Source organism: Triturus cristatus, chromosome 2_2, assembly GCF_964204655.1.
Source record: "Triturus cristatus chromosome 2_2, aTriCri1.1, whole genome shotgun sequence".
Taxonomy (NCBI): domain Eukaryota; kingdom Metazoa; phylum Chordata; class Amphibia; order Caudata; family Salamandridae; genus Triturus; species Triturus cristatus.
Window position 1 is genome coordinate 714,064,884 of NC_140582.1, and position 1,105,510 is coordinate 715,170,393.

General features: G+C 45.6%; 2 protein-coding genes across 3 annotated transcripts in view; one reads left to right on the forward strand and one right to left on the reverse strand.

The window, feature by feature from the left end:
* Nucleotides 1-93,799: 93,799 nt before the first annotated feature.
* Nucleotides 93,800-974,262, forward strand: SNX25 (sorting nexin 25). Its single transcript, XM_085641936.1, has 19 exons — nucleotides 93,800-94,478; nucleotides 341,225-341,309; nucleotides 440,991-441,207; nucleotides 510,112-510,284; nucleotides 546,864-547,050; nucleotides 634,372-634,442; nucleotides 662,663-662,853; nucleotides 698,518-698,649; nucleotides 787,741-788,025; nucleotides 804,888-805,052; nucleotides 823,180-823,311; nucleotides 830,534-830,674; nucleotides 854,653-854,766; nucleotides 868,049-868,213; nucleotides 889,459-889,576; nucleotides 930,637-930,703; nucleotides 931,528-931,709; nucleotides 951,422-951,522; nucleotides 973,317-974,262. Exons 1-19 carry the CDS (start codon nucleotides 94,086-94,088, stop codon nucleotides 973,410-973,412), a joined length of 3,015 nt encoding a protein of 1,004 aa, XP_085498062.1. The 5' UTR covers nucleotides 93,800-94,085; the 3' UTR covers nucleotides 973,413-974,262.
* A 56,516-nt stretch (nucleotides 974,263-1,030,778) lies between these two features.
* LRP2BP (LRP2 binding protein) overlaps nucleotides 1,030,779-1,105,510 on the reverse strand; it is a 231,223-nt gene continuing 156,491 nt past the window's right edge. Inside the window, exons 6-9 of one of the 2 annotated variants that reach the window (XM_085643285.1) lie at nucleotides 1,061,605-1,061,710; nucleotides 1,052,707-1,052,930; nucleotides 1,035,527-1,035,692; nucleotides 1,030,779-1,031,258 (exon numbers count right to left, since the gene is read on the reverse strand). In XM_085643285.1, the coding sequence (XP_085499411.1) occupies nucleotides 1,031,193-1,031,258; nucleotides 1,035,527-1,035,692; nucleotides 1,052,707-1,052,930; nucleotides 1,061,605-1,061,710 (562 nt within the window). In that variant the 3' untranslated portion in view covers nucleotides 1,030,779-1,031,192. The remainder of the gene's footprint in view (nucleotides 1,031,259-1,035,526; nucleotides 1,035,693-1,052,706; nucleotides 1,052,931-1,061,604; nucleotides 1,061,711-1,105,510) is intronic. The other variant, XM_085643286.1, reaches the window with a different exon arrangement.

Here is a 1,105,510-nt window from a genome sequence, read left to right on the forward strand (position 1 = left end):
TCCGATGTGTGGGAAGTCGTACCCGCATCGGTAGCATCTTCTCAATGGCGCCTTCTTCCCATTATCCTGGCGCCTGCTTCTCTTCCCCGAATCAGGCCGTCGATGACCGGGGCGACGATGGTGTCTCGATGGCGGCCGAGCTTGTCGTTCCCGCTCTTTCGACCACCGGCGAGGGCGGTCCGTGCGTACCTGACAGACTACCTCCTTGCGGTCCACGCGTCCTGCCTCCATCGTCTTGGCTTGCTCTTCGGTCTGATCATGGAGTCTCGTGATCTCTTCAATTTCATCCAGCGTGTGGCTCTTTTTCAGTAACTTCCTGCGTAGCGTCTCCGACTGGCAGCCGTCGATCACCCGTAGGCGAATGGCGTCATCCGTCGAGAACTCGTCGAACTCACAGTGGCGCGCCAGGCGCCGCAACCTTGTGATGTATGAGCCCATGACTTCATCCTTTTCTTGTCGCGCTCTTTGGAATACGTATCGTTCATAATCTACATTCTTCTTGTGCACAAACTTCCTATCCAGGGCGGCGCGCACATTCGCATATGTTCCCGCGTCCGCGGCGGGGAGTTCCTTTATCATCTTGCTGACATCCTTGCCCACGAGGTTCCGAAGTGCGATCAGTTGATCCTCGTCCCCTGTCACCTTCGAGCCTTTAATGTAGTCCTCGAAGTCTTCAATCCACTCTTCCCAGCGAGGGCCCATGCTGCTCCCGACCACGAGCGCTAGGGGCTCTGGGGGGCGCAGATGCGTCATCCCCATGATGATTGGCTTCACATCTTGGCGCACTGGAGAATGGGCTGGGGATCCATGAATCGACATCGCGGTGGGTGCGTGATGCGTGCAGCGGCAGCGCAGAGCAGGACCAGGGAATCCCTTGTGGAGTCTTGTGCTGTATTTAGGTAAGTCCCCACTGTTTATTTTCTTTCTCTTTTTTTTTGTATTTGCCTGTGCTTGATGAGATTTCACTGTTGCCTGACTTCAAAATGGCCGCCCGGGCCTTTTTACATGGAGCGTCTGAGAGCCCGCCTGACTTTAAGATGGCCGCCGGCTGGGGAGCGTGTGCAGACGTCCCACGTGGTGTCCGGCTCTCGAGTCATTCATTCCGAGGCAGCGCGCTGCTTGGACGCCTCCTCTCACGGTCTGTTTCATTTATTGTTATTTCTTTTCACTCACGGCTTCACAGGCGGGCGGGCAGTCCTCACGTTCACTGCTCCGATCTGGCCGGGGGGGGAACACGCACGTCGGCGCTTTCGCTTTCCTCTCGCCTGTCACGGCGGCGGTCCTCCTCACCGCAGGGCGCTCACTCAGCTCTTCACACGCTGTCGCGGGTGGCGGCGCTTCGCTGGTTCCTTGCTACCAGCCTCTCATCAGCTTACTTGGCGTGCTGGTGTTTCGGGAGAGCATCCAGCTCCATCCCACCCTCGTCGCCAGCTGTCGTGTCTACGCACTCTCTCAAAGACGACAGACACGGAGGGTTCTCTATTCACGTTCTTTATTTCCTTCTTTACACCAGCATGTCATTCCCTCAACTGCCAACCTGACCTCCAGCTCCACCTCTTCCTGTCACTCCCGTCCTCCCCTATCTCCGCCCATCCTGCTCCGCCCATACAACCACTAGACCCCTCATCTCTACACAGCCCATTACAGAATCTAAGCCAGTAAGGTGGGATTTTCCAGCTGCACCACTGTCAGTGTATCTGCTTGTCGAGACCGACAAGGTAGCCTCTGAAAGAAGACGGCTCCACTGAATCCTCCGAGAAATGGGCCTAAATGGCTTTGCAAAATCTGCAGGAGCAGTTTCAATAGCAACTTTGAAAAAGTTTAAAGCGGTGGGGAAAAAAGGCCGTCTTACATCCCACAGCAACACAAAGAAGAGATCTCAAATGGTGCTGAGCAGTGTCCTCATTGAGGAAAATCAGCAGCCTGTTGCGCAGTCACACCATGGAGCCAACAAGTAACACACTTGCAGACTGCCAGCAATGCTGAAGTCTAATGCATAAATAGTAACAGTAAACCGCAAAGAAAATAACGTTAAAATGCATAAATGTAGTATAAAACCGTAGACTAAGCCAGATGAAAACAAGCCTTATCTTGACTGACAACAGCAAGAATAGAGGGCTGCTTGCTGTCAGCCAGGAGTATTGTATGTGTGGCTATTCTCTGATGTACTACTTTTCTTTTCTCATTAGCTATGTTGGTTTTGGGCTTTATGGGAACTGCAGTTTTTTTGTTTTCCTTGACCGCTGCTATTTCATGAAATAAGAAAAGCAAGCATAATAGGAGCTTCCAGTCTTGACATAAAATTATAATCACTCATACTAGGGTTCCTTAAGTCAGCTTGCAATACGTTTCCACAATCCCTCACAGCGCCTCCCCCGCCCCCCGGGAATTTAGTACCACACTAAGCTGAGAGAGCCAGGGTGGGAACGTCCGAGAAACATACATTGCACATCCTGTGCCTTTCTCCCCCCTTTATCTTACTCTTCCAGAGTCTTCTTTTCATCAGTGACTAGGAGTGTCCTAACCACTCTTATGTCCTTTTGTTTTCCCAGTCACTCCATCTCAAAATGTTTAAAGCAAGGGCCCCCAATCCTTCTTAACTTGTGTGGACAACCTCTATTTTCCCAAACCACCCTTTCTGCACCCAGGCAGTAGTATCGGTGTTGCATACATTCAGGGGCGTAACAGACACCCCCACAGCACAGGGTGGGGGCTCCAGCTCCATACATGTAAGGGGGGTCCCTTGCCTTGTCTGTATTGTGTGTGTCTTTAAAGCAGCTGTTGTGAGCAGCTTACTTTGAGCTGACACGCTGACCCATGACTGAAGAAAAACAAGCACTGGCATAGCCAATAGGTCTCACTTTTGGGACCTTATAAGTATTTAGTTATGCAGCACAATATCCTTGGTGCAACAACTGTTGTAAGGCTAAACACTTATAAGGTCCCAAAGGCGAGACCTATTGGCTATGCCAATGCTTGTTTAAATTCCTTTAATTTGGGAAGAGGGAGTGGCCACATACTTGGTTCGAAAGCTCTGTTTCACCAAACAATGAACTCACAAGGTCAAACTGCTGTGCCTCGCTTTCTTCTGTGCGCAAGCAACAGGAATTCCAAGGCTCATTTGGACTTGGAAAAATATCCTAGCAGACATGAAATCTTTGATCAAAGTAATGTCAAAGTTGGTTGAAAATAATAACATTTGTACTAGGATTCAAAACCGTATTAACATCAAAGCGTTAATTAATCTGTTCCGTCCCCTTTTTCCCCAAGTGCAAGCAAATATCTAATCCTGACAAATAAAGTATACATTTCCAGAATAACATGAAAGAGTTTTGCAGCCTTTATTTTTATTAATTTCTTGTGCTGAAAATAAAAGGCCTCGACTGCTTTTCGTTCGTCCTGTTAAGGGAGGGCAGTATAGCATTGTGCACAGTGACATGCTATTTTGCAGAAAGTGCATATAAACTGATTGCTGGTGATTTTCCACGGTGCTAGAATAACAAGAAGAAACCACTTTTATCAACGCTGTGTGCGTGTCTCTACGCACAGCCTGTGCCTTTGCGAAAGACTGCCTCTGCCTGCTTCTGATATTTGACCCGGTGTGCTTGTCAGCACAAAGTAGTGCTCTACGTGAGGTCTGCCCTGAAGAAGAAGGGAGTATTGTACCAATTTCACCACCGCAAGAACCTTGGGTAAAACTTCACCGCCACCGGCCCGTGAACAAAGTGGAGCATTCAGAGCTGGTATTGTATCGTCACCAGCTCCCAATCGCCAGAAGTGCTGCGTGCAGATTTTAATTTCACCGCCGCCGGCCCGGGAGAGTGAACGCGTCGAGTGGGCTGCCCGGAGGCTTTGTGTCAATTTCGCCGCTCTGAAAAGAGGCCTCAGAGCGTCGCCTAGCAACGGGGAAGAGCCGCGTTGGAATCCCAGAGCGTGAGGAAGCCCGGCATCTGACTGAAGAATTGCCAGCCGCGCAGGAGAGTAAACAACCCCACAGGTAACACTCGGGCTGCCGTCCCTAGTGCAGCGTGTGTGTTAGCCTGGGGCGGGTTGCAAGTCTGCGAGGAGCTGGCGTCTGGAGGGCCAGAGAGGCAGCGTCCTTGTTGTTTGCGTTGCATATGATAAGAGCCATAAAGAGGGGGTAAAATGCTACCACCGGCCACAGCTTGCAGTGCATTTGCGCGAGTGGTGCGCGCGCAGCAGTAATCACGCCATATGGCACCTCTGCTCAAGCGGGCGCACATGCACTGCAAGCTGTGGCTGGTGGTAGCATTTTTTGAAGCCCTTACTTAAAGTCTCGCCAGACCAGCGCAAGTGCTGGGTCAGGCGAGACCTAACAAAATAGGTATTTTTAGGTCTTGCTGAGTCAGCGCGCATGCGCTGCTTGGAGAGACTTTAGTAGGTGAGTTTTTAAAGTGCTGCTGGCTGGCGACAAGCTTGCGTTCACGCAAGCGTGCACGCGCGAACTGTCAGCCTTCAGCGCCATCTGTTTTTCCTCTTGCTTGCTCCCTGCCTCCGCCCCTCCCCCGCCTTCACGCTTACAGACTTTTCTGAGCAATAATTTAGCAAACCAGCAGTCGTATCTCAACAGCAGAGTCACTCTTCAATGAACCTGCATTGGCACAATTTAATGTCATTCTTCTCAATGGTGCAGCGCTGGAACTTATTCCCAATAACGTCAGTCATTAATACACCAATTTGATGACCTTTTAACAATCGTTCTTTAAAGAACAGGTACATAGGCATGGCGATTATGTCGTTAATGGACCATTACGGCCATTTCTCAAAAATAACACACTATAATTGTACAGTAATGGCACTTAAAAGATCCATATATCCTTGACTAGTGAGTACGCGCATTTCCGGCGCTGTAGATCATGATAATCGGTATTCGTGGCTTAAACCAACCAGCTTTACATAAAAAATATGTTTGTTATAGCAATCCAGGAAAATGTAGTTCAGACCGAAGGTCTCTGGCGCTGTAGCCACAGGGAAAAATGCTGCTGCATGTACGGAATATTAGGAATGTGTGATATGCCGCTAGTGAGAGACTGCTACATAACATGGTAATTCCGTTTCAAGCAGTCAGTAAATTAGAGAAATGCTCACAAAAAGGTTGGTACCACCGAATCAAAATACGTACGTTTTACATGCATCAAATGAAAATGAAAAAATCACATAGCATTGGTCTGTAAAAGTCCGTTTCACAACATACCTCTATCTCTACGAACAATGATCCAAATAAAAGATCAAGGTTGTGTACAAAATCCTAATACTGTATGTGCACTGCCTCCCTGTGAGGAATCAAATCCTGACCGCCAGCCCCTCCCCCATCATGACCCAGGGTCAGGCTCTTACCGGCATCATTTTGGGACCACACACACACACACACACACAACCACACAAACACAACCACACACGCAACCACACACACACACCCACACACAACCACCCAACCACACACACAACTACACACACACAACCACACACACACACACACAGCCACACATACATACAACCACACCCAACCACACACACACAACCACACACACACACACAACACACATACAACCACACACACACACAACCACACACACACACACAACCACAAACACAACACACATACAACCACACACACACACAACCACATACACACACACAACCACCCAACCACACACACACAACCACAAGCACACACAACCACACACACAACCACACACACACAACCACACACACATCCACACATAACTACACACACAACCACACACAACCACACACACACAACCACACACACACAACCACACACACAACCACACACACATAAACACACACAACACCCACACACACACTCAACCACACACACACACAACCACACACACAAACAACCCCACACACACACAACCACACACACAACCACACACAAAACCACACACACAACCCCACACACACAACCACACACAACCACACACACAACCACACACACACAACCACACAACCACACACACAACCAACCACACACACAACCGCAACCACACACATAACCACACACAACCACACACAACCACACCAGCACCCACAACCACACCCACAACCCCACACAACCACACACACACACAACCATACACAAAACCACACACACAAAGGGAGGAGACTACTGCAGCAGGACCTTCGGCTCGATCAGGACAGCAGAACCACCAGAAAAGGAACCCCTCGGCACGACCTGGGCAGCAAGAAGTTGTCATTGGAGACATCGTGATCCTATGAACAATAGTGTCATCAATGATCTAATCCAAACTGTAAACTGTGACAAATAACATCCCTATATATTGCAGTACCACAAAAACAGCAACAAGCATTGGCATAGCCAATAGGTCTCGCCTTTGGGACCTTATAAGTGTTTTGCCATGCAACAGTTGTTGTTGCACCAAGGATAATGTGCTGCATAACTAAATACTTATAAGGTCCCAAAAGCGAGACCTATTGGATATGCCAATGCTTGTTTTCTCTTTCAGTCTGCAAGATACATTTGGGGAGTTGGGTGGAGCCGTCATAAAGAAAGAGTAACTTTCACAGAGCACTGCTCATCTCAGAGGAAAAGCAGGGGGTGGGAGGGACACCTCCCATGTCCATGAGGGCCACTCATCAATCTGGCAAATGAGTGTCCTGTCACTGTGTCTCTGAAAGACCTTCCTACAGCCTGCTGAGTGGACTACACCAAAGGGCTACTGAAGGGATTTCTTTTCCAGCAGGTGTGCCTCCCCAGCCCCTCCTTTCCTTTCTGAATGATTTTAAGTCAATTATGTTAAGGCTTAAGCCATGTGTACCTGTTGCCTCGAACTAGTGCCATCCACCACAGAAGTAGAGCTAGCTATGACTGATAATTTGTTCCTGAGCTCTAACCCCCAAGTACTTTCACCGATTGTGTGATGGTACAACGCATGTCTCAACAACACATGCCTGACCCACGTGGTCGCAACCACGACTGTGTCTTTACCACATATACCTTTACCATGCATGCCTTTGCCACTTAATTCTGTGGTAAAGACATGATTGGTAAAAGGACATGTGTGGTAAAGATCACACTCCTGCCCCTCTGCCATGAGCCCTAAAATGTGGCCCTCCTGCAGTCTATTCTACTCCCCCCGTCACGTGGCCCATAGGGACATTGTCGTCTTCACTAAGTTAGCATGAGCACATTGCAGCCTGCCTGCTGCTTTGTGCACGTTAATACACGTCTTTATTTTTTGCAATATTTTCTATCGCTGCTTTCACATGAGAACTCATCGCTGTGTTCACTCTCTGCATGTTCCTAGGATTTTGACTGAACATTATGTGCAAGGTCGAACAACAATGCTCCTTGTTATTTTGTTCTGCCCATACCTTAGCCCTCAGACAAAACACACCGATGCACCTGTTGTTTGGACAACGTACTTTGGTTTTTAGTGGGATACACAAATAGGTAACACACACTTGGAGAGGGACCTTTCCAGGGAGAAAAGCGAGTCAGCAACTATAATGTAGATCCACCATCTATAGGCTAAGGTATGGAATCTGCTGACAAAGCTCAGAGATCTTCTAATATATAATAATACTACTTCTTAGCAAGGGGAGGGAGGTAAGGCTCTATCGTCTTTCCATGATGACATCTCCCATCATGATTTATGGGCTAGCTGCTAGGCTGACTGTATATGTACTATGCATTTTCCTGCTTGTTAGGGCACGTTAGTAAAAATAAATATTTTAAACTGTTTTGTGTCTCTGTCAGATCGTAGACAAGTACAAGAGTGCGAGCGAAAGGGTGTGTCTTGTTACTGCGATTCCTGAGAGATCTGGGAGTGTTGTGTTCTAGGGTGTCTAATCATTTGTTTCTCTGTGAGTGAGTAGGAGAGCAAATGAGACACTATAGCTAGTCGGTCCTGTGGGTACTAAGGTGGTAGGAAGACCCAGTCCCTATACACCAATGTCCTCTTATCCTGCGCATAGTTCTGTATTTGCAGAATCCCTGCAACTTGGCGCCACCAACGTTTGGTCTGGTACTTATTCGCGAGACCCCCGAGTAGTGCTTGTGCTTGTCCATAATACCCTCTCACCGGTTTTCGGAGATGTCCCTGGTATGAGGGTTTAGCCTCCTATATGTGTATTTTATCGTTTTTTCAAGCTTAAAGTTTAAAAGGTTTTGTTTCTCTCTCTCAACCCGGTTTTGCGCTACCGTTCTTCTGGTTTATCCATTTCAATTTTTATTAAGGCAGTTGCTATTGCGGGACCTAACCACGCTGCGGTTATAGCGTTCTTGACTCAACGTGGAGTTCCCAATGCTGGGGTGTCCTTTATCTTTGTTGTAGAGGCAGACACGGCTCACCGCTTCGAGGTCTTTTACACTTGGGTTACATTTCCGGCAGTGGATGAAAATGATAATTTGTTTCATGAATATAAAGCAGCTGCAGTGCCCCGGGCTTGTTGCGCTTATGAATTAGTCCTTTGACTGCCTGGTAGCTTACCATCCGGTTCGATGGCGCCTTCCTCACCCTGTTTCTGTGGTCTGTTTAGACCCCTTATCGGCCGATGGGGCCGCTTGGCCCATTTTGGCAGGTTTTACACCGCATCCAAATAATCTTAATGTTACACTTGCAGAGCTACATCAGTTACATACATCGCTGATTCCCATACACAGACGTGTCATACAATTTATGTCACGTGCGATTCAAGTGGCTTCGGCTGGAACTGCGCGTCTTCCGCCTGGACACGGTGGTGGCCTTGTCATAAGCCCTGTCATTGTTAATTCAGTGATGGGCAAAAGACCTCAGAATAGAGATGAATTGCCATATTGGCTTTCAGAAAAAATTTAACAACTTGAAGCTGTTTTCCCACATACTACTCCTGTGGAAAAACACAAGATCCTTACAATGAGTTTACCAAGTGGTATTATTCCCTCTTTAGCTGGTTGCACCACCTGGGGACCGGTGTTTGCTTCAGTGTATACACTGTGCTTTGGCACCCCCTCCATGAGCGTTCTGCCGAGCGTTCTAAAGAAGGTACAGGATGAACACAGGGCTGGTCCAGCCCTGGAATTTGTTATGAGATTAGTGGGAATGTTCCCTTTTGTCTCCGATATGATTCTGGCCAACATCAAAAGTGAGGCAGTTTGCTTACAAGTGTGCCAACGTCTATTGGCTGTGGCAGACATTGATCGCAGCTGCAGTTGCCGATTATTATTGCGGCGGTGTATAAGTCATTGGGAAGCAATAGTTTGGGAGTAAGGCCTTTCATTCAGGTACAGAATAAGCTCCCTCCAGAAGGAGGGATGTCCAGTCTTTCCTAAAAAGGCTTGGAATAAAAATTATCAGCAGCAACAAAAGAAGCCTGTTTCTTATGCAGGTTCGCCTCCACCTGACGCTTCTGAATGTAGATATGATTTGCGTGACCGCTCTAAAATTAAGACACCTGAGAGGTTTCAGGTTCCTGATCCTCATTCTGTCCCGATTGCCGAGCCGGGATCCACCAAGACGAGACCAAAAGACTACAATAATGGCCGCCAGCAGAGGACGCGCATGCGCAGGGATAGGTCAGACAAGCTCAAAGCCCGGCCCTCCCTGTGTAACTGCGCTTTGCGTTCCTGCTTTTGAAATCGTACGTTCATCAGAGTCACTTCCGGTTCGTCGCGCTCCTTCACTCCTTTGTCGGCATTGCACGCTGTATGCTCCAGACGGGTCATCTCCTCCTTCGTTAGACTCCTTCCTGAATTCCTAAGGATAACGAAGAGAGAGAAAGAGGACATTACTACAAAACCGTGGTTACGGTAACAGCGCTGTGCGCTGCACTTATTGTTTTTGTTTGTACATATATCTCTCCCTTACCTGATTTGGTGTTCGTGGCATGGTGGAGATCTTCTCCTTATTGTTTACCTGGGAGTACCTACAAAGGAAGGTGTGCTATATTAACCTGAAGTTAAGGTTACGTTTTGCTGCAATACAAATTACCTCCTTTTGGTGTTGCTTTCCACGTCTGTTTCATAGGTAGGCAAGTAACACTTATCACACATAGGGTAGCTTTTCCCCACTAAGACCCTGTATTCGCTAAAAGACATTTCTTTATGTTTCACAGTTTTAAACGGACGCTGTTGTATTACATCCTTCATTTACCTACCCAGTAACAGAAGATTTACCCAATAACAGAAGACGGGAACTCTTAGGTAAAATAAGAGAGGACATAGACTCATTTATAAATGCGTGTGTCATTTTGTTTCCTAATGTGTGTTCCCTCTTATCTACAGCTTTCTGTTCTGCCTTGACGACATCTTGTGGTTACTGGTATTGCGACAAGGGATTTCCTTCCCTTCTTTCCTCGTTTTGTTTCCCTCCTGTAGTGAATCAGCCACTTTTGTGGTCTGACACCCTATGATGACCCTCAACCACCACCATTCTGTATTGACTTAAGTGTGTTCTGTCTTTTAGTGGAATAGTCTTTCCAAGAATAGAAGGTATGGGATGTTGAGGTGCAGTGCTGTGGGTGGTGGTGCACACATGTGCTCAATGTTGTATACTGAGGGATTAAGTGTATAATGTTATTTGGGTTAGGTGAATTATGACTTTGACCTATTGGCTTTGACGTGGTCTAATGTCATTCTGCCTTCTGACTTTACCTTGCTTCAAACTTTTCTGTGTGCACAGTGGTGCTTGTAAGTTGTGTGGATGAGAATTATAGGTGCTCCTTTGACATGGTCTCATGTCATCTTGCTTTTTAATTCCATCCTGCTTTGGGCCTTTGTGTGCATGGCTTAACTAACTCTGAAGCCATTTTCTGTGCCTGCACGAAGCTGCAAAGTGGGGAGGGCATGGCCTGCTGTTTGCTCCTGTTTTTCGCATTTTACTGACTAGAGAGAACTGGTTCTTATCAGAGGAATGTACATGGTTTGACTTGTAGTCATAGCAGGGGCCTGATCAACCCTTGCTCTGACCTTGAAGCAGGCTGGTACGGGCTCTCATGAGAACTAGGGGGCGGAGTTTGCTAGAAGCTTCGCTCTGTTTGAATGTGTATTAAAAAGGGGAGTCTACACTGGCTTAGTGGAAGTTCATCCGTGGAGCAGACGTGTTGTCAAGGAAGAGTAGAGGCTGGTGTCACCTCTGAGCTTTCACCCGGTTCAAGCAATGGACTCCCCTTGAGCAAAGCGGAGTGAAATGATGGAGCATTAGGTGAGGTGTCTCTGCTACTAACTGTCTCTTGATTCTTTTCTGAATTCTTTCCTTTCCTTCTTATTTTCTGATTCTTATATCCATACATATATATATTTCTACATATATATATATATTTGCCTTGATTGGGTTTCAATCATACTATTGATATGTTAGAGTCTGCTATGTTAGGTGCATTTGGCTTACTGTGTGGTGCTATTTACAAATAAATACATCCCAGATATACCAATTCGTCTTTTCCTTGTAGCAGGAGGTGTGGACTATTCTTGGCCAAGTATTCTGTTGTAGAAGGATGGGTGAATTCCCTTCTAGCAGGTAATTGTGTTATAGGAAGTTGGTCTAATCCTAACAAGTGATGCGCAAATTATTGTTTTCTTGCCTTGCCTTTGGGGGAGTGTTGAAAGTTTGCCCACCTTAGGAAGTGCTGTGTATATGTTATATTCCATAAGTTTGGAACTGATATTCTCTCCCTGGGAAAGTGACGGTACATTCCTTGGTCCAGGGGAGATCTAAGGTTTGTCATTACACCTCCTTCCCCAGATTATCATTGTTGCTTAGACATTGTCAAGCGCAATAGGTGGTTGGGAGAAGTTGCGGACCATAGTTTAGTTCTCTGACGTTCCTACGGAAACACAGGTGAGAGCCTGACACATTCTCCTCGTTCCTTTCAGGAATCGTCAGATCAACAATGCGGCGGGGGAGGATGTCAGGATCGCAGAGAAGGCGAGTCTGCGCAAGCAAGACGTGACCCGCAGCACCAGTTTGATGTAAAAGTCAAGCAGGGGGAACCACCTCAATATTGTGCCCCATTTCAGAAGAAAAAAGCTGCCGCTTTGACAGCAAAGTATGACTCAGATGGTGAGAACCCTGCTCCTCAACAGGAGTTGGGCGGTAACCCTCCTGGACAGCACGACGGAGGTTACCTTAGTGCGGCAGACCACCAGCGTCTGGAGGCGAAAGCAACGGACACTTTTATTACAGTAGAGACAGCTGATACTCAGATTGCTCCTCCAGATAAACTTTACGAAGTGTCCCTTCGAATTGAAGGTGATATTAAACGCACAATTAAAGCAGTGTTTTGGGAAAAACTCACTTCTTATGACATTTTATTAGCGGAGATTGATTTGCCTCCCTCTTTTGTCCTAGCTTCCACCAGATGGGAAGAGGTTATTCTTCCTAGTTTTTCGCAATATGTTCCTGATGATGACTAGATGGCTTTTGCCTCAAAATGGGCTTTCTCCTTAGCCCCGGTATTATATCACAATAAGGCAGGTTGAGACGTGGGTTCCCTGGTTCAGGTGATTCCTTTGCGTTCTACGCCTCAGCCCCAACCACAGAATCCAGTCAAACGAGACGCTAAAGTGTCCGTAAGTGAAATCTTCACCTAATTGGAATATCAGGGTCTGATTGAACCCTGTGTTTCATCAATTAAAAATCCTCTTTTTCCGATATTGAAACCTGGATGGTTCATCTCGCATAGTTTTAGATTACAGACATTTAAACAGTACTATTCAAATCTTTGTGGTTCAGAACACACATAGCTCTGCGTTAGTGAATAACATTGTTCACAAAAAATACAAAACCACCTTGGATATTTCCAATGGATTTTTCAGTCACTCTCTGGCTCCTGAGAGGCGCGATTTGACCGCATTCAGTGCATTGGGCAATCAGTGCCGATATGCGAGATTGCCTACAGGATAAAGGAATAGCCCTGGTGTGTTTGCGGCACATATGGTGTCACATTTGCATGAGATCAACCCTGATGCCTTCTCGTACGTCGATGATATATACTTGACGGATGATGAATTACGCCGCATCTCTTGCGTGTGGATTGCATTATCACACATTTTGCAAAATTTTGTTACAAATTCAGTTTTGCTAAGTCTCACATCGCCTTCTTGACAGTACTTTTTCTTGGTTACAAACTCAATAATGAAGGTAGGGGGTTGGCCCCTCATTTTCTGGAGAAATGTGCTCAGTTCCAACCTCCTTCTACACTTAAAAAGTTACTCTTTGCTGGGTTTATTGAATTTCAGGAGGATATACATTCCTGATTATTCCCAGCGTATCAAACCTCTTTAGTCATTGATACAATCTTCTTGTTTGGCTTCCTGCTGGCTTCCGGAACATATCGCAATTCTTCGGTCTCTGCAGTCTGATCTGCTTGGGACCAACTTCTTGTTAACATGAGACAATTCTACAAATTTGGTCATAAGGATTGTACCAGGAACGTTAGGTTTTACTTACTTGACGTTCAATAAGGGGGACACGGTCCCCATCGCTTATAAATAGCATTTGTATACTTGGCTGAGATGCGTTTCTCTTCTACAGAATTTTTTTTGACAGCTGTCCAGATGGTGATTCTGAAAGAACCCTCTCTGGCTCAGGGTAAACGCATTTTTATGGATTTGCCGGTACCTGCTTTAGAAGCAGCCACAAAAGCTAGCGCCCTGAATTCCAAAGCCTTGCATCCACGTTGGCTGTCGGCTAATGTCAACTTTATCTTTGATCCTTCTTTACAGACGCAGGAATTTTTACAATATGAACATGTTCATCCTCTTCCTTTATCATTACTCCCACTTGATCAGTACAAAAGCATTATTTACACTGATGGATCTGCACAGCCAGCCATTGGTTCTAAACATGCTTATTCAGCAGACTGCGCAATTGTGGCACGGAAAATTGTTGATGGGAATTTTAAATCCTCCTTAGTGCACACACAGTCCCTTTGAGATTGCACGGCTCAATTGGCAGAGTTACGTGCTTTGGTTTTGGCTCTTGAATTTGCTGATCCAGATGTTCCCACACTTGTGGTGTGTGATTCGTTTTACTGTGTACAATCCTTCAATGACAACTTGTTCTTTTGGACACAAAATGATTTTCGTGATTCTAAAGGTAGCACAATAAGGCATAAAATGCTTTGGGTCTGGGTGGCTGCTCAAAAGGAACGTTTGCCACTCACACATGTTATCCATACTTTGGGCCATTGATGAAGCAAGGACTCGTAGAAAAGAGACTTCCTCTGAAGCAATCTTCTCGTTTAACTTACTAACATGGTATTAATTACGTATTGTGTAAAACTAATATGCACCACATCAAAATAAGGGTCAGAGAAGCTTGCCTATGTGATTACTAAAGTAAGTAACTTGAGCGAAGTTCTAAAATGGCTGCTAATGGGAAATCTTTATTGGGCATGCATCAACTGCATCTACGCAGTATGACGAGCTGTCGCTTGGAGGGAAATTCATGTGCATGAGCAGAAAAGACTAATACGGTGACTTGAAAGCTCACATGCATGGCATCTGCTTTGCTGAAATTAAACCAAGCTATTTTATTAATGCTAATGCGGTAGAAGCATTAATTAAGAAATGGGATTAGAGTAGAGATTGGTGGTATACAGTGAAATCATTTATTCTTGAAAATAATATTTGTCTTTCTGACTTTCTTATTAGTACGCATTTGGGCCTTTCGTGTGTGTCCGGAGTTCGTTAGACATGTGACCTCCGCGCATGCCTGTTTAAAGTGAGCCGGAAGAGGGACGATATTCTTGAATCTTAAATTAATTGATTTAGAAGAAGATCGCGGAAGAATCTCGAGGAGGAAGAGAATGTCAGAGAGGGGTGCTACACAAGCGTCGGTGTTAGAGAGGTCATCTATTCTGTCCTGATTCCTGTCCTGAAGACATTGTCGCCTGATTTTTTCCAGGGGACCCTTACCAGCCCTTTGGCCAGGAGGTTGGTTTTCACACCATCCTAGGTAACTATTATTTCTGTGAATGTGCAGATGTTCTTTTCTTTCTGTCCTCTCCTTTCTGAGCATAAGTCATTGCAAAAGTTTAAAGTATGTGTTTGATGATTGATTAATTGAATCTTCCTTCCTATGAGTGGTGGAGACTGTACTGTACTTTGAGGTGGTTCACATGCAATCAATTTAGATAAAGATTTTAAAATGTTCCTGAGTCTGTGGGTATTTCATTGCAATAAGAGAAATAATCCATATCATTTCACCATCAACTAGTTCAATTAATGGTCCATTGACCAGAGGAAAGAACTTTTTGATCAGTGAAAGATTAGTTGAGAATAAGAGGTGACTAATCTTGAAATAGTAGAAAATGATAAACGTTGACTCCAGCAGTTTTACTAGGCTGTGTGTATGTGTGTTTATGGGCCCAGGTGAATATATGGTATTGGAGTATCCGTTGTTGGTATGCCGCTGGATCAGTTTTCTGGTAGCAGAATTATGGTTATTATTGACTAGTTTGGTGATAAGTATTGATTTAATGTCAACCAAAAGAGTTGGCGTCCTGTTTTATGTTGTCCGGAACATTCCCGGGGGAGATGAATAGCGGGTGGTGGTAGAAGCCATACTGCAGTGAGGTTACTCGTCTGTTGGAATAGCACTGAGAAGCTACGCAGGGCTGGGAGTGTTAAATTAGGGACTATTTCGTATAAAAGTGAGTGTGAGTGAAAGCGAAAGGTTCGCTGGTGAAACTTTGGTCTTATATCATCTAGTAAGGGTAACACTGAAGGAGTAACAGGTTCTCTCGAGCTTGAATGAAGGGTAAGTAGAGGTTTTTACTCGCAGTGGTAGAGGAGCAATTTTGAGACTCCAGAACAAGTCGGAAATCTATCCTTTGTTTAGCAGAACAGGCAGAGTAGCAAATGTTTCTATGTTGTTACTAATGAATTTTATTAAAGAAAAGTAAAATAAATAAGCTTTTCGTATTACCTTGTGAAGGGAGAGTCAGTTGCACTGACATCACAGAGAGCCGCGCTGGGATAGGTTGAAATAGTGGGCGTGTGACTGGCGCAAATTGTTAAAGGAGGGGTCAGTAGTAAGGAGCAGAACTGACGATATCGAAAAGGCCACGCTGGCATTGGTCAGATCATGAGCGTGAGCTGGTACCTGATTGGGTGATTGAATAAAAGCTGCTTTAGGATTGGTCGACGAAAATGTGTATGTTTGATTCTCATTTGCCTTTTGGTGTGAGTCGCCCTGACAGAAAAGCTTGAGGATTTGCAGATTATTGTTTTGTGCATCGAGTATCTAGACTGTATGGAGAAAAGAGAAAATTGTTATTAAGAATTAAGAAGTTCTTTAAGAAAGGTAAGCCTGTGTTGACTAGAGAGGGAATTCCTATACCGCCACCTAAAATGCCTGCTTCATTTATGATGGTGGAGAGAGGTTATCATACAGGTGTATGGATTGAGAATTGGATAGCAGACACAAAGAGTGATGGTGTTTTAGCTTTTCCTGAACATGGTACGTTTAATGGGAAAATTCTTCAGAATCTGAGAATGCGGATGAATGATTTAGATCCAAGACCAAGGCTAACGCAGTATGAGGCTTTAGAAGAATGGGAGACAGATTCATATGAACGAGAGAAAAACAGAAGTGGAAGATATATGGGATATTTTCCTCGATATTTGCGTGAGTCACATGAAGGTCAGATAAAGTAATGGAGAAGAGCAATGGTATCAGAAGGTTTATATCCAGTGATAATGGCTGAGGAACAGTCAGGGGGCAAGTGTAAGGAGAAAACCAAACACATGAAAGTGACAGGATATGGTGAATCAGATGATGAAATATTGGAGGACATTTTAACTAAAAACCCTCCACCGTATAAGGAAGGATTAGTAGAATCACCCTGAGTGCACCAATCAAGGGAACGCCCTTGGTTCCACAAATTTTACATGATACTTCAATTAGTAGGGTACTTCAAGATAAGGAAAAAGAAGCGTTAAATAAAAATACAGAGTAATTAATACAGAAAATAGGCCAATTAAATTTAAACCCTGAAGCATTGACAATACCAGTAACTATAGGTCCAGTTGTTCCTTTGTATGGAGACAAAATAAATTGCCCAAAACCCCAAGCTGTAACGACTCTTTTGAATAATCCTAGAAAAGAAATTGTAATAACTGACGATCAAGCTAGTGAGTGCGATTCGGTGATTTCATTAATGGATCTATCGATAAGAGAATCGGTAAGTTAAACCCCAAAAAGAGTTACACCTAGCAGTTCAAAAGAAGGAAGGTCTGTTGTATCCTTAGGAACCAGGGGCCCGATTCACAGAACTAACTTAAGACAAAATCCTAAACTTACTACCATTTTGGTATTCACAGAAGGCACTTACTCATTTTGGTATTCACCGAAGGCACTTACTCATTTCGGTATTCACAGAAGTTAGGACTCCTAACTTTAGGACTCCTAAATGCCTTCTGTGAATACCGAAAGTCTTAAAATTAGGATTTTTCTCAGTTTAGTAGTAGTATAGTTAGGACTCCTAACTTTAGGACTCCTAAATGCCTTCTGTGAATACCGAAAGTCTTACAATTAGGATTTGTCTCAATTTAGTAGTCCTAAATTCAGGACTCCTAACTTTAGGACTCCTAAATGCCTTCTGTGAATACCGAAAGCCTTAAAATTAGGATTTTTCTCAGTTTAGTAGTTGTAAAGTTAGGAGTCCTAACCTTAGGACTCCTAAACTGAGAAAAATCCTAATTTTAAGGCTTTCGGTATTCACAGAAGGCATTTAGGAGTCCTAAAGTTAGGAGTCCTAACTTCTGTGAATACCGAAATGAGTAAGTGCCTTCTGTGAATACCAAAATGAGTAAGTGCCTTCTATGAATACCAAAATGGTAGTAAGTTTAGGATTTTGTCTTAAGTTAGTTCTGTGAATCGGGCCCCAGAAGTTCAACAGCGGTAACTCCAGAAGATCTGGAGAGATGGGCACAGGGAAAAGAAAAACAAAGTTCACCCCCAAAGATTTTAGATATTTACAAACTAAAAGTAGAATTGGAAGAGATGATAGCTGGAAATGTGGGAATAGAAAGATTGAACACTTACAATGAGGAAGAATTGTTTTTTATATGTAGGAGTATAACCAGAAATGCGAGAGTGTTTCATGAGAAACTGACAGAACTTGCCTCTGAGATGGGAATAGATATAGGGAGATCAAAAGTGCTACAGAAACCATATCGAGTGGAGTTTACTGACAAAGATTTAGAAAATATGAATGTGTCCGATAAGAGACTGCAGGTAAAGGAGTTGATGAATATTTTGCAAAAGTGGGGAGACATTGACAAGTGGAGAACAAGGTGGACAAGGAAGAAGGAGGAAGCACAGGTGAAAGAAGGTTCTTCTGCATATTTATTTAAAGAATCAGGAAAGGTATAAAGAATGTGTCCCATGAGAGAGGTACCTGGAGGTGTTTATGTTCATGTCCCATGAAGTCGACAGGATATTTTGTCATTTACAAACGATTTCCCTAGAGTAAGAGAGAAACCAGTTGAATTGTACAAACAGGTTGATGGGTTTGTGAAAGTTTCGAAGGTTTTGTTGAAAGACCTGGATGGTCTGTTTGATATAGTGGTACCTGCTGATTTATGGACGGAATGTAAGATTACAGTTGATTGGCCGAGTGAAAAGTGTCCAAGAGATTCAAAAACAGGAGCACCCTCAGATGATGTGATGAAGAAATATCACCAAGTAACTACTTTCTTGAAAGGGAAAAACCCTCCCAAAGAAACAGACTGGGTAAAGATAGATAGAACAACCCAAGAGCCGAATGAATCTGTTCATGCGTATTACGAACGACTGCTACAGGTGTTCAAGCAGTATAGAGGCTTTGTGAGATAAAGATATGGGTCATTTTGTGTATCGGTTTGTGTATGGTTTGAAATCAGAGATTAGTCAAATGATTCAACAGCACATGTTGTGTTGGCAGGGAAAATCCATTGATGATATTCTGAAGTACGCAAAGTATTGTGGGGATGATACTGAGGCGAGGCATAGAAAGCTAAAAGAGAAAATGATGTGGGCACAAATTAAACTGGCAGAACAACAGGAACTTAAGTTGAATAGTCAGGCTGATGGTCAGATGAAAGAACAGAATCAGAGTGATCATGTGGCGAATGGTGGTAAATCAAGAGGACGAATGAATAGAGAGGATGCAAAGAAGAAGTTTCCTTGTCATGGGTGCAGAAAGCTTGGACATTGGAAAAACAAGTGTAAGAATATTCAGAATAATAATGGGCCAAACCAAAATTTAAATCCACAGACGCAGAAGAGGTGCTTATGAATCAGCCGCAGCAGGTAGTTAATCAGCAGTGTCAGGTGCCACCTGCCCCTATGCCAAATTCTGTGAATCAGCAAAAGTACAGTGCGGACGCTGGATTTCAAGGAGGAAGTGGTAAGAAAAATTCTGTGATTTCACAATACCTTTTACAGAATAATGATGAGAATGAAAATGTGCAATGACGGTGTCTGAGGTGGGAGGAAGAGGAGTGCGTGCTTGGCGCATCCTTACCGGTCGATCAGTCAGGTCCATTTATTAATGGGAAAATGGAAGACAATGATATCACTTTTCTGTTGGATACTGGTGCTACCCGTTCTACTGTGAGAACAGCAGACATCCCAAACCTACACCTCTCGGGAGAAGCGATCCAAGTTGTTTAAGTCTCAAATCAACAGATTAGAACCCCAATTACAGAACCCATGGAAGTGCACATCGGAAATTTTAAAGACATGCATAGATTCGTAGTATGCGATTCTAGTCCAGTAAATCTATTAGGAAGAGATCTGTTGTGCAAAATGAACTGCACAATTTATGCACACCGGATGGTGTTGCTTTCCAAACCCCAGATGAAGATATTGTATAAAAGATAATGGTTGCTAAACAAGGCACAGAGACAGATGAAATGTATTCTTTAATGGCAAAAGATGACTTACCAGAAGAACTGAAAACAACCGTGAATACAGAAGTATGGGATTTCACTGGAAAAGAAATATGGCTAATGGCGAATGTAGACCCAGTGAAGGTGACTGTGAAAGAAGGTGCAGTTTATCCCAACACTAGACAATACAAAATGAGTCCAGAAGTGAAAGCAGTAGTGGCTTTAGAAATTGACTGAATGATTAAACAGGGCTTTTTAAAAGAAATAATGAGTAGTCCTTGTAATTCACCTATTATAGGACTCAGAAAGCCTAGTGGAAAATACAGGATAGTGCAGGATTTAAGAAAAATTTATAAAATTGTAGTGCCTTGTTGTCCTGTAGTGCCAATTCCAGCAGTGATTCTTTATCAGATCCCTTGAAATGCAGGCTGGTTTACAGTAATTGATTTATGTCAGGCCTTTGTCTCCATTCCTTTGCATCCAGATATCCAGTATCTTTTTTCTTTTAAATTTGAAGATCTTATCTTGGCATGGTGCAGAGTTCCTCAAGAGTATCCAGAAAGTCCCTCAATTTTTAATCAAATACTGAAAAAGTGTCTAGAGAAGTTAGTTATGCCCAGAAATTCAGTTCTAGTACAATATATCGATGATTTACTTGTGGCATCGAAATCCCGAGAAGACTGTTACTGATTCAATTGCATTGCTAAACCATTTGGCTGACGGAGGACACTACGGTGCCGATTACGATCCGTTAAAAACCGCGTACGAACCGTCGGTCGGAGCGAATTCCCCGTCCGACTCGTACCCGGTTGTAAAACTTTACAAACATGGAATTACGATTCGCACGGAAACACCATTTCCGTACGAATCGTAAAAAACACCGACCGACGAAAATATACATACGAATGTGATCCGGGAATGCTGCGACGTGACGTCGGGACGCTTTCAGGCAGCGTTTCACGAACCAGGAATTACGATTCGAACCGACAGCAGTCCGGACGGCAATATTTTCACGGCACCCAAAAAGTGCCGCAAAAGCGAAGTACGGCGCGAATCGACCAGAGTAGGTGGCCCGGTACGCGCCGACCCCCCCCCAGCCCCCGTAGGTACGCGCCGACCCCCCCCCCCCCAGCCCCCGTAGGTACGCGCCGACCCCCCCCCAGCCCCCGTAGGTACGCGCCGACCCCCCCCCCAGCCCCCGTAGGTACGCGCCGACCCCACCCCCAGCCCCCGTAGGTACGCGCCGACCCCCCCCCCCCAGCCCCCGTAGGTACGCGCCGCGACCCCCCCCCAGCCCCCGTAGGTACGGGCCGACCCCCCCCCAGCCCCCGTAGGTACGCGCCGACCCCCCCCCAGCCCCCGTAGGTACGGGCCGACCCCCCCCCAGCCCCCGTAGGTACCCACTAGGACCGCGGCATAACCGCCGGTCCAATTAGTATGCTCCGCAGTCTAAATCCGACCGCGGCAGTACGATCGCAGCATTTAACGTTTTGGTGGTTGCTGCTGCCAGCAGCACCGCCGCGATGTCGAAAAAAGCACAGTGCCTGCCACCTGATACAGGGACATGTAGGGGGTAGGGGTACCATGGGTACCCCCCCCCCAGTGCACCCACACACCCCCCAAAGACATTGGGGGCCCGCAGTGGGCCACCAGAGACATTCTCCGCATGCGGAACCGCCGTGGAAAAGCTGGCTACCGCCGGCATCATAATCATTCCGGCGGAGCCTGACCCTGCACCGGCCCCATTTTAGCTGTCCAGTTCCGCCCGCCAGGCAAGCGTGCGGACTGCTCCCGGCGGAAAATCTCACCGCTGCGGTCATCACCGCCATGCTAATGGGACCAGCGGTTTTCTGGATTACGATCGTGGGCGAATGACCCCCGCCGGCCCGGTAGTTACCACCGCTGGCTTTACAGCAGCCATCCAACCACCATCCTAATAGACCCCAAAGTGTCACCAGAGAAATTGCAATTTTGTCAAACAGGAGTAAAATACCTGGATCACAAAATAGAAAGAGGAGTGAGAAAAGTGACCCCTGAGAGAAATAAAACAATCAAACAAATGCAGTTACCGCAGACACAAAGAGAGATAAGAATGTTTCTCGGAGTGGTTGGGTACTGTCGGCAGTGGATTGTAGGATCTTTGTTAGCAAAATCATTGATTCAGATGACACGAAAGAGAGTGAAAGATCCAATTGACAGGACCGATGAAAGTGAGGAAGCATTTGTGAAATTGCAAAATTGCGTGTGCGCAGCCCCTGCTTTAGGGATGCCCGATTATACAAAAGAATTTGCACTGTTTTGTTGAGAGAGAAAATTGTGCGCTTTCAGTTTTATCCCAGAGACATGGATTAAGCCGACGTCCAGTAGCATATTTTTCTGCTACTTTCGATCCTATGGCTTCAGCTTTACCTGGCTGTTTAAAAGCAGTAGCTGCTACCTGTATGAGCCTGGAACAAAGTGAGTCAATCGTGATGGGACATCGAGCTAAAGTCTATGTTCCACATTCAGTTGAGATTCTTTTAACAATAACTCGAACACAGCATCTTACCCCTAGTCGGATGACTAAGTATGAAAGAGTAATTCTTGGAGCAGAAAACGTGACAGTGATTAGATGTACAATAGTAAATCCTGCTACCTTATTCCCAGATCCACGTTGTGAAGAAGTGAAAGATGATGTAGATCATGATTGCTTGGATGTGACTGAGATGTGTACTAAGGCCCGCCCTGATATACAGGAGGAGCCCCTGAAAGAGCCAGACCATGAACTATTTGTCAATGGCTCTTGCCTAAGGATTGAAGGAGGAGGACTGAGCGCAGCTTATGCTGTCTGTTAAATATCTGGGGTCATTGAAGCATCCTGTTTACCGGGAGTCAAGTCTGCACAAGTAGCCGAATTGGTGGCCTTAATTAAGGCATGCAAAATTGGGAAAAATTGGAAAATAACCATATTTACAGACAGTCAATATGGTTACGGGGGTACAGAGCTAGAATATCAATGTATAAATATCGATATACATAAATATCGAGGTAATAATATCATGGGTCAGAAATATCGATGGAAAAAATATCGTGGACAAGAACATCGATTGTTAGGTAAGTAATATCGATTGCAAAAATATCGAAGTGTTAAATATTATTTAAAAAATATAGTTGTTAAAAATATCGATTTATTATTAATGTGTATGTATTTTGTATGAGAATTGTTTATATTTTTATTATATGTATTAAAATTCTAGTAGTTAATATATATATTTTTTTTAAATACAATTTTGCGTTTTTAGTTCCGTAGCATGTTGTGGGTTTATAGAGGAATAGGGTGGGAAGTAATTTAATTATATGAAATGTATTCAATAATTTATATTTATTCATAATTGTATAATTGTGATGTTGAGTTAAATGTGTACATTAATTAATTAATAATTGTTTGATAATTAGTTGTTAATTAATTTAAATTAATTAATTATTAATTATGGTAATTGTTTAATTAATTTTAGGTGTGTGTTGTGGTGTTTATAGGTGTAACTGGTGAGAAGGGTGGGAAGTAATTTATTTTTTATTGATGAATTATTAATTATTTGTTAATTAATTTGTATTAATTATTAGTAATTATTAATTGTAATTGTGTAATTAATTTTAGGTGTGTGTTGTGGATGGTATAGTGTTAAACAATGTGTAATTAATGAATGTTTATTTTTTTAATAATATATTTAAATTTCAATATTATTTATGTTAATAATGGAAATTAAATTTAATAAAAATGTTGATTTTTTTTTTTATTGGTGTGGTAGCCAGCACTTTTCCTACTGTTGCACTCACTGGAGTGGGAATAGTAATTTTTACCCCTCTGCTATCCAACACTTTCCCTGATTTTCACTCACTGGAGTGGGAATAGTAATTTTTACCCCTCCGCTATCCAACACTTTCCCTACTGTTGCACTCACTGGAGTGGGAATAATGATTTTTACCCGTCCGCTATCCAATATTTTCCCTGCTATTGTAATTATTGTGTTGGGAAATGTATCTTTTATTTTTTTTAATTAATTATAGGATGTTTTATTTTATTTGAAATTATTGATATATGTATATATTTTATTTTTATATAATTTAAAAAGTTTATAAATTAAATAAAGATAATAGTTAATAAAATGTAGTTTTGTGTTTATCTTTTTTAAATTAAGTTTATTTGTTATATTTAGTTAAAATTTATATTAAATGTAATAAATATTAATATTATGTCATATATTTTGATTAAGTTATATATATATTTTTTAAGTCGATATTTTTTACATCTATATTTTTTACTTCGATATTTTTGATTCAATATTATTGTACTTACCTGTTTAAGTATAGGGAGTCGATATTTTTGCATTTGATATTTTTACATTGATATTTTTGTAAACTATATTTTTTACATCGCTATTTAAACATGGAACCGGATACAGGGGTTGTACATGACTTTAGCCAGCTCGGGATGCAGAGGGGATTTCTTCTTCAGGATCCCCCATACAAAATGGGAAATTTATGAAAGAATTGTTGGAAGCAATACAATTGCCAAAAGAAATAGCAGTGGTCAGGAAATTACTATGTGGTGGCCGGTAACCGATATGCTGACCAGATTGCTCAATATTGTGTGAAAAATAATGTGGCATTGAATAAGAAAATTGAAACAAGTGGAATCAGCTGCCAACTTATGTTATTCTCAGCTTTCGAAACATGGGATGAGATGAGACAGTTGCAGGATGAGGTGGAGGTAAGCGAAAAGGAAAATTGGATAAAATCAGGTTGCGAAAGAAGGGCAGAAGATGACGTATGGGTGTACCCTGATGGCAGACCAGTAATGCCAGACTGCTTGCTCTCTCAAATGGCAAGAATGTATCATGGAGACACTCATATAGGCAGGGATGCTATGATCAGACTATTTAGACAAAATTGGTATAATCCAAGGTTCAGGGTAGTCACAGAGAGTCTTTGACAGAGATGCTTAATTTGTCAACAAATAAATCCAGGCAGGAAGACAGTAGTCAGTTGGGGAAAAATTGGAAAGGCAGAAGGACCATTCTAAGACTACAGCTTGATTTCATAGAGTTAGCACCAAGCAATGGAATTAAGTATATCCTTGTCATGGTGTGTTTGTTTTCATGATCGGTGGAGGCATACCCCACTAGGAGAAATGACAGTCTGACAGTTGCTAAATTGTTATTGAGGGAGTTGATTCTTTGTTTTGGTTTTCTTGTAACTTTGGAATCAGATAGAGGACCTCATTTTTATAATGAAATAATTTGATTAATCTGTGAAGCATTCAAAATTGAACAACAACTACACTGTGCATTCCACCCAGAGGCTTCTGGAGTGGTGGAGCAATTGAATGGCACAATCAAGTCAAGACTGGCAAAGGTGTGTGCATCAACATCACTGAGTTGGCCAGACGCATTGACCCTTGTATTGATGGGACTCCGAAGTATTCCTGACAGAAAAACAGGATTGAGTCCCCATGAAATACTCATGGGAAGGGCAATGAGACAAGCATTTATGAATATAACTGATGATCTGGTATTGGACTATTGGAAAGTGCGTTCTGTCTCTCACCAGGTTGAAGAAGACGCAGTTGCCAGGCAGCCAGCACAGGCGCATGATTTGAATCCTGGAGATTGGGTGGTGGTGAAGAAACAAACCAGAAAGTCGTGCCTAGCCCCAAGGTGGGATGATCCACGTCAAGTCATACTGGTCACCACTACAGCAGTGAAGTGTGCTGGTTTACCCAATTGGATTCATGCAAATCACACACAAAAGAGTTCCAGGCCCCACTGTGAAAAGACCGCATCTGACTGAAACAGTTGAGGCTGCTGAAGGTTGTGAAGTCGAAGAATCTAGAGTGACAGATTCTGAAGAGACTGACAAGGAACAACCGAGCACAAGTCAGGAGGGCTGAATACCAGTGGTTGACATACATGAGGTGGTTATTCAAACAAGAAGCAGAACAAGATTAGAAAGGCAAGAATCTAGTGAGGATCAGATAAGTGTAGAAGAACAGGCACAGGAAGAAGTGAACAAAGCTACTTGAGACCCTGAGCAGGACCAGATAGGGGAAAGAAGAACATACTCAGGCAAGCAGATCAACCAAAAGACCTGAGCAGGGACAGACAGGTATAGAAGAACATGTTCAGGCAGCAGAAGAACAAATTGTAGTAAGACTTGAACAGGACCAGTTAGGAGAAGAAGAACAAGTTCGGGAGGAAGAAGAAGATCAAATTGAAATAAGACCCGAACAGGAACAGATAGAGTAAGAAGAACGAGTTCAGGCAGATGAAGCCACAATAACAAGCCCTGAACAAGAACAGATAGAGAGTGACTCTGAAAAAGAGGAAGAACGGATTGTGTCACAACATAACAAAAACACAAGAACTCTTGAGAGAGACAAAGAAGGTGAAAGTGCAGTGCAGGTTAAAAGGGTCAGAAAGGGCGATAACTGGCCAGTTGGAGTCAAGAGATTAAAATACCTTTTGAGAAAAACAAGTGAAAACCCTGAACAAGTAAATGAAGTTACTAGTCAAACTCAGTCAACGCAGTCGATTGTGAAAAACACTTGAAGAAGTCCAAGACTGAGAATCTTGAACAATAAGTTCAAGGGTCCTGAGTGGACCTAGGTAATGCTAGAAGAATTAGAAAATTTGGATTTGAATGAAGAGACAGCCAAAAAAGAAATAAATACTGAACACATTGATGAAGGGAAAGTGAGGCCTCCATGAAGTACCAAAGATTTGAATTCACAAGTAAAGAAAAGAAAAGAGAAATCTTCTTAGACTAAAATGGCTAAAGACAGGGTTCCGGAAAGACCAAACTAACGTTGTACTTAAAAATGCTGTAGGGTTGCTTATGTAGCATTTTATTAGTGATAACAGTATGGCTATTCCTAACAGTAGCAATTCCTTATCTCACGATAACAGACAAGAAGAATGGTACAGATACTAATGAAAAGACAGCTACCATGAAAGGAGGTAGAGTAGAATTAGAAGCACCAGATGAGATAGATTTACATCACACAATATTAGATAATGACACATCTTTAAATGTATTCAAAAATTTCTTGTTTCAGTATGTAGAGACAATGGAAATTAGTGATTGTTATGTTTGTATGAAATTACCAGCTTCAGTAGCAGAAGGAGTCACATACCATCATTTAACTTTAACTTATGGTATTTCATGTAATATACGGACAAGTCTATTTTATAGAACAGGAAAACTTCAATATTATTATTCAAACTTAGATGTAGTATTTTCAGAAAATTCTATTCAAAGGAATATGAATCCAGTACTTAGTAGTCCAGATGCACAGTTTATGGGTGAAAGTTTCTTAACAATGAAGTCTATAGATATAGTAAAGGCACATAAGAATAACCTAACATGCACATTACGTGAAGAAGAGAAGGTGTTTTTGAATTTAATTGAAGAAAGGAGACAGGATTTCCAAAGAAAAGCTGCTGAACAGAAACCCCGTATACCACCATGGGCTGAGAAAGAGGGAATTTATACAGCTGGCAAAGCTCATGCTGCAATGTCCCTAGACTTTATAAAGACAGGGAAGACCTGCCTCCATAGATTAAAGACAGATTATAATAACGTATTTATTGGTTCCAGTGAATGTGAACATAACTTCCTGATTTTGGGAGGTTGGGGACTAAAAGGTGGAACTGATCTAGTATTTCCTGGAGTTTACTACGTGTGTGGGACTAATGCTTATTATAAATTACCTGCACGGTGGTAAGGGAGTTGCTATTTTGGGATTGTATTTCCGAAAATCTATCACGTAAAAAGAATCACTGGAAGCAATGAAAACACTAATGAACTAACACGAAGAAAGAGAGCTAGTTTTTCAGAAATAATAGGTGACATATTTGGTGCATTAATACCTTCAGTGGGAGTGATTCTAAATTCACATAGAATCTGTCAATTGTCAACTGTAGTTGATCGTCTCTCGACTGTTACTGCTGGGGGTTTCTTGATGATTAATACGGAAATGGTTGTAATTAGGTCTATGGTTTTACAATAACGACTTGCACTTGATATATTATTGGCAAAGGAAGACGGAGTCTAAAATGTTGAAGGTGCAACATTGTTGCACTTACATACCTGATAAAAGCAAAGAAATCAGAGGACATATTAAGAATCTTACAAAACTTCAAGAAGATTTGAAACTACTGGAGGTTGACAGTGTATAGGAGAGACCAACAAAGAGTATTTCTTCAATTGGGACTTGGTTTACTAATCTTGGGAAAGGTATTATTGGTCAAGTAGTCTTTCTATTAGTTGGTATAGCAATAATAGTTTTAACAATAATGATATGGTGTAAATGTTGCTGAAACAAAGGGAAAGGGAGAAATTATGAAGTAAATAGAAAGGGAAAGAAAAGAAAATATGAAGAGATTCAGCTAGAAGAAATGAAAGGGAAGTTATACAAAAGAATTAAAAATTTGAAAAATCAAGCTGAGAACAAGAATGAAAAGGGAGGAAAAGAAATTGAAATATGCTAAAGTTGGCATCTGATTGGGATGGGTGAGTTTGTGATGGCTCAAAATGCCATCAGAGAGGGGATTGATGGAGCAAGGACTCATAGAAAAGAGACTTGCTCTTAAACAATCTTCTCGTTTAACTTACTAACATGGTATTAATTACGTATTGTGTAAAACTAATAAGCACCACATCAAAATAAGGGTCAGAGAAGCTTGCCTATGTGTTTACTAATGTAAGTAACTCGAGCGAAGTTCTAAAATGGCTTTTAACGGGAAATCTTTATTGCGCCTGCGTCAACTGCATCTACGCAGTATGACAAGCTGTCGCTTAGAGGAAAATGTTTGCGCATGAGGAGAAAAGACTAATATGGCGGCTTGAAAGCTCACATGCATGGCATCTGCTTTGCTGAAATTAAACCAAGCTATTTTACTAATGCTAATGTGGGAAACGCATTAATAAATAAATGGGATTAGAGTAGAGATGGGTGGTATACAGTGAAATAATGTATTCTTGAAAATAATATTTGTCTTTCTGACTTTCTTATTAGTACGCATTTGGGCCTTTCGTGTGTGTCCGGAGTTTGTTAGACATGTGACCTCCGCGCATTCCTGTTTAAAGTGAGCCGGAAGAGTGACGATATTCTTGAATGCGATCCAATGACACAAAAGTTACATACCCTGGGAACAAGCACTGAAGACCTCTGGATGAATGGATGTTCACGACAAATTTAAACAAATGTTTCTAATAAGAAGTGAATACGGGTGGGAATAAAGCTCTGGAATAAAAATATTAAGGAGTTGCATCTATGAACAATGGGTTGATAGACTAATATGATATATAAGCATGGTGTGATGATCTTCCCCCCTTGCCTGTCCAATCAGAATTAGTATTTCTACGATATTGCAACAATAATGGGAGGTACATGAATATTGAAGGGTATAACTGAGGTAGTCTTAGTTAGTTAGTCAGACTGAGATTTGCTGAATGCTGCAGAGCTCGGGATGCTGTCGGAGTAACGAGAGATGCTAATGAAGAATTGAATGCAGAACCATCTATCTTAAATTAATTGATTTAGAAGAAGATCGCGGAAGAATCTCGAGGAGGAAGAGAATGTCAGAGAGGGGTGCTACGCAAGCGTTGGTGTTAGAGAGGTCATCTATCCTGTCCTGAATCCTGTCCTGAAGACTTAGTCGACTGATCTTTCCCGGCGGACCCTTACCAGCCCTTTGGCCAGGGGGTAGGCCTTCACACCCTCCTAGGTAACTATTACTTCTGTGAATGTGCAGATGTTCTTTTCTCTCTGTCCTCTCCTTTCTGAGCATATGTCATTGCAAAGGTATAATGTATGTGTTTGATGATTGATTAATTGAATCTTCCTTCCTATGAGTGACGGAGACTGTACTGTACTTTGAGATGGTTCACATGCAATCAATTTAGATAAAGATTTTAAAATGTTCCCAAGTCTGTGGTTATTTCATTGCAATAAGAGAAATAATTCATGTCATTTCACCATCAACTGGTTCAACTAATGGTCCATCGACGAGAGGAAAGAACTTTTTGATCAGTGAAAGATTAGCTGAGAATAAGAGGTGACTAATCTTAAAATAGTAGAAAATAATAAATTTTGACTCCAGCGGTTTTACTAGGCTGTGTGTATGTGTGTTTATGGGCCCAGGTGAGTATATGGTATTGGAGTATCTGTTGCTGGTACGCCCCTGGATCACCATCAGCACATGGGAGCACACGCTGTTGGTAATTCGCTGGCTGATGAGGCAGCCAAATCTGCAGTAGCCACTTGTTCAGTAACAGCAGCCACTAGGTCTATGACTAAAATTGATGATGATATTTTGGCAGCTATAGCTGCGACGAAGGAGGGAAACAGAGTTTCCCCAAGGTTTCCCTTCACGTTATTCATATCACTTGTCTTCTGATCAAGTCCCATTTGCAACTATCCCGTCCGTTGGGGATCGGCTGATTCCCAATGAGGACCGCAAACTTTCTTTGATCATTGCCACTCATGAAGGCGTGGCTTCTGCGCATGGCAGAATAACTGCAACAATTTCACTTTTAGGTTTAATTTTGCAGCAATAAAATAGCATTTAGAACAGTACTGTGACCACACCCCAGCATGTCTGCCCTACTGGGCACATTCATATCAGGATCTGTAGATGAAACATCAATGCCTCTTGAGTCAGTCCTGACTTCATCTAACAAAAAGGTCCATAAAGTCTCTGTGTGTGCCAACAGCATTAACAAGCCTAGATAAGCAGCCATTTCAAGAAAGAAGAAAGACAAGAAAAACTAAATAAGAACATAAATCCTACCCACCTCCCCTCCTTCCCTCGAACTGGTGTGCTTGAGGCCTACTTTTTCTTTCGGACAGGAGCAAGGGTAAGATTCAGGAGCCTGTAGGTGGTGTACTTGGATCTATAAGGCAGAGAAGTCGGAGGTACCTTGGACATGTGACCTCATTCATCTCAGTAGCCAGTAGAGATACTATGGGTTGCCAGACGTCGTTGAAGTTGGTCATGGAGTTAGTGAGAGAGGCCTGAATCCGTTCCATCCCCAGAATGTACCACAACCTGTGCAACCACCCTAGGTATGTCGGTTTTGTCTGTGCATCCCAGTGCAATAAGATGTTTTGAAGGGCTGCTTCCAATACCAGGCCCATCTGCATTCCCTGCCGAGATCTCAAAGGGTATGTTAGGGGGTTAGGTAATCCTAGTATTTCATAGGCTGGGAATTTCGGGATTTGCGTCTCGAATTGTCTATCTACCTTGTCTAGAATCGCCTGCCAATATCCCGCCCAATCTTTACACTCCCAGAGCAGATGTACCAGTGTACCCCTCTCCTCGCAACCCCTCCAGCAGGTCGGACTACGGTCTGGGTTCCTTTTATTGAGGCGGATTGGTGTGAGATACCAATATGTGGCTACCTTAACTGCCGTCTCCCTGCTAGCGGTGTTACGCGCCGTATGGTTGGCTCGGTAATAAATATCTTTCCATTCTTTCGGGGTAAGGTCTCAACCCAATTCGTTCGCCCATCAGGCTGTTGGTACCCCGGGAGCTTGTGGGCGTATCATATTGTACAGTTCAGAGATCATTTTCTTAACTGTAGTTTTGGTCACCAACCACTTTTCGTACTTGGTCAACTTCCTGCCAACCTTTGGTCCCACCCCCGGCTGGAGGAGCCAATGCCGTAGCTGCAGGTAGTGGAACCGTTCCGTTTCGGGGAGGCCAAAAGTCGCTTTAAGGTCTGGGAAGGATACAATCCCATCAAGGTCGAAGAAGTGACCCTCAGCCTTGCACTCAGTTCCCCTCCACCCCAAGAATGCTCGTTCGTCTAGTCTCGGGGTAAAGTCCCTGTTCTCCAGCAAAGGAGTCATGGGCGAGGGGAAAGACGTCAGTCCCTTCCTAGTGGCCACTCCATCCTAGACCCGGAGTTGTGTGTGCGTGATGGGTGATCCCCACAGATTTAGGGGCGATCGGCTCTCTTGAGGAAAGGGACCTTCCAGAGGGAGAGTTTTGCTAATGCTCTATCTTGGAACAGCCACCTTTTCTCCGATTCTGGCCGATGCCACTCCACAAAGTACCTAAGCTATGCCGCCCTAAAGTAGTCCAATATATACGGACGCCCAACCCCCCTCATCGGGCCGGAGATAACCCAGGTCTTTTCGCATCCGGGGTCGGGCCCCTGCCCATACGAACTGTTGTATTCCTTGTTGTGTTTTATGGAGAGTACCAAGTGTGGGCCACACTGAGAGTGTCTGGAACAACGTGTCTGTTTGGGGAGAATAGACATTTTGATCGCTGCCACCCTTCCCATTAGTGAGAGTGGGTGTTGTTTCCATTGATGTAACTCCGTAGTGATCTGAGAATTTAATTTGGGATAGTTCAGCTTGACCGTTTGTGTCACTGAGGAGGCCAATTCGATACCAAGATACGACATGGACGTCACAACCTGTATCTCTCTGTAGGGATCTCCTCCCAGCGTGGACAATGCCCCTTGGCGGTTCAGCATGAGGACCATCAATTTTCCAACATTGACCCGGAACCCCGATAGCTGTCCAAAAGACTCCAGCTCCTATAGGAAGGCCGGGACCGAATGCTCTGGGTCTTCAAGGGATGCAATGATGTCGTCGGCATAAATGCTAATTGTGTGCTGTTCCCCACCGAACGGAATACCCGAATTACGGTATTAACCCTAATCTTCTGAGCCAATGGCTCGATGTATAACGCAAAAAGGAGGGGCGACAGTGGACAACCCTGCCGCGTCCCCCTTTGCATCTCCAAAGGGTGGGATGAGACCCCATTGACCCTAATAGTCGCCGTGGGTGCATTGTAGCAGCTCGATACCCAGGCCCTGAACCTGTCCCCAAGACCGAAGTGCACCAGAACCTGATCTAAACAGTCCCAGTCCACCCAATCAAATGCCTTCTCGGCATCCACCGACAGGAGAAGAGCATTGATGTGTGTACGGTGGGCTTTATCGACCAGATGTAAAATGCATTTGGTGTTGTCACTACTTTGCCTGTTCTGGATAAAGCCGGCTTGGACTGGCTCTATGATGCCCGGCATGAGCGGGCCCAGACGGGCTGCAAGTATGCCCGTGAATATTTTCAGGTCTACATTCAAGAGCGACACTGTGCGATAAGATTCACACACCGTTTTATCTTTCCCTGGTTTTGGCAATACCACTATAGATGCTGCCAGCATCTCCTACAGGATCGCCCCATGTCCCTTGAAAGAATTAAACAGTCTTGTCAGAACTGGAGTCAGAACCAGGCAGAAAGCTTTGTAGAACTCGGCCGAGTAGCCATCCAGGCCCGGTGACTTCAAGAGCTTGATGTGGGAAATCGCCCTTACCACTTCCTCCACCCTTTATTTATTTATTTATAGGTTTTTATAGCGCTAGAATCGACTCCAGCTGGAGTATCTCTGCGCTTTTTGGGCAGGTTTGTCCTTTATCAAGAGTGAAACAAAAAGGGAGGCACTAAATCTCATTTTTGAACAACAAGGTTTTAAGTTGTTTCCTAAACATCAAGTGTTCAGAGCATGATCGAATAGTTACAGGGAGACAATTCCACAATTTGGGTCCCATCACTGATAGAGCTTTATATCCGTGCCTAGCCTTCTTGGCACGTGGCACTACCAGCAGATGCCCATTACTGGATCTGAGCGACCTGGAGGGAATATACGGAATGAATTTCTTTTCCAAGTATAGGGGACCTTGTCTATTTATGCTCTTATGTATCAGACAGCAAGTTTTAAATGTTATCCTTTGACGGATTGAGAGCCAGTGTAGTTTATCTAAAAGTGGCTTTGATGCTGTTCTTGGAGGGGCATTAAGGACAAGGCGAGCCGCCGTGTTTTGTATCACCTGGAGTCTGTCCAACACTCCCTCATTTACAGAAAGCAACAGGCCATTACAATAGTCGATTCGACTCATGACAAGGGCCTGCACCAGAGTCTTCCTGAAAGGGTCCGGCAGCAAAGGAAAAACTTTGCGTAGCAGGCTGATAGTATGGAAGCATACACCTGAAACAAAATTTGTATGTTGTTTTAATGACAAGTCCTGGTCAAGGCGAATCCCTAAGTTTTTGACGATCTGTTTGGGCTCAGGTACTGCGCCTAGATCAGGTGGCCACCAATCCGGGGTCCAGAGTATTTTGGCTTCTCCGAACAACATGACCTCCGTTTTGTTGACGTTACACTGTAAGTAGTTAGTAGACATCCAACGTGCTACAGCTTCCATGCCTGCAGAGAAGGAGCTCCTCAATTCCGTGGTAAGAGTTTTGAAGGGGAAGAGGAGCTGCGTGTCATCAGCGTATGACACGGGGATGAAACCAAATTTACGCATCACTCTTGCCAGAGGGGCCACATAGATATTAAAGAGCGTTGGGCTTAGACAGGAGCCCTGTGGTACCCCTTTCATAACTTCTACCTCCGCTGAGCGGTACGTACCCATGGTGACAGTCTGGGTGCGATCGGAAATGAAGCTCCTCAGCCAGGCAAGGGCTTTGTTCTTAATTCCTACGTTCGACAACCGGTTAATAAGGATGTTGTGTGGCACGGTGTCGAACGCTGCCGACAGATCTAATAACACTAAGATCACAGAGTAACCTTTGTCTTGGAACATATGCAGGTCGTCCATAAAAGACAATAAGGTAGACTCAGTGCTGTGTTTTGGCCTGAACCCAGATTGAGAATGGTCCAGGCCGCCAGCAGTTTCAATAAAGCTAGAAAGGAGTCTTTAGATGCCCCTTATTGGGGCATCTAAAGATTCTGACAGCCCTCGGAGCAACGCAGTCGTGTCGGTGTCTTGTAGGTAATCTGTAATATGAGAGCGGGACGGGGTATCTCTCCGATAAAGCTTGGCATAGAATGCCCGGTAAACTTCTGCGATCCCGTCGTCACCCTCCTCAACGCTTCCAGAGTTCGGCTTGATGGCCTGCACCTTCGTGCACTGAGTGCGGGCTCGTAGCTTGCTCGCCAGCATACGCCCTGTTTTGTTCTCCCCAATGCAGTAGGAATGTTTGAGCCGGAGCGCGGCGTATTCCACCCCGTCTAAATCAAGTCCCGCAAGTTGGGCCTGCGCCGCTTCCAGTTGCCGCCAGAACCCTGGGCGCCCCTGTACTGCTGTGCACCCTATCCAGTTCAAGAACCTGCGCCGTTAGTTGCTCCCTTTTAGTTTTGCGCTCCTTATTCTCGGCCGCCGCTATCGCTATTAATTACCCGTGCACCACTGCTTGAAGGGCCCCCCATAGAGTTGAGAGGGAAATATCGGGGGAGTTGTTTTAGTGTGAGAGATAGTCTGTGATGCATTTGAGTACCTGCGCTCTCACCTACGGTCTATGTAGCATGTTTTCCCCTTAATCTCCAGCCCCCGGATCTCTGTCTCGGGCGAGGTATCCTCAGGGTCACTGTTAATGCATCGTGATCTGAGAGAGCTAGTGGAACTATTTCTACCTCTTGGACTAAACGTTGCAGCTCCGATGTGCCTAGCAGATAGTCCAACCTAGCGTATGAGCCATGGGCGCATGAATAAAAAGAAAACTGTTAGGCGCGTGGGTGAGCTTCCTGCCACAAATCCAACAGCCCTCGGGATTGTAACCACTGCTTCCCCTCGTATGACAGTTCCCCTGTTTGAGCGTATCGTTGGTTTGATCTGTCCGTCGCCGTGTCCATGACTAAATTAAGGTCCCCACCTATGAGTAACCACTTCTCCTGTGCACTCAGGGCCTCAGAGAGGGCCGCCTTCAAAATCGTCTCCTGACTCCTTGGGGGCATAGATGGACCCCACCACCAGGGTGGATCCCCCAACCCCGAACCTGTAGGCCAAGAGATGTCCTTTTATGTCCACCACTTTATCTCCAACTGTCCCAACAAAGCCCTTAGCCACCAGTATGGCCACCCCGCTTTCTTATCCTGAGTCGATTAAAAAAACTGGTGAGGAAAGGCCCTAGACTGCATGCAATGCCAATCGTTGGGGAGGAGATGGGTCTCCTGTAGGAGGCACACAACCGCCTCCAGATTCTCTAAGCATAGCTTTTCGTTTATTAGGGTTGTTGAGGCCCTTCACGTTGAGGGTGACAATGCGTAGAGGGGAGTGTGTCATGGGATCCAAACACTATCCTTTTGCTGAGTCGTGGAGAATGCCCCCCCTCCGCCCAGAGTCTCCCCCTCTTGTACTGTGGAAATTTCACTTTTACAGCAACGTTTTTGGTGGCGGGGTTTATATCAACAGGCACGTAAATATGTACTTTGTTGTGACATTTGTCAACAAATTAAGCCTTCTGCTGTTGCATGTCCAGCTCACACTCAACTTTACATTTCAAATCAACCCTTTGGTTGTATTTATCTTGATCACTGTGGTCCTTTGACATCTGACACTGCTTTTAAACATATCTGGGTTGCAGTGGATTTGTGCACTAGATTCCTTTGGGTTTGGCCACAACGCAGTGCTGAAGCTTGAACTGTCATAAAGGATTTGCATATCTTTGTCAGGATATTTGCCTGTGGCACAATCAATCCTGACCAAGGTCCTGCATTTGCCTCTACGGCTTACCGGGATGCGATGAAGTCTCTGGGGGTGCAGGTGTAATTTTCGTCTCCATATCGGCCTGAGGGTATTTCTGTGGTGGAGCAGATAAACCGTGACTTAAAGCAATATTTGACAGCTAGAGTCTTAGGTACTGGCAGGGGTTGGCTGACTCATCTCTATGGAGGCCAACGTGCACTAAATAATCTCCCTAGAAAATCTCTAGGTGGGCAGACCCCATACGAAATGCTTTTTGACAATAAAAGGTTTGTGCTGGATCTTAATGGTCTAGACGTTGTGGCAGCTGCCGCAACCTTGGACGTAGATAATCATTGTGCTGTTACAGGATCTACATGCGAAAGCCCAGTTGGCTTCTTTCACGGATGCAGCAGTACTGATTCCGGTTTCTGGCTAGTTTCCGAAAGTAGGAGACCTGGTTCAAGAAAAAGTGGAGAACAAAAAAGAATTTGGTCCATAATACCGTGCACCGGTCAGAGTCCTTGGTTTGAAAGGCACCCCTACTGTAATCCTGCCTCCATTACCTGGTGGTAAGGAGAATCGTTACATTTCTATTGGACATGTCAAGCTACACTGTATGGCCGATACTGAATAGTATGCCTCCAAGCATTCCACGCCGGATCTTTCACTGAATCAGATGGCTTCTTTCTCTTCAACTACTCCCTAACTAATGGAGGGGGGGATGGAAACTTCAATTGATTTATTGACTCTTTTACCTTCTACTTCCACCACTGCGGATATTGAGTATGTTTCTCCTTCAGTTGCGGTAATAATTGACATTCCTGAGAGTGCCATACCTGAAACCTCAAATGCGGCACAACCCCCGTTGTTTCAATTGGGGTCCAGTGGGTATTATATGGACGGTGATAGATTTTCATCTGAAACCTCTTCCTCGTCATCATCTGTAGCAGAGACCTTACCAGTCTTTTCTTCTTCTGGTTCAAAAAGACATATATCTGGATAGTGTTGATGATGATATTCCTCTTCATGTGGATTGGGTTTGTGACTGTGTTTTTCCTACTCATTAATGGCCATTTTTTACCTGAACGCTCTGATGTGAACTTGGTTGACGGAGTTATGGCCCCTTATACGTCATCCAATAAAATGAAAAGAAATCAAACCATGTCAATATATCAGCATTCCCTGTTGCTGATGGCATTGTTTGAGATGAAGTTTCATACGATATTCATGGCCCGACCGAAATTTTAAACATTCCATATGTTTTCCGTGTTTCGTTAGGAGATGTGGTTTTGCCTGGCATACACTCTCATGACTGGGATGCTCATACCGTTCATTCATTGTTCTCTGATTTGAAATATTATGCTGCTTTTGACACTGAATATTTGTATTTGAATGCGGCAAATTACGCAGATTTATTCTGTTATTAACATTATGGCCATCATTTTTTACACATGACCAACACTCAGAGACCGTTTTTTATTTAATTATACCCAGTGGGATCATTGCCCAACACTTTTACAGGGGAGTTCAAAGACCCAACAGAGTAAATTTATGTATTTTTCTGGTTACAATCTTTCAGACCCTGAGTCCTATTTTTATAAACTAAAGATGCCGTCCCAAACTAAATTTATGTTGATACACACTAAATTGGTTTACTCCATGTCCTTCAGGAATGAAATGTCTGTGAAGGGTTATGAGCATTGGAAGGACACAATTGATTTAAAAGCCATTTGGGAGGACACAATTGATTTAAAATCCATTTGGGGTACTAAAGATTGGCAAGTGCGGGGCACTGAATCATTGCATCGTGCATGTCTGATACTGTCTCAAATCTTATTTTTAAACGACACGGTACAACAGACTAATTGTTTTGGTTTAGCTACGGCCAAAAATCTAAATACTCCCTCTAGGCCATTATTGGATGTCTATAATGGCCTGGAGTTAGTTGGTTGTTGGAAACGAGTCCTGAAAAGAACAGGAAGAATAGCCAGCAGAATACTGATAATCGCACTTACCTGACGCTGCTGACACCGGTCACCGCTTGCTGCACTCTTCCTGGGCTGGTCACGCTGTTGGTCTCTCCCGCCGCCACCGTTACCGCTGGCCGCTGTGGGGGGAGACTACAGCTCCCAGAGTTCCCGGTACCACTTCCTGATGACAACGAGCTGCGCGCCCGGAGGCGCATAAATTGCAGAGGCTCCCTCGGTGGAGCGGGGGTCTGAAATCGCACTTACCTGACGCTGCTGACACCGGTCAACGCTTGCTGCACTCTTCCTGGGCTGGTCACGCTGTTGGTCTCTCCCGCCGCCACCGTTACCGCTGGCCGCTGTGGGGGGAGACTACAGCTCCCAGAGTTCCCGGTACCACTTCCTGATGACAACGAGCTGCGCGCCCGGAGGCGCATAAATTGCTGAGGCTCCCTCGGTGGAGCGGGGGGTCTGAAATCGCACTTACCTGACGCTGCTGACACCGGTCACCGCTTGCTGCACTCTTCCTGGGCTGGTCACGCTGTTTGTCTCTCCCGCCGCCACCGTTACCGCTGGCCGCTGTGGGGGGAGACTACAGCTCCCAGAGTTCCCGGTACCACTTCCTGATGACAACGAGCTGCGCGCCCGGAGGCGCATAAATTGCTGAGGCTCCCTCCGCGTCGCGGGACGCGCGCGGGCGACGCCGGGCTGAGCCCGGGCAGAGGGCGGGCCGTCTGTGGCCGTCCGGGGCCAGAGGAGGCCGGGCCGGGCCAATACTCTTGATCATCGAGTTAAGATCTGGACACCTCCATATTTGCCAGAGGACAGTTGAGATAAGTCACGGGTGGGCCTGTGGGTCATTCATTGTTAGGTTGTACATCGGTCAATACCCATTGATTTGTGTTTGTAATTGGTTAGCTACAAGTGGTCTATTAAGGGATAAAGCATCTGAAAGTGGTTGTTATACGATATTACAAACCCGCTAGGCCAAAGTAGTGCCATGGGGAAAACTAAAAAAAACCCCAGTAGAATAGGGGGAGGAGTAAAGGGAACCCTAGACGCATTCATCACACGAGCAGAATCCTTGTTAACACACGAAATATTACTGACGGAGCGCAGGTTATCCCTCGACTCCCTCCTGGCACATAAACGCTCATCCCTGGGGACAATAGCTGAGTGTGTCACACCCGGGGTGAGTAACCCTGAAGGTCAGGGCACCTCCGCCCATAGTAACACCCAGCATGTGACCACAGTACAAGTTCACACAAAGACGCGAGTAGATGGGGAACAAGAGTTAATAATACTGGAGGGGTCTTCAACTCCCTCTCGCCATCATCATACTTCTCCGTCGAGACTGAATGCAACTGTGTCAGGAGATTTTGAGTCAGACACACCGGGCAATAGGGAAAATGGAGATGAAGAGCAGGATGGGATCATAACTGGGGGGGAGAGGGAACCTGACACCTTAATGGGGAGGGAAAGAGAAGTGATTACCCGCTCTAAAAAGGCATTACTGGTGCCAGACTCCACCCTAGCTTCTGGCTCCAGTGCGAAAGCAAGGTCTCCGGCTATTTCATATCGTAAAGGTACGGAAAAAACTAGAAATGTAAATAAACTAAAAAAAGGAGCCCCCAGGAAAGAACTGTTAGTTACTGAGGACGTAAGAACTCGGCCAACTTGCACACATTGTGAAACCTGCTCTCCGGTAAATAGGAAGGAATGGTCACAGGAGATATTGAAAGCACTAGAGTCCAATATAGAAGTTCTTCTCCTTAAACATTTGGCCCCCTTAGCAGAATACATTAAGAAAATTGAGGAGAAAGTAAACAGGATGCTAGAAACACACAATGGAGAACACCTAGTGGCCCAATTAACTACGAGTCAGGAAGGGTTGGGGAGCGGTTCGTGTCCTGCCAGTGCCGGCACAAATATCAGTAGGTTGGCAGGGAGCAACCAGAGAGTTGCCCCTATAGCGAGCAAGGACAAAGATATACTCCCCAACATCGTACCCCCCAGCTCACAACAGGAGGGTAAGAATAAAGGGTTGGTAATAGCTCACAGTCTCTCAGACGCACAGGTGCAGAGTACACCGGGTTTGCAGACTCTGGACTTGCCTCCAGCCTCTTGCCCTTACACAATAGTACTGGCGGGAGTCCCAGCCCAAAATCATGACAGAGAAGAGTCCACAAGTTCCCTGATCAATAAGACTAATCATTGGTTGTATAACAACGTGAAGGGAGTCAAGCTGAGGAATAGCCAAATTCTCATGGCAAGGAGGGTAGCTTGGGTTGGACCCTCAGAGAATTGTGGGGATTGTGTTATTGTTAACCTCAGAGACCCGCAGATGGTAAAAGAATTACTTGCTTCTAGTTACGGGTTCTTTGATAGAGGGTCGACAATAAAAATGCTGCCACTTAATTTCTATATAGGGACCACTTAACCGAGTCGCGACAAACGACTTGGAGAAGAAGGGTAACACCCATTACAAGAACTAATAGCCCGTGGCCCGTCCCAAATCGGTTCACCCCACTATGTGAGGCAGCAGTGATGGACGAACTTGATTGACTGGCCCATGATGAGCACCTAGAGCCCCCATTCCCTTTAGTTAATTCAACGCAAAAGGAGATTGCGGATATCACGGGAAATATTCCTGTACTTACCATCAGGCAAAATGTAGTTACACCAAATCCTTAGTTAATAGCCTGGTTCCTGGAGGGACTGGTCCTGCAGGATTCCCCGATCAAAAACAGCCTACCCTAGCCAGGAGCACAATAAATCATGAGGCTGAGGAAATCAGGGTGGTATCATGGAATATTGCAGGAATCTCAACCAAGCTAAAAAACAAGGAATGGTTGGATTTCAGCCAGAAATTTCATATTATTTGTCTACAAGAAACGTGGGAGACGGATAGTAGTGCTGCACATCTAGAGGGATATAAAATGTTTTTCGTACCTGCTCGGAAATCTAGTATGGGAAGAGCGAAAGGGGGACTAATAACGTATGTGTCTCTTGCGTTACAAGGGACCTGGGAGGTCTTGGGATGGAGTTCGGATAATTTACAGGGTATCAGTTACTGTAAGAAGGGCTTAAGATTTGTTTTGATAAATTTTTATAATGCGGCCCAGTCGACGCAGAGGCTGGACGAGCTTGAGGATAGATTGTTAGATCTGCACTCCAGGGGAAATAATCCCCCAACCCTGATCCTGGCGGGCGACTTTAATTGCCATCAATGCCCACATTTGAAATGGGAAGGGGCTAAATGGGATTCTTGTCCATCTATTAAGGATTGGCACCTAGAACATACATCGGAAGGTAGCAAACTGGGAAACATTCTGGGCACATATGATTTAATCCCTACGATGGACTCTAATATCATTAACCCAACGTTTAAAGGTAGGGGCAGGGATACAATTATTGATTTTATCTTTGTTTCACATTGTCTTAAATACAGGATCGTAGATTTTAGTATACAGATTAGCATCTTTAGTGACCACAACCCCTTGGTGTTGTCATTGATGGATGAGGACTCTTCCACCCAGGCAAGGGCCAGGATGATGAGGGGCAAATTGGAAGCTATCGACCAAGGCAGGCGCATACGTTGGTCAAATATAGATGGAGAAGCATTTTACAAAAAACTTATAGCATCCCCCGATAGTGGGATTTGGATGTGCCTAGACCAGGAAGTCAAAGGTAAAGAACTGTTAAGTGTCTTTGCAAATATGGCAAGGGATATTGACAAGCTACTCAGGGCCAAATTATTACCTACGTCCAATCTTCAACCCAAATGGTTCGACAAAGCATGCTCCAGTGCCCAAAAAGAATTAAAACGGGCACTCAAAAAGGTACCGAAAGATAGGAGCAGGATAGTGGAATGTAGGGCCCAATACAAATCGGCCATAAAGAAGAGAAAACATACTATCCAATCTGAGGCCTGGGAGAATTTAAAGGAGGCAGCGGAGTTGAGAGACATGTCTAAATTCTGGAAGGTGATAATGACACAATTTTCCTGCCACTGAATAGCGAGAAGATGGCTTGTAATATCCTCCCAGAAGAATGGGTCTCTCATTTCAGTAAGTTGTATAACCACGGCTGTGTAACTGCCCAACAAGTCACAGATATGGGTACTCTTCCAAACTCATGGGTGGAGTTCACAGTGGACGAGGTTAAAAATGGAATACTTGCCTTGACAAGAAATAAGGCTCCGGGGCCAGATGGGATCCCTCCAGATCTATTTTTATCACAGGTTGAGCTGTGGGCCCCTATACTCGTGAGAATTTTTAATACAGCAGTGGAAGAGGGACTGCCCAGGTCCTGGTCAACTGCTAATATTGTCCCCATATTTAAAAAGGGCAACAAGAGCAACCCTCAATGTTACCGTCCGATTTCTTTAATAGATGTGTCGGCAAAGGTATTAGGGAAGGTGATTCTAAATCGTTTAATGGACTGGGCGGAGGAAAAGGAAATTATTACTGACACCCAGTACGGTTTTAGAATGGGCCGCTCAACATCAGACCAATGCCTCAACTTATATAACCTGGTCGCAAAGTATACTGTGGCTGGTGAAGGCACAGTTTTTTTAGCCTTCATGGACCTGACAGCAGCCTTCGACCGGGTTAACCGAGGAAAATTATGGGAGATCTTAGAGTTGCTAGGGGTAGACTTAAGTTTGATATTCATTTTAAAAACATTGCATATGAATACCACAGCCCAGGTTAGGTATAACAACGAGGGGAATCTCACTGACCACTTTTCTTGCACAGGGGGTGTGAGACAAGGCTGCATTTTGGCGCCTTTTTTATTCACACTGTACATAAATGGTTTGGATAAAGCTCTAAGAACATTGGGGGTTGATTGCCCGAGAGTGGCAAATAGAAGTATACCTGTCTTATTATACGCGGACGACGCAGTACTCCTCTCACGTACAGGGAGGGGACTGCAGTCTCTTATCGATGGCTTTTGTGAGTTTATGGCAAATCTAGATTTATCCCCTAACCTAACAAAATCCTACATCATGGAAGCAGGAAAAAGACCAACTAAGAATTTTATTTTTAAAATTGGGGGACACAAACTAGAGAAGGTCGAGGTTTTCAATTATTTAGGGATTATCTTCGATAAACACCTCAATTTTAACACACTAGTTGCAGAAAAATGCAAGCAGCATGTGAGCATAATGGGCTCAATTATGAACCGAGCCACGAGATTAGGTCGTTGGTCATTGACGGAAATATTGAACTTATACAATTCAATCTGTTGTTCCAAAATCATGTATGGGAGTGAGGTCTGGGGATTTATAAACATTTCCACTAGACAACGGGAGGAAAATAAGTTTCTTAGGAGGATTTTGCAAGTTTCTCAAAGTACCCCGGCCTAAATTATCCACGAGGAGCTAGGGCTCCCCTATATCTCCGACAGATTAAGCCTTAAGCCATTATAGTGTTGGATTAAAATCTGGACCAACCCTGAAGCTAGTCTAAGCTGAGAAATATTAATAGACTGTATCAACAGGGACAAAGGTCACAAGATACCATGGCTTAAATATGTAAAGGATAAATTGGAGTGGCTGGGTTATGCAAGATACTTTAAGGAACCTACGTCCCTAACGCCGCAGCTAAAAGTCACGATAAAAGCAGTGTATACGAGGCGGTTAGCCTGCGCCCGGGAAGATAGCGAAATACTGAAAGGGTCAGTGCGATCACATATATTAACAAAATCTGTTGTAGGTTTAGAACCATACTTGGCACAGATTTATAACAAAAACGATAGATTTTTAATGACCAGATTCAGACTGGATCTTTTACATCACATTTCAGCTGTTCCTGCAGGGTTTACGAAAGATATTGGCTCAAAGGGTCCCTGTGGCTGCGATCTGGGATCTCCACAGGATACCCTCCATTTTGTATTCTTTTGTCCATTATATGAATACCCGCGGGCTCTTTTCTTAAAAACCATCCTAAGAGCGAATAAATTCACCCAAGTCAGAGTAGCACTCTTATACTTAAAACTTTCCGCGGAACCTCTTACATTGTTCTGCACTGTAAATTTTTTAAGATTAGCAGCTAAATTGAGGAAATCTAGAAGGGAGGTGTAAATTACTCTGTTTGCCGGATACTACAGACGAGGCATCTGGATTAAAGCTACTCCGCAAGATTGTTATACATTGTATACAGAATAGGAGATAATACGTGGATTTTTTGTAATTATCGTACTGCAACATTTAGAGTACTTGGGATGTTATAAGAAGTTCTTTTTTATTTAGGCCTTGGCTTATTTTAAAATGGACTGTTTTTATGTAAACTACGATCTCGCATTTTAATTAATGTTAATGTGTTGGTATCCCATATTTGTATAGTTGTTAGCACCCCGCACTTTATAAAAAATGATGAATTTGTAACCTAGGCCGAAGTTCAGGCCCAATACTGCCATTGTGATCATGGAAAGGCCCATTAGACATGTTTTATCTTAATGCATTTATGAGGAATTGCTCATATTATTGTATATGATTTGTGTAAATATATTGTTCTTTTCCTGGATGTTTTAATATCCGAATAAAGATACTTTTGATGATGGATGTCTATAACGCATGGCAAACACACACCAACTACACAATTGAAGACTTAGCTGGCATGTTTCAGATTGGCACACTTAACTCCTCCACTATTGACCCCTTGGGATGCTTATTGTGGCCAACAAGCTCCAATGCATGTCAATTGCGTTTTCTGAATACCACAAATGGGTTTACACAAAGTAGACCTGATCCACGTTTAACATTAACATTATGGCCATCATTTTTTACACAAGACCAATACTCAGAGACCGTTTTTTAATTATACCCAGTGGGATCATTGCCCAACACCTTTACGGGGAGTTCAAAGACCCAACAGAGTAAATTTATGTATTTTTCTGGTTACAATCTTTCAGACCCTGAGTCCTATTTTTATAAACTAAAGATGCCGTCCCAAATTAAATTTATGTTGATACACACTAAATTGGTTTACTCCATGTCCTTCAGGAATTATTTGTCTGTGAAGGGTTATGAGCATTGGAAGGACACAATTGATTTAAAATCCATTTGGGAGGACACAATTGATTTAAAATCCATTTGGGGTACTAAAGATTGGCAAGTGCAGGGCACTGAATCATTGCATCGTGCATGTCTGATACTGTTTCAAATCTTATTTTTAAATGACACAGTACAACAGACTAATTGTTTTGGTTTAGCTACGGCCAAAAATCTAAATACTCCCTCTAGTCTATAATTGGATGCTTATAACGCATGGCAAACACACACCAACTACACAATTGAAGACTTAGCTGTCATGTTTCAGAATGGCACACTTAACTCTTCCACTATTGACCCCTTGGGATGCTTATTGTGTCCAACAAGCTCAAATGCATGTCAATTGCGTTTTCTGAATACCACAAATGGGTTTACACAAGGTAGACCCGATCCATGTTTCCCACATTCCCATACAGTTACCACATATTCAGTATGTAAATTATGTCAGCAATGTTTGGAACATTCAACACTTTCGTCTGTAAAACAGCATCTTTCTCTTTTGTCAGGTGACATCGATCTTTCAGATTTTCTATTGGGCCCAAAGTCCCTGGGAGCAAAACATTTTATTTATACAGCATTATTGCATTAATGCTGTTATCAATTACTGCAATAACTTTTTCTAAATTAGCTTGCTCGATTTGGCGTAGACACACCGCAACTTCCATCTGCGACAGTTTCCAAAATTCATGGCACATAACAATCATACACTGTCTTCCCGTATATACACTTTGGATAATATTGTATCATCCGTCATTGACATTGTTCAACATATAGGGGCCCATTAGGATGGAGGGCGGATAGCCCTCGCCGGCCCCGTTGGGGTTATCCGCCCACCATCCTGCCATGAATGACCCCCTATCACATTATGATGACTGGGGGTCCTCGGCGGACAGGAAGACCGTCTGCCGCTTTTCCGCCGGTCGACTCGTCGACTGGGTGGAAAACTGCCACAACATGGTGGCGGTGTCTGCAAGACACCGCCATCCATATTATGATGCCAGCGGAGAATTGCCCAACACCACCATGGAAAGGTATGCGGTTACTGCTTAAGGGTGCCCGTTGCGGGCCCCCAGTGTTGGGGTGTGCACATGGGGATACCTATGTTACCCCCTACATTGGCATGGACAAGATGGCAGGCACCGCACGGTGCCTGTCACCTTGTGCATGCCAATGCACGACGTGCATCCACAGCATTGTGGCAGGCGGTGCTGTGAGCACCGCCCACCACAATGTTGTGGATGGGGTATGCCACCTAATGGCCATAGCGGGACCGCCGCAGCTCTGGCGGATGGTCCCGTTCACCGTTGCGGTGGCGGGTGGACATCGTAATAGGCCCCGAAGTGTCTGTTTTGTATCATGGTCAAAATCAGTTACGTTCTGTAATGTAGTTTGCTTGGACCTTGCAAACACTCAAAAGTGGAAAAGTGCCATGGGATTATTTGAATGCTTCTGCACTGTTTTTGCCATTTAATTTAACTGATAAACAGAAATTAATGTCCATGAAAGACGCAACATACACATTGTTACATATTGAACAATTGAAACAGTTACCATTTTCTGTAGCAGAGACTGATTCGGCTGTGTGGCTCATACATGGGGTTATTTCATTATCTATTTCACTCTTTCAGTTCACGGGATGCATGAAACACTATCCAATTGGTAAGTTTGAGCCCCTCGGCAGTAGATATATTCATGAATTATGGTCGTTACCTTTCACTTATAGATATCAACGCGCAGACACTGAGGTTTTTCCTACAGGGGAGGATTATGATTCCACTGTGGGACACTCCCTAGTCTGTAAACAAGTTAAACTTCATGTAGCCTGCAACGTCTCGGCCCCTAATCTTGCTTGTTTTTTGAAGGGTACCCCTGTCCCTGCTATTATTCCCGCACTGACTTTGTTTTCTAATGATAGTTATTTTATTTTGAATAACCACGACTGCTGCGGCTTACGGGCAGGCATCCCATATATAGTAACAGTTTCCCAATGTGTAACATGTTGCAGCAATGTCCTGTTTCCACCGCCGCATGGGATTGTAGAACAGATTACAATAAGCTAAGCAGACTCAAAGCGCTATTGTTTCAACAAGAGGTGGCTCTCACATCTGCTTGAGAGACCTTCGAATTGCAGGTTGCGAGAACCGCAAGTGAGATACACTCGCTGCTAAACACGAATCTCCCACTCCATTTTGGAGAGTTAATACACCAAATATTTAATGCGTCTGATACAGAGGGCCTTGCTCACTTGTTTAAACTTGTGGGATTCGGCCTTGTTTCTTCCTTTCAGACTATTTTTGGAGTAATACCAGCCTTTATCCATTCTATATTTTCCAGCGCCTTCGGAGGGTTTCCCCTGGTGCTCTTGTTGATTTGCAGCGTGCTTGTTCTCCTAATATTGCTTCGCAATAGATGCTCGATCTGTGGAGTTGCCCAATCCGGTCCAGTTGCAACTGTGCTGTGATTGAATGCGGCAGCTTTTTGGTTCTATGCCAGTGAAGTTGTTTGCCATCGACTATTGGCTGACCTTCCGTTATGCCTATTTCACCTGCTTGCAACCTGTGTTCCACTGCCTCCAGTGCCCTTTTCAATCGGTCCTGGATGTCTGCCTCTCCAATACCACACACGCTGACTTAGATTACGATCTGTTATTGGGTCAGTTGAAGGCCCATGACCAGGAATGTGCTGAGGGTAGGCGTTTGGTGTGCGATCCTCTACGTGGTCCAACGGCAGACTAGTGTACTTGTGCTTGTGCGCTGCGCCTCATAGATCAGAGTTTTATCAAAGTTAACGCAGGTTGCCCTGGCATGCTTCTAACAGCCTCTGGATATGAGGAGCATGTATGCTCATTCGATTTACTTAACTGGATGGCATACCTTTTTACTATGGAAGGCACAGACAACATTCTGGAGTTCATGGCATTCCGCTTCTCCGCAACATTTCTGTCTTTTAAGACAAACTATGAATACGTGGGTTTTTGCTCACCCATTTGGCAATTTTGGGCTTCATGACTATCCTAATTGGAATAACACTGAGACATTTTGCCTCTGCTTACCTCTCTTTTTTGTTTCTGCATAAGGGCTAACAACCTGGCCAAAGGGAGGGTGTCACGTGACCCATAGGGACATTGTCGTCTTCACTAAGTTAGCATGAGTACGTTGCAGACTGCCTGCTGCTTTACGCACGTTACTACACGTCTTTATTTTTTGCAATATTTTCTATGGCTGCTTGCACATGAGAACTCATCACTGTATTCACTCTCTGCATGTTCCTGGGATTTTGACTGAACATTATGTGCAAGGTCGAACAACAATGCCCCTTGTTTTTTTGTTCTGGCCAGACCTTAGCCCTTAGGCAAAACATACCGATGCAGCTGTTGTTTGGACAACGTACTTTGGTTTTTAGTGGGAGACACAAATAGGTAACACACACTTGGAGAGGGACCTTTCCAGAGAGAAGAGCGAGATAGCACCTATGATGTAGATCCAATATATATTCTACTTTATTTATACTGGGACTCCTTGACCCCGAGGCCGACTGACTTTCACAGCATTGTCACAGGGTTTTGATACATAGCAACGGCGCTATTATTTCACTTCCCATTTCTTTTAAATAGCATTGCGTTAAGGAGAACATGGGGGCTTGTTTTGTTTGTATTGGGACTCCGTGGCACCGAGGGTAATGGATTGTCACGGCACTGTGACGTGGTTGTGGTAACCGTGACTGCGCTGCTTTTTTGCTTCCCCTCTCTTTAAAAATCATGCTGTGCATTTAACTAACTGGATGGTTGTTTGCCATAAGGGGTTTGGTGATGGGAGTGAGTGGGGCTTTAGTTCCAATATGTGGTCATATTTTTGGTAATCGTGTGAGTCTAATAGTGAAGAAGTCTAAATTAGTTGTGTTGGGATGTGGATGGATCAGACCTCTAGGATAGGGAGCCCTGCGCCTCCACAATGGGATGGAGGTGTCAGGGACAAGTTGGCCACTAGATTGGTGAATACAGCGGGCTCCAATCTGTCAGGGTTCATGGACTTCTTATGGCATACTCGTTCCTCTGGGTCTTATACAGGTTATATGGCTTTGGGGTACACTGTCCTACTCACTGATTGTTATGTGCCAATTTTTGCACTCGTTGCAGAGGGGGAATGCGCCATGTACACCATTTTACCACCTGATTGGGGGCGCGTCATGGCATAGCGCATTAGGCACCACGTACGCCAGGGTGACTAGGCTCCGAGCACTATGTGTGAGATTAACAGCATGTACACTACTTAGGGTCCCAGCAAAGGCGATGGCCGTTTGTCTCATTTGTCTCATATTCTAGTCCAGAAAGGGCAGGGGAGCCAGGGAAATTGTGTGAGTTATGGAATGCGGTTACATTGAATATCTTCTCTTTATTACCCACACTTCACATTGATTCTTTACACCTATTAGGTCGCAACATGCAGGCCTTATTAGGCCTGTAAGTACTCTGATGGCTTCCAGCGCAATACACTGGAGAACATTTCCTGCACAACAAATCCTTCATTGAAAACTAACCAAATAACTTCTAAGGTATGCACTTGCTATAGTTTACAGGACTAGCCTAGGGTGGTCTACTGTTGTTTTTGCATTTGACACCTCGAGTGGGTCGGGTATGCCTAGACGTGGGTCCTGTGCTCTCCATGCCACTGGAATCAAGCTATCCTGGCTGAAGAGGGGTGAAACCCCGAAACCGGTCCTAGGATGCTTGTTTCCAATCCAGGGAGGACCTGGGTTGGCATGTCGGGCTGGACTGTTCCCATGAGGCATAGAGTCAAGACTGATTTGCATATGGCTGGGTTCAAACTGGAATGGCATGGTGAGCAAAAAAACGATGGATTTAGGCCCAGATCTCTGTACTGGGGTGATTGTATGACATTGTTCTGCATTCTGTCCATCAACTGTTGTTTTTGCATTTATCACACTGCCTGCATCTTGGTTGGGGGTTGGAGTCACAATACGTAGCCCCTTGCAATAAGTCTACATTCTCATTCATGTCTTGAGTTTATTATTATTTTTTTAATTCTTTATTAGTCTTTTATTATTTTTAAGCACAACAACTTAACAGAAAAACATACAGAAATCATCTGAAATATATACATACTTTGCAATACATAAAGACAGTAAAGAGGGACACAGATCAAAAGAACAAGAAAAAGAACAAAAAACAACAGCAATAGACCCAAATAGCATTTACAGCTCTAAACATTGATTTTAGATGATTTATCCTCCTTATTCAAATACCCCTTCGGAAAGAACACATAAGGAGAGGAAACGGAGAGCCGGCCCAATTGGCCATCAAGACACTTATTCCTGCTGATTCTACTTCCATCTATAGGTGGGTCCCCAGATGCGTTTGCTAAGCAGCCTCCCCCTTTTCCCCTTTCTTTCATAAATCCCCTTCTCGAGATTGTAGCTAGATAACAACCTGGCAAGATATTGTTGGAACTTTGGAGCTGCTTTATCCAACCACGCTGTAGAAATACAAATGCGCAGTACAGACATAGCCATGAAGAGAAAGCATTGCGATGGGTCTTGCCTGTCCTCACTATTTATCCCCAGCAAAATTATAGAAGGAGAAAGACAGACTTTCATTTCTAAAGTTCTGTCCAAGAATAATTCAATCACTTTCTTCAGAGCTTGCAGCTGGGGACATCACGCAAACATATGTATTATTTCAGCGTCCCCACTGTCGCATCGAGGGCATCTAGTTCCCGTCTGCCCCTCTCCCCCATTGCACAATCCTTGCAGGAGTATAATACAAGGAAAAGATTGTTTTATACTGTTGAGCTTGAAGCCCTGCAGAGCATAAAACGGTTTGGCCAAATTCTAATGAGGCTCTAAAGCCATCATGATCTATGCCAAGTTTATCTACCCATTTCTTCTCGTATTTTTCAAGATCATTATTTTTAAGTAGAGAGAGCTCAGCATATATCCTCCAAATAATGCAGTCTTCCCCTCCTCTAATAACATCCATGATTCTGTTTTTGTCAAATCCACAGGGCCCCCCCTTTTTCCCACCTAGAAAACTCCGAATTTGAAGATACTTAAAAAAAAATATTTTGTTAATACCATAGCTATTCTGTATGTCTATAAACAGCCGAATTCCATGTGGCTCCATTAGATCACCCAGTCTCCGGATCCCACACATTTTCCATTGCGCCATTGTAGCATCTGAAAAGATTTCCCCAGGAAAAGTGGGGTTCCTCAATAGCTGAGTATAGCCATTTAATCTGCCAAGACCAATTTTTTTGCGAAATGCTGTCCAGATCTTATATGCAGCCATCAGGGTTTTAAACCTAGTTCTTTTAAAATAGCTAGGCTCAGTAAACTTCAAAAGGCAGTTCTCCGCATCTTCTCCGACCACAATTGAATACATGTCAATTGATCCAGTCTTAACCCACAAATCAGACGCGTCACCCCCAATTAGCCCGCTCATATACCGAAAGGCTGCCGCCCAATAATACTTTCTGAAATCGGGAACAGCCCATCCTCCCATTTCCCTTGGCAAAGACATAAAACGTAGTGCCCTCCTAGTTTTCCCATGTGCCCAAATAAACCTATAGACTATGTGCTCCAGGGCTATAAACCATTTTCTCTCAAATTCAAGTGGAATAGCCCTAAAAAGGTACAACATTTTTGGTAGAAAAACCATTTTCACCACATTGCAACGCCCAACTAGCGAAAGGTGTAGATTGTGTATTCTATCAAAATCCTTTTTAGCTTTAGACATTATTGGCTCAATATTTCTGTCTACAGTCTTTCCCAGATCTGCGGATATATTGATCCCTAGATAGACAGCTGAGTCAGTTACACGTATATCATCACACACAGCCCCCGCATTCTTGACTATCTGAGTCTTAGACCTATTTAAAGCATACCCTGATACAAGGCCAAAGGTTTAAGCTTCCAGCTCGATTGCAGCTAGGGCGTTTTCTGGGTATGGAGTTACCAGTGCGATGTCATCTGCATATGCCAAGGTTTTATATTCTAGGCCATGAACTTTTATAGGAACAATGCCGCCGTTTGCCTCCAGCTTCCGAATTAAGGGGTCAATATATATCGCAAAAAGCAATGGCGAGCATGGGCACCCCTGGCATGTACCACTCTTAATTGTTAAAGGCGCCATATATCCTCCATTAACTCAAAGTCGGGCTGTAAGATCTTTATACAAAGCCTGAACTGCTTTAACAAATCCCCCCCCAATACCAAACCACTTCATAGCTGCCCAGAGATAGTCCCAGGAGACCCGGTCAAATGCTTTTTCAGCATCCATTAGCATGTACGCCATAGGTTCTCCTGAGACTTCAGCAGCATCAAAAAGAGTTACAACCCTGCGGACATGCTGCGTTGTTCCTCTCCCTGGGATGAAGCCGTGCTGGCTGGAGTTAACCATCTTGCCTATGACTTTGCTGAGCCTGGTTGCCATAGTTTTAGAAAAAAAAATTGCATCACAGTTCATTAAAGTTATTGGTCTATATGACCCTGGTTCTCTAGGTGGTTTCCCTTTTTTCAGGAAAATTACAATATCTGACCCTGCCCATGAGCCTGGAACGGAGCTACCCGACTGGGCCTGATGTATTATTTTAACTAGGTCGGGTCCGATTACCTCCAAAAAAACTTTATAATATTCTAGAGGGATCTGATCAGGTCCAGCTGCCTTGCTTGATGGGAGGCTACCCAAGGCGGCGTAAATCTCTTCAGCAGTCAGTGGGGTTTCCAGTGCCTCCCTATCTTCATTAGTAATTGACTGTACTAGAGTTTCACTAAGATACCTTTGGATTTCCAGAGAATCTTTCACCTGTTCTTCATTATATAATTAGCCATAGAATTGTCTAAATATCTCTCGGATCCCTTCTGGTTCGTTAACTATGTTCCCATTTCCATCCGGTATCTGCTTAATCTCACCGGTTGCTGTTTTCTGTCTCAGGCGCACCGCTAATGTATGCCCAACCCGTTCGCTAAGCTCATAACATTGCTCCTTTCTTGCCAGGAAAGTCGCAGCTGCCTTAGTGGTCAATAGCCTCCTGAGCTTCAGATTTAGCCAATGCCAGTTTAAGCAAAATATCGTCCAACAATACGCCCAGTGTAATTGCAGCATTCAGCTCCTCCTCTGTGTCAATTATTACCGGACATAGCTTTTTCACTACCAGTGCCTCTTGTTTCTGTCTATGCGGACTATAGCTCAGCGTCTCCCCTCGTATCCCGGCTTTAAATGCATCCCAGACTACCCCTAAGCTGGTGCTTCCTCTATTAATGTCCCAGAAACCCACTTTCCATTCCTTCATATTCCTTCATATGTTGTACATCTTTCAGCAGCCCTCTCTCAAAAGCCCATACCCGCTCAGGTCTTCCCCCCTTTGCAATATCGACTGTTAACACTATAGGATTGTGGTCAAAGATGATGCGGGGAAGCTTCTCAATCCAAAACCTAGATACCAATGAATTAGATATATAAAAAAAATAGTCGAGTCTAGCAACCACCCTGTGAGGAGCTGAAAAATATGTGCTGCCTGGATCATCGGGCTTCAATCGTGCCCACACATCTGCCAGCGAGTTGTTCTGAGCTAAATTAGAAATTGCTTGAAAAGTCCTTTTCTTCCGGCCCACATACCGATCCCCAGTCTCCGTCGAGAGTCCCCCCATTCCATTTATATTAAAATCTCCACACATAATGACTGGTATAGGCCAGGAGGCTAATTCCAAATCAAAAAATTTAAAGATATGAGGGTCGTCCTCGGTCGAGTCATACACTGAGCAGATAGTAAACGTCTCACCCCTTATCATGCACTCCACCAAAACCCATCTACCCCACTGATCTTCCATTTCCTTTTGGCTGTTATATCGCCCCGTCGGGAGAGTATGGCAACACCTCTGGTTTTAGTCCCCTGTGTAGTATTCGCAATCAGATGGAAACCTAGCTGTTCCATTAAACTACCTCTTGTACCCTCTATATGCGTCTCTTGCAAGCATAAGAGATCCAAGCGCATTGTTCTCAAGATTGCTGAAACCCGTTGTCTTTTACACTGATCATTCAGTCCACACACATTGACTGAGGCGATTCGTAGACTCATTAATGAACATCAAGCATCTGTCCATCCCATTTATCCTTTAAATTTATTTTCAACTTATTTGTCTTTATTCTTAAGTTTTCTCTTTCTTTATTTTCTGTTGCTTCATTGCACCCCTTGTGTCTCCCCATGTGTCTCAGATGTTGGTCTGTGCTGTATCCTGCAGCTTCCCTCCCTACCCCCCCACCATCCCCTGACCCTCAGACCCCCCCACACCTCCCCCCTCACAGGCAAATAGGTCAAAAATGACCTATGTGAGGTAGCTAAAGCCCATAGCTGAGTCGCATCCCCCCTTTCTCCACCTGAAAGCACCCCTTACAAGCTATTCATCCAACCATCAAACAGTTATGTAATCATTTAAATCACTAATGCATATATGAGTGGTAGGGCATACTAAATCAGTAATGGCCCTGCACAAATCACATTGAATCAAAAGCTATCAAACCCCACCACCTACCCCCTTGGTAAGCGATCCACATTTAAACTCATGTATTGAGTTTAAATGTGGATTGCTTACCACTTCTTTCCCTTTAAGCACTTTTAATTACTCAAAACCCTCTGATCAATTCAACTGGCACACTTACGCTATGGGTTGCCTACTAATGAGGCAATGCGATTTGGTCAGTCAGCCTTGGGTACTTGTCTTCTGTTCACATGATGGCAGGTACATGTCTCGCATGCCCCTCATAAGCTATATGTGACTTATATGTATTACCTATTTCATCTCCCACATTAAGTGGGAGGACTCGGTGATGTCACTCTGTCATGATTGTATGGGCTTTACTGTATGTTCTCTCATCTCGTTTTTATTGTGTACATAATAATGTGTTTTTACGTTTCAAGTGGAATGACTATTATGGTCATACCTTTTTAAATGTGTGCTATGTCATGTGTTTAGTCTCATTGTGGAAGCAATTGTGGTTCTTTGTATGTGTCTTGTGCCTTTTTATAACACTCATTGTCGTTTATATATGTTTCTGCTGTGACTTATGTCGTTTTAAATATAATTTTTTCAGCCCTGATAAAGTTCCCCTAGAGGGAATAAAACGCGTTGGCTGAGCTTTGCTTACTACTGAAATTGCGTATGAAATTAAAATAAAGAACTTTTTTGACACCACCCACAGCCTATTGGACTTCATTACCTGGCGCACCCCCATTCGTAGTAATCTGTTTTGGGGTGTCTAATCATTTGTTTCTCTGTAAGTGAGTAGGAGAGCAAGTGAGACACTGTAGCTAGTCGGTCCTGGGTTTGTAGGTACTAAAGTGGTAGGAAGATCCAGTCCCTATAAACCAAGGTCCTATAATCCTGCGCATAGTTCTGTGTTTGTCCAGAATCCCTGCAACACCCCCAGCCCTATAAACTACCCTGTCCCCCTAGCCTGATCCTTACAACCCGAGCCCCTAGCCCCAACAAGCAATAGCATAGCCAATAGGTCTCGCCTTTGGGACCTTATAAGTGTTTAGCTATGCAACAGTTGCATAACTAAATACTTATAAGGTCCCAAAAGCGGGACCAATTGGCTATGCAAAGCGGCCGTGTGGCCGCGAAAGTGAAAGTGATCGCGATCACATCAAAGCGGCCGTGCGGCCACAAAAGTGAAAGTAATCGCGGTAAAGCGCGGCGCGCGCGCCCGCGCACATGCACTGTGGCTCTAAGCTAGCCTGGTAGAACTTTTTGGAGCCCTCTCAATAAGTCTCGCCAGACCAGCGCATGCGCTGGGTCAGGCGAGACCTAAAAAACTACTCTGACCCCAGCCCTCCTCCCTGAGCCCTAAAACCAGTCTCCACCCCCTAAACCCTACCTCCCCCTGACCCAGTCCAACTACCCTCTCAGCCTGAAAACTTCCCCTTTCCTGTCCCCTGCCCTGAGCTCTAAAGCTCAGCCCCCTAAAACCTACTCCGACCCCAGCCCCCCTTGAACCATAAAACCATCTCCATCCCCTTAAACCTACCACTGAAACCTCTCCCCTGCCCTAGCCCAACTGTCCCCTCGGCCTGAAAATTGCCCTTGTCTTGTCCCCTGCCCTGAGCCCTAAAACTCCCAACCCCCCCAGCCCTGTGAACTACCCTGACACCCCCAGCCCTGAAAACGACCCCCCAACCAATACAGACTACCCCCAAACCGCCACTTACCTCACCGCGTTGCGTCCTCTCCCGAACCTTCCTCTTCCTGCTTCCGCCAGCCAACCAGCAACTAGACCGCACACCATATGCCTTAACCACGGCGTGGTTAAGGTAAGGGTGGTTACGCTTGCAATGTCAGAACATGCATGGCTGAGGCCGGGGTGTTCCGACTGTTTCCCACCCTCACCTGGTGCTGCTGGAAGCCCCTGTTAAGCAGAGACCCCACCAGCCATGTGACACAGACCAGGCTCCAACCTCTCACCAGCACCAGAGACCATGCACTACACACATAAAAGTGTAAGAAGAGCGAAAGAAGAGTTAAAATGGGCGTTAGAGCAAATTGCTGGGATGTACATTTATCTAAAGTAGAACTAATAAAATATTGTCTTGCTGCTTCTGGAGCTCTTACATCACACTATGTCAGAAGCAACTAGGTCATCCAGACCTGGTTTTATTTGCATTCTGCTATTTTGTAGGAACCTCCCTTAGACGTAATAAGATGCTTGGACACAGGAGTTCCATGAAACAATTGCAGGTTTAATCCAAGTAAGAGGACCCATCCAATCACACATCCAACTCAACAGCAATTCAGTTGTTTTTCTCCCAACCGTCCCTGGTCCCAGAACCCACCTTCAAATCAACACATTCTTTAACCAAGGTAACAGTCTGAGCATCCCTACATCATAAAGACAAGCTAGAGAATCCAGATGACATAAGCTAGACATTGCTATGACAACCAGGATCCCACACACCTCCCTCCGATAAAACAAAACAAAAAAACAAAAGAAAACATAAATTTACAACAGCTTCAAAACATTACCCATCAAGAAACCCAACACCTTAGGAAACGTAGTCTTTTAAGTAATCAGGTTTCCTTAGAACCCTAGAAGATCTGCGTGAGGACTCAGAGAAATCAATGTCCTTTCTTAAAGTTTTCTCTGAATTCACATACAAATCTGAGCACACACAAACTCTACCTAAGTTCCAAATCCTATGGTCATTAGTTCGAACAGCATTATTGAAAACCTTAACAACATGCAAAGGTTTGGAGAAACTTACTTTAGAACCTGGAAGCCTAACAACAACAACATCCCCAACCTTAACCTTCGTATGCTTGGTGGATTTTCTCAAATCAAAGTTTTCCTTCCTGTAACGACACTTGTTCTCCTCTCTTACTCTCCACTCATCCTTGTTCTTTACAACAGAAGAACCACACACCGAAACTCCCAACCGTCGAACCCAAGAAGGTTCAACCTGGGTGCAAGGATCCCTTCCCTTAAAAAGAACAAAAGGAGACTGACCCGTTGAACTGTGTGGGTTCATTCTATACTCCTCAATCAAGCACCTTCCTATGCTCCTTATGATCCTTCGCAAACACCAGAATGTCATCCTGATAAACACACACACCATCACAACCTTCAAGTACTTTTTCCATTGCGCGCTGAAAAACAGATGCCGCCGATATTAAGCCAAAAGGCATCCTAACAAATCTGAACGTACCAAAAGGTGTGACAAATGAAGTCAGATCCCTGGAAGACCTGTCTAACTCAATCTGATGATATGCCGATGCCAAGTCAATGGTGCTAAAAACTTTAGCACCCCCTAACAACATGAGTAACTCAGAGATATTAGGTAGTGGATATTTATCAACAACCACACATTTGTTAAGTTGTCTCAAGTCCACACATAAACGAAGAGACCCATTGGCCTTGCGTGCAGCGACAACCGGAGCAAGCCACTCTGTGCTAGAGACTTCTTCAATTATACCCCCATTTTTCAGTTTTTCCAACTCCTTCTTCATCTCATCTCTCACCGCTAAAGGGACACTCCTAACTTTACAAGTTGAAGGTTGAGAGTTAGGACGTAAAGGTATATTCAAAAACCGTTAGATCGCAACTCCACTCGCAGAGTCCAGTAGAAGGCAAAAACTCCCCCAAAACACCACGAAGCACCGCAGCAAACACAAGGTGAGCCAGGCAGCGAAATTCAGTGTAAGGGCTCTTGCAACACCTTAATTTCTCGTATTTATCTTCCTTTGTCAGCAAAACGACAAAGTATTTAAATCAAAAGGGCGAGCCCGTGACGAGTAATTGGCACCAAATTAATCCTTCACGGCGAGAGCTCCCAGCCCCTCAATATATGAACAGAGGACCCTTTTTAAAACGGTATATAATCAGCATTTTGCAAAACAAAGGGCGAGCCCGTGACGATTAATTAGCTACAAGTAAGTCCTTCACGGCGAAAGCTCCCAGCCCAATGATTAATGAACAGAGGACCTTACTTAAATTACAAGCAGAGCGTTGCAGATGTTGGGTCCTTTCTTGGTAATCCTGCCGACTACGCCAATGTAGGAACCTCCCTTAGACGTAATAAGATGCTTGGACACGGGAGTTCCATGAAACAATTGCAGGTTTAATCCAAGTAAGAGGACCCATCCAATCACACATCCAACTCAACAGCAATTCAGTTGTTTTTCTCCCAACCGTCCCTGGTCCCAAAACCCACCTTCAAATCAACACATTCTTTAACCAAGGTAACAGTCTGAGCATCCCTACATCATAAAGACAAGCTAGAGAATCCAGATGACATAAGCTAGACATTGCTATGACAACCAGGATCCCACATATTTGTAGTCTTGCGTTTATAATTGGAAAACACAACAAGCAACAGGCTGCAAGATAAATCCAGGACTGGGCGTTCTACTCATATCTGACATGGGTCAGTTTGAATATACAGATCTTTAGTTCGATTTCTTAAAATGTGTCTGGCGCAGGTGATCGTGTCTAGAGGTATAATTTACCTTCATTTGAAACTCCCAGTGAATAAGTAACAGGCAAGTTGCTAAACTGGCTTTGGAGACGGTATACTGTGAACATAGGGTAATTTTGAAACAGAAGACAGGTTTTAGAACATAAACAAGATGCACAAATAAACTAGGCACACCTTTTATCACAAAATGTGTCTGCAGACTGGCTTTCTTTGTGCCAAGTGAAACACTATGCATGTTATACACAATTATTTTAGTTTGGGAAATATAAAGAACAGTTTTATTAAAATGATATTCCTGTGCTACCCTGCGAAGAAAAATCGTACTGATATTAGTGTATCAAAATAGTTAGGCATTAACGCAACATAATATTTTACATATTTTGCCTGTTGTCACCACTATGCCAGATAATTTACCTTTTCTTGGTGTATAATTTAGCTTTTTGTGCCATCTAATTTAATCAGCTTGTCTGCATAATTTGGTCTTTCTCTGCTGCATAATTCAGGTGGCCTGGGCAAACTCAAACAGGCAGCACCACAGTACTTACAATATGCTATCACAGTACTGAGACATTTGTAGAGAAATGGCAATGCATCACTGTCTCACTGTCCTGACCTTCATAGGACTCTGCTACCCCAGTTGGGCAAAATCCACAAAGCTCTCACAATGTATCGCCATTATGACCTGCACCATGCACTGCTATTGCAGTGGTGATCAACAGGATCGGATTCGCTTTTGGGGCAATCTGACAGTGCTTGAACCGCTGATCTGAAAGTTCAGTGTGTGGCCTGTTTTTTGGGCTGTTTGTGGACTTGTTTTATGGTCTTCTGGTTGCTGTTGATTTGCCTGATATCACTACAAACATTCCCTGCAACAAACACAAATGCATGTAGCCTCCCATACTTTGCAAGACAACTATCCAGGGTGTCTTTACACATTCAAAACTACCCTGGTTTACAAATGTGGGCCCCTTTTTAGGTCTCGGCTGAGCCAGCGCTTTAGCGCTGCTCTCGCGAGAACTTTTGTAAAAGGGGGATTTGGAAGTGCAAACCAGTGCTTTCAGGCCGCCAACTACAGTGCATGTGCGCCGGGCGCGCGCACCATTTGGTAGCCTGCGTGATCATTTCGCGGCCGCTTTGATGTTCTCAGTGAGCCGCGCGGCCACTGAGAACATCAAAGCGGCCGCGAAAGTGCACACCATTTGCCACCCCCTCCCTTATCCCACTTCCTGCTTGTTTTCTTTATCTGCTTGTGTTTGTCGTTGCTTGTCTAACTTGTTGCTCATGCTTATTGTTTCCTCCATCTCCCCTCGCCTCCGCATTGTCCTTAGTTATCCCCTCTGTTGTCGGCTGCTTTTTCTGTCTCCTCCCTTCTGAGTTCCCGTCTTTTGATTTCGAGCACACAAACTTTGCTTTTTCCTGCCATCCTTCATGCACTGTCGCTCACCACAACCAGCCTCTGAATCAACCTCAACTCTTCTGCGTACACCGTAAAGAGACAAGCTGACAATCACTTTCATCACAATAGCCCCGGTCTGCCTCTGTGTGCGAGACCCATAGTTTCCTCTCCACGACTTTCATTGATGAGCATGTAAATGTAAATTGCGGGCCTTTGACCGTCCTCCCTCCTAACCAGCGATCGGAGTAGGCCATTGTATGCTTCTCTCAACCTCGTCGCTCTTGTACCATGCGCTTCTGTGCACCCCTTCCACCCCACTCTGCACAGCATCATCTTGCCTGTGTGACCTCTCCTCGCCCGCATTGCTGTCCACAAATCAGTGCAGGAGCAGTACAACTGCTGCAGCATGTTGAAACCCTAAACTGTGATAGACTTGTTTTACTTTCCTGCCTGAATTGCTTCCCTCCCCTTCCTACCACTTATCAACGTTGCTGCCACTTGTCTCTCTGCTGCTTACACTGAACTGCAACATTTGCTATTATGCACATATCTCATTTATCCCTACCCCGGTTGCACACATTAGGTCTTTGTCACGCCCCTTGACAGACTCTGCCCCATATGTCTTCTCTTCAGTGTAATTTCATATTTGCCACTTTCCCTCAACTGCTTAGTTTGGTTCCAGGTCTCTTCCCCATTCCAATAAAGGGGGGAAAAAGCGTTATGCAGTGGCCAGTGCTGGCGGCTTCATAGCGCTTTTTTAAATTCTATTTTAATTGCTTTATCCACCCCCACCTCACCCCCACCCAATTGCCAAAGCCAATAGGAGTACAAGCTGTCTTTTTGACATTGTCGTTTTTATGTTGTGCAGTGACTGTGAGGAGTAAAGTGAAAATAGAGACAAGTTTCTTACTGTAAATGATTACGCTCATGCGCACTTATTATTCAATACTCCTTCCGGTTCACAACCCCAATCCTATTAACAAAGCCAACAGCTCACCAATAGGCGAGACCTATTGGCTTTGCCAATGCTTGTTTAGCTATCTGATTTGCTAATGGGGGCCTCTTTCATTTTGGTGCCTAGGCCTATTTTCGGTCCCAGTCCGACCTTGCTGGGCAACCAGTAGAAGTCTCTTTATACATCTCTATACTGACCTACATTTTGCATTGCTATCCAAGTACTGGAAGATCCACCAATCTCTCACAAGTCATCTCTATCCTCACTTGCATTGTGAACTCCTCTCATTATCATGCAAACTGATCACTGAAATAGTGCTCTAAAAAGGCACCCTTATTTCGAACTTTATATTGCATACCTCTAGTACCAAATCTACAGACCTTTTGTGAAGCTCCACTCTCCCCAATTCCAGAATGTTATTATATAGGTTGTTACACTGTCATGGATATATATATAGTGCAAGCCTAACTCAGAAGCAACAGAGAACTGAACAAAAAAGCAAGGTTCATGGCCTTAGTTCAAAGATGTTCGGTGAGAAAGGTAGTGGGGGCATCTGCTATGGGGCGGGAGGGGTAAGATGCCTTGAAGAGCTGATTCTTCTGCTTTATTTTCAATTTCAGGAGGGTTGGAGCACTTCTGATGTCAGTAGAGATCTTGTTTCATGATTGGGGCATAAAGATGGCTCGCCTTCTGTACATTTTACCTTCTAGCACACTGCCAGCCCAGTATGCCATGTCATGGCTTCTGGTTAGGTACTCTGCACCTAAAGTGCTTAGTTTCCTGGCCCAGTAAAGTCAGGGTGAATTTTCCGATTGCCTTTTAAGTGATGCAGCTGATCTTTAAGATGATACAGGTATGGAGGGAGGAGCCAATGACGTTCCTTCAGAGTAAGGATGAGGCAGTCTTACTTCCAAAGGCCCTTAATGAGATGCAGAGCAGTGCCTACGGTGGTTTGAAGGATATTAGAGTGGTGAGGTGTAGGGCATGGAGCAGATAATTGCCTTGGTCCAAGCGTAAGGACTAGAGATTGTTTTGTTCTGCTATTCTGTAGTCTGTTTCAGGAAGGCAGGGTATTATTTCTTTCAGGAGAAAAGGTTGATACGAAGCAATCTTTGTGTTCTTATATATTCCCTGAAGGTGAGTTCTAGGTCCAAGGTGATTCAGATTAGGTTTATGTCAGTGAGTCACTGTTGCTTTTGTTGAATGTTTGTACTTTCTATAGAATAGGAGGAAATCTGTCTTGATTGGGTTGAACTTTGGGCATGTGCCTGTCATCCACTTGTTTATTATCTTGAAGCAGATTCTGAGATCCTAAATGTCATCAGATGAGGAAATGTTCGGGTAGAGCTGGATGTTGTCAGTGTGTTGATGTATCTTGATGCGGCTGTCAATGACTAAGAATCCAAGTAGTTCCACATAGAGGTTGAAGATGATGGGAGAGATAATGGACCCTTGAAGTACTCCACATAAGATGGTAAGTAAGTAAAATTTTTATTGTTTTTGATTAATTAAAACCATTACAAAAATACGTTCTGATAAAACATTTTGATTAATTGACTTTTTGATCGGTACTCTGTTAAAATTTTTATGTATCAAGACATGCATGATTAGTTTGAAAGTGCAGAGTGTCCATAGTTCATTTTGCTCGGAGCCTCTGGAGTGTATACGCAGGTTACAGTACCGCTAGTCCTTTGCTTAGATGCTACTAGAAGCAGAAACTTAACAAGCTTCCCATTTAGTTGTGGGTCCCTTGGGTTAAAGCATGCAAGTACTGCTTGTCTCCGGGTACGTATGCCTCGTTCATTAAAATGAGTTTTTAGGAGGCCTATCCTTTCCTCTTTTAGCTTGATGCAGGAGCATATTATATGTTCAATGTCCTCATTTCCAACTCTGCATAGCCGGCATGAGTTCCCATAGTTCTTTCTCAGCCATGGTGGAAGATGAGGTATGACGTAATCCTTTGTAAACTGGAGCCTGGTAGGCCCCAGTGACGGACGCACAGCTCCCTCGTTGCATATTCAACAAATTCATTAGATTTCAAAATTATTTTTATTTTCATTTTTCATCCATAAATTTTCGTTAATCTTGTGCTTTTGCCACATGAAAGACGCTTACATTTTCTTTATAACCTTAATGCTGCAAACATGCTGATCCGGGCCTTATTTTACAGCATGGATTGTATGTAAGTTGTTCACAAGTGATTGATCTTTGTTAACCCAATGCATTTCGGGCCTTTATTTTGGCCCTTCGTCAGGGGTTCTCTGTAAATTAAAAGCATTATATTAGACTGTGTGTACAAAATCTCTAAAACGTGTTCAATACAACTCTCAATATTGGAAAGTTTATACACTTCTCCCCATAATCAACATCGTCCCGCAAATATCATAGCCAAACGCTATTACTAAGTAGATTACTAAGTAGATGCCCAAGTCGGTCTCTGCCTTTCTTCCACATACTCAACTACGTTCATTTTTTACATTAACCTCCTAAATCTACACTCTTTGATTTATAAAATTGTAAAAGAACGAACAAACCATCTTCCTACAAATGTGTTAGCCTATAGCAAGTGATAATCTGCACTAAAACGTACCTGCAATATCAATCTTGAGCATCACCTTTCCAACGTATTCACTGTCTCCATAATCCTGAACTCAAGTTACACGTTGCTACTTAAACACCTGTGATCTTTCCCCGCCCTTTGGTTCCGCCCTCTGTACCAATCCTATTGCACCTCATGCAACCAATCACGATCTCTATCTTCCTCTATCAGCCTACAAGTCCCATGATTCACTGCTTCTAATTACCTTCATGTTCCATTGTGATCGATAAAGCTCATCTGTATGCATCTATCAATTACTTTATACCTGCAAACTATTACAGTATCTACTTAATTGCCCCGCCCTCCCATAAATGTCATAAATGATGTCAATTATGTAATAACCCGCCTTTCACATGTATACGAATTGCGTGTATAAACTTGAGTTGATAATTGCAATATAAAATGCATGTTCACACTCTCAATCTTTAAGATATGTAATTAAACACGATTATAATTCCATAGTCCATCAAGTGCTTGAAATTTGTACGTAAAATCCACTTTTAAAGAACGATGTTTTGAATGTCTCTCATATGGCCATTGATGCTTGTTGAATTGTTTCTTACGATCCATGGGTGCAACTCGTCTAGTGGGCAGTCCGTGAAATATTCCAAGTCAAGAGGGGCGACAGAGTGCACACCGTTATTTTCACTTGTTATTCTGTTTTTTCTTTTCTTATTATTAATTTGCGTACAAGCCCGTATGCGTGGTCTGCCCTAAGCCACGTGTTATATGACGTAATCCTTTGTAAACTGGAGCCTGGTAGGCCCCAGTGACGGACGCACAGCTCCCTCGTTAAAAGTGGATTTTACGTACAAATTTCAAGCACTTGATGGACTATGGAATTACCCAACACGTCCGTCCTCTGTTGAAACTTCTTCATTGGCTCCCGGTTGACAAACGTTGTCTGTTTAAACTGGGCTGCACTATCTACAAAACCCTTACCTGCAAGGTGCCTGCTTTCATTTCTTCCCTAATCTCTCGCTATTCTCCCACCCGTGCGCTCCGATCGTCACACTCCAACCTTCTCACCCCCTCTCGTTTCAATCGAAAAAAACACGGCGGACTATCTTTTTCTTTTCTGGCACCGCAGATGTGGAACTCCCTTCCTTTGGATCTCAGATTTGAAACCTCCCTGCCGCACTTCAGATCTCTTCTCAAAACCTTTCTTTTTATCCAAGCTTACCAGTAACCTCCTGATCTAGTACACCTTTGCCTTAGCGCCATGAAACCTTTGGGTGTACGTGCGCTTTAGAAATAAGTTTAACATAACATAACATAACAATCATGGGACTTGTAGGCTGATAGAGGAAGATAGAGATCGTGATTGGTTGCATGAGGTGCAATAGGATTGGTACAGAGGGCGGAACCAAAGGGCGGGGAAAGATCACAGGTGTTTAAGTAGCAACGTGTAACTTGAGTTCAGGATTATGGAGACAGTGAATACGTTGGAAAGGTGATGATCAGGATTGATATTGCAGATACGATTTAGTGCAGATTATCACTTGCTATAGGCTAACACATTTGTAGGAAGATGGTTTGTTCGTTCTTTTACAATTTTATAAATCGAAGAGTGTAGATTTAGGAGGTTAAAGTAAAAAATGAACGTAGTTGAGTATGTGGAAGAAAGGCAGAGACCGACTTGGGCATCTACTTAGTAATCTACTTAGTACTAGCGTTTGGCTATGATATTTGCGGGACGATGTTGATTATGGGGAGAAGTGTATAAACTTTCCAATATTGAGAGTTGTATTGAACACGTTTTAGAGATTTTGTACACACAGTCTAATATAATGCTTTTAATTTACAGAGAACCCCTGACGAAGGGCCAAAATAAAGGCCCGAAATGCATTGGGTTAACAAAGATCAATCACTTTTGAACAACTTACATACAGTCCATGCTGTAAAATAAGGCCCGGATCGGCATGTTTGCAGCATTAAGGTTATAAAGAAAATGTAAGCGTCTTTCATGTGGCAAAAGCACAAGATTAACGAAAATTTATGGATGAAAAATGAGAATAAAAATAATTGTGAAATCTAATGAATTTGTGGCATTTGAATATGCAACGAGGGAGCTGTGCGTCCGTCACTGGGGCCTACCAGGCTCCAGTTTACAAAGGATTACGTCATATAATACGTGGCTTAGGGCAGACCACGCATACGGGCTTGCACGCAAATTAATGATAAGAAAAGAAAAAACAGAATAACAAGTGAAAATAACGGTGTGCTCTCTGTCGCACCTCTTGACTTGGAAGATGAGGTATGGCTGGCAGAACCACTAACCTGTGTTTTAGAAAGGCTTCTTTAGACTTCCTAGAGTACCCCAGTTCAAAGTATGCCTGTGACCCAACTGATTTGTAGCTGCACAGAGTCATCTATGCATGGCTCCTGTGTGCAAAGGCGACTTTATCTTCTGTGAGAGCAAGTTTCTTAATAACCTTATTTACGATGTGCTTAAAGTGCAAGTGCTTTGTTGGGATTTCCCATAGGTCGGCTAGTCTAGTGATGGCCAGTGATTCCTCCAAGTATGCTTTAGCCGGCGAGGTGGATGTGCTGCACAGTTCCTGCCAGAGCTGGTGGTTCAATGTATTCCTGGCGGAGTTCTTAATTTTATGCCAGCACTGGATGTAGGAGCCTCGCCTTGCGAGGAGTTGCCTCGTTAGACCAAGCTCAAGCCGAGTCTGTGCTGGCGAGGTGTATGGCGGGAGGTTTAGCATTACTCTGTAGGCTTTTGCCAAGGTGGTATCCCGCAATGAAGCGTCCTTGCCTCTCAGTACCTCGTTGCCGTATGTAACTGATGATGGAATTTTTGCTTGCGCAACACGGATAAGTGGGGTAAATGTTGGTCCTGTCAATTTTGTTTTAAGTTGCCTTAGCATTGTCGCAATCGTCATTCCTTTCCTCTTGATGGCCTTAAGCTGGTTCGCGAATTGGCCCCCCTTGTCGATCATGACACCTAGGTACTTATACACATCGCAGTTCGCAATTGCAGTTTTTCCAAGTGACCAAAAATGGGACAGTTTTTTTTCCAATAATTGTCAAAGTTTTAGTTTTGTCAATATTAACTTCTAGATAGTTTGCATCAGCGTACCCATGCAGTGTGTTGAGTTGCCGTTTTAGACCTACTTGGGTGTGGCTAGTTAGAACAACATCGTCCGCATAAGACATGCTGGAAATGGTTTTTCCTCCTATTCGAGGGGCGTACGCATTGCAAGCAGTGAGGGCTGTTGTCAAGTCTGCTGTATAAAGGTTAAAAAGAAAGGGTGCGGGAACGCACCCCTGCTTGAGGCCCTTAGTTGTTTGTATGCGCCTCGACAGGTGGGAGCCGTTGCCGAGTTTGACCTGTATCCACGCGTTGGGAGTGTAATTCTATTAGGCGATTCAGGAGGGACGAAGGAACCCCCCAGAGAGCCAATTTCTTCCAGCAGTTAGCTCGTTTGACATTGTCGAACACCGCCTTAAAATCCACAAGTCAAAAATGGAGACTTTGGTTAAAATTGCTTTATCGATGAGTAGTGACATTGCTAAAAAGGTTGGTTGTTGTTCCAGTCTCTCTACAGAACCCTGTTTGGCTTGGGGGAATTATATTTTGCTCTGTTGCCCATTCTTGTAGCTCAGTAAGTAGGTTCCCCGCAAAGTATTTTGCTTCTACATCCAATAATGCAATTAAACGGTAGTTTTTTGGTAGGGTTTTGTCCCCCGCTTTATAAATTGGTGGGATGATGGAGCCCATCCATGATGCAGGTAAACACCCAGTCTGCCTAACTGAGCTGAAGATAGGAGCTAGGGTTTCTGGCCAGTATTCTGGATCTTGTTTAAAAAGAGCTGGTGGAATCCCATTTGGCCCAGGTGCTCCTTCTTTCCTCCCTTTGCATATTTGTTCCCTGATCATGACGGCGTCGATTTCAATTGCCTCGACCTCGTCAGTCATCACAGTTTGAAGTTGTGGTGCAGGCTGGTCATCCTTGCTGATGTTTAATCCAGATAACTGTTAATTGAAATGACGTTCTAAAAAGGATGTCTCGTTGTTTTCTGCTATGTGTGTTGTTTAACCACCATGTGCGGGTTGTAGGAATTCATTTATCAGGCACTGTTATTTCCTTTGGAATCACAATGGAGTTTAGCCCAGAGTTCGTTTTCTTGTGCTTATCTTATGTCCCGTTTAAGTTTCCTAAGTTCGGCCTTGCTCTCGCGGAGCTGCTGGTGTAAGTCCTTGTCCACGGGGCGTAACCTCAATGTCCTTAGTGATTTGTTTATAGCTTTTTTAAGACTTTTCAAGGTTGTCCTTTGTGCGCTCGTGGCATTCCCTGAGACTGTTGGATCATTGAGCAGGAAGTGTCGAACTACAGATGAGTAGGAATTTGAAAACATGGCCGTAAAGGTTTCCCACATGTATGTGTGATATCCCGTGGGGTGGTTAAGCTCATTTAGTTGTTGTTTTGCTGCCAGGAGCACCTCCCTGGAATTTGCTATAAATTACTTGATTCTTTGAAGGTTTATTGTGTGGCATGCATGCATTCCAACTGGATATGGGATTGATTTATCTAGTAGTGCACAAATTGAGATTTCCTGAGGCTGATGATCACTGTCCCCTTTGTCTCCTAGGCAATAGCCTATTATGTGTTGGAAGAATGAGAGAGACACTAGGGTGTAGTCAATTGTGGAGGTTACATGGCCTGAGTGAAATGAGGCGGCCGGTGGGGAGTCATCCACAAATATGCAATTTAGCACCCTTAGGCCAATGTTCTCCAGGTCTTCTAACAGCTCTGAGACGCCCTTCGATGTTCTTCCGTGGACTCTATGTGATTGAGTTGGAATGTTCCAATAAAAGGACTGGGCTTGAATGTCTTCATTTGGGGTGGTACCTAATATGTGTTGATTAAAGTCACCTAACAAAATGAAGTTTTGAGTAGTGTGTGTACTCATTAGTTGATAAAGGTGTTCAATCAATATTTTTGAGTCCTGTTTTTTCTGTTTCGGAATTAGGTATATATTAATTAGCAATACCTCCTCCCTTTTTCCACTAAGATTAACCTTTGTGGTGTTTACAGCTGGGAGTAGAGGTGGTAATTCCTGCGCACTATGGATTTTTGTTATTTTGATATAAGTAGCCAGGCCACTCGATAGATGGCCATAATTACTTTTCCTTAGGGTGGGAGTGTGGAAACAAGTATATCCCTCTACTTGCAGCGGCTCCTCTTGCCATGTTTCCTGCAATAAGATGATGTCGAAAGTTTTTAAATAATCAAGAAATTCTGGGTCTGTGGCCTTGTTGTTTTGCCCATTAGTATTCCATGAGCATATCCTCGGGGGTAATATACCTGAATTTCCACAATGCCTCATTGAGTTTCTCTGTCACTGTGGGTGACCGAATGTGTTAATGGTTCTAGTGATCCGAAGATGAACAGGGGCAACTGCGTTGCTTTTTTTTTTTAAATAAAACTTTTTATAAAACATTTTGGCATGTAAACAATAAGGTCAAAGCGTTTGTCATATAATCAATGACACACAGTGCGATAAAACATCAAGACCCCTTTACCACAGTACAATAAGTTAGTCCTCAGGAGTGCCACATTATCCAACATTACCAACAACATCATCTAGGCTCGCCGGCGGCACACATATCTCCCCCGGAAGATGTTCCATGGCCCCCATATTTGCGACCACTTCTTCGGGCATCCCCCAGAAACATAAATGGCTATTTCTGTCACCATACACCAGTCCATATCCCTGGCCCATTCAGCTATACACAGTGGGTTTGGAGCCTTCCACAATCGTGCGATATTCCGCTTGGCCACCATGAAACCCATAGTGACCCAGATCCTCTCTTTGGCCGCGAGGTCAGTGGGGTCCCATATGTTCAACAAAATCAGTTTGATGTTGCACTGTATCTGCTGCTGAAATGAATAGGCTTTTTCAGTAAATGACAGGTAAGTTACTTTTTACGTTACTTTTCTAACTCAGTGCTGGATACCTAGATTCAGCACTGGGACATTTCCTGGAAACAGGTAAGTAATTACGTTTTGGTTATTCGCATGATTTTTAAAGAATATTTTTAGATTTCAAAACTCCACACTTGGTCGTTTTTTGGAAGAAAAACAGTGCATTGAAATGAATAGGTTTTTTCAGTAAATCACAGGTATGTTACTTTGTACGTTACTTTTCTTACTTGGTGCTGGATACCTGGATTCAGCACTGGGACATTTCCTGTAAACAGGTAAGTAAATACGTTTTGGTTATTTGTGCGATTTTTAACAAATATTTTTAGATTTCAAAACTCCACACAGAAACTTTTTGGAAGAAAATTGTCAAGGTTATCCTATGGAGGAAAAACAGGTTATCGGTTTACAGGTATGTAATCGACTGTGGGAGTTAAGGTTCTGGGGTTAGACTCAGGGGTCCCCCAGGGTCAGTGATGCACTGTTGTTGCACCCTCAGCAGCTCTAGGGCAGCCAGGTGCAGAGTGTTGAGGCCCAATGTGATCCAATGGGGGATAGGTGGCCTCCGGTTGCTGGCTGCTGGCAAGCAGGCCACTGGGTTATGGGAGCAAAGCTGCTAGGGTTAAGGTCAGGGCAAATGGGGAAACAAAGTAGCACAAAAGGTGCACCCTCAGCGGCACTGGGGCGGCCGGGTGCAGAGTGCTATTTCGACGTCGGGCGCCCTGTTTGTTTTCTATGGAGAACCTCCGTTTTGCAAAAGCACTGCAGGCAGGGAGACGTAGGACTTCTGGGTGTGACTACCACTTGGAGAGGTAAGTTGGGAAGTTAAGGGTTGGTTAGGCATCATCAGTTTGAGTACACAAGGCCGTGGGGCGACGGGTGCAGGGATGCCTTTTGGGGTCGGATCTTCTTACCAGCTCCTGGTCGCGGTTAGGGGGGCTATTTGGATTTAGGCTGCAGGCGTCAGCTGAAGCTTAAGGCAGGTCAGGGGTCGCTGGATCTCGGGTCAGGATCGCCGGGGTGACCTCCTCGTTGTGTTTTTCCACTCGAGCTCGGGCTGGGTTTGGCGGGTGCAGAGTGGGCTGGATTTGCAATCTCTGGCTGGTGCTCTAAGCTGCCATTTGAACAAATCTGGTGTACACGGGAAAGCAGTCTTTAGAAGTGAAGGCAGGCAGGTGCTCCAGGTTTCTTGAGGTTGCTGGCTGCAGGACACACCAGGATTTCGCAGGAGCAGGTTCAAGGGGGAGACAGGCTGGTAGGGCTGGGGCCAAGTCAGTGGGCGTCGTCCTCTTGTTAGCTCTGCACGGCTCTTCAGTCCTTCTTCTTATCTTCTTTCTTGTTTCTTGTCTGGATCTGAGGAAGCAAGGTTCAGGGTGCCCCCTAAATACTAGATTTAGGGGCGTTACAGGTAGGTAAGGGCAGGGACCAATGGGTCCCTTCCCTGGGGTGGGTACACTTGCTATCGTGCCACTCTCCAGTGGTAGGGGGGCAGGAGCCTGTTCCTGGTTGGCTGCGTCCCCCCATCCTCAAGATGGCGGGGACTCGAGGTTGTGCTTCACCTCGCCTCCCCCACCTGAGGGGTGGAGTTGGCAGAGGTGGGCACACCTCTCTTCCTCACTTTTTTTTCCCGCCGGTTCTCCTGCCCAAAGTGGGGGTAGAACCAGTGGGGACCAGTTGCTGAAAGCAGCAATTGTTCTGGAAAGGCTCACAAAGGCAGGATGCCTTTGAAGCCTCTCTTTCGTGAACCCTGCCCATCCTGGGGAAGGAGGCTTGGCACCTCGTCCCAGGATGTGCATTGTTTCAGGCCCCCGAGAGCAGCAGGCTCTCGACCCAGGGGTCCAGAAAAATGTCTGTTGGTGGCAGCCTAAGCAGCCAACTCCAAGATGCCCTATGTTGTGCATTTTACATTAAATCCCACACTGCCATCAGATTGGGTTTAATGTGCTGAGAAGTTGTGGAGTTGATAATGACAACTCCCAGCACCATATACTCTTAATGGCAGCACTGCACTTACAGTGTCCAGGAATGGACGTGGGCACTCTAGGGGTACAGGGCTCATGCACCTGTACCCTCACCACTGGCATAGGGCACCCAGCTAGAGGGGTGAGTGATGTATGCCAGGGCAGCTGTTTGTGGGCATGGCACACAGGGATGTGTGCCAGGTCGACTCTTCACTTTGTTCTGCTCCAAGACACGCAGCCTGCAAAGGCAGTGTGTGGGTGTAAAGATACAGGGCCTCTAAGGGTGGCACAATAAGTGCTACAGCCCTTAGAGGTCTTCCCTGGTCACAGTGCCTTGGGTACCTGTGGTCCCATTTACCAGGGGCTGACCTGTGGCCAGAGATGCCAATTGGGTTAGTTTTAGGGAAAGAACACAGGCCCTGGGAACCTGATTGGCAGGGACCCAGGGTATACCAGGAAAAAGTGCATCAGTAGTCTGGCAAAAAGTGTGGGGGTTACTGCAACAGAAACCCACTTTCCTATACCTGGCACTAATTCTTTTTACAAATTAAGCAATGAATTGCACTAATGCTGCATGCATGCACAAATACTACATGATGTAACACTTTATATAAATCCAAAGTGTAATTTCTAATCCAAAATACCCCCTTTTTGAACTTTCTCCAGTTGGAGGGTAAATAGGAGATATTTGAACTACTTCCCATACAGCTCTCCTTCTTCTCTTTCATGTTCCGACAACAAATGGATCTGTTCTTACAATGGTAACAGAGCTAAAGAGAGGGATATTTGTCTTAATCAGGAGGAAAACATTTCAAGAACCTTGGCAATGTGTCTGAGAATTCTTTAAGTATGTTGGAGACACTTTATCAGTCACAGCCCTAAAGGTTCCGGATAGTCATCCTGAGAAGGTCTACTGGTACGGGGACAGTTCAAACAACATCCTTGGGGGGCGTGGCAAGCAGCCGACAAGTATGGCCGCAGCCTGAACGAGCTCCCGTATCCCCGCCGGCTATCATGCAAAAATCCTGAGGCATCGTTACTGAACTACTGAGTCTGAGAGTGCGGCAAGAGTGAGGACCCAGTGGGGCGCGTATCCAAGAAAATTGAGCCCAAATAGACGTCTCCTGTGCATGGGATAGTCAAATGGCGGCGGCTCCTAACATGGCGGCGTCCCGAGAACCGAGGATCCCGGCTGGCTCCCTGTAGTTAAGCAGAGAGGTCTTCCTGTGGAAACGGACAGCGGAGCGGTGTGCGACACTGTAGAGGGATCGAACGCGGCGGCAGCAGTGGGCAAACACAAGGTCTGGAACACGGTTGTGGCAGCTCTACAGTGCGGAGTGAACGTCCCGGGGCAGCGTCGCCTAATTGAAGAGGGAAGAGGTGTGGCGCCACGGCCAGGGCGACTGACTCCGGAATCTGGGGATCACGGTTCGATCCCCGGTGCCGGCGGCAGATTAGCCCAGCACCATGTGACTCTGGGCAATAGCTTGCTTAATCTTCCTGACAGCCCTCAGCGCCTAGAGACCCTTACGGGTGATTGTTCGCGCTTTACAAATGAGGATTATTATTATTAGTATTATTAGTATTATTATTATTGAGGTCCCGGCTCTTGGGGACCAGCCAGGCCCCGACCAACTTACAGCGGCAACGGAACTAAAGAAAAGAGGCGGACTACGGAGGAGAGGCCCGGAATGAAATAGGGACGGAGTCGACGGTCCTTGGCCCCAGACGAAACTGATTCAGGTACGCTGGGCATAGTGAAGTAAGTACAAGTCAATAGCCAACGTGCACACAATTTAATTGTTCAATCAAATTATAACCAGTTTCGACAAATGTGCTCAAAACGCCAATTCGCCTATCCAATGGCGACGTAGGTAATTTGCCAGTCTATGATGCAATCAGGACAATGCCGTTTGCCGGCGTGAGCACTTAAATCAAGGCTGTCCAATCAGCCATTGGTAACTTTTTAACTCAAATGTTGCAAAAAGTCTTACTCGTAGAAACATCGATTTTAACCAATCAATTTATTGATTGTAGAACAATACTTTTGTTCAGTATTTTCCAAATGGATAATATTCAAAACAGCTGGGAAAAGTCATCCATTGTGATTAAACGATATACCCAATGCATTTCGGGTCAAACCCTTCTTCAGGGGTAATCTTTGACAATCAAAATAACTAGAAAGAAAGAGAGGCAATCAAACTGGAGTCCTCATAATCATCGTAAAACAAGGTATTTACAAACAGCTTTTTTTTAGGGTTGCAAAGCAAAAAAAACATGCGATAAATGACGATGTTCATGAGCGCCAATCTAACGAAAAAAGTATACGTTATGTGGTTTAAAACAATGTGGATGAGAATGAAACAAGGTGATCTCCTCGTGAGTAGGAAAAAGAGGTTATAAAGAATGCCGTGACTCTATAATGTGTATGTTCAAGACGAAACGATGTTCGTGAAAGAATCAAATTACCCGTGTATTTAGTATCCGAAATTTCGAAGTGGAAACTCAAGAAACGAGAAGATACTTGTAAAAGATAATAAAAATCACCCGTGAATTTAGTAACTAGAGTTGAGAAGTAGAACACACACCGTCAACGTACCCATTCCGAAGTTGAATTCGTGTCTACCGGAAACACGTCATCAGCCGAGACGCGTCAGAAGCAGGAAAGCGAGTTAGCGTGGAGTAGAAGAGATTTAAATAGTAAAAATAGAAGACAGCTTGAAACGTGAAGTGTCAACAACATAGAGATGGGTGCAAACAGAGCCAGGATTGTTCAATAGCGTGATATGTGAGCGTAAGAGTAAAAAGAGACACAGAAGACAGACTGTTGTAAAGAGTAAACAACCTATAAACAAGTCAATAAAGTTGGGTGAAAAAAATTTAAGAGGTGAATAATGGTAAATCAAAAGTTGCTCAAGCAGATTATATAATCACAAGAAACATATGACATGTTATAGGAAACAATTGAATTCAATTCGATCATTGAGACCCAGGGGTTGAAGTGACTGTAGTTTTTTGGTCCAATAAAACTCAGCACGTGCAAGAGATTTCTGTGGATCAATATCAGGTCTTGGTTTCTGCGCTTCTAGAATGGTAAAGCGAAGTTGAGAAATGTTGTGTTTAGCTTCTTTCCAGTGCATAGCTACAGTTGACTTTTCATTTGTCAACCGAATGTTACTTTTGTGTTCACCAACACGTATTTTAATTTTTCTTTCAGTTCTTCCTACATAGATTTTTCCGCACGGACATTTAAGTGCATAAATGACATTGGAAGTATCACAAGTACTTGAATGGCGTAAATCAATTTTATGACCTTTTGTTGGATGGATGAAACAATTGCCAGTTATTACATTGTTGCAATGCACCCAGTTTTGACATTTTTGCATGCCTTTGAATGTTGATCCTGAAGTATTTGGTGTTTGGTTTAACATTTCTTTCAAGTTTTTGGATCTTTGCATCGCAAAGATTGGTTTCTCTGGGAATAGAGTCAATAGATCAGGTTCGGTGCTAATGATATTCCAATGTTTCATGATTATAGATTTGATGGTTCCAGCTTGAGTTGAATGTCTAAGAACACATACAAGAGGATTACTTTGTTGTTTGTCTGTAGGTTTTAATAAACTCAAGCGGTCTTTATTTGCAAGTCTTTGTTGAGCTTCTTCCAAAATCCATGGTGGATATCCTCGCTCAAGGAAGCGTTTAGAAAAATGGTTTATGATGGAATTAGTCTCTTGTGGATCAGATGTGATTCTTTTCAAGCGAATGAATTGTGAGAAAGGTAAATGTCTCTTGAGATTTGATTGGTGAAAACTTTCATAGTGCAAAGTGTTATTCCTGTCCGTTGGTTTACTATAAACATTTGTTTTGATGGAGCCTTGATTGATTTGAACACATACATCCAGGAAATTGATTTGGTGACGCTCGATTTGGTGAGTGAACTTGATGCGACTATGAATCTGATTGAGATGAAGAATGTTGGTTTCAAGATTGCTGCGATCCCCCTTCCAAATGATGAAAATATCATCAATGTAACGCTTGTATACTATCAAATGTTCAGACCATGCTTGGTTGTTCAAAATGTGCTCATGTTCCAATTTCGCCATAAAAATATTCGCGTACGAAGGTGCTCCGGCGAAGCCCATAGATGTACCGTTGTTTTGAGCATAAAATGTGTTTTTCCATTCGAAGTAGCTGTGGTACAATGCAAACTGGAGCAATTCAATGAGGAATATTTTCTCTGTGTCGACATGATTCTGATTCAGTAGAGCCCATTCAATGGCCTCAATTCCATCTGCATGCGGGATTGCAGTGTACAAAGCAGTTACATCTATGGTACATAGTAACCAGTTGTTTATGTCTTCTACATCAAGATTTCTTAGAAGGTTAAGAAAAGCCATAGTATCTTTGAGGTAAGATTGCTGTTTTTGTACAATAGTTTGAAAGAAATGGTCAAGGTATTTACCTATTGGTTCGCTTAGTGATCCACATGCTGACACTATAGGGCGAAAAGGTGGTTTCTCCAAATTTTTATGAATCTTAGGCAGCATGTATAGTTTGGGTCTTCGTGGGTGAGTTATGTATAAGAACTTCTCAGTTTTTTGATTGATCCAGCCCATTTCTACAGCTCGTGTGAGTATCTGGTTCAAGATGTTTTGGTAGCTCTGTGTAGGATCTTGGTCTAATTTCGTATATGTGTCTGCATCCATGATGTGGTTCATAACGTTTTCTTCATAGAAAGTAGTGTCAAGTACGACAAGGGCGCCACCCTTATCTGCCTTGGTGAAAGTAATGGAGGAATTGTTAGAGAGTTGTTTCAAAGTGCTCCATTCTTTTGCTGTCAAATTCTCCTTGGTGCGTTTCTGAAAATTTATATTAGCAATTTCTGCTTTAACCAGTCGTTCAAAACAATTGATGGATTTGTGTGAAACAGGAGAACAAAAAGTACTTCTAGGTTTAAATTCTTTGGTGGAACCAGCAGTTTCTGGACATGTAGATGGATCAAGTGTAATATTGGATGGTTCAATGATGTTGAAAAAGTGTTTCAGACGTAGTATCCTAACAAACTTGAAAAGAGCAATTTCAGTTTCAGCAACATTGCTTTTATAGGTTGGTACAAATGACGTGCCTTTGTTGAGGACTGTGATTTGTGCTTGAGAAAGATGATGTTTAGAAATGTTTACTACTAAGTTGCTCTTGTTTTGCTGCGTAGAGATCTCTTGTCGGTTTCTGATAGTTGTTCCTTTCCTTTTACTTCGCCTTGTTTTTGTGTGGATTGTTCTGGTTGGTGGTTTGAGGCAGGGCTCGTGGCCAAAAAAGACTTACGTGCTTCAGCACCAGTGTTAATGTTATCTACATTTTGTGGTACTTTAGTTGAATGCTTTATGGGAGGGCGAGTTTGAACAACTTCAGAATCGGAAACGACACTCTCTTGTGAAGAATTAACGTTGGTGGGTTTTTGCCACTTGCGTTGACTATAAACTTCCGCCCACGTATAGACCTCATCTAACTTATAATCGATGGTATCTCTGCAGAATTTCTTAATTTTGCGTTCATGAATTTCCTTTGCGTATTTATCAAGTTTTCCGTTAAGGTCATCCCAGTTATCTGGATCTTTTTTCGATAATTCTTCTTTTATGGTTGTTATTTCAATTTCAAGAGATTTGAGGATGTTGGAAAGTTCTTCAACGATTAAAAGAATGAGATCAAGAGAACATTTATTAAGAATTTGGTACCACCTTTCCATGAACAGTTTGTTGGTTTTGCACAACATTGGTTTAAGGGCAATTCGCAGACCCCTGGGAATCCTTTGAGCTTTATGATAATGAATTAAAGTATTTGCATGTAATCTTTGATTAATTTCTTTGCGACTGATATATTCCAGTTGTTTCAATAATTGAGCTGCTGTTGATACTTGAGTAAAATTAAAATACGTGTTGGTGAACACAAAAGTAACATTCGGTTGACAAATGAAAAGTCAACTGTAGCTATGCACTGGAAAGAAGCTAAACACAACATTTCTCAACTTCGCTTTACCATTCTAGAAGCGCAGAAACCAAGACCTGATATTGATCCACAGAAATCTCTTGCACGTGCTGAGTTTTATTGGACCAAAAAACTACAGTCACTTCAACCCCTGGGTCTCAATGATCGAATTGAATTCAATTGTTTCCTATAACATGTCATATGTTTCTTGTGATTATATAATCTGCTTGAGCAACTTTTGATTTACCATTATTCACCTCTTAAATTTTTTTCACCCAACTTTATTGACTTGTTTATAGGTTGTTTACTCTTTACCACAGTCTGTCTTCTGTGTCTCTTTTTACTCTTACGCTCACATATCACGCTATTGAACAATCCTGGCTCTGTTTGCACCCATCTCTATGTTGTTGACACTTCACGTTTCAAGCTGTCTTCTATTTTTACTATTTAAATCTCTTCTACTCCACGCTAACTCGCTTTCCTGCTTCTGACGCGTCTCGGCTGATGACGTGTTTCCGGTAGACACGAATTCAACTTCGGAATGGGTACGTTGACGGTGTGTGTTCTACTTCTCAACTCTAGTTACTAAACTCACGGGTGATTTTTATTATCTTTTACAAGTATCTTCTCGTTTCTTGAGTTTCCACTTCGAAATTTCGGATACTAAATACACGGGTAATTTGATTCTTTCACGAACATCGTTTCGTCTTGCACATACACATTATAGAGTCACGGCATTCTTTATAACCTCTTTTTCCTACTCACGAGGAGATCACCTTGTTTCATTCTCATCCACATTGTTTTAAACCACATAACGTATACTTTTTTCGTTAGATTGGCGCTCATGAACTTCGTCATTTATCGCATGTTTTCTTTGCTTTGCAACCCTAAAAAAAAGCTGTTTGTAAATACCTTGTTTTACGATGATTATGAGGACTCCAGTTTGATTGCCTCTCTTACTTTCTAGTTATTCTGATTGTCAAAGATTACCCCTGAAGAAGGGTTTGACCCGAAATGCATTGGGTATATCGTTTAATCACAATGGATGACTTTTCCCAGCTGTTTTGAATATTATCCATTTGGAAAATACTGAACAAAAGTATTGTTCTACAATCAATAAATTGATTGGTTAACATCGATGTTTCTACGAGTAAGACTTTTTGCAACATTTGAGTTAAAAAGTTACCAATGGCTGATTGGACAGCCTTGATTTAAGTGCTCACGCCGGCAAACGGCATTGTCCTGATTGCATCATAGACTGGCATAGTGAAGTAAGCCCTGAGAAGCTGAGGCGGACGCCTCGGGTAGGCCCCCGCAAATTGAGGCCCCGGCGGCAGAAGGCCTACCCGGCCCCACCACATCCCCAGAGGTAGTTGAAGCGCCGAAGGGGGGCAAATGGCGAGGAGAGGAACCTGCAACCAGCTGGAGAAATGAGCACAGATCGGGGCCATTGAGAAGAACACCCTGACACCCTCCCCTGCCCCCCCCGGGTAGCGTTTCTCCCCTATCTGAGTACGGTAGAAAATGGACTTTGCACCTGCTTAATAAAAGGAGAGCCCTTGACTGAACAGGCTGACACAGAGCCTAATTAGTGTCTTGATTGGGTGACATCCCGGCACCGCGGGCACAGGACAGTCCACTGAAGGTTGGATATGCAGTGAGAGATTTCCGGCTGCAACTAGACGCACGTGAGTACACTGCCGATGGAAATGCAGAGACACACGGGCTGAAATCACTTTGGGTGGTCAGTGAATGGTGCATTGAACAGGGAGATATATCCTAATATCATCGCCAGCAGCAGCACCTGTTGTGCGTGGGGGAGGGGCCTGCCTATGCCCCGCTCTCGTATGTGAGATTACCAGAACATGTCTGAAGTCCAATGCGCAGGGGAGGCTGAGGTGACGGAACTGATGGTCAAGACAGACAACCGTGCACACTGAAGCTCCACCAGAAAAGTAGACGAACACAGCGCGGACAGTTGTGATCCCCTTCTCGGCTGTTGTGTTCTGTCTGACCGCAGCGGAGATTGACGGGCGGAGTAGAGTCCGGATTTGGCGGAGGTGGAGGACAGGGTTCAGAGGGAAAACCGACAGGCCGACGGCGAGTCCTCACGACCCGCTGGGTTGGCGGCGGGGATTACCTCGGGATAGCCTGTATTTTAACATCGACTTGGTGGACATCGGGGTGCGAGCATGGCGTCGGGCAAGGGCCCTTAGGCCAACGCCCAGAATAAACTCACCAAATTCGCTTGGAACAAGACAGAAGGGGTGAGAGACGCTCATCAAATGGAGAATGATGGGGTACAAACTGCTCCCAAACCAGGGTCGGAGCCGACACTGCACAACGTAATGACGGCAATAAACGGAATGCGTACCTCACTGGACTCAGTTACAGTAGAGGTTTCATTAATCAGAGTGGACTTTCGTAAAATGGATGACAAAGTTAAAGACCTTAAAATGTTTACTACGGCATTGCAAGTGGATACATCCCAGCTCCAACAGCAGGTGACTGATCTGCAAACCAAACAAGAGCGAATGGCGCAACAACTTGATGAATATGAAGGAAGGGCGCGTCGCAATAATATAAGATTCCTAGGCGTCCCAGAGCGAGCCGAGGGGCCTGCAGCAGACCTGTATGTAGAGGAGATGATAACTACACATTTGCAACCTAAGACCCTTTCACGCTACTTCTCAATAGAGAGAGCACATAGGGTGCCGGGGGGCAGGCCGAAGCCCGGAGCCCCCCGAGACCCCTTATTGCCCGTGTCTTCAACTATAGAGACAGAGATATAATGCTGCAGCCGGCGAGATCCCGCCCGCCACTAAAGGTCGACAATAGCGAGATTACATTTTTTCTGGATTTTACGGACAAAGTGCAAGCCCTGTGATGGAGCAGGTAGTGCAAAATTTTGCATGAAAATACTAATTAGATAACCTATTAATTAAAATATTATTAAACGAGTGCTGCATGTACATTAAACAACATTATTAAAACCAAATTACACGTGGGAGACTATTTGCATGGCTAAATAACTCATGTAACTAAAATCTGTACGCATATTAACAGTAGTATATGTGATAATTAGATATTGCATGCTTTATGTTGCTTTTGCACCTTCGTGGAGGATCGAAAAAGGTGAATATGATTGCTTTAAATGTCGCTATATGCTTGATAAATACAAACACATAAAGGGATTAGTAAGGGGTTAACATTAGAATCATCAGTTTTATATATTAATAATTCTTTTGTGTTTGTTTCGCTTAAGTTGACATCTGGGCCTAATCCAAATTGGCCGCTGACATCGTACCCAGAAGTGGCCACCGTCTGCTGAAGCGTGGAGTTAACTACGCATGTCCGGACGGAATCGTGAACTTCTTAGCAGCCTTTATACATCATGTCCTTGGTCAAGGATAACAATTTGGTGGTCTGCCAAGATAAGGGAACAATCAAGAATACATACATACTAATGTGGACTAGTGACCTCACAACTCAGACTGAACTGAGACGCTGGGAATAAGAATCGGACGATCCCAACCAGCCAATCACCACTCTTCTAGGCCTAAAAATGTATCTTCTTAACCTGATATTATTATAAAAAGGGTAGTAGAATAGAGAGGGGCACGCGACGCCTTTCCTGATGGTCCAGATGCTGCTTGACCGCTTGATGACTACAAACTTTCCCCAAAATCCACAGGCTATGATAGATGCTTGCACGATTTCTGGTCCTTTGATAAAATGTGGGACTGTAACGTGCTGAGCAGAGGACTTTGGACTTTGAGCCTTGGCCTGCTTTATTCGGACAATTTACGACAAATTTGGTTATGTAGAGCCAATGAATCAGAGGACCCCAGATAGCCAGATTAGGTAAATATGATGTTCTGCGATTTACTTAAATTGATCTAGAAATACTAAACTTTTGACGAAACAAATGAAAATATAAATCATTATGAAAATATAGATAAACAAATATTGATTAACAAGAAAATATGAGTTTGTGGTTTTTCATTAAAGGAAATAAGGATTCTGAGTCTTAAATGTGTTTTAGCTGGTTCTAAATCACCATCAACCAATCCAACTAATTGTCGTCGACCAAGTGGGTGGAGTGCCTTGATGTTTAGGATTAGGGATCTATAGGCGACGAATGCTAATGTATATTTGTAAATAACTTTTCTCTCCCTATAGGTTATAAGGTGTTCCCCCCACATGTCCAGCGCTTGAATTACTCATCCCTCCTGTGTGCAGACTCGTGAGAGAGAGACGTATGAGTGTTGGTGTTATGGGCCCCACCAATGAATGCGTGTGTAAATGAGTTAGTCTGCGATGCAGGGAGGACGGTTTGTGCTCACACTCTTTCACCGGCTTTTGCGCTGGATCACCTGCACCGCAGCTTCCTGGCGGTGAAGAAGGAACTCCGAGACAGAGAAGTGAAATACGCCATGCTGTTTCCGGCGAAATTGAGAGCGGAATCTGATGGCAAAACATGTTTTTTTATGTCACCGGAGGAGGCATGGGACTGGCTGGAGGGGGGGGGGAAGGGTGGGGGCCATAGGAGAGATCGTCCTAGCGGACCTGAACAGCAGAGGGGACTCGTGGAAAAATCGCCGGAGAATGTCTCAGCGAAGAGCAGTGAGAGGACAAAGGAGCTTGGATAGACTTTTGAGACTCGGGTGCCGACCAGCAGCTCTGCAGAAGCGCAAGTATTGTTGAGGGGGAGGAGGATTGAGTTATTAAGGTTCACACATATCTGTAACTGTTTGGAGCTTTGATTGATGTAGGCCTAGCTACTTTGCGCCTCCAGGTGGGAGAACTTCTCGGGACACCCAATAGCAACGGACAAAGGTTGAATTGCGACAGGCAAGATGTAACATGAAAATAGCGGGGAGAGGGATTGGCTAAGCTAGCGCTCTTTTAATATGATGGGGGGGGGAGGCACTCTGCCTAGTTGGGGTGTGGGTAGTTTTAAATACACGGGCAGGGACGCAGGGAGGGGGACGGAATGTTCATATGTTCATTGTTTTATTGATTTGAAATGTAGCGATTGCAGGTTGGTTTATGCCAATTTCCACACTGGTCTCAGAAGCGGGGACAACATGCAGAGAGAGGTTACTCATGCCCAACTGGTCTTAGGTGACAAATATCCATGGTCATTATTCTACTGTATTGTATATTTCACTATGTTGAGAGATGGGGGCTGATAAAAATCGTGTACTATCTGTTCTACCCTGGAACGTAAACGGGATGGGCGATAAAATAAAAAGGGGAATTGTTCAACAATATTTGAGGAAGCACTCTCCAGACCTGGAACTGCCTCAAGAAACTCACTTGGTTGGTCGCAAAAGTTCATCCCTTACTCGGTGGGGATACAAACTCCTGGTACATGCGGATTACACCACTGGTTCTAGGGGTACAGGGATCTTAGTGAAAAGAAGCACTCCCCTTAGCGCATCCAAGACGTGGGCGGACCCTGGGGGAAGATTTGCTGTACTAGAAGCCCAGTGGGAAGGAGAGCACTTAATGTCATCTCACTGTACCTGCCGCCAGCGTTGGGTAAGACGGCCTTGTTGGACCTCGGCAAGGTCTTGACCGACCTCCCGGATGGCACCTTAATCATGGGTGGGGATTATAACATGACAATGGACGACAGGACGGATAGGTTTCCACAGCAACCTGGAGCTAGACCAAATAAACTCATGGCGGAATTCAAAACGGCACTAGGGCTCACGGACTTGGGGCGTGAACTCCATCCGACCGACACACAATATACGTATTTCTCTGGGGTTCAGAGGAGCTTATCCCGTATCGACTATTTTCTAACATACACAGCCTCGTTAGGCGGTTTTAGGAACTTCCAGGTCCTACCCAGAGGTATCTCAGATCACTCCCCAGTCAGGATTGACTGTACGCACTGGGAACCACAGTCACGTACCACCATTGTCCTTAACCCATGGCTGCTGAAAATACCAGATATTACAGAAGAACTGTGTACACAAACAGGGAACTATTTTAAAGAAAATGTAGGGTCGGATGACTCTGCTCAAACCATTTGGAAAGCATACAAAGTGGTTTTAAAGGGACAAGCCCTGTCTTTAAAAACAGGGTATATTCAAAAGAGGCGACAGGTGTTAGTGCAGATCAAAGAAGACCTCCGCAAGCTAGAAGAGGATCAAGCACGTAACCCCTCAAGTGACACACATCACAGAGTGATTCTAAAACAAGACGAGTATAGACTTAAAGCTCAGGAGCATATGATGGCAAAACATCGCAATACCCAACGCAGGTTATACGAACTAGGTGACAGGGCTGGCAAGACCCTGGCGTCGCTAGAAAAGAGAGAACAAGGCACGAGATGGGTACCCAGACTGCAGATGCCGGAGGGAGGGATACTCACACACCTTGAAGACAGTGATGTGCCGACCCTTTCGGAGTTTGACAGAGACGCCCTAGATGGGGACCTAACAGATGAGGAGATTCGAAAGTCCATTGGTCAAATCCACTCTGGGAAGGCGATGGGGCCGAATGGCACCTCCATTGAATTTTTGAAAGTTATGACCTCCCAAGTAACCGCACACCTACGAGCCATGTTCGAGGAAAGCTATGAGAAAGGACAGTTGCCAAAGATCAGCGTCTGGCCACCATTGCGGTTATCCGTAAACCCGGGCAACCAGCAGAAAGATGTGGCTCGTACAGGCCCATTTCACTGATAAACGTTGAAGCCAAGATCCTAGCTAAGGCTCTTGCTATGCGGCTTAAGACAATGATTTCATCCCTAGTGCACCCTGATCAGTCGGGATTCATGCCCGGGAGAAATACGGCTCTTAACATACGCCATCTCCATAATGTACTGGCGCGCAGAGACTTTTTGGAGGAAGATGCTGTTATATTATCTTTGGATGCCTCTATTGCATTTGACTCTAAAGAATGGCCATACTTATTTGCATGCCTTACCAGAGCAGGACTGGGTCCCAAATTTGATCGGATGGGTGAAATTGTTATGCATCGACATTCAGGGACAAGTCAGAGTGAATAATTATACGTCTCGCGCATTCACACTGCGGAGGGGCACTAGACAGGGGTGCCCTCTGTCCCCACTGATATTCTCTCTCATGCTGGAACCCATGGCGGCGTGGATACGTCGGGACGCAATGATACGAGGCTTGCGATGGGCAGAGGATCAGGAAGGTCGAATATCTTTGTATGCCGACTACATACTACTGTATCTCGCCTCCGCCTATAAATCCATACATGCTGTTCTGAACATATTTACAAATTGCGGGAAATACTCTGGGCATGCGATCAATTGGGGCAAGTCGGTGTTATTTGTGCTTCATGGACAGATCCCCTGTCTTCCAGTAAACTGTCCAGTAGAAATAGCCAGAGACAGATTCTGATATTTGGGAGTATTTGTTACACAGGACCCCGCCCTTTTTTACACTCTTAACTTGGCGCCCCCGTTGGCTAGGCTGAGAACAGACGTAAAGCACTGGAGGTCGCTGCCTTTGTCCCTGGTGGGCCGAGCTGCCCTTTTTAAGATGTTGGTACTTCCGCGTTTCTTGTATATTCTTCAAAACTGCCCAAACCGCGTTCCTGACACCTACTTGGCAGCGGTGGAGGGAGAGATTCGTACGCTGCTATGGGATGGTAGAGCCCCCAGAGTGGCGCTGAAAAAGCTGACAAAAAGTTGGTATGACGAAGGTATAGCATTACCGGACCTCAAGCTTTACTATTGGGCCTCGCAATTAGTGACTGTGAATCATTGGATATACCACCCGCACACAGATCCGGCATATGCCCTAGATAGGTACCAGACAGATTGTTCGGGGTACTTGGGGGCCTTGTACTCATACAATAGGAAAAAGAGGTACATTGGACCCACCTTGCACACAATAGAGAACTGGCGCCAGACAAATTCCAGGCTGGTCTGGGCAAACACCATTACCAAGGTAATGCCACTATGGTACACCCCAAAACTGGGCATGCTGTGTTATCAACCGGGGTTCGATTAGTGGGACATGATTGGGAACTCAGTAGTGAAAGAGCTAGTAAAAAAGGGCTCGATTATTCAATTTGAGGAACTCCAAAGACACCACCAAATGGCCCAAGGGGAAATATTCCGATTCATGCAAATAAGGCATGCCTTGCAAGCGGCATTTCCAAACCTCTGAGACATTCCGGAGTCATCGCCGTTGGAGGATCGCTTGCTAGGTGGGCCACTATACGCCAAAGCCATATCTTTAACGTACAAAAAACTCTGTAACAACTTTCCAGATAGTTTTGGTAAGCTCAAGGACCAGTGGGAGAGAGACCTGGGTTCAATGGATGATGAAGACTGGCGATCGGCCCTCATGTCCCCGAGAGAAGCAGCCATTACACTCCAATTTAGACTAATACAACTTAGGATTCTACACAGGTCCTATATGACAGGGATAACCTTTGCCAAAATAGGCACAAGACCAGATGACCTATGTTTGAGGGGTTGCCGACAGCAAGCCACTTTCTATCATACTATCTGGGACTGCCCTGCGATTCGCCACCTCTGGAAGGAAGCCACTACACACATACAGACTGCACTGGGTAAGGAGGTGATATTGACACCAAAACTGGGACTACTGAATATTTGGGCCGCAACTGACCTTACTGAAATTGAACAACAGTTAGTGATGTTAGGATACACAATGGTAAAACAGGAACTGGCGAAGGGTTGGGGGGGTAGAGACACCACCTTCCACTTTACGGTGGGTGAAAGAATTTGACAGATGCATGATCGCGGAGAAAGAAGTTTTCATAACTCGAGGGTGCCCCAGAAAATGGGACAAAAAATGGTCCAAATGGAACGTTTATCGTGGGGACATTTGTATATCTCCAATGGTAGAATTGGAAATGCGTAGAGATGTGAATAGAGATGTACACATTTAACATAACTGTTCTGATGACCTCTGTACATTGTATTAATGACATCAGTGACCAATCGACTTATTAATCGGCAATGTTTGTATGATTGTCTTAGAGTTCAATAAAAACATTTTTTTTTAAACATTTATAAAAAAATAAAAACAACTTCCTTCACTATGATCATTTAATTTTACGAGAGGGAAACTGAGCATATCCATTTTTCACCATGTTGAAGACTCTCAGGTGACAGAGGATGCCAGAAGCTAAGGGCCCGGTGTAGAGTTTACAGGACCGGCTACTGCTTCACAAACATGACGGATATCCTGTTTTTCATAGGAAACAAGGCACTTGCATTACGGCTGATGGGATATCTGTTATGTTTGTGGAGGAGCAACCCATCTGCCAAACTCTAAATCAGGCCCTAAGACATCATATGGTTATTGGTCACTATATGAAAGGGTGGGCTTAGCTTTTATTACGCCACTGCATACATGCTAACACTCATTTTTTACGCTAAAAAGTAAAACTGTGCATTTATTTTACCTTTTTCCAGACTAAAACGTCATTCGACTCCGTCTCCCACTACACCCTAGCCACTAGACTCCAAGATGCTGGTATCTGAGAAAAGGCCCTCAACTTGATCCGCTCCTTCCTCACTGGCAGAACACAATGGGTTAGACTCCCACAGTACTCCTCAAAACCGACAGAGATCAGCTGCGGTGTACCCCAGGGCTCCTCCCTCAGCCCCACCCTCTTCAACGTCTACATGACCCCCCCCTTGCAGCCATCGTCAGGAACCAGGGGCTCAACATAGTCTCCTACGCCGACGACACCCAGCTGATCCTCTCCCTCACCAAAGAACCCACTGACGCCAGGAACAACTTCCACAAAGAAATGAAAGCTGTCGCCGCCTGGATGAAGTCCAACTGCCTGAAGCTCAACTCGGACGTAGTGAAGGCACCCAAACCCGCCTCACGCCCACCACGAAGGAACTGAAGCAAGGTTACCGGCGAGCAACTTAATTCCACCCTCACCCAAGACGACCACAGCTGGGCATCCGACACAAACAGTGCAGCCAGAGGACTCCACACTCTGATCGCCAACTGCACAGACGACCTCGCCCCGCCACGCAGCCTCACCAAACAGCGCCCCAGGAAAGCCGCCTGGTTCAACACCGACCTCCAAGAAGCCAGGTGCACCTGCAGACGCCTAGAGAAGAACTGGAGAAACACCAAGACAACCGAAAATTACTCCACCTACAAGGACGCCATGACGTACTACCACAACCAAATCAAAACCACCAAGAAGAATTATCCACAACAAAATTCTAGCCAACTCCTTCAACTCCAAGGAACTCTTCAGTGTCATTCAGGAATTCAGAAACCCATGCAGCAAAGCCACAGACATCACCCCATCCCAAGACCTCTGTGACAAATTTGGAACCTACTTCCACCTCAAGACCAAAAACCTCTATGACAACTTCACTGACCGTCCAACAGATGCCCCAGCCGGACCCCCAACCCCTAGAGACACCAGCCATCCAACCCATCTGCAACTGGACACCGATCACGACCGAAGACACCGCCTCGACTATGAAAGGCATCCACTTGGGGGCCCCCACTGACCCCTGCCCTCCTCACATCTACCACAGAGCAGCCGCCATTGCACCCAAACTACAGCACACCATCAACAACACCTTCAAAACAGGCACCTTCCCAGATGACTGGAAACGTGCAGAAGTCAGGCCCCTGCTCAAGAAGCCCGCAGCGGACCCCACCGACCTCAAGTACTACCGGTCCATCTTGTTCCTCCCCTTCACAGCCAAAGTTGCAGAGAAGACAGTCAACAGGTATTTGACACGATTCATTGAAGAGAACGCCATCCTCGACCCATCCCATTCAGGATTCTGAAGCAACCACAGCATAGACACCGCCCTACTTGCCGCCATAGACGACATCCGCACCCTCCTGGACCAAGGCCACTCCGCAGCCCTCATCCTACTCGACCTATAAGCAGCCTTCAACACCGTCTCCCACCGCACACTACTTACCAGACTACATAACGCCGGCGTACAAGGAACAGCCCTGGACTGGATCCGATCATTCCTCACCGGAAGAAGCCAAAGAATCAGACTGCCACTCTTCCTCTCCGATCCCACGAGAATTACCTGTGGAGTCCCACAGGGGTCGTCCCTGAGCCCGACCCTCTTCAACATCTACATGGCCCCCCTCGAGGCCATCTTCCGACAACACGCTCTCAACATCATATCCTACGCAGACGACACGCAGCTCATCCTCTCCCTCACCAAAGACCCCGCCAAAGCCAAACTCAACTTCCAGAAAGGAATGCAAGAAGTTGCAGTCTTGACGACCAACAGCTGCCTGAAGCTCAATGCCAAGAAGACAGAAGTCCCCATTCTCGGAACCACCCCCTAGGCATGGGACAATACCTAGTGGCCGACTGCCCTCGGAAGCCCACCTACCCCCTCAGACCACGCCAAAAACCTCAGCATCGTACTCGACTCATCACTGATCATGAACCGACAGGTCAACGCAATCACCTCCAGCTGCTTCAACACACTCTGCATCCTCTGCAAGACCTTCAAATGGATCCCCCCTGACTCAAGGAAGCCAGTCACCCATGCACTCATCACCAGCAGACTGGACTATGGAAACGCACTCTACGCCGGTATCAACAAGTCCATACTCCGCAAACTCCAGAAAATACAGAACACCGCTGCCAAACTCGTCCTGGACATCCCCCGGCACAAACACATCAGCCAACACCTACGAAGACTCCACTGGCTCCCCGTAGAGAAAAGAGTCACCTTCAAAATTCTCACTCGCGCCTACAAATGCCTACACAACAACGGACCAAAATACCTCAACAACAGAATCAACTTCCACATACCCAAAAGAAACCTCCGTTCTACCAACCTCGCACTGATCAAAACCCCGCGCATCCACAGAGCCAGAGCAGGCGGAAGATCCTTCTCTCACATTTCAGCCAAGACCTGGAACGAGCTACTGGCAGACATCAGACACGCCCCCTCCCTGAACACCTTCAGGAAGACCCTCAAGACCTGACTCTTTGGCTATGTAGATCAAATGACCCCCCGTGCCTTGAGACCCTCACGGGTGAGTAGCGCGCTTACAATCCTCTGATTGATTGATTAAGTCCACAGCCAGGATGTAGTTTCAGGTAGATTTATTTAGACCAGTTACATGTAGATAGGTGGTAGGGATACAGCCCCACCAGGAGCAGTCTGCCTGCTGCTCAGCCCATACTCCAACTGACACACTCAAGCATCCAGGCACCCAAACATTCCATTCAAGACTCTCACACCAACATTCCTTGCATCACATTCACACTGGCTGAGCAGCTAGGGAGTAAGTAACCAGATAAATACAACACAGGTTACTACATACCTCCCCTTCTTCTACAAAACAAAAATAGCAGCCACCAAGAAGAGGAAGGTTCAAACAAAGGGAACCCCAAGAAACAAAAAATGGAAAAGTAGAGAGAAAGCGAGAAGAAAGTGGACCCAAAGTGTGAAAAGATCATAGCATAGAAACCAAAGAAAATCAGGTGTGAACAAAGAAGAAAGTACAATGGAAGTATACAAGAGGAAGTACAATAGAAAGAGAAAATGAAATAACAGGTTAGGACCGAAGTGCAAGAGAAAAGAAAGAAAATACAGAGAAAATATACATGAGATGTACAAGCAATAAAAATAAACAATGTAGAGGAGATGCAAAGATAAATATACATAATATATATTAGAAATGGGTGACGGACACCCAAACTGACTTTCCCCAACATACAGGTGAATAAATGGACCAGAAACATGGAACATCTACACCAAACAAGAACAACAAAAGAAATGGTTAAGGGGAAAGAAATGCTGACTACTAACCATACAGCTAAAAAGGCCTAGGAGCAGACAACCAACCAGTGTGCAAAAATACACACATACAATGATACACATGGGACTCAACCCCATTAGAATCTCTAAATGAAGGTTAGAAAAGAGTAAAGAACAATAAAACACATGGGACTAAAAACCCATTAGAACCCCTATGTGGAGGTTAGTGTGAACATACAATTGAACACACGGGACTCGTACCCATTAGAACCCCTGTGTGGAGGTTAGCTATGTGCACAGAACACAGAAACACATGGGACATGAACCCATTAGAACCCCTTGTGTGAAGGTTAGATACGTGCACAGAACAATGTAACACATGGGACTCGTACCCATTTGAACCACGTAGATGGGACTAAAACCCACTACAAATTGCCTAGCTGGGACTAACACCTCCTACAATGTAACACATGGGACTCGTACCCATTGGAACCATGTAGATGGGACTAAAACCCACTACAAACTGCGTAGATGGGACTAAAATTCCCCTACAGAAACATGGGACTTGTACCCATTGGAACAGCATAAATGGGACTAACACCCACTACAAAAACATGGGACTTGTACCCATTAGAAACCTTATGTGGAGGTTAGTAGTGTTAGCTAAACAAAACATGGGACTTTAACCCAACTAACTGCCCCTAATGTAACATGCACTTTATGGGAACAACCCAAAAAGAGAGCTATGAGGACAGAGGACCTGAACAATCTAAAACACTGCTTCGAAAGAACAGTGCATGACCAAAAAAAACCAACCTCTTGCAAGAGTCAGAAAATAAGACATACTTCATGGACAAGTGAAAAGGAACATCAGCACCTTTCAAACTTTGCAGAGAAAAGAACATAATAATAACATGCGTGTCTCACCTAGACAACAACACACCAGACCCCAATATACATGTAATAGACACAACCGGTGTGCGTGTCACCGTAGATCAGTAGGAGAGATGACACGCTCTGTTTCTCCAAGGATGGTGTGTGTGTTGGTGTACATAGAAGGCACAATCTTCTTGGAAAAGTTATAGCAGTAGGTTATCCAAACATGAGAGGTAGCAGTGCGCTAGTATAAGTTTGAAAGGCGCTGGATGAACATGCTTCCCGGACTTGTGCCATGATGTTGCAAGCCGAATTGCCATCTGCGCTGCTTTAGAAAATAAATCATGGGTAGCGGATGTGCCGGCGTTCCTTAGGAAACATGGCAAACATTGAAGATTTCCACAGTATCCATGCCTACCACCACAAATAAAGATGGTGGCTCGTTGGCGACGCTGGCCCGGATGGCTCTAGGCGAGCCTGTGCAGCTGGGGCTCCCACAGCAGCGAAAGTTGATCACATCACCAAGACTTCACTGAAGAAAACTGCGGCACCACATGAGAACACAAACCAGTTCCATTCAAGACTCTCACACCAACATTCCATGCATCACATTCACACTGGCTGAGCAGCAAGGGAGTAAGTAGCCAGATAAATACAACACAGGTTACTACATCAGACGAGACAGAAGTCCTCATCCTGGGAGCTTTCCCCATCTGCTTGGAATGACTCCTGGTGGCCCTCTGCTCTAGGAAGTCCCCCTACCCCACGAAGCACGCATGCAACCGCAGCATCATACTGGACTCCACACTCACAATGGACCACAAGATAAATACCCTCTCCTCAGCCTGCTTCAAAACACTGCCTGCTTCAAAAGACCTTCAGATGGATCCTCACTGAATCCAGGAAGATAGTCACCTATGCCCTCTTCAGCAGCAGACTCAAATACGGCAATGCATTCTATGCTGGCGTAACCCAGAAATCCTCTGAAGACTCCAGAATGTCCAGAAGGCCACAGCAAGACTAATCATCAACATCCCCCATCGCAGCCACATCACTCAACACCTCTGTGACCTCCACTGGCTCCCAGTCAACAGAAGAATAACCTTCAGACTCCTCACCCACTCATACAAGGCCCTTCACAACGACAGACCTGAATCACCGCCTCTCATTCCACATACCGAACAGACACCTCTGCTCCGCCTAGCTTTCCCTAGCTACCCTCCCATGAATCTGCAAGACCAAAACCGGTGGAATGTCTTTCTCCTACCTCGTCTCCAAGACATGGAACACCCTGCCCATCCACCTCAGGAAAACACCCTCGCTGATGCAATTCAGGAAGGACTTCAAGACCTGGCTCTTCGGATGAACTCAGCGCCTTGAGACCCTCACAGGTGAGTAGCCAAACTTTACAAACCCTGATTGATTCCTTCCAATTCAATTTAATGATGATATCAAACGCCCCCTATTTTAACCCTCAAATGTATTTACAATATGTTGACAAACAAATACATTTCAATAGCTTCCCGAACTGACTGATAGCTAGTTATTTCTCTCTGCAATATTTGATACCCTAAAATCGCACGCGCTTTAGCGTAAATAAAATTAAAATACATTCAAATAATCACTCGAAAAACGATTCAGATTACCCTTTGGTCAGTTTAAGTTGAATTATGGTGAAACTAAAGCCACATATTTAACCGAGCACCAGATCTGACGTACATTTCCTTTTTTATGACTGAGCGAAAACACAACCCACATAGAAGAACAGGACCGAGCGACGATGGATTTTAAAGAACATATAACAAAAGGGCAATATAATGCCCTGAAGAAGTAAACATTCTCGTAAGACACCCTGTGTACAGTAGACGGTGGTGGCGTGATTTATTGCAGTGAGGCGCAAGTCCACTGGGCCTTGCTGAGGAGCTCACACTGACGCCTGAGGAGAGGCGGGCCGTTCCGTGCCCTGAGGAGGAGGGCCTGCGCTGTCACTCCCCGTCCCTCCTGGACCCTCCTTCTCCAGCACTCATAGCGGGGCCTGCCTGGGTAGGGGCGGTCGCCTGTAAGACAGCTGAGCTGAGCCGTACACAGACTGCGCTGTGGACCGATCCCTACCCGCACCTCCGGCAGGCTCCAGCCGCTCTCTGACCAGACTGCGCTCCCTGCATCCCTCCCTGGGGGGCCCCCGGGGCGGGAGATGTGTTGCTCTCCTAGGGCCGAAGGAGCAGCATGTACCCTACTGGCGACAGCAGCAGGGACACGAGCGACCCGTCGCCGCAGCAGCCTCGCTCCCCATCCCCGGCACCGTTGGCCAAGTCTGAACGCAGCCCGGTTGCAGCTCGCGCGGTGCCCTGCTCCTCCCGCCTCATCCTGTGCGCCGGGGCGGCCCTTCTCTGCCTGTCCCTGCTGCCCCTGGGAGGCGGTCCGGCCGCCTGTGAGCTGAGCTTGGCGCTGCCGTTGCTCCGGCTTAGCCTGTACCTGGCCTGCGCTGTGGTCGCCTTCCTGCTCGGGAGCCTGTGGACGCTGCTAAGCCGGGGACGCCCCATCCGGACACCGGACTTGAAGTCTGCCAAGAAGGAGACCATGCCCGGGATAGCGCTCGCCTCTATGCGGTGCGCAAAGGTAAGGAGATATCGGCGCTCCTGCTGTCACACCCCCGTCTGACCAAAACACGGGATTGTGTTGTGTGCATCAGGAGGTTATGCAGATTGTAGCCCTTTGGCATTCTGGGGTGCGGGGGGAGTACATGGAGGACCACATGGATGGGAAATCCCTTTCTACTGTCTTTCATAATATCCATTCTAAGAGTCCTTAAAGGTAAACGTGAAGATATTCCTTCTTTTGGGCTCTAAAAAGCATCACAGAAAAATATAGTATTTATTCATGTTCACCAACGGCACAACATGTAAGAGGAACTCCCTTGCGTGACCCTTGTTTGGGGGCCCACATTAGTGCCGTCGAAGAGGGGAAGAAAGCCCTTCATGCTAAGCACATTTTGATCACGCCCGGAATGATGGAATCCTTCAGTCTTTGCTTTAGTCCATAGGCACACCAAGGAAGAGGAAGCTCATGGGATAACCCTTGTATGGGTCTCCAAATATATGCACTAGAAGAGTTCTCTTAGTCTTTCCTTGATTGTGCCTCCAAAGACATGCCATCGAGCATGAAACCTTTAAGAAACACGCCATAGAAGAGGAAGTCTGTGTCATATTCCTAATATTTGGTTCCAATCATCAAGAGATGAGATACCTTATTTGCAATGTTAGCAGATTAAGAGCAATGTATGTAGGCATCGGGTAGGGTGTTAGGATTTTCCCTTCCCTTAGAGATAGTCTATTCAGACTGCCCAGATGAGGATTTTATATTCTAAGTGTGTCTGTTAGGTTGGTGTTGTGCCAAGTGTGTTTGTGGGAGGGTAGTGACCTATTATAGTGCACCATTTATCTTTTTCAGCATTTGCGTAGCTTCTTGTTGTTAAGTCACTACTGTTTTAAGTTGTGTTACATTGTGTTTTTTTTTAAGATGGCTAGCATATGTTTTTGAAACCTTTCTAAAAATTGTCATTATCTAGGAGTATATTATCTTTTAACTAATTTTCATACTTTTCCTGCCTGTACAGCTCTTTCCATAGTTGCTTCTCTGTTGTGTTCACATCTTGCAGTAAATAAAGACCTATTTCTCACCATAGTCCCAATTCTGAAGAAATATCAGCACTTACGCAGAGGGACATCTTAAGGATTTTGGGTGACCTGGGTCAAGCGTATTTTGGGGGCACTTGTTCAGCTTTGAATTTATGATCAACTTTCAGCTCTTACATGCCCTCTTTGCCAGGTGACTGACAGTGCATAGGCACACTCGCCAATTTCTAAAAGTGTTTACATCTAATATTCAGGGATAGTGACGTGTGTTTTCAGTATTGTAACACAGCAGCAGCTCACTAATATTACTGAAAATAATCTCTGATGCACCTTTCCATTTTTAGGTCTCGTCTGGTGTAAGACTGCGCAGACATGCGCAGTCTCGCTGGCGAGATTTAATGTTTTGGTTCGATTTCTCTAGTGGGCTTTAAGCCCCGCCCCTCCTTTCCATTGGCTGGCGTCACCGTTTATGCTAAACGGTGGCCAGCCATTGGAAAGGAGCGTCTCATGACGTACACTTTTCTCTTTTAGAGCCGTCCCAGTTAGACTGGCTGGCCCGACTTACTGCTGGCGTAAAAGGTTTTTTATCTTTATGAGGCCAAACACATGGCCCCATAAAGATAAGAAACCAGTCATGCGAGGCAGTCCCAACTGGGACGCTCTAAGAGAGAGTTGTTGGTGTTGCAGCGCGCACCTGCAGTGTCGGGGACCCGGGATCACTCCTCTCGGTCAGGCGCTGCAGCAATTGAACGCAGAGCAGCAGAAAAGGCTTTCCTGCCGGGTTCCGACGGCGTCTTGGCCTTCGCTTTCCCCGGCCTTCGCTTTCCCCGGCTTACCTCCGGTCTTGTCGCCACAGCTGACATGGCGGACACGGAGTCTGCGCTGTAGCCCACACCTTTGCTTTTTTTTTAACAGCATGACCATAAACACTCTTGAAAAGATGGTCTTTTATACCATTTGCGAGAACACCGTTTTGTCCCTTATACCCGGAGTGGTAACAGGCTCTTTTTCGGGTGATATTCACTCACCAGGAAGACCCACGCAATAAGCGTGAGTGCTGAAATAATTTTACACAGACACAGTATCCTGCCAGGATAGGCGCTAGAACATGACATATTCTCTGCAGCCGGGTACCGCGAGCCTGCTTCGAATTCAGCACTCAATGCCTCTTTGTTATCGCCCCCCCTGCGGAAGCTGAGTGGTATGGTTTGAAGCTGGGGACCCGATCCCAACCGGGTCGTTTTATGTGCAGGTAACTCGCACAGCTACGCAGCATGCGCCTTAACCGAGTGACTTACCTCCCTAGATTACTGGGGCCTGTGGCATGTTAAGATAAACTTCGCAGCCGACGTGAACCTCTTGAGCTATCTGACTAGAATTGAAACCTGTTGAGTTTGGGCACTCGGCTGTCTGCAGTAGGCGCCTTAAGCACCCTAATAGGCTCTTAAAATAAATCCAAGATGTATTAAACGTAGTGCCCTGAAGACCTGGAAAATTCAATAGTATGCCAAAATCAGGGCTAATCAGTGAATATTTCTGTCAGCCATTTCACCTCGTGGACTTCCGGCCTTGAGCCACACCGTGCAGCCAAATGCACGGAAAACAATAGGGAATTTAAAGGGGGAAGGGCTGGCTGGGGGTCGGGGCGGAGTGCAAGCATAGCTTTCATTGACTCTCACACAACTCATTTTTATGTTCTCGAAGAAGACCCAGCTCCCCTTCCAAGTGCCAAGAAACGTGTTGCCATGTTCCACCGTTGTGTTTTTCTTTGTTGTTGCAGCGAGCGCCAGGGTAGATACTGGAGAGGCGAACAGGCGCTGACTCACAAGAGCGTGGCAGGTCCTCCTGAAACACAAGACGGTCACAGCTCCAGGGATCTCCCACCTGGCTGTGAACGGCCCAGACAGCCCTGGGGGTTTCATTATATGGCTTTGCATCCCGACACTTGTCCCCTACATTTGTAACTGGAAATGCAAATCTGTAACTGGGAGAGCGCAGAGTGGTGTGAGGTACAAAGCCAGCCCTGACAGAATACCTCACATCAGAATTAGGCCAGCTTGAGTACATCGTCCCTCTTAGCAGTGTGGTCTCTCCTCAAAGCAGGGTGAGCTCCCTCAGGGAACTGTGAAGTCAGGGCTTTAAGTGGGGATGAAAAAACTGGAGGGTCTCTTAAAGGGGCGTGGCCAATGTAATTAAGGGCGTGGCTTAAAACACGTAAGCTAAAAATCTGTCGTTAGCACAGTGTCGCCCTAATTGTATTTTGCTGTTCCTGTCACTGCGTCCAGATATATGATACAGCAAGTCACATCATACCTACAAGTCAGGACTATTGGCATTGTCAATGGTTGCTAGTTGCATAATATAAACAAGCATTGAAAATGCAATAGACCTCGCCTTTTATTAAGTTAAAGCCATTTGCTTTGCTATATAATACCATTAGCAAAGCAAATGGCTTTAACTTAATAAAATGCGAGGCCTATTGCATTTTCAATGCTTGTTCATGTGTGAGGTCCTGTTTTGAGCTAAAAGAAACCTTTTATATGGATGCTGCATGAAACATAAACACAACAGTTCTCTGCAAAAGGTCCTAATAATCTCTCACACATCATCCACATTAAAAATAAATGTAACACACTTAGACACACAAATAATTGTTTCCCGGCTTATGTTCTTTTGGGCCGTCCGAACCCCTTGACTTACCCACTCAAGTCCCTCCGTGGCCGGCTGATGGCAATAGCGTTGGGGTCAGCTGTGCAAAACATACTAACACACTGGCGCACCCCACAACCTCCTACTTTCATAGGCTGGCTCCACTGGTTATGGCATGTTTTGGGGATGGAGAAGCTGACACTGACAATGACAGGGAGGGGTCCCTCGTTTCCGGAGCTTTGGCAACCCTTTTTGTCCCTTCTTTCCTCTGAGTTTAGGGAAATCACCTGCCCAAGGTATCTCCGCCTTCTGCGGCTCTCTGATCCCCAAGGGGGCGGGAAATGAGGTCCGAGTCCCAACTACGAGACTTACGCACTGATTATATTTAGTTCTTTAGTGGACAGGGGATGGGGTGGGGGGGAGGGAGGGGGTTATAGGTTTTCTTCACGGTTTATGTTTTATCTTGTTTTATTTTATTCCGTCCTCATTCGCCACGGCTATTCACCCTTGGCTGCATTGACCCAGTATATGGCTGTGCTCCAGCTTCTGTACCACGGAACGCATTGTATGTTGATAAAATTCAATAAAAGATTTAAACCATAAAAATAAATGTAAGGTAAACGGTATTCAAAACAATCCGTTTAAGAGTTATTCAGGGCATCAGGGCAAGACTCTGCAGAACAGAGCTGGTTCTAAGGGGGTCACCTGAAAGGCTGGGGATCTTGGGCCAGAGCCCACTTTTCCCATGCCTTAAAACATCTCTGGTTACGCAGTAACACTTTGAATGACTGTTACGGGGGAGGTGGTGTCATTGAAGGTGTAAACAGCTATTCTCAGGTGGTAGAGGTTAATAGAGTGATCTCCTGAGAAATGATGGTACTCTCTGCCTTACAGAGTAAAGAAGTGCAGGCAGACTGTGTCCCATTTAAAGCACTGCTGATGCAGATGATTGTGTGTGAATGGTGGTTCTTGATTCACCCTCTCCCTCCCACTTGAGAATTCAGTCTCCACTCTGGCCACTCTTACACTGTGAGAATACTCCATAATGCAATGTTGCACTGGTTTTGTTTTGTATTCGTATTGTTTTGAAAATCTGAATACAAAATGTAACCAAAAAAGCACTGTTGAGGCAAGTTGATGTCTGCATTTGAGCACCATGGAGATTAGAGCAGAGTCTTTGCCTGGCTAAGTGAGTGCGTGTGATATGCTTTTAGGGGTTTCGCCAATGTTTAGTTACGGAAAGGGAAATCTTCAACGTTTCTACATACTCCATGTGAGTTATGCCAAACTGGTCTATTTTGTAGCCGTTTACCTAACCTATAGGGAACTGGGCTTGGCCCATTCTAGAAGTCTTAAGTGGAGACATGATTGGAATTGTTTTTTTTGTTGATTAATTCCTGAGATAATTTCTGACGGATCCTTATTAGTCATGGCTTAACTCAATCTCTGCTTGTATTAAGGTAGATTTGTGCCTTGCTCACATTTTGTGACTCTCAATCCTGTGTTGTGTCTTTAACTTCTGGCTTGATTCAACTCACCATTGGTCACCTTGACTCAGCGTCTGGGGATGATTGGGTCAGTGGGGAATCTCATCTCCACTGGCTGTCACCTTGTTTGGGGATGAAAGTGGGCGAGGTTCTTTGTAAAGTGGACAGGAGTCGCTAAGAAAGGTGTCTCATTGGGAGACAAGGGCTATAAACCCTAGCATACGACTGGGTCACTGCAGACTAAGTTTGGTGTGAAAGGAGGATGTTCAAATACACCTCCAGTGGGACTGGCCAAAATAAACACAAAAACAGTGTGCTTATTCGTCTGCCATTGCTTTAGACAAATGTTTGCTATATCCTACAAAGTGGATGTGATTTACCTCTTTTTAACCCTCAAGTCTCCTCACTAATTGTCAGTGCTTCCCCAAACATAATGTGCCATCCCCCAGTAATCGGTAGGAGCTTATTTTCATACTTTACCCCTTGGCTTGCCATGTTACATCTTAAGATCAAATTTGACATGAAAAATGCAATGCACGTTATGCACCTATGACTTTATACTTTTATGGAACGAGGTGGGGACAGTAATTGTAGCGCTTTCAAATCTTATATATTATTTAATAACCATGTCGTACCCTTGTTATCTGACCGGAGGGTTGTTTTTGAGAAGTGGTTTGCTTAAATGGATGCTGCATCAATGCCAGAGTCAGATTTTGCTGTGCCTGTTGACAGTGGCAGGGTAGCCTGGTCGCTTAGGAACGGTCGGAGCAGCCGCACATGGTTTGTGAGCCAAGTTGCTAAAAAGAAACGCGTCATTTTTGTCGGAATGAAAATTTAAAAGTAAAAAAAAAAAACTATACTCGTTGCTGACTCTTTTCATTGACTGCCTGTTCTACAAATTTTGTTAACCGTGCATGCTTGGGGCTTTGGCTACTGGGTGTAGTTTGCGGGAGCTGAAGCATTATCATGGAGGCTTTTCAAGTCGGCGTCAGTGTATGTGTTCTGTAATGTGATTATTGTAATAGGCAGGTATTAACGTCCTAGCCGCAGCCTGCCGCCGGTTTTTATGAAACTCTTCCTTGTGTTACCGCATGCCATGACCTGGAATCTTTTTTTAGGAGAAGCATTTGACTTGCGTTGGCTGTGAACAGATCCAGCATGCTCATTAATTGAGAAAGTATTACATTTTCATGAAATTCGCCCAAATGTCTAATCAAGGGTGCAGTATGGTTGTTGATTGTTTTGTCACCTGTTCCGAATGTAATTCTCACCCTTTTACCAACAACACATGCAGTACTTTAGTTGACTGCAAAGGTAATGTGCTCTAGCTCTAAACTATAGAAGAATTGTGCCCGGAGTGGACATCATTTGAGGAATGATCTCAATCACAGAGTGTAATTGAGGGGTATGATACAGATGTATCCACTTTTTAGTACCTTACTGCTCAGACACTGCTCTACCCGGATAATTGATAAACGAAAAGTGGACACCACCATCCCTGCATTCATATCTAATCCATATTTCATGGCTAGCTGCCTGTAGTCTTAAACTAGCCTGAAGGTGTGGCCTTAGGGCAGGTAACAATGTGGGGTATTTAGACAGTGTTAGCCTTAAAAATATGTCTCAGAACTTTACCCTGAATCTTGGGGCTTTTGATTCAATCTTAGTATGTAGTGGTCAGAGGCATTTTTTTCGGTGCTATTCAAATTTCTAATACACCTAAAAATGGTGCATTTGTTCCTCAGTCTTTCACGGACAGGACACATTTTTATATCTCGTACAATTTCATAACCTGCAGACTTTATGGTGTTCCTTTTCATTTGGATGGGTTTATGTAAGACATCGGCTCGATCACTTCAGACTGTGCCCTACCTACCTACTTCTATAATATGGCTCCCTCTCTAACATTATAGGGGGAAGCACAACCAGTAGATTCAAGTGTTGAGGGAGACGAGTCCTAAACAGCGTTCACATCATTCAAACTGCAAATTTTGCATTGTTTGAGTGAATCCAGGCAAGGAACCATCAACTGACGTCGCTGTGCAGTAAATCAACAGATGCGTCCTTTGCAGATGTCTAGCGTTTGCCTAGTAGAAAGACTGCAACGGATTGAAATATAACCAGCGACATGCCCCATATTATTGATTGAAAAGCTAGTTAGTCGAGAAGTAATGGCTTGCAGTGAACAATTCTTGACCACAAAGCATGGCTAAGGTTTCAGTGCAAGTAATGTTATTCTCGGCGTTTCTGACATTGAACAGATGACTATGATTTCTAGTTGCAAAGTTTTGAATCGTTGTAGGTATTGACGTTATTAAAAATGGTCTGCCCCCCTAAGGGAGCTTGAATACACAGAGTGTATGTGTATATAATATATATTTTTTAAGCCTTTGTTGCTGTTCATTTGTAGAGTCCATGAGTATGCACCCGTAAGAACAGGATATACATTCAGCATAGGTTTCTAATGCAAAGTTTAGTATATTAATTATTTTCCTGGATGGCATTTTTGACAAAGGCAATGTTTTGCTAATTTGTGCACTATGTTAGAAGTCTCTCTGTACTAAGCAGTTATTTACATTTTTTCGAAATCTGCTTTTGCGCACTCATAAGATAACAATCAGAAGAATAAGGAAACCATATATACTACATTCATGAAGCTGTTCTGTTGATATTAACAAAAACTCTGATTAGTACTGACTTTCATATCTGGCACATAGGATCTTTTGTGAAAAATATGAATATCCTGGGGGATGGAGCAAGTACATCTTATCTTGAATGTACAATATGATGTAATGCTCCTGCATTTTAAGGACTGACTTTAGCCAAGTCAATGCCTTTTCGTTTTTAATAAAAAATATATATACTATAGTTACTTAAATAAAGGGCTTTCAGTCTACCCTCTTTATCCATACGTCTATTGTAGTGCTATTAACACTTTGCTTCGACCGACCACAGCATGCAGCGTGGGACACAGGTTCTCTTCAGCCATTGGCCGACCTGTCTATGGGTGACAACGTTCTGTTCTTCCACAATGTGCACATCCACACTATAAATAGCCCCCTTCAGGGCCAGGGACAACTGGTGTAGTGTGTGTTTGACTTTTTACATAAAAAATATAATTTGACTTTTAGCTAATGCTTGTTTTACTTAGGCCAGAGCCCTGCAGCTCCCTCATCACTGCTAGTGCGCTGCCCGAATGATACGGGTCGTCATACAAAACACACAAAAAGCACTGACAAAGTCAAAAGGTCAGCATTCCACACGATACCTGTTGCCTTTAACATTGCTTGTTGGGGTTGGACTGGGATACAAGGTCAGAAAGAGATATCCCTGTAGTGAGGCAGCAGCAATGTAGTTTGGTTTTTGCTACTGCAGATGATAAATACTGTTGGCTACGAAACACCTTGCTCAACCTGCGGTGGTTTTTTCGAATAGCAACTTACTCCTCTCATGAATGGCCGATAGCGGGCTGCCTCATCCTAGACCTTGAGAAAGCCTTTGACTCTCTAGAATGGGGATACATGTTCGCAACCCTTGAGAGATACAAGCTGGACCCTGCTTTTCTGCAGCTGACCCGTCTGCTTTACACCAACCCAGTAGTGAGGGTGAAGGTAGGATCCTATGTCTCAGGCGTGATTCAAGTGCGGCGTGGGACGAGACCGAGCTGCCCGCTGCCCCCCCCCCCTCCTTTTCGCGCTCACGATGGAGCCACTGGCTGAGGCGCTGCGGTCACAGCTGCAGGATGGCATACCACTGGGCGATGGCACACACAAAGTGTCACTGTACGCCGATGATCTGTTAATATATCTGCGTGACATCCATCAGGTGCCTGAGCGCTAGGCTTACATTCTGCGGGAGTTCGGGTCCATTTCCGGATTGAGAGTGAATGTAGCCAAATCTAAATTATACGCCTTTCAAGAGGGATGCCACGACCCAGCACTTACACTCAATGGCACGCGAGTGCAGTGGTGTGAGGACACCTTCTGCTACTTAGGTAGACGAGTGTACCGCCAACCGTTAGACCTCTTTGATAGTAATCTAGGACGGGCGCTGGCGGCAGTGAAATTTCAAATGCGGTTCTGGAGCACACTCCCGTTAGCAGTAGTGGGCAGAATAGCGTTGGATAAAATGCTGGCCCTCCCGAGATTTCTGTACTACTTCGCCAACCTACCTATCTATGTGCCTGCTTCCTTCTTTACGTCTCTGGAAAAAACAGCTAGAGATTTTATTTGGGGTCCCAACCGTCACAGGGTGGCAGTGAAAAAGCTGTACTTGCCAACTAAACAGGGAGGCCTGGCAATGCCATGCTTTGAGCACTACTATCTGGCGTCGCAGCTGCAATGGATCGCCCGATGGATGGCAGATCGCCAACGCGATGACACAGCAACCACACGCCCAGCTTACACACTATCCCTGATCTATTCCATCCTGGTGTGCGGACGCGACACCCGGAATCCCAATTACTAACCGTGGCCCAAAGATGCTGTTACAGAAGCCTCTACCTAACTCAGGACACGACACCCTACGCTCCTGCACTCCCACTTGACGGTACCCCTAGGAGGCAGGCTGTACTCACGAGCGCCGAAGTGCAACACTGGCATGCGGCGGGGATACAAACACTAGGGGACTTATACAACGAGGGCTTCCTCATCCCTTACACAATACTAGTAGAAAGTGACGGGCTCCCTGCGGGGCAGTTCCTCCTGCACAGATCGCTGGTTGCCGCACTTTCGTTGAGATGGGGAGACCTGGCCACTGAACCACGAACATACCTTACTGTGCAATATTTACATGTAATGGGACGGGGTAAACACCTAACAAAGTGGTTCGCAGCATCACTCCGCCAGCATGCAGTGTTTAGTTTAGACCCCCTCAGACGGAAGTGGGAACAGGACCTGGGCCGATCATTTTCAGATAAGGACTGAGAAAAAGTGCTGGCCAGTCCAGCCCAGGTTCCCAGAAACACTCGTTTTAGACAGATACAATACTACATTACACAACAAGCATACCTTACGCCAGCTAACATTAATAGATATTTTCACCGCACTGATGCAACCTGTCCCAGATGCGCCACCCCAGATGCAGACTTGGTGCACATGCTCTGGGGTTGCTCCAGCCTAGCTGTGTACTGGAGAGGGGTGGCAGGCACGCCTCACACCTGCACAGATAGAGAGATACCCTTTGACTGGCCTACGTACTTGCTGCACACGTTCCGTAGAACATGTTACACTAAAGTCACTTCTAGATTCCTCGACCTGGGCATAGTTGCGGCGAAGCGGCTGATCATGAAAAGGTGGAAAGCTCCCTATTTCCCCCCGCCGCGCGCGCTGGCTTGGAGGCGCTCTGTACTCGCATGGGCTAGGGCTGAAAGTGTAGCGATACGTCGAGAGGAAGTCACAGGCCTTAGGAAAACACCTATTTCCACGTACTGGGACGCAATCCTGTTAGCGCTTCAACTAGATGGAGATCAGCTAAATCAGCCCACACAATCACCTGAACCTTCGGTGTTGGCCTGCGCAGACGCCCATCACCTTTAGACTTGTCATAGGCACTAGGCCGCTACTCCCTCAGTGCACACCGACATTTTAACATGCACACCCACTGAAGGGGTGGGGGCCCACCAGATGGTACTCGCACACGTCAATGGCTGCAGACACACGACAGTACTTCGACTCAACTCCAAGTTCCATTCCCCACCCTCCAGTTGTTGTTGTTGATTGACTGGTATATCATGAATGTTACAGCAAAACCAACTCCAATAGATTACTGGTCACGTACATTACGCACAGAGGAGCAGGCTGACAGTCTGTGCACAGCACGGTCAAGCAAAGACAACAGTTTATTCCTGCCCAGTCACCATGACTAGCGCTCCACTACATGCGCAGCTATCTCCTTTGATAATGGAAATATTGTAGATGAGGTTGTCGCTGCATGTTGCAGCAGAATATATTGATTATTGGCGATAAGCATGTAAAACTAATAAAATCAATAAAATAACATTAACAAAAATTAAAAAAAAATACTATTGGCTACTTATCAGACAAACGAGTACTTCAGTGGGTTGGACCTATTGCTTACTTGGTACTGTGTAGGGTTCAGGCCCGGTTCCAGGAGGTTTTGTCTGGGTGGGCCAAGGGTGCAGTTTGGGTGGGCCAATGCGGGCCAAATTTTTTAACAATTCTGATGGTTGACAACATGCCCTGGAGTTACACATGGACATCAATTCACCAAAATGCCAGGGGTAGCGGAAATGACGTCACACATCCTTGACCTTAATGACATCACAAGTGACATCATATGTCCTTTGACCCTCAATCTTCCTAAGAAGTGATGTCACACGACCTTAACCCTTATAACATCACAATAATTGACATAGCTGAAGTTATAATAAATGTCATGATAAAACATGACTAATACAATAACAGAACGTTGAAAAATGTCTGTTTTAGATAAAACTTGTATGAGGGTGTTGATGTCATATGAAAGGAATCCTAAATCGTTTCTTAGTTTTACATGAAAAATGATGTGTTCCTCTGAAGAGGATAATTCCACATATATTCTTAGATAATGGTCGGACATTTATGATTCCCTTGTGGCTGCTTATGCAATGAGGCATGGGCTGTCACTATGGGAATATTATAATGTATGCCACCTCCTACAGTATTTTACTGTGTGCATCATACACAACTAAAACACATGAACACCTTCAGAATCCACACACAGAAACAGCCAGGTCTGGTGGACAAATGCGTCCACTATAGGGGCATGTGTTTGGCCTCATGGTCACAGGTTCAAGTCCCAGCGGGCCCACTCAGCCTTTTCTCCTTTTGAAGTTAATAAAATGAGTACCATTGAATTGGGTAACAATAAACCTCTGTTATTCAGTGCCAAGATACCCGTGGGTGAACATGAATTTTACCAAATACACATGTTATGTTAGATAATTGAGGAGCAAAAGAACGCTCACAGGTCTGGGCTCCGGTGCAACTGCACCTGCTGCATCATTGGCAGGTAACACCCAGCCCCCACTCCCTCATACACACCACCTAACTGCTGCTTGCCTCCAACATGAGGTACGGTTGCCATATTGCTGTTCTCTTCCGACATGAATATTTTAATGTCTCAGCCAGTGCATAAATAGAGAAAATCACCCTAAGTCAGCATTTTTCCCCCTCACAGTGCATACTTAAAACAGTATTTATAAAAACAATGCACTTTAAAATGTGTTTTAGAGGTTCCTTAATTACACCTGACTAGGGTTGCCACCTGGCCGTTTATTTTTTAATGACACCACTGTTTTTTTTTAATGTTTTTTTTTTTAAACAGATTTTATTTGTCAAATAACCAATATATTGCAGAGCACTGTTATCCAGCATCTCATGCATACAGAATAAATATTGAATTGACTTTGACAATTTCAACGAAAATATAGCACAAATGAAGAGCAATACATTTGAAATATTTAGCAAATAAAAAATTCAAAGAAACAAACCCCAAAACCCACCCCCCCCCGTCGCACTCACGCCTTACCCCAAAACAGCACCATACATGAACAACACCACTGGTATTTTAATGTCCCAACTGGTACAAAACTTAGCAAATCCACCTAAAGCAAGAATTTTTACCCCTTACCTGTACCTAAATCAAATAGCAAAAATAAATGAAAAACACTTTAAAATGGATTCTAGAGCTGCAAAGATTCCGGACTATTAACTATCGTAAAAACAGTTGGAAAAGTCATGGTACAAATGTATACATACCATTTTTTCATAGTTCTATTTAGTATCCTGTCCATGCCTGTGACACTCTTGAAACTACAACAAATAGCTGGTATTTCTTTTGGAAAGGCGACGTTACCCCAGATTGATGATTAATGTAAACAAAGTGGCAACGCATCACAATGTTTGGTCGTCCTCATGGCCTCTTCTAATGACTGGGAGGGCCAAAGGTCATTTTTGGGTGGGGTTGGCCAACCCGCTAGAACAGGGCTTGATATTTAAAATAGTACAGGTATGTTCTTGGTTCTGTGCTTGGTCTCATACTTCCGGTAATAAACAGACCGACATGCTCAAGAGATAATTCCTCCAGAAATATGATTGAATCATTGTCTCACCTCCTGTTGTACATTTTTGAAAGCAAGTGATCATGGTATCAAATCAATATTGCAGGATGAAAAGGTGCGTCCTGATTTCTATGTTATCATTTGCAGCGTTTACACGTAGGAACTCTATTCGTGGGTTGGCTGTGGGCTGTTTTCTTGCTTAACTATTTCGGGATCTGAGCTGTGGGCGTGCTGAGCCACCTGCTGTTGCCGAGTAACAAAGAGGAAGCTGTTAGCGAAAGTCTGCTTGCTTGGAAAACCTCAATGCCTTATTTAGCAGGGCCGACAAAAACAGTGTAACATCCTATCCAGAGTTACGTACATGTGAAAAATTGTCTTGCCATAGCTAGCAAGTAATTGCATCATGTGAATGACTCCAGACAGACTCAGAAAAGGAGTGGTTTCTGCATGGAAATAAAGACAGTGTGCTGCCCGCGCTAGAGGGTGGGATTTGAAGAATAGAAACATTATTATTGACTGCCTTCTTTAATGGTCACACGATCGATAAAATATCTGCAACATGAAAATAACCTTTCTTGTGGCACAGCCGCCCTGGTGGAAACAATACAAATAAATGAAAGCATGATGATGGAAAGAACAATGTGACCTTTTCTAGGTTTCAGTCAATCAAGTTTCTTGTAAAGTGCGACCACTCACCCGTTAGGGTCTCAAGCTGCTGAAGGGGGGCAGAGGTTTGGAACTGAAGTTCAGTCAAAGAGCCAGGTTTGAGGTCCTTCCTGAATTGCGACGGCAATTGCCTGAGGTGTAGAGGCAAGGAGTTCCAGGTCTTCGCAGTGAGATATGAGAAGGCTCTTCCTCCAGCCATGGTCTTGTGGATCTGGGGGATGGTGGCCAGGGCCAGTTGCACGGAGCAGCGATGTCTGGTGGGAGTGTAGAAGGTGAGGTGGTGGTTGAGTTATTCCGGCACGGCGTTGTGGGGGGCTTTGTAGGCGTGTGTGAGGAGCTTGATAGTAATTCTTTACTGGGATGTTCAGGATCAGTCTGGTGGAGGCGTTCTGGATGTTCTGCAGTTTGTTTAGGAGTTTTTGTGTGGTGCCGGCATAAAGTGCATTGCTGTAGTCAAGCTGCTGCTGACGTGCGCATGGGTAAACATTTTCCTGGACTCGCTGGGGATCCACTTGAAGATCATACGAAGCAGGCGCTGCGTGTGGAAGCAGTAGGAGGAGACGGCGTTGATTTGGCGGTCCAGGATGATGCCCAGGTTTTGTGCGTGGTCCGTGGGTGTGGGTGGGGTTCGAAGCGCTGCGGACCACCAGATGTCCTCCCAGGTACAGGGGGCGGAGACCAAGTTGAGGACTTCGGTCTTGTCTGAGTTGAGTTTGAGGCAGCTGTCCTTCATCCAGGTGTCAACTGTCTTCATCTCGTTGTGGAAGTTGCTCTTGGCGGCTGTGGGTTTGTCTGTGAGGGAGAGAATCAGCTGGGTGTCATCAGCATAGGTTTCTGCTGGAAAATTTAAAATTGGAATACCAAATGCCTGTGCACACGTTGTTGTGAACTGCAGAGCAAGTACTGCGTCTCTTAAATTGATGAAATATCAGGCAAATCACCACAGTAAACAAACAAGTAAGTCAAACACTGACAAAACACTCCCAAGTATCTTGTGTCCTCTGTATTTATTGGAGATCGATTGCCCAGCCAACACGTGTTTCGTCCGGGTACAAACCCACGACTTCTTCAGGGCTAAAAGATGTACAATAGCAAGGTCTCAGAGACTACGACACAGTCATGTGTTAATGCAAGGCGACAAGTGACTGAGTGCAGAGACACCCATAGGCATGTGAACAGTCACTCTGGAATGGAAAGGTCCTATGGGTGGAGTGAAGTCCAGTGGAGTGGGAGGTTGTCAGGAGACAAACATAGATTGGCCCTACAGTGGTTTGGGTGCAATCGCATCGTGATGATAGTGTAAAATGACACAACTTAGTGACTGGTATAATCTCATAAAGCAATGATAACATCGATTTTAAGCATATCATTAAGTCATCACATAATATACCAAATAAGTATCAGCGTAATATCCAGTAAGAATCTACTCCACTATTCAATAGAGTTATGACATGAGTTGAGAACAGGACACAGTCTATCTGGGATTATGGAGGAGAAAAGAGGGGAAAAGAAAGTCAAAAGACAGAGTAAAGACAAGAATACGATCACAAACTGGAAGGTAAGTCAAGTTGACGAGAAGAGTTAATTCCTAAGGTATGGTCAAGAACAATAAAAGGGACTCGTGAGTGAACGGTGCAGTGTCACTGTGAACAAAGGAAGAAAAGGTGTAAAATAAGGACGCAATCTGTGGTGCAGGAATTAGCTACCATTAGAAAAACACCCCAACTAGGGGAAGGAACCCGGTACAGTTCCGCAGATGAGGGGTGAATCCGTCCCCAGGGACAAGAATGACACTGGGCATGGTAAAAGAGGAATGTGGCAACACCAACTCGCTCCTACAACTTGTCATGAAGAATGGAGCTAAGTAGCGCAAGCGCCCCCCAAATCAGGTAGAGCAAAGGTGAGTGATGAAAAGGAATTCATCACTAGTACTCCAGCCTGCGCAGCGTCTCATGACAAACAGTCAAGAACAGGTGAACCTGCCAATATTATTGATGAATTTATACATTCCTGCATCAGCCGGGACAGAAGTACAACCGGCGGAGTGGTAAGCCTCCCTTCTCCTCATGATAACTATACTGTGCACAGGCGCTAGCGCAGTCTTTTGAGTCCTATGTTTGGTTGAATTTTTGATCCATATTTTTATACTCCTTGTTTTTGCAGATCAATCCATTTTCAGCTATTACACCATATAGGTATGAATTAACTCTCTTCTCGTCAACTTGACTTACCCTCCACTTTGTGGTCTTAGTCTTGTCTTTACTCTGTCTTTTGACTTTCTTTTCCCCTCTTTTCTCCTCTATAATCCCTGATAGACTGTGTCCTGTTCTCAACTCATGTCATAACTCTTTTGAATAGTGGAGTAGATTCTCACTGGATATTACGCTGATACTTATTTGGTATATTATGTGATGTTTTAATGATATGCTTAAAATCGATGTTCTCATTGCTTTATGAAATTATACCAGTCTCTAAGTTGTGTCATTTTACACTATCATCACCATGCGATTGCACCCAAACCACTGTAGGGCCAATCTATGTTTGTCTCCTGACACCCTCCCACTCCACTGGACTTCATTCCACCCATAGTCACTTGTCGCCTTGCATTACCACATGTCTGTGTCGTTGTCTCTGAGACCTTGTTATTGTACATCTTCTAGCCCTGAAGAAGTCGTGGGTTTGTACCCTGACGAAACAAGTGTTGGCTGGGCAATCAGTCTCCAATAAATACAGAGGACACAAGATACTTGGAGTGTTCTGTCAATGTTTGACTTACTTGTTTGTTTACAGTGGTGATTTGCCTGATATTTCATCAAGTTAAGAGATGCAGTACTTGCTCTGCAGTTCACAACAACGAGTGCACAGGCATTTGGTATAGAAATTTGTGGACCTTGTGTCTCTGGAGGGGTTCAGGGTTATCCCCCCCGCCTGTAGCACCGTACCTTATTAAGAAAATTCATATACAGATGCACACCCGAACAGGCGCCATCGCATACCGCATGAATCCAAACCCTTCTTTTGCATCAAATTAAAATTGAAGGTTACTTTTGTATAAGAGATTTCTCATTCATTGTGAGAAAATCACCCTGAAAACTGAGATGGGGAAAGGAGAGTGGTAAAGAGTGACCAAAAAATAAAGCCACTTACTGCTCCTTCCAGTGTCTCTGTACTTTTCTGCGGAGTAAGATCTGGCGACGATCTGGCCAGCCATAACCCTGGCGCAACACTCTGTAGCAGTCCGGACCCTATTTCCACTTTCGCCACCGTTACTGACGGCGTGTGGTTTCCGTAAACGCCCCCGTCTACGTATGCTCAGATAAGTGGGCGGTCAAATATATTAAGGTGAAATTAGGAGGATTTGGCTCGTTAAATACACAGACTGTGCTGCTTGGGCAACGTACTCGTGAGACATTGACGGGTGCCCATGATGAAGCACTGTTTATGCTGGAAGTGTGATGGAACATGTATGCTTCCGATGTGAAGGTCATATTTGTGTAGGCCGAATCTCTTGTACGCGCTTTGGCGTGACAGCTATATTGGATGCTGCTGTTTTGATGTTAACGCTGTGCAAGCAAATCGACCATGCATGCTACACATGCTACTTTATTTGCGTACACCTTAATAAGTGGTACATACACTAAAACATCTGCAAAGTAAGGATTACTCTGTGCTGCTCATCAGTGTGTGTACCGGTTTATATGATATTTTCTGGGTGTTACACGCATCAAAGCCTTGGCATATAAGTGCATACTCTGTTGTCCACCAGAGGGCACACCCGTTTTTAGGATATTTGCTTGGTGATACGCACACCACCATCCTTAAACTGTGTTTCTTGTATATTTGCTAAGAATGTAGCATATACTTCACTCACATGTGCATAATGGAGACATATTGTTCTATTGCATCTCCACCCACCTATTGAATGGGAGGATGGGGTAGGGATGTTCGAAACTTATATTGAGGCACCAGATGGGCAGAATTTCTCAGAGTGAAGGAAGAAAGCTCTGTTGGTGAATATATTAGGGAAGGAGGGCCAACATATTTTTAAGTACTTACCTATAGCAATGGAGCCTAATGGAAACACGATACAGGATGTGTATTGTTAGGCAAAGAAACATCTGGAAATTAGATTTGCGAAGAAAGTGAACTTGGTAATGGCCAGGTATAAATTTTATACTCCTTCACAGGTAGAAGGAGATTCAGTGGATAAGTTTGTAACCAGACTGAGAGAATTATCAGTTAGTTGTACATTTGGTGCTATGAAGGATTAATTAATTCCGGATCAACTAATCGTTCAGAAGCAAAAAGATGCAAGAACTCTTGTGGGTGGAAAATAATCCCATGCTTAAAGATGCCATAGATATTGCAAAAGTTGTCGAACAATCAGAGCGTTGCATGAAAGAGATGTAAAGATGAGATGCAAAATTAGAAGCTTCCATGATGAACAAGAACTCAGAAGTTGCTGCTGTGCACAAACCTAGTACTAGTGGGCGTAGAAGTAAACCATTGGTTAGGTCATGTTATTGTGAAAGCAATTTTCACACAGCTGACTCAAAAAAATGTTTTGCTCTCAATAAAGACTGTCGTAAATGTAACCAAAGAGGTCACTTTGCTGGGGTTTGTTAACAGGGAAGTAAAATGAGAGTAGCAAAGGTGGATGAAGATCTTATTGGGGAAACCTGTTCAGACAGGGTTTAGAGTGTGGGCGATGCAGCATAAGAAGAGACAGAGGGAGGCGGCGTAGACCTAAAGCGACATTTGTAATTAATGAAGAGGCGGTGGAGCTCATGGTTGACTCAGGCTCCATGTACACCATTATTCCTGAATCCTTGTTGCGTGAGCATTGGCCAGGTGCTGTCTTGTTGCCCAAAGACATTAACCCGGAAGCGTATCAGCGGGAGAGCATAATTTGGTGGGGTACATGCAGTCTACCATAGAATTTAAGACAAGGAAGATCAAGAGGAAGGTGTATGTCTCTGAGAATGGTCTACCAATTTTGGGTTGGATTCATCAGTTTGATTTATGCTTCGTCATAAGTCCTTGGTCTACTAATCAGGTTGGAAGAGGACATGTCTGTGAAGGATATATTGGAGGAGGCTGGAAGAGTTTTCAAGGATGAGTTGGTAAGTTTGAAAGGATAGGTCCACAAAATAATGTTGAAGTCTGATGCTGTTCCCATGCAGCAAAAGGTTAGAAGAATCTTTCTAGTGACCCGGGAAGCTGTAAAGGCTATGTTACAAGAAATGTTGACTAGTGGTGTGATTGAGCCAGTTGAAACTTCAAGGTTGATATTTCCCAAGGTTATTACTGAAAAGGCGGATGGCCGATATAGATTCTGTGTGGATCTTGAGTCTCTTAATCAGGAAGTGATTGTTCATATCTACCCAATATAAACAAACTCATTTTGGCTCTGGGAGGTGGTAAGTATTTTTCAAAGTTAGATTTGTAAAATGCTTACCACCAGATCAAGTTGCATAAGGACTCCAAGCCCCTCATGGCATTTGTTACTATGGAAGGCACCTTCCAATTGAGATGTGAGGGACGGGGGGGACGGGAGACAGTAAAAATAAGAGGGGGGAGGCACAGGGGACAAAGTGAGGGGCGTGCAATCAGAAGTCGGACTCAGCTGCTGTAGTTGTTTTTTTGAATTACTGTTTGGTTTCTAGATAACATCTGTGCGCTCACATGAGATGTATGACCTGTAACAGCATGTATATGGTACCACTAGAATCACATTACTAATGTATAGTAGACTTCATCTTTGCTGACATGACCCATCTATTGCGGTTCAATAAGGAACTGAGAATACAATGCCATCAGTGTATATGGCAGGACATTCCAAACTCATAGGTGTGATCTGAGCGATACTGTCAAAAAGTTCTAAATGTGGCTGCAGTGATATGATGAATGTTGTCTTTCATGCACATGTAAACTCTTTGAAAATAATAAAAACCGATTTAAACAAAAAAATAGAAGGCACCTTCCAATTTACATGCGTGCACTTTGGATTGTGGTCGGCGGCAGGCGTGTTCCAAAGAATGATGAGTGAGGTCTTCAAGGGGATGTGCAAAATCTTGTACTTTCAAGATGATATTTAAATTTTTGGAGATACCATCGAGCAGCATAAATCTTTTCTAAGACAGGCTTTACATAAATTAAAGACTGCAGGTCTCGCTGTCATACAAGGCAAATGTACGTTTCTATTGGACCAGGTGGAGTATCTAAGGTACAAAATATCTGTGCTGGGAATAAGGCCAAAGGAAGATCTTTTGAATGTCATCCGATTCGCTCCCGCACCTAATGATTTAGAGAAATTTAGGTTGTTCCTTGGTTTGATAGAATATTACGCACAGTTTGTAAATATGTTTTCTGAAAAAACGGGGAGTTTGACGAAATTATTGAAGAAGGGTGCAACTTTTAACTGGAAGGTTGAACAAAAAAGTCCTTTGACTGTATCAAGAGAGAAATTTGTAATGCAGGCATTTTAGCATAATTTGAGACCAGTGAAAATCAGTATTGACGGTTGATGCCAGTGCCACTGGGCTTGGGGAAATCTTACCACAAATGCACGGGAAAACATGAGAAAGTGGCGGCCTTTTTCTTCAAGAACTTTGTCGATATCGAAGTGAAACTACTCTGTTATAGAATGGGAAGCACTGGCGGCAGCGTGGGGTGTGGAGTACTTTCGGACGTACTTGTGGGGGAAAAAGTTATTACTGCACACTGACCATAAGCCGTTGGCATGGATTTTGCTCCCGGGAGGAGCAGGTAAAGGAGCTGCAGGTTTCGCTAGGATGGCTACCAGACTTCAAGGTTTTTGTTAAGTATTGGAGTATATTCAGGGTTGGAAGAACTGTCAAGCAGGCTGTTTGGCATGGTTATCCAGAGATTGGCAGGAGGTAGATGGTCGAGCTGTGCAAGCCAGAGAGAGCAAAGAAACTGTCACCTCTGTAGATGGTGTAGTAGAGGCTTGGGGTGGTGCCCAAGCAATTACAGCAGATGAAAAGCTATAGGAAATGGGTGTTGATGGTACCTTGAAGGAAGTGAAGCGCTTAATTCAGAAGGGTGGTAGAAAGGAGAGTACCGTGTCCCCGTCGGTTAGGCCATGCCTCAAGGTATTAGAAGAATTGTCTGTGAGTGACGAAGGAGTAGTGATGATGAGAGACGTTTGTGCCACCACAATGTTTAAAGTTGAGATTAATAAAAGTAGAACATGAGGGGCCCTTGGGGCAAACTAAAACTAAGATCGAGGTTGTGAGAACACGTTCCTTATGTTAAAGGAGAAACTTGGTGCTGTGCCCAATTTGGAGAATTGTGACCTAAAAAAGAAACCCGTCATAACCACGGATGCCAGTGTAAAAAGGTAATGTTAGAACACTATGTGGGTTGTCAACCATCCTACTCGTTCAACACTATGTATGTCATTAAGGATGGTACAGGAGGGCTGAGGGAAGAAGGTTGGTACAACGACAGTTGCTTTCAAGATCTTGGTGTGTTGGATGAGATCTTCCCTGTGGAATAAACTACAACTGCTTGAATGAGCTTAATATATCCCAGTGGAGTCCTTTATTAGAATACCTCAGATTTCCAAAAAGAAACAACCAGCACAGGCAGTTAGGTACTCGGAATGGGAAAAATATCTGGGTAGGAAACAGAAAACAAAGTTACCTTGAGCCATTGCTGACTCTGTTGTTGAATTGGTGGCTATAACTTTCTGTCCATGCTTGAACCTGGCACAGGTAAATTGAATCTTGGGTAGGTGATACGAGATGTCTTGTTGAATCAGTTGCAGAAGCCATTCAGGTGCATTGAATTGGTTTGGTTTGTTGATCCCGGAAACCGGTGACAAAGGTTAAGATTTTGTTGCATTTCTGTTCCATGGGTGAAATTAGGCCTGTCCTCCTTTTTGATAAGCAGGGCCCGCTTCATTAATTAAACAGGCCCATTTTGGACCTTGTGTAGTTCCCTTTTATCAACTTCACGAGTGGTATTGCAGGATTCTGGGAGGTCATAATTTGTTCCAGGATGAAGGAAGATTTGGATTTAGGAATTTCCCATTTTTAGGCTTTTCTGGTCTTTTTGAAGGCTATTCTAAGTTCCCTGAGGGATTGGTTATTTAGCCACACTTCTTTTCCAAATATCAGGTAACTTTCTTGTATTCTAAAAACTCTCAGTTGAATTAAGGTTTGCCTAGTATGATTCTTGTTTTTTTTTTTCTCCTCAGGACAAAGTCCTCAATGGTCTTAGCATACTGCTCATTTTTATGCATTTGTCATTGGGACTGCCAGGTTGTGTGTAAGAGGAGCGTAACAGGCACCCAGTCTTCATCTGGTTATTCTGGCAAAACCTGACTGAAATTACCACTTTCTTGCTTGAGAGCAAATTATGGCTGTGGGCCATGATGTGTTTAAAGATCTGATAAGGGTTATAGATCGATGCACTGAAGTAAACGTCCAGAATGGCACAGATCACTAAAAGTGGGGAATTGCTTGGATGTCCTCTGTTTCCGAAAAATAAATAACATTAAATCCTCTATTACTTTTCTTATAATATGCACTTGCAAACTGCACAGGAAAGGTAATGTATTGTGATCATGCTTACCCTTTATGTGTGCTTTCTACTCATGGCCAGGTTTTCTGCGCTACTTGCATTTCAAACAGGTTGTAGGATCCATTTATGTGCTTTTTTTGGTACGCCGTCAGATAGTTTGTAGTTCCTGATTACGGTATTTTATTTGACCTACTGTGTTTTGCCTCTTATTTAGCACCATGTGTCTCCCAAATGATATGCGAAACTACATTCTCATCTGTCACTCCTTTTAAGTTAAAACCTAATCCTTCCAAACCAAAACTGATTCCTATTCATCACCCTAAAATGTTATTCAAATTCTTACTCCCAAGTTAGTCCACTCTCTCAGGTAACCACTTCAAACCTTAAAGTCTTTAATGTTTAATGCATTCTTTAATTATTCTCTCAAACTTTCACATTGCTCTCAAACATGACATCTTTGTCAGTTTTAACCATGAAACTTTTTCTTATAACTGAAACCTGATTTTTCCCATACTTTCCATATTTACCATTTACCTTCTACTGCTTGATGACTACAACACCTTTCACAAGGACAGAGTCTAAAACGGGTTTCCTTGCAAGCACTGACCATAAACCTGCAATCACTGCATCATTGGCACACATTATTCATGCCTCCTTTAAACTTAATCGAATGATGCTCAATTTCTCCTCTTCCAACACACACTGCTCCCACATCGTTTACGGTTTCCCTCCAAACCAGCATTTGGCAACTTCTTCAAGTTCCACGTGAGTCTCAAATCCATTCCCATTACAGCCTTTTGAAAAATAAATCTGCAGTCTAGTTGGCTTCACACAAAGCTGCACCCTAACAACTTATATAACACAAGTAGTACGTTGGAGCTAATAGTGGCACGTGGATTTTACCTCCATGTGGATTAACCTCATCCACTTCATTGAGTACTAGACCATCCCCCTCGCAGTGTTGCCTGTATCCCTTTACTTTGACTGAGCCAAAACATCAAAATCATTAAGGGTACCTTAATGTCTTTGATGTGACACCTCATAAGGTCATTTTCCATCTGAACTGGATTCTCTCTCGATGGCACAATCTTTCCTTATTTTGCATTTGAAAAGCCCTTTGTCAATGAAGATCAGGGTTTCCAGGCAGGATGTCTGTATGTGCTTTGTGGTATATTGTGGACTCTATTGCTCCAATTAAAGCAAACAATGCCGGTCAGAAATCTTGTTCCTTAGTACTCATAGAATCTAGAATCGAAATAAAGGACTGGCAAGATGCCTGGAAAAAGATGGACATTACTAAAAGCTAAATCGCCTTTGTGGCCTGTATTCACAGACCAAAAGGTCACACGTTATTGAATGAAACACAAAAACAGAGTACTACAGCACTCTGTAAACTGATTGCTAATCCTCTCCATAAACCATTGCATAATGCTGCTAATTCCGTTGTGGAAACAGTTCAAAAGCTATTGATGGACATCTGCACAGCTCAAACACAAATGCATTTCTTAACCCAAGCACAGGAAATTTTTGCCTGGACAACAGTAATATACATTGATCTCCAAATACTCTCAGAAACCTGCCCCTGAACCTCCCTTCCGTGGAAAAAATATAATATAAAAATTATTTTCAACCCATGGCTTGATCACTTCTCCAGAGGCTTACGTTTAACATATTCTACCCATCCGAACACAATTTCTGGGAGTGGATTTCGGAAAGTTGGGGAGAAGACATAATGCCCGTTGTTCTGATGAGATTTCTGTATCTGCCATCACATTGTCTGCCTGTGTAGATTGCTTTTACCCATCCGTATGGTGACGGTAAATAGAAGTTCTGGCGAGTGCCTTGACCAGTGTCGTGGGGAATAATCTTGCAAATAGCTAGGTTTTCATCAGTTGTCTAAGCAGTTCCCATACATTTTTACCCTAAATTATTTTATTTTTTCGATTTGACGTGCTAATCTTGAGCATAGTCTGAATATTATTAAAACTTCAGCTGTCAGTATATTGGACCTTTTTCATGAGAGGTTCTTTGAACCATTCTACTCTTCTAGTAGTAGGTAGCCAGTGAAGGTGAATGGCGTCATTATCCCAGCTGTGTACACGGAGGAGAAGTCTTGCAGCAGAATTCTTGATTTGTAATAGTTTGTGTAGTCTATAGATATCGAGGGAGGCCCTCGAGATGTATATATAGGCTGTTGGTATCTTGGTATCTTAACCACCACAAGAGTGAAGATATCTTGTAGCTTCTGTTTGTATCAGGGGAAGGGAAGATGCGTCTTGGTGACTTTATCATGTAGAAGGCGTTCTTAGCGACTCATATTGACATGTGAAATCAGGGACAGGGCTGTGGTTATCCTGAGTTTCCCCTCTTCTCTTGACGTAACTGGTGGGGCATTAAGTTCTTTGGGACATGTTGTTGGTGTTTGTGTCACTGCTCGCAGGTCATGATTTCTGTTTTAGCTGTATTGAGTTTTTAGGTAATTGTTCACCATCCATATTTCTGTGATGCGGAGGGATTCATCCAGTCTTGAGGAGTGGATGACTTTCCGGTTGTCTATATTTTTGTTGATTGTGTGTTGTCTGCATATTTGTAGCATGTCCGGTTCATGAACTTGATACAATCGGACAAGGCTGTTGGTAGATCCTGAATAGGAGAGGAGAGATGCAGTCAGTGTCTGAGGGTCATATGTAAATATTTGCAGGATTACCAGGTTTTGTCTGTTTTGGAGGTAGGAGGCAATCTTTGGTAGGGCATTTTACAGTCTGAGTAGTGGCACGTAGAGGTGAACCGTGTCAGAGGCTGCCAGTAAGTCCAGTAGTACGAGTGGTGTCATACCATTCTTGTCGAAAGTCCGTATCAGGTCATCCCATTTGACTATTATTAGTAGGTCATTTTGTCTGCCTTTCACTGGGGGTACGAAACAAATATGGCTCAACACAACTTCCCTATCCTTATCATGTTTGTATGTTAGGATCTAATTTCTTTTAAATCTTTAAAAAACTGTTTAGATTTTAGCATGAGACCCATTGACACTTTTATGTATCTTACTACTGGTATGTGCCTTATTTAGGATCTTTCTTGAAAATAATTGTTTTATCCCTGTATGTGCCCTGAATCTTGTAATGGTGCTCTAATTATTCATGAAATTATTATTTGTACTTTTTATAGCCGCATTTAGCCAAATAAAGTTACATGACTGACTATTATTCCTGTTTCTGTGCTTCTGCCTGGTCTGAATTCCCACTGTTGATACACAATTAGGCTGTTTTCGTCTATGAAGTTAAATAGGACTCGATTCTCCAGTTGTGCATTATTAGATCGTAACTTTTGTGTATTTCATTAACAAAGCGGTAGAAAGGTTTATCTAATGAATGGTGATGCAGTGTCCTATGTTGAGATCAGTAGTTTTCCCCTTGTAATTGAGGACAAAGTGCACTAACACAATTTGGTAAATATTCTTTAAAAGTTTCTCAATGAACCTTTGTCGACTGTTTAATAAGGAGGTGTGTTGTGGTTCTCAGGGAAGGTTTATGGTATCGTGATGCAGGTGATGCTCAAGTATCCGCAGAAAAGGTGCATTTTAAGGCATGTTATAGGAATTGTTGATTAATTTATTCAAGAGCATTTGTACTCCTGTTGTTAGAGAGAAAATTACTTGGGTGACAGCATACAGACTGCCGTTAAGTTTACTTGGGAGTGGTAGAGAAGCAGTAAGGGGGACGAGCAAAAGTGTACATTTCGTTGTAGGTTTGATGACACTGGAAACTGAGCACTTATTCAGTCCTCATTAGTCTATAGGTTTTGTCAAGCATACTTTGTTGCTACAAAAGATTGTTTCTACTAATAATTGTTAATGTTGGACATTCTTCACAGAGATGTGCGAGGTTGTTTATTGTGACTTAGAATTTAAATTTCTTATCAGGGGAATTAGATGCGTGGGAATCAAATATGTGATGGAAAGGATGAGGTTAGCAGACCAATTAAGTCCAAGTACAGATTTTTAACCCTCGTCACTCTTTGAATAGATTGGGAAAATAAGAGGTTGTACTAAGTTGACCTGGATAAGTCCGCAGCAAAGCATAGTAGATACAAAAAAATACATCTGTATGAAAGTAGGTCTCCAGTCCACTGGAGGCAATAGCAAGATTAATATTGGGTGCATGGGTGTGGTTGGAAGTTGTCGTAATTGCTGAACTGATTCCTTAAAAAGCAGTGTCAGAATGTACGTCAGGATTATGAGAGCAAGCCCTTATGGAACTCATCAGTATACCGTTTGGAAGAGCATATACGTGGCCAAGACCCAGGATGATGTTCTAATTGGCAACACGGGCAGGAAAAATAGCATTCATGTGGAGAGGGTAAGAGAGAAGACACAACTACAATAAATCTGTTCAGATAAATATGTAATAAAGCTGTGGTTTTGCCACAACCCGTTTGAGAATATGTGTAGGTAGTGTAATGGTGCGAGAGGAAGGTCTGAATGGTGGTGGTGGTGGTAGATCGAGGACTGTGAGATCTCATGGGTAGAGCCTGTTTTCCCCAGTGGCCTAGTTCACGGCTGCTTTAATTTATGTGCCTAGGGATATAATTCACACACATTTTGTTGGTATCTGAGATCAGAATTATGTTCCATAATCTCCTTACATGTAGTTTGTAGCTGTCTAGAAAATCACATTATACAGGTGTGTGGTTGCTGTTCTGAAGTGACCAAAGGGCAGCGGGCTGGAGCAGAATGAAGAGAGCTAATTTGTCAATCTCCTATTCAAGATGAAAACACATCGTGCCACAGTTGATAATGTAGGATACTTGGGCACAGATTAACAGAGGACCAGTCTGAGCCTTCCGTAAGAATAAAAAAAAAAACACAGCACTTTGAAAATATATCCAAAGACAAAGGTGCCTTTACTCTTACTTTTTTTTCAGTGACTGCTCGATTGTGTGCGGTTAAAGCTTTATTTCCTGTTCATTGTCTTTGTGGTTTTGGATAGCAATGGGGATGAGGCGTAGAGGTAAACAAAAGAAATGACCTACTTCCTGACAATTCATGCTTCTTCTAATGTGAAACAGGCTGCACTTTCCGTTATGTAAACTTTGACTCCAGGTCTTCTTCATTTTGTATTTGACACTAAAGCAGCTCTTAAAAAAAATACTATTAAAATTGATCCTGAATGTAAAATATAAGCTTCTAAAGTAATATTCTGACATTTGTGTTATTTAAATACGTTGATAGCTTTATGTTGATGCAGTGAAAATCTTCCCATTTTAAGTGGGTCAGTAGTGCCGTGCAGCGTTGCTTGTGCCAGCAGGAACTGTTAAATGAAATAGCTTTAAATTGGTCCATTTGTTCCACAGGGTGAAGAAAATGCTAGTAAAAAGGCTTATTGTTACAGAGGAAGCCTGGCTTATGCGGGTGGCCGGCTTTGTGAACAATGCAGAGTTCTGGGTCTTTTCCCACTCTGGAGGACAGCTAAGTGAGGCTGAAGTCAGGGCATGCTGTGTGGTTCTGGGCCTTTGAAATCTGTTCCAATACTTTTGTTTCAGATATTTTTATTGGGTTCCCTCTTGATACTGACGGAGCAGGGTTTTCATTAAATATAAACATGCTCGGATTGAACCCTTAGTAACATTTATTAACCGTGCGCGGTGAAAATGCTATTGCGCAAGCGCGTACTAAAACACTGGTGTAGGCCGCAAATGCTTCTTGACAAATGAAAATAAAAGGACTAATGCTGCTTTTGTACACATTATTAACGTTTGTCAGGAAAATCATATTAACACGGGTTGCGCATTGAAAAATGCAGCACTGGGTGGGTGCGTAACAGAAAGCATTATAAGTGATTAATAATGCCTGTGTTTGTTTTCCATAGAAGCTTGGTTTTCTGCTCTGCAGGAAACTTTTGGGTCAATGAAATAAAAATAAAATCTGAAAATAATGTTAAATGAGATGGGGAAGGTGGAAGAGATGAGGAAGGTGGAAGACGAGTGTCCTTCATAAGTACTGTGTGTCTGCCAGGAGTGAACTGAAAGAAAACATTTCTTCATCGAGTGAAGGAACATTTTATTTTTATGGGTCACAAGCGGATAAATATGACACAGAATTTGCTACATTATCGGGATGGAGGAAACAAATGCTTGGACAGTGGCTTGAATTTGTATTTCATGGGTTGGAAGTAGATGTACAGAATAAATAAACAATAAGACATTGAGTGAGATGGACATGACAAGAGTGGTGTGACAGTACACCTCCTTCCTTAACCAATCATTTGTAGAGAAATATTTTGTTCTGACACTAATGTGGGTTGGACATCTGGTTTTTAGGGTATAATTAAGGTTTCTGGTGGGAGGTATTGGGTGCTTTGCTTTCCTACCTGTGTGAGGAGAGGCCTTTTTTTGCTGTGTCCTATTCTTGAGCTGGCTGTTCCTGTTTGCTGATTTCTGACTTAGTCTTTGCCTCTTCAACTCTTCTTGAGGGGCCTTACTGCTCTCATGGCCAGGGAGTACTTTTCCTATTTAAATTGGGTTAGTATAGCTAGAAAACTGAATTTGCATTAATCATTTGCAAAAGTAATTTGTCTCTGAACCTATTGTCTCTTCGACGTTCCACTCCTTTATGCACTGTCAATTTGAGATGTATTTTATGTCATTATTTCTTTGATATTTTTACTCAGTGATGATCTATGATTTGTGCTGTCTTTTTGGCATTGATGAGCATTTGTAATGAATGTGCTTTTCACAAAAAGGACACACTCAAACCCTGCACTCCCAACCGGGAGGCAAATTTACCACTGCACCTTTTAAATAATACACGTTTGCACAGCACTCCCACTCTGGAGGCTAAAAGACAAATTCAGGTGCATTTAACACAAGTTTATTAATGCAATATTTTAAAAAGGTAGGCCAAATATATCAGTACATGCAGATTCTCAGGTATCAAACCCTTTTAAGTGAACAAGCAAAATAAAATGCAGTATATACACAAATAGCAAAGAGTAGAAAATATATACAAAATGGTTAGGAACACCTCACCGATTTAAAATAACATCATCATTGCCAACTCCAGCTTGGGAAGTCTGTCAAAAGCCCAGGAAAGAGTTTCAATCAGGACTCAAGTTCCGTCACCTCCACAGCAATACGTCACCTCCACAGCAATACGTCTATTCTGTGGTGAACTTCCACCTGGCCCACGAAGGTTCCCAGCTTAAATATCATTAAATATCATTACTAAACGTGAGGCGAAGCTTCTAGAAAACCTCACCCCCTTCTCATGAGAGAGAACCGAGCTGGCTGTACCAGTCTGCGTCAAGACCAAGACGGAGGCTGGCCAAGCTCCCGTATTTTGACTTCGAGGCAGAGTTGCACATTCTACAGATAATATCCAGTTCACTCTGGTCAGTGAGGAGCCAAAAACAAGTGAAATGCAGAAACCTGCACTCCCCATTTTGCAGCTACGTGCGAGCAGCAAGGCAAAGCCAGACATGAGGCCATGTCAAAGCCAATAGTAAGAACTCATAAGCAATGCAAAGTCATAAAACAAGATGACATGAGGCCATGTCAAAGCCAATAGTCAGAACTCCTAAGCAAGGCGAAGTCAGAAAACAAAATGACATGAGGCCATGTCAAAACCAATCGTCAGAATTAATAATTCTCATAACCCAAAACAACTTGCAAGCATTGCTGTGCACGCAAAAGCAAGGAAAAGTCAGAAAACAAGATGACATGAAGCCATGTGAAAGCCAATAGTAAGAACTCCTCATTCTCACCAATATACAACACAATGTACATGTGTGCACCACCGCTCACAACAATGCACTTCATAACCAAAGAGTACATTCCACACACCTCTCTCCCTCTCTTGCTTTCAAATGCACATCCCACACCTTCTATTCTTGGCAAAACTATTTTACTCCAGCAAGATTACAAGAAAGAAGAGAAGCAGGCATAAGCAGGACCGTCTCATATATCCAGGCTAGGGTAAAATAACACATTAAAGTCAGTTAAAATAGTGGTAGTTGAAGGTCATCATAGGGTGCCAAACCACAAGAGTGGCTCTTTCACTACAGCATTTATTCACATTATCTCGATAAAACATTATACATACATAAGTTAGTCTGTCTTTATTAGAGGTGTTTATTCTAGTTTTATGAGTATTTTAGAAACCAGTATTAGTTTGCCAAACCCTGTCAACTATATAAAGATTGCATCGCAATTATTGGTATAATAGAGATAAAAATACAATTTGGTTTTTGGTAAGTTTGGTAATTTTTTGTTATTCACTAGCCCAGCGTGAAGGGACTGCACTTAGCCATAGGTCTTGACTAGGGATAAGCATAGCTCTTGTACTTCCTTGTAGCTGAATCATGCGGAAGTACTTAACTTTTAGCAAGAAGAGTAATTCTGCGGTAACCCTATTCTATAGATCAAAAATGCTCTTCGCTTCCAAAATGGATGCAGGGATGCATTTTGTGTTAAATATTGCTAAATGCAACAGAACTTGAACTGTGAGCATTCGCTTCCGCTCGCTAAATGTACTCTTGCTGTAGAATTTTACCCCAACTTGCTACCTGCTTTTAGCACTATTTTCTCTGCGCAAAATACTCCCTCGTGTTCAAAATGGAACTTGAGGATGCACTTTGCACTAAACAAAACAGTTCTAAATGCAGCAGAACAAGAAAAGTGAACGCAAGCTGTTGTGTGCTTTTTAAATGTTCTCTCAGTAGGGTTTCTTTCATCCAAATTTCTCTTAACTACGCTAGCAGGAGCAATTGCATAATTATCGGTAATTCCGAATCAAAGAGTAAAACGGACAGTGACGCCTGCTGTCCATGAAAAGTGGTGGGAAACGCGGGGGAGAATAACAGAAATAAAATAAGAGTACTACTTACCTGCTTCTGCCGGCCCCCACCATAGTCCTCTTCTTCTCCTTTGCTCCTGTCCCGGTCGTTCATGGGTTGGTGCACACTGCACAGGCTGCTAGACTCCCCTACGCCAATCAAGACTCTGCTCTCAAGCTGGTAATGCTATTACCCAATATGAAAGAAGCACCAGGATTGGTCTGAGCGGGCTGGTGAGGCGCTCACGCAGGGACATGGAGCCTGTGCCTGTTCTCTAATCTAAGTGTGTATGTCTGTTTGGCCATCCTAAGACAGCCGGCTAAACTGACATTGCCACTTGCAGTGCTCCCACCCCTCCTCCCTGCTGCTGTCCATCGGGATGGACCGCCTCCGCTTAATGAAAAATAAAATGATAATAAAATTGTTTTTATCATTTAATTTTCCATGTTTGCATTTGCTGGCTCTCAGGAGTGGGACGACGCTCCTCCACCTTAACGGAGGAGCCGCGGCTGAACACTGAATCACTAAAATGACTCTGTAATAATTGAAATTCTGCTCAAGCGAAGTCTCGGCCACACACCAGTTATTTAGCCCACATCCCTGTCTGGCCATCCCTCTGTAAAAGCTGATGTTACATGGCTTATACTCATCCTTGTTGTTTTCCTCGTGCTTGCATGCACGAGCTCATTTTTATGTTTTTGTATGAACCCTTGGTTCATGGCACGATCAGTATGTTCTATAATAGAACATATGATCGTCCCAGGAATCAAGGGGAGTCAGTTGGATGAAACAGCCGGCGCTTGAAGTCCTGTAACTGGCAGTGCTTCCTTTTCTCTTCTGTTGGATTAAATTCTTTCTCAAAGTTACCTTTTGAGAGTCGTACATTTCTACACAAGAAATTTGGCGACGATCTAAGGAAGCACTGATTCTTTGAACCCACTTCTTGGATTTGAACTTCATACACTGGATTTACGTTTCAAAAGGCTTCCAGTTCATCTGGGGTGAATTTATACAATAGTATCTGTCTACTTTGAGCCTGTTCATCTGAGGATTCGTTCTTACTGGCTGTGAACAATCCGAGTGAGCCCATACTGTTCAACAGCTTTGAGACGGCGCATCGCGGAGAGGAATGTTCGTGGTGAGAGATCTCTTATTATTGTTGTGAAGGTGCGGACCTTATAGCGGTGTTGATTTTTGCTCATTAAGAGGAGCGTGGCATTTGCTATTTGCAAGCATCTTACTCCATGTTATGGTTTAAAACATAACCAACGTTCCACTCACCGTATTCTCAGAGGAATCTTCGTCTTCATTCCAAACACCCTCGTCAGCTGCATTGTTCCTTTTCCTCACTGCGACGCTGTTCTTCCTGTGGCGAAGAAGGTTTCATTACGCTCCAACATGCTATGCAGCACGCACGACTACAGCTGTCAAAGAATTCACCTCAGCTGAATTAACCCATTCAGCGGACAACGATCTACGTGCTCATTGCTTGACCACATCCTCACAGCTGTGTGCGCAGAGCACTCTCACCTGTTGCATTCCGAGATAATTACTGCCTGCTGCCTAGACGTGCATACGTGCATGTTTGCAGGTTTAACTGTCACCTATCAGCATGTAACACAGATGCTACGCCCCCTTGACTCTAGTGTATATATGCCGATTTCACCCGGCCCCTTTTCTCCTTCTCAGCGCGAAGTAGCAACCGAGTAGGACTTGCTCTACCCCGCCCTGTGGCTCGCATTCACTGCATTGTTACCGGAAAAATAGTAAGTCAATTCTGGAGACACCCTCTCCCTCACTTCAATTTCCTTAGCTGCGTTTTCTGTCCCATTGACCCTAATCACACACCCCCTCCATTCCTTGCAGATTAATTTCCCCGGCACATGTACAGCATCGATTTTTCGGCCAAGTGATTTCAGCGCGCTGTGCAAGTAAGTCCGCACTGCTGGCCTCCCTGTTAACTTCTTTCCTTCCTTCCCTCCGCTTGAATTGCCTCTAAATCTCCAACAATTTTTCCTCCTAGGCCTCCCGCTCTCACAAGGGCCTCATTATGGTGCAGTTTACCGCACCTGGCAGGTTTTTTGATCAGTAATTTAAATTCCGGACTTTTTCACTTCTTGTCCACACTGACAGTAAGTGTTATTCATTGCTTGATTTGTTGAACCCTATGTTCCAGTTGTTTTTCAAACGGTTTAGGTTGATTTATGCTCACATGTGATTTATATATATATTTTTTATATATCATTTTTTTCCTGCTTCCATAACTATGCTAAGGAATGATGTCAGGACTAATTAATTTCCATTTTTTACCGAGGAATCCTGGGGTAAAATGTACATTAACTTACTACATAAGCTTCACTGTTTTGTTTAAAATTTCAATTTGTCTAGATTGCACTTGTTGCATCACTCTATAGAGAGCACTATGAAGTATAATTTTAATTGAAGGTAATGCTACTCTCAGGGACTCCTTTATGGTTTACTTATACCTACCTTGCATTTTTGCTTTCTAGATTCTAGCTGCTCACAATTGTCCTGAAGATGAACTCAAATCACTGAGTTCGAAACGTCGTCGACCGCTTACAACATGAACCCTTCATATTAAGTTAAAAAAGAAAGTGGTTCAACCATTGTTGTCAATGCGATGTCTTCTTTTAAGTTCACCCTCACCTTTCATGTCACGCTTATTGTCACTGAATATGTGAGCACCTGAAATCCTTTTTTGTACAATAAATATCTGTCATACTTTGACCTTCTTGTCCCTTCTCTATATTAATTATCGCTCTCCTCTAAAAAAATCATTTTTCCAAAAAAACCCTATTAAACTCCTTACCTTCTCTAAGGTTTTTCTAGTCTGGACCTTTTTAGGCCATTTAGAACCATTGTCTCTCTCCACATTATACTACCCCTGGTTCGCATATTGGGGTACCCTTGTTTCTATAAAACAAAGAATTCACCTCAGCTGAATTAACCCATTCAGCGGACAACGATCTACGTGCTCATTGCTTTTTACCGGATCTGTAGACATTTTTAATTCTACGCCAAGGTACTGTTTATTAATTGTTAAAAAAAAAATAAGAGAATAATAATTCTTAATAGTTAGTCTTGCTTTTGCTGGGACCACGGATTCTTCAGTCTCAGATAAAATTCTCCTCAGACACTCTTCGTTCCGGTTGAGTTTGTATCCTGGTTTTTGGTAATGTGTAAACGTGTGAACTTCATTTCACCATTTTCATTCGTTCTAGCCTGGATTATCTAATCTAATAGCATTTCACCCCACCTTATGGTTTAAATCCGCACGTTTAGTGGGGATTACATTCTATTTTTATTATATACATTGTATTTATTGTTATATATTTTTTTTAAATTTCTATTCTCATAGATTTCGTCTTTCATTTGAACCCTGGACAATTTTATTGTGTCATTGCGTATCTATTGTTTGCAATTACATTAATAGTATTCTTAGCAACAGAATAGTATCAGTGAAAGTTCTGCTTCACCTCTATTTCTTAAAAAATGTGTGTGCAAGGATATACCCTTTCTCCCCCTCAACCTTATTGGTCAGCTGGTAGCTCACCATGTATGCCCTGGGTTGAATGGAAAGCGTATTTTTTGAATTACATTGAAACGTTCGATGCTAATGGTAAAATGAAACCACCTGAGAAGAAAGGGATTTTCTTACATTCTTTAGGTACTGAAGGTCTCAAAGCATTTAACCAATTACCCAGAACAGATAGTGGTGGTGATGGTAATGTTTTTGATAAAGCCATTTCAGAGTTCGATCGTTATTGTTCACCTAAAGTGTGCGTTGGCATTTCTAGGTACAAATTTTTTCAAAGGAAGCAGCTCACTGATGAGTCTGTTGATAGTTATGTGTCCGCACTTAAAACGTTGTCTTTGGATTGCAAGTTTGGTACTCTACAAGAAGATTTCATCAGGGACCAAGTAGCAATGCACACTAGTAATTCTACAATACAAGAAAGGTTATGGGTCAATGGTGATTCTGACCTTGAAAGCATATTGGCCATTGTAAGAAAATCTGAAATGTCATGTAGAAGTGCTAAACAAGTTAAGGGTGAATCTAACAGTACCAATAATAAGGTGGTTGCAAAAGTTCGTTCAAGAGAACAAGAATAAGAAGACCAATTTCAAGGGTAAAAATGAAGGCCAAAAAGATAATATGACGTGTTACAGGTGTTGTAGTAAATCTCACCTTGCAAATTTTAAGTTCTGTCCTGCTATCAAGCAGAAATGTTCCATGTGCGGTGTAGTGGGTCATTTCTCAAAAGCGGCAAACAAAAGAAATGTTAGCAACAAGGTGAAGTGCATTGATCAAACAGTTGATAGTGATTGTGACGAACCTAACACTGATTGTGGTGATTCAAGTTCTTATGTTCTCAACATTAAGGATTCAGAACATCCTATTCTTTATGTTGACAATTCTGTTATTAAAAAAAAAACCTGTTTGTGATATGGTCATCGGTGGAGTGAACACCAAAATGTATGTAGATTCAGGATCACCGTACTCTATTGTTAATGAAGCTGTATGGAATTCTCAATTTGTTCTAAAATTAGGTAATGAACTAGAATTGCCTGACATCAGCCCAGAGGGTTACTCCGGTGAAAGGATTGATATCCTTGGTTATAGGATTCTAATTTTTAGATTTAAGAACCGTGAATGTACTGCAAATCTATATGTGTCTAAAAAAGGACCTTCTGTTTTAAGCTGGTTTGATCAGGGCAAATTAGAACATTATTCTCAATCCTAACAGCCCAGATCCAGTAATGGTAATAGATGAGTCTAACGGTCTCAGTAAACATTTATTACACAAGTTTCCCAGTGCTTTTAGAACTGATATAGGAAAGTTGATTGGTTTTAAACATGAGATCCGTTTAAAAAAAGATATTTGTCCTAAAATCCACAAAGCACGCAACATTCCATTTGCTGTGCGCGAGGAGGTTAAAAAAGAACTTGATTCTTTAGTAAAAGATGGCATCATTGAGAGGATTGAATCTATCAGAGTGGGTTTCACCCATTGTTGTGGCCAAACGGGCTAATGGAAAAATTAGATTATGCATTGACTTACGCCACTTAAACAACATTATCATCGATCAATTTCCTTTACCTCGAATTTCAGAAATGTTAACCAATGTAGGGGGCGCTAAATTGTTTTCCACTATTGATTTATCTGCAGCGTACCACCAGATAGAGTTACATGAAAATAGAAGGATTATACTGCATTCATTACCCCTTTCGGTTATTTCAGGTATAATAGAATGCCTTTCGGCTTAGCTTTTGCTGCAGCTATTTTTCAACGTGTTATGCAGGATATTTGAAAGAATTGTCATAATGCTATTTACTTTCAAGATGACATCCTTGTGTTTGGTGGTGATTCGCAAGCACACTTATCAGCATTAGAGAATGTACTCAAGGTTCTTTCTGATCACGGTTTGACCATTAAACATTCCAAGTGTAAGTTTGGAGTGAAATCTGTGACTTTTCTTGGTCACGAACTGTGTGAAGAGGTAATCAAACCAAAAAATTACTTAGTTGAGGCTATTCAATCTGCCCCTCATCCTAAATCTAAAGATGATGTTCGGTCCTTCTTGGGTATTACTGAATTCTATTCAAAGTACATACAAAATTTCTCTTGTCGTACGTTTAACATAAGACGATCAATTAAAAACAAGAACAAGTTTTTGTGGTCCAAAGAGTGTGAAACTGAATTTAATGACGTGAAAAAAGCGATCTGTTCTGCTACCGCACTTTCAGGTTTTGACCCATCACTTCTTTGCGTTATTACCACATACGCTAGTTCAAAAGGTTTAGGAGCCGTTTTGGCGCAAAAGTCCCACACAGGTAAAGCAAGCATAATTGCTCCTGCTTCTAGAGCACTCACAACTGCAGAGGAGAAATACTCCACCATAGAAAGAGAAACCTTAGCTTGTGTATGGGCACTTGAGCACTTTAGGGTGTTCGTGTTGGGCAAGAAGTGTTTAATTAGGAGTGACCATAAACCATTAGTGCGTCTCTTAACCACTGAAGGCATGTTAAAAGATTCAGCGAGAATAGCTCGTATGTCGATGCGTCTCCAAGATTTTATTTATTCTATTGATTATGTACCTGGTAAAGAAAATGTAACAGCTGATTTTCTTTATCAAGGATGCCCTTACCCCTCAAAGAATGTACCTACAATGAGTGGGATGATTTTCATATTGCATTAGTTCACGATGAAGGTTCTATGCCCATTGACCGTAATATTTGGCTTAAAGATTTCGAGAATGACCCTGTTTTGAAAAATGTTGAAAAATACATTGTTAGTGGATGGTCTAATAAAAGAAACATCAGTGCTAACCTTAGATGTTTTTGGGAGATTAGGGACGAACTTTCATTAGTAGATGGTGTACTTAAAAGAGGTGATCGAGCAATTCCTCCGTGTAAGTTAAGGAACAACATTGTTTCCCATGGTCATGAGGGTCACTGTGGAATTGTTAGAACCAAACAAAAAGTAAAAGATAATTTCTGGTGGCCTGGCATGGATATCTTAATTGAACGGTTTGTGAGGAACTGCATCACATGTGCCAATGCCGATAAAACACTTGTTACCCTTAAACCCAACATTGGTGATCCCAATATTCCAGATTTTCCATGGCATACCATTGATATGGATATTATGGGTCCTGTTGGTCCAAGTTCTAAATATGTTCTGGCAACCATTGATGTGTTTTCCAAATGGACAGTTGCCAAAGTAGTAGATAGAGTGGATACTGATTCTGTTCTATCCTTCCTCGATGAGACTTTCACTGAGAAGGGGTTACCAGTACGCCTTATTACTGATAATGGTGTCCAGTTCCTTTCTAACAAAGCTAAGCGTATTTTAAAAGGGTGGGCATTATTCATTGCACTACTTCTTTGTACAATCCCATCGGCAATGGTATTATTATTATTTTTTTTTAAACTTTATTCAGTTTATCCGGGACACAGCTATTCAGCCGACAGCCCGGAGGTTCGGCAGCATAAATGAAGCAACATAGAAATGCATTCACACTGAACAAACAGGAGACTCAAATAAAAGGTTCAATTTTAAAGAAACCCCAACACAAACCAAACCCTTGCAAGGCGTTAAACTTCGAGTGCACATGAGGGGTGCCCATCAGGGGAAGTCCGTCCCATTCGTCTATCAAAGACAATACTATAATGAGGGGAGGGAGGGGGAAAGCAGAGACCCACAATAGGCAATCAATCATCCACAATACGCATATAGCCGGAAAGAATGTCAAGGGGAGAGCTGCTCCTCTGGCTGATCCAGGTCAGGGGGCAGACATATGTCCCCTCTATAGTGATTCCATCGCCCCCATACCGCATGCCATTTCCGCGGGCGCCCTCTAGCACAATACACCGTCTTTTCCCTGAGCATGCACCAGTCCATATTTTCCTTCCACGCTGCCAGCGCGGGGGGCACTGCCGAGCCCCACAGGCGCGCAACATCCCGCTTGGTCACCATGTTCCCCAGGGTAACCCACTGAGTCTGTGCGTCATCAAGATCGGTAGGACCCCAGACGTTCAAGAGACAACACCGCGCCTCCGGTTGCATGACAATGCCCGTCACCTCCCCCATCACTGCATGCACTCGTTTCCAAAACTCCACAATCACGCCGCATTCCCAGATAATATGGAGGAAGGTGCCCACCATGCCACAGCCTCGCTTACATAGACCCTCCTCCGAAAAGCCCATATGGACCAGCCTAGGACCTGTCACGTAGACTCGATGAAGTATTTTGAGCTGGACCAGCCGCAGACGCGACGGAATCGCAACCTCCTTAGGAGAGGAGACTGCATATTGCCAGTCCTCATCGTCCAGTTCGAGGCCGTCCCTAGTCCATTGATCCCGCAACCCACGAAGAAGGTCAGCCCGGACATTAATCAGCTTCTTATAGATGAGAGAGATCGTGCTCTCCGGCATATGGCCATCCAGAATTCGGTCCTCCAATGGAGAGGACGCAGGCACCTTCTCACCTTCTATAAGGACCGATCGCAAGGCGTGACGCACCTGGGCATAGCGGAAAAACTCAGTGTTGCCCAGCTCATACTCCTTCTGCAGCACCTCAAAGGACTTCACCTCGCCCCGAGCCAGCAAGTCTCCCACCCTTGAGATGCCGATCAAATCCCATTTCTCAAACCCTTTTGTATGCCAAAGCTTCCCAAGGATATCCGAGTCAAATAGCGGGGTAGCAAGGGTAAGTCTGCCCTTCCAACCCAGGGAGTCCGTCGCCAACTTCCACACCCGCACCGCCACCCGAGTGGGCCCCGTAAGGGACGAGTCCAACGACTTCGTGTACAAGGCCCTGTGGTAATTACCGCCACGCAGTAGCCACCGATCCATAGCGAAGCCGGGGCTCGACGCCGAGCCATAGACGCCATGATTAATCGCGCACAGCTGGGTAGCCCAGTAGTATCTGCGAATGTCCGGAAGCGCAATACCACCATCGTACCACGGAAGCGCCAACCTAGCGATCGCTATACGTGGTCGCCCATCCCACAATAGCGAGCGTTGGAGGCTCTCGACCTCTCTAAAATAACTAGTCTGGACCCAGTCAAGAGTATTCTGCAATGCATAAAGAAAACGGGGAAGAGACATCATTTTAAACAGTGCGGCGCGTCCGAGGAGAGAGAGCGGCAGCCTCCGCCATCCCGCCGCATCCCGCCGCAGACGCGCCAGGGGGGGGAGCAGATTCTTCTCATATCGCAGGATGGGGTCAGTGGAGATGTAAATCCCAAGATATCGGAAGCCCTGCTGGGCGATCTGGATCGAACAGTTTCGGGGGACAGGTGGAACATCGCCACACAGTACATACAGATACGACTTTCCCCTGTTGATAACAAGGCCCGAGTTCCTACCAAAGGAAGTCAAGACGTCGCAAACCACTATGAGAGACTTCTGGGGCGAGGCAAGGTATAATAGGATGTCGTCGGCGTAAAGTGAGATACGATCCTCATAATCGGGCGACCATCGGAGGCCACGTATACTCGGGTGCCATCTTATCCACGCTGCAAGCGGCTCAAGAGCAAGGGAGGCGACAGGGGGCACCCCTGCCGGGTGCCTCTCCCAAGCTTGAACGGCCTGGAAGCCCTCCCGTTTACCACAACACTAGCAAGGGGACCCTCATAAAGCAACCTCACCCAGCCAACAAATCCGGGTCCAAAGCCAAACTTAGCTAGTACCGCCCACAGATATGCCCACTCCACCGTGTCGAACGCCATCGTGGCGTCAAGTGACGCCACAATAGCCGGCTCCCGCAGCGTGTCTACCCTAGCGATCACACCGTGGAGGCGCCTAAGATTCAAGGCAGTGTTACGATGAGGAATGAAACCCGATTGGTCCGGGTGGATCAAGTCCTCAAGCACTCGGACCAAGCGGTTCACCAGGACCTTGGCGAGGATTTTCGGCTCAGCGTTAAGAAGCGATATCGGCCGATAGGAACTACATTTGTCCCGAGGCTTACCGTCCTTATGTATCGCCACTATGGTTGCCAGTCGTTGATCAAGCGGCAGATATCCGTTCCCCCGCGCCTCCACAAACATGGCGCGCAGGTGAGGGGCGATCTTATCCGGACAAAGCTTGTACAATTCGATAGGCAAACCATTTGGACCGGAGGCCTTACCTGAGTTCAACGCCCGAATGGCCCCCGCCACTTCATCAACCGTTATATCACCATCCAGGTCTTCCCTATCTACGTCAGAGAGGCAGGGCAGAGCAATATCACGCAAGAGGTCACACGAGTCCGCTGTCGGCCTGTCCGAAACCGAGGTGTACACTACGCGGAAATAATCCGAGAAACATTGGACGATACCGTCGGGGTCAGTGACAATCGCTCCCTCCTCCGTCGTTAACTCCGGCACCACTCTATTGACCCGCTCTTTTTTGTCCAACCAAGCTAGCAGTTTCCCGGCCTTGTCCCCAACATCATACAGACGGCCCTGCTGCTCCCTGCTAAGGGTCTTGGCAGCATTCTCCACCAAATCCCTGTACTCCGACTGCTTCAAACTCCGATTATGCAGCGTGTCCGCTTCCACCCCCTCCTCTAGGGTCTTTTCTAAAGCCGCAATCTCATCCTCAATCTGCACCACCTCGGCGTCCGTCCGTCGCTTGGCGGCCACCACCAGTGAGAGGGCCTCCCCTCTCAAAACGGTCTTAAACGCCTCCCATAGAGACACCGCCGAATCCACCAAATCCTGATTGTCCCGGAAATAGTGATCAACTGCCTTCAGCAGTGCCCTGCGCGTCTTGGGGTCACGAAAGTACCAGGGGTTAATAGGAGCAACCCTACCCCCTCCCACCCGGCCAATATCAAAACGGACCCACACCGGGGAGTGGTCAGATATGCCGCGTGCCATATGTCGAGCCTCAGAAACCAGCGAGGCATTCGCAGCCAGGGTGAGCACATAGTCGATCTGGGAAAGACTCCCATGCGCCCCGGAGTGAAAGGTATACTGGCACTGAGCAGGATGCAGGAGCCTCCAGCAATCCACAAAGCCAAAAGTGTCCATGAAGTCCGGAAGCCACTTCTTAGCCCCCCTGGTATCCCTGGGCGGGTGCCTATCAGGCTGCCCAGAACCAACAGCATTGAAATCCCCTCCCACCACCAACAGTCCCTCGGGGAGTTCCAACAAGGCTCTGCCCAGATCCGCAAACGTGGAGGCCTGCAGGGCCGGAGGAACATATACAGAAACCAATACCAATTTTCTACCCTCCCACCTCCCCGCCACAGCTACAAACCGCCCCCTATCGTCAACAATGGTGGAATCAACCTCCAGTGGCAGTGAGGCCCGCACAAGTATGCCTGCTCCCCTGGAGCCCGATGAGAAGCCCGAGTGGGCAATGAATTTGTAGCCCTTCCTATTGAGTGCATAGCACATATTGCCTATAAGATGTGTTTCCTGCAATAGGGCAACGTCAGGCGAGGCACGTTTCAGGAATTGTAAGACGATCCCCCGCTTAATCCGATCACCCAAGCCATTAACGTTCCAGCTAATAACATTGAGGCCCCTACCCCCCATCCCCAAACACCAAGAGACTGTCACCCCCCCCGAAAAGCCACCCCCAAACCATCCTGACAACAATTACTATGCCTTGCAAGAAAAACCCCCCCAACAACCACCCCAACACCCCATGTCCACCCCCCTCCCTGCACCCCTGCGTCAGCTTACAAAGCCCCCCCAACTTGCAGTGTGCCTGTCGCCCTATCAAAAACCAAATCTACAAAAAGAACCCCAAGGGAGGAAAGAACTCCCAACGGCCCTCCGCCACCCCCTCATTACTGCAGTTAGTCACAAGTCATTGTCCGGGGAAAAATAAATGGACTCAACACACGGGGCATCACTCCTGCTCAGCCCGGTCACTGTCCTTTCCCGAGTTACAGTCCCCGCTGGTCCGCCTCCGTGGCAGAGCGTCCAACCACTCTCCGGCCATTTCAGGCGAGTCGAAGAAGAAAGTCCGATCCTCATACACCACACGCAGTCTGGCAGGGAAAAGCATAGCGTATTTCAAATCCATCTCTCTAAGGCGCCTCTTTACCCCCAGGAAAAACTGCCTTTGCCTTTGCACCATCTGGGTGAAGTCAGGATAAAAGTTCACAGAGGCGTTCTGAAAAGGAACCGGGCCCGTCACCCTCGATGCTTGCAGGATAGCGTCCCGATCCCGAAAATGAAAAATTCGGGCGACAATCAGCCTTGGGGGAGCTCCCACCTTAGGCCTCCCGCCAGGTACCCTGTGAGCACGTTCTACTGCAAAAAACTTTCCTAGGCCCAAGATGGTTCACAACTAAGTCTTCGACGAGGAGGTCCACTGAGCGCTCCTCCGAGGATTCCGGGACTCCAGTAATGCGCACGTTGTTGCGCCTGGCCCGGCCTTCAAATTCCTCCAGCCGACGGGCAGAGAGATCACTAGCAGCCCGCAGCTTCTTGACCTCCGCTTGCAGTCCCAATACATCATCCGCAAGGCCCGTAGTCTTGAGATCCAGGGACTTGACCCGCTCATTGGTTTTTGCCAAATCCGCACGGATCAAGTTAACATCGACCAAAATAGTATCCACTTTTTGTGCCAAGGCATCAAACTGTCGCCCGATCGATGTTTGCATCCCCTCTAGAGCCCCCATAACATCCTGCAACGACAGCTCCGTGGCCGGGGCCGGGTCAGCTTTCTGTACTTCCAACGATTGTCCCGATCCACCAGGGGACCCCTTCTGCTGGGCATAGCGATCCATATTGTTGGATTGGGTATACCCTCCCCGCCTGGTCGTCTTGAGTTTCGGCTTGTCAGCCTCCGCTTTGGCCGACATTGCAGGCTCGAGAGAGACAATTCCGGAGAAAAGTCCCTCACCCAGTTAGCCGAGACAGGCCGGACCGTCACACAACGACCAAGGCTGGCACGAGTCCTCCAGGTATCCGTGGAGCGTCCGGATGCGCTCTCAGGCCGGATCCAGCACAAGGCTAGAAAGTGAAAGTGAAAGTGTGACGGTCACCATCCGCTCGTTCACACCCCGCTGGCCCGCTGTTGTTCAATTAGAGGCCGGGCATCTTGCCAACGCGAGCCCCTGGCATCCCTCGGATGTAGGCCTCAATCCGCCATCGTCCACAACTCCGCTCCCCGACGGGCGATTTTGGCCCGGACAGCGTCAATCGTCCCCTCGATGACTCATCTACAAGATACCGTGCATAGATGACAGGATGAAGAACAGGATAGTTGACAGAGGGCGCGAGGGTCTCGGGAGCTCAAAGCTCACGCAGCCATCTTGGTCACGCGCTAGGCTCCTCCCCTCGCAATGGTATTATTGAAAGATTCAATAGAGTTCTCAAGAGTGCAGTCCAAGTTACTGATATTGATAATGATAAATGGGAATTACAAATTCTTAAAACAGTATGGTTGTACAGGACCTCCTCTAATGTTATGACAGGTTACTCTCCCTTTGAAATTATGAAAAGTAGACTTCCAAGAACCAAATGCAATCCTGTTTGGTTGGCCACCTCTACCATGTCGAATTTGGATTTTGAAATTGTAAAGAAAAATCTCCCCCAGAATCACTCTATTATTAAAGAACGGTATGATAAGAAGAGAGACTCTGTACATGACCCCATTGTTAAAGTAGGTATGCTTGTTAAGGTTAGGAAACCTTGGAAAGTCAAAAAAGGTGAGAGCCAATTCTTGGGTCCTTTTGAAGTCAAAGAAGTGCTTAAGTACTCCGTGATTTAACTGGGAGACAAGGAAACCCTACTCACATGGTGCCTGGGTGCTTATTGTTGCAAGGAACAGTGGCTCATGTGGATTGATCATTAATAATCTGATATACGACACAAAATATTAATCAAAAAGAAAAAAAAAAGGGGGGTTAAATGTGGCGTCAGAAAGAAAAGTTTAGCCATACACATTAGAATTTTAGTGGAAACTTTTGTTCTTTATACTCATAGTAAAATAGTTTTTTGAAAAATGAACACAGTATCACAATACATAATACACAAAACAACAATCTTAATGCATGGTTCTAAACAAGTGTCCCAGTGAAAAAATAATATCAACCTAAACAAAAAAAGAGTGACATAAAGTGCAACATAGAAAAGGTTTCAATTATCAATTACAAAGGCGATCTTAGAAGATAAAGAAATGTGATTGTCAACACTCAGTCATTGTGAGTGACAAAGAATGATTCGCCTTTATCGTCAACGGCGTTTCGACCCTATTCTAGATAGGGGGTCTCGTCAGGACAGTTTAATATAGGGACACCTACAAAATAAAAATAAAAAATGAAAATATCTTCAGAGTAAAATGCGCTCTTTTTTTCAAAAAAAAGGGTAATGGAGCATTAGTGTGTAATCTCTCTACCTGGTCGTCAAGGATATTGCCTAACATAGATATAAGTCGTGTCACCGTGCTCAATGTGAAACAAAACTACTCACAGGGGCCCGGCCGGGTACTATAAATGTAAGGATAGAGAAAATATTAGTGATAAAGGATTATAAGGGTACACATTAATAACAGTGCACACACTTATCACTTACCCCTGTGAGGAGAAACTCACAAGGAAACAAATGCCCAAGCGTTGCTTATCCTATATTTGTAGAATGGTAGGGAAAGTTTAGCGTAAAAATCAATTTGTTGGCGGGAAGCTGAAGGACTGAACACAAATACGCGAACAGCGTAATAGCTGTAGCTTTTATCGAGGAGTTCAATAGCCTGTAACGGAATAGAAAAACTTATGTAAAGGGTTGTCCTATTATCCATTGGAAAAATTAAAAAAGGGGATAAAGAAAATCGTCCATACCTCTCTCAGAATCTTCCGGGTGTGTAGGTCTACCGCATTACGCTACAACAGGAGAACGGCGTTCAATCTGCTATGGTACGATCACAGTGATTGGTTGACGAACGTCAATATTTAAACATGATTGGATCTAGGGCAGCAAATCAAAATGCCGCGTTTTATAATGAAGAAACGGAAGAGAGAATCCTGCGTTGCTAAGTAACTAGGGAGAGTCATTCCCATGCGTGCAATTGAATTGTCAATAAAGTTCAAGCAACCCCATGATCTTTCTGTCCAAGTGTGTGGGGACACTACCATAGCGTTTACAATGAAGAAAGCGGAAGTTTTTCTATTCCGTTACAGGCTATTGAACTCCTCGATAAAAGCGACAGCTATTACGCTGTTCGCGTATTTGTGTTCTGTCCTTCAGCTTCCCGCCAACAAATTGATTTTTACGCTAAACTTTCCCTACCATTCTACAAATATAGGATAAGCAACGCTTGGGCATTTGTTTCCTTGTGAGTTTCTCCTCACAGGGGTAAGTGATAAGTGTGTGCACTGTTATTAACGTGTACCCTTATAATCCTTTATCACTAATATTTTCTCTATCCTTACATTTATAGTACCCGGCCGGGCCCCTGTGAGTAGTTTTGTTTCACATTGAGCACGGTGACACGACTTCTATCTATGTTAGGCAATATCCTTGACGACCAGGTAGAGAGATTACACACTAATGCTCCATTACCCTTTTTTTGAAAAAAAGAGCGCATTTTACTCTGAAGATATTTTCATTTTTTATTTTTATTTTGTAGGTGTCCCTATATTAAACTGTCCTGACGAGACCCCCTATCTAGAACAGGGTCGAAACGCCGTTGACGATAAAGGCGAATCATGCTTTGACACTCACAATGACTGAGTGTTGACAATCACATTTCTTTATCTTCTAAGATCGCCTTTGTAATTGATAATTGAAACCTTTTCTATGTTGCACTTTATGTCACTCTTTTTTTGTTTAGGTTGATATTATTTTTTTCACTGGGACACTTGTTTAGAACCATGTATTAAGATTGTTGTTTTGTGTATTATGTATTGTGATACTGTGTTCATTTTTCAAAAAACTATGTGTAGGAAGGTGGATATCTGACTATGGTTACCCCCAAATTTTTGCCTAGTGTCTAGCTGGTTTTTCGACTTAGTTGGCCTGAGATCCTGCCATTCAGGCTCTCAGGCTATCTGCTCTCTCTGTAAAATGGACTCCATGTACCCTAGGTACATACCCAATTGGTTGGATCACCCTGTCAGCCCCTGTACCAGTGTACACTAGGTACCCAGGGCATTGGTGTATCCAAGGCCTGCCAGGGGCTGAAGCATGTATTATGCCACCCCAGGCTTGGCCTAACAATCTGACACAACTGGCTGATCACTCAGCTGGGGTAAGTTGGTGTAATCACCTCTTACTTAGGTGTAGTATACCTATACCTAAACTTAAATGGGACACCTGGTAACCTATAAGTCACTCCTATGGCAGGCCTTAACAATCCTGAAGGCAGAGTGCTTGGTTCCATGTGAGATGGTGCTCTGGCATGAGCTGAGCCTGTCTGCAGTGGTCGGAACAACTTCCTTCTACTGTTTCCAGATATCGTCATACCATATACTCTTAAGTGCATTATGAACCTCGCGGTTAAATGCTATCTTTGGTTTGGCTTTATCAAAACATGTCGAGTAAGGTGTCATACGAATTGGAATACTAACCCCTCGCCAATTCTGGCGACGGGGTTAGCATTCCACCCTTCTAGAGGGACACGACATGTACAGTACCTGAAACCCGGGTAAAATCAGACATAGCCTCAGCTCCACAAAATGGATGCTGCCACCACAGACACAAGTCTGCCCTCCTGCTGCTGGGAGTCCTTCCAGCTTGGGAGGTGTGGACAAAGGGTTTCCTGCCAGGGGAGGTGCGTGCACCACCCCAGACAGGATTTTGTGTATTGGTCAGGTAGGGCTTGAAAGAAACCAGACATGCCTGTGGCTCACAAGGAGCCTCGGTGCATATGCCAGTTCAAACCGGTCCTGGGGCACACCAGTCCCGGGCCTGGGGCGAGCTGGACAAAGGATTGGGGGTGTAACCACCCCCCTTCCTGGTCCCACCCATAGGGAGGGACCTAGCAGGTAGTCCGGCCCCTAGAATCCGAATAAAGGTAGGAGCTGTGTCCTAAGACTTCAGACATCCTGGAATCAACTTGAAACTAAGAAGAAGACGGGAACTTCGACATTCTGCTGCACAGAAGACTGAAGAAAATCTCCCCTGTGGTCAGGGAGTGACCACCTTGCTAACGCAAGCACCATCCAGCGAATCAACGTCTGCTTTGCCGCCGCCTCCCGCCGGAGCCCGAGCCCAGAGACTGACAAGACCTAGACCTCCAGACCTCTCACCGCCCGATCCACAGTCCCTGCAAAGAGGAGACCCGTGGAGGCACCGAGACACGTGGAGCCAGCCATCTTGAAACGACTACGACAAGCTGACCAGTGCAACAACCGAGGCTCCCTCCAAGTTGTGCTTTGGGTCCTGAGAAGCCCAACCCTCGAGCAGCATCTGCACCAAAGGTGAGCCCTCCAGCATCTCCACGATCTGCGTGGGGCCCTTCTGCATTTTGCCACTCGACGCGCCTAACCGGTTGCTGGCCCGCTGGCTAGTGGCCATCTTGGCGACGAAATCTACGACAAACACCGCTGGTCTGGTTGCTCCAGACTGGCCCTTGCTCCCCTCCAAAGGAGCAATCCCTCTGACCTTGCTGGTCAGAACCAACAGCTGATTTCCGAATCCTTCTACAATTGCTTTTGCCAAGGCTTGTTTGCTTCGATCAAGTCGCCGACACCGCCGACAGCGAGAGCCTGCGTGGGACAGCTCGTGAGCCGACTCCTGGACGTCGTCGACCTTCAGGGACCACGTGGCTGCGGAGACAAGCTACCCCTCATCACCTGTTTGCACCCGACATCGCCTGGTACCCACCTGGTGCCACGCTGGTCACTGGCTAGTGACTGTGAACACTGTCCCCTCTGCTTACAGGTCTTCAACATCTCCGATCCACTCTTGGATCCACTGCATCTCTTCCCGACCGACCGCCTGCAGCACTTTTGTCTACAGGCCCCACGGAACAGATAGAAGAAACCCGACGCACTTCGAGGCCTATGCACCCGCTTCCTGTGGGTGAGGTAAAGCTGGCACACCTGTGCCCAAGTGTAGTATTACATCTCTAGTGCCTGTGTTCCAAATCTTAAGTTCCTAGGTCATCCGGAAGATTCCTTTTGCAGTAACTTTGTACTTTTTACGCACCCATTGAAACCTATGGGAGCACGCGTGTGACTATTTGCTCTGCACACGCCACCCGTGGACCTCCTGGTCACTAACTGACGTTAGCTCCTTGTAGGCCCAGCGATTCTAGAGGCCCTAGGCCTTTCCCCTTTTCTGTTCGTGGTACTTATACCACTATTTTAGTATATGGTTCGAGTGGCCACCAGGGCCTATCCATATAAAGTGCAACTTCTGTGTATTTTGTGATAATCTTGTTTGACGATTTGTGCTCCTGTGCTCATAAAGAGACTAGGGGTTACTTTGAGAAATAAATACATATATATTTTGAATATATATCTGTGTGGTGTCCTTTCATTGGTATAAAGGGGGGTTGCATTTGGTAAAACAGCTGGCTTAACACGTTTCACGAGTTTAGCCTCAAAGACTGCTTAGCCTACGCTACCACTAGGGCAGCTAGTCCGAAAAGGTTGACTTACAACCACACCATAAGGGTTGCTTGGCATGGTACAAGGTGATCACTTTAACTAGTGAGCATCATATACCAGGCCAACTTCTCACACTATGTTACTATGAGTATAAAGAACAAAGGTTTTCCACTAAAGTTCTAATGTGTATGGCTAAACTTTTCTTTCTGACGCCACATTTAACCCCCCTTTTTTCTTTTTGATTAATATTTTGTGTCGTATATCAGATTATTAATTATCAATCCACATGAGCCACTGTTTCCTAAGAACTCCGTGAGACTCACCGATAATAAGGTTTGGAACTTAAGAAGAATTGCTGTTCTCAAAGGGGATAAAAACATTTACCTAAATCCTAAGGATGAACCGAAATCTGTTGATAACCTTGATGACGAAGTCCTTGTTAATCGTTCTTTTTGTAACCCTGAATTAATCAATGTATCAAATGATATTGGTTGTTCTGTGGACTCTGAGAAACGCCAGAGGAAAAAACCTGGTTGGATGTCTGACTTTGTTTCATTTTTCAAAAACAAATTGGTTAGTTAAGCATTGTGTTTTTTTCTTTATTCATTAAGGGGGGGAAGATGTGTTACATGTCTTATACTCATCCTTGTTGTTTTCCTCATGCTTGCATGCACAAGCTCATGTTTATGTTTTTGTATAAACCCTTGGTTCATGGTACGATCAGTATGTTCTAGAATAGAGCATATGATCGTCCCAGGAATCAAGTGGAGTCAGTTGGATGAAGCAGCCGGCGCTTGAAGTCCTGTAACCGGCAGTGCTTCCTTTTCTCTTCTGTTGGATTAAATTCTTTCTCAAAGTTACCTTTTGAGAGTCGTACATTTCTACACAACAGCTGATATATGCGAGGACCAACTGAATGCCTTTACAGAAGTAGTTTCAACAGCAACTTGTGGTGGACCAAACAGGCACTGGTATCAATCAATCGGGGTTGCTAAATCCTGCTACATGCCCTAGATTTGTGTGTTTCCTGGTAAAATATGCTCGCAGTATAGATTGTTTTGAGTAGACACCTGTGATCCGTGCTGCGTCTCCAATGTAACATACTAAAGGCTGCCAGACTCCTACAATGCTGTACAATATCTCTATTCCAAAGTGTCAAAACTCAATTTTATCAAGTTTTTCTCTTCCCTCTGGGTATCCCTCATCATCCAGAATGTTCAAGAGGACCATCTTTGGACTAAGAAATCTCCAAACTCTGATGAATTCCTTTATTGGGACGAAACGCGTTGGCTAGGCTGCAGTTTTAATGTTGTGAAGAATAAAGGAAAACTCTTTTTTGAAAACCATTACATGGCTTCTGTGTTATATTGCAACCATCACACACAGTTTCCCATTTGATGACAAACTTTCATTCATCCTGACACAAACTGGAGAGATCAGCACTATCATCTTCTTTCCCTTATTTGAATTCCGGCTCAGCTACCACACAGTCACCATGTTCCTTGCACTTTTCTCTTTACATATTGACTACAGTAATAGCATCTTTATCAGACTTCTTGCCAGAATACTAGGCAAGTACCATAGAGCGCAGAACTATATTACATGACTCGCAGTGGGCATAAAGCGGCGGTATCATATATCCTCCATGTTTCAGTCATTCCATGAGCTACTGGCACAGCGTGAAGATTAGAGTTGTGTTTAAAACCTTGTGTCACATATGTACAACCATCTACTTGACTATCAATACTGATCGTACCTTACTAATTGTCCTTAAGTTGGCTGACCAGACTATATCTTGGCACGGTGTTATCCAAACATTTTGGTGAGACATGATTTCATTTTCAAGCTTCATACCTTTGGAACTCTCTTCCACAGTCCCTCTCCTTGAGTCAGATTCTTGAAAAACTGCTTTCCTACCTTTACTCTTCTTAGCCTGTAAGGGTCTAACCCCCAACTATGTCATCTAACAGATGCTTGTTTACTGCAGACTTTCTTCACCCAAAGACCACATAGAGGGCTTGGAGTCTTCTTGCAGATGCGGGGATCCCTAAAAGCGTGGTTCAAGTAGTACAAATTTGATGATGGTGGCTAGCTTAATGCTCTTTTTTATATTGGTGATAAAATGGTATTCTCTAATTTGGTGAAAAATCCAAACCAGTGAGTGCTAGTTTGATGGGCCCAAATTGATGACTTTTAGTCTGGTGACTTACCAAAAGATATCAATAATTTTTAATCTGGTAATTAAATTTCCCTAAAAAAATGCACCAGACACTGTCTAATCCATGGTGTGATAAAGAATAAAATAATGTTGTTTTTCCTAAAAGGTGTGTGTGCGGAGAGGAGGGGGGCTGGACGTATTCCTCATTCACTTTTCCTTATTCTTTTTTCCATAGGAAAATTGAACAGCGTTCCCGCAAAAAACACTAAACAGATTTACACCAAATTTGTCAGTAAGCTAGCTCTTGGTCCAGAAAGCGTGCTTTTTGTGATTTGATGTATATCTGTTCTGTAGCTTTTGAGCAATTAATGCTCAAGAACTGTGTATATCCGACTCATCTTGTGCTGAGATCTAATTGGGTGCCACCATATCAACAACGGTGTGGCGGCAGCCATCTCAGGACTCAGTCCTAAAAAAAGATTAAAAAGAAAAAAGACAAGACATAAGGGGCAGTGAAAGGATACCTTGATCCCCTAGGCCTGGTGCAAAAAACATTTAAAACATAGATAAATCCATGACAAAAAAAAAAAAAAAAAAAAAATCGCTACAGCAAAATACCCCAAGGTGGGCCAGGGCTGGGTGAGTGACTTCACTTCTCATTTAAGAGGGGCAGGTCGATGGTGGTGCTCAGTAAGCCCCAGGGACCCCAACCTCTGGGGCCAGCAGCATAAAAAATGGGAGTGGGGAATTACGGACCCCTCCTTGAGCGTTAAAAGGCCCTAGGAACCCCATCACCCGAGGCTGACTCAATTACTGTGTCCCATCGTATCAACAATCGGGTATCAACAGTAGTTTCCCTGTTTGCATTAGCAGGGGCAGGGAAACATGTCTCCTCCCACCTGGCGGGAATTATCCTGCTGGATGGTAGCAGGCTTTCCCTCCCCGCACTCCCTTTTGTGGGCAGGGAAGCACACATTGCTCCTTCCAGGTGGGATCAAGCACCAACAGCTGCTCCCGCTGGGCGGGAGCAATGCCACTTCCGCAGCACGTGGAGAGCTTGCTTTGGCCGCAGGGGCCCTGCAGCACTTCCCCACCGCGATCTCCAACATATATGTTGGTGGGTGCCCCGGGTGGAGGATGGGTGTATGGAGGTAAGTCATATGAGGTTGTTGATCTGCAGTGGGCCAACCCGTCAAGCCTCTTGAAGAATAGCGTCACGGTCTTTGTAATGCAATAGCTTGGCTAGGAGATATCCGAACATGACATTCTCTTAAGCCGTAACCTCACTCCACTCCTTACACGAGAAAATTTTGAAATCTGACTTAATGGAGGTTTTTCATACATAAGTAGAAAAGTAACTTTGCATAACTGTACTTAAGGCTATCTCAGCCAGAACTGGTTTAGAATCAATTCTGCCACTCCTCACTCTCTTAGAGCTGGAATACAAATGTTTGATTGGGAGAGTTAACAATGCTGGCTCAGAGAACAATGGCCTGCCTCTCAGAGCAGTAAAGGTCAATTGTTATTAACTGCTGGCTACTTAGCACGGATTAGCAATCTGGGAGGGGACAGAACAAAGTGCATCCTAATAATCCCCAGAACCCTGCTGGATAATCATACTCCCATCAGTAGTAAGAGGGAAAACCAGACTTGACCCTGTCGGGTAGGAGAGTGGCATGGAGCTGAAAGCAGGTCTGCCTGGTGACCGCTAGGTCCTGCCACGTTACAACAGGGGATCCTGGCTCATTTTACTGTGAGTCAAAGAGGAAGCATTGCAAAAAGAGGCAGTGTGATAAAATAGGACTGGGTAGTAGATTTTCTTAATTCACTGGCTAGTGCCACGGATACATCTGGCACCTCAACTACCACCTACTACTTAGAACATTCCTGGACCTGGAAAGTCTTCATCTGAAGAAAGTTTCTATGGAAGAACAGGAATATTGATTTCTGACGACTGCTGGAAGAAAAGAACCAAAAGAAGAAAAGGACCAGAGGACTCCTGAATCTTGCTGGGTGGAGACTGGAACTGCTCTCCAGTGGTTACGTGGTTGGCCTCCTGTTGTCCTGATTCAGGGACTCAAAAAGCAGAAGGACTGCTGACTCCAAGGGGGCCCAGCTGACTAAAGAGCACTAGACCCTGTAAGAGACCTGTCTGGAGAGTGAGAACTGTCTCCTAGAAACCTGTCCTGAGGAGTTAGGGCTGAAGGACTATGTAGAGGAAGCAGTCCCAGCAGTATGTCTGAAGGTAAATTCGTTGACTGGGAAACCTCACTTGCTGTATCTGACTTCCGCCCGATCATGGTTGGCCTAACATTGTGCCCAAGTCCTGATCCACCAAGAACTGTTGTTTTATCATAGTGCTTGCCTTCTGTAGGTGTTATTCGCTTTGAAACCTAAACAAATCATGCCTCCTGTTCCCCTTAACCTATTTTGATGATCTTGGTGTCTTTTTGCACATTAAAGCTTTCTCTAATTTTTTGCAATTGGTTTGGGAATTTTATTGTATTGTGTTCTTTACTTAAAAATTGTTGTAACTGCTTGAAATTAGGAGAGTCTACTTTGGACTTTGCCTGCTGGGTGTGCCAGAGCTACCAAGAGGTGAGCAGAGATTCTCTAAGAACTGTGTTTTAACCAAACCAGAATGGGTTTATTGAATTGTTACTGGTACCCCCTCCAGTATCGATACCCCCATTTATGACCTTTATTTTACTGAAGTTGTTAATGCTAGGGGTGACCACAGAACACCAGGGAATAGCCACCGTTTCTCCGGGATATCTATCATTGTGTCAATTAAGCTCACCAGTCCAAGGACCGCCAATGTTAGGTTGCCCACCATTATGCTTGGATGGCCTGTAGAGCCACTTTTTAATCTACCACATGCTTTGCCTCTCTTCTGCCCTCCATCCTACCCAATTCTTCCAGCAGAGATGAGGCTGTGTCCTGTACTCATTATGCAAACATAAGGTGGAGCCTATCATAATAATTAGCCTACACCCACTTTTCATTAAGTCTACACTGTTTCTTTGTATAAAACATACCTTTCTTAGGATATTGCGATCGAGACCTGTGTGTGCAGCCCTGACACTTGATGGTCTTGGTTGATACTATGTAAGCCAGTGGTTCTTAAATTTTAAAATCAAATCTTTTTTATTGGCAGACCAGGAGAGAGATCACATACACAGCAAGCCACCTACACCCCAAATTGGGCCGGATACGAAGTTTAATTGCTTACAAGCGAACAAAGCCGTGCCCATCAAACTGTGCAATCTCAATGTAGCCACGGTAATACACAGCCTGTCGCCTCTAGCCAAGTATGGGCCGGCCGCGCTTGGGGGACAAGGATTAAGGGCCTGTCAAAACTCGTTAAGATGTGCAATGCCCTTTATGTTCAACTTGGACTCAGCGCGACCTCCGCGGGGTGACACTGAGTGTAATATGGTGCTATGTATGCCAAAGAATAACCGTTAAAACAAGGAAAGTAAACAAACCTAAATTGAACAGACTCCTCCTCCCACCCCACCACCCTTTCTCCTTCCGACCAGACCCTCATGCGAATGTAAAGTGTCTGGCTTGGCCAGTATTTGGAGTCAGTGAGTTCACAAAGCTCCTGGCTCCTCTTTCTCGCGGGGCAGTAGTCTAAGAATATGCAGATATGATGGACAAGTCAATTCCATGAACTCTTTGGATAGGATAGCAATGAATGGGGACCAGATTTTCGTGTATGTAGTAGGATCAGTACCAATTGCCATCGACTACCTCTCCATGCCTAGCAGGGACCAAAGCTGGTGAAGTCATTGTCTGTGGTCCGGGACTTTGAGCCCCTGTTGGCCAAGAGAAGCCTGTCTGCAGCGTTTAGGGCCAGAGTGGGTATGTGAGTGCATTGGGGAGCCCCAGGAGAGTATACGCTGGGAACCGAGTGATCTCCGTATTAAAGGTGCTATCAATGTGCTCCAGAACCAACTCCCAGAATTTAGAAAGCTTTGGACAATGCCAAAAAAGATGCAGCAGCGTCCCTGGGTTGGCTCAACCTCGCCAGCACTGGCCATTACACTGCACGTTCCATTTTTTTAATGGGTGCGGGGGAGTGGTACCAATATGAGCTTATTTTGTATGCTAATTCAGTGTGCTCTGATTTGTGTGTCGTGTGATGCGTCCTATAAAATATATCCCCCCCCTATTCGTTGTCCATCAGGGTTCGTCCAAGTTCCGCTTTCCAGGCCAGCTGCGATGGGGTCTTGTGGATACAGGATGTTTTCATCAAGTGGTGATACATTTCCAGAAATTTGCATCTTATCGTCATCTTTAAGGAACAGCCATTTCTCAAAGGGGGCATGGGTCTACTGGCTTTTGGGTGTATCTCCGTGTTAAGCAACCAGTGAGTCAGCTATGTGTCGGTGAAGCGGTCTTGCTCCAGCAAAAAATATTGAGTCCTAAGTTGATCAAATGGGATAAGACCCTCGTGGTCAAAGAGGCAGCTGATCCGCTTACAGCCACCCAGCACTTAGCGATGCCCAGGGACAGTTCAGGGGGAAACTCTGGGTTTGCGAACAAAGGTGTCATAGGGGAGGGGAAAGATGAAAGCCCAGCTGCCTCCGTAACCCTATTCCATACTTTCAGCGTACGACTGGTTACTGGGGATGAGTAGAGACCCCACAATCTGTGAGCACGGGGAAGCCAAACCTCTCACCAAATGTGTGCACCTGCCACAGTTTGATCCATGAAGACCCAGTGCTTTTCCGTCCTAGGGCAATTCCACTCCACCAGGTACCTCTGCGGCTCTGCCTGATAGTACCGTAGGGCACTAGGTACCACTAAACCCTCCTCTTGTTTGGTTTGCTGCAGCAACTGTTTTTGAAATCTGGGCTTTGTCTTCCCCCATATAAAGCGGTCAATCTCTCTTCGAAGGTTGCTAATCATGCCGGGTATGGATAGAGGGGGAAGAGTCTGAAAAATGAAAAGAGCCCGAGAGAGAATATTCATTTTAACCGTGGCTATTCTGCCCAGCCACGAGAGAGGCAAGCGTTGCCATTGCTCTAAGTCTCTGCGGATTATGGTCATAAGTCTGGCATAGTTCGCTTGCGCAGTTTTAGTGAGATTCCGTGCCAGGTCTAGTCCCAGATAGGGGAGGTCCGCCTCAACCCACTGGAAGTCAAACTGGGATCGCAAAGTTTGCTCCGTACTCTGAGTTGCAGTAAGGTTCAATACTTGGAATTTCAGCGAATTTACCCTGAAGCCAGACGTGGCCCCAAACTCGCTCAGCTCCGAGACAATGGCTGGAAGCGAGGACAGGGGCCGGGTGATGGAGAAAATGATATCGTCCGCGTGGAGACTAATCGGATGATGGTCGGCCCAGAACGGAATGCCCGACGCCTTAGGGTTGTCTCGCAGTTTCTGCGCCAAGGGCTCCATGTACAGGGCGAAGTGGAGCGTAAAAAGCGGGCAGCCCTGCCTCGTGCCCCTCTTAAGAACGAGCTTACCGGAGCCCACCCCGTTAACCCGCACCACAGGGCTAGGGGTGCTGTAAATGCTTTAATTCCATTTCTCGAATCGCTCACCCACACCAAAGCGCCTGAGAGTCACAAACAGATAGGGCCAGTGCACTTGATCAAAACCTTTTACGGCGTCATTAGCAGGGCCTCTTCCCGTGAGTGATGTACTTTATCATTAAGATGGCAAATGCGCTTGGTATTGTCCCCACATTGGCGCAAGGGGATTAACATCGCCTGATCTGGATCGATGAGACCCAGCATCAGGGGATTAAGGCGGTGCACCAGAACACTGGCAAACAATTTCGCGTCTACATTGAGAAGGGAAATGGGGCAGTACGAACTGCATAGTTTGGAGTCTTTTCCTGACTTCGGTATAACTGATATGGAGTCCTGAAGCCTCAACTCCATTAATGTGCCCATGTCGGCAAAAGAATTAAAGAGGCGAGTCAAAAGGGGGCCTATTCCCGCAAAACGTCTTATAGAAGACCGCAATGAACCCGTCCGGGCCCGGCGATTTAGATGGTTTTGGCCTAGCGATCGTCGATATCACTTCTTCTATTCGAATAGGTTGTTAGAGTGTCTCTGATTCAGCAGGTGGAATGGGTGTGATAGCTGCTGACTGTATATAGGCCAGGTGGTCCGATACCAACGTGGGGTCCCTTGTATACTACTCCTCATAGAACAACCGGCATTTAGCCGCTGTACCAGAGGTGTCAGACACCACAGCCCCAGCATGCAGCTGTATCGACTTAACAGCATTCACATGTTGCTTGCTGTGCAGGCAGTGCACTAGCATCTGCCCCCCTTTGTTGGTCCCGATGTAAAATTTATGTTTGAGGCATAGCATCGCAAATTTGGTGCTGTCTTAGTTGCAACCTCTCCTTTTCTAGTCTACACCAAACTCGGGGGGGGGGGGTGGGGCGTTTGGGGCAGTGCGTTTATGGATGGATTCCAATTCCAACACTGATTTCTCCAATTCCCTCCTCTTATCCTTCCGTATTTTATTGTCATTGGCTGCCTTCGCAATGAGAGCTCCCCAGGCAACCAACTTCAAGGCTTCCTACACCGAGGAGAGGGGGACCGCACCTGTGTCGTTAAGGGCCAGGTAGTCAGTTATCGTCTTCTTGATTGCTAAATCCACATCAGGGGAGTGCAACAGCGTCTTGCATAAGCGCCAGGGTGGTGGCTGGGTGGGGGGGCGGGGCAGCGAGAGTGCACTCAGAATGAGCGTGGTCAGATTGGGAGCGGGGTTCAATAGAGGAGGTCGTTATCAGATCCCAGGCCGAAGAGGAGGCAAAGAAATGGTCTAAGCGAGTGTAAGTCTTATGCCTTGCGGAGTAGAAGGTGTAATCTCGTTCATCAGGGTGCTGCGAGCGCTAGACGTCGCGTAACCCACAGTCATCTAACCAAGCTAATCCCTCTAGGGAAAGAGTCCCAGCGTGCCCTGTTCTCTGTCCAGAACGGTCCTGTTCCGCATCCATTACTATGTTAGTCTCCTCCCACCAAAATCGCCTGATCTGGGGACTGAAGTACTTTAGCTAGAGAACCAATTATAAAGTTCTCTTGCCATTCCTTTGGAGCGTTTAGCGAGACTACCGTGAAATGACATGCGCCAGTATGCACACGGATGGCTAACAAGCGCCCCTTAATCTCGAGGCATGTACCTAGGATCACCCCAGTGAAGCGTTTGGAGAGAATAGCCACACCCCTTCTTCCCTTTCCCTGATGACCAAAATTGCTGGGGGAATCTTTTGGAATACATTCTGTGTGTGTCTTGGGAGAGCAAGTGTGTTTCCTGGAGCAGGCATATATCCCCCTGAGAGTTTTCTGATAGGGAGAGAACCGCTGACCTCCTAACTGAATTGTTAATGCCTTTTACATTAAGGATAAGTATTTTTGTCTCCATTGTCTAGAGTAAAGAGAGAGGCTAAGCAGAGGTGGGTATAGGATGCATAGGGCTGGTTGGGCGGTGCGTAGGAGTCAAACTGTCGGGGAGGGTACTTAATGGTCCGATGGTGTGTCATCCTGCTCTGGTGTTGCCCTCCTGTTCTGGTGTTGCCCTTCGGAAGGGGAACCCCCATAATTCACTCCAAAACCCAAACAAAAAACTAGAACAAAAATATAGTCAATAGAGTTCATCATAACTTGAAGGTCCAAACCAGTGGGGGCTGCCAGGGCGCAGCGAGTCGCCAGGTAACAGTGGGGTTCGGCACCCCTGCTCTAGAAATATCCTCCCCTCATCATTCTGCACAGTTTCTCACGGGGGCTCATCATCAGGTTTGCTGTCACCGGAGAGGGAGCGCAGCACCTCAGACCTTTCTTTAGCCATGGTGGCCGGATCGGAGCGGTGACGCTTCAGTCGCAGTACTCGCCTGAATCTACGGCTCTCTCTGCTAGTAGCTTTATCATCGGCAGGGGAGCGGTGGGAATCCTGAACCTTGATCTCTAGGTTGAGGATCTTACAAGCCTCCGTCAGGAAGCATAGCTGATATGTTTTACCGTTCATTCCAAAAATACGTCGAAATGGGTGGCCCCAGGAGTGGGCAGTACCCTGGGAGCGTAGGTAGCTAGTGATCAGGCAGAATTCTTTTAGTTTCTGCAGTATGGAGGCCGCCAGTTCTTGGAATAATTGTAGCGGGTGACCCCGGAATAGCATCTTCTGTCCAGATCTTGCAGCTCTGAGGATCACTTCTTTCTCTGTGAATTGAACACAGACCAGGATGTCTTATGGTGGACGAGGGGGCGCACGGGGTGGACCGACTCTGTGGCATCGATCTATCTTGGTGCTTCTCTGCGCGTTTTACCCCAAGATGCTGCTGAATAGGGCCTGGACATAGCCCTCGAGTTCTGAGCCCTCCACGCCCGTAGGGACCCTCCAGATGCGGACATTGTTTCTTCTACACCCTTTTTTCTAGGTCTTCGGCATGGGCCTATAAGTCAAGTTGCTAATCCTCCAAACGGATGATCTCCTGCTGGAAGGCTTCAATTTTTGCATCCCTGGCCAAGGAGCTCTCCTCGAGGGCCACAACTCTCTCCCCCACCACGTCTATGCCCCGGCATACATCCATGAGTTCCATTGTCAGATCTTTTTTCACTGTTTGCAGCTCCTCTCGCAGGGATACGAACAATGCCTCCAGAAACTCGCAGGTCACCGAACCCTTGGTTCCATCTCCTCCTCCTGTGTGCTTTGATTCTTCAGCCGCCAACTTCTCCTGCTGGGCATCTCCCGTGCCCTTAAGCAGCATTTCGTGGACTGAACGGTCTTTTTTTTGCTTTTGATGTGGCCATCGCTCCCATGCAACGGACCCAGGAACCAAGGGACGCGAGGTGTAGGGCCGCTCAGTCGGGGCCCCAGCATGAGCAAGCTCCGGGACAAGGCTGAGATCAGTTCAGCCCTTGGCGGCGCTGACTAGGTGAGATTTCGGTCGCTTTTTCCCAGGTTAGCCGCACAGCGTCCAGGAACACTAGAGATTCATTCCATCCTTTGCGATCCGCCTCCAAAACCCAGGCCACGGCCTAACCCAGGAGACAGAAAGCAAGAGGCCTCTAGGGAGTAGGAGCTGGACGTCCCCCAGCTGCCCGCAGGCAGTGGTAGTGTGTTTTGAGGCCGGGTCCACAGAGGGCCCCAAAGACCCCAATCGAAGGACTTATCAGCGACGTCGCAGCCACGACTGGAGCATGGCAAGTGAGGCCTTTGTGCTTGTCTCCCCCTGCTGCCTGTGTGTGAATGAGCGCACCAAAAGAGAGCAGGGAATCGGACCACAGGGTATCCGCACGGTTCCCAACAAGCGAGGATGCCCAGTTCATGTAGTTGGTTGCAGGGGACCCTTTACACCGCCCTCAACATATATCTAAGTCTCCAAGAGCCTCCCAGTGCCACTCTGGGTGGGGTGAGATCGAGGTTGTGCGGAGGCCCGGACCCAATCTGAAGTTACGGCCTAGCCAGGGCGCACTACTGCAACAGGCCTCTAGTGCTGCCCCAGGCCCTGTGCCGGAGTCCATGGAGAACAGTGATCCAGAGCAGAGGTGTTGTCGGGCCTGGCCTCCTGTAGTCCGTCCCGCAGACCTTCTACCCACTCATGGGCTCAGGCAATGCAGCTGAGTCAAGAGGTGAGGGGGGGCCAAAGTGCATGTCTTGCCGGGTACAATTCCACGGGCGCCGTAGGGCCCCCAGATGCAGTGCGGTGTGCTGGAATGTGTGGGTAGATCCACAGAGCACAGGATCGCTCAGCGTAGCACTCTTCGCAGACCATGACCTCGGTTTAGCTCCTCCGTCCCTAATCAGTCATGTGGCCCACAACCTGGGTGCAGACCTCTGGGGGATTGGTAGCTCCTCCGAATCTCCTGGGTGGTCTAAGCAGCACCCGCGAAGGCATCCGTGTGCATGTTGATGCGGGCCGCTGCTCTCTCCGCTGCAACCTTCAGCCCTCTGGGCTCTCGCTTCAGGTTCGCCCTCACCGACACTGAGGTATGGTGCAGCGTGCACAGGGTACGAGCCGTGGCTCCTTCTGCGTCTCTGCTGGCCCACCTGTCAACTTTCGTTGAGCTCCTGGGTGGCAGCCGCCTGTCACTGATGTCGTGCGGCCCCCCCACAGAGATTCCACTGACCGACGATTGCTTTAGAAAGTGTTTTAGGCCGGGCAAGGACGGAGCGCCAGCAGGACACCTCCGCTCATGCCGTCATCTTGGCCACGCCCCAGTTCTTAACCTTTTGACTTCTGTGGACCCCCACTTAATCATACTGGAACTTGGGAACTCCCACTGAGTCAGTATTGAGATCGGAAACCCCCACTGAGTCAATATATGAAGAGGGGAACCATGGCCTAAGCATTTTCGGTAATGTGAGCCACAAAACAATACACAACAAATACAGAAACAAGCATTCATCACACAAATACACAAATGATTTAATCACAAACAAATAAATATGAAAAAATCAAAATTTTAATTGGAATATTGGAGCTTTTAGAATTAAGGTAAGGCCACTCATTGTCCATACTATATTCTGTTTGATGAACTTGTGCTGCTCCCACGATCAATCTGAAAATGGTACCTGATCACATTATCTTTTGGCCTGTTGCATTTTCAAATTTGTTCATTCTCTTAATATTATCTCAGCTGAGCAACCCTATTTGATTACATCCATGAGACTGATATGGAAAGATGATAGACATTAAATGATAGGTTGTATATCATGCCACCAGCATGTGGCTCTATGAGTCTTAACAATTTTTCATGAGCTAAAAAAGAAGGCTATGGTAACCGTGGATTTAGTGAGGTCTACTTCTTTTGTGAAATTTGTTTGCAGAGGGAGTTGCACCCAGTACGGAGTTGCACCCAGTACGGAGTTTGATTTAGTTAGTTTCTAGTTTTATTCTAGGTTGTTCCAGTGGAGATAGTCTGCATTCCCACAACGCCCTGAGATTACATCTCTGGAAAACCCCAGTGGAATTGCAATCTAGAAAGCAATATCTAAAGTATAAAGAGCGTTGCAGGCTGAAGGTATCAAACCCCCTATTTCATGTAATGTAAGCTGTTAATTGGATTGCAGTAGATCTCAGTGTAAGAAATAAGTAAAATCTGTAACTGGATTAAGTTGGTTTCATGCATTGCTAAGTTGATACTTGAACACTTTCAATTTCTCCACAAACTTTGCTTGTCTCTGAACATACCCAACAAAATGTAGCCATATAGAGAAGATGTGGGCATGAGATGCCATGACGTAGGTTCAGGTTTTATACATATGGTGTGGAAATGTGTAGAAATTGATTTATTGGAAGGATATAGCCTCCAAGACCCAGTATGTAGTGAGTACAATAGTAAAGCCCTGTAACTGCTCTAGGTGTTTGCACTGAAAACTAAAAGAAAGGAAAATTAAATAAGGATTTGCAAGTTTTTAGCTAATTGTAGCAAGAAGTATGGTTTTGATACATTGGTCATAAGGAGAAGAGGCCTCAGTAGGCAAATGGCTTGGAGATAACCCGAAAAGTTGGTAGCCTAAACCCAAGCGGATGCAAAGTGGCTGAAGAGAATTGTAAACTCTTTTTTGCTTTCCCTGATAATTTGCGGCTGTAGATACTATGCTTCCTGGTACTATAGTTTAGCTGTAATTGATTGATAAATGCTTGTGTTTGAACATTCAGAGGCGATATAGTGCCTTCCCTAGGACATATTGGATAGTGAAATAGGAAATAAAATAACGTATCTGTCAGAAATGATCAGACTGAGAATTTATCATACTTTATTTATATTTTTGAAAATGTGATAAGTTTTAAGCAATTGTTGGCAAAGCCTCTAGGGTTTGCCTATGCGAGATCTATTGGTTTTGTCAATGTGTTTTCAGACATGTTGCACAGCAGAGCAAACTGCTGTGCAACAAGGCTTAAAGTAAAAAATCCAGAAACTAAATGTGTGCTGGTTACTCTTAAGGCGTTTTTGTGGCAGACCTGGTAAAGTTATTTCAGCTGCCTCGCATGGGTCAAAAAAGCTTTTTACCACTGTTTTAATCTTATACTGCTAATACTTTGTTCTTGTCCTCAGTCTTCACAAGCACATATTGTGAAGAAAAAAATTATTGTAAAATTGCCAAAAATGGCAATCTTTTACTGCTGAAATGTATTTTGCAAGATCGTGTGCTATTTGTCCAAAATCAGAAAATGTGTTTTCGTAGATAATCGGTCATCATGAATGTGTAATGCTGCAAGAAAAGGTTGAAAGCGAGCACCTTCTTGCCTGCCCCACCCGATAACTCACGCAAAATGGATGACAACAGAGCATAAAGACAAGCCTTTTCGTGTTTTAAACCACACCTTCGTTTTGGGGGTTTATTTCACAAAGCGTCTACGTGTGGAAGCTGAAAATATGAATGGGGATGGTTGAAGATGTAGGTTCCAGAGAGGAGAAATAGAACAACGGGCAAGTCAAGAGAGGAATGGGAGATCCGCGAGCAAGAACTGCCAGAGGACAGCAAGGAGACCAGAGTGAGAGCAACAACTGTGTGGGTAGAGTGACCTCTGCAGGGGCAGCTAAAGGGGTGTGTGTACCTGTGACATGGAGAGAGGGAGGGTGTGCGAAGAAGGACCGCTGTCATGGTGAGCGGAGACACACACTGCCCCTTCTGAGGGAGTCTTACCACAGCCTGCAAATATGTGGGACCCTTGGCTCTCTAGCATGTGGTAGCTAAGAGCTTGTTAAAGGAGCCCTTTTGAAAAGAAAGTCAAATCAGATGAACTGTTCTTGAAGCAAATGGATGTCTTATGAAAACTCTCTCAATTGGAAGTATTTCCCAAACTACCGAAAGCTACATAAAAACACACAAAAAGAATAGCCTGCAAACATAAATCAATACAAAATAGGGAACCCTTTTATGACGTTCGTAAAATGCGAGGAAAACTGCAACTAGAAATTCTCCCCGAAATAAGGAAAATATTGGTAAAGCAAATGGGTTTTGTCTGATCGAAATATATTGGCAGTGCCATGTTTTTCTACATGTTGCACAGCAGTGCATGCTGTTGTGCAACATGGCTTAAAGGAAAACAAGCATTGGCATAGCCAATAGGTCTCGCCTTTGGGGCCTTATAAGCGTTTAGCCAGAGCTATTGACTTTGCCAATGTCTTCAAGCTGTGCTGTAGAGAAGTGTGGCTGCTGTGCAGCATGCTGAAAAGTTATAATAAAAACGTGTCAGAAGCATTTTTGTTACCTTATATATGACCAAGAAGGCATTATGTACAACTGAACGACCATATTAAAAAAAGTATTTACAATAAAAAAAATTCCTCAGTTTTCTTTTGTTCTTGCAATGCTGGCAACTTGTTTCTGCCTATTCCAATGGTTGTTTGTTAAAGCTTTTTATTGAGGGGGCATAATCGGAGGGTGAAGGTTGGGAACTAGTACCTGTATTATAACACTAGCAGCGGCCAGACGCTAGGGGAGAATCAACAAATGCCAGATTCCGAGAGCAGGCTGAGGTGGTGCTGAGTGATGCTGAAGTGGTAGTGGTGGTGGTGGGGGTGACTGGTGCGGAGACGAAGCTGAGGTGATGCTGAATGATACTCTGGTCTTGCTGAGTGATGATGATGTGGTGGTGTACTAGTGCAAATGCGATGCTGAGTGATTCTGATGTGGCGCTGAGTGATTCTGATGTGGCGCTGAGTGATGCTGTGGTGGCGCTGAGTGATGCTGTGGTGGCGCTGAGTGATGCTGTGGTGGCGCTGAGTGATGCTGTGGTGGCGCTGAGTGATGCTGTGGTGGCGCAGAGTGATGCTGTGGTGGCGCAGAGTGATGCTGTGGTGGCGCAGAGTGATGCTGTGGTGGCGCAGAGTGATGCTGTGGTGACGCAGAGTGATGTGTGATAGTAGGGCAGGGTCGCTTTACTCCGCGTCCCACGTACGCATTGTCCTCCTTTCCAACCTTAGGTCAATAGATATTTAAAAGCAGATTTGTTTCTCCTAAAATATACTTCAAACCATCTGCCAGCTGGGGGCATTCACAGACAAAGAACTGGGCCTTCGAAGAGAACGAACTGCAAGAATGAGACTGCGGCCGAGAGATACGCCAACCACCAGCCCGCAGACTCTGGCGGGCAGGTAGGTGCGCGCGCCCGCAGCCACACACGGCACAGGCGCAAACTATGTGCACAGCAGGAAGCAAACGTGGCACGCATAGATAGGTAAATACACAGCAACTTACCCCACGTCAACACGAAAACCACATCACACAAAGCAAACGTGGAATGCACAAGTACACAAACACGCACACCCCGACAGACCCCACACAGAGAGACAACCCCCACTGACTATATACCACATGAAGAAAAAGTGACAGTGAGACAGGCCTCCCTTACATAGAGAGACACAACATCGACTAAACAAAGCAAATGTGCCATGCACAACTACACAAAGACACACACCCCGACGCTCCCTACACAGAGACACAAACCCCATATACGGTACATCACGCAAAGCAAGTGACACACATAAACGGCCTACCCCACATCCAGACAAAATGCAGACTACACAAAGCAAATGTGGCATGCACGTACATACCAACATTACCCACATAGGAACTACACACACAGCACAGAAGGCAAATGCGACATCGCATACCACACATGAAAATCACTCCACACTCACTGCAGATCTAAAAAATTAAGAGTGAATGCGACATACTTTAACACACGCCACATACAAGGACAGCAGGCCATATGAAGTTTCTTCCACAAAGGCACACTTTACATAGGTTACACTAAATCCATCGCACATAGTACACAGACTTATTTGTAAGCACGCCACATAGCATAGATGTTACACACAGCAAGCAGCGCACGCTTCACATACCTCTCCCTACATCTGACACTGATCAAACTAATACACTAAGCGCATACCACATAAAAACACAGCGTGCAGCACCTACGCGCACCACATATACCACACACACAAACACACTACTCTTCCCAGCCAGACACAGACCAAACAACACGCCCCAGAATACACACACGAGCATCAGATATGCAGCACAAACACATAACCTACATCATGCGCACCTACCCTCAAGTAGTCCACGCACGCATAGGGCCCTCCAGAATGCGCATCACATACATGCATACAGTGCTCAAACAGCACAAGGCACAGCACTCGCGTAAGCCTCGAAGAGACACAAACATAAATACGAGACTTGTTTGCAAATACAAACTTTTTGTTTGAATTCATCATTTTAAGGTAGGAGTTGTACACCACTTCTAGGTTTATTAGTCATTCTCAGACGGACCCACCAATTTGAGGAAAACAATTTCTGCGCACGAAGGAAGCTTGCTGGTATTGTTTTGTGAGCCTTTGGTGGAACGTGATTCTTTCCGGTACTATCGAGTGAAACACGACCATCACTGGTCCGACCAAGCTTAGAAAGAGGCGGAAGGGGCTGCGTTGTGCCGGAAGCCCGAGGACCAGCGCGCGGCTTGAAAGCCGAGGCAACGGGCGCACGCCTGTGCTTACTTACCACAGCCCTGAGGACAAAGGCCTTTCCTCTCTCCACTCACCCGACAGCGCCTACGTGCCCGGTTTATGTCCAGGCGCTAAATATCCGTGTCAACCACTGACAAATACGAACCATGCGACTGAGCGTCAGAATCTAATTTTGAATGGAAATATTTGTTTATTGGCTATTAATTAGTATTCTGCAATACACGGGGTATTATTGTTAGTATAATAATTATTATTTTTATTATTAGCAAAATAGTCATGCTAATAACCACAATAATTAATAAGAGCACGTACTATATAGCATAACAAGAGGAGTGACAATAATATAAGAATAGCAGCGCTATACTAACACCATCATGCACTTCTTATTGCTACATTACTATCCTTCTCAGCACATGTATTAGCACTGCCATTCTCACCATTACTTGAATAATATACCTCTGAACTGCCTTGCGATTTCCCTAGCGCAACAATTGGGTCACTGGTGCCTGCGTGTTCATCTATATAGCAAATAAACATCATTTGTTTCACCGTTTGTGGAAAAACCAGCAGCGCACAAACTGAAGAACACCTGAAAACGGTACTCGGCGCTAAGACACATTCTTCTGATGTCTGATCGCCAGTGTGCGTTGGAGCAGTGTATGTCAGCCTTAGGAGCGAGGCTGAGGCTGTCCTGCCGAATGTCACCGAGACACAACAGGGTCTCTGACTCTGCCCCCAACCTAGCGGTGTGAACAGAAGCTGCGATCCATCCGCCTGTTAATCACAAGCCACACGTACGTACAGAGGGGGGAAGAAACAGAGAAAGGGAGAGGAGGGGATGAGAAAGGGAAAAACGGCTGTGGGAGAGAGAAACAAGGAGAGATGTCAAAAAGAATGAGGCGAGAGGGTAATAGAGCAAGAACAAGAGCGACAGAGAATGGAAGCAACAGAACACAGGAGAAAGAGAAAAAGAGGGAAGCCTGCAAAGACAGGTAAAACAAGTATTGGCCGCGCGGCCGTGAAAGTGATCGCGGGCTGTAAGGGTGCCCGCGAGTGATGCGCTTAATGAGTCATAACGAGAGAGGAAAGCCAGATGGCGCCTCTGCTCGTAACTGTGCGCGTAACCGCACGCTCTAGGCCACACAAAAAGCTGTGGTTGGCTTTTTAAAGCCCACCCACTAAATGTCTTGTCAGAGCAGTGCATGCGCTGGCTCAGGCGAGATCTAAAATAGCACAACGTGGCTTAAAGGAAAAAGGATCCCGATGACTCGGCTAGCGTACTCTGCATCATAGCACCTTTTTAGGTCTTGCCTAGGCGGCACTTGTTCTGTCTCTTCGAGACATGCTGTATAAGGTATGAACTTGAAGCTCTGCCCATTTTCCGCCCATCTTTTCAAATGGCTCCTGTTACTGTCCATTCTAAATGGTTGCTTTTGATTCATGAATGGGCTCAGTAGTCCCTCCTTAGTACCTCCTTTTCTGCTTTTGTAACATCCCATGAGGACTGGCCCTTTTACTTGTGTTGTTACTTACTATGTTTTATTTGCAGTCTTTGAGCACTATTTTCTTAACTCACCCTCCTGCCTCCGGGCTCAATGCTGTAGGTTTCAGCAGGGCTCCCGTTTTTTAATTTATTTTTATTAATAATGGCGGCACGCGTGGTTGCGGCTCGACCAGCTTTCACCTTTTTGCAGCGCTGCACAGGCGGCGTGCTACGTTGCTTAACAAAAGCTTACGTTATTGAAAAAATAGACTTCAGCGCGCCACGCCTTTCTTTTCATGGGCGTGGCTCACCAAAGTCTATACAATAGATCTCGCATTTGTTAGAGTTGGAATTTTTTTTTCTTAGCCATGTTGCAGTACCATATGTGGCCAAAAGAGGTCCCATAGGACCTCTTTTGTCCACATATAGTACTGCACCCTGCAACATAGCTTGGTAAAAAAACATTAGCCTTTATAATGCCAATAACTCCACCTCCAACAAATGCGAGACCTAGTGGATTTGCAATGCTTGTTTTCTTTAAACCATGTTGCACAGCAGTCTGCGCCTCTGTGCAACATGTAAATAATTATTTTTTTTTTTTTAAACCTAGATGTGTGTTGGGGGTCAACACATCAAAGAAAGGGAGAAGGGTGGCGAGGGGGGGGATTTGTCTGGATGAAGGAGTCTTGCTGTTGGACATGATTTCAATAAGGGATCATGTCCAAAAGTAACAAGAGTACCTGCAGGAGTCTGTGGCCAGTGGAAGGACGCTGTACTTGGTCCATGCTTCACGGCACTGACTAAGACTCCAAGCCCAGGAGGAAGCCGGAGGAGGAAAGGAGGCACTGGCCAATGGTAAGTAAAGAAGTGAGTAAGTTATAGGTGGGCTCTAAGCCCCTTATGTTTTTTAAAATTTAATTTAATTTTTTTAAATAATATAAGAACAATATCTTTCACTGACGCTGCATGCAGGCTGTAGGCGAAACCTAAAAAGGAGCAACTAATGCATCCTTAAACCAATATTTTTGACGGACCCTACATCCTCACACATTTTGCAATTCATTGTTTAGCAGTGCAGCAGCACAGGCAAAGAAGCAAATAGTTGAGTGTTGCAAACCGACCCAGGTGTGTCAGGTAGAAAGAGATCACTCCCTCCACAATATAAGGGCATCCTTCCATTCTTCTTCAAACGATTCCCCCAAATCTGTTTCCTATATGTTTCTCAGCTTCTGAAAGTCGTGGCGCGTTTATGACAACTGTTCAATAAATCTCTTCCGTAACATACCCTAGGGAAATTTCACTTTCAGCAGGCTAAAAGCCTGGAAGAGTTTCACATTTCTTAAGTTATCAAGCTAGAGAGTGCCATAACAGCAAAAGCACTGATGCATATAGCAGTTTCACTACTTTCCCTGCGTGGTCACTAGGAAACCGAGCTGTGTCCAGGCGCGCAACGCCTATTGGGCTCAAAGGGCTTTGTTAGATTTGGGGGTCTCTAGTTGGCAGAGGTAGGTACCTTTGACAAATAGGGACCCTTGTGTCTAGTCAGGGTAAGGGGGTACACTCCTAAAATAACCCCTGCTTACCCTCTTGGTAGCTTGGCAGGAGCAGGCAGGCTTATCTCAGAGTCAGTGTGTACAGCATTCGTGAACACATACAGTAACTCCGTGACAACACTAAAGATGGACACCACTCAAGTTTTATATCAACAATAAGTATTCTTTATATAGGCTTATCACAAGACCAAAAAACAACAAAAATCCACTATACTGTACTTAAAATGGTAGAATTAGCTTAGTTCTCTTTAGAAGTTAAAATGCGACACTTTGAGTTCAATGTACCTTAAGATGCGTAACACAATACAACAAAAGTGTTGCAGGGAAGGTGATGCGTCGGTTCCCTACACGCAAGAACGGTGATGCGTCGAGTCCTTACTGCTGCGTAGGGGGTGCATCGGTTCTTCTCTGCGAGGGGAGGTGATGCGTCTGTCTCTTACTTCGCTTCCGTGGCGAAGCATCATGCAACGCCGTGATTCGATGCAGATCCGGTGCAAAGAAACAAAGATGGCGTCTTTTCTTGCTGCAACACGATGCGGACTGCCACAGGCCCTGCATCACGCTTCTCGGTGATGCGGTGGCGTCTGCTGCGACATTGATCCTCGTCTACGATGGTGCGGGACGCTCTGGCAACTATGCGAGCCGCGACAGGCCCTGCGACACGCTTCCCGGTGATGCGGCGACATCTGATGCAACGCTGATCCTCTTCTCCGGCGATGCGAGTTGCTTCGACAACGATGTGAGCCACGACCGGCCCTGCGACACGCTTCCCGGTGAGGCGGCGTCTGCTGCGACGTCGATCCTCTTCTCCGGCGATGCGAGGCGCTTCGGGGGCCCTGCGTTGACTCAAAGGTTCTTCTGGGCCGCGACAGGCCCTGCGACACGCTTCCCGATGATGCGGCGACGTCGATCCTCTTCCCCGGTGATGCGAAGCGCTTTCTCGTTGTGAAGCGACAGCGGTAGTGCGGCAACACGCTTCTTGCTCGTGAGTCGCGCTTCCAGCTCCTTGCGACACGCAGTCCCTCAGAAAGCCTAGCAAAACAGCAGGCACTTCCAAAGAACTCTTGGGGAGCTGGTTGGTGAAGTCTGTTGTCCCTGAGACTTCAGAGGTGGCAAGCTCTTTTCTCAAGCCCTTGGAGATCCTTCACAAGTTGAATAAAGTACATAAAGTTCCTTCTCCTCTCTTTGGCAGTCAGGCAACCACTGCAGGCCAATGCCTCAAGCTTAGGGATAGTCTCTCTCTTCAGTCTCTCTGGTTCCGCACCTCAGAAAAGGTTTCTTCTTGTTTCCCAAAGTGATCTAAAGTTCTTGGGTTTGGGTCCCAATATAGATACCCAGTTTCTCTTTGTTCTCTGAAGGCAGAGAGGTCTTTGCCTAGTCCAAACCAGCTCTGGTCAGTCCTGGAGCACTTTGTTGACAAGACTCGTTCTTTCTTTTCAGAGTGCAGGGCAGAGACATCAGACGCACCACAGGAGGTGGAGCCAGCATTATGGAGGGAAGGCCCAGCCCTATTCAGGTCCCAGGTGCAACTCCTCCCACCCATCTAGATGCAGATCTCTCTATTCAGCCCTGTGCTGACTCACCCTGTCTCCTGGAATTCCCCAGCCCCTGTGTGGTATTTTCAAACACAGAATGTTAAAACCAACTTCACTAAAAGATGTATTTTATCATTCTGAGTTCAGGCATAATAAACTCGAATTTCTACCATGTTCCCGGAGTCAGTTAGGATTATAAGATGTAATAATCAAACTGCCCATTCTGGCCTATGGGGAACAGGTAGCCTTGCAATAGTGAAAAAGGAAAATTGTTGTAATTCACTATTAGGACATGCCACACACACCAGGGCATGTCCTACCTTATATTTACAATGCACCCTGCCCTTGGGCCTACCATAGGGGTGTCTGATATGAAGAAAAGGGAAGGTTTGGGGACTGGCAAGTGGGTGCACTTGCCCAGTCAGCATGGCAGTACCAGACTGCACACAGGCTCTGCAATGGCAAGCCTTAGACACACTTTAACAGGCTGCTTCTGTGGGTGGCACAACCAGTGCTGCTGACCCACTAGCAGCATTTGGATTACCAGCCCTGGGCACTCGTGCACTGTACTAGGGTCCGACAAGGTTAAACCAAACCAGCCAATCATGGAATCACTAATCCATACATCAATTTACAATAGGTAGCACTTGCACTGTGGCACTGGATAGCAGTGGCACAGTGCCCAAAGCATCTAACAGCAAAAACACATGAGGCAACAGCAAAAAAATGGAAGGGAGACCCACGCCAAGGTGCCAGGTCTAACAGGCTTCAACCCCTCCCCCCACCCCTCCGTCGTGTGTGTCAGCCCGGCTGAGACCGCCGCACCAGAGTACTTCACATGTCTATAAAAGACCATTTACTTGCTAACCAGGCTTAGTTGTGTTTTCACCCCTTCTTAGAGCCCCTGCATCTCCATTCTGCATATTGCTGGAAAAATCCCCCGTCCCCCCTCCTCTCCCCCCCCCCCCCCACCACCACCGAAATGTGGCTCTAGTTGCGCCTCTGGCTGGGTCTCCTGTGCACAGATAAGGAATGGGGCACAGCACCCGAGAGTCCTGTCAGGATCCCTGATATGCGCCTCCGAGAGTATTATGTACTAGACACAGCCTACCTCACCCCACAGAGCCTACTTCACCCCACAAAAGATCAACCAATATTGTTTGCGCACTGATGTCGCTTTTCCCAGATGCAATCACATAGACGCTGACTTCCTGCACATGCTGTGGTCTTTCCCATCCCTGTAATGATATTGGCATAAGGTCACCACCCATTTGGCAAGGTGCACTGAGCACCCAGAGCTACATACTTTGGAGGCTTGTATCCTTGGACTGCGCCGCTATAGCAAAAGGCACAGGGCTACAGACAGGGTTTTAAATCTGAATCAATTACTGGCTAAGTGACTCCTCACACGTTAGTGGAAACCCCTACCCCTCCCATCTACATAGCCTGGGGACATTCGCTGCTCGCCTGGGTCCAGACAGAGAGCGTCTCCCTACACAGGGAGGATGCGCTGTGGTTATGTAAAATACCCATTAGCTGTCAGCTGGGACTCAATACATACGAACGTATGTGCCTCTGGTGCAGATTAGGGCATACAAATTCTCCCTACTTCCACGGATAGAGTAATTTCACAGATACACGCACATGCACTCATCATACACTTGGGCCCATTTCACTAACATATACTCGATTACTCTATCAGCACTGAACCTGTGGAGAGAAAACTCCTAAACACCCTATATCTACACTGAGGCCAATAGGATCAGTTTGATACTGTCCTGAGTCATGATCTAAACAATCTAAACAACAATAATCAAATGAAGTACTCAATAATTGACAAGAAATAACCACCAACACTGTATTCAAAATAATGGTACTTTATCTAAATTAGTTCAAAGAAAATCAATCAAAGTAAATCATTATTCTCATAATTACCTATTCTAGCTAAATGTCATGAATGGGTCAGGACAGGTCTCTCAGTAGAAGTCTCCCGAGTCGCCGTTCTCACAGCATCGATCCTCACCAACGCAGGTTTGGGAAGAAGTGGCCTTAGACCCTCTCTAGGCTAACAATACTTATAGTAAATCTTGCAAATTAAAGAAACATAAAATGTTCTAAATATCCGCTGAACCGCTGAGCAGAGCGAGCAGGAAAGGATGTAGCATCGCTACATTTGGAAAAATCTCCGCTCAGAAAAATCACAAAAATAAAAAGACGGAAGAAGGAAACTCGAGTTTTGCAAATGTTTCTTTCACGTTCACATTTCCTCGGAACCAGCGCTGTAATCACAAAGTTCATTGTGGCTCCCTTGTCCTCCAAGGACACTTGGACTCTCGCCCAGAGCTGCTGTCCTCACGGAAATCTTTTAAACCAGGTGAAGACTGTGGTCAGATGACTCTCGACCATGTTCAGCTAGGCCTTCTCATCAAAATTCGATTACTCGAGTACAGGCTTTAAACGGCGGCCATTTTATGACAGGCCGAAACGTACCATCTTAATTAAAAGAGACAAAAACAACGTTACCACAGCATAGTGATTAAACAGTGTTAACCCCACTAATACCCTTATGTGTATGTAATTATCTAGCCTTTGCAACACAGAAAAGCATTAGTACACGTTATTTCAAAAGCGTTTTGTGCTTTAAAACAAACAGCACTTAGCAACATTCATTTAATTAAACCCGCACATTATTATTAAGCAACATAAATGCATTCCCACGTGTAATTTTCTCTTGTTAGTTCGTGTTGATTAATCAGAATTTCACACAAAACAAATAATTAATAGTTACAAATTAATATTTTTTAATTTTCGACATGTAGACAAACCAGAGTTTAAAAACCCAATAGATTTTCAACAGAAAACTCTGCTCCAGCAATCCCGCCTTTGGTGATATTATCACCAAATAAACAACCCAAAAAAAAAATTTTGTAAAATGTAGTCCCATTTTAGGAGAAATTGGAAATGTCTTTTTCTCCTTACACAACACTACACACCAGACTCCCTTTCATCATCCCTCTTTGTTTCCAAGTAAACACTCTCCCTCAATTCTTCTAATTCTATTTCTTGTGGTTCTCTTTTTGACCTCTTATTTCTCTTTTCAATATTTCTTTTGATTAATTTCTTTTTCCCTCCCCTGTTTTTACAACATAAACACACCAATCTTAGTATCAATAAAGCAACAATTATACAGGTCAAAGGAAACAATATCTTACCTATAATAGTACTACCTATTTTTGCAATAAAACTCTTAACAGCAACTATTTTATTAGCTATTTTAGTCCAAATACTCTCCGCTTCCAGTGGTACTAATTCTTCATGCAAATCAGTAATATTTTTCATATAGACCTTCAGGTCTTTGCTTTCGTCAGGAATGTAAGTGCAACAATGTTGAACTTTCAGCATTCCACAGACTCCACCGTCTTTGGCCAATAGAATATCAAGGGCAAGTCGATTTTGCATAGACATGGCACGTACGGCAATCGTCTCCGCATTCACCAAAAGAAACCCTCCAGCGGTATTTGTCGATAAGCGATCCACCACTGTTGACAGTTTCCGAATTCCATAAGCATTCAAAGAAATTCCCACTGCTGGAATTAAAGCTCCAAAAATATCACCTACAATTTCAGACCAAGTTTCTCTCTTAAAACGTGTTAGAATAGAAGATGTAGAACATATTAATTTACTATCTATATGAAAGATCTTTGGAAAGACCAGGCCCACATAACACGTGCCATACCAATGGTCAGGCAACCTGTAATAAGCCTTGTTCCCATAAACATAATACACTCCTGGGAAAACTGGATCTTCTCCTCCTTTGAAACCCCATCCTGTTGCAATGAAGTATGTATCATGACACTCACTAGTCCCAACAAAATATGTATCATATTGGGATTTCCTTCTTGTAATGCACAGCTTACCCTTCTGTGGTGCATCTAGAGCTAAAGTTGGACTAGCCCCATTTCTCAATTCTTTTCCCATCTCAATGTCCCAAATTGTCTCACTCATTTTATATTTCCCTGCCTTTTCATGCATGCTCATTCTCCTTTCCTCCACCATAATTAGGAAAGCCTTCTCTTCTTCTTTCAAACTGCAAGTTAAATTGTTCTTAAAAATGTAATCTAATGTTAATTCTTCTTTTTCAATACAAATCTCACCCAAAATATTAGCTTCTTTAGCTGGATTCAGCTTTTTGTTCATAGGCAATTGCCCAAAAATGTTATCTTTGTTAGACATCTCATAATCTATTTTCCCTAACAAATAAAAAACACTACTCAACACACTACAAGAAATTCCATACGTAGCTGGTAAATGGTGATAAGTAACACCCTCTGAAACGGATGCAGGTAACTGCATACATACGTAGCAATCCCTAACTTCCATTGTTTTCACATATTCATATAACAACTTCGAAAAAACATTGCTAGAAAAATCATTAATTGACCTATCTTTATGTATGTAAGTATTACTAATTCTAGTTGGAACTACTTTTTGTGAACTCTTCCCCACATTAGTCACATTCTCTGTATGCATCTCAAATGTACCTATTGTAACTCTAAAAGTAACTAATAAAGCTAAAACACCCCATAGTAGCATTAATAATCCAGTACAGCAGCAGCACATTTTACACCATCTTCTTAGGAAGGCACATCTATTCTGGTTATTCTCTATGTTAGCCATTATACTACTTTGACCGTGTCTTTTGACTTAGCCTCTACTACTCCACTACTGGAATTACTAGAACTCTGGATTACTTCAAACAACTAAATTTTCAGTCTTTCTTCTTTTCACTTTTCTCCAAGTGATTTCTTCTGTTCACTCAATTTGGATACTCCTCACTCTTTACTACATCTTCTTCAACATCAAATTGTATTAAATCTCCAACAATATCCTCAGTATCCGACTTTTCTCCAATGTCAGTCAAGATTACTTTCAGGATTTCACCTGTATCTTCCTCAACCACTTCTCGTACGGTCTCCTCTGGATTTCCTTGACTTTCTGCCTCTTCCCCTTCAGACAGTGCCACGTACGTCCATTCCGGCGACCTATACTTCTGGTTAGGTTTTCTTATCCTTTTGATCTCTTCTGGTTCTTTTGACTCTTTTCGCTTTTCACCTTTTACTGGATTCTGACTCGACACCTCATTCACTTGTTCAGCTTTCGAGGTATTTGCTCGTATCAGTCTGTATCTCTGCTTCTTTATTCTGTTGTTAGGCCAAAGATCTCCTCTTATAACCTTTTTTGGTCTTGTTTCTTTATTATTTCTTTCTCCAATCCAAGTTCTCTTTCTCAGAACTCGACCTTCTGATTTCTCATTCTCACTTTCATCCGATTCTGTTTCAAATGCCTCTTGTTCTTCAGCAGTTTTCTTTCGCTCCACAGTCTTTTTCACCACTGTTTGAGACTTCCCTATTTCTGTCCCTCCTCGGGTCTCCGACACGCAATCTTCCTGCTGTCTACTTGTCCCTTCACCTAGCTTATCAAGAATGTTCCCTACACCTCCTCGGGGGTCTTCCGCAATCTGTCCCTCTCTATCTTCTTCTTCTGACCCTGCTTCTTCAGGTATAATCTCAAGTGGTTCTTCAATCTCCTCTTCTGATTCAGGAGTAGTCTCTGTGGAATTGCTCTTTTCTCTTCTTTTTCCTCCACTGCTTTTTGGAACTTCAGGCTTTCTTACAGAATCTGATCTCCCTTCTGAGACTCTCAATGGTTCTCTTGAAGCCTCCCCTGATTCCTTTTCTGAACTTCGATTTTTCCTCCCTGGTTCTGTGTCTTCATCATCACTGGAATCTGACTCTGACTTTGCTGCTTACTAGCTTCTGGTGCTTTTTACCTGTTACGAGGGTGTCTCTGAGGGGAAGTGGAAGGCCCCTGCTGCTGGTCGCTTCTCGCCATCGTTCCTTGCTACCTGCTGCCGTGAGGTGAACGGCCCTTTACGAACTACACTTCCCAGCACCACCCTGACAACGGCGCTTGCGGCGACGTCACCAGGCCGTGCCGGAACACTACTTAGGCCGCCTGGTGACACCGCAGTGCGGGACGCGCGCGGGCAGCGCCCGGGCGAAGCCCGGGCCAAGGGCGGGCCCGTCCTTGCCCGTCAGTGGCCGTGAGAGGCTGGGCAGGGCCTACCCTTTTGGTTTTGGTTTGTACGATCGATTTGTTCGTGCAGGGGTCCACTACAGCATCTGGATGCTTAAGTGTAATACTTGCTGGAGATAACTTCATTTTTCACTGGGGTGTTGCTGTGCTGCCTCGTCCCCATCATGAGCAAAAGGAAGGCTGAAGGTAGGCTAGCTGGCACTCTTGACGATTACTCAACAAGGGTCGAACTTGAAATCTCTGATAAGATCCTAGCTGTAGAACGTAGGCTCTCACTGGATCCTATTATCTCCCTGTCAGGTGCCCCACCCACAGCCGCCAATGTCTCCTCGGCAAGTGTACCCTTTTGTCCCGGTGCTTCTGACTCTCCCTGCACTTCTAGCCCCCCCTCCCTCTCGGCAATGGTTTCTACACGAGCAAACAAAAGAGTAGTAGCCCCTAAACTTAGCGAACCCCCATGTAAAAAAAGGAAAGGCAGGATCCAAAATAAACCCCCTAATCCCCGAGTTGCCGCGGATCTGCTAAGTACACACTCTTCTGTTCCTCTATCCGCCCCTACAGGCACCATCAACAAGCAACCCATTGATTACCAGAGCATCGACATCTTAAGTTCTGCACTTAAAGACCAAATAGTTACACTAATACAACCAGTCTTGGAAAAGTTAGAAATTGTGTTGACTAGTCTCAGCCATATTGAAACTACCTTGTCTAATGGTCCGCCGCTTGTGCCAACAATCACTGTTACAAATATTGAGGATGAGGTCCGTAGACCTAGTGTTAGGACTATTACTGGTCAACCTGTCTTGGGAACTAACATTAACATTCTTCCAACTCCCCCTGCAACAGGGGTACAACTTTCTAGGCCTATTGCTGCCCCCATAGCCGCCAGAAGATCGCTGATAGATCAGCAGCTCTCAGTGAACCAATTAAGGCCCATGCCTTCTAATGCAGTAGATCCCGAAGTTTTCAGAAGCTTACATCTCCCCTCTGAGGCCACCCCGTATACAGTCATTTTAGCCAATGTTCCCCAACTACCGGAAGGGTCTAGTGAGCACTGGTCCAACTTAAAAAACAAAGCGCTGCACTTCCTCAGCAGGAAATGTGGGGTACCCCATTCCTTATTTGAAGAATTTAAAATGGTCAGGCGGGTGCCCTGGGTTGGTCACACTCAAAAGGCTTTGACAGGTGATTGTGTGGTGCTAAGTTTTGGGTCCCGCTATTTTGTCGAACGTATCTTGGAGACGGCCTCATATCATGTACCCTTGTTAGATGAGATACAGATCTTACCCCTGGGCTACTTCTATAGACCGGTTAGGCCGGCGGCTCATATGCAACCACGTGCCCCCCATCGTAATTTCCATCTTGGTCCTCACCCAGTTGGGTTAAGTAACCGGTTCGCTGTTCTCTCCTCCTTGGAGGACAACGATTGACATGGGGATAGCTCTGCACAGCCCTGGGAATTCCAGACTAGGAGCCCATTGTTTGTTAGTAGGGAGCCACAAGCTCTAATACAGCCCATTGTACCTGTTGTGGACTCCATCCCACGTACCACTCTTGATCATCTAAGCCCCTCTAGTGGTAGCCCTACAACTAACCCTAATATGGAGATTCGAACGGTAAAACCGCCAGACACCAACTGCCATCTATCACTCTCCTCCTGGAATATAGCTGGCCTCCAATCTAAAGTAATTTCTCCTGACTGGGTGGCCTTTATCGACCAGGTGGATATTTGGTGTTTCCAGGAGTCGTGGGCGGCTGACCCTATTTTTCGAGTAGGGTATATGAATTACTTTAAACCAGCCACCAGGGGCTCCAGAGGGAGACCAACGGGTGGTCTGACAACCTGGGTTCGCCAATGCGAAGGCATAGTTGCTGTGGAAGTGCCGATAGATAGCCCTGACATATTGGCCACTCGTATTACCTCTTCAAAGGGTCTAAATATTCTCGTTATTAATATTTACTCTAGGGGAATTCCCGGTGGTAAATGCTCCCCTACAGTTCTTGTATTAGAACAGTTTCTTTGTAATTTTACAAGAGACGGTCATTGGGTTGTGGCAGGTGACTTCAACACCTGTTTTGAACCACTGGGGTTAGACGATGGAAAACTATCTGAAGCGGAGGACTCCGTGTGGGGTATACCGCAATTAGGTCTACCACCCATTAGTAAATGGACCCAAGCAGCCCTCTTTCTGAAGGGGATCTGCCTGGAGATGGGGTTGAGGGCCGTTAATGGCAGAACAACATCTGACAGGCAGGGGAAGATAACTTTTAATAATGGTAGATGCGGGAGCAGAATTGATGATATTCTAGTGAATTGTTAGATGTGGGTCGACGTAGTCGATATAGTTGTGTCTGATAGATTAGAAAGTGACCATAACCCCCTGATGTTGACCTTATCGGACAGTAGCTTTGCCAAGCCATATAGTGATGTTGGAAGTGTCCCGCATGTGCAAGCTATTCTGTCTTTGGATATGAGAAGGGTTCGCTGGCCTAAAATTGCTTCGGACCCCTCTACCCGGGTCGCTATCAGGAATTTGATTACTGCAGCAACGCTTAAGTTATCTAACTGTGAATCAAGGAAGGGGATCATAAACTCCATGTCGGACATTCATAGTGAACTGTTTACAGGGCTTAAAACATTTTTTATTAAAACTGTCCCTGCCACAACTAAACTGGTTCCCAAGCCAGAAAACTCTTGGTTTGATGGTGGTTGCAGAGCCTCACGCAAAGCACTGATCTCAGCAATTAAATCTAGACACCCGCAAACGATCAGGAGCTGTAGAGCTGCTTATAAACTTGCCCAAAGCCTGGCTAAATCTAAATGGGACGAATCACGCTGGCAAGAGCTACTCGAGGCCTGCGAGGGCAGAAACATGACCCACTTTTGGCACCTTTTAAAATGGGGTAGGAACCCACATGCTATGATACCGGCTAACCATGTAGCTCCTGACCAGTGGGTCAGTTATTTTGAAAACCAATTTTTCTCTAGGGAGTTGCCTTTAGAATCCCCACGGGTCTTTAGTGGTGCTGCTCCACTAGAGTTTACCTCTAATGAGGTAGTGTCTGTTTTGAAATCATTGCCGTCGGGAAAAGCCCCAGGCCCCGACGGTATCCCCGCCGATCTATTCAAGCAGGAACAGGATCTATGGGTTCCCTACCTTCAAACCTTAGCAAATGCCCTGTCTGGTGGCGCGTCGGTCCCGGTGTCTTGGTTTGGGGCAGAGATATTGCCTATCTATAAGAAGGGTGATCGCTCTGCCCCTGCCAACTACCGCCCGATTAGTCTCATCGACGCAGTTCAAAAAATTACCGCCCGTCTGTTGTTGGGTCGTATTACAAGCTGGATCAACGAACACGACATTCAAACGCCCCTCCAGGTGGGGTTTCGGACACATGTCGGGACCATAGATCAAGCTTTTAGGTTCATGCTTCTTTATTGGAAGGTAGTTCATTTGGGGGGGGGGGGAAGCTTTTTGCAGCTTTTGTGGATCTCAGGTCCGCATTTGATACGGTGCCAAGAGCTAAATTGTGGGATGTCCTCCGTGAGATGGGCATGCCGGCTGAACTATTGAGGTTCTTAGTTATTTTACATTCTCATACATACGCACAGGTCCGATGGGGCAAACCAGGCGAAGTGACAGCGAGATTTAACGTGACCAAAGGGGTCAGACAAGGGTGTGTACTGGCCCCCACTTTGTTTTCCCTGTTTATCAATGGTGTAACTAGGTATTTTCTTGACTTTCCAACAGATGCACCCACGTTAGCAGGCATGAAAGTTCCCCTGCTCATGTTCGCGGACGATACTCTCCTTATTTCTAAAACCCGCCAGGGGCTTCAATTAGCACTGACTCGGTTTGAGTTATTTTGCCGCGACCATGAGCTCGAGGTTAACGTGGGGAAGACAAAGTTTATGGTCCTTCGTGGCACCCGCCCAGTTAAAGCCAGGGTTGATATGGGTGGCGCAACGCTTGAACAGACCTCCACCTTCACCTATTTGGGGGTCACATTTAGTGACAATTTAAGCTGGAGGCCCCAGATCGACCTCCTTAGTCTTAAGCACTCACAATTAGGTGGAGCGTTGTATAAAGAACATAGACTATCTTGCACCAAACCAGTAGCTCCGTTGATCAAAATCTATGGATCTAAAATTATCCCAGCAGTCATGTATGGTGCGGAGTTATGGGGGTTCAGTAAACTGGACCCTCTGAGGGTGGCCCAAAATAACTTTTTGAGGTCTATAGTTGGGCTACCCACATCAGCCCCACGAATTCCCTTGCTATACGACCTAGGATGTCAGCCTATTGAAGATATGACCCGGTATAGGCCTTTGGCGTTTTGGCGTCGCCTATGGACCACCCCGGAGTTATCTCATTATGCAAGGGCACTGCTGGAGGTAAAAGACATGGGGGGCTCCCATAGAATTAGCTGGTTAACAGAAATTAAATCTATCTTGATAGATATGGGTATGGGCGATCTGTGGTTTAACCCTGTGACGGCTGTTTTTCCCCCTAAAAAAGTCTTCAGGGATTCTTACTGGCTTTGGTCACAGCATAAACGTCATTCCTCCTTGACTGCCAACTCTTTGACAACATGCTACCTGTCTATTAACCCCTTCAGCGCTGCGGGAATTCCCCCGCGGTGCTGAAGGGTTCGAGCGCGGGCGGGCCCATGACGGAACGGTTCCGTCATGAGCACAGCGCAACCGATGCTCATGACGGAACCGTTCCGTCATGGGCATGGAAGGGGTTAAGGATCAACCCACTCTTGAGGCATACTGGGATGTAATAACCAAGAAGCTGGACCGGAAACTGTATCATCAATTCAGAATAGGGTCCCTCCCATTATGCTCTTTCACTTCTGGTTGGTCTATTAACGGCAATGACAAATGCCCAAACTGTAAGAATTTAGTCGAATCAGACGATCATTTTTTATTTGTCAGTCCGCTATATGACCGACCTAGAAGAGTTTGGTTGCGGCCTGTGTGTCGTGAACTAGGTGTAAGATCTGCCCAGGCTGCCAAAAGGATTCTTAAGACGGATACATCTTCCCTTGTGGTTACTGGTTTAGCTAAATACATTAGATGGGCTTGGCTACTACGGAGTAGGCATAATTCGTGTAACACTTTGCCTCCTACCACAGAATTATAGCAATTGTTACTTTCTTGGAGTCTGTTTTAACCAATTCAAGTCGTGTTCTCTAACCATTTAATACCTTTTTATTCCTGTTTTTAAAGAGTTATGTATTTATAAATGGTTTTTATGGAAATGATGTAAACCATCGCATATTTTTTAAATGTATTTTTTATCTATGTCTTTTAAGATGAAATATTCGAAATAAAGACTTTCTTGACTTGACTTGACTTGACTCTTCAAAATACTCCTTACCAGTCCCAACCTTTGGGTTTGGAACTCTCAGAGTATGACTCGCATGTACCCAGTTTTTCACACCAGCACACTTCACTGCAGTTGTCGTAGTCAGAATGACTTGTCTTGGCCTTCCCCACCTTGGAACCAAGCAATTTCTTCTTCTGTGTACTTTAATCCTCAACCAGTCCCCTGGACTCAGATCATGAGCTTGCTTCTTCTCAAGTGTGGTAGCGTCTTCTCCAACCTGGTGAAACACAGAATGAACTGCGTCAGCCAGGCCTTTACAGTAATCCAAAATCATGTCATCAGTTATTGTCATTAATTTATTGACAGATACAAATGCATGTCTGTGACGGAGTGTCAGGGACAGGTGGGACGCAACGTTGTTTTAAACGGGGTTTTATTGACAAGTAGTGCTTTCTAGATACACGGTCAGCCAGTGTTCGAGATGATCTTTCAGTTCTTTAGGCTCTCGTTGTTGTTACTATCTTCTCTCCTCTTCTTTCCTACTCCGTCCAGACTCCAGGCGGTACGGGGGCAGGTTCTCCCTGGAGCAAGGCGGTCTCCCAGCCGGAAGGAAACAAAGAGACAAAGGCTATGTCAGGGGACCGTGTTGCTAGGTTCGTTCCCTAACTCCAGGACCGGGTGTGAGGAAAGACTACCACCAGTGCTTTGACCCCTTTTCCCCTCACGCTGTGCCTATTCAAGTGCTGACTAAGGGAAGGGAACACGGGAAACACCTCTCCTACACCGGCGGTCTGCCTTCTTTACCTAACCAGCCCGCTACTCGGTCACGTACCTGACCGAGCCACGCTCCTCCCCTGGGAACGTGGCTGGGCGAAGCGCGGTGTCCTGGGCCTCCTGGCCGTCCGAAGTCCGTCTCGCTTCCTCCTTCTTCGCTCCGCTCCTCTCCTCGTCCTTGTTCGCTCCGCTCCTCTCCTCGTCCTTGTTCACTCCGCTCCGCTCCAACACTCCTCCGGGAAACGCCGTCCGACTCTCTGTGCGGTTCTTCCTGTTTTGGCTGCTCCCACTCGGTGACGTCATAGGAGGGCGGGTACAGCGTCTCGTAGCCTTCGCTCCACTTAAAGGGACCTGCTCCTTCTGGTCTCGATGCTTGCTGTTGGTCCATGAAGGGGAACCAGTCCTCCTGCTGTGGGGTTACAAGAGGAGGTGAGACCGGTCTGGGAGTCCACCACTCATTATAGTTATAGTCCTCCTCATGTCCCGCACTGTCACAATGTCGCATTGCACGTCCCATCAAAATCTCATGTGGACTTAAACCAGTAGTTCTATCTGGAGTAGATCTAATAGTCATTAGCACTAGAGGCAAGACATCAGGCCATTTCATTCCAGTGGCTAAACACATCTTACCAATCCTGTTCTTGATCGTGCCATTCATCTGCTCCACCACGCCAGAAGCCTCTGGCCTGTATGCACAATGTAGCTTCTGCTGTATGCTCAATGCTTCACAAATCAAACTCATGAGCTCATTATAGAAGTGTCCACCTCTATCAGACTCAATCGTTACTGGAAACCCGTACCTAGGAATCAACTCTCTTAACAGTAACTTTGCCACTGTTACTCCATCATTTCTCCTAGTCGGATAGGCCTCCACCCATCTTGAGAACAAGCAGACTACCACTAGAACATACCTCAATCTGTTCACTTGGGGCATTTCAATGAAATCAATCTGCATTCTCGTAAAAGGACCACCTTCTCTGCCTATCGTTCCCAGACTCACCACTGTCTTTTTCACAGTGTTAAATTGCTGGCAAATCAAACATCTTTGACAAATGCTTTCTGCAATCGTCCTGAATTTTGCATTGTACCAAGTCTGCTTAAAAGACCTGATCATCGCATCCCTTCCCAAATGTCCCTGGCCATGATACATCCTTGCCATTGTTGACAACATAGAGTTAGGCATGACTGGTCTACCATCTCTATAGACCCAAACATGGTCTGTTTCTCTTGGGTCACAACCTGCCTTGATCCAGTCTTTCTTTTCTTCTTTTCCTGTCTCATCCTGCAACTGTTTCACCTCATCCCACGTCTCTAGGACATTAGTAAACATCACAGAACAAAAAGACATTTCCCCTTCTCGTTCCCTATTAATCGAGTGATTATTTTTCGCACAATACTGTGCAATGTCATTCGCAAATCTGTTTCCAAGAGTTACAAAATCTCCTTGTCCATGAGCAGCACATTTCACAACTGCTAATTCTTTAGGCAGCTGTATCGCCTCAAGTAATTTTCCAATCACTTCAGCATTCTTTATTGGAGTCCCACTCGACGTCAAGAAACCTAAACCAAAATCATGCACAACTCCAAATCCATACTGACTATCAGTTATCACAGTCACTCTCAGATTCTCTCCAATTTTGCAAGCTTTTGTCAATGCCACCAATTCAGCAACTTGTGCAGATTTCACTCCTTTCAATGGTGATGCTTCCATAACTTCTGAAACCTTGCACACTGCATATGCTGCACTCAGCACACCCTCATCATTCCTCAGACATGATCCATCCACAAACAGCACATGATCACTCTCAAGCAATGGAAGATCTCTTATGTCTGGTCTCGGTTTTGTACAGTAATCAAGTGCATCCAAACAATTGTGATCATCTTCTGTCTTCACACCCACATTTTCAATATCCGGCAATAATGTCGCTGGATTCACATTCACACATCTCTCAAGAGTCACATTTGATGCTCCCAGAATGACTTTCTCATATTTAGTCAGCCGACTATGTGACATGTACTGGGTTCTGCTTCTTGTCAAAAGAATTGCCACATTATGAGGTACGAATACCCTTACAGGATATCCCATTATGATTCCCTCACTCTGTTCCAGACTTCTGCATGTCGCAGCCACAGATTTCAAACAACCTGGTAAACCTACAGCTACAGGGTCAAGTGTCGATGAGAAGTACGCAATAGGCCTCCTCAGCTGTCCATGCTTCTGAATTAACACTGAAAGTGCACATCCATTTCTCTCACTGCAGTACAACTCAAACTCCTTTTCATAGTCTGGCATACCCAAGGCAGGGGCTTCACACATTCTGCTCTTCAGCTCCTCAAATGCTGCCATCTGTTCTCCATCTAGTTCCAATAGGTCTTTTACCTCACTTTTTGTCAGCTTAATCAATGGTCTTGCTATCAGAGAAAAGTTACTAATCCACTGACGACAATAACCCACCATCCCCAGGAACATTCTCACTTCCCTCTGGGTCGTTGGGGCCTTCATTCCCCTGATGATTTTAATCCTGTCATCAGTCACCTTTCTCAGACCTTTTTCAATATTGTGTCCAAGATAATGCACCTCTTTCTTGCAAAATTGCAATTTGGCTGGAGATACTTTTAACCCTCCATCTGCCAGATGATTCAGTAAAGCTATAGTATCTACTTCACAAGCTTCACGTGTCTTTGATGCCACAAGTAGGTCATCAATATACTGCACTAGTACTGAGTTTTCAGGCATGATCAAACTCTCCAATGATTTTTTCAATAACTGATTGAATATCGAAGGACTCTCTGTATACCCCTGTGGGATACGACACCATGCTAAAATACGCTGGCCAAACCTAAATGCAAAAATCGGCTGGCTGTCATGATGCAACGGAATTGAAAAGAAAGCATGGCACAAATCAATTACCGTGTACCACTCAGCATCATGTGGAATCTGATACAAAATCACTGACGGATTTGGCACAATGGGACAACATGCCACCATAATTTTGTTAACTTTTCTCAAATCTTGTACAATCCTGAACTTCCCATTAGGCTTCTTTAGCCCCATTATCGGTGAGTTACACGGGCTACTCAGTAGTTCTCTCAAAACTCCTTGCTGAATCATTTTCTCAATAATAGGAGTTATTCCTTCAATTATTTCTGGTGTCATTTTGTACTGAGGAATGTTAGGATAAGTAATTCCCTCTTTCACTGAAATTTTCACAGGATCTACATTATTCATCAATCCCACATCCTCTCCAGTAAAATCCCAAACTGTCCTTTTCACTGTGTCTCTCAGTTCTTGAGGCAAATCCTCCGGATTAAACACAGCATATGCACCAACCATTTCACTCTCTCTATTTCCTAGAGTCATTCGGTACAAAACATCCTCATCTGGTGTTTCAAAAGCTATTCCATCCGGCGTACAAAAAATTGTACAGTTCATTTTGCATAGCAGATCCCTGCCTAACAAGTTCACTGGACTAGTGTCACAGACAATAAATCTGTGCATGTCTGAAAATTTCCCTATTTGTACCCTTACTGGTTCAGTAAGATGTGTCTTGATTTGTGTATTGGCTACACCCACTACTTGGATTGCTTCATCCGAGAGAGGAAGATTTCTAATATCTGCTGACCTGACAGTTGATCTTGTCGCACCTGTGTCTACTAAAAAAGTAACACTTTCTTCATTTATTTTCCCATCTACAAATGGTCCTGCCTGGTCTATTTCTAGAGTTGCACCAAGTATGCACTCTTCCTCCTCTCTTCGGCACTGTCAATAATCACCTTCAGACTCACTCCCTTCATTCTTTAACAAATACTGTTGTACCTGGTTAGAACGCCTTTGTTTGTTTACCTGCTCCTCATTGTAGAATCCTGAATCCCGATTGTACTTTTGTGACCCTCTATTCTGCGGTAAGGACGGTTTTGGCTCTTGACTCTGCTGTCTCACAACCTTCTGTTGTTGCTGCTGTTGATTATTCCCCTCGTTCTGCACCTGTTGATTTAATGTTTTACCCTCATTATTCGCTAATGGTGGATTGGTACATTCAGATCTCCAATGTCCCAGTTGGCCACAGTTGTGACAAGGAAATTTCTTTTTTGCTTCCTCAAGATTCCCCTTTCCTTTCCCTGCATATCTGGGCCTATTCCCTACATTATTTGCCTGTTCCACCAACTGTGCTTCCTGTCTTTCCGCAACTTTCACTTGTGCCCACATTGCTTTTTCTTTCAGCTTTCTCTGTTTTGCTTCAATTTCATCACTGAAGTATTTTGCATGTCTCAGAATCTCATCTATTTTCTTACTCTGCCAGTCCACTGTATGCTCACGAATTCTCTCACTAATCTCAGGTCATATACAAATCTGTATACAAAATGACTCAAATCTTTGTCACCCAGGTGCTCATCCCCGCTGAATTGTTTAAAAGCCAGTATCAGCCTCTCATAAAAAGCATGAACTGATTCTTTTGCTTCCTGATGTGTTCGATCTATTTTAACCCAGTCTGTCTCTTTTGGAGGTACTTTACTTTTCAGGTATACAATCACCTGATCATACTTCCTCATACTTCCTCATTACCTCTGGATCTGGTGCTCCTGTTCTCTGATCTCTTGGATATTCCTCAGTAGGCCAACTTACAACTATTTTACACTCAGCCCACAAGTCTGCTGGAACAATTATATCAAACAGACTATTCAGGTCAATCCACAGCACTTTTGACAATTTCACAAACCTATCTACCTGCCTATACCACTCGACGGGCTTTTCTCTCAGTCGAGGGAAATCATTCGTAAATGATCAAATATCCTGTCTGGTCCATGCGTAACAGTCCCTTACTTGTTCTTCCATTAACTGATCCATCCCTGGAAACCAATATTCTGCTCTTACTCTCGCCTTGCAAAGACTCCTCCCTAAATGTCCCTCATGGGCGAGTTCAATAATTGGGAGTCTCATCCCTTTAGGTGGAACAATTTTCCCTGATTTTAGAAGCAAACTGCTCTCAATAGACAAAACATGTCTCACATTCCAATAAGGTTGGATGTGTTCAGGAAGACATTGACGTTTCTTTGGCCAACCCTTTGTCACATAAGATTTTACCTCCTTAATTACATCATCTTGTTCCATGTGAAGTTCCCTTTGATCCTTAGAAACAGCAGGAAAACTAACCTCTAGAACACTCTCACTACCTGTCACATCTTCATTAACCTTCTCAATGGGTGCTCTAGATAAGTAGTCTGCCACTTTATTGAATTGTCCTGGAACATAAACCATCTTGAAATTGTAGCTCTGAAGACCCAGAGACCATTTAGCTATGCGAGGAGTCATGTTTTCCATTTCTTTTTTAGTGAAAAAAGAAAGTAAAGGTTTGTGATCAGTACAAACTGCAAAAGGTACACCCCAAACATAGAAACTGAAATGCTTAACTGCCCAATACATAGCTAATGCCTCTTTTTCCACTGTGGAGTAGTTTGTTTCAGCCTTAGACAAACTCCTGGAAGCAAATGCTACTATATTAGATAGAGTGGCCCCAATACCTCTTCCACTTGCATCTGTGGAAATAATGGTATCCTTGCTTGCGTCAAAATTGCCAATGAAAGGGGCTGCAATTATCGCTTCCTTTATACTCTCAAAGGCTTCCTTTTGCTCATTACCCCAATTAAACATGCTATCTTTTTTTTAATAATATCTCTGAGAGGTTGAGAAATCATAGAAAAATTTCTGATGTATTTAGCCATATATTCAGCTAAACCTAAAAATGACAAAACGTCATCTTTCCCCTTGGGAGTGGGAGCTCTTCTCACAGCATCCACCAAATCAATCTTAGGTTTTATGCCTTCTTCCGAAATTGTGTGACCAAGCTAGTCTACTGATGTAACTCCTAATTTACATTTGCTAATTTTAGTGGTGAACCCCACCTCTCTTAAATTCTTGAGTACTAGAGATGCGTTTGAGTTGTGTTCTGCTTCACTTGAACCATAAATCAAAATATCATCCTGAAAACACATGGTCTTCGGACAATCTTTTAAAACATGTTGCATGACACGTTGAAACGCAGAGGCAAGCCCAAAAGGCATCCTCAAAAATTTTAAGTTACCAAAAGGGGTAGTGAAATAAGTCAAAGGTTGCGATTCAGGATGAAATTTGATTTGATAGTATGCTGAGGAAAGATCAAGCACACTAAAAAATCTCGCACCCTGAATCGTGCTCACCATCTCATGGATTCTAGGTAGGGGATACCCATCAACTACAATGTTGGCATTTAAGGCTCTTAAGTCCACACAAAGTCTAATACTTTGTCCCCTGTCCTTGGTTGTGATAACAATGGGTGCCAACCATGCAGAACTTTCTATTTCCTGAATGACACCTTGGCAGACTAGTTTCTCTAATTCTTTTCTTAATGGTTCTCTCATGAGTAAAGGTATTGAACGTGTTCTATGTATCACTGGGATAGCTCCTTCCTTTAATACTATTTTGTGCATGTAGTCTTTTAGCAAACCCAATTTGTCAGTGAAAACCTCAGGAAATTCCTTTTGTAAGATTCTCTCCAATTTTGGGGGGATCAATCAATAATACTTGTTCTAGATTATTGGGGTCAAGAGTAATACCTAAATCTTTTTGATGTTTCCATCCTAAAAGATTCGAACCTTTCTTGGTAATATATACTTTTCCAACAGTATGTCCATCCTTAAAAGAAATTCTCATTCTCACCATGCCTTCAGAGGTATAGGTTCTCTGTTTTAACCTGAAGGACAAATGTCTGCTTTCTCTAATTTAATATTGTGTTTGGAGAACTTTTCATCAAAAATACTTTTCTCACTAGAGTAAAAGGGGAACAGGAGTCCGCATACACAGTGAATTTTTCATCATCTAGACCAATTTCGCATGTAGGATACTGAGTTTTTTCATCAGCGCACTCTTCATCAATCTGGAAAACAAATATCTTGTCCTCCCCAACCTCTTCCTTCTGATTGTCAACCATATGAACTTTTGTGCTAAAAGCTTTACAAACTTTCGAATAGTGACCCATCTTGTTACATTTCCTACATAGAATATTTCTTGCTGGACATTTCCAATTATTTCCCAAGTGATTACGACTACCACATCTAAAACATTGTAGATCCTCTGACTTTTTAATGGGTACCTCTCTATTTTTGACACTGACTTTGCAAACTGCATCTTCACTACTATTAGTCTTCATTTCATTCTTTTCTTTTAACACCTCTGTAATCTTCATTTCACGCATACATAGAGCTGTGTGTTCCAAACCTGTGGCAATGCTAATAGCTTCATCTAGGTCAGGATTTCTAGTAAGTAATTCCTCCTGAATTTTCCCATCATTAGTGCACCTGACTAATTGATCTCTAATTAGTGAGTCTGTGAGTGCACCAAACTCACAAGTAGCAGCCAAACCTCTTAACACCGCCACATAAGAAGAAACCTTCTCATCCTTTTTCTGACACCTTTTAAAAAATGTATGTCTCTCCAGTACAATATTTACTTTAACTCTAAAATGCTCCTCTAATTTTCTTAACGTATACTCATAAACGTCCCCACCAGCTTCCTCATCCAAAGCATCGTCATCTGCAAACCTCCCAGTAATATCCTCAAAAACTTTCCTTCCCTGTATGCCTAGATTGTGCAATAAAATGTGTTGTTTCTTTACATTTGAGAAATTTCCCCCACCAATAGCTATCAGGTATGATTTAAATATACCTTCCCATCTTCTCCAAGGTATATCTGGTTCACCAAGTTCATTTAAAAAGGAGGTGGTTGACTCATGCCTGCACCAGCCATGGTAAGGACCCAATCAGATGTTTTGCATACAAAATTATGGAAACTCGCAAAGGTGCTACCTTGAATAAATGTTGTTTGAAAAAATAAATTACCTCAAAGTACCCAACTTAGCAATGATATACAAAGCTTTAGTGAAGAAATGAACCCCTAGAACTGTAAGCAAAAAAAAAACAGTCCCCTTTGTATTCTTCAGTCCTCTGTCTGCTTTCATTGAAAAACAATTTCCTTGTAAATAAAACGTCTTTCCCTGTGGGCGGAAACTTCCTTCACCAATAGCCAGGGGGAAAGCAATTAACGTCCGTTCACTCAGGTAAAAGAATCGAGGCAAAACACTCTGCCCTTGAACCAAATGAGGCTTGGATGCAAAACGCTCAGTTTTTTAAATAAATGAAGCGTCAACGAACGTTCCTGACGCTAGGTATTTCCCAAAAGAAAAACTGGAAATCGCTAGATGACCTTGAAATCAAAGTCGAAGTGAAGACGTAACCAAATCCGGGTGCTTCGTGAAGCGGAACAAACACTGCCGTTCTTGTTTAATGCCGACCGCTCAGCAACGAAAATGCCAAATCCACGGTGACACAGCTTCAATTGAAAAAAAACGACCCCGGAAAACTCAGTCACAACCAAAACTTTTTTTCTGAAAAAGGATTTACAAATTCCTTCCAGACACTACAATACAGTGTAAGAACACCGCCTCCTCTCGAACTGTTCCAATAATGACGATATTAAGGCGAGGCAGATGAAACAAATGTGCTGCCGTCCCGTGTGATACACGGTTATGCCCTCCCAACCAAATTGACGCAGGAAATGTCCCACAAAAGCCAAATCCTGAAAAACATTGGCTGAAGTTGTGGCATTAAACGATCCTTGAGGCTACTAATCATTAAAGAATGACAGCCCCCGCAAAGTACTTATTTATCTCACCGGCAGCACTGGACACACGAAGCAAATTCAAAGCTGTCCGTAATGTTCTTCAATTCGTCTCGTACTCATCTCGCACTGACTCCAGCAAGGCGAAAATCAACAGGGGAGGGTGCAGCGCCGTCCCTGTCACGGCTTCCTTCGCTCGTCGCCAAAATGTAGTGATGGTCCACACCAAAAGGTAAGTTCAAAGCTTCTTTATTCGTGAATAATAAAGCATACACCCTCAGCTTACTGGGAAAGAACTACTCGCTGCCTGAGGACTGCTATCTCAACATTTTAAAGCAGCCTTCATGCCAAGATTCTAAAGGTGAACCAAAGGGAAGATGGAGGAGGGGTGAGTGGGATATACCATGGGAGAAATTACAACACACTGTAGCAGCTACAGTTGCCTTAATGAGTGCCCCTGCAATCCATGACCTTGTCAGAGGGCTGCATGAATTAATAACAACCCCTCTCTGAGGCATAGAGCAGGAAATGCCTCTGCTCCCTCACATTTGCAAAAGGTGGGATATGTTGACATACACCTCTTCTTTGCCTAGGGTGTGGTGGGATCAACATCAACCCCCCTCGTAGGGTGAGAGAGAGGAACTGCCCACCCCATCCAACCTTGCTGTACCCGCCTCGCCTTACACTAGGGTGGGAGCAGAGAAGTAAATCTCTTCTCCGCACCCACTCCAGCATTCAGTTCCACAACTGGGGAGTGGCTGTTTGCTCACCCATCGCATCCGCTATTCCTTTCCTTTGTAGGTGGGGGTGAAAAATGCCTTCCGGGTGATGATGGACTGCCTTGGAAGGCATGACTCTTAAAAAATAAAAAAATAAAAAAAAATTATTTTCCAACAGTGAGAGAGGAGAGAGGTCAGGAGAGAAGGACGAGGGTGGGAGAGAGGACAGATGAGGGAGCACACTGATAACGCAGGGTCGGCTCGAGTGACTAAGGCAGGCACAGAAACAACAAAGGGTGGGCAGGTGCGGCTTGAGCAAGAACACTGACAACGGAGGATGAAGGGAGGGATTTGAGCAATCACACGGACAAGGAAGGATGGGCGGAAGTGGCTGCGGAAAGACTATGGACATCGGAGAGTGGGCAGGAGAGGAATGAGAAACACATAAAGGGGAGAAGTACATGAGGGAGACAGCTAGCGAGCACACACTCTTGTAGAATGCTTCAACAAAAAACAAAAAAGTAACACCTGAAAAAGCGTGCAGTGGAAGGACACAGTAATGTGTCCATTCTCCAGGAGAGGAAAGAACACAAGCAGAGGAAGGGAATCCAGTGGAAAAAGACAAATAAGAAGCAAGCAAATGACAATTAAACCAACCAATGGTACGCAATGGCTGTTCTCTAAGCCCACTGTAAGATAACAAAAAGTCTTAAAAGAGACAGACGAGACTGAAAAAGTAGGCCCTGGACACATAATTAAATGCAGTTTGGGTATAAATTATATTGCTGGAGCATGAGAACAGTGCAAAAGATCACAGTTTGAGCAGCTGTTTGCGTCACTTGTGTTTTTTTAGACTATTTATTTTAGCATGGAATGAAGCATGTTTCACTGAAATATAGCTCTAAATGCCAGTTCTTCATTTTGCATGATTTTACTGACATTTTATATATTTACACAAAATGTAATTAAAGAACTTTCGCAGAACCTTATCACAAACTAAAAAGATCTGAAATTCCCATGTTAAGGTGGTACATACATGGTAAGTCAACCTTAACTTCCACCCTAGCATACAATATTCTGCACATTTCACATCTGATCAAACAAAAATGAACACCCACATAATATATATCAAGTATATCATATGCTAATACTGCTCCAACTTTTATTTCTTCACACAATCAACCCACCCTTCTTTAATTATTTTATCATATTTATGTAATGTTCTTCTATAGTGCACTTGCACTCAAAGACATTTAGTAGCTATACATCAAACACGGAACCCATAATTGGATGAAGGGTACAAAAGGGTAGAATGTTTGCAAAGTGTGAATTTGAACACGTTTTATACTTGTGACGCTTGATCGTTAATTCATTAACCATATTACAGAATAAAAGATAGGAAATGAATTGGGAAATGTAAAAGCAGACATAAAACAGGTGAAAGATGGCTTCAGGAAGGTGATGATTATGTAGAAAATGAGTGTTGCATTCGTGCAGTAAACAGTGATGGACTGGTATGTTATTCTTCATGTGGAACAAATCCTAAATCCTCCTAAAATTGCCATGTTTCCTCATTTTTAGGTCAAGACTACTATACAGCCAGTGCTTAATTTGTGCCGGTGCTTAGCACCGGCACCTAATTATCAGGGCCGGGTCTACCCGCCCGGTCTACACGCTGCATAATTGATTCAAACAAGTAATTTTTTTACTTGCTTCGCTGTACTTCACTTACTACTACTTCTGTGTTGTGTTCACTTCAATCAGATTGCTGATCCCACATACTGCTGCTCGCTCGCGTTTTGACTTTTGCGGGCTCGATTGATTGTGAAAGTTAAGTTGATGGCGCAGGCGCATGCAACTAAGTCTGTCCCGCTGCGCTGGTGGCGCCGGGCGGGCGGGCGTGCAGGAGGCCAGCCAGGGCTCGATTTTGGTTCTCGGGGGCTGGGGGCAGGGGCTGTACGCGGCAGCGTGCACACTGCGCAGATTTTTTTCTAATTATGGATTGATTGCTCACGCCACACATTCAGTGCCACGCTCCAGCATAGCCGCGCACCTAGTCTTCGTGTTGGTTCAACGGCCGGCGGCCGCTCACTCTTGCTGACACACTCACCCGGCCGGACGACGTTGTGACTGAGCCAGGTGAGCCTTGAAGCCAGGGTTAATTGTGTTTCATGTGTATGCCAAATTGCCAATATATATTCCAAAAAACAAATTGAGGGACAATCTTTCGCTCTCCCACTTTCTCTTTCGTTTCCCTTTCCAAGGCCTCGCAATCGCATGGCTTTCCCTCGTGCTCCGTGCCTAATATGCTTCTGCTCTGCTTTCAGTTTCTCCACTTGACTCTTGTGCGTGTGTCGACCCTGGGCCTCGGGTGCCTGTCCTTGTTGCCCCAGCCCTCCCGTTCCTCTTTGATCCCCTGTGCTCTCACAACTGTTCGTGTTAATTTATATATTCCAAAAAACAAATTGAGGGACAATCTTTCGCTCTCCCACTTTCTCTTTCGTTTCCCTTTCCAAGGCCTCGCATGGCTTTCCCTCGTGCTCCGTGCCTAATATGCTCAGGGCCGACTTTAGGGCGGTGCGACCTATGCCACCGCACCAGGTGCTGGCTTCCTGGGGGCGCCGTTTGAAAGTTTATTAAGCTTTTGAAGCACCTGCTGCAGCGTTTCTTTCTGCCTACAAATACCAGGCCTCACATAAATGTCAAGAAAACTCGTGTGATTAATTATCTTCCTGGAGAGAGATCAGCATTTTGTATAGTTGAGGTTTTGACTTAGGTTAAGTTAGTGCAGAGGGTTAATATGCCTACTGCAAAGAACTTGTATCAAGTAGATTACAGAGTGCATATGATGTAAACAGGTCAGCAGATTACTGCTTTCAAAAGAGACATCCTTTTGTTACTTGGAATTTATAGTTTAAAGTCCTAATACAGAATAGTGAGCTATTAACTTTCATCCCAGAACTGCATACACTGCAAAGTATACATTATTAGAACATTGATTAATGTTGCAAAAAGGGTTAATTTGGCTAGAAATCGATTCTTATTATTAAAGAAAACTCCCATCTATGCTGTTTCTTTTTCGACTCTGCGTTTGTGCTTCTCCACACCAAGCACTCTTAAACTATACTGCCTGCCAGTATGGGTGACATGTGACTCCTACACTTTCAGTCCTTTGGCTTAAGTAACATTTCCTATACACTGATTTACACTCGTATGATTGATTGTCTCTGTGTAATGTGTGTGTGATGCAAAGTGCTCGGACACTGTTAAAGGGTGCTAGTGAGAGAATCCGTGGTGGAGGTGGTCATTGGGGGCGGGGGGGCGCCAACAAACATTGTCGCACAGGGCACCACCAGCTCTAAAGCCCGCCCTGAATATGCTTCTGCTCTGCTTTCAGTTTCTCCACTTGCCTCTTGTGCGTGCGTCGACCCTGGGCCTCGGGTGCCTGTCCTTGTTGCCCCAGCCCTCCCGTTCCTCTTTGATCCCCTGTGCTCTCACAACTGTTCGTGTTGTTAGCCTGATTGATAGTATTTGTGCACCCCTCCCTCACATGTTTCCAAAGTCTGGCTTCGTGTTGTATCGTCACTCGTGGCTCTTTTGCAGAGTGCTGGTCTGCTCAATAATCCATCCAGCCCATGCCTTTTTGCTTCCACTGCATGACTTCAAATTATCTTGGCCAGGAGTGCCCCATATCGTTTATTTAATCCGATTTGCAACGTGAAGTGCCCCTGAGGCCTATACATGCTTAGGAGGTGGTTGTGGTTCGAGGGAGCCATTCAAGCAAAAAAAATACTTTGTACAAAACACCATTGAAAGGCAGCATAACTAAGAAAAATATTTTTGGAGTGATCGCTCTCTGAAATTAAAACTTACATGCAATTCTTTCTTGCTGTCATTATTTGTAGAGTAAAATGAATGCTTTATTCATTCATATATTTGATTGAGTGCAGAAATTATTACCTTGCTTACTTCAGACTTGCAGTACCTGAAGACGAAAGCAGACTGCCAACATGCTATGGCTGTTAGCACCGTTTAAAGTTTGTCCAAGTGATTTATGACCATTTCCTGTGACCCACTTGTTTTCGCTGCGAGTTTTACTCCGTCTTCTTTGTTTTTCTTTATCTCCAACACGTAGCCTGTTGCCGATTCTAATAATTTCCAACAATTAACCAGACTATACAGTTATTATCTTATTGGCATTTCATTACCACTCAGTTCAGTTCATAAGGCTTTATTCGGAGCTTAAAACAAGTCCATAAAAGCAAAACAGAATACACATCAAATACATCAAACAATACATGGTTAAAATGTAGACAGGTTACATGATTTAAGAATATAAATAATTAAAAGAGCATACCAGGCCTTGCTTTGATAGCTAATAAGAGGTAGGTTGCGGTAAAAAAGCATACATCGGGATAAGGTTTAAAAAGCAACTTCATAGCATCTTTCCTGTTCCTTACTCCGTATTTTAAAAAGATGGGTTTAAGATAGGCTCGACGGTAATTATCATAAAGATTACAAGCCAAGAGAAAGTGCATAGTGCTTTGATCTGATACGTTATCGCATGGGCATGGGCCTACCGGGTATTTTTTTATATATGGGTAGGCCACCAAATGATGAACTATCCCAAACCTTAATCTGGTGATAACGTACCTATGGGAGGGCCGGGTGACTAAACTCAGATATAGCTGGAAACCCTCATCTTCGCAAAAACTACTATAGAAAACACATGCACTTAAATTTCTGCTAGTTCTTTCCCTTTGTTTTTGTACAAAATTCATAAAAACTAATTTCATCACATTTTTAGACAGACTGGAGGAGGCGTTAGTCATTTTTAAGACTAATACCATAAATCTCGAAGTAACAATTAATAACATATTTAATCCAAGGAATTTTCATATGGCCATCAATGGAGAGACAATCTCCGATAATTGCTCTGCTTAGGGAGGTTTCTTCTTTTAACCATACAGAACGCCACAACATTAAGGGCCTTAGTGCCAGTAAATCTGAGATGTGGGAGATACCTAGTTCTCTATGAACCAGATCATTTGTGGCAGATTTGGGTAGACACAACAACCTTTTTAAAAAGTGGTTTTCCTCTACTTGCAGGTTCCCTGTCTTTGTATGCCCCCACACTCCGGCTCCATAAAGGGCCACGGACAGACATCTCATTTGAAAGATCGTCAACATATCTTTGATCCGTTTATCTCCAATGTTTGTAGCGAATTTGAACACTCCATGCGAGTTTTTTGCCATCCTAGATTGGACATTATTAATCTCATTAGTCCAGCTGCCTGATTTAGAAAAGGTGATGCCGAGATAATTAAAAGATTCCACTGTAGACACCTTATGACCTTCTAAAAAGTAAGCATGTGGCTTCTTACACACCGCCCCGCATTCCATAATGAAAGTTTTAGTCTTGTTGATCAACAGTTTTCTATCGTTGATGAACAGCAGAAACCTGTCCATCAAACGCTGCAGACCAATAGGGGTCCTAGACAAAATTACAGCGTCGTCCGCATAGAGAAGTACGGGGACGCTGAAATCTTTTATTTTTGGTGCGTCAGCCGCAATTTCCTTTAAAGCTGCGTCCACTTTATTAATAAAAAGAATAAAAAGCAAAGGGGCAAGCACACACCCTTGCCTGATTCCCCGTCTGACCCCAAACTTAGGGGTACACTCCCCGGCCTGGCCATAGCGGACACTGGAATTTAATTTGGCGTAAAGTCTAGCTAGAAAGTAAACAATTGCCTCTGGGGCCCCCAATTCCAATAGCGTGGACCATAGGATACTGTGATCCACCATGTCAAAGGCACTACTCAAGTCTGCGAAGCAGAGATAGAGCGATCCTTTTTTTGCCTTGGTATATTTGCCTATGATTAAATCTAGATTGAGGCATTGTTCCAATGTTCCTCTGCCCGGCCTGAAGCCGTATTGGGAGTCAGCAAGGATATTATTGGACTCGGCCCATTCTTCTAACCTGACCATGAGTACCCGGCTCATGACTTTCACCGAGGAGTCCAGGAGGGATATTGGGCGGTAGTTCTTTGCATCCCCCCTGTCACCTTTTTTGAAAATCGGTACGATAATGGATTCTTCCCAGGTGTGTGGGACCCCAAAACGTACGGCAGTGTTAAAAACTTTTGTGAGCAGTGGGCCCCATAATTCAGGTACTGTTTTGTATACGTCAATAGGGACCCCATCAGGTCCCTGGGCCTTCCCACCCTTGCTGGATTTAATACTATCCCACACTTCAGCAATAGTGATGTCCAAGGGTATAACAGGCCATCTGTCGTCATGGAATTCTCCAGTTTTGGTCGAATCAAAGATCTGGGAGAAGTGGGTAACCCAGCTCTCCGAACCGACATTAGCTGTTAATTCTGGGATCTTTTCGTCCTTCAAAAAAGGGCTATTTACTGTTGCCCAAAATAGAGAAGAATCCGCTGTAGAGGCTGCTAGATCTAATTTTTCCCAGGCCTCTTGTCTAAGTTCATTTTTCCTGGACTTGGTAGCCATCTGGTAAATCCCTCGTAATTCCCTGATGGTTCCAGCATCTCTCTTCTTATCTGACAGTGCTGTTTTAAGTTTTTTAAGTGCGATAGTGCAGGCGTGATCAAACCATCCCTTGGGCTGGTGTTTCGTACCCTTGTGCGGTACAATAAAGTTGCTACTTATAATTAGGTTAAGATTAATAAAAGTATGCAGGATTTCAGCATTTCCCTCCTCCCGTTCTAATATAGTAACTATTTCTGTGAGACACTTTGACACAACGGCATTAGACTGAATGTCCGCTTTATTGCCTTTCCATCTAATACGAATACCATTGGGGCGGTGGGGTTCAATATTAGTAATAGTACATGGGGCAGACACAGGTCGTTCCTTCCATAGAATTAACTCTGCTGTGATACAGTTATGATCACTAATCATGTTGTCTACAACCACAGGGGTAGAACACCTTGGAGCGATTCCAGATGATAAACAGATAAAATCAATCACTGTGTTGGCGTTCCTTCCCGTATAAGTGGGGACAACTTCGCCTGAATTGTTAGTCTGGTTAGTCAATATTTCCATGTCATATGTCATTAAAATTTTGTTCAAAGAATTACCATATGCGTTGTGAGGGAAGTGAGGAACCCCGTCTCCCCAACTATCAATAAAACCACATACCTTTTGGGTGGCAAAGGGGCACACCGTTGTATTGAAGTCTCCCACCCAAATGATATCAAAAACAATATCAAACTTAGTTACTATATTTTCCATAGCAGATTCTAAAGCAAGTACAACCTGGTACCTTGAGTTGTCAAAGACATTGTTATAAAAATTAATTAAAAGCATATTCCTGTCCTGCTCCTGTTGTAGCCATAAGATCTGAGAATGTGTTCCAACCAACACATGTTTTTTGACTTTGACAGGAATAACAACAGCAATCATAACCAATAGGCCACCCTTGGCTCTACCCGATGTTGAGGCCTCAGCTGGTAGGTTATAAGAGACAAAGCCATTGTAATTGATTGGATTAACACACCAGGTTTCCTGGAAACATAAAATGTTAAAACTGTTAATAAGTTAAACCCATCCTGGGCAAATAATCTTAGAGGAATGTCCAGCAATGTTCCAGCTAGCGATCGAACAGGCACTCTGATTCCGTGATCTAAGGCAGGAAGGGGGGCTGTTGGAGTCGGAATGGATGGGACTGCAGGGCTGGTCGCTGAACAAAGGAGCACAGCTCTCGTCTTCACAGTTGCCAAAATTTCCAGCGGCAATAACAGTCCCACTGACATTCACTGGGTCTAGAGCCCTCACTGCTTCAGTCCCTCCCTTGTCTCCTGTGATATTAGCCACAATAGTTGACTCAAACAGATCTATCCCCAGTCAATCATTCCCATCTAATCCACTCAATGCTTCAAATCGGTTTACCGTGGTAAAGATAGGACCAGGGGGAACATACTTATCTCTTTCCCTCACCCCTGTATGTGCAGTATTTGGACGGGTGTTATGGTGTCTGTAAAAATATCCTAAAGGCCGAAGGGATATCCTTTTTTCCAATGAGGGAGAGGATTGCGCTCTTAACAGAGCTGTGGAAGCAAGGTGCGGGTTACGGAAATTGACTATAATACAATCACCCCCACAGGTCTTACGCGAGTTCCCGATCCAATCAACTCTTCTAGTGCTTATGATATCCTTAGCCAAGGCTACTGGAAAGCCACATTCCCGGTGCAGCCAATCCACGGTTTTATTTTTCAAAGAGACATGGGTTTCACTAAAGTTACGACCAGTTTCTTTAACTTGTGGCACATTTGTAAGGACCGCCACAAACGGGGCGCAGGCTGGGGGCAAGTCGGGCCTTGAGGTACCTAGATTTTTTACACCAGGACCAGGGATATAAGACGGTCCTTGTTGGTCCGGGATCGGCAGAGAACCAGTGGAATTTCTACTTTCATTAACTTGCATGCTTTGTGAGGCCTTAGGGGGGTTGGTCGCTGGGTCAACTGACTCAGAGGTCTGTCCAGAAGCACGGCTGTTTACTAGGGTTTCAGCGATTACTTCAGCTCCAGTGCTTACTTTGAGATGGGATTCTAACAGACCTCCCAACCTAGCCACCTCATTAATTGCCATATCTAATTTATTCATTAAGGGTTTGATTAGTAAATCAAACTTGGCATCAATCATGCTAATTAGAAGATCCAACTGACCACTTTCAATAATGACCGGGTTACTATCCATCACAGTGGGAGGGGTTTGGGTAGAATTCATGGCCAAAGGATCGATTCTTTTAGTTAATGTTCTCCCCCCCCCCCCTCCTAGAATGCACGGTCTTATTGTATGTCTTATTATGTGACCGACTAGAACGTAGTATTCTTTGTGATGAGGTAACCGCTGTGGCAGCAGTCGAAGAGTCTCCAGTACATGTTTGGTCCTCAAGAGATGGGTCAACTATATTGGTGTCATCTGCGGAGGCAGGCACACTAAGGTCTGCCATATCATAGATTCGATCATGATTACTGGGCTCATGGTTGGCATTAACATTGTCTATAGCAGATGAGTGAGAAGGAGGGTTGGTATCTACAAGAATAGGGTCGATTACCTCCACCCGCCCCAGTGATTTTCTCCGCTCTTTATTTATTTTATCAACCATCTTCACCAAATAATTGTCCATGGTTGATTTGGTTGAGGAAGGTTTAGCTTTTGACATAGGGTTCTCTAACACCACACGGTTACAGATCAATACAAATAAACTGTTATGTCCCCTGACACTTCTATCACGTTCCCCTCAGTTCACAATAGCCTATTAACCGGTAGTGTCCCACAGTAACAAGGGGAGGGTGGAGCACCTCCCGTCCTCCACAACCGACAGAAAGCCACTGGCCAACCGTTAGTATTGATAACAGTACCTTCACACAGTGTCCCAGTATCCGTGTCGCAGCACCTCAGGGGGGTGGCCCAGCCCAGCCTCTTCTGGCCTCTGACGGCCACAGACGGCCCGCCCTCTGCCCGGGCTCAGCCCGGCGCCGCCCGCGTCCCGCGAGGCGTGGCGCAACGTCGGTTATACGCGCCTCCTGGCGCAAATGTGGCGTCCAAGCTCCGCGCCGCCGCAGGGACAGCCGGGAATTGGAGTCCCGGTACGGCGGTATTCAGTGCTCCTTCCGTGTCGCCCTTTGACTCTTGGCGATGGACCGGCAACCAGGGAGCAGCTGGGCACGCAGGAATTTATCCCCCTTGACTCGTGGCGATGGCGGCGTTCACAGTGATGCAGGTAGGACGAGTTCCCCCCGCTCCGCCGGGCGCAACGTCGGTTATACGCGCCTCCTGGCGCAAATGTGGCGTCCAAGCTCCGCGCCGCCGCAGGGACAGCCGGGAATTGGAGTCCCGGTACGGCGGTATTCAGTGCTCCTTCCGTGTCGCCCTTTGACTCTTGGCGATGGACCGGCAACCAGGGAGCAGCTGGGCACGCATGAATTTATCCCCCTTGACTCGTGGCGATGGCGGCGTTCACAGTGATGCAGGTAGGACGAGTTCCCCCCGCTCCGCCGGGCGCAACGTCGGTTATACGCGCCTCCTGGCGCAAATGTGGCGTCCAAGCTCCGCGCCGCCGCAGGGACAGCCGGGAATTGGAGTCCCGGTACGGCGGTATTCAGTGCTCCTTCCGTGTCGCCCTTTGACTCTTGGCGATGGACCGGCAACCAGGGAGCAGCTGGGCACGCAGGAATTTATCCCCCTTGACTCGTGGCGATGGCGGCGTTCACAGTGATGCAGGTAGGACGAGTTCCCCCCGCTCCGCCGGGCGCAACGTCGGTTATACGCGCCTCCTGGCGCAAATGTGGCGTCCAAGCTCCGCGCCGCCGCAGGGACAGCCGGGAATTGGAGTCCCGGTACGGCGGTATTCAGTGCTCCTTCCGTGTCGCCCTTTGACTCTTGGCGATGGACCGGCAACCAGGGAGCAGCTGGGCACGCAGGAATTTATCCCCCTTGACTCGTGGCGATGGCGGCGTTCACAGTGATGCAGGTAGGACGAGTTCCCACTCATTTCCAGCAATCCACTCCATCTGATATGAGGAGTAGCTGCAGAGAGAAATTTTACAAATGCTAAGCGCAGGCATCAGATAACTTGACCTCACCGAACACCATTGGACGCATTAAAAGCCTTGTGATTAATGATTGTATTAACTGTGACTCCCTAAAACTGTAACGCCAAATTCGAGAGTATTAAGCATGCCTTAAATGCATTGACCTAGCAAATTGTTATCTTTCGCCACACTCACGAGCTTTGCTGTAAAGAGACCAAGGCAAAACTTGTCTCTGACATTTCTGGTCTAGTAGTGGGTCACTTTATTTGCTACTCTTTCTTTGAAAGAGTACAGTGAACGAGATGCGTCTTTCTGGAAGAGCCACCCCCCCCCCCCCCCCCCCCCACCCCAAAAAAACATTTTGCCAGCTAAGAGATCAAACACACCCTGAGCGCGATGCTGCATGAGTATCTTTCACCCCCAGTGCCATACAGCATTCCAGAATGTCAAAACTCTAATCTTTCATTACTTTAATTGGATAGTGCTTTTTAGGTGGGTATTTGTAGAAATGCTAAGTTGTTGACAGCAGAGAAAACGTGCTGCTCTCTAGCCCTCAGTATTTGCCAAAACCCTACCTATACTGAGCTGGTGTTGTGCAATGACAATACGAGGCAGCTGCTTATGGTACCCACAACAGACTGTAGGGGCAAGTTGCTGCTAGAAGTATCAGTCACCATGTCCCAATTGCCAGGCTAAAAATATGTCACATTCCTAAGTATGCCAAATATTCTTGCATAGTTAACAACAGGTGAGACTTTACATGACTGAGGTGAGGTAGTCCGTGCAATTTAGGCTTTGTAGGATATGAGGTAGCCTATGCCCATGCTGTGGCTCTTTGGCAACAGCCTGTCAGTAAGGCTTGGGAATTCTCTATAATCTGAGCCATTTCACAGTGCTGTGCAAAACAGCTGTAGAACATGGGCCGGGTAAGATGTGGGCAAACACTATTTACAGATTACAGAGCACATAGAGCACTGGAATTGTCCAATGCATTAGTGATTTTATCTAATTTATTCCAAAATTGTGCTTTAAATGCACTTTTGATTTAATCTTTTTAAAATGTTCACAGGGCAGGGGAATCTCCTATCAAAACCTTACTATGAGGAAGGCAGGCTCCCTTGCTGAAATTCATCTGACTTTTCGCTGTGCCTGTTGAGGATGTGGGTGGAGCTAATAGCGGAAGTGGGTGGAGCCAGTGGAGGAAGTGGGTGGAGCCAAATAAAAAGTAGGTGTGGCCTCTGGCAAAGATTTGAGCACCTGCACTTCAAATTTTACAAATTAAGCACTGTATACAGCGCATATGATGTCTGTTGCGAGGCATTTTGAGGGTTGCTACGAACATTGAGGGTTTGGAGCCCACACTTTGCTTACTATTGATTGGCATTACTTGCCCCTCTCATTTGCATGCTCCTTATTGGAGTCCCAGCCCGTCAGTGTTGTTGGTTCTCCTTCCCATGGAGCAGTGCCTCTTTACTATGAGTTTTTTTGCCTGCTGTCTGTGCTCGAAGTTAGCAAACGACTCCTTTCTTTTTGTGTAAGCACTCACCGCGAGTACATGCACTTTCAAGCCATCTCCCGCTTGTATTTCTCCCCTTCATGCTACTGCTTGTCCCATGTGCTTCTCTTCTTGCCCCCTCCCTGTTGTGCTCGCTTGTGTGCTTCTCCGTGTTGCATCCTCGCTCTTCCGTGTTGCATCCATGTCTTCCTGACCTTTCCTGTATTGCTTCCGCGTCTCCTGCCCTTCCCTTGTTGCTTCATGTTGTCCCGCCTTTCCCATGTTGCATCTGTACCCTCCCTATGTTGCTGCCTTCCCTGTTTTCCTTACATGACCCCACCCTCTCTTGTGTTGCTTCAGGCCCCGCCTGTTGCCTCCTCCCCCCCCCCCCCCCTCCCCACTTGCTTTACAGCAATCTTTAAAGCTTTTGCGCATCGGGTCGGAATGGCAACCAGAAAAAAAGAAGCTGCATGATTTTGTATGAGAGTGCATACGTGGCGCGTGCGCCTATAATACCACTTGGGATATTGCGTAAAGAATTTTTCTTTTTTTTCTTTGCCTTTAGCTATGCTGCACAGCTGAGGTGTGAAACTTGTCACCCTTCATGGTGCATGCTTCCATTGACTAGAGTATAATATCTTTAGTTCACGGAGGACCGTCAGTTGAAAATTCTGTTAGAATGAGCATTATACAACTAGCTGTAGTCTATACTCTGGGGTGTACACAGCAGCGGCCATGGGGCAAACCATTAGAATGAGTAGTATGTAGCCAGTTATTGTGTCTTCTCTAAGGGATCCGCCCAGTAGAGAGAGAAGAGAAAACCATGTGAATGGCTATTATGCAATCAGTCAGGGAGTATGCAATAGGGTTCACCCAAGAGCTTCAGAGGAGCACCCAAAGGAATGGTCATTATGCAAATAGCTGTAGTATATGCTTTTGGGGGTCTATGAAGGAATGGCAGAGGAACAACACTAGGAAATGTACTGAGTACCTGAATATGCCTTTGGTTACACTCTGGAGCAGCAGTGAACTGAAGGGAATGGGCATTTTATGGTCAACTAGTGTATAATGTCCCAGAGGTCCAACCAAGAGAGGAAGAGAAGCAAAATGGTAACTGTACAATCAGCATTAATGCATGCTCCCCGGGGTCTACCAAGTAGTGTAAGAGGAGCAACCCACAGAAATTGGTATAAGGCGCTAAGCCTCTAAATATACTTTTGGTTCCTTTCTGGAGTGGCAGAGAATCAACTCCTGGGAATGGCCATTATATGGCCAGCACGTGCATAAGCTCTCAAGCGTCCACCAGGAGTGGCAGAGGACCAACCCTTGGGAATAGTCATTATGCAACAAGCTGCAGTAAATGGTCTGTATCTCTACCAGTGGGAAGGAGAGGAGTATATTTCACTGAGCCTCTGCTTTTGCCTTTGCTGCCACCCTTGAGTTACAGAGGAGCAACCTGTAAAACTGGACATAATGCAACTAGTAAGAGTATCAACTCAGAGTGATTCACCCAGACGTGGCATAGGAGCAACCCAGAATAATGGGCATTATGCAGGCAGCTGTAGTAACGTTTAGGGCAAGTTACCCAAAAGCGGCTGAGGAGCAGTAAAATCGAATGCGTATTAAAGAGTCAGTCATTGCATGTGCTCTGAGGATTTCTTGAGCGTCTCTGTGTTTGTGAGCGTTTCTTTATTTTTATTCCTCTATGTAATTTGTTGTCTGCAAGCGTCTGAGTCTCGGCTTTTTGTGTTTGATATTAGATGTTTTGTTTTGAAACCTTTTGTTTGCATTTTAACGGGCACTAATGTGGAAGATATATTCTAATAAAGTGAGCACTCCTATTCACAGCTGTTCATCATATTTTTACACAAATATAGTCGACTTTTATTTATGTGCCATATAAAATGGCTACCTAATTTGTTTTCTAACTCATTCAAAATATATACTTTCAAACAAATCTTTTACAAAATATGAAACATTAATCTTTGTATCCATGTCTATGAATTTCATAGGCAACAACAGTGCAGCTGGCTTTTTACCGAGCATCGCTGTAATTCAAAGGACTTGATTCTCAATTATGCATGTATGTTAGTAAACATATACTTGCAGTAGGCAAATATAAAATCGACTTTATTTACAGTATATTTCTTCATCTATTATATCAATAGTAGTCTGGCCACTGAAATCGCTTTGCGAATGTTGCGATAAAAAAGGGGTTGTGGTCAGGTTAGCTAGGTGGCCTGTGTTACAAGTAGAAAAAAGCAAACTCAATTATTCTTCAGTTTTTTGGCAGCGTGCTTGGCAAAATACGTGCAAAGTGCTTTAAAATCTTTTGGTGAGCATACACACTCTGTAAAAGTATTTTGGTGGTTGTTTCAGTTTACTTTGTTGAGGTGGCTGGGGTTTAAAATGAAATGCGTTGTAAACTTTTTTTGTATCTTTGTTATGTTTGCTATTGGGATCCATGAGTGAGTGAGTAACGAAAGGTGAGGATCTGTTTCCATGGTTCTCTTGGAGACTAGAGGGTTATGGTCTAGGTTGCTAAAATCACCTGCTACTCTGGGAAGATTAGGAGTTCAGGTGAGGCACTGTGAGCTAGACAGGATTTGGGCCGACAGATACTGATGTTGTAGAGGAACTCGGTCCCAACATTCTGACGTCCTGTCATCCTAAGGCACAGTTCTGCTCGCATTCACATTGCACGTGAATAAAACCTACAGTTTTCTCAACGTCCAATGTAACATCTGTGGAAAGAAACCACATCTTTGTTTTCTTGAATTTAATTATTCATATTGAACTAGGGAAATACACTTTATTGAATTCACTTACTTTGCTATTCTTTAGGCAAATATACTAGGCCAGATCTATTTTGATAGGGATTTACTGTGTCTTTGTGAACAGACTGTAAATCCTAGTATGTTAGATTAAAAAAAAATCAGTCCCTAAACAATCTTTGATCGGTGCAACTTGCAATCCTATTTAGAATATGCCATGATGCAATGGAATGATGAACAGTCAGATATTCATAAAAAAAACAGCAGTCTTATTAGGAATTGTTGTAGCTGGTTTGTAGCAGGGAACCCATCAGAATCTGCTTTGAGCTTGAATTTCCACCAGGAAATATTTGTTTCACTGTGAAGGTAATACTCCTTGAACATAACAATTTGTGAGCACTTATACATTTCAGTTTTAGCGATAAGGTATTATAGCTGTCTTCATAGATAACTAGTTGTCTATCACGATAGTCTCAAGACATGTTGAGTTTACTCCAAAGCATTGAAAATGAAGAAGCTAAGCCGAGAGACTTGTGAAACAGGTGTGCATGTCTTCACTGTTTGACCTGGCTTCTTTTTTGCTCCCTCCTTCATGCTGCACTATGGAGGTCGCAGTGTCTCATTGCAAGTCTTTTTGTCATCTGCAAAATCTTTGCAAAGAAGGGAGCACCACAGTTAAGTAGGTCATTGTAGTATCCTACACCCTTATTTACCAGGTTTTCATCCACATCACAAGACTAAGACTAAGACTGTTAATAAACTTTTTGGAAAATTGGATACTCTTTATCTCAAACTCTTACTAAGCGAACCAATACATTAGGCCAGTCACCTCCTGAACCCCATTTTTGTAACTCTAGAGAACCTAGAGGTTCACAAACCTGTGCCAGTGATCTATTCTGATCACTATGTGATATCTTTCTTACTTCATCTCCAAGTGACTAAGAAGACCAGGTTATCAAGGGTTGTTGTTGATTACCGCCCCTGGAAATTGTTTATGGCCAAGATATCTGGGACAAAGTTTCTCATCAGTTAAACCGCTTCGCACCAGAATCAATATTCTTCTACTGTACTAAATAATTGTAACAGTTTTGTAATTTTCATCTTAAATTTGTCCCTGCTCGGTCAACAAAAATCTTTCTCCTCCAAAGTAGACAAAAATCTTGGTATAGAGGATCTTGTAAGTGATACAGACTATCTTGAAGCTGATCCGGTGAGCAACTGTAGATCCCTTTCTTTTTTTTTTTTTTAAACAATTTTATTGGTTTTCATTACATATAAACTGCAGTACAGACCGTTTCTACTTTCAGAACATAAGATACAGACTTAGACCATCCTATTTGACTTAGTGCGAAATTGTGACAGCGTAATCAAAGCCAGGCCTTTTCGTGCACAAGCACTTGTTTAGTATGCTAGCAGTCCCAACCATTTATCCCAAATGCGGCCGTGCTTGGCGGGACAGCCTCTTGCTTCATAGACAGGCTTTTTTGTGCAGCGCACCAGTCCACTCCCTTGCGACATCTGACTATGTTAGGGGAGATCTCTTTTTTTTTTTTTTTTAAACATATTCTTTTCTGTTCATATCAACCAAAAGGCCATCACAGTGCAATAATGCAAATTTACGTATGGAAGCAGCATCAAATACAGTTAAAAATGTGACTTAATCAGCAGTATTTTGGTGCATTCAATATACATTATACACTTCCTCATTATTCTTATCTTTTTAATAATATTTAAATTTTATGATTGAAGTATAGGAACCATCACATCTAACTCTTCAACTAGTATAATGAACATGTCTCGCAAGATTTGTGCATCTTCTGCAAGATGCTCCTCAGCTCACACCATGTTCATTTGGATTTCCTCACCACCACTCACATACATCCTTTTTCCATACATCCTGTGGCTGTATCTAATGTATCGCTCCAGCTATACTTAAAACTGCATGCATTACCCACTGTTGTGTAGTTACTACTAATCCGTAGGATCTACGCATTGTTTGGACAACATAAACTAGGGGCTTGGTGTTGAGACTGATTCCCCCGTAGGATACGTTGGCCTGTAGCCCAGCTAGCTTACAGTGCCACCGTAAGCTCCCTCCCCAGCATACCAGGGAGGGAATGGTTTCTGGCAAACACTGAACATGACAACTCTGACCCCTCCGGTATCGTGGAAACAGTACAGAACCCTTTGCTCAGTCACTTGTGCTCACTTATTCTCAGAGAAGTATACAGAGAATACACAGTGGGAGGTTTGCAATATATTTATGGAATCAGCGTTTTCTTGTATAGAATACATGTGCCGCAATGATTAATAGAAGCACATAAATGTGATTACGAGCACCAAAAGTGTAGATAGTAGACCTAGCTCTGCCATGGTGCTAAATTAATGTAAATATGAAGGCATATGAATCAAGGCAGTAATCTAGCATACTCCTACTATGCAAACCCAACTCTAATTGTACCTAGAGTCTGTGTAGGTGTGAAGCCAAGAATCCCTCCAAGGGACAATCCAACCCCATCACCTGATGGGATAGAATGAAGGACCCTGTATTGGTCACAAACTGGACACCCCTAATGGGATGTGAGACCGCTGCATGGTGAATTCTCAGCATGCAAGGACACACAGTGTCAGTGGAAGAGCCTCCTCTGCCAATCTATCTGGGAGCTTATCTTTTATAATAGAAAGCACCCTTGTGATGTGCTCATAGATTATAGGTATGCATCGCATATATTAAACCCCGGTTCAACTATATTTAAACATAAACTACGTGACACTGACAAGTGTGATAGATACGGGGCTGAGGCGGCGGACTTCCTGCACCTCGCTTGGGAATGTAGCAATATCCAAGCATATTGGTGACAAGTGGTTGCTGCACTAGAGCTAATGATATCCTCGAAGCTTCAACTTTCTCCCCTACTGACGGTACTCGGCTACACGGAGCAACTGGCAGTGTCACATCGGAAATTCCTTTCATTTGGTCTGCTATTGGCTAGAAGGAGGGTAGCATGTAGGTGGTCTGTGGCCAGGCACCCAAATTTAAGGAGTGGATTAGCGACATATTATTTTGGCAAGAGCAAACATATGCATATGCGGAACTCCTCCCTCCCACTTCATGCCCCAGAGATATTTGGGACCCTCTTAAGATGTATCTCCTTCAACATCCGGCGGATGCCATAACCACTCCACACTCCTCTGTCAACTGTGCTCCATGATCGACCGCCGGCCCTTATTGTACGATGTTCTTACACATGATTACGCACCTATGTCTTATATACACTCCTATCTGTACTCCCGCACCGCATATGGGGTTGCAGCATATGATTCATGCTAATGAGTTGTCTTATGCTATTTGTGCCCTTTTGGACACTATAATGTTTTCTCATGATGCTTGTATATTGCCACTACGCATATGTCAACCTATGTAATGTATCTGTCGAGCTGTTTTTTTTTGGGGGGTGGGGGGGGACTTTAATAAATACATTAAAAAAAAACAAAAAAAATCAGATTATAGGTATTATAGCAATGTCTCGCCGTGGATGAAGATAGAGATGATATTTGTACATAGTGCGAAACTAGTCCGTGTACATGATGTTCAGGGCGTTGTGATAATGTTGTGCGAAACGAGATGTATAAACAAGTTTTATTTCAGGGAAACTAATCCAGCATTGTTGTGCACGCAAATATGTGCAAAAGGTCACAGCAGAAAATGTTATTATGAGGACAGTGTAAGAAAAAAGCTGCTTCGCTGCATGGGCCTAACTTGGGAATATAACACCACAAAGCTCTATACACGGAAAAAACAGCCTACCTCGCAAATAAATCATCAAAACCTGGTTAAAAAAGACCTCTTTGAAGCTCTTACAGTCTACTCTTGGTTCTGCCAAAATTTAAAATAGAGGAATCTTGCACCCACTCCTTCTTCGGTTACACTCCCAGAATCTGGAACTTTCTGCATCAGGATTTATGTCACAATCAATCATTCCCTCAGTTCAAGAAGAAACTGAAACTTCTTCTCTTCAACAAATATCTAAACCCTTAATCCATTCAATTGGTCTGTTGGCTCCCACCTCTTACCTTCTAAATAAATCTGAGCATCACTACCTCAGGGGAACTGTGCCTCTACTTTCCTCACCTTCACAACATCCTACCTTAGCTACCTAAGCAGGGATATCGTCCATCTATTCTATTGTCCATCTAGAATTTCTTTTATACATTGTTAGTAAATGTTTTATTTATGCGACATGTAATTCATGTACTTGCTGTTGTGCTAAGGCTGTAATGCACTATATGCATATATATACTGTATCTACACTGCTGTCCTAAATATGTCCCTGATCTACCTCAAATACCATACCTATACTATTGTCAGTCGTATATTTTTCCCTTAGAGATCGGCAATATGTATTCTTATTTACTCTACATGTAACTCTTGCACGTGCTGCCGTGCTAAATATATAAAGCGATATATACATTTATACTGTATCTTCCTCAATATTGTTTCACCAACTTATCCCGATGTCTTCCGTATACCTCACGTACATATTGTCACCACATATTTAGTTTTACTCCAAGTGTAACATGTAATTGCAGCTGTGAAGTGCTCTGATACTTCGGGTCAAGTTCACACTATACAAAACTCGATAAATAAAATATAATTTCATGATCCATGGCTTTGCTAGCAACAGCATTAATGCGACAAGCTTGTATATAGTCTTTCTTTTATTATGCTTTAAGTGCAGCCCTAATATGCATTGTGCCAAAGAATGCATCACCAGTGTCGCTGTCACCGCCATCAGGGCAGAGATCACCTGAGTCTAGTATTCCTTCACTACAAAGCATACCCACAGCATATGTAACAACCTCCATTATGGCTGCAGCAGAGTCACTCCCCTGTCCTATCGGGGTATATTTATTGTAGTATTTTTGGTGCAAGATCAGCCCTGTGCAATATTTTAAATCTGGACAAGCAATACTGTCGATTGCTAGACACTTCCCTGTGGTATGTTAATATTTTGGTCCATCCAACAACCATGAATAGCATGCCATTATCCTCTTCCCAATTTGCCATAATCATCAAAGTACTTGGTCTTGCAATAGTGCCCATAGATAATATCTATGGATCTTCCTCCCTGGACATGGTAGGTGAAATGACCATAGTTTGTATGATCCTGACCAAACTTCCCAATTACAACCTGCTGGAAGTCCGCCTGTTGACAGGTGATATAGGACACAAACAAACTTTCCTGATATATCGAACCATTGTGGCTAACTCACATGATACTTTCTTGCAAAAGGGAGCCTGATGGTATCCCGCTTGATCGATATAGTTTTATAACAAATTAAGTTGTATTTATCCTGTCATCATAAAAACTGGCTACTTTTCTTCATGTGTGAAGGGAAGGGGTCAGATAGTGGTTTTCAGGAATGTTATGTACCTTGTAAAATGTGATAGTCTTTAAATATATAAATATATTATATATATTTTTTTTAAAGCAGTGATATTACATTTCTAAATACTTCCTTTACGTCAGTGGATGGCACAATTGCGTCTCATAGGTAACTAATGTAAAAGAAATGTCAATAGATTGGAGATTTAAAAAATGTACATATATTTTACCCGAATAAATGTCCTTGCATCTCCATCTTTCTAGTGAAACAATACATCATGCGTCTGAGTATGTAATTTACAGAGCATAGTGTGTTGTACATTGTTTTGTTTGGCTATACTTTAAAAAGAAAAATGTGGAATATGTAATATGATGTCACCCTAGGGAGTTTAAAACCCCTTCCCAGTTCTTTACCCCACCGTTGTCTTTGGTGTTCCTGTGGTGACATTAAATACTTTTTAAGCAAGAGACCAGAGTAGAAATCCTGTACTCTATATAAATATATTTTGTGGTCTTAATGCTGTGTTTTCTCATTCTCCTTTTCCGTTACGTACATAAAAAGCAGAATGGCCGCCAGTATGAATTACTACTTTAAAACATGGAATTTTGGTGTTTGCCGATTATTCAGTATCCATGTTGGGAATTGAAGCATGTGCTTATTTTTAAGTATGGCTTGTGATATTTCAGTGAATGTTGTCTCATTAGTTTGAGGTGCACAGAAGTGATGAACATTGATTCTGTTTGGTAATTGAACATGCTCATCCACCAGATCTTCCAGGATTTATTTTACAGTATGTAGACACACACACACACACACACACGTACACACACACACACACACTCTCTCTCTCTCTCACATGAAACAGACACACAGACACACTCACATGAAACACAGACACACAGACACACTCACATGAAACACAGACACACACTCTCTCTCTCACAGGAAACACAGACACACTCACATGAAACACAGACACACAGACACACTCACATGAAACACAGATACACACTCACATGAAACACACACAGACACACACAGACACACTCACATGAAACACAGACACACACTCACATGAAACACACACAGACACACACTCACATGAAACACACACAGACACACTCTCCACCCCCACCCCCCTTCTCACTCTCTCTCTCCCCCCCCCCCTCAAACAACCACGGTTGACTACGATTGATTGCCTGCAAGATCACTAGCCTTTTTTCATTGTTGAGTGTCACCAATGATTTCATTAACCGATAGCTGCTGTAAAGAAGCAGCCTTATGAATTTTGTTAGTAAATAATCGGAGACGAAATTAGAAGACATTCACTATTTCTAATAAGAGGACCTATCAAAACAAAGGAAAGATTAGCGCCGGTGTTCTGTGACTTTCTAATCTACACTGTGTCTAAAATTAAACTTTGACTACTCATAATGTCAGGTAGGAGTTGCTCGCTGGTAGTAGGTCAGATTGACAAAAAGAAAACTGCCTTTGTAAGGCTCTTCTTAGGCAAAGCTTTTACAATTAGGAAGCGATCAGGAGAAGGGTATGATTTAAGCAAATACTTGTGATTCAGCAGGCAAGAGAGAATCTAACAAGGTGAGCTATGTTGCTGTAATACCGGACTAAGACCGTGCAAAGACCATGGAGACCATTAACTGCATCCCAAAGATTCCTGATTAAGGTGCCGGATAGAAATTATTGATTTATCTCTGTGTACCATAGAGTCTTAGATGGTAGCGAAAGACCCTTTATACACCGTGCAAGCATACTAGAGACTTCACTGACTGAAAATGACTTCCTTTATTGTCATTTCTGTAACTCGCTTATCACAACCATCACTGAGTACATCTTGCTGTCAGCAGTTTCAAGATACTTTGAGTAAAAGCTATTAAAAAGGGCAGTACATTAGGCCATCACCGAAGGGTTGGACTAAAGAATTAGACAAGTTTATGATAGCAGTAAAAGAGGTATTTAAATCAAGAGGCTGCCCTAAAAAATTGGACAAAAAATGGAGCAAGTGGAATGTATACGGGGGTGAACTGTGTATCTCACCTACCAGCGAGATGGATATAAGGGACAATACCCGACCGACAGTGGGACTTAATGACTGATTTTCTATTTGATTCCTATTGAATGTATAACGAATGTAACTGTGTAAATGTATAATTGTATACGAACCAAGAAATGTGACTTACTTGTATCTAAGAGTGCTTTTCTGTATTTTTGATCTCTATGGATTTCCTGTGTTAAGGGTTTTGAGGTATTTGGTATTCTGACATTTTTCATGATAAAGCCATTTAAACTGTAATTGTTTTATGATTACTTGGATATTATGCAAACAGGCATACTTATCTCACTATTCCTAATTTTTTGTTGTTATTTCTTGGTCTGGTTTCGAAATGGAATCTTGAAAACCATATACGTTTACTTCATTTTTGGGGATGGGGGTAGGATAGATTGTTGTAAAATGAGGTTTATAGTTCACAGTGATGCACTTGTATACTGCAGCCTGAAATCCAGGTATATAAAGCAAACAAAGAAATGTTATTTTAAAAATAAATGTTTACTTCTTGCTGTATGCATTTTCCCAACTACATCTGGCATGAATGGCGGTGTTTAGTACATCCGGATCATGTGTTGAATCTATAATTTTACATGGTAATAGCGGTTACGCAGTATGCAGAAATATAAGTCAAAATAGTTAACACAGAGAAGACTGAAAACAGATAAACAAGATAAATATAACCGTATCAAAAATGTATTATAATGAAAACAATATGGTCCTGTATGGGTTAAAAACATATCATATTCCTAATATATTATTTATGATATACATCACAAGAAAACTAGAAAGGTTGATGCAGCGTTTCGGTGAGATGTATCTCCTTCACCATCTTCAGGAAAGAGTTTTCTAAAAAAAAATGTTGATGCGATTGAAAGCAAATGGGGAAATAGTCCTCCGTTTTAATTGATAAAAGAGACCTTATTACCGATGGTCATTTAAAAAGGGTACGTTCGTTGGAGCCACCGGTAATAAATCCCTCGGGATGGGTATTAAAACATGAATATTATATCTAAACTGATACATCCATTAGCTACCAAATTGTGCCTTGACTTGAGATTCGATTTTTCGGATAGTATCTGAGTTTGTCGCCGTTTTTTAATAATTGGCGATGAGAAACTGATATGGTTGCTGTGAGTATAGCGCAACAGAGGAAAATTCGAAATCTGATAAAAGAAATATGGCCTCCCTGCTAGCAACGAACGGCTTCAGGGTCAGGATACATGCACACTCAGATACCATCCAAAAAATCGAATCTCAAGTCACGGCACAATTTGATAGCTAATGGATGTATCAGTTTAGATATGATATTCATGTTTTAATACCCATCCCGAGGGATTTATCACCGGTGTCTCCAACAAACCCTTTTTAAATGACCATCAATAATAAGGTCTCTTTTATCAATTAAAACAGAACAGAGGACTATTTCCCCATTTGCTTTCAATTGCATCAAATTTCTTTTTAGAAAACTCTGTCCTGAAGAAGGTGAAGGAGATACATCTCACCAAAACGCTGCATCGGCCTTTTTAGTTTTCTTGTGATGTATATCATAAATAATGTATTAGGAATATATTTTTTTAACCCATACATGACCATATTGTTTTTATTATAATACATTTTTGATACTGTCATATTTATCTTGTTTATCTGTTTTAAGTATTTTGACTTCTATTTCTGCATACTGCATAACTGCTATTATCATGTCAAATTATAGATTCAACACATTCTCCAGAGGTTTATATAGTTAGGGACTCATTTTGTTTCTTCAGTATGATTACCCCTTCCCTTTTCTTAGTACTAAGGTTCCTCCCTCTCTTTTTTATTGGTGTTTAGTACATGCTTGGGGGAAATCAGCGAATGAAAGTATCGGTTTTGATGTTGACTTGCATTTTATTCTTAACAAAAAAAAAGCCGAAAGCCGTGGTGTGGAGGACATCTGTTGATGGTGACAATATACTGGTTACAGTCGGATTCAGTTAATAACTGCTCCTGATGTAAGGGTACATCCTGTTGTCAGGAAGGATATTTTGCCCATCGCCATAATGTTAATCTGGCAGGACAATTCAGCATCAACACAGATTGACAGGTTTCTGTTTTTATTTATGTTTTTAAGCGTATCATTATTTCTAGAGTTGCACAAGCTGCGACGGCTACTGCAATCTTTTAGAATCAAAACTCATATATGTAGGTTGGTGGAAAATTCCTTGGATGTAGCTGCATAAACATGTAATCAGTGTGATTTCGTTTTTCCGAGTTTGAAAGAAACGTTTGCTTGTTCAGACTAAGATATAATCTAAGGTTTACTCCAATCCTGTTTTGTCCTTGTGCTACCCCTTTAAATGTTATTCAACCTTATTTTTGAGAAAATTACGGAATGTGATTTTAGAGCAAGCATCCACTTTGAGTGGATGTACAGTGTTTTTTCTTATTTTGGTACTGGGTATCTTGCAGCAAGGTTGAGTCACTTCAGGGGCATTGTTTAAACGGAGTGAGTTGACTTGCTTGTCTTAGTTCTTATATAGTACTTCAACCCAAATAGGTAGCCAAGATTTTTGGAATTGTGAAACTAGACACAAATGATCCGAGAAGAGTTGACAGATTAGAACTTCGGTAGGAAAGATTTGTAAAACATTTTTTGATTATGTAAACTAAGATAATTCCGGAATTCAGGGTGTACCATGAAGCATAATTAGGCTGTTGTCTTACTATCATATTGTATATAAATAGGTAGGTAGGTGGATTGCAAGGCTCTCATCCATTTTCATCTGTTTATTCTTTGTTGTAAAGATAGTGGAAAGGCTTAGCATGGAGTCTTCATTGAATGTTCATTACTCCGGAGACAGAGGTATTGCATGAAACCATGACTGACTGTTAGTGTGCTTACGTAGGGCCAACCTTTGATTACTGCCACAATTTTGCTTTCATTAAATATGTTTATACGGTTAGAAAGTGTAAATATTAATACATTATTTTTTGTTTGTTTGCTTTCACAGCATGACCTCACAATTACTGTGTGATATTAGCCAAAAGTCAATACTTTGTAACAGTTTGCCAAGTTAAAATAATGCAGTTCACCTAAAATTAAGTAAATTCAAACAGTCAGTTTCCTCTGTATCTTAGATTAACTCTTCCCCTACTAAACTTATGGAGCTGCTCAAACATTCCTGTTCTTGCTTACAACCTAGCAGATATTAGGGTTCACTCGACAAATGCTTCCCCATCTGCACACCAGACGTCATTGTGATCCCCATGCATGTGGTTTTTGTGTTATGTCATAGTGCCTCGGGATCTGTCAATAGCTCAGTGTGTACACGTTTAATGGTAGCACAACTCTGCATCTACATTTCTGGGGGATTAGAGGTTATTGTTGGGGTATTTGACTAATTGCATCCTATGTATACGTGGGGCTTGACAAGTTCAGCTTCCCTGGAAAATAGCTCTCTGCACAGAGTTTTCTTTACTGACCCATTTATGCACAGTAGAAACCCAACCCATTATTTCTGGACCAAACTTCGATCTTCATGCCATGGATATTCTATGTTTGGCCAATAAGCGGATCAGTTTAAGAACTTGGGTAGCTGTTTCATCTCTTTATTGCTCTAGGCCAGCCATAGAAGACATATCTCTGCTCCATAAAGGGCAGTGAAACTTGTCATAAAAATGAATATAGGGGAGCTTGGGACCAGAAGGGTAGGATATGTAAATAAAACCGGACTATGCATGAATGCAGTCATGTGGCCGCTGGGTGAACTTGCATATTACATCACACTACAAAATTACACCCAACTTTACCTGACCCATTTGATCCAATACCATAATAAACTTCAAATGTTCTAAAGGCATGATCACAACCCTTAAACTTGTAATAATTTACTTGCTCCGTGCAATCTCTCGCCAACCTATCTACCACCTGTCTGAACTAGACCACCAATAAACCTGATGCTATCTCTGTTTTTATTTTGTAATACTCATATGCCCTACATGTGCTATTTTAACCAGACGGGATCTGATATCCTCCAGTAGCATCAAGCAGGGCATCTTTAACAGATAAGTAGTAGATTCCTTTTTATACCTCAAAAACAAGGAACAAGATAAATAATGTGAGGAACATTGTTTATTACGCCCTCTGGTTAAGATTGCGGCTCCACAAATGCTGTTTAACCGTCCCTCCTAGAAAGTCCAAGCACCAATGTTCTGGAAGGAACCCACCTACACAGAAGAATATGGGAAAGTGAAATGAGAACAACGGAGGTGCCTGTGTAGGTCACTGATGTCCATAATAAGTGTACAACTTCTCTAAAGAGACAGTAAAGCAAATACATCAGTAATTTTGAAGGATTTTCCTAGAAGGGACTCTAACCCGGGGTGCAGTTTTTACTCTCTTAGTTACAAAACCTTCTATATCAAAAGTTTCATTTGGATCAGTTGGAATTTGACTCTGAGTAATAGTTTATTACTAGTTTATTACTGTCACAAGGAGGTGTAAAAATATTCCTATTTCTGTTTTCTGTTGCTCTGTCATCCTACGTTGTGTTCAAGTAGATAGACTGATCTCCATCATTGCCAGTCAGCCAGTCAATAACTTTATTTCGTCCACTAGGACCATAAAAGTACATCATTACAAAAATACAGAAGACATGAAAAAAATAGAAGGTGTGCACACTCGCAATCATATATCTACAGTCACCCAAATTATAAAAAGGCATCCTCCGCTTCTCTTAAAATCCATTAAAAAGCAACCATTAGGTTAATGACAGACTGAAATATTCACAATTAAAAACGATGAGTAAAACGGAAGGCTGAGACGAGGTTCCCTATTTGCTGAACCCTGTTGTGACCTTTTACAGTTTCATTGCGTAAAACATCCCAGAATGTTACTTTAGGAAGCCCCGCCGCATGGACCACATAGTCCACGCCCAAACCCTAGGTTTCTACATATTTGATTTAACCAGCGTTTGCGAGGCAGGTGGTATGCAGGGCAGAAAAACAATACATGGATTTCAGACTCTACCCTGTAATTGCACGCTGGACAATCTCCTATGTTCTCTGTGGCCCATTTGCTAGTTTGGCTCATTAGTGCAAGGTTCCCTAGTCTAAATTGTGTATACAATTTCCTGGCCAGTGGGGGATAGATCACATCCAGGAATTGTTCTTTTCTGTATACATCCTTTACTTGTAGGAACTCTGCTATCATCCGACCGCCAGTAGTGCTTTCCTGTAGGGACATTAAGTTGGATTGCCTATAGTGTTGCACTAGATCCAGCCTGGATATCGATGAGCATGATGCCTCAGGGGTTTTCCAGAGGTCCTTCCTGCCAAACCTAGCAAAGAGATCTCTTAGTAGCTGGAATAGACAGGACCTCCTTGAGCTCGGCTCTGTAGAAGGACAACTCCTAAGTCACCCACACCCGACGCCAGAATGTAATAGGCCTAAGGGCAATCTCTTCGTCAATGGGCCTCATGCCCAAATCCATACGGAGAGGAACTAGGGGGGTGCTACGAGAAAGGCCCAGTAACTGCCTCATGAAGTTGTTATCCACTTTTGTGAGGTTTGAGGAAGAGCAATGCCCCCACAGTTCCGCCCCATATAAAGTGGCCCCCCTTGCTTGGGCTTTATATATTTCCACAACAGGGGCAGCTGGCTTGAATGTAGAGGTTCTGTGCAATTTCATAATCCCACCCACGGTCTGAGTTAACCGAAGTCTCGCCTTAGCCATCTGGGACTCCCACTCAAAGTGCTCTGATAGAGTAATACCCAGATACTCGAATATCCTCACCCTTTCCAGGAGTATACCATTTAGGGAAGGATTTGGACGAGTGGTTTTGGGGGGATTGAAGACCACATATTTGGTCTTAGTTAGGTTGATCTCCAAGCCCCTCATATTACAGAACTCTGCAAAGCCATCAGGAGTGCGTTGTATACCCTTTGGTGATTTGGACAGTAGCAGGGTATCGTCCGCAAACATCAACGCGGGAACCTTCCCCGAGACTACCTTAGGGGCGTCATTATCCTTGATGTTATTTAGGTGGTCTATGAGCCCGTTGATATAAAGACAAAATAGAGTGGAGGCGAGAACGCATCCCTGGCGTACCCCCTTTTTGACGGGGAAACGTACAGAAAGTTCTGTGTTTTCCTCATCTTACTTGTGCATAGTTCCCTAAATGAAGCCTCACTAGCACATTGAGGAGGTACTGTGGAATCCTAAGGTCACTTAGTACTTTCCAGAGTTTCTCCCTGGGTACAAGGTCAAAGGCCGACTTCAGATCAACAAATATAATATAGAGGCTGCCACCCTCTATGGTTACCGTTTTCCAGAACAGTAGTTGTAATCTGAAAATCTGGTCTACGGTTGACATATTTGTTCTGAAGCCGGCCTGATCGGGACATAGGATCTCCTTCTCCTCTATCCAACCCTGTAAGCGGTCCAAAAGGACCCGTCCCATCAGTTTTTGGGTGATGTCAATTAAACTGATGGGTCTATAATTTGAGGGTAGAAGAGGTCAGCCTTTTTTAAATATGGGAACTATCTCTTTCATTCCAGCTGCCACTTACATTAACACTAGATCAATTTACACCACATTTCGACATTTTTCCATATTCCAGTATCTCTCATCCTGAGTATTGACGCTTCTTTCATTAATTTTAACTTTTCTTATGGGTTTGAAAAATTACTCCTACCCTTTTCTTCTTTTCTAGTGTTGCATACATTTACCAAATCTCCTACTCTAAAGTTGAATGACTTCTTTATGAAATCATAGGGAGACTTAGACTTTTCTTGGTACCTTTGATGTTGCCCTGTATAGAAGAAAGGTCTTTGATGGACCTAAAATCAAATCACTTAGGAAATTTAGACTTTAGCCACGAGGTACTTTAATCAGAAGAGGGGTGTCTTCTCTATAAAAACCTGAAAGACCCCCCTTTAGTAACCAGAATGGAGATAGTCCAGTGACTGAATTAGGTGTTATCCAGTATGTCCTTAATCTCCCTATTGGCCTAAATGATAGGTTTATCAATCACGAGAAAATACTGAATACTCTTTACATCTACTTACCCATTGCATTATGGGTCATACAACGCGGTTTTTATGTGCTTAATATTGTGGTGTGTTAGGAACTCATTCACTTCTTGGGAGCAGAATTGAATTCTGCTGTCAGTAACCAGGGAATTCCTTCCCTACTGAATATCCCAGTGATGAATTCTAAAACCTGGAATGTAGTAACTTTCTCTGTGAACATGACTTCTGACCATTTTAATTGATACTCAACAAGTACCATGGCACATTGCATATTTTGTGGCAAAATTTTGAAATAGCCTGTGATAGCTAATCTAAGTTTTTTTCTAAGCTGTAGTTGGCTATTACACAATTTCATAGGGGGAACCCTGGTTTTACATTTTTTGTCTAATTCAGCACAAATGTTACACAATCTTATCAACCTCTCATCATCAGCATTCATTCCAGGCCACCAAATGTAATCCCTTAGCAAATGTTTTAATGAAGACATTCCCAAATGTCTTCGCTGGCCTTCGTTCATGAGGACTTAACTCATGCCTCTGGGAGGAATGCATTTATCATTGCGAAAAATCTAAATATTGATTTCACTCAGTTCTGCTGAAATATGGGAAACGAATGATGAGACCCTTCCAGAGTTTTGAGGAAGTCCACCCATTGCGTATTCATTCCCTCACCACTTTTAGTTCTTCAACTTTGCCATTTTCTTTCAAGTATTTGCTCTCATTCACTCCACTTCCAAACATCTCATATAAGTCACTTATGCATGCTACTAAGTCCATGTCTTTGTTACCATCACTAGGTTGTAATGTAGCACCATAAGCAGGCCCGATTAAACAACATTAACTATTTCCATATGTTACTCTTGTAGTTTAGAACTTAATCTAGCAATGCGTGAAGTGCATCCCTTCCCTCCACCTGGAGATAGAATTTGAACTAATGGTTTATGGGCTGTGTGCAGCTGAAACTTGTTTCCCCGTATTTAATGCCTGAAATGGTTAACGCCCACACACATGCAAGCAGGTCTCTTTTGATAACTGAATATTTTCTTTCAGTCTCATTCAATGTTTTAGATGCAAATGCTACTTTATCTCCTCTGCTCCCCGTTTTTGTGTCGAACTCCACCTAATCCATATGAATTTGCATCCACTGAAATTTTGCAAAGCTTTCATTCTGTAAAAGACTGCAATGTGAGAGCTTCCATTATATGAGTAATGATGTTTACAAAAGCAATCTGCTGTTCCATTTACCACAAACACTCAGCTCCTTTTCTCAACAATGTATTAAGAGGTTCCATTAGTGATTAAAATATTTGACAAATTTAGTATAATATTCACACATACCAGCAAATGATTTGAGTTTGTCTTTGTTATCAGGGGTGGTGGCAGTCGGATGGCTTCAACTAAAGATTGTTTGGGAGCAAAACCTTTTGCAGAATACTGTGACCTCGTAATTCAACTTTAGGTTGAAACAATTTTACATTTGTTGGCACTGAGAATCAGTCCAGCTTTGCTCAACCTAGTGCAGAAGTCTTGTTATATTTGCATTTGTTCTTGTTTGGCCTTTGTGAAAATTAACATGTCATTTTTGAAGCAACTTATGTTGGCTTCCATGTCCTTGAACAGATGATACATCATTCTTTGGTGTTCAAAATGACGGCGGTTCACCAAAATGAGTCTTGGAGTGCTACGTAAAGTATGTCCTGTTCGGAGAATATGCAGTCACTACTTCAAAAGGGGTGTACTGCTTCAAAAGGAGGGTAATTAAATGTAGAGGTACAGCCAAGAATAAGCAAGAAGAAAATGTACCTTCAATAGGGCACGGCTATGGGTCACGATGGTAGGAGTATTGATTCCATATTAGTCTCCTTGAACCACGTCTCGAAGTTAACTTTGCGCAGGAGCGGTATTGGATCTCCCTAGCTGGAAATAATGGCAGAAGCCGTACAAGACCTGAACTCGTTGCCACAATATGTTATATCCGAAAAACGAGGACTAAGGTAAATAATGTGAGGAACAACTTTAATTATGTCCTTTTGTTATGTCTGGCACTTGTTTGGTTGCTTACCCAAATGAAGTCTGAAAACCGTCATCAAATTGGACCTTCTACACCTCAGTTCTCAATGGATTTAGTCATCTATCCTTTTTTCCATCCTTCCTTCTTTGATTCATCCATATTTTCTCTATCATGCCTTCTTTGCTTTCATGTTCTGTTGAGTCGCTTGATCTTCCACCTTCGAACTTCATGATACTAAGCTCTTGGTGCACTATGTTTGAATACTAGTGTTCCCAGTCAGGGTCAAGGGAGCCATGAACAACTTGTTAAAGGTTTTATGTTGCATATCTTGCCCATTGTCACCCACCCCATGCTCCAGCGGCTAAAGTGGGGTTTAATGATGCATCTGCCTGAAAGTGAGGAGCATATTGATTATTTCTTACCCAGTCTGTAATATTCTAGCCGTACTGAGTTTTAATACAATATATAGCTTTAGCATCATTATATTTGGATGGATTAAACTCCATTAGAGCAGTGATCGCTGAGCAGTCTCCCCCTTGACATCCTAATTAGCGCCTCTCCTTCGTAGCCTGTTCAGCATGGCTTCAGGCATATTTCTTACGTGATTTCTTTAAAATAGTAGATTCTGAGCAGCCTGTTGCTCTGATTAATATGAAGGTTTATGGCGCAGTCCTTTGTGTATTTACGCCACAGTATTATTAGAATATATGGAGCTGGGAGTGGGAGGCAGAGGAGAAAGACAGACCTTTGTTCTCCAACATACTGTAATCTGTTTGGCAAGAATATCTAGTTTACGTTAGCCCTGTGATAGACCAGGATGAGTGTTCCCTATTTATTCTGGAGATGGGTGACCAGCATCCACTTATGTTCTAATAATGCAGGTAAAAAAACGACTTTGAATGTTTGTGATTTTCATTCGCTTTAGTGAATTGAAAGATTTATCATTGGTTTGTTATTATTGTTATTTATAAAAACGAATTAAATTTCATACATGTAGAAGAAATGTAATGAAAACTTAAACAATTAAATCACTGTGTGATAAAAAAGAGGGTAAAAAGAACTTTATCTAAAAAATAAAAAAAAAATTACCCCTCTGGTGACGAACAATGAAGAAGAAATAGGCCCAAGAGTACAATACGCTATAAGAAGCCCGTTTAAGACTTGTTGCCCACTGCTTGGAGTTACTCATTTGTGGCCTGTGAGGGAAATTGGGGTACATGATGAGGCTCAGTGCAATTAACAGCAGTCAGTGCCCATCAGTTTGTGGCTAGTTAGGCTTTTAGCACATGTCCCTGTAATCCCAGCTAACGCAGGGCATGCGTGTAGAACACTCGCCCTCGTTTGTGTATCCCCCCAGAACGTAGAAAAGAGACACACGGCAGTCGTTAATCGCCGCCAGTACTGATAGCCGCATTCTGCTTTGCTTCACACATCCCTCAGCATTCTATTCAGATGCTGATCTGCAATATTTTAAATGTTTTGTGAAAGATGAGCTAAGCATATTGTGAATTAAAAAAATTAAGAGCGTAAAAAAAAAAATTTAACCAGGTTCATTGTCTGCCTTGCTGACCTAAATTCTTCAGGGTTCTGTTCTCGAAGCGAGAGCCCCCTGAGAAAGATCCTTGCCATCATGAGAGAGCTCTCCCAACCAGAAATGACCCTCCGTAGGCATTGCCCTCTGAAAATTAATTCATTTCCTGAAACACAACACGTTTTATTACTGAATTGTGGCTGCAATTCACCTCCAAACTGGTTTGCGCAGTAAGCTTCGCACTTTCATTTGTAGTTGCACTGGCAATCTTGACAAGTGCCATCACATGGTGCTGTGCTAATCTTTTGTACACGTGTGTGTGACGCAGCTTGTGACTCTTACTAATGCCCTGTCAAGCAGCTCACATTTTGCTCGCCTGATTGTTAACCTGAAACGCATGTTACTACTTAAAAATCGACTACTTAAAAAACCGTTTTAATTAGTTGAGGCGAAAAATATCCTTGACCATACGAAAGAGTCTTTTCGGTGATAAGGCTAAACAGACGCGGACGATATCTGTACTTTGCAACATTTGTGTATTAAGGAACAGCATTGCTTCTCATCACACAGTTAGATTGTTAATCTAATTTTGCCTTCCTGGTTATAGCTGCTTATAATAATTGCAGTTAATTCATATGGTTTTATGGCTATGCTGGAAATAGCTGCAAGATGTTACTATAAAAAGGTTTAATTAAAAAAAGTATCATGGCGCGGCAAGCATATATTGGTTTATGAGGGACTTGTCCTGCACGAGGCTACTATATAGTCAGCCATGGGCAATATGTTCAAAAACAATCTGGGCAATATGCATATATCGAACCTAGGTCCGGATTTTTAAAGCTTTTTTTCGTTAGCAAACAACCCATTTGCGAACTCAAAAAGGCATTTTTTAAATGTACAAAAGCCCAATTTGCGATTCGGTAACCTGTTACTGAATCTTAATTTGGGATTTCGATTCGGTTTTAGAAAGTGGCTTGTTTAGAGCGTCCCTTCCTAATACCAAATCGCAGTGGTATGTGTGAATGTTTTGCGACCGAAATGCGGTCACAAAACATTCACTTTTACTGCCTTCTTCAAATCACCCATGCTTCCCAGCTCATATAGGCCCATTTATTTAATAAATTGTGATGGCAACATTTATGCCAAAGTATTGGCATATCGGCTGGGGAAGGTTATCTCAGCATTAGTATCACCTCCTCAACATGGTTTTATTCCAGGGTGTAGTACAGTTGAGCATGTTAGAACGATGACTGCCCGGTTTGAAGTTGCAGAGGTTTCAGGGTCTTCAATGGACTTAGTTTTGCTCCCCGTCCACACTCTGTAATGGCTGCCATTCTGGTAGTCATACAGAATACACCACTCCGGCGAGCGCACAGCGCGTGCGCCTCCTGGACGTGGTTTCGTGCGCACGCGCATCAACGAGCGGTATAATTAACCCGCTGACCGATCGCGTCTGGTTGTAAACAAATACCAGCCACAGCATCCTGCCGTCTGACTGATCCGGTAAGCTCATACCTGAGAATACTTTGTTTCTTACCTAATTTAGAGTACATTCTCCCTCTAATCGTGACCTCCATTGTCAATTACAGTTTCCCTGACGGTCACCGCTCAGTAATTGAATTACTGCCCACCATGCCCCAAATTGATTTAAGAAGCACTGTCAACATTGTTGGATGTAAGAATTGGTGAGTAATCTATACACTTCGCTAGTACTCACAGTGTCACTGGGACATTAGAAAACAGCGTTTAGATATTGGGATTAATTCCTTGCTCTATCAATTGGACCTACAGTAACCTTGGTTACTGTGAACTACGCCTGAAGCCAAGCTGTGGCTTTTGTGTAAAGGGTAAGCTATTCCCTTAGCACACATTATCACTTATACCTATAGGTACCCTTGCAGGCTGTAATCACTCTTTACCGTGTTGTTATTAGGACCTATACATCCTGATCCTCATTGAGAAGTACCAAGAAATTAAATAAGAAGGACTTCAACTTAGGCCCCCTCATTGTTTCACTCGGTAAGCCACCTCTATATTACACTACTTGGCCCACAGTTTTTAATTTCAAGCACCTTTCTAAAACTATGTCCTACCTCTTGTCCCCAGAATTCCTATCCTGAAGAGACCCCGTACTGTGAGAGGGTCGAAACGTCGTTGACTATTGAAAAGGGAGAGCCCCAACAAATTACATAGTTGTCCTTGAGGAATTGACTGCACTATATCTACAACTGGCTCCTCTTTCAATTACCAATAACCACCGCCTCAGTTTTCCACTAGAACTAAGTTTAATTCACCGTTTTGGTTATGGTCACTTCACTGGGGTACACAAAATCACTCTCAAATGTGAAAATGTATATAATGTAAATACACAAAAATAGAAAATATTTGATTACTTTTTGTATGTGAAATATTGTTATGTAGAATAAATTACACTCACTTGGGCTGAAGTGGATCTACAAAATTTCTGTTCTGTGGGTCTTGACGTAAAACTTTGCTGAATTATTGCGATGCCTGATTGAATTATTGTTTTATTCTGTATCTTCTTGTTGTGTTTGAGTCAAGAAGGATACACTAATTCTTGTAAAAAATTATTAATTTACAAAATGAGTTCCTTGTAGACATTGTTTTTGCTTATTAGCAATACCCAGTTCGCAAGGACATATGGGTCGCTCTTGTTTCTTTGTGAAAATTAGTTTTACTAGAGGCCAGGATGGACCACTGCCTACTCTTAAAAAATGGAGAATTTTTTTTTTACATTTTTCTTTTTGAAAAGCATCTCATTTTCCTCGAAGGAAAATGTGCTGCAATAAATACATTTGCTTTATTGAAAAGCAATCACAGACATGGTGGTGTCATATGTTATGTGCAGGCCCATTGTTATTTCCCTATGTTAGCATGAGCACGTTTTAGACTGCCATCTGCTTTGTGCATGTTACTATACAAACGTATTTTGCTTTGTGCCACACAGTACTTTCACACAGAACCTGCCGTTGTTTTCGCGTTCTGTTCTTTCTTGGCATTTAGTCTGCACACCGTAGAGAAGGGCAAGCAACAATGCCACTTGTTAATTTGTTCCAGTTAGGCCTCAGCACCTAGACAAAACACACAAATCCAGCTATTGTTTGCGAATACATACTTTGTCATATATCTATGCACAGAATATGTAACCGCACACTTGGAGAGGGATCTTTTCAGGGAAGAGATTGTGACAGCACCCGAGATGTAGAACTTTCATCTGTGAATGCGAAGTTACTGGATCTTCTTCTAACACCCAGAGATCTGCAGATATATAATCATTTTGCTTCTGTAGAAGAGGAGGGGGTTAGGCCACCCTCTCTTATGTAATGACAGCTCCTTTTATGATTCATGGACTGCTTACTATGCTGACTGTATTTGTGTTATGCCTTTTCCTACTTATTGTGGCATGTATACTACATATTGGAGCACAATAATTAAAATAAACATTTGAACTTTTCTTGTGTCTCTGTCGGATCTTATTGTGGACTAGTACGAGTTTGAGAGCGAAAAGGTGTGTCCTGCAACGGCGATCCTTGAGAGGCTCAGGAGTGTTGTGTTCTGAGATGTTTAATCACTTGTTCCTCCGCGAGTGAGAAGGAGAGAAAATGAGACACTATAGCTAGTTGGTCCCGGGCTCAAGGGTACTCAGGTAATAGGATGACTCAGTCCCTGCCAACTAAGGTTCCATGATCCCAAGCATAGTTCTGTGACTCCACAGGATCCCTGCAACATCGCACCACCAACGTATGGTCTGGTACTTATTTACGGGACCAAGGCGGATCTTGTGTACCATTTCGAAGTGTTTTACTCCTGGGTTACGTTTCCCACAGTGCATGCAAATGATAATTGTTTTCATGCTTACACAGCTGCCGCTGGTCCGGCAGCTTATCGCCCTTTTGCCGTTGTTGAAGTTCCTATTACGGCCTGGGAACACCAGATTTTGTTTAATGGCGCCCTACCCCATCCTATTGAAACTGTTTGAATGGGCCCCTTAAGTATTGATGGGGACACTGGCCTGTTTTGACGGGTTTTACTCTGTGCCCTAATTATCCTAACCCCAATTTGGTGGAAGTACGTTTACTGGATGCTCAGGTTGTTCGCTTCTATAGACGCCTGATCCAACTTATTGCCGGAGCCTTTCTCGAGGCTTCGTCTGGGCCTGTGCAAGTTGCGCACGGTTGGGGTCTTGTTATTAGCCCCGTTAGGATTAATTCTGTGATGGGTAAACCTTCTCAAAATCGTGAGTACTTTGGAGTGCTCAGAAAATTGATCAGCCTTAATGCGTTTTTTTCTCTTACGGGTCCTGTAGAGAAACATAGGATCCTTACTATGTGCTTGTCTAGTGGTCTGATTCCCCCTTGGCTGAATGCAACACCTGGGGGGCGGTGTTTGCCTCAGTGTGTACACTTTGTTATGGCACCCCCTCAATCAACCGGTACAGAATGAACATGGGGCAGGTCCTGCCCTGGATTTAGGGATAAAGCTAATGGGTATTTTTCCTGTAGCCTCTGAAATTATTCTTTCTAATGTTAAAGGTAAAGCAGCATCCTTGATGGTACCTCAACGCCTTTCAGCTGTGGCTGACGTTGACCGTGAATGTGAATTGCCGATGTTTATACATCCTTAGGTCGTAATAACTTGGGGGTCAGACCATCTACCCAATCTCAAGATAAGCAACCTACTAAAAAAGAGGGTCATCCGGTCTTTCCTAAAAAGACATGGGACAAATCTAAGCAGCAACAGAAGCCTAGGTCTCACGGTGGGTTTCTTCTGAACATAGATATGATTTACGTGATCACTCTAAAATTAAAAATCCTAAGAGGTTTCAGGTTCCTGATCCTCGTTCTCCTCGTTCCTTTCAGGAATCATCTGATCAACAGTACGACAAAGGAGGATAGCAGGATTGCAGACTGGGTGAGTCCGTGCAACCCAAGCAGGACCTGCAGTCCTCTTTTGACATGAAAGCTAAGAGAGAGGAACCACCTCCATATAGAGCCCCTTTCCAGAAGAAGAAAGTTGCTGTTTAACAGCGAAATATTCCCTAGACAGTGAGAACCCTCCTCCTGGACAGGAGCTGAGCAGTGACTCTCCTCAACAGTGTGGCTGAAGTTACTGTGATTCGTCAGACACTCCACCAGTTTCTGGAGGCAAAAGCAACTGACACCTTTGTATCTGTTGAAACCACGGACACCTGCTTGGCTCCACGTGATAAATGTTATCATGTAGACATTCAAATTGAAGGTGACATTAAACATACCATTAATGCTATTTTTTGAGACAACTTGAATTCTTCTTATGATATTTTGCTGGCAGAGGTCGACTGGACTCCCCTTTGTTCTTGGGTATCCTCGAGGCAAGGATGCGATCATACCTTTCTTTTCGCAATTCGTCCCTGAGACTAAGCATGCTTATGCTTCTGAATGGGCTGTTGCTTTGGCCCCTGCCTTATACCACAACCAGGCAGGTTGGTATAAGGATTCTCCTTCACATGTTGTTCCCATACGTTCTACTCCTCAGCCGCAGCCTCAATATCCAATCCAATGTGACACTAAAGCGTTCCTAAAGAAGATTCTTACTCTGTAAGAATATTAGGGTGTAATAGAACCCTGTGTCTCTGCGATGAATAATTCTCCTTTTCCTATTTTGAAACCTAATGGTTCATATCGCATAGGTTTGGATTATAGACATTTGAACAGTCATACCCGTTCTTTTGCGGTGCGAAAAACACATAATACAGCTTTAGTCCATAATATCACACTTCTTTACTGTTTACATTTCGCTTTAATCCGTCCCTTCTGTGGATAGCCCGTGCGCTGTGGCTGCTGCTTAATTATGACCACCTCTCTCAGGCCAACCCCTAATGTGTTCTCCATCTTTCCACACTTGCTCAATATTCCCTGGGCACTCCCTCCGTGAATAAGCCTCTCTTCTGCTTTCACGCACATATTCATCTTGGCTAGCCATAATTGTTTAGTTAGTGCTTGCTGCTTTTCTTACACTCTGGAATTGTCCATTTTGGGTACTATGAAGCCTAGTCCACAAAACAACAATTTGGCACATGGAAGATCCACTTTAGGTGATATGCTCAGTATGGGGAATTGGGGTGTAGATGGTATCTCTGTTTCTAATATCCCTTCAAGCTCCCTAATGATAATTCTCCAATATATCCCCATACAGTAGACTGTATTTCTACCAGAAATTCATTGGTCCCCGTTGTCTTGCAGTTTAGCATCTGTTTCAGAGCTTCTGAGAACTCTTCAGAAGAGAGTTCCTCCTCCAATGTTGCCCTGTCTTTAGTACTTAAGGCTGACATATGCAGCTTGCCCAGAAACTCTGCCATGTCACTCTCTAATGACGCATTTGGTAGTACCTTGCAAATGCTTGAGCTATGACCTGGTCTATCTTTGCTATCTCACCCTTTCCTTATTGGATTTTGCCTACCCATCTGGAGGTCTCCTCTTTCTATCTAAGCCGGGCAAGAAGACAGCCTATCTCATCCCCATTTTCGTACAATTTCCTGTGTTGTGCTAAATAATATTGTTTGGCCACATCTCACCACTACCTCCAACTCGGCGACCTCAACTTCCATATCGACGATCCCAACGATGCTAACTCCATCGCCCTCCTGTAGAACCTGAACATCGGCCTCACCCAACTGATCACCGAATCCACGCCCAAAGCCGGACACACACTTCACCCCATCTTCACCTCCAGTGACAGAATCAAGTTCAGCTACACCACAGAACTCACCTAGACAGACCATCGTACACCTTACCATCACCCACGCCCAGCACACCATCCACCGCAGGTGGAGCAAGGTCACCGAAACCCAAGAGGCCCTCACCACCTCCCAACCCGAGGCCTCAACAGACCTCGACCAGGCCGACCAGAACTTCACCGCTTGGATCACCGACAGAGTTGATCCACTGAGACCTACAAAATCCAACAAAACCTCCAAACATGCCAATTGGTACACCCTAGAACTCAGGGCCACCAAGCGCAACTGCCACTAGCTGGAGAACGATAGCGCGCCATCAAGAAGCCGGCTGACAGAGCAGCTCTCAAAGCAGCCCTCAGCAAATATCACGGCACATCAAGGAAACCAAGAAAGCAACCAACCCCACTCGCATCGACTCCTCAGCCAACCACACAAAGGAACCCAAACGACCTCTACCAACCAGCGAACATCAGCCATTATATCTTTCATCCACTCTGAGGCACCCACTGACCCCTGCCCTCACTACCAATACAACCTCACAATGAACCTAATCATCATGCAACTCACCAGCATCCTCAACACCTACATCTCCACAGCAACCTTCCCGGACAGATGAGAAAATGTAGACGTCAGACCCCTCCTAAAAAAAGCTTCCGCTGACCCCATCTAAAAAATTATCGTCCGATCTCACTGCTCCCCTACCCGGCCAAAGTACTCAAGAAAGCCTTCAACCAGCAGCTCCCTGAATTCCTGGAACAAAACAACCTACTGGAGGCTTCACGATCAGGATCCCGTGCCAACCACAGCACTGAGACTGCTCTGATTGCCGCCACAGATGACCTCAGAACACTCCTTGGCCGTGGAGAAACTGTGGCCCTGTCGACCTGTTCGTGGCGTTCGACACAGTCTCTTACAACACCCTCATCAACAGACTCCACAACATAAGCAAACAGCAGGACGCCTTCAAGTGGATCGCCTCTTTTTTACAGGACGCATGCAGAGCATCCGACTGCCTTCCTTCACCTCCGCACCCAAAGACATCATATGCGGCGTACCACAAGGATCAATCCTCAGTCCAACATCTACATGACCCCCTCGCAGACGTCATCCGATACCACAGACTCAACATAATCTAATACGAGGATGACACTCAACTGATCCTCTCACACACTAAGGCCCCCTCCAGCGCCAAATCAAACTTCTGCAATGCCATGATCAACATAGCCAAATGAATTAGTGACTACAACGTCTAGCTTAACTCCAGACAAAACTGAAGTACTTATTTTCGGGAAGAACAGCTCCTCATGAAACCACAGCTGGTGGCCTATAGAACTAGGACCTACACCCTCACTGACCGACCATGTATGCAACCTCGGCATCATCCTTAAAAGCCAACTGACCATGAAACGACAATTTAGCGCAGTCACCTCCTCCTGCTTCCACACACTTCACATGCTCTGCAGCATCTAGAGATGGATCTGAACCAACACCAGAAGGACTGTCATTCAGACCCTCGTCACCAGCTGCTTCGACTACAGCAACACACTCTATGCCGGCATCTCCACCCAGCTCCTCAGAAGACTCCAGACCATACAGAACTCCACAGCCAGACTCATTCTTAACCTCAACAAGCAAACCCACATTGCCCCCACCAGTTGTATGATGTTACAACGCATTCCGTTGCAGCGCATGCCTTTACCACGCATGCGTTACAACGTGAATGCCATTCCCACGCATAATGTTTACCACGAATATTCCTTTACCACGCATATTTGTACAACGATTTTCGTTGTAAATTCATGCATGGTAAGGGCATACTCTTGGTAAAGGTTATTCCCCCACCCCTAAACCCTTCTTACAAGTACCCCTCCCCTGCCCTTAAACCTAAAATTGGACCCGTGCGTTGTTTTAAAATTTAAAATTCCCCTTACCTCTCCTCGTCGTCTCGTCTGTCCTCTCCTCTCCATGATCTTCCTTGTTGACGTTGCACGTCGTAAAAAGGAAACGGAAGTGTCTTTCCGTTTCCTCTAACGACGTCGATTGCCTCCCGATTGCCTCCATTCAGGTGCATTTTTTGAGGGGGGAGAACCCCCCCATCCCCCCTTTTCTTTTCGCACACTTTTTTTTGGGGGGGGAAGCCCCCTTTTTTAATTTGAGCCTTTACCACACATGCCTTACTATGTATCTCGTAGTAAAGGTATGCGTGGTAAAGGCTATTCGTGTTAACCATGCATGCGTTGTAATGCATGCATGGTTAATGTTATGCGTGGAAACGGCCGCGTTGTAGTGGCCGTTTACCCCCCCCCACCTGAGACACCTCCACTTGCTCTTAGTCCAGAAGAGATGGCATTGCAAGATCCTCACACATGATTACAAAGCCCTCCATGACCTAAGACCTGCCTACATCAACCGACTGAACTACCACCTACCCTCTAGACACCAGCGCTTCTCTTCATTCGCCCTTGCACCCCCCCCCCTGCATCCATCATGGCCTCGGGGGTGGCCGCTCCTTGTACATCACTGCCAAGACCTGGAATGACCTTCCCCTCCAGCCCTGTACAGCCCCCTCACTGGCTGACTTGAGAAAGAGACCCAAGACCTGGCTCTTCGATGGAGATACAGTGTCCAGATACTTCTAGGGGTGACGGTGTTGTGCTTTACAAAAGCTGTTTGATTAATTGACTTTGTGGTTAGCATTATGATATTCATCCCTCATACCCATAGGTCATCCGCATAGTCAAGGTCTTCCAGTGTAGAGAATAAGGTCCATCTAATGCCTCATGCTTGGCCTTTTGTCATGCATTGCATCACCCTGTTGACTAGGTTGAAGAGCAACGCTGACATCATGCAACCCTGTCTCACACCGGTCTTTGCTACGAAAGAATACTCACTATCTCCCACCTTGCAGGTAAACTAATTATGGAAGTTCTTGATGGGTTGAACTATCTGTTGCGGTATGCCATAGGCTCTCAGTATATGCCAAAGGCTGCCATGGTGGAAAGTGTCAAAGGCTTTCTCTAAATCAGTGAAGTTGATGAATAGTTGTCTCTGTCAATCCATGCACTGCTCCATGATGTTGTGTAGAATAAAAATCTGATCAACTCGGCCTCTGCGGAACCCAGCCTGTTCTTTTCTTAACTGCTTGTCCACGGCATCAAAAATGTGCTGTATAATGATTTTTCCATCGCATGTCAATGCCGTTCTGGTAGTAATTCGAAGGGCGCTCTCAATCATTGAAAGGCCCTCGGCAATCCCAGACGCATGCTGGATGTGTCTCGGAGTAACTGCGGGAACTAAACCTCTTCGGATAATTGATTGACTGCGACCCGGATGCCTTTAAACTGATGCCGGCTCCTCATTGTCCTAATTTGATTTCTCTCAGGGTACACCAGAGCTTGGGTGTACCCCTAGATGTACCATTTCTCTTGTATTTTTTGCGTTTTTGCACAACAGTGCTTGGGTGCAACCCTTGATGTACCAATTTCTGTGGACATTTACCTGACTTCACTACAGCACCAGCAGATTTCTCTGTAACCCTGTCCTAATGATGATCTGAATTGCATACAAGTTGGAATGCGGTTGACCACTCAGCGCAATTTCCGGCATTCATTGGTTCCTAAACTTGTTGTTAACTCTGTGTTTTCTTAAATGTGTATGTTTTACTACTATTCTTTGAATCATACTTTTTGCGCCATTTTTGCTGCTCCTTACACTATTTCACGCGTCACTTGCGCCGCGCTATTCACTTCCTGCTCGAGCACTGATGTGCACACGAATGTTTGGGTTACACCTCCATACAATTTAAATAGTGGTGATACACCAATTGTATTCATAATGTTCTAAATATAGACCCATCTACATAATTTTCGTAAACTATTGATGTCTCCTGGTCTCCTTTCTGATTTAATTGTTGTTTACACTTTACATAATTGCCTAACAATATATCCTGTTGAGATGTTGTTGTTTGTTACACATCAACTATCCAGGTCTCAACTGGGTTTAGGGGTTCTTTCCTGTGTTTTTTTCCTGTAAAATGATTTTTACCAGGATTTTACTCTGGGTTGACAGACTGGGGATTTCACGCTGTTAGAGTTGGTTTATGTTCCCTACTTTTGAATCTTGATGATGATGACGCCTACATTTCAGTCAACTGGTACCTTTCTTTTCCACCCAAATCAATATCACCAGTGGTTGGAGGCTCTTGTCTGATGTTTCAGAGTCTGCCTTGAACAGTTCTGCCTTCTGGTTGTATGTATGTATCTATGTATATGTATGGTATTTTTATAGCGCAACATATCCAAAAGACAGCGGAGCGCTGCACGTGGTCAAAAGCAAGCTTAAAGTCTGTGAGTAACAGGAGAGGAAGCTCAGTAGTGGACAGTTAATTCATTGTGATATAGTGTTCTTTAAAGAGATGAGTCTTCAACTTTTTTTCAAATTGGAACAGTGTTGTAGCTGTACTGACAGATGCAGATAGAGGGATGTTGTTCCAGATCCTGGGTGCATACATTGAGAAGGATTGTTGCCATGTTTTTTTTCAGTTTTTACACTTAGTCTGCAGTCTGATGGTGTCCTGGCTGCGGGAGTACCCAGAAGCATCAGAGGTGGGGAACTAGTCTGCAAGATAAGTACTGGTTTGATGCCTGTCTGGATGATGTGCAAGCAGTGTTTGAGGTGTTGGATGTCTGAAGAAGAGGAGAATTTCGAGTAGAGTTGTGTGTCATGGTCATATTGGTGAATCTTGATGAAAGGAGGCAGTATGGAACCCTGGGTCACTCCACATGTGATGGGGACCTTTTGTGACCTGGAGGTGCCCATGTGAACAAACTGGTGTCGGAGGTGGGAGGACCAGTGAAGAACATTGACGATGAATCCCATTTACAATTCTAGGGTATGCATGAGGGTGGGATGGTCAACTGTATCGAAAGCAGTTGAAAAGAACAACACTATCAGATCTTGGACACCTTCTTAGAGATGTAGAATATGTATACAGAATCTTGACTAGTGTTTCTCTCCCTCCGCCTCTAACCCCAATATGTGTCAAAACGTTAGCCTTTGTCCATGGTATCTCCAATTGATCATCTTTCAGATCTATCTCAAGTTCTCATCCCCCACTTTTATTGTTATACCGTCGAGGTCCACCCGGCCAAGTGTTTAGTAATTTATATAGCAGCTAGATAGCATTTCTGTTCTTATCGATAGCCACAGACCTCTTCTCTAACCTGGTTAGTTTCCTGGTATGCCCCCTCTTTGACCTGTTGTTATAGCACCGGTGTCTGACCTTTCCCAAGCTGGAAGTTCTCCTTTAAATCTTCAAAGGATTTGATCCGCTTTCTCCTCTTGAACATATCTTGAATGTCACACTAACTTCCGGATCTCCACCTCTCAAAATAGATCCTATCCAGCCCCAGAAAAGAATTCTGGATTATCCCAAAGCAGTGGTGCAGGGACAATTTTCAGAGTGTATTGCTCAATTGTATTGTCTGGCAGATTGATGGGGTGGAAGAGTGTCAATTGGTGAATTGTGGACAGTTAATGTTTTTTCAAAAATAGATGACTCAGCAATGTGTGGCTGGATAATGACATAATGGCATTTATCGATAGCACATATTCCATACAAATTGCTTTTTTGTAAGTAAGTCACCCAAAACAATCACTGGATCGCAGTTCCGTTTTGCCTGTTAATAAGCAAATCCATAATTACCGCTACTTCTTTCGATTAGCTAATTTAACAACAAATTTGAAAAATCTGGATGTCTTAACCTCTTCTGTGCCCATGACGAGATGGTCTCGTCATGGAGCACAGTAGCGCTGTGCCCATGACGAGACTATCTCGTCATGACACCCACCCACTAGGGAATCGCCAGGCACAGGAGGGGGAAAAGGCCTGGCACCCAAAGGGTTAACGTGTCTTAGTACTTACAGGCTCTGTTCAATAAGACTTTCCACTAACAAGTTATTGGTCCATACAAACTTGAGAAATACAACAAGGTAGTCTCAGCCCGACCCTTAAGTGCCATGCCTTGCCTATTTGGGTGTCAGTGCAACTCCAGTTTTGGCCTGTTCAGAAATGTAATTGTGCCCTAGAGTAGACACTACAGAAACAGCAGCAACCCAAATGTTTTGCTCTACAAACTAAACCCTACAAACATTTCAGAATATCCCAGCAATATGTTAAGTACACGAGACACATCTCCTTAATTATCCAGAAATCGGATAAGAGCAAATTTTCATTTATTTATTTAAAAATGACTCAATTGAAACAGCACTGTTCAACATTTTATATAGCGTGTTCTCTCATGCATACTATAATGTAAACCCAATAGCTGCACCCATTGGCCTTGGTTGTAAAATTGCTTATGAAAGAGCATCATGGTTTCATTGCATCCTGCAAATGTGGAGGCAAAATGTGTAAAAGCTTGTGCTAACAACGTTATTACATGTTATGCCTTATTTTCACACCAAAAGAGTTTAATTGGGGGGTAAGACTCAAGTTTTTCGTCCAAATTTTGCACCAATTTGTTTCTTTGGAATTTGTGATCTTCAACATTCCTGACTGTGTTAGTGGATGTTATGGTTTCTTTTTTTCTGACTGTGGTATTCTTTGTTTCCTGATCTTTTTCGCTATTGTATAGTCTACACTGCTAATGCATTAACCCAGTTTCTTAATATTGCTATAAAATCTGTTACGTTTTCACTTCTACGGAATTTTGTGCGCATGTTATAGAGAGACTGAAGTATACAATAGGTGATGGATGGGCTCTCAGCCACAGGTAATTACTCAGGCCGTATCCCACTCCATCGTTATTTGGCACATCATGCCATCTCAGTTTGGACCTAACAATATTGAAATCAGTCTGAATGAAAAAGTATGGAGGCAGCACCAGGGATGGAGTCACAACAGCCAATCTGTTCTACTCAGATATCTTTATTCTTCTTTGGGTAAAAACAACAGGACAACAGCCAACGCGTTACTTTCCTTTTATAGGAACTTCATCAGGGCTGAAAACAACATAAAACAATACATAAATAGCCACATTTAAAATACATAAAATCAGTTACAAACAGACATTTACTCATTGTAACACACAAATATTTACAAACATCTTTAAAAAGATCAGAGAGCACGTTCTCTAATACTATATGGCACTAACACTACATGGACCCGACTCACCATCAATTTGTGGTGATCCTATCTGTCTCACTCCTTTCTTTTTCCTTAATCCTTTATTTCTTCTTTCTAATAACTTGAACATCAAGTATTACAGAGTATATGTTATAACTATAACAGTTTGAGTGGGATATATCCCTATCAATAAGAGAATATCATATGATGAAGTTTTGACTTGAAGGCATTTGCCTTGTTTCCTTCCCCAGGTTTATATGTTTTGTATTGTGTGTGTATATATATGTGTGTGCATATGCACGTGTTTCAATGTATATGTTTATTTGTATGGCTATGTTGGATGGATTACTTTATCCAATTACCAACAAAATGTATTGACTTTTGTGATGGCTTACCGCAAGTTACTAGTGAGACAGATTGGATCATCACCAATTGATGGTGAGTCGGGTCCATGTAGTGTTAGTGCCATATGGTATTAGAGAACGTGCTCTCTGATCTTTTTAAAGATCTTTGTCAATATTTGTGTGTTACGATTAGGAAATGTCTTTCTGTTTGTAACGGATTTTATTCATTTTAAATGTGGGTATTTATGTATGTTTTATGTTGTTTTCATCCCTGATGAAGTTCCTATAAAAGGAACGAAACGGGTTGGCTGTTGTCCCGTAGTTTTTACCCAAAGAAGAATAAAGATATCTGAGTAGAACAGATTGGCTGTTGTGACTCCATCTCTGGTGCTGCCTCCATACTTTTTCATTTTGATGTTTCTGGATTTCCAGTGAGACCTAACTGCGGCAGGTTTCGGAGGCTATGGGCACAGGACTCTAAAATATTGTGGACATTGAAATTGAGGTGCCAAATATATGGTCAGCTGCAGTTCGTTATATTCTAATATTGAAATCAGTCTTGACTGTGCTCCAGTGGGAAAAATCCAGCCCAGACTGCCAGGCTAGGTCCTCCCTGAACCGGAACACAAGCAACCTAGGACCGATTGAGCCCTTATTAGGGACCATCAGCCAGGTGTAGCCAGGGACACTGGAATTATATGGCAGGGGAGGGACAAATTATTTGACAGCGTTTACTAAATTATGGCGCAGGAAAAGCCAAATTATGCAGCACAATACAGCACATTTTGTGATTGGTATTCTTTCATTATTTTGTCATTTTTACAATTGCTAACAGTCTCTGGGCATAGGATGCACCTCATTGGTAACAGTTTAACACCCAAGTATAGCAAAAGACAGCAGAAAGGTGACCAGTTACCCTTTCCACAAAGTCTTACACTACACAGCAACACTTGTTGTTGCGTTTTTAGTAAGTTTTGAACCATTTGAGCTACAAATAAAATGTGTTTTTTTGGTGTTAAAATCTGCGGATTACACAGCAGATGATGGATTATGTGGCAAATGCGGCAAATCCGTAATTATGCTAGGAGAGCTGCGGCCGCACAATCACATAATTCCATGGCCCTGGGTATGGATTGGTTTCAGTGACAGTGTGCACAGGATCCTCGTCTGGGCATACCTGTCCTACTTAGTGCGATGTATTGAAGGATAAAAATACACAAGTGATGGATGGAATGCTTGAATTAATCTTAGTTACTGGTAATTACTCAGGCGGTATCCCAACCCATGTGTAGAAAGGTCACTTTGGGAGAACTGAGAAGCAGCACACCTTCAGCAATAGACATATAGAATTCTCAAAATATTTCTTAACTATCACACTGGCAACAGTAAGTAATCCACTCCTCCCCTGTGCCAAAATGACTTCTCCTTGATGAAACTAAAGGATTCTCTTGCGGGTGTCAGTTAGAAAATGCCTGCACCTTATGGTCAAAGAAAGAAAGGAAAATATAAACATAAATCTCCTTGTTAAAATAATTAGCAGCAGCACGTCTCAAGACGTTGCCTGATTTTTGACTATCTGCCATTGAAATCACAGCCATTGTTACCAGAAAAAACGTTAATGTCATCTTTATTTCTCTTTCCTCCATCTGGACGCCTTCAAGGGTATCTGGCGGTGCTGCAGCACTTCCAGCGCCCAAAGTGGCATGATGGGGCTGCAGTATCACACTAGTCTCAACCTTACTCTCCTCATATCTCACACTCTAAGAGCAGTTTTAGTTACTGGAGAAGTAGATAGGTTAATACTTCAATCTTGTCTCTTGAGTAATAAATCATGCTCCAGGTTATAATCAGTCTGTATCCTTGTCCACTCGATGAATAGATAAGTGTGCAGGCTGATTTTACTTAACCATATTGGTGATTCCCAGCTCCACCATCTTAGTGCTTAACGTACCCTGGTACCCATCATCCAAGCTATAGTCCACGCAGGTGTCGTATAACCTTTATAGTTCCGTCAGTTTAAAGTCCAGGGCTACTGTCTGAAAGCCCTAATCTTCTGGGGAGTATTGCTATCTTAAATGCTGTTCTTCCAGTAGTGATGGTGCATGATTTTTCCATTAGGTTTTCCTTTACCTCTCAAAGTATAGGCTCACTAAAGTTCCTATTCCGGGTCTCCCTCAGAGTATGTGTCTATACAGTCCCCAACTACATCACTCTAGACCTCAGGCATTGGAACAGAGTTGAGCGTATCATTTGTTCTATTCCAGCCTGTCCCAACAATAGGTTAAGGCTCTCCGATTTACCAAGGTTCCCTTTAAACCCCCAATCCTCCTGTTAGGTTAGTTTCCTCAGCAAGTCACAGCTATTCCAGTATTGGGTCAGTTTAGAAAACCAACAGTTCATCTTTAAACCGTGCCAACTAGAATTTGTTGGAGCCCAGTTTTATTTCCCTGATTATCTTATTAATTCAGATTCTTTGGGCAAGTGGCTCCAGAGATGAAGCGAACCAGACTGGTAGAGCACCCCTGTCACGCACCCTTTTGTGTATGGTAACCCATTCTGGATTTGGCAATTTACTTGGATTTTAGCCATTTGACAATCATAGTGAGCTAGGGTCCAACCTGGTACATTACCCCCAAGTCTCTGTCACCTGCAGCCTATCATTCATGTGAACCCAAATTATCCTGTCAAACACCTTCTCTGCATCTAATATAACTACTGCCTCCTCCACCCCTTTTCTGGCAACATCAGTCAAATGCTATTACTTTTTGTTGGTGGTATCTCCTAATTGTCTTCAGACTATAAACTCGCCTGAATTGAGTTCAAGAGTTGAGGTATCAGTGCTTGTATTCTGGTTGGCAAATGTTTTTGTTACTAATTTCACATGTGTTCTGCAGATATATTGGGATATTCAGTTAGATTCCTACCTGGCTTTGGCTGTAGAGCTATTGTAACTTCATGGATAGAGGTTGTTACTCGCCTAGTATGGGCCATTTCACTAAATAATTCTTGAAGTATCATTGCTGTGTTGGGGAAGAAAGCTTTGCAGGTTGCCTGGAAGCCATCAGGATCCAGGGCCACTGAGATGGCGAGTCTGGCTTTTGCTACCAGTATCTCTTCTTTTGTTATTGGGTTCATTCACCGCAGTTAAGCCAATTTACAATAATATCACTGAACAATCCGAATAATAAAAGATATGCTTAAGCCTCTGTCTTCTTCGAATGTGTTTATCTGGTATTTTAAACTGAATGTGCAGTCGCGGCCGGCATGTCTCACAGGTGAGCGGGTGGGGGGGCCGTGCGGTTTAGGGAGGGTTATGCAGGGAGTTTAATTTAATAGTAAAAAAAAATTAAACTTCCCTTCCCGCCGGCTGGGTCCCGAGTCGTCTTGCTGCAGATCAGGGCATACAAATTCTCCCTACTTCTACGGATAGAGTAATTTCACAGATACACGCACATACACTCACTACACGCTTGGGCCCATTTCACTAACTCACGCTCGATTACTCTATCAGCACTGAACCTGGAGAGAGAAAATTCCTAACACACCCTGTATCTACAGTGAGGCCAGTGTAATCAGTTTGTCACCGTCCTGAGTCATGATTTAAACAACAATTATCAAAATAGAGTACTCAATAATCGACAAGAAATAATTACCAACACAGTAATTCATAAATGAAATTTTATCTAAAATTAGTTCAAATGAAAGTCAATCATTAGCAAAATCATTATTCTCATAATTACCTAGTCTAGCTAAATGTCATAAAGGGTCAGGACAGGTCTCTCAGTAAAGTCTCCCGAGTCGCCGTCCTCACAGCATCGATCCTCACCAACGCAGGTTTGGGAAGAAGTGGCCTTAGACCCTCTCTAGTCTAACAATATTTATAGCAAATCTTACAAATTAAAGCAACATAAAATGTTCTGAATATCCGTTAAACCACTGAGCAGAGCGAGCAGGAAAGGATGTAGCATCGCTACATTTGGAAAATCTCCGCTCAGAAAAATCACAAAAATAAAAAGACGGAAGAAGGAAACTCGAGTTTTGCAAATGTTACTTTCACGCACGTATTTCCTCGGAACCATAATGAAGCCACCGCTGTAATCACAAAGTTCATTGTGGCTCTCTTGTCCTCCAAGGTTATTTGGACGCTTGCCTGGAGTCGCTGTCATCACGGACCACTTTCAAAACTCCAGCAGAAGCCATGGTCAGGTGACTGTCAACCATATTCAGCAAGGCCCTCTCATCATAATTCAATCACTCGAGTGCAGGCTGTAAAAGGCAGCCATTTTGTTACAGGCCAAAACGAACCATCTTAATTAAAAGAGACAAAAACAACATTACCACAGCATAGTGATTAAACAGTGTTAACCCCACTAATACCCTTATGTGTATGTAATTATCTAGCCTTTTGCAACACACCAAAGCATTAGTACACGTTATTTCAAAAGCGTTTTGTGCTTTTAAACAAACAGCACTTAGCAACATTTATTTAATTAAACCTGCACATTATTATTATGCAACATATATGCATTCCCACGTGTAATTTCTCTTGTTAGTTCGTTGGTTAGTCAAAGTTTTCACACAAAACCAATAATTATCGATTATAGATTAGTGATTTTAGTCACGACTTATAGACAAAACTGGAGCTTAAAAACCCGATAAATTTTCAACAGAAAACCCTGCTCCAGCAATCCCCCCTCAAACAACCCAAAAAAAAAATTTTTGTCCCATTTTTGGGAGAAATTGGAAATGTCTTTTTTCTTTTCCACAACACTACACACCAGACTCCCTTTCATCATCCCTCTTCGTCTCCAAGTACACACTCTCCCTCAGTTCTTCTAATTCTATCTCTTGTGGATCTCTCCTTGACCTCTTTTGTTTCTTTTCTGCGTTACTTTTAATTTTTCTCTTTTTCCCTCCCCTGTTTTTACAACACAAAAACACCAATCTTCGTATCAATAAAGCAACAATTACACATGACAAAGGAAACAATATCTTACCTATAATAGTACTACCTATTTTAGCAATAAAACTCTTAACAGCTATCACCTTATTAGCTAATTTAGTCCAGATACTTTCAGCTTCCAGTGGTACCAATTCTTCATGCAAATCAGTAATATTTTTGATATAAACCTTCAGGTCTTTGCTTTCATCAGGAATGTAAGTGCAACAATGTTGTACCTTCAGCATTCCACAGACTCCACCCTCCTTGGGCAATAGAATATCAAGGGCAAGTCGATTTTGCATAGACATGGCACGTACGGCAATCATTTCCGTATTCACCAAAAGAAACCCTCCAGCGGTACTTGTCGATAAGCGATCCACCACTGTTGACAGTTTCCGAATCCCATATGCATTTAAAGAAATTCCCACTGCTGGAATCAAAGCTCCAAAAATATCACCTACAATTTCTGACCAAGTTTCTCTCTTAAAACGTGTTAGTAAATTAATATATTCTACATCTTCTATCTTATCTATATGAAAGATCTTTGGAAAGACCAGGCCCACATAACACGTGCCATACCAATGGTCAGGCAACTTGTAATAAGGCTTGTTCCCACAAACATAATACACTCCTGGAAAATCTGGATCCTCTCCTCCCTTGAAACCCCATCCTGTTGCAATGAAGTATGTATCATGACACTCACTAGTCCCAACAAAATATGTATCATATTGGGATTTCTTTCTAGTAATGCATAGTTTACCCTTCTATGGTGCATCCAGAACTAAAGTTGGACTAGCCCCATTCTTCAACTCTTTTCCCATCTCAATGTCCCAGATTGTCTCACTCACTTTATATTTCCCTGCCTTTTCATGCATGCTTATTCTCCTTTCCTCTACCATGTTTAGGAAAGCCTTCTCCTCTTCTTTCAAACTGCAAGTTAAATTGTTCTTAAAAATGTAATCTAATGTTAATTCTTCCTTTTCAACAAAAATCTCACCAAAAATATTAGCTTCTTTTGCTGGATTCAGCCTTTTATTCATAGGCAATTGCCCAAAAATGTTATCTTTGTTAGACATCTCATAATCTATTTTCCCTAGCAAATAAAAAACACTACTTAACACACTACATGAAATTCCATACGTAGCTGGTAAATGGTGATAAGTAACACCCTCTGATACAGATGTGCCTTCTTAAAAAGATGGTGTAGAATGTGCTGCTGCTGTACTGGATTATTAATGCTGTTATGGGGTGTAAAGCTAGTACACCCCATAACAGCATTAATAATCCAGTACAGCAGCAGCACATTCTACACCATCTTTTTAAGAAGGCACATCTACTTTGATTATTCTCTATGTTAGCCATTTTACTACTTTGACCGTGTCTTTTGACTTAGCCTCTATTATATCACTACTGGAACTTTTGAAACTTTGGATTACTTCAAACAGCTTAATTTCAGACTTTCCTCTCTTCACTTTTCTCCAAGTGACTCCTTTAATTCACTCAATTTGGATATTCATCACTCTTCACTTCAACTTCTTCGACATCAAATTGTATTAGATCTCCAACAACATCCTCAGTATCCGATTTTTCTTCAATGTCAGTCAAGATAACTTTCAGGATTTCACCTGTATCTTCCTCAACCACTTCTCGTACTGTCTCCTCTGGATTTCCTTGACTTTCTGCCTCTTCACCTTCAGACAGTGCCACGTACGTCCATTCCGGCGACCTATACTTCTGGTTAGGTTTTCTGATTCTTTTGATCTCCTCTGGTTCTTTCGACTCTCTCTGCTTTTCACCTTTTGTTGAATTTTGACTCGACACTTCGTTCACTTGTTCAGCTTTCGATGTATTTGCTCGTATCAGTCTGTATCTCAGCCTCTTTATCCTGTTGTTAGGCCAAAGATCTCCTCTCACAACCTTTTTTGGTCTTACTTCTTTATTATTCCTTTCTCCAATCCAAGTCCTCTTTCTCAGAACTCGACCCTCTGATTTCTCATTCTCACTTTCATCTGATTCTGTCTCATTTGCCTCTTGTTCTTCAGCAGTTTTTCTTAGCACCACAGTTTTTCCCACCACCGTCTGAGATTTCCCTAACTCTTTCCCTCCTCGGGTCTCCGACACGCAATCTTCCTGCTGTCTACTTGTCCCTTCACCTAACTTATCAGGAAAATTCCCTACACCTCCTGGGGGGTCTTCCACAATCTGTCCCTCTCTAACTTCTACTGACCCTGTTTCTTCAGGTGTAATCTCAAGTGGATTTTCAACTTCTTCATCTGATTCAGGAGTAGTTTCTGTGGAATTGCTCTTTTCTCTTCTGTTTTCTCCACTGCTCGTTTGAACTTCAGGCACTCTTACAGAATCTGATCTCCCTTCCGAGACTCTCAATGGTTCTCTTGAAGCCTCCTCTGATTCCCTTTCAGAATTTCGATTTCTTCTCACTGACTCAGCTTCTTCATCATCGCTTGAATCTGATTCTTCAAACTACTCCTTACCAGTCCCATCTTTTGGATTAGGAGCTCTCAGAGTATGACTTGCATGCACCCAGTTTTTCACACCGGCACACTTTACTGCAGTTGTCGTAGTCAGAATAACTTGTCTTGGCCTTCCCCACCTTGGAACCAAGCAATTTCTTCTTCTGTTCACTTTAATCCTCACCCAGTCCCCTGGACTCAGATCATGAGCTTGCTTCTTCTCAAGTGTTGTAGCGTCTTCTCCAACCTGGTGAAACACAGAATGAACTGCGTCAGCCAGGCCTTTACAGTAATCCGAAACCATGTCATCAGTTATTGTCATCAACTTATTGACAGGCACAAATGCATGACGCATTGCACGTCCCATCAAGATCTCATGTGGACTCAAACCAGTAGTTCTATCTGGAGTAGATCTAATAGTCATCAGCACTAGAGGCAAGACATCAGGCCATTTCATTCCAGTGGCTAAACACATCTTACCAATCCTGTTCTTGATTGTGCCATTCATCTGCTCCACAACGCCAGAAGCCTCTGGTCTGTATGCACAATGTAGCTTCTGCTGTATGCTCAATGCTTCACAAATTAAACTCATGAGCTCATTATAGAAGTGTCCACCTCTATCAGACTCAATCGTTACTGGAAACCCGTACCTAGGAATCAACTCTCTTAACAGTAACTTCGCCACTGTTATTCCATCATTTCTCCTAGTCGGATAGGCCTCCACCCATCTCGAGAACAAACAGACTACCACTAGAACATACCTCAATCTGTTCACTTGGGGCATTTCAATGAAATCAATCTGCATTCTCGTAAAAGGACCACCTTCTCTGCCTATCGTTCTCAGACTCACCACTGTCTTTTTCCCTGTGTTAAATTGCTGGCAAATCAAACATCTTTGACAGATGCTTTCTGCAATCATCCTGAACTTTGCATTATACCAAGTCTGCTTAAAAGACCTGATCGCATCCCTTCCCAAATGTCCCTGGCCATGATACATTCTTGCCATTGTCGACAGCATAGAGTTAGGCATAACTGGTCTACCATCTCTATAGATCCAGACATGATCAGTCTCTCTTGGGGCACAACCTGCCTTGATCCAATCTTTCTTTTCTTCATTTCCTGCCTCATCCTGCAACTGTTTCACTTCATCCCACGTTTCTGGGACATTAGTAAACATCACAGAACACAAAGAAATTTCCTTTTCTCGTTCCCTATTAATCGAGTGATTATTCTTAGCACAATACTGTGCAATGTCGTTTGCAAAACGATTTCCAAGTGTTACAAAATCATCTCCTTGTCCATGTGCAGCACATTTTACAACTGCTAATTCTTTAGGCAGCTGTATCGCCTCAAGTAATTTCCCAATCACTTCAGCATTCTTTATTGTAGTCCCACTCGACGTCAAGAAACCTCTCTGTAGCCAAAGCTGGCCAAAATCATGCACGACTCCAAATCCGTACTGACTATCAGTCATCACAAGATTCTCCCCAATCTCGCAAGCTTTCGTCAATGCCACCAATTCAGCAACTTGAGCAGACTTCACTCCTTTCAATGGTGAAGCTTCCATAAATCTGAAACTTTGCACACTGCATATGCTGCACTCAGCACACCATCATCATTCCTCAGACATGATCCATCCACAAACAGCACATGGTCACTTTCAGGCAATGGAAGATCTCTTATGTCTGGTCTCGGCTTTGTACAGTAATCAAGCACATCCAAGCAATTATGATCATCTTCGTTCTTCACACCCACATTTTCAGTATCTGGCAACAATGTTGCTGGATTCACATTCACACATCTCTCAAGAGTCACATTTGATGCTCCCAGAATGACTTTCTCATATTTAGTCAACCGACTATGTGACATATATTGAGTTCTGCTTCTCGTCAAAAGGATTGCCACATTATGAGGTACGAATACCCTTACAGGATATCCCATTATTATACCCTCACTCTGTTCCAAACTTCTGCATGTGGCAGCTACTGATTTCAGACAACCTGGTAAACCCACAGCTACAGGGTCAAGTGTCGATGAGAAGTACGCAATAGGCCTTCTCAGTTGTCCATGCTTCTGAATTAACACTGAAAGTGCACATCCATTTCTCTCACTACAGTACAATTCAAACTCTTTTTCATAGTCTGGCATTCCCAAAGCAGGGGCTTCACACATTCTGCTCTTCAACTCCTCAAATGCTGCCTTTTGTTCTCCATCCAGTTCTAATGGATTTTTCACCTCACTTTTTGTCAGCTTAATCAGTGGTCTTGCTATCAGGGAGAAGTTACTAATCCACTGACGACAATAACCCACCATCCCCAGAAACATCCTCACTTCCCTCTGGGTCCTCGGGGCCTTCATTCCCCTGATAATTTTGATCCTGTCATCAGTCACCTTTCTCAGACCCTTTTCAATAATGTGTCCAAGATAATGCACCTCTTTCTTGCAAAATTGCAATTTGGCGGGAGATACTTTTAACCCTCCATCTGCCAGATGATTCAGTAAAGCTGTAGTATCTACTTCACAAGCTTCACGTGTCTTTGATGCCACAAGTAGGTCATCAATATACTGCACTAGCACTGAGCTTTCAGGCATGATCAAACTTTCCAATGATTTTTTCAATAACTGATTAAATATCGAAGGACTCTCTGTGTACCCCTGTGGGATTCGACACCATGCCAAAATACGCTGGCCAAACCTGAATGCAAAAATCGGCTGGCTGTCATGATGCAATGGTATCGAGAAGAAAGCATGACACAAATCAATCACTGTGTACCACTCAGCATCATGAGGAATCTGATACAAAATTACTGACGGATTTGGCACGATGGGACAACATGCCACCACAATCTTGTTAACCTTTCTCAAATCCTGCACAATCCTGAACTTCCCATTCGGCTTCTTTAGCCCCATTATCGGTGAGTTACACGGGCTACTCAGTAGTTCTCTCAAAACTCCTTGCTGGATCATTTTCTCAATAATAGGAGTTATTCCTTCAATTATTTCTGGTGTCATTTTATACTGAGGGATATTAGGATAAGTAATTCCCTCTTTCACTGAGATTTTCACAGGATCTACATTATTCATCAATCCCACATCTTCTCCAGTAAAATCCCAAACTGTCGTTTTCACGGTGTCTCTCAGCTCTTGAGGCAAATCCTCTGGATTAAACACAGCATATGTACCGACCATCTCACTCTCTCTATTATCTAGAGTCATCCGGTACAAAACATCCTCATCTGGTGTTTCAAAAGCTATTCCATCCGGTGTACAGAAAATTGTACAATTCATATTGCACAGCAGATCCCTGCCTAACAAGTTCACTGGACTAGTGTCACAGACCACAAATCTGTGCATGTCCGAAAATTTCCCTATTCTTACCCTTACTGGTTCGGTAAGACGTGTCTTGATTTGTGTATTTGCCACACCAACTACTTGGATTGCTTCATCCGAGAGAGGAAGATTTCTAATATCTGCTGACCTGACAGTTGATCTCGTTGCTCCTGTGTCTACTAAAAAAGTAACACCTTCTTCATTTATTTTCCCATCTACAAATGGTCCTGCCTGGTCTATTTCTAGAGTTGCACCAAGTATGCACTCTTCCTCCTCTCTTCCGCACCGTCAATAATCACCTTCAGACTCACTCCCTTCATTCTTTAACAAATACTGTTGTACCGGGTTAGAACGCCTTTGTTTGTTTACCTGCTCATCATTGTAGAATCCCGAATCCTGATTGTACTTTTGGGACCCTCTATTCTGCGGCAAGGGCGGTCTTGGCTCTTGACTCTGCTGTTTAACAACCTTCTGCTGTTGCTGCTGTTGATTACACCCCTCTGTCTGCACCTGTTGATTTAATGATTTATTTTCATTATTCACTAATGGTGGATTGGTACACTCGGATCTCCAATGTCCCAGTTGACCACAGTTGTGACAAGGGAACTTTTTCTTGGCTTCCTCAAGATTCCCCTTTCCTTTCCCTGCATATCTGGGCCTATTCCCTGGATTATTCGCCTGTTCCACCAACTGTGCTTCTTGTCTCTCTGCAACTTTCACTTGTGCCCACATTGCCTTTTCTTTCAGCTTTCTTTGCTTTGCTTCAATTTCATCACTGAAGTATTTTGCATGCCTCAGGATCTCATCTATTTTCTTACTCTGCCAGTCCACTGTATGCTCACGAATTCTCTCACTAATCTCAGGTCTCAGGCCATATACAAATCTGTATACAAAATGACTCAGATCCTTGTCACCCAGGTGTTCATCCCCACTGAACTGTTTGAAAGCCAGTATCAGCCTTTCGTAAAAAGCATGAACGGATTCTTTTGCTTCCTGATGTGTCCGATCTATCTTAACCCAGTCTGTCTCTTTTGGAGGTACTTTATTTTTCAGGAATACAATTACCTGATCATATTTTTTTCATTACCTCTGGATCTGGTGCTCCTGTTTTCTGATCTCTTGGATATTCCTCAGTAGGCCAACTTACAACTATTTTACATTCAGCCCACAAGTCTGCTGGAACAATTATATCAAACAGACTATTCAGGTCAATCCACAGCACCTTTGACAATTTCACAAACCTGTCTACCTGCCTATACCACTCGACAGGCTTTTCTCTCAGTCGAGGGAAATCATTCGTAAATGATCAAATATCCTGTCTGGTCCATGGAACATGTACATATCCTCCTCCAGGTATTTCTCTCATAGGATAAGCATCCACTGTTTTCTCCTTTTCTCTCACAGGAAATGCTGAATAAGTCCTGTCCACTGATTCTTCCCTTTTCTTATACCACCTATCCTTCCATCTTTCTACATCACCCCATTTTCGCAATAAGGCAATCATCTCTTTAATCTGACCTGTTCTGCCAGCACCATTTAGATTTTCAATATCCTTATCCGTGAAATCCACCCTGTAAGGTTTCTGCAAAACTTTCACCTTATCCATGTCAACTCCCTGCTCACTCGCTATTGTTCTTAACCTTTCATGTGTATTCTTAACCCTCCAAGTAATGCTTTTGCACATGAATAACAATTCTCCATCATGATGGTTTTTGAGTATGTCTGTAGAAATTGTCCCTGCAACAAGCTCCTCCAATTCAATGCGTAACCTGGCTACATCAATTGCCTGCGAATCTTTATCCTTCTTTTGAAGAACTTTCAACCAATCATTCAAATCTTCAGCTGTTATTTCTGTAGACTTTTTCACTGCACCCACTTTCTCTGGCATCCTTTGTGGTTCCAAAATCGGCATCCCTGAACAACTAGTATCACTAGTATCCAATCTCGAATTAGACTGCACTTCTAATCCTCCACTACATGTGTCACGTCTTGATTGTCTCAAATCATTATTTTCTGTCCTTATTCCTGACTCTCCTGAAGGACCAGCCAAACTTGTTAATGTATTCCCTACATATGGAACCATCAAACCCTTCTCACCCGTTCTCTGCTTATCAAAAATAGGCATAACCGGACCTATGGTTACAGGCACCGTAACAGCTTCCAAATTCTTTGTCAGTTCTCTAATCTTTTCAGTCAGCTCCGATGTAGTCCTGGCTAATTCTCTCGTATTCTCATCACCACATCGATTCTCTCTCTCTTTTTCTCTGAAAGAGCTACCACTTTTTAAATCAGGTGTCACAACTTCTGTCTCAATGATACGCAAAGTATCTCTTATTGGAGTAGCAGCTGGTGTGCTCTCTTCTGGTTCTGGTCTATATGGAGGTGGTCTCTTGTAAATCATGTCATCCAAGACCTCATCCTCATAATCATTAACTCTATACCTTTTCACTTCTGCTTCAGGTACCCCTCTTGTTTCCTTTCTTTCTTCCTTCTTTTCAATTTCCCTCATAGGATATAATCCTTCTGTCATGCTAGCATCTCGCCATCTCCTCATTCGATCATGATGAGTTTCACGATCATATTTCCTCCCAAACATATACCTATAGTTGCCTCCAGACCTCTGTTTTTCTCGCTCATGTACTTCATCTTCCCATTCCACCAACGCCTCAAACTGTGTCGGTCTTGGTCTTGGGTCAAGACACAACATCTTCTCCCGTAAATTTCTCAACACGGCCATATTAAATGAACCATGCTCCGGGAAAGCCAAAACACCATCCTCTCTAGTGTACCTAACCCAATTGTCCAACCATATACAGGTATGATACCCATATTTCGCAGCCATGAAGGATGCAGGCGTTTTCGTTGGAGGTAACAATTCACCTTCTCTTGTTTTAATGTCCTTATCCTGGTTGAACCACCTTTTTAATTTACCAAACAAGGATTTCTTCTTTTTCTCTTCTTGGTAATACATTTTAGCGTTTACCAAATCTTTTTAATCCCTTCCGTAAGGCAAGTGTACGGTACAATGTTTTGTCCAGTAACAGCGCGACTCACACCAACGCACCAATCCTGGCGCGTCTACGTCACCCTGTACTCCTTCCAATCCCTGCGCGGCTCACACCAACGCACCAATCCCAGCGCGAACACTGTTCTGATTCACTACCCAATCAGAGCGCGGTCTCTATGACGTCACCAGTCGCTGACTGCAGCTTCTGCTCTGTCTCCTGTCACTCGTCTACCCCTCCTTTACAAAACCTCCTCAGTAGACTTCGTTTTGACATTTTCACAAAATCTATTAGTTACAACATATAAACATCTCCATTGTCTGCTTCGCTAACCACAGAATAGTAAAGAAAATCTGTTTTACAAGAATTCCGTCTTTCCCTGAAACAGCACTCACTTCTGCTCCACTACGGAATTAATACTCTCGTTGACACAGTAGCACATCCCTCTACTCTGCCCTTCTAACATGCATCCATTAACTGTTTCCTCTAGGACTGCTCCAAAGAGTCTTACAATCAATTAAATGCTCATACATTCACGCACTTTCATACAAGAAAATGTAGTACATACACACAGAATCCTGCTTTTTCCGAGAACAGCGAACAGTCTGCCCTACTACAGAATTATAACATACGTTAACCAAGCAGTGTTTACTAACCAAGCAGTGTTTACCTCTGCCCAGTCCTTCAAACAAGCTCAGAGAATACCTATTACTTCTCCAGTGGTAAGCTTTAACGGCAAACCTTACGGATCCCTGGGACTTAAGACCAGAGTTTCACAGATAACCTTTGCTACCATACGCACTCCTTTTATACCGAAAAATGTCCCTAATAGTAACACACAACGATGTCACTGATTCCGAACTCAGACAATGTGACGCGCAACTTCAATTGTCACACGTTTCTCCTGCATACATACAGGACCAACAATCCCGTCTTTCCCGAGAGCAGTATATACTTCCCTCTGCCCTACTACGGAACTACCATCAGCTCCCAAGTTCCAGAAGCACTACATAAAACTCAACACGACGACTTCAACATATAGTATTAGTACATATACCAACATCAATCAATAAATCAATAAATCAAAAGCCAATATACAAGCAATCTAATCAGATCAAGACAATAATCAAAACCATTACTCTGCTACCAGGAAATTGCTGCAGATCAGGGCATACAAATTCTCCCTACTTCCACGGATAGAGTAATTTCACAGATACATGCACATACACTCACTACACGCTTGGGCCCATTTCACTAACTCACGCTCGATTACTCTATCAGCACTGAACCTGGAGAGAGAAAATTCCTAACACACCCTGTATCTACAGTGAGGCCAATGTGATCAGTTTGTCACCGTCCTGAGTCATGATTTAAACAACAATTATCAAAATAGAGTACTCAATAATCGACAAGAAATAATTACCAACACAGTAATTCATAAATGAAATTTTATCTAAAATTAGTTCAAATGAAAGTCAATCATTAGCAAAATCATTATTCTCATAATTACCTAGTCTAGCTAAATGTCATAAAGGGTCAGGACAGCTCTCTCAGTAAAGTCTCCCGAGTCGCCGTCCTCACAGCATCGATCCTCACCAACGCAGGTTTGGGAAGAAGTGGCCTTAGACCCTCTCTAGTCTAACAATATTTATAGCAAATCTTACAAATTAAAGCAACATAAAATGTTCTGAATATCTGTTAAACCACTGAGCAGAGCGAGCAGGAAAGGATGTAGAATCGCTTCATTTGGAAAATCTCCGCTCAGAAAAATCACAAAAATAAAAAGACGGAAGAAGGAAACTCGAGTTTTGCAAATGTTACTTTCACGCACGTATTTCCTCGGAATCATAATGAAGCCACCGCTGTAATCACAAAGTTCATTGTGGCTCTCTTGTCCTCCAAGGTTATTTGGACGCTTGCCTGGAGTCGCTGTCATCACGGAAACTTTCAAAACTCCAGCAGAAGCCATGGTCAGGTGACTGTCAACCATATTCAGCAAGGCCCTCTCATCATAATTCAATCACTCGAGTGCAGGCTGTAAAAGGCAGCCATTTTGTTACAGGCCAAAACGAACCATCTTAATTAAAGAGACAAAAACAACATTACCACAGCATAGTGATTAAACAGTGTTAACCCCACTAATACCCTTATGTGTATGTAATTATCTAGCCTTTTGCAACACACCAAAGCATTAGTACACGTTATTTCAAAAGCGTTTTGTGCTTTTAAACAAACAGCACTTAGCAACATTCATTTAATTAAACCTGCACATTATTATTATGCAACATATATGCATTCCCACGTGTAATTTCTCTTGTTAGTTCGTTGGTTAGTCAAAGTTTTCACACAAAACCAATAATTATCGATTATAGATTAGTGACTTTAGTCACGACTTATAGACAAAACTGGAGCTTAACAACCCGATAAATTTTCAACAGAAAACCCTGCTCCAGCAGTCTCTGCTCCTCTCCTGCCTCTGACCGGAACAGGAAGCAGGCATCTAGGCTCCCACCTCTAAGCCAAACACAATGCTGCAAGCAGCGTTGTGATTGGTCGAGATCCACCCAGCCAGAGGCTTATGGTCCGGCCATGTTCTCCATTTAGGCTGCATTGCAGACTCCATGAAGAAGGGCAGAGTGCGCATAACTGTTTTGGCATGCCCCAGAGGGCCGACCAAACCAGTCATGCGGACTCAGGAGTGGGCACACAACTCCTCCCATGCCCAGCTCGCAGAGCAGCCCCGCCTGCATCCAAACCCTTCTGCTTTCTCACAGTGCAAGAAGCAGAAACATAAAATGGTATTTATTATCCTTTTATGTTTCAGCTTCTCCCGCTGGGAGAAAGCAGTGGGGCGACGCTTCTCGGCCCTAGTGGAGGAGCCGCCTTGGTATAGTGTGTCTCACCATAGAACTCTTTGTAGAAGTTCATAAAACTGTGTTGCCTGCCTCCTGTTCTGCCCACTTTCCCATGTTTATTCCTCACCTCTACTATGTGGCTCCGCACTTTGTGCCCTTTTGGCTAGGACCCTCTGTTTATTCCCCCTTTCATAGCATTTCATATCTAATTTAATAAGCGTGTCCATCTCCAGAGTTATAAGTCATCCCTTCAAGGCAGTTACTTTTCGCTAGGTACGACTGTCTTAAGAGTGTCTCAGACAGCAGGCCTATCCACTTCCTCCTTTTTTTTTTTTTTTTAATTGAAATTCTTGTGTCAAAGTTACAATTTGACAATAACATAAGTTGGCGAACAGAGAATAAAGATATAAATGGCATGAAGAAAATAATTTGCATAAATTGGCAAGCAGAAAATAAAAATACAGAGTAACATGGAGAAAATAATTTACGAAATACGGAAATCGACCATTACTCAAAGTAAAGACTCCAAATTCTATTGAACTTCATAATCCCACCTATTCGCTGTGCATATCGCATTTCAGTCTTTCTAACATTCCTAATTTTTTGGAGCCAGGCACTAAAAAGAGGAACTTGAGTTGACTTCCAGTTCTGCAGGACTAATGACCTTGCAACTGCCATTGCAATAAATAATAGTTTAACCCTCTGTTCTGTCAAGCCAAGATCAGAATCGTATCCATACAATATTAATTTAACATTATAAGTAATCAGAATCCCACAATACTTTTGCAAGTATTCGAATATCTCATTCCAAAAAGGCATAATTTTAACACAGTTAGCTATAGTGTGGGACCAGTTTGCAGGAGTATATTGCTGGCATCTAAAACAGGTGGCAGTAGTGTTAGCAAACATTTTAGCAATGGCAGCAGGAGTACGATACAGAAGCCATTTACTGAAGAATAGCATTCTTCTCCAATTAGATCCTCGAAGAATACTAAAATTCAGTTTATTTATAATTTTCCAAGTATTGATAGTAAGTACGTGATTCTCCTGTTCATGCCATTTTTTAATTGCTTTTTGGCTAAGATCGTCCTCAGTATATTGTGCTAAAACACGTTTCCATACCCCTGGCTTCCTCGTCCTAGAAGTCATAAACAAATCGTCCCATAGCTGATTGGAGGAACCAATGCTTATTGGTTCAACTTGTACCAACGTTTTAAAGAATGAAACATACGAGCCAAGTAACATAAAATTCCCTGGAATAATAAGCTGCATCTCTCCAGGTAACAGCCATGTCCCCTCCCTTAAGAAAGCTGACAAAGAATGAAATCCCAAAAGTGCCCATTGTAGTGCAATGTCAACTCCAATTTTCATTCCCAAAAAAAGGAGAGCATTTCTTAAGGGGGTTCTAATATTAAATTGCGGGAGAGAATATCTTTCTCAAAAGACATCCCGACGCTTAAAGAACCAAAGCATCGTCTTATAACGAGTAAGTTTCGGTAATTTAGGAATATGTAACGGAGAAGGAATCTGAACCTCATGACAAATTCTGTCAAAAAGAAAATTAATAAACACAGTTGGGGTCTGCATTCCAGATTTGAACCGCTCTAAATATTGGGCAAAATATGCGCTATAGTAATCTTTAACATTGGGTACGGCTAAACCTCCCAATTCCGTATCGGCGTAAAGAATCCGCATTGCTATCCTGGGACTTTTTTTTGCCCATATAAACCCTGTGAATAATGATTGTACTTTTGAGAAGAAACCACTGGGCAAAAAACAGGGAATGGCAGAAAATAAAAAATTAAATAACGGAAGAATAGACATTTTTATAAGTGCCACTCGCCCCAGGATGGAAAATGGCAACGAGTCCCATCTATTAAATAAAGATTGAACCTTGCGTAGAAGAGGATCAAAATTCAACATAACTAAATCGGAAACCAAAACAGAATACATAACTCCTAAATACCTCTTCGGTCTTGAATTAATACAGCCGAGTAAATCAGTGTGTAGCTCAACCTCACCCCCACCACAAACTAATATTTCAGGTTTTTTTTTATTAATTCGGTAACCACCCAGATGTTCGAATTCTTCAAAAAGCTGAAGAGCGGCAGTTTGAGATTGAATATCCGACTTAATCAGTAGCAAAATATCATCGGCATATAGTTTGATTTTTGCCATAGAAGGAATAGGAGGAGAGATATTTACGGATTCCCGAATAGCTGTGGCTAATGGTTCAATAAAAAATGCAAAAAGAATAGGGGACAAGGGGCAACCTTGCCTGGTGCCCCGTTGAACCGATACTTTACCAACCATAACTGAATTAATAATTATATTGGCTTTGGCACCCGTGTACAAATTCTGAATTAAGCTAATAATCCAAAGTGCTTTAAAATAACAATAAAGTTGTCCATACCACTAAATCAAAAGCTTTTTCCGCGTCTAATAATAAAATTAAAGCGGAAATTTTATTTATCTGAAAATAATCTAAAGCCTCAGTAAGAAAATGTGTATTTGTAGCTAATTGTCGGCCTGCCACAAAGCCATTCTGATCCGGGTGAATAAGATCCTTGGCAATGTGATTAAAACGTATTGATAATAATTTAGTAAGGATCTTATAATCAGTATTGAGTAATGTGATAGGCCTATATGAGTTGGGATCTTTGGGATCTTTGCCTTTTTTGAGAAAACTAACAACTGTGCCCTCCCCAAAAGAATCTGGAACTTGCCCACCCATTAACATATAATGAACTAATTGTAGTAAAAAATCAGAAAAGGCGCAGAAGAAAACCTTAAAAAATTCAGCGGGGAGGCCATCCGGGCCACAGGCCTTACCAATTGGGAGGTTCTTTACCACTAATTCCAGCTCTGACTTTGAAAATAAACTCATCATTGTTCCACTGTCTGCCTGAGATAGAGAAGGCATATCAGATCTTGCTAAAAAATTTAAGAGCCTAGAATGGTCTATTTCCTGATGATGACTATATATCTGTTTATAGTGAGAGAGCATTATAGTACCAATAACATCAGGCTGTGATGTGTCTATCAAGGTGATAGGAGACTTCAAAGTACGAATTAAATTTGCAGCAGCTTGCTCCTTAGCCTGCCACGCAAGGAGTTTGCCAGAAAAATTACTCTCCTCATAGCTCCTTTGAGATTGTATAAGAAATTGCTGTTCACTCTGTGTAGCAAAAAGCGTACTTAGTTCACGTTTGGCCTCATTTAATTTTTTTTGCGCGAGACTAGAAAAATTGGATTGTCGAAGCCGAGTTAGGGAACAGATTCTTTGGTAGAGTAAGGTCCTAGTCTGTTTAATAGTACGCCATTCTTCTGCGTCTTTAGCGATGATAATACCACGAACAAAGGCTTTTAGTGAGTCCCAGATAATATGTAATGGAGCCGTGTATGAATTACGGGCAATAAAATCAACAATTTCCGATTTTAGAAAGGAAACCCAATTACTATCTTGTAGGTACATTTTATTAAATATCCATCTCTTGGGGGGCTTAATTTCTTCCCCTACTTTAAACTCGATTACCAGCATTGCGTGGTCTGAAAAGCCATTATGCAAAAATTTCTGATCTGAAAATTTTAATAAACTAGAGGCCAAAAAGAAGTCAATATGAGAGGAGGATCTATGTCTTCCCGACCAATAAGTAAATTCTTGTTTATGAGGAAATTTTAATCGCCATGGGTCACAAAGATCGCGTAATGCGGAGTTCTTCATAATGGACCTTAATGACTTTGGTTTAGATTGTTTCTTTAAGAGACCAGTAGAATCTAGTTTTATATCAATAAGAATATTAAAATCCCCGCCTATAACTATATCTCCCCTGACCATTAGTAGTGATTGAAATAACTCCTCATAGATGGGGGCACGATCTTCCACTGGGGCATAATAACTAACAAAGGTAATCGGCCTATTCCTGTCTTTAATTACACAAGTAGCCCAACACCACCGCCCTGCTCCTCCATCTTCAAACTGGATAATTTCTGCATCTAAATTACGATTAATAAAAAGCGCGACTCCCCTTTGAGATTCTTGAGCACATGAGAACCCACGATATGAAGACCAATTTTTAAACATGGGAAAAGAGTTAATTTTATCCACAGAAATATGAGTTTCTTGCAGCATCACAACTGCTGGGCGCTCTGTTTTAATCCAGAGCTCGATAGTGCACATTTTTTTTTTATTATTCAATCCATTGACATTGAAAGAGACAACTCTAACCCCTTCAATAGACATTAATTATTAAGAATAACTTCTTGCCAACATATTTTTCATCGCGAACCACAAGAATTTCCATTTTCCATTTTTACCCCCCACCCCCCCCCCCCCCTTCCCTCCACCCAAGTGCTCTTCCCTCCACCCAGGTGCTCCCCCCCCCCTAGACCTAGTCCCGTGGCCCTGTACTACCCCTATATCTCCCTCCCACTCTGGCCACATGGCACTAACCCCTCTCATAAGAGCGCCTTGGTAATGCGCCCCCGTTCCCATGACCCCCCAGTTCCCACCTGCACCCCCCTCCCCCTAAGTAATAATATGCGAGAAAAGAGAAAAAAAAAAAAGAAAGGAAAATCTTCAGTAACCATCTGACCAAATCAAATCACGATCCAACTTTAGCCTAACCCTGAACCAACTTGTCAAGCATCTCCCGAGCCTCATCAACATCTGTAAACAAATAGAATTTGCCCTTAATCAAAACTTTTAACTTTGATTGCTGTGCAATCGATGCTTGGGCTCCTTTGTCCTTAAATAACTGAAGAATCTTTACAAAGTCCTTTCGCCGTCTAGCAGCAGCAGCCGACATATCGGAAAAAATCCGACACTTAGTGGTAGGATTAACGTGAAATTGTCTTTGCTTGAAGGCCTGAGATAGGATTATTTCTTTAACCCGAACATCGGCAAAATTGACAATAATAGTCCGAGGAAACGGAGAGTTGGGGAATGGACGAGCTGGGACTCGATGCGCCCTAGTGATTAAGTCTCCCTTAAACTCAGGGACGACCTCTTGAGAAAAAAAAGAAGTGATCCATTTTGTCATGTCCGACCCCTCGATATTCTCAGGTACACCTACTATTCGAAGGTTTGACCTTCTATTATAATTTTCTAACTCATCCAATTTAGATTCGAAAGCCTTCGAAAATTTAGAAACAGTGGTGATCTCTTTCTGTGCGATGATCAGATTGTCCTCCACCCTAGAAATTCTGGTCTCAGACTCTTGCAGACGATTAGAAAATGAAGCCATTGAGTCTTCAATTTTGTCCAGACGCTTACAAATCACTTCCATTTCCATCTTTTGAAATTGCTTCATCTCTCTTATTTCTTGCAGGATTAAGTTCAGCATGTCCTTAACTGAGATCTGAAAGTCCCCAGTAGTTTCAGTATCCATCCCCATAATCGGACTCTGAGACAAAGTAACCCCACTGGAAATAATCGAGGAAGTACTTGGACCAGCAGTTGAAGCGAGATTTTCGATGGGAGGAATGACTATTGGAGAAGTAGAGAGGTTTGAGGGAGTTGGAGCCCCTGATGATACTGCACGAGTACCAGCTGTATTATTGGGGTCATATCTTGCTGCTTTTCGCTCAAATAACGGGAATTGTTTAGAAGCCTTGAGAGCAGAGACTGATGTGGCCTCTTTGGACGCCTGTAGATCGAATAAGGCCGCTGGATTAAAGCTCTGAGTTATCTCAGGTAATTTAGCTTCTGAACCTAATAGAGCCAAGGCCATTCCCCCCACGGGTGACTCAATTACCTCCTTTGCCGCACTAACAGCGGATTTACAAGGACTCTGATGGTGGACCTGGGTCGGGCTGCCGCCCGGGAGACCGTCCTCGCCTTCTCCGGAGCTCTCAGAATTTTCAACAGAGGAGATTTCTCTCTCCGCGGCCGACCCGGCCCGCTTGGCCCTTTCGGAATTCTCCTTTAATTGTTGGCGTCGTATTTTGGCCTTGGCCTTCAATTTGAGGTCCCGGCTCTTTGGCGTTCATTACCAGGTCAGAGTTGCCGCCAAGGATCAAAGGTCTCCTGGCCCAGTCTGTCAGCATGGGTTTTGCTAAAATCCCCTCCTGCCCGTGGGCCTGTATGCAGTGAATCGTGATGCAGATCCCTGATCAAAAACCACCTCCTTTCTTTATTTCTGAAAAGGCCCAGTATTGAAAGCAAACCCATTCATAAGCCTGGATAAGTAACTTCGTGGGCAAGTAACTTTTAAACAAATTTTGGAATGAAAAAAAGATGCATCATTTTGAAATAGAAGTTTACCAAACACTGCATAATTCGTACATTTGCCTAGGGGTTTGCTCAGAGATGGTGACGTAAGCTTTTTTTGTCTTTCATTTCAACCCAAATTACTTTTTGGATATGCTGTTTGGTAATGTATAAATGCACAGCCTTGCTTCTCCATTTTAACCTTGCATTTGTCCTACCAGGTCAACTGTGAATAGAACATTGTATTGATTGGCATTCATATGTTGTAACACGTTCGTGAAGTATTCAATTAGCTCTGGACCCCTCAGAAACCAGCTTCACTTCGGTTTGAAATATGCCAGATTTGTGCTGCGTGTTATGTTTTATTCTTGTGAATTGTCCTTGTTTTGTGTCATTTCTTGGGAGATCTGAACTCAAAAGTCCAGTTCATAACGAACTGTGCAGAGGAGACTGCGCTCAAATTTTGAACTGCTAATAATTAATGCAACAATATCCGCAGTGGAGATGTTTGTGTATAGGCGGTAAAAGAATTAGGCGAAATTAAATCAAGGCATCACATATATGGCCAGAAGGAAAGTGATCAGAAGCACGACTTTGCCCATTATGACTGTGTAATGTTTAGGAACTTGTTGAAGAAATATGTGGCGAGTTCATCTGTATTGGCTCCAAGTCAACTAGCCAAGAGCAAATAGGCAATATGAAATGCATCCCATAATGCATAATAGTGTTCCGTTGAGATGAAACTATTACAGAAACACGTGCAATCAATACATGGATTATAAACTAAGTGGGACGCTTCTTGTAACTTCTTGCAAGAAGTTTGGCTTTGTTCCACAGATGGCATTGGTGGATATTGACTGGTTGGAGACAGACTTTTAAGTACTTGTCTACTCTCATACCTGTGCAAGTCCCATCTGATCCATCTCCACCCCATTCGTCTCCCCACCTTTAAGGTCATACCTATTTGTTTTTGGGGGATAATGTTTTTCGCAATTAGGCTTTTCTGGATTCAGGGGCAGAGATGATCACATAATGCCAAATGACTAAAACAACTAACACTGAGAAGACACTGACTCATAAACACAGTGATTTAAAAAGCATCAGAGTGTACACTTATTCTGCTGTTAAATTCTGTACTTACTGTTCGTATCTTAGGTACTTGGTGAACGCTGTTTTCTATTCAATTATATTTATTCTATGTGACTTCTTTACTGTGATAGCACAGATGACGGATGGTGTGCATGAGCCAGGAATAACTTTGATGTTCTTCTAGACTACACGATTGTACATTTTCCCAGCCTTTCTGACAGAAAGGTTCAGTTATTTTAAGAACATGAAGGCCAGAATTATACATGTAACTCCTTTATTCAAATTCCAGCAGCATTCAGTCACCAATACAGATAAAACAGCATTCTCATAATTAGAGAGAGAACGTGAGAATCAAACTACAAGTCCCAGAGTTGTAAATGCAAGCCTCAACCAAACCGGTATCAATGCCCTCCATAACAGCCACAACTTTGTCCGAACAGCAAAGATGAAACCCTTCTTCCTACCTGATTGTGTTTGGGCTCTGAGCCTACACGCACAGAACACACATTCAAAATACTGCTCTGAAAGCCCAATTATCCACCGCAGTTAAGCCAATTTACTATAATATCACTGAACAATCCGAATAATAAAAGATATGCTTAAGCCTTAGACCTTATGCTGTCCTCGCGGGGAGGGGTGGGGAGTGGGCCTGTGAAAGATTATCATGAAGCAGGATGGGATAATCCTTGCCTCTGCGTCCTTAATAGAATTTACATTTTTTGTTACAGCAACTAGGAAATTTTACATTATAGGTCAAGACCAGAGGCAAGGATTATGCAAGTTCAAAGCTTACTCCCTACTAGAGAAGCTAAATCCAAACCGGCTTAGAAGAGAATTGCTTGAAGGTAGATTCATCATACCAATCTTTAGCATTCATAATGTCCTCCAGTCTACCTCTGAGTGCAAATGCCTTTGATGCCATCATGCCCCTAGACGAATGGGCACCAAAACATGCCCGCTTATTGACGTAATTCAATTGACCCGTTTAGCAATCCTTGGGGATGGCACTGCCCCAAAGAGCTTTCTGATGGAGATAGGAAGTTGGTCTGCACCCACAGGACTCCCCTCCCCCATCTTCTTTCTTTTTTTAAAAAAAGAACTTTATTTATACATTTTCCACATAACTTGAGCAGTCAAATGCAGAATCCTTCTAGACAATATCCCACACCGTGTTTTCAGTTCACGCATTTGAGTCCCAAGCACAGTTAAATATACTTCACACTTTTCATGGCCTAGCAGCAGAGGCAGCAACATATACAAAATATAGGGTTAGGGTTGACACAAGCACCAGCGTTTACATACTATTATCCCCATCATTCTCACTAGACTGTTCATAGCCTAACCCCGTTGAGTTAAACAGTGCCCTACACAGCTCTCTCCAACTTGCTATGTTCTCTTCCAGCTTTTCGTCTCTATGGCATGCCTTAATATGCAATTCCTCCGCCAATGACCACTCTCCTACATCTCAGCCAATTCACAAAAGAGAGTGCTCGGTCACCCAACCAGCAAATGGCAACCCTAGGTTTAGCAAATACCAGCGCACGCCTTATCAACTTATTGGCCATTTTCTTCTTCTTGCGCTGCGGTACCAACCCTAGAAGACACTGCTCAGGCGTAGCCTCCAGTGCAAATCCAACTCTTCCACGGAGTCCCGCTACTACCTCAAGCCAGAACTGATAAACTTCTGCGCACGTCCACGCCAGATGCATGAACCCCGCATGGTCTACATGACATCTAGGACATTCATGTGAGCGGGTGGCATCAATATGATGAAGCCTCGCCGAAGTCATATACACCCGCTGCATATAATTATAGTGCAGCAACTTCAGCCGAAAAAAAAAAAGCATAACCAAAGGGGATGATGGACGGAGTGTTGAACAATGCAAGCACTCGCCCCCAGTCAACTGATCTGGGTTTAATCCATCATCATTCTGTAGCTCACTCTGCCACCCCAGTTCAGACATAGCCATATGCAAATCAGTCTGACCCTGTGCCTCATGGCAACAGTCCAGCCCGAACTGCCAAGCCATGTCTTCCCTGGACTGGAAACAAGCATCCTGGGACCGGTTTCTGGCTAATCAGCCGTCATCTATCAAAAGACTCACAAAACGTTTGCCACAAAGGCCGGACAAGCACCGCCAAGTATACTTGATAATACTCAATGGGCAGTCCATCGCCTCTAGGTGCCTTGTGCCCTAGGTATTTCCGCTATTGCCTCCATCAGTTCTCCCCCCGTGATTTGCGCTTTCAGCTCCATACTAACTTCTTTAGACACTTGTATCAATTGTAGGCTCTCCAGAAAAGAAAAATATAGGTCCGCTTCTACCTGTATACTGCCTGCAAGTGTTGCCGGAAGACTTCCAGCATAGCCGCTAGAGCATAGACCAGCTCGCCCGTCTGAGTTCTAAGACAGGTAACCAAAGGGGGAGCCTGTTCCTTACCCAATATCCAGGCTAACAATCGACCTGCTTTATCTCCCTCTGCATGTAGCAGCTGGCGATATTTCGTAAGAGTATACTTGTACAGTCTATTCCAGGTATCTGTAACCTGCTCCCATATTAAACGCTCTTGTTCCTGAGCATCATCTTGACCCTGCGGCCCTCATTGGAGTTTAGCCAACTCTTTCTACCTATCCTGTAGCTCAGAAAGTAGCTGCCTCCAAATGCCATACGTCAGCCCCATTGCCGCGCCCCTGACCACTGCCTTCATCGCATCCCATTCATCCCATTCATGAGCTCTATGACTTGCAGTGCCCCAATTAAGGGATATATAAACTGTCAATGTGTTCAAAATGTCTTTGTGTGCTCCTAAATATCGTCGGTGAGCCGCCATCTGCGGGGGCCCTGCTCGCCCGCTGCCTACCGCACTGTGCAGCACACAGGCGCATGATCGGACAGAAAACACGCCAAATGTGTGATCTCCGCTGCCATGAGCGCTGAGTGCTCTGTCACTAACACCCTATCTAAGCGACTATGTGTGTTGTGAGTGGGCGTAAAACTGGTGGATATTCTCTGAGTCGGGTGATGCTCCCTCCAAACATCCCGGAGGCCCAGGTCACCTATTAGTTTCTGCAACTGCTTAGTCATACGAGGCTTGGTATCCCTTCTGGAGGGGCATCTATCCAGCTCCGGGTCCACCACACAATTAAAATCTCCTAACCATATCAGGGGAATGTCCAAGTCTACAGTGATCAGGTCCCGCAGGGCTATAAAGAAGTTTGGGTCATCAACATTGGGGGCATAGGTATTCAGTATACTGATATCTTTACCATCTAGTTTTCCCCGCAATAACACGTAGTGTCCTTCGACATCTGTTTCGGTGTACTGTAGTGTGAACGGAACCCCAGGTGCCACCCAGATCAACGCCCGCCAAGCATAAGTGGAGTATGAGTGGAATACCTGTCCCCTCCACTTTTTTGACAGACCCCCAGCCTCATCCAGATGCGTCTACTGCAAACATGCAACCATTATATTATGCCACTTAAGGAATGAAAGGACCCTATGTCGTTTGGTGCAAGTGCCTAAACCCCTAACGTTCCATCTAAGAAACTTTATCACCGCTGCCATGGCCGCTCATCCGCACTATCTGTCTGACATCGCGCTAGGACTCAGCACTCTTCTGCAACAACATGCTCTTTTTCACAACACAACATAATGTCACACAACAAGAACTGAACCAACAAAACCCACTCCTCCCCATACGTTTACATTTCACAAAAGGAGTACTTAGGCTCTGGAGGTCTGGAAAAGTGATTTGTCAAAACCGCGTTCAGATCAGGAGACCATTCTAGTGGGCAAATGACCTGCCGACATGACATAAAGCACAGCGTTCACCAAACCATAAGCCAAACCTTGATCTGCCTAACTTGGTCAGCAAATTCAGAATGTCGACAAGTACTGCCCCCAAGGGATCCATATCTCATCCCCGATACCAGCTAGACCAAAGTCACAACATGGAATGGTAGTGTTTACTGATACTGCCAGCCCATGCCTTGGAGATGAAGATCTCAGCTTGTTTTGAAATGCCTGGGACCTACCAATGTCCTCTGAAAGCTTCTACGCTTTGAGCGGAGACTAGATAGTGCAGTTGCCCACCAAAGCTCCATAACTGGAATCCAAACTTGTGCTCTCCTTAGATGTGTCACCAGGATCACTTCCGCCAGCTGTCTCCTGATTTGGCTGCTGTTTTTGTGATCATAGCAAAGGATGGAAAGGCATAATTGCACTTACCATCCATCCCTAATCCTGGAGAAACATATCCACTGCCCATGCTTCCTGATCTTGACACCAACTGAAAACCTTCTCCATCTGAAGATTCAACAGGAGGCAAAGCGGTCCACCTGGGAAGGGCCACACCTGCCTAACAACTTAAGAAAAATCTCTGGAATCTTCCAGGTATTTGGAATTCCAGTCTGCTACCACACTGGTTTACTGTTCTCTAATTCACACTAATAGCCATTCACCACTATCTAGAAGTAGTGATCATCCATCTCCCAACATATTCCCTAATGACCACTCTCATGGCCGACTACGTACCCCTGCTTGGGTTTATACCTTAATTTGATTTGTAAATATTGCTCATCAAAAGTAGATCCTTACAGAATAATATTGTAATTTATCTATGCCGTTCATTCTCCACACATCTGGCATACCCAAATTGTACATGACCTTCAATATATGCATCATACATGTTTTGTGGCAGTGGCTGTGGGTATCTATCTGCTAGTCTAAGACATACGCAGATAAAATGTCTTGCCTGTAATAAAAAAGAGTTGATGTTGCATGAATCATTTGTATTCAAGGTGTATATAAACATTTTGCAAATATCTAACCTTTTCAGCGAGTCTAGCCATATCCCATATTCACATTCTTAGTTCGTCTTGTCTTGTTACACTGTCTGCTGTGTTCGTATGGCCAACCATATACCTTCTGACTCGAGTGGTGTGAGTCCACAGAGCAATAACAACTGCTGCATCTCTGATGGATTTTCTCTCACTCCTCTTTTCACTGTGGTGCTATTTGAATCCAATATTTTAAATACAAGACCACTCTTCTGTATTTTATGTGCCTCTTAAACTCTTGATACTCCTGGCATGTCTATCAATGCAGTAAATTGGTTTTCCCTCTCCCTCCACTCCCTATGCAGACCCTCATCCCAGTCAATCCACAACCCGTGACCTGTTCTGCCTACTAACCTTAAAATAAAAATAACACAAAACCTTCTGGCATTCCACCACTGCAGTACAAAAGGGGTTGGTGATGGACGGAGCATCAGAACCAATCAAACACTCACACCCAGTCAGAGAGGGAGATCGATCCATAGGGGCAGCTGTACACGGCCGTTGGGGCCCTGGGGGGGCAGCGCGGGGGCGTGCAAGATGCGTGGGGAGAGCGGGATGGACAGAAGGGGGAGAGTAAGACTAGTTGGAGGAAGTGCGATCATTGGGTGTTGGGGGGAGGGGGGGGGGGAGTTGGGAAGGGGGGTTGAGGTTTTTTTTTTTTAATATACAATTGTCTATTGCCTGTATGTACATGTATGAAGGATATGGCAGACGTCTCTTGGTTACAGGGCTCTGCATGGCGATGGCTAAATTGACACAATAAAAATTTGTTTTAAAAAAAAAAAAAACACACACCCAGTCAACATATCTGGGTTTGATCCATCACCGTTCTTTAGCCCACTCTGCCACCCCAGTTCAGACATGGCCATATGCAAATCAGTCCGACCCTGTGCCTCATGGGAACAGTCCAGCCCGAACTGCCAAGCCATGCCTTCCCTGGACCGGAAACAAGCTTCCTAGGACCGGTTTCTGGCATTTCAGCCGTCTTCAGCCAGGCTTGCTTGAATCCAGTGGCTAAGTGAGCAAGGGACTCACGTCTGAGCATAGCCTGCCAACGTATGGCGAACAAAGCGGTACACCACTGCAAACATATGGTCTTGTTAGTAATTATCCATAAGTATTTTTGCCACCAACAGAGGACCTTCCCTCCAATAACTTATATGGCACCGTCACACTCCACTTGATGGGAATCACCACTTGAGTGTTAACCAGGTAACACTTAAAGTATTAAAAATTATTTATGCGGCGACTCCTCCCCCCGCCTTGGGTTCCACAATCCTATTCTCAGAGAGGGCCCCGACTGTCTCTCGCCGAAGTTACGGAATTTCGGTGGAGGGAGCAGGTTCTTTCACAACTATATATGTAGTCCAGAAGTGTAACTGCTAGATTGCGAACACTGTTGTCGACATCCTCCCCACCCAATGGCCTCATTATCATGTAGTTTCACATTTCGTCCTGTCTATCTTATCAGAGCACATTATTCACACTTGAGCTTTGAATATTGATATGTTCCCCATAGTTAGCATTTGGTCAGTGTTTTTTCAACAGTAAGATTTAATTCAAAGGATTTAATACAAGGACTTTTTTCTAAACTAGCTCCGCTCAGCACTCATTGGCTAAAACACCTTCCACAGTACCGTCCTCTTGTAGCCTGATGTAGCACTAGAACTCCAGTCATCCAGCCAGTAGGCTTGAAGTCTTCAGTAGATCTGATCCGTTTGCCTCCCTTGGCGGCAGTCATGTGATGCCTTCTGCTGGCCAACCAAGGGTCTCCCGTTAATATTTGTCCAACTTCTTCCAGGCGTGCTGTAGTGTTGGAAGAATTGCATGCCCTCCCTGGAAATAATCTTGCATTTCTGTGAAACAGTAAAACGTATTTCAACTCCACATCTTCATTACATAAAATCTCCTTTGCTGAATCTATACGTCTGAAGGTGGGGAACAGCATTAGCAATGCAGTTTCAAAGTGAAGTGATTCACAGGATCTCTTGGCTTGGAGTTAGACATTCATATTGTAGTAGTTTGAAAGGTATTTTCCTCAGTGAAGCTTGTCTATGGGGGGGGCTGAACCCATTCTACCCTCCCAACAGAATACAAGGATGAAAAAAGTCTTTTGGCCTCATTTCTGGTTTGAGCCGTTCTTCCGTGATTTGTCCTTCAGCCTGTTTCGATGGACCCACCATTCAAATGTTACACCAGGATATGCTCTCTGCACTATATCGCACTCTCTTGTTGGCCACTGAATCCTGGACACTAACCATTCTGTTTGATGTTTCTTTGGCCGTGTTTTCAACCAGCGCCACTGGTTCTTACACCTTCTGATGGCCACTCCATCTCTCCTATATAATTTATTGCTTTTAAGACACCTTCTAGTAAGGATGGAGTTGCTTCCACATCTTCAGAGAGGGGAAGGGGGGGTCTTGGCAAATGCTTCAGTAGGGAGGCTTGAGGCAGGCACTGGCCTTGTCCATTTGGTTTGCCTGAGGTATTTCGTTAATTTCTCTCACAATGCCCAGGGGGTCAAATGCCCGTGTACAACAGGGTGTGTTTCATGTAGCCATCAGTCCCCAGCTGCCCCCAGTCAGATGCTCAAACAAGACTGAGACGGTAGCTGTACCAGTTCATGCATGATAAGGTGACCGTTCCATGGTTTGCACCCCAATCCTGGAGAGGCGCCAGTGTATGTTCTCCAGAGTTTTCTGGAGGTGTTGTGCTGGTCAGTTGACCTAGTTCTTGGAACCCTCTAGAATGTCCTGTCTGGGCTGTGTCCCTGGAGCTTATTATGAGAGTCACTCTGCACCTGCTGGAGAGTGTACAATCTCAAATTGCAAGCTGTTCGCTAGTAAATAAGTCGTTAGGCGCTGCTATTTAATGAAGGTTATTGAGCAAACAAAGACAGCTACACTTGAGCAAACAAAGACTGCCATGCCTACTTTTCCAATGAGTGAGTGTATTACGTGGTTTATTAAAACAGCTGAAAATAATGAATATTTATTTTGTCAAGATATTTTCAAAGATGGCACATGCTAATAATTCAGAAAAAAACAGACTTGAGAATCAAAAATCTGTGATTATCTAAACCCTCTGAGGCAGCAAGCAGAACCCTGCCCTTTAAGTTCAGTGTCCAAAAAGCAATATATATCCCTGTAAACGTGGCTGCTTGTTTAAAAAAATGATTCAGTACCCTTACACGCTGGAAAATACTGGGTCTCTTCCAACCCTGGTTGGATCACTGATGGCAGCTATGCAGGAGTCGCAATGTTCACAGAAATGATTGCTACATTATTTTTAAACGTAAACCTCGTACAGACATAATTTATGTCAATATTGGTTTTTTTGTGTTACCTTTTTTAGCGTTATTACTCAGTCTGTTCTATTTTGGTTGTACAGTATATCTGTAACAATCACTGGTGGAGAGGAGAGGTTGACATGATATCCAATCTCCATCATAAACAGGTGATTTTGTTTACTAACCATAGGTCGGTGTCTTGTTCTGATTCCAACCTTTAATTTGTGTTATTCAAAGACTAAGTTTGGTTTTCAGGTCATTTTAATCCTATTGGGAGACATGCTAATGCGGCATCCGTTTCAGTTTGTATATACAATTCTTAATAAAAACAACTCGGGCCATCACGTTTTAAATTTCCTACCAGGTCTACAATTTAGAAAATGTAACTGTTATTAAGTATTGTAAACGTTTTAGAATCCTGCATGCATGAAAATCAATTTTCAATTTGCTGCTCACTGTCAGCAATTTAAGATTGACTATTTAGCTGCTAGGGCTCCTAGAGAATCTTACAGAGCAAAATGACAAATGTTTTTAATCAAAATGTAAGAACAGTGAAACATTCGCAACATATTTAAAAATGTGTATTCCACACCAAGTCCGAATCGGTATAAGAGTTTTTACATTTCAAGAGTAAACCAAGGATTATGTAATGTGTAGCTGGAGACTGAAATTGGTTACAGCTGGACAGGTGGGGAGATCAATTGGAATCAGATTGGATGAGGGTAAGTGGGAACAAATGATTGATAGTCGTTGAAAAGGTGATGGGATATGAGATGCATGGATAGAGATTTAGACATTTAAAAAATAAATGTATTTGTTTGCTGAAAGTCAGAAGGTTTACTAAGCTCAGGAATGGTTGCTTGCTGCCTGTGGATGTCTTGAATTTCTGAACTTCCAAAAGAACAAAGTCCCTGCAAAGTATGTTTAATTCTTGTTGCGCAGTGACTTGTGGACTCACACAAGCTTAGAATTTAATCAAATCTGGATCGGTAGCCGATGCTTGTTGGGAAGAATTGGCAATATGTGATCAATTTTTCTTTTGCTCCATGAACCAGTATTGCTGCAGAATGTTGAAATGCTGTAAGTGGAGATAGGGAAAATCCTGGTAATAATGTATTGTCAAAATTAGTTCTCAAACTGACTAAGGCATGTACAGCCATTTTGGTTGTATCAACTGTTAAGAGATATTTGATGCTTTTTAGATAGAGGTGGTGGAAATATGTAATGTCCGGTTCATACATGAACCTTGAGTCCATTATAAATGTCAAGAATTTGCTGGAATCAATTGGAGAGAGGGATGAGTCAGTTTGATTCAAATAATTCTGGAGTTTTAAGTCAATTTTTCCTGCTGTTGTAGGTACAGGATTTAGTTTTAGAAAGTTCTATTTCATCCAGTTTTTTAAGTGAAGAACACAATTTCTTAGATTGAGAATACTTTGGATGTTTGATGTTTTTAAGGAATGTTGGATGTCGTCAGCATATGGGGGTTGATTGATTCTTCACGTTTGCTGCATTAACCCAATCTGCTCCATGTATGGTAAAAAGTGTTTGAGGAAATGGAACCTTGAGGAACCCACAGCTATTTTGTATTCCACCAGTTTGGACAGTCTGTTTGTCAACTTTGACCATTCTACTCAGAGAGATTCCATTCTGTCCTTCGTATTCAAGCTCCCTCACATCCTTTCTGCTTCATTTGAAATTTGAGCGGATCATACTGCTATTCCTCTGCTGAAAGTTCAATTGCTTTTGGCCAAGTCATTATAGAGAAGGCTGAGGAGAAAGAGAAAGGCATAGAGTGTTGCTCCTAATATTTTTTAGGGCCCAAAATGATGGGGGGCTCGGGCTGATTCTGGTTCTTTGCGATGTAAACGACTTCATGCAGAAAGAAAAAATGATGTTGACTTTGACCCAGGCCCTTTTCTCTCGAGATCCACAGCATTGGATGGTGTCCTGGTACCTGCAGGACACTTACTTTTATGCTCCTAATCTTAAGTCCCACTGACACTTCCTTTCGTTTGTGCTGCAGTTGGAGCATTTTCAGTTTGTCATTCTACCCTTTAATCAATTAAGGTTTCTTGTCAAACAAGACTACTCGTGCGCTGAGTGTGTGTGGGGGGTGGATCTGTGCTTCAGTCGAAGAGCCAGGTCTTGAGGTCCTTCCTGAATTTAGGCAGCAACGGTGATTGCCTGAGATGTAGAGGCAGGGAGTTTCAGGTCTTCACAGCGAGGTAGGAGAAGGATCTTGCATTGTGGATGTCTTTGTAGGCATGTGTGAGGAGTTTGAAGGTAATTTTGTTGTTGATAGGTAGCCAGGGAAGGTCTTTCAGATGACTGGTGATATGGCTGCGGCCGGGGATGTTCAGGATGAGTCTGGCTGAGGCGTTCTGGATGTTTTGCAGTTTCGTTTTTGGGTGGTGCCGGTGTAGACTGCGTTGCTGTAGTCAAGTCTTCTGCTGATGAGCTCATGGGTGACCGTTTTCCTGGACTCAGTGGGGATCCACTTGAAGATCTTCCGAAGCAGGTGGAGAATGTGGAAGGACAAGACAGCGTTGATTCGATGGTTCATGAGCACGAGGAGTCCAGGATGATGCCGATGTTTTGTGTGTGGTCTGTAGGTATCGGGGGCCGTTCTAAGCGCTGCGGGCCAGCAGGATTCATCCCAAGCAGAGGGGGTGGAGCCCAGGATGAGGACTTCACTCTTGTCTGAGTTGAGCTTGAGGCAGTTGTCCTTTTTCCAGGTGGCGACTGCCTTCATCCCGTTGTGGAAATTGCTCTTGGCGGCTGTTGGTTGGTCTGTGTGGGAGAGAATCAGCTGGGTGTTGTCGGCCTAGGAGACTATGTTGAGGCCGTGGCTTCTGACCATGGCTGCAAGCGAGCCATGTAGATGTTGAAGAGGGTGCGGCTTAGGGAGGATCTCTGAGGCACTCCGCAGCTGATCTCTGTGGGTTCCTATTAGGACTGTGGGAGTCTGACTCTGTGTTCAGCCAGTGAGGAAGGAGCTGATCCATCCAAGGGCTTTGTCGCAAATGCCAGCGAGGTGGAGTCTTGGGCAGAGGGTCTAGTGGGAGACAGTGTCGAAGATGGCTGAGAGATCCAGGAGGATGAGGGCCGCAGTCTTGCCTCGGTCAAGGAGGGTGCGGATGTCGTCTGTAGCGGTGAGGAGAGCGGTTTTGGTGGTGTGGTTGCCTCTGCAGTTCATTTAGATGATCTCGGAGAGTTGAGCATTGATGGTTTTCTCAATGACTTTGGATGGAAAGGGGAGCAGGGAGATGGGTCTGTAGTTCTTGAGGTCTGTCTGGTTGGCAGAGGATTTCTTCAGCAGTGGGTTGATCTTGGTGTGTTTCCAGTCATCAGGAAAGGTGGCAGACTCGATAGAGCAGTTGATGGTACGGCAGAGTTCAGGTGCAATGGAGGTACTGGCTCTGCTGAAGATTTGGTGAGGGCCGGGATCTGAGGGGGCTCCAGAGTGGATGCTCGTCATGATTCTGAGGGTGTTGTCAGAGGTGAGAGTTGGCCAGTTGGGTAGGATCTGCTGGGGTCTGGAGCCATTGGGTGCAGTGTTTGTGAGTGGGATGGGGTGGGTCGGACTTGGGTTGTGAAGCTGTCGTAGATCGCCTTGATCTTGCGGTGAAGGAAGGTGGTGAGGTTTTGACACCTTCGGCTGCCTCTCCCCTGCCCTTTAGAGGTTTACGAAGGTAGTGGTTGCATTCCATCTGCGCAGGTTGGGGGGTGCGGGATGCATGTATTTCTGTACTTCCATGACTGGCTGCCAAAGGTGGGCTTGCATCGGTCAATTGCGTGCCAGCTTAAAACTGAGATCTCCATTCTTTATTGCCTGGGGTTTTCATATGCAAGGCAAAGTCACCTGTACAGAGGATTTCCCTTCATAAGGGGCTATCCTGTACATGGCGGAGTTGAAGGCTTTTCCACCCTACCCCTTATTTGAGTTCAGGTTATGATCCCAATGTTTTGGGCTCTTTCCTGGGTTACAGACACAGATGGTTCTGAAGCTACCATGTGATTACTGGCACATAGTCTTGCTGTGCAACCTTCATCTACAATGGGCACAGAACTGGAGTCATGTTTTAGACAGCTTCTTCATCTCTTAAGAGAATGCCGAGGACCTTAAAATGTGGCAGGCAGACTCTTACCTGTCTTGTAGCTGGCCATCTCCCCATCTAACCCAGAGCTCACAGCAGTGATAGATGCATCGACTTTGGGTTTTGGCAATCATCTGGGAAAGGTCGATAACTGGGGATTCTGGTGCCTGGTGGAGCAAAGGCACCACATCAACCTTTTGAATTTTGCACCATTCGGATGGTCCTGAAGGCTTTCCTAACTTCCATCTAGTGGTAGTTGGTCTATTTCTTAACGGACAACACAACTGCTGTGTAGTACAGCAACAAGGAGAGTAATATGGTGCCAATGACCTTGTGTCAAGAGGCACTGCACCTTTGGGAATGGCCAGACTATCTGGGGATCTCCTTGGTAGCCAATTATTTAGTAGACTCATTAAATGTCAGGATGATGAATTGAACAGATGGCAGTTGGCCGACTACATAGCATCTTCATCGAGAGTTGGCTCATGGCATCTTTGCCAAGTGGGATGTGCATTGGTTGGATCCCTTTGTCACTACAGAGAATGTACATTATCATTATTGCTGTGCAATAGAGTTTAAATGCAGAGGTTCCCTGGTGACCAATTACGTCTGCAGTGGTGCACAGATCTCATGTACTTATGCCTAACCACCGCTATCTCCCTGCCCCTAGATCTCAGGAAGGATCAGGTTCAGATCATTCTTTCATCTCCAGATTGGACCAGGAGGAAGTAGTACTCCAGTCTTTAGAGACCACGCTATTGTATTTACCCTCCGCCGAGGCTTTCTCTTTGTGAGGACCTCCTGTCTCCGCACAGGGTAGGATCCTGCACCTGAATCGCTACAACATTCACCTACATGCGTGGAGATTGAGTACACCAACTGAGTGGTTTTAATTTTCCTGTTGACATTGTTTAAGTTGTGTATATTTTTGGTCTGGCCAGGCATCACTGTACCAAATCTAGTCATTCTGATTGCTGGATGAAGTTTGTGGCATGGTACAGATAGCGTCAAGTGGACCCTCTGAAGACCAAATTGTTCCATGTGTTATCGGTTTGTTTGGTCAAGCAAGGTTTTGCACTAGGCACCATTAAAGATTACTTATTGGCCCTTTCTGTGTTTGTCTGACAAGCGTTGTTCCTCAAGTCACATGTTTTGATGCTCACATACATGTTGTCATATAAACATTTAATTATTCCGCAATGCAACCTTAATTATGTCGTTGCGTTGCTAAAGTGCACACCTTTTGAGCTCATGTACCGTTGTTCTCTGAGATTGGTGGCTATTAAAATGTTTCTCATTGCAATTGCATGTCACAGAGCTGCATGCGCTGTTAGTACACTCCCATTCGCTATAATCATCTCTGATAAATTAGTGCTGTGGACTCAATCCTCATTGTTGCTGAAAGTTGGGTCCCCCTTAAACATGAGTCAATCTGTTAAACTTCTCGTTTTTTTCTCAACACCACATCCCTCTAAGTAGGAGTAGAGGGTTGGACCTAAAGAGGACTCTGCTTTTACATCAAGTACCCAAGTGAGTGTTCTTAGTGGACGACCAGATTTGTGTGGGCTTCACCACCAATACTAAGAGGAAGGCAGTGCAGAAGCAAACCCTGTCCAGGCGACTTACCCTGTGCATAAAAACACACTGTGCTGTGGCCAAGTAAGCACCCCCGGAAGGCTTGCGGGCTCATACCACAAGAGCCAAGGCTGTGACAACCGTGTTTGTTAGAGGTGTTCTGGTGCTGGACATCTGCCAGTCTGCTACATGAGCATCTGTACACATTTTTGCCAGGCACTACTGACTCAACAATCTAGTCTGCTGGGAGGGCCATTTTGCGTGCTCCGTCCACTGAACTGTCTCCAACAGGTTGATCGTGAACTACCAGTAGCTCGCTGCCTGCCTCCCAGTAGCTTGCACATAATTTTCAGCTGGTTTGACGGTATGCAGCTGCCCTTTTGCAAAGGCAAAAACAACAGTTGATGGACAGAATGCAGAACAATGTCATACATTCAATCCAGTACATAGATCTGGGCCTCAATCCATCGTTTTGTTGCTCACCATGCCACCTCAGTTTAGACGTGGCCATATGCAAATCAGTCTTGACCCTGCGCCTCATGGGAACAGTCCAGCCCAAACTGCTAAGCCAGGTCCTCCCTGGACCGGAAACAAGCATCTTAGGACCGGTTTCGGGGTTTTACCCCTCTTCAGCCAGGATAGCTTGATTCCAGTGGCATGGAGAGCACAAGACTCGCGTCTGAGCATACCTTTTTTCTATCTTAATTTTTTCTCCCCTCTTTTGTGCTGTCTCTTCTTTCTCATTCTTTCTTTGCCTTGCCTTTCTATTTCATTCTTTTCTTTTTCTTGCACTTTTTTCCAGTTTTTTCCTTTTTCACCTTGTTGCTTGAACATGAAATACTCTGCAAGAGAACAGAGGCGTTTAGAAAAACAGGAACAGTTTGTTTAATTAAACACTGCGGCCTCGAGATCTGTTACAGGCATAGGGTATGAGGATCGTCTTGATTTACAGTTGATCTGTGGCTCTCTTAAATACAGTTTATCATAGGCACTAAAATGTTTCCGGGGGTCTTTTGTATGGTGAGGAATGTAAGTTTCTGCCTTTGAAGTAATAAATAACCGTCTAATGGATAACGAAGATAGGCCTCGACCTTGCTTGGACACAATGTGGCCAGTGGGTAACCTGTCAAGATGCCTGGCATGGGGAGCCTGTGGTCCCTGCGTGTGCTCTGATTGGCTATATGTTCTAACTTATGTGGCATCTGACTTTGATGTTTTAGGAGCGCATGTACCTGCCCTGGCCATGTGTGCTTTACTTGGGCCAATTTCCCTTGACCATTGTAGTGTTGCTGTGTCTATCTGTGGGGGGGAGGGGGGGGGGGGGTTGTTCGTGCGTTTGTCTGCCAGCTAGGTGTCACCACACCTGTGACCTGTCAATCAGCAATCTGTGGTATAGGTCTCGGTGCTGGCCTGACTACATATTTGCGAGGCGGGTTTGATATGGAGTTTACAGTGGGCAAATTTGTTAACAAAGACGCAATCTTGTTCACAAAAATTAATTGTATAGTTTTTCATATCAGCATCATCTTTTTCCATATTAACCTTTCTACCACTGCATATCTCATTTCATTTTCTTTGTTCAGTATTTCAGTTTTTTTCTACTTTCTTTTCTTTCTTTCTCTTTTTTCTACTCTTTTTTTTTCTTCCTCATTTTTTTCTGTACTTATTCTTCTTTATTTTCCTTTCTTCATAGCCCTTCATCCAGTCGATTGTTTTTTCATCACTCCATTTTTCTCCTGCCATTCTTTTTTCTTTTTTATGTATTTTTCAGCTTCCCTTTTCTTTCATTCCCCTTGTCTTTCTTTTTTTACTTTATCTTTCTTTCTTGAACTTTTTCTTTGTTTCATCCTTTATTTTTTCTGCTGCTTTTATTTTCTTTTTTCGTTCTGCTGCTTTGTTTTTCACGGTCTTCATTTCTCGTTATCAATTCTTTCTGCTGCTTTCTTTTTCTTTTATCTTCTCCTTTTCTTCCTTCCTTTTTTTTTTTGTTTCTCCCGTCTCCACTTCCTCCTTTAGCAAATATGAAGGGATAAGATTATACATCTTACGGTAAAGGTGAGCACGAAGTTTAATGACTGTATAACATATGATAGTGAGGCTGTGAACAGAAAACAGTGCTGAGATTGTGCAACAATGAAGGTTAGAGTTAGATTAGGCTGTTTCACAAACAGATTGATAGGCCAATTTATTTTCCATCTGCTTGTAGTGTATTTCACCTGCTCCTAATGATATTGAGGTGGTGGAGCTGACTTTTTGCCATGATTATTTACTGTGATGGGGTGAGTTAACTTACACAGACAAGTCGGTTTTGCAAATTACAATTCAGCCATTCTCAATCATTTTAAACCATTTATTTTCCACAGCTTGCAGTGGTATACAAGACTAACTACATGTCACTAGTGGGAAGCCTCCACAGTTTTCCCCCAGATTACTTACAGAGTGGTGGGTTTGAAAACTGAAAGATGCTGAAGAACTTGAGTAAAAATCATATCAGATCATTTTGGATATGAGGGATTTGCATGGAAAGCAGGACACTAGTTGATCGGTAAGTAGTTGTAGCTGCTAGATGGATAACATCGATCAGATCCTCATTGGGCTGTGCCGGGAATGACTGAGCAGTTTGTTTTATATTTCTTCCTTTTCTGCCTAAGGAGAGCAAGATCATTGATGATGTCCCTCATATCCCTGAAATAGACTAGTTGTTTAACTTCTATATTCTGGTTTGAGAACTTGGCTAACATGTTCTCATTTAGAACAGTTGTCCCTAAAGTCAATCCTGGAGGGCTGGATCCATGTCAGGTTGGTAGCATGTTCCCATTTAGATAAAGGTAGTTATCTTAAAAATCTGACAAAGATCTGGCCCTTCAGAACCAACTTTGGAGAAGCCCAATTTAGAAGCTCAGCACATATGGGCCATTGTTTTAATTCTCACATTAATGTTTCAGTTGGGAAAATACTGAGATTTTGGTCCTAATTTGTTATGACAGGCAAGTTGTATGGTATCTCCATAGAGATTGGTGTTCCCAGAGATTGTGATCCAGGAATCAACTATAGAGGAAGGCAGATTTGTCAAAGTGTTGAAGGAGGTCATTGCCTTTCAAAGGGGGGCACATTGACAGACCGCACTATTTGTGTACTTGTCCCAGTGCAGGTTAAGCCACCAATAAATATATTATTGGTGGATTGAATCTAAGTGACATGTACCATACATTATTCAACAGAGAATGTATTTTGCATGAGTGTGGTGAATGATGTGACTGGTGGTGACCAAGGGGGCTGATTTACTTTCAACCAACATACATTGAAATGTCGATATGCTTTCTGTGGAAATTATTTTACAGTTTAGGGTTTTTATTTGAGTCTCATTCTTTCATCTCTTTCTAGACAAATGTTGGTGTAGCGCAAAGTGAGAAGGAGATCTATAAGGGATTGCAAGGTCTCACTGAACCATGTTTCCATGCGGATGAGAAGGTATAGATCAAGGTAATCTATAGAGTTGACTAAATCATTATCCTGGGTCATGGCAGACCTGCAGTCACAGAGGAGGCAGCCATTAACATGGACTCTACTTGAATGACAAGATGGACTATCGATAGGCTGAAGCCTTAATATTAATAATAATAATACCAGTTATAAAGCGCATGGTTGCTTCCAACGAAGTGTCCCAGCGCTACAAGTCTTGTTACAGAGATCAAGAGTAGCCCATACATGGAGAATTGGCTAGATCCAAATAACCAATTGTTCATTTTTTTCTTGCAAAAACTCACAGGAGCCCAGCCGGAGTTTCAACTGTAGTGAGTTCGAGATTTTAGGGACCACATAACTAGATGTGCAACCACCAATTCTTGTTTTTTAAAATCTTAGAACCTTGGCCCGTTTAGCAGCAGCGGACCTGAGATTACACGTTGGGGCAAAGGAAATAACCATAGCCTGTAAATAGGCTGGGCCTTGAGCGGACAGCGCCTTAAAACAGTAATAGAGTGCCTTGGAAGTGATTCTCTGTATCACCAGCAGCCAATATAATTTCTTTAGTGCAGTGCTGATATAAGCTCGTTTTGGAAGACTAAACAGTGTCCCTGCCTCCGCATTCTGCACCCATTGGAACCTGTTCAATCGCGTTTGAGTGATCCCCAAATAAAGAACATTGGCAGTAATCCAAATGGGAAATAGCCAAAGCCTGAATTACTGTTTTCTGCACAGACTCTGGGAGAAAATGGAGATGTTTTTCAGAGATCTCAACATCCCATGGCACTTTCCTGCAGAATCGGTGATTTGAGCATCAGAGGAACGTTTCTCATCAAACTAGATGCCCAAATTCTTCACCTTGGGTTTGGAAGCTGGTAAATGACTAATATCTGGTCACCAAGGATTGGACCAGATATTAAGGTGTTTGCCTAATACCAGAACGTCAGTTTTTCCGTTAAGTTTTAAGCAATTATGGTCCATCTGCAGAGCAACGTCTGACCGATGTGCGTAGGGAGGAGGCTGCATGTTCACTGCTGTGAGACAAGGTGAATAAAAACTGAGTGTCATTAACATATGAATTGATAGTGAAACCATACTGTTCAATAATTTCAGCCAAGGTGCTGATATAAATATTAAAAAGCGTTGGGCTCAATGAAGATCCCTGAGGCACTCCTTGCTGTAGGGAACGAGTCTATGACAAATGTTTTTTTGTCACCTGAAATGTACATTCCTGCAAAAAGGAAGACAGCCATAGCAGTGTTTTGTCACTAATGCCACTGCTCCAAAGCCGCTTAATTAAAATATGAGATACAGTTTCAAATATAGTACTAAGGTCCAGCATACGAATGGTTCCCATATTATCCTAATCTATATCTGCCTAGCAGATTCAGAGGCAAGCAACAGAGCAGATTTTATGCTGTAGGATGGACGAAAGACTGATTGAGTTTTGTGCAGAATGACATTATCTTTCCAAAAAATGGAGATTTGCCTATTCACATGTTTTTTTTGTCCATTTGCTAAAGAGAGGCAACAATGATATAGGTTGATAATTATCAGGCCTAGACAGGTCCAATCATTTTTTTTTCAACAGAGGAACCACCATGGCGTTTTGCATTTTTGAGGTCCTTAATTTCACCAGGTTACTTAGTTGCGCACTTACTTTTTGGGTTGGGAATAGTTTTGCTGTACAGGTACAGAGACTATCCAAATGTGTGAAACCATAATACCTGATATGGACTGTATTTATTGACTTGTTGAACGCTTAAAGTTTATGCGGATTGTGATTGAATGAAGTAAGCCTTTGCTTAGGTTGAGATAGGAATATCCTTTGAGATGGGACATGACTCTTAAGACAAGATCTCATCTTGAAAGCATTGACTCTGAAGTACTGTCAGGTGAAGCTACTGAAGTGGAAGACTGAATGTGTTTTTTCAGAGGTTCTCTCACATTGCAGTAAGCAGTCCTTTGAGAATTGGTAGTGGGTGAGGTTGGGTATAAGCAGGTTGTGGAAGTATGGGGGACAGACAGTAGTTGATTAACACTGTAGTTCAGAGGCACTAGTTCTCATTTGGAATCAATGGTTGGAATACCCTGGAGAAGGCACATAGATTGATGTGAGAGACTCCCTTAAAGTGACAGTTGGAGAAGTTTGAGTTTGTGATTGTGAGCCCTTCTTTGAAGTTGACGGTAGAGCTAGTGGACTTTATACATAATATGGTATTGTAGAAGATTTCTACAAAGGCCTCTGTACTGGGTCAAAAGGAGGAAGTCAGCTGTTTGGAATTACATCTACAATGCCACTCTGTCAGGGTCCAAAATATCTTCATAACTTTGGTGATGCTGCCTCCAAATGCCATGTTCTTTCTGTAAAGCATGCATTGACTGGCAGCTGTCGAATTGTATTGGCTGCTTGTCCCCATCAAGAAGACTGATAGAGACGTTACCGCCATCTCCTTGTCCCCACTGTTTGTAGTGGGTTCATTATGGACATTAAGCTGGTTTGAGGTCTTGACCTAATACAATGCTTCCTGCCTCTCCTACGCATTGTCCTGGTTAAGGAAGTTTATGGTTTCCCTTTAGAGTATAGTATGACACCTCTAATACTTGGCAGGAGTAGGCCTGATGTGGCTATGCAAGCTTCACATTAAATCTACAATGACCTTTCCAGATAAGAGAGCCTCAGCCTCAGGAACTCTTACCATGTAGCATTCTTCAGCACTTAGCTCTGCACTTGTAACGGTCTGTCACAGATCATTGGTTCATTTAGAGTTCCATCAGCTTCCAGGGCTGGTTTGACAACTCTCACTACCCTGTGGTATTATTTAGTGCCTATACAGGCGGAGAGTGTTTTATATAGTGCCTTTGATAGAGCACTACCCTTATTGTTGCTCAGAGCAGGACAGTGTGAACTCAGCACTATTTTTGTGAAGAAACTTTTCAGATCTTCCCTCAACCAAAGCTCTCCTGTCAGGCCTCGGCAATCATCACTTCTTAGGAACGTCCCTGTAAACCCCCCTGCAGGGAGATTCTCCTTTCATTCCTCATGGGCAGCCAGGGATTTCCTTCACAAACCTTCACCCCAGTGGTAACTTGTCTCAACCTGTGCAGGACCGCTTCTACTATCTTGGCTTTTATCCTTATTTCCTCATCTAGTGCAGCATTGTATGCCATCATTGAAATATTTATTGTTCTGTAATAACGGATTCTGTTGGGTTCTCTTTTGGTCGCCAGAATCTCTCCATCTCTTGCAATCCTTCTGTGGAGCTTAGGCCTCCAACGTCCCCACGCCTTCAGCTTTGTCCTTTTCTCTGTCTAGCAGCCATCACACATCTTTCACCACTGCTGGTTAGGGTCTCTGTAATCTCTTAACTGGCCTGTTCATGCATAGCCGGAAGTCGGCCACAGGATGTTGTCTGATTATGGATGATCAGTCGGGCTACAGTTGGAGCTCAACAATCCTTGAGGAGGGTTATCTTATTTTGTTGGATCCTATTACTATCCACAAGACACAATGTTGCATTGCCACTATCTTACTCGGGTGTAGGATTGTTCACTCAGGTAAATCGGCGAAAATCACTGTGTCCTTGTGGGATATATTTCAGGGTCCTAACCCTCAAGTACCACCTATGGCTTGCTTCATCATCGGTCTCTCGTTCCACTCAACTAGTGTGGGGGTGACAGGCTAAACACGTTTGTAAGCGGAGTCCTTGGGCTATTTGGTTTTAGGGATTGTGAGAAGAAATTAAAATTGTCTGCTGGATCCTACTACTTTTTTGATAGTTGGTCCATTGGCAAGGTTAAAAACAGTGCAATGTCATTGGGGAGTAGAGACCATAAACATCTGAGGCTGATATGTTTCAGCCGTTAGAATCTCTATTAGAATCACCGTGTGGGTCTGTCAGCTTTCCAAAATTCTGGTCTGTTTGATTTGCGTGCATGCCTTTCTTAAAAACCTTTTAAAAAAGACAGATATACACAGCGATAAAGGCTAGGTAGGGAGTAGCGCAAAAATAAGGTCCTGAAGAAAGCCGTCCTACCCACCTGGAGATTCCAACAGCTGAAACATGTCGGCCCATTTCATACCATTGGCTTTGTGGTTTGTAAGGCCAGTTTCTGGCCTTCTATTTGCTGGCTTTATTTGTTTTAGGCTGTCCTGGTTCAGTTCGTCCTTCCCAAGAAGAAAACCCTTTTCCCACTATCTCTCCTTGTATTCTTCCACAAATGCTCCTTTCTGTAAACAAGCCTGTAAATCTTGTTCTTATTTTGTCACATTTGCTGTGCATTCAGAGACCAAGGTCAAATGTCAGGCTCTGTATTCCGAGGGAGCTTGGTGTTTACTTCTCTTTCTCTGACTTCAAAGTGAGAGGATTTATGTGACAATCTTGCTGGATAGTGGGGATAGAGGAAAGAGTTTTTTTTCTAGTACACAGCAACATTTAAATGAAGCTCTGCAAATATTTCAGAATATTTGAGTTAGCACAACATAAGAGAATCACGTTTTCTTAATTCTGAAGTATGTTGGAAACAAATACTTCAATATGATCAAAACAAGTCATTACACTTGGTGGTTAGGTGATGCCAATTCCACACATTATCGTTTGTGCGCTGTATAGTTTTATTAGTAAAACTTTCGATCTGTGCAAATGTAATGATAATTTCAAATGAATGTGTTTTCTGTAATGGCAATGTGCTACCACACCATGGATACTCCAGTCTAAGCCACTACACTCCTCTGCACTCCTCTCTGGACCAGTTCACCATACGCCTCTCCACTCTGTGCCAATGCACTCCACGCTACTCTACTCGACATCACTCCAGTCTAGACCACTCCACTCTGCCACATTGCACTCTATGCCAATAGACTTGAAGCCAATGCACTCTACTCTGTACCACTACACTCTGTATCACTGCACTGTATATCACTGAACTCTACACCCTTGCACTCTAAACCTCTGCACTCTATGCCAATCCACTGTACGTTACTCTATTCTGCACCACTGCACTCAATGGCACTGCACTCTACACCACTTTACGCATTACTCAGTGCCACTCTACTCCACAGCACTCAACCCTGCAACACTCCATTTTCCGCCACTTCATTCTACTCTGATACAATCTACTCTATGCCACTGCCCTCTATGTCACTCTACTCTGCAAAAATGCACTTTCTGCCACTGAACTCAACACCACTCTAGTGAGCCCTACTGCACACTATGCCACTGCACTCTGAAGCACTCCACTCTGTGTCCCTTTTCTTCACTCTACGCCACCATACTCCTCTCTGCCCCACTCTACACCACTGCACCCTACGCCACTCTTCCCTGTTCCACTCTATGCCACTGCAGTCTACGCCACTCCACTCTGCAGCACTCCACTCTACAGCATTATACTCTACTCTGCAACACACTGCAACACTCAGTGCCACTCTACTCTGCGCTACTCAAAGAGCTGGACTCTAGGCCACTCTATCTAAATCATTGCACTCTATGCCACTGTACTCTGTGCCACTCTACTCTACTCCGTCATGGCATTCTACTATGCAACACTCTAATCTACGGCGCTGCATTGTACGCAGCTGCATTGTATGCCACTGCACTCTTCACCACTATAGTCTGCAACACTCTACACCAATGCACTCTACACCAGTAGACTCTACTCTACTCCTCTCCACTCTTCTCCAAACTATGCCACTCCACTCTGACACCCTACTCCATATTTTTGCCATGCCACTCTACAATACTCCAAACCACTCTCTTCTATACCACTAACTTTTTGTCATGCTGAACAGCAGCCACGCTGATTAATGAATGAATGAATTAATGAGAAATGTATAAAGCGCAAACTCCGGCCCGGGGGCGTCTTGGCGCTAAAGAGACCGATCCGGCTACATCTTCAGTTAATCTTGTTTAGACTCTTGATACATCAAAGGAAAGACAACAGATCCTTTTATTGAAGGAAAAGCCAGGTTTTCAAGATTTTTCTAAAAATAGATAGCGAAGGAGCAGATTTAAGTTCCTGGGGTAGGCTATTCCAGAGCAGGCTATGGTCCTAAAAAATCTTTTCCCACCCCAAGTTGTTCTCCTAAAGGGAGGGGTAGCAAGGTTCCTAGCTGACCCTGATCGTAAGGTCCTCCCTGGAATGTACCATTTAAGCTTATCTTTAAACTGAGCTGGACCTAGTCCCTGCAATGATTTATAGGCCAGACAGAGTGCTTTGAACCTGAATCATTGTTCAACTGGCAGCCAGTGAAGTTTCTTGATGGCGCCTCTTGCTGATTCAGATTTGAAAAATAAATCGAGCCGCCGCATTCTGCAGGGTCTGAAGCTTCTTAAAAGTTCCCTCTGATAGGTTGAGGTATGGGCTATTACAGTAATCAAGCCTATCTTGAAAGTACAAGCAAGGTGATGACTTTTTTTTTTTAACTAGCCTCAAAGAACAAAAGGACACAGATGTAACTTTATTCACTTGATCTGTGAGCTTCAGCTTCCATCAAGCAGAAATCTTAAATTTTTCACTTTTGTCACTGGTATAGGGGGCCACCATTTGGGCGTCCAAAATTATGGATTATTGCCAAAAAGAATAACCTCAGGTTGCTGAGATTAGCTTCAGGCAATTGTTATGCATCCTCTTACTAACGTCGCTCAAACAAGTCCTAAAGGCGTGACCCGAATTATTCTTGTGTTTCACCAATGACACCGCAATTTGTGTGTCATCTGTGTAAGAGGCTAGGAAAAGGCCAGATGATTTAATAAGTTTAGCTAGCCGCGTAACATACAGATTGAACAATGTTGGGCTCAGTAAAGAGCCCTGTGGGACTGCGCTAGACATGGAGGAGGATTTAGAGGTGAACTTACCTAGCACCACTCTCTGTTGTCTGTTGGCTAGGAAGGATTCTAGGAGATTAAGTGCAGTCCCTTCTATCCCCATCTTCCGCATACGGTCAATCAGAATATCACGGTTGACCTTATTGAACGCTGCGAATAGATCCAACAGAACCAAAGCTGCTGTCTCTCCACTAGCCAAGGTTTCTCGAATTTCCTCTGTGGCTACCACCAGCACAGATTCTGTGCTACGATTTTTCCTGAACCCGAATTGGGTGTTATCCAGCAGACGGTTCTCATCTATATATTTTGATAGCTGCTCGTTCATTACTTTCTCCACCAGTTTAGCGGCGAAAGGACGTCTGGAAATTGGGCGATAGTTATGTTGATCCAGGGCATTGAGATTAGCCTTTTTTTTTTTATAGAAGAGGCAGAACAGAGGCAGATTTCCAGTGCACGGTTAAAACTACCCCGTAAACATTATATTGAAAATCTGCAAAAGGTGTTTAACCTGCACTGGAATTATATGCATTATCTTAGGTGGACATGGAATTTGGGGAGCGCACGATTTAACCAAGGGGATTAATCTCCTAAACTGTTCTTCAGATGGAGCCTTAAAAGCTGATGGCCTGGATTGACCTGTTGCTACATTTAGAATTTGAGCCTCCGATTTAATAGATGTCCTGCCTGCAGAAAATTTGTTACAAATATTTGTTACTTTCTCTTGAAAAAAACAAGCAAGAGTGTCACAAAAATCTTGGCTATTCACTGCTGAATTAAGATTGACTGGTACTACAAGTTGTTTATGATTTACAATAGGGTTTTATTAGCATCACGTGCTAGTTTTATCTGGTCAGAATAATAAAGCGTTTTAGCAGCTAAAATGCATTTTTTTATGTTCGGCTAATTCAAATTAAAGTTCATTCTGTCTTCGGACTCATAGTTTTTGCTCCACTTCTGTTCTTGCTTACAACATTCTTGTCTTAAGATCTTAAGAGTCTCATTGTACCAGGGCTGGGAAACATTCTTTGACATAGAATTTAATTTAACTGGGGCCTGAGTGTCTAAGGCCGAGCATATCCAAATGGAAAAGTTTCCAACACTTTGCTCTGGATTGTGAGCCGGTTGCCAGGGTGAGGTTGCTTCCAATGCGCCAGGTGAATTCTATACCAGGCTCTCCCTGGAGTTTGTTGTACTACGGATTTTTGTTTTGATAATCAAATTTTTATTGATTTAAAAAAACTTACAAACAGTTCAGCATAATCACGGATAGCATTCATGTACATCTTCAAGAAGAAAAATCCCCCTCCCCCCAGCCCCAGTACAGACCCCCCAGGGGAATGCTACCACATGAAACTAGAAGCTTCATTAATTTTCCCCAACTGCGCCCAGCCATTTGCCCCACACCCTTCGGTACTTCTTGGGGCACCCGCGCGCCATGTATAAAGCCCTCTCCTGTGTCGCACACCAGTCCACTCCTTTACGCCACTTTCCCAGAGCTGGTGGATCGGGACAAATCCATGCTGCCGCTATATCGCGCTTGGCAAATATCATTGCTGTGTTAAAAAGGGTCTTGTCGCTCTAGGACCCGTCCAGCCCGTCTGTTATCCCCAGTAATGAATGTCGTGGATCATGAGGCAATGCCCACCCCAAAACCTACGTAAGTTCCCCCTCAATGGCTCTCCAGAAAGCTGCCAACCGGGGACAGGTCCAGACCACATGAAAAAAATCAGCTGGGGCCCGGCCTCACCTAGCGCAGGACGCATCGGAGCGAAGGCCCGCTCGATGAAGGCGTACTGGAGTGAGGTAAGCGTTATGCAGTTAGTATAATTTGATAAGTCTAAGGTTGGCGGAGGCGGTAATGGTTTTAGGCGCTATGAGCGCGTCACGCCAATCCACCTCATCCAGTGGCCCCACCCACTCTACCCATTGTTCTTTCAGTCTGTCCAACGAGGGGGGAGTGTTGTTGAATAAAGTACGGTATATCCGGGAGATACCCCCCTTTCCCAAGTCCCCCAGTAGCGTCTGGGCCTCCGTGGGGCTGTATTCGGGGAGCCGAGTGTTGTCTACGATGTGCACGTGGAGGGCGTGTCTTAATTGCAAATACTTCTAAAACTGGGAGGGGTGCAGGGAGTAACGATGGCGGATATCTTGGAAGGAAAGCATGTGGCCCCTCACCATACATCCCCAAGCTGCGATATGCCTATGAGGTCCCAGGCTTTGAACCCCCGCAGACCACTCACCTCCCGTAGCTAAGCCCCTTGCCAGAGGGGGGTGCATTGGGTCAATTTGCCGGACCAGCCGGTGTAGCGCGGCGAAGCCCGCCAAGCCAGGAATACCGAGCGTGTCACCTCAGGCAGCCGAAGCGGGACAGGTCACCCCCGTACAACATGGCCTGTACTTTAGAAAGCCCCAGTTCGCACAGCTCCAGCCGGTAGGCCAGGTCGGACCATCCCCCATTAAACCAATCGTGGACCACCAGCAAACGCGTGGCTAAAAAGTAGAGGTACAGATGCGTCATGGCCATGCCCCGTCAAAGGAAGGGATCCAACATGTGGAGAGAGCCCGGCGCGACCTCCCACCGCCCCATAAAAATTTGGTAACGAGCCCGTCCAACTCCTTAAACCAGGGTCTGGGAAAGCAGAACGGGGTGTTCTGGAGGACATGGAGGAACCTGGGGAGAGTCAACATTTTAAACAAGGCCACCCGGCCCAGAGGGTTCAGGGGCAGCGTCCTCCATTTCTGGAGGTCTGCTCTAGCCTTTTGACCAGAGGGGTTACATTAAGGGACCAGCCCAGCTCCGGGAGCGTGGCAACCCATATTCCCAGGTACTTAAAGGAGTTGCGTCGGATCGGGATGCTGGACTGCCAATCATAACCATCCCTTGACAGGTGAAGTGGGACCAATACCGATTTCCCAGGGTTCAGCCGAAGACCCGACGCCTGCCCAAACGCTCAACTGGAGGCAACGCGGCCCAGAGGAGGCGGGCTCCGCCAGAAAGAGCAGGACCTCATCTGCGTAAAGCGCGATCTTGTCGGTTTCGGTGCCGGGCCACTCCCAACTCCTGACCCGTGTGTCCGCACGCACCAGGACCCCCAAGGGTTCCATGGCCAGAGAAAACAACAGGGGCGAAAGGGGGCAGCCCTGCCGCATACCCCTCGCTATGGGAAAGGCCTTGGACAGGACGCCATTCACCAGCACCCGAGCCTGCGGCCGCGCGTACAGCACGCGGACCAGTTCTCGGAACCGGGGCCCGAATCCCATCTCAGCCAACACATCTTGGAGGTACACCCAATCCACCAAGTAAAAGGCTTTTTTAAATCAATAAGGAGGAGGTCCAAGTCGGGAATAAGGAGGTGTCGATGGGCCAAAGCCAGCTGCACCCTCCGAAGGCAGTGCCTGGTAGCGCGGGCGGGCATGAAGCCACATTGGTCCGGATGTACCAACTTGGGCAGATATGGCTTTAGCCTTTGGGCCAAGATGGTGGCATAGAGTTTGATTTCGGTATTGAGGAGGGATATGGGGCGATAATCCACACAACGACGGGAGGGAGGCTGGGATTTAGGAAGGACCACGATTGTGGCTGTGTCCGTCTCTGGCGGGAAGGAACCTCACTCGATGGCTTCTTGAAAAAGGCCAGCCAAATGGGGCACCAGTGTGTCGCGATAGGCCGCATAGTATTCTTGGGGAAGACCATCTGGTCCAGGAGTCTTGCCCGGGGACGTAAGAGAAATGGCTTCCTCGATTTCTTTCCTAGAGAGGGGGGTGATCAAGATCCTCCCGAGCTGCCATCTCTAACTGGGGGAGACTGACGTGGCTCAGTCCAAGGAGATCACGGAGCGACGATTCGGGTGTTTGTGCGGCATACAACCGCCGATAGTAGCTGGCAAACGTGCTCACCATCGCTGAGGGGGCGTTGAGTACCGAGCCCTGATCGTCGACCACTTCCGGAATTATTCGGCTTGCCCTGGGGAAGGTAGCCAGCCGATGTAAAATTGTGCCATTTTTGTCCCCCCAACCGTAGACTCGTGCCACTAAGGACCTCCAGAGTAGCTTGGCCTCGTCCAAAGATAGCTGTCTAATCTCGGACCGAAGAAGGGCTAGTTGTCGGCTTTGGATCGCGTCGTCAAGCTGGGAAAGGGACTGTTCCAACCGAAGCGCCTGCGCTTCCTTTGCGGTTATTTCCCGGTGTCGCTCCTGCCTTTGCTTTTTAAGTTTCCCTTTCGTGAACCTCCGAATTGTGGCTTTCCCAGCCTCCCATAGGGTCCCGGGGGAGGATACGGTGCCACGTACGCCATGCATCGCAAAGGCCCAGGGACTCGGACCAAGACCTCAGTTGTTTAGCTTGTGCAGTGCGGACAGCGGAAGGAGGGCTCGATGAGTCAATGGCCGGATTGGAGACCGCATTGAAATCTCCCCCCACACCCGTGACGCCCAGGGGAAGCGAGGCTAGCAGGGCGGAGGTCTGTCAGTGTAGAGGTAAGCAATGAGGGGGGCGAGTATAGGGACATAATGTTGAGCGGGGAGCCGGCCAGAGAGCCGCATACCAACACATATGTGCCGTGAGGGTCGTGGATCACCTGGGAGAGAACGAAGGGTAAGCTGCGTCTCATGAGGATAGCCACCCCCTGGGAACCCCTTGAAAAGCTGGAGTACCTTACTCTGTCGTACCCGTACCGGGCAAGAAAGAGGCAGCAGTTACCCAATAAGTGTGTCTCCTGGAGGAGAAGGATATCAATGTGGAGGCGTTGTGCGTAGCGCAGGACCGCGGTGCGCTTCAACCTGTCCAGGAGACCGTTAACATTCCAGGACAGGACATGAAGGGAGGCCCCGGTCACGGTGTCATCATCACGGCGGGCAGAATCTAGGGCTAGGCTGCGCCAGCGCCTGGAGCAATGTGAGCGGAGGCTTGGGCCGGTGCATGTGCAGGAGATCGCGCGCATTAAGAGTTGGTGCTATCTCTACAGAGAGGGCATGTTTCCGTCCGTGAAAGATCGATAGCGTGGATGACCCCTCCAGAAGCACAGATTAAGTTGAGCCTCGGCATAAAGCAATAGAAAGAACATACAAGTCCATCAAAGTCGGATGCCCTCTCCCCCCCCCCCGGGTGAAGCGCCGCACCCCAATAGCGATCGAGCGTCCAGACCTGAGTGCAAGCCGGCTAAAGGGTGGGAGTGCGAGAAAGGTCTCCACCCCGACAAGGCCCGTCCGCCACCCGGTAAGATGGCCGATGGTGCCCAATCCAGGACAGGTCCAGCCGCCCCCACAGCTCCGGTTGCCGGCACCGAACCCACAATGCCAGAACTGAGGGGGTCTATGCCGCGGCCATGCACTGTCCGATAGGGCAGCCGAACTCTCCCCTCCGCCGTCCGACAAAAGGGGGGGGGGGGGCGCGAAGATGGCTGTCCCGGCCAGACACAGGTCCCCCCACTCGCCACACTAGACCGCCAGCCGACTCCTCCGCCACACTCCGCAGCTTGCAGCAGACCGCCGCTCGTAACAGGCCTCAGGGGCGGCGCCGGCCGAGTTCCCACCAGGGGCCCCACCAGCCACAAGGCCGCCACTCTCCCGGGCCGCCGGTGATCGAGCGCCACTGCTGCCAGGCGCCCCAGTCACCGCCGCCTGGTCACATAGACGGGGGGCTGCGAGGTCTTGTCCAGCCAGAACATGCAGAAGTCAGGAGAACACGGGGCGGGGGCCCGCAGCTCACGCTGCCACCACCGTCTTTGCTGCCAGCCGGTCCCCCGGCTCGCCTCTCCCCGCCAAAAGTGCCTCGCCCTGGTCGGAAGCATGCCACTCTGCCGCTGCTGCCCCCGCACTGGCCGATGCACCGGCCGATCTCGGCTGGGGGTCGCGAAGCACTGCGGGCAACATCTTGGTATGCGCGGGCCCGCAACTCAGGGCCGCCGCTGCCGAGCCGCCCCTGCGCGGGCCGCCGCCCGACCCTCAGCAGCTGCCCATCTCACGCGAGGCCCGGCTCTACCTCTCCAGGCCACGCCGCGCACCGCACAGGCCACGACAGGCCGCAATCCTTAGGAGGCCACAGGCGCCGCGGGCTGCGACCGGAACATCAGGAAAAGGGCCCCCCGCAGGGAAACACCGCTGTGTGCAGGTAGGTGTTACTGATGCGTGCCGAGGGTTGCCGGATTCGAGGCGGATGACGGAGGGGTCTGGAGCACTCTTGGAGTGCGACCGCCATCTTGACGCCTCAAGCCGGAAGTCCGTCTCCTGGAGTTTTAACTGCCATTTTACTGCCAAGTGGTCTTACCATGTTAGGGGAAGAGTGTGTAGAATGTTAATAAACGGATTGTTAAAAATAACCTCATCTAACATATGTCAGCCCGGTGAGTAGGTCCTCTAGATATATTAGAGATAGTCCAAGACCATTCATAATATCAATCAGTTTTGTAGAGTCCGGCTCAGTCTCCTTTTCCAAATGAAAATTAATATCACCTAGTGCTGTGAAATTAGAATTAAGAATAGATGATTCGAGGGTCACGCTGAGCCCATCAGCAAAACCACATCAGGGTCCGGGCAGGCAGTAGATTAACATGCCCTTAAAGGACTGCATGTTAAACAGTTGCACAGAGAACACTAGGGCCTCAAAGTCAGTCCCTGTAGATGGCATGAAAGTAGCTTTTAAATGATTTTGATTTAAAAAAACTGCCAACCCTTCTTCCTTTTTTCCAGGCCTATCCAATCGATAGACATTGTATCCTGGGGGAGTAGCAGCAATAATCCCCCGACTCAGTCTGCCCACGTTTCGGTGACAAACACAATGTCTGCGTGCTGCACCTAAACCAGTTCGTAAAATTCTAAATGGTGCTTCACTAAGGACCTGGAATTTGAGAGCATGCACGCAATATCCATACAAGTAGAGCAGGCCCTTTTTTAACTCAGCTGATCGAGTGACACAGTTTTTTTTTATATCTGTTGCCGGTTTAGACCTCAAACGTCTGTCATGTGTATGGTTAGATCCTATATGGTGAGGAGGGGTCAAGGAGGAGATATTTAGCATTGTATTTGGGGGGCACTTACCATGAGGTCTTAACGCTAGTAGGGCCTCTCGCGAGTAGCCAAGATTCCGCAATGGTTCTGGGGTTGGGCGACCAGAGACCCTTGTCCTCTATTCAACTTAATTTAATGAAAACCGAGTTGAAGAGGTTAAGTCAACAACTTTATTCGTGGTATTAGAATTACTAAGAATGGGGTCGACTAGGTGAATCTGTGACAGAGGATTACCAGTCACAGCATGGCATGATTTTGAGTTCCTCGGAAGATACAAAAGCAGTTTGAGGGCTATGTTCATTTCTGCTCATATTTTTCTCCTGATTGTTAGTGGTGTGTTGTGTAATAATGCTTCTATTAATGAGCGATTGACTCAGCCGCTAGGTATGGCTGTGCAGAATGATCCAAGTGCAGACAGTTTAGCTTGATGGGTTTTAGATCTCTCCTACAGACGTATGTTGTCGAAAGTACTCATGTGGACCGCACTAAAAACTTTCAGTGGGCTGGGAGACAGCCTGCTGTTTACCATTGGTTGGCGTTCTTGCCACTCTAATCTGCTTGCTTTGTATTTCTTGGCTTTCCTTCCTCTTCTTCTGTTTGTCTCTCTAATGGAGCAAAGCTTCCTTACAATACTTTTGATAAAACGACTTTTAATCTTCCACGGCTCACATAGTGGGAACTACGTTTTTTCTTCACAGGCAAGAAAAAAAGTAGTTGTTTTTTTTTACTTCTCCAAGTGGTGTCTGGGTTCTTGGATTGGTAAATAAAAGTATAAATAAAGTGGCACCTGCGTCATTCTGTATGCATGTGTGGTGCGCGCATACATATAAATGCACCCTCCGGCTTCGCATGTGTTAGCCTTTGTCTTTCCTAGGCTTTAGTTGAAGAGGAAAGTATAAAATGCAAGGCTTCCAGTGCAACAACTTGAAATGGTTCCATGTAATTGCAATCCCCTTGCGGTCTGCCGCTTGAGGTGCAGACGCAGTTGCCTGTGAAAACCGATTGTACTCAGACTTCTGAAAGATCTGAATCATATCTCTTGACACCCAAAACTAATTTTACCCATCGATTTTGTACACGAGCAGAAGTAAGGTAGTGCTATAGTCCATATTCTTCAGCGATCTGTGCCCCCAAACCGCTTTAATATGTTCCCTGTTGATGAATGGAAAAGTCAGTTTGAGTTGTCATAGCCTGATAAAAGGAACTGTAACTCTTTCCCAATTTGGGCATCCAGATTTAATTCTCCACCCAGGGTGCTTTATCAATCTGTCAAAGAGCGTCAGGTAAATAAATCTCGGTTTTCACTCCACTAAGTTGATGGCCTCTATGATGCATTTGTTCACTTAGGGCACCAACCATGATACATTCAACCTGAGGCCCAATGTTATACTAGCAGCTCTGCAGTGGTTGCATAGCAGTAAAATTGCATATGCGAAATGCACATGCAGTAAATCTACTACTTTGAGTCATTTGAAGTTAATACAGCCATATAATCTTTTAATTTCATAAGGTTAGCAATATTAAAATCCGAAGTCTGCCAACAGGTGATTCGCCCAATACCAAATCAAATCAAAACTTCTCATATTCGGTTAAAGGCTGAATAAGCCATGCATGCATAAAAATAGCTCAATATTACCTACTGAGCCAACAAACCCACAACACCAAGTTCCCTTCCAACAATTTTAAAAGCTCACGTAAGGTGCAATGCAAGAATAAGGCAAATAAATAGAATTATACAATAAGATTCATATGCTAAGACAAATACATTAGAAAGAAATACGCTTCGCCCAATATATTTGTGGACTTTTTCAGTGCTGTATGTAGTAAATGAAAGGATTCTGAAATAACTCATGTCGAAGATATACTCATATCCATATAAGTAAATAACTAAGGTTGACTTCGCAACTATTGAAATAATAGAAAACTCTGTCATACTAGTCCAGAATTCATAACGAAAGTATGGAGCGACATGGTGTTTTCAAAGAGTTTTTAACTCATCAAGAGACAGTGGGCTTGCATGTGATCCAATAGAGGGCCAATGTGTGCTTTGAAGAGGAAAGGGAAGATAGAGGAACACCAGTGAGAGGTGAAGGGAGCCAGTGAGAAAGTTGGAGAGGTTAGCGAGGAAGAAATTCAGTCCAGTATGGTTGCTTGACCTGCGATGCTGCTGAGGCTCTGCAGGCGTGTGCGGTAATAGACTGTGTCTCAGATGAAGGAGAGGTCTAAGAGGATGGCGATTCCATTGCACCCAATACCGCAGTGCTGGATGCACATACAACTCTGCTGGTGCACTTCTATACCCACCTTCAGCATCCTCTGTCATTTCGGTGTTAGAATTCACAAACATTTCTAAGCACATCCGTGCATTGCTTGCATTCATGCATTGTTTCTTCCTGTTCCAGAAGTGATGACAGCAACAACTGGGAAGACCCAGAGCTCCACAAATGCACCTAACTAATGGCATGGAGCATCCTGGGCATTCAACAAAGACCAAGAGACACGCTCTCTCTCTGATTCCAGATTATAGCAGGTTGTGCCACATGGTACGATTGAGAGACAGACTCATGCAGACACCCATGCACACAGGTTGTATCTCAGAACCATGCAGGTGTTAATCACGCCTGCCTTAATAACGCGGTTCGAACAACGAATGCATCTTTACAACACATTCCATTACCACGCAAGTTACAAAAACTTGCCTTAGGGAAAGCGCTAGAGTTTGAATAGTGTAATTTACTATTCCAGCTCCAGTCTTTGTAATAGTAGGGAAAGTTTTGGACTTTAAATCCGAACATCAATCCAAAAATGCTTTCCTTAAGGAAAGCCATTGTGACGACTTGCGTGGTAAAGGAATGCGTTGTAAAGCTGCATTCGTGGTTCGGACCACACTGTTAAGGCACAACGTGGTTCGAGCCGCAGTGTAAAAGACTGGTTTCAAATGCACACACTCACTCTCACTCTTGCGGTCTTTCTTTCCACACACTACTTCGGTCGTATTGGAAAGAGCACACAGTTTAACTACTGAACTTCATTCCTAATTTTCAGCAGGTGTACCGATCAGCCCTTTTGCTAGTATGAGAGGTAGGATGAGGAATCTGTTGGTAGCTTTCCGATTTTGAGAGGTGGTAAGAGACCCGACAAACAGATCCCCTGTGTCTTGCCCACATGTCTCTCTGTGGCCTAATTTATCAGTCGTACTACCTCACTTCAATTAAGTTCCATACCAAGTGGATAAAGTCTGCATCCTTTTCCATTTAGTTCTTGTTGGTTTTCAGGAGGGTGGTATAGGTTCTATGGAAAAAGTTAAACTGTATCAGTTTGACTCAAGCATTCCTCGAAATATCTAAGGCAACAGTTGGCACTCATGTCCAATCTCCATTGGCAGTGAGTTATCCATGTGTCACCCACATCTCTCTCAGCCCATCCAGTGTGCGTTTGGATTGCTTGTGGAACGCACAATACAATTGTGACACACACCACTTCCCCTTGCCTAGTACAAAGCTTTTGTGCAGTCCCTTGTGTGTGGACGCTTAGGCAGTCCCTCATTTCCACATTCACTTTATTATAGCTGTCAAGTAACCATGTAATAGGAACTGCCATTTAGGTTCGCCAAAGTCTCATCTCACATCCTAGTAGTGTGTGAAAGGTCCATTATTCATACAAATCACCTATCCTCGTGATCCCCTTACCACTCTAGTCTGCACTCTTATGATGTCTCCATCTGCCTTGATGCTTGTTAAGCCTCTTGAGTTGTATCTCTGCTGTGTAGGGTGTAAATGTATGCATTTTTTGGAGGCATTGTGTCCAGCAGTGCTTGAGCACATCTATTAACAGTGGTTGCTCCCTTACCCTATCCATAGGGTTGACAAGAACTCCTATTGTGGGGACATCAGTGCCTTCCTTTTACCTGTCCCCGTAGTTACATCCATCCATCTGTTCATCCATTTTGCCACTCTTTGCATTTGGCTGCCAAGTACTATAACTCAAAGTCGGGAACACTCAAACTTAATCCTATTCTTCTTGATGTTAATGTGTTTTTTTGGCATAGCTGTGACTTGTTAGGTCGAGCCTAGCGCAGCGCACATGCGCTGCTCTAGGAAAACGACCTCTTGGAATCACTCAGGACTTTTCACACGTGTATTTTTTCCAAAAAGAAAGCATGCAATTGGGCAAAGGCCGGTGCATGTCCCACCTTTCCCAGTAAATCTATCCGCCTACGGCTTGCGGTTACTATCTATTCGGGATCATGTTTCTAATTAGCGCGGTCGCCGTGCGGCCGCGCTGGTTTGTTTTTCTCATGGCGTGAGCTGTTGTATATTTGTTTATATCTGCTCACATACTCTCTCTTTGGTCTTAAAAGTTTGTATGCGATTTTGCTAAAAACATATGTGCTTTGTTTCAGCTCAGCAGACATTATGCGTTCTCTCCTCTGAAGGATACATGCTTCTTTTGGAGTGTCCAGAGTACCTCCTAGAAATGTGAGGCACTGCATCAGTGTTGCAATGGATTTCTGTGAAATGACCTGGAGACCTAATTTTGCCAGGAGAGATGTTGTGGCAGTGTAGTCCTCCTTTGCTTTGTGAAAAGACTCTGCTGTGATGAGCCAGTCGTCAAGGTATGAATATACAAAAAATTACTTGTTTTCTTAGTTGAGCCGCCACCGCTGCCATACATTTGACAAACGTTTGTGGTGCTGATTTAAAGGGTAGCACCACTTATTGATAGTGGTGAGAGCCCACTAGAAATATGAGAAACTGACTATGACGTGGAAGTATGGGATATGAAAATAGGCGTCCTGTAGATCTACTGCGCAGAGCCAATCGTTCTTTCTCAAGTGCGTGAGGATTTGGTGAAGTGTCTTGCTCTTTTCTCCGCTTATTTAATGACGGACTGGCAAAATGGTTTCAAAGTGCGTGGCTCGTATATGTGATACTGATAGTCTGTGCTGCCTGCTGCCATGGGTTTATCTCTGCATTGCCACTAACGTCAGGCCTATTTGGCTCCAGACATTCCTTCTCCTTCCTTTCAGCTGAGTTAGAATTTTTTTAGGTTATTTTAAAAGCAAAATCAAGAAGCACGTCATATCTATGTCTGCTTATGAGAGGGCATGGCCTCCTAGTCCGATTCCAAGTACCCTGTGACCTTTAACCCAGACAGCGGGTAGCAAGGACGCCAATAGCCCGTACGCAAGGAAAAGGCTGCTCTCCCACCAGTTTGATTGTAAAGGACAGAAAGAATCAGGGTGCACTGCCACCTCACGCTCTGGGGGCACAGCTCCACTGCAAACAGCAGCTGCACTACTGACATTGCCTAGTGCCTTTACACCAAGTGGTACGTCTGGAGTGCCTTTTTAGGTTATTTTAAAAGCAAAATCAAGAAGCACGTCATATCTATGTCTGCTTATGAGAGGGCATGGCCTCCTAGTCCGATTCCAAGTACCCTGTGACCTTTAACCCAGACAGCGGGTAGCAAGGACGCCAATAGCCCGTAAGCAAGGAAAAGGCTGCTCTCCCACCAGTTTGATAGTAAAGGACAGAAAGAATCAGGGTGCACTGCCACCTCACGCTCTGGGGGCACAACTCCACTGCAAAAAGCAGCTGCACTACTGACATTGCCTAGTGCCTTTACACCAAGTGGTACGTCTGGAGTGCCTTCAAATTGGAACCCTCTTTCTGCTTGCAATTTGATGTTAGTGTTACAGACTGTCATATTCATCCTGGGAAAAACAGTAAACACAAATTTCAGCAGCATTTCAGCCCAAAACGTTATATCCTAGGTGACTGGGTGTCATGTCTTGTTCCCAACATTTGTACAGCAAACTGCTATCATTCTTACTCTCAGGGGATGGGTGCCAACATGAATGTGGGGCAGGAGCCGAGAGGAGTCAAGTTGCTCACTCATTGGCAATGTGTGGCTTAACGGCTAGAGCGGCCGACATTTAAGCTTGGGGACCAGGTTCAAGTCTGGCTGGAGACTCAAAACATCCCGTGAATCTGGATAAATAACTTAATCTCTCCGCGCCTAAAAACGAATGCTCTGTCTGTAATGCAACTGATGCTCATGTAGAGCGCTCTGATACCTTCGTGTCGAGTTCGTGCTTTATAAAACTGCTAACAAAATGTCTGCAGTTCGCTGCACAGTCATAGTTGGCGCTGCACAGCTGCTGGGTGGAATATATCAGGTTAGCACATTATCTGTATTAATGTAGCGCAAAATCACTTGCTGTTTATTGCATTCTGCTCTGTTGCCGGACTAATAAGGCGGCCTCGTTGAGCCGCATTATTACCAATTACGCGGCTGCGTGCACTGTTGTGTGGGTGGCGACGTGGCATGTTTAATCGCCTTGCTCTAAATGGTTTGTGGAGGGCTTTGGATGTGCTGTTGAGGGTAAAAAGGCATGGGGCAATTGGTGTTTAAAGGGGCAGTAGCTACGTCAGCCCATTACAGGGTTCGGGAACTTGGACTAAAAAAAACATTACTCACTTCATCGCCAGCACCTCACGTGAATACATCTTTGCCATGCCTCTGAGGAGGCCATGAGAATTGAAATGTTTTTTTAACTGCGGCCTTTTACTGCCAACACAGTGTGTATTGGTTTTGTTAAAGGTATGATCAGGGTCTGGGTGTTAAACTGGTACTAAGTAGGTGCAACCTATGTTCAGACAGCGTTAACAAGTGTAAAAAAAAAAGAAAAATGAACTAATCCTATCAGAAAATGTGCCAGATGATGCCACATAAGTTGCAGTTTCTTGCCACTTAATTTAGTCAACCCTGCCGCATAATTTGGCCGTACCCTGCCGCACAGTTCCAGGGGCACTGAATATGATGGTTTGGCACACACCTAAATCAGGAGCTGAGCCGAGTGTGTTCCACTAGTGACTTGTCAGGTCATTAAGCAATGGGGGAAGCTCTTGACAGGTCCCTGGTGGGGGATTCTTCTAGAATACTTCACATGTTCCGGCTGGTGTACTTACAGTATGATGTGTTGCCACCATTTGCACACACCTGCATTTTACCACATGAGTGGAAGATATGTTTTTTTAACAGACATCTCCACTGGTCGAACTGCATAGACTGATAGTCTGCACTGACTTCTGCAGTCCAGTGTTACCACGGTACATTACATAGCATGTTTCTGTTCATGACACACAGGGATCGCGTCCTTAAACATCAGAGGGCGTAAAATTGTGTGGCCGGATTATTAACAGGATAATGTGCTGCATGGCTAAACACTTATAAGAGGGCGAGACCTATTGGCCATGCCAATGCTTGTTTTTCAGTATAATATTTTAACTAAACTTGGTTAATCCGTTAAGTTTTAGATTTGTTTACTGTATTGCTGTTTTGTCGTTGTGTTATGTATAACACAAAACATATATATATTTTTTTTTATAGAATTGCTTTGCGTTTACTATGGACTAGCTATCCAATGTGTTCCAAAGAATTATAATGAAAACCAGTTTAACTTTGTGGACTGTGCCCTGGGAAATGTCTCAATAGGCCAGTTTCTCACAAATGGTTAGTATTGTACATGGCTACCACCACACAACCCTGATGGCGAAGAGCAGATGTCAAACCTCTGTGCACTGAAATTGCAAGATTGTTTTTATTTTTTTATTTTCTTTATTGGCATTTTCATTAATTCAACATTAATACAGATTATAGTTTCAAGCAATGGAAGCAAGTTCTTGATAACATTCTCATACAAAGGCATTGACAAGTGCAGCATTGATACATGAGTCAGCATTATATACTTCTCAAATCCCCCACGGCCCAGTCTCCACCCTTCCACTGCAAGATTTTTAGGTCTCGCCTGGCGTTAGCAGAGCGCTTGCGGGAGGGGGGTTAGTGGTTTAGAGGAAAGAGGGAAACCTCTGATAGAGAGCTGGCTCGGAATGAAGAGAGGTGCTCAGTGCTTAGAAGAGGGGCTGGAGGGAGGGGTACTATGGAGAGAGGTGCTGGAGAGGGGCCCCAGGGGAGGAAAGGGGAGCTCTGGAGAGACTTGCTAAAGATGCGGAGCTAAGGAGAGAGGTGCTGGGGAGGTGATGGGAGTTGTGGAGAGAGGTGATTGAGAGCAGTGAAGAGAGATGCTGGAGAGGAGAGGGGAGCTGTGGAGAGAGGTGCCGGAGAGGGGATTGGAGCTCTGGAGAGAGGTCAGGTGACGGTGAGCAGTGAAGAGAGATACTTGAGAGGAGAGCTGTGGAGAGAGGTGCTGGAGAGGAGAAGGGGAGCTGTGGACAGAGGTGCTACAGCAGCTAACTTCTTTGATGCCCGATCATGAAAGTGCCCCCCTGGTACAAAAAGAATATCAGGGCCACCTTTAACGTGTTAGCACAGGAGGTACTCGTGCTGCTACTAAACCAATATCAAGCTGAATACGATCTGGACCTTACAGAAGGTTTAAGAGCTTTAGCCAGGTGAACAATTAAGTGGAATCCATTAAATGCTAACCAGGTCATGTCCTTAAGCTGCCCTTGACTACACCAGAATTCTTTCTTCAGCTGTTTAAACCCTTAGCCCCACCACCACTCACACTAATCAAACTATTCCCCCTGCAGTACAGCACAGCCATAGCCACTCACTTAACGCCTCAACCACAGTCTGATTTTCTATTCTCTCATGCCGCAGACATGGTCGTTGTGCCTCTCCTTTATAGCACTGCTTCGATTTCTCTGCTACAGTAAGGCACTTTGGTTGCAAAATCCAATAAAGAACTCTGCAAAAAGAACTATTATTTCAAACACTGCACAGCTCTACAAGCAAATCTAAAACCGGGAACTTCACAACACACCACATACACTGCATAACACATGGATAAAAGACATTGTCATTTACAACGCCATTTACAACGCCAATAGTTCTAACTTAAGCAAATGCGAGACCTATTGCATTTCCAATGCTTGTTTTTGATAGTGTTCACAGACTGGCAGAGAAGTTGTGTAATAAGCTGACATTTCGGGCCCTGATACTGCTGTGGCATGAGCCGCTTCTGGGGTAAACGTTTCTGTTGGCATATTTCATATACACATGCACATCGTGTCCAACGCTGACACAGCATATAATGTTTCCAAGGTGATTCTGCTGTTCTAACATGAAAAAAACATGAATTGGATTCAAAACATTACTAAAACTTTGCTTAATCCCCTCTTGTACCTGAAAGTTCTTAAGAACATCATGTACTGTCACTAGTTTAAGAAAGATTGAAACAGAATTTTAGAAACTAGCAGGATTTTAATAGTAACTTTAGAAATTATCTATATGGAGATGGCCATTGTGGGCTTAAAAATGTAGACACTAAGAGATAATAGGAATCTGAAAGATGTTAAATGTGAGCTTGATTTCATACATGAAGGGCACGAAACAAGGGGAAGAACCATGCTACAAGACAGCCTGTGAGGAGGAGGGAAATATAAACAGACAGAGGTTCGAGATTACATGTATTTAGTAACTGAATACAATATTTAGCCAGTAGAGTTGCTGTAAACCTGATGTGGTTGTGCAGTTCAATCTCAAATAATATTGCCGTCCATATGGCGAAAATTGTAAAAAAGTAAAGAAATATATTTTTAAAACTAAATCTTTTTATTAAATATTATATGGAAATCAAATACAAATTGACAGTGCAGCATAATCACAGGGCCCTGGAGGGGCCTTATGTCATTAAAGCAGTACATGATGGCACACAAAATGGACATCAACAGTGCATTGGCATAAGTAGGAATGGAACTTAATGTGTAATTGGTCACAGACGTACGTGCCCCAGGGTTCCACTGGGCTACTCCTCCATCCCTCAAAATGAACGCCATGAGAACCAAATTTTCCCCCATTTGCGAAGGCAGCCTCTACCCAGGTGTATCGTTTTTTTCTGCAAACCTGCATCATCAGTTAGTGTCTTTTTCCCAATCTGCCACTGTTGGGGGATCTTTCGCCCCCCCAACAAACATGCAATATTGCTCTTGGCCACCCACAATGGGCAATTACAGCCAGAGCATATTGTATCTGGCCTTGGGAGGTGGGTGGGGGGGGGTAGGGTTCATCCACCCATATGTGTTAGAGGCAAGTTTTTGCCCGAGTCAAGGACTTTTATACCCAGGTCCTCCCCCATCAGACCCTACAGGGCCAACCAGTAAGGCCGAATCTCAGAACAGGACCAGAGTGTGTGGAAGAATATTCCCTGTTCCCCACATCCCCAAAGCTTTTATGGTTGTACGTGGATAGTAGGAGCGGTGGAATATGCGTAGCTGAATGAGTCGAAATCAGGATTTAATTGCAACCTCTCTAAAGGCCACGATCGCTTATTCCCATTTGCCTGCTATGAAACCTCTCGCCTCTCTTTCCGATTTGGTCCTCAAGCTCTGAGGGTGTCTGGTTAGTTGTTGATAAGTTTTTTGTATATGAGTGAGATGGTCCCTTTAGGCAGCGGTTCCGTAAAGATATGGTCCTCGGGAATGTGTGTCAGTAATGCATGGTGCAGTTGGATATATCTAAAAGACTCCGTGGGTGCTAGTTCGTATTGTGTTCACGTTTCTGCCAGGCTGAGCATGGAATCTACCTTCCATACATCGCCAAGTGTGGAAATGCCAATGAGTTTCCATTTTGTGAATCCACGCAGTTTTCCCACCTCCTTCAGGGCATCACTGGGCCATAATGGTGTAATTTCTATCAGTTTCCCTTTCCAGCCCAAAAAGGCAGTCGCTGCTCTCCAGGCTCGTGCCCCTGTCAGTGTCTGAGGTAGGAGCGGTTGAAAGACTGCTAATTTGCATATCACCCCTTCGTAACCCCACCGTCCCCTCGACAGCCTCTCCAGCTTAAATGCAGGGTCTTCCTAAGTCCCAAATACCAAATCGTAGACCACCGCCAGTTTTGTGACCCAGTAAAGTAAATACATATTTCATCAATTTTTGATATATGAGAGGATGATTTGGGAATTCAATTGATGTTCATAGTATTTACTTGAGTTTTTTCTGGCCAATATGTAGACACTTAGAGCCCTGCTGTAATAACACCTTTAAATACAGCACTATTCATCTTGTGCAAAACACAAAATATTTTCTCCCTATTGCACACATTTGTTTTTAAGATTCTAGTTAACACATTTTATGTTGCTTGGGCAAAGGTTTAGCCACCCCTACAGTGGCTGGCAGGCATTGGGCTTTTACAAGGCAGAAGCAAATGATGCAGAGATACTAAGGTACGGTATGCACATACCTTTTTACACATTTCTTTAAACCAAATGTAAAAATTGTACATTGAAGTAACATAAACTCATCACATGAAATACAGCAGGCACGGTGGCACTTTTTAAAATAAAGATGATCACACACTGTATTCGTGAAGCACCCCCAATAATATGGGATTTCTTTTTCGAAGTAACGTGAAGATTTTTAAAAGATTATTTTCATTTGCAGGTGTCTGTGGTACAGAGAACAGTTGTCAGTGTATGTGGCCAGTAAGAGACTTGCAGTAAGTCATATCCAAGTCTAGAGGGAGAAAAGTGTATTAAATGCATAGTCTTGTTAGTTACCTTCGTTAGTGTCCGCAAAGCACTCATCCAGGTATGTTACATAATGTAACATGAGAGATCCTTGGGGATATATTCAACAGATATTTTCAGGGGGTAGTGTTTGGAACTCCATTTGCCCGATACCCAGGGCATATTGTTTTGGGTCAAGGACAGCAAGTTGTCCTTTTAATTTTGTCCTCTGGACAAGTAGTCCTAACTCCATGCAGCACAAACCCCTTTGGCTACAAGTTCACAGTACCAATGTATGGATCTGTGAAAGGATTATTTGCAACTAAGGGCCTGATTTCGAGTACGGCACTCCATAGGACGGCCGTACTAGCCATGGGGGTAGTATGGCCAGTGGCGACTCCTCCGTAATAGTGTGGGGGCGTTGCCACACTGCCTGGCTCAAAGCCAGCAAATGTAAAACAAAACCATCTTCTTGCATAGTTTTATTTTGCATATATCGGCTCTTAGTCAGCGGTGTTGGGAGTGGCAGGGCTTAGGCATGGGAGGGGGGAGGAGGAGTGCTAGGTGCACTCCACTACCTGAGTGCATACATGTGTTTTGGTCAGCCGTCTCAGGCTGACCAAAACACCCATGCACACTTACGTTTTTTCCAGCCTCGCGGCATTGAGCAGCCGGGCTGGAGAAACCCCACAGACTCCCTGGTCTGAGCAGGGCGTCTTTCCTGCCTGGTAAGACAAATCCAAGCCCTGCTCTGCAGCACGGGGATCGGATGGGAGTCTGGGTCCCAGGGGCTGCTGGGACCCAGGAAGAGGAGGAGAGGCGGCGAACGCGACGCTGTAGCGGCCGGCGGCAAAAGGTCAGTTTTAAAAAATTAAAATAATGTATTTCTACCCCCCACCACACTGTGGTCCGACTGCCTTGTTACAAGTTCATCACTTGCACTTCCGTGGGAGCACTGCAGCCACCAGGGAGCCACAATCTCTAGCGGTTGAGAGGCGCTCAGGGGAAGCAATATGCTTGGCAGTGCTGCTGCAGCACTGCCAAGCATTTTACGATTTTCCACACCGCCAGCCTTTTCATTGAGGTGGGTAAGGAAAGGGGGCTCTACAGGACCCCCATGTGAATGGGAATGCATGAAGGGGGGGCATATGTATGGCCTCCTGAATGCATGCACCCCTAGGACCTTCATGGCATGGACTACTAGTCGTAATCAGGCCCATAGGCAATATTTGTATTCATATATGCAAGTTTTTAAACTTGGATTAATTGTTCATTAATGCAAAGCCTATACTATTAGGAAGAGCGCTTTAATGAAATGCAGTCAGCTTTGAGCTCAGCGTGCATTTCTCACAGGGGGTCCAGTATAAAACCTGGCCACATGTTTTAATAATGTATCCGTTTGTGTCTACTTATTATAATGCTTCCACAGTACTCCCTAATTATGTGTAAATACATGCAGCAGTGAGGAAGCAAGATTGGTGACTGCTTTCAAAATAAAATAGAAAACAAAATGTGTCCCTCCTAACCTTCCCGGAACTGGGGGTGGAAGAATTACACCATGGCCCAAACAGTTTTACCCATTCTGTGTCTATGGGAAAATGTTTTCATACATCTGGCCCCATATGTTCGCGCTTTACTAGGCCTAGAGGCACATTGAATACTTAGGAGTTAGGATTACCAGGAATCCCAAATATTTTTTCCGACGCTCCTTTAGTTGCTTTAATAAAAATTTACTAGGAAACCTGGGAGAAATTGATGATGTCCTGAACTGCCAGGATTAATACTGTTAAATAAATATCCTCCCAAGAATCCTCTACTTTGCTTTAGGCCTCCCGAGTAGATAGACTAGACCCTTTTTAAAGCATATTCAACAGCTCCTCATGCGGTTTGTGTGGAGAAGCTGGGCTCTCAGGCTTCCCCAGAAGCCTCTCATACAGGTAAGAGGCAGGGGTGGTATGGTCATGACTGCTATTCTCTTAACATTATGCGACAGACAAACTAAGAGTGGTGGTGGAATGGTCTGAGGCCGAATCGGGAAAATCTGGATACACATGGATAATGGAATAGTAAGCTAACGCTTCTGGGATTTTGGTTGGATTGATCAAAAGCATAGACCACCTACTTTCTTGAGCACCACATTGAGAGCCTGGCATACTTTGTAGAGTCACAGGGTCTTGTCTCTTATCCCTCACATTATAGCAACATCCACTTTAGTTTTTAATTCACAACCGCTATGGAGGGACATGCATTTGAAAATTGAAGGGATGGGGGATGCAGAATGATCTTCAACATGTTTAGTGCTACCTCTCCCAAATGTTTATACAATGTAAGACATACTTCCACCTCTCTGGAAGCGAACGTTTGTCATTTGCACAACTTGGGCACTGGGTTGGCAATCCTATTTGTCAAGCAGCAACTTGAGATGAAACAACCTTTGAAACACTTTTCCCCACAACTAATAGGTACTAGCGGCACCATTGCCAACTTCTCTGCTTCCCTCTCTCAGGAAGCTCCACAATACTTGGAAACATAATAGAGATTTGGAATGAGTCTTGGGCTAGCTGATTTCTAGTAAACAATGGGAGAGGTTTGGGAAAAAATATACACACTTCTTCAATGTCAGTAGCAGGCAGAGAGATCCACAGGAAGTTGTGTATGATTGATATCACACCTCTATTCATCTACATCGTTTGTTCCCTCATGTGAATCCTCATTGTTGAAGGGGTTGTTGGTCCCTTAAAGATTTGTTGCTCACAGCGGTGGTTCCTGCGTTAGGATGTTTGGGAGTTGCCTCACTTATATTTTAGATTCCTAGCCCGCCTAATACATGTCAATAAATATATATACTTTATTCAAAACAAACTTCTAACTTTAGTCAATCTTTTGGTGCCCACGCAGTCAGCCTTTAGCGGTGGGCTGTTTCTGTTTGCGCCTCTGTAGGGGGTGGGGCTTCAATAACACCAGTGTATACACCTAAGGCACATGACGCCTAGCCTAGGGTCACAAAGTGCACGTGTCAGGTTGGATGGCAGCCTTTCTCCAGCTAGCCTGACATGCACACTAAGGCCTCCCTTCACCTGCACATTAAGAGACTGGGGATTGGTCAAAGCCGCAACCCCCGGTCTTTAAATGAGCGTTAAGTTTGCCTGCTCAAGCCAATCCTGACACTGCTCTCTGCACCGGCGAAGCGTCTGGATTTTGCTGAGAGAGAGAGGCCATTTCTGCAGTTGCTGGGCTGCTCAGCCAGCCTGCCTCTTCCCCTTTTGTCGTGCGCCGCACGTCGTAGGAGTTGGCAGAGTGGAAAATCGCCATTCAGTTTAAGAGCATGCAAGCTCTTATTCAAATGGACTGACTCAGGTAAATGTCATTTTTAGCAGTCTCCAGAAAAACAGAGATTTTGTGTGTGGGCGCTGGGGACTGCAAGTTTTTGCTAAGAAAAATGTCAGATCTAAGAGGCAAAACTGTGGAGGAGCGTTTTAGGGGAGACCCAAATAGTTTGTGTTTGTGGACATTTGTGGCCCACTTCTAATTGATCAGTGTGAAAACTACGCTGCATACCGCACTAAGTGAATTAAAATGATACTTTCTGCTTTATGCTTTTATGTCCTATTCCTTTATTCAAATTTAGTGTGTTATGTGTAGCTTCTTAAAAAAAAGGTTTACATTTACATCGCCCACATAATCTTGTGGGATTAGGCTAGGTGTTTAAAGTATGCTACTTATGTCCTTAGCCCTTTCTTCATTGCAAAGAGTTCATGAAACACCCCTTTGTGGTCACTGAGATTTGGTTGCTGTCTCTAAGATGAGGATGCTGACACTAAAGATTTATTCCCTGACTCATGCCGAGTTCCTTGAACACTCGCAGTGGCAGCCACCAATTTCTTTAGCGTGCGCAGGGAAGAGATGCAATGTTGATAACTTAATGGCGTTATTTCTGCATGCCTGGAGATGGGCTTCGATGGGAAGTATTAAAAGCGAAGATGGTTGTCATATTCTTCGATTGCGGGCTCTTGGTTAGTATATGCGTATTTCAAAACCAAAAGGTAGAATGTTTGTAGGATATGTAGGAATGTTGTAGCAGGGCCTAGTATTTTCCCAGAAGGACTGAAAGCAATGGCCCATAATGTTATGTGCCTGGGTTAGTCCCATGTAGCAAAGCTGTACATTTTCTTACATTGTCATCTTTCTATACAATAAACATTTCATTGTAACCTTTTGCACTAATTTGCATGCGTGACAATGTTGGATTAGTTTCTCTGAAACTGCTTTGCTTATACACTTATGATGGCACTGTGAGCTAGCTGGTCTCCAGGCCAACATATACTATGGGTGTGCATGTAATCAGCACCTCACTCACAGTTTATGCTGTCCACAAACGCGCAGATCCTATGAATTAGTGGGAACTACACAACAATAAGAGGCTGCATGGCACAGTCTTGGACAGTCCTGGAGAAGCGCATTGTGCTCACCTGTGCGCCCTGCCTAGAACTGACCATAGTTGGAGCTAAAATGACAGGTAGTGACCTTTCCAGCCAGCCTAGCGACAATAAACACTACTTTGTATTGCTAGGTACTGAACACTAGTGATTGGCAAAGAGCAGATGTTTAGTGAAAATGAATACAGTGCGTATTTCTTTCAGGGTGTATTTTTCCATCACTTGCACACTAGAGTCACTCTTCCAAAATAATTTGTTAATACATAGGCAAATTGCTCTAATGTGTTATAATCGAGTTGAAAAATTTCACCCACCACTTTTAAAATCCACCAACCGCCACTGGTTGTGTTATGAGCCCCAATGTACCCCGATATAGGCCTAGGTAGTTGCTCCACCTTTTACCTACATTTATCCTAACTTGCTCTACAGAACGGCTCTTTTGCTGATCTTTTACCTAGTTAGGTGCCAAATAAATGTTGTGTGGTTTCTTTGAAATCTAGACTCATTTATTATGCATGAGGATTCTTAGTATCACAGCAGGATTACCATCGTCTGCATAATAACTCTGCACAAGAGTCACCACTATTGTCATCCTTGGCCTACAGTACCATGACACGTCTAGGTAGAACCCCTGAGAGTACCTTTCGGGTATATAAGTACCACATCTTCGCTGGGCAAACCAGAGGAGACAAACTTCCATGCTGACCAGAGATGCTAAAGTCCCTGCACGCAGACACTCCAGCACGCAGTGGTCTGACATCCCTTGTTGGGTGTCCAATTCGAGACCAAGACAGGGTCCTTCATTCTCTCACATCAGGTAATGCAGTTGGCTCCTTCCTAGGGGGATTTCTTGGCTATACACCTACATACATGCTAGGTATACTTGGGTACATCTAATTTGGGTTTTGCATTGTAGGAGTACTCATGATTATTGCCATGTATCTATAGCCTGCATATAGTCACTGTTTTAACACCATAGTAGAATTCTACCTCTTATTTACCCTGCTGGTGCTTATAACCGTATAAATGTGTTTCTCTCTAATGGTTGTCGCAGCACACTTATATTATACTAGAATGACGCTTGTTCAATAAATACTTATTGAAAACGTCCCCACCGTTTATTCTGTTTATTTCTCTGAGCCAAAGTGAGTGCAAGTGACTGAACGAAAAGTACTGTTCTGTTACCACGATCCCTGAGGGGTCAGGGTTGTCATGTTCGATAGTTGCCAGAAACTATTCATTCCTTGGTAAGGTTGGAGGGTTTATAGTTGCACTGTGAGCTAGCTGGTCTACAGACTAATATATCCTTTGGAGGTGCCTGGAATCAGTCTGGATACCAATCCCTTAGTTTATGTTGTCTAAACGCGCAGATCTCATATGGATTTGTAGGAACAACACAACAGTTGCATATATGTTGGCAGTGCTCAGTAGCCCGTCCATTGTGGGAAGGAGTGGTCAGCACAGTGAAGGAAGTATTAGAGTATCCATATCCTTCTCTCCGGAGGTGCTGCTGTTGGATATGAAACCATAGGAATTTAAGGCAATGGCCAAGCAGGAGTAGTACATGGTGTTGTGCTTGTGAGTGGCGAAGCTGACTATCACCTATAACTAGAAAAAAACTAGAATTGCTACTGAGCTCTCAGTGGTTCCACAGAATATGGTGTACTATGGCGCTTGAACAATTTACCACCAAATTAACTGCACTCATTGTTGCTTTAAAAATAAGTGGAAACTGGTGTATACAATCATGATTTCTGGTCGCTCGAACACTATGCTCCTGTACCACAGGAAAGCGCTGGGTCTTTTTGATTGAAATGCTTGGAAAGCTTTATCTTTGAGTCACAGTCACTCTGAATACTGTGCACTGTTGAGGATGATTGGGCATACAACAGTGAGAACATTACATTCGGGGTGTGATATGACTACTTGTCTTCCCCCTACTGTTGGGAGGGTGCGGGTTGGTTTATGTTAACTTAGGGGAGGCTTTCCCTTGGTGTCACGCGTATTTGGGCAGTTATGATGCTCACAAATGTAGCCATTTGGTGCAAAGTGCTAATTTGTTTATCCTTGTAATGCTATGGCCGCATGGTTAGCAAAAGGTGTTAATTGACCTATGAAACCTAATAAAATGGGTACCACAAAAAATGCCACTTGGTAAAAAAACATTGTGCTTAACTGATCATCTTTAGATACCCCTTCTCTAAGGCATCATTTAGTAAAAGATGTTTGATGCATACTGTACTGATATTTTGAAAAACAAAGTACATTTCCAACTCTTTTGACTATGTGAAAAGATTGGGGAGCAGGTTGTGCCAGCCATTTCCTTACCCAAGTTGGCCAGCCATGTTTCTCTCAATGTCTCCTGTTTAGTTTTCCTGTTATCTATCCAGTGCTAAGTACAGCAGTGTGATTGTCCTCCTGCTGTTACCCATACAGCAAAATGATCATCACTTCAACTGTTGGAGGCTCTGTATGACTTGCGTTCAATGACAGAATTGCTGCTCTTGGTAAATATCTAAATCTTATAAATTAACCTTTGGCTACTCTGTAGCCTTGTTGAAGACTCTGAAATGTAGGGATTTTCCTGATCATATAGATCTCCCACTCTGGAAACCTCGTTGAATTGTCTAATCCTAATTGTGTGTCCAGAAGCTTTGTTCCCTAAATCAGGGCAGGCACTAGATTGACATATCTGGTGCATATACTTCTAACTCTATCAGTAATGAGATACCTGATCCAGCAATGCCATGCCATTTACAGCAGCTCAGAACATAAGGCTGTACTGTTTAAATGCCACTTTCCGACTGAAGTTTGGTCTATGATCTTTGCAATAAGGTGTGTTTCGTGTATTACAGTGAAAATCACTGTAGCTGTGCCACTGAGTATTATAATTTAAAGTTTGGAACTCTCAGACTGCCCTTCTTGATTGGTAAGTGAGCTTGTGTTGTGCCACCTTATTGTGACCAGAGCCCTATGCTAGTTTAGTCAGCAAGGAATGAATCTCTTTGAACAATGACTTTGGGATAACCAAATGTACATTCTCAAAGAACTAGAGCAGTCTTGGCAACATAATCTTATTTGCAAGAGATGCCCTTCCTCCAGTAAACATTGATAACCACCTCTAGAAACCATTTGTGACTAAGTCTCTCATTGACATGACTGCTTTGGGACACTCTCAAATACTTTTTCAGGTTTTTAGTATATGCGGACCCCTTAGTATTTGAATGTATTAATTTCCAATCTGATTATTTTATTGATTAACCACTTGTGTAGTACTATAGTCCACAGTATTCCATGGCAACATACACTTTTTAAAGCTTTTTCTGTTGTCCATGTTGTAATGTACATAATTAAATAATGCAGATGCTTAAATCTTGTGTTTACATTTTCTGTCCGCAGTGGGGGATATAATAATATCATAATATAACATGCACACCATAATATAACAACACAGGTAAACAATTGACAAAACGGAGAAAGTATAGAAAGGACTCTGTATTTGAAAGGTACAAAGCCGTGAATTATAGCAATGCTTCACAGACGATGAGAACGGAGTCTGCGCAAAATCACAAAATGCATATGTAATTGAATTTGTTTTCGGGAGGCTGTGGTATTAACAGTTCAGTATCTGATAAAATCTGTATCCATCATCTTTCTCATGGGTCTTCGTCAGGGCAAAAAAGCAACTTTCCATCAATGTCAAATGTTGGCATTGCTGACAGAATGGGACTCCTAGCCTAGCCAACTTCATGTTGCCAAATACCGTTCCTGATTTGTTATATTTAGCCCACTTTTTCAGTTTGCTCCACCATTTTCAAATAGCAGGTCTACTCAGGCTCTTCCAAGTAATAGTTATCTGGCACAAGCATAAGCACTAAATCTATAAAACTGCTTGTCACCCCATTGGCCCTGGTTCTCAGGAAGAGGCCCAACAAACATACCACTGGAGTGCTTGGGATATTCCTATTTGTAGCAACTTAGGTGAACTGTATTACAACTTTCTAGTATGGGTTCAACGATAGACAGTTCCACACCATATGCAATAAGTCAACCCCGACAACATTCGATCCAGGACATCCACCATTAGCCTCTGGGAACATGCAGTTAATTCTTTTGGGAGCATTGTATCTCATCTGTAAATAATATTGGATTAATTTGAACCTTGATGTTGCAAGATATTTTCCCATGAGTCGTAGCGAGCAGAAACAAATGTCTACCCATCAGGAATGTCAGGTAGCTCATAAAAACATCCATAAGGAAACACAGTTCATCTTTCTTCATGCGAAAAATCAGACTGAAATACTCCCATCACTGATAATCTTACTTCTGTTCAGGGCCTACAGAGGGAAAAAAAACATTGAGCTCTGACATTCGAGATACCCTACTCCAGTCATCGGGTGGGATTTGACTAGTTCCAGTTCCAGGTGGGATCTTCGTTGCCTCCGAGTCCTTAAAAATAAAGGAAAACATCCATTACAATAGCTAGGAAATGTTATATTCTATGTCTGGACTGGAGGCTCAGATTATGCTTGTTAAAATCCCACTAACTACCAATGATGCCACCCAGTTACTGGTTTGTAGTAGAACTTCTTACAAGTTAAATCTGACCACAGGTTTGCCACTCTAAAAATGTCTTTGAGGCGGCCTCCCACAGAGTACGCTTTAGATGCCTTCGCCCCTTGTACAGAGTGAGCACCAAAGGGCGTTTTGATGCCTACTTCATTCATTGCCCAACCAGCCAATCTAGCGATCTATGGAGTTGAGACCGGCTTAAAGGGTATTTTTATTGCAGTCAGCAATTGCCTGGTACCTACAGGCCTTCTGTGGTAAATAATTTAATTACCGGAACTTAATTTGATGCGGAAAATCTATAATAATAGCTCAGTAAAATAAGAGGCAGAATCCGTGGTATTAGAGGTTCGGAACGGGCTTTATTCCAAAATCAATTCGAATTGATGGACTCCATATTCCATCACCACGAAGGTTCAGGAAGTGAAGAACAAACTTTATTGACAAGTAATCATTTTTATACAATAGGCATTACAGTGAAACAGGTGCAGGAGGCGTAACAGCTGATAACAAAGATAAGAACATACATGCGTAACTAAAATAGGTGTAACTGGGCGTAACTTAAAGAACGTCATTGGATATGATGTCATAAATGGGTGGTTCCACGGAAGAATTTCGCAATGTCAGCAGAAATACTTGGCAGAGATGCGCGCGCAGCAGCATGACGTGTGATTGACGTGCAACTAGGGGGTGAAGGGGACTTGACATTTAGCTCTACATGTGGAGACAGAAGTCTGGGGTTATGTCAACCTAATCCCAAATCATATCTAACATCCTATGTTTAAAGAACTGTGTTATCCAAAAAGAGAGGTCTCTTAGGATAGAATCTTATTCTATACTGACTATGCTGACTGTTAGTGCGTGTATAAGCGTCTAAGTGTCTACACTAGATGCGAGGGGGTAGGAATATTCCATGGTAACAGGGCTATGAATTACTTGCATAAAGACAGAGAAGCCGGGCCTTTTGCTCGGTAGCTGGAAGAATGTTTACTTAAACTACTAGACAGGAATGCATTGGGTGAAGAGCGGAGCAGAGCAGATAATCTTGAAGGTGAAATACAGTTTTTGGCAAGCAGACAGGTCGAGTCAGGCACCGTTAGCCGCACAGGGAGTAGGACAAAGTTCATGGATACAGATGCGAGCTCAGACTGGAGCTTTCAGAGGCAGAAGGCAGAAAAGGCTTGATGGCAGAATCAGGGCCTACTCGCCTGGACTGTAAGAAATGTGGGAAGTGAACCATATAAAGCCGGTGGCCTTTCATACTTAGGAATAGAGTATCCGGCCCATTCATGGCGGGTCTGAAAGAGGACATGTTGACGGTGGACGCACATGTGTTTGCGTCTTCATAACTGGAACTGGAGGAAACATACATGTACTTATGATCTATACATGAAACCGTTGGGGTCCAAGATAGGGGACATAACTGATCATAAAAATCCATATTTCCACATTCCCTCTTTGTCCCCTACTTGCCCTTAAGAGATATCAATCTTCATCAATCCGTTGATTTGTTCATATAACATCATTTGTTCTTCTTTCTTCTTCCGGAATCTTGAGTGAAAACTTGGATGTGGGATACACGAGGTGGCACATAGACCACAAATCGCTGGCCCACATTGTAGGCATAAGCAGCAACTGAATAGTATGAGAAAGCCAATACCTAGGAAGGATAGGACCCTCCATCCAAAGGTAGATAATACACTCCAAAACCAACCGGACCAAGTCCAGGTGCCTGGATTCTGGTGTATCTGGCTTACAATCTTATGAAGGCGGGTTATGGCTTTATATACTGACGGTGAATTTTCTGGTATGAAAATGCAACAACTTGATCCGATGACCCTACAAGCTCCGCCCCTATCGGCCAGGATGACGTCAAGGACAAGACGATTTTGAAGCACAACAATCCGCATAGCAGACTGTTCTTCTGTTAAATTGCCTAAGGCGGAAATAGTTTCGTTTACTACTGCTTCAAGGGTTCTGGTTAATCTACGTATCAGCTTACTATTAGTGACTGTACCTATATAAGGAAAGAGACCTTTATTGAAATCTGTGTATTTTTCCCATGCTGTTTCAGTGTAGTCGACTATTGGGAGATCTCTCCGTTCTCTATTGTGTACTAAATGAGTATTTCTGTGATAATCAGGAGGAGCTAAGAAAACAGGTGGCAAAAGGAATCCGATGTAACAGGTACCATCCCAATCTAGAGGCAGACGTATATATGCAGTCTGACCACATACAAAGTAGGAATGGCGAGAAGCTCTAAATGTAGATTTGCCTTGATCACTGAATTCTATTACAGTGATGCATTTACTATGGCCCATGTGTATGGAGCCATTCTTTCTTATACACAATTCACCTTTAACTGGAAATACTGACATAGCGGGCAAAATTGGTGCAGCTTCGGATTCGACATTCAGGATCATGAGATTAAGCGTGAAATTACCTAATCCATATACTTCATTTTCTAGATCAGTTCCTGTTCTTTTGGGAAGTCCCTCCTTGTTAGGGTAGCAGACTTTAAGCAAAACTAAGTTCAGGTTTCCCCAAACCCAGTTGTCTTGATAAACTGCGGAATTCGAATCTAGGGAATTAATTAAACTAAACCATGCTCCACAGGAGCCATTGTGTGTGAACGGATATGGAAAGAGAGGCAGAATTCCCTTATAGTTCTGATAGGGAGGGAGTCGGCCACATATCCAACAATTTGTAGCATTGCTAGCCTGATGGGAATGATGTAACATACTAATAAAAGTGTTATTGCGCAGCGCAAATCTATAGGACAACTCATGCGGGGGTAATTCACTAAAAGAATGTTCAGCAGTAACATTATAAACATGTTTAGAAATAGGATAATATATGTGCAACAATATACTTGCAATGATTATTAAAAGACATAAGAAAAACAGAATTAATAACGTCACTGTGCAATGACTACGCAGTGATTTACAGTACGCATGTTTTTTCAACTGGATTTGATTATTTTTTTCTCTATTCCGGTCCAGAGGATACATGTCAGAGACAAAATTCAACCGATTCACCTTGGAGAGGACTTAAACAATCAAATTGTCTGACTGTCTGGACCTTAATTTTAGTCTATATAGTTCTGAGCTCGTTTGCTCAACCAAGGGGAGCTTTGAGTCTGTCTTTGAGGAAATACAGGGTTTAGTCTCTATATCGGATGGTAGTCCATGAAATTTCTTGATATGACATGAATGTATCCAGCCTTTTCGACCTTCGATCTTCACGGCTGTCCTCGTTGTTAACAGTACGAGTTGAGGCGATTTCCACCTAGGATCCAGCTGAGACTTCCGATCAAAGTTCCTCACTAACACCAGGTCCCCGGGAATTACGTCATGGGGTTTCACCTCGGTGTTGTCGGGAAAGGCTGCAGCTACCTGTGAACGACAAGATTGTAGTGCAGACATCAAGGAAGCCAGGTAATCTGTCAGCATATTACAGTCAACGTCAGTTATTTTACGAGGTATAGGCGTCCCCCACATATTTGGTGGTCTACCGAAGATCACCTCATACGGGGATAGCCCTGTTCGAGAATGTGCTACCATTCTCATGTAAAAGAGTGCAACTGGTAAGGCTACTACCCAGTCGACACCTTTCTCTCTACATATTTTGGACAATCTAATTTTCAGAGTTTGATTATGTCGTTCCACGAGACCTGCTGCCTCGGGGTGTCGGACACAATGAAATCTCCATTGATAACCTAACAAAAGTGAAACGTGTTTCATTAGTTCGGATGAGAACGGCTGGCCGTTATCTGAGTAGACAGCACGTGGTAAACCGTACCGTGGGAAGAATTCTCGAACCAACTGTTTGGCAGTAGTCGGGGCAGTGTAATCTGAAACCGGGTATGCCTCTGTCCAACGGGAAAGAGCACAAACAACTACAAGAACATATTTGAATCCTCGACATCGTTCCATCTGGATATAATCCATCTGGAGGACTTCAAAAGGGTGATCAGGAGGCTGAAATCCACCTTGTTCTACGGGAATGCTTTTACCTGGGTTAAACTGACAACAGATCATACAGGTACGGACTTTTTGTTTAGCTGCTGCTCGTAAATGTTTGTTGAACCAAATGTGTTGAATGCTGTCTAGCATAGCTTTTTCTCCTAAGTGGGCAGGACTATGTATTGTATTTATGATAACTTGGACCATTGAGTCGGGAAGAAACCATATAGATTTTTCCTTCGTCATCCATCCCTGATCAGTTTGGATCCCTCCTAATTCAGTCCATTTCTTTATTTCTTCTGGTGTAGCATGTGTCTGTATGTCAATTACGTCAAGAGCGGGATCCTTAACCATCATGCAATGTGTTGGTGTCGGAACTATTGTCTTTGTCATGTCAGATGTGTGAGTTTGAGCAGTCTGTTTAGCTGTTTTGTCAGCTAGATCATTGCCTTGGGAAATGATATCAGTAACTTTCGTATGAGCTTTACATTTCATAATTGATATTGCAGCGGGTAGATGTATTGCTTCTAATAAGGCATGAATGAGGGGTCCGTGCTGAATGTGGGCACCGTGAGAAGTTAAATAACCTCTCTCTCGCCACAGCACGCCGAAGTCATGGACGACTCCGAATGCATAACGTGAATCTGTGTATATGTTGACTTTCTTATTTGTGGCTTGAATACAGGCTTGTGTCAGAGCGATGAGCTCTGCTGCTTGAGCTGACAAGGTATTAATACGATTTGTTTCAACGACTTCAGTGTCTGTTGCGACTGCATACGCGGCCACTAGCTCTCCTGTACTTGTTCTCATACATGAACCATCTACATACAACGTCAGGTCTGGGTCTGACAATGGGACGTCTGTCAAGTCTTGTCTGGGTTTCGTCGTGATAGTAATAACTTCAATACAATCATGCGCTAATGGGTCTGTTCCGTTTACTGGTAACAGTGTGGCAGGATTCAATGTACTACAACGTCTGATTTCTATGTGTGGCTGAAACAATGTTAGTTCGTAACCAGTGAGTCTTGCTATGGTCAAGTGTTGTGTTTGCGTTCGGTTCAAGAGAACCTCTACTGCGTGTGGTACTTGTACTGTCAATTGATGTCCTAACACTATGGCATCGCTTTGTCTGATTGCTAAAGCTGTCGCTGCCACTGATTTCAGGCACGCAGGCAGAGCCTGAGCTACGGGATCTAATGTACTAGAAAAATAAGCACATGGTTTGTGTGATCCTGCTTGTTCCTGTGTGAGTACTGACAAAGCAGTACCTTCGCGTTCTGTAACAAAGAGTGTAAACTGTTTACTGTAACATGGTGTTGCTAAAACGGGTGCTTGACATAAAGCTTTCTTTAGGCTTTCAAAAGCTTGTGTATGTTCCTGAGTCCAAGGGAGGACAGTCGATGTGGCTGCCTCCTGTGTTGTCAACTGAATGAGTGGTTTTGCTAGAAATGCATACTGAGGGATCCACTGCCTACAATATGAAGTGAGGCCTATAAAAGCCCGCACCTCCTTTTGTGTCTTGGGTATTGGCATGTTAGCAATTAACTGTATGCGGTCGGATGTAAGCTGCCTTCCCTCCTTGGACAGCGAGTGACCAAGGTAAACAACTCGCTGGACACAGAATTGCAGCTTAGAAGGGGACACCTTGTGCCCCTTTTCGGCCAAGAATTGTAAAACCGTCAGTGAGGCTTTTTCACTTTCAGGTTCGCTTCTAGCGGTGATCAGCAGATCATCGACATATTGAAGCAGGGCAGTGTTGACTGGCATGTGGATACTGTCAAGTTCTCGTTTCAGTGCTTGGCTATAGATGCTGGGGCTTTCTGTGAATCCTTGAGGTGCGCGTGTGAATTTAAAGCTTCGTCCATTTAAACTAAATCCGAACAAGTATTGGTTTTCCTGATCTATTGGGACGCTGAAAAAGGCATTCTTGAGATCAATTACAGTAAAGAATGTTGCTTCGGAATCAATGGCTGTCAGTAATGAAGAAATGTCTGGAACTACGGGGTATTGTGGTACAATACATTTATTTAATTCGCGCAGATCAATAACCAATCGATATACTGGCGGGGCTTTTGGATCAGTTCGTTTAAGAATCGGAATTATCGGGGAATTACATATATTGGAGTCGGTTTCCACAACCACTCCTTGGGTAATAAGTTCGTCAATGATTTGCAGTAAAGCCACTACAGCATCTGGGGGTAACTTGTATTGTCGCATTCGTGGTAGTACCACTCCTGCCTTTAGTGTGACTCGATATGGTGTAATGTTCATGCAACCAACATCTGTAGGGCCTTGTGCCCATAAATGTGTGGGTAAATTCTGCAGTCGGTGATCCATGTCTCGGGACACATAGTGCCCTTTGAAATCACGTAGAAACAATCTTACTCCTTCCGGAGAACAACATATTATAGCTCCTAGAGCTTTCAAAGTTTTTATACCTAACAGGTTTTCTGGACATGATTTAGTAAGCAATAAATCTGTAGTTCGTGTCAAGGGACCAATCGTAAGGGGAAGAGGCTGTGATACTTCATTAACGATAGGTTTTCCTGAAAAGCCAAGGGAAATATTCTGTGAGCCTGAGAGGGGTGCCCCTGGAACTTCACTTCGTTTTATCGTTGTTCGGCTTGCCCCTGTATCAAGCAAAAATTTTCTATCCTGGCCTAATAGTTCACTGTGTACATAAGGTCCTTCTTGATCTACAGGGACCTCAATAAGGGGTAAGCCAACTTCCCTCTCTAGGCTGTTTCATGAGTATCGTTGATAATCAGGATAATCATACTGTGCGGTCTGGTACATCTGTCGTGTCGTTGTTTGTGTGGCAGCAATAGGCTGCGATGGTGGAGCTGTCATAGATGGTTGCGGAGCTGGCATGGATTGTGCCTGCTGCGGAGCTCCTTGTTGGTTCTGATCCTGTCTAAGTGGCCGTGGTCTTTCTTTTGTATTACCTGTGGCGATATTATGTTTTAAAACTGGGCAATCGTGTACATAATGGCCTGGCTGTTTACAATAGTTGCATGTCCCTTTTACAGGACCGGTTGAAACACTGGACTGTGTCATACCCTTTTTATGACCGTCAGCTGGAACTGTCTGAGAAACTAGCATTTTCATTTTCGTGTCTTTCATGCGTCTTTGTTCATGTTCTTGTTCTTCTCTAATTCTATTGTGATGGTACTGTAGCATTTGTAACATTTGTGACGGAGTGTTACCTTGCCAGGTACTCTCGAATTTCAATACTCTATTCTTAACTTGGGGCAAGGAATTTTCAACTAATTTTGTCACAAACAGATGTGGATACGATTCGCTACTTGCTTTTATTCCACTATTTATACCAAAACATTTTTCGAATCGGGCATAGAAATCACTAGTGTCCTCATCGTGCTTTTGTTTACAGGCTGAGATTGCACCCCAGTCTTCCTTTTTCGTAGTTAATAAACGTGGCAGTACCTGTACTAGTAAACCTGGTAGTGTTTTGGTCTTTTCCCCGAGCCCTGAACCTGGACCTCGAGCTTTTTCTAAGTTTTCTAATGCTGTCCAATCTATCTTCTGGTCTCCCACCTCCCAATCCTTTTCCTTGAGTTTTTCGTAAATGCCCGCAGGCATTAATACCTTCAATATTGTCATAATGTCGGGATAGGTATATTCTCCCATGAGCAACATGTCTTTAATTTCACGGTGGAAACCCGCTGGGTCTTTGTCATGACTGGGTACCACTTTCTTCATTTCTAATAGTTCTATTTTAGATATGGGTGTGTATCCAAACACACGTTTAAACTGATTGTCATCACCTTTTATCGGGTGCACTTCGCGTAAGGGATTCTGTCTATCCATATAATACGTCGTTCTTTCTTTTATGGGCAGTGAGACATGTTCGGGACATACAAAAAGAATGTACTGCTTTCTGGATTCTAGTATTTCTCTAATTAACTCAATACCTGAACCTCTCCATTTATTCGTGAGTAATTCAGTCAAGATATTAGGTAAGGGGCCAGGATCGGAGTGCTGGCTTTTATATAATATAAGGAGTTGTTGAATCATATAGATACCAGCTAAACGCTGTTCATCTGGGGTGAGGTTCAAAAACGTGTGCGCTAATGTATCATCACTATATTTTCCGGGACTGTCAACCCAATGAACGGCTGACCTGGCTAATTCTTGTTCGTCCATAGAATCGAGTAGATGATAACCCCTTCGTTCCCGGAGTAATTTGTCAGCGGCTTGGAACGAATGTTCGGGGGACCTTATTTTTATTATAGGGGTTTGGAAATTTCTGTTATTATCTGGACGTATCGGACGTATCGGATTAGTAAAGCCTCTAGTATTATTACAAGATCTTCCTCTACCTACATAGGCCATGGTATCTAACTGTCCTGTGGGTAGTTCTAATTCTTCCTCCTCCTCTGTTTGTTCAGGCTCGTCTACTGCTAATCTTTCTTCGTGTATTCGTTCTACTTCTTTGCGGATCTTGCGGCACATAGCTACTATACATGATCGTTTATCATGTCTCCCCTCTGATATATTCCGACTCCAGGTGGTAAGAATTTGCATTTCTTCCGGATTTACCCCTGGTCGGTCTTGATTTCTGATCACACAATTTATGAGGAAACGTAACAGTTCCCCCTGTATCTCCACTTTCTGGTACTCCAAGGCTCTATTAATACTTTCAGAATCTCGTCCTGACTGGACAAAGTGATATATATTTTCTAAATGTGTAGTCATTCCTGGTAGCCTCCCTAAATATATTGCAGCTCGTCGGATAAGTAATGATGCCAGCAGCATTTCGTCCCCTTTTCCGGGCACCGGGTCATATCTACAATCGATTAGAAGTTCCTTAAGCGCGTCGGGAGTTACTAGTTTGGGCGTACGTTGGTGGGCTAATTCTTGAAAGGAAAGTTTATTTACTCTGGGTGGCGTGGAAAAAATGTTGGATGCACCTCCTGTAGCACCGCCTGGGGTGCTGGATGTGAAAGGATTCGTTGAACGTGATATAGCAACCATAGGTGTGGGTACAGCTGTAGAAACAGATGTGCTTGCCGGAACTTGTGTCGGAGTTTGTTGTTGCGGAGGTACAGACGGAGGAGGGTCTTGGCGTTGAACCCCCTCGGCAGGCGGTCTATGTGGCGCAGCATTAGCATACTCGGGAGCTGCGTCGTCTAAATAAGAGGAAAGAAAAACATCTTCTGCGGTTCTGGGATGCCCTTTAGGATGTGCTTTTATCGGAAACAATGGGGGTGGCAAGTCTTTTGGTATCTCTGGAGTAGCCTTAGGTAATCCTTCGGCCAGAAGAGGATACATACCATTCATAAGGGTATTTCGTTGTCTGTCTACTTGTTCTGATTTTACTCGAGTACCTTCTTCAATTAATAGATTTGCTCGAACTTTATTTGAATTCTCCTTACTCTTCTCTTCCTGTCTACGTGCTTTTTCTGTACGTCTATACGATTCTTTACGCCATAATTCAATGGCATCTTTCTGTGATTGTCTAGCTTTCTTTTTCCATAATTCTTCCTCTACTTTCACGATGCAATCTGCATCCCAGGTCCCAGCTGCGGGCCACCTCTGACTTTCTGGTAATTCCTTGGTGTAGTCTACCCATAAATCAAGAAATAATATGGCGTCTAGGCCATGTTTATGATACATGAAGTACCCTGGAGTGTCCCTAGGAGGAATGGGAACAGCTTCTTCGAGTACCCCTTTTCTAGTTTTTATCTGTCTTAATTTCGAAAAGAGCGGCATTTTTGAGAACTAATCTGATCTGATACCTAATTCTGAACACGTTTAATACAACAAAACACAATAATGAACAGTCATTCACACCACAATATGCAGAACGTATTTAAAACATTTTAACATTTAACATTTAATGAACAACAATGATGGCCATTTAGGGAACTAGTCACTAAACATGATACTCGGCACTAACTAGGTAATTCTGGATTATATACTAGACATACTTGATATACTGCTAAACAGTACAGATACACTGCTGAAACAGTGCAGACCGGATTTGTGTACCCAAACCCGTCTTGACCGGCACAACCTATGTGCACGTCGGAATGCCTCCCCGACAATGGTACTCACCGGGTAGCTCGGAACGGAAGGCCTCGGAACTGAACTGAACTGGACTCGGACCGGACTGGACTCGAAACTTCGGAACTTCGGAACCTGGTGGGCCTCTGTATACCTCGGATCTTGCTCTCTCAGCTAGGCTCTGGTCGGGATACTTCGCACTTCTCACCGCCTCGTCTGGGTGTTGATCGCAGCCTCAGTTACCCCCGCTCGGCAGGAGGGAGATACAGGAAATCCTGTGGGTACGCGTTGTTGTCCGTCCAGCTGTGACAGGAGACCGGGCCTGCAACGCACCTCCGGCGCGTGAGATGAGAAAGTGTCCCTGTTCGGGCGCCATATATGTGGTAAATAATTTAATTACCGGAACTTAATTTGATGCGGAAAATCTATAATAATAGCTCAGTAAAATAAGAGGCAGAATCCGTGGTATTAGAGGTTCGGAACGGGCTTTATTCCAAAATCAATTCGAATTGATGGACTCCATATTCCATCACCACGAAGGTTCAGGAAGTGAAGAACAAACTTTATTGACAAGTAATCATTTTTATACAATAGGCATTACAGTGAAACAGGTGCAGGAGGCGTAACAGCTGATAACAAAGATAAGAACATACATGCGTAACTAAAATAGGTGTAACTGGGCGTAACTTAAAGAACGTCATTGGATATGATGTCATAAATGGGTGGTTCCACGGAAGAATTTCGCAATGTCAGCAGAAATACTTGGCAGAGATGCGCGCGCAGCAGCATGACGTGTGATTGACGTGCAACTAGGGGGTGAAGGGGACTTGACATTTAGCTCTACATCTGGAGACAGAAGTCTGGGGTTATGTCAACCTAATCCCAAATCATATCTAACATCCTATGTTTAAAGAACTGTGTTATCCAAAAAGAGAGGTCTCTTAGGATAGAATCTTATTCTATACTGACTATGCTGACTGTTAGTGCGTGTATAAGCGTCTAAGTGTCTACACTAGATGCGAGGGGGTAGGAATATTCCATGGTAACAGGGCTATGAATTACTTGCATAAAGACAGAGAAGCCGGGCCTTTTGCTCGGTAGCTGGAAGAATGTTTACTTAAACTACTAGACAGGAATGCATTGGGTGAAGAGCGGAGCAGAGCAGATAATCTTGAAGGTGAAATACAGTTTTTGGCAAGCAGACAGGTCGAGTCAGGCACCGTTAGCCGCACAGGGAGTAGGACAAAGTTCATGGATACAGATGCGAGCTCAGACTGGAGCTTTCAGAGGCAGAAGGCAGAAAAGGCTTGATGGCAGAATCAGGGCCTACTCGCCTGGACTGTAAGAAATGTGGGAAGTGAACCATATAAAGCCGGTGGCCTTTCATACTTAGGAATAGAGTATCCGGCCCATTCATGGCGGGTCTGAAAGAGGACATGTTGACGGTGGACGCACATGTGTTTGCGTCTTCATAACTGGAACTGGAGGAAACATACATGTACTTATGATCTATACATGAAACCGTTGGGGTCCAAGATAGGGGACATAACTGATCATAAAAATCCATATTTCCACACTTCCGTCATGGCCTCTTATGCCCAGATGTATCTCACCACAGACCATTTCGGCTGGTCTGGAAAGGCCAGATTATTAACCGTTCTGATGTTGTACTTGGTGCTTCTAGACGCAGTAAAAGTGAAACCTTTTGGGTTGAACATTCTGGATGACCCATCAAACACTCTCACAACAGACACCCTCTTACACAAGAGTATTGCTAGCTTACGTAAATCTCTTTACTGGAGAAAAAAGTTTTATCCTGCCTGGACTCTAAAATGCACAGTACCATGCTAACATTTCACAACTGGGAATACCTGGGTTCAGGATGCACCATTCTCAGGAGAATGCAGATCAGCGGACACACTCCTATTGCCACATTCTTTACGTCATGACTTGCTGACATGCAGGTAATAAGCCAACCCATGTTGGAACAGTTCAGATGGAAAGTTTGGACACCCCCACATGGTCCAAATCTCGTCTCATACACCAACGGAACTATCTACACCAGGCTAAACCATATTGCTTAACGATGGAGTTTGACCAGGCCTTACTGATAAGGTCTGAAGCTTAATCTCCTTCATGTTCCAAAGGTAACGAAGGCCTGCCTTAGAGGCAGGGACTTCTTCCACCAACAACGAAGCCCAAGAATGAACTCTGTGTTCATCACACTTTTTTCTAGCCATCTAATGTTTCGTCAGCTCTTTATCTCGATCTCAAATAAGTGGTTTATAAATTCAGAGTGATGTGTTTATCGTGGGGAAATAGGTCTTAGCATTTTTTAAACTATGATTTTACATTGTGTTCTATAGAAAAGGAATATTGGCAATGCTAGGTTGAAAGAATGGTTCATGTGCTGTACAGTCCCCAAATGAGATACGCCAAATTTTAATGAGCGTTTCTTTCTGGCACTTGAGAAGCCAAAAAAGATCATTTTTCCTTGTTGGCAGTCACACAAATATTTAGCGGAGACTTATTGAGAATAATTGTATGGGTTCATGGAGGTCTGAGACAATCCTAAATAGCGCATCGCTTCTTTTTGTGACACTAGATGCAATCACAGTTAAATTAAGTTTGATATGTAAACTACTCTATAGAAATGTTTGTTAGGAGAACACAGTTTTGAAACTACTTTTGACCTCTTGTAATATTTTGTTTTCGGAAGTGCTTCTTGCATAATTAAATTCACTAATTGTATTAGTACTCTAAATCACAGTTCAGCAAAAAGGGGAAATCAGTAACAACTTGGTTCTGAGATGAAATTGGAGAAGTTTCTCTTCCCTCAAAGTGATTGCGTATGCACAATTAATATGAAAATACAGTACAGTCTTACTGTACATGGAGATACAGGGGTTAGAGTGCTTTGACGCTAAACCAATTGGAAATATATAATTTGTCTGAAAATCTTGATTATAACTGGAGTGGTGTTTATTTTCAAAAGGTTGGTAAATTAGTCTAGTAGCACAAAAAGAGGATGGACGTAATGCTGAACATTGTCAAACATTCGCTTCCAGTCACAGATCTGGGTTAAATTCATCTTTTTGTTTTGCTCACCATGCCACCCCAGATTGGACCCATCCATATGCAGATCAGTCTTGACCCTGCTTCCCATGCGGAAGGGGATACTGTACAGATGGTCTTAGACCGGGATACTGGATTATTCAATAGGGGCATATATAGACCAGTAAGAATGTTCCAATCTAATTGCCTGGCATTTGACAGTATTTATCACAGACCCGAAACCCTTGGGTCTAAGAAATGAAAGACACTGTCACAAGGCATGCTTTATCATTGGGATTAGCCCATACTTTTTAACTTGTACGTGTCCCCATTGGCTTCCTTAGTGAGATCCTTTTGATTCCTGGTCATTTGCTGACGACACACAAATCATTGTCACTCACCAGCAATCTATCTGAGACGGCAGCAAAATTTAAGGTTTGTATGACTGGTGTGAGTAGCTAGATGAAGGGGAACTTCCTTAAGCTTAAAGCTGAAAAGATTGAAGTCATGGTCTTCGGAGCCCAGCACCCTATCTGGTCAGAGTATTGGCTGGAATTCTGTGGGCCCCTCCCAGCGCCTGTGGAGCGTGCAAAGACCCTAGGGATTCTTTTTGAAACCTCACCTAATTTCAATCTGGAGCTAAATCGTACTAAGAGTACTGGCTTCTTCATGATCAAATCCCTTAAGAAGTTCTTCCGTTTCTTCCTGATGAACTGCGCAGGTCCGTGGCTATCGCATTGATCACCTCACATTTGGACTACTGCAATGCACTTCTACCTCAGTATAAACAACATCTCTTTGAACAAACCCCAGATGGTCCAGAACGTGTCTGCATACCTTATACTCAACATCCCAAAATTTCTGTCAGTGAGGGAAGGGCTTCTTTACCTCCACTGGCTTCCTGCCAGGAAACGGGTGATGTTTAAGGCACTGAGCACAGTTCATCTGGCCTTACATCTTAAGGCTCGTCAGCTGTCTGGTCATCCTTTCATTGGTAGAAACCGACCAGGTCTTTAAGGTTATCTTCAAGTAGGAAAGACATTGTTCCAAATTTTCAAAAGTCAAGATGGTGAGTGTGCTTCTCTTTCGTTGCCCCCTCAAGGCTATGCAACTCAATGCCAACCCACATCGTAGAGATCTGCTCTTTTGTCTCTTTCAGAAAAAAAATAGAATTATCTTTTTACTACAAAGGACTTTTCCTGGTTTCCCTAGCTCCTTTGGTTAAGGCTCTCCTTTGTTTTCCCTTGTTTAGGTGTGATACCTCCCTCTATTGCCTGATGTTCCTGGGGTGGGCTTTTCCCCTGATGGGGTTTGGAATTTTTCTGACTCAGCTCCTTGATACCTTTGGGTTTAGAGCGCTATATAAGTAAACAATAAAATAATAATAAAAGTGTGTACACTTATAACTTGCAGCTGTACTCTACTAACTTACCTGAATCATGAAAGAAGGCAGTGATCTCTTCTGGAATATTTAACATGTGGGTTTTTAAGAGTGCTTTTGTGTGGTGTAAGGGGAGTGCCGGAGCTCATCAACCAAGATGCCCGCTTCACGCTTCCACCTGCAATCTGTCAAAATTATCCTTACATAGCGCTCATCCCCTCTCTTGACGAATCTGATATGCCTGCCCTGATGAAGTGCTACAGTTGGGTGTGATAATAGAGAAGCACCCTAAATAATCATAGCTGCAGCCTGGGCGCTGGTCTGAGCCTGGGCGGTTTGGTGGGCTTGCCGGCATTGTTCTGCTGCTCAAGGTTGCACACTCAGCCACTGGACTCTGGGTCTGTAACTTATGCACAGCTTAAATGGGGATGCTCCCTGGGCTGGCTTGTAGTGTGGAGGGGGCTGCTAGCAGGAGCACCTCTTCACCAGTTATCTGAGGTATGCCATGGTGGCCACACTGTGAAGGGGTACTAGGTTGCCCATGTGTGGTACCCCTTGCAAGAACAAAAGGCCTCACCGCCTGCCGATTCTGAGGCACACAGTGACCGAAAAAACTGCTGGAATGAAGGAGGGGTGCGCCATGGAGAGCTGCTTGGGTCAAATAATGTTTATGATTTAGTAATAGTCTTTAGCATCTTCCAGTGTCCTACTGTGAACATGGTTTAAAGAATGAATCCATCTGTGATTCACAAGCTTGTACCAGTATACACATAAGGAGTACCCATAATTACGCAGATGGTGTGTTTGCTGTTGCACTCTTAACAAACAGAGCAGCTATTATCGCAGCAGTGTCTACCCTTTTGTACTAGTGTCTGTTCTATACCCCTATAACCGCAATATTTCTCGCCCTGGTAGTGTTGCATCCAGGTGGCAAGATGGGAAAAACAGATCAAAATAAAGCGAAAATGTCTTTTGATGCTTGAAAGATGACTAGAGTGTAGGCGGAAGAGGAACGGGGTCCACCAATAGACAAGAGCCCAAGCGTCTCAGACTCCAATGCATCAGATATCATATTCCTGCTGCAAGATATGCAGCAGACCCTGAAGGCAGTCAATAAAATAAAAATGAGACCTATTAACATACATATCAGCCACATGCAGAATCAGTTAGATTTGCGGAGCGGATGGATGATGCAGAGCAGTGAACTTCAGAGGTCGAAGACAAACTGGTGGCACAATCGAAAAAGGTTCAGCAACTTAAACAAGCATTAAAAATGCAATAGGTCTCGCATTTACGCGAGTTTAAGCTATTGGCATTGTAAATGACAATGCCTTTTATTTATGTTTTAAAAACATAAATAAGACATTGTCATTTAGAATGCCAATAGCGCAAACTCTCGCAAATGCGAGACCTATTGCATTGCAAATGCTTGTTTAATTTACCACTTCAAGGTACCTGCTATTTTGGGATGGTAAATTGTAATTATGAAAAAATGGCTGCCTCAGCTTCATGACACATACAAGCATGTGCTTGGTTACACGTGTGCTTTTACAGAATCATGCTAATATTTTTTTTTACCGATGCTTTTCTGTATCGGCAACAATATATATTTTTTTATTTTTGCTGATGTTGCTCAACATCAGAAACAAGCGTTCGCAAAGCATAAAGATTGGCTAACACCTTTCAGAGGCTCAAGTTATTTGCTTTGCCAGTGCTTGTTGTTTAATGCTTTCAATAACAACATTAATGCCCACTTGAAAGAAGGATCCCATACAGGTTGAAATGAGTGCATCAAACCCTCAAAATGGGTTCAGATTGCCCCTTTAAACTTGGAGAACATTTCTAGAAAGTTACGTTTCTGCAGGTCACAACAGCTGCAGGTATTAAAATTAATACCTGTTTCAGTAAGATAACAAAGTGCCTCAATAAGCATCCATAATGGTAGACCTCTCCCACGAGCAGTAGAAAAGCAAGTGCTAACCTATTGGTTTTGCTAATGCTTGTTTGTGAAGCATCGCTTTAAACAAATTAAATGCAAAAAAATTAATGGAATAAAAGTAAACTCCTATCTTAAGGTACTTCAGAGCTGTATATAGAATTCAATAGTTCCAGTCTTTAAAATGGCACGATTTATTTTTCCTAAAGCCTGGTTTACTTTCCACAGGAGTCAGAATTGAAACAAATGCAAGGGCCATTTGGTACTCTGCAGTAGTCCTGGGAGCAAATGTTTGGGCCGCCGGCAGAAGAGAAACCTCCTTTTCAGTCATGCTAAGTGCCTTAACCTGAGTGAGTGCAGTAGCCAGTCTACCCCCCCAGCAATAAAAGCCTTTGTGTACCAGGGCTTGTGCGGAGCAGTCTCGGTATTAGCTGGAAAGACTTTGAACATCCTTCGCAAAGTCCTCAGATAAATTAAGATAGAGTCCTTTTTTGGAATAATTGCCTTTTTCCAGATTAGGGACCTTTAAGTATGTCTGTCTTTGTCTACTGTGTCAAAGTAAAAAGACATGGGGGCATATTAGCAAGACCAGCGATAAAATGATCGCAGTTTTAGCGGCAGGAAACTGCCGCTCATACGGCGATAATGGCCTTGCTAATATGCGTTATAGAATTCCAACAGAAGCCCAGGTTAGATGTCCTGCACATTTAACCTGGGCTTCTATTGGAATTCTATAACTCATATTAGCAAGCCCATTATCGCCGTTTTAGCGGCAGTTTCCTGCCGCTAAAACGGCGATAATTTTATCGCTGGTCTTGCTAATATGCCCCATATTGAGGTATCTATTTTGGTCTAGAACAAAGAGTCCACGCCACACTCTAAACCGTGAAGGCTACAAGAAGAACAAAGAACACTGGAGCGCTACAAACCATTAGCATGACTAGTCCTGCTATGTTTTAACTGAGACAGTAATGCAGGGCCCCCATGATCAGGTTGTACAAAGTAATGGGCAAGTATCACAACTGCCTGTAAATATATGTGAGTCCAAGGTGCCCACACTGGGTGGTATTCCGACTTTAACTTAACAGGTGATTGGAGTATTGCACTTCCTTGTATTGTGTCTGGGGCTAGGCTGAATATTGCAGGCCGAAACGTGTCAACAGTTCTGTAGAGGTTTCATTCAGAAAAACAGAGGACTAGAAAAGTCAACTCCTTAAAGACATAAGACTTCAAAGTGATATTGGTCTATACTGGGTCACTGGTTGGAATACTCTCAGGGTGTACCACAAATATTATTCAAAATCATACACCCCATTTTTTTGAAAATGCAATACATGGACTGCTGAACAGTGGTATGTGATTTCACGCACTATGTGGTGCTATTATGAAGAAATGGTGTGGCTAAGTTGGTAAATGACTCATTATTGACTACTTTCCTTGGTTCTTTACATCTCAAGAATGCAAAGGCAATACTTGTGAAGTCGTTTATTGTGTACAGAATAGTAATAGATTCACAATAGTGACTGATTCCACTATTGTGTTGTGAAAATCATGTCTTGAATTTATCCCAAAATAGAACCCACTTTTTTAGGTCGAGCATTCGAGACCTCTCGTTTATACTTTAGTATATACTTGTATGTGTATGTACTTTTTGGGCTCTGGAGATCAACTCTAGGACTTGTCTGCTCCCGCTTAGGGACTTTTTTTCTGTTCAATGCCTCTATTTAACTGTCTTGATAGAAAATGGCCAGTAGAGGTCAGTAAAATACCAGAATGGCTTTCTGCTTTTTTCAACTGCCTCTATTTAACTGTCTTGTTAGAAAACGACCAGTAGAGGTCAGTAAAATACCAGAATAGCTTTCTGCTGATGGACTTTCATTTTTTTATTTTTCTAGCAACTGCCTCTATTTAACTTTCTTGATAGAAAACGACCAGCAGAGGTCAGTAAAATACCAGAATCAATTTAGCATTCTCTAGATTCCAGTCCATAGTAATTGTCTTCCACGAGCACCCGTAGACAATAATATTGTTTTCAAATCTTGTATTTGCAGTTATATGACCACCGAAGGCCCTGATTTTATATTAAAAACAGAGCTTTGGACTATACTATTTCCCGCTGAAAGGCAATATTTCTCTCCATGTGTTCCCATACCTGACGTGTCACGCAGTTTAGTGCTTACTTTCCCTCCATGTTAAAGAACAGTAGATGTTTCAGCACCTAGGCTAATGTGCAGCATAGCTAAATACATATAAGGTCCCAAAGGCGAGACCGATTGCATTGCAAATACTTGTTCTTAGAAGAGGCCACTTATAGGCTCTTTTTGTGCTCCATAACCACCCTCTCCCCGCCTCTCTGCTCATGGCCAGAGACTTTTTAAAGAATGGGCTACGTGGGCAATTGCCCAGGGCCACCACCTTCCAAGGAGCCCTTAATAAAAGTTCATCTTCTTCACTTTTGTCTAATTTTGTATGTAAGTCTTTATCCTTACTGCCTACCTCTAACTCTGTCTCTGTTTGCCCATGATCATTTTAAGGACTTCTGGAGTCCTTGGCAAGGCATATTTCTTTTTATTTTTATTAACACTTTTTGTTGGCTTTAACTTACTGGCAATAGGAATAGTACGCTTTTTACTCCTTATACAATTCCAGGAATATTTAAACTGTTTTTGAGGTACCTCAAATCTTCAAGCGTACTTGGCATCATGCAGGCTTGAATTAGCAGAAAATGGGTAATACAATTCAAAGTTGTTCCCAACAGGGGACCCCAAAATATGTCGTGCCCAGGGCCCCAAAACTTCTTAAGACAGTACTGCTCATAGCACACAAAAATACACTTTCCCATGCAATATCTGAGTCATCAGCAAATCCTGCCAACAGAACACTCAAATCTTAAGGGAGGCGGGAGGAGGGCGACACAACAAAAGGAGATAGGATATTGCCAGACTTCAAGAAAATAATTGCCAACAAAGTATCCAGCATTGCCAACGCCAACAAGTCTCCCGTGCATTTTGAGTCCTGACTAAAATATAGAAAGACCTGCTTCACCAAAAAACTGAAACAAAAAAAAAATACTTTCTTTATACAATGCACCTATGAGAAATATAATGTTTGAGAACTCAGTGTAGTTTTGAGATGTAAAACAATTCTTCATACGTGGTAATGCAAGCATTGCATAGGAGGTGGAATAATATACCAAACAGCAATACCGTGAGATCATCAAGAAATACTCATCGGGGCGCAGCCAAAGCCCCTCTATGTATATTTTAGATAATCTATAACTATAAGTAGCAGATCGCTATGCGCTGTTGAACCAAACCTAAACGCCTAGTGCAACTGGCAAGCCTGCTCGGAATCTAAGCCCATGATCTTGAAGCACGTTCCCGCCAGTCTCAGGCCTGCTGCATCTCTCCTGAGGTCCAGCAAGGGCCTAAGGACACAGCTCATCTATTATCCACAAATGGATTCCTAAGCCCCGCCCCTGTCTCAGGCTCTCCACACAAGGGACCTATCCTGCCCTCCTCTGTGCATTGCACAGACTTGTCTCCGTAACCGTGTTGTACGGCGCTCTAAAGCCCCCAGCTAGGTTTGTATACATACTGGTGCTTATTTACAAGCCCCTTGCGCCGCTTTTCTCATATTAAAAGTGACGCATCTGCGGAGTAAGGGGCTTGAAAATAAGCTCCACTATCTCTAAAGTGGACACGTGTACCCACGTCTCTTTGAAGCGGATACCGTAACCCCAAATCTTTAACTCAGGAGGGGATTCGGCGCTCCCCAATCTCCCCGCTCGCTAGTGCAGGCAGACACCCACATATCGCTGGCCCAAATTCACATTTTGAAAGATTTTTTTTTTTAAATTGTATTTTTATAGCGCTGACGAGGCGCCGAAGCGCTTCTCATTTTAACTCGTGCCCACGTGTAGTGGGATGAAGGGCACAGAGTGGGGGGACGGTCTAGGGTTATAGAGCGCATCGTGAGAATACAGTGCACAGAGAGTGTGTTCGACAGAATGCAGTGCACACAGTGTGGATATGCAGTGCCTCGAAGGAGAATGCATCGTGGTATTATAACGGACACTGGAGGACAAGGTGTACAGAGAGTGGATGTTGCGCTCAGGCAGAAAATGCAGTGCACAAAGTGTGGGTGCAGTGTATAGAATGAAGATGCAGAGCACCGTGTGATGCAGTGTAGAGTGGGGACGAATATCTGTCATCAGAACTGCAGTGCAAGTAGAGTGAGGGTGCACTGCACTGAGAGTGGCCGTGCAGTGCACTGAGACAGTGATGCAGTGCACAACGTGAAGGTGTAGTGTGCATGTAGCATGTGGATGCAGAGCAGAGGGAAAAGAGGAAGTGCACAGAGTATAGGGGAGTTTTCAACATGGTGACGCAACGTGGTGTGCAGTGCACACATAATAGATGTATTGCGGAGCACAGGGATTCAGTGTCCAGTGAACGAAAAAAAATGCAGAGACATTCAGTGGGATGCAGCAGCCAGAGCAAGAGGCTCGTTGCTGAGAGCACGGTGCACAGAACGACCTCTAGCTACAGAGAGCACAGATGGAGTGCACAGAATGCAGATGTAGCGCATAGAAGCAGCTGAAACTGCAGTAAATGTAGTGATGCAGAAAGGGCTTCACAGAATGAGGTGAGAAAAGTTGATGTGATCAGAGTAAGGGGGGAAATGGAGATGTGCACAGAGTCGAAATGCAGTGCATAGAATGGGCAGAGAGAAAATGCAGTGCGTGGGTATCAGGGAAGTGCTGTGTACAAGGAGCCCATATGCGTTTGTCTTCGCTACGAAAGGGTGAAAGGAAGTACTTACTGACCTGGCTCTCCCCCAACAAGCACGGTCCGCTTTCACTTTAGTCCGTTGCGAAAGCTTTCTTGTCTTTATGGGGCCATGTGTTTGAAACACATGACCCCATAAAGATAAGAAAGCTTTCACGGCAGAACGAAGGCAGACGAGCCCGTCCAAATGGGACGGCTCAGAAAGCCGGATGAAAACGTCACAAACACCTCTTTTCCAATGGCTGGCCACCGTTTAGCATAAACGGTGACGCCGGCCAATGGAAAAGAGGGGCGGGGCTTAATGCCCTTTACAGAAAATACCCCAAATCATTAAATCTCGCCAGCGAGACTGCGCATGTGCGCAGCCCACGCCAGGCGAGACCTAAAAAGTGCTTCAACTCTTAAACACGTGCCAAGAATGAAGATTTAGAGGGATTTTTGTGCTGCAAGAATCTGTGCGTCTTAGGGGTCCCTGTGTCGACAAACATAGTCAGGATGAAGCTCGACTTTGAAAAAATAATTATCAATTTCTTTGGGGTCTGATTACATACACTCCGAGACAAAATTCAGACCAATTGGGTAAGTATTAAAAAAGGTATACTTGTATTTTATTTCTAGAACCAAGCAGGACTTGGTATAGGTAGGTAAAATATACTTTCCTTCAATGGTAAACCTTTACACAGAAATGCAATTGAGGATGAATTTGCAATTGTTACAGGTTGGTATCACTTTAAAAAGCACTTTGAATTACACAGTAATTACCTTTATGATACTTTTGGATTACTTTCAGATTACATTGAGTTCTGGAGGTGGAAGCCTAGATACCACATTTAAGGATCTTGCAATACACTGTAAGTAAGACATTTTAGACTTTGCAGTGTAGTGATCTTTTCTCCATACAAACATAATTTCAACACTTAAAATATTTTGACCCAAAATCTCATAACATGGGTTCCTATGGGAGAAAAAGTGTTAGCGGTTCAACTACACAACATAAGAGTAAATTTTTTGGGGGTTAGGACCAAGGTTCCCCAAGGTCTAGCTGGGCACTCGAGTTGCGCCACCAGCGGCACTGGGGCGGCTGGGTGCAGAGTTCAGGGCACCAATGTTAGCCAAGGTGCCAAGAAGACGTCAGGGACCCTGTGCTTCTCAATGGAGAGTTGCTGCAGGCTCGGGCAGGGAGATTTCCTGAAGGTCACCACCGGCTGGAGAGGTAAGCCGGTTTCTTGGGGGATGCCTGGACACCATAGGTTGGGCCAACCAAGGCCTTGAAGCGTCTGGTGCTTCTTACCAGCTCCGGTCGTGGTCAGGGGGACCCTTCAGGTTGAGGCTTCAGGTGTAGTCTTGAGGCTTGCGGTGACATCGGGTATCACCAGATTCCAGGTCAGGATCGCTGGGGAGACCTCCTTGTGGTGTTGGGCCACTTAAACTCGGGACGTGGGCGTCGGGTACCGAGTGGTGCGGAATCGCGGATTTACCAGAATCCGGATTCTGGGGGTGAGTCTTTGATCAATCAAATCCAGTGCTCACAGGAGACAGAGTCTGCAGGACAGGTCCTCCAGGCTCTGAGGGTTGCTGGCTGCCGGACTCGCCGAGGTTCTTGCTGTGGGCAGGTCATAGACAGGACAGGATGGTAGGGCTGGGGCCAAAGCAGATGGTGTCCTCTTCTTCCTGGGTCAGCACGGCTTTTCGGTCCTTCTTCTTTCTTCCTCGAATCTAAGGAGGCAAGGTTCAGGGTTGGCCCTAAATACTAAATTTAGGGGTGCTAAAGGGGTGTGCAGGTTGGGACTAATGGGTCCCTTCCTTGGGGGCACACCCCTTATTTTGCCACCCTCCAGTGAGAAGATCGAGGGGACTGAGATGTGTGCTTCACCTAGCCTCCCCCACCTGAGGGGTGGGGTTGGCAAAGGAGGACCCACCTTTCTTCAGTTTGGGATTCCTGCTGATTCTTTCAACCAAAGTTGTGGGCAGAACCACTAAGAGCCAGTTGCTGGGGGCAGCAAAAGGCAGGTACAGCTCCTAAAGGCGGCAGGCCTTTGAAGCTTCTTCCTTCGTGGACCCAGCACATCCTGGTGGAGGAGGCATGACACCTCTGCCAAGGATGGGCTTTGTTTCTGGACCCAGAGAGCAGAGGCTCCCTACCCAGGGTCCCAGAAACATGTCTGGTGGTGGCAAATGGCAGGCAGCCATTCAGGAACCACACCAGGGCTGGTCGTTTTTCAGGGGGCATCACTAAGATGCCCTCTGAGTGCATTTTACATTAAATCCCACACTGGCATCATTGTGTCTTTAATGTGCTGAAAGGTTTTCTACCAAACTTCCCAGTTTTTAGTAAAGCCATTGTGGAGCTGTGTATTTCGTAATGACCAACTCCCAGACCATATACTCTTTGTGGCTTTACTACACTTACAGTGTCTATGAATGGACTTAGACACTGTAGGGGCACAGGGTGTATGCCACTGTGCCCTCACCTGAGGGCTGGTGCACACTGCTAGAGGGGTGACTTAACTAGGCCTCAAGCAGTGGGTTCTAGGCATGGCACACAGGGATGTGTGCCATGTCAACTCTTCGTTTTTCTCTGCACTAAAACATGCAGCCTGCAGTGGCAGTGTGTGGGAGTTAAGGTAAGGGTGACACAGTAGGTGCTGCAGCCCTTAGAAGCCTTACCTGGTCACAGTGCCCTTGGCACCCATGGTACCTTTTACAAGGGGCTTACCTGTGGTCAGGGAGGTGCCAATTGTGGGTACAATGGTACAGTTTCGGGAAAGAACAAAGGTCCTGCGAACCTGGTTGGCAGGGACCCAGGGTACATCAGATGTCAGGCAAAAAGTGGGGCGTAATCATGCAAAAACAGGCACTTTCCTACACCCATGCACTGTGGAGTTAGTGACATGGAATGTTGGAGGGCCTAACTGTCCACAAGACTCCAGGCAAATACTAGCAAACATACGGGCATTGAATGGATGATGCACAGTTTCAGGAAACTCAGTTAGAAAAGTGCATAGAGATCCGCTTTGGACTAGGGTATTCACAGGTGCTTTGCATCCGGCAACATTCATTCCCAAGGGGGTGACATTACAGACACAACGCCAATAATTTTCAGACACATGACCACCATTGCCAACATTGACAGCTGATACCTCATAGTTCAAAACACAATTGAAACTGATTGTGTTAAACCGATAAACACATATGGGCAAAATACCAACACTTTCTATGAGGCAAAAGTGCAGCACTGTGAATCTATAGACTACCACATTGTAAATTGAGGAGGACATTTCAATGTGATTATAGATGTGCATAAAGATGGGTCCCAGTCTGCATCCCATTCTCTCACTAGTGCAGCCCACACTTTGCTTAGAATAATGCACAATGAATCCCTTGTATGTGCCCGGCGTCACAAGCACCAGATAAGCAGAGGCTATACATTTTACTCTTCTGTGCATGATGCACACTCATGCATTGACTTTTGGTTGACAAGCAGGGACACCTAGGGGATGTACGGTGGTAGTTATCCTTTCAAATACTCTGTCGGGTCATTCCTCAGTGGTGAAAACACTAGCAATGAATCTCACAGGCTGGGGTAACCGCTCTTGGGTGCTCCCCTCTAGTGGACTAATGGGCAGGGTCTTTACGGAAAAAAATTGGTAGGAAATTGTGGATTATTTCAAGTTGAATGAGGGTTCTGTGCTCTAGGTTGCATTAAAGGCTTGTATTGGAGCCCTAACATCCAGGTATATTGTGGTCTATGAAGAACCTCCTACTTAAGCTTTAACAGAGGCTGAAGGGCTTAGCGGGGTGCTATGCACAGACACCTAAAAGCAATACTTTGACACTGATCTAGGTGAAGGTTGCTCAGGTTCAGAGAAGAAGCTTACCTTGAGATCAGGGTTTTGGGAAAATGTTCCTGTGCAGAACGCTACGGAGAGGGGAAATGTTTTGGTTGCGTACTTGCTCCATTACTGAATCCTGCATGGGCATCTAGAGATATATTAAGTATAATGGATACAGAAGTAACCAGGAATACGAGTACTGCAGCTATACCAACCACTGTCTTTTAATTGTGTCACATATAGGGCGGAAGATACTGGCTATGTGACACTTTTGTCCAAATACCTTTCTGATGCCACATTTGCATGGCTGGACACTCTTGAGAGGGATCCATTTAATTTGCTCCTCAATGTTTTATTTTTTTTATTTTTAAACACTTTTTTTATTAACAAAGCTCAAGAGACCGTTCAGTACAAAGCATTGGCGTTATGTTATGTTATGTTAAATAGTTTGTAAAGCGCGTGAATCACCCTCGAGGGGGTCTCTCAGCGCTGGCAGAACTGTGCGAGAACGTTGGAGAGATGTCATTCTGTGAACATGGTGGTTTTCAGTATCTTCCTGAACCTAAAGTAGTCAGAGCATTGTCTGAGCGAGAGGGGGAGCTGATTCCAGACCAGCGGAGCTTGGTAGGAGAAGAATCTACCTCCCAGCCGTGCTCTCTTTATCCTCGGAATGAGTAGCAGAGATTTAGAGCATGATCTCAGTTCACGGTTAGGAATGTATTGGTGGAGCCTTTCAGCCAGATATATCGGGCCGGGGCCCCACAATGCTTTGTGTGTCAAGCAACAGAGCTTAAACATGACTCGTTTCCTCACTGGCAACCAGTGCAGACGTTGAAGCAGCGGGAGAGAGGCTGATCTAAACGGTGCATTGGTAACCAGTCGTGCAGCGGTGTTTTACACCACCTGCAGGCGACTGAGGGCAGACTCATTAGCGGCGACCAGAAGGGCATTGCAGTAGTCTAATTTATTCAACACAAGAGCTTGGACAAGTGTCTTGCGGAAAGAGTCCGGGAGATAAGGGAGTACATCATGAGGTGACCACAGGACAGTAATAGCAATATGCTCATGAGGTAATAGAAATTTATAAAGCCAACAAACATTTATTCTCCCATGCCCACCCATCTGTCTTTTTGACAAGGCGCCCACACTCTTTCCCATTTTTTAAAACATCCCCTACTCTTGTACACTGTTTCTTCGGCCCGCTGGCACCATTCAAGATCACGTTTCCATTCCACCAGCTGTGGAGGCAAAGGCGCCCCCCACGCCCTGGCAATGTTACGCATCGCAATCCCCGCTGCAAGAGCCAACTATATTCCCTAATATCTGGACCAGTCCGATTCGCCTTTGATCATCAGTAAAAGCCACTTCGGATCCAAGGGGACCATCCTTCCCACCACCCTGAACATAGTATAGGTGACTTTCTGCCAAAATCGAACAGTCTCGGAACATTCCCATAGAATATGCAGGAAGGTACCCTCCCGCTGACATCCCCTGACACACAGCGCTGTTGGGATCCTACCATATGTGTATAGGTGGGTACGAGGATAGTAAGTGCAGTGTACAATCTTAAGCTGCACTAGTCTAAATCTAGAGCAGATTGCGATCTCTCTAGGGCTCTGGATTGCCTCCTGCTACTCCTCATTGTCTATACTGCCCAGGTCTTTGACCCAGGCCTCTCGGAGGGTAATCATTTGCTCCTCACTGTTGAAGACATCAAAGACGCTATTATGTCTTAACAGGGTTTAAAGTGTCCGGACTATACACGGGTTGACTGTTAAATTCTATAAAGAGCTTTGTGAGATATTGGCACCCAGGCTTCTGGAGGTTTTTTGGCGTGTCTCGTGGACAAGATTGTTGCCTCTCTCATTGAGAGAGGCTGTAATAGCTGTCCTGTGGAAACCGTGGAAGCCTGCCGAGGACTACTCATCTTACCGTTCATTTTCTTTATTAAATCTCAACACTAAAATACTTGTACGGGTAGTAGCGAGAAGGATTCACTCCTATTTGAAAGGCCGAGTATTGCCCGAGCAGTCTGGTTTTTCCTCGGATGGCCTACATTTGATAATTTATGCATGTTCCTTACTGTTTCTCAATGGGTGAACCCTGAGCTTTCCGTCACAGCTGTACTGCTTGATGGCCAGAAGGCCTTATATTCACTATCATGGCCATATGTGTTTGAGGTACTCCATTGTAGGAGGCTGGGAGAAGACCTGTTGGGCTAGATAGCACTAATATACAGTGAACTTTGAAATAGATTGCTAATTAATGGTTGTTTGTCTGCTCCCCTCCGAATTGTGCATTGCACAGGGCATGTTTGCCCTTTGTCACGACTATTATTTGCAATTGCTACAGAACCTCTCGCTGATCAGTATACTCAACAAGCATTTGCAATGCAATAGGTCTCGCAGTTATACGAGTTTGAGCTATTGGCATTGTAAATGGCAGTGCCTTTTATTTATGTTTTAAAAAAAACAAACTTAAATAAAAAGCATTGCCATTTACAATGCCAATAGCTCAAACTCGTATAAATGCGAGACCAATTGCATTGCAAATGCTTGTCCTATTACTAATGTAAACAGTGTACTGCTATGGGCACTGGGAGCAAGCAAACACGCCACAGATACAAAGTCGCCGGCATCATTTGCTTGCTCCTTTTACCAAAACCAGTCTCTTTCATCTGTTTAAGTCTATCGATTTCTGAAGTAAATGTTATTGTTCGCTAAGGTAAATGTGGCTTTATCTTGCTCAAGTGTAACGAACGACTAATACATTTCAAGAAATGCCCACTAAAAAATAAATTCTAATTACACAAGCACCCTACCTCTCTCTGGGACCTGTAATCCCACTGCCAGAGATTACAGAAAAGAGCTCTGGCAAAACCAAAAAGGTTTCACCTATGTGAGATATTAGCTTTGTTATTCTTTTTGTTTTATTTTTTTAAAGCCACGCTCAACAGCATTCGGGATTCTGTGCGTCGTGGCTGAAGTTTAAAAAAAAAAAAAAACTTCGGGACAAGGAACAATAGTAAATGGTTGGAAGGAGTTCATTGAGAACCCGAGTATGACTGTGTGTGAGAGAGATAAAGAGAATGAAACGGAGGTAGGAAATGAACGTGACAAAAATAGATAGAGAACGAAAGAAAAGATGAAATGAGAGAAAAGGGACAGAAAGAACAAGACGCGTTGCAAGAAATAATTACCGCGATGCCTAATCCTGTAGTGTCTAAGTCACTGAAGTTTTATGGGGTGTTTCACAGGCATATTGATGCGCTTGGTCATGTTCCACACGGCAATACCCGGGAGTTCCTGGAAAATACACAAAACTCTAACAACATACCTCCCTTGGAAGCATACTTGTGTCGCATGAATCCAACGCGCCCCACTATTAAACTGGGCTGCAGCATTTGAAAACAAGATGGCCGGTGCTGTTTTGGAACGCATATTCATTGTGCGCTCCAAAGGAGTACCAGCCATTTTAAATGCTGATCTCGGGAGAGGAAGTGTTGTTCAGGCTAGAGTGGCTGACTTTGCTGCTAGGGCTCGAGCGGTTCATGTATGTGCCGGAGGCTCAACTCCCTCTGTGGGTAAATATGCAACTGGTGTTTGTGTACCTTGTGATGGAGTTTGTGCTATGTTAATGTATTTTTTATTTTTTAAAGCCACACAAATCACAAAGGCTTTCCTGTGGATGAGGATGAGGGGGCGTATTGGGGAATTGAAATGCCATCAGCTGAGCGCGTTTAGATGGAAATGGATAATATCCAGAGCTAACGCGCACAAGCCAAATGCTTTACAGTGAAGCCTGGCGGCCGTGATTGGGGTGCCACGCTTACTGGGAAGTGGGAAGTGCTCAGTGTCAATATAAACAAGACGTGCTCTGTGGCGGGAGGGGGAGCAGGAGGTGAGCCTGCGAGTGGTGTGTGCGACATTGAAGTAATTTCACTGTGGCGCCAAAAGTGAAAGCAGATGCAGCGGAGCATGTCGCGCGTGCTTGGCGGGGGCGGGGGAGCGCATTCCAGACGGGGGATCGGACCCTTTGAAGTGCTCCCAAAAGCGGAGTGCATGGCGGCACGATGCGCGCGATTGTGCGCTTGCTAGCCATGCAATCTGCTTTTGGGAGCACTTTTAAAAGCCCTCTTACAATAGTCTCGCCTTGCGATCGCTTACGCGATAGCAAGGCGAGACCTAAAAAGAAACACTCATCGCTGCTCATGGATAACTGGAAAAAGTTCTTTAGTTTCCCTTTATGCTGACAATATTATACTATATTTTGAAGAACTGTACTGCAACCTTAATCCCCTCATGAAGGAGATTTTGCGATTTGGCCGCTTTTCCAGACTGCATATCAACCTGAGCAAATCCCAGATGATCCCCTTACCTCTGATATGGGCAGACGGACAACAGACCCCCCCCAGAGTGATGTGATAGCCTGGTCCGATATCTAGATATTATGGTCCACCATGACACAGCATTAGTTATCCTGGAAAATTATGATCCTATAATCTGAAAAAATGAATGAACAGGTAGAAGGCATACTGCTGCCACAGGCTTCCACTTTCTCTTGAGAAGCCAATTCCTGTGTTGAATGTACGGGTGGGAAGACTTGATGATTAACTTGACTACTGTGCCCCTTTCTTATTCCCCAGAGAGTTCAAGCAAATCTTTATTTTGAACATTATTTGGTGGCCTAGGCCAAACATTTGTTTAATTAAATACAGACTGAATGGCAACTTCCAACAGATGAAATAGAGTGCAGCACGGCAGAGGGTACCTCCTTGACCACTATAGCGACTCGTACGGCTGTGTGCCCGCATTATGCTCAGAGATTGCAAAAAGTACCATGGATGCTTGGCATAGATTGTCTGCTGTGGTGGTAGTGAGAGGACTCTTCTCACCCTCGCTGTCAATTATAAACAATGCCCTACTACCTGCTTCTTATGAATCTAAGGCCCAAAGACAATTAACTGACTGGCGCCTGAGGACTTAGGGTGATATTTTTTATTGATTGCCAGTTCATTACATTAGAGCTCTTTAAACAGAAAGCTGGAGCTACACCCTATTTCTACATTTCAGGCTTAAACATACACTGAAGGAGGATAGCCCAGATTTTGCGGCTCCACCCCCACATTATTTGTTCTTTTGATGGTACACGCCTTTGTGGCTACCCAAGGACAGATTAAACCTTATAATGCAATAGCTGAGACATGGTTAGCGCTGGAAGTTTATGCAAAATCGAGCTAGGTTAAAAGACTTGAGTGCGATAAAGTCTGATAATATTTGGCAATACTGCTGTATATACACACATAAGTTGTTGCTAAATAGTAGATCTCAGTTTGTACATTTCAAAGTATTATATGGAATGGTTAATTCCCCGGGTGGTTAAAGTCCATCGGATTGAATGTGAACCTGTACAGCCCTAAGTGTGGAGGTCCTGAGGCGGATTATTTCGACAGGATGTGGGCCTGACCTCCAATGTACACCTACTGGGAGAGAGTATTTGATTATTATCCGAAACGGTGGCAGTGTAGTTAACTCCCCCCTCAACCCCCCTTCTCTGTGATTGTGCTAATTATGAAAAAATACACTCATTAGAGTTCTTGTAAGTTCTTAGCCGCACAAGAGTAGCGTTAAGATGAGGTATAGGATGCCCTTCCACCGAGCAAGACTGAATATCTGGCCTGATGTATTGTGATAATACGCTGAATATTTACACTAACTCATTTTTGTGGGTTGGCAAGGGTTCATAACCATCAAAAAATCAAAAACAGTGAGAACATTCCTAGTAACAGTACATCTACACAGATATTCTCTGTTAATGTTTCATTTAATTGTGTTGCTAAAGTGGTATGTGTATGATCAATATTTATAGCCCATATGTACATATAATTTATATAAGACACAACATTTGAACCCCTGCATTGAAAACAAGTGAACAATAAGATAGCTGCATGTAAACTGTCAAGGGTGAACTAGTTAAAATAACAGAGTGAAAACAGCTAATCTTTTAGTGACCAGTAATAAGAGCAATGTCATGTGGGAAGATCACCGGCTCCTTCCTTTTACTTTTCTTCCTTTTTTCGATATGACCAAAGCAATGGTGTAATATTTCACTGGATGTCTTTCATGCTGCACTATATGCCATATCTGCGGTCCATTCTCTCAAAGCAGTGATACCCACCTTCTTTATATTTTAGAGCCACCTGTGCGGAAATTCGTCTGAGCCAAGTCATTCAAGAAGAGTGGTCATTTCTCACACTTTGGACAAAGCTCTGAAGGAAGGTAAGCTCAAGTGACAGTGTTTGTAAAATGTTATTATCGTCTGTTATTCTTTTAATGCTCCTCCAGTCTCCAATCTATGGATGCTTGGTTTGTCTCTGGAAATCCACGTGAGTCTGTTGTGTCACCATGTGCTAAATGTTGTGGTTTTTTGTATGGCGACCCCTTTAAGGAGGACAAATATGATTCATTCATTGTTCACATTAGGAATGGCCTTGTGATATTCACACATTCTTAGCGACTGTGGAGGCTGTGATACTGATCTGCATTCCACTGCAGTTCATCAAAGTGATAACCGGTGGCCTAAGTTTTGCTGAATTGGGAAATCAATAAAAGTTTATTTAATATCTACGGATATCAAGTGAAGGCAATTGTGTCTTTTCACTACATGGCCTATAAATATACCGCCATAGTAAGTTACTCAGGTTTCTTGCTGAATATTAAAAAAACATAAGAACAATAATCTGGTTTACAAGATAGAACTTGTTTACTATTTTTGACATAGGCACTAAATTAGGCGTACAGAAGAGCGCACAAAGTTCTTGAAGCAACAAATGCCCCACTTTGAATCTCAAGTGAAAAGCAGATCTCAAATATTCCTCGGGCACAAGAACATCTGTGCATAGTATCTGATATAGATCTATAGGTCTTAATGTTGACAATTGGAAGCACAAAAAACAAACAAATCCATTTGCATATACACATATACACATGCCAAGAAGAAGAAGAGGAGACAATCCAGGCTTAGTGCCTGACAATTGAGTACGATTTATTGAACAATGCAGTTTAACCACACATTTCAGTACAAGTACTAGCAAAGCGTTATTGCCTTGTACGATGGGTGAAAGCTTACTGTTTTCTCCCAAAATTACACACACGCACGCACGCCCCCCCCCCCCCCCCATCGAAAGAGCAGTGTTGTTTCACTAATATAACTTTTGTACTATATGACATCTGCACCAAACTTTCCTCCAAAAACCTTAATCCACCTGGGCCGCTTCATGGAAAGTTTTGCGCTGATCCGTCATGCAGGGGACAAGAAAACGAAATTCCAATGTTAATTTCTATACAAAGCTTGGATGTCAAAAAAATCGGAATTGAATCAAATTTGGGCCTCCTCATTGTCTTACGGACTCGGGGACTCTTTCTCCATGTCCTGAAAATGCTTTCTTAAAAAGACCATAAGGGGGGAAGGGTAGGGACCCCCAGGCCCTTGTGGGGGAGTGGTGCCACAGCAGTCTCCAACTGTGAAATCTCAAATTCCTCTATTCGTGCAAGATGACAGTGATGATTTGAGATATGGTGGAAGACAGTGACCAGGCCTCTGACAAATATTCACTCATTGGCTTTTGCTGTTATGTTTAATAACACGCTCCAGGGGTGCAGCCGGCATGCGTTCACAAAAATGAAATTCATTATGAAACAACACACACATTGTTTCCACAAACGTGCTATTAAGTGCTTCAAAAAGCGCTGGGTAGAAGACTGATGCTAATGTCCCTGGTGTTCTGCTTGTTTTTCAGATTTTCTCATTGCGCCTTTGCTAATCCCACCCCTTTGTTAGGGATGATTTTTTTTTTTTTTTTTTTTTTTAACTCCATGCTCTCCAAAATCCTTACCTGCTCTCCCATCCCTTCACCCCTCCCTGCCTGGTGCCAAGCGGACTGCACGCCAGCGGTCCCCGCCACCACGGATGTCTCCCCTGCCACTCACTCACATTGTTAATGTGTACAGGAAGCGGATTGTGCCAATGTTCATGAGGAACTGGTTTTATTGCATTTTCAGCGTTCTAGTAAAAGTAATACAAACAAAGTCCTGGCTCTGCCCCGCAGCCTACGCCGAGCCATAAGCAGCTCTGTTGAGTTTCGACCTAAAACAATGCAACTAAATAGTAACTGGACATGAATTAGCTGCTTCACCCATGCCACTAGTTTCATGTCCCTTTTAAAAGCAGAAGTGTGCGTTTTGATAAAACTGGGCCATGGCCTCTTTGGAAAAATTCTGGCCAATTGCACTTCTTTTTTTTTTTTTTTAACAAAATAAACACTGAGCCTAACAGCAACTCCTGTTTAATATAGCACTTGGAAAAGGTTCAAGGGAATACCTTGGGAAGAGAGGAGTGGAGCATGAAGGGTGCCAAATGTAATTTGCCCGGGGCGCAATCTGAGCAAAGACCAGCCCTACTTGCAGCAGGTCACAAGGTGCGCCTAACCTCACAAAGCACTTCAGCTTGACATTAATTAACATATTTCCTCTCCGATCCGACGAGTTGTCACATCGCCATGCCTGATGACGTCCCGGACTTCTGGGACAACAGGCATTTGGCTGCGTGCGGATGGGGAGGGGCGGCGCGAGTGCGCGCCAGTTAAGGGAAAGTGGGAAAGTAAAAGGAGGCGATTAAGAAAGCAAGGAAAGAATAAAGACGCGTTTAAACCCAATCGCGTCAGTGAGATTATTTCAAGGGGAACAGAAAATCTGGCGACGAGGGTGGGATGCGAAGACACCCCCCTCAGCTGAACAAGAGTGGACAGCAGCGAGCAGCATCCAGCCAGAGAGAGGCATTTTGCTCGGCCCAATAATCAAACACTGCCGATCTGCTCACTCTGCAGCCCCATGAGGACACCTGAAGAAGCAAGTCCCTGAGGTCTGAAAGAGATGAAAATACAGCGCTGGGGTAAGAACATCATCACTCACACATTTGAACTGGCATACAAGTGTCACGCTCGGCGGCCATTTTAAGGTCAGGCACATCCCCATAAGAAGACATTGACACCAGTCTGGCGGACATTTTGAAGTCCGGCAAGGACAAGAAAGCACCCTGAGCCCACTGAAAAGAGATTTGAGGCTGTGCAAGCGCCGTGAGAAGCATCAGGAGGGACAGTGGAAATAGCAGTACGTCACCATGTCCACCCGACCCGATTCCACGCAAAACGCACCACCAGGACCAACTCCAGCCGCGTTGCCAGCGCCAGATGGACCCCTACTAATGGGTGTATCGTTCCTGCGTCCCCCCGAACCTCTAATTCTGACTTCAGGACACAGCATGGGCCCCAAGTGGAAGAGCTGGCTGGAAGAATTCAAAGACTTCATGAAAGGTTCAAGAGTAGATGACCCTGACCATCAACTTATAGCACTGAGAAACCTAGTGGGCAAAGACATTGGACAAATAATCAAAGAATTGCCCCCAGCAAACGCTGCATCCTATGCAGATGTGAAGAACGCTCTGAACAGGAAATTTCTCCACAAACGTAACCTAGATTACGAATGCTACACCTTCAACCTTGCGTCCCAAGAATGCGATGAATCTATGGGCGACTTCATTTCACGACTAAAGCGTCTGGCACGCTACTGCGAGTTTGACAACTTCAACTTCATACTGAAGATGCGCTTCGCTTATGCATTATCGAAGGATGCCTGTCAGAGTCACTGCGACGTCGACTACTCAAAAAACACTACTCGCTTGATGACATTGAAGAATGTACTCGCATAAATGATCAGGCTGAAGAGCATGCCAAGAAAATGGAAGCCGGGAAAACAGAAAAGCGAGAACAAGCCCTCCGAGTCCAATCCTGGACAGACACAAAGCGCCGGCCAGATCACCGGAGACCTAATAAACTCACAAGTTCGTCTCACAGTGAGGCCAGAACCAACCGCCACACTGCTACCGCTGCGGCCTGGAATACCCACTCACCGGCACCTGCCCAGCCCTAGGACAACAATGCCACAGGTTCGGGAGAGACAATCACTTTGAAGCTATGTGCCAAACACGGCGCAAAGAAACAAGACTGGTCAGACGAAGCGTCGGGACACGCCACCACGTGAGGGCAGTGCACGAAAGAAGAGGCCGTTCGACCAGCTCATCCAGGTCTAGCACCCAGTCTCAAGCTTCATATCGATCTCACCGGTCGTCATCAAGAGAATCGTCTGCACTCACTCCCATATCACAAGACAGTGACGAGTACGTATGCATGGTGGCAGACCCAGACCGATTGAAGAAATACCCCTGACTGGACATTCAAATGGGAAACTATTCCGCCAAGTTTGTCCTAGACACGGGAGCATCACTGAACTACATCTGCACAACGGAATATGAAAAGATGTGCCCGAAACCAAAGCTAGAACCGGCCGCAGTACGTGTCTACACATGGATGTCCAAAGAGCCATTGCCATGTCTAGGACGTTTTCTCACAACACTTACCTACAAGGACAGGACAATTCAGGCCCAAGTCCACGTCCCAGAAGGCCCTGAAGCTGCTGACTGTCTACTCAGCCTACCCACAGCAGAACGGCTGAGATTAGTAGAGATCCTATTTAAAGTGGACGACTCACCTGACATGATCAACAAATTCCCGAAGTTGTTCTCAGGCCTAGGAAAACTGGCCAATGTCAAAGTCAAACTCCACATCAATGAGAAAATAACGCCAGTGGCCCAACACCACAGGAAAGTACAGTTCCACCTCCAACAAGCTGTCGATGACGAGCTCCAAGATCTGCTGAGAGCTGACATCATAGAGCGGTCCTCTGGACCCACTCCATGGGTGTCTCCGGTGGTAGTGGTCCCCAAACGAGGTAATGAAAACAAGGTGCGCCTGTGCGTGGACATGCGTGCCCCGAATACGGCCATGGAACGGGAGACACATCCTGGACCCCACATCAGCGACATGATTACTCGCCTGAATGGAGCAACGGTCTTTTCAAAATTAGACCTCAACAAAGGATACCACCAGCTCGAACTCCATGAGGAGTCGAGATACATTACCACGTTCACCACCCATCAAGGACTCTTCAGAGACAAACGCCTTAATTTTGGCATTTCGTCAGCAGCAGAAATCTTCCAAGAATCCGTTCGGCGAGTAATCCATCACATTCCTAACTCATTCAACTACAGTGACGACATACTCGTATTTGGTACGACACGCGAAGACCATGACAAAGCCCTAGATCGCGTGTGCCATGCCCTGCTCAATGCCAACCTCACACTCAACAGAGACAAGTGTGAATTCCACAAGTCGACTCTCAAATTCTACGGCCACATCTTCTCTGAAGACGGCATGAGACCAGACCCTGACAAAGTCTCAGCACTCGCTGACACCCCGCAACCTCGCGATGTCGGTGACATTCGGTCATTCCTGGGCATGGCCAGCTATTGTGCCAGATACATTAAAGACTATGCCACCATCAGCTATCCACTGCGAGAGCTAACGAGACCAGGCCAACCATTCCACTGGTCCAAGGCATGTGATCATGCGTTCAATAAGATCAAGGGTGCTGTTAGCTCTGCCGCACATTTGGCTCACTTCAATCCCAAACGGAAGTCACCGTTGACGCCAGCCCCGTAGGTCTTGCCGCCATTTTTGCCCAGTACGATGATGACCGGGACCAGCGTCACATCATAGCCTATGCCAGCCACAGCCTCACTGACACTGAGAAGGCGTACTCACAACCAGAGAAAGAAAGTCTGGCCGTCGTGTGGGCATGTGAGCATTTTCATCTGTTTGTCTATGGGAAGCACTTCATACTTATTACTGACCACCAGGCCTTGGTTACCATCTTCGGCAACCCTCGAGCTAAGATGCCTCCAAGGATCGAGAGATGGGGGATCCGTTTGCAGGATTACACTTACATCATTATTCACAAACCAGGAAATGCGGAGAACCCAGCGGATTATATCTCACGCCATCCTCAAATACGGACACAGACACGCACTTCGCTAGCCGAAGAATACCTTCACTTCGTTATTGACCAAGCGCGCCCACCTGCTGTCCCACTAGATGCCATTATAGACGCCACTGCCAAGGATATCACACTCCAAGACGTCATGCAACGCATTCGAACAGACTCATGGAGACATCTGGAGACTTCCCAAAATACCACTGCCATCAACATACATCAACTGTCATCCTTCAAACACGTCAAGGATGACTTCACAATCAGTGCGGATGGACTACTACTGAGAGACAGGAGGATCGCCATTCCTCACCAACTACGTCAAGGGACTGTTAATTTAGCCCATGAAGGCCACATAGGTGTCGTAGCCACAAAGAAAGCACTGAGAGAGAGGGTTTGGTTCCCGTCCCTTGATCAAATGGTAGAAGCCACGCTTCAAGATTGCCCACAATGCCAACTAGTGGGAAGAGTCGAACCACCCGTCCCACTGCAGATGTTTGATCTTCCGGACGGCGTATGGCATCAAGTTGCTGTTGACTTCTTTGGCCCACTAAAGTCTGGGAAATATGTTGTCGTCATCATGGACGAATATTCTCACTTCCCCATTGCACACCAAGTACCATCCACAAGAGCATCTGCTGTCATTCCCATTCTTGATGAAGTGTTCGCAGCATGGGGAATCCCCAAGATAGTGAAGGCGGACAATGGACCGCCTTTCAATGGACGCGAGTTCACAGAATTCGCAGATCATCTGAACTTTAAACACCGGAAAATCACCCCCTTATGGCCACAAGCTAATGGGATGGTTGAGCGCTCCATGGCCACCCTGAAGAAAACAATACAACAAGCAGAGTTGTCACAGCGTGACATTCGACACGTGCGTAACAAAGTACTAAGAGCATACCGAACCACACCACACAGCACCACCAACAGGTGCCTCGCTACCCTAATGCTCGGGAGAACCCCACGCACCAGAATCCCGACGTTGGATGCAGTCCTACAATCCAGACTCCCGACCTCATATCACGAGACACTGATGGACATTGACAGAGACAAGAAAGCAAAGATGAAAGACTACGCCGACAATCGGCGCCATGCAAAAACATCCAATATCCACAAAGGAGATTGGGTCCTAGTAAAGCAGGAACAGAAAACTAAAGCGGATAGCCGATATCATGCCCACCCGTTACAAGTAATAAAGAAGAAAGGAACCATGATCACAGCCGCTTCTGCAACAAAGAGAATCACGAGAAACATATCACACTTCAAGAAAGGTAATCCAGCAGCTTACAGTTGAGAAGACGAAACGGACAGAGACACAGACACCTCAGATCCAGGAGTGGACAGACTTGAAGAACGTCTTCGTGTAACCAACACAGATGAATCCAGAGAACAACATCCTCCTCGCCGGACCCAGAGGACTACTCGAAGGCCAGTTCGACTTATTGAAGAACTTTAAAGAATAATGACTCAAGGTACATGCCAATTTACAAAAGGGGCAGACGTCACATCGCCATGCCTGATCACGTCCTGGACTTCCGGGACAGGCATTTGGCTGCGGGCGGATGGGGAGGCGCGGCGCGAGTGCGCACCAGTTATGGGAAAGCTAGGAAAGTAAAAGGAGGCGATTAAGAAAGCAAGGAAATAATAAAGACGCATTTAAACCCAATCGCGTCAGTGAGATTATTTCAGGGGGAACAGAAAACGAGTGTCCTGTTCCATCCAGAGTTTCTCTTTAATTTGATGGCCCCATTTACTACAGTAAGGACGTTTTACTCGTGGTTATAGAAATCTGAGGTACGAGGACCATTTTTGGGGGCCAGCCGAGAAGAGTCTGACTGAGGATGCTGCATTGAGTATATGCGGAGGTCTGCGACCCTTACCCTACCGGTGCGCGTCGGCTGCTGGCTCCTCCCGACACCTCCTGGCCTGGCCTCCGCCGTGCCTGCTGCGACTTGTCTATAGACTTTTCAAAGATTCACATGTTAGGTTGGCCTCCAATAAATAAAGGATGATCTGACCTTCGTGAGATTTCAGTGCAGCTTCCCATATAAAGTGGAAAGTAAAGAAAACTCACTCTCTGTTATGGAAGGAAATGAGAAGTTTGTTAAACCTCAGTCATTTAAACAGTTTAAATGTTAAACCTCAGTCATTTAAACAGTTTAAACTTTCTCAATTTATTTTCCCATACACTCGGAAGCAAAACACGATTCGTCAAAGAAATTGGACGGGGAATAATGAAAAAAATACCTCACCTGGTATGATGGCGTGAGAAAGCAGCAACAATTTCACATACTGAACCAAGAGAATTTGTTTGCATGTTTTTGTTTCATAGATTGATTTACCGAGGGCTTGCCTTATGTACCAAAATAAGACACAGCTTGAGCAGGGCATAACTCAATCAATCAATCCGTTAATTTTTATAGTGCACTACTTACCTGCAAAGGTTTCAAGGCGCTGAGGGGGGGGGGTTGCTGCTGCTACTGGTCGAAAAGCCAGGTCTTGAGTCGTCTCCTGAAGGTCAGCAGGTCTTCGGTTTGTCGTAGGTTGAGGGGAGGGTGTTCCAGGTCTTGGCGGCGCGGTGGGAGAATGACCTGCCTCCGGATGTGGTTCTACGGATGCACGGAACCGTGGCCAGGGCGTGGTCGGCGGAGCGGAGTTTCCTGTTGGGTACGTAGAAGGAGAGTCGACTGTTGAGATAGGCTGGGCCGGTTTTGTGGAGTGCCTTGTGAGCGTGGATCAGGAGCTTGAAGGAGATTCTTCTGTCGACGGGGAGCCAGTGCAGGTTCCTCAGGTGTGGGGTGATGTGGTTGCGGCGCGGGACGTCAAGGATCAGGCATGCAGAGGCGTTATGGATTCTTTGCAGTCTGTTGATGAGCTTGGTCGGGGCTCCGCGTAGAGGGCGTATCCGTAGTCGAGTCTGCTGCTGACTAGGGCCTGGGTGACTGTTTTCCTCGTGTCTGTCGGGATCCATCTGTAGATCTTGCGGAGCATGCGGAGGGCGTCGAAGCAGGTAGAGGAGACTGCGTTGACTTGTTTGGTCATGGTGAGTTTCGAGTCGAGGATGACTCCCAGGTTGCGTGCGTGGTTGGTAGGAGCCGGGGGTGGCCCAAGTGATGCGGGACACCAGGGGTCATCCCATGCTGAGGGGTTGGGCCCGAGGATGAGGATCTCTGTCTTGTCTGTGTTCAGCTTAAGTCGGCTTTCCTCCATCCAGTCGGCGACAGCCTTCATTCCCTGGTGGAGGTTGGACTTGGCGGTGGGGGGTCCTTGGTGAGGGAGAGGATCAGCTGCGTGTCGTCGGCGTAGCAGATTATGTTGAGGTCGGGCGATGTGTGCAAGTGGTGCCATGTAGACGTTGAACAGCGTCGGGCTGAGGGAGGATCCCTGCGGGACGCCGCAGATGATCTCGGAGGCTTCGGACCGGAACGGGGGGAGGCGGACTCCGAGTTCTGCCGGAGAGGAAGGAGGTGGTCCAGTCCAGGGTCTTGTCTCGGATCCCTGCGTCGTGGAGGCGCGTGCGTAGTGTGTGGTGCCAGACGGTGTCGAAGGCGGCGGAGAGGTCCAGGAGGATGAGGGCCGCCGTCTCGCCGTTGTCTAGCAGAATCCTGATGTCGTCTGTGGCGGCGATGAGGCGGGTCTCGGTGCTGTGGTTGCTGCGGAATCCTGATTGGGAGAGGTCCAGGATGCTGTTGTCTTCGAGGTGACGGGTGAGCTTGATGTTAACTATCTTCTCGATGACCTTTGCCGGGAACGGAAGCAGGGAGATGGGCCGGAAGTTCTTGAGGTCGCTCGGATCCGCCTTGGGTTTCATCAGTAGGGCGTTGATCTCTGCGTGCTTCCAGCTCTCAGGGAAGGTAGTGGTCTCGAAGAAGAGGTTGATGACGTTGCGCAGGTGGGTTGCGATGGAGCTGCCGGCTTTGTTGAAGATGTGGTGTGGAAGAGGGTCCGATGGGGAGCCGGAGTAGATTGTGTTCATGGTCTTCATTATGTCCTCGATACTCACGTTGGCCCAGGTTGTCAGGGAGTCGTGGTCGATGGGGTGCGGTGGGTCCGGCGTGTCGAGGCCTGTAGGGGTCGTGCGGGGGTTGAAGCTGTCATGGATGTCTGTGATTTTGAAGTGAAAGAAGGTGGCGAGGGAGTAGCACAGGGCTTGCGATGGCGGAATGTCATTGGCGCTGGAGCTGGGGTTGGAGAGTTCCTTCACGATGTTGAAGAGCTTCTTGCTGTTGTGTGCGTTGTTGTCGAGGCGGTCTTTGAAGGAGGTCCTTTTGGTGGTCCTGATGAGGTGGTGGTGGTTGCGGATGGCGTCTTTGTGGGCAGCACGGCTGTCCGGCGTCTTCTCGCTGTGCCATTTGTTCTCCAATTTCCGGCAGGTGCGCTTTGATGCTCGAGTTCCGGGGTGAACCAGCTGGCTCTCTTGCTGGTGTCTCTGTTGGTTGGCTTTTTCAGCGGGGCTTAGGTGTTGGCGCAGTAGTCCATCCAGCGTCTGAGGATGCGTGCACCATTGTCTGGGTTGGTGGGGTTGGTCGGTGGGTTGAGTGCGAGGTTTGTCTATAGTTCTTCAGTGACTTTACCCCAGCCGCGATGGGGGATCTGTAGAGTGCGGTGGTGTGTGAGGGGTTTTCGGAAGGTGAAGTGGATGCAGTGGTGGTCTGTCCAGGTGAGTTCGGGGGCTTTGCTGAAGGCGACGTGGGGGCTTGAGGAGAAGATGGCATCGAGCGTGTGACCGGCGATGTGGGTCGGCGTCGTGACGAGCTGTTTTAGTCCGAGGTTGGCGAGGTTGTCGATCAGGGGGGTGGAGTTGCTGTCGTTGTTGTTCTCCAGATGATAGTTCAGGTCTCCGAGGAGGATGTAGTCGGTGTAGGTCAGCGCGTGTGTGCTGATGAAGTCGGCGATGGAGTCGCAGAATTGTGGTCGGGGTCCGGGCGGTCTGTAGACGAGGGTGCCTCTTAGGGTGGTCTTGGGGTCCATGTGGATCTGGAAGTGCATGTGTTCTGTGGTGCTGAGAGTGTCGTTGGTGTTTGTTGAGACCCTGATGGTGTTCTTGTGGACGATGGCAATTCCTCCTCCGGCTCCGTTGGTGCGGTCTCTGCGGGTGATCTTGTATCCGTCGGGGATGGCTATGGCGATGTCTGGAGAGGAGGCTTCGATCATCCAGGTGACGGTCAGGAAGGCAACGTCCGGAGATGCGGTGTCGAGTAGGTCCCAGAGTTCGACGGCGTGTTTGCGTGCGGAGCGGGTGTTGATCAGGATGCATCTGAGCTGGTTGGGTTCCGTCGTGGCGGGTGTCTCGGCGCCTTCGAGGCAGAAGAAGCTGCAGTTCCGGCAGGCGAAGGGACCGTGGGTGCGCTTCGGGGCGGCCTTGCAGCAGGTGTGGGTCCTTCCTGAGTTGAGAGCGACGAGGGTGCTAGCGTTGTAACAGAGGCACTCTTCATGGCTGGTGCGGGAGCAGGGGTTCTGGCGCTGGGCGCGGTCCAGGCGCGGACGGGCGCAGACGGGCTTGCCTTAGGCGCGCCAGCGGCGCGACCGCTCAGCGTCCGCCATATATGGGGAGGTGGGGAGGGAGGAGCAGGTGGGAGGCGGGTGGCAGGGGCAGGGAATGGGCACGGAGGGGGCGGGGCCGCAGGGGATGTAGCGGCAGGGACGGGAGCTGGGAAGCGAAGCAGTCGCAAGGTAGGAAAACAAGGCAAAAAGGGGTACAGAAACAAAAGGGGGCACAGCAGCAGATGGGCAGGGGGCACAGAGCAGAAAGGTCGCTGCAGGGGCGGGAGGCAGACGAGGGACAGAGGGAGAAAACCGGGCAGTGGGGGCACAGAAGTAAAAGAGGTCACAGCGGCGAGCGGGGGCAGGGGGGTACAGAAGAGGAACGGGTGTACAGAAGGAGGGCAGAGGAGTACAGAAGAGAGAAGGGCAGACAGAATACAGGCACAACAGAGAGCAGATACAAACCTAAGGCCACCACTGGCCACCAGGGATGAGGCGCAGGTGGTAGCCTGCGGATGGTGGAGGACCTTGACTTCAGCGGCGGCAGCAGGAACGCAGGCGGAGCTGCAGCGGGTGGGGGGGGTGGAGCGACCTACCCGGCAAGGTCAAGGGTCGCTCTGTGGAAGTAGTGGTGTTACCTCAGAGGAGTAGTGGTGGGGGCGGTGAAGCAGTGTTGTGTGTGTGGGGGGGGGGGGTTGAGGAGAGTAAGTTGCGGGTGCGAACTGTGCACAAAGTAAACAAAACTGCCTTAAATTTGAAACTGCGAGCAGCGACCTCGGAGGAGGGGGTGGGCTCAGTGTGGTGATTTAACGGCACAGGGGAGTAAGTGACAGAGATGTCAGCTTCAAACAATGCTAAATCTGCAATAGCCTGACGGTAGGAGGGGCCATCACACTCTGTGCAGTGTGCTGTCCATCAAAAATATTCTTTTAGTGAAATCGCTGAGGAGTGAACTCAGCATACAAAGGAGGTACATTTACACAAATGCACAAACAACTAGACAGGATTTTTGAATGCCACAAATAATAGCCAATGGCAATTAGTGGGTGTGCCAAAACTCGCAGAAGAGATACAACAGGTCTTGCAAACCCACATTGCTTACTTGCTCACTGCATGCATTCCATCACCCGCCCATTTTTTGTATTTGATTGCCCATGTAACATACCTCTACTGAAATGTCAGTGGTTCTACAACCAGTCTTTCTGAACAAATTATGTTGAAATGTGATCCTTAAATCATAAACAGGGGTTCAGACCCACTGTAAATGATCAATAAATAATTAATTATTCTGAAATCCTTCACGCCGAAGAATGGATGTTGAGGTGTAAAAGCAGGCTACACATGCAACCAGTCAATCTGGAGCTACCAGTAGCTCGCAGAAATCTTCAGAGTAGCTCCTACCCTTGGGTTCATACTCTGCACCACTGTACTGTACGACACTTCACTCTAGGGCACTCTACTACACTTTACTCTGACAGTCCTCTTCACGATACTCCACTCTATGATGCTCAACTCCATTAAACTCTGCTCCACTGACACTCTACCAGAGCTTTGCTAACTTTTTTTTTTTTTACTTCACAGTAGACAGACTATAAAGAGGATGTGAGCGTGTAGTATGTGTGTATGACGTTTGAGTGTCTGTATACGGGCACTGAACGCGTGTTTATGTGTGTAAACTAATTACGGTACACACAATAATCATGTCTGACTATCTACATCTCAAGTGCAATTGCACGAAGATATACTATTTGTTAGTTCACCCTGCTATTCCCCTCTCTTCCACCTCGGTTGTATCTAGCCATTTACTGTCTTACATTCGTGGCTCAGCGCAGCTTTGGGCACTGCGGTCTTCTCAATGCTTTCCGAAACACTCACTCATTGACAGAGGGGCAGGCCTTTCTCACTACCAGATGTCACCCCAAACCTTTATAATCAGCTGATGGGTTATAAACAGCCAATATTCAGTTTGAGGCTTGTAGAATAATGTCAGTTAAGTAGTGTATAAAATAAAAGATAATTTTCTGGCTGCAGCCAGTTGACAGGCCAGGTCAGGGGAAGCTACTTATGATTGATGTGCGGGGGAGACGATGAAAGGTCAGAGGTGTGTGAGGAGCAATTTTATGGGAGATAAGTAACTTCGGCTTTCGGAAGTCCTATGAATTACTCCTCTCTCCCAGAAGAAAATGAACCAAGTGAGCTGTCTTCTTAAGAATTGAAAATGTGACCCACTAGATATACATGTCTCTGTAGACGCCATATTAACCTATGAACCATCAGGTGTTCTGCAGGTTGCATACTGATCTCTGCTATAGGTGGATTAACCCAGTGAACTATCTTTTTCCCAATTTGAAAATGTGACCCACAGGAAACACATCTCTGCAGGCTGTACCCATCTTGCAGCAGGCTAGTTTGCCTAACAAACTATTTTACTGCAAATGACACTGCGATCTCTGCCACTGGTGCTTTAGGCCGCTGAGCTACCATACTAGTATATACTCCTGTGACCAAATGCTTCTCTTACACAGATCTATAATAGACACTCATCCATTGTGACAGCCTCCTAGGCCAGGATATGCCTCACAACATAAACAGAGCTCCAGGGAGGGGAGTGAACAAACATCTCAGAGAGCTAAAGACTTCCCTATTTTAATCTTGGGTGTACATGTAAAATGAGCATTGGTAAAGGCAATAGGTTTCCCCTATGCCAAATCCATTGGCTTTGTCAATGTTTTTGTTACATGTTGCACAGCTGTTGATCTGCTGTGCAACATGGCTTAAATTAGAAAAAAAACACTATGATGTGGTCAATGCTGGCTGCGTCCTATTCCTTTTTTTCTACGTCATAGCAATTTTTAGGTCGAGCCTAGCGCAGTGCGCATGCGCTGCCCTAGGAAAACGACTTCTTGGAATCGCTCTAGACTTTTCACACGCTCATGCATGTGTTTTGTTTTGTGCATTATTTTCATTGGTCTTTGCGTGTGTCTTTCTAAAAAAGACATCACGCAATTGGGCAAAGGCGGCTGCATGTCCGATCATGTATCCGCCCACGGCTTATGGCTTGCGGTTACGAGCAGGGGCACACTGTGTGTCATCTGTTCGGTTTCGGATTTCAAAGGTTTTGTGTCGCGTCCACTTTGTGGCCGCGTCCATGCGGCCGCGCACTGTTTCCTGTAAACAGCGCTTGTTTTCATTACGAGCGCTTTTCACCAAACACACCTCAGCCGGCGCCCTACATGCTGCAGGTCCGTCTCACTTAGCTCGCGCTGCAGTATAATCAAACACTTCGGACGCTGCAGTATGTCCTTGCAATTTATGTACACGCTTTTGCCAGCTAGCTCGGTAGCAGCTTTCCATCGCTGCTTTTAAAATCCCTGTCTTTTTCTCACTCTTGCTGCTTCATTTCGCTCGCCCCATGTCTGCTCCTTCACTTACTCCCACCCTTAACCCCCCCCCCCCCCCCCCCACCATTTTGTGCCAGCCGTTGACAGGAGGTGGAAAGCAGACACTTGAAACAAACTCACAACTGGGCTGAGGCCACCAATGCGAACGCAGGACAATGTTCAACATGGCTGTTTGGGGTTTTATCTGCATTTCTGATACCTACATCGTATTCCGTAGCACAACAGGGATTTCCTGAAAGTTTAAGCCACGTCATAGAACATACTTGCTTTCCCGATGGGCGCCCTCTGCTTCACATGACATTGTCCAGACCTATCCTTAGTGTTTAGTCGTTAAAGGCAGTTGAAACCGGCTGGGACTTTAATCTGGTTACTCCAGCTGCAGCCTCGGTCCCTGTGAATGTCAGTCCTGTTGCTGTTTATTTACGGCTCCGGGGGTGCATAACATGGTGTCTGTTACTGACAGTGTGTGTGTGTCTCTATTCCTGTATACAAGTGTTGAGGGGGGAGGGGGGGGACTCTGAATAAGCGGCTGTGTACCAAAGCATTAAGCTACACAGCTAGCTTGATCTGTGAGGAACGATGGGCATGCTACAAACGCCATTTTGCACAGTGTGTTTGTGACATGCCAATCTCGCCAAAGTTGTTACTCCTTCATGCGTTACCCTGTTAACACTGTTCAAAAGAGTTTGTAAGTAAATAAAATGTTTATTTACAGCATCTGCCGAAGTGAAGGAATTGTATAATACTCTAAGGGCACAGTTCATGAAAGCTGATTCAATGACAAAAAAAAAAGATTCAGACTAACACTAACTTTCAGGAAAAAACTACAACCCAGACATCAATTTAAGCTGCAAGGGTGGCTCAGTGAGTTAAGCAAAATGGCTCATCAAATTACAAGCTTACCTTTCACATTTGGTTTACTCTGCATAATGACCTACATAAGCACAGCCATAACCCAGTGTGTAGCAATTGTATAGCTCTTCAATCCCTGGTTAGATTTCCCAGTACAGAATGAGAAGAGTCAAGCTCTGCACTTCCCGAAGCTGCGCGTGCTGCCGTGATGCAGCAGTATGTTTGTGATTTATCTACTGGCAGGTATTGCTTTGTAGTTGTCGGGTTTGGTAACCGCCACATCCTGAAGCCCTCTAGACACCGTGTCTCAAGTCTGCAGCTTTGTAGTAACCTCCTTGAAGTGCGACTTATTAGCAGTGTCTTCAGCATAGCCCTGCTCTGATTCAAAGAGTGCCCACATTTGCAAACATTCGTATGCACAACAGAAAGCGCTTGAGCTTCGGAGAAACCGCGCCGTTCATGACATGGGCTGTAAGTTACAAAAAAAAGCATTTGCATAGCCAATAGGTCTTGCTTTTGGGACCTTATAAATATTTAGTTATGCAGCACAATACCCTTGGTGCAACACATCAACAGTTGCATGGCTAAACACTTATAAGGGCCCAAAGGCGAGACCTATTGGCTATGCGAATGCTTGTTCTTTTTTTTTTCTTTTACTTTAATCCAAGTTGCACAGCAGCTCAACTGCTGTGCAACATGTAAAGAAAACATGGACAAACCCAATAGATTTTGCATAGGTAAAACCTATTGGCTTTGGTAATGGTTTGTTTTCAGAGTTACAGATAATTTTGTTGCAGTGTATTGAAAGGCTTCTCCATGTCTATCAAAACCACTCCTTCTTGTCGTGAGTTTGCAGACATTCCCCATATAATGGAATATGTGTCTGACTAGTCTGGCACTTTATAACCTTTTCCTTCTTTCTTGCTACTTCACATTAAACCTCACGTATGCTTTGCAGACCCTTCTTTAGACATATTTGATTACTTTGCCAGCCTGTGTCCTCATAGCCATACATTATCATGTTTCCTCACACCCATGCAAGCAAGGTATTCCTAAACAACTTGTTACGCCATACCAAAAAAAAAATTTGAAAGTGCCTACCATCAGCCAGTCATTATCTTTCTCAGAGCAATGCTTTCCTACCTAATGAATGGAATATAAAATTCAAATACATTTTTTAAAAAAGTAATACTGACTTAAATTTAAATGTATAGATATGTGCATTTTAAATTAAAAATTATGTCACATAAATCTTCATCAATTTACGTTAAATAAAATTGACTAATATAAATAAAAGTTAAACACTATCAAAGATGCAAAATAAAGCAGTTGTGATCTAGTAACTCGCAATGGAAAGATTCTCCGTATATACTAAACATGATTTGCTGACTTCCCATGTGAAAACATGCGGAAGTAAAGATTGACATTCACGCAGAAGGCTTCCGTTCACTTTTTATAAATAACATCACCTGCACTCCTATAATAGAAAGCAATGCTCTGTCCTCCTGCAAAAGCAGATATTCCAGAAGGGCTGTTAGACATGGCTTTATAAGAGAGGTCGGTGGTGTAAGAGAAGCTCCACCATGGATGAGAGAAGCCGCACCACCATGGGAACTGAGAAACACAGTTTCTAGATACGGAAGGTTCAGCAGTACTGTGGGAAACATCACTCCCATATGTTGCACGCCAATACCACTAGACCCATACTGAGCACAACGATGTCTCACAAAATTAAAGGCTGGACCTCTGAGCTGCATATTAGGCAGCAGCAGGCACATCATCCTACTACACTCTCTATCTTGCAAGGAGAACAGAAATAGGTGTAAACATATTAGCCAGTTGGGAAACGAACATTTTCTGACACCATGGTGCCTCTGGAAAACTTGCCCAGCATGCCTGTCTCATTTATGACATGCCAGGCAGCTGGCTGTACTGATCTCACAGCTGTCTTTGAGGCAGACATGTAACTTTATATATTTAAAATTAGGGAACCCGCAAAGAAGGATATAACTATTGAGATAAGAAGGGCCAGTTTCAGCGAGATAGGAATATCCCACCCCAGCACCTCCGAGAGACATGCCAAAACCCCTCGCCAGAACCTCAGGAGTGCAGTACATTGCCAGATTGTTTGTATTTAGGTGCCCTCAGTTGTACCTCAGCGCAAGCATAATGGGGATTCCACCAGGCCGGCCCACCACAACTTACACATGGTGAAGTAAACCCGATGAAGGTATTTAAATTGTTGCGCCGCGCGGAAACGCCAGCGCCTCGCCCAATGATCATTGTCCAGCGGACCCAGGTCCGCCCCGTTCCTCTCGGAGTGTGTCTAATGTGGTAGGCATATTGATAATGTGTATATATTTTAGTGATTTTATGGTCCCCGAGATCAACCATAAAGACCTTTTGCCTCAATAGGGTTAAATTCTGGTATATTCTCCAGGTGTGTAATGTAGGGGGTTAGAGCATGGCGAAGTTGAAGATATTTTAAAACTGCTGAGGGGCATGTTGAATTCTCTCTAGAGCTCCTGAAATGATTTCAATGTCTGACCCTGCAGGACCACCCACAGCGTAGATAACGTAGCTGGGGTAGGAGGCCGTAATGCCACAAGGTAGTCTCTCTAGTCAGTCGGCCCCACCACCCTATCCGACGCAGAGACTGCCTCCATGTCACAAATACCGCCCTCATGGCTGGCGGTATGGCCCGGGTACAGGCAAGTATGAAGAATCATATCATCCATTAGCTAGTGCTCAACTGCGTATGCCCTGTCTCGCCTATCCCCGTACCACCAGTTGTTAAGGAAAAGGAGGTGAGACACCTCATGGTATGCCTGGATATCCAGGGTAGCCATTCCCCCACAATATGTGGATTGAAAGCAGGTTCTCAGGGCGACACGGGTGGTCTGCCCGGTTTTAAGAATACAACTACCTCAGCATGTCTCCAGTCCTGCTGGAGACGCCCCATATCCACGGCGGCATTGATCACTGCAAGGTAGTGGGCCTGAGTTGGGATTGAAATATTTTGTAAAACTCGCTCTGGAAGCCATTAGGACCTGGTGCTTTACCCGAGTGTAGGTCTGTCAATGCAACTCCCAAGTTCTTCATTGTTAGTGGGGTGTCCAGCTTCTCTCTCGCCACGTCAGAAAGAGCTCGCTGGGGCAAGTCATCTAAGAAACGATGGATAGTGGCTTCCGGTAAGATCTCCCTAGGGGCATATAATTCTTCAAATTATTCTGCAAAGCTTTATACGATTTGAGCTGGGTCAGAGAGTATCCTGCCTTCATGGCCACGGACACCAAGGTTGGTATGTGGGTGTAATGCCAGCTGACAGATGATGAAGTAATTGATATATTGTAAGAAACTTGAAGAAATGTCCCCGCTATCCTAAATTTTAATGGGCAGTAGCTCCATATAAAATTAACAGTGTCACCCACAGAAGAAATGAAATCACTGTGACTTCATTTCTTCTGTGGGTGACACTGTTATTATATATGGAGCTACTGCCCATTAAAAATTTAGGATAGTGGGGACGTTCCTTCATGTTTCTTATTGTACTTTCCCTGGCTTGGAATTTCCCCCAGAACTAGCGTTCTCAGGGTCCCTCTTATGTTCTCTTGTAATTGCTGTATTGTGCTATGGGTTGCCAGCCACGCCAGTCTGGCCTCGTCCAACAACTCTCCGGCGTACAGTTGCTGCATGAGGAGCAATGAGGAGCAATTGACGGCGTGCCATGGCCCTGTTCTCTCCCCTACTCTTCCGTTCTAGATCTATAAGTTGGGCCTCGGTCTAGATCAACTTCCCCAGACGCTTTTTACGCTGTGCTGTACAGAAGGAAATATCTACTCCCCGTAGGGTTGGCTTAATGGCTTCTCATAACGGCTCAGGAGATTGCACAGTCCCAGTATTATATGAGAAATAGTCTGTTATAGCTTGATACATATGCGATCTATATTAGTTATCATATAAGTGCCATGTGGAAAGTAGCCACTAGAATGAGGGGTGCTCGGGGCCTATCCACAGCCCCATCGCCACAACGGGAGTGAGCTTAGAGGCCACTGGGCAAGATCTCCTCTGTCGTTTTCTATGGAGACAGCCTGAGGGCACAAACACGTAGTCCAATAGGGAGAAGTAATCATGAACGCTCGAGTAGTATGTGAATTATTGGTCAGTCCGGTGAAATCTCCTCCAGGTGTCTACCAATCCCATCCCATGTACCAAGGACTGCAACCACGATTCTCGCATTGCCGTTGGTTTCCTAGCCATGCACCACCTGTCCTGAGTTGGGCATAATACATAATTCCAGTCTCCCCCAACCACCGTCAGTCCTTAGGGAATCTCCACCCAGACAGTCATCAGGCGCTCTAGCCATGACTTGGCGTAGGCAAATGGGTCTCTGCGATGGATTAAAATCGCTACCCCGAAAGGACCCCTAGTAAACCTAGAGTGAAAGATCTGAGTATATCAAAAGCGGGAGAGACAGGGTGCTTTAGTGCCTAACAAATGAGTTTCCTGTAGCAGTAGGACATCTGCTTTGTATCGCTTGGCCTGGCGAAGTATGGCCCTTCGTTTTATCTTGTCCAGAATGCCCCTCACATTCCAGCTAACCATGCAGAGCCCCATAATTGGGCCTCGGTCTTGACTCGAGACATGTAATCAAGTGGATTGAGTGTGTCTGGTTTGACTCGGTATGGTGTCATCAGATGGGGTTCTGTATAAATGATAGAGAAGCATGGATGTTTCTGCAGGCCCACCCCTCTGCATCCTCCACTGGCACCGCCAGGCCTTTTGTGAGAGAATCCAGGGTGGAGACCTTATTTTGAAGAGAGGCAACCGTGTCTTCCACAGTTGAGATCTGCGTTTCTGCCTCAGTGATTCTTTCAATAGCACTGCGCAGGTCTTGGCGAATGAGCATAACATCGGAGCCCACAACCCCGATTTTGGCACCAAGCATGTTTCTAGATTGCGTAATGGCAGCCATTAAGGCTGCTTTATCCGGTATGGCGTTTGTTTGATCTCCTGGGTCTGTCGCCTGGTTCCATGCTCCTGTATATCTGTCCATTATGCTCTGTTTAGCTCCGGTGCCGAGCATTTTATCCCTCATCATCGTTTGGCAGTGGGCGGTGGATACTGAATCCTCTGTGATGCAGGTGGGCCTCCTCGAGGACCAGCTGGTAAATGGGTGGTAGGTAGTGGCTGGGCTGAGCACCCCACCCGCAAGCCGCAACAGGACCTAGCCTGCCCGCCTCCGCAAGTGGGTGCACCCAAGCCCTCCTAATGGGTGACCCGAGCCACCACCGCCGGCTCAGACTCTTCTGGTGGAAGTGCTAGTGTCTGTAAAGACTCCCCCTCCTGGTCTTATAATTTCTGGCCCGGCCGGTCCTGTGACCACGGCTTCCCACCTTGTATCGGGCGGTCGAGCATGTGCTTGGGCCACCACATGGAGGCCCCACCGCTGTGAGGCCAGATAGGGTCTGCTACTGTGTCGTCTTCTGTATTTGAGGGAGTTCCAGTGTTGCCTGCTTCAACTCTGAAGTCACCTGGGCTCCAGTACACCTCCCAGGCAGCTTTTTTTCAAGGTAGGCCTCGAATCCGGCGAGTCTCGGCCTGCGATTGCTCCGCCGCATCAGAGCAGCCGAATCACAGTAGCGCTGTGGCCCAACCTGGCTGCCGAGGTCCAGGATCTGTGCCACCTGTGCAATCGTGCCCACTGTCTCTATTTCGCTGCTCCTGGGGTATCGCTCACCTCCGAATGTATGACATTACAACGCATACATTTACATCGCGGTACATTATATCGCGGTTTTGACAACGCAAGTCGTTACAACGACTTGCGTTGGAGGGCGCTGGACTTAGGAGTAGTATATTTTACTATTCCAACTCCAGTCTACGTACAGTAGGGAAGGTGTTGGATAGTAAATTATACTATTCCTTGTCCTAGAGCACCATCTAGCGCAAGTCGTTGTAACGACTTGCGTTGTAAAAACCGCGATGTAATGGCATCGCGATGTAATCCCCGTGTTGTAAACGATGTTTCCCCTCACCTCCACATGGCCATCTCCATAATGTAGGTCCGCAGCCTAGTCTGTAGGCCGCCGGCCTCACCCACCGGCCGATCCACTCTGGAGCGCCTCTGGATGACCCAGCGACCCACAGGCTCCAACCGGCACCCCTGGCAGTCTCTTTAAGGAGAGGGAGGCCTCACCAGGTGTCACCGTGCTCGTCCGGTCTCTGGCCGCCGGGCCCCGGTACGTCCCTCCGGCTGCCCCAGCCCGGACAGGCATCAATCTTCAGTGAGTCGAAGTCTGGAGCCGCTCTGCTGCACCAGAGCGGCCGGATCACCACAACGCCGCCCGACCTGGCCGCTGAGATGAAGAATCCAGGTCGCCGGCGTCGGCTCCTCCCCGACCACAATTTTCACGAGGCTGTGCAAGTGCATCAGCCCGCCTCCGTGCAGCCGTCGCCGATCTTTGGTCCGCAGCTGGCTCTGTATGTTGTCGGCCCCTCTCACCGGCCGTCTCACTCCGGAGCTCCTCCAGGCACCCCGGGTGCCTCACCGGTTCCATGTAACTCACCCAACAGTCTTATAGAAGAGATGGCAGGCGCATCCTGGTGCCATGGCACCCGTCCGCCTCCCTGCCTCCCAAGGTTGCCAGGCCGCTCCACCCCAGCAGCAATGAAGAATCCCTTGTGCTGCGATCAACGGTATCTTCGGTACTCCCACAGACAGCGGGCAGGCCTGGGATTACTTGTGTGCTCTTGAGGATATATAAGTGTGCCGAATCGGCAGGATTTTAGATTGGTTATTGCCGGGCTACGAGAGCTCGCCTAAGACGCCTCTGCCATGTTGGACCGCTAGTCCACACCCCCCAATTTACACATTTTAATGTCTTGTCAGTTCACTATAAATTGAATGTTTACCATTGCCCATGTATCTTTAACTATATTATTTTTACATATTATTTTATTTTATTTTTTTAACTTTTTTATCAGAAGCTTTATCCAGGTTGGCCACTACGGTTCCTCACCTCAGTATTTCACTTAACTGTTTTTTGTAAGAAGTCTTTTTGTATTAACATTATGGATTGCATGTCTTCCCTTAGGACCCTTAAATACAAAAACCTCTATGTTGCTGCAGAAAGACATTTTCAGGGAGCTATGCAGGTTCGATGCAAGCGTTGTGTCCTCAAGTTGATCCTTCTCAAATTCTAAGTGCAGCAGTGAAGTCATGGCATAGATTCCGAATTTTAGCAATGTTCTCTCTACCTAGATATCTTAAACTCTTTTACAAAGGACATAGGTCGGAATATCCTTGCCGCAGTCCCCCAAATCACACTATACATCCTAGACAAACGTTCAATGGTGGTCGTTAGAGTTGCCTCTATCGAAGTAACCTTCTTTTCATTATTTGTTGAACAAGTTTTTGAGACTGCTAAAATCAGCCCACCACTCTAGGATGAGCCTACTGTGCATTCCCACTGCATCCTCCACGTCTGGCATGGGAGAACCCTTGAAAGGTGGGAAACTGGTAAGCGAATGGTGTGTATGGATGAGCAGGTTCTAGACCCTCAATTGTATTACAGTCACAAATAATGGAAATGTCTATGTCGAAAACATCAAAGATGCAGCCAGGAAGTACGCCTTGCAAATCAGTGTTGAAAAATGAGACTAACAATTTAAATGGGGATGTTTGTAAATTGATATGAATACATCAATGTGCCAGCTTATTAAATGCCAATTGTTATATAAAATAAATATAATAAGGTGCCAGGCTTGAAACGTTTTCTATAATGTTATAGAAGACCCATTTGCTGGTTTATAACACAGCAGATTTCTCTGGAGCCAAAGTCTGGGTTATTATTCATGTCGTAAATTTGGCATGGGAAGGATGGTTGCCCATAACAACGTAATCATTTTATTATTTTGAAAGGGCTGGTGCTTAATTAGAAGTTCTTTGTTACTAAATTCATATTTGCCTACTACCATCTGTCCTGAAATTTCTGAAACGCTTTATAGATATTCTCGCAGGTAGCAACTTGAATCGCATATTGGATATTAACACGCAGAGATTCATCACCAGTGCTAGAAAACGAAATATTGTGGTGACGTGTTCTTGGGAAATGCATGGGGTGCTCTGATTTCACAGATGCTCAGAGGCACATGTACTCGCAGGAGAAGCAGTTCACATTTTACTTCAACAGCCTCTTTTCATCGTCAACACCTATAACACAAGATGAGGTTAGAAATGTAAGGTGTTTTATGTTACACCCCTGAACGTTTTATTATTTTTGATAGAATAAGGGAGTCAAACAGTCAGGAATTGTCTGGAACAATTACTTGATGAGCGTTCCATCTTTTTATTTAAAATAATTATTCCTCACCTGGTGGTTACCTCGTTTTGTGGAGGTTAACGTTTGAAGGATTAATATGGCTCTTATGGTATTTTTAAGGTACTATATGCAGAAGTAGCTTGAGCAGAAGCGTTCCTGGCTGAATTGTAAGGCTTCTGTGAGCTGTATGAAGATGGCATTAGGTGTGATTTATGACCAGAAATCTCTGCATGATGATGCAGTCAGTTGGTAAATAAATGTTTTGAGTTGAAACTCCATGACAAGCAATTGTGCCCTAGAGGAGAGGCCAGGTTGAGCTCAGGTTTTTCTGATAAGATTGGAGGGATTCTGCAAACTAATTTAAGCCATAGTAGGCTCTGAAGGTGCATTTAGGGCCCGATTAAGATTATGGCGGTCAGACCATAGTGTTGGCAGTCGAAAGACCGCCGTCAAGCCGGCGGCATCCTGAACCCTGTATTATGACATGACCCCAGTGGTCAGTCAGCAGCAGCATGCTCAGACTCACTATGTGAGCCTGAAGGCGATAGTGCAGGCGCTGCACTGTGGCGCTGTCGTGCACGAACTGTCACCATGGACCATGTCGTGCATGACACACAATGCACGCACAACAGTGCATGCAGAGGGAGGTACAACATGTTACCCCATGCACTGCCCCCCTGGGCATAATCGCCCGGGGGACCTGTTTGAGGCACCCTCTTTATGTTTCTGACATCCTTTACATGACGGGGTTGCAGCCATCTAAAGAATGCCGGAAATGCAGGCCGTAATCTGGACAGCGTGGTCTGACTCGGCACCACCTCCATTCACGGCCTCTTTCCACACTGCCGCCCCATCGGGATCCATGATCGCCATGCTCCAGACCAACGGGCTGTCGGTGGTCAGACCACCAATGACAAGCTCACGGCTGTCCAACCGCCAGGCTCGTTTTAAGGTCCTTAATAATGGTAGCTTGATTCTTAATGCAGCCCATGAATAATACAGGAACGTTCTGCACGACCAAATGGTCCCAATATATGTGAGAAAAGATGACGCTTTCTAGGGTTACCTTGTTAAGAAGAGTAAGATGATGCTAGCAAAAATGCCCGTATTATTCAGTAATAGCATCAGTTGCTTTGTTTAGCTCAGTAAGAGAACCCTCATGAGCATGTGCTGGTGAATCATTTTATTATTATTACCCATCGTTTCTGGTGCCTGACCTGTTGTGTTATACATAAAAAGGGAGCAGTTGGTGGAGACTTCAATAGCACATTCGATATTGACAAGCAGTGAGAGGAGTATTACCACCACAATGAGAGATTGCGCCCACCTTTATTCAGCATAAGCCTTGGACAATGTTTATGGCACAGCATGCTTACCCAACTGAAGTGGAATTAACCCTAACATGTTTACTTAAAGAACATTGTATAAAGTGATGACTGGTCATCTACCTTTACAGCTGTTGCTGCTACTCTTACCCCTTAGAAAGAATTTAACTTTTGTGTTTGCCAGCTCCAGATTTAAACCAGGAATACACCTTCTCGGCATTGTCCTTCCGCTAGTCATGGAGGCATGGTTTCTGTGACATTGCAGGTTGGGCATTTATGATGAACAGGTGGAGTGGTACTTGCATTTATTTATATGGACTTCATATGAGTATTTGGGAGATATTTAAAGCTTTTTTGGATGTGGTGATCAGTTGTGTCAAGACTTTAGGTCTGGTTTTATCGTTTAGCCTTGGCTCGTCTCCATTTCCAGTTGTCTTAAATGCTTTTATTTTGATATTGGTCAGCATAACGTGCCTGTGATTAGAGTATAATAGATATATTGTCAGCTAAGATGATAAGATAGGCAAGTCTTTTCATAATCCAGGCTGAATGAAAATGTTAAGCTTTGTTTTTTTTAGCGTACATGATTCAGTAACAAGGATGCTCAGTTACACCATACCTTTTTTTTCTGGTTAGACTCAATAAAGCACTAAGCCAGTGTGCCCATTAGGAAGCCTAGAGATATAGCGATTTCATGGCTAAACACGCCGAATGTATCCACTTTACTAGACACTGTAGCCTGTTGACTGGCATTCAAGGTTTGATGGACTCTACTGTTCATGCTTCTTTAGTGCTAACTGAAAGCATTTCAGGAGCTATATAACTTTTCATATCAGAAAACCCTTAATTCATGTACCCAAGTTTTTGTCTAAAGTGAATCTTGACGGGGTAAAGGGGTTGTCAAATTGAATGCTCTCAGGTGTGCACAGATGATCCGTTCTGCCAAGCCTTTGTTATACTCCTTAGCTAACAGCCTACCACTTTTCCTCTGATAACCTCACCAGCTATTTTTGGTGTACGTTCTATCGCGCCTGCCCGTTCAGTAGCTGTATGCCCCTCTATCCAACGCTTTGGATCAAGCTGCAACATCGCCTTACAAAGTAACACAATTAAATTTGGTCGATTAAAGAAGCACTAAGGTTGAAGAAATTTCCCCAAGCCCATCCAGCTAATTTGCTGCTATATAACTGACTGCCAGCAGAGCCAGTGCAAAAAAAATCATTCAAATTGCTATTTTGCAGAATCTGATTCATGTGGTGTGGTGCAGCGGCCAGAGCAGCTGACTTCGGAGCATGGGGCTCACGGTTTGGTCGCCGGTGGCAGCTCAACACCCTGTGACTCTGGGCAATAGCTCTCTTAATCTCCCCGACAGCCCCCAGCACCTTGAGAACCCTAGGGCTGGTTAGTTTGCGCTTTACAAATACCACATACATACATACATACATACATATGTGTAAAGGATAAGTAGACTTGGGAAATCCACATCGTGACAAGGATAGGTGGACTTAGGAAATATAATTGTGATAAGTCATGTAATAGGTTTTACATGGAAAAATGCCTTTGCAATTTATGTGAAGTATCAGCCAGTGCATTGCCAAATAACTGCTGGATTCCATACAACACCATATCTGAGTAATACAATTAATGTACTTTTGAGTCGTAAATATTTGGGCTGCAGTTCCTTCTCTGGTCTCATTCAAAGTATAGTTTATACAACAAAAAAAAAAGAATCATCAGAATAATAAGTACCACAATTCGGTACAGACCAAAATTATTTTCCTTTCAATCTAAGAAATGAACTCTTCTTAGGGCCACTTTTGCATTGCACTGTTGACGAATGGGGTCACTCAGCTCCTGCTGGTGGTTAGGAACCCTTTTTTCCTAACTCCAGGGAAGAATGCGGTTAAGCTCTCGCTCATCCAATGCAATGGCCAAATGATATATGGTGATATAGTCTGAAGTGAGAGAAAATCTAGCCACACAGGATATAAGGGTTTGGCGTGAGCGAAGGTGTGGTGCTGAATTCAGCAAGTGACACCAGATGTGTTGTGACACAAGATGCGGGGCCAGATTTAGAGTTTTATAGTGATGGACAATCATCTGATTTCTGGGGGAAGTGCTACACCTCAAGAAAAAAATCCGCTGGTGGAGTTTCCGCCACACACTATCTCTACGATAGAGGAAACTCCACCACTGGAAGCTTGGCCGAATTTAGCACATTCTCCTTTAAGCTCTACATCAAGCCCTTAATAACTCGCCTCTGGATTCCCCGTTTTGGTGCAAGTACATCAATCACAGTAGGAGCCAGTCTACACTAAAAAGCAAACATTTGGAGGTTGTGTCAAAACACAGAAAGTAGTGTTTTACATGCGCTATTTCTGTATGATTTCTCTAAAGCGCCGCAGGCTGAGGATGTTCCGCCTCAGAACGATTGATTTGTTGAAATTCATAAAGTGTGATGATCATGTGTAAAGGTTAATCAAAGGCGGTACACATAGAGGAGTTTCATTCTGCATTTCTGTGCTATACATCCTAATTTGTTGAAAGAAGAAACCATTAAGAAGTCTTGTGAAACCACGTGTTTATTCCAGGAATGTGTGCAAACACTCGTGATGTGTTTTTGAGCGATGTATACTCTGCTTTACATACCCTTGTTTGACAGTTCTGTTCAGCAACCAAGAGCTTCCATGGCTTTTCACAGCTTTGTTCTTCTCAGCTAAGGACTGTTATTCACCTAATGTACACTTGGGACATTCACATCTACTGCTATAGCAAGGGTGGACAGGATGTTACTCCAGCATTGTGAGGTTCCTCCGTCCATTGTAGCCCTGACTGAATACTGAAACCTAGATGTTCCCTTAAGTATATAAACTCTTGAGTGCTTAATTGTAAAATATTAAGTGCCAGGGCTCTGACCAGGAGGCCACTGCAGCTTGCACCACCCATCTCCCTTGTCATCGCTACCAAAACAACTACTAACCATCTCTCTCGAACGTAAATGCAACAGTTCAGATTTTACAGGTCCTCAAAGCTAAAGGAATGGTTGGGGAGGCAGGTAATTAGCAATTATATTGTATTCCTAAACAACCGTTGTTCTGCTCATCTCTAAATTAGATGAGCAGCGCCACCATGTGGTAGACTGTTCTGTGTATGGTGTTGACAATTAGGTGGCGAGCACCGGAAACCAATTAAGTGCCGGTGCTTAGCACCGGAAAGCACCGGCTCAAATTAAGCACATCCTAATGTTTCCCATAGGAGAAATAGTGTCTGCCCTCCTTGGGAAAGGTAGAAACGTAATAAAGATATTTCAATAAGACTTATACTTTAGACACCAAACCGTCTTGGTAAGCGAGTAGCCATGCTACCAGTCAAACATGTTTTGCAGTATACTAACCTTGCTGCAACGTGGCCACGAGGTTGCGCTTACAAGAACTTTAGTCTGGGATGTCCGTACTATTCAAATGTTCTATCCACAAGTCTGCCTAAATTAATGAATTGCCTATGGAACTTAAAACGTTTAAAGAATTACTTTATTTTGGGGAAATTAAACAACTAAACCAAGCATTAACATAGCAAAAGTAGCCAGAAGTGGACCATAATGACAAGCGCCCAAAATAGACTAACTTGTCCCACATGCCACAGATATCAGGAGTTAAGAAGGCTCTGTAAAAGTACCTATTACAATAGAAATAATATAAGTTTTATGGGGCATCCTCAAGAGAAAGACGGGCATCCTCGCACAATGTTCATGCTGTGCTTGATCCCATGTTTCCGCCCTTTCTGACCGCAAGAGTGTATCTTTGCATCGTCATCATGCTTTCTCCAGCTTAGACACATAGGTCCTTTCTAAAGTGTACATAGGGTCGGAATGAGGAGAAACTGAACTAGCTATCCTTTGCCGCTGCCTATCACATTTTGGCAATATTCATTTCACCGCTAGGTTGTACAGCGAGAATTCTTAGACTGAAATCGATTAGAGGGCAGAGGCCCCACAGGAAGGGCCTCCTGCACTGTAAATCTATCATGAAATAATTCATGCAATTACGTGGACGCTCCAGAATCCAACCGTTTCTGCTACCTTCAGGTGCGACATCGGGTTCCTGGCCCAACGGTCAAGGGTATGGGGTAGAGGCACGGTGCTGGGGTCTAATGACGTTTTAAAAGTTGCTTATGACTCCTACACAGACAGTTGACATCATATAAAATCCTCAGTGCCTCTAGGGCGGGACTCGGGCATCCCTATCGACACCAGAGAAGGAAGTATGCAAGCACTTAGGAAAGGAACAATGATTAGAGATACTCCATAGACAAAAGTTCGCCAAGCGTGCACGCGGCAAAACTCTTTACAAAATCCTGTACAGGAGGCGTTCAATTGAGCCCATTTACAAACATCCAATGAAAGCTGCTTTGACACGTGTTAGAGGGGTGCGGTGAGACAGAGACGATAATGCAAAGTCTATGGTTGTGCTTGAAAACTGATTTAATACGCGTCCAGTTACGGGATCTGTCTGGTGATGCCCCTGATGATCCTACTAATCCACCCATCGGTTACAGCTTATCCCTTCCAGTCAATTAAAGGCAAGAGGGTGCTTCACCTTTTGTTGAAGTCACAACCTTGGATCTTGTGTCATGGGGATCCTCTCACACACCATTCATAAACATTTGGGTATAGAGACTGTTCCCTACTCGCAATAGATTATTTATTTTTTTAACTCTTTTTACATTTTGCATGACATTTGTACACATGAATTACCTCACCAATTGCATCTCCTACTGAATCGAATTGTTTACTGAAGGATACTCAAGTTGTAAGTTTAAAAACTATTGTGCGCAGGGTAGAACAGTCGGTTTTGAAAAATGTGTGGCCCAGAAGCGTCCTTCCTTGTAAGGGGTGGAAAGGAGTTGTTGTTTCTCAAGTGACTGAGGGCCTTTAAGATTTTGGAACAAGTTGCCTTACAGAGTGCTAAATATAGCCTTTTAATTGCACAATGGTTTCAGTTTTACTTTAAACACCCAGACCTAGTCTGGATTTCTGCATGTCTGTTCCTCAGTCCTTTGTTGTACGGTTTACATTAATTGTGAATGGTAACAGCTTTTGATGCAAGCACACATTTGGAATTTGAATTTACGCAGCTTGCACTGTTTGCTTAAACTTTACTACCAACTGTAAAAAAAAAAAAGAAAAAAAGAAAAAAATTATGTCAGTTGACTAGTAAAAAGGTTTTTTATTGTTTTAGGGCAGGCACACGTAAGAGTTATGGAGTACACTGCACGCCAAAGGACAAAACTACCAGCTATACTGAATCTGTATATACAGTATACTGAATATACTGATTCTGTAAGAGATTAAGATGTCTTTGAGTACACCAACCCCTTGTGCAGGTGAAATCTGCAAGCATTAAAGAGCCTTGTTATTCTATATGTCCTTTGGAAATCTCCAGAATGGAGGGACCAGAAAACCAACCGCTTAAACTAGGTCCATCAAGGAACTTCTGCTCCGGTGCTCTAGCATTCTACCTCTTGGTCTATCTCACTTGGCAGCCTGAACAATTAAGGATGCTACTAATTCGACTGTGAACCCCCAAATAGTCCATCTTCTACTTGAGGATTACATCTGGTGTGTTCCAATTTACTTCAAATCCCAGGCTGTCATGAGAATAGGTACTTTCTTTGAATGATGGAGTTTTTTTTGTCAGTTCTTCTGTCTACTGTGGTTTCCTCCATGTATGTTTCCGATTTGCAGGTCAGTATAGCAACACAATGTTTTTGATTGCAATTAACGTTTTTGGTGTTCATCACTAAATTGTGTGATTGCACTCTGTAGGTCTTTCCTGTTTGCGTATTTACTAGCTATTTATTTTTCTTAAATTTCTGTAGGTCTTTTGGGTGTTCATATCTGTGTGGCTTTTCAGTTATCCCTCGGTGTGTGTTAAATACATGTTTGGGTTTCAGTTCAGTGAACTTTTCACTGCGAGTCTAATCTTTTTCTAGTCTTCTTTCTGCAGCTAGTGGACAGCTTTTGTATTTGCCCATTTGACAATGTTTCATTGGCTTGTCTTAGCAATTATCTGTACGTGGGACAGGTGGCAGTACAGAGGCTGAAGAGGGGCCAAGCTTCAGTGCAGCAATGTAGTGGTGTGGCAGAGTACAGCTAATCTGGTTTCTCAGCATCGTGGAAGGAAATGACTGCAAAAGGCAAAGCAGCTTTGTTGAAACATGGAAGATGGCTTCTGGCTCGAGATAAGCTGCAGTGCAGGGGCAGTGGGAATCTTGGTGATTTGGAGCTTTATATGGAATGAACAGCATGAAAGTGTGGATGTTGCTGGGTAGAGATGACTGCAGGAATGAACCACCAAATGTCCAAACGAGAAGTGGCCGGAAAAGCCTTAAACATTTACTGGACACTAGTGGTGGGTACATTCATTGTTGGCTGGCAGGAGCAGGCAGCTACACTTTGGAAATAAATGTGACTGATTACCGGACGTTGGGTGAAGCAGGGGTAACCGTAACAGAGACTGTCCCTGATGGCCAACAAAGAGGCACTTGCTGGACTGGAGACTCAGAGTTAAGTCTGGTCATTGTAGACCAGGTTACTTGGGGAGGAAGAAGTGTCAGGACGCTGCAGACCGCACGCTGCTCGACCTTGCAAAGTGTGCTTTGAAACAAGATCAGGATCAGACCATCTGCTTGATCTATTAGTTGGGTTGATACTAATCTGAAGCAAATGAGTTTATATGGCTAAAAGTAGGATCTGATGGCACAACTGAATGTTGGACTGGGATATGATGATTCATTGAGATATGTAAACCAATGAGGGATAAATGTGTGTATTGCCGTAGAATACTGTAAGTTCTAAATTTTTACTTGAAATTATCCCCTCCCCCCATTTAACACAACAATACATATGTACTACAGGGATGTCTTTTGTATGATTTTATATAATAAAAATGACTTGTTTATAGAAATATGTTCTTCTTCAATCTATTCTTTTCTCCACTGGATAACCTGAGTATATGATTTTTGATGTAAGCTGCTTCCATTTTTGCTGATTACTGGTAATGTTGTAAGCCAGAGAAGTTACCGACTGAAAAAGGTTTGGATATTGATCTTACCTTTACACAGATAAGTACAGCTTGGGGAGGGGTTGTTGTCGTAGGCTGCCGGGAGCCCAGTTGGTCCTCCCTAAGATGAGCTAAGCAGCCTGCTGCCAAGGAAACTGCCAAGGGAGCATTGGGACTGGAAGAGCATGTTAGGGGAATTTGCAGGGAGTGTTGCTGCTCAAGTGGGGACTTGAAACTAGAGTCTGAACCTGCCCACACTACTGTAACACCAGAGTTGCTTCTACAGGGGTACAGGCTTGTAGCTATGCCTGCTTGAATGCAGCCAAGTCATGACTTACTGGGTACTGCTTTCCATGTGGGTTTTTTTTTATTGGTAGAGAGTTGAACAAATTTAGAGTTTGTATCCAGGGCTACTACTGCAGTACTAGTAAGTACCAATTGCTACTTGTAACGAGTTGTGAAGGAGTGGAAGGATGTCCCAAGATAGATTGGTCTCTCAGTTGAGGAGATTTGTTGTCCTTTCCAACACATACCCAGCATAGCAACTCAATTTGTCTGGTGGTCAGTGTGTCTTGTAGCTACACTATTGATCCAGACAAATGTATTTCTGGAGGTGATTTACCAGTAGTATTAAGGTGGTGCATTTTGTTGGGGTGGATCACCAAGCATTGATGGAGTAATATATTGGGCAATGGCCACGGAGGGGAATTCCGCATGTAGGATTTTAACCCATCAAAATTCTCCAGAATCAGACAGAATGAGTTATGAGAACGATGAGTTATTTTTATTTAGTACTTTTAATTAGGAAAGATAGACATACATATTTATCCTGCTGAAGAGCTTGATCTGTAGTACCGAAAAAGTCAGCAATGTCATAAACGAGATAGCCTTTACAGCGTATTCCCCACATTACCATTTAAGTGAATAGAGACACAAGTGAGGTTTAAATAAGAATAAAGTTGATGTTATAATAGGGTTAGCTTTAAATTAATGGTTACTTTGAGGGTTAGGTTAAGGTTTAAATTTATGAAAAGTGACTGTAACTGTAAGGTAAGGGACATAGAGTTAACCTAATTATTAATGGCGGATGCTTAAAAAATAAGAGAAATTAAATAGATTACGGTTTAACAAAAGGCTTTAGACTGAGGCTACGTTTAGTGTGGATGTCCGCATATTCTGGATCAACACCGTCTTCAGTCAGGCCCTGCCTAGTTGCCACTAGATAGGACTTGGCCCAATTCACTCTCCATGCAGTTATGGTCTCAAAACCATTACGAGACACAGCGATGGTGCCATGTCACCCCTCAAGTCCTTTATAAATAGTAAAATATAATTCTTGTAAAATAAGATTAAATAAATTGCCTTGTACAACTGATGCCTCGCTCACGGCACTCCATTCATAATTTTGCCGCAAAGGATGTATTGCCAATGCAAAAAAGAGCAGATACAACAGCAGCTATGATGCATTCCTCTCACTACTGGGTAGTAATCCAATATTATCCTGCCTAATCGGACTCTCATTCATGGCCTTGACTGTAATAGCAACGTCCTTTTAATCAAGTTCCCTCTGATGCCAAATTTCCTAAAAGCCTAGAATAGATACTGCCAATTTAAAGCATTAAAGACCTTTTCAAGGTCAAGGACTAGCAAAGTGAGATGGAGCCAGATGATGAGTCCTCAGGTATTCTGAATAAGCATTCGTATAAACCTTCTGCCGTCTAACGAAGTGCTTCGCCTCAGGATGAATCCACTTTATTCACAAGTGGACCAGTTCAGACATACGCTGTAGCAACAGCTAACCGCTGGCCAGCACCGTACTCGGTGTTTTGTATTGAGGATGGAAAGGAGTCTATATGAAGCCATCTTCAGAAGATTATTTCTGTTCTTTTGCATGAAGACGGATCAAGGTCTTGCTATCAGTTGGAGCAGGTGACCGGTTTTAAAGGCTACAACAGAAGTTCAGTAGAATCCCGTTGGGAGGCCATCCGAACCAGGCGCTTTTTCAGTGACCAATTCTAGAACGGCCTCCTTTATTACTTCAGTCATGACCGGTTAGTTCATACTTGTGGGAGAGTGACCCCACTCAAGTAGTTCTCGACATCTGAGGAGTGCTTTTGTTATTCCTCCAATACAGATTCGATTAGTAGTAAAAAAAAAGCCCTATTGACCTCCTCCTGAGAGTAGTGAACATAGCTCTGACTATCTCCAACTGCTGTTACGGATTTACCAGTAATGTCTAATTTGCCCCGGCACAAGAGTAGCCTGCTCATTTTAACCTGCACCACCTGTGATCATGCCATATAAGCGAAATAGCCTAAGCTGTGCAGTCTTTTAATTGAGGTGTCATTGCCCTCCCAAGCCTGTGGTAGCCATTCTCCTTTTGTGTAGTCCCATAATTCTTCCAGTTCTAATCCTGTCGCATACATGTTTAGTGTATTTAGCTCATACTATACAGTCCTACGGGCCCCGCCTAGCTCTCTAATGCATGGCTCCCATTTCACATTCCTGAAGGCTTCCCATTCAGTCCACAGAGAGAAACCGGTCTCTGAGTTTTCTTGTAAGTATCTGGCAGTAATCTTTGACAGTGAGGCCTGAAAGGTAGAGTCCGCTAGCACTCTACTCTGCTATTGCCACAAGGATGTTGGGGTCACCTATTTGCCCAGGTGTATCCTGATCATTAAAGGATTGTGATCAGAGATCATTTCATCCAAAATTCAGTGTTGCACGTCTGCAATGATGAAGACCACACTCTATGTCCAATATCACAAGCAGGTTATGGGCTGGAAAGTAAAAACGATTATTCTCTAACCAAAGGGTTTTTGCAGTGCCGGGAGTCCAATAAGGACAAGATATCTAGCAGCCCTTTTATGTCTACGCCACTCTACTAGCAGAGGTATGCAGGAGTGTTGGGTGAGAGCAATCCACTTCCACGTCTAGGCCATCCAGGAGGAGAAGGAGAAGTGTCCACTCTGTTATTTTTCTAGTCAGTAAGGCATAGAAGTATGGTTGCTGTATATTAGCTGCATATATGCAGCCCAGTGCCATCAAAATATTATCCAGTCTACCCTTCACCAACACACAACTGCCCGCTTTATCTGTTATCGGAGTGTTTGCTACAAAAGGGATCCCAGGACTAGCTCATAGCAGGAGCAGTGTCACGCCTGGGGCATAGAAGTAGTATCCAGTATGGTACAATTGTGCACTCTACTGCTTTTGTAACTCGCCTCTTCAATTTTTGTAGAAAGGCTAAATGGACCCTTCTATGCTCAAGATAGGAATACATTTTAACATTTTGGGCCACTGAACTCTTGTCCCTGATGTTCCATGAGAGAATTGTGTATTTATTTAGGGGTGTGATGTTACCCTAAATGTTGATACCCTTGAATTAGTAAGGTCTCCGAGGTTCATGGTCCATGAATTGGGTAATTGCCCGGCTTTGTAGAGGGGTGCACTCGCAGCATTTGTTGGAAAAGTATGGAAATGTATGCTTAAAATTGTAGTCTTTCAGATTACCAGTGATTTTTAAAAAATCTGCATACGTTTGTTTTTCCTCTAAAATGTAGTAACTTCGAAATTAAATACTCTGGTGAGTACCCATGTGCCCCTAAATGGGAATATATCCATTTTATTCCAGCAATGTACTTCCTAATCATTTTTCAAAGGCTGACTATTTTAAGCCTTTGGATTTTAACTGCTCTACCACCCCCTCATTAGCTAAGGTAATCACAGATTTAGATAATGGTATTTGCTTGCCAATTATACTGCTGAACCCTAACATTATTGTTCTGCAATTACATTTTACTATTTCAGTGCTTCCGTGGCAGAATAGCCCTGATTGCTGGGTCTTTTTGCTAAAATCCTTGAGCTGTGCTCACATCAGTGGTCATATCATAGACTGGATGAGTACCACCTGCATTGATATTGGTTGTTCAGACTAATGCAGGTTAACTAGACTATCGTGTAAGATGAACACGGCCTGTATAAAAAAAACAATAAGATTAAGGTTAATAAATGAAATCTAGATACTTCAAAGCCCAGAAAACATAAACAGTACCTTATGCACAGTGATGCATGAATGGCCCAAGAACAAGGCCCTTAAGGACATGGTTGGTTGATGCATTGTCTCTCTCTTTGTTTATTGAAGAGGTCATTCTTCTGAGAAACTTGACCTAGAGAAGAAAATAGCTCCCACCTTTCATTCTACACTGATCTAAAACATCTTTGATCAAGAATTAGGAAATCACACATCTTGGCAGAAAGATCCAGCTAATATCCAACTGATCGAATTTAAGAAAGTATGAAAACAGTAAAGCAGACCTGCCTTTTATAGCTCCAAAATGTCTATCTGCTGAAATGAATGGTGCAGCCAGCTTCGGTGAGAAACAGTTTCATACATTAATAGGCCTAGCTGTTCGTTTCTTTCCTGAAGGCAGATGTAAAGCTGTCCAAGGTTATTGTCAGTCATAATGTGTCTCATTAGATCAGCTGTTTTTCTCCTCCTCACAATTGACAAATGGGGATGAAGGAGGATAGGTGTAGCGATGGTTCAACAAACGTTTTTCTACAGGAGCTTCCTATTGGAAGACCCCTAATAATCAGGCTCACATTGTACAGGTGACCAGTGTCCTCATAAAGTTGGTAAGAACCGATCAGAAAACCAATACCATCTATATAAAGGGAAATAATAAAGAATTCCTTTAGGTCAGTGGACATTGCAACAGTGTTAAGGAGTCCTATGTTACACCTTTGTTAAATAAAAAAATCCTTCTTTTGATAGATCTGATTCCAAAAACTTCCACTCCATTTCCAACATTATGTTTCTGCTAAAAGTGCTAGAAAGTCTGCAAATTTGTGTCGTAAATCCTTAATGTACAGTCCCTTAACTACTTTATATGTTTGAGGAATATAGGTTGTTACTTTTTTTGTATAAGCTCTTCCAAATGCACTGCATTTCTCACGGCGATATGGTTAGTCAATTATAAAACAAACTCATTAAAGAAAGGGGTGCACGTGTAAATGGGATTAGCCGCCATAAATAACCCCCTTGTAGAGTAATACCCAAACTCTCTCGTATATGATTAAATGTTGGTTTCTCTCTTCCCTTGAGAGATACCATCCTACTAAGAATGAGGTGGTGTTTTCTTACTTAGTCATGCAAATAACGAGGGAATAGTCACAGATTAAAGACCCGCTTTGTTGACCCTTGTTTCTAGATACAGGAATGCTGGTCAGGACTGCAGCAAACAGCTGTTGTATCTCCTAGGTTGGGTCTCCTTATCTTAAATAGTCTTATCCCCCTGATTAGAATATGCCCACCATAACACTTCCTTCTGGATCGTTGATGATTATTTTAGATTGGTAGACGTAGTGATCGAAGACCTGTTAAGGTTCTGAGCTGGCCACCACGTCTTGCAGCCCTTTTTGTGCCAGTTGGTCTGTGGAGCTGGCATAACTTGGCCTTACATGAGAGGTTGTGATTGGGAATCCCTGTTGTTCAGTGATCAATGAACAGTGGTGTTCCTTTCTGGAAAGACCTGTGAAATGCGGTTGTGAAATAAGCTTGTCATGAGATGGAGGGGCTACCTATATTACCATTACGGGGGCTCAGGGAATCTTCTCACACCATGCAGTCAATTATAAAATATGAGGCTCATTAGCATAAGGGAGAGAGACTAAACACAGGATTCTTGTGTTGTTCAATATGGTGCAGCAATATATCAATTGGTAGTAACATACACAAGATGAGCTTAAACGGTAAAGGCCTGAATAAGCTGTGAACTGATGTGCTCGGAAGGGGAATAAACAAAAAGGTGCAGAGGACGAAAGGCTGTTTGCAAAATAAGAGCATTTGTGGAAAACACCAATGCAGCCACCAAACACCTTGCCATGCAATGAGCAGTGGTGCTAATAGCCGATTTTGCTTAAGTAAAATTCGAAGACCCCGAAGTAGTGAAAAGTAGCTTGGGAGTAGACTAGTGGCTTGTCTGGGGTTAGCAGTAGAGCGCTGTTGACCTATACGCCACCTCCCCATTTGCCATAGTCTCCAATCCACCCTACTTTGCCTTCAAGGAAAACGTCTTCCCTTTGCTTAATTAGGCTGCGATTATGTGTAGTTTTAGAATTTATATCCGGGACCTTATCCCAACTCTTCACACCACCACAAAGATGGTGGGGTGGAAACTGAAAATGAGGGGGAAAAACACTGTTGATGGGGGGTAGAGCTTGATGAGTTGGCTGCAGTGAAGGATCTTCGACCTGAGACATACGCATTTAGAAATTGACTGATCTGGTAGTTAATGAACGAATCAAATTCTTTTAAAAACTGAGGGCAGAATGTTATGTTATGGTGGTTTGTATAGTGCACTAATCACCTAAGGAGGCATCCAGGTGCTTGGTGAGGTATGTAGGCGTGTGGTCTCCAAGGTGCTTATACGAAGAGCCAGGTCTTCAGCTTCCTCTGTCTACATTCTGTGGGGCTGAAACAAGATATAACCCACCTAGAATGGAGTTGGTTTTGAACGTTTTATGGTGCTTCGAGGCAAGATAGAGGTGACCACCAAAATTGTGGTTCTTGGTATCTGGGAAATTCAGGTAGGTTCTCCTTCACGACATAAGTTGACTTTCTATGCTTTGAGAATTATATTGACCAACGTAATAGTGTCCAAGAGTAAATCCATTGAGTCTGACATGGGTATTTGAAGGCGGTGGTTTGGTGTACGTGAGTTATGGCGCTGCCCGCAAACTTGAGAATATTTAGTGTTTGATAGCGATTTCTACAATACCCTTTTAAATAGGATTAGAAATGTGGTGGAGGCTGTCAGCTGATGGCTCTTCCTAACCTCTTGAAACGGATTGCCATTCCGGATAGTGCTGAGCCTCTCCATAGTGGAGCATGGGGTCTTCCAGGGGTCCTCTCTGTGCTGTTTACATTCTGTAGTATGTTGATGACACCAAAATTATGTTTCATCTCCCTTAGTTTTTGTATGCTCAGAGGACTGTATACTGGGACTCTGAAATTGCTGTTAATAAAGTGAAAGCTTTGAGTTGTCTTTCACTCCTGCATGACCATGGACAATCACACACATATCATTTCAGCATTCCACTTTTAGCTCAACTTGCTGAGGATAACAAAGTAACTATTATCCCAAGAAAGACCAGGCAACTTTACAAGAGCTTTTAAGGAGACAAACTTGGCAACTCAATAATCGAAGGTATCGATCTCCAATATAAGAAAACTTCAGTTCCTGCAGAAATTCAGCAGCCGGGGCTCTTTTAAATCTTCTGAAGAGAGTGTGCTCCTTAGCAGTCCTGTAGAAAATTAATTATCTCCAATTGCGTCTCATATCAAGTTTAAGATTGTGCTACTGGCCCAATACTTGGTGTTCAGTACAGCCACGGCCTACCCCTCAGGCCAGTCAGTAAGTTGAGATCCTCATTCCACTAAGAGTATCATGGAAAAAGCTGAAAGTAGAGCCATCCTGACTATTGCTTGATCTCTGTGGAGTGTTCTACCAGAGGACATCAGACATAATGAACACCTCTTGACGTTCAGGAAATGTCCTAAGCACTCTTCGAAGCAGATTTCACTACCAGCAGAAGTAGTGCTTAGATGCAAGTACTCCATGGTCTTTAGCACTGTGCATGTAATTGTGATTAAAGGAGTGATTCTTGACAGTTGTCTATTGAAATGTTTGAGTTTATATACTGAAGGTTTCAGTTCCCAAATTAGTGTTATGTATTGCCGTACTAATTGCGAACACGTGCAATCCTCCTTGTATTATTTTTATTTATCCCTATACAAAGGTCGTAAATATAGCACAGAAAAAATTGTATTGCCAAGCGATTGACTATTCATTCCTGTAAATAACTTTTGTGAGAAATAAGAAAACAATAATAAATCCTTCTGTTGCCTGCAGCAGGCATATGCATTCAGAATAATCAATCAATCATCTTCGAAGAGCCTGGCATTGAGACTACAAAAGGAACACCGCTCAGAAAAACAAAAAGCACACTAATTTGAAGCACAACGTGTTTTCTTTGCAAATACCAAGGCTGTAATTTTTCAGTCGCTGAAGAGGTTGTCAGGCGTCCTGATTGACTGCCAGTGTGAAATAATTGATGATATTTTTGCAGCAAAGTGTTGGTTTGCAAGAGCAGAGCACTAAGAACTAAAGATGATGTATGCGGGCAGGGAGGAAAAAGGAACTGTAGACGTTTTTATAAAGCAGTAGAATGTATTAGACCGTGAAGGCCCGGCTGACTGCCTGCAGCATGATATTCTGTGAAAACAGACAAAGACTTGGAGTGACCCTTCTAAGCCAGTATCCAATATATGCCCTTAAACACACATTTAAACATCACTTACTGGTAACCATATTGATTTTCTTTATCACAATCAATTGATATAAAAGTGGAAGAGAGAATGCAGAAACTGCAAGTACCTTTCTGGAGTAATGTCACACCCGGTCAGATATGTTCCATATTATTGGGAGTGCACCTTCCCAATTTACCATTGTTTTAAAAACCTTTGATATTAGTTTTGATATTTTTATCTAAAATCCTAAGAGCATCATGTGATTGGTGAACCAGAACATTACATTATAGCCTTATAGCCCGCCGTAGCGGGCTATACCGGCTATTAAAGGCCCACTGTATCGTTAAAGGCCCGAAGCGGGACTTTAATAGCCGGTATAGCCCTGCTACGAAGGGCTATAAGGCTATTAGAACATTCTGCCACTAGAGGGTAGAATGTTCTAACAAATAAAACAAAGCCTTCAGGGAGCACAAGGGGATTCAAATCCCCTCAGGCTCCCTGAAGCCTTTGTTCAGAGCCAGAGCTGTGAACAAAGAAACATTGGAATGTTGCAGCTCCGGGCTTCTACCAGCCATTATAAGCCCAGTGCACTCCATTGTTTTCAATGGAGCTTCCAACATTTCAATGTTCTAATTTCAATTAAAAATAGTCTATAATTGTTTGTCCGAAGGAGTTCCAGAGATGACAGGGTACAGGAAAATAAAATGTTGTTCCTTGCTAACTGTTGAAACACCGTAGTATCACAAAGTACAGCCAAATACATTAAAATCTGTGTTTGTACAAATCCATTATAATTTTTCTACAATGGCTGAGACTTAATTTGTGACTAAGGGAACTTTCTTTTCCTTTGGCTCTTATCTAAACCTTTGGAATGAGACAGACAAATATTTTTTAGGCAGGAGTATTGTTTCTTTTCGGGGTTCAGTTTGTTTGCTGACTTGCCACAATATCTTTTTGCATCTTTTGAGTGAAATTGGATCATCCCATCGCTTCCTTTTGGAATATCGAAGTGAGTTGCATGAGAAACTCGGCTGCTTTTTCTCAACTAAGCAGACTTCCTCATTCTCTTGTGGGACTTCTCTGTTGAAACCTTGGAATATGCTGCTCTCAAATTGTTTGCAAAAGGCATTTAAAAGCACCTTGCCACTCAAGTCATCCTTAGCCTGAACGTGGTTTGGTGCCAGGCTTCTTGTTGTTTTTCTTCATTTTCCATTGGAGGTAAATTACCTTATTATTTGCCTCCTGTTTCTCTGGATGCTACACCCATTTGAGATGCTTTTTTGTCAATCCCTATACACGTTCAATGTCCTTCCCCCTTTTAGGACGAGCTTAGCAGCAGCGTATATGCGCTACTCGCTCTGCAAGGCATGCAGTAGTCGAGTATGCTGTGTAAGCCTCGCCCTCTCTCCGCCCATACTTTTCATTGGCTGGTGTCATTGTCCTTGGTAAATGATGGCTTCCAATTAATTATGAGGCTTGTTAGTCCCTCCTTGTTACCGCCTTGTCGCCATTTGTTACCGCCCATGACGACTGGACCTTTTACTTGGCTCGTTACATGGTCTGCTTTATCTAGTGGCTCAGTACTATTTTGTTTATGGGCACTTATGGGGACAATGGCGGATGCTATTTTATTCTATTTGTATACTGAGCGCAGCGCCTGCTTTAGGGACACTGCACTCAGTTGATTTATATTTAACTTTTATGTTGAGCGTGGCGTCCACTTCTGGGACACCGCGCTCTGTTTATTTATTTAAAGTTTCATAATAAGCGCTGTGCCCGCATCAGGGACACCACGCTCGGTTTCTTTTTATTTTTTTAACTTAAAAACTGAACGCGGCGCCTGCTCCAAGGACACCACTCTCAGTGTTAAAGAAAAGAAAAAAAAAAGCAACCGAGCGCGGTCTCCTTTAAGCGGAGCCACGCTCCGTTTTAACTTAAGCAAGCATTTACAATGCGGTAGGTCTTGCATTTACGTGAGTGTAAGCTATAGGCATTGTAAATGACAATGCCTTTTATTTATGTTTTAAAAAACAAAAATAATAGGCATTATCATTTACAATGCCAATAGCTTAAACTTGCGTAAATGCGAGACCTATTGCAATGCAAATGCTTGTTTAAAGTAGTTCATATTTCTTTAAAGTATACCTCTCACTAGTTTCTAATCTGCTTTCACTAAATTCCCCCCTTGTCTTCCATTTTAAATTTGTTCCTCACAGTGTAGTTATCATTTTGAGTGTTTGCTGTCTCATTTGTGAACAGGTTGAGAACAAAGGGATTACTGGCTTGTCCTGTTGAGCTTTTTACGGACAAAAAAGAGATGTAGTACTGTATTTTGGTCATGTTACCTGGATTGCACTAAGAAGGGAAGATGGGCTAAGGGCCGTCCAGCCATGGTAAGTTAGGTTTTTTACAGTTGAGGACTTAAACCATAGTTGCAAACCTCAACACTGTTTCCATGTTAATTTTTTGTCCGCACGAATCCACCAATAAATCGTCGGTAGCACCCAATTTCTGAGAGATGGTTCGGTGCAACATCCGTTGGTCATTAGAGCAAAACACACTTTACCTTTGCATAACTGAAGCTCAGCTTTGTGGACCCAGGTTACTGTCTTAAGAATGCACTTTAGGCTGACCTGTCAGATTCTCCCAGGTAGCATAAATAATCTACTCGACCTAACTAATATACTTGACCTATAAACTGGTCTCAATGTCATCCTAGGAAAGTATTTTATTTTGCAGAGCCACCTTTTTCTTCATTATCACATATGAGAGCACCTTTAAATATGTGAGTTCAGCATTCCTGCTGTACAAAAAGATCAATTTGTTTTGATGTAATAGACTAAACATTTGCTCCATGCATAATAAAGAAAATAGCCCATATATAGGGTGCACATGACTCCTGACTTGCCTCTTAATTCACTGATAGCATTGTCATCAGGGCAGTAATGATTCTCAGTTCATCTTTAAAATCTCACTTTTAATAAATATATATTTAAAGCATGAGGTGGTAGTGCACTGTTATTAGCAGACAGTATATTTTCATTGAAATGGCTGAAAATGTTCCCACTAACTTGCAGTTTTACTTATTAAACTATATAGTGTATAAACAATAATCTGGGAAACGTATTTCTGCAAACCTATTACTATTTGCACATCACCAAGTAAAGTGTTCTGATTTGTGTTCACCCTTTTGATTTTTTTTTCTCCATTACACAGGATTGCAAAACAAAGGCTTTCATAGCTATTAAAATATATTTAGAAAGGTTTGTACAGTTCACTTTTTAGCTATGTGAATGTGTGGTAGATGAAAATATGACACCCTGCAGCCGTTTAATTCCTGCTGTTTAGTCAGCACATTTGTCAGACAGTCCATTTGATTAAATCCCTGAACTTAGCATTCGGAGAAAGAAAAGTAATTGTAGATGTAAACTTTGAACAGAGAATACATGTGAAAAGATAAAAACAAGATTTAAAGGCATCTTTAATGCTTCTTCACTTTGTGAGTGATCAGAACACCTGTTGTTTCAGCTCCCCAGAAGGGGTGAGTAGACCATAAATTTAACTCGCCATCATAAAATATGACTCGCCATAGTGAGTGAGCCAGTAGATTTGTCGAGTCCAGAGGGATAAATATAGATTGATTTTTATTAGCGACCATATCTGGCGGTCCCTCGGATCGTATCAGTGCCCAAGATTATGGCTTTGTTACCACTCATAGGGCCTGATTACAATGCTGTTCAGACCAAACTTCTGACCTCTGCGGGCCGTTTCCGAACGCCGAGATCAGAAAAGTTCCCCCGACGTATTTTGGTGCAACCGCTGCTACCACGGAGGTCTCATCTACAGCATTGCACATACCCCTGAATATGTTGCTGCAAGTGTGTGCAAAATCACAGGAAACATGTGATACGTACACACATGCATGACATATGTGGGGTATGCCTTGTGCACCATGCAGCCCATTGCTGGAGGGTGGCGATCTGTGCACAGTCCAGTCAATGGGGATACATGCCAGCTACGGACATACCTGCATTCTGGTGACCAAAGGGTCGTAGTCTTCAGCTGTCGTGTTGTAGAGGGGACTTAGAGAAAAGGATACACGCCGGAGACCTTCGGGGAGAAGCTGATTTGGGTGAGTATGCACTCCAAATCCATTGTTTCCGATGACTTTAGGCAGTTGGTCGGATCGCCACAGTCTGGTCGTTCGAAACGCCCATTGTAATCCAGACGGCGGTCATGGATCCCTGTATTGCCCTACAGATGCTGTTTTTCTCCAACCGCCATCTCGGTGGTCAGAAAACGGCTGTCTGAGTCGGCGGTCGTTCAGCGGTTGGTTGGGGTAAAGGAGGGATGCATCGTAATCTGGTGATCGGATCAACTGCTTCCGACGAGACCGCGGCGGTCTGACCACCTCCAACAGGACCGCAGAAGCCGGTCTGACCGGCAACGTAATCCGGCCCATAGTCAGCAGGTTTTAGTGCTTCCTTGTATAAAATCTCTTTAGAATGCAAAGTGATAATTCTTTTAAAGGGCTGTGGTGAAGCACCCACCTTTACTCCAAATTCCATTGTTTTTCTCAGGGTTCTAGTAAAAACCCACTTCTAATGTGGAGTATGAAAACACATTGCAGTCATTGATAGAAGCTTCCATTGGGGTAAATGTCTACTCCACAGTGACCCCATGTGCCATACCTTTGTTCAACTATCTAGCTGAGAATTGTAATATTTCACAAGTGACATAGGTTTGTCGGAGATGGACTGCTCTCCTATGAGGGAGAGGGATGTGTGTTTAAAGGATCATGAAATCTTTCTGAAATCTCATCTGTTATAGCGAAATTAGAGCATCTCCAAAGAAAGGCCAGCTTCTCTGGAGACTGCCTCTGGCATTTCTGACTCCAGAGACAACTCAGACTGGATCTGGGTTACAAGTGTAAAAAATGTTGACTTTACACAGCCAAGTAATGGTATGGCTTGACAGCGCAGGTGTCGCCAGACAATTATGTGAACATCACTAGCAAGGGAGTTTGGCTCCGCCCACATGTTGAGAACCAGGCGTTTGTTGTTTTGGTTGGCCAGAAGTTTCGTGCTTCCACAAAAAAGTGCTTGCCCTCCATCAGCTGTGTTCATTTTGTTTATTCACCTAGTTGCAGAAGTTTACTTTCACATGACACTGGAATGCTATTATAATGTCTTGGATCACCGTAGTGGCAACAGTTTTCTTTGTTTAGACTTAGTTTTTTGTTTGGGGTGGGTGTTAGTTGGGAGGGGGGTAACGGGTACTGATAACTATGACTCTAAAAGCATTATTACAGATTATTTACTTATATTGCGACTCTATTCCTGACACTGTACTGCTTGCACAACTAGTATTAGGTTAATAATAGAGCTGTATAATGAAAATGATGCACAACGTACATGACTGTTAACATCTTGTCATAGAAAAAAGTAAATATAATGTAGATTTGATGACATGAATCTGTTTGATACAGCCTCAGTACTCAATAAAGTTTTGTTTTTTTAAGCGTCTTGGATAGTTAGATAATCTGTTTTTTTTCTGGCAGCAGCATAGAAGAGAGGAGGGCAGTCATTAACCTACATGGATTTTTAGGTCTGGTTTGACAGTGCAACTGGCACCTGACTTTTTAACCTACTACAGTTCTTTGCCTCCACACAAATATACATCTTTCCCCATGCTATTTACTTGTAATGCTTCTCATTATCATACAACGTTACGTTAAATCCAGACCTATTGACATCACCAATAACTTGTATTATAATGGTGTGTCCCAAAGAAAGCTGAACACCTATTCAAGCTCCCTCAGCTGTTCAGGCCTGCTACTGGTCATCTAAACCAGCATGAACTTGAATCTTAAACTACTAGTTCATTTGAATTAATTTTGATTCATTTCCAGCCTTGGTGCATCTTTTCTTTACTACAAACGTAGCTTAGAAAATCGCCTTTGTGCTTAAATGTTTAAGATTTTGTCTCCGACTTTTACACTCAACATAATGTCAGTTGCTGCACGATCAAACCTACAAAGTATTTCAAGCAGGTGAATGTCTATGAATGTATGTGGTATTTGCATAGCACCAACCTAGGTAATAATGGCAGTGGCATGCTATACAGGGTCAAAGACGAGCATAAAATCAACAAGTGATAGGTAGCTGGGTTGCGCATTGTGATGATGTGGTTATGGAAGCATAATGATTTCACCTATATGATTCCAAGAGCAGTAGAGAAGGTAATTGCATATCACATAAAATATTTTCATAATTGCCGTTCTTCGTCCCTGACATTTTAGAAACGTTTATGAATTTGCTTTAGGACTTTTATATATCAGAGCTTTTAGTTAGTCACTCCCCGAGGACTGTTTTTTGCTAAATTGAATTTCAAATGTAATTTTAAAAAATAAATATAATTTTTTGTCTCCGGTAGCCTGCCGTTTCAGTCGTGAATGCCCGCGTGTCAACGCTACAGGAGCTGCTCCTGTAGCGTTGACACGCGAGCATTCCTTGTGGGCAAACCCTAGCAAAAACCATGCCTAATTGAATTGGAGAATGTGAAAGCTATTAGCTGGCTGTGATAAACAAGTATTGATGTCTGCTAGCGCTGCCATTTTTGTACTGCTAGAAGACAAATGAACTCCAACCACGCTGCGAGGGAAATGATTCCTCCCTTACAAACCTGTAATGCGGTCATGATAATATTTGTGTATTCCTTGTCTGCCTGTATGTGGGTTGACTGTTGGCAATCACGTGTGGCCACATTTGTTTGTGTAGATTTAATTGGTTTGTAAAGCGAAGCATGTATATTTTTCTATTCCCACATCATTTTTCTATGACTTTGGGGAGTAAAATATTTTATTTTAAAAAGCTCAACTCACGGGTCTCCTCTCATGCATGATGTGAGATTATGGATCAGAGTTGAAATGCCTTCAACCTGCTAACCACACACACGCTGTTTCTTGACCATGAGGTAGACATGCTGTAGTTTACTTCTGTGCCCTCTTCAATCAAGCCTTCAAAACTAGTAATGGTTCAGGAGGCTGTAACTCATTCTTGATCAGCGTCTTTGTTCACGTGGTCCACTGGCAGTGGGGTTCAGTTGTTTGCTCTTTTGGATTGGTCCTCTGTTTAGCTTAGTACAGAAACCTTTAGCTTTTTAGATGGGATGTCCGTTCTTCAAATAATAAGTACAGTACAAATTACAAAGAGAGCTTGGGCTCTATGATACCTCAGGTGGAGGCCTGTGGTACTCAGGTACAGGATAGGTGTGGCCACTGTAAGGGATGGTTGGAAGTATATGGAAGAGATGATCTTGCATGGACATAACTTTACTCTAAAAGCTCAGGGAATTATACGTGTCTGCTGTTATGTTGCCAGGGAATGGGGTAGCCCCAGAGTGCCTTACTTGGCTGGATGGATAAGGTGAATGATGAGGTAGATAAATGAGCTGGATGAATGGGTGGAAAAGGACAATAAATAGGGGAATTAATTGATAAAGGAGATGCATGGGCGAGTCAATAAGGGGATGGATGGATGGGTGGGTGGATAATGGAGAGGTATAGATGGATGTATTGGTGTATGATTTTGAAGAAAACAGTGTATACAAAATTTGTGGTTCTCTTGATAAGGTGGGTAACATTTGGGTACCCTAGAGGTATGGCTGCGTCTTGCGTCTGATGTAATGATGGTGTACTTTGGTGCCAGGAGTGGTAGACTTAGAGACTAGGGACTAACGATATACAGGTTGGTTGGATAAACAATCAAATTTACACCTATTTTGTGGTACAAAAACTGTTTTAGTGGACATGCAGATCATCATTGCTAATTTCATGTCAGCAGGAAACCTAATATTACTGATAGTTTTTGAATTCTCAGCAGAGTTTGCACTCTCAAAGACTTTACCCTTTTGAATAGGGTTAAAATTGAGTGTGGATGCTCTCTGAAGAAAATAGACACTCTGACATATGGGGTTCCTTAGGGGGGTCCTCCGTCTTCTATCTGATGTTTCAATGTTGTTCAAACTCTGCACCAGTTTCTTTCAGTACTTAAAGTGCACTTTCAAAACTATGCCAATACAGCACCTGTTGTGCCATCCACTATACTGGCAGTGCAATCATGGCTTCAGGCCAACCTTTCCAGCCTGACTGTAGCAGTGTAAAAACTGCAATTCAACCGGTTAAAACAATGCCGTCAGACTGGGCAAAACATCCGTTTTTTAAATTTTTATTAGCCACCCCTATGCTGGATTTGTAGCCCACAAGGCAGGGTGTATGGTATTTAACCCCTTCGCTGGGGGGGTAATTCCCCCGCGGCGCGGTGGGGGGAGGCGGCAGCGCTGTGCTCATGACCAGCCCAGCTCGTCATGCTGCACAGTGGAGCTGTGCTCATGACGAGCTGGGCTCATCACGACTCCGCCCACTAATTGATTCTCCCGCACAGGCGGGGAATCAATTACGCGTGGGAGTGGCGCAACGGTTATGACGAGCCCAGCTCGTCATGAGCACAGCTCTACTGTACCTCCTGACGAGCTGGGCTTTGTACTGCATAAATACTATACACATTGCCTTAAGTTAGGCCCATTTGCTCTGTGTCAATTCTACAAGGGGGTTGAACTCAGGTTAATTTAGTGACTTTGAGAGTTGTGATATTCCTTGAGGTGGGGTTTCACATACCCCAAATAATAAGTTTGTTTTACAAAATGTCATTTGTAATTGAAAGACAATGTGTATACTTTTAAAATTAATTTCATTTTTTACTATAAACCTTTGTACAATGTGCTTTCCTTAAAGTATTCATTTTGCTGGCACGGTAACATTTTAATTGCTGATTTGTGTTTTTTTGTTTAGGTAGTATGTTATGTGGATGACTGCCCCTCTTATAAAAGACACAGTGCAATTAATTGATCGACATTGCACGTTCATTTGTTTTACTTTACTGTCCTGTTAACATGTTCAATTTTCAAATTGTTTTGTATGCCAAGTAAACACATGCATACGCAAAACTTTTTTTTTTTTTTAATGCACCTTAAATATTGGGCCTTTTTTTCAAAAGTACTGGCTATATAGTAGCTGATAATACCTTTTCCGTTGACCATGTACACAGATGCAGCATTTTGGCACCTCCTTTCAGGGTAGCAAATAACTCTGCTAATGTCTTCAATTAAGAGAAGGGACCCTACTCCCAGAATGCATATTGTATCTTCATCATAGAATTTCCTTTCTGGGACAACTAGGGGGACACTAAGCCAGCCAACTTGTACCATACACTCCCCCTACCAAATAGCAGAACTATCGACTTAACTAATGCTTATTTTGAATCTAGGTATATTTGACAAGACAACCATGATCCATCCTATTTCATCTAAGTTGATCCCCTTGTGTTCTTTAGTATCACTTGTCTTTTAGGTTTGACCTTAATGGAAAAAAATATAAATCATTTTCTTGAAAGTGCTCCTTGCTGGGCAAACATCTGATGCTGTTTTTTGCCAATGAAGAAGTGCAATTGTCATGGATGCCCAAAAAAATTCTTCCACCATTATTCGACGCAAAAAAAATCCCCTTCTAGCTTTTGCACTCCAGGCGACAAACAGAATGCATTAGCCAGCATTTGCCCTGCTGATGTGGAGAACAACCTGGGACAGGAGCATGATACTCCTTGGAGAGGGATGGCATACCTCATATCCCATAAATATATTAAATCAGAAAGGGGGTTGGCGATTTTACCTGAAATAAAATAAATATATTAGAATCTCCTGTAATTATGATAACGTCTGCCTTCCAAGCCATTTTGTTGTGCTTAATAACTTTAGTGCTATTTGACCAGTTTCGTGTGAATCTGCCTGGGTGAGAAATCATGGAGGGGGGTCTAAAAAGGTATATTTCCAATTTTGACTCTTTTAGGAGTCAGTCAGTATTTGTATAGCGCAGCACTGTAACCGCTAGGGGTATCTGGGTGCTGTGTCTGTCAGGGAGGGTGCAGTTCAGGGGTGGAGGGGAGGCCGTTCCAGGTCTTGGCCGCAATGCTGTGGCTGCGACTGATGTGGGGCTGGAGCAACTGCAAGGGCAGGTGTCTTGTGGGCAGGTGCAAGTTCAGTGGATGGTTGATGTACAACAGTCCTTGGTCGTGGAGAGACCTGTATGAGTGCGTGAGGATCTTGAACCGGCATCTCTTATGGATGGGAAGCCAGTGGAGGTTTCTGAGGTGAGGGGTGATGTAAGTCTGTTTGGGGAGGTCCAGGATGAGTCTGGCTGTGGTGTTCTGTATGGTCTGCAATCTTTTGAGAAGGTGGGTGGAGAGTCCGGCGTAGAGAGCATTGCTGTAGTCGAGACTGCTGGTGATGAGGGCCTGCGCGATGGTCTTTCCGGTGTAGATCCATCTGATGTTTTGACAGAGCATGCGGAGGGTGTGGAAGCAGGAGGATGCGACTGTGTTGACTTGTCTTTTCATGGTGAGTTGGCTGTCAAGAATGATGCTGAGGTTGCGTGTGTGCTCTGTTGGTGTAGGTGGTGGTCCGAGTTCTGCCAGCCACCAGATGTGGTTCCATATGGAGGTGTTGCTTCAGAAGATCAGTACTTCTCTTTTGTCAGAGTTGAGTTTGAGGCAGTTGTCTCTCATCCCCAACATCTGCGGGGGGTGAGGGTCATGTAGCTGTTGAATAGGGTGGGGCTGAGAGATGATTCTTGGGGTACGCGGCAGATGATGTTTTTTGGGTGCGGAGGTAAAGGGAGGCTGTTGGATGCTCTGAGTGCGTCCTGACAGGAAAGAGGCGGTCCACTTGAGGGCGCTCTGCTGTATTCCGTAGTTGTTGAGCCTATCAATGAGGGTGTGGTTGTTGATGGTGTAGAAGAATATAGCAGAGAGGTCGAGGAGGATCATGGGCACCATCTCACCGCGGTCAAGGAGGGTCTTTATGTTGTCTGTAGCGGCAATCGCTGCGGTCTCAGTGCTGTGGTTGACACGGAATCCTGATTGTATGGCGTCGAATTGGTAGTTTTGTTCCAGGTATTCGGTAAACTGTTGGTTGATGGCTTTCTCAAGTACAGTGGCTGAGTAGGGGAGCAGGGAGATCAAACGGTAGTTTTTGAGGTCACGGGGGGACGCAGAGGGCTTCTTTAGGAGGGGTCTGACATCTACGTGTTTCCAGGTGTTTGGGAAGGTTGCTTTGGAGATAATGTTGTTGAGGATGCTGGTGAGTTCTGAGCTGATTGGTTTGGTTCCAAGGTTGAAGACATGGTGGGGGCAGGGGTTGGTGGGTGTCCCGGAGTGGCGAGTAGGCAAGGGTACACTTTATTGTGTCTTAGTTTCAGTTTGTAGTCTGAAGTTGAGGTGTTCCATAAAAGGAGTAGGGAAGTTCTTTGTGGCAGTGTGTTGGATGGTTTCCTTGAAGATGATGGCGATGCCCACGCCAGGTTTGTCCGTGTGGCCTCAAAGTATCATTTTGTAGCCCTCTGGATTGGCCATAATGATATCTGGGTACGAAGAGGGGTTGAACCACGTTTCGTTGATGAAGGCAATGTCCGAGGAGAGAGTGATGATGGTGTCTCAGATTTCCATGGAGTATTTGCAGATGGAGCAGACGTTGAGCAGGATGCATAGGAGCGGTGCCGGGCTTTTCAGTGCCTTCTGAGCAGGTGTGGGCGGGGGTCCTGTGTGGCAGTGGCTACAGGTAAAGGGTCCTTTGGTCGATCGCGGGGAGACCATGAAGCAGCTGTTGTTCGGTGTCAGGGGTCCAGTGATAGGAGCTCCTCGGAGGTGTAGCAGTGGATGATGGCAGAGCAAAGGGTCCTGGCCCATGGCGCAGTCCATGTGCCTTTGGCACACCCGCTGCAGGCGTCTGCTGAGCGGCCACACAGCGGCCTCCATAAGTAGCCTTGGGAGGTGGGAGAGGCTGTCAGGGAGATGGGAGGGCGGGAAGCGGAAACATCGGAGGGTGGGAGAGACAGTGAGGAAAAAACGGGCGGTGCAATTAGCAGTACTAGTGACCCAAAGTGGCACTAAAATAACAGCAAGAGGTCACATAAAGTAAACTGAAAAATAAACAACGCAATCACAATAACAATAAATTACCTTTACCAACACAGACATTACGTGCCCATCAGGAAGGAGTTGAAAACTCCAATCAGGTGGGCCCTCCGGGCAGCTGGGGCAAACTGGCGGCAGTGGGGACTTGATTGCTGTGCAGATTGTGGTATAGTCATGAGGAGCAACCTGGCAGGTTACACCATACTTGGCATAAAGCTAGAACATTACTCAAAGAAATTCCTGTACATGGCTTGGTGTATATCCGTTAAGTAGTTTTTAAGAAATCAAAATTATTAAAATGTGTATTGTGGGCTTTGAAGCCTTAAAGGTTAGAGATATCTCAGTTTGGGTTCTTCTGTGGATTTTCTGATCAACTGACGATGTGCAACTCCAATAAAGAAAACATAAAGATATTCCTTTGGACAACAAAGCCTTTTCTTCTTGAGTCTATTGGAGAGTCTGAAATTCAGGTGTGAATTTGCAAATCCCTGCACTGATTGACTGTCAACAAAAAATTTCTGTGACATTCACCATTTGCCGCTAATCACAATGAGGGGGAGAGGGGACTAGGAGCAGTTCAAGGTCCAGCACCCATGCTCCTTAATAGAAGTATGAACATGAACAAAAAAGGGGTGGCTGTTCCTATATGGAAAGTGAAAGGTTGGGATATGTAAAGTGAGGGGGTCTTTGTTAATTGAAAGTGTTGCCCTCACACGCCCATGTGGTGTCCTGCTTCAGCATCAGGCTTTTGCTCCCCGTGGGGGCTGCTCTGCAATGCCCCATCAGACCCGCAAGAGGGCACTTTGGCGGAGATCTTTTTGTTTTAGCCGTGATGATGCCTAATGATGAATATAGTGACAAAAGGGGTGGTCTTAAAAGTACCTAAAGGAGTACCCATAGGTATAATTAATCAGGAGTCCCCTTGGCAGGATTAAAATCATATAGGTGTAGATTGTCAGGGCAATGTTATGAAGCGTGACAATCTAATGTGCAGTGTTTGGAAGATTAGGTCGACATGTTTCACACCTTTACAATCCAGGAAGGATCCCTGGCGTTTCTTCAGGACCAATGAAGTTAGATTCCCTACCCTTACTCAGGGTGGGGTATGTGAATTAAAAACTGAGTTGATCACCCCATTGCGATCTCATAATCCAATCTAATATAAAAGAGAAGAAACAGGACAAAGTATTTCCACAAGTATTTAGCTGTCGATTATTGAGAATTCCTTTAAGGACCATAGGGCAAATATTCTCAGGCAGTAAAAGTATACTGTCATCATGCCATGCTAGGAGCACAAAGCATAGCTCCTGTGTGGTGGGTGCCACTTCTACCTGTGCAGGTAATTGTGTGTTGCTGAACATATATAGAGACAACACACAGCGAATACATTTGTAACATCAGACACTCATACACCCAATGGTTTTCCCCTGATAAGGGTAGGTACATCTCTTACTCAATTCAACAGGACTTCGAGTGCCTTAGGTCAAGGTAGAAGACTGCGTAAGTACTGCGTTATCAACTGAAATATATAATTAGCAATCGTCGGTTATGTTTAGAAGAAGAGGACTGACGGCATACCTGTGGAGTCCGGAGCATGCCCTTGAAAGTTTCTTGATATACTCACTGAGTGACATGGAAGATCGCGTTTGACCTACCCCTCTCCCTGCCTTCCTATAGTTGGCCTGTGTGTTCAAGGGATAGCGGTTTTATGCAGTATTTCATCCCTCAGGTGAAGCGCGTTGGCTCCCGGGTAGTTGGCCACTTAGTCCAGGCCAGGTGCGAGTGTCAGTACGTCTCCCGAGCAGTACATCTGTACGGGGGGCGGACATCTTGATCTAGTATTTGACCACTATTCGGAAGTATATTGTTCGTTCTGTTTTGAAATGACACAAGGAAGCGCTGGTAGATGAAACAAGTGTTTTGCCAGAAAAATGTGTATAGGTTGGTCAGTTGTAATAGCCACACATTCTGAGAAGTTTAGGAATCGAAGGAGGATATGGAAATCATCCATGATTATGTAACTGGGCCAGAGCAGCCATTTTAGCCTGGTGTGTCCTTCCTGTTAAAAAATTATATTTATCTGTCGCAAGGTGCTGTTGTGAGACATATATTGCCCATATGAAGTGTGCATTTGTCTTCCTGGTGCATCAGTGATCCAAACAACAGGTTTTCAAGGAAAAATAATCTCACAGAAGCTCTATGGCTGATGTACTCTGAGTTGTACTTGATAGTAGAATGCTATGGTGTGGGTTATTAAGAAAGTCTGCATCAATGTCAGAGGTTCTAGTGTGAATGAGACGGGTAATTACATTGTCATGGAATTACATGGTCATTTTAGGGTTGGGAGACATGGAGATGAGACGCTGCTCATTTTGCAATGAAAAAGTCTTTATATAGATAGATAAGAGGTGTATGTAGTGATACCGAGGGAACTCCTTCCTTATCTAATGTTCGATATTCTGCAATTTTTAAAGAAAAAAGGGGCTTGAAAAAAGGCCCCAGTTCTGTCCAAATGTCTATCATGAATGATAGTTCTTGGCTGGTCTAATTCTGAATCCCGGTGTAAAATCATTAATTAAATTAATGTCAAGGAATATCAGCTAGTGATCTAAATCTGAATCACTATATTGAGTCATCAATTACATTCATGTCATGGAATGTCATCGTTCAGCCCATGTATATAGGTCTTGAGTTGAAAATTCCAACATTGTTCTCTGTTGAATAGCGATCTCTACTCCCCTGATTAAATATACCTCTGGGTACCCCTTAGGTAGTTTTATGACCACCCCTTTTGTCACTAAATTCATCTCTAGAATCCCCACACACCTGCATGCATCATCACATTTAAAACAAAAAGATCTCTGCCAAAGAGCACTCTCGCTGGGCCAGTGGAGCATTGCAGCGCTGGCCCCACAAAGAGCAAAAGCACGATGATGAAGCATGACACCCACATGGGTGTGTGAGGGCAACGCTTCCTAATAAGGAAGACCCCCTCAATTGACATACTCCACCATCACTCACCATGATTCACCCACCAAGATTCAGGGTTGAGCCTACCCTGACCCACAGGCCCATGTGTGGGAGAGGTCCAAAGTGACCCACCTGGTATTCAAATAAATAGAAAAACATATCTTTATTGGGACGTTTGCAGATCCTTTGCCGAATGTGCTAATCCTGGGACAATTTTTTTGAAAATTAGGCCATCTGAAGTAGGTGTAGAAGATAAAGCACATTGTAGCAGTTTAATCTTGACTGTATGAGAGATTGGACTACAGTTTTGTGGCTATCGGATGGAAAATGGTAGCATTTTTCACAGGACTCAAAAGAACGAGGGTGCAACTTTTGAAATTTGTTTTGAAAAAATCCTCGAGACAAGCCATTACATGTCTAGTGAACTCTACAGTATGGTAAGTATCTGTAGAAATGTGCGCTCCATTCTGAGAGATGAGGAGCAAAGCAGAGATGCTAACCGAATAGAATTGTAGGTAAGATTTCTATAGTTAGCGTGAACTTAGGTTGCAGATACAGGCCGTCAAATACTTGGACTTTAAGAAGAAGCTACCGAAAAGGCGCTCAACATGTCTATGAATATGACACAAAATCTATGGCTAGTCGAACAAGCACGTGTCTGCGACATCGGTGATAAGTGTGGAATATCCCTGTACTCACTTGCTAATCTAAGGGAAAGCGACAAGAATTGTTACTCATATTAGATACCCAAATGGAGCTTGGTCTTTGACTCGCAAGAAATTGCTAAAATGTTTGCAAAATACTACATGCATTTGTATGAGACAAGGCCCATTTACCCGAGAGAGATAATCACGCCTGTTAATGGAGGAGTTATTAATACCCTTGCAGGCCTGGGAATACCGAGGTGCACCGAGGGCCTGCTGAAAGCAGAAGAGTTGGCTACAGCATTAAGGGAAATGCAGTTAGGAAAGACACCTGGTCTTAGTGGCTTCCTCGCTAACATTTTCAAATAGAATGCTTCTATTATCCTCCAACACCTCCTAGAAGTATACATGGAAACGGCTCGGACTGGCCTATTGTCACATGACCTGAGAGACACAACTATCCCGGACCCTGGCAAGCTGCCTGAACTATGCTCAAGCTAAAGTCCAGTTTCATTATTTACTATCGACATCAATAGACTGGCTAAGGCCCTAAGAAATAGGCTAGTGAAATTGATATACCCTTTTGTTCCATCCAGAACAGAGCAATGTTATGCGGGTGGAGAACTCAAACTGCCTGGGCGTTTACAGATTGCCATGTTGAGAGTACAGGACTTTGGTGTCCCTTGTGCTTTAATGTTGATAGATTTTTAAAAGGCGTTTGATTTCCTGTCTCACTCTTTTCTCAATGAACATGGCAGCCTTTGGGGTGTCCTCTGCCGCCTCTGCTCTTCACACTAGTTACTCTGCTGAGTTGGATTAGGTGAGAGGGGCTAGAACACGACTTTCAGTGGAAGGGAGATTTGTTAGAGTGTATGCGGACGATATGCTGCTCTTCCTGTGGTATCCTCGCGGTACTGGAGAAAGGCGAATGCAAATCTTAGACCTTTAGAGTGAAGCTTTAGTGCTATGGATCAATTGCAAAAATCGTTTTTGGTGCCAATGAGAGGCCATGGTGCTGGTTTACAACCGAGGGCCTGATTAAGATCTTGGTGGACGGATTCTTCCGTCACAACAGTGATTGATATCTCGTCTGCCGAAATATAAATCCCATTAAATCCTACGGGATGTATAAATCGGTCGACAGGATATCCGTCTCCAATGTGATGGAGGAACCAGTCTGCCAAGATTTAAATCGGGCCCAGACTCTCCAGATTCAGAAATCCAATAAGTCCTTTACATATTTGAGGATGTACCTAAATGCATGCTATGGTTCGAATCCTTTGGCTTAGATGAAGTTTAAAGATTCTAAGGTACAGACTAGACATTTTTACTCTTTTAGCTGATGGCATTTTACTTATTTCTAAAAGAGCCGGTGGCCCCCAGACACTTTTTAATTACATTTCTGACTTCTGTAAGATGAAAAGCCTAGAATATAACCTTGCTAAAACGAAAATAATTATTTTAATCCACCTAAACATTTTAAGCAACCTGTACGATTAGATGCTGAGACTATTGACAGTGTGTTTGAATTCGATTTTAGGGTATTCGATTTTATGCCAATTCTAAATGGACTAATATGATTATTAAAAACAACTCTTACTACATTAGCCTTCGCAAAGAGTTTAAAATCTCACATAATTTCAGCACCCGTAGAAGAATATAGAGCACACACTCAGTCAGCTGCAGTTTTTAGAGCACAGCTGTGAGACTTAGTTGATTTGTAGAAGCTGGAAGTGGCCTGATAACAGCTTCCTAAAATCCTTCTTAGACTACCTAGGAGTGTTCCATCAGTCGCACCTTTATTATACCTGGGCACTCGAAGCACTGAACAGATTGCAAAGTCAAGAGCTCTAACATTATGCTGGAGGGTTTTGTCTAATAATGTTATCACATTATACCGAAGCACTTAGCAAGAGCTTCTTTTTCTGTTGGTGACTTCTAACTACAGGTTACCCACTTTATGAAAGCTCCCAAGGCATTAGACTGGATCTTGAAAATTTCAAACTGTGACCCTGCGTGCTGGTAGGTTGTGTTGTCTGGCTCTGAGCTGACCTTGCTCTATTCATAAAGTGATGTACAGATCCGCATAGAAGTGCCACCCATGCGGATTGACATTTGTTTCTTTCTTTCTACGCTACCAGATGGGTATCAGGAGCCATCCCTTGTTTTTAAAAGAGCCTTTTCTCACATAAATTTGCTTAAATCCAGTGTACAAGGGAAAATATCACCTCCCAAAACTATAGGATTTAAATCTAGTATTGACTGTAGTAAACAGATGTCTGTGACGGAACCCCACCAGGTATTCCATTGGTGCTTGTGGTCGGGACATAACTCCAGCATCTCCACGTGTGTGCCTATATGAATTGGAAGATAATCGGGGACCACGAGACAAAGTATTATATTGCCAAACATCAGAAGACTCCCTTCCATTCGAGGTTGAAAGGAAGGTTCCATTTTCACAGCGAAGTCTGCGCTTATGTGTGGTGATTATTTGCAGCTATGCACATCATTTCTGAAGAGGAATGACATCCGCTTAGAGCCATACAGCGCCACCTACCAGTGTACAGGAGTACTGTCCGAAAATGTCTAGATCCAGTCTAACGCCTGAGGAGTATTAAAAAAATGAGGAATCTAAGGTGAGCTGGAGAATAAACCAGGAAGAGCATTACTGAAGGTGCGTAACTTGTTTGTTAGAAATGCAAGACACTTACCCTGGGTGGTTAATATCTGTTTAAAATGTAGGTCTTACATATATTGGTATGAACTTGATCTAGCACTTTGCAAGTCAAGTGTTCTCAGTAGAATTTATTTGATTACAGTGTAAATTGTAAATTGATACTTGTATAGCGCACTACTCACCCGCAAGGGTCTCAAGGCGCTTGTACGAATACCGCTGTGGAACCCATCCTGGCTTTCCCTGTGATGCGTCCACTCCTGGGAACCCCCAAGGTGGAGGCCAGGCATCCTTAGCGTTGTGGGGGCCGTTGTGGAGATTAAGCAAGCTATTGCCCAGAGTTGCAGAGTGGGACTCCATGATTGGAATGGCACCGAGGCAAGAATTATCAGGTCCGTGGAATTTTTGAGCCCATGACCCGCCGAGGCGGGGAATTGAACCCTGGTCCCGGGCTAGACCTCTGCATCAGGGTCTGCCGCTCTAATCATTGAGCCACACTTCTAGTTTTGTAAGCTTGACCGAATGCTTTGTGCTTCCTAAACACATCGTACTTTGAAATCTATTACTGCCTCATCTAAGACTCAAGACAGCCACCATCTGCCACTTTTCTATATATAAAAATTAGATTTCGCTTTTTACCTTTAGGAAGTCATACTGCAAATTTGTCAAATTCCTTATTGCAATCTCAGAACTGCTGTAGTTGCAATAACCAACTCGAGACTTCGGCTAACTTTTTAGTGTTCTACTCCTTGTAACAGAGAATCAGAATGAAGGTGATAATACCAGTATTTAGGAATATAGTGATAATAAGCTTAGATGCACTTAGAATAGCTCATTACTCCTCTTTAGCTGCATTAAGTTTTGCTCTGCCAAGGTTTCTATTGAAATTTTTACAAATAAGAGCAAATTACATGGAAGTTGCACAATAATCTGTGATGCACCAACAGAAACGACACATGTAATGTGCATGGCATTTATTTAAATATGTTGATTTTTGTTTATAGTTATTAACAGTTTACACAACACAGTTTGGTTTTAATTTTGACTTCAAAGATCATGAGAGGATGTGAGGAAATTGCACAGTTCCCAGAATTCTTGTTCTTCAGCCAGTCAGATGACTCATCTAGCCACCCTTTATAGAAGGGAGGAAGTTTCAATAATAAATGCATCAACCATGGCACTTCGCATTGAAGTGGACTGTCTTTATTTTGTGATAATGACGGTTTCTGGGTGGGTGATCTAAGTTACCTGTTAATAAAGTTTAAAGAGCGAGTTTCAGTTTTGAAATACTGCCCAGCTGCATGTTTCTCACAGATCTCTCAATTGCCCCTGGGCTCAGGCATCTTATGCTCCAGCTCCTGTACAAGTAGGTGCCAATCTCTGTCACCAGATACTGCCACCCAAAGGTGGTCAAGCGGTAAAGTGTCTACTACTATATTAAAGTGTCTGCAACAAATATTTTGTTCTATCTAGGGTTTAGTATTCAATGTTAGGAATTGAGGTGCTAGTGTTTTTTTAATATCCAAATATTCTTTTTTTAATAATCAGTAACAGTACAATCAACCCTCTATCATTATAAGCAACAAGTATCACATCAATAAGGCAATTAAAAATAAACCAGGTATGCATCAGGCTAGACTATAAAATGCCCATAATGTCCCCACACCTTTTTGTGCTTCTGGGGTCAACCTCTGGAGATGTAGATCAGGTCTTCTAGCTTGCCGCACCAATGCATTGCTACTTACCAGCCCGCTATGGCTGGAGGGGAGGAAGAGCTCCAATGTTTAGAAATATTTCTTTTGGCAAGTACTGCCCCAATACCCTGGATGGCACGGTCTCTTTTTGATTCCTAAGATGTCTTCCACAATAACCAACGTAGAGATTCGAGGAAAAAGTTCCACTGGCTCCTTAATCACATGTGCGAGACGAGGCAAACCACTCCCGCCTATACTTTATAAAGAGGGAGCATTCCCACACAACATAGAACAAGCATTAAAAATGCAGTAGGTATCGCCTTTTACTAAGTTAAAGCCATTTGCTTTGGTATACAATACCATTAGCAAAGCAAATGGCTTTTACTTAATCAAAGGCGACACCTATTGCATTTTCAATGATTGTTGTTAAAGGCATCCATTAAGAAGAAAGGCCTGGCTTCACACAACTAATCTGCATTATTTATCCCCTGAAAAATGTATAGGCCATTTTGCTCCGTTCTTTGACGCATAGGGTCTGCTACATATGTAAATTTGCAACTTTTATTACTGATGAGTTTTCATTTGTGAGCTTTAGAAGTTAAGGTCAGATGGCTCATATTACAGTGGTTGAAAAGATTGTGTTGCTTGTGCGATGAAGAAGTAGAAACTGCTGTACATATGCTATTTTTCTGCAATGTACTATGTGTATGACATATGTACAATGTCACAAAGCACAGAACTGTCACCATCTCTACCAGAATGTAAGCATTTTGCGGAGAATGTACTGTTTTTCCTATTCTGGAGCCTTATGTGTAATCATGCATGTAAGGTTATATTGTTTTTTTCGATGGTTTCCAAAATATGTACATTAGAATAATGTTTTTTTTCTTTTAGTGAACAGTTGCATGAATTAGAACATCGCATAATCTTTTACTCAATTATTTCAATGATTTTTTATAAATTTAAATAATTTCACCTGTTTCATTAAACTTCGTTGAAAGGGATTCTTTTTCAGCGAAGCGTACGATACTTCTCCTTCTTAGAGGAAGAAATTATTTTAAAGCCCAACAATATATGTATGTTTACTTATCCTGTAAAAGCACAAAATTAACCCCGCACCCGAGTAGAATATTTTACATTTATGTAGCTGCCATAGTGTAGCTTGTTCTAATGAATAAACACAGTATATAAAGCAATGGAAAGCTTCCCAAGCAAAAAGGTCACACAGTCGTATCTCTTGATTGTAGTCGTAGACTTTTGTTTGCAGTAAAGGTGGCTCCAAATCAACCTTCACAGTAGTGTTTGGACTGATCGTATATTAATGAGATTCTCCCCAAATGAATCACAATAGGTCCGTATAATTAGTGGCTCATGTTCTCTCAACTTGTCTTTTCAACCAAGAAGTATAACGTCCACTCACAGGTTGTAAATATAGCGATATTGCTTCCTCTAAAAACACAGGATCCAGGTTGATTTGGAGCCACCTTTACTGCAAACAAAAGTCACAACGATTCCAGCAAGCCCTGAAGAAGTCCCATGAGGGATGAAACGCGTTGGCAAGGCAAAGCAATTGTGTGGTAATTCTTAACAATTAATGGAATACGAATTTGTAATAAAAGATTTTCTACGACTACAATCAAGAGATACGACTGTGTGACCTTTTTGCTTGGGAAGCTTTTCATTGCTTTATATACTGTGCGGGGTTAATTTTGTGTTTGGGATTACGGTGGTTTTTCATCACCTTTTTGGGATGTATGTGGGTCACATCCTAGACCTATTGCACCGAGACTTAAAGTTCTCTAAATAGGCCAATTATTTAGCAGTGTTTGGTGCTGGATTTCTTTAAGCTTTGACCCTGGTCTCTTGTCTAATTTATCCTGTAAAAGAACTGCATGTTGCCTGCAAGAAAGAAAGGTACTTATGCACAAACAAGCAAACACACACATACTCAATTACTTCGAAGAGCGCCTTATTTCTAAGAAAATATGATTTGCTCACACTCCAGTCCTTAATTGGCAAATACAATTTTCGGCTTTATACCCATATTAAATACGATTTAGGTGTTATGCGATGACGTTAACAATTCTGCTCTGAAAAAACACATTTCTCCGACGAGAAGTGTATTTCTCTCTGCAACTAACTCGTGACTTGCGTGGAAGGAAGTGGACGGAAGTCGAGGCAACCAGGAAGAGGGGATCTGCCCGCGCTGGCCAGAGGTTGCGGTGAATGTCTGCTGAGGGATAGACATTAAAACTGGCTAAAGTGACCAGGCCTGTGTCTGGCTCCTTGCTTACTAACGCGTGCCCTGCCACACTCCCTGCCTCCTGGGGGCGTTCGGGTAATCAGTTAATGTGGTACTAATTGCAGCGGGGATGCTGAGGGTGTGGGGGCAGTCCTGCACAGCCTGGGCAGCCCGTATGCCAAGACAGAAGAAACAGCAGGCTGCACTAGACTGTCCAAATGCCCAAGATGAAATCAACAACACCATATTGTTCTTCAGCTCACACAATTTGTCGTGGGTTCCAGGAGCCTGTTTCTCTACATGTCTAATGCTGAGGATGAGGCTGCAGTTTTGCTCCATTTGTTTCTCATTTGGGCCTCTCGCCTTAGAATAACAAATTCCGGTGAGAGGGTGAGTGTTGCTTCTGGGAAAGGCATCTCCCTCCAACCACGTCACGCTGTGCTGAGAACGCATTGGCGCCCTTCAGCTACCGAGGATACTGCACGCTGAGCGCTGCAACAACAAAACAATGTTTCTGGCAAACAAAATTAATAAATAACCGTGTGACGCCCTGTCTCCTCATTTTATGAAATATGAATCAACAGTTGAATTTTGCAGATTTTCAGCCACATCGCAAAAACAATTCGCAATGACACCCTAGATGTAAACATGTTTCCATCTACTGAATGCTCACAGACATGTATGTGGTATTTTACGGAGCTTCCACCTTTACCCACGCCCCAACTTGACGGTGAAGTTGTGCATATTAAACACTTTTACTTTTTATAACTGCACGCGCTTACTTCCAACGTTCACAAACGCAATGTGATTAATTGCTGTTTTTGTAAACTGTTTTTTTATTAGTGACAGCGCAAAAAGAAGATATACTATTTCCTACGCCTTTAAACAAGAGTTGATAACGTAAAGAGGTTTGCCTTTTGCATAGTGAGCAAAGACAAACCAATGATTCACATAGTGACGTAGATTATATATTTATGCATATGTACACAAGGAGCAACATGCTGATAAACATCGATGCAGCATAGACAAGACTAGCGCCCAGGGAGCAAGGATTTCACTTAAGAGCGTTAGTCTGGTTTAAGCGCAGGGAGGGAGGTCAGAGGTGCAAGGGGATTGGGCTGAAGGGCAACCCAGGAGCTGACAGAATGTTTGTAGATACAGTGGAAGGTATTGGGCTGTAGGCGACTCGATGTCCAACTTACTGTGCAATACAGGAACAAGCATCGATCTCTTGTCCTTATGGGGCCATGTGTTTCTAATTAGAAACACATGGCCCCATAAAGATAAGAAAGTGCTTTGCGACAGCAGCAAAGCAGGCGACCCAGTCCGGATTGGAGGCGAAAGGGCGTCAACCAAAAACCCTCATTTCCAATGGCAGGCCACCGTTTAGCATAAACGGTGATGCCAGCCAATGGAAATGAGGGGCGGGCCTTCAACCCCCCTTCTGAAATCCCTCTCTCACAAAATCTCTTGCCGAGGCGAGCAGTGCTTTGCGCTGCAACGCCACGCGAGACCTAACAAATGGGCCCATCCATCTTGGCACTGAGTACTGGTCGGCACGGCTAGCTTGCTAGCCCACCACAATCTCACAAGTGTAAAATAGGCCATTTGGAGGTATTTGAATTGTATAAGTCAGTCTGGGGTACTGGTGTTGTATGCGTTTGACTTTCTTTTGTGTTTGTTCGTACCTGCAAATTGTGTTGATGGACTGTTGGTGTGCAGAGTACTGGGAAAGATGGTTAGACCCATTAGGCAGTTGTAGATTACTAAAGTGACTAATGTATTTTTTCTGTGGGAGCAACTTAGTACTCAATAACACCCGGGTTTGAAAATATTCTGTGTTCTTTGTTGCAATTCAGACTTGAAATATAGACCTACGGGGAAAAGTATTGTGATTTAGGTGGAATGGCTATTTGAACAGTGCTAATCTTTCCCAGCTAGGTTTTTCGTATAGAATTCAGTATCTAAAGATCACTGACTATCTTCCTGAGCAGGAAGGTTAATTGGCTTGATGTAAATCCCCCAAGCCTTTTGCTAGCGATGTGTCCAAATATTTAACCCCAACAATTGATCCACTGAAATTTGATCCACTGAAGTGCCACCTTTTTTTCCCTGCCCCTTCATTGTCGGTGTAGTACTTCCTATCTGTGTATCGTGGCTTTGAAGTCCAACATTTTGGAGACCCACTCAAAATCCCAATAAAAGTCATAAACAGGCTTATAAGTTTTCACAGTGCCATCAGAATATCATCAGAAAGATAGAAGTCTTGTGTTCCCCCACTAGTCTTCCTGTAATGCTGCTCATAGTTTATCAAACGTATTCAGTAATCACTGAGCAGACATGGCAGTGTGTGAGCATCTCTGTTTTTTTTTTTCTTCTTCAAGAGTCTTTTTGCAGAACATCACCGATCAGCAAATGCTCTGGCTTAGAGTACAAAACACAAAGTGATGAGAGGAATAATTTCAAACAATTTAAACCACGGTCACTTGCTCTGGGTAGCTGCGATGGAGCGCTCCCGTGAGGGGCAGGGGCAGGAATGATTTTGTATAAGGTGGGCCTCTGACTGTAGTGGCATAGTTGGTAAACAATGGGATTGCATGCTACCCAGACTGCTTTCTAGTGGTTAAGAATGTTTGCAAGCATTCCTCATATCACCTTTTTGTGTTTGATGTTCCTTTCACTTTGGCCAAGTGTGTACCGTGATGTGAGCCACTTGCCACTTGCCACTGTGCCACAGGATCCAAACTATACCCCAACATCAAGGCCTAATAAGACCAGGCTGAAACCAACCTAGGGTTGCTCGTGGTCTGACCCGAAGGTGTCCTTGTCTGGGAGTTCAGGCTGGACCCTTCCCATGAGAAGTGGGGTCAGTTCTGATTTGCATAAGGGTGGTCTCTTGCCCACTGTGCCACAGAGACAGACAGACCAAGATAATCATGGGTTGAAATGCTACCCAGAGCAGTTGCTAGTGGTAAGACTATTTGCAAGTATTCCTGCCATCAACTTTTTATGTGTCTGGCAGAGAGTTGCTTCTAGTTAGTCAGAATCATATGAAGCTTTCTAAATGTGTCCTCAAATCCATACTTTAGCACGAAAGGACCAATAACTTTAATAACTTTTGGACCTTCAGCAATATTAAGACGACATTTCTCCCTTCTCCTGTGCTCTGATGTATGATGTGGTTAAACCTTTTTGTATTATCACGTTGGGTGATTACAGACAAATTATCTCGCATAACATTAAACAATATATAATGTGAACTGCATTGCATTAACAGGTATTTACAAGGCACTTGCAGATGCAATATTTTGGTTTTGTGTTTCTGTGAATGGAATTGTTTTATCTGCATCTATCACAATATAAAAGGTTCAATGATCCTGCAGTGATTTGAGCGGACTACCGGCCAATTGTGCTCCTCTGTGCAGGAGACATGTTAATCCATTCTTCACTTGCGGCAGAGATTTGGGCAACACATTTTTCCAGTTTCTATCAAGACCACATAAGCCTTTGACTATCATCATAAAACTAAGCAGATATTACCTATATAGGAAAGATGACCCTACTTGCAAGTACAGTTGTGTATAGGTTTTCTACATTGACCTCTACTCCACAGGTAATGCTGCATCGCTTTATTTAAGGATACTATGTATTTATTTTGGAGTTCTATATTACTCAGTACGTTGCCTTCCATTTACTTCAAGAATCTGGATTGGGGAGTAGAAGGTTTGGATAAAAACATATCCTGGTAATAAGAAAACAGAAACGATGTATGATCATCAGGGCAATAGTTCTTAGGCACCTTGCTATAGTTGCAAGTCTTCAGGTGAAAGGCAGCCAAGACTACTTTTTTCTCAAGCGTCTCTCTTCATGTACTTAAGTAAATTCTGTATTTCGGTCTCCTGCTAGACAGCATACGCTCTGTCGGTTGCAAGATGTCTTATAAGATTATGGTGGGTTTAGAGCCCCCACCCACTACTTACCATTGGTTGGCTACATTTGCTTGCTTCTTATTTATTAGCGCATGTGACCTTTCCTCCCTCTTCTCGTGTTTGTCCTTCCCCTTGAGCATGGACAATTCCTGTGTCCTTACACTCCTCTCTTTTTCAGGTGCTACTTTTTTCTTTATGTTTAATCACTCCATGAGATTGCATATGATTTTCAGCTACCTTCCTTGTGTGCTTCAGTTCTCTTCTCACCGCTGCTATCTACTTTCTCAGTGTGGTTCTCACATACCCTCAGTGATGTGCTTGCTGTTGTCTGCTCATGTTGCTTTCTTGGCTGTGTATACTTCTCTCTGTTCCTATAATCCACACCTATCTCTCTCTTGCCCATTTTCCCCCCATGTGCCCCCTGTTGCTTCCCACCAACTGCACCGGTCATGTTGCTTCCGGCTGCCTTGCTACTTAAGCGACCACCTATATCCAGTTCCCCATGCCAGTATTTCTTTCCATACCTGCTTGGAACCTGCGTTGCTTTCGCCCCTGCCAGTTTTGCTTGCGCCTCCGCCTGTGTTGCTTCCCCCCTTTTCAGTTTTCAAAATGCTTTTGCATGATTTTTTATTTTTTGTATTTGCTGATCCGAGTTGGATTGCGAAATAAAAACAAAAAAGTGTCTGTGCCATTTTATACGCAGACACGTGCTGTGTGCGCGCCTGCAATATGACAGAATAGGCATTTCTTTTTATTTAGCCATGACACACAGCATCAGGAATGCTGTAGAGCTTGGCTAAAAAGTATTGGCAAACCCAGTAGGCCACAAAGGTGTTACCTATTGGCTTTGCCAGTGCTTGTTTCTACGTGTGATTCTATTGCTATAACTCACCATAACAAAGAAACGAGCCCCAAGGCTCTGTTTCTTGACCAATTTAAACCTCTCCGCTCGTACCTCAAGCATGAAGGACATTAGACAGGAAAGTCATTCCCACGATGGGGTAGTCTAGACTTGAAATTGAATCCAAGTTCTAAAAGTTCTTTTTAAACGCTGCCTGTGATTGCTTCCTTCTTTGTTTCTCTCTAGTGTTGTTAGCCCTACTGTCCGCTGCATTGACCGATTTGTCACCAAAGAGGCGCTGTAATTCCTGAGTCATGCTCTCTCTAGCGTGGATTTGATATACGTTTTGTGTATCTAATCAGATGAGTGATGCGAAAGGTAAAGTGTTTGACCAACAATCCTGTAAAGCGTTTTAATGGCCAACATTTCAATAAGGTTTGGGATAATAATTCCTAAAGCAAACCTTATTCTCTGTGTATGCTACCTGACCACAGCGATCTCACCCTTATGTATTTCAGCCAACTGTTATTTTTGAAAATGAAAAAATAAAAGTAAAAAAAACAAACAAAAAAACAATTCAGTAAAGGAAAATTAGGCATATGATGCAGCGGTCAGCAGTCGCTTGAGTGGTCAGCTTGAGGTTTCTGTAGAAACCGGTTCACCAGATTATTGTCTGAGCTTGGCATTGCCTGAGACCCTGTACATTCACATTTCAGGCGGCTGACATGTTGCCTCATTACGAGTAGGGTATGGGCCTGTGTGATATTGTGCAACCTTCTAATACGTGCAAGAACAATCATTACATCACAGTTGACATACCACAAGCTATCAGTATCACCAAGCCTTGTAGAAAGGATCAATGTAGTTTATTTAAAAGCACTTCTTGGATGCTTCTTGGACAACGTGTTAACAACAAGAGGCAATTAACAAAAGCAATTGCAAAAGCACTGACAAGTATCAAAGAACAACAAGACTTCCTTCACATGTATAATTCAATATTAGGCAATAAGTCCAAAATGTTACTCAGACCACAGACCAAGAGTATACTAAAAACTAGATTGATTTATTTAAAATAATGTCATTTTCATAAGATTCAATTTTTATATTGGATATTATTGGATATTGGATTTTCCTTAAGAAACATATCAATTTTACAGATTCAGGTATCATTCAGTTATGGTGCCGGGTTTCAGTCAAAATTAAAAACTGTTGGTTTTTAGAGGGATCCAAATCACTATGGCGCCGAGTCATGCTGCTGGACTTTACAACTCTCCATCTCTTATACACATCTAAATAATTTGGATCACAGAGACCTAGATTCCGAATAGCATCTACCCCCTGGCTATCAGCTGCCTAGCGCGTAACCACGCAGCAGGAATTCTATACCCGTCATCACTTGGACGCTGCCATCACAATTGAAATTTCAAAGACCGAGACTCGGGGTTATATTTATCTTCGGTTTTGGCCTTCGGACTTGTATTCCACTACATTGACCCCTGTGCCCAAACTCTTCTTTTCAACACTTTCATTGTCCTTAACTTTACTGTCCTTATTTATTTTATTTAAACATTTATCCATACTTTTTGTCCAGTACGCCTCCCTGTACATTTGATTGACCTATAGAAGTTACCTATTGGCTGTTCACCCAGGGCTCCAAATCCAGCTTTGGATCCCTCTAAAAACCAACAGTTTTTAATTTTGACTGAAACCCGGCACCATAACTGAATGATACCTGAATCTGTAGAATTGATATGTTTCTTAAGGAAAATCCAATATGATGCGCCCTGAAGAAGGAGCCTTTTGAGTCTTTTGGGATATCTGAAACGCGCGTCGGCGCTTTTTCTGTGTTTTTTGTGTAATTGTTTATGTACAATGTATGATGTCTTGTCACTTAATGTTCTGTAAAATTGTTTTTATGTTTTTTTCTTTGTAGACTGATCCCTTCATGTTCTTTTCATCCTCCACTTTATAATTACGCGCTGAGCTGGGTTAGGATGTATTGTATTTTACCTTTGTTACCTATTTTGCACTATATTTAAAAAAAGGAAAAGATAAAAATGTAATCCTATGACAATTACATTATTTGAAATAAATAAATGTAGTTTTGAGTATACTCTTGGTCTGTGGTCTGAGTAACATTTTGGACTTATTGCCTAATATTGAATTATACATGTGAAGGAAGTCTTGTTGTTCTTTGATAGTTATTATTTCCCTGGCTACTTCCTCACCTAATTAATTCCTTCAGGGTCCCTCTTCTGTATTTTTTATAAAAGCACTGACCAGGCCATAGTTTCGGTCTCTGTTAAGTGAAAATGTCATTCTCTTCAGTTTTTCGTCAACATGTACTGAATAGGTACAGCCCAGCGTGCTTTACTTTATACAGGTAGAGCAAGGCAACAGCACGGTAAGGCAATCTGCCCATTCAGAGCACGTACACATTCTCCCATTACACGCAGAATGGCACACTCGGGCAGTACAAGTACCCGGCGAGCAGTGCACGCTTCATTACTCGTAAAAACATATAGTATGGCAGAAGTGATGACGTGCATGGGCAGCCGCAGTGCGAACCACCAAACTCACACCAGAGGCATCACAAGGGCTGTGGCAGTGCAAGTTTCCCTCATTCACACAGTACAGGCACTACACCCTCATGGACTGCTATAATACCCGTTTGGCATGGTCCAGATATTAGAGTACCTCATACAAAATGGGTTGTCGTAGTGTTGGTTGGCACATAGCTTGTAGATCAGAGCATGCGGGAGGGACCTAAAGTTCAAGGACTCTGGCTTCACTCATCAAGACTCTCCAGTGTGCTGGAGTTGGGAGGGGCTATGCAATGGTGCAAGTGGCAAGGTTACCATGAGCCCCAATGCAAGCAAAGAAAATGCCCCCTAACTCTGGACTGGTTACATAATTGAGGAGCAGACTACTTCTCGCACTATTGAGTCACAGCACTTCCACCTTGCTGCACTATTGCTCTGCCCCTGTGCGCAGGCCACATACAGTGTTTTGTGCTTACACAGTAGTAGCACGTTAGACACTCACTGATTGAATTGTCCATGAAGTATTTTCTCAGTGTATATGATGAAGTTTGAATAGATTCTGTCTGCCAATAAAAGCGTTTATACCACATAACCCTTGAGTGCCCGCACTCTTTAGCTCATAATCGTTACAAAGTGTGGTTTTTTTTTGCATTTTTTTTTTCAGAATTACAAACAATTTGGCAGGAAGCTAGATAATGGCCCAGAAAGCATGCTTTTTGTGATTTTGTGTAAATCCGTTCAGTAGTTTTTGGGAAATTAAAGCTAAAAAATATTTGTATATCTGGACGGTTGGGTCCGAGGGACTCGTGCGAATAGTCCAAGTTTCAGAAAAGACTTCACGGGATCCCAAGTCATGACTGCCCAACCGCTATCTGACCAGCGACAGATCACTATTCCGTCCTAACCAAAAGGTGACGGATGTGGCCATGCTTCCCCTGGGGAGCACTCACTTTGAAGAAGAGGCAATCAGAGGTCTCTGGCGGACATCTGGCTCCACATCAGTCTGTTCGATCTACAGGCATCCTCATGGTGATAAGCCTTCCATCATCCATCAAGATAAGCCTAGTGCAGGGTTTCACATTAAACACTACCTCTGTGTGGTATTGCATCAAGAAGGGCAGAGTGAGGTCCTTAAGTCCTGTGCCCAGAAGCTTTACACATCTGACGTTGGCCGGAGCTTCAGGGCATTTCCCTGCTTTTGAACTGCCTTACAGGATCTTTTCGCCAGGGTGGACAAGCTCAGCTGATGGAGCCTGGCAGCTCATGAATGATGGCTACACCCCGAGTTGGCACAGGGATTCTTCTAGCAGTGGAGAGAACCTTGGCTAGATCAGTTAGCCACTATTGAAAATGTACAGTGTCTCATCTTTTGTGCATTGAAGTTCCCAAGAACGCTGTCTTTAGGAGATGCATTCAGGCTACAGTGGAGCACAGAACTCCTGTACACCTTTATGCTACTGCTTCTCATACCCCGAGTTCTGAAGACGATCAAGACTGACTAGTCCCAAATCTTAAAAATGGCTTGGATTGGGCCAGTAGAAAGTGGTAACTGGAACTTCTGGGCATGAGCACTTGTCAACCCATCAGGCTACTCCTGCAGGAACATCTTTTGTCACAGCAGCAGGGCAGGGTTCTACACCCACCCATGCAACATCGTGGGTTGTGGATGTCATCCTCTCATCCAGGCGTCCCTCTACAAAGCTCATCTATGGCGGCCCTAGAGCAAGTTTGTAACAATCTTAACACTGATCCCTTACAAGCCAAACTGTTGGATGTGTTAGTGTTTGTTTTGCTTCTAGTCCAGCAAGGCCCCAAAGTTGGTACTATAAAACTTATTTGTCCACCCTTCTGGCCTTTTTGTGTTTACTGTACCAACCGTACTTGCTGAAATCACCTATTGCGATGCCTTTTATTAAAGTTACAATACAAGCTTCCTGCCAAAAACGTTCGTGATACAGCAGTGAGACGTTAATTTGGTCCTCACCATTCTTCTGTGCACTCCATGCATAAGTGTTCGCTGTGCTTCCTGACTCTCAAAACTGCCCTTCTCATTGCGGTCGCTTGAGTTTATCAAATGAGTGAGCTCCAGGCTCTCTGTGCAGCCACCATGCACCACCTTATTCACAGACAAGCTGGTGCTGAGGATCAAATCAGCCTTTTTGCTGAAGGTCATGATATTTTTATCATGTTGGGCAATCCATCATCCTCTAAATCATGGGTACTCGCAAACATTTTACCAAGGGCCACAAAGTTTGGTCTGTGATGTGACTGAGGGCCGCATCGATGCCAGCAGAATGGCAATCAGTTGGGGTGGGTGGGGGTGAGGGGGTAGGTTGTACTTTTGGTGCAAGATGACTTTGAAAGTGAAGGTGTTCCTAAAGTTTAGTGGTGCAGGACAACATAGTTACTTCTTTTCTTTAACTTCAATTAACCTTTAAATAAAGGCTTGCCTATGTATTTACCATCTTTTAATCATAGCGCTGAGTCAAGTGGACAGCAGCCCAGCGCTGCTGTTGATCAGGGAGCCACATGTAAAGGTCAGGAGGGCCGTCCTTTGAGTATCACTGCTCTAAATGTTCTTTGCCTTGCCTTCTCAAAAGAAGAGGCTAGGCCTCTTTGATTGGACCCCAAAAGAGCCCTAGCAGTAAGCTTCTACATAGATCGCACCAAAGACTATCCGGTGGATAGTAAATTCTTTTTTGCGGTTCTCTGAGACCAAGAAAGGTAAGGCGTGCACAAAAGGACTTTGTCATGGAGTATAGTCCTCTGCATTACGATCTGCCATGCACTGGCCAAGAAGCCTCCTCCGGAAGGTCTTAGTGCTCATTGCAAAAGGCCCAAGGCTGCAACCTCTACGTTGGTACAGTGTGTGTCTGTTACAGACATTTGTCGCGACTTGGGCAGCAGTATACACGTTTACTGGGCACTACTGCCTTGACAGCCAGGTCCAATGGGAAGAGCATTTTGCCCATTTGGTTTCTGTACTGAGTCAAATCCACAGATTCTTCATCTTCAGCATGCAGGGCTTTGGTATCTACACTAAAGGTGAGTAATCTGCGGTTCGAAGTATCCATTAGAAGAACAAGTAAGTTACCTTCAGAAATGCTCTTTCTGGGAGATGCCATATCTAACTGCAGAGTCTTCACTGCCCTCCCACCTCACAGTTCTGTGAATAGGTCTCTTTTTAAAATCTACAAGCTCCCAGTTTAGAGATCTGTACAATGGTACCTCTGATTGTGTTGTGCTCCACGTCCAAGGGTGTGGAAAGAGTCAAGCAAGTAACTGACGTTGCAGTGCAGGAGTGGCGCTTTTATGCAGTTCAACTCTGTCTCTTTCGGGCCAGATGAAGTAAATGCAGAGCCACACTGTGCCACCTAGTGGTGCACTGAAGCACTGCTATGAAAATGTCTGGATCCAGTCTGGCGCTTGGCAAATATTCTGAAGGTGAGGATTCTGCAGTTAGAGTATCCACCAGAAAGAGTGTTACCGAATGTAGGTAACTTGTTTTATGTAAGCTTGTGGCCATCGTACCACTACTGAATATACATGCTATGAGCTGGAAGAGCCAATCCGATACCCTCCATAGAGCACAGGTTTTCTGAGCATTACCTCTTCTCTCTGCCTACTCATCAGCTGATACCACCCTTTATTACCCTGCCACTGGCTTCTCGTCCTTGTTTCCTCTTGTGATATCTGCACCCACTCTACCCCCTCCTAACAAATGACTCTCTGGAAATTGCCCTAATCTGTTGGTTTTACCAATTCTCGATTATTTTTTTGGGTTTTGCTAATTCCTTAACAGGCGTTTTCAAACAGTACCAGGCAGATTGGTACCCTTTATAAATGTTAAAGCCGCTAGATCTAGTCCCTTTTGTTGTTTTGTTGTTTTTTCTTATTTATTAAACACTCACTCAGCAGCTGATGATGTCAAGATTGCCGTACACTGTTCCACTGAGTTCATTTTCAATCAAGGTGGAGTTTAATATTAAAATGGTAAGTGCTAAAATGCTAATATTAAATCCCCCATATATTGTACTAGTCCAGCATTCTAGTATATTAGCCTATTTATTCAATTATTTTGTAGTTTTTGCTATTTCTGCAACTTTTCTGTCATCAGCCGGTTTGACTCTAGGTGCGTACAACCAATATTTTGCCAAAGGAGTTGATGCATTTGAAGCCTGGAAATGTGAGCCGCAGTTCTAATTACAGTTAAACATGCGACACTAGTGTAAAAATACACGCATAACTATTTGGCCTTGCTCTTATCTTGGGGCTCAGCGTGTAAAAGTGTTCAGGGCGAGTGGGTGTAAGAGATACACGTGCATATTATAATTGTTAGAGTTGGTGTTTATCCTTGACTCTGCAGATCATTTGTTTCTATACAAATATATTGCTTTCATTCGCAATCCCATGCTGACTCCAGCAAGTGGCTCAACCACTGTGAAGTTCTGTGAGACTCCAAGGAGGACAGGCAGACGGAATCTGCGTCACAGATATGGGTAACCCAGTTTTTGGGGGTGATGGTCTAGTATATGCAGGCAGCTAAATAGTACCAACCTAGACAGAAGGGCAGCTGGGTGCTGCGTGCACGTGCAACAAAAAGGGGGGAAATTCGTGGAAACCCAGTAATCCATATGACCTGCACAAGGCAGAGCTGCTGTTAAATGTGTGCAATGTCAGATGGGCAAGAATGGAGGTTGACAACATGAGCTGTAGTAGCCATGCACCTTTTTAAAGGCATGGTTACTGCCTTCCTCTGCACAAAAACACCTCATGAGTTGGAAAGAAGTAGAAGAGCAATTAAGGTTAGAGACCTGAGCAGAAACGGCACAATCTTTAAAAGCGTAGATTTCTTCGACTCCTGCTTGGCCAAAGGAAGCCACAAGTTTTAGTAGAGTTTCGCAACCCAATTCCCTCACATGCTCCCAAAATGCAGACAAGTACCCGTCGGGCATGCCCTCGTCTGACCATGGCTCAGACAGGGGCATATCCAGACTGGGATCCTACACCTGCAACAGTGTGAGATGGAGTGCTTGGTTGTTGCCCTAACAGAACAATACCAGTAGAGGTAGAGGGAAGAGGTGTGGCGCCGCGACCAGGGCGACTGACTCCAGAATCTGGGGATCAAGGTTCGATTCCCGGCGCTGGTGGCAGATTAGCCCAGCACCATGTGACTGTGGGCAATAGCTTGCTTAATCTTCCCAAAGGCCCCCAGCGCCTAGAGATCCTTACGGGTGATTGTTCGCGCTTTACAAATGTGGATTATTATTACCAGTATAGCATTGTACCATTCTTCAACAGCTCTCTTTGCATGACCAGTGCTTTTTGTTAGATCCTTGCTTTTTCTAGTGTCCATGAAGAGACATCCTTCTGCCCTTCTAGAATACCATCCTAGACAATGTTCAATGACCTTATTAGTAGGGTATGACAGTTCAGGGTTAAAATGAGAATGCTGTGAAAGGAAGATTTACCCTGCTTCCATTGTTTAGGCTAGGACAGACTCATGGCATATATTTTAATCTTTGCCCAGCTCTTCTCTGGCCCGCAAGCCTTGTAAAAAGCAGCTTTTCTATGTAGGAAACTGGGAAGTGGGTTCTAATAGAGTAGATAGTAATATGAGAGACTCTTTTCAGGAAAGCCCTAGAGACTTGGATTTTTTCAACATCTGACGCTATGTGCAGAACTCTCATCTAATGTCTTTCCCTCACTTATCGCAGCCACCCAGTATGCTTCCAACTTCGGGTTCCGCTCAGCGCCATGATGCTCCTCGTAGTGATAGTAGCGCTTTACAAGTGTCCAATTACATTACCTTACATTTATTTCTTCTACACATTCCTTCATTTATTTTGGAGTCTTGATAAGGTGTGCGTCTTTTTTGGCACATCTGTTTTCTCCTTACAAGTTACTTCTGCATTTGTACTGGACGTTACGTATTTTAAAACATATTTTTATTAATTTCCCATGCATTTTAAAAGATAAAATCAAGGTACAACAAAATTCAGGTAATGAACGAACTTGTTTCCCTGCTGATTTCTACTTTTTAGCCCTCTTGATTCATATTGTGTAAAAGAAACGTGGATCTTCAACAAACCATAAACATCACAATACAACTTCATGCTGCTCAACATGAAGGGTCCCATTAATCCAATGCTCAATGATAGCAGGTTGTACTTACATGATTATACTCTATGGAACTCTTGATATTGCGTCTGTATTGAGCTTATACATTCAAATTGGGTATTTAAAGTAACCAAGGGCAATCAGTGGAGGAGTTATTATTAGAAGGCTAAGTTCACTAAGTTCATCAAATGCAAAATTTCTCACTAAAGGACCCATGCTAAATTTCTCCATTGGCTTATATCGGGTAGCAGCACCACAGAAAGAACAAATGTCTCTCTTAGTAGTGTTATTGACTTCAGGGCATACTATCCTTCTCCTAAGGAACCATTTTCATTCTGTTCAGATTTAAAGTTCACCAGTAATGATTCCTTGGCCCGGGCCGCTGTATGGTCATGTTTGCTTCTGTTCTTGTCCATATATAAAAGTAATATTCTCAATTTCATCCAATTCCTAGACTTCTTTCAGGCCATTCCAATGCTTCTTTTAGTGAAAACCGATTCTAAAGCTAGGAATTTATTGCCAACTTTCTTTTTATCATGGGTGTGCCATCAGGCCTAATATGGATAGTTCCCGCTTGAGAAGGTCTAGTCTGCCTGTGGTTTCAATCACCTCTCCCAAAAGTGTGCTATTGCCCTGCAAAACCATACAATGATAGGATTGGATTCCACATCCGGATACTTACATCTGCTGCCGTTCGGCGAGACGTTGGCATAAATCTTGTGAAATGAAATCTGTGGCAGTTTGGCGAGGCGTTTTCCTAAATCTAGCTAATTTGCAGGCCCATGAGGTATGTCCTATGCAAGTAGATATAGAGAATCAATTTTAAACACATTAGCCACATTAGTTATATGTCAGGTTTGTCTCTGTCAAATCAGTGAGAGCTTCATGCAGTGTATCATGTTTTTACTGTTTCCCAGTGTTAGCAGTTGCTTAACAACATACGTGTGAGCTTCTTTACATCCATAGCCCCCTATTGGTTGGGTCTCATTCACTGCCACTTCATATAATCGGAAATGTCCTATTGGTTTTGAATCTTGACTGCTCATACCAAAAAGCTGCCCAAGTGTTCCAGTCACAAGCAAAGTTGCCCACAGTCACCACTCCCACTTCTTGCCAGGGGATTCGTTGATTAATCTTGATTATGCAGCCCTCTTGCATTCTGTGGTGCATAGGAGACTATCTTCCTGTTATGTTGCTGTTTCTGTCCCAATAATATTTAGAAATTCTTAGTATTCTTAGTAATTACTTTTACAGCGAAATTGTACCAAGTAACACAATGGTCGAGTCACTCAGTGGGAAATGTTCAGGGATTCTGGTAATGGCCTGTTTGAGAACTAGTGTGCCACACATGACAGACAGGAAAAGGTAATATAACTTAGTCAGCCATGCCTAACTCACACTCGACTGTATGTAGGTCGGCGAAGAATGCGGAGTGGCATTTTACTACTTTTTGAGTTCCAATTATTTGTACCGAATGCATTTGAACCGGGAAATTAAAAAAGAAGTATTGCAGTCTAGGGAAGAAGGCTGTTGCCCCAATCCTATTCTTCCTATGGTAGATGAAGTCACTGTTCTCCAAAGGGCAGCACCGCTTCTCATAGTAGATAGTTCTACCTATGTTACCTTCAGTTGCATCTTCCTCTGAATTATACAATGATGCACAAAAATAATGGAAAGTGTGATGTTCGCACTGTAGTGCACATCCTTCAGGCTACCCTTTGCTGAAAGCAGTTGCAGTCAGGATGACGCAGATCCTGCTTTGTTGCAAGATGCAGCTGGTCTCTCTTCCCGGCTGTGTCCTGTACTCCTCTTCTGTCTCTGGGAGGTCGGGTGGTGATGGCAGTGGTGTTTGCCAAGTTAGGGACACGTTCCGGTCAAGGAACAGGGACTTCAGGTTCAGGGAATTTTGACAAACATGTCCTTTTAACTGATGCTTCAATAGCCCGTGTTTTCAGCAACATTGCGCATTTTAAGGCTTCCTGTTCTGCTACTCGTCCGCCGAACGTTGCTCATGGTTATTGTTTTCTACTGTGTTGTTCCTTTCCCCACGCTTGAGAGGAGCTTTTCGTTTTTTTGGATTGTGCCTATTTAGTTCCAGCACCTTTGTATTTAGTTATTTAGTCTCTTCCATTTTCCTGGCGTAATTTCCGCCTATATTTCCTCAGATTGTGGCTCCTGGCTCAATTGAGGTTGCTGCTTAGGTGTGGTGTGCCTTCTTCACCAAGAGAGGGTAAGGCCTTACATCTGGGCATCGTATATTTAGTAATAAGACATAATCACTGCACAGATTACAAATACAGTTCTTCTGTGATCATAATTGTTATTGGTGCAAGCTTAAGTGAACCACTCCTGAGTCTTAAATTGCAGAGCAATAATGTTTTGTCTTCTGCTCTCCATTTTTCCTTTCTCTAGCTCCTCTGTTGTATGCCCATAACTTGTCTTAACCTGTGGACAGACCAGTCGGAGATGGGCTGGGGTGAATCTTCTTCAGATTCGACCAGCATACTAGGTGTCTGGTATTCCGGACTGCTTCTGGCCAGCTAGGAACAAATGCAGATTTAAAACCAGTTCACTCTTAAACTGCTATGTCAAATGTATCGAATTGCTCCACTGCGAGCCTATCCTTGAACAGATCAGCAGCATGCGGTGCTATTAAATGAGCCTGGCCGGCAAACACAATGCCCTGCAATATACCCTCTCTTCTCATTATAGTGGCATAAGACTCCATAACCGGCGTTTAATCCAATGTTCTTTTGTTCACCACTCTACCCCAGTTTGGACCCAGCCTTACGCAAATCAGTCTTGACACTGCTCCTCATGGGAATAGTCCAGCCTGAACTGCCAAGACAGGTCCTCCCTGTACCAGAAACGAGCATCCTGGGACCGGGTTTGGGGCGTCACCCCTATCAGCCAGGCTAGCTTGAATCCAGTGGCACAGTGAGCACAGGACACATGTCTGGGCATACCCTTCCCACTTAGGGCGGCAAAAGCAAAAGGAACAAATGATGGACGGAATGCTGAACAATGCAAACGTTCACCCCCCAGTCACAAGGATCTGGTTATGATCCGTTGATCTTTTGCTCACCACACCACCCCAGTTTGGACACAGCAGATGCAAATCAGTCTTGACCCTGCCCCTGTTCTTTTGCTCACCACGCCACATTTGTTCCTTTTTATCCTTAATTTATAAAGCACAGGTAGACCGAGATTTCTTGTCACTGTGTTGTCATTAGTTAAGTTTGAACTCACTAGGCATTTGATTTAATTATGTTTTCAAAATTCCCAGTTGCTTTTGAGATTAATGCTGATAGTAGTTTCCTTTTTTGTGGATGGTCAGTGTGTCCCACAGCTTGGCCGTAGCTAGTAAAGTCATGTTATCACTAGTTCAATCGTTTCATAAATGTGGAGTGTAGGGGTGTGACAGAGAGATTTTCTCTGGAGCAGTTGTTGTATCAAGATACATTTTAAATCCCTGTGCTGGCCAATATGGAGCAAAAATTGTATTTTAGACGGACATTTGAGTATAATACCAGCTTCTAGATACTTTCGAAATCTTGTAAGAGTAATCTCCCATGCACTCGGTGTTTTTTCTAGATATCTTGACGAGTTTGCAGTTTTAACTATTCATATGAACTAGTGGCGGGCAAGTAATGCACTGGTTTTGCCAACTGGTGCAATAACCAAATGAGCAGTTTTACAACCTGATTACACGTAGCCCATTAAAATGAAATTATGAATTGTGTGAAGGTCATCGTAGTAGATAGTTACCAGGTGTGATACATTTATAACTCCAAGTTAAATTTCATCAGGCCGTATTTGCTGGAATATAACGGGGGAAAAGGCCTGGTATGTACTGGGACATGTGGATTGTGGTTCAGTAAGCACCAAAATCCGCATGTTTTCCTCCAGAAAGTCAGAATAGGTGATAAGTATCACTTCAGATGAATTGCAAACACCTTAGTGTCGGATTTTATTGTGTGAATAATTCTTGCATTCAATAGCGGCTACTTATAATCAGGCCTTTAGCCTACATTTACAAACCAGAATATGCTTTTACCCTCATCTACAGTCAAAAGCCTTGTTCAATAAGGTAACAACATCCCTTATTAGATTATAGAGCAGTAGTGTAACAAAATAGACATTAAAAATACCGAACTGTTTCGTACTGTTTCTCTCACTCGGTTGCATACTGGTATGTGTCAAACACAACGTTTCATTGATCGAGTTTCCTTGGCAGTGGAACACTATTGCGGCTGCTGATCAAGCCTGGTGAACAGATGTACGAGTTAAAGCTCCCTTGAACAGAAAATATAATAATAATCTAATTCGCCAGATTGTCACTGAATCACGTTATGAAAGTAACCCTCATTAGGACACGTGGCTAAATGCCTTCTAGTTCTGAAGACAAGGCCAGATGGGAGTTTAGCCCTATACTGTATCCTGTCATCTGAGATCAAAGTCGTTCGGATACAAAAACGATAGTTTCATAGCCATTATTCATATTTAGTGTGAGCATGTTGGGCTGCTAGCACTGTGGCTAAATGTGCACTCAGACTGCATCTTAACAAAATGCCATACTGAGCTACTCTAGACCAAGCTTGGCATCCCAACGGGGAAAATGAAGGCACATATTGAATAGAGAGTCTGTTATTTATGTAACCTGACAAATTGGAATTCATCAAGGACAGTGTGTTCAGTATTCTTCCGTTGTGAAACATGTTACGTTTAATGTTGCATTTATGTACTAGTATTGTTTGCTTCTGTGTCGTGCGTCCTGTAGAACAAGACATCCCTCACATGGTCCACTATATCTGTCCCTTCATCAAATGGAATGGTAGCACCCTGATGTATTTTGTATTTGGCATGTGTGCATGCAACACTAAAACATTAGTTTGTACTAATTGTGATTCCATAGAAAACCGATTATACGCTTGTCTCCAACTTCGGGGAGACTATGTTTGATGGGTAGAGTCTTGGAGACTTATGCACTCATAAATCCTAATGTTTCTAGCCTATTCGATTTCTCTCAAGGTTGCTTTTTTTCAAGCCAGTCACATTGCAGCAGAGGCCAATGTGCTCAGCACTTGTAATGCTTTTAGGCCTCAGATCTGTGGGCCACTCATTCACGCTCTTTAGATGTAAGCAAAATAATCCCCATTCAGAGATCCCGGTCAGAACAATTGAAGTGAATATGTGCGAAAACGAAACATAGCCCTATTTTTTGCACCCTGACGCATCCTCCCTGTCTAGAGTGATCCTTTCTTCAGTTTGGAGTTTGAAGGCAATTTGTTTCTCCACCTCAACAGGTCATCTGGCTATAAGTAAGGAGAGGAATCCCAACAGCTGTCAAAGCATTACCACTATCCAGTATGCTGCTGGGTATTCACGTCAAAACATGGGAACAGAACATCCCGCCCTGATATCCCAATGATCTCAGTTTGCTTTATTTGGCATTGCAATAATTCGTTGAATAATCTGATATGAGGCCTAGAATTTTAAACCTTCTCCATTGCCGAGGTGAAGTGACTCAGCAACATTTAAGTGCTGTGCACAACTGGAAACCAGAACCATTCCTCTCAATCCCCAATTTGCCTTCTCTCCCACATATCCAAAACAACTCACTCCATGTACAACCCTTTTGTAAGTATTTTCCTTTTGACTTAGAAGATAAACCATGTACTTAAAACCATTAATTTAGTGATGTGACCTCCCCTTCACCAACTGGGACTGAAGAATGGAAGGGTAGTCATTAGTGACCACCAAAAACAATAAAAACATTTTTACCTAGATATTATATTAATGATTACCTAATACTTATTAGTCTCTTTCGCTTTCGAATCATTAACAGATAAACACGCAATTTTATCTAAAATGATTTCATTCACTTAATCAGTTTAGCAGTGCAAAAGAACATATCAAACAAAATGAATGAACAACCATTGTTAACCTCTCTTTCCCTACTAATCAATCTCACACACTCACACTCCAATACAATAAAAATGTGTCTCTGGTGTACAACAGATCCTATACAGTGTCCAGTCCCTCATGATGGGTTACAATTATCCATATGTCACACTCCTGAGTGGTTTACAGATCATGTAAACCATCTTCATCGGGAAAAGGACCTGATAAGAGATGTAGCTTTATGACCAGAGCTGCTGACGTTGGCACTTGGAACTGGGAATTTGAGTTTGTAGTGTCTTGTGAGTTAGAGTTGACAGGACCCTTTTGGTTCCTGACGAACTCTGTAGAACTGTGACGTAAGTGTGTGGGTGATATAATTCATGATATAGAATGGTACCATCCCTGACTCCTGAAAGAAAGCCAATTTGGTTCTCCATCTCAAAAAGGCCAATGCAGACCCGGAAAATATTAGCTCATTTTCGTACAGTCTCATTGTTGCCAGCGACCGCTAAGAGTTTAGAAAAATCAGTAAACCATCAGCTCACTACCTTTACGACAGATAAGTGTCTACATCCCTCCCAGTCCGGCTTTGGTTCGAGACATAGCATGGAGAAAGCTTTGCTAGAAAGTGCAGAATCAATCAAGAACAGTTTGGACTGTGGTCTCGGTGTGGCATTGGTGCTGTTGGACCTGTCAACAGCATTTGACACGGTGGACCACAGAATAATGTTAAAAAGTCCGGAACATCTGGGTTTGGCAGACTCAGCATTAGGATGGTTTAGAGTCCTTTCTGGAGGAAAGAGAGCAGGTAGTGTGGACAAACTGTATTCTTCAGAATACAAACAGTTGAAATGGGGGGTGCCTCAAATATCTGTACTGAGCCCTATTCTTTTCAACATCTATCTGTCTCCTCTGGCATTTCTGGTTGAATCGTTTGGCATTAAGATCCTTTCTTATGCGGACGATACACAGCTCCTGCTCACCTATGAGGGGGACTCGGCACCAACGAAACATTTTCTCTTTGTTTAAAGGTGCTACTTGTCTGGTTCCGGATGAACAAATTACAGTGCAATCCAGATATGTCTTGGATCCTATTTTTTTGGCCAAATCCCCTTCCAGGATGGACTGGAGTTAGGCTAAAAAATAGCCCCCCCCCCACACCCACCTCACCCTCCTGCCGCTCCCGGCAGAGGTGGCAAGAAACCTGGGAGTTATGTTTGATTCGCACCTTTCCTTTAACACCAAAGTTTCTTCGGTGGCAAAAGCCTGTCTTTGGATTCAGCACCTGCGTAGGAGATTTCTACACTTGATTCCACAAGAAGCACAGATCACAGTGGTTAGTTCTTTGATATTATCGCAGCTGGGTATGCCAGAGTATTTAGTCCAGTAATTAGAGTTGGTACAGAATATGGCAGTCCACCTGTTGTATAAGCTACTGCAGCACACATCTGTATCGTTCTTCTGCGAGCCGCTTCATTGACTCCCAGTGCATAAGCGGATAATGTTTAAAGCTCTAACCCCGACACATCAAGCCCTCCATAACTAGGGCCCATCATGTTTGAATGATAGGATCGGTGCGTACAGTCCAAGGAGAGCGTTGCGCTCTAGTCAGTCTGGGCTGTTAATAGTACCCAGTTTTAAAAAGAAGCAGAGAGGAGTCTCCTCCTTTACGGTGCTAACTACAGGTATGTGGAATCACTTGCCTAGTCAACTGAGACTAATGAAGGGGGAAGCGAGTTTTAAAAAATCATTAAAATCTACCTCATCAGCCTCTAGGATTCTGGTTTACTGACCGAGGTCTGCTCTTCTGTTTATGCTGTTGATGCTGAGTGCTGGGTTACTCTTGGAGAATCCGAGCGGTATATAAACAATTTTCATTAATTCATGTTTAGTTAACGGTTGCACGCTGAGGAATAAATATGTGTAATACCAAGCTAGATGTGTGGCATGATCATTTGCATGTACCCAGGCTGGGGAGGACGCTACAACTGGCGACGAGATACGGGATTACAAAAACCTTGTCACCCGAAGATTTGAGTGCTCTCCCGGAGAGTTTGCATTAGTCCAGGAAACTGCTCTTGCATGCCACGTGTGCCTCAATCGAAGTGTAAATCGACTGTTAGCGTATATGGAGTCAAAGCGCCACTCCAACTATTGCAAGGACTTGAAGAAATTGAAGGCCTTACAGAAAGTTTGTAGTTGGCTAGAAATTTGCTGGTAAAGTCAAGATAAGAGGTACTGTGCCACAACACAACACAGAGCTGTCATTCATACAATATGACAATACTAAGGGCAGCGACAACCAGGTACAGAGAAGCGCTGAAGATCATGATAGTGGAGTGCAAAAAAGTGCTAAAAGTAGAAACATTTCTGAGGCTAAGAAAACTCTAAAGGCAGTGACAACCAGGTACAGAAAGTGCAATGAGTGACGACAGCCTGGTGCAAGAAACCGCTTTGAGCAGAAGCAGGTGAACACAGAGAAACATTAGAGGTGGCGATACCAGATATAGAGAATACAATCATGCTTACCGGAACCTCAGTAAAGAGAGCGATCAAACCTCAGCACCAGGCACTGCAACTCAAGCAGAATCACGGGGTTGTGCCCATGAGGCTGGTGAATCATGTTGGACCGACTGAAAGGCTTAGAGCGGCGGTCAGAATAGTGACATTTTTCAATGTCTGCTGAAAAAAGCACAAAATATGCTGCCACCGCCTTCTTGAAACCACGCTTCGCTTTGATGCTGCCAAGATCATTAAATATTTGAAGAATTTGGCAGGATGAAGGAGTAAAAGATATGAAAAGAAAATACCACCCGGTGATGAAGTGAGGTACTGTCAAATCAAAGAAGCGTTAAGCACCATGTTCAATCCAGTGCCTAATATTGACTATGAAAGGCACATCCATCAAGAAAGACAGAGAGCTGGTGTAACGATGGATGAGTTTGTAGAAAGACATGATTTGCTCATAAAGCATTGCAAGTTCACCGAGTACAACAATTAAGAGGCAATGCGTCTCAGAGCAAAATATGGTTGCCTCTCCAGTTCCTTTAGTCGAGGAATACTTGAAGAGATACTCAGCTTGGAGCGAGTATTCATGGTTACCAGAGCAGAATAAAGAGCTGACAGACAAGCAGCTAACATGGAGGCCGGAACGGCCCAAAATGAATCAGTGATGAGTTTGAAAAGTAAGTCAAAATAGAAGATAGAAAGCCATTTAGTAATGTCTCTAAAGAAAGTTGCGTTATCAATGTGGATTTTCCTATCCACGTAAAGGTAAATGTCCCGCCAGGATACCTGTAAGACAACCGTCTACAAAGCGAGGGAAAGATCAAGTGAGTCATGTCGGGAAAATAAAATGGAGGAAAGATTAAGTGCGTCACGTTGAGATAAAACAAAATGGATAGTAGAAAGTTCCAGAGACGTTACAAGCACGCCCACAAGGCCAAGCAGAAACATCAGTTGACGCAACTAGAAATTGAACGACATCCATTGTCGTCAGATTCCTCCACTAAAGGTTTGTCATTGTTGACTGCTGAACGATGTGCACATGTAGGATTAGCATCGTGCAAGGAAGAATGCCAGTCGAAGCTAGGTCGACAAGTGAAAGTGCGTAATTAATTTGGACTCTGTCCCAAAATCACACTGAAAGTGAATGGGTGTTCCATACCTTCTATCACAGACAGTGGCAGGTCAATAAACATTATTTCAGTCGAAGAGTACAATGAACTGTCTCTAGTTCCCTGTTAACCAAAGTCTATACTAGGGCTGCGTCAACGCCACTGCAAAGTCAACGTTCATTTATAGCAACTGTGATGCATAAAAAGACGAAAGTACAAGCACCAATTCATGCCCTGCAAGGCATTACATCAAGCATGCTTACATGGGGCTGATTCCTGTAAACTACAATGTCATTGGCTATCATGAGATAGTTAATCAGTTTCCATCCTTGTTTCTAGGAAGACTTGAGATCTTGGGAGTGCAACTTCATATCCGGCCAGGACACTGAGATCATCGGCTCAACATCTGTTAGTGGTGCCCAAAAACTTTCGGACCAGGAAGGGAGGACGCTCCTTCCAGGTGTTTGTGGGTAGATTATGGAACTCACTGCCTCTTTCCCTCAGACTTGAACCAGAGCTCCTTAGTTTTAGACGCCAGCTTAAGACCTGGCTGTTCCATCAGTAATTTATGCTGTGTAGGACTGGAAGTTTCCAGGGTCTCTCTTTTCAAGGGTTACCTTCTTAGTGCCGGGAAACTTTCGGAGTAGCCGTGCGCTTTACAAATCCCCCTTAACATAACATGACATATAAATGAGGACATTCATCCTGTTGCTCACCGATATTGTCAAATTGCATGTCGTTTACAAGAGGCTGTTGAGAAAGAACTTGAGACACTATTAAAACACAACATCATTGATGAATCCACTGGTCCGACGCCATGGGCATCACCCATAGTGGTAGTGCTGAAAAAGGATAATGGAGGAGCTGTGCACATCTGTGTCGATATGCACCAAGCAAACAAGGAAATTGAAAGAGAACAACATCCAGGTCGACATACATCAAGGTCCACACAGTGCTGACATTATTATGCAGCTGATTGAAGCTGAAGTATTTTCCCGCTTTGATTTGAATAAGGGGTATCACCAACTCAAACTGGAAGAAAATTGCAGGTACATTACTACCGTTAAGACTCATGTTGGTTTATTTAGATATAAAAGGCTATGCTTCGAAGTGTCAGTAGCTGCAGAACTTTTTCAGGATGTCATTTGTCACTTGTCACAAATCGCAGCACAGAAACCGCCCTAATTGCAGCCACCGATGACATAAGGTCTCTCCTAGACCAGGGAGAACCTACAACCCTGATCCTCCTAGGCTTCTCAGCAGCCTCCGACACTGTGTCCCACTATACCCTCCTAAAAAGACTTCACCAGATGAGGATCCAAGGGGCTGCCCTCAAATGGATCACATCCTTCCTCCCCGGAAGAACCCAGAGCACCCACCTTCCACACTACACCTCGAGCCCAGAGAACATCATCTGCGGCGTTCCCCAAGGGTCCTCACTGAGCCCCACCCTGTTCAACGCATACATGGCCACCCTGGTCAGAGCCTATGGTATGAACATCATATCATACGATGACGCCACTCAGCTCATCCTCTCTGTAGCCACAGATCCCCCAAACACCAAAGCCAACTTCCACATCTGCATGACCAGCATCACCAGCTGGATGCAAATCAACTGTCTCGAACTCAACACTAACAAAACTGAGGTACTCGTATTCGGGAGCAATACATCCCCATGGGGACAATTCCTGGTGGCCAGCAGGGCTGGACTCCTCTCCCACACCCACAGAACATGCAAGGAACCTCAGCATCATATTTGACAGCAGGCTCACCATGGAAAAACAGATAAACACTGTGTCCTCAGCCTGCTTCCTCACTCGCCACATGCTCCAGAAAATGTTCAAGTGGCTCCCCATCAGCACCAGCTACACCTACACCCAAGCCCTCATCAGCCCACTAGATTACGACAAAACCCTCTACGTGGGGGTCACCTCACAGCTTCTGAAAAGATTTCAGACTATTCGGAACGCAGCAGCCAGGCTCGTCCTCGTCCTTCCCTCACTCAAGAACACTTCACTGGCTCCCTATCCACAAAAGGTGCCAGTTCACACCGCGGCATTTCAGGAATGGACGAAGCAGTGATGCAGATCAATAGACCATTTCTTCGACCTACAGGGGCCCTTACACTTGCAGAATCTGAGAAAAGATAATGATATACCTGAGAAAGAGAGATACCGATTCGTCGAGATTAGACACTGTCTATTGCAGCCCGAGATGAGACAAGCAGCTCAGCGGCGCTTGACTAGTTATGAGAAATAGGTATTAAGCAGAGATACGGACAGACATTTGGTGTCGAACATATACAAATTGCGCTTTGATAAGCCACCAGACTCTAGATCTGCAACAAAGCTGAGATGGGAGAGGAAACTAGGGCGTGAGCTCTCCCACCAGGAGTGGGGGACAATTATCACAGAGTACGACACACAGGCACTAATGTAGCCAGTCTGGAAACAGCAACAAAAATAGTTCACTATTGGTACTTGACTCCAGCCCTTTTACACAGAGCGAACCCTCAACAGAGCGACAGGTGCTGGCGATACAACGGCGCGCAGGGAAAGCTGGTACACATCCTGTGGGAGTGCTCACCTTTGGCTCAATTCTGGGACGACATGCTGCCAGAGATAGATAACCACCTGGGCACCCAACTTCCCTGGTTCCCAACTTGTGTACTATTGGGCCTCCCCAACCCGCTGACTTTTCCCCTCACGGCCAGGAGAGGCAGACATAGCGCTGGTGTTGGGGGCGGCTCTTCAAAGATTCTAGCCCTATGGGGTACTGACAGGCTTCTAACGAATATCACAATGACACTAAAATCCCAAGTAGATACATTTGGGGAGGTTTGGCAGCCATTCGTCTCACTGCTTTCGCAGGAATTCGTAGAACTCACCTGCCCTAGATATCTCAAACTGTTATGCTTAACCAACTCATAAGCATGCCTCGTGGTCGGAGTCTTTCCTAAGATTTAAAATTACGGTCACACAGCAACATAAATCTCCATGAGCACCCGGGGGGGGGGGGTATAGGGTGGGTAAGAATGGGGGGAGAGTTGAGTTTTCTGTTTTATATACTAAAATGGATTGCTAGCAGCACAGGCATTAGCTGAATGTTGATGCTACGTCAGTGACCTTATTGCTTTAACTTTGCTACATGCTGCAACGAATGAGCAAATTTAAACCTAAAAGGTGCCAGTTCAAAATGCTAACCCATGCCTACAAGGTCCTGCATATCAAAGGACTAGCTTACCTTAACCACAGGTTGAACTTCCACCAACCCTTCAGACAACTGCGCTCCGCTTCCCTCTCCCTCACCCACACTCTCCGCTTCCACTGAAGCAGGAGCGGCAGCTGTGCCTTCTCCTACCTAGCCACCAAAGACCTGGAACGCCTCCCCCTCCGGCCCTCTTCCACCCTGCAAGAATTTAGAAACGGTTTAAAGACCTGACTGATCGACTGACAACACCCAACAGCTACAACCCCCAGCGCCTGGATACCCATACAGCAGATACGCAGTGCTTTACAAATCCAGTTTGATTGATTGATTTGATGCTGACCCATTGAGGGTTGTTGCTAGCAAAGAACACATGGTGACTGCTCACGGTCCTGGAAAGTCCATTACGCAAGATTCTTAGCATTCCAAGCAGCTGTCTCGACATTCGTGAACTCCAGATTCCAGGAGAGAGACTTGTCCACCTGAGATTCCAGAGAGCCCAATGACTGCACCAATGTCCCTGTCACTAATGCCAGTCATGCACACTTCTCCAGTATCTCCGCAGCCTCACATGACCAGATCTGGGTGATTGATTTGAGCACCAAAATGACTTATTCATGAGTTGTAATGTATATATGTATTATTTTTACTTTTTATTTAACTAAGGGGGAGATGTAGTGTCTTGTGAGTTAGAGATGACTGGACTTTTTTGGTTCCTGACTGACTCCGTTGAACAGTAACTTAAGTGCGTGGGTGAGGGTGATAGAATTCATGATGTAGAATGTTCAGTTAACGGTTACATGCTGAGGAATAAAGGAGTGTAATACCAAGCTCCGTGTCTGGCGTAATCATTTGCATGTACCCAGGATGGGGAGGACACTATAGAGCTCGCTCCTCAGCTCAACATCCTGTGATTGTGGGCAAAACATGCTATATAGAACTGCAAAAAGTAACCAAATAAAATAAACACATGGGCCATCAATAAATGGACTTTACTAGCAAGATAGAATCACTAAATTTGCAGAGGGGTTTATATTGGCTCCGAAAAAGTATTTTGTATTTTATGCTGCACTAAGGAATTCATGTAAGCAATCAATTTTTCATATTCAGACTGCACGGAACTAAAAATCAGAGGTGGATTTCTCCTTAATAAAATGGCTGGTAGGATGAATTAGCACTACAGTGTTCAGAATATTCCATAGCTTGTCTTCAAGTCAACTGTTTAAGCTTGTGAAGATGTATATATGGGGCTGCCAAACTCTCTTAAGTGCTCAACGCAGTTTAAAAAGGCATATCCAGTCACAAGAGTTGATAAGTTCTAAAGTTTTTTTTTCTATTAGCTAGTCCACCTCATAAATTTCTGCAGATTAATGGTGCTATGGACGGGAAAAGCGTATTCTCTTAAAACACAATATTAGTGAAGCCTTGCAACAGTAACGGGGACAGTTTGGCAAAAGTTTTTTTAACAACTCTCTTTATTGTTGTAACAACATGAATACAATGATCAGCACAGCAAAATTGCATAGGATCAGTGAGTAGTGCATTGGCCTATGGATTATATTGAGTCCTAGTCATGTGTTGCCAATTATCCGATAGCTGTCTAAATACAGTTTGGGAGGACTCGTGCTTCTCTTAACAATCATCATCCTTGTACACACATTCTTCCAGTTTAGATGTATAGCCTATGCCTTTTTGTCTGATCTCTAATTTTAGCTAATGTCTCTTTTAGCTACCCTCATCATACCCACTGCAGCTAAAAGGCTTCTAGCCCTAGGCCCACTTAATTCTTCTTTTATCCCCAGTAATGTAGCGTTTGTGTCTTGTATGATGGACCTACTAGGATCTGTGTAAATGTGTGGTCCTCTCGAGACCAGTAATGTTGCATTAATGTACATTCCCACACATCTTAAAAGAACGTGCTGGTTTTCAGATTTAAATCTATGGAAATTTAGATTCAGGCGCCCTTTAAATTACCAGAGTCTTCTGGGACTGTAATAGACTCTGTGGAAGTATTTCAAACTATATCAAACAGAAATACGTTGATATTTCTAGGGAATGGGATGCCATCTTAGTCTCATTACAATCAGCCTTATCTAAGGTTCCCCGGTCCTGTTACAGTTTGATGCGGAGCTGGGTTAACTAGTCTGGGGTATTTAATACTAAGTATTTGTTTATCATAGAGATGCCTTTCTTGCCCAGTTGCTCCATGGTAAGCTTTTGTTAGAGGGGTTGGCTTTGGCTACTGTTATCAGTTTATCTTTGTAAGCCTCGAGTCCATGTCATAGCTTTCAGATTTGTTAGAATTGGGATTTAGGCAATGAGTAATCTATTTTGAGCTGCTGAAAGATTCTAATATGTTTCCCTTCCACTACATATCTGACTTCAGATATAATAAAGTCCCAAATGGAAATTCCCTAGGCATGAGACTCGCCGTAGACAAAGGGGTCTTGCAGGTAGGGACACCCTCCCATTTGATCCACTGCAGTGTTGAGTGCATGCAGATCCATGTGTTCTTTTGTGGTCGGGGTTGAATGGCGGGGTTTATGAGGTCATATACTAAACTTCACAGTTAGTGTTGATCCAGAATCATTAGCTACAGTGGGAAATTGGTATTTTCCTGATCCTCAAGTATCCAGTTATTGATTTGCGATGCCCAGTAGTATGAACTAATGTCTGCTACTGCCCAGACACCCTCATAAACTGATTGTTCGCATTATTGGAAAGATATGCATGATGACACACCCTCCCAAAGGAAATTTCAAATGGAGGACTGTAAGTTTGTAGGAGTGTTGAGATAATGTCATAGGGGTAATTTTGCAATACATATAAAAAGCCTGGGAAGATTATCTCACCGATTTTTAGATAGTGGCAGCATGCACAAGGCTTCCATATTGTGTTTCACTTGTTGAAATAACGGATATATTTAGATCCTAACTTCTTTGCTTACCTTGTATGAGATACAAACGCAGGTATTTGAAGGTCCAGTTGTCCATCTGAGATTGGAGTTAGTTGGGGGATCTATCATGGTAGCCCGTGACAGGGACATATGTAGACTTATACCAATTTGGCTAATTTATGCCACACTCTCTGGGTCTTTAATGTATTGGATCATATCATTCCCATAGAGGGATATTTTGTTCTTGCCATTCATCACGGAACCTGAAGCCTCTGATCGGTGTATTCCTGATTACCCACTGCACGAGAGACTCAGTCACCAGAGCAAAGAGGAGGGGACCATCCTGTGTGGTGCACTGCTCGATGAAGAAAGGCGTGTGTGTGTGTGTGTATATATATATATATATATATATATATATATATATATATATATATATATATTCACTGAAAAAACCATAGGTTTCACACATGTTATAGTTAGCTGGACATTTCACTCGTAAAAAACCATTGAAATTCCCCCGTTATAGTTAGTTCAGCTAAATATAACTCGCGCGACCGCTATCCACTGCTGATGACGTCACATATTACATCACTGTATTCACTAAGATACTGTTAATAAGTCAGTTATACAATTAATTTTACAAAAAAAACATCCATTTAGACACTTATTTACCCATTTATTCTTCCATTAACCTTTAGATATACATATATAAAAAATATTTATTTTTCAGAAAGACACATATTCACTGGATGATGTCAACAAAGATGTCATCAGTGATATCATTTGAGATGTCATCAGTGATGTCACTAACCATGTCATGAGTGATGTAATATGTGACGTCTTCAGCAGTGGATTGCGGTCGCGCGAGTTATATTTAGCTGAACTAACTATAACGGGGGAATTTCAATGGTTTTTTACGAGTGAAATGTCCAGCTAACTATAACATGTGTGAAAGCTATGGTTTTGTCAGTGAATTTGCAAGGTTTTTTAAATGCTAATTCCTAACTATAATGTGCGTGAAACCTATGGTTTTTTAAGTGAATTTGCAAGGTTTTTTAAATGCTAATTTCTAACTATAACGTGTGTGAAACCTATGTTTTTTTTTAGTGAATTTGTAAGGTTTTTTAAATGCTAATTTATGTATGTAGTATTATATTTTTTATATATTTATTTTACAATAAACTACCTATGTATATAGTTATAGATTGACTGTATCCTGTAATATGGAATGGCTCGTTTAAAATGTTTTTTGTTTTTTTTTGTTCAAGGGTTTTTCAACGTGTGCGCACGGTGCGCACACCCCGCGATTTTTTGAAAAAAAAAAAAAATCTTTTTTGACCCTTCGGGGTCCTTCATGGACCCCCTGACAAAGGCTAGGGGGTCAGGAACTCTCTACCCTGCCCCCTTTTCACGTTCTCCACCTTTCTTTTTCACTGCCACACACAAAATGGCGTCCGACACTTCCTGATTTCGACCGATTCGAATGTTGACTGACATCTAACCACCAATCAGAATTGCGCACGGCACCGTGCGCGCACGGTGCGCGCCTATAGATATTTATGTACTTTTAACTGCAATTTTCTTAGGAACTACTGAACAGATTGACACCATATATGCAAAAGGCACATCCCTGACCTGAGGACTACCTCTTTGCCAAATTTCAAGTAATTCTGTTCAGCCGTTCGGGCTGTACCTTCGACTAAAGGTCCTATGGGAAAATGCATGGGGAAAACGTGTTTTGGGACCCCCCTTTTTTCTCAGCCCCCGCTTGACGAATCACCCCGAGACTTTCAGGGTAGGAGCTGAGCGGAGCGCCCCATTAGTTTTGAAAATTTCGCGAGGATTCGTCAACCGGCGCCAAAGTTATTCAAAATAGAATTTTCAGATTTCCTATGGGAACTCGGTCCTAACTATAACTATCTACTGGCGACCGCCAGTAAATTATAGATATAGATATATATATATATAGATATATATATAGATATATATTAAAATATGCTGTGTATTAAAATACGCTCTGTGTGTGTATATATAAATGCACACACACACCCCGCCATCCCCCACTCGCCCCCCAACCCCAGCACAGCGATCTTAAGAGGGCTGACATTCATTCAGGTTTCGACTTGAAACATAAAAGACCACTGTAGCAAATCAGAAATCTTCTGAAAGTCCAACAGGGCAATAGAGACCTCAAGATCATCAGCAAGGTGCCATACACAGACGTTGTGGTGCCGCATATGTCATTTGGCTCAGTACCTGTTTGAGAAGCCTGTTTGTATAGCACTAATAGGTGAGGAGAAGAGCTAAATGCTTATAATAGGAGGCAAATCTTTCAGCAATTTTTTAGGGTTCCCCGGATAGTTTTCCCTGTTGGTCATGTATTTGGGAGGGGTGGGTAGTTGGCTATCGTCATACCATTACTCTGTTGGCTAGCCATTATAGGAGTTTGCTGGATTTATAACCCATTTCGGGAATTCTATATTGCAACTTATGTGTAAGGGATTGCTTATCTACTTCTAACTGATACTTGGTGTCCTAGCTAAACATGGCCGTCACCTTATTTTCTAAAATTCGAATGGACTCTTAGAGGAATGTGGTTTCTTTCTCCCAGTCTCTTATTTTCCAAGCAAGGTAGGGCATTTCCTGCCCATGGAGAACTGTCTTGAAAGCTTCCTAAGTTGTTCTTGCTGAGAAACCTAGGTATGGTTTTATTTAAAGAAGGTGGAGATTTCTTGGTGAAGGTACTCTGCAAAGTCCTCATCCACCAACCACCATGCGTTTAAAACGCCATATTTCTCAGCGCCCTGCATTGGACCAGCTGATGCAAATCTTTGTGGGTAAGTGGCGGTCGTACAGGCAGATGTGGCTGCTGAGATGAAGAAATGCTTAAGCCGAGAAAATAAGCGAAGGAGGGCAGAATAATATGTATATTCTCTTTTCCCAGGATGCTTTATCCTCAATCGGTCTCTAAGTCCCAGTGACTGTGCCCTACGAGAGAGGACAAATAATCCCCGTGGCAGACATGGCCCTTTGGTGTCAATGTGGTAGTCTGTAGCAGTTCACTAACACCAATTACCATCCCAACTGTGGGTGAGGTGGATACTTTTCGTGTTAAAGCATGTAGAGTGTCCTCGACTAGCTCTAGTGGGACTTACAATATGATACTATTCCACTCCCACTCCCCAAGGATACCTGTAACCACAACATAGCTTCCTTATTTGTCGTAATGCATTGTATTCACCTTTGGGGAGAATGATTTGGGTAGGAGGATGGCCATCCTGCGAGAGCCTCTCATAAAGTAGTACTTTTGGAGAGTGATTATTAATGTACTGGGGTATCGCACCTCTTTTTAATTTTATTATTGAGGCCATTGAAGGTCCATATGGTTGGTGTTCTTAAGCTTGTGGACTACATTCAGTTAGGCGGTACATGTATGTATGCATCGGCCACGCTGTATATATCTAACTAACCCTAAAGAATATCCCACTACCTACTTCTCCAACCTTACACTTCTCTGCAGTATCTGTCACCTGAAAAAACAGTGCTAACTGGGGGTTTCCCACCTAAGAGGCTTTGGGCGTTGTCTAATAAAAGTTTACAGCATCAGTTACTTTTAAATTATTGACAGGTGTGACTCTTCACCTCTCTGGGATTGGGAGGGTGAGGTGTGCGGAGCAGAGGTTTCTGGTCAGTTGGTGGAAGATCAGGCGTTTATGTAGGCTGATCCCTGGTTACGGACCGCTTTGAAGGTGTGGGTCAGGAGCTTGAACTGGCATCTCTTCAGGACCGGAAGTCAGTGGAGGTCTTTTAGGTGTTGCGTGATGTGTGTCTTTTTGGGCATGCTGAGGATCAATCTGTCTGCTGCATTCAGGACGGTCTGAGTCTGCATGAGTTCAGTGGTGGTGCCGGCATAGAATGTGTTGCCGTATGCGAACCGGCTGGTGCTGAGGACTTGCATCACAGTTTTCTGTGTGTTGATGGGGAGCCATCTGAAGATTTTGCGGGACGCTCCTTCTTCCACACACAGCTCTTTCATGGGCCGGAGCCACCCAGAGTTACATGTGGCCCCACCTGCCAGTGGCCTGGTCACAGCCGCGGCTGCTGCAAGTAAGAGCGGTGGGGCCAGGTGAGGGGGGATTTCAAGAGAGAAACACGAAAGAAAATAAAATAAATAATGAATTGCCCCTCGTTGTCTTTCGAAGTCCCCCCTCACCTGGCCCCCCGCCTCTTACCTGCACGGCCGCGGCTGGCTCCATTCTGTGATGTTCATAGGGTATTTCAGGCTCCCGTCCTTGTGTGTTTTGCATCTGGGCTGCTCTTTCTTACTCTCCCTTGCTTAGTCTGTTAGTGTGCTGGCAGGGGGGCATCCTTGTGTCCAACTGGCTCTGATGTTCTCGGTGGGCCTTACCACCTGCTGCCCTAGGCCCTGAAGACTTCACTCTAGTTCACCAGTCACGCTCTTGTTCAGCCCAGTCGTAGGTCTTGTTTTTGTCATGGCTGCGCCTTTCAGGGTGAGCGTGTCCCCTTTCTTGTGGACGCAAGGCCTGACTAGTGCAGTAGGGCCTCTACTCACAGATGCAGGAGTGCTGGTCAGGACACATATCTTAGGAGCTCATGAATATCCCCCTGGGCTGATTTATTTATTGAGTGTTTTTATATAGCGCAAACTCGACCTGAAGAGGTAGAAGAGCATCTTACATACTACAGATCACGCAGTACAGTTTCCTAGAGTGAAGGCATATTGTGCAAGGTTGGGAAATACAAATGTATGTTCAGGATACCTGTGCATGGTCTATGCAGTTTATCACGATGGGCTATTTTACAGTATTGTCAGAATATTCAGAGCTAAACAATATAAGATAGGGAATTCTGTATAGCACAGAGGCGCAACTAGAACCAAATTTCGGGGGGGGCTAAGAAAAAATTTCGGGGGGGGCTGAATCTTTTAAGCCATAGGCAGAGTGGAGCTGCAGGGGCTCTTAGAAGGGGTGAAACAACAGCAAGGCCTCATTAACATGCAAATGGTATTTTAAAGACCTGTGAAGTGCTCGGTGCGGCTGTGTGCGTGCCCGGGAAGCTGTCTCAGACCGGGCTGCCACACACGACGGGGGGGGGGGGGGCTGGTGCCCTTTGAGTCCAATGGGTGTTGCGCGCCTGGTATAGCACATGATAGGTTGATACATTGGAAAGAGAGTATCCAAAAAGAAGGTATCGGGGAATGTCGAAGATGACAATTACATTGAGGTCAATACTGCCTTGTTCAATTAGTGAGCCTTTAGACAATAAGGACATTTGTGTGGTCACGTAATTGCACACCAGAAATATTTGTGAAACCCAATAAAACATTGCATGTAGAGCCGAAATATTTTGTTTAACAGAAGAAATAGTGTTTAGCTCAAATGTGACCTTCATGGTTACTGTGGCGGCCAAAATGGAGCTCACATTAAAAAGGTCATCAGGAGATGGAATCCTCAGATTAATGACTGGTGATAGAAGACCGAATTCCTATTAGGAATACAACGCATTTTTGAGTTATGATCCATTGTGTAACATTTCTCAGAGTTCTGTAAAATAGCCCCCCGTTAATATACTGCCATAGGTTGATGCCCCTGAAAAACAATGATTCATGAAAAATTATGAGTACTAAATACATTTAAAATGCACATCAGAAAGAGACCAAGATTATATTGAGGTGGGGTTCAAGCTCTTTTAGAATATTATTTGAATACATAAGGCTAAACCTACTGATCTGCCGTTAAGGTTGAATCACCATTTGGAATGAGGCACTCATGGGTTTTGGAGAGGTGGCAATTAAGACAGGGTTCCGCCTCATGCAGCTAAACATTCTGCAAATAACCTGTTACACCAGAACGTTGCCAACTACGATTGGTTGGGCTGATAGTGATGAGTGCCTCAGAGGCTGTGGGCATAAGGGTACTATTATACACACACGGCGTGGCCCTCCTTCCAGACGTATTGGGGGAGGGTGGTGCGCGGACCCTTGAGATGCTCACAGTCCTGACACTACTCCCAGAAGGAATGCTCTGCATCCCGGGGATTTAGGTGGACACCCAAGGTACCGGATACCAACGCTTGTTTTGCAACTTGGGTTTTGTGGTGACATGACGCAACGTGGCACAACTATGGGGAGCTTCGACGCTACCACAATTGAAACAATGGGACTCAGATTTACATTTGTGAATGGCACATGAAAGAGTTATATACGAAGGGGGAAGTTGACCTCATAAATTCCAGAAACTATATGGCACATGGTGAGATTACCAAGGACAGCTTTAGCTGTTTTTTTTTGTTTTTTTTGGTCCGGTCCACCGGGGCGGGGGAGGGGTAATAGGATTCATATCATCATATGCTTGTGTGATGCTGCAGAGATCGCGGCCCCCCCACCTGGTGTCGCCTCCGACAATAGGATTTACGGTGACGGACATGTGAAATCCATTCAGCAACTACCTGGGCGGTGCTTCTTGATGAAGGGGTGGGTTGTGAAGTTAGGGCTAGCATAACAGTTAATATTAATGATTCCCTTTTCATATGTTCCAATTGTCCCTGGTTGGGAACCTCAACTGTTTGTATCTGACACTGCATAATATTGCCTCATGTGAACAATGCAGGCCCTCACTTGCTGGAATTTCTCAGTTGTATTGCTTCGCCCATTTTCATGGGCCACGTGTGCCTTTTGCCTGTTTCTTCTCAACTGATTCTACAGGTACTATGTGGGGCGCCTTGGGCCCCTACCCTAGGTAGCTAACAGCACAGCCTGTCCTGTCAATATTGTTATTGCAAAAACATAATGTATACTTTTGTGCTGGCATCACTATTGTATAATGAATGCCTTGCATTTCTGCAATTGAAAAAGTACAAAAGCAAAAACCGATATAAACAATTCCTATACCTGTGTGAATTTGTATCACTATACTAATGCACCATCCTGTGTGATGGGCTTTACTCCACATACGCTATACTGCTGTTTGTTTCTTACTACCCAATACAAAGAATTTTTTTTTTTTAAATTGTACCATTAGACTTGTTTTCTGCTCTCACACAATTTATTTAGTTCATATTATTCTTGATTAGTACACGAAACTTGGGCTTCCACAGACTCAGGCGAAACATAGCATGTATTTGGGCTAGACAAAATAACTTTTTTAGGTACTGTTAATATCTTTGCACCCAATGTTAAAAAGTATAGATATAAACGTTTAATAGTAGTCAACATCCTTGTGGCTTGTAGACTTACTGCCATGCTTCGTTTAGCAAAGGAAGCAAGCAAGATGAGTCCTGTTCATCTAAACCGTCTTGGCGAGAATTTCAGTAGGTTTATCACCAGCCTGATGGAAGTGGGATGTGTCTGTTTCAAGGTATATATGTTCCAGAAATAGAGTATATTTAAATTTGTGTGATGTGGGACTGAAAAGATGTTGACTGTTATTACTGAAAAATGAACTCGCTCAGCACATATTTAGTTTTGTTGCAGCAGTAAATTTAGCTGCCTGTCCTGGACGTCCCGGATAGTGCAAATTCATTTGACAGAAGCATTAATATGTCTGATAACGGGCACTTAAAGCATATGCGAGCTCTGCCAACTTCTCATATAAAGGTCTTTAACAAAGCCAGGTTAGAGATTAAAGGAAGGAGCAGAGTAGAACAGAAACCTGAACTGCAGGAGCCGCATCCCAGTATTATAGTGAAAAAACTCAGCAAGATAAATATTTTCAGCAATGTGTGTTTTTTAGAAAGGAACAGAACTTTAAATGAGACCCCGTAGTTGTTATAGCACCCAGAAAGACTGACATTCAGTGACACTGTCTATCCTCGTCCAACAAAAAGGATCTAGTGCGTGGGCTTCGCCATGCTTGACCTGGCATGGTAGCAGTAAACGAGCATTGCAGGATATGTCATACCGCTCTTATTTTTTGTTGAATTTGTAGTGTTCGACTACTGCTACAGAGATTACATCCTCTCCTGGTATGGACAGCTCAGCAGAGATGAAGGACGGCTATATCACCTGCTTGCTGATGATTTCTGGGAGATGGCCAGACAGCTGCGACAGAGGCTGAATCACATTGACGTCGTCAAAGTCGTCTGCAATGATGTGGTGAAAGCTTTACTGACACATTTCTGTGACCTCAGAGCAGCCAATGTCAGGTAAGAAAGCGATCAGAGTGTGCTTTGCCTTTTCCTCCGATAAGCCAAGCTAGCATTTTGATGTGCTGAAGATGTAAGAGGAAAAGAGAGCGGCCAGGTGCAAGCAGGGTCGTTTATTTACCACTGTTTGATCAGAATTTCTTTTATTCTGATTTTAGCTTGTGATTATGAAATTAAACAGAGCGTATGGTTCCATCAATAGCTTCATTTATAGACTGACCCCTAGGAGCAAGGAGGTTATGTATTAACCTAAATTCTTCCAGTTCCTTCTTGGTCACCACCCCCAAGGGTGTGCAGACAAAACCTTCTAGGGGTACTGACTCAATTGGGTCAGCCCTCCTCCCCAGGCCCACTTCCTTGACAATTTTGGCTGCCGCCACCTACCCGTTGGACCTAAGGGACTGCTGGTTCCTGAAATGGGGAACGCCCATTCATCCTGGGGCTGGTATACAGAAACCTTCCTTCAAACCTTCCAACAAGACCTGGGCTACAACCGGGCTGCCGTATCTGTTAAGCCATGGGATCATTGCCGTCAAATTTACTGGGGAGGGGGCCTTCACTAGGAGTGGGTCATCAATCCTGCTTCTTGCCCCTCTATCCTTAGACTTCTTGAAGCACTTTGATTCGGTAGGTGAAGACAAGCCGCAGAATGAGCAGGCATGCTTGAATTTACATGACCCGAGAGGCCTGGAACAGGAACTCTTATTGATGTCCCAGCATGTCTCCTTCCTCACTCCCCCTCCCCCACCCAGGCTACTGGAGTAAACTGCCCGAAAGGGCTGACTGGGGGCAGCGTCCTGGCGTGGGTGCTTCATATGGCACAGCCATAAAAGAACGTCAGTCTGATCCCACTCCAAAGTGGGGCTAGTTGCCTTAACCCTCCTAAACTTTTTGTCGTATTCTTTCCATCCCACACCACCATAATCTTATTCTGATAGCATGCCAGCTGGGCGCTCAAACCACTGAAACATTCATCCAAGCTTACCTGATAAATGGAAAACCCTTTAATATAATTGACTAACGATTGCTTCACCCTCCTGTTGCAGAGCCAGTGGCCACAGTCCCTGAAATGCTTACACGCTTTTCACATTTGCTTCCTCCCTATCAGGCTTGTCCGACAGTAAATTTAAAGATATCAAAAAAAAAAAAACCCTTCCAAATCTTGTCTTTCACTTCAGCCACAATATGCCAGCCCTATTCATCCCGCCCGACCGCACCTTTCCCAAACCTAGACTTGGCAACAGGGTTGTCGTACCTGCATTAGTGGAATCTGGAGCTTTGGGGGCTGTTGCTGCACCGCCTTGTGCTGGTTCAAGGAGGGTCCTGCTCACAACTGGAGGCCCCTGGGCCACAGCCAGATTAGCCTCTGTGAATTGACTCCCCCTGGCCTGGAACCTGACACCCCTGCCGGAACAGCAGACCCTGTTTGGACCCCCGCGGCCTAGGGCCCCATAGGTGTGCAACTAGTCTCTCGGCCTTCTCCACATCATCCCTACATACTAGCAACAACTTAGCAACCCATCATGGGCAATACAACCACTAAAAATAGCACTGTTCCCAGGCACACATCCCTATGCTGGAAAACCCTGCAGCACCCCCTCACCTGGGCCTCCACGCTGAAGCCACCACCGCGTGCTGAGCAACACAGGTCTGGTGAGTAAATACTCAAAGCAAAACCAAAGGGGATGATGGAGGGAGTGTTGAACATTTCAAGCACTCACCCCCAGTCAACTGATCAGGGTTTAATCCATCATCATTCTTTAGCTCACTCCGCGACCGCAGTTCAGACATGGCCATATGCAAATCAGTCTGACCCTGTGCCTCATAGGAACAGTCCAGCCCGAACTGCCAAGCCATGTCTTCCCTGGACTGGAAACAAGCATCCTGGGACCGGTTTCTGGCTAATCAGCCGTCATCAGCCAGGCTAGCTTGAATCCAGTGGCAAAGTGAGCAAGGGACCCATGGCTGATTAGCCAGAAACCGGTCCCAGGCTGCTTGTTTCCGGTCCAGGCAAGACATGGCTTGGCAGTTCGGGCTGGACTGTTCCCATGAGGCACAGGGTCAGACTAATTTGCATATGGCCATGTCTGAACTGGGGTGGTGGAGTGAGCTAAAGAATGGTGATGGATTAAATCCAGATCTGTTGACTGGGGGTGAGTGCTTGCAGTGTTCAACACTCCGTCCACCATCCCCTTTGGTTTTGCTGAGTAAATACTCAAGCCTGTGCGGCTTCCAGCTGGCCTGATGCCCAAATCAGCTGATGTTCAAATCGCCGGGATGCAGAGCACCGCGCGCATGCTTGTAGCAAAGAAAAGCAGAAACAAAAAAAGAGATTGTTATGAAAACCCCATGCGGGGCAGCCAACAGCGTCTTTTCTTTTGGAGCAATGAGCGGTGAAAGAGACCGCTCAACTGCCCCTTTTGAAGGGGGCGGGGTCTGGCACAAACCAGATCGGGGCTACTCAGAAGTTTTTAACTGCTTCCAGGTTGCCACGCGCCTGCCATCCAGTGCCTGCTCTTCTTGCTGGCAGGTGCCGGCGGCTTAGTCACTCGCCCCACCCCTCGGGCAGATCCCGACGTCCTGTCATAGTCGCAGCTCCCCTTAGGCCGGGGCTCCTTGATATTCACCACTATATAAGCAGAATTTCTTTTATTATGATTTTATCTTGTCATGATCTTAAAATTAAACAAATTGCGTTGCACTTAAGAGTTCTTTGTTTGCCTTCTCATCTGATGGTACATTGGTGATGTGTGTAGCAAGCAGACTGCTGTGTCTTTCTTGTTCTGACCCATAGTGCATGCCTGTCCGCTTAGTTTCCTTGACATTGGAGGATAATTAATTCGACATTGAGCTCCATCTTACTCTAATCTCTTGCTTGTGCTTTACGTGTGTTTGCATGCAGGGCGCACTGCACGGTTCAAGCGGGCACTCTTATTTCCACATCAAATCAGCCGAGCGGTGTCAGTTGCTCGTGGCTCCCTCTATTAGGATGCGAAGCGGTCTCTGGTTATGTCCTCCTGCCTTGGAACACTCGAGCACCTGGGAAATCCTGTCGTGTTCACGCGGTTGTATAAAGTGATGTCTTGTTGATCCCTTGTTAGATAAAATGAAGGGCAAGTAGCAAGTTACTGAGCATAGATGTTCATGCGAAAAACATTTTCTGTGCGAATTTGCGCAAACACTGCAAGTAACTAAACCTACCTTCCTGGAACTAAAAGGCACCACTTCCATGACCAACTAATAACAATGCATTGTTGTTAAAGATGTTGGAAATGTGTCCTTTCTAAATAGATGCTGGGCTGTTTTTTTGTATGTTGGTTATCTCACACCTTTTGCAGGTGACTGGAGAATACAGTCATACCAGTTGACATTTCTTAAAATGCAGTTAACTAAACTCGTTTTTTGGATTCATTGTTGAGACTTTTTCGGTTTAAAATGTTTTGCTGCTACTAGAAATATTTGCTTGCAAGTGCTATACTTGTACTTGCTTTAACAAAGATGGCGACTACTGTTTAATTAACGGTTATTTTGACGGAACATTTCTAGTCTGAGGATCACAGTTTCCTAAAACGGGCTGCTGACTATGTGATTGGTAATTGGTTAGCCTGTTCGATCTGAATAAGTCATATGACACGGATATAACATTTTTATTCATATTCTTCTGGGACGTCTCACCTCCAAAGCTGCCCTGTAGTTACGAGAGTCTGAGATAAAGGCGGGAGCGTAATGGAGGCCTTTGCTGCCCCTGTGGTACTGGTGCAAAGGCGCCACGGACCCTGCTGGCCGCCTGCAAAGGTCTAAAATAAAAAAAGCAACTTAAAATTTGCAGTGAGGGCAGCCGAGACCCCCTAATGATGCAGAAGCAAAGCTGGATATACCCCTCTCCTGCTACTGGAAGCTCTCAGGGGCTAGAAAGAGGGCTTACTAAGTATGGTGCGGCCGATGTGGACCGAAATGCCCACCTGCAAGGAGAAGGGGTGTGCGCTTATTGCACGCACAAACATTTATTTTTACTTTATTCACTACTTCTCAAATATATACGTGCAGGACCTCTGAGCCAAGCACTGATGAAGAACTCAAGAAGGTGTGCTGTCTGCTCTGCACTCAAAATGGAAAAACAACAGTTGATGGACAGAATGCAGAACAATGTCATACATTCACCCCAGTACAGAGCTCTGGGCCTAAATCCATCGTTTTTTTGCTCACCATTCCGTTCCAGTTTGAACCCAGCCATATGCAAATCAGTCTTGACCCTGTGCCTCATGGGAACAGTCCAGCCCGAACTGCCAAGCCAGGTCCTCCCTGGACTGGAAACAAGCATCCTAGGACCGGTTTCGGGGTTTCACTCCTCTTCAGCCAGGATAGCTTGATTCCAGTGGCATGGAGAGCACGGGACCCACGTCTGGGCATACCCTTCCCACTCGGGGTGACAAATGCAAAATCAACAGTTGATGGACCTGGCTTGGCAGTTCGGGCTGGACTGTTCCCGTGAGGCACAGGGTCAAGACTGATTTGCATATGGCTGGGTTCAAACTGGAACGGCATTATGAGCAAAAAAAGGATGGATTTAAGCCCAGATCTCTGTACTGGGGTGAATGTATGACATTGTTCTGCATTCTGTCCATCAACTGTTTTTGTAACGGCACTCAAAATGGGGCACAGTGCCAGTGACTTGTCCAAAGATCCTTTTAACATAACACCCTGAGGCTCCTAGATGGCTTCTTTTCCAAAATCACAATGAATTCTCCGAACTGTATTTATTAATTTTTATTATTTTTCAGTTAAGTTGTTTGATGGGGTGAAAGACAATACATTGACATCTGTGAAAACGTGTCGCTAGGTAGCCCATGCTCACACTATATGTATTGCACACACCAGTAAAATAAAGTTAAAGTAAATGATTTTCAAACACCATATTTGATGCCGCAGATAGCCCAAAGTCTTTGTTGTTGATATCAGAATATCACAGCAGCCATATTCAAAGTATGCATTTTATTTCAATAAACTCTCTATTTTTGTGTTTTTACAATGAAAGTAAAAGAAAAAGAAATAAAAAAGATTCCAGGGTGTTTGCACTGTAAAGAATCAATGAGCATAAATAGCTCATTAACAATAGAGCGGGACTTCGCGCTAAGGAGGGCGACGCAGAGAGAAAGAAGCCAACAAGCTAGAAAAATTAAACATCACGTAATGGGAATTATTCAAGCAAGTCCACCCTCTGCGTCACCAGAGCCGCTGTCCGAAGACAAAATTTCCCCCCCAGATTTTATTTATTAATTTGAGATGTTTTATATAGCGCGAACATGACATGTCAGGGTATCAGAGCACAGTACAGAGAAGCAGACAAGTTAAAAAAGTAGAGATGTAAATAGTGAATACTGTACATATAAGATGTTAAAAATGCTAAAATAAGAAAAAGAACATGCAACATGGTAGATACAAAGTAACAAAATTGCATAGTAGAACAAGAGTCCAGGGCTTTAAACAAGAAATAATAGTCAGTTTGAGTGGCATCAGGTGTATTGTTGAGGGTAATTATTCAAGAGCAACTGTTTGACTTCTTTTTTGAATGAGGAGGTCAAAGGGTTAGATCTGGTTTCAAGAGGAAGAGCGGTTGTAAGTTCTCACCTTTTGAATTTTTGTGCTTTCACATTTGAGAGATAGAACTTCTTAGGGACCGACTCGTACCAGATAGTTCGAGTTTTTTTGCCAGTTAAACAGGAGTGCTATAATGAAGCACTTTGTGTCAAGCAGGCTATCTTGAACTAAATCCTTGCTTCGAGAGAGAGCAAATTGAGTTGTATTAGATCTGGTGTGATCACATTTTCTTGATCCTGTAATGAGTCCAGCAGCTGAGCTCACTGTAGCCCTTAAAGGGGCTAGTCTTGCTTTGGGGAACCCTGCCAGGGTCACACTTCTGATATCTAAACCAGACATAACTAGCTGCAGATCATCAGAAGGCAGGAACGGTTTGATTTTCCTTGATGTGTTGAGTTGGTGATTGGCTCCTCTGGTGGTTGCACTGATGTGATCTTGCATATTCAGGTATTTGTTCAGTGTTTTGCCTAATGATCTAGTGGAGTCAACAACATGTGGAGCGCAGTTGAGTGCCGTTAGTTGTTTGAGCTATTCTTGAATGGGGTCAGAGTGATTGCGGGGGAGCAATCAGTAGAAATTCCTTCTTGAGTGTATTTAGAATAAGGTGATTGTGAGTTAACAATTGTTGAGTTTCTAGAAGTGCACAGTTAAGAGTTTTGATATAATCGGAGGAAGAAATGTTCATGTACAATTGATTATCATAGATGTACATGTGATAATGTATGTTTAAGTGATTAAGAGTTAAGATGGGAGGTTTCGTTAACAAGTTGAAAAGCAGGGGGGTGAGAGTGGATACTTGAGACCAGCATAATAAGGAATTGGTTGACTTTGATTCTTTACTTTCTGTTATGCAGGAACAAGGCAAAGCAGCTTAAAACTGGACCGGATAATCCCATGCTTTTTTCAAGAAGATCAATCATGTTGTCATGTTTGACCATATCAAATGCAAAGGAGAGATCAAGAAGTATAAGCAGGCAGGGTTCGTTCTGGTCAAGTAGTCTCAGGGCATCATCTACAATGTGTGTTAGAGCTGTTTCAGTGCCGTGACCCAGTCTGAAGCCTGACAGGTGTTGGTCAAGGAGCTGAAACTGTTTGACGTGGCTACAGAGCTGTATGTGTACGCATTTCTCAAGTAGTTTCGCTAGAGTCATGATGTCAGTACTTTGACGGAAATTGTTGGGATCTGACAAGTTTGGATTTAGCTTTTTTGGGATTGGGGAGGACCTGTCCTATCTTAAGGCAATCCGGAATCATTCCTTGCACAAGAGATTCATGGACAATCTTAGACGAGAGTGGGAGAATGGAAGCTCTAAGCTCTTTGAACAACTTGGCGGGAAAAGGATCCTTGAAGTGGTTTGAGAGTTTTATTGATGTTGTTTTGAACAGCTCAGCATCATTTGATAGTATAAATGCGTTCCACTACGCATTATTTTTTAAGTATACTCAATAGAGAGAGAAAGAGGGGAACTTAAGGAGGGAAGCCATGGAGAGGGGCTGGGCCTCATTATGAGAATTTGGGGAGGTGAGTTGCAATTTTAATTCAATCTTCCTAGTCTTTTCAATGAAGTGTGATGAGAACTCATCACCACTAGGGACTGAGTCCTTGAGTGCAGAGTATTGGTTTGTTGAGTAGGTGTTTTCCAGTTGCGACCTTAAAGTGTTCGGCTTTAGCACTATGGATATGTTTGTTATACACACTGCTTGTCATTCTCTGCTGTTTAAGGTGTGATATGGAAGGAGAGTTTCTCAATGATCTTTCAGCAAGCCTTAGTTTGCATAGTTCCACATTAAGGGAGCAATTGGACCAGGGTTTGGAATGTTTGCTGGGTAATATTTTGAGTTGGTCCCGCTGCAGCATCACCGGCATGGTAGTAATAGGGACTCCCTGGTCCCTGTTTCTTTTGGCATAGGTCTTGAATGAAAATCATATTCTAGCAAACTTGTACTTCTTATCATTAATTAGGGCCATCAGGCGCTCCATTGCGTACATGTTCCACACCTTAGTCCACCATAGGGTAAGGTTCGGGGCGCGGGCTTTTCTAAGTGTGGGTGATTGTCAAAGCATGCATTTTAAAGTGTATAATGCTACCGCACCTGACACAAGTTATATTTTCTGCTCGTTGTAGAAGGTTAATTTGTTCAATTTTACAATACGTTTATGATCTGTTTGGTGATATAAGACACCATTTACTGTGCAGTGTGGTTCTCGTAGTATTTTTATTTACCTTTCTGAAAATAGGATTAAAAATGCCTGTTTCCCAGCTTTCACAGCTTTGGGTGAAAAGTCAGGACTGGCTGAGGATTTCACAGGCCATATGGTGTAATTTAAAGCTGTGGTCATCCTCCCTTCACGCTGCTTATACAGGTCTTGTTCTGGGAGTTTGGTTTACTTTATTATCAAACAAGGGGGACAAGTGGGCTTTTAAGAGAGGTCCAGCATACAGGCCCAATTAATCAGTGAGAAGAATAGAGTATGCAGTTCCTCAGAAACAAAGGGAGAGAGAGTGTGTCAGGAGGAGACTGTGTATAGAGGAAGGGGAATTCCTCTAGTCGGAACTAGGGTCCTCACACACCCAGCAAGCTAGGTGTCATGCTTCATCATATGGACCTGCTCCTCGTCGGGATGGCGCTGCAATCCCCGACGGGCACCCTTAAAGGGGCTCTTTAGCGGAGATCTTTTGTTCCTGGCCGTATGATGTGGTGTGTGTGAGGGGCCTAGTGGTGTAGATGTGGATGTGTGTGAGTGATTAAAACAAGTTGGATAGTCCACAAACAGGACTTTATTTAGGAAAGGCTATCCACTTGATTAAAAAACAGGAAACAGAGTGGCAGCTGACTGACGTTAGGGTTCAGCTAAGCTATGCTCTTCTGTGATGGTCAACATGTTTCATGCCTAGTGGTCTAATGATCCATGGCAATTCTTCAGGACCTAATTATCAATTAACTATCCACACACTGTGGGGAGTACAATAGTTACCTGCCACGTGTATTATGGGACAATGGTCTCACCATATGCAAGGGGGAACCTAAGGGAAGAAAAGTTTTAAATAAGATCACCCCAGCATCGGTCAGTGTTGATATTTAACTGTGATTCAAATAGTAACACAAGGTCTCTCTCCCTAGACAATGTGACACAGAACTGTGGCAATTGTGACTTAGTGTAGAGTAACACAATATACAGTTCTAAATGCTCATAGTGAAAGTGGGATTAAAAACAAGCACCAATTAAAAAATCAGAAGACCGGCGATAAACGTTGCTCTACAGTGTAAAATAGAGGACAAGTGTTCACATGCTGAATTTACAGGGAACTCACCTATGTGGGTGTATATCCCTGCTTCTGTCCGTATTCGTTGCGCCACCCGTAACACCAGACTTCTGGTGTACTGATAAAGAATGAGAGGTAAGGTGGAAAACGAACAATAAATAATAATAGACAGGGCAGCACACCCAGCCTGCAGTGTCATCATAGATAAGGTACTATCGCCCATGGTATGACCCCATTGTGCGGGGCGGAGTATTGCAGGCCATGGCACAGGCCGGGGGTTAATTCAGTATCAAGAGAAACCCCACCAGGAACTTAGAGTCAAAGTGAGGTGTAGGTTATTGTCATCAACCGCCAACCGGTATTGAGTATGTCATACTGGACATCATAGGAAGCCCCATCACGCATTAGCCAGAGCCCCCAAGAGGGATGAGGGGTACGTCCAGCCCACATAGAATGTGTATCCAAGGGGGGGGGGGGCGGAAAACACAGGCATGCTTAACCGGGCGTATCCCTGTTGATCCTCAGGTGGCGGTCGAGCAATGCGCGCGGACATGGTGCCTGGCACTCATGTAGTCCAATGGAACTGTAGCTCCACCACTGAGTACGTAACTGAAGCACACTGTTTGAGTTCCAACCTTAGACAAAGGGGCTATCCTGAACGTCAGATTAGAAACTCACTTAAGAGAGCACGCAACAATCCTCGAGAGGCCTTACTACAACCCATCAGTAGGGAAAATACAGAAACCATGACTTGCGTCACATCCTTTACCCCTGATTCCACACGCATAAAGAGCATAATCAAAAGACATTGGGGGATCCTGACTACGGGTGACCTCACCATCCCACCCCCACGTTTTGCTTTCAAACGTACACAAAATTTGAAGGATATCCTCATCAACACGAGACCCAGACACACTGAACAACTGGAACAAAGAACCCTATGGGACCTCCCACCAGTAAAGGGTCACTACCCCTGTGGGTCTTGTGTTGCATGTCATCAGACTTCAGTGACGAAAGAGTTGGTGTTTTCAGACTCCTTCACTTGGACGATGCAGAAACATACCAATTGTAACACTACACATTGTATTTATCTTATCATCTGTCCGTGCAAAATGAAATATGTGGGCATGACCATGAGACCAGTCAAGACACGGATAACAGAACACAAAAGCAATGTAAGGTGTCAGAAAACTACCACCAAACTTTACACTCACTTCAAAGAAAATAACCATAAACCAGATTCCCTAAGATGGTTAGTCCTTGAGGCCCACCCTAGGATCACACAGAAAGCCCTGTTCAAGATAGAACAGAGATGGGTACATCGCTTGAGGGCTGATAGTGAAGGCCTTAACGACCAAATCCCGTGGGCATCACTCACGGATAGATAATAATTGAGTCTATATGGAGTCAGGAGCCGCTTTTACTCTGAAGCTTTGGGAATTGTGCTGGGTTATTGCCCCCCTTCATTCTAACTGTGCCCTGCTGTTACCTCCCTGATACTTCTCGTACCCAGTGGACATTTTTAAGCACACATTTTCAATCTCACGACCCCATGTTTGTATTTTACACCATATATTATGGTGGCCCAATTGATCATAATTGATACCTCGTCCTTGTGATCTCCCCCGCGTTTACTCTCACTTGGCCTCCACTTTATGTTTGGTCCATATTTTAATATCATAATAACCTCTGCCAAGATGGCCGCCGTAAACGACATCCCCATAACATAGGATCACCCATTCCAATCACGCACTGACGTTGAGTAAACTTCCGGTTAGTTGGCCCGCCCCCTTTACACCACCTTATCTACGGAGGAACCGGAGTAGAGTCATCCTTCCCGGTTCGTGTGGCGCAAGGGTAGGTTAAACGGCCTGTCCCAGTAACAACCTTGACGTAAGTTTAACATTTATTTTAAATTTTGGTGCTCCCGGTGGGTTACGATGGGACCTTGAAAGCGGCATGAGTCTACACCCGTGACTAGCAGGCACGGTGGTACTCAGTAGAGTGAGTCTCTCACTGGACTCGGGGGCATATGGTGTAACATGGTGGTCTCAGCCACAACTCTTAGAGGTGCGATCACATTGGACTACATGAGTGCCAGGCACCATGTCAGCGCGCATTGCTCGACCGCCACCTGAGGATCAACAGGGATACGCCCGGTTAAGCATGCCTGTGTTTTCCGCCCCCCCCCCCCCCCCCCCCTTGGATACACATTCTATGTGGGCTGGACGTACCCCTCATCCCTCTTGGGGGCTCTGGCTAATGCGTGATGGGGCTTCCTATGATGTCCAGTATGACATACTCAATACCGGTTGGCGGTTGATGACAATAACCTACACCTCACTTTGACTCTAAGTTCCTGGTGGGGTTTCTCTTGATACTGAATTAGCCCCCGGCCTGTGCCATGGCCTGCAATACTCCGCCCCGCACAATGGGGTCATACCACGGGCGATAGTACCTTATCTATGATGACACTGCAGGCTGGGTGTGCTGCCCTGTCTATTATTATTTATTGTTCATTTTCCACCTTACCTCTCATTCTTTATCAGTACACCAGAAGTCTGGTGTTACGGGTGGCGCAACGAATACGGACAGAAGCAGGGATATACACCCACATAGGTGAGTTCCCTGTAAATTCAGCATGTGAACACTTGTCCTCTATTTTACACTGTAGAGCAACGTTTATCGCCGGTCTTCTGATTTTTTAATTGGTGCTTGTTTTTAATCCCACTTTCACTATGAGCATTTAGAACTGTATATTGTGTTACTCTACACTAAGTCACAATTGCCACAGTTCTGTGTCACATTGTCTAGGGAGAGAGACCTTGTGTTACTATTTGAATCACAGTTAAATATCAACACTGACCGATGCTGGGGTGATCTTATTTAAAACTTTTCTTCCCTTAGGTTCCCCCTTGCATATGGTGAGACCATTGTCCCATAATACATGTGGCAGGTAACTATTGTACTCCCCACAGTGTGTGGATAGTTAATTGATAATTAGGTCCTGAAGAATTGCCATGGATCATTAGACCACTAGGCATGAAACATGTTGACCATCACAGAAGAGCATAGCTTAGCTGAACCCTAACGTCAGTCAGCTGCCACTCTGTTTCCTGTTTTTTAATCAAGTGGATAGCCTTTCCTAAATAAAGTCCTGTTTGTGGACTATCCAACTTGTTTTAATCACTCACACACATCCACATCTACACCACTAGGCCCCTCACACACACCACATCATACGGCCAGGAACAAAAGATCTCCGCTAAAGAGCCCCTTTAAGGGTGCCCGTCGGGGATTGCAGCGCCGTCCCGACGAGGAGCAGGTCCATATGATGAAGCATGACACCTAGCTTGCTGGGTGTGTGAGGACCCTAGTTCCGACTAGAGGAATTCCCCTTCCTCTATACACAGTCTCCTCCTGACACACTCTCTCTCCCTTTGTTTCTGAGGAACTGCATACTCTATTCTTCTCACCAGTTTGGTTTAATTTGCCACTGTGGTATTGTACCTATGTTTCTGAGACATGCTTTCACATCTGCTTAAACTGCTCACCCATGTATACAAAGCACTGCACAACATAAGACCCTCCTACTTCAGCCACGTCCACACTTCTACCAACCCACTCGATAACTGCACTCAGCCTCTCTCTCCCGCTCCCTCCCCATATATCGAAGCAGAGTCTGTGGTCGTTCGCTTTCCCTCATGACTGCCAAGACATGGAACTACCACCCCAACACATCAGGGCCTCATTCTTACTTCTTAAATTCTGCAAAAAGCTGAACTGGCTCTTCAAATAACCCCGCTCCTGCTCAGCGCGTGGATACCCACACAGGTGAGAAGCGTGCTCTACAAAATCCACATAACATGACATAACATCTGCTGCCTGTGTTGTGTCTCTTTTGAGGGTGGCTCTTGTTGCTCCTTGCACTACTCCTACCTTCCTGTGCTGTATCTGGTTGATAATTAAGACTTCTGCTACTGCTCACTGTAGCTGTGCATGAAACAAAACTTGCACAGCTCCTGCTCATACTAAAACTATTTTATATTTCTAGGCATTGTAATAAGATAGTGTGGGTGGAAGAATGGAGATAAGGGAGGATGGAAAATCCAACATTTGTAGTGCTTGAGCTATTTATAAAGGGGTAAACAAAGTAATTTGGGTTTAGTTTTCATTTCTTATTGGATGGATTTCATTTGTTTCTCTGTATCGTCATAAAGCAAGCCCGTGAAGATCCATCCTTTTCGTAAAGGCTGCAGTAATTTAACTTGATGTAATGCTCAGCCATTAGACTCCCCTTCAGTAAACCAATAACATTGAAAATGTTCTTTAATGTGTCCTGATGTCACCCTGACTGCAGAGCATATTGATATATTTGAAGCTAATTGTACAACAGAAACACCTGGTGATATTTTAGGGGCAGGCTGCAGGGGTAGGGTGCTTGGAAAACGTTGATGGGGTGATTTTGTGTGGTGGCCCCCCTCAGTCCCTTGTAGGGGTACTCCTCCAGAATTCTTTATGCCACTGCGTTAATGGTGGCTTCCGGATATGTTGGAAGAGCCTAGGACTAGAACACCTGCTCCTGCAAAGGCAAGTCATTCCAACTCCACAGAGAACCCAAAAGAGCCGCTGTCTTTAAAACCTATAGGTAATGGACCTCAACATGATTTGTAAAACTACAGACCGATCCATTCCAGATCCTTGATTTGGAGAGCACGAAACAGTGTAGTTGAGTAACAGTTCTCAGTAAATATACACTCATGAACAAAGTAACTCCACATAGTGCTAATAACCTTCAGCTGGTTGAGGCTGCAAACTCTTTGTAAATAGCTATACAATTTTGCCAGTACTGATAATCCGCCTCAAGAGACAGTTCAGTGATACTTGACAGCGAAATGGATAGATCCTACAAATATATGCCCTACGTTCCATTGTTTCTTGTTTTGTCATTCTGGGATCCGGCTACCAGTCTCTCAACCCTTGCAGCCACACAACCTGATAGGCAGCCCCTAGACTGATTTGTTTAGTCCCCAGGTCACGTGACTAGTTTTCTGCAACTCCCTCGCCTTCATCAGAGATTGACAAACTGGTGTAGGGGGTAGAGGTTAAGGTCATTTTCTCTATGAATCTTACCACTTTGGCCCCATTAGACCCCAGGGCACATTTGATGATCATCCCTCATCTGTCCTTCCCATGAACACTTATGTCCTCCAATTCATCTAATATACTAATTATATTCCTTCAACAGCTCCACCTAGCCAGTAGCACTATTAGTCATATGATCACCAGATACACAATACGTTGATGCCCCCATGTCACTGAAAATTGACTCCAGAGTGTGCTTACCCTTGCTGCTTGTAATAATTGTTTTACCTCAGTCACCTGAGTGGACTCTATATGGCATTTATCCTGACTTCATGTAACTAGTGCCAGAGATAGGCTGTCCTTTGTTGCTGCTGAGTGGACCCCGTAGAACATTTATCCAAGCTGCATGTAACCAGTGCACACTATGTGCTGCTCCTGTCTCACTGTTGTAGGGCCTGGTGGGAATTTATACACTGTAACTAGTAAATGTCATTGGTTGCTCAACGATCCCTCCTAGATTAAGACAATATTAATTTATCATAATTGCCTGGAACCTTGGCCTTCCTTGTGCTGCTCCTCTGTCCCTCAAGGGTAAGGAAACATCGCAAGGAAAGTTTGATTTCTGCCTGGCACTGTAAACTCCCAATAACTAAGGAGTAAATACAATTTAAAAGCTAGACTTTAGACCATAGCTTCAACGTGTGATGTCCCACTGTAGTTTGTCTCATTTTATCTTGATTGTTTGTGAATCTGCTCCCCTATCTGATTAGAGGTACCCCGGCTGCCTGTAACCAGAGCATGCCTTAATATTCCCCCTCTATCACGTCTGGCGAGTCCATAAGGAGAATTTACTATGGCTGAATATTTTCTGTATTGCCTGTGGGTTAACTTTGTCACTCCTAAAATAGACTTTTCAGATAATTTATGATGGAAACTGTATCTTGTACATGTCCCTGAATGAATCCAATAGGGCCTTAAGTGAGCTGCCTCTTACTAGCACATGCCTGTGGATTGCTCTTTGTAGTAAAGGCCTCTTTTTGTATGGTAACCACCCCCCCCCCCACTCTTTGCTCCAATGCTTATGGTTATGACTCTGAATAGTGCACTGGAGTCTCCTCCCCAGACCCCAGTGATCTCTCCCTAAAACTGCTATGTGTAAATTAGCAATCGCAATTGACAAGGTCTTTACCCCCCTGTAAGTCCCTAGTATATGGTACCATTTGTACCCAGGGAATGGGGTGTAAAGGGGTCCCCAGCGCCTGCAGCTCTGTTTGTGCTACCCTGAGTGACCCAAGTAAACTATTGACAGCAGGCATGCCTATGGATTGCTCTTTGAAGTAAAGTCCCCTTTTTGTATAGTCACCCCCACCTTTCTTGCTCCAATGCTGATGGTTATGACTCTGAATAGTGCACTGGAGTCTGCTGCCCAGACTCCAGTCCCAGTGCTCTCTCCCTAAAACTATTGTGTATCTTCCCTCACCCCATATCTTGACTCTCCTCTCCTCGTCCACTTCCCGCTCCTTTCCTTCGCCCATGCCCCCCTCCCTTTGCCCCTTCTCCTCGGACATGTATGTGTGTGGACCTTCTGAGCACTGCAGAACCCCAGCGTACCCTCCCTCTGCCTGCTACACGTACAAATGGGGAACACACCACACACTGACGGAGCGCCATGGAACGCATTGTCCCGGTGGCACTGAGCCCTTCTCAACCACCCGCTAGCTCTTGTTTCTTCTCCCACATTAGTTGTTCACCTCACCCTCCCAGGGACATGCCTTCCCCCTTCTTATCATGGCCGGTTGTCAGGGCCCTCATCTCCCCCTCTAGTCTCCTCTCGGGAGACACTGGGACACAGGTTCACTAGCTTACTGACATTTGCTACCTGCAGTGACATAAAGCGCAGTGAACGTTGGCATTGACAAGGACTTTACTCCCTTATAATTCCCTAGTATATGGTACTAGTGGTACAGAGGGCAAGGGATCCACAGGGTAACGGGGACCCTGGGGCCTGCAGCACTGTTTGTGCCATTGCAGTCTGCAGGAGCTGTGCAAACTGCTTGAACTCGATTTTACCCTCATGATGTGTGGCAGAGTCACTGTACTATTTTTGATAAATGTTAGTCACCCCTATGAAGGCCTCCTAAAGCCAATGAGGCAGAGTGCATTATATCAAAGGTGTGGATGTGAAAGTGCAAGCTTATATGACCCTATAATGCCCTTTGCCATCAAAGGACACTATAAGTGAGAGACAGTCCATTGGATAACCTGGGCTGGTACCGGGCAAACCCGAGGTTGGCAGCTCCATTATGGTACCGCCTTAATATGTCATGTTTTGTATCAAACAACAAACCTTCTCACTCCTGACACTTATCTCGAGTCAAGGGCGATGTGGCATTCACCCCGTTCTCTACGTTAGAGATTTCCCATGTGGTTGCCCTAGATATTCTGTACTCTGGCTGGCAAGCTAGCGTTTCCCTCACTTGCTGCCGCCAAGACAGGATTCTGACCTCCTTGCAGATAGTGTGATCCTGCCCAGGAGTCTTAAACAAAGGCCGGGGCAGGAAGGATCAAGGTCACCCCCCCCCCAGACAGGCTAGTGAAGTGGCACAACAAGACTGGGAGCTTCAAAGGCTGCACCTGATATGAATCAGTGCTGACTCCCAGAGGAGGAAACAGCCCTGCCCCTGCCCTAGGTACATTTTCAGCCTGGTCTGTACACTGGAGGAAGGGTTCTGCCATTTTTAGAAGTGGCAAAATAGAGGGTTCTGAGTATAAAAGATGACCCACACCCCCAGATACAGGGTGGGCTAGCTGTAGGGCCCTTTGGCTGCTGGCTCCACACCCTTAACTCCCCTAAATCAAGAATTTAAGGGACACCCCTGACACCAGGGTCTCCGTTCTGAACAACCTGCATCAAAGAGGACAGAAGAAGAGACCCTTGCCTGTGACAAGAGGACTTGCACGAAGCAAAAGAGATATACTCGCCATCTGTGGTAACTCTCCTGGAACTGCCTGATTGAGACTCGTCCTAGGCATCTCTTGCTTCTCCCAGACAGAGGGCCTGAAGCGCCCTTAGACTCCCCCTGGTCTAGTGGCACTAGTCCCCTGCAAACTACAGGTAAAACAGTGCTCCAGATCCAAAGAATCACTGGCCACCGGACCCTCCATAGGATTGCCCACATCCACATAATCTAGTGCATTGTGGGAACTGTAGTCCTACCTTCCACGAAGTTACAGGCATCTCAGTGCTCCCTGGGACCACCGGATGTGGAAGTACTTTTTTCCAGGGATTACTGCTGTCAACATTTGTTGGTCACCAGTCTGGTAACCGATCCCTTCCATCGAATCTGCATCCAGAGGAAACTCCATCTGACAGACATCAGCAACCACACAGTTGTTGTGTTTTTGCAGCTTGTTCCCTTGCAGTACAGTGTAAGCTGTAAAAGTAGCTCTCCAGCAGCTCCCGTTCAGCACCAGGAACAGCCAGGGCAACTCTGCACCCGGGCTCCTCTGGCCAGGTAAAATTGAGCTGACTGTCAAGGCCTGTTCCTGGGACCCGCACCACCTTTACACTGCAAGGGTACCACACAACTAAACCTGAAGGTGACCCAATTGTCACTAGTGTTTTTTCCTATTGACTGCAATGTTCCATTTTCACTGTAATATTTTGCTCTGATTTTATATTGCTTCTAATATCTAGAACTCCAGTTATATGTATGCTATTCCGTTTGTTTTTTGTGTCTAAATTAAGATACAAATATACCCTATGAGTATACATTGGTGTTGGATTTCTCTAGACTCGTGTCATTTGCTTATTATCCATGTTGGTACTCTGAAATGCTTAACATATATTCCTCTAGTAAAGCCTGACTGCTCTTTGCCACGCTACCAGGACTGAGCTAAGGATTTATTAGTGTGAATACAAGGACCATCTTAGGGGTTTGCGACAGTATTGCATGGTGAATCGTAACCAGCCCCACCACATAATACTCCACCTTCCTACACTTTTCTATCCGTTTTCTCTGAGTGGACCCTATAGAGCTTTTACTATATCTGCCCGTAACCGCTGTACTCATGTGAGTCATTCTGGTTTCTCTTAGAAGTGACGCAGTTGCATGTACTCCTCATGTTCAGGTTTGTTGTTTACTCCTCATTTCTTCTGCATACACTCCAGTATTGAGATCACCAGCTATGGCTGGCTGTATGCAGTGCATGCCTCTAGGTCATTCATCTGTTGCTCCAGGGTGATTATATAGAACATTTGATACATATACCTGTAGGCAGGCCAAGCCATGGGCTGCTCCACGTTTCCTGGATGGATTCTCTGCAGACCTTTCGAGCAGGCACAAAATAAAATGCAGATAAAGTTGATATGTTTTGTCTTTCACTCCTTTTCCTCCCATTGCCCCTCTAGGTTCAGCGACCCAAGACAAAATAAGAACACAGGCTGGCTCACTCATTCATGGCACCAAAATGCTTGGTTTATGCAACACTGCAATTCAACACTCTTCCAACGAAGCTCTATGCCACGATTTAGCATGCTGCCCTTCTGCTAATGCGCCCTTGTGTTGCGTGGGGGGTTATGGAAGTCCTATAGCAGGTATAGTGCTACAGTGATTTTGTAGCCTGTGATAGCAAGCGTAATTTTGTAAGAGGAGTCATGTTTCAGCCTGTTGATTGTATAATCTCGTCATGATGGAAGATTGCTAACGCATGACATCATTCAGGGTTTACATAATCACCTATGTGTTAGCAAGTTTGTCACAGTTCTCAATGTTTCATTCTTTTGTTGTAAGAAATCTCCTAGGAGGTGGGCACTATGAGATGAGGACAAACAATTTGATATGCTTTATAATTTATAATCACCCTGAAAAAAAAAATTGTTTTTAAAACAAGAAAAAAATAAACCCGTCAAATCAAACATAAAGTAATAAGGCAGGGTTGAGATAACTTCACTTTCATGAGCATAGATCAGTTGAGCATATATATGATACAATTTCAGATTGTTAGTTCGCTGCGTTCTTGTTAGGCAGTCATCCATACAGTATTACAGGTGCCAACAAAGCTAAGACCTGCCACTCAGAATATCCACCTTTGGCCAGCACGAGTTTAATATTACTGTACGTTTGAAAGCTATGTCAAACTACTGAGCTCATATCTAGCAGAAGGCCTCTACAAGGAGCCCTTATGTCTCAGGGATGGGTGGTAAGTGGTAGTGTGGATGTATAGGCTTTCAATGACTCATTGCAGTAGATCAGATCTACGATCTAGTCATTGATCGTTGACACCGGGCCTCTATACGATCGAACAGCAACCCCATTTTTGCCAAAACACAGGCAAGGGCCAGAAATTTTCAAACATTTTGTGGAGTTTCTTTTGCGTATCTTAAAAGTCCTATCAGCAGTGTCAAGGCCAGGAGACTTGCTGTCATCTTAGATAATTCCTCAAATACTTTTCTCCAAAAATCTTGGAGAAATGGTACCTGAAATTTTACAGTAGTTTAGCAAAACTTGTTTTCCTGCTTTAATTTTTTTAATGAACATTTTATTCTGAAAGCAAAGTATCATCATTCTTGCTTTCAAGCTTCTGCAAATATTTGCATCAAATCCAAGAGCATTCTGGGAGCATTATAGATAACCTCATATTGCTAAACTTTGAAAACGTGTCAACACATTTTTATACTGGAAGATCACCTTCTCCATAGCGTCCAACATTAGCATGTTTCCCTAGATATCGGATCTTTTGATCTTCCTCTTCTCTAAAACACAGCAGTGAGGTTATTAATCTACACCCAATGTTTGGGGGTCATGGTTTACAGTGTAATCTTTCTCCAGTTTTTTCCAGATTTTCCTCTTGCTGAAGATGTTTCTAATCGACTTAAAGATGCCTGCGTGCTTTCCAGTGCACAGACCTCAGACATAGGCCTTGGACGCTTCCCATAAAATAGAAACACTTTCCAATGATCTGTCATTCAGGATAAAATATTCTTCTATCCCTTGACTAACCTCCTATTTAAACACCATGTCCAGTAGTGTGTTCGAAGAGCGTCAATCTTTCGATATAAGTTGTATCTCCGGTTCCAAAGTAAATGAGGTATTACCTGAAAGTGTTGTAGGTAAGATGATAATTGCTGGGCACCTGATACAAGCATCCTTAGCGACCAGCTAAATATCAATACGAGATTGTGCATCATGTACAGATGAGTAGAATGCCTGGTCTTTCCCCGCTGGGTTCTTGTGACACAACACATCCACTAAGGAGTAAGCGTACACTAACCTGTGTAATGGGTTGGCTGCGAGGGGAAGAGGACGAGGTACTTTAGAGGATTTGTCTTTGCTTGTATCGAAAATGGCGTTAAAATTTGCTGTTGTTAAATAAAGACCGTGTATCCAAATTAATCCCATAGGAATTCATTAACATTAGCCGTTCATTCCAAACCATCCTTTTTAGTATGAGGGATCTACCCCCCCCCCCTGGTCTTTAATGGTAGTTAAGTGACTGAACTGATACCCTCACCAACATTGCCACTCCTCAGAGCTTTGAGTTATAGGAGGCATAATATCTGTGTGCCCCACTCTGTAGCAAAACTGAATTCTGAATGAGGCATCAGGTGAGTTTCCTATAAGTAAGCAACATCTATGTTGTGCCTCTTGAGATATGCCCATATGTGTCTAGATTTTTTAGGGCTATTTAAACTTCTGATGTTACTTGAGACTAGCTTAAGTAGCTCTTTGCCCCTATCATGGGGACTTATCAGTAGAGCCAGGATTGCAAATAATAGATTAGCATCCATTCCCCTTCTAGTCGAGGGTCTCCTAGCTACATATCACCTTCTCATCTCTCCTTACTGCTCCACTTCCAGGAATATTGCTCATTCCACACAAAAATCCTGCCCATCAATTCTTCCCCTTATATCAGACTTATGAAACCCACCCGCACTGTAAAGCCCGATAAACGGTGAAGAGAGGTGTCCCAAAAAATTGCCCTTATTCTGAATCTATGTAATCCACAAACATATTGTGCGATTCATGCATGAGGACTCCAGCAGGCAGCGTGGATACGGACCCCTGTCCCACTGTCATCTTTCTATACGGATACATACAATCTCCCATCTTTAATATTGCAGTGAAACCCAGCCCTCCTATCAAGGACATGTAAGACCTGAAATGTCTTTTCTATTCCATAGTAATAAAACATAGCTTATGTGGTAATTTACATTCAGTAACAGAACACTCCATTATTCATCAAGTACACACCAATACCCTTCAAAGTAAGTCTATTATACCTCTTGCAGGCAAAACAAGGACACCTTACTGTTATCCTCATTCATCAGAGCCTCATTTTTTTCTGTCCCACCCTTCCTCCAACAAGGCAAGCGCAATGCGTTTTTCTTTAGGAATGAAGTTACTGCCCATGTCCATGAGAAAAAAGGTTTACTGTTGTAATTGAGTCTTAACTGAATATAGTGAAGTGTATTCTATTGCTCATTGCCGGAGTTGTTTCTTCACATTGTGAAAGACGCTCCTGGCCTCTTGAACTGCCATGGTGAAATCCCGAAAGACACAAACACTGGCATCTTTGTACTGCAGGTCTTGTCTGTGTGCCACCTGCAACTCAGCATCCCTATCCCTGTTGTTCAGTACCTTAGCTATAAAGGATCTTAAGAGGGTGTATATTCAAAGTACAAACCGTCTTTTCCAGTACAATCATTGAGGACAAGTTTGTAACCATTAATAGGACAAATAAAGATCTCCATTTTCCCAGGATTCAGAGGTTATTACCACAGAACTGTACCTCTAAGTCCTTATTCTTAGCTCTTGCTTGTAGTATTTTTTCCCAGTTACTTTACAACATTTAATGGCCCTCCTAAGTCATCCTCTAAATCGGAAATTCACCTTATGGAGCTAACCCTTCATGGGGGCGTGGCTACGACTGCAATGGAGGCAGACGTGTCTGGGTAGAGCTCCGTCGGAGGCTCCCCTAAACAGACCCTTCTCTCCGAATGTAGTCACTCGCAGAGGCTCTTGCCGGGCGCGGCTTTGCCAGGACAACATCCCGAAGTGCTGCTGCTAATTTCACCTCGCCCGGGCCCCGCTCAGCGGATCCCGACTGGGTGGGCCGCCCGGCGCACGACTCCTGTGCGGCCAGCTCTGGCTAAGCGAGACCGGGGCTTAGCTCCGCCCACAAGGCCGCAAAAGGTGGCGCAGAAGAAATGAACCGGCGGAAGCGGACTGTGACTGTTTATCCTGCCGCCGCTTAGCTGAATACTCATCGATAGGCAGCCAAGTGGAGTCTGAGCCCCTGCTGTATCGCCTGCCCGTCTCCTCCATGTGAGGCCCCTGGATTGTCTACTGGCTGCTGCGGCGGGAGAAGGTGGATCGTGGCCGACGACGCTGCCCGGATCGCCTGCACCGCTGTTGCCCTCACGGCGCGACTGCAGTGGGTGAGCCCCTGCCGCCAGACGAGAGCTGCGGCTGTTCATCCAGCTGCCGTATAACTACCCATTGATGGGCGGCAGAGTGCGGCTGGGGCCCCAATTGGACTGCCTGCACGTCTCCGCTGCATGATATCCCCTGGATCAACCGCTGGCCGCTGCGGTGAGGGGAGAAGGGCGGTGGGGGAAGACGCTGCCTAGACCGCCTATGCTGCCGTTGCCCTCACGGCACGATTGCGGTAAGTGAGCCCCCGCCGACAGACAAGAACTGCGGCTGTTCACCCTGCCGCCGCCCCCATAAATGCTCGTCGGTAGGAGAGGGGGAACAGTTGGAGCCCCTACTGAACCGCCTGCACGTCTCCATTACGTGAGAACCCCCAGACTGAAGGCTGGCCACTGCTGCGTAGGGAGGAGGAAAGCAGGTAAAGATACTGCCCAGATCACCAGCGCCGCTATTGCCCTCATGGTGCGATTAAAAAAAGTTGGGCCCCCGCTGCGAGGCTGCCTGCTGCAAACCGCCAGCCTGCTCTTGGGACGCCAGGCTCCCTTACGATGCTAACTGAGACATCGCTGACTGTGACAGGGGCATGCTGAGCCATAACTGCGGCTGTGCAATATAGAGCAGACTTCTGGTGCCCCTGTGGGAGCTGCGTGGCAATATATGGGAGAATTTAAACTTGCCCCACCTACTGCCTGAGATCTACGAAGCTGTTAATCCCCAGAGCTGAAGCTGTGCAGGTACCTGGACGCCATCTTGGTGCACAGCCCACCGCAGCCTACGGCAGCAACGAGAGACACACTGTTATTTTGATAGTCGCTACACTATTAGCGCGGGCACGTCTCTGCCCTGGCGGGCCGTGCCTGGGGGGCTCCGTGCGGGCTGCCCGGATGGTGTCCAGAGGTGGAGCTTGCTGGTGCCCACGGATACTTACATCACTGACGCCAAGCATAAATGACCTCTTTCTGAGGTGAAGATATGCACCACTGCCTGGCGCGACCTGAATGATTGTGTGGCATAGATGATGGTAGTGCTGCGTAGGGGATACCTTTGCATGGTGGGGGAGCCCTGCCTCTGAACCACGAGCTGTGAAGCGGTTACTGATCGCGACCCATTGGCGTTGACGCAAGTCCCGCTGTGAAGCTTGCGCCCTGGAGCTATCGTATTGGGGTCCTGCCGTACACGGAACAGCATAGGTGTGTGAACTCTTTGATTCATGTCGGGTGGCACCCGAGCGCGGATCCGAGGGGAACACAGACCCTACAGCTGCTGTTCAAGCCTAAATCAGACAAGATGGTGAAGCAGGGACTCACAGACCAAACCGCGAATAAACTGGATGCTGTGCTTGTCGCAATGGAGTGGCTGAAAGAAACCATCAATCAGACCCGCTCCTCCCTGGAATCTAAAATCGACAAGGTGGCCATCAACCTCACTCATCTGCATGCAGATCACCGGAAGCTTACGGACCGCACTACTGTCCTGGAGACCACGCTCGCTGACATCTAACCACAGGTGAATCAGACCGATAAACATGTACAAGATTTATTGAACCGTGTGGAGTTCCTGGAAGACAGAGCCGAGGATGCTGAAGGGCGAGCACGACAAAACAATGTGCGCATAGTGGGCGTGCCGGAACAATGGGAAGGAAGGGAATCTACCTTGCACATGGAAAATTGGCTCAAAGATCTACTACCTGAGGGGACCCTCTCATCACACTTTGTCATAGAACGTACACATAGAGTCCCGGCGAGACCCCCTCCCACAGGGTCAAACCCGCAGCCCTTGCTCCTCCGACTCCTCAATTACAGAGACCGGGACGCCATCCTACAGGAAACCAGGAAGCGGCAAGATATTCATATAGACAATCATAAGATAATGTGTTTTCCGGACTATACCATCCAGGTGCAGAGACAGAGGTTCTCATTCATGGCGGTGAAAAAACACCTTCGGCAAAACAACCTGAAATATTCTCTGCTCTTCCCGGCGCGCCTACGAGTGGTTGCGAGTGATAAAACACACTTCTTTACCACATCGGAAGAGGCAGAGGATTGGTTAGACACCTTCACTGCTGCGGGACCTCGAGACACTGCCGCGCCAGCGACCCTACCGAAGCTGAGAGGCCCCTTCCGCCGCCGCTGGAGAGAGCGAAGATCAACAGGGACGCGGACACCGCCTTCACCAACTGCACGACCACACTCAGATCTGATCCTCAGCAGACAACGAGGCGCCCTGGAGGCAGTAGCGGAGATCAGCGGCGCTTTGGTGACTGAGGAGGCATCCAATTCAAGTCAGCGTGTCCTATCCAGTGATGACGAGCGAATACATGGCCTGCAGAACTCACAGGATTCAACTGAATAGCCAGATGTCACCCCACAGACGGCTGACATAATAGTATGAACATTGCGAGACCCTATCCTTTATTGGACTATGATTTCAGGTATTGTTGTATATATGTGGGAGTATGCAGTTGGTAGCAGTATAGCCAAATGTGATAGACGCTACTGAGATTCCGAGCATTCACATGGGGTCGAGGGCGATGTCATGCTATAGGGAGGGAGGGCGGGACTCAACCGCAAGCTCTGCTGCTGTCGCGTGGGCACCAGTACACATAGCTCGCCTGACGAGTGTTCTTGAGCCGGGGTGCACAGACTGCCTTTTTTATATTGTATTCTGCCTGAAGACGGGGAGCCTCTGAGACACTGGACACACGAATAGTAAGCTACCTAAGCGTAGCACGCAGCGCGTCCCCGAAATCGTTTTTAACTGTTATCTCTATTGAGAGTTTGGACGATTGCTGGTTGCATTTTCGCCCTTTTGGAATTGCTTATGATTATGTTCTTGTTTTGGTTTTATTGTGAGATATCATTTATTGTATGCCGAATCATACAACATAACATGCCACGAGTCAGTATCCTAGGGAAGTTATGCATTGCCAGGTCATATGCACTGTATATGTTTGTTGGACCGCTACAGACACATGACCACTTAGCACTTTGTAAGGACTATGTCTTCACTTAAAATTGGTACATGGAATGTGAGGGGCATGCATTCACCATCACGCAGGTATCAGATATATTCATATCTTAAACGGCATCACATACAAAAAGCTCTTCTGCAAGAGACTCACCTGGCCAAAACAGAAATCCATCGCTTGCACCGCCGCTGGCATGGCCAATTGTATGCCACGGGGTATTCGGCTTTTGCACAAGGCACGCTAATATAGGTGCGGCCAGGGGTCCCACTTAAAATCACACAGTCATTGGTAGACACGGAGGGCAGGTATATTGCAGTTAGGGGCACACTGGATGGCCAGCAGGTTGTGCTTGCCTCGCTATACGCTCCCAACACTACAATATATCACATGCCCTAGCGCCATGGCACGATATTCCTATGTTCTTGGGGGGAGATTATAATAGCGTACTTGACGTGTCACTGGATCGCTCCTTTCCACCTCTTCCAGGTCCAAGCACACGTTATGCCATGAAGGCGTTAACTAACTGGGCAACACAATGGCGCCTGAGGGATGCCTGGAGACCTCGCCACTCCCATGACAGGGTATACTCCTATTACTCAGGAGCTCATGATTTGCATGTGAGGTTAGACCGTTTTATGCTTTCGGAGGAGCTGCTCCCACATATATCTGCAGTCTACTATTTAGGCAGGACACATTCAGACCATAACCCACATATATTAGAGGTGTCGTGAGAACACCCCCGCCCGTCAATTACAACCTGGCGGTTGCAACCAGATATGCTATTGGACGCACCCTTTCGTAGCCTGCTAGCTGCTAACATTACCCAACACTTTGAAGACAATGCTGACAAGGCCACGACGCCTCAGATAGAATGGGATGCTTTTAAGGTAGTGATAAGGGGCAATTGCCTCTGTGCACAGGCGGGTATGCGGAGACAGTTGGAGGCTGAACTATGCAGCACACTCAGCACGCCCCCACCATATGGGAGACAAGCCTGGCAAGTTATTGTCTTGGCTGATACGGCATGATGCAGTCACTGTGCCTGTAACATCTATACAGAACACACAAGGCGTCACGGTACATACCCAGAGTGACATACACCACTCTTTTGTGGAACACTATTCCACGATGTACCTGTCTGGTTTGCTAGCTACAGATGCGGTCATACGTGAATTTCTTTCCGCCCTAACGCTGCCGCAACTGACATAGCATCAACAAGAGGAACTGCGTGCCCCTCTGCTACCGGAGGAAATAAGGGATAGGATTTTCTCCCTCTCGAATGGCAAATCTCCGGGTCCGGACGGACTACCAGCTGAATTTTACAAAGCCTACTCGGACATATTGATACCGGAATTGTTGCGGGTATATGCAGCGGCTCTAGATGACTCGGCGCTCACACCCATGCAAAGAGGCAACACTGATCTCCCTCTTAAAGCCGGGCAGAGACCCTGAACTCCTGGGCTCCTACCGTCCACTGGCTCTGTTGAACACAGACTATAAAATACTTGCCTCCACCCTAGCTAAACGAATAGCCCCGTTTGTGCCGACTCTGGTACATAATGATCAAAATGGATTTGTTCCAACCAGGAGTACCTCTCTCAATATACGTAGACTGTTTAGAGTCCAGAAGTACGCAACGAAGAACTGGCCGCGGTCTGGTTATCTAGTGCTAGACCTAGAGAAGACCTTCGATTCGTTGGAGTGGCCCTATCTTGCAGCGGTCCTGCATAAGTACGAGCTAGGAGACGGGTATTTGCAACTAGTGCAACTACTGTATCAGCGCCTCACAGTACGGGTTCGCACAGGTAGGCTCATTTCTGATACGATCAGGGTTAGACGAGGAACCAGGCAGGGATGCCCTTTGTCCCTGTTGCTCTTTTCTCTTGTTATGGAGCCTTTAGCGCCTCTCCTCCGAGAAAGTGGCGCAGACTGGGGTGTCCCCTTGAATGATGGGCTCCACGCAGTGTCCCTATATGCAGACGACCTGCTGCTGTACATAAGAGCCCTGCATGCTGTGCTTCTGGCCATATCCGCATTGTTCCGTAGCTTCGAGGAAGTGTCAGGCCTCAAGGTAAATTGGGCTAAATCAGGCGCCTACTCTTTCCGCGAGGAGGTTGCCGTGACGGATATAATAATCAACGGACCGTGCTTGCTTGGTACCTGACCACATTCAGGTACCTGGGTATATATATCTACAGGTCCCCAGCAGACATATTGGAGGGTAACCTAGTGCGCGCCATTTCCTCCGTAAGGGCGCAGATGCAATTCTGGAAGACTCTACCGCTCAATGTGATGAGTCTTATTACCTTGACCAAAATGATAGTACTGCCAAGGCTACTGTATTATTTTGCAAACCTTTCGGTATATGTTCCAGTACGATTATTTCGGGAGCTGGAGGGATTCACCCGAGGCCTAATGTGGGATACGGGGCGACCCAGGATAGCACTGCAGAAATTGTATGCACCACCGGAATGTGGAGGCTTGGCAGTTCCTCATTTGGAACTATATTACTTAGCTGCGCAGCTACAATGGGTCACAAAGTGGCTAAGTGGCAAGAACCTGACGGACACGGCGACAGAGTCCTCAACATGGACGCAGACTCAGATCTATAGTTTGTTTCACCCACTGGCGAAGCTCCCCCGCCCGACACAGATGCATATTGAATTAGCTCATAGATGTTACAGGAGGAGCCTTCAACTCACAAAAGATATGGTCCCTTATGCCCCAATACTGCCACTTATCGGAACACCCAGAGGCAGAGACTCTATAAGAGACGTAGCACTGACGTCCTGGACCGAAGCAGGAGTGGAAACGCTAGGAGACCTATACGCAGACAGTGCCCTTCTGCCTTTCGCGACCCTGACAGCAGATAATGGATTGCCGGTGGGCCAGTTCCTTCTACATCAGCCATCATACGGACGTTGACGCTAGCATGGGGAGACTTGACAAACGAGCCATCGACACATCAGTTATTGCAGTATTTGCATGTAATGGGTGAGGGGTCGCATGTGATCCACTGGCTAGTACAAGCCCTGCTTATCCACGTATTAAAACCATTACAGAGGCTCCGTGCACGTTGGGCTGAGGACAGAGGCTGACCCTGGACCGATAGGGAATGGGAACGACTCCTAGCCAGTGCCACGCACATGCCTCGCAATTCACGATTTAAGCTTATACAAACATATATATTGCATAGAGCGTATCTCTCACCAGACACGATCAATAAATATTTTAACATCAACACTTCCGAATGTCCGAGGTGCCGTCTCCTGGAAGCTGACCTGCTACATGTGCTATGGTCTTGCCCCCTGCTTCTATCCTACTGGCGCACGATAACGGAAACACTTACGAACTGCACTAGCACCGAGGTGCCTACCACATGGGAGGTCTGTATCCTAGGATTTTACAAACGCACTAAAGCTAACAAAGTAAGTTCTAGATTTTGTGATCTAGGCCTAATAACCGCAAAATGACTGATAACTAAGAGGTGGACGCACAAGGACCCTCCAGAGGTACTCCACTGGATAAAATCCCTAGAAGTCTGGGCACAGGCGGAGAGCACTATCCTTCATAGGGAAGAAACAGCAGGGTTGCGAAAATATCCCATCGCACAGTCTTGGGATGATATCCTCAAAGCCCTTACACACTCTAACGCCACATTGCTTGCATCCTCTACGTAACGAGCGGGGGATAATACCCGACATGTCGCTTAGGTGAAGCGGATACGATGCACTCATAGGAAACTTTAGCCACAGCTGTTGGTTTGGACAATGACCTCACATTCCTTAATGACAATTCATAGGTACGACTTCTGCCACAAGATACCCTAGTGTCCATGCAACCGTACATAGCGCAGGAACAGCAGTCCACATTCACTACGAACACACAAACCTAGGCACGACTAAACTTGAACGGCACTCTATACACTGGATACATATTCCTTTAGGTATTTGATATCTCCTTTCTTTTGATTTTATATTGTTTTCCTTAGTTGTGGTTAAAATGTTAAAAAAGAGGATATCTAGTAACCAGCTACAGCATTTATATTTTTATTGCCCATGAAACATTGTGTTACGATTTCAAAGTTGAGCTGAGTATGGGCCGCGCACTTTTGTGTACGTCGATATGCTTACACATTGATGACCACTGTTGGGAAGAGGTGCACATGGTAGACATATCTCGCTCCTCAATTAATTAAGGATGACAGTATGTGTGGGCTGTTGACGCCTAGGTTACTTGACAAATGCACATCGAATCCTGTGCTGTAGACGCAAACTATACTAAGATTGTAAGATGGAAACACCTTGATTTATGTACACAGAAACATAGTACTGATAATGTTATCAGTGCAATATGTACCGATGCTTAGATTATATGTAACAGAAAAGATAAAATGCAATAAAGATATTAAAAAAAAAAAAATTAAAAAATGGAGCTAACCCTTTATTCCACAGATTTCTCTAGGCAATCTTGTGCCTATCTACTTTTGACAATGGAGTCAATTTTATGATCAACTGTCTGTAAGCTGCTTTTCTAATACAATTAAACAGATGTGATCACTATATTTTCCACACCTGTGCTGCCTTCCTGTTTCAGAGCTCATTGTGGTTCCTCTCTACCTCCTTCAAAGGCCTCCCCTTCCTGGATTTCTTGGTATCAAACGTGAGCCTGGCCTGTCTGTGGTCAGTTTTTCCCCTGCTTGCTTCTCCAATTTTTGCACTCTGCAGTTATTCAATTGTAGGTCTATTATATGGATTCTATGAATGCAGTGTTGTAACTCCTCTGAATATACAACTGTTGCAAATATCAAAGCTGCTCTCCCCGTCTCAAAGCCTAGGTTTGTGTGGTTTATAGTGTTAACAGCACAACAATAAAAGCACACTGCTCATGTTTCATCAGATATTACAGAGCACTGAGCATAGCCCCTGTTATTGCCTCAAGTTCGTGTCTTTCTGAACCAGCAATCGCTGCCTGTCGGCCATCACCACATTCCCAGGCCCTGCCACAGTCAACAAGACCCACATGTGGCACGCAGGCACCATGGCCCAGCCCCGGAGCCTCTCACCCTACCAGACTGACCTGCACACTCCACTTCTGATCTGCCGCTCCTCGCAGCCAGCTTAAAGGGTTTTCTTCTCTGCTGTCCACCATGCCTGATAATCTGTACCGCTGATTCGCTTGACCATAGCCCACTTCTAGGCTTCACCGTCAGTCCCAGGGAGCCCTGCAGAGCTTGCTGCTCGGTATTTGTCCAGCTGCGATCCTATGCTGCCTGTCCGGTAGAATTGGCATTTTCTCATGGGGACTGGATGATTAAATGTTTGGGAGACTTTAGGTTTCAGGCCGACGTCGGAGAGCAAGCCCTAAGCAGCGCCCATCTTGGCTGGCGCCCTCTCCGAATGTTTTTTATATAGGACTTTGTACCTCATTTGTGCCATTTCTAAGCATTTTAAATAACTGAGGTTTCTAATACTTATTTTAAAGTACTTTACTTACCCGCCTCGGAAGGATGCGAGCCTGACTCTGTCTTGGCAAAATTTAAACTCGTGGCCTCGCAATCATTGCATTTGCGAGTGACAAATGTTGCATTCACTGAGATAGCCTCTTCATGGCCCATGAGAACCTGATTAAGAGAGAACTCTCGAGGCAAGCTAAAAACTCTCGAGGCAAGCGAAAAACTCTTGAGGCAAGCTAAAAACTCTAGAGGCAAGCTAAAAGCTCCTTAATAAAACCCTTTTCTTACCTTTAGTAACAGGGTCCAAGCTCAGTGAGTGGAATGTTAACCGCTGCTAAATGTGATGCGCTGAGCAATAATGGGAACATGGAAAAAACTTTTTTAGAGGAATGATTATCCCTAAACCAATTTTGCCGCAAACTGATAAAATGTCCAAAACAATCCTAAATAGATTCTCTTTAAAGGAAAGGCAATGTGAGATGCAGGAATAAGAGAAGAGCGGAACCGCAGAGATCCATGTTTAAACCCTGCAAGAGATTTTTGCTTGGCCTGATTATTTGCAACATTTGATTTTATAAAGAAAAATGCCTTTGCAGTGAAGCAACCCAAAAAATTTAAGTCTAATTGGTCGCACACTGCTCCACCTACCAAGCGTGTTACCCCAATGAAAAATGGTCCCTGAGGTCAGCGTCGGCGAGTACGCATATGCCCGTGTAATGCATGCAAGTATGAGTAGCGTTAGCCATCCCTGGACACGTGTTTCGAGGTAGTTGCCTCTCGTCAGCAGGGAGTAGGAAAGAGTGTAGGGTTGCTGTGTAAGCTGCTAAAATCATTATCAGGTAAAGTACCTCTCGTAGCGCGCAGGTGCGTAACCATGAGCCCGTCGGCTCCACCGGCTCAAGGGAGCCTGAAATAAAGTTAAGTCTAATTGGTCGCACACTGCTCCACCTACCAAGCGTGTTACCCCAATGAAAAATGGTCCCTGAGGTCAGCGTCGGCGAGTACGCCTATGCCCGTGTAATGCATGCAAGTATGAGTAGCGTTAGCCATCCCTGGACACGTGTTTCGAGGTAGTTGCCTCTCGTCTGCAGGGAGTAGGAAAGAGTGTAGATAATTTTTGGCAGTCTACAGCACCCAGCATACGTACCTGCTCCCTGCTGACGAGAGGCAATTACCTCGAAACACGTGTCCAGGGATGGCATTTTAAACTTTTTACTCGTGGCATAGGTGTACCCGCCGCTGTCACTACATTATCCAGAATCCTATGGGGCTATTTGCTAGTATGACGAGCGGTGTGCGACCCACTTTGCATTTTGTATTTAAAGCTCCCTGAGCTATGGGTTGACGAGCCCAGATCCCGCACCCGCGCGCCGTGAGAGGTACTATACCTGATAATTTTTGGCAGTCTACAGCACCCCGCATACGTACCTGCTCCCTGCTGACGAGAGGCAATTACCTCGAAACACGTGTCCAGGGATGGCATTTTAAACTTTTTACTCGTGGCATAGGTGTACCCGCCGCTGTCACTACATTCTCCAGAATCCTATGGGGCTATTTGCTAGTATGACGAGCGGTGTGCGACCCACTTCGCATTTTGTATTTAAAGCTCCCTGAGCTATGGGTTGACGAGCCCGGGTCCCGCACCCGCGCGCCGTGAGAGGTACTATACCTGATAATTTTTGGCAGTCTACAGCACCCCGCATACGTACCTGCTCCCTGCTGACGAGAGGCAATTACCTCGAAACACGTGTCCAGGGATGGCATTTTAAACTTTTTACTCGTGGCATAGGTGTACCCGCCGCTGTCACTACATTCTCCAGAATCCTATGGGGCTATTTGCTAGTATGACGAGCGGTGTGCGACCCACTTCGCAACCCAAAAAATTTAGCAGGAAGCCAAAGCACCGTTTAGAAGGGCAATTAGACAGAGAAAGGAATGTGAATGTAGTATCAGATTGCATGGTGAATATGTCTTCGAATATTGCTGGTCTAAATGCTAACTTTGGTGATGAGTGACAGGTGTTTATTTATCTCTTAAGTGTGAAGGACAATCTGTTGGCGTCATGGTTGTCCTCGACACTCAAAGAAAATGTTTAAATTTTTTAAATCAGAAGCATTTCCTTTTTCAAAATCTAAGTCTGTATGCGAAGGAACAACTTCCTTCGAGTCCCGAGTTTGATTTTTGTTTTGCTGTAACCCCAGCGCATACAGCGCAATGGTATTTCAGCAAAACAAAAGTGAAAGTAGACTGCGCTAATGGCAGTTTTGACATATGAACCCACAGAGTTGGAATAAATCCAAATTTCCTCCTACTTGCCGTGATGAATGGTGAATAGTTGCACTTTTCAAGTGCATGCTTTGCCATCCAAAACAATCCAACTAAACACAGACATTTTAACAACTAAATACTCAGGAGACTCTAGCGTGGTGTGCCTTACGCGGATTCCCTAATGTTTTCTTACCCACAAAGCCCTACAAACCTCAAACATTGCCTAGAAGCACACATTTCTCTCAGATTTCTGTGAAGGAAAGTTCTGGAATCTGTGGGGAATTAAATATGTCCTACTACCCAGTGTTCTCCATTTGCCTCGATTAAAAACTGTACCCCACTACCAACGCAATAACAAAAGGTCCCAAAACGAAACTTGAAGAAATCAGCAATAGGCATAGTGGCAGTGGCAGTATTTGGGCTGGGGATTTTCAGCCACCAAGGAAAACCTACTTTTGTGCAGTTCATACTTTCTCAGTAAAACTGTCAGTTTGTTGGACAATATAAAGATCAAAACTGTGTGAAACTTGAATGCACACCATTAGGCTATGTAGGACTTTATCCTGGCTAGCTTACAGTGCACCATCTGTACCCGTAACCTAGCAAGGTACCAGGTGGTATGTGCAACCTCAGAACATGACAACCCTAAACTCTTTAAGGAAATCGTGCAAACAAATCTAGAACCATTTTATTTGGGAACACCTGCATGCCCAAAGATAGACACAAAGCCTACTGTAATTGGCCTTTCAATATTTATTTAAGGAATAAGATTCTTGTGTAAAATATGTGCAGTGCAATGATCAATTAAAGTAAACAAAATGGAGTAATCGGCTTCACAAGAATGGTAAAGAAAACTAACAATTCAACCATTGTGCTGTTACATAGAATATATGCTTGCATACGAGTACAGTTTTATGGTGCGCCTACCTAGCGCTCCCTATTTTAGTGTGCTTAGGGTGGCTGAATCTGCCAGAATCCCTGTAGGGTTATCTAACTCCCCAGTTACTTGTGGGTATGTTTGAACTGGGAGCCCGTCTTGGTATAGAGCTGGGCACCATCCTTCTCAGGAGGTAAAGCGGCTTCAGATGGGCTGGTAATCCGGCATGGGGCAACTGCGACAGTGACGGCAAAATGCTCCTCTAACTAGGCAAAGGAGTGATGTCATTTGTATAATAAACTTCACCGATGTTGCCATACTGAAGTCCAAGTCCGGCTGTCTTTTTTTTTTTTTTTTTTTTCTCCTTTTTATTGGGGTTTTACAGTACAGGTTACCGTTTGAGACTTCCGCAATAATGCATTTTAACAAACATTTGCGAGTATTTGAATATCATGTACAGTTGCAAGGTTCGCGATGTCATCATATATCTAGCCCATTAGGTAGATTATCTTACAGTAGTTCAGGTGTCATCTCCTGGCTAGTCTCACCTTATGTTGGTATGGTCTGCTGTGTCTGATTAGGTAAGCAACTCGGGGGTCCAAGTCAGGCTGTCATTATTGATTCTATCCTGACAAAGCTGTTGCCGAGCGAACAATAATATAAACCATAATTTTGCACAGTAAACTTGAGCTTTCGTATAGAATGTTCAAGGCTCTGATAATATGCCTAAGAAGATGTGTATACGTAAACAAAGTTATCTCATGGAACTTTATCCATACAAGCATGCAAGCAAATGTGTGTCAAATGTCAACGTTCAAGAAAGGATGTCAACTTTAAACGTGAACATGTAAGGTAGTTTTTCTGCCCGAGCCTAGTGTGACTACATGACACTACCAAACCTAGACATTTCTGCAAACTAGACACCAGAAGGAGTCCATAGTCCTTTTGTGGATCCAATGACGTATTGCCCTGCAATACTCAAACATTGCCTAAAATTATGCATTTTCCTTGCATTTCTGTGATGTAAACTTCCGGAATCTTAACAGATGCAGAAAATTCATGCCACCCAGCGTTCCTTCACTTGTCCTGATAAAAATGCTAACACACTCATGTGACTGGGCCCAGTACGAAGAAACAGAGCAAACCAGAGTCAATAGGAGTCCTAGTAGAGAGGGGGGGGGGTGTATCCCATTGACCCTAGTTTTCAGAAATGTGCTAGTTTGGAAGGTTTCCCTTGATGCTGGCTGAGCTAGAGGCTGAAATGTATAGCTAACCAAATTGCTTAAAAAAAGGGTTGGTTTTCTGTGAAAAAAGTTGATGGGTCCATGTTGCATTTTGGGCCCTTTTCTATCGCAGATGCTAGGCCCACCCACACAAGTAAGGGACCATTTTTATCAGGAGACTTGGGGGTACACTGGGTGGTAGGATATTTGTGTCTTCCAACAAATCCAGAACTTTTCATCACAGAAATGTAAGGAAAATGTGTGTTTTTAGCAAAAGTTAAAGGTTTGCAAAGGCTGGGTAAAGATAACCGGATGAGAGCCACCAAGTAAAACCACCCTAGACTCCACCGGGTATCTAGTTTTCAAAAAAGGTAAGATTGGTAGATTCCTCTCGTTGCCTGAAGATCTAGAGCCCAAAATCCACAGCTAACCAAATTTCAAAAAAAGTGTTAGTTTTCAGTGGAAAAGGTAGCTGTGTCCTTGTTGCATTTTATATGCTTGTACCACCCAAACAAGTAAACTACCAATTTCACCAGGAGATCTGGGGAATGCTGGGTGGCAGGAAATGTGTGGCTTCTGGCAGATTCCAGAACTTTCCTCTCACAGAAGTGAGAGAAAAATGAGAGAAAAATGTGTGCTTTAGGCACAGTTTGAGTTTTGCAAGGGCTTCTGGGTTAAAACACCTTGGAAGTCACACCATTCTGACACTTTCAGGTGTCTAGTTTTCAGTAATGTTTGGGTATGATTGGTTTTCCTAGGTGGCTGTTGAGCTAGGGCCCAAAATTCCAAGCTTCCCCGTGTGGTAAAAAAGCATGGATTCTGATGTGTAAAATATGATGCCTCCAGGTCGTGTTTTGGGGTGTATTGTGTCACAGGTGCTACGCCCAGCCACATAAGTGGGGTACCATTTTTTGGGGGAAATGTTTGGTAAATTTGTTATTACCAATTGTATTTCTCTGCATTTGTGCCTTCCAAAAGCAAGCCACTGTGTAAGAAAAAAGAATTTTTTGCAAAATGCCCTCTGAATCACATGCTAGTATGGGTACCCACAAATTCAGAGATTTACAAATAACCACTGCTCCTAGTGTGCATTTCAGATATATGTACGTTTCCTTCATACCCATTTTCACTCTTTGTTTTACCATATGAATTGCTCTATACACAATGAAAACCATTGTAAGGTGCAGCTCGGATGTTGGCTCTGCATACTATGGATTATGGCAGAACCTACAAACCCTATATATTCACACCAACAGAAATGTCTAGTGGGCCTAACGGTGTATTGCTTTTTGTAAATCTGCCATTGTGACAAGAATTTATAGATTAAAACATTGTCCCAAATTCCTACTCATTTATTTTTTATTTCAAAAGTTTGTTTATTTGGGAAAACCTGAGGGAACTGCACAAAATATCTCTTTGCTGAATAAGAATTTTGTCTACTTTTCAGAAATGTATAGCATTCTGGCATCACCCATGGGTGTCACTCCTGCCTCCAACACAAACTAGAAGAAGGTTTAGAGCACACAAATTAAGGAAAAAGTGACTACCTCTTAGAAAAATTCCCAATATGTGGTAACAAAGAAATATTTTTTGATACATCTGTGCATGTTCCTGAAAGCCGGGAAGATGATGATTTTAGCATCACAATCTTTTGTGTATGTCATTTGTAGGAAAGAAACCAGACACTTTTTTATGGATCACGTTTTTCCTATTTTTTCCTGGAAAAAAATAAAATGCAGTTAATTTTTTGCAATTTTCTTGGTACCCTCCAGGGAAATCCACAAACCCTCGGTGCATTTAGAATTCCTATGATGTTGGGATAATAGGATGCAAATTTGGCTGAATACCTTATGTGGAAAAATACGAAGTACCACAAACAACCAACAAAGGGCTCAGCACTGGGGCTGGAGAAACCTCAGTAGTTAATGGGTTTAAAATCATGTTTACTCCTTTTAGTAGATGTGGATGTTGTTTGAATTGACTCCAAAGGAAGTATTCAATCCTGGTGAGAGAGAGTTTCTAAAAAAAGTCTTGTCCTATTGGTTGTTTCTCGGTTTTGGTCCCCTCAAGTGAAATTGTAAATCGCAATTTACGGTTGTAAATGAAGGTTCCAGTATTTTGCAAGTAAGATTATCAAGAGTAAGAAAACCAGAGCGAAAGAATGGACACTTTAAATGTGTATAATTCACTAGGTAGGCCTTTGGAGATAAAAGTAGTATGGGAATCATTAGGAAATTTTTCATCTTTTATCATAGATGCTGTGTTACCGGTTTGCGGTGACTTTAATACGTTTTCCTCTCATGGCGTTATAAGAAGTGAGGTCGTAGAAGAGGGCCTTTGTTGGGGCATTCCAAAACATATATTAAATTTGAGAAGAAATAATCGGAAGGGTGTATATTTTAAATTATTTCTATAAAAATGGGTTTTCCACATCCAATTTCATTACAAGACCGAAGGCTACCATTATGCACAAACCTTTTATTGCTGCTGCCCCAGCATGCAGCTCTTTAAAGAACATTAAATACATCATAAACGAAGTTGGAATCTTCAAAAGAATATATGTAACCCCCCTCCCCCCACCAAAAAAGGGAGTTGGAGGCTTTTCCTTTTCTTTTAAGGAGTTTTTTTCTCCAAAAAGGGGGATTTATTTATGATACCATGACAGATTATTCATCTTCACAGGGCCCCCTCTTTCTCCGGAGGACATATTCAAGAGATATGTTGACAGGGAACTCAGATCTTCCCTCAAGGAGGCAGTAGAAGCCGTTTTTTGCAAAAAGAAAGAGCACTTCTACCTCCGAAGATGATTTTTTTCATCACTGTCTGAGGAGAATTCTTCTGTGATTACCGGGGAGGTAAGGTCTCAAAAAAGTCAAAACATTCAAAACACCTGGTAAGGGAAGAGCCCATAGTCGAAAGACACTTGAGAGAGAGTAGCCTTAGCGCTACAACAGACCTTGGTGTCCTTGGCCGCACAATAAGCAGGATGGACCATGTTAGTGCAATGGGGATAGGTGTCAGTCGCAACGCAAATAGAATGAGTAGCCTTAATGCACAAAAGATGGTAAGGGCTCCCGCAATGCTAATGACAATATATTTGAGGATGATTTAGATCAAATGGACAAATAATTATTCGATCCATAAGAGACCTTGGAGACTGAATTTCTTGATGTAGACCTAGAAACATTCATTCTTCCCTACACCTCGATAACAATGTCAATAGTGTACGCGCAAGCCAGTTGTCATGTGCACCTTTAAGGAACTGGGGTTTCTATTATACATGAACAACATATAGTTTAGTAAATCAAATACTGGAGAAGGCTTTAAGTAATTGCTCAGCCAATTAAGGACTTTGCCTCCGACTCCTATCTCCTCTAGCCTCTGTATTAAGATTGCGTAAGAGATGGTGTCGAAGGCAGCCCATAGATCTAATAAGACCAACATTGCTGACTGCCTGTCATCTAGAGAGCCTTCCGTTGTCAACTACCTCTACTAGGGATGTTTCTGTACTGTGGCCAGCCCTAACGCCAGACTGGGAAAGGTCGAACAGTTTATGGCTTTCTAGATACGTTGTTAGTCCTCTCTTTGTGTCTACGGGCGGTCGCACCGCGCATGCGCGGCAGCCATTTTGGGGTCAGGATTCGCTTCATGAGTGTGGATAGCGCGAGCAGAGCGGGAAATGCTCCGTTTTCAAATTAATCGGCCCGTTTTTCGCCCCCGCTGACGCCTGATGCTCTGGTTCTGCTGAGGGCTGCATAATAGTGGCATAGGCTCTGCCTAGAGCGGGTTTGGCAGGCCCTCTCTCCACCATCTAAAATTCTATTGGCTTACGTGCCTGGCTTGCCTGGAGCAGGACCTCGTGGAGGCCTTGAATACTGGAGTGCAACACTCCGTTAATTCCGCCCTGGTACGGGCGATTGCGTCCCTTAAACGTCATTTAAATAGTGACGCGCGGCAGCAGGGGTGGATCCCAGCCGCAAGCACCCATCCAAAAACAGGCGATCCTAAAGTTTCAGACCCTCATTCGGAGGATTTCGCTCGACTCTCCAGAGCTTTAGCGAATGACCATGCGTACTTGGCGCAGGTAGAACAGACAGAGTCTACCCAAGGGAAAGATGGAGACTCCGCTAACGACACTGCTTCCGACCAGGAAGAGGTCACTAAACCGGAGAAATAGACCAGAAAGGAGCATCACACAGAACCTCCGCAACCTATGGTGCTTACGTTCGAACCAGCAGACATTGTCGATCCTAACTCCACCGCATGACTTCCGCCGCAGGAGGTGGCAGATTACGTACAATTGCACCTCCGTCGTCCTTTCGATAAGGACGTCAGGGCACGACTTCGGTCTGAGTGCCCGAGACCAGACCTGGCGGCTCAGGTTGCAGAAACCCCCGAGGTGGATCCGACAATGCTCACCTACCTTAAGAAACTATTCTAAGGACCCCAAGAAAGGCATAGACCGTGCCTGGCGGTCATGCCAAGACAAGCTACTCGACCTCTCAGGACCATTAACAAAAATACTCGAAATGGGCTTCCACGCCAGGAATCACTTCGCCGCTCCTTCTGGCCGTTTTTCACCAGGGCCATGAAGTCTAGGGCGGTCGTTCGGCCGAGGAAACAATCAAGGCGCCCCATCTGTCCAGCAACATCACAGGGGAGATTACCAGGACAACTCCTCAGGCAATTCTAACTTCTACCCCTCCCGAAGAGCAAGGAACCGGTTCTGCAAGGGAAGGTTCGGTGGCAACCAGGGAACCTACCAAGACTCCGGCACTCTAGTTGCGACTCATCCTATGTTCAGTAGTGACATTGGGGGGATGCATTCAGGCTTTTCAGCAAGTTTGGCACACACTCTCACAAGACCCTTGGATCTTGGAGACGGTGCAAGGGTACAGGTTGGAAATGTACGAGAAACCCTTCCAGAGTTCTCCCCCACCACCCATACATTTTTCCCATCCCGATCAGACTTTTATCTCGGAAGAGATACAAACCCTCCAGAAGAAAGGGGCAATAGTGGCTACTCAGTGTCATCCTCAGGGCTTTCTCAGCAATGTGTTCCTGGTCCAGAAAAAAGGCAGCGGGTCCAGGTTGGTACTGAATCTCAAGGAGTTCAATGGGTGGTTGGTTTACCGTCACTTCAAAATGGAGGGTGTCCATTTGCTACGCGACCTTCTGTAGGAAGGGGATTGGATGGTCCGGTTGAACCTGAAGGACGCGTACTTTTCCGTACCTATCTACGCCCTGCACCGGTGTTTCCTTCAGTTTCTTTGGCAAGGCGTTTACTACAAATACACTGTCCTTTCCTTCGGACTTTCGTCAGCACCATGGTGCTTCACAAAACTCCTTCGGTCAGTGGTAGAGTCCTTGCGTGGGCGCAGAGTGAGACTGATCGTCTATCTAGACAACATCATTATCATGGCACGGTGCCCCCAATTGATGACAACACATCTAGAGTGTCCATCCACCTACTTCAGAGCCTGGGTTTCGTGGTGAATTCCCAGAAGTCCGTCCTAGTGCCTACACAATCTATAGAGTTACTGGGTTTTCAGGTATATTCACGCAGCTGCCAGCTTCTCCTGCCCACGTACAAGATCAGAGCAATCAAGAAGGAATTGAGGTTGATTGTGAGCAGGCAGGTTGTGTCCTTGAAGTCCATAGCCCGGGTAGTATGCTTGCTGGCCTCTTCGATTCAGGCCATATTCCCGGGTCCCCTTCACTACCGCGCACTCCAACGCTTGAAGATTCAACATCCCTGCAAAGGCCATGGATATGCCGAACAGATTCCTCTTTCAGAGGACGCGAGGTTGGAAATGTTGTGGTGGTTAGACCACATGGAGTCGTGGAATAGCAGAGCCATATTCGGTTCCAAGCCCGAAGTAGTGATCGAGTCGGATGCCAGCCGCTGGGGCTAGGTAGCCCGCTGTGGTCCGATCTCGACGGGGGTGCGGTGGTCTCCGGAGGAGCTCTCCCTTCACATCAATTGCCTAGAGTTGCTGGCAGGCTCGTTCGCGATTCGCTGCCTCTCCCCGTAGAAGACGGACTGTTGCATTCTCTTGAGGATGGACAATGTATTGGCGGTCCGATATGTGAACCAACTAGGGGATACGAGGTCACGCATCCTGGCGCAGATTGCCAAATACTTTTGGCATTACTGCCTACAACACAAACTGTCAGTAGTGGCGGAATATCTCCTGGGACGCAAGAACGAAGTGGCCGACCGGCATTCCCATTATCTACGGGACTACAGCGATTGCCCCCTTGAAATTTCCGGATGCTGAATCTCTTATGGGGCCCTTGCCAGTTAGATTTGTTTGCGTCACGTCTGAACAAACAATTCCCGGAATTTTACAGCTGGCGTCCGGATCCGGAGGCTCTGGCCATGGCTGCGTTTCTTCAGATCTGGCCCCCAAGCCTTCGTTATGCCTTTCCACCTTTTGTCATGATAACCTGGGTCCTGGCTCAAGCCAGATGCCAACGGACGGAACTGGTGTTAGTTACACCATTGTGGAGAGCACAGGCATGGTTCCCGATTGTTCTGGAAATGTCTTGTGCTGTACCAATTCTCCTTCCACAGTGATGGAACCTGTTGCTGGACCCTCAAAAGGTCCCTCACCCGTTGGTAGATGCAGGACAGCTGCCTCTGGTAGCGTGGCGAGTTTCAGGGACAGATGGCAAGTTCCAGGCCTTTCGACAGATGCTTCTGACTTCATCAAACAGGCATGGTCAGCTAGTACCCACAAGCGGTATTCATCAGCATGGAACAGGTGGTGTAACTGGTGTGTTCAACGGGATGTCGATCCCACTACAGCTAATGTCTCCATGGTCATGAATTTTTTAGCTTCTTTGGCTTCATCTGGTTTTGCGTCTAGGACAGTAAATAATTTCCGGTCAGCTATCTCGGCTGGGCACACTCAGTTAGAGGACAAACCAGTGGGAGAACATCCCTTGGTGTGTAAATTGCTTAGAGGTATCCGGATGGTCAGACCACCGTGTCCGAAATATTCTTTTTTGTGGGATGTTTCAGTGGTACTCCGGTTTCTGGAGACTTGGCCGGCTAACAAGTACCTGTCGCGGAAACAGCTTTCAGCCAAATTGGCTATGTTATGTGTGGTCTCTTGCAGGAGACTATCTGATATCCGGGCTTTAGATCTGGCTGGTCGTTGTTTCTCCCCAAAAGGGGTCACTTTTACTATTTCCAGACGTACCAAATGTAACTCTACCTCGGTGTCTTATCCAGCTTTTCCGGATTAACCCAAAATTATGTGTTGTACAATGTGTAAAAGCGTACGAGGTGAGTACAGCTGAATTTCGTTCAGACATGCATGTCAACTGTTTATTGCATTGCAAAAACCCTTTCAACCGGTGACTCCAGCCACTTTGGCGAGATGGATGTGTTGGCTCATGAATGAAGCGGGCATTGATGTCTCTAAGTTTGGCGCTCATTCTGTTCGAGGCGCAATGGCGTCTAAGTCCTTTTCGCTAGGAGTAAGTCTAGCCGACATCATGAATACGGCTGATTGGTCAACTGAGTCTAGTTTTAAATCTTTTTATTACAAACCTATTGTAGATGTTGCATCAGTTGTGGTGGCTAAGCTTTAAGCAAGCATAATCGGAGCCTCCGGTCCTGACAAAGAGAAAAAAAATGTACGGAATACAATATGACAAAACACAGTACATCAGGAATGAGGATAAAAAACAACTAATAACATTTTAACAATATCAGAGATATTATGGTCGAGGAATGTCCATGGCATCATCTCTACAAGTGTTCAAAAAATGCTGAAGTAAAGCTGGATATTCATAGTTTGTCGTCTTGTTGTTATAGGTCACCTTGAACAAACACGGATGAAATAAACCATATCTAGCATTGAGAGAGCGAAGAGCAGGTCTCATGTCTAGGAATTGTTTTTGACGATCTGCAGTAGTCTTAGCATTGTCCTGCGCAAAGAAAAGATTTGAACCATTCCAGGTTATTTTTCCTATTTTTTTGTCGGCGTGAAGAACTTTAAGCAAGTCAGTATGTTCTAGGAAGTACAAGATAACTCCTCTGGGTTTGGTGGAGGTGGTAGATGATGAAGAAAAACGAGGACTCTGGCCCAGACGATGCGCTTGCTGAATATTCAATGTAGGATGTTCAGGAAAACCAAGTAAAGTTGGCAAAAAAGTTTGAAAAAATGACAAAGGATCTGAACCTTCAAGTCCTTCAGCAAGGCCATAAATGTGTAAATTGTTACGCCTAATACGATTTTCTAAATTTTCAATTTGTTGCTTAAGCTGTTGTATGTCTCTATGCAAGCATGGCATTTGATCTGTGACTGCCTGAAAAGAGTTGACACGTTGTTCAAGTTCCACGACCTTGTGTTCAGTATTCAACCAATTATCCTCAAGTCTTTGAAGGCGAGAGTTTGTTTCTACCATGTATGGTTTGGGGGAGCGTATTTCTTCTAACAGGAGCTCCATTGAGATTGGGGTAGAGGGATTTGGTGGTGGAGAAGAATTTGCCTTCCAGAAGAAGTAGAGGCGGAGGGTATCTTAGTGCTTGACTTGGAACTTGAGCTGGAGATGTTAGAAGACGCACCACACATTGTCGCAGTAACACCAACTGCCTCATCCATATTATCCTGTAAAACGCTAAAAGGATTGTGGTCCTCTACTGACGTGCACTCGGTTTGTTGAGCGTTGTTGCGGTTGAAACGAGGCATTGCCATGTAAAGTAAGTAAGAAAGGAAATATTCCAGGTCAAAAGCACTAAAAATGCGTAATTATGCCCACCATATGAGTAAAAAAGATGAACAGATAGCGGCATAGTGCTGTAGTGAGTCTAGGCATGTGCTTCATTCAGATCAAATGCCAAACAGAGGCATAAAGGAACTGAGAGAAAATGGAGCCAAAAAGCAAATGAAGCCTTCAACTGAAGATGCACATAAACTGGGCATAATATTTGTGAGGAAAATTGTGGGTTCCAAAGAGAGGCGGGAAACGGGAGGTGCGACTAAAAAAACAAAATGGCAGCCACGGCTCCTCATCAAGCCGCGAGCAGCGCATAAATGCAGAAAAAGCATATTAAACGCTCACCCCATCTGGTCAAAAACCCCACAAAAGATGCAGGAGACGTTCCGACGGGTGATTTTGGCTTCGGTTGGTCTGGAAGACGGAAATAGGAGCCTGGAGGAGATTCGGCGCCCTACGTCGTCAGGAGCTCCCGCGACCGGCGGCCATTCTCCTCGGCGCTCAAGCCACTCCCCAATCTGGTCTTTTAATGGGAGATATTTTCTCCCAGTAGGTTTCCAGACGTCTGCAGAGCTGGACATGCTGCCACTTCTTTCGGAATTAAACCGACAATCAGAGAAAACAAAAAAAAAGCAAGTGGCCCAGCTGTGCAAAAGAAAAAGAAGGGTTTTGCAAGCAAATGTATGTGATCCTAAAAAAAACCCAAGGACCGATGGAAGCCTGGATTGAAAGCGATCACCTTATATGCACCTTGTATTCAGTGAAAGCACAGAAACGTATGATCATTTTCAGCGCAACATGATTATTCAGTTCACATAATCTACCATATGCCTGCAGATGACTGTGGACGCTCAATAATACCTGTAACTTACTACCAAATGGAATGACACAGATTCTGTCACTTCAAAATATTTAAATTTTGTTTAGACATGCAAGCCTTTAATCATATGCTTGGCTGGTAACATGTAAATGTTTGTAGCAGCATATAGTGCACTGAAGTATGTACACGAATATAAAGTTGTGGCCTCAGGGCGGCTCCTCCATAATGGCGGAGGAGGGTCGCCCCGCCTGCTGTGAGTGCAGGAGCTGCCAGCAAACGTGAATTTAGTGAAGTGGTCAATGACCTATAGGTGTGCTGTGTATTTCTTAAGTCGGGGGTGTACCAAATTCCCTCTGCTGATTGGCAACAGGAATTACTTGCCTGAAGTGAGCATGTCAGATTGGCCGGCTGTCCTGTGACGGCCGGCCCCACATGCGTACTTTGGACGCACCTATGTCAGCAGTGTGAGAGCAGGGCAAACTGTAGGTACAAGCTCCCAGTCTGAAAGGGAGCGCAGTGTTAGCCTGCTGAGACCAATTGTATCTCTGCTCTCATGTGAGATCAGCGCCATGATTGGTTTGTTCGTTTAGCTCTTAACTTCCGAGGCTCCGTGGTTTCTGTGGTCAGAGTGGAGTGAATTCCCCCTCCCGGATGGTGGTCCAGCCGTCCTGGAGACGCAAAACTGATGTCGGTAAGTGCTTTTCTTTTGTTTTTATTTATTTAAACAAAGACGTGTCCAGAACTGCAGGTCACTACCTCCTGCGAAGGATCCATAGAGAAAAGAGGCGTTGAGAGGTCCGATAACACAAAACTACTGCAGTGCGCGAAAGAAGCATTGCAAAAGTAAATTTTTCCGGGCACGGGTCAGACGTGTAACCTGGTACCTTCACCTCAGCACATTAATAGTTACCAGTATTATCACAGGCTACTGCCACAAGGCTTTAGTTTATACGTCTGTTTTACAACCTTTCACCCTAAATGAATAATGCAGCTCTTTTTGAGCAATGCTTATTCTCTCCAATAAGAAAAGAGAACTGCTGTGTTGTTAGAGAGGATGGGGAGAGGATGTAGCCTGACGGCTAGAACAGCCAAATCACTTAATCTTCCCCTGCCTCACAAAAATGAATGTGTCTGTCTGTAATGCTACTGGTGCTCATGTAAAGCGCTCTGATACCTTCGGATCAAGTTCGCGGTATTTTAAAATCCGAGAAAAAAATACGAAAAGAAAACCTCCATTGCTCTAAAAGATGGAAACTTTCAAAACTCATTTGGTTCAAACTGCATGACCTTCAAAGGCTGTATTTAAGGACGTGTTGGTACTGATGATATCTGTACCTGCTCAGAACGTTCATCTAGAAATTAAAATCAGGCAGAGGGAGGCAGCCTCCCATCTCACGGCCATCTGCCCAAACAAATGGCATTGATTAGTCCCAATTATATCAGGGTTTAATAAACAGCTTGATGCGAAAGGAGAATGTGCTTAGTGTTCTAATATTGGATTGTCTCTCAGAGCATACCTTTGACTGCCACGGCTGGGTCGGGGTGTCGCCACTGGTTTACTGGGCATGGGCGGCGTCTCCTGGGTACCTTGGGTTGCTTCCAGAGCCCTGGACGGTGAGACTTGCCCTGGGTCGCTGCCCTCGGCCCCTCCGGTCTCCATTTGGCTGGCTTCTTGCTCCCCTGGATCATCAGCTGGTTCGGCCATGGTGGCGGGACTGTCCACCTTCTTGAACCACGAGATGTTGCGGGTTACGGTCTCTCCTTCTTTCTCAGCCGTCACCATGGTCCCTTTTACATCAGTTACAGTCCAGTACCCTTGTTCATAGCAATTCCGAAACTTCCCACCAGGCCTCCGGTCTCTCAGAATTATGGTGTCTCCTTCCTGGAGCTGGTGGGACACGGCCCTCCTTGTCTGACTGGCTGTTAGGTTGTGCTTTACCCTTCTCCCGAGGGCACCTTCCTCGTCGAACGGAGGGGGTGTCCACCCTGGGGCAGTGGGAAGGCCGTCGCGGCGGGATCCATTGAACATTAATGCCCAAGGTGCCTGACGTGTGGAACTGTGAGGGATGCTCCGGTATTCCTGAAGGAATTTCTGGAGGTGCTGCTCAGGGTCGGCGTGTTCGGCTACGGCGATGTGGAGAGTCTTATTTATGGTCCTCATAAATCTTTCAATTTCGCCGTTCGCGTGGGGCCATTGCGGGGTGGTACGCCCGTGCCGGATGCCATGATGATGTAGGAACTCACAGAACTCGTGCCCTTGGAACGGGGGCCCGTTGTCGCTTCTGATTTCCTCAGGGCATCCGAATATGATGAATATTTTGTCCAACACTGGACCCACGTGTGAAAATGCTGTTGAGTTGACGACTTCCGCCAGAGGGTACTTGGAGTAGCTGTCGATTATGGCTAAGGTGGCTCTGCTATCTGGGAAAGTCCCGAAATCAATGCTAATCTTTTCCCAGGGGTCTCTCCCCTGTACCTCGGTATGGATAGACGCGGGCCTTTCGGGTGCGCTTGTCACTTGGCAGGAGGGGCATCTCCTGACCGTTTTGACGACACGGGCGTCCATTCCTGGAAACTAGACTTTCTACGGCATGCGTGCTTTCATCTTCTCCACTCCCTGGCGCCCCCGTGGGCTAGCTGTGTCGCTCGCAGCTGGAGGAATGCAGGGATGACAATTACCGGCCCTCTCAGTAAGATTCCTGTTTGGGTGATGCTCAACTCGTCCCTGTCCCTCCACATGTGCATGAGGCTCTCTTTTTCCGGGCCGGACCACAAATTGGCAGACTGTAGTAACTGACGCCAGTGCCCCCCTTGGTCGGCTGCCCGGACCTTGGTGATGAATGAGTCCGCTTCTGCGGCGACTGCTATCTCTGAGAGTGTCTGCGCTCAAGGGCATGTGAGAGCTGAGATCATGTCCAGATGTGCCTCTGTGGATTCCGATTCAAGCTCTTTGCTACCGTCTTCGTGTGGGTCTGGGTGTCTTGAGAGGAAATCAGCATGGTTTTTGGTCCCAGGTTGATACGCTACCTCCATCTCATGTTGTTGGAGTCCAATGTCCCACCGTTCGATCCGTGGCGGTGGGTGGGGCACGGTGCCTCTGAACAGAGTTACTAGGAGTTGGTGATCCGCGATGACATTAAACGGGTGCCCGCAGATGTACAGATGGAAGTGCCGGCATGCCCAGCGGATTGCTAGGGCCACCCTCTCGATCTGGGCATAGGGCTTCTCGATCGTGGAGAACGCCTTGCTGGCATAGGCTAGGGTGGCCCAACAACCTAGTTCTTGCTCCTTGGGTGAGGGCCACCCTCTCGATCTGGGCATAGGGCTTCTCGATCGTGGAGAACGCCTTGCTGGCATAGGCTAGGGTGGCCCAACAACCTAGTTCTTGCTCCTTGGGTGAGGATGACTCCTAAGCCGACGGGGCTGGCATCCACTAATATCTCTGTCCGCTTGGCCGGGCAAAGTACACCAGGGTTGTGTGGTCAAGGAGAGCGTTCTTGACTGCTTGGAAAGCCACTTCAGCGGATCCCCACTGCCACATGGCGTTAGTGCGAGTGAGGTTTCGGAGGGGCTCGGCGATGGTGGCGAGGTCCGGAATGAAGCGGCCACAATATGTCGCCATCCCAAGGAACTGCGCACTTCCGCTACTGTTAGTGGCGCTGGCGCATTCTTGATGGCCAGGGACTTCCGTGGGTCGACCTGGATTCCTTCCTGTGTGAAAGTGTATCGGAAGAATTCTATCCTTTGCTGGAATAGCAGGCACTTTTCTCTGTGCAGAGTGACCCCATGGTCTTGGAGTCTTTTCAGCATGGCCCTCAGGTGCTTGTAGTGTTCTTCGGCGGTGTGTGAGTGAATGAGGATATGAGGATGTCGTCACTCACATTTAACACGCCAGGCAGTCCGAACAGGATCTCTTTGACTGTATTTTGGAAAATTTCGGCAGCTGCCAAAATGTAGGCGCTTGTATCTTCCGAGTCCTAGATGGGTACTGAACGTGGTGATATACCTGCTTTCTTTGGCAAACACCAGTTGATAACTGGCGTTCAGGTCCAATTTTGAAAACCACCTGGACCCATTTAAGTCAGCCACAATGTCATCAAAGTGTTATGTGGTGTTCGCGCCAAATGGATTTGTTTGGGAGGTGCATGTCTATGTAGAGTCTTATTTTTCCTGGTTGGTGGGGTTTTTCGGCGATTACCATGGGGGACACCCATGGTGTGGGCCTCGAGACTTTCTCTAAGACCCCCAGGTCCTCTAGTTTTTGCAGCTCTTCTTCCACTATGGGTCTGAGGTGGAAAGGGATCCTCCTGTGCCTCAATGCCATCGGCTTGACGGTCTGGTCTATGTGCAGCTTGATTGGATCTTTCCGTATCCTTCCTAGCCCTTTGAAGAGGTCTTCAAATTGGTCGAGCAGGTCTTTCGTCTGGTCGACCTGCACGCTCCTTGCGAACGTTACCAGCCCTAAGTCCTTTGCTGCATGGCTGCTCAATAGTGTGACGGTCTCTTGGTTGATGACGTTGATGTCATTTGTGATTTCGGTGTCCCTGGATCGGACAGGCACCATCATTTTGCCTCAGAGCGGTAGGGGGGAGTCACTCCCATACGCGAAAATCTTCATCTTCGAAGGCTGGAGTTCCAGTTTGGGCCTTAATTTGTTATACTGCTGGATCTCCATGACGGTGATTGATGCGCCCATGTCGATAACTGCTCTGACTTCCGACCCCGCTATTAGCACCGTGCACCTGGGCTGAAGTCGCCTCCCTTTCATCATCAGATGAGGTATCATCTGCCTGGTATAATTTCTGTTCAGTCTTCTTCCCCTTATGCAAGGACGATAGTGAGATGCTCGACAGCTGGCGGACTAGCCTTTGCTCTGGCGCGGGCCTCTTCCCTTCCTTCTGTTGCGCCTTTCTTCGGCATACTGACGCACAGTGATTTGCAATGCCACAGTTGGTGCATGTCTTCCCCTGGGCTGGGCACGACTGAGGGGAGGGGGTGCTCCTCGTACCCACACTGGCCTCCCGACGTTGTCTGCCCTCTCTGTCTTGATGGTGGCTCCGCTCTCTGGATTGCGCACCACTGCGAGATCCATCTCCTCTGCAAGCGCAGCCGAGAAGTCACGAGACCGTGCCATCACTAGTATGTCAGCCATTGGTATGTTCGGCTGTCACAGTATGAGGCCTCGCAGGACCTTGCAGCGGATTCCAAGGATCAGTTGGGCCCTGATTTCTTCCGCCGCCCTGTCGCCCGTGAGGTGAGTGCTTGCAAGCTCCCTCAGCCTCGCATGGAAGGCGTCCACTGACTCTCCTTCTCTCTGTCTTGCTTGCCGCAATTTGAAGTGCTCAAAGTCCGGATTGAGCTGGGGTTCAAAATGAGCATTGTGTGCTGCCACCGCCGCTGCGTAGTCGCCGGGGAGGCCCGTATTGGGAGGTGCTTGAAGAGCAGGTAGATCTCCTCACCTGCGTAGTGGAGCAACAAGGACCGTTTGACGGTGCCATCCATTTCGCTGGTGGTGATAAAGTAATTCTCGAGGTGGCCTAGCCAGGTCTGCCACCGTGGTGACGCTGTGGTGGGGTCAGCCGATTCACTGAATGGCGGTAAGACGCCGGCTGGAGGGTGTTGTGGTGTGGCCCTAGCTGAGGGCTGTGCTGCATCCACTTGATCCCCGATGGCTGCTGGTGAGTAGTGGTCCTTGTGAGCCCCAGCGAGGGTGCTACGCAGTTACAGGCATCCTGGAGTATCTTGGCAGGTGCCCTTGATGCAGTAGGGCTTGACGCGGCCTGCACGGCCTAGCGCGGTTCGTTGCGCGTGTTTGGGCGCAACTTACCGGTGCGTGGGGGGCGTATTTGTCCTGGCCAGTGGCTGCTGGGTGGTGCCTTCGTGCCGAGGTGAGAGGCCTGCTTGCCTCGCGGAGTCCGACGGGACACGCGCTTCCTGGGCGGATCAGCAACCAGCCTTGATTGCACTCAGCGGGGCTGCCGGCGCAGCTCTCCCGCTCAATTAGGCCTGGAGCATGGTTCGCCCCGCATTCGTCGCCAGTGTTATAATCCCCCTGTCAGGGACTATCTAAGTGCTAGCGCGCTGCAGGTGTGCTCGTGGGCAATGAAGACACCACACACGTTTCGTAATTACTCCCGGACTACCTTCTCAGTCCGGCCACTTTTATTTATATGCGCGCTCCGCCATCCGGCGTGAGCGCAGGAGCCGTACATTTCCGGCGCATGCATTAGTGCCCAGCATCTAGCACGCTGACTCATCACACTTAGAATGAAATAGGACTGAAAAGGGGCACAAGTGGCGTTTTCATTTGTATATTGCTGAATCAACAGGTCCCTTGACTGCGGGGACCACAGATTCGTCCTTCTCACTGGAAATATGACTATGTTCTCCCTACTGTGAGGGTTAGACCAGCAATCGGCTTTAGTTTTCATTACACCAAGAAGGTTTTTTTTTTGTTTGTTATGTTGAACTGCTGATCTTTTTTCTACTTGACTGCTTTTTATGGTGACCCGAACCAACCCTCGGAAATAGGTATTCTGTGTGCTTTGTATCAGTATTTACAATGGAGGATGCCTCATGCTGTGCTTTAGACATGAAACATAGGGCGTGTTTGAAATTGGTGGTAACACACATTTTCTTTTCATTTATGTTTTTGAAGCCACACAGCAAAGCTGGGAAGGCAGTCTATAGGTCAGGTTGTTGCCTTCAGATCAAGACACCTCTATTGTAGACTCATTTTCTCCTCTTTGCTTTGTGTGACCTACCGCAACTTACTTCAGCTTGGGGGGAGGGGTGGGGTCAGCACCGTGTACACAAGGCAACTGAGCCATTGGGAGAAATAATTTGGACCAGCTCCCTTTCACAATTACGTCTCTGCTGAATATGCTGGAATATCTTTCATAAATGTCACTTTTGGGTATTGGGTTGCAGTTGTAGTTTATGTAGGTAACACCTGGTTTGTTGCGCTAACTTTTGTGTTCAGTTATTGCCTCCATTTGATGCCACATAGCAAGGACCTCGTGTCTCATACGTTTTGTAGGAAGGTTGAGAATGTATTGGGATGGGGATATTGGCTTGTGTGTTATTTTCTCTGATCCATTTCTTGTTACAACCTCTGCTTGCTTAAATTTTGATGTGTGTACCAGTGAAATACAGATACAGGGTACAGGACTATGGGGTTCTTCCCATTAGCCCCGACACCTGCTGCTGCTGATTCTCCCCACCACTTTCAAATGTCACTAGTCTCCATTGGTGGCTTGCAGTTTGCAAAAAGGCTTCTTAAACAAGCACTGGCATAGCCAATAGGTCTCGCCTTTGGGACCTTATAAGTGTTTAGCCATGCAACAGTTGATGTTGTTGCACCAAGGATATTGTGCTGCATAACTAAATACTTATAAGGTCCAAAAAGCGAGACCTATTGGGTATGCCAATGCTTGTTATATATAGGGCTTCCTTGCGCCCCAGAAATACCAAAACATGCCTCTGAATGTTGGGGACACCGCTCCCACGCGTAGGGGTGCCCGCTGCACCGTGGGAGTGGGGAGACGCAGCAAGCGAAGTGTCTTTGCACACAGTGGTAGAGCCTGAGCTGTCTGAATGTGACCCCCCCCCCCTGTGCCACCCCAGGGCCACCCAGGGCCTGCCTGCCTTTGAAGGCCTGCTGTGAGTGCTGTAGTATGAGTCCTTCTGGCAGGACAAGACGAAGGGCCCCCTCAATGTAGGGTCAGACTGCAGATGGGGGCCCGCAGGTGGAGGGTGGGACAGGAGTGGTGAATGGCCAGGGGCAGGCAGAGGGGGCTGACCTGGGGCGAGGACAGACTGGAGATGGGACACAGGTGAATATTAAAGGACTGGCGGGGTGGGTGACCCCGGGGGGGAGGGGCTTGATGTAGGGTCAGTCTAAACATGAGGTACACTAGGTAAATGAAAGGGGCAACGTGGGGTTGGGTCTCCTCGGTGTAGGAGATGGGGTACCCTATGTGAATGACCAGGGGCAGCCTGGGGATGGGTGACCCCGAAGGGGGGGGCCTTGATGTAGGGTCAGCCTGGAGATGAGGCACCTCTGGTGCAGGGGTTGGGGCGGTCGGGGGGTGCTCCACCCCCTCGTTCTTCGCTGTAGCGTCAGACTGGAGAAGGAGTACCCCAAAGTACATACAAAGGGCACCTCCCCCCCCACCCAGTGAAACGGCTAAGGTGGGGGAGGGGCTCTCTGTACGGGGCGGATGCTGCCTGGGTGGGGTGTTCTAGAGTGAAGTATCCAGAGTGGGTTGTGTCCCCCCCCCCACACACACACACACACACACCGGGTAAAATGTCGCCAAACAATGATTTACAAGTTTCGTAACGCCTTTAATTTTTGTTTTTCACAATCAGGTGCGCTTTGAACAAAAAATGCACAAATCTACGAGGAATCTGAAAATACACAATTGTACATTTTCTAGAGCGACAAAAACCACAGTTCCCTTTACCAAGGACAAGAGTGGAAACACCCAAAACTGAAAGTGATAAAGCCAGTGCATACAAGAAAAAAAAGAAAGCTATGGAAAGAGCCGGAACACGGACAGCGCCTGGGTACCTACATGGAAGAGTCTTGTGATAAAGCGCTAGAAATGTGCGCACTTTGGGAGCTTGAAACAAGCCAAGCCCTCGTGCCTGTCCGTGATTTCATCAGCGCTGGAATATTCCCCTGTTAGGCACATGTATGTTACTCTGCTTCACATGTCATGGAGATTTCCAAATAAAGGTCATCGGATAGAGCCTGAATGGATCCACGAGGCTGTGGGGTGACTCTCTCCATCCGTTCCCACTGACGCCCGCTTGGAAAAGCCCGCCCCCCCCCCGGACCGCCGTGCAGCATCTCCAGCCCAGCACCCGTCTCTCGTGTGCTGGGCGCCTCTATGCTATCTCGGCGCCTAGAGCGCTTTATAGCGCTTCAGCCCGTTCTCTCCGGGTTTCCTAAAGATTAGAAGGAAAACGAGGCGCGCGTGCTTCCGTTCACACTGTCTCTTCGTGGCAGAGAATATGTCCCCCCCCCCCTTTATTCGATCGCCCCCACCCCAGTTACAAAACCAGACTCACGGTTTATAACCGGGTGAAATAAATCTACCCCCCCCCTACAAGACCACTTACCGTGTGCGGCACCCCTGCCCTCTCTGCACTCTCAACACCTACAGCAATGAACTCTCTTGTTTATTTATTTAAGCGTTTTTACATAGTGCGCAGTTTACCCCGAGGTGTCACAGCTCTTTTACAATAGAGCCAAGTACATTACAGAAGAAATTGAGAGTAACGCGGTAGTAGGTGGCAATACGTAAACTTACACCAGTTACTCATGTTGAGGGTTACATATTAACACATTACATATTCACTAAAGATTGCATATTAGGAAACGTTGGCGTGAATTGGGGGTTGCATAAATACATTTGACATATTTACAAAATTGACTGTCTCGAGCTCCAAGCAGCACGCACTCCACACCCCCCCTCTTCTGACCCCCTCCATCTGACATGGGGTGACTCCCCACCCCATGATCTGACCTGTCCCTCAGAGGGAGCACCGACCGTCTGTAGCAACATTACGTCGAAGAGCACACACAACGACTCGATAAATAAGCACTCGCCATGACGCCGACTTTTCTCTTTTTCTGCCGTCCCACTTGGACGGCTCGGCCTGCTTTCCTTCTGGCGTAAAAGTTTTTATGGGGCCATGTGTTTGGCCCCCAAAAAGATAACCAACCTTTTACTCCAGAAGGAAGTCGGGGCAGTCAGTCCAAGTGGGACGGCAGAAAGAGAGAAAAGAGTACGTCACACAGAGCTCTTTGCCAATGGCTGTCCACGTTTAGCATAAACGGTGACGCCGGCCAATGGGGAAGAGGGGCGGGGCTTAAAGCCAGTTACTGAAACCTCCTTAAAACACTAAATCTCGCCAGCGAGACTGCGCATGTGCGCAGCTCTAGGGTTCGACCTAAAAATGATGGGACACACTTAGCTATGTTTTTAGCTTTCAAACACATGCTCTATAGGTTTCATTCAGTGCTGTGCCACACTCATCTTAACCATCTAAGATATATTTTATAATGAGTAACTCGTGACCATCCTTTTCAAAACGGCTCTCTGTAGCAAGCGTGCTAACCATCTAAGCTTCCTTCCAATATGATACCTTCATCTAGTGTTAATAAAATAGAAATAACCTGATGGGTTTAAAGTCATGGCAGAAATAATTTGTTCAGAAGGCAAAGCAGAACTTGAGGACCGAAATATATACGAAAGAAACATAACAAATGTTTTTTTTTTTAAGAAATACCTGTTAAACCATATTGGAAACAACCACAGTACATTTGTTTTGTTAGATGTGTTCAATACATTGCTGTGTAGAGCTAGTGGGACAGCATGAATGCTTGTGTAACAACACACTTTGGGCTACCTTAGTGAAGATGCTATGAAATCTGGGTGAGCATTTCAAAAAGTAACTGCATAGTGGACTTTCCTCAATTTTCAAGGATAACTGTACCCGAGGCATGAGTAGTTCTTCTACTTTTATCAAATGTATGCCTTCACAAAGAAGGTGGCAGGCTCCAGCGGTACTGTGGGGTATGGTGCAGTGGATTTGGTAAACATATGGCCTTTAAAATGAGATAAAACCACTTATAGAGCACATTACATGAAAAACATTTCTAGGTGCTTTCCTACTCCAGAGAGACATCCATTTTTAGAAAAAGACTGTGAAAAGTTGCCTCTATCCTCATTAATTTCCTGTTTGTTTTAGGATTGTGCTTTTGTTTATGATTAGGGTCAAGAAACCACTGGTATAGATTGAACTCAATAACTTCAGCACACATAAAAATGTACAACTGAAAGAGGGTTGTCATACATCTATCACCCACAGACAGTAGCACAGTTTTAAATTAAACTGAAATGTCTTTGTTCAGCCTTTACATAGGATGGGTGGTAAGTCGTAATCTGAAAAGACTGCAGGCCACAGAGTATTCATTTCTCTTGCACTGTAAACGGCTCCATACACCAGGAGAGAGACTTTGCTAGTTACTTGTTTTGAAAGAGGAGTTGCGCGAAATCCAGTCTTTTAGGTCGCCTGCTTCTTGATTTGTTTTTGCGTCTTTTCTTGTTGCTGGGGAAAGAGGAGCACTCACAACTGAGGGACTGGAAGTGTAATGATGGGATCAACGAGCTCTATCCAGCACTGCCTTTCCAAAAATGTATAGATTGTCCAGTGCTGCTGCCTGGGGGATCCACACACATTCCATTACATTTTTCAACTTTCATCTGAAATGACAGTTGCATATTTTCAGTACTTGTATGCGTCATACCACTTACTATCGCTATGTGGGATGCTGAAGCCCTTATCCCCATGGGTAGCAAGACACAGTGTGTGGTTGTAAGTGTGTTTTCTTTTCTTTGAACCTACGTTGATAATGTTTCCATTTTGTGTGTGATGACCACTGAGTTGTGGTTATTCTTTTGTGGGATGCAGTGCTTGGCAGTGCAGTAGATGTAGAAGTGTGAGATAGACACTGATTTTTATATTTTATGGCATGCTGACAGCTCTGATTAGCTCTGCAAGTCCCTTAGCTGGGTTGGTACTTTATCTTTTATTTTAGTAATCTATGCTGATGGCGGCATGGGAGAGTCTGCTCCGAAAACGAATGTATTTGGGAGAGGTAAGAGGTGTAGAAAAAGAGTGAGTGGGAATTAGAGTTCTGTCTAAATAGACTGTGTTACAATCCTCTTTAATATTGTTACCATACATTATGAGATGTCAGATAAGGAGAATTTGGTAAGATGCACCGCATTATCATCGCCCTTTTTTGTTTTTTAGGTCTCGCCTGAGCCAACGTATGCGCTGTTCTGGCGAGACATTTAGTGAGTGGGCTTTAAAAAGCCGACCACAGCTTTTTGTGTGGCCTAGAGCATACGGTTACGCGCACAGTAACACGCATTCCTCGCATCGCTCGCAGGCACCCTTACAGCGCGCGATCAGGCTTTCATCTGGCTTGCTCTCCCAAGCGCGCGCTTCAACGCTCCTCCCCCACCACAGAGCGTGTCTTGTTTATGCTTGCTTTATACTCGTTCTCGTCACTTTAACGGCTGCGCGGCCAATGCTTGTTTTTAGGTCTGACTGAGCCAGCGCATGCGCTGCGAGACATTTAGTTTGTGGCTTTTCAAAGTACTGCCACAATCTTTTTCAGGCCTCAAGCTTGCGTTCACGAGCGCGTGCATGCGCGCAGCCGCCATGTGGCTTTAATGGCTCATTAAGCCTTGCTCTCCCAAGCGCCTCGCTCTGCCCCTCCCCCACCACAGAGCACGTCCCTGCATTCACTTTCGCTTTCACAGATGGAGCTGTCCTGGCCCTGGCTTTTTTTTCCCTTTCAATGGCGGTCGCTTCACTTTTGCGGCTGCTTGTTTAAGCATTTTTGGCAGTGCAACAGGATTGGTTTGAAGGGGATTTCTGTTCAGATTTGTTGTCTCTGATAATTCGCATACATTGCCATTGTTCTTTACTTCAAGCTTCTATTTTTGACGTTTGCTTTGATGGGATTGCAATTGCTAAGCAAATACACTGGAGGCAAAACCATGTTCTCCACAATTACATGCAAGAAAGAGAATATCTTGTGACGTTTAATGTAAAGTGTATGTTGCATCGACGGAGCTCTCGCCTTGACCTGTGCCAGGTGAGAGCCCTGTTACATGGTATATGTAGCTCGAACTCGTTAGTTTGAAAAACATTGTAAAGCGCTTGAAAAAAACTTGTTAAATTTGAAATATGACGATGGTCACCACTTAGTACACACACTTGACTGTAACCCACACTAGCGAGGACTCAAATTAGAATTATAAATTCTAATGACGGCAAGACAGCGCAATAGCCATGTTTTTGAACATTTAAAAAGTTAACAAAAATGGAAGTAACTTGTTCTTTTTTTGTAAGCGATCATTTTTCCTTGTTTACACGCACATGACAGTTTCAACTAATTTCTATTGAGCTTTTTTATAGATGCTTTACAATTTCGAACTAAATGTTTCACTACTGTTTTCAAACAAAATGCATTTCAAACTAAAACTTTCAACCTAGATTCATAGGCGACAGTTGTTCAATGGAGGAATCCCCTGCCCCCTGATCCTTCTGGTTGCTAGGCAACGAAGCAACTCTGAAAAAAAGGTTAAGACTTGGCAGTATCAAGGATGACTGCTGTGGGATGTGCTCAAATGTAAGGACAAAAATCACTACCCACTCATGCCTACTATGCCTTTCAAACCATCACTTTGCTTTCAGTTTAAACCCCATACCTATTATGTAGAGCTAGGTCATATCTAAAAGTCAACTCCAGCCTAAAATGTATTTTTCGGAGATTGCTCGACTGTCACGTCTTACAGAGGGCCTATACCCTTCCCCGAGGCTCTGTGCTGGGCATTTACGTGGTCTATAAAAGCCATGGATAGTGTAGTAACAGCGTAGTAATAACACCAACGCCAAACTCCACATCATCTTTATTTAGAACGCAACCTGGCGTCGATGCTCTGAGAGACAGGAGACAATGGACTCTCGAAGAACACTCAACGCCCAACACTCTAAAACAAAGGGGGGAGGGTTCTCTCACCAAGAAAAGTTTAAGAAAAAAATACAAAAATGGTGCATTCTACAACACATTTCCATTATTTATTCAATCGTATTAGCTTTTAGAGCACAGTAAATGACGACCTTACAGTGCACCAGGATATGACAATCTTGTTGGGGCCCTCCAATGATTCCCTCACTATCACTGTCCAACAGTGCCCGTCACCTCTCCATGGCCCCTCTCACATGTATTTCATTTGTTTTATAGTGCCTCTCATACACTACATCTCGCACACATAAAGAGACAATGAATTATATGTGTGTAAATCAGTGTCTAGAAAATGTTGCATAGGATAACAAGCATTGGCATAGCCAATAGGTCTCACCTTTGGGACATTATAAGTGTTTAGCCATGCAACAGTTGAAGTTGCGCCAAGGATATTGTGCTGCATAATTAAATACTTATAAGTTCCCAAAGGTGAGACCTATTGGCTATGCCAATGCTTGTTAAAGCTTCTGGCTAGCTTCAGCATTGATTCCTGGTCCCTACAGCACACCTGTGCCATGCCGGAGGCTTTGAAACGCGAAAATGTAGCCATTTAACAGCTCTTCCGGCGTCGACCTCTGACCTCACGTTCATATTTTTGAGCCTCGTCTCTGGCTGCTGGCATGCGCTCTCGTCTTTACAGACTCGGCCGCAGATTAAGTAAGAGGGCTGACTTCATTCTCGCGGTACCTCTAATTTGCGCCCCAGTGACGCGTTGCCGGCCTGTTGTGAGCCGGTTGCAGAGGTTACCAGCTTGGTAAAGCTCTCCCCGCTGCATTTAGTCTGTCCGCTACTCCCCCTCCCCCACCACAGAGCGCGTCTCGCGGCCGCGTGTCTTGTTTATGCTTCCTTTAAACTCGTTCTTGTCACTTTTACCCTCACAGTCCCACCCCTCGCACCTCCACCCCTCCGTGGCCGCGCACCCCTGCATTAAACTACTGCTTTCACTCTGTGGGGTCTCTTCCCATCCTCCTCTCACTCTCTTCCTCTCAGCCCCCCCTCGAAGTGTCACCCCTGCATCACCGCAAACCGTCTGCCCACCGACACTCCCTCCCTGCATTCCACCAGCCTCACATCCTCACCGTGTGCAGCCTCTCCGCCCCTTCGACCTCACATCTTCCACTCCTCCGTCACTCACCCTCTGCCTCACCCCACCAGCTGTCTCACCCTACATTGTCATACCTCCCAGCCTCGCATTGCCCCTTCTCACCTCACCCTCACAGTCTTATCCCTCACCTGTCACACACCTGCACGCTTTCGCCCACCACTCTCCCCTCATAGTTACGCTTCCTTCCCATCATATCTCTCACCCCTGCATCACCTTGCCCCCTGCCTCACCCTACCCTTATTTCACCACCCTCACAGTGTCACTTTGCATCATCCCTGCCCATCCTATCTCCCCCTTTCTTAATCCCTCCCTGTGTCTCACCCCACCCTCACACCCTGAATTACCACCCCGCAGACTTCCAGTGCCTGACCCCATTCATGCTGAAAGCTAGCAGTGTTTGCTGCATCTCGTGATAAACCCCTTCGAGCCCTCGTCCTGCCTGTTGGTGCTGCTTGTTGTAGGTTTGTCCTGCATTTGTTTCTGATTCTCGTCTGAGGTGTACTTCTTTCTGTTTCTTATCGCACACGCAGATGTCTCGTACACACGTGTCTCTTGGAGACTTCTTGTTTCTAGCCTTTATCTCATCCACATTTTTCTAGCCTTTCACACTTATGGTATACGTGCGGTAATAGATTTCTAAAACCCCACACTGCCTCACGCGCACAACTCGTCACACAGAGTTTTCTTGCACATGTTCCTAGCAGTGCACACTTGTGTCAGGGCGCTGCTGTTAGTAATTAAGTGCTGTGCAGCCTCTCCTAGGGGTACACCTTTCAGCTCGCACACACTTCGATGGTTGCACACTTGAGATCCTCTCTTGTGCACACCACTAACTGCTCACACTCCTCTCGAGGCACTTCTAGTCGTGCGTGCGCGCGCTCCTGTGGCACACCTGTTTCATGTGTTGGCCTTGCACACTTTTCACCGTGTGTGACTGTGTCTCTGGGGGTTAGTGTGCCCTTGGGTAATCTGAGGCTCCCAGCACGAGGCTACACACTGCCAGGGCCACACGATGTGTGAGCTCGGCTCTGTGTGTGTGGGGGTGTCACTGGAGGGTGGCGGGTACCGATGGCCACAGAAAGAGCTGGTGTCAGTACTTCTGTGAACAGCAAATCGTGTCGGAAAGTGTCACCCATGTGATCGGCACTATTCGCTGCCCTGGCACCGGCACTGATGTTCAGGAGCCTGGCACTGCCTCCCCCACCCCCCACTGCCCTTTGTTGCCCTGGCACCAACCCTTCGCAAGCATTGGTGTTCAGCAGCTTGGCACTGCCACCCCCCTTTGCTGATCTGGCTCCGGCCCTTAGCACCCCTGGAGTTCAGTAGTCTGGCTCTGTCTAGCCACCTCCACACGCTGGTCTGGCACCTGCCCTGCACAGCCCACTCATCTACTAAGGTTACGAGTGACCTGGCACCCGCCTTTCAGAGGTTCTTGCATCCATCCTAGTCTGACCTGGCACTGGTGCGTCCCAGCATGGCACACACCGGGTGATGATCTCCGCACCTCCTTCTAGACCCCAGCTCACTACTGTTTGCAGTCTGTCACTCACCCCTCACCTCCCTGGCACTCACCCTTCACTCCTCTGGCCTGGCAGTCACTCCTCGCCCCTGGCACTCACCCTTCTCCCTCTCTGGCACTCAGCATTGACTCTCCGTGACACTCATCACCTCTCTGACACTCGCCCTCGACCCTCCTGGTACTCATGCTTCCCCTCCCTGGCACATATCCTTCACCTCCCTGACACTCGCCCATGTCCCTCCTGGCATTCACTACTTGCCCCCTTGGCACTCACCCGTCACCTCCATGGCACTAGCCCTTCACCCCCCTAGCCTGGCAGCTACCCTTCACCCCTTGCACTCACCCTTCCCCTCCCTGGCACTCACCCTTTACCCTCCTGACTCTTAGGTCTCACCTCCATGGCACTCAACCTTCATCATCCTGGCACTCACCCTTCATCCCCCTGATCTGGCACTCACCATTCACCTCCGTGGCGCTAGCTTCACCCCCTGGCCTGGCAGCCACCCCTCATCCCGGGCACTCATACTTCCCCTTCCCAGCACTCACCCTTCCCCTCCCTGGCACTCACCCTTCCCCTCCCTGGCACTCACCCTTGACCTGCCTGACTCTTGGTCTCATCTCCCTGGCACTAACTCCTCACCTCTCTGGCACTCACCCTTGACCCTCCTGGCACTAGCCCGGTTCCCCCCCAAGAACAAGAAAATTACATGCATTTGCATAGCCAATAGGTCTCGCCTTTGGGACCTTATAAGTATTTAGCCATGCAACAGTTGATGTTGTTGCACCAAGGATATTGTGCTACTATGTGTTACCATTCATTATGAGATGTCAGATAAGGAGAAGTTGGTAAGATGCACCGCATTATCATCACACTTTTTTGTTTTTTTTGTTTATAGGATGTCTGTGCTCAGAGTGTGAAGGAGAGAATATGTTAGATTCCTTTCCAGGCCTGGCTGGACTTTATGCCTGAAATAAAGTGACACTTTGTGTGAGCTGCTTGACATCCTAATGTATTTGTAAAACATTGGTTTCTGTAATAACCCCAATTTTACGATACTAGAGTTTACAATAAGTCATAAAACAGTTTTGCCATTTGAGGATCTTGCTCGTTTATGTGGTGTGTGGTCTACTTGTTAATGCTGATGCATTATGACCGCGAGTTGCAGGGCTTGGACTTATTTACCTTCTTTGTACTATGACCCCGTGTGGAATGGCTAGTCTTTAATATACTGGGTGAGTTAGAATTTGTGTATACCTTGGTAGAGACACAAACTGAACATTCATGTACATTGCCTCTCTCTCCAAGCTTCCAATGAAGCAATGGAATCAAACATGACGTGTTCTCACCAGGCTTCATTCATGGTCTGCAAAAAAACCTTGTGACAACACGCTACTTAACTAATACCCAACCGTAAACACTACTTTGACTCCTAACAATGAACAAATGTATCATTGATGTACAGTATTTTGTGTGGTGCAAGGACCACTAGGACCAATTCTACTAATGCAGCTAAATCCTCATCTCTGCACCACCTGTTCAAATACTTCCAGGGCCTTCAGAAGGAGGACCTATGGGGAGGGCATTGTAAAGTCCCTTGGGTGTTTGCTCTGACCTAACTAATTATGAAAGGAAGAAATCATTGTGTGTCACTAGCTAATCTAATTAGGTTGTGCTTGAAACTAGATTGCAGATCATGCATTCTAGTGATATGAGATTGATAAAACAACTGAGCATGCAGCGAAGGCTTGTGCACAAAGGGTCATAATGGTTTTGCAGAAATTGAAATGATATGCTCAATTAGTCGTACAGTGAAACTGGTACATGATCCTCAAAAGTGACTCTTACGTTCATCAAAAACAGCCAAAATGCATCATTTTGCTTTAAGTTTCATACAGATCTTACTAGTGGCAAACACCACTGTTTTTGGGTGCTCGCCCACTACTCTTGCTTGCAAAGAGAGCTGTTGCATGTCTTTGCACATAACCTTGACTGCAGGGCACAGATTCCGTTTATTGTCGCACACCGTTGTAAAAAAATGAGAGTGAATTCTGATGATAACCCTTTTTAGGTCTCGCTGGCGTTGCAGCGCGAAGCGCTGCCGCCAACGAGAACTATTGTTGCCGTGATGTCTCTCAAGGGAGACAGACCGGGGCACGCGCAGCGATCGGGGTCTGTGGACGCGCTTCACGCACACAGACACACACGCGCGCGCACACACCCCGCCAATGCCGACCCCCCTCGAAATTGTACGCATTTGCATTTTTCAATGTCGGAACTGCACTGCTGTGCGAACGCCACTGCTGTGCATGTTCCGGAAACTGTTCAGAAGGTGGCCGTGTGTCTGTTGCTAGTTTTCTAACACCGGAAGTTGCTTCCTGACCAGCGTGGGCAGTAAGTATTACTCTCCCTGCGGGCTTGGAGAAATGCGGGGTGCTGTTTGCATCTGCGAGGTGACGTGCGCTTACTTTTTAGGTGCTAGGATTGTTGGGAGATCGCACATGTTCACTTCAGTGTTGTATTAAAAGAAGGCAGGTGGGACTCTTGTGTGGTTTATTTTTGGCACAGAGCTGGTATGCGGCAGGAGGATCCCAGTCCGTTTTCGGGAGATACATGCCTTTGGCGTTATTTTTCCTTTTTGTTTGATTGTTTATTTGCATTGTATTCTATCATTTTGGTGGGCTTTCGAAAGCTACAGGTCGTCCTTAAACTCTTTACTTATTTGTGCCACAGACCGATTAAAACAAAGTCGCAGGTGCGTTCCTGGGACGGACCCGACTTAAAATATGTAATTATCGCATTATTTTCTTTGGAAGAGCTACGTCGCAAAACATTACAAAGTTAATTGATGTTTCTGCAAGTATGATTTTATGTAGATCGTTTTGGATATAAATGTTACAATTTAAAAATCGATATGGTAAGTGGCCTCGTCAATGACACTTTTAAAGATGCTTTTAATGTTTTTCTAGTTTCCGGTTACCTTCCTTCATCTTGGCTCGCAAGTGCCCAACACCAGTGAGTTTTTGCATCGCTGACACAATTACTCCATCATTCATGTGCAGTTAAGGGTGTTAAAAAAAAATAAGCAAACAAGCATTTGCAATGCAATAGGTCTCGCATTTACGGGAGTTTGAGCTATTGGCATTGTAATTGACAATGCGTTTTATTTATGTTTTACAAACAAAAACATAAATAAGAGGCATTGTCATTTACAGTGCCAATAGCTCAAACTTGCGTAATTGCGAGACCTATTGCATTGCAAATGCTTGTTCTTTACTAGGCACCAGACTGGAGTTCCCGGCTTCGATGCTGGCTGACTTTAATCTGGTCTCTTAGATTTGCAACATTTTCACATACAAAAAAATATTTATTTAACATCTTTTATTCTTATAGTCTACTCGATAGTCTCTGTCTTGACTAAAATAGAAAACCCATTTTCCCCCCTTTTATAAGACAACTATTCTGCGGACCAATTCTGGATGATATGAGGAATCCTTTTCCTGTATCTCAATTTGTTGGCGTTAACAAAACCCTGTTTCCTACCCACAGTGAGGACCCGATACTACTGTCTTACCTGGTCCACAGTGACTGCATATGACTGTTGTGAAAATTGTTCACCTCGTCTTTTGGATGCAGATGATAGAATCTTGTGTCTTGGGTTGGTCTTGGAGAATTCCTTCGTCTGAGCTGCTGGGAAGCCATTTCAATCAAGCAGGTGTACCTCTGAGACTGCTGGACTCCCCAGGATCTCGACTGTGCCACAATGTGCGTCTAGATCTGCAATCAGTGCATCCGAGTCCTGGCAGTTCGGGCTGGACTGTTCCCATAAGGCACAGGGTCAAGACTGATTTGCATATGGCCAGGTCTAAACTGGAGTGGCATGGTGAGCAAAAGAATGATGAATTTAACCCAGATCTCTTGACTGGGGTGAATGTTTTGATTTGTTCTGCATTCCGTCCATCAATTGTGTGTCTTTTGCTTTCTCGCCCTAAGTGCGCCAGGTATGCCCAGACGTGGGTCCTGGGCTCCCTGTGCCACTGGAATCAAGCTATCCTGGCTGAAGAGGGGTGTAACCCCGAAACCGGTTCTAGGATGCTTGTTTCCGGTCCAGTGAGGACCTGGCTTGGCAGTTCGGGCTGGACTGTTCCCATGAGGCACAGGGTCAAGACTGATTTGCATATGGCCAGGTCTAAACTGGGGTGGCATGGTGAGCAAAAGAATGATGGATTTAACCCAGATCTCTTGACTGGGGGTGAATGTTTTGATTTGTTCTGCATTCCGTCCATCAATTATGTGTCTTTTCCAAGGAAACAAACAGTCAACACATGGACGTATTATGAGATAAAGAGCAACGTTTATTTGACCAAGCTCGAGCGAGAACAGGCGGTCGACCAAACTGCCACAGTCTTCTGCCTCCTTGGGTTGCATTGTGCCTATTATGCATGAGACCATACATTGGAGCATATTTGCGAGAGCTAAACTTATGGTGCATGCAGCTGCAGGATCACTGGTATTAAAAAGCTGGACAACACCGATTTCAACAGTTGGGCGTTTTAGCAGGAAATCTGTGACCTGTGGCTAGTTACTTTTCTTAATTTCCAAGGCCCCAATCAAGATAAAAACATAAATTCTGAGGTAAGGCAGATTTTCCGTGCCTGCACCTGTGTTCTCACATCCTGGGGTCCCAAGGTGGAAGCTTACACGTTTCTGCCAAAGCACCCATATTGCAAAAACAATCACCAGGCAAATACACATGAAGGGTCAGACTTAAAACTGGTTGAACGATGGTTCGCTCATATTTTATGCTTCAACACAAGTGTAGGTAGGAAATTATGCTTTATTAAAGACACAGAGGTTCATACTTTATGCCTTCATTTATTTCACCTTGCTGCCATGATAGCATATTGTTGGATTTGCATTTGACTGTTCACCAAGTAAAGAAGAGCCATCGATATTTGTTTTTCTAAAAGAAGGAACAAAAAGACTTACCCTTAGCAAAATTATCTACCATGCAATATTTTCTTTGTATCCCTTTTAATTCATTCTGTGCAATGCAATCTTGATTTTCTTACCCCCTTTCTTAGTACTCTACTTTGAGGATGCACCTTAACTCTGTATTTCCTAAAGTTTTTCAACAGCTCTACTTCCAGCTTACATTTCATTTTATTGAAGCTCAAGATGGTTCTATTTATTGGATTTTCTTTGTAGGTGGTGGCAGCATACACAGTTACTTAAATACTGTCAAACACTTCATCTAATAAAAAGCCAAACCTGTTGGCTTTACCAATACTTATTTAAAATATTTGAGTATGCTTTACTACCTGGCTGTTTTGGCAGATGGGGCTGTCCAAGTTCATATTGTTTCTAGCGTGCCTTATTTGACTACGGTCACTTTTTGCATTGCCTTTCAGTCTGAAAATACAAAAGAAGCTGTTCGAACCATAGTTGTTTTATCTACTGTTTTGCTTTGATGTCATCATGCTTGTGCAATATAATTGTTTGTAATCTAAGCTTTGGTGTGATATTAAAAATATTCAGAATATTTGTCTCGCTGTCTTTAAAAGAAAATCAAGATTTGTACTCAAAACTGAGGTATCCACATTTCACTAATTGTTTTTGCATGCTGAAAGGATTTTCCAGTTTAGGATGCCTGCTTGTTAACAGTGAGATTCAATAATAGCCTTTGACATGAGGGTGCACTGTTTTCAGGTGACATTGTGTTATAAGGCAGTTTACCAATAGATTAGTGGAGCTGGAGCTCTTTAGGAGCGTTTTAGGATTAGTATTTAATTTCTCTGAATCAATAGAATTGAATATTATTTAACTACTCTTGTAATTGAACATCTTGAGCAATCTATTGTTTGCTAAAGGGCAGCATTAAATAGTTGGGTTTCTGTATAACATATACCAAGGGTTCCATTTATCAATTCAATGTCCAGGATCTAATGCGGCAATTGGTTACGGATTTAGAAAATTAGAGCAGTCTTTTGACGTCCTAACTGTATTTGCACCCTTCTAACTTTGCAGTTATTCCATTACAAGTTTTAAGACAAATTCTTAGAAGTATATTTCATTTTTTATTTTTTTTTAAAAGGCGTGAGCTTCTAAGAGGGTCCTACTTGGCTGGTGGTCTCTGAGATGCAGGGGCCGGAACTTGTCAGGCAACTTAGAACAGCATTTGACTGGTCTGCAGACAAAGTTCAATGGTGGATGGGTCCAGAGAGGGGGGGCGAATGATATCACCCAAGAACGTGTTATGGTTACCAGTTGTATTTAGGAAAATGCAAGCATCAACCAACTCTGCAGTTAAAAACAATTTGTAGTATTTGGATTTGGCATTTGTAAACTATCAAATATCTTCCTGTCCTTTACACATGTTCGTATTTGGTAACAGTTATTGTTCTAAATTCATTACTTGTCTAAGAAAGGGAGTGCACATATTACCCCATTTATATGTAGAAGGAAAACTGCAGTTTAAATTTAATGTGCAAATGACTGAGAGAAGTATGTTCCACTATGTTGACCTATATCCATTGGCTTTGGGTGTTGCATCCTCATTTTTAGATCTGAACTGGAAAAGCGTGCCCCTTTGAAGACCTTAAGACATTCCATTACGTTAAATTATAATGTCTTTAGGCATTATAACGCTGACTATAAGCATCATTACATGAACATGGTGAGATATAAATGCAGGAAGAATTTTCAAAGGGCACACCCCTGCAGTAGTAGCACTGAAAGAAATGTGACTTGAAAAAGCCAGAATACATTTCAGATGGGTGTTGAACCCGTTTTTGTCGAAAAGCCATAACATTCTAATTGTGCGTAAATTGCCAAAACATTGTGTTGCTACTGGTATAACACTCTAGAGAAAGTAGGGAATATTTTGCCAAGACTTTCTAAATTATGTTGGAAAAATTGTGGTTATCTACAAACGGTTATGCATGTATGGTGGAGCTGTGTTGAGATTCATATGTTTTGGATGGCGATTTTAGCTTTGATCAGACATTACATATGGTGAAATAAGTCCTTGCAATTTGAGTAATAATATAATGGTCAATAAGAGTTCGTGGATTGGGTAAATCCTTAGTATGACATACTGATTACGAACACATTTGTTACTGCTGTTATGTGTCTGAATGTGCCTCTGCGCCCTCAGTCCCACCTGATGTTATTAGAATTCTTCTGCCAATACCATTGAAACATAGACCGCCTTAGACTATTTTACATACATACAGTTGCCCTTGATTTCAAAAATGTTTTGTTAGTTCCTACTGTTTAGTAATATTGAAAAACTAAATAGAAAACGATTTAAACAAAGTAAGTGTGAGCTTTTGGTTCCTCTTCTAATTGTCTGTTGCCTTACCTGGGAGAATAAGTAGTTGTAACACTTTATATTTAATAATCTCTTTGTTTAAAGTGATAACATGGTGACAGTTATTGTAATGACTAAGTACTTAAATTGCATGATTTTATTAAAGAAAATGCATGTGGGTATTTCTAGTAGTCCGATGCATTGCATTATTCATCATAACATAAAATAGGTATGCTTATCCTCAACAGTTTTTAAGAAGATGGGAGACTTTATCTCTTTTCTTGGATCTCCACTAGGAAATGATGCATGAAGATTCGTGGGTTAATGGGTGGACTTGTCTCTATTTTTTTTCTTTTTTGGTAGATGGACTAATAGGTTACCTTGCTAATGTTGTAGGATGCTGGCATGTGGCGTGTTTTTGTTTTGACGAGGTGAGAAATGTCAGGGTCTTTGTGTGACATTATCAAGAGGTAGATTTAAACTGTTATTAAATGACTTGAGTGTTGCTTTGTTGTCCAATGTAGCCTGGGTATGGCGCGATGAACGCTTTTCTCATGATTAGGACGTGCGTGCACCATGGACAGATCACTAGATTGTTGCGGTCCGTTTTCTCATCTGTTTCAGACTAGAAGAACTGCCAAGACCGTTTCCACTTCATCCAGGTTTGAAAAACGCAGAGGAGGAAATCCGGTTTCTGCAGACCTGTTCCCATGTTTTGGTGCTCTGTCTACTGCCTTCGAGGGATGCACAGTCCCGCAGCCTGCGCATAGTGCTGGCAGAAATACTTGCAACGAAAGGTGGGTAGAAAGGAATTGTATTTTCAAGATACATTTTTCTTTGATTTTGGTGTCCACAGATGCGAGCTAAACAAAGTCCGCTGGTATATACCTCAAAAACCTTCCTGTCATTTTACTTCCATATTAGACAAAAATATAGATATTGGCACTTGTTGCGCAAAATAAAAGTACGAAGTTAATGTACTCAAATTATTATTGTTTTACAAAAGATGATTTAGAAAGTGGTTTGAAGTTCTGTACATCTAACTATCCTTTGACCTCTCGCATTTATGTTCTCCTCTTGCATCCTCGAAACCTCCTCTATAACATGTTTCATTTTCATCATTTTTGCTGATAATTAGGCCTGTCCTAGAGCCAGAATTAGCTACTACCAAATTCTCTGTAATCCAAAACTTCATGAATATACAAAAATCTGAACCCTGATCCACACCGACCAGAATGTCTTCATGCCAGGCCAAGGAACCAAACTTTATTAACAGCATGTCCATCTCACACTTGCCAAGACCGAAATTACGCAGCTCAGCAGCCTTCATCCTTATTGATTTTGAGGAGGAGGCTGATACCATTCACTGGCCATTTTGAATGTCGACACTCTGAAAGATGAACTTCGGCCCACACATTTTGGCCTGTGTTTCAGCCTTGCATGCCACCCACAAGCACAGGTCAGGATAAACATGGTGCTCTCTGATCCATTAGAAACACAGAGCGGAAACTGACAGGGATGCCATCTCTCTCCCTTCATCTTCGTCTTGACGGTAGAGCAGTTGGCTATACGGATTTGAGTAGACTCCCAACTCCAGGGGTTCCGCTGGCCTAATGGACTGGAAGATAGAATCTCCGTCTATACAGACAACTTGCTGCTCTACATACAGGAACCAGACAGTTCATTGTCAAGGCTACAGAAGATACTTCGGATTTATGGAGAGGCATCCAGCTAGTGGTTAGCTGGCATAAGTCCACTCACATACAAATACAGAACAGTAGACCATAGCCCACTCTATGTGCCCCCATGCAGATGGCGGACGATCACTTCAGTGCAACTGTGCTGCATAAACATGGAACCGTGATTTAAATTGCCTCTCCCAATGATGGGTGTGCGTTGCCTTATACACAATGATCTTGCTCCCCTGTTTCCTATACGCCCTGCAGAATTATCCCAATCCCCCCACAGCCCCCCCAACCTTTATCTCAGAAATAAGAACCATGGTCACAAAATATATCTGGGGTAGGAGGACCCAAGTGCCTCCTACACAAAGTGTATCATGACAACATTTGAAGATGTACGACTGTACTACTGATCCACACACATGCTTAACAGAGGGAAGTGACTAGTTGGGGATAGATCTGACACAGTTATCCATTTAGAATTCCTTGAAAGCCATGGTATTATGAACCTGTTGTACTGGAAGCTTCCCACAGATCACTCACCTTCCTCTGCTGAGCTGGTGCGACGGGCTAAAATAAATACACTAGTTTGATAAAGTAAGTAACCTGACCCCTTTATTTCACGGCACACAGCTTTCCCATGTGACACGATTGCCCGAATCTAAAGGCTGGGATGTCATAGGTATCTCGGCTCTGGGCGACGTGTGGGTTGGATCCCATATCAAGTCCTTTGACCAGCTTACAACGGACTAAAGCCTGCACAAATTCCAGTTCTTTAAATATCTACCTTTGCTCCACGCACTGGAGGTGCATGAGGATAAACTTTTGAAAGTCCCTTAGTTTAACCCTTTAGATGTTAAACTAGTACTAGATCCGCCTGGCTCACGGATCATTTCTAGAGTATATAAATCCCTCCTTTTGAATGCGCCGGAGCAGATGGTAGAATATCAAATTAGTATGGAAATCGGATCTTGCGGAAGTGGACAAAGTTTATTGGCAGGAGGCGAGATTTATGCTATAGACGCTAGTTATCACATTAAACCTTAGAGCAATACAATGCAACTACCTTCATAGGGTTTACTACAACCCAAATTGGCTATGGAAGATAGGTTGGGCGAGAAACTCGAAAAGATTTAGATGTGGGACCCCGCAGACCCCCTTTTACCATGTGATATGGGATTGCGCCAACATTAGGACATACTGGCATACTATCCAGTCACCGAGTGTATAAATAGTATCAATTTCTGCACCTTCAGCAGAATATATGCAAGATAAATTCAGGGGTTGTCAGGGGACCCATAGACTTAAACTCATTTGTCTACCTCCCCAGACCCTCACAACCACATATAGCTTATGTTAACAATTTGTTTTTGCACAAAATCTTTTCTGAAAAAGAAGTGCTGCAGCTGGTATTCCGCTTTCTGGCCCTTACTGACCACCTATTTTAGCGCACCAAAGTTGAACTTATGTGTGAAAAATGCAGTTACTGTAGTAAATGCCATATTCCATGTGTTGTGAATTTGGAGTTAAGAGACAGGCGTTGGGTGTTATTTTGAAGAAGTTAGTGTGTGTCTGCAAAATTTATTGACTGTTCGCAAACGTATGTTTCTGCATATTCACAAATATTTTGCAGGTAGTTTTCCCAACATGAAAATGCACGGAAAACTACTATTGTAAAATGCAAGCATAAGTAAGTGCCAAAGTGGGATGAAGCTGCACATACGCCATGCATGGAAAAGGCTTATTTTTCCTGCAAATAAAAAACGTGTTACATGGAAGAGTATCACGTTTCCTTTATTCCTTAATATGTTTATAAATATCTCTCGTTTGCACTGTAAAACCTTGCGTATTTCACTATATCCTTATTAAGTCAATAATTGTCTCATGCAATGAGATCGTTTGTTTGTGATTTTATTATTCTTCATGTATATGTACAAATTCTAATTAATTGGCACAGTAACAGATTTACTGTCAATTCTCCAGAAATGGACAATTTTTCCTAAACTTACGAGTAAACTTACAAAGGTGGATTTCTAACTTTTTAAAGCACTGCTTTGGAACTAGACTTTTGGTGTGGAAGTTTTCGCTGTCTTGCAGCAACTTGGTTCTGCCATTGGGGTAATCCGGAATAGCATTTGCATCCAGAAGCAAAGGTTAAAAGTGAAGAGCAGTTGTATTTCTATAAAATAAACTTTCTTAAACCTTATAGTTGGAATTTTTGTGCAATTGTAAAATGTTCTTTTTTTTCTTTTTAAAATCTTTTATTAACCTCTTCTGTGCCCATGACGAGATAGTCTCGTCATGGAGCACGGTTGCGCTGTGCCCATGACGAGACGATCTCGTCATGAACCCCGCCCGCTAATGTAACGCTCGGCACAGGGCGGGGAAAGGGCGTGGCACTGAAGGGGTTAAGTATACTGATGCATAGCGAAACATCACAAACATAGGTCATAATTGTCTCTTTATACACTTTTAACCGAGTTATTGATCTCTGATTCCACCATGGGCTTTACTCAGCCAAGCTCTTGTTCAGGTGAGAGTCCCATCGTCTATTGACATAAGTCATACACTGTCTACTCCAAGTTTCTTATAGCTTTTGTTGTTAACCATGAGTTTACAGCCCTCTGTACTTCACCCATATCCCCAAGGCTTTGTCCCATTTGCCAGGACATCCCCAGCCTTGGTAAATTACTTTCTCTGCTGCACAACACCAGTCCAGGTCTCGTTCCCAATCCGTCACTGCAGGGAGCTGCGACTTCCCCCAGGCTGTGGCTATGTTCCTTTTGGCTATTATATCGGCTAGCATTAACTACAGTTTACTTTACTGTGACCATTTTACATCCCCCGTTACACATAACACATGCCATCAGGCATCTAACGGAACTGCCTGCCCCGATACTTTCGACATCTCATTTGTTTTTTTAATACATTTATTTATTGACATTTTCGAAAAAAGTACACATTCTACTTCACAGTGTATAATCTGTATAATCGGATATAGCCTCCAACACGAATGTGTAGGCTTAACAGAAATAAAAAGGAAAAACGATAACAAAACAGATAGGGAGCACTCTACATTTTCACAGTACCTGGATAAAAACATTTGATATTTGGCTAGTCCGCAGACATCACATTTGTAATCGTCCTCCAATATCTCTGCAGCCTAGGACAACTCGATCTGGTGATCTGTGTATAATTCTGATTTGTATCAGGTAATGGAAAGATTTTCTAGCTTCAGTAAGGCACACGAGTGCTGAACATTGCAAACACTCACCCCAAGTCACAGATCTGGGTTGAATCCATCATCGTTCTTTAACTCAATTCGCCACCCCAGTTCAGACCCTATGCAAATCAGTCTTGACCCTGTTCCTCATGGGAAAAGTCCAGCCGGAACTGCCAAGCCAGGTCTTCCCTGGACCAGAAACAAGCATCCTGGGACCGGTTTCAGGTTAACACCCTTCATCGGCCGGCTAGCTTGAATCCATCATCTGTTCTTTTTGCAACATTGTCAGCAGCAGTGCATGCTTCCATTCACATGTAGCTCTGGTACAGCTCCAGTGCAACACTAGCCAGCAGGTTTGCAAACCTCACTCAGACACAACAGGCACAGTGCCAACAGCAGGGCCTGTGTCTCTCTCTTTCTCGCGCTCTCACACCGATTAGTGCAGACCTTTCTCCATCAACCTGGCCTCGGATACAGAGGAGCAGTGTTGTTCCTTTCTCATCTCATTTCCAGTTGAACGTTACACACTCATACCTTCTGAACACTGTTAATTCTTCAATCTTCTACATCACACATTCTACCATACATGAGTTGTATCACAGTACAGACACAAGAGATATGGCATAGCACAGTTTGGGTCATAACATAGTTGCCATTGTTTAGAGAGGAAACCAAAGTCTATATCCACATAAAGCTGCAATATTTTCAATTACAACCACACAACAAATGGGCAAACAGCCAACACCACCAAGTACGCATAGAAAGTAGAAATGGATATAGGTTTTCCAAATAAGGGGCAGTCCTCATCACATAACAGACAGCCCACCAAAGATAAAACTATCATGGCAGTTTGTGGTTGCATACGACAAAGCAGCGCAGAACCTTATCACAGGTCTGTAAGGCTTCATAGCATTGTGGTGTATTTGGCGTTTTCATATCCTTTTTCAGTCTTCATTCAAAGTACTGGTTGTTTCCAATGAACTAGTCTGCTTTCATTTGCATAGTTAGTACACTTCCATTTTCCCAGAGTAATCGCCTGACATCGTTACATTTCATAATAGCTAAATTTCGTTAGGTGGTGCGGACTTTGAATGCTGCAGAACAATTCAAATGGCATAATACCTATGTACCTGTTCCAGCAACTGCCTAAAGCAGACCACCGGGCCCTTACTGAAGGCACATCTGTCAAGTGTATTACAATTGACATGGAAATACAACGAATTCCCTCAGTAGGGCATGACTGATACCAACTCTGTAACACTTGTAAAAATATACCCTGGTATGCAACAGAATCAGAACACACATCCTGTGCACAGAACAACAAAACTAGCACTCAGGTTCATGTCCTGAACTTTCCACGCGATTGCTACCATAAAGCATTTTGGATAAAATACAATGCACATGCTACCACCCACATCAATGGTTCATGCCACATTTGGTGCATAAGCAATGCAGAACCAGCAGTCTAAAAATGAAGCCACATCCGAAATTTACTGTTGAGATTCACCCTGGAGTCTTTAATTGTCAGAGATGTCCAGGGTTGGTAGCATTTTCTGCGTGCCAGCCGACCCCAGTCCCTGATAGTGCAGCCATCCCTGAATGAAACTTCAGAGATATGTGGGATCTTTTAGGTATCATTTTGTCATTTCTAGAGTATTCTCAGGAGGAAAACCTTCTGTAATCCACACAAGACACACCACGCTTGATTCCACAGTATCTCTAGTTTTCAGAAATGCTAGGGTTCCCTGGGTGCCAACCAAACCTGGGCTTGAGTACTGCTGCCAACCCCCAGGGGAACTGAGAGGCTTGTTTTTTATTTTTTTATATATATTTTTATTTCGGAGAATTCAACGATCTCATGGTCCACAACATAAATATTGAATGTAAAACATAAGATATGCCTCTTAAATAAAACTATAACATATGGTGCCACATACATTTCATACCACATATTACATATTTACATATTACATATCATATATTATATATTATTAAAGGTGAATTTATAAAATACCTTCTAAAAGGAGAATAATGACGAAGTAGCCGCCTTAATATTACAGGATGATATCTACCATTAATGAGTATTTCACATTTTCTATTGCACATTTACTATTGCACCTTTCCCCATAGGCCAACCTATACCCAAGATGCAAAAACATTTGTTACATCATGACTTCTTACTCGTTGTTAAGACAGAAAGCTCCACAACAATTTATATTTGGAATAAGGACCTTAAAGCATACCTCTTTTCCATTCCCTCAACCCTGCACATTTTGTTTATCCACTGTTGGAATGTTGGGGGAGATTCCATTCGCCAATTCTGCAATATTAAAGATCTTTCAACTAGTGTAATAATAAATAGTTGTTTCACCTGTAGAGAACTAGTACATATCAGGCGAGTATCCTAAAGCAGCAGTCTGTGCATCTATAACTGTCCCTGGTTCCAAGCAGTGGGAGCAAAATCTCTCAATACCATCCCAAAAGTGCTTTATTTTCTGACAACCCCAGATAAAGTGGATCCAACTCCCTTCCCATTGTACTAAACATCGAAAACATGAATCAGGTACCTGAGGGTATATTTTATGTAGAAATGCGGGGGTCCTATATAATAACCATTTGGCATAGGATTGCATTTTTCTAAAATTAGCCTCTTTAGTGGTGTCACATTACAGTTATTAATCTTATTCCAGGCTGTCAGCAAAAGCTGGATGTTTTCCTTGGTCTGCCACTTATCCCGGGCTTTCTGATAAGTTTGCATAGTACTATTCTTTTTAAGGACGGACATCCAGCAACTGACAGATCTACATGTGCTAAACTCTATCAGGTGTTCTGTAAGGTCGTGGCTTGACGTAAACACATCCGAATCTATACCTTTTAGGAAGTGTCTGATCTGTATATACGACCACTGTAGTGCATCCTTAAAATATCTAATACTAGATTCAATCTCACTCCAACTCTTCCAAACTTTTCTGTTAATAAAATCGAAAGCCGTACTATAGCCATTACTTTTCCATTTTTGTATAATATGTTTCTCTATCAAGAAACGATCGCCTACATATTTATCAACTAGGTGTGTAGAAGCATTAATTAAAGGTATATTATAATTTTATTTTATCCATTCGGAAAGCGCCTGGTTACACCACCGGTGTGTGTCGCTGCGCTAGAAGCAGTCTCTCAGTGAGACAGCGGAGAAACTCTAAGCAAGAGGCTAGAGGCATTTGACAGTAGTTCTAGTGGACCTACTCTGGTTTGATGGTGGGAACAGCCATGTCTTTGATTTTTGCGAAAGGTGGTTTCACAAGGTTCTGCTCTTATGTCCGCAGGCAATGTGTTCCAGGTCTTGGCTGCAAGATATCTAAAGGAGCGTGCACCCATTCTCGCATTCTGTATTCTCGGCACAGTCACCAATGCCCTGCCCTTGGATTTTAGGTTCCGGTTCGGCGTGTAGGATGTTATCAATGGTTGAAGATATCGTGGACCTTTTTTTAATAGGATTTGAAAACAGTAGCACGTTGCCTTAAACATGATTCTCTTATCCACAGGTAGCCAGTGCAAGCTTGCTAGAGCCTTTGTTGTGGATTTCTTTTGGGGAGGTTCAACACTTGGCGAGCTGCTACGTTGTCAGTCCTTCTTTTGGATGCACCCAGATATAGAACATTGCCATAGTCCATCTGGGAGGTGACCAAGGCATGTACTATTGTTTTCCTTGCATTGGTAGGTAATAGGTCAAGGAGTTTTCTAAGGGTCCGAAGCATTTCCCCACCACTTTCCGGATAATACTTAAATAATTGTGTTTTCTGCTTCATTAACCATTGCAGGGTCTTTTATCTAATTTTCTTGGGGTTTCTAGTCAGTCGTAAGCAGTCTAAAATTAAAGATTCTTGGAAAATCTTGTCTATAAAAATATCATCTATACAGGACATCTTGGATGGTCTAGTGAATCTATGAATATTGTATACAAAATTTGTGTCATAATATTCCCTCAAATTTGGGAGAGCAAACCACCTTCCATAATTGGTCTAAATAAATTATCTAGTGCTAGTCTTGGTGTTTTATTTACCAAGACAAATGCTGAGAATAACCCTTATGTCTCTTTATAGAATGTCATCTGCGAGGCACATGGTACGGTGTTAAACAAAAAATTGAACAAAGGCAGTATAGACAAGTGAATTAAGGCAAACCGTCCCATTAAAGAAATCGGCAGATGTGCCCATTTAGCCAACAATGCCTTAACCTTATGAATCAATGGAACATACTTCAATACATATAAATCATTGATATTCTCAGAGACCCATATCCCTAGATAGTGTTTCGGCCATGCATTGCTTGGATGACAACATTCTGACAAAAGAGAAACTGTGTACAGCTACGTAATAAGATTTAACTTTTTAACTTATTTATCTTGTATCCACCAAGTTCTTGAAATATCCCAAAAACATACTCCTGAATGCTCCTCCCGAGTTTCAAGATTAGGGCAATGTCATCGGTGTATGGTTTAATATTTGACATTCCATTTATAGGTGCCCCCACATTTTCATTAGTTCTGATGGCTATCGCCAATGGTTCTATGAGCAATGCAAAAAGTATTGGCAATAGGGGACAAGCCTTTCGTATGCCCGTATTTACTTCACAAGTGCCAATAATCCTAGAATTAATAACTACTTGCACAGAGGCTCCTTCATACAAACATTTAACTATATGAATTACATTTTCAGGCAGCCCATATTCCCACAGAACCTTGAAAAGGCTCTCCCAGCATAATAGATCGAATGCCTTTGCAGCATCTAAAAACATCACCTGGGGGGGGACTTGATTGTGTGTCATGAGATTTGAGGCTTCAATTAAAAAAATGTATTTGCAAACAACTGCCTTCCTGCCACAAATCCACATTGATCAGGGTGAACAATGGAACCGAAGACTCTACCTAAACGGTTAGGTAAAGGTTTTGTGAAAATCTTATAGTCCACATTAAGTAGACTAATCTGCCTATAAGAGTTACTATTTTCCTTTTTTTATAATTCTTTAGGATAATCACTAACACCACTGTTCTGACCACCTTTCAGTATGAATGTAACCAAATTTAAAATGTCCACATTCAAAATTGGTGTAAACTTTTTTATATAATTCTAAAGGAATACCATCTTCCTCTGCCGATTTACAATTAGCTAATGATTTTACCACTCTGTCTATCTCTTCTAATGAGAAATCGGCTATTAGTTAATTTGCCTGGTCGTTGTTCTACTTAGGGATGGCAGCTTTTTTAGAAATTGCTTTAACCGCGTTGTATCAATCTGTTGGCACAGACTATATATATTTTCGTAGTGTTTTATAAAGGCACTCAGTATGTCTTGAGGATGCGTTAAGTGGATCTTGGTTTCTATATGCACTAATGATGTAATCCTATTGCTTGCTTACCGTTTTCTAGACTGACAAGCTAACAGTCTGCTAGCGTATTCACTTTCTTCATATATTTTTTGAAGATATACGGAATTGGCAGTGTAGCTTTGCGCTTAATAATAATCCTGCATGCACATTCTAGCCTGTCTAAATAGCTCTTTATTTGCAGCAGTCTTAACTTGCATGTACATTACGCTTGCCCAGTGTCTCCAACTTTATCTTTTGCAAAGATAGCACTTTCCTTTTTTGAATCCCCTTGGTGGTAATATATCCTCGAATTGTTGCCTAGATATTCTCTATTCGAGCAGTGCCACTATTTATCAGAAAAGTAATTGTCAATCCCACTATATAGTTCCGCACAAAATTCCTCATCCTCTAAGTTAATTTTATCAAAGTCCATCTACCAACTTGCCTCTTTATCCCGATTCCTGTGATTTCCAATTTAATCCTAGCATGATCTGAAAAAGCATTTTGTATGGGCTCATATTTATTTAGATTCCACCTGTGTGAGGAAAAAAAATAATCTAATCTTGAGGCAGAGTTATATATAGCTGAAAAACATGAAAATTCAAGCTTTTGAGGATGTTTATCTCGCCAGAGGTCTACCAGATTTAATTCGCTCATGCAGTCTCTTAATGCTTAGGCCATTTGTGGCCTATTTTGCTTATGGGCGACAGTGGGTACATCTAGTTCCAGATTTTGTCGTAAATTAAAACCCCCACCTATAACTATTGAACCTGGAATGCTAATTAAGGACTGGTTCAGCTCCCTGAGGGGAATAGGGTTATCAAATATTTGTGCATATATTGTAGCTAAGGTGAGCCTTGTCTTGTTTAATATCCCACTAACAAGAACCCATCTCCCTTCTGTATCTGCCTGAGTAAAAATTACTTGAAAAGGTAGGTGCTTGTAAATCTATGCTCTGCCCTTGCATTTGATACACATCGAAGACCAGCTCACTGCTTAAGGAATTTGCGATTTCCATCTTTTTTTAGTCGAAAAGTGTGTTTCCTGTGTACAGTGTCACAGCCATATATCTATTGCCTGTGCTTTACGTTTGTTATTAAGGCCATCGGCGATTAACGATATAATTTTCAGTATCTCTTTATCCATCTTAATAACTAAAGATGCATTTCAAAAGGGAGAAGAAGGCCTATATATAGTAACTACCAATATTCTTACCCCCATCTGGGTAAAGTGCTTTCAAGAAGAAAGTGACGTGTATAAACCTAAATATCCGAGCAGCATACATTCTCTTATGTCTGAGAAGTGACGTGTATATAGATCTACCAAAATCCCTTTCATCTAGCAGATTATGGGTTTTTATTGCATTAAAAATAATAAAATGACTATCTATCTTAGCTAAAAAAAAAAGGTGCATTGTGCTTATACAAAAAAAGTACTGTGTGCATGTTATATCAAGAAGCTCTTGACCATTTTTACGCCTATCCTGCAACCTTTCCACCACAATTTCTCCTTTTGCTTCGCTATTCCTAATCTGTTTCTTTGCTAACTCTTCTTCTCCTAGAGGCTTGTTTTAGGCAGTGTATTTACGCTTGCAGGATTTTCTGGGTAGGGAAATATGTAGGAATCAGCGCACACCACACCACCTAGAATTCCAATGGTTCTCTAAATTTTAGGAATGCCCAGGGTTGGTAGGATTCCCCGCCGTGCTGGTTGAGCCGCTGCTCAAATCCTGCAGCCACCCTTTTGGAAAATTACAGTTGTCTTTTTAGGCATCATTTTGGCATTTTTAGGGTATGCCCCCAATCTGCCCCCAGCTGGACTGAGAGACTGTCTGTGTCCTTCTAGTGTAAGGGGGAAACTGCATCCTGACGCACTCAATTCTTTCACTTGTACATTTTCAGCCTGCTTTGTAGTGTGCAGATTGGGGGCAAGCCTGGCCAGCCCCTAAAAGACTGATAGGGATCACGCTGGTATTGGGACCTTGACCATGTTGGGGTGGTACTACATCCTCCTCCTCCTCCTCCATGTAAACAATTGTGTGTTGAATAGTGGACTTTTAGCTCCATATGCCAGGTGGGCAGGTTGCCGTTAAAATCCCCAATCTGCTCCTTTCCTGGGGATAGTGATTAAGTATTCTCTAGGGTTGAGCAATGTAGCCTGATGCGAGTATAGCCTCACCCCACTCCATTCACTTTCCATTGAGTCTAATAGGCTTCCTGCCCCCGCCAACCTTCAGGATGGGCAGATTAGGTGTGAGGCCCCTAGGGTGGGCAGCACATGCCAGAGGGCCCATCCTCCAACTGTTTAAATCTCTACTTGGCTATTGCCATCCTTTTGTGACCCCGAGCATGATCTATTAGAGAGAGGTAATTGAGTAAATGGGTGAGGGTTCAAACTGTACCTCTCCCAAGTGAATCAGTGCTCAGGAGGGTGAGCTGAGCCCTCCATTACCAATCACCTTTCGTGACTCTGAGCCAAATGGCACCAAGGGCACCTTGCTGCAGCGATAGAGGGTACAGAGGTAATGCATATGACATGTAGGTCTCGACATTCAGTGAATAATATTTCCTGAGGACACAAGATGCAAAAAACACATTAGCAAAGAAGAAAAATGTCAAGATATTTTCTGTACTGATATTCAATTTATGCGCCAAATTGAAAAGCATGTTACCATAGCATGGATGACCATTCTAGCTCTAAATATAGATGTTTTAGATTGTAACAACCTTTCACAAATTCTACATTGAACATGTTAAACAAGAGAATGCATATGATGCCATATAAAAGGCAGAGTTCAAATCTCTTGCTTGTCTACCTAGGTCCATGGCCTTTAAATACACAGTTTATTTTTTATGGATACTTCTAAATGCAGATTCATCATTCCTCATCCCCCTGGTGTCGGACAGGATCCAGAAGATTTAACAGCTGTGCTCATGCTTGCTCTCAGGTGCCCTTGTGCAGCTCTGCATTGAAGTAGTTCCGCTCCAGAAGTGAGGAAGCAGGGCTGCATATAAGCGCCACCCCTGAACACTGTCAGTTTTATTCTTGACCTTGTCCAAGACCCTGGATGCACAGCTCAGCATTAATCGGGAATGCCCATATACACATCTCCAGACTAACACCTTTTTATAACCAAAAAGACACCATTCCACAGAACTGGGAGTGAGAGGACGATGCGCAATCTGCAATTAGAAAGAGTATCCACCAGAAACAGCGTTATGGAAGGTAAGTAACTTGTTCTTCCCATGGATACTGCAGATTGCTCACCTTTAGAATAGATAACAAAGCAGTACCTCCCAAGGTAGTGGGTCTGTGGAATGGCTTATAGCAAAAAGTCCTGCTGGACCGAACAGGCGAAATGCCCTACCTGTCGGGCCTGACTTTCAAGGCAGCAGTACTTCATGAATGTGTATACTGATACCCAAATCCATGGCTTGACAGATGTCAAGGACACATACTCCCTGTGTGATGCAGGAGTAACAGGTTTGGCCCTAGTGGAATGGCCCTCAACCCCTCCAGGGTCTGCTTCTTGGCCAGTGCGTAGCAGATATTGATGCAGAGGACTACCCACCTTGACGAAGACCTTTTCTGCTGCCTTGCCTGTCTTCCACAGAGAACCCCACTAATAGCTGATCGTCCGTGGTGCGACTGAAGTAAAACTGCGGTTAGATAAAGTGTCCACCTGAAAGAGCGTTTTAGAAGGTAAGTAAAATGTTCATTAGGGATAAAGTGACTGGTGATAAAAGTAATAGAAGTCCCATAACTTTTATATGTGATATGCTAGCCAAAAGCAAAACAATTAAATAAGTATAATAGCAGGCCACAAGGTCAAGAAGGCAATGAGCTGGAGATGTAACAGGGATGGGGCATTCCTATAGCCCGAAACCCAGGGCAAATTGTTTTGGGTCAAGGGCAACAAGTTTTCATGTGTATTTTGTCCTTGGGACAAGTAGGCCCAACCCCCTACAGCACAAACCCTTTGGCTGCCAGTTTGCAGTACCACATTATGGATTAGGAAAGGGCACTGTCTGCAGTTAAGTTAATATTTTTGCCCATATGTGAATGCTGTATTTATGGGTGCTTAATTATTATTAGGGTGAGCGCTCTAAATAAATGTTTTATGCTCCGACTGCACTACTGACCGTTGTTCCAGTATAAAAATATGTACAAACATTTTCAAAGTTTAGCAATATGAGGCTATGTATAATGCTCCCAGAATGCTCTCTGATTTTATGCAAATATTTGCAGAAGCTTGAAAGCAAGATTAATGATTCTTTGCTTTCAAAATAAAATGTTCATAAAAAAATGAAAGCGGGAAAAAACATTTTGCTGAAATACTGTAAAATTTCAGGTACCATTTCTTTGCAGCATCATTAAGTAACATGTTCATGCATGCTACTATTTCCCCAAAAATATTCATAATGGTAAATCAGTGTAACCAGTTTCAGTAAGATTATGGGAACCAAAATTAAACAAGCATTGGCAGGACCAGTAGGTCTGAAATTGGTGGTCAGCTTTTTAGTTTTGTCAATGTGTGACTTGTTTTGGCATGGTTTTTGTAAAACCTTATTGGTGTGGGAGCTGCCAGTCCCTCCCCAGTATAACAAACATTCGAAAATGCAAAAATATTTTTTTGTCTCAAAAAGCACACACTGCCACAGTAGTTACTGGCACTGAACAAATCAACTTTGTGTGCTGATATGCTCCTTGTGAAAGAGCAGAATGCTGCTCACAGTTAATCCGGCCAATACAGAGAGAGAGACAGAATTTTAATAAACACAAAAGTCACGTTCAACGCCAGACCAAATTAGGGGCCCATTTATTAAAGAAAGTTTCAAAAGTGCACCCATGGTATATGTCCTTGCATTAAGTGCAGCTGTACGGCTTTCGTGAATTCCCAACAATTTACAGAAGTAGGGCAAGAAATAGTACTCCTAGAAAGTATTTGTGAACCTTATTTTAGCATGAGCAAATCTGCATGTGTAGATTTGCCCATGCGAAAATCTGAGTGTATGCAAGTTCACTTTCCCTCCAACCACTTTTTTCCCAACCCTGGAAGAAGGTTTACACCTGCCACTGTCAGAAGTAAATTTCCAGCATTTCTCAGTATGGGAAAAGATTAGAGAAGAGTTGTTGAAAACCCTTGAAACATGCAAGTTGATAGGTTTGTACAGAATCCAAAGGGCATTCTAACTCTGGAACTATTGCTTACCACTACCTTCAGCCCCAGTATGTAGATCTGTGGAAACGTGGCAACATAAGCTGATTGCTAGTATTAAAACACTAGTATGGTATGAGCGCTGGCATAATCAGAAATCCTATATCAGAGCTCCTATATAATGAGATTGCTGCCATAATTTGTCACTACACTACATGGCACCAAATGGGCAAGTGGATTTTGTTACAGAACATTTATGAAGCAACCTGCTCCATGGGCAAGTAGATATTTTATTAAATTCCACACCACTGATGATTTAAGTATATGCCTATAAGTTGCCCTAGCTACAAACCGAGTTACTGCGGCCCAGAAATGGCAGAGCCCTGGGCAGGTCCAAGTCATATGAAAAGAATCGAAAACTTCCATAGCACATCTGGGGCATGCTTTGCACGCTTCTGGGAGCATTCCATTTATCCTCTTACGGGTGAGGTAGGCTTTATGATGGAAATGAAGTTGGATCACTTTAAATCTGGCACTTATGGAGACCCATGGAGTCACCTCTAGGATGTTGTCCTAGTCTTTGTCCAAAAGCAGGGTGGCAATGTCATTTGCCCATTGAGCATGGGGGTCCTGTTAATATATGTCTGTTGTATAAGTGGCTGATAAAATGGCATTATCGCCCTGGTTTTCCTGGAGGTCATGTATATCAATTGTAACGCCGCATGCATCACAGTTCGCCACAGTACCACATAATAAAAAGTGGTGGGGGAGATCGAATGTGTCTACCACACCCAAAAAGTCTGTGAGTGTGTCACTTTTCATAAAGGTCCACCAAGGAAAGACTACCGACGTCCCTCCAATCCCGCAGCCCATGCCAATCAGATCTAGTTCCTTCAGCCCGAATGTGATCGAGCTGAAACTGTAGAGCTGTAAATGATATTGATAACCCCGCAATCGCCCCAACAGAGGTGGTTCTCAGACCTGCTTCGCTTATAGCAGAAAGCACGCAAGACATAGCTGTGTAGACAAGATCTTGTAACCCGATCAGAAGGCAACATGTTATCCTATAGCCTAATGTTCGGCCTTGTGAGCTTTTACTTTACGTCATTTGAATCTTGCAGCAGAGTGAATGTCATTTTCAAAGAAGCAAAGCATCCTACCACAAGGTCTTCGTTTGTTTTCCATTAGGAGAAGAAGAAAGAATATCTACTCATCTTTTGTACTTGGCACATTCTGGACTGCAGTTTAGGTTTCGTTAAAGTTATCAAGCTGATATCTCTGCTCACAGAAAACATTTACCATCTGCCTTGTTTTTGGAATTGCAATATTTAAGGGTTTCCTGAAAGCCTTATAGCTGGAAGGCTCTATTGGAGCCCCCCTGTTTCCCTTGAGTAACCCTGGTGATTTTGCTGTACTTCTTTTTAAATAGCTCACATCTTTCTAGAGCAAAAGATGAACGGGTCATCAAGAGGCACAGGTGTAGTAACTTAGACTTTCCTGTCCTAGGAAGCTGTTTTCTACTGTGTTTTAGAGGCTGCACTAGCAAGCTGATGGTGGTTCGTGGATTAGGCGGGATGACCAGTATTTGCTTGATTGTGTGTAGATTGTGTACATCATGTAAATTTGTTAGTGCTGGAGGAGACTCTTCTACCTTGGAGCTTTTCACATGGCTCAGAGGTCTTCCTCCTGGGCTTCACATTCCAATTTGGACCAATCTGGTGCTTCCATTATCATGCGTGTTCTTATGGAGAGTGTCTTCTGGTGTTGTCAGCTTTATCTGAAAGAGACTATTCGTAATAGATTTCTTACCTTAATTACCCCCAGGCGTCAGACTGATCTGGAGCTCTTTTCTTTTGCAGTACCCCTGTGCGTCGGTAGGTGGCGTCGGTCAACTCCGCATCCGTTGTTGGCATCATGGTCACCGGAATGACGTTGCGGTGTCTACTTAGACGCTGCCCCTGCACGCTAACGTCAGTGCTTTCTTTTTCTGCGCCAGCCAGTGCAGATCCGGAGAGAGCGGTACCGTTAGTCACTTTTTGACTAACACTTTTTCGACTTTAGTCAACATCTTAATGAATAGTTTGACTCCTGGTCCACGTAGGGATGTCCTATCGTCAGACATGCTTCAAGCCTTGTGACTCCTGTCACAAGTTGATGTCGGCCACGGACCCGCACCTCATCTGCCTGTGGTACCTGAAGCACGACCACGACCCGAAGTCATGCTCCGACTGTCAGGCCATGAACCCGAAGTCTTTGCAAGAGTGGTCCCAAAAACATCTGGAGGCCTGGCAGTCAGCTCCGCGCCGCTCGAAGTCCCAGTCGAGAGGGAGGACTGGTCGCGGAGTCACCACCATCATTCCTCCTCGAAGTCTTCATCATCAGGTAAGTCGAAGCACAGGAAGAAGGCGAAGAAGCACTGTTGCTCTTCAACTTCTCCCCCATCTGTCAGCCGAGGCGGGACGCGGAAGGTCGTCGTCGTTTGGCTCTGCCCGGAGCCTGCTGGGACGGTTCCTCCCTTCCCTCCCTTCCCGGGAGCTGGAGCATCCACTGCCCAGCTTCATGCAATTACGAAGCTCTCCACTCCAACTTTGTGCAGCCCGACTCTGCCGGCGTGCCTTCGGACCCTCACGGACTCGGCTGGGGGCTCTAGGCCTTCGATGCCGGCCGCTCCGGCCTCTACGCTGCAGGGCCCCCATGGATCCAGGCCTGGATTCGGATCGGTGCCGGTCGACCTCACAACACCTCCCACGCACCGATTCCTCTGACGACGCCTCTGCCACCTCCGACGTGGGTTGTGTGCCTGGCCAGCGTCAACCCCGGCCTCCCCCACGAATTGGACACGGAGAAAGACTAGCGTCGGTTGACGCCGGTACGGGCGCCGAAGGGTACTTTTATACCTCTGTCCTACCATGGCGTTCCTTTTCGCCCTGAGTGGTGGCCAGAGTATGGTGAGGAGGACTGGCTGTTGACCCGCTGGCAGACCAGCTTGAAGAGCCGGACTGGATAAAGAAGTTGGGTAATGCCAGTGGCCTGGCTACTTCCCCAGACCTTGGTATGCTTTCTCCCCCTACCGCGGCTACAGAGGAGGGAGCTTTCTACGCTGTGGTGTTGTGTAGGGCGGCTGAGGCCTTGGGCCTCGAGCTTCCTACGGTGGCGTTCAGGACTATCCTGCTTACTGAGGTGCTTCAGCTGACAGTAGCCTCTTCGGAGCCCTTGTTGCCTTTCAATGAGGCCCTCACTAACGTCCTTCTGGGTTCCTGGTCTAAACCCAGCACAGGGGCTCCTGTGGATAGGCTGATCGCCCGACACAAAGCAAACACCAGGAGCTGATGGACTGAGTGCTGAACATTGGAAACACTCACCCCCGTCACAGATCTGGGTTGAATCCATCATCGTTCTTTAGCTCACTTTGCCACCCCAGTTCAGACACAGCTATATACAAATCAGTCTTGACCCTGTGCCTCATGGGAACAGTCCAGCCCGAACTGACAAGCCATGTCTTTCCTGGGCTGGAAACAAGCATCCTGGGATCGGTTTCTGGGTAACACCCTTCATCAGCCAGGCTAGCTTGAATCCAGTGGCAAAGTGAGCAAAGGACCCCCGCCAGGCACCGGGTGACCCAATTTTTCTTTCCCAATACCCTGCCCCCGAGAGCTTGGTGGTCCAAACCTCATCTTCAAAAGGAAGCACTTTCCCTACAGCTCCTCAAGATAGGGAATCTATCTGGACCATTTTGGGAAGAAGGTGTTTTCTTCCGCCAGCTTAGGACTGCGGTAGGTGTACACGTCTCTTGGACCGTTACACACATTATGTGTGGGACACGGTTGGGCAAGTGCTGCCATAGTGCGCAGAGGAGGCCTGGGCCGTGTTCACCTACGCTGTTGCCGAGGGTTGAGAAGCAGCGAAGTTAACCATCTGGTGTTGGCTGGACACTGCCGACTCGCTGGTAGGACAATTTCTATATCATTTCCATATCAGTAGCCCTGAAACGCTACGCATGGCTTCTCCGGGGATGTCCAAACTGCCCATTTGGAGATACCCTTTGATGGCCGTTGTCTGTTTGGCGGCGATGCAGACAGCGTGCTCGAGCCCTTCAAGGACTCTATGGCTACGGCCAGGTCCTTGGGCCTTGCAGCTACTTTTCGCCCTATGCAGTCTGCCCTTTGCTCCTTTCGTGGCAAAAGAAGGGGTGCCCCGTCACGTTCCGCGCAGAGCCACAGGGCCGCACTAGCCACCCAGCCTCTACTCGGCCGGGGACGTGGGACCCAGCGTTGTGGGTCCGGGGGCCAGAGGGCATGTCCATCCACCACCCCCCTCCATCCCCCCGCAGCTGCCTCCAAGCCTTCCTAATCCGACTTTTCAGGGCCACCAGTTGCCAGTGGGCGGCAGGATTCGCCATCACCAACCCCACTGGCACAACATCATCTCGGACAGGTGGGCTGTGCAGATAGTCCAAAGGGGCTACTCCCTCCCCTTCGAGACTACCCCACCATCCATGCCACTAAAACAAAATTGCAATTTCGAAGGATCACTTGGCCCTTCTCTGTCAGGAAGTTACAGCTTTCTTGGCCAAGGGAGCTATCGAGTGAGTCCCTGTGCCTGAAGTAGGTCGTGGTTGTTATTCTCACTACTTCCTGGTACTCAAGAAGAACAAGTGCATGCGACCTATCTTGGATCTCCGGTATGCCAAGGAGAAGTTCAAAATGTTGACATTAGCTCAGGTCCTGTCTGCCCTCGACCTTGGCGACTGGATGGTAGCGTTGGACTTGCAGGATGCTTATTTCCACATCCTCTTCCTGCCAGCCCACAGGCATTACCTACGGTTCACGGTAGGCCACGAGCATTTTCAGTTTACCGTGCTCCCCTTTGGCCGTACCAGCGCCCCTCGGGTGTTCACGAAGGTGAATGCGGTGGTCGTAGCTCATCTGCGCAGATCAGGGGTCCCAGTATTCCCCTGTCTCGAAGATTGGGTTTTGAAGGCGGGCTCTCCCCTGGCTGTCGTCTCCCACCTCCAGACTACGGTGAACCTCCTGCACTTGCTGGGGTTTACTATCAATGTGCCGAAGTCACAACTGATTCTCTATCAGAAGCTCCTTTTTATCAGAGCAGTTCTGGATACAGCGCAGTTTCGGGCTTATCCTACCGAGCAGCGATTCCGGGATATTCAAGCTATGATAACGATGTTTCAGCCTCTATCCCGGACATCAGTGAGAATGACTCTGAGGCTGCTGGTCCTTATGGCCTTCTACATCAAGATAGTGGATCATGCCAGGTGGCATATGCGGGCTCTGCAGTGGGACCTGAAGTTCCAGTGGACACAGCACCAGGGGCATCTTTCCAATTGCGTCCACATCTCGGAGAACACTGCACATAGATTGAAATGGTGGCTAACGGACCAAGATTGGGTCAACGGCAGATCCCTCTCCCTACACCAACCAGAGATCACAGTGGTGACAGATGCGTCACTCCTGGGATGGGGCGGCCACATTGGAGAGGCGGAAATCGGAGGAATCTGGGCTCCACATCAACGTTCTGGAGCTCCGGGCGATTCGTCTTGCACTAAAGGCACTCCTTCCATCTGTCAGAGGATGAGTAGTGCAGGTGTTCATGGACAACGCCACAGCCATGTGGTACTGCAGCAAACAGGGCAGGATGGGGTCGTGGACCCTATGTCAGGAGGCTCTTCGCCTTTTGACCTGGCTGGAACATCAGGGCATGTCCCTAGTGGTTCAACACCTAACACCTGGCAGGTTCTCTGAATGCCAGGGGGGACAAACTCAGCCGCAGGTGCATGATGGATCACGAATCGCGTCTTCACTTGGAGGTGGTGCAAGGTCTCTTTCAGCAGTGGGGAGAGCCTTGGGTACATCTGTTCGTCACCAAAAGAACATGCAATGTCGGCAGTTCTGCACCTTGGAAATTCCAGGGCGGCACTCGCTCTGCTACGCTTTTCATCATGAGTGGATTTGGGGTCTTCTATACGCCGTTCCGCCTAAACCACTTCTGCCCAGAGTGCTGAAGAAGATCAAGCGCGACTGTGCCCAAATCATTCTCGTGGCTCCAGATTGGGCACGAAGAGTCTGGTATCTCGAGCTCTTGAGCATGGCCATCGATCCTCTGATCAGACTGTCTCTTCGGGAGGATCTTCTGTCGCAGCAGCAGTGTACGGTCCTCCACCGGATCTTGTCAAAGTCTCCACCACCTTGCGTGGAGATTGAGCGGCGACAGTTGACAGCTTTTGACCTTCCTCCTGAAGTCTGAAGTCTTATCTTGGCAGTCAGGCGTCCTTCTACTAAAACAGTATACGCCTGTAGATGGAACAAATTTGTGGCATGGTGCACAGCAAAGGCTGCGGATCCCTTTTTGAGCCTTTTTCTAAGGTTCTCCTCTTTTTAATTTCTTTGGCCCAGCAGGGCTGTACTCTGGGCACCCTTAAGGGCTATCTTTTGGCCATTTCGGCCTTTCTGCGCCTTCCTGATCAACTTTCTTATTTCAAGTCCCCTTTTTTAAATAGGTTTCTTAAAGGCATTACTCACTTCTTTCCTCCTGTTTCTTTTGTAATGCCCCAGTGGGACTTGAATCTCGTCTTAACCTACCTTATTGTTTTCTCCTTTTGAGCCACTACATAATTGCCCACTGAGACTTTTGACCTTAAAGGCTGCTTTTCTGGTCGCCATCACCTCTGCTCGCAGGGTGAGTGAGCTTCAGGCACGTATCTTCTAAGCCTCCTTTCCTTGTTGTCCATCCGGACAAGGTTGTACTTCGAACTAGGCCTTCTTTTATTCCCAAAGTGGTTACCTCTTTCCACATCGTACAAACCATCACTTTGCTCACCTTCTTTCCGCCCCCGCGTCATTGCAAGGAGGAGGTGAGGCTCCACCGTCTAGATCAAAAATGTGGATTGTCATTGTATCTGGATCGCACAAAACAATTCCCTATCAAGCAAAACTGTATTTTGAAGATACATTTACGAAAAAAAGGTCATATGTTTATCTGAATTGTGGACCATCAAAAATTCTTTGGATATAATCTTTTGACAGAACACAGAATATTAAAACTCAGATGGTATACTAGCATATTATATGAGATTGGACTTTAGTAGTAATTGAATGTGCTGTGCCTGACATTACACTTATATAAAATATAGAGTGCTGGGGCACATTTTGAAGCACTGTAATTTGAGAGTCCCTCTCTCAAATCGAGGTAGTAATGGCTGCGCCCCACTGGCTCCCTGCACCTGGTGGATAATTATTTACTGTTTGAAGGTGATAGTGGCATGGGCAGTTTTTCTGAGGTGCCTCAGCCATTATATGTAAGTCATTCATTGAACAATACAATATACTTTAATGAAATACTGAGCCTGGTGGTCATTATTCTATGTATTTAATAGGAATCAGTATAGAGAAAGGATTACTGCATGCTTTGTTGCGGATGTCAGCTGTTGCCTAGGGAGAAATGGGTGTGCTCCACTGATTTGGTCATTCATCCTGTTTAGATTTGTCTGGTTTGGGATGCTACCTGTCTCTACAGTGTTTATGAAAAAATGTTTTCCGGGATTCACTTCTTGTTTGTTAGTATTGCATTTGCTGGTTTTGCCTGTTTTCTGTGATTCTGATATTTTGACCATTTCTGTTTGCAGACATTGTATTCTGCGTTGGTATTGTTTCATGAGGTGAGCAGCAGGTAGAATTATCCATTAGAAAAAAAAAATAATTACATTTGGTAATAAGCTTTGTGGTGGATACTCGGTCTACCTGCAGATATCTCATCAGCCGGCAAACCTACCTGTTTTGAATAGGAGCTGTTAAGCTAATCTTGCTTTTGGAATTAGGGTTTTTGCATCATATTGTTTGGTTTAAGTTTGTCTCTGCCTCTAACAGTGGGGGTGGGGGGGGAGCACTGTAACTGAAGTCAAAGTACCAGACGCCACCAAAGCTGGCTCTGTGATCTCACATTTGGGGAGGAGTCGAAGTGAATTGTGGGCCACAGCACCACCAACTGGCTCCGGAGATCTATTGCCGAATGTTTACATCTGTTCAGCCACCTGAAGGAGATTAATAAGGTGAGAAGTTTCCAGGTGGAGAATCCAACAAAAAATAGTTACCAAAGGTAAGTAACTTATTCTTCTGTAGAAACCTTCACTCCTTCGATCCTCTCTACATGCTAGACACATGGCACCACTCTCTGACTAGTCCTTTCCAGTTTCTGAGGGAAAAGAAAATCTTGTGATAAGGTTTGATAGGGGTATCCTTCCATCCATACAAGATTACAGAGTTGCCCTAACTGCAGTGTACAAGTGTAAAGCTCTTAAGGAATGTGTTCACATTTATCCCTACTACAAATAATAACTCTTGTTCATCTGCACAGCCTTTCTTAGTCTGGGCTACTGACATGATTGTATCTTTGCCTCTCCAAATGTCTTATAAACCAAACCAGCTTCAAACAAATAGGAATCAAAGAGCCTGAATCATCTTCAGTTGGGTCAGTTATCAAAAGAACAACTTCAAACCATATTCATCGGCTTGGTTCAATAATCAATCAAATTCCTCATACAGAACTAACACAAGATGAAATGGTGCCTTCTCTCCATCACCAATTTCAGGGTTTGTAGGACCCTACCTCTACGCACTGTTGCTCTCAGGTATCAAATACCTTTATGAATATTCAACATATATACATGAATTTCTTTTCTTGTTAAAAATTTGAATTTCACTTTTTGCTTTGCATTGAAGAATAAGGCGATACTTTGTTACAGGTTCATCTCAATTTTATTCATTGGATGTCCAAAGTGTTCATTTTGTAGATTCAAATTGAAGAAATTATAGAGATTGTGATTTCAATACATTTGTTATGATTGCCCAATGCATTTCGAGCCGTTGGGCTCTTCCTCAGGGGCTCAATTTCTATGAAATAAACAACAATAAATCAACTTCACAATGATGGTAGAGCGTCATATTGCCTAATAGATGAACACATTCAGTTCACTCGTCTAATAAATTCGACCAAGATTTTTTTATGTGCTGTGAGCACCGCCCACCACAATGCTGGGAATAGGGGATGCCACCGCCACGGTGGTGGTGATATCCTAATTGCCGGTGCGGGACCGCCGCACCACTAGCGGCTGGTCCCAGCACCGCCATCCTAATAGGCCCCTAAGTGTTTTAAAATTCTCCTCACACACTGAAAACTGATTGTGTCATGCTTCATCATTGGGGTCTTCCTGTCCCTCTACGGGGCGGGGCGTGCTACGACCTACGTAGACGCGGGAGCACTTAAATCTGTGAAATAAGTTTATGTGTAGTGCATATGGTGGTAGGGTCAGAAAAGATGGTGGTGCAAAAATTAAAAGTTGCCTGGCTAGTGGAAAAAATATAATTTATTGCCTTCCCTAGCTAGAAACATTAAAAATGGGGAGACGTAGAGGGTATACTATTATGTGTAGCACTCTACTGGGTCAACATCTCCTTGGCTTTCTTCTTCAGGACCGTGCGCGATCTCTACACAAATCTTATTTTTAACAATGTATATATTCCTAACGATGTTTAGTACACGTACTGCATGCTTAAAATTGGCATGCAAAAATACATACCTAGTTGGCATTTATCAATGATCTGTAAAGAGAGAACAGAAAAATAAAAGAAAATGAATGAAGAAATGAAACCGTAATGCACTGTGCTAGAATCACATCACCATCATGTGGACTGGACAATTTTGTGGTAATTACCACTGTGATATATTTTTCTCATGAATATCACTGGGAACCATATACATTCTTTAGAGTTGGTGCTGTGCTGCCCAATGCTGAATTAAAAATGCTATTCACAAGGTTAGAAACACTTCTCACGATAAGTTTAAAACAAATGTTGAAAAACAAACATTTTTAACACACATGATCTCATCCACACACATGTACTGCTACAAAAGCCTGTGATTATTATAGGGCATTGCTCGAATGTATTGTTGTAATTCATTCACAGTATTTTAGTGATTACACCTTATACATACATTAATTCAATGGAGTTATTGCCTCATGAGCTGTCACGGAAGGGGAGGGCGCCTGCAGTCAGACACTGCAGGAAGAATGGATGAGATTAAAGGTTTTCTGTTTTTCAACAGATTTGCTTTCACGATATGGATCAGAGGGCGGCTGTTTTAAAGACTTGCCATCGTCTTTCTTACATCATCAAAGCTGCACACTCTCCCGGGTATTAACTTCCCGTGGCTCCGTCGAACGTTTACTGCGCGTTTGGCGCCTGTATTTAACTCTCCAGGTGGGTGAGAAAGCACACTGAACAAATGAAAATGATCAAACACTAGAGCGTGATTTCAACAAAATGGCCTCCTTTATTGTGCCGTTCGGGTGTGTGAAAAAGACCACACTTCCTGCCAATGATACGGCGTTTCATGAGTCTTTCTTCTAGCGTGCTACTAGATGTACGAATTGGCTGCTAAAGGTATGCCCGTTTGTTCAGCACGCTTTCTCACTTAGCTGGAGAGTTAAATACAGGCTTCGAATGCGCAGTAAACGTTCGACGGAGCCAATAACTACATTGGATTATTGTATGTGTAATCACTAAAATACTGTGAATGAATTACAACAATACATTCGAGCAATGCCCTATAATAATCACAGGCTTTTGTAGCAGTACATGTGTGTGGATGAGATCATGTGTGTTATAAATGTTTGTTTTTCAACATTCATTTTAAACTTATCGTGAGAAGTGTTTCTAACCTTGTGAATAGCATTTTTAATTCAGCATTGGGCAGCACAGCACCAACTCTAAGAAATGAATATAGTGCCCAGTGATATTCATGAGAAAAATATATCACAGTGGTACTTACCACAAAATTGTCCAGTCTGCATGATGTGATGTGATTCTAGCACAGTATTACTGTTTCATTTCTTAATTCATTTTCTTTTATTTTTCTGTTCTCTCTTTACAGATCATTCAACTAGGTATGTCTTTTTACATGCCAATTTTAAGCATGCAGTACGTGTACTAAACATTGTTAGACATATGTACGTTGTGAAAAATAAGATTTGTGTAGGGATTGCGCACGATCCTGAGAAGAAAGCCAAGGGGATGGTTTTCTAAACATATTGACCCAGTAGAGGGCTACACATAATAGCATACCCTCTACATCTCCCCATTTTTAATGTTTCCAGCTAGGGAAGGCAATACATTATATTTTTTCCACTAGCCCTGCAACTTTCAATGTTTGCACCACCATCTTTTCCGACCCTACCACCTTATGCACTACACATAAACTTCTTTCACAGATTTAATTGCTCCCGCGTCTACATAGGTCGTAGAACACCCCGCCCCGTAGAGGGACGGGAAGACCCCAATGATGAAGCATGACACTGAATCAGTTTTCAGTGTGTGAGGGGTATTTTAAAACACTAAGTGATTTCCCCCTTTTTTGAATAACTGCAGGGGTTTAAACACTTTTTCTACACCATCATTATAATTGTAATCTTTCAGACAATGAAGGAAATAATATAATGCAGCGTTAGGATCTTTTTGTTGATTAATAGTAATAAGAGGAGGACGATTCCACCCTCACCCCTCTTCACTCCCCCCTATGTTTTTTGCTTGTTAACTGATAAAAAGCCACCCCATTAAAACAAACGACATATGAAGTCACGAGGAGAAACAAAGAACCATCTCATCAAATGCAAGGAGTATTACAAGGCCAGGGATTATAACATGGCGTTCAGATGTCACAAATTGTAAATGATTATCATTCTTGCACCCAGAAGAGAATTGGACAGTAATAAAGTGACTAGTGCAGCTGTTCTATGGATAACACTTACATGGGAAGAAACCACTTGTAGGTACTCAGCCACTTATGGGGTGGCAAGAGCAAAAATCCTAAAGAGATCCCGATTCCTAGGATAGTAGCCAACTTGCATGTGTAAGTAATCGGTTCATTCTAGGATTAAATATATATCGAGGACAGGTCTGTGCAACATTCACAAAGGGGCCTCATTTTAGGAACCAAATAAACACAGGAAAATTCTGTAGGAACAAAATTAAAAAATCACTATCCCATTTCTACACAGGCTAGATCCTATGTAGCATGCCGACTTTAGAATTCTTGACAGGGCAAAGACAATTGGTTCTGATGTGTCAGATTTTAATAATCGTAGGGCCTCCAAATGGTGCCTTGCTCCCAGAATATGGCACCATGGGAGTATCCACTTTGATCCCGGCTTTTTGTATCTAGGGCAAAAGAATAAAACTGTGCATCAGTTTCCGAAGTATTGTGACAGAAGGGGTGTCCTCCTGTTGCCTCACTCATCTTTTCCCACTTAGACGAAAAGAGCTTAAGTGGTAGTGCACCAATTCTAAAGCGAGCATAGAGGGTCTTGGCGCCGCTGGGGCTAATTCTATCTAGAAATTGTTCCAATTTGGGGCTGCAATTGTGTGCTAGAAACTTATAGGTCGGGCCACCGGACCTCGGCTCTTGCAAAACTTCCATAACAATGTAATCCCAATATACGCCCTTGATCCAGTTGGCCATTCCTTTTTTAATCTTACTTGGGTCATTCCAGACGTCCACTATTTCTAACAGTCTACACAGGGCTATGCCTCATTTCAGCTATGATGTGGCACATTTCTTGTCTATAGCAATTAGCTCCTCAAGGGCAGCTCTGTAAGGAGCAGGGTGGGGGGAGTTACCCAAATTCCGACCTATTAGATCAGTATTTTAAATTGAGCAATATAATCAAGCCATTTTAGATTAAGCTCCCACCTTAAGGGTATCAGAGGTGTAGGAGGCTGGCTTATGCAAGTGTAGCACCCTGCACTAATCCAGACAACCCTTATGGTGATTTTTGTGGTCTTCGACAACCGTAGAAAGCGATCTAAGTGGTAGCAGTGGAGAGCAGCCTACAGGATTAGTGCAGAAGGAGTGTAAAGCAGCTTGTTTTAGCAGATCTTAATCTTATTGGTGTAGGTTAAGTGAAAAAGAACCACACAGTGTATTTATTGAAATAGGTATTTATTACAAGACCACTCACTAACACTTAATAATATCTCCTACCCAGAGATATAACACAATGCGCACAATGCTTTGTAATAAAAACAGGTAAGTAGCATGAATACTCATTGGTTGCCAGGTAGAGACCAAACCATATACTAAAATAGAGGGGTGCAAATCGCCCAGGAACACCACGGAGGCTGTGTGCAGAGTGGGAACGCGACCCCATGCTCAATTCAAGTCAATGGGTAAGTCGCAGTTGCAATTTTAAAGAAGGACCCTTCCCAGTGAACCCTGAAGAACCCCCATGGAAGACAGAAGGTTGGAGAGCCACCTCTCCCGTCTACAACCATTTGTTTCTGAATGTTTGGTAAAGGTTTAAAAACATAAACTTAGACTTTCCAGCATTATTCTAGTCCCCTGATCTTGCTAAACATCACAAAGTAATCCAGCAATTGCTGCAAACCCCTTGGTGCCCGCAATAGCAAGAAAGTGTCGTCAGCAAACAGCAAGACGGCGTGCTGATACTTGCAGACTTTAATGCACCGTGCTGGCATGTGTTCAACATCCCCACCACGCCATTCATGTACAAAGAGAACAGCGTGGGGCCCAAGACTCACCCTTGCCTTACTCTCCTCCCACTTAATGGGGATCCTATTTGTAAACTCTCCTTGGGCATTCCATCTCACTTGTGCATGTGTGCCTGTATGTAGTCTAAATAAAATATGGAGGAGATCCTCTGTATACCATACTGCCCAATACTTCCTACGCAAAAACAACAATTGATGAACAGAATGCAGAACAATGTCATACATTCACCCCAGTACAGCGATCTGGGACTAAATCCCTCGTTTTTTTGCTCACCATGCCATTCCAGTTTGAACCCAGCCATATGCAAATCAGTCTTGACCCTGTGCCTAATGGGAACAGTCCAGCCCGAACTGCCAGGCCAGGTCTTCTCTGGACTGGAAACAAGCATCCTAGGACCGGTTTCGGGGTTTCACCCCTCATCAGCAATGATAGCCTGACTCCAGTGGCATGGAAAGCATGGTACCCCCATCTGGGCATACCTGTCCCACTCGGGGTGACAAATTTAAAAAGAACAATTGATGGACAGAATGCAATGTTCCCCGGGTGCTAAATCGAATACAGCCCTCATGTCCATGAAGACTACATAGAAATGATCTTTGTTAATGGTAATGTACTTCCAGCAGATGGTCATAAGCTGTTCAATGGCAGGCCTGGGCGTAGTTTGTGGAGTTTTGCTACGCGGAACTCCGCAAAGTTTCACAAAAACTCAGCGAAGTGGCGGAGTGCAGTGCAAACTGCAGTTTGTGCTGGTATTCCTGCCGCTCGGGTAGAAATTCTACCCGAGCGACGGCTCGATCGAGAGCGGGGAAAAAACTCAGCTGCACATCGCGAAGCAGAGTTTTCTGAACTCCACGAGTGCAGAAAACTCTGTAAACTTCGCGAACGGAGCAAAGTTCACCGCCCAGGCCTAGTCAATGGTACTTATTTTCTCTTTGAAACCTGCTTGGAGGTCTGACAAGACCTGGTGCTTGGCCATCCAGCCCTGCAGCCGGAAGAGGCTAGGCCTGCAAAATATTTTCTGCGTGTTATCAATAAGGCTAATAAGCCTATAGTTTGCAGTATTATGCTTTTCTCCCTTCTTGTGGATAGTTATATTTTTTTTATAAACTTTATTTTTCGTTTTAATACAAACAATCAAATTGCACCCCCCTCCCCCCGACATCAGAAATAAGTAGTACATACAGGTCCCAATCAGCCATCATATACATATGTAGTACCTTGGAGTGAGGCAGGCCACCGGCCATAGCGTGAGAGTATCCGGGTCAGCCCCGCTCCGTGTCACCCCGGATCTGCCTCTCCTTCATCACCTCCCCCCTCCCCCTCCGAAGATAGCGGGGAATACAGCTCCCCACTCGTTCCCTCCGACTCACTCTGCTGCGAATGCCCCTCCTCCGCCAACCCCTCCATACACAGAACTCGCCACTCCAGAAGGTCCCCCTGCAACTTCTCGTCTCTCCTAGAGCACTGCATATGCGTTTCTTCCGCTAGCGACCATTCCCTCACATCCCCGAGCCACCTCTTGAGCTCTGGGGCCTTTCGACCCATCCAGGTAATTGCGACCCTACGCCTCGCCAAAACCAACATTAACTGCAGCAGTTTATAGGCTAGTCTCCGTTTCCGCGGTTTGGGAACCAGGGCCAACAGGCAGTGTAGGGGCGTCCGCCGGATTCGGAGGCCAGTGGCGGCCGCAACGCGGCCCACCACTCCCACCCAGAACACCTCCACCAGCGGGCAGTTCCAGGCCAGGTGTAAGAATCCTGCCCCCGGTGCTCCGCACCGAGGGCAGTCATCCCCCCTGCCCGTTCCAAACCTACTCAGCGCCTTCGGGGTAAGGTAAGTACGATGCATAAAATTAAAATGGGTGAGCTTAAACCGCGCGTTACAGGATAATTTCCTTGTCAAGGCTCCGATTCGCGTTCGCTGACCCTGGTCCAAAGGCTCACCCAAATCCGCTTCCCAGGCCGCCCACGCCGGAGGCTCCGGGGGAGCCGAATCACGTTTCATCGCCGCGTATAACAATGCAATTAGTCTACGGCCTCAGCCGCACGTCAATGATTACATTAAGAGTCTGCGTCATCGGGGGCATCTCCGGGCACTGCGGCCAGACCGAACGCACCACCGCTCGCAGCCCTTGGTAATGTAGGTATTGTCCCCCCCGAAGACCATAAAATTCCTCCGCCTGCTCGAATGACAGAAAGGTCTCCGAGGGGTACAGATCTGCCAACACTTCACAGCCCCCTTCTCTCCAGTCCCGGTATGACACCTGGCGCTCTAGTTCCACCATGGGGGCCAGGATCCAGATCGGTAAATCCCTATGGAAGGGCGCCCTACCCAGGACCCGCTCGACAAACCGCTGCCATACCCGCGCCGTGTGTGTCACAACGTAGGGCAGCGCGGCGTCCGCCCCCGACCCCCTCATCAAGGCCAATTGAAGGTCCGTCGCCGTGGCCCTGCCCGCCAGCAATCGCGTCTCCCATACATCCGTGTCCGCAAACCATCGGGCTGCCGGGAGGAGCTGCGCTGCATAATAATATGAATCGAAACGTGGGGCCTCCAATCCCCCCTCGTCATAGGCTCGCACGACTGTCCGGAGGGCCACCCTACTGCGTCCCCCCGCCCAGAGCAAGGAGGTCAGTAGTGAATTAAGGGTCCGGAAAACCCTAGGAGGGAGAGGGCATAGCGCGTTCTGCAGGACGTACAAGGTCCGTGGCAGCATTACCATCTTGGCCACAGACAGGCGTCCCATTAGAGACAACGGCAGGGCGTTCCAAAACGTCACAGATTGCCTCAGTGAGGTGAGCACTCGGTCCATGTTCCGTGCAAGCGCCACTTCCTCCGTGGCGGCCACCTGAATACCCAAATACCGGAAACTCACACGTTCCCAGCGCAACCCCAGCTCCGGCAGGTCCTCGCAGGGCATTGCATCAAATCCCGAAAGCGGGAATATAAGAGATTTGCTGCGGTTTATTCTCAGTCCCGACGCCTCCCCAAAACGGTCCAGGTGACGCAGCAGGACCGGAAGTGCCTGTGGATAGTTATATTGATGGCCCACACCATATTTCGGGAATTTCACCCCCCCCCTAGCTATGGCATTGCTAAGTGTGTTCAAGTAGGGAAACCATATAGCAGACTCTGAGTGGAATAAGTCCCCTGGGATGCTATCAGGACTGGGGACTTTTTCTTTTTTCTTTTGTAAAAGAACTAGCTCAGTTTCTTTAAAGGTGAAGACAAGTGAAGTGACACCTAAACAAGGGAATGAACCCAAGGATCTGGTCGGTCTATGGTCATTATTAAACTGCAGTCCTAGTCTGACATTATCTTTTGCTTCATATAGGGTACACAAATGTGCTTCCCATTGGTTCGCTGGGAGAAATTAGTCTGGTGGTAGTACTCCTGGCCTGCTGCAAGTGGCAATAATTCTATTTTTTTAAGTGCTTCAATCAGGTCAACCCACTGGACTGCTTTCCATTTTATTCTTGGAGTTGATCAAAGTTGTCTTATAGGCCTTCCGTGCTTGGTTTATTGTTGTCTTGTCACCCACTTTTATGGCCGCAATCAAGACCCCCTTTTGTCACCCTACAATATTTTGTAAGATAGAGACCTGAGATATTTTTGCCCTGCGGCATCTTAGAATGATGTCCTAAAGACAGATTTTAGGGTTTCAAAAAAGTCTGAATGTGTTGAGAGGAAATAAGATGTGCCTGACTTCATATGTTTGATGGGTTCGAAACTGGCCACAAGGGCTTGAGAAATCATATACTTGGCTTGTTCATTGTCATTAATATTGGTTTTTTGCCAAGCATTACAGCTATATTTTGCTTGCTAATGGTTCAATATACAAATTGAACAGTAAAGGAGATAGAGGACACCCCTGCCTTGTTATCCTAAAGGATAAAGTCAAACTCCCATTTACCAAAACTCTAGGACTAGGATTCTGATGAATCAGCTATAGCGTCCTACAGAAATTCTCCCCAAATTAAAGTGCTTGAGCATGGCTTGCAGATAAATCCAATTCACTCGATCTAATGCTTTTGTGGCATCCATCTTTACCACAGCCAGAGGCGCCTTATAGCTCGCTCAGTAGGTGTATCGAACAGCCTGAAGTTGAAGGACAATCAAAACTAGTAAATCTGGCTTGGCGGTGTGATGTGTGGTCTCCTACATGCTAATCAGAAGGGTTTTCTTAAGGGGAGAGCCTTTCACGAGCTGACCTATTGTTTGATTGGGTCTATAGAATTGGCTGCAAATCTTACACCTATGTAGTTATTACTACTGAGTTTGTTTGTATACATTTTTACTGCCACAATGTCCACTCTTATTACCGATCTACAATTACGGACATATTGCAGCCAGTGGATGATTTTATTGACTAATGAGTCTTTATTTTCGAAGATCCTGGGCATCAGTTTAGGAACATTTATCAATAAAGATTTTTTTACCCGGGCAGCCACTATCACCCATCTCCCTGTTTGCTTAGGGCCATAGAGCTGCAGGTGTTCCCTTCAGGGTCAGAGGACTGAGACTGAGAACCTGTGTTTCTTACCTAGGAGGGTTAACTGTGATTGTCTTCATGTTCTGGAAGTGCCTTGGCGCCTGGGTACGTGTGATGCTTATATCCCAGCTCCTTTAATGTCCCCCCAGTTGTTTAAAATGAGCTCTGCTAGATTTAATGATTTCGCTGAAGACCCTGATTCACTCAGTTGATAAGTGGTTGGCTATTCTTTGATTAGGTGGTTTGTTAGAAGTCTCAGCCATCTGGGGGTCATATTGAGCACTACTGATGGATCAGAATGGTCTAATCCTCCCCTCCTTTGTAAGGTTATTCAGTAATGTCAGCATAGTGATAGTCTTTTTTAACCCTACTATCTCAGCCTTCAAATGGATCAAATGTGCCTCGACCATGCTGCCTCCTGTCTGTTGGTTTAGAGTAGTTACAAGGTCTCTTTGCCCTGGCTCAGTCAGAGTCATAGGGCCCTCTCCTGTTCTCAGGGCTAGGAATCTACTCTTACACATTATATTAATCAAAAAAGGGGTTGTTTGGTTGTCGGCCTCCTTCCTTGGTGAGCTTCCATGGGCGGGGGTTCCCTTGTTGACACCCCAATACCATTTTTGAGCACGGGAGGGCCAGCTAACTGAACCTCACTAGATCTTATGCGTGGTATACTTAAGTAAGACTTAATCTCCACATGTATCCTTTTATTCTTAGCTGACTTACTCCCTTTCTCTCTATCGCTCAGCATGCCCTCTACTTTCTCGATTAAAACATCCGTCTCGTCAAGAGTACAGTTTTCTCCTGCTTTTGTGGCTTGTTTCTTGGCCTTCCCTGCCTCAGCAGAACTATCCACGGCTTTGCGTTTCCCCTTTTCCAATGTTTGGAAGTCAACTCGGGCACCTCTTCAGGCGCCAGGAACGTACTCTCAAAGCAAGAGATTAATTGCCGAAATTTAAGAGGGAGATGAAAGCCCTAATAGTCAGTTACTTTTTTGTTTAACATCAAGGGTGTGACTTACTATTGGGCTCAGAGACTGTCGTATGTTAGCGGGACCACGGGTGGGTCGAATCACTCGAGCTATTAAAATGTTGGGCCCTTAGAACTACTTCCAGCCTTTATAATTAATGATTGGGGCTAGCTGCAGTGTCAAGGCAGTTTCTAGACTCTTGTCAGGGTCGGTGGGCAAGCTTACAATAACAAATACATGGATGAAGTGAAATGGAATAAATATATACAAATGAGTCACAAAACCATAAGTATACGAGGTATAGATGCAAAGACTAAGGGATTTAGATCAAAGTTGCTCAACTGCTGCAATCCCACATTCCCTCTGATATCAGTCAATAAGGTGGTCAGTAGCAAAGGGCGATAAGCAATCCAAAAGTTTGCCGGCTCAGCTATGGACTGCTGACTGTGTCCAGGAAGTAGTTTCATACATAGTACATGTTGGAGCCAAAAGGGGTGACCCAGCCTAGCCTGGCGCAGATGGGCCCGGTCTTGGCTCAGTCTCCACCGGGGCATGCATGAGTCCCGCTCCACTGGTGAGAGAAGCACTTATATACGCGATGAGGCCCTCTCTCTCCTTGGGCCAGGTGCGGGCATGAGACTGCTGGGCGACGTAGTCCCTCCTCAGCAGCAGCAGTAGTACAGTAATGTCAGGAGCATTCCTGAGGACCAACTGGAACTTGAATTGTTCCTGTAGACATATACTGAAGCTGCAGGGAGCCCCCTAGAACTGGAAACCATTGATTGGAGTTGGGAGAATGGGTCCCAGAAATTTGAAGACTTCATCATTCTAAGAGTGTTACAGAAAACCTTTGTATAAGACGGCACTTAGAAGTAATTAACCTCGTAGACCACTTAAACATTTTTCACCTTTTTGGTGCTATGCTTTACAGCAGGATGTCTCACCAGGCATTCTCTGAACTCTTATAATGCCTTATGCCCCAGTTTTCAGTTTTGCTTCTCTGCAGGTCCTCGCACTCAAGAAAAGTTTCTAAGCCAGAAGGTAAAACTTTTCACGGTGACAAATCAACAGCTCTTAGACTGAAGTGCATTATTGGTTTCCTAATGTTTTTATTGAAACAGTTTTTCTGTTTACTATAACTTTTGATACTACTTACCAATAGCTTCACAATTCGATTCCATGAAGTACTCATGGAAGCACCCGTGATTTGTAGAGGAGTTTATCACCATAAGACTCATGTGGCGTGCCTGCAATATTATGGCACTGATCCATTTCTTTCAATGGATATATACTATATCGCTGTGCGCCTGTGCCTTCTAAGGCGAGTTTCTAGATGGCCAGGGTTCAAAACAAGCCTTTTCCAGGGTAGAGCTCCGATTGTGAAATCAACACCTCCTTAACTGGATTTGGATATCCACAACCTTTGCTCTTTTGAGAGTCTAGCATTGTGCAGACCTTGCTGAGATATTTTTGCTTGACGCAGTAATTTCTGTAGGTAGGCACCGGGCTATAATGTAACTTCCACAAGTGCAAGTAAGGCCTCAGTCTATCACATTGCCATTTATTATGAATCTTAAAAAAGGCTGAATTACTCTGATGTGGTCACATTTTGCACACTTACATTATTGCATCAGAGACTTGTACTACAAAAGACATAGATTGTCGCATATGAGGTCAAGTATAAAGTGGGCTGGATATGGTTTCAGTGATTATCAAAATCTAACAATTAAGTAATCTATTCTATTGAAAATCCGATTGGCCGCACTCTGCTAGTCCTACCAGCGTGTTACCCCAAAGAATTGTGGTCCATGAAGTAGCGTCGGCAGGTACGCCTATGCCAAAAGTTTAAAATGAAAATAAGTGTCGCATTAGCCATCCCTGGACACGTATTTCGAGGTAGTTGCCTCTCGTCAGCAGGGAGTAGGTATGTGTGTAGGGTTGCTGCGTAGGCTGCCAAAAAATATTCTCAGGTAAAGTACCACTCAAGGCGCGCAGGTGCGTAGACATGGGCTCGTCAGCCCCACCGGCTCAAGGGAGCCTGAATGTAAACAAAAATCCGATTGGCCGCACTCTGCTAGTCCTACCAGCGTGTTACCCCAAAGAATTGTGGTCCATGAAGTAGCGTCGGCGGGTACGCCTATGCCAAAAGTTTAAAATGAAAATAAGTGTCGCATTAGCCATCCCTGGACACGTGTTTCGAGGTAGTTGCCTCTCGTCAGCAGGGAGTAGGTATGTGTGTAGGGTTGTGTAGGGTTGCAGCAACCCCAGAAGGAACTTTTGTTTTTTATCTCTACTGAAGACGGATAATATCCAGAAACACATGTGTCTAGAGATTCACAACACTAACCTGCACCAACTTTGGTGAACCACTACAGCTAAAATTCAAGTAAGAAATCACTGTGAACTGCATTTACCACAATGCTATGGGGCGAACTGTGCTGGGAGGTGAGGCAGTGTGCTCCCATCCCCCATTTGTTTGAAAAGGCTCCCTTGAGCCACTGAGCTGACGAGCTCTTGGCGATGCACCTGTGCGCCAGAGAGAGGTACTGAGACCTGAGAGACTATGGCAGCCTTTCCAGCAACCCCAGAAGGAACTTTTGTTTTTTATCTCTACTGAAGACGGATAATATCCAGAAACACATGTGTCTAGAGATTCACAGCACTAACCTGCACCAACTTTGGTGAACCACTACAGCTAAAATTCAAGTAAGAAATCACTGTGAACTGCATTTACCACAATGCTAAGGGGAGAACTGTGCTGGGAGGTGAGACAGTGTGCTCCCATCCCCCATTTGTTTAATCTATTCTATTGACTTGATGGCTATTAGTCATTCATGCAGCTATTCTGATTTTTCGATACACGCTTTGTTTGTCAACAATTTGACATGGCTTCTTTGTGTTTTTATTCGCAGTGCTGAAGCCTGTGGTGGAGTTGCTGAGTGATCCAGATTACATTAATCAAATGCTGCTCGCCCAGTTGGAGTACAGAGAACAGGTGAATGAGCATCACAAGAAGGCCTACACATACGCGCCTTCGTACGAGGAGTTTATCAAGCTCATTAACAGCAGCTCTGACATTGAATTCCTCAAACAGCTCAGGTACCTGATATTCATTTGTAGCAAATTTTCCTTTAATATAGCTATGCAAGTTTTCACTTTTTAAGAGTCAAATTATATATTTCCATCATCAAATGCACTCCCAAAATTTCAACAGCAGCATGCAAAATGCATATTGTAAATGTTTTTTGTTTGAAATTAGCATCTTTTTGCTAGATCATCCTTGGAGGTTGAACTGCCACAACATTTTGTAAAACCCTGTTTTCTCTTTGACAATAACTCATTTCCTCATGATTGACAGTAGCTTGTCCAAGAAGCCACATGGATGTGATGTCACCACAAAGTCTCATCTCCTTACCCGGATTGTATATTTGCAATTGTATGATTTATGCTCCCCTGCCTTTCGACAAGAATATTGCATTAGCCAGTCCCTTCAAATCCTGAGCTCCATGCCCAATAAAAACAGGTGTTGTAGCTATGAAACGCCTCTTCTCACCATATGCAGCTATAACGTGGCAGTCTACATGCTGTGACACTTAATGCCTGACTTGTAATGCCCCTTAACTCAAATTCACATACTTACCACAGAACTATCAAGTAGGGTTGAAAAACCTACTAACTTCACTTTATCACCACATAATCACAAATAATTGAGCTTCCTCCAGTGGTTGCTCTGGGAGAGTAAAACTTCATTCAACTTTTGGTTGTTACAGGTAGTCTTGGTATATTGTGTTGCTTTGTTAACGCACAAGACATCCACTTGACATTTCTTCGTCCAATGTCTGGAGAACATCTTGAGGGGACTGGGTAAATAATGTTGTTTTTTCATTGAAGAAGATTGTCACATGAAGGAGACAATCTGCTTTTTATTCCCATTATGGAGTCACTTTCACGAAACTTGAATTCATTGGGGTAGAGAGCCTGTGTCAAGCAAAGCAACCGGCCTGAACATTATTTATCAGGCTTCAGGTCCATGTTCCTCCTATTAACAGAAGCTTTGGCAGTGGCGTAGCTAGAGCTTCTGGTGCCCGGGGCTATCCCTCAGATTGCCGCCCATGGCAGGTAGCAGGGGGGGTTGCAGGGGGAAAAGTACGTATTTGCTCTGGAGCCCAACGGAGTCAAAACGTGTAGCTTGGCTCTATCGTGCCAAAAACCTCCAGCTGATTATTGATATATAGAAGTTCATTTCACACAAGGCCTAGTGACTTATAGAAATCTCACACTGCTTTTGCGATACGGCTCAGGGCAAAGTGAATACTCAACCACGTGTGGTTTGAAGTATCCTTCAAAAGTTTGCACCTAATGTATTAGTATTTACAACATATCTTCCATTGAATGCAACACAATGTTGGAAACTAATTGGGATACTTAGATTTCACGTTCTGCTGTGCAGGTCAGTTCAATGGTTAGAGTCCACTGTTAACTGTATTCGAAAACAAACGCTCATAGGTCACAGAAGCAGGAATGTACTGAGGGTAGCATGTTGAATTGTAACTGAATTATTTCATTCAAACGAAACAGAGCACGGAAAAGGTAAGCAACACGTTGAAGAGGATGTAGCCTTAGGGCGGTCGGCCTTGAAGCTGGGGAAACGGGTTTGAGTCTTGGCAATGACGCTCAACATCCTGTGATTCTGGGCAAATCACGAAATCTCCCCATGGCTAACAAAAAAAATGTATATGTCCTTCTGTAACGAAACTGGTGCTCATGTAAAGCGCTCTGATTCCCGATGTCTCGGGTCTAGTTTGCGCTATATAAAACAATTATAAAGAAACAAAACTAAAAAGCCACAATGTAAGCACTGTTCGGTGCGACCTCTCAATTATACCTACACATGAAATGTAAACAAAAACACCATTACAACACCCTTCCTAATTTATTTGACAATACCAGGGAGCTGAAAGATCAGATGTGTTTCAAAATAAAAGTGTTAATTCAGGAAAACCGGTAAGCAATAGCTGTTGCCATCACAAACCTCAGGATAGGAAGGACAAGTGACAATATTTGGTTGGACTGACCCAGAAATATAAACTGTAAACCACCAAATTCGATAGTCATATGACATACAGACTTCATGTTTATGACACTATTTCAATTAAGTTAATTGTTGTGTACTAATGATCAACCTGTGTGACAAGTATGCACCTTGTACACATTTCAAATTAAGATTCATGTTAAAGGTCTGGTCTTTTTTATCAGTACTTTTTTCACAAATTTTACTTTACATAGTATTCTTTCTGCTGAACAGTCTGCTACCTGCTAAAATATTCTCTACTGCCCACCAGTTAAAGCCTTAAGTATGAATCTGTTATATCCAGCGAGCCCAACTCGATTCAATCCATCAGTAGCTTTGGGGAGAAGTAAGCCCTCAGCATGCAAGCATGTAGATCAATCAATCAATCAGGTATATGCTTCCTATGTTTGTTCCTTCTACTCTGGCAAAGGGGTAGTGTCAGAAAATGAAGCTAGTAAATGGAGCTGTACCAATAACACTCTTCACTCAACATTAGGAGACAAAATGAACACCATATTGAATGATAGCGCTTTTATGGCTCAAAGTAAAAAAACATTAATACAAATTTTAAGAAAAGATAACTCAAGTATAGAAAAAATATTCTGCAAATGATACCATGTGTTGATACCTTCAAAACAGACATGCATCCATGTAATCACATTTGGGGAAGTGAGGGAGGGCATCAAATTAAATCAAAGGGAAAAAAACTTTACCTTGCAGCCTGATGGGACAAACATTTTTTAAAAGGTGAAGCATAGTTTACCTTGAATAAAGCGTGCATGGCGGTTTTGGTGCTTCCCTACATACTGCCCTGTTGCCGTTTTTTAACAAATCATGCTGGAGTGGCATGATAGGAAGCCACTTAAAGACTTAGTAAAGAGGCTAAGTTCAGTGGAGCGCTGAGCCATTGGTCTAGATCTTTCTTGCAATGCTAGTTCCTTACTCAGGCAGTATTACTAACAGATCACATCTCACAGAGAGTGCATTGTTGTTATGCGCGGTGGATGGGCAGCGAGCTGGTGCTGGACACCAGAAGCAAGGCAGGCATGCACAGCTGTGCTGCATCAATTTTGAAGAAGTCCGAGGTAGCAGTAGTGCAAGCAAGAGGGGTGGTAACCCCTTTTTTGCACCATCCACTCAGGACACCTTCTGAATCAGGCGTATGGGAAGTGGTGAAGGTATAAGGCACGATGGTGATTGCCCAGAGGGCAGAGGAGCGCACGAGTCTGAACATTTCATGGCTCAAGAGGGTGGATGTCTCTGGTCAGCAGAGGAAGAAGAAAGTCTGGAGAGTGGGAACCCTGTGGTGATAGAGGGACCCCTAGCTTGACAACATCGTGGTGAACCACCCAGGGGCCAGGCAACCAGGGAAGGGTGTCTGGTGGAGCCATCGAGAGAAAGGACCAAGGAAGGTGACTAGGGTAGACCCTGTAATCAGCAGTCTGAGCTACATACTCGCTACCCAAATCAGAGATTCAAAGACTTTGTACAGCATGTCCAGGTAGAAGGTTCAGAACAAAGTGGGAAAGGTATGTAGTGAGCCACCTGGCCACTGTAGGGCTCACCTATGCCCCGGATATCATGGATCAAGTACCCTCTGGCCGGGCGCCGCCAGAGGTTTTAAATAAAGGGGTATTGGACCACATGTGGTCTTCGTACCTATACAGCAACCAGTGCATGTGTCTTCATTGGTGTGGGGCTGGGCCTATCTGTTACCACCTACATAGCTTCCCTGCGCCATCAAAACTCCCGCACTTTAGGAAGAGCAGGACTCTCTTGTGGATATGTATCCATCGCTGTAGAACGCTAGGGAGACTTGCCACTGGAAACCTGTGGGTAACCCCCACAGCAAAAGTAAGAGCATGAGTGACAGTGGGTCCTACTGCCACTTGAAAGAGTGAAGTACCATCCGCAAGTAAGAAATTTACAATTATTCCTGCCATGTAATTCCATGTTTTGTCAGCCTTGTGCGGTGCCTTACATTCCACCCTTTCATGCCTAAGGCTGATAGAATTCTGGAGTCAAAGCCAAGTGCAATGGGCCCACACCTCCATCCTCAGTGCCAGCCCCCCCCCCCCGCCCCCCTCCCCCCTCATCAGCAGTAACTGGACCCAGCAGAGGGTCGGCCTGCAATGGGCCGGTTAACTGTACGGCGATCCCCTCTGATGGTCGGTGTGTGGAGCCTGGCCCCCAGCTGTCGGAGGCCCTCCGCTCAGGCCCGGCTCCAGGAAGTTTTATTTGGGTGGGCCAAGGTATTTGGGTGGGCCAAGGGTGCATTCGGGTGGGCCACTGCTGAATGAGCTAAGTGCCCAGGAAGAAGGGCGGATGGCCCGAAACGCGTCGGCACCGTGCTGAGGTGGTTGGTGTCTCGCTGTGGGTGCTGGTGAAGTCGGCTGTTTTCCAATCTGGAGTGCATCTCAAGCAAACGGCAACTCTTTGATCATTTATGTGTGGTCCGGCCTGGGCCACGAGTATGCACCACCACAGGAGCCTTGTGGGTCCGTAGCTGCGTATCGGCGTGGCAGGAATGCGAAGCAGGTTGGGGCTGCTAATATGACTTGCGCCACTGTGCGGGACATTGACTTTTCAGTATTTATGTTTTGTTTTTCAACATCACTCACGCAATGGCATGCGACCCACTTGGGATTAATATTAAACTACCAGTCCCATAAATCCTAGCGAACAGCTTACCTGAGTTTCATCAGCTTTAATTGAAGGGGATGTGCTGGTATTTCCCGTCATGCCATTTCGAGAGCTAAGTGCCCAGGAAGAAGGGCGGATGGCCCGAAACGCGTCGGCACCGTGCTGAGGTGGTTGGTGTCTCGCTGTGGGTGCTGGTGAAGTCGGCTGTTTTCCAATCTGTAGTGCATCTCAAGCAAACGGCAACTCTTTGATCATTTATGTGTGGTCCGGCCTGGGCCACGAGCATGCACCACCACAGGAGCCTTGTGGGTCCGTAGCTGCGTATCGGCGTGGCAGGAATGCGGAGCAGGTTGGGGCTGCTAATATGAGTTGCGCCACTGTGCGGGACATTGACTTTTCAGTATTTATGTTTTGTTTTTCAACATCACTCACGCAATGGCATGCGACCCACTTGATCAAAACGGCAACTCTTTGATCATCATATATATATATATATATATATATATATATATATATATATATATATATATATATATATATTTATTTATATACATATTTATTTTGTTTGACATCTTCTGATCTCCAGCATGGATTCCGCTGATGAGGTCTTGCGTGAGACATGTTGATTCGAACCAGACCTTGACTATATTTCCTTAAGTGCTCGGCACATGAGGCTTTGCTTCTTTTAAATGCGTATTTGTTTCGTTCTAGTAAACTTGATCGTATCAGAGTATCACATAGGTCAGCAATTAGAGTTAATCAATCCTCAGATCTTTGGTCCACGTCCAGTACCTGAACAAAATGTATTAAGGCGGTAGTCACTAATTCAGAAGCTTTCTATAATGCAAATGTGTTTTCCACTTTTATAATTCCAACATTCCCTGTGTAACTGGGATGACCCACCTGGTCCCAGCCAACATCAACCAAGACCCCTTTTGTACCTCACTTCATAGCCACATGAGTACTGGAAGGTGATCATATTCTCTTTCAAAAGTGCTAAGTCAAGTTGATGTTTGAAGAGAGGAACAGACAATATTATATATTTTAGAACTCCCTGCGATATGTTGAAACGTAAGTGTAATTGCAGGCGATGTCTGTCAGTCCAACCTTTCAGGAATCTAAGGCCAAAATGAAACCGATTGTTCAGCATTTCGCTACTGTCTGTATCCGCTGTCTGAAGGCTGGTTTAGCATCGCTGTATCCCCCATGTAGTGTCCTGCCATTCAAAGTGGTTCATATCTTATGGGGCTGTTATCATGTTCAAATTAACATCTTTTGCAATCATGATGTTGCATATATTTTGTTTAAAAGTCCAATCTCTTATTACATTAATAAATAGTCTGAATGTTTATTTTGTTATGATTAAAATTTTAATAAACGCTAATCATCAAATCCCCCCTGTTAGTGCATTGACTATCTAAAGTTGTTTGTGTCTTCATTGTGGAGAAGTTGCCTGAGACCAATCAAATCCCAAGTTAGAACAATAAACATGTTTTTTGTGTTGAACTCACTTTTCATGGTTTTAGTCGTAAAAGCAGGAAAAATCTAGATGGGGAGGGTGTCAATTGTTCTTGGAAAGGACGTGGGCAACCAGACTCCAGCACTCAAACATTTGGAAAACTACACTTTATACCTTTAATGCTGTCATGGGTAACCGTTGCTACTCACATATGCTTGCATTGTCCAATGTCTTCTCTTTCCTTTCTTTGACATTTACCGTTGCCATGAACTTTCCATTGACCCATAGACCCTCCAGTTTTTCAGTGCCATTTGTTTCTGCATGTAATATGGTAGAGTATTTTCCAGGAACCACATATTCTACTTTTATTCCCCATCAACTGAACTCTTCTTTCATCGTAAAATTAAAATTCACTGTTCTCGCATAGTCCATGTAACTACAGTAAACTCATTTCAAGTATGGGGATGAGACGGGAAAAATTGGACGCTCTGGATATCATTAGATATTAGACTAAATCTTTTTGCAAATGTAATATTTAAGAATGTTACTTCTCTTCAGAACACCATGGATCCCCCTTGACAAACATTAGTTTTGTACTCCTATCTTCAAAAGGTTTCTCATTGTTTATAGAGATGTTGGATGCCTGTCCAGTGAGTGCAAGGCTTACTCATTAGAATTATATCTGGATACATCATGCTGATCCACCAGCGTACTGCATTGGTATATTACCGGTTTGAAAACTGGAGCCCTCAGATTTAAGTCTGTGTCTTGGATGGATGTGACCTTGGAAAGCTAAGGTGGGAAAGCTCCAGTCATTGTTCCACTCACTTGTTTCACGGTCATTATTGGTCATGCGTGGAGGGGTGTTCATATAATAAGTCTCACTAATCGCCTTTACTGTGTGAGCCTAATGGTGAAGTGTGTTTCCCTTGATTTTATTCTTTTGAGGGTTTACTTTAGAGGTTGGCCACTCCGCTCTGTTAATATGATTATTAGTGGTCTTTTTTTTTTTTTTGAGCAACCCAACAGGGGTACTGGGCTTGCTTGAATTGGGATTGAGTTACAATATGACCTCACCGTGTGATTAAGTGAGTTTCCCTTGATTTGTTTAGAGTCTACTTTCCCTGGCTTAATGTGATAATCTCTGCTCTCTTTTGGGCAACTAATAGGTGACAGATGCCTTTATTTGTTTGACTTTGACAACTCTCGTCAAGCTCAGGTTCAGTTGTTTCAAAGATTGAAAACAGCTTATTAGCATTGCTAAATGTTGGATATAATTTTCGGCTTGCTTCTTAAGGGGTTTCTTTACTATCCTGGTGAGGCCTATTGCAAAGCCCCTGGTTCCCTTATGGTCAATTGCAAGCATGCATGCAAGTTCTGCTGCTGTCCACAATAGATGATGTGGAAATCAGCTACATTGATCAATGTGCATGATGTCAGGGTGCCGATCGGCTCAAAGGTATATTCAGATTTCTCTTGGTTGTTTCAATTAGGATTTTAAGCTAATCTTGACATTTGTAAGAAATGTACCAGTGCTTATAAATTTGACTAAAAGCTGAGTTTATCTACTATTGGTTATTTCCTGGACAAAACAGGGGGATCCAGATAGAGTCAAACGTACCAAGGGGTCACCGGGTTTTCACCTTTATTAGTGGTGGCTTCTGGTGCATCTAAAACCAACTACATGATGAAATGAGAGCACAGTTGCTCAGACCATTTTTTTTCTCGCCAACATGTTTCTACTTAATTCTAAATCGCCTATATCGGTTAGGGACTTATGTGAGGGCTAAGAATTCCTAAAGACCTAGACTAACAAAAAGTAGAACAGTAAAAAATTAAAATCATGCACTAGAAGTTAGGGTTTACTAGCACTAAGACCAGGTAAGATTCCCTTAGGTCCTTCTAGTTCATTAGGCAGAAACATGTCTGTATCCCACTTGTTTTGTCTATCAAATTTTCTTATTTAAGAACTCCCTCCACCGGGTTCACTAAGAGGTCGAGTCCGCCCTGGTGGTACCGTCCTACCAGGGTGAAGAGAGGTTGCCTATGATGATGCATGTCACATTATGTGATTGAGAGTCTTCCTCTTCCAATAAGATTGGTCTTTTTTCTCCTTTTGGGCTTACCCTTATCCAAGCCAGAATCTTGGTAATTTACGTATTGGCGATTTGTACTATACTACTGATAAATATAGCACTTCAAAGACATCATGCGTTTTTATGTTTTGAATATTTTAAGGTAATGACCATGGCTGTGAATTGGCTTAGTGTCAGGAATGATCTGTCTCTGGATGTCCATTGCAAAGTTAAAATCTCCTCCTCAAATCACAGTCTTATTCTTAAAGTGTCAACATATATCAATGAACCCCCCCCCAATGTGTCTTGTGTCTTGGTCCATAGACATTTATGATAAGAGCAGGAGGATCACCTAGCACACCCATAACCGCTACATACCAACCCTCAGGCTCTCCTATTACTGGGCTATGTTTGTATTCCAACATCTTTCAAATCAATATGACTACTCCTGTTGCAAAGGAGCTATAAAATGCATAGTAGCTATGTGCTCCCACTTACTTGCAAAATGATTTGGATCAGCTTCTTGTAAGTGTGTTTCTTGAAGCTGTGCTATGTCTACTTTGTCTATCCATATATTCCTGTGACAGTCATCCTCATTTAGTTGATTCAACGTTCCATTACATAGATGTCATGTGTTGAGGAATTCCATCTTTTTTCCTATCTGCTTGGGCCATCTTGGCCATGTCTGTGTTGTGGTTGCACCACCACGCCCCATATGAAAGCATTATATCTCCAGAATCTTGACCATTGTGTCATATAACTTTTTGTTCTGCTCAAGCCTAGATTTCCCTGTATTATGTATCCCTTTTCTACCACCCCACCCTTATCAGAGTTAACATCCCCATGTAGAATGAACGTGCCCAGCCTAAAACACATCTAAGCTTGACATAATCTAGTATTAACTAAAGTGACAGAGATTGCCAACTGTGTGAGGGTGGCAAGTCAGGAGACTCTTGTCTGCCATTAAATTCTGCTAGTGCAGATAGGCCTCCACTTACTTGCCTGGGGTAACTTTAAACATAATTTCTTGTTGATAGAACATCTGCATATCACAAACTCGTAATGTTGTCACTTCTCTGCAAATTCATATATCCTTTTCACTACTGCGCCTGTATCTACTTGGGTTGCTAGAATGGATCGCAGTCATTTTAGAAATATCTTCATTCAGTCATTATCACTTAGTTCATATTGTGCCACACCCTGTGTGCCTCGTGGAGGCCGTTTGTCTTTTTCATGTTTCATAATGCATTGGAGGGCCATCCTGGCGCCTATGATAATCTGTTGCTTTCTGTCCAGTGAGAAGTGAAGCTGAGCATGGTATATAGTATTGTGAGTCCTTTTAACTTCTTCACATGTAAAAATATTGTCTGGCTTCCTACACCTGCAAAGTAAAATCTGGGAAGAAAACTATCTGCATACTTATTCCTTTATCTCTCTTTTCTCACATGCCAGTCTCAACACTGTATCTCTGTCATGATAATTCTTTTTTTTTTTTTTTGAAACCGTTTATTACAGGTCTTAAAAGTATACAAGTATGGGCCCACAACCTTCCGGCCGGCCGCTAGCAATGGTAGGAACATACGACATACATTTATGGAACACGTGGTATTACGGAGGAGCATTTCTCAGTAGGTAACAATGTCAAAAGCCACATCATCCAGACCCCATTATGCGGTTTCATTTTAAATTAAGAAAAACAAAAATTAAAACCACACCCACAAGGCAACCCACAATCGAAAATAGCAGCACGTGCTCCCCTAGAGGGGGGATCCCAACTATACACAGAAGTATAAAGAGGGGGAAGAGAACAGAGCGAGGACTGGGGGAACCTAATGCCCGGCAGCGGGGGAATGAGTCGGCTAAGGGGATGGGGCTGGCGAGGCACCAGGCAGCAGCGGTGGTGCACAGATAGCCCCTCGGTAGGCGTTCCAGGGGCCCCATACTTTCATCCATGTCCCAGGCTTACCCCTCGCCACATACACCACCTTTTCTCGAAACATGCACCAGTCCATGTGTTCTTTCCAGGCCGAGACCGTCGGGGGCCTCTGGGATCCCCACAGTTGAGCTATATCACGCTTGGCTATCATATATCCCAGAGTCACCCACCACGTCTGCGGCGCCGAGTAATCAGTCGGTTCCCACACATTCAACAGGCATCTCCTCGCTTCAGGCAACAGCGCCACATGCGTAACCCGTCGCAGCACCTCATGTACACCACGCCAGAACCCCTCCACCTCCGGGCACTCCCATAAAATATGCAGAAAGGTCCCCAAAGCACCACACCCACGCTTACACATCGCATCTACAGCATAGCCCATACGCAGAAGCTTTGGCCCCGTCATGTAGACCCGGTGGAGTATCTTGAGCTGGACGAAGCGAAGGCGAGCCGGTATGGCCACCTCCTTCGGGGAGGCCACCGCGGAGGTCCAGTCCTCGTCGTCCAACTCCAGCCCGTCGGCAACCCAAGCCGCCCGAAGGGCAGTCAACAGGCCCGAGCGGTCGTTTATCAGCTTTTTGTATATAAGTGAGATCGTGCTGTCCGGGACGTGCCCATCCAGCATTCTATCCTCCAGGGGGGAATATTCCGGGATGGAGGCAACGTCCGAGAAGACGGAGCCTAGCGCATGACGGACCTGCAAATACCGAAAGTATTCACTGCCCTGCAACTGAAATTCCGTCTGCAGCATATCGAACGTTTTAAATCCTCCCCTCGTCCAAAGATCCCCCACTTTACTGATACCTATTATGTCCCACTTCTCAAAGCCCTTAGAGGTCCACAGGGAACCTAACCGCTCAGACGCGTATAGTGGTGATGCCCGGGTCAAACGGTCCTTCCACCCCATAGCTGCATTGGCCGCGTGCCAGACTTGCACCATGACACGCGTGGGGCCCGTCAGACGAGCGTCGGGCGCGCTAGACTAGAGCGCTCGATTGTAGTCGCCACCTGGCAGGAGCATCTTGTCCATTTCAAATGCCGGGTTTAAGGCGGGCCCGTATAGACCATGGTTAATGGCAGCGAGCTGGGAGGCCCAATAGTACCGTTTAATATCCGGGAGGGCAATCCCCCCGTCAAACCATGGGAGCGTCAGCTTCGCCAGGGCAATGCGCGGCCTCCCGTCCCAGAACAGGTGGCGTTGCAGACTCTCCACCTCACGGAAGTAGCGCGCCGGGACTAAGTCCATAGTGTTCTGCAAAGCGTACAGGAAACGCGGCAGAGACATCATCTTGAACAATGCCGCCCGGCCGAGCGGCGAAAGCGGCAGGCGCCGCCAGCGTGCGACATCTACCCGCAGACGCTGGAGGGGGGGAAGCAGATTCCGTTCATACCGGGCCTCCGGGTCCAGAGTAATGAAGACACCCAGGTACCGAAATCCCTGCGGGGCGATCTGGATCGGACAGCCCCGCGGGAGAATAGGAGCCTCCCCAGAGAGAACATACACACACGATTTAGCCCAGTTGATGACGAGACCGGAGTTACGACCAAACGAGTGTAAAACATCAACTAGCACTATAAGTGATTTACGTGGGGAGGCTAGGTACAGAAGGATGTCATCAGCGTATAGGGATACGCGGTCCTCATACTCGGGGGTCCAACGGAGACCACGGATGGAAGGCTCCCACCGCAGCCACTCCGCCAGGGGCTCCAAGGCAAGCGCAAAAAGAAGCGGCGACAAGGGACAGCCCTGTCGCGTGCCCCGGCCCAGCTCAAACGGGGCCGATACTCTTCCGTTCACGACCACCTGCGCCAATGGGCCCGCATACAACAATTTGACCCAACTGATGAATCCTGGGCCAAATCCGAACTTCGCAAGCATCGCCCAGATGTATGGCCACTCAAGCGTGTCAAACGCCATGGTGGCGTCTAAGGACGCCAAAATGTCCGGTTCCCGTATAAATGGGACGCGCGCGAGCACCCCATGCAAACGCCGCAGGTTAAGGGCTGTGTTGCGATGGGGAATAAAGCCAGACTGGTCCTGATGAACCAGATCTCCCACCACACCGACCAGCCGATTGGCGAGTACCTTGGCGAGAATTTTGGGCTCCGCATTCAGTAGTGAGATAGGCCGATAAGAAGTAACCCGATCCCGAGGTCTCCCCTCCTTGTGGATCACCACGATTGTAGCCAGACGCTGGTCAAGCGGGAGGGAGCCCATCGAGTGGGCCGCAAGGAACATTGCGCGGAGGTGAGGCGCCAATGTATCCGGTCGCAGCTTATACAACTCGATAGGGATACCGTTCGGGCCCATGGCCTTGCCAGAAGCGACCGAGCGTATGGCGAGGGCGATTTCGTCGGAGGTGGGAGCGGCGTCCAGCGACACCCTGTCCTCCCCGGAAAGGGAAGGCAGCGCGATATCCCTGAGCAGGGCACGGGAATCCTCTTCCGAGCAAGAAGAAACCGGGGAATACACCTCGCGGAAATAATCCGCGAAACAGGAGACAATTTCTTCTGGCTCAGTTACACACACACCATTCGTTTTCTCAATCAGCGGGACCACACGATTCGCTCTCTCCTTTTTATCCAACCACGCTATCAGTTTACCAGCCTTATCACCCACATCATACAGTCGCCCCTGTTGCTCTCTACTAAGGCCCCTGGCCGCCTCCGTAACGAGGGCCCTATAAGCCGCTTATTTGAGCTGGAGGACATGTAGTGCAGCATCCGTCACCCCATCTTCTAGATTACCCTCCAGCTCAGCTATTTCAGCCTCCACCCGGGTCACCTCCTCCCGCTCGCGCCTCCGGGCGTGGGAAATAAGGGATAGGGCCTCCCCTCTAAGTACTGTTTTGAAGGCCTCCCACAGGGAGATAGCTGAAGGCACTGACCCCACATTCTCATCAAAATAGCGCTGGAGGGATTTAATCAAGTCAGCGCGAATGGTGGGGTCGCGCAGGTACCAGGAATTGATTGGGACCACCCTGCTCTCACCCCTCGGAAAGACATCGAAATGCAACAGAAGCGGGGAGTGGTCCGAGATACCCCGTGCCAAATGGCGCACCTCCCCCACCCTCCCGACATAGGCCGCCGGGATAAGGACATAATCAAGCCGTGAGAGACTACCATGGGCCCCCGAGTGGAAAGTGTATTGCAGCTGCGTGGGATGTTTTAAGCGCCAGCAGTCCACCAATCCCAATGTATCCAAGAGGCCGGATAGCCACGCCTGTGCCCGGGGGAGGTCCCTAGGGGGGTGACGATCCACAGTCCCAGAAACCACCGTGTTGAAATCCCCCCCACCACCAGAAGCCCCCCCGGAAGGCCAAGGAGGAGGCGCCCCAGGTCTGCAAAGGTGGTCGACTGCAACCCCGGTGGGACGTACACTGACAAAAAGACAACCACTTTGCCCTCCATTCTCCCCACCAAGACAGTGTAACGTCCCCTGTCATCGTGGAGCACCTCATCAATTTCTAACGGGAGCGAGTTCTTTACCATGATACCCACACCCCTCGAGCCTGACGTGAAGCCCGAGTGGGCCACGAGGCGGTAGCCACGCCGATTCATGGCGCAGAAGGAATTGCCAATAAGGTGTGTCTCCTGCAGGAAGACTACATCGGGCGAGAGTCGCTTCAGATACTGTAGGACCACACCTCGTTTGATCCTGTCCCCCAGTCCATTAACGTTCCAAGACAACAAAGTTAATTCCCTACCCCCCATCATACACAGAAACCATCATTCGTCCCCCCGAGAGCACAGTAGAACCAACACAAAAAAAGGGTTGCCTTGTGATAATAACGAACAACACCCCATCCCTGCCCACCCACCCCAACAGAACTCCCCCTTCCCTGCACCCCTGCATGAGCCCAGACAGCCCCCCCAACGTGCAGTGTGCCTGTCGCCCCATAGATAGTTAAACTAACTAGACCCCCAGAGGAGGAGGGAGAACCCCCAAGAGACCCCACACAACCTCCATAGGAGGGGAACTTAAGCAATCCGACGTATGGTCAAAAGTGGCATCATTTTTGTCCCGAGCGAGGCCTAATATTAGTCCCTCAGTCTTGATCCGGCGAGCCCTCTCCCCTGGCCGCTCCCCCCCCGCCACCCCGATCCCGATCCCCAGACAGAGTATCCAGCCAGTCCCCGGCCGCTTCGGGACGATCAAAAAAGTGTGTGCGACCATCCACCTCCACTCGCAGCTTAGCTGGGAAAAGCATGGCGTATTTGAGATTTAGGTCCCGAAGACGGCGCTTGACACCAAGGAAGCACAGTCTCTGCTTCTGGACCGCAGGGGTGAAATCAGGATAGAAATTAATGTCCATATTGTCAAGTCTAATCGGTCCCTGTAGTCTGGAGGATTGCAGGATAGCGTCTCTGTCCCGAAAATTAAAAATCCGGGCGATGAGAGGTCTCGGAGCGGCTCCGACCTTAGGCCTTCCCCCGGGAACCCTGTGGGCCCTCTCCACAGCAAAGAATTTACTCAGCCCCCGTGGCTGGAGATGGGTAACAATCAGGTCTTCCACGAAAAGATCCGCCGCCGCCTCCTCACGTCCCTCAGGCACCCCGATGATATGGATGTTGTTCCTCCGGGCCCGACTCTCGGAGTCCTCCAGGCGGCGATCCATCAGCGCACTCGCCCGAGCAAGCCGGCGCACCTCCGTTTGTAGGGCCGCCACATCTGTCGTAAGGCCCGATGCGGTGTGGGCCAAAGAATCGACTCGGTCGTTGGTCTTGGAGAGATCGGCCCTTACCAGGCCAACATCCACGAGGACCGAGTCGATCTTCTGCGCCAGTGTATCAAAACGCTGGCCCACAGAGGCCCTCATCTCGGCGATGGCGCCCATGACATCCCGCAGAGTCAGATCCGTGGGCAGATCGGGGGCATCAGTAGGGCCCTCAGGGGACCTGCGTGGCACCTCGGGAGATCCCTTCTGGAGGGTATAGCGATCCATGCTGTTGGACTGATGGGCTGCGCCACGCCGGGTCGATTTTACCTTTGCCCGATCACCATCTTGTTTCGTGGCCATGGTCCCAGTCTCCCGGTCGCACCAGCCACGTCGTGAAGGGCGGGCAAGCCGGTCCACGGGCTCCGGGGGGGTGCCACCCCAGATCTGCGGGGCGGATCACAGCCGGCGGGCAGGCAGGGTCCCCCGGCGAGGCCACACCAACACACAAAGCCCTGCGACCCAACCTCGCACAGACAGCAAGGAGGGTGCGAAAGCGAAAGTGAGGGTTACGCGAGCCACCAAGCCCTGCCCGCCGCTGTTGTTCACTTCGTCACTGGATCACCCCACAACGCAAATCCGGGGTTCGGCTAGGAGAAGGCCGCAAACCTCACTCGGTGCTAAAGTCGGTGTCCGAGGTCCGATTTGGAAGCGGAAAACGGGCGCCACCTCAGCTCAGGCTCACCAACACAGTCCCCTCATCTGGGACAGGATATGTTCAGGATAGTCATAGGAGGTCGCGGAGGTCCTCGGGAGCCTCGCACCTACGCGGCCATCTTGGTTGCGCGCTAGGCTCCTCCCCCTGTCATGATAATTCTTGATACATACTCGAATTGCAACTGGGGCACCCCAGGAACGTATTTTATTTCGGGGTGGGGGGCATAGACCTGTGCAATCACTTGACAAGAATTACAGAGGAAAACATTTCTTTGCAAAGATCGTTCCTATGAGGGTTTCAGTGTAATTCATCATGTGATATATGTATTTGTAGATTCTGCCACTCCTTTGACTCGTATAATGCTATGTCTAGAACATGCCACTACGGGCTTGCCTTGTTCTTGATAGTCTCCATGTGTTTGTTTGCATTTTTTTTTATCTTGTTAATCATAGCTGATGCTGTATCTTCTACATCGACATTTGATGTTCTACTAGTCCATTGTGACTTGTCTATCCAGCCTTTCACTCATTATGGCCATTCTGGTCGACCATTGTCAATTTTGTCATCTATTAGGCGATGGCTGTTGTACATATCTTGTAGAATACTTGAATTGAGTCCTGGATCTCTGTATCATTGTTAGTCGTTGCCATTTCTTTATATGTGCCTCTGCTGGACTTACTTACCCCAAAGGATATTTTTGTTTGCTTGTTCTCCGTTTGACCTATAGTGAATTGGATGCACTAAGCGTGCATGATCAATATGATGATGCTAGCCATTTTTATAATGATTCATTAGTATTCCAATCCCTCTGCGAGTCAACCACCGACCCTTTGCTCCACTAACCAAGTTTCCACTTCCCAGTCATTTAGAGGTACCCCAGCTGCAATATTCAATCTCCGCTCCCACAGCCGCAGGCCTACTGTACACCTAGGTGACACCCCCTGTTTGTTTACTGGAGGTCTTTCTTTCCTCAATCACACTCTGGGATGCCTCAGTCCAGTCTTCTATCATCCTCCAGTGGTCTAAGGGTCTGCCCCTGCTGTCTGGTCAATTAGGTTGATGAGAGAATTACAATGGAAGAGTCCCACTTGTCTGTACAGGCCCATCTTGTGTCCTACCGGGCCACACTGATCCACTTCGCTTCTCAGCAGCTCCTTCATATGCCAGCAACTGTGTCTGTAGACATATCACCAACAAGTAAGTCCCATACAGCCACTGCAATTAGCAGTTTGCGTCCCCCCCCCATAACCCCTATCCGCTCTGTTGCCCGCAACGGCATCAGGCAGCAGCCCTCCCAGCAAGACACAGCTAATTTTGATACAAAGACGTTCAGCGTCTACAACTGCCAACATTCTTATCTTTGTCACCCTGCATCATCCCAATAATGTATAATTTCGTGGAAGGCCAATAGCGCTCTTTCAGAGAGTGGCATTCAGGGTGCATGGCTAACACCCCCATGGCTGTATCAGTGTTAAATATTACCCCTCCAATCAAACCTCAGCACATCCAGAAAGGCCCGCCTACATTCTGAGTTCTTGACTGTGAGCTGGTGGACTTTGTGTGTGGAGTGACTGACTGATTGGCCAGGGAAGTATGTTAGAGCAGTAGCCAATTAAAATGCACCTGTGAGTGTAGGCTTCAGAGTATAGCTGCAGGTAAAAAGCTAAAATTGTTCCAGTTGGTTGCCCTCCCCTGTGTGGCATTTCTCAACTCATCTGTCACTTCCACTATGTTTTTATGGTTCTGGCAGACTTTTTATCTTCTTCTGCAGTCGACCAGCCAGCCTGTCTGTGGTACTGATCTGTTTCCTAAGTGCATTAATTTTACTCCAAATGCGTTTTAATTGTTTGAGGCTAACTTGATTTCTAAAGCCCTTCGATCACCCTGAAACTGGGGATATCATATCCTCTGTTAATTTCACTAGTGTGACTACTTTGGCAATGATGTGGCTCATGGTACCTGACTGGAGGGCAATCCACAGTATGTCCTTCTACCTCCCTTTTTCCATTTATGTTAAGGTATTCTTTTGTATGTGTTTATTTTTTATCCCCACAAAGTGCTGGAGCAGTGCTTCATTCTGTGTCCACATATTTTTCCGGTGTCTTTCCTTTGCTGTTGCCTTCCATTGCAAAGTGCATTCCTGGTCAGGGGGTATCATGGTGTCCTGTAGGAAGTTGAATAAACTTTCGTTCAGCAATATCAAATATGTGCAGAGATATCACGTCTATGTGGCCACGTTGTGAAAATATTAAAGTTGTACCGGGACCTACATCCATTATCTATGTCTTGCATTACACAAGCATGAGTGTTGTTCCCCAAAATCTTTCATTTATTTATTTTGAGAGTTTTCTATAGCGCAAACATGACCCATGGGAACAGTATATAAGAGTTTTCCACCAATATTAGAGGTTAAATAGTCTGATAAGTTACCTATCATGTTATGTACACATTACAAGGTTCAGTATATCTGATTCTAACAGTAGGTCGTACAGTATACAGTTTTCCACCAATATTGGTGGTTATATAGTCTAGAAGTTTCCCTACCATGTAGATATCACCAGTAGGTCGTGCTTTCTGGGTATAGGAGAGCTCCTAGAGAGCGGTAGGTTGAATGGTTTGGCTGAACTTAATGAGTACTTATAGAGCACGGCGTTCACCCATAGGTCTCTTGGTGCTAACATTCTCTACAGAGTTGCTCAGAAGTCAAAAAGACACCTAAGTATCAAAAGCCTGCTTGAAAAGCCAGATCTTTCAAATTTTCCTAAACTAAACTAATTGAGCGAATCTCGGCTGGAAGAGCAATCCATTCCTTTAGCGCCAAAGTAGAGAACCTACACTCTTCAGTCCTCAATATACGAAATCAATGTTCCACCAGAAAATTGGACGTAGTCAAGCGAAGAGCTCTTTTCAGGGGTCATATCTGGACAAATGATCAATTAGGAAATCCAGGGCCATTCCCTGTTGTGCCTTTGAAAGTTAGGCACATTTTTTTAAATTTAAGGCACTCACTTATCTGCAGTCAATGAAGTCTGTTCAGGTAATGTGCAACCTGTATTCTCCTAGAAATCCTAAAAACTAAACTGGCTGCAACATTTTGAATCATTTGCAACCTATTAAGATCACATTTAGTTAAGCCAAGGTATACGCTATTTGCATGATCTAGGTTGGCATCAGTAACAGCTGGCATAATAATCTTCATAGCTTCGAAGAAAAGAAGCAATCAAATCTTCTGAGAAGTTTGGAGGATAAAGACACCTTTGAGATCACATCATTTATTTGAGGCCCCATTAAAAGATCTTGATCAATTTGGACTCCTACACTCTGCAGCTGGCTTCAGTGTTAGTAGTGCACCCATCTCTGGGGGCAGTATGCGCTGGACCAGATTAAGGGATTTTGAATTTAACAGTTTCTGTCTTCTCAGCATTCAATTTTAGATGATTGTGTTGCATCCATCTACCGATAAAACCTATCATATCCTTAAAATCATCCTGTGCTGGAGCCGGGGTATCAAGATTAAATAAGGTTTGGCAGTCATCAGCATAATTTAAAATCCGACTGCCTCTCCGGGCCAGCTCCTTTACAAGAGATTGATTATAGATGTTGAATAGATGAGATGAGAAAGCAGACCCATATGGAACACCGCCGTCTATCTTTATTTCCGATGCCCTAAATGGGATAAGTTGAACTGCCTGTTTCTTGTTCACCAGAAAAGAAGTGAGCCAATTGAATGTAGATGCTTGCAATCGGCCCAGTAAGATCATATGGTCAAATGCTACAGATAAATCTAGCAAGATTAAGGGACTAAGGCATGAGCGTAGCCATCATCTAGATTCTTTCTCAAATCATCAATGGCTAATAAAATCGCTTCTTCCGTATTCTGTCTGGGTCAGAACCCTAGTTGATAAAGGTCTTGGAATTTTGTGTCATAAAGATAGGTGCTCACTGTTTAATACAAAAGGCCAATAGCGAAATAGGACAATAATTCTTTAGTATCTTTGAAGCATCACCATTTTTTTAATAGTGGTTATACTGTAGGTTTAAAAAAAAAAAAATTTGGCACTTTACTTGTCTGAAGGATACATTTAAAAGACTAGTGAAAGGAACTATGATAGTCCGAGCCATTCAAACGTTTATCTTGGAGATCCAGGTTTTACTTTAAAAAAAGATGATGTATGGCTTGTTCATACTGGAGGCACTACGCATAATGAACTTTTCTCTCTGTGAATTTTGAGCCTTGCACATTTTAATTGTATATTAGAACATTGGAATGTTGAGAGCTTCATTGAAGACAATGGAGCAGCAGCTGCTTAAATAAACTGGTAAAGGCTCACTGCTGTCAAGATTTCAGTGCTAAAATAAACAGCCTCTTCCTTTCTCCTACCCTGCCTCTCAAAAATATGTGTATTGGGAGCAGAAAGCCAAAGGCAGAGGCTGTGCTGTAAGGTACATCAGAGCCCCCCCCCCCCCCTCTTCTCCCATAGGTCATGGATTCATTGGAGTCTTGGAAGGAGGGTGGGGGAATGCTGCTCAGTTCGTGCCCGAGTCTCCCTGGCTCAGCTGAATGAGAATAAACAATCTAGCTGAGCCCAAGGAGAATAAGGAGCCGACTTCAGTCACTTTTCACAGTAATTGCTGTAAATGTTCAACAGCTAACAGCTGTGGCCCTGTGCCTGGATGTTATCAGTTGGACAATCATAGCAACCCAATTTATCTCCTATGCCTTTGTTTTTCTAATTGGGACATACTGCACTCAATGGGCAGAACATTTTAATAGCCCGCGGTAGCGGGCTATACCATCCATTAAAGGCCTGCTCCCTTGTTGAAGGCCAGAGCCCAAACGCTAGTGCGGGCTTTTAATGACTGGTATTGCCCACTACGGTGGGCTAGAAGACTGTAATATGAGGACTTAGCTTGAGTAATCAACTTCTTATAGTTGAGCAGGCCTTCTTCAAAGGCCTGTTTGCTCAAGTCATCATAAATTGTTCACCAATGACGTTCAAGATGTCTTAGCTGTAGTTTAGCTCCCGCCAGTTTATTTGAAAACCACGGAGCTGAGACTGTCCTTTTCTTGGGTCAATTTTTGACTGGAGGAGCATATACATGCCGTACTTTATCAATCCAATTACGGAACTTCCAAGTAGCCTATTCCGGTTTCTTGCTTAATATTGGTTTCCTCATTCCCAGTGTTTCTTGCATACGCGGTTTATCTTATCCTATTACTGGGATGTTTCTTTTGTAGCCCAAAGGCTCGCCTCCTATCGTCCAATTGGTTATTAATGATAACCGAAAACATGGTGATCTGACATCCACATGGTTCTTTACTATAATTCTCAATTGAAAGAAGTTCTGTTTCCATTATTGGCTCAACTCGCTTTGTGGCTGCAAAGGGTTGCTTTATAATAGCCACAACTCCCTCTCCTATTTTGCCATTAGGATGGTTCTCGTATAAAAGCATTTAGCCCGCCGAAGTAGGCGCAGGCAAACAAGGCATAGCTGTGTCTGTTAGCCATATGTCTGTTAACAGAAGTATGTCTGGTTGATTAAAGCACAATATGTATAAGAGTTCTAATCTGTGATTGACCAAGGATCTTGTAGTAAAATACTTTATCTTTGGATTTAAAATAAAAGTTTTAAGTAAAACATTTAAAGTATTGTTCAAATGTTTTACATCTACCAGATTATTGACTTTCTAAAGTGTGCCCTTCATTCATATTGTACAAAATTAAGAACGGCACTGCGGTGTTTGGCGAAATAAACATTTCTGCCTGCCTGAGTGGGTCTACTTGAAAGGACTTAAATCCTTAGCCACACACTAAGCTGGCAGGCTGTATCATTAGACTGCTCCTTATCCGGACTCCATTGCGCTGTAACATATAGCCTTGGGCTATTGAGGGTTTGCCTAGGTTTATGTTATTTCCGGTAAACATTTTGGCCCTCATCAAAAAGTAAAATGATTCTAATATTTCTATGGGGTTGGATTGTGGGGGAAATTAATTTTTGAAAATGCACACATTTTTATCATCACTTTAATTTATAGATGGAAAGGTGACCACAATGGCCAGTTTACTTATCACAAGGTACATGAACACGTATGGTTCAGTCTGATTCGTTTTGTGAATATATTGCTGTGGCAATAAAAGAGATTGTGAGACACAGCAATCCATGTTTTCGCACTGTGTGGTATAGGATTTGCTATCTAGTAACATTTACGTGTTAATTGAGGATAAACTCATAATTCAGCATGTCTGAAAATTTGAAACCGTGTATCTGTATATGTTTTGGTGGCAAACAGTTGTTAACTTTAGTTTTTGCATTCCATCCCCATTCTCATTCGCCTCATTTCCAATACATTTTTTGTTCGTGAAAGTGAAGCCCTTAGAATGACGTTCTGTAGCTTGTTTCTCTCACTGCCACCTTTCCCCAAGATTTAATTTGTTTTTTGGATATGGAAGACTTTGCTAGATCTAACCGAACACTGTTAATGGGTAAATGCTATGCCTGAATGAAAGACGGCCTTGACATGCCTGTGCCAATCACCTGCAGCTTTCCCCAGCCACAGATATACAAGGTATGCATTCGAGGGAGTGTTGCTGTTTAGGAATGTCTGCTTAAAAAAGAAGCAGGCAAACCAGAATTACAAGTAGCTAACCTTTTAATTCTCATTCATGAAATGTTCGCGCTTTAGTAACCTTAGAGGGAGCACCCCAAGCAACCTGGTTTGTTATTGCAATACAGAAATATAGTGTACAGTATTCTCTGAACAAAGACATAGGAATTAATTCACGGAACAAAAGGGGTAAATAAAGGTCAAGAAGTTCCCATGCCGGGGCCAACTTTAAAAAACGCAGACAAGAGAACATATATAAGAACATTAAACATATTAAACAGAAAAGGAACTCGCATTAGAAATTAACATCTGAACAATCCACCATAATTCTCAGCAATTGTACTAGTATTAATCAGGCGAAGGGGCATAGTCAAGATTGTTGGCCAACAGGTTGTTACTCATATCCTTGTTATTTGCTCTTTTTGCTGCCCCTCTAGAATTATTTTTATTGATTTTTGAGCTGCATATTTAGTGCATTTATTGTCCATCACGTCGTGAAGAGCAATAAAGATTTTTGTTTTTGTTTTAAATATATCTATTTATTAACAGGAGTCTCCGCTCCTTGTTGAAATCAACAATATAGCATCGAGGTACTGAATTTGACCGGACTGGGAAAGCAGAAGGTAGCAAGTGTTTCCTGGGCATTTTCCGCCCTGTTGCACCTCTCAGGCCTTATGTAGATATTAAATAACCTGGAGAAAGTGTCCTGCTAGACTTGTGTTGACTTAGGTGCAGCTCGAGTCGGAGGTTGACGATCGCCATAGCACTGGTAACTGAAGGAGGCTTTGTGTCATGGGAGTGGCGCGGATGAATTTGATGCATGGTGTAACTTACCCCAACGTGAAGAGACGTATGGAGTCAGCAGTGCGGAGAGTCCATTCGCAACAGCAGAGTAAGCAATGGCTGTGCTTTCTTTTTAGGGTCATGTAGGAGCACCTAGAAGAGGAGACAGTCGGTGCCCTCTTTTAGTGGGTAGCCACATAGTAAGAAATAGAAAGTGGGGTGGGATGGTGGTGCGTTTTCTGAATAATGTTTCAAGGCATGATAGATGGGGTGGAGAGTGATAATTAGCAGGCCACTGGTACTGCTCTTCTGTGGAGTGTGTCCATTTTACATTGGTGGGTGAGATTTGGTGGGAGGGACAAATACCCTCCAGAGGCAGAGTATACATAAATGGTATCAGTTTTTAAGGCTTTGCATTTGTCAGATCTTTGTGAACGAAGATGCCCATGTATATATGTTGAGGGTATATATCTAATAACTGTGTAATATTGCCTTCACAGGTTTCTGGCAACCGAGAACTATATGACATGTTACTCATCAGGCATTTTTTATATCACTTGTTGATTGGGGGCTGTTACCTTTAAAAATGTTTTGTTGAAATACAGTTTGTTGTTGATAGTTGTTAATACTAAAAAGAAGAGACATATACTAAATTATGAAGAGTGTTAAAATAAAACATTTTCTTTGGGTTCAAGAAGAGAAAAGAGATTTTCTCTGCAAGGTGGAGCACTGATTGGAATGATGAATTGATGATGATAACCCTTATTTCACATTGGCTCCTTAAATATTTTCCATATTTCACAGGAACGACCTGAAATATTTTTCATATTTCATGGGTTCCTATAAAATACAGATTTTTTCCCTTGCATGCCCATCGCTGGGGTTAAAAAAAACAAAAGGTGTGGAAAAAGAAGAGGTCTGTTTTTATTATTAATTCCTATATAGAAAGGTCCCTTACTCATTAAACCTTGTCATAAACTTCCACAGGAATTTCTGCTCTTATAGACACCTAAAATTGCTGAAGTGATGTGTACACCAAACATAAAGCTCTAATTGGAGGGGTGCCTTGGATAGGTTTGGTGTACATCCATCCATTAGTTTTTGAGACGTGTGTTACAAAAAGTTGTTGATCTGATTTCGAAAGTTTAAAGAAAGAGGGACTACTAATCCAAGTATCAAGATAATCGAATCCTTAGAGGATGATACATTTAAAAAATAAAATATTCTGATGGGAGCATTTTTTCCCATCATCCAATACGGTATAAGAACATCTGATTGATTGACTGTAACTGAAAATGTTTGTTGCATAAATCTTAAATCAAGATGTCGAGTGTCAAAGGCAGCGTCCTGAAAAAAATGTGACAGAGTAAGTATTACAAAGCCTGAACCCAGAAAGTGTACACTAGGGGAAATTCCAGTAGTTAAGAAAATATATATATGTTTTTTTTAAGCTGCATTCCAATTTAAAATCTCCAAATTTGTGATTGATCTGCGATTATTTTAAAAAATCCTTATTTTTCTTTTCCTTTTTGTATGCAAATCCTAAAAAAAGGTAATGGTGGAGATCTTAAGGCTGGCTCAGGGTCTGGCCATAGGGCAAGCCCTGTGCCTAGAAAGCGGAGTGCATGGCCAGAAGCTGTGTACAGCTGGTTTGGTGACACAGGGCTGTTCGCTCGCATTCCCCGAGCCTCCGCCTGTTGATCTGCAATTCTGCCGGCTCACTCGAGCGTGCGGCGCCGTTTGTTTCCGTCCTGACCATCTCCACAGTTACGCCGCGCCCTCCCAGCGCACTCCTATCGTGAATTCCGGTTCCGGCAGGGACCTGCCCGAAATTCCTTTCATTCCTCCGCGCGATGCCTGCAGCCATGGCCACACGGCTACCTCCGTATCTGCAACATGGTTACCTGCACTTCTCCATCTAGACCTAATTAGGTCATAGCGACATCGCGCACTCGCCGCTTACGACCACGGGTCGCTTCCGCAATTTACATTGCTATCTTCCCAGGCATTTCTGTTATTGTTCTGTCCTGAAGAGATCCCACTATTTTCAAGGGGATCGAAACATCGTCGACTTCCATCTCTAAACTCTATATTATTTGTTATCCAAATGTTTGAGTATGAGATGCCGATCTGACTTTTTCTGTTATTGCCTATTTTCATGCACCAAAAGTCACCTTTTAAGTCACCTGCTTGGGTTTAGGAAATCGGCTGATTTCCCCTTTTACCCTGTCACAGTTAGCTCACTCACCGTTTTGCTTATTATTAGTTTGCGAAACAGAATTAAATTGCATTTATTATTATTCTTTGCATTGACTACGTGTATAAATCCAGTTTCTCATTGTATTAATTGTGATACTTTATCTACTTTTTGGGAATGGGACCATTGTTCCTTAAAATACAGGGCTGGTGAAAGGCATGACTGCAGACCCTATGCCCTGACGATGCTGTGCACCGTCAAAGGCTGCAGGTTGATGGTTCTGTGTCATGGGGGCTGCTGCAGGGCCCTTACTCAGAGCCTGCTATAAACAGCTGAATGTGCATGTTGCAGGGATTCTGCTTAGGAACAGAACTACGCTTGGGACCATAGAACATCAGCATGTAGGGACTGAATCACCAAACTTTCTTAGTATCCATGAGCCCGAGTCCAACTAGCTATAGTGCCTCACTCGGCCTCCTAACCTTTCCAGAGAAACAAGTAGGTTGGCATCCCAGAACACAACACTCTTGATCCTTTCAGGGATTGCAGTAACAGGACACTCCCTTTCGCTCTCTCAATTCTACTTGTCCACAATAACGCGTAGAAAGTTTAGAATATTTATTTAAATTATCATGCTCTAAGATGCAGTATTTGCACCACAAACAAATGGATAGCAAAACTATCGCTAGCACGGTTAACAAACCATATACCATAAAAATCCCATGTCCCGTTATAAGACAGATTAGCCTAAACCCCTCCTTTCCTATTGAAGCTAAATGATTATATATAGAAAATACCTGGGATTAGTAGCAGATCCCGTATTTTAGCATACTTAGATGGACGTTCTACATCTCAGCTGACACAGTAATCTTACCCCCGGACCTTTGCTTAGTGTGTGTTTTTTTAGAACGTTCGTCCTTAGTTATATGACAAGCCATGTGTGCTCACAAACAGCAGCTGCATTCTCATGTTAGGTCTAGGTGCTAGTGTCCGACCAGATTGAGTAAGAAGGGGCATTGTTGTTTGACGTTGTCCATGGTGTTCAGACTAAATCCCAACAAAAGAACAGAATACGAAAACATTCAGATTCTGTGTGAAAATACAGTGTGACACAAAAGCAAGCATGTTTATGTAGTAATGTGTGCAAAAGAAATGCAGCCTACAACATGTACAACTAGGCTAACAGCGCAAAAATGACAATGGGCCATGCAAGAAATACACAACATGCACACATCTATTACACAGCCCAGTGGGGTTGGTGCATGGGAGTTAGGCCAGGCGCTGGATCCAGCTCCTGTTCCACATCACCAAAAGCCATGCAAAACCTTTGTTTGGTGTGAGGGAGATTGACATAAAGTCTAGCTGAAGGCTGTGCACTGCTGAAATTAGGTATGTGGTACCATGGGCATAGGGCCTGCAACAAGAATCAGCTGAAAGCATGAAAAATTGACATAACAAAGGGACAAGAAGTAGATACAAAAATAGTGGAAAACTGTTCACGGTTTCATCAGCAGATAAGACATTAATTTATGTTTAAAAGAACCTCAAATTCCCTTAAGAACCACAGTTAAAGAATGAATTTGTGGTTACTAAACAAACCAAATAACAGCTGAAATTGGTCTGTTATGGTTATATGAGCAAACCTTAACTCGCACCCCCAAGGGTGAGGTAATAAGCATTGAATGTAGGTGTGATGTCCTGTTTGCCACACAAACAGTACATCACACCTACACCAAAGGTGTGTCCTAATATTTTTGGGTTGTCCCACTCCCTAATAAATTCATTCATAGCCTACTAGTTGATTCTATAGCGTCCCAGTATGGAAAACAGCATCTGTGTAGAGCTTCAACTACAATCGGCATCCCTCCCACTATTGAGGTGACCCTCTTCACCCTTCTACTGTTAATTTATCTCATCCTTTCCCACACAACTGGGCAGGGGAAACAAAAGTTCGGATTAAAGCACATTTAGACCTGATGGCTCTCTAACCAGCAGATACTCAGAAGCCTACATTCTAAAAGTATGCCCCTCCTCTTTTCTGTCTGGAGAGAGATTGTTTTTACTTAGTTATTTCTGTAATAGGAAATGGAGGAGCGAGAGAAAAATAATGATCAGCAACTCTTCTGTTTTTTTGTGAGGGAAATGGAGATGGTATTCAGGAAGATGGAATGGGAGACCAGGACTAAAGTGCACAACTCCCATCAGTGTATTTTCATCTCTCAAAAAAAATATTGGTGTTTCATTGTAAATTGTACAGAGGAAACACATACATAAAATGCATAATCTTAGTCTATACCATTTCAGCATAGACCTCACCAGTCACATATAGAAATAGCATTTAATAACACTCTCTCCATATATATGTTCATTACATCAATCAAAGCACCCATCGCAGCGCAGATTAATCACTTCTCTGTCGTTATTGGAAAGGGTGCCTTCGAAGGTCTTCAGATGTTACAAGTGTTTTACAGAGATCTGCAAGGTTCATCTGAAGGCTTTTCCAGGATCGTGGATCTGTCCATTTCCCTGATCCAGTCCGACAAGGCACGACTCTTGCAGCTCACCATTTGTGCACTATTTTGCTTCTGTCAATGATTATCTAGGTTGAGGAAGGCCTTGATTTACCTATTGATCTACAACTTGTCTAAATGTTTTTTAAACACTATCTTTGAAGTAAGGTTGGGTTGCCAACCTAGCACCTCTGAGACTATCCTAGCTACTTTAAAACAATGTTACTGAATTGCCCTGCACCCCTAAATAGCGGGTAGAGGAAGTGGCATATTGCATGCATCATAGGCACCTAAGAGTAATGTACAAATGATGGATTAGTGAGAAATGGGCCGATACAGCTACTTCCCTGGAGTCCTTGAGTGCACACATCTAGCCTTCCTATGTTATCACTGTTGTACCCAAGTCTGCTCTGTACATAGTTCTGAGATTCTGTAACATGTCTGTTACGTTACTGACTAAAGGTATGGAGACTTGTGAAAGTCTAGTGATGGTTGAGTGCTCCTGTCCATGAGCGTGTCTGCAAGAGATGCCCAAGCATCTATTGTCTCCAGATACCGTGCATAATTGTGGCACACTCTGTTTTTTACCTTAGTAATCCCAAGGTTGTCCTAATTCTTAGTCTCCTAGGATGGGCACCTGTTTAAGTTTGAGTACCTGCCCATTATGGGGTTTCGTTTGTTAACCTGTCCTTCCACCCAATCACTTTCAGAGTGTCTCTCCAGATCCTGAGTTCTGTTGCAGTGGTTGGGTGTAAATTCATCAGCAGATGCTGTTCATAAAGGAGTCTTTGCTCAGCGCCGGCGACTTGGACCAACATGCTTGGTCAGATCTGGAATGATCAAGCCAGTCATTTACGAGAATCAGATGAGAAGCCTGTAATTACATCACTTTATCAACAATCCCAAACCCCTATCACAAGTAGATACATAGCGTTTATCAGTAGAGACTTCTGAGGCGATGTTAACTGAAAGAAAAGTCTGCAATATGGCCAGGGTCATTGCCAGAGGTCTTTGAGAAGTTGATAAGTACTTAAAGAAACCAGTGGAGAATCATGATCTTGACAGTGGCAATCCTACTCATTATCAATACAAGCCCCACTAACGAAGATCATGTCTCAGCTTATATAGCATTGAGATTCAGCGTTTCCCTAGACAACTTGGTACCCTTTGAACGGCATCTTAGTCTTTATGGTTGAGTTATTTTTTTTTTTTAGGAATGTTAAGAATTTGAATATCCTGGACCTAAATCAAGCGTGTTATTACCCGAGTATTCTGCTCCATTCATATGCGCCTGTCTGCTCAATTTTAGTCACTTTTACATTTAGTCTTGCACGGTGAGCTGTTAATGTAATGATTTATTTTAAATATTGGCCATTTCAAAGGTTTACCACCAACTTGTAGAATGATATGGTGCCTGTTCACACTTATGCGTTTCTGAAGACTATGAAGACAGCCTGTAAAAAACAGTTCCCCTTTAACTGCTTGTGTCAATCGCAGTAAGTGGCTCATATACGGAGTATAGATCCTCAAAGCCGAGGAGCACCAGACACGGTGGAGTTGCACTGGCACTCTTTAATAACTCCCATGCACACCTTCTTGCCCAATCCTGCGTCCCCCTCTCCAACGTTGGTTGAGGCCCTCTCCCTCTCCCGAAGGCAAGTGGTCTTAAAACTTTTTAATGCTGCCCCACCTCCTTTGTGTAAAAAAAAAAAAAAAAAAAATTCGGGCCTCCCAGAATGACAAACCTGTTTTCTCACAATAATTTTATCAGATCAGCTTCTTTTAAATAACAATTCAAGCATTACAGTTATGTTTAGTTATCCCTTTTAACAATGCAGATACATTATTGCCTACGTGATATTAGCGTCCTTGTCACCCTAAATGTATTACCCTAAATTGGAAGGTACTTTTAGGGCTATTTGGAACCCCCGCTACTGATGGCCCATTACAGAGTGGTTCACTGTCACTCTGCTATCTTTCACTTTAAACCCAGCACTGTTTTCAGCATGATGATAGTCTCGCTTCCCTAGGAGAACAGTAAATGCTCCCCTGGCACCTCCACACCTCCAAAAGGGAGCCTACCCCTAGTTTGAAGACCTGTGCCTAAGTTAAGCTAAACTGCAGAAAAATATCTCCTGTTTGTGTGTGCGCATGTGCTTCTACCGGAGCGGGGAATTTTGTATCTCAAAGGTCTGGTATAATCATCATATAACCCAGCCATTGGTCGTATGGGCCGTTGTTAGTCGACAAGGAGAATAAATAAGGAGCTATCATTTACATTAGTTATGCTCCGGCCTATTTTAGTATCTCGCAATTATCTACTGGAACCCACTCTGGTCAGATGGAACTTTTTACTTGCCTAATAGCATGGAGGGAAAATCACCGTTATCACAATTACAGTCTGCAATTTTCCGTAATCAAAGACTCGAAACTTAATCTCTTGGCTCTCTGGTTTTTATTATCAACATAAAGATTTGGAGATACAAAGTCCTCAACACGAGGCACAACAAGTACATAGGCACTAAAACAAATGCTACTCTACGAAGAACCCGCATACGGCTAAAAATAACTAAAAGTACAATCTCTAAAAGCATGAGGTAGAACACTACCAAGCAAATGTCGATACTAGGGACACTGAACCATACCATCTCTGTCCCTACTCTGTACTAGGTGACATCCCTACATAGCAATCCCTTGAGACCCTCATCAGAATAAAAGGTGTCAGAGCGAAACTTCCTAAGAAGTCCTCACTTAGAGAGCTTGGTCTAAGTTGCCCCCTCTACCCTTCGCCTAGCCGTCCTCTGCTTTGGGCTGCCCCGCTCTGCTCTGCCTCCACCCTCGGGGCGCTGTCCCTAATACAGTACCCCAAGTCTCCGAACACGCCCTTTGCGCCTCCTCTCCTTCCGGGGTCGTCTTTCAGTACTTTTCCACAGAGCGCTGTCCAGTTCCATCGTCCATCGCTTGGCCTTGAGTCCCAGACGCCATCCGCACTAGGAGTTACGATTGGCACATTCCAATACACTCCCATGTCTGGCTTTCTCTACATAATTCAAATTACGAACAAAGAGCTTCTCTACTAACGAGCAACTGTCCTTGCACCTGGGGTGAGATCATGCAAAGCAGACATTCTTCACATCTTTTAAGTTGCAATTTACTACAGCCTAAAACCTCTACTGGAATAAATCCTTTTTGGCCTATTGCCCTTGGCTAACATAAGAAAATACCAGGCCTTTCGCCTCAACGATATATGCGAATTCTGGCCACTACTTCGGTTACACAAGCAGGTTTCAATCACAGTATTGACATTTACGTCTTTCTTTCATGTGTGGTCAACCTAAACAACCTACAGACACGAAGTCTGGGGTACACATTTCTAACACCACATTGCATTTCCCGTAGCTAAACACTATACATTTCTCTAATACGTTTACCATGTGCTTGTACATAGCTAGCACTTCTACTAAAAATCGATATAGGTTATACAGTTGTAATACATTGCACACGAAATCCCTGAGTACACATTTGGTTATATACGGGTGCCGACTAACAGTGAATATAACGCACCCCTACAATTCTCAAAATTTTAAACGCTACATCAGTTCCCCCCTTTGATGACATCCGTCATCACACCATTACATTTCCTTCTTCAGAACTGATTTAAACCGTGCTAGTCATAACATTTCCATGTCGGACTCCCTCCAGTTTCTTAAGACTCTCATATTGCTGCTCCTGGAGCTTTGCCAACCTCCTCTCGTTTGCCTTTAGAGCTCTTTCAACCTTGCCTCCTTGATACCACTTCCATGCCTTCACACATCCCCACAAACAGATCACACAAACCACGGCAATAATAATTGGTTTCAACACTGAACCTAGAAATCCCCTTCCCAGATTCGCAAACCAAGTTCCCACTCTTCCAAATCCTAATCCAATCTTCTCCCACACATTCACCTCCGTCAGATCCGTAATCTCCTTGTGAATAGTCGTTATGTTGTCTATGTACTTCCCTATCTCCTTCGAGTTGTCTGGAATATACGTGCAGCATTCCTGAACTTTCAATAATTTGCAGACTCCGCCTTCTTTTGCTAACAACACATCTAAAGCAAGGCGATTCTGCAAAACCATATTCCGGATCGACAACATCTCTCCAGCCACCAATATCAAAGATCTCGCCGTGTTCATAGACAACTCATCAACTACAGTCGCCAACCTTCGGATCTTCACATCATTCAACACCACACCCATACTAGGTATCATTGCTCCGTATATGTCCCCAATCACTGCACCGGCATTTGTAGCCCTACGTTTCCTGGGCGGTCGCTTCGTCTCTAACAACTCCAAGTCCCTTGTGTGATAAATCTTCGGGAATATGATAGCCAAATAGCATACTCCATACCAATTGTCGGGTAGTCTGACATAAGCATTCGTCCCACAAACATAATACACTGTCGGGATTACTTCTACTGGACCTTGCATAAAATTCTTAGCATAAGCTTCCATTGTAAAAGTCTGAGAACAAATGCTATGTCCTACTGCGACCTTCTCCGTCTTGGATTGAGGCCGTGCAATACACAAATTCCCTCTCTGTGCCTCATCCAATGCTATTGGTCCATAACTTCCCTTAGATCTGTGAGCTCTCTCCTCGTCCGTCCAATCTACTGGGCTCTCTCCGGTGTGTCGTGTCTCGGTCAACTTTCTATACCTGTCCTCTACTTGGTCTATGAATTTCTTCTCTATCTCTGATAACGCACATGTCAGGTTATTCCTGTGAGCATGCGCCGTATCCAGTTTCACAGTCGGTCTAAAATATTTCAGGAGTCTGTCCTCTTTCTTATCCAGGTCATATCTATTCAAATGCTTGATTGCTGGCACCTCGGGAAGCACCGTGTCAAAATTTGAGAAGAAATACTCGAACTGTCTCCTGTCATAAAATAAACTGAGCCATATGCTACAAGAAATCCCATAAGTCAATGGGAGATGATGATACTTGATACCCTCATCCACTGAAGCAGGCAACTGCATGCACACATAACAATCCTTCACATCCATCGCATCAACATACTCATACAGCAACCTTGCATACGCGTTAAGCTTAAAATCACCCTTTGACAAATCCATGTGAAGTCTGCGAACATCTCTCAACTCCGATGATTCCTGTTCGCTAATACTAACACCACTCTGCCCTGGGGTAATAGGTGTGGGTGCTCCCTGAACCTTCCCCTCTTGCCTGTGAGCCACCATGTAGGAACTGATCACTACCGCAAATATGGTGACTACTACAACTCCGATCAATGTGCCTATTATCAGTTTAGCCCTACGATGTGGGTTTACAGGATCTGCCATCTTCGGAATATGCTCAATGTCCAATGCAGTCTCTGAAAGGATAAGTCTCTTTCTCATTAATGTCTCTTTCGTGAACTTAGGCAACCCTCCCTAACTTTCTTCGTTCTACAACGGAAAAATCCCTAATTTTGTTCTTCTTCCGCTCGGCTCTAGGTAATCTTCTTTTTAGCTGGCAACCTTTCTCAAATCAATCTAACATAAGCGCCGGTCCCAACAGCTCCAGGACTCCCTGCAATATTTCGAGCTTAAGAATAATCAGTTCTTGTGGATCTGGCAATGCTGTGAACGTCGGGAACTCTAAATTGTCCAAGATCATACCTCGAATGGTACTCAGGAATGGCGGACTTGGGATATGAATCGTCAGAATCCCTTCGATCTCCAATCCCGGAACTTTCAGCAACACTTCCACCCTCTGGAGCGGGACACTGTTGACCAATGTCATCGACCTCAATCTTCCCGTGCTCGGTAACCCTGGCATCAGTCACTTGGTATGCCCACTCCGGGGAAGCATACTTCCGACTTGGCACTCGAGTTCTCTTGGACCTTCTCACACCACCTTGAGGATTTTCCTCGTCTCCCGATTCTTCTTCTGGTTCTTCCGAAACTGGTGCAAGGTCGGTGTCTGGGGCCAACCTCAGGTTTACCCGGTTCTGCTTTGCGGGCCAAACCCTTTCCGCTTCGGTGGCTCCCCCAGTCTTCTCTCCGATACCCTGTGCACTGACTTCCTCTTCTTCGGCAGAACTCGATTCTGTACTACCCACTGCACCTCTCGCTCCTTCGCCGGTTTCTGGGTCAGTACTTTCTTCACGTCCTCCCCCAACTCGATTCAGTGCACCATCAGCCGCTTCAGCAACCCTTACAGCTTGACTGGCCCTCTCTGGCGATTCTGTCGGCTCACTGGGATCTTGGTTCTCGAGAGGGGCTGTATCTTCCAAGGGTGCTGGAACTCTGCGGGTATGAGAAGCATGCACCCAGTTCGGTAACCCTCCGCACTTGACAGCAGTGTTCGTAACAAGGATTACTTGGAAAGGGCCACGCCACCTAGCATCCAAACAACTCTTCCTCACGTGCTTTCGGACCAGGACCCAATCGCCTGGGTCCAAGTCGTGGCACCTGTCACTCGCAGCTGGAACCGTTGCTGTCTGCACCTGCTGAGACACAGAACGGACCACGTCAGCAAGGCCTTTACAATAGTCCAGGATCATATCATCAGTGATATTTATCAGAGCAGTGGCAGGTATTGCAGGCAAACGCATCGCTCTTCCCATGAGGATTTCATGGGGTGACAACCCAGTTCTTCTATCAGGCACACTTCGAAGGCTCATAAGGACCAAAGGTAATGCGTCAGGCCATTTCAGAGACGTAGACGAACACACTTTCGCCATCCGAGCCTTCAGAGTTCCATTCACCTGCTCCACTATCCCTGAAGCCTCTGGTCTATAGCTACAGTGTAACTTCTGATCTATATTCAAAGCAGCACAAAGCAATTTCATAACTTCGCTGTGAAAATGAGTTCCTCTGTCCGATTCAAAGGACGTCGGGAACCCGTACCTTGGAATGAGTTCTCTCAATAAGAGTTTCGCTACTGTGAGTGTGTCACATCTGCGTGTAGGGTACGCCTCCACCCACCTGGAAAAGACACATACTATCACTAATATGTACCTCAACCCATTACACTTCGGCATTTCAACAAAATCCAACTGCATCCTATTGAAAGGTCCCCCTGACCTCCCTATGTGGCTCAATGTCACAGCAGTTCTTTTCCCTACATTCATCTGTTGGCAAGTGACACATCTCTGGCACACAGTTTCAGCCACGGCACGAAACTTCGGATTGTACCAAGTCTGACGAAACACTCTCATCATGGCATCCCTACCCAGATGTACAGCACCATGTATCAACCTCGCCATGGGATTCAACAAACTTTCCGGCAACACTGCTCGTCCATCATTCGAAACCCATATATCCACATCTCCCTTCTCACATCCAGCTCGTATCCAGCTGTCCCGTTCCTGATCTGAGACCCCTTCCTGAAGCTGCTTCAGTTCCTCCCATGTGTCAGCCACTGCTAACATCTGACCATACACCACCTCTTCCCCAGTTTCCTCAATGTGGATCTCAGTAAAGTTGCATCCCTGCTCTGCACAAAATCGAGCTACTTCGTCTGCATAGTTATTTCCCAACGAGACAAAGTCGCTTCCCTTCGTGTGGGCTGCACATTTAACAACAGCAATTTCATCAGGACCTTGCAATGCTTTTAACAATTTCCGCACATAATCACCATTTCTTATAGGAGAACCTGAAGACGTCATAAACCCTCTCTGGGACCATAGCTGTCCGAAGTCATGAACCACACCAAACCCGTACTGGCTGTCCGTGTAAATAGTTACACGGATCTTGTCGGCTGCCAAACAGGCACGAGTCAGAGCAATGAGCTCAGCCACCTGCGCGGAGTGTACTCCTTCTAAACAAGCGGCTTCAACCACACCCGTAATGGTGCATACAGCAAACGCTGCTCTCAATCGACCGACACTGTCTCTTAAACATGAACCGTCCACGAAGAAAATCTCATCTGACACCGGGAGCGGTTCGTCGACAATGTCGGGTCTCGGTTTGGTGCATAGTTCAGTCACATCGAGACAATCATGGTCCTCACAATCTTCATTATCATCTATTTTTAGAACAGGTAACAGTGTAGCAGGATTTAAAACAGCACACCTCTTCAATGTCACATTATCGGCTGCAAGAATAACTTGCTCATAACGAGTCAGCCTATTATTCGTGAGGTGCTGCGTTTTAGTCCTAGTCATCAACAATTCAACAGAATGTGGCACATGTACAGTAAGTGGATGACCCATCACAATGCTCTCACATCTCTCGATGCTGACACCTGTTGCCGCAACGGATCTGAGACATCCGGGCAACGCAGAAGCTACTGGATCTAGAGTAGCTGAGAAATAAGCAACTGGTCTACGGACACCTCCATGATTCTGGGTTAACACTGCTAATGCGCAACCTTCTCTTTCGCAGCAGAACAATGCAAATGCCTTGTTATAATCCGGCATTCCCAACGCAGGAGCGCTACATAAGGCTTCTCTCAGCCTCAGAAATGATTTCAAACAGTCGTCGTCCCATGGTACCGGATCACTTACATCCTTTCGCGTCAGCCGCTGCAAAGGCTTCGCTTCAAAGGAAAAGTTTGGGATCCACTGGCGGCAATAGCCCACCATTCCCAAAAACATTCTAACTTCCCTCTGCGTCGAGGGAACTGGCATCCTCAAAATCGCATCAATGCGATCTGGAGACACCTTCCTTTTACCCTTTTCAATTCTGTGCCCCAAATACTGTACCTCAGGTAAACAGTATTGCAGCTTGTTTGGAGACACCTTGTGACCGTTCTCTCCCAGGAAATTCAACAACGCAATGGTATCGATCCTGCAAGCGTCTTCTGTCTCTGACGCGACAAGCAGGTCGTCAATGTACTGCACCAAAACAGAGTTTTTCGGCAACACAAGACCTTCCAGATTCTTCTTTAACAGCTGATTGAAAATCGATGGGCTCTCCGTATACCCCTGTGGGATACGGCACCACGTTAATATACGATTTTCTAGCCTAAAGGCAAAAAGAAATCTACTCTCTTCATGTAGGGGAATCGAAAAGAATGCCTGACACAAGTCAATCACTGTGAACCATCCAGCTTCGCATGGGATCTGGAACAGTATCACAGATGGATTCGGTACCACTGGACAACATGGAACAACTATGTCGTTTATTTTCCGCAGGTCTTGCACTATCCTGAACTTCCCACTCGGTTTCTGCAGTCCCATAATGGGTGAATTACATGGACTACCCATGATCTCCACCAGTATTCCCTGCCTAATCATAGACTCAATCACAGGTTTGATCCCAGCAATCGTCTCAGGCGACAGTTTATACTGAGGGGTTCTCGGGAATTCCGCGTTTGGCTTAACCTGTATCTTCACTGGTTCCACTCCCCTGACTAAGCCGATCTCCTCTCCGCTTAGATCCCACACATCGGTCGCAACTGACTCCCTCAAGTCCTGTGGAAGCTCCTCCACTGTCAGAGCCGGGTACACTTCCACGCACCCCTGCTGATTTGCAACCTTAAAGGTCGCGTCGTCATCTCTGGTCTGTACCTCTACTCCCCTCGGGGTACAGTAAATTGTGCAATTGAGCTTACACAATAAATCTCTTCCCAACAGACAAACAGGACTAGAATCGCACACCACGAACTGATGTCGATCCCTAAAGTTTCCTATCCTGACGGGAATCGGTTCCGTCAAGGGGCTAACTAGTCTCTTGTTCGCCACTCCAACCACTTGTATACTTTCTCCCGAGAGGGCTACCCCCGGAACTACTGCTGATCTTATGGTTGACCGGGTAGCCCCCGTATCTACCAAGAAGGTAGTAGGGCGTCCATCGAGTTCGGCTTCCACAAAGGGTCCCTTCTGATCTACCTCTAATATGGCCCTGAGCAGGCAATCATCGTCCTGACCCAAACTTAACTGCGCCAGCAAATCTGCATCCCTCTCCTCTTCCACTTCGAACATGGGCATCTGCAAATAAGTCCGAGCTCCCTGCTGTATGTTCTGCATCCTGGGTGGCTGGGGAACCTGCACCTGCGAGACGCCTGTCCCCCCTTGCATCGTTCTCGGTACAGTCACCGTCTGTACCTGTTCCGCCCCAGGGACCTGACCCATTCCTCCCTCCATCTGCGGCTGATTATAGGGGTTCAAGGGACACTCGCGCCTCCAGTGTCCCACCTGGTGACACTGGTGACAAGCAGTCGTCTTCTTCAAGATCGCTACATCTATTCCTGTCCTAGGGTCTACGGGTCTCGGCCTTCCCTGACCCTGCATATTCTGATTCCCTGTCTGATAATTTCCCTGTCTTCGCCCCACTGGACCCCCATTCGGCGGTCCCTGAGCCGCTTGCATCTGAATGAGCAATAAGTTATCCTTCATCTTCTTGTGCTTTGACTCAATCTCATCCGTGCAGTACCTGGCGTACCGCAAGATCTCGTCTACGGGCTTATTCTGCCAACAGATCAAATGCTGCTGTATCATAAGACTGACCTCGGGCTTCAAACCCAGCACGAACTTAGACACAAACTGTCCCATGTCCTTTGTTTCCAGCTCATCTAACCCACTGTACTGCTTAAAAGCTTTCAAAAGTCTCTCATAGAATTCATGTACTGTCTCCTTGGGCTCCTGCACTGTCCTGTCTATCTTCACCCAATCGATATCTTGGGGTGAAACCTTCGATTTCAACCAGGTAATTACCTTATCGTACAGCCTCATTACCACGGGCGACGGACCATTAGTAACTATGTTCCTATCAGGCTCATAGTCCGGCCAATCAACAGCAATTTTACATGCGTTCCACAGATCTCCCGGAACTACGATATCGAATAAGGTGTTCAGATCTATCCACAACACCTTCGAAATCTTAACGAAACGCTCAACTTGCTTGTACCACTCTGCAGGCTTCTCCCTGAGCCTGGGAAAATCATTCGTAAATGATGCCAAATCCCCCCTGCTCCATGGTACATGCACATATCCTCCATTCGCCACCTCTCTCAAAGGAAGGATCTTTACCTCCTGCAAATCTCCTTCAGAGCTCCCTCCTTTCGCTCCCCTAGAATTCCTTTTCCTAGCCCATTTCTCTTGCCATTTGTCGAGCATCAGCCATATTCTCATAGCTACAATCAATTCCTTGGTATGTGACCTTAGACCAACAACCCTTTTCTCTTCCAATTCCCGCTCGGTACAATGCATCCTATGGCTCCCTTGCAATGCTCTAGTCTTGGATAGATCCACCCCATATTCTCTAGCCAAACCCGCCAGTTTCTCATGTGCCACTCGTGCTTTACGAGTCACATCCTTTGCCACAAAAAGCAATTCATCGGGAGTATAGGTCAATACTCTCTCCAGAGGTAGATTCCCATATATTATTTCATCCGCCTCTGCTTTAAGTCTTACTACATCTATCATTCCTGCCTTCAAGGCTCCTTTCAACACCTGACAACTTGCTCCACGTCCCTCATCATACTCGCATTCCGATTCCTGCTCTCTCCTTTCCTCTGGTAGTTCTATGGGAGCAGAGTGGCTCGTAAAGGCAACTGGGGTTGTCCCCGCTCGGCCCATATTCCAGCTCATTTGCTTCTTTGGCGGTACCCATGATCCTAAATCTGGTCTCGACTCCATCAGAGTCCTCGGCCTCACCGGTCTCTCGTCCTCTTCGCCCCTAGATGTGTCCGACACCGCTGCTAATGGTGTACTCCATTGTACAGGGCTTGGAGGTCGGGCCGTTGCCCCTTCCAACTCACTTTCCGCACTTTCTCGCCTAGTTCTCTCTGCCTCTCGTTCGGACCTCTCTCTCGCCTCTGATTCCGGGCTGTATATAGACACAATCGGTCCAATGGTGACCGGTACCCTCAATGCATCCGGTAACCTCATCTCTCCTTCAATCCTTCGGCTGGTCCCCGACTGACCCTGTGAACTCGCTGTTTCAAACGAGACCAACCCTTCCACTCGGGTCTCGGGCTGGATCGTTACCCTTCTAGTTTCCTCTCTCTCGCTCCACCTATCATCTGCCTCATCCGGGTTATAAGGGGGTGGTCTCTCGTCTAGCAATCTTTGCAATATATCATCATCAGAATCACTATCCTCTTTCTGTGCTTTCCCATTCCTTATCCCCGTCTCCTCCATTATCGCGGGATACAGTTTCGCTTCCTCAATTGTCTGCACTCTCCATCTTTTCTCCGCTGCGTCCCATTTGGCATCCTGAAACGCCCTAATCGACTTCCTCATCCTCTCCTGACTTCTTCCCTTTTCCTTATCATGCGCTGCTCGGATCCACGCATGTAATGCTTCAAACTGTGCTGGTCTTGGCAAGGGTTTTAAGGACCCCATCACCGTCTTCAGTTGGTACAGCACCGCTAATCTAAATGAGCCGTACCTCGGGAAAGCTAATTCCCCTTCACCTTGTGTAACCTTGTGCCAATTCTCGATCCAAACGATAGTATGTAACCCCACATTCTGTGCCATGTAATGTGCCGGTGTATCCTCGGGAGGAGCTTCTTCTCCCCCGCGGACAACCACATGCCTATCACCTCTACACAACTCTCGCAAAGCCCTAAGACACTTCATAATGAGCAAATTCGATCTCGCGCTCTATTTACTTCTTGTTCTCAAATCCTCCAATAACAGCGCGACTCACACCAACCGGCCTATCACAGCGCGACACCCTCTGACGTCACCTTCCTTCGTTCGCAGCAGTTCCCTTCTCCAAACTCGTTTCACGCTTACTCACGTCCCATTCATACACTGAAATAACCAATTAAGTTATTTCTCTGGCTGTCCGTCCACAGCCTCTGACTGTCCGTCCACAGTCTCTCGACCTTGTTGACCTCGATTGGCGCCCGTCTGCCCCCGTCCGGCCAGACAAAAACGCCTCTGATAGGTTACTAACACTCCGATCTGCTCACCACAACCCACGACCAGCGTTAAGTTGCCATACACACACGCATTCGCTCCCCCTATCTCGGTCCAGGTGATCGATGGTACCTCACGATCTCCTTTGGGTGGTCAACAAAATCTATCTCAGGTGTCTTCTACACCACAATTCCCGGGCTGCGCGCGCTCACAGCCTGATCTCACAATCACACGACATACACAACAACTCCGCAAGACATCACACAACAAATCAACACCGCAATCTACAACCACTCATTATGTTCATACTCACTCCTGGAACTGCTGCTTTCTGCCGCGCTGCTACTCGCCGTTGATGCTCATCTGCCGCCGTCTGCTGCTCGCCATCTGATGATTCAGCATCACTTATCGTCTCTTGGGCCTCAAGGGTCACTTATCCTTATCTAATCTTCCCTCGCTATCAGTAAGAAACCATCCTCGTTTGCTACCAACTGCTCCGGCCTATTTTAGTATCTCGCAATTATCTACTGGAACCCACTCTGGTCAGATGGAACTTTTTACTTGCCTAATAGCATGGAGGGAAAATCACCGTTATCACAATTACAGTCTGCAATTTTCCGTAATCAAAGACTCGAAACTTAATCTCTTGGCTCTCTGGTTTTTATTATCAACATAAAGATTTGGAGATACAAAGTCCTCAACACGAGGCACAACAAGTACATAGGCACTAAAACAAATGCTACTCTACGAAGAACCCGCATACGGCTAAAAATAATTAAAAGTACAATCTCTAAAAGCATGAGGTAGAACACTACCAAGCAAATGTCGATACTAGGGACACTGAACCATACCATCTCTGTCCCTACTCTGTACTAGGTGACATCCCTACATAGCAATCCCTTGAGACCCTCATCAGAATAAAAGGTGTCAGAGCGAAACTTCCTAAGAAGTCCTCACTTAGAGAGCTTGGTCTAAGTTGCCCCCTCTACCCTTCGCCTAGCCGTCCTCTGCTTTGGGCTGCCCCGCTCTGCTCTGCCTCCACCCTCGGGGCGCTGTCCCTAATACAGTACCCCAAGTCTCCGAACACGCCCTTTGCGCCTCCTCTCCTTCCGGGGTCGTCTTTCAGTACTTTTCCACAGAGCGCTGTCCAGTTCCATCGTCCATCGCTTGGCCTTGAGTCCCAGACGCCATCCGCACTAGGAGTTACGATTGGCACATTCCAATACACTCCCATGTCTGGCTTTCTCTACATAATTCAAATTACGAACAAAGAGCTTCTCTACTAACGAGCAACTGTCCTTGCACCTGGGGTGAGATCATGCAAAGCAGACATTCTTCACATCTTTTAAGTTGCAATTTACTACAGCCTAAAACCTCTACTGGAATAAATCCTTTTTGGCCTATTGCCCTTGGCTAACATAAGAAAATACCAGGCCTTTCGCCTCAACGATATATGCGAATTCTGGCCACTACTTCGGTTACACAAGCAGGTTTCAATCACAGTATTGACATTTACGTCTTTCTTTCATGTGTGGTCAACCTAAACAACCTACAGACACGAAGTCTGGGGTACACATTTCTAACACCACATTGCATTTCCCGTAGCTAAACACTATACATTTCTCTAATACGTTTACCATGTGCTTGTACATAGCTAGCACTTCTACTAAAAATCGATATAGGTTATACAGTTGTAATACATTGCACACGAAATCCCTGAGTACACATTTGGTTATATACGGGTGCCGACTAACAGTGAATATAACGCACCCCTACAATTCTCAAACTTTTAAACGCTACATCAGTTACCATAAACAGTGAAGTCTAATTGGGACATCGCAGGAAATGACAACAAGAGATAGTGTGAGTTTATAGGATTTATTAAATTAATTTAAAAAAAATCATTAGTCCAGCACATATTAAAATTTTAATCATAATTATTACAACTTCAAAAATTCTGAAAGTCGATATTTCAAGGTAAGGTAAAATAGCACATTGGTAAGAATTACAAATAGAATGCAGAATATGCAGCAAAGGTGTTCCACTAAGGAAAATTTGTCATCTAAATTAAAGAACGTTGGGCGAGGAGGGCATTTATCTTAAGCAAAGTAAGGTAAGATGTCAGCTTCAGAAAACCAAACGAAGATTTCTGACAAGAGAATAGGAATGCATAGGCAATAAGCCTTAGCCCTCGTGCAGTAGAAATTAGCAGGGGGTGGAAGGGCCTTCTCAGCACGAAGTCAGCGAGCATCTCTAAGATCTTCTTCTCTCTAGTCTATGGAACATACGTATTGTAAGTCAACAAAACATTAGTTGCAACATTGCATCTCGTCCCTACTTTCAGGTACCAATCATTCTCTTCCAAAGGGTAAGAGCAGGTAAACTCAACAGTTTCTCTCGCCTTTACAATGGTACATACATAGTTGTGTCCTTGATTTGTTACTGACAACAAAATATTGTGGTTCATTCAGCTTTACCCACAAATCGCGCTTCCTGGCATCTCCTCTTCTCTCAGTGAGAACCTGACTATTTGTTGTCTAATACATAACAAATGCCTATTCACTAACTAGTAAGTATGCACATAAATGTCTGTGTGGGTATTTTTGTCCACTTTCCAGACCCATGAAATGCTGGTCCTGGCCCAATCATGATATTTCCTGGCAATCTGCTTACCCTGGCACAATGGTGGAATTCTCTAGCAACATAATGGGGCAGTGGTGGTAATTCCGCTACAATACGGGTATTGACAATGGTGGTAAATCCTGGCAACATGTTGGCCTTGTACAATGGCAGTAAGTTCTGGTAAGTGCAAAAACTTGCCCAACATTTGTAATCTGTGGCAGCATGCTGGCTGTGGCACAATGATGATCATTCCTGACAACATGCTGGCTCTGACTCAGTGGTGACAATCCCCGACATATTGTGGTAAACCATTGTATGAAGATGCAAAGGTACTAGTGCAAATCGTTTTGAATACTGACATTTAGGCATGCTAATAACCAGTGCAAGTGAACATATATAACTGGTGTGCTAGTGTACAAACCTGGCTAATCTCTCCAAAATCCAAGACAAATGTCTTTGCTATTTCCTGGTTTTTGGCAAGAAGGCTGGACAAGGCAACACCTATTTTATTTGTACATGCTTGTTTTGGATGTTCAGCACCATATTGCAAAGCCTGTCATCTTTGTGGTGATCTGGTTTTTATGTGATTTCAGCTGTATCTAAAGCATATCAATCTTAAAATGCCCCGGTTGGTATTGGAACCTGTGACCTACAGCATATAAAAGTGTGGGAGCCAAATCCTAATAATCATCTGAAATCCAATATTTGATCACACAGAAATTTAGCATAAAAATGTGGCTTCAGCGTTTCCATTTGATCTAGTGGTTAGAGACTACATTGCTCATCAGGATAACCCAATGTAACAGAGTTAAACAGAAATAAATATTGGAAGTGTAAAGAATGGAGTTATAGGCAAAAATAAAGGAAAATGAGGATTTTTAATACAGGTATAATTCAATGTGGAACACAGAAAATATGCATGAAATGCCATAAAGGCTCAACATACAAAATTACAATATAAATGCAAAACCACAGAATGCATTAACCCCTAGTTAACTGAAACCAGTTAACTATTCTAAGCGTAAACCCCATAAAAAGTATTGGCACATCCCATTGAGAGTCTAAGTCAAATAGACATAAAAAATAAAGTCACAAGTAATAACCGTCCTAATGACAGCTGTAAAATCAAACAGAACCCCAAAGAAAACAGCCTAATGGAGCTAAGACTAAACTCCAAGAACCTTTTATACATAAAACACACTTTCTTTCTTTTCCAACTTTCTTTTGCATTTGAGAACCATGACACACATTGCAGATTCGTCCTGAGTATCACTGAATAAAATAATAGTGGGGGTTCAGCACACATTTACTCCCCAGAGTGTATAACAAATGGTGTAACAGACAATATATGACATCGTATCATAACTCAAACTAGGGGTTCCATCTCCCCACTCACTAGATTCTCAGTGGGTGACAGCAGTCACTGTAAATATGGAACCTACGTTGGGTCACTCTGTGTCTGAAGGGGAGAACACCCACAACACTGAAACCCTCAAGTCACAAAAGGCGCAGGGAGAACCCATAGCGCCTTCTCAGTTCGATGTATACACAGTGGGTGAAATCGCCAGGACCATCAAGGCCACCAGATCCAATGGGGCACCAGGACCAAATGGTATTCCGGCCCAATTCCTTAAATCAGCTCCAGCCTTTTTTGCATCCACCCTCACTCCTCTATTCAATCACTCATATCTCACAGCAACGGTTCCACAACCTTGGAAAGGTTCTATTCTGTGTCCTATATACACAAGAAGGGTGACCATTCAAACCCTTCCAATTACAGGCTCATAGCCCTGCTTAACATTGTAGCAAAGATCTACGCCCGCTTACTATTAAGGGACCTAGAATACTGGGTGGACGAGAACGGCATCCTCTCGCCCTATCAAATTGGCTTCAGGACAAACAGCTCCACTATGGACAACATCTTAGCGCTATCCTACCACTCGAAGCAAGTGAGAACGAGCAAAATGCCGCCCCTGTTTTGCTGCTTTATAGACTATTCCACGGCCTTTGACAGAGTGAATCGTGGTCGATTATGGGTAAAGCTTGAAGCCTGGCTGATTCAGTCCCCCCTATTAAAGGCCATAAAAGCCCTTCACGAGGGGACATCGGTCCGGGTCAAGCTAAGCCCAACATCGGTAACCTCAAGAATCGACACCAACACCGGGCTAAAGCAGGGTTGTGTTTTGGCCCCTCTACTATTCAATCTGTACACAGCAGACCTGGGGCCCGCTTTGAAAGACGCTTGCTTAGTACCTCCAAGATTGGGCCAGATGACCCTGGGCACTCTCCAATATGCAGATGGCACAGTGATCATGGATCACACTAGGGTGGGGCTCCAAAGAGCATTAAAAAGTCTGGCAGTCTACAACCAGGAAAATAGTCTGCAAATCAATGAAAACAAAAGAAATATAATCATCTTTGGTAAATACCCTCATAAAAAGCAAGCAACATGGTCCCTGGGTGAGCATCGAATCAGAACATCTACTGCCTATATTTATTTTGGGCTATGGTTAACAGAGCGGGCCACAGCGTCCAAACCCATTAGGGAGCTAAGGCCGCTAATCAACAAAATAATTCTGGCTCTTACTCGACTAAGCTATCGTCTAGCTAGTCCATTGATTGAGCCCATGTTGACTGTACTCAGGGCCAAACTAATGTCCCGCAATTACTTACGGCCACTTAGTCTTTCTTGAGCACTCTTTAAAGCTGATCTTTAGTACAGAGGGTTCCCCATGGCACGTGAAGCTGGACCAAGCCATACATCGCTTGAAAATAGAGTCAGGGGGTATGCCCCTCCATGAAATTCCCTATTCCACTTGGGCCAAACCCGTGAAGCGTCAAGTTCAGACTCTCTCCTTCGAACTGGATCAATACGGTACAATTCTTTTACATTGCCGCTAAACAACAGACAAGTGTAAGCTCAACTTATAAATCTCAAAGATATTGGTCAAATGGTTCCAAAGTTATAGCCAAATCAATAAATGCCCTTTTTAACTGTCAAGATGTAAAAAAAAAAAAAAACTCCTTAAAACCGACAAAACACCTTTTTCAGATGTTAATGTCTTAAAAATAGTGTATAGGGGGTGTGGCCTGACCAGGAATGGAGTGAGATGTGACTCTTCTGACATTCCTGTTCACATGGGCCCTTAACACATCTAAAGACTGCTATTGCAGGACCAGTCATTGTCCGGTGAAACCTTTCGCAGAGTGGGATCGTGCTCTGTTTCGAACGACAATCCAGGATGCCCGCAATATTGCCTAGGAGACGCTTGATCCTTCACGCGTCCCCCACTCCGGAGACTAGGCACCACCTTGTATGCTTGCTGCAAGGCTGCCGCTCGGCCGGTCTAAGCGGAGAAAGCCTCCCTCACAGGGTCCACGATCATGGGGGATAATCGCGGACTGGGCTGAGTGACCTCCGCGAGCACCACCTGGCTCTTGCGCTGTGGCCCCCTTCAGAGGTGACTGCTGCCGATAACTGGGCTGTGGGGTCAGGGTGAGGCCCAGGCCTGTTTGCTTCCCCATGAGGCACAATGTCGGCCTGATGGTGCAGCCCTCCCCTGGCATCTGAAACTGCCCCTGCAGCCGCTCGTGCCTGGAGAACTTTTAAGCAGGGCCACGCTTGACGGACTGGAGAGGGGGGCCTGAGGCCCTGGTGAGGAGGCGTGGCCTTCTACTCTGCCCGAAGCGTTTGCCTGGGACCCTGCCACTGAACGACCCTGCAGTGGTCCTTGCCCTAATGGACGCTGATGAGATTGGCCTCTACTGGCTCTGCTAGAGGGGGCCCCTGACTTCCCATATCGGTCTGGCCCCAAGGACCCTTCCCGACCAGGCAGGCCCGGTGCCATTGGGGTCTACGGAGAGGAAAATGCAGGGCCACAGCAACCGAGAGGCGAAGGGTGAGAACCTATACTGCTTTGTGGGTCCTGGGGGGGCCGGGGCCTGAGGGACTCTCAGGTGGTCATGCTTGCCCCCGCCCGTACTCTGAAGTGGGTTGGCAGGTGACCCACACCCCGCACCCCTCCAGGCCCTAGGGACTCTCGGGCGGTCACGCTTGCCCCCACCCCACATACTCTGAAGCAGGTGGGCTGGTGACAGCCAGCGGCCCTCTCCCTGAGGCTTGGCTGGCATCGCTTCATGACACCTAACGCTTGACCGGTGGAAAATTCACTGAATTTGCAGGCTCTGGTGCGGGAGCTGCCCCAAGCATTGCAGAATACCTTTGCCACCACACACCCACCTGTAGCAGCCGCCACATGCGCCAGTGGGCTCTGGAGGGCCCTTGAGTTACGCCATCTGGGAATCCTCGAGCATAGCATATAAGAGCACCGCCTTCCCTGCCGTACCTGGGGGCTACTACCCCCTCAACATTTGACAGCGTGCGGTGGCCCAGTGCACCTCAGTGTCGTGACCCGCCAAAGACTGTCCTGAACCCCCTGGCCAGGAGGTTCCTCCCCATGAAGCTCTAGCCTGACTTCTCCAGGCAGTGCTTCTCCCCCTCCGGCGATCCCCTCTGGGTCTCGCCTTAGCCCGCCCACTGTGGCTACACCTCTCTCTCTCCCGGACTCGGCCAACTGAACTGGAAGAGGCTGACAATCCTCCTACTATGCCCTGGAGCAAGACCGCTAAAGATAGTTCAATTATCTTTCTCTGTTTCAAGCCTGCTGCAACCACCTGTAGCCACCCCCGTAGGACACTGCGCTGTCCCTCAGCTCTGCTATCACTCAGGACTTAATGGAACTATTCCTCAGCGAAATTCATCAGGAAATTACCTCACTAAAATGGACTTCAAAAGTTGTCTGAGCGAGCTGCCTTGAGACATTGCAGTGGTGGGCAATAGGGTGGACGACCTAGGGTGCACCATGAACTCTCGAGTAGAAGACCAGGAAGCGCTGTGGATACGGGTTAATGCTCTAAAGGAACAACATATAGACCTTCAGGCAAAACAGGAGGACTTAGAAAATCAGGGACACCGCAAACACATTTGTATAAGGGGAATTCCACGCAGTGCTGAGGGAGAAGATATTCTGACATTCACCAGAGACCTCCTCACTGCCAATTGGGGACGAAGAAGGCCAACCCTTAATCCTGGATAGAGCACACAGGGTGGCGCCATCTGCGCAGACTTCCCCTCCTCCTCCACCCCGATATCCTCACCGGAGTCCATTTCTTTCAGGAAAAGGAGCCCATCCTCACCGCGGCGCAGGGTAAGGCGGACTTTGTCTTCCACGGCCACACATTGCAAGTGTATCAAGATGTCTCTTCACTAACACTCGAGAAACGGCAAGATTTTTAAATCAGTCACAGAAAAACTGCAGGAACAAGGCATCATAGGTAAGTGGACTCACCCCTTTGACTTACTCTTCCAATGGAACGGCAAGAAGCAGACAATTCTCTACAGGAAGCAAAACACATGCTCAACCTGCCAAACAATACTCCTGAAGGGGGCCTCATTGCTTCGCAATCCAGTGACTCTGGCAATTGGCAGCACACCTGGAGAACTGTCTGAGGTAAATCCTCGAATTGTGGCACTGCGGCTGCAGCCTCCCGACTTGCCAAAGAAGACATCATTGCCCATCTCCACAAAATGAAACAGGAACTCTCCTAACTCGACTGATGACCAATGAACCCACTAATCTCCACTACAGGCTCTCCTCATCCAGGCTGACTGGCCATACAAGTTACACAACGGCCTTTCCACTTCATGGCTGGCCCACGGACCTCCTTTTAGCCCCTCACAACACTGTTTTAATTTGTTGGTGGTGCTCCTGCCACTCCTTGAGTCACCACAACAGCTATAATATTTTTTAAAAGCCCAGCTGGAAATAATGGGTGCGCTCTAGCAGAACATAATTGTTACAAATATTTAGAATTGTGGTTGTTTTATTTCTGAAAAATGGAACTCCTGACAACTATTTTTTTCCACTGTAATTATTATAAAACAGTGTTCTGTGAATGGTTCTTGCTATGTAAGTTCCAAATGTAATTGCCCTTCTGTTTTCTGTATTCTTTGCATGCCCCCTTACTGATATTCCGCAAGCACAAAGGGAATGATCATAATCCATATAAGCGTTTGGTATAAAAGTGATTATTCTAAGAGATAAAAGTTAGAATCTGGTTGAGTCCCTTCATTTGAAAAGAAGATATTTTAATGATTGTTCTGATGTTTTGCCTTCCAATAGCACATTAAAGCATTGAGGGATAATTTTAAAAGTGAGACAACCGGTTGCTGCTGCAACTGCCAAGGATTAGGACCGCAGCTGTCTGTACCGAGGTAACAGCAACCTTGACCCAGTGGGGTTGGTTGAACCTGGAGACCAACTGAGGGCACTGTACCAATGTGAATGCCATGCCCTCCTCTTAGTTTTTGCTGGGCCTTCCATGTGGACAGTTACCTTCCCATGCCAAGGATCCAGAGGCTTGAGTGGTCGCGGGGATCACAGTAGCTCTCTGTGGCTGGCTGTCACTTGGGACAAATCAATGCATCCCTGGCAGTTTTGAGCTCAGAAAGATAAGTTTAGCCCATGATAACCTAAGCGTTTGAGCCACCCACCTAGCAGGGAGCAAAGCAAGCTGCCTACAGGGTGGAGGTTGGGGTGACGAACTCGGGCTCTCCCCATTCTCTCATTCTCATCTTCCACCATGGTAGCTGTCAAACAAAAGGCACCTAAACACCATACATTAAGAATGTAACACAACACAAAGGAAGACAAGTCTGATGGAATGGAACCCGTCCACTTTCACGAAAACCAGATCATGGCTCCAGCACTGGTTCCATCTTTTTTTTATTTTTTTTTTATTTTTTTTATGGTATTTATTAATCTCCAGAATCACAGCAAAAGTATGGCAACAGTTATACATCACAGGAGCCATGACTTTATTAGTACTTGCACATTCCGTTAAAAAAGTATTTTCATCCGTAACATATATGAAGAGTTACATTACTGGATCCGGACATATCAATGATACACTGGTTCCATCTTAATGAGTTGGGTCTCTTCCTGGTGGCAACAGCCACCAAGAGAGACATCCAGCTTATTAAGTAGGAATTCAAAACCGAAATGTCTACCTTGCAACAAAGTTGGTGAACTAAGTATCGGAGTTAGACGGAATCTACAGTGAACCAAGACGCAGTTAGATCAAGGAGAAACATTTACTGCTGAGCAGGCTCATGAGCAAGATAATCTTGAAGAGAGAATGGAAGCACTGGAGTCCCTGCACACACTGATCTTTGAGAAACTCGAAGACCTATTGGCTTTGTGAATGCTTGTTGATGATTAGAAGTGGTGCATCCTGTCCAAGATCGAGGGCCCATGTGTTGGTCCTGCATATTCTTCAAGGGATTTGAACAACTGATTTGAGTACATTTTGAGATTTTTAGTTTAAGCTGCTGCTACCATTGATGCCTTCTATGTTTTCTGTCTTTAGAGATGTTGATGTGGGTTGTGTTTTCGACTCTTTCAAATATGTGTGGCTGAGTTCATTTATATTTTGAAAAACCACTCAGTAAACGTAATTGGTAAAAAGACAATGTTAGATCTGCACCAAAAAGAGAAAATGTAAAGTGAAAAATATTTTGTGTGATCTTTTAGCTCTAGCTGAAAGATGACATTTCTGATTGACCGACCAGTGTCTTCATTTGTGAATACTCTTGGCCTGACGCAATTAAACAAGTTCAATCGATCAGGGGTTGTAAAGCGAGGCTTCTTACCTGTGAGGGTGTCAGGCACATTAATTGCTTTAGTTGATTAAGAAAATAAATCCTGGAATAAAACCTACTTTTCACACCTTCTCAGTGCACCACCATTAATTGCATGTAAAATAAGTTGATTGTCGTGAACTTGATCTGTATTATAATGATGGTTAGAAAAGTTTTCTTTTGGTGATGAGCTTTCCCTCTGTTAAGTTGTGTGATCATTCTGGGACCAGCTGATTGTAAATGGTTTTGCTCTACTGTCTGTTGCCCGGACATAAGTTCTAGCCTACTGATTGGCATTCAGAAGAAGTTAAAGTTAAGCCAGTTGCAGCCAACTGTTCTGTGCGTTTTTGATGTGTTGTGAGTGTACTTGAAAGTGTTATGTTATGTTACTTTTATTTGTACCGCGCACCGCTGCCCCAGCAAAGGGGCGTCCTGGCGCTTTGAGAAGGTAAACACAACACAGCACTAAAAGCGGACAAAAGGAGACGAGACACAACAGATAAGCTAAACAAATAAAAAGGTCTTGATAGCCCGTCTAAACTGAAGGAGCTCATCGATGGCCCGGATTTGTGGAGGAAGAGAATTCCACCAACTCGCTGCCAGGACTCGAAAGGAGCGGCCACCAATTCTGCTCAACTTAAAACGCGGGACCACTGCTAAGTTCTGGCCTAGCGATCTAAGAGTGCGAGAGGGGACATAGGGGATCAGCAATTTCTCCAAGATTTGTGGGGGAGTACCCTTTAGGATTTTAAATGCAAAGCAGAGAACCTTAAATCTAATCCTCTGCTGCACAGGGAGCCACTGGAGAGAGCGCAGAGTATTGGACACCGAGCATCGCCTAGGCAGACCTGTCACCAGTCGGGCCGCAGCGTTTTGAACCCGCTGGAGCCGGAGAAATTCTGACTGGTTTATCCCCGCCAGTAGGGAGCTGGCATAGTCCAGCCTGGACAGCACTGATGCTTGGAACACCAGCTGTCTTGTGGGTGCATCAAAGAATTTGAGGATGGGTCGAAGTCCTCTGATGATGCCATAGCAAGAAGCCGCCACCTTCTTGGTATGACAGATGAAACTCAGAGAAGGATCAAGCCACACCCCCAAGTTTTTTATCTCTGCCGCTGGGAGGGGAGTCACACCCAACTCCGAAGGCCACCATTTGTCATCCCACAAAGCCACCTGTTTACCAACCACCATAATCTCCGTCTTCTTGGTGTTTAACTGGAGACAGTTGGAATTCATCCAGTTAGCCACTTCCCGCAGACCATCACAGAACCTGGGAGCCTCCAGGTCCCCACTCAGTGTGACCACCAGCTGCGTGTCATCTGCGTAAGATACCATGGTCAGGCCCCACCGCTTGACGACCGCAGCCAACGGTCTCACATACAGATTGAAAAGGGTGGGACTCAGTGAAGACCCCTGTGGGACTCCCTGGTCTAGCGGGTAGGATGACGACTTACTGGGTGGGATCGCCACCTGGAATGACCTATCCGTAAGGAAGGAACGAAACCAGTGCAAGGCGGAGCCAGAAACGCCCACCTCCTCAAGACGCCGAATCAGAATCCCGTGCGAGACCGTGTCGAAGGCGGCACTAAGATCTAATAACAGTAGTGCCGCCGTCCGACCGGAATCCAGCACGGAACGCAGATGCTCGACCATCGAGAGAAGGGCCGTCTCCGTGCTGTGACCCGCACGGAACCCGTTCTGGGTAGGGTCGAGAATGTTAAGCCTACCAAGATGGTCTGTAAGAGTGGCATTCACATGGGCCTCCGCTATTTTCGTGGCCCAAGGGAGAAGGGAGATAGGGCGGTAGCTTTCAGGTTTAAGGGGGTTAAGGGTCGCCTTCTTCAGAATTGGCGTGACTACTGCCTGCTTCCATCTAACGGGAACCACTCCAGAAGAGAGAGACAGGTTGATCAAGGACAGCACCGGGGTACGGCAAACCGGTGCCAGGGTCTTGAGTTGGGCCGGTTTCAGCGGGTCTGCCGGAGATCCAGACTTGATTTTGGCGCTGAGAAAGTCAAACACCTCCAGAGATAAGGGGTGTAAGATGGAAAGACATTCCCCCTCACCTAAGGTGCGACCAACCTGCTCTAGCATCAGGGAACACGTTGGGAAAGTGCGATAGATGGCTTGCACTTTTTCATGGAAGAAAGAGGCCAAACCCTCACAATGTGAGTCCGAGCATATTTCCACTGCAGTTGCTCTCTTCGCCATCAAGTCCTTTAATACTTTATGGTGGATGTTAACGAAGAGCGCTCCGATCCATCTGACCTAAAATCTGTCACAATCTGATCAAATACCCCCCGAGAGCGGGCCTGTCTGTGCCTGGGGCCGGCGGGGGCTTACCCAAGGAGGACGCCGGCGGCAGTCGGCCTCCGGGAGTCATCACATGGGCGCACAGCCCTGTGGCGTGCCGGCATGGCCATGCCCCGCTTCCATCAGACCCTTCGTCACCCCGTACCGCCCGCGACCACAGTGGAATCTACAATCCGGCGGCCTTACTGAGAGTCTGCGACTTGCGAGTCCAGTGGAGGTGCCCGTAAAGTGCCTGGCAGAGAGAGCCCGCGGAGCAGTGTGCCAGAGCCGGTATGCATTGGGGAAGGGCTGTGACCTGCAGAGCCTGGAGCCGGTGGGAATCCGCCTCCGAAGCTCACCGGTAGAGCGGGGACCTTGCGAGACACCGGGCAGACTGGAGAGGGGTGGGTCCCTTCGGAGGTCTGTGGCGCCCGTCATTCAGAGAAGGTCTGCGGCCGCGGGGATAACACTGTGCGGGCGGTGCCCAGGACATGCCAGAGCCACATCCTGAAGGCTGCCTAGGACTCTGTACATACCCTGCAGCGCTACACCGGACCCATGAAGGTAGGCCTGCTGCGTGGTACTACACCATTCAGAGAGCCTGCCCCCCCTCTTTCTGATTTGCCTGGGGTTCCCCGCACAGGACCTAGACTTGCTCATTACTACATCAGGTCATAATCCAATTACTAACCGGCTTGGGACTGTGTCCGGGGCCCGCGCATTGTGTGAGAGGCCCTGGTCCAGAGGGAATTCCAAGCACCATCATGATGAAGGACAAACCCCTAGCACTCCCAACGAAACGAAGCACCCTAGACCAATACATTGACATGAATACAGGGGCGGCTGGTGGTTCAGATGGTGCTGGGCCTACCCCAGACAAGGTCGCCCTGCTTGCTGCAATCACACAGTCTTGCGACATGCTGGAAGCTAAGATCGGTTCAGTTGGATCAATTGTCTCATTTCTCCAACAAGACATCAGGAAAGCAGTGGACCGTATTACTGAAGCAAAAACCAGAGTATCAACCGTTAAATACACCGTTTACATCACTTCAATGAAAGTCAACAAAGTGACTGTGGTGACCCAAGAACTAGCCCCACGGATTGAAGATGCAGAGGGCCAAGCCCAGTGGAATAACCTGCACTTTGTGGGATTCCTGGAGGGGTGCGAGGATATCTCAATGGAAGCATTTCTGATACAGTGGCTGTGCTCCCTCATACCGGAAGACGCGCTCTCTCCCTGCATTGTCATGGAGGGTGCCCACAGGGCCCTCACGAAGAAACCTCCCCAGGAGGAAGGCCCCGTCCAGCGATTGCCAAACTATTGAACTACCTTGATAGAGACGCTATCCTCAAATTTGCTAGGGGTCACAAAGATAAGCTCACACAAGATTCCCAGGCTTTCATGATATTCCCTGATTACCCCAAATTAGTCCAGCAGCAGCGCCAATTGTTTGTGGCTGCCAAATGCCGGCTCCGGGAACTCAATATCCAATATATGCTGCTCTACCCCACACGGATGCGGGTCATCTACAAGTCTGTTATTCGACACACTCATGACGATTTTCACATGGACTGATGACTGTGCATCTCAGACCGCATACACCTCTGCCACTGGAGTCCGATTCATCCCAGGGAAACAGGCGGATATGCCCAAAGAAATCCATATGGAAACGAGGGCACTAATCGCGCTCCAACTGGCGCTCTCAGACGCATGACTGATCGGTTGGACCATCATGAAGGTGGCCAAACCTACCCCAGTATGCTGCACCCAGATATGACCGGTTGGGTCCTCTCTCGTGGGGCCTCCAGGCCGGATGGGCCCCCAATGAGATACATCTGAAGGTTCTAAAGACCTATGGTGAGTTAGTTGAGATATTGGGGAAACATTGGTCTGGGATCCTCCCAGGCTCCCCTTTGGGTGTCTGGGGTACCTCCGCCCTTACAGATAGTTCATGTTTGCTGAGGTATTGGGAGGGAGATGGGTGTGTTAAATCCAGCTACTAAATGTTTTATACTGTTACAGCACAGACTTTTTTTTTTTTTAAATATCTTTTTTATTGCCATTTATATATAGAACAAGATTATACTCAACACAATTACAGAACCATATTAAGAGTGCCATATAGCTTATTATATGTGACGGCACAGACTTAGGGGCACTACTACCTTTGAATATCCAGTCCACAAATGGCACCCCCCCCCCGCCGAATATAGAGGACTACCAATATATCTAGTGACCAGCATGGAGGGATCATTATTGTGACATGGAATGTACGGGGTATCCTCTACAAAATTAAAAGAGGGGCGATCCTGCAACAGGCTTAATGTCTAGAGATTGACGTATTATTATCATAAGAAACCCACATGATGGGAACAAGGGCACCATGCAGAGCGCGCTTTGAGTTTGTGCAAATATTCCACTCTGGGTTTACCCGTGGCTCACTGGGCACAGCAATCCTGGTTCATCGTAGAGTCCCCTATAGACCGACCAAGGCTTGGACAGATCTGGGTGGGTGGTACACTCTTGTGATGGTAGCATTATATGGGGAACAGTTGATGCTAGGTAGCTTTTATGCCCCCCACCCCCGGGGTCAAGCCTTTGTAGACAGGCTCCCGTGCCTCTGGGGAGAACTGCCAGACTGTTTATCTATTATGGGGGGTGACTGGAACGATACCTTGGCGCCAGAAGACAGATGGCGTGCAGAGGGACACAGCCACAGTAGAAGGTAATCAAAGCTGTGCCTCCTGGTGTACTCCCTGGGGTGGACAGAGGCGTGGAGAGCCTATCGCCCAGCAGACCCGGATATACCTTCTTCTCGGCGGTCCACGGGTCCTTCTCTAGGTTAGACAGTGCTTATTTCTTCCCATCCCCCTGATACATAGTGCCTCTGCGGTATCTATTCTGCCACAGGGGCTGTCAGACCACTCTCTACTGACACTTAGGCTACATATAGGGCCCCGGAGATCTTCATTCCGGTGGCTCATGCTGCCTTGGCAACTGCAAAACCCATCTTACAAATCCAAACTCCATCAAGCAGTCACACACTACCTGGCATCGAATGTTGACACCACCCCCTCTAGCAGAATTTTGTGGGAAGCCCTGAATCCCACATTGCAGGGAGTGGACATCAGCGTCTGTGCTGGGGAGCGCTGCCGCCGCGAGACACGGAGTGGAACTGGTGACCTGGCAACGGGTTCTTGAAGCCTAGGTTAGAGATGGAGATGGAGCACGGGATAGACGCAATCTGCTTCTCTGCGTACATCAATTTTTTATTTAAATCTTTTTTTTTTTCTCCCCCTTTTAAAAGATTAGAGCATCATGAAAGATAACATGTATCACATTAAGTCGACCATACAGAGAACCACCCGTCTACGTCAAAGATATATTACTGTTGAATAGCGGCTTATTTCAGATATAGATTTGGTGCTGTCGTAGGCACAGCTACAAGCTGAATCTCGGCAGATAGTGCATGTTCCACAAGGATAACAGCCATCATACATTTGACGTGGTTCCATTTACGTTTTGTGCAGAGTCTTTGCGGATCATACAGTTCGGGAAAGTGTACAGATGTTCTAAACAGAAGAAAACAACCAACAAAAGTTCAAAACTAACAGCAGCATGCAGCGATTCTCAGGTGTGTATTTTGCACCCTGCCTCCCCCCCCCCCCTTTTTTGTGTCTCCCCCCACCCCCTCCCGTTCTCCTCCCTTCCCACCACCCATGTCATAGCGCACCTTAGGTGTCAGATGGTATGTGCACTCCTACTCGTCATTGCGAATGTTTGCTATCAGGTTACTCATCCCTCCCTATCGGGGCGTCTCCTCCACTTCCCTGTTGTCCCTCTGGGTCGTCCCCCTCAATGTGTATCAGGGCCTGATGTAGTCCCTCCCATTGCGTTGCTATAGGTGTCTTCCGTAGCCCCAACGTTTCCTCCCGCAGGATGGCGATTCCTTCTGCTTTGGCCCATGCTAAAAGTGAGTACCTCCATGCCCGTATGTGTAGTGGGTCTCGTGCCTTCCATTTCTTGGTTAGGCGCCGCTTGGCTACCACCAAACCTAGGTCTAGGAAGCGAGAGGAGACCTTTGTGGTCGGAGTCCTGTGGAAATGATGTAATAAATAAACTGGCCATTCAAAGGGTAGGTCTCGGCCTGTAAAGGTGTGTAGCGCTGCGCCTACGCTTGTCAATAGGTGTGTAGCTTGTGACAGCCCCATAGCATGTGTACCATTCCAACCCCCACCTCCACGCACCGAGGGCATCGCGCATCTGTGCGTTGAAAGTACCTGTTTATCTTTTTGGGTGTGAGGTATGCTCTGTGAACTATAAATAGCTGTATTTGTCAGAATCTCATATTCCTAGGAATTCGAGTTGGACTCTTTAGTTTCCTTTCCCATTCCCTGTCCTCTATCGGCCGTTCCAGGTCTGCCTCCCATTTACGGCGCAGCGGGTCTAGAGTTATCGCTGCGTGTGTACGAAGGGCTGCTGCAAACCAGCGGATCAAGTGTCTACCACGTCCCATAACATGGAGGTACTGGATGGTAAGGTGTTGGCTTCGTTCCTCTTGCATTTCTCCCCATTTAGAGGATAGTGTCCCGATCCATGAATGGTGCCTTAGAAATTGCCCTGGCGGCAGCCCCGCCTCGTCAACCAGGGACTCATATGGTATGAGCATGCCATCTCGGATCAGGTCTCCCAATGTCTGTATGTCAGCTTTGTGCCAGTCCGTAAGTTCAAGAGGTGTAAGCACCCCCGGCCCGCTGCGAGAGCCCACTAGCGGAATGGCCGGCGCACAGGGGACCAGTGTTTTGGTGGGATGCATGCAGCGACGGTAGCACCTATAAGCCACCGCCAGGAGGAGGGGGGTAGGCATTGGGGTTGTAGAGGCTGGGTGGAAAAGTTTGGTGATATAATCTAGAGAGAGGGGAGGAGCTGAGGTTGCGGTGTCTTCACGGCCTCCGTCAGCGAGCCAGTGGGCTATCCACTGCAGTTGTGTAGCCAAATAGAAGTGCTCAAAACAAGGCGCAGCTAGTCCCCTTTGATCGGTGGGCAAGTATAGCTTTGCTAGCGCCAACCTGTGGCGTGTATTGCCCCAGAGGAAGTCCCGGAGCAGTTTAGTGAGTGTGGCGAAGAAGGCCACTGGGACATAGATGGGCAGATTAGCAAAGTAGTACAGGAGTCGAGGAAGGATCACCATCTTGGATAGTGCCACCCTGCCAGTGACTGTCGGTGGTAACGTTCTCCAAAAGTTCACTTGTGATTTCATGGCTGTCACTGCTCGTCCCAGATTACCCTCAAAGAGGTCTGCTGGTTGACGGTATATCTGGATACCGAGATATCGGAAAGTGTCCGCATTCCACTGCACCCTCGTGCCCTCTAAAATATATCCCGGATCCTGCGTTTCTCCCCCGAATGCGTAGAGGCAGGACTTGCTGGCATTCACTCGGAGGCCCGAGAGAGCGACTAAGTCACGCAGCGTGTGCTCCAGTTGGGCCGGTATGTTTCCCACATCTCTCACAAACACGAGGAGGTCGTCCGCGCATAGCGACACCTGGTGTGTCGCATCTCCTAGAGGTATGCCATCACCTAGCGTCGCACGCATAGCCGCAGCCAGGGGTTCGATTGCTAGTGCGAACAGGAGAGGCGATAGCGGACACCCCTGCCTAGTACCTCTGCGTATAGGGATGGCGTTGGAGATGTATGGTCCCAACCGCACTCTAACTGTAGGGTTTTTGTATAGTAGGTTGACCATCTGGAGGAAACCCCAACCTATGTCGTACCATAGAAGCACTGCTGCCAGGTAGCTCCACTCCAAGCAGTCGAAGGCTTTCTCAAGGTCGAGCACCAGGCATCCCACCCTAGGCCATTCCTTTACCCCGTCCGCGGCCACCCTGAAGAATCTCCGTAGAATCAACGATGTTCTACCCTTGGGCACGAATCCATTCTGGTCAGTGTGGACCATCTCGGGGACTACCGGCGCCAACCGCTCCGCTAGCACTTTGGCGAGTATTTTATAATCCACATTTAGGAGTGCCAGTGGTCTATATGACCCTCAGTGGTCAGGGTCTCTCTCTGGTTTTAACAGAGACACCAGGTAGGCCTCTCGCATCGACGGGGGTAATGTGTGTTCCTCCAGTGCTGTGGAATATAGGGCATGCAGATGCCGTGTCAGAGACTCCCGGTAGGCCTTGTACTATTCAATCGGCAGGCCATCTGGCCCTGGCGTTTTCCCAGATGCCATCGACCCTATTGCTTTGCCTATTTCCTCTAGAGTGAGGGGACCATTAAGTGCCTCTTGATGCGCTCCTGAGGCTGTGGGTAATTGAACAGGTTCTAGGAACTTCTCTAGGTCGGGGCTGGAGCAGCGTACTTTGGATTGGTACAACAGTGAGTAGTGATCCGACATTACTTTATGTATCTCCCTCTGTGTGTACACTTGGGGCCCCCTCTGGTGTGCGTATGGCCCCCAATTGGAGTATGTCTACCTTCCTGCTTCAGTAGCCAGGCTAGTAGGCGACCTGCCCTATCCGCTTTGGCATGGGTGCGGGCTGTGTGAGCAGTGTAGTTGTGGCACCTTAGCTTTTCTATGAGATCCGCATGTTGCTTCCTAAGGCTTTCCAGCTGGCTAGACTGTCTACCCCCGCCCACTCCCTCCCGCTCATACTGTAGTGGCTGTAATTCGAGGCGGTTGAGCGATAAAGACAGTTGCTGGCGTATGTTCCATGTGGCACAGAGACAGTGGCCTCTGACGGCGATTTTGTGAGCATCCCATTCCACCAATTTGGAGCTCGCCAACTCCTCGTTGAGTTCAAAGTACTCGAGACCCATCATCTCTAGGGATGCACGGAACTCTGGGTCTTCCAGTGCAGTTGGCTGGAGACGCCAAGTGGGCACAGGGGGACGGTCCGGCTCCCAGTTCAATCGAAGTGTCATGGGGTTATGGTCAGAATGTGTCCGCCCCAGGTATTCCGCTACCTCAACTAGTGGGATCAGCGATTGGGAACCCACCACCCTGTCTAGGTGCACATGCAAGTCATGTACTGCCAAGTAATATGAGTAGATACGGTCAGTGGGATGGAGGACTCGCCACAAGTCCAGTAACGCCCATTGCGACAGCCAGTCCGAGAGTGCCCGCGCATTCGATCCAGCTGTCGTCTTACAGAGGGGTTGGAAGGATCTATCCATGTGCACATCAAGCACAGAGTTGAAATCTCCGCCTAACAGCCAGGGAAGTCCGAAGTAGGGGGTCAGTGCAGCAGACAGCTGTGTCAGAAACAAGGGTTGGTCTGTGTTCGGGGCATATATGGAACCTAGTAATATCTGTTGGCCATTGAGTGTCCCCTTCGCTAAGGTGTATCTGCCTGCGGGATTTGTCACTGTTTCCGTGCAAATGAATGGGGTGCCCACCCTCACCCAGATTAATGTTCCCCTCGTGTGCACAGAGTATGTCGTGCCATATACTTGTCCCCTCCAACGTTTGCGCAGCCTGTCCAGTTCTGTCTGGGTAATGTGTGTTTCATGCAGTAGGGCGATTGCAGCCGAGTGTCTCTGAAGGTATGCAAAAATGGAGTAGCGACGCGCCAGCGTGTACATACCACGTATGTTCCATGTGATTGTCAGCTCGTGTCATTTCTGGTGGAGTTTAGGTGATAGGGACGCCAAGGTCTGGGTGCACCACAGGGTACGTAAGACAGGGGCATGCGTGAGCGTGTCGATGTGCTGCAATAAAATCAACAACAATAAGTGAACTAAAAATAACATAACATCTGGGGTAGACATTGTGTAATGCCTGTCCAAACATCTTACAACAAATGAGTGGTACAAACTAGGCCAACGTGTTCCCCCCCCTTAGTTCCAGTGTGCGTGATGCGCCATCTATCTAGTCATGAAAGTCATCTCCTAGGACCGATAGGATGCTGACCTAGTTGTTTGGGTCGAGTGTGAGCTTGCCCTCCAATATTATGTGTGTTGCGGCTAACGGCAGATGTATTGTGGTCATATCAATACAGTGTGAAGTGCATGTCGTGTTTAATCCAGTGGGCCCAGTTCCTCACATTCCAGCTAGCAATGTCAACAAACTTAGTTCTACGTGAGCTGTTCATGCCATCATCTAACACGTCAGTCCTTCTTCATGTGATACCATCAGCAGTTTGTGAGGTAATCGTTGGCAAGTTGAACTCTTCGGATATCTCTGTTGATGGAGACGAGTATCCACTGGCTACCAGCGTTTCCCTCGTGTAGAAGTCCGGTCTTTCTGTGGGCTGAGTAGATCTGAGAGTTGTGACCGCTGTCAGCGCGTCCTGTCTTTCCTTCCTCATTTTCTCCAGACTCGGTGCCGCAGTCATCGGTTTTGCATTCCTTGGGGGTCCTCGCTTTCGTCGCCTCCTGGGTCGTTTGCTCGCTGAGTTGTCTCCTTCCGGGGCCAAAGGCCGCACGCTTGCCCACAACCCCGACTCTTCCAGCCAGTCCCACGTTTCTTCCGGGGAGTCAAAGAAACGAGTCCCTTCTTTCGTGACCACTCGCCGTCGGGCTGGGAACAACAACGAATATGGTAACTCCAGAGATCTGAGTTGGCGTTTCACCGCCGTATAGTTGCTCCTGCGTCTCTGCACTAAGGCGGTGTAATCTGGGAAGAGCCTAACCTGATTGCCGCTCAATTTGAGGCCATTCATTTTGCGCGTTCCACGAAGTACCGCGTCTCTGTCCCTGTAATTTAGCAATTTGAAAATGAACAGTCGAGGCCTGGCTCCTGGTTGGGGTCTCTGTGCCGGCATGCGGTGGGCTCTCTCGACCGCGAATTGCATTGACAATGTTCCTTGGGGTAAGAGATCGCACAGCCACTTTTCCGTGAATTGTTCCGGGTTTCTCCCTTCTTCGCCTTCCGGCAGGCCCACTACGCGAACATTGTTGCGGCGGTAGCGTCCTTCTGCATCTTCTGCTCTGTCTTCGAGTTCGTGAACGCGGTCTATCAGATCTTGCAATGCCGCTGCGTGGTTTAGCGTTATAGGTTAGAGTTCCTTCAGTGTTTGGTCTTGTGCAGCGACTTTGTCAGCTAACTTGCGGTGGTCTGCGTGGAGTAAGGTGAAGTCCGAGGTGACTTTGTCTATCCGAGTCTCTAGGGATGTCCTTGTGTGATCCAACGCGGTCCCGATCTTTTCCACTGCTGCAAGTACTGAGTCCAAGGGCCGTGGTCGCTGTCTCTAACCCCCTTCCTGCATTCATACTGGCGTGGTCCAAACAGGCCGTGTGCAGAGGCCCTTGCTGGAGCCTGGCTCTCATCCGGCCCAGTACCAACTGCTGCGCCGTGGGCATTTGTGGTTAGTTGCCAGGTAAGTCAACACGTTGTCGATCAGCACAGCCGCTCGGAGGCGAGATCGAGGCTATGCGCTCCGGCGGTGGCCGCCCACGTGAGTACCGTCCCTGCAGGTCACAGCGGTCCACGTGTGCAAAAGGGGGGCAGACTGCAGCGCCTTCGTCTACTCGGTGTTTCCACCCCGTATCTGTCCGGGCGTGCAGTGTTGGATCGGCTCTCAGAGTCCGGCTGAAGGGGTTGCGAGAGTTCCCGCAGTTATCTCACCCATCCACTCTTGTCCTCTTAGAGCTATTCAGTTATTCCTCCCCAGGCTCTGCCGGGGGTGATGGTCGCAGCTTGCTCACAGGTACACAGCGCAGCGCCTCCTGCAGTGCTGTTGGGCAGCACTGATGAAGTACGGTGGGACGCTTCAACCTGGGCCTGATCCAGCCGCTACCTCGAATCATCGACACCTACACGGTGGCCCAGATCCAGCTTCACCTCACTGTGAGCTCCGTGGTTCCGCCGCACCACAGCTACACACCCCTCATCACAGCAGGGTCCCTCCAGGAGCCGCAGTGCGTTCGGGCCCGTGTCATTCAGGTTCAGCGGGACGCCCGGTGTGCATATAGTGTCCGTAATGTTGTAGGGCCTGCGAGGTTATCAGCCCCATGCCTGCCTCTCCCGTCAGCGTGGGCAACCCCTCTTACAGGCTGTCGGCTCCATGCGGCCCCAGTTTACGGGCCCCCAGGGAGCACCACCGCCATGCTTAGTGTTCCGGGAGACAGGGGGCTGCAGTCAGGAGAGTTGATTAGGCGCTGCTGTGTCCCCAGTGGTAGTCTTCGCGCAGCGTTAGTGCCCTGGTCATGGGGGTCCTGCAAGTACCATAGTGTTTCGCCAGCATCAGCCTAGTTCCCTTCAGGCCGCACGCAGTGAGCACTGCCCTCACATCCACTATTGCCTCCTCACCGGTGTTTCATATGCTTCCTTCTCCGGTGAAACCGGGTCCAGTTACCCGTTCACCACGGGCCTCCCCAGCTCCTCAGTGGCAATCTAGGCCCAGACTCCCCGTGTTCTCTACTTCGCCTCTGGCCGCACTACTGCAATGGCGGCGGTATACCAAGAGCTCCCACCTGGACCAGTGGTGATGTCTGTCACGGTCCTTTGCGTTCCCGCGCGCCTCAGGGGTCCCAGCTCTCAGTCGCCTTTTGCGTCGCTTACCCCATCTCAGATGGCTGCTCCTTGATCAGGCGCTTTCACCGTGTAGCCCCCAGTTCCCGGGCTCCTATGTGGGACCGCTCGGCGCTGTCTGTCGTGCTATTCAGCGCCTCGAGGGGCCCTGTGAGGGTTCTGGTCCGCAGTCCCGGTGTTCACCGCAGTTCTTGGTGGATTCCCACCACTCAGCTGCTGACACCGCGCAGCCCTCAGCATATGGGCCCCTATGTGGTGTGTCCGCGGCGTTTGTTGTCTCGGGCAGCAGGGGAGCGTGGGTGGAGGTATTCGGTAGTCACGGCAGCGTCCGTGTGCTTGGGCGCTCCTAGCTCCGGCACGGGGAGCTTGTCACTGTTCTTTTCCACCACCATACCGTGTGAATGATCTCTTCGCGCGCCTCATAATTGTGTCTGCCACGGCTCGTGAGCGATAGTCCTGAGGGATACCGCAGCACGGCTCCATTCCTCCGGTTATGCGGGAGCTTTTCCACTGTACGGTCATGCCATTTTCCAAGACGCTGCGTTTACGGGGCAGACGCTCCGCCACGGGCGGCCATCTTCTGGCACAAAATGTGGGCGCGCGGCCTCACCGTTAGCAGGGCCGTGCGCTTGTAACCTGCACCGCCGCGCTCCCGGCGGGTCAAATCGCTCAGTTCAAGGCTTCTCGGATGCAGTGCGCCTTCCGACTCCTGGTCATTAGTGTCGTAGATGGCATTCACAGGATAATTATTGTGAATAAGAGGGGATTGATGGACGGAGCACTAGGGATTTGCGACCGCCATATTGGCTGGCTAGCCATGCCCCCCCTTCTCTCCGTACATCAATTACTTATAAATGAGGCGCAGACGGCTTGGCAGGCAACTCAGTGTAGGATATATCAGTGGGGTGACAAGTCGAGTAAGATGATGCATCCATTATGTCAAATAGCGCAGTCGCCAGCCCTGGTGCCGGTACTGCGTGACACAGAGGGCGGTTTATGTGCCAACCTTCACGAGGTCGCCCATTCCTTAGCCTAACCTTACTCGGATCTATACGCTAGGCGTGATGTCCTGTCCCGGGATCGAATCATAGAGTTCATAAGCAACATTCCACCGAAATCTGTATCGGATAGCACATGAGCACAACTCGACATGCCAATCACTGAAGAAGAACTCACTAATGCACTGTCAAGCCTACGCCTGGCCGAGCAATGGGACCTAATGGGTTCCCGAGCGAGTTCCTAAGACTACATATGCCCCAACTAGGTGCACATCTACTAAGGCCTCCAAACTGCAGATTGGCGGCATGCAGAAATCGTGGTATTACACAAACCAGGGCGCCCCCCTTAAGAACCCTCCTCATATCGACCAATTTCAATACTGAATATAGAAGCCAAACTACTGGGTGAGATCCTCGCAGACCGTCTCCTTCCACACATCCCTAGTCTCTTCCATCCTGATATCGGGCAGGTTTCATGACACAGCGATACATTTTTCAAAGGCACCAGGACTTGGTCGCCCGCGGGCATTTTATTAGCGGATATCTATAAAGCATTTTATTCGATCTGGGAGTTTTAATTCCTTCTCTTGTAAGCTCTCAACTTCGACCCAAGGTTTCTGACTTGTATCCGCCTACTCTACACAGACATCTCCGCCTCTGTGCACGTAGCTGGGGCGCTGTGAGACCAATTCCCTATCCTCAGAGGTACGGTTCGATCCTCGGGTGCCGGCGTCAGATCAGCCCAGCATCATGTGACTCTGGGTAATAGCTTGCTTAATCTTCCCGACGGCCCCCAGCACCTTGACACCTTTGGGTAATTGTTCGCACTTTACAAATACTGGACATTTACCAGGCAGGGGTGCCCGCTTTCCCCCCCCCCCCTATAATTTGCACTTGCGGTCAAGCCATTGGCCCCATGGGTGAGGTAGGACCTCCTAGTGTTTGAGAGGTCCACTGAGACGTCTGACAGGATCGCACTGTACACTGACATACTATTTTTTCTTACGGATCAGGGGATAACAGGCCCGTGAATCCTGCAGATACGTTAAGTATTCGGGGAGACCTCTGGGCTAAGCACAAACCAATCTAAATTAGTACTGTTTCCTGTCTGTGGGGATCAAGGTCGAGGGACTTGGACAACCCATCTGACCCATGCCGTGTACGGGTTCCAGTACTTTGGTTTTTAAATCTCCCCTAACTCGATCGTCCCCTGGACACACAACATTAACCCCATACTTCTGTGTGTCCGAGAGTATTTCCCCTATGGTATCCCACAATCATGGTTTAAGCAGATTAATGCAGTTATTAACCATTTCCTGTGGGGTGGGGGTGGTGCAGGTAGAGTGGCCCTCCGCACTTGTATGCAGTCCACCTACTGCAGAGGTGTAGCTGCGGCAGATGTGTACGCCTACTACTCTGCCTCCCACCTACCCAACATCAAAGAATGGTGGTATAGTGCACAGACAGATCCGGCATATGCGGTGGAGAGACGAGCAATGGGTGACCGGTCACTATTAGACTTCCTCTTCAGTCATACGAGAATAGACCACTTACCCCCAGCAGCTAAATTAGTTATCCAGTTATGGCGACAGACGGTTTGGCGGTTGGGCTGGTGGGGGAAGTTGACTCTGGCAACCCCATTATGGCATGGCATTTCTATTCGACATGTAGCTGCACTACCTGGGTTCCGCACATGGGACCTCATCGGTTTATCTACATTGGGTGACATGAATGGGACAGTACTCAAATCCTTTCAAGAGCTGCAGGACTAGTATGAGCTTCATCGTAGCCAATTAAAAAAAAATATTTACAACTTAGAGACGCCCTGACACCATATATTAAGGACTTGACTGAGTTACCAGAGTTTAATCTATTAGAAGAGCAGCTGTTAATGGGTGATATGGGCGCACACAATATCAGACAATTATACTACTCTGATCACACATGGTCACACCACTGGACGCATTGCAGACAACTTGGGAGGAAAATATAGTGGACCTAAATGACGATGACTTGATAGAGGCCCTGACAAGTCCTCTGGGTGCTGCCATTGCATCATGCCAGCGCCTAATTAAGTTCAAATACTTACATCGAGCATACTACACAAGGTCCCTCCTTTGGCGCATGGGAGTAATATCCTCCCCCACGTGTCTTTGCTGTAGTGGGAAGGAGGGTACCTCTCTTCACACGGTATGTAGCTGCACCGCACTCCAGCCCTTTTGGCGCAGTGTGACCTCGTGCCTAGCTCAAGTGTTGTCCTGGCAGATCCCCTTTGAGCCCTAGTTGTCCTCTTGCATAGCACAGAAGCTATAGGTGGCAACCGATATAAACAACACCTCTTGTTTTTTAGATTAACTTTGGCTAAGCGAGACATCACCCAGCTCGGGAAGGGGGTTCCCCCCCCCCCCCCCCCCCTCAGTAGGTGAATGGAAGCGAGCCATGGACAGATGTATGGGGATGGAACTGGTAGTATTTCAAGCATGTGGTTGCCCTCAGAAACAGAGCAAAACCTGTAAACGCAGGGGTATTGACCTGCCTTCTGCACTGCCTCCAGAATCCCTCATAGAGATAGATATACAGTCATATAGCTATGGATGCAACACTAGCTTGTAGCTTTCATCACTCCAATACTATAGGCTGACATTCTATGGGTTTCGGGGTGTAGTACTATGTCTGTGCTTAGGTTTTGAAGTTATATAACATTGGTTTCGCTTTGACCTAAGCTATGTTTGACAATGCTCGTATACAATGGACCGTGTTATGCTACCAATAATATCTCAATAAATGTTGTTATTAAAAAAAAAAGTGATATGTGATTTATTTTTAATTATTCGTATCATAAATGAATTTAAGTTCTGTTAGCGATGAGGAGAATTGACAAATGCAGTTATTTGTATACTTGCCTAAACTTTGCATATTTAGTAGAAACCGTCCTTGTGGTAGTTTTCTCTGTCTCTTTTTGAGGTAAAAAGCACAACATAGCCCATTTCTGCTTCTGCCCCTCTGAGTGCGCTACATACGCTTTTGCCCGTAGGGATTCACAGCGAGAGGAAGAAACCATAATAAAATGCATGATATGGGGTTGTTATTGAAAGAACACCCATGAGGTGGAGAAAGAGAGACATTTTTCCTATTTATTGTTTTTTTGTTATAATAAAGATAAAATATAGGTTTTAACTATATTATGTTTTTGTTTCCTTTTTTCAGATTCCCAATTTTAAAAACTGAGCTTCAGGATAGGTTTAATGACTGGTGCGCAGAACTGCAGACATAATTTCTGTATTTTATGTTTCTCGTTTCATAGTTTTGAGCGAGCAGCTTAATTTTTGTTGCCCAACTTGCAATCACATGCTTCAAACCCTTAATAAAACTTTATTTCTTCATGGTGAATCTTCTAGGCTGTGGTTATAGATATTACATACTGTGCCTGAAGAAAGTTGATGATGGCTTGTCCTACAAGATTCTCAGTACTGCATTACAGCAAACTGCAGCTTCTGAGTTATGCTTTTCATATATTGCAATGACACACACACACACACACACACCACACCACACCACACCACACCACACACCACACACACCAGTATAGATGTGAGTCTGTGTAAATTATTTCACCCACCTACAGTCACATTTTCTCTCTTGCACACTCACGCACATGCTCACTCAAACATGCACATACTGTAATGTTTATATATCACTATGAGGACCGGCCATTGACCTTAATGAAGTGTGTAATTATTATTCGAACTCCACGCGCGCCTTGATAGGGTAGGTTATAAAGCGGTCCAAAGCAAGTCAAACTGCACTTTTAGTTTTTTGATACACTCGCTCAAAAGTGCCTGAACCCACTATGGGGACCGGTCCTCACAAAGATAGTGTTTGTCTGGTTCGGTCAAGATTAACCCACGCTATGAGGACCGAACCGGCCCCAAAGTGTGGGTTATACATGCTCACACACTCCTGCTCTCACACACAGGTGGTACTGTTGAATTGATATTTGCAACATTAAAGTGTCTCTGTCCCAAAGACCCTGAGATTGGACCAAAGTCCTAAATGCTTAGGAATAATGTGAATGCTAATATCTGCAGCTGCCACACTAGTTACCAAGTTATTTTACATGGTTGAAAATAAGGAAAGACCCCTTTAAAAATTGTCTCTATCTCACACCTAAGTACTTATAAGTTGGCAGAGGCACATTTTAAAATGTATTTTTGTTCCACCCTATGCCACGTTGTCAGTGTCACTTCTTCATGTTATTTGTGTATCATCAGTTTATTTTCCTGTACCCCAGTCTATACATTCCTCCTCATAGTCATGGAACACCTTTTCCGCTTGTTATCTATGTTCTCTGGAAATTTCAGCTCTGGCCTCATCCATGTAGGCATTCCTCTCTGCAACTGAAAAATGTGTATCTCACGAACGTGTCTCGAAGCCTAGCTTTCTATACAGCTCTAATCTATTGTACCTTGACTTGCTCAGTTCTGTTACTTCTTTCCTCACACAGCCCCACAGCTTTGGATGGTGCAAGTCGCTGGTACAAATCACGTTGTCCCGCGAACCTATCAGCACTATTTTCTTTTCTTATCTTTTGAGTTTGTTCATTGACAAATAATATTTTCTTGAAATTCGTTTGAAGTGTTGGATTTCTTTGAAAGTCGTGCGGACTCATCCGGTGGATAAAACTCTCTAGTTGATGAATCGTTCTGTCATTTCCTCCTTCTTTGCTCTTTTCTTTTCGTGCTGCACTGCATGATATAATCTCCGACCTAGACTATGTTCATTTTCTCAACCATTCGGACATGTTACAATCTATCATTCTTCTTTGAAAAAAAAAGCTTTATTGATGCTTTCTGTTTCGCAAATCTACATCCTACCTTATTCCTACCCTATTTCTCTAATCTATTATATTTTGTCTATAGCCAACTCACTCATATTTCAGCACTTCAAGCCAGTTTCTGTTAATTTGACTCCATGGACACTATGTCTCTAATAAAGCAGATCTTATTACTGTGATTTGTCCTACCTTCTGATTCTGCTTGACACATTGACATTCGGTAAGGAAACCACAATTTTTTTGTCTACGCTACCCTCTTTTGATATAATTGACTTTTCTCTAACCTAATTTTCCTCATGCCTTGATAGTTGCAGCTATTTGGAATCTCTGGCAGATCTCTACGTATACCTTAATACTGCATTGTCTTGTCATCTTCAGTCGGCCTGTCCTCTACCTCTTAGGTACAGGGTTCCCTAAGGCTCTGTCCTTCATCATTTTTTTTTCTTCTGTATATAGTCTTCCACTGACGGCTATCATTCCTAACTCTCACTACTGGCAGCTTTTAGGTCTCTAGTCGAACACCAACTACATACAGTACCAATACCCAGCGTGGTTGGAGGTCTGCCCATTGCTTGTTCTTTGTTGGCTTTCATGTCAATCTCATTTGCTTGCATCTTATTCGCTGGCTTTCCTTCCTTGTTTTTGTGTTTCTCCCTTCCTTGAGCTTCTTTACCATTCTTTCGATTAGCTCACTTATGTACTTCCTTGGCTCAGATCTGTGAACACCACGTTTCTTTTTCTTTGAGCATTCCATGGGACTGCATGTGTTTTCTTGTCTTGTCCGCATGTATTGCTCCGCCACACATCCCTGCCCCCCGCTCTTTGTTTTACTCCCCATCCCATCCAGCTTGTCTGGATGGGGTATATTTTTGCCAGGTTTGACTAGAGAGCAGGCTTTACAGGGTTTGTTTTCTTTTATCTCCTGCCTACCATTTGTTGCATGGAAGCCCAGGCCTTGACACGCAAAAGCAGCATTTATGAGGCTGTGGAAAGGGCAGACTGCTTCACGCATTCAGCCTGTGTTTTTTTTTTTTTTTTTTTTTTTTTAAACCGTTTATTACAAAATTCAAAAAATATACACAGATGGGCCTACAACCTTCAGGCCGGCCGCTAGCAGACAGAAGGAGCATATGGTACAAACAATAGCGCACATGCTGCGGCAAAGGGAAATGCACAGGAGTTAGCAGCGTTGATAGCCACACCATCCGGAACCCATATAACGGTTTCTTTTTGATATAAATAACAACAAAAAACAAATCCACAAGGCAACCCACAATCGGAAACAGCAACATGTGCTCCCCTAGAAGGGGGACCCTACCAATCCATAGGAGTATCAAGGGGGGGAAAAGGTCAGGACAGGGACTAGGTGGACTCAGTGCCCGGTACCGGGGCGATAAACCGGCTAAGGGGACGGGGCCGGAGACGGATCGGGCAATAACGGCGGGGTACAGATTCCCCCGCGATAGGCGTTCCAGGGGCCCCATACTTTCACCCATGTCCCAGGCTTACCTCTCGCAACATACACCACCTTTTCCCGAAACATGCACTAGTCCATGTTGTCCTTCCAGGCCGAGACGGTCGGCGACCTCTGGGAACCCCACAGTTGGGCAATGTCGCGTTTGGCCACCATGTATCCCAGAGTCACCCACCACGTCTGTGGCGCCGAGTAGTCGGTTGGTTCCCATACATTCAGAAGGCATCTCCTCGCTTCAGGCGGCAGCGACACACGCGTAACCACCCGCAGGACCTCATGCACACCACGCCAGAATCGCTCCACCTCCGGGCAGTCCCACAAAATATGAAGAAAGGTCCCCAAGGAACCACACCCACGCTTACACAGCCCGTCCACAGCATAACCCATACGCAATAGCCGTGGCCCCGTGACGTAGACCCTATGGAGTATCTTGAGCTGGACGAAGCGAAGGCGGGCCGGTATGGCCACCTCTTTCGGGGAGGCCACCGCAGAGACCCAGTCCTCGTCGTCCAGCTCCAAGCCATCGGCAACCCATGCCTCACGAAGGTTAGTTAGCAGTCCCGCGCGGTCATTAATAAGTTTTTTATAGATTAGTGAAATCGTGCTTTCCGGTACATGTCCATCTAGCACTCTGTCCTCCAGAGGGGAATACTCCGGGATGGAGGCAACATCCGGGAAGACGGAGCCCAGCGCATGACGGATCTGCATATACCGAAAGTACTCCCTGTCCTGCAACTGGAATTCCGTCTGCAGCATCTCGAACGTTTTGAATCCTCCCCTAGTCCAAAGATCACCCACCCTGCTGATGCCTATCATGTCCCACCTCTCGAAGCCCTTCGAAGTCCACAGGGTGCCCAACTGCTCAGCTGCGTATAGTGGCGACGCCCGGGTCAAACGATCTTTCCACCCCATCGCTACATTAGCCGCGTGCCACACTTGTACCATGACACGCGTGGGCCCCGTCAGACGTGCGTCGAGCGAGCTGGAGTAAAGCGCACGGTTATAATCACCACCCGGCAGTAACATCTTATCCATTTCAAAGGCCGGGTTTAGAGCGGGCCCGTACATGCCGTGATTAATCGCAGCCAGCTGGGAGGCCTAATAATACCGCTTGATATCCGGGAGGGCAATCCCCCCGTCATACCACGGGAGCGTCAGCTTCGCCAGAGCGATACGCGGTCTCCCCTCCCAGAACAGGCGGCGCTGCAAACTCTCTACTTCGCGGAAGTAGCGCGCCGGGACGACGTCCATTGTGTTCTGCAGAGCGTACAGGAAACGCGGCAGCGACATCATCTTAAACAATGCCGCCCGGCCGAGCGGCGAGAGCGGCAAGCGCCTCCAACGTGCGACATCCTCCTTCAGGCGCTGGAGGGGGGGAAGCAAGTTCTGATTATATCGGGCCTCCGCATACAGGGTGATGAAGACCCCCAGGTACCGAAATCCCCGTGGGGCGATCTGGATAGGACAGCCCCGCGGAAGGATAGGTTCCTCCCCAGAGAGAACATAGACGCACGATTTAGCCCAGTTGATGACAAGGCCGGAGTTAAGACCAAACGAATGCAATACATCAACCAGTACTATCAATGACTTACGTGGGGAAGCCAGGTATAGGAGAATATCATCAGCGTAGAGAGATACGCGGTCCTCATACTCGGGGGTCCAGCGGAGACCACGAATAGAAGGTTCCCACCACAGCCACTCCGCCAGGGGCTCCAAGGCGAGCGCGAAAAGGAGCGGCGATAACAGGCAGCCCTGCCGCGTGCCTCTGCCCAGCTCGAATGGAGCCGATACTCTACCGTTCACGACCACCTGTGCCAGCGGGCCAGAGTACAACAATTTAACCCAACTGATAAACCCAGGGCCAAACCCAAATTTCGCGAGCGTCGCCCAAATATATGGCCATTCCAGTGTGTCAAACGCCATAGTGGCGTCCAAGGACGCCAAGATGGCCGGCTCCCGTATGTACGGGACACGTGCGAGCACCCCATGCAAACGCCGCAGGTTAAGCGCTGTGTTGCGATGGGGGATGAAGCCGGACTGATCTTGGTGAATCAAGTCACACACTACGCCGACCAGCCGATTGGCCAACACTTTGGCAAGAATTTTGGGCTCCGCATTCAATAGCGAAATGGGCCGATAGGATGTGACTCGGTCCCGCGGCCTCCCCTCCTTGTGGATAACCACAATTGTAGCCAGACGCTGGTCTAGCGGGAGGGAACCCGTCGAGTGGGCCGCAAGGAACATAGCACGGAGATGTGGTGCCAGCGTATCCGGTCGCAATTTATACAACTCAATGGGAAGACCATTAGGACCCATGGCCTTGCCGGAAGCGACCGAGCGTATGGCGAGGGCAATTTCGTCAGAAGTTGGAGCGGCGTCCAACGACACTCTGTCCTCCTCCGAAAGGGAAGGCAGCGCGATATCTCTGAGCAGGGCATGGGAATCCTCTTCAGAGCGGGAGGACACCGGGGAATACACCCCACGGAAATAGTCTGCAAAGCAAGAAACAATTTCTTCCGGTTCAGTGACACACACACCATTCTGTTTCTCAATCAAAGGGACAACTCGACTCGCTCTCTCCTTTTTGTCCAGCCACGCGAGCAATTTACCAGCCTTATCACCCACATCATACAGTCTCCCCTGTTGCTCTCTACTGAGGCCCCTGGCCGCCTCCGTGACGAGGGCCTTATAGGCCGCTTGCTTGAGTCGGAGAACATGTAATTTGTTATCCGTCACCCCACATTCTAGATCACCCTCCAACTCGGTTATCTCCGCTTCAACACGGGTCACCTCCTCCTGCTCGCGCCTCCGGGAGTGGGAAATAAGGGACAGGGCCTCTCCTCGGAGTACCGTCTTGAACGCCTCCCACAGTGAGACCGCCGATGACACAGACCCCATATTCTCGTCAAAGTAGCGCTTAAGGGATTTGACCAACTCCGCGCGGATGGTGGGGTCACGCAGGTACCAGGGATTAATCGGGACCACCCTACCCTCTCCCCTCGGAAGAATATCAAAGCGCAACAAGAGCGGGGAGTGGTCCGAGATACCCCGTGCCAAATGGCTCACCTCTCCCACCCTCCCCACATGAGCCGCCGGAACCAGGACATAATCTAGCCATGAAAGACTACCATGAACCCCGGAGTGGAAGGTATACTGGAGCTGCGTGGGATGTTTCAAACGCCAACAATCCACCAGCCCCAAGGTATCCAAGAGGCCAGGCAACCACGCCTGGGCCCGGGGGAGATCCCTAGGGGGGTGACGGTCCACAGTTCCGGAAACCACAGCATTAAAATCCCCCCCCACCACTAGAATCCCCTCCAGAAGGCCAAGGAGGAGGCGCCCCAGGTCTGCAAAGGTGGTCGTCTGCAGCCCCGGCGGGACATATACTGACACAAAAACGACCACTCTGCCCTCCATTCTGCCCACCAAAACCTTGTAGCGTCCCCTGTCGTCATGGAGCACCTCATCAATCTCCAACGGGAGCGAGTTCTTAACCATAATGCCCACACCCCTTGAACCAGACGTGAAGCCCGAATGGGCCACAAGGCGGTAGCCCCGTCGATTCATAGCACGAAAGGAGTTGCCAATGAGGTGTGTCTCCTGCAGAAAAACTATATCGGGCGAAATTCGCTTCAAGAACTGCAGGACCACACCTCGTTTTATCCTGTCCCCCAGTCCATTAACATTCCAGGACAACAAACTCAGTCCCCTACCCCCCATCATATACAGAAGCCATCGCTCGTCCCCCAGAGAGCACTTTAAAGATGACACAATGATACATTTGCCTTGTGGTGTAAACGAACAACACCCCACCCCAACCCACCCGCCCCAACAGAACTCCCCCCTCCCTGCACCCCTGCATGAGCCCGGACAGCCCCCCCAACTTGCAGTGTGCCTGTCGCCCCTATATAATGAAACTAGCTAGACCCCCTAGAGGAGGAAAGAGTACCCCTTCCAGACCCCTCACAACCTCCATGGGAGAGGAAAGAACAAAGACAGAAGCTTAGTCGAAAGTGGCATCATAGCAGCCTGTGTTTGAAGGCAGAAGAGTGACTGGAAGAACATCTTATCTCCCCAAGTCCCATGAATCTGTTCTCCAGTGCCTGGAGCATTTGATCCAGTTCCAGGTCCTTGCAATTTTGACACTTCCATATGGCCTGTTATATTATTTTGAGTACCTACAAAGTGTCCCCTGTGTAATAATTAAGGTTTATCACATGCAATATGCTTATTTAATTCTATTCAATGTGTCCTGCCTGAAATTTAAAAACACTGCTGCTTGTAAAGCTCGAAAATCTCAAATTCATGGGTCAATTTCGAGATACCTTAGGATGTGATTGCTTTTCCTCCAGAATTTTGAATTTTTTAGAAACTTTTTTTTAAATAATAGTTTACAAAGGCGTGATCTACTGGCTTTGCCTATGTTTTATTTTAGAAAAATTATTCTGTGAATTCAATGCTGGTGTGTAGTATATCATTCTTTGCTTTTCTTCATTCTCTTAACAGATCTACCGTACTGGGGGGGTCTGTTTTCACCTCATCCCGTTAAGAAATATTATATATATTTTTTTTCTTCTAATGACCCTCTTAATTCAAATATTAAAGTAGGTTGTTGAATGTTCCCTCAGCAATGAAAATGTGCCATCTTATTAGTGCACATTATATCCCATCTACTTGAGATTTTGCTTATCTTTGAATTCTGGCTATCTCAGGATTTCTCTTTGATTATTGAAGATTTGGCCTGAGGTGTGACAAGCTTTTCAGACAAGAGATAGGAAAGGGTGGGTTGGGAATTTACAATTCTTTGCCATGAATCACTAAAAGTCACTACTGAACCAAGTTTGCAGGAGATAATAGTTTACTCTTTTCTTCAGTTTGAAAGGCAAGGAGTTGGGACATGAAAGTTCCTTGCATGTTAATGGACATGTACTCCTGCCTTGAGTGCCCCAGCTTCGTTGATATCTGGATCCGTGGCAACAGTGTTAGTGATCATGGGCGAAAACGTATCATGTATGTTCTCTATTTTTTTTTTTAACACAATTTTATTAGGGTATTGAGATGCATGTCGTCTTACATTGTAGATTTCCGTTTTTGAAGTACATTCAAACATGTAGATCAACAGTAGGATCTATCACAGTTCTTCGTGACGTTGCAGTGTGGATATCAGCCATGTGGTACATGAACCCGTGGTAAATGACACTATTATGTGTACACAATAATCTGGCCTACACATTCTGTCTCAGTTCTCCATATACCCACAATCCCAGCACCCACCACCCGCCCCCAGCATCCCCCCCACAACTCTACTCCTCCCCCCCCCCCACTAACCCATAACCGAATATTAGTAGCTGTATTTTCTTCAGTCGAAAATTACGAGACACTCGTCGGGGATGTTCTAGGGCTGCGTCCCATTCCCTATCATCTAACTTCCTTGCCAGTGCTAGTTGCCACTTCTGACGGAGAGGCAACAGTGATACTTGTAGATGTTCCTGCAGTCCGCGGTACAACCAGCGTACAAGGTGGCGTCCTTGGCCCATAATGTGGAGAGACCGCAGTATTTGAAATGTAGGGGGTTCGTTCTGTGCCACCAACCAGTACCTCCGGACATAGTGCACCACCACTGCGTGCATGAGAAACAGAGTCTCCGGCACCGCATTAGTGCGGACAAATGTGTCATGCGGCATTAACGTACCATCAAGGAAGAAATCCCCGATAGTGGACGTGCCTGCCTGTATACAGTCTCGTACCCTAACAGTAGACAAAACATCACGGCGGGTAGGTAGACCACAGAGGGGGATGTTGGGAGCGTACAGACTCAAGACCTTTGCGGATTTCAGGGCTTGCTTCCAGTAGTGTAAGGCAACGGACAATAGAAAAGGAGGGTCTCGTATCTTGTCAGCCTCGGGACACAGCAGTGCCTGCAACCTACCTTGATGCAAGTGTGCCGGGGTATATCCTATTTTGAACAAGTTATTTCCCGCCACCCAATATGCCAACCATTGCAGCTGCCCAACAATACAGTACGTTTTAAAACCTGGTGCTCCCATACCACCTGCAGTGCTCGGCAGCTGCATCTTGGATAGTGCTAGTCTATGTCTCCCTTTTCCCCACAACAATAACGTTAGTAATGTATTCAGAGTCGGGAAGATCCAGGCCGGCTGGGCCACAGGGATATTCACAAAATGGTATAAGAGTCTAGGTAACATGACCATTTTGGACACTGTTAGACGGCCCGCCAGTGACAACGGCAGGGTGTTCCAAAATGACACTTGTGAAAGGAGTGAGTTTATGGTTCGCACCACATTCCTGTCAATAGTGTCAGTGGGGGATCTATAAATTCGTATCCCGAGATATTTGAATGTTGTAGGTTCCAGTACGAACTGTGCTGGGCCATACTACAAGTGGGTACCCTCGTATGTGTCAGAGAAGGAGTATGCTGTTGACTTTGTGGCATTCAGACGCAGAGCAGAAACATCCCAAAACGGCGAGAACACTGCGGCAAGGGGCTGCATGTTCATGCCAAGATCTTTAAAAAATAACAGCTTATCGTCCGCGTAAAGCGAAACTGAGTGTATTACTGGTGGTAACGGTATGCCATATGAGGCCATCTCGCATCACAACCGTTGGGCCATTGGTTCTAACGCCAACACAAATAAAAGGGGTGACGGGGGGCAAACCTGACGTGTCCCCCTATAAATACGATATGCAGGCGATATAACCGTTCCCGACTTGGCGCGCGCGTGGGATCAGTATAGAGTAATTGAATTCATTTGCAATATTAGGGAGGTACACCAAACTTTACCAACACTGCAAGCATGATTGACCAGCTTAATGTATCAAACGCTTGCCTTATATCTAGGGATAAGCATCCGGTTAACGGTAATGACCCCTTCACTACATGCATCAGGGCGTGTAACTGACGAATATGAAGAGAAGTACTACGCTTGGGGATAAAACCGCACTGGTCTGTGTGTATTAATTTAGGCAACAGAGGAAGTAATCTAGACGGAAAAAGTTTACTTAGGATTTTATATTCCGTATTAAGGATTGATAATGGACGGTATCATGCCAAGTCAGTGGGGTCTTATCTGGTTTTAGTAAGGACGTAACTATGGCCTCCTAAGTAGTGGGGGGCAGCGTACCTTCCTCTAGGGAGGTGACATATAATTGTAGCAGCTTCGGGGCCAACACGTCCACATAGGTGGAGAAGAATTCCACAGGTAGGCCATCAGACCCTGGGGTCTTATTATGTACCAGTGCTTTTTTTGCAACTCTAATTTCCCCTATGGTGATTGGCACTGCCAATAGCTCAGCCGATGCGTCCGTTATCTTGGGAAGATCTACACCCGCTAGGAATTGAATAGTCTCTTCCGACCTTTCTAAAGGTTGTGCACTATACAGATTAGCATAATGTTCTTGAAAAGTTTTATTAATGTCACTCTGGGAAGTCAGCAGCAAGTGGTGGGCGTCATAGATCGCCAAAATGGGAGTGGGACTTAACGGGGGAGCAATCAGTCGTGCCAGTAACGTGCCCGCCCTATCCGCTTCAGCGTCAGTACGCAATATGTACGCATGTAAGTCGACTGTCTGGAGCCGTTCTAATAGTTCGGCGTGCCGAATTCTTGACTCCTGTAATTGCTCCGCTCCCATTACATGTCCCTGAGCTGACACCTCCAGCACCTGTAGTCTGTCCTCCAAGTCCACCAAGTCCCTGGTCACCTCTCTTCTGACCCCAACCAAGCTTCCCATAGCAGCCCCCGTACCGTGACCTTAAATGCCTCCCACTCAACCGATCTAGTCGAAGCAGTGCCTTCGTTGTCAGTAAAATATGTAGTAATAGTGTCAGCTAGTTTAACATGAAATGCTTCATCTTCCAAGGTCACGGGTTGCAGCCGCCATGTTGTTATAGGCGTAGGGACCCTACCCCAATTAAATGTCAATTCTATAGGGTTATGGTCAGAGATGGTTTTACCAAGGAATGTACTCTGATGTATGGCAGAGGACAGATCTACAGTGCAAAGAAAATGATCCAATCGGGTATACAGGTTATGTGGGTGGGAGTAAAAGGAATATTCCCGCATATTCGTGTGTTGGGACCTCCAGACGTCTAAAAGGTTCCACCCCGTGCCCATCTAGTCAAAGCAGCAGCTTGAGTCACAGCGCTGATATTTGGTAAGGGGGGGTGAGAGCGGTCCCAGTGTGTATCGAACACAGCATTGAATTCCCCACCTAACAACCATGGGTATTGTACCCAATCCGAGAGTGTCTGTGTTAACCTGGAGAGAAAGGCATCCTGATTCACATTCGGAGCATAAATGGAGCCCAGCGCTACCTGCCTACCATCCAGGGTCCCGCGAATCAGGACATACCTGCCTTGGTCGTTTATTCGGGACTCACAATGAGCAAAGGGGATTCCCGCCCGTATCCATATTGCAGCCCCTCTAGAAAAGTAGAAAAGGCAGAGTACGCAGTAGCATAAAATTGGCCCCGCCACCTCCTCTGCAGTTTACTGGATTCTGTTTGCACGAGGTGCGTCTCCTGGAGACACACTATCTGAGCCTTGCGACGATGTAGTTGAGCTACGATTCTATGTCTTTTCATGGCCGACCCCATCCCCCTAACGTTCCAGGATATGACTGTATACAGTTTCTCAACCGACATTTGTAGATGTAAAAACTCAAAGCCCCGACCCACCACCCTTAACCCCGGAACCCCCAATCATAATATGCGGCAACCATGAAACTAACATAAACAATCCCCAATACTGGGTCTAACGACAGAACCTCGTCTAATCAGAAAAAAAGTGTTAACATCCTACACTTAGAACTCTTGCTTTCGCTTGCGGGGGTAGGCTATGTGTGTAACACTCAAAGTACCCAGACAGTTGTAGAAATACATGCCCAAGTCAGGCCGGGGCAACATATTAGTATACGATCTCCCTGTAATCCCCTATGTGTGAGCAGGGGCACCACGTATACATTGTACAATAAAGATCAGTGAGAAACGGAGTTAAGCATAACAAGTAGTAATGTGCTGGACCGGGTGGGCATGGTTTCAGCAGGTCAGCATCAGTCCCCTTTTCAAAAAGACTCTCCAAGCTCAGCCCAATGGGTCCCGGCTGAGCTGAGTAGATGTGGACGGAAACAAGGCCATGCTACCCCCGTAGTCTGAGTTGGCCACCTCAGAAGGGCTAGTGCTGATCGCCGGTCTTGGGAGTCTGAGTGTCTCGGCCGTCTGGAGGGCCTCTCGCCTCCCCCCCATCACCTGCTGGTGGGGCGGGGAGGAAGCCCCCGCGCTCTGTGTGACCATGCCCTTCCTATGCCGATGGGGGGCTCGTTGAGATTTCGGCTGCGTAGAATCCATCCTCCGCTCTGGTAGTACGGCCGGGAAATTTCTGTCCAGCCATTCCAACGCACTCTTGGGGGTATCGAAGAACAAAGACCGTTGGTTATGGTTGATCTTGAGGTTGGCTGGGAAAAGCAATGCAAATGTCAAGCCCGCCGCACGGACTCTAGCTTTGACTTCCAGAAACAAGAAGCGTTGTCATTGAACAGCCAACGTATAGTCCGGGAATATGGACATCCTCACATTCTCCACTAGCAGCGGGGCTTGCTTCCTCGCCGCCTGCAACACCCGGTCTCGGTCCCTATAGTTCAATATTCTCGTCAACATTGGCCGTGGGTTCGCACCGGGCATAGGGCGTCTCGTAGGCACTCTGTGAGCTCGCTCTACAGTAAAATGCGGAGAGAGGCCCGTGGGTGCTACCACAGTTTTCAACCATTCCTCGATGTAGTCTGTCGGATTGGACCCCTCCGTACCTTCAGGCAGACCCACTATTCTGAGATTATTCTGCCTCGCCCGCCCTTCCCCATCATCAGCACGGGTGTGCTAGGCCTCTATCTGCTGTCGCATTTCCTTCAATTGACCATCGTGGTCATTGATTTGAGGCCCCATTGTGTCCAGCAGGTGTTCAGTATTCTTAACCTTATCGGATAACTTTCGGTTGTCATCTTTGAGTAAGTTCAAGCCCACCAAGAGTGTGCCCAGCTGACTCTCCAGTGCAGAGAGTGTTTCACGAATTTCCCTCAGAATCACATCTAGTTTATCCCCCACTGGGGTGGGTGCCTGCCATGCCTTCATCTGTGGAGATCTGCCGGATGAGGACTCCGAGGGCAGCAAGCGAGAACCCCTTCTGCTCGACTTTGAGGCGGTTCTCCTGGAGCGCTCCTACTATGAGAGTAGCTCACCCCTCGCAGGATGAGGTTAAGTCCCGGGCCCCTGTCAGCCACCTCCCCCACACAACCAGGCCAGTCAGGCAGAGGGAGCCGTACTGTCGCACGCATACTCCCGGCACACCGGATAACAGCAGTACCAGCCTATGCCCACCGAGCAAATTCTCATCCTGTGTGCTGGATATTGGGCGCATTCCCTCTAGCGCCTCTCGGGGGAAGAAAAACTCTTGCCGCAGGCCCCGGGGAATTCTTGCCGTCACGTGGGAGGAAGGAACCACAAGGAGAGCACCGGAGTTACCTCCAGTCCAGCCTGTCAGCCCAACGGGGCCACTCCGGCGGCAGAGGCACCACTCATGCAGCCAGCCCAGGTGGAAGAGAGCCACTGAAGATCCGCCCACCAGTCTGCGGTGTCACAGCAGGGGCGCCCGATGCACCACAGACCTCACACCGTGCTGGTTGTAAGGAATAAACAATGTGGGCAGCGGGTCGGGTACCTGGTTCCGGTCCGTGAGGCCAAGCGGCAGCAGCGCGTGGCCAACAGCGCAGGAGGAGGAGACACTGTTACGCTGCTGCCGTGCCGGACCTCAGTGCAGAAACTGCTCAACAGCTTCCCACGGCGCTCCGGCACGTCCCAAGCCTCACGCGATGCAGATGCTGGCCAAGTGAGAGCACGGGCGGCGAGTGGATCCTCTGGGTACTAGGCCTCAGTCTGGGGGCTCGAGCCACAGCGGCAGCCTCTCCTCAGGCAGCAGAGTCTGGCGCGGCCGCACGCAAGAGCGATGCGTCGCCGGCCCCATCTCCAGACCCAGAGAGGCGCCGCACTAGAGACCTCCGTGCTCCCAATCGCGGGTCAGAAGGGCTCACTGTGGCCCGGAGACATCAACATGGGGAGCGCACTGCAGGCAGGTATCGCCCCACGTAATCACAGCTCTGTCAGTTGGTAGGGAATGCCGTAAATATGCATGGATCAAGTGCCCCGGCCCGGAGCACGACGCTTAAGCGACCACCATCTTATGCTGCAAGCCACGCCCCCCATCATGCATGTTCTCTATGACCTAGGCCTTTCTCTTGCATTGTGGCCTTGCTAAGATCAGGAAGGCTCCCAAAGTGCATTGCTCGAGTGGTGGAAGACTACTGCCTTTACCGGGAGCAAAGTTACTTAAGCACAGTGGTGGCAGCACGCCATGTTTTCAGTAATGTTGATCAGTAAAGTGAATGGGCTTTTTTATACGTGTCACTGGAGTGGCGCCTTGTGGCTCATTTCATTGCCATGTGCTCAGCTCAACTCATGGCCTGTATTTTGTTGTAGGTAGCTGCGGTCAGCACATGCAGTTGTGTGTGTGTGCTGGGATGTAGGCGTGCCTATGAAGTGATGGGAAGGGCTTGATACACAGAAGTATTTGGAGTCTATTTTGGGAGACCCAGGGCATTCTGAAAGAGCTTGTGAAGGTAAAGGAGCCTCCCAGACAGATTTGTGAATTGCTGCATTCCTGAGAGCTGGGTGGGGAACACATACTGAAGGAAGGAGGAGCCAGGTTTTTCACTACATTTCAACAGGGGCTCTTTGATTCTAAAGAGAGGTCACTGGACAAACTGGCCCGGGCACATCTCAGGAGGGAGATGGGGCTGATAAGGGAATCATAAAGAGTAGGCCTGGGGGACTTTGTAACCCTTTGATTTGTGTCACTGAGGCTGACATCCAGTTGTTATCCATGCTGGGCCCCTTGGACTTTGAATAGCCATAGTTGGACGTCTGATACTCCTATCTTCTGGTGGGGCCTAGCCTGGATATTGCCTCACAGAAATGGGAAATAATACCAGTCCATGTCAAGAAAAGTGGGACGCTGTTGCCCGCTCTGACAGTGCTAGAATACAGACCTTATGAAGAGTGTTTTATTATTTAGTGTGTATCACATTTTGCCTTGTGTATTTGTATAAATATTACTTTTAATGACAGTAATTATTTGACTGGACATTCATTTATTGGGGTTACTATATGTAAGTTGAGTTGTGAGCCCGTGTATATCCTTGCAGCCACATCGTCTCTGCGATGTCTTAGTCTGCTCGACTCGTGCTACCACTGAGAGTAAAGTGCTGAGGAGGTGCTTGGCCCAGTTGCTAAGAGCCCACAGGACATAAGGAGAAAACGACCTCAGTCCCCATGGTTGGGCACATTAAGTCCTGCTTGCCCCATGGCCCTCTGAACAAGCTTCTGACACAAGGCCATTGGTTGTGTTCTTTCCTATCATCCTCTTGACCTTTCAACTAATTATTTTATCTTCTTGGATAACCTTACTGCTCATTGGATATTTCTGTTCCAAGAGAAAGGATCTACACTGATTTTGAGAGACCTAAATATCATGTTTTGGAATCCCTACTTCAAATTTATTAGCTTCCTGTGAGTAAGTGTGTTACCTTGAAAGAGGCTTGCTTAAATTACCCCCTCTATCATTTTTTTCAGTCTTTTATTGACATTTAAAAAATATACAACTGTAGAACATTAGGGAAGGCATACTCAACTGACCTCATTCCCATCCAAATAATTCCCCAGCATAACTTTTCACCAAAACTGCCTCCCTCCACTGTTCCTCGCTGATCATCTCTCTAATATAAACACCTCTTCTTAACTGTTGTCTGCTGAAAGTTCAAGTTCATCCAGCTCACTGTAACAGGGATACTGATTATTATCCGTCTGACTAAAGACTGTCTGTTTGGGCATGTGAGGCCTCTGTGCAATGGTTAAGCTACTCAAGTACTTCTCTCCTCATTTTATTACATTTGTGACTTGTGTCTGCTGTCTCGTGAGCTATTTTTTCATGGCCTAATAGTGTGCACTCTCTCTGGAGCTAGCGGGCACAAGTTGTGATTGTTTTTTTCTCTACAATGCTATTTGTCTGTTTTGCTGGTGGTACCAAGTGGAAGATAATTGTGACTTTAGTAGCGTGAAGCAGGTTATATATATCCCTTTGAGGAACTCTTAAAAAATTACTCTTTCCAGCAGTGTCTCTATGCTTCTGTTTCTCACATGGAAAATAGACATCAACAGTTCTTCCCAAAATTGTGACAGCTTAGGGCATAACCATAATGTATGTAATATAGATCCTATTTCACCACAGCTCTTTCAGCATCTATCCAATTTAGTGTTATCCGTATTATGGATCTGGAGTGTAAATCCACCTATATAATATTTTATATTTTGTTTGTTTGCCCTGTGAATGGTGTGCATAGTTTTAAGCCATTAGGAAACTTTTGCCCCATTGTTTCAAATTAAGGTGATATTGAGGTATCTTTCCCATTTCCTCTTTTAAGGGGATGTAGGTGTACTTTGTAGTAAGTAGTGTGTATAATTTTACATGATAAATATGTGGGTGTTCCTGGGGTTTGCAAACATTTTTTGTAGGGTGTCAAGTTTATGCTGCGGTTTTCTTGATCTTGTTATGAGAGACCCAATGCCAGAGCTGGAAATAATGACAGCACTATCTTTCAGGAACACGGTATTCCTTTTAACATCCTCAGTTCACTTAATTAAACCTTTCTCAATAAAGTGTTAACGTTTAAAAAACGCTGTCTGCCTCCATGCCTGTAACTCCTGTGATCCTGCTCCAGGGATGAAGTGTGAATTTCTAAACATGGGTGCTAATGCGGCTAGGTATGTGGTTAATCCCTCCTTTATCTAAATAGAATCCCAGACATCTAGCATGGCTCGGGATGTATATAGGTGGAGTCCACGTTGATCTTTGGGGACCCAGGGAATTTGTTGGATACATTTTGACTGATATAGCACCATGGTTTGTCGTTCCCATCATTGAGTCAATTGATAATGTATCTAAGCTGGGATGCTTAATAGTGGTAGTATAGATGTGGCACTCCCAGTCCTCCCTGTTTTGGGTGTTTGGTGCAAGGGTTGGTAAGAGTGTCATTTTAAAGCTATCTTTCCCACCCAGATCAGGGCATGGTTCATCCACACTGCCAGTGTGGTCTCATCAGCCGTTGGATGATCTCAAAATTTCTTCTTTTTTCAAAGCTGCAAGGTGGGCATGAGAAGTAAGCTGAGGTACTTAATGCTATCTAATGAACAGTCGAAAGGTGTTTGATGTTGTAATTATGTTGCCAATGCTAGAGCCCCTCTTGGACCAAGAGCTCCAATTTGCACAAGTTGATCTAAAGGGCAGCTATTGCCTTATGTTTTTCCAGTACAGACATCAGTGCTTGTTGGGATCATTTGGTTTCTGATAGTGTGAATAGTACATCATCAGCGAACTCCGATAGTTGAAAAGTATCATGGTGAATGGTGATCCCCTTTATATTTGGATGTTCTCTGATATTTTGTAGAAGGGGTACCAGGAAGGAGGTAAACATGGGGGTAAATGGGCACAATTTTTCCTCAGCCTATGGGGATTTAGGGTTGAGGACCTACCATGTCTCCTAATACCAGTTATTATATAAGGCATCTACCGTCCCCTCAAAACAGGTCCCGAAACTCAGTTTGTCTTAGCCATCATCCCCCAGTCTACTCTGTCCAATGGCTTTTCGACAGGAGCACTTTTTCTCTGAGCTGGTTCTTGACTATGTCAATCAAATGGAGCAACTTATTAGTATGGTCTCTTGTGGGGCCGTTTAATATAAAGCCCCTTTATAGGTTGAATTCAGATTGACCTCAATCTATCCAGTCGAATAGCAAGAACTCATCTCAGCCTTGGTAGATGTAACACTACAGTGTTCTCCTAATTCATTAACAGTTGATGTTACAGTGGGGAGTAATCGCAGCACAAAGCTTTTACAAAAAGTCCATAGTAAATCCACCTGAGCACCAGCTTTGGCCGATTTCATTGCCCTTAGTGTTTCCGCCTTGGTTATTGCTTCTTCCCCTAGTTCTGCAATTTGATTAAAGAGATTGAGGATGAATGTTAAGTCTAAATATGAAATTTAGGCTATGAGTGGGTGGGTTCCGCTGCATAAAGTCTTTTAAAATAGGTGTGAAATGCTTTGAGTTCTCCCTCACTAGTCATCTGAACCACCCCTGCTCATCTGTAGCCTTCCCTTGTGTATCTGCATGTCTGACATGCTCTGGGTTTGTTTGCTAGTAGTGTGCCTGGCTTGTTTACCCCTCTTGTAAAAGCAACCTTCTATCATGGTAAGCATATAATTGGCTCTATCCAGTGCTATGTTCGCGGTTGTTCCCTAACCGTTGTTTGTTTCCGCCATTCTTCTTTAAGGGATACTCTTTTGTTCTAAGTCTCTTAATTCTGTCATTAGCTTTTCAAGGAGTATTCTTAGCATGTGTAACACTTGCTACTTCTTGAATTAATATTCTCTAGATTACAGTTTTCAGTGCATCCCACACAGTTTTCCGACCTGACTCACCTGTATCACTGACAGTTAGGCATTCCTTGATTACCGCCACAACTTCATGCACGATCACTGGGTGCTTCAGCAGTGTATCATTTCAAAGGTATTAGCCCTTGTATCTGTTACTTCTGTCACTTAAGGGTTTTTTGTTTTATTTTTGGATGAAGAGAATATCTGTTGTATCTTATGGTATTCCACTTTTCATGTTAATGTTTATCATATGATGTTTCCCTTTAATGATGTACATATTGTAGTGCTCTAGAATAGTGGTCACCTAGCAACTGTGTGATTCTATACCCTTCCTGTTGAAGCTGTTGGTAGAGTTGGTCCTGCTGATTCTGCTGTCCATGTAGCCAAATAACCAGCTTTAAACCCTTTCTGTCTAACTGGTTACTACGAATTGCAAGTAGTCCATCACCAGTAGATGGCGACACCACTATGAACTAGGTCTAGATTACCCAATCATGACTTCCCTACTATTGAAAGCTTCAGGCCTTCCCCTTACTCTTTTTTGTGATCTGTCGAGGGTGGCATTATAACTATGTTTAAGTATCCACTATCCATACTGGGCCTGCTACAAAATAGTTTACTTCCTATTGGAACTTTTATTTGTCAAAACTGGGGGTATACTCTTGCCGCTAGTGTGATGGAATCTTGAAAAATAAAGTCACATTGCTGGTAACAAAGAAGGTCTTCATTATGCCATAAACATTGTGAAAGGGGTTTGAGTACAAGGACTCTGATTAAAAAAATACCATGACAAAAATATGTTTAGACAGAGAAATTCAATAATGCTTTTTGAACAGTTTCATTTTAAAAAGTACTGTAAAGTAGACCATTGTAAATCAAAATTTCATTTCAGTATCTATGCTTCTTTCCAATGTATCATAATGTTGCATTTGAAGCCATGAAGTATTTGTAACATATATAGGTTTTACCCCAATTACTAAATGTAGCCTATTTTTTCTAAATCTTTTCTACACAATAGGTATCAGATTGTTGTGGAGATAATACAAGCAACTACAATTGGTACCTTTCCCCAGATGAAGAAGTCGAAAGGTAAAGTATTGGACCGTAGCTCTTGTGAAGTATTTGCCCTGGTAGCTTCAGTGAAATGTTTTTGTTTTCTCGGGGATAGTGGGGAGGGGAAGCAGGTGAACATTTAACAATTGTAAAAAGAATTAAATGCTACATTATTGGCAAGTCTTTCTAAAGTATTTCGCAGTATTTCCTTTTACATAAAAACAACTTTGTTTCCCTACCTTCCATTCCTTATATTATATTCATCATGTTTTGCCTCATCATTTCATGTCTTCTCTCATTTTTTGTTGGAGAAGTGACTGGTTACTTATGCCTTCACTGGCCCCGACTATTGCCCATTCATGAAAGGTAAACATAACCTAAACATTCAAACTCCAGTCTGTGCTGATTGAAAACTGTACCTTGTAGAGCACAGCTTTGACAGTCTCTTCCTTCTACAGATAGGCTATGTTTTTAACAAAGTAAACAATGTTTTTATCGAAAACCCTACATTTGTAACCACAAAATTAAGAATTTGTCCCTTTTGTTTTTTTACTGCAGTCAACCAAAATGTATTGCCAGTGTTTTTCATGGTTGAAAAAAACACATCTTTCAAGTAAAGTCCTCCAAAATAATCATGGAATTTAAAAAATACATAATGGGCACTATCTCTGTTTAGGATCCTTTCTGTTTTACTACTGTGAATTGAATTTACATGCACCTGCCTGCATCTTCTTGAACTTGTAAAAGAATAGCGTTCCCTCGTCCTACCCATCATCCAAACCTGCCCCACATGGTCACAACTTCAGTCCTTGTATCAATCAATCAATTATTCAACTTGTAGAGTGCGACTTGTCACCAAGGATGGTATCCAGTCTCTGACAGGGTCCAGGTGATCAGCCGAAGAGCCAGGTCTTTGGCACCTTACCAAACTGTGGAAGGGACAGGGATGTCCATGTTTTTGCTGACAGGTAGCAGAATCTCCACTCCTGCTTCAGATGATGTGGGTGGTGTGGGCTAGCAATAGGGAGGCAGAGCGGAGGTGTCTGGTAGGCTGGTAAAAGTTCAGGCGGTTGTTCAAGTACGCCGGTCCCCCGCAGATGTGTAGGGCCTAAAGAGCGCGGGTCAGGAGTTTGAAATGGCATTTCTTCTGAACAGGAAGCCAGTGGAGTTCCCTGAGGTAGGGGTAATGTGGGTTCGTCTTGGGAGATCTAAGACAAACCCAGCTCTGACTTCCAACTCATGGTCGGCTGCCTGCGGGCAAGAAGCAAGGCCAAATCCAAAATTGTTCAGCAACCTTCTGAGCCACCGAGAGTTCATGGAGGCCGAGCAAACATAATGGAGGACTCCGGTTAAAGTCTCTATCCATGCTCCCCCCCCCCCCCCCCCCCCCCCCCCGGAACCACCTGGAGGACTGTTGTTCAGAAGGGTAATAAGATCGGAAAAGACCAGACCATGTGGAAAAGATCTGCGCCCTCAACAATGCACCAGTGACAATCCGAGTGGGCGACCGTAAACATAGCATGTACACACCGGGGAATCAGAGAGGCCTGATGTTAATAAAATAACAATACGTTTGAAGCATGCATTTCTGGATACTTTAGAACTAAATTCCAATATCTACCTCCAAGAGGAATCCGGTCTGCTTCCCAACGTAAACGGAGGTTTGTGAGAGCCGCTCGCGCCCCCTCCAACAAAGCCCTATAAAGTAATGTAACCGCCTTAATCGGACCCGTAATAAGGAAGAGATGGAGCAGGCAATACTCCGGAGATTCCGAAACACAAGAACCCCACCACTCCCATATATTGCGTGTCAGAGCTCCATGAAGGATGAACTGGCCCACAGGAATATCATAGAACTCCTGGAGATCTGAGGAAGGAGACACAATGACCACAAAAAGATCACACAGGACAATAGTCCCCGCCGCTGGCCAATTACAGAGACCAGACCACCCCTCCAGGGCGACCCCATGCTGGATTACCAAAAGAGGAATCTCAGTATAATACGGCGTCGGCGTATGAGTCCGCCATAAGGCACGAGGAGTAGTTAATCTGTTGATGCCATATAAAGTACTGATCTAGAAGGGGCGTGGCTAGCGAGCCGATGGTGACAGACGCGTGAGCTTGGAGCTCCGCGCCGGCCCGGCCAATTATCCTGCTAAACTGCTGCTCCCTCGGACCCGAGGGCATCTATCTGGCCCCGCTGACCCTGGGAAGCATCTGGGCTGGTTCTGCGGCGGACTCGGGCACCTGAAGTGCTGAGGCGCCCGGGCTGGGATATCGAAGCGGCTCCAGCTCTATGACCGTAAGATGGCGGCGGCCGCTGCCTCGAGCCGGTACCTGCGGAAGCTGCAAACTTAATTCTGCCGTTTCCACCCAACTTTGCTGGAGGCGTGAGCGGATCTGCTGCGGTGAGAGTGCTAACGAGGAGAAGCGGCGGGGAGAACAACCTAGGGTGATCTTTCCCGCAGTGGGAGCTTGCGTACTGCACCAGGGCCCCTCAAAGTTTCCCTGGGACTCTGGAGGCGGAGCTGGGGCTGCTGCCCCGCGGTGTTGCCGGGGCTTTGGAACTGTGTGGGGCGTTGATGGGGGCCCTCACCTGCACAGTCCCGTCTCGAGCTCCTGGGCGCTGCTGAGATTGTGCCGAGTGCGGCTGGCGCCATTTGGTCTTTCCTACTGCGACGGGGGCGCTGCTACAGCCTCGAGCCGCAACCTGCGGGAGTACTGACGGAGGCACCCGGGAGAGGATTGTGGACTGTGGCACGGCTGGGGTGACTGCCCACCTCATGTACCGCTGCGCCTGCTGGGGACCGGGAGGAGACCATCGGGAGAACCTGCCACAGAGCTGAGCACCTTCTGTTGTTCTTGGGGACTGTGACTAAGGCCTCTCATGCTCCCATCTCTGGAGGACCCCACCTTAGGACCCTATGAGTAGAAGTAAGGACCGGTTGTGATCAGACTTCTTCTGCGGGCCCCTTGACTCCTAGAACTTTTGGGGGAATCTGATCTTGCTGGGGGGGGGGGGGGTGCCTGAGCTTTGCCCTTCCCGGTGCTGCAACGCACTGCTCCTGTACCTGGAGAGCATTTGGGTGCGGCCTCTAGCAGTGTTCGAAGGGGTTGGTGCCTTTGGGCTGGGGCCTGCTCATGCGGCTTGGTCACGGAGAACTGGACCTGGGGATTTGCGCAGCCTATAGGCAGTGGCGTGATTGGGCAGAGGACTCGCTCTAGTGCGAGAAGGTGTCGCTCATATCTGCTGAGGGATCGGCACTGGGGGGTGCAACTGCTACTTGGCGTCTGGCTGAGGACGGGACACGCCTGGCGAGATGGGGAAGCCCAGGGGTAAGCAGACGGGCGGTACTCAAGACCCTGAAGAATCGGCGTCGGAGAGGAAGGGGCGGGAGTCACCGGAGCCCCCCCGCCTGACAGTTTAGTACAACAACAGTTGGCCCAAATATTGCAGGCGATCACAGATACTAAAGACACCCTGCATCAAGATATTGCTAACATGGCGGTGGGGCTGGGGCTCCTGCAGGCAAAGCATACTAAGTTGGTGGACTGTTTACAGCAGACAGAGGCCTCCCTGGCGGACATAGCGGTACAAAAGGGGGTGGTGATGGACGGACCATTAGAACCAATCAAACAAGCTTCCTAGGACCGGTTTCTGGCATTTCAGCCGTCTCCAGCCAGGCTTGCTTGAATCCAGTGGCAAAGTGAGCAAGGGACTCACGTCTGAGCATACCCTGCCAACTTAAGGCGAACAAAGCGGTCCAAAAGGGGGTGGTGATGGACGGAGCATCAGAACCAATCAAACACTCACACCCAGTCAACAGATCTGGGTTTGATCCATCACCGTTCTTTAGCCCACTCTGCCACCCCAGTTCAGACATGGCCATATGCAAATCAGTCTGATCCTGTGCCTCATGGGAACTGTCCAGCCCGAACTGCCAAGCCATGCCTTCCCTGGACCAGAAAAAAGCTTCCTAGGACCGGTTTCTGGCATTTCAGCCGTCTTCAGCCAGGCTTGCTTGAATCCAGTGGCAAAGTGAGCAAGGGACTCACGTCTGAGCATACCCTGCCAACTTATGGCGAACAAAGCGGTACAAAAGGGGGTGGTGATGGACGGAGCATCAGAACCAATCAAACACTCACACCCAGTCAACAGATCTGGGTTTGATCCATCACCGTTCTTTAGCCTACTCTGCCACCCCAGTTCAGACATGGCCATATGCAAATCAGTCTGACCCTGTGCCTCATGGGAACAGTCCAGCCCAAACTGCCAAGCCATGCCTTCCTGGCGGACATGGCACAGGTGCAGCAATCCCTTTCAGCGCAGATGGGCGACATCTCCCAAAGAGTTCAGCTGCTGGAGAGGAGAGCTGAAGATGCTGAGGGGCGCAATCGCAGAAATAACATTTGGGTGCTGGGATTGCCGGAGGGAGTGGAGGGGATTGACTATCTGAAGAGCTGGCGCCTGCTGGTCTGACTCAATTCTACACTCTGGAAAGGGCCCATCGGGTTCCCGCCCGACCACCGGCGCCTGGGAGGCCCCACACATTATAAAGACAGGAATTTCCTGCTGCAGAGGGCGCGCTCCACGGGTCCCTACACAGTGGACAACTCCAAAGTGTCGATTTTCCCTGACTATACGCTAGAGGTCCAGCGCCACCGCACATCGTTTTTAGCAGTAAAGAGGGCCTTGTTTGATGAGGGACTTAAGTACTCCTTGATGTTTCCAGCACGTCTGCGGATAGCTCTGGATAGCAAGGCTCATTTTTGTGAGAACCCTCAAGACGCCTGGGACTGGATTGAAGCCTACAAAACGGGTCGCGGAGCGGAAAGCCACCCCTGCTGTGGGTGAGCCGCGTCCCCAAGAGCCTTGGCGAGCAGGACGCCGACGTTGTTTCGGACAGGCACCCAGTGCCTCCCAGACGGAGAGGGAGAGGGTGGCCGCATTAAAGGTATTGCAAGATCCAAGATCCTAAACCGTCTTCTGGAGCGGACACTGGTTCGGAAAAAGTGTCGGATGGGCCAGCCTCTGATTTGCCCAATGATGACAGTGTTAAGTTACCGCACGTTACCCCTGGGACTGCTGATGACATTATTTGAAAGTTTTGTTGCCTCTCTGGTGCTACCTCGCTCTGTCTTTTACTCCTTCTCTTTCTCACGTTTCTACACCTCTTTGGCCTTTTGACATTGCATTGTAACTGCATGCGCAGGTGGGTCGGTGGGATGGTGGGGGATCATTGAGACAGTCGTACTCTGCCCTCGGGTTCGGGGCGATATGTGTGTTGCCAGTGGCATGGCACTGCTTCGGGTATGGGTTACATAGCCAAGCAGCGTTGGCTTGCAGCTGTTAATCCTCTGTAGCTACTAGAGGACACTGAATGTTTAGTTTGGATGGGGACAGTGTTTTAGTGCCTGTTCTGGGGAGGGGGAGTTGTGTTTTTTCTTCTTTGTAATGGGGTGTTGTTGGGGAATCTGCATGTCACGATATGGAGTCTGCTAGGTGACTGTACACAGCTTCCTTATGGGTTCATTGCTTGACTTGAAATGTATGTCATGGAATGTCAAGGGTATGCATTCTATGGTGCGCTGTCACAAAATACATGCTTATTTGGTGCGCAGGGGGATTCATATCGCCTTCCTTCAGGAGATGCACATCACGCGCCACGAGGGTCTCGCCCTGCAGCGTAGATGACGTGCCAGATTTTTTACACCACTTACTCTACCTTTGTGCGGGGTGTATTAATAGGAGTTAGAGCGGGGGATGCCTTTCCACCCAGTGCAGCAGTTAGCTGACCCAGAGGGAAGATATGTGATGGTGGCAGGGTGGCTTAGTGGTAAGGATGTGGTACTGGGTAGTATATATACGCCCAATGCGGAACAACCGGCCTTCTTCACACAATTATCTGGGAAATTGGCGACATATTTGACTGGATCAGTGATTATGGGTGGGGACTTTATTTCCGTTCCTGATGTCTCCTTGGATAAATTTCACCCACCTCTCCCGGACGCTCCTATTCATATGATCTCTAAAGCCAGGAGGGATTGGCAGCTCCGATGGGGGTTGGTTGACGTGTGGCGGGCCTTTCTTCCAGGAGAGCGGGATTATTCTTACTTCTCAGCGCTGCATGAGCTCCATGTTAGGCTAGATGCGATACTGTGCTCCCCAGGTATACATGCGTCGGTTAAGCATAGTGAATACCTTACCAGGACAATCTTAGATCATAATCCACTGCTTCTACGGCTACACTGGTCCCAGGCACGCCCCGCTATCCCAACTTGGCATCTATAAAAGGTTTCTGGCACGTGCTCATGCAGAGCGAGGTAAATCTGGCGCGTTGTTGGCTTGGTTGGTCAACCCAGCTCGTCGGGGGACGGTTATCTTAGAATTGTGCAGCCCAATGGGAGATATTTGCTATACTCAACAGGAAAGTAATGATCAATTTCACGCGTATTACACAGATATCCATCGGCGCAAGGTGACCTTGAACGATGAGGTTCTCGGGGAGTTTCTAGCCGCAGCTGACCTTCCGAAGCTTGATGCGACGCAGGTGGAGTTGCTAGGCCAGGATATAACGATAGGGGAAGTTCGGGGAGCAATCAAACATATGGCAAAGAAGAAGACCCCTGGGGTGGATGGCCTGCCAGTTGAGTTTTATTTGACTTACATTGACCGCTTGGCCCCTAAGTTAGTCACGCTTTATAACGAGGCGAGGAGTGCAGGACAACTACCTGTCACTACTCGCGAGGCTATTATTCCGTTGCTGAAACCAGGGAAGTCGCCCTCTGATAGGACTGCGTATCGAACACAGTCCATGCTTACTACTGATTACAAGATTTTGAGTTGGATCCTGGCGACCAGGTTGCTCCCGTATATGGTCCAACTAGTCCACAGGGATCTCGTGGGATTTATTCTGACAAGGAACACCGCCCTCAATGTGAGGCGCCTGCTTCGCATACTGGAAGCGGAATCTTATCGAGGGAATCTGCTGCCATTTTCTGGGTCGATATGGAAAAAGCTTTTGACAGCCTAGAATGGCCTTACTTATTTCAGGTCATGCGTAGCTTTGGATTGGGCGATACTTTTGTGGCTTGGACGGCGTTGTTATTCACCGATCAGGTTAAAACGGGAGGGTTGATCTCAGATGCCTTTGCGGTGAGCTGAGGGAGGCGGCAGGGGTGTCCGCTCTCCCCCCTGTTGTTTGCCCTGGCTTTGGAGCCTCTAGCGGCTCAGGCTCGGACGGGGCTATGATATCTGGTACTTTGTGTGGAGAGCATCACACACTACATCGCATTTTATGCAGATGACCTACTCGTGTTCCTAGCAAATACGGCTGATGCCCTTGACGGTGTGAAGCGCTTACTCCAAGATCATGAGGCGATTGCGGGACTCAAGGTGAATTGGGCGAAGTCATGTCTGTTTCCCACTGCTCCTTCAGATGGGGGTCCTCTAATTATTGATGGGGTGCAATGGGAGCACCGCTGCTTGGTATACCTGGGAACCCGTATTTATCATACAAAGGCCGACCTTATGGAGGGTAATGTGGGCAGGGCCATCCGGGGCCTTAAGAGCAACTTGGAATTCTGGGGGACCTTGCCCCTTTCGGTGGCCGGGCGGGTATCCCTCTCTAGGTTCCTGTATTATTTTTGAACGTTCCCAATTTGCGTCCCTGCGTCGATTTTTAAGCAGCTCCAATCAATGATCACGGGTTTTCTCTGGGCTACTGGCAGGCGAAGGGTGGTGCTGAAAACTAATGAGACCAAAAGCGGGCGGTGGTCTGGCAGTGCCCGACTTCGAGACATATTATTGAGCGGCCCAATTACAGTGGCTTACCCAAGCACTAGCGCAGGAGTTCTGGGGGCCGGATGAACGGGGTGGGACGGGCGAGTCACAGGACAGGTGTTATCTCGTATTATTTTGCAATTGCCATTGCGTCTCAAAGTACTTACAAGTGAACTACGGACGTTTCGGCTGTGTTGGAATAGAAGTCAGAGGAGGTCGCATATTGCGCGTGCGTACGCACCTGAGATCCCCTGACTATGTGCACTGCTCTACCACATGGAGGCAACTGGAGTGCGCCTGGGGGAGAGGGGCCGACTACTTTAGGGGACCTATACGAGGATGGCACCCTCCTTCCCTTTGATGCCTTGCAGGATAGATACGATCTGCCTCGCGGGGACTTTCTGCTTCATTCGGCCCGCATTGCGTCCATCCAGAAGCACTGGAGAGAAGGGCTGGCTGAGCCGCGGACTTCTATGGCTTGTCAGTATGTAGTACTAGCGGCAGTTACCTTCAAGGCAGCTACCTGTCTCTATAGGCACATGACGCTCGAGGCGCTGAGTCCGTTGTCGGTATTGCGACAGAAGTGGGAGGAGGACTTAGGCGAGGAGATTTTTGAGAAGGTTTGGGCCGAACTGGTTGAGCGGGCGTAGAAAAGCACTAGGAATGCCTGGTTCCAGCTGGTCCATTTTTTTATATTACACAGAGCTTACCTCACCCCAGCCAAGATTAATACATACTTCGGCACACACACAGCCCTATGCCCACGATGTAACACGGAGGATGCGGATTTCCGCCACATGATGTGGGCTTGCCCCCAGCTTGGGACGTATTGGTAGGAGGTGGTGACGCTATTGTGACACATTACCGAGCGTGAGATAGAACCTGTAATAGGCCCTTGTCTGCTGCACTGGTTCCCCCACACACCTAAAAACAAGATCATTAGTACATTTTTAGATTGGCCAAAACAAAATATCACAATACACTGGAAATCCAAGCGAGGCCCCAGTATTCAGATGTGGAAAGTTGACTTTCTCAGGTGGTCGGAATGCGTGGGCATTATCAGACTTCAACTTGCTAACTGCGCGAAAAGTGAAAAAGCACTGGAGGCTGCGAGGCTTTGGGAGGCATTGGTGGTCTTAATGAAGGCCCTGGATGCTGATCTGGATGTGGGCTCCACGGATGGAGACCGAGCTGTTCCCCCCCCCCCTGATGACTGTATTTTACCGTATCTGGCTCGCTATGTTTCCTACATCCCTGATTGTAAATATCCTTGATGCCGCAGAACTTTCTGGTCTACATTGTATAATAAGTGCATTGTGAACTGTTGTATTGCACCCCGATGTTAGTCTAAACTTTAGCTTTGTAAGGGGTAAGGTATGGAGGGGGGTTTTGTATCTTTTTTTCCCTTTTTTTCTCTCTTTGACTTGCCTAGTTCTCTTACAGGATGCGGCTCAGGTGCCACTTGTATGTTGATTATTGCTAGCTGGCCGCTTCTACTATGTTTACTTTTCAACAGCCTAGGTCCACACTGGGGCTATTACTTTGAGGGATGGTACATAAGACCTGTAGGATGTGGACAAGCGCTTTGTATTTGGGAGAAGCCAGAGCCTGTTATTGATAAGATGTGCCCCTGTTAGACCTAGTATCCTGATTATGTCTGATTATGTTTGTTTGAAATTAATAAAAGATATATTTAAAAAAAAAAGGCACTGATCTAGAAATTGTATCAAGTTGTTAGCATTTTAGGTGGGAGAGAAGATTGTGGTCACTTCAGGCCGATCTCTCTGTTGCCCAAGAAGCTCACTGTTGCTCTTTGCATCCTGATGCTCTCTCTCTGATTGTATTTATTTGTGTAGGCACCAGAGGACAGATTAGGTGCGAATCTCTCATAATGCTTGGCATTATATCCAATCCATCAACTGCTTCATCTGATAAGTTTCTTGGCCACTTATGACTATTGGGCTTGTGTTTTGGCATTTTAAGAGGAGGTCGTGTCTGTACATAGAGGTGCACCTTTCTTTTCGAATTTAGCAATTTGAAAGAGTTGACTGTCGGGATATAACGTGCTGGGCATGGTCATCTTTGAAGAGCTGGACTATAGCCTCAAATGGGTCCTAGTAAGCGACAATATTGAACTCTGGCCCTAAGCTTTTTTCCAGGAAAAAGGCATTACTTGAATAGTACTTTCTCACTGTGGATCTATTCCTTAGAATACAAGTGCGACACGATGACCAACAGGTACAAAAACATTGATTACTGGTTAGGGTTATGTATGGTCTACCTAGTTTTCCTTGGACTCACTCATATGTAGCCTGGTCGAACCGGTCTGTGGAATACTACTGGAAATGTGGCAGATGTTACCACGTCATGTAAGCCATTAATAGCAGAAATGAAAACGCGCTTTCTTTTGTGAGTTTCTTTTTGCGGATACATTTGGCTCATTCTTGACAAGAAGAGTAAACTGAAGTATTGCGCCAGGGACATTTGAGTTCTGTAACTTTTTGTAAATCATGCATCAGTTGTATGCTGAATTATAGCATTTGTTGAATGCCTTGTTTGCTTCCCGCTAGATCTTGTTTTAATTTTCCCAGAGCAAACTGGTTCATCAGTTAAATTATTTTTTGCTGATCAGTAGCGGCTGGTGTAAGGAAAATGTGGTGAGGCAGCATGCGGAGGGGCAGCGCGAGGGCAGAAGCCCCGGGGCAGCACAAGGGGCTGAAGCAACAAAAAAACCTTATCTGACGGTCTTCTGTTTGCCACTCTGCTCAACGGTCTTTTCCTCTGGGCATAGACTGACTCTCCCAGCTTGCCCTACGGCCAATCCCGAGGTTGCTCTCATCATGAGAGCAGTGTTAGGATTGGGAGGAGCGGGTTTCTTTTGCACTCCATTGGTAGCTGGGAGCCTGTTCATGTTGATCTCTCCACCCCGCAACACAGCTGGGTTATAGGGATGTCCGTGCGCGTGACGGTTTGGCCATCCTAAGACGGCCAGCCAAACAGTCATGTGCACTAACAGCAGGGCCCACCACTCCTCTGTCCCCTGTTGCAGTGCTGTGACTCCGCCCCCAGGACTCAGCCTCAGGCCAAATAATAAAATGATCTGCATTAAGATCATTTTATTTTTTATTTGCCTCTATCGGCAGTGGGGTGACGCTCCTCCGTCATAGCCGGGGAGCCGCCCCTGGTGCTGATAAATAAGCAGAGTGTAAGATAATTTACTAGATGCAGGGCTGAACTGCCCTTACTTCCACTCTAACATTTTCTTGTAGGCTCGGGGATCTGACCTAACTATGTGCCTGTGGCTCCATTCTGTTTCTAGTATGGGGCTGGTTTGTAAATTTTTGCGTGGGCTAATTTTAGTCTTCATTCCGGCTCTGTATTAGATGGTAGTGTGTAGAACATTAGCAGTGGGACTTTTGATTTTGTCATGAAGATATATCATCAAAATGTCTTTTATGTCCTCTTTTTTTTGTGTACAGTATTTCTAATTTCTATTTATTAATTATGTGGACACTGAAACAATACTTTATTTATTACTATCCAGAGCTTTCTTTAAAGCGCTCAGATGGTATGGTAGAAGGGTTTGTAGGCAGAGATGAAAGCCAAATAGTCTGAAGGCTTAATGCTTTTTTATCAGTAGGGGAGCAAACCAAAGTGATTGCCAGAAGATGTACCTTCATTGATTTCCGGATTTTGAGGAAGCTATTTTCAATAGGAATGGATAGCAAAATCAAGTTCCAAATGGAGAAACCGTGAGCTTGAATTGAGCTGTCACTAAGAGGTTGTACCTTACTGGGTGTAGGGCCAGGTATTTTTGGATGACTGTCCTTTTGCATACTAGAGGCATTGGTGATTTATGTAAGGCATAAGGTAGGTGGAGTAGAGTTAGGCTATGAACACCTGTGTGCCCAAAACCTACAGTTTTAAACTCAGCCCTTTGTCTGGCAGGAGTAAGTAAAGTGTCACTCAAACAGGGGTGATGTGATTAGTATGTGTCATGCCAAGGATGACGCAAACACGTTAGTACTAGTTTTACTAAAGTTTAGGCATGCATTTTGGCCAGGAAGTCCATATATATTTTCTTCCCAGTTCGTCTGTCCTGGAGACCACTACTTGAAATATAGATGGAATTCTTTGAGGCAAAATCAGGATTTGTTAAAAGCCCTACGAGTGATAGAAGGGGCTTGGGATACATTACTCTATTGCAACATCATCAACAAGTTAGCATTGAGAACAGCACCCAGATTGCAGCCTTTATAAGAAAGAGCTTGTGTGCAATGCATGGAAGGAGGTCAGCCAAATGGACTGAAAAGCAGCTCATCAGTTTTAGAGGAGCTGAGATAGAGCCAGTTCAGATGCATCCTGTTTTGGATGCTCTTCCGGTGTTCCTTGACTTTAGGCAATTGCAAGAATCATCAACGGATTTGCTGTGGATTTGAATAGCGTAAATTGTATTTGCTACTATTATTTTTTTTTATCAAAGAATTATTCTAGAAGGCACTTGTGCAAACAGATGGGGTGGGTTGGTGATTTGAATACCATTTCAGACGACCTATTGTGAAATGCATCTGCTGATAAGGGTTTGGTGTGTTCAGTATACATTTGAGTTGATTAGAACAGTGCGCAGAGCAGTCATCCTCCCCGATTTGAAATATCGGCTGCTTCTAGTTGAATGTAGGACATCAGTAAGCATGTTAATAATTATCGTTCTGCATAATCGAGAGACACGCTGTTAATACGCTCCTCGTTGTTTGCTCTTCCTATATGCGCAGCTCGGCATCCGTTGTTTAGCACGCTTGAATTCAGCCTCGTTTTGTTTTTGAAGACTGTCATTCCTTACCTCGTGCCTTCCTATTTCATTCTGCAAAGATCAAAAGCAATTATTAAAATGTATCCACTTGTCCATATTTTTAGTGCTTATTCATGGATTGCAAAATTGCGCAGTAATTATTTGAAACAGATGAGAGGGTTGGAAAGCTCTTCTGAACTGGAACAAAGTGTTCTGATAACTAATTGGCGCGCTTCAAGTATTGAAGACGTCATCCATTATTTGCATTCTTGTTAAAAGCTGTGGATATTTGCAGCCTCTTGATACTAAGTCAAGTACCCCGAGTAGTGGTTAAATAAGCCCCTGCTGAGCCGAGGGATGAATACAGATGTATAAGGCGCGTTGTGTGACGCAGTCAGCCGTGATCTGCTCGAAGCACTTTCAGTCAGCCTCCTCAGAAACGCCACCCTAGGTAACAAGTAACTACATTTCGTGGCTTTTTAGTCATTCTGCTGCACATTCTAAAGTAATGGGGCAACAAGAGGAAACGGCTGTTGGAACCGTGGCAAAAACCCAAAGGAAAGAAAACTGAGGTGCCCATACTGGATATTATGGAACGGTGCAGCTGAAGAGCCAACGCGAAGGATCTTTGCCATTGAATGGAGTAGAGTCGAATCTCAGTAGAACATCTCCAAAACATTTAAGATGAGCTTTCAGGGACGGCCTTGTACAACTCCATGAACTACTGAAAATGTGGGATGCACCTCACATCCAGACGAAGGGTGCCTCGCTCAGGTGGTTCAGGTTCCAGGCTAGTCTGCCTGTCTGTTCTAGGTCATCGTTCCCAATGGGCTTTGCCAGCGCCTCACTGGCAGCCTGAGCAGGTGATGGCGCCTGAGAGTAATCTGATGAATATCAGAGACATGGCTCAACATACGAACTGCTACAATAAGAGCGAGTTTTATTTTTATATCAAGCCAAATATAAGCTTTGTAAATGTGATGCCCCTTTATTCAAGAGGTATCAAGTAAATGCACAAATTAATTATTTGAAGGCCTGGCAGCAGTCCATGCTTTAGACAGAGATAATACTTCTTAGCCACCTAGGCATATTTCTAAAACATGTGCTAGTTTCTGGTGTGGCTTGGTACTTCCAGCTGGTGAGGTTATTGAAAACCGAAGTGCACACACAATGTGGGTAACTGCCGAAGATGGTTACTGTGCTCATGTATGAGGTAGCTCGGCTCGAGGATCTTTCTGTTAGGACCCTGCTTTTGTGGCGGGTTCGTGTAGACAATGGCTCATTTCCTTTCAGTTTGGATAATAAAGTGCACATTTTTATCAACAATCCTGTAAGATCTCTTTTTTATTAAGTTTTCAACTTAAATATAAATCAATACAGATACATCTCAAGCAATAAAATGTCTGTTATCGAGTATAGAGTCACATTTTTCCAATCCATTATATCTTAAATCAGCTGACAAGGATACATGTCCATCTCGTAATATCTTAATCAAGGTGATCAAAACATTTTATGTACCCAGTCATTTTCCTCCTATTTACTTATGTCCTTCCTGGTTGTTGAAATAAATTGGATTGTTGGTTGACTGAGGTGTGAGGCCTGGTCAAGTAGCAGGCACATGCCAACCCTAAATTAACCTGTGCTCAACCTGTCTGATAGCTTGGCACAAAGCAGTAAGGCTTAACTTGGAGACAATGTGTAAAATATTTGTGCTACACTTAAAACAGTAATAAAGTGCCAACACCACACAAACAGGATCTCACACCAGATTAGAAGAATAGAGGAGAACTTCTAATAAATAAAACAAGACCAAAATAGCAAAATTCCAATCACTAGAACTGGAGCTATGCAAGGTTAAAGATTTCAGTGCCAATAGAGCCAAAAAGCACAAGCGTCAACTGTGGATATCTGCTTGTGCCGCATTAGGGCAAAGTCACAAGTTCAGTCCGACTGCGGTGGAGCGCGGGCCAGCTTCAGGGACTCAGTTAGGCCTGTGGAACAAAGTAGCTTAAATCCTGGTTTCCAGAGTGTTGCAAGGGTCCGCATCTAAGATGCGTTGCACAGCTGAAGTGATTTGTTGGTTCCAAGACGTGGTGCGACTGCGATGTGAGTTCCTGTTTCATCGTTGAGGATACCATCAACGATGGCTTGCGATGCAAAGCCTGGTGTTGAGAATGTGTTGCGCATTCGGGGCGATGCGCTGGTTCCGACGAGCTGCGATGTGGAGTCTGGCATTGTCGTCGAGGCTGCTGTTGATGAGGGTTGCAAAGGCTTGCATCACGCACTGGTGGTTCCGATGAGGTGGCGTGCTGCGATGCAATGCAAGTTTTTGTGATGGGGAAGATGCACACAGTGGCAGCGATGGGGTTTGTTCTGCTTGGGGCTGCACCGTGCAGCAGAGAAGGTGCGTATGTTCCGCTCAATCCACAGGAAACTGACTGAACACTTTAGGCCCACAACGATCAGAGAGTGCACCATTCAGTCACGCTTCAAACTGAGTGTCATTTCAGATAACATTTTGAATACCCAGGAGTGCGTGATCCTTCATATTTGTTACAGTTACTCCTTTCTAATCAGGAATTACAGCTTAAAAGTGTATTAAGGAACTATCAATGTTAACCTATGAGAGGAATAGGCCTTACGATATTGCAGAACGAATTGTAGGAGTTTTTCACTACCAGGATATGCAAAACTTAAAAGTGCATGTCCTACTTCTTACTTACACAGTACACTGCCATATGGGCTACCAAGGGCCTACCTTAGGGGTACTTATGTGTAATAAAAAGGGGAGTTTAAAGCCCAGAAACGTATAAGTTAGTGAGCCCCTGGTTGCAGCGTTAGACTCGTTCTGCGCTATCCACTCCCAGTAGAATGCCTTCAATTTTTCTTTGGAGGGAAAGAACTCCGGCATCGTGAGATCCAAGACCTCTTGCACTCCCAGGGAAAACAACTGCTTCCTTACGGTATTGGTCCATGCTTTCTTTTTGGAACTATCTAGATTAATGACTTAATGAGCACATCGGCATAGGAAGACTGTTTAGGTGTAGACCTGATTCTCCTTCAAAACAATAGTGGGCGCAGCCTAGATCTCTCTTGAAAAGATTTTCTACCCATATCAAGCTTTAGGAGATAAAGCAGAGTGCTCGGCGGCAAGAGGACTAGGTTCCTTAAAAACTTATGTTCAGTTCTAGTCAAATCTATGGGGTTGCAAAATCCCAAAGTTGAGCCCGTCTAGGGCGAAGGCCACCGCTTTCGAGTCATTAATCTGGAGTGCGTCTGCTGCTGGTTTGCTAGTGGATACGTGTTTTTCTTTCAACAGCACACCAACAATTTGCTTGTGCTTCATTTTTATTTAGAAATCTGTTTATTGAGTTTGCAGTTAGAATCACACAGTACATCTCAGTTTAGCAGAGAGCATGGTTACTTCAATCATATGGTAAAGTCTCAGTACACATCGCATGCAATCTGGTTGCGTTACACTAAATGAGTGGCATGCAGCATTGTCCTAAGTTACAACCTGTGAGGCCATGAGTAAGTCTATCACCATGCGCGATGCTGCGACCTCAGTCCTTGTGGAGAGCATCAGATCGCCGTCTCTGTCGCCAAATGCATGCTATTCCCCGTGTATCCCCAAACAGATATACAAACAGTGCTAAACTCCCCATTCTGTAACTGGGTAGCTGTCCCTTCTACAGCGTAGCAACTAAAACAACCTCCAACAGCAGCTCGCAATTTCTAGTCCAGAGGCCCCTCCCCTCATACCCCTCTCCCGTCGGGTTCCATCCCCCCGACCCCCGCCGCAAGGAATGTTTCATGCACTATTATCCGAGCCGCGGCATGCACTGTCATCGTTGTCAAGGCAGTCATACCCAGCGGCTTGACGCCTCGACAGGGCAGACAGCACCCCATCGTCTAGCGTAGCTCCTGCAGCGCACCACTGTCCCCCTCTAGGGCCACCCCCTCCAATTGTAGCAGGACCTGCAGCATCTCCCCCCATTGGGATGCAATTGGCATCACCCTCAGGCCCAGTGTCTCCTCCCGCCGAAGTGCCGCCTCCTCCGCCTTTGCCCAGACCAGAAAAGAGCCGCGCCATGCCCGCACATGCGGCGCAGCGTCCGCCTTCCAGCGTTTGGTGATAAGTCGCTTCGCCACTATGATCCCCAGATCTATAAAACGAGAGGCAACCTTAGCCGGGGGCGGCCTATGAAAGAGGTGCAACAAGTAAGTGGGCCACTCAGAGGGAATCTCCCGCCCCGTGCACCTGCGGAGCGCCCCATGTATCGCCTGCCAGTATGCCTGCAGTTCCGGGCAGCCCCACAGCATGTGAAGCAGGTCGGCATCAACCTCCGCACAACGGGGGCAGCATGCATCCAAGCAATGGAAATATCTGTTAATGGCAGCCGGCGTAAGGTAGGCCCTGTGCAGGACGAAAAACTGTATTTGTCGGAATCTCATATTTCTAGGTACCCTCCTCGGCCCCTGCAGCACCCTCTCCCATTCTTTATCTACCATAGGGCGGGCAAGGTCCCCCTCCCATTTCTCGCGTAATGCCCCTAGGCTCGGCGCCGCATGCGCCCGCAAGGCCGCGGCGAACCATTTGATCAGGTGTCCCCCTCGACCCATGACATGAAGGTATTGCATCACTAAGTGCTGCTCCGGTTCTTCCCGCAAGTCACCCCAGTGACATACCAGCGTCTCTATCAGTGCTCGATGGCGGAGAAACTGACCCTGCGCCAGCCCCGTCTCCTCCGCAAGGGTCGCGAATGGCAAAAGGCCCCCCTCATGGTATAGGTCCTCCAGAGTGTGGATATCAGCCGCATGCCAATCCCTCAATTCTGCAGCCCCAAGCGTGCCTCGCCCGCAAGGGGAGCCCTCCAAAGGGATAGCCGGAGAGTACGGGAGCCTGGCCCTGGTAAGCCGGAGACTTCTACGGTAGCATTTACATGCTACCACTAACAGCAGCGGCTTGGGCCGTAGCGCACCCGCTGTCGGATGAAAGATTCTAAGGAGCTCAGCCAACGCCAGCGGAGGGTTCTCCGCCGTCGCAGTGTCCTCGCGGCATCTGTCCGCCAGCCACCGGGCCACCCATTGCAGCTGCGCTGCCAGATAGTAATGTTCAAAACATGGCATCCCGAGCCCGCCCTGGCCTACGGCGAGACACAGTTTGGGCAGCGCAACCCTGTGGCGCGCCGCTCCCCATATAAAGTCGCGGAGGGAGCGCGTAAAGGGCGTGAAGAAAGACGCCGGTATGTACACCGGCAGGTTGCCAAAGTAGTACAACAGACGGGGCAGCACTACCATTTTGACAAGCGCTATTCGGCTGGTTACCGAGAGGGCAAGTGTGCTCCAGAATGCCATCTGAGTCCGGATCGCCGTCACGGTTCGTCCCAGGTTACCCCCCACCAAATCCGCCGGTCGGCGATAGATCTGGACACCCAGATAGCGAAAGGTGTCCGGATGCCATTGTACCCGCACCCCGCCGAGGCGGTAGTCTGGGTCTCGGGCGTCGTCTCTGAAGGCGTACAGGCAGGATTTGGCTGCATTCACTCGGAGTCCTGAGAGCTGTTCAAAGGTGGACAGGATGCGTTCCAGCCCCGCAGGGATAGAAGACACGTCCCTAACAAAGACTAGGAGGTCATCCGCATAAAGGGACACCTGGTGTGTCGCATCCCCCAGCGGGATGCCATCCGCGAGATCCCTACGGAGCGTCGCCGCCAATGGCTCCATTGCAAGCGCAAACAGGAGGGGCGACAACGGACATCCCTGCCTAGTGCCACGGCCGATTTTGATGGGGTCCGAGACATACGGACCAGTGCACACTCGCAACGTAGGACCTTTGTACAAAAGAGCTGCAAGCTGAAGAAAACCAAGCCCCAATCCGAATCGCGACAGCGTCGTCACCAGGTATCCCCATTCCAGGCAATCAAAGGCTTTCTCCAGGTCCAAGACCAGGCAGCCTGCCCTGGGCCAGTGTCGGGTACTCTCCTCCATTACACGAAAAAACCGCCGCAGATTAAGAGAGGTGCTGCGTTTGGCCACAAAGCCATTTTGATCGCTGTGCACCAGTGTGGGCACCACCGGCGCCAGTCTCTCCGCTAGTATCTTCGCCGAGATTTTATAGTCCGTATTGAGCAGGGCAAGCGGGCGATAGGACCCCAGCTGAGTGGCGTCTCGTCCTGGTTTAAGGAGGGAAATCAGGTAGGCCTCCTTCAGCGATGCTGGTAGTGTGCCGTCCTCTAGGGCAGTCAAGTAAAGACTGTGGAGCTTTGGGATCAGTGACTCTCGGTAAGATTTGTAATATTCCGCCGGAAGCCCGTCCGGCCCCGGCGCCTTCCCCGATGCTAGAGAGGAGATGGCATCCCCTATCTCTTCTACAGTGGGGGGGCACTCCAGGGTCGCATGATGCTCCTCCGGGACCATTTGCTTGTGCTTCATCGTCAACTTTTCCACATGAGGTTTCCAAGACATACTGGCTGTAGGTTTTATGCCCAGATACTAGTGCAAAATTCCCCCCTCCCAGTGTAGCCCTCCCCTTGTATGATTCATATGGGTTAATAGTTATATATTACCTCGCATCGAGCAAAATTCCTCTAACTGGTTTAATAATTGCTGTAGACCACCTGGGGTTTTTGATACCAGTAAGGTGTCATCTGTGTAAAGGAGCATGGAGATTTTTGCCTTTCCTAGGGAGGACGAAGAAAGCAAAATCAAAGGGGATGATGGGCGGAGTGTTGAACATTGCAAGCACTCACCCCCTGTCAACTGATCTGGGTTTAATCCATCATCATTTTTTAGCTCACTCTGCCACCCCAGTTCAGGCTTGGCATTTTGGGCTGGACAGTTCCCATGAGGCAAAGGGTCAGACTGATTTGCACATGGCCATGTCTTCCCTGGACCGGAAACAAGCATCTCGGGACCGGTTTCGGGTTCATAACCCTCATCAGCCAGGCAATCTTGAATCCAGCGGCAAAGTGAGCAAGGGACCCACGTCTGGGCATACCCTGCCAACTTAGGGCGAACAAAGCAAAATCAAAGGGGATGCTGGACGGAGTGTTGAACATTGCAAGCACTCACCCCCAGTCAACTGATGTGGGTTTAATCCATCATCATTTTTTAGCTCACTCCGCCACCGGAAGGACCTGGCCTGGTAGTTCGGGCTGGACTGAATCTAAACGTACAGAGGTATGCTGTTCCTATAAAGGCTGTCAAAGATTGTAGAAAAGTATGAGTCAAGAGGAGATTCCTCCTTTAGGAAAGAGACCCTCACACATCCGGCAGACTAGCTGTCATATATCGTCAGCAGGTGGCCCAGATGTCAGGTATCATCATCAGGTCTGCTCCGAATCGGGGCGGCGCTGCAATCCCCGATCGGCGACCTCAGAGGCGCCTTTTAGTGGAGATCTTTATTCCATTCTTTGCCGGTTGGTGAGGGCCCTATTGTGATGTGCGTGTGAGACTAAGTGTATTAAAAATAAGTAGTGGAGATCCTAAATAACAAATTTTAATAAGGAAGGTCCCACTCTTAATTAAAAACAATAGCATGCGTAATCTTTCAGTGAGGGTGTCTGAATTACGCTCTAGTGAATAGTGGTCAACATGTTTCTTGCATCGGTCAAGTTGGCCGCAATTCTTCAGGACCAGAAAGTTCACACACTTATTGGTAGTGGTAGCAACTAATACTTACCACTGTTACAGCACCCTAATAAGTGGTTACTTAGAAATATAGAATTATTACGCCCTGGTATACAGGGCCTCTGGCGTCAGCGAGAAGGCGCTGGAAAAACACTGAATAGTGCAGTGTTGGCAGTCCGCGATGCTGAATGCCTGGATCCTAGTCTCCGTCCGCGCCAGCTCGGTGGACCAATGAGGCACAGGGTCAAGACTGATTTGCATATGGCTGGGTTCAAACTGGAACGGCATGGTGAACAAAAAAAACGATGGATTTAGGCCCAGATCTCTGTACTGGGGTGAATGTATGACATTGTTCTGCATTCTGTCCATCAACAGTTCTTTTTGCATTTCCTAGGGTGGGGGCATCTGTGGGATATGAGGAGAGAAATTGGGCTACATCGTTCAGGTATAATGAAAATAAAATCTGGGCTAACACGCATCCTTGGCGGATGCCCTTCTTTACATGGATTGGGTCAGTGTGCTGCCCTTGCTCACCCCAGCGTATTCTGGCAAAATTATCCTCGGGTAGAAAAATGATTAAAGGTAGAACGTCGAGTGGCATTACCATGTCGCGCAGCATGTGTCAGAGCGTATATCTTGGGACCAGGTTGATGGCCTATTTTAAGTCAACAAAGGCGAAGTAAAGGCTAGCCTTGTCGATTGCAATGATTTTCCAGAACAAAAAGTAAGAAGCAAAAGACCTGGTCAATTGTACTGATGTTTTTCCTAAATCCAGCCTGGTAGGGTGTTAAAATGTTAATTGTGTCAATCCATTACTGAATCTTGGACAGGACAGCATGACAGAATACTTTTGAATAGAGTCGATGAGTCTATTAGGCCTATATTTGATGGGAAAGTTACTGTCTCCCTTCTTGAATGTAGGTACCACCTCGGTGCCTTTCCAAGACCTAGGTCTTGGGACGCCTCTTACAATTGAATTTGACAATAGTAAAATGTATTTTGACCAGTTGTTCCTCTCGTGTAGGAAGATATTTCCTGGTATGCTGTCTGGGCCTGTGTATTTGGCTCATCCTATAGCATCAAGGGAAGCTTCTATGTTGCCCAGGTCAAACAGATCACCGTGTCTCAACTGGTCAGGTACGGGGAGTGCTTCCTGTACATGTTTCTGGCTTTCATCTGTATAGAGTTTTGAAATGGCTAAACCAGTCAGTTGTGGATATGTAGTTTTCTGGTTGAGTAGCGGCATTGCCCCCCCCCCCCCTCACCAGGGGGGGGGGGGGGGTAGGTAACCAGGGACCAAAACTTTTTTGAATCTTTTTTCTTTCGCACACTTCTTGATGTCCCACCACCTCTCCTTGACCCATTCCTTAATCTGTTCCCACTTATATGCCCTTCTAAGGGTCCTTATTGAAACCATGTCTTTTTTATTTTACGCCAGAGTCAATTGATTTCTGACTTGTCTACACTCCGTATTGAACCCTGAGTTGGAGTTTCATTGTTTCTGTCTGGAGTGGGATATAGGCACTGTGAAATACAACACAAGCTGCTCAAAGAAACGAGAATGAGTGGTTGTGACTGCCTTTAGTCCTCCTTCCCCAGCCTGTATGGCATCTATCGCAGTTATACTTTCTAGCAGGTCAAGGTTAATACATAGGAGGGTAGCCTCCTGTATGGCTAGATGATGCCACTTAAGGCTGTGCTTATCATTAGACAGTACCACATCATGTGTTAGCTGATGTGAGTAGGATACTATGGACTGTCTGCACCATAAAGACCACAAGCTAAGGCAGAAGGGATTGTAATCTCTCCCTAATTACCATGTCCTTGACATTGAGTCAAAGCCTCTGGTCTACGAGGACCTAATCAATGTGACTCATACTATTGGTTTTGTTGAATGTAGATGCCCCTGTCTTGTCAGATTTGGTTCTACCGTTGGTGACCTCAGCCCAAACTCAAGGGTCCAGGCCTTCAACTTGAGTGCAGCTCTGGACCATTTTTTCACGGGGGCTAGATCTAAACACGGGATAGCCCACAGTTCGTTGTCTTCTTTTGATATGCACACGTCTTCCCTATCCATGGGTTCGAAGGTGACATTGAAGTCATCTGCCAGGATCAGATGGTGTTTGGGGTCCCTTTTATCCAAGTGTTCCTCTAGTATTTGCAGGGTTTCTGAATGCTTTCTACCCTTGGTGCCTCTTGCATATATGTTCTAGAGCTCTACGGTGGTATTTGTGTGACCCTTTATTCAAATTCCTAAGATGTCCTGGCAATCAATGGCAAGCTGGCTTATGAAACAATTAAGAGAGATTTTCACCCAGATCAACAACACACCAGAGGGACACCCCTGCCAATTTGGGGTAGCGGGAACACAGTAACTTGGGTACCTTGACCTATAGACTAGCTCTGTGCTCCAAGTTTCTTGCAGCATGCAGATGTCAAAATCTTCTATGAACTCATTTCAATGTGGCAGAATAATTTTTAATTGACCTATAAACTAGCTCTGTGCTCCAAGTTTCTTGCAGCATGCAGATGTCCAAATCTTCTATGAACTCATTTCAATGTGGCAGAATAATTTTTAATTTTAGACCAGCCACATTCCAAGATACTTCTGAAATATTGGAAGGTGCCTCACATGGTAGTGGCGGTGGTATTACACACAGGTCTACTTAGTTTGGGCTGGGGGGCAGTCTGCATAGATCGTAGAGACTGCAACATCCACACTAGAGGAGATTCTGCAGTTTCTTAGGTGGATACTCAGCCCCTTGCACAATATGAGATCTATTTCCCATATTTGCTTCCTCCATTTTATTGTCAGCAGAGGTTGACTCGGGTGATAGAGGCTCCCCTGAGTTGGCCTTACACATGGGATAGGTTGGTTCGAAGTTGTTTCGGACTGTTGGAGCCAAGGTGGTCTTTCTATGCAGTCAATCAATTGCCCCCAGAACCAAGACGTCCGCTACTTGGGGAGGGGAGTTTTTCATGATGCGTAATGGTCTGCAAGTGTTTGGATGGTACTTAAATTGGATAGTAGACCCTGTTGGTGGACTGGTCCTTGCATTAAGAGCCACAGAGCTGTCAACCAAACTTCTGTCAACCATGGTTAATTCAATACAGGCTGTGTGTCGATTAGGTGCCTCACATCTTTTGGCCCTCAAGATGTCTTCCCTAATGATGGTCCTGCATCTCCTCATGTGGCATATCCAGTGAATGGCTTTATTCTTAAGTGAGTTCTCCTCTTCACATCTTATGTGCGGAGCGATCTTGGGTACATTGACCATTTAGATCTTTTGTGGAACAGGAGTGACCAGGCTCTGATGGGCTTGGTGACTGGTAATGCTCCCTGTTGCATCTGCCTTGGGGTTGCCGCTAGCTATATTAGATGGGTGAAGTGTCTGTCTTTCCTGCCTGGCAATGTGTACCTAAATGCTCCTGGCTGGCTATGCCCACTACATCTCCTTTTTGCACTCCTTCTCGTGTTGTTCTTGAACTCACTGGAGGGCTATTTGCCATCGGCCTTGATGGGCGTGGCTCAAAGACTTTGGTAAAATGGTATGTTAATTCGAAAGGGTCCCTCAAATGAGACCCCGCCCTTCCCACAAGTAATTGCTTTATCATGCCCGTGAGGTGACCCACACTGGACCTAAGGGTGTCTATCTCTGCCCTTAGTTCACTAAAGTATTCAGAGATATTTTCCTTTTCAGGTGTAGGTAAGACCGTCAGGGCTGTTGAACCTCCCCCGCTCTGTATTCCCTCGGTGTTCATGGGGGTTTCAGAAATGTCTTGTAGGGGTTGGAAGCGATTGCTGCAAGATATATTCTGCTATAACGAGTCTACCTAAGGAGGGGCACTGCATCCTGGGTTGTTGGAGCTGGTGGGAAAAGCGGCATCAGGGTCAGAAAGAGCTCTAAACTGCATTTTTCTCGCACCTTTCTGCGTAAATAAATCGGGGAGTTTCTGTGTTGTGGGCTTGGGCTTCGCAGCCGGATCCCCCTTTCCCTTTTAGTGGACTGGTAGGGCCTATGATGAATACAACCTTTCCAATCAACAGGTCAATATCGCTAAGGGTGCAGTCGTTCGAATTCCTTTGCGCCTTGCAATGTTTTGTGGGTCCTTCCAATGGTTCGGTCTGTTGGCGCTTTTCCATGGTTCACCAATCACTCTTATTATTAGCTAGAACTTACTTTGTTAAGGCAGTTAGGCCAGAGCAATGCAAAAGACACGCATTTTTGGTATACTGTGATATTAGAGTAGATTATTCAGACATTATACTCTGCCACATATGAGTTGCAATACCTTGGAGGCAGGTTTAATTGGGATTTAAGCAATGCAGCAAGACTTGAAACAGCAGCAGACAGCCTAGTCAAAGAGCACGAATAATCAGCAGTTGCTCGTGTGACGTGGTCAGGGAGTGCGTGTAGCTGTAGAGCTTCCTAGAACAGGGTGCACATTGTAAGATGCAAAGATAAACCTAAGGGTAGTTTCACAGGTTCGGCGACGGCTATAAGTACAGCAGCTAGCCACAGAGTGGGAGAAGAAAGCAAACAGAACCTTCTGCACAAAACCATTGGGGGTGGCCCACCCCGCCTCTTCCTGGTGCTGATGGGCGCAGGACGGGCCCGCCCTTGGCGTGCCCACACGCGTCCCGCACTGTGGTTGTGAAATGCTGGATTAATGTGCCCCATGGCGCGCTGGGGTACAGCCCTGCCTCTTGGCAGAAAGTCACTCTGGGGCTTGGAGTCCTTAGCACCCACTAGCTCGTCCCGCTCTGCAATGGTGAAGTGCTGGATTTATGCTCCCATTGACGCACTGAGTTACGGCCACGCATCTTGACAGACACTCTGGGGCTGGAATCTTTAGCCCCCCCTCTAATCGCGTCCCACAGTAAGATAATATTTGTGATTAAACATAATTTTCCTTAAACATTTTAAAATTATGTAAAACAGGAAAGGCCCTTAGCAACATACAAACATTCTAATTTTAAAAAATGCATGCTGATATCATTTTGTACCTCATCAGTCACTTTTCAACAAATAATATACGCAGACTACTAACTTTTTAAACCAATTTTTATTCGGTTTTGCAGTGTTTAGGAATATTGATACATAGCTTCAGTTCCACCGTTGCCGAGCATAAAGATATGGTACATCATTAACATGCTCGTTTGGTCTGATTTCAGTATAAAAGTAAAGCTTCTTGCATGTGAGGTGCCGTAGCGCAGACTATACTAAGCTGTGTTTACAGAAAAGTGGCTTCTTACCAAACCAATTCCAGATGCTAATGGTTATTGCTTAATGGAAGCAAAATCTTTAACAAGACATGGGGCCAGATGTACAACAGTTTTTTGCGGTCGCAAACGGGTAATCTACCCGTTTGCGTTCGCAAAAGGGGCCTGTGCAATGTACAAACCCTATTTTGCAAGTCAGTAACCTATTACCGACTCGCAAAATAGGGTTTGGGACTCACTATTAGGAAGGGGCGTGCCAAGGGCGTCCCTGCCTAATAGCGAGTCGCACTTCAATGTACGAATGTTTTGCAACCACAATTGCGGTTGCAAAACACTCGCAGTTTACCACCTATTTCAAAAAGGTGGTAAGCCACTCGCAAACGGGATGGGGTCCCCAGGGGACTCCTTCCCCTTTGTGACTGGCAGCGAAAATATTTTTTAAGAGCAGGCAGTGGTCCCGCAGACCACTGCCTACTCTTTAAAGAAACCGAAACCATTCATTTTTTTTTTTTAAATGCATCCGGTTTTCCTTTAAGGAAAACGGGATGCATTTGTTAAAAAAACTGCTTTATTTAGAAAGCAGTCACAGACATGGTGGTCTACTGTCCCCAGCCGGCCTCCATCCCTGTGAGTGCGGGCCATTCCCAATGGGGTCACAAATTGCGACCTGCCTCATGAATATTAATAAGGCAGTTCGTTCGCGACGCCATTGGGGATTGCAAACAGTGTCTGAGACACTGTTGTACAATCCATTTTACGAGTCTCAATCTGGCCCATGGTGTATTGTGTTCATACATCCAATCCTTTGAAGTCTTTTAAGTCATCACAAATGCAGGTCCAATTGACGCTCTCTCCTTGGCCATAAAATGTTGTGTGTTCATTTAACAATGGAGGGATATATCTATGTTCAACCTAAACAATCATAATTATCTTTCTTTGAAGGAATGGGTTTTTTGGATATGAAGAATTGAGATGTTTTTGTCTGAATGAAGAAATAACGGGTTGACAGATAACAGTGTGACATGAGCAATTCAGAGTGATAGATTATTAACGTTGAGCAGGAGAACCTGATCACTGAAGCAAGATACTTGAAGCTGGAGTTCAGGGATAAAGAAGGAAGTCCGAATCTATAGTGGTAGTAAGAAGACAGTGAAGAACAGCAGAATCTATAGTGATGATTGAGAGAAACTGAGACAAAGTTGGAAGCAAGAATGGGGGAAACAGACAGAAGGAGGTAAGAATCAGGAAAGAAAGTATTTGCTTCTTTTTAGACCAAGGTGACTTTATCAGTGCTTGTATAGGTTTTTGTAGAAAGAGAGAAGAAGTGGCGAAGGTTGACTACTGATGGGTGGGAGTTTAACAATGAGACTGATTAGTTCCCTAAAGGGTTAGTCCTTTCAGGATTCTGATATCCTGAACCTGGAAATGCACCAACCACATTACATCTACTCTGATTTTTTTTTGTTACTTTTGGGTTTCAACGAACTTACAAATTGAGTTGAAGACCTTCTGCCTAGTTCACAAAGTTTTGCAGGGTCGGAAACCTTTATAATATACCTCACCAAGCTAATGATACATTATACGTTTGCTATATACCCAAGGTTGATTACCCCAAAATGGCTCATTCACAAGAGAGATGCCAATGTTTTATGGAGGTTGATCCTAACATATACAAAGCCTTTGCCATGCCTTTCTCCCTCGAAACAAGCTTTGAGAAATACCAGAAAGGCCATGAAAGCCAACCTCTTCAGGTAAGCATGCAGATTGGTCTAGCTAAATGTCTCACAGAAATCACTGTCGCTGCTCACCATTCAATCATACAATCATAAGTTTGTGACCGATTTCTGCACGAACTGCCTCTGACTTTGTACAATCAACTGTAGCTCTGCCCTTCTATTCCATTGCTATGCCCGCTGAAGCAGCTGCCTGGTAACGTGAGTGTTTTATGAGAAAATAAATACAAAATAAAATAAAAGGCGGTTAAGGATCTTCGGAGATGCAATTTGTCTTGAAAGGGACATAGCTGTTGTTTGAGCAGGCAACTAGAGTTGTGTCAAAGGTCACAGAACAGTTGTCGAGGGCAAATGCAAAAGTTATTGGTATGTATGTGCATTTATAAAGTTTTACAACCACTGTACAGAAGGTGAATACTTTACAGTGTGGGGCTCCTGGTATTAAAGGCGTCCCAGAGGAAGTACTGACCAGTAGGGAGAGGAACTCTGGCTTTCAGCAGTCACAAACATAGGGCTAGAAGGATTTAAAGTGTGCCCTTGTATGCTGGTCCTGTCCTCCCTCCTTGGTTTTGCTTGCCATGTATCCTAATGAGACAGATGATATTAATACTTTTTTTCCCCGTGCTCTGCTTTCTTCTATTGAACACTGCTAGGTGTTCCTATCTAAAAACGTGTAACTCCATAGACAATCCCAGTCTAGTGAAGAGTATGCTACCGCTGGCTGACTGTGATTTCCAGTATGGACATCTTTTGTAGCGGTATGAATTACCCTCCAGACATCTCTTGTCCCGAAATTGGCTGTAGCATTATTCTCCATTCTCAGAAAAGAGAATTAATGGTGGTTGCTGGAGGGCGAGAACAATATAAGAACGAGAAGGTGCCAAGTGAAATGAATAAAGTATATAAAATTGTAAAAACTGTGTTGCTTTAGATCCTACCCATACATGAGTAGCTCTTCTGCAGGTTGGCAACTTAGTCTTTGTAGTTCAACATTCCATAAAATAAGTGCACCCAGATATTTGTAGTCCTTCTCACGGGTTTTCAAGTTTCGCCTGGGCTAAGTGTGTTCTTTCCACTTTTCAATGTAATTTACAGATTCAAAGAGTAAGGAGACTGCTGCAATGAAAGCTGACCTCCTGAGGGCAAGAAACATGAAAAGGTATATTAACCAGCTTACGGTGGCAAAAAAGCAATGTGAGAAAAGGATAAGACTTCTAGGGGGTCCTGCTTATGACCAACAGGAAGATGGTAATGCAGACGAGACTGATTGTCCCCAAAACCAAAAGGTAAGATTTGGAACCTATTCTTGAAGCCCACTTGTTTTTAAAAGTCTGAATGACATTTATAAATTTCAAATAGCAAGAAAGTCACTCACATATGTTTTTTTTATCAGATAACGTAATTAGTGTGCACTATATAATCCTTAGGTGTTCACCAAAAGCATTTAATGGGTAAAGTTGATAAAAATTAGAATGTTTAATTTCAATCAAACTGGGCAATTGTGAATTGTTTAGAGGTGTTGCAATAGGAATATCCAAAGTCAAAGTCAAAGCTTTATTTCGATAAAAAGTCATTATCATAAAAGCAGCTCAGTGTATAAAAAGTTACAGTTAAGAACAACAGTAATAAATTTAAAAAGATTTTATATCTCTGTTCCAACATTTAGGAAGGGCAATAGTTTCAAAAAATGTTTGTTCAGTTAAACTAGCCAACTAGTTGGTTAAATTTTAGAGGTTAAACAATTATGGCAGCATTTTCAGTTTAAGAAATTTGTCTAACAAAGAATTAAACAGATTGTTTTAGCTTTTTGGCTCGGATAGCCCAAGCCCAGGATAGAAACTTGGCTAGGGCGCAAGCATAGGGTACGCTACTGTCCGAAATAAGTATCCTGATTGCCACATCATGACTCCTAGTCCCCAGCTGACGGCATAGGTTTTTGAGCCAGACCCTCCTTGGAGTAGCATATTCGCCGCACACAAACATAAAATGTGCTAATGTTTCCGGTTTAACAAGACACGATGGGCATAGCTCAGACATTTCCATACAGGATTTCCATCTTTTAGTAAAGGTATTAAGTGGTAAGGTTCCCATTCTAAATCTAAAATACAAGGCCCTATCAAAGGGTTTTCCAATTGCATCCAGGTACAGTTCCCGCCTGGGGCAGTCTTTGAACCTCAGAAAGTCCTCTGTTAGCCTGCCCAGGGAGGTGCTAGAGTTTCTTTGAGAACAAATCCAGTCCCAATAAAGCTTTTTAAGTGTTTGCTTTGGGGGTGAGGTTCTACTTAGCCATGATTCAAGTTGACCCAACTTAATTAATAAGTTTTTCATGTCTTTTAGCCATTTGATTTTATACCAGCTTGGTGATGACATGATTTCCTTGAGGCCTCTGGCATATCCGCTTAGTTCTTCTACCCGCCAAATACGGGCCCATAATAATAAAGGGCGAAATTTCGCGATTTCGCCAATCTGGGTACAGCCAAGGTCCATGAATAAAGGAAGTGTCGGGGTGCCTTGTGGAAGGGACATTATTTCTCTGCAGAATTTGTTCTCAGATCTCTGCAGAGCGTCAGTGGACGAAAAGCCCCAGAGTTCCGCCCCATAAAGGGCAGAGCTAACTCCTTTAGCTGTGTAAATCTCAAGGACTGTTCCTATAGGCCTTGTTGTACTGGAACGTTGCTCTCTTAATAGGGCACCTGTAATCCTTTTGTGGCTCAACAGCATTTTATCTAGGTGTGGCGTCCAGTCCATTTTATCCGAAAGGCGTATCCCAAGGTAATCAAAGACCTTTACCCTTTCCAGAAGCTCAGCGTTTAGGGTGGGGGAACGCACATGTTGTTTCGGTGGATTGAGGACAAGGTACTTCGTTTTGTTAGTATTTATTACCAGACCTCGTTTGGTACGAAATGATTGGAAATTGTCCAAAAGTCCCTGGAGTCCCATTGGGGTTTTGGAGATTAAAAGCGTATCATCCGCGAAGAGGAGGGTCGGTATGCGTTCGCCAGCCAGGGATGGCTCGTCAGATGGATGTTTGAGGAGATGCTCAACCACCCCATTGATGTAGAGAGAGAAAAGGGTGGGAGCCAGAACACATCCCTGGCGGACTCCTCTCTCGACCGGAATACTGCCCGTTTTCTCCCCTCCAGGGCCCCACCTGACCTGGGCAAAGCTGTCCTGGTGTAGTCTGACTAATAGGGATAGTAGATAATGTGGCAGCCCCATGTCAGCAAGTACTTTCCATAATAGGTCCCTAGGTACGAGGTCAAAGGCAGTCTTTAAATCGATAAACGCGAGATAAAGACTGCCCTTGCCTATAACCACAACCTTCCAATATACCACCATGAGCCTGAATGCCTGCTCAATCGTTCCAGTACCCACTCTAAAACCTGCCTGGAAGTCGGAAAGGATTTTATTTTCTTCTACCCAATTTAGGATTCTAAGTAACAGGACTTTGCCGACAACTTTTTGGCTGGTATCTAACAAGCTGATTGGCCTATAGTTAGATGGGTCATCCCTCGAACCTTTCTTATGGATGGGGACCACCTCCGCCCCTTTCCACGATGAGGGAATAGGGGCACCCCTACAGATGGCAACAAGAAGGGAGTGGATCAATTTGCCCCATTTGGTGCTATCGGATTTTAGCAGGTCCCCGGGAATCCCATCAGGTCCGGCCGCTTTTTGTGGAATGATAGAGCTTATTGCGTATTCCACTTCCTTTAGCGTAAAATCAAAGTCAGTGGGGCAGAGTGCATAGTTTGTGGTAGGCAGGGATATAGCAGACCCTCTCCCGTTGGAGCCGTCATGGCAGGAGTAGAGTTTGGAGAAGTGGTCCTCCCACACCTGGCTTGAGATGTTGCAGGTTAGCAGATCACTGTCTGGTCTGTTACGTGCCCTTATAGTGTCCCAAAAATATTTAGAGTCTTTTTTCAGGCTGGCTTCTTTAAGGGTTAACCAGTAGGCATCTTCCCACTCCCTTTTGGCCAACCACAAGACCTTTTTATATTCCCTTCTAGCTATTTGAATTGATAAGGGGGACTTCCCTTTAACTGCCTCAATTAGACATGTCTTGGCCTTTCTGCATGGTGCAGAATAACAGTCGTGTCTGCCTTTGGGTTTGGTTAGAGGTTTGGTTTTCCCTATAATCCCTTTTACCCAGAAAAGGTCCCCTATAGTTTTTATGGCTACTTCGTAGATAGTTGTTACCTTATCTGCTGCCATAAATAAATCTATGGAGCTGATTACATCTTGTGTGCCATTAATCACCTCTTCAATAGTGGACAATTTATTAGTATTACACAAGATCTTAATCCACTTAAGGCGTCTTCCACAAGAGGAGACATTAATCTCCTGTGGACAGCTCGGTGGTGCTAGCGGCGCTCTGGTAGACCAAGAATTCATTAGGGTTAGGGAAAGTGAGTTATGATCACTCTCTATGGTAGGAATAACAACCATATCGATGACCGAACTCCAGAGCCCCCGGTCCAGCAGAATATAGTCTATCCTTGTGGAGTGACCAACTCTGTTGAACGTTGGGGCACCCATCTCATCAGAACGTGTGCGGCCATTGGCTGCTCTTAATCCAAACTCTAATGTAAGTGCGTTAAGCTGTATTGCACTGCGAGTCCAGCGCTTAATGGGTGGGATAGAGAGGATGAGAATACCCCACCTACTGTCCTCTTCTCCTAAATCGGGTATTCCTTCTAGGGGGAGTGGCTCATATGTGCAGTTGAAATCTCCTGCTATTATGATATGGCCAGGTTCGTTATGGTCCCCTAATTGGGCCTCAAGTTCCGCTACTGTTGGTGAGATGCACCCATTTTTGGAGCCTCTAACGTAGACATCGTAGAGATCTACAAGTAGTCCCCCACGTTGGCCCGATAGAGAGATACCAAGGATGTCTGGGTTTCCTGCCTTTTTTATGGTTATCCGACAGTTGAGCGAAATGCTTACCCAGATGATAAGCCCCCCTGATGGCCGCCCCTTCCCTGCCTTAGGTTTTACAGCTGGTGTATAAAATGTGACAAACCCGACACGGTGCAGTGGCTCAGTGATCCAGGTCTCTTGGAATACACAAATCTTGTGGGCGTCAATCAGGACGTTCCACTCCGGGAGGCCTAATTTCCTAGAGATCCCCGCAAGGTTCCAACTAAGAATTTTTATCTCGCCATGTGTTGGATCACCGTCGGGGATGGTAATAATTTTAGAATTTGGTGGGTCTACACTGTCCCTAGTAAATATGTGGGCAAGTGGTATTAGGGGTGCCTCTGTTGGGAATTCGGAACATATAGGGAGAGATGTGGCTGGCGGAACATCCTCCATATCGTTATCGGTGATAGTGAGATTTATATCTGGACCTTCCATGAAGTTGAGTCAGTCTACCTCATCTAGCACACAGTATCTATTTGGATGAGCGAATTGTGAATACGAGGGGTCGAAAGAAGGGGGCAAGTCCTGCCATGGCTGTTGCCAATGATGGTTAGCGAATTGTGGAGGCTGAAGGGGTTGCTGCCACTGCTGAGCAGCCTGATATAGGGGTGGAAGATGTTGAAAAGGTTGTTGCCACTGAAGACTAGCATGATGTGGGAATAAAGATGAGAATTGTGGTGGTTGTTGCCAGTGTTTAGTGGTATGTTGCGGGGGATACACAGACCCTCTGTTAGTTGGAAAAGTAGGCCGATGGGGATTTAGTCTTGGCGGCATGGGAAGGAAATAAGACAAAGGGAGTGGATTGATTTGGCTAGCAGGACCACTATTGGGTGTATTGCATATGTAGCTGGCTGCCCCTATATCCCTAAAGTTAACTGTAATTACATCCCCTGCTATTGTTTTCTTACTCCTGCCCACCCAATCCCCTCTACGCACTGTAAGAATTTCACCACTCATATTGCTAGGTAAAGGTTTGTGTAGTTGAAGCCACTGAGCACATTTGTTTTTTAGCTCTACAAAGGTTTCTTTTACTCCCTCCTTCAGTGGGGGAACGGCTGTCAGCACAACCACAAAAGGAGAGACTTCCGGTGGCAGGCTAATTGACTTAAAGCGCGCCTGCTTTGGCTTAGAGCCTTCGGGCTGGTTTGTAGAATGAGGAGCTGCAGGGTTAGTAGACTTTCCTGTGAGATCTTTTGCTTGTAAGTTGGTAGTTTTATTTCCACCAGCAGATTGTTGCAAAGCCGAAGTAGGACCCACCGCCTTCGGAGTAGATAGGGGTGGGGATTGAGCAGTAGTATTCCCTGTTTGGGACAGGTGTAATACAGCTGAATCCTTGGTAGCTGATGGTATTTTTGCCTTGTTAGATGCCTTGTTAGATGCATCTTTAGGGGGCTTGACGCAAGGTGAATGTTGGGGAAGCGTTTCTTTAATCCCTTGTGACTGAATAGACCCAGGCCCATTCATCTTATTAGGCCATTTCGAAGTTATTAGCGACGTGAGTCTGTCAAGTTTGGAGATTAAAGGCTTTATTTGCGCTGCTATTGTGGCCTCAAGGTCCAGTTTAAGATCTGTTACCATGTTTTCAACCCAGCAGGTTATGCCTGACGCCAGGTGCGGGGTAGGCGATATCAAGTTGTGATTCCTTGCTTTAGCTTTAGGTTTTTCCTTAGACTTGGTCTTGGACGCCACCTATGTAGGAATAGTAACCCTGCCCCCAGTGTCGATAGGTACAGAAAGTGTTCCTTTGTCCATTTGCCCATCTAGGCTTGGCTTCGTCTTTTCAGATGTCTGGCAGACTTCTAGATCTGGGGTAGCCTCAAGATCAACATAAGACGGATCCGAGTCAGATTGGGTGACTGACAAATCGACAACGTTCGGAACTGTGAATTCGCCAGCGGTGGTCAAAGGTAGGGGTAAGGAACAATTAATCAAAGCTTGCTGGGAGGGTGAATTTGCGTTTGCAAGAGATCCCAAGGAAGAGCGCTTAGCGTTCATGAGGTCCAAGGAAACTCTTTTTTCCAGCAATATAATACTTTTATCGATGGTCTCATTCACCCGTGAAATAAAAAGATCTATAGGTCCAGTCACTTGTGCTACCGCCATGGCTTTTTTAGTACAGCTTCTAGTTCTATTGCGCATAGTTGACATCTGTGGTGCTGGGTCAGATGCAAGAAGGGGCCTCTCAAAAGCGGTAGATGATAGGGCTAGGAGGCGGGCACTATGTGTTTATAAAAGAGATGGAAATCACAGTTCCGCCTACCTTGCCAACGGATGAAGGACGAGGATACAGGGGTTCAGGGCCAGGGCCGTCCTCTGCCTTCCTTGAACGGCCTTAAACGCCCCGGCCTTTGCCCCGCGCGCGTCCCGCGTGCGCGTTGCTGCCACAGCTTATCTAAGGAGAGGTCAAGTGGAGTGGGCTGGAAGAGGACCAGCTGTGACTGATCCGCGCCGCTAGGCACGCTGGTCCTCGCAGTCCCGCCTCTGACCTTGGTGACCAGCTGTTGGTTTCCAGGAAGCGCGTTGGTGTTCATGCACGTCGAGGGACAGGAGGCTAAGTCCACAGTAACCAAAATCTTTGCCTACGAGCGGCCCCCGCGAAGCGGGGGCCGCGAGGCGTGGCGAAGTGGCCGGAGTGGCCGAAGAGCAACAGGAATCAGGAGCAGCGCTCCAAACAGTAAGGGACCCTGGGTGGCCAGCTGGAGGTGTCTGGGGATGATGCGGGTCTTCTTGTTGTCACGGGCAGCGTTGCCGGCCAGCTCCAGGATCTCAGCGGATCTCAGCGGTCAGCGTAAATACCTATCCAACTCGCTGTTCGGGCGTCTGCTAAAAATTAGAATGTTTAATTTCAATCAAACTGGGCAATTGTGAATTGTTTAGAGGTGTTGCAATAGGAATATCCTCTGCATGGGAGTTGGAAGTGCCCCCTCCCCGCCCTAAGGTACATAACTGCAAGTGAATCTGGTATCCTGACTTTTGGACCTAGCACCTACGTAATCCTGGGTGCACACTGAGACCAAGGCCGGAATTAACTCAGAGCCTGACTCTGAAGTAAAGTAAGGAGCCCCAAAAGAGTACCCCTTTGGCGGAAAAAAGAACCAAGTGACATTGCTCACTGCTGTGTCACTGGGGTATGGTACAGTTAGCAGTTTTTTTTTTTTAAACAAATTTTATTATGTCAGACGTCATAGACAGTGCAGAGCTCATTGACCCAGGAAACATCTGCTACATCACAAATTGCAAATCATTGTCTTTGACAATTTTTTTATACTTTATTTTCGTCGAAATTCGAAATACAATAGAACAGAAACACCTCAACCCGCCCCATTGTACTAACACACAGCTGCGTTTCGGCTGTCACTACATCTCACATCCCAACAAATCAAGTCCTTTACCACATGTCCAGACCCTTATCATAGGGGCCCACATATCAAAGTAGATATAGATACGTCCACCGGGGGCACCGGATCCAATTCCAAACCTCGATAATCTGCCCACCGTTTCCAGATTTTGGGGTGCTTTTCCGGGCTGCCCCTAGCTTTAAATATCGGGATTTCTAACCCCATGCTAAAATCCAACCCATTTTTCCAAGCCGAGAGAGAGGGAGGGGCCGTCGCCTTCCACAGCCTTGCTGTATCTCTTTTGGTCAATGTCAGCCCCAACAGTAGTAGATGCCTCTTGTATATATTACCACCTATACCCTCCTTAAAATGCAGAATTGTCAATTTCAGTGAGGATGGGAGCTCCCACCCCAACACCTCCGTCATACAAGCCAACACCTCTCTCCAGAATTTCGTGAGTGCTATACAGTACCAAACAATATGGATTAGGGAACCCTCTTGTCGCCCACAACGTAGGCACAGCGGGGAAGCTACCAGGCCCGCCCTCCACAGCCTGAGCCTAGTGTAATAATCCCAGTGGAAGTATTTAAATTGAATAAGGTGCAGTCTCATCGATATCGCTGCTCCTCTAGGTGAGGCCAGTGCATCCATCCAGTCATCTCCATCCAATTGGCCCACATCCCAACCCAAACCTCTCTGAGTGTGTCCAGTGTAGTGGAACTATGGGTCACCAAAGATTGGTAGATGTTTGATATCTTATGATCTTGTAGATCTCCCATAAAGACCTTAGCATCAATCGGACTGAATTCAGGGAGAACCTCAATTCCCGAAATACTCGGATAAACGGCATGCCGAAATTGGAGGTATTTATAGAACTGAGTTCTTGGCATATGGTATTCTTGCTGAAGATCTTGAAAGAATTTGAGCACTGAGCCTCACATTACTGCCCCTAATGTGGAAATCTCTATGTTGTCCCACCCTTGAAATCCAGCTAGTGCTGCCAGCTGCGGCAAACGACCATTGTGCCACAGCGAGGTCTCCCTAGTTAGCTTGTTCCACCATCCCATCTTACGGAGGGACAGTTTCCACACCCGAAACACCACCTGAGTGGCCAATGGCAAAGACTTGCGCAACAGTGCAGAGTACAGAATGGTATGTAGGGTGGACTCCCCCATACACCTCCGCTCCACTGCATATGCGGGGTCTCCGCTGTCGCCATACCACCATTCATTGAGCACCAGGAGATGCAAGGCCATGTAGTACGATTGGATATCTGATGTGGCTAGCCCCCCACAATACGTTGACTGAAAGCTGGTCCGCAGCTCCCCCCTAACAGCCCCCCGCCCACAGGAAATGTCCCAGCGCAGCATTTACCTGGCCAAACCATGAAGGGGGCACCAGGTATGGATTGTTCTGCCGCTGATAGAGCAGGCGCAGCAATGACACCAAATCGGTACTATATTCCTGTCCCACGATACTCTCGGCTGAGCTGAGAGGAAAACTCCCAGATATTTCACCCCCTCTGACGACGCTCGTACCACCGTGGCCCAGGACCCCAGCTCTGCAGTTCCCCTCAGCACCCACAGCGTGGATTTACTCGGGTTCATATATAATCCCGATGATTCACCAAAGATTTGCATGATGCGGAGAAGCCTAGACCCCGTCCTATTTATGTCAGTTAAGAAAAAAAGGACATCATCCGCATACAGGGCAATGCGGTCCGAGAGCCCATGATCCCACTCAAATCCAGCCACCTGCGTGTCGATTCTCACCCACGCCGCTAAAGGCTCCATTGCTAGAGCGAAGAGATACAGCAACAGAGGACATCCCTGACGAGTGCCTCTGCCTATGGAGAATGTAGAGGATATGGATCCTGCCACCCGCACCAACGCCGTGAGATTCGTATACAGCAGTTTAAGGTACGCCAAGAATCGCAGACCTATATTAATTCAGACAAGAAGCGCAAATAAGTATACCCAACTGAGGAAATCAAACGCCCTATCCATGTCCGCCAGCAAAAGGGCAGCCGGAACTCCCCTTCTCTGGATGGCAGCTATTGCATTATGCGCCCGCCGAGGCATAAAGCATGCCTGGTCCGGATGAATCAGGGTAGTTATGTGAGATTGGAGGCAAGTGGCCAATAATTTGGCCAGAATTTTACCCTCGACATTCAGTAGTGAAATGGGGCGATATGAGGCGTGTTGATCAGGAGGCTGGCCTGGCTTATTAAATACGACCACTTCTGCATGTCTCCAATCCCGCGGCAGACAGCCCCAATCTCTATCTTCTTAAATGACTTGGAGATAGTGGAATCCTATCTTGGAGAAGTTTTTTTTTTAAAATTCGCATGGGAACCCATTTGGACCCGGTGCCCTTCCCGAGTTCAATTCTCCCACCGCAGCACAGATCTCCTCAGTGAAAGGGAGTTGAAGGTCAGCCCGCGCGTCATCGGAAAGGGCCCAGGGCGGTAGGTTGTCTTTAAAACAATGGATCACATCCTACTGCAGGAGTTTTCTCGCAGTGTAGAGTTCCGCAAAATACTGTGCAAAGCTCTCGGCTATGAGAGAGGGGTCACTCGGAATCCATCCATCAGGGCCTGGTATACTTGGGAGAACCTGGGGCTGCAGAGCTCCTTGGCATAGTCTATGCAGTAATTTACTGGACTTATCGCCCCATTGATAAATTCTGCTGCGGGACGCTAGCCACGCAAGGCGGGCGTCATCCATCAGGGTATCTGCATAGGTTTGTCGCGCCAGTACCAGCTGTCGGCGCACCAGTTCCCTCCCTCACCCCTTCTATTCTGCTCTACCTCCATTAGCTGGGCTTCCGACCGCAACAGGGTTTTTCGCCGGGTGCGGCTCGCCGCCGCGCAGAAGGAAATGTCCACCCCCGCAATGTGGGCTTCATGGCTTCCCATAGCGTTGCGGCCTCAGCCACTGTCCCCACATTCATATCCAGATATTGTTCAATTGCCTGCCCCATGTGCTCTCTATACTGCTCATCTTAAAGATGCCATGGGGAAAGACGCCAACAAAAGGGCGGTTTCTCAGGACACAACTGTACCGTCAGAACCACTGGAGAGTGGTCGGATGAACCCCTTGGGAGCAACTCCACGGCCCGCACCCTTCCGACGTAAGGGCACAAAAATATAATCAAGACGGAAATACGAGTCATGAGAAGTCATGAAGTATGTATAGCCTAGTTTCGTTCCATGTAGCCGCCGCCAGGCATCTACCCATCCCAGTCCTGCCGCCAGGGAGTTCAATTTAGTACTAAGGTCAACAGTGGAGTGCCATCCTGACCTCCAGCTGTCCCCCGCCTAGTCCAGTATGTCATTCCAATCTCCCCCTATGATTGCCAACCCCTCCGGCATATCTGTCCACAATGTCGTGAGATGCTCAACTAAAGCCCATTGCAGCGGCGGGGTGGCATAGACACTACCCAACACCACCTGGTCCTCATATATGGTCCCTCAATAAATACGTATCTCCCCTGAGGATCTGTCTATGTCTTGACATGTTTATATGAGACCCTACGATGCAGCAAGATCGCAACGTGTCGTGACCCCCTGGTAAAGCCAGAGTGGAACACTTGAATATAACCATATCGGCGGAGACACAGTGCTTTGATACCTATTAAGTGCGTCTCCTGAAGCATCAGGACGTCTGCTCGGTACCGTTGGGCCTGTTGGTGTATGGTCCCTCTCTTGACCTTATCAGGGGCCCCTCTGACATTCCAACTCACTATTCATAGGTCACCCGTGTGGAGTCGCGTAAGACTTGCCATCTAATAGTCTCTGGACCTCGAAGTGCGGGATAGCCTTGAGCCAGTACGCAAAAGAAAACCATGTGTGACAAAAATGCAGTGCAAACAGAAAACAAATATTCTCCAACATCCCCAAACCCCCACCCCTCTATACCTCAAAACAGCTGAAGTATCTGTTGCGGCGGAGGTAGCTCGAGACCCCAACGGGGGCCCACTCCCACCAATGGATCCCCAATAACCTGCCCATAATCAATGGACGTTCCCTTTAGCTATCGAAATTTGAACAGAGGTAAGAGCCCCTGCCCACGTTTTGTCGGTCAAGATATGAGACACAAACAGTCCCCAATTCAAGAACATCCTGGTGCTGCTATGATGCCGAAGACCCATGCCGGGGCACCGATGTAGAGAGATTAGAGTCACTACAGGATTTGAAGTGGCGTCTCGATCTGGACCTCCTGGAGCCTTTGATCTTGGGTTTAGGTGACCTGTAGGCGACTTCACTGGACTAGGAAACCGGCCCGGGCGGCGTGCGGTGCCGAATCTTCACAGTTTCGGCCGTCCAACTGAATACATCCTCCGGCGATTCAAAGAAGAGAGTACGGGACTGATACACCACTCGCAACTTGGCTGGATAAAATATGTAGGGGAGTTTCAGCTCACAGGGGCAGGCCTTGGCTGCCATAACAGATTCTTTTCTACTGGACTAGTCTTGTGTAGTCCGGGAATATGAGAATGCAGGTGTTTTCGTACAACAGCAGTTCCTTGAGTCGAGCCTGTTTTAAGATTACATCTCTGTCATTGTAGTTCAGGATCTTGGCAATGACAGGCCCCGGTCTGGCACCTAGGGGTGGCTTCTGCATTAGGGCCCTATGCGCCCTCTCAAAAGCAACTGGACAGCGATTCGGGAGGGAGCCAGTCCACCAGCCACCTAGTAAGAAACTGTTCTATGTCCCCCCCCTTTGCATCCTTCTTGGAAGCCAACAAAGCAGAGGTTATTTCTCCTGGCCCTACCCTCCGCCTCCTCCACCCGCGAGGCCAGGCCTCTAGTGATCGACTCCAGTGACATGACCTGCTTCTGCAGTGTGGCTACTGAGTCTTCCACTCCTGAGACTCTGGTTTTGGCCTCAGTAATGCGTTCTACCGCATTTCGTAGCTCTTGCCTCAGGAGTGTAACGTCTGAGCCTACCTCTCCAATCTTTGCCTCCATGGCAGCCCTGGACTGCATGATGGCTGCCATGAGCACGACATTGTCTGAAATGCCCCTATGTGCTCCTCCTTGGTCTGCAGCAGAGGCCCCCGATCCAGTGAAGCGATCCATCATGCTCTGCTTGGCAGATCCTCCCCCTGGTTTGTCCTTTGTCATAGTGGCAGTTGGCCGGCTGTCGTCGAAGGTGGCGGTTCAGCAACCCTCCAGCCAGACCCTCAGCTCAAAGCACCGTGGCTCAGTATGCCACCCGCCGTTCTTCACTCACACTGTCCCAATTGGTAATGTCGGTTCCAGCTGCATGCCAATTGTAATGCAGGACATGGGTGGAGACCTCCTGCCCCCAAGCCGCACCGGATGCTAACCCGGCTGCTTCTGTGGACAGTTGTCTCTCCCCCCCCCCCCCCACCCCCAAAGGGTGTCCCTCTGTCCCTTCACGTGCCACCTCCAGGCGACCAGGGAGGCTGATCCGACCCCCACACTGGTCTTCACTGCAAATGTGATGTCCTGGCCCAGCTTCTCACTATTCCCAAGACCCCATTATTGAACTATCTACTACTCGCATGTATCAATCAAGCCCTGATGAAGTTCAGTCTTGTCTGAACGAAACGCATTGGCTGGAGCCTATCTTATGACATTGTCTGAATAAAGGATTTCAAACACTAAGGAACTTTGTCCGTTTACATCTTTTGAATATACATTTAAGTGGTGTACCTCTCCACTCTCATCCATAAGTATACATATGTTATATGCCATTGGGGTCCATTTTGAATAGCCCTTTACTTTGACTTGGCACAACATAGAGGTGATGGATGATACCTGGATAGCCCTTAGAAATTTAGGGGTTGCTGATTAGTCCATCTTGAGCTCTGCCACTGGGGTGATCGTAGGAGAATGGGGATGAGTCAGCAGATCTAGTTGTTAATGAAAGGGAAGTTTCTAGACAGGGCCTGGGCCTTTTATCTTCCTCCGCGTGGCCCCCGGAGGAAGGCTGATGACAGCCTGGTGTAGAGCTTCAGACTCATTGTGCTTATTTATTTATGTATTAAACGTTTTAATAATGCACGAACAAGACCAATAAGGTTCAGAGCGCTGTACAAATAGAAGGATAACAAGTTGCATTGTGCTAGGATTAAAAGATAAGTTGTAAATAATTATAAGCTGTGACATTACTGGGTAGACATCTCCAGGCATAAAAGTCTATGGAACAGGAGGGTTGTGAGACCTTTCGTGAATGATTGAAAGTTTGAAACAGTTTTGTTTGCTGGAGGAATGGAGTTCCAAATCCTGGGCACACTCCCTGAGAAGGCCTGTTTCTGTGTCTCTTCTTCTTGACGACTGGGATTTCCAGCAGCAATGAATCCGCATTTCTCAGAGCATGTTGTATGCCTAAGATAGTCAGTTTTTTGCTTGAGATAGTTAGGTTTTTCTGTCTGAATGACTTTCTATGTAATAAAAGCAACTTTCTATTGGAATCTTGCTTCGATAGGCAGCAAGTGTAATGAAGTCAATAGAGGAGTGATGTGGACCTATAGTCTTGCTCATGCAACAATAGTGGAGCATTTCTTTGAGAGGCACAATGTGAATTTTGGTTATACAGTAAAGAATGGAATTGCCATAATCCAGTCTTAAAAATACTAGTGCATGAGTTATTAGTTTGAGATCTGCCTCTGGTATGAGGTGGCCTACCTCAATACCTCATATTATTTTTAAATGATAGTGTGCCCCATTTTTCTAGCAAGCTAATCGCTATATTGAGGTCTACATTTCTGTTGAATATAAAGGCAAGTGATTTCATGATGTTCCCAATTTCTGGGATGTGATCAAAAGGGACAGAATTTCGCAGGTTGTAGTCCTTGATTTGCTTCTTGAGTTGTCTCACCTCATAGCTGTTGACAGTTTGTCAAGAAATGGTAGGTTTGAGACTGGCAGTAATAAGGATCCTCTGTGTATTCTCAAATTTCCTTCAGTAACAGAGTTACTTCGCTGTTTTTGAGCCAGACAGGCACGTTCCCTTGAAATAGTGAGGTGTTGATCAACCTTGTCTAGAACAGAGCGATAGTTTGAAAGATTTGGTGGGACACAGTGTTGAAAGCCGCCTAGAGGTCGAGGAGTATCAGGGCTGCTACTTCTTCCTGATCGAGTAGGGTTCTGAAGTAGTCGGTGGCTGCTATCAGGGCAGTTACGATGCTGTGGTTTGAGCGGAATCCAAAATGGGATGTGTCTAGAATGTTGTATTTTTCGAGATAATCCAGGAGTTGCTGGTTGATGGCATTTTCATGGGCTTTGACGGGGAAGTGGAGCAGGGATATAGGCCGGTAGTTCTTGAGTTAGTTTGGATCGGTGAAAGGTTTCTTGAGGTGGAGTTTGACTTTGGCATGCTTCCACTTGTCCAGGAAGGTGGCTGAGGTGATGTGTGTGTTCAGAATGACATGTGGTGATGGCAGGGGTCTTTGGGAGATCCTGAGTGGATGGAGTGGATGATGGTGGTGGTGCTCCGGTGGTCTGGGTGGCCTCTGTGGGTTTGAGGCAGCTGAGCGTGTCAGTGGCGGAGGATTGGGGTTCAAAGCTTTTGTAAATGGTGGAGACCTTGTCGTGGAAGAAGTCTGCCAGGTAGTCACAGAATTCTTGTAAAGGGGTGATGGTGTTTTCTGTTACCATGGGTTTGGATAACTCCTTAATGATGCTGTAGAGCTCTTTGCTATTGTTGGAGCTGGCTTCGATGCTGCTGGCTAAGGCGTTCCTTTAGTAGTCGGTGATACTGGTTGAGTGAGTTCTTATAGGTGGTTTGGTCAGTGGGCTCTTTGGAGGTGCACCATTTCCTCTAGTTTCGAAGTTCTTAGTTGTTTCCAAGCAAGTTTGTTTGTTGGGCCTGTTGAGTTTGGTGGGGGGCGACTGTCGGCGCAGCTGGCGATCCAGGTGGTGAAGTTTTTGGCAGCCTGTTCTAGGTTGGTTGCGGTATCGTTCTGGGAGTTGTTGAGAGCGTCGCTCCATTGGGTTTCATATTCTGTGTTCCAGCTGTGGTTTGAGGTGCTGAGTGGTCTGAAAGCAACGGTGGGGGCTGCTGTGATGGTGAAGTGGATGATAGCATGGTCTGTCTATGTCAGCTCGGTAGTGTGGCTGACTCTGTTGCTGGCTGTGAAGATGGGGTGTCCAACGTGGGGGAGTTTGAGGACGAGGATTGAGGAGCTGCCTTGCAGTTCACATTCAACTGAAAATCTTGTACAGGACATATTACACCCGAGTCCTGCCACACAAACTAGGCAGGGCCACAGACGATTGTTGTCTTCGGCAGTGTGGCCAGTGGGGTACCTTTCTACACACAATGTGGAGCTGCCTAATTATTCAGCCCTTCTGAAAGGGCGTGACGACGACCTGGCAAAGGCCGCAGGTGCACCCGAGCCACTGACCGCATCGAGGTTGTTGCTGACGGTCTGGACGGACTTGAGTTTACCTCGTACACTAAGCTCATGATTAACTTGAGCTACATCATGGCTAAGAGAGACATTGCAAGACATTGGGGCAACCCTCATGCCCGGTGCTAGTGGAGTGGCGGGTGGGGATGGAAATGTGCAGGGTCAAAGAAAAAATGGTTCATGAGTCGGGTTGTATGCGCAAATATGAGAAAATCTAGGGGACCTGGTGGGGATGGGGTTTGGTGTGGGTCCCGGGAATGGGTACGTCGGGGTGGACTGAGGTACAGAAGGGACCGGGACGATGGGGGGAGGGCGGGTTCATTGTAGGGGTGTGTCAATTATTCGTTGGTTGGAGAGAGGGGAGAGGAACCCAGACATTGTTTGTTCCATAATGGCTGCTGTCTTTGTTTGGCAAGAGTCCTGTATATTGTTTTGACTTTTAAAAATCAATAACACGATTTGCAAAAAAAAAAAAAAAGAGGGAGGACATCGAATAGCGACATGCTCTTTCTACAAGTTTGGGAATGTCTTGCTGATCACAAAAAAATCCACAGTAAAGTAAAAGGACCTTTCACAAAATATCTTTATCTATTGGTTTGCATTTTGCTTCTTCCTGTCACAGCCCACAGCATAAGGGAGTGAGCTTTCATAAAGACAACTGCATCTTACTTTCACACAAGTATAGTTCCCCTCGGAAAACAATCTGCTAAGAATATGGTTCAAAGCAACCGCCTTGACCAGTGACTGCACCTATATATATTATATTGTCTTAACAAGTGTTTCCTAGTAATCAAGGCATTTATTGAAAGTTGTATTATTGATTCATCATATACCAGCATTGGTATATTTAACTACCCTGTAGAACACAAACACTTAATTAAAGTAGCAATAGTGTATTTGTAAGTTTTTATGTTGAACTCACACCCTCTCTGCTTTATGACCGAACTTTTAAGCAATTGCATCTGACTTATGTGTAGTACTTAGTAATAACATGAGTTTTTGCAGCTTTGTAATAGACTTGTTAAGCAACTGCATCTGAAAGAGACTATTTAGTTATGGATTCCTCACCTTAGAATTACCCCCAGGCGTCAGACATGATCCAGAGACTTTTTTTTCAGCACTACCCCTGCATGTCGGTGGGGGCGTCGGTCGACTCCTTGTTAGTTGTTGGTGTCGCGGTCGCCGGAATGACCTCGCAGTATCTACATAGATGCCGCCCCTGTGCGCTGACGTCAGTTCATTCTTTTTCCACGCCAGCCAGTGCAGATCCGAAGAGAGCGGTACCTCGAGTCACTTTTTCATGTTTAAATCTATTTTATTGAGTTTTAACATCAACAAGAATAATAACATTCACAGTTATCAGTCTATGAGTAATACAGGCAGAGCTTGGCAACCAGTAGATACAGTGTGCATTATTAGTCCACAGCCTTGAGGCTTTATGGGATAATACATAAATCAAAACCTTGCGTTGCAACGGGCAAGCACAGATGTGTTAAACTTAGGACCTCTTTATGGTTTTGTCCACAGTGACCTCCACGCCATCTAGGGTCGGTTACCCTGAAACCCCCGTTAATGGGAGTGCCAGATACTGCCAGTACATAGGAGCCAAGGGCGTGTCCCCTGACGTCTGTTAGCCTGTCGAGAATTAACAATGGGGACGGGTAAAGTCCCAACATCAGAAGACATAAAGAGATAGAAGTAGGAAAGGACAGAACAGAAAGGAGGGGAGAGGAAGAGAAGGAGATTCTGTAGCTTCTTGGTATAGGGTTGCCCCAGGTAAAGATGTTTACATATCATTGGCCTAGGACTGCCTCCACATTCTGCAGGAAGGAGTGTGGGTTCCCCCCAGCCCCTATCCTGCTTCCTCGTCACAGGTCCCTCTCCCCCCCCTTGGAAGTATAGGGTCAGCAAATAGTTGGAGGGCTCTCAGGCAGGGTGGGACTGATCGGGCGTACTCCAGTTTAGAGAGGTGTGTGATCAAGGGCTGCCATGTACGTTCAAATTTAGCGTCAGTGTGTGTTAGTCTGTGAGAGAGGAGCTCCATCGCCATGACGTGCCACAGATGAGTGAGCCATATCGTGTAGGGTGGGGTGAAGGCTTTCTTCCAGTGTAGTGCAATGACCTGCTTCACTGCCGTGAGCATGTGGAAGAACAGGCGCCAGTCTGAGTGCGTCATAGCTTTGAGGGACCTCGGGCGGATCCCTAATAGTATTGCCCCCGGGTCGCACGGGAAGGGAAAGCCCACCACCTCCCTAATGTGGCTTAAGATCTCTTTCCAGTAGATAGTGATAAGGGGGCAGAGCCACCATGTATGGAAGAAGGATCCTGGAGAAGTCCGACAGCATCAGCACAGGGGTGAGGAGTCTGGAAACATCTTTTGGAGGAGTATAATACGATTGGGTCTTTATTTTGTATGCCGATTCCTGCTGTGCGATGCTCTTAAGAATGCGGGGGATATCTCGCCAGAGCTCCTCCCACTGATCAGGGGGGATGTCTTTCTCGAGGTCTGCCAGCTAGTTTGATATAGGTGGGGAGGCCTTATTTACGCTCGCTGGAGTACTTTGTAGTTCCTAGAGATCAGCCCTCGGGAGCAATCGAACGATCGAACCAAGGTCTCAAACGGTGTAAGTTGCCGTGTCGCACCCTCCGTGTAGGCAGGGGAGGGGAGCTAGTGACGAATTTGGAAATATTCTAAACGTGTTGTTCTAGGTAGTTGAAAGTCCGTCCTACATTGTTCAAAGGATTTAAATCGACCCTCGTGGAAGAGTTGCTGTATGACCCGGCATTCACCAGCAGCCCACGCAGGGAAGGATGCTGGGGAAAGGGCCGGTGGGAATGCCTGGTTGCGTGCTAATGGTGTGTTGGGGGAGGGAAAGGTAGTAAAGTCCCTAGACACCGCTATCCTGTCCCAGATCTACAGAACTGTTTTCGTCGAGGTGGCAATGTAGGCACTGCGATGTCGGGCTTCCCGCTGTAGCCAAGCTAGCTCCCAGAGCGGTCGACAGGCCACGGCCCTGTCCATGTGGAACCAGTGCTTTTTACTCTCCTGAACTGCCCACTCCAAGATGTAGCGCAGGTGTGCCGCCCAGTAATATGTTAGGAAGTCAGGGCATTCCAGTCCCCCCGGTCCCAAGGCAGCATCAATACCTTCGTGGAGAAGCGGGGCTTTCCCCCTCCCCAAATGAAAGTAGTAACATCCCGCTGAAGGCTTTGGATGTCCCTTTGCGGTATTGGCGTCGGGAGTGCCTGAAAAAGGTAGAGAACCTTAGGAAGGAGTGACATTTTAATCGCATTAAGGCGGCTCAGCCAGGAAATGGGTAGTGGTTTCCATCGACGGAGGTCTTCTCTTATTGATTTTCGGCAGGCCGGCCAGTTCGCCTGGGTTCATATGTCTAAAGTAGCTGTGATGTTAATGCCTTAGTATTGGATAGAGCGTGAGGCCCATTGGAAGCGGATTAGTGTCTCCCAGGGCTTCCAGCTGTTGTGGGGAAAGGGTAAGGTTAAGCACCTGCGATTTTGCGAGGTTAAGTTTTGGCCCCGAGATCATTTCGAATTGGGAAAGTATATCCAGGAGCGCAGGAAGCGAGGTCGCGGGGTCGGTAAGTGTCATAAGGAGGTCATCAACAAAGAGGGCTATCTTATGGTCAACCCCTCCGAGGCGAAGGCCTTGTATTTCAGCCGATTGGTGAACGGGCACCCCTGGCGCGTGACGCGGCGAATAGAGAAGGGGGGGGTGAGTAGTCCATTGACTCTGATCCGTGCTGATAGCGCCGCATAGGGGCCATGATTCGTGCAATCATTACCGGACCCAAGCTTATTTTCTGCAGCACTGCTCTGAGAAAGGACCAGTCGAACCGGTCAAAGGCCTTCTCAGCGTCAAGGTACAGGAGGAACTCTGGGATGCCCCGACGTTGAACCTTTTCCACCAGGTGGGCTATTCTCCAGATATTATCCGCCCCTGGCGCTCCTGAATCAATCCCACCTGGTCAGGGTCGATTAAGCCGGGGAGGTAAGGGGCAAGACGCTGGGTCAGAATGTTTGAATATAATTTGACGTCAACGTTTAGCAAAGATATTGGACGGTATGACGCGCACAGTGTTGGATCTTTCCCAGGTTTTGAAATGATCACTATCTCGGCTTCGGTCATTGACGGCATGACAGCGTTCCGTTCTGAAAAGGAATAAAAAAGTTTTAATAGTGGATCTCGTAGTTCTGGGAAAAAGAGGCGATAGAACATTAGGGTAAGGCAATCAGGGCCTGGAGATTTCCCAGTTGGAAAGCTTTTTAATGCTTTTTGGAGCTCCTCAGCTGTGATGGGCTCCTCCAGTTGTTTCCTAGTCTGGGGCCCGAGTGGTGGCCAAGGGCAAGAGGTGAGAAAGGGATCAATCTGATCTGCACATATGTCCCCCTGATCATATAGGGTAGAGAAGAACTCACAAAATTCCTGTTGGTTAACCTGTTCTGAAGTCGCCCATCCTCCTCCCGGCAGGGCAATTTTAGAGATGTGATTACGGGACACCTGGAGGCAGAGACGATGTGCCAGCATGGAGCCGACCTTGTTACCTCCCCCATAGAATTTTCGTTTAAGGGCTAAGAGAGAGCGTTCCGCCTTATTGACTCTCAGGACTTTAAGTTGTCCCCATAGTGCGGCAAGAAGTTTCCGTGGTTGCCTAGTGTGCGCCCTGTGAGTTTGCCTTTCGAGGGCTTTGATATTGCTGGCAAGCTTATTTTCCACCAGACGAGACTCCCTGGTGCGGGCAATAGAAATGGAGGTGATAGTGCCTCAAATTGTGGCCTGAAAGGCATCCCACAGAACGTGGGTTTCTGGGAGAACTTTGGTGGCAAAATATGTTTGTATCGCCTGACGCCATTCTGCCACATCAACCGGCTACGGCACATGGGGGGGGGGGTAGGCGCCCCCTGGGAGCGGAGGCGGGGTTCCTTCCTTGGCCCATCAGAGTCATTTCTAGATGGACATATCAGAGATCTCCGCAGTTTCTAACAGGTGAATAAGGGAGTGAGACAGAAAAAAGTGTTCAATGCGTGAATAAGATTGGTTCACATGAAAATAAAATGTGTAGTCCTGTGACCCAGGCTGTTTGTAGTGCCAGGCGTCCGTGAGACCCAAAGCGTCGACTTCTTGTTTTAGTGCCGCCAACGTGGCTCCCGCCCCCTGGAAAGATGAGGCAGTGTGATCGAGAGCGGGATCCCACACTAAGTTAAAGTCCGCCCCAAGAACAATTGGGTTCAGCTCCCGAGAAAGTGTTCTATGAAGCAGGTGCCGCAGAAATGCATCTTGTGCGTGGTTAGGTGCGTACACATTGAGAAGGGCAAGAGATTTACCCTGCGTGAGAAGTGTCAGTTTTAGGTAGCGTCCCTCTTTGTCACGCACTGTTTGGGTGACTTGCACGGGAGTGCCTGCTTTGAAGAGAATGGCTACCCCTGCTTTTTTGGTTTGCCCTGAGTCCCAGATTTGTGTGGGGAATTTAGGGTGGTAATTGGGCTGAGTGTCCACTGACAAGAGATGAGTTTCTTGAATGAAAATGATATCTGGAAGGAGGAGCCTAGCGCGCAACCAAGATGGCCGCGTAGGTGCGAGGCTCCCGAGGACCTCCGCGACCTCCTGCATAAATCCTGACCATATCCTGTCCTAGACGAGGGGACTGTGTTCGTGAGACCGAGCTGAGGTGCCACCCGTTTTCCGTTTCCAAATCGGACCTCGGACACCGGCGGGAGCATCGATTGAGGTTTGCGGCCTTCTCCACGCCGGCCCCCCGGATTGGAGTTGTGGGGCGATCCGGACACAAAGTGAACAACAGCGGCGGGCGAGGCTGGGCGATTCGCGTACCCCGCACTTTCACTTTCGCGCCCTCCTTGCTGCCAAGCGAGGTAGGGTCGCGAGGTGGCGTGCGGTGGTGTGGCTTCGTCGGGGTGCCCTGCCGGCCCGCCAGCTGTGATCCGCCCTTCGGAGCTGTGGTCGCCCCCCCCGGAGCCCGTGAACTGGTTTGTCAGCCCCGTTCAAGGAGATTGGCACGATTTGGGGACTGGAGCCATGTCCACGAAGCAAGATGGCGACCGGGCAAAGGTGAAATCGACCCGCCGTGGCGCAGCCCCTCAATCTAACAGCATGGACCGCTACACCCTCCAGAAGGGATCTCCAGAGGCGCCGCGTAGGTCCCCTGTGGGCCCGACTGATGCTCCTGCTATGCCCGCGGATCTGACCCTCCGGGACGTCATGGGCGCCATCGCCGAGATGAAGGCCTCAGTGGACCAGCGCTTTGACACTCTGGCGCAGAAGATTGACTCGGTCCTCGTGGATGTGGGGCTGGTGAGGGCCGATCTGTCCAAGACGAATGACCGGGTCGACTCTTTGGCCCACACCACCTCGGGCCTCACAACGGACGTGGCGGCCCTCCAAAAGGAGGTGCGCCGATTTGGCCAGGCGAGCGCCCTGATGGATCGTCGACTGGAAGATTCCGAGGGTCGGGCCCGGAGGAACAATGTTCGCATTGTCGGGGTGCCGGAGGGACGTGAGGAGGAGGCGGCGGACCTGTTTGTGGAGGACCTGATCCTCACCCGTCTCCAGCCCCGGGGGCTGAGTAAACTCTTCGCAGTGGAACGTGCCCACAGGGTCCCCGGAGGAAGACCTAAGATCGGAGCCCCTCCGAGGCCTCTCATTGCCCGGATCTTCAACTTTCGGGACAGAGACGCTATCCTGCAGACTTCTAGGCAACAAGGACCGGTCAGACTCGACAATATGGACGTAAACTTCTATCCTGATTTTACTCCGGCGGTCCAGAAGCAGAGGCTGAGTTTTCTCGGAGTCAAACGTCGCCTACGGGACCTGAACCTCAAGTATGCGATGCTTTTTCCAGCGAAGTTGAGGGTAGAGGTGGATGGCCGCACGCACTTTTTTGATCGTCCCGAGGCGGCCGGGGACTGGTTGGACACTTTGCCCGGGGATCGGGGCCGGGGGGGTGGGGGGGGCGCGGTTGGTGGGGAGGGCTTGCCGGATCAGGACTGAGGGACTAATAGTATGCCTTGCTCTGGACAACATTATTGTCATCATTGACTGATTGTGTAAGTTCCCCTCCCGTGGAGGTCGTTCGGGGTCTCTTGGGGGCTCTCCCTCCTCCTCTGGGGGACTAGTTAGTGTTTTCATCTATGGGGCGACAGGCACACTGCACTTTGGGGGGGCTGTTTGGGCTCATGCAGGGGTGCAGGGAGGGGGGAGTTTTGTTGGGACGGGTGGGTTGGGGTGGGGTGTTGTTCGTTTTTACCGCAAGGCAAACCCTTTACTGTATTGGTGTTTTTGAGGTGCTCTCGGGGGGACGAATGATGGCTTCTGTATGTGATGGGGGGTAGGGACTTGACTTTGTTGTCTTGGAACGTTAATGGACTGGGGGATAGGATTAAGCGAGGTGTGGTCCTGCAGTATCTGAAACGAATTTCGCCAGATGTGGTCTTTCTGCAGGAGACACACCTTATTGGTAATTCCTTTTGTGCCATGAATCGGCGTGGCTATCGTTTGGTGGCCCACTCGGGCTTCACGTCTGGCTCGCGGGGGGTGGGCATCATGGTTAAGAACTCGCTCCCTCTGGAAATAGACGAGGTGCGCCATGATGAGAGGGGACGCTACACTGCCTTGGTGGGGAGAATGGAGGGCAAAGTGGTTGTCCTTGTTTCAGTGTACGTCCCACCGGGGCTACAGTCTACCACTTTTGCGGACCTGGGGCGCCTCCTCCTTGACCTTCCCGGGGGGCTTCTGGTGGTTGGGGGGGATTTCAATGCGGTGGTTTCTGGGACTATGGATCGTCACCCCCCTAGGGACCTCCCCCGGGCGCAGGCGTGGCTGTCCGGCCTTTTAGATACATTGGGATTGGTGGACTGCTGGCGCTTAAAACATCCCACGCAGCTGCAATACACCTTCCATTCGGGTGCCCATGGTAGCCTCTCGCGGCTTGATCATATCCTTGTCCCTGCGGCCTATGCTGGGAGGGTGGGAGAGGTGCGCCATCTGGCGCGGGGTATTTCAGATCACTCCCCGCTCCTGTTGCACTTTGGTGTCCTCCCAAGGGGGGAGGGCAGGGTAGCTCCAATCAATGCCTGGTACCTGCGCGACCCCATCATTCGTGCTGATTTGATTAAATCCTTGCAGCGGTATTTTGAGGAGAATGTGGGGTCTGTCCCTTCGGCTATCTCCCTGTGGGAGGCCTTTAAGACAGTTCTTAGGGGGGAGGCCCTCTCCTTCATATCCCATGCCCGGAGGCGCGAGCAGGAGGAGGTGACCCGGGTGGAGGCCGAAATTACTGAATTAGAGGGTGATCTGGGGAGTGGGGTGACGGACGCTGCACTGCATGTTCTACACCTTAAGCAAGCGGCCTATAGGGCCCTCGTCACGGAGGCAGCCAGGGGCCTCAGTAGAGAGCAGCAGGGGCGACTGTATGATGTGGGTGATAAGGCTGGTAAATTGATTGCGTGGTTGGATAAAAAGGAGAGAGCGAGTCGTGTGGTACCGCTGATTGAGAGGATGGATGGTGTACGTGTCACCGAGCCAGAAGACATTGTCTCTTGCTTCGCGGAGTATTTCCGCGAGGTGTATTCCCCGGTCTCTCCCTGCTCGGAGGCGGACTCCCATGCCCTGCTTCGAGATATCGCGCTGCCCTCCCTTTCGGTGGAGGACAGGGAGTCGTTGGATGCTGCTCCTAACTCGGACGAAATTGCCCTCGCCATACGCTCGGTTGCATCTGGCAAGGCCATGGGCCCGAACGGCATCCCTATCGAGTTGTATAAGCTGCGACCGGATGTACTGGCACCCCACCTCCGCGCGATGTTCCTTGCGGCCCACTCGCGGGGCTCCCTCCCGCTCGACCAACGTCTGGCTACAATCGTGGTGATCCATAAGGAGGGGAGACCTCGAGACGGGGTTACATCCTACCGGCCTATCTCGCTCTTGAATGCGGAGCCCAAGATCCTTGCCAAGGTGCTAGCCAACCGGCTGGTCGGCGTGGTGGGCGATCTGGTCCACCAAGACCAGTCCGGCTTTATTCCCCATCGCAACACGGCCCTCAATTTGCGGCGCCTGAACGGGGTGCTCGCGCGTGTTCCGTTTGTGCGGGAGCCGGCCATCTTGGCGTCCTTAGACGCCACCATGGCGTTTGACACGCTCGAATGGCCATACATTTGGGCGATGCTGGCGAAATTTGGATTTGGACCGGGATTCATCAGCTGGGTCAAATTGTTGTACTCGGGCCCATTAGCGCAGGTGGTAGTGAATGGACGAGTCTCGGCCCCATTCGCGCTGGGACGGGGCACGCGACAGGGTTGCCCCTTGTCGCCGCTCCTGTTTGCATTGGCCTTGGAACCCCTGGCGGAGTGGCTGCGGTGGCACCCTTCCATCCGTGGTCTCCGTTGGACCCCCGAGTATGAGGACCGCGTGTCCCTTTACGCTGACGATATCCTTTTGTACCTAGCCTCCCCGCGCAAATCACTGATTGTCCTGGTTGATGTCCTGCGCTCCTTTGGCCGTAACTCAGGCCTCGTCATCAACTGGGCTAAATCATGTGTCTATGTGCTTTCAGGGGAGGCTCCCGTCCTCCCGCGGGGCTGTCCGATCCGGATTGCCTCACAGGGGTTTCGGTACCTGGGTGTCTATATCACGCTGGACCCGGAGGCCCGCTATGAGCGAAATTTGCTTCCCCCCTCCAGCGCTTGAAGGAGGACGTCGCGCGCTGGCAGCGCCTGCCGCTTTCGCCGCTCGGCCGGGCGGCATTGTTTAAGATGATGTCGTTGCCGCGCTTCCTGTACGCTCTCCAGAACACTATGGACCTAGTCCCGGCGCGCTACTTCCGTGAGGTGGAGAGTCTACAGCGCCGCCTGTTTTGGGACGGGAGGCCGCGTATAGCCCTGGCGAAGTTGACGCTCCCGTGGTATGACGGGGGGATTGCCCTCCCGGACATTAAGCGGTATTACTGGGCCTCCCAGCTAGCTGCAATTAATCACGGCCTCTACGGGCCCGCCCTGAACCCGGCATTTGAAATGGACAAGATGCTCCTGCCCGGTGGCGACTACAATCGAGCGCTCTACTCTGGCGCGCCGGATCCCCGCTTGACGGGGCCCACGCGTGTCATGGTGCGACTGTGGCACGCGGCCAATGCAGCTATGGGGTGGAAGGACCGTTTGACCCGGGCGTCGCCGTTATATGCGCCTCAGCGGTTGGGCTCCCTGTGGACCTCGAAGGGCTTCGAGAAGTGGGACACGATTGGCATCAGTAAAGTGGGGGACCTCTGGACGAGAGGGGGATTTAAAACATTCGAGACGCTGCAGATGGAGTTTCAGCTGCAGGGCAGTGAATACTTTCGGTACTTGCAGGTCCGTCACGCGCTGGGCTCCGTCTTCCCAGACGTCGCCTCCATCCCGGAGTCTTCCCCCCTGGAGGATAGAGTGCTGGATGGCCACGTTCCGGATAGCACGATCTCCCTCATTTACAAAAAATTGATTAATGACCGCTCGGGCCTGCTGACCGGCCTCCGTGAGGCTTGGGTTGCCGACGGGCTGGAGTTGGACGACGAAGACTGGATTTCCGCGGTGGCCTCTCCGAAGGAGGTGGCCATACCGGCTCGCCTTCGCTTCGTCCAGCTCAAGATACTCCACCGGGTTTACATGACTGGGCCAAGGCTTCTGCGTATGGGTTATGCTGAGGATGGGTTGTGTAAGCGTGGGTGTGGTGCTTTGGCGACTTTTTTGCATATTTTGTGGGAATGCCCGAAGGTGGACCGATTCTGGCGTGGTGTGCATGAGGTCCTGCGTCTGGTTACGCATGTCGCGCTGTTGCCTGAAGCGAGGAGATGCTTGCTGAATGTGTGGGAACCAACTGATTACTCGGTTCCGCAGACGCGATGGGTGACTCTGGGATATATGATAGCTAAGCGTGACATCGCTCAACTGTGGGGATCCCAGCGGCCCCCGGCGGTGTCGGCCTGGAAAGAACATATGGATTGGTGCATGTTCCGAGAAAAGGTGGTGTATGTGGCGAGGGGCAAGCCTGGGGCGTGGGTGAAAATATGGGGCCCCTGGAACGCCTACCGCGGGGTTATCTGCGAGCCACCACTGCTGCCTGCTGCCTCACCGGCTCCGTCCCCCTAGCGGACCCCCTCCCCCAGCCCCGGGCACAGAGTTCCCCCAGTCCTGGACTTGTTTCCCTTCCCCCTCTTTAGATTCCTTTGGATGGTCGGGGTCCCTCACTTGAGGAGCACGTGTGGTTACTTTCGATTGCGGGTTGCCTTGCGGGTGTGGTTTTTCTATGTTGTTGTGTTTGTATAAAATGAAACCGTATTGTGGGCTTAGTCATGTGGCCCACGTCGTTGATGCCTCCTGATTTACTTCTCTGCAACGCCAAGTGCCCTTTTGTAAGTTTGTCAGGTGCTCCTGTCACTCTAGCGGCCGGCCGGAAGGTTGTAGGCCCATACTTGTATATACTTGAGATTGCAATAAACGGTTTCAAAAAAAAAAAAAAAAAAAGAAAATGATATCTGGGTCCTGCATAAGGAGGTACCTCCATATTTGTCACCTCTTGTTAGGGGCATTAAGGCCCTTTACATTAAGAGACAAACACTTAATGTGTGTCATGACTCACTACCTGGGGAGCAGCGTGCAAGCAGGCGTATGGATCCTCACCCCCGTTTCGGGCCACTCCCAGTTCCCTCCAAATGGCCTCTCCCAGTGTTGAGGCAAGGGGAGCGCTATGATAATAACCAGTAAGCAGTGTCCCCTACTTCCCACGACCAGTGAAGTCATACTCATAGGCACCCCCTGGTGTGCTTGTTATCCCTTCCAAGAAGTCTAAAAGGGGAGATAGTAGGAGTAAGGAAAGAATTGGGAAAGTGAGAGAAAGATAGGGAGAAACAAATCAAACATAAGAAAGGCAAACTGGCCAAAGGCTACCATTCCAGTCCAAGAGTGGCCCAAAGGTGTGAACCAGGGCGGCTCTGAGGAAGTCACTCCCCATCGGGACTAAGAGAATGGCAGGGTAGGCCGGTTGAAGTATAGAAGTCACCGTTGTCCGTCCTCTAGTGGCCGACCAACCACTCGAGCATCCGTGGGGCACTGGGGGATTCCCCAGGCGAGACCGACAGCCCCCCGTATGCAGGTCAGGGAATTCCTTCGGGCCAAGTGTTAGTCTATAAAGATGAAGATCACTGGTCGCCAGGGGATCTCTTTGGTTACTGCTATACATTGTGAGATTCACTGTGGTTAGAAGAGTTGAGGCCCTTCCGTGTAAGGCTAACAGGGTGGGCGGGGGCTGCCCCCCTGACAGAAAGACCATGATGGGTGTATGGACCACGAAGGAGATACAGGGATGTATTGAGATGAAGATGGTGTATAGCTTCTCTATATCCAAGGGGCCTCTGGCCATCAAGCAGCCTCTAGTTCTGGGTTTGAGCCAGGGGGAGAGGGCGGCCCGACCCTGGGCCCCCTCCACCCGAGCGTTGCGTGGCTTCAATTGACTTCTGGTGGTTGATGATGTCTTGTTTGGCTTGGAGAGCCATCGCTGCGGCCCTGGAGGAGCGTGTGTGGGGGGGTTGGACCTTGGACCACTCTGGTCGTAGAGCCGTCCGGGTCACCGAGTCTGCAGAGGTGGGGGTGGACGGTCTAGAGTCAGTCGAAATGCGGAGCAATTGGCACGCTTCCTTGAGGGATCTCGGGGATCTGCGTTTGCCCTCCCACTGGAAGATCAGGGCAAATGGGTGGCCCCACTGGTACTTGACATTGGACTCTGAGTTTGTCACTGGTTTAAATTACTTACGACGGCGTAGAGTGAGTGGGGAGAGGTCCTGGAAAATTTGAATGGGGTGTCCCCCGTATGACAGATCTCCAGCGACCCTCGATGCTCGAAGGATTGCCTCCTTCTCAGTGTAGAAATGCACCCGGGTCAGGATGTCTGGGGTTAGGTCCGCTTTATCGCGCGGGGTGCCACTTGGTGAGCTCTGTCCAGCATTGGAGGGACGGCATCGGCATCTCCCTGCTCCTCCTGCAGGAGATCTGCGACGTATATTATATCTTGTCCCTCCGCCCCCGTGGGACCCCCGAATGCGGATGTTATTCTGTCGGCTCCGATTCTTCCTGTTTTACTTGGAGCTCGATATCCTGTTCCCCCAGTGTGGTGACACGGTGCCACAGTTCCTCTTGGTCCTCCGTTCTGGTGTCTAAGGTGACTTCTAGGTCACCCACCCTTGTGCCGATTTTGGTGACATCTCGCCGGATGTCCGCGAGGCAGGACTTGACCTCCGATTTGAGGGAACTTATCTCACTTTTTATCTCCTGGAGGAAGGAAGACATGAAGGCCTGAGTAATGGGGGCCGCCACATCAGTCTCTGGCTTGGCGGCCATCTTGGGTTCCTCCGGGACAGGGGGCGGGACAGACTTCGCCCACAGGTCGACCACGGACGTGTCCTTGGGCGTCGATTGTACCACAGTTTTCCCCGATCTGCTGCATGTCATAACTTGAGTGAGGGGCCTCCAGATAATGGGCGTCGCTCTTGTTGTCCGACCGTGGAGCACTCCCTCCTCCGTCGGGGCACTTCCCTGCCTCCTCCGTCCTGCCTAAGAGACCTCGAGAGGAAGAGTACGATGGAGCGGTCGCGAAGGACCGGATCTGCGGTCGCTGCCTCAGGTCCCCAGTAGGCCCCAGGAGATAATCCGTGCGGCGGTCTAGACCCCTCAGTGGTCCAGCGTCGGCCAGGGGCCTGGTCTTCCTGGGGCACCAGTTGCGAGCAAGGGCGCGGTATCCCCTCCGGGGATAAATTCAGTGGAGCAAGCTTCCTGTGGGAACCATTCACTCCACGAAGAGGTCTGCCGCGGTAAGCGCCTCCGGGGGGGACCAAGATAGATCAGTTCTGGTCAGCGTGGGCTGATCTCAGTCCATGCAGGCGGCTCCAGTGCCCAGCAATCAGTGCCCGGCCAACAGATATTTCAAATTGGGTACGGGCGTCTCCCCCACAATGCAACGCTGTCAAGAGGGGCTTCGCTCCCTCCTGCAGGGCCCCACCAGCCGGGCCCGCCGTCAGCCATAGGCCCCAGTCCCCAGGAGTACTTTGGTGAAGTGGTGGACTGTCGTTGATGGATGCTCTCCCCTCTGCCACCAATCCAGGGGGCCGGCGCGAGAGTGCAGACTCCCCCACCGCCTCTGCTTGTTTGTGTCCCTGTGGGTACCCTTTTCTCCAGGTAAGTGACCCTGTTAATCACTGTCCATGGTGGGGGGTGGTTGGAGAGTGGGCCCCCAGCTCTCACAGGGGTCTCACGTGTCTATGCTCGCCCCTCCGCTAAATGCACTCTGTGCAGGGGGGTGCGGTGATCTGTGTGTCTTGATGGCGCACGGCTAGGCCCCCGGCCGCAAGCGAGGTCCGCGCTCAGTGGTGGGGGGGGGGTCCCGGCCTGCTCCGATGGCAACTGCGCAGGTCCCGGGCCCCTCGTCCATCGCGCCTCCTGCCACTCTCACCCATCTCACCTCTAGGGTCGCCACCCAGATCCTCAGCTACTGGCCGCTGCGGTCACTTGTCCTCCACCCGGCCCAGGCCCCAGCGCGGCCCGCCACACGGGGCGGCCGCTGGGCCCTAGCTCGCTGTCCGGACCCTCGACATAATGTCGGGCCAGCCGCGGTGGGGGGGGAGTTGGCGGTTTGGGAGAGAGCAGGTCGGGGAATCCTCGGCAGGCAGCCTCGCGGTCGAACAGCACGCTCAGGCCTCGCCGGTCCTTTCTGGCAAGATGGCAGAGGAGCGTGCCTCTAGGGGTCGGCCATCTCGCTCTCGGGCTTCTGTTGCAATGAGGTCCCCGGCGCCCCTCGTCAATGCACACAGGGGGCACGTTTGCACCCTCGCGGGCCTCCAATTAGCTATTTAGGCCCCCCGGCTGGCCTCTGGAGGACGGAGCCCACAGATCACGGATCAGGTGCTGCCACAGTGCCCTGAGGAGGCCTGGGCTGTGCTCTCCCGTGCAGTTGCTGAAGCGAGAGATGCAGCAAAGTTTGCCATAAGATGTGGCCTGGACCCCGCCGACCCACTGGGCAGGATGATTTCAACGTAAGTAGCCCTGAGATGCTACGCCTGGCTGAGGTCCACTGGCTTTTCGGGTGATGTCCAAGCTACACTTTTGGACATGCCCTTTGATGGCCGTCGCTTGTTTGGTGACAAAGCAGACAACGCGCTCAAGCGCTTTCAAGACTCCAGGGCTACGGCCATGTCCTTGGGCCTCGCTTCCACCTCTCACCCTGCGCAGTCTGCTTTTCACCCCTTTAGTGGCTACGGACGGAGTACCCCGCCACGTTCCGTCCAGAGCCACAGGTCTGCGCAAGCTGTCCAGCTTCTGCGAGGCCTGGGACTCACCGCCGTGAGTCTGGGGGCCAGTGGGCGGGTCAATCCACCATCACCCCCTTTGCAGCAGCCTCCAAGCCCTCCTAGTCTGACTTTTCAGGGCCAACATTTGCCAGTGGGCGGCTGGATTCGCCATCACCTCCCCCACTGGCTCAACATCACGTTGGACAGGTGGGTTTTGCAGATAGTCCAAAGGGGCTACTCCCTCCCCTTTGAGACTACCCCTCCCTCCATGCCATCTCAATTCCATGTCATGTCGGAGGATCACTTGGCCCTTCTCCAAGAGGAAGTTACCGCTCTCTTGGCCAAGGGAGCCATTGAGCGAGTTCTTGTCCCAGAAGTAGGTCTTGGTTGATATTCCCACTACTTTCTGGTGCCCAAGGAGGACAAGGGCCTGTGCCCTATCTTGGCTCTCAGGAACATCAACCACTTCCTCCGGAAGGAGAAATTCAAAATGTTGACATTGGCTCAGGTCCTGTCTGCCCTTGGCCCTGGAGACTGGATGGTAGCGTTGAACTTGCAGGACGCTTATTTTCACATCCCCCTCCTGCCTGCTCACAGGCGTTACCTACGGTTCACGGTAGGCCACGAACACTTTCAGTTTACCGTGCTTCCATTTGGCCTTACCAGCGCCCCTCGGTTGTTCATGAAAGTGATGGTGTTTGTTGCAGCTCATCTGCGCACATCAGGGGTTCCAGTCTTTTCCTATCTCGACAACTGGCTGTTGAAGGTGGGCTCGCTGCAGGCTGCTGTCTCCCACCTCCAGTCAGTGGCCGACCTCCTGCATTGGCTGAGGTTAACCATCAATGTGCCGAAGTCACACCTGATTCCCTCTCAGAAGCTGTTTTTCATCTGAGCGGCTCTGGACACAGCGCAGTTTCGGGCTTATCCTCCCGAGCAGCGAGTCTGGGATATTCGGGCTATGATTTTGATCCTTCAGCCTCTATCCTGGGTTTCGGTCAAAATGACCCTGAGGCTACTGGGCCTCATGGCCTCCTGCATCCTGCTGGTGGACTATGCCCGGTGACATATGCGGGCTTTGCAGTGGGACCTGAAGTTCAAGTGGACGCAGCATCAGGGGAATCTTTCCAATTGCGTCCAGATCTCGAGAGCACTGCATGACAATTGCAGTGGTGGCTAACCAACTGGGACTGGGTCAACGGCAGATCCCTCTCCCTTCCCCAGCCAGAGTTCACAGTGGTGACAGATGCATCACTTCTAGGTTGGGGCGGCCACATGGGAGAGGCGGAGATCAGAGGCCTCTGGTCTCTGGCGGAGTCCCGGCTCCACATCAACCTTCTGGAGCTTCGGGCGATCTGTCTTGCACTGAAAGCATTCCTTCCTTCTGTCAAAGGGAGAGTAGTGCAGGTGTTAACGGACAACACCACCGCCATGTAGTACTGTAACAAACAGGGCGGGTGTGGACGTGGTCCCTATGTCAGGAGGCACTTTGTCTCTGGAAATGGCTGGAACATCAGGGCATGTCCCTGGTGGTTCACCAGCTGGCAGGTTCTCTGAACGCCAGGGCGGACGAACTCAGGCGCCGGTGCATGATGGATTACGAATGGCGTCTTCACTCGGAGGTGGTGCAAGGTCTCTTTCAGCAGTGGGGAGAGCCTTGGTTAGATCTATTCACCACCGAAGAGAATGGAATTTCCAAGGCTGCACTCGCTAGGCAACGCTTTTCGTCACGAGTGGAGTTGCCATCTTCTATACGCCTTTCTGCCTATACCACTTCTGCCCAGAGTGCTGAAGAAGATCAAGTGCGACCGGGCCCACTTCATTCTTGAGGTCCCAAACTGGGCACGAAGAGACTGGTATCCTGCGCTTTTGCAAATGGCCCTTGATCCTCCAATCAGACTGCCTTTTCGAGAGGATCTTTTTTCTCAGCTGCAGGGGACGGTCCTCCACCCGAACCTGGCCAGCCTCCACCTCCTTGCGTGGAGATTGAGCGGCGACAGTTGACAGCTTTCGACCTTCCTCTCGAAGTCTGTAACGTTATTGTAAATTTGTAGGTCTCTCAGGACCCACACCTGCACTCTGACTACACGAGATAAGACGGAATAGACACAGAATAAAGTGGGCTGGTGGTTTATTGAGGTTATGGACAAGGTCTGGGTATGGTAACTTAGAAGTCCGTATAAGGAAGGGAGGAACAGAAAAACATTAAAGATCCAGGACATTAGAGAAGCAACAAAACAGTTCCGGTAGCCACTTCCATAAGTCTCTCTTGCGTGAAGGCTTCCAGGCGACTCCTTTATAGTTTTCTTGGTTTGGTTTGGCGTCCCCGGTATGTAAAGAAACAGAAAAGAAGAACCTCCCGTCAGTATTTTGACCTTTAGACTCTTAAGGGGTGTGATTGACCCTTCACCATTTTGTCACCACGGTATGTGAGGGTAGGGAGTGTGAGGAGTAGGGTATTCTGACTAGTGCCCTGTTTTACTCGGTCTCCCAGCTTTCACCCTCCCAGTCAGCACTTTTAAATAATTCAGGAAAGACACTGACCTGGAGCCACAGTCCTCCAGGACCGTAGCGTTGGGAGTCTTGGCGTTCTCTCCCTCCGAGGGATGGCTGGACTCTGCAGGGATCTCGGTTGGGGCCTCGCCGCCCGTCGGAGCTTCTTCCCGGTTATTCCCTTGGGGCTGCTCGGTGTACGCTGCTGTCTCTGCCGCCGATTCGTTCTCCCACGTTTCTTCGCTCTCTGTCGTCTCCTCCCTCGCTGTTCTCTCCTCCTCCGCTTCCTCTCCCTCCTCTCGTTCTCCCGTCTTATCGCGAGCCGAGCGATCCGCCCCCGTCTGGAGGACTAGACTGCCACAGTCCCCTTCAGGGAACTCGGCTGCCGCCATCTTGAAGGGCACGGAAGCGGCGTCTTCCGAACAGCCCGTATCACAGTTATCTTGGCAGTCAGACGTCCCTCTACCAAAACGGTATATGCCTGTAGATGGAACAAGTTTGTGGCATGGTGCACAGCAAAGGCTGTGGATCCCCTTTCTGCCCCCATTTCAGAGGTTCTCATCTTCTTTGGCCCAGCAGGGTTTTGCTCTGGGCACTCTCAAAGACTATCTTTCGGCCATTTCAGCCTTTCAGGCTTCCTGACCAGCCTTCTCTTTTCAAGTCCCCTATTGTAAATCGCTTCCTTAATGGCATTACTCATTTCCTCCAATTCCTTTCTTAATGCCCCAGTGGGACTTGAACCTGGTTCTAACTTATCTTTTGTGTGCTCCTTTGGAGCCGCTACATAACTGTCCTCTCAGATTTCTGAGGCTTAAAACTGCCTTTTTGGTAGCCATCACCTCTGCTCACAGGGTCAGCGAGCTTCCGGCTCTTTCTTCCAAATCTCCTTTCCTGGCTGTTCATCTGGACAAAGTTGTCCTTTGCACTAGGCCTTCTTTTCTTCCCAAAGTAATTACCTCTTTTCACATAGGACAGACCATCACTTTGCCCACCTTCTTCCCGCCCCACATCTTTCTAAAGAGGAGGAGAGGCTCCACTGTCTGGATCCAAAACATGCGCTTTCATTCTATCTGGATCGCATAAAGCAATTCCAGGTGGATGACCAGCTCTTTGTTGGCTATGTAGGCACCAAGAAAGGTTGGGCTGTGCAGAAACGTACCATCTCTTGATGGGTTGTTCTTTGCATCAAAATCTGCTATTCCTTAGCAAAAAAGGAACCTCCAGTGGGGTTGCGTACCCATTCCACCAGGGCGACGGCAGCCATTACTGCTTTGGGACGTGGAGTCCTCCTTCATATCATCTGCCAGGCAGCTACGTGGGCTTCATTGCACACATTTACTAAACACTACTGCCTGGACAGCCAAGTCTGAGAGACGGCTTCTTTGGCCGTTCAGTTCTCCAGGATTTTCTGGTGTGAACTTAGTTCGCAGACCCACCTCCGGGGTTGGTATTGCTTGGGGTATCTATTCTAAGGTGAGGAATCCATAACTAATAGTCTCTTTCAGATGAGCAAGTTACTTACCGTCGGTAATGATATATCTGTAAGAAACATATATTAGTTATGGATTCCTCACCACCCCACCCATCATTCCCGTTCTGCGAACTGACTTCTAGGATAAGGGACTCCCATTTCAGGGCCCTGGTTTTTGTGCACCAGTGGTCAGTGTCTTGCATGGCTCTGCACTTCTGGTGTGGAATGTCGTGTAAAGAATTGACGTTGGCGCGCAGGGGCAGCATCTAAGTAGATACCGCAACGTCATTCTGGCGACCATGACGACGACAACAACGAACACGGAGTCAACCGGCGCCACCTACCGACTCGCAGGGGTACTGCTGAAGAAAAATTCTCCGATCCAGCCTGACGCCTGGGGGTAATTCTAAGGTGAGGAATTCATAACCAATATATGTCTCTTACAGATATATCGTTACCGAATGTAAGTAACTTGTTCTTCTCACTCGAGAGGGACACCTTATAATGCCTTGAGGTCTCAACTGTTGGCTTTGCCATTGCTTGTTGCAGAAATGCCACCAGTATTAAACAAATACTTGAATGTGTATTGTTCATGAGTACTCCAAGCTTAGTTGATACTGTGTGTACTCGGTCGTCACTCAACAGGTACTCCTTTGACTGACTGATTTTCTAGTCTCATTGTCCACTGGCACTCCCTTCCTCTGGCTGTTTATGATGAGGCTTGATATTTGACATGCAGCATGTTGTTGATGTATTGATCACTAACACCCTCTAGTAAAGAAATTCATGAACCTTACTCATATGTGAACCTACAAATAGCATGTGTTTATTCTTTTATTTTAAAATTAAAATAAACAATTTAAATGAAGAAGAGAGCAGATATGTTTGAAAATACATTTGAATTACTTACAGTTGATAGAGAATTTGTTCTTTAAGGTACAGCTTATAAATACTTAGTTTGTAGTGATATCTTAAGTGCTTCTCTCTTTTTGCGCTCTTTCTTTTTAATAGATTCTGCAGTTTGAAGATATCCTGGCCAATCCATCGTTCAGGGAACACTTTCGAACCTACATGGAAAGGATGGATAAGAGGGCTTTAATTTGCTTTTGGGAGGCTGTGGATTATCTGCAGACTGCTAACAAGGTAGACTTGATCACAAATACATTGTGTACATTTAATGTTTTAAGTGTTCTTTGTTGTAGTTTCAGTGTTTAATAACTGTTTAAAACATAGGGAATCTAATTGATTGAATAGAGGGAGTAGTCCTTCAGTAGCATTTCTCAGTTTTTTCTCTCCAGAAATTTCATATGAATGAATTTTGTTTATATTTTAGATTCCATGTTTTATGGTATTCCCCTTTAACACAGAGACAATGAAACGATTCCTTGTTAAATTTTGACAGTGTTTCCCATCATTGTCTAAAATAAAAGTGTAAGGGAACCGCCTTAGTTGGAGGTTGAATTAGGCTGAGCATTTTCAGCAAACTATCTAGAACTTGGTGCCACTCCGATACCATTGCATAGGCGGATCAGCGTTCCACACTAAGTTTTCAGTGTTTTGAATATAAACACAATCAATCATAGATATTTATATAGTACGACAAATCATCTGTGAGGGTCTCAAGGCACTGAGGTTGCTAGTCACTTGATGGTATACCACTCAGTCGAACAGCCAGGTATTGAATCCAGTCCACCAGGGGAAGATCATTCCAGGCCTTGGTCGCTAGCTGGAGGTAGAGGGAGGCGGAGGGTAAAAGTCTGGTCGGTTGGTGGAAAGTGATGCGCTTGTTGATGTATGCTGACCCTGTATTGGGCAAGCGTGTGTCTGTCTGTCTGATTCAATATTTATAGGTGTTCTTCTCATAGGTCATGTGCAACTCAGTCTAACAACCTCTCAGTTGTGGGGCATTAGATTAACGTAACAATTAGTTACTCCATTCACGCCTATAGTTGATACACTCAATTTTAAGATTTAAATCAAGAAGATGGTATTCAGAGCTCAGACATTAATTAGTATATTCAAGCACAGCATGTGATTTATAGTAGCTTCATGCTGCAAAACTATTGTTATGGGTATGTAACGTTTTCAAAACCCATTTTAGAGAGGCACGTAGTGAACACAGGCTCACAAGTTCACAACTCAAAATGAAGGCAATAGAAGCAATAAATTAGTGTCCAGCGAAATACTCACTTTTATGAGACAAGAGAAGTATTTTGGTCCTAACGCTAACCACACAAAGGAAAAATATGAAATTTACAAACATTTAATGGTTGGGGCTCTACTGTTGCTTTGGCGATTCCTAGTCCCACCTGTAGGAGAGTAGGGTCTGCTTTCTATGTTCACCCCCACTTTTTGCTTTTGCTTCACTGGTTTTCGACTTGGATGTGGCTGTGGGCCTGCTAATCAGACCCACAGCCCAGCTGTTCACTCTCTAAATTCACACTATGTACTTTAGGTACATAACCCAATTGGTAAGGATCACCTTCTAGGGCCCTGTACAGTGTACCTTAGGTACCCAGGGCATAGGTGTACCCTAGACCTACCAGGGGCTGCAGCATGAATTATGCCACCCCTGGCTGGCCTTCCATTATGACACAACTGGCTGATCACTCAGCTGGGGCAAGGTCGTGTAATCACCCCTTGCTTAGGTGTAGTATTCCTATACCTACATTATATATAGAGACATGGGTAACCTATCAGTCACTCCTATGGCAGGCCTTAACAATCCTGAAGGCAGAGTGCATGTTAACATGTGAGATGGTGCTCTAGCATGAGCTGAGCCTGTCTGCAGCTTTCGGAACCATGTCCTTATAGCTGTTCTATGATATCGCCTACCATATACTCTTAAAGTGCCTTATAATCCTCGCGGTTATGGTAACTATGGTTTTTCTTTATCAAAACATGTCGTGTAAGGTGTCTAACACTTTGGAATACTACCCCCACCCCATTTCTGGCGGTGAGGATAGTATTCCTCCCTTCTAGAGGGAGAAGACATGTTGAAGACCTACTACCCGGTTAAAGTTAACCAGAGCCCCAGCATCACAAAATGGATGCTGCTGCCACAGACACGAGTCTGACCTCCTGCTGCTGGGAGTCCTTCCAGCGAGGGAGGCTTGGACAATAGGTTTCATGCCTTGGGAGGTGCTAGCACCACCCTAGACAGGCCTTAGTGTATTGGGGCAGGGAGGGATGAATGAAACGAGACACTGCCTGGGGCACACAAGGTGTCCCATGCATAGTCCAGTTCAAACAGGTGCTGGGGCACTCCAGCCCCAGTCCTGGCGCGAAACTGGACAAAGGGAAGGGGGTGTAACCACCCCCCTCCCTGGTCCCACCTATAGGAGGGACCTAGCAGGTAACCCAGCCCCCCAGATTAGTATAAGAGTGGGAGCTGAGTCCCTAGGACTTTGGATTATCCTGATAACTGAAACTTGAACAGAAACTATGGACCTTCGACATTCGACTACGGAAGAAGACTGAAGACTCTCCCTTGTGGCCAAGGAGTGGCCACCCTGTGCAAACAGGCACCATCAAGCGACCTGCTGTTTGCTTTGCCCGAAGTTCTACGAGGAACCGACTGCGGAGCCCGACCAGCGCCTTGACTTCCAGACTTCTCCGACCCTGATCCACATCCACAGCAAAGCTGAGATCCGTGGAGGCGACGAGAGACGTGGGACCGGCTACCTGGGAAAATTGGCTACTTGCTTCCAGCGCAGCTTCTGAGGCATCCTCGAAGTTGTGCTCTGGGGATTGAGAAGCCCCAACCCCGAGCACCCTCTGCACCGAAGATCAGCCCTCCACACTCCACGAGTTCTGCGTGGGGCCCTTCTGCATTTTCCTGCTCGACGCGTCTGTCCGGTTGCTTGCCCGCTGGCTAGTGACCTCTGCGACGACGAACCTTTGACTTTTCACCGCTGGTTTGGCTCCTCCAGACTGGCCCTTGCTTCCCTGTGAAAGAGAAGCACCTCAGGCCTTCCTGGCCTGCAACAGAAGCGAATCCTTCATTCTGCGTGGGTTGCGCTTGCCAAGGCTTGTTGTGTCCCAACTCGACATCAACGCCGCCGACAGCAAGAGCCCTCGTGGGACAGCTCGCCTCCTGGTTCTGGTCGTCCTCGACGCCTCCTGGTACCCGTGGCTGCTGCGACAAGCTTCACCTCTTCACCTGTATCTTCACGACATCGCCTGGTTCCTTCCTGGTTCCTTCCCGGCTCCTGGCTGGTGACCTAGACTCTGTCCCCTCTGCTTGCAGGTATCCTCCTTCTTGATTCCACCCTTGGAATCCACCGGACACTCTTCTCTGACTGCCTGTCAGCATCTTTTCTTCAGGCATCCATAGGAGTCGACGACGGAACCCGACGCAAGTTCCCACCTATGCACCCGCAGCCCGTGGGCTAGGTAACTTGAGTACTCCGGTGCTCACAAGGGTATTGACTATCCTAGTGTCTAGTTTCCAAGTCTCTAACTTCTAGTTCCTTCCGAAGTGTCCTAAAACTCTTTAATTCTAAACATTACTATTTCTATCGACTTTAACGGATTACGTGTGAGTGTTTCCACTCTGCACCTGAATCCCGTGGGCCTCCCACAGCGATTCCCTAGGCCTAGGCCTAACCTGTGTCCGTGACAGTGGTTCTTATACCACTTACTTAGTATATGGTTTGCGTGGCCCCTAGGGCCTAACTTTATTACTTACCTGTGTGACTTATGTATGCTTAAATAAGACTGTGTTGTACTTACCTCGAATCTCATAAAGAGTGCTGAGGGTATTTTGACTAGAATAAATACATTCTATTTTTTTTATAATATATCTGTTGTGGTGTCCTTTCATTTGGTATTCAAAGGGTTGCAAATGGTGTAACAGCTGGCTTCACATGCCATACAGAGTTTAGCCTAAGACTGCTCTTGTCCATGCTACCACTAGGATAGCTGGTCTATAAGGTTGACTTTACAACCAATCACCATAAGGGTTGTTTGGACTGATACAAGGTGTACACTAGAACTAGTGACATCATATATCAGGCCAACTCCTCACACCACCCACTTGTCGTGTTGGCGATCATGGTTATTCGCCTTTCACTACTGGTAACATCCAGGGCCTGCCCCACTAGTATTGTGAGTCCCAAGAGCTCACTATAACTCTAACTTAAAGTCAACAGTGTTCCTGTGCTACCGCACTAATTTAGCAGCGAGTTCCTCCGTGGCAGTCAGGCATGAACTAGTCTTATCCACGCTGGCAGGTGTGAAGTGTTCAGAGTTCCTGAATACTCCCTGTCCGCGGGCGATTGCAGCGGCTGCAGCTGATTTCAGGTGAGTTAGCCGCACATCGCCCTGGCGGCAGCTCTCAGTGGGTGCATAGATTTTCACGGTTGCCCTCCTGAAACAACAGAAGGCTCTCTGTGGCTCCTCTTGTGGGGTAATTGTTCGGTTGGTCTCCTGATGGGGGTAGGCTACGCCAATCCTGTCTGGGTCCCTCGCCTGTGTGATGATGCGCAGGTTATCCCATGGTCCTTCCCTTCCTAATGTGTGTCAACCCCAACTTAAAGGAATGCAGCAGTCCACAAATCTGCCTGGAGGGGATCGCTCTACCTCCACTCCGTGTTTCACCATGCAGACCTGGGTCTCCCACAATGGAACCCAGGGCCCTCCATGTATTGTACCATCCACTGGCAGACCTATACTAATGCATGTATACTGTACACATGCACTGCACAGTACTGTACCCTCCATGCACTGTACCACTCATAGGCCTGCATACATCCATCACTTGCATTTAACACGCATGCACTGTATCCTTCATGTATTGTACCACTCATAGGCACACATGCATTTGTCCTGCAGTGCAGGCACTGCACAGGGCTACATCATTCAGGTATTTTACCACTCATAGTACATGGACATCCAGCACCTGCCTTCACAATGCATGCACTGCTCAGTTCTGCATGATCCCTGTATTGTACCCTTCCCAGGCACACATACAAGCAGTGCAGATACACCACCTCGGCGCAGCACTAAACACCAATCTGATGTAGGTCAAGAGTGAGTTAAGCATAAAGCAGCAGAACTTTAAAGGTGAGTGAGCCTGTAGGCTTCACTCCAGTTGCACAGGGTAAAAGGACCTGTCCATACCTACTGATCACTACACGGTATGCTACTACCACTGTGCATTTGCTGCTTAACTCCTGGCGAAGGCTTCCACCACTATGAGTATAGCCCTTTGGGCACTCCTGCCGATCCAACAAGACCGCAGCCCGTGCGACAGCCTATGCCATGGCACACACATATGATCCGTGTTTGCCTATGAGTACACATATCAGCATTTGGGATCTAGACATCAGTACACTTGGGCTCTCAAGGCAGAAGTGCACGTTTGTTACGGTGCAAAGGGCTTCTCAGTCCAAACAAACTTGCTTATGCAGATCTTTTGTATTCAAATTACTTTTTATTGTTGAGCATATTTAGGTAGGTATCTCCTTGTCACCCTTTTCATGCAATTCTAAAAAATGTTAATTAACCTTCCTTAAGACACTGGCACTATATTAATATGGAGGTGCAAAATGTCTACTTCTGCTGGGTATCAATATACCCACTCATTCCTGTACCCTACCGACTTCCTTTCATATTTATTGCACTTTCATTGTCTTGAAGTTGTTGGGTATAATGAACCCTAGATTCTCCGTATATTTGTTGCAAACCATTACACATCTTACTGTTTTTAGATTGCTTCTGTGCCCAATATCATCAGTTCATTTGAAACAAATTCTCCACCCTCTGCGTGTCAGGCCTCTTACATCTGTTATCATTTTTGTACATATGTGGGAAGGCAGATCTTTTCTTCTAGGTCATATGCTATGTCTCACATAGAGATATTGAAAAGCACTGGTCACAAACATCTTTGTTTTGCCATGCCACACCATCCACCTCTCATGTTGTCACACAATAGCTAATCCCTTTCTGATGTGAGCTCCAACCGAGGGCTTGCCAGCTTATCAGAGTTTCTGTTTGAAACGTAATTAAGTCTTTAAAACCATTTTACTTGCCCATATTTTCCAACAAAATCAATCCTTATTGCATAAAATTACTTTTTTGAATTATGGTGCCTCATATTTTGCTACATATTCATGACAGGTTTTTTTTCTAAAGTCAGAGGTGTCTCCAGCTATCAGTAACATGGCAAAAATATTTTTATATTTAGAAATATTACACTTAAATAATCCCAGTCCTCGTTATGTGGATATTGCTTCAAAGCCACAGTCTTGTGATGGACACGTCTAACTGCAGAGTCTTTGCTTCCTGAATCTCTACCAAGTGCCATACTGGATCTGGAAATTTAGCAACAACTTTCCTGCACTGACCAGTGGAACCATGGCACCCTTCTGGATGTGACGTCACCGAGCCACATATGGTGCCACCCACCACTCGGATATTAGTTCTCTTCCTTTTGTCTCCACTCCTTTAGAGGCGGAGACAAGCCTGATAAACATGAAGGAATGCAGTGTACAAAAACCAGCCTCAATACCACACCAGTACAGTAGTTACTCCGAAAAGTGAGGTCACGTGGGTCAGGGAGGAATCTGCAGGTAGATGTAGTATCCGCAAGAAAGATAGTTACCAAATGTAAGTCACTTACTGCAAATTCCTTATCTCAATACCCAAGCAGTACCCCGTGGAAAGCAAGTTAGCCAACAAATCCCTAGGCAATAGCAGATTTAATAATATCCCCAAAGACACACTAAGCACTTGATATATCGGTGGTGACCCAAAATAGCTGCAGCACCAAAACCAAGGCAAAGGCCAAACCCAAGGTACATACCCTTACACACCACAGGACAATAGATTTAAACTATAACAAAGAAATATGTAGGAAAAGAGGAAGATGTGTACACTGTAACACCAACATACTGGGATGCACAATGCTCAGCACAGTAGTATCGTAGTCAAAATTTAAAAAAAAGAATGGAGCCTCTGCTGATAGCTGCGATGCGATAATGGCGCAGGGTTAGAGTCAGGGTCATGTTAACAGTGCCATTTTGCCATTTCATAGCATGATATTGATGGAGCTCAAGCTGACGTCTGTTCGGGATCTGATGTGGGCGTTGACATCGGGACATCCACTGGTGCTGGAAGCGTCTGTACCAGGGTGGCGGGAACCAGCCTGGATCTCTGGGTTAGAGTGCAAATCTTGACCCGAGTCGTTACGGGCCAGGAAAGGGACATCCCGGCGGTAACCCCGCTAGAGGCCCCTGCGGCTCCATGGGGCTCAAACGGGTGTCAGAGGGAGCTGAAGCACACTGAAAATTTGCAGCGTTGCTTCTATGAAGGCCTTGATCTGCTGCGAGGTCAACAATTTCCTGTTGAAAATCAGGGCACATCAGGACCAACTGAGAAATCTGTTTCATGGCTGGTGACCTCGAATGACTGCGATTTACATCTTCACGCCCTTGCTCCTTCTCTTTGAAGTTGCAGTGGTGGGATGGGGTCAAGTCCTGCTTTGCTTTCTTACTTGGATTTCAATTTACCAAAGGACTCCGAGCCTGAGGTGAATCGGTCCCAGGAAACATCCCCCTGAGTGGAACCGGGCCCTCGACTGAGAGTGGGAGTGGGATCTGTGCGAAGACCGCAACTTGTCTTTGGTGGCCTACAGCTTCGCCTCCCGATATCAAATCATCTTTGGGTGCATTTATCTCACATTAGGCACCAAATTCAAACATTATGTCGGTTTTTGACCTACATCTGCTTCCTGCTGTTCCAGCATCTCTAAAATCCTGTCATTTTTCAGTAGGGATATCATTCCCTAGCACACTCAAAAGTCTTGGAGTTGTCGGAAAACCAGAAAAGTCAGGAGCGGAGCTTCAGACCCACTTAGGTAGGTACGGAAGAAAGAAACTGACTTCAGTGTGCAGCGGTGGTGCTTATGCACAGCTCTGCTCAGTCACTTTTAGGGTGGTATGAAGCCAGCATGGAGCAGCATGTCCCTGTCGTGGGGTCACGACATGCTTAGTGAAATCTGCATCCTTGTATGACACTTAGGCCTTGTGGAAAACCGGTGCAATATCTGGAGGAAGGAAAACAGAAAGTAAGGGAGAGGATGTAGCCTTACGGCTAGAGCGGTTGACCACGAAGCTGGGGAACTGGGTTCGAGTCTCGGTAACGACGCTCAACATCCTGTGATTGTGGGCAAATCACTTAATCTCCCCTGCCTAACAAAAAACAAATGTATGTGTTCTCATGTAACGAAACTGGTGCTCATGTAAAGCGTTCTGATACCCGATGTCTTGGGTCTAGTTCGCGCTATATAAAACTCTATTTAAAAAAAAAAAAAAGTCAGGGATATTGAAAGTGCAGAAGGAAAAGAGCATACAGACACAAAGGGTAGAAAGAGATGAAAGACTTGGAGCGGTAGGAAAGTGTCAGACCTTTATAGGAATAAAATACTCGATGGTTTGAGGTAAACAGGAGAAGGACTTAAGGTCAAGCGTAGGAGATGGCAGACCAAGCCCTCAAGGAACCAGAAGCCATAAGCCACTAGGTGGGAAAACCGAGAGGACCAGAGAGCTGGAAGGAGCAAACCGCAGAAGCAGGAAGATGCCACAAGTTGAGAGGAACTATTACTATCATAGGTCATGGGGCTGAATGACTGCAAACCAAATAATATGGAGAAAAGCAACCTGATTTTAGGGAGAGAAGCAACCTGCCAATGCAACAGACCTTCTGAACTGCACATCATTGCCCGCCATGGCTCAGAAGCGTCATGGCCTCACCAGATGTATGCACGCATCCTAGGGTGGTGGTGCTGGTGGTGGGGGGTGTGGGAGAGAGGAATAGTAGAGGTCCACCCGGACATAGCAGGGGAGATTTGCACATTTAGGAAGGGATTGATGTTGGAGTGTAAATTTGTTGTAAAATAATCACAGGTGATAATGAACAAAAAATGTTGTTTACTTTAATTACCTGAGGTGTTTTATTCTCAGGAGTGGCGAGGGGAGCTGGAGTCCAGACAGGGTTTACCACCATGTCAGGACCACAAGCCTCAAAACTGTGAAAGGAAAGCCATTACAAAGGGGCCGGCGCCACACTCTTGCAACATCTCCGAGGAAAGGGACTTTCTTGAGACTTTATTGGTTATTTTAAAAAGCTAATGAAATATAATAAAGGCCACGTCCGTTAACCAATTCACTCCGGTGGTTGTCGTGTAACTATTACCCCACCTTGTATGCTACCTGATAGCATGTGGTAGCAGAATCCTGTCTGGCGCAGGGGGGATATTCTTAAGTGAGGAATCTGCGGTTAGATAGAATATCCGTCAGAAAGAGCGTTAACAACGGTAAGTAATTTGTTCATCCCCTCTTCCACCCCTCCTCTTAGATCTAAACCTGCTATTGTGCATGTCTTCATGGGCAGCAGCTTTTTCCACCCCTTCACTGTCTAGCTTAAGGACAATAGTCCATAAGAAGTATTCCTATGGACTTTATTCAACAGATTCACAATCATCATTAGCTTGGTACAGAGGAGTGGGTTGAGCAGCACCAAAGGAGAGGGCCTCCTCGGCAGGTACTTATAGGTTGGCGCGTATAATTTACCCATACTTTCAGGGGGTCCATTTCTGGCACCCCGTGTTTGGTGGCGAAAATGTGTCCAGCTGTGACAGTCACACATTTATTTTCCACCAGGAGCTCTGTCCACAGCTGCTCCTTCCAAGGTGGAGAAACCTCTGTGGAGCACCTAAGAGGCCGTCTTGCTTACTGATGAAATCCCCCCACGTCGGCGGACAGAAAGTCAGCGAGCAAAACAAATACCTGCAAACATGATCTTATTAATAAATTGAGAATAAATACAATACACTTAGCAACCAATTAAGAGGGAATACTAAACTAGGATTCCTACAGCTGCAAGTTAACGTTCAGCTCTACTTAATCAGTTTTTGCTCAAATACATTTTTATTTAGTAACGTTAGTTAAGAAACAAATGTTATGACCCGTGTGTATGTTATTCCATGAGTTGTGTGAACACCAACAGAGCTGACGTCACTATGTTAGCAACCAGAATGCCATTCCATTTCCTTTTTCGCTGATAGCAATACTCACTCGGCACCTTTTAGGTTTTAGAACAGCATGCAGAAAGCTTGCCATTAACCCTCGGGTAAAGTATTATTTGAAGTCATCCCCTTCTGCCTATGGTGTATAGCCATCTGGAATAATGAGATTGGTCTTACCAGTGCTAGTTATCTACAGTTCATTTTTACTCATTTATTGTCCAGTGTAACACTTTTTCCTTAACAGTCCACCTCTGTGTCCTATCACATCCAGCGGGGTTTAGCAATGGCAACAATTAACTTTAGCGTCAATTCTTTGCCACTTTGTCACTATGAATGCTAATATAAAAGAGTAGAATTGCGACTGTTCTCTCCTTTTATTGGTTAACGAGGATGGCTATGTTTTTCACTGATAGGCTGCCACCTAGTGGATAAATTGCAACTTACTCCGCGTCATTTAAAATCAAAGTGCACTTTGCTTGCCTGGCTTCGTTGTAAATCCACGTATTTATTGATTGAAGGGGGATCTCCTTGTTAATGGCAGACATTGCTGCGCCTCCAGGACAGTAGATACGCAGGTACACATCTGCACATGTAATCACAGTCGTGCTGCAGAGTTGTGAATTCTCTGCAGCCTTCTTGTGGTTGACAGTGGCCAGCTGTGAGATGGACCACTGGTCTAATCTACTTTTGACATGATGGAGGATGTAGCTGCTGGAAGCTTTTGTGGGAATCCTAGGTATGGGAAGTTGCGTCAAAGTGTTAACATGGTGTAGAAAGAGGATTTAGATATTTTACCACTTGGGCGTTTATTAAGATTTAGAAATCCATGAACCTAATAAGGTTTCTTACCTCGTTCACTGTGTTTGATTGTGATCCCAGTTCGTCTATCCTGGAGGATAGGGGACCGTCATTTTTAGGTCTCGCCTGAGACAGCGCTTTAGCGCTGCTCTGGCGATTCTTATAGTAAGCACTTTTGGAAGTGCAAACGAGTGCTTTCAGGCCGCCAACTACTGTGCATGTGTGCCGCGCGCGCGCACCATTTGGCAGCCTGAAAGCACTCGTTGTCTTTCACTTTCGCCGCTTTGATGTTTTATCGTGATCGTGATCACTTTCACATTCGCTTAGGTCTCGCCTGAGACAGCGCTTTAGCGCTGCTCTGGCGAGACTTATAGTAAGCACTTTTGGAAGTGCAAACGAGTGCTTTCAGGCCGCCAACTACTGTGCATGTGTGCCGCGCGCGCACCATTTGGCAGCCTGAAAGCACTCGTTGTCTTTCACTTTCGCCGCTTTGATGTTTTATCGTGATCGTGATCACTTTCACATTCGCGGCCGTACGGCCGCTTCCCTTCCTACTTTAATGCACTGTTGATTGGATAATAATGTACAACAAGATCTCATCTAAAGTGTAAGACCATCTAATAAGGTGTAAATAAATATCGGCCTTGCATTTATTAGTGTATGGTGTTGATGCAGACTTCAGAATAGATGATTGTCTAAACTTGATCGTCTTGTCAGTTCTAAACTTTTAAAGGGCCCAGTTGATTTCAAGTCTTTGCATAGTTCTGCTTGATGTGAGCCTCTTTTCCTCGGCTTCCCTAGATTGCTGGATTGTCTCCCTTGTCAGTCAAACATGGGCATAGGTGGCGGATCTGGGTACGCGGCGGGGGTGCCGTGCGTGTGTGTTTTGAGTGGTCAGTTATTTGAGACGGGAGGGGGCAGGGAGGAGGGGGCAGCAGCTTGCAAGGGTTGATCTGCAATGCAAATTATGCAGCCTGCCAAACAATGGGGAAGGGAGCAGGGCCATATCTGGGGTCGGCCTCAAAATCAAATTTGTGCTTTCTTAAAAGGGACCCTTCCAGACGTCCCCGTGAGCACAGAATTAGCTGGAGGGTAGGCATGGGGGTGGTGTGGGTGACTTTTCTTGCTCCGGGGGTCATCTGTGATTTCCCAGGAGAGCAGGACAAGAAAATCAATGCAGCTATTAAAATTCAGGGAATAGGTGTCTGTTCGCTTGCCAGGTTTTACGAACCGGGGATGCTTTTGTTCTGCGCTTAGTCTGCTGGGGGCTTGCTGTGGAGTTCCACTTTTACCTCTTACTCCTGTAGATGGACAAACACCGCCATTTTAAGATCTGTAAGTTCTGTAATGGGGATTTTCATTGTTCAGTTACAATCAGAGCTGTTTCTAACTTATGGCTGTCACACGCGAGTGAACGGGGCTATCTTAACCATGACCCGTTTAAAAATAATAACATTCTAAGGAACACAATCATTGTGCTACAGTGGTGTTTGGGTTTCCAAAAATAGAGGAAATCCAAGATTGTGCGTTTAAACAATCGAATGAGGCTGGTGTGTGGAATCGACCACTTTAAAGACATTCTTCGTACACCCAACAGAATCCACGCGTCGTAAAGCATGCCCGCCCCCACTCCCCCCTCCCACTCCCTCCTCGTCAGCTTCAGTGCGCTCTTGTTTTTTATGTTGTAGAGTGCATGTGCAGACTGCTCGTGTTGCACTGTCTGCGCTCGCCCATACACCTCCCACTCCGTTTGTTCCACCCCCTCCCTAGTTAGTACATTCCGAGTTTTACAGCCACTCTTGTACGTGGAAGTACACAAAACAGCTTAATTTGATCTGTTGGGAGGGGCAGGCTGGAAAGGGCAGTGGGGGTGAAAGACATTTGTCAGAGTTCTAGCCTGGCTTGTAGTCGCTGTCGGAAGTCAAGGATGGACAGGACACGGCAACGCTTTTCCTCCACACCCAGCACGGCATCTGTGCAAACAGCTAATAGACACACAAGAATATACAAACGACATGGTCAAACTCAGGGCTTTAAGTGGGATGAATAAACTGGAGGGTCTCTCAAAGGGGCGTGGCCGATGTAATTAAGGCCGTGAACGCACTCCAATATCTTAGGGTAGAGTTCACGTTATATAAAACTGCAGAAGAAAAGAAAAACTGAGCTTTTAATGGAGTGTTTTCAACTTTGCAGTCAGCCTCGCCATCATACTACTTCAAAGGGTCAGCTTTCTTATCTTTATGGGGCCATGTGTTTCAAACACATGGCCCCATAAAGACAACAAAGCTTTAACAACGGACGAAAGTGAAAGTGGGCCGTGGACATTAGATTTAAATGCTAAAAACTCTAACTTTCACAAATGCGAGACTGCTGCACGCCGCACACTGCTGCACGCCACACACTGCTGCACGCCACACTGCTGCACACTGCTGCATGCCGCACACTGCTGCATGCCGCACACTGCTGCACGCCGCACGCTGCTGCACGCCACACACTGCTGCACACCACACACTGCTGCACGCCGTACACTGCTGCATGCCGCACACTGCTGCACGCCACACACTGCTGCATGCCTCACACTGCTACACAAAACACTGCTGCACACTGCTGCACGCCGAACACTGCTGCACGCCGCACACTGCTGCATGCCGCTGCACGCCACACGCTGCTCCACGCCACACACTGCTGCACGCCACACACTGCTGCACGCCGCACACTGCTGCACGCCGCGCACTGCTGCACGCCGCGCACTGCTGCATGCCGCGCACTGCTGCACGCCACACACTGCTGCACACTGCTGCATTACTCACTGCTGCATGCTGCAAGGCACTGCTGCACGCAGCACACTGCTGCACGCCGCACACTGCTGCACGCCGCACAATGCTGCACGCACAATGCTGCGCACACTGCTGCATTACACACTGCTGCACGCCGCACACTGCTACACGAAACACTGCTGCACGCCTCGCACTGCTGCACGCCTCACACTGCTACACGCCTCACACTGCTGCACGCCTCACACTGCTGCACGCCACACACTGCTGCACGCCACACACTGCTGCACGCCACACACTGCTGCACGCCTCACACTGCTGCACGCCTCACACTGCTGCACGCCTCACACTGCTGCACGCCTCACACTGCTGCACGCCACACACTGCAACACGAAACACTGCTGCACGCCACACACTGCTGCACGCCACACACTGCTGCACGCCGCTGCACGCCACACTGCTGTACACTGCTGCACGCCGCACACTGCTGCACGCCGCACACTGCTGCACGCCGCTGCACGCCACACACTGCTGCATGCCTCACACTGCTACACGAAACACTGCTGCATGCCGCACACTGCTGCACGCCACACACTGCTGCACGCCACACACTGCCGCACGCCGCTGCACGCCGCTGCACACTGCTGCACGCCACACACTGCTGCACGCCGCACACTGCGACACGAAACACCCCTGCATGCCACACACCACTGCACGCCGCTGCACGCCGCTGCACGCCACACACTGCTGCATGCCTCACACTGCTACACGAAACACTGCTGCACGCCACACACTGCTGCACGCCGCACACTGCTGCACGCCGCACACTGCTGCACGCCACACACTGCTGCACGCCGCACACTGCTGCACGCCGCACACTGCTGCATTACTCACTGCTGCATGCTGCACGACACTGCTACATGCTGCACACTGCTGCACGCTCCACACCGCTGCAAGCCGCTGCACGCCACACACTGCTGCACGCCACACGCTGCTGCACGCCGCACGCTGCTGCACGCCGCACGCTGCTGCACGCCGCACACTGCTGCACGCCGCACACTGCTGCACGCCACACACTGCTGCACGACACACACTGCTGCACGACACACACTGCTGCATGCCGCTGCATGCCGCACACTGCTGCACGCCGCACACTGCTGCACGCCCCACACTGCTGCACGCCCCACACTGCGGCACGCCCCACACTGCTACACGAAACACCGCTGCACGCCACACACCGCTGCACGCCGCACGCCGCACACCGCTGCACGCCGCTGCATGCCACACACTGCTGCATGCCTCACACTGCTACACGAAACACTGCTGCATGCCACACACTGCTGCACGCCGCACACTGCTGCATGCCGCACACTGCTGCACGCCACACACTGCTGCATGCCGCACACTGCTGCACGCCGCACACTGCTGCACGCCGCACACTGCTGCACGCCGCACACTGCTGCACGCCGCACACTGCTGCATTACTCACTGCTGCATGCTGCACGACACTGCTGCACGCAGCCCACTGCTGCACGCCGCACACTGCTGCACGCCGCACACCGCTGCAAGCCGCTGCACGCCACACACAGCTGCACGCCACACACTGCTGCACACCGCACGCTGCTGCACACCGCACGCTGCTGCACACCGCACGCTGCTGCCCGCCACACACTGCTGCACGCCACACACTGCTGCACGCCACACACTGCTGCATGCCGCTGCACGCCGCACACTGCTACACGCCGCACACTGCTGCACGCCGCACACTGCACACTGCTGCACGCCCCACACTGCTGCACGCCCCACACTGCTGCACGCCACACACTGCTGCACACCGCACGCTGCTGCACACCGCACGCTGCTGCACGCCGCACGCTGCTGCACGCCACACACTGCTGCACGCTACACACTGCTGCACGCCACACACTGCTGCATGCCGCTGCACGCCGCACACTGCTACACGCCGCACACTGCTGCACGCCGCACACTGCACACTGCTGCACGCCCCACACTGCTGCACGCCCCACACTGCTGCACGCCACACACTGCTGCACGCCACACACTGCTGCAAGCCACACACTGCTGCAAGCCACACACTGCTGCATGCCACACACTGCTGCATGCCACACACTGCCGCATACCACACACTGCCGCACGCCGCACAATGCTGCGCACCGCACACTGCTGCACGCCACACACTGCTGCACGCCGCTGCACGCCACACTGCCGCACACTGCTGCATGCCGCACAGCTGCACGCCACACACTGCTACACGAAACACTGCTGCACGCCACACACTGCTGCACGCCGCTGCACGCCACACACTGCTGCATGCCTCACACTGCTACACAAAACACTGCTGTATGCCACACACTGCTGCACGCCGCACACTGCTGCACGCCGCACACTGCTGCACGCCGCACACTGCTGCACGCCGCACACTGCTGCATTCCGCTACACGCCGCACACTGCTGCACGCCGCACACTGCTGCACGCCACACACTGCTGCACGCCACACACTGCTGCACGCCACACACTGCTGCACGCCACACTGCTGCACACTGCTGCATGCCGCACACTGCTGCACGCCGCACGCTGCTGCACGCCACACACTGCTGCACACCACACACTGCTGCACGCCGTACACTGCTGCATGCCGCACACTGCTGCACGCCACACACTGCTGCATGCCTCACACTGCTACACAAAACACTGCTGCACACTGCTGCACGCCGAACACTGCTGCACGCCGCACACTGCTGCATGCCGCTGCACGCCACACGCTGCTCCACGCCACACACTGCTGCACGCCACACACTGCTGCACGCCGCACACTGCTGCACGCCGCGCACTGCTGCACGCCGCGCACTGCTGCATGCCGCGCACTGCTGCACGCCACACACTGCTGCACACTGCTGCATTACTCACTGCTGCATGCTGCAAGGCACTGCTGCACGCAGCACACTGCTGCACGCCGCACACTGCTGCACGCCGCACAATGCTGCACGCACAATGCTGCGCACACTGCTGCATTACACACTGCTGCACGCCGCACACTGCTACACGAAACACTGCTGCACGCCTCGCACTGCTGCACGCCTCACACTGCTACACGCCTCACACTGCTGCACGCCTCACACTGCTGCACGCCACACACTGCTGCACGCCACACACTGCTGCACGCCACACACTGCTGCACGCCTCACACTGCTGCACGCCTCACACTGCTGCACGCCTCACACTGCTGCACGCCTCACACTGCTGCACGCCACACACTGCAACACGAAACACTGCTGCACGCCACACACTGCTGCACGCCACACACTGCTGCACGCCGCTGCACGCCACACTGCTGTACACTGCTGCACGCCGCACACTGCTGCACGCCGCACACTGCTGCACGCCGCTGCACGCCACACACTGCTGCATGCCTCACACTGCTACACGAAACACTGCTGCACGCCGCACACTGCTGCACGCCACACACTGCTGCACGCCACACACTGCCGCACGCCGCTGCACGCCGCACGCCGCACGCCGCTGCACACTGCTGCACGCCACACACTGCTGCACGCCGCACACTGCGACACGAAACACCCCTGCATGCCACACACCACTGCACGCCGCTGCACGCCGCTGCACGCCACACACTGCTGCATGCCTCACACTGCTACACGAAACACTGCTGCACGCCACACACTGCTGCACGCCGCACACTGCTGCACGCCGCACACTGCTGCACGCCACACACTGCTGCACGCCGCACACTGCTGCACGCCGCACACTGCTGCATTACTCACTGCTGCATGCTGCACGACACTGCTACACGCCGCACACTGCTGCACGCTCCACACCGCTGCAAGCCGCTGCACGCCACACACTGCTGCACGCCACACGCTGCTGCACGCCGCACGCTGCTGCACGCCGCACACTGCTGCACGCCGCACACTGCTGCACGCCGCACACTGCTGCACGCCACACACTGCTGCACGACACACACTGCTGCACGACACACACTGCTGCATGCCGCTGCATGCCGCACACTGCTGCACGCCGCACACTGCTGCACGCCCCACACTGCTGCACGCCCCACACTGCGGCACGCCCCACACTGCTACACGAAACACCGCTGCACGCCACACACCGCTGCACGCCGCACACCGCTGCACGCCGCTGCATGCCACACACTGCTGCATGCCTCACACTGCTACACGAAACACTGCTGCATGCCACACACTGCTGCACGCCGCACACTGCTGCATGCCGCACACTGCTGCACGCCACACACTGCTGCACGCCACACACTGCTGCATGCCGCACACTGCTGCACGCCGCACACTGCTGCACGCCGCACACTGCTGCACGCCGCACACTGCTGCACGCCGCACACTGCTGCACGCCGCACACTGCTGCACACCGCACACTGCTGCATTACTCACTGCTGCATGCTGCACGACACTGCTGCACGCAGCCCACTGCTGCACGCCGCACACTGCTGCACGCCGCACACTGCTGCACGCCGCACACAGCTGCAAGCCGCTGCACGCCACACACAGCTGCATGCCACACACTGCTGCACACCGCACGCTGCTGCACACCGCACGCTGCTGCACGCCGCACGCTGCTGCACGCCACACACTGCTGCACGCCACACACTGCTGCACGCCACACACTGCTGCATGCCGCTGCACGCCGCACACTGCTACACGCCGCACACTGCTGCACGCCGCACACTGCACACTGCTGCACGCCCCACACTGCACACTGCTGCACGCCCCACACTGCTGCACGCCCCACACTGCTGCACGCCACACACTGCTGCACGCCACACACTGCTGCAAGCCACACACTGCTGCAAGCCACACACTGCTGCATGCCACACACTGCTGCATGCCACACACTGCTGCACGCCACACACTGCTGCATACCACACACTGCCGCACGCCGCACAATGCTGCGCACCGCACACTGCTGCACGCCACACACTGCTGCACGCCGCTGCACGCCACACTGCCGCACACTGCTGCATGCCGCACAGCTGCACGCCACACACTGCTACACGAAACACTGCTGCACGCCACACACTGCTGCACGCCACACACTGCTGCACGCCGCTGCACGCCACACACTGCTGCATGCCTCACACTGCTACACAAAACACTGCTGTATGCCACACACTGCTGCATGCCGCACACTGCTGCACGCCGCACACTGCTGCACGCCGCACACTGCTGCACGCCGCACACTGCTGCATTCCGCTACACGCCGCACACTGCTGCACGCCGCACACTGCTGCACGCCACACACTGCTGCACGCCACACACTGCTGCACGCCACACACTGCTGCACGCCACACACTGCTGCATGCCACACACTGCTGCACGCTGCACAATGCTGCACGCCGCACAATGCTGCACGCCGCACACTGCTGCACGCCGCACACTGCTGCACATTGCTGCATTACTCACTGCTGCATGCTGCACGACACTGCTGCACGCCGCACACTGCTGCACGCCGCACACTGCTGCATGCCGCACACTGCTGCAAGCCGCTGCACGCCACACACTGCTGCACACCACACGCTACTGCATGCCGCACACTGCTGCACGCCGCACACTGCTGCACTCCACACACTGCTTTTATGCGAGTTTATGCTACTGACATTGTAAATGACAATGCCTTTTATTTGTTTTAAAACCAAAACATAAATAAAAGGCATTGTAATTTTACAATGCCAATAGCTCAAAATCTTATAAATGCGAGACCTATTGCATTGCAAATGCTTGTTCCTCCAGTCGCCACAGATGAGTATTTATTTTTTTGAGGCACTTAATTTGATATAATTACAAGTCACTCTACAAAAGGGGAACCAGGAGCCTTGTAGGTCCAGCACACGTGCTCCTTGTAAATAGTGATACTCAGAGTCAATCTAGTGAATGAATGAGATCGCTAACCAAATTAAAAATTAGGATATAATGGCCCTAATTAGCCTAGTGAATGAGTTGGTTTAACGCATTCATTAGGTTAACTAGGACCGTTATCACATTCCCTATTTTAACTCGCATTTCATCACCACTCTACACACACTTCTTGAGCCCACACCCCCTCACTTCACCAGACGGCGAAGTAAAAGATCTCTGGTAAAGAGCCCCCTAGTGGGTGTTCGTCGGCACTGCAGCGCTGCTCCGAGGAGGAGCTAGCCCAATGATGGAGCACCACACACCCATCTGTGTGTGAGGGCCCATGCTCCTATTGGAACACATTCCTTCCTCCAAAACTTTCTATTCTAATTTATGTGCTTGAGGAACTGCACACCCCTTTTCATATAGTTCCAAGTCAAACATTGGTCTATTGGTTTGAGACAACTGAAGATTTTTTATTTTCCTTTGTCCTTACGATTTTCCAATTTCTATTCAACTGTGCGGGCCCGTTAGTTCCTGAAGGCTCCTTTGGCTGTTGCCAAGGAAACAAAGAGCCCTCTCGTGATGTGATTGTTCTGTGTGTCCCCAGGCGGCTGCCGTAGCAGGAAGGAGTCGGGGAGCATCTATCTGGTGAAGGCACTTGATGCCCTTCAGGCCGCCGCCCCTACTTCCTCAGCTCTGCTTGCAAGAAGCACGAGCGAAGCAGTTAACTGCGACAACAACCCTGCATCTTCGGCACTACAGCGTTAAAACACTTCCACGTTACCATTGTAACTCTTCTGAAACTAACGCCGCACTGCGAGCATATCACCCGCACTATCACAATTACTTCAGTAGCACACAACCGTAATACTAACGGAATAGCTGCACCACACCGACAGCACAGAAGCACGGCAGCGCAATACTGCAACTAACTGTGCAGCCAGCTTCCCAAAGCGAATTCATTTCCGGTGTCACCTGGTGCTCCTCGGCCATGCAGACTAGCTATACAAGAATAAAACTACAACAAAGCTGCATGTATATCATTTGTCAATACTTGTTGAAGGACCCCTCACAGGTGTTACCATCAGAATTCTCTCTGGAGTTAAGAGACTGCTTCAAACAAATGGCGGCCAGAGTGAGGAGGAGTTTTCTTTGCTCGGAGTTTTAAATATTTCAGCCATCTAGTCTGGTTCTCGTTCAAAGTCATCTTACGTATACAAAGTACTTATTTAACCATTGAACATTTGTCAGGGTAGCAGTGGCGTAGCCAGTGGGTCAAGGGCCCTAGTGCAAGAGAAAGGAAAGGGGGCCCCTGGACGCTGGTTGTACTCTTAAATACAGACATATTATGGGTTCAGAGGGCCCCTCAGGCCTCCCGGCCCCAGCGCAACTGCACCGGTAGAAGGTGCTACCCTCAGGGATGTTGGGTTGTTACAAGATTAATAAACTTTATTCCAGGTGTGTCCGACGTTAGTCAACAGGCAAGGCCATCTTTTCAGGGTAGCTACGAAAGATAAGTATGCATACAATAATTTTAAATGAAAACCATTTATATGTAATATATTTAGATGTCAGACTTTTCTCGGGTATGTGTCCTGCCCTCCTAGTGCAACATTTGACCTTCCGAATTTAAACCTTAGGTTTCTGTGGAAAAGGGTAGGACTACACGATGTAACAAATGTTGTATAAAATCTGTTTGTCAATATATGTGTGTATATATATATATATATATATTCACTGAAAAAACCATAGGTTTCACACATGTTATAGTTAGCTGTACATTTCACTCGTAAAAAACCAATGAAATTCCCCCGTTATAGTTAGTGCAGGCAACTATAACTCACGCGACCGCAATCCTCTGCTGATGCTAATACTGTATTTAGACACTTATTTGCCCATGTCTTCTTCCATTAAATTTTAGCTATACATATATTACAAATATTTTTTTTTCATAAAGACACATATGTCATCAGCAGAAGATTGCGGTCGCGTGAGTTATAGTTGCCTGCACTAACTATAACGGGGGAATTTCATTGGTTTTTTACGAGTGAAATGTACAGCTAACTATAACATGTGTGAAACCTATGGTTTTTTCAGTGAATTTGCAAGGTTTTTTTAAATGCTAATTCCTAACTATAACGTGTGTGAAACCTATGGTTTTTTCAGTGAATTTGTACGGTTTTTTAAATGCTAAGTTACTTTACGCCATTCGTGGCGTGCGCGCCCAGTTAACGCAGTTCGTTCCGTGCGCGCACGGTGCGCCCACTTTACGCAGTTAGTGCCGTGCACGCACGGTGGTCACGCGGTGCGCTGCGCGCACCGCGTGCCCACGTTATGCGGGATGGGCCATGTACGCACGATGCGCTTCGCGCACCGTGCGCACATTTGTTAATTTCATACCGCTTATATGCCATGCACAAATGGTGTTCTTCGGGCACCATTTGCACACGGGGTGGGGAGAAAGTGGATAATTTTTTTTTTTTTAAATTTTTACCGTACGCGTACTGTAAGCATAATCGGCGATTTTCCGAAAAAAAAAATTTTTTTTTTGGGACTTGGGGGTTGTTTGGGGACCCCTATATCAATGCTGGGTGGTTAGGATCTCAAGAAACTGCCTCTTTAGACATTTTTGGGCTTCGTTTTTGCTGCCCAACTCAGAGAGCGAGAGAGAAAATGGCGGCCGCCGCTTCCTGTTTTCGACCGATTCGAATGTTTACTAAGATCTAAGAGCCAATCAAAATCACGCTCGCGCACGCCACCGTACGCGTACGGTAAGCTTACGGTAAGCGCACCGTAAGCGCACCGTAAGCTGCCACAGATATATATATCGATTTAAAGGCTATTTTCTCAGAATCTACTGAACAGATTTACACAAAACCTACAAAAGGCACTTCCTTGACCTGAGGACTACCTCTCTGCCAAATTTCAAGTAATTCTGTTCAGCCGTTCGGGCTGTAGCTGTGTCTAAAGGTCCTATGGAAAAATGCATGGGAAAAACGCGTTTTGGGACCCCCCTTTTATCTCAGCCCCCGCTTGACGAATCCCCCCGAGACTTTCAGGGTAGGAGCAGAGCGTAGCGCCCCACCTATTTTGAAAAATTTGCGAGGATTCGTCGACCGGCGCCAAAGTTATTCAAAATAGAATGTTGCGGATTTCCTATGGAAACGTGGTCCTAACTATAACTACCTACTGGCGACCGCCAGTAGGTAATATATATATATATATATATATATATATATTCACTTAAAAAACCATAGGTTTCACACATGTTATAGTTAGCTGTACATTTCACTCGTAAAAAAACAATGAAATTCCACGTTATAGTTAGATCAGGTAACTATAACTTGCGCGCCCACAATAAACTGCTGATGACGTCACATATTACATCACTCATGACATGGTCAGTGACATCACTCATGACATCCATGATGACATCTGAAATTACACATTGTGGATTGCGGTCGCGCAAGTTATAGTTACCTGATCTAACTATAACGTGGAATTTCATTGGTTTTTTACGAGTGAAATGTACAGCTAACTATAACATGTGTGAAACCTATGGTTTTTTAAGTGAATTTGCAAGGTTTTGTAAATGATAATTCCTAACTATAACGTGTGTGAAACCTATGGTTTTTTCAGTGAATTTGTACGGTTTTTTAAATGCTAAGTTATGTATTTATTTTTTATTTTTTTTTCTGGTTTTTCACTGTGCGCACACCCTGCGCGCACGGTGCGCTTCGCGCAACGTGCGCGCGCTGTGGGCGCTCGGTGCGCTTCGCGCACCGAGCGCCCACGTTGCGCAGTCCATGCAGTGCGCGCCTCGCTTTTTTTTAAACAGTACCATTTGTTTTTTTCTCCCTTGTGGGTCCTTTAATTTATTTAATAAATGTGATTGTTACTTCTTTATTTTTTTGTTTTATTTTTTTTTTCCCGTGCGCGTACGGTAAGCTTACCGTACGCGCACTCCGCAATTTTGTTTTTAAAATTATTAAATGTATTTTTCGTACTTTTGGGTCCTTCTTGGACCCCCTGACAAACACTAGGGGGTCTGCAACTCTCTTCGTTGCCCCCTTTTCACGTTCCCCACCTTTGTTTCTCAGTGCGAGAGACAGAAAATGGCGGCCGACACTTCCTGATTTCGACCGATTCGAATGTTTACAGTCATGTAACCACCAATCAGAATTGAGCTCGCGCACGGCACCGTACGCGTACGGTAAGCTTACGGTAAGCGCGCTTACAGATATATATATTGATTTAAATGCTATTTTCTCAGGACCTACTGAACAGATTTACACCAGACCTACAAAAGGCACATCCTTGACCTGAGGACTACCTCTCTGCCAAATTTCAAGTAATTCTGTTCAGCCGTTCGGGCTGTAGCTCGGACTAAAGGTCCTATGGGAAAATGCATGTGGAAAACGCATTTTGGGACCCCCCTTTTTTCTCAGCCCCCGCTTGACGAGTCCCCCCGAGACTTTCAGGGTAGGAGCGGAGCGTAGCGCCCCATTAGTTTTGAAAATTTCGCGAGGATTCGTCGACCGGCGCCAAAGTTATTCCAAATAGAATGTTGCGGATTTCCTATGGAAACACGGTCCTAACTATAACTATCTACTGGCGATCGCCAGTAGATAATATATATATATATATATATATATATATACACACACACACACATATGTTATTGCTAATGTGACCTATTGTGGTGTGTTTTGTACGATTCATTTTTATCCTGTTTAAATATGATTATGTTGATGTATTTTTTGTCTTTGATCTGTCTATTGAAGTTTTTATGATATAAGCATTGTACAATATCGGGCATTGTGAAAATCACAAGGGCGTTTACAAGATAACTAGTAGTGAAATAAGACATGTGTATGATCACAATACAACAGGTCAGGGCTATGTGCCCCAAAAGATCTAGGAGCATCTAGCAAAATGTTGATGTATTATTTAAATGTGCCTAGGCCATATGCATTGTTGCCAACATAAATGGCATATTGATTGTTTTTTTAACAGCACTTTACTGATGGAATACACGATCCTAGAGTCATTTTTCCCCCCAGTTTTTCCATTACTTTTCCAGTTAGTTCGCATATTATACGTTCCTGTTTCCTGTTATTACCGCATTAATAATAAAAAGGCTGCTTAGATCAGTGTGAAGTTGATGATCAAACAGTACATAAACTGAAATATTGATTAAGTTTTAACCTCACAGCTGCCCCGATGAAGATGTGGCAATTCGCAGGAGTTTCCGAGAGCTCTTAATCCAGGGTTTAGCAAAGGAGACTGTGTCAGAGCATATATTTTTACCAGCCAGACCCTAAAGCACAGGAAAACACATAGGCATACAATACCGCTACCTCTCCACCAAGATGCAAGCGGCCTCCAGATGCAAGCAGCAGAGGATTTCTCAAAATTAGGATACTCCGTTTAGGGTTACCCAGTACTTAAACACTTCTATGATATCCCTGTCAGAGCCATCCAAAAGTAGGTCTCAGAGGAACATGAGAATTACTTTGGCCTCGGTACCGTGTCGGTTCACAGATTAGTAAAGTCCCTTTCAGGCTTAGCCTCATCTGAGATGGAGGGCCATCATAGAAATGCTCAGATATATTTTCCCTGTAGTTTCACCAAGGAGTAAGACATTGCTGCCAGGGTCACCCAGAATGGAAATGCAAAGTACGCAGATAATTACTCAGCCTCACATACCTCCCTTAAATCAACCCAGAAGTAATTTGCAGAGACCACTCGTAAATTACTCATGCTTGAAATACCACCATCAGGTCGACCTAAATGTGAAATGCAGAGGTGACTTAGAATTACTCAAGCCCTGAATAACCTTGGTAAATCCACCCAGAAGTGGCATGCAGATGTAGTTGAAAAATACTCTGGCCTCAAAAGTCCCAATTAGACCCACCCAGCGTAAGATACAGAAGTCGCTGAGAACTACCCAGGTCTCAAAACTCAGTCAATACAACAGGAATAAGATACCCCTTCACATCCTCGTCAGGTTGAATATTGAGGTTGCTGAGAATTGCTGGGCATCTCAGATACACCTCTCAGTGTCTTCGCAATGTGAGATGAAGAGACAGGTAACAATTACTCAGTCCCAATACCCAGTTTAAGTAAATATTTCTCTCTGGTTCTCCCAGATTTAAGATGCAGAGGTAGCTGAGGATTTTTCAGGCCTCAAACTTCTCTTTTGTGCCCACTCCGATGTGAATAGTGAAGCAAAAGGGAACACAAGACAGCCTTGTTTGAAGCACCTGTTTCCAAAAATACACTACAGCAGTTGATACTCGGCATCTGTAGCAGGAGTTTGGTGGCTTGCAGCTTAGCAGTCTATGGCTCCCAGATGGCCAGAGATCACCAATGGGTGAAAAGCAAATCAACACTAAGGTAGCAGAAATCTGCGGGTTTGAATGGATGAGCAGAACAGCACCCTAGAATGAGGCGATCAGGGCTTTGGAGAAGGGAGAAGCCGGGCCACAGTTGCTGAGTGAAGACCTGGTTCCTTGATGAAATGTTGCAGGCAAATATTTGGAGCCAAAAATGTAAAGGAAAAGGTAATTAAGTAATCTGAGGGGAAGAGGCGCAGCTAGCATCTTACACCAAGTTAGAAGAATCTAGAGGCAGCACGAAGGGCCTGCAGGAGACCGAGCAGCAGGTTATTTGGAGGCAGAGAAGAGCATGGCAATATTAAAGATGGTGGATATGGGGAGGATTCCTGAATTTGAGCAGATGACATGAAATTTAGAAAGCTTCATGTATAGAGAAGTGCTGCCTTGTGACATAGGCTGGACCAGGATCATCTTGCAAGCAGTGATGTGGAAAGGGGATGCTGCATCATCTTTCAGCAGAGTGAAGCCCTGAAGGAAGCATGCTTAGGTTAATATGTGGCGGATGGTGTGTGTGCTGAATGGGGGAAAGAATCCTGGTAGGATGGGTCGGTGGGTGAAGTCTACAGGGGAGAAACGTATTGCAGAAGAAGAGTTCTAGCGAGGGGGGGAGAGGCTGGGACAGACCTGCTCCTCTGCGACAAAGAATATCTGGTGTTGTGCAGGAGATAGTAAAACATCGACCAAGTGTGGCACAGAGTGGTGGGCGGTAGAGTGTCATGCAGAGATGCCATATTACCACTTGAAATGCAAACACACCGGAGTACGAGGCTAGAGGGAGCAAGGCCTCAGATGGAAGGAGAAAATATATGCCTGGCAACCCAGTGGTACAAGGAAGTGATCACAGCTAGGCAAAAGCTGACAAACGTATATATCATAGAACCACAGACTGAAAAAAGCGAAAAGGATCCCTCGGTAAAAACAATTTATGTGAACTTTGGAACACTGGGGGCTATATCTGCAATAGCATGTTGAGAAACCCCTGGCAGCAGGGCAACACCTGATAGGACTAGGTGTTAGAGCCAGAGGTGTACACCAGGCAGAAGCTGCTGAAATGTGAGCAAATGTTATGAAGCAAGACACTCACCAAGCAATAACATCTCGTACACATGACTGGAAGGGGCAAAGCAATGTGAGTTGAACTTTTGGAGAGTCCTTGTGTCATGTTCATTGTTTGTCCAGCTGGGTGCCTGGGTGCACACTGTCGACAACAGTAGTACCACTTATGCATTTACACCTCCAAATCCAAAGCGCTGAACCTGAACCGAGACATCCTTATGGTCTTACGGGAGCAATCCCCTTTCTGTTAGAATAGCAAGTGTATTCAGTACCTTGGAATGCAACTCACTGGCACTACTCGAGATATCATAGAGGCAGATTAGTCCTCCTTATTATGAGGGATCACTGGGGAGTTAAACATTTGGTAGAGGTATCCAGTCTCCTGTGTAATAAGTATTAGAATGTCAGTATTATATGTATATTAGATAGCACCTGTATAGCAAGGCAGGAACCAGATAGACAAAATCAAAGGGATCCGTAGTAAGTGTATATGGGGAGGGAGAAAGAGGGATAGCTCTAAATCAGGCATCATTGACCTCAAGGAAGGTAGGGTTGGGAATGGCATGTGTCGATATTTCTTTTCCTTTCTCCTGAGATACCCGATGGACTGGGTCCTGACAGACACCGGAAGTCCATGGTGTTTTATCGATCACACTTTTGGGTTGGCCATGTGAGAAGATATCAATATCCCAAAGCAGCAGAGAGCAGACAATCTATATATCTCCTCAGTGACTACAGTAGTATCTGGGATGGTACCTGAGTGCAGTGGGAGTTGACCACCTGTCCTGCACCGTTCACTCTACTTTCTAAGAAAGCATACCTGACTCTGGGACTAGCCATGCAGTGGTATAAAAAATGGAAGCATGGGAGATGCTTGAAAGAAGGAGCTCATGAATGTCCCAGTGAGCCATTCCAGCAGATTAAATATATTATAGTTTACAGTGAAGAGCATTTCCGATATACACAAGTATGCCATTGGGTCTCTACCATGGGTTGAAAAAGAGGCCATCAAACAGCTGACAAAAGTTGTAAAACTGCTTATAGAGTATGAGCGGCCATCACGTGCAAAACATAAAAAACAACGAGCTATAATGGTAATTTCACAGATTATGGTAAAGGAAATTGTGAATAGGGCTAGAAGAGCAGCATCGATTGGAGGAGATATTTCTCCCTAATACTTTTTTTTTTTTTTTAACAACTCTTTTTTTAATCAATTATTAAACATTACAAATTCAGAAACATGACATTCACTGACACCATACATATTATTTTCACTTTACACATATCATTTACTAAAAGCAGCGCACACTGTCCTTTCAGGTGTCATAGGACTTTTCCCACCAGGGGTCCAAATTGTTTTTATTTATTTGGGAAGCTTGTTGTTTTATAAATCATTTATTTTGCTTTGAAGCAGTACTCCATGCCTCCTGCCCACTCTCCCAGTGTAAGGTAGTTTTTCACTTCTCCAGGGGTGTGCAAGATAAACCCTATTACCAACAGTGATCTGGCACTCTCGACCTTCTACAGCCTTAAATTATATCGAGCATAGCCAATTTACGGTCTAGATCGACTAGGTGGCCCAATCCATGGTGCTTCTGTTTCCTGTATTGCACGATCAGCGGGCAGTCCCAAATCATGTGTAGAAAGGAGAATTTGGCCGTGGTGCAACAAAGGCAGTTGGGATGGGGGCCCTTTTCATGTGCCAGAGTCTAGCACAGTAGAAGTATGTTCTGTGAAAGTATTTAAACTGGATCAATCTAAAGCAGAAAGAAATGACCTTGGACTGTGAGGCTATTTGTGTCTCATTGTCCCGCAGCTCCCCCTGATTACAATCATTTTTCTCATGGCATGCTACAGGGATCAGGTGTGTTAAATGCCATGACCTGCTTTCTAGACATGCCTTTCTTGTCAGTCTTCTTTGTAGTTCACTTGGGTCCTAGGGGATTAAAGCCTGAAGGGTCTTCAGTTTTTCTTGGTCTAGTTTGAGAGCATGTCATAATTGCAGATACCTAAAGAACTGTATTTGCTGTCGAGAAATGGCTGCAGATAGCCGTTCAAATGATTTCATATGATCAATAACCCTCACATCACCCAATGTAGAGTTGGCGATCAAGTCCCAAGGCCTAAAGTATTCTAGCTTGTCCATATGGACTGGCCAGGTACCCTGCCTCAAGGGAGTTTCCTGTGTCAAGGTTCCTTGCCGTTTAGTAAGCCTTGGAGCTTCATGCCAACACAGCAGAGGTATTTTGGTGAATGATGGAAGTGTGTGAGAGACCATGGCCCAATTAAAGGATGGAGTGGAAGTGTGATGTTTCTCGAAGACAAAATTCCAGCCTGACCCCTGGGTAACTTCTTTCACTGAATAGCCAGTCATTTATTGGGATCAAATGGGAGGCCTACCAATAAAGGCAGAAATCTGGTATCCTCCGCACCCCATCATAGGGGGCATGTGCACAGTTGACAAAGGATACCCTAGCAGTGCCACAGGAGTTTAATGTCCATCGACTGCAGGTCAAAGAAGAATTGGGGTGGGATTGTATGCGGGTAGTGTGTAAAATATATAAAAAAACTTGGGCATCGAAATCATTTTGAGAAGTGCCTCCCTCCCATCATGAGTATCAGCAGTGAGGTGCATCGCTCTAGCTCCTTCTGCCTATGCCTTGCCAGCAGCCTCCTGTTCAAGTCCCAACATTTGGGGATCCATCGTCACCTACTTGCCCAGGTAAAAAAGTGGTCTCTCTCAATATCCAACTGAACACAATAGGCAGTGTCCTCTCTCCGGAAAGTAGACAGACTTCCCCTTATTCACCTTAAATCTAGAGACTTCATCTTATTTTTTTCTGTTTTGTTTATTGGCATTTAGAAAAATACACATTTCTGTCAAAAACAAGATCCCTTTGGGTTTCTTTTAAGCATACAAATACACACTGCTATCATACACACACGGCCCAATCACCAACACCGAATAGAAACCAAAAGAATAATATAAAATATATAATTATATCTTTACTGATCGGATCCTTACGAGATTCAAAATATATAAAAAAAGGTTAAAAAAAAATATGCATCACCTATACACATCAAATATTCATAAAGGTTAAAACTATATCATACAAAAAATCTGGGAGAATATGACAAGCAATAGAGACATCAAAATCTGATAAATCAAGTAAGCACACCAAGTACAAAAAAATGTGAAATTAATAGCCCTGGTTCAACACTTAATAGCGTTCTTTTCTCCTAATGGAACCCAGTATTGCTTGGGTGCGTTTTCTACACAAAGCTTTGTGTTGAAAAGAGACGCTATAAAGTGTTGAACCAGGGCTATTAATTTCCCTTTTTTTGTACTTGGTGTGCTTACTTGATTTATCAGGTTTTGATGTCTCTATTGCTTGTCATATTCCCCCAGTTTTTTGTATGATATGGTTTTAACCTATATGAATATTTGATGTGTATTGATGATGCATATGTTTTTTAACCTTTTTTTAAATATATTTTGAATCTCATAAGGATCCGATCAATAAAGATATATTCTTCTTCTTTTGGTTTCTATTCGGTGTTGGTGATTGGGCTGTGTGTGTATGATAGCAGTGTGTATTTTTATGCCTAAAAGAAACCCAAAGGGATCTTGTTTTTGACAGAAGTGTCTATTTTTGGTGTCCTGTCCCTTTGGCGAGTACGACCCCTCTCTCTAATTTTGGGATTTATAAAAATACATACATGATCACATTGCTTAATGTGAAGCGATATATACAAGTGTTGAGTATTAAGCTTTTAACTTAACAACAACCGCAACATAACAGTCAGAGGTCAAAGTAGCAGTCTCAGATCAATATAAAGACACCCAGGCAATATCCCAGTCGAATTTAGGCCTAGAGTACGTTAGTGCAATAGAGACATCTATTGAGTACACCATCATATTCTAATGACCTCAAACTTGTCCCAAGATCGGTTAGGGGTGTGTTGAGGAGCTATTCGTGTTCTCAAGACTTAATGTATGTGTTGTATCCTCATCTGCCAAGTTTGGTGCTCTCGCATCATCTGAATGGAATGTACATAGCCATTCAAGGACGGGACCCCAGAAATCTTTGGGCCTGGAGGCTGTGGGCATTAATTCCCAGAATGTGGAAAGCTGGTTTTGACAGATGACATCCTGTATTCAGACCTTAACCGATGGGGCATTCTTCTTCCCCCAGTACATGGCAAGCGTGTGTTTCTTCAATAATAATAGCATAGCATGGAGCTTACGGGCTTCCGCCGGGGTATCTTTCACGTAACCTAGTAATCCCAGTAGTGGTGTGGGTACAGCTTGTACCCCCAGCATGTCATAGACCTTGCAGAATATGGCTACCCAGTAACTCGTGATGGAGGGGCAGCTCCAGCCTAAGTGTAGAACTGTTGCGTATGTGGCGCTGCACCTCCAGCACCTGGTATCCGACCGAATTCCCATACGGTGGAGCTGGGTAAGTGTACTGTATAAACGGTGCAGAAACTTAGTGAATCAATCTTAACTTGTAATTGGGGGACAGCATTTGTAATTGGCCGCAACAGAACCCCCACTGCTTATCCGTTACTTGTGGGCTCAGTTCTGTATTCCATCCAAGTAGTGCTTTCAGCTTGGTCACCGGGGAAGTGTTTTGCATGACATTATATAGCCGCTTGATGAGCCTGCGCGGCGAAAGTTCTGTTATGTTTTCAAGGGCCTGTAGTGTAGGTGGGGGACTGGGAAAGGTGTCTTGTAATTGACAACATGTAGCACAGATGCGGTGGTACAGGAACTCGACAGAAAAACTTGGTACAGTCTCCTCATTCCTGGAGACTTCATCTTAAATCGTAAGATAGGAGCTAGCTTGGGGATAGAGGTGTCCAGCCATTGGATGTACATCAACATTTTATCGGCATATATAGATGCATGTCTTCATTATCAGTGCCCCACTGAAATCCTTGCAACTGCGCGACTTGACAGACCCATTAAGCAAAGTGGTTCTATCACCAGTGCAAACAGGAGGAGGAACAAACATCCCTGGCAGAATTGGGGAGATAGCACTCCATTTATTCTACCTTTGGCCTCCGACGCCACATATAAAGCATCATGATGTTCTTGATGTGCTTAAGGAAGCATAGACCAAAATTAATCTTTTCCAGGACCTGCAACGGATCATGTTGGACGCCTTTTTAAGTCTACTGACATCAGTGCCGGCTCGCAATTAGTCTGCTTTTACCAGCACCACTTCAAGGGACTGCAGGAGGTTGCGGTTACCCGTTCCTAGCATGAAGCCCTTCTGGTCACTACGTACCAAAATACATAAATGTGTTGTTAGTGTGAAGCGTATTTTTTGTAGAACTGTGAATCGTATTTTTTGTAGAACTCAACAGGGGATTCATTTAGGCAGGGTGTCTTGCCTCTGGCAAGGGAAGATGTCTTTAGTCTTTTGTCAGAGTGATCTCTAAATCCCTTTGACCTTCTGCTAATATGGTAAATATAATTAGGTATCTAACTGGGGGGCAGTCCATCACCACCTGCAGCGGGGTCTGTGTTGTACATAACTGTTTGTAGTATTTTGTTGTGAATGTCTCTGCTGTCTCTACATTTTCACTCACCGATTCCTTATTATTGTTGAGCATGTAGGGGACAATCTTAGCCCCTCCTCCTTGTTGGAGTAAAGAGGTTTACTCATTCTCCCAATCTTCATATATTCTATATCAGGAGGCCAGTCATGCTACCAGTGAATTAACCATCAGTTTTTGCCTAAGAGCTAGCTTGGCTGCCATCAGCCTTCTCGTGGTAGAGGCCGTGTGTGAGTGGTTTTCTAGGTAGGTGATTTTCTTCTACAGTGTATCAATTTCCCATTGCTTATCCTTTGTTTTTCTGCTAAGAAGGACATGGCCCAACCTCGGAAATCTGTTTTGAAGTCTTCTAAATGAGTGATCAGTAAGGTAAACCAAGTGCTATTCAGTTCGAAATATACAGTGATCTCATACCGAATTATCTATTTATTTATGAGTTTTATATAGCGCTAGCAAGCCCGAGGGTATCAGAGCACTTTACATATTTTATGAATACGTTTAAAGAAGTACAAGTGGAGAATCATGCAGGTCCAACAGTCATAGGTAGATATGCTAATTGTCATTCTTTAGCCTCCTAGCGTTGAGCCGTCACATACCTCCTGAACCCTGAGCATGCATGTCCAGCATCCACTCTATTGGAGAGTGGTCAGATAGACCCCTTGGGAGGATTTGTGTTTTGAGTATGGTGCTCATTACCAACACAGGAATAAATATGTAATCTATTTCGGAAAAAGAATGATGCAGGTCAAGTAAAAAGTGCACTGGCTTTCCAGTGTGTGCTTCCCCTGCCATGTGTTTCACAGTCCTAGGGATTCCAGAGTGTCCGGGTTCTATGCTTTCTGGCACTCCCACTCAGATCTAGCGGTGGGTCCATTTTAGATACAATGCCCCCTTGTACGATTAGCATCCTGAGTGGGGTGTCTAGTAGCAAATAGGCAACTTGCCCACAATGGAACTCCTGGAGGCCGAATGGGCCTATACATTGACTAATGTCCATGAGCGACCATCAATATTCCTGTAATAGCCACATAGTGGCCCACATCATCATCATAGAACCTGGATACATGTGGGGAATGAATAGCTATCCCATGTGAGCCCTAAGTGAAGCCCGAGTGGTAAACACTGGTGTATCCGAAAAGCCCAGAAAGTTGCATTTTGTGCCAAACGAGTGGCTCTCTTGCCGAATAAGTGTATCCGGGAAATATTTTTGGGCATAGTGCATGACTGCGCCCTCTTGGTTTTCCTGTTAAAGCCATTTACATTCCATGATATACTTTGGTATTTCCCAGTAGTTGTGCTATGCATAATGGTAGTAATAACCTAATGCACCTGCATACCTTTGTCTCGGATATCTGTATCCACATGAAGCCTAATAACTGTAGTATCCCCAACTCCCACCCCTCCCTATTTGTCACATGTGTAAAACATTTTTCCCCAATATACGTAAATACAACAACCCTGCAACTCGTGCAGACTTTCCACACCCATATTAGATGTTATGCCCCTTATCTCATCCTCTACATTATTGCAAATCAGTAAATTACCTCTGCCTTGTGGACAGAACCCAATTTGCCTGTGGTGTCTTTCCTTACCCAACAAGCCTCTCTGTGGCCTGCCTGCCACACCAAGTAAATTGGAATCCCCTACCTAATCTCCCACCTCCTTCATTACTGCTTCAAACTGCACCTCAACTTTCTTCCTGAATAGCTTCAGTTCCTAGTCCCTGTAGATCAGGAGTTTGGTGATCAAAGAGTAGGTAGGCCCCACAAAGGGGGCTTTGATGTGAGGGATTGGCAGGCTCTTGCTACAGTGAATGAGGGAAATAGTTAGTGTGCTGGGAGACGGCCTTTCAGCCATGTTTAAGGATCGTTTCTGGACTGGGGAGGGCAAGGATTATCAAGTTATTAAGGCAGGACCACCCCTCTGCATTCTCCACTCGTACTTACAGGTCATCAGTGGTCACTTTGAGTTACTGAACAGTGGATTGAAGTTCTCCGACGGTGAACTGTAGTTCCAAGATACGGCCCGCTGTCTTACCTCGCATTATGGAAGCAGTCATCATACACCTTGTGCACATCATCATCTGACTAATTGAACATAAAGAGACATACAAAGGAGGAATTACCAGATCAATGTTTGATACAGTTTCACCAGTATTTCGTGTACACTTGATTTTTCTCTCATTTTGTGGTCAAATATCAGTTCATCTGTGTATTATCTTTAAAGTAAATGGACACCAAGTTGCTTTTGTCAGACATGTCGCTTCTTTGTAAGTAGGTTGGGCAATATTGCCCCAAGCAGAGCATGACATTTGGCTGCTTTTCCACCTAGGTTTCCAATTTTCTAAATGTGTGTTTTGTCCTGACTTGTCTGAAAACTCCCCAGGCCTTTCAGTTCTTTGATGTATTGCCTTTTTGTATAATCAGATGGGCAACTCTCATGGCCAATCATATCTGCCATATGCGAATGTTATGTTAATATATTTTATAGAGCGCGTGATTACCAAAAAGGCATCTTGGCACTAGTGTTATTCGAACCTGAAAGCATGAGATAAGCAAAAACAAAGGATTGTACCAGCAGCTAGAACAACTTTTAGGCTATGGTACTAAACAAAAAGTTTTAATTTCCCTCCTGAACCTCAATAGATTAGGCTGGCCTCTAAGATGAACGGGAAAAGATTACCACAATTTAGCTTAGGAATAGGAGAAACGTCTTCCTCCCAATGGCTTCTTTTTTGCTGGGTACACATACCACTGGCGTAATGAAACTTGAGGGCAAGGCACGTGGAGGGGCCCCCTCCGGACTCAATCATGAGCTCTCCAGCCAGAGGAATGTACTGAGGGGGGCCCCCATGATCTTGTGGGCTCCCCGCACGGCGGGGGCTGCGGGGGCCTGTGTTATGCCACTGACACATACCTGCCTGATATTGCTAGACCCCAGACTACGAGACGGGAGGTACAATTTAAAAACATCCTAAAGAAAGCGAGGACCAACTTGAAGCAGTGCCTTAGGGCCCCAGCACAGAGCTTTACATTTAATCCTTGTCCTAACAGGCAGCCAATGAAGATCCTTAATGGCTTTTGAGGCAGAGCAAAATTTGGGAAGATTCTTCAACACTCTTCGGGGCGCTTTTTGTAGGGTTTGCAACTTGCTGAGACGGCGTGATAGGAGCCCACATAGAGAGCATTACATTAATTTATTTTAGATATAACAAGAGCTAGGATAACTGTTTTCCTGAGCTCCATGGGAAGAAAAATCAGGATTTTCTTTAATTTTTTTAAAATGCGGAAACCGGATAATATCAACTGCCTATAATGGCCCTTGGAGGTGAGATTTGAGTCAAACATGACCTCCAGATTTCTAGCTTCTTGAACAGGAAGTGGAAGGGGGCCCAAGGCTGGGTGCCTAGGATGGACAAGCAGATTCAGATTGTTTCACACGTTGAATGCATACAGGCCACACAATGCATTGGACCACAGGTCCATGGAGCAACCTGTGTAGTGAGGTTTGGCTTCCATGGGTCAGTAGTTCGTGCTGACGAGACGTTTCTCAGAATCCCCATCGCTCCATTCTAGAAGGGTGTTATGGAATCCTGGTGGATTTCGCCTCCCCTGTCTGCCTACCCCCTATCTTTAATTAGCTGACATCATCATCAATGGTCTGTGGAGCATTTTGGGAAAACGTTAACGTTCTTATGCGTGTTTCTAAACGTAATGCTATTCTCTACTGTAACTAGTCCCTTGTCGTGATCAAGTCGATGTACAATGCAAACCCTCCTCAAGCGTTTAAAAACAACAGCAGTAGCATTTATCTACCTAGTACAAACATCTGTGTCTCGCAAGCTATTGTTTCTATAAAGGAACTCCAACGTGTATAGAAGAAGGGTGGGGTCCCAATTACAGAAAACTGAGTTCAATTATCAAAAAAATAATTGCCTTACAATAGCTCACATTGAACAGTATTCCAATGCCTCAGAGTTTCGCGCCTTTAAATGTTTTTCCTCTTATATACACACAACGCCAAACACTTTTTGATGTAAAAAGATTAAAAAGACTCGAAATATAATTGTTTAGGTTCTACCCCTTGAGTTCCCAAGTTAATCTACAGTGGAATCAATTCTTGCAGCAATCAGAGGTGTGCATCTCGTAGAACATGCCTCTACCGACCTTGCACACCTAGGTTTGCCACTATTTGATCATTCTTTTTCCAAAACCCAATCCACACGTTTTGGAGTGGATTCAGGTTAGCTCAGTGAATGGGCCACTCGGATATACTTGGCTATGTACTTGGGCTCATTTTCATGCTGAAGAGAATCGCATTTTCCTTTAGGACTCTTCTATACTTGCTGCAGGATTTCTATTCATGTTCTCACCTGTTGTGACAAGTGCTGTAGTAAACATTCTTGAGAGACATCCTCTTACATTCATGCTGCAGTGTTTATTTGTATGATGCTCTGTATTGGGTGCGCATGCGCACTTTGAATTTAAACTGGAGCATTAGAGCCGTGTTACATTCAAAATGCGTTTTCTTGAATAGGGACTTCCTTCTTCCATCGTAACATACCACATTTGTGAAGTGATTGGGACCTATTTGTCACACTGGACCTGTGTTAAAGTGCTATTTCCCACCAGGCTGCTTGTGCCAATTACGTTATTGCCATCTGTCGGTCAGTGCAAGATTTATTAGCATCGGTGCGATCTGTTTAATCTGACCTTCGGTGCTGTAGACTCTGGGCACCAGCCTGATGAAGAGAGAATCCTGGTTAAGGCAGATGTAAACCAAAAGCTGGTGTCCAGTTAGCCCATTTGTCATATGATTGTAGAAGTGTTTGTTCATTCATACCACAGCCATTGATGTGATTTTCTCTTCTTGATGTTTTTATTTAATGTTGTGTTGTCTGTGGTTGTTTCCTGACCCTTTCCAAAATAATTTATTTGTACAGCTTTTCCATTTTTTGGGGAGGTGGTGGGGGGGGGGGGGCAGGTGAGGGGCATTTAACTACAGTAGCTTCACTAAAGGTAGTTCCTTGTAAAGTTCTCATCACTTTCTCATTTGCCAGGTCTGCACCTCACTACTCCAATCATGATTTGCTTCTAGGAGCCCACCACAGCTGCTAATGTTCTTAATGTACTGCTGCGTGCTGCTAGGCTCAGCACATCTTTTTGAAGGACAGGACTCCTGTTAGCCCCCAATAAATCCAAACAATAAATGCATATTTTCCTTCAAATATGTCTTAACAGTAAAATGGCAACTTGATCCATGAAGCAGATGGCGAACCATTTTCAGTTTATATTGTCCTGTTAAGAAGCTAAAGTGAATCCCCTTATGGGGCATGCCCCGAAGAGCAGCCAGGACGTACAGTGTCGGCAGCCGCAGGGAGGGCTCAGCTCTGGCAGTGGCTCTTTTAAGCTGCCATTCGCTGCTGCTTCCGTTCGCTGCTGCTGACTCCACAGCGTCTGATCCATCCCTGCAGTGCCATGTCAGCTCTTTCTGCTGAGGCTAGCTTTTACTTAAGATCGGATTTGCCACAGAAGCTTAGTTTCTATTCGACCCTCCCAAATGAACTCCTCGTGTCACCGCCTGTCTCCTGACTCCAAGTCAAGAAGACACTGACATGAATGTAGCGTTATACGACGGACAGATGCACACAAAGCTATGCCTTGACAAACCTGTAGCGCAATCCTCTGAACGCGCACAGGCGGCTATGTGATCTGCCTACAAAGATCACGTGGCTTCATCGGATGTCTGGCACTGTGGCTTGCAGCAGTCATTGGGGTGTCAGGAAAAAGGAGACAAGTGATGGATGCCCAAGGTTTTACTTCATGTCAGTGACTCCTTCTGGCCGCTTTGCACTACTCAACATAATATTATGATGTAGTGATATTATTATATAATAATTAAGGGCCTACTTTATTCCCAGCAATTAGCCTTGTAAAAGGCGCAAAAGTCCGAGCACATCTCACACATTTCAACAGAACCTCATTGGCTGCCCCATGAAGTCAGAACGATAATGCTTTACACAAACTACTTCTCTCAAGAGCTCCCTGTATTCTTGCAAATACTTAATTTGCTATATATAGTTTACTAAGTTTTTAAGTTTAAGTTATTTAGAGAGACAAAAGATTCCCAAAATTTACCTTCAAAGCCACAAGGAGAAGGGTTAACTCTCAAGTAAATGTCTTCCATTTTAGTATCGACTAGCAATTATGAGGCAATAACTGACACTTATATCGAAGTATTACTAAAAGGATTCTAGTGGGTAGATGTCAGAAAGTCCAGACACTTGGCTAAGGACGAGCAGGCCGAGAACTAGTGCCTGCGTAAGACTTCGATCACAATAAAAACTTTGCTCATTCCCAAGTATGAGCAAATCGTATCCCCTACTTCATATTCCCAGCTCCAGAAAATCAGAAGTACTGAATAAATCTTCTCCTGACATGCATGAGAGATTGCTAATCCTCTTCTTGAAGACCTCACTCAGTCTAAACGCCTTGGCCTTCGAGAAAGAACTGGAAAACCATCTCTCAAAAAATATACCTACACAACTAACTCCGCGCCTGTTCACTTTCCACCTTCATCCCTGTACCACACTTGTTTTCTCCTCGATTGTTGTACATTCATGTTACGTGTAAATGAACCGCTGCCTACATATAAATCATTGGAACTTTATTTTTTCTTAATTATATGCAACTTTACTAAACCAACCTGACCAAATGTAATGTGCATGTGTATCTTTTATGCATGTTAAAGTGGCAATTTTGCATTGTATTTTTCTCAAGCATGTTTTAATGGGTAATTGTGACATCATTTACAGTTCTTGATAATACACATTTCATTCATTATAAACGAGATATGACACCTGTAGACAATACCAATTGGAAAGGTAGCTGAGGCTTGCCTATGGTTTATAAAAAGCTGGGCAGAAACACATTTTCTGGGGACAGTGGTGTACAAAGGGACTAAGATATGATTACAGGGTGCTTTATTCTTGTATCGGAATAATTCTTCTTTTAAAATTTAACTCACGGCCCTTCAAGGCACCATTTTTAGTTACCGCAGTTTGTTTCCAAAATGTGTTAAAAAAAAAAAATCCTTAAAATGCAACACATTCTTCGGATCGTTCACTTTATGTATATATTACATATTCAAAGGACGGCTCCCATTCCCAGACTGTTCAAGCTGCCGGCGGTGGTGGCAATAAAAGATATTACAACTTCCTTTGCTAAAATGGTTCCCCATATGAACAGACTTGCTTATATATGCTTAAATGTAATAGTAACCCCTCTCTGCCAGCTCACTTTACCACGATCTCCAACTCACTTCTTCATATATTGGCAAGCATTTCCTGAGCCCACTAATTCATTGCTAAGGTGCTAATATCTGTGGCTATCTGGCTGCTAGGAGGGCTAACATCCACCAGCGCCGCCACTCTCGGATTGTAAGGATGCTGGTTGTCCAAGCGCTAATGTTCTGCAGGGGTTGTTGCTGACTGTAGCCTCACTTGTTGCTGCTGACTGCTCTGAAGGGAGACTGCCTGGCTGATGTTACTCCCATAGCACAGTCTAGTTCTGGTTCCCATCTTTACGGTTTGTGGCTAGGATGTGTGGGGTCTGCTTTTAAAAGTTTCTTGCTCAAGCTGAGACATGAGACCCTTTTATTCTGCAAGTGCCGACAACCATATTAAACACATAGGCGCCATTTTGCAGTGTTCTCTCAGAGTGCTTTAGATGCCCTCGTGAAAAGACAGCATCAGGTTTAGATGTCACTCAAGCTGTCCTTATTCTGATTTCCTTAGATAAAGCTTGTGTTATTGACCAAGTGTTATAATAAATTTATGTGAAATTTGCATAGTGTAAATATAGCCAAATTGTGATTAAATTCCATGCAATAAAGGAGGTGGGGGAGAAACTGTGCGGGGGGAGGGAGGGCGCATAAACCCATCAAATGGTGCAAATGAAGATGGTGACTCTTTTTATCTTTCAATGTGATACCCTATTGTTTTTAGATCAGCTCTGTGGGGTGAGTATGAGCTGGGGTGTGTGGCGATGGCAAATACCAAGTAAAACACAGTTCTGCCAGCACGTGGCCAAACCAGTCCTCACAAATTATCAAAGGGAGGGAAAAAGAAGCTGTGGTCCATTCGGCTTCCTATGTATAATGCAAAAAATCAAAAGGGAGTGGACCACTTGTCCTGTGTAGCCAGGGTCTTGTTTACTGTTCTTTCCTTCGTAAAAGAACCCTCATAACTATACACAGGTACCAGAGGCGGCATGAACTAGGTTACCGCTTAAGTGTAAAAGTGCAGCATCATCATCGGGTCTTTTTTGAGTGTACGCTGCCCTCCACCCGGAGGAAGACCTTCTGGTTCAACAGTAGTGTCCAGACATGAAAAACAAAAAATGTGAGAGGGTTCGCATTTAGTGGGTTAAAATCTCTTGGTCATTGTTTCCATAGTGACTTTATTCTTGAAAGCTTGATCAGAGAGTTAAAAGAAAGGAGTGCGGGGTGAGACGGAGTTACTAGTCTTCCGTACTCGTCATGATGTAGGGGTCAACATGTTTCAGCCTTCTGCAAGGGTCTAAAGGCTTTCATCAGGACCGTGGTTTTTAGGAAGGCGCTTTGTCGCTCCTAAAGTGAGAACACTTGTCACTTGTTTTGATTAAAGGGGTCAGATCAATAGTATCTGTACCTATAAAAGGGAAGAAATGGTTACATTCACCAAAATTTTCTTAATCAAAGGTCGTGATTTGTTGCTTCATGCGGTCGTCTAGGGCAACTACTTATGTGTGGGGGGGTAAGTGAGGATAGTGTGAAAAAGCAAAACAACTAGGCGGAAGTTAGGGACAGTTACGTGAGGTAACGAGATCGTGATCTCGGCGAGATGAAATTAAAAACACTGTGGGACATTGCTTGGTTCATAACAAGACGTTGTGGTTAAAGAATTGTAAAGCCATGTAGATAATATCTAAAGTGTCTTTGTAAGCAATGGACTCTAATTGTTGACACTAGTATCATCAATAACGATTTGCCGCTTGCTGCTACGTGAGTGAGATACACTATGTTACTTGTGAACAAAACAATCGTTCGTGTTTCTGAACAGCACGTTGCAGTAATATGTCAATGCGTATTTACCTCAAGCTGGATTGGTAACATTCATACGTGGATGCCCGGAGGCAGGACGAGAATTCATTTCAGTATTCAAAATAAGGACAGAGAGGTAAATTAGAAAGACCTTACTTGAGTTTGGAAGTTGTACCGGCACTGCGGAGGCCATCGTCGCTTACCGATTCTCGCACGTTTAGTGTCTGCATCTGCCTCTTCTCGCGGTACACCCAATCAGATTCGTCCGGTTAGAATCACCGTTAAGAGGCGAGGACGTAGTGAAGGTCAAAGAAAGACTTCACGTTTTACGGTAAAGATTGGCAAGGTGCCGTGGTTGGCACGGTACAAACGTGTGTTCGAACCAGTTGAATGAATATCGGTTATTTTTATGGTATTCACTAAAGGAGGCGAGACATTGTTGTACGTGATTTACAAATGCATTAGGTTAGTGTATTATCTTGCCTGGTCAAACTATCATGATTGATTTAGAATGTGTTGGTAGAGGAACTGCGATATTTTTCTAATTCAAAAAAATGGTGGGATGAGAATGCGTTGTGCGTTGTGAGCGTGCCTTGGTGAATGATTAGATCCGATATTACATTCTTGTTTGTTACAAAAAGTTCTTGTAATGGGATGTTCACGTAGCTAAGGTATACCAAGGTATATTATCGTTGAGGCCTTGTTTGTCCGTGGACAAGCGATCAATCCAACGTTGTTCTTTTTCATACAAGATACCTTCGGCATTGTAATTGACAGTTCTTAAACTTTCTAGGACTACCCATTTGAGGTCACTGGTGGCATGGTTGTGCTCTATGAAGTGTCTACTCATTTTGGTGGTAGCTCTTTTGCAGTTCACGTTGCTTTTATGTTCTGTGATTCTCAATTTTATTTTTCGACAAGTCATTCCAATATATTTGAGGTCACATGGGCAGGTGATCATATAAATTACGTGGGTAGTGTTGCAGTTAGTGTGCGTTCGCAATGTCCACGTAAGGTTAGGAAGGAGTTGGATGGTTTTGGTCACTTTTGTTAGACTGCAGACTGAGCACGTCCCGCAAGGATAGTGTCCTGTGATTGGTGCCAAATTCCATGCTGCTGTTATGGTTCCTGTACTTGTTTGTAGAGCAGGTCTGGTATGTACTAGAAGATCTTTTATGTTCTTTGTTCTTTTGTTGGCAAACCTTGGTTTAGGCCATTGTAAGGTGTCAGAGGTTAGAATTCTCCAATTTTTGTTCACAATCTTTTTCACTGTGTTGGACATAGTATTATAGGTGGTGACACACGTTAGTAGGTCATCTGGTTCTGCCCGTGTTGATGTCTGTAAAAGGTTTTCTCTCGGTTGGTACAGTGCTCTTTTCTGACACTTCCTTATGATTTTTACTGGATAGTCCCTTTTGATTAGTTTCTCACCCAATTCTTTTGCTTGAGTTTTATAAGTTTGGAGATTGCTACAGTTCCTCTTGAGTCTAAGGAACTGACTGAATGGTAGATTGTCTCTGAGAGGACGCGGGTGGAAGCTATTGTAAGACAGCAAGCTGTTCTTTGCTGTTGGTTTATGGTACGTCTTGGTTTGGAGAAGATTGTTCTCTGAATAGATAGTTATATCTAGGAAGTCAAGTTTGTGTCTGTCAAAAGTGCAGGTGAATTTTAAACACTCGTCTCTGGAGTTGATCCATGTGAGGAAGTCTCCTAAAGATTCAGCAGTATCTTCCCAAATCATTATGACGTCATCTATGTAACGTTTCCAGAATTTTACTTTGGTCAGGTACGGATTGTCAGGGTTGTGAATATATTTTTGCTCAAAGTCACTGACATACAGGCCCGCCACACTGGGAGCAAAAGTACTGCCCATCGATGTACCGTGACATTGTCTATAGAGGGTGCCATCGTACTCAAAAAAGTTTTCAGTTAGAGCTAATTTGCAACACTGAAGTATGAAGTGTCTTGGTGTTGAGTTGGTCCAAGGTTCCGAGAATAGCACATTTTCAAGTGTGTCTAGTGTCTTCTGTTGGGGGAGACTGGTGTATAAGCTCTCCACGTCTAATCCCACCAGGTACATGGTGTTCTCATTATATACCTGGTTGTCCAGTTGGTTGAGGAGGTCACGTGTGTCCTTCAGGTACGTTGGTGTTCGTTGTACAAGAGGTTTGAGGAAATGATCGGCAAATTGTGAAAGAGGTTCCAGCACTGATCCAATTCCTGAGACAATTGGTCGTCCTGGTGGTGGGGATCTATTCTTGTGTGTTTTTGGTAGGGAATAGAAATATGGTATTCTTGGTGATTTGGTCATAAGGAAATCTGCCTCGTGTTTTGATATCCACTGGTTCGTCTCAGCTTCTTCTATCATGGATTTAATGGTACTTTGCAGTCTTTTTGTTGGGTCAGTGGTAATCTTTTCATAGAATTTGTGATCTGATAGTAGGTTTTGGCATTGGGTATCGTATCCTGATTTGTTCAAGAGGACGATTCCTCCCCCTTTATCCGCAGGTTTAACAACTATGTCTTCATTGTTGTTTAGTTCTTTTATTGCCAGCCTCTCTCGCTTGGTGATGTTCATAAATGGCCTTTGGGATGAGGGTTTGATATTGTCCACTCCTTTGAGGATAGCTTGTTCGAAGGCTAATACTTCTATGGGGACCAGATGGTTTGGTGGACAAAAATTGGATTTTGGTCTGAGGCCGGTGTCACTTGTTGGTGTATCGTGCTGTTTGTTTTTGAAAAAAGCTTTCAGTTTTATTTTTCTGCAGAATTCTGAGAGTTCGCAATTGACTTTGAATAAATCTAAAGGGGCGGTGGGGACGAAACCTAGTCCTTTGTTCAGTATTTCCTCTTGATCTTGCATTATCGTGGTGTCCGTTAGATTTATCACCAGGGATTCATGTTGCTGGGGCCTGGTTGGTCTCTGGACATGCTCCTGGTGTATATCTGTCTCTCTTGATCGTTCCAGGATACTTCTTTTTTCCTTCCTCGTTGGGTGGACCGACCTCTCCCTAAAAAAGGCGGCCGATGGGTGTTCATCATAGGGCCCATCATGTGTGGTCCTTGTAAATACGGGTTCATCCATCCCTGAAAGTTAGGTGCGAATGGTTGGTAAAGTTGTTGTGGTTGGTCATAAAACTGTGGCGTTGACCAATTTGCACCTCTTCGTCGTTGATTTCGTCTGTATCGACCTCTTCCTCGTCTAGGATAAGAGCCTTCATCACCGCTCCAATCTGAGTTATTGCTAGATGTTTCGCCAGTGGAGTCTTCATCATAATGGTCAGGTATTGTGTAGTCTTCTCTGGAGTAAGGGTGCATCTTCTCGACTGAGAATTTTTTGAGATCCTTGCTCAGTTTCTGTATTTTATTCTGAGTAATATATTCCTTGGTCTCATTCATTTCTCTGTTGATCTCCTCAAGTTTCTTTTTGTATATTGTGAGTTGAACCGTTGTTTTCAATCTAGCTTCACTTGTTTGGATTTGAATTGTGAGAGCTTCTACCAACCTTGTGGCTGTTTTAATAATTAGGACTAAATAGTCTCTGGTACATTTCCATGATATGGAAGACCAGTCTTTCCTGAATAGTAAGTCTTTCAGGAAGATGCGTGGAGCATTTTGTATCCATAGTCCTTTTGGTGCCGCATTTGCGCGCAAGTACTCCTTCATTATAATGCCATGGATGGCAGTTCGTACCTGGTCTTTTTTCATCTCCGTCAGTTCGTCCCACTCATTTGTTTGGGTTAATGTTTGAGCTAAATCTTTGTCTTGTAATAAGGATGATTCGCTGAGAATCGCATTCACCTCATCCTCAGAATAACTTAATCCCTGGTTGTCCGCCATGTTGCTTGTCTTTGAAACAGTTTTTGTGATCCTGCACTATTCTGTGTCGAGGACCGCTTTTTGTGATTCTTAGGGGTATTGCTGCTACCACTTCCAATGGAGACTCAGCCTCTATTCAGTGGTCAATCCAAGTTTCGAAAGAGTTTCCCACAGCTGCACGCTGCTTAATTACAAATTATCAAAGGGAGGGAAAAAGAAGCTGTGGTCCATTCGGCTTCCTATGTATAATGCAAAAAATCAAAAGGGAGTGGACCACTTGTCCTGTGTAGCCAGGGTCTTGTTTACTGTTCTTTCCTTCGTAAAAGAACCCTCATAACTATACACAGGTACCAGAGGCGGCATGAACTAGGTTACCGCTTAAGTGTAAAAGTGCAGCATCATCATCGGGTCTTTTTTGAGTGTACGCTGCCCTCCACCCGGAGGAAGACCTTCTGGTTCAACAGTAGTGTCCAGACATGAAAAACAAAAAATGTGAGAGGGTTCGCATTTAGTGGGTTAAAATCTCTTGGTCATTGTTTCCATAGTGACTTTATTCTTGAAAGCTTGATCAGAGAGTTAAAAGAAAGGAGTGCGGGGTGAGACGGAGTTACTAGTCTTCCGTACTCGTCATGATGTAGGGGTCAACATGTTTCAGCCTTCTGCAAGGGTCTAAAGGCTTTCATCAGGACCGTGGTTTTTAGGAAGGCGCTTTGTCGCTCCTAAAGTGAGAACACTTGTCACTTGTTTTGATTAAAGGGGTCAGATCAATAGTATCTGTACCTATAAAAGGGAAGAAATGGTTACATTCACCAAAATTTTCTTAATCAAAGGTCGTGATTTGTTGCTTCATGCGGTCGTCTAGGGCAACTACTTATGTGTGGGGAGGTAAGTGAGGATAGTGTGAAAAAGCAAAACAACTAGGCGGAAGTTAGGGACAGTTACGTGAGGTAACGAGATCGTGATCTCGGCGAGATGAAATTAAAAACACTGTGGGACATTGCTTGGTTCATAACAAGACGTTGTGGTTAAAGAATTGTAAAGCCTTGTAGATAATATCTAAAGTGTCTTTGTAAGCAATGGACTCTAATTGTTGACACTAGTATCATCAATAACGATTTGCCGCTTGCTGCTACGTGAGTGAGATACACTATGTTACTTGTGAACAAAACAATCGTTCGTGTTTCTGAACAGCACGTTGCAGTAATATGTCAATGCGTATTTACCTCAAGCTGGATTGGTAACATTCATACGTGGATGCCCGGAGGCAGGACGAGAATTCATTTCTGTATTCAAAATAAGGACAGAGAGGTAAATTAGAAAGACCTTACTTGAGTTTGGAAGTTGTACCGGCACTGCGGAGGCCATCGTCGCTTACCGATTCTCGCACGTTTAGTAAAATTCTGGAAACGTTACATAGATGACGTCATAATGATTTGGGAAGATACTGCTGAATCTTTAGGAGACTTCCTCACATGGATCAACTCCAGAGACGAGTGTTTAAAATTCACCTGCACTTTTGACAGACACAAACTTGACTTCCTAGATATAACTATCTATTCAGAGAACAATCTTCTCCAAACCAAGACGTACCATAAACCAACAGCAAAGAACAGCTTGCTGTCTTACAATAGCTTCCACCCGCGTCCTCTCAGAGACAATCTACCATTCAGTCAGTTCCTTAGACTCAAGAGGAACTGTAGCAATCTCCAAACTTATAAAACTCAAGCAAAAGAATTGGGTGAGAAACTAATCAAAAGGGACTATCCAGTAAAAATCATAAGGAAGTGTCAGAAAAGAGCACTGTACCAACCGAGAGAAAACCTTTTACAGACATCAACACGGGCAGAACCAGATGACCTACTAACGTGTGTCACCACCTATAATACTATGTCCAACACAGTGAAAAAGATTGTGAACAAAAATTGGAGAATTCTAACCTCTGACACCTTACAATGGCCTAAACCAAGGTTTGCCAACAAAAGAACAAAGAACATAAAAGATCTTCTAGTACATACCAGACCTGCTCTACAAACAAGTACAGGAACCATAACAGCAGCATGGAATTTGGCACCAATCACAGGACACTATCCTTGCGGGACGTGCTCAGTCTGCAGTCTAACAAAAGTGACCAAAACCATCCAACTCCTTCCTAACCTTACGTGGACATTGCGAACGCACACTAACTGCAACACTACCCACGTAATTTATATGATCACCTGCCCATGTGACCTCAAATATATTGGAATGACTTGTCGAAAAATAAAATTGAGAATCACAGAACATAAAAGCAACGTGAACTGCAAAAGAGCTACCACCAAAATGAGTAGACACTTCATAGAGCACAACCATGCCACCAGTGACCTCAAATGGGTAGTCCTAGAAAGTTTAAGAACTGTCAATTACAATGCCGAAGGTATCTTGTATGAAAAAGAACAACGTTGGATTGATCGCTTGTCCACGGACAAACAAGGCCTCAACGATAATATACCTTGGTATACCTTAGCTACGTGAACATCCCATTACAAGAAATTTTTGTAACAAACAAGAATGTAATATCGGATCTAATCATTCACCAAGGCACGCTCACAACGCACAACGCATTCTCATCCCACCATTTTTTTGAATTAGAAAAATATCGCAGTTCCTCTACCAACACATTCTAAATCAATCATGATAGTTTGACCAGGCAAGATAATACACTAACCTAATGCATTTGTAAATCACGTACAACAATGTCTCGCCTCCTTTAGTGAATACCATAAAAATAACCGATATTCATTCAACTGGTTCGAACACACGTTTGTACCGTGCCAACCACGGCACCTTGCCAATCTTTACCGTAAAACGTGAAGTCTTTCTTTGACCTTCACTACGTCCTCGCCTCTTAACGGTGATTCTAACCGGACGAATCTGATTGGGTGTACCGCGAGAAGAGGCAGATGCAGACACTAAACGTGCGAGAATCGGTAAGCGACGATGGCCTCCGCAGTGCCGGTACAACTTCCAAACTCAAGTAAGGTCTTTCTAATTTACCTCTCTGTCCTTATTTTGAATACTGAAATGAATTCTCGTCCTGCCTCCGGGCATTCACGTATGAATGTTACCAATCCAGCTTGAGGTAAATACGCATTGACATATTACTGCAACGTGCTGTTCAGAAACACGAACGATTGTTTTGTTCACAAGTAACATAGTGTATCTCACTCACGTAGCAGCAAGCGGCAAATCGTTATTGATGATACTAGTGTCAACAATTAGAGTCCATTGCTTACAAAGACACTTTAGATATTATCTACAAGGCTTTACAATTCTTTAACCACAACGTCTTGTTATGAACCAAGCAATGTCCCACAGTGTTTTTAATTTCATCTCGCCGAGATCACGATCTCGTTACCTCACGTAACTGTCCCTAACTTCCGCCTAGTTGTTTTGCTTTTTCACACTATCCTCACTTACCTCCCCACACATAAGTAGTTGCCCTAGACGACCGCATGAAGCAACAAATCACGACCTTTGATTAAGAAAATTTTGGTGAATGTAACCATTTCTTCCCTTTTATAGGTACAGATACTATTGATCTGACCCCTTTAATCAAAACAAGTGACAAGTGTTCTCACTTTAGGAGCGACAAAGCGCCTTCCTAAAAACCACGGTCCTGATGAAAGCCTTTAGACCCTTGCAGAAGGCTGAAACATGTTGACCCCTACATCATGACGAGTACGGAAGACTAGTAACTCCGTCTCACCCCGCACTCCTTTCTTTTAACTCTCTGATCAAGCTTTCAAGAATAAAGTCACTATGGAAACAATGACCAAGAGATTTTAACCCACTAAATGCGAACCCTCTCACATTTTTTGTTTTTCATGTCTGGACACTACTGTTGAACCAGAAGGTCTTCCTCCGGGTGGAGGGCAGCGTACACTCAAAAAAGACCCGATGATGATGCTGCACTTTTACACTTAAGCGGTAACCTAGTTCATGCCGCCTCTGGTACCTGTGTATAGTTATGAGGGTTCTTTTACGAAGGAAAGAACAGTAAACAAGACCCTGGCTACACAGGACAAGTGGTCCACTCCCTTTTGATTTTTTGCATTATACATAGGAAGCCGAATGGACCACAGCTTCTTTTTCCCTCCCTTTGATAATTTGTAATTAAGCAGCGTGCAGCTGTGGGAAACTCTTTCGAAACTTGGATTGACCACTGAATAGAGGCTGAGTCTCCATTGGAAGTGGTAGCAGCAATACCCCTAAGAATCACAAAAAGCGGTCCTCGACACAGAATAGTGCAGGATCACAAAAACTGTTTCAAAGACAAGCAACATGGCGGACAACCAGGGATTAAGTTATTCTGAGGATGAGGTGAATGCGATTCTCAGCGAATCATCCTTATTACAAGACAAAGATTTAGCTCAAACATTAACCCAAACAAATGAGTGGGACGAACTGACGGAGATGAAAAAAGACCAGGTACGAACTGCCATCCATGGCATTATAATGAAGGAGTACTTGCGCGCAAATGCGGCACCAAAAGGACTATGGATACAAAATGCTCCACGCATCTTCCTGAAAGACTTACTATTCAGGAAAGACTGGTCTTCCATATCATGGAAATGTACCAGAGACTATTTAGTCCTAATTATTAAAACAGCCACAAGGTTGGTAGAAGCTCTCACAATTCAAATCCAAACAAGTGAAGCTAGATTGAAAACAACGGTTCAACTCACAATATACAAAAAGAAACTTGAGGAGATCAACAGAGAAATGAATGAGACCAAGGAATATATTACTCAGAATAAAATACAGAAACTGAGCAAGGATCTCAAAAAATTCTCAGTCGAGAAGATGCACCCTTACTCCAGAGAAGACTACACAATACCTGACCATTATGATGAAGACTCCACTGGCGAAACATCTAGCAATAACTCAGATTGGAGCGGTGATGAAGGCTCTTATCCTAGACGAGGAAGAGGTCGATACAGACGAAATCAACGACGAAGAGGTGCAAATTGGTCAACGCCACAGTTTTATGACCAACCACAACAACTTTACCAACCATTCGCACCTAACTTTCAGGGATGGATGAACCCGTATTTACAAGGACCACACATGATGGGCCCTATGATGAACACCCAACGGCCGCCTTTTTTAGGGAGAGGTCGGTCCACCCAACGAGGAAGGAAAAAAGAAGTATCCTGGAACGATCAAGAGAGACAGATATACACCAGGAGCATGTCCAGAGACCAACCAGGCCCCAGCAACATGAATCCCTGGTGATAAATCTAACGGACACCACGATAACGCAAGATCAAGAGGAAATACTGAACAAAGGACTAGGTTTCGTCCCCACCCCCCCTTTAGATTTATTCAAAGTCAAGTGCGAACTCTCAGAATTCTGCAGAAAAATAAAACTGAAAGCTTTTTTCAAAAACAAACAGCACGATACACCAACAAGTGACACCGGCCTCAGACCAAAATCCAATTTTTGTCCACCAAACCATCTGGTCCCCATAGAAGTATTAGCCTTCGAACAAGCTATCCTCAAAGGAGTGGACAATATCAAACCCTCATCCCAAAGGCCATTTATGAACATCACCAAGCGAGAGAGGCTGGCAATAAAAGAACTAAACAACAATGAAGACATAGTTGTTAAACCTGCGGATAAAGGGGGAGGAATCGTCCTCTTGAACAAATCAGGATACGATACCCAATGCCAAAACCTACTATCAGACCACAAATTCTATGAAAAGATTACCACTGACCCAACAAAAAGACTGCAAAGTACCATTAAATCCATGATAGAAGAAGCTGAGACGAACCAGTGGATATCAAAACACGAGGCAGATTTCCTTATGACCAAATCACCAAGAATACCATATTTCTATTCCCTACCAAAAACACACAAGAATAGATCCCCACCACCAGGACGACCAATTGTCTCAGGAATTGGATCAGTGCTGGAACCTCTTTCACAATTTGCCGATCATTTCCTCAAACCTCTTGTACAACGAACACCAACGTACCTGAAGGACACACGTGACCTCCTCAACCAACTGGACAACCAGGTATATAATGAGAACACCATGTACCTGGTGGGATTAGACGTGGAGAGCTTATACACCAGTCTCCCCCAACAGAAGACACTAGACACACTTGAAAATGTGCTATTCTCGGAACCTTGGACCAACTCAACACCAAGACACTTCATACTTCAGTGTTGCAAATTAGCTCTAACTGAAAACTTTTTTGAGTACGATGGCACCCTCTATAGACAATGTCACGGTACATCGATGGGCAGTACTTTTGCTCCCAGTGTGGCGGGCCTGTATGTCAGTGACTTTGAGCAAAAATATATTCACAACCCTGACAATCCGTACCTGACCAAAGTAAAATTCTGGAAACGTTACATAGATGACGTCATAATGATTTGGGAAGATACTGCTGAATCTTTAGGAGACTTCCTCACATGGATCAACTCCAGAGACGAGTGTTTAAAATTTACCTGCACTTTTGACAGACACAAACTTGACTTCCTAGATATAACTATCTATTCAGAGAACAATCTTCTCCAAACCAAGACGTACCATAAACCAACAGCAAAGAACAGCTTGCTGTCTTACAATAGCTTCCACCCGCGTCCTCTCAGAGACAATCTACCATTCAGTCAGTTCCTTAGACTCAAGAGGAACTGTAGCAATCTCCAAACTTATAAAACTCAAGCAAAAGAATTGGGTGAGAAACTAATCAAAAGGGACTATCCAGTAAAAATCATAAGGAAGTGTCAGAAAAGAGCACTGTACCAACCGAGAGAAAACCTTTTACAGACATCAACACGGGCAGAACCAGATGACCTACTAACGTGTGTCACCACCTATAATACTATGTCCAACACAGTGAAAAAGATTGTGAACAAAAATTGGAGAATTCTAACCTCTGACACCTTACAATGGCCTAAACCAAGGTTTGCCAACAAAAGAACAAAGAACATAAAAGATCTTCTAGTACATACCAGACCTGCTCTACAAACAAGTACAGGAACCATAACAGCAGCATGGAATTTGGCACCAATCACAGGACACTATCCTTGTGGGACGTGCTCAGTCTGCAGTCTAACAAAAGTGACCAAAACCATCCAACTCCTTCCTAACCTTACGTGGACATTGCGAACGCACACTAACTGCAACACTACCCACGTAATTTATATGATCACCTGCCCATGTGACCTCAATTATATTGGAATGACTTGTCGAAAAATAAAATTGAGAATCACAGAACATAAAAGCAACGTGAACTGCAAAAGAGCTACCACCAAAATGAGTAGACACTTCATAGAGCACAACCATGCCACCAGTGACCTCAAATGGGTAGTCCTAGAAAGTTTAAGAACTGTCAATTACAATGCCGAAGGTATCTTGTATGAAAAAGAACAACGTTGGATTGATCGCTTGTCCACGGACAAACAAGGCCTCAACGATAATATACCTTGGTATACCTTAGCTACGTGAACATCCCATTACAAGAAATTTTTGTAACAAACAAGAATGTAATATCGGATCTAATCATTCACCAAGGCACGCTCACAACGCACAACGCATTGTCATCCCACTATTTTTTTGAATTAGAAAAATATCGCAGTTCCTCTACCAACACATTCTAAATCAATCATGATAGTTTGACCAGGCAAGATAATACACTAACCTAATGCATTTGTAAATCACGTACAACAATGTCTCGCCTCCTTTAGTGAATACCATAAAAATAACCGATATTCATTCAACTGGTTCGAACACACGTTTGTACCGTGCCAACCACGGCACCTTGCCAATCTTTACCGTAAAACGTGAAGTCTTTCTTTGACCTTCACTACGTCCTCGCCTCTTAACGGTGATTCTAACCGGACGAATCTGATTGGGTGTACCGCGAGAAGAGGCAGATGCAGACACTAAACGTGCGAGAATCGGTAAGCGACGATGGCCTCCGCAGTGCCGGTACAACTTCCAAACTCAAGTAAGGTCTTTCTAATTTACCTCTCTGTCCTTATTTTGAATACGGAAATGAATTCTCGTCCTGCCTCCGGGCATCCACGTATGAATGTTACCAATCCAGCTTGAGGTAAATACGCATTGACATATTACTGCAACGTGCTGTTCAGAAACACGAACGATTGTTTTGTTCACAAGTAACATAGTGTATCTCACTCACGTAGCAGCAAGCGGCAAATCGTTATTGATGATACTAGTGTCAACAATTAGAGTCCATTGCTTACAAAGACACTTTAGATATTATCTACATGGCTTTACAATTCTTTAACCACAACGTCTTGTTATGAACCAAGCAATGTCCCACAGTGTTTTTAATTTCATCTCGCCGAGATCACGATCTCGTTACCTCACGTAACTGTCCCTAACTTCCGCCTAGTTGTTTTGCTTTTTCACACTATCCTCACTTACCTCCCCACACATAAGTAGTTGCCCTAGACGACCGCATGAAGCAACAAATCACGACCTTTGATTAAGAAAATTTTGGTGAATGTAACCATTTCTTCCCTTTTATAGGTACAGATACTATTGATCTGACCCCTTTAATCAAAACAAGTGACAAGTGTTCTCACTTTAGGAGCGACAAAGCGCCTTCCTAAAAACCACGGTCCTGATGAAAGCCTTTAGACCCTTGCAGAAGGCTGAAACATGTTGACCCCTACATCATGACGAGTACGGAAGACTAGTAACTCCGTCTCACCCCGCACTCCTTTCTTTTAACTCTCTGATCAAGCTTTCAAGAATAAAGTCACTATGGAAACAATGACCAAGAGATTTTAACCCACTAAATGCGAACCCTCTCACATTTTTTGTTTTTCATGTCTGGACACTACTGTTGAACCAGAAGGTCTTCCTCCGGGTGGAGGGCAGCGTACACTCAAAAAAGACCCGATGATGATGCTGCACTTTTACACTTAAGCGGTAACCTAGTTCATGCCGCCTCTGGTACCTGTGTATAGTTATGAGGGTTCTTTTACGAAGGAAAGAACAGTAAACAAGACCCTGGCTACACAGGACAAGTGGTCCACTCCCTTTTGATTTTTTGCAAACCAGTCCTCACCAGTTAAAGTAAAAAAAAGAAAAATGCATAAATATTTGATAAAACAGTTCTGTGGCAGTCTCCTCTTGCTGCATCTAATAGAACGAGCGTACAAGACCCCGCCCAAGTCAGCCTTTTCACAACTCAGGCTATATAAACTAAGATGCAGTGTTACCCATCATGCGTGACACATTCAGCCGGTCCCTGCCTGCAGCACTGTTCCATTGTTGAAATTATAGTTTCGCTTTTAGCATTGAACCTATGGGCTCAAAGTTGTCAGCATGCAGAGAACTGCAGGATAGAAGACCAGGACTGACTCAAAGCCTGGTGAAGGACTTGGGGTCATGTGCAAGATAGGCATAGAAACCCATACAGCATGAGGAGGCTCCAAAGCATTTTCAGCACTTTGAAGGCCGAAGCACCTCAAATGACACATTTACTACACCTTTCCCATACCTTTACTACACTTCAGATGCACTGTACAACATCACTGGACATGCACTGGAACAAAGTGCACTGCTGCTCTCCACTGGTCCTGCAATCTGGCTACATGGCACATTCACCATGCAACAGTGTGGATATGTGCTGCAGCTGCACCACATATTTTGCTGTGCAGTATTACAGTGGAGAGGCCCTGGTACTAGTCCAGACCAATCCATGGCAAAGCCCATTCTTGCACCTCTATGGAAAAGGTCTCCATGAAGTCTCCTGCATGCCTCTGCAAAGTTATTTTAGATGCACTTTGGATGGTACACTCTCTTTCAGTCTCTAATGCATGACTGGTGATGTCCTCTCATGGAAGACTGTGCTGGAAATGAGTACGTGCTCTGTGAGGCAGTGAGTATGGGTGATCCAGTGTCAGAGTGCTTTTAATGCTGTGTATTCAGAAGCCATGTCTAAATATAAGAGGGCCCTTGTCAATCTCTGGTAAGTGTTTTATTGTGCAGTGCGTATGAAAGCAGACTGCTGTCCTTTACTGTAACCTGCTTGTGTGGTGTACTTGATTGCATGCAAAGCCCTGTGGCTGGTGTTCACTCAGCAGTGTGTATTAAAAGTCTTCCTCAGTACTGTGCTCTACAAAGCCGTTAACACAGAAGGCCCAGTGTCTGTTAAATGTGTTGTGAAGTTCTTTATTTGGAAAGTAATTTTTCGGAAATCGATTTGTGATTATTATAGTGGTTTGTGGTATAAAGTGCTTTCTTATACATTTTCAGTGGAGGTTCCTGTGTCTATCTCTGTAAAGTGCTCTGTGATGCACTTTCTTTTGAAGTGCCCGAAGGTTTCTTGATGAATTGCTTCATGGCACACGTTTCTGGATACCCTTATGTCCTTCTTTTTAAAGTGCTGTGTAATGCACTCAACACGGAAATCCCTGTGCCTATTAAGATAGTTGAGCTCTTATCCTCTCCCCTATTCAGATGAGCTCCACTCCCACCTGACAGGGTCAAGTCTGGTTTTCCGTCCCACTGTCACTGCAGCCAGAATGTCTTGGAGGGTTCTGTGAAAGAATAGAAGAAGCTGTCTTTAGCACATCCAAGTGAAGAGGAATTGCTTAAGATGCCCTTTGTTCTGCCTCTGTTCCTTCTGTCCACTTCCATAGAGCTAATCCCTGCTAACTGGTCAGCAGACACCAGTTGGCCCTTCCTGGGCACAGAGGCAGACCTTTGTCCTCTGCACCAGGGTTGCCAATTCTCCTAGACAATTATGTGTATTACAGTTCTGTAGGTGTGCTCAGTGGCTGAACGGATTTTAAGCCAGGGCGGCTCAGGCAGCCTAAGGTAAAATTTTATAAAGTTACTGTTCTGCTCAAGTTATCAAAAATCCATTAAGTCAGACTTTTAAAAAAACTAAGCAATAAATAACTTTGAAACATCTTTGTAGCCTTTTCATAGGAAGAGAAAAGTTTAATCCCTTGTAAATTTAAGGAAAAATAAACAAGGCATACATAATGAAAAAGTCTTTCGGTTTTATTTCACTGTGAGGGCACATTAATCCCAGTATTTAGTGTGCTGTATTTTTATATATTCAAAAAGAACAATTGATGGACAAAATGCAGAACAATGTCATACGTTCACTCCAGTACAGAGATCTGGGCCTAAAGCCATCATTTGTTTGCTCCCCATGCCATTCCAGTTTGAAACCAGCCATATGCAAATCAGTCTTGACCCCGCTCCCGATGGGAACAGTCCAGCTCGAATTGCCAGGCCAGGTCCTCCCTGGACTGGAAACGAGCATCCTTGTGTTTGCTTTGTTTGCCCTAAGTTGGCAAGGTATGCCCAGACGTGGGTCCCTTGCCCACTTTGCCACTGGATTCAAGCTAGCATGGCTGATGAGCGATGTTACCCTGAAACCAGTCCCAGGTTGCTTGTTTCCGGTCCAGGGAAGACCTGGCTTGGCAGTTCGGGCTGGACTTTTCCCATGTGGAACAGGGTCAAGACTGATTTACATATGGCTGGGTCTGAACTGGGGTGGCGAAGTGAGCTAAAGAACGATGATGGATTTATCTCAGATCTGTGACTGGGGGGTGAGTGTCTGAAAAGTTTCAGCGCTCCGTCCATCATCTCCTTGTGTTTGTATTTTTATAGATTCGCACCCTGTCCTGTTGGCTTACAAGGCACACTTAACCTCTTCCATGCTCATGACGTCTCCTGGCCGTCATGAGTCACGATGGGCGTGTGCGGACGACGGCCGGGAGACGTCATGACCACGCCCGCGATTGGAATGTCAGCACTGCGGTAGCGCTGCGGCAGAATTTGCGCCGCAGCGGAGAGGTGAAGCGTGATTTATGAATATATATAAAGCAGGCTACATAGCAGATGTATTTGCCATGTCAGATGTCACTGCAGTGCATATTTTTGTCATTAATGTGGGTGGTATAAATACACACTGCAGTCCACTTATGGCATCTATCTTTCAATTCCAAAGCTGCCTTTTAGGCCCCATTTACAGTGGACTGATAGGGAAATTAAGTAGGCCAAATAGAGAGTTCCAACGAAGAACACCTGTTTGTTTTTTTAAGAGAAGCACAGAAAGAAATCGTGAAGTGCACAGACCCTTAAAGCTATCAAAAACAGGGTCCAGAAAAAGCTAAAAAAGTTTGTGTGACCATGTAGAAAAGGCAGATTTGATAGAAAGACTTCTCAAAATGCACATCTACACATTTTTAACTACCTCATGCACTTCTGGCTTTACTAGCACCATGCCTTTCTTCAGACACCCGGAGTGTAAAACCACACCACTCTTGGCGGTCATGCTTTTGTTATTTACAAAAGTATTCAAGATGAGTTGTGGCCCTTAACCAGGCAGCCCTTAGAACTGTAAATATGTTTAGATACAGAGCTACCCTGAGATAATATTCAACATGTTAACAGGTGTTATAAATGTATAGTTTTGCAGTACCTTGGCTGTTGCCCTCCCTGGATAACAAGGTTTGTGAAACATTAAGTGTCTTAAAATCTTGTTCTCGGAAGGATAAAACAAGACTCTAGCAGACGGAAAGGTTGCGTGAGGAGGAAATAACCTAACATTCCAGATTTCTTTATTACATTAGTAAATCTTTTGGATGTAATGATTTTCAAAAATATTCTAGTTATTGTGGAGTTGGAGTAGTAGATGAGGGTGTTAGGTGGGAGAGAAGGTACGGGGTATATAGCGCACCTGTGGAATTTAGGCAATGCAGAATGGGCCACAGGCAGCATGTCTTGTAGAGAACCCAGTCATGTTTATTTCACTTAGCCATACAGCACCTGGCAAAAAAGTCCAGGCGTTTTCATAGACGTTACCTATGGTACAGCACACCAGGAATTTTGCAAAATGTGTCAGAGAATCAAATAACTCAAATTGTCTAGTCACTCACTGAAGAAGTCTGTTGTAGTTCATGACTCAGACTTTGTCATCTGGAAGGATGTGAAAGTCCAATCATAATAAAAGAACAGGGCAGGACTGAGGAGCTGAAAGCAGCCCACGCAAAAATGCTCAAACCAGCTCGCTGCCTTTATCGCCTCACATAATCATAATCTCTTTCTTTCCATCCATCATACTCTTTCTCTCCTCTCTCTTCCATTTCTGATCGTTCTCTTTCTCCCACTCTCTCTCTCCCTCTCCCTCCCTCTCCCTCCCTCTCTCTCCCTCTCTCTCCCCCTCCCACCCTCCCACCCTCCCACCTCCCCCCCTCCACCCCTCCCACCATCCCATCCCCCTCTCCCCCTTCCTCTCATCCTGTGCCCGCAGCAATTACCTTCGGGCCGCGGGGGAAAGTGACAGGCACCAGGAGCATATCTGGGATTTCAAAACTCGCCCCCCAGGGCTCCAGTCCACCGGGGAAATGCCTGACGGAATAAAGGGCTTGTGAAATAATATTTTATTTGTGTGTTGTCCGGCATACAAAGAAGTACACTTATCTATTAGAGATTGTCCTGGATACATTCCTGCAGACTTTGTTAAACAACTCGGCCATGGTTGGTGCCATGCAGAAATATATGGAATCGAATGAGGACAACAGATAGAAAGAGGAAGCTAGAGAGAGAGGCTGAGATTGCCCCTCAGTGTTAATCTTATACTGGTGCACACTGGTGTTGCTGACCAATTGTGGTGCATATCTGATTGTAATTCGGCATTGCACCTTTGTGCATGTGGCTGCCTATGGTAAGGTAGCTCTGTCTTGTTAGATTGTTAGATTTGTGCATTTCCTTTTTAATGCATTGGCGACTGAGTGCCTCCCTGAGAGGAGAATGGCTAATTGCATTCGGTCTAAAGTAACTTTTGCTGCTTTCATAAACATCTTACAGTTTGTGGAGATTATGCATCTCTGCAACCTGCTCTTCTCTGCAAACCTTCACCACGTACTACTTGGAAATTTAGGACTGATGCTATGTCTGCTAGGGCGGTGTATCAGAATTTATTCTGTAACGTGCATTGAATAATTGCACTCCCAACATTATAGAATGGGCACTGTCTGGATTTTAATGGTAAGAACTTAGTTAAGCACTATACTGAAGGTTTGATGGCATAGTTAATACACAATTGGATGTCTGGATCCTTGTTTGGTTTCCAGTATGATAAAAAAAAAAATGAACAGAGTAAGCATCCTACGCAACATCTATCTTTGCCATCTGCTTGAGTTAATTTGATGAGCTAACTACCAGGGTTGGACTCAGGTGCTCAACGCCCATAGGGCTCAAAGGGCTTCAACATTACTACTGTGGTCTTGTCTGTGTTGAGCTTCAGGTAGTTGGTTTTCATCCGTTTGGCCACTTTGGTCATGCAGGTGGGGAAATTGGTCCAGATGTTAGTCATTTTGTCAGAGGAAAGTATGAGCTGGGGATGTTGATTCCATGGGCGAAGATGATGCTGACAAGTGCGGTCATGTAGGAGTTAAACAGAGTGGGGCTGAGTGAGGACCCTTGTGAAACTCCGCAGATGAGGTTGATAACGTCTGAGGTGAAGGGGGTCATGCTAACAGACTGTTAAGGCCTGTCAGGAAGGAGAAAATCCAGCAAAGTGTGGGTCTTTGGATGAAGCGGGCTTCATGCGGTCATTGGATTAGAATGGTGTGGGAGATGGTGTTGGAGGCTGCAGAAAAGTCCAGTATGATGAGGATCTCGGTGTCACCTCGGACCATGATCATCCGGATGTTTTCCGTGGCAGTGATGAAGGAGGTCTTTGTTCTGTGGTTGGGCCTGAATCCGAAATGAGTGTTGGTGAGGAGATGGTGGTCATTGAGGTAGTTGGCTCTGCATTTGTTTATCATTTTTCAACAGGCTTCACATTCTCCTCGAACTTGTTGCTGGTGAACGTCCTACCTTACCAATATTTTCCAAACATTTTCCTTGGCAAAATACTAATATGTGGACCTGAATCAATCGGTCATCTTCATGGCTGTGTCTTCAGACCGTAACTTCCTCAATATAATACCTGCATTCTTTTTAACCAGCCATATGTACTTAATCGGAACAGCTGCCATTAAGAGCCAAGTTTCCCATAAGCCCCTGTAATGTTTTCATCACTCACACTAATCACTTTGGATGTTTTGTTTCCTGAACGTCACACATGCAAAATTCCCAATAAATCCACACTTCATGCTTTCCTTTATAACTGTTTAAAAAAACTTTCAATTAGTGATATCCACACCTCTAACAGTTCTCCAATCCACATGTGTTAGTTTCGGATTCATCATGATTTCTTCTCATTTGATACTTGTTTGCACCATTATCTGCACATTGTACTCACACAAATTGTCAGTCACAGTTATGTTTACTATTTTTGCATCAACTTTTTAATTGTCTGTACTATTTGAAGCTTCTACTGACTCTAGCATTATTTGTTTGTTTATACGTCAAAGGATTCTCTTGAATTTGTTTATCACAGCAACTCACTACTAAGTGTTCACAAAGTTGCTCAATGAAATTTTCACTTTCACTTGGGGCGGCCAAAACCTTCAGCACAGCAACATATGAATCCCCAGTTTCGCCTGATCTTCCCTTACAAATCTTGACCATTGTACTCTTTTAGTCGTCAAAATGTATTTCCTATCTTGTAAGAGCTTCCTCATATTCCAGAAGGTGTTAGAAAATGTTTTCTCTTTCTTAAGTCAAACAGTGATCGATTACGAATCATATTCAAATCCAGTTTGCTAAACCAGTTTATCAGCAAATTAGTGGTTCTCCAGGTACTTGAAAGTAAGGCGGGGAGGACTCAAAAACTGAGAACCAAAATAATAAATGAATAAAAATAAAACTCTGCTCACCCATACTCAACAGCACAATATTAGGTCAAAATTAGTTATGCATTGGTATATATATTGGTATGACAAGACTGTTTGCTGTAACAAAATAACCTTGCAATATGTTGTGTTTTAATTATCCAACAAACCTACATGACTCACCCAAGACGTGAGTTTGCCAAGTGTCAATCCAATGGTACCGCAAAATGCCTGTCATCACTGTAGGCATGATAATGCACGACATATTTGAACCTAGACCAATTTCATTATAACCCCAGTGATCCGTACACCCCAGATTTTATCTCTGCGTTTCCGTTTATCTTGTGGCAATAGACACCACCAACGTTACATTAACCCACCAAATTAGCAGGCTAAAAATCAAACAGTAAATGATACATATAATTGAATTCTAGATCAAGGGAAATAAGTTTTAAAGATTTATTACAGAAATCTTAATATAAGCAATACAGAAAAATGCAATAAATGCAGTGGGCGATGGAGTTGTGGTGCGAAGTGCGGTGTATGGTGCCCTCAGGCAGCGGCTCGGTGATGGCGTCCAGCGGTGTTGGTGAGACCAGGGCTGTTTGTTGTACGAAGGGGTGGGGGGTGCAAGCAGGTCACGGTGCAAACAGCAGCATCGTCGTTGCTGAAGTGCTGTTCTCGGCTGAGAAACCGGGGTCGATGGCATCGGTAGACCAAGAATGCGGTGTGGGACCGGGTGGTGCGTCGTATAATTTACGCGCAGTGCCCTCAAACCACGGTGCAAGCAGTGGTGTCGATGTGCAGCGTCGGGGAAACCAGGGCCGGGGTGTGAAGCGAGGCGGTGCAAAGTGCGGTACCTACAGGTCACGGTGCAAGCAGTGGCTCGGTGGCGGCAGCGCTGGTTAGACCAGGGTGGCAGTGTCTTCTGCGGTGTTTTCAGGACACTGAGCCGGCAGCGGCATAGTTTACTGCATCGGTTTGCGTTTTGTTTCTGTTGCAGCACAAAACACACAGTTCCCAGTGCTGATAGCAGATGAACTTGAAGTCTTTGCTGTTCCTGAGACTTGAACATGGGGCAAGCTAAGCTGTACCTCAAACCCTTGAAGAAACTCAAACATAGAAGTTGCAGAAAGTTCAGTCCAGTCCTTTCTCTGCCCAAGACAGAAGCAGGAAATGCAGGCCAACACAGCAAAGCACACAGCCAACTGGTAGTTCCTCCGCACAGCTTCTCCAGCTCTTCTTCTTAGCAGGTTCCTTGATCCAAAAGCGTTCTAAAGTCCTGGGGTCAGGGCCCCAATATTTATACCACATTTACTCTTTTTTTAAATATATATATTTTTATTTGTCCCCATATCACCAGTGTTTGGAAAGTCAAGCTTGGTACCTGACCTGTTCCGCCTCAGGCTAATTGCAATTAAACATCTAGCCCTGCGATCCAGTCCATCCAGTTGCCTGATTACTGGTTTCACGCAGGTGTAATCATAGGACGTCTCCATTAAGTTCTTACTGTTCCGCACCATCTCAAATAATCGTCCCAGAACATACTGCGAGGGCCGCCCTCGACACCAGTGTCCATTTTGCAGATAGTTTTAACCGCCTGGAGCAAGTCAAAACCCCATGGTGGAGTGGGGTCTGTCCATCTCTTGCAGATCTCTCTCCGGGCAAGGAACATCATATAAAAAAGAAGATCCCTCCTATTCGCCGAGAGGAGCTGAGTAGGCTGAACCTTCAGCCACATCAATATCAACATTAGACTCATTGTTATATTGACCTGAAAAATATCATTGACTACTTTCTCAGCAATATGCCAATTCGCCTGTAATTTTGGGCACTCAGAAAACATATGTAGATTGTCAGCACTTAGCGTAACGCATCTATAACATCTTGGAGTTGGAGCTAATGCAAACTTTGCAAGTTTCTGAGGTGTCCAGTACAGCCTGTTGATTGTGAAGAAGTGGTTTCTTTTCAGGTTAGCTGGTTTAACCACCTTGTTAAGTAATTTTAATGAAAATTGCCAAGTTTTCTGCGGCTCCGTCATCTGAATTGCTCCTTCCCAGATCTCATATGACGGTTTTAGCTTTTTATCTTCAGAGAGCAGCAAAGTCCAAGACCAATCAGTGACTTCCTTTCTTCTAGGGCTCTCAGTCTGTAATTTTGATTTGAATTCCCACGCTCCACCAATCTCCCGTCTATTAGCCTCCACCCAAGATAATAGCTGCAGGTACTTGAATTTTGAGAGGAAATCTCCAGTTTTTGCCACCAGTACTTCCCATGGCACCACTCCCTGCATCGTCAGGAGATCCACATTTACTCTTTGTGCTCTTTGTGGCAAGGGTCTCTGAGCCCAGTCCAAACCACTTCTACCCTCTCTGGCCCAGCTTGACTAAAGGAGGTGGAGACAGCATTGTGCAGAGGAGACACTGCCTATTCAGGTGCTAGTTAAAACTCCTCCCACCACTCTAAATGTAGACAAGGACTATTCAGCCCATCTATGAGTCACCCAGGAAAGGCAGCACACACCTCAACCCCCCTTGTGGTTGTCTGCAGTGAATGCACATCCCCAGTCTCTGTCACTCTAAAACCAGACAGCCAATACACATACCAGCAGAAGCCAACATAATGGTTAGACAAGTAAATACCCACTTCTTTCAAACACATAATATAAAAATCATCTTTTATAAAAGAAGTATTTTTTAATCTCGAGTTCAGGCATACTAAACTCTATTTCCGTATCTTGTCCCAATGGAAAGGTAGTCTTGTAAGAGGTTACAAAGCAACTCCCATGTTAGCCTATGGGACAGAGAGCCTGTCAATAGTTAACAAGTATTTGCAATGCAATACGTCTCGCATTTGCGAGAGTTCAAGCTATTATCATTGTAAATGACAATGCCTTTTATTTATGTTTTAAAAAACATAAATGCCAATAGCTCAAACTCATATAAATGAGCACTGCTAGGCTCGACCTAAAAACAGCTCTATAATTCGAAGAGTGATAAAGCACTGTGATAATCCTGGCTGGTATCTATTACGAAAACTACAAGTAAATGTGTAAAAGCACTCTATAACTCTCAGGGGTACCAGGTCTCTTGGCAAAGCAACATTTAAATGGGGCCAAGCTCTTTATTTCATTGCGCATTTGCCAATAAGAAGCCTGAAAGCACACAAGAGCATTACTAACGCACAACGGGAAATATTGATTTGCGTCCCTATAAATGTGAATTGGAAGCAGCGGATGGAAGCAGAACAGGTCTGTTTAAATACAGTGTCAGGAGAACTGGTGGCTATCACCGTTCCTCTGCTGCTGAATACGCCCAGTGTAGGAAAATGAAACATCAACATTTCATTATTCCGATGCCAAGGCACTGCCAGCATTAATCATGGTGCGAATTAAAACATCACCATGCACCTGCTGTGCAAGAGACCACTGCACAAATAACACCAAGTCCTGGTAATAAAACCACAGAACTGCCAGAAAAGCTATCGGGATGCTGGCGGGAAGGTACAGCATGGCAAGCCAAGGCAATGCACCAGGGGTGCTGCTAATGTGCCAGAGTGCCAGCTAAGGAGCCAGGTTGCTGCCATAATATAAACAAGGTGGTCGTCAATTTTGCAGATATATTGCTCAATGCACTAGGGTTCCACTTAATATACCTAGACAAGTGATGTCAGAATGCTAGGGTCATGCAAAATAAGCCAGGGAAGCAGCTAAATAGTGACACAGAGCTAAATACACGCACATTCTCTTCCAGGGGATCCTCATCAAAGTCATAAGCATTAGAATATTCCCGCCCATGCGCGGGACCCCGGAAACACTATATTATATGTGCCCCACATATATATCCATATATATATATCTATATATATATATATAAAAACAAGCAACTGCAGCCTACTAAACACCAGAGCTGAATCATGCCATAAGGATTCTCCACCATACATGAAAAACATGCATTAGAAACAGGAGAAAACAATAGCAAAACTTGTTTTAGAAACTGTTTTAATGCTCAGCACACAGTAGAAATCCTCATAAATCACTGAAAGCATAGGAAGCTCCCAGGCTTCATTCCAAACACCCAGTCTAAAAAGACTGAAAAGCTAACTTGTAGCTGCATAGCAATAAACTGACACCGTGCCTTTAAGGCACACCTGACCCCCAACTTCCCATCATGCCTCAGGGGTGACAGTTAGGTCAGTTGTTCTTTCCGGCTCCTTCAGGAAGGATCCTGGCAACACAGCTCCACTCTTTTCTGATTTTTGTCAGAAAATATTTTCACTTTTCACAACTTTTATTCCTTACTTCGACGTTTTACATCAGTTAAAGTAAGAGGCTGTCTTTTTTGACAGGTTTGGGCATTTTTTAATATCTTAAAATGCCATCTCTTTTTGACCCTTGCCCTTCTTGTGGCAAAAAGAAGGCCAAGACTGATTCTCATAGGGTCTGTATCCTTTGTCTACCGGAGGACCATGATCCTACGACCTGCCCTCACTGCCAGAACCTGTCCAGAAGAACTTTGAAGGACAGGGAAAGGATTCGCCTGTATGGCCTGGCAGGTAAACCATCTAGAGGAAGATCTCCAGTGAAGAAGAGCTCCAAGAGGTCTAGAACGCCTTCTAGAAGCAAGTCCTCGCGTCCTTCTGCTTCAGCATCGGGCTCGGCGCTGACAAAAGATCTTCAGGTGGGTCATATTTCCAAGAAAAGACCTTCGACAGCGGGCTCGCCGTCGAGAAAAGGTACGTCGTCGACGTCAAAGACTCGTCCGCCGTTGTCAACCCGGCGACGATCGGCATCGAGAGACAAGAACCCTCCGCCGTCGTCAACCCGGCGACGATCGGCGTCGAGAGACAAGACCCTCCGTCGTCGTCAACCCGGCGACGATCGGCGTCGAGGAGCAGAGACCCTCCGCCGTCGTCAACCCGGCGACGATCGGCGTCGAGGAGCAGAGACCCTACGGCGACTCGACGTCGATCGGCGTCGAGGAGTGTCACCCCTCAGTCGTCGAGGGCAGGCTCACTTCTGTCGTCGCAGTTCCACCAGCGATCGACGTAGAGAGCGAAGACTCCTCCGCCGTCGTCAACCAGGCGACGATCGGCGTCGAGGATGAGGTCTCCGTCGTCGTCTCGACGGCGTTCGGCGTCGAGGGCGAGAAATACCCCTCAGATGTCGTCGCGCAGACCGTCGATGTCGAGATTGGTCGCAGCTCCACCGTCGTCTAGACGACGTTCGGCGTCGTGTGAGAGAGTCCCTCCGTCGTCGGCTTCACATCGCCGTTCGACGTCGAGGCATCATTCCTCTCGGCACAGGTCGCCGTCGATACGGCGTTAGACGTCGAGCACACGGGAGGCCCGCCAAGCATGAAGGCAGAAACCCAGATCGACGTCCAGAGCACGCTCAACGTCGAAACAGGCCTCGTGAGGTCTGGGGACGGATCGGTGGTCCTAGTGACGGAGTCGGCTTCGCGCCATTCGTCCTCTCACTCATCCAGGGCTTCTCCAAGGTCAGCTACACGGAGGGAAGTGGCTAGCCATGTCCGCAGGTCTCCTTCAAGGCAACACGAGACCACTGCTGCGGTTCCACTGTCACCCAGATGGCTTCTGCCCGTACGTCACTGGCAGGACTCAGGGGCCACAAGAAGGATGCAAGAGTATGCCAGTCTGGCGCATAGATCCCTGCTTCAAAGATTGGTGGACGAAGTGGACAGAGTGAGTCCTCCCAGGCAAGCACGCGAGAAGTCACCTGAGACACAGCGCCATAGATCACGCTCCCCCAGGCGAGAAGATTGTGCAGTCAGATCACGGGCCCGTGATCTTCGACGAGGTAGAAGAACACCATCTACTTCCTCGACTTCCTCCACCCGATCCTCAAAGAGAGATTACTGCCCCACGCTATCGGACAGCCCAGTGTCCAGGGTCTCTCCCATAGCCGATATCAACACCTACCATGAGGTTCTGCAGAGAGGGGCTCAGAAGCTCAACATTGAGATGTCAGTCACGCAAGTCACGACATCGGTGATTTTCGAGACTTTGCATCAGAAGACTGCGTCTCGGCCGCTGCTTCCATTGGTGCCTGGGATCCTGGAACCTGTCATGGACACCTTCTTAACCCCAGCAACCATCAAGGCGGTGCCGGCTCGCATCCTTAAGAAATATAAGCCGGCTACCTCTGACCCGGTCTTTGTTAAGATGGACCCTCCTGCAGACTCAGTCATAGTAGCAGCGGCAAGGAAGACTCACGCTGTATTGTCATCTTCTTCTGTCCCACCAGATAAAGAGAGCAGAGCTCAGGACTCGTGGGGTCGCAAAGCCTGCACGTCGGCGGCTGCCTCCCTTAAGGTCTCCAGCGCGGCTGCGCTGCTCGGCCGTTATGACAGAGCTCTCTGGGACTCTTTGGAGCGGTTCAGATCCAAGCTCCCAAAGGAAGACCAGAAGGATTTCGAGGAAAAAGTCACTGAGGGATCCCTGGTGGCGAATCAGTTGATTAGCACTGCGGCGGATGGAGCGGTGCTAGCAGCGCATTCTTACGCGCATGGAGTATGCTCCAGGAGGTTGTCCTGGTTGAGACTAACAGGGCTGAAACCTGATGCGCAGCAGAGAATCTTCAACCTTCCATTCTCTGGCTCTTCACTCTTCGGCACGCATGCGGACGAAGAGATGGGTCGCATGAAGACCGAGTTGGACACCCTCAAGGCGGTTGGATTGGAGAAAAAGAAAGAGTTCAGACGCCGCTACAGACCCAACCAGCGCAAGGGGCCTCAACAGAGGGTTCAAACCCCTCAGTGGTCCCAGAATAAGGCCCAAGGAAAGTCGCAATATCGGGGAGGAAAGTCCAACAGAGGTAGAGGGGTCACCAGCAGCAGTCCTCTACCACGGCGAGAGGAGGGAAGTCATGAGCAGTGGCTTCCTCTGCCGCCGTTGCCCACTCCAGTGGGAGGAAGTGCTTCACAACATCTGGCAGAGTGGGACAGCATCACAAAAGATCGCTGGGTGCTGAATATACTGCACAATGGATATGCGCTTCGTTTCCGTGCGCTTCCAAAGGACTTACCACCAAAACAGTCCCGTCCTCACCAGTTGCAGCTGCTTCGGAAGGAGGTGAGGGCCCTTCTTCAAGAGCAGGCTATCGAAAAGGTTCCACCTTCTCAAATTGGAAAGGGAGTGTACTCGCGGTACTTTCTGGTCCCCAAAAAAGATCAGGAGCACAAATTTCGGCCGATCCTGGACCTTCGTCTTCTGAACAAGGTCATCATCAAGGAGAAGTTTCGCATGTTGGCACTTCATCAAATATGTCCACATCTACAAGTAGGGGATTGGATGTGTTCGGTGGACCTCCAAGATGTGTACTTCCACATTTCCATTGCAAAGCATCATCGCAAGTACCTGCGGTTTGTGGTGGGCCATGTCTGAACTGGGGTGGCAGAGTGGGCTAAAGAACGGTGATGGATTAAACCCAGATCAGTTGACTGGGGGTGAGTGCTTGCAATGTTCAACACTCCGTCCATCATTTCCTTTGGTTTTGCTTTGTTCGCCATAAGTTGGCAGGGTATGCTCAGACGTGAGTCCCTTGCTCACTTTGCCACTGTATTCAAGCAAGCCTGGCTGAAGACGGCTGAAATGCCAGAAACCGGTCCTAGGAAGCTTGTTTCCGGTCCAGGAAAGACATGGCTTGGCAGTTCGGGCTGGACTGTTCCCATGAGGCACAGGGTCAGACTGATTTGCACATGGCCATGTCTGAACTGGGGTGGCAGAGTGGGCTAAAGAACGGTGATGGATTAAACCCAGATCAGTTGACTGGGGGTGAGTGCTTGCAATGATCAACACTCCGTCCATCATTTCCTTTGATTTTGCTTTGTTCGCCATAAGTTGGCAGGGTATGCTCAGACGTGAGTCCCTTGCTCACTTTGCCACTGGATTCAAGCAAGCCTGGCTGAAGACGGCTGAAATGCCAGAAACCGGTCCTAGGAAGCTTGTTTCCGGTCCAGGAAAGACATGGCTTGGCAGTTCGGGCTGGACTGTTCCCATGAGGCACAGGGTCAGACTGATTTGCATATGGCCATGTCTGAACTGGGGTGGCAGAGTGGGCTAAAGAACGGTGATGGATTAAACCCAGATCAGTTGACTGGGGGGTGAGTGCTTGCAATGTTCAACACTCCGTCCATCATTTCCTTTGGTTTTGCTTTGTTCGCCATAGGTTGGCAGGGTATGCTCAGATGTGAGTCCCTTGCTCACTTTGCCACTGGATTCAAGCAAGCCTGGCTGAAGACGGCTGAAATGCCAGAAACCGGTCCTAGGAAGCTTGTTTCCGGTCCAGGAAAGACATGGCTTGGCAGTTCGGGCTGGACTGTTCCCATGAGGCACAGGGTCAGACTGATTTGCATATGGCCATGTCTGAACTGGGGTGGCAGAGTGGGCTAAAGAACGGTGATGGATTAAACCCAGATCAGTTGACTGGGGGCGAGTGCTTGCAATGTTCAACACTCCGTCCATCATTTCCTTTGGTTTTACCAATACAAGGTCCTGCCCTTTGGACTCAAGTCGGCTCCGCGAGTCTTCACCAAATGCATGGCAGTGGTGGCAGCCTGTCTGCACAGAAAAGGTCTCTTCGTCTACCCATACTTAGATGACTGGCTGCTGAAAGGTCCATCCCAGCAGCGGGTGAGGCAAGACTTCTAGATCTGTCTGCAACAGTTGCACGATCTCGGCCTTCATGTCAACATGGAGAAGTCAGTGCAGCAGCCCACCCAAACCATTCACTACCTTGGCTCTGTTCTGGACACAAGCGTGGGAAGAGCGTATCCTTCAGAGGAGAGACCTGGGTATCTTCCGCACACGCAAGCAGCACAAGGTACAGACTCGCTTCCTTTCCCTCGCGGTGTTATTGGCCAAACGAAGCATCGCTATGCACTGGCGTTCCCCCACCGGTCCCCCACTGGCGGCTTGGGTGGGAGCTACACACAATGGGCGGCAGCGGAGGAGGAGGCATTACGGGAGGAGGAGGTCGACGGGATGTAGGCAGTGGATGAGTTGTATGGCCCGCGATACTAATAAAGATCTTGTTTGTTTAAAAAAAAAAAAACGGGAGGAGGAGGTGAGAGGGATCCGCAAGAACCCTATATCCATGGAATGGGCTATGTTATTATATCGCTTCAAGCAGTTAACCCTCTGGCGAAGACCCTAAAGACGACACACCTACACTACCGACCCTGCAAGCGCAGTCTCAAACCCTGACCGTCCAGCCCCTTAATATACCGGGACATGATCACATACAAAGCAGCATTATAGTGCATACTATCACAGTTGCCGGTTGAACATAAGAAGAGGTTCAATCGCGATTCATTGGGGCGCCACACCCACACGACAGCTCTAGCATTTGTTTGCGAGGTCCGGCCGTGAGCTTCCATGTCCATCCCCTAGTTAGTTTGTACCCGTGTTACACCCCAGTTCAAGTGACATATTCTTTATCAGAGCCCATAGGGTATACACATCGTTTTGTATTTGATTGTTTCTTTTTATCGCCAACTCTCCATCAATCTATGCAGATGATGTGTGATACCGCATACTGTGCTATATGGCATAATTACTTGATAGATCTGTATAATGTACAGTATATAAAATCTGAAAATGTCAATAAAAATATGTTACAAAAAAAAAAATCCTTCGGAGGAGAGACTGTCCTTAATAAAACGGAAGTGCGGACTCCTGCTCCAGGTACAGAACCCGTCAGTCCGACAGGTGGCATCCCTGCTGGGATCCATGACGTCCTGCATCTTTCTTATCCCCAACGCACGGCTGAGGATGCGGCCTTTGCAACAAACTTTGGAGGACCAGTGGGATCAGTCAACAGGTCGCTGGGAAGATCAGATATGTCTCTCCCAGGCGGCGAGATCCTCCCTCACATGGTGGACTCAGCAGCGGAATCTGATGGTGGGAGTCCCTTTTCACCAGCCACTTCCAGTGCAATCGGTGGTGACAGACGCGTCTCTGCAAGGCTGGGGGGCACACATGGGGTGCCTTCAGATACAAGGGCGGTGGTTGGCGAAGGAACAGACCTACCACATCAATATGCTGGAGCTCCGAGCAGTCCACCTTGCTCTGAAAGCTTTCCTACCGGCAATCGAGTCCGATTCGGTCCTGGTCCAAACCGACAACACGACGACCATGTTCTACCTGAACAAACAGGGCGGAACTCGGTCACGTCCTCTCTCCCTGGAGTCTCAGGCGATCTGGCACTGGCTTCTCGCCCGGAACCTCTCGGTAGTGGCAGTGCACCTTACAGGAGAGCTCAATATCAAGGCAGACGCACTCAGCAGGCACTTCGAAGATCAGCCAGACTGGGTGCTGCACGACGAGGTGGTGGCGGACCTTTTCCATCGTTGGGGTCGTCCGGAGATAGATCTCTTCGCAGACGACGAAAACACAAAATGCCACGCCTTCGCGTCCAGATTCCACCTTCCAGGGACAAGGGGGGATGCGCTTTTGATGGACTGGTCAGGGACATATGCTTACGCCTTTCCTCCTCTGCCCCTGATCCCCAAGGTGGTTTCCAAGCTGCTCAGATCCAGCATGACGATGCTTCTGATTGCTCCAGACTGGCCACGGCAGTGGTGGTACCCGGACCTTCTTCATCTGTCGGTACTTCCACACAGGAGACTGCCTTGCAGGCCGGACCTGCTGACCAAGATGGGCGGGAGGATTCTGCATCCCAACCTTCCCTCACTGAACTTGGCAGCATGGGTCCTGCAGTACGGACATTTGAATCTGCCTCCTGATTGTATGCATATTTTGAAGGAAGCAAAAAGGCCCTCCACAAGAGCGTCGTATGCGTTCAAGTGGAAGAGGTTTTTTCTTTGGTGTAGAGAACATCACCTTGATCCTACGAAGGGGCAGGAGGATGTCATTCTCCCTTACCTTCTGTGCTTAGCAAGAGCAGGTTTAAAGTATGCTTCTATCAGGGTCCATTTATCTGCCATTACAGCGTACAGGAGATCTCCTAGTCAGCCCTCCTTTTTCCAAATGCAGGTGGTCAAGGACTTCTTACAGGGGTTGAAGAAGGTGTATCCCCATGTTCGAAAACCTTCTCCTCCGTGGGAGTTGAACTTGGTGTTATCAAAATTGATGGGCCCGCCCTTTGAGCCAATCCATAGAGCTTCCTTGCAACATTTGTCTTGGAAGGCCGCTTTTCTGGTAGCCATTACATCGGCACGCAGAGTAAGCGAGATCCAGGCTCTCTGTACCAAGGAGCCTTACACTGTTTTTCACCATAACAAAGTGGTCTTAAGGGCACATCCATCTTTTCTCCCTGAGGTAGTGTCTGATTTTCATATTAATCAGTCCATTTCCCTTCCTTCTTTTTTTCCGAATCCAGCGACCCCGGCTGAGCGGTCGCTTCATTCCTTGGACCTCAAGAGGGTACTTAAGTTCTACTTAGAAAGTACCAAGGGCATCAGGAAGACAGATCAGTTATTTGTCAATTATGGCGCCATGAGAACAGGCTTCCCAGCCGCTAAGAGATCCATCTCCAGATGGATTGTGTCCTGCATTACCTTAGCTTACCAACTGGCGAAAAGGCCCTTGCCGTTGCCTCCTAAGGTGCATTCCACTAGAGGGAAAGCGGCCACTGTTGCCTTCCTGCATGACGTCCCGATGTCAGAGATCTGCAAGGCGGCAACCTGGAAATCGGTTCATACCTTTACTAGGCACTACTGCCTAGAATCTGATTCCAGGGCTGATGCTCAAGTAGGCCAAGCATCCTTGAGGAATCTATTTGGGTAGCTTAGTTTTTTCTTTCTAAGCCTACTGATCAGGTTTCTGTTTTTTTTTTTTCCTTTGCCCTCAGGGAGATGAGGTGAGGCTCGCTATTCTATTCTAATGCTTATGACTATTGATGAGGATCCCCTGGAAGAGAAGGATTAGTTACTTACCTGTAATCCTAGTTCTCTTCCAGGGGTATCCTCATCAAAGTCATAAGCAACCCTCCCGCCTCCCCGGGCAAAGGATAGTTATCTTTGGAAGATGTTGTTAACTCTTTGAACCATGGCTTTTTCAGTCTCCACAAAGAACAACTGACCTAACTGTCACCCCTGAGGCATGATGGGAAGTTGGGGGTCAGGTGTGCCTTAAAGGCACGGTGTCAGTTTATTGCTATGCAGCTACAGGTTAGCTTTTCAGTCTTTTTAGACTGGGTGTTTGCAATGCAGCCTGGGAGCTTCCTATGCTTTCAGTGATTTATGAGGATTTCTACTGTGTGCTGAGCATTAAAACAGTTTCTAAAACAAGTTTTGCTATTGTTTTCTCCTGTTTCTAATGCATGTTTTTCATGTATGGTAGAGAATCCTTATGGCATGATTCAGCTCTGGTGTTTAGTAGGCTGCAGTTGCTTGTTTTTATATATATATAGATATATATATATGGATATATATGTGGGGCACATATAATATAGTGTTTGCGGGGTCCCGCGCATGGGCGGGAATATTCTAATGCTTATGACTTTGATGAGGATACTCCTGGAAGAGAACTAGGATTACAGGTAAGTAACTAATCCATATGCTAAATACCAGGGCAGGTGTTCTATGTGAGTAGTACATCGAAAAATGATTGTGGAGCAGCTTAAAGCCGCGCAAAAAGTTGGCAGTTAATGTGCCACAGGCACTGCTTGATATGCCAGGGTTGCATATTGCTGTGCCACTGTGTCAGCAGTTCTCCACTATGGCAGACTCCCTCGTAGAGCTGGCCTGATACTCCCACCAGTGGGCGCACTTCTCTGCTCTGCTCATCACATCACCGTCACTTCTGGGCCTGACGTAGTAGGGAAGGAAGCGGCAGACCTAATAAATTAAATACCTGTGCGGGGAGCCCACCTTTACATTGCACTGTGCGCAGTGGAGACAGGCCAAACGTACCCAATTCAGTCAGTTTTAAATCTAGGTAAAGCCAGGGCTGCATGTCCCATTGATTCCGAATGGCTGAAGCTTACTGCATGTGTTTCCTGTATACCTTTACCAGCTAAAGAGTAAAAGGTTGTCCCTTTAAAGTGCAGGTACCGACGCTGAAGGAAATACACAGGCTCAGGCCACAAACCCCCATCACTGTTAAGACCAACTGTTTCACCTACAAGACCATGAGAAATGATTCCCCTCAAAGCCGTCAGCGAAAATAACACATTCAGGCAGTCAGCACCAAAGCAAAAGCGAGGGCAGCAACATACCGGAGATTAAGAAATGCAAGGAAAAGACCAGAAGGCAGGCTTCTCCGTTATGGCTCACATGTTTCTGCAACCCAGAAAGGACCATAAAACCCACCTAAAAGAGAACCACACAACAGGAACCCAGGTGGTAGCTCCCCCTCTTGTAAAGGATCTTAGATCGTACCGCTGGACTTGGACCCTCTATAACTCTCCACACAGGACTGAGCAAAACAAAATTTATATACACACACACACATATACAGACACACCCTGAACACCAACATAAGAATAATACGGACCACTTATCTGCCAAACTTTACAAATTCAATTATCCATTGCCAATTAAATGATAGAAGTTATAAGTACCTGATTAATGGTGCTCATTTTATCGGGCAAAAAAATGAAAGGATGAGTCTACACTGCTGAGATCAGAACCAGTGGTCTCAAGATCACACCTGTCTCTGCAGAGGCCAAGCGGCTGACATTTCTTACAGGTTTATCGAGCACCCACACTTAACCATTTCTCACCTCCTCCAGACATATTTCAGTCCTTAGCATTAAAATATTCCTATTCTGGTACCTGGACGTCACATTCAGCGTGAGCTAGGCATGAAGACGCCCACCAGGCTCTCGTGCAAAATGCCCTTGGCCTCCGGCCTCCCAATTGGCTACCCACTCTCAGCGTCTTCGGCGACCCATTTATGGACTACGTGCTTCCAGAGGTTCGCCCACCCCTGACCCCACCAGTTACCTTCCTCCCCGTGCACAATGGGACACGGTCCATGAATGCTTCCGCCGCCGGGGATGTCGATGAAGTAAGGCACGTGAACAACATGGGTCTGCAATGTTGGCTTTTCAATTTGTCCTTCGCCTCTCGTTTCCCCCCATCCTGTGATCACCAAATCCGTGGCAATTTTTTATTTATTATTTTTATTTAAAGATAACTGTGGAGTGTTATATTATGGAGCCAAAGCATGACAGCAGATGCGGGGACGCGCAGAGGAAGATGAATCCGCAGAATTCGAAAGATGTGCGAAAGGCCACTTTAAAACTAGTTCCAAAGAGCAGGCCCTACCACCATGTCTCCATACTGAAACCGAGGCCTTGTTCAAAGTACACTGGAGGAAAGAACAGAGAGAAAACTTACTCAAACAAGCTCAATCCTCTTTAAAACAAAGCCCAAAATCAACTAACATCCTACTTTAAAAGAAGCCCAAATTACGGTTGACATCGAAAATTGCTAAAAGCCTAATAAATATAACCAACGGAGAAGGAGGCATGGCGAAAGATGTACCCCAATACAATTGTGTAATTAGGAGGAGGTGGAAGGGAGGAAAACGATATTTAAATGTAATCAGCTATGGTGCCGAAACTACACACAGGCAAACAGAAACGGAGCAGGAAACAAAGAAAAAAAGTAGTCCCCCAGAGAACAGACCAAGAACTGCAGTGTGATGAGACAGTACTTAGTCCCTGATGCATGGGAGGAATGGAAGAGAGAAAGGAGGGACAAAGAGGCAGGACTGACCAATGGCAAGCAAGGATTTTTGAAGGACACTAACACAAACAAATCAAAAGCTGGGGGATGGCTTTAACCCAACATAAGAAATTACGTTAGGTTTCGAATACTCGACCTAAAAATGAAATTGGCAGCATTTCACTATCATGAATATGCCCTGTTTTCCCGCATGCTTTTTTTACGCATGCCATTACAGTGCGGTCATTACAACGACTGCGTTGTAACATTGCATGCCATTACTCCGCAAGTCAGAACAACGACTTGCTCTACAGGGAGGGGGGGGGGGGGGGCACGCTGGATGTTGGAATTATATAATTTACTATTCCAACTCCAGTCTGTGCAACAGTAGGGAAGGTGTTGGATTTTAAATCCAATGTCCTCTGACCCCTAGAGCAAGTTTCGGGGTAAAAAATGTTTACCCACTATCTGGAATTGTCACACACACCAGGACATGTTCTACATTTCACATACACTGCATCCTGCCCGTGGGGGTATCTTGGGCCTTCCTGAGGTGTGCCTTACAAGTAAGAAAAGGGAAGGATAGGGCCTGGCAAGTGGGCACTTGCCAGGTCGAAATGGCAGTAAAAACGCATGCAGACATTGCAGTGGCAGGTCTGAGACACCTTTGAAAGGCTGCTTGTGTGGGTGGCACAATCAGTGCTGCAGGCCCACTAGCAGCATTTGATTTACAGTTTCTGGGAACACACAGTGCTCTACACTAGGGTCTTAGTAGTAAATCAAATAAGCCAAAAATGGAAACACCAATCCATAAATAATTTACAGTAGGAGCACTTGCACTTTAACACTGAACAGCAGTGAGAAGGAGCGCAGAGGCACTAAAGCAGCAAAACGAAGTCCAACATACCATAAAAACAGGAGGCTAGAAAGCGAAAAGACAGGACAAACACGCTAGAAGAGCCCAGGTCTAACACTACCAAAATACAACAGTTTTAAAATGAAAGCAGCATTACAACAGAAAGGATGAATAGTCCGAGGAAACAGATGAGGAAAGAGGATGCTTGATTTTGGCTTTCTCTCATTAAGTTTTCCGATCTTAAATAAATAAATATATACTTTGCTCAGTGGTAACTGCCACTGGGTAGTTATAGCTAGCACCACGTTTCAATAGGAAAAGCATTGTTTGGTTTGCTTATAAGTTTGGGGCCGTTTGTCAAATCTTCACAAAACCTTTCACCTCAGCTCGTTCCTGGAACGTTTCGGGGTCATCCGTCAAGCGGGGCAGAGAAAAAATAGGGGTCCCAAAACACGTTTTCCAAGTTCAATTTTCCATAGGAAAATTAGACACAGCTACAGCCAAAATGACTGAACAGAGTTCCATCGCATTTGCCAGAAAGCTAGTTCTTGGCCCCTTTACCATTTTGCCCCAAATTTGTAGAGAGATCCTTGGTTCCACAGGATTTTTTTTTTAATGTTAAAAAAAGCATGAGCTCCCACGTGTTTTAACCCTCCCTCCCATCCAGGTGGGCCATGGCTTGGAGAGTGGCAACATTTATTTAATAGGGTGGGGGAGGAGTATATCCACTCTCCTTAAGCCTCTTTAGACCCTGAGGACCCCACAACCCAGGCAGAATCATTTATAAAGGGGAGTGCGGTGTGCGGCCCCCTCGCCGAGCCTCCTTGAGACCCCGAGGACCCTATTCCTTGGGCCGGAATTTTAACAGTGAGAAAGGAGGGGATGAGCAGCCCCCCTCCCCAAGCTTTGGAGGGGCCTGGGACGCCACCCCCAGGGCCAGTATTTTTTTGGGTGGGGGCAGGCAGTGTGTGTGGGGCCCTCCTTTTTGAAGATCGGGGGTCGCATCCCCGGAGCACAATTGCAGACACTGCTGTTTCTTTTATAGGAGAGTGCGTGCATATCCCCAAGCAACAACAAAGGAATAGTGCCGGCTCCCGCCAACATCCGGTATGGTTCTGGCCAGAGTGGCGGCAGGGGCCATGGGGCTCTTCCCTGGTACCACAATGACAAAATGATGTGGGTGCCCTGGATGGACACCAGGGTACCCACTAACAATTAAAGGGGCCGGCTCTTGCCAGGGAAGCCCGCAGGCTCCCCATGGTCCCAACAAAAATGGAGTTGTGAATGGCACCAACTGGAACTGTGGAGCCCTGGGGCAACTGCCATCTGTTGATAACTGGATGTGTTAAGTGAAGCCGTCGGTCTATCTAATGCTTGAATAGCAGTTGTATTTTTGCAGTTTTTCACTGATTATTTACTTCAGCCTGCTCCTTAGAAAAGTATTTAAAACCAACAGCTTCTTTTACAGCAAAATAGTGTTTAGGCGTGCCTCCGTCGGCCTTTTGCCAAGAATATGGAATGTTACCACTGTAGTTCATTAGAACTCTGGAGTGAAGCTACTAATGGGCTGAGCAATCAACTGATACACTGTTAATGATGTTAAGTGCAGATTTTACGAAGTATGCCAGAATTTTATTTTCTCACTTGGATAAGGAAGATATTTGAGAATTTCTACAAAATGTGTTCTAATTTTAGCTGTAAACGCACAAATTATAGTTTCTTTCTCAAAATTAAGCCCCACATTTTGTTTTATTACTGCAGCCCCTCCACCATAGAAAGCATTTCGTTTCATAGCTCCTGTTCCAGTAGCATGGCATTCAACGGTGACTCGCTTTTGTCATGAATGTAAACTAGTTTATTAACATCCAGGTTGTTCCTTAGATCTCTAGGGTGTCAATACAGCAGGGATTCAAGTGATAGGCTGCTGCTGTACAGGTTTCGCTCAGCATGTCAGACGGTTTTTCCATCACATGGATAAGGGAAACATTTGTACATTTACAGAAAATGTGTCCTCATTTTGCATTCTGGCGCTCTATAATCATACTTCCACGAGAAACATTATGCGGGAAAACGCAAAGATGGTTCACCAGATATCTGAAGAGGATCTGCTTTTTCCTCCAGGTTGAAGTCTCCTTAGAACTCACTAAAATTCCTAGAATTCATATCACACCACAAATGAATGGTTTGTACTATGATTAAAATCTATCATCACCCTTTTTATATGGTTCTTTTCGTGACAATGAAAATAATAATTATAATCAGGGCCACTGGAATTATGCGGCAGGAGAGGGCCAAATATGTGGCAGCGTTGAGTAAATTATGTGGGAAGAAAAGGCAAATTATACAGCATGATGCGACACATTTTGTAATAGTATTACTACATTATTTCATCATTTTTAAACTTGGTAACACTATATGGGCCTTGGTTGCATTACATTAGCAATACTGTAACACTCAAATATATCAATAAGGAACAGAAACGTGACCTGTCCAAATTTTCAAAAGTCCTTTCACTGCACGGCAACACATTTTGTCATATTTTTAGTAACTTTTGAACCGCTCGAGCTAGAAAGTACATTTTTGGGGGTAAAAGTCTGCAGATTATGCGGCAGAAGATGGATTATGTGGTAAATGCAGCAAATCTATAACTATGCGAAAATCCCTGCGGTTGCATAATCTCATAATTCCAGTGGCCCTGATTATAACGCATTTCAGTAGGCAAAAAACACCAGTCCTCATCACCCAAACAAAAACCAACAGGTATGCTACTCGTAACCTTCCACCTAACAATTTTCTCAATTGCATCCAAAAATGTTCAGGATTTGATTTACAACAGCAGTATTATCCACAGGAAATGGCACTCTCGGGTAATTATTAAGTAGGTGGAGTATGTTCTTGGCCTCACTTTACGTCCTCTGATTCCACTCCGGCCAATAACTACATCAGAATGCCCCTCTCCTTGGGTAAAATTGCATAATTATTACATTTTAATTTTGATCATTGCATTTCTAACAATGGAATGTCAGCGGGCTACATAAACTTTAGTGTAAGTCTGCTGCTCTCAGCATTTCAGTGCTCTAATCCATAGCCTCTCCCTCTCCCCACCCCCTCCACAGGATATGTCGATTATGCCCATGGTTCATAGTGTAAATGGATCTGCGGATGTAGGAATGTTGAAATTCACCTCACCCTGGACTCTCCCACTGCTCGGCCAAATGAAAAAAAACTGTTTGGCAGAGTTGATAAAGACGCCTTCTTTCACAGCTACTTCTATACAGTGCTTAATTTGAGCCGGTGGTTTTTCATTGCTCAACTCCAGCACTTAATCACCGACACCTACGCTTTTATGAGAGATGAAGTGATTTGCCCAAAATCACAGAATGTAGATCCGGGTGAGCTCAATAATTATCGGCCTATCTCTTGCCTCCCACTACCTGCCAGAATTCTGGAAAAGGTGCTAAACTCTCAACTGGATACACACATCATTACGAACAACTTGCTAGACTGTACTCAATTTGGTTTTCATGCCAGTCACAGTACAGAGACCGCTCTCATTTAAGCTGCTGAAGAGATCAGGATTTCCCTCGATTTTGCACTGACGGCATATGTGGATGATACACAAGGAGGGTGCCCTTAGCAGCAGAGGATACAGGTGTGGCACAGCACTTCTGACACTGCATGAAGTCAGTTTGGCAATGGATGGCAAGCAACTGTCTTAAGTTCAACTCCTCTAAAACCAAGGTACTGCTGTTCGGATCCCAGACGTCATTCTGGACCTCTAATTGGTGAGCAGCCAAGCTTGGCCATCTTCCGACGCCAGTAAACTGTGTCAAGAACTCGGGAGTTCTGGTGAACAACAAACTGTCTTACTGTGAATAATCTAAGTCAGTGTCTTCCGCTGCCTTTCTTGTCCTGAAAATGATCAGGAAAATTCTTCCCTTTCTACCAGAGCACTTTCGTAAAACGGTGGTGTCTTCATTGGTGCTATCAAAGATTGAAATTTGCAATGGGCTTTGTCTTAATGCTCATCAACAGGTCCTAAACAAACTACAGACCTTGGAAAACGCTGCTGCTCGGCTATTGTATAACGTATGGAAATATCACTCTACTCCTGTTATGTTATGTTATGTTAAGAGTTTTGTAAAGCGCAACAGCTGCCCCAGCTAAGAGGCGTACCGGTGCTAATTAGCAAGAGAGTAGCATGCACAAAAGCTCAGGAGGCCTACAAGGGAGGAAACAAAAATGTCTTAATGGCTTTCCTAAAGTGAAGATAGTTAGTAAGCCCAAGAAATGTGGGCCGGCAAATAGTTCCACAGAATGGCAGCTCTATTACAAAAAGAGCACCCACCGGCACGGACTCTTCTCACCCGGGGGATCACTACCAGACATTGTCCCATGGATCGAAGCGATCGTGTAGGAGTGTAAGGTAAAAGAAGACCAGACAGAATTTGTGGGGATGCCAATTTCAAAATTTTAAAGGCAATACACAGTGCCTTAAACTCAATTCGCCTGGCAACAGGCAGCCAATGGAGGCGACGGATGGCACTGGTCACTGTGCACGTTCTGCGCAAGCCCAGAAGAGATTTTGCGGCGGCGTTCTGGACTCTCTGTAGCCTCTGTATTTCAGATTTATTATCTCCCAAATACAGCGAGCAAGCATAGTCGAGCCTAGACCAGATCAAGGCCTGAATAATGATCTGCCTGGTCGTAGCATCGAAGAAGGCCAGGATGGGTTTGAGCCCGCGCAACAAACCGAAACATGTTCCCGCCACCTTTTTTGTCTGAATCTGAAAATTAAGTGAGTTGTCCATCCAGACCCCCAGGTTCTTCACTACAGGCTTAGGGATGGGAGCCGTACCTAAGCTCTTGGGCCACCAAAGCTCGCTCCAACAATCATGGTTCCCTCCCACCAACAACACTTCTGACTTGTTGGTATTCAGTTGGAGACAGTTGGCGGTTATCCACTCGGCAACCACCGAGAGGTCGCCCTGAAATTTCCTGCTGTCCTACTCGGGGTCACTCGAGAGAGCCACCACCAACTGAGTATCGTCGGCATAAGAGACCATGGTCAGCCCTCTGCTCCTGTTTACACCCGCCAGAGGTTGAACATAAAGATTAAAGAGCAGAGGGCTCAGGGAAGAGCCTCGTGGGATGCCTTGGCCTATAGGAAAAGTACCAGAAGCAAAAGGGGAGGCAACCACCTGAAACTTCCTATCAGCGAGGAAAGAGGACAGCCACTTAAGAGCTGAACCAGGGACTCCAGCCTCAGACAGACGATTCTGCAAAATGACATGAGACACCGTGTCAAACGCGGCACTGAGATCCCAAAAGGATCAGTGCCGACGTCTGTCCCACGTCTAAAGCCATCCACAGATGTTCAGTCACGGCCAGGAGCACTGACTCAGTGCTGTGGCCAGGCCGTAACCCGTTTTGAGAGGGGTCATGCCTCTGATTTACAGTAAGAAATTCCGTGAGAAGGGAATTAATGTAGGCCTCTGTGATCTTCGCAATCCAAGGTAACAGGGAAATGGGTCGAAAACTTTCGGGTTTTTGGGGGTCTAAAGAATGTTTCTTGAGCAGCGGTATTACCCTGGCCTGCTTCCAAGCCCTGGGCACAACCGCTGCGCTCAAGGACCCATTAATCACCATTTCCAAAAGGTGTATGGTGGTAGGTAGGATTTTTTGAAATTGGTCAGGCTTCAAAGGGTCAGCAGGAGAGCCCGACTTCACCTTGGAGCAAAGTGTCAGTAAAACCTCTTGAGTGATAGGGGGAAAAACCTCAAGGACACCATCAATGAGGTCGCAAGAGGTCTCGAGAGGGCCTATAGGGACCATAGGAAAGCTTTTATAAATATCCTCGACCTTCTTAACAAAACAATTGGCCAGTTCATCACATTGCAAGTCGGAGGTAATCACTGAACTTGCAGCGTCCATCTGTGTTTTAAGCTCCGTCACTATAAAAAAAATACTCTTAGACGGATTGGAACTCCCGATAATCTGCTCAGCGTAGAATGTGGCACGCTCAACATGAAGGGCCCTGTGGTATCGCTTAACGGAAGCGCGGTAGAGAACCTTGGATGTAGGATCAAAGTCCCGTCTCCAGGTTCTCTCCAGCTTCTTACAGGTCTTACGTAAGACAGCTAGTTTAGCATTATACCAGGGGTTAGATTTGTTATGCTGATTCATGGACAGCTTAGCAGGAATAAAGACGTCCAAAGGCCGAGTGATCCAATTGGAAAAAATCGAGTGGGCCTCGTTAGGGTCAGCCGGAACAACTGGGGAGGTGGCAGCGAGATGGCTTTGAAAATGTTCCCAATTCAATTTATGCCAAGGGCGCATAAAAGACGAGGTGTTTACTAAATTGCGCGTTGGTAAAAAATCATGAATCACCATGGAAACTAGATAGTGATCAGACCAGTCCATTGGAACGGGGGGTTGAACCACAAGGGAGGGTATGTTTGTAAAAACAGGGTCAAGTAGATGGCCAGCTGAAGGCGTGGAGCCTGAGACCCGTTGCTCGAGCTGACACTCAGCAAGGTCAGCCAGGAAAGATAGCACATCAGGATCGGAGAGGTTTTCTAGATGTAAATTAAGGTCGCCTATAACAGAAAAGTTAGAGGCATTAACCGCCAGAGTGCTGACTAGCTCGGAAAGAGCATCTCTGAACCCTCTGGACGGACACGGGGGACGGTAAATCAATAGACCTGACATTGTATAATTGGAATTGAGAGTGATTTTAAAAAAGGCGCATTCGCAGTCGGTAACAGCCTGCTTAACGAAAGTACATGGGAACCCAGTTTTAAGGATGACCTCAATGCCTCCACCTCTCTTAGATCTATTAAGGGTGTGAATCGTATAACCCTCCGGGAAAGCAAGTGTTTGCTCCGTCACCATGTCTTCTAAGAGCCAAGTCTCAGTAAGGAATAGGACATCAGGAGATTTGTCTTCCAGGAGGTAATTAACATCAGCAAAGTGCTTGGCTAATGGGCGACAATTGAGCAGAAAGACCGTCGCAAAAGTACAGGGAAGGGGGTTGCTGGGTCTGGTCGGGACCAGAGAAGCAAAACCACAGCATATACACCCAAAAGGGCCCTCTAAACCATGTAGCCGTGGTTGTAAGCACTCCGTTGCGCACCTCCTAATCGCGAGCAACTCAGACAGGGAATAAGCATACCTAATTCCAACCGAACTGGCAGCATGTCCGGCGTCCGGCGACAGACCGGCGCAGACGGGCTCAGACGGGCTTGCCTTTGGCGTGCCCGCTGCGCGCGTCCGCTGCGTGGCCGGGCACCTATGATGTTTTAATATGCCCCCAGGAAGCAGAAATGAGGGGCGGGGGGAGGAGCCACGTCCCTCTGCCGCGATCGGCAACCTACAGTGTCTGGACCTGGAGTAGCGAGCAGCGAGCAATGGCAGAAGAACAACTGAGTGCCGGTAAGCCTCGTTAACAGTGCCAAGAAATGCGGGGAAACGTAAAGAAGCAGCAGTTTAAAAAACAATCTTTAAGAAAAACACAATGCCACACATAACATTAGCTTTTAAAACAAATAGCGACCTAGCAGGTTGGCGCGTTACCCTCTAGTGCAGTGCGGCCGGACACCTATGGTGTTTTAATAGGCCTCTAGGAAGCGGAAATGAGGGGAGTTCTAAACTTATTACTCAACTTAATTGACTACCTGTGAGAGAAAGAGTCACCTTCAAGGCCTGTTGTACAGTTTTCAAAGCCTTGTAAGGGACAGGTCCAATTTTCTGAGTATGAACTTTTCCTGGTATGCACAAGGCCTTTCTCTTCATTCCTCCGCTGTCATACTTCTTGTTATCCCCAGGTTCAGATATGCGAGGTGGGGAGGCGGAAGCTTTGTTTTAGAATTTAGAGGCATCTAAGGCGTGGAATAAACTTCCACCCTTTATCAAATCTCACTCAAATCTCGTCATTCAGAAAGGCCTTGAAAACCTGGCTTTTTCCCAGGATTGGTTCTCCATTCCTCACCTGGTCTCATCACTCAGCTAGCACCAAGACACCTCTCAGGGCATTCGAGCACTTTATAAGATTTTTTAACATAACTCTCTCTTTACCAATCCACATGTTTTCCATTGTTAAGTGTGTTAATTGAAGCCCTCATGTTGCTTCCACTCACTTTTTAAGCATCCTATTGTTGTTGATTTGTGAAGGGTTGTCAGACGTTTAGGCTCTGTTGCTAATTTGCAAATTTTTGTTGTTGTTTTTGAATAAACGGGAACACATGCAGAGGAACCGTTTGATTTTGATTTTGTGTGTTGGAAATCAAATCAAATCAGGTGTTTGTTAAGCGTGACTACTCACCTGTAAGGGTCTCAAGGTGCTGGCAGGTGTGTGGGGGGGGGGGGAGGGTTCGCAGGTTCCAGTCCCTCAAGGAGGGGGGTCTGTCAAAGAGCCAGGTCGAAGAGCCAGGTTTTGAGGTTTTTTGCGAAGATGGGGAGCGATGTTATCTGTCTGAGGTGGAGCAGGTGGTCGTTTCAGGCTCTGGCCGCGCGGAAGGAGGAGCGACCTCCAGATCTGGTCTTTCTGGTGTGGGGGACCATGGCGTAGGAGAGCTGGGCTGATCATAGGGTCCTTTGGGGTGCGTGGAATTTGAGCCGGCTATTCAGGTATGCTGGTTCGGTGTCGTGGAGGGCCTTGTGAGCGTGGGTTAGCATCTTGAAGGTAACTCTAGCTTCGATGGGGAGCCAGTGGAGTGTGCGCAGGTGCTGGGAGATGTGGCAGTGTCTTGGCAGGTTGAGGACCAGTCTTGCGGTGGCGTTTTGGACGTTCTGTAGCTTGCGGGTGAGGTTTTTGTTTATTCCGGCATAGAGTGCGTTGCCGTAGTCGAGCCTGCTGATGACCAGGATGTGAGTGACGGTCTTTCTGTGTTCAAGGGGGATCCATTTTAAGGTCTTACGTAGGAGGCGGAGGGTGTGGAAGCAGGAGGACGAGACGGAGTTGATCTGGTGGTTCATTTTGAGCTCTGAGTCCAGGATGATTCCCATGCGTGGTCCGTGGGGGTGGGCGGGCTTCCGAGTGCGGGGGGCCACCAGGTGTCGTTCCAGGCATCTGGGTTTGGGCCCATGATGAGTACTTCCGTTTTGTTGGTGTTTAGTTGCAGGCAGCTGTTTTTCATCCATTTGGCGACGGCTTCCATGCCTTCTCGAAAGTTGTGTCTGGCGGTGTTGGGTTCATTGGATAGGCTGAGGATGAGTTGGATGTCGTCTGCGTATGACACAATGTTGAGTCTGTAGGTTCTGACGATGTTGTCTGCGTATGACACAATGTTGAGTCCGTAGGTTCTGACGATGGCGGTGAGCGGAGCCATGTAGACGTTGAAGAGCTTAGGGCTGAGGGAGGACCCCTGAGGGACTCTGCAGGTGGAAGGTGTAGGGTCCGAGAGGAAAGGGGGGGGGGGGGGAGTCTGACACGCTGCGTTCTGCCGGAGAGCAAGGAGCGATCCATTCGAGAGCCTTGTCTTGGATCCCTGCGTCATGGAGTCTGCGTATTAGGGTGCGGTGAGAAACTGTGTCGAACGCCGCTGAGAGGTCGAGGAGGATAAGGCCTGCTATTTCTCCTTTGTCCAGTAAGGTACGGATGTCGTCTGTTGCGGCGAGGAGGGCGGTTTCCGTACTGTGGTTTTTTTCTGAAGCCGGATTGGGAGGAGTCGAAGATGTTGTGCTCTTCGATAAATGTGGCGAGTTGGCTGTTGATGGCTTTCTCGATGACTTTCGCTGGGAACGGGAGCAGGGAGATGGGTCTGTAGTTTTTTAGGTCGGTGGGGTCCGCCGAGGGTTTCTTCAGGAGGGGGTTGATCTCAGCGTGTTTCCAGTCGTCAGGGAACGAGGCGGTTGCCAGGGAGCGGTTGATGATGTGGCAGAGCATGGGTACGATGGTGTCCGTGGCTCTGTTGAAAATGTGGTGGGGTCAGGGGTCCGTGGGGGCCCCGGAGTGGATTGACTTCATCGTCTTCAGTGTGTCTTCGGTGATGAGGGCTGTCCAGTTGTCAATCGCTGGCTTCAGGGTGTCGGGGGTGGTTGGTGAGGGTTCAGTGTGTTGGTTGTCTTCGTCGAAGTGGTCGTAGATGCTCTAGATTTAGTGGAGGAAAATGTGCTGAGTTTGTCGCACCGGTCTTGTGAGGGAGCGATGTCGGTGGACTCGCTGGTGAGTTGGGCGATCTCCTTGATGATGTTGAAGAGTTCTTTGCTGTTGTGTGCATGATTGGAGATTCTGTCTTCAATCGCTTTTTTCCTCGTTTTTCTGATGAGTTGGTGGTGGGCGTTGGTGGCGGCTCTGAAGTTGTTGTGGGCTTCTGTGGATTTTGTGTTCCTCCAGGCCTTTTCAAGGCGGCGGCAAGTGCGTCTGGACTCTCGAAGTTCGGTGGTAACCATCTAGCTTTCTTGGCGTGGGTGTTGTTGTTTTTCTTAAGGGGGGCTATGGTGTTGGCGATGTCGGAGATCCATCTGTGCATGGTTCGGGCTGCGGTGTTGGCGTCGTCGTTTTCCGCGATGGTTGGGGTGGAGTTGCTAAGTGATGAGATTAGCTGGTCGTCTGTGATTCTGGTCCAGTTTCTTCGTGGGAGCAGGTGCTGGTGTCTGTGGATGATGGGTGTTCTGATGGTGAAGTGGACGCATCGATGGTCAGTCCATGGGTGTTCGGTGGTGTGGCTGAAGGTGATGGAGTTTTCTGTTGTGAAGAGGGGGTCGAGGGTGTGTCCTCCAGAGTGCGTGGGTTCGGTCACGATCTGGCAGAGTCCAATGTTGTGGAGGTTGTCCAGGAGGGATGTCGTGCTGGGGACCAGTTGGTTGTCGAGGTGGAAGTTGAGGTCTCCCAGTAGGGTGTAGTTGGTGGACGCAATGGCATGCGGGGTGATGATGTCCGTGATGGAGTTGGCGAAAAGTCTGCGGGGTCCAGAGGGTCCAGAGGGTCGGTAGATGAGGGTTCCTTGGAGGGTGGAGGTAGGGCTGGCCAGTATCTTGAAGTGAAGGTCTGTGGGCTCATCGGGGAGTGTGCTCAGGCGGAGGGTGAATTTGTGGACGAAGGAGATTCCTCCTCCCGGGCGGGTGGGGCGGTCCTTCCTGGAGATCTTGTATCCTTGGGGAATGGCAATGGCGATGTCCGGTCCCGAGGTAATGTTGGTCCAGGTTTCTGTAAAGAAGGCTACGTTCGGGGTAGTGCTGTCGAGGAGGTCCCAGATTTCAGTGGCGTGTTTGTGGAGGGATCGGTCGTTGAGGAGGATGCATTGCAGGGTCTTCGGTTCGGTTGTGGTGTTGCGGGCGGATTGTGCTGGGTCTGTGGTCTTGGCGGTGCTGCAGGTGTGCCAGCAGCGGTGACAGCTGAAGGGTCCGTGGGTGTCAGCTGGTGATGCTAGCTTGCAGTTGTTGTTGCGGCCTGGGTTGAGAGCGTGGATTGCCGCGTTGGCGGTGCAGAGATCCAGGGTTCCTGGCGCTGGTCGCAGTTGGGTCGTGGACTGGGGCAGACGAGCTTGCCTTTGGCGCCCTGGTGGCTGCCATTTAGTAGGGGGAGGGCTGGACAGCTGGGAGGCGGGAGCGGGGAGGGGAGCTGGATTGGGCCTGTCGCACTGCTCGTGCTGGGGTAGGAGGGGCTGCGGGGGCAGCAGCGGTGGGGAAAAACAGGCTGAAAAAGGCAAAAGGAAAATGGCAAAAAGAGAGAGAAAAGTGCAAATAAGGCAGCAAAAGTGCAAGAAAGAGTGGAGGAAAGACACAGAGGACACAGGAGAGTGAAAGGGGGTGATTGAGATGAGGGTAAAAAACGAGTGAAAAACGGAGGAAAGACACAGAAGGAGAGTGAAGGGGGAGCTTGAAATGAGGGGAAAACGACAGAAAATGGAGGAAAGACCCAGAAGGAGAGTGAAGGGGGAGATAGAAGTGAGGGAAAAAACGAGTGAAAAAGGAGAGAAAAAGCAGAGCAAGAGAATGGAGACGGAGGTCCACTGGACCACCAGGGATGAGGCGCAGGTGAAACCTGTGGGTGGAGGAGGGCCTCAAACACCAACACTCAAGAGTGCAGGGGCTTGGGGAAGGCCTCACTTAATGGTGGAGCTGCGAGGGAGGGAGAGCAATTTCACGTTTAGAATATGTTGGTAACAACAGAAATGAGGGGTTTAGAAATGAAAGGAGACACCAAAAGTGAGAGATGGTGTGTGCCTATCCTCGATCCAAAGAATCAGGTGATCTTAGTTTGTGTATTGAAATAAATTCTATTTTTGTGTGTTAGTCGCTGGCAATAATGTGCTTTAAATTGAATGCTTGTTTTTGGCTTCCGTTCAGAACGAGTTATTGAGTAATAATAAATGCTTGACCTATTTTAATTTTCGTTTATTATTTCTACTCGCACTCATTTACTTATTTTCTGTACAGTTCTGTGCCCCATTAAGAGTTGTATTAGTCTGATTCACAATAGGGCACTTCATTACAAATGCCTGGATTAGACACAATGCAAATACTGTTCATTGGACTAACAACTTTAATTGCTTCATTTCCATTTGTCAACCAGAATGAAATACCTCAGCTAGTTGGAGAAATCTACCAGAACTACTTTGTGGAAAGTCGAGAAATTCCTGTGGAAAAATCTCTCTACAAAGAAATTCAGCAAAGTCTTGTAGGCAATAAAGGCATAGAGGTATTCAACAAAATTCAGAGTGATGTTTACGAAACTCTTAAGGATCGCTACTACCCATCCTTCATTGTCAGTGATCAGTATGAGGCACTGATCAAGCAGGAGGAAGACCGGAGCACTTCTCAGTCGATGTTTGATGACGTGGATGAGAGAAATGAAGTGGTAAGTCAGATTAAGCCACAGGGTGTTTTTTTCCCCATCCCCTTTTTAATCATACAATGTAGTCATTATGGCCATGAGCGTATGTTTTTCTTTGTTTACCAAACACTAAACTTGTGGAAAAGGTATGATGGTATTTTGGCAATCAATGGTAGGTACTTCATAGGTACTCGAGTCAATTAAAGGGATAGTTCACCATTTCGTCCGTAAATGTTTTCTTTCTCTTCTAGTAAAAGCAGGTATTTATTAAAGGTGTGAGAGCTAAACCCCGTACTGTAATAATCCTGACTGTACCCCAATAATCTTGAAATTTCAAAATATCAGTTACCTCATAAGGTACCTCCTCTGGGTTCGTCTAGCATGAGAGAACACCCTACCCAACATCAGTTTAGCAGAGTAACATAATAAGTCATAAAGACCCCTCAATAACTGAGTTATAGATCGGGGAAAAGTTAAAAGGTTCAATTACGAAAATCTCAGAAATCAAGCTCTACAGAATAAATACCAGGAAGGCTCGGAATTGCAGAGTTCTACAGAATAGTTTTTAAATCATTCAAAGTCTCAAATGAGCAGCAAATTCATAAGTAATCTGGTAGCATCCCTAGTAGAAAAGGAAATGTCTCTCGCTCACCCCAAAAAACAGCGGGTTCTTATACGCAATTCTTGCATTTGAAATTAGATAAAGGTGTACAGATTCAGCATGGTATAACTAAAAGTAACCAATATTGAACAAATCAGAGGTTGTTACTTTACATTTAGGCTTCTAACACTAACCATCCCATTTCTGAATAGGCTTTGAGCGACCTCCGCAACATATCGTCGTAGGACGTTCAGCTAAAATGCGACCTTTCTAAACAATGAGATATACTGCAGTACCTGAGTGCTAACCCAGCAGCGAAACTACAGCAAAAGAAACCTTGGGCGCTTTGCAGCACTATAAAGTCAATTCACAATACATGCATGTTTAGGAAAAATAATGTATGAAATCATTCTGTTTCTTGTTCTGCGAAACTGTGAGGAGAGAAGAAACACAGAGGGACCTAATGGGAGAAGTGGATGCAGGAGAGGGACCTGATGGGAAGTTAAATACAGGAGCAAAGACTCAGAGAGAGAAATAGCATGCATTTAAGCAATATGGCAATTTTACTAAAATGTGGTCTAACCAAAACATGTTGATAAACACACTTTTAAACAATATATTAACCCTTTAGCTTCTAGGCCATTCCCCCCGTGCGAAACGTTTTTGGGGCTATTTGGGGTAGTTTGCTCTTAGGCCCCTGTATCTTTTTGTCCCCATAAGGTATCCTCTTCAAATGTGCTCCCTTTTTTTCCAACACCCTGAGGATTCTATAGGTACCCAGGGTTCATGCTGGCTTCTGATTAGTTAATAGGCTTGTTAGTCCCTCCTTAGTACCGCCTTGTCTTCATTTGTAACCTCCCATGAGGACTGGCCCTTTTACTTCGATAGTTACACAGCACGTCTTTTTTAGTCTGTAAGCACTATTTTCTTTAATGAGTTTCTTCTACTGCCGGTACAATATGCTTTCCTGCAACCTTCAGCTCGCCCTGCAGTGCATTCACTTTTTGAGCAGCACCGGACAATGGCGAACGCTTCTTTGAATGGGTGTCGCCTTTACAAGTAAGAGCTATTGGCATTGTAAATGACAATGCCTTTTATTTATATGATATGGAAGAGATAAGAAGATCAGGGCACTCGAAAAGACTGCACCAATCAAGAAAATGTGATACAGTATTATAGATAAACAAAGATGTGGTGCAAGAAGCCAGGGACGTGACCTTCATGCGCCCCTAATATTTGGTATCACCCAAAGAATGCACAAGACAGAAGTGGCTCAGCACACAACTGAAATACAGATATAGCGGACAGAATTATTCGTCACAATCAATAAACAAATAAATGTGTAATGTATCCCCAAAGATTCACGATAAACTTCGAAGTCTTGAAGATGAGTTTCTCTTTATTTGGTAGTTCAGATTTTTCATTTAAAATTACAGCTGGGGGTCGCGTAACTAGTTAGCATGGAGGAGTCTCGTTCGTTATCGGAAGTTACGCGACCCCCAGCTGTAATTTTAAATGAAAAATCTGAACTACAAAATAAAGAGAAACTCATCTTCAAGACTTCGAAGTTTATCGTGAATCTTTGGGGATACATTACACATTTATTTGTTTATTGATTGTGACGAATAATTCTGTCCGCTATATCTGTATTTCAGTTGTGTGCTGAGCCACTTCTGTCTTGTGCCTTTTATTTATATGTTAATTAGCAAAACCGATAAATAAAAGGCATTGTCATTTACAATGCCATTAGCTTAAATTCTTGCAAATGCAAGACCTATTGCATTGCAAATGCTTGTTTATAGAAACTAACAGTTGAAAATAGAAAATATTATTTGCACTCTGTCCATTTACTTGGGGGGGATAGCGACCCCTGATGTTCAATAGTACTATGCAGCTTCCCAGCTCCTGGTTCTGAATGAATGGTGGTACAAGAGTAGAGGTGACCCAGCATATCGCTTGAAACAGTGATTAATGGGCGATGCTGTACCCCACTTACTCTTATATAAACTAAGGGAGCTTCGACTTCTCCCGCCCACCGCACGCATAGTATTTGGAGATGGAAACACTCATTGCACAGAATGGGGTGGTGTGGCCGGCTGACAGGAGAGACACTCCTATGGCAGTGTCCCCTTTTTACCTCAGTTGTCCACTTTGTCTGAGTTCCGAGGCTGGGATTCCATTGGCATTTCTACTCAGGGAATTGTTATGCGGGGAACCACCCTTAAATCCTTTCAGGAGCTCAGGAAGGAATTCGATATGCCACACTGACAATTTTATAAATATTTGCACATTTGTCACACTCTATCTCCATATATCATGCACTTGGAGTCCCTACTTGGGTTTAACCTAATATAGGCCAAGGTATACATGGGCGACCTGGAAGACCATAAGATTACAAAGATATACCAATCCCTGGTGACAAATCTTTCCACCACATTAGACTCACTCCGGGAGAAATGGCAGGCAGATCTCGGCCCCCTTGACAATGACGATTGGACGGAGGAGATCGAAACCCACGGCAATAGCTTCTCGCTTAAAACTTATACAATTCAAATATTTGCACTGTGCTTATTTTACCCGGCACAGGCTGTGGAGGCTGCGACTGATTCCCGCCTGCGCTGTGGTAGTGTAGAGGGCACTTTCATACCCACAATTTGGCAATGCGCTGCACTCAATAAATTCAGGAGGGGAGTCATGTCCTGCCTTTCTGAGGTGTTGGGGTGGGTTACACCCCTATCGCCAAAGCGTGTTCTATTGCACATCACAGATTGTTATGAAAAGGCATTTATTATTCCTAGGCTTCACATTGGCGAAAAGGGACATAGCTAAAGCATGGAAGGCCCAGGTTCCACCCAGGCTGGGAGCCTGGAAGGCAGGTCTTGATTTTTGTATGGACCAGGAGCAACCTATATTCAAGGCACAGAGTTGCCCGCAGAAGCACCCAAAAATTTTGAAACGATGAGCTGACCATATAGCTCTTTATTTTGAGCCCCCCCTCCCCCTCAAACTGCAGATGTGGAGGCTCCGTAATAATGGAATCCGCGGGAGGATAATTGTACATTGGACTAAGTCATATATGAACTGGCTCAATGGGAATAGTATATGGATCATTATAAGGTACATAGCACAAAAGGTTATAATGTCGCGAGCTGGCGTTTATAGGCTCACTATGTTTGTGTTACTCTATTGTAAATGTTACTCGGCTGTAATAGAAGTCGACAGATTTGATGTTTCAATGCTGAATACATATTACCACAAATATCATGTAAGTAATGTAGTAACTCTGCCTGCTGACTCAAAAATTTGTTTTGAAAAAAAAAGAAAATAGAAAATATTGAAATTGAGTTGAAAAAAACAGCCATTTCTGCCAACGTTTTCACCTGTAACTTCTTCGAAATATGACTGATGTTTGAAAGCAATATATTGTTACATCGGCTGACCCCTTCAGGTTGTGGGGATATATAGGACTTGTAGGTTCACTCTGTCGTGCCATAGTGTGAACTCAAGCCGATGGTATTGGAGTTCTTTAAGTGCTCACCAGTTACATTCCACACTGATGCATTCATTTTTGTAGCTGATCCTGCTTCAGTTGAGTTATTTTCCCCCTTTGTTGTTGCTTCCTTCTGCCCTCTCCCATCGTAATAGCCTGTCTCCCCATTCCCTCCTACTTGACCTGTCCCTACCTCCAGTCCTTTAAAAAAAAGCGCTGTGATGCGGCCAGCACAGGCCATGTCATTGCACTACTTTGAATGAGGAGGAGCAGGACAATTAACTCAACTTGGGAAGGGTGGGAGGCGACGAAGAGACTCTGCGTCGGCTCAACATCCTGTGATTCTGGGTGTTCAGTGAGTTTCAGCCATGCTGAACATCAGATGTGCTTGCTGCTAGACAACGTGGCTAAAAGACATTCACATTGACACGGCCAATAGCTTGGGCATTGCCGAGACCTATAGGCTTTTCCAATGCTTGTTAAAGGTAGTCTGTTGCCCAGGGACTCCCGACATTTGCTGCGCATAGTCTTATTTCCATGGCTGCACCTGTGCAAAAAACACTAAGTTGTCCCCAAAACATAACTACTAACATTTCACAGATTTCAAGGCAGCATCTTTAAGTAGTAACATATTCGGTTACTTTTAGCCTACAGTGTGCACATATGGGTTTTATTGTTAATGTTATGCATTTTTCTCTGATTACAAATCCCGGGTCATGCAGTCATAAGTGTGTCCGTTAGTCGCACCTCCAAAAGTGGTTACTTGGAAAGCTTATCCTCTGACCACAGAGCTCATGTTGAGTTCATATATTTCTTTCAGCCAAAGCATTCGGGAAGTAAAGTTGTTTTTAAGTGGTGTGCGGTAAGGCAACTGCTACAGTTCCGAGCACCACAGTGACTCTATGTACAACCCATGAGCAAGAAGATATTGGGTCCGTCTGAATTAATTTATCATCTACAGTTTACCCTATGACTTCACATCTTGGCATTACTGTATTTGCACCTTTCATCTCCATTCGTCCTGTGATCCCGAATCAAAAGTTACCAAACTTGTTTCAGAAGATGTCAGATGGAGGGTGCCAGAGTGCTGTGTGTGGGGGCACTAATATAATAATAGGGGTGTTGCTAAGTGATGCATGCACAGTTGCTGGGGTGTCTGAGCAATATCTGCTGCTGTACTATTAGATGCACATTGTGGGTTGAAGGGATTTGGATGATCTCACAGCAATACCTCCTGGACCGGAAAGTGCCCAAGTGGCCCCTATCTTGTAACACTCTAAAGCCAGTCCACAGCACAAGCCCAGCCCCTCCACAAACTGATCACATATATTCTTTGTATTAGTATGGCACGCTTTCTGCCATGGCTATTGCCGCACAATACCACATGGTTTGGTACCTTCTCACCTACGTTTCAAGGATTCCATCGCAAGCCACAGTCTGCCTGTGAGTAATTAGTAGCCATTTTTGTTGATAATTAGATGTATTGTAGGCCTGTTTGGTGTAGCCGTAGGTGTGGCAAAATGCTGGGATTCTAGTTTGTATTTGTGCGATTAGGGGAAAATATGGTATGGATAATGTTGCTACGGCCGCATTGATAGCCACCAAAGTTGTATATCTGTACTTTGTTGGATTTGTGTATGGTGGTGGTCTGCCTCATATGGTTTGTTGTTATTTAGGGGTAAGTGTTCATAAGCAAACACAATCGATAACGTAAACACAAGTTCACAGAAAAGATTACAAATTTAACAGAAAATACCATGTTAAAAGTTTCAGGTTTCCGGGACAAATTTCTAACCTATTCCTTTTGACAGAGGAAATAGTAATATGCTGGATTATATGATAAAGTAAATGGAGCTCATCACAAAAAACATTAATTAGTCAAATTAGATTTGCAAATACTTATATCTTTTTAAAACAAATAAACAAATGCGTACATAATTGCGTACAAAGCACTTGTTCAGAAAGAATACGTTAGTGCCACAATTATTTGGTACTAAGCTGTACAGCAAAACATATGTTTGGGCAATTTTAATTTACTAAAGACTACAGATAAAAACTCCACATAAATTAGTTCAGTTTCAGGGCAAAAATCTTAACCAGAGTGGTGAGGAGGGTGTAGCAAGCCAGGCTCTCAGATGTCTGTCTTTATCTGACTTCATGGCACAGACTCCATTTTCATGATGTGAGTTTGAGTGTGACACCTTATGAAGCTCTGTTTAAGAGGAGACGAGGGTGTGAACCTGTACTGAGGGTATAAAGAGCCTGCTGTGTTTGAAAGGATTCAATTGTCGGCTCTGCTCTACCACAGCACTCCCCTCCCTGCTGCCTAATGGAGGGGGAAGACCTGAGGGAGAATGTGGAGATATTGGTGTGGTGAATTACCCTTCTGAAATGCCTTGGCAGGGAGGGCGGCTCAGTGATAATGCATTAGAGTCAGTCATAATACACTGAGCAAGAGAAGATCAACGGGAGATCATTTGAGGTCCTGTCATTGGAAGGAGAGATGACGAGCTGGAATTTGAGGGCAGGTTGGAACGGCAATACCCATTGGGAGACAGTAGATGCCAACGTCCTCCTGGTGGCAAAACAAGAAATTCACCTGTGCGAGAAGATTTTTGTTAACACTAATTGAGCTTTGCAGGAAGATAAATCATCATACTTCAACAAAAATGAGCGCCCCTTCCCTCAGTTGTAGAGTAGTGTAAGGGCCTTGGTGATAATGTATCAGTGGATAGTGAATGGGTAACCCCTGGTTCTTTTCTTCTAGAGAAATAATTACCTGAACATAGAGAGTCAACATTAACATATTTTTGCAGTTATGAGTGGTCTCTTCTTGAGTAGCTCAAAGCGTATTATGGATGGATGGATGGATGGATTGCTTGAATTAACCTCCGCTATTGTAATAACTCTGGTCCGTATTCTTGTCCCTGTTTCTTTACTCACTGGCCCAGGGCGTCCATATCCAAGTCATTCTCAGTCAGCTCCAAAATCGACAGTCCAGCTTAAACGTTTAGTAGATGTCCTCTCCGTTTGCACACAACCTTGTTTAACTAGAACAGTGAGCTACGACTTAATTACTAATCCTGACCCCCATCATTAGCCTGCCCCACATAGGGCCACTCAGTAAGAAGAGCAATCTATAGTGAATGGAGTACTTCAATTAATCTCAGCCACAATTGAGAGAAACGCTAAACACATCAGGGGCAAGAAAAACATGAGGGAGACAGCGAAAAAACACAAGTACTCTCCTAGAGTGCTTAAACAAAAAGAAAAAGCGAGCACCTATAAAAGAGAGCACTGGAAGGACATAGTAATTCATCCATACATCAGGGGATGGACGAACACAAGAAAAGGAAGGAAAGCCCACGCAGCTAACAAATAAGAAGCCAAATAATGTTAAGCAATGGACAGACTCTAAGCCCACTATAAGATAACAATGTGTTTTGCAACAGACTGCTCATGCGCTGTCTTAGGCTAGACCTAAAAATAGTACAGACTATGCTACAGATAAGGGACCCCTAATAAATACACACGCTTAGTATATAATTTGAACACAGTAATAGTTTCTCCCTGCTAACCTGATTAATTGTATTGTAAAGGAATTTCAGAGTATCGTATCTTGGTCAGAAAAGCAAGACATTCTGATCCTATCCCAGACGTGCAAATATATCTGATTTATTTGTATGTAATACATGGAGCGTTCAGTGAACTTTAATATTGGAAAGCTAATGTTTAGGACTGTAGATTCATTGTAATAAAATATCCGTTCTGCATTTCATCTCAGAATAGCCCCCTGATGGCTTGGCTGAAAATTCAGATGATTCTCCACACTAGAACCATTTGCTGGCCCCTGTGCATACCAGCCTTGAATCCACCACCATCAGGCTGCACTATCACAGAATTGTCAAGGCTCTTGCTCTCAGGGTCCTCTGTCTAGTGCTGTCACCTATTAGGGGCGGGCCTCTGGTTCGTCTCCTGTAGGGCCCAGGGCACCTTCCTACCCTTCCTTCTGTGCCCTTCAGTGACGCCCATCAACGCGGCTAGTACTCAGAAGACCACAAAAATTGGTTGTCCAACCAACACATTCAGTGAAACGAAATCTATGATCCAAAAGTATTTTAAAATTGCTATTTTATTTTTGAGAGATATGATTTTAAAATCTTTCTAGGTCTGGCACATGTGCCACGGAATGTGATAAAATGAAAGATACATGGAAACGGACTACTAAGACTATCAAATAGATACACTTTCCTCCCTCCTTTAAGGCCAATATCACTAACTAATTTATTATTATTCACCACTTCTGTCCACCTGCATCTAACCTGGAATTGTTTGAATCCTGCTTTCACCTTTGACTGTATAGGTTATGTTTTAATTTTGAATAATTTATTTACCGTCGTTTTCTTAAATACCTACCAGCTTGTTTTGATTCTCATAGTCATCTCACGGAAATTCAAATAAACTATTACAATTTCTGTAGTTTATGGTTTTCTCCATCGCACCTTTTCCTGATTTTCTCCAGTCTGTTACTGTATAAGCACTTCTGAGGATTTCTGATATAAACTCAGCACCATCTTTGCATCTTTAACGTGTCTTTTGAAACGGTCGATAAATCCTTCTCACTCATATTATTATTCTTAAATTGTTTGTCCTCTGGATGCAATGCAGTGACTTACTTTTACCAAGCAAACCCCGGTAATATTTAAAACACAACCAGAAGTTTGGCGATATTGTGGCAGGAAATCTCAGTTCTATTGGATTGATAGTTAGTGGAACACACGCGTGCCTATTGTTTTTCTATTCTGATTTCAGTACCCAATCTGTAAAGTCGTTAGCCTTTTTTCATATTGTTACAACGTCATCCTAATGTTCACTTATAGACATTTTCATGTATATATGTATGTACTATTTCTATAGCACTAACCTAGCCAAATGGCGACAGAGCATAAAGTCAACGAAAATTGGAGCAGTGTTGGGACTATCCTGATGAAGATAGGTATTCTTCCAGATCCTGGGTGCTTAGATGGAAAAGGCCTATGTTTTTTTATTTTTTACACTTCTTAGCCTGCAGTATGATAGTGTCCTGGGTTCAGGTGTGCTCACATCTACTAGAGATGTCTGCAAGCTAAACAGGGGTGTTGTTTGTGCTAGCTTTGTCAGTGATACAGCAGCTTTTGAAGATGGTGCGTGCCGGCCAAGGAAGCCAGGGAGTTCCATCATGATTTAGATGATGGGATCATATTTCTTCAGGCCTTTGTTGAAACATGCTGCAGCATGAAGATGCCCCTAATGTTAAGTCTGAGAAGCCATGGAGTAGGGCAATCCCACCATCCAGATGCAAGACTACAAGGGCTTGAACATCAGTTCTGAAGTAGCTTTCTTGAAGGAATGGTTAGTGTTTCTTAAGAAGAGAGTGCTAGTACCAGACCATCTTTGTTTTTGGCAGTGTGTTCCTTGATGGGGAGGTTGGTGTCCATGGTAAATCCATGTGACTTGGCATTCAGTGAAAGTTGGGGTTCAAACCCTTCGAGTTTCTTGTCATTGAGTCAAGTTTGTACTGTGTCTTATTTATTGCTCTTGGCAAATAACAGGAATTCTCTCTGCCTTGTGTTGAGCTTCAGGTAGGAGCTGGACATCCAGGTTTGAATGATGCACAAGTATAGTTTGATGCGTTGAATATCCAAAACAGAAGGAACTTTCATGTTGCGTTGTGTTTTATCAACAAGTCTAAAGTAAAACTGTTTTTACTCATTTCGACTAATTTTGGTAAGTTGACTAAAAAAAACATGCCAAGGAAGCCCGTGACGTAAAAGCCAAGCCTTTGTTGAAAAGAGGATGAATTAATAGTAGATAAGATGGAGATGTGTATTTGGAAGAAAAGTGTGTAATTTCAGTGGGAAATACCTAATCTGGAAAAGACTACTGGACTTGTAAAATGCTTATCAATGTAAGATCGTTGCTTTGGATATTGCTATTCTATTGGCTCTTGCTAAAGCAGCCCACTTACACCTAACATTTTCAATGGCTCATGGAAGAAATAATGCATTATTAGATTATTTGTAGAACAGTATCGTGGATGCTTGTTTAATTGATGCACAGCACATACGGCATAACCAAATTGTTGCTAGGTGATTTTAAAGAGACAGTAGATCTATAGTGTGATCGGTTAAAAAAAATACTCATGCGAATAGGGATTTTGATAGAATGGGTTACATCTCATGTCGATTGTCTCTAGTGAGAGGAATAAAAAGTACTTGGGAGAATATTATTGATGCTAGCTGATGAAATTTTATTTCCTTAGTTTTTGCAGCTCATATATTTGGCTCAAGCAACAACGTTTTGCATGACCAAACATAGTTGCAGATCAGTGTCTTTATGTTGGCAGTAGTTAGGGCAGGGGCAACTGTCCTCTTTTCCCACCATCAAGAGATTTTTTTCCCTCATGATCTTTACTACTTGTTTGCTTGGACTAGCAGTGTTGTGTCGTAGTGATCAGGGGTATCCTTCACGAAATTTTCAAAAGGCAGAGAAAAGGGTGGGCCCAAAATTTGTTTTCTCCATGCAATTTCCCATAGGGATTTTAGACATGACTAAAGCCTAAACCGTTGAACAAAATTACACCAAATTTGGCAGAAAGCTAAATCTTGGCCCAGAAGGAACTCTTTTTGTAATTTGTTGTAAATTAGCCAGTAGTTTTTAATTAATTTAAAAAAAGAAATTAGTGATTATCTATGGACGCGGAATGTCTGGGGATCTGACTGGGCTCATGCTGAAATCTGATTGTCTGCCACAACTTCAACCAGGAAGTGGTGGCAGCCATCTTGGGACTCGGCCCGAGTCCCAAGAAAAAACATTTGAAAAACACAAAGAGGCAGGATATTAATACCCTGACCCTGTAGGCCTGGTGGTTGGGACCCACATAAACCCCGTCAGAGTCCACAAACGTTTTTATTTATTTATTTTAAATTGTGCCATGCATTCGCAGAGGATGCGCGGCTAAAACTAAAAAGAAAAACACCAGCACATTTTCCCATGCCAGTCGGGTGGGCCAGGTCCTGAGGGGAATTCTTTACATTATTATGAGGGAAGGGGTGCATGAGGCCACCATCCCCAGACCAATTTTGGCCCCAGGGACCCCATCCACAAGAGAAGGGGAGGGAACTGCACAGCTTTCCTCCCCGGGCCAATTTTGGCCCAGGACCCCATCCCCTGAGGCCCAGCCTTATTAAAAGTGGGAGGGGGGCTCACAGCCCCCTCACGGGTCAATTTTGGCCCCAGGAAGCTCATCCCCCGACCCGGCCAAAGTTAAAAAGGGGAATGCAGCCCCCATCCCCCTGGGTCCAACCGTATTAGTAATGGGGGGGGGAGGGGGGGGAGGGGGGGGTCGCGTTCTGACCCCTCCCCATTATGATTTCAGCCCCTCCCGGAGCTCCAACTATGTCTGAGAGTGCCCACTTCTGGGGCATAGTGGTTTCCTGTGTTTGCTCTCACATAGCGGAAGCAGTTCCTGCCAAGTGAGAGCAAACCCAAAGTCCTCTCCTAGCTGGCAGGAGCTTTAAAAGCAGATCTGAATATTGCTCCCGCCCACAAAGTAGCATTTTAGGCTCAGGGTAGTTCTCAAGTTTAGGTGGAAAGCAGCTCCTGTAGATAGCACGCTCAACACCAGCGACACTTTAGATATGCTCACCTCAAATGTCTGCTTTTCTAACGGTCTTTAAGCATTGGATTAGCACAGTGCCATCGACGCCAAGATAGGAAGGGACAAAGTTGTTTGCCATTTCTACAGCAAAGTCTACCTAAACTTCTACGTCGCCAGTAGGTAGTTATAGTTAGGACCACGTTTCCATAGGAAATCCGCAACATTCTATTTTGAATAACTTTGGCGCCGGTCGACGAATCCTCGCGAATTTTTCAAAATAGGTGGGGCGCTACGCTCCGCTCCTACCCTGAAAGTCTCGGGGGGGATTCGTCAAGCGGGGGCTGAGATAAAAGGGGGGTCCCAAAACGCGTTTTTCCCATGCATTTTTCCATAGGACCTTTAGACAGGGCTACAGCCCGAACGGCTGAACAGAATTACTAGAAATTTGGCAGAGAGGTAGTCCTCAGGTCAAGGAAGTGCCTTTTGTAGGTTTGGTGTAAATCTGTTCAGTAGATTCTGAGAAAATAGCCTTTAAATCAATATATATATCTGAGCCAGCTTACGGTGCGCTTACGGTACGCTTACGGTACGCGTACGGTGGCGTGCGCGAGCGCGATTCTGATTGGCTCTTAGATCTTAGTAAACATTCGAATCGGCCGAAACCAGGAAGCGGCGGCCGACATTTTCTCTCTCGCACTGAGAGTGATGTTTAAAATATAAAGCACAAAAACATGTAAAGGGGCTGTTTAGACAGCTCCCACACACATAGCAATGTTGAGGGAGTCCCCAAAGATCCCCCAAGGCCAAAAACGGAATTATTATTTTTTCGCTAATTTCGCCAATTACGCTTACCGTACGCGTACGGTAAAAAATTATAAAAAAAAAAAATTATCCACACTCTCCCCACCCAGTGTGCAATTGGTGCCCGAAGGGCACCAATTGTGCATGGCTTATTACAGATGAGTTAAACTAAAATATCTAAAAAAATAATAATAAAAAAAAAAATTATCCACACTCTCTCCACCCCGTGTGCAAATGGTGCCCGAAGGGCACCATTTGTGCATGGCTTATAACATACGAAAAATGAAAATATTACCTTTCAAAACGAAGTGCATCATATGTCCTCCATGTGCGCACGGTGCGCGAAGCGCATCGTGCGTACATGGCCCATCTAGCGTAACGTGGGCACGCGGTGAACTCACTGCGTAAAGTGGGCGCGCGGTGCGCGAAGCGCACCGCATGCTCACTGTGCGCGCACGGTGCGCGAAGCGCACCGTGCGCGCACGGAACGAACTGCGTTAAGTGGGCGCGCACGCCACGAATGGCGTAAAGTAACTTAGCATTTAAAAAACCGTACAAATTCACTGAAAAAACCATAGGTTTCACACACGTTATAGTTAGGAATTAGCATTTAAAAAACCTTGCAAATTCACTGAAAAAACCATAGGTTTCACACATGTTATAGTTAGCGGAAATTTTACTGATAAAAAACCAATGAAATTCCCCCGTTATAGTTAGTGCAGGCAACTATAACTCACGCGACCGCAATCTTCTGCTGATGACATATGTGTCTTTATGAAAAAAAAATATTTGTAATATATGTATAGCTAAAAATGTATGGAAGAAGACATGGGCAAATAAGTGTCTAAATACAGTATTAGCATCAGCAGAGGATTGCGGTCGCGTGAGTTATAGTTGCCTGCACTAACTATAACGGGGGAATTTCATTGGTTTTTTATCAGTAAAATTTCCGCTAACTATAACATGTGTGAAACCTATGGTTTTTTCAGTGAATATATATATATACATACATTCACTCACTGAAAAAAGCAATGGTTAAAGTGGCGTTATAGTTAGTTGTAAGTTTCAGTGCCAATATAACATTTTAAACAAGACAATAACACTGAAATTCACCAGTTATTGTTATCTAGTAATTATAGCTCGTTCCCGAAGGTAACTATAACTCATGCCCTGCCATGCATTCTTGTCATCAATGATGTAATTTCACATGTTGCAGTGATGTTAGCAGTTATAAATGGGGTTTCTGGTTGGCTATAGTATGCATTAAGCCTGGCAAAACCCACCACTCTAGTCTGGGTAAGGGAGCTGCACAGTGGGGAGACCCTGCTGGGTCGCTACAGTGTGCTGAACCAACGCAGCTGCCCGCGAGCTTGCTGTGCAGCTGCTTCCTCCACAATGCCACCAGAGCCGTCCCTTTCTCAGTAGCCGGAGTCAGTCTCTCTGGGGCTCTTCCTGTGGAAGGCGGTGTGGCGTTAACCCTTGGCGGTGATGTGGCCCCTCCTTGGAGCGGTTGGTGATGGTGCCGGCGGTAACTCGCTTCCCCATCCCTCCACCCCCAGGGACGCGTGCTGAGCAGATTCAGGGCACACGCAGTGGGGAAATCTCAGCTGTGCAGCTCGCGGAGACCATGAACATTGATTGGGAGCCAAAGCAGCAGGTGCTCACCCTGCGCTGATCCTGGGCGAATAAACTAACTTGTGCTAGTCCTCCCAAACAGAACTCTCTACACACTGAAAGTTATTTTAAGATAGCAAGACCAGAGGGGAGCAAAGTATCCAGTACCTGGAGATCTTTGGGGGTGCACCTGACAGGCAGCAGGACAGCATAAAAAGGTAACCTGCAAAGTAGCAGTCTCTTCCAGCAGCTTAACATGTGGGCAGGTCAGCACAACAAAGCAAGCAGTCCCTGGCATTGTGCGCCATGTAGAGCCAGCAGCATCTGGATACAAATCCCATGCAGTGTCTGGAATCATGGGGTCAGAGCCTCTATACTTATACTCAAAATGACTTTGATGTGGAGTTAACTTAAAAAAACCTTAGAAGTGTACAACATCCTCTATCAACTCAGCTCTGGCTCCAAATGAGCCCTTTGTGTGAGGTCAGGACACAGCCTTTACAAATGTATGTGGGCCCCACCTCCCTCTCTCCCAGCCCAGGAAGACCATTCAGTATGCAGATGAATGCAGATGCAAGCCTGTTACACCCAACCCTCGCTTTGTGATGGATCTGGAAAGTATACACAAAGTGTAGCTGTCATTCTGCCCTAGACATGGATTGGAGTCAGGCTGCAAAGCACAAAGCGTCCTAAGCACAGAGAAATGCCCACATTTCTACAATACTAATGAAAAATCCACCAACACCAGTAAGCAGGATTTATCACCCCTATTCCAAACATACCAAACAAGGCAATGCTAGTTCTTTCAATTCAGAAATAACCACTTAAATTCTTGTAAGGGAATTCCCAATATTAGCCTATGAGAGGAGTAGGTCTCACAGCCGTGAGAAACCAAATAGGCTGTGTGTCACTACCAGTACATGCCACAAAATAAAGGCACATGTTCTACCTTTTACCTACAGCACTCTGTCTAAAGGGCTTCCTAGGACCTATCTTAAGGGTGACCTATATGAAGTAAAAGAGGAGTTTCAGGCCTGGCAAGTAACTTTAAATGCCAAGCCACATTGTGCACGCATGGCTACAGTGACAGTACTGAGACCAGTTTAAAAGGCTACTTCTGTGGGTGGCGCAAGCAGCATTTCAGGCCCTCTAGTAGAATTTAATTTACAGGCCCTGGACATATGGCATATCCCTGTACAAGGGACTTACAGGTAAATTAAATATACCAAACAGTTGTAAGCCAATCATACCATGTTCAAAGGAGAGAGCATTGAATAACAGTGGTAAAGTGACCATAGTCCTAAAACCAACAAAAAAAGTGTCAGAAAAACAGGAGGCAGAAGCCAAAAGGTTTGGGTATAACCCTGCAGAAAAGGCCAAGTTTAACATTATCAATGATGTCATAGAACATGTCATGAACGATGTAGTGTGTGGGGAAATTTGCAGTCCATGGCGAGGGTGCAACTTATAGTCACGTTAGAAACTCAAACATGTCTGTGGGCGGTTAGCTTTGCGGCTAACCCTTGTTTTGCGCAGCCAAACGTCATGTGCCATGGGTGTTTGGCAGCTCGCGAGGGGTTTGGCGGAGGGACTCCAGGCAGGCGTACTGCAGTCAACCTCATGCCATGCGTGGTGCAGTTGTTGGCTGCCCGCTGGTGTTTAAAAGCAGAACCTGGCCACAGGCAAGGTTCTGCCGCCAGCACTCGACATTCATACAGACGAAGGCTTTGCACACAAGTGGTTTGGGTTAGTTATGTTTGGTAATAAAATATTACTTTCCATTAAAAACAAAATGCTGACATGTACAAGGTGACTGGCACCGCGCGGTGACTGTCACTTTGTCCATGCCAATGCAGGAGGGTACCATAGTTACCCCCCATGTGCACCCCCAAGCCCCCACCACCCTGGGGGCCCGCTACGGTCCACCAACAGCGAAGACCGCATGCATTTCCAGCCATGAAAGGGCTGCTTTCCACTATCATCATATCATCATAATATGGATGGCGGTGTCTTGCAGACACCACCACCATATTATGTATGTTTGCCACCCGGTCGACTAGTCGAGCGACGGACGGTCTTTACATCCTTCGCGGACCCCCCAGCCATCCTAATTTGGCAGGGGGGGCCTTTGAAGTGTGGATGGCGGGCAGATCGCCCCCGCCGGGCCAGCGGTGACTACCAACGGGGGCGATCCGCCCGCCATCCTAATGGGCCCCTAAGTTGGTACATTTCATAAGTATCTTTGCAATGGTGGAAATAACATTGATTTGACTGCCACAATATATTTTTCCATCCTAGTTCACTCTTATTTAACTTAAGTCCTTTTTTAAACATATAGCCTTAATTGGACAGTCCATTTGTTGCATGTCATTGAAGTATCTATTTCTTAAATTTCTAAACATGCATCACCCTCGATTCAGCCTCTATTGCTCAACCTCTTGAGTGGCAAAGACTCAAAATAAGGTTCTATCAGTGAGATACGCAGTTGTACCCAGCCCCTGGGGTCCAGAGATAAAAGCTGTACTTGTTACAAAAAATGCCCAGAGGACTAGTTCCCAGGGCCTAGATAAGACATGTCAGTAATCCATTTGGATATTTATTGCTGGTGTTTGGTATCTGTGTGCAATACATTTTATTGCTGAAATGTCGGATCATTGCTTAATTTTCAGTGACATACCGGTATACTTGATTTACATTACAGTGAGCATTATGATGTTTGCAGTTTTTGTTTTTTTCCTTAGATCCAGACAAGTGAAAGAAGAGAAGAAATTCTGGATGAAGTCAGTGGTGGGATCAACGAACAGGCCAGTTATGCTGCAAACAAGCTGAACCAACTGAATGAAAAACTTGATTATAAAAGAAAAGCCCTCAGCTCCGTTGTCAATGCCCCGAAGCCTGATAAAAAGGTAATTTTTCGTTTTGTAGTAAATCATAGAGCATGGTTCGGGACTGTAGGGGAAAAGGTGCAGTGTTATATAATAATCTGCTCACTGAACATTAGGCCAAGCAGAATGTGCTGGCATCCGACCCATATTCTCAATATACAACTCTCATTTCATTTGCTGTAGATAATCTCTGCCTGTGCTTTTGATATTACATAATGGATTGCAACAAGTCAGCATGCGGGTCCCACCTCTCCACCCCTATCCTAGCTGCTTTTTCTTTATTCCCTACCCATTAATACATAATAAGAAGGGCAGACAAAACCCCACTCTACTTGCAGGGAGACCAGAATCCAAGAATCAGTGTCAGAATCACAGCTTTCCTTGAGGAGGACTGGATAAAGAGGATAGGAAGTGAATGGATGAAGTGCAGCATGACTACAAAAAGTATCACAGTTTTGCGAGGATGACACAACCGTGTCGCTGAGGAAATTAACCTAAAGTAGTTTGTGAGTTGCCGTACTTTGTATCTTAAAACATTTTATACAACAGAAAAAGAGACGCACACATAACAGGGCACAAAGATTCTATTCTTATGCACACCAGTTTAAAATCCTCCACTTAACCACATCATGTAACATCAGTCGCAATTTGTTATGTTATTGATTCTTGTGTAGTGCAGCATTCAGAACCGAGGCATTTTCTTGTCACTTTGAAGTCGAAAAAGTATGACATCAGTTACAAATACTATACTCTGCGAACCATGGTTGTTTAACTTAATAACTTTTTCTAGATCGAGTAAATCCAGAGAAAGGTCACCTCTTCATAAGCCTCAGATCAAGCAGCGATCCAGGACTAGTGCGGGGGAGGGGGAGAAACATAGGAGGTAATCAGCCGACATAACAAGCCCAAGTATAACACACACACCTACTCAAACTAGAATGTATGAGCATTAAGAAATAGGGGGTTGTGTTGAGGCCAGCTTACTCAAACCTATCAGCCACTGTTTTAACACACAACAACATTTTTTAACACACAACATAATTAGACCGCATTGGTTTCTAGGCTGAAGACCTGAGTCTCTCATATGCTAGTTAAGTAGGCTTTAACCACCCAAAGGTCAACCAGCATATGAACCGCTCTTCATAAGTCACCCTAAGTTTAGCCTGATGCCAGACTGAGGCCTCCTTTCTGACGTGCACCAAGGCCTCCAGTTACCCATTTCCAGATTACAGTTTACAGACCTCTTTGATGTATTACTCAACTCAAGGAGGAGAGTCCCATCTCCATTTAGAAGCTCTGATGGGCTGCCTATAGGAAGTCTTGTGATGCAGTGCTCAGACCATGTGGTCTAGACACCAAGCAGCACCCACTGCCCATAAAACTTGAAGTGCTTCCTTTCGCTTTTCACTGTCAGTAAACCACCAGGAACCCCAGAATGTGCAGACAGGAAGACCCTGGAGCGCCTTTCTGCACTCCGGTTACACCATGATAGTCACTGTGCAGTTATTAAACTCCTGCATGTTCACCATATCCTTACCAGGATGGCCAGTTTGGATATGACCTCTCCCCAAATGACAAACCACTTCCTTTACTATAGCCTTGTTTGTCAGTAGTTGGACCTGCAGGTTGTGAAGCTTGCTGTTCACCAAATATAATTTTGCTCAAGTTCCATGGGAGGCTGTCTGCGAGCCCCATCAGGAAGGATTTCCTATCTGACAACACCAGTCCCGCTGTTCCCTTCACTGTAGTTTTCACAGCAAATCTGGAAGCATTTTTCTCTCACCTGGGCTTTACTTTGTCATTCTTTCACATAGCGACCATTTAAGCCCCCTCCACCTTGGTAAACGTAGAAATACTCCCAATACACCATGGGGCCCACTTCCTCACTGCAAAGTTCTCCCACTGACTTTCCTGTACCACTGCGGACCTCTGAGGAAAGTTAATAGCAATCCTTCTTGCCCAGACACTGCAGGAAGTAGCCTCCTGCATCCTCCACCCTCAGTCCACTTTGATTGAGTGCATCTGCCTTTTCTGTGCTGCTTCCCCTCAAGTAGAAGATTTATTGATCGGCACAATCTTAAGTTCTGAAGTTGACTGAGGAGGTGTTGTGTTGGCATCCTGCTGCTGTCAGTATGCTATCCTCTCTGTCTCAGATCTTACATGGGGGTGTATTCCACCCTATATCGCCTGTGAGGTTCTCTGTATTGCTGACAGGGATCCAATAGTGGATCCCCAGAGATAGGCTTCTGACTTTGAAGGGTGAATTACAGATAGTTCCAGGTTTTTGTGGTAAGAAAGGAAAAGGCTTGTCCGCTACATTGGTTGGGCTAATGTGGAGATGTGTGAGTGGAGTAGGGAGAGCGAAAACAAATATGACATGAGGGTCTCATTTTTTTTCAAAGCAAGATTGGCTAAAGATAGAACCATGTCTAGATGGCAAAAACATAAACACTTGAGAATCATTATGTTCATGACTTGTAGCTGTAGATACACATGCTGTGCATATTCCTGCCATTTAATGTTGGGCTCGGACTCGTGCAACTTTTTTTTTAAGAAGTCTATTGAGTCACAAGGCATAGTGACTTCTCCTGTTACTGGAAATGTGCATGGGCATTAGCTCCATTGTTAGATTGTTTTTCTGCACCACCGGGTTTGGAAGTGAGCTCACCGTTGTTGCCTCACGGATGTAATTTTTGGGCCTGTTTGTTTTTTTCTAGACAAATTGATTAAACACTCTGTGCACAGCACTCTCTTCGACATCATTGCGGCTCTCATCAGATTCGACTATCAGAATCTACTTGATCACCTACCCGAGGCGCCTGTCCCTTTCAGGGCCTACTCCATCATCATCTTCTCCGAGAATGTTTGACCCGTGATGGAGAGGACCCCATTACAGAACTGGTGTCGAGCAAAGTATCCCTGGACAAGCCTTCACCAGGTTTTCCTTCTCTGTCTGTCCCTCAAGCATGACAAGACCTCCTGCTTTGCCAACCTCGCCTTCTGCTCAAAGAAAACTCTGCTTTCTCACAGCTATCTAGCCTCGCTCGACGACCCATGGTCAGATGACAGCTCTCCAGTCACCTCTTTGGGGATGAAGATGTTGAGGAGGAACCACCCCCAGGGACATTGACTAAGCAGCCTCTCCTGTTCAGTCCCGAGCCCAGCTCCCACTCCGAGTCCGAGGAACCCCAGATCCTTAATGTCCACCAAAAGTCATTCACCAGGAGTAAGACATCCCTACCTCCTTCCCCTCGTTGTCACTGAGCCGAGGCCAAGCACCACCCTCAAGGGAGTTAGGCATCGAGCCCTAAAGCTTAGTGTCAGGCTTCCGGTCCACCACTGCCCGTGGGCCAAGGCTGGCACTGAAAACAGGTCTCTAGTTCGACGCCGAGCCAGTCAGTGGTGCTAAACCAGTTGCAGAAGACTGCTCCCGGTGCCAATGGACCTTCAGCGCTAGCATTGAAGACGTCCTCAAGGTCAGAAATCTGCTTTTGCGCCAAAGTGCCTTGTGCCGAAACCTCGCCCTCCACTGCATCCGAAGACCAAGAGCTGCCTATTCTGCAGTGCCTTTAGGATTAGCTTGACTCCCAGCAGAAATAGATCCTCTTCCACCCTCAAACTGGAAGAATCCTAACCCACCCTCCACCAAAGACTCAAGCTCCCATTCCTCCTAAAGTTTAATTGACTTTTGAAGAAGCTCTTGGCCTGGAGCCTGAATCAGCAACCAAGACCAAGCGGCATCGGTATCTTTACCCTGCTAAACCATCCCCGCCAGATGACACTACCTTATACCATGAGGGTCTGCATTGGGCTACCACATTCCACAAGGTAGAAATGCATAATGTCCAGCAGGATCAGGACTTTCTTGTGGACACACTGTCCTTCCAGTTCCTCCCTATGTTCAATGGAATGCATAAGCCGGCTCCTGAGATAATTAAGGAGCTGGTTGTAGCCAGGGTGATTACACGTAGGGTGGATAAGAAATATAAACCCTCACATTCTTACCCTGCAAAAGTCAAGAGACAACTCCCTCTGGATTCCCTCGAGGTCCATACGGCCTGTAAATGTGCTAATGCCCAGGGTGGTGGTGACTCACCCCCACCAGACATGGTGAGCAGGATGATAGATGCAGTGGGAAAGCAAGTTGCAGCTCAGTTTCCAGTCTATTGGTGCATCGCCAACTCAGCCAGCCTGCTCTTCAGGTATGATCAGGCACAGTGGAACGAGAAGGATTAGCTTCTCCAATACCTCCCAGACCAATACAAGAAAAAAAGCCAAAAGCTAGTTTCTGACGGGAACGGATTTCCAATACCCATTTGTTTTGCCCTTGACACTGCTGATACTGGAGCACATGATATAAATTGTAGCATCCTCATTCACCGCCATTCCTGGGTGCTTGTCTCTGGCTTTAAGCCAGAGGTACAGGAGCAACTGCTTAACATGCCTTTCGATGGGCAGAACCTAGTCAGAATGCAGGTTGATCAGATGCTCGAAAAAATCAAAAAGGACACGGATACTGCGAAGGCTGTGGGATCTTTTCAGACATTATCTTCTGGGGGCTCATTCTGGTGTTCCCAGTGCAGAAGGAGGCCAAAACCACCTCTGCCGAACCCACCTCCTCCTATCAGAGGTCGCAGCAACAGCAGAACCTTTCACAGGGTTGTTCAAGAGTAGGTTATTGGGAGAACAGCTCTCGGAGTAGAGAGGAAAGCGAAGCAGCTAAGGGAGCCACCTCTGCCAAGCAGTGACTCAAGCTTCCCTTCTCCCCCAATCCCACTACACCTGTTGGGGGGGGGGGGGGACTCCAGGGGTTCACCTCAGATCAGTGGGTCCTCTCCATCATAGGGCTGAGTTAATATCTAGAACTCACTGCAATCCCACCAAAAATCCCTGCACGCAAACTCTCCCTATCCTCTGAACATCAGCACCTCCTCTGAGAAGTAGAGGCCTCCATTTGCTAGGGTGCCATGGAGCCTGTGCCGCTACATCGATGAGGCAGAGGAGTGTACTCTCTGTACTTCGTTATCTCAAAGAAGGACAGATCACAACAGACCATACTTGACCTCAGGCCCCTCAACGTACACATGGTCCCAGAACACTTCCACATGGTCACTCTCCAGGATGTGAGCCTTCTACTGCAGCAAGGCAACTTCATGACTGCGACATGAATGCATCTGTTTCTCATTAAGCATGTGTCCAGGCCCTGCCCTCCCTTTGTCTTACCTGGGGGGACCAGTCCTGCTACTGGTCTAGGCCCTTGTGGACCCTGCCCCTTGGATCCTTGAGCCTCCGGCCTCTTCTCCCACTCGCTCTCCCGCTCTCTCTCCCACTTCTATCTCCGTGCCTTCCATCTCTTTCTCTTTTTGTTTTTCACTCTTTGCAGCTCTCACTTTTTGCTATTTTGCCTTTCACTCTTTACTCTTTTTACTTTTGTGCCTTTTTCACTCATTATCCTTTGGCTTTGTGCATTTTTTTGCTAGTTCGGCCTTTCACTTTAGCTTTTTTGTTCCTCTGCACATGCTCATTTGCCTTTCTCTCTTCACTCTTTTGCCTTTTCACCCTTCGCTTTCTCGCCTTTTTTACTTGTTGCTCATTTTTGCCTATTTGCTCCTTCGGCCTTTCACTCTTTGCTCATTTGTGCCTTTTCAGCCTTCTCCCTCTCACCTTTTGTACCTTTTTTACTTGTTGCTCACTTTTGCCTATTTGCTCCTTCGGCTTTTCGCTTTTTGCTCATGTGTGCCTTTTCACTCTTTGCTCTCTTGCCTTTTTCCGACCTTTGCCTCTTATCACTATCGTGTGCCATTTCTGGGTGCCTCATTCCCGTTCTCCATTTCCCGCATCCCACCTACTGCTCCCCCCCATTCATTAGCTGTTCCTTCCCACGCCTCTGCTCCTTCCTGTGCTCCTGCTAGGCCACGCCCTCTGCCCCTGCTCTTCTCCCCCTCACAGGACCGACTTAATGGCAAAGGGGCACCAAAGACAAGCCCGCCTGCACCCGTTGGCACCTGGACAGTGCCCAGCACCATGAACCCTGGTCCTTGCGCCTCCAGCTGTTCCTCTGCAGCGTTCTCCAGTCAGTCAACCCGGGACTACACCGCACAACATGAAAGGATTCTTCACCTGCACTCATTGGAGCTTTGCATGTAATAGGCCACCCACCACGCCAATATCCCCAACACTTACCCAGCCTACTCACAGCACACCTCCCACTAGCAAACATGCCCCTCAAGGTAAACTATCATGCATGCTCCTCAACACCTGCTCCCTCAGCAAACACGCCATGGTGATCTTGGACATCCTGCACAACAACACGTCAGACCTCCGCTTCATTACGGAAACGTGACTGACTGCCAGGTCGGCACCCAACATCGCCATAGCCATCCTGGCAGGATACCGGATCGCATAACAGGATCACCAACACAAACCAGGAGGAAGAATCGCGATAATCTTCAAAGAAAATGTCAACTGCACCACAGCTGCAGAGAACACAACCCCCCTTCATGCTGTTGCAGGGATTCTGCTCATGCACAGAACTATGCGCAGGAAACCAGGACCTCAGTGAATTGCAGTGTACCAAAAACTCACCTCAGTACCCAGAAACCCTATCCGACTAGCATCAGTGTCTCATTCGTTCTCCGTATCATCTCGAAGCTACCAATGATTAGACAACCCAGAACAAGCGACTTAGAGTACTGTCAGGAATGGTGGGAATCAGAAACACCTTTTTGTTATTATTCTCATATCAGTCCACAACGAGAGTAATCAGAGACACAATATAGTTTAAAATGTTTATTTTTAACTACGTGCCCTAAGATGCAGTACTTTGGCTAACATAAGCAGACAAATGATAAAAAATAAAACCATCAGCATTGTTACAGTACCATATAAAATGAAGGGAGAAATCATGTTATAAATGATAGTGGATTATAGTCACCCTCCCTTCATAAGAAAGCTAGTATTATTAAACTAATAGAAGGTCTCTAGGTTTGAATGGGGAACCCCATACCGTAAAGATCAGCTTAGGTGAATCACATCACAGGATCAGCTCTGCTCTGTGTCTGGAAAAGGTCTTCTCCAAAGTGCCTGAATCATGCATGCAAAATGCAATATTAAATGCACTCGAGTTTCAGATATTTGCAGCTGTGTGCGTGTTATGGCTAGAGCGTGGGCCGATCAACATGAATTCAAAAGCATACATTGTTATTTGGCCCTGACAGCTTCTGCACACAATGTTCAGACCAAGGTCGCGGTGCACGTCTAGGGATGTGAACAACAGACCGTTCTCATGTGAAGAAAAAGCAAGAAAGCAGTTTTTCATATAATAACAGCTACCTGCAGTGTCGTGTGCAAAAGCAGCAAAAGTGGCAAGATGGCGTTTTAAATCTAAGACGCTTATGCTAACATAGCAATGTGTGTACCTGCAACTCCGTATCCACTACAATGCCGTGGCGTAACAAAACTTGAGGGGCCCCAATGTAAAGTACATGGAGGGGGCCCCACATGCTCAGTCAAGAGTTCTCGGGTCAGGGCCTGCTGTCCCTGCACAGTGCTGAAGGGGGCCCTGGAGCTCGGGCCCCCCTGCACTGCGGGGGATGTTGTGATGCCACTGCCTTCATGGAGCTCCTGCATTTCTAACTGTTAATCTCGCAACATACACTGTGAACCCTCTTCACCAACAACATTGCAAATTTCATTAATACACCTAGCCATCAACTCCAAGGCCTACATACTACTCTGAGACCTCAACTTCTGCCTGGAAGTCTGGAATGACCCCCACTCTGTTACACTCCTCAAAAGCCTAGTAAACCTTGGACTGACACAACATGCCGCCGGACCCACACACTGCTCCGGACCCTCGACCTCTTATTCACCTCCTTCAACGGCATCAAAATACCTAAAACCACACCTCCCACCTGGACCAATCACCCCATTGTCCACTTCCAGATCAGCATCCCTTGTCAAACAAAACCCGCCACTACCAACCTGGCCAGATGCAGCTGGAGCAGTTTCTCTGAATCCAACTGGTCCCACAACCTGTTCATGAACCAGTCCAACCCCATCGGCAACCTTAACAGCAACATCAAACAACTCAATGAGTGGATCACAGAATGCGCCAATTCGCTGGCACCACGTAAACAGGCGAGCCAAAAGAGAACCCGGAAGCAGACTAGTTGGCACACTAGGAAAATCCACTCAACCAAACAACACTACAAACAAATTGTAAGGAAAATGGAAAATAAACCAGAAGAAAGAAGAAACGGACAATGACACTTACAAGGTAACAATAAGATGGTACCATCACGAGATTAGCGAAGCCAAGAAAAAGGCAGAGCGCATGGATAACAGCTCCAATAGCTGTACAGAAATCTTTGCGAGCGTCAGACTTCACCACACCAGTTTCCACCACAAACGGCATCAACCTCTCACAAGACCTATGCGATGACCTATTACAATTTTTCAGCAGCAAAATCAGAATCATCTACCACAACTTCGACCTCCAACCAAACCTCTGCAGCCTACCCACTAAACACCTCGGAAACACCCTGACGACATGAGAAACAATCACCACGGGAAAAACAGGTCAAATCATGGGAACCTCTCTACTCTGGGGCACCGGCGGCCCCCTGTCTCCACCACATCCACAGTATGGGCGCTTCCCCAGTCAGCAAAGTACTTACCTGTATCCTGAACACTTCCATCACCACAACAGTGTTCCTGGAGGCCTGGTACCATGTATTGGCCAACGTACTTCTAAAGAAACCTTCAGCAGACCACACCCTAGTAGCAAACTACTGCCCGATCAGTCTGCAATCTTACATAGCCGAAGTCACGTAGAAAGCCATTAACAAGCAAATGATGCACTACCTTGATACACACAAACTCCTAGAAACCATGCAGTCAGATTTCAGACCCAACAGCACCGTGAATGCCCTAATCACAGCCACAGATTACCTGATTCTAGACCTAGAATAAGCTTCGGCCCTCATTCTGCTTGACCTCTCACTGGCCTTCGACATAGTCTTCCACTCCACCCTAATCAAACGACTATATGAAATAGGCATCCACAAACCCACCCTCAATTGGGTCTGCTCCTTCGTCCCTGAAAGAATACAAAGAGTCAGCATGCCATCTTACACATTGGAAGCCAAGAACCTCATCTGTGAATTCCCCCTAGGATCATTTCTGAGTACCAACTTGTTCAACACTGCATGATCCCACTGGCCAATCTCATCAGATTGCACAGCATCAACATAGTTTCCTACCCAGACGGCATGGATACTCTTCACCACCTGCATGACCACAGTAGCTACCTGAAAGAGATTCAACTGCCTCAAGCGCAATTCAAACAAAACTGAAGTGGTGATCTTCGAAGGAAAACCTATGCTTGGGATTCCACGTGGTGGCCGGCAGACCTCTGCTCCACACCAATCCCCACCGCTCACACCAAAAACGTATGATTCATCGTAGACTCCAGGCTCGACATAACAGCCTTGGTAAACGTGGTAAACTCCACCTGCTGCCTCATCCTGAGGATGCTGTGAAAAATCAGTCCCTGAAAATTAGCTGACCAACAATTCACTTTATGCAGGAATCCCCAAACAGCCACTGAACAGGCTCCAATCCATCCAAAATGCTGCAGCAAGACTCATCATAAACCTACCTCGCCACACCCAAATCACCCTGCACCTCAAGGAACTTTACTGGCTCTCCATACATAAACTCACTCGGTTCAAACTCCTCACAAACACATACTGACGTAACGCCCCTAAGGTGCGACTTCATTTTATGTAGAGCCCAACTCTATCTTGGATAATGAAAGTCACCATCTTCAAAATCTTAAACAATGGAGGTCGCCATCTTTCCCGATTTATGCAGACTCACTATCATGTCTGCCCATTTGATGCAGATGTCATCTGAACTTATCTTTCTGTCAGAAATTCTGATTTCTTATAAGATTTTTACATAGGGACTTTCACTTGACCACTTGTCAGGAAAGGTCCTTGGCCCAGATTATCGCAAGAGATTCTGCCAGAGACGGTCTCACCTACTACCAGCACACTTTGCAGATGCTATATCTCACCTGAAGCCGATAAAACCGACTCCCAGAGGAAGACTGTACTGTGGGTTTGCCCTTCACAGGGAACACTGTCACCACACCTCCATTGATAAAGACAGCCTTTGTCAACAAGATATGCAGTGCAACTCTTCTCCCTAAGGAACTATAGACTTCAAGTTGCTGTGCCTTCCATGTTCTCCTGGTGTAGCACTTAGAAGTAGACACTAAGTTGTTAGGTTCTAGATGTCATTATAATCATGTTAGAAATATTAATTTCTCATTATTTGTAACGTGCCTTCTTGCTGTTTTTATAATATTCTCTGTAGTTTTTTTAGACGTACTGAGTAATAGGTTGTTCCAGGAGTAATAATTACTCTTACTTAAGTGTTCATTCTTAGTGGAGTGTATATGTGATATTGTGAATGACAAAATAGTTTTGTTACTTTGACCATGGTGCTCCTGATACCTTTATAGGGATTGTTAGTAGCCCAAAAGCAATACCTCTGCTTCAATAACACATTAAGTAGTGTTTTGTGGGTTACAATAACCTGTCTTTTACATTCATCGTTGGTGCATTGAACCAAGTTCACCTGTGGGTGGGAAAACACTTGTAGAAACTACACTAAAGTTGTAGTTTACAAAATAGTACAAAGCACTAAACAACGTAGGCCTGCCTACCTCAACAGCTGCATTCATTTTCACCAACCTCCCAGGCACCTCAGCTTAGGTGGACATAGCTTGCACATGTACCTTGCATACACAAAAGCAAAGCTGGACTTTGCACCTTCTCGCCTCTTCCCCAAAGCATGAAACGATCTCCACATCACATCAGAGCATCCTCGTTGCTTCTTTAGTTCCGCAAGAAGTTGAAGATTTGGCTTTTCAGATAATCTCACTTGGGAGACAGCCACCTACCCACCTGGGAAGTGCCTGGATATCCTCAAGTGTGATTAGTATGCTTTACATATAAACATATTAGCAAGAAAACAATAGCTCCTGTGGATTAATAAAGATTATTCTTAATAAAGTATGCACAGTGGCAATGTACAGGGTTACATCGATGTCAAAAAGAGAGCTAGCCAAATACACCATGGATTTGATCAATTTGAAAAATTATTTATGCAGTGAGTTGTAAGAGTCAACAATACATACATAGTATTTAAAAACTGACATACTTCGTTTAAAAAAATAATAGTTAAACAGTGGTGAGAGGTGTCCCAGTGAAAAAGATTGGAACCTAAACTAATGGTGACATATTTTGTGACATATTGTTCAAGGTTTCCTTTACAATATAAAGACGACCATTAGGAGATATACATTGTATTGATCAACACTCTATGCAATGATAAGTGCTTGGTAATGGTTCGCTTTTGTTAACAGTCGACGGCGTTTCGACCCTGTGTGCAATAAAGGGTCTCTTCAGGACCTAAAAGTGTAGGGATACCTAAAAGAAATGGAAGTATACCGTCAGTATGTGGCTGGGATAAAAAGCTGAGCTTGTCAAGGGAAGGAGCAGTGTTTGTAATGTACCTGAAGGATGGCCTGCACTGCCTAGTGTAGAAACCAGTGTCACCGTGAGTAGAGTGAAGAAAATTACTCACAGGGAACCCCGCCGGGTGCTGTGAAATGTTGAAAAAACATGTAGAAGTCAGATACATACATGTTAGCGCTACAGAGTCTACTATGAGGAGGCAGATGAAAGAAATGAACTTACCCCGTGTGAGGGTAGTTTTAGGCAGGCAGAAATGGATGACATAGCCTGGAAAGACCTCGGCGGTACAGTAGGCATGTGGTGTGCAGACGTGACGAGCGCTGTGTAAAAAAATGGTAATCAAGCTATGTAGACACTCATATGATACTGCATATAAAAGGAAGTGCAAGACTGTCGGTGCAGACTTACCCGTGTGGGTGTGTCTGAGTGCTGGAGATGCGGGAGCAAGGCTGAACACTGGGTATGTGCGTACATCCCTCACTCCAATCCTGGTGGCTACCACGTGGGTCAGACAACCTGGTTCACCACTCTACTCGATCTATTCCTAGTGCCCCACGAGGAACTGCCCAAGTAGCCAGATCTTCTGATCCAGAGCCAGGCCCAGTCAGGCATCCAAACTCCAGGTAGCTCAGTCGTGCAATCCTGCAGTCCTAAAATGTGGCTACCTCAGTCTCTCTCCTGGGTCTGTTACTGTCCTGCAGGAGGCCCACAGACCCTCCAAGCAGGCCTACTATCAGCCAAATAGAAAAGATTTACCCATTACAGTCTTCCCAAACAGACTGCCCCTCTCAAGCCAAGTGTCCAAAACTTTATCTGCTACTTGCTTCATCTACAGATGTTAGGTCTCGCCTACTCATCTATCCAACTTCACTTAGCTGCTTTTGTGGCCTAACTTCAAAATAGGGAGCACAGTTGACTAGTTAGGATCCCTGTCATTAAGGCCTTTATGGGAGGACTTAAACAGGTAATCCCACCTAGGGTACCCCTGGCCCTGTCAGGAACCTTAAGATTGTTCTCACATGACTCATGGGACCTCACTTTGAACCCCTCCATTCGTGCCCTCATCAGGTTCTCTTGGAAGATAGCTTTCATTGTAGCCATAACCTCACTCTGGCGCATAAGTGAGCTTCGACCTCCTACCCTCAAACGTTTATTTCAAGCCCACAATGATAGGGTTGTCCCTACGACAAGTCAAAAATTTCTGCCGAAGGTGGTATCTTCTTTCTGTCTAAATCAAACCATTGAACTCCTGGTGTTCTTCCCACACTCTGGCTCATTGGCAGAAAGGGCCCTTTACAACCTAGACATAAAGAGAGCCCTCATGTATTATATTGAAAGAGCAAAGCTCTTTCTCAAAACTCACCAACTGTTTGGCTCATTCACAATGTCACACAACTCCACATGACATCATCTGCGTATTGTTCGTCATTGTTGTGACGTCCGCTTCGTCAATATAACCGCCACTCTGGCGCGCTGATGTCAGTTCTTTTCTTTCAGTGTCAGCCAACTCCGATCCATTGAAGAGAGCTACCCCCTGTCATTTTTTGACAGACTTTTTTTTTTACTTTTGTCGACTACGTTGGTGTGTTTTAGGATGTCAAGTAAAAAGACTTTGGGGTTCAAGCTGTGCGGCGCCTACCACTGTGCCATGTCAGTTACGGACCCCCATTTGGTTTGTCTGTGGTGCCTTGAACGCGACCACGACTCCAAGTCGTGCTCCGACTGGCGAGCCATGGCGCCGAAGGCTTTGAGGGAGCGGTCCCGAGGAGGTCTCCTCGCCGGTCTCGATCCTGGTCCAGATGTCGGTCTCGGTCGAGAGGAAGGTCCAAGCACCAGTCTGGTGATTCGAAGTCCTCTTCATCGAAGTCAGTGAAGAGGCACCACAAAAAAGCGTCTTGTGACGTAGCGGAGGAACTGTTGGAATTGAAAATGTTATTGCCCCCTTGCTCATGCTTTATACTGTGTTGAGTTAGCATTCATGACGCCATTTTATTAGCAGCCGCCATTTTGCTCTATGATTGAAACTAAGCTTCTGTTTCTTGTTGCTTGCTTCAGCAGAAAGCATGATACCGATGTTTCAGCCTCTATCCTGGATTTCAGTGAGACTGACTCTGAGGCCTCCTGCATTCTGCTAGTGACCCATGCACAGTGGCACATGTGGGACCTGAAATTCCAATGGGCACAGCATCGAGGAAACTTCACCGACCTAGTTCAGATTTAAGAGGGCTCTACGAAAGATCTGCAGTGGTGGCTAACGGACCACGTGTGGGTAAAGGGCAGACCCCTCTCCCTTACCCACCCAAATCTCACAGTAGCGACGGACGCGTCCCTTCTGAGCTGGGGGGACCATCTGGGGGAGGTGGAGATCAGAGGACTCTGGTCTCCGGCAGAAGCCAAGCTCCATATCAACCTGCTGGAGCTTCAGGTGATCCAACTGGAACTGAAATCCTTTTTGCCGTCAATAAAAGGAAGGCTTGTTCAAGTGTTCACAGACAACACTACCACCATGTGGTACTGCAACAAACAAGGCAGGTTGGGGTCGTGGACCCTCTGTCAGGAGGCCCTGCGCCTCTGGACTTGGCTGGAACATCAGGGCCTTTCCCTGCTTGTTCAACACCTGGCTGGTTCTCTGAACGCCAGTGCGGACGAGCTCAGACGAAGGTGCCTTGCGAATCACGAATGGCATCTCCATTCGGAGGTGGCACAAGGTCTCGTTCAGCGGTGGGGAGAGCCTTGGCGATCTTCGTCATGCTGTTAATCCGAGAAAGGGAATAAACAAAGACACCTCATCCATACGGGAGTGTGAGAGTGCTCACTGTGCTTCAGGCGGGAGTGACACAGGAAAGGGTAGTGCCACGAGAAAGTCACTGGGTGAACTTCATGGGATTATAATCTCTGGATGTGCCACCTGAGGCACAACAATACAGTACCACCATGAGAGTAGATGAAACGGGTGAGTCACAGCATGCGAAGGTAGGTTTTTTTAGCCCCTGATTATCTGGTACTTTCAGAGGATGAGGGAGGGTTTGGTGATGCCCACGGAGAATCCATGCTGCCACCGGAACGTTGTATGTTGCAGCCTCCAATCTAAGGTAGTCTCCATGCAGTCTCTGGCTGTTAAAGGGGACACTACGGAGTATAATATATAAGTATGGTACTATGGGATACAGCTTTTAAAGTGGGTGCGTTAGACAAGAAACTGGAGCAGTTTGGTGAATTCCAGAGCTGTGCTGTCTCATGAGTGATATAGCTTGAGACCAAGGTGAATACATTGGAGATCTTGCCAGGGCACCTACACTGCGTTGTCTAGGTTTTTCCCACTCTCTGAAAAAGGAAAGACCTTGGGGATCTTTACGCAGTTTCTGATGTCAGCGATCTTTCTAGGTGAGATCTTGCTACCCTGTGGAACGTGAGAAGTTAGCAAGATTACCGGCGAATGAACCTCAATGTGCCTGAAGAGGGAATGGCCTTTTTTGATGGAGTGGGAAGTGCAGCTATAAGGGCTGTGGGTACCAAAGCTGCATTGAGGAAGTAAACAGTGATCTACAAGAAGAGAGAGATTTTTTTCTTTCCAGACCTGAATAGGAGTTTGGAATTAAAGAGACAGGTGATGCTGTCTCTGAGGAAAGAGTAAGAACGTATTGTTACTTAAATGTGATGGATTTGATATCCAGACAGATTTTGGTGGCAAAGACAATGCCTGTACTGGCTCTATTGCAGTTCGACCACGTACGGAGAAAATATAGTTGTAGAAAGGCTCAGTCAGGGATGTTGAGACTTAACCTCGTATATGTATCTGTTCTCTGAGCCGTGTTACGACCTTGGAATGCCCTTCGAATATTGGTTCTTTGTTATCTTGGGGGTGGATCTTAAGGGTGGTTGGGTGTGCCACTCTGTTATGAAGTGAATTTGCATTTTCTCTCGAGGTGACTCTTGGTGAATACCCTGCTCCCACCCACCCCTCAAATCTACGTTAAATATGGAATGACAGTATTAGAAGATATTTCCATGCAAATGTTATTGCTAGACATGAGCGTGATTGAACATCCTATTGAGTTTGACTTTTTTGCAGGCTGGGTATATTGGTGTTTCCTAATGCCTGGGAAGGATGCTTCACAATCTAAGTTTGTCTAACTGTACTAAAATGATTATACACAAAGCTCTCAAAATTATTTGTATCTCAGTCCAATGCTACCTTTTTACAGCAACCGCTTCGATTTTGAAGTCAGGCACGACATAGAAAATTGTCCTGTGCGTTTTCATAGGGTACATTACTCAATGTCTTTTTATTTTAAATTAGGTTTTTTACTGAGAGTCCTGTAAAATTTACTTAAATTAACAGACACAAATTAACAACATTAGTGAGCAGCACAGGAATAGCAGGACATTTGTTTCTCAGTTTGAGTGACTCATCTCATTCTGCAGCACTCAGTCATGTTGTACAATTACGTATGAACACAAAAACATACATGTAACACTCGTTCCCATATCGACGATAATAAATTAACACAAAAGTATCAGCTTAACAAGCAGTCACATGTTCTCTATCTGTAGTATGATCACGCTGACCTTGAGTCTGGAGTAAACAGAAGGGCGTGCACATTGATCTCCAGATCACACAACTTTATTAATATTTACAACTTCTACCTCTATCTACTTCTCCAGGTCAGACAGCTCCCTTTTAATTGGCTGCTCATCCTTCCCCACTCGTGTAAAGGCAATATTCCATTTGGCTAGTAAAAATTGTAAAGCGAGCATTGGCAAAGCCATTAGGTCTTGGCTTAAATAATGAAGTGCCAAGCCATTAGTTTTGCCAATGCTTGTTTGTAAAGCATGGTATTAAAAAAAGTAATAGAAAAAACATTTTAAAATACTGGGAGAAAAGCAAAACTGCATATATTTAGCCTGATTTATGACTCCGATACTTTTCTCTCTGGAAACTGAACAGAATTTATAAAGTATGAGCAAGTTCGAAGGAACATGCTTGCCAATGCCTTGTTTATTTTCCACAGCGGTCAGAACTAAAACATGCTCCAGTCATTTGGCCCTCTGTACTAGTCCAAGGAGCAGATTTTTGGTCCTCCAGAAGAGACATCTCCTTTTCAGTCATGTTAATTATACCTTCTGCCTCAGACACTAGCTGAATGAGTGCAGCTGTTGGCCCCTCCCCTAGAGCAATAAAGGCGTTTTGTGTACCAAGGCTTTCGGCTTTCTGCAGTATGTGGAATGCATTTGGTAAAACAAAAACAGCCCTTAAAAGCTGCTCTTTAGCTATACCCTGGCAAAAATGTACCTATTGCTGTCCTTTTACAGAAAAGCTGAGAGGGTTTGAAGCAACACAGATTGCAGGGACGGGTATTTGAGGGTTGGGAAGCATTGGGAGCAAGCATGAAAACACATGTGCCCTTGTGGAGTAGTTCCCTTGTGGAGTAGTTCCCAAAATCAGAAGCGGCTCCTGGAGGGAGTGCTGCGGAGCGGTGGGGCTCGGCGGGGGAGGGGCAGGGTGGGGTAGTAAACTCAGGCTCACGGCCGACCGGAGTAATGTAAATAAATAAATAAATAATACGAATTTCATTGCACGCGCTGAAACGCCAAATGGCGATGCAGCGCGCTCAATGTAATTTTTTTAATTTATTTATTTATTTACATTGCTCCAGTCGGCCGTGAGCCGTAGTTTACTACCCCCCACCCTACCCCTCCCCTGCCCCACAGCACTCCATCCAGGAGCCGCTACTGCCCAGAATGTGTGCAGTGGAAGTATGCAAGGCAGCCAATCAAAAGGATGGTAAACAGGTTCTAGGGGAGGGACAAACACAAAAAGACAAGCTATCAAATAAGAAGCAAGCAAATGAGAGTGACAATAAAGCCAGCCAATGGTAAGCAATGGGCTGGTGCTAAGCCCATTGTAAGATTTTGGTATGGTCCACGTGAAGCTTTCTCCTACCAGACATCTAAAAGCTGACTGGTAGGCGAGACATAATTACCAGTTTGTATTCTATTATACCTTTCTTTGGTTTAGGTATTAATCATTGTAATCGTGCTTCCGGTGTTCTCCGTGCATTCATGCCAGAACGATTCATAATATTTACCAGTACTTCCATTCAGTATTATTTTAATGGTGGCATTTCCATATCAGATTAAAGTAATCACCCCACTCTGCCACGTGTTTATAGCATTAGTTATCTTTCTTGTTTTTGAATTTATGTGGGGTGATTGTTTTTATATATGCTCTGTATAAAACCTTAAATTCTGGGGTTTTTTTGCACCTTTAATTTGACAAAAAATTTTGTTCAGGTGTATGTATCATTTCCCAATCCTTATCAAATTCCATTTTGCAGTCTGTTTGCCACCTAATCTTGGATCCAATATCAATGATTCATATAGTGTTAGGTTTACCACAGGTTACCAGCCCTAGCTTATCATTAAACATATCTGCTTCCTTTGGTTTAACTAGGAAGGTTGAGTTACAGTTAATAAAAAATACTTTGATGCACTATGCCGAATGTCCTGTCCTTTGATTCACCATCTAAAGCAAAGCTAATCGTTTCATCATATGCATATTTTCGTTGATTGTCCTTTGTCTATATTTTTCCTTCCAGATGGTTTTCCGGTTGGAGGAAGAAATATTGTCAATGGAGCAAGAACAAAGTGACCTTAAGTTGCATATTTCAAGAACAGATTGGTGGTGTGAAAATCTTGGCTCGTGGAGAGCTCTCATTAATGAATTTGAGGTATTGAATAGCTCATGGAGAGGTATCATTAATGAATTTGAGGTATTGAATGTTTGCATGGCTGCAAGGATTGCTTGTTGGGTGGCAGCTAGTGATCTGCGGCTGATCCACTTTCCAGATTTTTTGTATGTTACGAAAATCTTTATTTTGTCCACAGTGACAGGTCTTGTAGGTCACACATATGTTCTGGTGAAAGGTTTTGTGAACGTACGTAAAACCAGAAGAGGTGTGCTCTTGAAGAGACTTTGACTTTGATAGGGAAGTGATCATTCCCTAACATATTATTGTGGTTTGTAAGACCTCGTACATACACTGTAACTCTTTGCCAAATACCTCCTTTTTCACCAGTGTGATTGCCTTCACCTCAGCCGACATCTGAGGGGGAGTACAGAAACACACTCCCATTTACCACCCAAGCAGAACCCACCACACCCATTTCTGGAAAAAACAAACTAAAACATATTGCTGTGAAAAACAGCTGACAAGTGGTGGAATTGATTACTCACATTTCCAAGATGCTGATCTACTAAACTGAATAGGACTGGACTGTAGCCAAAGGTTAGGTGCATTCTAAAGGCAAAACACACTTGCAGTACTCTTGAAACCAGTAACTCCATAGGGAAGAGGCCTCTCTCAAAGAGCTGAACAACATCAATACAGACGCCTGCATTTCAGGTTTCATGGAACCCCTGAGAGCTGCCCCTTTGTACACTTAAGGACCGTGCGTGTTAATAAGGGAATTGCCTCATTCTTTACAATACCTCTGTCCTTCACATATTTTTTCACAAATGAGGAAAATATGCTTAAAGGTTGCACTGAGCCCCAGGAACTGTTCTCATTGGCATGGTTATGTGCCATTGCTGTCGCACTTCTCACACTGCGGGTTACATATATTGTCTTACGTATTAAAAGTGGCAAGCACTTAATCAATCTCACCATATGACACCCAAACGAACACATTTCGCTAAGGAATGCTAATCAATACATAGTTGACTGTTATAGTAATTTTACTGGCCAATATCAGATACAAATCCAGAACTGAATGAACACCCCACACCTGGCATGGAATAAATGAAGGGGACTACAGCTGTGTTCAGAAAGATGCCACACAGTGGACACTTTTATCGCTCGATTTGTTGTTTACCAAAAATTAGGATATGAATGAACCAGAAAGTAAAAATTATTTCACAACCCAGAAGCTACAAAGTGTTTTTTTGTCACCAGGAAGCTCTCAAAGCGATCAATATTTGTTTTCCACAAGGCCGCCTACTTACCTCCCACCCCTTGAAGAATGTGTACTTCACAATGCTTGGAAAGCAGAGTTATGTAAAAGATTGGTTAAGTTGAGAGTTTCTCTAATACAGATGAGTGAGCACCCATTGTGTAACATCAGGAATGATGGGTGACCAGTTATCGTAACAGTGGGTTAAAGGAGAAATTTTCAAACACTTGCAGGGATTCTGTGAAATGGCTAATTAATTGTTTCCTTGCCACATTTGGTGCCTATCTTAAGTGGCCGCTAAACTCAAGAGGGTGCAGAAAGTGGCAGCGTACCGCTACGTGCAGTTTTGAAAGTTTTGTTTTACGCCTTGACTTGGCACATGCTTGGCGAATTTTCCGAGACTGTCCCGTCTGATTCGGACAGAATTAAGCAGCCAGCATTGGGGAATAAATGCTGCACCGCCGGACCCCCATTGACCGCAATCAAGTACTCTACCTATGTGACCTCTGACCTGGATCCACTGGACTGCCAGACTCTCTTGGAGTACAAGACTAATGGCGCAGTGTGTTGGGAAGACAGCAGGTTATTGGGACGGTAGGTGTGGAGCTGGGAAGCTGACAGGCTGAAGCCCTTTTCTCCCAGACCATCACTTTCTGGGATTAACATTGACCCCACCTGCCAAGACGAGGACTATTTGTGCTTTGTGAAATGTGACAGGACTTGAACAAGTCTGCCAGAGAAAGTTTCAGAAAAAAGCTTCAGTAAGATGCTCTCCAGAGCCACACAACGATACTAGATGTACTAGTTGTATGTTATGCTTATTATTACTATAGGTGAGCCTGAGATCAAAGTTTAGATGCCTTTCAAGCATGCGCCGTAGTTTACCTTAATGCAGGAGCCCAAAGCAGCGAATTTGGGAAATTATGCCAGAGTGGAGTGGTTTGGTTTGCAGTGCTTGCGACCGGAACTTGTCAACACCGGCACTTGCGACAGTCTGCCACATGGTGGCGCTGTCTGGCTAATTCAGAAATTACTACAACAACAGTTAATTATTAATTCAATATTATACATTCAAAATAACTATTGTCTGCCGCACGAGCCATTCTTATAGCTTCGGGGACCCAGACTAATCTGAATTGTCAAGGTTGTAGGAATGTGAGGGTTAGAAGTTGTGTTGTCACTTTCGTTGGCAGCATGACATGGGCGATGGCTGGTCCAAGCCACAGTGGTCTAGTGAGAGCCCTGGCTCAATTTTCTTATTTTTTTATTTTTACAAATAAAGCACTGGCAGGATGTAATGAGTAATGCTTAATATTTCAAAACAGAGGTTTTTGAGGGCAATGTATTGATGCCGCTTGATATACAGGGTAGCTGGAATTCCCACTATGGGGGTGAGGAAAGCTGAGGATTGCAAAGGAAATGAGGACACAAGCTTCAGGGTTTAAAAGGGAGTTCATCTTGAGAGGTTTACACGCTACTCATTGGTACCCTGGCCTGCACAGATGTGTATGTTTACACTGAGGGTATTGGACTGACATTTTGTGAAAATAATCCAGGGGAACTGGGCCATCATGGACATTGTCCTTCCTACTGACCATTCACTGAATTCAACTCAGTGCTTTAAATGGGCAGTTACTGCCAGGCACAGAGCACTTCCTTCATTTGAAAGGTACCTGTAGTTTTTTGCTCGACTGTAATACATTTAACGGAAGAGTACCAGCACTTCTCAGGAGCAAAGAAGTACTTTAAATAGTGAGTACCATCACATATTCTCATTGCTTAAACCACCTGATGTGTGTCAGTCGCTAGTATTTATTAAACTGCACAAGTTTTCATCCCTTCACTTCGAAATTCTTCTGGTGGGCTTTCTCTCTTTCTGATCTCCTTTAGTTCATGCTTAGACACTTAAGATTAACCGGTGCAGTCTCGACCTCCATAATCCTGTTGTTCTCCTTGAAGGAAAATATATGGAATAGAAAACTCAGTTCATTTGTATTTGTGGCACTTTTCTGGGACTCCTCTCACCAGCCTTATCCGAATGCCACGCAATCACTCCTTGAAGTATTAGTCTATCCTCCTGGCTGAAGGGTTTTCTGGGGTTTCTTGATGCTCTAACAAATGCTGATCGAAGAATGTCCTTCGCGCCCTGGCCTGAGGTTGACTGTGGCGGTCCTCCCTGAGTCTAGTTTCATGGACTTGAGGCAACTCGGCAAATGGGTCCGAAACCAGTTCTCTCTCTACAGCAGCAAGGGCAGTCACTGGTTAGTATCGATCTTCAAGATGTCTTTGCTCCTGTGTTACTTCTTTCAAAACACGTCTGGTAACTGTGTTCGTCTATTGCAGTCAAAAATGTCCAAGAAGCTACTCTTCGGCCTGAAGTCAGCCCACCGAATGTTTACCAAGTGTGTGGCTCCAGTGGCTACCTACCTCAGAAAGCAGAACCAACATGCCTTGTATGACTGGATCCACCGAGGAATAGGATCCAACAAGGATGTTCCCGCACCTCCCCCGCCAGCAGCGCTTCAGCAGTTCTAAAACCTGCGCCTAATATTGAATCATAAAAAGTATTTCGTAGAACTACAGCAGTTCATGGTGTCTCTGAACTTCAAGGTTTTTCCATGTGAAGAGTGAGCGGAAAAAACAAAGCGTGTTTGATATTCTCCGCAAAGAATTATCCTTTAATTATTTCCAAATTTATAAGCTTCAGACATTCCGTTTCCAGATTTTTAATACCTTGCTATTTCTCCCATCGGGGTTTATGCCACAGCGTTTGGGTCACCGGTCCTCTCTTGCTTGGACTAAGCTAAGACTGTCTATCTTGCACTCCCTGAAGGCCATATTAACAAGTTGCGGAGAATACAGAATATGATTGTTCGGTTTTACCAGGTCTACAAATTTCACCATGTGTCCACTGCCGACGCCTGTTACACTGGCTTCTAGTCAAACTGTGCATTCATTTTAATGCACTGTGCTAGGTTCACTGCGCCTGGTTCACTCTGTCTGCTGACAGAAGTAGGGCTGTGTGTAGTTTTTCATTCGTGAAATGTCCTTTGTTCACACATCATCAAAATATAAAGCAGGTACCCTGATCCTTGGAAAGGGGATGGGTATAGATTCACAAACACAAAAGATCCCTATTCCTAAATTTGAGCACGTGAAATCTAGAAACAACTAGTGCTGTACCCCAGCTAGCTTACCAGATTCAATCAATCCGTGATCTAAATGAAATCTAATTAAATAGATTTCCAGGTTGCTAAATTACAAACGTATATGTAAAAAACAAAACAATTATTATATGAAATAGATCATACAATCTAAAACAGAATGCTGTATAGAAAGATTTTTATTGTTATTGGCAAAGACAATTTTTTATACAAAAACATATCAGACAATTTACCACAAACAATTAGCCAATTCTTCTAACAGAAGTAGGGCTGTGTGTAGTTTTTCATTCGTGAAATGTCCTTTGTTCAGACATGACATTCGAGTTTTACATATAGTTTCCCAAATGTATGTTTTTGCATGAAAGTTTGAATCTGAAGATGCTTTTATTGTGATATTTGAATTTTTGCTATTATTTCATGTCAAAATACGAACTTGCGTAGCTTTTCTCCTCCACTGCCTATTACCTTGTCTGTGATGTGGTAAAGGTATGTAAACTAGGCATATTTCTATATTGCAAATTGTGTGAGGTAGAAAATCGTTGACATGTATCATCTTGAAAAACATTTTTAGTGATGAAAAATTACACAAATATCAATCAAATTACAAAACTTGATGAAGAAAATGGCGAAGGTGTCCCACCATTTCTTCAAGACAAAAAATATGAATGAAAAAAAATATGAAAGAACCAATCATCCAATCAATTGCTGCACGATAAAATTATGCAGATACGTATGCACAGCAGAACACAGTAGCGGCACAAACTATGGGAAACTCAGTGGGGAGGTTCTATGTGGGATGGCGGTCACATAATGCAAATTATGCACAGCCCTAATCAGAAGGGGGGCCCTATGTGTTTTCCCACCTTCAAACGGTGCACAAATCTGCTTGCTCTTGTTGATGGCAAAATCCTATTCTACTGTCTCCAATAACTTGCTAAAGTCTCAAATGGAACATGAATGTGTATTGAATCATTGCTGTCTGACCGCAACCAAAGAGTAAGGCTGGGTGACCCATTGTCCCCACCCAACCCAGTCACATCTGAAATACGTGCAGGCTCCCCAATTTCACCACTGCTGTTCAACATTTATATTAAACACCTCATGAATCTACTTCATCTCCTACATCTTCACTTCTACTCAGATGCCTATGACACAAGTCTACTTCTGTGCCTAGGGATGAAGGACTGGTTCTTTGGCATATACAAGTCCTAAAGCCCATCAAGGGAGTCATATGACAACACTGAACAGGTCCAGTGCTTAAATTATAGTACTTAAACCAGGTTATGTCTTCAAAACAATTACTTCGCTCTGTGCACCGTAATAATTTCGTTGGCAAAACATTTCCCATAAGAATAGAGGTGGGAATCAAACAGACCTAGTCACCAAAATTGGCACTGCTATGAATTCCATATTGCTGCAGGTATGATTCGTAGAACTTTATGCCATTAAAAAACAGAGAACGGCCATGGTCAAACTGCTACTTCACTACAGTAGCATCGCCTGCATCGGTCTACTTACACCCTTCAAAAGACTTCAGAAAGCTGAGAATTCTACATAATGATTGTTTTTTTGTACTTAAAAAATCACCAACCAGTAACAATTCAACTAAAAAAAGGCTGTAATGGCACCCTGCATAGGCACGAATCAAATAAAATACTATATCTAAGATGCAAATGTGTAGAAGGACCTGTGCGCTTGAATATGTCCAAAACCATATAAAACAAACACATCTACCAGATGCACCACCTGACTCTGCTGCATAGGCTTTAAGGCCCGATTTGGATCATGGCGTTCATGGCAAACGTGACCGATATCCTGTCCACCTTGTTCCAAGTACATTATATCCTTATAAGCAGGTGGACAGGATATCCATCACGTTTGTGATGAAGTACCTATCACCAAAAGCTAGATTAGGCCCTTAATGGTCAGTGTCAAAGCCAAATGAAAGAGCAGGGGTGATTGACGCTTAGCTGTAACGTCACCTCTGCAATAACACCCTCTTAGGCATCTGTAAGCCCCACACCATCATTCTTCCATACTGAGTCACATAAAGGATCTGAACCAGGCAACTAATCCTCAGTGTTTACCCTGAAGTGCTGGATCATGAAAATACGAGAGGGCTCAGGAAAACACAAATTCTTAATGTTTGTCTTTGCCTTTTCAGGTGTCACATATCCCTCCTACGGCCACCCTTCACTAGCGCTCACATGCCTGATCATGAAAACAAAAACTGCTCACAATGCCTTGGACAGGGAATATTATTGCATCACAAACCTCTTACTGTCTGATTATGTTCATGATGTGGACATTATGTGAATTCCAGGGGCCTTATTTTAATTACAGCCCCTTTCCCGCAAAACATCTGCTAGCCATTCTTTCAAGCAGCAGTGCCTAGGGGCATTTGAGTTCTACAGTGTGCACTAGGGAAGACTACAAACACAAAACCGATTTAACTGAAAGAGTGTTCACATTACTGTTGTATTTTTACAGTCTATCTGGCTTTTGAAATGCAAATTGACAAAGCCCAGTGTAGATTTTCGAGCACAGCTGTTGGCTCCTTCCATTAGGATATGGACAAATTTCCTACCAGGACAAATGCCTATCTTCATCCAGATCTGATTATTATCTCTTTTATTTTTAACCGTCTGAACCTTCTTTATTAAATGATTGCTCAACTTCCTGATGATCCCCATGGTATCCAAGACCTCATATTATTTACTTTCGTTTTTGTGTGTTATGGTATCAAATGTTGTGTTATACAGTGATTGAGATCTATTAAACTGCATCCCCTTCTAACCAAAAGTCACTACAAATGACCTCTCTGTTTTTCTTAAAGATTGTGGAAGAGAATGGTGAGCAAATGCCACAATATTTGGTGGTGGTGAGTTCACAGGAGAGCTTGGAAGTTGAGAGGAAGAGCTGGACCGTTACTCGGAAACTCAGTGAATTTCAGAATTTGCACAGAAAACTCCATGAGGTATTTATTCTGTGAAACAGTTTTTTCTTGTGTCTCAGCTCACTAATTACCAAAAGGCCTTGTGTCTGTGCTCTTGCAAACCTTTACAACTGATAAGGTAGACTAATGAAAATGTTTATTATTTAGATTAATAGGTAAAAATGTGCAAGGATTAACGTAAAGTTCAAATCTGAAATGACACACATTTAAAATGTGCAAACTGCAATAGGCAGTTATAGCTATGTGTATAGGCCATAGAAATACTAAAAAGCAAGCTTCCCTTAACTAGAAGTGAACTTAATTTTTTGAACTGTGCACAAAAGTAGTTTAGAAGCCTGACTTTAATGTGACATGCTTAGAAATGTTCGTCATGACTGCAGATGGTTCCAGGTTTAATCAATGTATTATTTTACTAAGAAACATATTGTTTGTAATGATTAATTGCGATTCTCCTATTAACATGACCAGAGAATCTGGATTTCATTAAAGACACGGAGGCTAACATTATGCTTATAACTTTTAATGCGTCTCCAAGCAGCCGCATACATCATAAAGCAAGTGTTCCAAATAGAACGTTAATAACAATAAAAGGCGTGAGCCCACAACATTCAGCCTCTTTTAAATGCGGCTCCTGGCAGATAAGTTCTCTTACATTTCTTCTCTAACCTAAATTTATAATGTGCTGACAATGTACCTTCTCTAATTTACTTTTCACTTTACCTTACTATACTTTTTTATATATCCGTGTTCCCCTTCATACATTCCGTATCTGTGCCCTTTCGTACGTCCTGCCTCTCGTTCCGCTCCGTGTTTGGGCCTCCCCCCCCCTTTTTCTCTTCCTCCTCTGTTCTCGTCATTACCACCTCCAATTTATGGAGGTTGGATTATGACCATGCACTCACCCTCTAATTAAAATCTAAATGTTTAGTATTCTATTCAATACACCTATGAAAATCTCTTCCTACCCGGACTTTATTGATCAATCCTTCGCTTTCGCTTCGCTGATCAATCCTACGCTCTCGCTTCCCTTGCCATCTGGACCGATCCCAATTTTCACCCCTGATTCAACATCGGCGCCTGTGCGCATCAAAGATTAGAGGAATGAAACTTGGCAACGTGACGCTAACGTCGTCGCGTTGCCAGAGAACATTCCTCGATACCATTTTGGCTCCAACGCTGCCTATTGGGCCTTTGTTCATTCGCTGCCTGTTTCCTGGCAACCAACGTGTCAACAGCCTCCGGTGATCGCGCTCGAGCGCATTTACGATCACCGGAGGAAAGGAGTTGATCAGCTGTTGGCAGTTTTTTCCACGCTTTTATTCTTAATCTTTAGCCTTAGCCTTAAATCTAAAAAAAAAAAAAAAAGAAAGGGGAGAGGAGAGTTATATTAATATAATTATTATTTTTAAACCCTCATTCCCCTACCTTACCTAAAAAAAAAAAAGAGGAGAAATACAATTATTTACTAATTTTTATTACTATACTATATTAAAAAAAAAGGGGGGAGAGAGAACATATATTAAAATAAATAAATAAATAATAGGAAAGAGAATACTCTATTAATTTTATCTTTCCTACTTCCACCTATCATGTCTGACTTCGATTCAGACGAAGCAGAGGCTAGCGCACCTACTCCCAACTTAAACAATGAGGCCTTTAAAAACGTAATTCACGAGGAAATGAGATCCTGTATGTTGGAGACTTTGTCTAAAGTGATTACATCTAAAAGATCCTTCCTATGTGATGAGGATAACAACTCTCTAGACCAACATACTCTCCCTAACGAAGATCTCACTCATACAAGGGGAAAAAGACTCAAAAAATGTAAGAACTTAGATTTTATCCCCAAGAGCATTGGAGGTCCTAGTACCTCTACTTTTATGGGAGGTCACCGCACCTCTATTACTTTGGGTGTCCCTAGCGGCACAACACATAAAGGTGTCCCCAGGAACTTCTGATTCCCGCACTATTTCACATAAGGCCTGAATATATTAGTTGCACATACAAAACAATATTTCTTGTTTGTATTAGTGCGATGCACTTCTAAACAGTATTTTGCAAGTTAATGTGTCTCTTATTTAGCATAGTTCATTGTGTACGTAGTGAAATATTTAATCTTTAGAAGGCCAACCTGTGATCAATGCCTATTTGAGCAAATGCTTATGTTTTGCCAGAACTTAACTACGTAAGAATGTCTGTAGCTAACTTGTTATAAAGTTTTGCAAACCGCATGTATTTTCGTGGGAAAGGAAGAGCTGAACCTGCTTACATAGGAGAGCTGCCATTTGATTGGTCCAGAAAGGAAGATTCATGCTAAAATGTCTACAACATGTATTTATGTCTTTTATATTTGTGCGTGTTCCTAGTCAGTTTCAGTGCTCTTTTTTCCTGATGTGTCCGACCTACCTTCTTGTCCTAGACTGACGGTTGCGACTGCTGCTGCTTCTGCTCACCTTTCCATCATTTTGAGGCTTTATTTTTACAGATTGCTACTGGAACTGTATGATCAATTACTCAAATTACTGAGACTCGGATGAGTTTCATGAACTACTCTTTATGGGACGTTCTGCTGCTTAAATTTGTCTTTATGCTCTTTTAAGCTCACTCTTTTCCATTGAACTTGACCTCTTCATGGGTTCTACTAACTCCGAAATTCTGCACTGAACTTTTAGGATAGAGTTTTATTCCTTTATGGGACGCGCTTGATGCCTTATTTGTTTATTCGATTCTAGCCATCCTCTTTATGAGATTTCTGTAAACTTACTAAAGATCTTTTAACTATTTTGAATAAAGATAAAGAATAAAAAGACAACTTCTAATCTCTTGATGAGATTAAAGCTTTTAAAACTTACTCAAACTCTCATCATTGACTGAACTTGGAATTGTATTTGAAATTTGCTTGTGATGCCGAAATGGCTCTTTGAATAAAAATAAAGTGGCAAAGATCTGCCACCTGGCGGAGAAGAGACCAGCATGGGAACAGGGATTAACCCTGTCCATGATTGTAATTGAAATAGTGAGCCATATTATTTTTTTTTTTACCTCAATCTGCGCTATCAGTTTCCTGGTAGCAGAGTTATACTTGCACCTAGATCAAAGAGCTATAAATAATTTCCCTAGTTATAATAAAATACCAGAATCCTTAAATCTAATGCTCCGAGTTTGATGAGCTGAGAAGGTATGATTTTTGAAGGCGGTAGTAGTTTTGGAGGTGTGATTATTAATAGGGTGAAGCAACGTCTATTGTAATTGTGTTTACGGTTGTATTATTAAGTTGAGAGTAATTGGTTTGATGAATAAAGATGTTTACTGTTTCTGTGTGAGATTGAAGAATTTCAGACTTGTTCTAGTCTGGTATCCCAGGATAGAGATATAGACATTGGGACAAGTATAGAATGATATCACTTGTTTGCAGATTTTGTGGCGTAGAGTGTGAGGTACCATCACCTACACAATTGAGATAGGAATATTAATAATCTTTTGTGGTTGTTTAATATAGATTTACGTTAGCAGAACCTATTTGTGCAAAGGGTGAATCTGCATTGGTTAGGGTGACACTTGTGGTTGTGGATTTCGTTTGTGTCGATGAATTACAGTTGTTTTCTTTAGAAGAGCTAACAAGAATTGATATATGTTTTGTTATTGCATTTGAGAAGTTTTTGTTGATTTGTTTAAGTACGAGAGAAATTGTAACTGAGGGTGAGCTGCTACGAGGAGTGGGTTCATATATCCTAGTATTTCGCATTGAGATTGTTTAGTTGGTGTGCTTTCATGCTGGAATTGGTTGGTGAAGTAATAGTGCCACGTTGTGATAGGTCAGTGGTTGTGTGAATGTTGCATTCGGAGTTAGTAGAACCCATGAAGAGGTCAAGTTCAATGGAAAAGAGTTGCAATGGTGGATTGTTCCTGGCGTGTGTACGGGAGGCTGGCGTTCTCGCTCTGCTAACCTCGGAATAGCGCGGAAGAGCGTGACTGTGTCTTGGGATTGAAGCGAAGTAAAAGAGGCGCATTTCTTCTCCGTTCGGCGGCGCTTGGAACGGTGTTTGTTCGGAGCTCTCCCACCTGATTTCGCTTGAACGCCTGTATGAGAAGCTACCAGGTGGGGATGGAGCCCCGCTGGAGGTACGGAGAGGCAGGTAAGAAAGACCACGGCGGTGGCGGCCGTTTGGATGCACGCGCGCAGCATTTTTTCATCAAATTGCAGCAATACCAAATTGAACTTTGGATATAGGATGTGGTTTAAGCCTTGAGATTGGCCGGGTCACTAGTAAGTCAATGGTACGCCACATCCTGTGAAAGGCTCATCAACAAGATGGCGTCTGCACTGGACGTGTGAGCGAGGAGCTGTTCCCCCATCCAACGGGATCACGGCCGAGGGAGGGGTGTTGAGCTCTGTGCTGAGGAAAGCGGGCGACGAGAAGAGTTAAACCGCGTATGCGGATCTGAGCAAGCAACCAGCATTACGCGAGGAGAGATTAAAACTCTATCAGGGGTCATCTATACGGCGTTCTGCCGGCTCAGTGGATCGGCGGTCGGAGGTCTGGCGGTCTGGTGTGACTGCCGAGGCTGAAGGTGAAGCGGCCGGCTGAAGAGGTGAGCGAGGTGAAGAAGAGAGGTAAAGAGGCAATACTTACTGAAGAACAAGCACTTTATTTAGACCCTTTCTTTGAACTGCTTTGCACTGATGGTGCTACAGACTGTTGCATTCTGGGAAATTGAGTCCTTTCTGGATTCTATTTGAAATAACTTGAAACCCCTTGTGGAACTATTGCTTCAACGCTTTGGGGGCAAAACGTACCTTTGCTTTTGACGTCTCAGGCCCCCTTGCTCCAGCTTCCGGTGCAAGTCTCCCTCCACCCCCGCCGCCGCAGCCTCTGTCACTCTAGCACGGCCGCAGAGCAGAGAGACTATATTGCCCGAGAGTTTTTGCAGCAGGAAGCCGCAGCTGCACACGCCCATTCCGCGCCCGGAGGCGCTTAAGAACTTGGAGAGAGCCCCCGCATTGCTAAGCCCGGGAAAAGGGGCCAGAAGAGGCCAGGTCGGGCCCACGGCACTAACATTTGACAAATCGGACGAAGACTTTTGGTCCCTCTATAAGGACAGTGGTTTGGACATTACATCTTGTATATATCGTGTGGGGTGACGATTGCTGTTAATTGAGTGGGATTCATGTATGCTGTTTTACACGTGGGAGGCCTTCTTTGGCTGTAATTTATTCTAATTTGTGTTTTTAGCCGTAGCTATGTCAATAATGACAAAAACAAAGGAAGGGAAAGGGGTAGTAGGTACCCTGGATGCCTTTTTAATAAAAGCGACATCTGTAATTGTAAATGAAATTAAGTTAACTGAACATAGGTTGTCACTAGACTCACAATTGCATCAGAGTCGCAATACTGCTACCAGTACTAGCAATACAAACCTGGATAGGGGTCACTTGGAAGAAGGATTTCAATCTAATGTGTCTCCCCTGTTGCTCCCAGACTCTCCTAGAATCCAAGAGATTTCTGATTCCCCGATTGAAAGAATTAAACCAACTGTAATAACAAGGGCACAAAAAACTAAACAAATAAGCGTAAGCAGCCCAACCCCATTGGGTAAAAAACGAAAGGGTCATGTAGTAAAGAGATCTCGTAAACCGCATATTCCTAAACCCCCGGTAAAGAAGGCCATGCAAGAGACCATTGAGTTAGCACCAGAAATAGTGACTGAGAGTTGTGACTCTATATCAATAAATAGAACACCTAATCAGATGGCCCCGATTATACACAAGAGCATTTAGGAAGGATTTTGGAATAGGATGGAGGTAGTGATGAATGCTCATTTACAACCTATTTTGTCTAGATTGGCTGATATTGATAATTGGTTGCTATGTATAGAGAATCAACATTCAAATTCTGGTGTATCGCAATCTGAATTGAGGCCTGAGTTGAATAACCAAATGGGTAAAAATAGAAGTGGGGAAATCGCCACATTGGACTGTATGGGGCCAAGAATGACACAGTCAGGGATTCCTAGGGGTCATATAGATCACCTCGCTGAAGTGAACATCTCGACCCAGGAAGGTAATCCAAGTATAAATTCTATGAATAAGAATAAACTACCAGGGGCAGGAAACACTCAAAATGAAGGAAGACCGGTAAAGATCCCTGCTAGGGAATGTTCCCCACGTGTTTTGGTAGCCAATAGTCCAGATTCAACCCTAAATTTGCCACCTCAAACTACACCCTACATTGTTGTTTTAGCAAATGTATGCCCATTAACATCAGGGGAAGGGGAGGACTGGCCGTCCTTGAGGAACAAATCACTGTACCTTATAAATGCCAAGACAGGAGTAAACTGTAATGCCCTGTATCTAGAATTTAAAATGGCTCGTAGGGTCAGATGGGTTGGACCAAGTGAGAAATCACTGGAGGGGGATTGTATAGTTTCAACTTTTAAGTCCCCAGGGCTGGTGAGAACGATAATCGATAGGATGTCTAACCAACTAATGGGGAAATCAGAGGTTATGATTTTACCGTTGGGGTTCTTTTATCGTCCACCTGCATGGCAACATAATCCAATAAGAATAGATTCCCAAAAATAAAGTAAACCAGCAACCACAGTGTCCACCATGGTTTCATGCAAACCGCTTTGGCCCCTTAAGTACCTTGGCTGAGGTCGATTGACTAAAAATAGGGCCTGTTAAGAAAATTGATGCCAGGATTATGACTATACCGTTATTATGTCATGGGAACAACAACGAGCATATATTAGCCATAGATTCCCTCGGGGAAGGTGGTGAGCGCCAGCTTCCTCCTGATGAGGGAAAAACGCGGGCCTTGGCTATAGATGGGGAGGAAGACCAGAACTCCTTACAGGGTGGCCAAATGGGGGATGGTGTTAGCCTGAGTAAACATCCAGATATAATAAACAAACAAAGGGATGGATGTACATTTCGTCTAATCTCGTGGAATGTGACAGGCATTTCACGAAGATTACGGGACGAGGTATGGATGAAATATATTAAATCCTTTGATATAATCTGTCTCCAAGAGACTTGGAGCAGGACTGATAAAAATTTGGATGGATATTGTTCATTTATCGTCCATGCTGAACCTTCATTGGCTGGGAGAGCAAAAGGTGGCCTAATGACCTCCATTTCGGTAAAATATAAGTCATTGAAAATAGATAAAATAGTGGCCTCTCCATGGTATCAACTGATTTTGATCAAAAACCTCCTCCCGGTCCCTTTAATTGTAATTAACTGGTACTATAATATTTTTGACATCCACAATATATCTATTATAGATGGTTTACAGGCTGAAATAGCGAAAGTGACCGAAAGTTTTTCACCCCTCTGTATTATCTGGTTGGGCGATTTTAATTGTACTACATGCTGCCAGAGTGGAACCAGGGCCTGTGGGCTACTTGATATAAACGAGCAACCACTTTCACATTTTAAGCACACTACACAGGGTGATGCCTTGAATTACATCATTGTGGTAAATGACCTCTGTATGTTAGAAATATCGACCAGTACCCCAACGGTGCCAATACCAACTTTTCAAGGGACCGGGGGTCAAATGAGTATAATTGATTTTGTGTTAATTTCTAGCAGGTATGCTTATCTTATTGATGATTTTAAAATAGAAATAAATCCAGCCAGTGACCACAATCCACTTGTTTTAATATTGAGCACCATTGTTGACAGGGAACAGTCCTTTGAACATACGATGAAATATGATCATAATCATGACCTTAGGTTAAAGTGGGATAGGGTAAATCCTACAAAATTGGAGGAAACAATCTTCAGAATTAATCGATCACAAGTAGATATTTGTTTAACGAGCACTTGTGATCCTGAATTGATAGTTCCGAATTTTGAAGCTCTCTCTGGGAGTGTGGCCACATACCTACTCAAACCTGCAGGGAAGGGGGATACTCGGGAGCATAAATGGTTTGATGCTGAATGCTCCGCGGCTCAAACACTATTGAGGAAGGCGTTACATGGAGTCCCTCGGGATAAGGAACTGGTTAGAAAGGCAAGAAAAAATTATAAAGAAACCATTGATAAAAGGAAATTGGAACTGAAAAAGCAAGCATGGGATGACCTTGAGAAAGCCTCTGATTTAAGGGACAGTAGATCATGATTGCCCATATAACTGGGGAAGCCTGGGAGATCCATTATTCCAGGATTTTCAACCCAAAGGATGTCACATTGTTAAGCAAAGGTGAGGATGAAATAGATTTTAACATTGAGTCTGCACAACAACTTAGTCTCTCACTTTCTTTGGGAGAGGTGGAGGAGGCACTGAGAAAAGGTATTCCACTTAAGGCACCAGGTCCTGATGCTGTACCCTTGGATCTGTTTAAGAACAATCTTGAAGTGTGGGCACCATTGTTGCTTAACGTTTTCAAGGCGATCATCATGGGACGTATCCCCTTATCTTGGAAAAAGGCAGTAGTTGTGCCAATTTTCAAAAAAGGTGATAAAAGTAACCCTTGCTGTTACAGGCCAATTTCCTTGATTGATGCCTCTTGTAAACTTATGGGGAGAGTGATATTGGCCCGTTTAGAGACATGGGCAAATACCTCTGACCTTATTGTGGACTCACAGTATGGGTTTAGAAAGGGTAGGGGAACAACGGAGCAGTGTCTCAATCTGGCCCTGATCATGGGTAAGTACATGAAGGCTAGGGGAGTTTCTATACACCTGGCCTTCATGGACTTATCCAGTGCTTTCGACACTGTGTGTAGGAAGAAATTGTGGTTATTGATGGAGTCTATGGGGTTTGAGGAACCTTTGGTTCACGTTGTTGCAGAGATTACATGCTGCTACCGCTGTGTCCATTCGATATGGCCCTGGGGGCGAAAAGACAGGGCCGATTCCATCAACTGAAGGCGTCCGTCAGGGTTGCATTTTGGCCCCTTTCTTGTTTTTAGTTTACACAAATGGTTTAAAAAAATTCCTATTGGAAAAAGGTGCTGACTTTCCTAAAATAAATGGCAAACAAATACCTTTATTGTCCTACGCAGACGACACTGTATTGATGACGTTAACTGCAAATAGTATGCAAATATGCCTGAATGCTTTTAATGAATTTATGCTGGGGCTAGATCTAAAGATTCATTTTACAAAATCGTTTATTATGGTTTGTGGCCCAAATAGGACCAAAACTTGTAAATTTGTTATAGAAAATTTGATTATTGCCAAAGTCACAAATTTCAATTATTTGGGAAATCTTTTTAACAAACTTTTGAGTTGGGATCCTTTAATAACAACACAGGCACAAAAGACAACAAGATCTATAGAGGCCCTTTTTCGTTTTACAAGTAAATTAGGCCAAAAACCTATTGCTGAATTAAAGACATTGTATAGATCTAAATGCTTGCCAGTCGCTACCTATGGAGCAGGGGTGTGGGGATACCATAAAAGCGTCCAATTACAAGTTATGGAGAACAAGTTTTTTAAACGTCTTATCAGTTTCAAATAGTTCTCCTAATACATTTTGTCATTCCGAGATGGGCCTTGACTTTGTGAGCGATAGTATCCATATGTCCCCATTGCTCCTATGGGGAAAAGTATGGTCCTCAGATGATTTGCACATTTCAAAAGAAATTCTGAAAGATTGTGTAAATCTGGATCATGCCATGCGGATTCCATGGATAAGTTATGTAAAGGAAACCTTTCATAAAATTGGCCTTGGTAATTTATATGATAATCCTGACTCTATTAACCCAGGCTCAAAGATGGCAATTAAGAATGCATATCGTAGTATACTGGGCTTATCTAAATATGATGAACAACCATCATACCAGGCACTTACACTACAGCATCAATTCTATTTGTCTTTCACTACACATACGCAGTGGTGTTTTTATTTGACCAGATTTCGGTTAAAAATATTGCATTTTCTGGTCGCTTTCCCGAAGCAAGGGGGTTGGTGTGAGAGGCTACCCCCTTGCCCATGTGACAATGAAGCTGAACAAAGCACTCTGCACTTTGTACTTTTTTGCACACTTTACAAAGCTCCAAGAGATCATTTTATTAGACCTACCTTAAGGGAAATTAGACCTTGCAATTTTAAGGAAGGTTTTGAACATTTAAGAACATTACAAAGTGCTGCTATATGTAGCTCTATGATCAGTTTTATTAGATTGGCACTCTCAATCAGAAATCGTTATTGATAGTATGTTCCCTGCTACAAGTTATTGAAATTCATAGAATTGATAACCTATATTAACATATTCAGCTAAAATAACCTGAGTCGTGGTAGCTACCTTACAAAATCAAGTGGGTTGATGATGTAGCCTAAAAATGCACATTGCACTTTATATCTTTGTTTGTGTTTAAAGGAAGTTATTAAATGTCCGTGGAGATAGAAATTGATCGTGAGTCCATTGGGAAGTCTGGAGTAATAGATTGTTATAAATTGTTTGTTGTTTTTAATGTAATTTTTATTAGTGTTATCATATTGAATCTTAAAGAACTTTTTATAAAGAATATAGTGTCCATAGAAAATGTGTTTTTGATGTATGGTCTTTGCCACTTATGTATTCGTACCTTTTTGATAAGAAATACCATTCGTGAGTCTGTATGTTAAATATGTATACTATTATGATTTTTTTTTAATCGAATAAAGTTTATTGAATGAATGCATTGAGATTTGTTAACAGGACTTTGATAAAATAACATCTGTTACAGGATTATAGTAAAGGAAATCTGACGTTTACGGAACAGAATCAAACTATTGAATTGAAATTGTCTACTTTGCGATTTAGTCAGAACCATAACATGTTTTAAAGAATTTAAGGGTGATGTTACAATTCCGGTGACGAAGCACCTCCTGAGGGCACGCCTGCACATTATACAGCAACTGAATTGGGATTATGTACATGTTTATAGCTTTGTCAATGGTGCAAGATCACTGAGAAGGAAAGTGCATTAAGATTTCCAAAATACGGTAGCTTGGAGACCAGAATTATTGAGAGATAGAATGAAAAATTGTACTAAATTAAACTGCCCCCTAGACCTACACAATATGAAGCCTTGAATATGTTAGAAAAGACTGCCCGAGAGAAAGAAATGGAAAAATATAAGAAAACAACAAAGAGGGCAATACGTAATTATGTCTTGAGTACAGTCTAATAGTTTGCATTTCCTGTTGTGGCCACCAGTGAATGGGGAATAACCCTAGACACATTATACGAAAGAGGGTGGGACAGGGATTTGCCTGACAACTATTAGAGTCCCTACATCAAGGGGAATCATGTTGTTTAACCGGAATGTTGCCTGCCTCTTCTGTGTTTGTATACAGCAGTATTTTCAAATTCCATTTGTATTGTATATCCCAAGTTCCTGTTCCTATTTTTTCTGAGCTTGTGTAGCTGGGAACAAGGCCTCTTCTGACATGTTGTAATGTTTTGTAATTAGGCCTCTAGGAGACACATGAGACAGTGTCGCGGCAAGCAGATTGGAGGTGTGTTGGAAAAAGTGGTATAGTGGGCATGCAGGGTTTTTTATATGAAGGAGGGCCTAATTTGAAAAATGATGAGTGCAGGTGTCCAAAGATATCTGAAAAACCCACTACTGGTGCTGCCTAATGTTGGAGTTGGTATATAACAATGCTGCATAGTGTTCATCCACCACTGTACGATCCTTCCTTCTATATGTCACTCGTTTGGGTTCTTTTTCTTCCATGCTTTCTCCCTCTGTAACAGTTTTTCTGTCTTTGCCTCCTCCTCCTGTTAGCGTGTTCTCTCTTTCTGTGGGTCAAAGTCTTATGACTAAAAATAGGTGTTGGTCCCCAAAAATGACTGTTGGTGGGCCACACCTGCAACCAGCCGACAGAATTAAGCGCCTGATGGCAATGTAAAAAATATCTAGGGTGGTGACACCAGCTTTTTACTTATTTGCCTCTAAAGTCGTACATTTGCCATCTATGAATAAATCCCGGAGTGTGGCTTCACAAAGCGCCGACATTTGATCCTGAGCTTAAGGATCAAAGGAGAGGAGAAGCAGCGAGTTTTTGTATGGGCACCAAGGGGGATAAAAATTCCCGTCCGCCAATCACATCAATGCTTGCTCGCATACATATGTTGTACATGTGACCACGTCCGAGCATGTCTGAAGGCTGGAACAGGATCTGCTTACCAGGATTTCTTTAAAAAACGCACATGTGGGTGCTCAAGACATGGAAGAAGCAGTTGTCTTGAATATGTGCGTTAGTTGCAGCAGTGGAATCGGCAAATAACTCTTCTGTATGGGTGGAAGGCAGTAGCAAAGCTGTGCATTGGAAAGCAGAGGTGTTAGGATGGGAATGTAACTTCCATGTCTCCCAAGGATCAGTCCTCTGGTGTTCCTGCCTGCGGTTTTTTTCTTGTGCCTCTGCACACACCACAATTATATGTGTACCATTAGGGTCCATTGTATGAAGGATTGCGACCCATAGTGTGCCTACACCATCAGCTCAGCAGGCTGTAGTTGCCTGACAGTTGTGGCAGTAATGTGTTTAAATGGCAGGGCAGGCCTTTTTACCTGTAACTTTCACAGGGAGGGTTGGCTACTGCCCTACCTTTTAAATGTGTCTGCCATTCCCCTATGGTGGATGAATGTGGCCTGCCAGACGAGCTGTGTATATTGCTGAGCTCCTTCAGTGCATTCCTGGAGCCTTTGTGATCAGCCATATTCTACAGTGCGGGGTATCAGAAGTCAGCAGCTCCTTCCAAAGTGCAGAGACAGTGTTTTCCAAAGTCGTCCTCTTTTGTTTCCCATCAAGGTGATAGGTGTAGAGTGTGCAGACTTCTCCTTGTTTGTGCCCATCTTTTAGATTTCCCCCTCCAGAGTCTCCCTGCCCCATATCGCCTTCCTGCTGACTCTCAAAGACAGACTGTGGCAGTCCTGTCTGGAAGAAATAAGCAAATGGAGTAAGAAAGCTTGAAACTAGCCACAGAACTGTGCTTGTGAAGTCCATAAACTCAGTCCGATTTAGAGATTTGTGTGCAACATTTAAATCACTGGTTTGAATGGCCTTCAGCCTTGCATGCTTGAGAGGTTTATAAACTAAGCACCAATATGTCTGATAGCAAGAGCATCCAATTACTTAAGGTGCAAGATACATTTTTGGAATGTTTAGTGCTGTGTGAATATATATATATATATATATATATATATATATATATAATTAATATTCTACAGTATAACATCTATAGCTATTGTTATTGCATTAATTGCAGTGGTCTAAAACCCACAATTTAATGGAATGCTATTATCAATAGTTGCTCTTCATAATACACAGGAATTGCATACTACCAGTAAATTACGGCTTTCAAACAGAGAGGAAGCCTTAAAACCTGTTTTTATGTTTCGCCTGCACAGCACATGTGCTGTGCTTGCAAAATCTCTTGTATGAAAAACCAACAAAATAAATCTTAAAATGGGTTAGAGGCTGACCATTACTTACTTTTACTTACCATTGGCTGGCTCCCATGTCACTCGTTTCCTTGCCTACTATTGGTCAGCACCTAGTCCTCGCTTCTGTCTTCCTCCTGGGCTTTTAGTCGAGTGTTCATTCTGACATAGATCCTGGCCAGAGTACTGCTTCCCGTGGTCAGTGTCCTTCTCTGCAGTCTCCTGCAGTGCAGGCTCTCTTTTTTTTTTTTTTAAATACTTTTCGACACGCACTCATTATGTGCATGTCTCCACAGTCCCTTCCCTTCAACCCCGCTTACTCTAAAAAAAATTAAAATTTTTTTTTTAAAAGTGCAGTGACCCGGCCAGCCTTACTTTAAGCCATGTAAAGTAGAGCTATATTGGTGCCAGTAGACGTGCCAGGTCCTGACATTGTTCTCACGAAATTTAAGGACAGTTAGGAGCGCTGATGTGCAGGGTGAGGTCCTTCCAGGCTTTAGGAGCTGGGTGTGAGAAAACGTAACTGTCGGCTCTAATTTTGCCGATGTGAGCTAACAGGAGACTGGCCATGCAGAGGGTTCTGGAAGGCATATTGAAGCTGATGTGGCTGTTCTGGAATTCAGGTAGGTTGGACCATGTTTGTGTAGCCCCTTTTTTGTGTTAGTGAGAAGTTTGAAGAATGCAGTACTTTTGTGGTCTGGGAGCCTGTGTAGTTTTTGTGGTGGTCTGTGATTTGAGTGTGGTGGGGGGGAGTTTCAACTTGTATGATTTCTGCGTTCTAGATGATCTGTAGAAGTTTGGTGAGATAGATGGAGATGCCCATGTAGTGAGCGGTGCCACAGTCTAGTTTGCTGTTTATTAGAACCTGGGTGAGTGTTCTCCGTGTGTCTAGTGGGAGCCACTTAAAGATCTGTTTGAGCTTGTGGAGGTAGGATAATGCCACGTGTTGACTTGGTTGGCAATTAAGAGCTGTTTTTCCACCTCTATGATGAAGTTTCTGGCTTGATTTACAGGGTTCGGTGCTTGTCCCAGTGTGGATGTCCTCTCTGAAATGTACCACTTATGTTTTCTTTAAGTTGAGCGTGAGGCACTTGACTTTCATCCACTTGGCAACTTGGGGTATGTAGGTGGCAAAGGTGGCCCAGGTGATGGGCATGTCACTGGTGAGGGAGAGGACATGTTGGGTGTTCTCTGCGTAAGACATTATGTTGATTCTGTGTGATCTGATGATACTGGTGAGTGGAGTCATGTATTTGTTAGCTAGTGTAGAGCTGAGCGAGTATCCCTGGGGGACTACACAGATCCTGTTGGTGGCTGCGGAGCTGTAAGGTGCCAGGCTGATTGAGATAGTCTTTTGAGTAAGTAGCAGATCTGTCAGACTACAGGTCCTGTTATTCAAGAGTCGGGGAAGCATTGGATGAGGATGGGGTAGGAGACTGTGGCAAAAGTAGCTGAAGGAAAACGCAGGATGAGTGCTGCTGTGTCTCCTCTGTTCTTGACATGCAAATGTTTTTTTAATTTTTTTTACTTATTCAGGTCAGCAAAATAAGAATACAGATTTGTACAGCATAGATACTATTACTACACACTTTTCATATTACAGTGACATTTCACGTATTGACATGTACGTTCTGACATGCAAATGTTATTGGTGGTAGTGATGAGGGCTGTTTCGGTGCTATGGTTGTGTCTGAAGCCTGATTGCGAGCGGTCTTTGAGATGGTCGGAAAGTTGTCTATTGATGAGTTTTTCTAGGATCTTTGCTGGTTAGGGAACCAGTGAGAGAGGTCGCTAGTTAGGCAGTATCCTCTGGTCTACAGAGAGTTTCTTCAGGCGAGGATGAATGGTGATGTGCTTCGAGGCTTCCCGGAAGGTTGCAGAAGTTAGAGAGATTTTGAGGATTTGGGTGAGCATAGAGCAGATAGTGTTGAGTTCTGTGGTGAAGATGAAGTGTGGATACGGGCCGAAGGGGCTCCTTAGTGGATGGATTTTATGGTTGAGTCTGTTTCCTTTGCAGCCTCAACCATTGTGGGGCAGCAAGTCAGGGCAATTCCTGAGTGGATCATCTTGTCAAGACAAGATGTCAAGGGTGTGAATGGGTCCGGTTGGCTTGTGAATTTGTTCTAGATATTGCATATTTTGTCGTGGGCAAGCTGGTTGCAGAGGGAGTGATGGGGGTAGTGTTTGAGGTCTGATTTGAAGGGTCTTATTTCACCATCATGTGTGTGTTTACAGCGGCGTTCCCGCTGCTTACAATGGCCAGTGGAGAGTCTGAGATCTTTCATGTGCCAACTTGCTTGCAGTCTTGTCCTGGGGGTGGCGGTGGTTTTGAGTGCGGCAACAGTCTACGCAGGAGGTGATCCAGGTGTTGAATTGAGTGATGGATTGTGTGAGGTCATCTCGAAATTGCAGGCAGCTTGAGTTCAGAGATCCAAGCTTCTTCTGAGAATCTGCTCCATTTTCTTGAGTGGTCTTGGAGGGTTCAGTGACGCATTGATGGGGGATATGCAGGTAGAAGCTGGCAAAGGAGTGGTCTGTCCAGGTGAGGGGGAGGAATTGGTCCACTGCAATGTTGTAGAAGTTCATGAAAATGGGGTTGATGAGATGTCTTGCGGTTTAGGTGGGGTCCTTCACGCAATCGGTAAGTCCGAGAGAGTTAAGGTCATTTAGGAGGTTTGTTGTGCTTGGATCTGTGTAGTCTTCCAGGTGAAAGTTGATGTATTTGAGAAGGATGGAAGAGTTGGAGCTGAGTACCAAGGGGGCAATGAATTCTGTGAAGGTGTTTAAGAAATTGTTCCTGGCTCTTGGTAGAGGGCAGTTCAGCCAGGGTGGTGGTGCTGGAGCTGTGAAGTTTAATGGCCGGGTGTTGCAGGTGACTGTTGGAATTCACTGATGTGGTGGAGGGCCTGTTTTCCTTGTTTACAAATTTTCATCCTTTTCTTGCAACATTTTTAGGATTTTAAAGGTACACAGGGTTTGTGGATTCCCCTGGAGGGGACCGAGAAATTAGCCAAAATACAGCAAATTTGGGGGTTTCTCGGAAAAATGGGAAAAAGTGCTGCAGAAGAAAGCGTCTGTTTTTTTCCCTGCAAAAACCATCAACCAAGGGTTTGTGGTGCTAAAATCCCCATCTTTCCAGCTTTCAGGAACGAGAAGAATTTTGTCAGAAATCCAAACTTTTCTACACAGTTCTGGCATTTTACTGGGACATAGCCTTTTTTCCTATTTTTAGTGCTTTCAACCTACTACTAGTTAGTGATAGAAATGAGTAAGAAAGCAACAATGGATCCTGGAAAACTATACAGAACCTGAGGTACCCAGAGCCAATAACAGAGCTGCGTCTTGCAATGGTTTTTCATTGTGTACTGTGTATATAGCCATTCATTTGGGGAAATATAAAGAGTGAAAAAAAGGTATCAAGAAAACCTGTATTATATTTCTGGAATGGGAACAAAATATTGAGCAGTAGCTATTTGCACATCTCTGAACTCGTGAGTACCCACACTAGCATGCGAATTAGAGGACATTTTTCAAAATGACTTTGTTTTTACACATTTTCTTATATTTGGAAGGCAGAAATGCAAAGAAAGTCAATTGGTAATAACACTTGTTCTACTATTCTTTGTTCCCCTAAGTCTCCCGATACAAATGGTATCCCACTTGTGTGGGGTAGGCCTAGTGCCTGTGACAGGAAACAGCCCAAAATGCAACGTGGACACATTTTTCCACAGAAAACTGACTCATTTTTTACAATGTGCCTAGCTATGGATTTTGGGCCCTAGCTCAGCCGGCACCTAGGGAAACGTAGCAAATCTGTAAAAAAAAATGTTAAACTAAACACCCTGAGGAATCCAGGAAGTGGTGACTTGTGTGGTTTTCACCAGGTTCTGTTACCCAGAATCCCTTGCGAGCCTCAAACTTTGTCAAAAAAACACATTTTTCTGTGATGGAAAGTTTTGGAATCTGCAGGGAGCCACAAACTTCCACCCACCCATCATTCTCCCAAGTCTCCTAATAAAAATGGTACCTCACTTGTGAGGGTAGGCCTAGTGCCTGCGACAAGAAACGGCCCAAAACATACTGTGTAAACTTCAAAATTATCGATTACAAAAAGTCCTTGTTTTGCAAGGGAGTCACCTGCGTTTTTGACCACGGACTCGGCGGCCATCTAGGGAATCCTACCAAACCCAGACATTTCTGAAAACTGGACACCTGGGGGAGTCCAGGGATGTGTGACTTGCGTGGATGCCCCAATGTTTTCCTACCCAGAATCCCCCGCAATTCTCAAATTTAGCAGAAAAAATCAAATCTTTCTCACATTTCTGTGTGGGAAAGTTGAGGGATCACGCGGCTGACACATATATCCTACCACTCAGCGTTCATGCAGGTAAGGTAAGGTAAAAAAAAAAAGATAGCGCTTAGAGCTCGCTGTGCTATCCCCTGAATCCCTATGTTTATGGCCTTTCCCAGTTGTCGGCCCTTGGCCCACCCACATCAGAGGGATTTCCTGTGCAATATGGTTGGACGCGCGCGTGCCATCCGACGCACATGAGCTCTGTGGCGTCGGTTGTCTCATGCGCGTCTGACGAACGCAAATGTTTAAAAACACCTCCTTTATAGAACGTTGACCAATGAGGTCCTGTCATGAAGTTACTTGCAGAGTCAATACCAGGAGGGATGAGCAAGGCACATTGAATGGGGGCCAAATGACGTCATGCAGCTGTTCTGGAATTTTTATTCTACATCACTTCCATTCTACTAAAAGCACTTTTTTATCCTAACATATTTTGTGTATTTTGTAGCAGCCTATCTTATATTGTGAGCAATGCAAGTTTGAAATAATAACTTACATGTTCACAGTTCTTTCTGTCACAGACCAGATGGGGACGTTGTAGCAGTAAACATAAATAAGTCACTATTCTCCACTGCACTAACCAGGATCAAGATATGGCACAGTAAAAAAAAATATAGAAAGTGGCATTGTTTGTTTTTCCTCGCTGCTTGTTCCCTTTGGAACAGTCACTCTGAGTTGCTAAGCTTAATCGAAGAGGACACGCTGCCACATCATTTAGACTCTGAGTGGAGAGCTACCTTTTACTTTTATTTCCTTCTCATTAGTGATGGTCTCTCTGTCTTCCTTTTTTTATTTAATATTTTATTACAAAATGACCATAAGGTTTAGAGGCGCCAACACTGTCGAAGGACTTTAATGCCTGGTAGTAATAAGGCCAGTATATCACAGATGATTTACTATAAACTTTGATGTCTTTAAGAGGTAATATAATCTAATGGATAATATGCTGCATGGCTAAACACTTATAAGGTCCCAAAGGCGAGACATATTGGCTATGAAAAAAATGCTTATTTTTGCTTTCTTTTTTCTAATGCTAAATAGCACCAGCAACAAGAATTGGCGAATCCAAAACGTGGCGCCTATTGGCTTTGCCAAAGTTTAAATGACATTGGGGATCTCAGGTGTGCCCTTTTGCCTGATTAAAACAGAGGTCTACTGCCCCTCAGTCCCACTTGTCCTCGTCCCATTCCTCACTAATGAGCTGATTCCACCTCGCAAGCAGTGGCGGCTGCTACGGGGCAGTAGTGGTGAGACAGGGGGTTAAAAAAAAAAAGAAAATTGCACTTACCTGCTGGCCGCCGCTTCCGTTCTTCTTCTGTCGATGACACACGGTCCCATGGAAGCAGGAAGTACACAGGCTCCCAGACTCCCCTAGCCAATCACGATGCTGCTGTCACCAGCATGACATCAGCGCTGTGATTGGTCTCAGCGCCCCTGTTCGGTGCTCAGACGGGGACCATGAGCTTGTGCATGCTCTCCCCCCAGGATGTGCAATAAAGCCGGGTGGAGAACATACTAAGGGCGAATGACTGTTTGGCCATCCCAAGACGGCCGGCCAAACAGTCATGCGCACTTGGAAAAGGCCCACCCCTCCTCCCCTTGCTGGCTGATAGTCTAGCCCCGCCCCACACCTAAAACAAAACTGGGTAAGTATGGGAAAAATAACAATGTGTTAATGAAGGTTACAGGTAAGTAATTTGACATTCCCTCAGTCCCCACCGCCCTTTCACCTTGATGAATTAACCCTTTAATTGAGTACTTTGTCAATCAGCCATTAGCAGGCTAATTGCTAGGTTTTGAGAAACACGCACCGTTTTTTTTTCCAATTTGTTTGCTATTGTCATTTCTCTGGAGAGAGTTAAGTGAAAATCATCTTATGTTTGCAAATTAACAACCACATACTGAATCATTGTTTAATATTATTATTCCATAACATTGATATTTGTTTATAAGTATTACACCTAAAGCATTTACTGACGCTCCAAAATATGTCCAAATAGAAAATATATTGGCAGAAGCGCACTCATCCCTAGTTAATGCACACAAAATTGTTTAACTGCTTGTGCTTCATAACATATATGATCTCAGGCCATTAAAATGGATGCTACTGTTGTTAGCGGTCACCTTTGATCCGGTTTCAACATCTCTCTGTATAGTTGTACAGCGTATTTTGAGAATCAGTATAAAATAGGAGGCTACATCTATTTTTCTGCTGTATGCGCTGATCTGATGCTGGGGGCACGATTTATAGTCCCCTTGAAGGTTTTCAGTGTTTGCACCACCTGATAAAATCCAGCACCACGGCGTTTTGATGTGATAAATGGCACCTATCAGTAATGAGGAATAACGTGGATTTGAGTGCTTACTGCAACAAAATGTGCATGTCCCAGAAATTTGCCGAGACTTTCCCACCTTTAAATTCGGATAGGTTTGAAATGCTGAAATGTAATGGACATTATTTCGCCCTCTCGGTGTGATGAAGCCTGCATAGCTAATTACTCCGACCCTTACACAAGGAGAAGTTCACATCAGGCGGGCAACTAGAGCCAAATTTCGGGGGGGGGGGGGCTGAAAAAATTTCGGGGGGGGGGGGGGGCGCTAAGTCTTCCAGCCGTAGGCAGAGCGGCTGTAAAAAGGGGTGAAAATACAACATAAGCCTCATTAACGAATAAATGGTCTTTTAAAGACCTGTTAAGTACTCGGGTCCGGCTGCAATTAGACGAACGCCAGCCCGCGAGGCTGTCTCAGCCGGGCTGACACACATGACGGGGAGGCTGAAGCCCGGTGAGCCCAATGGGTGTTGCGCGCCTGGTTCACATAGGGTTAAGAATTATTTGACCATTTTATGTAGCCTGTCCCTATCGTAATAAATCTTCAGTTGGATGAATCCAAGTCTCGCTTTATGACGACTTCTCTGGGGTGCATTAGCGCCGCCTCTCAATCTATGTCTTCCATAGACCTTACTTCCCTCTCCCACAGCGTCCGGAGTCCGACCAGTCCGTCAGGGATGTTGTTGTTAATGGTCTTGTATGTGAAGGAAATCACTTTGTGTGTCAGTGCTTCCTGCAAAAGTCCGCCTTCCAGGGGTGCGTTTTCTGGGAGTCATTTGCAAGGGAGATCCTCTGCCTGCCAGGCATGGCGCAGTTCCGCATATTTAAGGAATTGGGAATTGTGCATGCCTTATTCCTGTTTGAGCTTTCCCCATGTTTTGAGTTTCCCTTTTTCAAGGATGTTGCCCACAGTGGAGGTCCCCAGGTTGCCCCAGGGCCCAAATCCCTTAAGCCCACGTAACTCCAGAAACTGGGCTTGTTTTCCAAACAATATGGTTATGTCCCGAGAGGCAGTTATACTGGAAGCAGGTAGTTGACTTGTTGGTAGCAGTCCTGGGGGTGGTAATGCCGATGGACCTGAGATTTGTGATACTTGGGATACCAAGTGAGGTGGACATCACCAGAATGCAGCTGACTTTTTTGTCTCTCTGGGGATGGTGGTTGCCAAAAGGGATGTAACCAGGAAGTGGGGGGTTGCCGACAAGCCGACTATTCAGGAATGGACGAGAGGGATGGATATCTACATGACGGCTGAGCAAACCACATACCGCAGTAAAGGGTGCCCGAAACAAATTCACAAGATCTGGGGCCTGTGGAGAAGATACTTCGGACTCGACAGAGGTGACGACACACAACAATCCAATACACAGGCCACACAAGAGACCTTAACATGACTCCCGTACACACACCGTCCTGGCAAATTCATTGCAACCCACTCATTTCTATTCCTGGGCTCAAACTGGCGGTACATGGTCAGAACGATAAGAGACTGATGGCGATTCTTAGTCTGTGTGAATTGAGAGGAGGTGGGAGATATGGCCCTGATGGTGAAGACAATGTTTGTAATGGTTGGCTATTGATTCCTGCAACTGTAATATGTGATAACTGCATTGCACCGATTGTTTAGTTGAAAAATAAAAATTAATTCCCAAAAAGAAAAAAGAATTATCTGACCAAGTCGTAATCAGGCTCAAGGTGTTAGCATTGTGGCGATCAGCAAACCTGCTTCAACCACCTATGTATCAAAAAAATACTTGAACCGTAGTAATAATGGGGATAGGTACTGTACATTACACTTAATGAAGTTTACTGACTTGCCTTCACGGGATTACGTGTACAGTACTGAGGGATTCACTTACATGATGAAACGATAACCTTAACATTTGATACACAACCTATGTCATCATAATCATTTGCAGATAAAATTCTAATTGTTCAACAGTTCTGATGATAATTATTTGTTAAAGAAAGCACTGCACCCAGTGGCGGCCGCCACTTACAAAATGTGGTCAAGTGGGTGGACGAGGAGAGGGAAACATTTTTAAAAAGGAAGACTTACCTGAAGCTGCCAGCTGCCTCACGCCTCTATGTTCTTGCTTGTCCAGGCAGGCACTGGGACAGCATTGCTGACTCCCTGTGCAATCCCCGTGCTGTTCTCATGCAATGAGAGCAGCGCAGGGATTGGCCTGAGTGGGCTCGTTTGATGCTCCGCTCAGGCACAGGAGTCTGCTGCTTCTCGAGCCCAGTTGTTCAAAGCAGCCGGGTTGGCGAAACCTAAGTGCGCATGTGTGTTTGGCCAGCCAGAGACAGCCAGCCAAACACACATGCGCTCTTAGAAGTGCTCAAACCAGTCCTTCTCACCCCTCCCATGGCCCGGCCCCGCCCCTTCCTACACACGCTGGCTGAGCCAGCTGCTGAAAAATAAAATGACGATTATCATTTTATTTTTTCAGCTGCTGGCTGTGGACCAGTGGGGCGACGCTCCTCTGCCATTGCGGAGAGGCGCCCCTGACGGCATCCTTAGGCTTCCACCGGTATTGCCAGTACTTCTAGACTTCACAGTATATGGAAAATCATTTTAGTTATCTTAACTATGTCGGCCACTTATGATAGATAAGCTAAAGAGACCTTCACCTTCCGATCTACCATATGTGAAGAACGTCTGGCTTCAGCTTGTAGATAAACCTTGGATTTTAGGTGGTGCCTATGCTTGCACATTGGCACTGCAAATGCAGGTAACTCTTGGGGGGTGGGGGGGGCGTTAAGGGTGTGGAGCATTGCATCACTGGCACTCAAAACAGCCAATTATATTCATGGAGACATACAATGGAGTGAGTGCCAAAAAGAAGCCTCCACAAACAAAGAGGACATAGTTACCACCACAAAATATATTTATCAGTAATGGCAGACATGAGAGTGGCCTCCAGAAGTAGTCTCAGCCTCAGTTGGAGCATGAACGAGAACACGACGTCCTGCCATTGAATCCATGTAGTGTAAGAGGATTGATACCCGTTTCCTTTCCTGGTTCCCTTTTGGTCAGCTGCACCCGTTTACGTTTATATTTACTTAAAAAGAAAAAACTGAGTATGTAGGAAAAAAGAGAATACAGGCTTCGAGGCATAATCTCAGGACAAGCGGATACTGCAAGGCATACTCACTCATCCGAAAACTGACAGGCATCATATAGTCATTGCTAAACACCTCGCACTAGAGGGGAGATAGCAGGATTTTCCGCAATCACGATAAAAAATCTCAATATGCAAATGTTTGCTAGGCACAGTTATTAGAGACACTGAATTTGTCACAACTGTCCCTACTGTGAGCATTCACTTCCCAAATGGATACATTCAATGTCTGTACAACTTATTATGGAATTCATAATCTCGTTGATAACAAAAGGGGAAACAGAGCCAGTTCCTCTGAATTAAAGACACCAACGTTAGCCGTTCCTCTTTCACCCTTGTTCCTAAAACCTATTGTTTCAATTCAGTGTTTTCTATTAAACCAGGCGCTAAATTATTGAACATCACAAGCTATTTTATTGTTTTTTTATTACATTTGAGCTAGCCATTGTTTTCCTCTGTTTTCAATACCAATATTAGCTAATTATAGAACAGTTACTCTAGCATTTCGGTTGGCTTCCAAATACATAGCTGTAATATTGCTAGTAGCAATTCCTAGAACCCGACTGCTGTCAAAGGGCAATTAGAAAACTATATATATTGCTACTTAGAATCTTCAACATTTTTATTGTTTTGACCGAAAGATGTAGGCGTTTAAGAAAGAAGTTCATAAAATTTGCTGTTTTGCTTTTCTGGGGATGAGGCAAGTAGTTACCTGGCTAATGCCTGAAATATTATTGTATTGTAAATATTGCCATGCATGTGGTACATGTAATCTTTTATTTTCTTTTTCTCCCACACAGTGCTTTTCATCCTTAAAGAAAGTTCAGTTGCCTTCTCTCAGTAAACTGCCCTTTAAATCTATAGATCACAAATTCATGGAGAAGTCGAAGAATCAGTTAAATACATTTTTACAGGTAATTTAAAACCTTATTACCGCTTCTGATAAAGGTATAAATTAATAGTAGTTGCCGTTAGTCTATATTTTTGACTAATTGGGTGGGCTAAAGGACTTTCATCTATTTCAATATCATGTAGTGAAGTGACATGTTCTGCTTGCAGTCACTTGGAGGACTATCATATGCTCTGACTAATAGAGGTGCTAAGAAGGGTCTGAATCTATTGGATAGTCTTTTTTTATTTTATTTTCTTATATTTTTATACAAGAAAACATTAGCAAAACTGTTACAGGGTTAGCATAGGTTGAACCAATCGCCGTTTATACGTCAGTGTTTGTTTAGCTAACCCCACATGACGTTATTAAACGTTTGCTACCCAGGGTCAATTGGCCGAAAAAAAACTCCAACACCATGCAACACAAAACCAGATTACACATTAGCATATCTTTTGCTGTGGGTGCCCTCTTAGTAGACATAACGGGATGAATAGGGAGTCCTGAAAGCAAACAATATCATACAGGCAGTGGGTTTCCCGGGCGTGCTTGTGGGAGGAAAATCACAATGGGCTGACATCATGGCCTATATGTGTTCGGTTTTAACTCATGATCATTACTCCTTCAAGTGCAACCCTCTTTAATTTATAAAGTTTGCACACCTGAGGCAAAGGGACATCATTTTCAGGGCTGCCTTTCTTGGGAGGGGCTGTTAATCATGACACCAAAAGAGTGCCATCAAGACAGTCTTTTGTGTGCAATACTGACGGTTTTAGCTGTCTCGGGAAGTAAAGGTAAAACCTGCTTAAATCACATTACACGGAGTTGCATTAGTGCCTTTAATCAATTTTCCATCAACATAAATGATAGATCTCAAACTTTCAATTTTTCCACCTATTAAAGAAAAGATATTGCTTATGATCCCCAAGACTGTGAGAATCTTTATAATGAGCAATGTGTATGATGTAAGGTCTTAACAGAAGGAATGGCCTGTGAGGGTTTTCACCACTTGTTGATTTGATTGTCTTCTTTGGCTTCACAAAAAGCTGAGGAGTTTAATGTCTATTTGAACAGCACTGTGAGCTAACATGAGTCTTTTTTATCTGAGATGAGAGTGCTTATACTCTAGTCTACATTTCCAACGCTAAATTTATCAGCAGTCTTAGTATTTTTAACACCATTTTCTTTGTCTCTGGTTGTGAATTCAGGCCTGATCCATATATATGCTGAATCTGCTTTCACATTTCTCAGGATTCACCAAACATTTGAGATCTTTCACCTCCCTACGACTACTGGTAGGTAACCACATAGCTACCATAATGACCATTACTTCAAGAAGTGCAAGATATGCTTAAAGATGCAGTACAGTCAACTCGGGGGCTGGTAGTTCGCCTTAGGATGAAGCAGGGAGAAAAAGTAGGTTGTTCAACCTGGGGTCCGCCATCCCGAGAGCTGAAAGATAGGTGTCATCCTCTTCTTCAGCCTTTGATGTGACAAGGTCTGACCAACCCCTTCAGTAACCTCTGTGATTCTTCAAGTTGCAAGCATTCGTACCCCTAGTGGTTGTTGAGGTGCTAGAAATTAGGAGATTCTACCTTGGCATTGAGATGGCCAACATCAAGGTATTCGTCACTCAGGATGCCTAGATTCTCTCCTCAGTTTCTTGTGATTATTTGCCGTTGGTGTCTCTGTCGATGTCAAAGGCATCGGAGTCTACAGTAGGACTCCCTGATAGAAACTCCTGCCATCTCACACAGCCTCCACATCCGTGGTACTTTGTTTCACTAATTCGTCACTCTTACACAGATAGGACAAGTAGACAAGGAAATGATCCCAGCAATGCCAACATTCTTCAGATGATGAGCCTGTGAGAAACAAATAGGAGGAGGATTGCCAGTCTTCTGGTTCTAGAAAGGGAATCTTTGTCACCACATAGTCCATAGTCCTTCTTGAAGACGTTTCTCTTCTTCTTTAGACATAATTGACCCTTTCTGCCAAATTCGCAGAATCGCCTCCTCGTGCAGTAGACCGTGGTGTTGCCTTTCATGAGGGCAGCAACAGAGTTGTAAGGAAGCTTAACATGGAGGCATCTTCCCATCATCTTTGTGACTTGGCTTCCTAAACCCCAGGCTAAACTCATGGTAGGAAAGTTTTCCACAGTTCAATCATATGAAAGACTTTTTTTTTTCTTCTTCTTTTTGAAGGCAACAGCAGCTGCAGTGTAGAGAACAATCCAGGGGAAGCTGTTTTTTTCATAAGCAAACAACTTGAAAGAGAACAGGTTTGCACCATTCTTCAAGGCTGAATGGAAGGCTTTCCCTTCTCTGCCAACACCGAACAGCAACCCTCTGGGTGGAAACATTTCCAAACATTTCCCTGCCTGGCAGAGCACCCCAAAAAGCCTTGTGTAGTCTGGTTCCAAAATCAAATTCCACACTCCCGGAAAAAAATACGTCTGCAAAATGATGTCTCTTCACACACAAAAAAATCATCTACTTATCCATCCTGAGCTGGTAAAAACGTATGTTCATGTGCTCATTATTTCACAGCTTGATTTTGGAAATTCTCTTCTAGTTGGAGTTCTTCACCCACACGAGGTCTCATCTTCATCATGTGGGTGTTCTGACACCAGCAACAGATGATGTTCGCTGGGCTAATACAGAGCTCTTATTTTGAGAAGTGTGTTGGTATGTAGGAAGGTTCGTAGTGATTTAAAATGTTTTTGTTTTTTTTGATAATCAAATTTTTTTTATTTTCTTGTAGAAGAACAAACATAAAAGGTACATACAACAGACCAATAAAACTGGCATCAAAATGACATATCATGGGCTCAATGTCAGGCAGTAACAAAATCCTCCCTCCCCTCCCTTCGCCTCCGCCTCCCTCTCCCGTGCCGCCCCCTAACCATTTCCCCCATACTCTACGAAACTTTTTGGGGCATCCCCGTGCAACATATACTGTCCGTTCTTGTGCGGCACACCAGTCCACTCCCCTCCTCCATTTAGCACAATTGGGTGGATCGACCTGCTTCCAGGCGGCAGCAATATCTCTTTTAGCTACTACCAGAGCAGTAGTTAGGAAATATTTTTCGTTGCGGGATCCGTCCAAACCATCCGTTATCCCCAACAAAGCCATTTTGGGGTCATGGGGGACCTCCCACCCCTGGAACTCCGTCAGTTCAAGCTCAATCTCCCCCCAGTAGCTCCCCAAACGCGGGCAATTCCAAACCATGTTGAAAAAGTCCGCCGGGCCAATGCCACAGCGGGCGCATGAAGCCTCCGGGGAAAGACCAGCACGGTAGAGGCGCTCCGTGGTCAGATATGCGGCATGCAGATAATAAAACTGGATGAGCCTCAATCTAGCCGAAGTGGTAACTGTCCTGGGGGCCATAAGGGCGTCTCTCCAATCGGCTTCATCCAATGGACCCACCCAGGTCTCCCATCGCTGCTTCAGCCCCTCCCAGTCTACCGGGGTGTTGTTAACCAGGGAACGATACGGGAAATTCCCCCCCTCCCAAGGCACCCTAGCATCACCTGGGCCTCAGGCGGGCTGTGGTCAAGAATCCGCGAATCCAGAAGGATGTGGGTTTGGACCGCGTGGCGCAGCTGGAGGTATTTATAGAATTGCGAAGGGTGCAATGAAAATCGGCCCTGAAGCTCCTGAAAGGAGCACATGCGGCCCCCCCGCCACAGGTCACCTAAGCGAGAGATCCCCAGAAGGTCCCATGCTCGAAACCCCTCCAACCCCGCCACCTCCCGCAGCCAAGTCCCGTGCCAAAGTGGTGTGACCAGGGTCAGTGTCCTTGTCCATCGGGTATGCCGTAGAGCAGCACGCCATGCCAAGAAGGGGGCCCGCGTAACGTCCGGGAGCGACAGGGGGATCACCGCCCCGTAGAGCATGTTTTGAATGGAGGAGAACCCCACGCGCTGTACCTCAAGCCTATAAGCCGGATCGTCCCACCCGCCCGAGAACCAATCATGGACCACCAGAAGCCGAGTTGCAAGATAATACAAATAGAGGTTGGTCCCTACTCAGGCCTCCATCGTATGAAGGAATTCGACAACGGTCCAGGGCCAGACAGGGCCTACCGCCACCCCAGAGAAACTTAGTCGCTACCTTGTCCATCTCCCCGAACCAGGAGCGGGGGAAGGAGCAGGGCGTATTCTGTAGCATGTATAGGAACTTAGGGAGGGTCATCATCTTGTAGAGTGCAATCCTCCCCAATGGATTCAACGGGAGCGACTGCCACTTCATCATGTCCGATCTGGTCTTGTTTACCACAGGAGCCACATTGAGGGCCCAGCAGAGCTCTGGAAGAAGGGTGATCCAGATCCCTAAATATTTAAAGGAGAATCTCCGAAGGGGAATATCCGACTGCCAATCGAAGCACTCCCTAGACGGGTGCAGCGGGACCAGGACAGATTTTTTGGGGTTTAGGCGGAGACCCGATGCCTGTCCGAAACGGTGAAGAATCAGGCGAACACGAGGACCCGAAACAGCCGGGTCTGAGAGATAGAGAAGGACGTCGTCCGTGTATAGGGCAATCTTATCAGGGACCATACCCGGCCAGTCCCATCCGCGAAAAACTGGGTGCGATCGGACCAGAGCGGCCAGGGGCTCCATCGCCAGAGCGAAGAGAAGGGGTGAGAGCGGGCAGCCCTGTCGCGTTCCCCGCCCCATGGAAAACGTGCGGGAGAGGGCTCCATTCACCAGCACTCGGGCTCGTGGATCCGCATACAGGACCCGGACCATAGCACGAAACTGGATGCCAAAACCCATGAGCTCCAAGACCTCTCCGAGGTAAACCCACCCCACCGAATCAAAGGCCTTTTCAAAGTCAACCAGTAATAGGGCCAGATAAGGAGATAGGCGCTCCCGGTGGGCCAGGGCCAGATGCAGGCGCCGCAAGCAGAGCCTAGTCCCTCGAGCCGGCATAAATCCACACTGGTCCGGGTGGACCAGTGAGACAAGATGCGGGCGAAGCCGTTGCGCCAGGATGGTAGCGTATATCTTAATGAGAGATTTAGGCCGATAATCCGAACAAGACTGCGACGGGGGTTGTGTTTTTGGAAGGACTACTATCGTAGCCGTGTCCGTCTCGGGCGGGAATGAGCCCTTCTCCACCACTTCAGCATAGAGATCCAGAAGCCTCGGGGCAAGGATTTCACGGTAGTGGGCATAGTATTCCTGCGGGAAGCCATCCGGCCCTGGGGTCTTCCCGGAAGCCAAGTGACTAATTGCTTCATCGATTTCCTGGAGCGTGATGGGCAGATCTAGTGTCTCACTAGCCTCCCCTCTCAATTGCCCAATAACAGCCCCGCTCGTCCCCATCATCTCCTCAAGGGAGATCCCCGGTGCCCGAGCCCGGTATAGGTGGGAATAGTAGTCTGCAAAGGTCTGTGCCACTGCGACAGAGGTTGTGTGAGTCACGCCCGTTGAATCCACAATGGCAGGAATAATCCGGTTTGCGCGAGGGTAGGTGGCCAGCCAGTGGAGGAGCGTACGATTCTTATCCCCCCCATCCGTACACCCGGGCCACCGAGGAGCGCCAAAGAGTCTTGGCCGCCTCCATAGAGTGCATACGTATCTCCTCCCGCAGAAAGGCCAGCCGCCGCGCACGCGCGGCATCACTCAATGCCTCCTGGTCCCGTTCAAGTTCAAAGGCTTGTGCCTCGCAGGCCGTGAGTCGCTGGAGCTGTGCACGACGTTGCTGCTGTATGTGCCCCCGGGCCGCCCCCCTAATAGTCGCCTTGCCGGCCTCCCAAAGGATGGCCGAGGAGGAGACAGAGCCAACATTATGACGATAATAATCGGCATGCTCGTCTCCCACTGTTTTCCAAAAATCTTCGTCCTGGAGGAACCAGGCATTCAGGCGCCACATCGGGCGGGCGGAAAAGGGCGGTGGGCCGAAAGCGAGAAGCAGTGGCGAGTGGTCCAAAAGGCCCCTTGGAAGAATGCGGGCGTCCTGCACACCCAAACATTCCGTAGACGGGACGAAAATTAAGTCAATCCGGGCGTGTGAATGATGTGCCACCGAGGTGTGAGTGTATTGATGAGCGCGTGGGTGCCAAACCCTCCAGACGTCGCACAGGCCCTGGGCCTCAGCCCAACTCGACAACTGCCTCGCGCGAGCGGCTCTGGCGAGTGAGATCGGACCCGTCGAATCCATATGGGGCGTGTAGACAGCATTGAAGTCCCCCGCTGATATGAGCGAGCCCGCCGGGAGCGTTGGCATCAAATCTGCGGTGTAGGAAAGGACAGCCTGCAACAGGGATGGTGCCGCATATAGGGACATCAAGGTGAGTGGTCGCCCCTCGAGAGTGCCACAAACTGCAACCGCCATACCCTGGGGGTCACAATGCGCTCGGGCCAGTACAAAGGGAAAGGACCGTCTGATCAGGATAGCCACCCCCCGGGATCCCCTAGCAAAGCCGGAGTGCCAAACCCTGTCATATCCGTAGCGGGCGAGAAAGGGACATTTATTACCGAGGAGGTGGGTCTCCTGAAGGAGGAGCACGTCGATCTCCATGCGCTGTGCATATTTGAGGACAGCCATGCGTTTGAAACGGTCCAAAAGACCATTTACGTTCCAGGACAGTATGCGCATAGCGGCCCTAGGAAGGGTTGTGTCAGCCATAAGTATAGTCGGGGGCACGCCTAACCAGAGTTCTCGTCTTCCGGAGCAGAGGGAGCGTATCCCTCAGACCGTAGGGAACTCCATAAGTTAAGGGGAGCGAGCCCGGAGCAGGGAGCAGAGTAAGGCGCCATCTCTGCGTGTGTTGGGGACCGGTGCCTTCGGAAGAAGCGCGTCCCTTGGGGGGAACGGATAACCCCGGAGTCAATGGCAAGGAGGGCCGGGGAGCGTGCAGAAAGGGGCCACCCGTAGGGCACGGCACCCACACCAAAACTGAAGGGGGCGCAAGCGCATGGTCTCCCCGGAGGGAGAGACATCGGGAGAGCGGACATGGGAGCAGGTCAACAGTGTCTGAATGCCATAGAACCACAACAAAGAGGAAATCATCCCCCACCAACGAAAGCCCCCCTAGGAGGAAGAAAGACCCCCAAACCAACCCCAACCCCCCACCCCATACTTCAGAAACAGAAGCATCTGTCGCCCGAACAGTATGGAACAACAACCAAGCTAAAACGCTCGGACTTGAGCATCTAGTGAACCCCTCAGTAGATCGGAATAAGACAAAATCTCCTGCCCTGGCCGAGAGCTGCAAATATAGTGAACACTGAAGCCCAGACCTTCGCATCGCCAGCCTGGAAAGCACATCCCCTCCCCCCTACACAAGTCCACCTGCATTAAAGAAAATCAAATGACCGGACTGCGGGAAAGATCTGTAAGGTCTATTTGTGAGGCCCCAGACTCCCGGCGTGTCCGGCCCACGGAGCGCGTTACGATCAGCTCTCCTGCCGCACGCCTCCGGGGCATTGTGCGTTGCCGTCGACGGGTTCTGGACGGCCGGGGCACCTCCTGTCCCCGACGCCCAGCCGCCGGTGATCCCTGTCCAGATCTGTGCAAAGGACGCTCCTCCGTCAGCCAGGTCCAGGCTGCTCACGGCGTGTCAAAGAATATTGTTTTGTGCTAAAAATTAAGCGGAGGCGCGCCGGGAACTGAAGCTGGTACTGGAGGCCCATGGCTCGCATCTTCTGCTTCACCTCCGTGTAGGATCGCCTGAGCTCCTGGACCTCCCGGGTGTAGTCCGGGAAGATCATTATAGTGTGGTTTTGGTATGTGAGAGTCTCTTTGCGCCTGGCCTCACGGAGAATCGCGTCTCTGTCTCTGAAATTGAGGATCTTTAAGATGAAAGGGCGGGGGGGCGCCCCCGGAGGCCTGGGAGCCAGCGAGCGGTGGGCCCTCTCCACCACAAACCAGGCTGACAGGCTGTCCGCCGGCATCCAGGGCTTAAACCAGCATTCCAGGAAATCGTCTGCACGGCACGATTCTGCCCCCTCCGGAAATCCCACCAGGCGGAGGTTACTACGCCGGGCGCGGTTCTCAGCATCCTCAGCCCGGCGGTACAGTTCCTTAGAGTGGGTGGTCAGCTCTCGCACTTGGTCCTATAACTGACGGATGTCGTCCTCGGCTGTCGAAATTCTTGATTCGGCTTCGGAGATGCAGGCAGTGGCGTTACGCAGGTCCTGCCGGAGGAGGGCAACGTCGACTTTGATCTCCCCGACCATACCCTCCAGGGAGGCGCTGATGGCCTGCAAAATGGCTGTTAGGTCCGTGTCGGGGGCTGAAGTCGCCGCCTCGGTCGAGCCAGCCCCCCTCTCGGAGGTCGTGTACTGATCAATCCTGGTTTGGGTGCCAGCAAGTGGCGGCCTGGAAGCCCTGTCCTTACCCATGATGGCCGCCCCACGATCAACAGGGGATGTCACGGTCACTGGAGACCCCACAAGGGATTAGGGCGGCAGATGGCAGGAGGGGAGGATGCACAACCGGGGCCCCTCACCCGTCTGGCAGGCCGAATGTCACCAGCAATGCCGATCACGTCTCTGCGCGCCGCCCGAAGAGGCAGCCGAGTAGCGCTCAAGGCCGCCGACTAGAAACTCCAGGTTCGAGGCCCGCCAGTACCCAGGGCAGCGAGCCGCCTCCTGCCGGACAACACAGCAAAGGGCGGATCTACGGCGCCCCCAGCGAAGTCACCGGACCCGATCAGTCCGTGCAGACGCCCAAGTCCTTCAAGATGGTCCTCGGTGAACAGGCAGGACGGACCGCCCCCAATCCAGGCACCTCGCGGTGGATCCCCATCCACCGATGCCAGCACTCAGCCCGGGGCCGCGGGCACCGGATTCAGCTCAGGTCGCCCTCCCCCGGATCTTGACCCTTCACAGCTGACAGCGTAAAGCCTGCAGCCGGGGGGGGGAGGAGGAAAGGATGCCGCACTCACCCACCAACCGCCGGTTTGCGGCGAGAGCAGCTAAGGCGCCATTCAACGGCCCCCGCAGATCGCGAGGGACCAGGTCCAAGCGCAGCGGCGGACGCAGGGGGGAGAGGGGGAGCCGGACCCCGACCGTCGACACCCGGCCCGAAGGGGGGCCCCCCCCACCACTCCTTGGTCACCCCGACAGCCAGGGCCGCCCCACTCACACGCCTCCCTCAGCACCGGCCTCCGTCCATCAAAGTGCGGCCCCCCGGGGCCCGCTCCGCACCCCCGAACTCACTGCCTGCAGTCCTGGGGCGGGAACACCTCTCTTCTCGCCGGGGGGGGGGGTAGGGGGGGCCAGCAGCGGCAGCTGAAGTGTCTCAACAAGGCGGCCGATGTCGCAGGAAGGCCGGGCCTAGACACCACGCGGGAGCCGCGGGCTCGATTAGCAGCCCGCCCGGGTCCCAGCACCAGGATTGTCACTGCCAGCCGCCGGCCTGCCTCCAGGTCGCAGATCGTCGCGCGGGCCAGGCCGAATCCAGGCAGCTTCGGGCTCAGGGCCGCGGGTCAGGTCCGCGCTCCGCTGCGCCAAGCATGGGCCGGCCAGGGCAGCTCGCCACGGATTTAGGCGGATTTGCGGGGTTAGGCGTCCGGAGCCTCACCGCCGAGCGGCCATGTCGGACCGGCGCCACCTAGTGCTCCCAAAATGGTATTAACTATGGAGAATGTGCTTTCTTTTATTTGGTCTGCATCAGACAATGAAGATGGTGTAACAAGTGATTTAAACCTCCATCCTCATTTTTCATCTGTGGTCAGTATGTTTCTGCTCCCCTGTATTGTGCTAAAATATCACAGGGTTTCTGTCAGGACCCAAAGGACATTTCTATCCGGCGTGACGGGGATGACAGGTTTCATTCTTTAACTATTACTTGCACCACTTAATATAGAGTTGGATATGGCCGGATAGACGGGTCTGTTGGGGTCCTGACCAGATCATGCCAGTTTGTGTGAGTGAATGCTTCCCGGCTCGGAAAAGCCCTACGTAAGGTTAAGCAATTTTCCCAGTACTTGTTTTACCCGAATTTGTAGTTAGAAACAGGAAGTAGTAGACTAGGAAATTGGTTGTTGAAAGCTTCCCCAACATATTTGAGGACAGGAGAGACGTTTGTGCCTTTAACATGTTGAACATAGAAATGTTGTTGTCCTATATATTTTGATTGTGATTGTTCATCCTTGAATCATTCCCGAATACGAATTATACAATGAAGGCACCATTTACTTCTTGGAACGTATTCTTTCTAGTGAAGGTGGTTAATTAGTGTGGAGATGTCAGAGGTCCAAAGAGCTGTTAATTTCCCCTTGCTGTGTTTAACTACGTCACACGCTGTGTCTGCAAGTTTTAGCGAGTGTGGAATGATGCCCGAGGAGGTTAATGCTTAAAGTCAGAGGGACTTCTAGCCTGGAAGGTGCACATCTCATAACACCGAAAGCATAAGTTTGCGTGAAATAGTCATGCTCTTGAGTGAATGGAGGACGGGGGATAGACTTCGACCTCTAAGAAGAGTCACCGCCCGTGACCGCTAAGAAGAGTCACCGCCCGTGACCGCTAAGAAGAGTCACCGCCCGTGACCTCTAAGAAGAGTCACCGCCCGTGACCTCTAAGAAGAGTCACCGCCCGTGACCTCTAAGAAGAGTCACCGCCCGTGACCTCTAAGAAGAGTCACCGCCCGTGACCTCTAAGAAGAGTCACCGCCCGTGACCTCTAAGAAGAGTCACCGTCCGTGACCTCTAAGAAGAGTCACCGTCCGTGACCTCTAAGAAGAGTCACCGTCCGTGACCTCTAAGAAGAGTCACCGTCCGTGACCTCTAAGAAGAGTCACCGTCCGTGACCTCTAAGAAGAGTCACCGTCCGTGACCTCTAAGAAGAGTCACCGTCCGTGACCTCTAAGAAGAGTCACCGTCTTTGACCGCTAAGAAGTCAGTCTGTGACCGCTAAGAAAAGTCACTGCCCGTGACCGCTAAGAAGAGTCACCGCCCGTGACCTCTAAGAAGAGTCACCGCACGTGACCTCTAAGAAGAGTCACCCCCCGTGACCTCTAAGAAGAGTCACCCCCCGTGACCTCTAAGAAGAGTCACCCCCGTGACCTCTAAGAAGAGTCACCCCCCGTGACCTCTAAGAAGAGTCACCCCCCGTGACCTCTAAGAAGAGTCACCCCCGTGACCTCTAAGAAGAGTCACCGCCCGTGACCTCTAAGAAGAGTCACCGCCCGTGACCTCTAAGAAGAGTCACCGCCCGTGACCTCTAAGAAGAGTCACCGTCCGTGACCTCCAGGAAGAGTCACCGCCCATTCCAGGACCTGGTCCCTGCCTGCCCCTGAAGGCCTGACTCCTCAGCAGGCTGTGAAAGCGACTTCAAGACAAGATGAGGGCATTTGGCGACATTTACCAGAATGGTCATTTTGAGCCTTGTCTAATCGTAGCAGGAAAGGTGGAACAATAAAAAACAAATCAGGATTCCTAACTCACAGAATGACAACCAAAAATGCCTGCGGGTTGTTTCCAGACCATCCTTATTGCAAAGTCCAGTGAGATGAACATGTAAAAACTGCAGATGAACGCTTCACAGTATCTCTACGGAGTCATGGACATATCCCGAATCTGTGCATGCTATAAAACGAGCCTCTCACATATATTCACAGGAAGTGGATGTGTAACTGGAGGAAGGGAAGGGGAGCTTAACGGATCTGTGTGGAACCTAGAACAAGAAATAGTCTGTGATTGTTGCTAAGTTTCTAATCTAAACTACTATTTTAATATTTACCACGTTCATTTTTTAGTACATTTATCACTGTAAAGAAAATACAGGTTTCAGATATGGCAACTTGTCATACACCTGTAATACAGTATTAGATAACAGCATAGTCAGGGTCAAGGCAGCAAGAGAAGGACCAGCTCCAGCTGAAGGCCAGGCAAGACTTCATGAAAACCCAATCATAATAAACACCTGTGTTCCATTAACACGTGTATTCCGCATATGATGGGATAAGAGTATCACCCCCATCTGACCCCATGGAAGTCATCAGATAGCCTTTCTTCACTCCTTACCTGTGTAATATGCAGCTTGTGCCCATCTCACATCCTTGGCCTGTGCGCTGCAGCGAATGTATTGGGACATATTTCTTACCCAGTCCTAAGCACAGAACCCTATTCGCCAGTCTCAGATACAAGCCCAGTATGAATTGTTTCATAGAAACATGTAGCGTGTGACCCTCAACTCTTTCCCAGTATGCCACAACTGCAGCACAAGGCCACATCCTATGCAGAAAGTCACCTTTTGGGCACCGGTCAGTGCGAGGAAGGTCTTTGTTATGGATGACTGCCAGTGTGTAATACATCCTATACATGAACCTGAAATGCATGAGTTTAAAAATGACATTGCCTATACCCACTTTCATGTAGGCAAAATTCTGTTCAATTCACATTCTGGCTGTGGAACCCCACAGTCCTCCTGCCATTTACTCTTAATTTTAAGCGTCACCAACGGGCGGTCTTTACACAGTGCCTGAGAGTGCAGATTTCAGGCAATCACTGTGTGTTCGTAGTTCAAGCTCCCCCAGTGTGGTAGAGGCTGGCAGCCTTTCGGGTTGTTCAGGCAGCTTTCACTATTGTAATACATAAAACAAAAATTGTCCTGCCTTAACCCCAGACTGCTCCCTAGCATCTCCGATGAAACACTCAGTTGTAAAGGATTCTCATCGACACACACGCCATCCAACCATCCAGATCCTGCAGACGCTTTACTTGTCTATCTCTTATCCGTGCATTCCTCGATCCAAGACGTGCGAAACCACATGTGAAGTTCTTCAGCAGCTTGCATCGGGAAAGTGAAAGAACCTTGTGATTTTGCTTTTATTTTCGTTATGTTACAACTTGAAACGTTCATTTTCAACCATCGAAGTACACCAGGCGATTCTTTGATTTCTGGAACTCCAGCAAGATGTTAACCAATCCAAAAATGGGGTGTCTAGATGGTGGCAGAATTATTCATAAAACGCATAATGTGAACAGGTAGCCATTTTAAGTATATTTGCCTCACTTTTATTTTATTGTTCTTTCATGGCTATAATTATGTCAACCTAATCCTTCTTGTATAAAAAGGCAGTATGTACAAAAGGACTGGCACTGGGTGAATGTGTGCAGTTTTTCAGTGACATATTTAATCAGCGGGCTTCTGTGTTGCTGTTTTTCATTGGTGGGTTACCACTAGACTAGTGGTTGCCTTGATTGATTACTCTGTCTCTGTATTACCCACACATTTCAATATTGTGTTGATTTCATAGGCTCAGTCAATACTTAAACATAACAATATGTACAGTAAGTTAAATTCTAAAAACGCTTTTTGACTAAATCAAAGTATGTTATTTTCCACAGAAATTGCTTTCTGACGAGAGACTCTGTCAGAGTGAAGTGCTTTATGCTTTTTTGAGTCCATCCCCAGAATATCTAAAGGTCATTCATGTGCAGGGAAAGAAGTCTTCTTTCTCGATCACGTCGTTTTTGGAAAAGCTTCCCGGTGACTTCTTCTCACATCAGGAGGTTAGTAATCAAAATCCATCTCCTAATTCTCCTTGTTATTTAAAATGAATTTACAGAGTAAACTTAGCTCTCCTATGTACAAAGTATCTCCTATATACAAATCATTATACTATGCTCAACAATGATAACTCATTTCTATTGTGAAAAAATGTTCTGTCCCATTGGCTCTGCTTAACATTTTGCCTCCCTAGTTGGTGAGGATCGGACTTTGTACTTGAGAAAAATGGCGACAGCGAGGGATGAAAAAGGTCCGCCCCCCACAAAAAACTATTTTGCTTTAGTGATTGCACTGAGGTTACGCAGGGTTCAGTATTGGGTCCAATGTTTTAAGTATAATCAGAAGTTATTATTAATAAGCGAGATACAAGAACCTTGGGTTATACAAGAATCTTGGGTTATACAAGAACCTTGGGTTTGGTTGTAAGGTCGAAGAAAGACATGGTTCTATGACAAAGGGATGGAGACAACATCAGTATAAAGTCAGGAGAGGATTGATTTTTCCATGTACTCAGTAATGTGTTGAGACCACCATGATGATGATGATGATGACGATGATGATGCACGATGAGACATAGGATGATGATGATTGTCTGCCTTTATGTTAAATATGTGTGCAGGTTGCCATGTGTTAATCTGCATTTATTCATGCGGTTTGGACGCCAAACAAAACAGGAATAAAAGTAGGATGCTTAACCGCCATTTGAGGAAGCACTTCTGTCTTACCACTTCTTCCCATAGGGAAAGCTAATCCTTCCCCTTCCCATCCTTCCCAAGTGGTGAGTTTTTGTGGTAAACACTATGCTTCACTTATTTGTGTAATGGTATCCAAACATCTCATCACTCCTCATTGTGTGTCCCGATATTTAGCAACCTAGAGTGAACTTCTTTCTAAGACTTCCTCCTTCCTCCTCCTCCCCCAGCAGGACAAATAAATAAGTTAAGTTCCAACAACAATAAATATTGTATTCTAGCAAGGTATAGGTCTTTTTTTCTGTTTGATCACCTTAGCTTATTCAGGGTTTCAGAAGAGGAATTCTTTACTTACATAGCCTTCTGATTTTCATGGCAAGACGTAAAGTGCGTATTCACACAGGGAAAGGGCAAAACGGTGCCTTCTGTCCCCCCTATATATTTTCCTACTCCAAGATTTCTTTCTTTTTAAAACTGAGTATCCCCGTTACCGTTTGATAGAAAAACCACAAGACATTTACCATATGTCCAGTGTTGTCTCACTCCTCATGGGTAGTGGTCCTGAAAATCATCAATTTATGCCATTGCGAAGGGCAAATGAGTCTAGAATGCTTTGTTATTTTTATTAATTTTCCTCCTTCAGGTAACCCTGCTTTTCTTTTGTAAGTTAAATCAAGGAATAGCTGTGTGGCCGCTCTGTGATGCAGACTCCATAGGCTGTGATAAGCATGGTAAGGGTGCCTCAGGAGAGGAGTTCTCATGTAAGAAAATCTCATCTCTCATTCTTGCTTCTCTGCATTAAACCCTGGCTTCCTACTTGCTCTTTTTGGTACCTGAGTGGTTATGTTCACGGCATTGGGGGTTCTCATAGGGTAGAAACCGGTTAATGCAATGCATCAGGTTGGGCTCCATGGGTTCCTGAGTACTGTAGAACTGCTTGTGGCATGGGTTCTCTTCATGGTGCACACTTGACTTCATCATGTTCATTTCCTTTCCAGTAAAGCCGGAAGATCCACAATGTAGGTTATTTTGAGATTGCTGTACAATTGTTTATGCTGTTAAACAATGTATGCTTTTCTTTTTGAAGGAAAGTTTGCTCATGAACACCAACAATCATGAAGTGTGCACTACTTTCCACAGGCAGATTCTTCTACTGACATGAATGAAGGTGCTGGTCCTTCTGATGCACAACTGAGTCTCTCTTCAGAGGTGCCCCAGCAGCTGATAACCAGTTAGTTGCCTTTGAATAGAAAGGTTTAAATGTGTCTCCTCCTTTCTACGAAATATCTAGAACAGGTCAATATGTTTTTTAGTTAAACCTGTTTGAAGCGCTGCCAAGGATAAATGCTGCAGGGCTATATTTTACTTGATAATTTCAAATATTTAAAGAGAGACTGGTCTTCCCATGTCTTATTAGTATGCCAGAGGAAGATTACTTTTTTAATCTATTGGCATGAGTGAGACTGGTGGCAGAAGCGGCATCCCTCCTGTGTATTGGCCTCTGATCTCTAGATATCTGGAATTTCCCTGAGGAGCTGAACCTCCTCCAATGGCTGAGATTTTTTTCAAACAGGTAGAGAACACTACATCAAGGGGCATGCAGGGCACCTGTTCCTGGGCACAAAGCTGGACCACTACTTGACGTAGAAAAGAAGGTGAGAGGTGAATGAGTCCATATGGCCAGTTTAACTAAGACTGCTGGTAAGGTTTCTATCACCCTGCAAAGCGGTGGCACCAATGCGTGAAGGGACATTATCTACTTAAAATGGTGCTAGGAGCTTTGTCTGCTTGTAATTGGGGACCCCGTTGAGTCCATTAATGTATGGATCAGGCTCTTATTTCCATGCTTGAGGTGCTGGTTGCGGTGTATGCTCACGTATGACTTTGAAAGAGAGAACACCGTGAAGGAGAATGAAGACTGCAGTGTGGGATGCCCATCTACAAGTCGATGGGATCAGAAGATGCAAAATTGAGCAGAAGTGAATATTGACTTTTGGCAATGAAGACTGACTTCGAAAGTCCACAGAGACAACTGATGCTAAAATGTCCTCTTTGAAAGAAGCTCTGGGGGAAATTAGAGGGCACGTCGCCAAAAAGATGCAGAGGTGAATCGTTGAGCGCACAGACATGCAAGATAAGAGCCGTGGTACAAGAGCTAGAAACGTAGATGGAACTATCTAGATGATTGTCTGGTTTTCTCCATCTCCAGGCTTTGAGATGAGGTATAATTCCCATAAAATGCAGCAAAGGTCTGTGTTTGAAGATCTTGTGGGTAGAATGTCCTCTAAACATGATGATGTAAAACTACCAATCCAGAGTTTTTTTTAATATTGAGGTTTTTGAAGTGCTACACCCATGTCCTGTGTTTGTGTTTATGGTATTAGGATTGCCCACAAGGGCCCCTGCAGGCAGAGAGACTTTGAACTGGCACACTCCTATAGGTACTGGACATCCAGCAGCAATGGGAGCTACTTACCGGAACAGCCATGAAGCAGAACAATCTGACCATGTAGGGAATGAGAATACCTACACAATTTAAAAGGCAACAATCTTATAGTCTGTAGCTGTGAGCCTGGGAGTAGTTCTGAAACATATTGAGGCTAAGGTGAAAGGGGAAGGTGCATGTGTTCACTCACCCTTTCCATGATCACGCATCGCGAACAGCACTGTTAACCACAGAAAAACCATACTGGGTTGGAGCCTCCATGATATATCCTCCATGGACAGTATATTTTTACTGTTTTTTGTGTTAACCGCTTGAAATCAGTTCTTGTTGAACTTCTTATTTCAGAGTGTTATCACATACATTTATGCAAGTGTTTATTTTGAAGCTTGGTAGCGCCCCAAGCCCCACCACCCCTCTTTTTAGGACCTGGATTGTTTCTTCGTAGGCGTCTGCCTTCTGAATTTCATATTGATCCTGTAATACCCTTAAACATTTTATAAGCTTTAATGTTTTGTTCTGATCACTCCCGTATTCTTGTAACCTATACGTTCGAGGCATGTGGGCTGCTGAATTCATATCTGTGCATAGATCGCCGCCTAGTGTTGGGTCCGGATGTTTGCACGTTGTTGTCCTGGAAGAGTCTTCAAAGTATCCTGGGATAGGTGACTCCTCCCCTGGACTACAGTGCGCATGGGCATCCTCTCCATCCTCAGATTGTTTTTTTCCGCCATTGGGTTCGGATGTGCTTATCTTGACTCAAGTTAGGAAAAACGTTTTACAGGCCAAAAGGCCTTTAGTTCACGTCGGTACTGTTCCCGATCGGTATCGATAGTTATTTGTTAGTTTACTAACTTCCAGAAACCAACTTTTTCGCATCATACCCGTCCATCGACCCGACATCGACGATGGAATCGAGGACGCCCTTCAAGCGGTGCCCTGTATGCAATGCGAAATATCCCCATGTCGACGTCCACCCGGTGTGCAACAAATGCCTTTCACCGGATCACGACGAGTCCACATGTATGGCCTGTGCCCGATTCCGATCCAAGAAGACTCTCCGGAATCGTCGAGCAGCGAGGCTCGAAGCGCAGCAAGCGGCACCGGCCCCGACTGACATCTTCAACGCCGAGGACGAAGATGTGCAAGACGTGGAGAACCTACCCTCCAGCCCCGCTTCCGAACACGACTCCGGATCGGAAGACGTCGAAGAACAACTCTTCCACAGAGACGAAGCCGACACCGAGGTAGGAGAGTACAATGAGGCCTTAGGGGCCGAAGAGAGTAGCTCCGGTGACGAGCAAGGCCTACCCGAACAGACTTTGGATATCCCAGTGCGTCAGTCTGTGGCTCCGGTCGAGGGATCGCCTTCGGGCCTTACCCAAGATCTATCCCGCATCCATTCGGCCCTGCCCTCTGGCCCGGCCTCGGTCATTAAGCGGCAGCCTATACTACCCAAAACGGCTGGTTTCCCTTCATCGAAACCGAAACCGCAAGCCGTCTCGGTTCAGCAGAAACCGAAACTGAAAGTCACACTGGTCGGATCGAAGTCCACCACGCCTTCGACGCCAGCCAAACCCGTCGGCACCGACCGCACCAAACGGGACTTCGGTGCCGAGCTTGCAGCAGCCGACGTCAGCACCGACGCACGGAAAAAGACCATCGGTACCGCCAAGCCGCCTCGGCTCCCGGCACCGAAACAATCGGCTCCGACCACAAAGGTCAAAATGGCTGCTGGATCTCACACCACTTCCAAAACCGCACCAAAGGCACAATCATCGACGCCGTCGACAGCTACTACCTCTCCTCGACTCGATGACCCCGTGGCACCGAAGACGTCCACGCCTGCCTCAACGGAACCGGTCGGCGCCAAAGAACCGTCGGCGTTCCAGGTGCGGCAAGTTTCAGCATCCTTGCAACGCATCAAAGATAAGGCGGCCCTCCAGGACACATCAAGCTCCGAGCCGAAAAAGGCTCAAAAAGCTTCTCCGGCACCGGCCAACATCACTTTTGGCCTGCCACCATCCACGGCGCCAAAACTGTTCGAAATCAGAACACGTGTCACCCACACCAGGATCACACCTGCAGAACACTCTCCTACGGAGACGTCGCCTTCACACATCATCGATGCCGCAACAGGCAGAATGATGCTTCACAAAAGGAGGACAACTTCTGAGCCAGCTTTGGACTCCTACCGGATCCCACTAAAGAAAAAGCTGCCAGTGGATTCGGAACCACTTCTTTACGAGCCTCTCCATGCCTCTTACCAAGATCCACAGTCCTTCTCTCCGACACACTCCGACACAGACGTTTTGGAGGACTACATGGGTGACCACGTCCCCTACCCCGGAGAGATGGACCCTCAAGGCCAACAGGACCCTGACCAAGCTTGGGATGACCCTGTAGACTCGGGTGCACCTATGGATACACAGGACCCGCAACTCTATGGAGCAAAAACGTCTCCCACAGAGGACACTGCCGCATTCAACGCCCTCATTGAACGTGCTGCGGCCAATCATGGTGTTCAACTCCACTCTGACACCATCGAGGACGATTTTCTCATGGACACTTTCGCATCCTCAGAAAAACATGTTAAAACTCTACCCATGTTGAAAGGTGTCCTCAAACCAGCAAAGGACATTTTCAAAGAACCCACCAGGGCCAGAGTAATAAACCCCAGAATCGACAAAAAATATAGGTCAGCGCCTGGGGATCCTACCTATATTAGAGGACAGTTGCCTCTAGATTCCATAGTAGTCGCGAATGCTCGTAAACGGGCGCACTCGCAGACGACTGGGGATGCCCCTCCCCCGGACAAAGAGTCCAAGGTGTTAGAGACCTCCGGCAAACGGGTTGCGGCCCAAGCAGCTAACATATGGCGTATTGCCAATACCCAAGCGCTCCTGGCTCGCTACGACCGAGCGCATTATGACACACTTGAAACATTACTACAACATCTCCCTGACTAATACAAAGAGGGAGCAGAGATCCTCATCAGAGAGGGACAACTCCTCACAAACGCATCCATCAAGTGTGCACTGGATGCCGCAGATACAGCTGCCAGAGCCATAAACACTAGCGTCATGTTACGACGACACGCCTGGTTACGAATCTCCGGATTCAAACCTGAGGTGCAAAATAACATCCTCAACCAGCCGGTCAACCCAGACTACTTATTCGGGCCAGAGGTTGACACCACACTAGAAAAAATAAAGAAGGACACAGACACTGCAAAGTCCATGGGGGCTCTCCAAACGCAGACCTTTCGGAGTGGCTCCTTTCGTCGCCCCGGTAATAGAGGAGCAGGTAGAGGACAGGGGTCACAGCAAACCTACAACAAGGGCAACACCCAAAGTACCTACGATAAAATCACCAGGGGTGGATATCGTGGTTCAAGCACAAAGGGCAGAGGACGCGGATACGGCAATACCAGATCCTCTCCCAAGAACAAACAGTGACGCCCTCTCCCTTCCTCCCGACCACACAACACCTGTCGGGGGAAGGTTGCAAAAGTTCCTGGACACGTGGAACTCCATCACCACGGACAGGTGGGTCAAAGATATTATCAAACACGGTTACTGCCTAGAATTAACCTCTACTCCACCCACAATACCCCCAAAACACCGTCCTATGTCCTCAGAGCACTTAGCGCTATTACAGCAGGAAGTGCTAAGCATGATGCAAAAAGGCGCAATAGAGGTCGTACCCGTCCACGAGCAAGGTACAGGGGTGTACTCCCTGTACTTTTTAATACCAAAAAAGGACGGGTCACTCAGACCTATACTAGACCTAAGACCCCTCAACCGCTATATTCTTTCGGAGCATTTCCACATGCTCACCCTGCAACAAGTCCTCCCACTGCTCAAACAGGGAGACTTCCTGGCCACACTAGACCTCAAAGATGCGTATTTCCACATACCCATTCACCCATCACACAGGAAATATCTCAGGTTCACTATTCAAGGGCAGCACTACCAATTCAAGGTTCTTCCCTTCGGCGTCACAACAGCACCCAGAGTTTTCACAAAGTGCCTAGCTACTGTGGCGGCACATCTACGGAGGCAGCACACACACGTCTACCCTTACCTGGACGACTGGCTTGTTCAAGCAAAGTCAGCCCAGCAATGTGCCAGCCACATGTCCCGCACCATTCACTTCCTTCACAGTCTGGGGTTCTCACTAAATTACCCAAAATCACATCTCCAACCCGCACACGTACAACAGTACCTAGGTGCGACCATAGACACTCTGGCGGCCACAGCTCAGCCAAATTTAGTGAGAATCAACAGCATGCAAATGCTGATTTCCAAGTTCAAACCACAACACTCCCTTCCCGCGCGAGTGTTCATGCAGTTGATAGGCATGATGGCCTCCTGCATTTTCATAGTCCCACACGCGAGACTACATATGCGCCCGCTTCAGGAGTGCTTAGCACGTCAATGGAACCAGGCTCACGGACAACTAAAAGACCTAGTGTTGGTGAGCGGTCGGGCATACAACTCTCTGCATTGGTGGAATCCACAAAACCTTTGCAAGGGCCGACCGTTCCAAGAGCCTGTTCCACAAATAATACTGACAGCGGACGCGCCTCTCCAGGGATGGGGAGCTCATGTACTCAACTACACAGTGCAGGGACTATGGACAACACAACAAAAGAAGATGCACATCAACCTTCTAGAACTGATGGCAATCTTCCTGGCTATGAAAGCATTCAAAGTACACTTGTGCAACAAAGTCGTGTTGATCCGGACGGACAACATGACCGCCATGTACTACATACAGAAGCAGGGAGGAACACACTCTCCACAGTTGTCTCATCTGGCTCAGAGCATGTGGAAGTGGGCCATTCAGAGGAACATGTTCCTCATGGCGGAACACCTCCCCGGCAAGGACAACCAGATGGCGGATCTGCTCAGCAGACACAGCCACCAGATGCACGAGTGGGAGTTACACCCATCAGTACTCCAACCGTACTTCCAGCAATGGGGTCATCCAGAGATAGACCTATTCGCCACAAGCGAAAACGCAAAATGCCAAAGCTTTGCCGCCAGGTTCCCACATCCACAGTCGCAGGGCAATGCGATATGGATGAACTGGTCCGGCAGATTTGCGTACGCTTTTCCCCCAGCACCGTTGATACCGCTGGTGGCTCGCAAACTCAGACAACACTCACTGACACTCGTCCTGGTTGCTCCAACGTGGGCACGCCAGCCATGGTACACCACTTTTCTCGAACTTTCCGTGGTGCCGCATCAAAGGCTGCGGATCAAACCCGCGCATTTGACGCAGAACCATGGAGAGATTCAGCACCCAGATCCGCAACAGCTGAACCTGGCAATCTGGCTCCTGAAGTCCTAGAGTTTGGCTACCTAAACCTGACACCTGACTGTATGGACATCATTAAGGAAGCTAGAAGACCCACTACCAGAGCTTGCTATGCAGCCAAATGGAAAAGATTTGTCATCTATTGCAATAATAATGACATTAACCTGCTAGACGCATCCATCCAAAACATAATTTGTTACCTCTTGCACCTATACCGATGCAATCTGGCGTACACCTCGATACGTGTCCATTTGACCGCAATATCAGCCTATCTCCAGAACAGGCAGCACCTCTCTTTATTCAGAGTGCCTGCCATCAAAGCATTCTTGGAAGGACTCGAACGAGTAATTCCTCCAAGCCACCCACCGGCTCCGATGTGGAACCTCAACTTGGTCCTCACACGCCTGATGGGTCCACCCTTTGAACCTCTACACTCATGCGAGATTCAATTCCTTACCTGGAAAGTAGCTTTCCTAGTAGCGATCACTTCTTTAAGAAGAGTTAGTGAACTCCAGGCACTAACCGTTCAAGAGCCGTCTATACAGGTTCACGCCAACAGGGTCGTACTACGTACCAACCCCAAATTCATGCCCAAGGTGATATCGCAGTTCCACATGAATCAAACTATTGAACTGCCCGTTTTCTTTCAAAACCCACAAACTGTCACAGAAAGAGCACTCCATACACTAGATGTGAAGAGAGCCCTCATGTACTATATCGACAGGACTAAGATCTTTAGGAAGACTAAACAACTTTTCGTTGCCTTTGCCCCACACCACAAAGGTAACGCTATCTCCAAAGCAGGTATAGCCAGATGGATCGTTAAATGTATTCAAATTTGCTATCAGAAGGCTAAACGCACATTAACGATTCCCCCACGAGCCCACTCAACACGCAAGTTAGTGGCCTCAATGGCTTTCCTGGGAAACATCCCTTTGCATGATATATGTAGAGCAGCCACCTGGTCCACTACACACACATTTACCAAACACTATTGTGTAGATGTGCAATCAAAACAGCAGGCAGCTGTAGGACAGGCTGTTCTCAAAACTCTTTTTCAGACCGCTGCAGCTGGCACTGGTAGCCGCCGCTAATAGGAGGTACTGCTATGTATTCTATGCACAGATATGAATTCAGCAGCCCACATGCCTCGAACTGAATATGCTACTTACCAGTATGCATCTGTTCTTGGCATGTAGGGCTGCTGACATTCATATCGCCCTCCCTCCTCCCCGGCGCCTGTAGCAGCTGCAGCTCTCAGAATTACTGTAAGCATGGTCATCACTTTCTGTATCTACTCCATCACTGCCACAATGGCGAAAAACAATCTGAGGATGGAGAGGATGCCCATGCGCACTGTAGTCCAGGGGAGGAGTCACCTATCCCAGGATACTTCGAAGACTCTTCCAGGACAACAACGTGCAAACATCCGGACCCAACACTAGGCGGCGATCTATGCACAGATATGAATGTCAGCAGCCCTACATGCCAAGAACAGATGCATACTGGTAAGTAGCATATTCAATATGTCTTGATATATATTAAAGCATCTTGGATGGAAAAATCTCAATATAATTGTAAATGCGTATATGGTAGTTACCGCTCTCTCCTTTCCATCCCTTCGAAGAAAAGGCTTGCTTACTAAACTAGAAAGTACCATATTCTTCTTCAGTTTAAAGATAATGTATGCCTCTGGCTTTGCTCAAAGTCCTATCTCTGCCACAATAATTCAAAATGCATGTCATTTTGTAGGACCCCAACAGTTTCTTCTTAAACTCTCAGTTTGAAGTGTTGGGTCTAACCAGATGTGGAACCAGGCTTCCAGAAATTACAAGTGTTCATCCTCGCTTCTCCTGCCAGCACTGCCTCTATTTTGATGTAATATTTCAGGCTGAGACTTGATGGAGTTTGTGAAAGCTTCAGCACTAAACGTTATGTTTGAGGCATGTGTGCTGTAGATACACATGCTTTGCATACTCCTGCCATCTAGTGTTGGGTCCGGTTGTTTGCAAGTTGTTTTTATTCGAAGAAGTCTTTCCCGTCACGAGGTAAATTGACTCCTCCTTTCGGTGATAGTGCGAATGGGCATCGACTCCATTGTTAGATTGTTTTTTTCCGCCATCAGGTTCGTAAGTGTATTGCTGCGCTCCGGCTCGAAACCATTCTTTGGGTTCCCCTCGGTGCGCAATCCACTCTATCCTTGACTGTATTTTTCTTGTTTGCGTTTCCCTGTTCTCCGTTTATCGAATCGATCGGGAAACACTCTATGTTCGATCGGAAACATCGCGGGAGGCCCTCTGGCCTAGCTGCGTTGGTCCACCCTTCCGCCGATGGAACGAACTCCATACCAATTCTGTCCTTGGTTCCTCGTCAAGTACCTTTGCACCGACCTACATCAAGTTTGTAGCTTGTGCCTCTCAGCAGAGCTCAAGGAGAAAGACTGCGACTCTTGCAAGTAGTTTTGGTTGAAGAAAACTCTACATGGTTGTCGGGCTCGACGGCATGATATGCAACACCAAAGCATTCAGCACACTCCGGATATCTTCGGCAAAGAATCCAAGCATGAAGAGGTCGAAGCGTCGGCGGCAGAAGAAGAGGCCTCCGTTCCAGAGTCATATTCTGAACTCGAGACCGATTTGGAGTCGGAAGATGTGCCTCCAGGACCGGGTGCCATGAGTACCGAAGACCCCTTGCCCCCTAAAACCTTTTCCAAAAAACATAAGGCTACGGCACCACCTCTGCCTTCTGGCCAAGGTCAGCACCGAGACAATGTTTCCGACGCCCCACCTTCTGGCTCGGCACCAAAACAAATCGTTAAGTCTTCCGGCTCGGGATAGAGTCAGCAGACTTCATCTTCGGATCCGAAACCCTCTGGTTCAAAGGACAGATCTGGTTCGGAGCCAAAACACTCTGGTTCAAAGGACAAACTTGGTTTGGAGCCCAAACCATCCGCTCTGAAACAAACACATGCTTCGGAGTCAAAACCTTCTGCTCCCAAAAGCAAATCTGTTTTGGCTCCGAAATCAAAGGACATCCTCTCTGAGCCTCCCAAACCAATATTAGACATTTTCAAAGTTAAATTGGATCCTAAACAAAAGAATATTTATATCCATTCTGATACAGGACATATTTCTGCTAAAACACCAGCCAAACACAAACTTCCTTCAGAGGACCCTGCAGATAAAATCCCTCTGATTAAAAAGAAAAAGGACATGGCTACCAGCCCTGCTTATCCTCACTCGCAATCCCCTCCACCTCCAGATTTACCAATTCTAGATCCCTTACACATAACACCTCAGGAATCTCCACATACACAGCCTGAAGGGGATGATATTGATGAAGAAGACACTCATTTGCCTGTAGACTCGTGTAATGATTACACCATTGACCCTCCAGGGGATACTGACCCAGACCTTTACCCTGCAAAGTCATAACCACCTGATGATAATATGGCTTATCAAGAACTTATTGCTAGAGCTTCAGAGTATCATGGGGTGGCCTTACATAAAGAATCCTTAGAAGAAGTCTTTTTATTTGAAACACTTCGGTCCTCACACAGGTTAAGTCAAATACTCCCAATGCTGAAGAGCATGATGAGGCATGCATATGAAATCTTCAAAGACCCTGTGCCAGCATGTATTTTAACTCCCAGAGTCGATAAAAAATATAAACCTTCTACATCTGATCCTGTTTCTTTCAAAGGACAATTTCCGCTCTTCTCCCTAGTGGTGTCCAATGCTCGCAAAAGAGCTAATTCACAAACCCCTGGTGATGCACCTCCCCCTGACAAGGAATCCAAGCTTATAGATGCCTCGGAGAAATGAGTGGCTGCTCAAGTCCCTACCCACTGGTGCATTGCAAACACACAGAGCCTACTAGCTAGGTTCAACAGGGCACACTGGGATGAGATGAAACAACTGCTCCAATATCTCCCAGGCAAACACAAAAGCAAAGCACAAGAGTTAGTTCAGGAGGGCAAACTCATTTCTAACTCTTCTAACAGATGTGCTCTAGATGCTGCTGATACTGCAGCTCGGGAGATAAATACCAGCATTCTCCTCAGAAGGCATGAATGGCTTAGTATTTCGGGGTTTAAACCTGAGGTTCAGCAATCCATTTTAAACACCCCGTTTGACAAACAACACTTATTTGGTCCTGAAGTTGATCAGGCTTTGGAAAAAATGAAAAAAGACACAGAAGTGGCAAAGTCCATGGGAGCGCTCCAATCCCCATCAAATAAGGCTCCTTTTGCTGCTCCTTTTACAGAGGAGGGTCCAAAACCTCATCCTCAGACCCAAATGATTCCGCTTATACAGGCAATACCCAGTCCTCCCCTCTAGAGGTTTTTATAGAGGAAGGTATAGAGGAAACACTTCCAAAGGTAGGGGTAGAGGTGCCTCAACACGTAACTTCCCTTCGCCTAACAAACAGTGACTTGCCCACATCTCCCCCTATTATTTAAGACTTGTCGGGGGAAGACTTCAACATTTTCTCTCCATTTGGCAATCCATAACATCCGAAAAAGGGGTGATAGAACTTATCTGACATGGTTATTGCCTGGAGCTTAACACCAATCCTCCAATTATTCCACCTCGCACTCACAAGCTTACAGTTACTCAAATGAGAGGTGCAATCTCTCTTGGAAAAGGGAGCCAGAGAACCAGTTTCATTACAGTACCAAGGTTCAGGGGTTTACTCTCTCTACTAGCGTCATGCATTGCAATAGTGCCTCATACAAGACTACACATCAGTGGAATCCGTCACAGGGTCAATTAACAGATCTAGTGTTCGTAGACAGCCGCACCCATCGCTCTCTGCAGTGGTGGAACCTACAAAACTTATCAAAAGGACAGCCCTTCATAGACCCTGTCCCACAGATTTTGCTAACAGCAGACGCATCTCTTACAGGTTGGGCTGCCAATCTCCACAATTACACAATTCGGAGTCTCTGGGACAAAAAGCACAAATGTTTCCACATCAACTATCTAGAGCTTCTAGCAGTATTTCTAGCGCTCAAAGCTTTTCAGTCTCATCTCATACACAAAGTTGTCCTAGTCTGCACGGACAACATGACAGCCATGTACTATATACAAAAACAAGGGAGGACACAGTCTCTCCATCTGTCACGCCTCTCTCAGACCATCTGGAGTTGGGTTATTCACCAAAAAAATAATCTTCTGGTAGAACACCTTCCAGGAGTCAACAATCAAATTGAAGACCTCCTCAGCAGGAGGCAGCAAATACGCAAGCGGGAACTTCATCCCCAAGATCGCCTTCCATACTTTCAAAAATGGGGATTCCCACACATAGATCTGTTCGCCACAGTGGACAACGCAAAAATGCTCAAACTTAGCCTCCAGGTTCCCACATCCTTGCTCCATATGCAATGCCCTATGGATCAATTGGTCAAAGATGTTTGCCTACGCTTTTCTGCCTCTCCAACTCCTTCTGTTTTTGGTTTGAAAGCTCAGGCAAACACCACTCACACTGATTTGGTAGCTCCCACATGGGCCCGTCAACCATGGTACACCACACTTTTAGAACTCTTAGTAGTTCCACATCGAAAGCTGCACCTCAATTCCAGGCTTCTCACTCAGAATCTTGGAGAAATCAGACACCCAAACCCCAAGGAGCTCAACAGAGCAAGAAAGCCTACTACCACAGCTTGTTATGTAGCAAACAACAAGATTAATCCTCTGGATGGCTCTGTTCAAAACATTGTTTGTTACCTTCTGCACCTACAGCAATCTAATTTAGTTTACACATTTATTTGATTGCACCTTGCAGCAGTAGCTGCATATTTGCAAAACAGACCGCATTTATCTTTCTTCAAAGTCCCCGTGATTAAAGCCTTTATGGAAGTCTTAAAAAGAGTAATATCACCCAGGATACCTCCGGTACCAGTATGGAATCTCATTATTGTACTTACAAGACTCATGGGTCTACCCTTTGAACTATTACACTATTGTCCTTTACAGTTCCTTTCAAGGAAGGTTGCCTTCCTCATTGCAATCACTCATTAAGGAGAGTTGGTGAGATTCAGGCATTAACCGTAGAAGGACCCTTCTTTCAGCTTCATAAAGATAGGGTAGTTCTGCGCACCAGCCCAAAATTCATCCCTAAAGTAGTTCCGCTTTTCATCTTAACCAATCAGTTGAGTTGCCTGTGTTCTTCCTTTAAACTGATTCTGTAGCAGAACGAGCTCTTCACACACTTGATGTCAGAAGAGCGTTATTGTATTATATCGAAAGGACAAAAGATTTTCGTAAAACAAAGCAACTGTTTGTCGGATTTGCACCACATCACAAGAGCAATCCCATCTCTAAATCTGGTATTTCAAGATAAATTGTTAAATGCATTCAGACGTGCTATACACAATCTAAAAAAACGTTCTCGATACCCCCTAGAGCGCATTCCACTTGCAAAATAGGGGCATCTATGGCCTTTTTAGGTAACATTCCTATAGCTGACATATGTAAGGCAGCAACATGGTCTACACCACACACATTTGCCAAGCACTATTGTGGGGATGTATTAGCATGCCATCAAGCCAATGTAGGGCAAGCAGTGCTAAAGGCACCTTTTCTGACAACTGCAACATCTACTGGTTAGCGACCGCTTTGGGAGAATACTGCTATATTAGTATAATACAGCACATATGCCTCGAACGTATTATATTACTTACCCAGTAAGCATCTGTTCTTGGCATTTAGAGCTGTAGATTCACATGCGCCCCCCCCCCCCCCCCACATATCCCTGTACACCTGTAGTTGTTGCAGTTCTCGGTATTTACATTACATGCGCATGGACATCATTTTACTACACTCACTTACTCCATTCTCACCATTTTACGGGAAAACAATCTAACAATGGAGTCGATGCCCATGTGCGCTATAACTGAAAGGAGGAGCTCCCTTACCTTGTGACTGGAAAGGCTTCTTTGAAGAAAAACAACTTGCAAACATCCGGACCCAACACTAGATGATAGGAGTATTCAAAGCATGTGAATCTACAGCTCTACATGCCAAGAACAGATGCTTACTGGATAAGTAACATAATACTTCTTGACCTCCTTCGCTTAACCTGAAATCTACTTTTTAGATCTGAGTAGTGTAACATCTAGCAGTAATAATCTATATTCAGTAATTGCTATAAGCAGGCCTGCTGTCAGTATATTAGCAGTGAAATCATGTTCTCCTTGCATTTTTGTTGTTGGTTATTAGTCAGTGTAGATGTACATTTGTTGAAAATCTCCCAAAGTTCATATCTCTTCAAAACATCACAGCTACGTTCTTAGAAGGATCTGATTGTTCTGTCAGCATGCTTCATGTTGGACTCAACTGTTTGTTGCTTATTCATTGGCCTGTGTTGCTTCATCACAGACTGCTGAGAAACCTAGTTATGGATGTGTTTTCTGTTAAAGTTTAGTACTACAGATATAGCAGATGCAGTCCGAGTTCCACATCCACACTATACTCTAACATTCTACACTTCACCCTTGATCAATGCATTCACCAGCTATTTAGTTAGGATTTCTTTGTGCTGCAATATTCTTCCCTGGGGTCTTAAGTCGATCTATGTGTTCCCCATTCCCTTCCACGTCTCTAGCTCTATTCTGCATCATGAGGGACCTCAGTTCCACCAGACTACCCCTGCAGGGCCGCCTTCTACATCACCTTTTTGGGCTACAGAGCCTGCCTTTTTTAATACCTCTCTGGCATTCCAAGGACCGAATGACCTGATCCAGGTGTCATCCCTTCTTATGATAATTTTAGGTAGCATCATGAGAGATGACTTTCCATGTTCAGCCACATTCTGCTCTATGATCTGCTGCTATTTTTTAACGAAATGTGAAACATCTTTGGTCATTTGGCTTGTCCCTTCTTCACTATTCCCAAGGAGAGAGGTGTCTCCATCCCTCCCTTGATCAGGATCTACTCCGCTAAATACCACCTCCCTGGCATTGAGTTAAAGGACAGGAGTCTCTCACCAGAAAATAAATGTATGCAAATGGGATACTTTTAACACACCATCGGGAGTTAAGGGACATTTATCTAACACTCTCCATTCTTTTCAATCTCCTGCTGTTTTCCACTCATTCACAGCATGCTGTATCAGCCACCATTCACTGTGTACCTACATTTTCCATCTCATTCTACGCTTTTGCTTTCCTGATTGGGGTGGTGGCATCAGGGTGCCTTCTATCTGTGGGAGAGCTCCAATATTTTTTAGGAGAGATTCATCTACATATTCCTGCTCAGTGAATGTAGACTTCTGGTTGATTGGTTATACCCCGCATGTTTTAGTTCTTCATGGTCCTTTACAGGTTGTGTCTTTGGTCATGGAGTCCTGTGTTTCAGGAAATTGTGACTTCATTCTCATCCTTCTACCCCTTGCACTAGAAGTATTTATTAAACATCCTACCTTAGGCTAATCCTTTTCTCACAGTATCAGGGTGTCTGTGTTTTTTCCTCTATCTGTTGAGACTCTTCAGCCAATATTTCCTGCTGGCTAACTGATATGTGTACTGCATAGACATCTGGAAGATTGTGCTCTTTCTACCACAGTTTTAAGGTGTCCAATAAACTGTTTTGTACTATAGTATGAAATCCAGGCTGATGCGCATAGAGTGGAGTCAGGGGGCCACTAGAAAATATATGCAAATATACAGGATGCTTAGATGTTGCGAAGTTTAGGAAAGACCAGCTTATGTTAAGGCTGGGCATCAAGACTGAAGTAGATGGTTAGATATGAAATGTGTGAGAGGCTCTTACTTGCAATGTATCCAGAACTGGGAACAAACATACAAATTACTCTTGTACAGCACTGAATAAAATATTTCAAGAAATGTGAAACTGGCCTTTGTAGGGTGTCAACTGTAGGTACATCTCTGCACATTGGCTGTCAATGGTGAATATCTGGCAGCGTACCAAACTGGAAATATGTATCATTACCGGGTCATAATTTATAGGGCCACCCAAAGTCATTCTTTTGGGCCACCATTAGGCAGTGTACATCCGTTCATTCTCAAGGTTGGAGATTCGATGTGCAGCTGCTGGTAGTCATGAGGCAACACAGAAGCCAGACATTTGGGCCGTAGCGCATCGGATTAGTCACACGAAACGATCGCCTCTAAAGGCAATTGATTGTTGTATTTGGAGGATTTCTTCATGGCGCTTTTTATGTGCCTATATTCTCTCTTGATGGTTTGATTAATTCCTGCCCTCTGATGTAGTTGAAAGATTCCTTCCTCTAGCGTTTTAAGTGGCCACATTCTCTCTTGTCTTTCTCTCTTGATGGTTTGACTAATCACTGCACTCAGTTGAGGTTTCTACATTGAGAGACTATCAAGTACAGTGATTTGAGGCAAGTTTGTGCCACAGGTTGCCCATATTTTACTTCTGTCTGGAAACCTTATCCCCGAGAGCTGTCAAATGCATACGGAACCGCTCCAACCCCGAATCCCCATTCTGTTGTACACATGCTCTGACTAGGGACCACACAACATAGATTAGGATTAATTCTCTGCCACTTCTGTGCCGGCCTATGCAGCAGTATCGCAGAGAGGTATCTCCACATCCATCCTATAAATTGGCAGGTGCTTCCCAAACCTGGGTCCTGATCATGACCCTGTCTACATCTTATGCAGAGAGTCGAAACGTCGACGCAATAATAGTGTACTATTTTTATTTGCTTCTGAAGCATTTCACTCTTTGTCAGAGTATGTACCCAACGCTTTTGCATCCTGGATCAGTCACTATTTATGTACACAGACTGTATAGCACCTGTTCACTTTACACCTACTTATTTCACTTCGGCGTTTGGGATCACCTTTTTACTTTCAAATTGGCTTGCGTATAATATTGCAGTGATTTTTTTTTCTGTTGCTGAACAAAGTGAATTAAACAGTTTTGTTTAGAAATGGGATCAATCTTTTGATAGTTAAAATAATTTTCTCAGAGAAAGTAGATGTTCACACTTCCTCCTTGAGGAACAACTGTTTTTCTTTATAATTGGGTCGTGAGGCAAGCAGTGCCATCTTTGTGAAAATCCGTGAAACTTCCCGATTTCAATAATTGTTTGGTGAGCATGTGGCACATTCTCACCTGTGAAAGTGGCAATGCTGTATAGGATATGAATAATCTCATTACTATAGTTTGGCAATCATCTCTACAATACATCCGTTTGAACAACAGGACTACTGCATCATTCCATCTCATCTCAGGGCAATGGTGGAACCTAATAAGAGATTTGTAGTCTACTGATTTTAGTTGGTTCTTGTCACTAGAGACTCACACGGACTACATTGTCTTAGAAGCCTTGCTTTATAGTGGGTGTGTATTAAGCAATGATGGGACTTATACGTTTGCTGAGGAGGGCTTATTTTATGTTCGTGTGCCAGCATACCTAGAATGTTCTATAAGGCAAATGTAATTCTTGGACATAGCATTTGCAGTAAGTGTGTTAAAATGAATTAGACTTTGTTGAAGGTGCCTGAGCCTAAGAAGTTGTAAATGTATCTAATCTTATTGCAGAAGATTGAAGTCACACAGCCTTTTGAAAATGCTTGAGGGGGATCAGTACTTGAGATTAAATCATAAAAATCTCTTTTATACTGATTTTAAATTTGGATGACAAAGGAATATAGTTGAAATCGCTCAATCTGTAGTGAACCCCAGAAACGACATATTTTGGGAAGGAATCAGACCTCTCATGCTTTACAAGAAAAACATTGCACTGAAGAAAAGAGATTTGAACTGTAGGTGTTGGCCCAGTAATATGTTAGATGTCAGAGGATAAACGATTGACTTTATTCATTTTACTTTGAACCTGGGAAAAAGTCAATTGAGTACCTCGATGAAACACTGAGTTGCTGATTAAGATGAAAGGCAGAACAACATTTTAGGAACCTTAGCCTGAACTAATAAAAATGCCTGATAAAATCCTTTGAAATGTGTTCTTGCAATTGAGATTTCACCAGTCAGTTTCCCGAAATCTTTAGTGGAGATGACTAACTTTTTTTCTTGAATGCCTGTAAAGAATGAATAGATCAGACTGGTCTAAGTGGGCACATTTCTTCAACTTACTCTGCTTTTTTTACTAAGATGATGTCGCTGACAAGACTGTATTGTAATCTTAATTGTACAATTGCTCCTTAATAACTCAACTTCTGAATGTTCCTCTACAAAGCATACAGGTATTATCAGCGTGCTACAGAATTAGCATAAACCCTGTGGAAAACAAAAAAACAGAAAGAAGGTTTAATCAGCCGACAGCTGCTCTAAGAAACCGAGCAAAGTGAAGTTTTAAAGAGAGGTTTATTGAGTGTATTACATGAGATTTCAGCAGGAGCTTGGTAATGAGAAAGTAGAACCCTCCTCCTGTGTGATTCAAGCACAACAGGTTTGAGGAAGTGGAATGCCTGCTATGGAGAGCAGCAGGTGTTGCTTAATCCTTGGGATCAGTCAAGGAATCTCTGATGGTGGTGAAATGAGGTGACGCTCAGTGGGAGTAGAAATGATAAGACATGTTTTATTGTAGGCTGACCAAGCATTCCAAAAGCGTTAGAAGACTGTTGTTAGTGATTAGTTTGTAGAGCGTTAAGGGTTTGTTGAATATTCACTTGAGATGGCAAAACGATGTGGCAAGTCGAGGCTGTAATGGGTGGGGGATATGGAAACTGGGAAGCCACAAGAGCAGTTAGAAGGGTGTGTGACAAAGAATGCTCTAAGAGTAAGAGATGCACCATCTAGCAGCAATTTACATTTACCATCCACTTTTGCAGGAATATACATTTTTAAAAATGAATATTGCATGCTCTTTCCAAATAGAAATTTCTTTCATTTTAGACCAATGAGTTGTTTGTGCCTTTGTTTACTTTTATAATGTGTATTAAATTAATCATGTGAAAGTGGCAGAATGTTCTGTCAGGTCGACTTCTGACAGATAAGCTTGAAATCGCACTACAGTTCTTTTGATCATTTTTATAATGTGAATTTAATGAATTTTTGTAATGGTTTTTATTAACCACACAAATAAAATAAAATTTACATTGAAAAAGAATGCTGGAGAATGGTAAGCAAGGCAGGGGATAATGACCAGTTGTTGGGAACATACTCAATCTCAGTCTGTTAATGGTTGAGGCAGAAGTGGATGTTGTTTCCAGCGGTGCACAGTTAAGGTAAATAAGGTGTGTCAAAGAGTTTGGAGTTGTTCTAAAAGTGGGAACAGCTGCACTGGTTCAAGGGTGCAGATTTCATTGTGCTGGCCACCAAGCCCTGAGATGTTTGGGGTACAGTGAGAAGGGAGCAAAGCTGCAGATTCCCATGGGTTCAAGGAACCAATCACCGATGCATGGTGTACAGGGTGCAGGCCACAGTTCGCAAGGCGTGTCTGCCACATAAGTGCACGTGGTACAATATGGAAAGTGCAGGTTGCACGTAATGGAATTATTGTAAGTATGATATGTCTACAAAGGGTCTAGGTTATAATAACCACTTCCCTATTACAATTTAGTCCTGTCTCAACATTGTGATGGAGAGGCATCATTAGCGTTTTTAAACATTTAAAGGTTTAAAGTAGCATTTGTGCATATGGCATCTTCGAGCTCCACGTTCTTTGTGTCAGTCAGTGCACTGTGGTCATGCATAATATTTGTAGTTACTTAGTGCTGTTGGGCAGTTGCTTATCAGCGACACATTCACTGTGAACAATAAATAGAAGTGACTCTGTGATATTATCCAGTAGGAGATTAGTAACTCACAGTCTTAAGTTCATGTTGTTCCAGGAAGATACCGAAGAAGATCTTGACCTCTCAGACTTTGGGGAGGATGTGGACGGGAAACGAGATGCTCTTGCTGAACCATGTTTCATGCTGATCGGAGAAATTTTTGAACTGCATGGAAGTAAGTGCATTTATTCACTTTAGTTGCAACACTGCACAAAATGGATGTCTCCTTTCCCCACTTTCAGTGGTGTAATAGGCTGTTATGACAAGATGAGTATTACTTCCACGTGTATGGTACTTGGATTGGCAGACAGGACATTAGTTATGTGGAAAAACGAATAATACGCTTCGTAAGCTTTGATTTTGCCTTCAGTGAAATTCCTTCTTTTAGCCATATAGTTAGCAAACACTAGCAATCCCTGTGTTTTTTGTTTGCTGAGTTGGCTTTGCAAATTCCCGTAGAGTAGTGAACTAAAGATGGCTCTTGCCAGAATTGGCTTCACTAGTGCTTGTTTGGAGCAGTAGCTCAAGAGAGCCATCTTGGAAGGATATATCTATACTTTTTTATTGTTCCATTCCTAGATGATGGTACAGTTCATACACGTCATATAGTAGAGTGCAGTGTATGGCGGAAGACTGCATTTGTTTTATTCAGACTTCAACTTGAAATCTGGACACTGGGGAACAGGAAGGGTGTGAGAGCAGGAGCACTAGTGAATTACCGCGAGCTGCAGAGACATGCAGTGGGGGATGTGGGGGCAGACACGAGAGAGAGTGAGAGATAGTGGGTAGGGTGGTGGTAAAGAGAGATACCCCTGGATAAAGAGAGTGGAGGAACAGGTAGAAACAGGAAGAGGAAGGGCCATGCACTTCCTTCGAATACAAGACGTGCAGTGCGATACAAACCTGAAAAGGAAAAGTAGTTCCCTAATGTCAAATCTGGAAGGATACATCCTATCCCACTAAAATATGGTAAAAGCAAAATGCTCCATTAAGCAGAGGAAACACAAGATTCAGGAGGAAAACCACAGAGTCAGGAACGTGGACCTGAAATAGTTAAGTAAGCCATCCAGTCATAAGCAAGGGACAGACCGATCTAAGTACATGTTTAAGTTATTGGTTATAGTGCTGTCTCTGGCATACAGCTAAAGTTGTAGCATGACTGCAAAAAAAAGTGTCGTACTTTCATGGTTATTGTCTTTTAACCTTAGCAGTCTATTCTCCCAGGCAGTTACTGAAATTTCTAAATGATTTAAATTCATAAGATTGTAAGTTCCAAGGTGTTAAGCTTCAAAAAATTAATCTGTTTTCCAATTTACTGTACTGTAATTCCAATGTCAAATACATATATATTCATCAAGTCTTAAGATAACATATCACCTGTAGTTTCTTTAGTAAAACAAATCTTCTACCTAATGATAGATAGCCTTTACCGTCCAGTCATTCCCAGAAGAGTCTCCTCTCAAGAACAGTCACAAATGGAAGGCACAACTATGCAATTTCCTCTCAGGGACATACATTTAAGCTGCAGTTTGTTCAAGCAAAAGTTTAGACTCGTTGTGATAATTAAATGGTAGTGCTTCTTTGACATAGCTACATCAGCCAAAACATACTTCTGTAGTTCACTGACACTTGAATGACATTTGAATTGTGAAATCAACTCGGATGTCAGATCATGTGGCGTTTGTAGAATTTTGAGGGTTACTCTATTGAAATTTGCTTCATAGCCTGTTTACACGGGTCTTTTAAGTGTTTCCTGTAACAATGTACAAAGACACTGGGTCCTGGAACTTGCACTTTCATGGGAACTATGTGCAACATACATCACTGCACACATTCCTTTCAAAAGGGCATTCCGCCTAATATACCATTGAACTCACCTTGCTTTTATTCTAATTCAGTCCGGCTCTAAATTGAGAAATAACAAACCCTGGGGTTAGTGGAGGTGTTATCCCAGAAAATAAGAGAATATACCAATTGTGGAAATCTGAGTCAGCCCAACCAAAAATAGCTGGATGGCGTTTAATGACAAACAAACTCACTGTGAAACAATGAAAATCGGTTCCCTCCATTAAATAATAATGTAAGTTATATTTTTTTAAAGTAGTCCTATATCTTTTCATGTCTGTCCTGAAGAAGTTGGTTTAAACCAGGGTACCACCGAATTGCTGCGTCAACAGTTTTTGATTTTTAGTTGAGGATTTTTTGATGATGAACGGTTATAAGATATTTGTGGGATACACTGTGACGATATTAATGATATGTGCAATATGAAAAACATTTTGTATAAAATTATAGATTTTTATGTGTATTGCAAAATATATGTAATATTGTACTATAATTTTACTCTGGCATGTGGTATACATTTGTGGCAAATAAAATCTAGCAATTTTAGGCACTCTACAATAGCTCTTTATAATTGGAAATAGAGTGTCACGAAGGGGATGTACGTTGGTTTGGCTTTTTAAAATAAGAGAAATAAAAAACTTTCCCCATTGTGTATAAGGGGTTACTCTTATTTTTTTTCCTTTGTTTATTCTTACCTTAGCCGTTTTGGCACATTAAAAGGTTATCTTTCTGCCATCTCGGCATAAATGCGGTTGCCAGATCAGCCATTGTTTTTGTACATTGGTTTCTGAAAGGTCTCCAACACATGTTTCCACCAATACCTTTTATTATGCTACAGTGGAACCTCAACCTAGTTCTCACATTTTCGATGTGTGCCCCCTTCGAGCCATTACACAACTGCCCACTCAGGCTTCTTACCATAAAAACGGCCATCCTAGTGGCGATAACATCTGCCCGGAGGGTCAGTGAGTTGCAGACACTGTCAGCACACTCTCCATACCTCAGCATCTACCCAGGTAAACTGGTCCTTCGGACTAGAGCATCCTTTCTTTTGAAGGTGGTAACTCCCTTTCATGTAGGCCAATCCACTTTGCCTACCTTTTACGCTCTGCCTCACCCATCCTTTTATGCTCCGCGTCACCCCTCTAAAGAAGAGGAGAGACTCAATTAGCTGGACCCAAAAAGAGCATTGTAGTTCTACCATGACTGCTAAAGAGAGTTCCATGAGGTCAATTAAGTCTTCATGGGGTACACCGGAACAATAAAAAGAAAGGCGGTGCAGAAACTGACCATCTCGATGGATTGTGCTCTGCATCAAGATTAGCTACGCATTGGCCAAAAAGCAACCTCTTGAAGGCTTGCCAGCTCATTCCACTAGAGCCAAGGTTGCGACCACTGCATTAGTTCGCATAGTTCTTGACCTGGATATCTGTCGGGCAGCAATGTGGGCTTCCCTGCACAGGTTTATGAAGCAGTACTGCCTGGACAGTCGGGTCTGACATCATGGTCTCTTAGCCTGTTCGAGGCTGCAGGACTTTCTGGTCTAATCCTTATTGCAGCCTCACCTCCGGGTAGGTATTACTTTGGTGTTTATTATAGGGTAAGGAATCTACAGCTAGAAGTCTCTATAGGATGAACAGGTTCCTTACACTCAGTAACGCCTTCCCTGGTAGATACTCTACCTAACCGCAGATTTTTTACTGACCTATCCATCCTCCCCAGTCTGCGAACGGATGTCAGAATTAAGGGCTCTACCTTAATGCACTAGTGGCGTCAGCACGCTGGGGTGGCACCTATATGGCACCGCGCACGTCACTTCCAGCGCGGATGACGTCGACCATGCCTTGCGGAGCAGAACAACGCCACCTACTGGCACACAGGGGTACTGCTCCACAACAATTTCCAGATCCAGTCTGACACCTGAGGAATATTCTAAGGTTAGGAATCTAAGGCTAGATAGTCTCTACCAGATAAGGCATTACCGAAGGTAAGCACCTTGTTCTTCACAAACATAACATTTACTTAAATGTCAAACATGAAACATCCCCCATCTGACCCAGCCTCCGGACTTAATTTACCTTGGGATGTCAGTAGACAATTATTCTGATTGTCAAAAAGCACCCCAAAACAATGTTAAGCTTCTACCAGCCAGCCAGAAATTGTACACTGGTGTTATGATGGGCTACTGTGATAGCTGGGGAGATCAGCTTACATTCACCCAAGTGTGACCCCTGGAAGCACCAGTTTGTTGTTTGCTCTAGGGCCTGGCAGATTGTTGACAAAAAGAAAAGAGTATTGCACAGCAACACAGTGCGTCAGGAGCTTTCTTGTTTATAGGATATCCTGAGAATTTCTTTAGGACTGGCTGTAGGTTTGGAGCTAAGGCTTTGTCTCAACTATTAACAATTGTTCTCTCACTATATTTAAATGATCCTTTTTAACATGTTGAGGGCTCCTTCCCAGGTTCAACCCTCTGTCTTTGCTATTAACAACTGTTATCCAGGCTGTTATCCAACTGTTATCCAGGCATAGTTAAATGATACCTGTAACCCTGTTGTGGCTCTTTGGGTTCAACTCTTCACACGCTTGCACTAGTTAGTTTTTAGAGCTGGACAAGCCAACAATTTCACAGGGAGAATCGAACCAAGAGTCTGGCTTTGCTGTAACAGCTAACACAGGCTCTAAGCCATCAAAATGTTTTGAATGTAAATGACATAGCAAACATCTTATAAAAATATGGTAGACACACTCAAATTGAAAATGTTTTTTCTTGAATGGCTGTGTTTCACCCCAGTACATTAGATTATACCACAACGTTGATGTTAGTTACCTTTTTTAACTCTTTATTTATTAATAATAAACTGTAACAACAAAAGCAGTTCATATCTTCATCACTGACATCAACTTTTTTTAACATCAGTACTGTGATTCTGCCTTATTCCCATCCAATTGCTAAGTCCTCTTTCTTGTCTCTGCGAACCATTTTCAAGCGGATTTCCTTCGCCAAACCCCTTTTCAGGAGGTCTTTCTTCCAGGTTTCTATTTTTTTACCCCTGCTATGCATGCAAAGTGTGGCCACCCACCTCTTAGCCAACACCAGTGCCAAGAGCACAAATCTATTTAAACTTTTCTGATGCTGCGGTCTCGATATTGTATTTTAACAATCAACTTTCTGTTGACCACTGTTGACTTAAAACTTTCTGCAGAGTCATCTGCAAACATTTGCCTTCATGCTCCTGTTTTCTAAATCCATTTTTTGTTGGCTTGTAGGACTCCGCGCACTTTACCACCGCTAAGTGTTTGTGTTCTCTCCTTTAAACAAGGTGAAATTGGCTGACACCCAGTTGGCGCATTAATTTACTTGTAAGTACAGTGGTACTACATGCACCCAGAGCCTGTAGATTTAATGCTACTAGTGGGCCTGCAGCTCTGATTTTGCCACCTACTTAATTGGCCTTTTAAACATCGTTCAGGCCCGCCTTCGCAACCTTTGTGTGCAGTTTAAACTGCAATGTATGACCTGGCAAAATAAACCTTTTGCCTGGCCCAAACTTTACTTTTAGGATTTTAACATTTTATCAAGTTTGTTCACAATTCCCTTTGCCTACATCCGTTGGCCAGCATGGTAGTAGAAAGGTTGGGGGGGCAGGTGCGGAGGGGAGGGCGAATGAAAAAAGGGAGGGGGAAGAAGGGAGAGGCAGAATCAACCATCATCAATAAACAATAACCAAAGAAAACAAATCAAGCTCATTTCACATTGATAAATAGGTCATCGATCTTCTTTTCCCCCTGAATCGTCCGTTGGGGTGGTAGGTATAATATGCTATATTCGCAAATATATTGGGCATCTGAGCTCTTGATATACACCTGAAAGATGTCTTATACACGTTGCCCATCTTTTCTCAAACTTGGGTAAGGGACTGATAACCTCCGTCAATTTTTCCATTCCTATTAAGTGTGCAGCCAGTCTTCGTGTGTTGGGATAGTGTTGGTGCCCCATTTTGATAACGACCTGTTTTGCCACGCAGAGTGCCATGGTAATGCCTTTCCTTTATTGGAATGTAATGGGTAGGTTTGTGTATTGGGGAGTCCTAGTAGAACGTAGTTTGGAAAACGGGGTATTTCAGTGTCGAACATTTTATCGATGTCCGCCAGTACCTCGCTCCATTACCTTGAAGTTTGGGGCAGTGCCATAGCAAGTGAGTAAGCGTGCCTAAATGGGTGCAATGTCGCCAACATGTGTCATCCCTTCCTTTTTGCCATTGGGCCAGACGAGCTGGAGTATAATACCAGTAGTTGGCTAATCTCCTTACCTGAGGCGCTTGTAGCAGAGGTGCGTACGCGTTGTAGGATGTCTGTCCATTCCTTGTCGGTAAATCTGCATTCGCATTCCAGCTCCCACCTTTTCCTAGCCGGTGATTGTAGAGGGGTGGTCTGTGTGTTCAGGAAGGAATATATGTCGGACAGGATGCGAGAGTCGTCTTTCCTGGATAAAACCCAGCATTCAAACAGGGTCAATCGTCTGCTAGCATAGGGCCTCATATCGGAAAGGCTTTAAGGATAATGGGGCGACCCGGTGTCCCTCAGAACCTGGGTATTGGTAATATAGAAAACAATTGGTTCTGTTGGGCGTTACAATTGCTGTGATAAAAAGTATTCAATACAAGAGAAAGGGTGTATCACACTTCCTTTTACACAATAAATGATTTATTGTGTAAAAGAAAGTGTGATACACCTTTTCTCTTGTATTGAATACATTTAATACAGCAATTGTATTGCCTAATATCGGAAAGGGACACCCAGTGTCGAATTGTCAGATAATGCCAATATTCCGAGTCTGGGAGTCCGAAATCCTGCCGGTCGCCTTAAAGTCCACCAGTCCTCTAACGTCGAAGAAGTCTCTGATTCGCTTGCATTTGGCCTCTTGCCAACATATGAAGGCTTTCTCCTTTATGGCTTATGGAAAATCTGGATTACCTATAATTGGTGTGAGTGGGGATATCTGTGTGGAAAGCTGCTTAGAAGAGTACACCTTATCCCAAACCCCTATTGTAGCCTTAACCACAGGCGAGATGTAGACACCTGGCGGACGGTGGTGGGGCGGGAGCCATGGAATCTTCCAGATGTGGATCCCAGCATCGCCTGACCTAGGAAGCACCAGTGTTTCTCAGTCAGTGGACACTGCCATTCCACCATGTAGCACAGTTGCGTGTCTTGGTAGTATCTTTTCAGGATCGGTATGCCTAATCCCCCCCCCCCTCTCCCCCCTACCCCCCCATCCCCCCTTAGCTATTGGTAGATAGGTCCGCTCTCTCGCCATCTGAGCCCGCTTGCCGGCCCATATGAAGGCTTCAAGGGCAACTTGTAGCTTTTTTAAAATGGGTGCTGGTGGTGCCATCGACATTACCTGCATAAGATAGAGGATTTTTGGCAACAGTCATTTTAACCGCGGCTGTGCTTCCCAGCCAGGAGATGGGACCACCTTGCAATGACTGGATGAGGGATATCACCGTGTTTAATAGTTCCGAATAGCTTTGTGTCACCGAGCTCTCTAAGGTAGGGAGTATGTGAATTCCCAAATACTGAATTCCTCGTTGTCCCTACAGGAAAGGAAAGTCCGACACCAACCGTAGCTGCTCGTCATTCGGGATAGTGATATTAAGTGCTTGGGACTTTGCATTATTCACCTTAGAGCCAGAGACCTCACTAAATGCTCTGAGTTCCTCAAGGAGCGGGGGCAATGATTGACGTGGGTTTGTGATAGTCAGCAACACGTCATCTGCGTATAGAGCTATTTTATGGGATTGGCCTCCCATCCAGACCCCTTCTATTAGTGGGTGGTGTCAGATGCGCGCCGCCAAGGACTTCATATAGAGCGCAAATAATAGTGGTGCGAACGGATAACCCTGGCGAGTCCCCCTGGAGATGGGAAAGGTCGGGGACAGTGCGCTGTTTACCTTAACCATAGCTTTCGGCTCCGCATATCCAGCCCAGATCCACCGTCGGAATCTGGGGCCAAGGCCCACTGCCTCCAGTACTGCTCTCAGGAATGGCCGTTGGACACGATCAAAGTTCTTTTGGGTGTTGATCGATAAAAATAGTCGGCTTTTGGGAGCGCTGGGTTTTATCCAGCAAGTGGAAGAGCCGCTTGGTGTTGTCTCTGCAAGTGCGGCCGGGTATAAAGCCAGACTGGTCAATTCTAGCACAGGATTGATGTGCTGCCGAGAAAAAGGAGTAGGACCGAGTGGTCAGGTGAATTGACCACCATATGTCTGGCAACCATGCATCTGCTAGCCAACGTGTTCCCTGTGGGTTAAACATCCCTGTCTTCCCAGGCCGCAGGAGAGTTCTATCTGTAGAGAGGTCTGGCACCAGGTTAAAATCGCCCCCTATCACTAGGTTGTCAGGTGATGTAAGTATGGTGCCAATCGCCTGGCGTATAAATGGCTCTTGGTGATCGTTAGGGGCATAGATGGAGGCTAACGTAAATGTGTGGTTGGGGAGAGACACACGTAAGGCTACCAATCGTCCTGCAATCTCACGATCAGAATTTTCCCTTGAAAAATGTGTGGCCACTAGAATTGCTACCCCCGCTTTTTTCCCTTGACCGGAACACCAGAATTGGCGATCGAACCATCTAGAGCGCATTCTGTTCTAGTCTTTTTTCTGGAGGTGAGTCTCTTGTAGGATACATATGTCACACTGGCCCGCTCTAAGTTTGGTTAGAAGTTCTATTCTTTTGGTTGGCGAATTTAGGCCCCTCACATTCAGGCTAACTATGTGCACCATGTCCCTGGGAGAGTGGCACAGCAATCTAGATTCTGTGTGCAGCAGCCCAGGGCCCCATTCCTTAATAGATGAGTGGAGTGTGACAGTTTGGCTGATTGCTGAGCATGGTTACATTTAACTAACGTACTAACAATAACAGTTAACAAAACAGTAGCACCAACAGGTGCAAAACTTGCCGTTCTGTCGTGAGGGTCCTTGTCGTTTGTCGTCCGCTTCAGTGTTCTTAAGAGAAGAGAGGAAGTCCATAGCCCCCATCGCTACCGGCTGATGTTAGCTTGAGGTGTGTGCGCATCCCTGGGGGAGCGGATTACCCTCTTGTACGAGTCTCGATGGGCTCACGGAGCACATCAGTCAGCTTCTCTTTCCAGGGATCGGTGTTGCTCCTTGAGTTGTTGCAGCAGGGCAGAGCTTTCTTTTTTACTTTGAGGCTTTGTTGGCTTGCTTATTTTTTTGGGGGAATGATTTCTTGATTGCCATCTGCGATGTGGTTCTTGGAAAGGCAGCTGGGAAAGTGACTGCTGGGGCGAGGATTCTCGGTTGAGTTCTATGCCCAGAATCTCTGCCACCTCCATGGGTGTGGGCACTGCCCGATGTCTCACCCTGCCATGCAAAGACCAAACTGATTGGGTGACCCCATTTATACTGCACTCCTTTGTCCCTCAAAGATTCTGTCACCGGTTTCATTGCACAACGTCTCTGGAGCGTGATATTTGACAGATCTTGGTACAGGTGGATTTTATGTCTTTCAAATAGAACATGGGCTTGAACACGCACTGCGGCTATTATTGTTTCTTTTTGTTTATAGCTGTGGAGGCACGTGAGACTATCCTGAGGAGTGCCGGGCGACGTCGAGGGGCAACCCGCCCCTATGGGTACGATCTAGCTGGAGGTCTTTTCCTTGTAGATCCAGTACTATGTGATGAAAGGGGTGCAGGGGGTATGCCTCCAGGCGTCCCACATATGCCAACAGTGGCACACCTTTGATGCAGATGTTAGATCTGCAAGACCTGTTTTCCAAGTCTTCGTGGTGGAAATTGAGGTCAGCATTGCGATCTCAGCGATATTTTTCTAGTTCATCTTCTCTAGCGTCTCCGGAGCGTTCTATTGAATCCACCCTCTGCTCCAGTTCCCCCATGTCGTGGCACAGTTCTTTCCCTGTTTACTTCAGTGCGAAGGGCTGCTATGTCATCTCACAGCGTGCCGAGGAGGACTTCCATGAAGCCACGTGTGATGGGGGCCTCTTCCTTCATATCTGGCTTTGTTGAGGTGCTCGCCTCTGCTTTTTCTGGTGAGTTCGAAGTGGCCCTAGTCTTGCTGGCGGTTCCCTTGGCCAGGGGTTCTTTAAAGTTGCCAGAGCCCTTCTTAGACCTGCGGGTGGTCATTGTAGTTCCACGGTGTAATGTGCCTAGGCTGGTCAATCTTTAGAGTGACAGTCCAGCCCGCGCCGTGCCCCACTGAAGGCTCAGAGTCCACCCCACCGCCAAAGCGAGTTTCACCTGGGCAAGCCGGACAGCACAATCTGCGTGGGTCTTGTGGGGGATCCTTGGTGCGTTGCTCCTCACGGTCCCAGAAAGTATATCCCAGTGGTCTCTCGTTCGCTGCCAGTGCTCGAGGTCTCCCACCTCGGTCGTGTGATCCCAGGCAGCACTGGTCGCGCGGGTTTGCCCTGTGCTTCTGGAGGTGTCCACCACAGCCCAGTTATCTGCAATCGGAACGCCGGCGCCAAGCTGGGCTGCCCACAAGGTGCAGCCTCTGGCCCCAAGGGGTTCCTCTACTGCTTCAGCCCCGCCGGCTGGCTCATGTAGACCCGGGAGGGTCCCCGCCTTGTTGTTACAATGCCCCTCGCCGCCTCTCCTCACCTTCGCACCCGCTTCCCCTGCTGGGTGCCTGGTCTTTACGTCCACCGCTGGGCTACTCCGGTCGCCGGTGTCCCTCCATAGGCAGCAGCCTGCTTTCAAATCGGTGGTGCCATCTCTCAGTGAAAGAGCCATGAGAGGGCGACCGTGTCACCGGAGGCCTTTGTGTCATGCGCTGTCTCGGCCTGTTCCTTGATGTGTCCCTCTCATTTCTTCCACCGTGTTTGCTATTTATGGGCCCACACTCCTCCCCCAAAGGCAGAATGGACATCGGTCACTCCGGCCGGGAAGAGTCACGTCTTCTTTCCGGCGGGCACCCGCCAAAAACCCAATTGGTGGCACTGGCCGCTTAGCTTCCTTATTTTGGTGGCAGGCCACCTCCGGAGGAGGGGGCAGGCGGATGGGGGTCCCCCCCACCTCACTGCAGACAGCTCGTGTCGTTGTTCTCTCCTGCGCGGCTCCACTACAGACCTTCAACTGCCATTTTATTTCACCCCCAGCTGACCTCGCTCACCGAGGAAAGTAGAGCGTGGCCGCGGTATGTATTGCAGGACTACGGGAATGCCCCCAAGCGGCTCAACACTTTGTCCTCTCCTGGTGTTTGCGATTTGGGGAAGCCACCCCACCGGGAAATGCTGAGCTGCCTTCTTGGTGCGGCGGACTCCGCAGTTACATTACTGCGTGGGCGCCATCTTGGACACGCCCCCCAAACTTTACTTTTTAGTACATAAGTCACCCCTAGGATAGGCCATAAACCGCCCATAAGGCAGGATGCACTGTATTTAAAAAGTTGGACATGTACTTTTAACTTTTATATGTCCTGGTAGTGAAAAAGTCTTATATTTGTTTTTCACTACTGCAAGGCCGACCTCTCCCATAGAATGATATTGAGTTGTCATATTACATTTAATATGTGATAACTTTCAATTGGTAGCAGATAGGAATGTCATGTTTGTTGTCTGAAAAATTGTAAATAAAAATCCTCTTTAAATCTAAAGTCGGATTTTAAGTTACAATTTTGAAAAGGGCACTTTTAGAAAGTCAGCATTTTCCCGCCCTATTTGGTGCCTGCAGCCTGTTCCTGGGTCACATGACTGGGTGTAGTCGACAGTTGGACTGAATGTATTCCTCCCAGACAGCCACACAAAAGAAAGATTAGGTGTGCCATCAACTGGCAGGATGGGGGAGAGGAGCTAGGCTCAGCCCCACTGCCGACTGAATAGGCTATGTCCTGTCTTCACACAAACCACTGTACTGTCATACAGCCAGCTTGGATCCAGGGCAGGAGAGGCAGGAAACTTCAAGGACTTCAAAGGATATTCTCTAGAAACGTCTCCTACTTCAAAGTGGGCACCAGATATATATATTAGACTCTCAGACCCAACTCTTCAGTACACGCTTGGACCTGTGAATGCTACAGAAGAAGGACTGCTGTGCTGCTTTGCTGTCAGAAGGACTGCCACTCTATTTCCCTGCTACTCTGCTGCTCTATGGCCTGCTGCCCAGCTTGCTTAGTAGGAAGACTGGATCTGCACCCTTCATCTCGGGCTGAAGGGACTCCAAGGGTCAGCAGACTGCCTTCCTGTTTTGAGCAACAGGGACATAACAAGCTCCAGAGGCTCCCTGCAACAGCCCAGCTAACCTGCAACTGGACCTGCCTGAGCCCTCTTCAGGCCTCTGCCTAAGTGATTACCCGACCCCCAAGAGGTGCCCCTCAGGTCCTGGACCCTAGGTGTGGCCTCAGTTGAGCTTCTCTCCAAAGAAAAGGATAAATCCTGAAGATGTGGGCTCAACGCGAACGGGCCCTTTTTTTTGCAAGCTCTTGCTGCCTGTGCCACGTGCCAATGCGAAGCTCTCGTGAACCCGCCTCTTCGCGCCACAATTATGGCCAGCAGCACATGATCTGCCCTTCGCACTACAGCATCTACAGCTCACGGTGACCACCAACCCAAAGCTACAGTAATGACTGTCCATAATACCTGACAAGAGCTTCACGCTACAACTACGACCGACCCCGAGGCCTGGCCCGCTGTTCGCATTACATCGGCAACCATCCATGACGCTCTCCATGTTCTTCGTGACCCCTTCCACCATGAATGGAATTCTTTGCATCCACTTTGAAGGTAACTCTTTCAACAGAACTAACCAGATCCCTGTATCTGGCCTGAGCTCCATCACAGTCGGCCTGTAATTGTGACCCGGTATTGCACAACCAGTTAACCACAAGTGGTGCTTTGTACTTTAAGGTGCTTTACTTATCTGAAATCTTTAAATGTGCATATCTCTGGTCTACTGATTTAAATTTTATTGTTTTGGTGTCAAATAATTTATCAAATTTTTTCAATATATTCAAAATTGGTTTGGGATTTTTCTTGTGTTGTGTTTTCACTTTATTACTGTTTGAAATGCTGCATAAATACTTTGCACATTGCCTCTAAGTTAAGCCTGACTGCTTTTGTACCAAGCTGTCAGAGGGTTAAGCACAGGTTAATTTGGAGTTTGCCTTTATTTTACCCTGACAAAGATTGCGGTTGCTGCTTGCCTAGGGTTCCCCCATCAACCAGTAAACCAGTTTCCAACAACCATTTAATAGCTATGCACCTAATTATTTTAATGGTCCTTACTATGTTCTCCCAATTAACTGCTAGGATGGAGAAGCATGACCTTGTCATAGGAAGGAAAAATGCTGCATTAGTCTGCTAGACAACGGCGTGACGGCGGCCCTCATCCTCCTAGACTGCTAGATAACGGCGAGACGGCGGCCCTCATCCTCCTAGACCTCTCTGCCGCCTTCGACACCGTCTGCCACCGCACACTACGCACATGCCTCCACGACGCAGGGATCCGAAACAAGGCCCTGGACTGGACCACCTCCTTCCTCTCCGGCAGAACTCAGAGAGTCCGCCTCCCCCCGTTCCGCTCCGAGGCCTTCAAGATCATCTGCGGCGTCCCACAGGGATCCTCCCTCAGCCCAACGCTGTTCAACGTCTACATGGCACCACTAGCACACATCGCCCGACAACACGATCTCAACATAATCTCCTACGCCGACGACACTCAGCTGATCCTCTCCCTCACCAAGGACCCTCTCACCGCCAAATGCAACCTCCACCAGGGAATGAAGGCCGTCGCCGACTGGATGGAGGACAGCTGCCTCAAACTGAACACAGACAAGACGGAAATCCTCATCCTCAGGTCCAACCCCTCCGCATGGGACGACTCTTGGTGGCCCACGTCACTGGGGTCCCCCCCGACCCCCACCGACCACGCACGCAACCTGGGAGTCATCCTCGACTCGAAACTCTCCATGACCAAACAAGTGAACGCAGTCTCCTCCACCTGTTTCAACACCCTCCGCATGCTCCGCAAGATCTTCAGATGGATCCCGACATACACGAGGAAAACAGTCACCCAGGCCCTGGTCAGCAGCAGGCTCGACTACGGAAACGCCCTCTACGCCGGAACCTCGTCTAAGCTTATCAGCAAACTACAGAGAATCCAGAATGCCTCTGCACGCCTGATCCTCGATGTCCCGCGCCGACATCACCCCCCACCTGAGGAACCTGCACTGGCTCCCAGTCAACAAAAGAATCTCCTTCAAGCTCCTGATCTACGCACACAAGGCACTCCACAAAACCGGCCCAGCCTATCTCAACAGTCTACTCTCCTTCTACGTACCCAACAGGCATAATCCAACTTGAGGGGGGGCCCCTGCAAAGTACATGAAGGTGCACTTCCCCACCCCTAACCTCCATCCCCTCCCCCATCCGACCCAGTCAGGATCTCTCAGGCCAAGGGCCCCCTGGAGCTCGGAGGTACCTCCCGTACTGCGTGGGCCACTGCATCACTGAAGTCATAGGGATATCGAAACATACAAGCGTCGAACAAAGAGCAAGTGTAGCAAATGTATTCAGCAGGAGAGTTGTGGTGGTATAGGATGTAGCGGGTGGTGCATTTTGGATCACACTGTTGCAAATATATTACAACACACTTTCCATTTAAATGGCCACTAAATTTGCATATACCGTTTTTCATATAAAACTATGCAGCGCACAAACAGTGATGTGTGGAAATCGGGTTTCAGTGAATATTTCATTTGCACATCACCAAATGTATTGATTTGTTTTGAGCCTATTAAAATCCGTTTTTTGTCACACTTCAGAATTATAAGAAAATGTGCTAACCTAATTGCTGATATACTCTGTAACACTTGTACATTTAATTTAGAGGTTTTTAAATTCAGGGTCAGCTCTTCGGTTGGAGCGTAGGACCATTGCCCCAGTTAAATTACCCCCAAAGAAGAAAAATGAAATAATTAATTACCGTTTTATTTTTCCTCTGAGCATTGTGAACTGAGCGCCAGGACGGGGGCAGGCCACTGCAGGGAGGTGGGTGGGGATGTTTGTGTACTTTTCAAAGTCTGCATGTCCCTTTGGCCAGCCATCTTGTGATGGCCAGCCACACATGTGCAATTCGAAACCTCTAACCCAGCTGTCTTAAGACAGGTGGGTTAGAATAAGTGCATGCCTCCAGGGCAGTGTGGAGCGCTGAGTAAGGTTGCTCCCTCCAATCAAGGCACGCTCCCACAGCATGAGAGCAGCTCCAGGATTGGTGCCCGCACTGCCGCATCCAGTTCCTCAGAAGAAGCCGGGAGCGGGAAATGTCGGTTCAGGTAAGTTTTATTTTTAATATTAATATATGAGAGAGCCAGCCCCCCACCCGTAGATGCCAGCCGCCACTGTTTACATTTTGATGGTTGTTACAAATAAGACATCCTTCATCCTTTACTTTCACTCTGCCTGCAACACCTGCACCTTACCAATATTGTAACACAATTAACTTTACAAAATCCTCTCACTTTGCCTAAATATCTTCCTCCCTTTTCAAATAATAAGTAACAATTTGGCTAAAGACATTGTCCGTCTTTTGACCTCTAAATTTGAAAGCAGAGCAAACGTGAGAAGATAAAAACAAGGTTTAAAGGTTTCTTTATTGCTATTTCACCTTCTGAACTCCAGCATGGTTATTTTGGGGATGCTGCAGCACCTCTGCTCTCCTACTTTTATCCCTATGCTTGGTGCCCCTCTCCACTGACCACTCCTCAGATATCATTCCGCCCGTCGACCTAAACCTTGCCGTAGGTGCTGTGTATAACTTAATCTTCTCCGGAAACTGAGGACCAAATCCCATCTGTTACAACGCAGAAAGCATGTGCTGTCAATACAGCATATCGGAGAACCTTTCTCCACCGAGTATTGTGAGGGATCCTTCACTTGCGTTTGCACTGCAGCATCCAACACCTGAATAAGTTGCTCAAGGTTTTGGAGAGTGCTGCGACCTGGAACAAATCCACATTGATCTTTATGTACCGGGACTCCCATTATGACATCAGCTAAAGTTAATCGTTTTAAAAGATAATTGCCCTACTGATGTCACTGCCCTGAGTTAACCAACTATGAGTGACTGCTGTGTGCAGCCAATCAAAGTGAAGGGAGCCAGTGGGTAAAGAGAGCTGGCTCATCCCATGTGCACCGTAGATGAAGCAAATTTTGTTGTAAGTGACACATTTAGTAAACCATACACAAGTGAGATTTTTACATCGAGTTCGTTATGAACTAAATTTCGTCAAAGTGCTCTCAGAACTGACACTCCGGATAAGGCACAGTTTAGTAAAGTGATTTGCCTAGGCTCGCACACTTTGATCAAGTAGTGTTACCAGGATTTGAACCCAGAATACTGATTAGACATTTAGCAATTCACTCTCTGGATGAATATCTCCTCCCCCCCCACCCCTTTTACCACCACAACACAATGTTATGTGTTTAATTATTTCAATAGCTCATTGGTACACTGTGTTCAGTAAATTCAAGTATCACATGTAAATTCCGTATGGACAATTAATCAATCAGGGTTTTTTTAAAACGCGACTGATCACCCGTCAGGGTTGAGGAAATATGAATTTTGTGATCAGTTATGTCCCCTATCGTAGACCCCAACGGCTCCATGTGCATGCTATAAGTACATGTATGTTCCCTCCAGTTCCAGTTATGAAGACGCAAATACATGTGCGTCCACCGTCAACATGTCCTCTTTCAGATCCGCCATGAATGGGTCAGATATTCCATTCCTAAGTATGAAAGGCCACCGACTTTATGTGGTTCACTTTCCACATTTTACAGATTCAGGCGAAGTAGGCCCTGAATTCTGCCATCAAGCCTTTTCCTGCCTTCTGCCTCTGAAAGCTCCAGTCTGAGCCCGCATCTGTATCCATGAACTTTGACCTACTCCCTGCGCGGCTAACGGTGCCTGATCCAGCCTGTTGCCTGCCAAAAACTGTATTTCACCTTCAAGATTATCTGCTCCGCTCCTCATCCGATGCATTCCTGTCTAGTAGTTTAGGTAAACATTCTTCCAGCTACCGTGCAAGGGGCCAGGCCTCACTGTCCTCATGCAAGTAATTCATAGCCCCTGTTACCATGGAAGATTCCTGCCCCCTCGCATCTCATGTAGACACTTAGGTGCTTGTACACGCATTAACAGTCAGTATAGAATAGATTCTATCCTAGAGACCTTTCCTTTTGGATAACACAGTTCTTTAAACATAGGATATTAGATATGATTTGGGATTAGGTTGACATGACCCCCCAGACTTCTGTCTCCACATGTAGAGCTAAATGTCAAGTCCCCTTCACCCTCTAGTTGCACGTCCATCACACGTCATGCGGCTGCGCGCGCATCTCTGCCAAATATTTCTGCTGACATTGCAGGATTCTCTTATGGATCCACCCACTTGTGACATCATGTATAATGACGTTTTCTAAGTTACGCCTATATGTCTGCCTTTTTTAGTTACGTATGCCTATTTTATCTGTATTATCAGCTGTTACGCCTCTTGCATCTGTCTTAATGTAATGCTTTCCATATAAATACCATTACCTGTCAATAATGTATTGCCCTTCCTTCCTGAACTTTCGTGGTGATGGAATTAGAAGCCTGCAATTCGAATTGTATTTCCTTTGTAAAGGAATAAAGCCTTTTAGAACCTCTAATACCACGGATTCTGCCTCTTATATTTACTGAGTTATTCTTACTAGACTTTACCGCATAAAAAATAGTACCGGTAATGAAATATTTACCACATAAATTGGCTCCCGAACAGGGACACTTTCTCATCTCACGCGCCGGAGGTGCGTTGCAGGCCCGGTCTCCTGCCACAGCTGAACGGACAAAAACGCGTACCTGCAGGATTTCCTGTATCTCCCTCCGGCCAAGCGGGGGCGACTGAGGCTGCGATCAACACCCAGACGAGGCGGTGAGAAGTGCGAAGTATCCCGACCAGAGCCTAGCTGAGAGAGCAAGATCCGAGGTATACAGAGGCCCACCAGGTTCCGAAGTTCCGAGTCCAGTCGAGTCGAGTCCGGTCCAGTTTCAGTTCCGTTCCGAGGCCTTCCGTTCCGAGCTACCCGGTGAGTACCATTGCCGGGGAGGCATTTAACGTGCACATAGTCTGTGCCGGTCAAGACGGGTTTGGGTACACAAATCCGGTCTGCACTGTTTCAGCAGTGTATCTGTACTGTTTAGCAGTATATCTAGTATGTCTTGCATATAAATACGTATTATCTAGTGTCAGTATTATGTCAATAACTAGTTTTCTATTAGTTATCATCGTTCGTTAAACTGTTAAGTGTTAAATGTTTTAATACGTCCTACATATTGTGGTGTGAATGGTTGTTCATTATTGTGTTTATTGTATAAAGTGTGTTCTAGTAACCATCTAAAAATGCCGCTCTTTTCGAAATTAAGACAGATCAAAACTAGAAAAGGGGTACTCGAAGAAGCTGTTCCCATCCCACCTAGGGACACTCCAGGATACTTTATGTATCATAAGCATGGCCTAGATGCCGTATTATTTCTTGATTTATGGGTGGACTACACCAAGGATTTATCAGAGAGTCAGAGATGGCCCGCAGCGGGGACCTGGGATGCAGATTGCATCATGAGAGTAGAAGAAGAATTATGGAAAAAGAAAGCCAGACAGTCACAGAAAGATGCCATTGAATTATGGCGTAAAGAATCATATAGACGTACAGAAAAAGCGCTCAGACAGGAAGAGAAAGGTAGGGAGAATTCGAATAAAACCCGAGAAAATCTATTAATTGAGGAAGGTACCCGAGTAAAATCAGAACAAGTAGATAGACAAAGAAACACTCTTATGAATGGTATGTATCCTCTTCTGGCCGAAGGGTTACCTAAGGCTACCCCGGAAATACCAAAAGACTTGACTCCTCCATTGCTCCCGATAAAAGCACATCCCAAAACACATCCCAAAACAGCAAAGGACGTTTTCCTTTCCTCCTATTTAGATGACGTAGCTCCCGAGTATGCTAATACCATACCACATACACCGCTTGCCGATGGTGTCCAACATCAAGAGCATCCGTCTGTATCCCCGCAACAACAAACTCCTACACAAGTTCCCACAGGTCCGTCCGTTTCTACGGTTTTTCCCACATCTACGATTTCTATCTTACGTCCAACGAATCCTTTCTTGCCCAGCACTTCAGATGGTGCTACAGGAGGTACGACAGACATGTTTGCCACACCGCCGCGAAATAAACAGACCCTTAGAGATTTAGCACTCCAACGTACACCCCAACTAGCGACATCCGACATGTTTAAAGAACAGCTTGTGGATTGTAGATACGATCCAGTACCAGGTAAACAGGACAGATTGCTCATATCATCACTACGTATACGACGAGCTACATTGTATTTAATGACGATACCAGGGATGGTTGAACACCTAGACAATATATATCGCTTTGTCCAAACAGGGCGAGGTCCAGAAAGTATTAACGAAGCTATGGAATACCAGAAAGTGGATGTCCAAAGACAACTACTACGTTTTTTCATAAATTGCGTAATTAGGAACCAAGACAGGCCTGGGGCAGATCATGATACCATGCAAAAACTTGTCAAATGGGGTCAGAACATATCAGACGAGAAACATGATAAACAGGCGTGTATAATCGCCATGTATCGAAAGATCCGCAAGGAAGTAGAACGAATACATAAAGAAAGACGAGAAGCAGACAGAATTGAATCAGAGGAAGAGGAGGAGCAAGAATCAGAACAATTAGAAACGATAGCTTACATAGGTAGAGGAAGACCCCATAATAATGCTAGAGGCTTTAATGATCCGATACGTCCGATACGTCCAGAATGTAGCAGACATTTTCAAACCCCTATGTTGAATACAAGGTCCCTTGAACACCTATTCCAAGCCGCTGATAAATTACTCCGAGATCGAAGGGGGTACCATATGCTCGATTCCATGGACGAACAAGAATTAGCCAGGTCAGCAGTACAATGGGCTGACAGTCCCAGCAAATATAGTGACGATGCACTAGCACACACGTTTCTGAATCTTGCCCCATACGAACAGCGTTTAGCTAGTATATACATGATTCAACACCTCCTTATATTATATAAAAGCCAACACTCCGATCCAGGACCCTTACCTGACATATTGACAGAACTACTCACGAATACATGGAGAGGGTCAGGTACTGATTTGATTAAAGAAATTCTAGAATTCCGAAACCAGTATATAGCTTTCGTGTGTCCAGAACACGTTCCAGTTCCCATTATGGGAAGAAAAATGTATCTTATAGATAGACAGAATCCCTTACGCGAAGTACACCCAATCAGAGGTGAAGGTAATAACTTTACACGCGTGTTTGTGTACACGCCTATAACTAAAATTGAATTATTAGAAATGAAGAAAGTAGTACCCAGCCATGACAAGGATCCAGCAGGTTTCCACCGTGAGATAAAAGACATGTTACTCATGGGAGAGTATACCTACCCCGACATTATGAAAATACTGAAAGTGTTAATGCCTGCCGGTGTTTACGAGAAACTCAAAGAAAAGGAATGGGAGGTGGGAGACCAAAAGATAGATTGGACAGCATTAGAAAATGAAGAAAAGGCCCGAGCTGCAGGAGCAGGGCTTGGGGAAAAGACTACAGCACTACCAGGATTACTAGTGCAGGTACTGCCACGTTTATTAACGACGAAAAAGGAGGACTGGGGTGCAATCTCAGCCTGTAAACAAAAGCAAGATGAAGACACTAGTGATTTCTATTCCCGATTTGAAAAATGTTTTGGTATTAACAGTGGCATAAAAGCAAGTAGCGAGTCATATCCACATCTGTTTGTGACAAAATTAGTTGAAAATTCCCTACCACAAGTCAAGAATAGAGTATTGAAATTCGAAAGTACCTGGCAAGGTAATACCCCGTCACAGATGTTACAGATGTTACAATATCACCACAATAGAATTAGAGAAGAACAAGAACACGAACAAAGACGTATGAAAGATACAAAAATGAAAATGCTTGTTGCTCAGTCAGTTCCAGCTGATGGTCATCAAAAGGGTGATTCCGCAGGTCCAACGAAAGGGACATGCAACTATTGTAAACAACAAGGTCATTATATACACGATTGTCCAGTCCTGAAACATAATATTGCCACAGGTAGAACCCAGGAAAGACCACGTCCACCTAGACAGGATCAGAATCAACAACAAATCCCTCAGCATGCACAACCTAGGTCAGCTCCGCAACAACTAGCTCCGCAACAGGCAGCTCCACAACAGACCGTAGCACCACCGCAAGCGCAGCCTATTGCTGCCACACAAGCAACCATGCAACAGATGTATCAGTATGCACAAGCAGATTATCCCGATTATCAGCGATACACATGAAATAGCCTAGAGAGGGAAGTTGGCTTACCCCTTATTGAGGTTCCTGTAGATCAAGAGGGACCTTATGTACATAGTGAACTATTAGGGGAAGACAGAAAGTTTTTACTTGATACAGGGGCAAGCAGAACAACTATACGACACAGTGAAGTTCCAGGGGCACCCCTCTCAGGCTCACAAAATATTTCCCTTGGATTCTCAGGAAAACCTATAATTAATGACGTAACACAACCTCTTCCACTCACGGTTGGTCCATTGACACGTACTACAGATTTATTGCTTACTAAATCATGTCCAGAAAACTTGTTAGGTATAAAAACATTGAAAGCTCTAGGAGCTATAATATGTTGTTCTCCGGAGGGAGTACGATTATTTTTACGTGACTTTAAAGGTCACTACGTGTCCAGAGACATGGATCACCGGCTGCAGAGTTTACCTACACATTTATGGGCACAAGGCCCCACTGATGTTGGTTGTATGAACATTACACCATATCGTGTCACACTAAAAACAGGAGTAGTACTACCACGAATGCGACAATATAAGTTACCACCAGATGCTGTTGTGGCTTTGCTGCAAATCATTGACGAGCTCATTGCACAAGGAGTGGTTGTCGAAACCGACTCCAATATATGCAATTCCCCGATAATTCCGATTCTTAAAAGAACGGATCCAAAAGCACCACCAGTATATCGATTAGTTATTGATCTGCGCGAATTAAATAAATGTATTGTACCACAATACCCTGTGGTCCCAGATATCTCTTCATTACTAACAGCTATTGACTCAGAAGCAACGTTCTTCACTGTAATTGATCTCAAGAATGCTTTCTTTAGCGTCCCAATAGATCCGGAAAGTCAATATCTGTTCGGATTCAGTTTAAATGGACGAAGTTTTAAATTCACACGCGCAACTCAAGGATTTACAGAAAGCCCCAGCATCTATAGCCAAGCACTGAAGAGAGAACTTGACAGTATCCACATGCCAGTTAACACTGCCTTGCTTCAATATGTCGATGATCTGCTGATCACCGCCCGAAGCGAACCTGAATGTGAAAAAGCGTCACTGACGGTTTTAAAATTTCTGGCCGACAAGGGGCACAAGGTGTCCCCTTCTAAGCTGCAATTCTGTGTCCAGCGAGTTGTTTACCTTGGGCACTCGCTGTCCAAGGAGGGAAGACAGCTTACACCTGATCGCATCCAGTTAATAGCTAACATGCCACCACCCAAGACACAAAAGGAGGTGCGGGCTTTTATAGGTCTCACTTCATACTGTAGGCAGTGGATCCCTCAATATGCATTTCTAGCAAAACCACTCATCCAGTTGACAACACAGGAGGCAGCCACATCGACTGTCCTCCCTTGGACTCAAGAACATACACACGCCTTTGAAAGTTTAAAGAAAGCTTTATGCCAAGCACCTGTTTTAGCAATACCATGTTACAGTAAACAGTTTACACTCTTTGTTACAGAACGCGATGGTACTGCCTTGTCAGTACTCACTCAGGAACAAGCAGGATCACACAAACCATGTGCTTATTTCTCTAGTACATTAGATCCAGTAGCTCAGGCTCTTCCTGCATGCCTGAAATCGGTGGCAGCAACAGCTTTAGCAATCAGACAAAGCGATGCCATAGTGTTAGGACACCAATTGACAGTACAAGTACCACACGCAGTAGAGGTTCTCTTGAACCGCACACAAACACAACACTTGACTATAGCGAGACTCACTGGTTACGAATTGACATTGTTTCAGCCACACATAGAAATCAGACGTTGTAATACGTTAAATCCTGCCACACTGTTACCAGTAGGCGGAACAGATCCCTTGGCACATGATTGTGTTGAAGTCATTACTATCACGACGAAACCCAGACAAGACTTGACAGACATCCCTTTATCAGATCCAGACCTGACATTGTATGTAGATGGTTCATGTATGAGAACAAGTACAGGAGAGTTAGTGGCTGCTTACGCAGTTACAACAGACACTGAAGTCATTGAAACAAATTGTATTAACACTTTGTCAGCTCAAGCAGCAGAGCTCATCGCTCTGACACAAGCCTGTATTCAAGCCAAAGATAAGAAAGTCAACATATACACAGATTCACGTTATGCATTCGGAGTCGTCCATGACTTCGGCGTACTGTGGCGAGAGAGAGGTTATTTAATTTCTCACGGTGCCCACATCCAACACGGACTCCTCATTCAAGCCCTATTAGACGCGATTCATCTACCTACTGCAATATCGATTATGAAATGCAAAGCCCATACAAAAGTTACCGATATCATTTCTCAGGGTAATGACCTAGCTGACAGAACAGCTAAACAGACTGCTCAGAACCAGACTCATACAACTGACGCGACAAAGACAATAGTTCCGACACTAACCCATTGCATGACAGTTAAGGATCCCGCCCTTGATGTAATTGACATACAGACACATGCTACACCAGAAGAAATAAAGAAATGGACTGAATTAGGAGGGATCCAAACGGATCAAGGATGGATGATGAAGGAAAAATCTATATGGTTTCTTCCCGACTCCATGGTTCAAGTCATCATTAACACAATACATAGTCCAGCGCACCTAGGAGAAAAAGCTATGCTAGACAGCATTCAACACATCTGGTTCAACAAACATTTACGAGCCGCAGCTAAACAGAAAGTACGTACCTGTATGATATGTTGTCAGTTTAATCCAGGTAAAAGCATCCCCGTAGAGCAGGGTGGATTTCAATCTCCCGATCATGCTTTTGAAGTCCTCCAGATGGATTATATCCAGATGGAACGATGTCGAGGATTCAAATATGTTCTCGTAGTTGTCTGTGCTCTTTCCCGTTGGACAGAAGCCTACCCGGTTTCAGATTACACTGCCCCGACTACTGCCAAACAGTTAGTTCGAGAATTCTTCCCACGGTATGGCTTGCCACGTGTTGTCTACTCAGATAACGGCCAGCCATTCTCATCCGAACTAATGAAACACGTTTCCCTTTTGTTAGGCTACCAATGGAAATTCCACTGTGTCCGACATCCCGAGGCAGCAGGTCTCGTGGAACGCCATAATCAAACTCTGAAAATTAGATTGTCCAAAATATGTAGAGAAAAAGGTGTCGATTGGATAGTAGCCTTACCAGTTGCGCTCTTTTACATGAGAATGGTAGCCCATTCTCGAACAGGGCTATCCCCGTACGAGGTGATCTTCGGTAGACCACCAAATATGTGGGGGACGCCTATACCTCGCAAAATCACTGATGTTGACTGTAATATGCTGACAGATTACCTGGCTTCCTTGATGTCTGCACTACAATCTTGTCGTTCACAGGTAGCTGCAGCTTTTCCCGATAATACTGAGGTGAAGCCCCATGACGTGGTTCCAGGCGACCTGGTTCTGGTCCGGAATTTCGACCGGAAGACCCAACTGGAGCCTAGGTGGAAATCGCCAAAACTTGTTCTACTAACCACAAGGACAGCCGTGAAGATCGAGGGACGTAAAGGGTGGTTGCACTCGAGTCATATCAAGAAATTCTATGGACTACCGTCCAGTGTGGATACTCAGCCCTGCATTCCCTCACAGACAGACTCAAAGCTCCCCTTGGTTGAACAGTCAAAAATGGAACTTTATAAACTGAAATTAAGGTCTAGCAAGTCAGACAATTTGATTGTTTAAGTCCTCTCCAAGGTGAATCGGTTGAATTTGTCTCTGACATGTATCCTCTAGACCGGAATAGAGAAAGAAATCAACAGATGCATCTTAAAAAGCATGCGTATTGTAAATCACTTCGTAGTCACTGCACAGTAACATTATTAATTTTGTTTTTTATAAGTCTTCTGATCATCATTTCTAGTATACTACTGCATATGTATTACCCTATTTCTAAGCGTGCTTACAATGTTACTGCAGAACATTCTTTTAGCGAATTACCTCCGCATGAGTTGTCCTATAGATTTGCGCTGCGCAACAACACATTCATTAGTATGTTACATCATTCCCATCAGACCAGCAATGCTACAAATTGTTGGATATGTGGCCGACTCCCTCCCTATCAGAACTATAAGGGAGTTTTGCCCCTCTTTCCATATCCGTTCACACACAATGGCTCCTGTGGAGCATGGTTTAGTTTGATTAATTCCCTAGATTCAAATTCCGCAGTTTATCAAGACAACTGGGTATGGGGAAACCTGAACCTAGTTTTGCTTAAAGTCTGCTACCCTAACAAGGAGGGACTTCCCAAAAGAACAGGAACTGATCTAGAAAATGAAGTATATGGATTAGGTAATTTTACACTTAACCTCATGATCCTGAACGTTGAATCTGAAGCTACACCAATCTTGCCCGCCATGTCAGTATTCCCAGTAAAAGGGGAATTATGTGTAAGAAAGAATGGTTCCATACACATGGGCCATAGTAAATGCACCACTGTAATAAAATTCAGTGATCAAGGCAAGTCTACATTTAGAGCTTCCCGTCATTCCTACTTCATATGTGGCCAGACCGCATATATATGTCTACCTCTAGATTGGGATGGTACCTGTTACATAGCATTCCTTCTGCCACCTGTTTTCCTAGCCCCTCCTGATTATCACAGAAATACCCATTTAGTACACAATAGACAGCAGAGAGATCTCCCAATTGTCGATTACACTGAAACAGCATGGGAGCAATACACAGATTTCAATAAAGGTTTCTTTCCCTATATAGGTACAGTCACTAATAGTAAGCTGATACGTAGATTAACTAGAACCCTTGAAGCAGTAGTGAACGAGACTACTTCCGCCTTAGGCAATTTAACAGAAGAGCAGTCTGCTATGCGGATTGTTGTGCTTCAAAATCGTCTTGTCCTTGACGTCATCCTGGCCGATAGGGGCGGAGCTTGTAGGGTCATCGGATCAAGTTGCTGTGTTTTCATACCAGAAAATTCGCCGTCAGTATATAAAGCCATAACTCGCCTTCATAAGATTGTAAGCCAGATACACCAGAGTCCAGGCACCTGGACTTGGTCCGGTTGGTTCTGGGGCGTGTTGTCAGCCTGGGGATGGAGGATCCTATCCTTCCTAGGTATTGGCTTCCTCATACTATTCAGTTGTTGCTTATGTCTACAATGTGGGCCAGCGATTTGCGGCCTGTGTGCCACATCGTGTATCCCACCTCCAAGTTTTCGTTCAAAATCCCGGAAGAAGAAAGAAGAACAAATGATGCTATATGAACAGATCGATGGATTGATGAAGATCGATATCACCTGAGGGTCCGTAGGGGACAAGGAGGGAATGAGGAAATATGAATTTTGTGATCAGTTATGTCCCCTATCGTAGACCCCAACGGCTCCATGTGCATGCTATAAGTACATGTATGTTCCCTCCAGTTCCAGTTATGAAGACGCAAATACATGTGCGTCCACCGTCAACATGTCCTCTTTCAGATCCGCCATGAATGGGTCAGATATTCCATTCCTAAGTATGAAAGGCCACCGACTTTATGTGGTTCACTTTCCACATTTTACAGATTCAGGCGAAGTAGGCCCTGAATTCTGCCATCAAGCCTTTTCCTGCCTTCTGCCTCTGAAAGCTCCAGTCTGAGCCCACATCTGTATCCATGAACTTTGTCCTACTCCCTGCGCGGCTAACGGTGCCTGATCCAGCCTGTTGCCTGCCAAAAACTGTATTTCACCTTCAAGATTATCTGCTCCGCTCCTCATCCGATGCATTCCTGTCTAGTAGTTTAGGTAAACATTCTTCCAGCTACCGTGCAAGGGGCCAGGCCTCACTGTCCTCATGCAAGTAATTCATAGCCCCTGTTACCATGGAAGATTCCTGCCCCCTCGCATCTCATGTAGACACTTAGGCGCTTGTACACGCATTAACAGTCAGTATAGAATAGATTCTATCCTAGAGACCTTTCCTTTTGGATAACACAGTTCTTTAAACATAGGATATTAGATATGATTTGGGATTAGGTTGACATGACCCCCCAGACTTCTGTCTCCACATGTAGAGCTAAATGTCAAGTCCCCTTCACCCTCTAGTTGCACGTCAATCACACGTCATGCGGCTGCGCGCGCATCTCTGCCAAATATTTCTGCTGACATTGCAGGATTCTCTTATGGATCCACCCACTTGTGACATCATGTATAATGACGTTTTCTAAGTTACGCCTATATGTCTGCCTTTTTTAGTTACGTATGCCTATTTTATCTGTATTATCAGCTGTTACGCCTCTTGCATCTGTCTTAATGTAATGCTTTCCATATAAATACCATTACCTGTCAATAATGTATTGCCCTTCCTTCCTGAACTTTCGTGGTGATGGAATTAGAAGCCTGCAATTCGAATTGTATTTCCTTTGTAAAGGAATAAAGCCTTTTAGAACCTCTAATACCACGGATTCTGCCTCTTATATTTACTGAGTTATTCTTACTAGACTTTACCGCATAAAAAATAGTACCGGTAATGAAATATTTACCACAGGGTCTGAAGGCGCTGGGGGATGAGGGGGGAGGGGGGTTTCCACACTTCAGTCAAAGATCCAGGTCTTGAGGTCCTTCCTGAATTGAGACAGTGACAGTGATTGCCTGAGATGCAGAGGCAGGGAGTTCCAGGTCTTTGCAGCGAGGTAGGAGAAGGGTCTTTGTCCAGCCGAAGTCTTGTAGATCCTTGGGACAGTGGCCAGTGCCAGTTGGGCGGAGTGGAGTTGTCTGGTGGATGTGTAGAAGGAGAGGCGGTGGTTAAGGTATGCAGGTCCGATGTTGTGGAGGACTTTGTAGGCGTGCGTGAGGACACAATATATGTATAGAATTTCAAAATGTCTTTGTCACCAAAAGTATAAGGAAAGGCAGGAAACTATGATAATATTGCTGCCTTCCCCTGACTTAAACAGTAAAGAGGAAGAGAGTCAGCAATTCAATAACAGCCCCAATATTTATTAATACAAGAAAGAGGACTCTTGACATCCCGCAAAGTTTGCTTTCAGTTACAGGTCTTCAGTGAGAAATGTGTAAATTGCAGCTTAGCTCCTGACAGACAACGCACATACCAGAAAAAACACCTTTTTGGGGACATGAAGTCAGATGACCTGTGTTTAGTTGGTTGTTACTTAAACTATGTTAGAGAGAGAAAATGAAATTTCCTAGGATGCTTGCCTTAGCGAGGTTTGACTCGCCAGTCCCCAAGAAACAAGGGCTGAACCAGAGCCAGACATTCGGTTCTAGCCTTGCTTTGCTTGTCCACCTCTATTAATTTTGAAATCAGTAGGTCTGGTGCCAATTGAATTTGTGGACACCGAGGTAAACAAGCACTGGCAAAGCCAATATGTTTGGCCTTAGCTTGCTGGTGCAATAGTTCATTTTTTTTATTGCAAGCTTGTGCCATTAAATAAAAAAAAGAAACAGTTTGCCACTTAAATGTGGCACTCATATGTTTGCAGTATGAATGTTACATTTGAAAAGCATTCACTAATGTGGCTGCTTTACTAGTGGGTTTTTTTTCTCATGAGAAACCTTTCATTTGTGCCATGCATTTTAATATTTGTCTGTGAAGACGACAAGAAGAAATCGCCATCCAATTAAGCACTAAAATTGCAGAGAGGTACAGTGTTATGTCACTTGAACTCTTTATAACACTCCCTTCATAGATTAGACAAGAAATAAATCTCCATCTAACTGGTCACTCCAAGTGTAGGCAAATTAAATAACCGTTATTTAAAGATAATATAAAAAAATTACAAAGCACACTTTGAACCTGCTCTGCTACTGTAGAGCATGAACTCTTTTTAATCGGCTGTGAACAATGTGCACAAAGTTTGTGCAAACACTCAAAGTAAAGGGATCCAATGTGTAAAGTGGGCTGACTCGTCGTCCTATTGTAGGAAGCTGGCTTTCTATATAGTGTACTAAGAAAAAGTACTACACTGTGCAGAGAGGCCAGTGGTTCCCATTTGGTTTACAGAGGCTAAAGTAGATATTATTAACGCTCTCTTTTGTGGTTGTGAGGGTGAGCAGTTAGGCTTAACGGAGGGTATTGCTAAGCATTTGTTGTACTCACAGAGGCAATAAATGAGACACACTCTCAAAGAATAAATACGAGACCAAATTAGAACAACAGCACTTCTTTTTATATATGTTTCAGAACCAAGGACTTCGTTCAGAGGTAAGGGGAGAGTATGTGGCCTAACTGCTATAGCAGTCATCTTCGAAGCTGGAGAACTGGATTAGAGTCCCGGCAGGGACTCTCAAAATCCTGTGATTGTGGGAAAATCACTTAATCTCCCCTTGCCCAATAAAATGCATGTGTCTGTAATGCAACTGTCACTCATGTAAAGCACTCTGATATCTTCCGGTCGAGTTTGTGTTTATAGTATTGTTTTCAATAGCAATTCGTACAGGTAAATAAAACGTTCAAACCTGTGCCGTTTGACGAACAATACAATCCTATGGAAGGAAAAGTCAGAGATGCATAAAAGTAGGTACAGTCAGTTTCAAGTGATCACCTTCAGGGTTCGGAGTTGCAGTGGGCCAAAGTCCAAAGTACTAGCAGCAGTTCTTCTGGAACTGCTCGGGTTTCACTGTTAGCAGGGTGCTGGTGAGGTTGTAGCTGGGTGCGCTACGGGGAAGTGGGGCCACCTGGAAATAGTCTGCACAGGGGGGCTTGGGGACAAGTCAGAGAGCTCCCAAATGGGGACCTAGGTCGCAAGGAGTCTTGGAGCAAGAGGGCACAACTGGTTCTTTGGGACCCGAGCTGGGTGACTCCGTGCAGAGTGGTTAGGTCGGATGGGCTGCGTGCGCAAAGATGCTCCTCGCAGAAAGGGACAAACAGCTGGTAGGGGCAAAATCAAGGCACCTGGGACACTCAGAGTGGTTCAGGATTGCTGATGTCCCTCAATGGCGGCTTGGTCCTGGAGCTGTGGGAATCCGGACTGGACTCTCACTGTTGGTATTTTGTGCAGGGTGTCCGGTACCCTGGGGGTTTGGTGCTGCCCGGCTCCGGTTGGTCCTGGTGTCTTCAGACTCGGTGGGGAGACAGATCTGACCTTCCAGAACACAAGTACCTTCTCCTGGTCGTCTTTGGCTTCGGTCGGGCCGGGGAGCTGCAAGGTAGTGGACGGACTCTGCTTGTTAGTGCCTGCGGACTGCAGGGCAGTAGCTCCTCTGCTCCAAAGGAGACTGTAGGCGATTTTCAAAGTGCTGGCAGGCTAACCAAGGCTTTGGTAGTTCTCCAGCTTGCAGGACGAGTCACACAGTCACAATTGTTGAGAGAGTTGTGAGCAGGCAGAGTTTCGCGCCAAAATGTTCTTAGCTCTTCTGCTTCTGAGTTTTGGGGATCAGGGATGCCACCTAAATACTCCCTTTAGGGGCGCTAAGGGGAGTGACAGGTAGTAGCCAATGGTCTGCCTACCTTTAAGGTGTCTATACCCTGACACTAGAATGCTAATTCCTTCCAAAACAAGATGGAGGAATCTAAAAAGTGGGGTCCACATCAGCTGGCTCCGCCTTAGGGGTGGTGCTGGCTGAATGAGTGCACAACTCCTAATCTTACTAATTTTCCCTCCTGTTTTGTTGCCAAAAGTGGGAGCAGGGAAAGGGGGTGGGCATCTCCACTATCTGGAAAGTCCTGGGTTGCATAACAAAGGCGGTAGGGCCTTTGAAACTACCCACCCTGGAATGCACATCCTGCGTGGAGGTTGGAACATCTCCACCCAGAGCAGGCTTTGTTCCTGGCCTCTGAGGGCAAATACTCTCACCTCAGGAGGTCAGAATCCTGTCTATGATGGCCGACTGGTTGAGAGCAGTCAGTCAACATGCTAGTAGACTGTAGATTTTCAGGAGGTACCTTCAAGGTACCGTTTTAGGGCAAGAACAATGGTGTTAGGGTCCTGGTTAGCAGTCACCCAGCACACATTCAGTCAAAGTTGAGTCCGATACTGTCAAAAAGTGGTGGGTAACCATGTCAAAAGGGGCACGTTCATACACCCATGTTTTATACTGGTTGGGCAGAAGTGAAATATGAATGAATGACAGTTTAACAGACCAATGGATGCACCTTATGGCCAACAAGCCTCTCTGTGTATTCTGTATGAATTATTTAGGAAAAACAAAGGTAGGTCGAGACAGCTGATGCTATCTAAAAGGCTAGACATAAAAAGCTTTCTTCTGCATCTATTAGCTATTCTCTGCTCCTAAGACCATTGGGCTCCATTAAAATGGGTGCATATGTTTATCAGGCTTGCTACGGGCTGCATCACCTAGGCAAATGAGTGTGAAACATTTCAGGCACCTCTGCCTTGTTCCGCTCTTTTATGAGTTGGTAGGCCTGGTATTTCTTGGCGTGATTACCCCTGAATTTTTGCCTCTACCTCCTCTATTTCTGACTGACTTAGATGATTTGGGCACTTTGCCACTGTTGATCAGTGTCAAAGTGCAAAAGCTCCCTGTATAAAGTATAATGGTAATTGGTTGTCCATGATTGGTATGTTTGCCTTACTAGTGTGAAGTCCATAGTAAAGTGCACTATGTGTGCCAGGGCTGGTAATGCACATGCTACTAGTGGGTCTGCAGCACTAATTGTGCCACCCACACCAGTAGCCTTATAAAGGGGAACCTGAGTGTGCCATTGCAGTGCCTGCGCGCATTTTGTTAAACTGCCATTTTGTTCTGACAACACCCACTTGCCAGACCTTACCCTTCCCTTTCAATGCACATCAGACACTCCTATGGTAGGTCCAAGGTACCCCCGGGGCAGGGTGTACTGCATGTGAAAGATAGGACATGTACTAAGGTATGTACCATGTCCTGACAGTGAAATAACCTCCATTTCGTTTTTCACTGTGGAAAGGCCATCTTGCCCGTAGGACAGAATGGGGAGGCTGTGTAATATGTTTTTCAGCCTATCGTCCCAAAGGCTTAAGATGGAGAGGTGAAGTTCAGTGTGCCTGAACTCACAATGTAATAAAACATCATTTTATGAGGGTGGTTTTTGCATTATGTGTTTAGAAGCCACACTTTTAGAAGTGGCTGGGTTTTTGTGCTCTAACATTTCTGTGTCTCTGCCTGGTTGTGGATTGACTGTCTGGATTTGAAAGTGATAGGATCTGGGGAATGTCTTGACCCAGGGGAGGAGGTGAGACAGTAACAGGTTGGTCCCATCTCTTGCTGAGTGATTCAGAATCCAGACCCCCACTAATCAAAGGAAGACGGTGTCACTGGCAGGGAGGCACCCAGAACTAGTTTGAACAGGGGTCAGTGCCCCCCTGAAAACAAAGACTTCAAAGCCATTGAGGGGTATAACTATGAGAGCGGAAGCCCCTGAACTTTGGAGAATGGCTTGATCAAGATTCAACAAGACTGGAGCTACTTCGTGGTCAAGAGGAACCTTTGCCAAGGACGAAACAACTGAAGAGACTGAAGGAAAGGAAAGGACTAACCCTTGCTGTGTGTTCTGGGGCTGGCCTGCAGTTTGCTGTTTTAACCAAGGAAAGGCTAAAGGGACTTTACTGTGTGCTGTGTCCCCCTGCTTGAAAGGACTTTGCTGTGCTCTGTCCTGAAGTAACTTATCCCCAAGGGCCCCGAGGTGAGCTGGCTCCCTGTTGCGGAAACGCAGGAACACAAACGTTTCCAGGAGAGTCTCAGCAACGCTGTGTGCATGTGCTTTTTGCAGCCTGAGACCCTCGTAAGTAGTGCTCTGTGATCGTGGGCACCTGGAGTACAAGTGAGTCTCAGCGACGCTGTGTGCGTGTGCTTTGTGCAGCCTGAGACCTCTGTGAGGATTCCCTTGTTAACGTGCACACCTGGAGTTCAAGTGAGTCTCAGCGAGCGACGCTGTGTGCGCGTTCTTTGTGCAGCCTGAGACCTTCGTGAGGATTGCCTTGTTAACGTGCACCCGGAGTCCAAGTGAGTCTCAGCGACGCTGTGTGTGTGTGCGCGCTGTGTGCAGCCTGAGACTTTCGTGAGGATTGCCTTGTTACCGTGCACAAGGAGTTAAAGTGAGTCTCCGCGACGCTGTATGCGTGTTATTCGTGCAGCCAGAGACCTTCGTGAGTAGTGCACGGTGATCATGCACCCGAAGCTCAAGTGAGTCTCAGCGTCGCTGTGTGCGTGTTCCTTGCGGCAGCCTGAGATCTTCGTTGCAGTAGCAGCCCGGACTGGCAGCCCCGGAGGAGCTGAGCCGCCGGCCCGAGCCCACCGTTGCCAGAGCGGGACCTCGAGCCAACCTCATCGAGGGAAGGCCCGAGTCCCATTGCCTGGAATTCACAAAGATTGCATTGGAGGCCCAAGTCGCTGGAGGAAGAGAGGATAGTGAGGCCGCACCCCCCATGTGACGTGTGTCGATGCCTGGGGCGGGGTGCGGGCTCGGAGGGAGATGCTCTCGGCCTCTCTCTCATTCAGGCAGTGCGAGCCTCTGCTTCAGCTCGGTTGGCGGCCTGTATTTGCCAAGGGAGCGGCAGTACCGGGGCCGGAGTGCGGAGCTGCACTTTTTGTTACACCATACCCGTGTTGGGGGCAACTGTTGACAGAGGCTGACTGCGAGTCAGCACGATTGGCGAAGAGACCGCCTAAGACACCGTGATCGGTGCTGGAGTGTATTACGCATTACCTTATTTCTGCATAACGGAGTACCTGATTGTCGTATGACACATTGCATTGTTTCTGCATTATGAACTACCTGATTAGCGTATTACGCATTGCATTATTTCTGCATAACGAAGTACCTGGTTGTTGCGTTACGCATTGCATTATTTTTACATTGCAAAGTGCCTGATTGTTGGGGTACGCATTGCTTTATTTTTACATTGCACAGTGCCTGATTGTTGCATTACGCATTTCATTACTTTTCCATTGCAAAGTGCCTGATTCTAGCATTACAAACTGCATAACATTGTATTAGGACTACAGTGGAATCTTTAGAAGTGCTCATTAATATCGCCAGAACTTACAAGGGCTGGCTGGCCTAACAACCAGCCAGGAGGAATATTACAAATACTCATATGTTGTATTTATATTATGTGGTCTTATCGTTTATCTTTTTATATAAAATTTATACCAGTTTTTATAAAACTGGTGTGGAGTCCATTTGTGGTGTCCTCATTGGGTTGCTGTGAGCGTGGTTGCAAATACTTTACACATTTGCCTTAAAGATAAGCCTGGCTGCTCGTGCCAAGCTACCAAGAGGGTGAGTGGGGGCTATCTGAGAAGATGCCCTTCCTTTCCTTGACGTGGAAACGCGGGTCCCTATTTGGCCTAAGGTACCTACCTCAGCCAACCAGGGATCCCAGGTCTAACAGGACTCAACTGTGCAAGCTCTCTGGATTCATTTCCATAGGAATGTGGATGACTGGGATGGACTTTATGCTAATTACGTGTGTGGTAAAGATCAGCACGCTCCTAAATATCTCAGTGAGTCTTTGCAGCAGCTGCTGGAGGATGTTGATTTGTTTTGAAGGAAGCATTTGTTTAAGAAGCAGTGGAGATTTTACCAAAATAGGGCCAGTCCCTTGGAAATAGGAGAGACGTGATAGAAGTATGGCATCGGATATTTGTTCTCGGTAGGTTTTGAATTGGAGATTTCATAAACATGGTCTGATGTTTTTGTAGTTATCAGAAGCTTGTAGTCTGTTTCATGGATGGAGGATCTAGTTGAGCTTCATCCTCCTTACCACACTTTTTGTGCCAGACACCGCTGCTACGACTTATATTGTTGACTTACAATTATGCATAATAAATAACTTTGTTGAGTGTCAGCCTCAGATCCTCTCTCCTCCTTGGGTGAGGAGACTGCCACGGAACTTGCTGGATTTGGAGCGGTTTCCCACAGCACTCCCGAACAAGAAACTGAAGGTGTGGTAATGTTCCCCCTTACTATGCGTACTATATTGTACACTTTCAGTGACTAGTTTTCCTCTGCAGCACAAAGAATTCGCCAATCTGTCAGGTGAACTAAGCCTTTAGATCTTGGGAAAGTAGTGACTGTTTCTGGTTCCCGTGATGCTTCTGGTCAGTATTTCAAGAACATTTGCCTTTCCTCAAGAGAAGCGGTACAAAAGGGGGTGGTGATGGACGGAGCATGAGAACCAATCAAACACTCACACCCAGTTAACAGATCTGGGTTTGATCGATCACCGTTCTTTAGCCCACTCTGCCACCCCAGTTCAGACATGGCCATATGCAAATCAGTCTGACCCTGTGCCTCATGGGAACAGTCCAGCCCGAACTGCCAAGCCATGCCTTCCCTGGACCGGAAACAAGCTTCCTAGGACCGGTTTCTGGCATTTCAGCCGTCTTCAGCCAGGCTTGCTTGAATCCAATGGCAAAGTGAGCAAGGGACTCACGTCTGAGCATGCCCTGCCAACTTATGGCGAACAAAGCGGTACAAAAGGGGGTGGTGATGGACGGAGCATGAGAATCAATCAAACACTCACACCCAGTCAACAGATCTGGGTTTGATCCGCCACCGTTCTTTAGCCCACTCTGCCACCCCAGTTCAGACATGGCCATATGCAAATCAGTCTGACCCTGTGCCTCATGGGAACAGTCCAGCCCAAACTGCCAAGCCATGCCTTCCCTGGACCGGAAACAAGCTTCCTAGGACCGGTTTCTGGCATTACAGCCGTCTTCAGCCAGGCTTGCTTGAATCCAGTGGCAAAGTGAGCAAGGGACTCACGTCTGAGCATACCCTGCCAACTTATGGCGAACAAAGCGGTACAAAAGGGGGTGGTGATGGACGGAGCATGAGAACCAATCAAACACTGACACCCAGTCAACAGATCTAGGTTTGATCCATCACCGTTCTTTAGCCCACTCTGCCACCCCAGTTCAGACATGGCCATATGCAAATCAGTCTGACCCTGTGCCTCAAGGGAACAGTCCAGCCCGAACTGCCAAGCCATGCCTTCCCTGGACCGGAAACAAGCTTCCTAGGACCGGTTTCTGGCATTTCAGCCGTCTTCAGCCAGGCTTGCTTGAATCCAGTGGCAAAGTGAGCAAGGGACTCACGTCTGAGCATACCCTGCCAACTTATGGCGAACAAAGTGGTACAAAAGGGGGTGGTGATGGACAGAGCATGAGAACCAATCAAACACTCACACCCAGTCAACAGATCTGGGTTTGATCCATCACCGTTCTTTAGCCCACTCTGCCACCACAGTTCAGACATGGCCATATGCAAATCAGTCTGACCCTGTGCCTCATGGGAACAGTCCAGCCCGAACTGCCAAGCCATGCCTTTCCTGGACCGGAAACAAGCTTCCTAGGACCGGTTTCTGGCATTTTAGCCGTCTTCAGCCAGGCTTGCTTGAATCCAGTGGCAAAGTGAGCAAGGGACCCCCTTTTGTACCGCCTTCCTCAAGAGAAGGCACAACCTTGAAGTGGACACTTTGGTGACTTAATGTAGTCTTTGTAAGGACAAGGACGTAGTTTTTAACTTCACTCTGCCAGTGGAACAGGATACAAGTGATATATTCATTAGAAACTCATAGTTACCACCACGAGAATTGTAGCCCCCCACCCCACCCATATTTATGGCACCCTTTGAGAGAAAGATAGGGGGCCAGATGTACGACGAGAATTAGCATGCGCAAAACAGGTTTGCGATCCATTTGCGCATGCTAATTTTGATAGAGCCATGTACAAACACTATTTTGTGAGTTGCAAAAAATTTGCGATTCGTAAAATAGTGTTTTGCGACTTGCTATTAGGAAGGGCCGTTCCCTTCCTAATAGCGAGTCACAAGCCATGTACCAATGTTTTGCGACCGCAATTGCAGTCTTGAAACACTTGTAAATTACCACCCTCTTCAAGAGGGTGGTAATGCAGTCGCAATAGAGACCCCTTCCCCTTTGTGACTGGTTCTTAAATATTTTTTTAAGGGCAGGCAGTGGTCCAATGAAACTAAAATGTTTCCTTTTTTATTTAAATGCATCCCGTTTTTTTAAGGAAAACGTGCTGCATTAAAGAACAAGTTACTTACCTTCATTAACGATATATCTGTAAGAGACATAGATTAGTTACGGGTTCCTCACCTTAGCATTACCCCCAGGCGTCGGACAGGATCCGGAGAATTTTTCTTCAGCAGTACCCCTGCGCCTCAGTAGGTGGCGTCGGTCGAGTTTGCGTTCATCATTGGCGTTGTGGTCGCCGGAATCATGTCACGGTATCTACTTAGACGCCACCCCTGCGTGCTGATGTCAGTTCTTTACACGACATTCCACGCCAGAAGCGCAGAGCCATGCAAGACACTGACCACTGGTGCACAAAACTAGGGCCCTGAAGGGAAGTCCCTTACCCTAGAAGTCAGTTCGCAGAATAGGGAGGATGGGTGGGGCGGTAAGGAATCCACAACTAATCTATGTCTCTTACAGATATATCGTTACTGAAGGTAAGTAACTTTTTCATCTGACAGAGACAATTAGTTATGGATTCCTCACCTTAGAATAGATACCCCAGCAATACCAACCCCGGAGATGGGTCTCCGAACTAAGTTCACACCAGAAAGTCCTGAAGAACTGAACAGCCAAAGAAGCAGTTTCTCCGATTGCTGTTCTGGCAGTAATGGTTGGTGAACGTGTGCAGTGAAGCCCACGTGGCTGCTGGGCAGATGTCATGAAGGGGGACTCCACGTCCCAAAGCAGTAGTGGCTGCCTTAGCCCTGGTGGAATGGGCGCGCAACCCCAGTGGAGGTTCATTTTTTTGCTAAGGAATAGCAGATTTTGATGTAAAGAACGACCCATCGAGAGATGATCCGCTTTTGCGCAGCCCGACCTTTCGTGGTGCCCACATAGCCAACAAAGGGCTGATCATCCACCCGGAATTGTTTTGTGCGATCCAGATAGAATGAAAGCGCTTGTTTTAGCCTCTCTTCCTCTTTAGAAGGATGTGGTGGCGGACAGAAGATGGGTAAAGTGATGGTCTATCCTATGTGGCAAGAGGTAACCACTTTGGGAAGGAAAGAAGGCCTAGTGCGAAGGCCAACTTTGCCTGGATGAACAGCGAGGAAAAGAGATTTGGAAGAAAGAGCATGAAGCTCACTCACCCTGCGAACAGAGGAATTGGAGTGTCGCCTCGGAAATTCCAACGCGCAGAATTGCTGACATTGCAGTGGCGAATAGATCTAATCAAGTCTCTCCCCACTGCTGAAAGAGACCTTGCACCACCTCCGAGTGAAGACGCCATTCGTGATCCATCATGCACCGGCAGCTGAGTTTGTCTGCCCTGGCGTTCAGAGAACCTGCCAGATCTTAAACCACCAGGGACATGCCCTGATGTTCCAGCCATTTTCAGAGACAAAGCGCCTCCTGACATAGGGCCCACGACCCCACTCCGCCCTATTTGTTGCAGTACCACATGGCGGTGGTGGTGTCGGTGAACACCACCGCCAATGCCTTCAGTGCAAGACGGATCGCTCGAAGCTCCAGAAGGTTGATGTGGAGCCCAGACTCCGGCGGAGACCAGAGGTCTCTGATCTCTGCCTCTCCCAGGTGGCCGTCCCACCCCAGATGTGAAGCATCTGTAACCACTGTGCACTCTGGCTGGGGAAGGGAGAGGGACCCGCCGTTGACCCAATCCTGGTTTGTTAGCCACCACTGCAATTGTCGTGCAGTGCCCTCCGAGATCTTGACGCAATCGGAATGATTCCCCTGATGCTGTGCCCACTGGAACGTCCGGTCCCACTGCAGACCCCGCATATGCCACCTGGCGTAGTCCATCAGCAGGATGCAGGAGGTCATGAGGCCCAGTAGCCACAGGGTCATTCTGACCGAAATCCAGGATCGAGGCAGAAAGATCGGAATCCTAGCCTGAATATCTTGGACTCGCTGCTCGGGAGGATAAGCCCGAAACTGCGCTGTGTCCAGAACTGCTCCGATGAAAAGGAGCTTTTGAGAGGGAATCAGGTGTGACTTGGGCACGTTGATGGTGAACCCCAGCGAGTGCAGGAGGTCGGCCGTAGTCTGGAGGGGTAAGACGATAGCCTGGGGCGAGCCCGCCTTCAACAGCCCGTCGTCGAGACTGGAACCCCTGATCTGCGCAGATGAGCTGCGACCACCGCCATCACTTTTGTGAACACCGAGGGGTGCTGGTAAGTCCAAATAGGAGCACGGTAAATTGAAAGTGCTTGTGGCCTACCATGAACCGTAGGTAACACCGATGGGCCGGCAGGACGGGGATGTGAAAGTAATCGTCCTGCAAGTCCAACGCTACCATCCAGTCTCCAGGGTCGAGGGCAGACCGGACCTGAGCCAGTGTCAACATTTTTAACTTCTCCTTCCAGAGGAAGCAATTGACGTTCCTGAGATCCAAGATAGGACGCAGGCCCTTTTTACTTCTTGGGTACCAGAAAGTAGTGGGAATAACAGCCACGACCTACTTCTGGGACAGGAACTCGCTTGATGGCTCCCTTGGCCAAGAGAACCATAACTTCCTGTTGGAGAAGGGCCAAGTGATCCTCCGACATGCGATGGAATTGAGGTGGCATGGATGGAGGAAAAGTCTCGAAGGGGAGGGAGTAGCCCCTTCGGACTATCTGCAAAACCCACCTGTCCGACGATATATCTTGCCAGTGGGGGAGGTGATGGCGGATCCTGCCGCCGACTAGAGAATGGCGGACCATGAAAGGTCAGACTAGGAGGGCATGGATGCCCCTGCAGTGGGGGTGCTGGTGGACTGGCCCGCCCGCTGGCCCCCGGGCCCACAACGGTGGGATCCACGTCCCCCGCCGCACAGAGGCTGCGCAGGCCTGTGGCTCTGGGCAGAACGTGGTGGGGCACCCCTTCCATAGCCTCGAAAGGGGCAAAAAGCAGACTGTGCTGGGCGGGAAGTGGAAAGGAGGCCCAAGGATCTGGCCATAGCCCTAGAATCCCTAAAGCGCTTGAACGTGTTGTCTGCCTTGTCGCAAACAAACGACAGCCATCCAAAGGCATGCCCAAAAGTGTAGCTTGGACATCACCCGAAAAGCCAGTGGACCTCAACCATGCGTAGCGTCTCAGTGCTACTGACGTGGAAATCGTCCTGCCTAGTGAGACAAAAAGTCATAAAAAGAATCAATAAGTGACTCGAGGTACCACTCTCTCCGAATCTGCGCTGGCTGGCGTGGAAAAAGAAAGAATTGACGTCAGTGCGCAGGGTCGGCGTCGAAGTAGATACCGCGATGTCATTCCGGCGACCACGACGCCAACAACGAACGCGGAGTCGACCGACGCCACCTACCTACGGGCAGGGATACTGCTGAGTAAATATACTCCGGATTAGTATGACGCCTGGGGGTAATTCTAAGGTGAGGAATCCATAACTAATTGTCTCTTTCGAATAAAAAAAACACTGCTTTATTGACGAGCAGTCCCAGACATAGAGGTGTGCTGAGCCCAGCAGGCCACCATCCCTGGGAGGGCCAGACATTCCCAGTGGGGTCGCAAATTGCGAGTGGCTCATTAATATTCATGAGCCTCGCATTTTGCTAACCCATTGGGAATTGGAATCAGTGTCTCTGACACTGTTGTAAATTCCAAATTGCAACTTGCAATTTGCGAGTCGCAATGGAGCGCAAATTGCGAGTCGCAATTCGGAATGGTCGTACATCTGGCCCGCAGTGAGTAAACCCAATTTGAGAGAAAGATATAGTGCGTAAACACAGTAAGTACAGTTATTAGTTTTATTTTTTTCCACAGGGGGCTTAAATTCAAGAAAAGGGCCACCAATAGAGGTCAACTTTGGGGGGAAATGGAAGTAGCTGCTATTATGTTTATGCATATTTGAATGGATTCTAGGTTTTGTTACTGAAAAAAACATGGAGTTGGAATGTTTCTTTCTCCCGCTGTCATCTTTGTTGTTTTATTTTGGATAGTGGAATATTGATTGCATGTTGCCTTGTCCTGCCCCGACCAAAACAGGATCTTTGTGCAAATACAACAGAATGAAGTGAGATATTGGTTTTTGTTATGAATTCAAGGAAAATCAGGTTTCCAAGAGGGGAATTGCTCATGTTAGGTTTAACCTTTATTTTCTAGTGTTTAAATGGGTCAGGAAAACTCTCATCGCATTGGTGCAGATCACGTTTGGAAGAACCATCAACAAGTAAGTGACACTTTATTCCTAATATTAGATTATTACAACCCTTCTTGGAGATAACCTGAAAAAGTGAGACAAGTGATCCTCTTGCACTGAATACAAAGAAAGCATTTCAGCATTCTTGAACAGGGCTTTAGAAACTTGAAAGGCATGGCCAGCTTCTTCAGCAGCATTGGTACTCCTGGCACAACCCCCTACAACCTCAAAACTGGCACTGCCACCCATTCCACCTTAGAATGTGTCCCAGAGTGCTCACTCCTTATGTAATCCCTCTGAACTGCAGTTCACCCCACTACACACATTTGCACCCATACTGCACCTCAGTACCCTCACAGTTCACTCACGCTCTATCCCGCAGGTGTCACATCACACAACTACGGTGTTCCTCCTTATTAAATCTTCCCTTCACTTGTGCACATCCTGGAACCACTCGTAAAGGGAGCTCTGAACGTGTGTGTGTGTGTCTGTGTGTGAATGATGGGACCACATATCGCACAGTGAATGACATGGGCGGGTCAGAGGAGATGCACACAGTAACTTCAGCCCAGCTGGTAATGACACCCTTAATTAACTAATAAGAATCTTACAGTTTAATAAGCCCTAGCAGGGGATTAGATTTACAGTGAAGAAGCATACTATTTTATATATATTTTTTTTAAGATAATTGGGATAAGGAAACGTGTGACGTGAAGGCATGTAGATTTGTTTTGAGAAAAAAAAAATTGACTGGAATAGTTATTATATCACAGTACTGTTGACCGTGCTAACTCCAATCGTGCTGAGGGTTATTTGACTCAGGCTAATCAAGATATTGGTTTTTTTTTTCACAGACAAATACGCGATACCGTTCATTGGATCTTCAGTGAGCAGATGGTTGTTTACTACATTAATGTGTTTCGTGACGCTTTCTGGCCTAATGGTAAATTAGCACCCTCAAAAGCATCCAGAACAGAAATGCAGTATCAAGAAACAAAACATAAAGCACAGCAAAAATTACTTGAAAACATTCCAGGTAGGAACGTCCATACATTGAATTCGAAGGAATCCAAAATACTTCTCAGAATCCTTAGGTTTTTCAAAAGTTTTACAGTTCATGTTTGCTGTTGAAGCTATCTTAACGTTATATGGTTCTATGCACAAATGGCAACCAATAAAAATAGCAAAAACTGTGATACATGATTTACACCAGAATTCTCTGCAGTTACTTTTGGTAGGGAAATGCGCATTTTATTAGCAGTTCACCTCCATTTTTGCACGTGTGAGACCAGAATACCACCGTTCTTCAATTTTTTCCTGCAACCCATATTTTTTTGAAACTTTCTTTGTCCTCTTTTGCTTTATGGGTAACTGTTTCCCCTCCTCTCCCATAACCAGCTGATTTTCAGAATGAGCCCGGTTGCAAAACATATTGTGGGCCCTCCTATTCTCTAATTTGCCTGCTTCTTATCCGTGTCCCAACTTGTCATTTTTTTTTCCACAACATATTTTATTGTTGACAACCAACACAATACAAAGATCTTAGAGAGCACCCAAGGTACATAAATAGGGTGACACATATGAGAGTCAACATTTTCATCAATTATATAGGATTCATTGCACAGAAAAGAAAATGCAAGGAAAATTGTAAACAAAGAAAAGGAAAAGAAAATGAAGAACAACTGGATCACATTGCCTTTGGTTAAGAAATATAACAATCCGGAATAAAGGGAGAGCGTTTGCCACTCACAGTCGCATTGAAAAAGAGCAACACACAAATGCCAAATGACTAGTCTCATAACAACTGTTCGTCAGTGTGAGAGATGGGAGGAGGTTCCAGATATAATCCCCTGTAGTCAGCCCACCTTTTCCAAATTTTGTAGTGTTTACGGGGGCATCCCCTTGCTTTAAAGACCGGAAGTTCCAGGCTCATACAGAAGTCCAGACCTCTTTTCCACACCCCAAACGACGGCGGAGACTCGTCTTTCCAGACCCGGACGATATCTTGTTTTGCCAGTGTAGGAGGTGGCACTTGTATCTATTCCCCCCGATGTCCTCCTTGATATGTAGCATGGCTAACCATGGTGAGGATGCAATGTCCCACCTCAGACAGGCACGTAAACACCCCCTTCCAGAATCTCGACAGTGTTGGACAAGACCAGACAGTATGCAGGAAGGTACCCTCCACAGTGTTGGACAAGACCAGACAGTATGCAGGAAGGTACCCTTCATGGACTTACAGCATGAGCAATGCGGGGACGCGATGAGCCCAGCACGCCACAACCTGTGTCTTTCGTAAAATAAGCTCTGAGTAGATATTTAAATTGAATAAGATGCAGACGGGCCGCGATTGCTGCGCTGCGCGGGGATTCTAGAGCCTCAACACAATCATCTTCCTCTAGTGGTCCTTTGCCCTGCTGCCATGTCTCTCCCTATTGTGCCGGGTAGTAGGGGTATTGTTGAAAAGTGTGCAATATATTTTAGTTATTTTATGGTCCCCCAAATCACCCATGAAAACCTTGATCTCACTGGGGTTGAATTCAGGAATCTCGGTCAGATGAGATCTGTATGGGATAAAGGCGTGCCGGAACTGGAGATAGCAGTAGAATTGTGTGCGGGGCATGTTGTATTCTGCTTGTAGGTCAAAAAAGGACTAGAGAGTACATCCGCGCATAACTGCCCCCACCGTATCTATCCCAATGGCCTCCCAGCCCCGAAAGCCGGACAATTGCGTCAGCTGTGGTAGTTGTCCATTGCTCCATAGTGGGGTTTCCATTGCGAGTCTCCCCCACCAACCCATCTGTCGGAGCGCCGACTTCCAAATCTTGAAGACCGTGACAGTAGCGGGTGGTAGCTCCCAAAGCAGTGCCACTGAATACAGAACCATGTGGAGAGTATTGTCTCCCAGCAGCCAGCATTCTACAGTATAGGCCAGATCCTCGTGGCTGCCTTACCACCAGTCATTGAGGACGAGTAGGTGAGAGGCCATGTAGTATGCCTGAACGTCAGGAGTGGCTACGCCGCCGGAGTAGGTAGATTGGAAGCAGGTTCTCAGGGCCACTCGCGATGCCCCCCCCCCCCAGATAAAACAGGCCAGAATAGCATTCAATTGGCAGAACCACATTGGTTTTATCGGATAGGGGTGATTCTGCAATTGATAGGAGACGAGGCAGGGAGATCATTTTGAAAATAGCGGACATACCAAAGAGAGATAAGGGTAGATGAGACTACACCCGCGTCTGGTCGCTAAGTTGTGTCCATATGGGGGTAGGTTTTTGCTCCATGCCAATGCCTGAGACGATGAGAGATCTACTCCCAGATACTTAACGCCGTCTGGAACCACCACCACTTCTCGCGACCAGTCACCTACCCGATCCCCGCCCTGCAGTAGCCACAAAAAGAACTTCCCTCGGTTCATATAGAGGCCAGATGTTTCTCCAAAGATCTGCATAATGTGGAGAAGGCGTGGACCAGACCGGTGAAGGTCTGTGAGGAAAAATAAAACATCATGCGCGTAGAGGGCTATGCGGTCGGATAAGGCCGGCGCCTAGTTGAAACCGCGCAGCTGCGTGTCTATACGAATCCAAGCCGCAAGCGGCTCCATAGCAAGAGCAAAAAGATAAGGGGAGAGCGGGCAGCCCTGGCGCATCCTCTGCCCGATGGGGGAAACTCCTGGAAACCGAGTCGGCCACTCGGATGGAGGCAGTTATGTCAGTGTAGAGCAGGCGTATAAGGCTCAGCAATCGGGGATCAATATTCAGACGATCGAGCAAGGCGAACAGATACGTCCAGCTGAGAGAATCAAAGGCCTTGTTCATGTCTGACAAGAGGAGCGCGGCAGGGGTACCAAGTTTACTAACCGCGGCGATAGCATTATGCGCACGTCTGATATTGTGGCATGTTGCACGGTTCGGCATAAATCCTACCTGATCTGGGTGGATCAGCTCTGTAATATATGGGACTAGGAGGGTTGCAATAACCTTAGCTAGAAGCTTAGCCTCCACATTAAGCAAAGAGATCGGGTGATAAGATGAATAGTGTTCCGATGGACGACCTGGCTTCAAGAAAACGACTATCTCCGCTTGTTGCCAATCTGGCGGAAGACCACCACTCTCCCAGGAAGCCTCCAGTGCTGCAAGGTAAGGCTTTAAGAGCTGTGGGTGATATTTCTGGTAAAACTCGCAAGGGTAGTCGTTTGGGCCAGGTGCCTTACCGGCTCGCATATCTAGTAGTGCAAGCAGCAGTTCATCCACTGACAGGGGGGCGTCAAGCGCATCCCGCGCTGTATCGGACAACGCCCAGGGAGGAAAGTCATCAGTACATTTCTGTATGAGGTCAATAGGCAGTACCTCATGGGGGGCATACAGATTCACAAAATACAAAGCAAGCTGTCCGCAATGGCGGACGGGTCCATGGGAGGCCTCCCATTGGGACCCCGTATACTTGGGGCGTCTGAGGGCGCAACATCTGCTGACACAGGCGATGCAATAGGGCACTGGATTTGTCTCCCCAATGGTATATCCAGCTCCGTGTGGCAAGCCAATAGAGTCGGGCTTTGTTTAGAAGTTCACTGGCGTATGTCCGTTGTATATGTAGTAGTTGCCTACACGCAGGTTGTGCCATCATGTCCCTGCTAACGCGCTCTAGGTCATGCAACTGGGCCTCGATTTTTAGTAGTTTGTCTCATCACTGTCTGCGTTGTGCAGCACAGAAGGCAATATCTGCTCCTCTGATAGTGAGCTTCATCGCCTCCTACAGTGTGACTGGAGATTCCACCGGGTCTGTGTTAAACAATAAATAGTCCGCTAACGATTGATAAATATGTGTTCTATAGTTAGTATCTCACTGGAGCCACGGCGACAAACGCCATCGGAATTGGGATCACCTAGGGTCCAAGGATAGGAGAATGGACACCGGTGAATAGTCAGACAACCCTCTGGGGAGGATCTTAGCCTCGGTCAAACTATCTAAGCGATAGAAGGATGCATGAGCTCCAGAAAAATAGGTGTACGCACATGTGTCGGGTGTACAGTCCTCCACGAGTCAAACCACCCCAAGCCCTGACCTAGGGGCAATAATTTGGAGTCCGAAGTTTCAGTAAATCGGACCACTGCATGCCACCTATCTAGTGACGGGGGCATAACATCATTCCAATCCCCCCCAACTAGAGTCAATACTGATGGGAAGTCAGTCCAGAGCATCGTCAATTTTTTGACTAGGGACCACGAGAGAAGGGGGGGGGGGGCGTATACACTACCTAGAACAATGGCTTCCCCATAGAGTGTCCCGTATATCATGAGGAACCTGCACTGTGGGTCCGACCATGTTTGGCTATGGACGAAAGGGACACTGCGATGTATGAGGATTGCAACTCCCTGAGAGCCTCTAGTGAAACCAGCATGATATGTGTAAGCAGACCCAAATCGTCCCAAGCAGGGCATCTTAGTGCCCGCTAAGTGGGTCTCCTGTAGGAAGAGGACGTCCGTCTTGTGTCGCTTTGCTTGGCGCAGCACGGCCCCACGTTTCATCTTGTCGAGCAGACCATCGACGTTCCAGCTAAGGACTCTGAGCTCTCTACTCCTGCCTCCCGCTAATTCCTGTGGCATAGATGGCAGTGGCACAGATAAAGGAAACTAACAAAGTGAGTGACATTGGCAAACTCTGAAGTACATATGATGAGGGACCTAATGGCAGTGACAGAAAACATTAAATAATCCAAAAACCCCAATCGCTACCCCACTCACCCCACCCCACCCAATACCTCAAATCCGCAGAAGTATTTGTCGTGGTGGGCGTCGCACCAGTGCCCCAACGGGGGCGCAAGGCACAGCCCCACACCAATGTTTCCCCATAGAACAGTCCCCAAACAAACAATATATCCTCAGATACTGTAGGAGAGTAGGATTTGCTTCTTATAGTTACCCCCCACTTTTTGCTGATGTTTCACTGTTTTTGACTTAGATTGACTGGGATCCTGCTACCCAGTCTAGATGCTTTCTCCTCTAAATTGATTGCATTTTGCGATGCAGCGCGCGCTACGAAATTCGTTTTATTTATTTAATTGTTTACTTACCTGTAATTATCCATATTCCGGTTTTTAGAACCCACCAACCTTCCCCTCCCCCGCCCCGCTTTACCGCCCCACGGAACTCCCTCCACGGGCCGCGGCTGCTCATAACTCAAGTCCCATCCCCATCCCTCTGCGCTGCAGGTCCCCTAATCGTTCTCCTGATATCTAAGAAAGTCTCATTCCACCCCTATCCCTCCCCCCTCCCCCCTCCCTCACCCCAACAACCCCTGCAGTAAATGCTAATTTTAAACGGCTTGACCCAGTGCCTCTTGTGGGAACAGTCCAAACCGATCTGCCAGGCCAGGTCCTCCCTGGACCGGAAAAACGCATCCTGGGACCAGTTTCAGGGTATGTCACCCTTCTTCAGCCAGGCTAGCTTCAATCCAGTGGCACAGTGAGCAAGGGACCCACGTCTGGGCATACCCATCCCACTTAGGGCGAAAAGTGTTACAGCAAACAAATGATGGACGGAATGCTGACAATGCAAACATTCTCCCCCAGTCAAAACCCCAAAACCGATCCTAGGATGCTTGTTTCCAGTCCAGGGAGGCCCTGGCTTGGCATTTAGGGCTAGACTGTTCCCATTAGGCACAGGGTCAAGACTGATTTGCATATGGCTGGGTTCAAACTGGAATGGCATGGTGAGCAAAAAAACGATGGATTTAGGCCCAGATCTCTGTACTGGGGTGAATGTATGACATTGTTCTGCATTCTGTCCATCAACTGTTTTTGCATTTGTCACCCCGAGTGGGACGGGTATGCCCAGACGTGGGTCCCGTGCTCTCCATGCCACTGGAATCAAGCTATCCTGGCTGAAGAGGGGTGAAACCACGAAACCGGTCCTAGGATGCTTGTTTCCAGTCCAGGGAGGCCCTGGCTTGGCAGTTCGGGCTGGACTGTTCCCATGAGGCACAGGGTCAAGACTGATTTGCATATGCCTGGGTTCAAACTGGAATGGCATGGTGAGCAAAAAAATTATGGATTTAGGCCCACATCTCTGTACTGGGGTGAGTGTATGACATTATTCTGCATTCTGTCCAACTGTTGTTTTTGCATCCAAGTCAAAGCGCGGCGGGGTGTGTGGTTTGAGTTTCTGTCTTTCATCTGTTCAGGCAAAAACCTCTTCAGGAGTATCGAAGAACAGTGTACGTGATTCATAAATGACACGCAGCCGGGCTGGAAAGAGCAGTGCATATTGGAGCTTGAAATTTCGCAGTCGGCGTAGCTCTGTGGTTTGTCACGAGTCATGATGAGTGACGGTGGGTAAGTCTCCGCTATGTCAGCAGAGCCCTGTAGAAGGCGGCAAACAGTACAACACACCTTGATGATAATAGGACCAGAGGGGTGGAAGAAGGGAAGGACCCTCCACAGTAAGCAATGGATCCAAACAATGTTCCTCTATATAATAGGCAGGGAAGCAGGCATAGAGCCAACCTACACACAAGCCTCACCGGGGCCTATCCCGGCCTCCTCCGCATGCAGGCCACTCCACACCCCCCCTACTGTGTGCTACTGCCAAGGCACACCACTGCTGCGCCGTGTAGTTCAGGTGTATGGGCACTCCGCAAGGATCGTGGTGAGATCACAATATGCCGCAGTCTACTCCAGTAGCAGCACTCTCCTCCACGCCGTCCAGGGGGCAGGGGGTAGGTTCCCTTACAAAACCGGCATGACGAAAAAGCCGCCGCGCGCTGAATGCAGCATGGGCCAAGGATCTAGCCCTCCGTTACCACCTCTTCACAGGGCCACAGGAGGGTCTAGGTCTTAACAGGCACACAAAGGGGTTCCAAGGGGGGGAGCGGTCGTGTAAGCAGCTCCGCGCCTCGGCCAGCATGACACCAGAGGAGACACAGCATCACCCAGCCAGCAAACAGGAGCCCGAGAGGAAAAGGAGGAAGAGGGGAAAAGGCCTCCCAAGGACCCCAGTGAGCTCGGCTGTATAGGCAGTCTGGAGGCCCAGGCGGAAGGACAGCGCAGCAGGGAGGCATCCAGGGGCCCCCGGAACAAGTCCGGTGCAATGGGGCCACACACTAACCTCAGGTGAGTCCGGCGGCCATGAGGAGCCACGTAGCACTATGGAGTGCACCCCACATCCATGCAGCCCGATCCGGTCACATTTGCTGCCAGGCCCGCCCGCAGCACCATCTCCCTGCAGAGGCCCGGCCCCGGCGTGGCCCAGCTCGCAACCACGCGTCTTCTTCAGGGGCCACCCACAGACAGGGGGAAGCAGTCAATGGGTGTCGCCGCCACCGGGGCTCCCTAGCCAGCGGGCGACACACATCAGACCAGTAGCAGGGAATCTGAAACAAGAGTCTCCGGCCTCCGCTCTCACTCTGCATGGGGCCAATAGCGTGGCACCGCAAATCCGGCGCAGGAACCCCGCAATCATCGAGGCGGAGATCCTGCAGGCACTAATTCAGCACATCTCCGGGGACCCCTCACACGGTCGCCGGCGGGTCGCAGGTTTACTCCGGTCCCAATTTTGGCGGAGGAGCCGGAATGCTGCGCAGCATAGGCCCGGACAGCAGGCTCCGGACTGGCAGACGAGGACGCCGGGTGGTCGCACCTTCGTCCAATCAGCCGTGAAATGACGCTTTGGTAGGACGGGCGTAGGCAGGCACAGCATAGAGCAGCTGGGGGCAAGAAATTAGCTGATGGCACAGAATAGGTAAAGGATTGAAAGCGGGCCGTAGGAGCTCTCCTAAAGCGCATCCGCCATGTTGGACTGCTTGGCCACGCATGCCCCCCTACTTGTCATTTTTGTGTTTGTCCCAGCCATGGAGCATGGCCTCTTTACTATCTCTTTTGATTCGCTAGCTTCTATATGCTTCCACTGCTTGGTTGTCAAGCACTACACTTTTCGTTCTGAGAGTGCATGTGTTTTCCGTCTGCCTCCTTCATGTACTTCTCTCCCCCTGCACTCTGCGTTTCTCTCTGTTACCTGTGTGCTTCTTCCCACCCTCTCTCTCTGTTGTTCTCGTCCTTGTGTACTACTTCTCATTGCTTTCTTGCCAATATTCTCCTCCCTGCCTGCATCATTTTGTTCTCTCACACTTCACTTATCCTCACCACACCCAACCTCAATGTTCCTTCCCCCAACTGCACCCTCCTCTCTTGATCAATGCTTCTCTGTGTTGCTACTCCCAATTCACTCTCCTTCTCTCTTGGCTGTTGTGCCTCCTCCCCATCCCCACCCTTGGTGTTGCTTCCCCCACACATGTCCTACGTGTTCTCTGTTCCCATCCGCGCCCTCCATGTTGCTCCTTCAACCCGTGCTTCAAGAACCAAAGGCTTTTGCACTTTTTTTTCCTTTACCAATGCAACTCGGTAAGAAAAAAATATATATCTTTCGCATCATTTTGTAGGTTATAAAATGATGTGCCACCCACGTCATAGTAGCTTTTTTTTAATTTTTAGTTTGTTGTATTTATGCATGCTGCACAGCGTCGTGGATGCTGTACATCAGGAAACAAAACATTGGAAAAATCAATAGGTCCCAGAGGTACAAGATCTTTTTTTTTTTTCTTTTTTTTTTTTCTTTTTTTTTTTGATTTAGACAGGGAAATCAAGGGAAACATAGTTACACTGAGAGGGAAAAAGAAAAAAATATATAATAAAAAAAAAGGAAATAATCATACAGACAAAGGGAAAAAGCCAATTAATCACTGCAAGTAACATATTACAAATCCAGCTATACACTTCAAAATAATGGCTAAGCAATTCAGAAAAAAAATACATCCCTAAATCTCATCAGTTTCCCATATCGGGCCCCATATCCGAAGACCTCTTCTTTTGGCTCTATTTTCTTTACATTTATAAAGTGCCTTCTCTAAATTAAAAACATGATGAAGTCTTGAATACCATTCCTGAAAGGAGGGTGGTTCAGGATCCTTCCAATGAGTTGCAATGGTTAAACGCAAAATGGCCGAGGCCATAAAATAAAAATAAATTTGGGAAGAATCTAGACATAGACTATCATCAATCCCTAAAATGATCAGAGTTGATGTTAGTCGTGCCGAACCACCAGTAACCTGATTAAGAAAATTCTCTATCTTTGCCTTCACATTAACAAGTTGGTTACATCCACTAAATATATGTATTATATCTGCCGGACCATAATTGCATCTAGGGCAACAATCAGTTTCCCTTTTCCCCCAACTGAAGAGTTTAGCAGGGGTATAGTATAACCTAAAAAAAGTTTTGAAATGTTGAGCTTTAAGGTTAGCTGCAAGAAATATTTTTTTTTGACAAATAAAGAGATCTACAAATGTCCACGTCAGGGTCCCCTAGCAAGCCTGCCCAGACACTTTCGGAACTGACGATATCATCTTGATTAGCATTCAGCAAGATTAAGTATAAATCCTTTATTCGAGGCTGCCTATACCCGAGCCAATCAAGCATCGGTATATCGTCGAATCCAGTTATTTGAAACTTTGCGGTTTTAATAATCTCCCTAAATTGTAAATATTTAAAAAAAAGTCTTAGTTTCCACCCCGAATTGACTTTGAAGCTCTTGAAAGGATTTTAACTCGGATCTCACGAATAAGTCTCCAATTAGATTTTTACCAGCCAGTTCCCAGGTTTTTCCTAAATTATCATAAAATAAAGGTGGAAAAATAGACGAGCGCCAGATAACATGATATTTATGTATCTTGGGGATCCCCAGAAGTTTACTTATTTTACTCCAGACACTCCAGGCAGTTCTGACTATTTTGAACCGCGTTCTCTTATAATAGCTGCCATCTAACTGCCTTAGTAAAACGCCTGGTGCATAGTCTCCTAGTGCTAGTTCATAGACAGATGGAGGGGAGTCCGTGTTATACAGCGCCGAAGTAGTACCTGGTCCAAATTTTGGTCGAAATAAGCTAACCATTTGCTGCAGCATTACAGCCCAAAAATAATATTTCATATGGGGGATAGCTAATCCGCCACGGTCTTGTGGCAAAGTCATCAACTTTATAGATCTTCTAATCTTTTTATACCCCCATACAAACTGAGAAAATATCCCGTCAATTTTTAGAAAAAACTCTTTAGGGGGCTCAATTGGAATGCATCTAAAAAGATAAAAAATTTTGGGAAACATAGTCATTTTAATGATATTAGCACGTCCTATGATGGAAATATATAATTTATCTATGCGCTTTAAATCAGTGCTAATCTTAGTTAGCAGCTGTGGGAGATTAATATCCCAGATAGTTGAAGCGCCCGCACTTATATTAATCCCTAGATAAGTAGCCTCCAAGAATCTCCTATCATCGTTAAACGGGGTATTACTAGAACAAACAATCTTAGTTTTCGCTGTATTCAGCCTGTATCCAGATTTGCGACCAAATTCTAATGCAAGAGCCTCAATACGGACCAACGCAGTCAGGGGGTCAGGGGTGATTATAGCGATGTCATCCGCATACGCTAAGATTTTTGTACTAATTCCCCTAACCACTATAGGTTTAATAGCCTGATCGTTAAGCATAGATCTTATTAGAGGATCTATGTACAGAGCAAAAAGAATCGGGGAACATGGACATCCCTGTCTGGTGCCACGTGAGATCTTAATTCTCCCGGATTCCATCCCCATCATTTGTATTTTTGTATATGGTTGTAAGTACATGGCCTTTATGGCGGTCTGAATACGAGGACCAAAGCCATTAGTATTTAGAATCTGCCAAAGAAAAGCCCACTCAACCTGATCGAAGGCTTTCTGTGCGTCTAATAAAATCAGAGACATTTGACCCCCCAACTGTTCGGTAATATCAAATAAGGAGATCACCCGGCGCACATGATCCGTTGTTCCACGCGCGGGAATAAAGCCATGCTGCCATGGACTAACCAAGGAAGCAATTATTTTTGATAGCCTGTTGGCTATAATTTTAGAGTACAATTTCTCATCGGTGTTAATCAAGGAAATAGGTCTATATGAGGCTGGATTAACAGATGGTTTCCCTTTTTTCAAAAAAAACAATTAAATTAGTATCTTTCCAGGAATGGGGTGTGGTACCATGATATTGTACTGCTAAAAATAAATCCAGAAGCATGTGTGATAGCTCGGGGTACAAAACCTTATACACTTCTATAGGAATTGCATCGGGACCAGCGACCTTACCAGATGCCATGGACTGTAGAGCCTCGTCAACCTCAGCTTGTGTAAAATCTTCTTCCAGTTCCTGTAAAATTTCAGGAGTAGGAGTAGGAGTAATTAAACCCTGACCTGTGGCGGTTTGAGAATCAGTCTGAGATTTATAAATATCTCCATAAAAATCAGCGAAAACTTGAAGAATGTCCTGAGGATCAGTTACACTACTCCCATCACCCCTTTTAACCTCCAGGATATTGTTAGCCGCCGTCCTCTGTTTTAATTTCAATGCAAGGTGTCTTCCGGTCTTTTCCCCATATTCGTAGTTCTCCCTGGTTCGTGTTTGATATATTTTAGCATTCCTATTATTGTATATTCCGTTTAATTTAGCTTTAACCTTTATCACTTCTAGTTCAATTAGCCTCGCAGCATCCTTCTGTTTATTAACAATAGATCTAAGATGTAGTTCCTCATTCATAGAGAGATCAGCCATAAGTTTCTGTACAGTCACCCTATGCTCTTTCCTGAGGTGTCCAGCAAAACTTATAATTTCCCCCCTTAAATATGCCTTGAACGTATCCCAAACAGTTTCCCTTGACGCACTATACCGATTTATGTCAAAGAACTGCTTGGTTGATCTCCTGAGATGGTCTACAAATCCTTCAGTTACAAGAAGTTTCCTATCAAAGGACCATTTACTAGGGCGGTTCAGAAATGCCGAAAGCTCCACTTCTAATATCAACGGGTTATGATCTGATAGGATCTTTGGGATTTTCCGTATATTGGCACGGTCTATAAGGGAGGTAGAAATATAAAAATAATCTAATCTAACATATTTCTGGTGGGGGCAGGAAAAATAAGTATAGCCGGCATCTCCTACTACCTTACGGGTCCACACATCAACTAATCCATGACTCCCAGCTAAGGCTTTGAGAGCCTTATATACCCGAGGCTTCCTTCCATCATACCCCCCCGAAGAGATATCCGAGATACCTAAATGGATATTAAAATCCCCACAAACTATAAGTGGGGAAGGCCAGGCTGCTAGCTCAAGCTCCAGCTCACCCCACAGATCCGAATCATCAAAGTTGGAGCCATAAATTGTACATAGAGTTACTCTACAAGGTAATAGAGCTATAGCCCATCTCCCCCACCTATCTACTAAAGTTCGCTCCGTCTCTAACATCCGAGTGGTGGTATGTATAGCTACCCCTCTTGTAGTGGTAGTTTGACGCGAGCAGACCACCTGTTTAAACCCAGGGATACTGTTTAACCCTCTCTTTGGAAAAGGTATATGGGTTTCCTGTTGACAAATAACATCTACCCCCCATGAGCGGATAGCTTCGGCAGATCTATACCGTTTGCCAGCATCGTTCAACCCCCCTATATTCAAAGAACAAATTCTCAGCCTACCCATCATAGTAACTTTTATTCCAATGCAGTGACTTAAAACATCTCAATGACACAGTATCAATCAACCTATACTTTTTACCAAATTTCCCTGATTTCCCTGAAACTTTTACTCCACCCCTTACCCTTCCCACCCCACTCCCTAACCCTCGGCTACTCACCCAACCCACCCAAACCACCCACCCTGCAAATGAAGGCAACAGACCAACCAGGTCTGTAGAGGATGAATATTGTGCTCTCCCGAAGATAAACATATCTTAGCTTCCTAAAACTGTCTAACACTCTCTTAATCATCTGCAAAAAAAACCGGGGGAATTACCCAACATCCGATATTAAACTGATTACGCCTCAGATTAAACGTTCCCTCCTGTATCCAAAAACTCCTTTGCCTTTATCTCAGATGTAAAAAAGCTTGTAGTATCCTTCCAAATTACTTTTAAGCGAGCAGGGTTTAAAAGAAAAGCCTGAGCTCCTTTCTCTTGGAAGGGTTTAATCATCTGACGTAGACGCCACCGGCGCTCCACAGTGACATGGCAAAAGTCGGGTCTGACAAAAAAAGAAAACCCCTCAGCTTTTAATTGGGCATCTGGTCTAGCTCTTTCAAAAACACTTTGCCTCAACAAAAAATTCCCAAAATATACCAATAGCGCCCTAGGTTTAGCATTAGGACGGAGAGGTTGACGAATAGAAAAGGGGACTCTGTGCGCCCTTTGTACCTCCTTATCCCAGTCCCAGCCAACCAAATCTGGCAAAGAGGTCTGCAACAATTGGACAATGTAAGTACGAGAGTCAGACCCTTCCTTTCCCTCTGGAATACCCAAAAATCTCAGGTTGTTCCGACGCTGATAATTTTCCCCCTCCTCAAGTTTCCACTGAATATCAATTAATCGTGCCTCATGAGCATCCACTTGACCTTTGGAACCAGCAACCTCTGATTCCAAAACTTCTGTCCGAGTCTCAATATCCGTCATGCGGTCACTTATATCCTTACAGGTCTTAGCGACCTTCCTGATTGCCCCTTGGAGTTTACGATAGGCATTCTGTGATCTCTTGCTTTCCGCCCGGGACTCCTCTTGGTGTGCTGCAACACATTGCATAATAGACTCTAATGTAGAAGGAGCTGGATTAAGCCCAGCTTCTGAGCCAGTAATTGAGTTAGGATTAATACTGCCCATCAATTGATCTCCGAGTGTATAGTCCCAGTTCAGAGTCGCCTGTTTCTGGCCTTCAAGTCTCTTTGGACAGAGATTCAGGGAACGTACCGTTGTCACGGATTCAGAGGCAGAAAGTAGCTTAGCTTTAGACTGCGATTGTGGTTCATCGCTAGACAGGGTATCTCCGCCTGAATCAGAGGCACCATCAGACCACGTTACGTCAGAGAGAGAATAAAAATCATTTGTCTCTGAGTCAAGATCCCTATCGCAATCCTGGCGTGGAGTTCGATGGCCCCTGAAACCCCCCTTGTTTCTTGGGGCATGATCTTTCATCTGACCAGGGGTACTCTTATTTTTCCCCATCAAAGCCTCACTCTGACCCGCCTGTGGCACTGATGTCTGAGCGGATATCTGAGCGGGGGGTATATTCTCCCCACCCACCAATGGAACCAACGGACTCTCCTGGTCCTGGACTGGACAAGCATTCTGTTTGACTGTAGCAGCGTTGGGCTGCAAATCCAAAGGTTTACCTTCGCCTGCCGGGCCAACCATGCTTAGCTCCGTTAGCATTAGCATGGGCTCCTTCTCCCCCTCTTTCCCTCCAGTCAACTCTTTGCTCAGCTCCTTACTTGGCTGTTCGAGAACCCCAGCTCCACCTTCTTCCCCGTCGTCTCCGCCGTCTCCACTGGCGTTGCGGTTGCCACACACAAGGTACAAGATCTATTGGATTAACCAATGCTTGTTTCATTTGATGTTTTGTGCGTTTACAGCTATCTACTCTTTTCCACACCCATTGCGCGTATGTCAGCGTACAAAACTTTTATTTCCTTTTTTTCTGCCAAATTATGGCAGTTGTGCATCAAACTGATAAAACAAATGCAAATATTGTTTTTGTTTGTTTTTCCTTTTGCGTGACTGCGTATTACATCGATTCACATCTTTGTCTGTAGTTATATTTCTGTTGCACATTGCTTAAGCCCAGACCCAAGAAAGCTTACACGAACTCTAAAATACCAACAGTGAAAGCTGTAACATGTAATCAAAATGGTAGCAAACGAGGCCCACTACCAACTCCTATCAATAACTATTGTTCTCAAACATGTCACAACAGAATAGAATTATTACACAACAACAAGTGACCAGACTCGGAGCTTGACTGAAGGGTTATTCTGTTATGAAATTCAACTCATAAACTTATCAACTTCCAACAGTAAATCAGATATTATGAAGGAAGGGTCAGGAAACTTATAGAAATCCTTTGTGGGTGAAATAATTATTCTCAGCTAAAACATTACAAATCAATATCTAACCACCTCTAATGAACAACACAGAGTAAGTTACAGAAAAACATATTTCAACAATTATAGTTGAAATTAATTGCCCGTTTATTTCATGGCTGTCCTCTGCACTTCAGAAGTCATGGGGGACTTAGCTAAGGAACTAGTACCATAGAATACGTGACTACTTAATTATTTCACTTCTGTCAAGTATCAGCTAACTAAACAAAGTTTTTGATTACATTTGTGATTAAAGAATGAATACTTGATCCAAAATGTACAATCTGTAGACCAACTGATAACATTCAGTTCCTGCCAAAGGAAAGAAAAGGTCGTCAGCAATTCAGTTGCAGGAGCAGTCTAGGCATGGACCAGGGAGACGTTACAGGTCACGCCGACCTATAGTTCATGGCCTTTGACCCTTGTCCTTTGGTATGGGAACACGACATGGGACTTTTCATTTTTTTCTTGGTTGATGTGGTAATATACTTGCATGATGATATATAAGTGAGTTTTTATTACTAATGCTCCGGTTTAGCAATAATATATGTAGGTTTAATTTTTGCCCTATCTTGGGTACAATTCATACGCCGTGTTCTTCCTACCTTAGACATATACATTTTCTTGCACGACTAGAAAGCAAGAAAAGAACCTTTCTGTCACTTTTTTGCTCAGCAAATGTTTTAGCTGTAAAAGAGAGAGGCCTATTTGAATGCCGGGAGACCATCTGACGTGGCTGGGGGGATTGAGGCGTACCTCACTTGCTGGATGGCCTTTACTCCCCCTCTGACAGTGGCTATAGTAGTGACAGATGTCTTCATCTTGGGGTGGGGTGCTAATGTGGAGAATCTGAAGTTCAGAAGCCTCTGGCCTTCAAGTGAATGGGTTTTTCACATCAACCTGCTAGAACTGCGGGTAGTTTGTCTGGCACTCAAGGCCCTTCTCCCCTCCATAGTAAGTTGGTCCTTCCAGATCTTGATGGACAAGACGACTGCACTGTGGAATGTTGGTGGGTTGGAAAAGTCCTCTGCATGATTATGGACGCGTACCTCTGCCCTGGGGGCCCAACTATAATGTTTGGATCCCTAATGCTAATTTTTGTTATCTTAGGCAAACACGGATCATGCGAGTGCGCCATGACATAGGCTTGTCTCACGGATTGCGATCTTGTTGCATCAGGACGGGTGCCCAAAGGGCCAACCTCATGGCGATGGAAGGCTACTTCCTGGCCTCGCTGGGCCAGGCAGTGCTTCCCCCGGGGGCTGGTCCGAAAAAATTGCCAAAGCTGCTTTGAACTCCCAGTCCAGCCCTGTCTGTGTCGCTGGACTGAGACCTACTTAACTCACCCTCGGTCTACATCAGTTAGATGCAGAGTGCTGCAGAAGTGGTGACTCTACGCTTGCTGTATGTGTGTGGAAGGGTACAGTAAAGGGGTAGAGCAGTGCTGTTCAGTGAAAGAATGGTGTTCCGTGTACTGGGTGGATGTATACCGGAGAGGAACGCATTAGATCGTCAACGTCCCCCGCCGCAGCCACATCACCCCCACCTGATAAACCTACACTGGCTCCCCGTCGACAAGAGGATCACCTTCAAACTCCTCACCCACGCACACAAAGCACTCCACGACACCGGGCCAGCCTACCTGAACAGCAGACTCAGCTTCCACACCCCCACCCGCCAGATCCGCTCTGCCAGCCTCACACTCGCCGCCGTCCCCCGCATCCAATGAACAACCTCCGGCGGCAGAGCCTTCTCCTACCTCGCCGCCAAGACCTGGAACACCCTACCTACCCAGCTACGGCAGACCGAAGACCTACTCGCCTTCGGTGAAGCCAAGTAAATATCTGCAGAGATTCCATGACTGTAAGAGAGTGGATAGTGTTTCGTTTGAGCCTTGAATTCCTAGTGTATTGCACGATTGGAACGAGCGAGTAAGAGGGATGGAGGCTAAAGGATTTTCAGTCACAACCAGCTGATGGTGACAGAGGAACTCAAGGAGGGGTGCTCTTCCACACTTAGGCAATACCTGTCTGATTTGATAGAGAGGCATCCAACAAAACCTGCAGTATTGGCTGAGAAACGGTTAGCTAACAGGGTTCGCAAAGGGCTACAGCAGCACAGTTCTAAACCACACAGGAAGAAGACGTATCCACAGACCTGTTCCAAACCAGAGGGTAAGGACCAAGGTAATTCTTATATGACTTGAGTTGAGCCTAGGAAACATGGGAATGATAATGGTATATCTGGGAAGGAGCACAATGAGAGGGGAAGGCAAGGAAGCCCTTCCAAGTGATGACTTGTTTTAAGTGCCACAGCGTGGGGCATTTTAAAAGAGATTGTCAAAAGAAAGAAATTGACCCAGCGACACCCATGATAGCAAACACATTACACATGGGTGGAGGTACCAGAGAGGGAACGGTTGTGCTTAACCTAGTAGCTATGGAAATTTGGGAAAGGGACCCAGATGCTCTGAAGTACATTAATCCTAAAATTGTGGGATTTGTGCAGGAAGTTGGTATGACTGGGAGGTAAGTTCCTGCCCGGAGGAATACTGGAGCCTTTCATTCTATGGTTGATGGTTAAAAGGAAAGTACATTAAGTCTGAGGAGATGCTCCTTGGAACCAAGTAGATGCAGGTTTGATAGCTAGTGGAGAGAGCATGGTGCATCCGCTTGCCAGGGTTGAAATTGAGCTCAGTGGCAAGGCGGTTAGGGTTGATGTTGGGAAGGAAAAAGCAAGGAGCTGAATGTCTCTTGGACAGTGATTTGATTGCCTCTGGCTTGGTGCCAGGGCCAGAAGCCTTTATGGCTTGGACAACGTCGGCTGTGTTAACCAGGGCACAGGCTGCACATCAGTCTCAGAGTGGGACTGGGATCATCTTCTGTTCTAGAGGGAGGGGAGGATGAGGCTCCTGAAGCAGACTAGTTGCTGAAGTGTGGGTTGCTTCCAGAGATGCAGAGTTTATGTGTTGGAGGGCCTACCCGGGAAGATTTCTCAAAGGCACAGGAGGAGTGCTCTACGCTTGTGGGACTTCGGAAGGAAGCTCAGTAATAGTTTAGCAAAGAAGTGGACGGGGAACACTATGTTGGCTGGGAGAATGGTCAACTTTTTAGTGAACTGGTAAATCCTGAGCCAGGAAATAGCAAGAGGCTAGTGGTTCCATTAATGCTCAGCAACATTCTGTTGTCACTGGCCTAGGAAGTGCCCTTAGCTGGATACTTGGGGCTTTGAAAAACGCAGAATAGGTTAGGCCCTCTGTTCTACTGGTCAGGGATGCGCAGAGACACATAAAGGTCCTGTAATACCTGTCCTTCTTGCCAGATGAGTGGCAAGACATGTGGGGGGGACTAGACATAGTTGGTCTATTCAGCTACTGCAGTCTGTTAATATGCATATCTTGGTTGTGGTGGATCACGCCGCCAGGTAACCTGAAGCTGTACCTCTGAAGAGCATAACTGCGAAGGTGGTAGCAGAAGCACTCCTAGGGATTTTTTTCTAGGGTCGAATTTTCAAAGACAATAATTTTTGACAAGAGGACCAACTTCATCTCTTCTTACATGAGAGAGATGTGGGAGCAAGCTGGTGTCACATAACACTTCTCCATTACATAACACCCATAAACCAATGGTTTGGTGTATCAGTTTAACAAAACACTGGCATGATGGGAACTCTGTCAGAGAACCTCAGGAGGAAGTGGGATATTCTCCTGCCATGTCTCTCATTTGCCTACCGAGACATTCTGCAGAAGGGAGTAGGGTTCAATCCTTTTCAACTTCTGTATGAACACCTGGTGCAGAGTCCATGCAACTTTATTAGAGGAGGGTGGGAAGTAAACTCAGAGTATCCGCATAAGTATGTGGTGGACTATTTGATTGGCCTCAGGAAGTTGATGGTGCAATACATGTGTCCGGCAAAAGAAAACCTTCAAGCTAGCCAAGTGTTGAAAAAGGAATGGCACGACAAGAAGGCTATGCTGACTTGGTATTAGGAAGGCCAGGAGGTGTTGGTGTGAAAGCCTTTCTGTCCAAGGGCTTTGCAGGACAAATGGTGTAAGCCATACTAAGTAGTTTACAGGTGTCTGAGGTAAACTACTTGGTGGACACAGGTGCAACAAATGAACCGAAGAGGGTGTTATGAACAGGCCGAAGCCTTACCTCCGAAGCCACTACACAGTGAATGTCATGGCTATGGCAGCGGAAGTTGAGCCTTTTCCTGACTTGCTGCACAGTGACATGAAGCATAGCACTGTGGAAGGGGGTCGTTTAGCCCCTGGGTTACTGCCTGAGCAGGAGAGAGAGTGTAGAGAGGCATTCTCTGACGTCAGGATTGACACCTGTCTGTGTGCATGACATAGACACAGGTGGCAGTCTTCCAGTGAAGGGCAAAATGTTGGACCTGGGGGTCATTGAGCAAGCTTGGTCTAGTACCAAATCAACGGTCTACTGACTTGCGGTACTGTGCTGACTACGGAGCCCTCAAGGAGGTAACCAAAACTTTTTTGTTCCTTTTATAAGTATTCAGTCTTTGAAACTGCTAAAGTTCTGAGTAGCAAGACTGATAAAGTGTACACACTGTAACCTAAAGATTGAAAGACTTTTGTGGGATGCATGCATTGCTTAGATGTTTGCTTCAGGGTAAGATAATTTCCATTTGTTTGGAAAGCCCCACTCCCAAATATAAGTCTTAAGCTCAGCTTTGCAAAAGCTAATATTTTGATGGTTACAAGTTAATGCAGATTGGTTAATGCTTGCCTTTTGTCTGTTTCAGATGTGCTGCAGAATCTTGTTGGACAACAGAATGCCCGGCATGGTATAATCAAAATCTTCAATGCATTGCAAGAAAATAGAGCCAATAAGCATCTTCTTTATGTAAGTTACATGTATGAACTAGGTAATGTAATGTAATGTAAGGTGGAATTGTAGAGTGCTGCTTGTCACCCGTTGGGGTATCCAGGTGCTGAGTAGGTGAGGTATGTGGTGATGCTGGGCTTGAGTACAGGCAGTCTCAATTGTCCCTCAAGAAGACTAATTGAAAAGCCAGGTCTTCAGCTTATTGCGTAGTTCAAGAAGTGAGGAGGAGGCCCTGATGTGTTGATGGAGGTTGGTTCAGGATTGGGTGGCATGGTTGGTGAATGATTGACCTTCCTATTCTGCTTCTGTGGATACGGGTGTGTGCGCAAGGGAGTGTGATGCTGAGAGCAGTTGTCTGGTGGATTGGTGGAAGTGAAGCCAATGATGGAGGTATGCAGGTCCCGTGTTTTGTAGTGACTTCAGTGCGTGTGTGAGAAGTTTGTGCCAGTGGGGCTCACTGAGGAGTGGTGTGGTGTGTGTTCGGTGCAAGTTGTTGAGAATGAGTCTAGCTACGCCGTTTTGGATGGTTTGAAGTCTGCAAAGAAGATGGATTGGGATGCCGACATGGAGTGCGTTGCTGTAGTCTAATCCGCTTGTGATTAGGGCATGTGTGATGATTGGTCTGGTGTCCAGTGGGAGATGCTTGAAGATTTTACATAACATGCGGATGATGTATAAACATGAGGAGGTGCCAGCGTTGACCTGGGACTTACTGATGAGGTTGGTGTCTAGAATGAGGCTTGGGTTCCTACCTTGGTCTGTTGAAGTGGGTGTGGGTACAAGTTCGGCTGGCCAGCAGGTGAAGTCCCAAAATGAGCTTTTATTCCCGAAGATCAGTACTTCAGTTTTCTCGGTGTAGAGCTTGAGGCAGTTTTCTTTCATCCAATTGGATATGCTGGTCATGCATTGTTTGAAGTTTGTCTTGGTGGTGACGATGTCATCTGAGGGGGGAAAAATAAGCTGGGGACGTCAACGTTGGAGATGATGTTGATTCCTTGGGAGCTGATGATGTTAGCCAGATCAGTAATGTACTTGTAGAAAAGTGTGTGGCTGAGGGATGATTCCTGTGGGACTCCGCAGATGAGGTCCTTGGGTTCTGATATGAATGGCGTGAGTCTGACTCGTTGAGTTCTTCTGGAGTGGAAGGAGGATATCCATTTGTGAGCTGCCTTGCATTACCGCTGTGTGTAGTCTGTCGATGAGTGTGTGGTGGGAGACAGTGTTGAAGGTGGCAGAGAGGTCGATGAAGGCAGTGGTCTGTCCATGGTTGAGGGTGGTGTGTATGTCGTCTCTAGAAATGATGAGAGCTGTTTCGGTGCTGTGGTTGTTTCAGAATCCTGATAGCGAGTCGTCCTGGAGTTTTTAGCATTCTATGTGGTCAGAGAGTTGTCTATTGATGGTCTTCTCGATTACTTTGGCTGGGAAAGGAAGCAGTGAGATGGGTCAGTAGCTGAGTACTTCGGGGTTGGCTAAGGTTTTTTTTTTGAGGAGGGCAGTACCTTTGGCGTGTTTCCAGCTATCTGGGAAGGTGGCTGTCTTGAGGAATGTGGTGTTGATGGATGTGAGTGCAGCACTGATCATGGCTCTTATTAGGTTGTATATAAGGTGGCGGCAAGGGTCTGTGGGTGCCCCGGAGTTGGCTGTCTTCATTATTGCTGCAGTGTCCTCAATGGATAGAAGGTTTCATGCTGTCAGTTGGTTGTCTTTGGTTGATGAGGCAAGCAGGCTGGGAAGGTTGATGGGGGTGGCTGGGGTTCGAAGATGCTGTAGATCTTGGTAATTATTTCATGGAAGAAGTCGGAGAGGTCGTTGCAGAGTTCTTTCGTGCCGGTGATAGTGTTGGTTGTGGCTCTTGGATTGGTGAATACCTTGACAACGGCAAAAAGTTCCTTGCAATTATTATAGCTAGATTTGATTCTCAGGGTCAGAGCCTTTTTCTTGGTCCCTTTTACTTGATGGTAATAGAGTCGAAGTGCGACCTTGTATGTGTTTCTTGCTGTGGTTCCTCGTGGTTCTCCATCTCATTTGTTGTTGGCAAACTCTCTTGGATTCTCTGAGGTCAGTGTTGTACTAGCTAGCTTGTTTGTTGGATCTTTTAGGTTCGTGTTTTCCAGGTACTCCAGGGTATTGGCGTAGATGGTGATCCAGTTGTTGAAGTTATTTGTGTAATTGGTGAGGTCTGGGTAGTTTAGTTGGAGGCCGTTGAGCCATTCTGTTTCTGTAACTTCCTTCCAGCAGCGGCTTCAGGTGTTGCTACATTCCTTAGGGTTGGTTGGTGGCCCTGAATTGTGGAAGTGGATGATGGAGTGGTTGTGCATGGAAGTGGAGTGATGTGGTGGACTTTAACCTTGTCAATAGAGGAGAAGATGGGGTCCAGGGTGTGTCCGGCAATGTGGGTAGGGCCTTGTACGAGCTGGGTGAGGCCGATGTTCAGTAGCCTTACGAGCAAGTCAGTGGAGTTGGAGTTCGTGGGGTCATCGAGATAAAAGTTCAGATCACCTAGGAGTATAAAGTCTTTAGTATGCATGGCGAGGGATGCAGTGAAGTCAGTGAGAAGGTTGCTGAAGTGGGTGCATGGTCCTGGGGCCAGTAGGCAAGGGTGCCTTGGATAGTGGTTTTACTGTCTGTCTGAAGCTTGAGATGCATGTGTTCCATAAAAGTGTCTTCTTGGTCAGTGTAAGAGGTACACTTGACATCTCTGTGGATGATGACAATCCCTCCTGGTTTATGTGGTTGGTTCTGGTGCAGGATTTTGAAAACAGCAGGGATGGCTGCGGGGATGTCCAGAGCTGATGTGGGGTTGAGCCAGGTTCTGGTGAGGAAGAGGAGGTCTGGTGCATTGGAGTTTGTTGATGTCCCAAATCTTGGTGGAGTACTTGCAGAGTGAACGTGTGTTGAGCATGCATGCAGGTGAGTATTCTGCAGAGTGGGGTAGTGGTGCTGTGTGAGTGTGGGTCTTGAGTTCTGACTTTTTGAGGGGTGGAGTGTGTGTGTGTGGGCGGTGGGTGCGGGTGTGTGGAGGCATGTGAATTGGTAGTGCAAGCAGGCAACTGGGCCCACCGTGGCCTGAGATGTGGCTCAGCAGCAGCGTTTGTGGTGGCATTCAGGGTTGAGCAGATTGACTTCATCGGTAGTGTAGCTGCGGGAGGCATTTGGACCAGGATTCCTGGCACTGGACAAGGATGGAAGCAAAAGGGCTTGCCTTTGGCGCACCTTCAACACGCCGGCAGCGCAGACACGCAGCGGCCTCCATTAGGTAGGACCTTGAAGAGTAGGAGGAGCATGGGGGCAGTGGGCAGGTTCAGCAAGAGTGGAAAAGTCCAGCATGTACAACAAGAAAGTCCTGCGTGGAGAGCGGAAAAGTCCATCAGGAGTGGTAAGGTGGGAAAACACGATCGGTTGGGCAAATCAGGGTGCAGAAACTGACAGAAGAGACCAAGATGCCAAATGAGCAGTAAAAGAAGCAAAATATTCAAAAAGGGGCTGTTAAGAGGAACTAAGTATGCAAAAATGAGCAGTTATATAGAGACCGGGCAGATAGAACAGACGGCACAAACAAAGAGAGAATAGGTACCAAGTCGGGCCAGAACGAGTAGCTCACAGGAAAATCGTCAGGAGAGGGACACCTACATGAGTCAGAAGGGCAAAGCCAGGTAATGGTCGCACTGTAGCAGAAGAGAGATGCCTAGGCCCCCACTCCTATGTGAATATACTCAATTTATATTATTTTATTCATAGCATTAACATCAACTGAAGCAGTCCAAGTAGAAAAAACACAGTACATATATCCCCCAATATAGTTGACAAAACAATGCAAAAATATTGTGTATTTTCAAATATACTCTCATTTAGTAAAAAGTAATTCAGTATTCACAACTGGACTGTAACAAACCTCAAAACTGTCTCTCACTTCCCTTTTCTCAAAGGAAGGTAGATAAAATAGAATAATATTACTGTCCTCTAGTGTCCCTAAAAAGCCTGCAGCGCGATGTACGTGTGTGAACAAGAAGTGCTTGCCTTGATGCTTTACCCTAGGCCTGGCTGAGAAAATCCAACTCCCGCCTGAATTCAATCTGCTTTTTCCTAGCCTGAGTATCTGGGTTAAGGCCAGGAAAGTATAGAAGTGTAGAACCTCCCAGGGAGACCGTGTTTTGAGATATGCCTGCACTCAGAATTCCGTTTCTCTAAACTACTAAAGTTAGCGCTACCATCATGTCATTTTCTGTTTCATTTCTCTTTGTGTATCCTAGAGGGATCGCTGAAAACTGGATGTCTCTACAACAAGAAACTCTGCTTGAAAGTCAGAACATATTAGTATGGGGAAAGGCACCCCTAGCATGTTATCCAGACTTTCAATTCTCATCTAGTTTTGAGATGGCCTCAATTGCACATACCTTGAAAGAAATTAAGCTCTGGAAACCATCTCCATCTCTTTCTCCTAGGATTTGAATATTTCATACTGTATTCTTCTGCTTTCTTGCTTCCAGCCATTCCTTCCAACTTCACATTTGAAATGTCTTTCCAACTTCTCCATTGGTTTTGTACACACCTCAGTAAATGAATATAGGTATGTTCTTGCACCAGGAACTAGCCCAGCTTCCACGAAGAGTCCTCAGGCACCTCATTTTGAAGGCTGTCTTTACTCCTCCTGTGGTTTGAAAAAGGCCCTCTTTGTGGCGCCCCTTAGACATGGCTGTTTCAATACCAGGGCATAGCAGACCCAAAAGCACAGACATAGTGTCGCAGAGCTGCAGTGAGTTGTTGTCCTCTAGTTACACGCTCCATACCTCCTTTCAGGGCTTGGGCTGGCTGGCAATGTAGAAGTGGTAATCTGAACATTCTAGCTTCTGCAACACAACAGTGTGTCTCACTTTGTCCATTAGGAACTACCCCTTAAGAGTAGTAGGCAAGACACAAAGATTTTGTTTTCTTAATGTCATCCCGCGGATACCACAGACCATTATAACACAAGCAGCATACACTACAGCTTTAAAAGCCTCTCATTCTGTTGGTGCACTAGCCTTGGAGCCAACATTTCTGTTTTTAAATATTTTTTGTTGAATTTTAAACCAGTGCAGGTGATGCTAACTTAATAAAAGTCAGGCCAACAGACTCATCAGCAATTGTAGAGTAGCATTGTTTGTTTTACTAAGGATTACAAACAGAGCTGTGGGCTTGTCTTAGGGTGTGCATGGTGTATGTGACCCGCTGCACAGTCTAGAAGAAATATATGTTTGAGGCATGTGTGGCTGTAGATACACATGCTTTGCATTCTCCTGCAATCTAGTGTTGGGTCCGGATGTGTAAGTTGTTTTTCATAAAAGAATGTCTTTTGATTCATGAGGTAAGGTGACTTCTCCTTTTTGTAGTAGTGCCCATGGGAATCAACTCCATTGTTAGATTGTTTTCTTTCCGCCATAGGACTCGAACGTGTATTACTGTGCTCTGGTTTGAGACCGTTTTTGGGATCTTTTCGGAGCATAATCCACTCTACTCTTGTCAGTATTGTTTCGAACATGTTTTCCTTTCTCGCATATCAAAGTTCGTAAGACTTTAATTCGTCGGAGTGGCACGTTTCGTTGGTAGATTTCGGGCCTCACCCGTTCAGGCTCTCTTTCGACTCAATCAATGATACTCTGCTGACAGAATGGAATCCGTTTTGATTCTGTCCCCAGTGTCATTCCAGGTACCCGTGGACTGACCGTCACTAGGTATGCAATATGTGCTTATCCCCCAAGCACAAAGAAGAATGTGAGACCTGTCGATCCTTTCGTCCAAAAATGACCTGTGGGACCGTCTGGCACGGCACAGGGAAATGAAATCAAACATACGCCCGATATCTTTGGACAGGACAATGTCAAACCAGAAGGGAAAGATCTTGAGGCCTCTGCAGCCGAAGAAGAGGGAACCTTTTGTTGGAGATTCGGACTCCGACTTGGAGATCGATTTGGAGTCACACAATTTGCTGCCGGGTCAATGTGCCATGAGTACTCAAATCCCTCACCTGCCCACATTCAAACTCTCATTTCCCACAGAGCAAAAGTCTTCCAGGCCACCACTGCCATCTGGCCATGGTCTGCACCGTGCACCTGCACCAAGACTCCGCTTCAGCTACCCTGCCCTTGCGCTCTGCACTGAAAGCACAGATAAAGTCTTCTGGCTCTCCTTCAAGACGAAATTCCACGTTTTTGGCTCATACCGTTCAAGTTTCGAAAAATAAAATCGGGTTGGTTCCAAAACCTTTGGCACCGAAACCAAAATCGGCTACCGCTACACTCCCACGGCCTATTTTGGAAACAATGCGGGAGAGACTCTATCTGAAACAAAAACGAATTCATATCCAACCAGAGACTGGTGCATTATTTCAAAGACTGAGTCAGTGCCTTCTATTAAGCAGCAAACCTCTTTCCATGAAGCCAGTGATTTGCCAATACCTATGAAGAAGAAGAAAACGAACTAAGCTACCAGTCCTCCTTCTTCTCGGTCTCTCATACCACCACCTGTACCTCACTCTCCGCAAAATCCCTTAAATATTACACCTCAGGGATCTTCAAATACAGACCCAGATGCAGATGGGGGGGATAATGACACTTATGGCGCACTACCAGACCTCTGTCAAGATTATGACATTGATCCCCTCAGGGGATACAGATCCAGACCTATACCCTGCAAAATCACCACCTCCTAATGATACTACATCATATCAAGAACTTATTGTTAGGGCAGCAGCATACCATGGAGTTACACTGCATAAAGAATTCATGGCAGAGGATTTATTTTAGACATTGTGCACCACACATAGGGCGTCTCAATCCCTTCCAATGTTTAAAGCCATGATGCGCCACGCAGATGATATTTTTAAGGATCCAGCAAGGGCTCACATTGTCACCCCTATGGTTGATAATAAATATGAGACTGCACCATCTGACCCACATTTTATTGGAGGCCAGCTTTCACCAGGCTCCCTAGTTGTTTCAAATGCCCGTAAAAGTGCTAACTCACAAACTACAGCCGACACACCACCTCCTGATATGGAATCAAAACTCATTGATGCATCAGGCAACAGATTGCTGCGAACTCCTCCAATATCGCCGAGAGGACCATTAAAAGAAAAGGGCAATAACTAGTTCAAGAGGGAAAGTTGATTTCCAACTCCTGCATTAGATGCGCACTGGACTCTGCAGGTACCGCAGCCAGAGGCATCAATACAAGTGTCCTCCTACAAAGGCATGCCTGGCTGTGTGTCCATCAATTCCAGCAAACTAGACTCAACGTCCAGTTTGACGTTTCGTTGGCCCACAAGTTGTCAAAGCTTTGGAGAAGATGGAAAAACTGATGTTGCCAAATCTATGGAGGCACTTCAAACACCCACTCCTCGGCGGCTCATTTTGTCGCTCCTCTTATAGAGCAGGTTCCAAAGCTACATCTACAGATGCCTCTGCATCCTCTTACAGGTCGCAAATCAACACCTGTCTATCTAGAGGGTATTTCAGAGGCAACTCCTGGGGTAACAACTTCAAAGTTCATGGGAAAAGGTACACTAACTCATAATGCCCCATCTGGTAACAAGCAGAGACTCGCTTATCCTTTCCCCGATCATTGTATACCTGTCTGGGGTCAATTGCAGCAGTTTCTCCCCACTTGGCAGTCCATAACATCAGACCAGTGCGTGTTGGACATTATCCAAAATAGTAATTGCCTAGAGCACATCAGCACTCCTCCCAGTATTCCACCCACAGACTCTCGCGAACATCAACTACTGCTCAAACAGGAAGTGCAAGCTCTCTTTCTCAAAGGAGCTATAGAGCCAGTTTGTGTACAACATCAAGGGTCAGAGGTTTACTCCCAGTATTTCCTTATTCCCAAAAGGAGGGCCCCCTGCACCCATTTTTAGATCTACGGCCTCTGAATTAGTACGTACTATTTGAGCACTTCCACATGGTCATACTTCAACAGGTGCTTCCACTTCTACAGCAAGGCGACTTCATGTCAGCATTAGACTTAGAGGACTTCTACTTTCACATTCCCACCCACCCAACACATCACAAATTCCTCCAGTTTGTGATAGCAGGAAAACATTACCAATTCAAGGTCCTTCCATTCAGAGTCGCCACTGCTCCAAGAGTGTTCACCAAATGCTTAGCAGTCAGTGGTAGCAGCCCATTTATGCAGACAGAACATTAATGTCTTCCTGTATCTAGACGACTGGCTTATCAAAGCTCAAACACATCTTCTGTGTTATCAACACACTCAGATTACCATAAACTTCCTACATCAACTGGACTTCATTATCAATGTTCAGAAGTCTCATATTCAACCTGTACAGCTGCAACCAAATCTAGGGGCTATGCTTAACACTCAGTTAGGTTTAGCCTATCCAAATGCAGTCAGAATTTAACAAAATTCAAACACTGCTACCACAATTTCAAGCCAATCAATACTTCTTTTGGGAATGATGGCATCATGCATTTCTTCAGTACCTCATGCAAGACTGCCCATGCGTCCTCTACAAGAATGTTTATCACAAGACTCTGTCGCATAGTTGACTGGATGATCTAGTTTTGTTAGACAGCCACACTCATCACTCTCTGCAGTGGTAGAACACACAAAACTTGTTAAAAGGGCGGCCATTCATCGACCCTGTTCCACAGGTCGTACTAACAACAAACGCATCTCTCATGGGGGTGCTCACCTACAAGATCTAATAGTTCAGGGTCTCTGGGATACCAAACACCAGAATCTCCATATCATCTACCTAGAGCTTCAAGCTAATCATCTAGCACCGAGAGCATTTCTACCTCACCTCATAGTTATGGTTGCCCCAGACCGGATGGACAATATGACAGCCATGTACTATGTACAAAAAACAAGGGGGGAAGGGAGACACACTCTACAATTGTCGAACCTCTCTCAGACCATTTAACGTTGGACAGTACATCACAAAATCCATCTGTTAGTGGAACATCTTCTGGGTTGTATGATTTTCCCGACCTACTCAGCAGGATACGGCAACAAGTCCACGAGTGGGATTTTCACCACCAAGTCCTCCTCCCATACTTCCACAACCGGGGGTTTCCACAAATAGACTTCTGAGACCGCAGAGAACACAAAATGCCCAAACTTTACCTCCAGGTTCCCGCCTCACCCTCTTCTTCCCTTTCTGGTTGGGAAGCTTAGGCAAGCGTCTCTCGCCCTCATTCTGTTGGCTCTCACATGGGTTCATCAACCACAACACTCAAACTCTAAGTAGTTCCACACGGCTTTGCCTCAGCTGGGATCGTCTCGCTCAGAACAATGGAGAAATCAGACATCCTAACCCAAAGGAGCTAAACCTTACGATCTGGCTCCTGAATTCATAGAATTCAGGTACCTAGATTTGCCACCCGAATGTATGACCATCCTTAAGGGAGCACGTAAGCGTACTACTGGAGCTTATTATGCAACCAAATGGAAAAGATTTGTTTTTTACTTTCGAACCAAAATATTGATCCGCTGAATGCATCTGTACAAAGCATTATTTGTTACCTTTTGCATTTACAGCACTCTGGCCTTCCTTACACTTCTATATGTTTACATCTTGTGGCAGTGGCTGCTTATCTACAAAACAGACAACACTTATCATTGTTCAAAATGCCAGTTAGTAAGGCTTTCATTGAAGGCCTTAAAAGAGTAATACCACCCAGAGTCCCACCAGCACCTGCATGGAATCCTAATATTGTTCTCACAAGACTTATGGGTCCACTCTTTGAACCATTACACAATTGCTCCTTCCAATGTCTATCTTGGAAGGCTGCTTTCTTAATAACCATCACTACACTAAGGTGTGTCAGTGAACTCCAGGCACTAACGTTAGAAGAACCTTTTTTTGCAACTACATAGGGATAAGGTGGTTTTTCGTACCAACCCAAAATTCCTTTCGAAGGTAGTTTCCTCTTTCCACATTAACCAATCGGTTGAACTATCTGTTTTCTTCCCTCAACCAGATTATGTGGCAGAAAGAGCTCTGCATACCCTAGATGTCAAAAGAGCATTAATGTATTATATTGAAAGAACAATAGACTTTCCAAAACAAAACAACTCTTTGTTACTTTTGGACCCCCTCATAAAAGAAAGCCCATTTTAATTCAAGCATTTCTGGATGGATCGTTAAATGTATTCATACATGCTATACCAAAGCTAAACAAACTGTAGCTATACCCCCTAGAGTACATTCCACTCGCAAAATAGGTGCCTCTATGGCTATTTTGGACAACATCCTCATAGCTGAGATTTGTGAAGCATCTACATGGTCTACACAACACACTTCCACTAAGCACTATTGTGTGGATGTTCTAGCATGCCAAAATGCTAATGTAGATTAGGTGGAGCTACGTAAACTTTTTCAAACAACTGCAAGGTCCACTGGTTAGCCACTGCTTTTAGAGGACACTGCTATACAGTCTATGCAACGCATGTGTATCTACAGCCAAACATGCCTTGAACGGATTATGTAACTTACCCTATAAGCATCTGTTTTTGGCATGTAGTGCTGTAGATTCACAGGCACGCTCCCTCCTCCCCGGACACCTATGGTTGTTGCAGTTCTTATCTCTACTTTCGTATGCATGGACATCTCTTTACTGATGCTTACTTATACTCCATTCTCACCCTACTGTGGGAAAACAGTCTGACAGTGGAGTTGATGCCCATGCGCACTGTCACCAAGAGGAGGAGTCACCTTACCTCATGACTCGAAAGACTTTCTTCAAAGAAAACAAACTTGCACACATCTGGACCCAACACTAGATGGCAAGAGTATGAAAAGCATGTGAATCTACTGCACTTCATGCCAAGAATAGATGCTTATAACTCCACTTACGGAGCCTTACCTCCTAGGGTCCCTGTCCACACATGAGAAGTTTCTTTTAACCAGGTTCCGGGCGAACCTCTTTCATCTTCTGGTGGCTAGACCCAAGGGCTGTCACAGAGGACAAGTGTTAGCATCCTGTGGCTGCGACGGCCAGTTTCCACAGGATTTGCTGCACTTTATGTTCTTCTGCAAATTTTATTTAGTTCCACGGAAACATTTCCTGTTCACTATTCTAAAGAAACTGAATTTTAGACAAGCTCGCCCAGCCCTCTTGTATTTACAATTACTGAATGTGGATTGTATATTTTTTGTCGTGGGTTATTTAAAATCTATAATGAAATCAAGGGCTTGTATGGATGTATAACGTGGGAGTTGTTGTTTCTTTGGGTAGATAACAGCATATTGGCCTAAGTCCCCTTTAGGGTGTAAAATTGGTTTAATCCAGGCACTCTTACTGAGCAGTACACACTAAAGAGGAAGCGTGTAGCTGTCGTCCGATACCGGTTGTTGCTATTGGGTGGAAGTGGATAAGATTTCCGGCTGGTGCTTATCGGGAGTTCTGGCTCCACGTTTGTAGCTGCTGCTATAAGGGGCCTCTTCTGACGAGAGCTGTGCAGAACCAAAGAAAGGTGCGTGGACGCCGTTATTAAAGATTAAGTGCGGCATGGCGCGCTGCCAAAAATAAAACATAGATTGTTTTAATCCAGGCACTCTCACTAAGCAGCGTATGCTAAGGAGGAAGTGTGTAGCTGTCGTCCTGCTGCTATAAGCGGCATCTCCTGACGTGAGCTGTGCAGAATCAAAGAAAGGCGTTGCCACTATTATTGAAGTTAAAGCAGTGCTGTAAGTCGCATCCCTTGACGTGACACATGCAGAACAAAAAGGCGTACGGCTCCCATTATTAAAGTGGAAGCATGTCAAGGCCACTGCTAAAACAACAAGCATTGGCCGCGTGGCAGTAAAAGTAACGCCGCGCGGCCGTGAAAGCGAAAGTCATAGCGATCGCGATCACTCTGAAAGCGAAAGTGATCACGATGACGCGCTAAAGCACGCTAGGGATGCGCACGCGCAGCAGCACGCGTGCTTTTGCCCGTGACAGTAAGCTGGTGGCCGCTTTGGTAGCACTTTCAAAAGCCGCTACTAAATGTCTTGGCCAGACCAGCGAGATCAGGCGAGACCTAAAAAGTGAGTAACCTCGAGTAAAATGAGAAGTTGAAGCCCCCAAAAATGATAAAAACCTGCTCACAACAATAGATGAAAATACTAGTTAAACCCTAAGAAAATTGGTGAACATCAAAACTTAGAATGCATCAAAAGGACAATCAGGTCTTTAATGTCATCCAGCAGTCCAGCATGTACACGCCGCGGTCCTCCTTACATTGGGGGAGTTTATCTGACTCCTCGGACGCCTAGAATGAAAACTTCCCCAAAATGGGGCCTTTAGTCGACCACAAGGAGCAAGGTGAGAGAACCCCGCACCCCGTGTTAATCCCAGCACTTTCCCCTGAAGCACAGCTGAAATTCCCCCAAAACAAGAATTTCCCTCCAACCACAGTATAAACTCAAAGTACGTGTAATTTTCTGAAGAGATTTCCCCAGACAGTTCCATGGAATGTTAGAGAGAGTTAAAGAGTATGGTGCATATCAACAACTTGCTTATCTTTGCGAACTCTGTTTCTGGTGAATACTCTATTTTACATCAGATTCCTCACCTTTTGAGTATTCCCTGGCGCCAGACTGGATGCAGATTTTTTCAAGCAGTTGTTGTCATGCAGTGGTAAACATTTAAAAAAAGACTCTATACCCAGGGGCTTAAAGTGTAAAGCACGGCCTCTAATAAAAATAAAAAAACCTGCTAGAATTTTTTTTAAAGAATGACTAACTCTTGTCCCCAAGTCCTTAAAGTGAGACCTGGCCGCTGATGTAAAGTTCAGCTCTGAGGCCCAACTATAGAGCTATGATAATGCTGGCCCACCTCCAATGACGTTAATGGTCAGTATTCCAGCCCGTTCTGTTGTACTTACAGAAATGCCACGATTTGCCCTCCTGGGAAGGCTGCGCCGACTGCAGGGTTGCTAGGGCGCATTTAAGAAATTATAAAAATCGAGCCACTAGCTGCGTTGAGTCCTCTCTCAGGCATGCCTGAGCGGCGTCTTGGCAGGTCCTGATGTGAATTACTCGCCATATTGGGCGCAGCCAGAATACTCTTAAAGGGAGCAGCTTTTCACAGATGCAGAAAGATTCCTCTCCCTCTCCCTTTCCACACAGTCTGCATTGCCTGTTGTCATCATCGGGATCCCGTCGGCCATACCAATAGGCTTGTAGGGGATTAGACCGAATCTGTCTCATCAGCTGTTTTTTAGGTCTCGCCTAGCTATTGCGTTTATGCAATCGCTATGCGAGACTCCAGTAAGAGGGGCATTTCAAAGTGCTCCCAAAAGTGGATTGCATGGCGAGCACGCGCACAATCACGTGCATCGTGCCGCCATGCAATCCGTTTGGGGAAGCGCTTCAGCTCACTGGCGCGTGCAAGTGTAGCCACAGCCTCGGCATCATACTTCAAAGGGTCTGCTCCCCCGCCTGGAATGCGCTCCCCCGCCCTGCCACAGCATGCCGGGAGATTGTTTCCTCATGGCGCCTCTCACAACTGTCCCTCCCCCACCACAGGGCTAGTCTCACGGACGCATTGCCATCCATCGATTTCACTTTCATGCCTGTGTTCTCTTTGCCTTTCAGCACACAGCCCGCCCTCCCCCCTCCGTGTTTTCTTGCAGCTTTGCCCAGATCTGAGTCTCAAACAACCAAAATAATAAGTTTGCCCTGCACGCTTTCTGCGCTTACAAAGTTAACATATGCCGCGCTCATTCCCTTTTCATCCTTCTATGGTCGATAACATTAGCTCCATTAATTCTGCGTCTAAGGATTTAAATAACCATATGTTTTCTTGCAACTTTAGGCACTTCACACACACAGCCCCACTGCTCACACACACAGGCATCAAGGCAGCAACAGAATGCTCTGAGCCCCACCAGTGTTTGTCACACACACATGCCTCTCGCATCTCGTGTTTTCTTCCAGCTTTGGCCCGTGTTCTCTTTGCCTTTCAGCACTCAGCTTCCCTGTAACCACCATTTAACTAACATCCTGCCACACTCATTCCATTTTCATCCTCGCTTTCACTTTCGTGCCCGTGTTCTCTTTGCCTTTCAGCACACAGCTTCTCCGTAGCCACCATTTAACGACCATCCTGCCACACTCATTCCATTTTCATCCTCGCTTTCACTTTCATGCCCGTGTTCTCTTTGCCTTTCAGCACACAGCTTCTCCGTAGCCACCATTTAACGACCATCCTGCCGTAAACACCATTTAACTACCATCTTTTTAGTTAAAATAAAAGAATTGCCTCCAAGGGTTTAAGGAACCATAGAAATACAAGGCAAGGCAACATACACTCCGAATGCCACTCAGAGCCACATAATTACATGCCACATAACTACAATGCACTCAATACAACAGACACTCCAAAAACCAATCAGTGCCACATAGTTACACACCACATAATTACAAAGCGCTCAATGCCACATACACTTCAAATACCACTCAGCGCGACATAATTACACACCACATAATTACACTACACTCAATGCCACATGCACTCCAAATAACACTCAGTGCCAATTAATTACAATGCAAACAATGCAAGATACACTCAAAATAACACTCAAGCCACATAATTACACGCCACTAAAATCAACATACACTCCACACAAAACCACTCGGTGCCACATAATTATATTCTACATAATTACACTCTATCTATCGCCCTCACTCTCTATCTATCTATCTATCTATCGGACTATTGCACTCTATCTATCTATCTATCTATCTATCGCATCACCACAGCATCACTTAGCACCACCACAGCATCACTCAAGGGCACCACTACATCACTATGCGCTACCACAGCATCAATTAACACCACAGCATCACTCGACACCACCACAACATCACTCACCGCCACCACAGTATCAATCTGTACAACCACTCAACAACAACTGGCTCAATATTTAGGCTTTATTACAAATGGCACAAACAAAATGATAATACTTAACTTCTGTTCTTGGATTTTAGGCGCAATTAAATACACTAAACATAATCTTCACGAGTTATTAACAAAAGTTTAAATGATTGCCATTATAATTTACATCAACTTTTATTTAAGTATTAATTATTTGCAAAAATTAAAAGCCATTGTTATTTATAATATCAATACATCTAAGTCACGTAAATACAACACATATTGCATTACAAATACTATAGGTGTCACATTTGCAACAGTTTAAAACTATTGACATTGTACATGAGAAAGCTAGTAATTTCAATATTTTCAATACCAACACATAAATAAAAAATTAGTCAATTTACAATACAAAAAGCTCAAACTTTCCTAATGCGAGACCTATTGAATTGCAAATGCTTGTTCATATCCTTGCTGAGAGGTAGAACGAAAGGACCACTTGATCATACAGCATTACTGTCCAACTTCCGTGTTCCTTTATCTTCAGGGCCTGCCTATCCTGTTCCCTCGATATTAATTTTGCTTGTTGGGTTAGCAGCTGTGCTGCTATGGTTGCAAGATTACATGACCAGATTGCGCTCGCCTCCAATACCTCCAGTGTGGTGGTCAAATAACTGTGCCAGATTGTCTGTGGTGTGGTTATTTCTTCCCAAATTGCATGTTTTAATGTGTCATTCAGCTGGTTTGCATTTGAGCCAATAGGCTATAAACCTGGCCTTCAGTATCAGCTGCTGCGAGAACAGGCAGAACTCTAGCTGAATTTGGGCATGTGAGGTACAGTCTGGAGAAAGAAAATAAGTCTATAGCAGGTGGTTTGGGCCTTATCCAGCCAGTTTGACAGCTGTTCTCTAAATATCATTGCACCATATAAGATAATGGGTAGGAGCTTACAGCCTATCACCCTTAGGAGTGGGGTGAGTTGCTACTGGGGAAGGGAAAGTCAAGGAAAGTGATATTGGGGGTCCCTGTGGCTCTATGGGGCCGAAAGGCGCTCCAGAGGGAGATGCCATCACTTTTTTGGAGGCCTATATCTGCTGTGGGTCAAAAACAGCCCTGGAAACTCGTGCCATGCCAGCACCAGCCTCGAAATGGGCTCTGAGACAGGTGGAGCGTCGACTGCATGACTTCTCCCCTGCGCGGGAGTGGCAAGATGGAGACGAGTTCCATTTGGACATATGGTACGACTTAGTTTGACTTGCGCCAAAACTTGGGAGTGCAGGCATAACTTGGCACAGGTGCAGTACTGTGACTTGGAGCAGGTCTGCTGTTTAGAGTGCGTTCTACTCTGCTTTTTGTGTTCTTCAGTGTAGGGTTTCGCCGACTGCTCCATAATTGCCTTTGGGTGCATCCGGATACACTTGTTACATGATGTCGAGCCATGATCAGAACCCTAGACACCACAGGTAAACGTCTTCTGGCCCGTGACAGACGTCTGCTTACTGTAGTCGCAGAATAGCTTAAAGCCTGTGGTCATGGGGAGAGACATTTTCCTATCGCACTATTGTAGTTCCAGAAAGTTCAGGGTTAGTAAAAACCGACAGAATTGCGAGTGGTACTCTAATTCTGCATCCAGCGATGCGCAAAGAAGCTGCCGTCAGCATAGAGGTTTAGCGCCTATGTGGCTTTGGACTTCACTTCTACAGACAGTGCAAGACTGCAGAGTCAGATAGCTTCATCTGCCTGTGAACGGGTGCAATGGCTTGAAAGAGATCCAGAAGGTGTCTAACATCCAGGGGTAGTCAAAAGATGAGGAATCCGCGGTTAATAGTGTGTGTCCATCAAAAGCAAGATTTGTGTAGGATTACTTTTATATTAAAAGAATAGCATTGTTGAGGTGCCAAACTTTAAAGGAATTTGGCTATGTGCTGTGGGTCTTCAGCAAAAACGTCAGTTGATTGATGTAATATGATGAATTTGTAAATTGTTATTTCAATCCGAGAAAGACCATCAAACCACTGGCTTCTCAGTGCACATTTCCTTTCCTAAATTAAACCGTGCATATTCCAGTGCATTTTTCTTTTACATCTTCGTTAGTAGGAGTTGCAAAAACAGCAGAAAATGCAATACCTGGATTATTATTTTTATATGACCGTTGATATTGTTAGAACTGGGGGTCTCTAGTTGGCAGAGGTAGGTACCTTTGACCAAATAGGGACCCTTGCTTCTAGACAAGGTAAGGGGGAAACACACTGTAGATAACCCCTGCTCACCCCCTTGGTAGCTTGGCACGAGCAGACAGGCTTATCCCCAAGGCAATGTGTAAAGTATTTGCACCAACACCCACAGTAACACGGTGAAACACCACAAATGGACAACAAACAGGTTATTTATAAAAATATATATATCTTTATCTGAATTTAGGCAAGACCAAAACAACAAAAATTCCACATATGCAATTAGCTCTTCTTCAGGAATTGTCTTTGATAAGGTTTATGGTTAGAGAAAGGAAAAAAGACTCGTAGAGTCAGTATGGCTGCAAACTCTGTTTCAAACGTGTGGAAAGTCACTTTAGAAAACAGACTGCGGGTTTTAAATGGTGTTGTCTGCAATATTGGGCACATATCTCTAGTGTGCTGGACCCTTCTCCCTTTGATCTGTTGTAGGCGAATTACTGGGCCCCCAGCTACGTAGACAGTTGAAATGCTGACCACGTTGTCAGCGAGTGCAAAAACATATGCCCCAAAAGTACTTTAGGAATGCACAAATTGTCTCCGCACACAGACTCCGATACTGCCGCTCCTCTAGGGGCAAGTACTGGCCTTTGGGATCCCAGGGCTCGCTGAACAAAGGCGGGAGGCCGAGAGCACTCTCTCACAGACCCACACCCCCACCCCAGACGGTAATTACTACATGCTCCCTGGACTTAATCCAAGCAGTTACCTGGAGGGAAGGGGGGTGCGGTCTCTCTCCTTTCTTCACAGGCAGCAGCTGATTGTCGGGACAGAGTCTGGATGCCTTGCGCTTCTTGGAATTCAGCGCGGCTCCTCTGGGTGACGAGCCCCTCGTTGCCGGGCAACACCCCGCATTGGCGCCAATCCCAGCGCGGCTTCCCTCCGACTTCGGCGGTCTTGGACCAGCGGCGGTGAAGCGCACAGTGCTCTTGAGGCTCCCGGGCCGGCGGCGGTGAATTGAAGGCACACAGCGCTTTCCTTTCGTCACGGGCCATCGGCGGTGACACACACAGCTCTTTCAGGCTCACGGGTCGGCGGAGGTGAAATAGGCACGCAGTTCTCTTTGTAGATCACGAAGAAAAGCCCTTCTCAGCAACACGGGCTCCACGTAGTACACAAGTTGGATACAAGCACATCCACACAGTGCTCCTGGGATATCTTAGAAACTTTTATGACCCTGTGTGTTAAGAACAGGAGGCCAGCTCTCCTCAGGCCCTTGGAGACTCTTTACTTCTGGACACAGCACACAGCAAAGTCCTTAGCAAGCGGGTGGGGGGGGGGAAGGGGGGCACAGCACACAGCAAAGTCCCTTGTCCTCTCCTTAGTTAAATTAGCAAACTGCAGGCCAGCCCCAGAGCACACAGCAAGGGCAGTACTTCTCCTCAGTCTTCTTCAGCTCTTCTTCTTTGGCAGAGGTTCCTCTTGATCACAAAGTAGTCTAGTTTTCAGGGGTTTCAGCTCTTACTTTTATACCCCAAACGTCTTTGTTCTCTATGTGTTAGGTGACCTGGACCCAGTTCAAACCAGTTCTGGGTGCACTCTGCCAGTGCACAACTTCTTCCTTTGTGTATGTGGGCCAGGGTCTTCAGACGCACCGCAGGAGGTGGAGCCAGCATTGTGTAAGGCAGGCACAGCCCTATTCAGGCCCAGGTGCTACTCCTCCCACCACTCCAAATGTAGATAGGTCTATTCAGCCTAGTGCTGACTCACCCAGATTCCTGGAGCCACCCCAGTCCCTGTCACTCTCAACACAGACAGAGGCACACAGAAAGGTTGAACAAGAAAATAGCCACTTTCTAAAAGTGCTATTTTCAAACTCAGAATTTAAAAAACAGCTTTATTAAAAGATGTGTTATCAAATTCTGAATTCAGGGATACCAGACTCCAATATTCCATCTCACTCCTATGGGAAGATATGCAGGTAAACATGTTACACAGCATTCCCCATTCTGTCCTATGGGCAAGATAGCCTTTCAATAGTGAAAAACGAAATTGGCAGTATTTTACTATCAGGACGTGGTCTGCACACTAGTACATGTCGTATCTTTTACATACACTGCACCCTGCCCAGGGGGGTACCTTGGGCCTACCATAGGGGTGTCCTATGTGTAAGAAAAGGGAAGGGTAAGGCCTGGCAAGTGGGTACACTTGCCAGGTCAACATAACAGTTAGCAACTGCGTGCAGGCACTGCGGTGGCAGGCCTGAGACATCTCTTTGGAGCTACTCATGTGGGTGGCACAATCTGTGCTGCAGGTCCACTAGTTGCATTTGACTTACCAGCCCTGACACACTTAGTGCACTTCACTAGGGACCTACTGGTGAGACAAATATGCCAATCATAGATAACCAATCACCATAACAATTTATACAGGGAGCACTTGCACTTTGACACTGATCAGCAGTGGCAAAGTGCCCATAGCATCTAAACCAGAAAAAACAAAATCCAGCAGTGCATCAAAAACATGGGAGGTAGAGGCAAAAAGTCAGGGAAAACCAAGCCTAGGATGCCAGGTCTAACAGATATGGAAATACGTATACGTAAACCTATATTCCATGTACGTGGGCCTTAGTCATGTCTTTCAACCCCACTATCTTGTGATCCCTACCCTAGGTCGCAGTCCTATGTCTGAAGTAGCACGTAATAAAGGTTTATAATTTTAAGTGCAGACGGTCAACATCCACCCTCCCCTCCATAGTCCCAAGGTTGTCCTGACCCCCCACCCCAGTCTCTTACAGCACTTGAATGTACCTAGTGACTTTAACCCTCCCCAGCATCTGCATGTCCTGCATCCGCACCATCCACAGCGCCCACATCTCCCTGCCAACATCCAGTCCACCGCCACACGTACACACACTAGGCTTCTTGGTGTACCATCTGACACCGATGTTGTACCGGGGTTTTCTCCCAGCTTCAGAAATCCTTCTCTGGCCGTGCTCCATTGACCTCCCGTCCCACCTCTCACACTCACACTTGTGCCAGAATTCTGCACTGCCTCAGCCAGGTCCCCGCTCATTCCTCTTCTCACTTCTGGGGCCATATCATGAGCATCTTCAGAACCTATGGCAGGCGCAGGAAGGAAACTTGCGCTTGTTTTGCCGAAATTGTTGGTCTAAAACTCGAACACTAACTTGCATTTTTTTCTAGGTTAATGTACCAGTCGCGCACAGCTCGGAAGCAGAGCAGTGACTGCCTCTCTGTTTCCGAGCTGTGTTGTCTGGACTTCATGCACTTACTCATAGATTCTCATAGTTCATTAATGGGCTCTAAACAGCACAACAATGGCAAAGACATGCACATGACCCTTTCTGCTTCTGCGCATGGGCGCTGATGGCCCCCAAACTGCTTTTAAGGCCTGCTTGGTTAACTATTGCTTTCTCCCTTATTAATCATATTTCCTGTTCCAGGTTTACTTGATTAGAGGACAGTGCTCCAATCTTACATGTGTTAATTTCCCTGCACTTATGTTTTTTTGTTTTAAAGCCACCTGTTCAGTGGGGCAGAGATTTTACCATTCTACACCACAGGGCTATTTAAAATGGGCATTTTGCAATGCTAAGCATCGCAGCAGAGGCCACTCTAGAAACAGTATTGCCCCTACCCTGATTACTACCCCAGTTTGGCATTTGAACCCCAGAGTAAGTTGCCATACGCTTCCGAAGAAAAACCAAGTGCAATAGCACTAGTTTGTTCAACCACATATACAAAATCTCCAATCACTGAAGCAAGATTTGTTTTTTAAAAAGCAAAAACTATGGGCTTTGTCAGTATCTGTTTTTTGTATTGGATTTGGTTTTAAATTGAAGGCAGTGTAATAGTTCAACGTTTAGGACTTGTTTTTCTGAAAAAAATGTATGTTTTCAAAATGTAAATCTTGAATAGATGCTATTCGAACTTCGAAGATAATGGCAAAGAGTCATTCCTGACATTATAGACTTGGGGCCAAATTTACTAACATTTCACGCACCGCAACAAGACAACTTGCTGCGTTGTGTGAAAAGAAGATATCAGAAATGTGCCATATTTACAAAGTACGGCACATTTCTGCTGCCTCATTGTGCTGGCACACTGTGTGCTGCCTAGTGCCAATGCACGCACCTTTGCATCATGGGTCAAGGGTGCCTGCATTACAGGCAGGATTGTCTTTGCGTAGGAAGGAGTACCTTCCAGCTCAAAAAACAATGCTTAAAAGCATTTCCCCTTTTCTATGTGTGATGTGGAAAGCATCACACTTAGAAAAAGGAAGTAACAAAAAGAAATACAGATACTTCTCCTTGTTAAGCTTGGCAATGAGAGGCATACCTTTTTGACACATTCCCAGGTTTACAACTCTTTCTAAATATGGATATGCACCAAAATCCATGGATGGATGCGTGGGAACGCCTATACTCCACCCATGGAACGCCTCCTTGCCGCAAGCTAAGGAAATACCGCTATATGTGTTGCTTTGGGTTTACTCAACCACACAGGCAAGGTAGCCTAGTAAATTCCACTATAGGACTTGCATCACTTTTGTTGTGCGTCACGCACAGGCAACCCAAGCCCTTAGCCATATATCCCAGAAGATCAGCTGCAGTTCTATAATTGGGATGGGTTTAGTCCTGCTGCCTCCTGTTCCTAGGGGCCTGGGACATGGGTCATTCAACTGACTATGTGAACTTCCTTTGACTCTCTGTTCTCTCCGGTTCATTCCTTTCTCTTTGTACCACCCCCAGGTGCTGATGGAACTGCTGCTGATAGAACTGTGCCCGGAGCTGCGAGGTCACTTAGACCAGTTTAAGGCTGGCCAGCTTTTAGAACGCACAACATGATCCACTACCTTTATGTCTATGTGTACAACTAGACATGGAACCTTATTTCCTCTTTTCCATAGAGGGCTGATTGAAGACTACTGATTTGTAATTTTTTGGTACATTTTCCTTCGTTTTATGTGAAGTATTCAAACTTGAAAAGACTCGCTGTCGTACCTGCGTGTAGAGATGAAGAAACTATGCTGCATTCTCAGTAGTTTATTTTTAAATGTTATTTGAACACACTTTTTTGTTCATAACGTTGGTTGAAATTCAGATGTTAATATGAGTTGTCAAGAGTGTACAAAATATTTTAAACGTCTATGAAATCGAGGTTTTTGTTGGACATTGATAAAACATATGAATGTTGTACAGTTATTTTCCTCACAGAGGACCCCAAACATTCCTTTATCCAGTTTCTGTGTATTATTGAAGGACAATGTTGTGCAATACTTAATGTCATTTTTTTGTGAGAAATTTTACTGGTGATTGATTTTATTTTGACCAAAGATCTCCCCACAGTCTGAAGAGCATTTGTAAGCAATAAATAACAAACAAAAATGGATTGCATTACTTGATAATGAGGGTATATTTCTAATCTTTCTTGGTGCCTCTGTGACACCTCCATTATAGATGCATATTAAACCGATGTACTCTCTGTACACGATAGTGTGTGCGTGGCTCACACATATATGGGTACATGCCCATTCAAAAGAATCAGTGATTGTAAATAGCAGCCCAAGGATGAATTTGAATCGCAGAGTTCTTAATTGCACTCTTCTCAGGGCATAGCTCACCACTTTGTATAACAGCCTGTCTTGTGAATGACTCCTGCTCCACCCTGAATTTTATATTAAAGAGTCAAAAAAGACATTGTTTTGCTTTTTTATTTTTAATCTGTTTTCTTCTACAACGAAGTGCTGCTGTTTAGGATTGCGATTTACTCGACTGGATTCAACAATTGGCATTTGCTTAGTCCCAGTGAATTGTTTGCATTTCAGAAGTGATATTAGTGGTTGGATATAAGTATTTAAAATAAAAGTTATAAACCTATTTGTACGCACTTCTGCAGAGGGTAACAATTGGATAAGTTGTTCTTCATCATGTAATAGTGCAAGTAAATATTATTTAACAGTATTGCAACATAACGATTTTTGTCATTGAAAGTCAACAGTCCTTTTAAAGTTTAGCAATTTTATGTATTTTTGTACAGTAGCATTGGCTGCACTCTCCATGTCTGTCTCTCACGTTGCCCATGGAAGATTTGGTCACATATAAGAAAACAAGTTACTTACTTGTAACTTTGGTTCTCCACTATTGGTAACTTTCATAGATTTCCATAGCTTGTATCATTCCCCGTCGTCGGAATGGGAGTCCCCGGTAAATAAAAAAATACCATAGCAGTAGGTACAAAAAAAGAAAAAGGCCTAGGCCTCATCTCATTTTGTAGCATATCCACCTCTTTTTGTAAAAGAGACCAAAAACACTGAACAACCAATCAGAACAGCCTCACCCCATAGAACCCTCCTGAGAGAGCCTCAGATTTTCTTAGCCGTTGTGTAACAGTATAACAGAAGATGCTAGAGGCTGAGCTTTCCCAGGGGAGGAGGGTGGGCGCATGGGAATCTATGAAAGTTACCAATACTGGAGAACCAAAGTTACAGGTAAGTAACTTGTTTTCTTACTCCAGTATTGGAACTTTCATAGATTCCCATAGCTTGTATCAGAATAGCCAGCAGTTAGAAAAAACGCACATTTTGTGTAATAATACATTGCATAACTTTGCCATGTCCATAACATCATAAGAAATACAAGTTACCAAAACACCAGTCAGTAAACCTCATTAGATACAAAATGTGCGAAACCAATAACAGGAAGGAGGGTTAGAAGGGAAAGCACACCGCTTACTGGAAGAGATTCCTCAGGACTGCCGGTCTCATTGCAGCATCACTACGCGTGGAAGAGTCCAAGCAGTAATACCTCGTGAGAGTATGGGCACTGCTCCATGTAGCTGCCTTGCAAATGTCTTTGATCAGCACTCCAGCGAAGAGAGCCGCAGAAGAAGAAACGGATCTTGTAGAGTGTGCCCGGACCCGCCCTTCTAGGGGCTTACTGGCTACTTGGTGACAGTACTTGATCGCGCTGGCAATCCATCGTGCAACCCCTTGCTTCGAAAGAGGGAAACCCCTGCGAGGAGCACTGAAAGCAACAAAGAGCTGTGTAGATCTTCTGATTTCCTTGGTGATAGAATTTTAAACACCTTTGAACATCCAAAGAATGAAGAGACCTTTTCGCTGGAGTTGCAGGTCGAGGAAAAAAGGATTTGAGAATGACTGGTTCATTCAAATGAAAGTCCGAAGGGACTTTCAGGATAAATTTTGGATTTGTCCTCAGAATCAGTGTCCTTTTTAAACTGTAAGAACGGATCCTTGATAGTGAGAATGTGTAGTTCACCTACCCTCCTGGCGGATGTTAAAGCGAGAAGGAGGGCCACTTTCCATGAGAGGAATTTAAGGTCCGCCTTATGAACTGGCTCAAAAGGCGGTCTCATGAGTTGGGTAAGGACTAAGTTGAGCTGCCACATAGGTGGTGGAGGCCTAACTGGTGGGAAAACTCTAATAAGTCCTTTTAAAAATTGTTTCACAATTCTTGCCGACCAGAGGGAAGGGCCAGAAGATGTCCGTCTGAATCTATAGATAGCTGCCAGGTGCACTTTGATAGAGGAATGAGCGAATCCTGATTTAGCCAAAGTCAAAATGTATGGCAAGATTTGATGAGGAGCAGAAGAGTAAGGAGGAATGTTCTCTTGGCGGCACCACAGGCAGAAACGCTTCCATTTCAAGCGATAGGTCTTATTCGTACTTAGTGCGCGGACCTGAGCTAGCACTTCTCTACTTTCTTGTGGGATATTTAGGTTTTGAAATTCTCTGTGCTCAGGAGCCATGCTGTTAACTGAAGCCAGCTCGGATCCGGATGTACCATTTGGCCCTGGGACATAGTCAACAGTGAGGGAATTGGACGCAGATGAATTGGACGATCCAGGGAGAGCAGGAGAAGCTCTGTAAACCAAAACTGGCGGGGCCACGCCGGGGCCACCAGAATCATCCTGCAGGGTTCCGCTTTGAGCTTCTTGAGTAGTCTTGGAATTAATGGAATAGGAGGAAAAACGTAAACAAAGGCGCCTGACCAGGCCATCGAAAGCACATTCCCCAATGATCCCTGATGGTGTTCCCTGCTTGCGTAGATTCGGCATTTCTTGTTCTCTGGAGTGGCAAACAGGTCTATGGACGGAGTGCCCCAGAGATTGAAAATTCTTTATAGAGTGCGCTGGTCTAATTCCCACTCGTGGCTCACAGATTTGAGACGACTTAGTGTATCTGCCGGCCTGTTGAGGGCACCCGGAAGATGCTCCGCCGAAAGAGATCTGATGTTGAATAATCCCCTCCCAAAGCTCCTGAGCTATCTTGGATAGCAGACATGACCTTGTACCACCCTGCTTGTTCACATAATGCATGGCCGTCGTGTTGTCCGTACGGACCAGGACGGTGGATCTTCGGATTTTCGGAAGGAAAGCCTGTAAAGCCAGACGAATCGCGCTGAGCTCCAACAGGTTGATGTGGAGAAGGCGTTGCTCGGGGTGCCAGCGGCCGCTCACCTGAAGGTCTTGTAAGACTGCTCCCCAGCCTTCTAAAGAGGCGTCTGTTGTAAGTATTAGAGGAACTGGAGTGACTGTGAAGGTGAGACCGTGAGAGATATTGTCTCTGATCGTCCACCAGGTGGCCTCCTCTTTCATAAGCGGATTTATCACTATTTTGTCGTCGAAAGAGCCTTCTGCTTGGCGCCATTGCAAATCCAATTGCTTTTGGAGCGGACGCATTCGAATCCTGCAATGCAGACAGAGACCGTCTTGTTTGTAACCGAATTGCGGAGGTTATCAGCTTTTTCTGCCTTTCTTCTGATGGAAATGCTTTGCAACAAGTTGTGTCCAGAATAGCACCTAGAAACTTGACCGACCTGGACGGGCAGAGGACTGACTTCTCCTTGTTGAGCTGAAGTCCCAGGAGACTGAAGAGTTGAGTGCATCTTTCGACTGCTTCTGATGCTGCTTGATAAGACTGTGCTTTTGTCAACAAGTCGTCCAGGTAAGGAAAAACCTGTAGAGTCTGTTTTCTGAGAAACGCTGCGACTGGGGCTAAGACCTTTGTGAATATCCGCGGTGCGGATCTGAGTCCGAAAGGCAGGACCTTGAATTGGAAGTGGCTCTTGGCTACTGTAAAGCGTAAAAACTTCCTGTGGGCCGGGTGGATGGGAATATGGAAGTATGCGTCCTCGACATCCATGGTGGCCATGTAATCCCCTGGATTGAGGAGCCACAAAATGTCCTGTAGGGATACCATCCGAAAAGAGAGCTTTATGAGATAGGTGTTTAGCTCCCTTAGGTCTAAAATCGGGCGCCATTTTTCTACGGTTTTGGGAACGCGAAAGAACCGGGAATAGAATCCCTTGCCTCGCTGAGATAGAGGAACCCGCTCTATCGCTCCTTTGAGAAGTAGTTGGTGGGTTTCTAGACGTAGAAGGTGTAGATGTTTGGATTCAATGGCGCGAGGGGCTCTGGATGGTGGGTGGTGTTGAAACTCCAGCGTATGGCCTGGCAAGACGATATTGAGGATCCACCGGTCTTTAAGTTGCCAGTTGTAGAAGTATTATGATATCCTGCCCCCCCACTGGTGTAACAGGGGACGAAGGAACAGTGGGAAGAGCCGGATAGCCGCTACTGGCGCCCTTGTCGTCCTCTAGAGGATGGTCGAGAGAAAGACTAAGATTGGCCTTGACGTTGTGAATATTGAGGCCTGTAAGACTGAGCTGCGAACAAGAGGAATAGCGCTGTTGTTGGTACCCACTCCTGTATGAAGAAAAACCTCGTCCTCTCGCTCCACGGAAAGGAACCTTGCGGTATTGCAGAGTCCCAAGGGACTTCGCAGTCTCCGTGTCCTTCTTTATATCCTGCAGCACCTCGTCAATGTGCTTTCCAAATAACATCTCCCCATCGAACGGTAGATCCAGGATCTTGTTTTGGACTTCCGGACTAAACCAGGTTGCCCAAAGCCAGCCTTGCCTCCGAAGTACTGCTGCACCTGCAAGAGAGCGGAAAGCTGTAGTAGCAATGTCCATTGCACCATCAATTATTTCAGAGGATGAACGTTCTCCCCTGCAAGATTTTCTTGGCTTCAGCCTTCGATTCCTCGGGTAGCTGGTCTACATACGGGGATAGATCACACCACATCTGGCGATCATACCGTCCAAGAATAGCCAAGGCATTGGCCGCTCTGACCAGGAGACTGGACATAGAAGAAAACCTCTTCCCAACATTATCTAGTCGTCTTCCCTCTTTATCCGGGGGTGTGGTAAGAGGTGCCGCCGGATTCTTTGATTTTCTTTGGGCCACTTGTGAAATTACAGAGTCCGGTTTCGGCTGGCTCAACAGACAAGCAGGGCTATCCTCTGGAGCTTTGTATTTCTTCTCCAGTCGAAGAAGAACAGGCATGACAGTTGCTAGTGACTTCATGACCTTTATTCCCTCATCCCAGACATGGCCCACTATTGGGATAGATCAAACAGACTTCCTGTAAGGCTCTTTGAAGTCATATAATAAACATTCAGATTGTACCGATGGAATGGGCAGATCGAAACGTTTTGAAGCTCTTTCCATTAAATTGTGAAATCCTCCTATATCCGCTGGAGGAGAATCTCCCGTATCAGGAGATGGAGAGGCGGGATCCGGAATAATGTAATCATCCCATTCCCTATCCGGGTCAGGGACTGATACAGTGTGCTGGTCATCGTCCGATGAATCATCCTGAACAGTGACCACATTCTGTTGCGGTTCCGTTAGCTCAGAGAACCGAAGTTTGAGGAAGAGGAGGTGCAACCGGACAAGTAGATTGAGTCGGAGGTTGAGGTGGAGGCACTTGTCCTGTCTCTTGGCCGGAAGACTGAGTCAGAAATCTCTTTCTCTAGTCCGACAGCATGAATTGGAGGTCGGTAATGAGTGAGGACGGCATGCAGACCATTTCCTGTTGATACTGGTCTTGGGACCTAGATTGTGGCAGATATCGCTGCTGTTCCATATAATAGTCCTCAGAGTCTGAGTCCTGATAATTTACATGCAATTGGGATGGGCTATTTGCATCTCCGTAAGGCCCGTCGTCATCCTCTGAAAACTCCTCTTCCAAAAGGAGTGCAGGAGGCAGTGGTGTTACTTTCCTTGGGGAAGTCATTTCCGGAGTAGTGGGACGTCTTCATATCGAAATTGCCACTTTTTGTATCGATGACGAGGTCGTCGAACGGAGTCACCGGTGACAAAGTTTGAACTGTCGACGACGAAAAGACCACCATTGACTGATCCATCGTTGAGACTATCGTCACTATGAGACTGGAAGCTGTTGACGTCGTCGTCGACGTGGTCGCCATCGACACCATCATCGTCGTCCTCCTAGTCAACGTGGAAGTAGTCATCGACAACGTATTAAAAGGTCTCAGTTTGTGGCATCGTTGAAAAAGTCAATGGAGACGATGACGCTCTCGTCGACGAGCCCGTCAACGGAGCCGACGTTGACGCCGGTTGAATTTTCAAAGCTGCCATAGACGGAACTGATGTTGTCGTCGTCGACAACGAACACATTTTCCTGTTAGCTTTTCCCTCAGGTGGGACAGAGGCAGGTTTTTTGAAAATGTTCTGTTTCTCAGAGGGAGGAGGTGAAACAGAAAACCCATGGCTCGCCTTCTTACCAGATGATCCCTCAGAAACCAGTCCTTCCCTCTCCTTGGTGAGGAGATTTGATGGGACTACGCCTTTCAGACCTATCAGAGGTCTTTTGTAAGGCTTTGGCAGGGGGGTCGAAAGAAGTTGAAGGAGAAGACCTACCCCTTTTCTGCGATCTCCTCGAAGATGTTACAGAGGAGGCATCATCACTGTCACTTGAAACCGGGTCTTTTCGTGACTTCAATTTTTGTAGCCAGGTGAGTAGACGTCCCTCACAGTCCCTCAAGGTTTTTGTAGAGAAGGTTCTACAAATCTTGCAGTCAGTAGCCTTGTGGTCCGGGTACAAACAATAAATACAGTCTTTATGTTTATCCTCCACATAAAGCCTCTTTTTAGAGCAGGTGGCACATGCCTTGAATAAAGCCTTCTATTCCTTATCAGACATAATGAAGATTTTGAAGTTGAAGAAATGAAGAAAACTGAGCAGAGCTCAGTGGAGACTCCCTTACACAACGTGCGGTAGAAAATCTGAGGCTCCCTCAGGAGGGTTCTATGGGGTGAGGCTGTTCTGATTGGTTGTTCAGTGTTTTTGGTCTCTTTTACAAAAAGAGGTGGATATGCTACAAAATGAGATGAGGCCTAGGCCTTTTTCTTTTTTTGTACCTACTGCTATGGTATTTTTTATTTACCGGGGACTCCCATTCCGACGACGGGGAATGATACAAGCCATGGGAATCTATGAAAGTTCCAATACGGGAGTAACAGCTGCACCCATTATGTTGCCTGACTTCCTCTGTAGTTGCACAAATGTTGCCTGACTTCCTCTGTAGTTGCACTGGAAACACGGTGACTGACAAGTCTTTGTTAGTTCCATCAGACGCATTTTCTGAATTGCTATAAGACATAAATTGCTCGGTGATTTTATTCACTGCCTCAAGTTTGAACGTTAAGTTTACTGAACCACCTGGGACTGAAGGCTTTCTGCAGCAATCTCAGCAGCTTCTGGACGATGGGAAAGATCCAACTTAAGGAGGCACAGTGATTCCTCCAAAATGAATTTGTCAGAGTTCTCTCTCGCACTGGTTACAACTAAGAGACACAAAACCAATCAATAGCCGCATCTGACACGTAAATCCTACATACATTACATGTGCACTGTATGTCAGTATGATGCAGATGAGATGTGAATGTGTAGCTTTCAAGCTCTCATTATTTCCTTTTTTTACTTCCAGAAAATTATTAATTCCTTGTGATATGATCAGAAGTCCACAGTAACAGCCTGTTGTACTCTGGTCTTGTTTTACTCATTCTCAAAATTCCCAGCATTTGCAAAGCAATGAGATCAGGCTTTAATGTGCTACTGTTTGCAAAAAACACTTGTGTGGGTCTCTATGTGCATGTGCTAACGCACTAAAACCAAACTTATTGGCTTTGCCAAGGCTTGTTTTAAACGTTTTTTACTTCAGAAACATAAGGGTGCTATTAAGGGGTTCACATCTAGTTTCTTTATGTAACTATCTGTTACTGAGGTTTATATAGTGCTTTATTAATATAATGTGACGTTTGGCATTGGTGTTTGCAAGAGCACTGGCATGCAGTGCGCTAAAGAGGGCTGCGAGTCTCTTGAAAAGGCCCTTCTCCACTCAAACACAGCTCTGCTTCTCAGCACTAAAATACACTAACTGCATTGTTGGATGGCTGAGTGTGCCTTGTCGGCCAAGCTGTGCACATTCTGTATATATTTTTTATTATTATGACTCCGAAATTCTGAAGCTGTAAGCAAGCACTGGCAAAGCCAATAGGTCTGGCGTTGGCTGCCAGCCTTCTGGCAAATTTTGTTTTGTCATGATTTTTGCAAAACTTTGTTGTTCAGGAAGCTGCAGGGCACCCATCAATGTAAAATCCAACATTGGCTGACGGAACAAATGTTACCGCAGTACTCCCTGTAACTGAAGATAACTAATTTCTGTGCTCCTTGTTCTAGGGCAGCTTGCTGTAACTCGTAGTGAAGTCAGCCAATGGCTGAAGTGGGCTGATGCATTGTCCCTTGACAAATGTGAATGACACAACCACAGACCAATGGATGAACCCCTATAAATAACAATTTTATATGCATTATTCTAGTTAAAACAAAAGGCCTTAAAAATAAAACAGTTGGTCTAGTATTGGCTGCTAGCCACTTGCTTTTGAGAAAGAAGGCATGAATAAAAAAGGCAGGAAAAATGTAAAAAAAGGCCTGAAAGCAAGAAGGCGAGAATGCAAAAGAAAGAAAGAACAAAGGCAAGAAAGAAGGTAAAAGTCAAGAAAGTAGGCAAAACCGAAGGAAAGAAGGAATGAAGGAAAAAGGAAAGAGCGAAAGAAAGAAAGACAGATGGAAAGGAAAGACAGAAGGAAAGAAAGAATGCAAGACAGAAGGCAAAAGAGAACAACAATGGCAAGAAAGAAGGAAATGAAGAAAGAGGAAAAAAGAAACAGAAGGAAAAAGAGCATAACTTAATATTGAACAGTTTTAAATGGACACAGTCTGTAATGCTGTGAAATAGCAGTAATGAGATTGACAAAACGCACTCCAAAAGCAATTTAAAACACCCTTGGCAGGAGGCAGGAACTAATAAGGCTGGAATATGTCGTGGCTACATCAAAATCGTCCTTGTATCACATCAGGCTCCAAACACAAAGGCAACACTAAAGTAATTATAAAGTAAAAACAAAAATACTGGCACTGAAGGGAACTACTTTGTGTGCTCCTTGGTAAACGGCAAAATGCAGTCACTCAAAATGAAGTTATCCAGGCTGACCCATTTCCCCATGCTGTATGGTATAGCGCGCAGAAGCAAAATGTGAATGACACAACAACAGGTCATTAAATGTACGGAGCTGGCTGAGAGCCTCTTTAAGTAAGTATATTATACATAATAATTCTAGTAAAAAAAAAAATCGAAAGGTTTTGTCTAACGTCAGACTTGAAATTGAGGGGGAAGCTCTCAAGACTGAGTCTACACTTGTACCCTTACCTATAAGTCATTATAAAGAACAGATGAGAGATGCACAATGCAAGATGAACAATGTCAATGTAGCTTCCACACCACGACCTACTAGTATTAAATAGACACAGTATTGAGAATTGTAGTTAACGGACAAATATTTCCAACCTGCCTTTAACAATAACTTGGGTTTTTATAGCACTTCATACCAATTGTTGTCTTTTCTATGGACAGTAAATGCCAAACACTAACTCCAATTTAGGTGACTTGGGGGCATATTTACAAGGAAATGGCGGAAAGCAGTACTGCAGCACATTTCGCCATTTCCAAAACTCAGCGATGCGCCATATTTCCAACAATATGGTGCACCCGTTTATTCACTTGCACTGAAAATAGCTGCCTAGCGTCAGCACAGACACCCTTGCGCCATAGTGCAAGGGTGCCTGTGTTTCAGGGAATGATTGTTTATGTGCAGGAAGGTGTCCCTTCCTGCACATAAACAATCATTAAAAGAGTTTTGCTTCTTCTTTGTGAGCTGCATTCTACAGCATACATAGAAGTTGCAAATCATCATTATTTAATGATTGTTTATGTGCAGGAATAAGGATGCCACAGATGGCGTTTTGCTCTTCCTATGTGTGCTGCAAATTTACCACACATAGAAAGAGCAAAAACAAGAAGAAATAAAAGTATTTTTCCTCGCTCCACCATTTTAACCCCTGCTATTTGCATGGCGTTAGTTTTTGGCGCTGCCTCAGATTTACAGATCCTTGAAAATCTGGGACAGCATCAAAAAGCAATGCGTGTTGCGGTGGAGCACCAATAACAGCAACACCCATTGCACGTCCCTTTCACACAGATACCTGCGTGAAAGGGTACCTTATTTGCAAAGCAGCGTTAAGCCACAAAAGGTGGCTTAGCGCCACTTTGTAAATATGGTGCATGGCACTGCACCACTGGAAAGTCAGTAAAAGTGACGTTCCGGTGGCAAAATCCCCATTGTATATATGCCCCTTAATGTTTAACTTGGCAGAATCGAAGATTTGCTTATGCAGGGATTTCAACTTTTGACCCAAAGGTCACACCAGCTGTTAGCAGTGACTGACTCACTTAGCCCTTACTGTTAACATGCATAAGAAAAAATGTGTAAGCTTGACTTTCTAAACTATTAATACAGATGTAGTTTCCACATCAATTATTATTATTTTTTTTAATGTTTAACTTTGTTTTATGGACAATTTGCAAGAAAGAAACCACATTCACAATGGGTACCCCCGCACCTCAATCACAATGTATTCCCCTCCCCCACACCCCGGCCAATCGTGCAATCAAAATTGTTTATGTGGAGGCACTCGAGTGTTCATAGAGTGCGGCCGTGGGGTTGGACTTTGTCACAGCGTAGTATTATTTATTTTTTTAAGTTTTATTTTTTTTTGTTTTTCACAAGCACCAATAATTTTCGGAATTTTTTACTGGAGGAACTGAAAACACGAATAATTACGACATGTATGTAAGTATTAACTGTTTCAAGATGCAAATCGCTTTGATGCACCATCGCCATCTCCCTGACCTATCCCTGGTCCCCGGCCCCTAGCCTGCTTTAGCGCGGTGAGGGATTTTTAAGCTTTTACTTCGGCCACATTTATATTTTTAAGCATTTTTAAAGTAAAATACTAGCCTGCAGAGCCTTATACCTCCAGGAGCGAGGGATCTTTTAGCTACCGCTGGGCTTTTTAAAACTTACCTGCATTTCTGCACTTCTTTCTCCCGGGTTGCGTCCTTAATCCGCCGCGGCAGTCTCTGCCGATTGAGCGGAGGTACACAACTCCTGCCCCACTGGCTGCATACACTTCCGGGAGGGAAGGTGATGCTCTAGTGGTTGCGAGCTTCCTACATAAACAGCATGCTATGCCGGACATGCAGCCCGTATGCGCCTGGACCGTGCCCACGCCAGAGATGCAGGTCGTTGCCTTAGCCACCAAACTGACCGTCTATCCTATTCATGTAGTGATTTGCAGATACTAAACCACACACTAGCTTCAAAAACTGGAAATTGCACATGCTTTATCTTGGACTAATTGCACCCAAACAGGCCACTGAAATGTACCAATTGCGGTTTTCTGTTGAAGTTGAGCCCAACTCCACGTAAACAGTATTCTAACAATTGGCCCCACAGGAACTGCAGCTCCAAGCTAATACCCCAGGGAGCACTTATAGATGCGTGATCTCTGCCCAAACATAAATTAGGCATCACTGAGTTACTCAATGCCCAGGGCCTAGACATGCTCTTCATTACCGAAACCTGGGCCGACCAGGCAACAGGTCCTGACTTCTGTACTACGGTGCCTCCAGGCTACACAGTATTGAGACAAGACAGGAAGCACAAAACAAGGGGTGGTCTTGCTATTATCTATCAAGACAATTATTCAGCCTCCTTCAAGACCATTTTCTCCTCAGATTGTGAGGCCTTATCTTTCAGTTTTAAAATAGCCAATCGTTCATTCAAGGGACTGTTATTATACCGCCCCCGGAGGAAAAAAAAATATGTTCCTTGCTTTCCTCAATACACTACTTGAAACATGTGCTCTGGAGAACAATTGTGCTATTCTAGGTGATTTCACTTTTCATCTGGATGCTGTCATGGACTCAAACACTATCTCCTTACTTGATACTATGTCACTTGCTGGGTTAAACCAAAGGGTTAAGGGCCCCACACATCAGGCCGGCCATATCTTGGATGGTATCTTTACTAATTGTGACGCACTCGAGATCAAGGAGATTCTACCACTGATCTGGACCGACCATAGTGCCATTATCTTTGAGCTAGATAACTCAGTCAAGGGCCATCCAAGCCTATCCAATCAGTCAGTTGGATCATACTGAAATTGGAAACAGGTAAACAACCAGCTCAACCTCCAGCTCACACGTTTACTAACAAAATCACTGCAAGAAGCAGAACATGCCTCTATCCACTTCAATCAATGGCTCACAGCAACTGCCAATATGATAGCCCCCCTTAAAAAATCCTTGAGCAATAGCACTACTCCATCAGCCCCCTGGTTCTGTGACACCCTTAGACTTAAAAAACAGAAGTGCAGAAGCCAGGAGAGATGTTGGAGAATTAAATATGATGAACATGAACTCATAAAGTACAAAATCCTACTAGCTGATTAAAAAAAAAAAAAACTGATCCTGTCAGAAAAGGGTTCCTATATCTCTAAGCAAATTAAGGAGGCAGAAAACTCCTCCAAAGAGCTCTTTCGGGTGGTAACTAAATTGTCTACACCCCCCGAAAGAAAGGGGAATGATAATTTTCAGGATTTCTGTAACGCACTTGCACAGCACTTTCAAAACAAAGAGGAGCAAATCTTCACCACCTTTGACAATGGGGCAAATTTGGATACTCGTAACACCGTAAGGTTACAACACCTGAGTGCCCCCACCTTCGCAGAATTCAGAGCAGTAACCGTTGATGAGATAATTATAAAATAGGGCTCTCCCCGTGATCCTCCTATGATATTTAAACAAGCCCCGGAGATCCTTGGACTAAGTCTAACCTCCATTTTTAACTCAATGTTCACAGAAGGTGTCTTTTCCTCTATTTGGAAGAGGGCCTTGATTCTACCCCTTCTGAAAAAATCCAACCTGGATGCTCTTGACCCAGGCAACTATAGGCCTATCTTGCGCCTTCCAGTTAAATTGGCAGAAACAGTTATGAACAACCAGCTGTCATCATATCTATATGAGCATAACTTGCTGGATAAATCTCAATTTGGTTTTAGGGCAGAACATAGCACCGAAACAGCGCTAATAAAAAGCACCGAGGAAATAAGAGCAGTAATGGACGCAGGGGGCACTGCGGCTCTTGTCCTGCTTGACCTGTCAGCAGCCTCCGACACAGTAGACCATAAAACCCTGCTTAAACATCTGAATTCTCTTGCCATTTCTGGAAAGGCATTGGCATTGGTCTCCTCCTTTCTAGCCGATAGGATACAATCAGTTGCCCTGGGTAATTTCACTTCCCCCTCCTTCACACTCCCATGTGGAGTTCCACAGGGTTCCTCTTTGAGTTCTACGCTATTCAATGTATATGTTTCCGAACTGGCATTATTAATAAAATCTTTTGGGATGGCACTAACATCCTACGCGGATGACACCCAAATTGTGGTATCCATCAGTAAAAAGATTTAGGGACTGCATGATAGCAGTCAGCTCATGGATAAGTTTGCACTGCCTTAAGCTAAATTCCGGGAAAACTGAGGTGATTCTGTTCTGTACCTATTCCCCCCTCCTGGTCTCAGATTTGGTGGACAGATAAAATGCGAACAGCACCAATCCCAGTCCCTAAAGCAAAACATCTGGGTGTGATGATAGATCAGAGACTGGACTTTGAGACCCAAGTCAAGACAGTTTCATCATCAAGTTTCTTCATTCTTAAAGCGATCAGGAAAATCCTACTTCTGATTCCAACAGAAAGTAGGAAAACTGTAGTTACATCCTTAGTCCTTTCCAAACTGGATTATTGTAACGGGTGGTATCTTGGTATACCTATGAAGCCATTACGTAGGCTCCAGTTGATCCAAAATGCGGCTGCTAGGCTCCTCCTGGGGACTCCCAAATTTCAGTCCGTGGGAAAACATTTCCAGAGTCTGCATTGGCTGCCAATTAAAAGTCGTATCAAGTTCAAAACCCTGTGTATCCCATATAAGGCAATACACAGGACCGGTCCTCAGTTCTTGAAACAGCCACTCTACTGGTAAACAGATGCCTTTGATCACAAGGGGCATAAGTGATACTTTCTCAGATATTTTGTTAATCAAACTGGGGTGGTAGAAGCTTACCATCAGAAATCTTCCCTCCTTGACATTGTTCTGGAAAGCCATTAAGACCTGGCTGTTCTTTGAATAGTGCTCCTGCTCGCTTCTTCCAGCACCAAGATACCGTTTGGTTATTAGTGCTCTGTATAAATTCATAACATAACATCATCAATGTATGGAGCACTGTGGACCAAGTATCCAAATCATCAGATAATTCATCATCTGTCCTGACCATTTTCATCCAGAGTTCCTCTGCAATTGCCCATTCCAGTAGGTCTTTTTCTCATGAAGCCCATCGGGTTGCGTTGTTTAAGCCATTGAACGGCAATCTACCGATTTGCTAATACCAGAAAAAATTTAAATGTGTTAACTGCATTTCCAGTTCCCATTCCCTTAGTTGCCGTACCAGCAATTCTGTCTTATGTTTATCAGTCCTCAGCGCTTTGTAAAGTCGGGACACTGCAGGAGCAGACTGACCCATCTCTAACAAAGAGCCAGGAAATCAGAAGTTGGGGACGAGCAGACGAGCGTACTGCAGGAACTGTCAACCACAAACTGGAGTTACGACTCCCTGGAGGAAAACAAAATATACCTAGGGTACAGGTCACCAAGAGCGGAACATCCGCCCTCCCGCCAGCTAACCATAGACATGTTGCGGGCTCTTTTCCTGAACAGCTGTAACCACCAGATCTCCAAGGACCTAGAGAATTTGTAATCACTCTATGTATCGCAGCATCTCGCACAGTAGCAGTGTGACGAACCACTTGGGTGTAGCAGCACAGAACCTCCTTCCCTGCAACAATAAAACAGAGAGCAGCTCCTCCTCGCAGCATCATTTCAGAAACCTCTTCTCCCAACACTCTTCCTCGTTTCACCACTGTGCCACATGCTGAAGCTGTGCTGAAATATATAACTCCAAATCAAGGAGTCACAGGCCACCCACTACACGGTCTAGCTTCATGTTAGATAATCTCACCCTACTTATTTTAGCAGCCCCAACTTGAGTATTGGGAGGGAGTATATTTACTTAAAAACTGAGTTCAGAATTTCACATAATGTATTTTGTAAATGTTATAACCAAAGGGTGAAAACACAATCTTTGCATGTGCAACATAACCAATAATAGTTAGAGGTAGGGTATTCCAGAAAGTTACTGACTTCCATAATCCCTGTAGAATTGAAGTGTTTGTGTTTTGCCATCTGTATGCCCAAGTATCTAAAATGTTCGATTTTCCATCTCATAGTAATATTTGGTAGTGTATCCAGTGCAGTCCCAGTCAGCCTACCCAGCAGAAGGGGGACTACGCATCACCAAACCTTTACAGTTCTGCTAGCAAGACTGGCAACATCTGTGGATTGTCTGCGTACATTGGAAAGACTTGTCACTTTCCATGTCCTAATCCTCCACTCGTACATTACTTCATGAAGTCTGATCGCTAAAGATTCTAACGTGAGTGCATATAATGCGGCGATAATGGGCAACCCTGATGGGTACCACGATCAATATTCCATCTATGAGATTCCATATTGCCCAGTCTTCCTGGGCTATGGGTTCCGCATAAAGGAGTTTCAATCATCACTGAAAGATTGAGCTATAGCCCATTTTGTGCAGCATCTCAAACATATGGTACCATCCAATGGTATTAAATGCCTTTTTCGATGTCTGGTGCCACAAGGGTGCCATCTGTGTCACTGCAGTATGTGGAATGTAGTTAATCGGTAAGTCATTGAATATTTTGCAGTTTGCTCCTTCCTGGGAATACCACACTTGTCCCCATCACAAGTTGAAGTCTGGTAGTCAGGACTTTAGCTAGAAGTTTGAAATCATTGTTAATCATGGAGAGGAGCCTACACGAGCCCATAAGAGTAGAATCTTTGTCACGTTTCAATCAATCAATCAATAATTTGTAAAGCGCACTACATACCCGTGAGGGTTTCAAGGCGCTGGGGGGAGGGATGCTGCTGCTATTGGTCGAACAGCCAGGTCTTGAGTTGTCTCCTGAAGGTCAGCAGGTCTTTGGTCTGTCGCAGGTTGAGGGGGAGGGTGTTCCAGGTTGTGGCGGCTTGGTTGGAGAAGGTTCTGCCTCCAGACGTAGTTCTCCGGATGCGTGGGACCGTGGCCAGGGTGTGGTCAGCGGAGCGGAGTTTCCTGTTGGGTACGTAGAAGGAGAGCCGACTGTTGAGATAGGCTGGGCCGGTTTTGTGGAGAGCCTTGTGTACGTGAATCAGGAGCTTGAAGGAAATTCTTTTGTCGACTGGGAGCCAGTGCAGGTTCCTCAGGTGGGGGGTGATGTGGTCGCGGCGCGGGACGTCGAGGATCAGGCGTGCGGAGGCGTTCTGGATTCTCTGTAGTCTGTTGATGAGCTTGGACGAGGCTCCGGCGTAGAGGGCGTTTCCGTAGTCGAGTCTGCTGCTGACTAGGGCCTGGAGTGGGCTGGGCCGCAGGAGAGGCAGCGGCGGGGACAGGAGACCGGCGTGGGGCACAGAAGAAAAAAGGGGTACAAAATCAGGGTCACAGAGGCACAAAGTCAACACAGGGGTACAGTGGACGGCGAGGGGTACAGAAATAAAAAGGGGGCACAGAAGCAGAGCGGCGAGCGGGGGGCAGGGGGCACAGACAGTTACAGGCACAAAATCAAGGGGCACGGAGGCACAAAGGCAGCAAGTGAAACGTACCTAAGGCCACCACTGGCTAGCAGGGATGAGGCGCAGGTGGAAGCCTGCGGGTGGTGGAGGGCCTCGATTCCAACGGCGGCAGCAGAGACAGCGGGGGTGCAGGCGGTGCTGCAGCGGGGGGGAGCGACCTACCAGAAGGTCAAGGGTCACTCTCCTCACTGCGCAGCGGCCACCATATATGGGGAGGGAGGAGCAGCTGGGAGGCGAGGGACTGGTGTGACGAATGGGTGTGGAGGGGGCGGGGCCGCAGGGGAGGCAGTGGCGGGGACAGGAGACCGGCGCGGGGCACAGAGGAAAAAAGGGGTACAAAATCAGGGTCACAGAGGCACAAAGTCAACACAGGGGTATAGTGGACGGCGAGGGGTACAGAAATAAAAAGGGGGCACAGAAGCAGAGTGGGGGGCACAGACAGTTACAGGCACAAAATCAAGGGGCACAGAGACACAAAGGCAGCAAGTGAAACGTACCTAAGGCCACCACTGGCCACCAGGGATGAGGCGCAGGTGGAAGCCTGCGGGTGGTGGAGGGCCTCGATTCCAACGGCGGCAGCAGAGACAGCGGGGGTGCAGGCGGCGCTGCAGCGGGGGGGTTGCGACCTACCAGAAGGTCAATGGTCGTTCTCCTCACTGCGCAGTGGCCGCCATATGTGGAGAGGGAGGACCAGCTGGGAGGCGGGAGGCGAGGGACGGGTGTGACGAATGGGCGCAGATGGGGCGGGGCCGCAGGGGAGGCAGCGGCGGGGACAGGAAACCGGCGTGGGGCACAGAAGAAAAAAGGGGTACAAAATCAGGGTCACAGAGGCACAAAGTCAACACAGTGGACGGCGAGGGGTACAGAAATAAAACGTTTAGGTCCCATTATTATGACTGCCTCCCTCATAGTATCCAGAAACCGCCCAAGAGTCATTCCTCCATGTATATGTCTATAAGTTTGTCAGGGCGCAGATATGCATATGTCTGGTATAATTCTGGGGGCAAACCATCTACCCCTGGATCTTACAATAGGGCATATCCGTCAGTGCTGTGAGAAGCTCATCATTCATAATGTCTGCCTCCAGACTCTCATATAGGGTGTCCATAAGTCTCAGGAATAGAATCATCACCAGATAACCCATGGGGGTTGAGCCATGCAACCTCTGTAGCTGTTAATTCAGATGTTCTAAATATTGTTACATAGCAAGTTATACCAGCTTGTGTCGAAATTTGCGTTCCCTCAGGTCCTGTAATTGACAATATCTGGGGACACGATATACGTAGCAACCACACAAGTAGCCTTTCTGATTTGTCACCATCTTTATAGAGTTTCTGCCGATATTCTTTGTGTGAATCTATCCAATCTGACTCATTTGTCCAGAAGTGGTGTTCTTGCAGTTATTAAGTTCTGGAAGCAGCCAGATGTTCTTTACTCCATGAATTGAATACTATATATTACTGTTGTATGATTTATCTTATTGTTGTTGGAATCCAACTACTTTGCTAATACATCCGCTCCTTACCACCCCTTTAAAGGCCCCCATTCATTAACCCTAGTGGATGTCGAGCCCCAGTTGCTCTCAAAATAGCTAAGTATTGGGTTCTGCAGGACTTCGGGTTGTAGTCGCTGTCGGGGTACCAAAGGTCTTGTCAGGGGGCTGAATAATCCATTATCAATGGAGAATGGTCCGATCGGAACTGTTATTGATATTGTGCTGTCTGTCCTGGCCGCTATATCACCATTTACCAGAAAGCAGTCCAGTTTATTATAGGTGTCGTGTCATTGAGTGACTGGTGTACTAGCATTCAGTGGGGTGTAACTCACGCCATATGTCCACACAGTTTAAAAGACTCACCACTTCCCCTTAGACTTGATGGCTTTGCATGCAACCGTGGAGGGTGCCTTTCCAGATATCCATCAAGAGTACAATTAAAATCCCTAGCCCATAGTCGCTCCCAGTGTAACCGATTCCATAATTTCCCAGAAATAGGCACCATCATCATTTGGGGCATATGTGTTAATAAAACAGATTTCCTGCACATTCGTAAGGCCGTACACTAATATATATCGACCCATTACAGCCTTAAAAAGCGGCATAAAAGGGAGTGGAGGAGACCATCCAGTTTCTCCATTTTCGGCAGATATTGCCCGCCTCCACATTGACCAAATGCGTTTGTTGCATGAATGCCATTCTAATGGCCTGCCTCTGAAGATATGAAAGCGTCCTGCATCGTTTAGTAAGAGGATTAGGGCTTTTACATTCCACAATGCAAATGTAATGTTTTGATTCACATTGGTTATTTGGTCTTAAGATATCCCAGGAAAAAGAGTCAAGCCAGCCACTGCCGCTAATCTTTTATAACATAATCCACGTTGTATAATAGAACAGTTGTTTCAATAGGTTCCGTATTCGTTTTGTAAACAAAAAAGCAAACTATGTTTCATCCACTATATCTGAGCAAGAAAAAAAATAATAAAGCTGCTAGATCACGTGATTCCCAGTAGTTTTTACCCTACCACTATGTTTACTGTATGGGAGGTCTCAGCCCACAGAGGGTTGCCCACCAACTAAATGCGGGGTGGGAAGCCCTACTATACTTAAAGCGAGATATGCTCGCCATTATGTAGAGGAGGTGGCTGTTCAAAGTCGGAAGTGTTAACATCCATCAAGCCCCAATTTATTACTTATGAGAATAGAAAGTCTTTACTGTCTCCCAACTCGAAACCACTTTCACACGCAGGCCGAATCTATAAAAAACTGCGAGCTCCCTTTATATACCATAAGGTTTTTTGGTAGGGAACATTAACACATATTGCAATCCCATTGGTCTGAGCTTTTGCGTTACAGCGTCAAAGGATTTGCAGAGTTTTTGCACACACGTTTGTTCTGGGAAGATATAAATCAAATGGTCATCATACTTCTGATCTTCCACTTTGCATGTGTGTTGCAAGATAACATCCTTGTCTTTGCAGTTTAAAATCCGTACTGTGAGTACCCTAGTGGGGTGACCAGGGAAGGCATCAGTACAAATGCTTTGTGGGCCTGTTCGATAACAAATCAATTTGGAAAACGCCTCTGGGCAGAGGCATGTCTTCATCTATTGTTCTATGAAACAATCGGGTGTGTTATTCTCCATTTGTTCAGGGAACCCAATACATCTGAGGTTGTTCCTTTGGGATCTCCCTTCGCCACCCTCCAGTCTAATATCCAGATTATGTGTCTGCTCCGATAGAGAGCGTACAGTTATTTGCAACTCGGACATTTAGGTTTGGAGGACAGTCTCAGACTTTTCTGTAGCCAATGATCTGTTACTCACCTTTTGCAGATCGACATGTAGCAGATGGATACAGTATTCATTGCATCTCAAGCACCAGTCTTTACTATTCAAGGGCCTCCAAAATCTGGACTCTGGCAGTGTCAGAGATCATCTGTAGGGTACCCACCTCCTCCCCCCCGCTCCACATCATCTTAAAGTTGTTTGTATTGTAACCCACCAGTGAACTAGTGCATCTTGGTCTGCTGAGAGGGCCTCAGAGCCCTGTCGTTGCCCAACTCAGATCCACATAAATCACTCCGACACCCACTATCTCAGGCTCAGTAACACATGCATATCACGTTTGGTGTTTACTAGTCATGAAGGCCTTGATTTTTGTCTCCACTCAGCACTCGTAATTCTTTCTCCAGGATGACAGGCATAAAAAACATCTATTCTTTAGTGAGACAGTTCATTCCGAGCATGCACCTATACAGGTCCACCGACTCCACTCCCGGGGCCCAAATCTTCAGCCAAGGGGAGACCCATTCACCACATAGAAATGTGCCTCAGAGAGGTGCAAACAGCTGAGCCCCATTCCACAAATGGCTCCCACATCGACGGACAGGCCCTCCTCCCACGCCTCTCGGGGACAATTAACCCATACTAGAAAAGCCCGCCCCAGCTACTGCAGTATACTTCAGGGAAAATGCAGGGCAGAGGGAGAGCCCAGCTTGTAGCAGGAAAGACCAAGCCCCTACGCGCAGGCAAGCAGTCAGGGGCGTTCACACCATTCAGGCTGCAGTGCCAGCATTTAAATGGAATGAGGATCACTCCGACAAGCATCCACCCAAGCCAGCTCCAGTGGGGACGACTCCCATCGGGCGAAGTCCATGCAGTAGGAAAAGGTTGCACAGCTGTCCCCTCGTGCCAGTCACCCACAGGGCTAGGCCATGCCCGTTCGATTTCTCAGGGTCTCCTCACCCCTCAGCATGATAAGACTGCCCCCCCCCCCCCACTAGAAAGAGCATTTCCAAAGTTAAGTAACATGTTCTTCTGTAGGACACTTCTAACTACAAATTCCTCACTTTTTGAATAGATACAAAAGTAGTTACTTCCAAGAAGCGGAAGGTCTGCCAAGAGGACTTAGCAACAAGAAATCCTCTAGTACCATGTGGGGAAATTAGCCCTCCCTTTGGACCGGAAGGCAATGCAGTAATGCCTCATGAAGTTGTGGACAGATGCCAATGTAGCAGCCTAGCAGATGACCAGAACTGTAAGACATCTAGCCAAAGATGTAGTTGGAGGTCTTTGCTCTGGTAGAATGAGCCCAAAGGTGCTCAGGAGGCTCTTTCTTGTCCAAAGCAAAGCACATTTTTTAAGCAAAGAATGCCCTAGCTGGATAAGAACTGTTTCTAGATTGCATCCTTCCTTTCTATTTGTTTAAAATAATTCCAGAGTTCATTGACCGTGTGACTATATTGGTTAAAAAAATCCAACTCCTTATTAGATGTGTCAGAAGAACATGTTACTTACCTTAGGTGATGCTTAACTGGTTGAGACTATCTATCCACAGATTCCTTACCTTAGAATTATCCCAGGCGTCAGGCTGGATCCGGAATTTGTTTTGCAATCAGTACCCCTGCTCGCCGGTAGGTGGCGTTGTTTAGTGTGTGGGTCGGTAAGAAATTTGCAGCTACATAGAGGGGTATATTCACAAGAACGTGTGATAACTACCGCAAGAGTAGCGTAACGCAACTTTCAATATTGCAGCCCATCGCGGGAAAATAACCCCGTGACAACGTGGGATTCACAAGGCGGTAGCATGCGATAGTCTGCCAAAACTGCAGACAATGTCTGCGATAAAACCACCTCGACAGAGATAAAAACCCAAACCACAACACCAAAAAACCTGCGATGGGCCAAAGCACGATGAGGAAATGAGCGATAAGCTGCGCCAGGCCTGCAACACACACCTGGCAGATGGAAAAAAATCTCCATAAAAGCAGAAAAAACGGAGGAGCCTAGCGCGCAACCAAGATGGCCGCGTAGGTGCGAGGCTCCCGAGGACCTCCGCAACCTCCTACGTTTATCCTGTCTTCATCCTGCATTGGTTGAGGGGACTGTGTCGGGGAGCCTGAGCCCAGGTGGTACCCGTTTTCCGTTTTTGAATCGGACCCCAGGTGCCGGGGTGAGCACCGACTGAAGTTTGCGGCCTACTTCCCTCCTGACCCCGGATTCGAGTTTGGGGGTAACCCAGTGGCGAAGTGAACAACAACGGCGGGCTGGGCCTGGCGAGTCGCCCACCCCGCACTTTCACTTTCGCTTTTGACTCCCCTTGCCGTCATCGCAGGTGGGATTACGGCGTTTCTTTGTGTTGGGGTGGCCTCGCTGGGAGACCCTGCCTGCCTGCGGTGGCCCGCTCTGCCGTCCTGGGGTGACCCCCGGGGCTCTCGGCCTTGATTGATTGCTTGCTCTCCACTGCGTACCTGGTGAGGTCGCGAGCCACACGACGATGGCCACGAAGCAGAGAGGGGATCGGTTGAAGGCCAAGTCTACCCGGCGTGGCACCGCGCATCAGGCCAACATTATGGACCGCTACACCCTCCCGAAGGGGTCTCCCGGCGGATCGCACAAGTCCTCCGAGTGCCCCTCGGATGCCCCGGATTTGCCTGCGGATCTGACTTTGCAGGATGTTATGGGCGCCATTGCTGAGATGAAGACCTCAGTGGGCCAGCAATTCGACACCTTGGCACATAAACTCGACGCGGTCCTCATCGATGTCAACCTTGTTAGAGCCGATCTCTCTAAAACGAATGACCGGGTCGACTCATTGGCCCACACCGCGTCGGGCCTCACGACTGAGGTAGCGGCCCTTGAGACGGAGGTGCATCGACTCCGTCAGGCAAGTGCGCTCCTGGATCGGCGCCTGGAGGACTCCGAGAGCAGGGCCCGGAGGAACAATATCCGCATTATTGGAGTGCCCGAGGGACGGGAGGAGTCGGCGGCGGATCTCTTTGTTGAGGACCTGATCTCTACCCATCTCCAGCCTAAGGGGCTCAGTAAATTCTTTGCGGTGGAGAGGGCCCATAGAGTTCCCGGAGGCAGGCCGAAGGTCGGAGCCCCTCCGCGGCTTCTTATTGCCCGTATTTTTAACTTTCGGGACAGGGATGCGATTCTGCAAGCTTCCAGACTGCAAGGGCCGATTAAGCTGGAAAACATGGAGGTGAACTTTTATCCTGACTTCACGCAGGCAGTCCAGAAGCAGAGATTGAGTTTCCTGGGTGTCAAGCGGCGGCTTCGGGACATGAACCTAAAATATGCCATGCTCTTCCCGGCCAGGCTGCGGGTGGAGGCGGATGGTCGCACTCACTTCTTTGACCGTCCTGACATGGCCGGGGACTGGCTGGACACTTTGACTGGGGGACATGGTCGGGATGGGGGGGGGGGGGGCGACGGGAGGTGAGCGCTCACCGGACCGGGTCTGAGGTACTGACACCGTGGCTCAACCCGGGTGATGCCACTTTTGGCCATGCTTAGGGTCTTTTGCCTATTGTGCCTTGTTTCCCCTCCATGGGAGGTTGTGCTGGGTCTCGAGGGGGTTCTCCCTCCTCCTCTAGGGGGTCTTAGTAGTTCCATCTATATAGGGGCGACAGGCACACTGCAAGTTGGGGGGGCTGTTTGGGCTCATGCAGGGGTGCAGGGAGGGGGGAGTTTTGTTGGGGCTGTTGGGTTGGGGGTTGGGTATTGTTTATTTGTACCACAAGGCAGATGTATTGTTGTGCTACTCCTACAGTGCTCCCTGGGGGGGAGATGGCTCGATTTCGGTTATGATGGGGGGTAGGGGACTGAGTCTTTTGTCCTGGAATGTCAATGGACTGGGGACAGGATAAAACGGGGTGTGGTCCTGCAGTTTTTAAAACGTATTTCTCCCGATATAATATTTCTGCAGGAAACGCACCTCATTGGAAACTCCTTTCGTGCTATGAATAGACGGGGCTATCGCCTTATAGCCCACTCGGGCTTCACCTCTGGTTCGAGGGGCGTGGGAATTATGGTTAAAACTTCGCTCCCGTTTGAGATGGATGAGGTGTTCCACGATGACAGGGGACGATACACGGCTCTGGTGGGTAGATTGGAGGGTAGAGTGATTGTTTTAGTTTCTGTTTACGTACCGCCAGGGTTGCAAACAACTACTTTCGCTGATCTGGGACGCCTCCTCCTTGGCCTTCCGGAGGGGATTCTAGTGGTTGGGGGAGATTTTAACGCTGTAGTTTCCGGTACTGAGGACCGTCACCCTCCTAGAGATCTCCCCCGTGCCCAAGCGTGGCTTTCCGGCCTCTTGGATACATTGGGGCTGGTGGATTGTTGGCGGCTGAAACACCCTACGCAGATACAGTACACCTTTCATTCCGGGGCTCATGGCAGTCTTTCTAGGCTTGATTATGTTCTGATGCCAGCGGCACAGACGGGGAGGGTTGGGGAGGTACGACATTTGGCGCGGGGTATTTCGGACCACTCCCCGCTCCTGCTGCATTTCGACATTGTCCCGAGGGGTGAGGGGAGGGTGGTCCCGGTCAATCCCTGGTATCTGCGTGACCCCACAATTCGCGCAGATTTGGTTAAATCTCTGGAGCGGTATTTTGAAGATAATGTGGGGTCTGTATTGTCTGCGGTCTCTCTGTGGGAGGCGTTTAAGACGGTAATCCGGGGGGAGGCCCTGTCCCTCATTTCCCATTCCCAGAGGCGCGGGCGGGAGGAGGTGACCCGTATTGAAACTGAGATAACTGAATTGGAGGGTGATCTGGAGTGTGGGGTAACGGATGATAAACTGCATGCTCTCCGACTTAAACAGGCGGACTACAAGGCCCTAGTCACGGAGGCAGCCAGGGGCCTGAGTAGAGAGCAACAAGGGCGAATGTATGATGTGGGTGATAAGGCTGGTAAATGGATTGCGTGGCTGGATAAAAAGGAGAGAGCGAGTCGAGTTGTCCCGTCGATTGAGAGACTGGATGGTGTGTGTGTCACTGAGCCGGAGGAAATTGTTGAATGTTTCGCTGAGTATTTCCGTGGGGTGTATTCCCCGGTATCTTCCCGTTCGGAAGAAGATTCCCATGACCTGCTTAAAGACATTGCGCTGCCTTCCCTTTCGGAAGAGGATAAAGTGTCGTTGGATGCCGCCCCTACATCTGAGGAGATTGCCCTCGCCATACGGTCGGTCGCTTCCGGCAAGGCCCTGGGTCCTAATGGCCTTCCCATCGAATTGTAAAAGCTGCGACCGGATACGCTGGCGCCACATCTTCGCGCTATGTTCCTCGCGGCCCGTTCGGCGGGCTCCCTCCCGCTGGACCAGCGTCTGGCCACTATCGTGGTTATTCATAAGGAGGGGAGGCCGCGGGATCGGGTCACGTCCTACAGGCCCATTTCTCTGTTGAATGCGGAGCCCAAAATTCTCGCCAAGGTGCTGGCTAATCGGCTGGTTAGCGTGGTGTGCGATCTGATTCACCAGGATCAGTCCGGCTTTATCCCTCATCGCAACACCGCGCTTAATCTGCGGCGTTTGCATGGGGTGCTCGCGCGGGTCCCGTTCATGCGAGAGCCGGCCATTTTGGCGTCCTTGGACGCCACTATGGCGTTCGACACGCTTGAATGGCCATATATTTGGGCGATGCTGGCGAAGTTTGGTTTTGGCCCGGGATTCATTGGCTGGGTGAAACTGTTATACTCCGGACCTCTGGCGCAGGTGTCGGCTCCCTTTGAGCTGGGCAGGGGTACGCGGCAGGGCTGCCCGCTGTCGCCGCTCCTCTTCGCGCTTGCCTTGGAGCCCCTGGCAGAGTGGCTGCGGTGGGAGCCTTCCATTCGTGGTCTCCGTTGGACCCCTGAGTATGAGGATCGCGTATCTCTTTACGCGGATGATATCCTTTTATACCTTGCTTCCCCGCGTAAATCGCTGATTGTATTAGTGGATGTTTTGCATTCCTTTGGCCGTAATTCTGGCCTAGTCATCAACTGGGCTAAATCCTGTGTGTATGTCCTCTCCGGGGAGACTCCTATCCTGCCGCGGGGCTGCCCTATCCAGGTCGCCTCGCAGGGATTTAAATACCTGGGTATCTTCATTACCCTGGATGCTGAGGCCCGATATAAACAAAATTTGCTCCCCCCCCTCCAGCGCCTGAAGGAGGACGTGGCGCGTTGGAGGCACCTGCCGCTCTCGTCGCTTGGCCGTGCGACATTGTTTAAGATGATGTCGCTGCCACGTTTCCTATATGCTTTACAGAACACGATGGATGTTGTCCCGGCGCGCTACTTTCGCGAGGTAGAGAGTTTGCAGCGCCAACTATTCTGGGATGGAAGACCGCGTATCGCCCTTGCGAAGCTGACACTCCCGTGGTATGACGGGGGGGTCGCCCTCCCAGACATCAAACGGTACTACTGGGCCTCCCAGCTGGCCGCGATAAACCACGGCCTTTACGGGCCTGCTTTAAACCCGGCCTTTGAGATGGATAAACTATTACTGCCGGGTGGTGACTACAATCGGGCGCTTTATTCTCGATCGCTCGACGCGCGTCTGACGGGCCCTACGCGGGTCATGGTACGGGTGTGGCACGCGGCAAACTTGGCGATGGGGTGGAAGGATCGCTTGACCCGGGCGACGCCACTGTATGCCTCTGAGCGGCTGGGCTCCCTGTGGACCTCGAAGGGTTTTGAGAAGTGGGACATGATAGGCATCAGCAGGGTGGGCGATCTCTGGACGAGGGGGGGATTCAAGACATTCGATGTGCTGCAGACGGAATTCCAGTTGCATGACAGGGAGTACTTTCGATATCTACAGGTCCGTCACGCGCTGGTCTCCGTATTCCCGGATGTTGCCTCCATCCCGGAGTACTCCCCTCTGGAAGATAGAGTGCTAGATGGGCATGTGCCGGATGGCACGATTTCCTTGATTTATAAAAAGCTCATCAATGATCGCTCGGGACTGTTGACTACCCTTCGTGAGGCGTGGGTCGCCGATGGATTGGAGCTGGACGACGAGGACTGGGTGTCTGCGGTGGCCTCCCCGAAAGAGGTGGCCATACCGGCCTGCCTTCGCTTCGTCCAGCTCAAAATACTCCATAGGGTCTATGTTACGGGGCCGGGTTTGCTGCGTATGGGATATTCCGTGGATGGGTTGTGTAAGCGTGGGTGTGGTTCATTGGGGACCTTCGTCCATATTTTGTGGGAATGTCCGGAGGTGGCGCGATTCTGGCCTGGTGTGCATGCGGTGTTGCGGGCGGTCACACATGTGCCGCTGCTTCCTGAGGCGAGGAGGTGTCTGCTAAATGTGTGGGAGCCGACTGATTACTCAGTGCCGCAGACGTGGTGGGTGACTCTGGGCTATATGGTGGCAAAGCGTGACATAGCGCAACTGTGGGGCTCCCAGAGGGCGCCTACGATCTCGGCATGGAAGGACAACATGGATTGGTGTATGTTTCGGTAAAAAGTGGTGTATGTCGCGAGAGGTAAGCCTGGGAAATGGGTGAAAGTGTGGGGCCCCTGGAACTCCTACCGTGGCGGAATTTGTACCCCGCCGCTGACGCCTGAACTGGCACTGGCCCCGTCTCCCTAGTCTCCTTGTCTCTTTGGTTCTGGGTACGGAGTCCGCTTTGTCTCCGCTCTGGCCTGTCCCCCCCTGCTTTTCCTGTGTATCGGTAGGGTCCTCCCCGGGGGAGCGCATATTGCTGCTTCGATTTTTTGCTGCCTTGTGGATTTGTTTGTTATTTCTTACATAAAAATGGAACCGCCATCTGGGGGGTCCGGCCGGTGTGGCCGCCAATGTTTTTTCTTTTCAACTCCTGTGATCTCTCTCCCGCTGCAGCGTGTGTTTCTTATTTGTATTCTATGTTCTTATCGTTTGCTAGCGGCCGGCCCGAAGGTTGTAGGCCCATCTCTGTAACTCTTTTGACTTCTGTAATAAAGGTTTCAAAAAAAAAAAAAAAAAAAAAGCAGAAAAAACACCCACACACAAACTGACCTACACCCAAGCACCATGGAGGCAGGCGGAGCAGGCGCAGATGACGAGCGCAACCCCTCAAGCACTCCGGACGACCAGCCTGGGACTTTGGGGACAGGGAAGGGCAAGCACAAGCGGACAATGGACGAAGTCAAGAAGCGATGGAATGACATCAAGAGAAAGACCAAGGAGAAACTCTCCGCCAACCAGAAGGCAGCAATGCAGACTGGAGGTGGTGGCCCAGCACCACAGTTGGAGCTGGATGACATGGAGGAGCTGGTGTCGACAGTCATCAGTGTGGAGACTGTGGCCGGAGTCCGGGGACTGGACACTGCTCGACAGGACATAACACAACTGCAACAGGGTGAGGGACCACCAGGTACTGGGGGATGGGTGGAGATGGCCACAATGGCACACATACATAATCAAGCAGAGCACAGTGCACACCCACAATGACTCTGGGTCATTGCCCAGATCTACAGACTGTAACAATGTACAATGCCATGCTGTCTGAATGTCAACCTGTACTGTGCGTCTACACACATGTGGACACATTGTAATACACCATCTCCCCTTCACATCGCAGGGGCACCGTCAACACCTCCTGCAGAGCAGTCCCAGCCACTCTTCATGGATGACGAGGACAACGCCAGAATCGACACCCAAACCATCCAAGACATCATTTACCTCATCCACCACTCACCTCCAGGCTCAGGGCAGCGCAGCTACATCGATGAGACCTCACCTACCACCCACACCACCCAGCAGGAGGCACCCACAGCGCCGGCACCCTCCCAAGACTTCCAGGAACAACACATGGCCTTCCAACGCCATGTGCTGGAGTGCCAGATGGAGACGGCTGAGCAGGTGCAAGTGGGCTTCGGCATCATTGGTTGTCTATGTCCGCCACATGGTCTCCAACAAGCCCTGACTGACATTGCTGGAGTCATGACCCGGAGAGAAGAACACCTGTCCACTCAGAGTGGCTCCAGCGATGCCAGCCATGAGCTGGCACACATACGGGGGCTAATGGAGAACATGGTGCGGATGGAGGCAGAAAGGATGGCAGCCACTGCTGCACATCATCGAAATGTAGCTGAGATCTATCATGCCCTACAGACCTCCACCATGGCATTGCTTCCACAAGGCGTGGCGCTGATGAATGCTGCTGCCCCCACACCATCCACATTCCCGCCCCCTGGTGTGTCAGGGCCTCCCAGTGCGGCAGCCGGATCCACTCAGGCCCCTGATGTGTCAGTGGCACACAGTGCGGCAGCCGGTTCTGCGACACCCACAGGTGGGGCGGGGCACACACCCGGGGACAAGGACGTGGATGGGACTGTGGTCGGAAGGACTAGGCACTAGCATTCATTACCGCCACCTAGCCTGTGTCTGCTTGGTCCCGCACATGGCCTCATGACCTTCCACTGACCCACGATACATTCCGATGCACTCACCTTGGACAGCGACATGGACTGCCACTTCCGGATTGATGACCAATGACACGGCGACCAGGCTGCGGACTGTACCCTTACCTTCAGCAGGACTTGTCTTCCCAGGATGGACTCTGGCTGACTCTCCACGGGCCCATATTGTGTAGTGTGCTGGTCATTGCCCTGAACTGCTCCAGCTGCATAACTGCACTGGATGTGCAATAAACATCCATTGACGCACTGCTGTGTCATGTCTTTCATCAGTCATATATGCATGTGTGGATGAATGTAGGTACAGTGATTTCCCTTGCGTCAATGATGCTCATCCTGTGGGATGCCAGTCAGAGGGTCCTACATTGCATTTTGTGTACTGGGTCCCGTGGACACTACAACTGGGACACACGCATCACTCACTTCCTTGTCCAGACATGGACTGAACCACGCCCAGAGCCCATGTGTCATTGTGGCAAGTCCTGCGCTGGTCCGGCGTATGGCAGGCCAGACCACTCCGCTTACTATCAGAGGGGGGCCCTCATTGCTCCCCGTCGCAGGCGAACTCGCTGGTGGTGTGCAGGTCACTGGTCTAGTTGTCAGCATGTCACAGCCACTCCCTGAAAGCAGATTTGCACGCACACCACACCCATCCGGCACAGGCGTCACTGGCCATGTGACTCCGCCAACATAAGGGGCCGACGACGTCACATTCTCCCCTGCCTGTGGTGACAGGATGACGGACGCCACGGTTCCCAATCATGAAGGGCACAAGAGTTTTGTTGCGCACAGGGTTAGTGGGAACCCAGGCCTGCATATGGCATGGGCCGACCACCACGTGGCGCTGGCTGGGGTTGCACAGGGTTAGTGGCAACCCAGGCCTGCGTACGGCACGGGCCAACCACCACGTGGTGCTGACTGGGGTTGCACAGGGTTAGTCGCACCCGGCGCATTGTGGCAGGCACAGGCCCCCCGCCATGGGACGGTGACTTTGGGTGCCCGGAGTCAGTGGCACCTTAAGCTGCTGAGCGAGTGGGCACCCTGCGATGATGCCCAGTCGCGGCGGTCCGGGCAACTCCGGTTTCGTGTGCCCTGCTGGACCGCAGTGTATGCCAGAGCCAGCGGGCAGCGCGGGCTACCGCCACATGGCCTTGCTTCGGGTCACAGACTTAGTGGCCCCCATTGGGTTGATCGGGTGTGCAAAAGACACTCAATTGATGTACTTAATGCTGAACAAATCAAAACTGAGCGGGTGTGCACCCTGCGATGTTGCAGGGTGCACTGGTATGTCCTCTGCCATGGAGTATTCAAGACCCAGCAACAAACGTGAGACCTGGTGGCCTGCATGGTGTGGAGGGTGTCATGTCCGCGTGCCCCGGGTGGCTTGCAGTGGCACGTGGTGGGACCTCCCGTCTACGCGTCGGTGGGGGAAGGTGAGCAGTGAGGCTTGCGTGTGCATGAGCGGGCATGCTCCGTGGGCGGCGGGTGCCTTTGTGATGCCTCTGCCTGGGCATGCATGGGCGGGCATGCTCCATGGGCGGCGGGTGCCTTTGTGATGCCTCTGACTGGGTGTAATGCTCAGATCTCCCCTGGACCAAGGTATGTACCGTCACTTTCCCAGGGAGAGAATGTCAGTTCCAAACCTATGGAATATAACATATACACAGCACTTCCTAAGGTGGGCAAACTGTCAACACTCCCCCAAAGGCAAGGCACGAAAACAATATATACACAGCACTTCTCTAGAGCGAAACATACTTTGCACATCACTTGCCAGGAGTAGAACAACTTCCTATAACACAATTACCTGCTAGAAGGGGATTCACCCATCCTCCTACAACAGAATACTTGGCCAAGAAGAGTCCACACCTCCTGCTACAAGGAAAAGACAAATTGATATATCTGGGATGTATCTATTAGTAAATAGCACCACACGGTAAGCCAAATGCACCTATCATAGCAGGCTAACATATCAATAGTATGATTGAAACACAATCAAGGCAAACATATATGTAGAAATATATATATGTATGTATATAAGAATCAGAAAATAAGAAGGAAAGGAAAGAATCAGCAAAGAATCAAGAGACAGTTAGTAGCAGAGACACCTCACCTACTGCTTCATCATTTCACCTCACTTTGCTCAAGGGGAGTCCATTGCTCGAACCGGGTGAAAGCTCAGAGGTGACACTAGCCGCCCCCACTCTTCCGTGACAACACGTCTGCTCCACAGCGTGAACTTCCACCAGGCCAGTGTAGGCTCCCCTTTTTAATACAAATTCAAATACAACGAAGCTTCTAGCAAGCCTCGCCCCCTCGTTCTCATGAGAGCCCGTACCAGCCTGCTCCAAGGCCACTGCATCGGTTGATCAGGCCTTTGCTATGGCTCCGAGACAGACCATGTACATTCCTCTGATAAGAACCAGTTCTCTCTAGTCAATAAAGTGCGAAAAAACAGGAGAAGAGCAAAACATGCCCTCCCCACCTACTGCTGCTTCGTGCAGGCACAGAAAATAGCTTCAGTCATGCAAATGGAGTTAGTTAAGCCATGCATACCAAGGCCCAAAGCAGGATGGAATCAGAAAAGCAAGGATGACATGAAACCATGTCAAAGGCAATAGTCAGCACTGCCATAAAGCAAGGTAAAGTCAGAAATCAGAATGACATTAGACCACGTCAAAGCCAATAGGTCAAAGTCATAATTCACCTAACCCAAATAACATTATACACTTAATCCCTCAGTATCCAACATTGAGCACATGTGTGCACCACCACCCAAAACACTGCACCTCGACACCCCACACCTCCTATTCTTGGCAAGACTATTCTACTAAAAGACAGCAAGATTACAGGACAAAAGAGAAGCAGGCATATGCAAACCCATCTAGGGTAACATAACACACTTAAGTCAGTACAAAATGGTGGTGGTTGAGGGTCATCATAGGGTGTCAGACCACAAAAGTGACTCATTCACTACATTGCACCCCATGACCCTCACCATTCAAATATGTCAAAAACAAAATCTCTTAAGCACTGCATGTCTCAATTAAAAGCAAAACCATTTAAAACTACATTCCTAATTTGAAAGACACAACTACTAAAAAGCACATGTTGAAACAGCAACTTATGTGTTGAAGTGGCTACACAAAAATACATAATTCAAAACAAATCATTACCAAAAAGCAACTATGATCAAAATACTACATTGCAAAACTGAAAAACTCATCAAAAGTACATGAGAATCACTTTAGAGCAAATAAAGACTGCATTCTCTAAATACATGTAAAAGCAATAACTCAGGTGCATCTAGAAATAGCTCATAGATATCTGGATACATGTTAAATGAATACACAAAATAAATTAATCAAGCGTTTGAATGCTCCTAATGCCTCTAATGGTGAAACTGGAAACTCTACTGCCAAACTCATATATTGTAGCAACAGGTTTTTTCTCTTCAGTCTCTAACTTAGAAAATATCTACTCTAATTGCAGCAAAGCGTCTCTATTGGTCTCCATCCCTAAAAACAAAAACAGTCCTTCTGTGTGAAAAAACACACAGCCTTCTCCCATCGCATCTGAACTTCACATTGATAAAACAGTTCACAGTTCTGGCAAAGCACATCCTGTAGTTCCCTCTTCTTCACTTTTACACAAGCAGTTCCCTGTGTGAAAGACACACAGCCTTCATGCATGTAAAGTCAATCTCACGTGAAGGAAACAATTCTAATTGCAGCACACTCTGCTGTCCCTCCTTGTTTGGAAAGAAGCAGTTCATCTGTGTAGGACACAGCTCTCTGGCATCTATCTTCAGCTGTATCTCCTTGACAAAGGAGGACCCCATCCAGTCTGGTTAGCCACAGGACATCAGCCTCCATCAGCCACATGACATCAGCCGCCATTGTCTGGTCTGGTGATCCCTCCAGCCTTTGGGTGGGGGGGGGGGGGGACCCACTCACACGGGGGAAGGGAGTCCCACTCACACGGGGGGACTGGGCGAATCTGAAAAAGAAACAAGCATCACTCTTCTTGCAAAAAACATTTTTCAAAAGCACACTTTTTCCGTCTTGCATTTCTGAAAGCACAATATTTTCATTTCTATCTACATAGCTCTCCTCTAGCTCTGGGGAATTGTCTAAGAATTCTACCAACGCTTTAGCCTCTGAATTCTGGTTAAAATCTTTCTTTTTCTTTACACAGCAAGAAGGGCTGGGGCAGTCTCCTTCTCTCACTTTTCTCACTGCACCCCTCACAGGTGCTGCCCCCTTCACAAAATCTCTGCGGACACCAACTGTCCATTTGCCAAACATAACAAGCAGAGACTTCTCTGCTGCCTCTAGCTCTCACCCTATCTCCTCCAAGGCCGAAGTGCCCTGCACTCCTGCCAACTTTTGTCTGCTCCTATCTGCTCTGCGACTCTCCTCATGGGGGGGGGGGGGGGGGTTGGAAACCTGCGCCTTTGCAAGCCTATGAAGTGATGAACCTTGAATAATTCTGTGCTGCCTGCGCGGACCCCGGAATACTTTATTTCATATATGTAGAATATCCAGGAAAAGGATTTGTGTAGTGTTCATCACTGAAATACTTTTTCCATTTATTTTTAGTGATGACTGTCAGCATTGTATTTTCCTGGAGCATGATGGTAGAGGCTGCAGGAGGCAGGGACTGCAAAGCTTACAGAATGACAGATATCATTGAGATAGAAATCTGATACTACCTTGGGCAAGAAATTAGGGTGTGAATGTAAAACAACCCTATTGTGGTGGAAAACTGTGAAGGGTTCTACAGAAGATATAGCTTGCAATTTACTGACTCTACGAGCAAGATAATTGCCACTAAAAGACTGTTTTCTATGTTAAGTGTTGCAGCGATGCTTTATTAATCGGTTCAAAGGGCGGACCCATTCATTTGAATAGTACTTTGTTTAGCTCCCAAGGGGAAGGGGGATTTCTGCGAGGAAGAAAAACCTTTCTGAGACTTTCCAGAAAGTCTTTAATGACTGGGATCTTGAAAAAATATTCTTGTCTTAGCAGCTATCACAGCTATTGTGAATCTCTAAGTGAACTCTTATAGAGTACAGCTGTAGGCCAGACTTTGCTAGGTGTATGGAATAAGGTAGAATTATGTCTTCCTGTACTGTGATGGGATCATAGTTCTTTGAATGACACCATATGCAGAAGCGTTTCCATTTAAAAGCATAGCAACCCCTTGTGGAAGGGCACTTTGCTTCTTTAAGAATGTTCATGCAATCTTCAGGAAGATTTAGATGTGCATACTGGTTGACCTCAGGAGCCATGGAGCCAAATTAACTGAGAATTCTGCCCTGGTGTTTGGAGCTATGAATAAGTGGAGTAGGTCTGTGTACCACCATTGTCTTGGCCAGCCTGGAGCCATGAGGATCATTGTGATCTCAGTGCATTTTGGATCACCCCAGAAATTAGTGGAGTTGGCGGAAAGGCGGAAATTAGTTGAGTTGGTACACAAATGGGGTCAACCAGTCTATCAAAAGGGCATTGCCCAGCGACTTCGGTATGGAAGCTCTGGATGTGAAGTCTTGGCATTTTGAGTTTAGGGCGGTGGTTAACAAATCCAGAGTTGGGGAGCCCCATCCTTGGAAGATAGCATCTACGGTTCGTCGTTGAGGACCCACTTGTGGTTTTCTTTTTTGAAGTGGCTGAGGAAATCCATTTCCACGTTTAGAACTCCTGGTTTGTGAAAGGCTGTAATGGAGAGTCCTCTCGCTAGACTCCACTGCCATAGTGTTTGAGCCTGGCAAGACAACTGTTTGGACCTAGTTCTACCCTGTTTGTTGATGGAAAACTTTGCGCTGGTGTTGTCTGTTTGAATCATGAAGTCCTTCGATTGCAGAGATGGTATAAATGCTTTGTGGACCAGTAACACTGTTTTCAGTTCTAGGAGATTTAATTGGTATTTCTGTTTTTTGGTGGGACCATAGACCTTGGATGATCAGATGGTTCATGTGGGCACCCCATAATGTTAGAGATGCAACTGTGACGATTGTCTGAGATGGGATTGTTTCTTGAAATGGAAATCCCTTCAGTAGATTGCTCTGGTTGGTCCACCATGTAAGGAATTGGCGTGCCTTGTATGTCAGGAGGATCTGATCTTCCCAGAGACCTGTTCTTTGAGACCATTGATCTTCCAGACATTCCTGTAGTGATCTCACGTACTGGCCTGCGTTTGGTACAATGTGGATGCAGGACACCATCAATCAAAATCTATGTCTAAGGGGTGCAGGTGTTACATCTCTATTGATTCTTTTAACTGCAGCATTCTGCCATCGCCAACCACTCTGTTCTAAACCCATGACAGGGAGAGTAGCCCACTTTCAACATCAAGGGCATGCGTAGTGTGCCCTTTAGGTCACAGGAAAAGTCTAGGACCACTAATAGTCAGGAACAGGCATAGACCTCTGTGCACAAGCATAGATTAGTGTGAAGCCTGGGCCGAAATAAAAGCTCAGGATACCAGATATACACACAGTTAGGCACTCAGGAGAGGAGAACAAAAGCCTGTGTACTAAACATGACATCCCCAACCTAGCAAGCCTAGATGTAGAACCTACCCAGGATGGAAATGGCTGAACTAATTTTATCTTACATACAGCCATTTCCAACATGTGTAAAAGGGATCCAGCAAATTGAGGGATAGCTGCCAGTAAAATATAATTGCTGGTCATTTACACATTTTATCCTACTGTAGTCTCCGGCAGCTCTATACAATTGCCAGAATCATCAGCTTCATTGCTATTCCCAGCATCCTCCTACCAGTCATTACAATTGAATTGAATAGAGACGCTACCTTGCACACTGTGGGCTTTGTCTGTTGTAGAATTTGGGAGCATTTAGTTTGAATTAAGAACACTGTCTCTGAAGGATACATGCTTCTTTTGGAGTATCCAGAGTACCTCCTAGAAATGTGAGGCACTGCATTAGTGTTGCAATGGATTTCTGTGAATTGACCTGGAGACCTAATTTTGCCAGGCGAGATATTGCGGCAGTGTAGTCCTCCTTTGCTTTGTGAAAAGACTCTGCTGTGATGAGCCAGTCGTCAAGGTCTGAATATACAAAAAAAAACTTGTTTTCTTAGTTGAGCCGCCACCGCTGCCATACATTTGAAAAAAGTTTGATAGTGGTGAGAGCCTACTAGAAATATGAGAAACTGTCTGTGACGTGGAAGTATGGGATATGAAAATAGGCGTCCTGTAGATCTACTGCACAGAGCCAATCTTTCTTCCTCAAGTGCGTGAGGATTTGGTGAAGTGAAAGCATTCTGAATTTCTCTCTATAAATTTGTTGAGGAACCTGAGGTCCAGGATCGGCCGAAACTGGTGTAGGTTATTTTTCCTCTTGACCAAGAACTATCTTGACTAGGCTCCTTTGTCTTTTTGATGTATTGGGACAATCTCTATGGCCTTCTTGTGCAGATGTTTCTTGCTTCAGATCGTGCAAATGGGCCATTATGGTTTGTTGTGGAGGGCTGGTGGTGAGGCACTGGTGAAATGTAGAGCGTAACAGTTCTGAATAATATTTAGGACCCATCTGGCTGTTATTTTTGTCCACACTTCCCAATGAGACTGTACCGCTCATCCCCACTGAAGTTGGTAACTGTGAAGGGGGTATGTGATCCTCATTGTTTTGATTGAGAAAGTTTTCCCTTGTTTTGGAGGGTTTGTGCGGAGAGGATCTTCATCTTTCGTATTGGTTTTGAAAAGACTGATGAGGTTGTCACTATTGTTGGTATTGGTAAGTCCAAATAGGGATTTGAACACTATGGTAGAAATGTCTTTGGTGTTTCAATTGTTTGAAGAACTTTTCTGCCCTTCTAAACCGTAGGAAAGTAGGATCTGCTTTCATGGTTACCCCCAATTTTGCTTTGTGTCAGTGTGTTTTTGACCTGGTCTGCTGGGATTCTGCTAATCGGGATCCCAGCAACCCTGTTTTCTCCCTTAAATTGACATTATAAGTACGCTGGTACATCCACAATTGGCTACTGGTGTACCCTTATAAGTCCCTGGTATATGGTACTAAGGTACCCAGGGCATAGGTTCACCAGGGCTCTCTCATGGGCTGCAGCATGTATTGTCCCACCCATGGGAGTCCACATAAAATTCTGACTACATGCCTGCCATTGCAGCCTGTGTGAGATGATGCTTGCACCTCTCAGGACAGATATACGTTTCCTTATATCAGAGGTCACTGCACTTAAAGCCTATTAGTTACTCCTATGTCAGGCTCTTCAGTCATGAGGACAGGGTGCTTGGTTACAAGTGTGAGGGTGTCCTTGCATGATCAGGGCACCCCAACAAAACCCAGAGTCTATTCTCCAGGCTTTGTAAGTGCGGTCAGCCATTTGAAGACATAGTGGACATCAGTCACTACAAAATGTCTCAACTATCTAGTGGCTGCACCAAACCTGGTCATGTTTGGAATCAAACATGTTGGAATCATACCGCAACCCTGCTTCCAGTGTTGGTAGTATGATCCCATGTACTGGGGACTCCTTAGGGGACCCCCTGTATGTACTCCCGATAACAGCCTTTCAGGGTCTGCAAGCTAGTGTTGCTGCCGACCACAGACATGAATCTGCCCTCCTGCTAGCCAAGCTGGAGATGGGTAAGGTAGAATAATAGGTTTCCTGTCACAGGGAGGTGTGACCACTTCCCAGACAGGACTTAGTGTATTGGGCTGGGGTGGGGGTGCTTGCCAGTGCCACCAGACTACTTTGAAAGGCACATATGGTGCCCTTCTTGCATACTCCAGTTTGAACTAGTTCCGGAACCCTTGGTTCCTGCTCTGGCATGAAACTGGACAAAGGATATGGCAGTTTCCTCCCTTCTGTCCAAACTCTCTTCTGGGAGGGACCCCCAAGTCGTTTTAACCCTTTCCTTAAGGTACCCTGTTGGTGGGTCCTTAGATTCGCCATAGGACAAGACTCAACCCTGAAACTAAGTCGCTCTATAATCATCTGGACACTTGGACTTTTTTGGACTTTGACTGGAATAAAAACTGCATCAAGTAAGACTCCTGGTCTCACTGTTCTTCTTCATCGTCTGTGTCTCTGCTTCATCCAGGTTCTTCAACAGACCTGTGGGCATTAAGGACTCCCAAAGAAATCTCCTGGGAGTGAAGGAGTCACTCCCCTGCATCTGCAGGTACAACAAAGATACTACGAATATGATGAGAATCTTGATCTGAGAATTAAAAAGGGCAATACCACAAATGAAACAGGACTCAATGCATTTCTTTGGAAAAAACAAATGAATATACAAACAATTTCTCTAATTAAACACGAGGACAAACTCAACCCGTATGCGATTACATAGTTGACTATGTACTGGCCTACGTTCTCGTATGGCTGAGTACATGAAGAAGTGCAGCAAAAATCTTGAGGCCAGCCAGGAGCTTCAGAAAGCTTGGCTAACCAAAAGGCTGTACTGACTGTTTACCAGCCAGGACAGAAAGTGTGAGTGTTGTAGCCTGTGGCCCCACCAGCTCTCCAGGAAAAGTGGAGTGGCCCCACACGATACTTGAGAAGAAAGGTAAGGTCACCTACTTGGTTGACCTAGGTACTCTGAGAAGTCCCCTCAGGGTACTTCATGTGAACCGATTAAAACCTATTGACAGGGCTGACATGAGGAAAATAGTGACCCTCTTCCTGATCTCCTCTCACAAGACCCTGTTGATGGATCAGTTGAAGGAGTAGCCTTGCAAGGCAACCTCAGTGATCAACAGCAAACCACCTTGTGTACCCATAAAGCAGACACAGGTGACAGTTTGCATGTGAAGAGTAAAATATACAGACTGCCTGACCATGTCTGAGATTGCTTCAGGACCGAGGTCCAATAAATGCTTGAGTTGGGAGTCATTGAGCCTTTGGATAGCCCTTCCGCTAGTCCTGTAGCCCTTGTACCAAAACCTCACACCCAAGATGGTAAGAGAGAGATGATTGACTACAAAGGCCTCAGTGCAGTCACAAGGACTGATTCCCATCCAATTACAAGGGCAGATGAGCGGATTGATACTCTGGCCTCTGCCAAGTACCTCAGTACATTTGACCTGACTGCTGGTTACTAGCAAATCAGACTCTCTGAGGATGCCAAACCAAAACCAACATTTTTAACCCCAGGTGGGCATTAACAATTTATTGAGATGCCTTTTTGTTTGAAGAATGCGCCTCTGGTAAACAAAGTCTTAACAGGCCTGGAAGCCTATAGTGCAGCATATCTAGATGATATACCGGTCTTTAGCTCCACCTGGGAAGATCGCCTGGTACACCACAGGAATGTACTTGAGGCCCTGCAAAAGGCAGACCTCTCTATCAAAGGCCACCAAATGCCAGATAGGGCAGAGTAAGGTTGTGTACTTGGGCCACCTTGTGGGTGGAGGCCAGGTTCAACCATTGGAGAACAAAATTCAGACCATCATGGACTGGATTGCTCTCACTACCCAGACTCAGGTTGGATCTTTCTTGGGCCTGACTGGGTACTACAGGAGGTTTGTTAAGGGGTATGGATCTATAGTGACACTCCTTAATGATCTCACCTCCAAAAGAATACCAAAGAACGTTCAGTGGATAGTTAGTTGTCAGAAGGCATTTGATGACCTGAAGCAAGTCATATGCTCTGCTCCAATTCTGCAAAGTCCTGATTACTCCAAAACCGTTATTGTCCAGACAGAAGCTTCAGAGATAGGAGTACTATAGGGGTAGGTGCAGTATTATCACAACTTAATGCAGAGGGCCATGATCAACCAGTAGCTTTTGTAAGCAGAAGGTTTGACCCCCAGGGAGAAGCATTGGTCAGCTATTGAGAGGGAGGCCTTTGTTGTGTTCTGTGCCTTGAAGAATTTGAGGCCATACCGGTTTGTCACTCACTTCATTGTTCAGACAGACCGTAAGCCCCTCTTGTGGCTTAAACAGATGAAGAGTGAAAACCCTAATTCTTTTAGGATTTCCCTACAGGAGATGGACTTTTCTGTGAAACATAGACCTGGGAGTAACCACGCCAACGCAGATAGACCCTCCAGATATTTCCACTTAGCAAAATGAAGACTCAACTGGGCATGGTTAGTCTCATCTCCTTACGTTTTGGGGGGTGGGAGGGGAGCGTACGAAAGTAGGATCTGCTTTCAAGGTTACACCCGCTTTTTGCTCTAGTCTTCAGGGATCCTGCTAATTAGGACCTCAGCAACTGTGCTTTCTACCCTAACTTGACATGGTAAGTACTTTGGCACCTCCACAATTGGTTTCTGGTGTACCCTTGGTATTCCCTAGTATATGGTACTAAGGTACCCAGGGCATAGGTACACCTGGGGTCTCCCATGGGCTGCAGCATGTATTGTGCCACCCATGGGAGTCCACTTAAAACTGTGACTACAGGCTTTCCATTGCAGCCTGTGTGAGATGGTGCTTGCATCTCTCGCAACAGATAAAGGTTTCCTTATATGTGAGGTCACTGCACTTAAAACTTAAGTCACCCTTATGGCAAGCTCTTCAGTCCTGAGGGCAGGGTGTTTGGTTACAAAAGTGAGAGTGTCCCTGCATGAGCAGGACACCCCTACAAACCTCAAAGTCGATTTTCCAAGCTTTGTAAGTGCGGTCAGCCATTTTAAGACATATAGTGGACATCAGTCATTACGAAATGTTTAACTATATAGTTGGTACACCGAGCCCGGTCATGTTTGGTATCAAACATGTTGGACTCATACCCCAACACCGATTCCAGTGTTGGAAGTATGATCCCATGTACTGGGAGGCTCCTCAGGGGACCCCCCCTGTACTCCCGGTAACAGCTTTTCGGAGTCTGCAAGCAAGCTAGTGCTGCTGCCGACCACAGACACGATTCTGCCCTCTTGCTGCTGAGCAGAGCTCGAGCAAGGGAAGGGTAGAACAATAGGTGTCCTGTCCCAGGGAGGTGTGACCAACTCCCAAGGCAGGACTTTCTGCTCCGGCACGAAACTGAACAAAGCATACAGGAGTATCCTCCATCCTATCCAGCCCCTCCTCTGAGAGGGACCCCTGAGTCGTTCCAATCCATTCCTTAGGGTACTTAAGGGCTCCTCTGTGGGTGGGTTTTCAGATTTGTCATGGGACAAGACTCAACCCTAAAACTACATCACTCTTCAATCATGTGGACACTTGGACTTTGACTGGAACGGAGACTGCTTCAAGGAAGACTCCTGCTGCTCCTGGTCTCACTGTTCATTAAGTCTTCTTCGTCGTCCGTGTCAGTGCTTCCTCCAGGCTCTTCAACAGACCTGTGGACATCAAGGACACCTGAAGAAATTTCCCTAGGAGAGGAGGAGTCACTCCCCTGTATCTGCAGGCACCACCACGAAGCTGACTGGTCTGCTGCTCCTGTCGTCATAGGGACTTCATGAGGTCCAGCAACATAGGTCGTTGTTCTGCAACTCCCTTGAGGCCTGGCCTGTCCTCTCTGCAATTTTGAGCCCAGTATCCCTCTTTGGAACCGCTGGGACTAAAACCTTGTGCACTGCACCGACATGCATTGTCAAGGCTTGTTGCCTCTGCACTCCAGAGTTCTTCGGGCTACAAGAAGCTCCAGCCACCAGCACCTCTTCCCTCGAAGATCAGCATCCCGACTGCATCCTCTGCACCATGGGCCTCCATCTTTGGTGAGCTGTGCGAGGTCTTCTTGTGACTCCTGTGCCTTCGGCCTGTGGGTTCTCCTGAGGGTCTTCTCTTGCTTCAGTGGGCTCTCCTGCTTGCTTGGGCCTTCTCTGACTCTGCAGTTTTTGGTGAGTCCCTTGGACTTTGCTGGCCCCATTGCTAGCTCTTTTTCGTCTTCCACGCCAGTTGCGACTACCAAAGCTTGTTGGTGCTCCTGCCAGACACCGACCACCTAGATACCAACATACGACATGGGACAGGTGTGAACAGCTCATTGTCTTCCTTAGTGTTGCCTGGTCCTCAAAGTCTCTTCAGAACCTCCCGACATCAGTGGGCATCTTGCCTCCGTGTCTCCCAGTCACCTCCGAGTGGCATAGACTCTGTCCCCACTGCTTGAAGGTTCTTAATTTCCAGAATCCACCCTTGGATTCCACCGGACTCCTTCTCCAGCTTCTCCAGAGGCATCTTCTTTGATGCGGTCAATGGCAGGTTTTAACTTCACTTCACCCGTATGCATCCGGCTTCCCCGTGCAGGAAACCTGGTTCCTGAGGCATCCACGGGTGGGGCGGCTCTCCAACCTTCTGTCTTTCAAAGAGATTCTTCAGGGTCCTCCAGGAAGTGTCCTTCTTTCAGACTGTAACTGTGACTTCTCCATTGACTTCCATTGGACACGCAGCTGTGTTTCCACTCTGCACACAGCCTCTGTGTGGTTCCTGGGTACTTTGGGTAGCTCCTTCTGTCCCTGGCTTCTCTGGGTCTTCTAGTCCAATTCCCATTCTCCTTTTCAGTTCGCATTCCACTTTCTTAATATATGGTTTGGTCTCCCCCCTGGAGACCAGTGTATATTTGTGCTACATACCCGATTATTGCAAAATAGTCTTGTGTATTGTGTTGATATCTCCGGGTAGGATATATACCAATGTGTAAGTGATAGTGTGTGTAATAAATAAGACTTATTTTTACAAACACTGTGTGGTTTCTTTTCATCTACACTACATCACTGATTAAAGTTGGTAAAACAAGCTGCTCTACACTCCTTCAAGATAAGCCTGAAGGCTGCTCTCCACAGCTACCACTCAGAGAGCTTTCTTTGGTTATCAACGACTACAAAAATCACCATAAGGGTTGGCTGAATTAGTGTAAGGTGCATCACTGATTTGAGTGTACACCATACACTAAGCCAGCTTCCTACATAAACCTATTGTCTTAAGCGTTTCCACTTAATTTTACATTCATAACATTCCCTCTTCGTGCTGACTGACTAGAGAGGATCCGGAGAAAGGCAGATTAGCAATCTTCAATTCTGCATATGGCCTCAACCAGGACATACGTCTTAGGTAAATGCCATGGCAAAATGCAGTAGCGGACAGATCAACAGAGTCAACTACAGCTCTGATGGATTGCTTGGAAGTGACGGAGCCCTCTCTGATCATTTCTATATAATCTTGTCTGATAGAGCCGGTATGAATGACTTGATTCCTTCCCAAATCTCAATGTGATATCTGTCCAATAGAGCTGCTGAATTGCCATTATGTAAATGTGTAGATGCTGTGCCACACATCATCTTTCCAATCGCATCCATTTGTTTGCCCTCTCGGTCAGGTGGAGCTGTGGTTTCTGGAGCAGAGTCATGTTTCCTGGGTACTGCTGTGACAATCAGAGTCCGGGTTAGGATCAGCTTTGAGGAAGTCTGGATCCTGAGGAGGAGGTTTGTTTTTCTTTAATAGCCTTGGAGTTGCAGATTTCACTGTAGCTGAAGTCAGAAACTTTTTCTGCACGATGCCTATAAGGCCTGAAAGAAGAGGTGAAAGAGGCATTGGTGTAGCTCTAGGTTGCAGACTTTGCAGTATAACCGATACCGATGGCTGGGGGGGTATCAACTTGTATGTTGAGCTTAGAAGCCCCTCTCGCTAGAGCGTCCTGAAAAGTGAAAATGTCATCAACAGGAGAAGATACATAAGGCAAGCGAGGCAGAGACGGTGTATAAGATGAAGAGGAATGTTGAGATCCTGTTTGTGATGATGTTGGACAGCGATAGTGGGCAGCTGGGAGCTCTGGGTCTTGTGGGAGATTTTATAGGTGAAGGAGCTTTCGACTTGTGCATAGGCGACATTGATGTAGCTCCAGAGTGCCGTTACACAGGAGAAATACTAAGAGGTTGCAAAGGAATCTGAAGAGGATCAGAGGGCGGTATAACAGGTCGTATTGGTGGAAGACCTGTATCCTGCAATGGAGGTTCCATATGTTGGGGTGACCCAGACCAGCGAGAAGAGGTTGAAGAGGTCTCCATCTGAAGGATGTTCAACGTTGAGAGGGTGGGGTGCTTGACATTGTACACTGTCTCTTAGATGGCACTGGATATCTTGTAGGAGAGGCATGCCCCACGTAGTGTTTCGAAGTTGAATAGTGGCGTGATTTTGACTTCAAATGACGTGACAGTGAATGATGAGTAAATGACATCAATCAGTGAGATTGTGGCGTCGATCGAGGTCTTGCCATGGATGCCGATGCTGAAAAGGAGCATGATGGCAGTGTCGTAACTGTCTTCGGCGTTGAAGTCGGTCTTGCAGCGCTAAGGATGTCGAACAGAAGCAATGTGCGGTCAACATTGAGCCGTCCTTCAAAGGCAAGCACAACGTATTAGACTTCCCAGTGTTGACGTCAAATGCTTTGACATCGACGGATGACGGTACTGAAAATCACATTTTTCGAATTTAGATCTCCTCTTAAGTGAGTCTTTATCAGTTGTGTGCCTTTTCTCAGAAGGATGAGGAGTCAGACCTCCCCAATCTTCTCCTTTTCCTCCTTTCTTTGTCTGCTTTCAAATCCTCCATCCATCCAAAAAGTCTGATGCCTTCTCTATCTTTAAGTGTCCCTTTTTGACATTTTACTGCAAATGTCACAATCTTTTGAGAGGTGTTGATGAGAGAGACACACCACACAAACCTTGTGGGCATCATAGGAAGCTTCCATGGGAAGGACACTTTGTGAAGAGAGCTGGCATTTTGACAGAATCTTTTTCAGAAAAAACTGTAAAAGTATTTCACTTGACAGAAAAAGTGATAAGATGTCAAAGAAAAAGCTTAGAAAAGCACTAAGAGTATTTTAAATTAATAATAAGGGTGAAACAAAATCACCAGAGGTGTTCTGAGATCCTGTCAGAAGAAGCTAAAAAAGAACTGACTCTCACAGACAAACTGCCACTCCCTCTGGAATTCTTAAAGGTACAGGTCTCATTTTACACTTTCTAGCGTTAGCCTATCAGGCTGTCTTTTCCTTTGCACTCTAGGCTTTCTGACACAGCTCCTTTTCCTATGAAAAGTGTTTCGTAGTTCTGTTGTGTAGTTCCCACCAATCTGTAGGACCTGCGCATTGTTCGGACAACATAAACTAAGGGCTTGGTGTCAAGACTGATTCCAGACACCCGCGCATGATAGGTCGGCCATAGACCAGCTAGCTCACAGTGCCACCGTAAGCCCCCCTAACCTACCAGGGAGCGAATAGTTTCTGGCAACCACTGAACATGACAACCCTGATTCCTCAGGAATCGTAGAAACAGAACAGGACCTTTTGCTCAGTCACTCGTGCTTACTTACTCTGAGAGAAATATACAGAAAATGCACAGTGGGACATTTTCAATAATATTTATTGAACCAACGTTATTCGTGCATAAAATACGTGTGCTGCAATAATTAGTAGACAGATGCAGATAAACGTGATTACAAGAACCAAATGCGTAAATTGTAGATATAGCTCTACCATGGTGCTAAAACAATGTATATATGCAGGCATATAAACAAGGCAGTAATCTAGGGCACTCCTACTATGCTAAATACTCTAAATGCAACTAGAGTGTGTAGGTGTAGAGCCAAGAATAATAATGTTGCGCGAAGCTAGATGATAAACAAGTTTAGTTTCAGAGAAACTAATCCAACATAGTTGTGTGTGAAAATGTATGCAAAAGGTCACAGCTTGGAAATGTTATTTGTGAGGACAATGTAAAAAAAAAAAAAGCTGCTAAGCTACATCTGCATAACGCAGGAATTTCACAGTTCCTGCCTCCTGTAGTCTCTAACAGCAGGCTCCAGGAAAATATAACACACAACAATCTACACTACAAATAAATGGAAAATGTCTTTCAGTGATAAACACTATACAGATACTTTTCCTGGATATTCTACATATATGAAATAAATTGCTCCTGGGTCTGCTCAGTCAGCACAGAATTATTCAAGGTTTATGACCATCAATGAAGATCCTATGATGCAGAACTTGTTTATCTAATAGAGACTTCTAGATGCAGATTCCTTACCTTAGAATCGATACCCAAGAAATACCATCCCTGGAGGTGGGTTTGCAGACCAATTTCATACGAGGAAGTCATGCATGACTGAATAGGCAAAATGCCCATCTCGATGGACCCGACTGTCCCGGCAGTACTACTTTGTGAACATGTGCAAGGAGGTCCACATTGCTGCCTGGCAGATGTCTGAGTGGTCGCAGTGTTCACTCCTACAATGCACCAGCTTGTCTGGGTAGATTTTCAAGTATGGCTGCTTGGATGAGAAAGCCTGAAGCTCCTGACCCTCTGGACATAAGTTATCTCCATGAGAAAGGCCGTCTTGTTGGTAAGGAGCATGAGAGAACAATTATTAAAAGGCTCAAAAGGAGCACACATAATGAAAGGGAGGACAAGATTGAGGTCCCACTGAGGCATAATGAAAGGAGAAGGTGTAAACAAATTTAAAAAATCAATTTACAATAGGGGATTTGAAGAGGGAAGGCTGGTCAGACAGCTGCAGACAAGCTGATATATAAGAAACACAGCCTTTTGAGTGCCCAGATCCAGAGCCCAGCTGGGCGAGAGAAAGAATGAAGAGAAGGATTTGTGACACTGAGGCAGAAAGGGAATAGATCTGTCTTTCTGTACATTATGCCACAAATTTTCCCCAATGACAGGCACACACGGTCTTAGTGAAGGGCCACCAAGATAACGTTACAGACTTCAGGAGAAAGGTTGAAAGCTCTCCACTGTCACCGCTCAATCATTATGCAAGAAAACAAAGAATTGACAGGTTTGGGTGGACGATCCTCTCAAAGGGGCAGCCTGATCAAAGGATCGATGGCCATGCTTAACAGCTTGGGACACCAAACTCTGTTTCCAATCCGGGTGCTACAAGGATGATTTGGGCCCGGTCTTTCCTGATCTTCTTGAGAACTCTGATCAGGAGTGGTATAGACAGAAAGACATACAGGAAGCCTGAGCTCCACCACTGGCGTAACGAAAAGTGAGGGGGCCTCCCTGCATGGTACGTAGAGGGGCCCCCTCCGGGCTCAATCAGGAGCTCTCTGGCCAGAGTCCCTAGCCGAGGGGGCCTGTTGGAGCTTGGGGCCCCCCCCCGCAACGCGGGGCCTGTGTTACGCCCCTGAGCTCCACTCAAGACAAAAAGCGCCTCCAAGTGAGAACCCCCTTGAAAACTCCAGTGGACAGAACTGCTGACATTGCATGTTCTCGGGGAGGCGAACAGATCTAATCAAGGCTCTCTCCACTGCTTAAAGAGACCTTGCTCCAACTGCAGATTTAGATGCAGTTTGTGATCCGTTAGGCATCTTTGGCTGAGTTTGTTTGCTCTGGTATTCAGAGAGCCCAACAGGGAAATGCCATGACGTTCAGCCATGTCCAGAGGCAGATCCCTGACAAAGGGTCCACGACCCCACCTCATCCTGTTTGTTGCAGTACCACATGGCGTAGGTGTTGTCTGTGATCTCTTGCACAAGCCTTCCCTTGATGGAGGGTAGAAAGGCTTTCAATGGTAATCGGATCACTCATAGCTCCAACAGGCTGATGTGAAGTCCGGATTCTGCTGGAGACCAGAGTCTTCTGATCTTCACCTCTACCAGGTGGCCACCCATCCCAAGAGTGACACATCTGTCACTACTGTCAGACCTGGTTGATGAAGGGACATGAGTCTGCCGCTGACCCAATTGCGGTTGGTAAGCCACCACTGCAGGTCTTTTGCAGTCCCCTCCGAGATATAGATCATGATTCCCTGATACTGCACCCACTGGAACTTCAGGTCCCACTGCAGAGACCGCATATGCCAGCGAGCTTTTGTCATTAGCAGGATGCAGGAGGCCATGAGTCCCAGCAGCCTCAGACTCCGTCTCACCAACATCCAGGATAGAGGCTGAAACATTGTTATCATAGCCTGAATATCCTGGACTCACCGTTCGGGAGGATAAGCCCAAAATGCACTCGTCCAGAACGGCTCAGATGAAAGGAAGTGTCTGAAGGGGAGTCAGGTGTGACTTTGGCACATTGATAGTGAATCCCAGCGAGTCCAGGAGGTCTGCTGTAGTCTGGAGGTGGGAGTCGACAGCCTTGGGTGAGCCAGCATTCAATAGACAGTCGTCGAGATGAAGGAAGACTGGCACCCCTGATCTCTGCAGATGAGCTGCAACCACTGTCATCACCTTCGTGAACACCCTAGGGACACTGGTGAAGCAAAACGGAAGCACGGCAAACTGAAAATTCTCGTGGCCTACCGTGAACTGTGGGTAGCGCCTGTGGGCAGACAGGATGGGGATATGAAGGTATGTGTCCTGCAAGCCAATGCTACCATCCAGTCTCCAGGGTCGAACACAGACAGGACCTGAGCTAACGTGAGCATTTTAAACATTTCATTCTTGAGTAAGAAATTGAGATAGGACAAAGGCTTCTGTTTTTTTGGGGGCACCAGAAAATAGTAGGAAAAACAATCATGACCTACTTCTGGCGTCACTACCCTCTCTAAGGCTTCCTTGGCCAAGAGAGCTGTCACTTCTTGGCAGAGAAGAGACGGGTGATCCTCCGTCAGTCTGTTGCAAGTTGGTGGCATGGGGGAAGGTGTTGTCACAAAGGGGAGGGAGTAGCCTCTTTGAATGATCTGCAAAACCCATCTGTATGATGTTTTGGACCGCCCATGATGGTAAGCAGGCAGATGAGGATGGTTTGGAAGCTGCTCCTGCCAGGGAGGAAGAGCGGGGGGTGAACTGACCCGACCGATGACTGCCCTACCCACTGGGCCTGTAGGTACTGCGTCCTCAGCCAAGCAGAAGCTGAGAAGCGTGTTTGGCGTGGTGGCTGGGGGATATAGATGCAGCTGAAAACCCCTTCCGTGGCCATGAAAGGTGCAAAAGGCAGAATGGGGGTGGCGAGGGGCTATTGAAAGGCCTAAGAACGTGGCCATAGCCCTGCTGTCCTTAAAGCGCTCAAGCACTGACTCTGCCTTACCTCTGAAGAGACAGGAGCAATCAAAGAGAATGTCCATAAGCAATTATTGGACATCCTCAGAAAAGCCAGTTGTCCTCAACCAGGCGTGAACAGCATAAAGCCACTGTTGAAGAAACTGCTCTGTCCAGTGAGTCGGTCGTGTCTAGTCCCCACTGTATCGTGAACTTTGCTGTGTCCCTCTGGTCGGCAACAGCCTGGGAGAGTACGGCCCGGCCTCCTCCAGGACCATCAGCAGCACCTGCACAACAGTATCCCACAGAGTGTGGGAATAGCAACCGAAAAGGCCTGCACTATTCACAGACCACAGTGCCAGGCTGGTGGAAGAAAACAACTTCTTCCCTAAGGTATCCAGCCTCTTGGATTCCCGATCCAGTGGTGTGGTTGGAAATTCTCCAGGATTTATGTAAGAAGTGGAGGCTTGGACCATCAAGCACTCCAGGGTGGGGTGTTGTGTGAGGAAGTTTGAGTCTCTTGGAGCGGGGCAGTGGCGGCGGCAATTGTTCTGTTCACAGGAGCCCCTGTGCTGGGCTTGTTATGATATGTTACGGTTATTTATATTGCAGGCGACCCACCCCTGAAGCGGTATCTCTGAAGCAGTATCTCGGCAAAAAAGCCTTCAGACAACAGGCAGCAGTCACCAAGTCCCAAGCAGGATGTCAGTAAGTGCCTCATTAAAAGGGAGAAGTGGTTCTGATGGGGACACTTCTGGCTGAAGCACCCCTGTCAAGACATTCGTCTTGATTTCCACTGAGAGTAAGCTGATGTCCTGGCCCTCCTCACCACCAGTGAAAATGAAGCTCCTTCCTCCCTAGCCGTGGCAGGGGAAGAAAGCATGTCAGTATCTGGAGAAGTGCCCGGTCCACTGGCTTCACCCAGATCCTCACATCAGTCCAAGGTGTCATAAGGCTGGTATTCCTCAAGGTCCAGCGACCCTCCCCATTCCTCCCCGAGTAGTAGCCAATAATAATAGGACTTCGGCTCCGGCCTGGAAGGCACGGCTCCAGTCAGTGTCCTATGATGCCCCTCCATGTCATAGTCAGGGATTAGAATAGGTAAGGCAGCGTTGGAGCCGCCTGGAGCATAGACATTGGGACTGGTGGCAGGTAAGCTTGAAGGTGCATGACCGCGTTGGTCCAGATCCAGGAATAGATCATAGGGGCACGACTGGAGCTCCAGCATGATGAAAAAATTAGAGATAGTTAATTAACTTCAAGTGTGTAAATATTAATAAATCAGTGAACAGAAAAGGTTAGGGGAAATTTGAAAACGATAATTGTAAAAAAAGAAGAATTAATTTATGTTTTTAATATTGGTTGTATGTGAATGATTTGTTTGCAGTGTTTTAATGTAAATTGTATACATTAGTAATTGTATGTATATGTTCTTTCAGCCCTGATGAAGTCCTGGAGTAGGACTTTATTCAGGCTGGCATTTCTTTTTTTTATTTGGATATACAATAAAGAGGATTTATAAGAATTAAAGACTGGCAGTGAATCCTTTATGTCTCTGGGCATGTATCATAGTATGAATTTACCCTTTTGAAATACCTATATGGATGAGGGTAAAAACTGAAGAAAATATGTTTGACTTGTATTAAAATAGTTACGATTTTTGAGTGCCTTTTCTTAAATGTGTTCTGGCTAAGAAATTTGGTTTAAAGTCGAGTGAACCCCTAAGAGATAGTGCACTGCATTACTTATTACTTAAATCAACTGATGGGGCGCGTGCAATGTGATGAAGCCATAGACACTGGACAACATGTACACCCAAAAGCTTATTTTCTATTTTCGCACAACACAGTAGGCAACACTCATTCCAAAAAAGTACTTTGGCCAAAAACACATTTCAAATGCAAAATCTAATAATGTTACAAATAAAACTGATTTAGCAATTGTTTTTTCTTAAGTGAAACCAGAAAAACAAGTGTATGTACCTGATCATAATGTAGGAGCAGGGAAATCTCAGCAGAGGTTTGGATGCAAAACGAGGCCAGTTCTGCAACAAGGCCACGTTTTACTAACTTGACATAGTGGAGCAGTCTAGCCAGTCACAAGCAAGCTCAGTTGCCAGTACAAGCAACTGCAATGCTCAAGCCAGAAACCTTTCTTCATAAGACATTTAACTAACAGTGACCATATGGAAGAAACAAGTCCAAAAACATAGTGCATGTAAGAAACCTTTTTGTAGCAGGTATGTACTAGTTTTACTTAAGCCTGAAGTGCACAAATTAATCAACAGATATGTTGTTTGTCAAGTCTTTTTGGCATTGCATTTCACCAAAAAAGTCTCTGATTGGGTCCTAGTGTGTTCTTCAAGTTTAACATTTCAAAAACCATGCCCTAAGAAAGTCACAAGTTTACAGTCATTACTTTGTAGGGCTACCCTGCGAGTTATTTTTTAATTGCAGTTAGTAAAAGCATAAATAATACTATATTTATCAAGCTACTTATATCATTAATATATGAGAAATACAGAGCAAGCATAGATATGCATACACATTCTTTTAAAATGAACATATTTAGAACCATTTTTCTTAAACTTTACAGTGATCCTTCCCGAAAAAGGAAAGTACAAGAAGGAGAAAAAAAGGGCCCCTGGTCTTTATAATATTCATTACTGTGGGGTGATCCTACTTCCCACCCCAAATTTCAAGAAATTTGACTGTGGCTTCTACTCTTCGCGTGTATAATTTTTCTTTTACTTCAATTCGAGTAATCTTAAATTTCCATTGGGAAAAAATTAGAGCCTCAGCCATTTTCCATTTTTGCAGGATCAACGATTTGGCGACAAGGGATGCAATTAAAACATACTGTCGCTGTCAAATTAATAAATTAAACATATCAACGACAGTTTTTGGATCAGGCACTAAGACTATTCGTAGCTTTTCGCTAAGCCAATGGAAAATTTGCTTACAGAATTCAGTTAAAACCGAACATGAAACGCAAATATGGAACCAGTCCCCATTAAAATAATTGCACTTAACACATGTCCCTGAAATAAAAGCATACATCTTATGTAGGCGAGATGGAGTATAATAAAGTTGCCACTTACACAAAAATGCCATGCGTTTAAAATTGGCTCCCCTAAAGGCTTTATGCGCCCTGATATTATATGCTCTCCATGATTGTATGTCTAACCTACAGCCTGTAGAGTTCTGAATCTTTTGTAATGTTTGTGGAACTACTTTTGCATGCAGTTGTACCTGGAAGATCTGGTACCAATTCCCTACACCTCTGGTCTCCCTAACATAATACGTATGGCTTATCAAATTAGCAAGATCATTTTTGGGGGATTGTAAATTCCATATAAAATTACAAAATTGAAAAAAAAAAGCAACGAAGAGGGGAGTCCCGGATTAGTCGATTTTAATTGATGCCAAGACTTCACCGCCCCTTCTAAAAAAAAAAAAAAAATCACTGAAGCCCCACCTTCTCCCAAGTTGTTATACTTTTTGCACTTATATGGAGGCCTATTCTACTGCTATGTGCAATCAGGATTTCTGGATGAAAGGAAGTAAACTGTTATTCTTCCTTCAATTGAGAAAATCCAACAAGGATAATCTGAGGAGTCTTATATCTGTTGCGCTTGCGAAGCTTGGGGATTTAATAAATGGAACAAGCTGGTTGCCAATTTCTAGAAGCATTTGTTTAAGACTGAAGTTGCCTCCCAAATCTCATCTTGTAACTGCTCTTGCAAACCAGTCCATGAATGCTGCCTGATAATATTTTTTTTAATGGGGGAATGCAGGACCAGCTTCTTGAATAGATAGTTGTAGAGTCTCTATTTTCGTGCGGCTTCTTGCCTGACCAGACAAAGTTTCACACCATTTGATCTATCATGGAAATATTTAGGCGGAACTTTGATTAATATATTTGAAAAGATTAAAACAAAAAAGAGGGAGAATCATCATTTTTATCACAGCAACTCTCCCTATTATAAAGAGAGGTAAGAGTTGCCACTGCTTTAAACGTATCTTGGCCTTAAAAATGGTTGGTTCATAGTTAAGCTGATATAATTGCGAAAGATCATGTGACACAAACATACCCAAATATCTGATTGAGCCTGTCCTGCAGATTTGGTTGCACATCTCAGAGGGAAGGATTTGGTCAGAGCAGTTAAACAGTAATACATCAGATGTGGAGTGATTGATTTTGTATCCCCTTCGATCCACAATTCTTTGCATTTTTTTAAAAACTCATGAGATATTTTGTTTATCCTCTGCCAAATATAAAACTAAATCGTCTGCAAAAGGTTTGAGTTTAGGAGCTCCTAACAGAGGTGCCTTGATTCGCGGATCTTGCTGTAACAGGGATGCTAGTGGTTCTATAAATAGTGTGAATAGCACTGGCGACATAGGGCACCCTTGTCGAGTGCCTCGTCTAATTTGTAGTAACCCTGCAGTATGAGAGTTACTTATGATCTTAGCTTCGGCTTTGCTATATAGGTTCTGTAACACATTTACAAATTTCGAAGGACAATCTATTTGAGAAGAATTGCAAACAGAATTTTCCATTGAGCTAAGTCAAAATCTTTCTCAGCATCAATCATGATAATTGTTGCTTCTGTATTTTTTATTAGGGTAGTAATCAATTGCCTGTATTAGTAAGTTGGGATTAATTGCCATGGTTCTTCTTGGTAAAAAACCACACTGATCTCTATGATCCACTTCTTGAACGGGGGTTATTCTAGTTGCCATAACTTTAATTTTCCTAAACAATTTATAGTCGCAGTTGAGTAGACTAATCAGACGGTATGATCCTGGCTTATCAGGCGGTTTCTCTTTTTTAACGAAGCTTACTATGGCTGCCTCATAAAAGGACATAGGTACCTGGAATCCTTCAAGGATTGCATTAAATAGCTATACTAAAATGTCCACGAGTTGAGGTTTAAATACCTTGAAAAACTTGGCTGGATATCCATCAAAGCCACATGCTTTCCCATTGGAGGAGTCTTTAATGGCGTCTTTGATTTCATCGATTGTAATAGGTGCTACTATATGAGCTTGTTGGTTGCCCCTGAGTCTAGGCAGATCTATGAGTTTGAGAAATTCTTCGATAGAAGCTGAGGTAGGCAGAGATGGACATGTATATAATTTATTGTAATGAGTAAGAAAAACTGCATTGATATCTGCCCCTTAGTCAACTATTTGATTTCTATTTTCATCATAAACCGGTTTGATAGTGGCATTGTTGTTTCTCTTTTTTGTTAACCAGGCCAGAAACTTTCCGGCATGTTCGTTTTCTTCATATAATCTTTGAAAGCATGTATTCTGATTGACAATTGTCTGAGAGTCATAATAATTCTTTAAATCCTCTCTAGCTTTTTCTAGTCTAGCTTTAGTCACTTGGGAATGGTCAGTTATGTTCATCTGAGCTGCTTGATCTAATTTGCGCTGCAAAGTCATAACGGTGTTCTTATTTAATTTAGATATATTGGCTTTATATGATATTATCTCTCCCCTAATAAAAGCTTTACAAGCTTCCCAGATACAGAAGCATAGTCATAACCTATTCTTCTTCAGTTAATAGGGTCCTATCTAGAGTCCATTAAGGACATTTCTGCCTGATAAAATTGATCTTGATTTCCGTTACCAGGACCGAGTGGTCAGAAAATGGATTTGAGAGGATATAAGCCTTACCCCGCTCCCATTGAGGAGAGATTTAAAACAAAGTCAATCCTAGAAGCGGAGTTAAATCTCTTAGAGAAACAAGTATGCGTGTGTAACGGAGGATTATGGACCTACCAGGGATCAATTAAAGCAAAATTTTGAATCAAAGTAGCCAAACATCTAGCTGCTCTAGGTTTATTTTGAACTTTATTCTTACATGAAGAGTCTAAATTTAAGTGCTGCAATATATTAAAATCTTTCTCTAGGATGATGTAGCCAGGAAGCTTCCAAAGGACGTTCTTAAGCTCCTTGAGGACCGCTGCATCGTCTTTTATTGGGATATAGAAGCTGATAATCTGTAGAACCTGTTTTTGGACGTTCCAGCTTACTATAATTCACCCAGCACTGGGGTCTCTAATTATCTGCAAGACTTCACCCTGGTAGTGGCGCTTGAACAGAATCGAGACCCCGATTGCTGCACCTGCTGATGCAAAAAAAAGCTTGCGAGATATAACTAGGTAATCTAGGAGGAATAGAATCTGCTTTCAAGTGTGTTACCTGGAGTAGAATAATTTGCATTTGGGTCGATACCAACCACTGAAGTGTGGATTTCAATTTAGTTTGATTATTCGCCCCATTGATATTGCACGAAGCTATCCGGATCATTTGTTTATCTGACATACTGCTTCAAAGTAGAGCTTGTATCCTCGCTGACTTTTTTCTTTTTCATCTTACCACCCCTCGACAAATAAGAGTGATAGAACCCAGGTACGATTTGTCATAGAGATTTTCGTATTGTCTTGAATAGCACATTCTGTACCTTTATTAACTGCAATTTTTCTATTTTTCATCCGATCACCCCCAAATCCCTGTGCCCCTCCCCCCCCAGTCTCCCGCCCTTTTAAAGGCTCTACCCATCATGAGCCCAGTGGTCACTCTCCCCCCAAACCTTACCTCCCCATTTCCCCTAGTACCTTGGAATGGTACTCATGAGCTCAATCCCACAGAAGCAGCCGATGGGGTTGAATTTATTCAACGGTTATTTTTCCTTCTTTAGAAAGTGAAGGTTTCAACTTATCCCCTTTCTCTTCCCCCTCTTGTGGGCCACCTGGACGGAAATTTTAATTCAAGAAAGCAACCCCTCTTTGCCTTCCTTCCGTCCACGGACAAAAATAACTGTGTTCGCCCTTTAAATAGCACTCAATTTGGAGGTAGTGTCTGCCTCAAATCCATGTTGAATTAAATTGTTGGGCCTCAGAGGCCCCCATCGTTTGAGCTGCTGGTAGCTCGGTGACCATTTGAGTATTATTGGACTTTGAGTGACTTTCCTCCTGAATCTCTTTGGTGACGGCCCACAAGAATAAAGGATATGGTTGTTTCCCCTTTTCCACATTGAGGGTATAGGTACGGAGGATTTGCAGGTAGTTGAGAGGCCAGTTGCTATCATGGATGTGGGAGGAGAGATCGCTTCAGAGCTTGAGCTGGATTCCATTCTACTACTTGCTTCTTGAGAGAGGTTGTGCCAGGATCCCTCGGGAGACTGTGGATACGGAATTTGAGGCCGATTTTTTGGGGGGTTTGTTTGGATGATTGTAGAATGCCAGCCTTATTCCCTTTGAGGTTCCACTTGGGTGTATACATTTTCATTGATGAGTCTCTTGGAATGCGTTTCATCGAGGTAGCAGGTAGCAGTTGTCCATATATATAAACGTTTGCTGCCCTTTCTTTCCTAAATAAAATACGTTTCACTCCAGTATTTGCCATGAAGGATGCCGCAAGGCCCTCTCTAGCCTCTCCTATACTTTATTACTGCTTATATAGCACTCATGAATTCCGGTGTTTAAATGACCTTTTCGGGGCTTTTGAGTATAACAAACTATCCTATGTAGTGGTGGTTTTATAATGGTGTCTGAACATGTACCTGCAGCGCTTTGAAGGTCCAAACAGGATTTACATTAAAAAATGATTGAGACAAATTAGGAATTCTTTTTTTTATTTTCGTAAATGAATATTTTGAGATACACAGGCATGTTCACAAAATAAATTCCCCATATGTATTGCAAATAAATAAGCTAAACCAAAGGCACAGTACTTAACTCACATTATCCTGTTATACCTGAGAGGGTTCTCATGCGTAAAGCACTACATGATGTTTGTTAGAGATCTGGTTAAGACTCGTTAAACTAACGAGCATCACCAAAGGCAATCCGAAATAAAAGAGCCTGGAGAATGGCAGCAAAACATTTTGATGCAAATGCCAAATTCCATGGTTTATGAAGACATGATTAACATTGAAAACGTGACTAGTAACATCACCAAAGCATGCCAAAGCGACCGTCATTCTGGAATGTTCACTACACAAGATGGGAAATCGATGCAGCTCGTACATCCTAAATTGTTCCATAGATGACTTCAAAGTGAAGATCAGCGGCTACATCTGCATCCAGGTGATAGGCCTTAAAACAAACACAGTGAGGTTAGGTCTTAAATGAAGAGATGGTTGAAAAAGGCGTCATAATACACACTGTGGGTACATACGATGGGCGTGATTGATTAACTGGCAAGGCACGCTTTCTCAAAACAAATATTCAATTTCAAATTCCCTCTAAGAAAAGAAGACTAACATATCATATTAACTTATTTCCAGTAATTTGTAATTGTATCCGGTTTGTTTTCTCTGAACTGTAGCAGTAGACAGCAGTGAATACAGTGGTATGGACATATTTTGGATCCTAACAAAGGAGGCCAACAACGCGTTTCTCCAACAGACTGCAGAGGGTGCGTTTGTGTCATCAACCAACACCTCCTGAGGCAGGGGCGGCTCCTCCATTGGAGTGGAGGAGCGTCGCCCCACTTAAATGCCCCAGAGATGAAAAAAAATGGTAAGTTAATTCATTAACATTTTATTTTTTGGCAACCTGTCCTGACCTAATGGGTGTGGCTTCCTGAGTTGCAAGAGTGGTGGCCTGCCTGTGCAGTAGTTTATAGTTTGCATATCCCTTTGGCCGGCCATCTTGTGATGGCCAGCCTGACATGCGCACTATGAACCTCTCAACCCAGCTGTCTTAGACAGCTGGGTTTAGACCTGCACAGACCTCTACTGTCTTCAGGAGAACCAAGAGATGACGCTCCCTCCAATCCTGGAGTTTCTCTCATGCTGAGAGCAATGCCACTATTGGTTAAGTAGGTTCGCTGGGGCCCTGGACGTGATGTTAGAAAAAAAGAGGCCTGGTGTGAGGAGGACATTTCTGCGCAAGCAGATAAGTGCTTTTTAATTTATTTAATATATTTATATTGTTGTGTATTTATTTTATGCCACCACCCATTTGCCCACACCTCCAAACGGCGTACTTGCCACCCACTACTGTCCTGAGGTACATACTTTCTTCCCAAAAATACACAACTGCAGACTTTCCCTGTCTGGAAGGGTTGGCACCACCAGTTTCCCTGTATATTTTTTTAAAACCGTCAATAAGTGTAAACAGTCAGCTGGAAGATATCTCTGAAAATAAAAGGTCAGAATCTTGCGCCTCATAAGTTTGCTGCACCCTAGTGGACACAGCCTATCCTTCGCAGAAGCTAGAAAACAGTGTCGACCTAATCTAACAACCATTACACAACGGATCTAGGTCCTGTTTTGGCCTATGCAAGGTTTTAAATGTCGTATAGAAAGCTGGATTGAAATTTGGAACTCCTTAGCCACTGTACCCATATGAACAGTAAGTGCGAGGGAATCATCAGGGAAAGACTTATTTGAGGGAAAGAGACATGGAGTGCTTCCACAAATTTTATCAGTCTTTATCACCCTGATCATTCTCATCATCATTGCAACCAGGTCAAAAAGGGGCCAGTGTGATTCATCCTGCCACCTACAGAAGCAAGGCTGCAAAGGCCCAAAGGATTGTGTTTGGTGAAATAAAACCTGGTGCAGAAGGCACGCGCTACTGAGTCACTGTTCCACGACATTCTGTGGTGCTGAGAATGGTACTGACGGGCGTGTTTGTGTCACAAAAGACCAGAGTGGGAACAGGCACAACAAGCACCCTATTGAGAAGCATGAGGCCACGTGGACTTCCAGAGGATGAAGCAGGGTCTTTTCATGGCACCTTCTTGGAGAGAAGCCTTTCTACACTTGTTAGAAGGGCTGGAAAACCTGAAGTTTGATAAAAGTTTAGAAGCCTTGCAGGCCTGAGCTAGCAGAACTGTTTCTCCATGACCGCACCAGTTCTCATTCTCCAAAAAATGCTTGCAACTTGAAAGGGCCATCTGCAGGAGGCAGAAAGTACAAACATCTACAATGCCAATCCAACCTGACATTTTGCCCTTACGCTAACTGCAAAACTGGAAAGAGTCATGTTGTTAAAGGAAGGACAAAAAACATTTGTAACTCAAAATATTAAAAAATGTCAAAGAAAAATTATTTTTAAAAATCCTCAAAAGAACAAAATGTGTCAAATGTTTCAAGACTGCTCTGTTAAGAAAAACAAAACTGAACTACAATGGCTGCCTGAAAGCTGATATCTCTGTACCGAATAGCAAAGGTTTCTAGAAACGTGTTTGGAGATACATATGGAGTTCTTTCTTTGGTTCTCCACATTAAGCATTTTTAAAAAATGTACTTGGAAAAATAGTAATTTTTTATAAAATTTATATTATTCTGATTTTCCAGTGTACATTCTGATGTCGGGAGTGATGCTAAGGTAAGCCATCAGGGAAGACCTCCATGTTTGAGAATGTTAGAATACTTAGGTTATACCAACGATAAGGTTTACTGCTGAATATCAATTACTCTAATGTGTGCAGGAACAAAATCAGAATGTGCAGGATCACATGTCATTTGGGGCAGCCATTCCTGAGCATGTGCATAACCGTATGACGTGGGAATGCATACCTGGGTGGAAAATGCCTCCTTCCTCGAACACAAAAGTTGAACCAGTCCCTAATAATTTTAGTGGTAGACACTCCCATTACACTCTGCTTAACTAGAAAGGTGCATTTGTTTTTTTAACAAAGGTGACCTCATTAATTTAGAGAACCTGGGGCAATACGTTTAGAGAGAACATTGGTTCACTAAGATATAAATCAATTTAACAAAGTGAGTCTTCTCTGTATGAAGACAGCAAAACAATATAACGTTAACCGAGTCATGTACTTAAAAGGTCAAAACACGAAATCTCTTGCAATTGCGTTATTTATAGCATCATATAAACATACTTTACATCAGAAAGAAAGATCTTGTGCTCATGCTATAAGTGACATGGAAGGTACAATGCAAAGTGCAAGACAAAACAAAGTGCATCACTATAAAAAAGACCTACGACTCCTATCTGTACAATCAGGACTCATGCCGGCTCCCGTCAGAAGGAATTACTGCATTGCCGCGGCTACATTGTGTTCTCGTCATGGCCCCAATTTGAGCGACACCGCAGGATTAAATAAATAATTCTTCGGCACTCCCACACAGCAACAGAGTTGCTTCATCCGCGTTGATGCAATAAATAACGCAATTGCAAGAGATTCCGGGGCATATTTACAACAGAATGGAGAAGCATGGCATTAAGCAAACATTGCTAACGTCAAGCTTCTCCATTCTGAAAACTCTGGGCTGTTCCATATTCACAAGAATGTGGCGCACCCCTGCATTTCCCCTAGCGCTGAGTTCAGCTGCCTAGCGCCAACGCAGGCACCTAACCATAGTGCAAGGCTGTCTACTTTGGGGGAACGATGGTTTATGTGCAGGAAGGTCCTCCTTCCTGCACATAAACAATCTTTAAATGCTGTTTTGTAACTTCTATGTGTACTGCTTAATGCAGCACACATAGAAGTTGCAAAACAGCATTTTATTTTTTTAAATGATTGTTTATGTTCAGGAAGGGGGACCTTCCTGCACATAAACAATCATAGGCAATTTGCTGTTTCTATGTGAGCTGCACAAGGCAGCACACATGGAAACAGAAAAAAACGAGGAGAAATAAATCATTTCTCCTTGTTTCGCCTGTTTAAGACCAGGTTTTCCCTGGTCTTAATTTTGGCGCTGCCTCCTATTTACGCTGCCTTTGTAAATAGGGGGTAGCGGCATAATCTATGGTTCTTGCAGCGGAATGCCCACTGCAACAACCATTGGCCTCCCCTTTCATGCTAAATACAGCGTGAAAGGCTGCCTTAATTACAAGGCAGGGTTAAGCCACGTTAAGTGGCTTAACGTTGCCTTGTAAATAAGGCGAGGTCCCTATCGCCATCACGACGTCACTGAAAATGACGTTGTGGTGGCAGTAGTGGCTTGTAAATATGCCCCTCCGTGTTTTGGCCTTTTAAGTATATGCCTTGGTAAATGTTTCATACACAGTATACACTTTCAATTTTTTTAATTGATGTACATATTAGTGAACCAATGTTCCCTCTAAATAACTAGGAAGATGCAGCATCAAAACTCAATACTAGTTCAATTGGGACATAAATTCATCAGATTGGTATTGAAGCCTCTGCCTTGGGCCATCCACTTGCGATTCCCACTGGAACACTCCACACACATTGTTCAACATATTGCCACTTTTTCCACATTAACCGTTTGCTAACATACTTATTTGGCCTTTGTTTTTAGTTTATCTTTGTGGGTGACTGAGGCTTAGTAAATCTACATAGAACGCATGTGCCGTTCCATGCACTGCCCGGCACGTGCTCCCTGCGGTACCTTCGATAACATGCAGTGCCCCATAAGGCTTACCTTGGAATAATACTTGCGGGCAGCTATTCTATCTTCTCGTACACCCAGGCCTCGCTGAAGACATCTTGCCAAGTAAAATGTGGCGATGGCCACTCCTTTTGCTGTGTACAAAGGAATGCAATCTGTCATCCTCGCTAGCATTTCAATGTTATCGAAATCTGCAACCCTGTAATAAATATGTAAAATGGAGTTTCACAATATCAAAAGGGTTAAAACAATAAACAGTTTTTACTAAGTTGTATTAAGAAGTAATGTTAATAATAAAAACTGCCTAGAGTCTAGATATTACTGCTAGTTTTAGGCTCTCCATTTTTTCAAATTTCATGAAAATCTGGGACCACCCTTTGACTCGATCACAAACTACTTCTTCATGTACCGTACGTACGTAACTCTCAGCGTATACTGATGTCTACAAACATTACGCCCCTCTTACATGCAAGCTACTACTTAGAGAGAAAGGCCAGTGGGAGTGGACCGAGCACTCTGCTGCTAATAGAAGAGCACCTAGAAGTACTGGACTACAGACCCAAGTCACAAAAGTAGGAACTTCACAGCCCAGATGTAAAAGGTTTTGCTTTGGCTTTGCATTACGTTTTTTAATGCAGACCAGATGCAAAATCTTTTCTGGGATATACAAACCAATACAAATTGGTATTTGCGTTAGTCTGTAAGAAAACGTTATGTAAAGCGCTCCTTTGCGTCAAGGGGGCATAGCATGAGTGGTACATTGGCGTTTCCATGCTCCCACCCATGGTTTTGATGCAAAAGCAGATCTACTAACCATAGTAGATAAGGTGTTGTGCCAAAACTTGTTGTGTCAAAACCTAAAGGCTACTTGAAAGTATTGGAATGTTCTCATGAAGGATCCGGACATTAGAAACAGGATAGGTGCAAGCCCAATGATAACCTATCGAGAAGTGCCGTCGCTGAAGGACAAACTTTTCAGAAGCCATTTCTCTAGAGAAAAATCCAACAACAGACAGGCTTTGTACATTGCAACAAATGTAAAGCCTGCAAAATTGGACAAAGCACAAAAGAAGTGAGGGACTTCAGAGGAAGAACATTCTATATAAAAGAGAGAATAACATGTGACACCTCGTATGTTGTCTATATGATTGAATGCTTAAGTGGACAAAGATGCATAGGAAGCACGATCTGTCCTTTGAAAAAAAGAATTTTGGAACATCTAAGGGCAATCCAAAATAAGGACATGAACTATGCAGTATCCAAACATATACACTCTCAACATACTACAGACTGGCGTAACATCAAATACATCAGCATTGCTACAGTAACAAAAAATGAAAGAGGAGGGAACCGCACTCTTCAACTGAGAAGACTTGAATCACGACTTATGGTGAGATTCAAAACAAAGACTCCTTTTGGCCTCAACGGGGACGAAGAATTACATATCCATTTGTAATCAGATATCTGGAAAGGGCTTTTTACAAGTCAGACCTGCGCCACTTTATCTCCAAATGCTGAGTAACTCCTGGGATATTTTTAATATTGCTTGTTTTCTTATTGCTGCTGTACGAATTAAGAAAAAAAGATGCCCTAGGATAAATAGCGTATAAATTTTATAGTTAACATTCTATGGAATTTTTTAAAAAATCTTGAGATATTTGGTTTATCTGTAACAGATATAAGTTATTGTTTTATATATATATCGCTCAAATGTTTTTACCGAAATCTGTTTTTTATACATTGTACTTTGTACTTTTATGATTTTAAATAATCAAATAAAGTGGATTGATTGATTGATTGATTGATAATCAGATATCAGAAATTAGAGATGGCACAAGAGAGCACTGAGCTCATCAAGCAAGGAGTTGCAAAGACACCTATAACAAATATCCTTGTTAAAGTATTAAGGAGCACTGACAATGACATACTCAAATCAACTTGGAATAAACAAATGAGGAAGTTTACAGTGCACCGCTGGGATATTCTAATTGACACTGTGCCAAGGTAACAATAAGGAAGTAAAAGACATTACAAACATCCTTTTCCGAATTTCTGAACTAAAGGAATGAATGAGTAGAACTTACTAAGAGAAATAAGATGCCATTACATTTTTTTTGCACGTTTCTTTATGTGTGTTTATCGAACATATAAAGTCCCCGTCTGAGTAACATGGCAACAACATCCCTATTAAACAACTTTGATGCCTCATAATGGACTTGTATGACAGAACTATATATATTGGTAATAGAGGATGGACTAACTTAAACCGTGAACAAGACCTTTTCTTGGTCAAAACGATGGTGGTGGTGATGGTGGTTAATGTGCTGATTAAATTGAAACTCGAGAAGTGCGGTGATTCTTTGTGGAAAAATAAATAAATATATATTTTAGATATATATATATATATATATATATATATATATATATATATATATATTTACGTCTTCATCTATGATTTTTTTTGTTCTTTTATTTGATATATTTTTTAAAGACTGTATTTGTTTTAGTGTAATGTAAATAATCTTTAGGTTGTATTAGAGTTGTGCTTCATTTTTTATAAGTCACTATATTTTGTTTCAAGAATATAAGTTTAACCCCTTGGGTGCTCAGGATGGTTTTGAGCCATCCTCAGCCATGGTGGACGAATACTGAGAACGGTTCGAAGCCGTCCTGAAAACCTGCTGGTGCTCCCCCACACCCCACGCAACATGTCTCCATTGGAGGTGGCTGCAGAAGCGCTTCCGCTGCCACCCGACCCCCACCTCAGTGATCTGATAACGTCAGTGTGCACAATGTGCACCGACATCATCAAAAGTCGCTGGGACATGCTGGAAGCCGAATGCTTCCAGCACGTCCGTGAAACAAGTTTCTCCTCTGGGATGGGTTCAGGGAAGGAAGAGAGGCACCGGTGGGGGGGAGGAAGTTCCCCCCTCCCCCCGCTGTCTCTTTACAGTGCATTGCTGCTGCATGATCGTGGGTAGGTCCGCAATCGCGCAGCAGGAATGCATCCACTAGGCCACCAGGTATTTTAATTTACTTGAGGCAGCGGCCTCTTGAGCAAGGGTTTACCCCCTTTATGTATGCAAAAATTCTGACAGTTTCTGCCTCCTTAGGGGCAAAACAGACATATCTTTAGGCTAATCTGCCTGCAAGGACGACAAAAATACACTAGACACCAGGGATATCTTTTTTGGCATGTAAGGGAGTGGCCCCTTGTTCAAGGGTTGCTCCCTTTTAGTGGGGCATATATTTAGGCTGTTTCTGCTCCCTTTGGGGGCAGATTGGCCATATTTGTAGGCCCATCTGCCCCCCAAGGGGGGCAGAAAGCCACTAAACATCAAGGATAAGTTTATGTGAGAGGCCTTTGGGCAAGATTAGAGCATATATATATTGGCCATTTCTGCCCCCCCCTTGGGGGCAGATCGGCCATATTTTTATGCCCAGGGCAGACAACCACTAGACACTAGGGAAGGTTTCTGTGTGTGTGAGAACATGATTTCAGCTGACGGTCTGTGTGTACTAGCATTTGGCTGGCGGTGTATGTGGACTGGCGTTTGGTTGGCGGTGTGTATAGACTGGCGCTTGGCTGGTGATGTGTGGGGACTGGTGCATTGCTGGCAGTGACTGTGGACTAGAACTTGGCTATTGGGGTGTCTAGACTGGTGCTTGCTTGGGGGTGTGTCTGGACTGGCGCTTGATTGGCCGTGTGTGTGGACTGGCATTTGGCTGATGGTGTTTGTTGAATGGCTTCTGGCTGGCGATGTCTGTGGCTGGTGGATTTTGATGATGATGGGCAGAGTTCATAGTGTTTTATATTGTTGACTGTTTTATTTCTCGTCATCATTTGCATTTGTGATCGTAATGTTTTATTTCTCATTTTTATTCTAGTGCAAAGCTTTTGATTTGCTTTGCTGCAACTCCTGCATGCGGTTTTGACACTGGTATACCTGCAGTTTGTGTAGTTGCATGTGTTTGGTAAAAATACCTTTTTGTACTGTTTATTCCAAATGATTATCATTTCCCTGGATGAATGCGTTTTTTGTAAATTGGTGTAACAGCAGCAGCATATTTAGCTTCTGTTTTATTGCGTGTCAAATTCTCCTTGGATTTGTGCAAGATGTATATTGTGTTGTTTTGTGTGTAATTTTCTTTTGTTTTTCCACTCTAGTGGGATATCAATGGTGATTGCTGTGTCTGAAGAGTAGGTGCAGGTGTTCTTCAGTCTTTTGAGTATATAGGTCTTAGTGTGCTTTGTATTGATTGACGTTTCCTTCAAGATTACTCTATGCCAGCAGTTTTACTCTCTGTTTGATAAAGTTACAGTTTGTATATTACTTATTGTACACAGTGTGGGCTGTTGTTGTGTTATTTTTATTAGTCAGGATTATGGCTAGCCGCAGGATTACCGTTCAACAGGTTGTTAGCTTGCTTTTTGAAGCTTCCTCTGACCATGGTTCTGAGACTGACTCAGCATCAGAGGCAGAGGAGGAAGTCCAAGATTCTGGCAGTGAGTTTTCTGTCAGAGAGGAATCATCTGATGATGAAGCCACTCAATGTGTAAGAGGAGGCTCTTTCAGAGTAGGGTACTGATATGCTGATAGTGCAGCAACAGGCATCTGGATTGCAGCTTGGGGCTGAAAGGCTTCCCATTGTAAGTGCTGTGGCTTGCCCCAAACACGGTGCAGCCGTTGTTGCCTGCCTTTAGTGATGCCTCAGGGTGTGGAGTCAATACTGAAAACGTTTTGCCAATACATTTCTTGCGGTTGTTCATGAACGATGTATTTTTGGATTAGATTGTTGAACAGACTAATTTGTATACTGTGCAGTATTTAAGGGACAAGAGTGCCTGAATTAAGCCCCACTCTATAGCTTCCCGGTGGATCCCACAAATCTGGTTGAGCTGAAGAAGTTCTAGTATTTAACTTTTTTGATGGAATTCATAAGGAAGCTGTTGCTTGCTTGGTCTACTACCCCTGGATGGCAACTGTTATATTTCCTGCAACCATGATTCATGATCAGTATTTGCTTCCGCATTGGATGCTGCATTTTGTTGAAAATGCCTCAGCATTGCCATGGGAACATCATGATTGTGACCGTCTCTTCAAGATTCGGTCTGTCCTTGATCATTTTGTAGATCATTTTTTAGAGATCTATGTTGCAGGGAAAGAAATAGCTGTGGATGAGTCTTTGGTCCTGTTCAAGGGCTGTTTGGTTTTTAGGCAGTATATTCCTAGCAAAAGGGCGCGTTATGGAATTAAGATATATATGCGGTCTAAGAGTAGGACTGGATAAGTCTATATTTTCAGGGTGTACACTGGTAGGGATTCCACTATTGACCCCCCTGGTTGTCAAGTCTACTTTTGGAGTCAGTAAGAAAATTGTGTGGGAACTTGGTACAGGACTTTTTAACAAAAGGCACCATTTACACATAGAAATCTCAACACTGCAATGCCATTGTTCAAGGAACTGTTCAAAGTGGACTCTGTTGCATGTGGCACAATCCACTCTAGCTGCAAAGGTTGCCCTGAAGAGCTTGTTTGAAAAAAAAAACACTTTTGAGGGGACAGTGCAGTGCATTGCATAGTGATAAACTTCTAGCTGATATGCTGACAATCATTTATGATGAAAGTGCTTCACCTGTGACTGTTTGGGGTTAGGATGCTGAGGTGCGCAAACCTGTGTGCCCTTTAGACAACAATAAGCACATGGGTGGTGTAGATAGAGTAGATAAGAGGTTGGAGCCTTACAGAGATGTTCGTAAGTCATACATTTGGTATAAGAAGTTGGCTGTCCATCTGTTTCATTTGGCAACCTTCAATGCTTTTGCTGTATTTGAGTATTGTTCTCCAGATTCAAAAATGACTTTTTATTATTTTTATTATTATTATTAGCATTTGTTAGGCGCAAAACGAATCCTCCCCAAGGGGATCCTTCGGTGCCACAATATCAGAAGAGCAGAGGGGAGACAACTAATTAGTGACTAAACAACCAGGTTTTAAGACGTTTTTTAAACTGCCCTAGATTGGGGCAGGCGCGAATGTCGTCTGGCAGTTTGTTCCAGTGGGAGGGAGCAAGATGCGAAAATGAGCGGCCACCCATTCTGATTTTATCAATCCTCATAGGGCACAACAGCCGCTGACCGCTCGACCTCAGTTGCCGGGAAGGAATATAAGGTTTTAGCTTTTTACTGAGGTAAGCTGGACCATTCCCCTGTAGTGTTTTAAATACCAGACACAAAAGCTTAAATACTGCTCGTTTCCTAATGGGCAGCCAGTGGAGTAGTCGCAGGAGAGGTCCGGAAGGTAATCGAGAGGGCCGATTAGGGGCCAAACGTGCAGCTGTGTTCTGCACAACCTGCAGCCTAGAGGGCAGATCTTCCCCAATCCCTATCAGTAGGGATTTACCGTAGTCTAGCCTAATTACTAGTAGTGCCTGTATGAGAGACTTTCTTGCTGAAAGAGGAAGCCAAGGAAAAATCTTTCTGAGCATTCGCATCAGGCCGAAACAGGTGCCCTAGATGCTTTTCACGTGTTCTTCCATAGAGAGTTTGTCATGCACAATAACACATAGGCTTTTCACCCATTTTTTTGCGGTGGGGGGTTCACCCAGCTCAGAAGGCCAGCAATCAGTAGACCAGAGCACCTCCACTTTTCCGAACAGCAGAATCTCGGTTTTGCTAGTGTTCAGGTGTAAAAAATTCTTCTCTGGTCGTTGCGGGATCTGTGTCAAAAGTAACTATCAATTGTGTATCGTCCTCGTACGGAACGGTGTCAAATCCACAAGATCTAAAAAGGCCAGAGAAGACACCTGTGGGACCCCTTTGTCTACAGCCGAAGTCTGAAAAAGTAAACAACTCAAGTTGGACTCGCTATGTTCTGTCCGCAAGGAAGCTTTCAAACCATTTAAGTGCCATTGCGCTGACACCAATCTCTCGTAACCTGTGCACTAGGATTCGATGACAGATGGTGTCGAACGCTGCCGACGACAGGTCAAGAAGGATCAGCATAGTTAGTGTCCCATTATCTAGGGTCAACTTGATAGTATCTGTTACTTCAGTTAGTGCTGATTCGGTACTGTGCGACACACGAAAACCTGACTGGGAAGGGTCAAGTAAGTTATTCAGTTCAAGATATTCAGGAAGGAAGAAGAGATATGGGTCTATAATTTTGAGAATCCAGGGGATCGGCCAAGGCTTTTTTAAATATAGGTCTTATTTGAGCCATCTTCCATTTCTGAGGGAAGGTGGCTGTGGTTAGAGATAAATTACAGACTTCAGTGATGGGAGCTGCAAGGGCCGAGGCCAAAGCTGAGATGATGAAAGGAGGGGCCAGGTCAAGAGGGGAACCAGATTTTATGTGTGCCAGTAAAGACTGGACTTGCTCCAAAGTGATGGCCTTAAAAGCTTCCAATGGGGGATGTGAGAAGTTGGCCTGGTATATGCTGTCCACTAGTTATAGTGGGCACCTTGCACCAGTCCAAACAACCTCTTATTGATGATAGGTTAAAGACAACCTTTATTGAAAGCCATCCTAGTGGTAGCTATGGAGAGCAGCCTTCAGGCTAAGTCTTGAAGGAATGTAAAGCAGCTTGTTTTACCTGTCTATAATCTCTTAAATGGTTAAATGAAAGACAACCACACCAGGTATATATATATAAAATATATGTATTTATTTCTAAACACACCCTACTAGTCTCTTTATGAGGCTAGAGGTCCAAACACATTAGTTACACTTCAAATAGTACAGTACAATAGCACAAATACACGTCAGGCCCTAGGGGCGAGCCAAACCATATACTAAAATAGTGGTATAAGGACCACGACTTAAGGGGGAGACTGGAGCTGGTTGCTGGCCTGGGAGGAGGCGGGAGTTATGACACTGGGTGACCTATATGAGGATGGTAATCTACTCCCCTTTGACGACTTTAGGGAGCGGCATGATCTCCCGCGGGGGGACTTCCTCTTACATGCAGCCTTGACTGCGGCTATCAGGAAGCACTGGCGGAAGGGGCTGGTGGAGCCGGACACCTCTCTTGCCTGTCAGTATGTAGTGATGGCGGCAGGTACCTTTAAGGCGGTGACTTGTCTCTACAGGCGGATTACTGGGGATATGCGGCAACCCCTGGCTGCGCTGTGTGTCAAGTGGGAGGCGGACCTTGGGGCGCCTATTGCGGACAAAAACTGGGAAGAAATCACGGAGCGCCCTTGGAAGTGTACACGAAATGCACGTTTCCAGCTCATTCAGTTTTATGTTTTCCATAGGGCCTATCTTACACCTAGCAAAATAGCTGAGTACTTTGGGGGACCGGAGGCTTGCCCCCGATGTGGCCATGTTGGGGCGACTTTTATTCACATGTTCTAGGACTGTTCACAGGTGTCAAGATTTTGGCAGGAAGTGGTGACGGTACTCCTCCTGACAGTGACAGAGAGGGATTTGGAGGTGGGCCCGGGGGTCTGCTTACTGCATGGGTTTCCGCACACTGCAAAGACTAAGGTCACCAGTAGGTTTATTGACCTGGGGCTGGTCCTGGCCAAGTGGGAGATTACTTCCCATTGGAAGGCGAGGCAGGGACCTAGTTTCTTGCGTTGGACTAAGGAAATGGAGAAATGGGCGGGAAGTGAGGGGACTTATAGATTATGTCTGGCTAGACGTAGTGGAAATGAGAGATCGCAAGAATGGGCCCGGGCATGGTTGGCACTCCTGGAATTGTTCAAGCGCTCGGCTGTGGGGGACGGGGGGATCCAGTGGAGGATGATGAGACCCCGGCCCCTTGAGAACCCTGTAACAGGCTTCCCCCTATGCTTGTGAGGCAATTTCTGCTGTGGTTTGTGGGAGGCGGATCCGACAAGTGGCAGGGGAGGCTTTGATACGCATGTAATTATGATAGATACTGGCGACATGCTTGGGTGGGTGATTAGGGTGGGGGGGTATGTTGGGGGGTTGCTGGGGGATGGGGCATATTGGTTATATCGCACACTCGCTGTGGATTAATCCTGTGGATGGACTACCTCGTAGCATAGCTGTTGATGGGGTGAATGCTGTACAGTTATGATCAGTTTGGTGGACTGGTCACTGCTCTACGCTCTGAATTGGCTGGAGGGTGGAGTAATGGGGAAGGGGATTGACTGTATTCTGTTTTGTGACCCAATAAAGTCTGTTTAAAAAAAAAAAAGAAAATTAAGGACCACGACTTAACTAGACACAAGGCCTAGAGCCTGTAGAATTGCTGGGAGCCCAAGGAACCACCCAGGTAGTGAAACAGGGGACCCACGAAGGCCGTGTGCAGTGTGAGAACACAGCCACGAGCTCCTGTTAGCTTCTATGGGTAAAGTCGCGGTTAGATTTTAAAAGATTAGGGACACTTAGAGATGAGCTTGGACCAAACCCTTTTGGACTTAGGAAGTTCTAGGGTCAACACCCACGGGAGCACCGGAGTACTCGAGTTACCTCACCCAGGGAAGCCGAGTGCATAGGTGTCAAATGGTGTCGGGTCGCGTCGTCGTTTTCAATGGGAGCTGGTGAAGAAGTGCTGCTGCCGGGAAGATGCGAAGTGTCCAAAGAGATCCAAGCCTGGATCGAAGTTGAGAAGAACCTGAAAGCAGAGGGGACAGAGTCTGGGTCACTAGCCAGTGACCAATGGCACGATATGCGAATGCCCACCAAAGTCGGGTGATTTCAGGTGAAGAAGGTGAAGCTTGACTCTTCAGCCACGAGGACCAGGAGGCATCGAAGACGACCAGAAGCTGGATTCGAGCTGTCCCACGAAGGATGTCTAGTGCTGCAGCGTCGGTGCCCGGATTGGACACAGCAAGCCTTAGCAACAGCAACCCACGCAGAAAGGAGAAAGATGCTTCGGTTAAGACCAGCAAGGCCTGAGGGACTCACCACGCGGTGGGGAGTCAGGGCACGTCTGGAGCAACCTGGGAAGCCCAAGGAAAATCAAAATTGCCTTCACAGGGGCCCACCAGTCGACAGACCAGGGATCGCGAAGGAGCCTCGAGCTGAAATGCAAGAAGCAGGCTCATGGAACACTCGTGGAGTGTAAGCCCACAATCTTCGGTGCAGATGGTGATCGGGGCGTGGGCTACAAGTAACCCAAAGCACGACTTCGAGAAAAGTCAGGAAGTCAATGCACTTGCAAACGTGCACGGTGACCAGGAGTTCCGGTTCCACGTTACTCACGAGGGCTGCACGTCTCAGCTTTGCTGAGGACTCGGGTCGGCCTCTGATAAGTTTGGAAATCCTCTTCCTGGGCTGCAGATACTTCGGAGTCCGTCGGGAGCTTCGGAGATGCAGACCGGCAAAATGCTTTGTTGGTGCCTGCCAAGCAGGGGAGTCACTCCTTGACCCCAAGGGAGATTTCTTCAGTCCTCTCGTCTTCAGTAGAGCGTCGAAGTTCCAGGATTCAGTTGAAGAAGTCCTGTTGCCAGGGGTTCCTTACTTATAGCTAAGAAAGGGGTTGGACTAACTCAGGGGACCCACCTATGGGAGGGTTTGGAAAGAGGGATAGCTACACCCATTTCCTTTGTCCAGTTTCGCGCCAGAGCAGGGGCTGGTAGCCCCTGAACCAGTTTGAGGTGGACTATGCACAGACACACCAAATGTGCCCCCAGTGCAGGACATCAAAGCACTCTGAGTGTGCTCCCACCCAGCCCCAATACACATCAGCCTGTCTGAGAGGTGGTTACACCTCCCTGTGACAGGAAACCTATTGTCCAGGCCTCCCCTGTCGGAGTTTCGGTCAGCAGTAGGAGGCCAGACCTGTGTCTGTGGCTGCAGCATCCATCTTGGGATGCCAGGGTTCTGTTAAGTTGGTACCGGGTATACCAGTGCTGTCATGTCTCTCCCTCTAGAAGGGTGGGATCATACTCCCACACCAGTTACTGGTGTGGGGGTATGATTCCAAGGTGTTTGACACCAAACACAACATGTTTCCGTGCAGCCAGTCCAAAGTTAGCATTTACCGTTGGGTTATAATGCACTTAAGAGTATATGGTACGCTGCACCACTGACAACCCCGGAGAAGAGATTCCAAAGGCTGCAGAGGGGCTCAGCTCATGTCTGGGTACCCTCTCAAGTATAACCAAGCACCCTGCCTTCGGGATTGATAAGGCCTGTCATAGGGGTGACTGATAGGTCTCTAGGTGCAGTGACAGGTGAGGTACAGTGAACCTATACTTCAGTAAGTGGTGCATGCACCACTTTACCCAGGCTGCAGTAGCAGACCTGTGGTGTCATTTTGGAGGGCGTTCCAGGGGTGGCACAATACACGCTTCAGCCCCTGGCAGGCCTCTGGGGTACCTATGCCCTGGGTACATAGTATACCATATACTAGGGACTCACAAGGGTACCCCAGAATCCAATCTGGAGTGTACCTAAAGTACATGGAATCAATTTGGAGAGGAAGCAGCTAGGCTGGGGTCCTGAACAGCAGGGCCCCAGCCAGACTAAAGTCGAAAAACAGTGTAACAGCAGCAAAAAGTGGGGGTAACCATGTGAAGCAGATGCTACTCTCCTACAGGGGAGAGATGGGATCATCGTGGTTTCATGATACCACGCTAAATTCCGCCTGTGTGCTAAAAGAGCTATAGATTTTATCAATCTTTGACTTAAAATGGTTTGCCAGATCATCACAGAACGTTTGATTCAGCTGGATGGAAGGATTATTAACCCTTGGGTTGTTGAAATCTTTCAGAATTTTAAACAGTTCTTTGGAAGAATTCTTAGCTTCACTAATTCTGGCCCCTAAGCGAGATCTTCAAGCGATGTTACATTTTTTTAAGTATATCCTAAGAGCCGTTCTATTCACTAGTTTGTATGCCTCCTGTTTTTATTTTCTCCATTTCCTTTCCCATTTCCTGCAAGCAGCTTTTTCTTTCTTGAGACTGTCATTGTACCATGGTGCTGGGGCTGACTTTTCCCAGATCTGGCCTACTTTACTTGGGGCAAAAGTGATGCTATGTGTGTTTACTGCATTGTTAAAAATAAAAACTAAATATTTTTGAAAATTGTCCAAATCACAGTGCTGCAAAACTAAGCTCCTAAAAATACCCAATAGATTTAATCTCTGACCTCACATTGAACACCAATAGGGTCCTACTGCTTGGGGACTTCATCTTCTGGGCAAACTCACCACTAGATACAATAAGCACATCCTGCAGAAGCACTCACATCACGAAGATGACACCAAGAATCCACACGCTCACTGCTTTTTTAGAGTGTTTACTACAGCAGGTTTCACAGTGCCATAATTCTGTTAATAGTAGTTGTACCTATTACCCAGCGTAATTTATCAACATAGGAAAACATTGTATGGTTAAGTGAACTTTTCATGTTACCTACCTGAGAAATTTCAAGAAAAAGACGTTTGCTTTTTTTCCTTGAATTGTCTTACTTATTTTCTCTTTGAGAAGATCATGCAAAAACATAGCTATCAGCACTTCAGAATGTATACCTAAAACAACTGGTTCAACAACTTTCTTCAGTCTTTCAAAAAGGAAATGCCTTTTGCTTGACGTAGTCTACAGACTTGAATTACAAACACCCTCTGTATGATCTATCCTGTTGGTCAAGGTGCAATTAAATTTTTTTTATATTATTTTGTGACAGTATCCTAAATAATTCTGTGCCATATTCTGATTAAGAATGATGGTTAGATCTTTACGTTTCCCTATTTTATGATTTAGCATACACTCGGATCAGCAAAACCCATGTTTTATATAATTTAAAACCTTTATGCAGGTTGCCAGAAGACTCCGAATCCTCTGAAGCCTTTCTACCAATATCATACAATCAGTAGAGAATGGGCCCACAAATAATGACAGGTTGAACAAGGTGTCAAGATAAAAAAAGTTCCCTGATTAAGACACCTCTTATAACCAATCATATATTCATTGTATTTTTTATTTGTCTCTAATGCACATCCAGACGCATCTTGGCACTAGGAGTATTAAAACAGAACACTAACAAAATAAACATTAATTTCAGGCGGCGGCAGGAGGCATGAAGAGCATTTCACAGGGGCACTCAAACTCTAAAGGAGAGTCCAGTGGCTGTCAGTCTTTGCTTAAATCTTGAGACTGACAGAAGAAGTAGGGTTTCCAATCAGAAAGACCTAACAGGTACACAATGAGATACCACACTTTAAAACATGAGTAGACAGCTTGGGCAATCAAGTACAGGGTCTTAGATTGCATGCTTTCTTTAAAAGGAAACCTGTGTAGAACTCGGTGAGCTATGGAGACACAATACCTGCCTCTCAGATTACACAGAAGACTCATGGCAACATTTTGAAGCTTTTGCAATTTATTTCATTCTCTTAAAGTCCTAAATAGACCAATTGCAGTAGTCCATGAGAGACATCAAGCAGCCCATTCCACTTCAGCATGCTTGTAGGAGGGCAAACAAATGAAGTGCCTTGACTGCACAAATTCTGTCGACCAGACCTTCTGGATGTCAGCATGTTAATGAAAGCTCACTATCAAACGAAATCCAATATTTTTTAATAGAAATGGGCCACAGGGCTTCACTACGTGCCAAGAGATATGGTCACAAAAGCAAAAATCGGCTTTATCCTTTTTGAATAAGGGGATTAGCAGACATCCACAGCTCTGTTGTTCTCAGACAGTCCTGATGATGCTCAATGGTGTTTGAAAAAGTACTGTCAAACCAGGAGACCAGCTGCATGCCGTCAGCATAGGAACAGGCCTGAATGTAAAAAGATCTTAGCAGTGCACCTTAAGTGGGACACAAAAGGTAAAACCCACAGAGGAATGGGCAGATCCTTGCTGGACCCCACAGCTCAACTTAAAAAGTTTGTAAAGTGGAATGGTGGCATTTAGACCTGACCGTTAAGAAAGAGCAGAAGCATTGCAAAAATGAAACGGAGATGTGATAGAGTGAAGACGGCCAATAAGAATGTTATGACTGTATCAAAGACCATTGAGAGGTTAAGCAATGGCACACTCCCTGCTCCCCCCCCCCACCCCCTTCGACAGCTCTCATCTTTGGTAATTTAGCAGATCATCAAGCACCATCTGAACTACTGCTTCTGTACTAGCACTGTGATATTATTGTTGCATATCTGCTGTTAAACATGCTGCTATTTCATTTGTTTTAAGAGACCTGAGTTTTGGGTGAAAAACTGATGAGAACAGGTGCGATACCCCGACCCAGCATTCAAGCTACCATGAAACAAGAAGTGCTAGTAAATTATTCAATTCTTAGTAATGCACCAGTGACGACTTGATATTCTAACATAATCATATGTATGTACACAATTAAAACTAACACACAAAAAAATGATATTTAAGGAAGCACTGTCTCCTTTCAAATATAAGAAACAGAGTAGGGCATGAACATAAGAACTGACTCGGATGCCTACCCAGTATGTACCTGCAGACTACGGGTGACAATATAGAGAAGGACTTTCCTAGATTTAACTAAACAGGAACAAAACCACTTTTGAATGAACCAGTGATTTGGATGCATCTCAAGCTTCCTTATGAGAATATTGCCAAATATTGTACTATTTAAAAGTATACGCTGTCAACTTTTCGGGGTTCATTCGACATAAGAAAAAGCTTTAGTAAATATACTGCTGAGCAGACTCTTTGACTACTGTATACGTAAAAAAAACAGGCAAAAGTTGTGTGGAATTTCCAATGCCTCTAACTTCACAGTCTCTATTCGTGAGAAAAACTCAAATTATGCATTTCACAAAGAATAAAAAGATTGTGAATGTTCTGTAAACTGTGTCATCAAACCCCTCTTTTTTGCTTCGGTAACTTCTGTAATTCATCACCACGAGGTCCAAACAAACTCTTGCTAAGAAATGACTCAACTGCATGAACCCAGAGAGGTTCCCTCCTCTTCTTATGGATAACGAAATTTACAGAGCAACTAGCCCTTCTAATCACTCAACCACGAAGCGCTATGTAGCCTTGGACCAGCTAACCATACTTGGCAAAATCAAACTGTGTCTGCAAGAAGCAGACCTAAAAACAAATGTCCATCCCTGCTCTTCGTCCATCTGTACAAAGGAACCCTAGGCTTGCTCGGATCCTGAAATCCATCTAAGACAGTAAACTATATGGGGCCAATTCACAGAATTTATCTGAGACAAAATCCTAAACTTACTATTTTTGGTATTCACAGAAGGCATTTAGTAGTAGTAAAGTTAGGATTCCTAACTTTACTACTACTAAATGCCTTCTGTGAATACCAAAAGTAGTAAGTTTAGGATTTTGTCTCAGATTACTTTTGTGAATCGGGCCCTATATTCTTTGTTGTCATAATCCAGCAAGCATTGGTGAAATATACTCGATGGGGATGTTTACAACTTGTACTAATCCTCCTAGTTCATGATGAAGGTAGAGAGCGTTCTTTGGAAAGAGATGTTGGTTATTGCGATTTATTTTATCATGAAAAAGGTAAGACGTTAAAACGAAAAGGGAGCAGCTGAGAATTTTTGCACCGGAAACGGGCCATGCAACGAGTGATGTTGCAATGCATTTCAAAGCTCAAGCATATGTCATCAATCAAAGCAACATTCTAGAGTGCCTATTGATAAATGTTGCTGGTTCCAGGACTGATTAAGGAGAACAGCTTTTTCCTTTACAGGGGCTGGCCCACTCAACTCTTACCTCTCGAATATATCTTGGTTCTGGGTCATAATGCTACCTAATAAAATCTCAATAAGTATTTAATCTCAACATGTAGCTATTTCTTTATAAACTTCTTTCACCATATCTTCAATACCAAATCTTTCTTGTAGCTGCACTGGGCTATTTACTACAATAAGTCCAGGTCTTATGTTTTAGGGGGCAAGGATGAATCTGGAAGGTGGGACTGCCAAATCTTTTCATATCAATATTTTGGTGTGGGAATTCAAGTTGATTAGAAACCTTTAGTCAAAGTTGCAATGGATACCTTTCTCTTGGCCTTATTAGGTGTACAGTGGTCCTCAGGAATGCCATACTTGCAGTGGCGGTCTGACCGCCACCACCCTGTCGGTACGGTCCCCCATTTTAGGAGTGTGGTAGTGGGGCTGCCACAAGACCTCCACCTCCGTCGGAATCAAGGATCCCGCCTCGGCAGCGGTCTGACAACTGCCTGAATATCCTGGTGGTGCAGGTGATGATATCGCAGAGCATATTCCAACCTGCATTTCCATTGCCTTTTACATGGCGGGGACCCCACCATGTAAAGGGTGGCAAACATGCAGGTAAGGGGACCCTAACAGGGCCCTTTTGCAGATTTTGGGCCTGGGGGTGCATGAGGAGGGGCACATGTTTAGCCCACTGGAATTGCACCCTCGTTCCTGCACGATGTGGCATACATGACATAGAGCATGCCACACCATGCATGAAAGTGCTGTGGGCACTCTTACGCAGCAGTTGGCTGGTTAGGCTCTCCTATGAGACTGTGAGACTGCACCAGAACTGCCCGCCCTCGATTACACTCATAGTCCAGCAGGCAGGCTCACCAGGCCTTGGCAGTCTTCCTTGGACCACCGGGGTGGCGATTCCATTGGAAGACCACCAAAGTCGAAATAATGCCCTAAATCCTTAACCGTGTAGTGAAAGATTATATGCCTAATTGGTTCCCTGGATTCAATTTTACTCACGATAAATCTTTTGAACATCAAACTTTGGAATTATTGTTGGTTGACCCAAACACGAGGCAAGAATGTTTCACAATAAATGTCCATCTGATTATCAGGTTATCCTCACACCGTCATAAAGGCTGCTCTTCACACAAAGTAAATTGCAGATGGGCACCAGTGTCTACAATCTGCTCTCATAAGGGGCGAGTTCTAGCCCTACATATATATTGAAATGGAGAATGCTTCAGGTGGATGCACTGGGAATGCACAAAGCAAATAAAGGAACACACAAAAGTCAATATAGAGGCAGTCCAAAAGCACCGTTGCATTTGATATTACAGTCTGAAATACAAGCCACTCTGTAATATCACTGAAAATTCTGAATGCAGCAACAGAACGAGTTTGAGATGCTTTGTGCACCCAGCACAAGATACATGAAAGTGTCCTTTCACTTTACCCTCTGAAACATTTACCCCCAGCAATGGAGGTAACGTTCCATAATGCATGCATTACACAATTGCAGACATCTCAGATGGGATTTCAGATTTTCTAAAACAGCACGATGGACATTACATGACTTGAAAGGAAGGACAGAGGACTATACTCACAGTTTGGCAAGTTCTGCAGCTTTTCGGTACATCTTTCTACTGTAGTAAAATTTCACAAGGTAGCCCTGAGCGTACACATTTCCTCGCTCTGCTGCTTCTTTCAGACAGTCAATTGCAGATGTTACATCCTTCTTTGTACCCTGCCCATGTAGGTACATAACACCAAGTGCTGCTTGTGACTCTAGGTTCCCATTGCCACATGCTTCGGAATGCCAAAAGAATGCCTGCAGGAGAGATCAGGGCCCTTTAGCATCATGTGATTAAATTAAAAATGTACAATAATGCATATGTAACTTTCACATTGTTGAGAGCTCACTGATTCTTTAAGGGATTCTCTTTAATTAATATCGCTACCATAGACTATACCCATTCCGCTCACCAATGCGTTTTTCGCCCATCTGCGTGGTCTTCTTATCCGTCTGGTATGGGTGGGCCGCAGACCCCGTGTAGCCTGGGACACTCTTACCCCTCTCATATGTCCGGGGAGGATTCGCAGTTCCGGATCCTCAACTGTATTTTCTGGTGGCGCGGGCACAATTTGCTGACCACTGGTTTCATCCTGACGCCAGAATACCTTACACAAAAACGGACAAGGGGTTAGCTGCCCCAACGCCCTTAGCGTCCCTACTTCAAAAGGGGATCCCCCTTGATGCCCATGACATTAAGCCTCTGGCCACTACGTGTTGGGCTTGGTGCAAGTTGAATCGGTTATATGGGTCTGGTCCTCTCTACTCGCCTGCACTTCCGCTTGCCAATAATCCCTTTTTGCTGTTAACAACGGATAAAGGGGTGCTTGTAACCTTTACCAAACTGGGGCTTGACACCTTTGGCTCCTTATTCCCGGACGGTCGGGCACGTAAGCTGTCCGATTTGACACAACTTCCTGGGCTCACTGGTGTGGATACTCTTAACGTGGCTCAGCTCCACTGGGCACTCTGCGCTACCTTCCCTGCCCCTCACGATGACTTCTCCCCACTCACCCCCCTTATAACTGATACTACTGGATCACATTTGGTCACAAAACTATATAAAGCATGTATGGCACTCCGGCCGGGGCGGGACAGCAGGGCACGTCAACGGTGGGAATCTGATATCGGGCGTACTCTGACGGACAAAGAATGAACCTACTGCTTGGAGCAAACACACAAGGTATCCCCTAACCGGCACAAGTTACTCCATTTTAAATTCATTCACAGAATTTATGTGACTCCTGTTCAACTGGCCAAATTTGACCCTTCTAAGCCAACAAATTGCCCCAAGTGCAATGCTTTAGACGCTGACTTCGCCCACATGTCCTGGTACTGCCCCCACGTTCTCCCCTACTGGCAGGAGATATTTGGTGTGTCAAATCATAGAAACGCCCTTGGTTCCCTCTCCTGAATTGGGTCTGCTGGGGATGGTTCATTGACTCAAACTGAGCTTTAGGCGCTTTGCAGCGATTACCCTACTGCTTGCGAAACGCGAGATAGCCTCTCTCTGGGGAGCCAGGGCTCGTCCCACTAAGGTGGCCTGGCTTAGGAGTATGTTTTGATTTGTTCCGCATTCCGTCCATCAATTGTTTGTCTTTTGCTTTCTCGCCCTAAGTGCGCCAGGTATGTCCAGACGTGGGTCCTGGGCTCACTGTGCCACTGGAATCAAGCTATCTTGGCCGAAGAGGGGTGAAACCCCGAAACCGGTCCTAGGATGCTTGTTTCCGGTCCAGGGAGGACCTGGCTTGGCAGTTTGGGCTGGACTGTTCCCATGAGGTGCAGGGTCAAGACTGATTTGCATATGGCCAGGTCTAAACTGGGGTGGCATGGTGAGCAAAAGAATGATGGATTTAACCCAGATCTCTTGACTGGGGGTGAATGTTTTGATTTGTTCTGCATTCCGTCCATCAATTGTTTGTCTTTTGCTTTCTCGCCCTAAGTGCGCCAGGTATGTCCAGACGTGGGTCCTGGGCTCACTGTGCCACTGGAATCAAGCTATCCTGGCTGAAGAGGGGTGAAACCCCGAAACCGGTCCTAGGAGGCTTGTTTGCGGTCCAGGGAGGACCTGGCTTGGCAGTTCGGGCTGGACTGTTCCCATGAGGTGCAGGGTCAAGACTGATTTGCATTTGGCCAGGTCTAAACTGGGGTGGCATGGTGAGCAAAAGAATGATGGATTTAACCCAGATCTCTTGACTGGGGGTGAATGTTTTTTTTTTTTTTTTTTTTTTAAAGAAACCTTTATTGGACTTCAATGAGTTACAAACATGGGCCTACAACCCTTTGGGCCGGCCGCTAGGTAGCATGAAACTTATCATTCACCGTTATACAAATTGATCAATCCGGGTAGCCCGTCGGTCCATCATCTCACCCAATGAAGGCGAAAGCAACAGTTGAGTGACAGTATTAAATACGGTTTCAGTTTTCAATTTAAAATTAAGAAACATTACACACAAACAAGGCAATAGACAGTGTAAATAGCAGGACGCGCTCCCCGGGGTAGGGAACCAATGATCAGCAGCAGAGAAGGGAGGGGGGCACGGGAGCAGAGGAAAAAACAAAACAGACGAGGAATGCTTGGCTAGGGGGACGAAGAGGCATCCAGCCCAACAGCCAGTGGAGGGGCACAGATGTCTCCGCGATAGGCGTTCCACGGACCCCACACCCCAGTCCATTTCCGCGGCTTGCCTCTCGCTACATACACCGTCTTTTCTCTAAACATGCACCAATCCATATTCTCCTTCCACACCGAGACCGTGGGCGGCCTCTGGGAGCCCCATAACTGGGCGATGTTACGTTTGGCCACCATATTCCCCAAAGTCGCCCACCGCGTCTGTGCCACATTATAATCATTTGGCTCCCACACGTTCAGCAGGCACCTCCTAGCTTCTGGAAGCAGCGCAACATGAGTGACCTCCTCCATTACCGCATGCACCCGACGCCAAAAGAGCGCCACCTCAGGGCATTCCCATATAATGTGAAGGAAAGTACCCAGCGAACCACAGCCACGCTTACACATCCCATCCACGGAGAAACCCATGCGCATCAGGTGGGGACCAGTAACGTACACTCTATGGAGTATCTTTAGTTGTACGAACCGAAGGCGGGCCGGAATTGCCACCTCCCGCGGGGAGGCTATTGCCGAGACCCAGTCCTCGTCATCTAATTCCAAACCGTCAGCCACCCAGATCTCCCTCAAGCGGGTCAACAGATCCGCCCGATCGTTGATAAGCTTTTTATAGATCAAGGAGATTGTGCTGTCAGGCACGTAGCCATCGAGCACCCTATCCTCCAGCGGGGAATTTTCCGGGATAGCGGTGGCATCAGGGAAAACCGAGTGCAACGCATGACGGACCTGGGCATATCGGAAATACTCTCTATCGTTTAGCTTATATTCCGCTTTCAACATTTCAAACGTTTTAAACTCCCCTTTCACCCAGAGGTCACTCACCTTACATATGCCAATCATATCCCATTTCTCAAACCCTTTGGTTTTCCACAAACAGCCCAGCCTATCCGAAGCATACAGTGGAGTCGCTCGAGTCAAGCGGCCCTTCCAACCCATCGCAGCATTAGCAGCATGCCACACACGTACCGCGATCTTTGTTGGGCCTGTCAACTGCACACCAGGAGACCTCGAATACAGTGCTCTATTATAATCCCCCCCAGGCAATAGCATTTTATCCATCTCGAACGCCGGGTTCAGGGCCGGCCCGTACATCCCGTGGTTCACCGCCGCCAATCGGGACGCCCAATAATATCTCTTGATATCGGGGAGTGCAATACCCCCGTCATACCAAGGGAGCGTCAATTTTGTGAGAGCGATTCGGGATCGCCCGTCCCAAAACAACCGCCTCTGCAAACTCTCAACCTCACGGAAATAGCGGGCCGGTATGACGTCGAGTGTATTTTGCAGTGCATACAGGAATCGTGGCAGCGACATCATTTTAAACAACGCCGCGCGTCCGAGCGGCGAAAGCGGAAGCTGTCGCCACCTCGAGACGTCGGCCCTCAGTCGTTGGAGTGGGGGGAGTAGGTTCCGTTCATAACAGGCCACAGGGTCCAAAGTTATGTACACTCCCAGGTATTTGAACCCTGACAGCGCAATCTGAATAGGGCAGCCACGCGGAAGGAGAGGAGCGTCCCCAGAGAGAACATAGATGCATGACTTGGTCCAGTTAATGACCAAGCCGGAATTGCGACCAAATGAGTTGAGAACATCGACCAGTACTATCAAAGACTGCCGGGGAGATGTGAGGTACAGGAGAATGTCGTCCGCATAAAGAGAAATGCGGTCCTCAAATTCAGGCGTCCATCTAATGCCGCGCAATGAGGGCTCCCATCGTAACCAGGCAGCCAGAGGTTCCAAGGCAAGCGCAAAAAGGAGAGGTGACAGCGGGCAACCCTGCCGCGTGCCTCTTTCCAACCCGAAGGGAGCCGACACTCTGCCATTCACAACTACCTGGGCCAACGGTTCCTCATACAGCAACCTCACCCAACCGATAAACCCGGGGCCAAAACCAAATTTCGCAAGCGCCGCCCAAAGATATGGCCATTCTAGGGTATCGAACGCCATAGTGGCATCCAGGGACGCCAAAACGGCCGGTTCACGTATGTACTCTGCTCTGGCGAGCACTCCATGAAGACGCCTCAGGTTCAGGGCCGTATTACGGTGAGGAATGAAACCGGACTGATCCGGATGGATCAAGTCGCCGACGACCCCAACCAGACGGTTAGCTAAAACCTTAGCAAGAATTTTAGGCTCAGCATTTAATAAGGAGATGGGCCTGTAAGAAATACACCGATCCCGCGGCTTCCCCTCCTTGTGAATCACAACTATGGTAGCGAGACGCTGATCATAGGGGAGGGAGCCCACGTCACGTGCCTCAAGAAACATGTCGCGGAGATGAGGCGCCATCTTGTCCGGGCGCAATTTATACAGTTCAATGGGAAGGCCATTGGGACCCATGGCCTTGCCGGAAGCGATCGAGCGAATGGCCAAAGCAATCTCGTCAGGCGACAACGTCGCATCCATCAGTGCCCTATCCGCCTCAGACAAAGACGGCAACACTATATCTCTCAGCAACAGATGAGAGTCAGCCTCAAGACCATTCGAGACTGGAGAATAGACGTCACGGAAATAAGTCGCGAAACATTCAACAATTTCCACAGTGTCAGTCACACGCACGCCATCCGCTCTCTCAATAACCGGCACCACTCGACTCGCTCTCTCCTTCTTGTCCAACCATGCAATCAATTTACCAGCCTTGTCCCCCACATCGTATAAGCGCCCCTGTTGCTCTCTACTCATCCCTTTGGCTGCGTCAGTAACCAACGCTCTATAGTCGAGCTGCTTAAGACTGAGAACATGCAACGCCTCTTTCGTAACACCCAGTTCCAGGTCCCCCTCCAACTTGGCTATGTCGTTTTCAAGGCGAACCACCTCTTCATTCTTGCTTTTCTTGGAGTGGGAAATGAGAGAAAGAGCCTGCCCACGGAGTACTGTCTTGAAGGCCTCCCATAACGAGACAGCAGAGGATACTGACCCCACGTTTTCAGTGAAATAGCGGTCAATAGACTTGACCAGGTCCGCCCGGATTTTAGGATCACGCAGGTACCAGGGGTTTATCGGTGCCACCCTCCCTTCAGCCCCGTGTGTGACCTCAAGGTGCAACAGTAAATGTTTTGATTTGTTCTGCATTCCCTCCATCAATTGTTTGTATTTGGCTTAGGAGTATGGCGTATTGTAATGTCCAATCCGAGATTTACGCCTCGCTCCAGCCTACATCCTCCAGGCCTCGTGACATCTGGTGCATGTACTGCACATTTCTACAATGGGCACTCCACGCTTAACAGGCCGTTCCTAATTCACCAATCCCCCTCACGGGCTGAGCAGGCAAGTGAAGGACCCCCGGTTGCACCCCACAGATTGCTGCCTTCCTTGGGTGTGTCCCCCATGGCTGCAAGATGATTATAACATGTACATCAACGGCACCATCGCTGGTATTTGACTGCTGCTTTGTGTAGGATATTGTGCAGAGTCCACCCCCCTTAATAAGATTTTGTTGTATCTTTTAGTTTTTGAGTAATAGGTATGTATGTATATTTGTAATTGGATTAATTTTTTCAGTGTAATTATTCTACAGACGTCTTCAATTTGCTTTTTGGTCTGAATCCCACAAGTGTGCAATGTTGTTACACAGTCATGTTTTCGATTCTGCCGTTTCTATTGTCTTTTATTGTATTGTCCTTTTCTTTTATTCTGTAATAAAATTTTGCAGAATAAAAAAAGAAGATGACGCCGCAGTATGCGTTTTTCTTGCAGCAGCTACGATTACCAAATCTGGAAGAGGATCAGATCTCAAGAAAAGCGGGTCTTGTCCGGGAGCCTGGTATTTTAAAAAAATATGTAATAGTGCAGCCCGTAGAGATGCTGGAGTCAGAAAGATTCGAATAGTAGGTTCCAATAGACATGGAACCAGAGGTAGAAGAAGTCTGGAAGCTGTTCTGTGATGGAGAGTCTTGAATATGACTGATGATAAAGTGACAGGTGTAGGAATGTCAATATTCAGCTTCACTGCCCCTCTTATGAGTACATCATTGAAAGTGAGGAGATCCTCCACCGGAGAAACCCTAGCCGGGGTGAGCCCGATAATGTTGGTGAGTAATCTCTCATCCATGAATGAGAGGACATGGACCAGGAAGAAGACCTGTGCATGTGTCTGAAGGATCTGGATCAGTGAGCGCATCGAGATCTGGATGCTGTACTTCTATGTGGTGTCCTAGATCTTGATCTCTTCCTCTGTGTGGTCATGGACAGTGATTTTCACCTCTGCGGACTCTTAGATTTTTGTGGACTCTTAGATTTTTGTGGAGGTCTTGCCTGTACCTTTGGAATTGAAGATGGAGCCATAGGAGAAAACGTACGAGGGGGGTACATTTCGGCAGGGGTGTACTCTCAGAGACCCTGGATGGTGAAATGGTCTGAGAATAATCTGGCCCTAGGGTCTGAGGAGGGTCATATCATATACTAAGGCTTTGTAGCCACCGGGGAGAGACACTGATGGGTGGGTCAGTATGAGACTTTCCTGCAACTGGAGACCCAGAATCCCCTGTAGGCAAAATCCTAACGTCTGAAGATAGGGACCAGCTTCTCAACATCAATCTTCTTGCCTTCGATGTCAATCTAGACCTCTTTGTGGTGCGTTGAACATTTCTCAATGTCGATGATTGTCTTGACGTCGACGGACGCCGAACTTCCTTTGATGGCAGAATAGAGGTCTCTGGTGCACTTCCTTTGATGGCAGAATAGAGGTCTCTGGTGCAGGTGTTGACGTTGACTGCCGGTGCGCTGGCGAACGCCTTGACGTCAATCATGATGATCTTGAGGGTTGTTTCGATGTTGATCATCTGTCTGGTGTCAGTGTATACTGCCATTGAGTGTCTTGACGTTGAGCATGGTGATCCTCAAGGTTTGTTTTGACGTTGATTGTCTGTGTAATGCCACTAGCTCAACAGCGAGTGCCTCAATTTAGGCCTTGAAATAGAGGTGTGGTGCCTCGACATCGACTTTCTCTGGGTCGACGGGGCTGTCGGCGAGCGCCTTGATGGCGATACTTCCTACATCGGCCTCTTTGCGTAGAAGGATACTTCACAGGCACTTTCGATATAGATCCTGACACCAATGGCAAGCAGACAGGTATTGCCCTTGGTGTTGATGTCCTACCTGTTGATGGCGATGGGGAGATACGTTTTTCATGCAGTTTTTCCGTTCTTTCACTGTGTGCTCATTTTTATCGAGAGGAGGGTTCTTTGAAGGAGGCTTGAGACCCCCCCGGGCCCCTTGAAGGGCTTGTGGTCTGATCTTTTCCCTGTCCTTCAAAGTCCCTATAGAGAACTTTTGACAGTGATAGCATGTCTCTGGACGATGGGAGGAAGGCAAACACATAACGCAGACAGAGTGTGGGTCAGATTGTGCCATCTTTCTGCCACAAGAAGTGCAATTGTTGAAAAGAGACTGCATTATGTGACTGAGAAAGAATATTTTTCAGTTAGAAAAATGGTTAAAAGTACACAAGGGACTTAAAACAGTTGAGTGAAGGCAAAATCTTCTGCTTTTAAAGAGAATTTTCTGACAAAAAAGTAAAACCATGTAGAGCTCAATACTCCAGGATCCTCACTGAAGAAGCCGGAAAAAAGAACTGACTTAACTGTCAACTGTGGGGCATGATGGGATTCAGGAGGAAGAGGAGCAATGGCATCCATGCAGGCTGAGATATTTCTTTATCCCCAACTAGGTCCAGTGACACTGCACACAGTAATGACCATCACTTGTATTTCCATATTCTCCTCTGAAGCTGATCACCGATGGTTCACTTTGGATTTGAAATAGTAAAGTATGTGGGCAACAAGTTGCATTAACCACCAAAGCAGGCAGGTGTAGATGGACAAAGTCCCCAAACAAATACAGGGGACATGAATTTTTGTACAGGACACACACCATCAACCTTGAAGATGACACTGCAACCCCAAGGAATGGTAGAAAATGTACTGTGTGATCAGCCAAGACAGGGAACGCTAACTTTAAAATGTCAAGAAAATCATATGCGTTAGAGCAGCATGTGCTGGAGGACATTTAAAAACATTCTGAGGTAGAGTCTTTTATGCAACAGTTCACCTGAACTGAAACGAGAAAGCCGAGCACCTGAGGATATGATGAATCATTCCAATCTCACAGGCAAAAGAAGTTCCCAGATCTGTGTCATTCAAATGGAGGGAGGAAGTGACAGAAAACCACAAAGGGCATTTTCTTGTGATAAAACTATTAATCCAAATGAGACATAGTTACTTAAATAAATACCACAAACATGAGACGTAGTTCACATTTTGCAGGAATTACAGTTTTAATTCTAACAGATGAAACCAAGCTGACCTTTTTCAAATTCTTGGTCGTAGGCCTCGAATAAAACATTCCCAAAGCACACTGTGCCTTCACACTTGCCCTAGGATTCCCGTCATCTGCAGCAATAATCCACCACCTAGAAAACATTAAAAAAATGATCTACAAGAGTGGCAGACAATTTTGGAGAGGAAGGTTATGGATTACAAGTAGCAGATTTCTAACTACGTACATACATTGTCAGACTTGGAACAGAAATAATGAGAGCTGTTGATCAGCACTGAATGTTATGTTTATAGATGTAGTTTCCAGTAATAAGAAACAAAAAACATTTGTCAATTATATAAGTCATATGAGCAGGGATGTTGAATATCAAATATCCGCACATATCACAGTGTGGCTTAACTCTGGGAATCCCCATCTCAACTTCAGTTGTGAACACAGTAAAACCAAAATACCTTTCCTTGATCTATTGCTGTACCCCTTGGAAGGAATCAAGAGTGACAACCGAACTATACAGGAAACACATGCTCAGTAATTCTTTATTATTCTACGAAAGCTTCCAACCGAAGGCACTGAGGGATAACGCCCAAAAGACCAATTACGACAGAATTGCTCCAAACTATCCGACTACAAAACTCATGCAAATGAACTGAGCAACCAATTGATACAAAGGCACTATACCTCCGACTCTAGTACGGAAGGCAGCTAAAAGAGCCAGGAATAACAAAATGCAGCCTTATTAGAAACATATCCATGTTCCATAACAGAAAATGTCAGCACTTTTTGCAACTTGCCAACAACCACCAAGCAGGTGAGATGCAAAAACTGGTACATCCTGAATACGGGCAACCTGACCTTACAAAACCCTATGTTGCCTTCAAGCATAGGAACAATTTGATGGATATTCTGGTTCACAACAGACAGTGCGGTCCAAAATAAAGGGGCATTTTCCTTGCGGTTCATATGGTGTGCCTTTTCACATTCCATGACACCCAGAGCAATCTTGGACTGAAAACTGATTGAAGCTGCGTTGTCACACAAACTACAACAGCAAAGAAGTGATCTATATGATCATCTGCCCATGTGCCTTACACTACACAAGAATGACCATCCGAAAGGTTAAGACACAAATTATTGAGCACTATACAATGCCGACATACAATAACGAAAATGACAAGTCATTTAATTGAAAAGGGACATAAAGAGTATATGATAAAATGTAATAGACAAACCAAAACCACCATCTTTCACAAAAGATATGACAATCGTTCTGTTTTTGAGTGAACAACTTTGGATTTTTAGATTGCGCACTCCCTGGTGTTGTATGTCCCATGCAGGCCATTGTTGTATTCCCCATGTTAGCATGAGCCCGTTTCAGACTGTCCTCTGCTTTGCACACGTTACTACACATTTTGCTTTGTGCCACATTGTACTTTCACACAGAACATGCTGTTGTTTTTGTGTTCTGTTCTTTCCTCGGATTTAGTATGAGCAACACAGAAAAGGTCAAACAGCAATGCACCTGGTTATTCTGTTCTGGTCAGGCCCTAGCAGCCAGACGCAGATGCAGCTGTTGTTTGGGAACATGTACTTTGTCATATAGGTATGCACAGACAGGTAACACACACACTTGGAGAGGGATCTTTCCAGGAAAGAGAGCGTGACTGCACCTGAGATGTAGAACTTGCATCTGTGTATGCTAAGGTACAGGGTCTGCTGCCAACACCCAGAGATCTTCTGATATATAATCATTTTGCTTCTGTAGAAAGCACCTTTTATGATCTATGGACTACTTGGTATGCTAACCGTATTTGTGTTATGCATGTTTCTACTTGTTGTGGCATGATGCTGCACACTAGCACGATACTTAAAATAAACATTTTAACCTTTCCTCGTGTTTCTGTCAGAACTTATTGTTTGAGTGTGAGAGCGAAAGGGTGTGTCCTGCAACCGCGATTCCTGAGAGGGTTGGGAGTGTTGTGTTCTGGGGTGTCTAATTACTTGTTCCTCTGTGAGTGAGTAGGCGGGCAAGTGAGACACGATAGCTAGTCGTGCCTGGGCTCATGGGTACTCCAGTGGTAGGAGGACTCAGTCCCTGCCTACTAAGGTTCCATGATCCCAAGCATAGTTCTGTGACTCCGCAGAATCCCTGCAACATAGCGCCGCCAAAGTTTGGTCTGGTACTTTCCACAGGACCCCTGAGTAGCGCCTGTGCTGGTCCACAATACCCTCACACCAGTTTCCAGAGACGTCCGTTGTGGGAGGGCTACGCCTCCTCAGTTTGTAGGGATTACCTTATGCTGTAGGGTTTTCAAGCTTGAATTAAAAAACGTTTTTTATACCCATATTGTGCTACCATTTGTTTCTCTTTTTTTGACTTATGGCTCAACTAATTGCGATTCCGTCTCATTGCCACGCAACGGTTACTCAACACTTGCCACAGCGCAACGGTTACTCAACACTTGCTACAGCACAGAGTCCTGAATGCGGGGTCTCTGGTTATTTTTGTTGTTGAAGCGGATCCTGCGTACCGCTTCAAGGTATTTTACAACTGCATTACATTGCCGGCAGTGGGTGCGAATGATAACTCTTTTCATGCTTTCGCTATACCAGCAGCTTATCACCCTTATGCGGTTGTTGAAGTTCCTCTTACGGCCTGGGAGCACTAGATTTGGTTTAAGGCGCGCTATCCCATCCTCTTTTTTTCATTGGCATGGGCCCCTTAAGTATTAATGGGGCCATGTGGCCTGTTTTGGCCATTTTTACTCCACATGCTAATTATCTTAATGCTAATTTGGCAGAAGTTCGTTTGCTGTATGGACTGGTGGTTCTCTTTTATAGACACCTAACCTAATTAATTGCCTATGCTTTTCATCATCATCATAGTCTTTATTCGAAAGTTCAAATTCATAAAAGACACAAGTATCACAAAATTACAATTCATTAAAAAACACAGAAATAAATGTAACAGGATCATAAAAGACATCATATAATAAATATTAAAATGGGTATTAAAAAAGGATTAAACAGTAAAGCAGGCGACTAGATGATAGAATGTCATATAAAATAAGGGGAGTTAAAACAGCAAAAGTATTCCATAACTCTATTATACAAAGCTCAGTTAAGAATAACAGAGAGGGCGTAACAATTTGTTCCTTAGATACCATGCCCAGCCCAAATATTTGGCAAGACCAATGGAAATAATTGGTAGGGTATTAGTGCGTAAGATCCTCAGGGCCACAATACTACTCCTAGTGCCCAAAGCCCTACACAATGGAGACAACCAAATGCGTCTTGGGACAATATAAGCGTGGCATACAAACAAGAAATGACCAATCGATTCAGGCTGCATGCCACATACAGGGCATGCATCATTACCAGCATTTGACCAGCTACTAGTCAGTGACCTGAGTGGCAAGGAACCTATTCGTAGCTGAAAATATAATTTCCTGTCACTAGGTTTGGTAATCTGGTCCCAGTAAGTTTCTAGGGCTGGAGTAATTTTTGTCACTAGGAACCAATTAGTCATCCAGGAGCTATTAACTTGGCTCCAGATCTTAAAATCAATATGTTCCCAATACAGCATTTTCAAGGAGCTCTTAGAAGGGAATGTCGTTGTCATTGGATCACTCCACAACCGCACCAAGCCCAAGTCAACCAAGGCAGCACGTATCTTCCTAAGCCAGCCAATCTTGTGAGAAGTATCAGACTTGATAACATCCAAGAGTCCCCTGGCGTAGGAGGAGAGCTCCGGAGTAGACCACAACCTCCGCCAGTATAAAACAGGACGGAGGTTGGCTAGTTCCAGGATAGCTCTCCTACCTAAATCATATCTTAAGGGGACCAATGGAGTACTCTGCGGTAGGCCTGTGATACTGCGTAGGAATTTATTTTCGACTACCGTTAGGGATCTCAAGGAGTCAAAACCCCATAGCTCTGCCCCATACAAGACAGAGCTTAAAGCCTTTGCCTCATAGACTTGAAGGACAGGTTTAATTGGCTTAGTAAAGGAGGTTTTAAACTCCTTGAGTAAAACCCCAGTAGTCTGCTGTAACTTCAAGGAGGACATCATGACATGCTTATTCCACTTATTGTCATTGAATATGTGCATACCAAGATATATAAAGCTGTTAACCTCCTCTAATGGTTGGGCATTCATAAAGAACTTCCTTACTCTGTAACTAGGAGGTGGGTTGAAAACCATAAGTTTGGTTTTCGAGACATTTACTTCCAATCCATGGGCTAGACAAAAATCATCAAAAACGGACAAAGCTTTTTGCAAACCACTTGGTGTTTTTGACACAATAAGAGTGTCATCCGCAAACATCAGTATTGGGGTGGCTATCCCCGCCAGTTTAGGAGCATCTGTGGGAACACTGAGCATTCGATCTACAATCCCATTAATATACAAGGAGAAGAGCGTCGGGGCCATAGTACAGCCTTGGCGTACACCGCGCTCGACTGGAAACTCAGGAGTGACCTCATCATAACCTCCCCATTGGACTTTAGCAAAGTTGGACTCGTGTAATCTCATAACCAGAGTCAGAACTTCCAGAGGAAGCCCCAGCTTTGCTAAAACGAGCCACAACCTTGACCGAGGAACTAGGTCAAAGGCAGCTCTCAGATCAACAAAAGCCACAAAGAGACTGCCTTTCCCCAGAGTCACAGTCTTCCAATGTAATTGGATGAAACGAAAAACCTGGTCCACTGTACTAATCGATCTGCGGAATCCTGCTTGGAATGTGGATAAAACCCCATTGTCCTCTTCCCAATCTAATATTAAATTCAGGACCATCCTCCCGATAATCTTCTGTATTGTATCTATCAGACTAATGGGTCTGTAGTTACTCGGGAGAGCCTTATCACCTTTTTTAAAGATTGGGATAATAATGGCGGCCCCCCAAGATTTTGGTACAGGGGCACCTTCAGCCACCGCATTGGCCACTAGTGCAATGTACTTACTCCAGCAAGTTCTATTCTGGAGAAAGACATCAGACGGGACCCCGTCGGATCCAGGTGCACGTCCTGTGGCTACCGAGGCCAGGGCCACAGAGACATCTTTGGGGCTGAAAGGACCTTTAATGTAAAAAACATATGGGATTGTAACCAAATCGCTATGTAAAGCACTACAGGCATATTGAGGCATAAAATACCTGAGCCATTCTTCCTGTGCCACATGGTTTGAAGGGGTATCGGGCAAGCCACCCCTGTTCCACTTGATAATGTTCCAAAACTTTCTTGGGTCATTCCCATAGCTTGCTCCCTTCAAATCTTGCCAGAAGAGCTCGTCCCAGGTCTTTTTAGCTTGCACAAGGCATTTTTTGTAGGCCTGCCTTGCCAGCTGGGTGCGAGTCCTATTGCCACTAGAAAGGGCAGCAGCTAGATTCGTTCTTGCCTTTCTGCATTCCCTATCAAACCAACGAAGCCGCCCAGAAGGGCGTGTTTTGTTTTTACCCGCTGGCTTCAAAAAGTAACCTTTTAGTCTTTCGAAGAATGACTCATGAATACCTGTAACATGGGTCAAACCTTCGTCGGAGGCCAATGCGTCCTCTAGATGCAAGATGGCACCAGCCAAATCAGAATCTATTTTTGCTAGGGACATATCATTAGCCGCCACCTCCCGCCATCTAACCCTACGCATATTATTAGAGGGCACAACTTCTGGCGGATAGAGTTCAATTGTACCTACTGCAGAGGAGGTACCGCTCCACCACTGGTGGGTGACACAAATGGGATTATGGTCACTCTCAACTCTAGATTCCACCACCATATCTTTAATGGAATGCCATAAATTATTACAGCAGAGGACATAATCAATTCTACTTTTGGAGCGACCATTGTCAAAAGTGTTAGCACCCATCTTGTCACCCCGGGTTCTACCATTCAAAGCCCTAAGACCATGCTCATAGCAGAGTGAATTTATCTGGACTATGACCTCAGACCAACGTTTAATTGGGGGAAGAGCCAAGGCTGGGATATCCCACAGACGATCCTCCTCGGGATCAAGACCCCATTCTGAATCTGAGGCTAGGAGGGGTTCAAACGTGACATTAAAATCTCCCGCAATAATCGTGCCCTTCGTACTGCCGTAGGTATACATAAGAGTATCCAGAGTGGCCAAAACTTGCGACCTTTTCCCCTTTGTCCCTCTAAGATAGAGGTTAAAAATAACCAGGTCTTGCATCGAGACCAAGGGCAACCTAACTAATTGAATATCTAGAGACCCAGTCTGGAACTCACTAGCCTTAGGGAATAAGACCTGGCGAGCCCAGATGGTTAGGCCACCCATAGGGCGGCCCTTAGGGCCCTTAACTGCTGGAAGTTGGAAGTTTAAATATCCTGGCAGATATAATGGCTCTACAGACCAGGTTTCCTGGAATAGACAGACATCAAAGTTACCTATGAACTCTAGCCATGCAAGGGAATCCATCTTCGCCTTGAGGCCAGCAACATTCCAGGAAATCAAGGATCCAGGGCTAGATCTTGGCACCCCGCTCTGGGCATCAGAACAATGTGTAACTACCTGTGGACTCCGAAGCTGAATAGGCAAGTTTAGAACTTTTTCCTTGGAAGGGGAGGAAATACAAAAGTCAGCCAAGGAAGAAACATCAGAATAGGCCAGTGGCAAATCAATATCAGAGCAAGCTCCACCAGGGATCATTGCGCTAAAATGATCAACCACTGGTCAATCCATATCATTCCAATAGCAAATGCCATTATTATCATTGGGATTCAGAGCAGAAGACCCACAGTTGAAACCTATCCCCGGCCAGGCAAGACCCCTTCTGTCCTCGTGGATAGCAGCTTGCATGTAAAAATAGTGTAAATCATGCACCTGAATCCCCGGGAGAGTCCAAGAGGGAGCATGGTGACATATAAAGTTAACAACACGGCTATCTTTAAAGTTAATAATAATAGAATCGCCGGAAACATCTTTGGGTCGTGATCCTACCCAGCTAACCCTTCTTACAAGCAAGATTTTTCCATCCAAATTGTTAGGAATGGGCGTATGCCTATTTAGCCAGTGGATTACTTTATTCTTTAGTTCTTCACAGGTTTCGGGTTTTGGATTTTTTATTTCGGGGACACCAGTTAAAACCACTACATAAGGAAGAGACTGAGGGGGAAGATGGATATGGGCCAAGGCTGGACGAGAGGTGAGTCCGATTGGACCAGTATGTGTGACAACCTCGACAACCTCTGGGACAACCTCAACAACCTCTGGGACAACAATTGGCTGTAAAGCCTTCTTAGGAGGAACACAATTTTTGTTCTTTAGTTTTGAGGGACCCTGTCCAGAGCTATCATGTGTTAAAACTGGTCGTGTACCAGGAAGAGCTGAGGGAGCTAAAACAACCGATGGAGAGGTGACTATAGGTGGGGAGCTCCGGTTGTCACTTGCTTTTACGGTGTGTTTAACTACATTTTTTAGGGAACAAAAGTTGTCTAGAATTGTCTGCTCTAGGTTGTCAACTTTGTCACTGACCAGTTTAATTCTTTCCAAAAGCGGTAGCATTAGAGAGCGAACCAGTTGCTCAATTGAGGGAAGAATATCATTGGCTTGTGACTGACCCAACGGGCAAATAGAAGCCTCAACAGGGTCTGAACACACTTCATGTGGGGGAGTGGCAGAAATAGAAACATTCTCTGCAATTTTGGGAATTTTACACTTTCTTACACCTTGGGCGTCAGTACCCCTCTTCCTTTTGGGAGGAACTACTCTGGGTGCTTTGGATACTTTATTGTTGGCCCTGGTTAACGGGGCAATGCCTCCAGGGCTTACATAACCCTCATTTGTTAGAGGGGGATTAATAGCTTCAGAGGCACTTACACTTGTGTTTTACAAAGATAGAATAGGACTAGAGTCAGAGATTCTATGGTTGAGCAAATTGTCACATGTTTGTTCCACTGGCCCAATCGGAGACTTAGCCCGGGCCAATGCGCCAATAGATGAACGCCTATACATAGGTTCAGCTGAAAGGCGGTGTTCGGTGATAGAGATTTCATGCTCCAGGACGGAAACTGCTCTAGTGATAAACTGGTCAAGAGTTCCCGTCACTGAGGCAGTACCCGTAGTCCGCTTCCCTCTCCCAGCCATGGTATCACAGTCACAAGTGCTAACAGAGTATTAAGTCAGTAGCAGAAATGGATGCGCAACCTCGGCGAAACAGTCCACCAGTCTTACTTGTGAATCACAGGAGCTCAGAGAGGTAGCCCGACCCAACCTCTATAAACCCCTTGCGGTCACAGGCAACCCGCCCTTTGCCGATGCGACCCGCGACTCAGGGGGGGCCGCGATCTTAAAGGCGCCTCTGGGCGCGTTGGCAGCGTCAGCAAGGGCCAATGGTCTGATATATGGGAGGCGTCGATAGGTGCAACAGTACTCAATACATTTGGTGGAAAAGGAACTCAGACGGAAGAGAAAGCAGTTCAGGAAGGTTCCAGCATGAACTAGTGATCTGTAACAAACTCAACTACGACCCTTATCAGTCCAGAGTTAATAATAGCATATATCCCCAGGGTCAGTGCCGGATGGTGTTGCCGAATTCAAGTGCATCTGGGAGCACGAATGCAGGACTGACGCTGGGATGCCTATATATTCGTGCACAAACAATGCTGCTTTGACGATCAACAAAAGCACAAGAGTGATTAATAAAGCCAAGCAATCACTGGCGGCACTTACAGTTTTGATGGTCTGCGGCAATTGTCAGAGGGTATGCCCTGCCCGGCCTCGTACGGTCCTCGACGGGCCCGCCCTTGGCCCGGGCTTCGCCCGGGCGCTGCCCGCGCGCGTCCCGCGCGCGTCCCGCGCTGCGGGGCACTCCAACGGTTTAAATGCAGCCCGGGCGCTGCCTGATGAGGTCAGCGGCAGGCGCCCGGGACTGGGAGCGCTGGGTAATGTAGTCGATGGAATAGACAAGAAGAATATGCAGGAGACCATGGTTACGTGCTCCCCACGACAGGCCGTTCCCCTCACGGCGGTCTTGGTAGAGGATTCGTCACACCAGGGCTGAAAATGGTTCCCGCGCTGCGGGGCACTCCAACTGTTTAAATGCAGCCCGGGCGCTGCCTGATGATGTCAGCGGCAGGCGCCCGGGACTGGGAGCGCTGGGTAATGTAGTCGATGGAATAGACAAGAAGAATATGCAGGAGACCGTGGTTACGTGCTCCCCACGACAGGCCGTTCCCCTCACGGCGGTCTTGGTAGAGGATTCGTCACACCAGGGCTGAAAATGGTTCCCCTATGCTTTTCTAATGGCTCCACCTGGGGCTGCACCCCCTGTGCAGGCTGCACAAGGTAGTGGTCTTGTGATTAGCCCATTATTATTAATTCGGTGATGGGCAAATGTCCTCTTAATCATTAGGACTTGCTGATTTGGATTGCTCAGAAGATTAAGCAGCTTGACGCAGTTTTCCCTCTTATGGGTCCTGTCGAGAAATACAGGATCCTTACTATGTGCTTACATAGTGGTCTTATTCCTCCTTTGGCCGAATGCAACATCCGGGGGGATGGTGTTTGCCTCAGTGTATATACTTTGTTATGGCACCCCGTACATGAGGGTTCATACGGGTGTTCTGAAACAGGTACAGGATGAACATGAGGCAAGGTCCTTCCCTAGATCTGGGGATGAAATTATAGGGCATTTTCCCATAGTCTCTGGGATGATTCTTTCTACTGTTAAGGGTGAATCAGAGGTTTTGATGGTTCGTTGATGCCTTTCAGCGTTGCCTGACATTGATCGGGAACGTGAGTTGGTGATTACGATTGCTGATGTTTATACGTCCTTGGGACGCAATACCTTCTCCTCAGTCTCCGGGTAAGCCCCCCTCCTGCAAAGGAGGGACGTCCTGTCTTTCCTATGAAGAATTGAGACAAAAATAAATCAGCAAAAGAAGCCTCGGTCTCATGGTGGTTCGCCGCTGCCGGACGCTTCTGAACGTAAATATGTTTTAAGCGATTGCCCTAAAATTAAAATACCAGAGAGGTTCCAGGTTCCTGATCCTCATTCTCCTCCTTCCTTTCAGGAATCATCTGATGAACAGTACAACCGAGGAGGAAGGCAGGATCGCAGGCAAGGTGAGTCTATGCAACAGAAGCGGGACGCGCATCGCTCTTTTGGTGTGAAAGTCAAGAGAAAGGAACCACCTCTGTATAGAGCCCCTTTTCAAAAGAAGAAAGTTGTCACTTTAACAGCGAAATATGCCCCAGACGGTGAGAACCTTCCTCCTGGACAGTAGTTGGGCAGCGACACTCCTCGACAGCACAGCAGAAGTTACCGTGGTGCACCAGACACTCCACCGGTTTCTATAGGCGAAAGCAGTGGACATCTTTGTGACTGTTGAAACCGCGGTTACCCATGTCACACCACCTGATAGACTTTACCATGTAGAAATTCATATGGAGGGCTACATTAAGAGCACCATTAATGCTATTTTTTGGGACAACTTGACGTCTTCCTATGACATTTTATTGGTGGAAGTTGATTGGCCTCCCCTGTTTGTTCTTGCTTGTCCTCGTGGCCAGGATGTGATGATTCCCTCTTTCTCACAATACGTCCCTGATGAGACTAAGCATGCTTATGGTTCTGAGTGGGCTTTGATATAGCCCCTGCCTTATACTGCAACCAAGCTGGTTGGGATAAGGATTTTCCTTCTCATATTGTGCCAATTCATTCTACTCCTCAACCACAGCCTCAATATCGAATTAAACGTGAGGCGAAGTCTGCTAAAGAGATGTTTAAATATCAGGGTGTTATTGAGCCCTGTGTCTGCGATGAATAATCCTCCAATTCTGAAACCTGACGGTTCATATTGCATTGTTTTAGATTATAGACATTCGAATGGTCATACCCATGCTTTTGCGATACAAAATATGCATACTACTGCTTTGATAAATAATATCATGAGCAAAAAAGTTGAAAATTACACTTGATATTTCTAATGGCTTTTTCAGTCATAACTTGGCTCCTGAGAGCCAAGGTTTATCCGCATTCACGCCCTCGGATGCCAGAGGCGCTATGCAAGATTTCCCATGGGACATAAGAACAGCCCTGGTGTTTTTGTAGCACACATTGTGTCCCTTTTGAACGAGATCGATCCCAATGCTTTTTCCTATGTCGATGACATATACCTGACCGATGATTAATTGAATCCTCATTTTGCATGTGTGGATCGTATTATCATGTGATTCGCAGCCGTGGGCTACAAATTCAATTTTGTGAAGTCGCATATTGTGGGTCTAGCCGTTCTTTTTCTTGGTTAAGAATTGACTCCATCTACACTCAAGAAGTTACAGTCTCTAATGGGGTTCTTAAATTTTGGCAGGACTTGCATACCTGACTATGCTCAGCATATCAAACCTCTTTACGCTTTGATACACCAATACTTTTCTGCTTCCTCTTGGCTTCAGGAACACACTGATGTACTGCGTGCCATACAGGCTGACTTACTTGTGACGCAGTACTTGAAAACTAAATTCAATAGTACCAATTTGGTCATCCGGATCTTGCCTGGAGAAATCGGTTTCACTTATGTGACATTTCATGAGGCTGACACAGTCTCAATTGCCTATAAAATGCATCTGTAGACTTCTGCAGAGTTGTGTTTTTCTTCTACTGAAAAGATTATGACTGCTGTACAGAACCCCCCGCTTGCCCAAGGTTAACCCATTTTAGTCTTTTTACCCGTGCTTACCTTAGAGGCAATCACAAAGGCTAGTGTCCCTAATTCTAAAGCTCTGCATCCTCATTGGATTCAATGGGCTACATCATTGATGTATGCTGTTGTCAGTTTTGTTTTTGATCCTTCTTTGCAAAACGCAAGAATTTCTTCAGTTTGAACATGTTCACCCTGTGCCTTCTTCAGTTCTTCCTCTTGATCAGTACAAATGCATCATTTACACTGATGGTTTGGCTCAACTGGCCATTGGTTTAAAGCATGCTTATTCTGCGGCTTGCGCTATTGTCGTAGGTACAATAAAAGATAGAGTTTTTCGCTCTTCCTTAGTGCACACGCAGTCCCTAGGAGTCCTTAGGAGATTGCACGGCCCAATTGGCTGAATTACGGGCACTACTTTTGGCTCATGAATATACTGATCCTAAATTATCCACCATGGTTGTATGTGATTCTTTTTACTGTTCACAATCTTTCAATGACAATCAGTTTTTTGGGGGAAAAAAATGATTATCAGGATTCCAAAGGTATCACAATAAAACCTAAAACGCTTTGGGTTCGAGTGGCAGTTCTTAAGGAACGTCTGCCACTCACACATGTCTATACATTAGGACATCAACGTGCGGGTGCGCACGCTACAGTGCGGAAGTGAAAGCCTCAAGCCTACAACCAGAATCTTAGCTGCCGGTATTTCAGCTGAGTTCTTCTGCTTACTATATCAGGATAAATTTTCTTCAGACAATTCTTTGATGTCCTCAGTTTTATCACCACCAGCGCGGATTTGTGTTTTTATATCTTGGTTAAAACACACTTATCGGGTTCCACTGTGGACATATGACTGGATCGTGTTTTCCACGGTATTTCTGTTAATGTGGATTAGATCCATGACAGTGTTTTTCCTTTTGGTTAATGGCCACTACCTCCCAGAACGTTCTGCTGCAGGACTTGTCGACGGGGTGTTGGCCCCACATTCACCCTCGCATACAATGAAAAGAGACCAGTCCCTTGTTAAAATTTCAGCGATCCTAGTCACTGATGGAATTGTATGGGATAAAGTACCATTCGATGTACTTGGTCCTACAAAGACCTTACAGCTACCATACAAATTCCCTGTTTCTATGGGTGATGTGATAAACTAGGGTCACAATCGGATGATTAGGATGTCAATGCTGTCAATTCTATGTTTTCCGAATTGCAATATTATATTGTTTGCGATACAGACGATTTACATTAGAATTCTGCTAACTATGACGATACGTTCTGTTATCAATATTATGGGAATCATTTTTTGCATAGAATGAATGGACAGTGTTCCCAATTTAATTATACCCAATGAGAACATTGCCCAATTACACCCCTGGGTAGTTCAATACACAAAAAATGAAGTTGACTTATTTTACCAGTTATAATCTCACAGACCCAATATCGTATTATTTTAAATTGGCACCCACATTTTCAAAGAAATATATGCTGACTCAGACTAAATTAATCTATGCATCCCTTTTTATTGACGACTTAGCCCTGAAGGAATTTGATTATTGGAAAGACAATATCGATTTGAAATCAGAATGTGATACTAAATACTGGCAAGTCCAGGGAAGTAAATCTTTATTCCATGCATGTCTGATATCAAATTATTTTTCTTAATGACACGGTCCAACAGACTACCTGTCTGGGGTTGGCTAAGATTAAGGAGTTGAATAATTGGCAGTCTTTTACAAATTATACTGATGATCAACTAAATGGTATGGTAAAAAATGGTTCATTTAATTTTACGATAACAGTCCCAAATGGGTGGGCTTTGTGGCCAACAGACACGAATATTTGTCATTCGCGTTTCATGACCACTACATCAGGGTTCACATTACATAGACCTGATCCACGTTACCCACATTCCAATACTCTTAACACATATTCTGTAGGTAAATTATGTCAACAATGGTTAGAACATTTTTCATTGTCGGCCGTGAAACAACATCTTTCCCTCCTATCGGAAGACATAAATCTCTCTGACTTCCTATTTGGTCAAAAATCTCCTCGTTCAAAACAACGATATAATGAATTATGGAAATTGTCACAAATGGAGGCTGCTGTTCGTTTACAACAAATTGATCAAGATAATTTAGATACCAAGGTCAGATCCTGCTTACAGGATGAACAGACACAACATGCTCCCCGGTAACTATCTCAGGGCAGTCTATAGAGGAAGAAACTATGCGCCTAAATACACCTCAACTTCCACCACAATTGATATATGGCACACGGCGACACCCGGACTGGGGTGGAAAGCTAGAATCACACAAGTCACTCCTTTGCTCGACACACACCAGCTGGGAATATTATCGAGGCACCCTAGCTTCTACAAATGAGATTTGACAGGCCTCTTGAGGGTTGGCAATCTAGGGGCAAGGGGCAGGGTGGTCCCCTTTGGCGATCTTCAGCAGGATTACCAATTGCAGAGCGGAGAAACCTTTAGATATCTCCAAGCCAGAAACGCACTACAAAGGGCGATACCCAAGGGTACGGAGCTGCTGGCCTCCTCACCTCTTGAGGATAGACTTTTGGATGATTGCCTCCAAGAAAAGACTATATCATTGACATACTGTAAAATTCTCAATAATACGCCAGACACGCTGGGTAGAATTCGCGAGAAGTGGGCTGAGGACATCAGGGACTTTGACGATGAGGAATGACAAGAGATGTTTGCCTCCACTCCCCTCGGGAGGTGGCGATCCGTTCTTGGTTTAAACTTATTCAACTTAAACTCCTACATAGTGCCTACTACACTGATTCTGTGCTTGTAAAGATGAACGTTCTGGGCTCCGCAGCCTGCCCTAGGGGTTGTGGTCAACTTGGCACCTACCTGCATCAGTGGTGGGAGTGCCCGGTTCTTCAGACACACTGGGGGAGGGTCACATCAGCGCTGTCCTCAACCTGCCGTAAAACGTTTGTGGTCTCACCCCGTCTGTGCCTCCTCAATATCTGGGAAGCAACGGCTTTATCATGAACTGAGAGAATGTGTGTCTCCCTGGGCTCTATGGTTGCGAAACACAACATAGCTAGAACATGAAAGGGCATACTCAAACCCAAGTTTCGCGACTGGGAGTCTGATATAGATTGGTGAATTCAGGCAGAAAGGGTGGTATATGAAAGTAGAGGATGCCCGCAAAAATGGACAAGAATTTGGGGGGCATGGAATGTGAGTACGGAGACGACCTGTACACCCTTCAACAATACCTCCCCACTGTCCACAGATCATGTGGGGAATTAATACCTGTATCTTTAAAACTGTATGTGACACTTGTTTTAAGTACTGATCCAATGGAATGTTGTGTCGAGCAACGCACCATTGTATGGGAATTGCACTGCATTTTGTCTTTTTGTCTTATTTGTTTCTATTCACTCAATAAAAAAGATTTGTAAAAAAAAGAAGATAATTTAGATAAGGTGCTTGCTGTTGTCGATAACCGTATTAATACTTTATCATCTCGTAGTTATACCTTCGATATTATTGTGTCTTCTGTTATTGATATTGTACAAAATGAGGTGTCTACCTTATATCATAGTCAAAATCAGCTTAGATCTGTTCTGCAATTTGGTTGGATACTGCAAACACTTAAAAATGGGCGCGTTCCTTGGCATTACCTGAATTATAGCACATTGGTCTTACCATTTAACTTAACACACAAGCAACAAACAATGGCTATGAAAGACGTTAGTTACAACATGCTACATATAGAAAAACTTGAACAGCTTCTCTTCACTGTAGCAGAAACTCATTCCGTGGTCTGGTTAATACACGGCGTTATTTCGCTCCCCATCTCAATGTTTCTGTTCACTGCATGCATGAAACACTTCCCTGTAGGTAGATATGAACCCCTTGGTAGCAGTTTTTTTACATGAGTTATGGTCTTTGCCTTTTACATATCACTGTCAGCGAGCTGAAAGAGAAGTTTTTCTGACAGGAGATGATTGCGACTCCACTGCTGGTCATTCCCTTGTGTGTCAACAAGTGAACATTCACTGCACCTGCAATGTTTCTGCCCTTAATTTGGCTTGTTATTTGAAAGGTACTCAGGTTCCAGCTATTATTCCCACTCTCATATTGCTTTCAAATGCCAGTTATCTTGTTCTTAATAATCAGGACTTTTGTGGTTTGCAGGCGGGAATCCCATATGTGGTAACTGTTTCCCAGTTAGTTACTTGTTGCAATAACGTTCTGTTTGCCCCTCGACATTGGAGTGTAGATAGCTCGTTATAACCTTCTATTCCAACCCTGAAAACAGCAGACTCAAAGCGCTATTGTTTTAACAAGAAGTGTCTTTCACTCCAGCACGTGAGACCTTCGAGGTGCAGGTGGCAAGAACATCCAATGAAATACAATCATTGTTAAACACAAATCTCCCCCTACATTTTGGGGAATTAATACATCAAATATTTAATGCATCTGATACTGGACGCCTAGCCCACTTTTTTAAACTGATGGGCACAGGCCTCGTGACTCATTTTCAAACTATTTTTGGAGTGATCCCTGCTTTTATACATTCTATTTTTCCCTGCGTGTTCATTGGGTTCCTGCTGCTCATCTTGATTTGTGGCATCATTGTACTATTGCTTCTATTCCGCAATGGCTGCTCCGTCTGTGATCCTGTCCGGTCATGGCTAGTTGCAGCTGTACTGTGAACGAATGCAACAACTTTTTGGATTGGTGCTATTAGAAGCTTTAGATGCGGGCTTCTGTCTAACCTTCAGATAAGCGTACTTCCACTGTGTGCAACCTGTGTTTCATTGTGTCCGGTGCCCCTTAAATGGGCTGTGGATGTCTGCCTGGCTACACCATCACACACTGCCCTGGATTTTGAACTGTTGATGGGTCCCTTAGTGGCCCACAATCAGGGCTGTTCCTTGGGTATGCAGCTTGTGTATAATCCATCATTGGGACAAGTGGCCAGAATCAATCCCTATGCACATGCACCACGTCTCTTGGATCTGAGTTTCATTGAAGTCAACACAGGTTCTCCTTGGATGGTCCTAGCAACAACTGGATACGAGGAGCATGTCTGGTCCTTTGACCTCCTCAATTGGATGGCTGCAATTTTTACTTTGGTAGGTACGGATAGTTTACTGGAACTAATGGCGTTCCACTTCGCATCCTATATCCTAGGGGCTGACGATACGCTGTAATTGGATATATTTTTGTGTACAAAACTTTAGTTCTCATTCACCCATACTGTGCACACACTCTCCAATGGCACTAGATTATGCGCTTTGGTTCTGCTTATCAACTGACTTCTGTTGTCGTTTTGTGCTACTGTCCTGACCACGGGGAGGGTGTTGTATGTCCCGTGTAGGCCATTGTTGTTTTCCCTATGTTAACATGAGCCTGTTGCAGAATGTCCTCTGCTTTGCGCACGTTACTACACAAACTCCTTTTGCTTTGTGCCACACTGTACTTTCACACAGAACATGCTCTTTTTGCGTTCTGTTCTTTCCTGGGATTTAGTGTGAACAATACAGACAAGGTCAAACAACAATGCCCCTTGTTATTCAGTTCTGGTCTGGCCCTAGCAAACAGACAAACCACACAGATGCAGCTGTTGTTTGGGGACATGTACTTTGTCATAAAGGTATACATAGATGGTAACACACAAACTTGAAGAGGGATCTTTCCAGGGAAGAGAGCGTGACCGCACCTGAGATGTAGAACTTGCATCTGTGTATGCTAAGGTACGGGGTCTGCTGCTAACACCCAGCTATCTTCTGGTATATAATCATTTTGCCTCTGTAGAAGGGAAGAGAGCTTAGGTTACACTGTCCTATGTAATGATGGCATCTTTTATGACTTATGGACTACTTGCTATGCTATCTGTATTCATGTTAGGCATTTTCCTACTTGTTGTGGCACGTAGAACAAGTTACTTACCTTCGGTAACGATATATCTGTAAGAAACATTAGTTAGTTAGATTCCTCACCTTAGAATATCCCCAGGCGTCAGGCTGGACCCGGAAAGATTTTGTCAGCAATACCCTTGCGCATCGCTAGGCGTCGTCTGCGGCACCGCGTCCGTCGTCGGAGTACTTAGACGCCGCCCTCGCGCGCTGACGTCAGTTCTTGTACATAGCTTTCCACGCCAGGAACGCAGAGCCAGTGGACCGGTGTGGAATGGGCCTGAAAGCTCGGACTAGGAGGGCTTTGGGGTAGATGTGGATGGACCGGCTCTTTGTCCCCCTGCTCCGCCCCGGTGGAATCCACGTCCATGTTGAGACTGGGTCTGCGGCCTTTGGCTAGACGGACGTGAGGGGGCGCCCCTTCCTTGGCCACAAAAGGGGCGAAAAGCGGAAGTTTGCGGGCGCGGGCCGAGAGGCCCAAGGACTTGGCCGTAGCCCTGGAGTCCTTAAAGCGCTCCAACGCACTATCCGCTTTGTCGCCATAAAGGCGACGGCCATCGAAGGGCATGTCCTGAGGGTGCTCTGGACATCCCCGGAGAAATTTGTGGACCTCAGCCAGGCGTGGCGACGAATCGCCACCGTGGTCGCAATTGCCCTGCCTAGCGAGTCCGTTGTGTCCAGTCCACATCGGATTGAATACCGTGCAGCATCCCGCCCCTCGGCAAGAGCCTGGGCGAGCCGTGTCCGGGCCTCCTCCGGACACTGGGGCAGCACGTCCTCCACCGTATTCCACAGGGAGTGCGAGTAACGGTCCAAAAGGCACGCGGTGTTGATAGACCGCAACCCCAAACTAGGGGAGGAGAGCAGTTTCTTCCCAAACTGTTCCAACCTTTTGGATTCCCGATCCGGGGGAGTGGACGGGAAGGAGGTCTGGGAGGTAGAGGCCTAGATAACCAGGCTCTCGGGCGTGGGGTGAACCGACAGAAAACTGGGGTCGCCCGGTGCAGGGCGGTGGCGCCGGGCCACGTTCCGGTCCACAGGAGGAACTGTGGAGGGTTTGGACCAGGTGCCCATCAGAACGTCGGTCAGTGCTTCATTGAACTGCAGCAGAGGCTCCGAGGAGCTTGCCGGTGGTTGAAGCACTTCAGTGAGGAGATTAGTCCTCACGGCCACAGCAGGCAGCTCCAGTTCGAGGGCTTCGGCCGCCTTGCGCAGCACCACAGAATACGTAGCACCCTCCTCCGTAGCCACGGATGGAGGAGAGATGAAGCCAGTGTCAGGAGAGGTATCAAGACCACTGGCATCCCCCAGTTCGTCTGCCCAGTCCTGAGATAACTGGCACTGCTGTGCCAGAGGGTCCTCAGACCCCTCCCAGTCGTCTCCGTCATCCGACTCCTGGTATACAGGTGGAAGGGTCGGCGCCGGGCGGTAGATGAATCTGTCATCTATCGGCGCCGCTCCGATGCCAGGCCCGGACCAGGACTAAACCGGGGAACGGCGTCGTCCGAAGGCGGCGCCGGGGGTGCACCGGAGGGGTTGGTGCCGGCGGAGGGGTCGTAAGGTCGACCGGCGTCGACCGGAATGCAGGCCTGGATCCAGCGGGGGCCTGCGGCGTCGGGACCGGAGTCGGCGCTGGGGCCGGAGCCGTCGGCTCGCTAAGCCTCCCAGTCAAGCCCGCGAGGCCCGAAGACGCGCCAGAAAGGCGTCGATGGCAGAGCCAGGCTCCTCATGGCCACGAGGAAGTCTCTGATCTCCGCCGGAGTCGCGTCAGACCCAGGGACCGGAGGGTATGGGGTCGGACGGGACTTCTGCGGCTCAGACGGAGCCGTGCGGGTGGTGCCACCCGAACCCTCAGCTGAGTCGCGCGACCGGCGAGGGGATTCAGAAGAGCGATGTCGCCTCTTCAACTTCTTGCTGTGGTTCGACTAACCGGAGTGCGAATACTTCGACCCCGACGAGCGGTGATGGCTGCCGGATCTCGAGCAGCTTGCAGGACCGCTCCCGCCTAGCCTTTGAGGTCAAGGCCCAGCAGTCGAGGCACGACTCGGCATCATGGTCGGCCCAAAGGCAATAGAGACACCGGCGGTGGTGTGATCTGTGACAGACATCAGTCGGTGATAGGCGTCACAAGGTTTGAATCCAGGCATCCCTACCGGTACCAGAGTCTAGGTCGACTGGAAATAGAACCAAAAGAGTTCAAAAAGTTTAGTCAAAAAGTGACTAAAAGGGTATGCTCTTCCCGGATAGGCGCTTACTGGCGCGGAAAAAAGAAGAACTGAAGTCAGAGCACGAGGGCGGTGTCTAAGTACTCCGACGTCATTCCGGCGATCACGACGCCGACGATGGACGCGTAGCCGCAGACGCCGCCTAGCGACACGCAAGGGTATTGCTGACGAAAAATCTTTCCGAATCCAGCCTGACGCCTGGGGATATTCTAAGGTGAGGAATCTAACTAACGTGTTTCTTTCAGATTAATGCATACTAGAGCATGATAGTTAAACATTTTAACCTTTCCTCGTGTTTCTGTCAGAACTTATTGTGGACCAGTACAAGTGTGAGAGCAAAAGGGTGTGTCCTGCAACCATGATTCCTGAGTGTTGTGGGTGACTAATTACTTGTTCCTCTGTGAGTGAGCAGGAGGGCAAGTGAGACACCATAGCTAGTCGGTCCTGGGCTGTGGAATCTTTCCCTCCAACACCATCTCGGAATTGAGACTGACCGACCTGCGGTCGGCGGTTCCGCCTGCCCGATTACGATACAACCGAACACTGTTTGGTTGCATTCCCATTGTTTCCTATGGGAGCTTGTGTTCCGCCCGACAACACAGGCTCCTATGGTGAAATGGGGCGTGTGTGTAAAACCCTGCACCCTGTCGCGGGCACTCCATGGTGCCTGCCACACAGTGCTGGGTTTACAGGAGGGTCCCTTAGGTACCCCTTTGGCCCCCAACCAAAGGCCACAGGGTGAAGAGGCCCTGCTAAGGGCCCCCAAAGTCACTTTCCGACAGCCTTTTCGTGTTGGATAGGCTGACTCAGAAAGACTGTTGGAAATCGGTACGGTAATCGCGAGGTTGGAAACGCTGGCCGTAGAGGTGTACGATACTGTTCCGACCACCACGAATTCTCCGTGAGCCAGTCGGAACCGATTCGGAATAACTGCGTGGTTTACATTCCGACAGCGAACATCGTAATCGATGGGGCGGATTGTAAACCGACCCGAGTCAGTCGGAAGTCTTCCGACACGGTCAAGGAGATTCTGACTGTCAGGAGGAGGCTTTTCGCCTGACATCGTAATCGGCCCTTTACTGTGGACTATCACGAGTGTGATAGAAAGGCTCTGTGCTGCAACCACAATTCCTGAGAGGGTCGGGAGTGTTGTGTTCTGGGTTGTCTAATTACTTGTTCCTCTGTGAGTAAGCAGGAGGGCAAGTGAGACACTATAGCTAGTCGGTCACGGGATCATGGGTACTCCGGTGGTAGGATGACTCAGTCCCTGCCTACTAAGGTTCCATGATCACAAGCATAGTTCTGTGACACCACAGAATCCCTGCAACACTGGGCAAGTCTATCCCTTCAATTTTCATAACTTTAAAAATAAACAGCTCCATATACATCTACTGAGATTGATAAGGACACAAAGTTTCCCATTTCATTTTACAACATTCACTTCAATGCCTTTACATGACCACAAATTAAGACATGCCATCCATATAATTAGAGCCCGACATAGATATGGACATTGTTTTAAGGAAATATATAAATTACAAAGTAATATAAATTACAAAGTAATATGCGCTGAGCGGGACATATAATGTCCATTTTTTCAAATAATTTTCACCTAGATGCTTCTTAATGACTACAACTTAAGCCATCATCTCACAATTCGTACATACTACAGGGGAGTGAAACAAAACTGCATTTAGCATAACGCCTGGTGATGCCCTTTGGATGACTGCAGATGCTGTCAATAGACTGTGCTCCTAAATCAATGAGTGGCCCTGCCATTCTGAACTGGACCTGGCAAGGGAAACTAAATGACAGCAGACGGTGAAGGTAAGGGGTAGCTTTACATTTTAACTCTTTTAAATCTGATCACAATCGTTTTTCCTGTCATGCTCATCACGTCTCTGTATTGCCACCATGCTCCGGTTAAATGTGTTTTTTCTGCAATGTGCTTCCCTATGTTATTACTACCTTATTAGAAACAGTTTTAAACATGGCACTTTCTTGTGTACACGTTTTGTACCCTTGCGATGTTGTACATACCCCCTGGCTGAAGATGGAGATAGATAATAATCCGCCGGGGGCGCACACTTTAAAATAAATCTCTTGACTGGATACCTATTATTATAGCGGCCACTGGCATTACCCAAACTGAAAGGATAATAGAAGCAGGATTCTTTTACTGCTGTACATGCAGTATTATTGGTAAACTACACATCATGACATTTTCAAGTACAATCTCCCTCTGGCCTTTTCAAAAAATCCTTTCTAGAAAATAGTTTCTTTTGGGGTTTCATACTATGTGCCAACATTAAAACATTGAAAACCTACAACGTGTATCATCTTTCAGTCATTCCTGTTTTCAGGGTGGGACTACTATACCTAAAGAGACATATGACTATTTCTTTATCATCAAAAAAGCATACATCTGAAATTGTGCAAATTTTTACAGCATGCCAGCTAATACTAGAATATAATCATCTATATACTATTATACTAACATTAAAAACTCAAAATGTTTTCTTAGTTGCAGCCCTATTAAACCTTGCCTGATGGCCCGGTGTTGAGACCTATACTTGACTTTTTGAGGGTAGTTATGTGTACTATTTTACACTAGCATGTACTTTTCAGCACTGTTTGAAGTGATCAAATAAAGGCATGACACTGCATTAAGGATCAGTGATATATTACTCTGTCTCTTGACAATCATTCAGGTACAGACAACGGTGGATCTGTCCTCCAGTTCCAGACCACTGGTTGTATTAAAGTTCCCCTTGTCACAATTTTTTCCCCATGATTTGCAGAGTGATTTTACAAGTCCTGATGAATGCCTAGACCCCTATTAAAAGGTAACTAAGAGGCTGAAACATTTTAGCCTATTGCTCACACTTGGGCTGAAGATTTTATCCTGTTTTAACCATATCCCTTTGGGACATAATAAAGTCAGCTGTAGTTCCTTCAAGGCGTAGTTTTAATTTGCACTTCCGAATTCCTGCACTCTGCACCCACACAGAAAGTATCCATCCAAAGAGCTCCTCCCCTGCAAGGGAGTAGTAGCCCAGACTATAGACTTGTTCTATGGTGCGAGGAGGAACCCTATGAAGAATTATGCCATCTAAGGGGTGGGTGAAGGTTTCCATCCTTAAACAAAATTGCTCACAGTGCAGTAGAAACAGTAACACTATCCAAGGTAGTATCATGGTACCACTTGATGTTTGGGCCTAAAGTAGCTTAGTGGTTTTGTGCAATTTTTTGGAGCTTGACGGTCTATACATGTTTCCTGGCCTCTTTTTGTGTTCCAGTCGGATTTATATCCATTTCGGGTTTGGGGGATAAACAGAATTCTTCCGGTAGTCTCTCAAAGGATTTCAACCACCCTTGGTGCACTATCTGGTCTGAAGTAAGGCGACTCGCCATCTGCCACTCTTTCCACTGTATTGGTCTGCCCTCAGTGCAGATACTAGCATTGTCCCAAATACGTGCTCAAGTGTATAATCTGGCATTGGTCTGTAGTAGTGGGAGCCTGCATTCAGTTCTGTACTATGGCTTGCACCATGGGGTCTATGTCAGTGAGGAAGGGACTTTGTATCTGGATAGTAACAGTAAGCCTGACTTATGTATCTCCATTCAGTCTGGACCCATGGGGCTTAGGGAGACGGCTGGTTTCGGCCACATGGATGCCATCCGTCATATGTGTAGGGCCGTTCAGTAATGTTCAACACTCAGGAGATCAAGGCTCCCCCGTCTCCTGTGGGCTATCGGTTTAAAGTTGGGATTTCATGTTGCCCCATACAAAGTCCCTGATGTCCTTATCTATGGATATTAATAAAGTATGGTTAATAAATAGTGATAACAAACAGGACGTATGTGAACAAAGGCTCTATTATCATCTTTACAGCCTGTATTTGGCCATGCAGTGACAAGTTAGGTGAAACCATTCTGCGCAGTCGGCATCAGTGGGTCCAAGTTGTCAAATATTATGCCCTCCAGCCCTCTATTAAAGTAGATTCCCTCGATATTTAAGTAGCTCTGGTTTCCATTGAAATTTATATTCTGTGATGACTGCCTTTGCTGTACCATGGGATTCGGGTAGGTCCTCACTTCTGCCCTGGTTGACTCTATAGCCTGACAGCTGTGAAAATTCTGTAATGATGAACAAGAGGGCTAGATGGCAATGACTCAAGTTAAAGTCAGTGTAATATGTCATCTGCAGTTAAATATATTTTTGAGGGACCTCATGGAGCAGGGATCCCTAATATAGCAGTGAATCAGTACATAACCACCAGGGGTTCCAGAGCCAGAAGGAATGACATTAGCAAAAGGGAACACAACTGTCTCTTACCTCTAAGAATGGGAAAGTGATTCAGGAGAAGGCCTCCACAGTTTACTTGGGCAGTGGGGGAATCATAAAGCCATCTGGCCTTGGCCCAAGGACCTAGCCCCAGTCTGTGGAGTGTGCTGAACTGGTATTCTGATTCAATCCAGTCAAACGCCTTCTCTGTGGCTAGGGACAAAGCAAGGGTATCATCTTAGTCCTTGGAAAGCCAAAGTAGGTGAATCATAGTCCTCAAATTGATGTGCAAGGTTCTTCTGGCCACAAAGCGTGCGTAGGGTGAATTAGTGTTAGAATTACTTTTTTGAGGCCGGAGGATAGTATCCCGCTCAGAATTTGAATGTCCGTATTAAGATTAAGGAGAGATATTGGGCGGTAAACTACCGCACCGTGTAATAAGACTTTTCTGGGTTTTGGTAGAATTGTGACCAAAGCTCTGTTGGAAAGGGGAGATAGTATGTCAGACTGCTCTGCCTACTTAAAGGCATCATAAAGTAGATATACCATCTCTAATTTTCTCCATCTACAGAATCCCCTTGAGTATCAGTCCTCATCCAGGGTCTTGTTATATGCAAGATCAGAGATGACCTGTGTGATTTCGTCTTTGGTAATCTCTCCTTCCAGGGGCATCCTGCCTTCTGTATTGAGGCGGGGGAGAGTAAGATTGTCAGAGAATCTGTCCTCCTGATTCCCATCCCATGTTAGTTCTGAGCTATAGAGTTTCTAATTGTAGTGTTCGAATGTCACTGCTATGTCTTGTGGACCTTGGATCAAGCGACCTGTGTGATCTCATATTGCAGGGATTACCACCACTGCCTTTCTTTGACAAAGTGTTGCTGGCAATAAGTTACCTGCTTATTCCCCGTGTTCGTAGTGATAGGCTTTAAGTCTGTACCAAAATGTATTTAACTGAGGTAGCAAAGAGGTCGTTCAAGTCCATTTTTGCTTTTTTCCAATTTGTGAAGGGTTATTGCTGCAGGGTTATTGCTGTCGGGGTGCAGGTGTACTCTCAAGTTAGGGATTTCATGTCACTTTGTAGAGTAACATGTTGTTCCGACAGTATCTTATCTAATGTGGAGTCTCGCATAATTTGTCTTCTGGAAAGCGGCTTTGGCGGACGCCCACTGGATCTGGGGTGAGGTCCCCAATCCTTTATTGTCTTTTAAGCATTCAGTTAAATGTGATCTTATGTGTGTTTCTGTGGATGGTATTCTGGGCTTGAATTCTTGGCAGAGGGGAATACTTCGTCACAAACGTGATGGATATCCTATCCGCTGTATTATGATCCCATTATATCCTATGGAGATTTTAGTACGATGGACAGGATATCCATCACATTTGTGATGGAGTATTCCATCCGCCAAGATCTAAATAAGGCTTTCTGTTACCGGATATGTTAAAGTGCCACAGTTTTCTTACTGGTACATGGAGATCCAGGCTATGGACATGTGCACGCCCTGAAAATGTACTCTTTTAAAATAGTCCAGAATTAATGGAGTGGTTGATTGCAATAGTAGGAAGCCTTGATTAATAGCTGTGTGCAGCTGAGAAGAAAGAGTGCTCTTTTTCTAAAGGGTGCAGACGATGCCATATGTCTATTAGGCCCTGGTCCTCCATCGTGCCTCTCATGAGTGCCCTGTATCCGTTGGTAGCTGTATTTAAGGGTCCTGTCCAGTTCAGTACTGCATCTACAGCCAAGTTCTATTCTCCCCACAATAAGTGTATGCGTGGTGCTGAATTTGACTATTGCTCTGTTTCAGCGAAGGAGAAAGGGTGTCTTGACTCCATTTGGAGCGTACATGGACCCTACACTTACTACTCTGGTATCCACTGTCAGCTTTGCAAATACATATCTCACCTCTTCATCTGCCCATATTTGTGCACTGTACATGGAAGGTATTTTCTGATCAAGATTGCTATTCTGCATTTTTTGGAGCCAGTATGGGACACATGGATGTTGGGGTTTGAGTGTAGTGCTCTGCAGCAAAAAATGACTCTCTCTACCAAATCCCTCTTGCTTTTTTCCATTTAGATTCTGGTGCAGTGTGTCTTCTGTAGGAGAGCAATGCCTACATGCTTAGAAGTTAGGTATGTCATTATTTTCTTTCTTTTTACATAGTTATTTGGCCTTTCACATTTCAAGATAAAATATTCAAGGGTATCTTTGTCATGATCACTGCTGTACAGAAAGAGAGGGGAATTCACCTGGGCCTAGTGTGGGTGGTCCTCTCAAGGCAGGGAGTTATGTTGTGTGTGGCCAAGGAGGCAGGTAGGAAAGGTGGGATGGTGCTAAGGATTAGATAAAAGTGGTGTTGGTAGACAGTCTAAGGAAACTGTAGTGGTGTGTTCAAGACATTAACCAGGCAAAGAGTGGTAAACAAATCTGTTCTCTATCAAAAACTTTCTTTGGGGGTTTCAACTTCTCAATTTCTGCCCATGCTTCTGTGATTCACAAAGGTAAACTTACACTTTTGTTTAAGCTCATGATTGTTTGCTATTCACAAAGGTATTTTGCTAGTAGTATCTCTACGACTGTGGAGTCTCTGCACATACAAAGTTAGGACTTTCCAATCTACGTTGTCAGGTCTGTTAAAGACTTGATGTCCATTGTTATCCACATTGTCATCCACATCGTAGCAGGTCGTGAAGAACATATTTGATGTCCCGTTTCTTGAATTTTGTCCACAGAACAAGGAAGTCCTTTTGATTGGCATTCTTCATGTTTGCCGAAGAATCTAGGGTAATCTGAATTGTGCAGCCCTCTAGCTCATACGGTTAATGTTTACATGCCACTAGGCATACCAGTCATATCCATTCATGGCGCATGAAGCAAGCAATGATTGGTCGTGGCCCTTCCAAGATTTCCCATGGTCAATGGGGGCAATAGAGGGGGAGGTTCTATCCCCTATTCTGTGTGCCCTTCGAAGTTCCAATGGTGGTAAAAAGGTCAGGCCCATAAAGCAGGAAGGAGTTCTATCAGAAAGCCTCTCATGTCATCCTTTTCCAGTTTTTCAGAGATCCCATAAAATCTAACATTGTTTTGCCCTAGATCGTTCTTCCAAATCTGCCAACTTCCATTTGAGATGGCAAATGTCAGCGCCCCAAGAGTCCTTTCAAAATGGCCTTTTGGCATAGCCACCCTATTTTCTAGTCTCTCTGCGCTTTTTGGGAAGGATCTCATGTCTGCCCGCATCAATTTTATTTCAGTCGTTAGATCAGTCATCATGGTGTCCATGAATCACAAGCGAGTCCTCAGTGCAGAGATTTATTTAAGTACCATTTCCATGGAGGCCTCTGCCTTTGTAGGTGTTATGACTGTTACTTTGGTTCCCACTAACCACTTCCATGAATAATATTTGTCTGGAGGTCTTACTAGGCGCCATGGCAGGATTGTTGTGCGGTGGCCAATAGCAGTGTACAATGGACGAGGGTCCACTAATGATATGGGGGAGATATGATCTTGGTAAATGGCAGCCACCTCTAGGAAATAGGCCTCAATTCACAGAGGGATAGAATGGTTTGTATCCACTGCATGAAATGGGGCCCGCAGTGTTAGGCCATACCAGTTTGCATGCCAAAGTGGTCTCCTTGGGCCTTGTTACTGGTGGCCCTGGTGACTCGTAGTAGGGTATTAGTGAATAGGTACACAGGGAAGGGAGAAGCCTAGGCCCATTGAGCAGCAGAGGAGAAGAATCGGAATTTGCCTAGCATCGTGGCGGTAAGTTCCAATTCTATTAAGGACACGGAGGCGAGGAGTATGCTTTTCTCTCTTCGCTTTATTACATATAAATTTGCACAGCAGCCAGAGAGATTATAACAATACAATTTAGGAACTACAACTCCCTACAACCAGAGAGGAACACGAGTATACAGTCCTTCCTCTGTCTCCATTGCATCAGGTACATAACGTCTTGTCTATCCTGTCACTTCCTCTTTCTTGGCGTAAGTCACGCCATTCCACTACTGGTCCTGTTTTGAACCATCGTTGCCTGAAAAAACCAAAAGAATGTAAGTCGAGGAAACCTCCTACGACTAATGCAAACGTTACACGAACAAACAACTTGCAATGAGGTATGCAAACCTGTCGTCAAAACTATAATAAAAGGATAAAAGGATAAAACGTTTACTTACTACCATGCGGGAGGGTTCGCACCCGTGTGCCGCGGCGGGATAATCCTCGCCTCCGTGTCCTTAATAGAATTGGAACTTACCGTCACGATGCTAGGCAAATTCCGATTCTATGGCAAGACCGGAGGCTTCGGATTATGCTAGTTCAATGCTTACTTACTACCAGCTGCGCCACATCCAGCACTGGTTTAAAATAAAACCTCTTAAAAGTAGAGTCCGAAGACCAATCAGCGGTCCGCATCAAATCTTCCAAACGCGCTCCCAGCGCAAAAGCTTTAGAGGCCATAGCACCCCTGGCGGAATGTGCGCCGAACTGCTTTGTATCAATGCCAGCTTCCTGCATGACCCAACGTACCCACCTAGCTATGGTAGGAGAAGAGACAGCTTTGTGTGGCTTCTTCAGAGCTATCAAAAGTTGCTGCTCACCCGGAGGGCGGAGTTCTAGTGTCAAGGCCTCATATGCCTTTAAGCAGTCTACCACACAGTTTTGGGTTATCCCTAAAAGCCGGGTAGGTAACCGATCGTGAGTGAGCCTTGGTACGCCGGCCGATCGTGAAAACGCCCCCTTCCGGAGAAAAAACGTGTGCCGAGATGTCCAAAGCTCGAACATCTGAAACTCTCCTACAGGAGACCAACCATAGTAGCATAGCGAGCTTAGAAGCCAATTCCTTCAACGAGAGGTATTTATTGGATTGCCAAGAAAGAAAAAGGTTCAACACAAGATTGACATCCCAGAGGACCGAATAACGAGGCTCCGGCGGCAACGACAACCGGATACCCCGTAAAAGCCTGCAGACTAAAGGATGTTCTCCCACCGGAGATCCGTCCAGCGGAGCATGACCCACGAGATTGCTGACCGGATCGCATCAATCGAACGATATGCCAATCCATCTGCTGCCAAGCTTGCCAAGAAATTCAAGATGGAAACGACATCTGCGACCATGGGATCCAGATTCTGTCGAAGACACCAACGAACCCATCTCGACCAAGCGGATCGGTAACGTTTGGTGGTGCTATCTGCCCAAGCCTTTGACAAAAGGGTCTCAGCGTGTCCCAAAAGGCCCGGCAGTGCCCACCGATGCCGTAAAGTCGCCACACCATAAGGTGGAGCTTCCCCTGTGTGACTAGTTGATGCGGAACCCCGTCCAGGTTCAGAAGCAACTCAGGACACCGGGGGAGTAGGATTGGAAAATCCCAAGAAAGTTCCAGAAGAGCCGGAAACCAAACTTGAGACTTCCAACAAGGCGTCACCAGAGTGACCTCCGCCTTCTGCGGATCTGCGCCGCCGCCCTTGTTATCATGTAAAAAGGCGGAAACGCATAGCCCTGTTCCACGCTCCAATCCTGAAGGAAGGCGTCCGTGGCCAGGGACATTGGGTCCGGTCTCCAACTGAAGAACCGGGGAATCTGATAATCTAGCCGAGAGGCAAAGAGGTTCGCAGAGAAGGGGGCCCAACGAGTGTTCAACCATTGAAAAATGTGAGGGTCCAGCTTCCAAAGGCTGGAATCGTAAAGATGCCTCGAATGCCAATCCGCCACCCAGTGGCTGTGGCCCGGAAGATATTCCGCTGTGACCGAGATGTGGTGCTTCAGGCAGAACCCCGAAAAATCCTTTGCCAAATTCGCCAATGCCCGGGAACGGGTGCCCCCCAAGTGATTGACATACCGCACGGCAGAGATGTTGTCCATCTTCAAAAGGACGCAGGATTGAATTCTGTCCTTGGTCCAACATCGTACTGCAAACGAACCTGCGAGAAGTTCTAAGCAGTTCATATGAAGAGCTTGCTCGTCCGAGGACCAAACTCCCCCGGTGGAGAAATCCCCGCAACGAGCGCCCCAGCCTGACTTGCTGGCATCGGATTCTATGACAAGGTCTGGAACCGAGCCGAAAATCGCGCGTCCATTCCATGCCTCCATATGGGACAGCCACCAAGCGATCTCCTCTCTCGCCTCTGCTGAAAGAGGAACCGAGTGGTCGTATGACCTGCCCTTCCGCAAATGATTCGCCTTTAGGCACTGGAGGGCCCGATAATGCAGGGGCCCCGGAAAAATCACCTGAATCGAGGTCGAAAGGAGACCCACCAAACGAGCCAGGTGCCTCAAGGAGGTGTACGGTTTGGAAATTGTCTGCCGCAATTTGTGGCGGATTTTCGCCATCTTCCTCGACGGAAGGCTCAAGGTCGCGTGGACCGAATCCAATACGAACCCAAAAAAGGTGACTGATTGAGAAGGAGCTAGAACTGACCTGGCCTCGTTTATGATAAAACCTAGGCCCTGTAAAAGAGACACCGTTTGATGGAGCTGATGTGATAGTATTCGAGGACATTGTGCCATGAGAAGGAGGTCGTCCAAGTATACGATCAAGCGAATGCCCCGAGCTCGGAGGAATTCCACCGCAGGATGGAGCACCTTGGTGAAGCACCAAGGGGCCGAGGAAAGACCGAATGGAAGAGCGGTGAACTCGTATACTAAATCTCTCCAATAAAATTGGAGGAATCGCCGATGGGGGGATGGATGGGAATCGCCAAGTAAGCATCCTGCAAGTCTAAGCGCACCATCCAATCCGCTGGCAACAGGACGTCGCAAAGAAGATGGATCCCCTCTATCTTGAAGTGACGGTACATCAACCAACCGTTGAATTCTTTGAGGATGATAACTGGTCGGCGACCCCCGTCGGCTTTGACTACCAGGAATATATTGCTGAGAAAGCCCCGAGGGTGCAAAGTTGAACGGCGAACGGCTCCTTTGCGGAGCAGCTCGGAGACCTCCTCGTCGATCAACTGAGCGTCTGAGAATGTAAAAGCTAGCGGTCGAGGTCTAGCCTCCTGTTGTGGATCTCCGTAAAATTCTATATGAAACCTTGAATGGTCTGAAGAACCCATGCATCTGATGTTATGGCTGCCCATGCGCTGTGAAAGGTCGCTAGTCGGCCACCAATGCAAACGTACGTTGCAGAAATAACACTTACAGCTGGAATTGGCTCCTCCGGAATTGGATTTGAAGCCTCCCCGGCCTCGGAAACGTTGTCCTCGTATGGGGTAGAAGTTGGTGTAATTCGCGGTCGAATTATACTGTCCGCGACGAGAGCCTTGTCCCTTCGAGGGGTTTTGCTGAAAGCCTCGGCCGGATGTGCGGCCCCTGCCTCGCCCGGCTCCGCGGAAAACCCGCTGATTAAAGACTCTTTTGATATTGGATTGAGCTTTGTCCAGCGATGTGAATGTAGAAACAAATTTTCCCAGTTCTTTAATGAAGGGCTCCCCGAACAGGCCACACTGGGCCACCGCACCAGCTTCGGAGGAGGCCAGGTCTCCCAGCTTTGGATCAAGCTTAATCAACAACGAGCGACGACGCTCGGTTGAAAGGGCGCAATTAGCATTGCCCATAAATATAATAGCCCGCTGGGCCCAACTGAAGAGGACTTCTGGGGAAATAGGGGACCCTGAAACTTTTGACTCCTCCGCCATATCCAATATCTTGGTCATCGGTCCGATAGCGTCGAGGAGCTTGTCCTGACAGGACCCCCAGGATCTATCTATACCCTTCCTAGGATCCTTCACATACTTAGCCAGAAATGTGGCCATTGTCGGGTCCAATTCCGGCGTAGAAGCTATCTTGTCGGGCAAGGTAGGCCTCGGACACTCCGCCCGTAAACAACTCCTGGCCTCCTGCGCAAGGGGTTTACGGAGACGACCTGAAACAAATCGTACCACCTTGTCTCCAGGAACCTAGGCCGCAGACCGGGGGTGCATAATCTCGTCGGGATTAAGCATGTCTGCGTCCTCCTCCGGCGGCACGGAAGTAGAGGGAGTAGAAGACGGCCGCCACGGACGGGAAGACCACGCCTCCTCATCCGTGTCCCCCTGAGTATCATCCTGACCTGAACCGGGGGAAGGAGGAACGAAAGTACCCTGAGGGGCATTCGCTGGAGGAATCTCTGGGGCGCCCAACGACGCTTACGCCAAAAACGCTGACTTTAGGCGCGCAAAAGCATCCACGTCCACCCCTTCCGGACGCTGTTTTTTGGACGGCGGAGGACTCTCCGCAGGCTGCCAGCCGGCTGGCATCGGATGCTCGGAACGCGCAGCCGCTAACCTACTGCATTCTTGCACAATTCTGTCAGAAAGGTGTTGTTCCATCTGACCCATAACCTCATGGACCACCCGATAGATGGAAGAGTCCACTGCGTCAAAGAACTCATCATCCCAGGGCATATACTCCTGGACTTCCTCCTCATAATAATCTGATTGGGCAGCCATGATAAAGGAAAAAGGTAAGTAACCACTGACAGTGCACTGCGCAACCAGGAGGCTTAGGTAGGATAAAACCACCAGCTAGGGGCAGGCCAGGGACGGCGTAGAGTTTTTGGGTGACCGCAAGGATCACAATGGGCTTACACTAAACCAGAATGCGCCACTGCCCTCAGAACCTGAAAGGGCAAACTGCCTCCCTGCGCGTTCACCACAATGACAGCAGACAAGAAATGCCAAAATAATGCTGGAATTGGTTTATTTTCGCATAGCACGCGAGTTGGATATGCAAAAGGGGCCAGAGTGTGCAGGGAATACAAGCGCGAGTTCGCGTGTTCACCGCGGGTGAAACCCACTATAAGGACCCCCGCCGGGGCGTTCAGTTATATTATGCGGGAATACAATCCGTTAAACGGACGTCAGAGGTGAGGCAGTATTGGGGCAAGGCTCTGGTCCATTACCGTCGCGGCGCGGCTTCTCAACTGAGGAGCCGCGTCGTGAGGGCAGTGAGATGAGAGAGTCCCCCTAGCTGCCCGAGAAGGCGCCGCAACAGCAGGTTGGCACACCGGTCGCGTAGGAGCGGAAAACGTTCCCGCGGCTGGCTTAGGGATCTGTAATCAGAGCCCAAAAGAAACAATATAACTCCCACATGAACAGCGCGTAATATTAAAGCAATATTAAAGCAATAACCGCTACAGAAACAATAAATAAAGGGGAATGAAGAAAGGAACTTATCTGGCTGCGGGAGCAGCGAAGAAAGAGGAAGTAACAGGATAGACAAGACATTATGTACCTGATGCAATGGAGACAGAGGAAAGACTGTATACTCGTGTTCCTCCCTGGTTGTAGGGAGTTGTAGTTCCTAAATTGTATTGTTACAATCCTTTTGAAAAGAAATGTCGAAATCTCTCTGGCTGCTGTGCAAATTTATATGTAATAAAGCGAAGAGAGAAAAGCATAATCCGAAGCCTCCGGTCCTGCCATAGAATCATAATAAGAAAGGCCAACGGCCCTTCAACACAGTAGCCTATATGCCCACGGGTAGTGGGGCTCACTTTAGTGAATGCCGTGCAGAGGGGATTCCCTTGTTGTAATGGCGATTGTCAGCAATGAGGTGTACCTCACATTAACAGGCATTTCAGACTTTATGGGTGTGAGGGTGCCACTGCAGATATATGTTATAGCAGTGCTGATGGTAGGAGCCCCCATTCATAGTGGATACCTCAATGTCGGTGCAGCACTCTAAGGTTCTAGCTGTACACCCCTTGTCAACAGCCACTGCTGCAGGGACAGAGAGTGTCGGGGAGGTGACAGACAATATGTACTAAGAGAGGTCAGGAGGAGGCACTTACCATCTCCTCTGCAGGAATCCTGTGCGCTCCAGCATGGCACTGCGACTGTCTCCCAGCTGTCCAGGCAGCCCTCAGCATGGTTTAGTTAAAAGTGGGGTAGGGGCATCTACCACAACCAATCGTGCGGCCGCATGTGTAGCGCTTCTGGTGGCAATAGAACTTGCAGGATTCTAGCAGGATGTCTCCTCCATGCCCCCCTACAGAAATGGGGTGTGCTGCGCTCAATGAGTGCGGATATCGCTGGGAGTTCCCTTGCAAGCTGCCGGAGCCTAATTTGGAAGCAGTCATCTTGTTCTGTGGTCGTACACCACTCCCTGAATGTTATGCTAAATAGCCTTTCTAGCTGGGAAACCTAAACCGGTTTCATTGCGCTATAAAGGGATAGAAAGCACAAATAAGTGCACATGGACATGATATAGAAGTTGGCAGCATCACAACTGGAGTGGGAAACTGTTTTTTTATACACCATATTTTAATGCAAAACTAAGAATGCTAAGCTGTTGCATCACCATTTACTTTTTTATCTACATTTTAGATTCCCCAAGTTAAACCCCTGCAAACTGTTTATTTCTCGGCATCTCTGTGAGCGCAATGACACACTGGCCTAAATTACAAAACTCAGATCATAAATGTTTTCAAATGGCCAGTAATAGTTGCTTTTTGGGACAGAAATCAATATCCTGATTCAAAGAGCTAGGATTTGAGGCATTTCCAAAATTCATTTCACCAACAAATGCAGAAAGTCCTGAAGTATGGCAAATATTTCACTCTATGAAGTTAGGGATGGAAGCAAGTATGTTTGTATGCGAGGGTCACACCCAGTAGGTCATACCTTTCTTGTCATTCACTAAAATTCCCAATGGCTTTTTTTGCTCATGTTGCATGCTTAACTTTAGTGCTAGAAAAATGCTGGGGTGTATGCACATTGGGTGCATGGTCTATGCAGATCCCAGCTTTGGCCCCAAATGAAAAATCTTTTCTATGTAGAGAAAAAGTAAAATACCAAAGTAAAATGTATCTGTACATCCTCAGGAAGGGAGAGCAGCTGAAAACCACCTGCAGTTTTAATGTGTCTTTTCCATCTGAATCAGACAATGTGGCTGTAGTCGTCGTGATGTGACAGCTTTCTCACATTCTTTAAGCAACTTTTCATCACAGAAGTAATGGGCTAATCAAGAAAAGTAACCTAATTGGACCCCAACAGACCTAGACAATCTTTAAAAGCGGTCTTCTTATTGTGCTTGACCCATAACTGTTAATAGCATAAACAATACTGTAAGAGCAGGTTCATTCATCTACCCTCTGACCAACAATATGGGTTCCTCCAAGCAGAGGCATGGAACAAGCACTGATAGCACTTTAAAATGGTGTGACTGAACTACTACATCTGGACGTATCCACTGCGTTCAACATAATACACCATCAGACACTTCTACATAGACTTTGCATAAGATGTCCTCCGATTAACCTGGTAAGTATGCCTCACTTCACTTCACCTCAACAGCTATCTCCCCCTTCTATTGTACCTCTATCTCACCCACCCACCCACCTACCGTACCATACCATACCATATCATTTAATCTCACCTGCTATAATTACACCGATTACACACAGCTCTTCATAAAACTGTAAGACCTCCTCATCATAAATACATCTACACTTGATAAGTGCCTTCTTCCTACTTACGAATGGATGATGACCAACCATATGTAAAATACAATATCATGAACATAACAGCCAATATCGATGTGGCCCAAGGAACTGGAGGCCCCACCAGCAACATCAAGTAAAGGGAGAAATCTTGTAATGACCATGGACTCAAACCTATCTCTGATTGTGCACATTAACAAAATTACTACAACACTTTCTACACAATGCAAACACTAAAGAGCATTCACCGTTAATTTATAGTATCCCAGAAAATTACTGACCGATTTCACCCTGGTAATATCGAGGGGGGATTATGCCATCCTCCTGTACTTCACTGCACCATCAACTCATGTGAATCTGGAGCACTGTAAGGACCACAGCGATAGCTTGTCCTGCCACATGATTGTACAGTTACAGCCCACCCCCTGCCATCCAGGGGACCCACTGTTGCCCTCTTGTAACTGACAAACTAAGATCATGGAGTATTGCCAGTATGTCCAGAAACCGTTTGGGTGAAAATGTGTTTCAAAAGGTTTAGAATAAGAACATCCACCATCATTGAACAGAAACGCAAAATCCCAATGTTTCTCTCATGCTGGAAAGGAAGTTGATACAGCCTCCTAAAAAGCCAGGTGTGGTATTGGTCGAGTCAGGGAAAGGCATGCTAACCACAGTTTGGAATGTTTCCTACAGGTCCTCAGATACCCTTGCAAAGTAGATGTCTTCATTTCAGTTCTGGCCGGGTTAGCTCTAAGGTCTTCACAGCTCCTGAGCAGCTCACTATCTTGAGACAACTATGACTCAGACCTGAACCTTCTTGGCCTTGTTTATATCCTTCTGTCCATGGAACAGTCATTGTGGCTCTCCCGATGATTAGTGTCCCCCAGCCATTTTACATCAAGTTTCAGATACAATCAGCACATATTTAACTCCCCTCTTTAATAAAGTAGTGGAATCAGGGATATTTCCATGCGCCTGGAAAAAAGCTTGTATTAGGCCGATCCTTAAAAAACCTGCCCTGGACCCGACTGAGGTTAAAAACTACCGACCAATATCTTGCTTGCCATTAGCTGCCAAAATTTTGGAAAAATCGATGAATATGGATTTGACTTAGTTCCTCGAATCTAACAATTTGCTGGATCCTAGTCAGCATGGCTTTCGATCTTGCCACTCTACTGAGTCAGCGCTGATAATGGCTGCAGAAGGGATTCGCAGTCAGGTCGACAGGGGGGGCCGGGTCATCCTCATCCTTCTAGACCTATGTGCAGCATTTGACACCGTGAATCACATGGTGTTAGTGCGGTGGCTGAAGGTTCTGGGGATTGGGGGAATGGCTCTGGCCCTCCTTACCTCGTTTCTCGTCTCCAGGGAGCAGAGCATAGTCTGGGAACATTTGCAATCTGACAATTTTCACCTTCCTTGCGGGGTGCCGCAGGGCTCGGCCCTATCACCCACCCTCTTTAACATCTATGTCACTCCTCTGGCTAGAATAATCAGAGAGAATGGTTTCACCATGGTCTCCTATGCGATGATTCTCAACTCATTATATCCATATCAAAAAATCCAGAAGGTACTGCCATTAGCTTCCATTCCTGGCTGACCAAAATATTGAGCTGGATGGGTCAAAACTTCCTTAAGATTAATACCGAAAAAACTGAGGTGTTGGAATTTCGCAAGGGCCCTTCTGTGAAGAACCAAACCTGGTGGCCAACAGAGGCGGGTGAGTGTCCTGTCCAATATCTAAGGTCCGGAATCTAGGAATCATCTTGGAAAGTCAATTAAATTTTGCAGGCCAGATAAACCGCCATCCATTTTTTTCTTACTAAAGATCCAACGTAAGATTTTTCTTTTTATTCCTCAGAACTCAGGAGAACGATGGTGGTAGCCCTCATTGTGTCTAGAATGGACTACTGTAATGCACTTTTTGTGGGCATTGACAAAGTTCAGTTGTCCAAATTACAGTCTTTACAAAATGCAGCAGCTCGTCTGCTTTTAAGCATCCCCAAAGGCCATTCTACCTCAGCTGGAATAAGAGCATTACATTGGCTCTCTATTCAGCAACAAGTGGAGTTTAAGGCCCTCTGGCAGGTCCACAAGGCACTATATGGTGACGGGGCTGCTGATATCCAGAAACTGTTCCTAAGGTATGCGCCAATTACGAACCTAAAATCAACTAATGTGGATCCTACAGTGCAGCCACTCTATGGAACAAGAGGCCAACTGTCATGAGTCTGCAACATAACTTGCAACTTTTTAGGAAACTACTTAAATCTTGGCTGTTCCCTCCTGAATAAGCAACAGGAACTTGCAGAGCATCACTGTCTCACCGCTTTCAGCGCCAAGACGCCACGGCATTCGAGCGCTTGATAAACGTATTTTTCATTTTATTTTGCCAGCAGTAATAAGGAAAATGCTTCGTACCAGTATGCATCTGTTCTTGGCATATAGAGCTGTAGATTCATATACTTGTGCATAGATCGCCATCTGGTGTTGGGCTCGGATGTTTGCACTTTGTTTTTGTCTTGAAAGAAGTCTTTGTAGTCACGAGGTTGGTGACTCTTCCTTAGGACGATAGTGTGCATGGGCATCGACTCCATCTACAGATTGTTTTACCATGAAGGGTTTTGATTGAGTTAGTAAGACATATAAAGATGTCCATGTGTAATGTATCTAAGTAAGATAGTACTGGAACAGACAGAGGTATCCGGGGAGGTGGGTGGGCGTACACAAATCTACAGCTCTACATGCCAACAACAGATGCATACTATTAAGTAGCATTTTCCGTTCAAGGGATATGAGCTGTAGATTGTAAACTTGTGCATACATACAGCAGTTACCTCCTTAGTGGTGGCTACCTGTATCTGTTGCAGTGGTTTGAAAAAGTGCTCTTTATACAGCCTGGTCCACACTAGCTTGTTGTTTTGCTTGCACATCTACACAATAGTGTTTTGTGAAAGTGTGTGGTGTAGACCAAGTTGTTGCTTTGCAGTCATCATTTAGGGGAATGTTCCCTAAAAATGCCATAGAAGCCCCTAATTTGCGTGTGGAATTAGCTCTAGGGTGGATGGTTAGTGTGCGTTTGTCTTTAAGATAGCATATTTGGATGCATTTAACAATCCACCTTGCAATACCAACTTTGGAAATGGGATTGCCCTTATGAGGTGGGGAGAAAGCCACAAAAAGTTGTTTGGTTTTCCTAAAGGATTTTGTCCTTTCAATGTAGTAAAGTATTGCTCTCTTAACATCTAGCGTGTGAAGAGCTCGTTCTGCTACGGAGTCTGGTTGTGGGAAAAAAACTGGGAGTTCAACAGACTGATTAAGATGGACGGCAGAAACGACTTTAGATAAAACTTTTGGGTTAGGCCTAAGAACCACTTTGTTATGATGGATTTGTAAAAATGGTTCTTCTATGGTTAATGCCTGGAGTTCACTACCTCTTCTGAGAGATGTGATGGCGACTAGGAAGGCTACTTTCCACGTGAGGTACTGTAGTTCGCATTTGTGTAGAGGTTCGAAAGGGGGACCCATGAGTCTAGTAAGAACAATATTTAAATTCCATACTGGAGACGGTGGAGCTCTAGGTGGAATTATTCTTTTAAGGCCTTCCATAAATGCTTTGATAGCGGGCACTCTAAACAAAAACAAGTGTTGTCTGTTTTGGAGACAAGCTGTTATTGCAGCACGGTGTAGTCTTATGGATGTATATGCTAGGTTACATTGTTGCAGGTACAGGAGATAACATATGATGTTTTGAATAGAAGCATCTAGTGGATTGATTTTGTTATTTGTACAGTAAATTACAAATCGTTTCCACTTTGTGGCGTAACATGCTCTGGTGGTAGGACATCTAGCTTCTTTAATGATGTTCATGCAGTCTGGTGGGAGATTGAGGCAACCGAACTCTAAGACTTCAGGAGCAAGATCGCAAGATTGAGTTGATTGGGATCTGGGTGCCTTATCTCTCCATGGTTCTGACTAAGAAGCTTGGGTGAGAGGCGCAGTTTGTGATAAGGAACTACTGATAGTTCCAAGAGGGTTGAAAACCATGGTTGTCGGGCCCATGTTCGAGCAACCAGGATCATTGTGAGGGAATGCTGTTTGAGCTTCCGAACCAATTACGGAATTAGTGGGAGAGGCAGAAAAGCGTAAGCAAATTTGTCTGACCAGTTCATCCATAGCGCATTGCCTTTGGAAAATGGGTGTGGATACCTGGATGCGAAGGTTGGGTGTTTTGATGTGTGGCGAACAGATCTATTTCGGGCTGGCCCCACATGCGAAAGAATGGAGGAAGAACTTGAGGATAAAGTTCCCATTTGTGGATCTGCTGTGTTTGATGACTGAGTAGATCTGCAATCTGATTGTGTACCCTTGGGAGGTGTCCTGCAAGAAGATATATGTTTTGCGGAATGGCCCACCTCCATATGCGTTGAGCTAGGTGTGAAATCTGTAGAGAGTGTCCCCCCTTGTTTCTGTATGTAGTACATTGCTGTGAGTGATGAGGCTGAAATTTAGATTCAAGAGCTTGCATACTGCTTATCCTGAGAGGGTTGAGGTATGCTAAAGCTTTTGAAGTGTCTATTGTAGCCCCTAGGTATTGTTGTGTGTTGGACGGTTGGAGGTGGGATTTGGAGAGATTCACTGTGAATCGCAAGTTGTGAAGCAGCTGGATTGTTTTGTGTGTATGTTGTATACAGCTGCTGCATGACTTGGCTTTTATGAGCCAGTCGTCCATATAAGGGAATACATGAATGTGTTGTCTTGGTAAGTGAGCTCCTACTACTACGAGGCACTTGGTGAAGACTTTGGGTGCTGTAGTTATTCCGAACGGAAGGACTTTGAATTGATAGTGTTGGCCGTCCACCACGAACCTGAGATATTTCCTGTGAGCGAGGTGAATGTGAATATGAAAGTAGGCGTCCTTTAGATCTAGAGTGGAGAGAAAGTCGCCTTGTTGAAGTAGTGGGAGCACCTGTTGGAGAGTGACCATGTGGAAGTGGTCTGCGGTCCAGGACTGTCCTGAGAGAGCCGTCTCTTTTTTAGATTAGAGAGTAGAGGGAGTAAACCCCTATGCCTTGAAGAGGCAAGGGGACAGGTTCAATTGCATGTTATTGTAATAGAGAGAGAACCTCTTGTTTTAGACGAGTCAGATGCTCTGAAGACATTGGACGTTGTCTGGGAGGGATATTTGGGGTTGTAGAGGTGAGTTCCAGGCAATAACCATATTGGATAATGTATCTTACCCACTTGTCTGTTGTGATAGAATTCCAGACAGGTAGGAACTGTGAGAGACGTCCCCCGATAGGAGTGGGATGATCGGGTGGAAGTGAAGGGAAGTCTCTCTTTGGTGGTAGGGGAGTTGCAGGTATTGTTACTGCGATCTTTTCCCTTGCCTCTGTAGCCTCCGCGAAAGTTTCCTCTGGAGGACGTTTCAGTGGGGCTCTTATAGGAAGAAGAGGGATGTTCTGAACCAATGGTTTTTAGAGCCAGCCCTATAGAAGGAGCGTCAAAAAGAACCTCTAGGATAAGGTAATTGCAAGGCCCCCATGGACTTAGCGGTCTCAGTATCTTTTTTCATATTTTCTAAAGATGTGTCAACTGTGGGCCCAAAAAGATGCTGTTGATCAGAGGGCTGGTTAAGAGTAGCAGACTGCACTTCCTGCTTGAATCCGGAGATTCCGAGCCAAGCGTGCCTGTGTAGCAAAATGCTAGTGTTAATGGCACGGGATGCGGTATCAGCCGCGTCAAGCGCACATTTAATTGAGGTGTTAGTTATTAATTTCCCCTCCTGTATAAGGTCGTTAGCTTTTTCTTTATATTGGTCGGGAAGGTGTTACATGAGCTGTTCAAGCTCATCATAGTGAGCTCTTTCATACCTGGCCAACAAAGCTTGGGCATTGGCAATCCGCCTGTGACATGATACGTTTTCCAGATGCGTCTATGAGTTTGGATTCCTGGTCAGGAGGAGGTGTGTCGCCTGTACTCTGTGAGTTTGCCGTCTTGCATGCATTTGATACAACACGAGACTCTAAAGGGACTTGACCTTTAATGTAAACTGGGTCATTGGGAGCTGCTTTATATTTTTTGTCCACCCTGGTGTTGAGAATCCTGTCTCTGACAGGGTCCTTAAAAACATCTGGTGCATTTTTTAGCATGCCTTTTAACATTGGCAGGGTGTGAGTGGACTTTTGTGAGGGTGCAAAGGTTTCGAGTAAAAAGTCTTCCTCTAACGGATAAGAATGTAATTGTACCCCATGATATTGAGCAGCACTATTAGTTAGTTGCGCAAAGCCAATATTGTCATCTGGTGGTGATGGCCTAGATGGATAAAGGTCTGGGTCATTATGTGGGTCGGGATCTTTGTTGTAGTCATCCCAAGGGTCTATGTTGTGTGGGATGGTATGTGCATCATCATCCCCATCTGGATCTCCATTCCCACCCCCATCGGTATCATCATCCTCATCATCATATTGTGGCTGAGGTGAAAAAGTATGCTGTGGGGAGTGTTCTGGAAAAATTAAAAGATTTTGGTCAGGTGAAGGAGGAGAAGGAGGTGGAGAAGTGCCCATTTCCTTTTGTTTCTTGGGTATTTCATATTCCTTCGAAGTGTCCAGTTTTCTTTTTTTAGGAGGTTTGGTGACAACTTTACCAGTTTCTGGGTCAATATGAAGAGTTTTTTGTTTTGGATCCGAAAAATCTGGTACAGACTGTGTGGGTAGGCTGTCCTTTTTCGGTGCCGAAGATTTAGGGTCAGAATGTTCTTTAGACCGAGTGTCTGAGGCTTTCTGCGGGGTCTTGGACTCCTTAGGTTTTGGTATAGGAGTTTGTGGTTCCGCGGCTTTTTTGGAATCCAAAGGTTTTTTCGGCTCCGAAGGCATTTTCAGGTCCAAAGGCGTTTTCGGCTCCGAAGATTTTTCGGTTCCAAATGTTTGTTCTTGGTGTGTTTCGATGCCGAGGGCTCTGGCGTCGAGGCTGTCTTCGGTGCAGAGGCTGTCTTTGGTGCCGACGAAGAAGGGCGTGGCACCTCTTTGGTCTTGTGTTTCGGTACCGAAGGTGACTTTTCTGCACCAGAATGGGGCTGGCTCGAGTCCGAGCTGGAAGGCTGGTCTTTAGGTTTCATAGCCGGGCCCGAGGGGGGGCGTCTGAGACATGTTGCCGATGTCGACCTGAGTCCAATGGCGAAGGTGTCACCGGAGCCTTAGGTTCGGTTTTTGGGAGAGGGGTTTCGGTACTCACGGACTGCTGACCCGGGGTGACTGTCTTCTCTTCGACGTCAGAGTCGTCGGCCTCTGAGACGGAGATGTCTTCTTCATCACCTTGTTGTTCCGGCTGGACATTGGGATCTGCTGCGAAGATGTCCGGAATCGAGCTGCTTCCGGTGAGACATTTTGTGACGTCGAGCCTGACTGTCGCGGATGGTTTTCCTCGACCTGAACGATGCACAGGCCTTGCAGTTCTTGTCTTCGTGCTCCGGGGAGATGCAGAGGTTACAAACCTCGTGCAAGTCTGTGTGTGAGAACGTAGCACCACACCTGGGGCATTTTTTGAAAGGAGTCCTTCCATTGACTGCTGGCGTGGTCGGCACGGATAGGCCCAAAGGCCCGAGTCGAAGATTGAGGTTGAGGAGTTTGTTTTAAAGATGTGCGTCGAGAGGGTAACGCAATTGAGACACTACCATCGAGTGGAGAGGGATTGCGCATCAAAGGGAGATTCGAAACCGATATCGACCAAGAGCGCAGCAAATCACATCCGAACCCGATGGCGGAAAAAAACAATCTGGAGATGGAGTCGATGCCCATGCGCACTATCGTCCTAAGGAGGAGTCACCTACCTTGTGACTACAAAGACTTCTTCCACGACAAAAACAAAGAGCAAACATACGAGTCCAACACCAGATGGCGATCTATGCGCAAGTATACGATCTACAGCTCATATGCCTCGAAAATACATTTTCTACTTCTTCCCAGACAAGGCTTCTTCCAGAGTCTTAGGCTTGTTCTTATCCTTGGGTGGGTTCAAGAAAAAAAAGTTTCAGTGTACTGTTACTGGTAAGGCATACATCAGTGCTTGAGCAGCATAGCTTCTCTATTTTCCAAGGATATAGCTGAATGCATGGAGCTAGACCTGAAAGAAGCCAGTAAGGCATAGCTAGTTAAAGGGTGTGTCATTTTCAAAATCCTTACCTCTGGTCAAATGAAGCACAGCACATTTTTGTGGACTTTCTCTACATATGAGGAATGGGAAATGACGCTGACTAACCATTGGAATGTTTATTCCAAAGGAGACAGTGTAAATGTTTTGTGTAGAGGCTCACAACTCTCTAAGCAGGACATAGGGGTAAGGCCACAGTACATAGAATTGAGACGCGAGGGGTCAGGCATTTAAACCATTAGTCTGCGTAGAGAGCTGCCAGGAGAAGAAGAAATGTTTTCTTGTGATCCCAAAA

What these genes read in the sequence shown, in the direction of transcription:
- SNX25 (XM_085641936.1), top strand. Translation starts at nt 94,086, where the DNA reads ATGTACCCTACTGGCGACAGCAGCAGGGACACGAGCGACCCGTCGCCG. An exon ending in TGGATGAGAGAAATGAAGTG is followed by an intron (nt 788,026 to 804,887) that starts GTAAGTCAGATT and finishes TTTTTTCCTTAG; the next exon opens with ATCCAGACAAGTGAAAGAAG. An exon ending in TGCACAGAAAACTCCATGAG is followed by an intron (nt 830,675 to 854,652) that starts GTATTTATTCTG and finishes TCTCCCACACAG; the next exon opens with TGCTTTTCATCCTTAAAGAA.